The following is a 1,153,433-nucleotide window of genomic DNA, read 5'->3' on the forward strand; positions in this document are numbered from 1 at the left end:
CTGTTTCAGTTATCTGTGTCCATTTCCAGGTGGGGCTGTGGTACAAAGAGGACAGTAGGACTCCCCAGTTTTGCCACTTCTGAAACAGTGTTTCTATGGGACATCCATTCCAGGTGACACCTGGAGATGCCAAGGCCATAGGTCCACTGCCCGTCACCTACACACACAGCCCTCCCTGAAGTCCTGAAGGTGGGAACAGATTCATCCATGATTCTGCCAGAGGTAGTGGTTGGCCACGGGTTTATGGGATGAGGCTTAGACACTGGGTGCTGGGGGTAGGGGTGGGAGATACTGTCTAATGGGAATGGGGTTCATATGAGAGACCAAGACTTCTGCAGCTTCTGCTCCCATTTGCTCCTAAGTGGGCGGGCTGAAGGCCCACACCAGAGGGTGGGCAGAGAATGGAGGTGTGTTCTCCCTATGAAACAACACCTTCAAGGGGCAGAGGCTGAGCCTGGGGCCAGGGTAGGACAGGAGCAGACAAGCTCAGGATGAATGGGAGGATCACAATCCCAGCCTTTGGACCTCTGGAAGGCTAGTAGGGACACAGATATGCAGCTACTGGAGTGTGCAATGGTCACTTCTCACTCTGCTGTGCACCAAATGTCCACCCAAGGGGGCTTCTAGCTTGAAAGAACCACTGTCCTCAGCAATCATTTGCCTTCACTAGCCATGTTTTGGAGACCAGCTAAAGAAGAGCCCGGCAGATAAGATTCTCTGAGACACAAGTATGCCAGACCTGTCCTCAGAGGAGACCAGTGGGGGAAACTAAGTCGTAGTCAATCCCAGGCTCTGCCATCAATGACCCTATCAGCAGCCCTTGGGGTATATTCCAGGAGGCAGCTGGCCTAACGGTGGCATTTTTATTCACTCTGGTGTCTGCTGAGCTGTGCTCTTTTTCTCTGCTTTTCTTCATTGGTCCATGTAGGTCCCTGCGGCCAACTGGCAGGTGTGATAATTCCATGACTCTGTCTTAGGTCCACGTGCCTCTGTCTCCTCATAGATATTTCTTCTGCTTCCATATCATGTCGAATGAGGGAGGACCCTGGTGTCTTCCCACTTTGAAAGGAGATGCAGGGATCTATGTTTCCTCCTGATCACAACCAGGACTTACCAGGGAGCAGGGCATTTACACCTTTCCTCCACAAGGCTCACACTGACACGATGCCTGGTCAGAAGCATCCTGGGTTGATTTGTCATTCAGATAAGTAACATTATCTTCAGGTTCGGGGTGCATCTTATGTGCCAAGGACAAAATGCAGTAGAGTATAAGAATTATAAGATGTGTCCACTGACCAGCACCAGGTACATTCCACAAGTATTGGACACTTAGAGTTCATAGAGCAACTAAACAAACAAACAAAAGCAGAACCAGACCCATAAGTACAGAGAACAAACTGATGGTTAACAGAGTTGGGGGGGTGGGGATATGGGCAAAATGGGGGAAGGAGAGTGGGAGGTACAGGTTGCCAGTTATGGAATGTAGAAGTCACAGGGATGAAAGGCACAGCATAGGGGATGTAGTCAATGGTACTGGAATAGCGTTGCATGGTGACAGGCAGTGGCTACCCTTGTGGTGAGCACAGCACAACATATAGAATTGTCCGATCACTCTGTCGTACACCTGAAACTAATGTAACATTGTGCCAAGTGCACTTCAATTTTAAAAAGAGTTCATATAGTAAGCCACCTTATTATTTCCATCCTTCACTTGACACTCCGAATAAGCATGCATTAATGGAAACAATCCAGAAGATACTGGAATATTCCCAATCATTTCTCTTAACTAGAGAAGTGATGTCATAGCTTGCTTAAGAGCAGAACACATGGAAGACACCTCACGTCATTCTTCAGGCCACCAGTGACCCCTATGAGAGCCAGTTCCCCACAACGTAAGTTAAGGACCCCTAAGTTCCATCTTCTAGAGTCCCCCTTTCCTTTAATATCCAAAGAACATGTCTGAAACTAGAGTTCCACATGGCAGACTAATCATACACGTGTATGCCCCTCCCCTGCCCCCATCCCCCTAAAATGAAAGTAAAGAAGTGCAAACAGAATTCAATCCATGACAACAAAGATCTGTATGACCTTCGTCAGAAAATTTGAGCCAGTGATAAATTTAACGAAGACAAAAGCAGATGAGAGGATACTGGTGGAGGGGCACCTGGGTTGCTCAGTTGGTCAAGTGGCCGACTCTTGATTTTGGCTCAGGTCGTGATCTCAGGATTATTATCTCAGAGTCATGAGATCAAGCCCTGCAACAGGCTCCCACTTAGCAGGGAGTCTGCTTGAGATTCTCCCTCTCCCTCTGCCCTGCTCCTGTGCTCGCTCTCTCTCTCTCTCTCTCAAATAAATAAATAAATAAATAAATAAATCCTAAAAAAAAAAAAAGAGGATACTGGTAGATATAATAAATAAAATAAAATAAAATAAAGCAATGAATGAAAGATCCAGCCCCAGATATATTCCCATGAATTTTACAACTTGGAAGATAAAACTTTGCAGAGGAAAAGAAAATCAGATCAATTTTAAAGAGGAGATTCAGACTGACAGCGTCCATTAGTTAGATCTCTTTTCAACAACACCAGATGGTAAAGCACAATGAAGAAATGCCTTCAAGTGAGGAGGGAAAAGTATTTTGAGCCTAAAGTGTCACTGTTAATCAAAATATCAATTAAGCACCGGGGCAAAATAAATATGTCTTCAGATGTACACAGACTCTGAAAGTTAGCCTTCTGGAGCCCTTCCCAAGATAAAATGAGGGCAAAAAAAAAGGGGGGGGGGAAGAAGAACTGAGATCTAGAAAACAGTGGATCTACCCCAGAAGTACAGAGAAAGAGCTTTGGGACTATGGTTCTCAGCAGATAGAAGGGAACCAACTCAGATTGGAGCAGAAATACAGAATTCTCCCAAAGCATGTTTTCAGAGAGAAAATGGATTCCCTGCAGCAGTTAGTCTAATTGAAAGTCTGGATATTTCTGAAGATCTGTGATGGTAAATGCGCTCTGTTGACAACATAAACAATAAAAAATAAGGGAAGGACTGAAGAAAGGAAGGGAGGAAGGAAATGGGGAGGGAAGGGGAGAGGGAGGGAAAAGGGAAAGAGAGAGGAAAGGAAGAAGGGGAGATTAGAAACTTTGGGAGGGGGGCACCTGGGTGGCACAGCGGTTAAGCGCCTGCCTTCGGCTCAGGGCGTGATCCCGGCGTTATGGGATCGAGCCCCACATCAGGCTCCTCTGCCATGAGCCTGCTTCTTCCTCTCCCACTCCCCCTGCGTGTGTTCCCTCTCTTGCTGGCTGTCTCTATCTCTGTCAAAAAAATAAATAAATAATCTTTATAAAAAATTTAAAAAAAAAAGAAACTTCGGGAGGGAAAGAACCATTTAAGGAAATAAAGGTTCAAATATGAAGTCAACTGAAATATAACATGATCATATTTTGAGGAATTGAAGGAGGTCAAGAAGAAAATTCATTTGACTTTGATGATAGAAACATCTTGAATGGTGACGTTTGATTCATTAGAGAAGGAAAACAAATCTTAGCCTATTATAAGGCTGTAGAGCAAACCCAGGTTATAAGGATGTTAATGTGGTTTATTGTTGTTCAGTCTTTAGAATCAACCTGTAAACAAGGTCTAGAAAACTGAATTATGATTATAGAACAGAAGGCACAAGCAAAAGTAAAAATGTATCTGATAAAGATGATGGAGGGAGAAGTTCTATCCCAGAGGTAGTCAGAGAAGGTTTGTCCTCTCTGCAACCCCTCTGTCCCGTATCTACTGAGTTCTGTTTGTTATTCCACAGGCCAACACAGTTCCCCTGCTCCGCACCTTTGGCCTTGCGTCCCTCTCTCTGCTTCTAGCCTAGCTGAGTCTATGCTCAGGCTCCAGCTCACATTTCAATTTCCCTGGGCTGTCTCCTCTGGCAACCCCCGTCTACAGTGATCTCACTGTACATTTGGGAACTGCTTCACAGACTCAAACTGACTTACCAGACGGAGGATTTGAAGAATGGTCTCTTCATACTGCTTATAAAATCAAAACACATGCAAAATGTGGTAGCAAAGGGAAATTTCAACTGTTCATTTGGAAAACTTTCCTAAAAGCAAGGAACCTGATCTATCTTTGAATTCACATTCCTGATTATTTTCAACTTTTGGAGCAAAAGCAATACAGATCCTTGTCCTCTGGCCACCAGTTCTTATTAATTACATTGAAATGGGGCACCTGGCCCTTTCCTTACCGAGAAGAGAAGAGGACCAAGCCCCATTCTCTGCAAGCACCTTGCTATCTGGATGTAGAATCAGTGTCTGTCATCCTTGGCTGAGTGCTGGCATCACCTGGGGAGCTTCTAAAACTCCCAGTGTCTGGGCCACATGACACATTCATTACATCACAATCTCGGGGGCCGGGGGGGGGGGGGCATTGCTGGACATCAGTGTTTGTAAAAAAAGCTTCCCAGTGATTCCATGGGGCACCTGGGTGGCTCAGTCAGTTAAGCGTCTGACCCTTGAGTTTGGCTCAGGTCATGATCTCAGCGTCATGAGGTTGAGCCCAAAGTGGGGCTCTGTGCTCAGCGCCAAGTCTGCTTGAGATTCTCTTTCCTCCTTCTGCCCCTCCCCCCCACTCATGCACTTGCTTTCTCTCTTCCTCTCTCTCGCAAATAAATAAATAAAACCTTAAAAAAAAAAACAACTTCCCAGTGATTCCAGCATGCAGCAAGGCTAAGAACTGATTTAAAGGCTGCCGCTTTTAAGGCAGTGAGTCTTCTAGAGCCTTGGCGACATATTAGAATCACCTGGTAGCTGTAAAGCTGCTCATGCCTGGTCCCACTCTCGAGACCCTAATATAATAGGTAGGGGGTGAGACCTGGGCATCAGGAGTGTATGAAATCTCCAGTGATTGTAATATATAGCCGAGAAGGAGACCCACTGCCTGGCGTATCACACAACATTAACAGTGAGAGAGGATTCGGTGAGAGACCCCAGAGCAGGAGCCAGGAGCTGGAGGACACCGCCCAGAGAGAAAGCGTGGAAGCCCCTTACTCACAGAAATAAGCCACAAGAGCCTGGATGCAGGTGTCAGAGAGAAACAGGGCAGCACAGAAGCCTGCTAAGGTGGGGTGTCAGTGCAAAGAGGAATGCATGGACCAATGGCCCTAGGGCATTCCTTCCTCCAGACTCTAGGCCATGGAGCAGAGCAAAGGGGAAATGGCTTTCTCCCAGTGTTGCTCCTCCTACTGGATTAAAGTTGAAACCCGAGGGGGGATGTTATCTGGTGGAAGCCAGTAAATGGGAGTGACCAGCAATCGTTTTTCAGGGCCTGGGGAGCTGCTCGTGGGGCTCATCCTTTCCTACCGTGGTAGGAAGACTCCTACGTTGGTTGCAAAATCCGCCGTGATCTCCACCCCTGGAGTTGTGTCCTATAATCTTCTCGTCCATTTGGGCAGGACCTGTGATTTGCTTCTAGCCAACAGAATATGACAAGTTGTCATTCCTGTGATTACATAATGACACGTATATATAACTCCATCTTTCCGGAGTGCATTAGAGGGAGAGACACTGTCTGCTGACCCTGAAGACGAATGCCGCGTGAGCTGCCAGTGGAGAGGGCTGCGCGCCAGGGAGCTGCAGACGGTCTCCAGGAGCTGAAATACTGAATATACAAATGGACAATGGCCAGACTGAGTGTAGAAATAGAACTCTGACCCACAGCCTGCAACAACCAGCCCAGGAAACCAACCCCTCATCTACAGTAACCAGCCCAGCAAGCCAGCTGCTGTTTATAAAGCAGACTCCTAAGAAGCACACCGCAGCCTCTAGCAACTGGTTGGGGAAGCCGCACTATAGTCTCTGTAATGATTGGTCCCAAATAGCCAGCACTTGATTCATAACTGACAACTTCCTTATTTTGTTTCTGTTTCCAGCTTGGGACCAATGAGAGAAAGCCGCACATGTGCCCCAACCGGTCATGCAGGACGCTGGCTGCTAGTTAGCCTGCTCCGGCTTCCCCAGGCCAACAGCCTGCAATCAGGACACACCAGACCTGAAGCCTTCCCTTTTTCCCACTGCAAACCTTTCCAACTTTCTGCCTGCCTTTGACTCTCTGCCAAACACAAATAATGATGACCAACTCCCTTGCTCGAGCAATTCTGAGTAGATGGCCTTTGCCTAGTCTCACTTGGTTGGTCTTAATTTATTTCCACAGAATTGAGAGCCTCGGTCGCACAGCTGCGAGGAAGTGAATTCTGCCAACAACCGCAGGAGCTTAGAAATGAACCCAGATAAGAGTTCAGAGGTCTCAGCTGAAGCCACAGCCCTTCCAACGCCGGGATGGAAGCCTTGTGAGACCCCAGGGCAGAGAACCTATCCAAGCTGCACCCAGAGTCATGACCCACTGAAACTGTGAGATGATAAAGAAGTGCTGTTTTCAGCTACTGCATTTGTGGGCATTTGTTATGTGGTAAGAGAAAACCAGGACACATATCCTTAAACTCATGAGAAGCAATAAAGCCTGGAGCTAAGCTTTGGCTCTTCTCCAATACACAGACCAGTTAGAATAGTCGGTACCCTCAGAAGATCATGGACGCTCAGGCCAGAATATTGTATGCCTGAGGAGCACAACTGCTGCAAAAGGGGCAAAATGTTCCAACGTAGACCACGTGAAGCAGAATTACAGAAATGGTGATGCCAAAAAATGTAAATTAGCATGATATTAAGAACATAGGGGAAGAAATTAGCCATCTGAAACAAAAATCAAAGATCACATAAAAAGGCAACAAATGGGAATATTAGATATGAAAGACTATTTTAATATGGAAAATGATAAGGGCGCCTGGGTGGCTCAGTCCGTTAAGCATCTGCCTTCAGCTCAGGTCATGATCCCAGGATCCTGGGATCGATTCTTGCAAAAGGCTCCCTGCTCGGCGGGGATTCTACTTCTCCCTCTCCCTCTCCCTCTATCCCTCTCCCTGATTGTGCTCTCTCTCTCTTCAAATAAATAAATAAATAAATAAATAAATAAATAAATAAATAAAATCTTTTAAAAATATATGGAAAATGATAGTGGTGGAATATAGGAGTGGAATAAAGAACAGACAGATAGAGCCCAAGAACCAATGTATAGGAAGCTGTGATCCATGACCTCTCCAAAATGGCAGCTGAGAAAGATGGCAAAGTTAAAAGGAACAGAAGACAGAAATAAACATGCAGATCCAGGTTGCAGGAGATCCAGAAGGAGAGGAGGAAAGACTTGAAATAATGTCCTTAAATTCCCTAGAATTAAAAAAGATGATAGTCTGCAGATGTAAAGGATACCAAGGATACTCTAGAAAAGGAAAAACTCTTGGACCCCAATAGGGTGGAATTAGAAGCATTGAAGTCAAAACTATTATTTTTTTTAAAGATTTTTTTTATTTGTTTATGTGACAGAGAGACAGCCAGCGAGAGAGGGAACACAAGCAGGGGGAGTGGGAGAGGAAGAAGCAGGCTCCCAGCAGAGGAGCCCGATGTGGGGCTCGATCCCTTAATGCCGGTATCACGCCCTGAGCCGAAGGCAGACGCTTAACGACTGCGCTACCCAGACGCCCCCCAAAACTATTATTTTTAAGCTTCCAGATGACCAAAGCAGATCACCTTCGCTTCCTTGTTTCTTGCTTGCGGTGGAGCAAGAATTAAATTGACCTCAGACTCCTCAACAGCAGTCCTAAGCTCAAGAAGACAATGGAATTATATTTTTGAAGTGTTCATCAATGTAATTCTGAATCTAGAACTGTATAACTAGCCAGACTGCTGCTGAACTGCGAGGACATAATAAAAATATTTCCAGGCATATAAAGTCTCCAAAAGGGTGTTCCGTGCTAGAAGTGCAAATATGCAAAGGACCAGAGAGAAAACATGTCGGGCAGAGGCTCTGGGGCTGGATCAAGCTCAGTGTGTTGAAGGAACCAAAGGAAGGCCAGAAGTTGAGTGGCAGAAGACGGGGTTAAAGAGGACCCTGGGCCAGAGTGTGAGGACTCTGCGAACCATGAGCAAGAGTTTGGATTTCTTCTAAGAATAGTGCGGTAGCCAGTGGGGTGATCAGAAAAGGGTAGGATCCAATTTCCCTTCTAAATACGCTATTCTGCCTGCTATGTGTAGAATAACCAGTAGGGGGCAGGAGTGGATGCCAGATTCCAGGCAGAAAGCTTCCTGCGGTAGTGGAGTGATGGTGGCTTGGCCTAGGTTGGTGGCAGTGGAGGAACAACTGAAGGGTAACCTTATTGTATCCAAATGTAAAACAGGAGGAATATGTAAGGGAACATGCCCAGTAGGTCCTAGCTCAGAGTGTCGGGAGGCAAACTTTTCCTCTATCCTCTTAGAGTCTCTGGCTGGGCCCAAGAATTAAGTAGACATAAGGGAGCCCAGCAAGAACAAAGCATATACATTTCATTCTACGTTTGCATAGGAGCCTTCCCAGGAAAATAGAGACCCTCAAAGCGATTAGGTCTAGGTGCTTATATGGTAGGTTGAACAAAGCAGTGCTTGTGAAATAGGGGAGCGAAAGGAGGAGAAGTCTGTTTTCCCAAGGTGGGTCTGTGCAGACTCTTCTTGGCCTTGGCTCCGCATCTTTGCTGATGACAGTGTTCCTTTCCTCCTGGTACAGGGACAGCAGCTTTCACATGGAGTTCTGTGTCCTGTTTTCAGGGGGGAAAAAAGGGAGGTCAGAGTACCCTTCTTGCTCTTTTGTCTTTCAAGTGCTTTTAGCTCCAGTTTGTCAGTATGTCAAATGGACATATTTGGAGTGACATGTTCTGAGCCCCCTTTCAGTAGCTTACCAGGAATCCACCTGCTTACCTCTGTCTCAGCCCTTAGCTAGTCACCATCTCCCCATCTTCCACAACACCTTGCCCAGTGCCTGCCAAGCTACCTCGCTTGTCTCCTTCCATTCATTGCTGTGTCCTTCCTTCCATCCTTGCTCCCTACAGATGCCTTTGTGGTCATTTAAAAATGGAAAACAGCTCGAGCCATTCCCATTTGAAACCCTCCCCTACTGTCCCTAAACCCCTCACTCCAGCCCGGTGGCCTTCTCCCTGCTCCTGGAAGCTCACCTTAGGGCCTTGGTTCTGGCTATTCCTTCTGCTTAGACTGGAACATTCTTCCCCAGAAATTCACCTTACTGGGTCCATCTTTTGTCATTTGTCTCTGCTTAAATGTAGCCCCGGCAGGGATGTCTTCTCTGATCACCCAAACAATGTAAGTCCGTGAGCTACTCTCACATTACATGTTTTTGTGGCACATATGCCCTGTATATCTTCATTTCTATATGCTTGTGTGTTAATTGTTTGTCTCCCCTCCATTAGATGGCAAGCACCTTGAGAGAAAGATTTTGTCTGTCTTATCATACATTCACAGTGCCTAGAAGAGTACCTGCCACCCAGTAAATAATCAAAATTTATGTGTTGAATAAAGAGTGAATGAACCACTATGGTTAGAACAAGAAGTGTACTTTTCAAATGATGGAAGACTATATAAAGAGATAAAGTTCAGTTCCTTTAACCAAAAAGAATAGAACTTAAGAAATGGCAGGGTTTTACAAAATCCCAGAAACATAAAACAAGGTGACAGAAATTAAAGCAAATTTACCAGGTAGGTTTAAAAAATAAAATTCAATTATGGTATACATTGCTCCAAATGGACTCATCTACAGTGAAGTGATGCAGAAAGGTTTACAATACAGGATAGACAAAAATGCATTGGCTGAATGCAAACACAAAGCAGGGGTCATGATAGGAATTTCTGAACAAATCAAGGCAAACACATTGAATGGGGCAAAGGAGGTTTGTAATAAACTACACGATCCAGGGTGAAACTTAGTAACAGGAGTATTTAGGTACTGGGTAACACCATGAAAATGCTAGAATACAAATAATTGTAAATTGTAATAGATTGTACAGATTTTATTGTAAATGTAAATAGAATTGTAAATTCTAAGAAAAATATCAGAACTCCAATTGAAATGGAATATCTTTCTTTTTGGAAGATTGTATTTATTTATTTTAGGGGGGGAATCTAAACAGACTCCGCACTGAGCATGGAACCCAATGCAGGGCTTGATCTCATGACCCTAAGATCATGACCTAAGCTGAAATCAAGAGTCATATGCTTAACCGACTGAGCCACCCAGGTGCCCGAAATGGAAGATCTTAACACATCTGCCCTAAGTCCATTATATTTCAGAAGGGGAGGAGGGAAGAAAGCAGCATATAAATTAGGAGACTGACAAATAAAATAGTAAAAATAAATGACATCATGAATTAGAATAAATGTAAAATGTAAATGAATTAACATTTAATTAATTGGTGTTCAGATTCAAGATAAACAGTTTCTGAACACCCTCTATATACTAATTGTAGAACTGCGTTATGGGGGTGTTCAATATGCCTTCTTTTCTGATAAATACAGAAATATTTTTCAAAATAGATTGTATACTTGGTCACAAAGAATGTCTCTATTAATTTCAAAGAGCAGAAATTATATAAGCTACATTCTTTGTCCACAATGCAATAAATCTGGAAATTAACCACGAATATTTAAAGAATAAAAATAAACCTCAACACTAACACATTTTTAAATGGTCTAAATAATAAGGTCAAAGGAAAAATTAAAATATTAGGTAATTATACGTAAGTTCACCTTTACACTTGTACTTCTAATTTGCTATGTATCCAATATTATATATAAAATTAATGTTTTCTGATTAACAAAGTAATACACTATTTTAAATATTCAGACAGTTCATAAACATACAACTTAAAAAGTTAAAGTCTCAATAATCCCACACTCCAGAGGTAATCACTGACTTCTTTCTTTTAGATATATATTTTTAAAGATTTTATTTATTTGGGAGAAAGAGAGGGAGGGACAGAGAGAGAGGGAGAAGCAGACTCCCTGCTGAGTAGGGAGCCCTATGCAGGGCTTGATCCCAGGACCCTGGGATCATGACCTGAGCCAAAGGCAGACCCTGAACTGACTGGGCCACCCAGGCACCATTTCTTTTAGATTTAAATAAACAAAGATATAAATTAAAATATAAATAAAATATATATCCCTGCCAAATATCTCCTTCTGTGAAGAATCACCTCCCTCTACATCAACTGCATCTTTGGAAAGGGAATTTCTAACTACCATCTAACTACTAGATAATTCCTAACACTAGGAATTGGTTAAGTATCCACAGATACTCTTTTTTCTTTCTTTTTAAAGATTTTATTTTCAAGTCATCTCTACACCCAACATGGGGCTTGAACTTAAAATCCAAGATCAAGAGTTGAACCCTCTAGCTACCGAGCCAGCCAGGGGCCCCTCCAGGAATACTCTCTACTTGTCTCCCAGGGTGGCCTTGGGAAAGGACCAAGTTAAGGTCATCCCATACCAATGCAGACACATGAATAAAGAATTGCCATCATTATGATGATTATTCTACAGCTCAGACCCTGGGGTACAAAAGTACTCTTGTCAAGTCATTGTGCATAAGACACCTCTACTTCTACAACAGAGAAGAAAAATTGCTGAGTTGCCAGCCCTGGGCAATGCTTTCAGAACCAATGCTGCTGGGTTTACTTTAGAGGAGAAATAACTTCATTACAAGTGACATTTTCTTGGCTAGCTGGACCTCAGCTGACCAAAGTGCCCCCAGAGCACTTGTGATCTCTGCAGCTGACTGGAGTGGTCACTTTGGTCCCCAGGGACCCTGGTGTAGGAAGTCAAAACTGCCAAATGTGAGGCAAGTCCATGAGAGGGTCCAAAGTTTGTTATTTTTTTTAAAGAGTTTATTTATTTATCTGAGAGAGAGAGCGAACACGCTTGAGCACGAGTGGGGGTGAGGGGCAGAGGGAGAGGGAGAAGCAGGCTCCCCACTGAGCAGGAAGACCAACACAGGTCTTCGTCCCAGGACCCTGGGATCATGACCTGAGCTGAAGGCAGATGCTTAATGGACTGAGCCACCCAGGCGCCCCTAACATTTGTTATTTTAGTGTTGTTTTCTTGGAGTTTTCTCTACCTGTTTTAAATCGTAGCCTCCCCGCCACCTTCTTTCTCTTCTTGGGCTAATTTCTTTCTCCATGGCAGGTATCATCAACCTTGCTACATATTTTTCTTGTCTGGTTTATTCCATCTGTGGCATTAGAATGGGAGCTCCACAAGAGCACGGTGTTCTGTCTGTTCGGTTTAGGGCTCTAGCGCCACTGCCTACAACAGTGCTTGAAACATAGTACTACTCAATAGATAAGTTTTTGTTTTGTTTTATTTTGTTTTATTTTGTTTTGATTTAGAGAGAGAGAGAGAGAAAGTGCCCATGCCCACCTCTTAGGAATTCCTGACAGTTCTACCTTCAAAATAAATAAGGATCCAACTGTTTCTCTCTACAGGCACTGCCTTGACTCCACTCTGTACAACCTGCCTCTCCAGCCAGGATTATTTCAATGGCTCCTAACTTGTTTTAACTTGGGCCACACAGCCGGCTCTCCATATGGCATCAAACTCATCTTTCAGCAATAAACATCAGATTGGGCCACCCCCTGCTCAGACCCTCAAGAGCTTCCACCTACCACCTCAGAGTCTTTGACTTTAATGCTCATCCCAGATATGTACTCCTTCCTCACCTCGTCCAGGTCCCTGCTCAAGTCCCATCTTCTCTACCAGGCCTACTCCGACCACTCCATGCATTCAATTCTACGCTCTGCATCAGACTTCGGCACTCGTCAGCCTGCTTATTTTCCTTTTCCTTTTTTCCCTTATTGCTGACCTCTTCTAACACTCCAGGTTAACTGACTTCCCGATGTTCCGCAATTTACCCTGTCTCCAGCTCCTGCTTCCCAGAATGTCAGCTCCAACAGGGCAGGGAGATCTGTTTTGTTCCCCAGGGCATCCCAAACAGATCAGTGCTGGGCCCATTATCAGATGCTCAGTTAATTATTGAATGGGTGACTTGCAACATTAAGAGAAACGCAGTGGATTTTGATCTCCTGGGAGCTGAGCTGACTGTAAAAGAGAAATCTTAGGATTTTACAAGGCAGGAATCACAAGAACCAATGCCAATGCAATTCTCTTTGGCGACTGGTCTAAGGCAGAACAAGAATAAAAATAAGGACTTGTTTCCTTTTTCTTCTCTGTCCCAAACAGGTGTCTGATGCTCCTTCTGCGTCTCTGGCTACTTTGGTAACTCTAACACCCTTAGCAATTGTTCCCCAAAGGTTCTCTCCTTGGCAGGGGAGTGGAAAAATGCAGTAGTTCACCAGGGACCCGCGTAGGGAAGAAAAGATCACTGCTGGTTCCTGCCAGAGCACCAGCCTGCAGCTCCCAGCTCCCCGCCAGTCCGTGTGGCCGTCCCTCTGATGTAGTTTTGGAATGTTGGTGAGATCCAGGGCTGACGGCCAGGAAAGAATTCTTGAGACATCTTTGGTGCAAAAAGATGATTTTATTAAAGCACGGGGACGGGACTGCTGGTCAGAGAGAGCTGCTGCACCGGGGTTGTGAGGAATGGCTGATTACATACTTGGGAGTGGGGGAGGTAAGGACAAAGGAAGGTGTCCAAAAGGACTTTTATATACTAAAGAAGACTCGCTGGATGCTGGAGGCCTGGCCATTGTCAGGCTAAAGTTGTTTCTTCTGCTAGTAATGCACTAACATTAAGACAGTCGGGAGCTTCCTGGACGTGTGTTACACTCTGACTATCTCAGGTCCTTGACTGGGGCTGCTGGTCATTAAGGAATTTAATTTTACTCTCCCTTCTGCCATTGTTTTCCACATCACTATGGAGGGGAGGGTGATGTTAGGGCTCCAGGAAGTTGGGTTATGGGGTCTATGAAAATTAGGCTATGGATAAGAATGCTTTTTCCTTGTATATCACTAACACATGGGCAAACAGATGGAGACTCAAGTCCTGCTGGACTGTGATCTTTACCAGTTAACCATTTGTTTTTCCTTTCCTTAATTCGAGGGCAGCCAAGAGTGCTTGGGGACTGTCACAGGTATCCCACCTGAGGGGAGGGGGGTTGCAGGATGTCAGCTTGTGCTTTGTCCTCAGCTTGACTTCTGCTCCCTCATCACCTAGGCTTTGTAAGGGTGGCTCTGAACTGAGCAAAACCACATCCTGCCTCCCAGCTGCTCTGGCTCCCTGGGGTCCGGGCGGGGCTGGGCAGTTCAGCACAGGCAGAAATCAACCCCAGCAGCCCGCTTCCCAGCGGGGATGCAGCACAACATCCCCCAGCGAGAGCCCAGCAGCACCCCCCCACCCCCCCCCACCCCCGGCCCTGGAGCGCCTTGATCCCAAACAAAGGGCCGAAGCCCACCCGGGACCTCCCTGGCAGGGACTTCCCAGCCCCTGCGGCTGATCGCTGGGTGTGCAGCCAGGCGGCGGGGCTGGCCGGGAGGAGAGGTGTGCGCGCAATTTTCCCGTTCAGCAGTGAGTGCAAAGAAAGGAGACAGAGCAGAATCTCAGAGAACAAAACTCGGGTCCTCCCCGGGGAGCGAAGAAGAGTCGGGCGGCGGCGCCGAGTCGCGTCGCGAGCTGCTCCAGCCAAGTTTGCTCTGGGTTAGATCAACTCTCTCAGTCCGGGCTTCGCCTGGTTGCAGCCAGGGTTCCTGGTCACCCGCAGGCGCCTAGGCTGCACGTCCCGAGGGGCGGAGTGGGGACCGCACGTGGGGAGGGAGCGGCTGGACCCCGGGTCGCGCAGGCGCCTTTCTCGCCCCCTCGCTCACCCCCGCCCCGTCCCCTCCCCGGGCTCCGGAGGGTGTTTGGGGGAGGGGGATGGCCAGCGCCGGAGCCGAGGGAGGGCCGGAGGCAGACACAAAGCCCGTCCCTCCCCTCCCCCTTCCCTCCCCAGCTCCTCTTCCTCCTCCCGCTCCGCCCCTGCAGGGAAACCCAGCCCCGCGCTAGTTCGCGGGGCTACCGCTCGCCCCCGCCTCCGAGACCTGCGGGGAGGGCCTGCACGAGGTAAGGGGCGGCGGCCGCGGAGACCCCACCCCTGGTGTCTGCACCCAGCACCCGGGGAGGTTCTGGGGCGCGGGCGGGGGCTGTGTGGGGTTCGAGGCGCGGGGTGCTGCTGCTCGCACCGTCTTCTCCTTCGGAGGGGACCCGAAGGGAGAGAGCGAGAGAGTGTCTTCGGGGGGCTGTGGGGACGGGTGGGGGAGGGGGCGCCGGGGAGTGGGACTCCTGGACTGGGGCAGGGTGACCTTCCGGCGCCGCGGGACGACCGCTGGTCTCGGCAGGGTCAGGGAGTATCCTTATCCGACCTCTGAGGGGATGGGGTGAGGGGCAGCGAGAGGGTGCGGGCGCGGTGGCTCCAGGTGCCGGGTGTGTGAGTGCGCGCGGGAGGTGGGCGGAGGGACTTTTGTCGAGTTCTACCTGTGGGGGCCACCTATGGGGTGTCAAGTGCGCCTCGTGCCTGGGAGCGCGGGCCCGACCGGGGGTCGCACAGCCCGGGTGCCCAGCTCCGCCCCGGTCCGTGCGCCCTGTCCTTGCACCGGGCAGACGCCCAGGTCCGAGGCTTCCTCCTCCCCGGGCAGAAGACCCCGCAGGAGAGTACGTGAGTCCGACCTGGGGGCGCTGGGCTGTCGCGGGGATTGATGGCTGCACAGCAGGAGGAGGAGGAGCCCGGGGTTCCTGCCGGGAAGGGATGGGGCCACTTTCCCATACTCAGGCCTCCCCACCCCCTTCTGGGCTCGGCCTCCACCCTTGGCCTCGGCTTCGACCCGCGAGGCGTCCACCCACCCATCACTCGCCCCCCTCCACGGTCGGGGGACCTCAGGATTTGCAGAATTCTGATTTAAAGCCTGTGATTTGTTGCCAAGAAGTACAGGGCAAGACCCGGCCCCTTGGGCCCTAAGAGGCGCCTTTCTTTGCAGAGATCTCAAATCCTTTGGGTTTTCCTAATTCAGCAGAGGAGGCTGCATCCAACCCGGGCATACAGTGGAGCCGCACTTTCTTGCAGGCCTGATGGTTTCCCGAACACTGGGGTTTCTTAGGAACGTGCTGTCATCAATAAGGAAACCTCAGAGCACTCTTCCAGCAACAGGACTTTGTCAATGTTGAGCAAAAATAAACACTTGGCAGTACTCAGTAATTAACATGGTATTTTAAGGCAGTATTTAAAAAAATTAAAATTCAATGTAAAAAATCCACGATGAACAAAATATCAACATTCTAAATAAAGAAAGGTTTTGTTATGCCCCTGCATTATTGTGCAATAGGGACAGTGGTTTCCAATCACCCTCAGTTGGTCTGGTCTCCACCTGGGGGTTAATGAGGGTTGACAATGGCCTGCAGCTGATGAGGCAATGCTGGCTTTATATATAGTCTTTTTTTTTTGTTTTTTTTGACTGTACAACTTTTTATTAACTTTTTACCTAGTTCAAATATGGGCGAATATTTTGATAGGTGTGCAGACATGTATGCATTTTCCTTTTGGCCTCAGGTTCCAGTATGTTTCTAGAACACCCTTGAATTCCCTGTGCTAGGATACTGCAATAGCTCCCTAGAGGGCATCAGGGGGCCAGGGATTGGGTGGGGCCTGAACAGTAAGGGGCCCTTGCATTCCGGACTAGAGAAGAATGCTCCCTGGTGGTTGACAGGAATTGCAGGGTTTAGGGACTGCTCTCAGCAGTTGGAGGCTGAGGACCTGAGAGTAGGGCACCTACTACCAGGACCTCCTTTGTCTGGCAGCATTCTGCAGACAGGTTAGCTAAGCAGAGGAGACCTAAAATAATCCACACTTGACCCCCTGGAAGGGGCAGCTGGGAGGAGCTTGACTCCCTCCAGGGCTCTGGTATGTGCTTGTTTGCTAGAGAGAGCTTCCCATCAGCCCTTCTATCCCCACTTAAGGCTTCTCCTCCCCTTCTCCAAAGTCAAGGGCCACTACCCACCTCAAAGAGGAGTTCAGTTCTCCAGAATCAACCTCTTTACTGGGCTGAATCCTCATGCTCTGCGTGGAGGAGACAGATAGTTTATTTCTCTTCTGTGTGAGGCCATGCAGCACTGGGAGGCCAGCCTTAATGGGGCCCAGTCTTCACATGCTCCCTACGTTATGTCATCCGGTATTATGTCCCATATCCTGTGCACATCCAGCCAACGATCTTTCAAGATTCTAATGGTTTCAGCTGGGAAGGTTTCCTGACATCCCTCCTCCTTTCCCTGATAAGACACCCCCTCAGTGCCACAACAATTCCTTTTGTATCACTTATGAGCAGTATGCAGGGGACCCCACTTGCCCACTGTGAACAGGGTCAAAAGCCAGGTCCTAGCTCCTCCCTGCCTCCAACACTGAGGAGTGGGCATTGAAAAGAATGAACGAAAGTATCCCTTGGTAAATGCACAGGACAAAGTCCGTCCTTAGCAGATTGATCATACTTTTATAGCGCATTGTGAAATGCTTTTACAGATAACACCTCATTTGTTTTTCACCATAGTACTATTAATTCCATTTGTTAGGTGAGAAAACAGAGGCCTGGAGAGGTCAAAGCACCAAAGCTAGGACCAGGGCTCCAGGCCCAGAAGGCATCTCACTGAACCACAGCTGACTTGCTAGAGGTAGTTGCGCTCAGCGGTACACCCCAGACAGTGTCCGTCTAGAGAATTTAACCAAGTTGTGCTTTAGGGTACAACTTTACTAAAGAATTATGATTGATAGATAGATAGACAGACAGACAGACGCCTGTGTGGCTCAGTTGGTTAAGTGTATGACTCTTGATTTCAGCTCAGATTATGATCTCAGGTCATGAGCCCCAAGTGGGGCTCTGCACTGGGGGTGCTTAAGATTCTCTCTCCCTCTCCCGATGCCCATCCCTGGTTGTGTGCTTTCTCTCTTAAAAAAAAAAAAAAAAGAATTCCTAAAGAGTTACAGTGATAGAAAGCATTAGAAAAAGAAATGCTACTGTTAAGCAGGGTTTCCTCTGCAGGACTTTTTAGTGCCTTTATTATAGTGTGCTCTGGGACTTTTTAGGATGACGCCATAATATGGACCGTTTGCCAATTTCATTTGGCCACAGCACACTCTTTCGCATGAAGCATCTTTAGGATCCAGTGTTCCAAGGAGTCCACTTTGGAAAATGTTTAGTTCGCCGCAAATGCTTTTTTAGTTCACCGTCTGACATCCAGGCAGTTTCCAAGGAGCGTTGGTGCTTCCGATAGCAAGACATCTATATTCCGGAAATGAAAAGGCACAGAAATCCACCCCTCCCCCATCTTGTAAGGTGTTCCTTTGCAGCTGCTGTGTGCCTGATTAACAGAGTCAGTTCTCCAGGGTTTGGTCAGATCGGAGGGAACCGAAGGAGTCCAGTAGAAATGCAAACAGGCTCCGGGGAGCGTTGTCTTCACGCTGCTTAGAAGCCGACAGATGTCAACCAGCTTTCCTGGAGCGTGCCTCCAACACCACTTGTGTGTGGAATGGCAGCGTAGGGATCTGGAGCTGAGACACCTCTTGCTTGATCACCTCCACTGAGTGGGAAGGCGCACCCGGGGTTTTCAGTTGTCTCACTTCCTCTTTCCTTGGGAGCTGGCGGTGCGGATTCTGTAGGAAGTCTACATTTACTCAGGAAACGGTAGCTGCTGGATTGGGAACAGAGGACTGCCGATGGGAGCCCCGCTCACAAGCACCCACTGTTTGAAATCTGGAGTTGCTAAGAAAGAGTTCGCCAGTGGCCAACAATTCCGCACTTTCCACAGATGGGTAACCCTGGATGTTCAGCCTCGTTTGCACTGAAGGGAGAAGGTGAACGGGGAAGCCAGAGTTCCTATTTCAGGGTTTGGGGGGTGGGGGGAGTGGTGGGCTAGCAGCACCAGCAGAGAGCCTTGGGAAAGGTGACACCATCATCAGAGGGGGCACGGCCAAAAGCAGACGTTCAAGGATCTCCAGTGCTGAGTGAATTTATCTCAAGCTTTGTTTCACAGATGCTTCCAAAGCATGGAAAGGAAATAGTCTCTGGGACCTGTATAGATCTGTATTGATTAGAGTGGTATCACAGAAGTCAAGGAAAGGCGTGTTTTGAGAAAAATGGACCTATGGGGGGGTTGTTTGTGCGCACGCGCGTGCCCTCCTGCATTTGGGGTCAAGGAAAAAAGTGGGAGGGCAGTAGTGTGATTTTTTTTTTTTTTTTTTGAGTTTGAAAGTGTTGCAGAGAAAGAATTTCCCCTGCCCTTCCAAGTCCTTCTAGAAGAATCAAATAGACGGGGTTCTTGTGAGCCAGATTAACAGGAGAAAAATCAAATTTAATTACATATGTATGGGGAATCCACACAGACATGAAATTCCCAAGACAGGCAACAGGAGGCCAAGGCGAGGGATAGGAGTCTGAGGTTGCCCTATTATGCAGGTGAGTTTCTTAGGTACAGAGGCATCTCTGGTAATAGCTCTCCTCTTGGTACCTGCAGGCAGTTGAGGGGGAGGTAAAGAGCTTTTCCCAAATCGGCAGGGTTTTGATTGCTTTGAGTCAAAATAATCTTCATGCCTGGTGGCCCATCTTGGGGTGGCCTCCCTTGGCCCCTACAAAAGTCCTGGATGGTAGCCAGATAGAAATTTTCAATAAGCAACTGGAGACACAGAGTCCTTGGGGCAGGGTGGGGACTGGAACACAGGAGCTGATGAATTAACCCACGGAGGGACCACAGGCCCGGCAGAAAGGGGTCAAAGCTGAACTGGGAAGCCCACATCCAGGAGCAGGGATGGAGTTGGTGAAGTCAGTGGTGGGGACGAAGAGGAAGAACCTGCACCAGTGAGCCCGCCAATCTGGAGTTTTCAACCTGCGAGTTTGTGGCCGGCATCTGTTATGATTGATTAGGGCCCCGTCTATCCTGTGCCATTAAGTATTTTTATTTTTATTTTTATTATTTTTTATTTTTTTATTTTATTTTTTTATTATAATAATATTTTTTATTATGTTAGTCTCCGTACAGTAGGTCCCTGGTTTTTGATGTAAAGTTCAATGATTCATTAGTTGCGTATAACACCCAGTACCATGCAATAAGTGCCCTCCTTACGACCCATCACCAGTCTATCCCATTCCCCCACCCCCTCCCCTCTGAAGCCCTCAGTTTGTTTCCCAGAGTCCATAGTCTCTCATGCTTCATTCCCCCTTCTGATTACCCCCCCTTTCTTTATCCCTTTCTTCTCCTACCAATCTTCCTAGTTCTTATGTTCCATAGATGAGAGAAACCATATAATTGTCTTTCTCTGCTTGACTTATTTCACTTAGCATTATCTCCTCCAGTGCCGTCCATGTTGCAGCAAATGTTGAGAAATCGTTCTTTTTGATAGCTGAGTAATATTCTGTTGTAGATATGGACCACAACTTCTTAATCCAGTCATCTCTTGAAGGGCATCTTGGTTCCTTCCACGATTTAGCTATTGTGGACAATGCTGCTATGAACATTGGGGTGCATATGGCCCTTCTCTTCACTACGTCTGTATCTTTGGGGTAAATACCCAGTAGTGCAATGGCTGGGTCATAGGGTAGCTCAGTTTTTAACTTTTTAAGGGACCTCCACACTGTTTTCCAGAGTGGCTGTACCAACTGGCATTCCCACCAACAATGTAGGAGGGATCCCCTTTCTCCACATCCTCTCCAACAACTGTTTCTTGCCTTGTCAATTTTTGCCATTCTGACTGGGTTAAGGTGGTATCTCAGTGTGGTTTTGATTTGAATTTCCCTGATGGCTAATGATTTTGAACATTTTTTCATGTGTCTGTTAGCCATTTGTATGTCTCCATTGGAAAAGTGTCTATTCATCTCTTCTGCCCATTTTATGATTTGTTTATTTGTTTCTCGTGTATTGAGTTTGAGAAGTTCTTTGTAGATCTTGGATACCAGGCTTTTATCTGTAGTGTCATTTGCAAATATCTTCTCCCATTCCGTGGGCTGCCTCTTTAAGTATTTTTAATATCATCCCTGAGAAGTGTGGAGTGTCAGCTGAGAGTGTGACTAGAACCACACAAGTTGATGTAGTCACTAGCAAACCAACTCAAAGGCATTATTATATCGAATAAATGCATGATGCATTAACATTGCTTTTTTTGGTAGAAACAGGTTTTGAACTTGCTAATGGTTTGGCAAAAGCCTAAACAGTCATTTTGTAGAAGACTGTCAGAAAATAAAGTTGGATATGGCAAAGGGGTTGTGTGGGTGAGGCTATAGATAATCCGTCCTGTGGGACACGTCTCATTCTGATCAAGAATCTTTGGTGGCAAGGACCTCCCCCGCCCCTCCCCCCGAGTAACTTGAAATTCCTCCAAAAGTTGTAGGAAAGGTTATAAAGCTACTCCAATTTGTATTTTGAAATCATCTGTAAGAGTGATTCAGATGATGTTACGGACCTTCATTAGTGTCCAAATGAGAAATAAACTCAGGAGGTATTTTAATTACTGCTGTGAGCTTATTTCTCATTTTTATTTGATCATGACATGTGGTCAAATGATAGTAAATGGAGATATTAACCTATAATCCCTCACTCCCCTGAATTCTCAAAGGTGAGCATTCATAAATCAAACTTGGTGGAAACATTTGTATTTTACAATTTTTAATGAATTAACTCTTTTAATTGAGCACATTAACAGAATAAATGACATAAATGGACACTTTGATTTTCACATTTACGATATTGTGTTCTAGGTCAGAAACACAAAGTACCAAAATCCACTTAGCTAGTTTAAATAGGGGGTGAAATGAACTTTATTTGCTTTATAAGACATTTTTTAATTGATGAAATCACCAGAGGTGTCCCCCCCCCCAAATAGCGAACGTCCCCTTGCATTTAACTCTGGTTTGATTACAAGAATACTTAAAAATGAATGGAGGCAGGTATTTCTCTGTGTGGTAAGCAAAGGGCACCTTCATGGTGGGATTGCCCATGAACCTTTGAGTGTCTGGAAATGAGCCAAGATGTCGCACCTCTGAGAGGGATGAAACCAGCTGCTGTGTCTTGGAAGACCAGTCTAGGTTTTATCACTTCAACATGGTGTGTGGGGGTGCCGTGGCATCTAAACAACACCCCTCATCTCACTATCCAGACTTTTTTTGTCCAACTGCAGAGTGTTCATGCCTTTTTGTCCTACTAAAACCTTCAGTCTTTTGTAAAGTCAAGTGCTTGGACTTTTTCTTCGGATTCCTTTAATGGCTCTTGCACCCAGAAATCCTTTCTGCATTCTCAAACGACTAACCTTTTATATTTCTTTCTAACTTCTATGGTCTTCATTTTACAGATTTCTGTAATCATCTGGCATGCGGTTTATGAAGTAAGAATCAACTGAGCTCTTTTTTCCCCAGCAGTTTACCGAGCATCATTTGGGAAATAGGTCCACCTCTCCCTGTCTCTATAATCCGTGCTGTTTGGCAGCCAAGTCCTTCTCCACTTACCACACCTTTATCTGTCTTTCTATTTTTTCCAAATTCTCTTGGCATTGTTCACCATTAATTCTTCCAGTAAAATTTTGTTCTGTGGGGTTTGTCTGGAATTATACTAAGCCTGGACACTGATTTGGGAAGACTTGGATCGTTTTTGCTCCTCTTCTAGTAAATTGCAAACTGAATGCAACCTGTAGGCATTGGCTGTGCATATTCACGCCACACTGGCTTCCTGTTTCCGCCCTGCTGGCAGGTGCTGGGTCCTGGCTGACTTCTGGGACTCTGTGGTTCCTTTGGGATCTGAGATCTGACCAGTGCAGGTGTCCCTCTATAATTCCTGGCTCATGGGCCGGCCCTCCAGCCTATCAGGGGATGCTTAGAGATGCTAGTGAGGACAGGGCAGTGTCGTTAGTGCTTGACTCAGGAGACAGACTTGGGCCAAATTTGACCCCGAAAACTCCTAATTAAAACGCTTTGTTATTTTCCTTTGTGATTGTTTTCCCCTGGCAGTTTAGGGGTCTGAATGAGAACAAAGACAGATGCTCTGTCTTTTTAAATTTTTATCAGGTCTTTATTAAGCAAACACAGGGGTGGTGGGGGGTGTATTTCAGAGGCTCCTCTGGATCAGCGCCCTGAAGGAAGGAGACTCCACCCCCATTTTATGGCTTCTGAGCAAAGGAGCAGAGGTAGGGAGGGAGGGAGGAACCAATGAAATGAGCAGACAGGAAGGGCCCCACAAGGTTGATGAAGGGTGCTTTCCTCAAAGCTTCTCACCCCTCACCAGGATGAGGTCTGATGTATGAAGTTGCAGTCAGACCTGACAGCTCCTTGTCCCTCCCCCAGGGTGGGAGCCCTCCCTTGGCCATCTGTCCTTGGGGCCCCCTGCCCACTCTCTCTGTATTCTGTGATTCCTGTCCTGACACAGACTTAACACATACTTGGTATTACACACAGTCTTTCTCTGTAGGCATCTCTGTAGGCACATCTCATACCCCAGTTATGTCTAATATATTCAGCTAATGTCTTTCCCTAAATAGTGTACAGTGTGACCTTGGGCCATAAGGTATTGTAAACAATACAAGTAACCTATACTGTAATGTTGTCTTGGGCGATCCCTTTCTCTTAAACTGCATTTTCACTGAATTTCCTACCAGGGTTGGAGTCATATCACAGAGCGGGGCCCAGGACAGGGCACAGTGACCTCTTTCTATTCAAGCATGCTATTTTTGCTTATAGAAGGGGCACTTTTTCCTGTCCTGGGTGTCAGGAAAGGATTCACAGTGGAAGACATTAGCTCTGACAGGTGGGTTATTTGGTGATGGCTAGTAACCAGTGGGTTTTAGGTAGAGGAGTGTCACGTGCAAAGAATGAGAATCAAGAGGAGGGAGGTGCATTTGGAGAAAGAGCCCTCTTGATCGTTATGGCTCCTGCTTGGCTCTGGGGAGTGTGGAGAGAGGGAAGGTGTGACCTCAACCCTCTCATGGCTTCAGCCTAGGCAGGGAGGTTAGAGGGGGTGTGGACCTGTGGAGGACAGTTTAGGACAGTGTCATGTCCGAAAGAATCAGACTGGAGAGACGGGGGGAGTCTGAGAGGGAAGCCTATCATATACATAGTCTTTTCACAAAACCATGCTCAGGCTCTGCTGGGAATTGTGGCCTATTTTTGATTTAAAGAGAATCTCAGCTTCCTTTGTCTCACAGGAAATAAGGGGAGGTCTTCACGGGAAAGTTCTGGAGACTGGGCAGGGCCCACTAGAGTGGCTAGATTAGAGGCCAGCTGACTGGAGGAGTTCCACCCCTGTATCAGTCTTTGGCCAAGGGCTGCCCCTCACACTTCAGCTCTCTCTGCATGCAGGCAGAGCAGGTCCCATCAGCCTGAAGCCATCCTCCCACAGAAATGGGTGCTGGCCTACGGAGGGAAAATGGTAGAGGGATCTGAGGGGACATGGGCAGACCACTGGCAGCATCTGTCCCTACCTGGGATGCTTGTTCTCAACCTCACAGCCAGGGGAGGGCAGACGGTTGGGAAAAATTAGCCCCCTTCATTTCTTGTGATGGTATGAGGAGCAAGAGTTCTTTACTAACCCTCTGCCTTGAGGCTTATGCCTCCATGGCCCGTGAGTGGGTACAATGGCCACCCACCATCTTCAACGCTTCCTAGCTGTGTTTATTTTCCAGTTTTACTGCAGACATTTATGTCCTCAGATCATACTGGAAACATTCAGTGTAATCACAGGATGCCTGTAACTATGTAAATGTCCTTGTTGGACATAGTTAGTTCATTGTGTCTATGATCATTGGCTCCCGGTTCCTTGAAGACTGGTGAGGTGTAGGATGGAGGACATCGAGAGCCATGGGTCTAGGAAACCAGAGAACGTTTAGATCTGAAGGAGAATTTCTTAGTCATGTCAGGAAATGGCAACCTACACCCTCACTGTCCAAGCCAGTCATTTGTCAAATTCTTGCTCCATGAATACATGTAAGCATCTGAGAGCATATGCACCGACTGCCTCCATCCTTTCTGCCCCATGACCACTGTCATCCTTTTCTCCCATTTCTGGTGGGTGCAGGGCATAAGACAGGGGATATGTGATTTGTTTCAAACTAGCCAATCACAGGCAGTCTCAGAGAAGAAGCACACTGTTACCGGGGGTTGCAATCTAACATGCAGATCCTACCCATTGATGTCCCACCAGGAGGAACTCCATGCATCTGCTCTTCTGAGCATGTAGCACCTGCAATAATGGTTGAGACAGAGGAGTCAGAATAACGTGGCAGGACCCTGTGGAATCTGTTGAGATTTTAAGCATCGTGCTTCAGGATCTCAAGAGATATATCATGATAAGATGTGATTTGGACAATTGATATAAGGTAGAAATCAATCCCTAGTTTTTTTCTAAGACATTTTTCATTTAGTGTAAGAATCAAGAAACCAGGGTGCCTGGGTGGGCCAGTCAATTAAGTGTCTGCCTTTGGCTCAGGTCATGATCTCAGGGTCCTGGGATCAAGTGCTGCCAGCAAGCTCTCTGCTCAGCAGGGAGTCTGCTCCCCCTCCCTCTGCCCCTCCCCTCTGCTCATGATCTCTCTCTCACTCTCTTTCTCTCTCTCAAAATAAAATCTTAAAAAAAAAAAAGAATCAAGAAACCACTAAAATCGTAATTGCAAGAGGAAAAAATGATCAGCTCTAAGGATGAAAGGAAATGAATAGCACAAAAGTATAACATTTTAGTTACCATTTTACCATGAATCCATGTAAACTTGTGAGTCTTAGTTGGCCTTTAGTATGGAGGAATTCTTTATGCGTCCCATGAAAGACGATTCAAGGAAGTTGTGAAAGGCTTCAGGGAAAGCTGTACTCAATTGTTCCAGAGAGGAAAAGAGCCTGGTATAAGAACCAAGACATCATAGTTCTCAAGGATTATGATGGTATTATAAAATAAAAATCATTCTAGAAATAGTAATAAAAACCACTAGTGATAAAAATCACAGGCTGATTGAACCGAAGGTACCTTACAACAGTATGATTTAGTATTACTTAATGTAACAAAACTGCCTTTGAGGGAAATTTTCTTCTGCTGAATGCTGGGAAGACTGACCAAAATACATTACCATTTGACTTCAGACATTTTTGTACACCATACGAAAGGCCTGATAGAAGCAAGGAGAGCGCCTTCTGACTGGTAAAACATTTTCTGATAAACCATTCGACAGAAAATCTCTGCAAATGAACGTTGGTGAGGGAACACAGTTTGCCTTCCCCTCATTCTTTTTTTTTTTTAAGGTTTTATTTATTTATTTGACAGAGAGAGAGACAGCCAGCAAGAGAAGGAACACAAGCAGGGGGAGTGGGAGAGGAAGAAGCAGGCTCCCAGCGGAAGAGCCTGATGTGGGGCTCGATCCCAGGACCCTGGGATCATGCCCTGAGCTGAAAGTAGACGCTTAACGACTGAGCCACCCAGGCGCCCCGACCTTCCCCTCATTCTTGAGGAGAAATTAGGAAATCTTGCAGAGTTGCTTTGGTTCAAGCACAAACATCCTGGTCACTGTCCCTTATCTGCTCATGTCTGCATCTGCCTCCTTCCCAGCATGGATTCCATGGTCAGGGATTAGAACCCTTCCTTTGCATATACCTTTGTTTGCCCCCTCTCTCAGGAGACTCCCCTGCCTAAACCTTCCCTAGTCCGTGCCCACACCAGGCAGGGGGACATGGATGTGGATGCTCCGTTTTTCTCAACCCATCCACTCTCCTGCTCAGATCAGTCTTAGACAAACTTTTTTTTTTTTTAATCACATCCAAATATATAGGAGTGATACAAAGTTTGGGGAACTACCACTTACTATGATATTTCCCTTTCCCTCTGATCCTATCCTGTTTCATTTACTTAAAATGTTCCAATGGCAACCTTCTAAATCAATTTCACAACCACTAATAGGCTTTGAAAAAAAAGGTGACTTGGATTATTATTTCACTTGGATTCCTCCCTTCTCGGCCTCCCAAACCCTCCTTGTTCTCAGTTGATGACCTTGCTTCTTATTTCACCGAGAAACTAGAATGAGTCCGAAGAACTTCCATCACTCCCGACTTAAATCTACCACCAGGCCTGCACCTGTGTCCACATACACTGCCCCACCTCGGCCCCAAAGCACGAAACATTGGTGCTCTTCCTTGCCCTAGGATGTGCCCCTTCCTCATACCCACGTGACTGGCTCCTCACTTCCTTCTGGTCTCTCCCGAACGTCCTGAGAGAAGGTGGCCCTGAGCACCTCATTTAAAATAGCAAATCTCTGTTCCACCCTCCTGACCCACTCCATGCCCTGCCTAATTTTTCATCAAGCATTTATTTTCTCATGACATAGGTTAGGAAAGTCAAGGTTTTGTCTGTTTTGTCCCATGTTGCCTCCTCAGCACCTAGAATAGTGCTGGCATAGAAACTTGTTAATAAATATTTGTTGAATGCCACATTGAAGGCAGAAAGATGCCTGAAGCCTTGGGCAGCATGGCTAAAGAGGCTAAAATATCCCTCTGGGCTAAAAAGAAGAGTGTGCCTTGTGCTGAGTTCCAGCAGGACACATGTCATGCTCAGTTCCACAGCGCAAGGTCTCAGGGCTCCCATGGAAGAATCAGGAGGGAGATGGGCTACGAAAGTCCTTCCTCTTTATCCTTTTCCTCAAACCCCAAGAAAAAATTCTGCAAGGGAGATTTTTTTTTTTAAGTACATGGCGTATTCCAATTAAGTGTGAGATAAAAAATTTGGAAGTGTAAATGTAACCCACCTCTGAGGGATGGCACTAGGGGACAGTAATGCGCTGAAGCTAGCAAAGGGGCCGGACTCCCGAGAGTCCCTTCTGAGGAGACATTGCTCCTGCAAGTGCTGGTTTTCAATCCATGTGCCTGGCTGGTGGAGCTAGGCGCGACCAGCTACGTAACTTGTGGATTTAGTGCCAATGAAAATGGGAGCCCCTTGTTTAAAAATGATGAATAATTTTAAGGAGGTATCAGCAGAGCATTAAACTAAGAATGGAGCCCTTCTGAACATGGGTCATGCACCCCAAAGCCAGGCCTGGAGCCCTGCAGAGCTCACGTTGCACGAGATGTAAGCTTCCACTAACAGGAGCTCCAAGGTCCCATTAATAATTACATGAGCTGAGGGTATGGAGTGCCCAGCATGTGGCTGACCCTGTGCTCAGCTCACACATGCTGACCTCATTTCAGAATCTTAACTAGCCTGTGAGGTGATCACTTCATGTATCATTCCCTTGGTATCCATGAAATAGTTTTAATTTGTCTCTTTTTTTTCATATTGTAGAAACTTAGGTACAGAGAGGTTAAGTAACTTGTCTGTGGTCACAAAGCACACAATGGAAGAACTGCAATTCAAACCAGGTCTGTCGAACACCAGGAAACTACGCTCTTAGCCCCTACCCTGTAATATCTTTACAGATATGTCCACGCAGAACAATGAAGGTGTATTAGTTTGCTAGGGCTGCCCTAACCCAGTAGCACAGACCAAGTGGCTTAGAACAACAGAAGTGACTTGGCTCCTAGTTCTGGAGGCCAGAAGTCTGAAAGCCAGGTGTCAGCTGGCAGTAGCACGCTCCCTCTGAAGGAGGCAGGGAAGGAACTGTTCCCTCCTTGCCTCTCCCAGCTTCTGATAGCCTCAAGCGTTCCTTGGCCTGCAGACCTAGGGGCCTCTGGTCTCTGCCATCTCTGCCGGCATCCTCACAGGACCCTCTCCCCTGTGTCTTTAGGTCGCCTTCCCTTCCTGCAGAGTCGCCTGATCAGGTGTCCCTGTTTGTAGGCACACCTGTCACCCAACGAGAGACCCTCTCATAATTTCATCTTGACTGAATCTGCATAGACCCTATTTCCAGATATGGGCACATTCTGTGTACTGGGGATTAGGACTCTCATAGATCTTTTCAGTGAGGTGGAGGAGGGGACACAACCCATAAGAGGATATATCCAGGAATGGTGACCAATGCACCCAATCCGAAGAGGCATTATCAGTAGTAAATCATTAACTGCGCAAAGTGCCTGATTGGGATCGCCTTTCCCCTGCCCTGTTCCGCCAGGACAGGGAGCCCTCAGCACCCTCTCAGGAGTGGGTGAATGCCCAGCATGGTCGCTGATGGCTTAAAGAAGTGGGCGAGCAGACTGGTGGTTCTTGACCATTGATTTAGAGATGAGCTGTCCATTCCACGTCTGTGGCTGGTCTCAGTGATCTCCTGATGGTGCTGTTAGGTGCCAGGGCCTCCTGAGACGTGGGTGCTGGATGGGCCGCAGCTTCGCCTCCTGCTGGTGTAGGGTGTGCTAGAGGCCAGATAGACTGTGTTTGGGAGATGAGTAACAAGACCTCAGAATTCCTAATAATACAGTGACTGTCATCACAGTCACTTAAAAATGACGTCATTGAGTGTGTAAAAATAAAATATTAGAATGATTTTCTGTAGGCATTTTTGATTCCTTTGTGTGCTACAGAGGCAGAAGACGAGGGGAAATCACGGCTTTTCCCGAATAAATATTCCTCTTCCATCCTTTGCAGTGTCTGGCTCTTGATCTTTTCCCCACTTCTTCTCCAGTTACAAAAATATTGCTTTTATCACTTACTGCTCCAAGAAAAATACAATGTGCCCAGTCCACATTCCTATCTGACTTCCTTTGGAAACCTAAGTCAGGGCTGGTGGAGTGCCTTGTGCTGAGCTATGGCCCTATCTGCTCAAGCAATCTCCAGGCTCCCATTCCTGCTTCAGTGAACTATGCTTGGTGGCTGGGGTCAGGGAGGGAGATCTGACACCCGAGTCGGGTTAGATGCACTGTGTAAGCTGAGTTCAGGAACTGGAGCTTTGCCTTAACCAGTTCTCTGGGAGGAAAAAGAGGTGAACCTGCAGAGGCCTCCAAATCCTGCTGGTGTATGAGGATAGTTATTCTACAGAACCCCAGGGTTAGATTGAAAGAACCCCCCAAGATCATGGAGACTGGTGCTGGTCAGCGGAAAGCAAGGGCATGACTGTGAGTATTATGTAAAACTAAATTTATGCCTTTTTAAATTATATGTACATAATGTAGTATGAGTTATATATTATTTTGAATTTATTTTATTATTTTATTTTTACACACTGCATGATATTTTTCTTTATTTTATTTGAAATCAATTAGCCAACATATAGTACACCATTAATTTTTGATGTAATGTCCAGTGATTCATTAGTGGCATGTAACACCCAGTGCTTATCACATTATGTCCCCTCCTTAATGCCCATCACCCTGTTCCCCCATCCTCCCACCCACCTCCCTTCCACAACTCTGTTTGTCTCTAAGAGTCAAGAGTCTCCAGTGGTTTCTCTCCCTCTCTGATTTCTTCCCATTCAGTTTTCCCTCCCTTCCCCTGTGGTCCTCTGCACTATTCCTTATGTTCCACATATGAGTGAAACCATATGATAATTGTCTTTCTCTCTTGACTTCTTTCACTTAGCATAATCCCCTCCAGTTCCATCCATGTCGATGCAAATGGTGGGTATTCATCCTTGCTGATGGCTGAGTAATATTCCATTGTAGATATGGACCACATCTTTATCCATTCATCTGTTGAAGGACATCTCAGCTCCTTCCACAGTTTGGCGATTGTGGACATTGCTGCCATGAACATTGGGGTGCATGTGCCCTTCTTTTCGCTACATATGTATCTTTGGGGTAAATACCCGGTAGTGCAATTGCTGGGTTGTAGGGTAGCTCTATTTTTACCTTTTTGAGGAACCTCCACACTGTTTTCCAGAGTGGCTGTACCAGCTCTCGGTCCCACCAACGGTGTAAGAGGGTTCCCCTTTCTCTGCATCCTCACCAACATCTGTTGTTTCCTGAGTTGTTAATTTTAGTGATTCTGACTGGTGTGAGGTGGTATCTCATTGTGGTTTTGATTTGTATTTCTCTGATGCTGAGTGATATTGAGCATTTTTTCATGTGCCAGTTGGCCATTTGTATGTCTTCTTTGGAGATACATCTGTTCATGTCTTTTACCCATTTCTTGACTGGATTTTTTATTTTTGGGTGTTGAGTTTGATAAGTTTGTATAGATTTTGGATGCTAGCCCTTTATCTGATAAAGCATTTGCAAATATCTTCTCCCATTCCATAGGTTGCCTTTTAGTTTTGTTGATTATTTCCATTGCTGTGCAAAAGCTTTCATCTTGATGAAGTCCCAATAGTTCATTTTTGCTTTTGTTTCCCTTGCCTCTAGAGATGTGTCTAGCAAGAAGTTGCTACGGCCAAGGTCAAAGAAGTTGCTGCCTGTGTTCTCCTCTGGGATTTTGATGGATTCCTGTCTCACATTTAGGTCTTCCATCCACTTTGAGTTAATTTTTACGTATAGTGTAAGAAAGTGGTCCAGTTTCATTCTGCATGTGGCTTTCAGAGAGACTGTCTTTTTTCCATTGCGTATTCTTTCCCTGCTTTGTTGAAGATGAGCTGACCATAGAGTAGAGGGACCCTTTCTGGGTTCTCTATTCTGTTCCATTGAATTATGTGTCTGTTTTTGTGCCAGTACCATACTGTCTTGATGATTACAGCTTTGTAATAGAGCTTGAAGTCCAGAATTATAATGCCTCCAGCTTTGGTTTTCTTTTTCAACATTACTTTGGCTATTTGGGGTCTTTTGTGGTTCCATACAAATTTTAGGATTGTTTGTTTCAGCTCTGTGAAAAATGCTGATGGTATTTTGATAGGGATTGCATTGAATATGTAGATTGCTTTGGGTACCAAAGACATTTTAACAATATTTGTTCTTCTAGTCCACGAGCATGGGATGTTTTTTCATTCATTTTTTTAAAGATTCTATTTGTTTACTTGAGACAGAGAGAGAGAGGAAAGCACAAGTGGGGGGGAGGGGCAGCGGGAGAGGGAGAAGCAGACTCCCCACTGAGCAGGGAGCCTGATGCAGGGCTCAATCCCAGGACGCTGAGATCATGACCTGAGCCAAAGGCAGATACTTAATGGACTGAACCACCCAGGTGTCCAGGTGCCCTGTTTTTTCATATCTTTATGTCTTCCTCAATATTTTTCATACACTTCTGTAGTTTTCAGAGTATAGATCCTCTTTGGTTAGGCTTATTCCTAGGTATCCTATGGTTTTTGGTGCAGTTGTAAATGGGATCAATTCCTTCATTTCTCTTTATTCTGCCTCATTGTTTGTGTATAGAAATGCAACTGAATTCTGTGCATTGATTTTATGTCCTCCAACTTTGCTGAATTTCTTTATCAATTCTAGCAATTTTGGGGTTTTCTCCATAGAGTATCATGTCGTCTGTCAAGAGTGAAAGTTTGACTTCTTCTTTGCCGATTTGAATGCCTTTTATTTATTTTTTGTTGTTGTCTGATTGCTGAGACTAGGACTTCCAGTACTATGTTGAAGAGCAGTGGTGAGAGTGGACATACCTGTTGTATTCCTGACCTTAAGGGAAAAGCTGTCAGTTTTTCCCCATTGTGGGTCTTTCATATATGGCTTTTATGATGTTGAGGTATGTTCCCTCTATCCCTACATGGCTGAGGGTTGTTGTTGTTGTTTTTAATAAGAAAGTTGCTGTATTTTGTCAAATGCTTTTTCTGCATCTATTGAGAGGATCATATGGTTCTCATCCTTTCTTTTATTAATGTGGTGTGTCACATTGATTAATTTTTGAATGTTGAACCACCCCTGCAACCCAGGAATAAATTCCACTCAGTCATGGTGAATAATCCTTTTAATGTACTGTTGGATCCAATTAGCTAGTATCTTGGTGAGAATTTTTGCATCCATATTCATCAGGCATGTTGATCTGTAATTCTCCTTTTGGTGGGGTCTTTGTCTGGTTTTAGGATTAAGGTAATGTTGGCCTCATAGAATGCATTTGGAAGTTTTCCTTCCATTTCTATTTTTTGGAACAGTTTCAGAAGAATAGGTATTAATTCTTCTTTAAATGTTTGGTAGAATTCCCCTAGGAAGCCACCCAGCCCTGGATTCTTGTTTGTTGGGAGATTTTTGATTACTGATTCAATTTCTTTACTGGTTATGGGTCTGTTCAGGTTTTCCATTTCTTCCTGTTTCAGTTTTGGTAGTTTATTTGTTTCTAGGAATTTATCCATTTCTTCCAGATTGCCTAATTTGTTGGCATATAATTGCTCATAATATTCTCTTGTAATTGTTCATTTCTTCAGTGTTGGGTGTAATCTCTTTCATTCATGATTTTATTTATTTGGGTCCTTTTTCTTTTCCTTTTGGTAAGTCTGGCTAGGGGTTTATCAATCTTATTAATTCTTTCAAAGAACCAGCTCCTAGTTTCTTTTATCTGTTCTGTTGATTTTTTAAAAAATTTCTATGTTATTAATTTCTGCTCTAATCTTTATGATTTCCCTTCACTTGCTGGACTTAGGCTTTATTTGCTGCTCTTTTGCCAGCTCCTTTAGGTGTAAAGTTAGGTTGTGTATTTGAGACTTTTCTTGCTTCTTGAAGGCCTGTATTGCTATATACTTCTGTCTTAGCACCACCTTTGCTGCATCCCAAAAGTTTTGAACTGTCATATTTTCATTTTCACTTGCTTCCATGTATTTTTTAAATTCTTTTTTAATTTCCTGTTTGACCCATTCATTCTTTAGTAGGATGCTCTTTAACCTCCATGTATTTGTGGTCCTTCCAAATTTCTTTTTGTGGTTGACTTCAAGTTTCATAACACTGTGGTCTGAAAATATGCATAGTATGTTCTCAGTCTTTTGGTACTGGTTGAGAGCTGATTTGTGACCCAGTATATGATCTATTCTGGAGAATGTTCCATGTGCACTAGAAAAGAATGTGTATTCTGCCGCTTTAGGGTGAAATGCTCTGAATATATCTGTTAAGTCCATCTGATCCAGTGTGTCATTCAAAACCCTTGTTTCCTTGTTGATCGTCTGCTTAGATGATCTGTCCATTCCTGTGAGTGGGGTGTTAAAGTCCCCTAATGTATTATTATCGATGAGTTTCTTTAATTTTGTTATTAATTGGTTTATATATTTGGTTACTCCTACATTAGGGGAATAAATATTTATGATTGTTAGATATTCTTATTGGATAGACCCCTTTATTATGATATAGTATCCTTCTTCATCTCTTAGTAAAGTCTTTGGTTTAAACTCTAGTTTGTTTGATATAAGGATGGCTACTCCAGTTTTCTTCTGGTGTCCATTAGCATGAGAAGTGGTTCTCCGCCCCCTCACTTTCAATCTGGAGGTGTCTTTCAGTCTAAAATGACTCTCTTATAAGCAGCATATTGATGAGTCTTGGTTTTTTATCCCATCTGATACCTTGTGTCTTTTGATTGGAGTATTTAGTCCCCTTATATTCAGAATAATTATTGAAAGGTATGAATTTAGTTCCATGGTATTCCCTGTAAAGTCACTGTTCCTATCGATTGTCTCTGTTCATTTCTGGTGTTTTTTACTTTCAGGGTCCCTCTGTAAAGTATCCCCTTTAGTATTTCTTGCAGGGCTGGTTTGGTGTTCACAAATTCCTTTAGTTTTTGCTTGTCCTGGAATCTCTTGATCTCTCCTATTCTGAGTGACAGCCTTGCTGGATAAAGTATTCTTGGCTGCATATTTTCCCCATTTAGCTCATTGAATATACCATGCGTCCTTTCTGGCCTGCCAGGTCTCTGTGGACAGGTCTGCTGCCAGCCTTATGTGTCTACCTTGTATTTAAGGACCTCTTGTCCCAAGCTGCTTTCATTATATGCTATAACATGTTGAGGTGTTGCTATAATATGTTGAGGTGTTGATCTATTTCTGTTGATTTAGAGGTGGGCTCTCTGTGCCTCCTAGACTTGAATGCCTGTTTTCTTCCCCAGATTAGGGAAATCCTCAGCTATAATTTGTCCAAATAAACCCCTGCCACTCTCTCCCTTTCTCTTGCTCCTCATCATCTGGGACTCCTATAATATGGATATTATTTCGCTTTATGGAATCACTCGGTTCCCTAAGTCTACTTTTGTGATCTACTAGGTTTCTTTCCCTCTTCTTTTCAGCTTCCTTATTATCCATCATTTTATCTTCTGTATCACTGATTCACTCTTCTTATTTGTTCATTTTCATTTTTATGGCCTTCACTTGGGACTGCATCTCAGTAATAGCACTTTTAATTTTGGCCTGACTAGATTTTAGTTCTTTTATTTCTATAGTAAGGGATTCTCTAGTGTCTTCTATGCTTTTTTCTAGCCCAGCTAGAATCTTTATAATCATTGCTTTAAATTCTAGTTAAGACATCTTACTTATATCCATATTGATTAAATCCCTGGCAATGAGTACTACCTCCTGTTCTTTCTTTTTGGGTGAATTTCTCCATTTTGTTATTTTATTCAGAAAAGAAAAGAAGAAAAAAAAAGAAAACAACAACAAAAACAGAAAAAAACCCAACAACAACAAAGAAGCACTAGATCCTGGTGTGTTTTCATCTGCTTGTTAAAAGAAACTAGATCCCAAAGTAAGAAAGAAAGAAAAACGTGTGTGTGTGTGTGTGTGTGTGTGTGTGTGTATTTGAAAATAAAATACAATGAGAGGAAGCATATATATAAGGTATATATGTATATACATAAAGTATATATAAAATTATATATATATAATATATATGTTTATATAATATGTATGTATATACATAAACTATATATAAAAATCAAATAAGAATAAAAAAGAATTGAAAAAATAAAATAATTGAGAAAATAATACTAAAAGACTAAGGAATAAAAATACAAAGAAGGCTATATACTGTTTTCCCCAAGAGCTGAAGCTTTGCACCCCTCTATGACCAGTAAACTTGGTGTGAGCGAGTTGTTTGTGCTGGTCTTCTGGACAAGGGGCCTGTTGCACTGATTCTCAGGTGGACTTGCCCTAGTGGAAATGCACCTCCGGTGAGCAGAGGGTCAGGGCTCTGTGTAAGCAGCTCCAGATTGCACCAGGTGGTGCTGTTTTTCTCCCTGACTGCTTTCAGCACTGACAGGCAGGATGATTATGGCCTGGAGCTGAAAGTTCACATCCCCCATTCTTGAGTGCGCCCTTAACCACTCTTGTCTCCCCAGTTTCCATCAGAACTCTGTGTTCACCTGGCTTGTGACTGAATGTTTTCATCTCAAGCACACGACCAGTTTTGAGTCTCCAAACTTTACAGACTCCTGTGGCATGGACTGTGCTGCTCCACCCCGGGGAGGGAGGGGATCATACTGTGGTTCTGCCGCTTGTTGGGCCCCTGTCCAGAGAGTGGTCACCCAAACACGTATGGGCTCGCAGTTTATGGCAACACTGAGCAGAAAGCTGGCACCTAGACTGCTGTTCTCAGCCAGCTTCCCTACTCTTGTGCGTGGGAACTCTATTGCACTCGGTCCCCCCACCCCCGCCACATTCTTCTTGTGACCCCAGGGATCCTGAGACCATGCTGTCCCACCTGGGATTCCACCCCACTTCGCCACTTGAGTATGTTTAAGCCAGGGACATCCCCCACTATAGAGGACTTCTAAAAGTTCTGATTTTGTACCCCACTGCTTGTAATACTTTAAGTAGCCCCTGCCCCGGGCATATCCTCAGATATATAGCCCTGGATTCATGTCTCCACGCCTACCTTCCCAACGGTGGTCACTTTTCTGGTGCTAGACTTGCAGCGTTTGTTTTCTCAGATCTCTGATAGATTTCTCAGGCGTTCAGAATGATTTTATAACTATCTAGCTGTAATCCAGGGACCAGAGAAACAGGGTCCCCTACTCCTCCACCATCTTAACTCCTCACCCCCCAAATTCTCATCTTTTCTTAACAAATAATTTCAATTAAAATATGGGTTATAGTTTTTATTATTATCATTTTTTTTTAAAGTAGGCTCCACGCCCAGAATGGAGCCCAGTGTGTGGCTTGAATTCACAACTCTGAGGTCAAGGCCTGACTTGAGATCAAGAGTTGGATGCTTCACCAACAGAGCCACGCAGACACCCCTCTTTTTTATTATTTTTAATAGTGGTAAAATATAACATAATTTACCGTCTTTACCATTTCTAAGTGTGTGTTTCAGTGGCATTAAGAGCATTCATATTGCTTTACAACCATCATCACCACAGAACTCTCTTCACCTTCTGAAACTGAAACTGTACTCCTTAAACACTAGCTCCCCACCTCCTCTCCCCAGCTCCTGGCAAGCACCATCCTACTTTCTGTCTCTGTGTTTTAGACTACTCTATGTTCCTCACCGAAGTGGAATCATAGAGTATTTGTCTTGTGATTGTCTTATTTCACTTAGCATGTCCTCAAGATTCAACCATGTTGTAGTGTGTGTTAAAATGCCCTCCCTTGGGGCACCTGGGTGGCTTAGTCGTTAAGCGTCTGCCTTTGACTCAGGGCATGATCCCAGGGTCCTGGGATTGAGCCCCACATTGGGCTCTCTGCTCTGCTGGAAGCCTGCTTCTTCCTCTCCCACTCCCCCTGCTTCTGTTCCCTATCTCACTGGCTGTCCTGTCAAATAAATAAATAAAATCTTAAAAAAAAAAGCCCTCCCTTTTTAAGGCTGAATTATATTCCCTTGTGTATACATACTACATTTTATTGATCCATTCATCTGTCGATGGGCACTTGGATTCACCTGTTGGCAGCTGTATATAATGCTGCTGTGAACTGGAGTATTCAGATCTCTTTGTGTGTGTGTGTTTTTTTTTGTCTTTGCATTTACATTTTTTAAATTTTTTTAATGTGTTTTTATTATATTATGTTAGTCACCATACAGTACATCCCTGGTTTTTGGTGTAAAGTTCGATAATTCATTAGTTGCATTTAACACCCAGTGCACCATGCAATACGTGCCTTCCTTACTACCCATCACCGGTCTATCCCATTCCCCCACGCCCTCCCCTCTGAAGCCCTCAGTTTGTTTCTCAGAGTCCATAGTCTCTTATGCTTCATTGAGACCTTGTTTTCATTCTTTGGGAGTATACCCAGAATTGGAATTACTGGATCATATAGTGATTCTACTTTTAATCTTTTGGGGAATTGCTCTGCTGTTTTCCACAGCAGCTTGCATCACTTTACATTTCCACCAACAGTTCACAAGGGTTCCAGTTTCTACACATCCTGACTAACACTCGTTGTTTTGGTCTTTTGATAGGAGTCATCCTAATGTGTGTGACGTGGTATCCCATTGTCGTTTTGATTTGCATTTTGTTAAAGATAGTGAGGTTGAGTCTCTTTTCATCTGTGTGTTGGCTATTTGTATATCTTCTTTGGAGAAATATTTATTCAAGTTCTTTGTCCATTTTTAAATCCAGTTGTTTGTTTTTGTTACTGAGTTATAGGAGCTCTCTCTATATTTTGGATATTAATCCCTTATTCGCTATATGATTTGCAAATATTTTCTCCCATTCTCTGGGTTGCCTTTACACTCTATGGTTTGTGTCCTTTGAGGCACAGATGTTCTTAATTTTGATGTAGTCCCATTAATTTTTTTCTGTTGTTGCCGGTGCTTTTGGTGTTATATCCAAGAACTCACTACCAGATCTAATTTGTATTTTCTTCGAAGAGTTTTATGATTTTAGCTCTTATGCTTAGGTCTTTAATCCTTTCTGAGTTAATTTTTGTATGTGGCATAAGGTAAGCACCAACCCTTTCTTTTGCATGTGGCGATCCAATTTTCCTAACACCATTTGTTGAAAAGACTGTCCTTTGTTCATTGAATAGTCCTGGTACTCTTGTTGAAAATCAGTTTGCCATTTTTGCATGGGTTTATTTGTGGGCTTTTTATTCTATTTGTTGGTCTATATGTCTGTCCTTATGCCAGTACCACACTGTTTTGGTTGCTGTAGTTTTGGAGTAAGTTTTGAAATCAGGAAGTGCTAAGGGTTTTATAAATTGTTGATTGGATCTGACCCCACATAGCCTAGAGGTTCCAGGAAATGACTGTTTGAAAACAAACCCTCAAGTAAACTGGAGCAGTCTTCACTCACAGCAGAAACATTCCCCAGTATTTTTCTCTAACTTTATATTAGTTTCCAGTTGAGTACTGACCCTCCTTTCCATAAGGGGGATTTCCTGTTCATGTGAACGCTTTCCTTTCTTTGGCGCAGTTTTCATTCCACATGAATTTAGTCGGAGCAGAGCCTTACTTTGTGGTTTCCTTGGGCTTTTACTTTGCTTTTTTTTTTTAAAGTAAATTTTTACTCTTTTAGAAACAAATAAAAACATTATTGGATGCCGGGAGGCTTGAGACCTTTGATTACAATCAACACATGCTACAATCCAGTCCTACAAGGTGTGATTTTCCTCCAAATCTAATGAAATTCTTAGGCAAATAATGCTACAGAAGCTGCATTTACAATAGAAAAAAAAAATCATGTCTCTGTTTGGGATCTACCTGGATATATTTTCATTTATTGGGAAAGAAAAATAGTCTCCTGATACGGAAGCAATTAACTTTAGAAATGCAAAGGGTATTGCCCCCGGGCATTTAAAAATCTACAAATTGTCTGCAACAACGTGCTTCACTGCCAGATGTTATTAAAAAAGGGGCAGTGTTCAGTGACCAAACAAGATGGTGAATTAAAGTTGCATGAACATTTATATAGACGAAGAACGTTCGACAACAGAAATACCCTAAAACTCACTGAATCCTACCACCTACATTTACAGAAGGGGAAACTGAGTCCCAGAATAGTTTAATTATGGATCCAAGCTCTTGTAACTAGCACACTTAACATTTTGAGACTGCTAGCTATGTGCTGGCATTGTGCTGTGTGGGTCCTTTATTTAGCTGTTGCTGAGATGAGTAACAGTTATGTTTGATTTTAATCCAATCATTAGTTACCTTTTTGTTTTCTTTTTTTTTTTTTTAAAGATTTTATTTATTTATTTGACAGAGAGAGACAGCCAGCGCGAGAGGGAACACAAGCAGGGGGAGTGGGAGAGGAAGAAGCAGGCTCTTAGTGGAGGAGCCTGATGTGGGGCTCGAACCCAGAACTCCGGGATCACGCCCTGAGCCGAAGGCAGACGCCCAACCGCTGCGCCACCCAGGCGCCCCATCCTTTTTGTTTTCTTTCTGAGGAGAAAACTGTGATCTAGAAGGAAAGACATTTCATGTTTTTATTTATTTTTCTGAGATACGTGATGTTGTAAATTATACTTTTATAACCGAGTTATTGTTAGACATTTGGATTATTTTAGTTTGTTGCCCCCAGTGTATTAGCTGCTCTACTTTCAAACTGATGACTTTCTAATTTTTTCAAATTAAACAAGTTAAAAAAAAAAAAAAGACCTATCATCATTTATGCTCTTTTGCTCTTGATGTCACAGAGGATGATGTTAGGTGAATAAAACCTGGCCATAAACCACTCTGAGTAGAAGAATGACCCAGAAGAGTTGGACTCTGAATGTGAGGAAGTGTTAAAGACCTCAAGCAATTGATTTGGCTTATCCATTTCTTTTTATGTGTTTTTGTTCATGTATTTCTTTTTATGTCCAAGAGTGACATATGATTTTTTTAAAAATGTCTAATTAGGTTGACTACAGCTCTTCTTTTTTTTTATTTTAATGTTTTTTTTTATTATATTATGTTAGTCACCATACAGTACATCCCTGGTTTCTGATGTAAAGTTTGATGATTCATTAGTTGTGTATAACACCCAGTGCACCATGCAATATGTGCCCTCCTTACTACCCATCACCAGTATATCCCACTCCCCCACCCCCCTCCCCTCTGAAGCCCTCAGTTCATTTCTCAGAGTCCATAGTCTCTCATGCTTCATTCCCCCTTCTGATTACCCCCCCTTTCTTTATCCCTTTCTTCCCCTACCGATCTTCCTAGTTCTTATGTTCCATAGATGAGAGAAATCATATGATGATTGTCTTTCTCTGCTTGACTTATTTCACTTAGCATTATCTCCTCCAGTGCCGTCCATGTTGCAGCAAATGTTGAGAATTCGTTCTTTCTGATAGCTGAGTAATATTCCATTGTATATATGGACCACAACTTCTTAATCCAGTCATCTGTTGAAGGGCATCTCAGTTCCTTCCACGATTTAGCTATTGTGGACAATGCTGCTATGAACATTGGGGTGCATATGGCCCTTCTCTTCACTCCGTCTGTATCTTTGGGGTAAATACCCAGGAGTGCAATGGCTGAATCATAGGGTAGCTCAATTTTTAACTTTTTAAGGGACCTCCACACTGTTTTCCAGAGTGGATGAACCAACTTGCATTCCCACCAACAATGTAGGAGGGCTCCCCTTTCTCTCCAGCAATTGTTGTTTCTTGCCTTGTCAACTTTTGCCATTCTAACTGGTGTAAGGTGGTATCTTAGTGTGGTTTTGATTTGAATTTCCCTGATGGCTAATGATTTTGAACATTTTTTCATGTGTCTCTTAGCCACTTGTATGTCATCATTGGAAAAGTGTCTGTTCATATCTTCTGCCCATTTTATGATTTGTTTATTTCTTGTGTATCGAGTTTGAGAAGTTCTTTGTAGATCTTGGATACCAGGCTTTTATCTGTAGCATCATTTGCAAATATATTCTCCCATTCCGTGGGCTGCCTCTTGGTTTTTTTGACTGTTTCCTTGGCTGTGCAGAAGCTTTTTATCTTGACGAAGTCCCACGAGTTCATTTTTTCTTTTGTTTCTCTTGCCTTTGGAGATGTGTCATGAAAAAAGTTGCTGTGGCTGATATCAAAGAGGTTACAGCCTATGTTCTCCTCTAGGATTTTGATGGATTCCTGTCTCACATCGAGGTCTTTCATCCATTTGGAGTTTATTTTTGTTTATAGTGTGAGAGAGTGGTCAAGTTTCATTCTTTTGCATGTAGCTCTCCAATTTTCCCAGCACCATTTATTGAAGAGACTGTCTTTTTTCCACTGCATGTTTTTTCCTGCTTTATCAAAGATTAGTTGCCCAAAGAGCCGAGGGTCCATTTCTGGGTTCTCTGTTTTGTTCCATTGGTCTTTGTGTCTGTTTTTGTGCCAGTACCATGCTGTCTTTGTGATCACAGCTTTGTAGTACAGCTCAAAATCCGGCATTGTGATGCCCCCAGCTTTGCTTTTCCTTTTCAACAGTTCCTTGGTGGTTTGGGGCATTTTCTGTTTCCATACAAATTTAAGGACTATTTGTTCCAGTTCTTTGAAAAATGTCATCGGTATTTTGATCAGGATAGCGTTGAAAGTGTAGCTTGGTCTGGGTAACATGGACATTTTAACTATGTTAATTCTTCTGATCCATGAGCATGGAATATTTTTCCATCTTTTTGTGTCTTCCTCAATGTCTTTCAAGAGTGATTTATAGTTCCTAGAATATAGATCCTTTACGTCTCTGGTTAAGTTAATTCCAAGGTAACGTATGGTTTTTGGTGCTATTGTAAATGGGATGGATTCCCTAATTTCTCTTTCTTCCATCTCATTATTCGTGTATAGAAATGCAACTGATTTCTGAGCATTGATTTTGTATCCTGCCACATTACTGAATTGCTCTATAACTTCTAGAAGTTTGGGGGTGGATTCTTTTGGGTTTTCCATATAGAGTATCACGTCATCTGTGAAGAGAGACATTTTGACTTCTTCTTTGCCGATTTGGATACCTTTTATCCCTTTTTGTTGTCTGATTGCTGTTGCAAGGACTTCTAGTACTATGTTGAATAATAGTGGTGAGAGTGGGCATCCTTCACTTGTTGTGTTCCTGATCTTAAGGGAAAGGCTTCCAGCTTTTCCCCATTGAGGATGATATTTGCTGTAGGCTTTTCATAGATGGTTTTTATGAAATTGAGGAATGTACCCTCTATGTCTACACTCTGAAGGGTTTTAATCAGGAAAGGATGTTGTATTTTGTCAAATGCTTTCTCTGCATCTATTGAGAAAATCATATGATTTTTTAATTTTTCTTTCTGGATAAAATCTAAGACACTGATAGATTTGTGAATGTTGAACCACCCTTGCATCCCAGGGATGAATCGCACTTGGTCATGATGGATAATCCTTTTAATGTACTGTTGGATTCTATTAGCCAGGATCTTTTTGAGGATTTTGGTGTCCATATTCATTAGGGAAATCGGTCTGTAATTCTCCTTTTTGATGGGGTCTTTGCCTGGTTTGGGGATCAAGGTAATATTGGCCTCATAGAATGAGTTTGGTAGCTTTCCTTCTGTTTCTATTTTTTGAAACAGCTTCAGGAGAATAGGTATTATTTCTTCTTTGAATGTTTGGTAGAATTCCCCAGGAAAACCGTCGGGCCTGGAGTTTTGTTTTTTGGAAGGTTGTTTATCACTGACTCAATCTCTTCATAATTAATTGGCCTGTTTAAAAAATCAATTTCTTCCTGTGTCAGTCTTGGTAGTTTATAGGTTTCCAGGAAGGCATCCATCTCTTCCAAATTGCTTAATTTATTGGCATAAAGCTGTTGATAAAAGTTTCTAATAATCCTTCCAATTTCATCAGTGTTGGGCGTGACCTCTCCTTTTTCATTCATAATTTTATTAATTTGGGTCCTTTCTCTATTCTTTTGGATAAGTCTTGCCAGTGGTCTGTCAATTTTATTAATTCTCTCAAAGAACCAGCTTCTAGTTCTGTTGATCTGCTCTACTGTACTCCTGGTTTCTAATTCATTGATTTCTGCTCTAATCTTGGTCAACTGTTTCCTCGTGCGTGGATTAGGCCTGTCCCTCTGTTGCTGTTCCAGCTTCTTGAGGTGAGAATATAAAAACTGCATTTTAGATTTTTCTATTCTTTTGAGTGAGGCTTGGATGGCTATGTATTTCCCCCTTAGGACTGCCTTTGCAGTGTCCCATAGGTTTTGGACCGTTGTGTTTTCATTCTCGTTGGTCTCCATAAATTGTTTAAATTGATTTTTGATTTCCTGGTTTATTGAATCATTCCTGAGCAGGATGGTTCTTAGTCTCCAAGTATTTGAGTTTCTTCCAAATTTTTCCTTGTGGTTGAGTTCCAATTTCAGAGCGTTGTGGCCTGAGAGTATGCAGGGAATAATTTCAGTCTTTTGGTATCAGTTGAGACCTGTTTTGTGACCCAGAACATGGTCTATTCATGAGAATGTATCATGGGCATCAGAATAGAATGAGTATTCTTTGGTTCTGGGGTGTAGTGTTCTATATATATCTATGAGGTCCATCTTGTCGAGTATGACATTCAAAGCTCTTGTTTCTTTGCTGATTTCTTGCTTAGGTGATCTGCCTATTGCTGATAGTGTTGAGGTCCCCTACTATTAGTGTATTTTTATCTATATGTCTCTTTATTGTGGTTAAGAGTTGGCTTGTGTATCTTGCTGCTCCCCTGTTGGGGGCATATATATTTATAATTGTCATATCCACTTGTTAGATACATCCTTTAAGAATAATATAGTGTCTGTGTCTCTAACTGTCTTTAGTTTAAAATCCAATCTGTCTGATATGAGAATTGCTACCCCAGCTTTCTTTTGAGGTCCATTGTCGTGAAAGATGGTATTCCATCCCTTTACTTTCAGTCTGAATGTATCTTTAGGTTCAAATGAGTCTCTTGTAGACAGCAAATGGATGGGTCATGTCTTTTTATCCAATCTGCAACCCTGTGGAGTTTTATGGGAGCATTTAGGCCATTTACATTGAGACTGAGTACTGAGAGATACGATTTTAATGATGCCATGTTGCCAGTAAAGTCTTTGTTTCTATAGATTGTGACTTTCTGTTCTGTATCACTCTTGGGGCCTTTTTACTTTTATAGAACCCCCCCTTAATATCTCCTGTAGGGCTGGTTTCATGGTTATGAAATTGGTCAATGACTGACGATTCTGGAAGGTTTTATATCTCCATCAATTCTGAATGACAGCCTTGCGGGATAAAGGATCCTTGGCTGCATGTTTTTCTCTGAAAGAGCTTTAAAAATGTCCCCCCAACCCTTTCTCTCATTCCAGGTCTGTGTAGACAGGTCTGACATAATTCTGATACCTTTTCCTTGGTACGTGAGAAATTTCTTTGCCCTGGCCGCTTTCAATACTGTATTCTTGGATCTAATATTTGTGAAATGCACTATGACGTGACGTGGCGTAGGTTTGTCATGTTTGAGCTTGGGAGGGGTCCTCTCTGCCTCTTGGACACGAATGTTTGTTTCCCTCGCTAGATTAGGGAAGTTTTCAGCTATAATTTGTTCAAATATCTCTTCTAGACCTCTGTTTTTCTCCACCCCCTTGGGGATGCCAATAATTCTGACATTGGAACGTTTCATTGAGTCAGTAATCTCCCGTAACCTACATTCCTGAGCGTGGATTTTTTTGAGTCCAGATTCTATTTAGCTTTCTCTTCTACTAACCCATCCTCCATTTCACTGATACGTTTTTCTTCCTCATTCACCCTGGCCATCAGAGCCTCTAGTTTTGACTGCATTTGGCTAATAGAATTTTTAATTTCTGCCAGATTCGCTCTCATTTCCACCCTTAGAGATTCTGTATTCTCATTAACATTTTCATTAATACATTTTTCAAGTCTACACATCATCTTGACCATTGTTACTCTGAATTCCATTTCTGATAATTTGGTTATATCCATATCCATTAGTTCTGTGGCAGAGGCCACAGATTCATTGTCTTTTCTTTGCTGTGGGGGATTTCTCCTTCTCGTCATTCTGATGAGGAGAGGTTGCAGGGTTGCCCAGAGCCCAAATTATTGACCAGGACCCAGGCCGTGCGCCCTTGTTTTATAGGGATCTTAGGGATGTGGGATTCTTGATTTTTCAGCCTGCCTTCTGGGGGAGGGGCCTGCCACACCGATACTCAGGCAACCCTGTTTGGGTAGAGTCTCCGTGTCTCCTCAATACTCAGCGCTGGTGATGTTCATTTGTAGAGATCCAGATGTATCTTCCTGCATCTCAGGCTGATTCCATGGATGTTCAGGCTGGTCTCTACATATCTGTTTTGCTGTTCTTGCAGTCTGTCTTCTGGGAGAGGGGCCTGCTGCTTGTCTTCTCAGGCATCTTTGCCTGGGTAGAGTTGCTTCCCTCCTTCTCAGGGGGAACGTGAACTGGTCGGCTGCACAGCTTCTCTTCCCTGGTGTCTTTCCTCTTCTCTTTAGAGGGTCAGAGCAAACATGGCCATGCGGGAATCTCCGGCCCAGAGTCACAGTGTCGCAGTCCACCCTCCTCAATAGATCCTCCAGGTCAATCCGTCTCTACACCTGCACGTACCCAACTCCACAGCGACCAGAGCTCTTCTGATGAGAATAAAATAAAACTACTGTGATGAAAACAATAGTTCCCACTGTGTTGGGAACTTTATCTACTTTATTCCATCTGGGGCCCCTATACAGTTTGTGAATTAAGTGCCATAAACTCCATTTTATAGATAGGTAAACAAAGGCTCCGAGAAGGTAAGTGAACTTGTCCCAAGTCACAAAGTTAGTAAGTGGTGCCAGGCCAGGATTTGCAACCAGGAGAAGCAGATTGTAAAGCACAGCATGGACTTTCCATGACGTGTCCCCAACATGGCCCAAAAACACGTCCCTGATGATTAGCTCCCTGCAGACGCTGGGCAGGGAGAACCTGAGCCCCAGGAAATATGCAAGCCTGGCAGCCAGTGCTTGGGCCACACCAAGCAATGGAATATGTGTGCTGTAGACATTTGGAGGAAAGGCATCCATTCAGAGAGCTGGGACCTCAGAGGACCCCTGGGGGTGCAAGGGAAACTGAGGCCCAGAGAGGCCATAGGCATTGCCTACTAGCGTCTGGGATTATGTCCCAGGCCTCTCAACTTTTCTATGACTCCAAGCATTTTCCTTCTCCTCTTCATAGCCAACACCTGGCAATGGAGAATCCAGATCTCAGATTGAGGGAAAATTACAAAGTCAGAAGGTAGAAACAGCCAAAAGAAAATTGTAGGTAACTTAAAAGAGAAAATCAGGCCACACAGCTGATCCGGTGAGGGCTCTAATGGGAATATTTTGGAGGACCCATCCACTTGGATTACCACAAAGCGGTGAAAGGAGATCTGGTGGTATTGTTTGCAATTCTGAATTCAGAAAAAGCAGTGTCATGCCCAGGAGGGCCCTGCAGTGAGGATCGCAGAGGGTCTAATTTCTGGCTTAATTCTCCGTGAAATCCAGCCAGTCCTCCTTAGCAAATGCCAGCTCCTGAGTGTCAGACACCTGAAGCCCAGATAGAAGTGACAGCAACAATGACAATAATAATAATAGTAACAGTAGTTATCTTAGCTGAGTGTTACTACACACCAGAGTGTTAACTGGGCATGCGGCTACGGGCTCTTCTTATATTGTGAAGGATTGGGATAGATTTGAAGAAAGAAAACAGCAAGATCAGATGTTAATTAAGGAGCAGTGTTGAAGGAAGCTTCCAGGTTGTTTTTTCGGACTTGTTTCTAAGCACAGCCTGGCCCACAGTTCATGGGTCAGTAGAGCTGAACCTCACAGTGACGTAATTAACTTGCTCAGAATCCCAGGATTAAAAAACAGGGATGCTGGGATTTGCATAGGAAATGTCATTCCACATTCCAGGACCCATGTGGCCTCCTAGGATGAAAACCATTCATTGTGGCCACCCTCGTCCAACTGTAGCCCAATAGGGAGGCTCAGAGAAGGTCCTCAGACCCAAACATTAGAAATATGCGTATTTTTACAGACCCAAACACTTAGAAATTTTCTAAAATAAAATTTGTGGTAGTGAGACAACCCAGCTCTCAAAAGTATCACAGCTGGGGGTGCCTGGTGGCCCAATTGGTTCAGCATCCGACTTTTGGTTTCAGCTCAAGTCATGATCTCAGCATCCTAGATCGAGCCCTGCATCTGGTTCCATGCTCTTCATGGAGTCTGCTGGACCTTCTCTCCCTCACCGTCTCCCTCTGCCCCTCCCCCTGCTTGTGCTCTCCCTTTCTCTCAAATAGATAAATAAATCTAAGGCCAGGGGGAGAGGCAGGAGGGTGTGGTGGCTTAAGTCTATGTTCTAGAGCTGTGGCACCTCCACTTACTAGCTGTTGTAGTCTACGCAAATTAATGAACCTCTCTGAGCCTCAGTTTCTTCATCTGTGAAGTGGGGATAAGAACAGCCCCTGCCACGAAGGAGAGTATCCAAAGACAGATGCATGTGTAATACCTCACTCGGATTGACATGTTCTCAACATCTGCCCATGCAGTAAGGATGCTACTAGAGGTCCTGAATGGGGAAGCAGGGCCTTTGTTCAGCTGACTTCACATCTCCTCCTGCTAGAGAGGTGGAAGATGGCTGCAGCTTGGTCAGGTGGTTGCATTTGTTAGGAGAGACTAGCCAATAAACCTCCCACTTTCAGGAGCTTAACCCAAAAGCAAATGTCTAGCCAGTGTGTGGGAAGGTGGCTCTTCTCCAGGTGGTGACTCAGGGAACCAGCCTGTTTCCACCTTGTAGAATTCAGCTGGAAGTCACAGTTTCCAGGGTCATAACAGAAGGGGAGAGGGGGCTAGGGATGACATGCGATAGGTTTTAAATATCATAGTTAGCTGGACAGAACCCGGTCACATAGGCTCTCCCCCAACGCAAGAACCTCAGGAATAAAAGGCACACGGGGAGCCCCTCTACTCCGGGGGCTGCCCTGTTGTAAGCAGTGATCTGGAACTTGCTTATTGTATTATTGCCAAGAGAGACGACACTGATGATGATTTTGATTAGGTGACTTTCTGGAGGTTGGGGAAAAGGGTGTCTTGACTTTGGGGATCTGTTTAAAGAACAGCCATGCCGTAGCACTCTGGACATCTTATATCTGTCCGCATACCCTTCACCATGCTTTTAGGAGAGGCAGGGGACTACAGAGGAAGAGGATGTGCTATTTTCCTTTTTCCCCAGGAAAAGTGTTTCCAGGTACTCATCTACAGCCAATCTTCCTTAACCCTGTGCTTGTGCTTACGATGCTACATACGGCTAAAACACACTCACTGCAGGTTATTGACCCAGCTCACCAAAGGAAGGTCATATTTCTCCTGATAGGTTGGTTTCTAAGGTAGGGTGATAGAACACATTTTAAATGAAACCCTGTAAAAAATACCTGTTTAATTCTTTGAGGTGTTAATGCCTAAATGGTTAGCCATTCTTTATCTGGGCTCTGCATGTGACAGAACCCACAGGCCCATGTAAGACAAAGTAGATATCTACAGGAGAATTATTCATAAACTGTCCTATGGATTGATCACACTAGACTGGCTTGTCTTTCTCACTAAACATCTTGAGGGAAGGGTCCAGATGGCGCTTGCCTGTTCCTCACCGTGGGCCCGGCACCTAATCCAATGCCAGGCATGAAATGTATATTTTAAAATGGTGATTATTGTAAAATAACGGAGTTTAAAAATAGCTGTTGATTTGATTCACTGATCTCTCCAAGAACTCAAAATAGCAGTGATCCTGCTTATAAATGTTCATCTTTTTCTCCTGCATTCTAAATGCCTCCCTGGTTTGTATCAGGCATGAGCTTTGCATGGCTTCTTCTAAAACATGACCCGGGTTGGCTGTCCTTGTCTTAATCATTAAGGTAGGCCCCAGCTGGTGCACTGGTGTATTTATTTCATGGCCACTGAACGAGTATTTCATAAGCTGGGATGGCAGCTCCCAGCTATAACAGGACAGGAACCTGGAGCCAGCTAGATTTGTGATAAAGTGACGGAATGATAAGATAACCTTAAGTCATTTCCACTTCTCCACATAGGACTGCTCCTTCAGCGTGCGACTTCACCAAGAATTCACAGCAAAGAGGCTACCGGTGGTCAGTGTTCAGTTTTCTAGAAGCCCCATGGTGGCAGTGGAGGGGAATTCTATAGAATTCAGCTCATCCTGCCTTACTTCTCTATCACATCATAAAACAAGTATCTCTATTATGTTAGGAGTGGGAGTTAAATCTTCCGTGTTTCAGAGGGTTTACATTAATGTGGTTTTCTCAAACTGAATTCCTCCTTGTTCATTCATGCCACAAGTATTTAAAGAGAAGTTACTATGTACACAGGCCTTGGTCATGGAATGCAGCAGGGCCACCTCACCACTGTTCCTTTAAATCCTCGGCCATGGCCACATCAGTGACCCTGGGGACAGAGAGTACTCCAGGCTCTGCCCTGCACACTCCCATTAGGATCTTTTTATGTGCATCCCTGGACCCTTACATCCAAGACTCCTCTCCTTCTCACCCTGTTTGGATCAGTAACCCAGTCTAGGGCTGTCTTCCTGGCTATGAACTGTCTATGTGGAGGCTCTGAGAGGCTGGAGAAGAGGAGCCAAGTTAGGGAGCCCTCTCAGTCTGGGTTCCCCCAGAAGCAGGCCCTGAGCAGACACTTGAATGTAAGTAGTTTATTTGGTGGGTGGCCTTGGGAAGCATTGGTAGGGGAGTAAGGAGGTGCGTTGGGAGGGAAGCAGCCGATCCATGGTGCATTATCAAATCAGCCCTGTGGATAAAGCTTACCCTTGCCAAAGCATGAACTCTGACTCAGTTATCCTGCCCATTAGGTGGGGGCCAGGGGGATGGGTATTCCTAGCTCCCAGAAGTCATGGATGAGGGCTGTTGGGTGGTGGGGGCATTAATTCCCCGCACCTGAGGCTGCTGTGCTCCTGGCCCAGGCAGCATCTGGTGTTTGCCACGGGGGCCTGGAGTGAAAAGCCATATGTATCTGAGTAAAGCTGACTCCTGGAGCCAGGAGGGCTCTGCTAGAGCCCTGAATTACCTGCATTTCAAACTTGAAAATCTCAAGGCAACTTGAAACACAGGTGCGTCTTCTCTAATGACTTCTACCTACAGTTTCATTCTGGGTGGCAGAGGCTGTCAAGGGCTCAACCCTTTGCTGATACAGTTGGGGTAGGTTTGGCTGATGATATATAAGAATAAGAGTTAGCTTTGGGTGTGCATTAGGGTGTCAGAAAGTATTTTAAGCAATTGGTTTTGCATGTGTGAATGCTTATTAGTTATTACAGAGTTCCTTGTTTAAAAAGTTGTATATACTTGCGTGCTGAGACATTCCTGCACTGTGAAGAGTAAATAGGTCTGGGTAAAATGGATATATATTTAATGCAGTAAATGGCATTATTATTTAAACATACAGAACTCCAAGTTGTAGTAGAATAATGGTGATTGCCTAAATCCAAATTTTTGTATACCTTCTTCCCAAAATCCCTTAAATCAACAATCAGGGCAAATAAAAGCATCTTTCACACATGCCCTCGGTATAACTAGGAGACATCATTTTACAAACTTCAGGTTACCTGTACAGAGGGAGATAAACACCCAGGTCCAGCCAGGTGGCTCTGGAGCCCACCCCTGTAAGGAGCACCGGATAGATAGTGGAGAAAAGTGGAGAAAAGGACAGGAATTGAGGAGCCTGAGTGATGCAGCCCAGCCAAATCACCCCTAGAAAGTCAAGTCCCACCCGTAGTGGAAATACTTGAATGCTGATGGGACCCACAGTGATAGTCCTGGGAATGACAAGGCTTCAAGACAGAAGGGGGAACCTTGGAAGCGCACTTACCACTTACCGTTTGGAGACTGGACAATGTGGAGAGAGAAAAACGAAAGGGATAGAATGAAGAGGCCCCTAGAGATAAAAAGGAATCACAAAATCAGAAGAGACCCTCTCCCAAAAGCAGCGCTAGTCACTAAGTAAACTGCACTTCACCAAGTCAACAGCAGAGGGCGTGTTTGAATCAACAAATTTGGGTAGCCTCCCCAAGCCCAGTTTCCTGTCTGTGAGAACTTACTGCTGGTCCAGGAAGGAAAACATTGTCGGAGGAGCAGAAAACAGCGACAACATGCAAGCAAAACTGCAGTTAAAAGAAAGCAGTTTAAGAATCAAACCATTTCAGAGGATGAATATTCTCACCCCCTCTAAACACACATGTGCGTGCACACACATGCACCCCAAAGTAGAAGAAAACAGTAGAGTGTTCCAGCATTAATTATCCTGAGATAAGCATTTCCACATATATATTCATATATATGTGTGTGTGTATGTGTGTATATGAGTGTATACATATATGTGTATATATATACATACATATTTATATATATTTATACGTATATATATGTTTATATATATTTATGTGTGTGAGTGTGTGTATATATATATATACAGATATATACTCCTAATCAAAAATTTAAAAAATCAGAACTAGAGTGGACAAAACCCTGGAAGAGGTGAAATGAGAGTTGGCTAAACTTGAGAGAGAAGATGAAGAATTTCGGTTTGCAGATGCTAATTGGACAGCAGACTGACCAATAACCTGGCACCTTTCGCGAGTTGCGCTTGTCCATCCATGTTTTTTTCTTACCTGAGCTCCAGGCCAAAGCAAGTATTCCTTGCCTGTAACTGTGCTCTCTTCCAATGGGAAACATTTTGTCAGACCAATCTTGTTGATAGTTTCAACTTTCCAAGTTCTCCATTAAATACAACTCTAGGAAATACCCAAATACTTTCCAATGGCGATTCAAGTGGTGCTTGTTAAATAGATGAAACTTTTGAAGGACAGCATCATCTGTCATGATAAGATGTCAGATTTTCAGAGATAACAGACTTTTCACAGATATGTCCAAATTGCGATGAATGACCACAGTAAATTATGCCATATTTTACAGTTCACAAAGTAATTTCTATATGCTATGTTTATCTTTAAAGTTGCATGTTTAAACAGATGTGGTGGTTTCTTCCCCTCTTCTGTGTAACCAGAAACAGATTAGAAATGCTTTCTCTTGGTTTACACATCTGAAAAATGAGAATGGCATGGGTTCCCTCATACGTGACATTTGCAGTACATGGCTAACTTTAGACTGTGGGACAGATTGTATTTTTCCAAAGATGGCTACATCATTGCCCAACCCACATGTTCTCTTAGCCAGCTCTCCATCAAGAGGGAAGTCTAATCCCTTCCCCATGTATCTGGATATGTTTGTATCTCACTTGTGACAATAGAATGTGGTAGGAATAATATTGCATTACTTCTGAGGATAATTTGGAAGAGATAAAGCAGTTTCCACTTTGCTTTCTGGAACATTCTTGCTAGAGCCCCGAGCTGCCATGTAAGTAGTTATACCTGTCCAAGGCCACCATGCTGTGAGGAAGCCCAGACTAGCCCCTGGGAGGAGACCACATGGTCTGAAACTTTAGGAAGTTAGTTGACTGTAGGCAGGTCTCCAGCCATGCTAGCTGTGCCTCCCCCCACCCCCGCCTTTTGTTCCAGCTCCACCTAACATCTGGTTGCAACCACATTCAGAACTCTTGGCCACAACTGCCCCGCCAAGCCCTTCCTGAATTCCAGACCCTCAGAAACCATAAAGTTAATAAAATGATTGTTGTTTTAAGTCACCAAGTCTTGTGGTGATTTATTTTGATGTAAGAGATAACTGTTATGAATGAAGCCTCAAGGAATAAGGACTCTTTCTATGCCTAATACTCTTTGCAGTAGTTTTGTTTTGGATAATTTTTAAAGAGACAGTTGATAGAACAGAATATGTCTCTTTTGAGAAGAATTATGCACCTCTGTAAATTTTGCATATAAACTAGCCTTTCCACTGAGAAACAATTGAGTTATTTTCAGGTAATTATCTTTTGTAGTTACAGAGCTTTACCTATTGCTTTTGACAAAAGTAAGTTATAGGACAGAATGCTGGAGAGAACTGTTTGCTTTGTTCTCGAATGGGATAAAACTTTAAGAACGCAGAAATTAAGAACATGGCTGCCATTTTCAAGGCTTTCTGATGAAATGCAAGTTCAGTAGCTTTCCTGTTGGCTACATGGTGAGCAAACATGTCCAATGGTCTAGGCCGTAATAAAAAGACATGGCCTTGAACAGAGGGCTGGGGCAAGAAGATTTGATTCCTAATGGCATAGTGGCAGTGTTATGGAGTCAGAGTGCCTGGTTTGGATGCTGGCTCCCTTGCATAATGGTGGTGTGGCTGTGGGTAAGTAAGCCCATTTCACTGTGCCCCTGTTACCTCATCTGTTGTTACAAAGGTTGTCACAAGGATTGAGTGAAATACTACCTGGGAATGGCTTAATACAATGTCAAGCATATAGTGAGTATTCAGTGCTCTCAGGACTTTAAGCTCCAGATCCAGAGACCTAGATCTAGTGAAAGGGAGAATAAAACATAGGCACTAAGAACCATCCAGAGATTAAAGTTTGAGTCAGATATGTGGTTAGTGGTGATCACAGTACTGCCCCGTGAAGTATATAGGGCAGTTCTAGACCTGCTTGATCCGTCCAAGGTGGTGGTCTTTCCCAAATAGAAGGGTACAGTTTTTCAATCAATGAAGAACTACACTCCCTTCCTGAAGTGTCCAAATAAATTATCAAGGTTCCTTTGTAGAATTTAACATTTAAATTTAAAATACTGAAAGCAAACTAGGATTAAAAGGCAACTACCTTAGGGAGCCTGGGTAGCACAGTCAGTTGAGAACCTGAATCTTGGTTTCGGTGCAGGTGGTGATCTTGGGGTCATGGGATTGAGTCCTGTGTGGGGCTTCATGCTCAGCTCTGAGACTGCTATGGTTTCTTTCTCCTTTTCCCTCTGCCCCTCCCCCCATTCTCTCTCTCAAATAAATAAATAAATCTTAAAAAAAAATAAAAGTCAACCACCTTAACCGTCTATTTTACCAGAGCACTAAGGTAAGGAAAAAGAAATGAAAGTTATAAAATTAGAATAATTAAAAGTGTCTTTCAGAGATTAATATACTAGCAACAATTATAAAAGTTAAAAAAATATATGGTTTACCATATAAAAAGTACCATAAAAAATATCTAGGAAGAAATTTAACAGCAGGTATGCAAGAATGACACACCAGAAAGTACAAAATATTGGGAGAAATTAATTGAGATCTTAAAAAATAGAAGCATATACCATGTTCATGGATTGGAATACTCAATATTTTAAAGATGTCAGTTCTCCCTTAAATGATGTATAGATTCTTTGAAATTTTAATTAGTGTCCCAGTAGGGGTTTTTCCTGTATAAGCTGACAAGTTGATTACAAAATTTAAATGGAAGTGAAAAGTAATCATAATATACAAGGAAATATTTAAGAATAACAAATCTGGAGGTTTCATATTACCAGTTTTAAGACTTGCTCTAAAACTAGATAATTGAAATTGTGGCATTGAAACAAGGAAAAATAGATCAATGGAACAGAAATAAGAGTCCAGAGACAAACCTACAGATAAGCACTCACTTTACTTACAAGAAAGACTACCTTACAATTAAGTGAGCGAGAGGAGAGTCTTTTCCATAGTTGATGTGAGGTCACTTGTAGATTTGTAAGGAAGGAAATTAAACTTGATCCCTATGCCATACACAAAAATTATTTCAAGATGGATCATAGACTTAAAACTGAAACTATCGGGGCGCCTGGGTGGCACAGCGGTTAAGCGTCTGCCTTCGGCTCAGGGCGTGATCCCGGCGTTATGGGATCGAGCCCCACATCAGGCTCCTCCGCTATGAGCCTGCTTCTTCCTCTCCCACTCCCCCTGCTTGTGTTCCCTCTCTCGCTGGCTGTCTCTATCTCTGTCAAATAAATAAATAAATAAAAAATCTTAAAAAAAAAAAAAAACTGAAACTATCAACATTCTAGAAGAAAACATAAGAGACTATCTTTGTGACCTTTGAGAAGGCAAGGATTTTTAAAAACAGAACTGATAATAAAAGAAAAAGATGGATAAATTTGACTTCACTAAAATTAATTTCATTCATCCAAAATGCCCTTAAAAGAGTAAAAAAAGCAAGCCACAAACTTTGAAAAGATATTTGTAAAAAAAAAAATTTACAATACGTGCATCCAATCAAGGACTCAAATCTAGAAGTATGTGTATATATATCAGATGACACTCATTAAGAATGGACAAGAGACTTGAGCGGACACTTTATAAAGGAGGATATCAGAATGGCTACTAAATACATGAAAAAATAATGTTCAGCCAGAGATGGTCCCATCTCAACCAAATGCTGTTCTCACCAGAGAAATTAAAATAGCATAATAATATATCACGACACACCCAACAAGATGGCTAAAATTAAAATGACTGACAACATACAAAGTGTTAATGAAGTTGTAGAGAATTTTAACTCTCTTACATTGTGGGAGAGAATATATATTTGGACAAGATTTTTGAAACTATGTTTGGCTATAGTGACTAAAGCTGAATATATACCCTCTGACACAGAGATTATACTGTGAAGGTTACCCAACAGAAATGAGTACTTATGTCCACATGTATTTATTTATGATAGCCAAAACCTGGAAACTTCCATTATCTACATAATGACAGAAAGGAATGAACTACTGACACATAACATGGATGAATCTCGCAGACATAATATTGACTTAAAGAAATCACAAGAGTACATATTGCATGGTTCCATTTATATAAAGTTCAAAAATAGGCTAATCTAATCTATGCCACAAATCAGAAAAGTGATTATCCTTTGGAGGTACTGAATATGGAAGGCTTGAGAGAATCTTCTGGAATGGTGTGAAAAATCATCAAGCTCTACCCTTAACAATTGTGCACTTTACTATATGAAAGCTATATATACTCAATAATAAATTTCCCCTTCCTTGTCTTTTGTTATGTGACAGTCTTTGAATTTTCTTCCTATTCTTTTATGACATTTCTGTCTCCACTAACTTCTTTTCTCTCATTTTGTACAAAATTCTTTCCACAGTTCCATTATTTTCTTTTGCTACAATCTGTGTCTTGGGCATCTTAACTGTGGCCTCACCTGTCTGCTTTCTGTAGGGGACCCTTACCCATATATCTTTTGCTCCAGTCTGCCTCCTCCCATGGGGTCATAGAACTGACAGGGACATCAAACTATTATCCAGCTCACCACCATATGCTTCAGTCCCCTCAATGGCATCCCCTGGGGTTGTTATCCAGTCTATGCTTCAGTTTCCTTGATGATGAGGCAGTCACCCCTATGCCAAAGTGCTGTCCAGGGAGTCCTTACCTTGACTTGGAATGTGCCTTCCCCTAGTATCTGTCCTTTGGTTCCTAGGTCTACCTTTTACCTGTTACAGGTCAAGTCTGAATCCTCTTTGACAAGATGGAAGGCGTTTTCCCTGCTTTTCCTTTTCATCAAGTCAAGCATTCAAAGCTCCTTCAAGCTTTTTTCCCAAACCATGGTCACACATTTCATTTCTTTCCCCTTCTGGACAAACCCCAATTTTTTCATCAAAGTGTAGTACCCAGAATTAAATAGAAAGCTTCAGGGTGATCTGACTTCTATAGACCATCACCCCCTTCATTGTAGATGCTCTTTTCTGGATATATAGTTATGTCTCTGTCAGTGTTAGTGCTCCAACTGCCTATTGGATTTCTCAATCTGGATCTCCCTCAGAACTTCAGACTCACCTTATCCAAAAATGAAACAGTAGTACACCTACTTAGAGCAGTGATTCCTCTATCTTATTAAAGCTAGCAGGTCCAATTGCTTGCTTCCCACACAGGCAGTTTGACACTTAGCCTTACTAATCATGAGGACAGCTGTTTTACCACTTCCTTACATTCTCTATTTGCATATGTGGGTTGGGGGAGGGGACCATTTATCCCGATGCAGATTATGCATTCATTCCTCTTCATTTTTCAACTCGCACTGGACTTCTCTACTTAGACTCACCTTATCTAAAAATATCATCATCATCCACCTGCCCACACCAGCCCCTTCTCCTGACTTCCTTATACTCTGGGTGTTTGTAATGGATGCTTCCTCCTTGCATCTGGCATAAGAGCTCTTATTTCTGGCACTTTCTTTCCAAGTTCAAGTTTATAGTTCCCTAGCTCAGCTCTTCATTATCTGCCCTAAGTTGTCCTTCCACTTCCAGCATCCACCCCTAGATAGAGATTTCAGGGACTCCCGTAGGTTTACCTTGTACAGTGGAAGCCCTCCCCTGAGTCCAGGCCTTTGCCTGACCTGCCTTTCCCTCAGAACCCTCAGTTCCCTCACAGTCAGCCCGGATTCCCATGCCTTTGTCTTGGCACATCTACTTTTAGCCAGGCGTTCCTTGTGCTCGCATACTTGAACCTGCATCCATCTTCACCCCCCCCCCTTCAGATGCCTACATCTAAAAACAGAACCCTCTTTGTGCCCCTACAGGGTCCATCTTAGACCTGGAACAAAATCCAACAAATGTGTGTTACATTGAATAAATACATGAATTACTTGCCCCTTTCATTAATTGGCAGAATAGAAATAGAAGTAGTTGAAAATTACCACGGATATATGTGTGCATTCCTAGAAATACTAGTCATTTCTGAAGATAAGTAGAGGTTTCCAAAATAGTAAACATGGTTATGAGAATATTATTCAAAATAATCTTGTGGATCTTACTTAACATAATGAAATGTATTTAAATAAGAGTCAAAGAATCTAATTTGGAGGCCCAGTGCTAAGGTTTAGATTGTTGAAGGTCAAGAAAATTCTTAGACTGTTCTTTGAAAGAAGACATTCCAGAGAAGAAAAATGATTGACCTGGAGAGGAGGTATGCCTCACACTTGGATGTGAGTACACTGACGTGAGGAAAACTTCATATAGTCATGGCAACCTGGCTTCTGGGGGAAAAATCAAGATCATTGGTTAAGGAAAATTAGCCAGGATGTCCATTTTGAAGTGATCTGAAGTAATCCAAATTTTCTCCATTACATAAAAGTCTTTGAGAAGGGCATAAAAATATATCAAAGTGAATCCTGGTTTTTCATAGGTATTATAATTTCTATTACCAAAAAATATTTCTCCAAATGTTGATGTTCCTAGAACTGTCACCAGGAGGTGTTTTATTGGGAAATGTTACTATTCTCATGCAAACATCAGCATTTGAAGTGACTGATCAGTACAATTAGGGGTTTTTAGTCTGCTTTTACTGTGCCCTTTTCAGACAAATGGCTAAGGGAAGAAGTCTTCTATACTTACCGGAAATATGCTGTTTTGGAATTACCCATGATTACTATCTTAATTCCTTCCCTCTCCCCCCATCACTATGGTTGGAGTAGCTTGGGGGGCAGGATCCCCTTTAGGGACAAGGCCAGAGCAGAGGACAGGGTCGACTTGACAAGTATGCGCTGAAAGAGAGAGAAACTACTCTTTGTAAGTAGAGGAACTGCCCTGGGAAGGTCTTGAGAGGTTTCCTCCACCAGAGGGGAAACTGGACTTTCAGGTGCTCTCTTTTGATTTGCTTTTATTTTTTTTTTTTAAGATTTTATTTATTTATGTGACAGAGAGACAGCCAGCGAGAGAGGGAACACAACAGGGGAGAGGGAGAGGAAGAAGCAGGCTCCCAGCCGAGGAGCCCGATGTGGGACTCAATCCTGGAACGCCAGGATCACGCCCTGAGCCGAAGGCAGACGCTTAATGACTGCGCTACCCAGGCGCCCCTTGATTTGCTTTTAGATTCCACCTGTCAGTAATGGCCGTCTGCATCAATTTATCCAATTCTTATGTCAACAACAAGATTTACATTCGTAAAAGGCATGAGAGGAGTATATAATATGTTTAAATATATGATATGCTATACATTAATCAAATACTGACTGAGGTCTCAAAGTGTTATTTTCCATGAAGATTTAAATGAGTGGAATTCATCTTGGTTTTCAGAGAGAATCATGTGGATCGCACAGAATTATAATAGTGATAATACAATAATCCATGCAGTGAAAAAGGTATATAAATTAAGATTCATTAACTAAGTGCAGTGAGGATTTCAGGGAGTGAGGGACACACGTGTTCAGGAACTCAGAGCAGACTTGGGGCATGATGGCAAGGACGAGCAGATGGGGCAGTGGTGGTCAATAGCAAAGATGAATCTGGGCTTTACGACTGACCAGCTGCTGGTGCTGCCCATGAACACCTCTTCCAGATATTTATAAAATGAGAATTGAATGCTGCCTACTTCATAAAGCTGCTGTGATGGCGTAACGGAGTCACGTGAAATGTACTTAACACAATGCCTTGGCTGTAATCAGTTCTTAATAAATGCCAGCAGGTGTGTGTGTGTGTGTGAAGTGCACAAGACAAGGGATGGGGATATCCATGTGGTGTTAGTGGCCAGTAAGGCTTTGAAGGCTATTCCATAAAGAAATGCTGTCCAATAGAAATGTAATGTGATGGGGTGGCTCAGTCAGTTAAGCCATACACCTTCAGCTCAGGTCATGACCTTGGGATCCTGGGATAGAGCCCCGTGTAGGGCTCCCTGCTCAGTGGGGAGTCTGCTTCTCCCTCTCCCTCTGCCCCTTCGCCCCCTCCCCCACTCATGCTCTCTATCTCAAACAAATATATAAAATCTTTTTTTAAAAAAGAAATATAATGTGAACCACATATGTCATTTTTAATTTTCTAGTGGTTATATTTTTAAATGTTTTTTAAAATAGGTAAAATTAAATATTTATTTGTTTATTTATTTATTTATTTGACAGAGAGAGCACAAGCAGGGGGAGCAGGAGAGGGAGAAGCAGGCTCCCTGGTGAGCAGGAAGCCTGATGTGCGGCTGGATCCCAGGACTCTGGGATCATGACCTGAGCCAAAGGCAGACGCTTAACTGACTGAGCCACCCAGGCGCCCAAAATAAATTTTAATTTTAATTTAATATATTTTCTTTAATCCAGTATATCAGTTTCAACATGTGAGCAATGTAAAAATTTTTTGATGAAGCGGTTTACATTTTTTTACTAAGTCTTCAAAACCTAGTGTGTATTTTCTACTTAGAACACATCTGAATTCAGACTCTCCACATTACAGCTGATCAATAGCCATGCAGGGTTAATGGCTGCTGTGTTGGACGACCCAGCCATACGGAGTCTTACTCTAATAATAGTAGCACCTTTTTCTTTGCACTCTTTTTCTCTGTCCTCCTTCCTAAAGAGATAGATGGCAATGCCTTTCTCTGATACAGTTAATTTAAAGATATAGAAAAGAGGGAGAAAGCATGCTCCAGGTCACCATCTTTCACAACTGGCCGAATCCTGAGATAGTCAGTAATAAAAGCTCTTTGGTTAAAGAATGTTGGGAGATACTGGAACATAAATTAACCCTTCCAGATTATATTCACATAGAAGCTCTAGAAGTCTTGCAACAAAAAAACCTATTTTACTTTGTGTAACTCCACATTTCCCAGTTCGTTAGGATTATAGAACAGTGTTTTCTCTTAACACACACTAACTTTGGTAACACTGTTTGGCAACCTGTTTTCTTCAATCTGCTTTTACCTTGAGAGTTTCAGTTTTTAAACATTTCATAAGGGCTTTAGAGCTTCCAATGAGTATTAGGTGTGTGCAATCACACATAATAGATGCTAATCAATATTTGTTGATCAGTGAATAGTTGTGATCAAGACACTCCCCCATAAATTTAGCTTTTTTTCCATAGAGAAATGAAATTAAAACCTAAGATAATTTAAAGTTGTCAAGGTGAGAGACACTTTAGTATTCCCTAGAGAAAGTCTCATTTGCTAGGCAACCAATGTAAGTTTGAAATGAATTTGCATTTCTCTTAGGAACACGACCACGTTAAAGTTCAATGACCAAGTGAGAACAGACGCCCTTTGCTGAGGAAATGCCTCTGTGTGCACTCTGTGAGACCAACACAGCCAGGCTGGGACAGCTTCCCAGACCCTTCCAGCTGCTTCCCTCCGACCGATGGGAAGCCCCCATTAGTCAGCTGCTCTTTTTAACGATCAGTTATATTTTTCTTCTATAAAGATGATCTTTATGTTTGGTGTTTCACATTTCTGTGTGGAAGATTTTATAACATATGTCATATATATCCACCATTAGCTCAGTTTAATATCTATACTTAAGATTTGTTTGGGTTTGGTAAGTTCTTGTATTTTTCTAAGTCAAAACCTCTTTGGAAGTTGGCTAATAGCATTTTGCCTGGCAGGTTTTTTCCCTCAGGGACTCAGAACACTTTGCCTTAAGTACTTAGGGATGAAAATTGAATATTGGTGGCAACATTCAATTCTCTTTATTTTGCCCATGTAGTGAGAGCACCAGAAACATGAAACTATGGTCTGATGTTCGAAGCATGGTAACTAAGATACTGCAGTGACAGCAAATCCCCTTCTCCCAATGGCCAGGTGTGCTCTTTAGCCTCCCTTGTACATTATTTTGTTAAATCAAAATTGGAAATATATGCCAGGATGCTAGAACTCAGTCAATAGTATTAATGCAATTACGTACTTCAGGCTCCATATTATGTGATGCATGGATGGTGCACGAGCAAAGGAAAAATTGAGACCAGCGCCCCTGAGCTACACACATTGAAACAACATTGTTGAGTTTGAAAAGTGGTAAGTTTGGAGGTCCACGATGCAATTGTTTAGAGACTTTTCAAATAGATGAACACACAGGCGTAAGTGCAAATGAGAGGGAATGTACATATGAGTTTGACCTGTCCTGTTTCGTCAGATGAAAGATTTGGATTATAAAGATTTTCAGGGGCGCCTGGGTGGCATAGCGGTTAGGCATCTGCCTTCGGCTCAGGGCGTGATCCTGGCGTTGTGGGATCGAGCCCCATATCAGGCTCCTCCGCTATGAGCCTGCTTCTTCCTCTCCCACTCCCCCTGCTTGTGTTCCCTCTCTCGCTGGCTGTCTCTATCTCTGTCGAATAAATAAATAAAATCTTTAAAAAAAAATAAAGATTTTCATAATGGACATTTGTAAATATGGACTTATTCTCAGGGGTTCATACATCCTCTTTGGGAATTTTTGAAATATATGCTCATTCTGAGGATAGTGTTTACTAATTAATATAACTGTTCTGGGTCATCTAAGGCAGTGTTTTTCAGACTCTGAGTCATGACCCCCTAAGAGATTGTGAAATGGGAAGTTGGGCACATCCAGCCTTGTCTTATTTTTTTTAAGATTTATTTATTTACTTGAGAAAGAGTGCATGCACATGTAAGTAGGGGGAGGGGCAGCAGGAGAGAATCTCAAGCAGACTCCCCACTGAGCACAGAGCCCATTGTGGGGCTCAGATCCCACAACCCATGAGTTCATGACCTGGCTGAAACCAAGAGTCAGACACATAACTGATTGGGCCACCCAGGCGCCCCCAGCCTTGTTTTAAATAAAAGTGAATGGAATAGAAAACATCAGAAAGAAAGAGCTAAGTACTGTTGTATAAAATGTTTGTTTCTGGGGCACCTGGGTGACTCAGTCAGTTAGGCATTTGATTCTTATTTCAGCCCGGGTCATGATCTCAGGGTCCTGGGATCGAACCTGCTTCAGCAGAGATTCTCTTTCTCCCTCTCCCTCTGCCCCTCCCACTTGTGGTGTCTCTCTCTTTCTCAAAGAAACAACTAAAATCTTTTAAAAAATGTTTGTTTCTGTTTTGAATGTATATGTATGGTATGGGTCATGATGTGAAATATATTTATTACTGTGGACAGAAGTCAAAAGAGTTTGAAAGCCATTAATTGCTAGATCACTGGTTCTTCACCTTTGCTGCACACTGGAATCACCCAGTGGGCTTTGAAAAATAGGGCTGCATGGGTCCAACCCCCAGGGATTCTGCTGTCATTGATTGGGATGTGACCTAGGCATGAGGCATGCTTAAAACTTCTTAGATATGTAGGCAGGAAGAAGAGCCCTTGAAGAGCTGAGCCTTCTAGACAGGCTGTGCTAGGTAATTTCAATGCCTGCTTTTGGATTTGCATTTATTTAATTTGCCTTAGGACCAAATTGTCCTACAAATTGGAATTGTGGTAGGGTACAAGGAAGGAGCAAAGTGGGCTTAGGATATAGATAACGTCTGCCCCAAGTGAAGGACAAGTGCAGTCTAGTGGGGTAAAAAATGAGAGCTTTGCAGTAGTTCAAATATTGAAATGTGGAGGGAGAGTGTCGAGAGTGGAGAAGAGACTGGGGTAATAGGAATTGTGTGAGCATTACACCTGCCATTCCACTGTGGGAGTGAATGGCCTGGAGTCAGCATGATATGGGACCCTAGTGCCTGCTGTGGCCCCAGGTGGTCTGTTTATGGGTGCCTCTCACTACTGCAAGCCTCTCCACACACCAAACTGCATTGAAGGGTAATTCTTTTTCTTTTTTCTTTTATTTTCTTGTAATTTAATTTTTAAATTTTAATTTAATTTTAATTCCAGTATAGTTAACATACAGTGTTACATTAGTTTCAGGTGTACATTATAGTGATTCAACAGTTCTGTATATTACTAACCTACTTTGTTGAGGGTTTCTATCATGCATGGATGTTGTCCTTTGTCAAATGCTTTTTCTGCATCTTTTGAAATGATCACATGGCTTTTATCCTTTCTCTTATTGATGTAGTATATCACATTGATTGATTTCCAAGTATTGAACCATCTGTGCAACTGGGAATAAATCCCACTTGATTGCGACGAATGATTTCTTAATTTAGTGTTGGATCTGGTTTGCTAATATTTTATGAGAATTTTTGCATCCATGTTCATTAGGGATATTGGCCTGTAGTTCTCTTTTCTTAGCGGAGTCTTTATCTGGTTTTGGTTTCAGGGTAATGCTGGCCTCATAGAATGAATTTGGAAGTTTTCCTTCCTTTTCTATTTTTTGGAATAGTTTGAGAAGAATCACTATTAATTCTTCATTGTGTGTTTGGTAACATTCCCCTGTAAAGCCATCTGGACCTGGACTTTCATTTGTTGGGAGTTTCTTGATGACTGATTCAATATCATTGCTGGTAATCATTCTGTTAACATTTCTATTTTTCCTGATTCACTATTGGGAGGCTTTGTGTTTATAGGAATTTATCCATTTCTTCCAGGTTGTCCAATTTGTTGGCATATGATTTTTCATAAAATTCTCTTATAATCCTTTGCGTTTCTGTGGTGCTGATTGTTCTTTCTCCTTTTTCATTTCTAATTTTATTTATTTAAGTGCTTCCTCTCTCACTCTCTCTCCCTCCCTCCTCTCTCTCTTTTTTACTCACCCTCCTCCCCTCCCTTTTTATGAATGGAGCTAAAAGTTCATCAGTTTTATTGATCTTTTTAAAGAACCAGCTTCTGGTTTCATTGATCTGTTTTATTGTTTTTATAGTTTCTGTTTCATGTATCTCTCTCTAATCTTTATTATGTCCTTCCTTCTGATGGTTTTGGGTTTTGTTTGTTCTTCTTTTTCAGACTCTTTTAGGTGTAAGTTTCACTTGTTTATTTGAGATTTTTCTTGCTTCTTAAGGAACTTCCCACTTAGAACAGTTTTTGCTGCATCCCAAAGATTTTGGACTATTGGTTTTCATTTTCATTTGTCTCCATGTATTTTTTAATTTCTTCTTTGATTTTTTGGTTGCCCCATTCATTGTTTAGTAGCATATTATTTAACCTCCATGTATTTATGCTCTTTCCAGCTTTTTTCTTGTGGTTGATTTCTAGTTTCATATACTTGTGTTCAGAAAAGATGCATGGTATGACTGATCTTTTTGAATTTGCTGAGACACATTGTGGCCTAATATGTAATCTATTCTGGAGAACTTGAAAAGAATGTATATTCTGCTGTTTTAGGATTGAATGTTCTGAATGCATTTGTTAAATCTATCTGGTCCAATATGTGTTCAAAGCCATTGTTTCTTTGTTGATTTTTCTGTTTGGATGATCTATCCATTGACGTAAGTGGGGTATTAACATTCCCTACTACTATTGATTGCATTATTATTAGTTACTTCATTTATGTTTGTTATTAATGGTTTTATGTATTTGAGTGCACCCATGTTGGGTGCATAAATATTTACAATTGTTTTATCTTCTTGTTGAATTGTTCCTTTTATGATTATATGTTTTCCTTCTTTGTCTCTTATTACAGTCTTTGCTTTAAAATCGTAAGGGAAATTCTTGGTTTATTCTCTTATGGTAGTTCTTCCCTCACAGAAGATGGAACTCTGTTATAGTCACATTACAAGGAGGGACTGAGTTTTAGCATAACAACATGATCTAATATATTAAATTAATATTGTTTATTTTGGCAATGAGTATTTATTTATTAATTTTTATAATAATATTTTTTTAAAGATTTTTTTATTTTATTTATTTAACAGAGATAGAGACAGCCAGCGAGAGAGGGAACACAAGCAGGGGCAGTGGGAGAGGAAGAAGCAGGCTCCTAGCGGAGGAGCCTGATGTGGGGCTCGATCCCACAACGCCGGGAATCACGCCCTGAGCCGAAGGCAGATGCTTAACAACTGCGCCACCCAGGCGCCCCAATATAATAATATTTTTTTATTATATTATGTTAGTCCCCATACAGTACATCCCTATTTTTTGATGTAAAGTTCCACGATTCATTACTTGCATATAAAACCCAGTGCACCATGTGATACGTGCCCTCCTTAATACCCATCACCAGCCTATCCCATTCCTCCCCTCCCCCAAAGCCTTCAGATTGTTTCCCAGAGTCCATAGTCTCTCATGATTCATTCCCCCTTCTGTTTACCCCCCCTTTCATCTTCCCTTTCTTCTCCTACGAATCTTCCTACTTCTTATGTTCCATAAATGAGTGAAACTATATGATAATTGTCTTTCTCTGTTTGACTTATTTTGCTTAGCATTATCTCCTCCAGTCCCGTCCATGTTGCAGCAAATGTTGAGAAATCGTTCTTTTTGATGGCTGAGTAATATTCCATTGTATATATGGACCACATCTTCTTACTCCAGTCATCTGTTGAAGGGCATCTCAGCTCCTTCCACAATTTAGCTATTGTGGACAATGCTGCTATGAACATTGGGGTGCATATGGCCCTTCACTACGTCTGTATTTTTGGGGTAAATACCCAGTAGTTCAATGGCTGGATCATAGGGTAGCTCAGTTTTTAACTTTTTAAGGGACCTCCACACTGTTTTCCAGAGTGGCTGTGCCAACTTGCATTCCCACCAACAATGTAGGAGGGATCCCCTTTCTCCACATCCTCTCCAACAATTGTTGTTTCTTGCCTTGTCAATTTTTGCCATTCTAACTGGTGTAAGGTGGTATCTCAATGTGGTTTTGATTTTAATTTATCTGATGGCTAATGATTTTGAACATTTTTTCATGTGTCTCTTAGCCACTTGTATGTCAGCATTGGAAAAGTGTCTGTTCATATCTTCTGCCCATTTCATGATTTGTTTATTTGTTTCTTGTGTATTGAGTTTGAGAAGTTCTTTGTAGATCTTGGATACCAGGCTTTTATCTGTAGTGTCACTTGCAAATATCTTCTCCCATTCCGTGGGCTGCCTCTTGGTTTTTTTGACTGTTTCCTTGGCTGTGCAGAAGCTTTTTATCTTGACGAAGTCCCACGAGTTCATTTTTTCTTTTGTTTCTCTTGCCTTTGGAGATGTGTCATGAAAAAAGTTGCTGTGGCCAATATCAAAGAGGTTATAGCCTATGTTCTCCTCTAGGATTTTGATGGATTCCTGTCTCACATCGAGGTCTTTCATCCATTTGGAGTTTATCTTTGTGTATGGTGTGAGAGAGTGGTCAAGTTTCGTTCTTTTGCATATAGCTGTCCAATTTTCCCAGCACCATTTATTGAAGAGACTGTCTTTTTTCCACTGGATGTTTTTTCCTGCTTTGTCAAAGATTAGTTGCCCAAAGAACCGATGGTCCATTTCTGGATTCTCTATTTGTTCCATTGGTCTATGTGTCTGTTTTTGTGCCAGTACCATGCTGTCTTTGTGATCACAGCTTTGTAGTACAGCTCGAAATCCGGCATTGTGATGCCCCCAGCTTTGTTTTTCCTTTTCAACAACTCCTTGGTGATTTGGGGCCTTTTCTGGTTGCACACAGATTTAAGGGCTGTTTGTTCCAGTTCTTTGAAAAATGTCATTGGTATTTTGATCAGGATAGCACTGAAAGTGTAGATTGCTCTGGGTAGCATAGACATTTTAACTATGTTAATTCTTCTGATCCATGAGCATGGAATATTTTTCCATCTTTTCGTGTCTTCTTCAATGTCTTTCAAGAGTGATTTGTAGTTCCTAGAATATAGATCCTTTACGTCTCTGGTTAAGTTAATTCCAAGGTAACGTATGGTTTTTGGTGCTATTGTAAATGGAATGGATTCCCTAATTTCTCTTTCTTCAGTCTCATTGTTCATGTATAGAAATGCAACTGATTTCTGAGCATTGATTTTGTATCCCGCCACATTACTGAATTGCTCTATAACTTCTAGAAGTTTGGAGGTGGATTCTTTTGGGTTTTCCATATAGAGTATCATGTCAACTGCGAAGAGAGACATTTTGACTTCTTCTTTGCCGATTTGGATACCTTTTATCCCTTTTTGTTGTCTGATTGCTGTTGCAAGGACTTCTAGTACTATGTTGAATAATAATGGCGAGAGTGGGCATCCTTGTCGTGTTCCTGATCTTAAGGGAAAGGCTTCCAGCTTTTCCCCATTGTGAATGATATTTGCTGTAGGCTTTTCATAGATGGTTTTTATGAGATTGAGGAATATACCCTCTATGCCTACACTCTGAAGTGTTTAAATCAGGAAAGGATGCTGTATTTTGTCAAATGCTTTTTCTGCATCTATTGAGAGAATCATATGATTTTTTAATTTTTCTTTCTGGATAAAATCTAAGACACTGATAGATTCGTGAATGTTGAACCACCCTTGCATCCCAGGGATGAATCCCACTTGGTCACGATGGATAATCCTTTTAATGGACTGTTGGATCCTATTAGCTAGGATCTTGTTGAGAATTTTGGCGTCCATATTCATCAGGGATATTGGTCTGTAACTCTCCTTTTTGATGGGGTCTTTGCCTGGTTTGGGGATCAAGGAAATATTGGCCTCTTAGAATGAGTTTGGTAGTTTTCCTTCTGTTTCTATTTTTTGAAACAGCTTCAGGAGAATAGGTATTATTTCTTCTTTGAATGTTTGGTAGAATTCCCTGGGGAATCCATCAGGTCCTGGAGTCTTGTTTTTCGGGAGGTTTTTGATAATTGCTTCAATCTCTTCAGAATTAATCGGCCTATTTAAAAAATCAATTTCTTCCTGTTTCAGTCTTGGTAGTTTATAGGTTTCCAGGAAGGCATCCATTTCTTCCAGGTTGTTTAATTTATTAGCATAAAGCTGTTGATAAAAGTTTCTAATGATCCTTCCTATTTCATTGGTGTTGGTTGTGACCTCTCCCTTTTCATTCATAATTTTATTAAGTTGGGTCCTTTCTCTATTCTTTTGAATAAGTCTGGCCAGTGGCTTATCAATCTCATTTAGTCTTTCAAAGAACCAGCTTCTAGTTCTGTTGATCTGCTCTACTGTGCTTCTGGTTTCTAATTCATTGATCTCTGCTCTAATGTTGCTTAACTGCTTTCTCGTGTGTGGATTAGGCCTGTTCCTCTGTTCCTGTTCCAGCTTCTTGAGGTGAGAATATAAAAACTGCATTTTAGATTTTTCTATTCTTTTGAGTGAGGCTTGGATGGCTATGTATTTTCCCCTTAGGACTGCCTTTGCAGTGTCCCATAGGTTTTGGACCATTGTGTTTTCATTCTCATTGGTCTCCATAAATTGTTTAAATTGATTTTTGATTTCCTGGTTTATCGACTCATTCTTGAGCAGGATGGTTCTTAGTTTCCAAGTGTTTGAGTTTCTTCCAAATTTTTCCTTGTGATTGAGTTCCAATTTCAATGCATTGTGGTCTAAGAATATGCAGGGAATAATTTCAGTCTTTTGGTATCTGTTGAGACCTGTTTTGTGACCCAACATATGGTCTATTCTGGAGAACGTTCCATGTGCATTCGAAAAGAATGAGTATTCTTTTGTTCTGGGGTGTCGTGTTCTATATATATCTACGAGGTTCTTCTGGTCTAGTACGGCATTCAAAGCTCTTGTTTCTTTGTTGATTTTCTGCTTAGGTGATCTGTCTATTGCTGATAGTGGAGTGTTGAGGTCCCCTACTATTAATGTATTTTTATCTATATGTCTCTTTATTCTGGTTAAGAGTTGGCTTGTGTATCTTGCTGCTCCCCTGTTGAGGGCATAGATATTTATAATTGTCATATCCACTTGTTGGATACATCCTTTAAGTATAATATAGTGTCCTTTTGTATCTTTAACTACAGTCTTTAGTTTAAAATCCAGTCCGTCTGATATGAGAATTGCTACCCCAGCTTTCTTTTGAGGTCCAATGGCATGAAAAATGGTTTTCCATCCCTTCACTTTTAGTCTCCATGTATCTTTAGGTTCAGAATGAGTCTCTTGTAGGCAGCAAATGGATGGGTCATGTCTTTTTATCCAGTCAGCAACCCTGTGGCATTTATGGGAGCATTTAGGCCATTCACATTGAGAGTGATTATTGAGAGATATGATTTTAATGATGCCATGTTGCCTGTAAAGTCTTTGTTTCTGTAGATTGTGACTTTCTGTTCTGTATCCCTCTTGGGGCCTTTTTACTTTTATAGAACCCCCTTAATATCTCCTGTAGGGCTGGTTTCGTGGTTACAAAATCAGTCAGTGTCTGGCGATTCTGGAAGGTCCTTATCTCTCTGTCAATTCTGAATGACAGCCTTGCTGGATAAAGGATCCTTGGCTGCATGTTTTTCTCTGAAAGAGCTTTAAAAATGCCCCCCCAGCCCTTTCTCTCATTCCGGGTCTGTGTAGACAGGTCTGATGTAATCCTGATATTTTTGCCTTTGTACGTGAGAAATTTCTTTGTCCTGTCTGCTTTCAATACTGTATCCTTGGATCTAATATTTGCAAATTGCACTATGACGTGACATGGCATAGGTTTGTTGTGGTTGAATTTGGGAGGGGTCCTTTCTGCCTCTTGGACATGAATGCTTGTTTCCTTTGCTAGATTAGGGAACTTTTTAACTACAATTTTTTCAAGGGAACTTTTTAACTACAATTTTTTCAAATATCTCTTCTTGAACTCTCTCTTTCTCCACACCCTCGGGGATGCCGATGATTCTGACATTGGAACGTTTCATTGAGTCAGTAATCTCCATAAACTACGTTCTTGAGATTGGAATTTTTTGAGGCAAGTTTCTGTTTCAGCTTTCCCTTCTACCATCCCATCCTCCAGTTCACTAGTTCATTCTTCTGCCTCATTTACCCTGGTCATCAGAGCATCTAGTTTTGACTGCATTTGATTCATAGCATTTTTAATTTCTGCCAGATTCACTCTCATTTCCGCCCTTAGGGATTCTATATTTTCGTTAATATTTTTTTCAAGTCTACACATCATCTTGACCATTGTTACTCTGAACTCCACTTCTTATGGTTTGGTTATATCCATATCCATCAGTTCTATGGAAGAGGCCACAGACTCATTATCTTTTCTTTGCTGGGGGGGGATTTCTCCTTCTTGTCATTCTGATGAGGAGAGGTTGCAGGGTTGCCCAGAGCCCGAATTATTGACCAAGACCCAGGCAGCGTGCTCTTGTTTTATAGGGACCTTAGGGATGTGGGCTTCTTGATTTTTCAGCCTGCCTTCTGTGGGAGGGGCCTGCCATGCTGATATTCAGGCAACCCTGTTTGGGTAGAGTTGCCCCATCCCCTGCGAGGGGAGTGGTGGGGATGGGCACAAAGTGAACCGGTATTTCCGGGCTTTTGTTCTCTGGCAGCTTTCCCTGGCAGTTTTCTGTGGCTCTTCTGAGAGTCAGAGTAGCAGTGGCCGAATCTCAGCCTCTGTCTCAGAACAGAGAGATCGCAGTCCGCTCTGCACTGAGCTCTCTTGGTCTCTTTAACTCTGTTTCTGTTGGTGCTGCTAAAAACCCTGCAGTGTTCCGGGTTGTGTACCCTGCAGCCAGCGTCCCAGCCCTCACTTCCAGGGCCCGCACGTCTCTGTCCTTTGTGCTTCTAACACCGCCAGCCGCCAGCCACCCCCGCGCGTGCTCCCGAGCTCCCTGTTTCAGTATGGTTCGGGGGTGCTCCGGAACGCCTGTTTTCAGTCTGGTTGCACGTGTGTTCCCAGGCTCACGGTCTCAGTCTGCTCTCTTGCAGGTGCCGGTCCGTGAGTCCGCCCGCTCCCCAGTGCAGGTGGCTACTGCTTCCCGGCACCCGAGCATGGAGGCTCCCTCCCCCTTCCGTTTATCTTCCGATATCTGTGCTCAGATTAACAGGTCCCTGCTTCGTACCACAATACTCAGCGCTGGAGATCTTCATTTGTAGAGATCTGGATGTATCTTCCTACATCTCAGGCTGATTCCATGGGTATTCAGGATGGTCTGGTAGATATCCAGCCCAACTCAGGGGACCAGCTGAAAAAGGGGACGCCTGTTCCTCCGCCATCTTAACTCCTAAATTAATATTGTTGCTTCTAATTGTATTGGTTTACATTCTTTGCTGGGTGTGACTGTGTGGCTTACCCTGAATTTAGTGGGCCAGTAAATTAACTCCCAACTTCTTGTGTATCTGTTAGCAAAGATTTCTAGAAGACATTGTGAAGTGATGTGAATGGGCCTTAAAGCTTACTTCGACCCTTTATCAGTAATCTTATCTATGTGTGAAATAAGAGTCCGAGGAAAACCTGAATTAAAAAAGAGAGTTGGGGGGGGCACCTGGGTTGCTCAGTTGGTTGAGTGTCTAACTCTTGATTTCAGCTCAGGTCATGATCTCGGGATAATTCACAATTTCTTATTCAGTTGGTCCCATTTCGAAGTCCTAGACTGGAAGATTGCACAACTCTTTAAATTTGTAGAAGCTGACATGTTGCAAGGGGATAATGGAAAACAAATTGACACTTAATTGATAGAGAAGGGAGTTTGGTTCCTAATTAGCTTTTTTAAGTGAAAGAGTATTTCAGAGTTTTAGAAATCTGAGCATTGGCATAGGGATTTAGAGAACGTTCTGGTAAAGAAAGCCCGTCTTTAGTTACCTGGCCCAGAGGTGAGAATGAGGGCCAGACAAGGAAGGGAAGGCCACTGGCCGCACTCACAGCTATCACTGCATCCTTCCAGAGCCTGGTGAGGCAAGTCTGCTATGTGGTTGTTCACAGTATCTTTAAAATGCTTCCAAAACCCTAAATGGCTAATTCTGTGTGTTGTAGATGGAGACAAGAGATCCGGACTTCTGAACTTCCACTGGAAAAGATAAAATGTGCAAGCCCTTCAGGACACTGGGGAGGCTGCGGCTGAACTGAAGAGGGAGACGGGGACATGCCAGTGTGAAGGTATGTAACATTGAGATGATAAAACCCAGTGTGTGGCAATGATTTCCAGGTTCTACCGTGCCGTCAGAGAGATTGTGTGCTCTAGCTCGGTTATGTTGGTGCGGGTGTGACTTCTCTGATGGGCAGCTTCGTACCCATTTCCAGGTGTCTGAGCGAGTCAGTGTAAGATGCATTGGCTGCAGGGCCAAACCAACACCAAGGCGGTTGAGGAGAACGTAAACTAAAGCTCCCATTTATGGAGCATAGACTACGTGTCAGGTGAGGCTCTAAGCACTTTAATGGATTAATTCATTTAATGCCCACAACACCACCATGAAGCAGGCACTGCTGTTGTCCCCATCGTAGAAATGGGGCCACCAGGGAGCACAAAGAAGCTGGTTGTTCACCAAGAGGGCATTGCGATGGTGTGACCCCATCCCAACATAAAAACCTTACTCTGTCTGCCCTCTCTTGTACATTTCTTCCCAACCCCACTTTTCTCTTTCTCTCTCTCTCTCTCTTTTTTTTTTTTTCCTGTAGCATCATAGGTCTCCATATAACAGGGAATTAGCATCAAAGGAATGTCAGTAGACATCACTGGCAGATCTAATTTTCCAAAAATGGCCACAACACTATTGATTAGAACCTAGACATGCTCCCTCAGGCAGGGAAGTCTACTTTTCCTCTCCTGGAGTCTGGGTAGAACTCAGTGACAGAGAGAAGGTGGCAGAAGGGACACAGAGTGGCTTCAAATCCAGATCATCAAAGACAACATGGTTTGTACCTGCCTCTCTCATTCTTTAGGCACACTTGTCTTTGAGACCAGCCACCATTGGCCCAGAAAGGCCATGTGTAGGGGTTCCAGCCACCAGCCCCACATAAGGCCATACTGACATGTGATTGAGACTTTGGGTGGCTCCAGCTCCCCGCCTTGGAGCTGCCCCCAGATGTTGACCAGAGCAGAGACAAGCTGTCCCTGATGAACTATTCCTGTTCAGCCCTGCCCCCACAGCAGATTCATGAGCAGCACTAACATTGTCATTGTTTCGAGGTGTCTCATTTATACCCTCTGCAACACCATGTAAGGTAGAGGACAATACACTCATTTACAAGTAAGGAAATGGGGGCCCATTGAGATGATGTGACTCACTCAGGGCCACACCATGAGCTGGGATTTGAGTCCAGGTCTGGTCTACCAGAGCTTATGAGATCTACCACTGCCCAGCTGTCCGCTCCTTCTGGATCAAGAGCTGGGGCCATTGCTGCCACTTAGACACCACTGCTCTCAGAGAAAGCCAACCCATTTGGCATAAGAGGAGAAGATAGTAAAACAGGAGATTTAGCTTTACATAGTCTTTTGTGACTCTGTTTCCTGAATTCAAACCCCAGATAAACGCTGCCAGTCCTGGCTGAGACAGTTCTCTTAGGAAGCCAACTACCGTCCCCCCATGAGCTTAGATTCCATGGGATCTGCTCATGTCACGTGAGATACTTTTCCATATCATGTGAAGTAATAGTCATTTGTGTGACCAGATACTTCTATGTTATCAACATGGTTAATTTCTTGTTTGATTTCAGGCTCCCTGAGGCCAGGGATGAGACTGTCTCCTGTCTCCTCACCTCATGTCTTCTAGCACAGATTCTGACTCCCCGTAGACAATGCATAAAGGCAGGAGACATAAATACCAGAGGGCATCAACTGAGAATTTTCTCGACAATGATGACAGTAGGGTAAGGAAGTGCAAAATTCCAGATATAAATACCGATGTCTTATCTTGCTGCTAAAGATTTGTCTTTTGAGGTCAGGGGTTTCTTTTTCACTTCCTCTGTCTTTCCTGTTAGATAAAACATCTTCATGTTTGACTTCTATAAAAAAACAACTTCAATGAAATGCAACGGTCAATTAACAATAGCAGGAACTGGCAGGGCTCTGAGACACTCTATTTCACTGCGTCGTTATCCAAGTGAAATATATTTTCAGATGTGCGACATGGGAAATTTGATTTTGGTGCGAATGTTGAAATATGACATGTAGCTTCTGCATTCATTCTGGGCAGCCTTTACTCATAGGATGGTGGCACTTGTGTCTTTCATCTTGTATTTAGTTATGTGCATATCATTGCAGCTGCTCGAGAACTGTGAATAACTCCTATCTCTACCTTGTCCAGAATGTCCACTATTTTACCCTATGCTTAGCGGGTGTAGGGCTCCAATAATAATGGAGGCAGCAGCAGGACCAGAATATGAGGATTGTTTTTTTTTATTATTATTATGAAGGATAAATAAATGCATGCAAAATATGAGGCAAATTTAAGTCTTTAATCATGTTTTTTATGGCCCAATCCATCAGTTAGCTTTTGCTGCCTTAAAAAAAAAAAACCCAAAACGTAGTAGCTTAAAATAATGGTCATTTATTTAGTTCAGGATTCTACAGGTTGATGGTTTGGGCTGGACTCCGCTGGTCTGGCCTGCTCAGCTGGGCTGACACATGCATCTTCAATCAGCTGCCAGGTGATGGCGGCCACACCTGGGATGGCTCACCTCTTTTCTACATGTCTCTCCTCGCCCTGCAGGTTAGGGCTCCAAGAGAGTGAGCACACATGGCTTCTTGAGGATAGGGCTTGAAATGACACAGGGTCACATCTGCCAGATTCTATTGGCCAAAGCAGGTTACAGGCCAATCCAGATTCAAGAGAAGAAAAATCGTCTACAGCCTTTGATGGGAGGAACTGCAAAGCCGCCTTGCAAAGGGCAGGCATATAGGGAGGATACAGAACTGCGGTCGTCTTTGCAACCCACAACACCACGTGAAAGGCCATTATTGTACTCAGGGAATTAACAACATTACGACAGAGAATGAAAGGAAACCACGTGCATGGCCAATAATTTACGAGAAAAATGGCACTGGGCTGGAGAGTGGACAGCAAGAAGACGCTGAGATGGATACAGAATAGAAGAGACACCGGCCATTTTCTCCTTTCCCCACTCGCCTAACTCTAAAAAGGGGATTGAGAGGGAGGGGTGTGGCAGAGCGCAGGGGGCATAGTTGGTAGGAAGACTCTTTTCTTTTACTCTTCCCTTTCCTCCCATTGTCAATGGGGAGGAGCGGTGGCAGGTGATGAAAGTGTGGCTCTCTCATGTCTCACTCGGGGGAACCAGCAGAGAGGGAGGGGAAGGGTCAAATGGTCTGTCTCCCAAATCACTTTGTTCCCATGAGATTTCAGGAGGGCTTTACCTTATGAACACTTGGCCTTGTGAAACTACCACCATGTTCATAGTCACATTTCATCGTCACAACAGCCCTATAAGGGCAGGATCATTATTATCCTCACTTAGTATATGGGGAAACTGAGTGCTAAGAGGTCAAGTAACTTACCCTTGATTGCAGTTGGGCATTGGCAAAGATTGGGTTCAAGGCCCAGCTGTGTGATGGCTTCCGTGGTGCACTTGGCTGAACCCCACCATGCTGATGTGGCCTGCGGGTTCGACAGAAATGGCAGCCCTTGTGCAGGTGTGATCAAAGCACATGGGATTTACTCCCTCCCCTTCCTCTGGCCTCCGTTTGGATCCTGGACTGAGGAGCATGCTATGGAAGGGTAGGGCTGGTGGGATGACCTCACCAGCGGAGAATTTGGCAAGCGGCAAGTAAGCAGCTACCTTTGGGAAGACTCCCCAACTTCCCCTGGGTAAGCAGGGATGGGTCATTTTCAATCCCACTGGGTGATCCATTTCCTTCTCCTCCTGGCTGAGCCCTGAGGCCCCAGTGGCTGGGTTTGAGCACCCTATTTCACGGTACCCAGAGGGTGCTCTGGTAGGGTCTAGAGCAAGCGTAAGCCTCTGCTCACCAGACCAAAATCCTCAGGCCACTATATGGGGCCCATCTGAAACAGCTCTGCTGGAAATACCTCCCGTGCCTTAGCCTTGCACATGGAGAAGCACAGCCTGACTGGTGTCTTTCGCTGGACTCCTCTCTGATGTTCTCTGGTTCTCAGGCTTCTCTTCTTTCCATGCGACTAAATCTCACTTATTTTTTTTTTATTTTAATGTTTTTTTATTATATTATGTTAGTCACCATACAGTACATCCCCGGTTTCCGATGTAAAGTTCGATGATTCATTAGTTGCGTATAACACCCAGTGCACCATGCAATACGTGCCCTCCTTACTACCCATCACCAGTCTATTAAATGTAGTGGGAATGCTTGTTTTTCCTGTTGCGCTCCCTGCTTACTGTTTAATTAAAGGCTAGTGCTGCCATCCGCTGGCTGAGAATTTTAAAGTAATTTCCTGAAGAATTTCTCTCTTTACTCATTCTTCTTTTTCCCTCCGTATTTTCCTCAATTCTACTGGTTCTTTCCAACATGCAGATGCAGCTTAGAAGCCTGATAGTAATAAGAATAAGTGAGTCTTGTTGGAAATAGGAGCATTGCTTTAAGGCTTGCGATGAGTCAGGTCCTGTTCTAGGTACGTTACCCGTTCTTTCCTCACACAGCCCTAAGAGGTAGCGAGGCCCCGTCTTTGTCCCCATTTTACCGATGACAAAATGGAGAGTGGTGAAGTCATCTGCGTGTCGTGGTGTCTGGCACATTCGAGTGCTCCATGAATGTTAGTTTTTATTTGTAAAAATGAGCCATACCTTGGCTTGGGTCAAGAATTTGTGTGCAGTGACACTCGGACACACAGTGAAGGAGAGGGTGGGATTGGGAAAGCAGGAGGCCATCAGGATGTGACCATGAGCCGGTGACAGTGGGTAGCTGGGGCGCAACCCCATTGGGGATCTGTGACAGATGGTGTAGGATACATCTTGGAATTATCCCAACAAGGGACACGGAAGCTGGGGTATTCTTGGAGAAATCATGGGGATCTTTTTAAAGCACTTATGAACTTCATCATTGTAATCCTGTATGTTGCCACCCATTTGTCCAGGGAAGGAGGCAGGGAAAAGCTATTGTGCATTATTCCCCTTGGCTTCCTGTACTTCCCCTTTGTTCTCTGCCTAGGCTGTCACTGCACAGCATACCACCCCCAAACTCAGTGGAAAATTAACAATGAGCATTTATTTAGCTCATGCAACTAAAGGTTGGCTGGGGTTTGGTTGATCTGGGTTGAGCTCAGCTGGGTGGCTCTGCTTCCAGCATAGGTCCAGCTAGGCTTGGCTTCCCTTGGTTGAGGTATGGGCTCGGGCCAGCTCCACCTGAGTGCATTCTGAGTCAGGCCTGTGGGCAGCTGCTGCCCGAAGAAGGTTCCTCTCATGACTGTGACAGAGGCACAGGGGTGCAAGTGCAAACCCAAGAGGCCTTCTGTGTTATCTTATTGAGTAAAGGAAGTCACGTGGCCAAACCCAAGCTAAGAGGCAGAGAGGTATATTCTGCCTTCACTGGGGAAGTTTCTGCTACTGGCCTTGGCTTAGAATCAACAAGGCTCTCTACTGTGCCTCCTTTGCCTGCTGCTAAACTGTGCAAATACAACATGAAATGTAGAAGCTTTACCAATGCCAGTCTTCGTTATCACTTTGGGCAAAATCCCAAATCTTTAATGATATTCTAATTTGTTATAAATGGGAGATGAAATGGTCATTAAAAGCTGCACACCCTCAGGTTCCAGAAACCTCTTTGCTGTCTCAGACCTCAGCTGGGGATTGTTGCCTTATCTTGTACCATGACTTCTCATCATGGACTCACAAAGTGTCTAGAGTTGTTGAGCTCTTCCGTCCCAGTTACAACTGGTTACCACCTGGGAAGCTGCCTCAAGTGGTGAGACTTGGCATCTGCCCCTACCAGTTGCTCAAGCTCAGAGTGAAATAAGAGCAGCAAGTGGAATGAATAAATTGTCAGTTACACTGATGTGTGTATTTTCCTACATTTTAAGAGAAGGCTGGAATCCTGTAAAAATCTCGTTTCTCTGCTTTTCTCAGTACCTTGGCTCTCTCATCTGGCATGACTACAATTTGGCTGGAAGGAGAAGAGGCAGAGCTTTTATGTTGGTTGGAATTTGCAGCCATGAATTTACAGGACTTTTTCCAAGTTAGCATGGAAAAGACTTGCGTTTTATGCTTTTTGTGAGTTATAAGTCATAAAGCATATGTTCAGGGTGGCTTGACTGTAGTGTTCTTGGCCCTGTAAAGAAGGTCTGTGGAAAAAAACCTAAGCCTTGAACGATTAAACGTCTTTGCAAACACTCGTAAGTTATTTATATTGTGTCCACATATTGGCTGAGCAAGCAAGCAAGTGAACACAGACCTTGATGCTAATGTCTTAACCATGGCACCTTACTTTGTCCCGTTAGAGCATTCTAATAAACACATTAATGAAATCATATGCCCCATTAATACTAAATCAAAATGCCTGTGAGCTTAGTGGTTTGTGTCTGTCTTTATAAATGCGCAAGGGTGAAGCATAAAGTACCAGATGTGTGAGCCAATAACTAAGTGTCACTTCTTGGTGGGAAGGATGGTGGGGGGAGTGGATAAATGAGACAGGGAAGGGAAAGCAGTTGTGTTAATGGGCAGATTACCACTGTGGGCAAGGGGGGCTCTGGGAGATGATTCGACCTCAACTCAGAGTTGCTTCACCAAGGAGTGAGGTCGCTGGGGTATTTTATCCGCTGATTCCCATCTATCATTGGTGAGGGCCATTTCAAGGGGCAGTAATTCCCTGGTCTTCTAGTCCACCCATGGGTGAGTCAAGAATGGTGCTGTCAGAGTCTTCAGAAAGAGTGCTACTGGTACTTGCTGTGGAAACTCTAGACTTGTTAAGAGGATGGTAAGTGCTGAGGGGACGTGGATGAGGCACCATTAGCATCTGCTACAGGGCACTCCAGAGATTTTCGGGAATGGAAGGAGGGAATTTGTAGCTTTTGCAACGGAGCCCAGCAAAAGCTAAATACCTTGAAGACTTTTGGACTGAATGGGGAAAGGTGAGTGTTCTTTTGCATGGCTATTTAATTTATCTACATTTTGGCACAGCCATACAATGAAATCTTATACGACCACAAACAAAAGAGGGAGAGCTAATGAGCTGATATGAAACTCTATTCAAGTTATAGTTTTGAGTAGGAAAAAAGCACAGTGCAGAACAATATGTAGAATATGCTGGACTTTTTTTTTTAATGCAGACACTTTTATTAGTTTATAATTTACATGTCCTAAAATTCACCCATTTTAAGAATACAAGTATGAATGTTTGGGTAAATATATGGTTTTCTAGAAATTTCATGTAAATGGAATCATACAATATGTAGACTTTTGTGTCTAACTTTCACTCAGCATAATGTTATTAAAATTATTCACATCATAGTTATGTCAACAGTTTGTTCCCTTTTTGCTGTACAGTAGTATTTCATTGTACGGATATATCACTTTTTGTTTATCCATCCTACAGTTGATAGAAATTTGGTTTGTTTTTAGTTTCATTATTCTGAATCATGCTGCTTACGAACATCTCCACTTGCAGTCTTTATGTGGACATATATTTTAATTTCTCTTGGGTAGGTACTTAACCAGCAAAATTTCTGGGACATATGGTAAGTATATGTTTAGTTTTTTAAGGAACACCACACTATTTTCAAGAGACTGTACCATTTTTTCATTCCCACCAACACTGAATGAAGGGTCCAGTTTCTTCATATCCTCACCAACAATTGGTACCGTCAATCTTTCTGATGTTAATCATTCTCTTAGAAGCGTAGTGACATCTTATTTCCCATTTAGTATTTCCTAACGATTAATGGTGTCCAGCATCTTTTCATGTGCTTATTTGCCATTCACTAATTTTCTTTGGGGAAATGTCTGTTCAAATCTTTTCTCGTTTTTGTTTCTTTTCTTACTGATTAAAAAGGGTTTGGACTGTTGTAATTTTTCTGTAAGGTCAACATTATTTCCAAATAGGAAGTTAAAAAAGGAAAACCCTAGCCCCTATCAGTGTCCCCACACCCCATCAGAATGGTATGCTCAGGAATTGTTTCCTGGTGTTTCATCCTCAGTAAAAGAATTAAAGGGAAGGGAGAGATCAGATTTTCAGTCTTCTGCCAAAAAGAGTCATTGTCCGGTAAAGACACAATGGATCTTTATTAAATCAAGACATACTTCTTTGACAACCTTTTTTCTGTAAATGGGAAATTGGTGATTTAAAAATGTCCAGATGTTAGATAAAGGAAAAACATGAAAAGACTTATTCTTATCTTTCTTTCTTCAGTCCCTACAGAAGTTACCCAGCTTCCTCAGCCTACCCCCGCCCCCACCCCGTGTATGGGTAAGAGGCACTTGCTATGTGTCTGCCTGCCAGTGTAGAGCCAGACCCGGGGAGCGGAGGAGCGACCAGAGCTGGTCCGCGCATGGGCACGGGCGCTTGCGTGTTCCCCAGCAGTGCTCCCCTCACACCCTCTCCGCACTGACGGAGATTGCGCATAGCCGGTGCCACTATGGAGTTGCCTTTCTTTCACTTCCCACCAAACGCGCGACTTCTACAATTTCTCCTATAATGAACGTGAACCAAATATAGCCCGTACATTTATTGAGTTCAAGCAGAAATTAATGGGCCAGTTACCTAATAGCAGGTGGAGTAAAGAACAATGAGATGGAACAGAAAAATGTTCCAGTCCACCTGCCATCTCCTTGACTTTCAGCAGGTTAGCTTGTACTTACTGGCTTTTAATTTTTCAAATATTTAGTGAGTACCAACTATTCATTCTTTCATTCATTCATTGAAGCTTTAGGAAACCCTACTATGCATCAGACACTTTGTGAGGCCAGAACCAGCTGACAAAGGGCTTCCCCAGGAGATTCCCACCCTAGTGGGAGAATTAGACAATAGATAAGCAAGCAAGTAAATACACAACACATGTCAGGTTATAATAAACATTAAAAAATGAAATGCAATGCAATAAGGAGGTAGAGACAGATGGGTTCATAAAAATTCTGAAAGGATGTACTACAAGGGAATAATAGAGCTAATCGTTTAAATTTATTTATTGTTTTAGAATTTATTTTCAAATTTTCCTATAGCAAACTTGTATTGCTTTTGTAATAAAAAGGTTATTCTAAATTTACAGAAAAACATTAGATTTGAATGTCTACATGGTTAATCAGATCACTTGTTTCCTCGTTTTATGACCAAAAATATTGAAAAAAGACAACTGGAAAATAACACGTAGTCTTTATTATCTGGGGGTGTGATTTCTGCATGTTAGGAATTTTGATATTTGGAAATACAAGATAAATAAATTACAGAAAACCAGACATGTTTATAAAATGCCTTCCTGATGGGTAATTGGAAATGATGAACGATCCCTTCAAGTTTTGGTAAATTGTAAATTTTGCCAAGTCGGTCAAAATAGAAAATGGTAGCGTTAATGAAAGATGTGGGAACCAAAACATCTGAGCTCAAAATGCTGTTTCTGAGATTGTTTTTTGTTTTTAGTGGCAAGTGGGAGTGTCAAAGTGTGTCTAGGAGTTCAGACAATAAAACATAAAGTGGCGATTTCAGCCACTTAGTTAGCTTGGCCCAAGAAAACTCCCAACGTTGGAAAATTCAGACAATGATAAAGCATTCAAAGGCTTGACCCAGATTGTTTGCTGGAGGCCCAGCTCCCTGGAACAGATGCCTGTGGGTATGAGATGTGGGGGTGATCACACTGCTGGCTCCTCCTTCCTTCCCTTCCACCCTTCCCTCACCTCAGGGCTCCGTAGGCCTGACTCTACCTTTTCACTGATTGGTGCCACTTCCCAGAGGGGTGACATTTTGTTTCGTAACATACCACTTAGATCATAACAACCGCTAGTGATAATGAAGCAGGAGAGCGAGGTTCTTGTCTCACGCAGTCGAAGAATGAATCTCGCAAAGGAAGAGTGAGTAAAGCTATAGAGTTTTATTAAGCAAGGATACAGAAAAAGCTCTTAGGAGTGAGAAGGGTCCCAGTAGGGTTGCCACTGAGGGCTTTTAGCATTGGTCTTTTATAGAAAGCTAACCAGGGAACGTAAATCTTTTTGGCTTCTCTACTGGCACCATTGATTAAGGATGAGTGACAACATTTTTAATGGTTTACTTCTTTTTAGGGTCTGGTTATTTTTTGTTGGTCACAGGTGATTATCATAAAAAAAGACTCCTCCTCCCCCCCCCCCAGACACCTAGGGTAGGGTGGTTTGGTGTGTTCCCTTATCTCTGGTTCCCTTATACCTCCGCATTTTTTGGGATTTCTGTGAGCCTGATCACATAGCTTCCTCTCTCTCTCCCTACCTAGCCCCTCCTGTCCCTTACTCAATAACGGTGTGGTCACACAACCCCCTACCCAGACACCCACCCAAAACCTTCCTGCTCCACACTGTCAAGTCATTCAATTTCTGGTCCATGTCGATTTAAAAATCCATTTGGTTGGAATAAACCAAATCCTATCCAAATATGAACTTATGTTTTGTAAACGGGTCATGTTTTCTTGTAACTAACCAATTCACATTCATATTTATCTACTTAAGCAAAGAAACTCAAAATTTGTGCCCGCATGAATTATTCATTGGCTTGTACTTTAAGCTCTATGGCTCTACTCATTGTTGCCATTAATTTCCATTGTTTCAAAGTGATTGATCCCAATATCTTAGAGGCTTGGTTTTTTGTTTGTTTGTTTTTTACTTGCTTATTGATTTGATTCTTGGGGAGCACAACTTCCACACCCTTATTTGCATTCCTAGGGAACTCATTACTGAAAAGTTAAATGATGCTACTCCCGAGAATGCTTATCATAATGAGGCAGGAATTTTATCTACAAAGATAAAGTATACTTTAAGCAAAAGTTAACATCTTAAAGTTTGTTAGTATTCAACAAAAATTAAGGAAGGTGTCTAAACGACCATTTAAGATTGAATGAAAAACAATATATTGGCTCCTTTTTTCTTACAAATATCAAGTTCTCTAAGAATAATTCATTTCTTCAATAAAATACTTCAATAAAATGTAGATTTATTAGGCTTTGTTTTGAAAATCTGCCCATTTTTTCCTTCTTTGAACTTTGAAAAAGCAGAAGTTACACTGACATGCTCAGTGTGGTATTTGCTGATGTATGAGTGTGTGTGTGTGTGTGTGTGTGTGTGGTTTTAATTTTTAGTTGTTTTTTTCTCCCTCAACCTTTTCTTTTAATGTGAATCATATTATATTTTCCACTCCTGAGCACTGTGATTCATTGCCATCTATTTCCTCTGGAGCTCACTACCCCACAGAGTCCTCTGGGAAATTGATTAGTCACTCCTGAGCAAGGCACCTTGCATGCCCATGGTTAGCATCTGCTCCAACAACTGTGTCTTTTGGAGGAAGATGAAAGTTGCTGTAGCTCCTTCCTTTGGGGAAATAATAGGGCATCAATTTGGGGGTTTGTATGGCTTGTTGCACTCCTGGATTCATCTGTACAATTTAACATACAGACAAGTTGGATACCACAAAAGACAAATGTCTCATTTGGTTAAGAAGCTTTTCAGGCAATACTTTTGGCCTCAGGAAACAGATATAAGAGTTGGTCACGGCCCCTTGCCTATGGCATGTGCATATAGTGTTTGTGGATAGGTTGAGTCTTAATATATGAATGCAGTTTTGAAAAAGTTGGAATAGATTCATTTATCTCAAACATATTTTTATCTAACCCACTTGGGTCTAAACTTCAGAAAGTTTCAAGCCAAGGATTTTTCTTCATCGGCCAGACTTATGAAGACATTCCTAAAGTCATACCTTTAGGTATCATATCAATTATTTTTTTTAAGATTTTATTTATTTATTTGAGAGAGCAGAAGTGAGAGAGATCACAGGAGAGGAAGAAGCAGACTCACTGCCAAGCAGGGAGCCCAATGTGGGGCTCGATCCCAGGACCTTGAGATCATGACCCGAGCCAAAGGCAGATGCTCAACCGAATGAGCCACCCAGGCACCCCAATCCTATTAATTATTGTCTTGAGGTTTCAACTTGCATTTAGCATTGCCGGTTGACAGTTTGTGACTGCCTATGTGCAGGATAGAGTTGTGATCTTACCTCCATTTGATACTACCTGACCTAAGAGCACTAGGGCTGCTATCTCTGCAGTCAGAAGAACTCTTTAATTTTGTTAATCAGAGTAAAGCCTCTTCAAGTTTTCAGAACTAGAGCAAAGAGCAGGGATAAATGGTCAACCAGGTAGATAGGCTGAACAAGGTGTCAGAAAGTCCATTTCTGGGCTGAGCCCTGGCATTGGGAAACTACTTTTGCCTTGCTAGGCCTTAGGGTTCTTATGAGTCTGTTAGCATGGAGAATTAGAGATGGGAATGCAACAGAAAACAGGGCACCCACATAAGGGTCAGACACGGTGACCTGTAATCAGAACTGGGTCACACAAACAGAAGTCCTGACCAAATATTAGATGAACACAGAGAAATAGAACATTTCAAATTTGGCTGTAAAAAAGTATTGCCAATTCTAGCTCACTGAGACAACAGAGCTCTTGTCTGGATATTCCACTCTTGCCTGTCCTATTGATTGTCTGGAAGCCCTGGGGAAATACAGAACATAGTCACCTTCCAACTTGGAATTTGAGTGTAAGAGTTGGCCCATTGTCAAGACAGTCCAGAGAGCCACGTTTCACCCCAGCTCTGACACTGGCCAGCAGTGAGACCTTGGGGAGGTCATTTAGCCTTTGAGCCTCACTTTCTTTACTGACAGAATTCGTTTGGGGCCAACTCTACCTGAAGGCTTGGGGGTATGTGTGGAGAAGGGTCCTGAGGTACCCCACTGGGATGTATCACCACAACTGATTATCAGCGTCTGTGATGTCAGGGAGAGAGGAAGTCTGCTATCTGCCATCCACACACTCAGTGAGCCCTCAGCTTCCTCCTTGTGCTAACAGCACTCTGAGATGTTGCGACTTATGACAGTCCAGAAGGCCATATTTGTTGCTCACTAGCTAGCCTGAACATTGCCCAGAAACCTTTACAGGGACAGAAACTCAGGCAACCACAAGGGGAGACCTAGGCTCCCCTTCATAGCTTGGTTTCCTGCGTAAACCACAGTGCCAGGATGTTGCCCCACCCTGGGAGCTAGTGCCTGGTGGGAAACTGGAATATTCCCTGCTGTTTTGGAATTTGTAGGCCAAGGAAAATACACTTCTTTTTCCAAAGGTCACTTTGATGAGCTTAGAACTAGAAAGAAAGTGAATGGTCTCAAGTGGTGATTCCCATGGACGAAGGGTCTGTAGCTGGGGGTAATGGGTGCCTGACTGGTCCCCTCCACCCAAAACCAACCAATCCAGGGAAACTCCAAAAAAACAATTTTCATAAAGCCTTTTTGTTTCAGTTTCCATTCCTGTTGCAGTGTTCTGTTTTAATGATCTTGTCATTTCTGGCTCTTAGAATAAGGAAGAGTTTGTTTCCATGTGAGTCAAATAATGTTTGTTCTCTCCAGCCTTTTCTTTATGTCGTATTTTAGATGTTTCATAGAACTTAGGTTATGGGACAAATTGGACACAGTGCGAGCTGGTCCCAGAATGTTGCTGCAGGCAGAACTGACAGTGCTCATCTAGAAGAGCCCTCTGGTTTCTACCTCACATCTCGTCATGTTAATCATTAGCCATACTGCAGACCCCCTATAGCTCTGTGTCTCCACCGCCTGACTGTGTGTCTGAGCTCCAGACTCCCATCTCTAAATCCCTCTTAGTCATCTCTGCTTTGGGGACCCACTCTGCAAACTCTGATGGTCTGAAGTCAAGCTCTTTTGTTTCTCCCACTACACCTGCTAGTTTTCTAGAGGCCATATTTTGGTGAATTGTATCACCTCCACTCATTTCCATTGGCTGAAACCTGAATGTGATCTTAGACACTTTTTCCTCTTCCTACTGCCTACACGTATCAAATCCTATACCCCCTAAGTAGATTTCACATGTGTATGTACCCCACCCTTTATATTCATCTCACATATATACTACCCCCCCCCACCCTGCTGGCCCTCCGCATTGTCATTCTCCTATCCAGAAGTGTTCAGTGGTGCCTTGTCATGATCCATAAAGTCAAACCTAAATGTGTTTGCATGGCCTACAGGATGATTTGTTCTCTCCAACCTCAATTCCCCTTCCAATGAATACCTGGGACTCTTAGCAATAGTGAGCAACATTGGATTTGTGCTTTCTCCAAAGCACATCACGCCTTACTTTGTTTGGCGTTTCTGTGCTTTCCTCTGTGCCTGGAACCCCCTCCACTGCCTACTTATCCTTCCAGGCTCAACTCAGAGGTTGCTTTCCTTGTAAAGCTCTTCTGGTCTCCCTCAGAGGAACTTATACTTCTTGTCTTCTGTTCCTGTTGCTCGGGTCACGAATCTCAATTTTAACAATGGTCTTGTGAGTGTCTTGTTGCAGAGGGCAGCATTTTAGTACATATGTCTTCTCACATTGACTGTCTGCTATATTGTAGGTGCCCAGTCATGCTGCTTAAATAGAAGAATGCTTGAATGACTTGTGGGCCAGAATCACCCATCCTCAGGGCCTAGGTTGGGAAAGCAAGACCTGAAAACGTGAAAAGCAGCAGTAGAGCTGGCTCATTCCTCTCTTACGTTTTTGAAGGATGTTTTCACACTACACAGGAACATGGTCTCCAGGACCTTCAGGCCCACAAAGCCCATTCTGGTCTTTGTTTCATCCTTTAAGGGGGACCCCAGTGTATTTTATTTCTAGGTGTCCTGGAGGTCTGAGCTTCCTGGGAGCTTTGTAAATGAGAAATCCTTCAGGACAGGTATGGGACAGATTGACCAGTTCTCCAAGACTGATGAGGAGGCTGAGAACTGCCTGGATCTGATCAGTGGAGGTGGCAGTGCTCTTTTTTTCTTCCTGTGTTTGCTCAGAGCTTATAGATGAATGTCCTATAATGAATCCAAAGAATGGAAAGAATTTTCAGGGGCTGGATCGGTGGAATAAATGGAAGAGCCCATGTTTGTATGAAGTAAGGAACTCTAAAAGCCTGGAATAGATTCTAAACCGATATCCTGATTTTATCTTTAAAACTGTCTTGCTCAGGGCCTGTCCTTACTCTTTTTTTTTTTTAAAGATTTTATTTATTTATTTGACAGGGACAACGAGAGAGGGAACACAAGCAAGGGGAGTGTGAGAGGGAGAAGCAGGCTTCCCGCTGAGCAGGGAGCCCAATGCAGGGCTCCACCCGAGGACCCTGGGATCATGACCTGAGCCAAAGGCAGACGCTTAACGGCTGAGCCACCCAGGCGCTCCGCCTGTCCTTATTCCTATCCTGATCCTCGCTAAATATCTGTATTCTGTTAGGTGTTGGAATGATATTAACTTATTGTGATGAGCAGCAGGTGTTGTAGAGAAGTGCTGAATCACTATATTGTACACCTGAAACTAATATCACACTGTATGTTAAGTAATGGAATTTAAATAAAAACTTAAAAAAAGAGTTATGTTAACTTGGAGCACTAGTAAAAGGCTCAGCGAATGATCCTTATTCTCACAAGTACAATAGATGCTCACTGATTTACACTAATGGGAGACATACGCACACACAATTATCAGTCCCGAGCACTGAAACACTGGATACATCTATTTGGATGAGCATAATGAATTTTTAATCATGTATGGTTACTCTTTATTGCTTATGCTAATATATGCATTAATATGGTTATATAATTTTGACAATAATTTAATAATTTAATTCAATTTAATAATTGAAAAGTACTCTGCATGCATTTAATATATTATTTCTTCATATGTACTCTGTAAAAGGAGGTGGCTGTTTTCATAAATATTTATCTTGGCCTAGCAACTTAGTAAACCAAACTTTTGAAAAAATCTTTTAAATAATTTCTAGTGACACGTAAGAATCATTAGAAAAGCTAACACATATTAAGGACTTACTATATCCTAGGCATTATGCTAAGAAGTACTTTTCCATAGATTATTGCATTACATACCTATTTTACAGATGGAGAAACTAAGGCAGAGGGGGACCAACTGCTCAAAATCTCCCTCTTAGTGAATCTCTGAGATGGACCCCTCCCTGTTTTAGCAGTTACAGAGCCATAGCAAGGAGCTGGTGCCAGGGGATTTCTCTTTTCTTTTCTTTTCTTTTCTTTTCTTTTCTTTTCTTTTCTTTCCTTTCCTTTCCTTTCCTTTCCTTTCCTTTCCTTTCCTTTCCTTCTTTCCTTCTCTCTCTCCCTTTCTTTCCCTTTCTTTCTCTTTCTTTCTTTCTTTCTTTCTTTCTTTCTTTCTTTCTTTCTTTCTTTCTTTCTTTCTTTCTTTCTTTCTCTTTCTTAAGATTTTATTTATTTATCTGTCAGAGAGAGAGAGAGAACACAAGCAGGGGGAGTAGCAGGCAGAGGGAGAAACAGGCTCCAGCAAGGAGCCGGATGCAGGACTTGATCCCAGGACTCCAGGATCACGACCTGAGCCGAAGGCAGACGTTTAACCGACTGAGCCACCCAGGCATCCTGCCAGCGGTTTTCTTACCTTAAAATCAAAGCTAACTGATAGTGAATATGGTAAGGAAGCAGAAGGTAGTGAAACTATTTATACTTTAAAGTCTGAAGGCTGAGTTAAATTCTGTTTCACCCTTTAGTAGCTGTTTGGCCTTCTCTGAGCAAAAGTAAGTGAATGGTGATAACACCTGCTTTGTTCCTTCTGCAGCTACCCAAGGACTGGTGTAAGCATCAGGGGAACTACTAATTGTATAAAAGTGCTTTGAAAGCTGGACCTCAGTAAGGTCCTACTTTGGGGGCCTGAACTAGGCCTCCCTCCAGATGACACTTTCCTTCTTGGAAGAGTCCTGGGGCAGAGAAGGAAGCTTTCAGATCTGTTTTTTACCACCACTTATCAAAATGGTGGTGGTGGGGGGTGGTATGTCTACCCTTGGTTGAACATAAGATGATTTTAGACAGATCAAAAATAAATCTTTTTTGAGGTTAGGGATTCATTTTAAGATTATTTAAAATATATTACCCAGCACACCAAATTGTGATATCACCATGGTTATTGCTTAGGATGAGTTAAATTTATTTGTCTTTAAGTGAATTGATTTTTTAAAAGTAAATAAATAATAGAACAGTATTCAATGGATGTGGCAAAAATTAATGCAGGCAGACATAGAATTATGGTATATCTAATTACACTCACGTGTCCTTCAAGGCCCTTCTGGTGCCCAGAGACCTTCCAGGGGCCTGCAGGCATTTTGCATTAGTAATTTTGAATTCTTTCTTTAATTGGGGCTTCCAAAATAGAATAAACCTCAGGCCCCCAACACCTGGATCTACCCCTGTGAGTTGGACTTTATAACAGTTATAGGAGCTTCTTAGAATCTCAGGAAGAGAGTTTTTTGTTTTTGGGTTTGTTGTTGTTGTTGTTGCTGTTTTTGTTTTGTTTTGTTTTTTTGCAAGTTCTGGCTATCAGAGACACAATAGGAGCCAAGAAGAAAAATGGTCTTCAGCAGTTTTAAAAAATGAACTCAAGACATAAGGTACAAAAGCTCAGATCCATCAATCATTTCCTGATAGAAAGGAACCCTCAAAGGTCAGCCTCTTAAACACTGGTTGGAAGCTATACACAAAGGATCACCAGGCTGGTACACCCCTGTCCAGACTGCTATGGGTGTTGAAGTCCGATGGCATCTCAGCAGCCCCCTTCTCCAGAAACCTGCCTTTGGCAGAGGGGAACCTCCTTGCCCAGGAGAATATGCCCAACAGGGCAGCCCAAGTCATTTACTGGCCAATACAAGGATGTAAAAGGCAGGTCCCGTGCCTCAAGTGGGATAAGTGTGGTTCAATTCACGTTACACTGCTTTCCGTGGGATCGGGCTGGGGCTAGACTTTACCTGTGAGCACAGACTTGCTTGATCCTTTGTCTTTCCCAACTCTGTTTTCCTCATTCCCTGACAAGACACTGTCAATAAGCCACATGCATTTGAATCCCCACTTCAGGTGCTGCTTTTGGGGAATCTGATCTAGCACTAAGCCTTCCTCAGCAGCCCCTCCAAATACTTGAACAGCCTATACATGGCTCTCCCCAGCAAACAGGAGCTCTCTGCTTTCCAGGGCATCTATCCCATTTGTAGGCAAACTCTGATCCTAGGTCTTCCCTAAGACCCAGCAGGTTGAGCCTAGTTTTCAGAAGACGGCTCTCCTGCCCCACCCTACTCCCCTTCCCACTCTTCTGTTTATTCTGAACTTTCCCAGGCCATTCAGCTAATCCTATTGTGGCCAGGTTTTTGTTCTTTTCTTGCTTCCTGGCTTCTCTCCTCACCTCAGTCCTGAGTGGCAGAGTACCACTATTGGTGCCCACCCAAACTGAGCCCTATGAATTGAGCTGTCATATTTACACTGAGAGCTGAGGACTCAGAGCAGGACTTCCCTCAATGGAGAAACTGCTTTCAATGAGCCCACATAGAATCAGCATCAGAGATTCGGTCAATGCTGCCATCACATGGTGCTAGCATTCAGCTTTGATCCAGAGTCCCTTACTTCTACATGTATTCTTGGTAGACTATACCTTCCACCAGTATGTGCTGCAGCCATGTGTTTTGTACCCCTCTTCGTAGGTTTTCACATTTCTTTCTGCCAAATTTCATTTTGTGAGCCTATTATCTCAGCCACTTGAATTGTACTTCGTATCTCAATCATGTCGTCTGGTCCCATTTTTCCAAAGCATGCTACAAATGCCACTAGAGGTAGCCCAAATGTTTAGGTGGTACTCAGGTGAGCATTTTCTACGCTTTTTTCATTGTTCCTTTTAATTCCTATGAAGTTAATTTATGCTGTAAAATATAATTAGCACATCAAACACATAGCTTCTTTTTATATAACTTTAAGTTAAAAAAGAGTCCATTTAAAGAAGGTCCTTAAGCTCCTCTGGTACATGGTAATGGGAACTGTGAGGGCAGTACATGAATGACTGCTGTTCAGGAAACAGTGACTTAGAAAATCTGACATTTCTTTGTCCTGCACCCATTTGTAAGCTTAACCTTCACTCAACCCTTATCCTAGTTCAACTTCTTAATAAACATCCTGAACAGGACAGGCATGGAAAGAAACTGGAACCCGCTCCAGTGTGGTTGCAATCCATCAAGTAGGGCTCTCTATGTGTGGGCATTTAACTACTGTACTGTCATCCTCTTAGGCACAATTTTCCATCTTGCTCAAAATGTGTCATTATTTTTGGCTCCTTTCATGAAATTCAGCTCCATGGGTAACAGGTTCTTAGTAATTTCCTAGTCTAGTAGTCCTGCCAAAAACATAACAAGTATGGCTAAGCTGACACAGCTTGCCTTTGGACACCCAGGCTGACCCCTGAGGATGAACACTTTTTGCCAAACCATTTTGCCAATAATCCTAACCATAGTCATGAGTAAGATGGCCCTCCAGCCCACAGCTGCATAGCTCAAAGAGTCCACTGCCTTTTCTCTTTTTGAAACCGGAGGTCAACATTATCCACCAGTCTTGACCCATCACCTCTTCGATTTCCTGTGAATGCTTGGAGATGACCACAAATCATCTGCCGTGCATTTTATTTTTAACTGTAGCCTGGCATGTGATCCCACCAGATTGGGAAATGGAAATGCCTATGGAATAGCCAGATACTTGAGGATTCAGTCCTGCACATTAATGTTGGCTTCCTTTTCCCAGTCTTATAGTCTTTTTTTTTTTTTATCATGTAGGAAGGCCATTTATTTTATAATAGCTTTTTTCTACTATAAATTATTTATTTTAATTTTTTTTTATTATATTATGTTAGTCACCATACAGTACATCCCTGGCTTCTGATGTAAAGTTCGATGATTCATTAGTTGTGTACAACACCCAGTGCACCATGCAATACGTGCCCTCCTCACTACCCACCACCAGTCTATCCCACTCCCCCACCCCCCTCCCCTCTGAAGCCCTCAGTTTGTTTCTCATAGTCCATAGTCTCTCATGCTTCATTCCCCCTTCTGATTACCTCCCCCTTTATCCCTTTCTTCCCCAGTCTTACAGTCTTAGCTCTTTCTTTATTTGTTCCTATTATAGGCATTAAATACTCCAGTGGACAAGGAATTAAGTAGGTTTGCTTCTTTTATTTTTATTCTGTTTCCATTCAACCTTAGGGATTCATTTTAAGATTATTTAAAATATATTATCTTGTTCCTAAGTTCCTTTATGGTTCTATTTAGCTTTGTTTTATTTGCAAGACACTCCTTCCTGACATTCATATAGATCTGCCTCAGTGGGTGGGATTCAGCTATGCCTCTGGAACGCGTGCCTGTATTTTGTCCTTTCTGACTGTGAGTTCATTGGAGAGCTGTCTGTGCAAACACATCAGCTTGTTGTGATTCTTCTCCCTCTAGCTATGTACTTACTTGTGTTCATGGTGTCAGAACCCCATAGCCAAGAACTTCCCACCCTACTTGATGAGGACGAAGACATTTTTTTTAATAAACTCCAGTTCACCTTTAAACTTTTTGAAATCTCTGCTCATAACTACAAAATCCTCAGCCAGATTAGGTTTCTCATTCTGAGCTGAGTTGAATGTAAGGATGATGTAAGAATTCTCTCTCTTAGTGCCCATGACCACCACTTCTCGCATCAGTTCCTCCTTGTGATTGGAAGGAAGACAAGAATAGCACCCCTTCCCACCACTTGCTCAACTTTCTGAGGGTTGAGTCTGCCAGTGCGTTAGGTCAGGGGTGTGTCATCCGCAGTTATCACAACGATACTATGGGAATGTGGGTGCACAGTTGAATTTCCCATCAGGTCGGTCTTCAGTCTTTCTTCCTGATTTCTGTAGCAGGAACGAATCACTCATTTCCTGCGTTTGACAGGGGCTATGGTGTCCTGCCATTACAATAGCACTGTTTCTCATTTATGTCCATTATTTTCCAACATGAAAACTCATGCATGGATGCATAGATTCGATCTCAACTTACAGAGATACCTTACTGACTTTTCAAAACAAATGAACAAAATCCATTACTTATGAAGAAAACATGACAAAGTATGTCCTACCTTTGTCATATTCTGATTAGGAGTCCAATTCCTTGTGGTCTTACTGATTCCTGTGAGGTTCTGTTGAGCTGGTCATTTCCTCCTCTCCCCCTATATCCGGTTTTGCGTCTCCCAGACTCTGCCTTGTGTTGCACCTGGACTGGTCCAGCTATGTTTCCTCTGGCCCCGTTTCTTAATTGGCTTCCTGCTAGATTTGGCCAATGCAAAGCCCTGATGGATATTGTGGGTGGAAGGAAAGGAAAAGCCAGGGCAATTCACCAAACTTGGTGTATTAGTGACTCAGATTTGTGCCTCAGCAAAAGGACAGGTTACCTGGGGTCATCACTGGAGAATTAGGCCCATGAATGGTAAGGACTACTGAAATGACCAGTCATGGGATGAGAAGAAGCATTGGTGAGAGGTTCATGGAGGTTATAATTGATCTAGGTCTTAAGGAGTACATGGGTATTTTCCTGGCAGTCATGACCCACATGCTCAGAAGAGGAAGAGTAGATGAACGGTTATGGAGAAAACGGGGATTCATCAGGTAGGACCGTAGAATAGAAGGTGTCAGTCATGAGAGACGAAACAGAAGAAAATATGTTGGGTCCAATGTATGAGTGACCCTCAAGAATAACCTTGCTACGGAATTTTCACTTTCTCCTATAGGCGAGTTCACTATAACCCTAGAGTTCTAGAATGGGGAGGAGCAAGAAGACCAAGCTATATTAGAACAACTCCATTTATAATATACTTCATGTACCAGGCTTCTACAGAATATTATATTTGATGAAAGTGTGCTGTGGCTTAGAAAGTTCCAACTGCACTATTGTGGGTGAAAGGAATGTATTGGCCAGGGTATTCTGATGCATACAACTGAATCCCCTGTAGCTAGCTTGTGTAGGAGGGGGTATTGAGGAACAGAATTCTCAGCATCATAAAAGGGGGTCAAGAAGTGGGCTTTAGGCTGAGCTTCACAAATGACTCACAGAGTGACACAACAGAGTCAGCTGCCAAGTGTCAGTGAGCTGGTGAATCAGGAGATCCCTCCCCAGCTGCTCTCAGAGCCACACTAGCTCTGCCATAGCCACTGACGCTCTCTCTGTCCCTGCATCACTCAGTTCCCAGCAAAACTTTTCATGAGCCCTTCTGCTTGGCAGAACCTAAATCACATGGCTGCATCCCAGCAGCAAAGAGGCCAGGAAATGAGGGTTTTGCTTTATTTTCACATTCTATGTTAGAAAAAGACTTATCGTGGGGCAACTGGGTGGCTCAGTCGGTTAAGCATCTGCCTTCGGAGCCGAGATGCCCTGCAACAGATGACTGGATTAAGAAGTTGTGGTCCATATATACAATGGAATATTACTCAGCAATCAGAAAGAACGAGTTCTCAACATTTGCTACAACATGGACGGCACTGGAGGAGATAATGCTTAGTGAAATAAGTCAAGCAGAGAAAGACAACTATCATATGATTTCTCTCATCTATGGAACATAAGAACTAGAATGATCAGTAGGGGAAGAAAGGGATAAAGAAAGGGGGGGTAATCAGAAGGGGGAATGAAACATGAGAGACTATGGACTATGAGAAACAAACTGAGGGCTACAGAGGGGAGGGGGGTGGGGGAATGGGATAGACCGGTGATGGGTAGTAAGGAGGGCACATATTGCATGGTGCACTGGGTGTTATACACAACTAATGAATCATCGAGCCTTACATCGAAAACCGGGGATGTACTGTATGGTGACTAACATAATATAATAAAAAATCATTATTAAAAAATAAAATTAAAAAAAAGCATCTGCCTTCGGCTTGGGTCATGATCTCGGGTTCCTGGGACCAAGCCCCATGTCCTGCTCCCCGCTCAGCGGGGAGTCTGCTCCTCCTTCTGCCCCTCACCCTGCTCGTGCTCTCTCTCTCTCTCTCAAATAAATAAATAAATAAATAAATAAATAAAATCTTAAAAAAAATAAAAAGACGTCCTATAAGACATTATCAAAGTGTAGAGAGTATGGTCAAGAGATTTGGGGCATACGTAAATGACAGGTCTCCACTTTAGGAAGGCACTAATTTTTTTATTTTTAGAAATTTTTAAAGATTTCTTTGTTCGAGAGAGAGAACACAAGCAGGGGGAGGGGCAGAGGGAGAGAAACTCAAGCAGACTCCCCGCTGAGTGGGGAGCCCGATACACAGCTTGTTCCCACAACCCTGAGATCATGACCTGAGCCAAAACCAAGCTGGCGGCTGCTTAACTGATTTTTTTTTTAAAGGGAAGGCATATAAGATGATGTCTGTTCAGCCTGCTCTAATGAAATGCCACAGTTATTATAAAAAATAGAAATTCATATCTCACAGTTCTGGAGGCTGGAAGTCTGAGATCTGGTGCCAGCATGGTTGCGTAAGGCCCTCTTCTGGGTGGCAGACTTCTGTTGTATCCTCACATTGTGGGAAGCACGAGGGAGCTCTGTGAAGCCTCTTTTATAAGGATGCTAATCCCACTCATGAGGGCTCCACGCATGATCTAACTACGTTCCACCTAATATCATCACCTTGAGCATTAGGTTTTCAATATATGAATTTGGAGGGACACAACTATTCAGAACATAAGTGATGAAATTTTTGCTTAAAAATACCATTTTGATGAAATCACTCAGTTTTTCAGCCAAGGCCAATCCTGAAAACTATGTATAAGGTCTGAGACCACTGGTGTCTTTAGCTAACCTCACATTTTATTTTAACAGGTTCTCTGAACCCAAGTTAGCAGTTCATTAACTTTTATGCCAGGTCACAAATCATTTTTTCCTTATATGGCATATAATCCTGGAATCCTTTCTTGCTCCCTCTCTCCTATGTCATTCTTGCTCAGTTTGGTGAGGACCATCTGCTACCTGAGATATAGAGCCCTCTTGTGTTACTTGAGGAATGCCCTCAGAGTGTAATACTCAGCCATAAAAACCAGCCCTTTGCAATATTGTTTCCCACTGGATGTAACATACAAGCACATGTTTATCACAGCATCTACAGGACCCTACACATGGTTTGCATGGTATTTCCTGTTGCTGTGGAATAAAGCATGTGCAATTGCTATATGATGTGTCTCAGAAATGTCATCAGTGTTGTGGACACTGTGATGTGCCACCAGACCCCCTTTAAGGAAGGACTTGTTCTTCTGGGCATGCCGACCACAAGCAGCCTTAAGTGTCAGGGGTGCCTGACATTGAGGGGTGCTTCAGCTGCAGAGGGCTGCTTAGTCCAATATCACAGTCATTCCCAGAAGGACCCACATCCAATGACTGATGGCTGTAGAGGTACAAAAGCCCAGCCATCTCAGCCCAACTCAGGACAACTCTGACCAGTATTCTAGCTCCCTGTGGGGCTGGGTGAACCTGTCCCCAACCCACTTCTCCCTCTGCTTCCCCTTCTTCCTCCACCTAGATTCCACCTGCATTGGTCCCATGGGTGCTCCTTAATAATTCTGCACACTAAACTTCTGGCTCAGAGTCTGCTTCCTGGGGACCCTAACCTACAATAATTAGCATCTGCAAGAAGCACATAAACAGATGCCCCAGCGTGGCATGTGCCAATCAAATGCTCCATGCGCCAAGGGCAGTAAATTACCCTGAAATGTGCAGCTGCCAGCTACTCTCAATCAGATCAAATCCTGGTGCTCAGAAGTGGTTTCACTCATTTAAAAACTCAGTGTCAATTTTACATCAAAAGAAAAAAAACCCTCAAAAAATTTTTGAGCTTTAGTTAATGATCCACATGATGAAATATTGAGGAACAAGTACAGGTGTCTGTATTTTTCTCTGAAATGCACCAGAAATCAGATGGGTTGATAGAGAGATGGACGGATGGGTAAATATGTGACAGAACTTGCATTGTAGAATGTTAACAGTAGAATCTAGGTAGTGTGTGTATGTTAACTGAAAAAAACCTTTCTATTTTGCTCTGTTTGAAGTTTTTATTATAAAGTTTTGGAAAAACAACCAGGTATGGTGTTCCTAGGAAGGGCAGGCTGGGAACTTTTTATGAATTTATTTCCAAGATAAGGTTCAACCCATCTAGTACTAAAGATCCTGTCAGTGTAATTTCCCTGGTAACTGGATCCATCATTCATTCAGCAAACATTTACTGAGCAGGTATATGCAGATGTTCCAGGAAGGGTAAAGGAATATAAGAGCTTTATTCTGCAGTTTTGTTACAGTAGATAAAACAAATATGTATAAAATGTTAAGTAATAATAATTCATATCACATCACCCTTGACATAGACTTTTGAAATGTATTTACTGGTTCTACTATAAAGATAATGTTTCAGGCAATTAATAATAACAATAATAATAGTGGCCACTTACACTGTGCTCACCTTATACCTGGCCATGTTCCAAGAGCTTCACATGTTTTGATACATTTCATCCTGACACTTGTGGGGCCATGAGAATGTGCCTCCCAGACTTCCAACTAGAGGGGGTGTGATTGACCAAAGAGCCAACTGCTGCACTTGGTAATCCATCGCTGAATTTCCCAGCTAGGTACTGTGCCCTGCAGGAATATTAAGGCAGGTCCATTCCTAACAGACACAGAACTCCTCTGACTGCCATTGCTGCCTCCATGGCTCTGGCAGCCTTCTCAGACTGCATGGTGGTCAAGGATGCTCCTCCATCCTTTCCCATGGCTCTCCCAGCCTCCCCAGCTCCCTTCCCAACTCTTCCACAGGCATTTCCTCTAATAAAATCTTCACACAATTGATCCTGTCTTGGTGTCTACAAATCAGAGGACCCGGACTAACACAGTACTGTCCTATGAGCACTACTATTATCATTACCATTTTGCAGGTGCAGAAACTGAGACAGAGGGAAGTAACTTGCACAGAATCACACAGCTGAGCTGGAATTCTGAACTGTGTCTCTGATAACTTATTTCTAAGAAGATGATACTCTAGGGTAGATCTTGAATGTTCTGAGTTGGACAGGCAGCATCTAGGGTTTATAATTAATAATGATAAAAAAAAGTAATAATATTGACAAGTGCGGGCATGGTGCTTTGAATACCTCAACCAATTTAATCCACACACCTACCCACCTTGGTATTATCTCCCTCCCACATCACATACCTGCTAAAAGGCAGAGCTGGGTCCTCCCCACTGTGACTCTACTTCAGGGTCTTGCTCTCCACCTGAGGTGCAAGCAATAGATATTCAGTTTAGAGGAACTGGAAGATATTGGGCATTGTCATGGTCACCCTGCTTGTCATATGCAGATATTTCCCTTAAAGCTTTATTTGTCCCCATTTCACAGATATGGAAACTGAGCCTCAGAGAGGTTAAGTGATACTGAACATAAAGCCTATGTGCGTACTCAAGTGTGCACACACACAAGCACACACACAAACATATGTGCACAAGTGATGAATTACAGATCTGGGGTTTTAACTAGCTGGGGCTTCTGACTGAGTCCAAAGCCGTTACATGTAATAGCAGCAAAAAAGGAAATACCTGAGAATGAATTTAACTCAAAAACCATGAGAAACTGTTCAAAGAAAATTAAAATGCCTCAGGGGAAAATAAAAGCACTGAGAAATCAACACATTTTAGCATTATCTCTTTCCTAACCTTGGCTGATTTCATAAGTGAGAAACAGCTTTTCATTGTCAGTTCCGTTTGCATTTTATTACTGGGAAATTTCAACGGTTTCAAATTAACCACATGTCTTTTCTATCTTGTGGCTTTTTTTTTTCCTGTTCATAACTTGCGCAGATTTCATCATTGGGATGTTAGAATTTTTTATTGATTTATCTGAATTAATTATAAGTTAATTGTATTATCTTTTGTCAAATTCCTAGCAACTGTTGAGCCATCCTTTTACTTTGCCTTTTAATTGTGTTTATGATGTGTGTTGATGTGCATACTTTTTAAATGTAATTAGGTTTATCAATCTTTTCCTTTTTAATTCTTTTTTCCCCCCTGAAAGGGAGTGTATGCTGACAATGATCTTCCCTATTCAGAGATGAAAGAGATAAATGCCTGTATTTTCATCTGGTTTTATTATTTATATATTTAATTCTATAATATCTGGAATGTATGCCCAGGGGCGGGGGGAAGAAAAAGAAAGATGTTATTCAGCAAGCTGAAGCAGTAACTTTACAAAGAAATCAAGATCTTGTTTTGTTTTGCTTTGCCAAAAAAACTTCAGAGATGTTAGCTTGAAAATAAAATCATATCTTCTCTCATTGGGAGGCTATTTTGTTCTTTTAATATGAAGTGACTTTTGCTCGTTACCATTTATTTATTTATTTATTTATTTATTTATTTATTTATAATTCAATTAATTAACATATAATGTATTATTGGTTTCAGAGGTACAGGTCTGTGATTCATCAGTCTTATATACTACCCAGTGCTCATTACATCACATGCCCTCCTTAATGTCCATCAATTAAAATAATAATTCTGCATTGTCAGTCTAGCATTAGTTTTATTATGCTGCATTTGCTCTCTGTCTTGAAGAATAGGGGGATGCCCTGGTGGAGTAGATTCTATGGGTACTTAACTAATTTACTCAATCCAGGGTAAGTAATTTCCTTAATCAAATGACTTTAATAAGACCATTACTTTTTTTAACGTTCAAAAAATTGAGATATGACCCACATGGCATAAAATTCACGCTTTCAAAGCATACAATTTAGTGGTTTTCAGCATATACACAAAGTTTGGCAACCATGACCACTATCTAATTACAGAACATTTCCATCACCCCAGAAAAAAACCCTATAACCGTTAGCAGTCACTCCCCATTCCTCTTTTCCTCCCAGCCACTGGCAACCATTAATCTACTATCTTTCCCTGAGGATTTACCTGTTCTGGACATTTCATATAAATGGAATCACATAATATGTGGCTTTTTGTGTCTGTCTTCTTCTGCTTAGCATAATATTTTCTGAAGTTTCATCTATGTTGTAGCATATATGAGTACTTCATTCTTTTTTTTTTTTAAAGATTTTATTTATTTATTCGACAGAGATAGAGACAGCCAGCGAGAGAGGGAACACAAGCAGGGGGAGTGGGAGAGGAGGAAGCAGGCTCATAGCGGAGGAGCCTGACGTGGGGCTCGATCCCAGAACGCCGGGATCACACCCTGAGCCGAAGGCAGATGCTTAACTGCTGTGCCACCCAGGCGCCCCTACTTCATTCTTTTTGATAGCTAAATAATATTTCATTGTATGGTAATACAGTAGTCCTGCCTTATCTATGGTTGATATGTTCTAAGACCCCCAGTGGATTCCTGAAACTGTAGATCATACTGAATTCTATATACACTATGTTTTCTCTATACATACGTGATAAAGTTTAACTTATAAGTTAGACACAGTAAGAGATTAATGACAATAACCAATAATAAACTAGGACAATTATAGAAATATGCTGTAATAAAAGTTACGTGAATGTGATCTCTCTTAAAACATCTTATGGTACTATACTCACTCTTCTTCTTGTGATCATGTGAGATGATAAAATGCATATATGACCAGCTGGATGCGGTGATGATGTAGGCATTATGATGTAGTGTTAGGCTGCTATTGACCCAACAATAAAGCACAAGGAGGATCATCTGCTTCCAGACCATGGTAGACTTCAGGTAACTGAAACCATGGGAAGTTAACCGAGGGTAAGGGAGGGGGGGGTGGCTACTGTACCACATTTTGTTTATCCATTCCTCTACTGATGGACATTCAGATTATTTCCTCTTTTTGGCTATTATGAATTTTGTTGGCATCAACATTGTACAACCTTGTACAAGGTTCTGTATGGACATGTGTTTTCACTTCTCTTGGGTATAGACACAGGAGTGGAATTTATGGATCATAGGGGAACTTTATGTTTAATTTTTTGAGGAATTGCCAAAGTGTTTAGCATTTGTATCATTTTACAATCTCACCAGCAATGTGTGAGGGTTCTAATTTCTCCAGATCCTCAGCAACACTTAACATCCCTAATTTTGATCGTGGCCATCCTGGTGGGTGTGAAGTGGTATCTCATTGTGGTATTGATTTGCATTTCCCCAATGACTAATGATATTGAACATCTTTTCATGTGATTATTTGTATATCTTTGGAGAAATGTCTATTCAGATCCTTTCCCCATTTTTAAGTTGGGTTATTTGTCTTTTTATTGTTGATAGAGTTGTGTGAATTTTTAAATAAATTCTGGCTACAAGTCTGTTATTGGATATGTAATTTGTATCATAGCTTTGTAGTAATTTTTGAAATCAGTAAGTTTCAAATTCAACATCGAGTCCTCCAATTTTGTTCTTTTTCAAGATAGTTGTGGCTATTCTTCATTCCTTGCATTTTGGCAATTTCTACAAAAAGTGTTTTGAAAACGATTGTGTTGAATATGTAGATCAATTTAGAAAGTATGGGCCATCTTATCATCTTCCAACCCATGAACATGGACTGTCTTTCTTTTTATTTCCATCTTCCTTAATTTCCCTCAAGGATGTTTTGTTTTGTACTTTTTATTGTATAAGTCTTACACTTCTCTTGTGCAATTTATTTCTAAGTATTTTATTCTTTCTGATACTATTGTAAATGAATTCATTTTCTTCATTTCACTTTAATTGCTAATGCATAGAAATACAAATAATTTCTGTGTATTGATCCTCTGTTCTGCAACCTTGCCAAACTTCGTTTTGGTTCTGATTTGTTTTGTAGATTCCTTAGGATTTTTTGTATACAAGATGATGTTGTCTGTGAATAGAGGTAGTTTTACTTCTTCCTTTCCAGTCTACATGCCTTTTATTTCTTTTTATTGCCTAATTGTTCTGGCTAGAACCTCCACTACAATGTTAAGTAGAAGTTGCAAGAGCAGACATCCTTGTCTTGTTCTTGATCTTAAGGGGAAGACTTTTTTAGTCTTTGACTGTCAAGTATGATGTCATCTGTGGATTTTTCACGGATGTTCTTTATAAGGTTGAGAAAATCCCCTTCTATTCCCCTTTTGTTGAGTGTTTTTATCATGGATTGGATTTTGTCAGTTGCTTTTTCTGCATCCATGGAGATGATTATGTATTTTTGTCATTTATGTATATATTACATTGATTTTTTCAGCTTTGAGTGATAATTGACAAGTAAAACTGTAAGATGTTTAAAGCACACATCATGATAATTTGATACATGTATACATCCTGAAAGGATTCCTCCCATTTAGTTAATTAACACATCTATCACCTTACATATTTATCTTTCTTTCTTTTTGGGGGTGAGAACATTTAAGTTCTGTTCTCTTAGAAAATTTTAGTTATACAATACAGTGTTATAACTATAGTCATCATGTTATACATTAGATCCTCAGAACTTATTCATCCTATAGCTTCAAGTTTATACTCTCTTACCAACTTTTCCCTAATTTCCCAACCCCCAGCCCTTGGCAACCACTTTTGTACTCTCTGTTTCTATGAGTTTGACTTTTTTTTTAAAAAAAATATCACGTATAAGTGATATGTAGTATTTGTCTGTCCCATTCATTTCTCTTAGTGTAATGCCCTCAAGTTCCATCCCTGTTGCTGCAAACAGCAGGATTTCCTGTTTTCCATGACTGAGTAATATTCCATTGCATAAATATATCACATCTTCTTTATCCATTCATCCACTGGTGGAACTTAGGTTGTTTCCCTACCTTGGCTATTGTGAATAATTCTGCAATGGACATGGGAGTATAGATATGTCTTTAATATTCTGTTTTCATTTCCTTTGGATATATACCCAGAAGTCGGATTGCTGGATAATGTGGTAGTTTTATTTTTTATTTTTTTTGAAGAACATCCATAGTGTTTTCCATAATGACTGCACCAATTTACATTCCCATAAACAGTGCACAAGTGTTCCCTTTTCTCCACATCCTTGTCAACACTTATACATTGATTCATTTTTGTATGTTGAACTAACCTTGCATTCTGGAGATGAATCCCCCTTGGTCATGGTGTTTAAGCTTTTTTATATGTTGCTGGATTTGTTTTGCTATTATTTTGTTGAGCATTTGTGTAGCTATAATCATAAAGGATGTTGGTTTGTAGTTTTCTTGTGATAACTTTGTCTGGTATTGATATCACATAATGTGATTTCATAGAGCAAATGACAGTGTTTCTCCTCTTTTTTGGAAGAGTTTGTGAAAGATTGGTCTTAATTCTTCTTTAAGCATTTGGTAGGATTCATCAGTGAAGTCATCAAGTCCTAGGCTTTTCATTGTGGGAAGTTTTTTTTAAAAAATACTAATTCAATCTCTTTGTTTTTTTTTTAAGATTTTATTTATTTATTTATTTGACAGAGAGAGACATAGCAAGAGAGGGAACACAAGCAGGGGGAGTGGGAGAGGGAGAAGCAGGCTTTCTGCTGAGCAGGGAGCCTGATGAAGGGCTCGATCCCAGGACCCTGAGATCATGACCTGAGCTGAAGGCAGATGCTTAATGACTGAGCCACCCAGGTGCCCCTAATCTCTTTAGTTGTTATAGGTCTATTCAATTTTCTATTTCTTCTTGAGTCAGTTCAGTAGTTTGCATCTTCCTAGGAGTTTATCCTTCCATCTAGGTTATCTAATTTGTTGGTATACTGTTGTTCATAGTATTCTTTTGTAATTCTTTTTATTTCTGTAAAGTGAATGATGTTAATGATTTGACCCTTCTTTCTTTTTTCTAGTTCAGTCTAACTAGAGATTTGTCAATTTTATCTTCTTAAAGAAACAACTTTTATTTTTGTTGATTTTTCTCAATTTTTCTATTCTCTAATTCATTTATTTCTGTTCTAATCTTTATTCTTTCCTTCCACTTGTTTTGGGTTTAGTTTGCTATTTTAAAAAAATTCTTCAGGTGAAAGGTTAGGCTTTGGATTTGAAATCTTTTATCCTTTTTTAAAAGATTTTATTTATTTATTTGAGATAGAGAGAGAGAGAGAGCATGTACACAAGTGGGGGGAGGGGCAGCGGGAGAGGGAGAAGCAGGCTCCCCACTGAGAAGGGAACCCAGCATTGGGGATTACAATGACTATATTAACTTGTCATAATCTAGTTTGGATTACCAACTTAGTTTTCATAATATATAAAAACTTCCTCTCCTTTGTACTAATATTGTCATACATATTACATCTTTATGTGTTATAAGCCCATCGATACAGCTTTAAAATTACTGTTTTAAGCTATAGTCTTTTAAAAGAATACAAGAAAAAGCTATTAACAAAAAATATATTTGTACGGTCCTTTATATTTTTCTATGTAGTTATCTTTACTGGTGCTCTTTATTTCTTCATGTGGATTCAAATTACTGTCTACTGTCCTTTCATTTCAGCCTGAAAGACTCCCCTTAGTATTTTTTGTAGGGCCATTCTGGTAGCAATGAATTCTCTCAGTTTTTGCCTATCTGAAAGTATTTTAAATTCTCCTTAATTCTTGGAGGACAGTTTTACTGGTTATAGAATTCTTGCATGGCAGGGCTTTTCTTCTGGAACTTTGAATATGTTATCCCACTACCTTTTGACCTGCATGGCTCCTGATGAGATCATATGTTCAGGTCAACAGACAAGATGAAAGGTAGCAGAGCTGGCTACTTTCTCATTTCAGTTTCCATTTCTTCACCTTTCACAGAGAAGGGTCATATTCCCTAGTAGCTACAAGAGTCTGAGGCTACTCTCAAACTTTAGATGCCTGGAGGAGCCTTGAGTCCTGGAAGAGCTTGCAAGTCTACTGGGGGTGGGGGGATATAAGAAAGAGAGAGAGACGGAGAGGGAGAATTATACATTAAAGATCCTGCAAAGAGGAATAAATTAATAGAAAGGGCAATGTCTACTTCTTTAAGTATATTTAAGAAAGGAAAAAAAAGGGAGAGAAAGAAAGAAAGAGAGAAGGGAAGGAAAATAAAAGTTAGACCCCAAAGAATACATACCATATGGTTACATTTATATGAAGTTCAAATAGGCAAAACTAAAGTGAGGATAGAAGTCAAGATAGTCGTTCTCTTTGGTGGTTTATCTGGGATAGAGCAAGATAGAGGCTTCGGGGAAGCAGGTGGTTTTTTAATCTTGGTGTGCAGGTGTAGACTTGTATACAAATTTATAGAGCTGTCCACTTAAGACCTGTGCATATGTGTCACATCAACTCCCAAAATTAAGGGAAAGGTATATTCCAGACTATAAATAGTGAGGGGGTAGGAAAAGTAGAATTATGAATGGAAACAGGTTGGGTAATGTCACTATGTCTATCTGTTTGGGAAAAAAATTTTTTTTGCAATGATTGTGTATTAGATAAAAAAGATTTCTGTTATAGAAAAATATTAAGTGAATAAATAATTGCTGGGGGAGAGAATGCATCTAATGATCAATTTAGTGCTGGGAGAAGATGAAGATGGAGTAGGGACTCTGGGGCAGTGGATGTCATGAAGGGCAGGGGAATTTCACAGCACTTTGGGGAGGATTGTGGTTGTAGGCACTCCCTTCTCCACTGGGCATCATCCTGGGGCCTGGAGCTGGCTGTTTCCATTAAAGTCTCTTTCCCCTTATGGCTAGGGAAAATCACATTCCCATACGTGGAAAAATGTAAATTGATGGCCTGGATAAGTCCATTGCTGACAGGTTTGATGCTGTTTTCTGACCCAGCAGGTCTTGGCATACCCATATTCCAGCATTTGTGTTTCCAGTGTGGAATGTGGCTCTGGGTTCAGGGCTGATGCTGGGGGTGCCACCCCCACCCACCCCATAAACTGGATCCCTGGGGATCTCACACAAGCCTTCTCTAATCCCTGTAACTCCACCCAGTGACCTGATAACACAAGCTGGTCAGCTTGATGGGCCTATGAAGCCTCTGCGATCATTTTTGATCCAGATGTGAGGAGACCAACCTGTTCATTAAGAGCAGGATTCCAGCAGGAATTGTTGGATGAGATTGTTTTCCCAGTGGGATGGGCCCAATTCTGATGGTGTGCACGTGCCTATACTCATCACCTCATGGATGGACTTGACATTTGTTCTTTTATGAGCTTGCCTGCTTTAGCCTATGTCTCACCACCATGTGATTTTCATGAGAGGAACAAGATAACAGGTGAGCAAAGCTGCTGTGCACAGAGTCCCTCTGGTTTGTATATAACTGCCTACATACTTGTGAAGGAAACACAATAAAGGCAAAGATAGGGAAGGATAATCTTTCTTGTGACCGTGACAATAACTGGCCCTGTACCTGCTTTAAGGCTTGCTGACAGCTTTCATGAGCTAGATCCCTACTACTGTCCCAACCCCGCTTTGAAATAGGAGCTATGGTCTAGGTGTTAGAGGTGAGGAAATTGAAACTCAGGGAGGTTCAGTTACCTGCCCAAAGTCACAAAACCAGTTCAACGATGGAGCGGGACATGTCTCCTGGCTCCTGGCCTAATGCTCTTCCTCTGGTCAACCCGCTCCAGAGTCTGCTGTGCCATAAGGAACAGGAGGTCCTGTTCTGTCTTCTCCTTCCAGTTAGCTGCGGGAGGGTCTCATTCAACCCTCACCCCTGGCTTCTCTTCTAAGCCTTTCTTCCTCTGTGCCTCAGTACCGCCATCCCTCCCGCCCCTCCCACTTCTGCCAGTGTGAGGGGGTCAGCAGGGCCCTCCGCTTTGCCACTTATCCTCTGAATGAATCATGTATTGCTACAATGAACATGTATTATTTCTTAAGGGAGCAAAAACATGCCACAAGCTAATATTTCAAGACCTCCAATGTCATCCTCAACTTTCATAAACAAAGGCACTGAACCTCAGACAACATTCCTGGTCCAAGGTCACACGATATGTCACCAGTGGAACTGGCTGAGTCCAGATCTCATGGCTTTTGTCCCCATGGCTCTTCCTCTGGTGCCATGCCTAGGCAAGAGAGTAGTCAGGCTTATCAGTGCTTACCTGGGCAGCAGTTTGGAGTTGGCTGTTTCTCTGTTCCTCTTTAGGTGCCTGAGTTTCCCCTGTGTGACAGGGAGCTGGCAATGTCTGGGGGCAGGCAAATTGAAACCAAGAACTACTCCTGTTTTCTTATGTTTTTAAAATACAAACACACATTATCATTCCCTTTCCATAAAGAGCCCTTCCCCCACAGTTTCCAGGAATGTTTTTATTTTTATTTTTATTTAATTTTATTTTTTTTAAAGATTTTATTTATTTGACAGAGAGAGAGACAGGACAAACAGGGGTGCAGCAGGCAGAGGGAAGGGGAGAAGCAGGCTCCCTTGAAAAGCAGGGATTCTGAAGCAAGGCTTGATCTCAGGGCCCTGGGATCATGACCTGAGCTGAAGGCAGACACTTAACTGACTGAGCCACCCAGGCACCCCACCAGGAATGTTTTTATTTTATTTATTTCTTTTTAAAGATTTTATTTATTTGTTTGTCAGAGAGAGAGAGAGAGCACAGGCAGGGGGAGTGACAGGCAGAGGGAAAAGGAGGCTCCCTGCTGAGCAAGGAGCCCAATGCAGGACTCGATCCTAGGACCCTAGGATCATGACGTGAGCTGAAGGCACACTTAACTGACTGAGCCACCCAGGTGTCCCTCCAGGAATGTTTTTAAATTGTTGATGCAGCCCATTCATAGGTTCCTTTTGAGTTGCCATGCCCCTTAGGCCAATCCAAAAATACTTATGAAAATTAAGGAGATGTTTTTACATGTCCAGTCACATCCTGAATAGCTGAGAGAGCATCTCCATCCAGGATGGCCAGCTAGTTTTCAAGTCTCAGATCCATACAGTTGCATTCCCTGGGACCCAACAGAGCCTCTTCCCTGCAGGTTTCCCAAGGCCCCATCAGGGCCCCTCCCTGTGCTTGGGCTCATCCAGAGCCATCTATCAACACATGTCTTTTTTTTCTAGGAACTCACAGATTTAAAATCTTTAAATGTGATGAAGGTTATTTTTTTGTTGAGAATTGACACATAAGTCAGATTCGAGAAAGTTCCCGTCATCTCCAACATGGGACTTTTGTACCACTTCTTCTTCTCTGGCTCCTCCCATTCCCTCTGAGGTCTGTTCTTCATGGGCATTTGGTCATACGGGCCATATTCAAACTTTCATACCTACCAGGCAGGGACTTTTTCAAAAGGACTTCATTAGGGTTTTTGGCATTGCTGCCTTGAACACGAGTGGGGTTTTGTTCTTTCGGTTCTGTTGAAGTGAATTGACTCTGTACCTTCACCTGGAGTTGGAGTCACAGATGAAGCCCCATAGGCTTTGCTGACATATGGAATAAAAATGAAATGATGATTTGAACCATAAAGGTAGTTTCTTTTTCTGTACTAGGAAGTGTTCATATTTAATTTAGAAGATGATTAAGGTGTCCTCATTATGCAGGAGCTTATCATGTGAGGAAGGTGACCTTTCCAAAGATCAGAACATTTGGGATCCTCCTGCAGTGCAGAATCAGGGGGAGACTCTGCACCCCTTGGGGAAAGCAGGGGTCTTAGAATGATAGGAGCACATGGAGCTTAGCTGGTGTTTGTCAGGACCTCCTCTGTCCCTCCTCTGAGGCAGGGTCCTATCAAGGGTGTTCATCGATTCGGTAATAAGGTCCCCATGATGTAAGTGCTGGTGATGGAGAAGGGAACTGGGGAGAAGCAGGATCAGGTGGCACAGTGTTTCAGGAAGCTTTCTGAAGGGAGGCAGGGCTGGAGAAGACTCTTGACTGAGTGAGGTTCAGAAAAGCAGAAAGGCGTTCGGGGGGAGTGGAACACAGCATAGTCCCCAGCTATGGCGGTACCTGGAGAATTTCTGTGAGGAGAGGGATCCCAGTCTGTATAGTTCTGGAAGGTCTGCCAGGGTACTCTAGGCAATTTTAATGATTGCTTCAGAAACTCTGCAACCTGGAAACGGAATAAAAGTGTGTCACTCGGCCAGTTGTGCTCAGACCGGTCAGGGCTGCCTGTGAGTAGACTGAGGGAGTGTCCCAGACGAGCATCTCACACCCACCCCCTTCAGCCAAGGCACCTTTGCCTGTATCTGGTGAACTTCTAGAATTTCACTTGAAAAAAGAGATGTGTTGCAAATAAAAATGTTGGAATTCACCAAGCTGTCATCACACCTTAAATATAGGGAAGCTGAGGCTCAGAGGAGGAAGGCAACTCCTTTCTATTTTTTTAAAAAAAGATTTTATTTATTTATTAGAGAAAGAGAGAGAGAGAGATCATAAGCAGGAGGAAGGGATAGAGGGAGAAACAGACTTCCCGCTGAGCAGGGAGCCCAATGAGGGACTCGATCTCAGGACCCTGGGATCATGACCTGAGCAGACACTTAACCAACTGAGCTACCCAGGTGCCCCAACTCATTTCTAGGTTATACAACTAGTCAGACACAGCTTCTAGATCAACAGAGCTTCTACGTCGTACAGCTCCTATTAACATCTGATCCAGTAATCTCATACAGCCACACCCCACCAGCATGTTCAAAAATAAAATGGCAAGCAACATTAAAGAAGAGAATAACTTTGAGTTTCTTTTGAGAAGAATGAGTCTTGTCAGAAGTAGAAAATTATTCTGACAAAATCACTTTCAGTCTTCAAAATGTTTTCAAATAAAAGGTGTTGACTTTCTAAAAAATACATTTTTTAGTTCTGTATAACATGGCAATGGAATGTCATGGCTCGTTTGTAACTGTGCATACAACAGGGTTCAGGTAAATTAACAAGATTCAGGGTACAAATAGCTTAGATGGGGTTGCCGAAAGAATAAACTTGTCTTCCTAATTGTCAATCATATTTAAATCCTCAAGTATGTCAAACTCCAATGCCACAATAATTTGAGAGAGAATAACTCCAGAAATGATGTCGATGGAGTAGTTTTCCAGTTTGGCTGGTAAGACTGGAAACAGTTTGTAATTGCAATCCTGTGCTCTTGGGAGCTACCCATTAAACACTTCATTGTCTCAGATATTTAAAGGATAAAAAACATCTCTTGCTTCTGAATCCGTCAACAATTCTGCCAAGATATAAGCTAAAAGAACAAAGTCTTCCAAGGTTGAACTGAAACCACGAGAATATAACCTGAAATGTAATCGTTCTTACTTCTGCTAAGTTTTTTTCTATTACCAATAGCTTGCAACTGTTACTCTCAGTATTAGCCTGTCATATCTGAAGTTATCTTGGTGTTTCAAAGTTATGTCTACTGCAGGGGGCACAAGCTCAAAACCAGGTAGGCATGGAAAAGGATACACGATGGGTGTGTGATAACTAGGGACCCGCCTTCCTTCTGTGGGGGAGGGGACATCTGCTGTTCCTTCCAGCTGACTGTTTGTCACATGGGAATGTAGAACTGGTGTTGCCATCCCTTGTAATTCTTCAAAAGAGGCCAAAAATTTGTATTTGTTAAGTGTCATGTCTTCATTTTTCAACATTGGCAACAATTCAGTTTTTCTTTTGTTTCTTCATTTTTGTATCACTGGGCAGCCCAGAATTAGTATTCAGCCCTGTAGCCAACCTTCTTTTATTGCTAAATAGAATAATGACATGGCTGAATTGCTGAAGGATCTTCGTAAGGGATGCTCATCAAGTCCTCTTTTTTCCTTCCTCCTTCATCTAAAGCATTGTTTGCAGTTTGTTTGAGCTCATGTGTTAGCATCATTTCCCCCACAAACAAAAGTCCGAAGGGTCCTGAGTCTCCCCACCAACTTCTTCTGCTTTTTCTCATGAAGCTGTGAGTTTAGGCAGCTAGTTCTTTGTGCTCTTTATCCTAGAGATAAGTGACAAGCATGAATTGCATGATTTCTGAATGTGATTTTTCATTTCACATGTTAAGGAATCAGGGAAACTTATGCCGAAAAATGCCCATGTATTTGAGGGGCACGAGCCCAGGCTGGTTGTGGCATGAGCAAAGGGGTAGAGCTGCTGGAGCTCCAGCTTCGGAGAACCTGAAGGTGTTCTAGAACTGTGCTGTCCCACACAGTAGCCCCTGGCCACACACAGGACTGTTGGACATTGGAATGTGGCTTGCACGAATTGAGATGTGTTGTAAGTATAAAAGACTGGATTGGGAAACAGTATGGAAAAAAGAGAACATATCTCATTCTTTATATTGATCACATATTAAAATGATAATATTTTAGTTGTGTTAGGTAAGTAAAATATTAAAATTAATTTTACCTGTTTATTTTTATGTTTTAATCTGGCTACTAGAAAATGATCATCTTCTACTGGGTCCCAGTCATGCGCTAAAACAGGGGTCTGCAAACCTTTTCTGCAAAGGTCCAGGTAGTAAATATTTTCGGTTCCTCAGGCCATAAGGTCTTTGTTGTAACCATTCACTGCCATTCTAGTGCAGAAGTAGCCGTAGACAACAAAAACAGACACATAGAACAATGGAACAGAATAGAGACCCCAGAAATGGACCCTCAGCTCTACGGGCAACTAATCTTTGACAAAGCAGGAAAAAACATCCAGTGGAAAAAAGGCAGTCTCTTCAATAAATGGTGCTGGGAAAATTGGACAGCTACATGCAAAAGAATGAAACTTGACCACTCTCTCACACCATACACAAAGATAAACTCCAAATGGATGAAAGACCTCAATGTGAGACAGGAATCCATCAAAATCCTAGAGGAGAACATAGGCTGTAACCTCTTTGACATCAGCCACAGCAACTTTTTTCATGACACATCTCCAAAGGCAAGAGAAACAAAAGAAAAAATGAACTTGTGGGACTTCATCAAGATAAAAAGCTTCTGCACAGCCAAGAAACAGTCAAAAAACCAAGAGGCAGCCCATGGAATGGGAGAAGATATTTGCAAATGACACTACAGATAAAAGACTGGTATCCAAGATCTACAAAGAACTTCTCAAACTCAATATACAAAAAACAAATAATCAAATCAAAAAATGGGCAGAAGATATGAACAGACACTTTTCCAATGAAGACATACAAATGGCTAACAGACACATGAAAAAATGTTCAAAATCATTAGCCATCAGGGAAATTCAAATCAAAACCACATTGAGATACCACCTTACGCCAGTTAGAATGGCAAAAATTGACAAGGCAAGAAACAACAAGTGTTGGAGAAGATGTGGAGAAAGGGGAAACTCTTACACTGTTGGTGGGAATGCAAGTTGGTACAGCCACTTTGGAAAACAGTGTGGAGGGCCCTTAAAAAGTTAAGAATAGAGCTACCCTATGATCCAGCAATTGCACTACTGGGTATTTACCCCAAAGCTACAGACGGAGTGAAGAGAAGGGCCATATGCACCCCAATGTTCATAGCAGCATTGTCCACAGTAGCTAAATTGTGAAAGGAACCCAAGATGCCCTTCAACAGACGAATGAATTAAGAAGATGTGGTCCATATATACAATGAAATATTACTCAGCCATCAGAAAGAACGATTACCCAATATTTGCAACAACATGGAGGGTCTGGAGGAGATTATGCTAAGTGAAATACGTCAGGCAGAGAAAGACAATTATCATATGGTTTCACTCATTTATGGAACATAAGAAATAGCAGGAAGATCGGCAGGAGAAGGAAGGGGAGAATGAAGGGGGGGTGGTAAACAGGGGAATGAACCATGAGAGCCTATGGACTCTGGGAAATAAACTGAGGGCTTCAGAGGGGAAGGGGGGTGGGGGACTGGGATAGGCCTGTGACGGGTATTAAAGAGGGCATACATTGCATGGAGCACTGGGTGTTATACGCAAATAATGAATCATGGGACACTACATCAAAAACTAAGGATGTATGGTGACTAACATAACATAATAAAAATTATTCAAAAAAAAAGAACTAGCCATAGACAATATGTAAATGAATAGGTGTGGCTGTGTTGCAATAAATCTTATTTACAAAAACAGGTGGAGGCAGATTTGCTGACTGCCGCTTAATGAGAAGATAAAGACCAGTGAGAAAGAGGAGACGGGGTCGCTTCTGACGGTCTGGTGGCATGCTGTTTGTTGCTCTGGGTGCTGGTGAAGTGGGTCTGCTAGCTTTTTGAAAGTTCATCGGGCTGTTTATGTGTCATTTCTGTATTTTTCCATATATACATTATACTTCAAGAGAAAGCTGACTTACAAGCCAGGGATTTTATCTATCTATTCTTATCAATCAGTGACGAACCTCTTCCCACTTTAAGAGTGACATCACTTTTCCCATTCTGCACTGGTAGACAACCATTTAGTTGCCCCACATAATCTGCTTTCCCCCCAAGTATCTGTAATGCCCATCTTACCATACATTCATTCTGTATAACAGTCACTGCCTTTGGGAGAATTGTACAAGGACAAAAGTCCAACGCCTGGCCATTTGGGGAGGTGGAAGGGGACAGAATTCGCTGGATTGCAAAAGCTGAAGCTGTATTAGGGCTGCATATGCTTAAGCCACCAGATTTTGCCAATTAAAAAAAAAATTCTGGTTCCCTATGAGCTCATCCTGTCTGCAGAATGAATAAACGGATTTAATATTTTGTCATTTAAATATAGACAGTCAGCGAAGTATGACTTTTCCTTCTGGACCTCGATGCTGACCAATGATCAAGGCACTTGTGTGTGCATGCCTGCTCAGATGTAAGGAGAGAGCCAGGAAGACGGGGTCCAGGGTCTGGGCACGGGAACTCATCACACACCCGGGTTCAGTAGCTGAGAGAATGTCTTTATACCCCCAGCTCTTTGCTTCTCCACTGCCTCGAAGTTGCAGAGAGAGGGCTTCCAGAAGTGGAAACATTTTTAAATAAATCTTTTAACTTTTCGCCTGTGGATACAGCTGCGTTGACACAAAGCCACGTTTGAGGCATGATGTCTCGGAAGCCTGGCACCACGGAGTGTTTTTCTACTGGGACCCATAATGGCTGGCTTTTAAGAGTGGTCCTGTGTTCAGTTTTATCAATGTGGTGCTTGAACTGGGCCTTCAGCTGACCTCCAAAAGGAAATAGTTTTAAAAGGAAGAATTTTAAGTCTGCCAAGAGTCAGATAATGGCACAGCAGAGAAAAAAGCAAGGGTTTTGTGTGTTTTATATTAAAATACAAGTCCCTTAATGCCTCAAAACAGCAGCCTCTAGAAAATGTGCAGCTTAATATATCAGGCTAGAAATTACACTTTTAAAGACCAAAATTTTTCCTTTGTTCCTTGTGATTTATTGGAAAGAAACAAGTTCTTTCCTCCTGAACCTCCTTCTACCTTTATTTTTGGTTTTATACAAGTGACTGTTGTCCTCAAAGTAAATTTCAGAGCACTCTGAAAAAGTCCCTGCTGTGTTCATAGCCTCATGCCTGAGGAGCTTTTAGCCTGGACACCCTGCAAAAATGTGCCTTGACCACAAGGGCCATTAACGTTTGGCTAATTCTGTATGATCAACTTCTTTCCCACCTGCACATCCTTCTTTTTTCCCAAAGAATAATCTATTTTTTTAAAGATTTTATTTATTTGAGAGAGAGCACTAGAGAGAGAGAACAAGCACAAGTGGGGGGCAGAGGAGGGGGAGGAGCAGACTCCCCACTGAGCAGAGAGTCTGATGCAAGACTTGATCCCAGGATCCTGGGATCATGACCTGAGCCAAAGGCAGATGCTTAACTGACAGAGACACCCAGGCACCCCCCTCCAAAGCATAATCTAGTGAGGACCCTGGAAGACAAGGGGGTGAGTTTTTTCATTGTGTCAGCACATTGGGCGTGGCTCAGTGGAGGCTGTAATTTCTCCTCAGGGTGATCATTTGTAAGGAGAAATACTGTGTATCCCCTTCATCAGTGTGGACTCTGGCTGGATGCTAGACAGGGGTCAAAAGCCACCACTGCAAATCACTTCAGGGGAAATGTGATCTAGATTCTCACAAACCAGTCGTCCATGATGGTCACCTACTTTCTGTTTGTAGCAGCCACATGAACAGCTGGAGCTGCAAGGAACAGCTGAGGCAACTAGTAAAGGAGACCTGGGGACCCTGAGTTCAGTGGCATTGCCGTGTACATTTTATCACCCGACACATGTCTCTGGTGTGCTATGTCCTGTTCCAGGAAGTTCTCAGGGGGTGCACACTGGGGTTCGAAATGGCTGGCGGAAGGGAGTTTGCCTGCACTGCAGTCTGACTCTGCACTCCAGGCCTGCTGGCAACCAGGACAGTGAGAGAGGACAGTGAAGCAAGGAAGGCAAAGCCCAAGCCCGAGGCAGATGAGATAGATGGTGCAGGGCTGATACTGGGCCACACAGGGTCCAGCCTCCGAGGGAGGAAGGATCTGAGTTTCAGTAGTTCTAGACACAGGTAAAGTTGGGGCCAGGTATAGAGGGAGATGACTGGGGCAAGTTTCCAGCCACTAGGGGGGCCTTCTCAGGTGCCAGAGATCCAGAGGGACAAAGAACCCTGGGCTCCCAAGAGTGGTGACTCTCTCGGGTGACTGCAGGTAGTTGGTGGACACTGTGGCAGCTTCAAAGAGAATGGCTAGGATGGTGGGTTAGTGAGCTGTGGTCTCAATAATGCTGCCTAACAAAGCACCCCCGAACTCAGAGGCAAACAACTTCAAGGATTTCTTTCTTGCTGTCACATCTGCAGGTGGGCTAAAGCTCAGCTGATCTGGGCTGGGCTCAGTGGGGTTTGTCTTCAAGATATGCATTGGGTCAGGTCCTCTCCATTTGACTCTCATCTTCCTGGGCTTTCTGGAATGTGTTCTTCTTAGAGCCATGGCAGAGGCACTGGCCTGCAAACCCAACTGCAAATGCTCACATCACTTATTCTGTTAGCCAAGGCAGGTTGCACCACCAAGCCCAACATCAAGGGGGCAAGAGTATTCTATAGACTCTGCCTCTGCTGAAGGGAACTGCACAGTCATGTGACAAAGGGTGTGAGTAGAGAGAGGGGTAAAGAACTGCAGGTGAATTACATGATCAAATCAATTTTTTTCCAGCTCATGTACTTTTTTTTTTAAGACTTTATTTTTAAGTAATCTCTCCACCCAGCATGGGGTTTGAACTCATGACCCTGAGATCAAGAGTCACACACTCTGCCAACTGAGCCAACCAGGCACCATCACTGCTCAGGATGGATTCCGTGAACTAAACTCACACAGCTTGTGATTAAGTCAGAATGCCAATTTATTGATTTGTGATGAGAAACCTAAATATGCTGTGGACTAAGTAACTCCTGTCATCCACTCAGTGTACTCTTCTTGTAGGAAAGCTACTTAGAGCATTAAATCATACTCCAGTTTTGCTTATAAACATGGAAACAGAGCAAGGGGCATTGGTTGGGGAGCTTAATGGCTTGAGTTATCCAGGTCTGCTCTCCAGTGGAGACCTCCATCTCCACAACAGGAAGATTCCTGCCAAAGGGGTACTTGGGCAGGTCACCCCCCTTTAGATGGAGATGTGCCAACTTACTTTTTTGCACTACTTTTTCTAACCTCTTCTCTGATCATTAATAACCTACATTCTTTCTTAGGTACAACGTAACTGACTCAACCATAGCTTTAGAGATAATAATGAAATTATTCCTCAGTGACTATCAGCTGATACCACATTGAGAATTAGGGCATTCGTCAAGACTCCCCAGCCACCCAAGCACTGATTATTGCTTAGGACAAGGTGCTTTACATATTCATTAATAACTCTGAAATTGCAATGGGCATCTTAGCATCTTTGTTGGCCACATGGTCGTGAGAGAGTTCTCATTTCCTGTGTGTGTAACTTGCTTGTTATTCTCGGGGGCCTCACTGGATAGTGGTGGCCTCAACATTTCAGTCAACAAAGTATTTAAGGACCACTTGAGGAAAAAATAAGAGTCTAGGTTGTCATCTAAAAATCTTCCATTGACCCCTATGCAAGATCAAGGAAATACCAGTATTAGACTTGCACATTTGATGTGGGAGAAACTAGAGAGAAAATCCAAGATACAGTAACAGAGCACTCTTAAGAGATTGTGCACAAAAATGCTCTTGAGAGATTAGGCTCTGAATACGAAGTAGTTTTAGGATGATATTAATCAACCTATCTGCTTATTTTTTCTTTTTAATTTATGCAGAAAATGACATATGATAGCACTGTGTGCCTAAATAAGGTTTCTATCTTTTAAAGGCTCTTTCAATAAGATTAAAATAAATCCAAAAGAATTAGAAAGCATCATGTCATGGTTTAATTATCAATGTCTGTCCTATAGATGGTATGTAAAATAATCGTGGTCTTAACTCAATGGTGATTTAGATGCTGTCAAATTGGTATTTTTCCGCTGGAGTATTCTATTGACCAGCCATCAAAAATGGAACTAGAACCATGAATGGAGTAACTCCAGACCTGCAGGGTGGCTAATAATGAAGAAACAGGAAGAGAAACCACTCTTTGGCTTTTTATAGCCTTTATGTATACTGGGGTATTTTAGCACTATCCGCCCTCATTTTTTAAAATTATTTATTAGGATATAATTTTCACACAGTAAAAGTAAAATCTTAGATGTACAGCTCAGTAAACTTTTTGCAGACAGAGCTCTGTAGCATACCACCACTGTAGCTACCACTCAGATTAAGGTGTAGAGCAACTGTATCACTCTGGGTAGTTTGTCAATAACATTCCCAAATGAGAATGGCCATTTTTCAGATATTTGTCATCATAGATTCATTTTAGCTAATCTGTGACATAAAATACATACACTTTTGTGACTGGCCCCTCTTGCTCAACATGTTTTTGAGATTCACCCATCTTATGATATATATCAATATCAATAATTTGTTGCTTTTAAGTCCTACATTATATGAATGTACCACAGTTTATTTATCCATTTTCCTATTAATGGATATTTAAGTTGTTTCTAGTTTGAGCTACTATGGAATGAAGTTGCCATGAATATTCTTGTACATATGTCTTTTTGTAGACACATGCACTGACTTATGCTGAAGTAGCATTCCTGTGACAGATTGGGCATAGATATCAGTAGACATTCCAGTTTTCCAAAGTAGTTGGACCAAATTTTACTCCTACCAGCAGTGTGTGAGAGTTCCAGTTGCTCCACATCCTTGCCAACACTTGATGTAACAGTCTTTTATCTATTCAGCTGGTGACATGGGTGTATCTCATTATGGTTTTAGTTGAGATTTTCCTGATGAAAAACAATATTGAACACCTTTTTATATGCTTTAGACTTGTATTCTCTTTAGTGAAGGGCCCATTCATGTCTTTGCTCCTTTTAAAAATTTCTTTTCTTTTCCTAATTGGTTTTCAAGTTAAAAAAATATCTTTGTTAGATATATGTACTTAGAATATCTTTTTTTAAATTTTATTTATTTATTTGATATATAGAGAGAAACAGCCAGCGAGAGAGGGAACACAAGCAGGGGGAGTGGGAGAGGAAGAAGCAGGCTCCCAGCGGAGGAGCCTGATGTGGGGCTTGATCCCAGGACTCTGGGATCATGCCCTGAGCTGAAGGCAGACGCTTAATGACTGAGCCACCCAGGCGCCCCTGTACTTAGAATATCTTTTCCCATCCTATGAGTTGTCCATTCACTTTTTAATGATGTGTTTTGAGAACAGTGTTTCTAATTTTAATGAAATCTAATTTATCTTTTCTGCATTGTATATCCTTTTAAAATGTTGTTGTTATTGTTGTTGTTGAGATAGTTCTTGCTTTTTATGTCCTGGTTAAGAAATCTTTGCCTACCCCTTACTTCCCTGGTCTGATAACCTATTTCCCATGCCAGTTCAGTTGCATGCCAAAATCAATGTATTTTCTTGAGAATAGAAATCAAGTCAGGCTAAATCTGGGTGAAGCAGGAAATTCCAGAGTTCAAGTTAGGAAGGTGAAATCAGCAGATGTGCAGAATAGATTGAAGCAGAAAGAGGCCCAACACAGTTAGGTTTTTGGTCCAAGGAAAGATGAATTCTAGAGGCTTTGTGGTTGGGTGAGCAGATAATTAACTGCATTGCTGTCCAGCCCACATTGTATCTCTTTGAGTATTTTGAGTGTCTTGTCAGACTCCTTCGTAAAATTAAACTCTTCAATGTTCACAGCTTCTGATTTATTGCTTAGAAACATTAAAGGTTGACAAATTTTATGTTTTAGGGACATGATGTTAATGTCTAGTAGCCATCATTTTTCTTCTAAGTGCTCAAAACCCATTATCTTAATAATCCTTTCTTGACCATATTCAGGAAATAAAACCTCCACTTAGAATAACATTTATCCATCCCAAATCCTCTCACTCTTCCCCCATTTTTTATAAGTTTTCCTAAAAAAGATCCATGTCAATAATTCCATGATCTCATCTGTTTTCCTACAGTCCTGGGTAAATGTTTGGGTTTGCTTGTCATAATGAGACCCTGGCAGGTCCTGGACAGAACTGCCCAGGCAAAGGGGATGAGTGCCAAGTGGGAGTCAGTAGGAAGCACAGGACATGGTAGGAAGAAGGCAGGGCAGCTGTAAACTCTGTGTGGGACAGAAACTTATGTCCCAAAGCAGGGTTAAGATCAGGTAGCAGCAGCTGAGCTGAGACACCACCGCTCAGGAGATGATCTCTGGAGGCCATGGTTCTGTGAGACTTTCCTGGGAAGGGAGAGTAGCTGTGCAGTGAGAACATATCTCCCTGCCAGCCTATTCCAACAGTTTCAGCCTTAGAATGTTGGGACAACAGAAATGGAGCTGAGTTTCTTAAGTGGTAGTAATTGGCAGGAACAAGATGGGAGTGGCCACTTAACATCTAAGAAGGTGAACTGGATGAGGCTGCAGAGATGTCCTTGGCAGTCCACTCTCAAGATAGGGTAGATGAGCATGGTGTAGTAGAGAGGACTGTTGGGAGTTGAACATACCTGGTTCTAATACTGGCTCTACTACCTGTTAATTGTAGGACACTAGGCAGGATGATACTTCCATCCTAAGATTAACAAGAGGACCAAATAGGGTAGTATATATAAAATGGTAATTTTCCGGGGTGCCTGGGTGGCTCAGTTGTTAAGCATCTGCCTTTGCCTCGGGTCATGTTCCCAGCATTCTGGAATCGAGCCCTGCATCGGGCTCCCTTCTCTGCAGGAAGCCTGCTTCTCCCTCTCCCACTCCCCCTGCTTGTGTTCCCTCTCTAGCTGCCTCTCTCTCTCTGTCAAATAAATAAATAAATAAATAAATAAATAAATAAATAAATAATTAAATCTTTACCAAAAAAATGCTAACTTCCCCAGTTTCCTCCTACTTTTTCCCTATGCTCCACCCAATGGATAGCTGTCAGTCATTATCTTTCTTGCCCACTTTGCAGCACTGGCTCAATTGAACAGTCATAATATTTTGAAATAAAACCTTCCCTTGGCTCCCAAGTAGATCCTTCTGTTCCATGATGACAGCCACCATGTTGTATACATCTTCTAGGGCTGCCATAACAAGATACCACAGATTTAGGTGGTTTAAACAACATAATTCATCTTCTCACATTTCTGGAGGCTGGAAGTCCAAGTTCAAGGTGCTCGCAGGATAGGATTCTTCTGAAGCGTCTCTCCTGAGTTTGCAAATGGCTGTCTTCTTGCTGCCTCTTCATGGTGTTTCCTCTGTGTGAGTGCATCCCTGGTGTCTCTCTGTGTATGCCTTCTTTTCTTATAAGATCAGATGGATTAGGGCCCAGCTTAAGAACTTCATTTTAACTCATTTGCCTCTTTGAAGGCCCTATCTCCAAATATAGTTACCTTCTGAGGTATGGGCTTTAGAGCCTCAATATACAAATTTTGAAAGACAAAATTTAGTCCATAGCACATATGTGTGCTGACAAATCCCACACTTGTTTTTCCAGCATGTACCCCCCTCTCTTTAAAAGCTAGATCCATTGATGTACCTGCCTCCAGATCTTTCCTCCTAGATGTCCTTCTGTCAACTCAAACCCAACAATTCCAAAATCCAATGCATTATCTTTTCCCTAAGTCCTTCCCTTTCTTGCTAATTTATGGATTCATATAGGGAGCACTTCTTATATGAGTCTTATCAATTTGTTGGATCTATTTGAATAGGAAAAACCAAGAAGACCAACATGTATGTACAAGGAGAGGGGTAGTATAAAATGCAGCATGGTTTAAGCATGTAACCTCTGGGGTCCTCACTTATCTCTACCACTTACTCCCTATTGACTTGGAGAATGTTATTTCACATTTTTATGCCCCATTTCAGGCTGATTACTATGCCAACCTCTCTTGGATGTTGTGAGAATTATATGAGTCTGTGTACCCACTCTGGTACCTTAGGCCTTATCTGTTCCATTCATACCGGCCTGACTTCTGGCTCCCAGCATTTGTATCTCTCTGCCAAAAGAGAATAGGAGCAGCCCTCAACCAATGACTGATGAGTGTTGGTGTATAAATACCCCAGCTCCCTCACCCTTTCAGATGGGAATCACTCAAAGGCTTGTGTTTCATGCTGTTTGCTAGAGTTCTGTGAAATTAAACTCCAGTGAAATTGGCTTGAAAAGTATCCTCTCCTTCTGTGTCTCACTCTCCATTCACCTACAGGTATTTTCTGGGATTATCTGCTCTAGGAATTGCTTGCCCTTGAATCCCTGTCTCAGGATTTGCTTCTGAGAGATCCCAAACCATGACAGTATGCTATGGGCTGAATGTGTCCCCTCAAAAATTGTATATTTGAAATCCTGCTGCCCAGGTGGTGGTATTAGGAGTTGGGGCCTTTGGAAATTGCTGAGGTCATGGGAGTGGAGCCCTCATAAATGGGATTAGTGCTCTTATAAAAGAGACCTGGTAGAGCTCCCCAACCCCTTCTTCTATGTGAGGATACAACAAGAAATTTGCAACCAGGAGAGGGCCCTCACCCAAACCATGCTGGCAGCCTGATCTAGCACTTTCAGCCTCCAGAGCTGTGAGCGATAAATTTTTGTTGTTTGTAATAACTGTGATACAGTAAGTAAAAGCTTGGCTCAGTCCCTAGCATCTAGCAAGTGCTCAGAAATGTTGTTTCTGCCATTATCTAGTTGTTGTTCATCAGTAGAAAGCAAAGATGCCCCTGGGTGGGAAAGCAATCTTCTCCATGTTGCAGAAAGAAGTCCTGTGTGGCCATCATGAGGCTGTGAGAGCCCAGCTAATAATGGCCAGCTTATAACCTGTGTTCGTTCTCAGTGGGGGCTCTACTGGCCCCACTGAGTCAAATGTTGTTTGGGGGTGGGTGGGTAACAACAACGAATCTTAGTCTTTCTATGTATAAATCACAGATACCTATGACATATAAACAAATATACAGTATATTTGTAAAATTAAAATTGAATGAGAGGGTCATTAGGAGAAAAATGTCAAAAGAAGCCCTCGAGAGGGGAGCAAGGACAATAAGGACAAGAACCCCACTGGTTTATAACAGGCAAAAACGTTCCTACTGACGTTACCCTGGCTTTGGACCATCCTGGGTGGCACTGTTTAGTTTGCAGGGTTCATGTCCTCTTTTCTGGAGTGGGGAGTTAACAGTTGACTTGCATAAAGTTGTTTAGTTAGGTTTGCCTAGGGAGGCACCAGGCTCTTGGCAAAACGTCCATCTGTTTGTGGTTAAGATTGTCCTTGTTCTTATTACAACCAGACTTGGTTACATTTCGAGAACCATGAGGCTTGGCTCTGAGGAGCAAGACGACCGGTTCATCCAACATGGTGTGCTTTGAATCTTTCCTTCTGACTTCTCCAAAACTTCTCCTCTTGGCTGACAGCACTGAATTTGGCAAGAAGAAAAAAGGACTGAATTCCTTCGTTCCAACCCACATTACTTTTGCCAAAGTATGATTATTAAAAAGGTTTAAAAATATAGCTCTCCTACAGATGTATAATGAGCCTGGCTTAAAGATTTATTTCACTCATTAGGAAGGCATCAGCAGGATGGTCAGGCTAGTTCAAAGTAGGATATAGAAGATGGATATCTATATATGATTCAGTTCAAAGCAAGACAGCTGAAATATGCTCACCTAACTTAGGTACAAAACTAACTACTGTTGTACAGGGCAATCAGACCATAATCTCTGGGGTTGTTCTCTACTAGACAAATGTAATTTGTGAATTATGTTTCCATGATTTTATCTGGACGTTTGGGGCAGTTTTTCTTAAATTACCATCCAGATTCACCTTGACATTTTCTATACCAGTCTCTATGGCCTACAAAATCTTAACAAGCTTAAGTCTTCTATTTTCCTTTTGAGTATCTGAAAGGCCACCTGAAAATCTTGAATTAACTTGTCCCTTTTACATCAAAGGCACCTGGGAGCCAAGTGCATTCAGTGGTTTGCTGTGTTTACAACGCCTTTATATGCCTAGGCATCTGCCTATTTCCATGGTGTAAATACTCCAGCCATGGGGAATTTCCATCTACAAATGTGATGACATTGAAGGCAGAGTTGAGAAGAAATGTATACAATCACTTTTGTGAACCAGTATTTTCTAGTTCCAGCACGTCACTGAGTATGTGCTCTGACATACGTTTCATGGATTGTGGTCATGGTATTCAAATTACTTCCCAATGATGTAGCATTATGGTCACTCAGTAAGTATTTCTGAAGAGCCTGAAAGTTCATCTCATCTGATGGTCCTCAAACTATAATCTCTGGAACCCTAATGATATTCCTTGGGGATGTTTCACAGGTTACACAAACTTTAATTCGAATTTTCTTTTCAAAGTTATATTTTTAAAAATACAATAAAAGAACACACGCATAGACATGTAGCAAACATATAAAGAAGTATGTGGGACTGGTGAACACCAATTGTAGAATTTTTGTAATGTCCTGAAATAGAAAAGAGAGTATGATGGTAAGGAATTCATAGGGATTGTGAGTACAGAGGTGTTGATACTATCTTTAAACATTGTCATATATCTTTTTTTTAAAGATTTATTTATTTACTTGAGAGAGAGAGAGCACACACAGGAGCCTGCGGCGGTGGGGGCAGGGAGAGGGAGTCGAGGAGAGAAACTCTGCACTGAGTATGGAGCCTGATGTGGCGCTCGATCTCACGACCCTGAGATTACAACCTGAGCTGAAACCAAGAGTCGAATGCTTAACCAACTTCATCACCCAGGCACCCCAAACTTTGTTGTCTATCTTACATACCATGTAACAAATTCACAAGACATGTACCCACAAATATATTTTATATCAAATTTGAAACCTCTAAAAAACACTGTCAAATTTGCTACCAGACTAAACTTATTTTGTACAAGTGGTGGGATAAAGCTTTCTCTTGCCTTCGCTGTTTAATTACACATTTTCAAATGTTGCCTGGGGACAGGCATGAGACTTTAAATTAAGATCTATCTGTAGATAATTTTTTTTTTACTCTGACTCTTTTACTAGCTTTAATGGTCAAAACATTAAATTGTCACTGAGACTCTTGTTATATTTTATTTTGTATAAAGAGACAGTGGAATGTATTTTTAAATTTTGAAACAATTTCATACTTTTAAAAAAATATTTATTTATTTATTTATTTAAAGAGAGCGGGAGAGAGTACACATGTGCCAGGACACTGAGTCTGGGCTACTGGAGTGCCAGGAGCAGAGGGAGAGGGAGAGAATCTCAAGTAGACTCTGTGCTGAGCAGGGCGCCTGATGCAGGGCTCGATCCCATGACCCCAAGATCATGACCTGAGCCGAAATCAAGAGTGGGTTGCTTAACCAACTGAATAAATGTTGGAAATATTACAAAGAAACAAGTATGCCATTTATTTATCCAGCTTAGTAAATTGTTAACATTACCACATTTGCTTTATCATTCTCTGTCTCTCTCCCCTACACATACATACACACACACACACACACACACACACACACACACACACACACACACACACACCTTTTTCTGAATGACTTAAGAGGAAGTTGCCTCCATCATGTCTCAATACTACTTCATACTACAGTTTTTACTTCCCAAGAACAGGGACATATTTTTATGTCACCATAGTACAGTTGTCAAATTGAGGACATTTAACACTGATGTAATACTCTTATCTAATCTATGGTCCATATTCCAGTTTCCCCAGTTATCTCAATAATGCCATTTATAGCAATTTTATCTTTTACTTTTTAGACTCAGGATCCAATCCAGGATCATGCATTGCATTTAGTTGTCATTTCTTTTTAGAGCTTTTCAATCTGAAATGGATCCTTAGCCTTTCTTTGTCTTTTTTGTTTTTTAAAGATTTTATTTCTTTGAGAGAGAGAGAGAGAGTGAGCGAGAGAGCCCAAGCAGGGAGTGCTGCAGAGGGAGAGGGAGAAGCAGGCTCCCACTGAGCAAGGAGCCCAATGCAGGGCTCCATACCAGGACCTTGAGCTCATGACCTGAGCCGAAGGCAGACACTCAACCAACTGAGCCACCCAGACGCCCTAGCGTTTCTCTGTCTTTTGCGACCTTGACATTTTTTGAGTTCAGGACTGTTGTTTTTGTAGAGTGACCCTCAGTCTGGCATATCCGCTGTTCTTCACAGGTAGATTCAGGTCATGTACTTTTGGTGGGAATGTGACGAAAGTAATGCTGCATCCTCCCCAGTGCCCGATATCAGGAGGCACATGTGGCAGGAGGCTCTGCTGGCTGGGTAAGGTGGTGTCCTCCAGGTTTCTCTTCACTGGGAGATTTTTGAGAGCCATGATTTGAGTACAAATGAGGGATGAATCCAGGGGGCTTATTTAGACTTTCCTGGACCAGGCTCCACAGTTGCTCTGAAAATGTCAGCCATCTGGGTGAGCCAGCCTGCTTTCTAAGCTGTGCGGCATTTTTGTGGCCCCGGGAAAGGGCAGCATCAGCAGCCTGCTGTGGCTGGGGCTGCAAAAGCCGTCAGTGTCTGCATGTCTGGCTTGCGGCACCCTGGTGCTCAGAGAGCTGAACTAAGTTCCACGACAGGAGCCTACACCAAGCGGGGCCTCCAGGATGGTTGCTGAGTGTGGTTGTTCCCCTGTTTGGTGATGTCATATGTGTGCAGTGTGGCTTTTCTGAGGTTTCCCTACTTTCCCGTGCACAATAAAGACGGTCTTTTCTCTGAGCCAGGGCTACTGAAGTGCCAGGCCGCAAACTGTGCACGGCCTGACCCAGGCTGGGACAGTGGCCGCTCACAGAAAAACAGGAAATTAGAACTTAGGCACTTTCCACATATTGGCTAAATTATGAGTTTCTCAGTGGTTCCATGTGGCTTGAATAACAGGGTCATTTTTTTTCACAGAGGAAAATACTCTAACTAATTAAGATGTATTTTATTGAATAACATTTTATTTTAGTGAATTATTTCGTGTCCAGCACCGTTTTAAGTTCTAGCACAGATTCACTCAGGAATTCATTCCACAGATTTTCACTGGGCCAAGAGAGCATGGCGGTGTGGGCAGGGCAGACATGACGAGCTCATCCATGTTTTATAGGTATGCCCGGCACCCTCTAAATGTTAGGGAACACGCAGGGCGTGTGGGTGATAAGTAGAAACATGGAATTATAATGTCATGGGAGGCTGTTTGAGGGGCTGTGATTCCCAGAGAAGGGAAGGCATTGTGGTGGGGGCCCCAGGGAAGGTTTTCCAGAGGAGGCGATCCTTGGGCTGGGTCTTGAGAGGTAGAGAGCAGTTACCAGGTGGTGAAGGGGGCATTTTAAACAGAGAGATTTTCAGTGATTCGAAGGTGTGGCAGATGAGGGTGGCCTCATGGGAGGGGTCAGGAATGGGAATAAAGGTTTGAGTCAGGTTGGGCAAGACCCTGTGGTGTAGGCTACATCAAAGAGCTTGGACTTCGTGTCAGGGTTGGTGTCTCATCTGGATTATTAGATTTTGTGTTTCAGAGCGAGCAGGGTTTCTCAAACTTGAGGGAAGGGTTTCTGGGGAAGAAGACCCTCACTCACCCTTCTGAGGGACATGACCTGCCTCTGGATGTGTAGATGTGGGGCTGTGAAGATGGGAGCTGCTACTGTCTTGTCACCGTGGGCCACACTGAGCACTGCCAGCCCTGGCCCCAGGAAGGCAGACAGGGAGACAGAAGAAAGCCAGGGAAACAGGGCCTCGTGGAAATCGTGGAGCCACTGGACTGGCCCACACCTCAGGACATGTAGACTTCAGTACGTCCCTTAATCACTTGTACTGCTTAGTGAGTTTTAAGTTTTTATTTTGAAATAATGCCAAAGTTCCCAAAAAAGTTGTAAGAAAAGTTCAGAGAACTCCAGTTTACTATTTATGCAGATCCTCTGATCTGTACCTGTTCGCCACTTTGGCTGTACCAGTTGAGAGCAGGTTGTAGACTTCACATCCCATTACCACTTACTATGTTCCATATGCCGTTTTTAATAACAGGGGTGTTCTCTTCATCCTCCCAGTCCTATCGTCCAAGACTGAAGCTTAGTCATTGATTGGAACTACAGATACTAATTTTTAAATGTTGCCAATAACATCCTCTTTAGCATGTTTATTTCTCCAGTTAAGGATCACGTGTTTTTCAGAGGTTTGGGTCTTTTTAATCTGGAATGATTTTTCGGCCTTTCTTTGTCTTTCATGACATTGATCTTTGTGTAGAATGTGGGTTTTTAATCTAATGTCCCTCAGTCAGGGGTGTATATGCTGTTTCCTTAAGACTGGACTCAGGTTCCACACCTCCTGTTGGAATATAACTGAGGTTGTATTCTTGGGGTGTCATATCAGGAGGAATGTAGCATCTGTCCACCCTTACTGGGGATCTTAACTTTGGTCACCTGGTCGAGGTCTTATGTAGTTTCTCCGCTCTAGTTACTATCATTTCTTTTGCAATTAATGAGTAGTCTGTAAGGAGACATTACTGTTTATTTTTAAGCCAATTTGAATTGGATTTTCTGTTACTGACAACATAAAAGCTTCTCGCTGATTCAAGGGCCTATTTATGTCGTGGGATTAATTGCTGATGACCATGGGGAAACAAGCAAGGGATTATGATGAGAAGAATAGGAGTTTCTTAAAAGCTTTAATTGTGGGTCAGGTGGGAACAGAGCTGGACCAAAGTGCATGAGTATTTTGTGAGGATGAATGAAAGTCTTTGAAATTATTTGGGAAAAAAAAGATTTTGTATTGATAAAAATCACCATCCTCTGTAACAAATCTTTCAACTGTGGGAAACTGGCAACAATTTGAAAATAAGTCTTTCATTTCATTTTTTTCAATACTTTTAACTGGATGATGTTAGTAATACTCACAAAGGCTAGTGGTTATTTACAGGGACACACAAACTTTATTAAAAATGTGTGTACATATTTTTTTCTGGATTTCATATTGGCAAAAATGTTTCCATCAATTGTAAATTCAGTACCAATTGAGCAGGATTCCTGAGAGAAGAAGTGAACCGGACTCTGAAGTAAAAATTTCTGCGTAGGCCATTTCCTGGGAGGCAATCTCAGGGAATGCCAATAGAAAAGTAGGGACAGGAGTGGCAGGAAGGGAAGCAGTCATTTAATTGTGTTATTAAACAAGTGTGTGTTGTGTATATGTGCACGTGTGTGTGTGTGTTGTGTGCATGTGTGTTCAAATCCATTCATGATTGTCCGTGATTGTCTTGAAACAGACCCTGAGATAAGCTTAAATGTGTATTTTTTTGGGATTTGGAGGGGATGCTGTTGGCAAGTTTGGAAGTGAGAAGAAAAGGCAGCCACTAACTGGTTTGTTACCAAGCCAGCACCCACTGGGGCGCCTGAAGCCCAAGTTCACGAGATCCCCCTGGGAAAGAGTGTAGGGCATGCACGTTGCAGCACTCCCACCTGAGATGAGGAAGCTGGGTCAAGGTGAGCAGCAGTGCACCAGGCACGGTGTGGCTTCAGCATCTTACCCTCCCGGAATTGCCAACTTAGGCCACTTTCACCTCGCTGGTCTAGGTGGGACAGTGTGACCGGGAGTGACAGCATGCAAATGTCACCTGGAAAAATACTCAACCAGGATAGGCCGATGCTAGTCAGGAATGTTTCCTGTCTCCACGCATGTGGTATCTCAGAGATCTCTCTTATGGAGGGGACAGTGCCAATCCACACATACGTCACTGCCGAGATTAGAAAATTGGGCTGGACACAGATCAAAAAGGGACCCTGAATACCTAACCAGGGAATATGGATATTCAATTCTAAAGACTGGCTTGCGAGCAGGGAAGCAGGATGCTGGGAAAGGACGGTCCCTTTGGTGTGGAATGTTCCGGTGGCTCAGAGTGGAGCAGACGCAGACAGCGGGGGTGCACAGACATTAGGGAGCTGCTGAAACCATTAAGGTTGCTGCGGCCCAAAGTCTGAGTGGTTGTGGAGAAGGGGAAGGAAGATGGCAGCCGTTTCAAGAAGATTGCAGAACTGGGCCATGATTGATGTGCGGAGTCAAGCGAGGTTTCAAGCCTGGTGTCCTCGTTAGCAGAAGGGCGCGGGGACTTGAGAAGAACGGAATGTTAAGTGGAAAGTCAGCATTCAACATTCAGAGCTGCGTTTTGGAGAAAGAAACCAAAAATGAGTTCTTCTTTTTGTGCTTTTTTGTAGACAGGTATTTCTGAGTTCAGAAAAGCAGGTAGGAAAGCAGGAAGGGGACTCGGCCAAGACTGGGTTTTGTTTCGCTTTGCTTTCTTTCTAAATTGGAACCAGACAAAATACATAGTTGCAATATAGAAATTATGCACACGTCTGCCAACTGAATGATTTGACTTCTGTCTGCTCTCTTTGTACACCTCGATGAGCTAATACAGGCAATAGAAAATAATCGGAAACGGGGAGCAGGAAGGAGAAGGAAACACTCAAACTCTAACTGAGAAAAGAAAGCCTTTGGTTTGTGGAAAAAGCCTTGGTTAAAATAGAAGCTTCTGGTTGGGGGGGAGCCTCACGTTTGTACACAGAAGTGCCATGTAACGTGCGATGTCACAACAGGCAGGAAACGGAGATATATGGGTAAGAGCCCTTTGTAAATCAAAGTGCCATGTGCCGCTGGGTCACTGTTCCCACAGTCGTGGGCGTTAGCTCTGTTATATCCGGTCCCCACCATTTGGGTGAGGCCGGTGGAGACTGTGAGTGGGGATAGTTTGGCCAAGCATAGAAGCAGACATAAACTACCTTTCCTGGCTTTCACAAAAACACTTTCAGCCTTCTAGAGAAGAGCAAGAGGGTAAGGTCTTCAGGGAGATAAAAAGCATTAACCTCTAGTCTTCCTTTTGGCTGGAGACCTATTATAGCCACCCAAAGGGAGGGAGGTCTTGTTTTACAAAGATAATCAGCTTTGGGGTGATTCTCCGGCATGTTATTCAGTTTCCTATTATCTGCAGTAAGTCAAGGTCAGTAGAAGCTGATTGTCGAAGGTCGTAATATATCCCCAGGCCCAAACAAATGTGCCTTTGGGGGCTTGATCTCAGACACAGGGCTGAAGAATTTTTCAATGCTTACTGAGTGTGTTTTGACCGCCAAGGTGACGATGCTGGCAGGGTAGAGGCAGCTGGTTTAGGACTGAGACGGGATTGGAGGAGGACTCCATATGGTAGACCTATAGTGAGGGGCTGCAGTGTTCTAGAATAGCCAAAGGAGAGAGAGGGTGGACGAAGGAGTATCATAGCCAGGATGCTTTTAAGGAGAGAGCATGACCTCTTAAAGTGGAATTAGAGCTAGAGAGTAATTAGGAAGCCTTAGGGCCATTGAATGCAAGCCTGTCCCTCTTCCCCAAGTGCCACCAGGGTGTAACTAGGGCCATGTGGGACTTAAACTTACACTTCTGCAAACCAAGATCAGGTGAGCATGGGGGAAGATCAAACCAGTAATGGAACCTGTGTCTGTTGTGGGAATCTGTTGGGCCCTAACATGATCCAATGTGCCCTGAGACCTGAGCAAGAGAGGCCTCTGTCCTGAGCTATGCACTTTGTTTCACCAGCTTCATCACTCCCCGTGGGAGGAGAAGTCCACAGCATCAAGGCTTATGCCAGCCTGGAGCCTACATTTCCCTTCCCTTCTTGCTTCAGAGGTGCGGCACTCTGGGATCCCTGCTCACACGCTCCAAGCCTGGTGGCACAGCCTGCATGGGCTGGAAGTTTGGGGAAGCGAATTCAAGATGGACGGGAAGGCTGGGGTGTCCACAGAGCTGTCAGAAGAGAAGGATGACAAACCATAGGGTAGGTTCAGGATTGCACCTATGTTCCCACATTCAGCACAGAACCCTGAAGAGTCTGAAAATTTTAAATTGAAGCCCAACTTTCCAGGTCCTCATAAAGTTTCATTTGCCTTGGTCGGCATTTTAGTTAACAGTTTGTGATCTTGATTTATAATGTTAAAAAATTCAGACATAAAGTATGTGAGCCTCCATTTGTGTTCTTGCCCCAGGCCCTGCAAATATTCATGCCCACCTAGCATCCCCTTGGGAGGCATGAGAGCCCAGACAAGGCTAATGGCTCAGTGCCTCCACTATCCACAAAGGCCATCCATCCATGGGCTTGTTTGACCCTGTATCCTTTGCTCTTCTTTTTCCAGAAGTCTGACTCCAAGATCATCACGATGACCCAAAGCAGTCTCTCTCAGGTGTGAGTTTGTGCTCACCTTCAAATACTCCTGATGGGGCAATCCGGCTGCTCCCCCACCCCTTGGCCTCCGTCCTAACCATGCCCACTGTAATCATGGGTCAGACACCTGCACAAAAGGATAGGATTTAGGTAAACCATAGTGAGGAAAACCCTGTGCTTTAAAGAGAACATGTAGAGCCTAGCAGAAACTACTTGGTAGTTTGGTAGTAATATGAGATTGGATTTGTGAAATGCCTCAATCATATGGATTTGTCTCTCTCAGCAAAAGACATGAATGCCATTGGTCAGCCAAGAGAGACTAAAACAGGCCTGAACTGCCAAGGCACAATTTTAGACACAAAACCACCTCCTTGGTGATGGCAGAAAATCTCATCGAGAGCCTTACTATGAGAGCTTATGTGAGTTTTCATGACTCTTTTGTAGACACATTAAATATTATTTTGGAGAGCAGCTGTTTCTTTATGCCTTATCCCTGATAATTCCTGGATTCTGCCTGTGACGTGGTATTAATCGATGGCAGTAGGGCATTTACTATGGATAGAGTGTATCGTGGTATTTTGTTATTTTGATATTGGATGACCATCCCACATGGGATCTGCAGGCTCAGAAGGAGGGTAGTCTTCAGAGGAGACTCTTCTATTCTCCAGCCCACTTGAGAGCAAGGATGGGAATTTAAGGCTCTCATCCCTATAACACATGGGTGCAGGTACACGCACAAACACACAGAGAAGTCTATTTGCTCAGCCAGTTATATTTCATCGGGAGTTTTGCATCTGTTCTGGTGGATTTTTTATTTGTTTTGTGGTTTCCAATGAAGATGCAATGGTGTGGACACATACCTGGAGACTCCAGAATTCTGATTTGTGCACAAATGAAAGAGCCGAGAAACATGATTGGATAGGGAATTACAGAGGACAAATTGGGTCTGTATGTGATAGAAAGGAAAGGCCTCCAGATCACAGACTCTGTAGGAACAATCCAGCAACAGACAGAACACGTGGATTGCCTAAACCAAAATCCTGTGTTTCAAAGTAGTATAAAGAAGGACTTTTCCAGCATGGTATGTGGGTTGACAGCATGGTATTTGAGCTTATCTTGTAATTCTTGAAGTTATAGTTCTTCCTATCATCTTATGCTCTTCACAGAGCCATTCCTTAAAAACCCTTCCTTTCAGCCTCAATGACTTCTTCGTAAAATCTCATGCACTTTCTTATCCAAGAAACATTTATTGATCATATATATGCCAGCCACTGAGTCAAGTACTAAAGATACTACTGAATAAGGCAGATGGGATCCCCAATGTCTGCTTGGCTAAAGGAAGATCTTTTCTTCCCCTCTTGTTCAACTTATAAAGAAAGAGAACCCACTAAGTCTAAAATAAGAGACTAAACATATGGCTTCCTTCAGGTTTTGCTGATGTGATCACTCAACTTGGTTGAGATGATACGCAGACATAATTCACGTCTTGCTAGGAACAAATAATGTGGTTTCATTCCAGTCTAGAGATCTAGTTTCTTACTTTGCTCTCTTTTATTACCTCAGTGTACAAAGAATCAGATAAAAGCAACCTCTTCGGAGATCCTGGGGTTTAGAATGGGCGAGTCACTTCTCCCTGCTAGTTGTTAGATTCTCATGAATTTTGGAAGTTTGCTGATGTCCCATTGGTTGCTTGAAATTGGCCATGATGAGAGTATTTACCCCACAGAATTGGCGAATGCTAAAATTGGGGGCTTTTATTCCCCCAGAAAGCCCGTTTTTAAGCATTTTCCAGCACATCCCCTGATTAAAGGGGCAGGTAGGCATCCTAATGGTGAAGTGGAAAGTTTGGAAAGACATTCACATGTACAGGATCCAAATGAAGGAAAAAGAAGCAAATCAGTACATGAAATTCTAGGCAATATGTGCCCCAGGGGCTAGTTTAATCTATAGGGATGATGTCCTTCTTTTTGTCATTCAGAGGTGGTTGTCATGACATTTTAATGTAGGACTATTTTATTTTATGGTGGCAAGAACACTTAACATAAGACCTACTTTCTTAAAGAGAACATTTTGATGTAACCGTTTAGACTGTGTGTCTGTTCTTTACTCTTCGGTCCCCTAATGGCAGAGGCTGTTAATAAACAAAACAAATTAGAAGAATAAAGAACACTGAGTTTGGAATTACAATAGTCTATTGCTGAGCGACAGAGTATTCCACGAGTTCTTAGGAGAATTGCTTCTACTTTTCTCACTGATTATCTAAGAAATACAAAATATCTAATACTGTAGCCAATTCATAATGAAATAGGTGAAGCTGCACCTGACATCATTTGTGATAGATCCAAACCTGACTGATGAATGCATTTGTTTGGAATTTTTGAAAATGAAATAAACCTTGGTCTGAGAGATATTACATTGGTAGAAGAAAATCTTACAAGAGTTCAAACTATGCAATGCATATTTTTTATTTTCTAAAAATGTATAAATTCATTGAATAATATTGCAAAATATATATTCAAAATTTAACCCACGAAAATTGGAACTTGATAGAAAAAATGAAAACAATTACCACCACCTTACGGGGCAGGGATATTAAGTAGTAGAGTTTCATGAAGACAAAATTCTGTTTGCTCAATTGCATCTTTGATGTAAAGTTTACAAAGAAGAGAATTCAACCCTAAAAATCATTTTCCTTAAAATTAAAATTAAATGGGTATCTGTGTGGAAAAGTAAGGACTCCCACCCCCCTACCTCACACCATACACAAAAATTAGTTTGAGGTGGGTCATAGATCTATGCATAAAAACTAAGACTAGAATACTTAGTAGCTTTAAATTCTTATATTAGAAAAGAAGAAAGGTACAAAATTAAAAAGAACTGAAGAAAGCTTTAAACACTTTAACAGCACTGTGTAAGAAACTGACCAAGGCCTTAAATGCCTTAATGGAGTGTGCTCCAGAAAATATTTTCTCCGTGAAAATGATCAATATTGGTATAATTCCAATGGAAATATTTGTGCTTGTTAGCATTGAGTTAAAATTTCCTTGATGACACAAAACTGGATTAAAATAACAGGATAAAAACATCTTTACAACAATCCACAACTCAGTCTCATGATTAGAAAAGCTGAATCCATTCCATTTCCTTCAACTCAGGAACTTTAATTTTAAAAAAGAGAGAGGTAGGGGCACCTGGGTGGCTCAGTTGGTTAAGCGTCCAACTCTTGATTTCAACTCAGGTTATGATCTCAGGGTCTTGAGATCAAGCCCCACATTGGGCTCTGCTCTAGGCATGAAGCCTGCTTGAGATTCTCTCTCCCTCGGTCCCCACCCCTAAAAATAAAGAAATAGATAGGTAGGTAGGTAGGTCGGTAGGTAGGTAGATAGATAGATAAAAATAAAAATAAAAAGAGAGGCGAAGCCTCCATTCAACTTTGGGGTATTGATATAAGAAATAGAAATGTGCCTTCTGCTTGTTCTTTTCACCCCGAAATTGAAGCATCTTCCTTAGATAGCTCAAAGGCTTCCATGTCCTGTGTTCATCTAAAATATCCCCACCAGAGGTGACACCAACAAGTTCTGCTCTGGTTTGACAGGACTTTTTCTTTATCAGGGTGTGCTTTACTTTATTCCAAGATCTTTGAATTAAATATTTGATAAGATGATAAAAAACATTTTAAAGTTATACCTGCTTCTGAGAACTCATGGTTATCTTTCTGAAAGCTATTCTGGTCAAAGCATATTTGATGGAAAGGAATATAAATCCACCCAAACTACTCAAGAAAAGGGAACATTTATTGTCAAGATACAAGATGTGTTGAACCTTGGTACTGCCAGGCCTGGTGGGACCTATAAGGCCAATGGCCTGAGGTCAAGACTCAGTTGCACATGTGCATTCTCCCTTCCTGGCCCACGGGGACCAGTAGCCCTTGTATCTGCTCACTCAGGATATATGCTCACTATAAATTGAGCTGGCATATGGCTCCAAATCCAACTTTCAAGCATAAGCACCTACCCTGTGACTCTCGGCTCAAAATCTTGAACAGAAGATTCTACTTCATCTGAGAACAGCCAATGAAATACTAGCCTGGGTCAGCTGTAACATAGCTGGTCCGATCAGCTGAGGGAATGGAGTGAGCAGAATCACTCACATTGTTTATCAGGCAAACATGGGCAGGGCAGGTGCTCTATAAGGGGTGTGGTTGGGTCAGTCAGGGCATCTGAGTGAGGCAGGCAGAGGCACTGGTGAACCCAAAGAGCTTATATCCCATCTAAAGAGAACACTCAAGAGTCCACCAGTTGTGGCTGTGCTGGAATGACAATGTAGTGTGACCAGAGAAGCTACATATCTACATTTTATGCAAAATGTATGCAAATGTCCTGATTTTTAAAAAGTGGACAGTTGAGGCAGCCACTGCCAAGCCCTTCCCATATCCCTTGGGTACTTAACATTTCCATGCATGCTGGCCTGCTTTCCAACTGCCAACTTTGCCTAAGGGCTCTCTTTGGCCACTAGAGCCTATTCTGCCTACACTAGGGGCATGGTGGAAATGCTGGTGAATTAGAGCTTTCTGGGGGCAGCTTTCAACCAGCGACTGGGGGCAGTTGGACATTTCCTCATCTCCCTTGTCCCTCAGTTGACACTACTCTGAGGCATGGTCTATACTGGCTTGCAGAGTTCTCCAGAAGGGTTGAAGTCCAGTGGCCCAGTGGCTACGTGCTTGGTCATGCACTTTGTGTTGACCTCCCCTCCTCAATTACATGAATTGTTGATTCAGGGTCTCTGGAGTCCATTAATTCAAACTTTTTTTAAGGTGTATTACTTAGGGTGCCTGGGTGGCTCAGATGGTTAAGTGTCTGCCTTCAGTTCAGGTCATAATCTCTGGGTCTTGGGATCAAGCCCCATGCTGGGCTTGTATTATTAAAGTGTATCTGTTGTGGGGCGCCTGGGTGGCTCAGTTGTTAAGTGTCTGACTTCGGCTCAGGGCGTGATCCTGGAGTCCTGGGATCAAGCCCCACATCAGGCTCCTCTGCTGGGAACCTGTTTCTTCCTCTCCCACTCCCTCTGCTTGTGCTCCCTCTCTCACTGGATGTCTCTGTCTCTCTGTCAAATAAATAAAATCTTTTAAAAAAATTAAAAAATAAAGTGTATCTGTTGTATCTGCAGTGTAGACTCAGTTCAAGAGCTGCTAGGTTATAAACCTCCAATGAAGAGTAACCACCTACACAAAATTAACCACCATACAGTTCTTCCCATCATGGCCAGAGAGCCTTAGAAAAGAAAGTTCTAAAATCAGGTGCTCACAGGTTAACAGGTCAACCCTGAGGAAGACCTGGAGTGTGTGGCTCCCTGTCCATGGCCTCCTTCGGGTTAAGAGCCAATGTGGCTTAGGAGGCTTCCCCATTGTATACGCGAAGTCACTGCACATTTGTGGTTACCACTTACCACGTGGAGCTTTTCAAGTGAGGAGGTTGAAAAGTCACATACTTTTGAAATGCCAGAAGAAAATCACCTGGGGGTAGGCACCCCCTCTCCCTTCTCAGCCCTGTTCCCGGTGGGCAGAGTACAACAGTCTTGAGGACTGAGCTGTGCTCTAGAGAAGCACTCACTCCAGGGAGGAATAGGAATGTCTGCAGGGGTATGGAAGAGGGGGAAGCAGGAAGCTAATTCTTGAATGGTCCAAGAGATAAAAGGAGGGCATTGGGTGGGAGGTGAGAGAGGCAATTTCCCATCCAAGAGAAGCAGGAATTTCTTGCCAGTTGAGTTGCCTACCTGTTGCCCAAGGTGGCATGCATTGCCGTTGGTGGAAGTGTTCCACACCTTGGCCACGTGGACACCAGCAAAGCTAATGCAGCATGGATATGGCGAGAGTCTCTGTGAGGCACCAGTTTTTCAAGGATGGAAGGGATAGGCCTCTATCGGAATTAGCCCCATTGTCAGGCCAGTCTTACAAGTGGCAGAAATGCACCTTGCTAAAAAAAAGAAAAAATTATTTTATGATCCTTGGTTACTTTTGGGAAAAATGAAGTACTGAACAGTGTTCCCAATTCTATTTAAAAACACAGCTATTAGAGGCGCCTGGGTGGTTCAGTCAGTTAAGCATCCGACTCTTGATTTTGGCTCGGGTCATGATCTCAGGGTCGTGAGATTGAGCGCCGCATCAGCCTCCACACTCAGAGGGCAGTCTGAAATTCTCTCTGTCCTTCTCCCTGTGCCTCTCCCCACCCCCCCCACACTTGTGCTCTCTCTCTCAACTAAATAAATAAATCTTTTAAAAAAATGAAATCAAGAATAAAAACACAGTTATTAGTAAGAGGAATGGGAGTACAGTTTTTCGCTTCTGATTTCTTCCCACAAATTAGTTTCTCTTTTCAATGAAAAAAATTCATAATCTTAAACTGTTTTAAAAAAAAGTTTGACTATCAACTGAGGGAAAATCAGTGCTGGACAGTGATACAAAATGCTTAAAGAAAAACATTTTTTTAAAATTCACATAATTTGAAAAAAAATTCGCATAATTTGAATTTTCAACCCAGAGCCTGGAATAGAGTTTTTCTGTCCAGCTTGTTAAATCCCTGGTAATACAAAGATAATTATGGAAATATTCAGAAACCTTCCCTGGATCCAGACGCAGAGCCGCCCCACTGGCTTTTCCTCTTAGTAATGGGATGAAAAGCATTCAAAAGACAGACCTGCCGTCATCAGAGCCACTTAAGACTGGGCAAAAAGGTGATTGCATTTCTCGGGATTGGCCTTGACCTGACAGATGCCCAGGGGTGAGTCACTTTCTCCTTCTTCAGTCAGTTTGGCTGTAAAGTAATTATAATAACGAGATCTTGTTTACTAAGAGCTGAAGTCCACTTTGCCTCGTCTCATTCAGCTGCTAGGAAGGAGAAGAAGAAAGGTAGTGATTAGAAGGCTTTTGTGGCCAACTGTCAGAGCAGCTCGGCGTTGAGAACCCATGGCTTGAAGAGGTGAAGTCTCTTGCAAATTGGACTTGTGAGTAGCGGATGCCTGTGTAAGTGTCCCTCTGCTTCTCCTGTGGGTCTGCACTTGTGACCTGACGCAAATAAGTAGGAAGGGTAGGTTGACTAAATAAATGGAGGGGGGAGGGGAAACTAGAGGGGGGAAGGAGTCTACACCATGGACCCTCCTGTCTTGCCAAGATCTGGCCCATGACCAAGAACAGCAAAAGCTGCAAGAGTGCCAGTGGCTCAACCCAGCCTCGCTGATCAGTGAACTGGAAGCTAGGCACTCAGTGTCCCTCTCCCTGCACCTAGCCTGCAGCCAGGGTCTGGGCGGCGGTGCCTCCGTGCCTGTCCTCAGTGGTTCGCAGTAGAATGCACCGGATAGCCAGCCCAGAGCCCGCCAGACCACTCGGTGAGTCTATGCTGAAAAGTCAGGACAGACCTTCACCTCAGCAGTGGCTTTTGGGGCCACATGAAAAGCCACAGCTAGGTTTACTCTCCAGTGGCAGAGGCTGGGGTATCTGGGAGAGAAGAATATTCACTTCCTGCCTTTGTCCTTTAGCTGACTGGAGTAACCCGCTTCGTTTACATTCCTTCAGTGGTGTTATTGAAAAGGCTTGGCAGCTCCAGAATATTTGCAGTGTCCCATTAGGGCTTTTTTTCCTCCTGCTATTTTTTTTTTTTTTTTTGCTAGCTTTTAGCTAGCATCTGAAAAGATCCACTGGATGGAAGTGATGGGCTCATTTTTCAAGGATCCACTTTACCCTTCAGGGAATCCAGGAAAGGAGCAACCTCCCAACGTATAAATCTGGAGGGATTTTACAACCTCTCAAACTGTTGCACCTTTTTTTGTTTCTCTGTCTAGCCTGTTACTGGGGTGGTTTTCCGACCAAACTACTGGTGTAACCCCTCGGGGTAGGGAGGGGTGAGGAACCATGAATGGAAAGAAGTTATCCTTTTAAGTTAGATTAAATTTCTGTCCATATTGAGTTTAGGTGTTAGAGGTTATGGTTTGGGAAGGAAACTATTGCTACAACAGGAAGGGCCTTAAGCCAGAACTTCTTTTGGGCCCTTAAGAACTTTAATTTTTTAAAATGAGGATAATCAATGATGTGCTGTCCACTTGGATTTTATTCAATGGGAAGGACCGCTATTGCTCTTGGCCACCTGCTCTTATCACCCGCTGTCATCTTCCTCCTGGAATAGCCTTTAAAAGAAGGAGGAGGTGACCTGCATTTTCTTGGACAAATGTGATAAGTCTGTCCGTCCCACACGCACAGAATCAAGACTGGCTGTTTCACCGAGGACCACTGGAGTTTGAAGTGCATGCATGCAATTTTCAGGCAGCTAATTAAACTGGTAAACTTCTGGAATCCAAACTGCTCCCTTGCTATAGGCAAAATTCCCTGCCTGTCATGGCTCATCAGAAGGGGTTTGTCTGTGGAAATCTTCTGAACAGAACAAAGAGACTTAGGTCTGGATGAGGAATGAAGTCTTGGCTCTCTCCAGGCAGTTCCTTAACTGCTGTACGATGTCAAATCCCTCGCTGAGAAAACGTCTGAAAGGAAAATAATTTTAGGCTTGGTTTCAAGAAACTTTTTTTTTAAATGTGTGTGCTTCTGCATTGAAACAGTTAATCATTTGCTCCCCAAGGTGACGGTGTGGCTCCCATGCCCCTCTTGGTTCTGAACGCAGCACTGTGTTTTCATTCTGGAGTTGCTCCAATCTGTGGATTTTGCTAATAAGTGATGAACTTCAAAGGCCTTGGAGCTGGGGCTCCATTCAGCTGCTGAGTCCGAGAACCCTAAGCTCTGGAGTCAGCACAATTGCAAAGGAAAGCTCACCAGTCTTCTCAGGAGGTTTTGGAGCATTGGCCTTCGGCCCAGCGGGATTGCAAGTGGAAAGAAACACAGGGAAGGCATCTCCAAGCCTTTAAAGTGACCGAGCCGTGGAGAAAGGACTAAAATAGGTGAAGTTTCCGGAAAGAGGGGTGGGTGTGCACTGCATTACTATCTTCCTAGATGGGATTCCACAGATCAGTGGAGCCCACTATGAATGTGAACACTGAAGCTAATCTTGGGGCCAAAATGAGCCCCTTTCCAAAGAGCGTTACTCGCTAATGCACATGTAGTTCTCTGCTAAGTAATTACGCTTTTCCACTTGTTGAAAAGTCCCTTTGGAGCTGCTGGCTCTCTGTCCCCCAGCTAATAATGAAACAGCTTTAGCAAACTGGCAGCAGCTACTGTGGCTTTGGTGTCTCCTCCCCCTCCCCCGCAGTTGAACCCTTTTTAATATTCCTTAATGTGGTGTGACATGTTTTCACTTTATTGTCCTTATACCGACCGTGTTGGTCATGGTCAAGGACGAGCTTTATCTTGGGCAGGTTATGGTGAGTGGGAGAACAGTTTTATATTTGCTCCTGGTCCTACCTCCTTGGGTAAGGAAGGTTTGGGGATGCGCCCCCAAGTCTTCGATGCCTGCTCGCTGGGATGAGGCTGGCTGCTTGGGTGTGTATGTATTTTACTTAGAAGTGGCCACTGCAGGCTTTGTAGCTGAGAGGGAGGCTTATCGGGTTTTAATGCTCAAGTGAGGGAAATTCCAAGCTGAAATGGCCACAGTTATGATTCAGAATCATATCATGCCTTTAAATTTTTCTCTACATTCCAAAGTGCCCCGCCCCCCTCCCCTTGGGTTATCATGGAGCTGTTTCCGGGCTGTTTCTTATATAAACTAATCTCTGTAAACAGGGACACAGGATTTCATCCCTATCTTTGATTTCTAAGGAGAAAATGAAGGGATTTATTGCCAGTGCCCTTGTGTTGACCTTGCCTGGGGGAGAGGGCTAGCAGAGCTGATGATGACCTCATCCCATTCCAGCAGGATTTCCTGGGACATGCAGGGCCTCATTCTTCTGCTGTCGGTCTGTGTTCAGCCACATTAAGTCCATAAGCTTCAGAGCAGATTACGGTGACATCTAATATTGATCCCTTTAGGACTCGAGCGTGAGGTCAAGCAAACACACAAAGCAATCATTATACTTTCCGCAGTGCCAGAGTCCTTCTGCGTCAGCTGGAGGAGCCGGCGGTGGGGCAGTGAGGTGGGGCACAGACTAGGAACTGTGCTGTCTGGGGCAGGAAATCAGCCTGAAAGGGGATGGAAGGGCTTTGGTGGGAAATAAATGGCACTGTGTTGTTGACGGAAAAAGATCTTGGCAGGACCGTTGTTGTGAGTGTTCTGTGGCTTAGAAAGGAATTTCCTACAGGCTGGACTAACCATTAAAAATGTCTCTACCTTCAGGAGTCCCGGGCGTGCAGTAGAGTGTCGCCGGGGGAGATGTCAGCTTGGACCATGGGCGCCCGCGGTCTGGACAAGCGAGGAAGTTTCTTTAAGGTAAAAGGAAGCCTCGATTAGGATTGCTAATGGGCCGGCTCACTCACTTTGCCCGGCTGCGTGGGGAGCTGTGGAGGGAAGGCTGCTCTGAGCCAGCTCTGGGGGGGGGGGGGGGCAGCTCGCCTGAACCCAGCTGCGAACTGTTACCGGGTTTACAGTAGGTTGGAGTTTTGGTGACTTAGTGCTTCCAAGGCAGGCTCAGGATCCAGGAGCTGTGAGATGCCACCTTGTGTAAAACAGTGGAGGCAATCTTTGTCAACTGCTCAGCTGTTCCTTTTGCAGCTGGATGGTTTTATGATAGAAGCTGGAATTTGCATTCCAGTGAATCGATGCTGTAGGCAAGTGTGTTTCACACTTTGCTTGATTGTATGAGTTACTTAAGTCCTCATTAAAAAACAGCAACAAAGAACAGTTTCCTAGGTCTCACCCTAGACTGATTGAATGTTACTTGCTGGTGTATTTATCAAATACCTAGAGGCCTCTTGTGATCAGGCAAGAGAGAACCAAAGCAGCATGATTAAAACCATACCACTTTCCTATTTGGATATTGATGTTAATGGATGAAAGTTATCTTGCAAGCTTAATGAATGAGACAAGAGTCCAAATGGGTGTTTGATCTACTCCGTGTGTGTATGTTGTAAATTAAGACTCGGAGGTCATTTCAAGTTTGCACTTGGGAATTCATTTCCTCTTTATGGCTTTTACTTTGTATCCTTTCACTCACCCTCAAAATAATGCCTCCTCACTGTAGAAAATTTGGAAAACACAGAATCATGTAAGCCAGTAGAAAAACGGAGGTAAAATGTACATTTGAAATCTGTCCTAGGCAGGTGTTCAAACACCAGATCTTTTCCCCCAAAGGAAGAGTGATAATAGGGGCCTCTTAATTACCGAGGAAAACTGACAATGTTTACTAATTATCCCATCCTGATGGGCTATAAGTATGTATTAACTTACATTTATATGCTTCCCACTTGCAAAAGATAAAACCTGATTTATTGTATCAGTTTTGGATTCCAAAAAAATCCATCTGAAGAGCCTGGTGATACAGCAAAGCTAAATTCAATAAGCTGACCACGGTAAGGACAGACATCACCCTGACACAGTTCCACTGGTGTGCAGGTGGGAAGGCAGGAGTCATCTTTAATAGGTTTACAGGTCTGGGTGCTTGCCCTTTGAGCTGCATTTTTCAAGGCAGAGAATTGATCGGGTTTCAGCAGAGTATGTGACATCATAGTTCAGGGTTGCTGGATTCAGCAAGACAATGGTCTTGAATAGAATCTTGGCGAGTTAACTGTTGTTTGATAAGCAAGCTTTTCCCAGGTGAGCAAACTTTGCCAGGACAAATTGTTTTGTAGGAATTTCCTGCTGCAAACAGTAAAGTGATTTATTGGTTTAAAGCCTCAACATCCTGGGCAAGAATATCCTGGAAGAAATAGTTGTGTTGACACAGATGGTCTCCATTCTCCGTCCTCATAGTTCTGTGCTGTGGACTTAGTAGTCTCCGTTCTTTATCCGTTTACCCAAGTTTGATTCAAACCCGTACAGCATCCACCCACGAGAGCCAGACAAGGGGCTCTTCAAGTCCCCTGTAGGCCAGGCACTAAACCCGCCAGGCTCCTGACTCATCCAGTTCCTCCATCCTGTCTTAGGCAGAGATACTTATTTCATCCTGGTAGAAGGGACGAGCCCACCCCGCTCCTTAACCCAAGGCACTGCCTACATCATCCTAACTAGTGGCTAGTCCGTAACTACCACCTTACACTCAGGAAGCGTGGTGGGCTTGAATCTGACATGGTAGTTGGATTTTAAAGCCAAAACAAAAGGAGAAAATCAAGTATGGTCAAAATTGCCTTTGAAATTCCCGAAGAGGGTCCATATTGGACTCACTCAATACTACCTGTTAAGTCCATGGTAGTCAGTGTGTCCTGCAGTTCTGGGGAAAATCTTTTTTTTTTTTTTTTTTTACTGTTTTTTTCAGTTGGACGGCAGGTAAAGCAGTTAGTTTGTATTTCTGGTCTGTGTCCTATGGAAGAATCAGTCAGGCAAGAGGTGAGAGGCCTGCCTGACCCCGTTGAGGGCAAGTCCTCCTTCATCTTCCCTGAGTCAGATGCCCTTGAGGAAATTGTTGGCCAAGTAGTTTGTACTATTTAACTTGGTGTTCTTTCTTTCTTCCTTTTTTTTCCCCCAGAGCTTAAATAGTTTAAGTTACATACTTCAAGTAAATGATATAGTTACTTTATGCTTCTTTCTTTTCTCTTCTTTATAGACATTGTTATTCTTTACTATGGCTATTCCATAATTAATGATGGAATACTATTATTATTAGTTATTATAGTAAATCAATATTATTGATGATTTCAAAATTCAGGCATGTAGTTAGCTGTAAAGAAGAAGTCAGCTGCCCTTTGAACATTTAATGCTGACTCTTTGGGGGTTCATCTTAAAAATGCCAAGATAGAGTTTGGTTTGCTGGGATGTTTTGTCATTTAGCACCTTCTGGGACCCATTGGCTTCTTCATGCTTTATTGCAATTCACATTTATCAAGCATGTGTGATCATCCAGGCTCTGTACTAGTCACTAGGGAGAGAAAAACCAGAAGCTATCCCTGACTCGATGGATCTTTCAGTCTGGTGGCAAATAAATGTATTGATCAAATAATCACAATGCTAAACACATAATAATATCAAAAGAGAAAACAGTGCTTCATGTGAGAAGTAAAAGGGGCTCTGATAATGTATAACTCTGAGAATATTCCAGAGAAATCTTCCCTCAGGAAGTGTCCTTTGATTTGAGAGTTGAGGTTGACTCCATATTATCTAGGAAGGTGGGGTAAGGCACCCTTGTGTCTTGCAACTTATCTGAGTCATTTCCGTGAGCCAGGACAGATAGGAAACCACAAATCAAAGCTTGCCACCAGTGGTTAGTGATTCTGGTTTAAAAACACAAGTTGGATAGGGGAAGATAATGATGAAAAAGAGGTTTGGTGATTGTCTTTCAGTTGTCTACACTTCACACAAAATCACATGAGCCCTAATAACCAAGAAATGGACAATATGCATGTGGAATTCCACTGTGACCCCAGAATGTAACCAAGTATTCTCACGCTTCATGAAATTCTCCTGTCCGGTTATAGGGCATTACTAGTATATGTGAAGACCAGCATGGCAGGAAATAAGAGAGTCATTCCAAAATTTAGACCTACCCCACCTCTCTACGTAATATGGAATCAACCTCAGCTTGCAAATCAAAGGCCACTTTCTCAGGAAAGATTTCTCTGGAATGCCACATTGGGTTACATATTCTCAGAGTCCCGTTTACTTCTCACATGGAGCCTTGTTTTGCTTATGATTCATTATATGTTTAGTATTGGGATTGTTCGACTGGCCACCAAAGATGGTCTGAGCATTCTGGGATGGTTGACAATGCCCCGTGGTTATTGTTCATGTGGAATCACATCCCAGAAGTCTGGCCACAAAAGTCCTATGCTGGACAAATACATTTTCCACAGTCCTTCCTAGTGCCATTGTGAATTTTCCTTACTCACTGGTGAGAAATTCATCTTCCTGATCTATAAGGTGTCTGTGAAAATCTATAGGGGGAGATGGGTGATGCCCTGGACAAGGCAGCCAAAGGTATCTGCCCCTCACTATAGAAGTTGACGCCTGTTGCTATAGGAATCCCAGGGTGTGTTGCATGAACGAGGAAGTCATCATCTAGGCTGGCAAAGCTGTAGATGGTCCTGCGCTAGCAGAGACACTCATAATCAGATTTGATCTCTCCTTTTCCTGAATTCCACAGCTTCCCCTGAGCCACGCCCCCCCCCCCAGCCCATCCGGATGCCTAGTGCTGGCAGATTCCTCTCAAGTCACCCAAATCCTCACTCTCCTCCCTCTCCTACATCCACCTCCCCACTTCCCTTCTCATTCTTTCATTCCGGGGCACTATGGAGGATGCTCGTAACCTGTCTGCAGCCCCACCAAGCGTGTTTGGTTTTTTCGAAACCATTCCACTCATCCACATTGCCTGCTTAGAGACGCTGGCCCCCACTGGGCCGGACCGGGTCTGCACTCTTCACCTTGACATTCAAGATCTTCCGGTTATGCTTCCCCATTCTACCTCCACTGGTCCTGCCACGGTGCCATCCTGGGTCTGCTCCTGTTGTCCAAACCTGCCGAGGCCCAGACTCCAGGCTTTGTCCATCCCTCCTCATCCTCTCTCCTTCTACCCCTCCGCCACACTCCCAACTGCCCTTCCGGACTAATGTAGACGCCCTCTATCCACTGACGAAGGAACTCAGATGGTCTGAACTGGCATCTACCTTTATTTTTGTCTGAAGATAAAATTGTGGTAGAAGGCCTAGCGGTGGCCCCAGCATAGGACCAGGAAGTAAACTTCCATTCATAACTTGACCTCTGCCCTGAGCGATTTGTTCTGTCCATTTGTCACTGTGTCCCTGACCCCGATGGGGAGCCTCTACAGCAGAGACCAATTCCGGAAGAGGACCAGTGTGTATTGCCCACTCGACAGTCTGATTTCTTCCAGAAATGCCTGGGCGAGCCTGCCCTGCGTCAACTACAAGTTAGTAGAGTTCTCTGTTTCTCAGTGCCTGCTTCCCAGCCTCTCTTTGCCTCTGGGACAGGGGAACAGTTGGTCTTAATTGACCAGGAAGAAAATGTGTTTTGACAACAGGGATCCTACCGTCCTGTGCCTCCCCACTGCTCATTCTGTAGGGAGATTCCCTGAGCCTGGGCTTGCAAACCAGCTGCGGGGTGTGAGGGCCCACCTCAGCAGTGGGGGTGAAGTCTGAGAAATCCTCTTTTGGTCATTTGGAAGGGTTTGGATAACAGGTGCATCATGTGTGTCTTTCAGATGGTCCAGAGAAGCCATAGAACTGAGCTCTCTGGCACCATAAAGAATAGAGTGTGACTAGTTTTGAAGAGACCTAATTGCTAAAATCAGACTCTATGAAACAGATAAACCAGGGGTGATGATTCCCCTCACCCCAACTCCCTTCCCTTCACTATCAGTCCCTCCTCAGAATTGGAAAAGTTACTCTTTTTTCAAAAATTCTGGCTGCAGGAAGATTTTCAATCATCCAGAACTGGCACAGCCTCACACCTTGGGTGTCAGTGATTGCCAGCATTCAAGTCTCCAGACTGCTGTTGGTGTGAGAGTCATTTCTTTGCATGCGCAGCCCAGGACCGCAATTCACTGTTGTGTGACAGGGACAGAGAGAGCAAGGGCTTGCAGAAGAATGAATGGAACCCAAATCACATTTTAGTCAGTAATTTCACGGAATAAATCCTCACATGGATCTGTGGACACTCAAAAGCCAAAGGTATGAGTGCCATGCCCTTGATCTCTTGACTGCGCCCTGGGCAGTGAATAGACATCACCTCACATGCCAGGCATCCAGGGAGGTACCGTGCAACAGTCTGCAATCAGGAAAGGACTAAGTGCTGCAGTGAAAATGAAATAGAGATTAGAGATTTGGTCAGAGCAGATGACGTACTGATAATTATTCATAATAATATTGCAAAGCAGAGCTGACGTCGGTATTTGGTGTATCTTTTGTTTTCCACAAATAAATTCTTCCTGGACACTTACACTTGGAGAGGCAGCAGGGCTGTCCCATAGAAATACAAAGCCAGCTACAGGGGTTGTTCTAGTAGCCACATTAAAAAGAAAAAGAAAGTGAAATTGATTTTAATAATATATTTTATTTAAATTAGCATATCTAAAATATTATCATGTTCTAGTAGCCACATTAAAAAGAAAAAGAATGTTCTAGTAGCCACATTAAAAAGAAAAAGAAAGTGAAATTGATTTTAATAATATATTTTATTTAAATTAGCATATCTAAAATATTATCATGTAAGCTTGTAATCAATATAAAAGTATTAATCAGATATTTTACATTCTCTCTCTTTTTTTTTTTTTTTGGTACCATGCCTTTGAATGTTCTAGTAGCCACATTAAAAAGAAAATGTTCTAGTAGCCACATTAAAAAGAAAAAGAAAGTGAAATTGATTTTAATAATATATTTTATTTAAATTAGCATATCTAAAATATTATCATGTAAGCTTGTAATCAATATAAAAGTATTAATCAGATATTTTACATTCTCTCTCTTTTTTTTTTTGGTACCATGCCTTTGAATGTTCTAGTAGCCACATTAAAAAGAAAATGTTCTAGTAGCCACATTAAAAAGAAAAAGAAAGTGAAATTGATTTTAATAATATATTTTATTTAAATTAGCATATCTAAAATATTATCATGTAAGCTTGTAATCAATATAAAAGTATTAATCAGATATTTTACATTCTCTCTCTTTTTTTTTTTTTGGTACCATGCCTTTGAAACCCAGTATATATTTTACACTGAGCACATCTCGATTCAGACTAGCCACATTTCAAGTGCTCAGTCACCACATATGGCTGGTGGTTGCCATATTGGACAGTGGAGAGTTACATTTTATCTTGTCTAAAGTGCTTCCTGGTACAGATGGGTAAACTGAGGCCCACGGAGGTTGAAGTGTGGCGGGTTAGTCTATATGAGGGATGGGAATTGGACCTGGCCTGACTTTCTCCTGTGGCACTCCACCCTCTGGAGCCCCCCTGAGGGGTCCACTGTGATCCCTTTCCCCCTGTTCCAGTGAGATTTCCCAAGAAACTCCTTCTGGAGAGGTCATGGGGACAGTGACCTCTCTCTGGAAGAGCGGTTGGCTTTTTTTGGATTCACATGCATGTGTCACCCTCTGCTCCAGATTCCTCCAGGACACACATACGTCCCTTAGTGTGACTTTCCAGGAATGTCACGAACTAACAGTTCCCATTTGTGTTTTCAAAAAGCAATGGATTTCATGGTTTTATGGGGTAGTTTTTCCAGCACATTTTGGCATTCATTTCTGATATTACATATTGCCTTTGGGCTGCAATGCATTCTCACCTGCTTCAAGGAACTTTGTTTGTTTGTTTGTTTGTTTGTTTGTTTGTTTAAATCAGGAGTAAAATAGATTTCACTGGTTCTCCTCAACCATATATTTTTCTAGGCTTACTTGTAACTCTGAGTTTTCATTATTAGGAGGATACTGAAGAGGGAGATGTAGATTTGAAGGACTGTTATGTCTGTGTATAATTTTCAAAACGTTAAAACAGGACTCTCATACAATATAGGATAAACATCTGTCAACGCTTTACTCATCCCATGCATGAAACCAGGAAACCAGCACCAAGCTGGTTCAAAGAACACTTAGACACGTGATATATCTGTAGTTGACTTTAAAAGTCCTTCTGTAATAAGTTTACTTAGGTAAAATCAAAAGTGGTTAAAGTTCTACAAGCAATAAAACTCTAACCATTGGTATAATCTCTCTCTCTTTTTCCCCCTGAACAGAAATTCCCAGGCTGACACATAGCCACCCAGTGCCAGAGCCCCTCATTAGTTACACATAGCAAATTCAAACACAGGTACACCCCCCCCCCCCAGATAACTAAATAATCTTTAGGACACTTTGTCAAATAATACCCAAGCGTAATGCTCAAAAACAAAAGGGTTCTTCCACCTGGAAATTTTAAAACTCCCTAATAAAAAACTCTTGGGTGGAAGGGGAAATACAAAATGGAACTACAGAATTTCTAAAAAAATATCAGAACACTACCTGTCAGAATCAATGGCATACACTTAAAGCAGAGGACAGAGGAAAATTCATAGCATTAAACACTTGATCAAAAAAGATAGGTCTCACCCACTTTTTGGACTTATTTTCAAGTTTTAAATAGTGTTTCTTATTCAATGCTGAAAGGCTTATTCCCTACCTCTTCTACAACCCTCCCCTTTCCTTGTCCCCGGCTTTCTCCAACCAGGAATTGTGCCTTAAAGAGTGAATTTCTTCAGTGAGGTTGTAGAACTATGGGAAAGCTTGTTCTGAGTTGATTGACTTAAATACCTAGAGGAGAAACTTCCTGTTCCCTGTGGAATCATGGATATATTAATAGCATTAATTTCTAGGCTCTTTTTCATAATGTAAAAGCCTCGCAATGCTATTTTGGATATTGCTCTGACACCTAAAGTCAAATCCTAGAGACTGACAAAATCCTTGCACGTGGGCCTGTCACCAGTAAGTTCACCAGACAGGTGAAACGTATGGAGTCTAATTTCCCAGGATAATAGTCTTTCCAACATCTTTACATGGTAAGCAGAAAACCACTTTCACAACAACACTGGAAGCTGTATTATCTATCACTATGCAACTAATTGCCCCAAACCTTAGTGACTTAAAACAACAAATATCTATACCTCACTGTTTCTGCAGGTCAGAAATCTAGGTTTAACTGAGTGCCTCTGGTGGTAGGTCGCTAGGAGATTGCGGTCAAGTTGTTGGCTGGGCTGCATTCTCATCAGACTGTTTGAATGGTGGGGAGCCTACTTCAAACTCCCTTGGCAGGTCTCCATCCCTTTCCACAGGGCTGGCCTCAGGACGAGGCCACTAGCTTCTCCCAAGGCCAGCGATACGAGAAAATAAGAGAAATGAAAGCTAGAGTCTGTTTACCACCTAATCTTGAGAATGATACACCATCACTTCTGCCATGTTCTGTTCATTGGAAGCCAGTCAGGTAGTCCAGCCTTCCCTCAAGGAGATGTCACTCAAAGGTGTGAATACCAAAATGCAGGGTTCACTGGCCATCTTAGAGACAAAAACGCAGAAAAACTGTTAAGTCACAAAGTAAAAAACCTATAGGGCCAGAAAGAATGACAAGAATGGTGTGAATGGGTGGGTCTTTCTGGTGTTGGGCAGGTAGTTTTGGTGGGAACACAACCAGCTAAAAAGCACCAGACTGTGCCGGGAGGGGGATGCTGCTGACTCAGTTCCTACCAGATGTTGACACACAAGAGTGAATGTGGGTCCTCTGATATTTTTCAAGAGAGGCCAGAAATCGAGATTTTTACATAAGAGAACCTCAATTTAAGAAGTATAGTGAAGATGGAAGAGAATACCTTCCAGGGCAGGCTTTGGCCTGGGGGCTGTCAGTTTGAACTCCTACTTAGTTAGCTGGGAGAGGGATCAGCCAGGTGGAAAATTCAGTCTCCTAACACTGCTGACCCCCTGGGAGGCTCTGGGGGGTGTGCAAGGGAGACGGATGCCACAGCTGCTGTTTCTCTTGGGGGCCTCACATGCAGCAGTGACAGAGCCTATGAATTCTAGCTGAGCTCTGAGAGGCAGGATCATCCATAGATGGACTGAGGGATACGTAGGGAAAGGAGCAGCATGTTTCTCCAGGCCTTAAGACAGTGCCTTGGGTCAGCCCATGGTCACCAAGTATGTAGGGACCTTAAGTTGTCAGAGACTCCCCCTCCCACTTTTAGGAGTAGCTTCACAGGTTTAGCTGATGGGGTACTGAGAGCCCACTGTCCCAGATGTTATAGGTATCAAGAGAGGAACTAAACTGGGATACAGAGTCTTCTTTCTCCTTTGTCTTATCTTCTAAAAAGGAGAATGGCTTGCCAAAAATATCCCTCCCACCTTCTTGTAATTCCAACTGGAGACTCATTTTCAGTTAATAAGTAGCACTTAACTGGAAGAATGTCAGATGATTCATTAGTCATTCACAACCTAGTATAAACTAGGACTTTATACTAGATGCAGTCAGCCTAGAGAAGAAATTTGAGTTCATGTGTACTGAGGAGAAAGGGATAGAATAAGGCAAATTGGGATTTCTGGGGGGAAGGTGGAGCTCAGGGACCCACTGCAGGTGTGGGTCAGTCAGCATAGGTACCAGTCACCCAGAGTGGAGAGGGTGTCAGGATGTAGTAGGTGAAGATACAGATGATCATATCTTCTGGATAGTCTCCCAACACCATTGCCCTGAACCTGGAGGCTGAGTGGTACCACGTGGACCCTTTATTTAGGACGTATCTTTTACCACCAAAAGCAAACTCTTTCTGTATGCACAACACTCTGACACCAAATGTGTGGGCTTTTCCCACCCCAGCCCATTCTCCAATTCTCAGTGGACACCAGCTGGGTAGTCTGACACTAACTACCCCGGGTTAGCACAGAACTCATAGGTTAAAGGCTCATCCCCACAAGACTGCCTCCACTTCAGACACCAGTCACGAGCAGTGGATTTCCAGATTATCCAAACTTCTGTCCAACTTGGCCAGAAATCAGTGGTTCCCACAACCCCTCTTCAGGTTCAGAAATTCACTAGATTGGCTCACAGAACTCAGGGAAACACTTTATTTACTGTTATCTATGTATTATAAAGGATACAGCTGAACAACTAGATGAGATACATAGGGCAAGATCTGGAAGGGTCCTGAGCATGGGAGCTTATAACCCTGTGGAGTTTGGGATGCACCATTCTCAGCTTCACCAGTCAGAAGCTCTCCAAACCCCTGCATTTAGAGTTTTGATGGAGAGTCATTATGTAGGCATGGTTGATTAAATCATTGGCCATTAGTGATTAGCTCAATCCCCAGTCCCACTTTTTCTTCCCCAGGGATGGGATAAGGGGTGGGGCCAAAAATTCCAATACTCTAATCATAGGGTTGGGTCACCTGTCCCCCCACCCTGAAGCTATCCAGGGGGGCTACCTGCCACCAATCATCTCATTAACAAAAACTCAGGCAGGATTCAAAGGCCCTTGCAAGTGAATAATGAAAGACACTCCTAACACTTCTATCACTTAGGAAATTCCAAGCTTTTTCAGGTTCTGTGTCTGGAGGCCCAAGGGGAATGAAACCATCACAGACAAAGACAAACCCTATAGGCACAAATCATTCCCCTTAAGGTGGCCCTGTTAATGGACAGATAGGAGTGTTTGATGACAAATCCAGCAGTGTGAAAGGCAGAGTTGAACCCCCTTAACAATGTTAAGACTGGGAGATTCAGATGCTGACATCATCTTTTCAGGTCAGTGTCAGAGTAAAGGAAAGAAAGTGAAGAAGAAGGGGGTTTATGTTTAGTTAAAATATGAAGTCTTGATCTTGGGAGGACACAGTCTACCTCCATGTCAGCTGCTTCTCTTCCTTGCCAATTTGATTTGGAGGTTTGCATCATCTGTGCAGGACCAGATGCCAGGTGGAGCCTTCTTTAGCTGTGAGATGCCTATCCAAGTCCCTGAAATTTGGCTGCTGAGTTGTGAGGAGGACCTGGTTTAGTTCCTTGTAAGGAGATTCAAGGGCAGTCTGTTTTTACTGATTCTAAATCAGAAGGGTGGGAGAAAGTTGGAAACATTAGTTTGGAGAGTTGTAACCAGATTTTCAAGGAAACTAGAAGAATTCAGGGTAGGTCCACACCAGAACCTCCAAGAAAATTAACAAAATCTGAATCAAATGTAGACAATGATGTAAACATAATTTCTTTTCTCCCCAATTATCCTCATTTTTTGGTAGTAAAACTAACTTGTTGTATTCAGCTTTACCTGATTATTCCTTTAAGTGTAGCAAGATCAATGATTGAGAAAGTTTTTTTAAAGACTGCTTTGCTGGAATCTTGTAAACAAGTTAGCAGGTGGACTTTTACATCTGTCTCAAATGTGACAAGCCAGTCAAAGCCTTAGTAATATATATACAGCCAGTATTTCCAGCTGTGTCCTGTTCCAAGGAGAACATTCTTATTGAACTTATGTAAATAACTAATTATTTTGTCATGAAAAGAATACTCAAGAGTTTTTGAATTCTGGAGGCATCAGGTAGGAGAAAAAATAAATGTTTCATCTTTGGTCAAAAAGGTATATCTTAACAAATTGTTAATAGCTTCAGAGAAAAGAGGAAGGGATTTCCTAAAATCTGGAAAAGCAAAACAATAGAAAACCAACGATGTTTTAAAGAAGGAGTCATAAAATATTATAATCCTCTCCCTCAGTTTATTTCTTGTTCTGCTTGAATTCAATATTTCCACCAGGTCTGGAAATTCTTACCCAGTTTAATTGTATGATCTGAAAGTTATCAGAAACCTGTATTCTAGAGTACTTGTCAGATTCCTTTCCACAAATATCTCTGAAGATGAAACACAGTTGCAGGAAGTTTTGTAAAACCTCTGAGTACAGCAAGAATTGTAAATGACAATGGATTTCAATATGCCCATTTTTACAGATCTAATGAGAATTCATCATAATGGAATTGACAAGGAAATTTGATTATTTCTATGACATTCCACATCTTGAAATAATAACTAAAATAATGAGTGATAGCATACAAGGACTTATCAGATTTTTGGAACACTTATATTAATAACATTTACCCATGCAATGTGATCTAAGAAGGTTTATCATCACTTATTTGACATCCTTCCCATATAATTTAACACATCAAATAAACCTAATTTGTTTAACATCCCTTTCTGTAAGGAGAGAGAACAAATCCTTTGAAATATTCCAGTGACCCTCTGCAAAATTTCAAAGTTAGTTCAAGGTCAAAAAGACTTCACTTTGAATTTAATTTTTGGAGAAGTTTGTCTAAAATATTAAAAGGCTTGGACACTTGGCCAAATAAGATCATAGGTCACTGTGAAACAATACTTAGTTATCCATTTAACCTAAGTGAGAATTAAAAATTTCACAAGCAAATATAGAAAGTTAAATAGTCATAAAAAGCCTTAGCTTTTGTTGGCCCAAATTTGAGTGGAGGGCAAAGTGCTATGCTCGTCTCGTCCCGTGTGTGGATTGGCCCAGGACAAATGAAAAGAGCAGGTCTCCTTTCATAAACCCGGGAGACACAGGTTCTTCCTCCACCATCGCAGGGACCAACCAAGTTTGTCTGTCCCCCTCTAACTTTTCAGTGTCCCTCCACACTCAGGAAACTTCCATGGCTCACTATTGCCTATAAAAGAGCTTTGAGTGAAATGCAAGTCTCTACGTAATTTATCCATAGAGTGTCTTTCTAACTCTAACACGGATATTCCCCTTCATGACTTCAGATTTTTCCAGCACAATGCCGAATAGTAGGGGATGCCTGTGTGGCTCAGTCAGTTGAGCATCTATTGGTTTTGGCTCAGGTCATGATCTCAGGGTCATGGGATCCAGCTCCGTGCTAGGCTCTGCACTCAGCCTGGAGTCTGCTTGAGATTCTCTCCCTTCCCTTCTCCCTCCCCCGCTGCCCCTCTCCCTGCACATATGTGCACTCTCTCTCTCTCTAAAATAAATAAATAAAATCTTCTTTAAAAAATGAAAAAAAAAAAGCCTTAGCTTTTTTTAGGGGTGCTGGGGTGGCTCCGTTGGTTGAGGGACTGACTCTTGGTTTCAGCCTAGGTCATGATCTCAGGGTCTGGAAATTGAGCCCCAGTCAGGCTCCTGCTCAGCAGGGAGTCTGTTTTCCCTCTCCCTCCATCCTGTCTCACCCACCCCCAGTGCACGCTCTTTTTCTCTCTCTGAAATAAATAAATAAATCTTAGAAAAAAAAAGTTTACAAAAAAAGCCTTGGGCACTTGGGTGGCTGAGTTGGTTAAGTATCTGCCGTCCGCTTGGGTCACGATCTTGGGGTCCTGGGATTGAGTCCCTCAGCTGTTCCCTGCTCAACAGGGAGCCTGATTCTCCCTCTGCTCCTCTCCCTCTGATGCCCTCTCTGCTCATGCTCTCTCTGTCTCTCTAATAAATAAATACAATCTTCAAAAAAAAAAGCCTTAGCTTTTTTTTTATTATTGAAAAGACTCATTTTTTTCTAAGTAATCAAAGACCTGATAAAGACAAAACAGAATCTTTGTTTTTCTAACAGATTATTTTAAAGGTGAAGAAAACCTTTGTTTACAATTCCTTATTAAAAGCAGGACAGGGGCACTTGGGTTAAGCATCTGTCTTCAGCTCAGGTCATGATCTTAGGGTCCTGGAATTGAATCCTGCATTACATCAGGCTTCCTGCTTAGCAGGGAGTTTTCTTCTCCCTCTCCCTCTGTCCCCCTGCAACCCCCCCCACCATGCTCTCTGTCTCTGTCTCTCTCTCAAATAAATAAAATCTTTAAAAAAAAAAAAGCAGATCAACAATCTAAGAGAACAGCCCTTTTAACAGAGAGAAAAACCAAATTCTAATTTGTGTACTTTTGATATTAAAACTCATTCTTAGATATATTTTAATCTTAGCCAACTTGACCACACATTAAAATTCCTTTTCAAAGATTCCTTTACCACAAAACTTCTATGACTTTTTTTCTATATTCAGATGTTATCCTAAGTTTTCCCTCTGTAAATAACAAGCCTCACTTTAGGACAAAATTTCTTTTTTTTTTTTCTTCAACAAAAATGTATCTCCATTCCTCATACCTTCTTCTTCTTTTTTTAAAAGATAAATTTATTTATTTGAGAGAGAGTGTGTGTAAGTGCAGGGGGGAGGGAAGGGTGAGGGAAAGAATCTCAAGCAGACTCCCCAGTGAGCACAGAGCCTGTCCTGAGGCTCAGTCTCACCACCCTGAGATCATGATCTGAACTGAAATCAAGAGTCAGATGCTTAACTGACTGAGCCACCTAGTAACCCCTTATATTTTTTTACTTTAGCCCTGCTCCCTCTGGCAACCATCAGTTTGTCCTTTGTATTTATGGATCTGTTTCTGCTTTTTGTTTGTTTGTTTTGTTTTTTACATTCCACACATAAGTGAAATCAAACAGCATTTGTCTTTTCTGGCTGATTTATTTCACTTAGCATAATACCCTCTAGGTCCATCCAGGTTGCTGCAAATGGTGAGATCTCATTCTTTTTTATGACTAAATAATATTCCTGTGCATGTGTATACACCACATTTTCTTTATTCATCTATGGATGGACACTTGGGTTACTTCCATATCTTGGCTATTATAAATAATGCTGCAGTAAACATAGGGGTACATTTATATTTTTAAATTAGTATTTTGATTTTTGGGGGGTAAATACCCAGTAGTGGAATTACTGGATCCTATGGTATTTCTATTTTTCATATTTTGAAGAACCTCCATACTGTTTTCCACAGTGGTTGTACCAATTTGCATTCCCACCAGCAGTGCACAGGGGTTCTCTTTTTTTCCCACATCCTCACCAACCCTTGTTATTTCTAGTCTTTTTGATTCCAGCTATTCTAATGTGTGTGAGGTGGTATCTCACTGTAGTGCTGATTTGCATTTCCCTGCTGATGAATGATGCTGAGCATCTTTTCCTGTGTCCACTGGCCATCTGTAGGTCTTCTTTGGAGAACCGTCCTCTGCCCGTTTTCAATCAGATTGTCTATTTTTTCCTCATACTTTCTTTTACTGAAAGCACACATCCTACTTTTCTGCATATGGAGATGTTTCCCTTATTTTTAGTAGATTTAACCACATATATTAATTAGAATTCTAAACTATTAGCAGCCTTAACTAAAAAGTAAATGATTGTGAACTGTATTTTATGTTAGCATTCTATGAATTGGCAAACTAATCAATACTTCTTATGATTTTTAGAAATATGTGTTTTTTATAGTATAATTTTTTTTAAAAAGCATAAAACATGTTTACTAAAAGACCTAAATTTATCTTTAGTTTCTGTATATTAAGGAAGTCAAAAGTAAATAAATGTTTCATAATTTATTCATAAATTAATGTTTCAGTAAATAATGTTTCATAATTTTGTCTTATTGGAAATTATCTAAATATTCAGTGAATTTAACTTAACTCATCACAATGTAGCAAAACTAAGACTTCAGGTTTCCCCAGAATGATTTGGAGAAACCATTTTTTTTTAAAGATTTTATTTATTTATTTGCCAGGGAGAGAGAGAGAAAGCACAAATATTTATTTATTTGTGCCTGTCCCACAAGCAGGGGGAGGGCAGGCAAAGGGAGAAGTAGGCTCCCCACTGAGCAAGGAGCCCGATGCGGGATTTGATCCCAGGACCCCAAGATCATGACCTGAGCCGAAGGCAGACGCTTAACCAATTGAACCACCTAGGCGTCCCTTGGGCAAACTATTTTAAAAGTTTACCTCAAAACTTTATCTTATTTACATCTATTCAGTTTACTTGTTCTTAACAATTATGTTTAGATTACCCACAAGAACTTTTATAAAACATTAGACAAAGTCATTATTTCAAGTTATTGTCTACTGACAACTTTGATAACAGGGATAACAGGAACTTATTTGATTAGGAAACCTAGATAGGATAAAAGCTGTATGTCTAATTTACCGAAAACTATCCTAGATCACATGAACCTGAAAAACATTTGTATTAGTTTCTGTTCTATTGCTGAGATTTAGAAATGCTTTATTTATAAGTGTTTATTTTTAAGTCAATTAAATAGAGCTGTTTACAAAATAATTTTAACAATGCCATTCAGAGGTAGAAAATGTCACATATCTATAAAAGACACACATAAACATACAAACAGAGACCTTTTAGTGATTGTTTTAAAATTTTTAGATGGGAAACAGGTATGATAATAAAAGCTCACTACTTTATAAGAGAACAGTTGGATCCAAACTGTTTCCTGGTCAGTGGAATAAGCTAAGGTTACCTGATTGGAAGGCTAAATTTTTTTTTTGCTAATATTGTGGAGAAGACACAGGGTTTTTCATTCGTCTAAATTTTGAATGACCTTTTCCCCCTTTTGTTTCACTTCTGATAAGAATTACTTCACGGAGGTTTATGCTTTTAATATTTTTATCTCAAAGTCAGGGGGAAAATGCAGGTTCCTCCAAGAAGGAGCTTGGTTTCCTAAGGCTAATAATTTACAAGCCTTTTGAGTTTTGGAATTGGTAAAAGGAATAGGTGGACTTTTTTTTTTTTTTAAAGATTTTTTATTTATTTATTCGACAGAGATAGAGACAGCCAGTGAGAGAGGGAACACAAGCAGGGGGAGTGGGAGAGGAAGAAGCAGGCTCATAGTGGAGGAGCCTGATGTGGGGCTCGATCCCATAACGCCGGGATCACGCCCTGAGCCAAAGGCAGACGCTTAACCGCCGTGCCACCCAGGCGCCCCGGAATAGGTGGACTTTGAATGGCCTCCAAAGCTGCATTTCTGGTTTTGTAAAGATTTGTAAGAGAAAGACAGTTGCTTTAAATTCCTTAGAGGACTGGTTTGTAGCTTGGGTGCTAAGGTCAGTCATACCCATCCATCTTTGTTAGAATGCATTATTGTTTTGGTTTTGGTTTTGGTTTTCCCTTGATTATTATTTTTTTAATTTTTTTTATTATATTATGTTAGTCACTGATTATTAAGGGGAAAATGTAGCACTTTATCAGTAAATCTCTGAGTCTCATTGATGCTGGGAGGGGCTCACAAAGGGCCCTCCTTCAAAGGTAGATATGGAGGTGTCTATAACATCATTACCTTGGTGGACTTTTGTTTATGATCCTGTAAAGCAATTCAGACAGAGGATAACTAGAATGAGTAGTCAAATCAAGGAGGGTATAAGGAAGCAGTAAGAATTAGGTCAATCTTTTTCTTTCCCTCCTGTTTTTTTTTTTTATTATTATGATATATTAGTCACCATACAGTACATTATTAGCTTTTGATGTAGTGTTCCATGATTCATTGTTTGCGTATAACAGCCGGTGCTCCATGCAATACATGCCCTCCTTAATAACCATCACTGGGCTAAACCATCCCCCGACCCCCTTGCCTCTAAAACCCTCAGTTTGTTTCCTGGAGTCCATAGTCTTTCATGGTTCATCTCCCGCTCTGATTTCCCTCCCTTCATTTTCCCCTTCCTTCTCCTAATGTCCTCCATGCTATTCCTTATGTTCCACATATAAGTGAAACCATATGATAATTGTCTTTTTCTGCTTGACTTATTTCACTTAGCATAATCTCCTCCAGTTCCAACCATGTTGATGCAAATGTTGTGTAATCATCCTTTCTGATGGCTGAGTAATATTCCATTGTATATATGGACCACATCTTCTTAATCCAGTCATCTGTTGAGGGGCATCTCGGCTCCTTCCACAGTTTGGCTATTGTGGACATTGCTGCTATGAACATTGGAGTGCACATGGCCCTTCTTTTCACTACATCTGTATCTTTGGGGTAAGTACCCAGTAGTGTAATTGCTGGGTCACAGGGTAGCTCTATTTTTAACTTTTTGAGGAACCTCCACACTGTTTTCCAAAGTGGCTGTACCAACTTGCATTCCCACCAACAGTGTAAGAGTTTCCCCTTTCTCCACATCTTCTTCAACATTTGTTGTTTCTTGCCTTGTCAATTTTTGCCATTCTAATTGGTGTAAGGTGGTATCTCAAGGTGGTTTTGATTTGAATTTCCCTGATGGCCAATGATGTTGAATACTTTTTCATGTGTTTGTTAGCCATTTATATGTCTTCCTTGGAAAAGTGTCTGTTCATATCTTCTGCCCATTTTTTTTATTTGACAGAGAGATAGCCAGGGAGAGAGGGAATAAACAGGGGGAGTGGGAGAGGAAGAAGCAGGCTCATGGCAGAGGAGCCTGATGTGGGGCTCGATCCCAGAACACTGAGATCACGCCCTGAGCTGAAGGCAGACACTTAACGACTGAGCCACCCAGGCGCCCCTGCCCATTTTTTGATTTGATTATTTGTTTCTCGTGTATTGAGTTTGAGAAGTTCTTTATAGATCTTGGATACCAGCCTTTTATCTGTAGTGTCATTTGCAAATATCTTCTCCTATTCCGTGGGTTGCCTCTTTGTTTTGTTGACTGTTTCCTTTGCTGTGCAGAAGCTTTTTATCTTGATGAAGTCCCAAAAGTTCATTTTTGCTTTTGTTTCCCTTGCCTTTGGAGACGTGTCATGAAAGAGGTTGCTGTGGCCAATGTCGAAGAGGTTACTGCCTATGTTCTCCTCTATGATTTTGATGGATTCCTGACTCACATCAAGGTCTTTCATCCATTTAGAGTTATCTTTGTGTATGGTGTGAGAGAGTGGTCGAGTTTCATTCTTCTGTATATAGCTGTCCAATTTTCCCAGCACCATTTATTGAAGACACTCTTTTTTCCATAGGATGTTTTTTCCTGCTTTGTCAAAGATTAGTTGACCATAGAGTTGAGGGTCCATTTCTGGAGTCTCTGTTCTGTTCCATTGATCTATGTGTCTGTTTTTGTGCCTCTACCATGGTGTCTTGATCACAGCTTTGTAGTATAGCTTGAAAACATTCCATGCTCATGGATTGGAAGAATAAACATAGTTAAAATGTCTATGCTACCCAGAGCAATCTATACTCTCAACACCATCCCGATCAAAATACCAATGCCATTTTTCAAAGTGCTGGAACAAACAATCCTAAAATTCATGTGGAATCAGAAAAGACCCCAAATCGCCAAGGAAATGTTGAAAAAGAAAAACAAACCTGGGGGCATCACGTTGCCTGATTTCAAGAATTAGGTTGTCTTATAGTCCTTTGCGTTAGGTCCCTCTTGGGTCTTTTTAATTCTTTATCGGCTTTTTGCAATGAAGCTTTCGATGAAGCTAGTTTGGGAATTTTGAAGCTTTTGCTTTAAGTGCACTTCTTAAATGATCTTGTCTAACTGGAATGTTTCCCATTAAGGCCACTGTAATTCTAGGCTGTAATTCCCCTGAGGACTGGCAGCAGTTTGGTAGGACCCTAGCCACAAATGGAGTTTAATCCACATTTCTGTCCCATCAAATCTAGCCTCAAATGGGGTGCAACTCACATTTCTGTCCAGCTTATTTTGGGGTTCCCAACCCGATAGTTACCTAGCCAAGTTCATGAGGACACAAAACAAGCCTAGGAAGATTTTGCCATTTTTGTAGATATGTATAGCTTCCAGTGTTATAGTGCTTAGATATAAGATATAAGCAGGTGTGCTGGAAGGTGATACATTTCAGTCTTTGGATTTAAAGGATTTCACCTAAACAAATTTTATTCAACTGAGGCCTTCTACTGGACCCAGTCCAGCTCAATTTGGATCCAGTCCAAGTCCTGCTGGTAACCACCACCAGTTCTCAAAGTGTCAAGGGTTGGGGTTTTCCATTCAAAAACCTGGGGATGGTGGTCTGAAAAACTAAGGGCTTGGCTGGGCAGCACCTTCTGCCCACTCAAAGTGACCTACCCTGTATGGGAAAGCCAATCAGATCGAGAGGATCTCAGAACCCGGAGGAGCTTACCCAAGGTCTTTGGAAGCTATAAGAGAGAGAGTGGACTCAAAGGTCACAGGGTACCACACCTGTGTTTATCATTGTCCCTGAATGCCACAGGGAGTTCCCTTGAGATACCATTGCTGCCACCAAATCTGTTAAGCAACAGAATTCAGCTGAGTATCTAAAAGATCAAATTGGTGGTATTGAATGATTCATGAATCAGGTAGCATCCCATCTAGCAAATAGAAAGGAGCCCTGTAGAGCTGCAGCAAAGGAAATGTTTTTAAACATAGAAGGAGCAGAAAGGAAGTTATTAGCCAAGAAGCCATTGTTTTAGGCAAGGTTGCCCTCCTAAGGGGAACACAAGGGACCTCTCAGTAAATTTCTGAGTGCTGACCAGGAAAAATTCCCTGTTGTCTGGCTGAAGGTTACATTCCACCAGGGGCGGGGAGGAGGTGGGAGGGTGCTGAAACAAAGTTAGGTTAGGTATCAAGTCTTGGTTTGCTGATGCGGGGCCCTTAACATAAATGACTCCATTTTGGACCTGTGGTTTCCTTTTTAATAGCATGCGTATTAGGAAGCAGTTGATCCTTGAAATGTGGTCCCTGGATGGGCAGCACTGGCATGCCTAGAGTTTGTTAGCAAGGCAATCTCGACTGCTGGTTCTCAAGGTGTGGTGTCAGCTTCCAGCATCAGCTTTGGCTGGAAGCTTCAGAAATGCAGATTGTTGGATTCCACCCCAGACCTAGTGAATCAGACACTGGGGGTGGCGTCCAGCCGTCTGTGTTTTAACAAGCCCGCCAGGGGATTCAAGGTTGAGAACTGCTATACCCTATATTTGAATGAGTAGCCAGGACGATACAAAAAGCATGGAAATGTCTGCCTTCCAGAGCTGATTTCATGTTCCTGTCTGGAAAAATGGAGTTTATCATCTTCCCAGCTGGGCTGTGAGCATCAATCAGCTCAGACGTAGTGTTTTCATGATGTCAGTCATTCCCCCTTTGTAGGTGTTGGTGTGATTGCCACTGCCCGCTAGGGGTCCTGATGTGGGCTTTCTTTTCTGTCTGCTTCCCCATGATACGTCCACATTTTATTTGCTCTCTCAGAAGTGGCTGCACACAGACACACTAGAGAAGACCGTCAGAGGCAGGATGACGCAGCCGTTCAGAGCTCTGTAACAGACAGAAGCAAAATTGCCCCACCAGGCCCCCAACACCTGATGTTGCCGTTTACCCGCAGGTGCTCGAAATTTCTCTGGGCTCAGATTCACAGATGTGGACTCCTCCTCAGCGAAAGCTTGGGGAAATGAACTGAAACTCTTGTTGGTATATGCACTGCCATTTGCCAGAGGAACAGAAGGACATGCAGAAGCAACATGTCCTTTACTAAATGGCTGGCCTTTCAGGGAAAACAGCTTTGGGGCTACTCCATAGGCAGAGCCCAGCCTTCCTCTTTATTCAACGGCTTTTTAAAAGTTATGTTTAATTTCAGAAACAGTATTCCAGGCATTGTTCTGAGCACTTTAAACCCATGTACTTACTTAATCCTCACACTGTTGTTATGCCCATTTTACAGATAGGAGATTGAGACGTGGACAGGTTATGATACCTGTCCAGGGTCACATAATTTGTGTTTTTTATAGTGGTTCCATGGTGATGGTGCTTCAACCTGGAAGGAATTTCATAGAGATGAGACCCAGCACCCTTGGGGCTTTAAAATGCTGACTCTGTGCCTCAGCCAGCTCTGAAATGAGAAATGAGCCCCCCCCCTTTTCATGTCATGGTCCCTGTGTTGGACGCTTATTCATTGAGATGCGAGCCTGACTCTGCTTTCCCTACTGGGCACCCACAGCTGTCCCTTTCAGTTAGCCACCACTCAGAGTTTCCTGCCTCAGAAAATGGACATTGTTCTTCTCAAAGACCACCCCAAATACATCCTTCATCAGAATTGGGTTTACTAAGTTGCTACAGCAGGGAGAACACACCAGAAGAAGCGTGGGGTGGGTGATCTCAGTAAGAGGGACTTGGAAGGGGCTTGTTATAGGATTTGGGCTTGTGCTGGCTAATTCTTTTTTTTTTTTTAACTTTTTTTTATTTTGAGAGAGAGAGAGAGCATGAGCTGGGGGCAGAGGGAGAGGGAGAAGCAGACTCCCTGCAGAGCAGGGAGCCCAACATGGGACTCTATCCCAGGACCCCAATCTCATGACCTGAGCTGAAGACAGACGCTTAACTGACTGAGCCACCCGGGCACCCCATGTGCTGGCTAATTCTAAGGAAGGAAAGGTTACAGATTACAGGATGCCCAGATGAATTTGAATTTCAGATGTAGCATATATATAGACAATGCATTCTATGCTATATTGGGGACATACTAATATTAAAAAATTATTCATTGTTGATCTAAAATTGAAATTTAACTGGACACTCTGTATTTTATCTGGCAACCCAGAAGGAGGATTTGAGTGTTTTCTGGAAGCTAGGACAATTTGGGTCATGAGGTAGCTTAATCGTTTTTCTGTAGAAGGCAGGAGGAATAAAGGGAGCCCGAGGTAGCTACAGTAAAGCAGCCAACACTCAGTGTCAGAAGAGGGGGCCGTTTAGTCATTTTTGTGGTTTGGGCGTCCTGTTCTGTCTTATTTCAGACCTGGTGGCTAGTGGCCTTGTTGACTCCATGTGTTGACATTCTGTGTGCATTAGTAATGTTCACTTGGGAACAAGCCAGAAGCATTGCTTACTTTCGCATTTAACTTCCAGATTCTGGGCTTGTTTCAGAGTCTCCCCAGATGCTAATGTCTCAAAGACGCAGGTCACTTGAGGTTCTGGTCCAGGACAGCCAGTTCAGTCCAGGCCACTGGCTCTCCGGAAATATGTTTTGTTGTTACACCATGGGTGGAGGTGTGCCTGGCCGTCTCCCTACGATGCACAGGCTGCCCCCCACAACAAATTATCTGGCCCCAAGTTTCCATCATGCTGAGGCCGAGAAATCCTGGTCTGGATTAGGAAATTAGGATATTTGGAAATTAGGAAATACCTCATTTCTGAGGTCTCTCTCGCTATCTCTGGGGCATGCCTTCCAGAACTAAAGGAAATGAAAGCAAGAAAAGTGTGCACGCATGTTTAGGACCAACTGTCCTGAATTGGCAACATGTGGGACTAGCTCAGTGCCTTGCCTTTAACAGTAGGTGTTCAGTAAATATGCTGAACGCATGAAAAAATATATATGTGCATATTGTATATGCATCATTCATTTATTCAGCACCTAGAGAGGCAGGGCCAGTCCTGGGTACTGAGTGTGCAGTAATGGGGGAAATAGATAACAGAGAAACCTGTGTGGATGATTGGGGAGGGCTGGCATGCCGGCTGGGTGAGAAGTTGGCAGTTAGTGCAGTCAGAAGCCATGAAGGGTTTTGAGGAAGGGAGCACCGTGATCCAACATACGTGCAACCCTCAGAAAGCTCACTTGGCGTTAGTGCCCTGTCTACATTCCATGAACCAAGAAAGTGGAAGTGCAGCTCAGATCTTGCCTGGGGTCCCTCAAACAACCCAGAGCCTCCTCTCACCCAACCCACTTGCATCCGGCTTCCTAGACATTCCCTGCACCTTGTCCACATGCCCAGGAGCTCCCTCCCTTCTCACTCTTTCAAAACTCCTCCCTGAGTTTCCTGGTCCCCTCTAGTTTTCTTTGCCTCACCCCCACCTTCTCATCTTTATCATGCACAGGGTCTTGGCCTGTCTGGAGTCCTGAGCTTTACGTGTTCCTTCTCTGTCCCTTTGAAACCGCACAGCAAACACGGAGCCAGAGCTGACACCCCACTTAGAAGACAAGAGAGGGAGGAAGATCTCAAACTCTTACTCATCTGTTGTTAAGCCCGTCCCATACTTTTGGAAATCACCCCGTACCTGAAAGATGCGATGAGGGCTGGAGAGGAACAGCAGAGGGAAGACAACAATCAGGACAAAGTCAGCAAACTGTGACCCAGCAGACACCTGTTTTTGTAATTGCAACACAGTCACACCCGTCCATCTGTGTATTCTCTACTGCTGCTTCCGTCCATAACTGGGGAGCTGAGTTGCTATAGAGACTATTGCCTGCAAATCCTAAAATATTTACTTTCTGGTTCTTTATAGAAAAAGTTTGCTGACTGCTGACTTGGGAGATAATTGTATTTTTGTCACAGAATTCTCAAAGTCAATATCTTGCACATGGTTAGTCATGTCACCACCTTACAGATGAACAGATACATGCTGCTGCCAATGAGAGGTTGGTCTCTGAGGGCTGGGCCCCTTCTCTTCCCTGAACCACACTGCCTGCCTCATATGGGTCATCAGAAACAGCTAGAATGAATACATCAGAGGTCTCAACCTCAGATGCCTACAGGGGCCAGGTGGATCATGTAAATGAGTAAAGCCAAGCCAGGCGAAAGTTGATAAATAGCAACGACATTTGGCTGCATTACTGGGGACAATAGAGAATGGTGGGGACTGTAGCAAACTGAAGAGCACATGTCCCACATCAAGAGGGTGATATCACCAGGATAGCACCGTGTTTCTAATTTTCAAAAAGCTGAAAACCTTTGAACTTTTAAACTTGGGCTTTTGTGTAAATCTCCTGATTTTTGTATGAAATACGCTTCATGTTTCAATGTTGGAACTATTTTAACCATAAAAGATAGGACAGGCCCATGTGAGGCAAGCTGGACAAAACATAGCTGAGTGTGTCCAGAGGTCACCAGGGACATTGGAAAGACCATCAGAATTTCTCACTGCCCTAGATAAGACAGCAGGGAGTTTGCCTAGGCTCTCACCAGGAAAAGTTCCATATCAACCATTAGCCCTGGCTTCCGGTCAAGCCTTCAGCTGGACACTAAGAACAGGCTCAGACTCCACTTATCTGCAGAGGGAAGGAAGTGCCCAGGAGCCAAAGAGGATAGGGAAATGCAGAAAGGCTGAGCTCCCAGAGAGGAGGGTGGGTTCCAGGAGAGCCCCAGGGTCTGAGAGGAAGCTGCTAAATTCATCCTGGGCACGGCCAACAGGGGTGTCCCAGGGATGCACGTGTCACCCTTTTGAAATGTAATAAAGCCCAATTTTACCTTTAGTTCATCAAAGGTAGGTGTCGCTGAATGCAAGTCAGAATTGCAATGAAGGGGCGCCTGGGTGGCACAGCGGTTAAGCGTCTGCCTTTGGCTCAGGGCGTGATCCCGGCGTTACGGGATCGAGCCCCACATCAGGCTCCTCCGCTATGAGCCTGCTTCTTCCTCTCCCACTCCCCCTGCTTGTGTTCCCTCTCTCGCTGACTGTCTCTATCTCTGTCGAATAAATAAATAAAATCTTTAAAAAAAAAAAGAATTGCAATGAAATATCACGACACACCTGTCAGAAAGCTAAAATCAAACACACAGGAAACAGCAGGTGTTGGTGAGGATGTGGAGGAAAAAGAACCCTCTTACACTGTTGGTGGGAATGCAAACTGGTGCAACCACTGCAGAAAACAGTATGGAGGTTCCTTTAAAAGTTAAAAATAGAACTACCTTTTGATCCAGCAATCGCACTACTGAGTATTTACCCAAGGAATACAAGAACACTAAGTCAAAGGGATACATGCACCCCAATGTTTATAGCAACATTACTTACAATAGTCAAGATATGGCAGCGGCCCAAGTATCCATCGATTTATGAACAGATAAAGAAGATGTGGTGTAGGAGCGCCTGGGTGGCTCAGTCAGTTAAGCGTCTGCCTTTGGCTCAGGTCATGATCCCAGGATCCTGGGATCAAGCCCCACCTCGGGCTTCCTGCTCAGTGGGGAGTCTGCTTCTCCCTCTCCCTCTGCTGCTCCCCCTGCTTGTGCTCTCTCCCTCTCTCTATCAAATACATAAATGAAATCTTTTAAAAAAAGATGTGAGGGGCGCCTGGGTGGCTCAGTCATTGGGCGTCTTCCTTTGGCTCAGGGTGTGATCCCAGCATTCTGGGATCGAGCCCCACATCAGGCTCCTCTAATGGGAGCCTGCTTCTTCCACTCCCACTCCCCCTGCTTGTGTTCCCTCTCTTGCTGGCTGTCTCTGTCTGTCAAATAAATAAATAAAATCTTAAAAAAAAATAAAAATAAAAATAAAAAAAAGATGTGGTGTATATTAAAAAATGGAATATTACTCAGCTACAAAAAAAGAATAAGACAAATACTATATGATCTCATTCATATGTGGAATTTAAGAAACAAAACAAATGAACACGTGGGGAAAAAGAGAGAGAGAAAGAAAGAACGACAAACCAAGAAACAGACTCTTGGGGCACCTTGTGGCTCAGTCAGTAGAGCATGTCGCTCTTGATCTCGGGGTCTTCAGTTTGAGTCCCCTGTTGGGCGTACAGCTTACGTTTTAACTAAGGAAAGAAAGAAACAAAAAAACAGAGAAAACAGACTGATGGTTACCAGAGAGGAGGCAGGTGGGGGGATGAGTTAATAGGTGATGGGGGTTAAAGAGTGCTCTTGTTGAGATGAGCACTGTGCGATTGAAATAAGAACTTAAAAAAGAGTCGGGGAAATTCTGTGGAAAGGTCATGGGTTTGCAAGTTTGAGAATCCTGGCTACTAATCCCTCTTAAAACCATCACCAGCTGCTTGCCATAGGAAAAACTCTCAGAGCCTCAGTTTCCTCATCTGTGAAATGGGACCAAAAATCCCTGCCTGTTGCACCAGAACGATGTGAGGATTAAATGATATGATGCCTAGTATAGTACCTGCCGCAGCGAAGGCCACTTGTTAAGTGGTAGCTATCACTGACTAAAGCTAACAGAGTGATATCTTTACCTTTCCTGTGACATGTGATACGGACTTCCTGGGGCTTCCCCAAAGTTAGGACAGCCTCAGCTTCTCCGCCATCACATCCATAGTGTGATCTTTTCAAGACCTGACAAGGATCCTGTAAGAAGTGTTACATTAGGTTCTGTACGTAGGAAATTTAGAAAGACTTTGGACAGCAAAGTGGGGTGGGGACATAACCCACCGGAAACTAGAATAACGCTGTGGAATGAATCTCTCATTCCCAGCATGCAAGGGAATGAGGGCTGGGAACAATTGGAGTAACCCAAAGACATCATTTATGACTAAGTACAAAGCTTTCCAGAATCAAACTCAAGAGGCAGAAATTACTCCCAGGCAAAAGAGGTGAATACTCTGCCTCAGAAACTAACAATGCATTATATGTTAATTAATTGAATTATTAATTGAATTAATTGAATATTTTTTAAAATAAAAAAATTTTTTTTTGAAGAGCTGAACACTCCACCTTCCCTTCCGTTTGGAGAGATCGTAGTCATTGGTCGAGTACCTACTACAGTTGATGCTCGAACAACTCAGGTTTGAACTGCATGGGTCCACTTATGCGTGGAAATTTTTTGATAAATGTCGTACAGTGCTGTAAATGTATTTGCTTTTACTTATGATTTTCTTAATAACATTTTTTCCTCTAGCTTACTGTCTTGTAAGGATACAGTATATAATACAAAATGTGCTAATTGATGTTTATGTTAAGGCTTCTGGTCAACAGCAGGCTATTAATCAAGTTTTGGGGGAGTCCAAAGTTATACTTGGGTTTTCAACTGTGAGGGGGTCAGTCCATCAACCATGTTGTTCATGGGTCAGCTATATTTGAAGGAGCCGGACTTAGAGTGTGGGCAACAGAAAAAAATACAGGGAACACCATGCTTGCTGTCATGTTTTTGTTAGAATCTATCAAGGGACATAAAACAAATACACCTGTCACCAGAGCTGTCTGTTCTGTAATCTCTGGGCTCCCTTCACTGTCTCCTTCACCACTGCCACTCACCCACAGCCCTTCTTGCTCTACCCCTAAGACCATATTACATGCATTTAGAGTTTCCCAGACACTGGAAAAATTTTGATCCACCACCCTTTATATATGATTAAATACAAATTTTTATTTTTCCCAAGCGACACAAAAGTTAACTCTGATGAAATTTAAATTGTTTCCTTTCTGGAAATGTGACAGCCAAGTGCTGGGTGACTCCATCAAAGATGTACATTGTTTTGAAATTTATTTATTTATAATGTCTACACCAGTGTGGGGCTCAAATCCATGACCCTGAGATCAAGAGTCGCACGCTTGACCAACTGAGCTGGCCAGGCGCCCCAAAGATGAGCATTTTTGTGTATGTGTGTGCTGCCAGGTGTCCCATGCTGCTGGCATGGGCTGATTGTGGTTGGGGCTCTTAAGCCTACTGATGTGCTGGGGACCTTCCTTACACTATTTCCCTGCTATCCTCCCACCAAGTTTCCCCTGCCCCTTTCCCAGATGAGGATTTTCAGATGGCCCCATAGGTCGGTCCTACAGGTGGGAAGACCCCAGATGGCCCTCCCAACTGGCATGTGTGGTTGGAGGGCTCATCAGTAAGCAGCAGGCCTGCCTGGTGGCCACTGAGTGTTGACTCCACTGGGGGCTCTCCGCTGGGTGTGGCTGGCATGCTCAGGGGCCATGGCTCTGCCAGGTGTTGGGGTTCAGCAGCCTTGGGCAGGAAGAGGTGCAGTCTTCCTCGGCTAACACTTCCTCTGGCTTGGGTTCCGAGGGCACATTGACGCAAATTTTGAGGACAAGGAACATAGCTTACTGACCTTTCCAAAGGACAGATTTCCCAACAATAAGAATATGATAGTAAGCTTTGGAGTTGTGCTAGCAGAAATTAGGGAAGTGGTTTCTGGCAGCTGGGTTTTCATTCTTGTGTGGATCATTTTAATTCCCCCCCCCCGCCGGGGCTGGAGGCAGAGGAAGGAGGTTATTGGTATAATTTACAGAAAAATTGCAAGAATAGCATGAGGGGTTCCTTGTATTACATACTTTCATGTGTGTTTGTATGTATAATTTCATGTATATACGTACTATATAATTTCAAATTTCCATAGAAGTTGCAAGAATAATACCAGTGACTTCTCTATACCCATTACCCTAGTTCCAGATTCCCTAGTTGTGTACATTTTGCCCCATTTGCTTGATCACTCTCTTTCTCTCTTTCTCTCTCTCTCTCTCTTTTTTTTTTTTTTTTTGAGTAGACTTTTTGCCCAACGTGGGGCTTGAACTCACGAACCTGAGATCAAGAGTTGCATGCTTTACCGACTGGGCCAGCCAGGCACCCGCTCTTTCTCTCTTTCTACGTATACACATGCACAAGCAGTTGTATAACTATGTAACTATTCCATAAATATATAAATTTTGCCTCTATATGTAGTCATATATGTGATATATTTTCTGAGCCATTTGAGAATACAGTGGAGACATCACACCCATTTAAACCCTCCTGCGTGTATTTCCTGGGAGCGAGGACATTGTCTTACATATATACGCATAGTAAATGATCAAACCCAAGAAATTAAATGTGACTACACCACTGCTCTAGCCCACAGTTCATTTTCAGTTTGGTGACTGCCCCTGTTATGTCCTATGGAATTTCTTCTTCCCTCATTCTGGTTCCACCCCAGGCTCACTTATGCATTTAGGGGTCATGATTCTTGAATCTTCAAATGACACCATTGTATTCACTTTATTATTATACGTTGAACTTGTTAAAGTGTAACATACATACAGAAAGTGCTCACATCAGTATCCAGCTTGATGAATTCTCACAAAGTCAACCTACCTGGTACTGGTTCTAAGTGGTGTTTTATATATGATGTCAAAAACATCAGTCCCAGGGCACCTGGGCGGCTCAGTCGGTTAAGCATCTGCCTTCCGCTCAGATCATGATCCCGTGGTCCTGGAATTGAGCCCCGTGTCCAGCTCCCTGCTCATCAGGGAGCCTGCCAGTGCCCCCTTTTTCCCCCCACTTGTGCTCTGTCTCACACGTGCTCTCTCTCTCTCTCAAATAAATAAATGAAATCTTTAAAAACAACCAAAAAACCACATCAGTCCCTTGGTTATCAGAATAGACAATTCTCAGGACATGAGCCCAGCACATGGATGTGCAGCCATTGCTTATAGACACAAAAGAGAGACACATGGGGTTCCACCCAACTCTCCAGCTCTGGGACCAGTCTCGGGTCTCCTGCTCCAGGCTGATGCTTCTACTGGTAGGCCAGGTCTAACCCCTTGGATCATCTCAGCCCAGCCATCTGATTCCAGGAGGCTGGTCCAACATTAGAAAGATTCCCAGCATCCTTTGCTAGGATGATAATTCCTAATCTTTGTGTGTGAACAGCAGGCCTTTCTTCTCCATCCTGAGTGTCTGATGTCATCAGGAAACAGGAGACCCCAAGATGTGGAAGAGGCACGGCAGAGGGGGCTTCATTTTGTCCCTCCCCCCGCCCCATTGAGGCACCATCTGAGTGTGCCTGCCCAGGGTTGGCCCTCAATCCATACCTATATGGACTCCGTGAAAGCGCTGTCAAGAGGGTTACTCTTCTTTACATTTCACACTTATCTTGGGCATTGCTTTAGGTGATTGTTACCTTCTTAGGGGAACCCAGAGTTTAAAGGGTGCTGCTGGGTTATTAAGAGATCATTTCCTCCGAAGATGATCTCTACAACATACATTTGTAAAAACACAAAACAATAACTCTGACACACTGTTTTCTGACTTTTCTGGGTTCTGAGTTTTTAAAATATGGTAAAACATACACAACATAAAATATACTATTTTAACTATTTTTAATTTATTTTTATTTTTTTATTTTTATTTTTTAAGATTTTATTTATTTATTTGACAGAGAGAGAGGCAGCCGGCAAGAGAGGGAACACAAGCAGGGGGAGTGGGAGAGGAAGAAGCAGGCTCCCAGCAGAGCAGGGAGCCCTATGCGGGGCTCAATCCCAGAACCCTGGAATCATGCTCTGGGCTGAAGGAAGACGCTTAATGACTGAGCCACCCAGACGCCCCTAAATATTTTTTAAAGATTTTATTTATTTATTTATTTGTCGGGGGAGAGAGAGCACAAACAGGGGGAGTGGCAGCCAGAGGGAAAGGGAGAAGCAGGCTTCCCACTGAGCAGAGAGCCCAAGGCGGGGCTCGATTCCAGGACCCCAGATCATGACCTGAGCTGAACGTAGACGCTTAACCAACTGAGCCACCCAGGCGCCCCCAATTTTAACTATTTTTTAAACGAACAGTTTGTGACATGGAACGACTTACAGTGTTGCATTTACATTGTTGTGCAAAAATGACCACCATCGAGATCCAGAACTTTTTCATCTTTCTGAATTGAAACTGACCCCGTTAAACACCAATTCCACATTCCCTCCTCCTAGCGCCTGGTAACCACATTCTGCTTTCTGTCTCTGTGCATTTGACTACTCCGGATACCTCATATAAGTGGATTCATACACTATTTGTCTTTTTGTGACTGGGTCATTTCATTTATTGAAATTTTCATGCAGTTGTGGCAAGTGTCAGAGTTTCTTTCCTTTTTAAGGCACAAACATATTCCATTGTCTATATATACCACGTTTTGTTTATCCATTCATCTGGACATTCGGGTTGCTTCCCCCTTTTTAGCTCTTGTGAGTAATGCTGCTACGAACATGGGTCAGATTCTGTTTTTGAAGAACATGTTCTTAGTTCTCTTGCCCTGACTCAGAATATTAAAACTTCTCTGGGGCACACCACCCACAAGGGGTGTGTGTGTCCGTGTGTCTGTGTGTGTGTCTGTGTGTGTGTCTGTGTGTTGTGATGAGTACAGGCTAGGGATGAAGTGACACCCAAGTCTGTCTTGCACAGTGCAGCTCCCTGTGTTTGCCGGCTGGAAGGGGCCAAGGGCTTTAGTAACAGTGCACCCTATTTAGTGATCCGAAGGGCTATACTGGGAGTAAGGTGAGTTACGTCAAGTAAATGCAAGATGTCGGTATTACTAGCATCTATGACCACTCACCAGACGTGTTCCTGTTCCTTATTTCTGTCTTACCTTCCTGATCACACTGTAAGCCTTTTCCAGGACAGGGAAAATGTCTTACACCTCTTTTGGTGTCCAGTTAGCCCATTACCCTGAAAGCAGCAGGTTTCCAGTAAATTAGTTGATAGTGACACATTTTTTCAATTTTATTTAAATCCAAGTTAGTTAACATATAGTGTGCTATTAGTTTCAGGGGTAGAATTTAGTGGTTCATCAGTTGCATATGATACCCAGTGCTCATTACATCAAGTGCCCTCCTTAATGTCCATCACCCAGTTACCCCATCATCCCACCTCCTCTCCAGCAACCCTCAGTTTGTTTCCTAGAGTTAAGAATCTCTTATGGTTTGCCTCCCTCTCTGTTTTTATATTATTTTATTTTTCATTCCCTTCCCCTATGTTCATCTGTTTTGTTTCTTTTATTCCATATATGAGTTAGATCATAAGGTATTTGTCTTACTCTGACTTATTTCCCTTAGCATAATACCCTCTAGTTCCATCCACATCGTTGCTAATGGTAGGATTTCTTCTTTTCGTGGCTGAGTAATACTCCATTATATATATAACACATCTTCTTTATCCATTCATCCATCAATGGACATGTGCGCTTTTTCCATATTTTGGCTATTGTGGACATGGCTACTATAAACGTTGGGTTCATGTGCCCCTTCAGATCAGTATGTTTGTATCCTTTGGATAAATACCTAGTGGTGCAATTGCTGGGTCGTAGGGTAGCTCTATTTTTAACCTTTTGAGGAACATCCAGATTGTTTTCCAGAGTGGCTGCACCAGCTTGCATTCCCACCAACAGTGTAAGAGGGTTCCCCTTTCTCTGCATCCTCGCCAACATCTTTCATTTCCTGACTTGTTAATTTTAGCCATTCTGACCGGTGTGAGGTGGTATGTCATTGTGGTTTTGATCTGTATTTCCCCGATGCTGAGTGATGTTGAGCATTTTTTCATGTGTCTGTTAGCCATCTCTATCTCTTCTTTGGAGAAGTGTCTGTTCATGGACAGTGACTCTCATGTCAGATTTACCTATCTACCCATGCTGTGCGTTGACATCACCAGTGTCCCAGTAGGTACTTTCCCACCATCAGAAAGTTTTTTCTTTGCGAATTTGCATTAAACAGTTGCTGCTGTCTTGTCTGCAACTGGGCAGCTGACTTAAATTAGTGGACTAAATTATTAATAAAACAATTGCAAGAATTGATTTCACCAGTATATATTAGACATCCATTATGTGGCCAGTTGGACAAGATGCTGAATATACTGACATCAAAAGCCTTGGTCTTGTCCTCTGGGCTCCCATTAGAACCTTGTTCCACATGTGGGCTATCAATCAGCCAAGGATTTTGTTAGAAGAACAGAATCTTAGGCCCTACCCCAGACCCAGGAGTTGGAACCTACATTTTAATGAGACCCCAGGTGATGTATGTGTACATTCCAGTTTAAGAAACGCTAGTCTGGTGGATATTATTCTGTTAGTTTTATTCATAGTGATAATAAGAGAGTTACCAACCTCTTTATCACAGTTTATATGTGTATGTGTATGTGTGTATGTAGAAGAGATGAGACCAGGTTAGCACTGGAGCACTGTGCCCAATTCGAGTCACATAACTTAAATCAAAGCAGGATTGTAAGAATACTCCAAGGCATCCCCATATACTCATTACCTGGGAACACTGGGGAGGCGTAAAGGCCCCGAGGGCCAGTGAAGGCACCTGGATGTCCAAGATGGAGGAAATAGCCTGAGACATCTTCTCTGAATTTATAGCAAAAAGAAAAACATTGGTTGGGTTTTCCAGTAGCAGATTCAGAGACAGGTTGTGAATGCTAGTAGTCAGTCTGGGAGGAGATCACTGGGGGCTCAGGCAGGAGAGTAGGGGAATGGGACAAAGAAGAGCTTGGTCTTGGGAACCTGTGTAATGAGTATCAACACTGTCCCTCCAAGGGTGAGGAAGCTGGGGTATTTATGTACCAGGTGTCAGTCACCCTGCTCTGAGCTCTTCTGGCCAGAGCATCTGCAAGCCTTCAGGAGAGACTTCTAGGTGTTTGCACTAGAAAACCATCACAGCCTGCGGGAGCGGTAGCCTCCGAGGGGTATGGGCAAGGAACTAACCATACCTGTGAGCATACCCCATCTGAAATCATGAGGCCAGGGTGCCTCCGCAGACCTGTGCATCAAAGCTCCAGTTCCTGATGAGGAACAAACCAACCGTTTGTATTTTAACAAGTTTCAAAGCCTCAGTGATTCATCCCCTCAGAGTTACTAATCATCTTCACAAGACCGAAATGACCGGTCTTCACATTTTCTTAAAGTCCAAATTCCCTTTTCATAATCCCTCTGCCGTCTTCCTTCCCTAAACTGTATATATGTGCTCAGAGGGCATTATCATACTCAACTTACAGAAAATAGGTTTTTAATGGTCTATTTCAAAATTTTCACTTTAGTGTTGCAAGTTGTAGATTCATGCTTCCTCTTCAGTTCCTGTGCCTTTGAATCTTTACCCCATGCATTCCTGGTGGGGTTTTTTGTGGTTTTACTTTTGTTTCAGTTGAAACTGGAATTCTGCATACAGCACGTATTGCCCCCAGTGGCCATGTCAGCATCCCCATAAGTCAGCATTTCTTTAAGAGTTTCTGCAGAACACTGCTTTGCTGAAATAGACATCGGCAAACAGTCCTCGGGCAGCAGGTCTGTGGAATTCCGCACGCCGTTGCCTTCCTGGTGACCCACACTGCACACTAGCATCTTAAAGCTCCTGAGGAGCCCACCGCGACCTTGTCTGAGTGAATGCTTAGCCTGGCTTCATTGGATGCTGCCAGCGTTATCGTTACCGAGGCAGTCACCCTGTTTGGAAATCTCTCCTGCCCACATCTTACACTGCTGGTGTTGAGCAAAAAAGCATCCGGGGAATTGCTAATTAGAACAAATCCCCGGACTCTCTCGTGCATCTGAACTTGGTAGGTGCTTGTAATGGGTTGAGTCAGAAGCAGTGGGGCACAAGAACATTATAGCTCAGAGCTTACTCCCTTCTTTGTAACTAGAAAAAAAAAAAAGAGAGAGAGAGGGAGAGAGAATACTTCCCTGTATGTAAACTGATGTTTTGGTATGAGGAGGGCCTTCTATTCCATACTGAGGTCAACCCCTGGCAGGCAGCTGAGTAGATTTGTCAAAAAAGGTGCACTGCATGTGTGAGGCTCCACTCTGCTTGGCAAAGCCCTGGCCTCAGGGAGTGAGGAACATAATTCCACCCTTTGGCCATGGCAGGATGTCTTATTTGCTTTGTTTTATCAAGGCCTGCACCAACCAGCTGATGTATCGCTGGCACTAGGTTCGGCAAATAAGTCCCTATCGGCAGAGTAGTAGATCACAGGGCCCCTGTGCTCTCAAGAAAACTTGTCTAATTGCTGTGCTGTTAACTCCAGGCTCTATATATGAATCGCACCCATCGTACTGCTCTTTTATTTCTGTTTTCCCCAAAATGAAGATAGCTATTTTTCCTACGGGAAAAAATATGCTTATTGCAGAAAAACTGAAAAACATAAAGAGAGAGAAGATTACCTATATTTTACCACCATTAATTGCTCCATCCGGAAATGAGCCCTGTATCTACATGCTAAGGCATCCAGAATCGGGCTCTATCTGTTGTATTACATAAATCCATTGATAAAGATATCACATAAATGGGCTCAGAGAATACATGCTGTTTTGCATCTTTTCTTCCACTTAATAATTTATCACTATATTGATATATATTATATATAACAATAAATATATAACAGAATCACCATTTTAAAATGTATTTTTAAGATAGAGTTGGCATATAATGTTATGTTAGTTTCAGGTATACAACATACTGATTCGACAATTCTATACAAGACTCAGTGCTCACCACGATAACGGTACTTATCGTCTGTCCTTATACCACATTATCATAATATTATTGACTTTATTTCCTATGTCGTACTTTTATCTTCAGGACCTTTTTATTTTACAACTGGAAGTTTGTACCTCTTAACCCTCTTCACCTGTCCCACCCATCTGCCCACCCACCTCTCTGCTGACCACCATCAGTTTGTTTTCTGCATTCAAGAGCAGCGGAATCACTATTTCAATGACTGTGCAGTATTCTAGTATATTGCCGTACCATGATTTTAACCAGTCAACTGCTGGTAGCCATTTAGTCCTGGTTCACTATTATGAATGGTGCTGCCAAGAACATTCTTTGCTATATATCTGATTATTTCTTTGGGTCAATTCCTAGAACTAGAAATGCTGAATTCAACAGTTTTCATACATAAATTGATGATGTATACATTCAGATGGACTTCCAGAAAGGGTGAGTCATTATTTCTCCTCCAAGGCTGTAGAAAGCCCAGTGAAGCTCAGTAGGAAGCTGGAGGTGGTAAAAGGGAAGTGAATGTAACAATATTCATGCCACTGCACGCTGAGAGGCACAGGAGGACAGCTGGCGATCAACAAGAGTGAGCCAGAAGAGGCGTTAGAAATTCATCGATCTCTTTATTTTTTTTAAGTTTTTATTTAAATCCCAGTTAGTTAACATACAGTGTAATATTAGTTTCAGCTGTACAATTTAGCGATTCAGCACTTCCATACAACACACTGTGCTCATCACAGGGCACTCCTTAATCCCCATCACCCATCTAGCCCATCCTCCTGACCACCTCCCCTCTAGTAACCATCCATTTGTTCTCTGTATATAGTTAAGAGTCTGTTTCTTGGTCTGCCTCTCCTTCTCTCTTCCCCCCCCCAAGCTCATTTATCTTGTTTCTTAAGTTCCACATATGAGTGAAATCATATGGTGTTTTTCTTTCTCTGACTGACTTATTTCACCTAGCATTATACTGTCTAGCTCCATCCATGTTGTTGCAAATGGCAAGATACCATTCTTTTTGATGGTTGAGTAATATTCCTGTATGTGTGTGTGTGTGTGTGTGTGTGTGTGTGTGTGTGTGTGTCTATCTGCGTATACCTACATCTATTTAATGCTTGAGGAAACTGAAGTCCAGAGAGGTTAAGGAACACCCCTCCCCTCATGCACACACAAGGCCTATGACCCGTAGTTGGCAAGTGTCTTAGAATGGATGGCCCTCAAAGATAGAGATAATAAAAACTTCAGAGATAATTTTCAAAGGTGAAAACCATAATTCTCATACAAATACTTAGGGACTGTGTGTCAAAGATCAATTTAACTCATTAAAGAAAAAACCAACAGGATGTTAAAGCAGATTCCAGATGGCAGAGACTGGTCAATAGTCACGGGACAAGAGAATCCCATGTTGAACCAGCTCTAACATCTGCCACTAGCCAGCTTTGTGTGTCTAACTTTGCAAGGTTAGATGTAAGCTTGATATGGCTAATATTCAACAATATTTTGACTTTCAAACAATTGCAATTTCATATGGCTCAACCTGATACAAAAGCAGTTAAAGATGTCCAGGGCAATAAAATTAAAACCTTTTTTTATCTTTTCTGCCAAACAAATATCATTTGCAACTTACCAATATTCCACATGTTCTACATCTGACTGTACGGAGGCTGGGCTTTAATCAAAAGAAAAGAGTCAAACAAAATGACATTCCAGGTGACCATTACGTAAGTTTTTTTTATAAAGATTTTATTTATTTATTTGACAGAGAGAGACAGCAAGAGAGGGAACACATGCCAGGGGAGTGTGAGAGGGAGAAGCAGGCTTCCCGCCGAGAAGGGAGCCCGATGCGGGGCTCGATCCCAGGACCCTGGGATCATGACCCAAGCTGAAGGCAAACGCTTAATGGCTGAGCCACCTAGGCACCCCTAGGTAGGTTTATTATACAGTGTCCAAGTATGACTTTGAAAGGGAACCTTTTTTGCATCAAGTTTTGCACAGTTTTGTTAACTGTAGGAACAAACCCTTTGTGTCTGAACTGACTTATGAATGGACAAGGTTGATCTCAGTGGTAAATCCAGCCAAAGCTCCATTGGCCTTGTTCCTCTGAATTCTTGAAGGCCAAAGGGGCACCACACTTAGGTTTTAGTGCATGTTTCCCGTGGCAATGGGCTTCAAGCTTCACATTTCCCAGGGACCTGGGGTAGAAGTACCGGCTCAGGGTGAGGGAATCTGCTCTTGCCAGGGTTCCAGCCATGGTCAAGGTAGAATGCCTTCCATGAGAGCCCTGTCACACCTGGAGAGAATGCTAGGTGGAGCCCAGGAGGCCTGAATGCCTGCTGGTCATCTTGCCAGACCCCATTTTGTAAACTCCAAGATGCTAGTCCCCATGCACCAGGTTTGTCACTGACAGGACAGTAAAACAAACCACTTACAACCTCAGGCTTCTTGACCAACACAACCTCAGGCCTCTCCAACTTGAGCTCCACAAAAACGTAGATCAGCACATTTCAGTCAAGATTTACTGATTTCCAAAATGTAACCTCTCTGAAATCACTTGTATGCTACAGTCAATGGTGTGTCATAGTTATAATTGGCAGCTCTTTTTTTTTTCTTGATGGCATATAAAATAAGAGTGTGCCTTATAATTAGTAGTATCTTTAATTTGATTTGATGGAGCACACTATATTTTGTTTTTCTTCCCTATTTCAGACCCAGAGCCTGATGCTTAATACTTACTGTATAAACATTTCATAAAAACATAAAGAAACAAATGCAAAATCAGATTTAAAACACAAATGCTGAAACTAACCAGGGCTGCAGAAGACATCAGTGCCAACTCTTAGAAAGAACCCTGTCCTTTGTGGTCCTTCTACCATTTAGCTTGTTACTTAACCTTAAAATTCAAAGCCGCGAGTGGTGATATGGTGATAATCTGTGACTTCCAAGTCATTGCAGAATATAACACAATACCAGCCTCAGACAACTAACCAAGTAAATTAGGACCTCAGCAGAATGACTGCTCAAGATGCAGCCATATAAGTTGCTTCCATGTTTCATATATTGAACTACAGACACTGTGTGTCTCTTAAAACTTCCCCCTTCCAAGGATACACTAAATTTAAAGTTATATCAGTGTTTGAAGAATCATTTCAAATATGTTGAAAAACAAAACTCAAAAAACTCTGGGCTCAGCCTCTGGAAGTTGCACAGAATGAGTAGCATCTATGCCAACGCGGTCCTCCCGGGCCCTCACAGCCTGGGTGTAATTGGTGTTGATGGTCTGGTGAGTCAGAGCCAATTTGGCCCTCTCTTACAGGTCAGTGGAAGAGGTTTACACCTTAGTCATTAGAGGGACTGTGTTTTAAAGCAGAGGCTTTTGCTCTGTGAGAGCTTAACAGTGGATTGGAAGAGAGTGTACTCCAGTGTGCAGCCACATACATGGTTGTTGGTGGTAAATAGTTGAAAAATCTTGAGCACTGCCCTTCAGTGGCTACCACCATGTCAGTGACTTCCCCACCATGTCCAGATGAGCCTCTCATGGACTGGCTGGAGCTCCGCCCACTCTGCGTCCTGATTTAGCCCTGATCTAGGAGGAAAATGAACAGGGAAGTTACCAAGAGGAAGGCAGAGGAGGAAGAGCACTCATTCATTCAACAACTCGTGTGTGCCAGGGACTGGCCTGAGCTCCAAGCTTATAGCAGGGAGCAAAAAGACATGGTTCCTACTCTGGGAGTTACATCCAGGTAGGGGCATGTGAGTGAGCCTCTGGCTCTAGGAATAACCCACAGGCAGGACCATCCACCTCAAACAGTGAAAGAGGAGAGCCATGAGTGAAGGTTGGGGGCTGTCTTAAGTCAGGTTCCCCAGAAATAGGTGCAGAGCTAAAGATTTTTATGAAAGTGGCTTATCAGGAAGGGCTCCCAAGAGAAACCCATAGTGGAGTGGGGCAGGGAAGGAGGGCAGACAAGGGTCCAACTTCAAGCAAAGTCCCCTTGAAGATAACTTTGGCTCCATCTTAAAGGGATCTTGGGGACAGTATAGGTCTTCTCAGCTGTCTCCGCCAGAGGAGAGGGAACTGGGGCATTTATACCTCAGCACCCATCTGTTACTGGTCAAGGACTGACTTTGAGGGACTGACTGACTGGTCTCTGTACACCAGACAAAGCAGGTTCTGGCTACCTGAAAGCTGTGCTTTGACCAGGGCCTTGGGACTGGCTGTATAGGGCCAGGTTTTCTTCTCCTGACCACTCTTGGGAAGCATTAGGGGCCCTCTCTGGTGGAAACACTGGTCTTGGGAGAGGCCACTGTGCTGCCTGATGTTTGCAGGGGTTTTCAGATCTGAGGAAGCTCCAAGAGGCTAAAAGCTATGAAAACCTGGTCCATCAACATCTTGAGGTGTACCCAGAAGTTACCAATGCACACAAAGGACACCAGGTCCTGAATTTTCTGGAAATCTCCTAATTTCAAATGTTTCTATTGGCTTTAAGAATATTCATGCATATTGGGCCCCAAAAAGCCCTATCGAATTGATGTGCCTCTAGGGACATAGCATGTGGAGATCTTTCTCATGGGCATTGTACAAGGACCTATGTCCCCCAACAGATACAATCAGCCAACACATCCTGCTACCTTAATCCCACTCTGTATTTCTAGTACCCTCTGAACCAGACCTCTGATTTTTATGTTATGGGTGGGCAATGTAACTTGGTAAGCCCACTCCCCGCCAGCAAATATTAAAAATGCACATCTGCTGTGGACTTTGTCTGCATCATCTCAATGCACTCTTAAACAGGCCTGAGAAGCAGCCCTCAGTATGGTCTCAGTTCACAGATGAGGAAATTTAAGGAGTCAAATGATTTATTCCAGGACACACTGCTTGAAGCTACAGAGCCGAAGGAATTCCAAGCCAGTCATTTAGCCACATTCTGCTTTTAAATATTAGATTTGTTCACTTGTGTTTGTTTCCTCTAAATACTGATGTTTAGGAAACACAATTCACCTGAGTAAACTTGAAGGTCTAATTGGCCAGTAGTTTCTGAATGGGGCAGTGCCTTGTCCGACAAATAGAAAGGAGTTCTAGGGAGCAGTACAAAATGGAAGACGTGCATAGGCAGAAGGGAGTAGGGACAAGGAAGTCATAAATAAAAGAAAGGTTTGTTTCAGGCTGGTCACCTTCCTCTGGGGGAAGGACCAGGGTCTGTCCTTCCATTTACGTTACCTGTATTGATTAGGAAATTGCAGACTGGTTTAAAATACCACTCCTGGGAGAGGCTGGAACTGCAGATAGGTTAGGCATTAAGTCCTGGTTTGCAACATGGGGCTTTGCACAAGTGACTCCATTTGGGACCTAGTATTTCTATTTTTAACACTACTCTTTTCTGCTTTGAGCTAAAAACAGAAAGTTATTCACAACAAGCCATTTGTTTCACTTTACTCAGAGGAGGGTACAGGGTGGGTTGCGTATTAACTTTTTCTCTGTGTAAGTATGTGGAGGTACTTTTTTTTCTTAACTCCAAAGTAGAAAATGGAATAAAAAGATAGTGAATGTTGTTTTTAGTAAATAGGAAGGTTCTGACTGTGATTAGGGGATGCTTTGAATCAGCAGGGCTAAGATGGACTATTGCAAAAATGCTGTTGGGTTCACTTGCTCTCCATTTGGAAAAAAAAATCAAGGGCAGAGTTCAATCTCCTGCCTCACAGGCCATCCCCAGCCTTTGGGCATGTTTGAAAGTGGTGGCCCTCTGGCACATTCCTTGGCCTGCAGAAGACACCTTGAGACAGATTTGGCATCTCAGAGTGCAGGGTTTAGGGTTTTGGGGAACCTAGTGTGGGCATTATTAGAGTTATCCCTCCCCTCCTTGTCCTGACTTCATACCACACATAAAATTATATTCCAGATGAATGAAAGGCCTACTTATAAATAAATACGTTATATGTAAATAGGCAAAACTATATGTAAGTCTCAGCAGAAAAGGGAGGAAACTTTACAATTTCAAGATAAGAAATGTCTTCCTAGGGGCACCTGGGTGGCTTAGTCCGTTAAGCTTCCAACTCTTGATTTCAGCTCAGGTCATGATCTTGGGGTCCTGGGATTGAGCACCACATCGGGCTCCATACTCAGTGTGTAGTCTACATGGGATTCTCTCTCTCCCTCTCCCTCTCTTTACCCCTTCCCCTGCTCTCTCTCTCTCTCTCTCAAATAAATAAATAAATCTTAAAAAAAATAAAGGAAAGGTCTTCCTAGATAAGGCTCAATAAACAAGAGCCATAATGAAAAATTTTGATTCTATCAACATTAAAAGCTTAAGGAAATTAAAAAACAAACAAAAAACAGTATGAGAGAAAATCTTTTAAATATTTGAGACAAGAGATGCATATCCACAACTTGTGCAGTTTAATGAGAAAAACCAAGAAACCCCAAAATGGGCATCAGATAAATGAACAGGCAATTCCTCAAAGGAAGAAATACGAATGAACAACAAAAATATAATCTGAGCAAAGCACAGTAAAACAATAAGAAGCCACATATACTCATCAGATTGGCCAAAGCTTAAAAGTTTGATAAAATCAAACACTGACAAGTGAGAGGACACTTTAAAGATGGTGGAGGCAGTAGAGTTTGGCACAGCCACCTGGAGAGCCACGTAGCGCCACCTCATAACCTCTTAAGTAAATGGAGCTCAGCATTTTCTGCGAGGTTTCACACGGTACACAAGGGAGTTTAACACAGTACTGCTTGTGACAGCAAAACAATGAAAATGACCTAAGTGTCTGTCAAAATAGAATGGATACATGGTATATCCCTGTGTATATCCCCATGTGGTATATCCCTAGGGTGGAAAACCATTCCCACTTAAAATGAATGAACTAGGCAGAACGGCTAAAATGAACAAGTCAGGAAATGACAGATGTTGGCGAGGATGCAGAGAAAGGGGATCCCTCTTACACTGTTGGTGGGAATGCAAGTTGGTGCAGGCACTCTGGAAAACAGTATGGAGGTTCCTCAAAAAGTTGAAAATAGAGCTACCCTATGACCCAGCAATTGCACTATTAGGTATTTACCCCAAAGATACAGATGTAATGACCCGAAGGGGCACCTGCACCCTGATGATTATAGCAGCAATATCCACAATAGCCAAACTATGGAAAGAGCCCAGATAACCATTGACAGATGAATGGATAAAGATGTGGTGTATATATACATATATACACACACACACACACACACACACACACACACACACACACACACACAATGGAATACTACTCAGCCATCAAAAACATGAAGTCTTGTCATTTGCAATGACGTGAATGGAACTAGAGGGTATTATGCTAAGCGAAATAGGTCAATCAGAGAAAGACAAATACCATATGATTTCACTGATATGTGGAATTTAAGAAACAAAACAGAGGAGGATAGGGGAAGGGAGGGAAAAATAAAACAAGACAAAATCAGAGAGGGAGACAAATCATAAGAGACTCTTAATCATAGGAAACAAACTGAGGGTTGCTGGAGGGGAGGTGGGTAGGGGGATGGGGTAACTGGGTGATGGACATTAAGGAGGGCATGTGATGTAATGAGCACTGGATGTTACATGCAACTGATGAATCACCTAACTCTACATCTGAAACTAATATACTATATGTTAATTGAATTTAAATAAATTTTTTTAAATGTTAAAAAAATGAATGAGCTAGGGCTTCATGTATCAATGTGAACAAATCCCACATTTCATTGAGTAAAAGAAGGGAACCACAGGACAATACATCAGTACAATTACATTGGGTAGAAAAAGCACAGGACGATACCGTTCGAGAATGGTGTGCACAAAACTGTTAATAGTGGTTACCTCTGGGTAGGTGAAAAGGATTATGGGTGATGGCCAAGGGAGATTAGATTTAACGACAATTTATGTTTTTCAATGAGGATGTATTCATGTTTTTTGTTTGCAATTAAAATTTCAAAAATATAAATGCAAACACCCTCGGGGGATGTGGCACACAAAGTTTAGAAAGCCAAAAAATTACAGGGTTTTGGGATGCCCCACCATCATTTTCTAGACCCTCTTCTGCAAGTGGAAGGAAGAAGCCTTCATTATTTTGTTTGTTTCCATGCTGACAGTTCCTGGGGGCAAAGATCGTCTGAAGGTGGATGAGAAACCCCTTTTTTTCCAGACTACTTTAGAAGAGCCCCAAACATGGGATGTACCCACCAGATCATAAGGCTCCCCCAGCTCAACAGAAGCAGACAGAAGAGGGATTGTTTGGGTGATGTGGTTTTTCGTGACCTGGAGGTAGGTCTAATCCCACGGGGCTGATGGGGCTGTAAAGGCCCATCACACCCCAAGGCCAAGATGATGCACCAGGAGAATAGGAATTCCAGTGCTGAGAGCTAAACACTTGACTTTTCCCACACCCTAGGTTTCAAGGCTTCCCCATATCAGCAACACATCCCCTTTTCAAACCAAGATAACATTCCTGAGTTCGACTTGCCATTTGAAGAGTGCTGTATCAGAACTTGCTCTGTAAACACTTTCTCCTTTTAATTCCACTTGGCCTTCAAGAGATTTTTTTTCTCCTTTATCTAACCTTAAAAGAAAGAACACAAGATTTAGAGTCCCTCCCTTTTCCCTCCCTCCAGCCTCCCATGCGAGCAGGGATGGCATCAAGACCTCTGTCCCCGGTCAGGGAAAAGGGGCGTCTAGTGGGCAGATGTTGAGATTAGAGACTTCTAGGCAGCAAAGGAAGATTGGATGCCACAAACACTGGTCTGCCCAGGTAGACCAGGTTTGCCCCGAGTAATGAAATGGCCTCTTTCCAGGCTGGGAGGTGTCTGCGTCTATTTGAAGTGTTTTCTAGTATCATTCTTTTTCATGGCAAGGCTCACAATTAATAACAAGGTTCAGGACACAACCAACGGTGGGCGGGGATCAGGTGGGATTTGAAGGCAGGTCTTTCTGAGCCCAAAGCTGGTGCCCTCTCCACTGGTCCATGCTGCCAAACCACCAGGCAGTTGCTGCGACCAGACATTCTTGAAAGTGTACAAAGCTGCTGCTGGCTGTGTGGCCCCTCAAAGGAGGTTCCCGCCTATGGGGAGATTACCAGAATGATTGCAAAGTGGTACAAATTAGTGTAGACTCCGGCTCTAGCCTGGGACGCTGCAGGCCCAGCCTTGCCCAGGCCGTGCGCTGGGTGTGATCTCAGAGGGAAAGAACCTAGGCCTTCCTGAACGCTGCTCCTGCCCTTGGCCTGGATGCCAGCTGGCATGAAAATCACCCAGGTGAACAGTTCAGGCTCCCTGCGCTTTGTCATGCACAAATGCTCATAGATGAGGGAGGAGGGTGAACAGAGGTTTCTGAGTAGAATGAGGAAGGGGCCCAGAGACCCAACACAGGGCTTGCCTTCCTCTTTCCTGTTGCGCACAGCAGCCTGCTCTGTCCCTGCATGGGAAGGTCAGCACACCACCTCTGTTTGCCTGCAGGAGGTAGCAAACACAGACGATGCCCTGGCTTTATCAGAGCGGACTCTGTGATGCCCAGTGCTTGTCCGTGTCTGTTTCCTGGTTTGGGGCCTTCCTCATGACTTGTACTTTTCTGGAAATGATACAGACACTGTGTTTTTGGTAGAACCACTGTCTCACTAATTTGGTGCCCTGCACCCTGGTGTCCTGTCTTGCTCTGATTGCACTGAATAATTGCACTTGGCCCCGTGACCATCTTCCCAACTGTCCACACACATCCTGGGAAGACAAATAGGGAAGACAAAATAGGCAGATGCTTAAGCAGTCCCTTCCCTGTTTTGTAGGAATTCTGGACAGCTACAGGGATATGGTGGGGTCTTCAGCTGTGTAAGTGGATTTGGCGACATTTCGATTGCGACTTTGATAAAGCACTTAGTTGAAACTGCTATTGTCTTTAACATGAGAAAGCTTAGCTTAAAGCTACACCCCCCCCACCCCCCCCCACCCCCCCCCCACCCCCCCCGTGGATGGCAGATTATCTCTGTTTATCCTCAAAGATAAAGAGCATTAAGAGCATAAAAGTTCCATCAAACATCTACAGGTATCAAAAACACAAACAAACACGAGTGTATCTGGGAGAATTTGAGAAACATCTCAAATCCAATCATTGACACCAGGGCAGACCTCAGGGAGGAGCAGATGTTTGGGGATGACTTTTGCGGGTGGAGGGGCCTGGTGGGTGGAACAACCAATTATTCAGAGAGTCTGTGCCGTCAGGTGGGCAAGCAGGGGCAGAACGGAGGGGAGAGATGGGGAGAGGTGGAGGGGTGGCAAGACCCTCAGCCGGCTGGGAAGGGTCTCAGTCATGCAGCCAGGTGGGCCCTCTGTCCTCATCCACCTCTGTGTCTTAGGCGTCACTGCACTACCCTTCTGCATTACAGATAAATGGTGCTGTTCATGATTTGCCATCCGAGTGCTCCTGCGTAAGAACCACAACTTCTAGGTTCTTTGTGTTAGGTTAGGTACAGAAGGAAGCAGGTGTGGCATGTGGAGGTCTTGAGATACTACTGAAGGTGTCAGCAAGACCAGTGTGAGGAGAAACACTCTGGCCAGAGAAGATCAAAGGCATCTCCTGGGGAAGGCTATGTTTATGTTCACATTAATAATGGTGGCTGTCAAGGTGACTGAGGGTGTGGAGAGGCTGATTGTGCCTCATGACCTGTCTCCTTGCTGGGGATGGGAACTTTTTCTCCTAGGTTTGCCCGAGGCTGTGGGTGACGCTCCTGTGTGTGGCTCTCCTGCCCAGGACCATAGCTGTGGCCCAGAATGGGCGGGTGACCCAGCCCAGATTGGGAGGCCTTCAGCACAGACACTCAGACTGCCTTCCCTCACCCCACTTGCTCCCCCCTTCTCAGTCCTTCCACCTCCTTCCATTTTCAGACATAGCACCCCTTTTATTTTCCTAATAATCTTGATTAGGAATAAACATACAGAAAATCACACATACTACTAAACACATGTCATGGAACTCTGTCAAATCATCATTTTGCCATTTCATTTTAAGAAATAAAGTCTCATGGGTGGTTGAGCCCCTTGACCTGTGAACATCTTCATCCATTCTCCTCCAGGGGTAACCACTATCCTGGATTAAGATTATAACCCCCATAAAGATATACTGTATGGTGACTAACATAACATAATAAAAAATTATTAAAAAAAGAAAAAGATTATAACCCCCATATCACACATTGGAGTTGTCTACCTATGTGTATATTTGTAAACACTATAGTATTGTACAGATTTGAATGGTTTTAAACCTTATATACTGGATATAACCCTTTTCAAGCTTTTTTTTTTTTTTTTTTGCTTTCGTGAGAAGTTTTTGAGCATTTCTGTTTATATGTGTGTTGATACCGATAGCTCTGGTTCATTAATTTTAACTGCTACATACCTCAGTTTACCCATTCTATTATTGATGGACATTTAAGTGCTTATAATTTGGTTTTCTTACAAATAATGATGCAGCAAATATTCTTATAAAGGTCTCCTTGCACCCATGTGCCTGGATTTCTCTAGAGTGCATATCTAGGAGGTCTGTGTGTCTCTAACTCTATAAGACGTTACCAAATTGCTCTTCAAAGTGAGCTCTACAAATAATATTCCTCTAGCAGCATTTGGGGGTGTTTTCCCACATTTTCAAATATTGTCAGACTTGTACATTTTTGCCAGCGGGATATGTATAAAAGGGATCTCCTGGTCATTTTCTCTTCCAAGTCCCCAGTGCTTCTAGAATGTTTGCCTACAGCTTGCATCCCAGGCACACACAACAGAGATGGATCAAGCATGGAGGACTTGGCTGGCCTCCCTTCTTCTGACCTCCGAGCATTGGGAGCATGCAAAGCTATTTTCAGGGACCCCTTCTCCATCTCCACTTTCCCCTCAGTTAATCTCTCCCTTTCACAGGGCTTTGGAATGCCAGCACATATGCCAGTGACTTCCAAATGTATAAATATCTCCATACTAAATGTCAAAAACCACTTCCCAAATTTATTTGATGGCCAATAAGAAAATCAAGACATAACTGACCCAATATCCAACTTGATTTCTTCCTCAAACCTAACCCTTCCCCGTGTCAGTCAAGGACACAGCCATCTATCTATCTGATAATCAAGTCAAGAACTTAGGAGTTGTGCTTGATCCTTCTCTTCCTACCATTCCTACATCAAGTCCATCAACTTCTATCAATTTCTGTGTAAATTGTTCTTGTATTTCTCCCCTTCTTTCTAATTCCTCTGCTACCATCTTGGTCCAAGCCACCTGGACCACTCTTGCCTACATCCTTGCAGTTGCCTCCAGACTGGTCTTGCTGCTTCTCCTCTTGCCCTTACAAACCATCTCTAACCAGCAGCCAAAGTGATCTTTTTAGAACATAAAACAAAGAAAATGTCTTCCCCTCCTAAAGCCCTTTGATGGTTCTTAATGTAGAAAACTCAACTGTACGGGTACTGTGATCTAGAATGCCAATGAGCTCTGGTGTCTGCCTGCCTCTCCTGCCACGTGCCTCCCCAGCCTCTGGGACTTTCTCTGTATGGAGGGATCTTCCCTTGATCTTTTCATGGCCCCCCCTTGTCATTCAGAGCTCCATCACTTCCTCAAAGATCCACCCTCACCATCCCATCCTACCTAGAGTGGTGGCCGCTTAACTGCCCCCTACAGCATCACCCTGTTCTGTTCTCATCCTGGCTCTTCTCAGTGCTCAAGGCTGTGGTCTGTGCTCCATTGGAATATCATCTCCATGAGAACTGTCCACCTCACTCCATGCTTATAGCACCTGACATGAAGTGGGTGCCCGTAAAGGTTTGTTGAATTAATGAATGAATAGATGGGGTCAACAGTTTAGAACAGCCTGTAAGCTCAGATGAAGTTTCTGCCAGCGCTTGGGTGGGATAAATCTGCTTGAGACAAGACAACACTTATCTTTAGCTAGAATAGTGATTATCAAACTTTATAGCCCTAGGATCCCTTTATCCTATTAAAAATTATGGAGGACCCCAAAGAGCTTATGTTCATGTGGGTTATAGCTACAGATGCTTGCTGTATTAGGAAATAAAATGGAGAAATTTTTAAAAAATACTTATTTTGAAACAATAATAAATCTATTACACAATGACATAAGTAACACTTATGTAAAAAATAACTATATATTTTTTTTAGAATTAGTGAGCAATGACACACTTTGAGAACAAGGGCTCTACACATAGAGTGCCTAGTTAGCTCCAGGAAGGATTCTGTTGGCTGAATGATTAGGTGGGTTCAAGAGTTTAGACCAGCCTTCAGGGGCAGATGTAGCCTCTTCCCAGGTGTGTGGGTAGAGGATACAAGCACGCATGAGCCTTCTGCAAGATGAGGGTACATCTCCCTCTGCATTCCCCTCTGGTTCACCCACTCCCCACCCCATGTAGCCCTCTCTCTTCCCTTTCCCTAAGCAGTCTTCTTTATAAAAAAATAAATAAATAAAAAGCAAAGAATAGGATGAGTAAGCTTAATGTCTGGAAATTGATTGTAAGCTATGTGTGTCTTTTAAATATTCTTATTTCTGGAGCATCTGGGTGGCTCAGATGGCTAAGCATCTGCCTTCGGCTCAGGTCATGACCTCAGGGTCCTGGGATTGAGCCCTTATCAGGCTCCCTGCTCAGTGGGGAGTCTGCTTCTCTCTCTCCCTCTGTACCTCTCCACCCACCCCGCCCCCACTCGTGCTCTCCCTCTCTCTCAAATAAATAAAATCTTTAAAAAAACAAAAACAAGTATGCTTATTTCTGAGCCAGAACAATGATTGTATAAACTTTAATTCAGGGAATTCCTCTTGAGTTTTGACTTTGACAAAATGAATGTGGAGGCCTGGTTTTACCAGGATTTGTTTATTCCTCTTTGTATTCATGTTGAGAAACCAAACTGGGTGTCATATCCTTTTTCTTAGGGCAGTACCGAAACCTAAGTTCTTCCTCTTTTTTTTTTTTTAGAAAAAGCTGCTCCCACCCTCATTTTTTTCCTCTGGGTAGAGGAAATTCACACAGCCGGGATTAAAAAAAAAAAAAGGTGGTCTTCTCTGTGCTCCTATTGAAGCCGCTGAAGCTCCCTGGGCTCTGGGCACGCCTCTTCCACTGCCTGACGTCACACTATTTTTGTCTTTGAATAGCTCATTGACACAATCGTGTCGGAGATCGGAGAACTGAAACAGGAGATGGTGCAGACAGATGTCAGCCTGAAGAATGGATTGGAACCCAGCGAAGCCCACAGGTGACAGAGACAATCAGGTGCCGGGCGTCAGATGGGGGCTAAGTGGACCCTAGCAACTACGAGGACTGCCATCTCGGTGGCTTCTCAGAAGTTTGGGAACTGGGAGTGTGGTGGCCTCTCCCAATGAAGCTGTCTGTAGGAGGTGGGAGTGGCCTAGGAACCAGTTGCCTGTTTATTTTAATCACTTTGAAGGCACTTGAACTTTACACCCTCTCAATACCTCCTGGCACCAGAACCCGGAAACCTAAAGTTCTATCTGTCGTATCCACCTACTCACAGTGATGGAAACAATAACGCAGCAGGATCCTCCGCGTGCAAAATAGAATTCAGTGTAGCCCGTGTCAGTCTCCAGAAGGTTTAAAGGGGCGCCCTAAAGAGGATGGACTCATTTTGCGTTCTCAGGTCAGAAAAAAAAAACCCAGCGCTTACCATAGCCATTAGCCTAAAATGTGAGCCAGTGTGTTGGAGTTTGGATGTGGTTGTAAATAACTGAGAAAAGTGGGGGACAATATACAATAGACAATGCTTGTTAAGCATTGAAGTGTTGTGTTTGTATCGCACTAAGTCGTAAGGGACTGGTCTTTATTGGGAGAATGGGAGTGCGGAGGTCAGCGTGGGGGTGGTAGGCTGGGGGAGGTCACTCCAACCTCATCTTAGCTCTTGGAGGCTGCAATTGTTTACTAGCAAAGGCAATAGAATATAATCACTACAAAAATGACACTGATGCCTGGCACCTCGGAGGCCAGCCTCATTATTAGCTTTCCCCTCTTTCCCAGGAAATGGGTTGAGGCAGCCTGGTGCAGTGTGAGGGTGAGATTCACGGAGTGGGTTTTGCTTGCAAGTCATGAGACAGGCAGGAATCCTGCAAGGGCAGGCGAACCAGGTGGTGCTGGTTGCCCAGGCAAGTTTCAAACCAGCCCAACTTGTTTCCTGTCCTAGACTGCAAGGAGAGCAAGCAATAGCAAGGAGGCATTTTGCAGCTGGAAGGTGGTGCTTTAACTCTCCTGCGTCTCTGGAGAAACTGTATTCCCCCTTAGCTGTGGAAATGCCACATGCCCTCCACTTCTTTTCCTTCTCTACAAAAAAAAAAAAAAAAAAAAAAGCCAGGGGATAGACCAGATGGGCCCCAAGCTTCTTGCAGCAGCACCCTGGCATTCTCTCTGATTTCCCTGGACCTCAATGGCTAATTTTTTCTCCATACACTAAACAAATGCACAATGATTTTTGATTAAAGACTGTCCACCTCACATTCAGAATAGTGCCAAACTCCGTGGAAGTGGAACTTTAGCCAGGGGATTTCCCTTTCCCCTTTGCATTGTTGAACTAAAATTAAAGTGGGAATCGGGTTGGTGCCAAAGGGAAAAGAAGAGAGCTTTAGTGGCTGCTTTCTCCCACATCCAGGGAACATAACACAGCAAGGTAGTCCCCAAGCTCTGCAGAAGACAGACACCAGTGGCAGTACCCCCTCCACTTCCACCCCTGTGTGTAAGGCCCAGGGATGTTAGGTTCGCGGGAAGATGTGATGGTACATCAGGGGCCATCACATCACGATCTTGATGTCTGACTGCAGTAGATACTGGGCTGGGAGAGCTGGGCTGCCATCTTGTCGTTAACATCTCTTTTTCTTTTCAAGTTTAAGAATGACTGTAAGCATTCCATAATACTATGTTTTTCAGATTAATGTCACTTATTCTCGAATGCTATGTTGGTTAACAATGAATTTGTGAAATTTCAGACACATTTTACTTGGTGCTTTTTTTAGTGGGGAAGAAAGAGAAAGGGCAAGCGTGTCTTTATTGAACAATGCATACGGTGTTTACCATGTGCCCGCCGCTGTTCTCAGTGCGTCACAGCAGCCAGCTCGTTGACTCTCCTAACTACCCTATGAGCTAAAGCTCCAGGATGGTCTTCATTTTACTGATGCAGGAGCTGTCTGACTAATTTGGCTGTGGTTTCTGTGCTAGGGTCTCTCCCTGATTTTGCCGAAGCAGGGAGTCGTGACTTTGCTGTTAGTTCCTCTGTTTTGCCCGATAATGTCCGGGTGGCCAGATATTGGAAGGGTAGGGTAAAGAGGACCTTCTGTTGTTTCCAAAATGAAAGCAGAGCAGAGCTCTGGCCACAGGGAAACAGGTCAGCCTGGCGTAGAGCAGCCCAAAGGGCAGACGAAAGGAAAGGAAAGGGGGTGTGAGCAGTGGAGCCACCTCAAGTGAAACCACTATAGAGCGAAGAAGGATTGCTCCCCTCCCTCAGGACCTTGGCTGGGCACGCTCTGGTGGCCGCACAGATGCATGGACGTCGCCTTCCTTTGTGGCATCCTTGGCGAGTGTGAGCTGTGATAACAGCCTCACCTACCCCAGCCACAGTCACCACAAAGTGTCTGTGGTCCCTTCGTTTGTTGAACGCCGGGCTAAGTGCCTCACTGGTGCCCTAGGTTAGGAATGCTGTTCCTCCACCCGCTTTGGCTTTTGGTCACTCCTTTGTGGTTAATATTGAGATAATCTTTAACCTTTTCATGTTGCATGGCCCCCCTTCTCAGATTAATATTTTAAATGCTTAAAATAAAATATGTAGGAGGACAGAAGGAAAACAATTCTATTGCAGTAGAATGATCAGAATTATTAAAATGCATGATTTCATAGCATAGGTACTTCTTTATTAACACATTAAATAACAAGGTCTAGGAACTACTGTCATCTGGAAGCAAAGATGGCCAGAAACAGTACTTCCTCACCAACAATGAAAACGTTGGGGTTTCTGTTGGTGACAGTCTCAGCTACTGCGCAAACTACTGGGATTTGTTGCCTGCATTCAAAATGGGAGGAGGTTAATTTCAAAACCAGGTTAGTGAAAGTAAAGATGTCACTTTTCTATCCAATGATCAGTTCTCACCTCCTGACCTGTCAGCGTCTGATCTATCTTCTGTTCCAGGGACACTCAATTGGCTTGGCTTTGGGGACACCATACTTCCTGGTTTCCTCTCTCCTCGCCTGCTGCTGCTTGTAGTCTCCAGCTGGTTCCTCCTCATCTCCCTCACCTCCTAACCCGAGAGCACCCAGAGCTTAAGCCTATAACCTCTCTTCTCCCCAGCCCCGCTGCTGTCTCCCACTAACCTTGAGCAAGATACTTAAAAGTCTCTGTGCCTCTGTGTGCATATCAGTTAAATGAGGATAATAATAGAGCTTGACTTGAGGGCGGTGAGAAAGATTAAGTGAGTTAATAACTGTAAAGAACTTTGCACAATGCTGGCAGTGAGTAAATACAGTATGTTGTTTATTAAAAGAGACAGACCTCTAGAGTAATTTCATAGTTAATCCCATCCAGTCTTGTGGCTTTGATACCCTGTGTATATTGGTGATTCCCAACTTATATCCCTAGGTTGGTCCTCTTTTGAATCCAGATGCTTGCATCTAGCTGTCCATTCAGCCCGTCTGGCATCTCAAACTTACAAGGCCAAGACCGGGCCCTTGGCTTCCTTTCACAACCCTGCTTCCTCCCTGGTCTTCCCCATCCCAGTGACCATGGCTGCAGGTTCTTGGGCCTCACAGCCATCCCTCTTGCCTTTCTGTCTCTCATACCTGTGCTCCCATCTCCAGACCCTGGCAGCTCTACCTGTAAGGTTCCCCCATCAGCACCAGTGCCTCTGCTTTCACCCATCCTGCCTTCTCTGGGCTGTTATTTAAGCAGCATAGAGAAGGATCTGACTTTCATTAACCCAAATCCAAGTCATGTCACTTCTGTTCAAAGCCCTTCAGTATTTCTCACTCATTAAAACCAAAATCATCGCCATGGCTTTTGAGATGCTCCAGGCTCTAACTCCTCACATCCCCTCGCCCTCCTCTCTTACAGCCTCTCCCCTCTCTATCGGTCTGCTCCAGACCCACCAGCTCCTTGTCCAGAAGGCTCCTACCTCCTGAACTTTGTACTTACTGTTCCCTCTGCCTGGAATGCCCTTCCTCCAGGAAGTATTCACCTTAGGACCCTCATTTCTTCTGTCACCTTAGCTGACTTGATTTTTCTTCATAGAACTTGTACAGATCTGACATATATGGTCACTTGCTTAAATTGTGCATTTTCTGTCTCCCAGCACTAGGAGGGAAGCGAACTGAGAGCGTGGGTTTGGTCTTAGAATAGTGCCTGGTGTGTAGCATACATTCAGTATTTGAATGGACAAATGAAAGATGCCAGCCCTTTGGAGATTCTAAACGTATTAAAGCATCAGAAGCCTCTTGCAGAAACAAAACATTACCCTGTAAAGCAATTAGGGGACCCCAGCTGGTGCATAAAAAAATCAAAAGTTGAAAATGTGCGATGGGCCCTAAGGTGGCTCTCTAGCAAAGAAGAGGGACCAGGGCACCTTTCCGCTATGTGCCAGCCATGCTTCCTCCATCACTTCTGGGTTCTGGGCTGTTGTAAATGTCTGCCAGTAAAGGAGCATCTGATTTAAATCAACTCCATGCCCTCTGCTAGCGTTTTACCGAAAAGAAGCTAGGAAGCCAGGAGAGAGATCCAGGATTTCTTGTTCCTGCTCTAAATGCTATTTCTTATTTCCTCCTTCTCGCCATTCGTTGCCCCAAGACTAGAGTGTGGGGAAATAAAGGCTTTGTGCTTTCCTCTCCCTCCCCCATGATTTCACAGTCTGCTTTCTGTTGGGGCTGGTACAGTAGGCCAGACATAGGCAGTGCTCCACTGTCATTGACATCTGGACCCATCACCTCTAGGCTAAAAGAAGTCTCTGAAGTTCCCTTTGTCCTCAGGTGGAACAAAGGGATTGAACAAAGCAACTTCATGAGATGAGGCTCAGGCTGGCTTTGCAGGATGGGGGGGGAGGGTGCCTGGCTGGACTGGGTCATCAAATTGTTACCTTTGTTTGCCCTCTTCCTCACTTCCCTCACTCCTCTTGTCACCTTGCTAGTGCACTCCAGCCCGAGCAGACTGCTGGCGGGGATGCCCAGGGTCTTAAAACTCTACACCCAACCCCGGAATCAGATGCACAGAATTCAAAAATTCTTTGGCCAGCTCTGTCCCATACTGTAGTTGGTGTGTAGCAGTTGGTCACCACCACTGACTTCTTCTGGAAGGGACTGTGTGCCCCAGGAAGTTCTCAGCTTCCCAGCAGCTATGCAATGGCATTGATACCCAAACCACAAGAAGCTCAGATTGCTGGTCCCTGGTACAACCCTTCACTTTTTCCACTTGAACGATGTTAGAACACAAGGTCAGAAGAGAAGATCAGTGGCTTACAGTCTGGGGAAGAGATGCTCAGTGTTCTACTCCAGTAAGTCTCCTGAAGTACCACGGTGACCATAGTAATTGCTCTGTGACCTTCTGGAGAAACCCATCCTCACTTAGTGCTGCTTTATTAAAAAAAAAAAAAAAAACAAAAAACTTTCCACTGAAGTAAAACATGATTAAGAAAAAGCCATCAATAAGTATACAGCTAGATGAATCTTCAACGGTAAACATACCACATAGCAGCACCCAGATCAAGAGACAGATCATTCTCAGCAACCCGCCAACAACTCTCTGACTTCTATTGCCACAGATTCGTTTTGCCTGTTTTTGAACTTCATATCACTGGAATCATGCAGCATGTGCTCTTTTAACTCTGACTTCTTTCCATGTTTTGTGTAGTATTCCATTGTGTGAACCCAAAACAATTGGTTTATCCATTCTACTGTTAATGGGTATTTGAATTGTTTCCACTTTGGTGCTATTTTGAATAATGCTGCTATGTACATTCCTGTGCATGTTTTTTGGTGACACACCGCAGTAAGGAATATGGGAGTGGAACTGTTGGGTTGTAGGATGGTTAAATATTCAACAGTCAGTAAATGGTGCCCCAAAATTTTCCAATCATTATAGTCATTCACACTTCCACCAACAGCATATGGGAGTTCTGAATGCTGTGTTCTCCCGGTCTACACTTGGTATTGGCTGCTTTTTCATTTTGGCTATTTGGATGGATGTATGGATTTAGAGCTTCTAGAAGCATGATGGTTGAAGACAGGTAAGAGTACCTGTATGTACTCAGTATCTCAGTGCTGTGGGAGTCAGGAATGGGAGCTCTTTGGAGCATCATTTTATAATTCTTGCATGTTTAAGTTCAAGGCTAAAGTCATGAGTCATGTTCACAGCCGGTTCATTAGGTGATATTTATGGAAAGTGTGAAGTTATGGAAAGGATTATTTGGGGGGAGGAGATAAAAAGAGAAGGCAATACAGAAATTATGAGTGTAAATACCTGTGTACCTTTTATTGTTTATATTTCTGCTTATGAATCTTAGATCATAAACTTGTAACAGAAGAAAAAGCCAATGAAATTCTCCCCGTGTCTTGGATTCTTTTGCTTTATGCTTTACTTTGTTCAGTACTTACATGCAGAAATATTCAGCATCTCATGAATTAATTTGGCCAAGGCCATTAGCTGCATCATAACTAAGAAATGCATGTGCATAAATCCAGTAGAGCTATAGTGTGAGTTTTAATTCTTCTCTGAAACTCAATATATCTGCATCCAATGCAATTTCCTGTATTTAAAAAAAATATATGTTCTTTAAAATAGATATTCTCAACTGCAGTGACTTTAGACACAGAGTTTAATGTCACTCATCATTATTCCTTTCCAGCTTTTCCTCTTGAAAAGTCAGATACAAAGTGATCATTCTTCGTTAATCTATACCTGCTTTCTTTGGAAGATTTTGGAGAGTGTCTCCATGAGGTCATTGGGAAGCAAGGTTAAGTCATCAGATGCAGAAGTCAGTTTGCATTTTGTCTTCTCACAGTGTCTGTGTCATGGGTACTGTTAGCCAGCAAAACAAATATTTCCTCTTTTGCCTTTTAGCTGCATGTGCCACAGGCCATTGGTTCAGGGCTGGGAGCTCATCCTCAGGGCCTACAGCATCTGAGCGTGGGCCACTGCCCTAGAATCAGTCATATCTGTCACAAATCAGTCATATCTGTCATTGGTTTTCCTCCTTTCCTGGGAGCTCCTGTCTGGTTCAGCAGAACCTGGGAAGCTTACGATAATCACTGGCTACAGAGTATTGGGTATATCTTGCAGTATCTTAAGTCTCTTGAAAAGGGTGTTCGGTGTTATCAAAATGTATAGTTTCTTTGGGGCACCTGGCTGGCTCAGTCTTGATCTTGGGGTCGTGAATTCAAGCCCCATGTTGGCTGTAGAGATTATTTAAATTTTCCTGTCATGCCCATTGAGGATATTCTGCTATAACTAGCTTGATTCATCCCCAACCCCCCAAACCCTTAAACTGTTTCTTGATTTGAAGCCACTGGTGGGTGTTTGGGATATGGTTTCAAGGAATTCTATGAGGATTGAACCAACTCTTTGCTTATATTGTTACCAATGTAGCAACAATTAAGTTCAACTTCAAAAAAATATGTGTTAGGTAGGTGCTGTTTGTTAAAATACCTGGACAGTGGAGCTGGCAGGGAGACAGGATTATAAACAAGTATCATGTAATGGAATGAGGATATAATAGTGGAGTATACTAGATGTTCTGGGAACCTGACGGAGGAAGCTGGTAATTCCAAGTGAGAGGTGTTTTAGGAAAGATGAGCTCCCACATTAACCTTAAGTAAAGAATGAGGTAAGCCTCCAGATAAAATATGCCCAAACATCTATTTAGTCTGTTTTGATTGGTGGTATCTATGATATTGGGGAAGACTTTTATTTTATTTTAAAGATTTTATTTATTTATTTGACAGAGAGACAGCTAGCGAGAGAGGGAACACAAGCAGGGGGAGTGGGAGAGGAAGAAGCAGGCCCTCAGTGGAAGAGCCTGATGCGGGGCTCGATCCCATAACACCAGGATCACGCCCTGAGCCGAAGGCAGACGCTTAATGACTGAGCCACCCAGGCGCCCCATGGGGAAGACTTTTAAAAAGAACATTTAAGAGTCATCTTTTTGATGACCAAGTAGAACATGTGCACTGTAGAAAAAGCATCATATAAAAAATAAAAAGATTACCATGAATCCCTGAGACAAAACCACTCTTGATTGTTTTTTGACTATCGTATTTCTTTTCCTTTGTGTGTATCTGTCCAATATTTGTATGTGCATTTAGATGGCAGATCATGCATGATTTTCACAGATTTAACCAGGGTGTTTCTGATCATCCTGAAAATGCAGTGTGTCCTAGAAATTGATTGCATTTTTGTCGAGGGATAGCACCTCCCAGTTGAGTAGCTGGCTTCCCTGTCTGCAGTACCCTTGGGCACACAGTTTTAATGATGGCCTACTCTAGATTAGGTACGTTTTACCCTTTACAGATCTTGCCTTGCTATTATATTGGTAGTTGATTCTGCCACAAAATATTTGCTTGGTTAGAAGGCAGTGGTGATTTAGTCCAGCTGTGAAATAACACTAGTATAACCAAAAGCACGTAAACACTAAGAACTGCAAATCCATGAAATGCTTGCCTTACCATGAAGCCTCGTGCATGCCATTGCTCAGGGTCAAAGGTCAGCGGGCCAATACTTAAAGCCTGCCTGGCTCCTTCTCCTGTTTTCAGCTCCAAGGGTAGCCAGGACAACATGTTCTTTGTTTCTATTTCTTAGTTTTACAGGAACCAATGAAGGCCCCTGCCAGCATTGGCTCCATATCCGCCCTTTTCATCTCTAGCTGGAGACTCAATGACAGGAAGTTCATAAGCCATAAAAGTCCAGATCTTTCTCCTCTCTGAAAATGGCAGTGCCTCCTCCTGCCTGGAGGCGGGCATGTAATTTTTCTATTGACCAAGAAATTAGCCAGGGCCCCACATATGGCCAGAATGAATTTGAGTCTCCCTTCCTCTCCAGACTTAAATGTTTCAGAGTAGGGGTTGAATTCAGCTTCACAAATTCTAAAGAAGTGTTTTCATGATTAAAAGTAAGATGTCATTGGACAGTGACTAGTAGGTATTTTTTTTATTAAAGATTTTATTTATTTATTTGAGAGAGAGAGAGAAAACAAGCAGGGGGAGTGGCAGGCAGGGGCAGAGGGAGAAGCAGGCTTCCCACTGAGCAGGGAGCCCAATGCAGGACTCCATCCCAGGACCCTGGGATCATGACCTGAACCAAAGGCAGATGCTTAATGGACTGAGCCACCCAGGTGCCCACTAGTAGGTATTTTTGAAATGGCAGGTTTTCTGGGAATTTTTCATTGGCTCCATGTGCATATATATATATGTATGTAACAGAAATTGGAACTGGTCCTTGTACAAGCAACTTTTATCAGATGGATCTCTTCTGTGTGAGCTGTTGTTTTCTTGTCTTTCTGCATAAGGGGCCTCTTCAACTCCTATTTTTTTCAGAAACCATCAATGGCAGACCCCTCACTTCTCTCCCCCAAAAGATCAAGGAAGCCCTTGATTCATCTCCCACCAAGCCTGCCATGTTGGCCACTGCTTGATATTTGGAGTGTACTTGCTTTCGTATTGATACATAGACAAGGATCTACTGCTCCACGAGCAAGGCCATGGCAGACACAAGATGCCAACTTCTGTCTGGTGCTTAATTCTTAGGATGACTCCTGCATTGGTCTCTTGTAGCTGGAAGCCTGAGCCCTTGGGCAGTGCCATGCCCCAGGCTGTACCTTTCTTGCCTTTGAGGCCCGTTGAAGTAACATCTTCACATGGGCAGAATGAGGAAGGGAGGCCTCCATTACAGAAATATCAAGAGAGGAAGCTTTTCATCCTTTCTTTTTCCCACCTGTAAGTTGAGGATGGCAAGCACTAGAGTCTAGGTTGGGAATAGACCCTAATGGCAGACGGAGACCATTCCAGCTGCAAGGACCACCAGGGGCAATCCTCAGGAAGGTTCACATTAAATGCTGACCAAACAAGCTCCGGAACTGTGTTTATGGAATAGTCTTTGTGTATCCTAGAATGGAAACATGTTGCTTTGTGTTCTTTTTTGAGTTTCTGGAAATTAGGGGACAGTAAAAGAGACATCCTGGAAACTTTGCTGAACAGAGTCTTTTACTCATAGCTCCCAGGACAGTCCAGAATCTTAGAGTCCGTTCTTTTCAGGCTTTGTCTGTTTTAGTAACAGATTCCTTTTTCCAATAACACTCCATCTTTAGAGATGGGGAAACTGAGTCTGAGTGACCTGTAATAACAGGCCAAGGCCTCACAGTTATGAAGAGACAACTGAGGCTTTAATCCCAGCTGACTGCAACTGCTCTTTCTACCAAACCACTGGAGATTATGAAACTGAGGGGAGGCCAGGATCGGACTTGACCAGATTAAACCATGCATGCCTTACAAAACTTGGCATGTTGACGTTGATTCACACATGCAGGAAATTCTCATGTTGATGCATTCTGACTCCAGGTAAATGAGAACTTTGTTGAGATCCGAATGCTAAAGCCCCCGTAGGTGTGTGCATGGGGTTCCCGCTGTGGATTTTTCAACAGAAGGTAGCTTTCCTGCCAATACTCTTCTACTCCTATCTTCTCTGTGCTCAACCAGCTGGTACATGTCAACCTCCTTTGTTGGAATTAAATCTTATTCCCAGTGTTGGGATGAGGCGTTCTGTATTTGGGAACCTTGAATGGAGCATATATCACTAATGCCTGTGTTAGTGGGTGTCAGCTAAAACTCAGTGTTGACTTTTATATCCAAAGCGCACCCCCGGCCGGCTGGTGGGAGGTGGAGGGGCTGTCTACAAAGGAAATTCATGAAAAGTGAGGAAGAAGCTGCAAACACTTCGGATTTGTTGTTCTGGAAGGATTCGGACTGCTTCCTTTTCTTGACCCAGGTCTTCAGATGGCCAAAGGCCAGGGGGATCTTGGTAGTTGTGGTGATTTTTGCCAACCATTTCCTGATAAACACAGAGACAAGAACCTTTTGTCTTCTGAGACTGGAGCTGAGGAGTCGGATTCTATTGTTGGGCCTGGCTGAGGGAAGGCCTGAATCAGAGGTTATGCATGGGGGACCCAGGAAGAAGCTGATGGAGAGACCTAGTGCCCATGATGTTTCTCGTTGCCCACTGAGCTTCTCCCCTTCCTCACTCACAAGGAACAAACCTGTTGTTTGCAGATGACCTCCTACCTAGTTCCCCATCATGCATAGAGCAGGCATATGATCGATGCCTGCCTGGGGGTGAAGCTAGGCTAGTGAAAGAAATAAGTGGAATGCAGAGCAAAATGGGGTAAGTGCCCCAGAGGTGCATACACAGTGGGTGAAGGAAGTCAGTGTGCCCAAAGATTGGTTGCAGCTGCAGGAGATGGCGAGGGAACAGGATCAACCTTCGTTTTGACAAGGGGGCTAGAGCCAGTGTCCAGTGGGCACTCCAGAATAGCTTGACCCCAGTCAAGGATGGAGCTGAGCAATGGCAAATAGATGCTTTTTGGGGGATCCTTTCCCCCTTGAGTCCAAGAGCAAGGTTTATAAACATTAATATAGGGGAAATATTCTTGTGTTTTAATCCAGATTGTCTCAGCCCAAATTCCACCCACTGTGACACAATTTTTCTCTTATTCTTGCACCATCTTGCCTATTATTATGCACCTAACATTTGTCATTAAATTGACTCACCTTTGACATATATTTTAAAAAGTAAATTTGGTAAACCAGTCATAAAAAGACAGTGTATGATCCCACCTATATGAAGTACTTGGGTTAAAATCATAGAGACCTAAAATAGAGCAGTGGTTTCCCAAAGTAGGGGGAGTTACTTTTTAATTAGGCATAGATTTCAATTTCGCAAAAGGGAAAGAATTCTGGAGGTGGATGGTAGTGATGGTTGTACAGCAATATGGATATACATAACCCTCCTGAATTGTACATTTAAAAATGGTTAAGATGGTAAATTTTATGCTGTGTATATTTTACCACAATAAAAAAAATTAGGGAAAAAGAAGTAAATTTAATATCTCTGCCATAATTGGGAACTACACTAAATACAACAGCAATTTAAATAAGTACTAGACATTAAAATAAAAACTGTGCCTCCATGTGTGACCTTGGTGTAGCCAACGTTCTTTGGGAAATATTGTCAATTTTAATAAACCATAGAGAATTTATAGCATATCAAAATTTTTCCCACCAAATATGGTTTGGTTTTGTTTTTGAGCTCCTCACTTTGTCGCAGGACTGGGCCTCTTTGTTAGGGAGGCAGGCAGTGTGATGAATCTTAAGCCACGATGAAGTCCTGGACAAAAGCACCTTGGAAGCCAAGGCTCTGCTTTTGTTGTTGATTTTTGTTTTGTTGTGTTTTATTGATGGGCTCAGCATCCTATTGATTATAATTAACCCCATCAATTTGTCATGATACATTCTATGACTATTTATTAGACGCTTACTATGTAAACAAGGAAAAACTGTTAGTTTTCTTAAAAGTTGGGAGGGTCCATTGGAGTCCTTCAGGGACCTAGCACTCAGGCTGCAGGAAGAGCACCAAGTCTTCCTAAAGATTGAGCTACCAGGGAGCATTTTGCTGGAAATCCAGGTAAGACCAGGGTGGAGCCTGCTACTCACCACTTCAGATCCAAATCCGAGGTGGCCTTTTTGGGTTATTCAGTCCCAAGTGCATCGCCAGGATTGGTCTGGAAGGAGCCGGCAAAGCAAGCAGGGAGTCCCCTTCCAAGAGAGAATCACCTTCCACACCTTGCTAAAGCCTGATACGCCTTGCTAAAGCCTGATACGGGAGACCAGGGAAGGAGTGTGGGGCCAGGAATTGGATAGTAGAGAAGAAGACAAAAGTCAAAAGCCAAGCTATATTTTAGGAGGTCATGATAGTCCTTCCTTCAACCTATCCTGCTCACTTGGTCATCTAAATATCTCCAGATGTCCCAATTGACAAGGTCATTAGTTCTGTAAGTGGAAGCAAAACAGAATACCTAGATAAAACATAGCAGTGGCTTTTCCATGAAGGCACACCGCATTTAGTAGTACCAGATTCCAAGGCAGGCAGGAGGATGTTTGTGGGGAGACACACATACGCACATGTGCAGACATGCCTGTGCATGAGCCAGGGAACCGTAAGAAGTGGGTTAGGGAAGGATTACTTTGATTAGAGTCACCGCCGGCCTTATTTAATTCCAGAGGACTTGCCACTGATTCTATGAGAGGTTTTTAGAAGTTGTTAATTAACTAAATCCATCTCTTTTTTAGTTGAACTATGATCTAACAGTCTGCTTTAGAAAGACAAATTCATAGTACATTTTAAGTATTTAATTGAAACGGCTTTTGTCTTTAAAAAATAATCAAGGATATCCTATCATGGAGGTTGATGTAAATTGTCCATTTAAAAAATACAATTGTTCAGGGGCACCTGGGTGGCTCAGTCGGTTAAGTGGCTGCTTTCAGCTCAGGTCCTCAGGTCGTGATCCCGGGCTCCTGAGATGAGACCACAAGTGGGGCCTCCTGCTCAGCGGAGAGTCTGCTTCTCCCTCTCCCTCTGCCCCTCCCTCTGCTCATGTGCTCTCTCTCTCTCACACACACTCATAAACAAACAAAATCTTAAAAAAAATAAAAAGAAAAATATAATTGTTCAGCCTAATGAAGGTGTGCTTCTAATGTGCACAGGGAAGGTTTGGCTTTTTGTTTTTTGTGTATACTTGTTTGTCCCCTTGTCTGAGCATAGAACCATCCATAGTGCTGCACCTGTGCTGAGACCCATTAGTGAAATGGAAGGTGCCACCTTGTTGATGGTAAAAACTTGGCATTATGCCTTGTATCTAGTCCCCTAAAGCTTCATTTTTGCTATTCAATGGCTGAAGGAAGATTCTGATGTATAGAAGGTTGCTAGCTGTATTTACTACACCAGTGTTTTTTCCTACAGAGACAAACTACATCTAAGTTTTATGTACTTTATATATTTCTTGGTTCTTGGTGTCATTTGTTTGAAAAAAGACTGGATTGTAAAGTCAAAGTATAGTCCTCCTGTGTGATGTTTGGGACCCTGGTCATTTTTAGCTGCTTTGATAGGTCATGCCATCCTCTGGAGTTGTGGATTAGGGCAAGAAAGAGCATCATTTGAAAAGTCTGCTGCAAATTATTTTTCTCTGAGATGAATTTGATTCTGTAAAATTTAATAAAAATAGAACTCGTGCCTTTCTGCCCGTCCTGTATTAGAACACGCTTTCTGCAGTTTCTTGCTCCTGTCTAGGCTACTAACATGTGGCCCTGGGAATGAAGGGAATAAAGCCAAGTGGAAAGCCTGTTCTCCTCCCACACTCAAAAGATCCTTAAATTGGGTGTGACCAGAATGTAGGTGTTGCGGGAGAGCCTTGTCCCCCAGGCTAGGTGTAATATCCACGGGGCTGCTTCAGAGCCACGAGGCCTCGGTCTGTTGGCATGAGGGCAGATAACAGTATCTGAGTTGCCCAGAGAATGCTCTCTGCTCCTAGAGGCACATTGGTGGGGCATTCTGTGGTTTGCCCAGTATTTTCACATGTGGGTGTGGGTCTCACTGAATCCATACCTGAGCTTTATCTCCCCATAAAAGCAGGGCTAGATGCTTGGAAATAGTAATAACAGTTGAATAAATAAATGAATTTTATACTCGTAAACCCAGGGAGATGGTAGACATTTTCCCCAACCTATTATTTTGAGACATATCAAACATTATAGGATAGTTAAGAATAGTACTGTTCACCCAAATTTACCAGTTGTTGAATTTTGCCACGTTTCCTTTACCTCTGAGACTCCCCCCCACACACACTTTTTTGGAGGGGAATAGGAGGCTGACCATTTAATACTTACTTTCCAACATTTTCACACTTTGACCCTAAATTCTTCAGTTTGCATCTTTTAAGAACAAGAGCATTTTCCTGCATAAATAACAGTATCACACTGAGGAAATTAAACATTAATACAGTATATCTGTTATACACCCTTATTCAAATATCCCCAATTGTCCTTTATAGCTATTTTTTATTCTGATGCCATATGTTATCAATTCTGTGTACTCAATAGAGTTATCTCTCTTATGTCTCTTTGTTCTCCTTTTATCTATAATAATCCCACAGCCTTTTAAAAATTTTTCATGACATTGATAATTTGAAGAGTTCAGGCCAGTGGTTTTGCAGGAAGTCCCTGAATTTGGATTTATCTGGTTGTTTTTTCTTGTATAGATTCAGGTTAAACATGTTTTGGGTCAGGAAGATGACTTAGATGTTATTATAACCTTCTCTGAGCATATATTCGGGGGGGGGGGTGCATGATGTCAGGTGCCTGTTCATTGAAGGGTTAATGCTGATGGCTTGATTCAGATAGTGTCTCACAGGGGCGACTGGGTGGTTCAGTCTGTTACATGTCTGCCTTTAGCTCAGGTCATGATCCCAGGGTCCTGGGATTGAGTCCCATGGCAGGCTCCCCGCTCAGCGGGCATCTGCTTCTTCCTCTACCGTGTCTCTAGCTCACTCTCTCTCAAATAAATAAATAAAATCTTTTTTTTTTTTAAAGATGGTGTCTCATAGATTTCAGCATTGTCAGGGTACCTTTCCTCTTCATGATCAGTGATCTGTGGGCAGATATTTGAAGACTGTGAATGTTCTGTTCCCTAATAATCTTTCACCAACTGATGTTGCACCCATTCTTTCTTGTATCAGTTCTACACCACGTGGAGGCATTATTTACCACTTGCTGATTAGAAAGACGAAGTTCAGAAGGGGAGGTGGGTCTCACCAGCCGGCCAACCATGACCATGTCATCATTAGAATCTCCTGAATTATATCACAATGATTTTTAAACTGCTCATTCTTTGCACCCCCTTCATATGTGCAGGCAGGCATCTGTTTTCAGAATCACTGGTTTCTATGAATCTCATCAACTTCTGTTTTAGGTTGAATTCCCTAGAAGCAGAGCCCAAGGTGTAGCTTCTTGTGCCATGATTTACTGAGATAGGGTCTCTTCACACACAGCCCGTGAAGGAGTGAGCAGTGCAGTCTGGGATGAGTAGGAAACCAGGCGGAGATCTGAGGGCAGTTGGAGGGTAACTGCAGCCAGATCCCACAGGGAGCTCTGCCGCATAAACAGCACCCGGGGTTGCCTCACCTTCAGGCAGGAAGGCCGTTCCTCTAGGCCCTGTTTCAGTATGTTATTAGCAGTGCATCCGCTCCCAGGGGAGCATGGAACTTTCCAGGTATGACCAGGACGAGGGGGCAGCCAGCACCCACGGCAGCGGGGGCTTGGGTCCCCAGTCTGGTAAAGGGGAACTGGGCAGGGCATCAACAGCGTCCAATACAGATTTATTTCCCTTATTAGTTCTTTGCTGAAGGTTGCCTCTGAGAAATGCCAATCTGTCTTTTTTGTTCTTTCTTTCAATCTCTCTTATAATAATATACTATAAACCTCAAATGTCTGACTGGTAAAGAAAGGTGTTAGCTTAGTCATTTGCAAAGACAAGACCTAATTTATGGTTGCTCCTTGATGAAGCCTCATGAATCTTATTTACTGTCTTCCTGTCTGGGCCCGGGTTTTTTAGGCTGAGGTTTGTTGTTAGGACAAAGACTTTATCTCTTGAACAACTGAGGTGTCACGGGATGTGCCCTTCTAAGGAAGGAAGAAGTATCCACATACTTACTCACCGCACACAGGAGTGTTAGGATTGCCGCGTTAGAGATGGTAGAATTTGCTCTTGGTAAAATATCAACAGGCTGAGACGGCAGGGATGGAGGGTTTACTTAGGTTTGGAGAATTCTTTCAGGGGCATGTTACCACTGCACCCCTCCCCCTGCAAAAAACCACCCCACCTCATTGGTTCTGAGTTCAAGTGTGCATTTCGCTCTTAGACCTCAAGCAAATGTTTCTCGGACTGCAGCATCAGCATCTCTGGGGCTTGTTAGAAATGCAGAGCCTCCCCCACCCCCACCCAGGGCTGCGGAATCAGACCTTCTGGGGCTGAAACCAGGAATCTGTAGCTCAACAAGCCCCAGGAGATTTCTCTCTTAGGCTCAAGCACCAGTCCAATGCAGTGGTTGTAAACTTGCCTGCAAGCTGGAATTGCCTAGGGAAATTTTTAAAATTCTGATGCCTTTGTCCCACCCCAGATGTCTGATTTATTTGATCTGAGGTGCAGTCTGGCCATCAAAACATGTTTAAGCTCCAGGCGATTTTTATAGGCAGCCAGCGTTGAGAATCACTGCTCTACAGTTGCCTCGTTTACTTCATGTGAAAGGAATTTTAACACCAACTCATTTTGAAGAGTGTGCTCTTACAGCTGTAAAGATTCACTTCAAAATACCTGGAGGCCCTGGAATGGCATTTGCAGAATGAGAAACTGCTCTTTTTTGGCACAGATTCTCCCATCTGGAAAGTTGTAGCAAAGGTAAAGGGAAACTTTAAGGGGAAACCAAGTGTAAATCATGAGTGGAAGCATGAGATTCTTCAGATATGTAGAAAGTCAAGAACGTGCAGGGAAGACATTAGGATGGGGGTCTCTGGCTAGCCCGTGCACTGTCCTTGTGGGTATTGATCCTGAGCCTGCTTACCCAAAAATGATCGCCTTAGGTTGGCTTCTTCTATATTCAGTCCCTCCTCTTAGGGGTGGAGTGGTCCACATGGGAAGAGCACACTTTTTTTTTTTAACTTTTTCCCACTCTTGCCTACCATTTGGCTTTATCACCATCATTCTCAATGTTGACAACTTCATTCAGGCCACACATTTGCGTTTCTTTGGGTTTAGATGTTTGAAGACCATTTGAACCCTAACCTGAGCTTGCCCCTTCCAATGTGAATGATCAGGTCTGATCTTTTTCACTGGCCACTCCAGGGCCGGTGTTGATGTCCAGCTCATTGAGAGCCAGGGTGTGGTAGAGGGAAAGAGATGCCAGAGCCAAACGCTCTTAGATTGGAATTCGCACCTGCTCACTCTCACCAGAGGCGTATCCTTGCCTTGCGCAAGTGACTCAAGCAGTCTGGGCTTCCCTGACCCCCCTCTTCATTTTTTAACACTGGATTCCCGGTACCTGCCTTTGGGGGCTGTTTTAAAGGAAATGAGAGAATGTTTGCAAAGGGCCTGGCACACAATAGACACCACATAGATACAAGCTCTCCTGTGTTCATGATCTTACTTGTTACCTGCAAAGTTGGAAGAACACCAGACCTCTTGAATTTCTAGCTCTGCCATTTCATGGGTGTTTATAATTCTGGACAGCCCAATATCTTCTTGGGCTCCAGTTTTCTCATTCATAAAAGGGGGATTACATACTCAGTCACAGGGTTAGTGTTGGCACCAAAGGCAACTATGGAAATCAATATATTTTTTTTATTGAGATTTCATTCACGATTAGACCTTAAAGTGCATAATTCCCTGGTTTTTAGCACATTCACAGAGTTGTACAGCCATCAGCACATCCCAGTCCAGAACATTTTCTTTACCTCAAAAAGGAATTCCATACTGATTAGCAACCACTACCCATCCCACCCCCACCCCCAGTCCCAAGCCACAACTAAACTTGCTGTTTCTCTATTTGTGTCTAGTCTAGATATTTTGTGTAAGTGGAATCACAAGATATTGGTCTCTAGCTGCTTCCACTTAGCATGAAGTCCATGGTTCATCCCGTTTTGGAGCATGGCTCAGTACTCCATTCATAAAAAGAAAGAATGAATATTATGACTGAATAAAATTCCATTGTATGGATAGACCACATTTCATTTATCCATTCATTAGGTGATGGAAATTTGGGCTGTTTCCACTTTATGGCAATTATGAACTTATGTTAGCATAATTTTATAAATAGCACAGCATTACTCAACTGTGAGGTTTTATTACAAATAATATTAGTAATAAAAATGCCTAGATATGTGAAAAGAAACAAGATCCAGTTCATTTGGGTACGAAATGAGTGTGCATGAGTGAGTGTGAATGTTTTGTTTTTGCTTTAAGAGCATGCCATGGTTGTGCTTATGATATATGCTTTTGAGCCACAGGACCACGTGCTACCATATGGGACATAGCATTTAGGGTTCTGCGCTAAATGGTTTATGCCAGAGACAGACTCAACAGCATTCAGGATGTTTAGAACCTTTGGAAACTGGGTTAGAAATAGAAGGTCTGTCCGGTCTGTCCAGTATTCTGTTTAATAGTATAGATAGGGAGTGAGAGCTAATATGGCATCAGACCCCAGAAAGCTTTCAGGCTGGAGGGGAAGACAAGTGAGGTGGAGATGAAAGATGGCGTATGTGCGATGACAGGTCTAGCCTAAAGACTGGAGGATGGTCTTCTCCTCAGAGAAATGGGGCTGTGGCCATTTAACTCCTGCCAATTCTCTTTATCCTAGCATGGTAAGACACAAGGATGATGGCTATTCCGAAGAAAAGGATGTGAAGACCTGTCCACGGGACTCTGGCTATGACAGCCTCTCCAACAGGCTCAGCATTTTGGACCGGCTTCTCCACACCCACCCGATATGGCTCCAGCTGAGTCTGAGTGAGGAGGAGGCAGCGGAAGTCCTCCAGTCCCAGCCTCCAGGGGTAAGACTCAGAATCTCAGGGAAACATGTTGAGACAGGCAGGGGTGCTGCTTTGTTAAAGAGAAAGACTTGGAGTTCCAGAAAGTTCTTCCTAGGTTGTAGGGAGCATAGCTTCCAATGTGCACCTGGGTTGCAGTGCAGGGGGGTTGTGGGATGTATGGAGGCAGCTCCAAGGGAAAAAGCCCTTCACAGTTTGTCTTTCTGTCTTCATTGGCTAAGTTACCGAGGGAGGTCCAGGACTGGGCAGGGTGACTGGGCATCTGAGTAATGAGGAAGGCCCCTGGCTGAAGGGCCTGGGCTGACTTCTTGGGCCTCAACACTGAAGGTGAGCCTGGTTGTGGGGTCCTCAGTTGCCCCTGATATTTTTATTCTGAGCCTGGGAACCCTGCCAGGGCTCAGCCATGCAACTTGGGACTTCAAAAGTTCCAAAGTTCTGTGTCCATAGGCTTGTCTTCTCTCGCTGCTGATGTAAACCTGTTTCTCTTGGTCTTCCTCAGTGGCTTCCCACAGGGCTCAGTGCCCAATTATGTTTCTTCAGCTACTGTCTACCCAACACCAGTCAACACCAGTCTCCTAATCAAGACTACTCCACGACTCTAGAGGTTCCTCAAAAAATGTCACTCAGTGATTGGTGTATCCTGTGCTGTTCAGTATGGTAGGCACTTGCCCCATGTGGCTATTTAAATTTGCAGTAATTAAAGTAAATTAAAAATTCATTTCCTGAGTTGCACTATAGCCACATTTGAAGTGCTTACTAGCCACGGATGGCTGGAGGCTACCATATAGGATGGTGCCGAACATAGCATGTTTCCAGCACAGAAAGTTGTATTGGACAGCGCCTTTGTACCGTATCTGCTTCCCAAAAAAGGATGAATACAATAAGTCATAGATAAAGTAAGACTCGGAACAACTCATGACAAGAGATAGAAACTAAGAAATAGATGGTGAAGCAAGGGAAAAAAAGGGAAAAAAAAACAAACTCCATCGTAGCTTGCTGAGAATGTTGTTGCATTTGGGCACAAAAATAAACTTTTGAGTTTCCTATCAGCCAGAACCTCACTGTTATCACTTTTTGACTCATAACTGAGTCTTTGTTTCTCATCTGACAGAAACAGACAAGACTGAGACTTCTGTTGGAACAGGCTCAGGGTGACGAGTTGCAATATTTGATCATCTTTGTGGAATATTCCTTGGCCAGCATGCCAGGTCATTGCCTCTAGTCTGGGTCTGTACGATCAGGAGCCATGTCTGTGGGGCCCCTTCTTTTTGGAGGTTGAGTTGTCTGCTCCTGCATTTCTGCTTGAAAGTTCTGAAGGGGGAGGTTGCCCTGTTGCTAGGCAACAACTCCCTTCGCTGCATGGCTTCCCTCCCAGCACAGGGCACGTCCATTCCTGCTGAGACCACGGGGAACAAGTCAGGTGGAAAGTTCTGTCTGTCTACCTACTTGATCCCTGGACAGGACCTGCCTGACGAGATAGAGCAAGATGAGGGCAGGCTGAGGGCAGGTGGAGGACAGGAGCAGCATGGATCTAGAGAGGCCAGAGGGCACCACAAGCAAGAAGGCTGAAGAGAAGGAAAAGCAGGTGTGAGACGAAGGAAGATTTTTTTTTAATTTTGTACTATGTTATGTTATTCACCATACAGTACATCATTAGTTTTTGATGTAGTGTTCCATGATTCATTGTTTGCATATAACACCCAGTGCTCCATGCAATACGTGCCCTCCTTAATACCCATCACCGGCCTAGACCAATCCCCCACCCCTCTCCCCTCTGAAGCGCTCAGTTTGTTTCCCAGAGTCCATAGTCTCTCATGGTTCATTCCCCCTTCTGTTTATCCCCCCTTCATTCTTCCCTTCCTCCTCCTACCGATCTTCCTGCTATTCCTTATGTTCCACAAATGAGTGAAACCATACGATAATTGTCTTTCTCTGCTTGACTTATTTCACTTAGCATAATCTCCTCCACACCCATCCATGTTGTTGCAAATGTTGGGTAATCGTTCTTTCTGATGGCTGAGTAATATTCCATTGTATATATGAACCACATCTTCTTTGTCCTTGAGACAAAGGAAGATTTGAAAGTCCAGCCATGGTATCATGGGTCCTTGGGGTGCCACCATCCTTAATTCATCTACATCCTAGGACAGGAATCAGCAAACTTTCTGTAAAAGGCCAAAGTGTAAATATTTTTGGCTTTGTGGGCCATACAGTCTGTCAGAGCCTCTCAGCTCCACCTTAGACAGCATGTAAATGAATGGGTATGGCTTTGTTTCAATAAAGCTTTATTTATAAAAACAGGCAGCAGGATAGATTTGGTCTGCAGGCCCGACTTTACCAACCCCTGTTCTAAAGCTGCAGACATTCAGGAAATAAGGTTGTACTCTCTCTGATCCCCAAGGTTCAAGTAGATCCCCACCTGTGCAAGGGAATAATACTTCTACTCCGCCAACCAACAGCTGGTTCCCAGCAGTGCTTTGGGCTTTTGTACCCACTGGGATAGGGTTTAGGAAACATCTGCTTCAGTTTTCGGGTGTCCCAGAAACACTAACTCCCAGATGTATTCTATTCCATGGCTGCCTCCCTGTGGGTGCTGGGAGAGAATAGAGAACTCAGCGGTCTTCCTGATTTTCCCTCCAAGCAGACACCCAATCCCCATAACCACACTCCCACCCTCCACCCAGAAGTTTCTTAGAAGCTATTGACTGGACATATGGAGGAAAGTGAAGATTAGGTGAAATAATAAGAGTTAAGAGAGTGGAGAGCATGGTGTCTAAATGCAGAGGGAAGAGAAGTGGTTAGAGAAACAATACAGGATAGGATCCTTGGAGAAGGACCATGTACTCCATCCAGAAGGGAACCAGAACTCAGCCAGGCTGTCCCACTGCACACTGTAGGAGGCACCATTTGATTTGTAGCCTAGGTAATTGGTGCCCCCTGGAGTTGTGCAGTGCCTAGGGGTACAGGGCATACTTGGCTCTGCAGTGTTGGAGGCCAGAATGGTGGCCTGAAATGGACAGTGAGAATTGGGTTGGTTTAAAGCACATGTCTGAAAACAGTATCAGAACCTGGAGGGAGATTGTCACAAGTTGGGGCAAGTCAGGTGTAAATGGACCTGTAGTTCCAGTGTTGGCTGCGGTGAACCTCAGAGCATACCTCCCCACCTCCCTAAGAGGGCAGCCAGTTTTAGCTCCAGCAGTTGTCACCGTACCTGGTGTTGCCATATCATCCTGTTTTCCAAGAGAAGCTAGAAACTCAGATTTTTAAAACCTGCTTTTTCACTCTTGGAACAAACTTAATTCTCTTTTCTTTTCTTTTTTTTTTTTTTTTTTAAGATTTCTCTATTTATTTGAGAGAGAGAGATCATGTGCAGGGAGGGGCAGAAGGAGAGGGAGAGAAACTGCCTGAACCATCCAGGTGCCCCACAGATTTAATTTTCTCTCATAAATACACTCATCAGCCAAATTAGCCAGTGAACTCAACAACTCACCTCCTATGGTTTAACCATGTTACCCATGATTAGAATCGGGGTTTCATCAACCATGATGCCCATTTAGACACGGACTAGAGAGCACGTAACATGAGCTATAAAACAATCACCAAACTGAAAATGCTACTGCAGTCTAAGGAAGCATTAGTGTTATGGAGAAGATTCCATCAAAGGGAAAGTAGGATTCTGTGGAAGCCAGTTGTCAAAGGAAGGCAGCTGTGGCATGTTTGTTGAGAGTCCTTTTTGCTGGCAGGGGAGAGTCCCAGGTTGAGCCTTGTGGTTTAGTTATGAAGGGCATTCTAGTCATGGACATCAGGTGTGCAGGAAATCATATGCCCAGCTTCTCACCTTCTAGATATTTCCTAAGCTTGAATTTTTTTCCCTCTGCTAGATCTTCCTGGTTCGTAAATCCACCAAAATGCAGAAGAAAGTTCTCTCCCTTCGCCTGCCCTGTGAATTTGGAGTCCCACTCAAGGAATTTGCCATAAAGGAAAGCACGTACAGTAAGTGGTCACGGGATGGCGAAGTCCTAGTTGACGGGAGGGCCTCTGGTCATCTGAGCAAGTGGAAGTGGACAGAGCTTGTGCTCTGAGACAGACAGACATGAGTCTGAGTCCTGGCACTGTTACTTCTTCACTCAGTGACTGGGCAGGTAGCCTACCCTAGGAGCCTTGGTTTGCTTATCAGAACAATGGGGAGATCACAACACTAGGGAGCTGTTAACAGTTTAATTAAACAGCCTGCCTGCAAAGCGTGCAGCCCACTACTTGGCACATGGCAGGATGGCTTTCTTGCTACCTTCCCAGTTAAGAAGAGCATGGATTTGTTTCCTAGGTTTGCTGATGACTAACCCACAGAATAAGCCACAGCGATTGGGCCTTTTTATGGGATGTCATGCGAAAGCATGTGTCTGCCCGTCTTTGTGAATTACCCTTGAATGGACGTGTTCCCTCCAGACAATCACTGTTCAGTCATCTATGAAATGCAGCTAATCAAAGGCAGAATCCAGCCCTCTGAAAAAATCAACCAGCAGAGGTTTTGAAGGGATAGTGGTGGCTTTGGTTTTCTTCTGCTATTCCGCAATCACTGAAAATGTGAAGTCTCGGGAGGCCACGTTTTTGTTTTTTTTTTTTAAGATTTTATTTATTTATTCGACAGAGATAGATACAGCCAGCGAGAGAGGAAACACAAGCAGGGGGAGTGGGAGAGGAAGAAGCAGGCTCCTAGCGGAGGAGCCTGATGTGGGGCTCGATCCCATAACGCCGGGATCACGCCCTGAGCCGAAGGCAGATGCTTAACCGCTGTGCCACCCAGGCACCCCGGGAGGCCACGTTTTAAATATAAAAGGGAACACACAATGCTGGTGTATGCCAGCCTCCAGGAAAGGATCCATAGAGACTCTGTGCCCCAAAGGGGAAAGCTTCATTGAAAGCACAGGTTAGCAAGCTGAGGAGGGAAGGCCAGGAGAGGTGAGTTTGGAAGCCTGGCGACTCTCTCAGTAGCAAGACTGAGACCAGGACGTTCGCTTGCTTTCCGATTTCCACCTAAGCAAGACTCAGTCCCTGTGTTTGAAGAAACCGAAGGTACTGAGGTCAGTTTAAGGGTAGGCAAGGTATTGTATTCAGCCCAGAGTTCATAGTCTCACTGAACCAAATGGCCTTCATGGAGTCTAGAGGGGACATTTCCAGCAAAAGTGAAACCTGCGGCCTCTTTGTGGTCAGCCTCAGGTTCAGCTGTCAACCTGGGCCTTGTGATGTGTTTCCTCCAGGCTCTGCAGGTCACTGATGCCCAGGGAAACCTCCACGAGTGACCCTGGTGCAGGGCTTCTACCGGTTTACTTGCATGGGGTGATCACAAGACAGACTGCAAACCCTCCATTCTAAAGACAGTGGATCAAATTTTAAGTGAGGGAAGCAGTGCTGACGTGGCTCTTGGAAGTTGGCTAGCCAAGAAGTGATAGACTACCTGGGTTTTACATCCCTTCTAATATCTAAAGTGAAGCATGATAAGTTAGCCTGGAAGTCCCCTCTTTGCCCCCTATGGTAAATACAGTTAGTGTTTGAACTTTAAAGCTTTCTTGGCATTCATCTTGGATTCCTCCTGACTAAAGATTTTTCCTCCCTATTGTGTCAAGATTTGAATCAATTCCCTCTTCCTATCCGGGGACTTACAGTGGTTGAAAAAGTCTGAGGAAGCATTCCCTTGTAACTAGTTACCGCAGGTCCTGGTGCGGCCATGATGGCCCCTTCCTGGCCAGGGCCTGGCTTTTCTGTGAACGGAGGTGGATTGAGAAAGGAAGGAGTTGCTAGGAAAACAGATACTTTGTCATAACATCTGGACAATATGGTTTAATAGTAAAGACCAGCTCATATTTGTATAGACTGCCTTCACAGGAATTACTCCATTTTTAAATTTAATTGTATTGTATTTTATTTTATTTTTTAAGATAATAAACAGACTTTACTTGCATAAATGGTATTATGACAATCGAAAGTGCCCCCACAAGTCTGTAAGACTAAAGGCACGTGAGTACTATACTGTAGTTATAAAAGCTGCTTCCCACAGGGGGACAGGTAATAATTCTGAAGCCATTATACATGTATACTGGACCTTACAATGAAGTAAGTGACGGCAGGTGGTGGGAGCCATGATTCTCACTGCTGGAGAGGGAGGTGACAGATAAATAAGAGCAGGAGACTAGAATGATCCATGTGGTAAGGATCAGTGCTGGAGACATCAGTAAGAACCCATGTTTCTCTTGATATAGATACAGGTGGTTACATACAGGGAATATTTGTAATTATGATGTATTTACACAGGTTAGTATACACTCATATATTTCTTTGGTCTGTCAGCTGAGAGAATAACACCTAAAAGAAACAATACCCCAGTAGCAACCAGCACACCTAATGCCCAGATATTGGTGTGTGTTTGTTTACTTTTAACTTTTTTTTTTTTTTACTTAAATTTGACTTGGTTGACATACAGTGCAATATTGGTTTCTGGAGTAGAATCCGGTTGATTCATCACTTACATACAATTACTCCATTTTTTAAAAAATTTCAGTTTCCTCTCCTACCCTTCTGGGAGAGAGGGAAAATACTGTTCTTGTCCATTGTACAGATGAGAAAACCAAGGCTCAGAGAGGTTAACCTCCCCCACACCGGCTCCCTCCTACTTAACTCATTAAATTGTGGTGCACATGTAAGTTTCTGTTTCTGTCTGTCTGTCATGGTGTATGTGCAGAGGCATAGGTGTGTCTGGGGATGCTATCGAGATACTAAATAAGCCAACTAAGACAACATACGCAAATCACAAGCAACACAAATGAGGATATGAAGTGTAATAAGAGGGAGAAACACGCATCTGATTGAGGAATAGAGGAAATCTTCACAAAGCCGAGGCTATTTGGAATGTTTTTGGAAGAATGACTGCCTGAGTGGCATTTTGGCCGACACGGCATGAGGAGTGGTTGGCAAATACAGAAGTATTTGAAGTCAAATCACTCACTGTCCTGCCATTTGGAAGATGTGCAAGATGGCTCAACATCTTGCCAGAACATGGTCGCTGGAAAGCTTGTGCCCTTGGTGGTGGCAGTGGTGGCAGGTGGGGTGCTCGAGGTCAGTGGGTTTTAGAATCTTCCCTACTGAATTTATCCAAAAGCCAGTTTACTGGAACCTTGTGTTTTCCTCCAAGCTTTGTACTCCTTTCGCCGGGTGTCTTAACCAGAGGTGGTTTGTTTTGGAAAAGAGGAATGTGGTCCAGTAGATCCACCCAAGGAGGGTCAGTGGCAGTGGGGACTTTGGTGTTTCCCCAACACCGTTGTATGCTCATGGCCTCTCATGCTGACCTGAGTGGCCCCTTGTCCCCTGCTCAACTTTGTGTTTGAACTTTTTTTAAGATTTTATTTATTTATTTGACGGAGAAAGAGCGCATGCACAAGCAGGGGGAGGGGCAGAGGGAGATGCAGACTCCCCGCTGAATAGCCCCAAGGCAGGGGCTCCATCCCAGGACCCTGGGATCATGACCTGAGCCAAAGGCAGACACTTGACCAACTGAGCCACCCAGGCACCCCATGTGTTTGAATTTTTTAAAAAGATAGTTGTGCAATTTGAGCCTGTGCTGGTCTGTTTACCAAGCACTGGAGCATGTGCTCCGAATGAGTCAGGGCCTGAACTTCTAGGCCATGGACTCTTTAATGGCCTCATTCTGGGTGACACACATCCTCCCCACAGCTGGTTCTGATAAGCCACACAGTAGTAGTTGGTTCGAGAGCACAGAGATGGTCCTACACATGCAGCAGACAACACCAGAGGGCCTTTTCTTTCCCAGAACAATGCTCCAGGACACTCAGCTGGTTTCTGAAATCTCTCTTTTGCAGCTTTTTCCCTGGAAGGCTCAGGAATCAGTTTCGCGGATTTATTCCGGCTCATTGCTTTCTACTGCATCAGCAGGTAAGACCTCCTCACCTGTTATGATTTCAAGCACCTGATTAATGCGTGCAGGATAAATGGGCCTGGGGTTTCTTGATGAAAGCTGGGCAGAGGGGTCTGGGAGGCTTACTGCCTATGAGATTTCCCTGGAAGGATTGGCTACGAAATTAAAACAGTCACCAAGTCCCCTCTGCCAGGCTTAAGATCAATATACTACCCTGGCCCCTCCAAATTAATACGTCCGTGTCTTCAAGCTATTCCCAGGGCTCCTTTCACCTAGACCCATCAAGCAGGGGAAACACACACACATGTACACATACACAAACACACAGAAAGGGACTCATGATGCAGACCTGTAACATAAAGGTCCCTGATAATGTTTCTGAAAACTCTCCAAGGGATGCAGTTCATGCTAGAAATACAGGCTCCGTAAACCAGCCCATAAATCTTGCATCCCTGTCCTGCGGGCCCACTTGGTGCTCATGCCCTTTTTGTAACTAAAGCAACTGTGTTAGACTACAAGTAGGTCAGCCCCAAATCACCATGTTAGTGTGGGGAGGCTATGAATTGTTGAAGGCTCTCCTCTTTTCTTTCCTTGCTAGCCATCATAGTTTTTCAAATGGAATGTTCTTTTGGTGCTTCAGAATCCAACTTTGCAGAGACTGATGTTGCTTCCACATAGGGCTGCAGGGCTCAGTTGGCCCCCTTGGCTTCTCTGTGTGCCTGTTACAGACGATAGAGCGCAGACAGGCATGCATTCCTGGGTTGTTTCCAAAGATCATGTCTCACAGCCATCCCAGTGTGAAACAAAGAAGCTTGTTTGGGGTTCCTTTCCTTTATGTCAATTTAAGGATCAAGCCTGGCTCAAAGACGGAGTTAGACGTTTGTTGTACCTATTGGGTTAGACCCTCCCAGGGGCAGGCACTGAGCTGTTGATCCCTAGACATCCCCAGGCCGGCAAAGCCACACAGCCAATGCCCTGAGGGTGGGGAGGCACTTTCAGTGGGGGCATCCAGGGCTGATAACCCGGAGGAAGAAACCAAGGGGCTTCATCTAGAGTTGGATCCCGTGGGCAAGAGCCCTTGGCCTGTGTAAGGAAGAATATCTGCTGCCCAGATAGAAGAAGAAGCCAGTGCAGTGCAGAAGCCCTCACCAGCCCCAGGAATCCACACCTGGTCTGGTTTGAGGCCAACCAGTTCCCGAAAGTGAATTTCAACACTCACATGTTGATCGGAGGTGAAGTTGGCCAATGCTTACTCTTCAGAGTTGGCTTGTTGACTGTCCTGTTGTTGTGAATAATTGTTACACCTATAAAACAGTATTTGGCAGTAGCACACAAAAGATACCATCTCTCCCCTCAGTATTCATAATAGGCTGGTATACCTGCTGTCCAGGGCTGTTTGATAGTTGAGGGAGATAAAGCACATGAAAGCCTTCTCTACACTACAAAACAAGATACCAATATAAGGTGCTGATGGGAAAATCCCCACATTGACATTCTGTGATCAGAGACCCCTGAGACTCATTAGCCTGTTTTGTCCCTCAAAATGCAAAGGTTCTTCATGTTTTTGTTTCTCCTCTAATGCTTTATGCTACTCGTTTACCCAAATCGATGTTCTTAGTCATCAGTACTTGATTTGACCCAGTCTGACCACAATATTTTTGAAATGTTCTAGTTGGTTACTGGTATGTAAATGTATCCACATAGGGAAGTGGTTGGGTTGTCAGCCCCGGTGTTCCCCTGGAATGCGTATGCACAGGTGCACTAGGTTAGGGAATTCCTGAATCAGTCAGCATGTGGCTTGCTACATCAGGAACGTCCATGAAGAGTCAGGCTGAGAACACAAATAAGACACAAACCTTGGCCATGAAGGCCTGGTCGCTCCCTGTCAGTTCGGCATCCTCAGTGTCTTGGAGCATGCTAAAATCACCTGGAATATTGTTAGAACGCAGATTCCGATTCAGGTGGTCTGGGGCAGTGTCTGAGAGTTTGCGTTTCCAACAGCCTCCCTGGTCATGAGGCCAATGCTGCTGGTCCTACAGTTTACACTTTGAGTAGAAAAGGGCTAGACGAAATAATAATTCTTAATTATTATTGACTAAGTATAATTATAATTTCAGGGGCTTTCTATAAATGTGCTAGGTACCATACATACATAATTTCTCATCCTCATGGCAACTCTGAAATTAGGATCGTGAAGACACCATGGCTCAAAGAGTGAGACACTTGCCCACAATCATTCAATTAATATGTGGCAGATACTGGATTTAAATCCAGACCTGCCTCAGTGCCAGAGCCCATATCTTGCTACTGTACAGCACCCCTCCATGGACCTTGGGGTCCAAAGGACCTGGGTTCCCAGCCCCACTTAATTCCACATGAGCTCTGTGAGTGGGTGCCAGGACCTCCGCATCTATGCTATCCTGTGCTCCTGATCCACAGGATGGAGGACATCAGAGCCTCTTCCCAGCGGCCCGTGTGGGTCCCTTGTGAGTTACAGTGCTTGGTGCAATAGTAAGTGCTCACTAGTTAGTCTCTTTAGAAACGTGACATATAGAGCAAAGGTTAAAAAGTAGATTATGTGTGTCCTAAACCTCTTGAGTGAAACATTTATACCTAAGCTGGCTTTATTTTGTCTGTTATGTAGGTTTTAGAATCAGGGCTCCTTTCCTTAACAGGATAAAATGAGAGGGAAGCAACTGTGTGTGTGTGCTGTGTTATACCCTTAGCTGGTGCAGTGGAAAAGGACTCATGTGCAACATCTAATTTTCCAGTAGATCAAAGCCGAAAACCAGCCATTAGTGAGATACAGGTGTGCTTTCCTGCCATACGTGCCCTTTAGAAAAACCCAAACCAGCCATGTGATGTTTAGGCTCCAGGTACGGCATTAGGCAAGGTAAAAGCTTAAAATAAACAGGTTGGTTTTGTCATATGTGGCTTTCCCCCAAATCGTCTAAAGAAAGAAGATTTTAATTAAGTTTGTACAGCCGTAGAAACATATATTTATATGATGCTTTGGTGTTACAAAGTTCTGCTTCCCATTAATCTTCTTTAAGATTATAATCTGAGTCATTGCCTCTCCCGAGTTAGGCAGCAGCTATTACAAACGCTGCCGTCCCCTGAGGCTCCACCTGCTTCATCCAGAACAGAAGCAAGTGGACAAGAAGGGGGTGCTCACAACATTTGGAGGCAGACGAAAGGGTCCCTGGAAACAACTCGGAAAAGAGCCGCCTCCTGACCTCCCCACCCCTAGTATTTATGTGAGCAGTATATTCGAGGCCATGAGACAAATTACATTGTATTCATGTTTTGCTCTTTTCATTGACCTTACTAATTTGTTACTCATTGTCAACAGCTTCAGGGGTTCCAGAATTCTCCAGTCATCCAGATTTAATCTGATTCAATTTAGAATGTTGCCTAATCTTACTGTAAACAACGAGTTGTTTGGGATAGTCATTCTCTTCAATGGAAATTTTCACAGCATCTTGTGTAGACAAAATATAGGCAGAAGCTCTAGGTTTTGTCTCTCAGTTACTCCACCTCAGCCATGATGGCCTCCTTGCTGTTCTTCATATATGCCAGACCCTCTCGCACTGCAGGGCCTTTGCACCTGCTGCTCCCTCTGCCTAGAATGTTCTTTCTTTCATGATTTACGCCTTGGCCCCCTTTAGATCTTCAGTCAAATGCTACCTGCTCACGGGGCCTTCTCTGGCCAACTCTCACTCTTGAATACTCTTTGTTATTCCCCTTTTGCATGTTTTTTTAAATCTGTCGCACACATCCCCTTCTCATGTATTCTATAAGTAGCATATTTGTTCCTTGTCTTTCGGTGTCCACTGGAGTGAAACTCCATGCAGGCAGGCAGGGTCTTTTGTCTGTTTGTTCTCAGCACCTGGAACAGTGTCTGGCACATCATAGATGATCATAAACATTTGTCAAATGAATGAATGAATTCCTTTTTTTTAAAAAGATTTATTTATTTATTTGAGAGAGAGAGTATGAGCGGGGGAGGGGCAAAAAGAGGGGGAGAGGCAGAGAGAGCCTTCACATAGACTCCCTGCTGAGCTCTGCGCTCAGCCTGAAGCAGGGCTCAATCCCAGGATTCTGAGATCATGACCTGAGCCGAAACCAAGAGTCTGCCGCTTAACCGACTGAGCCACCCAGGTGCCCCCAAGTTCTTTTTTTGTAAGACCAGTACCACCACTGAAAAAAATAATTTCTTTTTGGATAAGTCACTATTGTTATTGTATATTCATTCATTCATTTACTCAAAACACGCTTTCTCACTGTCTGTATCAGGCAAGGCGTTGTGAGAGCCCTGGGGGGTGGGGAATCACCAATGCTTATCCCACATATATGAAAATGAACAGCTGTTTGCTAGGTCTGCTTTTGTTCTTTTGGAGAAAGCAGGAGGCCATGGTCCATGCATTTACTAGTGGTGACACTGTATATTGGCCATGGAAGGACCCTTGTGTCTTCCTGTTGGTCCTGTCGGTCTGTGATGTTGGGTGCATGTGTTTGCTGGTCCACCCATGGTGCCATGCTGCTTGGGGGCAGGCTGTTGCATGAAGTCCTTTCCATTTGCCCCCCTACTCAGCATGGTGCAGGGGTAGCAGCAGCAACATCGCCTGGGAGCATGGCAGAAATGCCAAATTTTCAGCCTCACCCAGACCTCCTGAATCAGAGTGTGCAGTAAAACAAGACTCCCAGGGATTTGTGTGCACATAACAGATAGAGAAGCCCTACCTTAATACCAGAGGGAGTTCTTGTCTCCAGCACACAAAGCACAATGCATGGGCTCTAGCTGGAAGATGTCAAAGTAAAACCAACAGATGGTGGAGAACCTGCCGTGTGTAAGGAAGTGAGATATAAATCTTGGTTTAGGATTATACATTCCTGCTCAGTGAGTTGGGGCCCAATGTACAGAACATGTAGCAAATTAGTACGTAATGTTTTATGTGTGTATATGTAAGATCCACCAACATAGGGATTCTGATACTAACACTAGGTACATGTCAGCTACCCCAGGAAGGAAATTTCATCCTTGTTACAGATAACCAAAACCAGTCAGCCTATATCTCAGGCTGTCCAAGTGTGTTACTAGAGGCAAAAATAGTAATCCTGCGGTCCTATCTCCAGTAAACACAAGGTCTGGTTAGGTATGATGTAGTGTCTCCTTAGGACATTTCAGTTGAAGCTAAAACATCTCTAGGGTGGAAATGCAAAGAAGAGATAGAAACAAGACACATAATTACAAATATTCTCTTTTTTGAAAAATCAGGGATGTTCTGCCGTTTACCTTGAAGTTGCCTTATGCCATTTCAACAGCCAAGACTGAGGCTCGGCTTGAAGAACTAGCCCAGCTGGGACTAAGTAAGTGGGTGCCCCTGCCCAGGTCTCTCCTGAAATGAATCTATGGAGCAGAGTCAGTGTTAGGCTGGCTGGTGATACACTGTCCCATCGAGAAACAATCCCCATCTCCATGGCAAAACTTGGCCTCTAGGTCCATGAGGCCCCTGAATCACACCTGCCAAGAGTCTTTTTTCTAAGTCGAACACTGAACTGACTCTCAGAGGCAAGTCCTCCGTTTGCCTGGGTAACCCCCACATCTCCCCAGCGTCTCCCATGAATGGGTTTAGCTACCTTAAATATCTGAGTCCTAATGGAATACAAACTTCTCTAGTGGGTCCTGTCTTTCCTTTCTGTGGCGTCTTACTGGAGAAAGACCTTCCATGGCCAGCAAATAGTACATCTCACGTGCACTACTTTTGTTCTGGAAGAACACACGGGCATTGACAGCACTTCTGTGCTTTGGGGAATTTGACCGTGCAGGCATCTCGAGTAACATCTGTCTCACTTCCTCTCTTGTTGTTCAGTTTCAGTGCTGGTGTCCTGGGCCATGTCCCCTATTCTGCCATGCATCCTCGCTCTGGCCAGCTGGGCACTGGGTTCCCCTCCCGCCCCTTTGCCACCACCCCTAAATGCAACATCATGCTTCTGGACCGTGGTTGACAATGGATCAGGACATACAGTTCACCCAATTTCACTTCCTTGTCCCATTGCCCTCAGGAATTATGTGGGTTTAACTTTTGGAGGCGGGGGGAGCTTTCCCCCTAGATTGAAAGGGGAGATTCTCTTAAGAATTTTAGGGCTTCAGTCTTAGAAAAGATTAATAACCAGGCCATTGTATTGGAATGGAAATTTGAGATGCTGAAATGCAAGTACCAGGGCTCCTAGGACCTCTGAGAAGCCTGGAGATAGATTCAGACTCCCTTCTCAAACTTAGATTGCTTCAAAAGAATTGCTACATATGTCTGAAGCCTGTCTGATGGGCAATTAGGTAGTGGGATTGGGAAACTAATTCCTGGTAAAAATACCAGGGTAGGATAAATGTCTCTGCTGAAAAGTTACGCCATCTCTTGCAGTGGAGTTTCAGACACCTTTGGAGAGAGTTTAAGACATTTCTTGAATTTAAGTGAATGTAACTAACTGGATCGCAGGCCTCCTGAAGACTTGCACCAGGTCTGTTTTCGCTGCTGACCTCCATCCGCAAAACTCCTGGTTCCGTGGTCAATGTGCAGTGCCTACTTCATGCTGGGGATGAAGGACTGAACTGTCATGGTCAGCATTTATGTCCTGCAAAGCTAAATGCAAAAATACCTTGTTCTAGTGGCCACTGACCGGAAGCAAATGAGGTCTAATTAATACATACTCAATTTATAATTGTCAGTGTACACACTGTTCATTTTGTGAAGACACAGCACTTTCTACAACTCTACTTCATTTATTTGTCCTTCCAACAAATGTTTCTGGAGGATCTGCTATGTGACAGGCTCCACACCAAGGGGTCAAAAGTTAATAGTGTCCGTCCCTCCCCTCCCCCACCACCCAGGTCTATAGTCCATATGGGAGAATACACATACGTGGGAGCTAAATGTACTAAACCTTATAAAGTCTGGGAGTGGTGGCAGTAGAAGCCTAAGATGGACCCAAACGTGGTGGGAGCCATTCCACCCAGACCTACACTTGGGCAAGAGAAATGCATATATGGCGAGCCAGTGTGTAATCTCAAATTTTCTGGTAGCCCCATTAAAGAAAATTAAAAAGACACAGGTGAAATTAATTTTCAGAATTTATTTTATTTAATGTAATAGATCTGAAATATTTTGACATAGAAGCAATATTTTTTAAAGTATTAATGCAATAAAAGCAATATTTTAAAGGCATTCATGAGATATTTTCCATTCTTTTTTTTTTTTTTAAGATTTTATTTATTTATTTAACAGAGATAGAGACAGCCAGCGAGAGAGGGAACACAAGCAGGGGGAGTGGGAGAGGAAGAAGCAGGCTCATAGCAGAGGAGCCTGATGTGGGGCTCGATCCCATAATGCCAGGATCACGCCCTGAGCCGAAGGCAGACGCTTAACCGCTGTGCCACCCAGGCGCCCCTCCATTCTTTTTATTTTTTATACCAAGTGTTTGAATCCAGTATGTATTTTATCCTTACAACACATCTCTCTACTGGCATTAAATTTTCATCAGAAACACGTGACCTGTATTTAGATTTCATTAAATTTACAGTTGAAAAACTACATTCACATAACATACCCTAGTTTCAAAACTACTTAAAAGTTTGCCAGTAATCGAATTGCCCATCTATTTTTAAATTTAATTGACATGAAACGAAATTTAAAATCAAATGCTTCTGTTGCAGTGCCTGGATTTTAAGCGCTCAATGGCTCTCGTCGATTTGGACAGCACAGAGCCAGAGAGAAGGAAAGGAAGGGCAAGAGGAAGCAGGTGACACTATCAGTAATGTTTAGGACACACAGAGGACGGGACAATGGCTCCCAATGCCAGCCTCCCCGTTGTCCCCCATGATCAACCATTCTGGGCCCATAGAAAAGAAACGCATTTTAGGCAAACGCAACAAGGCAAAGCTATAGAGAGAGAATAAACCTAATCCAAATGGAAATCACAACAGACATCACCATCACCATCTCCCACAATTTGCGTGGAAACCCAAGCCCTGTGTGTAGGTAACATAGGGCCTTTAGCTGCAGTAAGCAATGTGCACTGCTCCAAAGAGTATTGAGTGCATGTGGCCATAGTAAGGAGGGCTTGGATTTAGGGAGTATGGGCAGCTAACCACTAAGATAAATGGTTGAACTTGCACTTAGCATTTGCATAGGTCTGCTGTCCTTTTTTTCTGCTGATGGGTTCCATGAGTGTATTTTTCCTCCTTTGGGGTTTTAATGCTGAACGCGCGTAAAACCCCAAGTGAATTGTGTAACATCCCCCAAGCCCAGCTGCTGGTCCGGCCCATTAAAGGGGAACTGCCAGGTCCTCTGGAGGGCACCTCCAGGAGAAGTGGCTTAGAAAGGGTGGCTTGCTTTGCGAGTAAGCTCAGTTTTTGTAAAGCAAGTCTGGGAGCCCCATGGCCTTTTCCAGGCTTATCCTGTAACAATTCCAGTCCTTTCCTCACCTGCGCAAAGGCTGGGCTGGCTTTGTATGTTGGCCAAGCCACTTCTCAGAGGCTTTGAAGGTGAAAAGCCCCTGGAGCCTTCCTGTGAGCCCACAGTTGGGCCTGGCAGCACTTCTACCCTTTCCAGTAAGGGAATGCAGTTAAAGCAAAAAAGAAAAAGAAAAAAAAAAACACCCAAGTGTGGCGCCTCCCCCTTCAAAGACGTGTGTTGTCATGCAAGTGTGCTCTTTTTAATTTGTGAAGGAATGGCCCGAGAGTACTGTATTTACATTCTTGTGTTCACTGATAATGACTTTCAGATTTTTGGAGCTCTCCAGCTGACAACAAACCCCCAAACCCTCCACCTCCCCATAGGCCTCTCTCCTCAGACGGTGTTTGTCCTGCCTCTCGTCAGCTCTGCCTTATAAATGGAGTGCATTCTATAAAAACCAGGACGCCTTCGGAGCTGGAGTGCAGCCAGACCAACGGAGCCCTGTGTTTTATTAATCCTCTTTTCTTGAAAGTGCACAGCCAGGACCTCAGTGGAGGCCTGAAACGGCCCTGCACAAGGACTCCCAACGCGAATGGCACCGAGAGGCCTCGGTCCCCCCCACCCAGGCCCCCGCCACCCGCTATTAATAGTCTCCACACAAGCCCTCAGCTGTCCAGGACTGAAACCCGGGCGAGCATGCCAGAAACAGTCAACCATAACAAACATGGGAACGTAGCTCTGCTTGGAACGAAACCAACCCCCATCCCTCCACCCCGGCTGAAGAAGCAGGCTTCTTTTCTCGAGGCGGAAGGCAGCGCAAAGACCTTGACCGGCGGCCGGCCTCGTCCCGGCCAGGAGCCGGAGCCGGAGGAGCCGGAGCCGGGCACAGCTGGCAGGCCAGGTGGGGCCCCGCCTGCGGAGGCCCCGCGGGATTGCACAAAGAGCGCCGGCCCTGAATCACGGCCCCCGTGGCATGGAGGCAGACAGAGGCTGAGCGACATGAGCATTTCCACTTCCTCCTCCGACTCGCTGGAGTTCGACCGCAGCATGCCCCTGTTTGGCTACGAGGCGGACACCAACAGCAGCCTGGAGGACTGCGAAGAAGAGAGTGACCAGGAGACCATGGCCCCCCCCATCAAGTCCAAAAAGAAGAGGAACAGCTCCTTCGTGCTGCCCAAGCTCGTCAAGTCCCAGCTGCGCAAGATGAGTGGGGTGTTCAGCTCCTTCATGACCCCCGAGAAGCGCATGGTCAGGAGGATCGCGGAGCTATCCCGGGACAAGTGCACCTATTTCGGCTGCCTGGTGCAGGACTACGTGAGCTTTCTGCAGGAGAACAAGGAGTGCCACGTGTCCAGCACCGACATGCTGCAGACCATCCGGCAGTTCATGACCCAGGTGAAGAACTATTTGGCTCAGAGCTCAGAGCTGGACCCCCCCATCGAGTCACTGATCCCCGAAGACCAAATCGGTAAGTCCCCACTTGGCCTTTTTTTTCCTTTTAAACACAAAGAGTCCCATAACCTTGTAGAACAGTGCATCATCCCGTGGCAGTTCTCTTGGCTGAAGTTTTCTCTGGAGTTCAAAACAACAGCACACTCCATGCCCTCCACCCATTGGAATGGCACCGTAGCTTCTCAAAGCAGCCCTCACCTTAGACCTGACTCCCCTTGCAAGTGTTTTGGGGAGCCACGGATGGGAACCCCAGAGTGGTACTGTGAAGGGGTAAAGTTTGCCTTCTGAGGGTCCGGGGGCCCACCTGATTTTGGGCTGTGTGTGTGACATAGCTGTAGCCTGTTTCCCCGCAGTGCGTCTCTGCAGGCGGTGCATGAATAGAAAGGTATTTGTGCTGTCTTCTGGGAGGGTGTTTTCCTCTGCTTTGTTTGGGAAGGACACCTTTCACTGAGGGACGGTGTGCTTCGCAAGAGTGCAGCCATCACGGGTGTGCCGCTGGATTTCGTTTCCATAGTGACCACACCTGTGTGACAAGTGACAGCTCAGTAACCACAACAGACCCACATCCAGAAGCTCCCTGGGACCACCACCCTGTCCCCCTTCTACCAAAAGGGTAACCGCCCTGCTGGCTTCTGATGCCACAGAATTCCTTAAGCAACATGGTTTTGGAGTAAGCAAAAAGAAAAAAAAAAAGAAAAGCAAGTTTATTTTGTGTACCTTTCAAATAAGTAACATATTTGGAGGTCACATGAAAGGTGTTTTCTCCAAAGTCAGGGGAAATATTTTCTTTATAACCTCATTGAAGGGCTGAATTGTTAATAGTTTCTTTGGCCAAGGAAAATTTGAATTTGGCAGGGCATCTTTTTTTCCAGGGCAAGAGTGTTGCAAGGATTTTTTTTTTCTTTAAATTTCAGAAGGTTGACTCTAAAAGGCTAATTTCAGGGACCTCATTCACTGGGCAGCCACAGCTGAAAGAGCTACCAAATATTTCCAGGCAGTTCATAAAGCTAAACCCAGATTTCTTCTTTCTGATTGGGTCTGTTTGTTGAAAGTAGTAAACACTATGTGGTAGAGAGCTGTCTCTCTCTCTTCTTCTCTCCCACCCTCCCTCCCTTCCTCTCTCTCTCTCTCTCTGTCTCTTTCTCCTTTAAGTAAGTTTCAGCAGCTCTTTGATTTTCTCACAAAGGAATCAAAGCCTTGTTTGTTTTCTCGTGGTTTAAGCCTGGTTGACGGGGCGGGGTTAGAGCCGGGTGTTGCTGAGGAGAGAAACTGGAAGGAATGTGCCCTTGTGGTGTGCTTGGAACTGAAAAAGGTTTCTAGGGGAAGGTGGAATAGCCACCCAGGCTATCCTGTCCTCTGTCCCGCCACAGCCTGCCCCTCAGGGGAGACCAGCTCACTTGCCATATGCACAGGGGTGCTGAACGGTGGAAGAAGCTTCCTCTGGGGGAGCCCAATGCGGGGAGCCAGGCGCGCGCTGATGTCAGCACCAAGCTATGTGGCCACAGCGCCAACCAGCCCACAGAGACAAGGGTCCCGAGGGAACAAGAGCCTTCCCTGCCTTCCCTGCTGAGACCAGAGTGCTGTTCCCTGGGAGGCTCTTCTGCCAGCTACTTTTGAAGTGAAGTTCAGATATGCTATTCGTACTCAGCACAAGGGCTCATTTTCTCCAAAAACAAACATACACTTTGCTGCACTGGAGAGATGCGGCTTTTAATCTAAGGTCATGACAAGAAGGGACGTTGACATTTCTGGAGCCTCTCCTGTGAGCCAGGGTTCTGTCCAAGTGATGTCAGCGGGGCCTGGCCTCAACCCTGTGAAGCAGGCACAGCCATCCCCTGTGGGGTGCAGAACGCAGGGCTTGGCCAGGTGAAGCCCTCTGTCCCCAGGCCACACCAGCTAGGAACTAGCAGGTGCAGCATTTGGAAGAGTAGCTCACCCTTTGTTGAGGCTGCTCAGGCTATAATTCTGTATGGAGGTGTGGGTGTGGCCAACTAAGTGTTGCCCCACTTTTTTATTGGCTTGTTTGTTTTGGTTTTTTAAACTTTTGCATGAGAACAGGCACCTCATCACATGTTCCTTCCCGCATGAAAGCATCATTCTGTGTTGGAAGTACAATGAATGCGCTGGACTTTTGAAATTAAGAGGAAGGTGAACCAGAGCTGAGGTCACCTGAGAAACTCAACACTTGCCCAAATGGAAAGAAAGAGGTGACCCTAATGATCAGAAAACTGATCCCCTTCAATGTGTAAGTCACTCAGTAGGACTCTGACAAAAAATTGGACTTAGTCTAATTGTCTGTGTTTTCCATATTCATGAGTGAAGTGCTCACTAGTTTACTACAGACTGGTTAATACAGTCACTCCTTTGAGCCTCATAACCAACTGAAGGTTGGTACATTTATGTAGATATTGTTCATGTTTTGCAAATTCAAGAACAGAGGCCAAGACATAAAAAGTGACTTGCAGAGGGTTTCACTGCTGATAAGTAGGGGAGCTTGGATTCAACCCAGATCTTTTCTCAGTTGTTTGCATATTCCTACCATATCTCACTTCCTGGGAGGAAGTAATTCACTTTTAATGAGTTCACTTTGAATGCCATCTCTGGAATACCAAGCCTCAAGTTTGTTCTGAACAGGTGTCTGCTAATGCTCCTAAGGCTTTTCAAGAATGCCAGTCTAGTCCTGTCCTTTCCCACAACTTCTGAAGGTGATAGCTCTGAACCAGGAGGTGGGAATTTACATTTAAAGCCTGCATTTACAGATGTCCATCCTGAAATCCAGGAAGATGGAGGAGGCATTTCACTAGCTTAACCATGTAGAATTAGAGCTGTCATTCAAATGTGAAAAATGACCGTATGAACACATACATGTCTACATTTAGTATCTGGAGATGGTGCTGATCTGTCTTCTTCAGAGAGTGGTTCTTCAGGTGTCTAGAGAAAAGCCAATGAAAGCACCAAGCAGCTCTCACTCACTGCCACTTTATCTACATACTCTTGTCATAGCCCTTTCGGTCAGCACTTTCTAGGTGAGTGTAAAATGATAAATAGCCAATCTCAAAAATAAATTAAAAAATTAAAAAATATAAAATAAATATAAAAAATATTAAAAATAAAAAAATATATTAAAAAAAAAAAACTTCCACTCTAAATGGTTGTATCCTAGTATGGAGAATTTACATTCTGTTTAGACTACCCTTTAAAGCACTGTCACCCAAAAGCCCTGCCATTTCAAGGGTCTTGAATAAATAGTAGTTGACTGACATCAGCTTCACTCTCTGGTTGAAGAATGAAGCCAGTGGGGATAAGACATGGTGAGTTCCCAGGTGAGTCAAGCCCCCTATTCCTTCCAGGGCCACATATTGTTTCCCTTCTGGAGAGCTCTCCATGTACATGGACAAACAGATGCTTTAACAAAACCTGTACACACTTTCAGGTCCTAGGAGAAAGTCCTGGGATCAGTAGCTTTATCAGCAGTGAGGTATACCCATGACTGGTGTGTCCTACCCTGTAAAGTAGGGACAGGGTGTGACATTACTCATTATTCTATCATGTGTTCCTCTTTGGTGAGCTTGCCCAGCATACCAGTCTTTCTCCAGTCTTTTTCAACCAATGGGAGAGATTAGTTAGAAATTTCTGATGGTGAAATCTCCACTCTGCAGAACTCGTTGCTTTTTTGTGGTCGATGTTTTGATTTTATTCAAGCAAAAGAATTTTTATTTCTGATCTGACGTTAATCTTGGGAAATCCCTCTGTTTCCAAGGTTTGTTTCAAGAAAAACAAAATTTCTCCAACTCCAAAAATCTTAGTCATCCTAAATTTTCTATTTCGTTCAAACAGCCCACCAGACTGTCGGCAACAGTAGAAGAAAGCCAAGTGTTTGTATCCCTAAAAGTTGATAGTAAAAAAAGCAGGACAGTAGTGTTCTGCTTTATTTAATTGGTGTATGCTAAAATATGTATTTTCTCTGAAGAACATTTTAATTATGTAAAGAAAAGGTATCTTTAAACTCAATTCCTATTCATGTGATTTTTTTTTAATAGAGAAACAATACTGAAAAGTGGTTAGACACCAGAGAGCATACATAGCACGAATAAGAAAGGGGGTTTGAAGTGACTCCCTAGGAGTTAAACAATTACAACTACTTTACTTCCTTAAGCTTCAATATCTAGTGTGACTTGTGTTTTAATTTTTATTTCAAGTTTGGTTCAAGCCCTTGAGTAATTATCTGTTCTTTTTTAGATTAAGGGTCATTCTGAGAGATGTGACCAGAGCAGCATATTGGTGCCAAAATGAGGTTAGAACCTCAAATCTGACTTCTGATCTAGACCGTGTGATCATAACACCTGCAAGGAGGGAATGTTCTTGTACAGTTAGCAAAGGGTAGAGATAAAGAAGAAAGATTGACCTCTTGCAAGATATAAAGAGAATGCTTATATTAGTTTTGAAAATTAGTTTAAATAGAAGACCCCAGCAGGAAGCATCTCTTTTTTTTCCCATGGGACATCATTTGTTGTACAGTTTTGCCTTGGGACATCAAAAATTGGGTTAATTATATCAACTAAAAGAAGGGTCACAACCCTGGAGTTTAGGATCTCTGTTAAGAGTCCCCAACTCCATGATACTCTGTGCAAGGAAATGGGTAGCTCAGTAATTCAGAGAAAGAGAGCCCTTGCTAACAAGGTGGGAACTGGGATGGCATCACAAAATAAGGCTCATGGAGATGTCTGTGCTAGTGTTCTCTGACTATATCCTGAGAATCTTCTATCTCAAGAGAGAGATCAGCACCTGCTGGGCAGGAAACATCACCAGGCAAAAGAGGAATCTTAACAGCAATTGAGAGCATGAGCAGGGAGACATTTGAAAGTCAATGTTGATTGAAATGGAGGCATCAGAATCTTTTTAAGAGTTGGACACGTCTTCCTCTACTCTACTTCCGCCAGTAGAATGGCCCCGATTGGCTGTCTTACCTGTAGATGAAGCCCTCACCATCCAGAGACCCACCCCTAGGCTTGCCTTGCTCCCTCAGTCTGTCTACAGGCCAGGGCAGGAACACCCCCACCTTACCTCTCAAGGACAATGTCCACTTTGGAGACCCTCACTTACTGGCCAGAGTCGGGGGCTTCTTTTAGAAACCAGAAGTCTTAGCCCACCCATCTGTCAAATCCAAGAGTATGTGTTAAATGCATACTGTGTTTTTAATAGAAGCAAGTCAAAGTCCCCATAATCCCTTACTGGTGTGTGGTTCTTGATGGTTTACAGAGCAATTTTATGCATAGAAGCCCCTTAAATCCCCTTAATGCCTTGGGGGGGTCCCCTTATCCTTATTTTTAGAGATGAGGAAACAAAAGCTTAGTGAAGTCAAGCCCGGGTGCAAATGGGACTGAACCAAATCATGTAGTGGGCTTTTCACACTACCCAGAGCGGCTATACTGTCTTTCTGGGCCATTTTATGAGGAGGAAGACTGCAGTGGCGAAGTCATTGTACCAGAGGGGCCTGCTTCTCATTGATGTTGTTACCCTGACTCTCCAAGTTCTGCTCTGTAAAATGCTGGCTCTTCCCTCCACCCCCTCAGTACTCTGCAGAAGCAGGACTCTGAGCACTGCCCACAACCAGGAGATGAGGCTAGACTTCAGCTCCGCCTCCCCGAGGCCAGAGGAGCTGCAGAAATTAATTAGAATTTTTCTGTAAGGAAGATTGGGCTCTTTTCCACTGCATTGTTGTTGTTGTTGTTAATATTTATTTATTTATTTATTTATTTGAGAGAGAGAGAGAGCCGGGGTAGAGGGAGACAGAAAGGGAGAGAGAATCTCCAGCACACGCCCCACTGTGCACAGAGCCCAATGCGGGGCTGGATCCCAGGACCCTGACATCATGACCTGAGCCCAGACCAAGAGTTGGATGCTTAACCGACTGAGCCACCCAAGTGCCCCCTCCACTGCTTTGGTTTTTACCAGCCTTTACTAGAAGGTCCTGAAATCAGTCTGACAGATCCTATACATAAACTATGATGAGAATATAACCTATACTTTCCATAATGCCTTTCCTCGAAGCCCAGCAAAATGAACAAAAATACGCGTGAGTCATCCCCTAGTGCTTGCCATCTTTATTTTGGGATCTTCCTCTAAATGATGAAGTGCCCTGTGTTATTTATGGGCCAAAGCATGCATTGCTTACAAAACATAAAGCAAACCCGGTTACAGGACATCCCTGCGGTGACAGGAGACTTCAGGGATGGGGTGACTGCCCCACACCTGGGGGATGGCTTCATTGCCAGAGTCTCGCTTCCTGTATTCTGCAGGGGTAAGGAGAAGAAACATAATTTTCATGTAGCCACCCAAAGGAAGCGTTTTCAGTTCAATTCAGAAGTCACTTTTGGAGCCCATGCTACCTGTGGGCCTCTAGCTGGGGACTGCAGCTGGCTCAGGTGAGCACCCCCAGGTCTGGTGTTCTGAGGAGAGAGGTCTAGTTTGCTCTGTGCTACGGCAGAGGTCACAGAGAACACCAGGCACCCAGGGAGTGGGGAGGAGGCGGGCAGGTAAGGCTGCATGGGAATCCATGTTGGGAAAAGCAAGGAGCCCACCAGCCACAGGGAACAGCATGTGGAAAGGTGCAGAGGCACAGAGGGGCCACAGTACTGTTGCCTTCAGTGAGAACATGGGTTGCTTCTTCATGAGGATATGGAGCAAAGAAGGGAGGGCAAAGCAGGGGGGCACCCCCAGAAGCTGTCTTTAGGGTGCTGGGAAGCATTTTAGAAAAATCACTCCAGGCAGAGTAAGAGTCAAACTCTTTAACAATCTCTGTAGCCTAGGTGCCAACCAATCAAATCAGACACTGGCCATAAACACCTGCAGGCCAATGTGACAAGCCCAGAGGCCAGGGGCGTGGGGTAGAGAGACACAGAGCAGGGACAGCAGTGTGACCCCGGCCTTCCTAATCAGTAGACCAAAAATTGTCAGCGATGAACCGAATCCACCTTTCATCTCTCACACTTTCTCATCCCAAGTGGGGCTGGGGTCTCCACCTCTCAGATGGAGAGAAAGACACACCACTGCCCAAGTGCTCAGCTCATCTGGGCGTCTGAGCTGTTAGACGGGGACAGAATGGGTCTGTGACAAAACCGTGGCAAGTTCGGGGCAGGAAAACCAGAGGGCCAGACTGCAGATCTGCTGTCTTTGTACCTGTGGGTGGGAGGGGCTGAGGAGAGTAAGAGGGCGCAAGGGAGAAAGATGTACAGGAAGCCAGGCGGCTTTTCAACTAATTTATCAAAGCACTTTCAGTTCCCATTTCCAACCAAGTAAACCACAGTTAACACAGAAGAAAACAAAACCAAGCAGGTCTGAATCATTAAACCTGGAGTCCCTATCCCGAGGTATGCACCTGGCATTTGAAAGGAACAGGGGAGCCAGTGATTCTTGCCCGTTGACTAGGCGACAGGTGCATACAAAGTGCTCACCACGTGGGATCTCACCTGATGTTCCCAACAATCCCACTGGGAAGCTGTGAATGATCCCATTTTATAGATGAGGAAGCTGAAGCCTAGAAAGGTCATCTTCTTCCCTCAAGGTCGCAAAGTAGAAAATGGCTCATGTGGACTTCACATGTAACCTGAGACCTGCTTGAACACCAGGCGGTCCGCTTTTTAGGGGTAGTTGGTACAGAGGATTAGCAAAGTTCTGCTGTGGCTGCCTGGGTGTCCCATCCCAGCTCTGCTAAGATGGGATGGATAAATTTCTCAGCTGGAAGGCAGGAGCGTGTGGTGGTTCAGAGTACATGCTCAGGCGGGACCGTTGGGTTTGAAATCCCAGCTCTGCTACTGATGAGCTGTGTGTGCTCGGTCATGTGTCTTAACATCTCTGTGCCTCCATTTCTTCATATGTTACATGAACTAGACGCCATTGTGTCTGCCCCACTGATACTCACCTGTTTGATTCCCAACTGCTGGTGCCTAAGACATTTTGCCTGACGTTTTCACGTGCCACCAGAGGTCTTGTCCTGGGCAGATGGAATGGCTGGGAAACGAATGCCCTCTCTTCTCTCCTGGAACCTTAAGGGAGCAGGTGTATAAATACCCCTTGAGGCATGCTGTACACTGTGTGTTGGACTTCCCACAGGGTTGAGCTGGTTGAGCTCCAGCTGCCTCCAGTAATAACTGGCTTTATAGAGCACACAATGTTGCCTGCCTTCTCTCCCATCTCACTCCCTCGTCTGCTACCGGTGCTTCCCGGGCTCACCTTCCAAATGAACTACTCACACCTGAGTCCCCATCTCAAGGTTGGCTTCTGGAAGAACCCAGGCTAAAACAAATAGGGATTATGTACTCGTTTCGGTCAAGGGTGGTGTAAATTCTAAATCTGTGTGAAGTGCGTAGCAGTGCTTGGAACACACCGGCACCCAGTCAGTGTCAGTTCCATCCTTAATCCAATTAAGCAGTCAAAGGAAGAGAGGTTAGCGCATAAAGAAAACACCCAGCTCGTTTCGCTGTTCTCGTCCAGAGGGAGGCCCTTGTGCTGTCTGACTTGGCAGCAGCAGCGATAGGCTTGCAGCGCGTCTGCGCCACCTGGGAGAGTCATTGGACTTCTAAGCTGCGTGTGCCCCTGCACAACAAGGATGGCCCTAGTGCCCGCTTCCCACCGCTGAAATGAGGGTTAACATACAGGGGCGGGGGTCATTTGTAGAATCCCCTTGGGATAAGAACTGCTCAGAGGAAGCCCAACAGATTGTAGCGATTACCCAGGTGTAACTTCACCATTTGAAATTTCAAACATTAGCTTTGATTTCTGTCGCTTTCCTTTAAAAAAAAAAAAACAAAAAAAAAACAGAATGCCAGAACTCAAATAAACCGAGAGGCCATGCGACCTCATCTTTTATCTTTGTCAACTAACTTTAGGTTGCAGCCTGTACATTTTGGACATTATGTCGCTGAGATTCTGGGTACTGTTAGACTCTCCCGGAGAATGGCCATTATTATTCTGTTTTGTTTTGGCCATCACTCAGGGTGCTAGTTCCACCTTGCCTTCCTTGGGCAATGAGGCGGATGGCAGTTCAGAAGTTCGAGGCAATGACAGAGAGGTGAAGTGACTTGGCCAAAGCCACTTAGAAAGACAGAGCCGGGCTGGCTGCCAGGCTGCCTGTTCCTAATGTTCTTTCAAAGACACGCGCCTTCTCTGGACTTCACCTTAACCTTCCAGGCTCTCACTTCCCCCTAGGCAGCAGTGGATAAGCAGAAAATACTCCAGCTGATTGCATGAGCCAGTCTTGTGATGGTTCCCTGTCTGAACTCGGACTTTCTCTGGTATCTGTGCTGTCGGTCAGAGTGAAGCAACAGAGACGGGGCTTCTGTCTTCCATTCCTGATAAGGAGTGACTGCTTCACAGCACCAGAGGCCAACACATTGGACGTTTCTATACATCACTACATCAGGTCTCAGTAAGGCAAGGAGCACCTAAGCCTTTGCCATGCCCTTCACCATTTCCCCCTTGCACATGAGCCTTGGGAACAATGGGTAGGATCTATCTAAATATTTTCAGAAAATTTGCTTCCAGGTTTCGTCATTCAGCTAACATTTGGTTTCGAAAATTTAAAACATTGTAGTTTAAACAGTTCTCTAGTATTTTCATGTCCTTTGTATGTTTGTTTGTTTGTGGATAAGTGCAATTGACACGACCAGATTCCTTGGGTTGGGATCCTGGCTCGCCTTCTTGCTAGCTCTGTGGCATTGATCTCCTTGGGTTTGTTTCCTCATCTAGAAAATGAAAAACATAATAGTCCTCCCCCCATGGGGTTTGTTTGAGTATTTGAAGAGTCGGTGTATATAAGGTGTCTAGAATACTATCATTGTTCTTACAGTTTAGAAGATTTTGTTTTCTTGGACTTTGAGCAACCACAGATAGTAGAAAACAGCAGGTAGTAGTAATTTATAAGAAATGTGACCCATCTGTTGTTTCTTTTTTTTTTCTTTTCTGGGCTAGTCCACATTCTGAAAGATCTTCTGTTGCTTTTGTTTCCCCAAATCATTTTTCCCTCTTGCTTTGTGAGCAGAATCTGTTTTTCCTATTGGGAAGAACCAAATGGGTTCCAAATCCCTGTTATTTGAGCTTTATTTTTTTTTTCTATTCTTATGCTTATTAAGGATTTCAGGAGGGCAGAGTTTAGGAGCAAAGTTCTAGAAAATAATGCAAAGTGACCAGTCTTATTTCTAAATTATGACTTTTAAAAAGTATACTTAAAAAAAAAATCTAACACTGGTCTTTTGTTTTGTTTTGTTTTCATTTTGGATTTTAAGAGAATGGGCAGTTGGCAATGGATCTCAGGTTTTAACCATCCTAACAAAAGATTTCTGCAGCACCATTGCTGAGGGTGCGAATCTGTGGCACAAAGACCAGCGTCCCTTCCCTGGTGGCAAAGATGAGTTGCATGAGGGTCCCTGGCTCACTGGTAATGGGCTTTCTACCCTTGCGCCCCAGGAACAGCACAAAACCTTATGTTGATGGTTTGTGCTACGTTCTGGCTCAGAGATGACCGGGCTCACCTGAGGTTAAAAGTTGCTCTTGGGGTTCAAGGTGAAAATCTCAAACTGGTCTCGAGTTGTTTTCCATTGGTTTGATTTATGCAGAATTATTGTAACTTATATTCATAAAGTGTGCAAATCTTAACTGCTCAGCTTGACAGATGTTCACATATGAGCACACACAGGGAGCCCCCACTCAGATCCACATATAGAACATCTCCATCTCCCCAGAAGGGTCCTCCCACAGCCTCATTTATTCCTAGGGGTGACTGCTGTCCTGACTTCTGTCATCACAGATTCAATTGTGCCTGCTTTTGAACTTTATATAAATGAAGTGCTAAAGGAGATACTCTTCTATGTCTGGCTTTTTTCATGCAGCGTTGTATCTATGAGATTCATCCCATTGCGTCTGGAGCAGCAGGGTGCTCTTTTTCAGGGAATAAATCTTCCATCGTCTAATTCCATTTTCTAAATTCCATTCTACGAATATATTCTTGTCTCCATTCTATTGGGATGGGCCTTTGGATGGTTTCCAGTTTGGGGCAATTATGAATCACACCGCTATTCATGTTCATGTACAGTCCTAATTAATGATTCGCATGACTTCTGCCCCCCTTGGTGACCGCATTCTAACAGGGTAGTGGTCACTTATAACCATGAATGGGGCTTGTGTGACCTTTAGATAGAGAGGAATAAACCAGCGAATGTTTGTAAAGCGCCTTGAACTTGAGAATTAAGAGATCATTTATTTCGGAAAGCAGTGTGCTTGTGTAAAATAGTTGTGCAGCCTCAAGCAAGCCATTAGACATCTCCCAATCTCTGCCTCCTCTTTTGTAAAATGACATTAGTATTTTGCAAAAATAAGAGAGTTGTAAGAATTAGATGAGCTAATAAATAATAAAATAAAGCACTTGGAGCCTAGTCCAGCTGAAAGCTCAGTGTTAATCGCTATCATTGGTTTTTCAATGTAATGATCATTTAGGGTAAAGTCAAAGATGCTATAACATCACACAGGTTTATTAACACAACAGAACCAATATAGACCAAGTATTTTGTTTCAATGCCAGATGTCAAGTGAAAATGTTGTTCTGTTTTTCTTCTTACTTTATAACCTCTTTTGCTTAAACCTTGACTTCTATAGCTATATAAAGCTCTAAATTTAAGCAAAGATCTCCTGGATATAGAGGCAGAGGAAAAAAAACAAAACAAAACAAAACTTGGGCTGGAGAAGCAGATCATTGTGGGGTCAGCATTAACTTTGGCATGAGTTTTAATTCTCGGTTATGGGAAAACTGTTTTTGGTGTTTGTGCATCCAGCTTAGATTTCTCTTTGTTCCTGCCTTTTAATAATAGGTGGCAATTTGGATGCATTATGATATGATCCAATGTCAGGAATTCCCAAGGCCAGAGAGATAACTCAACTTTTTCCAGTTTTATAAGGAAGCAGATCCATGGGCTTCCAAAATGGAATCACATTAAAGTCTCATAGATGAGGTCTGGCTACCCGGGTAGCCTTGACTGAGAACAGGCAAACATTGGAAAGCTGATGTTGAAAAAGCAGAGAGATTATGATTATATAAGGCATCTTCAATCTGGATCTCCAGATTTATGGTCACTTTACTGTCAGCCAAGAAAGCTACTTCATTGGGCAACTATTCAAAGAAAGAGGGAAAAATAATGCCTTCCATACCTAAAGGTATTTCTAAACTCTGGCCAGAAACACATTTCAAATTTTAAAATTTTTATTTTGAAATCATTTCAGACATACAGAAAAGTTGCAATCATGTCTACCCGTTATCCTGATTACCTGAACATTAGCCCTTCGTCATGTTTCATTTTCCTCCTTTCTCTTTGCTTACATGCACACGCATGCACACGCACATGCACACACACATCACATGCACATGCACACACATGCACACTCACATGCACACACACACACACACCCCCTTCTTTTTTCTGAACATTTCAGAGTTAGTTGCAGACATTGTGTCCCTTTATCCCTAAATGCTCCGTGTGTATTTCCTAAAAACAGAGACATACCTAACCTGCAGACTATATTCACATTGCATCCAGTGTCCCACTAAAATGCTCTTTATAGCAAATGAAATAAAGAATTTGGGGTCCAGAATTCAATCTAAGATAACGTGTGTATTTAGGTGAGCTTATTTTCTCTGGAAATATTTGAAGGAATCTTGAATCTTCTCTTAGCCAGTCTTTCCTTTAAAAAAAAAACAAAAACATATTTACTTACCTGTCAACCAGATGGTCAGTGGAGGGACTGCGTCAAAAGAATGAATGTCTTCTAGAATAGTCACCTGTGCTCATGGGGGAGGGGTCATAAAAGTAGTTAAAACAAATCTATTTCATTGTATTGACTGTCTGCAAAAAGAACTGTAAGAATTTATTACGGAAGATTCACTTTCCCCGGCTTTCCAGAAAATGTGCTGGAGAGTGAGGAGCGATGGCGCTGCTGTGTTGTTGGTTGGGTGGATGTGAAGTGATAACCCGTCTGCCCTGTAGCCCATGCAGAGTTGCAGATGTCCATTCTGAGAAAGCAGACCTTGCATTTCTTCTTCCTTCAGAGAATGGTCACAGTAGCTGCACTTTCTTTGGCAGATGTGGTGCTGGAAAAAGCCATGCACAAGTGCATCTTAAAACCCCTCAAGGGACACGTGGAGGCCATGCTGAGGGACTTCCACATGGCCGATGGCTCGTGGAAACAACTCAAGGAGAACCTGCAGCTTGTGCGGCAGAGGAACCCCCAGGAGCTGGGGGTCTTCGCGCCAACCCCTGATATTGTGGATGTGGAGAAGATCAAAGTCAAATTCATGACCATGCAGAAGATGTATTCGCCGGAGAAGAAGGTCATGCTGCTGCTGAGGGTCTGCAAGCTTATTTACACTGTCATGGAGAACAACTCAGGTGAGTCGTCCAGGCTCCTTGCATTTCCCACCAGGGCCAGGGATGTGGCCGGCATGGCCGGGGACATGTCAGGCTCTCCAGTTCCCAGTTCTTCTTTGTTTCCATCTCTTGATTTTGCCAAGCAGCTCACAAAAAATTCAAGTGTCATGCTGGTGTCTGGCAGATGGGTTACTTGCAACAGATGGGTAACACCAAGAAAAGTAAGTAGTCGAAGCAACGAGATTCTTGTATGATACCAATTTTTTAAAGATTTAGTTCAGGAAAGTGGATGCAGCTTCAGTCTCTGGAGACTGAAGTCAAATCCTTGCTCTGTGAATGAGTTCATTAAGTATGGGGCTTTGGCTACCTTAATCTACTTCTAAACTGAAGTCTCTATACCTGACATTGAATCTGACCCTGTCCTCTGTAAGGCAGGGATTAGACGAGGCAATGCAGGCATAGCCCCAACCATGATGGGAATATTAGCAATTGTCATTACTACATTTTGGCAAATGAGTGTTTGTGTCCACGATCTACGTCCGGCATGGGTCAAACAAGGAGCATTCAATAATGATATGGCTTCAGTACAACCATTTCATTGGTTCTCCCTTATTTGCTGAAGCAGTGTAATTGAATTCACAAAAGAATTACGTGGTTTTGAAAGTAAGTCCTCGGATTACCTCAGTTCTGCTTCTTATAGACTCAGGAGTAACCATGATTCGTGGCTAGTGATTGGGCCCTGCGTAGTATCAGGGCTTCGGTGAGCCCGTGATCCACTTTTCCTCTAAGTAAAATTGCTTCATGGAGAAGCAACAGACAGCAAACACAGGCTGTATTAACCACCGCTTATGCAGATGGGAATGTGTGTGCACTTTGCACGTTGTTGGGCAAAGACATTAAAATGTAAGCTCTTGAGCCGGTCGTGATAGCATCACCTCTGAAATTTGCAAACATATTTCACGTACAGGAAGTATATTTTCTGTGGTTCAGACAAACATTTATGTAAGTTCTAAAATGGTGTCTGCACAGGATTATGTTCTTCCGATGCACAGTTTCTCGGCCTTAGAATTGATGACATTTCAAATGGACAATTCTTTATTGTGGGGGCTGCTTCCTGTTTGGAGTTTATTGGCATTCCGGATGTCATTTGCACCCCACCCTCTAATCATGACAAAGAAAAATGTCTCCAGACAATGCCAAATTCCCCTCGGAGGGGGGGGCACAGTCACCCCGAGTTGAGACTCACTTATGTAATGAAAAGTAGCTATAAAGACTAAAAAAATTGTTTTGCCATGTATTAATCGTATGTATCTATTTGACATAGAGTGAATTTGCACATTTAAATAAATTAACTGTGTGCTCACATTGAGCAGAGCAAAGTTTTTTTGCTGGTCAGAGTTTGGTTCTGTCATTATGTTGATGATTAATTTCTGCAGAAAGCACTAAGGAACACAGTAGAATTCACAGAGGATTAACCTAATAAGTGATACTTAGTAAATGTTTTATAATACTACTTGCTGAAAGGTAAACTATTTGCAAGTACTCTGTTCTGTTGCATAACTTGATGCATATCATGAAAGCATGGAGAAAATCTTTCATGTGTCCATTGACTCGCAGACATTTCATTCTGAAATTGTATGTTAGGGCTGGTGTCTGGCATGAGCAGCCAGGAGGGTCACAGGCTGCATAGGATTCCAGAAACACCCACCTCTGTTTATGAATAGCACATTTCCCCAGATGACTCCTAGCTACCTAATAAAAGCAGTATGCGTAGGATATGAAAGAAAGAAGTGTTGGTAAAAATATTCCCATCTTCCCCTTTCTTCCGATCCCAGGGAGGATGTATGGAGCTGACGATTTTTTACCAGTCCTGACCTACGTCATAGCTCAGTGTGACATGTTGGAACTGGACACTGAAATTGAGTACATGATGGAGCTCTTAGACCCCTCACTGTTACATGGAGAAGGTAACAATCGCTTGAAGATATGGGAAGAATGGGGGTGCCTTTTTTTGGTTTTGTTTCCTTTTTTTTTTCTTGAAATGAAATTCACATAGCATCAGATTAGCTATTTTAACATGAACTATTCAGTGACATTTGGTACCTTCAGAGTTTTGTGCAATCCACCATCTCTCTTTTGCCTCAAATAAATAATAGGTTTTCATCACGCCAAGGTAAAACCCCATGCCCATTCAGCAGTCATGTGGGTGCTTTTTTGACATTGTAAGGGTTAACTATGGTTTTAATTTCTTTTTTGACTTAAAAGAATGTGCTGACTTTTTTCTAATTATAAAAGTAATCCATATTCATTGTAGAAAATATAGAAAAGTCAGAAAACCACAAAAATAGAACCCAGCCATAAATATACTTCACTGAGATTGGTTAATTGTGATAAAAAAATTATTGAATGGAAAAAAAATGTCCTTTTTAAAAAGAAATGGTTTCCTTGAGGAATAAGAAGGGTATAAACTTTCATGAGAGAATATGTTCACTACCAGAAAAATATCCTGCTGTTCTATCAGTGAAACAGTGAAGGCTGGCCTTTTGTTTTCATCTGTTTAAAAAATTTGTTCTCAAGATGAAAACAGCATTGATTTTCTTTTCTATTTAAATAATTGTATCTGCTCACTGTTAAAATACAAATGCAGTGGAGTAAAATCTGGGCAGTTTGCTTTCAACTTACCTTGTCAGTTTAGTCTCCTTCTTGTGTCTGCCTGACCCCAACATGTCTTAGCAGAAATTCCTTCTCCTTACACATGGGTTAGGTATTTTATCCTGGAAATAATTGGGATGTTTGTCATTGTGGTGCACAGCCTTGAAAAGCAGAAATAACTGGGGCTCTTATGTGAGCTTGTCTTTTTAAAGAAGAACGAATCAGGGTCTTTGCATTGTGAATCCTGTTAATCCATTTTCATGAGCCCAGATGGCCCCTGAGTGGTGAATTGTTGCATAGAACTCTTTTTGTTTTTGTTTTTTCTTTTCTCCACTGAGTTTTAGTCTGGCTTTAAGTAAAAGAGGTCCATGTGCTGATTGGATTCTGCAGGGAATGTGTCATATCAGGATTTTCCCTGGAGAGAAACTGAAATGCATTGTCACCCCCAGAATGTGTCCCTTAATCCCCTAAGTCCTCAGTGCTTGGCCTTTTTATCAGAGGGTCTGTCCTCCCTGGAACCCTCGAGTTACAGGTATATGCTTCCCACCCCTTGAGGGACAGTGCTGACTCAGGATTAGGGATGAATATCTTTTCATCCTATTCCTCCCACCCCCAGAGAGTATGAATGAACCTCTTTGATCCTTTTAGCCTCCCCCTGTTTACCCCTCCCTTCACTAATATTCTTCACCCTGGAACCAGACATTCCATGATGATCCTTCAAGATCCTGCCTGGAGCTTTCCTGGCCCGCTGTGGGATTTAACAGGAGAGGGGAAAGCATGTGGTTTTGTCCAAGGACCAATAGAAGCATACCTTAGTCTCCATGCCCTGCTTTCCTTTCTTCTACTGCATTATTATTACAATTTCATATGTGTCTGGGCATTGTTTTCATTTCAGTTGTTTTCAGCTCTAATCATGCTTAATTCTGAGAATGAGTACATCAAACTCTTGGGACTTTGGGGAAAGGGCATGTCAGTTTCATTCAGAAAATTACCATTCTGTTGCTGGCAATGTATACTTAGGACAAACTTATGCTTACATCTTGTGGCCCGAGGACTGAGACAGCCACTTCCTGCCACCCTTCCCAGCATTTCCCCAGCATGAGGCACTGCCCTGGGCACCATGCTGGTGACAGTTGGGCAGGTGGCTGTCCTTACCTCCAGGAATCACATAGGAAAGAAAGACAAGGACCCGAAAGAGTGAAAGTATGGAGCAGCCAATGAGCTTGTACTTAAACTAGAGCCTGTCTCCACTTAACTGTCTCAGGCTTCCTGGCTTCTTTCCTTGGGAAAACAGGCTGGCCCAGCCGGGTTGGCTGTGGTTACAGACTAGGCCTGCACGTCAGGGACCTGAAGCTATGCAGACCAGGAGGAAGACACACATTACTAACCCAGCCCTCTGCGGCCTGCCTAAAGCCCTCTTTGGTTTTCGGGGCAGCAGCCCACATCTCTTTTCTGCTGTTTAAGCAGGTAGTTTCATTTACGGAAAAGGCGTCATAGAATTCCTCTTAAGTGCACAGCTCTTGTGGGAGGGTTACAGTTTTGCTGAAATGTAACCCTTCTTCTAATTGCATCCACATGTTTCGAAGTGTGGTCAACATTGGGCTTCCAGAATTTTGAGTTTTCTCCTTAGTGCCCTGGACGGATCAGAGCTATGGAGTCTAAAATTTGACATCCAAAGGGAACACCCTCCCTCCCAAACTTGATTGTAATGGTCCCTCCAAGCCCCAGCTCCAAAACTGGCACCTCCACACAGCCTTACTTGAATACTTAAGTCCCTGCTGATTGCTCTTGAAATCCTGTGTGTAGCATTTAAATTCTGTACCACAGGGGCGCCTGGGTGGCACAGCGGTTAAGCGTCTGCCTTCGGCTCAGGGCGTGATCCCGGTGTTATGGGATCGAGCCCCACATCAGGCTCCTCCGCTATGAGCCTGCTTCTCCTCTCCCACTCCCCCTGCCTGTGTTCCCTCTCTCGCTGGCTGTCTCTATCTCTGTTGAATAAATAAATAAAATCTTAAAAAAAAAAAAATTCTGTACCACCAAGTTTCACACTCAGCTGTGTGCTGATTTGTTCTCAGGGCAAATATTTAGTAAAAATCAGCTACTCAGAACTCTGTACTAACATGTGGGAAGTTCCATAGGGAACTTGCACCCAGTTGGGGGGGGGGGTGGGCATTGAGCTATTCAGGGAACTTGAAACAAGTATCCTGTTGTGTGCATGGGACCTGTATTGCCCAGAGTGGGCTAGGTGATGCTACACTGAAACAAAACCCCCCATATCTCTGTCAGTGACCCGAAAACCACAAAGGTGTGTTCCTTTCTAAGTTACATGTCCGGTACAGTTTGCTGGGGGCTGTGCTCATTTCTCGGATGGTAGACCAGTTGCCACTTCAAATGTTGTCACTTGTTGACAAGAGAGAGAGTTCTTGAGAGTCTTGCATTAGCAACTAAACACTTTGGCCATGAACAAAACAACTAACTTGGAATCCGCATGAATAAACCCGCTATACCTGTTTTCTTTAATAAATTCATAAATTCTGTAAAGCTGGGACTCAGATTCTGTTTCTTACAAACCTACCCCCTGCTCTATACCCGGTTTGGGCTCACAATAGAAATTCAATAGATACTTTGAGAAAAGTGTCTCTCAAGTTAAAATATGCGGAGCTCAAGTAGGGAATTTTTCATAAGCATTAGGGGCGCCCCCTAGTGGTCCACTAGCATGGAGCTTACAAGTTCACCAAAGGCATCTAAATATAGTTTAGGACCAAGGTATGAACCCACTTATATGCATCTCACGGTGTTGCGAGTCTTTTAACACTCACTAAACACAAGAAATCATTCGTAAGTGCACCTACTTGCCTTCACTTGTGAATTATTTTTTCCTAAATGTCACGTTACGTTAGCCCTCAAGTAAGGATAAGAAAGGGAATCAGGAAGGAAGTTTGGAGAATCCATGTTATGGCGAACACGCTTGTATACTGTGCAGTTCTCTCAAAGTGTATAGTTTACTTAAAATTTGGAAAATATTAATTCCTAAAAGAAAAGCCCCAAAGCAAGTATTGCCAAGAGATGCGTGGACTCCTGCTCAAGAAGTGAATGATTCTAAGCCCAGAGTGCTGGACCCCACTATCCTCATGTGTCTCCCCGCCTTCATCAGGCCCTGACCTTTCCCGACAAAGCACTTTCACAATTGCACTGAAATAATCTAGAGATTTTGTGTCTCACCCATCAGAATGGAAATTCCGGTAGTGAAAACAGGGCGCTGTCAGCCTGGCCCGACGGCGCCGCCTAGCGCTGGCCCATGCCGGGGTCCTCCAGTACTTCCATAGGATGAATGAATGAATGGAGGGAGGAAGGTGGGAAGTACTCGCGCTCTTGGACACCAGCTTCTGGTCCCACAAGGAATGCATATGGAGACAATAGGAAGCATGACCTCTGCTTCTGTTGTCCGCACCGGCTACCACCAGAGTATAAATCACTGGATAACTAACTCATTCTTTCTGCCCTTCCCAGGAGGTTACTACTTGACAAGCGCCTATGGGGCACTTTCTCTGATAAAGAATTTCCAAGAAGAACAAGCCGCGCGACTGCTCAGCTCAGAGACCAGGGACACCCTGAGGCAGTGGCACAAACGGAGAACCACCAACCGGACCATCCCCTCGGTGGACGACTTTCAGGTACGTGGCTGGCTGTGGCGACGACCGGGGCCGAGTGCCACCCTGCTCTCCGGGGAGGCAGTCCTGGCTCACACAGCACACACAGCCCGGGCGCCTGAGGTCCCCCGTTGTCAGATCATCCGGTGGAAAAGGGATATTTTAAAGCACCCTCTGACCTTGTTGTTTCACTTCTCTGTTTTCTTTGAATTAAAAAAAAAAAATACATGTGGGTTTGGCCCAAGTTTTGCTACCCTTAAGAAAACAAAGCCAGATTAAGTCACGATTTCTCCCAGAATGTCCCGCATGGATGCGGAGCACCTGAGCAGACAAGAAGTCAAAAAGAAGGAAGCCCTTGGCACAGGTGGTGGGTGTTTTATTTTATGAGATTGGCCAAGTGGAAGTAGCAGTGTTAGGCACTGCAGTTGACTTGGTCTCTCTGAGAAGAGGGAGAGGTGCGGTGATGTCTTCCCTGTTCTTTCTTTTTCTCTCCCCGCCCCCTCAAGACGGAAGACTCCAGAAGCTCATTGGCAGCCTCAGCTCTGGCAGCCAGTCGGGGCCAGAGTTTCAGAGTAAGCATCTGAGCCAAATCCTGCCTGGATCCCCATCCGGAGTTTTCATGGCCATGAGCTGGAAGTGTGGGATTCCCAAAGACCTGGTTTTTCAGGGAGGAAAGGCAGATTAAGGCTGTAGACTTCTTGTCCAACACAACTCTTGATTTGCTCGTAGTCAGTGACATTATGAATAAGTCCTCAAATGTCTTTGAATAGTATTTTCAAAGTTTCAAACTGAATTATAAAACCTGACGAGGTTTTGTTTCTGTGTGTCATGTGGTGAATTTCAAAGCAAGACAGATTAGTCTCTATGTTCAGAATCACCTTCCTTGCCTTTTTCTCTTCTTGATGCTCTGAAAATACTCGGAGGTTCAAAGTCAGCCCATTGTGGAAAGGCAAGATCAGCAAGTCTTTCTCCAAGAGAGCACCAGTCTCAGAAATACATTCCCAAGTGCATAAATCTAAAAAGAATGCCTACTGTACTCCCTTCCCCAACCCTCTTGAACGGATTGTTGAAGAACTGTCCATGTGTTAAATGATTTAGCATGTGCAGTCTCTTGGGATACTGTGATATTGGCTGGGTGTCAAGAGGATTCCTGAGGTCCTACAGCCTCTGAGGAGAAGCACAAAGGAAATGAGAAAAGCTCATGTTTCCATCTCCCTGCCTGCCACCAGCCCCTCACTCCATCTGTAGCTTCTAACCTGGAGCCCCCCAGATTCCGCAGAGCTCCTCCCCACTGGCCTCTCTCCCTTGGGATATACACACCTGCTTAGAATATAACCGAGACGGACGCCTGGGTGGCTCAGTCGGTTAAGCATCTGCTCAGAGGGGCGCCTGGGTGGCACAGCGGTTAAGCGCCTGCCTTCGGCTCAGGGCATGATCCTGGCGTTATGGGATCGAGCCCCACATCAGGCTCCTCCGCTATGAGCCTGCTTCTTCCTCTCCCACTCCCCCTGCTTGTGTTCCCTCTCTCGCTGGCTGTCTCTATCTCTGTCAAATAAATAAATAAAATATTAAAAAACAAAAAAAAAGCATCGCTCAGAGTCATGATCCCAGGATCCTGGGATCAAGTCCCGCGTCAGGCTCCTTGCTTGGCAGGGAGCCTGCTTCTCCCTCTGCCTGCCCCTCCTCCTGCTTGTGCTGTCTCTCTCGCTGTCTCTCTCTGACAAATAAATATTAAATAAAATCTTAAAAAAAAAAAAAAGAATATAACCCGAGAGAGGAATTGTCAGTGCTCAGCTTGGTTGTAAAAGTGGAAAGGCAGAGGCGAAGCTCCACTTGGAACTCCTAGATCAGGGTCATGGACATGCACAGTGGTCTCCTCACATTGGAGAGATGGCACACCACAGTGGTGAAGACTAGAACACTGGCTTTCCCGCTCACAAGCTGTGTGGCCTGAGGCAAGTTACTTAGTTCTTCTGTACTTCAGTTTCTTCTCTGGTCAAATGGGGATGGTGTAGACTTCCTTACAAAGTTCTCTTCAGGAGTCAGTGGGTTAATGCTACCCAGCGTGTGAGCTAAGTGTTGGGGGCAGTGGGATGGGAGAGGAGGGGGTTGGTAACATGGATCATGTGTGTTCTCTAGGGTGTTCACATTCAAGATCGTCAGAGCTCTCTTACACATGCAGAGTTCACTGTCTTTTCCCAACGCTTTTCCTCCCATCCACCCAGTAGTAAACCCTCAAGGTAACCACGTGGGAATCTGGGCCGAGAGCGCCATTTCCCTTCACTCCTGAGCTGGGGCACCAGATTTAGAAAAGGGAAACGTATTTGTTTTCTGTCTGGGCGTTTGCAGTTTTATCTGGTCACCTCATTCCTGACGAAGTGGAAAATGAGAACCGTCCCAGAGAGCCTGGTTTGAGCGTAGGGTTCTTTATAGCTCACCAGGGCTTTGCGCGTGCGAGGAGCAGGTTTACGGTATGTCTTGATAGCAGGTGCCTGGTGCTGTTTGCAGAGCCCAGCCCAAGAATTCCCAATCATTTCGCTTCAACAACACCCTGCCCTGAATCAGCGTCATCCCCCCGGAGCCTCGGATGAGGTTGAACCACATGAAATTGCCACTCGAGGAGGTAAAAAATGGTCAAACATCCGCAGTGTCTTGTGGTCCCGTGTAACATTCTTGCCTTTGTTTAGGCGTCATTAAAAGTGTCCAAAGTGAGCCCAGTACGTGCTCTTGTGTCCTCATGTTTTAAATGTGACTTCTGGTGTGGGCTCTTCTGCTGGTTGGTTTTCTTCTCAAGCTGGGGATAAATCCAGCATTGGAACCGGTTCCCACCCTTAGCCGGAGCTTTCTTAGTCAGGCTTTCTGAGGGACGCTAAGATCAGAGCAGGCCTGCTGGCCTTCCTGCTGCTTGTATTTATTTGCAGCACATCAGGATACAGCCACTCAGTCCGTATAGTTGTCCCCTCCATTGTCCAAATTCAGAGCAGCCACTTTCCTCTCACCCGAGGCCTCGCGTCCTGACAGGTCGGTCCTGCCAGGCCAGAGCCTGGCCTGGCTCATGAGTTAGACCTCGCCCTTGCATTATCGTGCTGGCTTATTGGTCTGTCTTGTTTTCTCTTCTGATTGGTCTCCCACATCTCTTTTTTTTTTTCCACCTGCAGAATTACCTCCGAGTTGCGTTCCAGGAGGTCAACAGTGGCTGCACGGGAAAGACCCTCCTCGTGAGACCTTACGTTACCACCGAGGACGTGTGCCAGCTCTGTGCTGAGAAGTTCAAGGTGGGGGACCCTGAGGAGTACAGCCTCTTTCTCTTTGTTGACGAAACGTGGCAGCAGCTGGCAGAGGACACTTACCCTCAGAAAATCAAGGCTGAGCTGCACAGCCGGCCACAACCCCACATCTTCCACTTTGTCTACAAGCGCATCAAGAACGATCCTTATGGTGTCATTTTCCAGAATGGGGAAGAAGATCTCACCACCTCATAGAAGAGACGAGACTCCCCCGTGGCACATCCAAAGGGGGGTTAGGAACCTTGCCTTCTGGCTTCCACGTGCTTGTGCTTGAAAAGCAGTCAGTCACCTCCTCGGGGACCCCTCGGTTCAGTGACTAAGCCGTCCATGGGCTGACTTGGCCAAGGGCATCCTTATCCATGTTGCCCATGCAAGGTAGCTGAGGTTCATGAAATGATAGGATGCTCCTTCAAAGATGGAAGAATTGCATTCGATAGTTTAGTTGTCCCGAGATTGTTTGCTACCAACGCCCCGGCCAGGTTCTAGGTCGGCTCACATGTACGTGTATGTCCTGAATAAACATTTAGGGTGCGAGCTCTTCTCTTCAGTTCAACAGCAGGTGTTTGCCAAGCCTGTCCGATGCAGTGCATCAGGTATGTCTCAGTTCTGTGGATGGCTCTATCCTTCTTTCCTTCCTTCTTCCTTCTTTTCTTTCTGTTCTCTCTCTCTTTTTTTTTTTTTTTACAAAGAGCCTTTGTGTTTTTATATATTTCATAGAAATTTTTATAGCAGTTGCAGGTAAACTGTCAGGATTGGTTTTTAAAATATTTTTGTAACTTTAAAATATTCTATAATTATGCATGTGATTTTAACATTTAATATTCAAAAAGAAATCTCTTGCTGGATTTGAGAGTATTGCATTTTTAAAATGTCTCTCTTCTGTAACTGGATGTTTTGTGGGGAAAGACTGCTGGATTTCTTAAAGCAATGTGTTACTGACACTGGCCACAGAATGCCTTTGGAAATCTGATGTACTGTTACCTTGTTCGCGCTCAGTGGTATTGTGCTCTTTCGTGTTTTAACCAAGTGATGCTGAGGATCAGGAGAGAAATGAATGTAGAGAGAGGCTGAGAGAGAAAAACAGACTCTAACAGGGGACTAAGGATGTAGTCTGCTGGTTCAGACTCCTTGAAGGAAGTGGTAAAAGGAAATGGAAGGATCCACTTACGCTGAAAATACTGTAAATATGCATTGAGATTTGGCAAAATCTATCCAACGTTATTTGCTTTTGGAAACAATTTTGAAAACCCCAGGAGGAGGGGGAGAAAAATAAGGATAACACTTGCCCCACCTTTTCCACATAAATCAAAACTAACAGCATCAGATTATTTGGGGGCAGAAACCACGTGTGTATAATGTGACTTCCATTGAGTGAAGTAAGATGCTGTTTGGAAAAGAGTTCGCGATGCCACCCAAAAGCCAATCTGTGTTATAAGAATGTATGATGAAGTTAACTTCATGTTTTATGAGACCTGTTTGGGGGTGCACAGAGTATGAGGGTCCTGTTTCAACGTGACACAGGGAGTCACAAGAACATGTTATTGTACTGTGTAAAGATGCATTGTCATCTAATTTGGTGGGCTTTGTACTTTGTACCTTTGTTTTAGCTTTTGCTGTACATCTAGAACCCTCAGCACATACTGTGTTGTACTTCCTTTTGTAAATGATTTTTTAAATGGAATTTTGCACATAATACATTGTAATACTGTATGATAAGCATGTGTGAAGATTTTTGAAATACTGAGTTGTCCTTTTTTCTCCTTCAAGAAGCAGAGGATAATTACGCACCACCCAGTGTTATGCAAATCTGAAATGCACACCAGGGTTTGTGGTTCGATAAGAGGAAGTGGAAAAGTTTGCATTTTTGCAGGAGCCCAAAAATCCAGGAGGATAAGGAAAAGAATAGTGTTCCAATCTGAAAGGATTTCCGGTGTTATCTATGACAGTTCGTGGCTTAGTTGGACCTAGAGAAAAATCGCTGTTAATCAGAAGGGCCCCACAGACCACCCCCCACCATTCTTATGTGATCTCTGAAGTGTCCTGTCCAAGAATTGAGTGCTCTTTCAAAGTTCAACAGGGCAGGCGCTCCTTTTTGCCGCCATTTTCCTATGCTTGGAACTATCCTGGCAGATAGCCAGTGCTTGATAAGTCCTTGTTGACTGAACGAACTTTTCTAACCCCTCAGTAGGATGGATACTTAAAGATCAGAGCAACAGCTGAATGAACTGCCTGCTTTTTATATTTACAATGAATTAAAAATGGGGACAGTTGAATCCACATTGCTGTCCTCCCCACCCTCCAAATTCAGGTCATTTTTGTCCTCGTCCTTAGAAATCAGTGCACAGCAATTTAAAGCAAACCCCAACGTCTGAATGGGAGGCAGCCTTCAGGGAGATGAGAGAGAGATCAAATTAGGACAGATTCGTGTGAGCAGAAGAAAACATCACAAGACAGCCCCTGGTTTTGTCATTGGGCAATGCTTCCCTGCTAAAATTACAACATAACATGTGTCTTGATTTTTTTCCCCCACACAGACATTTCTCACTTCTCAAATTGCCAGGAAACAGATTTTGGTGAAGTTTGGAAGAAATAAGAGGAGAGTAAAAATACACATGATGGGTGGAGGGAGAAGAGAATGTATTTCCAAATCTAAAATTATGTGATAAAAGTTGAACGCTAGCCAGAAGGAAAGATTTTTTTTTAATTTTTAAATTTTTTTATATTGTGGGCACTGTCAAAGATTCCCCCCTCAGGGACGCAGAATAGAAATAGAAACTTAATAAAGTAGTTCAGTATTATGTGGAAGTTACAACTTTAGGTCTATTGGAAAACAAAAGGCAGGAAACCCAACCATGAATGTGTTCATTCATAAATGTGACTTCGCTTCCATTGGGCAGCTCCTACCTTCATCTGGAAGAGACTAGAAATGAAAGCATGCTAGTTATTAACAGCACTGCCTGGTTACTCCCCAAAAGTCAGAGAGAAATGGCATAATACATGGGGCACACGTTTCTTAATCACCTGGCTGTATCTGATAGTAAAATCCTAAAAATCATCATTTTCCAGACCATGTTAATGATGGTGAATTTGAACCCAAACGTGTTGTTGGTTATTTAGTTCACCCAAACCAAATTGGAAATGTGAAAAATGTATATAACGTTGCAGATTAATGAGCAGACGGTAAGAACAAAAGGAGGAGGAGACTATCTGGTATTTGTGTCAGAGAACAGGTTTTTATTTGAGAAAGTTCTATTTTTCTCCAATATCAAAGGATGGGTGGCAGATGGCACCAGCTTTTCCCACGTGAACACCGACTTTGCCAGAAGAATAGTCACGGGAAGTTTTAAAAGTACTCAGAAAGATCTGGTGGAGGTTTAATAGAGTGGTACCCACAGTCTGCCCTCAAACCCCCAACCCAGCGGGAAAATCTCCATTTTTTATTGAACCCAGGCAGTTGGGGATTGGGGGCAGCTTCTCATCTCGATTGGAAGATACTCTCCCACCATGGAAGATGCCTGAATTCTGAGACACTCCACACAACAGACATTTATAATTGCATTACAGAAATTAATCGGTATTTTCCTTGACCAAATACGGCCCTCCTGTCTCTCACTGCCAGTCTGGAGGGGAAGGGGGCCCAGAGCCCACAAACCAGGGTGGTCCAGGCTGTGACTGACCTCTGCGCAGGGCTGCGGTTTTCCTCTGGAGTATGCGGTGGAGATGAGGAGCAGCTGCCCCTCTGTGAGCAGCCCTCGGTCTCCCGCAGGAAGTGTCACCTCCCAGGAGTGAAGACAATTGCCCCCATTTAGCTCTGTTCCTCCCCTTTCCTCCCATTTCTCCCCCATGGTTCCAGAGGGTGGGTTTCTCTCCTCCAGTAGACTACAGTGAGGGCCATCCCAAGACTCTTTGCCAACCAGGGGCTCTGGCTGGGCACGTCCTTTTCCCTCTTCTTGCCAGAGCCTCAGAGTGTGACCCAGGCCCCGCTGCAAATGTCATCCACCCACCCTGTCTGGCACCAGGACTTGGGGTCCACTGGTCCTATTGGAATCAGGTTCTCAGCTTCAGCTGCTTTTTTCAAAACACCTGAGGGCCTTTAAAACTCTTAATGCCTTGGCTACCCAGACCAGCAGAATCTCTGCAAGTGGGGCCCAGGCAGCCGTTCTTACTAGAACTTTCAAGGTGACTGTACCGTGAAGTCAGGCCTGAGAAACACCAGTTTAGATCAAGATGCAGGTCTGAAGATACACCTGGGAGAGGTAAGCCCTTGTCTATGGCCACGAACTCCTAATCGAGTGGAGGCTCTCGATCTTATTCGGTTGTCAGTAGACCATGAAATAGGTACTTCTAGTATGGTGTCATCTACAGAAATACGAAGCAAGCCACACAGGTAATTGTAAATTTTCTAGTAGCCACATTTAAAAAAAGGAAAAAGAGAGCACGGGGCTCAGTCGGTTAAGTATCTGCCTTCGGGTCAGGTCATGATCTCAGGGTCCTGGGATCGAGCCCTGCATTGGGCTCTCTGCTCAGGGGGGAGCCTGCTTCTCCCTCTCCCTCTGTCTGCCACTTTGCCTACTTGTGCTCTCTCTCTCTCTCTGTCAAATCAATAAAATCTTAAAAAAAAAAAAAAGGAAAAAGAAATAGGTAAAATTAATAGTAATATATTACCAGGCTCCTAATAATTTATTTTAATAAGAAGGTAGTAATATATTTTATTTAACTCATGATATCCCAAAGATCATACTTCGACAATTAATTTAAATATTAAAGATGCATTTTCTTTTTACACTGCCTTCAAAATCTTGCGTATGTTTGACAGTCATTCCACAGCTCGTTTCACACCAGCCAATTTCGAATGCTCAAAAGCCACACGTGGCTAGTGGCTACCATGTTGGATAGTGCAGTTCTAGCATATTAATGAGGAAGAGTTTGAAAAGCTAAAAAATATGAGTGTATGTGTATATAAAATTTAAAAAGCATCCACCGCTTACCTCCATTAGAAAACACACGTGCATGCTATCAAACACATACTTCTTACTGGCTGAGGTCATCACAGCATCTTGGCTCCTCCAAGTGCCACCTACCAGCAAGAATTCATCCGTGCCATGTCAGAACAGTGCCTGGCACCCTGCGTGCATATTAAATATTAGTTGCTATTATCATGATGTGATCGACATCTTCGAAATATTTCCACTACTGTTTTTTGTACTTACCCCCTTTGGTTATTACCTGCTGGTAAGTTTCTGGTGGAATAGAAGAAGGGCAGTAAGCAGGTCTCAAAAGCTTAAGCAAAATATATTGGGGTGAGATACCTAGCATTTAAGGGAAAAAAATAAAGCAAATGCCATCCTTTAACTCTGTTGGTGCTGATGAGAGTGGCGATGGTGATGGCGGCGTGTGTGTGTGCACGTGTGTGTGCGCGTGTGTGAGAATTGGGAATATTTTCTCAGTATTCCCTACTGACTGAGAGTATCAACAGGGCCCATAGCCAGTGGGGATTTTTGCCAAGAAGGGCGAAGGCGAGGAAGGGAGGTTGCAAAGACAAAGTCTGTCCACTTCCCAGTCTGAGTGAGATGCCGAGAGGAAAACATCTCTGCCCCCACGGAGTCCACAGCAGCCCTTCCCAGAAAGGAATTATTACCTCAGTAGAAGTGTAACTCTGGTCAGTGATTATTTTGACAGCTTTTCCACTCTTTGTTTTATTTATTATTTTCACTTGTTTATTTAGATATTTATATCTAAATTAGGATTACACCTAATAGCATATGCTTTAGCATGTGAAGCTCTTTATCTCTGATGACCATCATTCCCATCTCTTGCCCATTCTACAAATCATGAGAAAATGGACTCACTTTATCAGATTGTACTTCCAGTTCATTTTCTCTTCCTCACTTGCTTTCACCTTTGCAGTCAACAGACATGCATCTACTCTGAACAGAAAGGACGAAAACCTGCAAAGAACAATAAACTGACAAAGACGCTTTAGCCAATCAAAAGTGAATATATGTGGACTGGCTAGGACATTGGAAGGCTTGGGTTTTTACCAGCCCAATACTTGGCAAATTGCAAAATCTCATTACACAGATAGTTTAACATTTTGCTGCAAAATATAGTCCATGGGCCAGGCATCACATCTCCCGGGCGCTGGTGTGAATCTTGGGTCCCTCCCAGACCTGCTGAAGCAGAGCCTGCATGTTAGCAAAATCCACAGATGGTGTGTGTGCACACTGTACTTTGATTGGGAAGCATTAGTTCCAGGTGTGTCTGGGGCAATGGCATTTGTGCAGCTAATATATTTAAGCAAATGTAGGCATGCTGCGGTTACCACACCAGAGGAAAGAAGGTAATGGCTGTGAGGCTTACTTATTTCTTTTTAAAGATTTATTTATTTATTTCAGAGAAAGTGCACACAGAGGGGAAGAGAGAGAGAGAGACACTCTCAAGCAGACTTCCCGATGAGTGCAAAGCCCAACTCGAGGCTCCATCACACAACCTTGAGATCACGACCTGAGCCAAAACCAAGAGTCAGACACTCAACCGACCGAGCCACCCAGGTGCCCCTGTGAGGCTCACTTTATAAAAAGGCATAGCCTCACTAAAATCACCTGCATTATTACAAAAGGTTTAAAATACAGCTGTCAGGAAGTAAATATTAACCTTAAGATTACTCGTTGTGCTCTTGCTTTTGTAGGAAGAGAGCTTAAGGGTCTGGGGAAAAAACAAAAATGAGATGGGTTGATGAAGTCAGATTTACTAGTTTTGCTGTTTTTGCTGGGTATTGTCTTCTTTTACCTCTGACTGTGTGAGGGCAAACAGAAACTTGGCAAGTTCTCTCTGGGCCAGCTGCTGGCACATGCATGTGGGCATGTGTGTGGGCATGCACGTGTGTGTGCAGGGACATCATCATGTAGTCCAGAGAATTTGGTCACACTGTCTGCACGTGATGAGGAAGTTCACGAGTTTTTTAATTCTCCAAAAGGACGGCCATACTGCTTTTAAAGGCATTTCATCCCCTCAGGATGCATTCATTAAGAAGGACATTTTACACATCAATCTTGAAAAACATGGAAGATATATTTAGTTGAATGTATTTGGTGACCAAGGAGTGAATTGTTCAAAATGTCTTTGGAAGAGTGAGTTCCTTTGGCCTCACCAACCAACGATTGCAAAAGGAAAGGGTCAGAAGACTTGGAGGTGAAATGTTTGAGACCTTCCATATCCTTCGGATTCTTCTGATCTTCATTTCTCCAGGGCCATCATTCCCAACAATACTGAGCCCTCCTGCACTTTTCTCCATGAAGTTGGTTCACTCACATGATTTTGCCCTGGCTTTTCTGTGGGAAAGGGAGGGATTGTTTTTAAAAAATAAACACAGGGGTGCCTGGGTGGCGCAGTCATTAAAGCGTCTGCCTTCAGCTCAGGGCGTGATCCCGGCGATCCCGGGATTGAGTCCCACATCGGGCTCCTCTGCTGGGAGCCTGCTTCTTCCTCTCCCACTTCCCCTGCTTGTGTTCCCTCTCTCGCTGGCTGTCTCTGTCAAATAAATAAATAAAAACTTTAAAAAAAATGTTTAAAAATAAATAAATAAATAAATAAAAAATAAACACAACTCACAGTTTACAATGTCAAGTATTCACTGGTACATAACAAAGCAGCTCCCCACAACCCGTTTCTGATGCCTCCTCCCCTAAACAACTTCTCCAGCTGTGTCTTCCTTTCTTGGGCTCCATATTTCTAAAAGCACGGAGATGTGGATGTATATTGATTTATTTTCCAATATCAGACATTAATTACTCAGTCCCTATTATGGAAGGTGAGGATTTAATCTCCTTATACCATATTCTCTCCTTACCGCATATATATATACACGTGCACATTTTCTTCTCTATCTTCCCCAAATAATTACAAAACACTTTGGATATATTATTGTTTTTTATTATTATCACAATGTAAACATCGTTAAGAGCTAGCCTACAATGCATTTGTATTTCTTTTCTGTACAAGTTTTTGTTTTTCTTGGAGTTGTTTCCTTTTTCTCCCTCTGGCTTGCTTACTTTTCATGTACCTACCACTAACTCCTCCTTAAACTTCTACTCCAGAGCTTAGAAATTCCTTGCAATATGACCTAAGAATTTGGAACAATCCATTATTTGCTTGCTTATTTATTTATTTATTTATTTATTTATTTATTTATTTATTGCATGGAGCTATCTTCCTAGAGCTGAGCTCCTGTTCTAATATGGACCAGTCGGTCTCCAGGACTCAATAGAGCTGTCATCCTGGGAATTCTCCTTACCGTTCTATGGAGGAGTTAAACATCTTATTTTCTATATCTGGATCCCTTATTTTGTCTTTTCTCTTTCTTCCCTCACTTTTTTGTTTTTTGAAGCACACTATTCAGGAGAATTGGAGGTGAAATATTTGAGACCTTACATATTCTTCTGATTCTTCTGTCCTTACTAGTGCTTGATCATTTGGCCAGGTAGAGAATTCTACGGTAGAAATTGTCTCTCAGAGTTTTTAAGGTTGGAAATCATTTTCCTTCATTTGACTTCTGGTTTTCAGAAATGCTGTTGATAAGTCTGATACCATTTGATTTCTAATCCTTGCTTCTGTCAAGATATACCTTGTGTGTACCTTACACAGTTGTCATAATGACCTCCAAAGAATCGTATCTCACTTTATAACATTGGATAACCTCCTTCCACTTTGACTATGGGCCCAGGCATATGACCTACTTTAATCGAAAGCAGAATAGCAAATATGAAGCAAGTAAATGTTTGAAAAGTGCATTGGGCCCTCTCTTGCTCCTGAGAACCCTCTCATCACCCTTGTGAACAAATCCAGACTAGTTTCCTAGAAGACAAGAGATTGTGGGGAGAGCAGTCCCCCCATTCCAGGAAGTTCCAGACATGTGAGCAAGGCAGTCTTAAGCCATGCACCCAGTTCAGACCAGACGAATTACCCAACCAACCCACAAATTGTTTTAAGTCACAAGTTTGGGTGGTATGATAACTAGCAAAAGGGAACTAATACACCTCCCTTCCTTTTTTTAAATTTAAATTCAAGTTAGTTAACATATAGTGTAGTATTGGTTTCAGGAGTACAGTTTAGTGCTTCGTCACTTACATATAACACCCAGTGCTCATCTCAGCAAGTGCACTCCTGATGCTCATCACCCATTTAGCCCATCCCCCACCTAGCTCCCCTCAAGCAAGCCTTAGTCTGTCCTCTATATTTAAGAGTTTCTTATGGTTTGCCTCCCTCTCTATTTTTAACTTATTTTATTTTTCCTTCCCTTCCCCTATGTTCATCTGTTTTTTTCTTAAATTCCACATGTGAGTGAAATCATATTTGTTTTTCTCTGAATGACTTATTTTGCTCAGCATAATACCCTCTAGTTTCATCCACATTGTTGCAAATGGCAAAATTTCATTCTTTTTTATGGCTGGGTAATACTCCATTGTGTGTGTGTGTGTGTGTGTGTGTGTGTGTGTGTGTGTATACCATATATATACCACATCCTCTTTATCCATTCATCAGCTGATGGGCAGTTGGGCTCTTTCCATAATTTGGCTATTATTGTTGCTATAAACATTGGTGTGCATTTGCCCCTCTTATCTTATTTTTTTAAAGATTTTATTTATTTATTTGACAGAGAGAAAAAGAGGTAACAAGCACTGGGGAGTGGAAGAGGGAGAAGCAGGATCCCTGCTGAGCAGGCAGCCCAATGCAGGGCTCAATCCCAAGACCCTGGGATCATGACCTGAGCCAAAGGCATATGCTTAACTGACTGAGCACCCAGGCACCCCTCATTTTCCCCTTTTAATCAGCATTTTTGTATCCTTTGTATAAATACCTGTTAGTGCAATTGCTGGGTTGTAGGATAGTTCTATTTTTAACTTTTTGAGGAAACTCCATACTGTTTTCTAGAGTAGCTGCACCACTTTTCCTTCCCACCAACAGTGTGAGAGGGTTCTCTTTTCTCTGCATCCTCACCAACATCTGTTGTTTCCTGAATTGTTCATTTTAACCATTCTGACAGGTGTGATGTGGTATCTTGTTGTGGTTTTGATTTGTATTTCCCTGATGATGAGTGATGCTGAGCATCTTTTCATGTGTCTGTTGGCTATCTGGATGTCTTTGGAGAAATGTCTATTCATGTCTTTTGCCCATTTCTTAACTGAATTATTTGTTTTTTGAGTGTTGAGTTTGGTAAGTTTTTTATAGGCTTTGGATACTACCCTTTATCTGATATGTCATTTGCAAACATCTTCTCCCATTCTATTGGTTGCCTTTTAGTTTTGTTGATTGTTTCCTTCACTGTGCAAAAGCTTTTTATCTTGGGGTGCCTCAGTTGGTTGGGCATCCATCTCTTGATTTCAGCTCAGGTCATGATCTCGGGGTCATGGAATCCAGCCCCACATTGGGCTCCATGCTGGGCATGGAGCCTACTTGGGGTTCTCTCTCTCCCTCTCTCTCTGCTCCTCCCTCTCACCCCCCCCAATTTGCATGCATGCTTTCTCTTTCTCTTGAAAAAAAAAAAGAAGCTTTTTATCCTGATGAAGTACCAATAGTTCATTTTTGCTTTTGTTTCCCTTGCCCCTAGAGATGTGTCTAGCAAGAGGTTGCTGTGGCCACAAGGAGGTTGCTGCCTGCTTTCTCCTCTAGGATTTTGATGGTTTCCTGTCTTACATTTAGGTATCTCACCCATTTTGAACTTCGTTTTGTGTATGGTGTAAGAAAGTGATCCAGTTTCATTCTTCTGCATGTCGCTGTCCAGTTTTCAAACACCATTTGTTGAAGAAACTTTTTTCCATCAGGTATTCTTTCCTGCTTTGTGGAAGATTAGTTGACCATACAGTTGTGGGTCCATCTCTGGGTTCTCTATTCTGTTCCATTGGTCTATGTGTCTGTTTTTGTGCCAGTACCATACTGTCTTGATGATTATAGCTTTGTAATATAGCTCGAAGTCTGGGATTATGATGCCTCCTACTTTGCTTTTCTTTTTCAACATTACTTTGCCTATTCGTGGTCTTTTCTGGTTCCATAACAATTTTAGAATTGTTTGTTCCAGCTCTGTGAAAAATGCTGGTGTCATTTTGATAGGGATTGCATTGAATGTGTAGATTGCTTTGGGTAGTATAGAAATTTTAATAATATTTGTACTTCCAACCAAGAGTATGGAATGTTTTTCGATTTCTTTGTGTCATCAATTTCTTTCATAAGTGTTTTATAGTTTTCAGAGTACAGATCTTTTGGTTAGGTTTATTCCTCAGTACTTATGGTTTTTGGTGCAATTGTAAATGGGATTGATTCCTTGATCTCTCTTTCTTCTGCTTTGTTATCGGTAATACATCTTGCTTCCATTTTCTAGAATCTTTTTAGAAACTTTTAGAATCTTCTTCTTATCCCGACTATTTGGAAATGTCAGTGATGTGCTTTGATGTGGATTTTTTTTCATCAATTGTATTGGAGAATCCGTGGTCTCTTTCACTCTGGAGACTCATATTTCTAAATTTTGAGGACATTTCTTATATTGTTAGAATTATCGTTTCTTCTCTCCGTTTTCTTTTTCTTCTGGAATTCCTGTTATTTGAATATTGGACCTACTAGATTGAGGGGTTTTTTTTGTGGGGTTTTTTGGGGTTTTTGTTTTGTTTTGTTTTGTTTTGTTTTGTTTTTTAGCTTTAATCCCTGCTTTCTGTCTCTTTGTTTTTATTTCTTATACTCTTGGGGGCATTGCTTCGATTTCTAATCTTTTTAAATACAATAACATATTTGCAATTTCCAATTTTTTTTGTTTCTGAATGTAATTTTTATAACATTTTGTTCTTTCTTTCCATGGCTACAGTATCTTCTTACCTCTCTGTGGATATTACAGTAAGACCTCCTTTAGTGTTTGTTTTTCTGTTTATGACATTCTATTTTTGTTTGATTGTTTTGATCTCTGTCTTTTGGGTTAGAGTCTCTACTCAAATGCTCAATGACTTTTAACTATTCATAACTAAATGTAAAGCACCACAAAACTTGTTGGAAATCGTGTATATTGGGCAGAGTTTGTGAATTGGTGTCCCTTCTCTTAGAATGGCTACGTGGCACTCTGCTCATTTTGTCAGAGGGCTGAAAAAGTGTAAATATCTGTGGGGCTTTCCTCTTGGGTCAGGCAGTTTCCGTACAAAAAAATTCTCTGTCATCCTACTGGGGGTGGCAGGGTGGGGTTCAGTCTAGCTGCCAGCATTCTGGGAGCAAAGCAGGTAAAGGGTTTACAGGGGTTCATCATTCAGGATGCTAGCTTTTACTTAATCCCCATTGTTGGTAGTGTGTCTTAACCTCGCCCTTCATGCTTGTGCTTTGAACTCAAGGACATGGCTTATTGTGTCTCTCCAAGGAGTAAGGGTCTCATCTTCTCCCTTTCTGGTACTTGGCTTGTCTAATTCCCCGAGCCTCTTCCAGAATTAATTGCCTTGCCTCTTGGCTTTTCCTCCTGCAGTCACTGACCTTTTGGCTTTATTCTATCTGCTAAATGCGTTTATTAGCATCCATAATTTTGCTGCCACTTCTTGCTGTTATTGTTTCTTCCTTCATTCTTTATATTCTTATGGATTTATACATTGAAAACAATTTTTTTTAATTCTCATTTTAGTGAGGTATTGGTAGGGGGTGGATGTATGCAGTCTGTCTTGTTTCATGGAAACCTGTAGTCAGCTTTTAATATGAGTGGTGAGCACAGTTGAAAACCTGGTTAGCAGGACTGAACATAGATTATTACACTGATGGTCAGAGTCAATGTATCTATCCTGCTCAGTTATTATTTTATAAAAAAAATACATTCGTTATCTAAAGGCAGCCACCCACCCAAGCTGTTTCATTGTCAAGCACATTGCCTAGGATTTGTCAATATATATATATTTACTGTGCTCCTTGTCCTTTCCACATGATCTGAAGGGAAAGAAACGGAGCAACAACAGATGAGACACCAAGCTGTTTGCTTGTTTAAATGTGGAATTCTGCCATGGTGGATGCGAACCTGGGTCAGCACTATTTACAGAAGAGCACATGGTGTTTTGTCTCAATGAGCAGGAAAATGTTTTGTGATAAAATGTGGTAAAAGCTTGTAGTTTTTTCCAACTAAGCAGTAAAAGGAATTACACAATGTAAAATGATAAATAAAAAGTTCTATGAGTCATCTTTAATGTGGGGAAAACGTGCAGCCAGGACAGAAACAGTGTTTTTCCTGCATGTTAAAAATAAAATTGAATGCACTGAAACTGAAATCAATAATAGCATGTCCCAGGAGCTCAAAAGACCGTGAGACTTTATGGGTTCAATGTAGTTCATGCTTTTTACTGAAATGCTGGGGACAATAATGTAAAAACTGATGATTTTATTCTTTTAAAGTCATGTTTATTGAGGAATAACTTACAGTAAAAATCACTTTCTTTAGTGTATATTCTATGAATTTTGACAGAAACAGTAATGATCAGTCGCATAAAACTCTCCCATAATTCCCTTCTGCTCCCCTCACCCCAGTCCCTGGCAACCACCGATCTGTTTTCTGTTCTTATAATTCTGCCTTTTCCAGAATGTCACATAAATGGAATTATACCATACACAGAATTTTGACTCTGGCTTCAACATTTGTATACAGGTTTTTTATGTGAACATAAGTTTTCATTTCGCTGGGATAAACGCCTGGGAGTGCAATTGCTGGGTTAAATGGTAGTTGCATATTTAGGTTTTAAAGAAACCACCAAACTGTTTTCCAGAGAGGCTGCACTACTTCACATTCTCACTGGCTATATGGGAGCGATCCAGCTTTGATTTTTTTTTTTATTTCAGTGTTTAAACTGCTGAAATTCACGAGGAGATACACTCCAGAGATTCACTAGGTTTAAAATGTATGCACTGTTAAGAACGTTCTACTTCCGGAAGTGTTATGATGAATGACACTCCAACATAAACTAAGTCACCCACAAAAAGGAAAACAAAAATCATGCTGGCCTACTCTTTCTCCCCAGAAAACTTTAAACACCAGAAAACAATGGAGTAATGACGTTTACAAAGTCTTCAGCTTTAAAGGAAACCTTTAAGTACCCGTATTGCTATGGTGCTCAGCAATCTCTTTGGTTTTAATTCAGTGTTAAAGGACCAAAAAAGAAAAGAAAAAAAAAAGATGACTAAGTGTTCTGTCGGGGATACCCTTCCAGGTTAGCTCTATATGCTGCAGAACACTGATAGTAAAGAAATTGGTTTCTTGTCCACAGCAATAGAAATGCATCATACATGTCCAGATGATGCAATAGATTACTGCTCTGAGGAGAACAACCAGTTTCACATTTATTTGGTACATACATTTCAGCATTCCTGATTGCCTTGTGCACTTCAGTTTTTTAAAAAAATATTTATTAGAGAGAGCTCCAGTGCACGTGTGGGGGAGGGCAGAGAGAGACAGAGTCCAAGCAGACTCCCCACTGCACACGGAACCCAGTTCCAGGACGCTGAGATCATTACCTGAGCCAAAACCAAGAGTAAGTCCCTTAACCGACTGAGCCACCCAGGCGCCCTGGCTTGTGCACTTTAAGTTCTCCCTTGAAGTGGTCGTAACAACTTACTGGTTCTTTCATTAATTAATCAATTACAGTCTTGGTCATGTGCTCATTTTATATGAAAATCACAATTTTACCTTTTCTAAAAATTATCCTTTAACATTCATTCAAAGTGGCACCTTAGTTTTGCTGATAGGACAATGCCTCTAAATTGTCTCCCTGTTTAAACACCTGGCAGGCAGAAGCTGAGCTCATGAGGTCATATTCTGCCCTCCAGGTGCATTTCTAGGATGGGTTTGCATGCTCCAGGGACTTTATTACCTGTGTGTTTACACTCACCTATATTGTTGAGGGTGGTGTTTTTTTGTTTTTTTTTTAAGGTTTTGTTTATTTGACAGAGAGAGAGAGCGAGCAAGAGAGCGCAAGCATGACTGGGGGAGTAGCAGGCAGAGGGAGAAGCAGGGAGCCCAATGCAGGGCTCGATCTCAGGATCTTGGGATTGTGACCTGAGCTGAAGACAGAGCTTAACGACTGAGCCACCCAGGTGCCCCTATTGTTGAGGTTTTCGGAAACAATGCCAATTAACTTAGACCTTGGGAGATCCTTCTTATAGGCCTACCTATTTCTTCAGCCATCTGCTCTCTCCTTCCATGCCTGGCCTACATCTCTGGGCAGGGGGCTGCTGAAGATCCCTGTGGAGCAACTGGGGTTCCCCTGGCAGTTAGATGTGAGGGCCTTGGAATTTAGACATCTTCTTGAGCACTTATGTGGGCTGGTTTGACCTCTGCAATGTGTCCCTCAAGACCACTTCAGTAACTGCTTAGCAAAGGAGTGAGGGGAAAGCTGCAAAAGCAGGCAAGACATTTCTTAGCTTCTGGACCTATGCTGTCCAGAGCCACTACCTATGGGGCTATTGAGTGCTAGAAATGTGACTTATGCGACTGAAGAATGGAATTTTTAACTTCATTTAATTTTAACTAATTTAAGTTTAAATGTGAAAACCAACGTTCTGTTCAGTTATTTGAAAATTCAGTATGATTGGAACCATTTGAGTATGCAAATCTACCTTTTAACTATACATTTTATGTATGCATTTGATGAAATCTAAATACAGAACAGGTATTTCTTTTTTTTTTTTAAAGATTTTATTTATTTATTTGACAGAGATAGAGACAGCCAGCGAGAGAGTGAACACAAGTAGGGGGAGTGGGAGAGGAAGAAGCAGGCTCAGAGTGGAGGAGCCTGATGTGGGGCTCGATCCCATAACGCCGGGATCATGCCCTGAGCCGAAGGCAGACGCTTAACTGCTGTGCCACCCAGGCGCCCCAGAACAGGTATTTCTGATGACAAATCACCTCCTGGATTGAAATATGCTGCAAATGCAAAATACACACCAGATTTCAAAGACTTAGTCCAAAACAAAAAAAAGTAAAACATTCCGTTAGTATTTTTTTAAATTAATTACAAGTAAAATAAGAATATTTTTGATATATGGGGTAAAATGACATATACTGTTACAATTCATCTCACCTTTCTCTTTATGTTTATAAAAGTGATCGTAGATTTGAGATCACATACTGGGCTGGCATCACTGGGAAAGGCAGCTCTGGACCATGAATTCTCCCATTCTGGTCCACTGCCTTTCTCATTGATTACGGGCCACTCGAGTGTTCCTGAACCCCGCTTCTCTACTGTGATTTCCTAACCCCTGCAGCTTTCTGTCTCCTTACTAGGAGATCACACTACTTCCTTCCTTCAGTGACGGCCACGGAGGAGTTTTGAGGTTCTGAAATGGTAAGACCCCTATGACTTTACAAGAATGATCCTGCAATTCCAGACGCCGCCGCCAGAGAGAGCCGTGTCGCTGCCGTGGTTGCCGAGCAACTTGTGGCCCGGAAGTAGTTCTCCGCACCGCCCCCCGCGGCGACCGCGCGCAGGACAACTTCCGGCGAGGCGGGCGCGGGGTCCCCTGAGCCGGCTTCTGCGGCGGCGGCGCAATGACCACGCTCCGGGCCTTCACGTGCGATGACCTGTTCCGCTTCAACAACATGTGAGTGAAGCGCCCAGGGCCGGCGTTGGTGGCCGTGTCCCCTCTCTCGGGCCCGCGGACCTACCCCCGCCGGCCGCCACTGGCGCCTCCTGGGAGCCGCCAGGTCGGAGCCGTGGCCGGGGCCGGGGCGGACGTGCAGACCTCCTTGCTGACCTTGGCCGAGGCGCTGCAGCTTCATCCCTCATCCTTTCGTGCTCGTCGGAGCCGGGGGAGCGCGCGGGCGACCTGTCGCGGTGGCTGTCGCGATGCGCCGGGGCGGGTGGAAGGAGGTGGGAGAGAGCGGACTGAGTCCAGCAATGGCTCTGCCGCCTGCGGCCAGTGTCCGGGCGGGTGATTCGGTTTCGTCTTCTGTGCGGTGGTGGGCCCAGAAGCGCCGGCCGCGGAGGCCTTTGCGAGGTCGACAGCCAAGTGTTTGTTGAGAATACGAACGTGGGGCAGCCCACCTGCTGATGGTTCATTTGTATCCGAGTGAAATCTAGTGAGGGTGGCACCGACCACCGCCGTTTCTTTCTTGGCCCGGGTTTGTTTTTGTTCGTTTCGTTGCTGAAGCGGTGCATATAGCCTGGACAGCTTATTTCAGGTGCGAGGAGTCAGGGCCGGGGCGAGGGGGGCGGGTAGGGTGGAGACACATGCTGCTGGAGGCCCACCGTACGTACTTTCTTTAAGTCCGAGTTAAGGCAGGACTTGTGACTTGCAGGTAACTTTTTTTTTTTAAAAACAAAACATTTTATTACATAAGTTTCTGAACATTTAAAAAGTTGACAGAATTTTACCCTAAACACCTATAGACACATCGGCTGGATTCTGCAGTTAATATTTTGTTATGTTGACTTTCTCACATATCTGTCCATCCATCCATCCGCCCACCCACCAGTCCAAAATCCACTTTAAAGACAGTTGAGCAGTGTGTGAAAACTGAGGACCAAGTGGTTCGGATTCAAGTGTTAGGAGGATGGGAAGAACTTGAGGGGGTGGCTAGAAACCTTTCAAAGAGGGGATGAGCCTTGAAGGATGGATAAAATGTTAACAGTAATGGGGCTCCTGGGTGGCTCAGTCGTTAAGCGTCTGCCTTCGGCTCAGGGCGTGATCCTGGAGTTCTGGGATCGAGCCCCACATCAGGCTCTTCCACTGGGAGCCTGCTTCTTTCTCTCCCACTCCCCCTGCTTGTGTTCCCTCTCTCACTGGCTGTCTCTCTCTGTCCAATGAATAAATAAAATCTTTAAAAAAATTTACATTTCTAAAAAAAAATGTTAACAGTAATGAGGAAGTTCTGGAGAAGGAAGCAGGTGTGAAGGTGAGGAAAGCTTCCGGGCAGACAAGTAGGAGACAGGTGTGACTGGAGTAGTGGGTTTCTCTGCGCTGTCAGAGCAGCTGGTGAAACTGGACTTTTATTCTGCCGTTGGAGGTTTCAGGCTTGATGGGAAGAATTTTCTAATGGGCCTTTTTCAATCAGAGCAGTGTAACTCAGGTGACTTGTGTTGAGCTCTCCCTGTGCTTCCTGGGCGCTGGCACTGTAATCATTTAATCCTCACAGTTCTCTAAAGTAGGTACTCTGATTATCCTCATTTTTTGTATGAGTTAAAGTAAGGTACCGAGAGTGCAAGAGAATTGCCCCAGGTGATAGAGCCCTGTGGTGGGAGTGGGTGAAGCAAGGAGTCTAATCCAAGGCGATGCCTCTACAACAGTGGTTCTTTAAGAGTGGTCCCAGACCACCAAGAACACTTTGGGAATGCATAATCTCGGCTGTTTAAGGACTAGCGCTCTGGAGCCTGAGCTCTTCACCACAGAGTTATGTGGAATGTAAGTAAATTAGAGGAGGTATACCAGGCAGGTAAGCCATTTAGGACATCTTGGCAATAGCCCAGAGATGACGACTTGACAAAGGTTTGGGTTTGGGCTGTGCAGGCCTAGGAAGGCACAGTGTGCCACGAAGCTTTAAGAGTAGACAGGGAAAAACCGTGTGTGTGTGTGTGTGTGTGTGTGTATACACATTTTTTTTTTGAGAGAGAGAGCACGCATACATGTGTTCAGGGGGCTGGGGGATGGGTGGAGAGAGAGGGAGAGAGAGAATCCTAAGCAAGCTCCATGCTCAGCTCAGGGCCCGACTCGGGGCTCGATCTCACAACCCAGAGATCATGACCTGAGCCAAAATCAAGAGTCAGACACTTAACCAATTGAGCCATCCAGGCTTCCGCAAAACCTTGTTTTAACTGAAGGGGCGGTGAGGGGTTGAGTCCTGTGGATTTTGGGAGCAGGAGAACTTCCAGGCAGAGAGAGTAGTAAGGGCACAGGTACCTGTTTCTGACTGGGGGAGGCAGCCAGTGTGGATAGTGCAGAGTGAGAGGGTGGGAACAGAGCTAGATCTTGGAGAGGCCCTTCTAGGAGTTGGGCTTCTCCGCTAAGTGCATTGAGATGCCCAGGTGCAGAAATCAGGTAGGTGTCTGGGCTAAAGATAGCAATTTGGGGGGCTCATACTATGTAGATGATATTAAAACCAGGGTGCTAGGTGACATCAGTGATGGAGTGAGTGTGGATAGGAGAAAAGAGGCTCCAGGTGTTGAAGGAGACCTAGTGGCCCACTGAAGTGGGAGGAAGAGCTGATGGTGGGTCTTGGAACCTGAGTGAGGAGAACATTTCAGGTGGAGGGAGTGGGGAGCCATGTCAAGAGCTGCTGATGGCTGAGCGTGCAGCATGTCTGTACATTTATCCCAGGAGAGAAGAGAATTGCAGGAGTGGGGGTCTGGGCAGTGAGAGGGGACGGATCTGCCCACCAGCACTCCAGGCATGGTTACAGGAAAGCAAGTAGAGTGGGGTGCAGATGCTTGTCAGTGTGTGGGTTCCATGGTGGGACCCTTGATGAAGGTTTCCTTCCACTGTTGTGTATTTTCTATGTGAAATAGGAAGCAGCAAGATTGAGAAGGAGCGGCCTGTTGTGGAGAGTTGAGGCAAGATGAGAGGCTATAAAGTAGTCCTTGAGAAGTGTGGGAGACTGTATTCCCACACTGTGGAGCAGTGATTCTCCAGGTGTGGCCGAGGCTCTTCAAGCTGCTTTTTGCAAGGTCAGAGTGATTTTCAGGATATCACCAAGATGGGTTTTTTTGCCTTTTTCATTCTCTCACAAGTGCACAGTGGAGTTTTCAGTTGTGTGACTTGTAATACCAAGCGTAACAGACACAGGTGTGAGAATCCGGCTGTCTTTTCTTAAGCTAGACGTTACAAAGATCTGTATAATTGTTAAAACAGTACCTTTCCTGTTGCTAAATTGTGTTCTTGAAAGTAGAGTGACTTTTGGTTTAAAAAGTAAGTTACTCATATTAACATGTAATTTATTTTAAAATGAATGAATATTTTAGAAAATTTAAATATCAGTAGATATAACCCACATAAACAGAAGTTCTTTGGGGTCCTCAATAATTTTTTAGTGTAAATGGGTTCTGAAACCAAAAAGTTTGAGAACTACTGGCCTAGAGAAGGGCCTTGGTAAGGGTCCCAAAGAAGAATCTGACTGGGTATACAAGAGGAAGAGTTGTGGTTGGCTGGTTTTGAGTCTGGCAAAATAGTGGTTCCATTAATTGAATAGGAAAGTGAGGGGCAGAGCTCTTTGTAGCCAGCCACAGAGGTACATTTTATGAACTGCTGACTCAGGAGTGTTTTGATCAAATATGCTGGTGAGACAGGTGCTGGGCAGCACCAGAGCCAGATCTGGGAGTCTTCTTCCAAAAGTTAAGTGATGGGGTGGTGGGGAAGAGGAGGTGAGAATGTAGAAGAGTGGGGAGCAAACACCTAGTGGTGAGAATGCCCACACTGAGCAGGTAAAGGCCCAGAGACAGGCAGGAGGGACTGCTGTCAGATGCTGCAGGGAGCTAGTTTTACTTTCTGTCTGTGATTTACATGCCTGGTTGGGCCCCAGTTCCATTAGTGATGTATTGCCACTTAGAAAATGGAAGGTTTTGATGCAGACATATTAACTATAAAGTATCTTGTAAGGAAGAAAAGTTAAATAAAAATTTATAAGTATCTTTATAGTAGCTGTGATGGCTCAGTTTGGCCATTCGGTAGCTTACACTGTCTTCCTTAGCCCTAAAGTTGGTTTTAAAGTTGTGGATTTAGCATGTTTTGTTTTCCTGGGGTATGTTTGTAGTTTCAGTGGCTTATTTAAACTGGTTTTGTCAACACTGCTTACTACTGACATTTCTTTTCTTTCTTTTAGTAACTTGGATCCACTTACAGAAACTGTATCCTTTAAAAAAAAAAAAAGTTAAATGAAGGCTAAGAGTAAGGAACATGGAGAAACAAAAGAAAAAATAGACTCGAGTACCGAAAAACTTATTTAAAACTTGTAGGCCAGGAAACGTAAGCAACATTGAAAGTAATTTAAAAAACCAAACAAACTGGGAATAAGAGTTGTCTTAAATCTGCCTGACAAGCTGCTAACAGAATGACCTCATAAATTTACAGCAGTGCAGCTCCCCTGCCTACCTTGCCCCTTGGCAGTAAGTATGGCTCCATGCAACCGAAAGCAGTGATTTCAAGATGGGTTATTACTCTCTGTGAATGAAGCCTGGAGGTGACGAACAGTCTGTGGTGGTTTCATGAAGTCATCGGTGACCAGGCTGTGCACTTTAACCACTACATCACTCCCAGGGTGGCCTTGGCTTTCCTGTCCCAGGTAGCTGCCTGAGCAAACAGCATCATGTCTATGTTCCTGGCAGGAGGATCAACAGAGGGGGAGGTGAGAGTGACCTTCCCTTTCCAGGGTACCTTTAGGAAGTACCACACAGGCCTTCTGTATCCCATTGACCAGCAGCTGCCTCCAGCCACACTCACCCAGCTATAACAGTCTGGGAATGAGCCCACCTTTAAATTAGGGCTTGTTACTAAGAAAGGATTTGGGGTAGTAATTTGCCATATCTGTTATGTTCCCCAATGAAAAATGGGCAAAGATGTGTGAAGTTGGGGTACTCTGGGTTATGATGCACTAATAGACAATCCCACATTCTCAGTGTCTTTCTAGCTTGTATTCCATGTCCATTGCAGGGTAGGAGGGTAATATTAACTGATAATTTAACAAAAGAGGGCATATAAGAAGTTAATGATATTATTAAGCATTTAGTATCATCAGTCAAAAGATACGTGGATTAAAACCAAAATGAGATGCCATGCTTTACCTATCGGATTATCAAGGATTAAAACAAATGATAAAACTCAGGCTGATGAGGGTGTATGAGGAGCATTCTTATAAATTGCTAGTGACTGTATAAATTGCTACAGTCTTTCTAGAAGGCACTTTGGCAGTGTAATACATAGTAATTACATTTCCCAGAAGCTAAAAATAATAGTTAGGTGAGGAGTTTGGCAAACTAAGGTGCATGGGCCAAATTTGGTCCACTGCCTATTTTTATTTTTGTAAATACATTTTTATTGGACACAACCACACTGGATAATTTACATATTGTCTCTAGCTTTGTCCATGGCTTTCATAGTTAGAGTAGTTGCATCAGAAAGCATATGGTCCACCCAGCCTTGAATATTTACTGTCTGTCCCGTTATAGGAAATGTTTGTTAACCCCTGAGTTATGTCATTACAAAAATTTTTATTGCAGAATTATAATATTAACAATTTGGAATAGGATTCACACACAAGGAAATGGTTAAATAAAGTATACTGTATTCATGAGGAATTTAAAAAGATTTTCAAGAAACTGAAAATAGCCCACATGTCCCATGTCAGGAGATAGGAATTTTAAATTGTTCACCCAATGGAGTGTACTATACATTATTAAAAATTAACTACAAGGTATAGGTAACAACAGGGCTACATATCAGAAACAAAGCTGAGTGAAAAAGCAAAAAACCACCAAAGTTTTCATTTTATATTTCAGAAATCATGACTTTTTAAAGAGACCTCCATGTTTAAAAAAAAGATTTTTGAATGACACAAAAATTTTCATTGTATAAGGTGAAGTATTAGGATGCGAATCAACTTATATGGTGTGTGTCTAGTGACACTTCAGATTTACAGTAAAAGTCCCATAATCCAGGTGAGGCCAGGTTTGAAAGTAACCTGCCAGGTCTTGGTGGTTGCTGAGCCAATATCTGGGCTCCTCCCTGAGCTGGAAGAGAGGCGGTAATGGTGTGTGTTGGTGGCTGAATGGCAAGAAGACTGGCTGGCCTGCCGTGTTACAGGTTATGTTTGAAGAGTGCTCAAAATAGTGGCTGTCGTTCAGAGAAGAGTCTGAAGAATTTACAACTGAGCAGATTTTACAGAAACTTAAGAAAATTGTGCGTTCGGTGGTGACCCCTCATAGAATTGCATCAGCAAGTTTACACTAAGAATAGAATGAGCACATGTCAGTAAGGACGCCAAGGTTGAAGAGTTTCGTAATGAGCAAATTATTCAGGCTTTCACTCTTAAGTCAGCTTTTCTTTGTAGTACCAGAAAGAGAGAATTTGAATCAGTGCAGGGGAAACACTAGGTAATTGTTAAATTGACTTGGGCAGTACTTAACTTTTAAAGTTATTTTCACAGCCACACAGCTGGAGCTCAAGTAGGTACTAGTCATTAATTTTCTAGTGCAATTATGGAAAAACAAATGTATTAAACTTCTACTTTATGCCAAGCACCAGGGATAGACTGAACATGACATTCATATACAGAAGGGAGAGAGAGAGTAAACAATATCCAGTGATGATAAGTGCTGTGCAGAGATTTAGATACAGTGTGGTCAGTATGGATACAGATGATAGAACTTCAGGCTCCTGGTTCTCTGCTGTTAGCTGGGTTGTCTCCACTCAATTTTTGAAGTTATATATTCAGGCAATTTTGTTATAAATTATTAGTGCTAACCTAAATATTTAATGTACTGACATGAATATAGAAATCACACATAAACATAGAGCTGGGGATAAAGTAACAATATACTTTTCAAAGGAACCTTTCTTCACAATATTTCTCTTATGAAGAACTTTGTACTGTCCATTACTTTCCATACTCCTTAACAAGACTCTAGTATGGGATTCCTTTTTACTTACAGTACCTCGCCCACTGGCCAGAGTACTTCATTGTTGCGGAGGCACCTGGTGGAGAGTTAATGGGTTATAGTAAGTATAATACCACTGGAACTTTTTTTGGTAGGCAGTTGAGATTTTAATATGGGTTTCAATTGATTGTAAGAGTAGAAATATAATCATGATGCCTATAATTTTATTTCCTTTAACCACTGACAGCTCGCCAGTGCTTTCTACATTTTAGGCATTGTGCTCTAGGCCCCAGGGAATACAGATAGACATGGTCTCAGGCTTCATGGATCTTTCATTCTGTGCTTATTTTACATTTCTGCATGGTTTATTTGGTACATAATGCAGGAATTGTAGCATCTTCATTGAATTAGTTTAACAAAATTAACGAAAATTTGAGCTGTGGATTATCTCAGTTTTGTGTACACATACATACCTACATGTAGATATTTAAAAAATAGATAATCTGGTTCTGTGTTCAAAATTAGTTGTGTGTTTAGTGTATCATTCCTTTTTTTTTTTAAAGCTTTCTCTAAGTGAGATTCAAATAAGAGCACTAGTAACCATTAGTTAGATGACTGTATGTGTTACTTAAAAATTAAAACTTTGTCATTAGTTTCCTTTATAATAATGTACCAACAGTCATTCTATATTCATGTATAAATCCATGTGTTTAATTACTGAGTGCAATCTTTTGTTGGCAGTCATGGGTAAAGCAGAAGGCTCAGTAGCTAGGGAAGAATGGCATGGGCACGTCACAGCTCTCTCTGTTGCCCCAGAATTTCGACGCCTTGGTTTGGCCGCTAAACTTATGGAATTATTAGAGGAGATTTCAGAAAGGTGAGATCCTGCTTTTCAAGTAATAATTTATGAACCCTGTTTGATTTTTCTCATGGTGAAAATTTATAAGTTTTTTTTTCTCTGTTCAGGCTGAATATTGTGCTTCACAGTTTGCAGGATTTTCATTTTCTCCAGTAGTCGTGTATTCACATATTCAGAGTAGTAGTGTTGTCCCTATTTTGCCATTGAGGAAAATTCAGGCAAAGTGAATATATGCTGGGTTACAGGTATAATCACAAGACTAGACCTTAATGTTTTTTTTAGTGTTCTTGCCACTGTGGCAGATGTTTCCAGATTCTCTGTTAATATCGCCCTTGGCGTCTCAGTGATTTTTTTTTCATAGTGCCCCACGGCCAAAAAAAAAAAAAAAAAAAAAAAAACCCTCAGTTTAGACTGCTTAAGCAGTTATGTCCCAACTGCTTAGTAAGTATTTATGGCCTAACAAACTAGTAACTATTTGGAAAAATAAAAAATTGAAAGAAAAAAATATTTTTATTTCATTGTTAAATAACTGTGGTTACTTACTAATGAGATGTGTGTGCCTTTTGGGCATTGCATGACTTCTCAACCTTGGAAACAGATTCAACATAACCACCTGCATTCTTGTTTCATATTATTTTCTTGTGGTACTGGGTTGTTTTTTAGTCACAGGAACTGCCAAAACCTGGCTTCATAAAACCTTTGATGACCTATTCTATCATCAAAAGAAATGTAACACCGTGTAATGCTGCATTTGTGAATTAAATCAAACTAGTAGTTTGCCAGTGTCTGACGTGTAAGGTTTATCTGTGTTTTTCCCAAACATTTGAAATATCCTACAGCACCTCAAAGAGTTTGGGCCACCTTGGAGCACTCTGGAGCACAGTTTGGGAACTACCAGCATTAAGGCTTTAAAAAAAAAAAAAAAAAAAAAAAGACCTTTTGTGTATGTCAAACACCCTCATTATGTGAGATAAAATGAATATAATTAAGAGACTCCTGCCAGCTCCCATTCTAAAAGAGATAAGAGATGTGTGTATAAGTTTAATCAGTTGTCAAGCTGCCATTTATTTTTTTCTCTACTCTTAAATGCCTAGAAGTATATAGGAAAGGGAATATTTGCTGAGAAGAGCTCTTGAGGTTTTCCACTTAGTGGATTTAAAAAGGTAAGTTTTAAAGAAGTAACCATGGCCTGAAAATGCTCTGGGCCAAGCTGGGGGCAAGAGGAACTTGAGCTTATTCAGGGAAGAGAGAAAATAGTATGAGCTGAAAAAGAAATCAGTTCTAGTACTTGAAAATTTTTAGTTTACACATTTGTTAATGGCATTATCTTGATGAAAAAAAGTGTTTGGCATTACTATAGAATGGACAGGGAGTTAAGAAATGGGTTCAGATTAGCTATCATGCTACATATATGATTTAATGTACTTATTGAATAGATTCTCAGATTAGAAAACCACTAAGCTCCCTTCTTTTCTAGTTTCTAAATCTTCATTACTTGGGAATAGTTACTAAGGTTTTTATGTGTGTGTGTGTGTATATGCCTATATACATACATACATACATACATACACGTATTTTTAACTATACATTAAAAACAAGAGAGAAAAAGGAAATTAAAGTGGTAAAACAAATAAAAAGCCTGAAATGAGATGTTAGCTATGAATCCAAATATAATGAGTAAATACAACACTAAATGTTAATGGACTAATTACTCCAGTTAAAAGACAAAGACCTGGAGACATTATGCTAAGTGAAGCCAGCCACAGAAAGACAAATAATGTGTGATTCCACTTATAGGAGATACCTAAAACAGGTAAATTTGGAGAATCGAAGAGTGGAAAGGTGGTAGCCAGAGACTGGGAGAGAGGGGGGAATGGGAAGTTACTTATCAGCAGGCATAAAGTTTCAGTTAAACAATGAATAAGCTCTGTAGTCTGCTGTACACTTACCTGTAGTAAACAATAATATACATTTAAAATTTATTGAGGGAAAAACCTCATATTAAGGTGTTTTTACAACAGTAAAATAATGACAAAGACGGTCAGAACTGTGTTCTATTTAGGGGAAATATATGTAAAGATTAAAGACAAAGATTGAAAGAAATTTTTTAAATTATCATGCAAACTCTAACCAAAAGACACTTGGTGTACTTAACAAGAGTCACATAACAGTTCAGTAATTATCAGAGTAAAAAAGGGTCATTGCTTATAAGTAAAAAGCTTTAATGCATCAGGAAGATGTAATGATTACAAGTTTTATGTACACAGTGACATAAATTCAAAGTAAAAATACGAAAATTGATAAAAATACAAGGAAAAATAAACATTATCATAATGGGAAATTTGAACATGCTTCTTTCTAATTGATAGAACAATTAGACAAATGGATTAATAGGGGTGAGTATTCTTCCTGGGCCAGATAAATATTTAGGCTTAACAGGCCCCCTAATATCTCTAGTGTATGTGTGCCTGTGTGTTGTGTGTGTGTATGTATTAAATACCCCTTCAAAATTTTAAAAACTTTTCTTAGCTGGAGAGCAGTACAAAAATAGGTTGCAGGCAGAACCCCCCTTCCTCAACAGATTAAAATCAGTAGCAAAAATCTTTCCAGAAACCTATGTCTTCTCTGGCAAATTTTACTATTTTAAGAAGTAACAACTGTTAGTTCACTTTTACACAAATTAAAAAAAAAAAACAAAAAACACAACACTTTTCAACTTTTTTTTTTAAGGCTAGAATAACATTTAAGAAAACCAACAAGAAATACAAGGATTAAAAATTTGAAGAAAATAGATCAGTCTTTATAGATGCAATAGTCCCAGAAAAATCTTAGCATAATGGATTCAGCAATTCATAAAAAGGATGATATATCAGGGGAAGGAAGGTTGTTTTTACATGAGAAGACCTGTAAATGTATTCCACCATATTAATAGATTAAAGGAGAACATTTGTTAGTTAAGTGCAGAAAATGCTTTGATAAAATCCTATTGATTAAAAACTGTTAGCAATGTAAGGGGAGAACTTCCTTAACCTAAAAAAAAAAAAAAAAAATCTACCAAAAACCTGTAGTAAATATTAGCAGTGATGCTTTGAATGCTCTCCCTTTGAAGAAAAGGATGAGACAACGATGGATGCCTACAGTCAGCCCATCTTTAGTAGTTTACTGGAAATCCTAGACAGCACAGTACAGCAAGAAAAATAAAAAAAGATACAAGGATTGAGAAGAAATAAAACTCTTATTTTGTACACATAAGATTGTACAAACAGAAAACCACAAAGAAGCTTCAAATAAATGTTTAGAATAAAAGTTAAGCAGAGTTGTTGGACAGTCAGTATAAAATTCAATTTCATTTCTATACAAACAGTAAAATTTAGGAAAAGATGCCAATTACAATGGCATCAAAATACATTAAGCCCTTTGAGAAAATCTAACAAAAGCTGTGCAAGACTTCTCTGAAGTTTCTAACACTTTCCTGAGAGACAGAAAAGATGACCTATCTTAGTAAAGAGAGAACTATGTCAGTGGCGTAGAGGGCTAAACTGGTATTTGATCCATGGAGCCAGTGTAATTGAAATCAAAATCTCCAGTCTTTTTTTGTGAGGCTTGTTAAATATATTCTGAAGCTTACAGGGGAATGGAAGGAGGCAAGATCGTTTGAACAGCAACAAAATGGGCAGGTTTGCCCCTCCAGATTAAGCTCTAATGAGTGAGCTCTGTGTCAGTGCTGGAGTACTTGTCTAGACCAGTGGAACAGAACTGACGAACAGGTGCAGGGATACTTAGATTTTGACATACCTCAAGGGAAGCAACCGCAGAGCAGCAGTGAAAGGATACACTCTTCAGTAAGGATGGTGGCACAACTGGATATCCACATAGGAAAAAAGTTTCCCAGATTACTACCGTACCATACACAGATCAATTCCAGATTTATTAAAAACCTAGATGTGAAAAGCAAAACTAAAAAGCCCTTTTAAGTAATATAGGAGAGCGTATCCATGACCTCAGGGTAGAAAAGAACTTAAATAAGACATAAAACCTGACTGTAAAGGAGAGGCTCATATGCAGCTTCATTGAAGTGAAGTAACTTTGTTCACCAAAAGTTACAGGAGGATAATAACAAGTCAAGCCACAAATTGGGAAAAGATTTGCAACAATCCTTTACACAATGTCAACTATCCAGAATACATAGAGAACCACAGCTGGGTGGGAGAAAAAATAAAATGTGTGAAAGACCAATAAGGACTGAAAAAAATGAGAAATCTAAATGGCCTGCAAAAATATATTTAGCCTCATTAATAATGAGCAATGCCAATTAAAATTATCCTGAGATACTTACGAGATTTTCAAAAATAAAAATGGTGCACCAAGCCTTACCCTCTTCTGGGTGTGTAAGCAGACTGGGAAATGGGTACTACCTAAAAAGGTTGACGAGGCCCATGTGGGCCAGTGATCACACTCCTAGTTGTAGACCTTAGATACTGTACCATGAGACATAATAAAAATATTCGTAACAGCACAGTTCATAATAGTAGAAACCCAAAATGTTTATCTGTGGGATCATGGACAACTTGCAGTATATCCACCCATTAAATGGAATGCTAAACGGAAATTGAACAAGATCCAGCTACACCAGGCTGCCTTGCACATTACTGAAAGGGGCAAATCAAAGGATATACAAAGTATGATAATAAAGTCCATAAATAGGAAAAACTACTAGGTGGTGAATCTACAGCAAAAACCAAGGAGCTAATGAGAGTAAGAGTTGGGACTTGGAGACCTGTGGGTAAGGGAGGTGGATGTCACTGCCCAGAGAGACCGGAGGGCTTCAGGTCTGCCACTGTCAGGCAGCCCGTGTCCTGTTGTGACACGTAGGCCACGGCCACACAGGTGCTTATTATTGCTTGGAATCTTTAATTTGCGCATATGGGTGAAAATATGGTATCACTAGTTGATAAAATGAGCGTGTCATTTACTGTGATATAAAATACACAGTAATTTTTTAAAGACAGAATTATCGTTTTAAAAAATGTTTTAAAAATTTATCTTTTAAAGAAAATACAGGTTTTAAAATGTTAGTATGCTAACAAAATAATGTCTTTATACCTCAAAATAATTGTCATAAATCCTCAGTAATACAAATGGATATAAAGTAATCAGCTGCAAAGTCCTAGTATTACCATTCTTTGAATTATAGTCAAAGCCAACAAAAGACAAGTGTTGTTTTTAAAAATATGTATTTTCTAGAATTCCTCACATTCTAACATTTTCCCTTTTGTCTTAAAGAAAGGGTGGATTTTTTGTCGATCTCTTTGTAAGAGTATCTAACCAAGTTGCAGTCAATATGTACAAGCAGTTGGGCTACAGCGTGTACAGGACGGTCATAGAGTACTACTCGGCCAGCAATGGGGAGCCCGACGAGGATGCCTATGGTGAGCTCCCTTCTATGACAGCATCCCCAAAAGAAGCCAGAACACTTACATTCATTCTACACACTGTAGTCATTTTAATAAACTGAAAAGAATCATATTTGTTGGGCTTAATATTTTAAATCTGAGCTATAATATTTAAATCTCCTTTAACCTGCCTTTATGAACCTATCAACAGTTAACTTATATTAACCAATGGTTAATTACCATCAGTTGTTTTATTATGTTACAGGCATGTTAATTTTACTAAGATTTTGTCAAAAGAACATTGGCATGTAGAACTGAGTAGTTGTGACCAGGAGTCTCACTTAAAAACATTTGTCTCTGAGGACCTAGTAAATGTGGGGGTAGGGGATAAACCTCTTACGGGAACTTTACATATACACTTTGACATAAGATATTTTGGTATTTGAGTACTTACATTAAATTTTGCTTCCTAACAGATATGAGGAAAGCACTTTCCAGAGACACTGAGAAGAAATCCATCATACCATTACCTCATCCTGTGAGGCCTGAAGACATTGAATAACCATGGGCAGTGGTTCTTAGGCTGATGCTCCAGATATTTTATGGACAATATTATTTTCATTGGATGATCTTGGAGCTCTATTAGGAGAAAAGTAATCATTTAGGTCTTACAGACTTCAAGAAAATACAGGTTATAACTTGAGTCTGATTGTTTCCAGTTAGCAATATTATACCTACTAAAGCTGTTCACTGTAATAAAATTCAATCAAAAAGGCAGCTAGGTCAGATGGAAACATTCCACTATTTTGGGTCCTAATATTCACTATATGCTAGGGAAAAAACTTGCTCCAGTCTCCTCCTAAATTCTGTGCCTGAGAACCACTGCTGCATATATATTTTTTATTTTGTATTGAACTGTTAATTGAAGCTTTAAAAGCATATATGAAATGTATAAATCTAAGATGTATAATAAAATGCACGGTAGACTCTATGAGTGTCTTTTGGAATCTTGTTGGTCATTTATAAAATAAGATCGGGATTGAGAAGAGCCACCATTTAGGATATGATGTTTTTCTTTTTTGGCTTACATAGAAAGCATTTTCAAAATGCATACTTGAAACAGTCCCTGCCCAGCATATGTAGGCATCTTTATTGCATAGTAAATTTTTCCCAGATACTTGTTTTCATACTTTTAGTCCCAGATCTTTTGTCTAATCTCACACCACTTTGCTTAAATCCTGCCTTTGAAAATATAAAGACACTGAAGTTTCTTTAGAAGGGAAAAAGAACCTAATTCCAAAAGACAGGCCATAAAACTAGGTCATGGGCCACCCATGTAGTTTCATGTATAGTTTTACTTGTTATACCTGAAAATATACAGTGAGTAAAAGAAGTGGCTAAAGAAAAACCCACAGATATGATTACTAAAAAGCTTTTGCCTCTGAAAAACTCTGGTGGAGTTGAGGGTAAGCGACATCTTTCATGTTCTCCCATGAGAAGGTAAATTTTTTTTCCTTCATGCATTTCATGCTGGCACTAGCCAGAAAGTGGTGGTAGGAGTTTACATTGGGAAACTGACCATTAATTTTTGTTCTTATGCAGCATAAATAGGACAGAATTGTAGGAAGACTGATTAGTCACTTATATTAGCATTTTGGCCTTTCATCTCACCCCTTGACTCTGCACTTAGCCAAATGGTAATAAAATCAAATGTTTCTTCTGGCCAACCAGACAGACCTCAGTATTCCATAGTCAGGATGCATGTGACACCCAGCAGCTGGGGTAACACTGGTCCAGAGCCTGAAGCACTGAGGCTGAACACAGGTGTGCCTTTGATGCTGTCCGTCCTAGCTGCCTCTGCCCTCAAACATTTGCTTACTTTCAAGATACAGTTTAGTACCATACTGACTAGCTTTCTTAGATTCCTTTTATTATTTTACTGCTTTTTTTATTCTTTAACATTTTTGTAAATTTAGTAAGTTTTACCCAATTAAATCTGCAAATAATAAATTGCTAGCTGCCCTTCCAAGTAAAAAAATACTCTAGAAGATGACAGTTCAACTCAAATAGCTTGGGCAGTGAACAAAACAAGAAAAAATAGGCTTGATAAATCAGGCCAGATTAAAGAAAATAGACCAATTAAGGCAAATATTTTTTGCTTGAGGATATGAGCAATGTGTCAACAAATGTGTTAATCATCTCTGTGCCACTTTTTCTTTTTTGGCATTACCTTTGTTTTTCATGTGTTCTAAACCAAGTGTAAGTTAAATGTACCCTGTATTACAGTAGCTACTTTCTGCTGTAACACTAGAGGATGTTTATTGGTACTCCAGGTAGAAATGATTCCCTCGGGGCGCCTGGGTGGCACAGCGGTTAAGCGTCTGCCTTCGGCTCAGGGCGTGATCCCGGCATTATGGGATCGAGCCCCACATCAGGCTCCTCCGCTATAAGCCTGCTTCTTCCTCTCCCACTCCCCCTGCTTGTGTTCCCTCTCTCTCTCTGGCTGTCTCTATCTCTGTCGAGTAAATAAATAAAATCTTTAAAAAAAAAAAAAAAAAAAGATTCCCTTGTCCAGTAACACTGGGAAACACACCAGCATTGCTACTGGGGTTCATAATGTACATAATGTACAGTAACGTACCCAAGGCTCTGAAAAGCTGAACTGTAAAGAGAATTAACAAGGCTTAACCCTTAATCTGGGGTTTCCCAAATTTACTGGAGCAGGGGGCACTGTTTTTCACAGCACGTGTTTTACTATTCTTTAAGCCATTACAGAGCTCAACCAGTTGGGGAAACTGATTATAGCATAACTGAAATGTGACTAAAACATCTTGGTAACAAAAGGACCTTGTTTGGAAATACAGTAACTATAAATTATTTCCCAACTAGTGTTTTCAAAAGCATGTAGTACCAATGGCCACTGTTAAGAAGGCATGGATATTTAGAAGTTAAATTCATCCAAGCACATTCAATTCTACAAGGATGAACATGTTTAGGAAAGTGGCTGGGAATGAACATTTTACTGAACAGTCACGATGTGCCAGGTATATTCTGTTTCTAATATAATCTTCAAAGGAGTTGGCAGCCCATTTTATGAGAGAAGAAACTAAAAGATCAAGTGGCAGCTGGGAATGGAACTCAGTCTGTGACTGAAGATGTGAAGAAGTTAGAGGTTTCAGGTGAGTGCACGAAATATCTTTATGAAGAAGACAAGCATGAAAAAACCACTTTAAAAGTTACTGTAGAATGTAACTTGAACACTTCTAGAAAAACACTTTCAAAAGTGCAGGTCCATCTAAAATAGTTAAAAGCATTACCTCAATTAGATTTCCTAATGCGTGATGTGGACAAAAAAAAATTTTGGACTCAGATAAAGAAATCGGCAGTTAAAAAAATACTTGCAACCCCCACCCCTCACTAACCCAAGAGCATTTTAAAAATAATTCAAAAAATAGCTTCAAAGACTTCACTCAATTCGTTACTGGTGAAATATACAAAAACTTATGGAGTCACAAGAGTTCCGAGTGATTGATTTATAAAAATAATAAAACACTTATCAATATGAACAAGAACATCAGGATTCGCTCTCATCAATGTCCTTATCTGGGTCTTGCTCGGCAGCCTCCTTTTCCTGTTGCTGTTTCTTCCAAAGTTTGGCCATGGCCAGGAGCTTGAGGTTGGGTTGGTTGGCGGCATCTTCCGGAAAGATGTAATCATAGTACTCTTCCCAGCCTGCATCAGACTACAGAAAAAAAGTAAAACAATTAAGAGATAAGCCAACACGTGTCTGAAATACACTGTAATTACTTTACAGTGGAGACTTTTCACTGCAAAACCCTAGCGAGTTCAAATTCAACTTATGTTCATTTACAGAACAACATCAAAGCCCATCACAGAAAGAACAAGGGCTGGGCCTACAAGGTTGGGGTGAACAAGTACCTGTTGGGTAACCGCGTGATGGACATTAATAGGCATGGGATGTAATGAGCACTGGGTGTTATGTGAAACTGATGAATCACTGAACTCTACCTCTGAAACTAACAGTACAATATATGTTAATTAACTGAATTTAAAAAAAGTAGCTGTTGGGGTTGGTATTGCTGCAAGTGGGGCTCACGGAGAGCTAAAAACCAGTGGGAAAAGATCCTAAAAATTAAAGCACAACTCCTCTACAGTCAACCAAGAAGATATTCCGTGTCTCCACATCCATCTTGTAGTTTTCTAAGATTTTAAATTTTTAAAGACTTAATACTTAGTAGCGAAAGCCATTATCTTGCACTATTAATCTGAGTCTCTGCCCTTACAGCCCCACCTCAAATTGGTCACTGATTTGGCCTAAACATTGCTCTAGTTCCAGCTTCCACCATCACTTGCTCTGCTTATAAGAGCCTCCCAACAGGTCCTCCTCCAATCTAAGCCCCCTGAGTATGCCTGCAGGAGATGCCAACCACTGGGTCATGTCATTTTGTGCTTAAGAGCCTTTCTGTAGCTTACAAAGTCTCTGGCTTGGGTCCTACCTAAAAGCTGAATTTCATTTCCCTCCACTCTGACCTCCTGCTTAATGCTCCAGAAATATCATGCTTCATATAGCTCCTGAAATCAACCACCTCCCAGAAGCCTTTGCCAACCATCTCCCATCTCCACCCCTGGGTAGATGATACACCCTGCTCTGTGTTTCCATGGTAGCCAGGTTGCAACTGTCTCCTACTCCAGGCCGTTTGCTCCCATGCTCAGATTGTACATATGGCACTTAAAAGTACAAATTTCAAAGTTAGATGCATTTCTGCTCATCTAATAAGAACAGCTCTAGGGGCTCAGTTCTTACCCCATCATCAGCCTGGACTTTTCTTCTCTTCTTGACTTTCTCTGGCATGAGTTTGTCTACTCTCTCCTTATCTGATACTGTTCCGAATTCATCTTCAAAGCTTCTCCACGATTCCAGCAACATAAGTCTCTCTTCTTTTTCTTCACAGTTCCTCATGGTTTTGTTAGCCTCTTCATAAATTTGTCTGCACTTAGCCAAACTTCCTTCTTTCCCTGAAGACAGCTCAAACTGTGCAAAGCTGATCCATACCTTAAGAAAAATTATTATGGAAGCAAATTAACCATGTCACCCAAACACGATCATGTAATAATGCTAATTTCTAGTTAAAGACATCTGAACATACTAATGTGTTCATCTGTAGTATTCCCAAGAACATACTGATTACATGCTTCAATAATGTTGAAGCAGTCTGCTTCTATATCCAATTACGTGTTTGAAATAGTCTTAAAATCCTGAAAAGAGTTTAACTTTTTATTCAATCCTGTGATATTCAAGTTACTCCCATGCAATATAAATATTGACCTGATACAAACTTTATATCCCAAAGTCCTGTGACACTCATAGGCTCTTTCTAAAAGCAAGAAAATCATTAAAGGAAAAAAACCAACAAAAAACTGGAACAGTTAAAATACAGAAATATGGTATTTCCTTCAGGACTGCCGATTTAGACAAAATCAAAGATAATCTACAGAGTGCAAGGTACCTTGACATGTTGTGTCCGCTGAAGCAATCTTCGGTAAAGATTTCGTGTTCTTTCAGTTTCTTCCTGCTCAATTTCAAAATCAATATATGATTTCCAAAGCACCTAAGAAAGAGAACTTAGTAAGTCATCCTTGACATTTAAAGAGCAACGTGTCCCTATCCAAAGCTGAGCTTAACTACCATTCCAACCTAGGACATCCAGGAACCCAGGACTTATATGAACAATTAAAGAACGGGCAGCATCTGGACACAATAAGAACAGTGGCATTTATAAGCTGGCCAAAACTTGGCTACCATTCTACATTAGGAGATAAAAGGCTTTGGATTCATTTTTGGATTCTCTTTCAGAGTTTTTCAAATGCTGGACTTAAGAAAAGGTCAGAGACTTGCCAAGTCTCCCAGACACTGCCATGATCCTGTCACATACAACTGACACTACCATGAGGACATGCCTAGATTAGCCAGGATATACTCTTCTTACCTCCACTGTAAATTCCTTGATAGGACTGAGTTCACCTCAACAACTATTCAGTAAATAGCAGTGTACTTGCTAGGTACTGCCTGGTAGGAAACAAGGATGGAGTGACATGTGGCCTGGATGCCTGGGAGCTGAGGCCGACTGATGATAGAACCATTATACATAAAGACCTGCCCTAATGCAGCCAGTGGGACCCAAGCCATAAAATGCAGAGTCACATTAGGGCAAGACTAACAAAAAGGCTGGGTGAGTTCAGTGGCTCCCAAACAGGTCCTAGCTGTGGTTTGGCGCCACCTTGTGGCTTAAGTTTAAATAGGGAAGGGATGATTTCAGGTCCTAGGACAGGCCAGGATGGTGGCAGTAGTTTAATTTAAGGAATATTCTGGTTTAGATAGAGATTCTTTTGCTGACCCAATCTGGGAAGAACTGTGCCAGGAGAATCGGGATGTGCAGCCTCAACCTCCATCTGCCCTGTTCTCCAGAGCTGCCTGCTATTTCCCTGCCTGGCCGGCCCTGTCCCATCCCCTTTAGTTAGCCGTCTACTTGAAGAAGGGAGGAAGAGAGCAACTGGCCCCATTATATCCCAACTCATCCTGGTGTCAGCATGGGGCTTTTCTGGGCTCTGGTGTCTTACTAGGAGAGGGCTGCTTCTCGCACTCCCATCCTTCTTCTATCCCCCCAACAGTAAAGTACTAATCTGAGTAGACAAGACAGCAAGTGAGTTTATCTTTACACTCTAAAATGCACACACATGTAGATGGTCATCTAAAGCAATACTAGGGAAATATCTAAAACAAAATCATATTCATCTCGAGATTCTCACCTCTGGCATGTCTAAGCGTGGCTGACTGATGGCTAACTCGTAGATTGCCCGGGCTCTCTCAATATCACCAAGGATCGTTTCTAATTCTGCAAATTTAATCCAAGAGGTACAATTTTCAGGTCCAAATTCCAAGAACTTTTCATAAAGCTTCCGGCATCTGTCAAATTCTCGAAGCTGCAGCTCCAATTCTATGTAACCTTTAAATAACTTGTTCTTTGGACATTTGCCTATGGAAGTTCCCTGGAAAATAAAATGACCAAACCACTGTGATATGTGGTTTCAACCTGTGTACAGACATCACTGACCTATCCCATCAGCTGTTCTCTGCTGAGGAAGAACGTGACAAGCCATTCTTTGCCTCTGTGGTATCACTGTCCACACTGGGTCTTGACAGAAGGCCAATGGAAACCCTCTACTTCACCCAGCTGTCAAGAGGGCCTCTGCCCACTGGTTCCTATTCAGCAAGAGAGGGCTGCAGAACTGTCTGTACAAGTACTCTGGATTTTACTTAGTTTCTCAGAGCACTAGGGAATATGGATGTCAGATGGATGAAACCTCCTATAAGTAAAGTGGTGATCACAGAATGAAAGCTGCTTCACTGCCCACAGCCAGAGAGCCAAGAGTGGCTTACAGAAAGACACCTGCATTTAAACAGCATTTGATCTTATTAAGAGACTTTAGAACAGCTGTTAAGAGGAAGGTGCACGTAATACCCCCAGGTTTTTGCACAAGATGAATTTACTCAAGAGCTGACTTCAGATCTAATGTGATCTAACATCCAATCCTTCCGGTCTGAGAAAAGATCTGGTAACTGGCAGCTACAGATAAAGCTTCCAGTGTTAAAATAGAGCGATTTAAACATTATCACCCGATCTTTCTTCAAACGCCATGCATTTTCTGACACATCTCAGGTTATAAAGGCAGAATACTTCTGTTGCATTCTTAGTAGGAACTGTCCAACTTGTAAGCACTAAGATTTAATTTCCTTCTCAAAGAAGTCAGTGATGCATCTTGATCCTTCCTTTTTCTCCCCCAAGATTTTAGTTACTTATTTGAGAGAGAGAAAGAGAGCATGTGCACAAGCACAGGGAGAGGGGCAGAGGCAGAGAATTCCACCTAGGTGCCCCCTGATCCTTTCTTTACTTACCAAAGCTCTTCTGGCAAATGGTAAATTTTTCTGTCTTATTTCAAATTGTGCATATAGTAACCACATCTTGGCAAATGTGAACTAGAAAACAAAAGCACAAAAAACATTTAAAAGAGTTGTTTCAATTATGCTAAAGTTAAAAATTTAGTAAAAGGCCACATGCAATTAGATTTCCCTAAATATTACAGCTAGGACAGATGTATTTTCTTGTTTTTAAGCAAATGTGATTATTTTACAAAAGTTACAAACAGTAATCCAAATACTTTATTGTACTGTATGGCCCTGCGGCCCCCACTGAGAACCGGCTTTGTTTTGTGGGTATGCTCGTAAGCAGGCAGAACATGCCATCTCTATTCTAGAAGGTAATTCGGTCAATATCTCTACTTGTTTCTCATGCTGGGAAATAGGGTTGAGATAATGTCTCAGCCATTTCCAGACTCGCACACCAGTGTTAAGCCCCACGCACACCCATGTCCGCTCGGATGCCAACAAACATCTGCTCGTTGTTTCCTGCACGTGCCGAGTGCTTTCTGATGTGCAGCTTCCTCCTTCCACTCAGTCTATTCCAGTGACCCACCCTCTGAATTTCTACATCTTTTTTTAAAGATTTTATTTATTTGACAGAGAGAGAGAGACAGCCAGTAAGAGAGGGAACGCAAGCAGGGGGAGTGGGAGAGGAAGAAGCAGGCTCCCAGCAGAGCAGGGAGCCTGATGCGGGGCTCGATCCCAGGACCCTGGGATCACGCCCTGAGCGGAAGGCAGACGCTTAATGACTAAGCCACCCAGGCGCCCCTCTGAATTTCTACATTATTATCCATATTACTCATTTGTCAATGCAGACTGTCCTCTCAACCAGGCTGTAAGGTGTTTTCAGAGGCAAAGAGCATACTTTTGAGACCTAAGTTTTCCAGGGTGCCCTGCATAGCAAACTACTCAAACAGTAAGTATTATTTCACAAGTAACACAAGCAGGATTTTGACACTTTGGAACAGAACACTTACACCAAACATACCTTTTTATGAGGAATTAATTCCAAAGAAGCTTGATATACCTGTCTCGTCCTCTCGGGATCCTGTATTAGGAAAGAAATTTTCACTGAATATTGAAGTCTGTACTGATGCTAGTTTTGCTAGCACTAGTAAAAATATACACCCCCACCCTGAATGTCTTCACAGGGTGCTATTCTCAAACCCTGATTTCATTGTTTATGATCAAACGTGAACTACCTGTGGCCATCAAACTTTGGTTAAAGAATCAACAACGAGATAGCCATCAATTTCTGAGAGCTTGTCTGTAGAAAGGCTTTTCTCCTGAGAGCAGACAGAAACAAAGACATTTTATAGTCTCAGATCGACAGCAGAAAGCTAGTCTTTCCCAATTAATTTATCCACAACCAATTTCTGAAAATCCCACCTGATCTTTACTAGAAGCAAAGATGTGTAATCTAGCTGTGATCCCTATTTAGGATCAGCCCGGAAAATGATACAAAATAAGCTAACGACGGCTTCATTGTTCCCTTGGAAGTTCCAAGTGATAATCTGGTGCCTCAGGTTTGAAACACAAAATGAACAAAACAAAAAAACACCTCACCTGGGCCCATGACAGGTATACAGAGTTTAAAAGGGGGCAGAGAAATTATGTTACCTGTATGGCTGAAACTCTAGAACTAGATTCCTGTTTCAGGGATTGTACATGTCAGTACCCACTGCTACCCACCACAGCCAAGGTGCACGCACAGGGGTGAGCAGCCAGGGAGGGGGCAGCCATCAACAGCTGAGGCGTAATTCCATTTTTTACCTTGGCCTCCAATTCTTCATAGAGTGCGTAGTTAACCCACAGATAGATATAGCGCTTCCAGTGCCGCTTCTCTTGAATGGGTGGCACATTGGCAATGGCTCTTTCATAGACTTCTCGAACGGTTTCTGCTTCTGCATCACTTTCCACCAAGCGCAAGTAATCAAACCATGCATCGTAATTGTGTGGATTAGCCTAGAAAGACCACAAGTTTAATGAATAAAAACCAAACCAAGAGCTACACTTGCTGAACTCTGTGAGGTAAAAAAAAAAAAAAAAAAAAAAAAAAAAAAAAAGACGCTAGATTGCCTTCCTATATTTTAGCAACTGTTTGGCACCCATGTCATTTAAAAGTACCATTCCTGGGGCACCTGGGTGGCTCAGTTGGTTAAGTGTCTGCCTTTGGCTCAGGCTCCTGGGATCGAGTCCCACGTTGGGCTCTCTGCTCAGCAGGGAGTCTGCTTCTTGCTCTGCCCCCCCCACCCCCGCTCATGCTCGCACTCTCTCTCTCAAATAAATAAAATCTTAAAAAAAATACTATTCCTGAGATTCTATAAATAGAAAAGAAAAAGGAACATAGAGGGCAGATTATTTGCCAGGTGTCCCACAGCAAGGCTGCTTTAATATACAACCACCACTCTCCAGATAATCGCTCAATAATTAGACGCCTACTTTTATAAATATATTTGTTTGTACACTTGACTGCATATCATTATGTCTAGATTTAAAATTACAGTGGATGATGAGCATTAAGGAGGGCACGTGATGTGATGAGCGCTGGGTGTTGTATGTAACTAACGCCATCACTGAACATTACAACAAAAACTAATGATGTATTATTATATGTTGGCTAATTGAATTTAAATCGAAAAAAATTTTTTAAATAATAAAAATAAAAATAAACAGAAGGGGGAATGAACCATGAGAGACTGTGGACTCTGGGAAACAAACTGAGGGCTTCAGAGGGGTGGGGGTAGGGGGACTGGGATAGGCCAGTGATGGGTATTAAGGAGGGCACATATTGCATGGTGCACTGGGTGTTATAGGCAAATAATGAATCATGGAACATTACATCAAAAACTAAGGATATAATGTATGGTGACTAACATAATAAAAATTTATAAAAAAAAAATAATAAAAATAAAATAAAATTACAGTGGAATTAGAACCATGGTCACAAACATGAACCCTGCCTTCTCAATTAATAGTCATTTATCTTGAATGTATCTTGCTGACCTCATTTAACACCAGACTTGGTCCTTTGGCGATATCTTAATTCATTTGACTAAGCAAAAGTTTTTATATGCACAGCAGACCAATAAAGGAAAATGCTATTATCTCAAAACAATACATTACAAATAAAGAGATGAGAATAAAAACATATCTACAATGTATGTTTTGTTCAAGCAGTTAAGCTAAAAGGTAGTGTACAAAAACTGTCAGGCTCAATATCCGACTCTCCCATCTTCAGAAAGGACTTCACATGGATTCCCGGTTTTTGTTCAAGTTCTACAGCGCGCTACCAGCAACCCTCATAGTAACTTTCAACATGTGGCGGGCAGAGCAAGCGCTGCTTGCTGGCCTTTCCCAGGAGCCTGCTGACTGCTGTTGCAATGGCTGCCAATCACTGCAGACATGTCAGCAAGAGCGTGATCCCTGGGAGCCCTCTCCTGCTATTCTTCGCTGGTTGGCACATCTCTGTCACCTGCAAGGTTCGGCGTCCACACCAGCACTCACCTTCACCTCTTCCTCATACTGGAATCTTCGTTTGCTCACAATGATGTCTTCAATACCTCGTCGATCACCGAACTTCTTCTCAAAGATGGTATAGTTTTTAAAGAGTTCTTGGGCCTCCTGCTTTGAAATTCTATCCAGGGCATACTTGTAGATCACTCTTACCCTTTCAAACTAAAAGCAGACAGGAGAATTACTTCTACAACACAATACTCTCACTTGAGCCACAACTTGGAAGGTAATTAGGATATGATATATTACTTGTTAGAGTCTGTGGTCTCAGAGTGTCCAAAATAAGACTTTTCTTCTCCCTCTTGTTGAGGTATTTATTCATCAGGGCCCACTGACACGCTCCTCTGAGCTCCAAACTTAATACTGTCTACCTGACACTGCCCGTGGGGTGACACCTATGCATCTCAGACTAAACAGGTCCAAAACTGACCTCCTGTTCCTCACCATCAAACCTGGGACTGTCTTCCCAGTCTTGGTAAGCAACACTTACCGTCATGCCCTTGCTCCAGCCTCAAGCACCAGGAGTCCTCCTTGGGATTCCTCTCCTGTCCTCATCCCCTACCTTCACTACCTCAGAGAGCCCCGCCACCTCTACCTCTTCAACACAGCCCTTCCCTTCTCCCCATCCCCTGCTCCCCTCCCCCGACTGCCACACCATCTCCATTTCTTCCATGGCCACTTCAAAAGTCCCCTTGCTTCCTTCCACTTTTGCCACGTTCTTCCCAATACGGTCTCCACAGATTAGCTAGAGGTTTTCTTTAGAATATAAATCCCATCCTACCACTCTTCTGCTTAGAACCCTTCATACTTCCCACTGGCCTTGGAATAGTATCTGTAGTCCTTACTGTGGTAAGTCTAAGACCCTGTGTTTGGACCTCAGCCTACCTCTCTCAATTCTACGGTACCTGAATTACTTTAAGAGATTATTTCTATATGTATTATGGAAGACCAGAACTGACTTATTTGTGGGGGAATCTCTGTTTCCATTTCAAATTCTGCTCTGTTCTAAGGGCTCTGGACTTCTGTTTTCCAGGTTTGTTACCTATAAAACCCTTTAATGAGGAGACCAAATGATGAACTCTCAATTTATACACAGTATTCTCATCATATATATAAAGGTTTAATTTTCAAGCAAAGGACAACACACTTAGGACGCTTTAGTACAATCTATAATCACTCAGTTCCCAATCTGAAGCTAAGCCACAAATGTATGCTGTTTTCTTTGAGAGATTTTGGAAACATTTTTTCCAAGGATAAGTAAGAAAATGGAATGAACTCAATGCACACAACAAGTAATCGTTCCTAAGCTATTATGCAATATAAATGAGTTCTTCAAGTGTACTTACTTCTTTCTGATTTTCTTCAAATTTGGCAAAGGCAACATAAAGGTGTTCATCCATATGCTCATCTCCAAAGAACTCGACAGCTCTCTCATACACTTTCCGTGCATGGGCAAAATAACCATGTTTTTCTTCAAAGCGGGCATACTTGATCCAGTTCTTGACATCAGGGTGCACGAGGACAAGTTCAAGGGAATTAAGGAAATACCACGCAAGACAGCAAGGCTTTTCAAACGAAAACAACAACAACAACAACAACAACAACCTCCAAACCCAAACCCCCAACAATGCAAACTACGACTATAGGGTTGAAAAAACATGTGCAAAGGCAAAGAACAGCTAAACTGTGACCTCTGAAGGGGGCCGTGACTTGTTCATCTGTCTTCCTCCAGGACTTACTCAGTATTTCCGTAGTGGGTACAAACAGGACTCTGGAGAAATGAAAAAGCTGAAACCTGTTATTGACCATGCTATCCTGAACAAGTCATTTAACATGTCTAAGACTCAGTTCTATCATCTGTAAAAAGAGAAAAAAGAATACTAACCCAACCTCAGTGGCTTGAAAGGAGGAAATGTGTGTAAAGCTCTTAGCACTTTGGTGCCAAAAAAAGGTGCTCAATAAATGGCACCTACTGTATTATATGCTCAATAACATTAACATCTGAATTAATGATTAAGAAAAAAATGTTACAAAAACAATACTGCTAACTACAGGCAGAAGAAAAAGGGTTTTTTTAAGTTTTTCTCTTTTTTTATTGAAACATAGTTGACACAGAAAAGAAAGCTTTAAATTACCATTTTATTTCTTAATAGACTAAACCTATTTTTCATCTACCTTGCTACAGGAAATCACTAATTCAAAGTAGTAATATGTGGCAGTGAAATTAAGGGCATAGGCTCTGAAGCTGCAGCTGGGTTCAAGGCCCATCTCCATCACTACCAGAGAGACCCAGGCCACACTGCCTCTCACTCATGCCTGCGTCTCCCACCCCGCAGACTGGAGTAGTTCCCGAACTCAGAGCTGTCCTGAGGATTAAGTGTTGTTATTTGTAATGTGCTTACAACAATGCCTGACACATAACAAGCGCTATACAAGCTTCTGTTAAATTAATCATATTAAAATGGGCAGAGGTCATAGAGACCTTAAAATTGCATAATAAAGCTGATGCTTGTTTTTCTGGGTAATGTTCTATGAAGCTACTTAATTAGCAAACACCAAATCTGTTCCTAAGGGAGATATGTGTACACACACAGACACACACACACACACACACACCCCCAATATAGATTATCTTAAATCCTAAAAACAACTAATCTTGGTATATTCGCTTTTGTTTTATAAAGGAAAAAAGGTTCAGAAGTGTGAACTGACTTACCTGAGGCTGCCCCGCTAACAGGTGCCACGGAAGGGACTCACACCCATCCAGCTGGCCTGGAGCCAGAGCTTGTTGCGCTACACTATGCTGCCCTCCTGTCTCCATCCTTTGGATGGATTCCCAGTAGTGGTGCTAATGACCAACACCCTAGAAAAACCTAGAAAAAAAACCCAGGAGAAACAGGACTGGCTATAGCAGCCAAAGCCCTGGTATGTCACTTTCCACAAGGAACGCCAAAATACAAACAAATCCAAGGTTTCACTGGAAAAAGCTCAGTTACCCAGACGACAAACTTTTATTCTGACCATCCTATGTCTCTAGAAACAGTTATGTAGCTCATGAAGCAGATGAAACTTGTATCTTTGACTTCTGGGCCTACGTTAATGACAACCCATATGTCCAGACCATGACTATACCTCCCCGGCAGGAGTAGCAACCAGGACACAACAGCACCACTCAGACTCACTCAAAGGATATAGCGTTCATAAATGGTGCGGGCCCGGTCCACCTCTTTGTATCGCAGCTCAAAGTTGATGTAGGAGTGCCAGGCTTGCTCCTCAGGCTGCCATTCCATCCAGCGCTCAAACACTTGCCGGGCACCAGCAATGTTTCCCAACATCTCCTCCATGTACGTGTACTTGTACCTTTAACAAAATCATCCCAAAATATCTGTCATGGTCAAAATGACTTACGGGGGGAAAAATGATCTTTGGCACTTTTTGCAGTTCTAACTTGGTTAAATGTGAAGACTTAGGGCTTTATCTTCCCCAAAGGTTAAAGCAAACATGTTTTCTTATCAAATATAGATCTGGAAACGATGAAGATACATTTTAATTAAAGATTGCTTAGTTCAACAATAAGTTTCTTATGCATAAAAGATTGCAACCCAAATTTTAATTTTGATTACACAGCTATTACATGTAGTGATTATGACACTATACTATAGAACATTAAAAACTACTTACAGTACATTTAAAGAAAAAGTAGAATGTAAATTAAATATATATGATTGCAACTATGTAAATAAAGTAAAACACAAAAATGCAGAACCTCACTAGCCTACGAAAAGCTGCTTTGGTAGATCAGAAACTTACCAGAACTGGTTGACTCGAGGCAGAGTTGTTATGGCCCGGTCCCAGATATTTCGGGCATGGTTGACCTGGCGATTCTTCATTTCCATTTCTGCATATTTCAGCCAGAGTGTAATGTTTCGGTAGTCTACATCTAAAGCACGTTCGTATATGGATCGAGCCCTTAAGAAGCCAGATTTGGAGAATATCAAGAGTAGTACACATAACACATAGGGCCACTATCTCAAACCATCTGCAGTGGCCTGCTATTTTATCATGTGTTCACCATGAGCCAGGTTCTGGGCATAAAAAAGTGAAAAGACATGTTTTCAGGAAGCTTACAAACTCTTACAAAAAACTACATGCACATCATTACACCGCAATATGGTAAATGTTAGAGTCAAGGTTTACACAAGGAAGCAAAAGGGAAGAAATAATAATAATGTCTGGTGCAAATGGCTAAGCAGGAGGTAACTCCAGAGTTAAGTTGAGGAAAGCTCCAGAGGCCAAGGTGGGTAGGGAGGAGTGCTCACTGTAGGCAGAGAGAACAGCCTAACATAGAGTAAGGAGACACAAATGTGTTCATGGACTGGCTGGTACACGGGCACAGCTGGGGCAGTGGTATGCCAGGAAAATGCAGAAAGGCTGGGGAACAGGACTTTTATCTTGCTGGCCACTGGCTTCCAGTGAACAATTTTTTTATAAAAAAAATCCCAATACAGAGAAAGCAGGTGAAAGTGTGCTTCTCTGACTGTGGTGTGTGCTGGAGGTGAGACCCACCTGCAGCGTCTCCTCTGCTGCTTCCCCCAGGACTCCCTACCACAGTGCCCCTGAGGCTCCTCAAGGGAACCCTAAGGTTTCACTGAACAACTTGGATGACTACTAGAGGCACACTCTTTCACTTGTGCTTTAACTTTTTCTACTTCTTTTCTGTCTCTTAACTTATGATATCTTTACATATGAAGTTACACACTCAGCAATTTTACCTTTGAATCTCCTTTAGACTCTCTTCCCATTGTGCATATTTTATCCAGTTACTAATCACAGTCCTGTTTTTTCTTATGTTATCTTCAAAAGTCTGGAGGAAGGGAAAAAGGGTCAAATTGAAGGGAAAAGTAAGTAAAAATGACATCATCCTTTGTCTATTCATCCTGTTCTAAAAGGTTTATTCATTTTGTTCTTATTTAGGAGAAATTACACACTGGAATCCTGAGAAATAAGAAACTCACTAATGAAGGTTACAATCTCAGGTGTTTCTTTACAGTCTTACATGCAAACAAGGAAAAAACTTTAGATATAAGGAATTATTAGCAGATTTGTTGGTATTTTCTTTTATTGCTAATAACTAACTGATACTTTAATAATAGTCTTTACTTGTTCCTAGTATGAAAAAATGTTTTTAACCATTTCATTCCTCTTAGTAATGTCTCAGAATTTCACACATCACTCTTTGAACATCACTAATAAGGAGGTACAACAGGATTAGTGGTTTAAAATTACCCCAGGGACGCCTGGGTGGCTCAGTCAGTTATGTGTCTGATTCTTGATTTTGGCTCAGGTCATGATCTCAGGGTTGTGAGATCAAGCCCCGAATGGGGATCCATGCTGAGTGTGGAGGCTGCTTAAGATTCTCTCCCTCCGCCCCTCCCGCTGCTCGCACGTTCTCTGTCTCTTGAAATAAATAAACAAAATCTTAAAGGAAAAAAAAATTACCCTAGAGTGAGGATTCTACAGTGAGAATTCCCAAGTCCTCTCATGGCTCTTTTCCAGAAGGTGGTACAGAGAGAGTACATAACGTGGCCTTGGTAAGCCCTGCCCCTTCCAGCTGTCAGATGCTCCACTTGTTAAACTTCCACCCATCTTTGATTCAGCACCAAAAATTAGGTCTCTGGTGAATTTAGTTTCCTTATACTTTAAAAGACAACTCATGGCATATTTTCTGAAGTTCAGCAAAATGCAATTATCTGGTAACCAGAAGTTGCACTACTCATGTGGCTAGAAACACTAACCTATTCTTATCTTTGCAAACTCTGACCTATAAATTCATAACAGTGTTATTAATAGACTGGAAAATATCACCCTGACTGACCTTCCTTTTTCTTAGTTTGTAATCATTTAACTCTTCTTCATCTGTGATCTTCTGTTGAGGTGGAGGTGGAAGCAGCTCAAGTTCTCTTTCTTTAGCTTCTCTTAAGAGTTGCTCAGCAGTTATCTGCACCTCAGCTGGGGCTTTGTTTTTCACCTTTTAAGACAGAAGACATTTTCATTTTTAGTAGATGCTCATCACACAAGATTTAGGAAGCAAATACACATTTTTTAGGATGTGAACTTTCTAAGTATTATTACAAGATGCCCACTTTGGATGATAGGTTTTCATTTCTCTATGAAACTAAACAGAAAACAAGGTTTTCTTTGTTATGCATGGTATTTATTACAAAACCCTAGGTAAGTATTAAGAGAAAAGGCAGCAAAAATAGCAAGTGTTCCCTTTTAGATTAGCGTAATAATAAATTTTGAGGCGCTTAGGTAGAATTCTCACTAAAGGTTTTGTGTTATCAAGATGTGTGCTATATCTTTTTTACTGCTGCAACTTCTGCTTACAGAATTTTTCAATTATGTCCCAGGTGGACAATAATGTCTCAAACCGCGTTTGGCTTTTTCATGACATTTCAAATCAAAGACAACATTCAGTAAATTCCCATCATTAGACCGTAAGCTTCTTGAAGGCTTAGAGCTGTGCTGTCCAACATAGTGGCCGTGAGCTAATGTAGTGAGCCCAAATAGAGATGGGCTGTAAGGGTAAAATATACACTGGATTTTGAAGATTTTGTATGAAAAAAAAAAAACCAATAAACTACCTACTTAAATTTCCTATATTGATTACATGTTGGAATATCTTGGATCATGGATTAAAGAAAATATACAGTTAAAATTAATGATGCTTGTTTTGACTGCTTAATGTAGCTACAGGAAAACTTAAAATTACATACGTGGCTCACATTGTATTTCTGTTGGACCACTGGTGCCCAATAAAATTTTATGGAATTGAGGGGCGCCTGGATGGCTCAGTCAGTTAAGCGTCTGCCTTCAGCTCAGGTCAAGATCCCAAGGTCCTGGGATCGAGCCCAGCACTGTGCTCCCTGCTCAGTGGGGAGCCTACTTCTCCCTCTCCCTCTGCCGTTCCCCGTTTGTGCGAGCACTGCCTAGCTGCTGCCGAATGACCCCACCCCTCCCCCAGCAAAAACACATCCTAGAACGAAGGCCATGCCAAGGCGGGGGTTGCCCCGGGGTGACAAAAGCCTGCACCCCACCACCGTATAACCCTTCCCCTCCTCCTTCCCCTTTGCCCACATAGCGTAGAACTGCTCCCGGCACCACACCCTCTCTTGCCGCGAGCCCCAAGGAGGCTGGGGCAAGCCCCTCTCCCGGGCCTCCTCCCACGAAGCCGCTCGCGGTCTCCTACCTTGGCCACTTTGGGAATCCTCTGCTTCCCGGCCGCGGTGGAGGCCGCCATGGCTGCAGCAGCAGATCTCGGGCCAACCTGGACCCCAGAAATAGGCCCCGAGGGCTGGCCGGAACCCCAAAGCTTTCTGACAACAAACGGGGGTCCCGGAACAGGAAGCGGAACTAGCTGGTGTGACCTTTGACTTCCCGCACGCGCCGTGACGCAGGCAACTTCGTTTCTGTGGTAACCGGGCTGAGCGTCCTCCTCTGAGCGCCGGGTCTCGGAGTTGCCCGTGAGGTGGGTAGCCCTGGCCCGCCCGACAGGGACGCGGGGACGGAGTCCAGGGCGTCAGGGGCGCATCCCCAGGTCAGTCTCCAGAACTGGGAGGACCTGCGAGGCCAAGTGGGTCGGTCGAACCGTGGCGCGGGGGAAGGGGAGTAGGAACAAAGCTCTGATCCGGAGGCTTGGGGGCGGGGGAAGAGAGGCAGGGCCGAAAACTGCCTTTCCCAGCATGCTAAGGGGCGAGCTGCCGCGTCCCTAGGCGGCCCTTTGCAGCGTTGCATTCTAGGCTTTGTAGTCTGAGGTCTTCCTTTCTGGGCAGTTGTGCATAAATAAACTCTAAGGCTTGTAATTAAAAATAACTGGAGGTATTTTAAAGCCAGATAATAGGAAAAAAATGAAAATAAATCATCAGAGTACTAGCAAATAAGCCATACTTTTGGTCAGGTAAACAGGTGTTTAAATTTTCTGTGAATGTGCCTTAATTAGGTAAAGTCTCTTAGCTCCGATGTCCTTAGTTGTGAGATGAAAATAATAGTTATCTCTTTCATTAGCAGTAAAGAGAAAATCTATGCAAAGTGATTCGTAAATGTTAGCTGGTATAATTCTTGACCTGTCTTCAAAGCAAAAAATTAATTATATGCAAGCAAATGGTTAAGAGAATTTTTAAAGAAAGACTTTTTAAAAGTACTTTTAGGTTCACAAAAAAGTTGAAGGTACAGAGAATTCCTATTTCTCACACCTGTCATCCCCCTTTCCCCAGTATTTCTCACCAGCGTAGTACATTTGTTATAGTTGATGAACCTACACTGACACATCATTATAACCCAAAGTTCACAAATTAACACTAGGGTTCACTCTTGGTGTGAGACATTCTGTGAAACTTAATGACCTGTATCTACCATCAAAATATGGTAAAGAATAGTTTCACTATTCACTATTCTTTTCCAGAATGTCATATCATTGGCATCATATGGTATGTAGCTTTTTCAGGTTGGTTTCTTTCACTTGGTAATATGCATTTGATTCCTCCATGTCTTCATGGCCTGATAGCTCATTGATTAAGAAATGACAGTTGCAAGTCTCTTTTGGTGTTTAGAAAAAAAATTTATAAATATGCTTGTGTGTATTTTATGTATTTAGAAAAATCACATCTATGTGAATAGTGCTTTTGAGAAAACTTATTACTTATATGACAAATGACTAACTGAAGTCATTTGTAATAATATAAAAATATTTGCCATAGCTCTTTACTACCAATTTTATTATTTAAATGTTTGTAAGTTACTTCACTTTTCAAATTTTAAGTAACTTGAATGAGATTTTATATCACTGAAACAAAGTCACCTAACAAAATAAATACCCATTAAAATAAAAAGATGTTTCCCTTATGTGATGTCCCTTAAACTTGTAACTATGAATAACTAATTTAACAAAGTTTAATTTTAATAATCTCTGTCCTCCTTTCAGAGATGCAAACACTTTGAATGTTTTATTTCTGGTTGCCCTCCTTCCATCTTGCAAGTTTTTATTGCCTGGTAATTCGATGCTGTTTTTGTTTTTTAAGCAAAATTTATCATCATTATTACCTCTTTTTCTTTTTTTTGCCATCAGTGCTTCTTTAGATACACCTGCCTGTTTATTTCTGTCTCTCCAGCACTTTATCTTATATTACACTCCCTTCTGATTTTAATTTTATTCTTCCTGATACACATCTTTTAGTTCTTTTAACCAGATTCTTTGGTAATTTCTTTCCATCTTCGTAGTAAATTGTCTTTTCTTAACTTTCATCTTTTAGTGATTGTTTAGCTAGGCATAGAATTCTAGGTTAACGGCTGTTTTTACTTTTACTTTTTTAAAGATACTATTCTGGTGATTAGGAAACTATAGCGCATAGGTCAAATTCAGCCCATAGGCTATTTTTGCTAAGAATTTCTTTTAAAATATTTTTAAATAACTGAAAAAATCCAAAGAATATTTCAGGACACACTAAAGTTATATAAAAGTCAAATTTCAGTGTCCATGAGTAGAATTTTATTAAAGATTTTATTTTTTGAGAGAGAGAGAGCAAGAGCAGGTGCACAAGTGGGGGAGGGGTAGAGGGAGAAACAGACTCCCCATTGAGCCTGGAGGCGGAGGGGCTCAATCCCAGGACCCTGAGATCACGACCTGAGCTGAAGTCAGACACTTAACCGACTGAACCACCCAGGGGCCCCTAGAATTTTATCAGAATACAGTCATGCTTATTTGTGATCTTATTGTTTCCGGCTGTTATGCTATAATAGCAGAGTTGGGTAGTTGCACAAGGAACATGTGGCTCACGAAGCCTGAAATATTTATCATCTGACCTTTTACAGAGGGAGTTTGCCAACCCCTGAACCACTGGCTCATGTTGTTGCTGATGAGAAATATACTCTTAGTCTAATTCTTACTTTCTCATGGACAGTTTGTCTTTTATCTGGTTGCTTTCAGGTTTTCTGTTTTTAGCATTTTGTAATTTCACTACTATATATTTAGGATTTATTTTTATTTTTATTTATTCTTATTTTCCTGCTCCTGAGGATTCAGGTCTTTCATCATTACCAAAAAAATCATTAGCCATTATTTTCAAACAACATTTTATTTTCTTATTTTTGGAATTCCTATAAGAAGATATTCTTTTTATTCTGTCTTACATGTCTCTTAACTGCTTTCTATATTTTTTTTCTATTTCTCTGTGCTTCTTTCTAGAAAATTTCTTCATAGCTGTCTTCCAGTTCATTAATTCTTTTTAATCATGTCTAATATGTTTTTAACCCATCCAGTTAAAGTTCAATAATCATATTTTCCATTTTTAAGGTTTTTGTTCTTTTTCATAATTACGTGTTCTCATGACATTTCTCTTTTTATATTTCTAATAATTGTAAACATACTTATTTCATCATCTCTTTCACAGTCTATTATCTGAAGTTTTGGGGTACTTGCACACTACACAGGTAGCATGGGTTAGGATGCACATCTACTTTGGTCTAGGATTTGGACTCCTCACAAGTAGTTTTGTTTTCTACCCAGAGCTATCATTAGAGAAAGCTGCTTTGCCGCTTCCAGGGGATAGTAGTTTCAGTTTTTTTAGTCTCCTCATTTATCAAGAGGCCCACCCCTCCAAAGTCCAGGTTGGACGCATGGGTTTAGTTTCAGTTCTTGGTTCTGAATGAGGCCCCTGCTCTCCCCGCAGAGAGTGCAAACTCTTGCCCCGAGGGCCTGCATCACATTTGATTACTCCCTGAGCCACTGCACACAAAGTCATTGCCACCTGGGTGGGGGATTTCTCTCTGCTTGTTCCCTTCTTTCTTTCCTTGTTTCCTTTCCCCCCAAAGCTCAGCTCTCTAATTATGTTTTCTTATTTTATTCAAAATATATATATATATGTATTTGTAGCTTTTGCTTATGACATCATGTTTCACAAACAGGATGTCTCTTCAGTTTTGCTTTTAAGTTAAAACCAAAGCCAGGAATGACAACATTTATGGCTAGCTTTGACAAGAATGTAGACATTATTAATGTCCGTTTCTACCCAAAGTAGGTAAAAAAATATTTTATAAATATGAAAATTTACTGTCTCTACTAATGCCATGTCTTTGTAGGAGGCACGTAATTTCACGTTCACAGGCACTGTGGAAAATATTACTGAGTATTTAATTGCTCAGAGGTAGTCAGCCTGGTTCTGATTGCCTCCTTTGAAATAATACTGTCATTTTATTGCTTGGGAATGCTTCTCCCCGATTTGGAGGGAGAAGGCCTTCAGGTGAGACACCCTCCAGTAGATTATCTCCCTCCTGGGTCATCATCTCCATCCAGCATGTATCGTTTCTCCTAACATAGAAGATACTGTCTGAAATTATATACATGCCAAGCCCAAAAGAGAGGAAATTTCAGTTGGGACCAAAGGGTTTCACACCAGGATTTCAGATGAAAAAATTCTGAATATGGGTAGTGGTGACATGAATGTACTTAACACCATTGAACCATACACTTAAAATGGTAAAAATGGTAAATTTTATGCCACATTTTGCCACAATAAAAACCATCATGACTTCAGCCTTATATACAGTTTTATGTTTTTCACACTGAAAAGGTATTATGCATTGAGAAGGTACAATGAAGAATGCATCGCTGTATTTAAAAATGCTTTTAAAAATCAAATGTTAAGAAAGATTGACATTAGAGTTTGAACATGGAATTAGCTCATATTGCACCTGGGCTGTATCTTAGAAAGGGAATGTCATCAGGTCATCAGAACTTAATGGCCACCTTACTGAAGGTGTGTTCATTTATCCAAGAAGGGATGTGTTTATTGCAAAGGGAATTCATTGGTCTCGTGGTTGTCAACAATGTAGAGATGCCCAGGAAACTGTGAAGGTGCCACCTAAGCATTAGCCATATCTGGTTTCCTTGGCTTGGCGTCTCTGCAGTAGATGAAGTTCCCCCAGACCTCAGGAGCTTCGAGTGACTTCTTGATGTCCACTATTTTAAATCCTGAGAAACTTCCGTGCTCAATATTTACTGAACACACGTCAAACCCTGCTTTTAGTGTTTTACATGTAACAACTCATTTACAGAACCTTTTACAGTATGCATATTATCTCTAATTTACAGATGAGAAAACTGAGGCACCGAGAGTTTAAGTAACTAGCTCAAGGTTACACAGCTAACAGGGGCTAGAAACTGGGTTTCATCCCTGGTACTCTGATTCCATAGCCTGTGTTCCTGGCCATGGCCCCATGTAAACTGCCTTCTGATAGCCAGGCTTTCATAGCTATGTAGTTAGTTACTCTGTAAAGAGAGAGTGCCTGGATGGCTTTGCCATGGCATGTGTGGAGGTTGAATCAGCTTAAAGAAATGTTTGCTTATTTACATCTTCAGAGTGTGAAGAAAATTTTGAGCCACTATTTCTGATTTTGGAGATGCTATTATAAATATGAAGATTTTCTTCCTTTGCAGAATGTGAAGATCTGCCAGTCTGAGCTCACATTTTCACAAGACAGCACGAGGCTGGAGTTGAGAGTACATGTGCTCCCCAGTTCACCTCAGTTACCCTGACACCAAGGCTGTAAGGCAGTGGCCACATAGCACACCTTGTTCTATCAAAGGAGAGGAAGTCAGACTTGTATTTAGCCTACATGACTTGTTTGTTAACTGTCTGGGTTGCAGAAACATCTGGACTGTCTGGCTGTTGACTTTCCCATTGTAAATGAAAAATTGGCATTTTGGGCTCCTCCTTTCAGTTTCTGTGAGCTTGGACAATGTAGGGCATCCGCAAGAGCTGGGTCTGCTTGGCAAGTGCTAATGGAGGCCTGCAGAAGTAGAGGGTGGCTTCATCAAGGAGACCACCACAGGGTGATGATTCTTGACTGCCACCTGCCATCTTTCTAAGTCCCCCTGCATGACCCCACACCTTGCACCCTTAACATCCAAGTGTTGATGGATAAGAGCAGTTAAATTGCAGTTAATGTGAAACCAGTGGACTGGGAGAGCAGGGGACCCTTACTCACAGAGGCAGCCTGCAGGCTACTTCAACAAGGGGAGTGTCAGGGGGTTGGACTAGAAGGACATGCCCAAGGTTCAGTTTCTGATCAAATGTCGGTGTCCTGAGGCAAGTCACTTCACTTCATGGGCCTCAGTTTGCTCATCTGACAAAGGAGGAGCTTGGTCCAGTGCTGTCTCAGACCCCTGCCGTGCTCAAGTTCTTTGGTACACTGAAAATTATACAAGGATGTATCTAAACAACAATGATAACAACAAAAAGCCAAATGATATAATATTGTGTTTTGGAAGAAAACCATAAGCACTATGTAATTCCACTTATGTGATATTCCAAAATTTAGCTAAGATCGTCTATGTGATAGAAGTCAGAATCGTGGTTGCATTTGAAGAGGATAATGAACTGGGGGGTGCCATGAGACAGTGTTCCAGGGTGCTGGAAATGGCCCATATTGTTCCTAGGGTCAGTACGGTGGTGAAAATTAATGTGCCTGTTTTGAGTATACTGGCTAATACATAATAAAATGATTATCCCAAGGAAAAAGGAAAAGAAGAAACAGGAAGGAATGAAGGGACAGACAGGGAGGAGGGAAATAGAAAGACACACACATATATTAAGACATTAAGAGAGAGATTGAAATCAGTTTGTGGCCTGCTGTTCCTGTCAGCAGCATTCCCCAAAGTGTCTTTAGACTCTCCACTGTCGTTGTCATTAAAAATTCTCCTCAGAAAGGGTGTGGGAAAAGCTGGGTTATACAAAGAAAGGAGGTACTTTATTATGGAACTTCTCAAAGACTTTAATGGGCATGGTGGGCCCTCGGGAAGGCCATCATAAACAGCATTTCCTACACTTAATTGACCACAGAACTTTTTTTGTCTCAAAACATCTCTCAGTACTGTTGCTTTTCAGGGCTCTAGTTTGGTGAACTCTATTTGGAACATGGGTAGAAGCTGCCAGTATTTCCCCTATAACTCTTGACCACATGCCATGGTGGCCAATTAAATGAAAAGGATTCTGAATCAGTAAATAACTCCTTTCAGTGTTTTTCAATTCTATTGTTAGAATATTAAAGCAGCTTTGTTGGGAACAAAGAGTACAGTTTCAGAAATTTCTAGATGGGCCAATTCTCAGAAACATCATTCTTCTGGAGAGAAACATGTGGCTAGTTTGAGATGACAGTCATCACAGCCACCCCCCGCCCAGGGGAAAATGTGTCTCACCAGCACTCAAATACCATGTTCAATCTGACCATACGGAAATTGAATTAATGTCTGATTTTGTAAGTACTTTAACCAGACCGGCTTGTCATCTCAGATTAACGGTGGACTGTTTTCTCTCTTTTTGGGACAGGATAAAAAATGTCAGTGCTCACTTCTCCAAGAGGAAAGGTAGAAGTGGTTCATTGCCGAAGAACAGAATCACAGGATATTTATTGTATCAAAAACCTCATTAGAAAATTTACCCAGAAGCTGTTTGGGAGGCTTAATGTCATCTATCTTCTGTAAGTATGTAGCTAAGTAAGCCAAGAATGTTTATCAATTTTTTTAACTGGAAAAATTACTTTCTTCAGGGGTATGGGCAGATGTCTAGTCTCAGAACTTCTGGACTTGCTTCTTGGTGCCAGCGGCCTTCATGACTCTGAGCACATTGAAGCACACAGTCTTGCTCAAGGACTAGCACTTGCCCACTGTGACCAATCTGGACATTCTGTGTTCACCTGAAGCAGGGGTACAGGTGCGCAGATCTGTTTTTGGGGCGTTTCTCAAAGCAGTTGTACCTTTGGATGTCATGGAGGTAGTCTCCACAGGTGACAGTGGTTCCGTGCGTCTTCATCTTGGTCACCACCCCAGGCAGAATCCACCCTCAGATGGAGACATTACCAGTAAAGAGGCTGTCAGTGTAGGTGCCCTCTATGGAGCCCAGACCGATGTTCTTGTAGTATGGTGGGAGCTTCTTCTTGCCAGTTTCTCCAAGTAGGACGTTGTTCTTATTTTGGAAGATGGTTGGTTGCCTTTGACAGGAACGTTCAGTCTGAATGTCTGCCATCTTCCTGGCCACCTGAAAAAAGGCTGTTTATCAATTTTATTACACACAAGGAAGGGATCCCATTCCTTATCTTATAGGGCTTTATGGTGAGGAAAGGGACAGCAAGAAAATTTGTCCTGCTGAGCAGATTGATCTCCAGGAACAACCAATCTCTAAGTCTCATAACAACCTGCAAATTGAGAGGGTTTCTCATGGGTTTGGATTCAGGCAAACTTGAGTTCAAATCTCAACTGCCCACCCACTAGTAGAGTCACTCGGGGTAAATTAAAAATATCTGCTGCTAGTTTCCAGCATTTATTTTCTGTTGGGTGCTGTGCTTTACTAGTACTGTCTTATTTACAACTCTGAGGTAGCCACTATCTTGTCTATTTTACAGATAAGAAAATGCAGGCCTGCCCAAGGTCAAGCAGTTAGTAAGTGACAAAGCCCAGATTTGCTCTCTTAACCATTGCTGTTAAAATGATCTTCTAAACTTCAAAATATGCATAGATTTTTTCTCGGTTGTTTTTTTTTTTTGACGCTAGAATGTAAACATTCTATAATCTGTTCCTTATTATTTTTATTGAAAAGGATAAAAGATAGCTTAGTATTTTGGGTTTTATAAAGCTTCATATTAAATATAATTGAAATGTTTAAACTAAGTCCAGTCTAAGACATTAAAATTTGTATTTTCTGATTATCGCACTGATGAATGTAATGCAAATGTTCACAATTTTGTGGGAGACCAGCAGGGCAACATGTAAAAAATGCTTTAAAAATGTGTATATCAGTGAAACGATTCCATTTTTTGCCATTATGGTGAATTAAACACCGTAATGATGTCCTCTGGATGGAAACAACATGTCGACACACACACACGAACACAAAAGTTAAGTATTGTGTAGAGAACATTATCAAAATGAAATCAGAAACTTTAGGAAAACAGCAGGAACCAGTGTCACCTTCTCCTTGAGGATTTTTGCTACATTCTAGAAACCTCTTGCTTCTGTTTTGACAGCTTTGCAAAGAACAGAAGATAAATACTCCCTCCACCTAAGGAGGGAAGTATTAGATCCTTTTGTATAAAACTGGGTTGCTCATTGTAAGGATGAATGAGACATAAACCCACTGCTGAAGCCAGGACAGTAAGGAAAGTAGTCTTTTCAACCTCAGCATGGAATGAAGGGGGACAAAGCCTTTAAGAATTTGAAAGCATGTGTTGATTTAAGGTCCATGCTGATTATCTGTGTGGCCCCAAAAAGCTTCAAAACTTCCTAAATAATGAGTGCGTTTTCAGACAAAAGCTATGTTTGTTTACCAGTAGACTGAATAAAGCAAATAAAGTGGAGAATTTGATTAAAAGTGGTCGCAGATTAGTAGTGTGTCCAGGAAACTGGCTGAAATAACACAAATCAGGACTGAAGGATGGAGGTTCAACTCAGACTTCAAATAATGCACCCAGATAGAGTTCTAAGCTATATGCACTTACAGTCAAAAATCACAAATATATAAGGAAACATGCACCATTAGGGAGAACCAACAACCAAAAGTATAAAGCAGAATCAGACCCTCAAAGACTTCGGATGTCGTCAAAGAATAGAAAATAACTGCTTACTATATCTACAGTGAAAAGATACATTGAAATAGACCATAAAAATGAATAATGAGATTTGAAAAAAAGCCAAATAAACCATCAGAAATGAAAATATAGTTAAAAGCTCATTGAATGAATTAAACATCATAACAGACATAGTTGAAGACAGAAGTAGCAAGTAGCAAACTGGGGGACCGATACCAATGAATTATCCAGAATTCAGCACAAAGAGAGGCAAAAAGTAAGAATGGAACAGTTAACAGTTACAGTTAGGTCTAATCAGACTTTTGGAAGGAAACAACAGGAAGTAGAAGAGGCAATATTTGAAGAGATCATGGCTGACAATTCTCCAGGATTGTTGAAAATACCAATCTGGAAAACTCAGTGAAACCCAAACAGGATAAATGCACAGAGAAATCCACAGCTAAGCACATCATACTGAAACAGAAGAATACCAAAGCTGGAGAGAAGATCTGAAAAATTATCAGAGAAAAAAGACAAATTGCCTGCAAACTACTGAAGATTAGACTAATAATGATTTCTCACTAGCAACCATGATAGCCAGAGATAGTAGAATATCTTCAGTATTCGAGAGAAAACAGCACCAAACTAAAATTGTGTACCCAGGGAAATAGGTTTTCAATACCTAGAGGAAAATGAATGCATTTTCAGGCCAGCAAAAGCTGAGTTAGTTTATCAATGAACCCTGAATAAAGGGGTTTCCTCAGAATATCCTCTAGGCAGAAAGAAGAATATCTCAACTAGAAAGCCAAGATATAAGAAAGTAAACAAATATATGTGCAAATATGTTGGTAAGTCTAAGGAAAAAATCAAACTTGCATAAAGCAGTGATGATAGTGCCTAATCTAATGTAGATACTAAATATAAATAGTAAGTTATGAGATATAAATAATAACTTAGGTAAAATATAGAACAAAAATAGCAGATAAATTGTCAGGTGCACGATTAGAATGAAAGTACTTTTAAAGTATTCAAGGGGAGGGTAGGATTCAAAGGTACTCCCCTTCCTTCCCAGAAACTACACATCCAAGCCTATTATGGGGTAAATTATTAATTTTTATTGAAAGACATCAAGGAAGACCTAAATAAATGAAGAAGTATACCACACTCTTGAATAGGAATATTTAATAACACAAAGAAGTCAATTCTCTTCCAATCAAAACCCAAATAGATTATTTGTTGAAGTTGATAACATAGGTGTGAATTTATATGGGAGAGCAAAGGGCCAGAGCAATTTGAAAGAAGAGAAACAAGGTGGGGAGATTTGCCCAACTAAAAACTCATTATAAGTATGGTAATCAGGACAGTGTGGTAATGGCCAAGGAATTAGAGATCCCAGAAAGAGACCCACACTTATATGAAAACTTGATGACCAAGCCAGTGAGGAAAGGATGTACCATTCAATAAATGGTGCTGAGACAGTTTGTTACCCATATGGAAAAGAGAATAAATGTAAAGACCAACTTCCTGTCATACAAGAAAAAAAAAAGAAAAGGAAAAAAAACCAATTCTGGGTGAATTTATGATTTAAACGTGAAAAACAGGTAACATTGTTGACGGAATCTCTTAGATTCCAAATTCATTTATCCAGCTTTTTAAAATTTATTTTTTATAATGATATGTTAGTCACCATACAGTACATTATTAGCTTTTGATGTAGTGTTCCATTTATCCAGCTTCTTGTTGGATGTCACCCCTTGGATACCTGGTAGGTACTTCACAACCAGCACAATCATCACCTGCCTCCAAACTACTCTGTCCATACTTTCCCCATCTCGGTAACTCTAGCAACTCCAGCCTTTCGCTTGCTTGGACCAAAAACCTTGGTGTCACCTTCACTCTTGCTCTTACCTACCACACCAGCAAAGCTGTCACTTCTACCTTCAGAATACGTCCAGAACCTGGTCTCTTCTTTCCACCTCACTTCTCCTGCTGAGGTGAGGTACAAGGCACCAGCATTCTCACTTGAGTATTTCAACAGCCCCTTTGGTCTCTGCTTCCACCTTGGCATCAGTCCTCACCCAACACTCGCCCTCCCCCCCGCAGACCCAGCAAATTATTCTCAACATAATAGCCAGAGTGACACTGTTCACACCAACCAGATCCTGTGGTGCTCTGCTCAAAACCCTCCACTGGTCTGCCACATGCCTGCCGTGACCTGGTGTGGAGCCCACCCTTTTCCCTTCTGACCTCATCTCCCTTGAGCTCCACTGAGTTCCTTTATTTTTTCTGCAGCACCCTGGGCATACGTGTGCCTCATCCAACAGTTACAGAGGCGTTTCCATTGCACCTCAAACACTGCCTTTTCCTGGAAGCGCACCTGTGCGTGCCTGCGAGGTTCATCCTCTTCTCCCCTATTTTTCTTCATAGCACTTGAACCCAACTGACATTCTATGCATTTTAGAGTTTTTTGTTTTGTCTTTTGAAAATAGGCCTGTCTCCAGTCACTAGAATGTCAGCTCCATGAGGGGAGGGATTTTTGTCTGTTCCCCGCTGTGTCCCTGGAGTCTAGAAAAAAGCTTAGCACTTGGTATGTATTCGAGAAATGTTTGTTACATTAATGCATAAATCCACTACTAGCCATGTGATTTTGCATAATCTGCTTAAGCCTTAGCATCCTCATCTGTGAAACGGACAGTTACACCTAATTTACAGGATGAGTGGGACAGTGAGAATAGTTGTTAAATATAGGGCAGTGCCTAGCTCCTAGGAGTTGCTCATTACTACTTTTTCCTTCCCCCCGGTTTTGCCTATAAGGGAACAGGGATGAGAGTCAGATAGAGGCAGTCTTTTCTATTATTCTCCTTCCCTTCCTTTCTCAGCAACTAGGCAGCCATGGAACAGGATGAGGCACTGCTTTATGAGTATGATGGAATTTTCTTCCATATATATCATTAAAAGAAATCAACAAGCTGCAGAATATGGTACAAAGAGAGGCGTGATTGCCTGAGATGGAAAAGCAAGTGACAGAGGGCCACTGTACATGTTAATGGGTCTTGAATCTTTACCAGGCGAATAAATTTCTGCATGTGAACAAATTCCTGCATACAAATAAATTACAAACCCCCAGGTTGGTAGCAAATGTGCACTTGTGACTTGCCCTTCCTGGGGTGAAGTGTGTCACAGTTGGCCTGAGCAGGAGGGGACATGGTTGGGCTGTCCATGTGATCACCAGTGATCCATGTGATCAGTTGCCAAGGGCCCATCCTTTTAGGGGGTATTCAGAGCATGGCATGGGAGATGGGGGTGGGGTTACAACTAGGGCCTTCCTACAGATTTTTTTTGAAAACCTTCCACAAATCTGTTTTCTCAAATCCTGTACACAGACACATACTAATTACCTGAATGTTCTTGACAGCCAGTTGTTTCCGAAAGTGAGTTTCACACCGCCGCTGAGCCTTGGAGTGGCTGTCAGGGTACCTCGAATCCACACGTCTCATGTGTTTATGTATTTTCTGAATTGGCAGATATAGAAAGCATAATGTATGCCATGTGGGAGTGGAGTAATGAAAGGTTTTTTTTAATCTTGGGATCCTAATAACTATGGGATCCTAATAACTAAAAAGGTTGTGACCTACCTCAGAAGCCAGCATATCTTCAGAAGTAAAAGTAAATTTACATTTCCATAGTGTGTACCCAGCCCATGCAGCCTCTCATTTTTCCTATTAAGTAACTCCCATCCTCTTGGCAGGTCAACCTCAAGGCTCAGAGATCCATTTTACAAGCATTTCTAAAACTGGTGGTTTCTTCCTGGTTTTATTGCATTTCATTATATTACCTGCTGGCTCAGTCACAGATACAGGAATGAATACAACTGACCTCACCTAAAAACCCTGCTAAATGGTAGGGGAGAAAATGAGCAGATTGGGCATGGCAGATGAGCGGGGACAGGGCCAAAGGAATTGGCCACATCAAGTGCATGTGTCACAGTGCAGGGGGCTGGGAGGGGGGGAGGAAGGAAACTGTGACAGGCTCTGGGAACACCCAGATCTGTGCCATTTGTGCTGCCTAATAAAGCAGAAAATGGGGATACTGTTTCACCCAAGATTTCCATCAAGTATAGTTAAATAAAATGAGTTTTGGCTGAACTTGGAAAATTCGCTAAACCAAGTGAACAAATGAGACATTACTTTAATGAAAAGAACTCTGATTTCGCTTGCTGGATAATATCCTTGAGCTTTAATGTATTTTGTGTGAAATATACATGTGTGTGTGTGTGTGTATTTTTGATTTGGCTTATTCCAAAAAAGAATTCTAAATCAAACTTTTAAAAACAAGCCTCTCCCTCTACCTTTTTCCACCTCTCCCTTCTTTTCTCCTACAATGATTTTTTATCTGTCCCATAGAGGGCTAATGTTAAGAGGTAATAAGAAGTGGGAATTATACATACAAAAGTATGATGCTACGAAAGTTACTTTCTTGCACTCAGCCATTTGGAAATTGAAGTGCATTTTCCCATTGAAACGACGTTATTCATGGCTGGCTTCCCAGGCCAACCCATAAAAGCCTATTTAATCTATAATGTCTGTGTGGTATAGTACTGTGCTAATTGTACTATGGAACCCAACCACCATCCTAGGTTCCCATGGATAAATGTGTTTCAAGTTCAAATTGGGATTCCAGGAACACATTTCCCTTGTTTCCCTGAGGGGATGGCAGCTGCCTTGTCCTAGCTCTTGCCCACTTCCTCCTCCACCGCCACCACCATCATTGCCGGGTCCTGTGCCCTGGGCATTTTCTCATCTGAATTAGAGTGAGGACTATCACTGTGAAGCAGTAGGTCATGACTCTGGGAGCCTGGGACAGAGGAGCCCAGAGGATCAGGAGCTGGAGAGAACCACTACAGGAGTGGGAAGAGGGGCAGAGATTCAGTGAATCAGAATGGAGAGACTGGGGGACTGCATCCTTTTGCTAATGAGCCCTCTGTGTGGATGGTGTATTCTTGGGACCTGAGGGCAGTCTGCTGTCTTCTTTCCACGATAGCCCTGTGGCAGGTGCACCCAGAGGAAGTCCCCTATGGCTGAAGAGTGGACCTCCTTTGAAGAGGGCCAGTGGCTGTAGGTGCTGAGATCAACATGCCTAGCACAATGTTTCCCAAAGATGCCTGTACCTCTGCTGGTACCCACGGTGATTTGTCTTGATACACCCAAGAACAAGTTTTGTTCTAAATGTGTATCTTGATTTTTATGGTTATCTTCTGTTTATAGCAAGGGATACCAGTTTTCCATTTACAATGATGTTGTAAATTTTCTATTGAAATCATCTTATCTAAGCCAAAAGTGAACCATTTGAAGAAAAAAATGAAGTACAGGAAGTGCACGTATGTGAGAGACTGCTCTTTGGTGAACGACTCTAGAAAAATGGTATGTTGTCAAGTGGGAAAAAAGCAGGCTACAAACAGTATGGGTTATGTGATTCCATTTTTAAAAACACACGAAGTACATTTCATTATATAATTATTCTCAAAAAAAAGGTAAGTCTGGTGAGATAGACACCAAAATATTGGCACTGTTTGGTTACCTATGGGAAGTGGTACAAAGGATGACTTTTCCAATCATTTTTTCTCTTCTCATGAGTACTTTCTGTTTTTGACTGTAGTCACGATTTGTTACTTTTATGATGAAAATAAAACTGGAAAGCGTATAGAACTTTTTCTCTATGCTCTCCATTATCTTTTCTCCTCCTTCAGTTACATGCTATCTTCTTAGTCCCCTTACTAAGGAATATGGGTAACTTCTGCCTTTGTTTTTTGAAGGAACACTTAAATCTTTTTTCCTCCAACTTAAGATACCAGTAGATTTCACTCAGCTGAAAAAGTGAAAAGGGCATCTCAATTTCTATACAAATGGTTCTCCATGCAGTAAACCATATACAATCCCTAAGTCAGAGCTCTTGCTGGCATGCCAGGCCGCATGACAGCGGAGCAATTGGGAAGGAACATCAAGATGTCCCCTTGGGACAACCACCAGAACAAGAGTTGGAAGACCTGCTTCTCCACCCTTGTCTTTTTTAACTTGCTGGGTTGCCTTGGTTTAAGCCAGACCCTCAGGGTCCCCATTTCTGCAGCTGGATCAGGTGATAGATACTCACATGCTGTAAGAATCCATCAGCCCAGAGATAAGGGCTCAGGGTTTGAAAAAATTAGGTTAAGATAGCTGACAGAGATGGGGCTAAACTCTCAGCTTCACTACTTTGCATAGGTGACCAACTCATCCAGGTTTGCTCAGGACCTGTAGCCCTGATGGTCGCATATCCTGGGGACCTTCTCAGTCTCAGGTACACAGGGACAGTTGGCCACTCTAACTACACATGTTTAGGTCAACACGGTGGAATTGACAATGTTGGAAGTATAGGGAAAATGACAAACAATTTCCCCAGCCAATCTCCAAGTGAAGGGTATTGGACACTTCATGTAAATATAACACCTTTGTAATGAAATATAATTCTTAATAAAAACTTAGTTGGTAGCCCCAGATGTCCTGAAAGTTGTGTTCTCGAAGTTGCTGCCACATTGTTCCCACCTCTTCCGGAGGTTTCATACATTATGCGGTGGTTGCTAGGCTTCGGTAGCCAAAGGAGGGAGAAAAAATGACACCTCCTCATCTCCCTTTTGGTAATCTTAGTCATGTGTGCAGTTTTAATCATTTCTACAGGGAAAAGGCAAACCTTGCTGTTACTCTCTGCAATGACAAGGAGGAGATCATGGCCCAGGCTACCTTCGTGGACTATCCCAACTGGAATGTCTCCAATCAGGACAGCTGGGTATCCGTGTTCCGGGATCTTGACAGTGAAATCCCATGCACAGTAAGCAATTACACACAGTTCTTATTAGAACAGCCTTAATTTTGAAGGGAAGTCCTATGTTTGACATATGTCTTTCCAGTTTTGAGACTGAGTAGTTCAAAATTCACGATGGAAAGGACGTCATGACAGTGAGAAACAAAGTTAGCTAGTGGGGAGGAAAGGTGAGTTTAAGAGCAAGAGGCCAGAGAGGATGAAAAAGAGAAGGTAATAGGCAGATCAGTAAGCAAGGCGTCGGTCACCTCTGCTGGTGAAGGAGGGAGCAGGGAATCAGCGGGAGCGTCAGATGTGTGCTTCTCAGGTCTTCACACTGTGCCCCCAGCATCAGTGTCCAAAGTCTTTTTTTAATTGTTTTTTATTGAACTATAGTTAACACACAATGTTACATTAGTTTCAGGTGTACAACAGTGATTGGTCAGCTCTTTATGTTATGCTATGCTCGCCCCAAGTGTAGCTATCACCTGTCACTATACAATGCAGTACCATCGACTATATTCCCTATGCTGTACCTTTCATCCCCGTGACTTCTTCATTCCATATTTTTTAATTTTATTCCGCTCCCTTTTTACCCATTTTGCCCATCCCCCTCTCCCTCCCTTCTGAAAGCAACCACCAGTTCTCTGTATTTATGGGTCTGTTTCTGTTTTGTTTGTTTGTTCATTTGTGTTTTAGATTCTACATAAGTGTGAAATCATTTGGTATTTGTCTTTCTCTGACCGACTTATTTCACTTAGCATAATACCTTCTAGGTCCATCTATCTTGTCACAAATGGCAAGGTCTCATTTTTTTATGGCTGAGTAATATTCTATTGTATGTGTACATATGTGGGCGCAAGCCTGTGTGTGTGTATGTATGTATGTAATACCACATCTTCTTTATCCATCCATCAATGGACACTTAGGCTCAGCGTCTGAAGTCTTTGATATGTTGAGAGGGCACCTGCCTTTACATCTTTGCTCCTGTAACAGTAATAATAGAGCCTTAGGTTTCTGTTGCACTCTGTAATTTTCAAGGTGCCCTTGTGGACTCTGGCTCATTTGATGTCTTCTAGCTGTGGGCACATTACAACCTGTTGGCAACTTGACTTGGTAGCTGGTGCCAGGTCTGAGCCTTCTCTGCCCTCAGCCTGCCAGAGCCAGGCCTGCATATGGCCCCAGTTCAGTGGAGAGCTAGAGGCCATGACTGTGGGTAGCATGCTTGCCTGTCAGTGGAATTCAAGAGTGTGTCCCCAGAGCCCTAGGAAACACCGATTGAGTGAATGAGTGAGTTCACCTCCCCATATATACATGTATATGGACACACATACATGCCCACATGCACCCCAACACGCCATCCAGCATTTATTCAGCTAAATAATGTCTTCCCCTTGTCCTTTGCTTCTCCTCTTTCTCACCACTCTATACACCCAGTTACTGTTTTCAGAAAAATTATCTTAAACTTGGAAATAGGCCAAAAAGATGCTTTCAGTCCAATGCTTGTACCTTTGATTGATTTTCTATTGACCAGACTATTGTACAGTTCTACAGGAACAGTGATTATCTTTGTAGATTTTTGTCCATTCGATTTGTAAATAATTTCTGTCTGGTGGAAGAGATCACCTCAGAAGTTATGGTGTATGGCCTTGTAGGACATTAACAATTTTGTATCTAGCCTAGCCGTCTTATTCTAACATCCCCTCGTTAAAATGCCTAACGTAGCCAACTCCTCAAGTGCGACGAATTGTTTTTCTCATCCCACCGATCGACTCCTTCATTGATGGGTTGAATAAATCTCGGACATGTGCTTCTTTGATATTTGTATTAGGGTCATGATTTTACCTTTTCAAGCATCATAAATTAACACCCTTATTCGTAAATTCATTCCTCTTTTGTTCCTTTGCTTGTTCTCTTAAGATGGTTTCTCTTTGAACTACTTTTAAACTCCTTCAGCAGTGTAGAGCTCGGCTATCCTGTATGGTGGCCATCGGCCATATGTACTTTTGAGTACGTGACATGTGCTAGTCTGAATTTAGATGTGCTGTAAGTGTAAAATATACACTGAATTTCAAATATTTAGTAGGAAAAAAGTATAAAATATCTCACGATTTTTATATTACTTGGCAAAATGATAATTTAAGTGTATGTTAGGTTAAATAAAATATATTGAAAATTAATTTTATGTGTTTAGCTTAATTCTTTTTTTATATGTCTACTAGGAAATTACATATGCGGCTTGTATTTGTGGCTCAAGTTATTTTATTATTGGAAAGCATTGGTATAGAGCCTGACGGCTTCATGTATTACTTATCCCAGGGGTATTTGTAACTGAAGTAATGCTTTTTATCTTAAAGCTAAAGAATAAACCTTGAATTATAATATTTTTGATGGAAGAGAGAATTTGGAAGATACATCAGCCAAATAATAAGCTGTGTACTCCTAAGACTAGTCCTGTTCAGAATGTAAAGCAGATGTTAGGTAAGGCGGTTGTGGGATTAGCAGGTAACACACGGAATGTGCTCACAGTGGTGTTGTGGCTGTTGCTATATGGACTGTAGGGTTTGTATTGTTTCCCTTTTGGGAGTTTTCAGGCTCCTGAACCAAACTCATGGTTCTTCTCTTGCCATTTTATGTCTGATAAACACCGCTTCTGAGTATTTCTGAGGCATGCACTATTCAGCAGGAGGGGAGACCAAGACACACATATGTGCAGGTGGTAACACAAGGCTATCTATAAAATTGGTCAGCAGACAAGAAACACAGAAGCACTCCTGTTCTGATCTAGGTGCAAGCACCACCCCCACCAGTTAACCACCTCACATTCACATTATCTCTGGAATTTGAAGATTTGCCCATAAACACTGGGGTACTGAGTTGAGCAGATGTATGGAATAACTGCTCATTATTGAGGCCACTTAAAATGTCTTCAGAAGTTAGGGGACAAAGCTCTTTAAAAACTAGAGATTTAACCTAAAGTCCTGTTCGAATCTTGCTACTTTGAGTTTCCAGCTATCAGATTTTCTGGATCCCAAGAGTAATATTTGATTCTGACTCTGGGAATGTTGAACAAAACAAGCCATTGGATTCATAACGTGGCATCTGCCTTCCATCCTTCAAATTCATAAGAGAATCTTTCTCTTGTGTCACTTGAATAGAGCAGCAGCTGCTGACTCAAGAGCCCCAGGGAATGGGTGATTGTCTTTCACTTGGCATAGACACCCCCGAGGACAAGACTACTGAGTTAATAATCGATTTCACTCCCCTGCAGGCACTTCCCTGCCCCTAGCCCCCTTCGTGAGGGCAGGAAGAAGGGCTGGATGCACTGGACTCATTTGCAATCCCTGTTTCCTTGAATAATTCTAAGCTAGGAGGACAGAAGGCAGCAAATGGAATCAGTGAGATAGCTCGAATGCTGCCTGAGTGTCTCATCACTATAGACATAAAATATCACCCCCCAAACCGGGCAGCTCTGAGCCTGTGGCCACCCCAAATCCTCCCCGCACCTCCCACCCTGCTCTGACATGGCCCGAATGCTGACTCAGCCTTTAATCATGTTCTCCTTTCTTGTACAGCCTCTAAACACGTTGTTCCTGCACCTCTTTGTGGCTGTGGATGAGTATTCCGTTGGCTGCTGCAAAGAGATTATTCGGTGAGTGGCTGGGGTCTTGCAGACGATGACATCAGAGAGCTGGCCAGCAGCACCGTAGACAAGACAGGTTAATGCCAAAATGACAGAGAAGAGACTATGTGCCTAGTTTTAAAATATTTCAAAGGACATGAAATTCTTTGAGGTGTTTAATTTGCTTATAACTTAATGGCTGTATTAAAGCCTCTCTGTTGAACAGCAGTGATATTTCTGAAAGAAAACGATCTGTTTCTTTGAGTCAGCACTCCCTTTGACACACATCTTTCACTACCATCATTTGAAGCAAACAGGTAGTGCAGTCATTTAAAAAAAATGGTTTTGGGGAGGTAGAGTAAAGCATCATAGGTTTGGATGTTTCTAAAAATAGTTTTCCTCAATCTTCTCTTTAGAAATGTTTATTAATCTGACAGACTTCAGAATCATCCTGAATAATATGGCGTGTCGAAATATGATCAGTCAGGCTGCCAGGTGATGGTGCTGTGTCTCTGACAGCCTGTGCAGACATTTGGGGGTGGTGGCCTCAGCTTTCAAGTCACTTTGTAATGTCACACCAGACCATCCAGATGCCAGGTCAAAGGTTAATGTCAGCAGAAATCTGGTGTGCCACGTGAATATGACACACTCTCTTCTTTCTATCTCTATGGAACAGACAGAAAAGAGGCTGTTTGGAATTTAAAGAAACATAGAGAAGGAAAAGAAATTGCCTTGAGGATGTTCTTGCCTTTGCAGGCAAGGAGCAGAGGAGCCCAGATGGATTTATGAACATCTGATGTTTTTAGTGAAGGCATGTGTCTCACACAGTGCCAGCTAACAGGATTTCTCTGTTATTAACACCTGTCCTGCCTTCTCTTCCCCTCGCCAGGACCGTGTTTAAGGCAGTGCCAGAGCTGCACTTCATATTCCTCATAGTTCCATCCTACATGAGCCTAGGTAAGGTCTACGCAACCACCTCCTGTCCCCAGGTGCCAACATAGGAAACTTCATGCTTAATGTGGCGCTTTGGGGAATGGGAATAAGAAGGGTCTCTGAGTCCTTAATGTATCACATGCCTATTTGATCATAACAATTAAAATACAACTTAGAATGGAAGTTACATTTTGTTCTGAAGTCCGAAAATTATTCCTTGGTAAAATGAGGCCACGTTTCTTTGTCTCCGTGATTTAGGCTCGACTCTCATAACCGTGTTTGAGCAAGTGGGGAACATTCCGAGTCTGACGTATGATGAGGACTTTGCTGTGCATATATGTCACAGGCACAACCATTACCCTCAGCTGCATATCCGCAACGCCAGGTAAGGCTGGAGCAGTGCCTTTTCTGACCTCAGGTTTACCCCAACACTTAGCTTACAAAGAGTCACTAAATTGCCAGTTCTTACTGCGAGTGATTCTAGCTTGGATTAAATCATTTTATAATGCCCGTAAGTATTACTTCATTTGGAGATATTTACAGTTCCCCTTGCTGACATAATTTACAAGACTAAATATCTGATGAGACTCATTTGGTGCTATGTGCCCAGCACAGTTGTACATTTACTACTTAACCGGTTTCTGAAAACACAATCCTTGGCCCCACACTGGGTGAAATAACTTTCAAATGGCCTTAAAAATAAATCTGCCTGTTTAGTTTTCCCAATAAACCCCACCTATTTCCTGACATTGACCCCAAAGAGGAATTTTGGAACTTGAAAGTCTTTACCGTCAGTGGGCCCAATGACATGCCCCAAAGTTCAGCTGCCTTAAGGAGATGGCTCTGGCAGATTCTATTTTTCAAAAATGGCTGCAACACCATCTTACATCCTGCAAGCTGTCCCACAAGGTGATCTTGGGAGATCATTGTGCTGGAGAGGCCACATGTTGGCCCTGGGGTTGACAGCCCCAGCATGTCTCCCACTGACAGCATAGACTGCCAGCCATGTGAATGAGCCATTGTGGACGTCCAGCCAAGGACAGCCCCCCTGTATCTGGAGCCCAGCTGACATGTGACTGCAGCCACAGGAGAGACCCCAAGCAAGGACTGACCAACTGAGTCCTCCCAGATTTCTGACTCACAAAATTGTGAACAAAATAAAAGGGCTTTTTTGAAATAAAAGTGCATATGAAATCATTTTACAAGGGTGGTTGTTTGGTTTTATCAGTGAAGAATAAATTGTGTCTTCTTGGGTCAACTGTTGCCAAGAATACTGAATTTCTTTAGAAAGTATTAAATTTAAAATTTTAAAAAGTGAGAGCCTACTATTTACCAGGCATGTAGTATTATGGCATAATTGTTAAGAATTTGCAATGATGGCGTGAGATCTAGATTCTGATCTTCATTCGACTACTCACCAGATGGGTTAACTTAAGGAACTTGGCCTCTTCAGGCTTCAGTTTTCTCCTTGTCAGTGGGTATCAGACATTGTCTACTGCATGGAATCCTTGCAATGATTGGATGAGCTGATGGATGTACTAAGTAGTTCACACACTTCCAATCACATGTAAGCGCCCAAGGAAATGAAATATTATTAATATTAAGTTAAACAGGGGCGCCTGGGTGCCTCCGTTGGTTAAGTGTCTGCCTTCGGCTCAGGTCAGGATCCCAGAGTCCTGGGATTGAGCCCCGCATCAGCAGGGAGCCTGCATCTTCTCTCTGCCCCCCACCCCAGCTCATGCTTTCTTTCTTTTTTTTAAGTATGGTTTATTTATTGATTGATTGATAATAATTTTTTATTGTGTTACGTTAGTCACCATACAGTATATCCTTAGTTTTTGATGTAGTGTTCCATGATTCATTATTTGCATATAATACCCAATGCGCCATGCAATATATGCCCTCCTTAATACCCATCAGTGGCCTATCCCAGTCCCCCACCCCCCTTCCCCTCTGAAGCCCTCGGTTTGTTTCCCAGAGTCCATAGTCTCTCATGGTTCATTCCCCCTTCTGTTTACCCCCCCTTCATTCTTCCCTTCCTTCTCCTACCAATCTTCCTGCTATTTCTTATGTTCCATAAATGAGTGAAACCATATGATAATTGTCTTTCTCTGCTTGACTTATTTCACTTAGCATAATCTCCTCCAGTCCCGTCCATGTTGCTGCAAATGTTGGGTAATCGTTCTTTCTGATGGCTGAGTAATATTCCATTGTATATATGGACCACCTCTTCTTAATCCAGTCATCTGTTGAAGGGCATCTCGGCTCCTTCCACAATTTAGCTATCGTGGACAATGCTGCTATGAACATTTGGGTGCATATGGCCCTTCTCTTCACTCTGTCCGTATTTTTGGGGTAAATACCCAGTAGTGCAATTGCTGGATCATAGGGTAGCTCAATTTTTAACTTTTTAAGGGACCTCCACACTGTTTTCCAGAGTGGCTGTACCAACTTGCATTCCCACCAACAGTGTAAGAGGGATCCCCTTTCTCCACATCCTCTCCAGCATGCTTTCTCAGTACTCTCTCTTTCTCTAAAATAAATAAATAAAACCTTAAAAAAACTATTAAATGGGGAAGACAGACCCAGCTACAATAAACTATAATCCTGGGTGGCTTAGAAAAATAAAGAACAGAGAAGGATGAAGGCAGCTTCCTACAGAACCTCTGTGCCCACCCCCACCCCCAAATGTAAATATCCCATCAACGAGTAAGTGTTTACATTTACAAACTGTGTGATACTTCTCAGCAATGAAATGCAATGAACTTATAGACACAGTAGGGCTGATCAATCTCAGCTCATGCTGAGTGAAAGAAGGCAGACATAGAAACAAAGACCATATACTATTGACTCCTCTTGTGTGATGAGCAAACGGCTAATCTGTAGAGGTAGAGAACAGGTGAGTGGTTGTCTCTGGTGGTGGGAAGAGTGCAACTGGGAGGAACATGCTGGAATTCTGGGGCAGTGGCAGTGCTCTGTATATTGATTGGGGAGCATGCAGTTGCCAAAACTCACCCAACTTAATACCTGTGCATTTTACTATATGTTACTATGCCTCAATTTAAAAAATAATTTAAAATAAGGTTTTATAGAGAAGGTAGCCTCTGAATCCAGTCAGAAAGGATGAGCCAGAGTTTAGTCAGAGGGAGAGACTGGGCAAAGCTGTGGAGTAGGAAAGCACCTGGAATGTCTATTAGCAGGCAGTAGGCAAGTGTGGCTGCTGTTCAAGGTGTGGAGAGGAAGAGCAGGCCACTAGATGGCAAAGGAAGAATTATAATGAGAAGGCTTTATCCTGCAACCAGCAGGGAGCACTGATGAAAGGCATGTTATGGGCTGGGTGTGAAAGATAACTTTTCATGTGGTAAGTGGCTTATAAGGCAGGAGCACAGAACAGTTTGGCCAAGAAACGATGATCTTAGCTGGAATTCAGGCAGTGACAAGTCAAAGAGATCCAGTTGGGGGGTGGGGCGGGGAGCGGTGCATGGATGCAAGGAAATGTTTGAGGGGGAAAGTGCAGTTTGGTTGCCAACTGGATGGAGAAGTTGAAGGATGTGAACAAATTAATGGTGACTCGGGTTTTCAAGTATGGGGGTGTTGGTGGGTTCATTAGCTGAGAGTAAAAATAATAACATTAGATGGAGAGGTGGGAGGTGGAAATACAGGTTCTCTCATGAATGAGGAGGTCATGAAAATAAAGGAGATTGTCTAGTTGAGGAGGAGATTTTAAAGTGAAAAAGCAGAGGTCTAGGCAGAATTTTGAAAGGTAAAAATGAGCTGTTAATGATAATAAGGAGGAAAACTAGAAGAGAGGGAGAGGGGTCTTACAGAAGTCAGACTCTTAAGTCTGCCAAATAATGCAGGGAAATCAAATAATTTGAGTATAAAGAAGAGGCCTTTGGGTTTAGAAATTTAAAAAGATACAGATGAGTTGAATAAAACTGATGAACTTCTAGCCAAACTGACCAAGAAAAAAGAGAAGACAAATTACCAATATCAGAAATGAAAAAGGTGATGATATTACAGATCTTACAGACATAAAAGGATAAGGGCTCTGTAAATTCAACAATTTAGATGAAATGGGCCAATTCTTGAAAAAACACGATCTGCCAAAACTCATTTAAGGAAAAAAAATGATAATAACTTGGAGAATTCTGTTATCTTTTAAAGAAAAGTTGAATGAACTTTGGGTGAGAGGGAGGGTGGCTGCCTGCCCTGACACTGGCCTCTCCCCCAGTCTCCAGCCCCAACCCTGCCCCATCCTGATTTGCTTCTCTCCTTTTTCTCTTGTCCTCATGGCTCTGAACTCTGTCTTCCCAGGGTCCGGGCCTCAGGTTTCTGTGAAGCTCAGCCCTTTGGCTCCTCTCTATCAACCGTGGCCGCTTAGTCCCCAGTGCCCTACCTCCAGCCTGTTAGTTTGGGGTCTGGTCTTGTCCCTCCTTGAAGGGCAGAGTTGGGTGTTAGAAATCACATTGCAACAAGCTGAATAAATAAGAGGCAAGGAAGTGAAGGCAAGGGAATATCCACTGGTCTTTAGAGAAGTTTGGTGATGAAGGAAAGCAAAGAGAAGAAGGCAGGTGATGAACGCTACTCAAACAATGTAAAGTGGTTCCATATTTACTGTCCACATAGAGTATTGGCTTTGCATTCTGAGATCCAGCTGGCATGTGTCTAAAGAAAGATTACCAAGGAGTAAAAGAAATTGATACAAATTATCCAACTAATTTAGGAAAAGAGAGAAGAAAATTCCTTGTAGAAAACTATTTTTCTTTCCTTTTTTTAAAATTCATAGCTAAATACTCACATTATAATTGTCTTTATAAGACTCCTTTGGTCAGGATACAAATGCTAATACAAGCCAAATGCATTCTGAAGAAAAGGAATTCTGTGAGTGAAATATATTTTTTAAATAATATTTTTCATGGATTCTCTCACACCTTTCAAATCCTCCTTCCTGATTTATGACGATTCTTTTGTGAGTATCAGCACAGGAAAATAGGTCCTCCTGCCCTTCAGGAAATTACAGTCTTTAAAGAAGTTTTATTGTAGAAGTATTCACAAGTACGCAGTTTCTTTATTATGTTAGGAGAAATTTACATAAATTAATTGCTTAGGATCTTGTAAGTAGTCTAATAATTGCTGAACTTTTGTCTTCATTTCATTTAAAAATCTTTCATTTTATTCTGCCACTTGCTAATTAGCTTGAAGGATGGGTTCATTTAATAAAATGAATTATATTTTCAAATTGGAACAATTTTTAAAATAAAATTACTCATTGCAGTCTTCTGTGTATGTAACTACACGCACGTGCAAGTATATGTGTATTCTCTCTTTATCTTTTTGTCTGTATGTAGTAAAGATCATAGGTTCTGTTAATTGTATTTTTCATTTAATATAACAGTTCATCATCCTTCCAGGTCAGTTTTATTCTTTTTAATGGCTGCATGGTATTTCAACATATGGCACTAATAGTCATTTGATTATTCCTTATTTATGGAAATTTGTCCTCATTTTTTTTCCTATAACAAGTAGTACTATGGCCTTGTACATATATCTTCAGGTACTATTTTTTTTCTGTAGTATAGGTTCCAGAAGTGGAATTTCTGGGTAAGAGTACATTAAATACCAAGATTTAAAAATAGATGCTACCAAATTATTCAACCAAAATATTCATAGCAATGTATATTCTAACGAGTGGAGTCTAGTTTCCTTATACTTCACCAACGCTGGATGTTTTCAGTTATTAAAACTGTTTCCAATCTGCTAGGTCAAGCCAATATCTTGTTATTTTAAATTGTATGTATCTAAATATTTGTGGATTTGAGTGCTGTTTTACAGGATTCATCTGAAATAAAATAGTTGAATTTGAAATAAATTTCCAGTTTAGAAATTATCTGGATGGATGATTAAATGTATGTGTACAAAGTAGACAATTTTAGGGAGTAGGGTAGATAGGAACGGTAGGTGGGGGAGGCACATTTCCAAAAGTATTTTCTTGACCTTTTTTTTTTCATACTTACTAGGTCACCAGTCTATTTTAAGAGGATATAAGTCAGGAACAGTCAGATGGGAGAGATGCACAGGGCAAGTGTGGGGAAAGGGGCAGAGCTTCCGTGCCCTATCCAGGTGGGCCATTCTCCCCAAAGCTCCATGTGTTCACCAACCCAGAAGCTCCATATTTTCTTAAAGTATGTAGGCAGTGTACCAAATCTAGATCTTGGCGATTGTCATTTTCTTGAGGAATTTTAAAGCTTAAGTACTTTCAGCATAGATATTTGGCAAGACATTATTGTATTATTATCTATTATTGTAATAGATAATCCTGTAGAATTAGTTAGATAATTCTATATAATCTATTATTGTAATAGAAAGTGGTGTATAATTCTAATACTAAAACTGACATGTACAGAGTCAGCTTATCTAAAAATGACCTATTTCTTTCACTTTTAGTAAGGCGACATCTTTGCTAATCTACTCACTGATGCCCCACTTGGCATTCAGGTTGTAGGTTGCTCGAGAAAAGGTGTAGACTGTGCCCAGCCCAGCGTGGGCTCCTAGTAAGCATGTGGTAAACTGACAGTTTTGAATTAGTTTCTCTCCTTCCTACTTCCCATCTCAGCCCTTCCTTCCTTTCCTCCTTTGCCCTTGAAAACTTTAGAGTTACAGACTATAACCTTCAAGGAGACAAGGCTGTCCCAGCCTGAACTAAACCTTCCTGATTCCTGACCCTGAGGTCTTGCCTCTTCAGCCTCTGGTGGAGAAACGTCCTGCTTGCCCAGCCTACAGGAAATCTGCAGGTAGCAAGCCACAAGAAGAGTATAGTCCTGATGGCAAGGAGATGACAGTGGGTACTTTGTAAGGAGGTAGGGGCATTTATAAAAAGACAATTTAGCATACAGTAGTGAATTCATGAGGGAATGGTGACGTTATGACAATTGATGGTTTTGCTCTTGGAAGGTGAAGAGGTATGACACATTTTAAGAAGCCCTCTGTCCAAAATGTTCACATTCAAGTTTTGATACTAGCAGGTATAGAATTTCAGGTAGCCAGAAAGTCCGTTTGTGTAGATCATCTCCCTTCCTTAAGAATGCAGGAAAAAGAAGATTTTTCAGAAGCTCAGATGAGCATGGCCGTGCATCCTCTTAGGCTGCTGCTTTTCTCTTATTTCCCCCACATTGATTTTTTGACATCTGTCTCATCAATAGTTACTTGCACTGATAATTAACAGTGAAGACACAGTTCTTAAAACACTAGACCAGACAAGGGTTTGGAATGTAATTAGCCTTCCCCTGTTTACCTGGCAACATGTTCAGAACCAGGGAATTAACACTGTAACACCCAGTCCCAGTTCTTTGATTTACCCATGTGGAAAATTGTGCTGTAATCTGCCCCTCCACTTAGACACGAATATTAAAGTTACTGTTCTGTATTTTGCATAATATTTGAAATAAAGCATAGCTGCTTCTGGCTTGATTAATACTCGGTGGATTTGAGATGTTCTCAGACCGAGAAACCATAGGAATAGTCTTTCTGGGGGAAAATCTACCTTTTTCGAGTCTTTTGTGGGAGTGGGGGAGGACTCACCAGGAAAGGATTATGTGCTGTCAGTCAGTGTTGTAAAATAACTAAAATGGAGTGCTGCTTTTCTGCCGATAGTAAAGGTTAACCAGATTGCGTCAACATTATTGCTATGTAAAATAGATGAAAGACAGTTTAGGGCTTTAAAGCATAAGATTGGTGGTTTTTAAACATGAAAATTTCACCCTTTAAAGCAATTATTTTTATTAAGCATTTGACAGCCTCATGCTGTTTTGGAATTCACTTACGTTGTACTTCTGAGCAATTTCATATAAATGAATGTTCTGATGCTTAAGTTATGAGAATCCTAAAGCATTCAAAAAGAAGGGATAGTGCAATTAGGAGCTTCACCATTGCTCTTCTTGAGTCCTGGTAAGTGACCCAGCCAATAAAATCTGGTTAACAATCCAGCTGGAGTGTCGGCGTGCCAAGATGGACTTTTGGATCAGATCCTAGTGGTATAAATGTCAGAGCCCTCCTACTGGCCTTGCACGTGCTTTGAAGTCATTTAGGGTTTAAAATCCTCCATCATTTAAAAAATCATGACATTTTTCAAGGAGTAGAACCTAAATGGTTCTAAAATCCATCTTCAAGTTTTAAAGTGGAATATGTGGTTGAGAAATGATGGATTTGATTTTCTTAAAGAAGACCACTAGAGGTCACAAGAGATCTTGGAAAGAAAAAGGTGCTTTGTTTTATGCATCTGAAGAAAAAGACTGACTCTAGGTTCTCCTACCTCAAGTTGAAACAGTGTTCACGGTAAAAGCTTGTTTTAACCCAAAGACACTACTTTCTTTAGGACTACCACTAAATTAGATGCTCTGTGAGTTTTTTTTCCTTCATTCACTGATTTCTTACAGCACAGGCACACACTCTCAGAATTGAAGAAATACAATATTCATGGCATTTAAAGTAACATCAGAATCACTTTTTCAACAGTACATGTTTAAGTCTAGCTAATGAAATGCAAATCCTCTCTGGATGTGGAAAATACCGTCAGACAGGAGAGGAGAGGCCGAGCCAATATTCTGAATGCAAAGGTGGCTCGCCCCTGCTGCTGCTGTCGTTCCAGTCCTTAAGTGTGAACTTTCCATCTGTGAATTTGCAATGCTTTCTTTGCTGGCAAGGAAACAATGTGCATTTCCCACCCTGGAGGGAAGCTAGCCTGTGGATTTTCCTCTAGGATTGTAATTATACAGAGGAGTGGTCAGGATGCTGAAGCTTTGAAGCAATCTGAGGGTCTCCCTGTCACCAAGAGACCATGCCAGTCAGCTGGGAAAGTTCTGTGGGTTCCAGGCGTCATGATATTCTTTGAAAGCCCAGCTAACTGACATAGTGGAAATGATGAGACCGTGTCCCCCCAGGAAGCAAGGGAGAGCCATCCCGTTCCTGTCATCCTCCACCTTGCCTTCCCCTGGGGTTAGAGGACACCCACACCCCAAGTGATGTGTTGATTTCTTCATGCTTTGGATTCTACTCCCATTTTCATCTGGTACATTTGTCAGAGTCTGATAGACATTTAGGTACCTGAGCAATCAACCAGTCTTTACGGGATGGACCTCTTATTTCCTGCAAACAAGGTAAAAGAAAATATTCTGTAACTGAATTACATTAACAAGCACATTGTTGCCTCCTCCAAGCCCCTTCCCAAATGGAAGATATTTAAGATTGTTGCTTTTCACCCAGAAAAGTATCATTCCCATTCTACTTTACGTTGATGAACTATAACCTGACATAGCTGGACACATGGCTGCACTATGCCAAATGAATTCACATAGAGTCGCTGCTCTGCTGTCCCAGTGGCAGGCAGCGCTCATCACCTCCAAGTGCTCGAATTGGAACATTTTACTGGATGAATTGCTTTTCGTAGCTGGGGTGTTTTGTTTCTGTGGGGCCGGACTTTGTCATATGCCATTTGAGACTCTGCAAGGCTGATGTCATACTTTATCATTAGCACTGGGGCTGATGCAAGATCATAAATTATCAATTGCCCCAAGGAATGCATTTGGCAGAACAAGTTCCAGTCTACCCATTTTGGGGAAGAGCTGAACAGAGAGACTCTTTAGAACTCTGCAATTTGGAGATTTTCTTGTTATTTTTCCCAGCAGAAGTAGTAGTTAGGTGTGATTATGGATAACTTCGTTAGTAGGCTGCAGAGGGCTCATGATTAGGTGTACGGCCTTGGGTCTGTCTGAGCCTTTGTTTCGTTTTTTTATATCCATGGAGTATTATTTTTGTGTTCATCCTATGTAGATAAAAGCCCATAGTACACAGTTGATTTTGGAGTTTTCTATATGATAGGTGTCTCGATTCACTTAAAAGGACTAGGATATTGAATTATTTTCCCATTATTTACAACAGTAAGCTCTCTTAATATCAATGTGGAGTGTTGTTTTTGGCAAAGTGTTTGAAAATGGATTTCTTTTAGAATCTAAGCTCCCCTCTGTTAACAGCACCCTTTTGGCAGGTTAAGTGGGGAAGTGGTTTCTGGAATGTAGTGGATGCTCTAGGCTCTTTGAGAGAGGTCCTGAGTGCTGGGGGTTGGGGGGAGCCAGTCAGAGGGGGTTTCCAGGTGGTGTGGGATGTGTCAGGGGAATGTGAAATCTCCCCAGAGCAAGTGCTGCAGAGGGCTTACTGCCTGCAGAGTCCCTTGTATCACTACATTGTACCTTCCCTGCTGTCCTTGTCCCTGCCTGTTTAGTAGATGAGAAACCAAGGCTTAGCACTGAAGTGCCTGGGCAGGTTTCTCAGTCAGTACAGGGTCGTGGGCTCCCCTCAGGCCACACGTCCCTCACCTGGAAAACGGGCTTAGTAATGGCACCCCTCAGAGCTGTCAGTGCATGTGCGATACCCACATATCCTGGGGATGGGAAGGGCCCCACCCACGTTGGTGTCACTGTTGCTCCTGTGCTATGGCCTACAGGGTACGCAGGTGTCAAAGGTCAACAAATCCAGACTGGTTAAAGTGGTAAGGACAGATTTTAAACGGTAATAATTATTACAATAGGGAAAAGCGTGTAGTGTGAACTGAACTAAACTTTGGTTTATACGGAGGTGACTGGGCCTTTAAAAGAGAAAATGAGGGAATTGGGAAGGGGCGAGGAGAGTCTCAGTAGAGTCAGGGAAACGAAAAATTACAAGACGTGGGAAGTGGGGTTATTCCTTGTAAAACCCATCTGAGTTTGATAGCTGGAGCTTATCGGAGTTAGGCTCCTGCCCTCCCACAGAGACTGGGAGGCAGGGGCCCCACCCTCAGGTGTTGGCTGGAACAAATAGGAAATTCTTTTGGCAGCCTTGCTTTCTCAGGAAGGCACTTCAAGGGGGGCTGGGGTCATCCTCAGGTGTGGCCTTGAGCTCAAAGAAAGTATGTGGGTGTTTGTTCAAGTCTTTATAGGCCAAAGTTGAAGTCTAGTTGAGAAGAGGGTTCAGAGTGTCTTGGTTAACCTTTGTTACGGAGAAGCACAGGACTCTGTCTCTGTCCCCAAAGAGCATATTCCTTGGTTGGCAACATGCTGTGCTTTGACATTAATACAAAAGTGGTCAATAGATATCCAGTTTTGACTCTGTCATTAGGTTCCTGGGAAGAGAAACTGGGAAGATGAACCACTAGAGGGTATGGAGGGGAGGGGAAGTGAGCCTTTAAGGATGCCAGAATTTGGAATAAGTGAGGGAGTCACAGTGCTGGATTAGGGATGGAGACAGAAGGAGGGAAGATGGTGAGGTCCCTTTCTAGGGACAATGAGTAGATCAGCTGGTGTTATTGTTGGTCATAATGATGGAAAGAGGCTTTAAAAATGAGGCTAAGGGCTCTGGGTTCATCCCAGAAACAGTGGGAGCTAGCAAAAGTTTTTGAGTAAGGAAGTGAGATAAAGAAAGCAGAGTTTTAAACAGATTAGTGATAGTGGACAGAATGGGAAAGTTTATACCTAAAGTGGCCAGTGGGCAACCAGTACAATGATTCAAGCGTCTGTAGTGATAACCTCTTCCTTTCCATGCATTGATTATAAACGTTCTTCAGTTTTTATTGACCCTTGCTACCTAAGCAGTAGTAATATTAATAACAGTAGCATGTCACACATTATTATCTCACCATTTAATTTACTGTCTTTATGACAGAGAGAAAACTCTGGCACAGAGAGGTTAAGTGATTTGCCCAAGGTCACAGTTAGTAAATCCAGACTTAGGCATTCTGGCTTCCAGCCCAGGCTTTGACCACTACACTCTCTCATTTATTCTCCAATCTTTTCAAAAGAGCACTGCGAGCCTTCAGTGCATTTATTGTGGAGCTTTGGTATGCCCAACCAGAGGTGGCCACTGGTAGCTCTCACAGTGCTTGTGTATACACAGAAATAGATGGGCAGGTAGTCAAAGACTACTTTAAAAAATTAGTGTGGGGCTGAAATAGCTTGTGAAATGGCCATGGTGTCAGAGTACAGTCCCACCCATCCTGAAGACAGAGTTGGTGTTTGTTTCTGGCTCCATGTTTAAATGTTTTTATTTAGTTAGTCATTATTATTAAAATAATGTGTAATGTGTAACACACTGTAATGAACACACAGTGTTACATTAGTTTCAGGTGTACAATTAGTGATGCAGCAATTCTGTACATGACTCAGTTCTGGCTCCACGTTTTAGACTCATCACTAGAGAATCCCTCTGATGTTCTGGCATGTGGAACGAGACTGTTGGTTGGTGATGACATCATTGCCAGGTTGATAGTATAGTATAACAGGCAAATATCCTGGTTGCCAAATAAGGACCCTCTACTGTCTCTCCTTCCAGAGAGTGTTGACAAGAGGTTAAGAATAAGATTCAGGAAGAAAGAGATAAAGAAAGGGGGGGTAATCAGAAGGGGGAATGAAACATGAGAGACTATGGACTATGAGAAACAAACTGAGGGCTACAGAGGGGAGGGGGGTGGGGGAATGGGATAGGCCGGTGATGGGTAGTAAGGAGGGCACATATTGTATGGTGCACTGGGTGTTATACACAACTAATGAATCATCGAGCCTTACATCGGAAACCGGGGATGTACTGTATGGTGACTAACATAATATAATAAAAAATCATTATAAAAAAAAAAAAGAATAAGATTCAACCTGAGAATTTATGTTTAAGCCCCCTGGTTGTCATCTTCTCTTTGTTTTTTCCTTCTTGTACCATGCTCTGTTGGCTAGCTTTCTCCTACATCTGAGGTTTTATATACCAGAAATCTAGTTTTTCAAATAGGTACTTCTTCCATCAAGATGATGCTTCCATCAAGATGATTATTGCTGTTGAAAAACCAACATCATTCCAACAGATGAGGCTCTGTCACCAGAAGTAAAGGTTTCATCTTGGATACAGGGTAGAGATTTTCATCCAGAGTGCATGGAGTTGTCCACTTTAAAGCATTTAGATGTGGAGAGTAGAGCTGTGGCAGGAAGGGGGGAATCTGATCCAGGAATTGTGGCAGAGCTGGGTGGATGAGCCCATGGTGTTGACCTCTGGCCCTTGTGCCAAAGTCTCCTCTCAACTGTTTTGCTTGTGCTCATGCTTCCTGCTGCCCATTTTCAAAAGGAATGTCAAAGTAATTTTCTGAAGTAAAATTTTGAAGTGTGTTGTTGGCTTAGTGTAGTATGTGATGGCAGGGTCTAAGCTGACCTGGGTTCATAGCATGCTCTGCTGCCAGCTATTTCTGTCATCTCAGTTGGAGCATTTCATCAATCCTATGAGCCTTGCTCTCCTCCATCGACAGAGTGAAGATGGCAATGCCTACCTCCTGGGGTTGCTATGAGAAGTATAGCAACAGATAATCTGGGTAAGGTCCTGAGCTTTATATACACATGATTCACTCAGATGAACCTACTATTAATGTCAAAGAGAACATATTAGAAGATCAAATAGGTGGATGCCTGGGTGGCTCAGACGGTTAAGTGTCTGCCTTCAGCTCAGGTCATGATCTCCAGGTCCTGGGATCAAGCCCCACGTCGGGTTCCCTGCTCAGTGGAAGTCTGCTTCTCTCTCTCTCTCTGTCTCTCCCCCCTCTCCCTCTGCTTCTCCCCTGCTTGTACTCTCTCCCTCTCAAATGAATAAATAAAATCTTAAAGAAAAAAGATCATCAGATAGGATGATGAAGATGGTGTAGTAATGAAGTAAAGGGAAGAAGAGATAGAATTTAGTAGCCAAATCAGATATATTACAGGGAAACAAAAAGGTAGAATATTTTAATAAGAGAAGTATCAGGAATTGAGTATACGAACATCCTAGGCAGGTAAATAGATATAATATAACCAAGAGTATACTAAATATAAATATAACCAAGAGTATACTAAAAAGAAGAAAAGACTGTTAATGGAGTCCAAGGGTCAGCATCACTGTGCTACCCTAAACCTGGTTGTTGGTACTCCCTCTCCTCCCACACTGGTTGTCAAGGTCACTGTACAGAGTCCTGAGAATGGAAATTTGAGGTGAATGTCTCCAAGATGGTGAGCAGAGCTTCATTATTTTTAAACCAGCATTTCCCCCTTTATGGGAAATGTGGAGATGTCTCAAGGAGTAAAGGGTAGACTTCTGTCCAAGATGGCGATATGGGAAGACCCTGAACACACCCTGTCCATGGACACACCAAATCAGTGCTATTTCAGAACAATTCCTCCTGAAGAAGAACAGAGGCCTGACTGAACAGCTTCTGAACAGCGCAACAAATGGTAGAGGGATCACAGAGAGAATGACAAGAGAGACAGGAATGAAGGGAACCTCCACCCTGGATGCTGTGAACTTCAGTGAGCAGGGATAATACCTGGGACCATAAGCAGACTTGTCTGTCCTGGGCCACAGAAAAAAAGCCTTAGTTTAAAAGGGCAACTAGAATAAAAAGGAACCAGCCCTAGAACCCTGCCAAATGACAGGGGAGCTGCTGGAACTTTCTCTGAGTCAGAAGGGCTGGCGAGCACCATGGTTTCTGTTCTCCACCCACCTTGATAGGAATAAAGGGTACCACAGGCCAGTGTTGGATAAATGCATAAACAAGGTTAAATATCCCTTATGCTAGTACTTCTCAGTCTTTAATACATAACTGTGTCACTCCAGAAGGCACCTATACTAGGAAATTGTCTTTAGACAGTGGAATTCTTTTGGGGGGAGGAAGGGGATGCTGAGGGCAATGTCATAGAAGTAGTGTTCCTTGAAATGCTTGGGAAAAGTTGTCCCCAGCTTTTTGTCCTTTGTCTCATGACAAATGCTGCCCTACATTCCATATCCAAATATGCTGGGATTTTCTATCCCCAGGTCCCTTGACATAGCTCTCTGCCCTTCTCTTCATTCAGGTTCCACCTCAGATGTCCTTCCTCAGAGAGGTCTTCCCTGACCGCTTGACCCTGTCACTCTCCATCCCAGAGCACTTACCACTATTTGAAATGTATGAAGTAATATATTTGCTATATTGTCATTGTGTTTCTCCTATTTGAATGCAGCATCATGCCATCAACATGTTGCTGTGTCCCCAGCATTTAGAACAGGCTCTGGCACATAGTAGGTGCTCCACTGAAGGAAGGAACACTGAACTTAATTAAGCCTTTGCCTTAAACAGGGTAGAAGATCATGATGATCTCATGCCGATATTTATGCGCCATGACACACTTCTGAAGGAAACTTACGGCGAGTACTTCCTGGCTGAACTAGTAGAGGCCCAAGACGAAGAGAATCATGCTGTTGTGTGTGAGGTTGGTGATTAATCCACCTGGGGATGTGCTTAGTGAGAAAAATGAAAGAAATAAGCGACACTGCCCAGCTCCCCGGAGCTGCCATCGCTCCCTGCTTCCTCAGGCACTTCCAGGTGGCGTGCCAGGCCCGCTTCTGAGCAGCGACATCACCCTCCTTCCCTGTGTGACCTGGCTTTAGGTTTGTAGGTTTTTGTGAGGTGCTTCCAGATACCAGGCTGCTGTGGACTCTGTGCCCTGCCCCTGAAGGTAGGGATGGAATTTAGGGTGAGAGAGAGATTCTTGAGGGTGTCTGGGGGGATTTCTGAGACCCCAGGATCCCAGAGGGCAGAGATCACAGACTAGCGTCCTGCTGGCACGTGGAATTTGTTTGGCTTGGAAAATAATTCTTTTTAACTCTTTGTTTTAATGAAATTTCACACTTATAGAAAACTTCTAGGTACCAAAATTCCCTAAATGGTAACATTTTACCACATTTGCCTTATCATTCTCTTTGCTTGCTTTTTCTCTCTATATATTTATCTATTTTCATATATATAAACATATATATTCATATTACTTATCGCATAAATGTATTTATACCATAATATAGATATTATACATATATGTATTATTTTAGAACTATTTATATTTTTTTCTGAACCATTTAAGAGTAAGTTGTGGATGTTGCGCCTTTACCACTAAATACTTCAGTGTGTATTTCCTAAAGACAAGAATGTTCTCTGACTAACTGCAGTACAGTGATCAGGTGGAGCAGTTATGCTTCCTACTGTCCTATTGTCTCATCTACAGATCTTATTCCGGTTGTACTGACAGTCCTTTATAGCAGAAGTAAATCCACATCATCTGTTGCACTCAGGTGCCCTGTGTCTTCAGTCTCCTGTAATCAGAACACCTCCCCAGTGTGTCTTTGTTTTTCATGACAATGACCATTTTGAAGAGCACAGGTCAGTTATTTTGTGCCGCATCTCTCAATTTGGACTTGTCCATTGTTTTCTCATGATTTGATTTAGGTTATAGATGATTAAATTTTGTTGTATTAGCTAGCATTTCAAAATTAGGAAAGTATATATAACAATTGGAATTTCTAGCTTCTCTAGAAAAATCAGAAGGCCTGCTCTTGGGCCCCAGTGAGTTGGAGCTTTGGAGCAGCTGCTGCTGTAGACAGTGCAGGTGCCCTCAAGCCCATCACCATTCCCCCTGTGCCCTGGGGGTTCATGACCCTCCTCTGGCCATCTTCCCCACCTTATACCAGCCTGGCCTTCATGAGCATGTCTGTCGTGACCACTGATTGAGAACATGCTTCACGAGTGTCCTGATTCCATAACATGCATCCTGGAAGGCTATACTGAGATGGGAGGTAGGGATGGCAGCAAAGAAAGATGGAACTCACCCCCTGTGGTTTGACAGCTGTAGACCCTGGGGTCTACCTACACCCAAGGGAAGGGGGGGAGAAGAGACACAGACGAGAGCTGGCAAGCTAGCTAGCTTTAGTGTGTCCCAGCTCAAAGCAGCGAGCAGGCTGACCCAGCTCCTTGGGCAGCCACTGTGGGCAACTCTGCAACTCTTGAGACTGTCTCTCATCCTTGCCTTGCCCCCAGAAGCATTCACGGAGGGACACTCCTCCCTTACAGAGTTCTAGCTAGCTGTGGCTTCCTTCTCTGCATTTGTCCCCACAGGATTTGATAATGAGGATTCGATCCCAGTTCTGACAGCTAAATGTAAATGTGTTGAGGTATCTTTAGACCTTTGTGGTGGTTTGAATGTGCTGAAGTAGGCCTTCCTGAAAAATATGATGGCATTCTACCTCATGTCACTCCATCTGAAGCTTTGGGCATTCTTAAGGGTTGAAAATGATGAAGTGGCGATATTCACAGCGACTGCTCAGTGGTATGGAGAAATTGTCTGACTGAAAAAAAAATGAGACTTCTAGTGCCTTATGGTAATTAGGGAATGTGTGGAGACTGTTCAGCTTTAGGAAGGATAGGGCTGTGACCAATGGCATCTGCTTTATGTGTGTATGAGAAAGGTGAGGAAAATACTTTAAAGTAGTAAGTACCCAAACTTGAGCATGCGTTGAAATGACTTCTTGGGTGATTAGAACACAGATTCCTGGGACTCACCCTCAGTGTGATCTTTTAGGTCTGGGATGGGCCGGAGACTGTGCATTTTTCACTGGTTCCTGGGTGATATTGACGCTGCTGGTTCAGGGACCACATTTGTATACTCTGTTTTTAGGGATTGAAGCTCTCCTCCAAATGACTCATTGTTGACTTGCGTACAGGGATCTCACAAGGTCAGACTTTTGTTGATGGTTTTAGGAATTAAGAAAAGAAAGCAATTCAAATGTAAGCTAAGATGTTCCCTTTGCATCACATGAGAAATATAGAGGGCAATTTCTGTCAAGTCATTTAAAAAAGGTTTATATAAGCTTGGATCGAAGATTGTTTTTGACAAGATAATTTTATTTTGAATGAATTTTTGTGTTGCCTTTTGCATATCAGTAATAATCAACAAACATGGATAGAACCCTTGGATACCCAGCCCTACACCTGAATACTTCATTCATAAAATCCCAAGGTTTTATGGCAAAGATGACCACAAATTAGTTTTTTTTTTCAAGTGGATATTTGACCTTTGCTTTGTGCCAGTTTATTGAAACGCATTCAAAGGTGGGAATTCAGCAGTTTTACTTCTAGGGTGATCATTCCGGGATTCTTCATACACTGATTTCTCTATTTGACAAAACTGTAAGAACTATTTAAAGAATATTACTTTTCTTGGAAAACTTGGAATCAAAAGTTCTTTTATTCTGATAACATGATCTGTTTGAAACTTGGTTCTACTTTAGCAGTTCTCAAGCTTTGTTTGTATGAGAACCACCAGGGAGGCTTTTAGACTATCTCCATGCCAACGAACTTGTATCCAGAATATATAATGCACTCATATAGCAATAAAGAGACAAATCATCTAAATAAAATGTGGGCAAAGGATTTGAATAGACATTTCTCCAAAAAAGATATACAAATGGCCAATAAGTTCATGAAATGGTGCTCAACACCATTAGTCATCAGGGAAATACAAACCAACACCACAATGAGATACCACTTCACACTTGCTAGGGTGGTTATAATAAAAGAGAGGGACGATAACATGTGTTGGTGAGGATGTGGAGAAAGTGGAACCCTCATAGACTGCAGGTGGGATTATAATATGGCATAGCCACTTTAAAAAACAATCTGGCATTTTCTCAAAAAGTGAAACATAGAATTACCATTTAACCCAGCAGTTCCACTCCTAAATTGAAAATAGATGTCCACACAAAAACACGTACACAAACATTCATAGCAGCGTTATTCATAATAGCCAAAAAGTGGAAACAACCCAAATGTCCATCTGCTGATGAATGAATAAACAAAAGTTGGTATAGCCATACAATGGCATATTATTAGGAGATAAAAGGGAATGAAGGACTATGCATGCTATAACATGTTTGAACCTTGAAAACATTATGCCAGGTGAAAGCATCCAGACCTCAAAGCCCACGTATTGTATGATTCCATTTATATGACAGCCTAAAAAAACAAGTCCATAGAAACAGAACAATAGATCAGTGGCTAGAGAAAGAGGTGGATGGAGAATAACTAATAAAGGGTATGGGCTTTTTTTTATGGGGGAAGCAGGGGACGAAAACGTTTTGGAATTAGTGGTTGAAGGTATATACCTTTGTGAATATAAAAAAGCTACTGAATTGTATACTCTTTAAAGGTTTATTTTTATAGGTGAATTATATCTCAATTAAAAATCCTGATGCTAGGATGTACCAAGTAGATCAATCTATTGGGGTGAGACACAATCAGCATTTCTATAACACTACCCACACGGTTGCAGTGTGCAGTCCAGGTGGTAAAACATTTATCTACATGATGGAAAATGAAAACATATCTGGTTAAGGACAGGATGACCTTAGATAAAGGCATTAGTTTCTTAATGTGAGAACTGGCCCTAAAAATTAGATTCTGAAGTCCTAGTTCATAATATTTGTTTCCTTCTCCATTGAAAGGGTTTCTTTACTTTTATTTTTTCATATTCAGGTTTTTGCATTCTTCTTTAAGGACTTTCATATATTTTCATTTGACTTACAGCTTCAGCCTAATGAAAAAAGGAGGAGTCAGGGAATATTTGGGCCCAGCAGCAAAACTATAATTTTTAAAACATTTTGAAAACTGTGTCTTTACATGATGAAACAAAACTACTGAGAAGTAATGATTCATGCAGACCTAATGGACAAATCTAGTTTAGTCAGGCCTTTGTTTTTTACAGAAGGCTTTTATTTATTTGTTCCAGCTTTACTGAGATATAATTCACATATATGATTGTGTAAGTTTAAGGTGTACACTGTGTTGATTTGATACATTTATATATTGTAAAATGATTACACCATAGAGTTAACTAACACCTCCCTCATGTCACGTAATTACCAGTACCTTTTTGTGGTGAAAATGTTTAAGATCCATTCTTTTAGCAACTTTCAAATATATAATACCGTATTGTTAACTAAAATTACCATGCTGTACATTAGATCCCCAGAACTTATTCATCTTATAACTGGAAGTTTTGTGCCTTTTGACCAACATCCCCCCATTTCACTCACCTCCCAACCCCTGGTAACCACAATTTTACTGTTTCTGTGTTCTTTTTTTAGATTCCACATATAAGTGATATCATATAGTATTTGCCTTTCTGTGACTTATTGTGCTTAGCATAATGCCATCATGGACCATCCATGTTGTTGCAAATGGCAGGATTTCCTTCTTTTCTCATGGCCGAATAATATTCCATTGTATGCATATATATCACATTTTTTAATTCATTCATCTGTTGAAGGACACTTAGGTTGTTTCCATATGTTGGCTATTGTGAATAATGCTACAATGAACACAGAAGTGCAAGTATCTGTTTGAGATCCTGTTTTTGTTTCTTTTGGATATACAACCAAAAGTAGTATTACTAGGTCATATGGCAGTTCTATTTTTAATATTTTGAGAAACCTCTATAGTGTTTTCTGTACTGGCTGTAGTAAATTACATTCCTAGAAACAGTGTATGAGGGTTACATTTTTTTTTTTTAAGATCTTGTTTTTAAGTAATCTCTGCACCTGACATGGGGCTTGAACTCACAACTCCTGAGATTAAGAGTTACATGCTCTACCAACTGAGCCAGCCAGGGGCCCCATGAGGGTTACTTTTTCTCCACATTCTTGCCAATGCTTGTTATCGCTTGTCTTTGTTATGATAGCCATTCTAATAGATGTAAGGACATATCTCATTGGAGTTTTGATTTTCATCTCTTCATGATTAGTGAAGTTGAGCATCTTTTCATGTACTTGTTGATCCTTTGTATGTATTCTTTGGAAAAAATGTCTATTCAGGTTCTCTGTCCATTTTTAAATAGCATCTTTTTTTCCCTGTTGAATTGTATGAGTTCTTTATGCATTTTGGATATTAACCCCCATCTAATATTCCAGTATATGGTTTACAAATATTTTCTCCCATTCTGTAGATTACATTTTCATTGTATTGATTGTTCCTTTTGCTGTGCAGAAACTTTTTAGTTTGGTGTCATCTTTCTTATTAATTTTTGCTTTTTTGCTTCTGGTTTTGGTGTCATATTAAAAAAATTGTTGCCAAGAACAATGTCAAGGAGCTTCTTTCCTACATTTTCTTTAAGTAGTTATACAGTTTCAAGTCTTATGTTAAGTCTTTAGTCCATTTTGAGTTAATTTTTGTGACTGGTGCGAGATGGAGTCCAATTTCACTCTTCTGCATGTGTATAATCAGTTTTCCCAATACTGTTTATTGAAGAGACAGTCATTTCCCCATTGAGTATTCTTGGCTCCCTTGTTAAATATTAGTTGCTCATATATGCGGGTGTTTATTTCTGGGCTCTCGATTCTGTTCCGCTGGTTTCTGTGTCTGCTTTTGTCTTAGTACTGTACTGTTTGGATTGTTATAGCTTTGTAATATGATTTGAAATCAAATCACCTTTGTTCTTTTTTTGAAAGATTTATTTTTTTATTTTAATTTTTTAAAAAAATTTATTTATTTTAGAGAGAGAGAGCACAAGTGGGAGGGGCAGGGAGAAGGAGAGAGAATCTCAAGGAGACTCAGTGCTGCGTGGAGCCGACATGGGGCTCCTTCTCAGGATCCTGAGATCACGACCTGAGCTGAAACCAAGAGTCAGACACTTAACTGACTGCGCCACCCAGGCACCTCTATTTATTTGAGAGAGAGAGAAAGAGAGAGAGCACCAGCATGCAGGGGGAGGGGCATAGGAAGAGGGAAAGAAACTCAAGCCAGACTGCTTGCTGAGTGTGGAGCCTGACTTGGGACTGGATCTCATGACCTGGAGCTCAAGATCTGAGCTGACATCAAGAGTTGGTCACTTAAGTGACTGAGCCACCCAGGCATTCTTCCAGCTTTGTTCTTTTGGTATCTTTTGTGGTTCCATACAAATCTTAGGATAGTTTGTTCTATTTCTATTAAAAACACCACTGGAATTTTGATAGGGATTGCACTGAATCTAGAGATGACTTTGGGTAGTATGAACATTTTAACAATGTTAATTCTTCTAATTCAATTGTTTTTAGTACTATTGTGGATAGGATTGTTTTTTTCTTTTTCAGGGGTGTAACTTTACTGAATTCATTTATCAGTTCTAACAGCTTTTTGGTGGAGTCTTTAGGATTTTCTATATATAAGATCATATATCATTTTCAAACAAAGACACTTTTACTACTTCTACTTACTACTACTTTGCTACTTCCTTTTCTTGCCTGATTTCTCTGGATAGGACTTCCAGTCCTCTGTTGAGTAGGAGCGGTGAGAGTGGACACCATTGTCCTGCTGCTGATCTTAGAGGGAAAACTTTCAACCATTCACTGTTGAGTATGATGTGCTATGGGCTTGTCATAAATGGCCTTTATTTAATTAAAATATTTTTTCTACTATACCCTGTTTATTGAGCATTCTTCTCATGAAGGGATGTGATATTTTGTCAAATGCTTTATCTACATCTGTTGAGATGGTCATATGATTTTTATTTTTCTATTAGTGTAGTATATCACTTTTATTGATTTGTGTATATTGAACCATCCTTGCATCACAGGGATAAATCCTGTTGTGTATGATCCTTTTAATGTGTGTTGAATTCACCTTGCTAATATTTTGCTGAGAAATTTGCATCAGTATTCATCGGGGATATTGGTCTATAGTTTTCTTGTAATGTCCTTGTCTGACTTTGGTATCAGAGTAATGCTGGTCTCATAAAATATTCAATTTTTTGGAAGAGTTTGAGAAGGATCGGTATCAGTTCTTCTTTAAATATTTGGTAGAATTTACGAGTGAAACCATCGGGTCTGGGGCTTTTCTTTGGCAGGAGGTTTTTGATTGCTGATTCACTCTCTTTACTTGTTATTCATCTGTTCGTATTCTCTATTTCTTCATGTTTCAGTCTAGGTAGGTTGTATATTTCTAGGAATTTATCCATTTATTTTAGGTTGTTCAATTTGTTGCTATACAGTTGTTCATTGTAGTCTCTTATGATTGTATTTCTTTGTTACCAGTTGTAATGTCTCCTCTTTCTATTCTGATTTTGAGTTTTCTCTCTTTTTTCTTAGCCTAGCTAAAGGTTTGTCAATTTTGTTTGTATTTTCAAAAATCAACTCTTAGTTTCATTGAACTTTTGTACTGTTTTTCTATTTCATTTATTTCTGCTCTGTTCTTGTATTTCCTACCTTCTGCTAACTTTGGGCTTAATTTGATATCCTTTTCCAAGTTCCTGGAAGTGTAAATTTCATTGTTTATTTGAGATCTTTTTTTCTTAATAGTAAGCATTTTTTTTATGTTATAGATTAGTGTTTTTTTTAATGATTTTTTATTATATTATGTTAGTCACCATACAGTACATCCCCAGTTTCTGATGTAAGGCTCGATGATTCATTAGTTGTGTATAACACCCAGTGCACCATGCAATACGTGCCCTCCTTACTACCAATCACCAGCCTATCCCATTCCCCCACCCCCCTCCCCTCTGAGGCCCTCAGTTTGTTTCTCATAGTCCATAGTCTCTCATGTTTCATTCCCCCCTTCTGATTACCCCCCTTTCTTTATCCCTTTCTTCCCCTACCGATCATCCTAGTTCTTATGTTCCATAGATGAGAGAAATCATATGATAGTTGTCTTTCTCTGCTTGACTTATTTCACTTAGCATTATATCCTCCAGTGCCGTCCATGTTGCAGCAAATGTTGAGAACTCGTTCTTTCTGATAGCTGAGTAATATTCCATTGTATATATGGACCACAACTTCTTAATCCAGTCATCTGTTGAAGGGCATCTCGGTTCCTTCCACGATTTAGCTATTGTGGACAATGCTGCTATGAACATTGGGGTGCATATGGCCCTTCTCTTCACTCCGTCTGTATCTTTGGGGTAAACACCCAGTAGTGCAATGGCTGGATCATAGGGTAGCTCAATTTTTAACTTTTTAAGGGATCTCCACACTGTTTTCCAGAGTGGCTGTACCAACTTGCATTCCCACCAACAATGTAGGAGGGATCCCCTTTCTCCACATCCTCTCCAACAATTGTTGTCTCTTGCCTTGTCTGTTTTGGTGTCCATATTCAGTAAGGTGGTATCTAGTGTGGTTTTGATTTGAATTTCTTTGATGGCTAATGATTTTGAACATTTTTTCATGTGTCTGTTAGCCATTTGTATGTCTTCATTGGAAAAGTGTCTGTTCATATCTTCTGCCCATTTTTTGATTTGTTTATTTGTTTCTCGTGTATTGAGTTTGAGAAGTTCTTTGTAGATCTTGGATACCAGTCCTTTATCTGTAGTGTCATTTGCAAATATATTCTCCCATTCCGTGGGCTGCCTCTTAGTTTTTCTGACTGTTTCCTTGGCTGTGCAGAAACTTTTAATCTTGATGAAGTCCCATAAATTCATTTTATCTTTTGTTTCTCTTGCCTTTGGGGATGTGTCATGAAAAAGGTTGCTTTGGCCGATGTCATAGAGGTTGCTGCCTATGTTCTCCTCTAGAATTTTGATGGATTCCTGTCTCACATCGAGGTCTTTCATCCATTTGGAGTTTATCTTTGTGTATGGTGTGAGAGAGTGGTCAAGTTTCATTCTTTTGCATGTAGCTGCCCAATTTTCCCAGCACCATTTATTGAAGAGACTGTCTTTTTCCCACCAGATGTTTTTTCCTGCTTTATCAAATATTAGTTGCCCAAAGAGCCGAGGGTCCATTTCTGGGCTCTCTATTCTGTTTCATTGGTCTATGTGTCTGTTTTTGTGCCATTACCATGCTGTCTTTGTGATCACAGCTTTGTAGTACAGCTCGAAATCCGGCATTGTGATGCCCCCAGCTTTGTTTTTCCTTTTCAACAGTTCCTTGGAGATTCGGGGCCTTTTCTGTTTCCATATAAATTTAAGGACTATTTGTTCCAGTTCTTTGAAAAATGTCCTCGGTATTTTGATCGGGATAGCATTGAAAGTGTAGATTGCTCTGGGTAGCATGGACATTTTAACTATGTTAATTCTTTCAATCCATGAGAATGGAATATCTTTCCATCTTTTTATGTCTTCCTCAATGTCTTTCAAGAGTGATTTATAGTTTCTAGAATATAGGTCCTTTACGTCTCTGGTTAAGTTAATTCCAAGGTAACGTATGGTTTTCGGTGCTATTGTAAATGGGATGGATTCCCTAATTTCTCTTTCTTCGGTCTCGTTATTCGTGTATAGAAATGCAACTGATTTCTGAGCATTGATTTTGCATCCCGCCACGTTACTGAATTGCTCTATAACTTCTAATAGTTTGGGAGTGGCTTCTTTTGGGTTTTCCATATAGAGTATTATGTCATCTGCGAAGAGAGACATTTTGACTTCTTCTTTGCCGATTTGAATTACTTTGATCCCTTTTTGTCGTCTGATTGCTGTTGCAAGGACTTCTAGTACTATGTTGAATAATAGTGGCGAGAGTGGGCATCCTTGTCGAGTTCCTGATCTTAAGGGAAAGGCTTCCGGCTTTTCCCCATTGAGAATAATATTTGCAGTAGGCTTCTCATAGATGGCTTTTATGAGATTGAGAAATGTACCCTCTATTCCTACACTCTGAAGGGTTTTAATCAGGAAAGGATGCTGTATTTTGTCAAATGCTTTTTCGGCATCGATTGAGAGGATTATATGGTTCCTGAGTCTTTTCTTGTTGATATGATGTATCACGCTGATTGATTTGCAAATATTGAACCACGCTTGCATCCCAGCTATGAATTCCACTTGATCGTGATGGATAATCCTTTTAATGTACTGTTGGATTCTATTAGCAAGTATCTTGTTGAGGATTTTGGTGTCCATATTCATTAGGGAAATTGGTCTGTAATTCTCCTTTTTGAGGGGGTCTTTGCCTGGTTTGGGGATCAAGGTAATATTGGCCTCATAGAATGAGTTTGGTAGCTTTCCTTCTGTTTCTATTTTTTGAAATAGCTTTAGGAGAATAGGTATTATTTCTTCTTTGAATGGTTGGTAGAATTCCCCAGGAAAACCGTCCGGGCCTGGAGTTTTGTTATTTGGAAGGTTGTTTATCACTGACTCAATTTCTGCATAATTAATTGGCCTGTTTAAGAAATCAATTTCTTCCTGTTTCAATCTTGGTAGTTTATAGGTTTCCAGGAAGGATTCCATCTCTTCCAGATTGCTTAGTTTATTGGCATATAGCTGTTGATAAAAATTTCTAATAATCCTTCCAATTTCAATGGTGTTCGTTGTGACCTCTCCTTTTTCATTCATAATTTTAATAATCTGGGTCCTTTCTCTTTTCTTTTGGATAAGTCTTGCCAGTGGTCTGTCAATTTTATTGATTCTCTCAAAGAACAAGCTTCTAGTCCTGTTGATCTGCTCTACTGTACTTCTGGTTTCTGCTTGATTGATTTCAGCTCTAATTTTGGTCAACTGCTTCCTCGTGCGTGGATTAGGCCTGTCCCTCTGTTGCTGTTCCAGCTTCTTGAGGTGAGAATATAAAAACTGCATTTTAGATTTTTCTATTCTTTTGAGTGAGGCTTGGATGGCTATGTATTTCCCCCTTAGGACTGCCTTTGCAGTATCCCATAGGTTTTGGACCATTGTATTTTCATTCTCATTGGTCTCCATAAATTGTTTAATTTGATTTTTGATTTCCTGGTTTATCGAGTCATTCCTGAGCAGGATGGTTCTTAGTCTCCAAGTGTTTGAGTTTCTTCCAAATTTTTCCTTGTGGTTGAGTTCCAATTTCAGAGCGTTGTGGTCTGAGAATATGCAGGGGATAATTTCAATCTTTTGGTATTGGTTGAGACCTGTTTTGTGTCCCAGAACATGGTCTATTCTTGAGAATGTTCCATGGGCATTAGAATAGAATGAGTATTCTTTGGTTCTGGGTTGTAGTGTTCTGTATATATCTATGAGGTCCAACTCGTTGAGTATGGCATTCAAAGCCTTTGATTCTTTGCTTAGTTTTTGCCAGGGTGTTCTGTCTATTTCTGAGAGTGGAGTGTTGAGGTCCCCTACTATTAATGTATTTTTATTTATATGTCTCTTTATTGTGGTTAAGAGTTGACTTGTGTATCTTGCTGCTCCCCTGTTGGGGGCATATATATTTATAATTGTCATATCCACTTGTTGAATACTTCCTTTAAGAATAATGTAGTGCCCTTCTGCGTCTTTAACTATAGTCTGTAGTTTAAAATCCAATTTATCTGATATGAGAATTGCTACCCCAGCTCTCTTTTGAGGTCCATTTGCGTGAAAGATGGTACTCCATCCCCTTACTCTCAGTCTGAATGCATCTTTGGGTTCGAAATGAGTGTCTTGTAGACAGCAAATGGATGGGTCATTTCTTTGTATCTAGTCTGCAACCCTGTGGCGTTGTATGGGATGGTTCAAACCATTTACATTAAGACTGAGTACTGAGAGATATGATTTTAATGATGCCATGTTGTCAGTAAAGTCTTTGTTTGTATTGGCTGTGACTTTCTGTTCTGTATCACTCTTGGGGCCTTTTTACTTTTATAGAACCCCCTGTAATATCTCCTGTAGGGCTGGTTTCGTGGTTACGAAATTGGTTACTGACTGGCGATTCTGAAATGTCTTTATTTCTCCATCAATTCTGAATGACAGCCTTGCTGGATAAAGGATCCTTGGCTGCATGTTTTTCTCTGAAAGAGCTTTAAATATGCTCCCCCAACCCTTTCTCTCATTCCAGGTCTGTGTAGACAGGTCTGACGTAATTCTGATGCCTTTGCCTTGGTACGTGAGAAATTTCTTTGCCCTGGTCGCTTTTAATACTGTATCCTTGGATCTAATATTTGTGAAATGCACTATGACGTGACGTGGCGTAGGTTTGTCGTGGTTGAGGTTGGGTGGGGTCCTCTCTGCCTCTTGGACACGAATGTTTGTTTCCCTCGCTAGATTAAGGAAGTTTTCAGCTACAATTTGTTCAAACATCTCTTCTAGACCTCTGTTTTTCTCCACCCCCTCGGGGATGCGATGATTCTAACATTGGATCGTATCATTGAGTCAGTAATCTCCCGTAACCTACATTCGTGGGCTTGGATTTTTTTAAGAGCAGCTTCTATTTTGGTTTTTTCCTCTATTAACCCATCCTCCAATTCACTAACCCGTTCCTCTGCTTCGGTGACCCTGGCCGTCAGAGCCTCTAGTTTTGCCTGCATTTGGCTCATAGAATTTTTAATTTCTGTCAGATTCGCTCTCATTTCTGTCCTTAGGGATTCTATATTCTCAGTAACCTTTTCGTTAATAGTTTTTTCAATTCTACTCATCATTTTGACCATCGTTACTCTGAATTCCATTTCTGATACTTTGGTTACATCCATAGCCATTATTTCTGTGGCAGAGGCCACAGACTCACTGTCTTTTCTTTGCTTGGGGGGGCTTCTCCTTCTTGTCATTCTGATGAGGAGAGGCTGCGGGGTTGTCCAGAGCCCAAATTATTAACTGGGTCCCAGGCCGTGCCCCTTGTTTTATAGGGATCTTAGGGATGTGGGCTTCTTCTTTAAAGATTTTATTTATTTATTTATGTGGCAGCCAACCAGCAAGAGAGGGAACAGAAGCAGGGGAGTGGGAGAGGAAGAAGCAGGCTCCCAGCGGAGGAGCCCGATGAGGGACTCCTTTCCGGAACGCCGGGATCACGCCCTAATCTGAAGACAGCCGCTCAATGACTGCGCCACCCAGGTGCCAGGGTTGTGGGCTTCTTGATTTTTCAGCCTGCCTTCTGTGTTCTGGGGGAGGGGCTTGCCTCCCGATACTCAGGCCACCCTGTTTGGTTAGAGTCTCCATGTCCTCTGAGAGGGGGGATGGGGATGGGCACTCTCTGAGCCGGTATTTCCAGGCTTTTGTTCTCTGGCGGCTTTCCCTGGCGGTTTGCTGTGCCTCTTCTGAGAGTCAGAGCAGCAGCGGCCGAATTTCAGCCTCTGTCACAGAACAGAGGGATTGCGGCCCGTTCTCTACTAATGTTCTGGCCACTTTAACTCTGATACTGTTGGTGCTGCTCAACCCTGCAGCGTCCCGGGATGTGCGCCCCACACCCGGCGTCCAACCCTCACTTCCAGGGCCGACGCGTCTCTGTCCTTTGTGTTTCTAACGCTGCCAGCCGCCAGCTGCCCCGGGCGCACTCCGGAAGCTCCCGGTCTCAGTCTGGATCCAGTGAGCGCACCGGGATTCCGGTGTTCCGTGAGAAGCCTGGTGGCGCGCGCACCCGGCTCACGGTCTCAGTCTGCTGTTTTGCGGGTGCCGACCATGAGCCCGCCCGCTCTCCCGTGCAAGCTACCGCTTCCTGGCGCCCGAACGCGGCGGCTCCCTCCCCCTTCCGTTTATCTTCCTATATCTGTGCACGGTTTCATGGCTCCCCGCTTCGTACCTCAATACTCAGCGCTGGAGATGTTCATTTGTAGAGATCCAGATGCGTCTTCCTGCGTCTCAGGCTGGTTCCGTGGTTGTTTAGGCTGGTCTGGTACCTATCCAGCTCGACTCGGGGGACTGGCTGAAAAAGGTGTCTCCTACTCCTCCGCCATCTTAACTCCATCTTAATAGTAAGCATTTATTGCTATAAATTTACCTCCTAGAACTGCTTTTTTCTTTTTTAAATTTTTGTTTAAATTTTAGTTAACAAAAGTGCAATATTAGTTTCAGAAATAGAATTCAGTAATTCCTCACTTATATAGAACACCCATGGGGCGCCTGGGAGGCTCAGTCGTTAAGCCTCTGCCTTAGGCTCAGGGTGTGATCCCGGCGTTTTGGGATCGAGCCCCATATCAGGGTCCTATGCTGGGAGCCTGCTTCTTCCTCTCCCACTCCCCCTGCTTGTGTTCCCTCTCTCCCTGGCTGTCTCTCTCTCTCTGTCAAATAAATAAATAAAATCTTAAAAAAAAAAAAAAAAGAACAACCAGTGCTCATCACAACAAGTGCCCTTCTTAATACCCATCACCCATCTAGCCCATCCCTCACCCACCTCTCTCCATCAACCCTCAGTTTGTTCTCTATCATCAAGAGTCTCTTATGGTTTGTTTCCCTCTCTCCTTTTTTCCCCCTCCCATATGTTTCGGTGTATAACTGCTTTTTCAACATCCCATAGGTTTTGGTATTTTGTCTTTCCATTTCTGTTTGTTTGAAGATATTTTTTATTTCCTTTTTGATTTCTTCTCTGGAACAATTCCATGATTGTTCAGGAATGTTGGTTTTTGGTGTTTTCTTTTTTTGTTTTTTAATTTCCACATATTTGTAAATTGTCCAGGTTTCCTACTGTTACTGATTTTTAGTATTATAACATATGGTCGGAAAAGATACTTGGTATGATTTCAGTCTTCTTAAATTTGCTAAGACTTGTTTTGGCCTAATATATGATGTATCCTGGAGAATGTTCTGTGTATGCTGGAGAAGAATGTATAGTCTGCTGCTGTTGGATGGCATGTTCTGTGCATGCCTGTTAGGGCCATTGGTCTAAAGTACTGTTCAAGTCCAACGTTTCCTTGTAGATTTTCTGTCTTGGATGGTCTATCCATTGTTGAAAGTAGAGCTATTAAAGGCCCCTGCTATTATTGTATTGTCTATTTCTCCCTTCATATCTTTTAATATTTGCTTGGTATATTTAGATGGTCCAATATTGAGTTTATATATATTTATGATTGTTATATCTTTTTGATAAAATGACCCCTTAATCATTGATATAATGACCTTCTTTGTCTCTTGTTTCTGTATTTGGCTTAAAGTCTTTTTTGGTTTCCACTTGCATGGAATGTCTTTTTCCCTCTCTTCACTTTCAGTCTATGTGTTTCCTTAAAGCTGAAGTGAGTCTCTTTTAGGCAGCATATAGTTGGGTTTCTCTTTTCTTTTCTTTTCCTTCCTTCCTTTTTTTTTTTTTTTTTTTTGAGAGAGAGAGAACATGAGCGGTTGGGGGGGCGGGCAGAGAGAGAGGGAGAGATAAAATCCCAGGCAGGCCCCATGCCTAGAATGGAGCCCAACATGGGGCTTCATCCCACAACCCTGAGATTGTGAGCTGAGCCAAAGTCAAGAGTCAGATGCTTAACTGACTGAGCCACCCAGGCACCCCTGCTATCTTGAATTCTTTATCTGGCAAGTTAGAGATCTCCATGTCTTTGGGTTTGGTTACAGGAAAGATACGGTGATCTTTTGGTGATGTCATTTTCTTGATTTTCTCATGTTTCTTGGAGTTTTTCATTACTGTCTTCACATCTGAAGTAGCAGTTATCTCCTCCAGTCTTTACTTTCTTCAGAAGGGACGTACCTCTGTCAGCCCTGCTAGAGATCCTGAGGGGTTCTCAGACCTGCTATGGATAAATCTGCTCCACCTTTCTTGCTCCCTCTTGTGGAAGACTTCTTAAGCTTGTATGCATTCTCTGGATCTTTCAAAGCACCAGGTCGAGTGCTGATAACCTCTTTTATTTTCCCAGAGGTAGCTGCTCAAGTGTGTAGTCTCCCTCTGGCCACAGACTGATTTTCTGCAGTCTTCACTAACCATCTGCCAAAGCCTGCTCATGGTGCTATTGGGAGTGTGCACAGGAGCTGGCCACAGGGCGGGATGATGTGTGAGTAAGGCACACAGGTTGCTAGGATTGTTTGTGGGCCAGTTGAGGGGTTTCATGGGCAAGATATTCCCAGCAGTTTGTGGGCAGGCTTCTTGATGCAATCCACAATGCAGTTAGGAACCGGGTCCCTTTATTGCCCTCCAAGAGTGCTATTTGCTGATCTTCCTAGCCTCTTTCCACACCCCAAGTCATAGAGCTCCCAATTAAGTACTCTGGATGAGGTGAAAGAGAAGGGCCTCTTTGGAAGAATCCCACACAGCTGGGGAAGCTGGGTGCTCACTCACACACTCTCCCTTTTTCCCATTGGCTAAATCCATGGCCCATTGGACAAATCGAGGGCCGTTCTTGCCCTTAAACTGTGCCTCATTGGGGAATGGGTGAGATGGGTAAAGCCAGACTCTTCCTCTTATTCACTTCAGTGCATCCAAACTTGTACTTTTTTGATCCAGTGGAGTCCTGAAACTTCTCTGGAAACTACTTTTTACAAAGACTGTCTCCTCTATAAATGATTATCTAAGTCCATATTGTCCAAGGGCTTCTGGACCATGGCCAAGACAGGCTGGACCTAGTTCACAGTCCTCCTCAGGATTCATAGTCAAGTCCGAGGTGTGTCTGCCTATTTCCTCATGTGCAGTGGGCAAAACCTTGGTGTATGGTGCTGAATGCCACAGCTCCTCAGAGGCCCTTTTGTTCATGGCTGGATGCCGAATGTTTGCTGTTGAGCTTGGGGACAACAATGATGGACATCTTTATGCCACCGTGATGCTGATGTCACTCTGGAGAAGGCTTTTGATTCTTTGGTTTTAAGGTGCCAGTTTCAACCCAAATCACTTGTGTTAGTGCTTATGAAGAGCAGTTGCAGTGACTACCTCCATGTATTTTCCTCTCTAGTCACATGTTACACATTTTCAGTGCATGTAACATCAGAGGAAAATTGAAGGCTGAAAATTGTAGCCCCACCCTGCAAGGATCCTTTGGTGTCTCTAAAGAGGCAATTGGGGTCCAGCCCAGTTTCTGAGAGGCTGTGTTACCTCAGACATCAGATGCTTCACATTCTGTGGAGAAACAACCATGGGCCTTGATCTTTAAATAGGAGGGCAGAAGCAGGACCTCCTTAACAGGGAGGAAGCCAGTCCAGGACTTGGGAGCACATCTCCAGTTTCTACTGAGCTGTCTCTGGTGTCTTAAGCCTTTTTGAGTTCAAGATCAGTGCTGTCATTCCCCTCCCACCTGCCTCCTGGACCCTTCTCCCAACCACCTGGACTTTCTTCGGCTGGCCCTGTAGGCAGTGGTATGCGGGAACTAGTTCATTCTGCCTCACAAGAACCAAGTATTCAGTCCTTAGGAACTTTGCAAGCTGGTTGTTAAACACAGCCATTATTAAAAATTAAATTATATAAATTTGCTGTGCAGTCACACTAGAAAACAAATACTCAACACTCATCACCTCCTAATTATTTTATTATTATCTTTGCTCTTGAGATTATTTATGTCTTTGGTCTCTCTAGTGGAAATACTGTTTAATAGTGGCTACTGGGCATCCCTTCCCAACTCCCTGTTCAGTAACATCACATTGGTAGCTTAAAATTGGCCACAATGGGAATATTTACACCACAGAGACTGGCAAATTGCTGAATCAGGGCTTTCCCCTTCCCCATTGCTGATTAAGCATTTACGGGTAGCACACCATTCTTACAGGTGACTGTAGTGGACCAGAGATCACAACAGAGTGCATCAAATCTGTCTCTTCCCACATTGGCCCATGATAGTTACAGGCCATGCATGTAGAATGCCTGTGCCGTGTAGGAAACTCTTGACTAGTTAAAGGTTTTTAACTGTACAGACTTTCTTTGGCTTGGTAGCTACTTGGGAGGAGTTTTGAGTCACCACTTTGCTGCGCAAATTGCTTTTCATAACTTTATCCTGGCTTACCTTGACATCTGGTGTTTACTCCAAACTGAGATTTTGGGGAAGGGTGGTTGGAGGCCAGGGGCGGCTCCTAGAGACAGATGGGCAGAGCGTCTGCTTTGGCATCATCCACAGCATGGGCAGCAGTGGTCCGAGCAGGCACTACTGACCTGCGGGTGGGCAGAGCCTGCCAACTCAGCCCTGCCATTGGCATGAGGCAGAGGGGATCAAAGCTGGCAGTGGTCACAATAAAGGCACCCTCATTGTGGAATATTGTCACCCTAAAGGGATGAGTGACTGTAGGGCGTTTTTAGAAGGAAGCATGACTGATACTGTGCACACGTGTCTCTAAATGGACCTGTGTGTGAAGACAAGGCCACTGCATGTAGGGATTTCAAGGAACCGGAGCTTTATGTATATATATCCTCACAGGGAAAGCAAGAACAATAAGCAGAACTTCCAGTTTTGCTCTCTTAGTATAAGATAACTGAAGACACCTTTGTGGTGGGAAGTTATCACTGTCACCTAGAGGATAGATAGCAGTCAACAATCAATGTCGTTTCATTGTTCAAGTAAAAAAACTTCACTAATCTATTTTTCCAGAAAACATACACACAGACACACAAAGATGCACTTGAATACTCCCACAAATTCATATTTCAGAATGTTGTTTCTCAAATCAGAATAGTTATTTGAAAGAAACTCAAAGGAGAAAGCAGACATTTCCACAATATGTCCTTGCTCTGTTGCAGTTCATAATTGTGAACTTTTGTGGATTGTCACAACCCAGGATGAATGATGGGTATATAACAGGTTGTAGAATTGGAGACCATTACATCTTTGTTCCTAATGGCAAAACATGTTTTTTCTCATTTTCATCAGAATGTGTGATCCATGCCATTTGAAATCAAATTCCAAACACAATGAGCCATTAGTGTAATAGCTCATTACTAACAGCGGTCTTATAAATAATACATTCTTATCATGCACATGCAGCTCGCCGTGAAGCCAGCAAAAGGTATTTCAGGCCATCGAAGTTTCGTTGTGCCAGCGTGGCTGTAGATTAGAAGGACATCTCCATGTGAACCAAGATGGATGCCAATTTTCCCTGCCGAGAGTGAGGCTGGCCGTCTCTTTCTGCACATATGGTAGATGGATTGGTTAATCAGCGTCTGCTGAGTCTTGGGCCTGAAATTACAGAGAAGCCAGACAACTGTGGCTACGCAGCCTTTGTTCATGAGTGCAAACAAGACAAACAATCACTTGTTATTTGGGGAAAAAATTAAAATGTTTATTTTGGACTTTTATTAAAGTGTCGATGGCTTTATAAAACGGCTGTGTAAATCCAGCCTTGTACAGCTAGTATCATTGTGGGGTGGGGTTGGGGGATGTAAAGAAAAGAGTACGCGTGGAAAATTAATTTTTAAGAATTCCTCTTGTATTCCAGCATTAGGGAGAAAACAAAGGAGTCTCACATTTATTTTTCAAACACATGTTTGAAAACAAATGACTTTGAACTAGAAGACACATTTGAGAACAAATAGTTTAATGCCTAATTTTTCTATGTGTCATATAAAAGACTGAGTATTGTTGTAGCTTAATTTTGTGCTTCAGTAGGTTAAAATATTAACCATTTTCTCTGACTGACATTTATGGGATGATGCTGCATTCTTGGGACTAGGGAATGCCTATGATTATTTCTTTTGCTTCCTGTACAGAATGGTTGTCTCAAGAAATACCACCTGAATGCTTGAGGAGTAGAACCTAGTAATGCTGGGTTTCTAGCAGGAGCTGTCTGTCAAATCAGTCAACCAAAATTTGCTTAAAATCCATGTTATAATTAACAGGAGGAGTTATTTATGTACAATTTAGTTTTCTCTCTTTTCTAATTTTAGTGAAATATAATTATATAACATTGTATAAGCTTAAGGTTTACAATGTAGCAATTTGATACATATATGGTATGTATATAAATATATATGATATATAGATAAGTATATATATGTGTGTATATATATATATTGCACAATAATTAACACAGGAAGATTAGTTAACTAAAGTACTATGCATTCTTTCTTGCTCTCTTAAAATTTTAAATGCTTTCCTGCAAGGGAAGAATGACATACAGAATTCTTGAAGGGACATCATAAAGAATTTCAGTCACAGATTTAAAATTTTAAATGCTTTCCTTGCAGGGAAGAATGACATACAGAATTCTTGAAGGGACATCATAAAGAATTTAAGTCACAGATATCTATCAGTGTGGACTATGATAGAATTAAATTTCATTCCTTTGTATCACTACCAATAATAGGTGTAGATCAGCTAATTACTCATTAGAAGATAACTTGTTTTCTTGACTTCTGACACTTCTGACACGAAATGTGTTAGGTTTTGCTTACATCAACCAAATATTCAGCTCCCTAGATACCAACTGGGTGTCCTGCGATTCAGTGCTGACGCTACCTAGAGTTAGTGTGGACCTCGCAGGGTAAGGGCTCAGGCCCCCAAGACTGCCCCCACTTCAGGTGCCAGTCATCAGTCCCAGGTTGTCCCCTATACTTCTAACTGAGTGGCTATGAAGCCCTCCTTAGGGGTCGATAATTTGTTAGAATGGCTCACAGAACTCAGGGAAACACTTTCCTTACTATTGCTGGTTTATTATAAAGAATATAGCTCAGGAACAGCTACATGGAAGGGATGCATACAGCCAGGTGCAGGGGAAAGGGCCCTGAGCTTCTGTGTCCTCTCTGGGTGTGTCTCCTCCCAGCACTTCCATGTGTTCACCAACCCAGAAACCCCTGATTCCCCTCGTTGAGGGGTTTTTATGGTGGTTCCATTAATGATTCATTATATCATATTGGTGACTGAAGTCAATCTCAAGCCCCTCTCCCCTCTCTAGAGGTCATGGGGTGGGGCCAAAAGTTCCAACCCTCTAATCAGTCTCATGTTTGGTTTCCCTGACAATCAGCTCCCTTTCTCCAGAAGTCACCTCATTAGCATAAACATAGGTATTACCCAAAGGAGCTTATTAGGAAAAACAAAAGATGTTCCTCTCAAGAAATTACAAGTGTTTTAGGGGCTTTGTGCCAGGAACCAGGGATGAAGACCAAACATGTATTTCTTAGTCTATCGCACTGTCCCACTTACCTTCCCACCTGTGTATTCCTCATCAGAGGCCTAAAATCATGGGACCATTGTAGGAGGTTCAGAACCAGGTTATCTGTTCGGATGTTAGGAGGTGACATATTTGTAAATCAGACCCACATGGTGAACCAGTGTTGTGAGTTTACTTCACTCAAACATCCCCACCAAACCTCTTTGCTCACATCTCTTCCCCATAAGACCATCCAATCAAATAAATGAATGAATTCAAGAAAATCAAAGTTCCAATCTGAAAGAATAGGTGACCAAGAACATCTCTGAATCCAGGGTCAGTTGGATGGAACGACATGGTGGAGGGGAAGAAAGTGGACAGAAAGGCTGGGCTTGCCATGGGATAATCAATAGATATGGGGCAGGTCTGGGCAAAGAGGGCACATGTTCTTTCCCTCCAGAACTCTAGCAACTTCCCTAAGTTATGTAGCCACTTCTAGGTTTATTCACAGTGATCATTCATTGGACACTTTTGGAGCACATTTTGCTGTGGTTGGTGCTGGACACTAGAGCTTCTAAAGGAAGCTCCCTCCCTTAAATATCTCAAAGTGCCTGCCAGGCTACCAACCGCCCACATGCTGTGGGCTCCTGGAAGTTTCGTGATGAGAATTCATTTGGGGTTTGATAGAGTAACAAGAAGTTTTGGATGTTTCAGGTGGAAGGTGTAGCTGTCGGGTTCATGAGTGTGTGCTCAAGAGTGAACATGCAGCTCCTGCATGAGTGCTTTGACCTGGGGCCCTTCCACGGACTCTGCATCCCACACCCTGATGATGTTCTGCAGCCGCCTGAGGAGCTAAGCATTAAAGGAAGTCAAGGTACGGTGGCTATCACAGGAACACATCAGCAATTACATCCATGCCTTCTACACCTCTGTGCCTTTTGAGAGGGATGGAACTAGATGGCTTATTTTATGTCTCCTTCTCCAGTTCCCTTGAAGGTATAGTTTCCACAGCTAATCATATCTGGTGCACACATCTGTGAGCACAGATGGCCAAAAGTGCACAGATGTAGACAGAGATGGTGGCCCTGTAGCTTAAGGTTCCCTAAATTCAGAATGCCTGCCTTCAGAATGTTCATTGTGAAATAATTGATTGTATTTCAGCATTTTACATACACACAAACACATCAAAATATGTGTTTTTTTAAGTCAATAGCTTGAGAAGTTCTGTATGCTTTTAAGGTTTAATCCCTCTAATTGGTGCTTTTGTGTTTGTGTCTTTGACAAATTATTATATAGTATAGGTCTACTGCAAGTAGTCCTTTTTAACGTGCTTAAATTATTTCTAGCCATATTAAATAATAAAAATTGATTTTTAAATATTGTATCAGGTTCTTCATGAAATGAAATCAGGTAATCTCAGACTTTGGTATTTTGATGAGGTTTTGCTCCATCCATGGGTATCTTTGCAGGTAAAATGTTTCCATTCTTAAATCAGACAGATACAGGATAATGTTGATTCACTTCTCTAAACCTGGGTTTCTTCTTTTGTAAAATAGGAATAATATTAATACCTCCCACTTAAAGGGATTGTGAAGTTTCACTGAGATTACTCTTGTCAGGGGCTTTGTGCTGTGTCTTTTTTTTTTTTTTTTTAAGATTTTATTTATTTATTTTGAGAGAGAGAGAGCATAAGCAAGGGGAAGGGCAGAGAGAGAAGGAGAAACAGGCTCTCCACTGAGCCGGGAGTCCGATGGATGCAGGGCTGGATCCCAGGTTGCCCATGCTTCTCAGAAAAGAGAATTCTAAGTATTCTTAGAACTTTCCTAAGTTCTAAGTATTCTAAAGAATACTTAGGGACCATTGTAGGAGGTTCAGAACCAGGTTATCTGTTCGGATGTTAGGAGGTGACATATTTGTAAATCAGACCCCCATGGTGAACCAGTGTTGTGAGTTTACTTCACTCAAACATCTCCACCAAACCTCTTTGCTCACATCTCTTCCCCATAAGACCATCCAATCAAATAAATGAATGAATTCAAGAGTATTCTCTTGAGTGGAGTGGCTATTCTCTGAGTGGCTATGAAGCCCTCCTTAGGGGTCGATAATTTGTATCAAGTATTCTAAAGAACTTTTCAGCATGACACAATCCTGAACCATAAGTTATCTTTGTCACTTTCAAGAGCATAAATTCTTCTTGAAGGCAGCATTAAATAGGTTTTATGGCTCGATTTTTTTCATGCATAAAATGGAGATAAAAATAGTGTCTAACCCAAAAAGTTGTTGTGAAGACTAAATGTTAGAATCTACATGATGCGCTCATCTCAGTGCCAAGCACAGAGTAAATCATCAAAAACTTTGTTTTTATTTCAGCCTGTGACTATTGTTGTTATAAAAAACAAATTGAAAAGATAAAGTCATTTCCAGTGTGTTTCTGAGTAGCCCTGAGTCTACTATGATGTTCCATACATAGAATGAATGGAAAAATTCCTATCTTAGAAACTATATGGGGAAAACAAAATTCAAAATTTAGGCTGGACCTGGACTTTAAAATACACACTCTAAAGCCCAAGGAGATATGGGAGCTGAAGGAAGTCCTACTTCTCTCTACTACCTTTAGTGTTTTTACTTAAAATTACTTATCTAGGACAAAATGGGAAGTAAAGGAAATAGAAAAACTTCTCTTGTTATCTTCTGTGCCTTGTTTATTTTTGAAAATCCAGCTTTATGTTCACTGATACAAAGATGATTATGAAATTGTCATCAGGGAGCACTATTATAGGCTTCCAAATAACTCAGGGATGGGTTCACAAATCATCAACAGCTTATTATATCTAAGAAAAGAGTCATCAACACATTTTGCTGCTATCTTCCTTCAACAACAACAAAGAGTGAGACTCCAGAGAAAATTCTAAATGTGCTATGATCTACCGTTCATTGTTTTTCTGATGAAAGTCTCAAGTTAAAAGAAATATAATTTCTCTAAAATATGAACTAAGATTCTTGTTTCAAATGAACACACATCATTGTGCTTTATACCTTGTATTTTGCTTAGTACTTTTTACTTTTCAAAGGATTGTTGTATATATTATCTCATTTTATCCTCATAACTTGATATAGGAGACTAGGACAGGGGACATTGTTTCCTTTTTATACCTGTCCAAGCTCATGCAAGGTTTTCAAGCTCATCAGGGGTAAACGGTCCTGGAACCCAGCCCCAGCCCTCTCTGCTTGGCTTTGTCTTGTATGGCTTTGACTGTAAACTCCAATGATGTGTCTACTACCTTGGATACATGATCAGCTTTCTTCACTTCAACAAGTTATGTAATGAGTTACCACTTTAATGAGTTCTCAGTGGCCTACCCATTTCCCTCAGGGTTTTGGGTGCGTGAGTGTGTGTGTGTGTGTGTGTGTGTGTGCACACGCACATGTGCTCTGGACAAATTCCATGTACTGGAATCTTCACCTCTGTGTCTGTGGGATTTGCCAGAACTGTGGAAGGCCACTCTGCCCCATGCAAGAGGCAGGCTGGAAGTGTCAGGAAATTAGCACTCCAGGAGCAGCCTCCACTTCCCTGTCTCATGTCCCTGTCCCCCTATGCCTCTTTCTTGATCAACTCTCCAAATAAATGGTTTTACTGGAGTCCTTGATTCAAGGTCTGCTTCTGAGGGAACCCATACCAGGACATTGCCTATCCAGTCTTTTCCCACCAGCTGTGAAAACATTTATTTTTACACAACTGTCAGGAGTCCAGGTATAAATACCCTAACTCCCTCACTTCTCAGGTGGGATAACTCTGTGACATTAATATTGTACTGTTTCCCAGAGTTCCTCTATGGGATTGGGTTCCAGCTGTCCACAGTGGTAATCTGTGTCATGATACATTGCTTACTAGCTGCCTTTTCTTCCCTTTCTCCCTTCCTCACTACCCTACTGATGCTTCTTGGAATCACCTCCCAAATAAACCACTTGTTCTCAAATCCTTGGCTCAAGGTCTACGCTTTCCCTACCAGCTGTGGAACTTGCAATATCACACCAACCTCAACCCTTCTGAACAGACGAATGTCAAGGCTCAACATTCTTAAGCTAATATAGTGCCCACCCCCCCTTTAGCTACTTACCCACAGTATAATCAGCCTTGATATAATCAGTATAACTAGCTATTCGTTATTTCAGCCATATCACAAGTTTTCATTGGATCTAAAAAGTTTAACCATGTACATTCAGTTTGCATTTTACTTGAATAACTTGTATATGTTTCCGTTTTTCAGCCACTCATTTTGCATATATAACCTTTTGCACACACTTGTAAATTTTGGTTTTTATCTACTAAATCTTGGGACTAAACTGGGACCGATAGGAGCAAAGTCTAAGGATGCAGATTTTGTCCCATTATAAAGAAACTCTCTAGTAAATGTTTATTTATTTTTTGTGTGTGTAGTGAAAAGCCTAGTTTAGAAGTAACAGGTTCTCCCAATATTGGAAGAATTCATAAAGACACCATCTCTAAATATAGTCATAAAGACACCATCTCTAAATATAGTCATATGCTTCAAAAAAGGTTTTCTTGTTGTGTGGGAGATTGTACTAAATGAGATTTAAGATCCCCTAAGATGCTAAGTTTCTGTGAAAACTTAGTGAACATACATTAGGATATTGCATATGCCTGATAGTTTATGTGTATTTTCTTCCAGTAACAATAAAAGGGCTCAAAACAGTTATTTTTGTCCAGTCGGCCCCACCACTGGCCCTGCCCAGCGTTTGAAAATCATGCTGTGTCTTTTATTCACTGCATCATCACAGTAAAGACTTTGGAATCAGAACTGAGCTGGCGAATTTCTTGGTGATGCATAAGGCAAAATAGGGCACAGCCTGCATTTCCATAGCCGGATTGGCATTGCCACCGTTTACTGGTTAAAATTTAAAAAAAAGAAAAAAGAAAAAAAGCAACTTTTGTTTGTCATTAGGCTGGTGTGACCTGGGGAGCAGGGTCTCAGGCTCAGATCTGTGAATCTCATTATGCACCCTGGGCCCACTGTGCAGAATCTCTGTGGAACTGATACGCCCTTGGCAGGGAGAAACTTAGTTCTATATAACAGATTTGTGGACTTTCAAAAGAATAATTAGTGTAGCCCCTTGTAACCAAACCACTCAGGAAGAGTGTTGCTTACTAGATATTTAAAAGGCCTTTCAAAATACGATTTTCATAATGCATCCATATAAAACATAGCAATGTTGCCTTTTAAATTTTTTAAAAATTACTTTTTGTCAGGAAATGTTTCTTTATGTCTTATTTAAATTTCTTTTCTTTGGACTTACTTTTGCTTCTTACCTCAGATTCTCTCTGTAGGAGGAAGAAACATCTGAAACCAGTTTCCAGTGCCAGAGCTAAGACAATGGCTAAATCAAATCTTATTGTGTATCAAATAGCCCTTTAGCTTCTTTTCCTAAGGTTTCATTTTATATACTTGGGTGCCTTTATGTTTCCCTTTATTTTTCTTTTAACATGGGTTCCAAATATGGATGAAACACTTTTGTTTAGAGCATAGCAGTATTTCTGCCAAAATATTTGCATTATATATCTCAGAACACTATTTTAACACCCAGTACATTCTGCAGTTATTGAGTGACCCACTAGGACTCCGTATTAGTTTGCTGGGGCTGCCCTAACAAAGTACCACAGACTAGGGAGCTTAAACAAGAGAAATTAATTTTGTCACAGTTCTGGAGGCTAGAAGTCCAAGATCAAGGTGTAGGTAAGTTTGGTTTCTTCTGAGGCCTCTCTCTTTGGCTTGTAGATGCTTGGCTTGTCTTCTCCCTGTGTCTCTCACATGGTCTTCTTTTTCCTTGTTTGTGTCCTATCTTTTTATAAGGACTCCAGTAATATTAGATTAGGGCCCACCCATATGACCTCATTCTACTTGAATTATCTCTTTAAAGACACCATCTCTAAATATAGTCACATTCTGAGGGGCTGGGGGTGAAGACTTCAATATATGAATTTTGTGGGGAAACAATTCAGCCATAACACTTAGGGTCCTGTGTTAACAGTTCCCTGGAGCCTTGTGGGCAAGACTAAAGCAAAATAATTGCTAAAGCAATTATGCAGATAGTGTCAACAAAGGCCTCTCTACTTAATGCTCATACAAAGCCTGAGATGCAAACTCACATTTATCACAATCTGAGTATTGTCTTTTTGTAGCCACTCAATTTGTTTTTGGTATATGAAGGTAACAAAATTGCATTCTTTCAAAGCTTTAGCCACTCTTGCCAACTTTGCTTTTCTAGAATTAACCATGTGAGTTCTGATGCTTTGGTAGAGTTGTTGATGAAACAAGTATATAATACCAGACCTATGCCCAGCTCGTGTGACTATCCCCAAGGTTGACAGCATAAACTCTTACAGGGGTTCTCAAAGTGGAGCCTTTGGACTGGTAACATACCAGGAAGAAGATGATGCAGACTTGAAACCCAGTCTTGTTGTCAGGAACACTGCCTTAAAAGTCTTGGTGAGCCTTTTGATATCAATTGACCCCTGAACAACATGGTGGTTAGGGGCTTTGTGTGCCCCCCCCCCCTCAGGAAAACTTTTGACTCTCCAGAAACTTAGCTACTAATAGCCTACTGTTGACCAGAAGTCTACCAGATAACATAAACTGTCAATTAGCATGTATGTTGTAAGCTAGAGAAAGGAAAGTGTTATTAAAATTGTAAGGAAGAAAAAATACATTTACAGCACTGTACTGTGTGTGTGTCTGTGTGTGTGTGTGTGTCTGTCTGTGTGTGTATATAACCCATGTGTACCTGGACCCGCACAGTTCACACCCCTGTTCAAGGGTCAGTTGTATTTAACAAAATCTGTTGCTGATTTTTCCATCAAAATTCAAGTACAGGTTTCTGTGTCCTTGCGAATGCTTTTAAAAACATGGGGCGCCTGGGTGGCACAGCGGTTAAGCGTCTGCCTTTGGCTCAGGGTGTGATCCCGGCGTTATGGGATCGAGCCCCACATCAGGCTCTTCCGCTATGAGCCTGCTTCTTCCTCTCCCACTCCCCCTGCTTGTGTTCCCTCTCTCGCTGGCTGTCTCTATCTCTGTTGAATAGATAGATAAAATCTTTAAAAAAAAAAAAGAAAGGAAAAAAAAATAAAATAAAAACAGCAGCGACAAATGATGGCACCCAGTTAAGGACGTTATTTTGCAGAGAGTAAGATGACTGGGGAGCATACTAGTACTCACCTGTTCAGCATTAGGAAGGACTTGTGTTATGACTGGAGTGCTTTGCTACCAGCCATTTCATGATGGTAGAAGTACAAACACATTTTTATATAGGGCCTTGAGGTCTTTGAAAGAAAAGTGGCTTTATTTATGTTCGTTATGATCATTATGTGCTGGGATTATTTTCTCAGTAGGTGATGTCTGTTTTGCCCATATTTATGATGCAGGGGAGAAGGCATTTAATGAATTTCAAGAGTGTATTTGACTGTAAAACACATCTCTCTTAGTATATTCACATGTAAATAGCCCTTTTATTTGTTCTCTTTGGTGACCTTTCTTCTTTTGGGGGTAGATCACAGTTTGTTGTTGTTTGCCATTTCCAAATGGGAGGACGAAGATAATAATGAAAGATTATGCAAAAAATCCACGTTTAAAATAATGTTGATATGCCACTTGTGTTGCAGGATAATTATAGTAATTTGGCTATTACTCTATATGGAGTCAGGAGTTAGTTGCTAGAAAACACGGTGATAGGGGTGATTCAGGGGATTTTCATCCCAACAGGCTGTTTGATCCTGCTGACTTTTCTCTTGAAAATCAATTGCTTGCGGTGAATACTCTGAATTCCCCCTTGATTAAATTGGCTGCCGGTGGGCTGCACCCATTGCACTGGGGTCACTGTGAGTTCTGTGTCTGTTTACACAGGGTTTTTGACAACTCTTAAGGTATCATGGACCAAATTTAATCTAAGCAAAGCAACTAAGGAAGCAATTACTAGAAATCACAGTCTTTGCAAATGACAACAAACAAAGGAAAATGTACTAATTCTAAGCCCAACATGAAGCCAGTTATTTTGCTACTGGGTTGCAGGCCTTTTCTCCACTGCATATTGCTCTGGCTTTTGGTGTTTTCAGTCTTCAAGGAATACATAGCTATCTTAGAGGAAGACCTGGGACAGTCACAGTGGCAGCTGCCGCAGACTTCAGGTTTATCACTGACAACGTTCCATTTCTCCCTCAGAGTTATTAATATTTCAGATTTTCTATTTCTTTTGAATCAAATTTAGGAGATTAGATTTTTCTAGGAAAGCTTCATTTCATTTTTTTTTTTAAGATTTTATTTATTTGACAGAGAGAGACAGCCAGCAAGAGAGGGATCACAAGCAGGGGAAGTGGGAGAGGAAGAAGCAGGCTCCCAGCGGAGAAGGGATCACGCCAGGATCACGCCCTGAGCCGAAGGCAGATGCCCAACGACTGAGCCACCCAGACGCCCCAAGAAAGCTTCATTTCATATAAGAAGATTTAAAAATTATCAGAATACAGTTATGTATGTGTGTGTGTGTATATATCTCCAGTGTGTATGTACATACATATAGATACACAAGTATACACATATGTGTATATACATATATATATATATGCACACATGTATACAAACTATTAAAAATGATTAAAGAAAACAAAGTTTATTTAACACTTCATGAAGTGGATTGTCTCCTTTTGGAGAACTGTAAAATGGGGTAGTACCTTTTATAGAATAAAGAATAAAGAACAAGGAAAAGAAAAATAAAATATATCTGATGGGCTGGGGCCACACTGTTAGCCTTGTTTGGAGTGAGAAGACCCAGAGTTGGTTTGGCTTTTGGGGATTGACTGACTGCCTTTCTGGTCAAGTGGAACACTTGTAGGGACAAGAAGGTTGTGTAAGTTGTGTAAGTTTCAGTTTGCTGATGGGGCACCCCAGGCAGGGGCAACTCCATCTTGGGCCTACAAAATTTTATATGTATGTATGTATGTGTGTATATATATTTATACAATATTCTATATTATATATGATTATTATAATTACCAAGTTATAAATAACATATTTATATTTACTTGATTTTCTGTTTCTATTTATATAATATGTCTGACTCCATGTGGAAAAAGACTTCTTGTTTTTATTGAGTGCAGACTTCAATCTTGAAATAGTTTGGAGAAAAGAGAAACATAAACAATTCACAAAGCTAACCATGTGAAAAAATATTATTTATCATAGGTGTGAGAAAATATTCAGCTTCCCTGAAACTGAAATGCACATAAAAATCCAAGATCTTTTTCTCCCCCTTTTTGCATACTGAGTTATAAGTACGTATATATTTGAGATAATTCATCCTGAGCAAAGAGCTTGGTAACTAGCACTCCGAATTTCTGACAGATAGGAAGGTCGGCTGATAGAATACTCTGGAATACAATGTAGAAATGTTTTCTGCTCTTTGACTTCAACTGTAGTAAGTCTGAGGAAATAATCCTAAATCTGTAAAGAGATACACATTCAAGACTATTCACTAAGCTTAATCGTAATACTAAAAATGAACAAACAAATACCCAAATAAATAAACAAGTAAGTTTGTAAAAGCCCAAATCTCCCACAAGAGAGGGATGGCTAAACATGTGGGTAGCCACAGGACAGCGGTGCAGCAGCCTTTTAAAAGGTTACAAAGAGTGAAGGGAAATGGTTGTGATATAATCTCATGTGAAAAAATCAATGCAAAACGAATTGAAGTCTGAGTAAAACTGCCTAAGAAACACATGCTATGAAGAGCCCTGGGAGGGAATGAGTTAAAATGACAAAATTAACTGAGTCACAGAAGTAACTGGAGGGCAATGCTTTTATTTCCTCCCCCTATTTTTTAAAATGTGAAAACAATCTTACATTTACATGAAAGTTGTAGGTGCTTTTTTTCTTCCTGAACCATCTGACAATAAAATGCTGACGACCTCCTGAGTCCTTGTGAATACATTGTATTCCATTGTACTCTGAATACAATGTGTGATTCCTACAGAGGGACAGTCTCCTTTACAGCCGCAAACATCCAGCAAGATTGAAGAATTAACTTGAGGATGTTACTCCCAACTAATCCATAGTCCACAAACCTTATTCAAGTTCTCCCATTTGTCCTAACAATGTCATCCTTCATAGCAGAAAGATCCAGTCCAAAGTGACAATCTGCATTGAGTTGCTCTGTTATCTTTCATTTTGGAACAGTTCCTCTGAGTTGCTTGAATATGATGCCCTAAACAAGTTTGAAGATGGTAGACCCCTGCTTCTGTAGACTGTGCTTGAATCTGTGTTTGTCTGCTGTCTCCTCCCGACGAGATTCAAGTTGTGCACACCTGGGAGGACTAGCATAGAAGGGCCTGGGTTCTCATTGCGCCCTGTCGGTTATTACACACATTCAGTCTGTCCCATTACTGATGGTGGGTGGTCACTCTGATCACTTGATTGAAGTGACTCTTGTAGGTGAAAAATTAAAATTGTTTTAGCTCATTCCAGCCAGTGCAGAGAGCTATAATAATTTCTCCATTCCTGATCTCTATATTGATTCGGCCCTGATTCTCATTTGGAATCAGCAGCTTCGCTGATGCTATTTTAACCATCTCATGGAATTTCAGCTTCGCTCTGCCCAGCCTCCCAGCACAGGCACTTGCTGCTGCCGCAAATGTCTCCTTGGGTAGATAATGCTCTCGGTGTCCCAGTGAGTCAGTCCTTCTGTGCAGCATCTGCCCCTTGCCTCCAATACTGGCTGATGTGTGGTCCATTGCAGGGAAACGGTTCCTGACTCTGCTTGTAGCCAAAATAGACAGCGCCTGTCACCTCTAACTAGGGCTAGTGAGATCTCCATGTGCCCACTCTGGAGCTTGACCTACAATTTCTTCTCTACTGTAGCTGGTTATAGCTCCTCCTTCTCCTCTTTGCTTCTTTACCCTCTCTTAAAAATATATATATATTCTTTTGTTTGATCTTTTTAGAGAGCTAGCTCTTAGATTTATCTACCAAGTCTATGGCTTTCTTTCTGAATTTATTAATATTGGCTTTTATTCCTATGACCTCCCTTCTCTTAATTTCTTTGGATTTGCTTTGGTGTTCCTATTCTACTTGCTTGATTAATTTATTTTTGTTTTTTTTTCTTGTTTGATATAAAAAACGTTTGTTGAGAAGAAAAACTTCCTCTACCAACTCAAGTTTGAATGGTCAGGGACCTGCAAATTCACTGGCAATAGACAGGTTAACAGGAAAAAATTTATTATGCATGCAGAAATGCTCTATATTGGTGAGCAACTCACCGAATAGCCAGAGGTAAAGATGTGTATATCAATTTAACAATGGGAGGAGGGTTAGGGGTTCAATGGGAAGATATAGAAACTTCTATTGGGTTTTTAATGCTAGTGGGATTGTGCCATTGAACTTGCCATGGATAGAATCATACTGAAACATACAGACTGTGTAGTTGAGGTCAATGAAGGGGTCATCAATGGTAACAGTATCCACTTTGCCAGAGTTAAAAGGAGCTCTGGTGGGGTGCCTGGGTGGTGCAGTCAGTTAAGTGGCCAACTGTTGATTCCAACTCAGGTTGTGATCTCAGGGTCCTGAGGTTGAACCCTGTGTCGGGCTCCACACAGTGCAGAGTCTGCTTCAGATTCTCTCTCCCTCTCCCTTTGTCCCTCCTGCTCATGCTCTCTCTCTCTCTTTTTCTTTTAAATAAATAAATCTTAAAAAAAAAAAAAAAGGAACACTGATGACTAGGAACTCAGTATGGCTAAGAGCTCTATTTTCTCTGACTTTCACCATTGTGTCTTAGGAGTGCTGCTGGCATTGCAGAGGAAAACGTAGCTGTCTATTTACTTGGAAGGAGCAGAGAGCCTATTTTGCTGGAATTTTATAAGAAAGTTTAAATTAGACCTTTAAATGTTTCTTGAGGCTAGAATGCCAAGCCAAGAACTCACCACCAGACTTCACTTCCAGTAGTACCTATAGATTTGGGTGAGTTCCTTTCTTCTCAAAGTCCCCCAAATTATCCTTCCTTACTCACCTGTAATGCTGGGAAACTTGTAAGCCAGTGGCAGATACCCAAAAAGGCTTGATAAGCATTAAGTCCATAAAATCAACCTTATTTCCTTAAAATTATCTAGTTGTATTTGATTCTAAACATGTCATTCTTAAATATGGCATTCCAATCAAAGCCTTGGTCATATAACCAATGTTTCCAGTTACGTCCTGTTTACAGAGAGAACAGATTCTTTTTTTTTTTTTTTTAAGATTTTATTTACTTATTTGGCAGAGAGAGACAGCCAGTGAGAGAGGGAACACAAGCAGGGGGAGTGGGAGAGGAAGAAGCAGGCTCCCAGCAGAGCAGGGAGCCCAATGCGGGGCTCGATCCCAGGACCCTGGGATCATGCCCTGAGCCAAAGACAGATGCTTAACGACTGAGCCACCCAGGTGCCCCAAGAGAACAGATTCTTATTTAACCTGTGAAAATAACTATATTGCTATGAAAATTAGAATACTCAATAAGAGTTTCCAAATTCTGGAAGAATGAGGCAGGGAGAAAAATATAAGTGTTTTCAAAAGTATAATCTACTAAATTGTTGAAAGTTAAAAATACCTTAAGAGCAAAAAGGAAGGCTCCTTAAAGCCAGGAGAAATATTTTAAAGAAATGACATAATATCCTTAATCAGTTCATTTTGTTCTATGTAATTATTTTTTGTTCTCCTTGATTTGATCTCGGGTTAACAGTTTCATGAACCCATCAGCTTGCCTACAAGAGATTTGTAACTCCTTGCTCAGTCCAGTGATACGCTCTCAATGTTAGTCAGTGCTACCGGAAGCCTATATTCTAGAGTGCTTGGCTTAGTCCCTTTTCATGGGTCTTTGAGACAGTTCCTTTTGTTGAAGTTAAGCGCCCAGGCTTGTGGCTGATTGTAAGAGCTTCCAGGGAAGCATCAAGACAACCAGTAACTATCTGCAGGTGGTGGAAGACTTAACTGTCTGTGGGTAAAAATCTTATGAGAGTTCATTATGAAATTAGCATAATTGGCAAGGAAATTTTGTTGTTTCTGTGGCATCCTGCATTTGAAAATAATAACTGGAATGTTAATAGCATTATATTATTGTGTCTAATATAAGGCAAAGCAGTACCAGAACAGTGAGGATGTTGACAAATTTCTAGGAGCTTTGTATAATCCCAGAAATATTTATATTAATAACACTTACCCATACAAATGTAACTTAGGGAAAGTTAAACATCTCTTATTTGACAGTACTTTTTATGCTATTCAATGTATCTAATTAATTTTCGTTATCTCTCATTTTACAAGAAAAGAACAAATCCCTTGAGATTTTCCAGGGACCCTCTGGGAAGTCAGTTAAGGGTCAAGATTTTACTTCGGATTTGATTTTGGGAAGGCAAAATACCAAAAGTTGTCAAATATCTTAAAAGGTTTGAACACCTGATTTTATAGGATCATAGGTTGCTATGAAAAAATACTTACTTACTGGGATGACTTGGCTCAGCTGGTTAAGTGTTGGCCTTGGGCTCAGGTCATGACCCCATGGTCCTGGGATCTAGCCCTGAGTCGGGCTCCCTGCTTGGTGGGGAGCCTGTTTCTCCCTCTCCCTGCCCCCCATTTGTGCTTTCTCTCTTGCTCTCTCTCTCTCAAATAAATAAACAAAATCTTTAAAAAATACTTAATTACCTATTTAATCAAAACAACCATAAATAATTCAAAAGTAACTACAGGAGGTAACATAGTGGTAACAAACAAACAAACAAACTTACCTTAAGACATTTTAAAACCAGTTTATCTGTGGGGCACCTACCTGGCTCTGTCTGTGAAGTGTGTGTCTCTTGATCTTGGGGTTGAGTTTGAACCCCATGTTGGGTATAGGGATTATTAAAAAAAATAAAATCATTAAAAAAATTTAAAAACCCAGTTTATCTGATTTCCCACATAAACTTGCAAGTCAGCTCAAAAATAATTTTTAAGATTTTTAAAAAATTTATTTGACAGAGAGAGAGAGCACACAAGCAGGGGGAAGGGCAGGCAGAGGGAGAACCAGGCTCCCCACTGAGCAGGGAGCATGCTGCTGGATTGCGGGACTTGATCCCAGGACCCTGGGGTCATGACCTGAGCCAAAGGCAAATGCTTAACTGACTGAGCCACCCAGGCACCCCAAAAATAATAATTTGAGAACTTGAATGGTATTGCTTTGAACCTATTGATCAGTGTAAGGGGAACTGACATCTTTACAATATAGTAAGATATCTAATCTATGAACATGGTATATTCCTCAATTTATTTTTGTCCTCTTTAATTTCTTTTCACTATGTTTTATACTTTTTGCAATATATGCTTTTCACATCTGTTGTTAGATTCATTCCTAGGTATTTGATATATTCACACTTTTGGAAACTTTATCTTTAAAAATTTTTGTTTTCTAATTGTTTGTTGCTGTTATATAGAAATGCAATTTGTTTTGGATATTGATCTTGTATCTAACAACCTTTCTACACTGATTTATTAATTCTATGAATTTATCTGCAGATTCTTTTGGATTTTCTCTGTACAATGTAAGTTTTTCTTATTTTCTAATCCTTATTCTTTTTCTTTTTCATGCACTGATTAATACCTTGAATAGAAATGGTGTTAGCAGGTATACTTTTGTTGTTCTTAATATGAAATGGAAAGCTCTGAATATATTACCATTAAGGATGGCTTTGTGAATACCCATTATCAGATTAAGAAAGTTTCTGTATTTATGGTTTGCTAAGAAATTTATCAAGAATGGCTGTTGTTGTTTTCTTAATTGAATTGAATTCTATAAAATGCCTTTTTTCTGTATTTGCTGAGTTGATCATATGATTCTTCATTATTCTGTTAATGAGGTAAATTACATTGATTAATTTTTGTATGGTAACTATTTTGTTAATAATAGGCTTATTATTCTTTTTATGCAGTGCTGGATTCTTTGCTAATGTTTTGTTGAGGATTTTTGCAGCTATGTTCCATGAGTGAGAGGGGTCTGTAATTTTCAGTTCTTGAAATATCCTTGCCAGACTTTGGAAATGAGGTTCTGTTGGCCTCATAAAACAATTTAAGGAGTAGTCTTCCTTCTTTTATTTTTGGAAGGTTATGCAAGACTAGAGATATTTATTCTTTAAATGTTTTGTAGAATTTCCCAGGGAAACTATCTAAACCTGGTGGGCTTTTTGAGGGAAGGTTTTTGATTGCAGTTTTAGTTTTTTAAATTGTTGTAGAACTATTCTTCGTCTGTTTGGTAGTTTGTAATTTTTTATCAGAACTTGTACATTTCCTTTACATTTTCAAATGCATTAGGATAAAATTGAAGCCATTCATTTTTTCCTATTATACTTTTACTGTTCATAAGCTCTGTAGTGACACTGCCTTTTTCAAAATTCCTGACCTTGATTATGTGTATTCTCCTGTCTCAAACAGTCTTGCTAGTGGTTTGTCAATTTTATTAGTCTTTTCAAAGAACCAATTATTAGCTTGTTTGGTCCTCCCTATTCTGTGTTTGCTACTTATTTTATTTCTGCTCTTTTCTTTATTTCCTCCTTTTTATATTTGGGCTTATTTTGATGTTTGTTTTCCTATCTTAAGATGGATCCTTAACTCATTGATTTTCAGGGTTTTTTTCTTCTCTTTTATGAGTGTTTAAATTATAAACATTCTCCGCTTGGATTTAGCTGCTGCTCACAAGTTATGCAATGTATTCGTTATCAATATTTTTGAAATTTCACTTTATTTTACTCTCTGGCCCTAGGTTATTTAAAAGAATTATTTATTCTCAAACATATGGGGATATCTTTTATCTTTTTATTTAATTTTATTATGGTAAGAACACTTAACATGAGAATTACCTTCTTATGTTTTTTAACTATACAGTACAGTTTTGTTAACTCTTAAGTATACAATACAGTTTTGTTAACTCTAGGCACAGTATTGTTCAGCAGATGTCTAGCACATATTCATTTTACATAACTGAAACTTTATACCTATTGGATAGTAGCTCCTCATTACCCCCTCTTCCCAGCCCCTAGCTACAACCATTCTATTCTATGCTTCTATGAGTGACTATTGTAGATACCTCCTGTAAGTGCAGTCACACAGTATTTGTCCTTCTGTGATTGGCTTATTTCACTTAGGATAATGTGTTCAAGGTGTATCCACATTGTTACGTATTGCAGATTTCCTTCTTTTTCAAGGTTGAATAATATTCCTATATAAATGTGTGATATATATATCTATATATATCTATATAGATATATATATATATATCTCACATTATCTATTTGGGATGTTCTAGTTATCTTTTTATTACTGTGTATTAGCTTAATTGCTCTGAAGTTGGAAAACCTACCCTGTGTGATTTTAATCCTTTAAATCTTCATTGAACATATGGCTGAGTTTTGAAAACGTTCCTTGAGTCCATAAAAAGAGTGTATATCCTATAGTTGTTAGGTGCAGGGTTCTATATAAATCAGTCACATTTGATAATAATGTTCAATATTGTATCCTCATTGACTTCATCACTTATCTGATTAATTAATGAGAGATGTGTTAAAATCTTCTGCTTTGATTGTGAATGTATTCATAGCCTATCATTTTTCATTTTTTATTTTGAATCTGTGTTGTTAGGTATATAATTTTTAAATCATTATATCTTCTTTGAACTTTTTAAAAAAATCTGTTATGAAGTATCCTAGTCATCTTTAATGATTTTTTTTGCCTTAAAGTCTACTTTTTCTGATTTTAATATGGCCATATCTACTTTCTTTGATTCATATTTGCATACCATATCTTTTTCCATTCTTTTATTTTCATTCTTTCTATTTCCTTACATTTTAGATGTGTCTCTTATAAACAGCATAGAGTTTAATTATTTTTAATCTAGAGTGACAACCACTGTCTTTTAATTAGACTATTTAGTCCATTTATATTTAATGTTCTTATGGGTGTATATCTACCATCTAACTTTATAGATGTCTCCTATGTTTTTATCTGTCATTATTGGGATTATTTATTTGTGCCTTTTCCTTTATTAATCTCACCAGTGTCAATTTAATTAGTATTTTTAAGGAACCAGGCTTAGGAGTTGGTTGATTCTCTCTATTATCTTTTGTTATTGCATCAATACCATGATAGTGCTTCCAGCAAACAGCCACAAAACCACAATAAGCATGTTTTGCTGATACAGCTGAAGCCAGTTAGCTCTCCTGATCTTATCTGGGTCTTCTCATATGTCTTGGCATTGGTTGCCTGTTGGCTGATTTTGGCTGGCCTTGACTCTCCTCCATGTGCCTCTCATCCTTTTAGCAGGCTAGATTGGGCATGTTCTTATGGTGACCACAAAGGTGCAGGAGACCAAGTAGAAACATACATGGCCTCTTGAGGTCTAGGCTTTGCACTAACATATGTTACTTATCTAAAGCAGGCCACGTGGCTGAGCCCAGAATCAGAAAGATAGGATACTACATAGCAAAGGGCCTAAATCCAGGGAGAGTGAAAAATCAGCATCATCATTCCAACCCTTGCTCACACACAAAGAAGAATAATGCTGATGATTTTTGTCATGGACTTCTTTCTCCTGTCTTATTGGAGACACAAACTCCAGTTTAGCCTACAGGAGGCTAAAACCTATAGTCTCATCTCAAGACAGTGATATGGAAATTACCAGGGCATGAAGCTCAAGTTGATCATACTATATGGCCTGGAGCCTGCACTGCAGTCCAGTGGGGAGGAGTTTCCTTGAAAAATAAGAAAAAAGCCCTTTATCCTCCTTTCACACAGCCTCCCTAGTGTTTTCCTTTGTATCGTTGTGGACTTCATCATCAGCCTCTTGCTGTTCATTCATCCATTCAGTAAATACTGAGTACTTCCGGGGCGCCTGGGTGGCACAGCGGTTAAGCGTCTGCCTTCGGCTCAGGGCGTGATCCCGGCGTTATGGGATCGAGCCCCACATCAGGCTCTTCCGCTATGAGCCTCCTTCTTCCTCTCCCACTCCCCCTGCTTGTGTTCCCTCTCTCGCTGGCTGTCTCTATCTCTGTCGAATGAATAAATAAATAAAATCTTAAAAAAAAAAATACTGAGTACTTCCCATATACTAGATATTAAGAGCCTACTCTAGTACTGGGGAGTCTATTACTGTCTAATGGCAGGATAAATAAGCAGGACAAATTAATTTACAATAAGAGTTTTGAAGGCTAGAAAATTGTGGTGGGACCACAGCAGAATTATACTTAAGTCATCTTGAGAGCATCAGCTTAGCATTCACAGGAAAAAAAGCTTTTGAGTCAAAACTTCAAAAACTAATTGGGGCTTTCTAGGTGAATAAGCAGAAAGATTTTCCTAGCAGAGGGAACAAAATGTGCAAGATAAGGAGGTATTAGGAACCATTGCTTATTAAGGGAAAGTACAAGTTCAGGGTTGCTAGAGCATGAAGTGAGGGATTGACAGTAGATGAAGCAGAATAGGAGATTGAGGTGAGGTAATCAAGGCTTTCATGCCTTGCAAAAGAGTTTAGATTAATCTATTCACAACATGCTGGATGGTGTTCCATTGGGAATCTTTAATTAGAAAGGGAGCCATGGTCAACTTCTAGTTCACAGGAAGACTTTCCAGTGGCCACTAGAGTGTCCAGGAAAGAGATGAGGAGGGACTGAATCAAAACAGTGATTATGGATGAACCTCAGAGATATTTTGGAGAATTAATGGAATTTGATATTTTACTGCATATGGAGGAAAGGAAGGTTATGGAAAAGGGAAAAATCAAGGATGACTGCAGAAATTGGGTGGATGGTGGAACCATTTTGCAAAATGGGAATAATAAGAGTTAGTGAATTATATGATGGAGATGCTGTGATTTCTGATTTGGATGAGTTGAGTCTGATCTTCCGAGTAAGCATTTGGATGGATACACAGCATTCCTTCAGCGACAGGTGTTGTTTGAGGTAGACTGAAACATTACCTCCCAAAAGATATCCACATTCTAATCCCTGGAACCTGTAAATATTACCTTAGTTCTGGAAAAAGGATATTTGTAGGTATGATAAAAGATTTCTAGATGAGATTATCCTGGGTTATCTGAGGGGCCCTACATGCTATCACAAGTGTCCTTATGAGAGAGAGACAGAGGGAGATATCACAGACAGGAGGAGGCTGTGACCACAAAGACAGAGATTGGAGTGATGTGGCCACATGGCAAGGAATGCAGGCAGTCACTAGAAGCTGGAGGCAAAAACAGCCTCTCCCCTAGAGCCTCCGAGGGAATGTGTCCCTGCAGACACCTTGATTTCTGCTCAGGGATACTGATTTTTGGACTCTGGCCTCCAGAACCATGAGAAAATACATTTCTATCATTAAGCCACGAAATGACTGGTAATTTTTACAGCAGCCCTAGGAAAGTAACACAATTACAAAGAAGACCACAGGGTCAGGGGCAAACCAAGGAAGGAAAACATATCAAGAAATAAGGATGTCTTCACTCTTCAGCAAAACTCCGAGAAAGAGTTGTCTGCTCATTATTACCATTCTCTTTTATTGTCTCAAGACTAATTCTTAGCCTTCAGTTCTCAACTTAAATGTTTGGAAGGACTTCAACTGCTCAATCTAAAGCAGCTCCTGGGGGTATTTTCTATATGCCATCTATCATAACGGTGTTTTCTTGTTCATTTACTAACTTGCTTTGGTGGTGCAAGTTCGTTTTGTTCATTGCTGAAATCCCTGGAATGTTAATGTCTAACAGGTGGTAGGTGTGAAATATAAATTTTTAAATTAATGAATGAATAAATGAGCATTCAGTGTACTTTGTTCATATGTTTGCTTCAGCAACTTTCACACTGTGAGATAGGGGTGTGTGTGTGTGTGTGTGTGTGTGTGTGTGTGTGTGTGTACCCTCATCACTTGTGAGCCTTGTAGAATAAGAGGGGCTACATCTGATTCATTATTTACTTCTGAGTATCTCAGGGTGCTTACAACTCATTGTTCTCCATTGAAGTTTAGTTGAATGAATGATTTAACTTGAACCTCTAATCTTTCCCCTTCTTAAAATTGAGTGACTTAAATTCATTCAGCAGGCTTTTTTGAAATCATCCATAATATGATAATAATAAACAAGAATTGCTATTTTGTAGTATTTTGGAGATAAAAATTTACTTTTATAATTGGACATTTAAAAAATCTTGATTACATTATAACACATGAAACTGTCCTTTAAAAATTTAAGATAATGCAGTTAAAGTTGAGTTCCCATTGAACCACGTCTAAGCCTGATTCTTTCTCTCCTCCCCAGAAATAGCCATTGTAATAACTTTAGTATGCATCCACCCAGACCAGTTGTTTATACTTTTATATGACGTCCATGTATTCATAGAAAAAACACTACTATTTTGTGGTAGTGGCTTTTTTAAATATATAAATGGTGTCTTTGGGAATAGGTGGTGTTTTGAAATTTACTTCTTTTTTTTTTTTTAGATTTATTTATTTTAGAGACAGAGAGAGAGAGAGCAAGCAGGAAGGAGGGGCGGAGGGAGAGGGAGTCAGTCTTTTTTTTTTAATTTTTTTTTTATTATGTTAGTCACCATATAGTACATCCCTGGTTTTTTGATGTAAAGTTCGATGATTCATTAGTTGCGTATAACACCCAGTGCACCATGCAATACGTGCCCTCCTTACTACCCATCACCAGCCTATCCCATTCCCCCACCCCCTCCCCTCTGAAGCCCTCAGTTTCTCAGAGTCCATAGTCTCTCATGTTTCATTCCCCCTTCTGATCACCTCCCCTTTTTTTTATCCCTTTCTTCCCCTACCGATCTTCTTAGTTCTTACGTTCCATAGATGAGAGAAATCATATGATAATTGTCTTTCTCTGCTTGACTTATTTCACTTAGCATTATATCCTCCAGTGCCGTCCATGTTGTAGCAAATGTTGAGAACTCGTTCTTTTTGATAGCTGAGTAATATTCCATTGTATATATGGACCACAACTTCTTAATCCAGTCATCTGTTGAAGGGCATCTCGGTTCCTTCCACGATTTAGCTATTGTGGACAATGCTGCTACGAACATTGGGGTGCATATGGCCCTTCTCTTCACTCCGTCTGTATCTTTGGGGTAAATACCCAGTAGTGCAATGGCTGGGTCATAGGGTAGCTCAATTTTTAACTTCTTAAGGGACCTCCACACTGTTTCCCAGAGTGGCTGTACCAACTTGCATTCCCACCAACAATGTAGGAGGGATCCCCTTTCTCCACATCCTCTCCAGCAATTGTTGTTTCTTGTCAATTTTTGCCATTCTAAGTGGCATAAGGGGGTATCCTAGTGTGGTTTTGATTTGAATTTCCTGATGGCTAATGATTTTGAACATTTTTTCATGTGTCTGTTAGCCATTTGTATGTCATCATTGGAAAATGATATCTTTTGCCCATTTTTTGATTTGTTTATTTGTTTCTCGTGTATTGAGTTTGAGAAGTTCTTTGTAGATCTTGGATACCAGTCTTTTATCTGTAGTGTCATTTGCAAATATATTCTCCCATTCCGTGGGCTGCCTCTTAGTTTTTTTGACTGTTTCCTTGGCTGTGCAGAAGCTTTTTATCTTGATGAAGTTCCACAAGTTCATTTTATCTTTTGTTTCTCTTGCCTTTGGGGATGTGTCATGAAAAAGTTTGCTTTGGCCGATGTCGTAGAGTTTGCTGCCTATGTTCTCCTCTAGGATTTTGATGGATTCCTGTCTCACATCGAGGTCTTTCATCCATTTGGAGTTTATCTTCATGTATGGTGTGAGAGAGTGGTCAAGTTTCATTCTTTTGCATGTAGCTGTCCAATTTTCCCAACACCATTTATTGAAGAGACTGTCTCTTTCCCACCGGATGTTTTTTCCTGCTTTATCAAAGATTAGTTGCCCAAAGAGCCAAGGGTCTATTTCTGGGTTCTCTATCCTGTTCCATTGGTCTATGTGTCTGTTTTTGTGCCAGTACCATGCTGTCTTTGTGATCACAGCTTTGTAGTACAGCTCGAAATCCGACAACATGCTGCCCCCAGCTTTGTTTTTCCTTTTCAACAATTCCTTGGCGATTCGGGGCCGTTTCTGGTTCCATACAAATTTAAGGACTATTTGTTCCAGTTCTTTGAAAAATGTCATTGGTATTTTGATCGGGATAGCTTTGAAAGTGTAGATTGCTCTGGGTAGCATAGACATTTTAACTATGTTAATTCTTCCGGTCCATGAGCATGGAATATTTTTCCATCTTTTTGTGTCTTCTTCAAAGTTTTTCAAGAGTTATTTATAGTTTCTAGAATATAGGTCCTTTACGTCTCTGATTAAGTTAATTCCGAGGTAACGTATTGTTTTTGGTGCTATTGTAAATGGGATGGATTCCCTAATTTCTCTTTCTTCAGTCTCATTATTCGTGTATAGAAATGCAACTGATTTCTGAGCATTGATTTTGCATCCCGCCATGTTACTGAATTGCTCTATAACTTCTAATAGTTATATAGAATCTCTAAGGGCGGAAATGAGAGAGAATCTGGCAGAAATTAAAATTTCTTTGAGCTAAATGAAATTTACTTCTTTACAGGCATAGGTCTAGAACATTCCTTTTACCTTCTGGGCAGTATTCCACCACATGGAATGTGTCACATTTGTCCTTAGAAGGACATTAAAGTTGCTTCTGTTATTTTGTTATTGAGAAGAGTGCTGCAGTAAACATCCCAATGCATGTCTCCTTGGACCCCTTGCAGAGTTTCCTTAGGCTCTATTCCTGGAGTTATTCTTGCTGGGCTTGGAAATACTCACATGCCACCAAATGTGGCCAAACCAGTCATCTTCCTCCAGACTTTTTCACAGTTCTCTCATACTAAGTGTCAGCATTTTAACCTTTTGACAATATGGTAGGTATGAAAGGAGATATTATTTTAACTTTATTTCTCTCAATATTATTGAGGAGGAACACTTTTGTATGTTTATGGTTGTTTACATTTCCTGGATATTCATTGCCTTTGCCTAATGGGTTGCTTCTTCTTTCTGTAATTAGATCGTTAGGCTATTTTATGTGTTGCAAATACTTTCTCCATGTATCAAATTTTTAAAAAAATTATTTTTAGGGTACTTTTGACAGACCTTTTAGATTTTGATGTGGTTGAATAGGTATGTTAACTAACTGGAATTAAAATAAAAATGTAAAAAAATGCCTGGCACACACAACAATTAAATAAATAAAAAATATTTTTCTTTTCTGACCTTTACCCTTTTGCAGATGGATTTTTAAGGAAGAATTGCTCCACCCCCAAGATCATAAGATACTCTCCTATAATTTCAACATTAAAAATAAAAAACTTTAGGCTGTTAACATATTTGCAAGTGATTTTTGTCTATTATATAAAATAGGGGACCAGATTAATTTTTTCCCATATAGTGAGCCAACATTATTTATTTATTTGTATAGTTTTTTCTTTCTCCACCAATTTGAAATGCCACCTTTAACATATATTAATAATTTTAAAATTGTCTGGCTCTTTTCTGGATTCCATTCTGTTATATTACTTGAATAATCCATGGTCCCAGTAACTCTGGCTTTATAACATGTCTTAATATTCATTAGGAAATTTCGCCTGCTGTTTGTTCTTATTTCTTAAAATTCTGTCGACTATTTCTTAAAATGTCTTAAAAACTATTCCTCCATATTTATTCTTTTAGAATCAATTTATTCCATTTCACAAAAAACTCTTGTTGGGAGCTTTGATCTATATTTAAAATAAATGTTAAACTCCACCAGATTGTTTACTTTTATTTATTCCTAAAGCCATCAAAATATATTCATTAGCTTTCCCTGTGTATTATCACTATTAGATAGAGCAGGGCAGACCCAGGTCTTGTGGGACCTAGAGTCTATACAGTCTGAGAGCCCTCTCTAAGAAAACAAATGCAAAATTATGAATACAATAGTACGTGTTGTGTCTTGGGAGGAACCTGGGGGGGTGGTACCTGAACCCTTCGCATTATTAGCTTCATGGTAAACCCATCCCATAGAAGCAATCTCAAGAACAGGGAAAGTCCTAGCAAATGGTGCATCTACTCCCACTAGTTCATAACTTCTAAGCTACATAGGTGGTGTAAGTAATAAAATAACTTAAATTTGTAGCCTCAGTCATGTTTTTGGTTGTGTGTTATATAATACCAGTGCTTTGACTTTTCCCTGGGATAGCATCTCACATTTGAGGATCTCAGGACACATTATGAACATTAACTAATGAAACCTCCCAAAACCCCGGAGACACAAGAAAGAGAGATACAGCATCACCTCGCCCAGTTCTGAAATGCAGCCACCTCTGGGGACAAGCGTGGCAGCTGCTTACTAATAAACTGCAAGAACCCCACGACAGTTTAGCCAAGACAATTAGCTGTTGTAGTTGGTAATTGTCTCATGAACATTAGACTGTCAAACAGTGAAGTCACCAGGTTATCAGTTCATTGCAAATCAAATCCATTCTTTAAGGTCTCTAACTGTTTTAGTAAATTTGTCCTAATTATAAAAGAAATATATGTACAATGAAGGTCTAGTATTTTTCTTTTAGTTGCTTTTTGGGTTGTTCTTCAAATTTAAAACAAAATAGGAAAATCTATCTTTTAAAAAACAAAGAAGGACTTGAGAATAGGGAGTTATTGATATGTGTTTTTTTTTTAATTCAAAAAGTCTGCTGCTGAGCAAAACAGATCAATGATGGTAGAAGACCAAAGAGCAACTGCCTTTAAGTGGTACATTGGCTGGACAGGGAGATGAGGGAAACTTCCAGGTGCTGGGAATGCTTTAGGTATTTATTTGGGTGGTTTGTACATGGGAGTAAATATATGTAGAAGTTCATGCATTTTTACCGAATACACATTATATCAACAAAGTAAATTAACATAAAAAGCATGTGGCTCTTGTCATCATGAGAATGTCGGAAACCCCATGTAGACTTTCTGAAAAGTTTTGCAGGGAGCAGGACATATTCAGGTACTAAGACATGATACATCCCCCCAAGCATGTTTCTTCAGAAGAGGAATTCTAGGTCCTTTGCTGCTCTTGCCAGCCATTTTCTCCCCATGCCAAAAGAGCTACCCCTTACCCTGGGAAGTGATTCTCTCTCATCGTACCTTCAACATTATGTACTTCTTCATCTATGCCCTTTATACTTCCCTAGCCATCCAGTTTTTCTCTTAGAATTTCATTCTATTTCACTCAGCTCCATCTCTGCTAGAAGCAGGTATAGGGCATGCATAATCTGGGGATTTGTGGTTGAGAGGTATCTGCAGGAGCCATTGTCCTGGCTGGCACAGTGGGAGAGGAAGAAGCTGAGAGGATAGACTACCTCTGGCCTATCCACATCATCTGAAATGAATGTCAGAGACAAGAAGATGGAGAGGCAGGCCTGTGCTGGCAGTGAGGGGGGGGGGGCAGCCCCTGGGCAGAACATCCTAGGGTGACTGTGAACAGATGTCATTGCTGAGAATCCTCCAGCAGAGCAGACACAGGGAGAACCAGAGGAAGAGGTGGGAGAGAAGTGGGAGGGGGAGAGGGAAGCAAAGAGAGTCTGACAAGATAGGAGAGAGAGGGGGGCAGAAAGAGAGGAAGAGAAATAAGAAGGCCCAGAAGAAAGATGGGCTGGAAGAAAGACAGGAATGCAGAAGGAGGAAGGAGGAGAAGGAAGAGAGGGGAAAAGAGCTTTGTAGACAAAGAGGGAAAGTTTTTTTTTCTACTGTAATTTTTAGTAAAAGTTAAAGATGCAAACACTACCCTGATTATTGACTTTCCAGAACATATTAAAACAGTAATGCTCAGCTCCAGTTCTTCTTGCTTAGAAATTAGAGAAGTAAAAATAGTGGTCACTGTCAGATTGTGTGCTATAATATTTTCAAACAAAGGAAAAGCAGCTCTTGTGCAAATTAATCTTCGGCGTTCAGATAGCACTGACATAGCTAATTGTGGTCTTTCCCACATTCGGTCTTCAAATCATTTCAAAGCCTGCAGCCCAGAAAGTTGCTAATCAGTTGTTTGTAAACTTTAAAGGGGGGCTCCTATGAAAGGAGCACTGGCTCAGGAACCGCAGAGGGTTAGGGCCCCCTGTGGGCCAGAACTAGGCTCCAGCCCATCGCTGGCATCCTGTTTTCCCCATAACTCTATAGGGGCAGATATCATTTTATCTCCATCACATGCATGAGGGCACTGAGAGGTCAGAATTGGGGTGGACTCCCCACCTCGTGGTACTGCCCTCTGCTCTACAGTTCTTCAGATGTGCTGCAGGTGAGAAACATATCGGTTACCATGCTGTCTCCAGTGTCCCATAGCTCTGCAGATATATATCATCTATTTTCTGTCCTTATGCCACCTTCTCTTTCTCAAAGATGCTGAGCTTGGTACTTGCAACCACAGTTCCCCGAAAATAGTTGAGGAGCCACGGGAACCAGTCTCTCCAGAGGCCATGGAAGGCATTCAGGTAACAGAGGTCACTCACCCATGCGTGGGGCCCTGGGCTGGGCATGGGGGCTGCTTGTGTTGGGGGTGCTGGCTCACGACTGAGTTCTGATGCCTACTGTAGAAAAGGCCTCTCTAGCACTAAGACTGGGGAGACATCAGGCTGGGAGGAAACCTGAGTGCGTGTTTGTAATAGACAAATTAGAGAAGCTTCGCTAGCTTCAAGAATACAGGTCAGAATGGCGTTTCATTCCTTCTTTTCCTTCCTTCTCACCCGTTCCCTGATTTCAGGAGGCTAAGGCAGATAAAGCTGCTCATTTAAAGCTAGGTAGAAAATCCAGACATACTGGAGACACCTACACGCTGCCCACATACTCACATGAGGCTCTGTTTTCCTTCCTGCCTGATTGGGCTTTGGAAGCTATAGAGATGCCCTCCACAGCTTCCTGGAGAGCCGCTGGCTCCGCTTGTCTTTGCCTGGCCTCAGCAGGAGCCCCCCCCCCCCAGCACCCTCCTGCTGTCAGATCTCTGCATGTGCTGTTGCTGCCCTCACCTAAAGAAGGGGTAAATCCACAGCAAAGAAGGCCACAGTCAGCCATGTAATAGATTACGTAGGATTTGGCAGACAAGCCGACAGATCCAGCTATTTGTTCCAGCTCTGCCAACTTCTGACCACTGATGGGTTTTCAGTAATATAAATGCCCAAATTTACTGGGCTCTGGGTGCTCACATACTCCTGCAGGACCTTGGAACATGTCTCTTGTGTCCTCAGGAACAAGGCCTCACCTAGGGGGTGGTGAAGGAAAATGGGCTCACTTCTAGGCTAATGTTTTTGGCCTGGTCCTACATCAGCACTGCGTGTGGCCAGAATCCCAAGGTGTGATTCCCTACACACCTCCTTCAGCTTCTGCTCTGCCTGACTTCTCCATCCAGCTGGGCTCAGAACCCCTCCCTGAGCCCAGGATGGGGAGCAGGTGCTGAGTCATTGCTTCTAAGACTCTAGCCTCTAACTGTTTTTTTCCCCCTCCTTTTCAACCTTGGGCAAAACATTGTTCCTCCTTGCCCATCAACTCATGCGAAGAAAACCTTGGAAAAGGAGGATGGAGGGAGGACATTTATCTTAGCACTAGGCCACCTGGCTTGTCCTCCCATATTTCCATACTGTCTCTATGGAAAATGCATTCTTATGCCCCAAGCCACAAAAGGATCCAACCTGTAGCTGGTTGGCTATTATATTTCAAGTGCTGATTTAGTCTCTGCATGAGACTGGGCATACACAATGGCCAGGCACTCTGCTGTGTCTGAGGGTACTCATGAGACCAAAATACAGCCCCAGACTTCAAGAGGTAGTGACTTGGTATGGGAGAGGAGAACCCTAATTCAGTATGCAGAAAGGAGGATGGGAAGCATCCCGGAGGAGGGGACTTTTTAAAGAGTGTTGTATGACATGGATTAGGTTGTGGAAAAGGAAACTGATGAATGGAATTAATGAAAAAGGAAAACTTAGTGCTAAGGTCTTTTGCTTTTGGCAAAGGTAGAGTAAAAAGAGACTAGATTTATTCTCCTGCCTGAAAAACCAAACAGTGGCCAAAGTATATGAGATAACAGTTTTTAAGACACTACTTATCAGATAACCAAGGAGAGAGATGCCTGAGAGATGGGAAACAAGCTAGGCAAGTCTTCTGATTGCCCTGGCCTCCTATCTTGAGAGAATTTCAGGCCATGGCATGGGGCAAGAGACCCCAGTGGGAACCCAGTGGACTCCCAGAGTTGAGGAGGTAGATCTGTAAGTCCGTGGAGACTAAAGCTGCTAAGGTTTGCAGGAGAGAGTACCAGAGAGGAGAGAGCTGCTCAGAGAGAGATGTTAGACACCAGCAGAGGGCCGCTCCTGAATGTTCAGCTGAAGACTGATCAGCACAGGCACGTGAGAAAATAGTGAAGGTCAGGCTGAGGAAAGAACCTCCCAAAAGGAATCCAGTTCACAGTGCCCAGTGCTCATCCAAAGCTGGAACCAGTGCCTGTTCCCATCAGCCAGACTGGAGAACCTTATGACTCACAAGGCACTGGAAGAGTGCACGAAGAGTCTTGCATCAGTAGTGGGAATAATCAGCTCTAGAGAGAGCACTGCATCAGTCATGTCTAACATATTTGTAGAGCAGAACCAGAAGGATCAAACAGCTCCCAAGTGACTGAGTCCCAGAACAAAGTTCGAGAATGTGTTTAGGAGTGCAAAATTAACTAGCACCCAACTAGGTTAAATTACAATGTTTGGAATCAAAGAAGATATTACTGGCCCTCAAAAAACTGAGAATGAATGATTCATAAGGTGGAGATAACCAGTTGAAACCACCGTAGATCTGAGGCAGAAATTAGAATTAGTGAACAAGAACATTAAAACAGTTACTGTAACTATGTAAGTTCCAAAGTTCAAAGAGAGACATGGAAGATATAAAAACTAAAACCTCTAAACATAAAAACCACAATTCATGAGATGAAAAATACATGGAAGGATTAACCATAGATTAAACATCGCAGAAAGAAAAGTTAGTAAACTTGAAATACAAATGAGAATTAAAAAATAAAAAAGATCATTGTATCAGTGAGCTGTGGGATAATATCAAGTAGCTAATATGTGTGCAGGTGAAGTTCATAAAGAAGAGGAGGGAGAGGTTGAAATAGAAAAAATATTTGAAGAAATGATGACTAAACAAATTCTAGATTTTATGAAAACAGTAAACACAGAGACACAAGCTCAATAAAAAGCAAGCACAAGAAACACAAAGACAACTGTATCAAAGCCCATCATAATCAAATAGTGGAAAACCAGTGATAAAGAGAAACTTTTAAAAGCATCCAGAAGAGGGGGAAAGGCAAGCTGGGAAGAGAGGAACAAAGATAATGGTTGTAGCAGATTTCATGTTGGAAACAATGCAAGCAGCAAGACATTGCAGTCACAGCTTTAAAGACCTGGCAGAAAATAAACTGTCAACCTAGAATTTTATACCCACCAATTATCTTTCAAAAATGAAAGTAAAATTTTCATCTACACACAAAATGTGGACGAATTCATTACCAGCAGACACATACTACAAGAAATGTTGAAGTCCTTCAGACAGAAGAGAAATGATACCAGATGGAACTCTGTATCTACACAGAGGAATGAGGAGTGCTGGAAACAGTAACGGGATGGGTACACATGTAAGATTTTGTTCTTATTATTTATATCTCTTTAAAAGATAATTGATTGCTTAAGTAAAATAAAAAGAACATAATGCGGTGCTTGTAGCAGATGTTAAAATGAAATGTATGGCAAAAATAGTACAAAAACCAGGAGGGGAGAAATGTAAATATAGTACTTGAAGGCTCTTCTACCATACCTGACGTGGTATAATATCACCTGAAGATAGATGTGATAAGTTAAAGATGTATCTCAGAAACTCTAAAAAATATTGAAGTTACAAATCAAATTCGGAGAGTTATACTTAATAAACCTACAGAAGAAAGTGGAACCATAAAAATATATAACTGGGGCACCTGGCTGGCTCAGTTGGTAGAGCATGTGACTCTTGATCTTGGGGTTGTGAGTTCAAGCCCCATGTTGGGTATAGAGATTACTTAAAAATAAAATCTTTTAAAAAATATATACAACTAATCCAAAAGAAGGCAAAAAGATGGAAAGGGAGTATAAAGAACAGAGGGACAAATATAAAACAAATAGGATGGCAGACTTAAACCTATATCGATATATTGATAATCACATTATCAATTATGTATATCAATCATGTATAATTACACATATATTGATAATTACATTAAATGTAATATACATTGAATATCCCAGTCAAAGATCATATAAGGCCAAGATAGGTTGGATGAAAAAGCAAGACTCAATTATATGGAGACTACAAAAATGCACTTTTTAAAAAAGATTTTATTTTTTATTTGAGAGAAAGATAGCACAAGTGTGGGGAGGGGCAGAGGTAGAGGAAGAGGGTGAAGCTGACTACTCACTGAGTGTGTAGGCTGACTCAGGGCTCGATCCCAGGATGCTGAGATCATGACCTGAGTGGAAGTCAGACACTTAACCAACTGAGCCACCCAGGGACCCCAAAAATGCACTTTAAATACAAAGATACAATAGGTTCAAATTAAAAAGATACAAAAAGATACAGTGTGTTAACACTAATCAAAAGAAAGCTGGGGTAGCTTTGTTCATTTCAGACAAAGTGGACTTCAGAACAGAGAATATTACTAGAAGTAACATAGATCAAGAGAACATGACAATCCTAAATACTTACGCATCTAGAATTTCAAAACACATGAAGCAAAAACTGATAGAACTGCAAATACAAACAAATGACCATATTTAGAGATTTCAATATCCCTCTCTTAATAATTGATGGAAGTAGAAAATTGGTAAGAATATAGATTCTGAGAACACTACCAACAACTTTGAGCTGACACTTAATAACTCTACCCACAAAATGGCAGAATACACATTCTTCTCCTGTGCACATGGAACTTTTACCAAAGTATACCATATCCCAGGCCACAAAATAAATCTCAATAAATTTAAAAGGATTTAAGTCATCTAAAGTATGTCTTCTCACAACAAAAGAGATTATAAGAAGATAAAACTCCAGGTTAGTATCTCTCACGAACATCGATGGAAAAATCCTAATAAAAGTTTTAGCAATTTGAATCAATATTATAAAAAGGATAGTGCATCTTGACCAAGTAGGGTTTATTCTTGGAAATGCAAGGTTGGTTTAACATAAAAAATCAATCAAGGGCACCTGGGTGGCTCAGTCAGCTAAGCATGCTAACTCTTGATCTCAGCTCCTGTCTTGATCTCTGGGTTGTGAGTTTAAGCCACATGTTGGGTTTCACACTGGGCATGGAACCTACTTTTAAAAAATCAATGTAATTCACCATATTAACAAGCTAAAAAAGATTACCTAATGTTTCTTTTAAAAATGCAAGGAAGGCATCTGAAAATTCCATGTTCATCCCTCATTAAAACTCTCAGAAAATTAGGAATCAGAAAGAACTTCTTCAGTTTGATAGAGGCTATTTTTGTAACTAACATCATACTTAATGGTAGAAGACTGAATACTTTTCCACCATGGTCAGGAACAATGCAAGAATGTCTGCTCTCACCTCTTCTATTCAAAATTATACTGGAAGTTCAAGCCAGCAGAAAAAGATAACAGAAATAAAAGACATCCAGATGGGAAAGAAAGAATTAAAACTGTCCTTTATTTGTAGATAGAACATAATCATCTAGAATCTACAAAAGAGCTACTAGAACTAGTAAATAATTTAGCATGTTGCTAAATATATACAAAATTCATATGCAAAGTTCAATTTTATTTCTACGTAATAGCAATTAATAACCAGAAATTGAAATAAACTCCATTTACTCTAGTACAAATATACAAAATACTAAGAGATAAATCTGACAAAAGATGTTCAAGACTTGTACACTGAAAACCACAAAAAATTGCTGAGAGAAATGAAATAAGACCTAAATAAATGGAGAGCTATCCCATGTTCCTGGTTTCAAAGACTTGATATTGTCAAGGTGTCAATTCTTCCCCAATTGATCAATGCATTCCCAGTCAAAATTTCAGGAGGAATTTTTCTAGAAATTGAAAAATTAATTCCAAAATTCATATGGAAAATGGAAAGGACCTAGAATAGCCAAAACAACTTTGGAACAGAACAGTTGTTGGACTAATACTACTTATTTCAAGGTCTACTATATAGTTCTTGTCATTAAGCCCCTGTGATAACGATGCCAAGGGAACAGAAGATCCAGAAATAGACTCAGCCTATAACCTAGAGTGACAAAAGCAGATAATCGTTTGTCTGTGGTTGGCCGAGTGGCACAGGATGGGAGGGAAGAGCACCTAGAAACACAAAAGCTTTGGGGAGTGATGTATGTGCTCATTATTTTTATTATCGTGATATTTTTATGGGTGCATACATAGGTTAAAACTTTTCAAAAGGTATACTTCAAATATGTAAGTTTACTGTTAATTATACGTCAATAAAGCAGCTGGAAGAAACTTAGTGCAGCTTTCAAGTTGCACAGAAGAATAAGAATAACGAAGTAATAACTAACGTCTACGGAGAACAAGGAGGAGCCAGCACTGTGCTAGCATCTCTCCCTCTACCTGTCCTTATTTTATTCTCCTAACAACCTGGTCAGGCAGGTGCTGCTTTTAGCCCCTTTTAGAGATGAGGCCACGGAGACTCCATGACTTTCCCAAGCCAGTAAGCCATGGAGCCAGGATCTGAACCCAAGGCATTTGGTTCCAGAACTGGGGCTCTGAACCACTGTAGTAGGTGTTGCTTAAATGTCTTGCCTTTGTCATTTGCAGGCGAGAATCACAGAAGGAGCCACAGCTGAGGGACTTTTGTCAGCAGTCCATAGCGAAAACGCTAGTGAAATGGAGGTAGGGTCTTTGTGCTGGAGAGGTTCACTGCTCTCCACTGAGTGCTGGCGTGCTCGTTCCTCCTCCAGGCTTCCCCGCCTCTCTCTACCAGCTCAGAGCTGCCACCTTCTTTAGCACTCACTCCACAAAGCCTTCCTCGATGAGGTCTTCCTCCACTGAGAAATCCTTTATTTGTTATCCCTTGTACAGCTTGGTCCTAGAAGTTATACTGTTATGGATTCAGGCCAAGGGGTGGTAGCATCTTCCTCCAGCTGCCACCCCTGGGGCACTTCTTCTTCCTTTGTTGGTTTCCCTTCTCCCTGCCCACACTTTCACATGTGGTCCTTTGTTGAACCTCCTTGGTCTGCTGCACTGGAGTGTGCCCTCTGTTTCCTGCTAGAAACCCAAGGATTCAGGTCGTTTGGCAGGGTTCTGTGGACTCTGCTTGGGATTTTGAATTTTTCCTAAGGAGCAGAGGAAGGCTTTGAAAGTTTTAAGTGGGACATTCACATGATCAGACGGTCTCATGCCCCAGTGGTGAGCCCAGTTCTGAGCTTTCAGTGGATTCCCCATCACCTCTTCTAGACTCATGAGTCAAGCTGAGAAGTCTGGAGAGCCCTTGAAGGAACAGGAAGTCAGGTCATCTCCATGGAGGTCCTGGGAGGACCATGTTAATGCAACACTAATCCCAGACATCAGAATTCTGAGAGAGGGCCAAATTTTGGTACCCCTTTCTTCTCCAGATTCTGAACAATTAAGAAGCCTACACAGAAGTCAGCTAGAGATAAAGGTGCCACTTGATTTTGGCTAACACTGAACTGGAGAACAAAGCTTGGACCTGTAACAAGTGGATTTCCTAGTTCCGCCTGCTGAATTCAGTGTACACACCTGGCTGGAGGCAGACTTCACCGTTGGAGCAGGGTCTGCCCTCCTGGGCTAAGTGTGTGGAGGACAGGAGAATGCATGCAGTCAGGAGCAGGATGTGCTGCTAGGAAGAGAGTGCATCAGGCAGGCCAGGGTCCATTTTCTGAATCTTACTTTAGCACCTGCCGGGGGACCCTGCCTGTGTCCTTCTGGCACTGCTCATTCCTCAGCACCTGAGGACAAGGACTTCAGGTTCCTGGTCTTTCTCTGGCACTGTGCCTGCAGGCGGGTCAGAATCTTTGGGAAGCAGCCATCTGACAATTGCTGAAAGTAGTTGGAGAATCAGTACCCCAGTTTCTTTACCTCTTGGGTGGGACAGCTCTGAGATGTATTCTCTGGAGTCTCCTAAGGATCTCAGTGAGATTGAGTGGGACATTCTGCATTGGTGTCTTTCCCTTCCTTGCCTCTCTTCCCCACTCTCCTTGCAGAATTTCCTGGCATCACTCCCCAAATAAACTTAGCTCAGAGTTTGCTTCTGGGGACACCCATGCCAGGGCACTGACTCCTCAGGCTCCGGGGAGGAGAGAATGAGGCAGGGAGCAGAGGGTGAGGCATGCTCTATTTCTAAGAGGTAGCTATGCCTGTAGGGGCCCAAACCAGAATGTGGATGTGGAGGAGGGGACAGGATGTTCCCTGCTGCATTAGACATACTGGACCCCCAGAGGGCATCCGGGTCAACAAGGTGGATTGATGTCCTATGTTTATCTCCTTTCCCTTCTGGAAAAAACCACGGAAATGACAGTAAAGCAATAAGAAGGGCACAAATCCACAAAGACAACAAGACTAAGAGAGGAGATATTGGAAGGTGAGCCCTTTCAAAATGTTGAGAATGAAGAAAATCGATGGAGGAGTTTACACTGGCTTAACACGGCGGAGAAAGGAGAAGGTCCAGCACCACTGTGAGGGGAGGGACTAGCAGAAAGCAGGTGACTTCTCCTTCTGTGTCCACAAAAGGCCCAGGGCCTGGGCTTCTGGAAGGCAAGGCGAGGACCAGGCTGAAGTGAGGGGTCTGACAGTCTGCTATGCAGTGCTGGGGACACTAGAGTCCCTACAGACAGCACCTGGCTTGTCCGCCATACTCAAGCGTAACAACTAGATGACCGTTTTTTGGATGGATGGGATGGAAGCAGCTCCAAATTCAGGTTCAGCCCGCACTGTGTGAGGCTGTGTAATGGGGAAAGACAGAACAGACAAGTGGAACTCTCCATTTCAAATGGAGAAACCCCTGTCCTCTCCTCCCACCGTGTTCTCCAAATGCCAGAAGCCAGGTCTTTGTATTAGTTTTTTATCACTATGGTAACAAATTACCATGAACTTAGTGGCTTAAAACAACATAAATGTATTATTATACAGTTCTGGAAGTCAGAAACCCCAAACTAGGGGTGCCTGGGTGGCGCAGTCATTAAGCCTCTGCCTTCGGCTCAGGCCGTGATCCCAGTGTTCTGGGATCGAGCCCCACATCAGGCCCTTCCACTGGGAGCCTGCTTCTTCCTCTCCCACTCCCCCTGCTTGTGTTCCCTCTCTTGCTGGCTGTCTCTCTCTGTCAAATAAATAAATAAAATCTTAAAAAAAAAAAAAAAGAAACCCCAAACTAGTGCTAAGATCCAGGTGCCGGCAGGACTCTGTTCCTTTTGGAGGCTCTAGGGGAGAATCCCTCCCTTTGCCTTTGTCAGCTTCTTTTTTTTTTTTTTTTTTTTTTTAAGATTTTATTTATTTATTTGACAGAGATAGAGACAGCCAGCGAGAGAGGGAACACAAGCAGGGGGAGTGGGAGAGGAAGAAGCAGGCTCATAACGGAGGAGCCTGATGTGGGGCTCGATCCCATAACGCTGGAATCACGCCCTGAGCCGAAGGCAGACGCCCAACCGCTGTGCCACCCAGGCGCCCCTACCTTTGTCAGCTTCTGGAAGCCACTTGCATTCCTTGGCATGTGGTACCTTCTTCCATCTTCAGAGCTGGTAGCATAGTATCTTCCAGTCTCTTGACTCTGACCCTACTGCTTCTTTCTTTCTTTATTTATTTTTAAGATTTAATTTATTTATTTGACAGAGAGAGAGTACTAGAGATAGCAAGCACAAGTGGCGGGCAGAGGGAGAGGAAGAAGCAGGCTCCCCGCTGAGCCGGGAACCCAATTTGGGGCTCCATCCCAGGACCCTGGGATCATGACCTGAGTCGAAGGCAGCCACTTAACCGACCCCTGGGGTCACGACCTGAGTCGAAGGCAGCCACTTAACTGACTGAGCCACACAGGCACCCCTTGCCTCTTTTTTATAAGGATCCTTCTGATTATATTGGGCCTACCCTAGATAATCCAAGATAATGTCCTTGTCTTAAAATCTTCACTTAATGACCTCTGCAAAGCCCCTGTTGCTCTGTAAAATGCACAGGTCCTGGGGATTGGGCCATGTACAGTCTGCAGGGACCACTGTTCTGCCTATCACAGTCTCCAAGAGATTGAGCACATATTCAGAGACATGGAGGTAAATACCAAAGAAATGAGAAAGTTGAAAGGGCTAGCCAATGGGAAGAGGAATTGGAGGGACAGGGGACTCCTGATTTTCTTCATAAGGTTTTAGTGTTGATATTATTTTAATGTTTGCTGTATTACTTTGATTTAAAAGAACACTGGGAAGGATCTCAGAATGAATCATTTTCCTCTAACTGAGCTATAACATCTTCTTAGATGCCCCTGAAATGAAACGGGAAGGTCTAACAGTAGCTTTCTGGGTGGCTCCCGCCGGTTGGACCCCCTGAGCTCTACCTCATCACCAAACTGCCCAAACAGTCCCAAGATCCAAAAATTCTTGTAGCACAAAATCACAATGAAAACACTTTGGGAGACAGGTATTTTGCTTATGGAATTGATAGGTATATACTACTACCACACTCTAACTTCTACCAGTGTTGCAGTTGAAGTATGGATCCTATGTGAAAGACCAACGGAAACCATTCATTTTCTGAACTTCACGTGAGGACTTCTTTCAGTCCCTTTATAAATCTTGAATATCTCATTAAGAACATCTCATTAAGGGGCGCCTGGGTGGTTCAGTCGTTAAGCGCCTGCCTTCGGCTCAGGTCATGATCCCAGGGTCCTGGGATCGAGCCCTGCATCAGGCTCCCTGCTCGGTGGGAAGCCTGCTTCTCCCTCTCACACTCCCCCTGCTTGTGTTCCCTCTCTCTGTCAAATAAATAAATTAAATCTTAAAAAAAAAAAAAAAGAACATCTCATTAAAACTAGGCCTGGCTCAGGATAATTTGTTTCAGGTGAGACTGTCACATCTGTCCTAGGGAGACCGTATAATGTAGAGAGGATGCAACCAGTAGCCCATTAAATTGCAGAAAATGAATAGGATTCCCACTCAGTTCCTCCTGTCTCCTTGCTGTAGGACATAGAAAACCTCAGTCAGCAGTCCACTATGGGTGATACAAATGGCTCTGTCAGCTGTCTGAGCTTGGCATCCGTTTCACTGCCCGAGCAGACCAGTGACTTCCGCCCCATCTACAAGGGAGCCTCAGCTGCTTTTTGTATTCAGCTCTTTTGTATTGAGGAGAAATACGAAGCAAGGCAAGTACTGATCCCAGGTTGTCTATTATGGTAAGACTTTTCTTATGGCATTGGTGGCCTCACATTTTAATCTTATGGAGCTCATGGTATCTAAACCTGGCCTCACATCCTAATCCTGTTTTGTTTTTGTTTTTGTTTGTTTTGTTTTTTAAGCATGGAATTCTGGGGCCCAGTCCCAGAGGTTTCAGACCATAAAATTTGGGCAAGGGCCACAGAACCGGACTGCCCAGGTTTTGGCTCACCTCTGTAACAGTTGGGGATCTGGAAAATCATCACTTATGTAACTAGTGCTGCTCTCCATTCTCTAAAGTTTGCATTTGGGTAGGGGGAGGCTTCGGATTTAGGTGGTTGCTTGTCTGGAGTCTTTTGGTTGCAAGTATCAGAAAATCCAACCCAAACTGGTTTTTGAAAAGTGGAATAATTGCTTCATATCACAAAGGATAAGTCCACTGGTGGGACTGATTTTCAATGTGGCTTGATTCAAGATAACCCCATCAAATTCCAAGTTTCTCTCTCTGGGTCCTGCCTCTGGTTCCCTGCCACTGGCCCCATTCTCAGACAAATGACAGTCCCAAATGGACAGTGGGCTCAGGCTCTGTACCAGAAGCTAGTGAGAAGGACTTTGAGCCTGGCTTTCTAGCTCAAGCCCCATCGGACCTGATCAGACTGTGTGCTCATTCCTGAGCTGATGGATGGGGCCAGGCCAGCACATGATGACAGCTTAGTCCTTTGCCTCATTCTCTCCCCACATCCCAAATTTGGGCCTGAAGCCTCACCCAAATGTAATCTGAGAAGGGGGCCAGTAGAACACCAAACAACAATCCAGGGCAGCTGCTAGAAGGAGGAGGCAAGGTGCCAGACAAAGCCTGGGCACCCACCAGACCACTCAGTCACCCCACTTCCTATCCCCACGTGTTCAGTGCTTGCTGCCATCTATAGTCTGGAAGCGGACCTTTGACCTTGATGCCTAGATTCCACATCCCCTTTAGAACTCCCACTGACTCCACAATTTTATTCATAGAACAATCTGGAAGAGGAAAAGTTTTGCCCAAATTCATAGACTGGAAGGTTCAGAGTATCCTTTAGATGACCAAGAGTACTGCTGGATATTTCCTTCTTAGAGAATGTATTTTTTTTTAATTTTATTGTTATGTTAGTCACCATACAGTACATCATTAGTTTTTGATGTTTTGTTCTATGATTCATTGTTTGTGTATAGCACCCAGCTCACCATGCAATACGTGCCCTCCTTAATACCCAGCACCGGCCTAGCTGGATCCCCCACCTCCTCCCCTCTGAAACCCTCAGTTTGTTTCCCGGAGTCCATAGTCTCTCATGGTTCGTCTCCCCCTCTGAATTCCCCCCTTCATTTTTCCCTCCCTCTCCTAATATCCTCCATGCTATTCCTTATGTTCCACATATAAGTGAAACCATATGATAATTGTCTTTCTCTGCTTGACATATTTCACTTAGCATAATCTCCTCCAGTTCCATCCATGTCGATACAAATGGTGGATATTCATCCTTTCTGATGGCTGAGTAATATTCTATTGTATATATGGACCACATCTTCTTTATCCATTCGCCTTAGAGAATGTATTTAAACATACTCCCAGTCTCCCAACCTCACTTAGAATCATGTTTTACTTGTACTTTTTTCCTTTTATGTTTTCAATTTCTTTGGAAATCTTAGAAGTTGAAAAGGGAAATCTTTATTTTAGTTATATCGTAGACATCTAAAAAGCCTATAAACCCTTCTAGATTTGTTGTGTACATTTATTTTTCCCTGTGTGTTCAGATAGGATTGTGCTTTGAATGTGACTTTTGAATTTTTAGACAGAAATTCGATGATCCGTTATGGTTTGTCTGTGACTATACAACCACAGGTGGTCAGAAAATCTTTTGCATGTAAAAGAGAAAAAGATCAGGATTGCTTATAATATACCCACATCTCTCTGACAGCTCTAACAAAAAAGGGAGGGATTATGTCACAGAATGACTATTGAGCGTCTTTGAATGCACAGGTTATTAATTGCTATAATAATGTCTTTAGTTAATAAAAAAATACTTTATTACTGAAATATGAAGCTTATGACTTTCTGCAACTTGATTAATGTTCAGGTAGACACAAATTCTGACTAGTGGTTGGCTATCACTGCGTGGCAGGAAGAGAGCCATAAATCTCTCTAAATATATACTGATGCTGCATTTGCTTGCGGGTCAGTGACAATGCTCACTGTCTTGTTTACAGATCACTGGACTTTATGAATTTTGTCTTCAGTCTTTTTCCTGTAAGTACATGCTGAATTTTGAGTAATATAATTGATTTTGTAATCTAGAAAAGTTATAGAAAAGTAAAATGGCGTATTTGCTGTCCAAACATGTACATTGCCATGAATGTTGAGGTTTGAATTGCTTCTGTGTTCTGAAAATAAGGTTGAATGATATATCATGAACTCTTCAAAATATCGTCATGGCTGTTTTAATAGTTCCCTTTCAATGTCTAATTTCTTTTAAGGATAGCTTTAACAGTGTTTTATTAGAATCAAATAATTAATAGAATCCTGGTAGTACATGAAAATGTCAAAAACGACACAAAAGTGGATTAGACTGCCATATTACTTTAGAGCTTACATTGGCTCAAAGAATTCTGAAACCACTAGATTGCTTTTCTGAGAGTAGTAAAGTAGGAATTTGTGGCTGATTTTCTGGTGGTGTCACCTGACACAGTGCCTGACATGGAGGAGGCATTCAACCTACTATGACTGGTTTGGTGGATCGGCCTCAGACAAACAGACCAGAGCAAACAACATCCTCCATTCCTGTTCTCTGCCTCCATTTTTGGTTCACTGTTGTCAAGGGATGGAGAGTCTAATCAACTTCTCACTTGATTGGAGGGAAGAAAGTGGGAAAGAAAGGCAATTGAGGAAAAAATGGATTTTTATGAAGACTTTTTCCATGCCTCCCCTATCAGTTAAGTCAAGTCAATAACTAGACTTCTTCAGTTGGTTAATTACAAGCAAAATATCTATTGTCTTATTTTTCCTGATACTCTTTCTACTGAGGCAAAAAACAAGTATGGTTTAATTATGTTTCCTGAAGCCTATGTGAGCATAAGTTGTATTTCCTCATTTAGTTGATATAGTGAAGCCTTGCAGTAATGTTCTCCATTGTTTTTATAACTTTTGGGGATTAATGTTAAGGCATTTTGAAGCTCATAAAGCAATGTAGATTATCCTAAAGTAGGATTTACAAAGCTAGTTTCCCTCAGAGATGACCCAAAGTATTTTCCCTACATTTAAATTCACTCCCACTTTGAAGTCCCTGTAAAGGCAGATCTTCAGCATTGCAAAACCATGCTGGCTTTTACAAGGTAAAAGACACTTTTACGTTTTAATTCTATTTTATTTCAGGATATGAGGAGAGGGGAACAAACTACTTTTATTATTCATCCTTAAATCCTTCAAATCTGAGTCAAAGCAATTCATTATAGTCTCCTCCTCCCAGAGAAAGACCACTGAGACTTGGCACCCATTCCTTATTTTCAGCTTGAGTATTTCAACAACTTGACTTTCAAGTTCCCCAAAAGGAGCTGTGTTATTTTGCTAGAAAGAAGGAAGATAAGGTCAAACAATGATTCACTCCTTTGGTTTGCACAAACATCCCCAGGGTTTTGGATTAGCACAAGTAATGCCTTCACAGGGTTCAGGAGGAGGCGAGATCCCAAAGGGACAAATTAGCTCTGGGAAGAGCAGGCCACTCCTGCAGGCACCTGGCAGAGGGTCAAGTGGGATGTGTGGAACACAGATGGTCTAGGACAGCTCTGTCCGATAGACAACAAATTCGAGCCACATAAGTAATCTAAATATTCTGGCAGCCACATTAAAAAAAAAAAAAAGCAAAAAGACAGGTGAAATCAATTTTAATAATATATTTTGTTTAACTGAATATGCCCCAAATTTAACCATTTAACGTGTAATCAGTATGAAAAGTTATTAATGAGATATTTTACATTTTTCCCAGTGTTTGAAATCTAAAATGTATTATTACACCTGTAGCACATTTCAATACAAGCACTACATTTTCATCAGAAATACTTGATTTGTGTTTAGATTTCATAAAATTTACAGTTGAATAAGTAGATTCATATACCCAAATTGTTCCAACAAACATAAAACTTTTCTAATAACTGAATTGAGTATCAGTTTTTATATTTAAATTTTAAATTAATTAAAATGAAATAAAATTAAAAACTCAGTTCCCCAGTCACTCACATTCCCAAATGCCCAGTGTCCAGACATGGCTGCTGGTTCCCATATTGGGCAATGTAGATCTCAGGGGTAAGTGGAAGCTCTGAGGACATCTGGATCCTTATACCTGTTAACTAAACACACTTCCCAGGTTAAACACATTCTTAGATCTGTTCACCTAAATGGGATCATGTCATGATAAAATACAGACGTCCATTCATGTATAATACAGGATTTTAAAGAAGAAAAGGCCTGGAGCACCATTCTCTTATCTCAGAGTAAGGGGACCGGGGCTGGTGCTCTATCACTTAGCAAGCCTAGGGCCTTCCCTATGACACCACGCTGCCTCATGGCCTTCAGGGTGCAAGTGAATTTGCCAGCACAAAGGACCTTACTTTCAAAACTGACTTCCACAAAAGACCTATGCCAAATGGGTCCTATTGCTTACAATATTCATTTATTTAGGTTTCAGCCAGACTTGCAGAGATTTTCTCAGTATGCTTACAGTTCCTTATTGTCTTGAATTTCATATGATTACTTTCCAAATTATAGGAAAGTTGAACTTGAACACCCTGTCCTTTGCCCATTTTACTCCCTATTTTCTGTAGTGCTTTACAGCAGGAATTTGTTTAGTGATGAATGGTTTCTGATTCTCTTCCTGTGTGTCCTGGTTACTGAACATGTTAGGAGAAGAACTTCTGCATCATTTCTCTGCCGCACCTCACACCTGAGTTTGCCCTCATCCAGAACTTTGTGAAGATTGTCCCCTTCAACAACTGTACGCTGGAGCAGGATCTCTATGTCTTCCATCGGGCTGGATTGCTCAAGTAAGTGGACATACGTTTGGCTGAAAGGCAATCCATGAAATTAAACAAAGAGAATGGAACAAGGAGCTTGTTACCATTTTAACTTAATGATTTATTTTAAGAATTGTTTTATTGGTGGAGGGCTTGATCAAGTGATTTTAACCAATACACTTAGGGAAAAAGTCATATTGAGAAGTTACTTGTCCAGTCAGATATTTTATTGTCAATAAAAAAAATATGATACCAAAACAGAAAAACTGACACCGCCCCCCAAAATGGCCAGACTATTTACTTAGGAAGAAAAACAAACAGAAAACAATGGATATTTTAAAATCTTCAAACTTATCATTCATAGGGGAAAGGAAACCCAAACAAGAATGAGACATCATTTTTGATCAATTGGCAAGATCTGAAATAGGAAAGCATTCAGTTCTAATGAGACAATGTAGCAGTGGTCAGAATGTAATTGACATGAAATTTCCAAGGGCAGTTTGTCCAGAATGCTGTGGTGGCTCATATCCTTCAACCCTTAATGCCACTTCTAGAAATACATCCTAAAAACTGGTTGCAGAGATGCAAACAAGAAATTATATATAAGGATTAAAGATATTGGAAATACTCTAAATGTCCAATAGTAGGAGAATGTTTAAATATTTTATGGTAACTATATGAAGGAATTTTAACTCTGTTTGCAATTCATTTAAAGAATATTTAATGATTGGAAAATGCTCAGATCGTAACGCTAGGCTTATACTAGTATATAAAACAGCATTTCAATATGACCTAAATTTCTAGAGAAAGAAAAAACATGAATAAAATAGAGCAAAAGGAGACGTGCAGATGTGGTACTATGCTGTGCCACCCAGCCCCTCTTGTTGAGGACTAAAGAACTCACTTTCTGACTATGGGATGTGTGAGCACCAACAGCTTGAAGCTGGGGCCCCCTTGAAAGAGATTGCCCTGGACTGAAGAGAAGGGTTTTGCCCAAGTTTGCCCCTCCCAAGGGCGGCCTGCATCCAGTGACTAGTCTTGCATGTGGGGAGGGGGAGGAGACGCAGTATAAAAAGCCAGCAGCTCCCTGCCTCAAGGAGGGACAACTCTGAAGGGTCTTCCCAGGGCCAGAACTCCCAGTGGGATCAGCTGAGTGTTTGTTGTGACCCTATTGCTTGCAGTCTGACTTTTCCCTCTGCCCTGTCCTGCTTCTGTCCCTCCTTACAGGGGTGGAGAGTCCTAAGAGCGCACCCCAAAAAATCCCAGCCTATAGAGCTCTGTGTGAGGCTGCCTCCCAGGGAACCTGGCCTGCAACACTAGACGGAGTGAACAGTTGCCCCTGGGCGGTAGTAGGAGCATCTGGGATGATTTTTAATTCCCTTCTTTACATTGCCTAAAATTTGGAATTCTACACCCAACTTGCGTACTGCCTAGGATTCTTGTGCTGGCAAGTAGTAGAAACCCATCCGATTGGCTTAAGTAACTGGAGAATTTATTACCACACAGTCAAGTGACGAATCCAGTCAAGTGAAGAATCCATCCATCCAATCAATGGCGATGCTGGCTTCATAGAGGGTTTAGTTAGCCTTATTTGATCTGTCTCTTCCAGGTTGACCCTTCTCAGACCCATGCTTCCTCTGTGGTTGCGGGATGGGTGAGGTAGCTGTAGACCTTTTATCACTTCAAGTCCAATGGGAAAAGAGTGGTGGGTATCCTTTTCAGAAGCCCCAACACAAAAGTCTTTTGCCTCTCATTGGCTCAGATTGTGTCCTGTGTTGACCCATCACTGGACCAGAGGCTGCTGGTTGGCAACACTTAGGTGTGTTCCCAGAGCTCAAGAGTTGGAGGGGTGTATTGCCAGACAAAAATCTGGGGGCATCGCTGAAGAAATGGGCAGTTGAGCGGCTCCCCATAGCTCTGTTTCAGGATAGGACCATCTTGATCAATAGAAAATGAACAGTATATGTATGTGGTAGGAATACTATCAATACTTTGCATTTTCTGTAATTTACCCTTTTCAAGCTAAAGTCTTATGTGTGTAGTCTTATTCTTACAAGATATTATGGAGTTCACCAAACTGTGCATTTAAAATGGGTACATTTTACAGAATGTAAATGAGACCTCACTAAAATTGCTGCAAAATCTTACAAGAAAGTAGAGTAGTTTCAGAAAGCTTTCTCTATACTTAATATATTAGCCTTTTAAGTGAAGCTTAGAGAAACATCCTAAATGATCACTTTATATTTGGAGGCTGGCTAAATATTCCTTTGGCATTTTCATTTGGCACATTACTATGCAGTTTTGAAAAAAACAAACAGATCTATATATCCTATATGGATGGTGAGAAAAGCAAGGAGTCAAATAGTAATAGTAATTGTACTGATAGCTTACATGTATGAAAGGTTTATAGCATTTTAGTCACTTTTTTAATCACTTTCCATGTATCAATATGTACAGTGACTTTATTAGGTAGGTACCATTATTATTATCCCCGTTTTACAGGTAAGGAAACTAAGACTCAGAGAAGTTAAGTGATTAGTTCAAAGTGACTCAGCAGGATGTGGCAGAGCTCGTATTAGAACTAAGGCAGTTAGGAGCACCTGGGAGACTCAGTTGGTTAAGCGTCTGACTCTTGATTTCAGCTCAGGTCATGATCTCAGGGTCCTAGTATCAAGCCCTGCATGGGGCTCCCTGCTCAGTGCAGAGTCAGCTTGAAATTCTCTCTCTCCCTCTTCCTTTGCCCTTATCCACCCTGCTCTCATGGGCTCTGTCTCTCTCTCTCTAAGGAAAAAAAAAAAAAAAAGAACTAAGGCAGTTAGCTTCCAAAGTCAACTCATCACCACCTCACATATTGCTTCTCTTTACTGTGTTTTCAGGTAAAGCTACTGTAACAGAGAGACCCCAAAACACAGTGGCTTGAGCCAGATGGAAATTCCACCTCTATCACACAGTTGTGCAGACATAGCAGCCTTTTCCCCATGTAGTTGTGCAGGGACCCAGGTTCCTTCTCTTACTTCTTCCTCATCTGGTAGAGTGAGGGTGTCTACCTAACATCTGCATGATGAGTCAGGGGGTCTGTGAATTTGTATGGAAAGAAAAACTACATCTTTATTTTATAACCTCTAATTGAAATTTAGTGTGTGCTTCCATTGTGAGCAGAGACAAGCCTCGGAAGTGTTCCTGAAGCCACAACTTTGTAACAAGTAGAAATCATGGATATTTTCCTATCATGTTACAGTTGTTCCAGATATCTCAAAATATGTATGCTCATCCTACTTTGAAATTTCACTAAATTCATTCTAATCAGAACTTGTTACTTATTGCTTAGGAGACATTGATATTACTAAAACATACATTTTAAAAACATTTTGGTAACTCTATTTCAATATAACTCATTGTCTTTTATTTTACACATTTAAAAATATTATTCTGAGCAGGGGCCCTAGCATCAACAGACTGCCAGTGGGGTCGATGGCATTTAGGGGTCCTAAAATTTCTAGACCCCTGCCAGAGTGGGCTCTTTTCCTTCTCATGCTTCAAGCTGGCTCAAAGGATGGCCACCTTTCAGCCCATGGAGAAGGGTAGGAAGAGAAATGAAGAAGCACTTCCCTTTTATGGAGCTTACATCACTTCTGCTCATAGACTGTGGTCAGGAAGTTGGTTGCACGGCCCTCCCTAGCTGAAGGAGGCTGAGGGTATGTCACTGATAGGTTGGGTGTGTGCCCAGAGTTGGTTCTGTTATTAAAGAGGAGGAGGGGGAAAGGATACTGTGGACCCATCATGTCTAGTTTTTATCTTGCATATACATAGAAGCTCTAGCAAGGTACGCAGGACTTTATTAACGTTATTAACCTTGTGTACATAGGACTTCCTTAACCTGAGGAGCAGGACCAGGAAGTTGGGTTTGACTGCTGACTTATTTTTTACTTTACATTTATCAGTGCTGTTTGATTTTGTTTCATTAATAAACTTTTTTTGGAGGGAGCAGCTATAGATTTATAGCAACACTGAGCAGAAAGTAGAGGATTCCTACATACCTCTTCTCCACCCCCATCCCTGCACACAGACTGTCCCTCAGTTTACATCTCACACCAGACTTATGCCATTTGTTGCCATTGATGAACCTGTCTCAACTCATCATTACCACCCAAAGTCCGCAGTTTACATTGGGGTTTAGCCTTTCTGTTGTGCATTCTGTGGGTTTTGACAAATGCGTAAAGACATGGATCCACTGTCTTAGTATCCTACAGAGTAGTTTCCAAAAATCCTCTGTGCTCCACCTCTTTCGTCTCTCTCTCCTTCCCCACAACCTCTGGCAACCACCGATCTTTTTCCTGTTTCCAGTAAAAAGTTTTGTCTCCAGTTTTGCCTTTTCTAGAATGTCCTGTAATTGTAATCATACAGTATGTGGCCTTTACAGATTGGCCTTTTTCACTAAGTAATACACATTTTAAGGTTCCTCTATGGCTTGAAGTTCATTTCTTTTTAGCGCTGAATAATATTCCATTGTCTGGGAGTAGCATAGTTTATTTATCCATCAGCTCATTGAAAAACATCTTGGTTACTTTTAAGTTTGGGCAATTGTGAGTAAAGCTTCTATAAACATTTGTGTCCAGGTTTTTGTTTGGGTGTAAGTTTTCAGCTCATTTAAGTATATAACAAGGAACACAAGTTTGGATCATATGGTAGGAGTGTTTAGGTTTTTTTTTTGTTTGGTTTGGTTTTTGTTTTTTAAAGATTTTATTTATTTATTTGAGAGATAGAGAGAGCACACATAGGGGGAGAGGGAGAAGCAGGCTCCCAGCTCAGCAGGGAGCCTGATGTGGGGCTCGATCCCAGGACTCCAAGATCATGACTTGAGCCGAAGGCAGACGCTTAACTGACTGAGTCACCCAGGCACCCAAGAGTGTTTAGTTTTGTATAAACTAGCAAAACTGTCTTCCAAAGTGGCTCTACCATTCTGCAACCCCACCAGCAATGAATGAGAGTTCCTGTTGCTCCACATCCCCACCAGCATTGGTACTGCTGGTGTTTTGAATTTCTGCCATTCTAACAGGTGTGTAGTGGTATCTTCTTGATTTGATTTGTAATTCCATAATGATGTATGGTATTGAGCATCTTTTCATATGCTGTTTGCCATTTGTATGTCTACTTTGGTAACATATTTACATATTTGTTCAGATCTTTTATGTATTTTTAAATTGGGTTGTTCTTTTTTTTTTTTTAAGACGTTATTTACTTATTTGTCAGAGAGAGCACACAAGCAGAGGGAGTGACAGGCAGAGCAGGCAGAGGGAGAAGCAGACTCCCCACTGAGCAAAGAGCCCCATGTGGGACTTGATCCCGGGACTCCGAGATCATGACCAGAGCTGAAGGCAGATGCTTAACCAACTGAGCCACCCAGGCATCCTGGGTTGTTCATTTCTGTTTGATTTTTAAAAGATTATGGGCATGGATTACATCTATCATAGAAAATCTTAGTTATTTTGTATATACTGATATTTTTAAAATTTTTATTATGCCTCAAGTGGAACTTTTATTAAAATGTACTTTATACTGTCTGCATTGTTAAGTTGAGTGTGTTGGTGACACTTCCTTATGACTTCGGATTCTCTTTATGAATAAATACACACTGGAAATGGAGAGCAACCAGAGGACTCGGGATCAGGAATGGGTCAGGGTCTGGCTATAGTAGTGGCCTTGTTCTTAGTGGTTTCATTACTTAATTCATATTCTTTTCTCTCTCTCTCTCTTTTTACTTTGACTTATTTTGCTTTTATTAAAAATTAAATTTAAGTTTTTTAGGGGCGCCTGGGTGGCTCAGTCTGTTAAGCATCTGTCTTCGGCACAGGTCATGATCCCAGCATCCTGGGATGGAGCCCTGCTTTGGGCTCCCTGCTCAACAGGGGAGCCTGCTTCTCCCTCTTCCCCTGCCTGCTGCTCCCCCTGCTTGTGCTCTCTCTCTCTGTCAAATAAATAAAATCTTTAAAAAAATTAAATTTTTTAAAAAATAATGAGACTTTGAATACTCATCTGGAAATTAGTCCTGGTTGTAGCAAGGCCCTTGTTTCTCCTTTACTTTGTGCCCATTTGCAGTGTCAGCTACATTTTTTTTTTTTAATCACACACATATAAAGTTGGAGCTAATCATGTACACCTGGTTCCTTTCTGGAAAATTAAAGTCTTGCATGCCAAGGTAGTTCTTGCACCCTTAGAGAATCATGATCTTTTGCCACTGTTTCCATCTGAGGCCTCACCGCTTCTCAGCTTGTCCGTCTATGTAGCTCCTTTCTGCTCTTCCTCTGCTTCCCATGCCCCTTTCCATGTAAGAACCTGTTCCTGCTTGTGCGGGAGAGGTATCCCTCAAAACCCACATGCGTGTCACCACCACCATGTCCCTTTTGCAGACATGGCAGCAGGCCACTGTTTTCTAGAGAAAGCTTAGATCTTTTTATTTTTTTTAAAGATTTTATTTATTTATTCGACAGAGATAGAGACAGCCAGCAAGAGAGGGAACACAAGCAGGGGGAGTGGGAGAGGAAGAAGCAGGCTCATAGCAGAGGAGCCTGATGTGGGGCTCGATCCCATAACGCCGGGATCACACCCTGAGCCGAAGGCAGATGCTTAACCGCTGTGCCACCCAGGCGCCCCTATTTTTTAATTTTAACTGTAATTCCAAATAGTTAACATACAGCGTCATATTAGGTTCAGTTGTACAACACAAGTGATTCAACACTTCCATGCATCACCCAGTACTCATCAGAGAAGTGCCCTCCTTAATCCCCATCACCTATTTCTCCTCTCCCTAAGCCCCTTCCCTCTGGTAACCATCAGCTTGTTCTCTATAGTTAAGAGTCTATTTCTTGGTTTGTTTCTCTCTTTTTCCTTTGCTCATTTGTTTCTTAAATTTCACATGAGTGAAATCATATGGTATTTGTCTTTCTCTTACTGACTTGTTTTGCTTACAGTTATACTCTCTACTCCATCCATGTTGTTGCAAATGGCAAGATTTCATTCTTTTTTATGGCTGTATAATATTCTAATGTATACCATATCTTCTTCATCCATTCATCAATTGATGGGTACTTGGGTTTCTTCCATAGTTTGGCTATTATAAATAATACTGCTGTAAAAATTGGGGTGCGTGTATCCCTTTGAATTAGTGTTTTTGTATTCTTTGGGTAAATGCCCAGTAGTGCAATTACTAGATTGTAGGGTACTTTTATTTTTAATTTTCTGAGGAGACTTCGCACTGTTTTCCATAGTAGCTGTACCAGTTTGCATTCCCACCAACAGCATAAGACACTTCCCCTTTCTCCACATCCTTGCCAGCACCTGTTGTTTCTTGTGTTATTGATTTTAGCCATTTAGGTCTTTTCTTTAATTCTTTATTTTTACTAAATTGTAAGCACAAAGAGCTTTTTAGAGAAATCATACATTTAATGTTAGACATGGTAGTTTTGCCTGTTGGTATTGCTCAGCTCCTACAGGGAATATGATCTCGAGAACTGCCTTCCTCCCTCTGCTTTTTAAATTTTTTTAATTGTTATTATTTTTTTTTAGAGAGAGAGGGCATGTGCACACATGTGTAGGCACGTGCGGGCAGGCAAATGAGGGCAGGGAGGAGCAAAGGGAGAGAGAGGATCTTAAGCAGATTCCATGCTGAATGCAGAGCCTGATGTGGGGCTCCATCTCAGGACCCCGAGATCATGACCTGAGCTGAAATCAAGAGTCGGATGCTTAACCCACTGAGCCACCCAGGCATCCCCACCCCTCTGCTCTTTTTAAAAAGCCATGTTCTCGGGGCACCTGGCTGACTTAGTAGAGCATGCGACTCTTAATCTTAGGGTTGTGAGTTCAAGCTCTACGTTGGGCCTAGAGCTTACTTAAAAAAACACAAAACCTGAAAGCAACCAACTTGTCCTTGAGTAGGTGAATGTATAAAAAAAACCCTGTAGGGGCACCTGGGTGGCTCAGTTGGTTAAGCGTCTGCCTTTGGCTCAGGTCATGATCTCAGGGTCCTGGGATGGAGCCCTGCTTTGGGCTCCCTGCTTAACGGGGAGCCTGCTTCTCCCTCTCCCTCTGCCGCTCCCCCAGCTTGTACGCTCGCGCGCTCTCTCTCTCAAATCAATAAATTAAATCTTTAAAAAACAAAACAAAACAAAACCCTGTAGCCCCCTCGGGCAGCTAAGCTTGGCTGGCTGAGAAGGAGGCCAGCTGACCTGAAGGTGTTTCTACAAAACTGTGAAGGGGAAAGACAACCTCACACTCGTCCATCCCAGAGATATTTGTGTTTTTAAAACATGATTGGTGTTAAAGAATGAGTTCAGAGGGATTTCATATCTTCCAAAATGAAGTTCAGAAATGTGAGTGTGGGAGTGACCTCCCAGAAGTCCAGTGGTCACCTCTCATTGACCCCTAGCGTCAGTTTTCCTGAGGCGGCACTGCCTTGACAGGGCCTCCCTTTTCTGCCCCTGTGTCTCCAGAGTGTTCTCTCAAAGTTCCAGGATGTTTTCATAGTCGGTCCCGCATACTGACACCTGTATCTCAGCCAGGGAAGCAGAGGGGTCCAGGTGCAGCACTGGTGTCCCTCATAAGCCAGGGCCTGTGCCGTGAAGCTCTGTGATACGCGTCCCTCTTACCTGTGATAGGCACACTGGGCTTTTAATAAGTAAAGATGTACAAGGGTTTATTTGTCCCTGTTGTCAAGGAAGACCAGGGGTGGCTGACAGCTCCACAAGGCCAGCGAGGTCATGGCATCTAGCATCTTCCCCCAACCCCCTCCCCCACAGCAGGTGGCTTCCCCTCTCACATTTGCCTCGATTTACTCCAGGAGAACTCTGTATTTCATATGCTGTTCGGTTCCACTCCAAGCGTGGTCCAGAGATCCGCAACTGCAGCATCCTTGGAGAACTTGCTCCAAGGCAGAATCTCAGGCCCTGCCCCAGGCCTTCCGACTGTGTTTGCCTGGGGCTCTGTGTTGTTATCAAGTGCTCCACTTGATTTTTATGCACATTAAAGTTTGAGAAGTGCTGGAGGCGCCTCTGCTTTCTATGAATACAGCTTTCCCTCACTATCCAAAAGTAAGTCATTCCTATGAAACATCTCATACACCAAACCTGCATCTGGGAAATGAAGAGTATCCCCTGCTTTGGGAAAGTTCACGATATTGCCACTTCACTTTCCTGAAAGACCCAACATTAGTATGATGATGGCTTTCTTTGTAAAAAGTAAAGATCTTTAGATTTCTTTCTGGTAGCAAAAATGAAGTGGAGGACCCCGGCATATCATTTGGTAGGAAAGGATAGTGATTCTATCTCCTCTCCAAATACAGATTTTCTAGAACCATGTAAGCCACATCAACATTAAACCTTTCGTTATCTGGTAATTTCTGGTTCTGTTGAGGGGTGGAGCCCTTTTCCTATTGTGTAAATAGACCCTTGGGCTAGACCTTCTAAGAATAGGTGAACTATAACAGTCTTAGGGATTTTTTTCTACTTATTCCAAGTAATGTTCATTTTTCTTATCTCTTTCTAATTCCTGTCTTTTCATACACACCTCCCCTTAACCTGAGTTTTTGTAAAACCATCTTTTCAGATTTCAAGATGTAGATGATCAGTGGGAATGCTTCCAGCTAGAAATGAAGGAAAACCCAACTCAAAGTGGCTTCAGCCATAGGGCATCTGTTGGCTCAGATAACTGGGAGATCTGGAGACAGGCCCGGCTTTAGGGTTTGAATCTTTGGGGTTTTGGTTTCTTTCCCTTTTCCACCCTGCTTTTCCTGGTGGCAGCTCCAGCCCGAAGCTGGCTTCCATCCCGTTGGCAGAATGGCTGCTGCTGTTCTGGGCTGACATCCGTGCACCACTGCAGAGAGGGAGGGAGCTGGCTGCAGGCAAGTGCTTTCTTTCCCAGAGGCCCCAGCGCGTGCCTTCATTCAGCCAATACATCACGTTGACTGTGCAGTGTGTGCCAGCCCCCATTCCAGGTGCCGGGCAAGCAGAAGTGACTCAAACAGACAAAAATCCTTGCCCTCATGGGGCCTGCATTCTAGTTAGAGGAGAAAGACATAAAGGGAGGAGAGAAAATATATAGTGTCTAGCTGGTGAAGGTGAATGTACAGAATAAAGCAGATGAGGGAAAGAAGGCGCTCTGGGGTGTGGAGGTAAGGCCTCTGGGGAAAAGAGGTGAGGGGCAGCCACGTGGGCACAGGTCCTCAACACCTATTCTTTTTATACCATGGTTTTAGAATATGTTGTGTTCTTCCATTTTTTGCTTCACTTCTCTTGACATTTGGGATGGATTGTTCTTGCTCTTAAGTTTGGTTACTTTAAATTTCATGACCTCATGTTCTGGTCTCCCACCCAATCTTGTTCTTCTTCCCTTGGGAAATTATATTTGTGTCTGTCATCTGCCCTCTGGCCATGCTGGCGAACCCTGGAACAAATCATTCATTCAATTGTTAGCGATGCTTGCCTCTTCTGTCAACAAATTCCATGCCAAGGTTCCCTGTCATTTCACTTTTGACTTTGAAAAGAGAACATAATATTTATGTTAACTTTCCTTATAAATGTATATGCACTAAAGGCTTTTTAACACTTCTTACTTTATATAGTGATTTCTAGGATGTTTCCAAACTTAATATGAGGTTAGAATATGGTATAAATGATTCTTTTTCCTTTTGCTCATGCCTGCCCATTCTTAGCCTTCATATAGGCTTTTTCTTCCTCTTGTTTATGCATGAATGGAGGACACATTTGGATGAACTTGCCACTCATTCCATCTTCCTGCCCTTCCAAGCCATGTTTTTCTGAAATTTGCCATTTTTAATTTGAGGGAATATGTTTCAAACTTATTTATTGTATTAGAAATTATTTTCTGTGAATAAGTATTTACCACTAAATTAAATCATACCACTAATTGTCAACTTTGCTCATAAATGAAAATGCCTCTAGGTTTTTGGCTTTTAAAAGATTCATCCCCTCAGTGTTTTTCTTTTATTTGCTTCTCAGTGGGTGACTCTGTCATGCCTGGTTGTCATTTCTTCTAGCATGTCACTATTATACCTATTTCAGGCCCATGTATTATTGAGAGTGTTTTAGTGATATCAGTCCTGGTGCTTTTAATCAGCCTCCTTGAGTAGAACCTAACAGAAAACTTAATTTTGTCATTATTGTTTTGTTTTGCTGGTTAGCTGGCTTAAACTGAAATATTGAAATCAAGTTGTTTTATGTTTCTATTACATAGATTACTTCTTTGGATTTCAGAAGGACTCAACTTACTTTTTCTTCTTTCTATCATTTTGGTTTCATTTACTGGCATCGTAAAGTTGCCCTATATTCTGCAAGGCTCCATCCATGCACACATACTCCTGTAGGTGTCTAAAACCATTCATTCAATTTGGGATTGAAAAATTAACTGTTAAATCTTTTTCCTTCTATTTTTATATATGATTTTCTATTTTGTTATGTGTACAGTCTGATTAAGTACTATAAATTCTGATTTTTGAGGTCAGAGACTGCCTAAAATGGGACAAGAAGAAAAACTTATTGGGAAGCAGGTCCAGGGCTGCCAAACTTTCAGGACCCAAGAAGGAACAAGTGGGCAGGGGCTTCACCATTTCTTCATAGAGAGGTGACATTTCCTGGGGAATCATGGGTTTGAGCATTCAGGTATATCACAGAAAGTGTAAGAGAGAGGTGACTTGGGAGCTTGAAGGCCTATGGGGAAGGGTTAAGAAACAAGATGGCTCCATGCAGGACCCCCTCAGGAGACTGGATGGAGGAAGCCATGTGAACACATGAGGAGAACCCCAGCTGATCTGTCTCTCTGATTCAAGGTGGCTTTAGAACCAGGCCTGAACCTTGGCGAAAGAACACTTAAACTATCCTGGTTATTGAATATAAGTTCACTTCCAGGAAGGTTGGGCAAGATGACATGCAGAACAGGTAGAAGGAGGTAGGAGTTCTTCCTGGTTATACACCATGAGACAGAAGGAAGGGGCCTAGCATAAAGGTGATAACAAGAAAATGAAGATCAGAAACTCCTTGTCTGAGACTTGCGAAGAGGTGAAAGCAGGCCCACATTTAGATACCTCCAGTGGACCCACCATCTTTTGCAGTCCCACTGGGCCTAATTCTGACATGTAAACATCAACGTAGACTTTGTCTTTTTGAACATTTACTTAGCCCATTAAAAGTTCATTCCACAGAAGGTCTTGGTATCATTTTATAAACCCTCAATGAATTTTCTTAATCTTAAGATTTATATGAAAATATGGCAAGAAATAAAGATAGCTGCTTGCTAATTCAACAATAAATACAATCCCTCTTTGGTGTGTATGTGTGTGTGTGTATTACATCCATATATATGTTAAGATAATTTCATTTTAAATAAGGATCGTGCATGTTGAGAATAAAACACTAAGCATCCTTATAACTACGTTTTGAAGTTGTTTTATTTTTCAAAGGGCTTTCTGTAACTGAAACACAGGCTGAGTTCTCCATAACTCCTGGTCCATTTCTAACCTCATATACATCATTTAAAACTTAAAGGAATTTCGGAATTATTTCTCAGAAGATAGTTCTGGAACCAACAGGAGATCAGCTCCATAAAGGCAGGAATTGTGGCCTGTCCTGTTACCTGATGGATCCCCAATACCCAGAACACACTGGGCATTCAGCAGCCGTTTAATCAGTATTTTTGATGACTGAATGAACCATTCTCAATAAAGCCACTTTAATAATTGATTTTTAAGGAATACATTTTAATTGAGAAACTAGGCCTTATGTATATTCATTTTTTACTTTTTCTGGGTGCTCCTGCCAATTGCAGTATAAAAGCAATTAGGCCATGTAACTACTGCCACATTTGTATTTCCTGTCTGTTGGCCACAGGTCCCTGCCTCTCATTCCAGGTAAAGGCAAAACAAACAAGCTGCAGTCCCTAGCACCTGATGTGTAAGCAATCATATACACACAGGCCATTTGCCTTAAAGCTCCTGGTGAAAAGATCACCTGTGGAATAAACCTAAATTTGGCTTTTTAAGCTAAGCAAGAAACAATGGAAAAATTGCTCTCAGAGTCAAACACTAGGCAACAGAGAACAGCCTTGTCCAATAGAAATACAGGGTGAGCCACTATGTAATTTTAAATGTTCTGATAGCTCTATTAATTAAAAAATTAAAAAGTGGGTGCCATTAATTGTAATATTTATTGTTTAACCCCTTATATCCAAAATATTATTGTTTCAACATGTTATCGCTATAAAAAGTATCATTAAGATACTTTACATTCTTTGTTTGTACCAGGTTTTCAGAATTCAGTGGGCGTGTTACACATACAGCACATCTCAATTCAGAGATGCCACCTGTCAATTGCTCAGCAGCCACAGTAGGCTTGCAGCTCCCATATTGGACCGTGTAGCTTCAGAGTAGTGCAGAAACACATTGCCCGTTCCTCCCTGTGAACGTCTGGGAACACATGAAGACGGTGAGGTGTTCCTCTTTGGCAAACATAAATAACAGAGATGAGAGCCTCATAGTGCAACACACTGGTTGTGTCCTCTGATCAACAGTACATTTTCATGGACAAACTGGGGAAATTATGTCTGTGTTTTTGTGATCCTTGGCAGTAAACTAGCCTCATATTCCATCTAATGTTATTGAGAACTGCTGTGGGCTAGGACAAGCCCTGTTCTTTCAGAGTGGAACATGATGCGGTCCTAGCTTTGAGCCTTGCCAGAACGAAGATGCCATATCCCAGAAAGCAAAGGATAGCATGATAGAGACATGGAAAAAATGTCATGTCCTTGTTCACCCTCCTGGTTCCACAACACTCTTAGTAACTCTTTTGTAGCCCTGATCATATACAGAAGCATGGGGAAAACTCTCTGGCCATCTGCATGCAAGCAGCATAATTCATTCCTTTCACAGATATGTATTGAGCTCCTCTCTGGTTCCAAAACATTGTCATCACCCAAAAGGACACCCAGTACCCATTAGCAGTCATTTCCTATCCTTTCCTTCCCCCCAGACTCTGGTGGTAGCAATCTACATTCTATCTCTATAAATTTGCCTATTCTGGACATTTCATATAAATGGAATTATACAATATATGGCCTTTGAGATGTGGCTTCTTTCACTTAGCATAACATTCCTCCATGTTGTGGCCTATGTCAGTACTACGTTTCTTTCTGTGGCTGAATTATGCTTCCGCTGTAGATAGATCATATTTTGTTTGTCCATTCAGAAGTTGATAGACATGTGGGTTCTTTCGACCTTTGAAGCTATTGTGAATAATGCTGCTATGAACATTCAGGTACAAGGTTTTGTGTGGACATATGTTCTTTGTTTCCTTGGGTATTTTTCTAGTATTTTTGTGGTCTTGTTTTTACATTTAGATCTTTAATCCTTCTGAATTAGATCTTGGCATAAGGTGGCCATATCAGAACAGAGTTCTTACCCTTCACTTAAAAATTGCCCATAATATTTATCTTATTAAGGTGATATTAATCTTTATTAATCTTTATACCAGTTAATTATAGATGTAAATTGTTCTTTGCAAATATGCTGCTTTGTTCATAGTACGGAAGCATGCGTTAAAATGTAAGCACAAAATAGTCACTAAAGGCTAAGTAGGTTAGACTTTTTCACCCTGTTAATGCTAGGAGGAAGAACACTCTCCTATATAGTAATAACACCCTAATGACTGGAGAGTGTTCAGTGCAAGGCCAGCTACATAGTACGCAGAACTCATTACGAGATGACAACGTGGGACTCTGGCATAAGATGGAGAAGTCATCTTCCCATGGGCTTACCATTCCAACCCAAGGCAAATAGGCATTCTCCAATGGCTTGTAGCCTCTGCGCTGGGATGCACTAAATACTAGGGTTGGGAGTAGACAGGAGATCTGCACTGAGTTGCCAGCTGAACACCCCATGGCACCACCTGCCCTGGGCGGGGATGACCACTAGTTTGCTCTGACTAGAGACTTCATGGGGCATATACCTGGTCCTTGACCTTTCCCATGCCCGTGTCCAGGACCTCATGAGGGTAGAACATAATGGTGAACATGGGTCTCCCCCCACCAGTGCAACCCATTTGTCACCTCTGGTAGAGGGCCACAGCAGTCATGGGGAAGGGATGGGGAGGCCCCGTGGGGCCCAAGGTGCCAGGGGCAGGAAACAGGTGGGAGAGGACCCATGGAGATATGGTGGGAGGTGGGTACCATGCATGAGCTGCAGCTGCAAACCCCTGGACATGCTCTGTTGTCTTACTTGACTGCATGTAAAAACAAAATCAAATATTAAATCATTAAAAATTTTAAGACTCGTGAAGCCAGCCCAGGTTCAATGTAATTTCTCAACTTCCTAACATACTTTAAAGATTTGGGAAAAAATTTGGCTTTATGTATGAATTAAATATGAAAGCAAGCATGATGCTGAACTATTTACTTATAATTTTTATGTCTAGCATCTTTTTTATTGACACATGATTGATGTAACATTGTCTTAGTTTCAAGTGTACCACATAATGATTCGGTATTTGCATGCACCGTGAAATGATCACCACAGTAAGTCTAGTTACCATCCATCACCATACAGAAGTACATTTCTTTTCTTGTGATCAGAATGTTTCAGATTTACTCTCTCAGCTTTTAAATATGCACTACAATATTGTTGACTATAGTCACAATGCTGCACATTACATGCCCGTGACTTTGTTATTTTGTAACTGGAAGTTTGTACCTCTTGACACCCTTCACCCGTTTTACCAATTCCTAACCACCTCTCCTCTGGCAACCATTATTCAGTTCTCGTCTGTGAGGTTTTTTTTTTTTTTTTCCCCTTTGTTTTGGTTTTTAGATTCCACATATAAGTGAACTCATACACTATTTGTCTTTCTCTGACTTCTTTCACTTAGCATAATACCCTCAAGATCCATCTATGTTGTTGCAAGTGACAAGATTACATTCTTTTTTTATGGCTAAGTAGTATTCCATTGTATATATATACCACATCTTCTTTATTCATTCATCCATTGATGGATACTTGTTTCCATATCTTGACTATTGTAAATAATGCTGTAATGAACAGGGGGTGCATGTATCTTTTTGAGTTTAAGTTTTCATTTTCTTTGGATAAATACCTAGAAATGGAGTTGCTGGATTATATGTAGTTCTATTTTTAATTTTTTGAGGAACCTCCACACTCTTTTCCATAGCAACTGCATCAATTTACATTCCCACCAATAGTGCATGAGGGATCCCTTTTCTCTACAACTTTGCCAACACTTGTTATTTCTTTTTTTAAAAGGTTTTTAAAATTTATTTATTTGACAGAGAGAGAGAGCACAAGCAAGGGGAGCGGCAGGCAGAGAGAGAAGCAGACTCCATGCTGAGCAGGAAGCCCAAAGCAGGGCTCGATCCTAGGACCCTGAGATCATGACCTGAGCCAAAGGCAGCTGCTTAACTGACTGAGCCACCCAGGCACCCCTCTTTTTTTTTTTTAATAACAGCCCTTATAACAAGTGTGAGGTGACATCTCACTGTGATTTTGACTTGCTGTGTCTATTGGTCATCTGTCTATCTTCTTTGGGAAAATGTCTATTCAGATAATCTGCCCATTTTTCATTCAGATTTTTATTTGCTCTTGTGTTGCATGAGTTCTTTATACATTCTAAATATAAACCCCTTATCAGATACATGATTTGCAAATATTTTCTCCCTTCAGTAGGTTGCCTGTCCTTTTGTTGGTGATTTCCTTTGCTCTGCAGAAACTTTTTAATTTGATGTAGTCCCACTTGTTTATTTTTGCACTTGTTGCCTTTGCTTTTGTATTCAGTTCCAAAAAAATCCTTGCCAAGTCTTACATTAAAGTCTTTAATGCATTTTGTGTTAATTTTTGTGTGTGGTGTAAGATAGTGGTCTAATTTCATTCTTTTGCATGTGGCTGTCCAGTTTTCTCAATACTATTTATCAAAGAGACTATTCTTTACCCATTGTATGTTCTTGCCTCCTTTGTCATATAGTAATTGACCATGTAAGCATGGGTTTATTTCTGGGCTCACTGTTCTGTTCTATTGATCTGTCTGTTTGCTTTATGCCAATACTATACTTTTATGAGTACTGTAGCTTTGTAATATAGTTTGAAATCAGAGAGAATGATGCCTCTGGCTTTGTTCTTCCTCAAGATTGCTTTGGCTATTTAGGGTCTTTTGTAGTTCCATACAAATTTGAGGAATATTTGTTCTATTTCTAGGAAAATGTCATTGGAATATTGGTAGGGTTTGCATTGAATCTGTAGATTGCTTTGGATAATACGGACATTTGAACAATATTGAGTCTTCCACCATGAGCATGGAGTATCTTCTCATTTATTTGTGACTTCAGTTTCTTTCATAAATGTATTATAATTTTCAGTGTGCAAGTCTTTCACTTCCGTGGTTAAATTTATTTTCAGGTATTGTATTCTTTTGATGCAATTGTAAACGGGATGTTTTCTTAATTTTTCTTTTTGATAGTTCATTATTAGTGTATAGAAGTGCAATAGATTTTTGTGTATTGATTTTGTATCATGCAACTTCACGGAATTTGCTTATTAGTTCTAACAGTTTTTTTGGTGGAGTCTTTTGGGTTTTCCATATATAAAATCATGTCTTTAGCAAATAGTGACAGTTTCACTTCTTTCTTTCCAGTTTGGATGTCTTTTATTTCTTCTTCTTGCCTAATTGCTCTGGCTAGGACTTCCAGCACTATATTTAATAAAAATGGTGAGTATAGGCATTCTTGTCTTGTTCCTGATCTTAGAGGACAGTTTTTCACCATTGAGTATGATTGTAGTTGTGAATTTGTCATATCTAGCCTTTATTATGTTGAGATACATTCCCACTGCCCACTTTGTGGAGAGTTTTTATCATGAATGGATGTTGAATTTTGTCATATGCTTTTTCTGCATCTATTGAACTGATTGTATGATTTTTTTTTTTTAAAGATTTTATTTATTTATTTGACAGACATAGAGACAGCCAGCGAGAGAGGGAACACAAGCAGGGGGAGTGGGAGAGGAAGAAGCAGGCCCATAGCGGAGGAGCCTGATGTGGGGCTCGATCCCATAACACTAGGATCACGCTCTGAGCCGAAGGCAGACGCTTAACTGCTGTGCCACCCAGGCGCCCCCTGATTGTATGATTTTTATCCTTCATTTTCTTAATGTGGTATATCACATTGATTGATTTGTGCACATTGAACCATTCTTGCATCTCGGGAATAAATCCCCCTAGATAATGGTGTATGATCCTCTCTGTGTATTGTTAAATTCAGTTTGGTAATAGTTTGTTGAGGATTTTTGCATCTATGTTTATCAGCGATATTGGCCTTTAATTTTCTTTCTTTTTTTGTGTGTGGTGTCTTTGTCTAGTTTTGGCATCAGGGTAATGCTGGCCTCCTAAAATGAGTTTGTAAGTATACCGCCTTCTTCATCTTCAGTTTTTTGGAAGAGTTTGAGGATTGGTAATTTTTAAAATTTTTTTTTAATTTTATTTTTTTTTCTTCTTTCAAATTTTTATTTATATTCTAGTTAGTTAACATATATTGTAATATCAGTTTCAGGAATAGAATTTAGTAATTCATGACTTACATATAACATCCAGTGTGCAACACAAGGGTGCTCTGTAATACCCATCATCAATTTATCCCATACCCTCTCCACTTCCCTTCATCAATCCTCACTTTGTTCTCTATAGATAAGAATCTCATGGTTTGTTTCCCTCTCTTTTTTTCCTCTTCCCCTATGTTCATCTGTTTTGCTTCTTAAATTCCACATGAGTGAAATCATATGGTATTTGTCTTTCTCTGACTGACTTATTTCGCTTAGCGTAATATACTCTTGCTCCATCCATATCATTGCAAATGGCAAGGTTTCATTCTTTTTGATGGCTGAGTAACATTCCACTGTGTGTGTTTATGTATGTGTGTGTGTGTGTGTGTGTGTGTGTGTGTGTGTGTATCACATCTTTATCCATTCACCAGTTGATGGACATTTGGGCTCTTTCCATAATTGTGGTTGATAATGCTGCTATAAATATCTGGGTGCATGTGCCCCTTTGAATCAGTATTTTTGTATCCTTTGGATAAATACCTAGTAGTACAATTGCTGGATCATAGGGTAGCTCTATTTTTAACTTTTTGAGGAACCTCTAGACTGTTTTCCATTGTGGCTGCACCGCTTTGCATTCCCACCAAGGTTCCCCTTTCTCCACATCCTCGCCAGCATCTGTTGTTTCCTGTGTTAATTTTAGCCACTCTGACAGGTATGAGTTGGTATCTTATTGTGGTTTTGATTTTTATTTCCCTGATGATGAGTGATGTTGAGCGTCTTTTCATGTGTCTGTTGGCCATTTGGATATCTTCTTTGGAAAAATGTTTACTCATGTCTTCTGCCCATCTCTTAACTGAATTATTTGGTTTTTGTTGTTGAGTTTGATGAGTTCTTTATAGATTTTGGATACTAACCCTTTATCAGATAAGTCATTTGCAAATATCTTCTCCCATTCTGTAGGCTACCTTTTAGTTTTGTTGATTGTTTGCTTTGCAAGGATTGGTATTAAATCTTCTTTGAATGTTTGGTACAGTTCACCAGTGCAGCTCTCTGGTCCTTGGCTTTTGTTTGTTGGGAGGTTTTTTGTTTTTGTTTTTTTAAATTACTGATTCAGTTTCCTTACTAGTAATCAGTCTGTTCAGATTTTCTATTCCTTCATGATCCGGTCTTGGAAGAGTGTATGTTTCTAATAATTTATCCATTTCTTCTAGGTTGTCCAATTTGTTGGCATGTAATTATTCATAGTAATCCCTTGTGATTCTTTGTATCTCTGCAGTATCAGTTGTAACTTCTCTTTCGTTTCTGATTTTGTTTGTTTGAGCCCTCTCTTTTTTCCTGGGGAGTCCAGCTAAGGGTTTTTCAGTTTTGTTTATCTCTTCAAAGAACCAGTCTCTATTTCATTTATTTCTGTTCTGATCTTTGTTATTTCCTTTCTTCTATATACTTTGGGCTTCATTTGTTCTTCTGGTTCCTTTAGGTGTAAATGAGATTGTTTGTTTGGGATTTTTCTTGTTTCTTGAGTTAGGCCTTTATTACTATGAACTTCCTCTTGGAATGCTTTTGCTGCACTCCATAGATTTAGGTGTGGTGTATTTCAAAATTTTCATTTGTCTCGAGGTAGTTTTTGGCTTGTCCTTTGGTTTATTTGTTGATTGATTAGTTGTTCAGCAGCATGTTGTGTGATCTCCATGTATTAGTGATTTTTCCAGTTTTCTTCTTGTAATGACTTTCTTGTTTCATACCATTGTGGTTGGAAAGACGTTTGATATGATTTCAATCTTCTTAACTTTATTTAAATTTATTTTGTGGCCTAACGTACGATCTGTCCTGGAGAATGTTCCATGATATTAAGTCCATCTGGTCTAAGAAGTCATTTAATGCTGATGTTTCCTTTTTTATTTTCTGTCCAGATGATCTATCCACTAATGCAGTGAGATATTAAAGTCCCCTGCTATTAATGTATTGTTCTAAATTTCTCCCATTTAGGTCCGTCTATGTTAGGTGCATAAATATTTACAAATGTTATATCCTCTTGTTAGATTGACCCCTTTATGATTATTTAATGCACTTCTTTGTCTTTTATTACAGTCTTTGTTTTACAAGCCTGTTTTGTCTGATATAGCTATAGCTTTGCCTGATATAACCCCAGCTTCTTTTTGTTTATATTTTCATGGAACATCTTTTTCTACCTTTCACTTTCAGTTTGTTGTATGTCCTTCTGAAGTGAGTCTCTTATAGGCAAGATGTAAAGGGACTCCTTTAAGCTGAAAAGAAGGGGCACTAGTTATATATATATATGTGTGTGTGTGTGTGTGTGTGTGTGTATTGTAAAATAGTCTATTTTAAGTTCATAGAGACTTAGTTTAATGCATTCTAAAGGTCTACATTTTTATTCCCTCCACCCCCATGTTTTGTTTTTGATGTCACATTTTACATCTTCTTATTTTGTGTATCCCTTAACTAATCATTGAAGTTATCATTATTTTTACTACTTTCGTTTTTTAGCCTTCATACTAGCTTTATAAATGATTAATCCCCTACCTTTGCTATATATTTACCTTTACCAGTGGGATTTTTACTTCCACGTGTTTTCTTGTTGCTAATTAGTATGCTTTATTATATTTCTTGTAAGGCCAGTTTAGTGGTGATGAATTCCTTTAGCTTTTGCTTGTCTGGGAAATTCTTTGTCTCTCAATTCTGCCTTGGTGAGCAGAGGTTTCTTGGTTTCAGCATTTTGCATGTATCCTGTCACTCTCTTCTGGCCTGTAAAGATTCTGCTGAAAAATCTGCTAATTGTCTTAGGGTGGTTCCCTTGTACATAACAAGTTGTTTTTCTCTTGCTGCTTTTAAGATTCTCTCTGTATCTTTAAACTTTTGGCATTCTAATTATAATGTGTATTAGTGCAGATCTTTTTGAGTTCATCTGATTTGGAATATCCTGTGCTTCCTGGATTTGGATGTCTGTTTCCTTTAGGTTAGGAAAGTTCTCAGCCATTGTTTCTTCAAATAAGCTTTTTGCCCCGTTCTCTTTCTTGTTTCTTCTGGGACTCCTATAGTGCAAATGTTATTCTGTTTGATGTTGTCCCATGGGTCCCTTAAGCTGTCTTCACTTTTTACATTCTTTTTTCTCTTCACTGCTCTGTGTGGGTGAGTTCCACTGCCCTGTCTTCTACATTACTGATTCTTTCTTCTGCTTCATCTAGTCTGCTGGTGAGACCCTCTAGTGTATTTTTCAGTTCAGTTATTGTATACTTCAGCTCTGTGACTTCTGTTTGGTACTTTCTTATATTGCCTATCTCTGTTGAAGTTCTCACTGTGGTCATTCACACTTCTCCTAAGTTTGGTGAGCATCTTTATGACCATTACTTTGAACTCTTACTCAGGTAAGTTACATATCTTCATTTCATTAAGAGTTTTTCTGAGGTTTTGTCTTGTTCTTTCATTTGAAACATATTCCTGTTTACTCATTTTACTTGACTCTGTCTGTGTTTGTTTCTATAGTCTAGGCAAAACAGCTACCTTTCCCAGTCTTGAAGGAGTGCCTTTGTGTAGGGGAGGAACCTATTGTTTAACCTTACCCTAGCTCTTGGTTGTCTCTCGACCCTTTGTGATTGTCTAAGCAGCCTGATTTATTCTTGATATGTCCCAGTTGTTGAGAGTGTGCCAAAAGCCTGTCAGTGTTTTGAAGGGAGAATTCATTCATTGCCAAACTTCAGGCTGATTGGAAGCCAGACCCTCAAGGAGACCCTTAAGCAGCCCCTTTCAAAGTATGCAAATATATGCAATTCTGTGGGACTGCAATCATAAAACCTGCTGGCCTCCAGACCAGGTAATGTGGAGGTGTCTCTTGGGTGACATTTATAAAAATTGGGGCTTCAAATGAGTGTATAAGCTCTTTTCTGGGAGTTGCTGGCAAGCTATAGCAAGGCTGAGGGAGAGCACAAAGCTGGCATCCCCTGGCCTACTTTCTCTGAGAATACTCCATAGCTGCTAGATGTGAGGTGAATCTGAGGCCTGCCCTCAGGCTGGAGCTCCAGGACAAGTACATAGGTCTTTTTCACAGGAAGACTGGGGTGTGTTCCAGTCCACCATCTGTGCACTGCCTTGGGAGTGGTAGCCTGCCAAGAACCGTCTCTGTGATTGTTACAGTTCCATGGGACCCAAGAACACAACCCTTCCTGGCTACCAGAGCCAGGTGATCAAGGAGATACCCCTATGTGCACTGCGCATGCCTGAGAGTTTTAGCAAGGCAGCGGGAAAGTGCAGGGCTGGGGTATGCCTGCTGGCATTAGTGGGCACCAGGAAAGCACAAGGCCACAGGTGCCTGCTGGTTTTAGTGGGGCAGTGGAATAGTGCAGGGACTGTGTGTGCCTCTTAGCACTAGCAAAGTAAATGGGGAGCACAAAAATGACAACTTCCAGGGTCTCTGTCCCTGGAGAGAGTTCCAACAGGCTCCTTCCCGCTTCAGCAGATGCTTTAAGATTAGCAAATGAATCTCCTTTACATATAATGTAGGTAGTTTTCAAACTGCTGCTTTACACTGGGCCCCAGGGTGAGTGAGTCCGCATGTGACCCTTTCAAGAGCTATACATTTAGGTCCCTTCAGCCCTTCAGGTCTCTACAGGTATAAACCCCAATGTTTTTCAAAGACAGGTGTTTTGGGGGTTCATCTCTTTGGTGCAGGTCCCAAGGATTGGGGTAGCTGATGTGGGGCACTAACCCCTCACTCCTCAAGGAGAAGCTCTGTATTCATGAAATCTCTCCCAATCGTGGGTCACTGTGCCAAGGAGAGGTTTTCGGCAAGGCTGCGTTCCTGCCTCTCCTACCATTTTGATGTAACCCCTTTATTGGTTGTTGTCAAGGAACCATTCAGCTAGTTTTGAGGTCGTTTTCAGAGAGAATTATTCCATATGTAGCTGTAGATTTGGTGTGTCTGTGGGAGGAGATGAATCAGGATTTTCCTACATCTCCATCTTAGACCACCCCATCTTTCTGCACATTTGACATGAAATGCATTTAGAGTGTAACTTTGTATTCTCTGGTTAATGAAAATATCAGTGATTTTTACCTTATTCTGAATGTGTTGTATAGGTTTTCTAGAATGAATGAGTTACTTCTATAATTAATCAAACCCTAATGTTTTATATATATACTATATATATTACAGGATATTATTTTGTGTATATATGTATATGTGATATTTATAATTTTGTCTTCATTTGGGGGAAATACATATTTTAGTACTTTAACCTAAAAAAAGTATCTCTCCTCATCCAGGTCTATTAACATAAGATTAGCCACTTCATTGGATACTCCTGGTGTTGAAAATCTTGTTAGCACACTCATGCTGAATAAAAGTATATTGGAGGATTTAAAGCAATACAGTGAGGCCCGCAGAGACCATGTAAGTAACTGCTATGACCAGATTGGCTTCCTTTTCCTTGTGATATGGGCCATTATGGCCTATGCAGTTTCAACCTTGAACCTTGAATCCAAGTTTCCTGGGATCTCAGTTGGAGATAGTTGGAGAATTGTACAGTGGTGGGAAGTGGCAGAGGTTGGAACATGGCAGCAAGAAAAGAAAAACAAAGGAGACTGGGGTTTAAGGATATGAGGTTGTTCTCTTCACTGGTATCCCCAAGGTGGGGTGCTGATCAGATATTCTAAATCCTTATCACAGGCATGAAAAATCTGGACTTGATCCAGACAAGTATCCTGAAACAGGATAGATCTCAGGGCTTAGAATAGGTAGATCTGACTGAGGTTAGGGAATGGTAGCTTAGGAATCTGTGCATGCCTGGTGCTCACCTAGCAACACTGGATATCAGACTTAGGACAGTGGGACCCCATTTGACCCTACTGAGTAGTGATTCTGTCTAGATGTTTTTGTTGAGCTGCCTACATTCTCAGGTAATGGATATGCTGTCAAACACCTGTATGACAAGTGTTGGGTTCTCTTTCTAGGATAGTAACTATACTATACTTTTGCCCTGGCAAAGGACAAGCTAGCAGTGGTCCTAATGTTTATACTGCTTTCTTAAGGACCATGACAGTTAACTTAATCAGACATGGAACAGTGCATGTAGTTAGAGAAATGCTTAGTCACTTTTTTGATAAATTTTATTTTGAAAAAAAATTTTATTGAACTATAATCAATAAACAGCTTGATAGATTTCACAATTTGAATACGCCATGTAATTAATGAGCACCTGTTTCAGGAAACAGACTAACCCCAGCCTGCCTGAAGTCCCCCTCATGCTCCCATTCAGTTACTTTCTCCCCAGGTTAATACCACCTTGACTTCTAAGATCACAAATTGGTTATGCCTCTTTCTGAACTTTATTTAAAAGGGATCACATAGTATGTTTTCTGATATCAGGCTTTTATTGCTCAGCACTGTGTTTGTGAGATTCACCCATATTGTTCTGTAAAGTATTTCATTGCGTGAAGATATCACAATTTATTTCTTCTTTTTACTGTCATTTGACGGAGTTTCCGGTTATTGGCTCTTTTGAATAAGCACTTTGGTTAAATTTTAAAGTCATCAAGAGGGAGACACCAAACACCTAAACACAATGAAATATTTGATATTTATCAAGGCATCAAATTAAAATGAAACTTCTCTCCAGGCCATGTTTTTTGTTTCGGTTTGTCTTGATCTTTTTTTTTTCTTTCTTTTTTTTTGCTCCTTCCCTCCTGACCTGCCAGTGCAGTATGATGTATCATCCTGGTTCTCAAAGTGAGTTTTAAGGAGTTATAGAGGTCTCTAAGACATAATTTTCGGGGTGGAGGGGTCTGTGAAGTAAAAACTATTTTCGTAATAAGAATAAGAAACTATTTTCCTTTTCCAGTGTATTGATATTCACACCGATGGTGCAAATGTAATGGTGGGCAGAACCTTGGGAGCCTCAGTGTGGATCAAGGCAGTGGGCACCAGATTTCATCGCTATTCACTCATAGTAATAATAGGAAAAGAGAGTCTAGTGAAGATAGCATTGCCCATCAACAGACTGGCTAAAACACAAGGAGGAGCACCCCTAAATGCTGGGGAGGATGCAGGGAAATAGGATCATTTGTATGTTGCCAGTGGAAATGTAAGATAATACCATTGCTCTGGAAGACAATTTGGCTGTTTCTTCAAAAACCTCAGTGCAACAATCATACAACCTAGTAATTGCACTCCTGGGCATTTATCCCAGAGAAATGAAGACTTGTACATGAATGTTCATAAGCGGTCAGGATCGGCCCAGATGCCCTTCAGCAGGTGAATGGGTAAACTGTGGTACGTTCGTGCCATGGAGTAATACTTAACAATACAAAGGAATGAATTGTTGATGCATACATCAACTTGGATGAATCTGCAGAGAATTGTGCTGAGTTGGGGGGCAGCGGGGGAGGGAAGCCAAACCCTAAAGGTTACAGACTGTATAATTCCACTTATTTGACATTTTTGAAATAACACACTTTTAGAAATAAAAAAGAGATTATTGGTTGCCAGAGGTTGATGATGAGAGGAGAGCAGGGACTAGATGGGTATGGTTACTGTAGGACAACCCAAGGGATCTTTGTGTTGGAACCATTCAGTCTCTCGACTGTGGTGGTGGATACATGAACCTCTACAGGGGATAAAACTGTGTGGAACTTGACACACATATACACAATCACATCAATGTGCATTCTCTGCTTGTTATATTATACTTGAGTTTTGCGGAACATTACCATGACGGGATACTGGGCAGTGTGTACAAGGAATTTCTCTGTATTATTTCTTGCAATTGTTTGTGAGTCTACAGGTATCTCTATATAAATTTCAATTAAAAAAAAAGAAGGAAAAGCCAGTTTCACTTGAAGCAATGAAAATTATTAACTTTATTAAACTTCAATCCTTAGATACATGTATTTTCAGTATTCTGTTGTGGCAAAAAGAGAAGTGCACATAAAGCTCTTCTGCTGTAGATTGAAGTTACTGGTTGTTTCAAGAGAAAGCATTTCTGCAAATATTTGATCTTCATGTTGAACCAGCCACTGTGCTCATGGAACACATTTTTACTTGATAGAACAGCTGGCAGGCAAAATATGGTTATTTGGTCTTGGAGAGTTGGCAGACGTTTTCTTAAAAATGAATGAAGTGAGGCTGTCACTCTAAGAAAACAACTGACAGCATTTGTTCCCTCTGATAAAATCCACGTTTTCAGTAAAAAATTAGAATTTTGGAAAATCTGTACCTCTCCTCATGAGCTTGACAACTTCCAAAAACTTAGAATTTGTTCTGATGAGGCTGGTGGTGATATTACCAAATGTGATGCTTTGATATTTTGTCATAGGTCAACATTTGGAAAATCTGTGTAAGTTTAGGGAACCAGTATGTTCTAGATAAAACATGATCTTACAAAATCACGCGTAAGTGAAAGATTCACTCAAACAACAGAATAGACAGATGAGTTTTAATGTAACAACATGTACCAATTTATTGATATGGTTTCAGATTCCACACTGCAGCTCATCTTTAAAACAGTACCACTTGTTGAGTTTTGGTGGAACATCAGAAGAGAATATCCATAATTATCTGAAAAGATTACTTAAATACTTTGTTTTCCAACTCTGTATCTTTGTGAAGACAGATTTTTTTTCATATATTTCAACCAAAATAACATATTGCAACAGATTGAATGCAGAAGCAGATATGAGCATCCAGCTGTCTTCCATTAAGCCAGACATTAAAGAGATTTGCAAAAATATAAAACAATGCTACTTTCCTCTCTAAATATTTTTGTCAAATTTTAAATTTTGTTTTAATTAGTAAATTAAACACAAATGAATAAACAAATTAAAATTTTTCTCAGTTTTAATTTCTAATACAGAAACTACTGATAGGTATCTATTACACACATACCCCATGCTCTTTGGAGAGTCCTCAGGGAATAGGGGTCCTGAGATCACAATTTTTGAACCACTGATGTAGAGCTAAAGAAAATGGATTCAAAGTCAAAGGGACTGTGGTTCTGAATCACAGATTCATCCCTTACTAGCTGGAAATCTTGACATGTTCCTCAACCCCCCCCAAGCCTTATTTTCTTGTATGTGAAATAGAGGTAGTGATAATATTTACCTTGTAGGAGTGAGGATTCAGTGAACATAGGGAAGACATTTAACTTAGTACATGGTCCAAAGGTAAGTACTGATGGATGTTGGCTCTGACATTGTCATTATGTGACCGTGCTTAAGGTCCACTACTGACTGCTTACAGAAACCTTGATAGTTATATTTTTAAAGGCCTTAAAATACATGCTTATCTTTTCAGGATGGAACACCAATGAAGGCATTTGTAGCTGAAGTTGCAGAACAAATAGTTGGCATTGCAGTGATCAGAGATGAAATGGTAAATTGTGAAATAGACATTGATTTCCTCTTTGCGCCCTTTTATATCATGAATTAGCATACAATGCCTCTTTTTCATTTTTGTGTATTTAATATGAATGCCTTTTTTGAAGGCTACACATTTTTTTGGAAGGATATAAATCATCATCTACTTGCATCCCACTTGGTTGACTTTGATTTCCCTTTTTTTTTTCAGTTTAAAATATTACAGAGAATACATGAAAACATTCACATTTTTAAAAATTCAAATAACCTTCCATCAGGACCACCAAAAAAAAAAAAGGTCTTACTTCTCTCCCCCAAAGGATTACTACTATCAATAGTTAGGCATCAATCCCTTCCTACAGTCTTTCTTGCACTTAATTATATGCACTCTGTGTGTGTGTGTGGCCAATTGGACAAGTAATTTTATTTTTTTCCTAATATACAGCCAGTTCTTACTTAATATTTATGGCTGAATAGGTCATTCTTTTCCTGCTGATTCAAAATGCCACCTTTACATGATTAAATTTCCATGTGCCTGGGTTTATTTTTAAACCCTCTGTTCTGTTCCATTCCATGGATTTATTTGTTATCTGCTGTATTATCATACTTTGTTATCTGGTAGGGCAGTCTTTTCTCACTTGTCTTTTTTTTTTTTTTATAAATTCTCTTGTTTTTAATTAGATATTACTCCTCCAGATAAGCCTTATAATACTTACTATGAACTTATTTGCTTCTTCATGGTTTTTATAGAACAATTCAGACCAAATCAACAATTAAAATACTGAGACTTTCTAGGAACATGGCTTCCTGTATTGGTGGTGGTGGTGTTGAATTCTTTTGGGTTCTTCAATAAAGTTTTGTGGCTTTTAGCATACAGGTTTCTTGTGCCAGATATTTTGTTTGCCCATATAGGTTTACTCTCTGCCCTGTTCTGTCCCAGGGAGCCTGACCTGGTGGTCAGCATCATGGGTGCCTTCACCCCTCAGCCTCTAATTGGGTTTGGCCAATGGGGAACCCTAAGGAGAGGAAGGGAAGAGAATGAGGTTGGGATGCCTTGAGCTGGCTGGTATCTCCATTGAGTTTCCTGACCTTTTCAAGGTGGTCTCTTCTCCAGGACCCTCTCAATTTGGATTCTAGTAACTAGTACCTCCCATGCCACCCACCTAAGGTGGTGATAGCTTGCAGTTGCTGCTACACTATCCTTACTGGTTTCCCTATCCCCTGCCCCTCCTTGTAAATAGTCTCTTTGTTAAACCCACCTCCAGTTATCCTAATTTGAAGATACCATCAGTTTCCTCCTGAGACCCTGACTGATACAGTCCTGGACATTTATGATTTATTTTTACTTGTTTTATATTTTTCTGGGTATTGTGATTAGATACTTTTCTTTTTCACTGTACTTTCTAAATGTTTATTTTGGTATGTGAGAACAATACTCATTTTTGTATTGTGACCTTATATCCACCCACCTTTTGGAAGTCTCTTATTAGCTCTGAGAGCTTTCTATTCATTCTCTTTTCTGGTACAGCCTCATTTCTACCATATTCTGTTGGCCAAAGGCATTACAGAGCATGCTCAGATTCCAGGGTTGGAGAAATGGACTCCACTTCTTGATATGGGTGTGGCAAAGTCTGTCTACCAAAGAGCATGTGGGATGCAAATTACTCTTGTAGCCATCTTTGGAAAATAGAATCTGCCACACATCCTTTTAAAAATATTTATATTTTATTTCTTTTTCCAGTTTTATTGTATGTTTAGAATACCATTGAGTAGTAGTGTTTATAATGGGTACTATTGTGATGTTCTTGATTTTAATGAGAGTGAGTCTATATTTTCCTCCATTTAGTATGTAGTATTTGCTGCAGGTTTCTGGGATATATCCTTTATCAAGTTAAGGAAGTTCTCTTCTATTTCTAGTTTACTAAAAGTTTTTATTCTGAATGAGTGTTGAATTTTATCAGCTGGTCTTTTGGCATTTAGTCAGATGACCATATGGCTTTATTCCATTAATGTATCCTTCACCATTCTTGTTCTTGGGTTTATTTCTCTTTTTGACTCAGTACATCTTTGAGTAATTCTTTTAGAAACAGTGGTAGATGCATACATACATATACAAGAAGTTTTCATTTTGTCTATACATATACAAGAAGTTTTCATTTTGTCCTCACCCTGGAATACTCATTAGGCTATATATAGAATTCTTATTCCAACTACTTCTCAACAGATTGTTGATGTTTTTACTCTCATGGTCTTCCAGTGTCACTGATAAAATGTAATCCGATATAAATAAATTTTGTTTGCTTTCTGTCTTGAGAATTAGTTTGGTTCTTTTCTATCCCTGAAATTCTGAAATTTTACTAAGAAGTAACTTATGCCTCTACTGAGTCTTGGGAATATCTTTCTTCTATGATTTCAGTATTTTTTCCCTTTTAGTTTCTTCATTCTCTTCTTCTTAAATTCCTTTTAAGATGGATGTTGGACCTTTGGAATTGTTCCTTCATTGTCTCTTAACTTTCTTCTCAGTTCTTTATCTCTTGTATTTCTTATTCTTCATTTTAGGAGACTCCCTTGATTTTGTCTTCTGGATCCCTAATTCACTCTTCATCCATGTCCATTCTGTTATGCAGGCCTTCTCTTGGAATTTTCTTTTTAAAATATTTTATTTATTTATTTTAGAGAAAGAGAGAAGGCACAAGCAGTGGGGAGGAACAGAAGGGGAGGGTGAAGAAAAAGGAAAGAATCTCAAACAGACTCCATGCTGAGCGCAGAGCCCGACAGAGGGCTCGATCTCACAACCATGAGATCATGATCTGAGCCAAAACTGAGAGTTGGACTGAGCCATCCAGATGCCCTTCTATCTGAATTTTCATTTCAGGGTTCATATATTTAAATTACAAGTCTCTCCCTTGTTCTTTTCTTATTCCTTTTTGTAGCAGCTTGTTTTTTATGTTATATGCAGTATCCTTCTTGGTATCTCTGAGGACACTGAGTAGAATTTTTTTCTAAAAAACTCTCTTCTGTTCCCTGACTCACCTCTTTTCCCCTAGAGTAAATTGTAGTTTCTCTATCTGATCTTTTGCATTTGTCAGTTTTCCCCAAAAGTCATAAATGAAAGATTACAGTATCAGTATGGCTGGCTGGCATGGGTATCCTTGACAGATGTGCTTCCTCACTGCATCTCTCAGTCATTGGGAGGGCTGCCCATCCCAGTCTCTAATTGGGAAGGGACATCAGTTGTCTGGCTTCTTCTAATGGTCTTCAATGTAGGTGGTCCTGACAGGTGATGGGCAGGTTAAGAGGGTGTAAGCTAGTGTTAGAGAACTTTGATACATTTCCTTCCAAGGTAAGACTACTTTGCTTTTTTTTTTCTTTTAAAGATTTTTGTTTATTTATTTGAGAGAATGTGAGAGAGAGAGGGAGCGAGCGTAAGTCAGGGGAGAGGCATAGGAAGGAGAGGGAGAAGCAAGCTCCCCTCTGAGCAGGAAGACTGTCTTGGGGCTAGATCCCAGGACCCTGAGATCATGGCCTCAGCCAAAGACAGATGCCTAACTGACTGAGCCACCCAGGTGCCCTGTAGACTACTTTTGTGTCCCCTATCATGCCACCTCATTACTTTAAAAATATTTTTTTGTTGTTATTTTAAGGGATTTGGGATGGGAGGAAAATTAGGTGCACATAGCCCATATGCTGTTTTGAGCCAGTACCTCTGTAGGCTTTTTGTTTTTTGTTTTTCAGTAATTTCTCAGCCCTACATTTATTACTCATTTTATTTTATAATGAGGGATGCCTTCTTGGTAATTAAAGTCTTAGCATGTTAAGGCACTTATAGGGTCAGTGCAGATGGAAAGGTCAGACATTGTCAGAATTGCCCTCATGGACTACCACTGGCCTGGTTACCCTGAACTGCCTTTCCTCTGCGCTTTGTAGCAGAGGCTGTAAAGACAAAGGACCTTGATGGGCTTGGATACAGACTTCAGTTTCCTGAATTTTCCAGTGCCAGCTTTGCTGATTACAGAGCAAATCAGGTTTCTTGCATTCTGCAATTCCTCTTTTTGGAAGTGTGCTTTTAGGACAATTCTACTGTGGAAAATAAGAAGAAATATAAGTAGGTGCTTTCCAATGTGCACGTAGTTTGATTTTTCCTGCATATCAGGTGTGTTTATTGCTTTTGTAGTGAGAGAAAGTCACACTCACTCTGGATGGTGCCTCCACCCCACAGCGTGCACTATGGGGAAGAGAAGCAGTGCACAGTTAGCATGGATGAGTCTCTGCTTCCCTGCCTACAGTGTGGGGGACCAAGAGTGATGGTCAGAACTGGACCCACAGAAGCAGGAGCAGAATGCCTGATATTTTCTTGTATAAGTAAACATCAGTCCTTTAAATTACCTTCCACAGGCTAAAAATAGAATACTTGAGAGGCATAAAAAGTTTAAGGAATGATTATGGATGAGACCCAGCCTTGCGGTTTTATTGTAGGCCAACCCAGCCACACGTGCCAGTCAAAGTGTGTGACCTGTGGGATGGCATGTTTCCATATTAATGGGTGAAGAGAGAATAGTAGTGAGTCCAGGGAGCACCAGTGGCTGTGTTTGTCCTGCTGCTGAGTTTTGTACATGTTCAGTCAGTCACACTGACCAGCTGGTGCTCCCCTTGTCCAACAGTGGTGATGAGCAGCCATCCTGTCACCTGGCCACTAGCAGAGGCTTGAGGCTCTCTGGGTTTTTAGCAGTCACAGCTGTAAGGAACAAACTCCAAAGCTGTGCAGTCACCCTTCAGAGAACAAGCAATCAGAACTTTCAGGAAATGTAATTTTCCGTTTTCAAAAATTGAACAGTGAAAATGAGGTAGTAAATCACGGAAGAGAAAAGCATGTTTCTTACTATTGCACCTAAGGTAATTTTTAAAAGATTTTCATGACAAAATGCATGCCATTTGCTTAAAACATCCTTAGATGTCCTTTCCCCTCCTCTTTTTTAGGATGTAGAGTACATACGATCCCATTACAACATTGAAGATTTCATCTACTTCAGTCACCACCAGCGCGAAGAACACGGGCACCTGTATCATTTTGCCCTGAACCCTGTGTTTCGTCACTACACCAAGTTTTTTCTGAAGGAGATCCTCCGTTTAGGCTATAAATCCTGTCTCTACTACCCTGTTTACCCACAGATCAGGGAAGGCAAGGTAAAAGAATGTCATCATTCACTTTTCCAGCACATCAACCTTTGTGATGTCATTTGTGTCGTGTGCCATATTTTATTCCTTCCTCGTTAAATGGATTTGGATTATAACATGGCTCTGAATTTCAAATGGCCACATTGGCCCTTTTATTTAATACACTATGGCAAAAGCCCAGAAGACTGAACTTCTGAAGCATTTACAACCATTATAACTGGTAGAACAATTTGTTGGCTTTTCCCTATTGACAAAGCAAAGACTGAAAAGCCTGCAAAAATGCTCTAAGGGGCATGGAAGTCAAATAATTTCTTACGCAGCCTTAGTGAAATGCCAAAATGACCCTATCGTGTTCTTCAAGCAAAGAACATTTTCGTTTGAACTCATAGAACAAATCAGTTCAATCCTGTAAGATCGGTGTGCTCTCACAGCATTCCAAATAAGCCCTATAACTCCTGCCGTAAGAGTGATGGATAAAAAGTGGAGATGTGGGGCGCCTGGGTGGCTCAGTCATTAGGCGTCTGCCTTTGGCTCAGGTCATGATCCCAGGGTCCTGGGATTGTGGAATCGAGCCCTGCATCAGGCTTCCTGCTCAGCGGGAAGCCTGCTTCTCCCTCTCCCACTCCCCCTGCTTGTGTTCCCTCTCTCACTGTCTCTCTCTCTGTCAAATAAAGAAATAAAATCTTTAAAAAAAATGGAGATGTATGAAGGTGATATAGTAAATACCTTTATGTAGTAAATACTTTATGTAGTAAATACCCCTGTTACTCTACCTAACACTGTTATAGTTACGTAGACTAATCCTTTTGTAGTAAACACCATCTACTGTGTATCCATACATGCAGAGATAGCAAGCTCTTCATTTGCTTCCATCTTGCTTTCACTTATCCTGTTTAGTCTTCAGAGCACTTTTCACTAGCTAAATTATCTTTTATCATGAAAGCAGAGGTGTTTGTCTTTTTTTTAAAGGTTTTATTTATTTATTTGAGAGAGAGAGAACAGAAGCAGGGGGAGCAGCCGAGGGAGAGAGAGAAGCAGACTCACCGCTGATCTGGGAGCCCAACATGGGGCTTGATCCCAGGACCCTGGGATCATGACCTGAGCCAAAGGCAGAGGCTTAACCAACTGGGCCACCCAGGCATCCCTGTTTGTCTGTCTTGTTCAAAGCTACATCCCAGCCCGAGTGCCTAGAAGAGTCACACACATGTGTGCATGTGCACATCAGTGTGTATATACACCCACACACACATGCACACACACATGCACTCATAGCATCCTGGTTGTTCCACAGGCAAAGGTCTCTTCAAGCTGCTTCTCAAGGTATTGCTTCTGACAAGTCGATCCCTCTATCACTGACAGCTGGTCCTCAGCTCCATGTAGACTTGAGAGGTGATGAGATTCAATCACTAGGCCAGCTAGAAGTTGTCCCATCATATCCCATTCATGACCAAAATCTTTCTCATGCTCTGCCCAGAGTCCAGGATGTTGTCATGATTCTTCTTTGTTACCACAAATGAGCTAAGCAGATTTTTAAAAGAATCTGATTCATTAAACTTAAAAACAATCTAAAATCAATCGGTACATTGCCCAAACCGGTAATTTTGACAATGTATCTTATTGAACAAAAGTCTTTGGGGGAAGTACAGAGGGAATGGGGAAGAAGAAAAAACATGGAAAAGATTTTCAGCGAGAGGTAGAATATGCCCCAGTGATGATTTTTTTCCTATCAAAATGCAGTGTGATAGCCATGTGAAAGCCCTAAACTTGAACTTAAGGAGATGGAAGGTGACGGTTCTGCTGGAAAATTCTGGTCCCACACATTTTCTTTTAACTTTGCATTTGGCAAGTTGCCAATGCGGTGACCTTCAGAATGTGATATTACATTCTTACCTTTTATTCATGATGTTGCCTGCATGTGCCAAGGTTGGTCCAGAAAGTCCTTTTGCAACTATAATAAAAAATAGTATCTTTGACATTTCACTGAACATTTGCATATTTACCTCAATCATGTAGAATTTGGAACGTGTTATACACTATTTCACATAGGATATAGAAACATACTTGGAGACAGATTTTTCCTCTCTGCACTCCCAGGTCATTTACATATATACCTTTTAACAAGTGTAAGAAGCAATACCAGGTAATTTAGGTAAGAATTTCCAAGTTCTGCTATAAATCCCTTGACTATAGTAAAAGTGGACGTTGGGCTTGCATCATGAAGATGGTTTCCCCCACACCTTCCTGCTAGGACATGTATTGAGAGACCCTCCAGGCATAAAAGCAGAACTCTAGCTAGGAATTCCTGGGTTCTGTTTTTCAGTGTGTAAAGTCAGGGTGTGAAGTTGAATGGTGAAGGATTTTAGAAGTCCCTTTTAGAAACTCTTAGAAATGCCTGACAGTGGCGGGGGGGGGGGGGTCGTCTCGAATAGCAGCTAAGTCATACGTAAACTATCTTATTTATTAAGCTACACCTAGTTTTACTTGCTTTGTGTTCCAGTTTAAATTCCATAAATATATCATTAGAGATTCTGGTGTCATGGTTTAACTCTTAAGGTTTAAATGGTTGAAATACCCTGAGTTAGTGTCACCAGAACCCCCTCAGATTTCATAAATGTGAAAGGAATAAAAATCACCATGTTCAGTTTTCTCTGCCAAGTTTAAAAAATGGGGTAAAATGAATATTTAACACATTCTCCTAAAACATGATTTATCATAGTCTGTTACAGTAAGCATAAATCCGGCTCATAATTTAGCATTAATGTAAGTCAAAATAATATAATCCAATTTCCCTACCCCCTACCCCACTTTCCAGTTTCATCTTTTTGTTTTAAAACACTACTTTTATCAACAAAGGTCCAATTGAAGTAGTTGTGCCTTTCACAAACAGGAGGATTTCCACGTCCGTGCTCAGCCTCCCCTCAGATGACATTTTTATCTATGTGCCTTCTTAAAGCAGCTTGTGCCAAACACGCAAAGGTTAACAGGACGCAGATAACACAGCTTAATGGGGTCAAATCAAGCTGATTCATGATCACTATGGAGAAGAATATCCTCCTGGGGAAAATACTTGTACTGAAAAATCCCATAAACCAAACCACTTGTTTATCTGTCATTCCCACAGAGATAGTAATGTAATTACTCTCGTAATTATCTTCATTAGTGTCAGGCATTATCTACAATTCATTCCTCTGCTCGAAGAGTATGTTTGTTTATTTGCTGATTTTCCCCCCTCTCCGATTTGGCCGGGTGCAGACTTTTGTATTTGTAAAGCCGCACGCAGGCATCTGTGCTGCACGGCCCTGACATGCTGGCCCCTAAAACAGAGATTGCTGTCTTTCAGTTTCAGAGCTCCTATGCCCACTCCCTGACATCCGCCCTTCATTACTTGGTTCCCGTGCGGCCGCGACGACAGATTGTCTATCCTCTGGAAAAGCTTGGCATCAACGCTCCATCAAAGGCGGTCTCCAAGGATCCGGTGGGTAGCCGGGCGGCAGCAGGCAGGGAGGCGCCGTGCCAGCTCACGCGGGCGTGGCAGATGGGGTGGCAGCACTGTCTTCTCGGGAGCAGGCTGCTTCTTAATTACAGGGAGCCTGGAGCTCGTGCCCTTACAGGGGCGCCCTGCCGAGGCTCCCCTGAAGTCCTTCCCTCAGGTGGTTATTTCATAGAAACCTGAAACAGGGGTGGCCTGGAAAACAGACCCCATGGGACGCTTTGTGTGCAAGGCTGGGTCTCAGCACAAGTGGCCTGGAGTCAGACTCCCAGCATATTTCCGTTTTCTTTCTCCTTCCTCAAACGCAGATTCTGCCTTTCCATAGATGTTTTGTTTGCAAGGCAAAAGTGGTCATTCACAAGGCAGACAAAGCTGACAGAGACAGTAGAGCTGGCTGCGTTTGAGATGTGTGGGTCCTTAGCTGGGTTTGCTTTAACTCCTCTGTGGGGAGTCAGGACGATTCCCAGGACCACATTAACTGCCCTGGGGTGGCACAGGGCTTAACCTTAAAATGAACAACCCTGGATGTGTTTATTACCGGAACAGAAGAAACCAAAATAGAACCTAGATTGCACTTTCACTGAAAATGTACATATGTGTGTACACACGGCCATGCTCAATGAATTAGCTGGAAAAAACATGATCTTGTCAAGTTGACTTACATATGTAGGCTTGTAGTATTTGTACGCACTTCCATTTAAATAAGTCGAAAAAAAAATCCCCTCAGTGTGCTGACGTTTGTCCATTGTGAGAGGAGAGGAAAGAGGAATGTGGAAGGTTTAAACTCTCCAAAAGGTTAGCCAAGGAGTTGCTCAATTCTGTGCTCAAATAAAGAGCTTGGGCAACCCCAGCACTACAGGAAGTATGTTGATCTGCTGCTCGAAGCTCCCACTCTGCAAACGAGTGCCCTGGGTGGGGTGGGGGAGGGGCTCCATCAAGACCCGGCTTAGCAGCACCTGCTCACTGTAACCAAGGCTGCTTAAATTCTGCATTCATCTTTACATTTGTAAAACAGACAATAAATTTATATTTCTTTTTTTAAAAAACTGCATTCATATAGCGCTTTACAGTTTGCATTTTTTCAGCATACTCCTTTTTTTTTTTTTTAAGATTTTATTTATTTATTTGACAGAGAGAGACACAGCGAGAGAGGGAACACAAGCAGGGGGAGTGGGAGAGGAAGAAGCAGGCTCCCAGTGGAGCAGGGAGCCCAATGTGGGGCTCGATCCTAGGACCCTGGAATCACGCCCTGAGCCGAAGGCAGACGCTTACCGACTGAGCCACCCAGGCACCCCAATAAATTTATATTTCTTTTCTGATAAGTTCTAAATTTATATTTGAGGAGTGACTAAAAATCAATACCAGTTCTTTCCTCTCCTAACTCTTTATTATGGAAAATGTCAAGCATATACCAAAGTAGAGAGAACCAGATAAAGCAGGGCTTCTCATGCTGTCTGTGTTGAGGGACCTTATCTTCTTTTTTTTTAATGTACAATCCATCATAGACTGATAGTTTTATAAAAGGTGAATTCCTTAAAAATGAGTTTGAAAACAAAGGGAGACAAAACTCAAGTCCAGTTATTTATTATTAGATTTAATAGACACAGAATTAGTCTGTACAATTGTTATAAAAGCTGCTGAATGCTTCTCTCCATCTCTATGCTTGCATCTTCAAAGACCAATGACAGTTTGCAGATGGGCACCTGTCTCAGACCACATGTTGAGTAGCACTGAAACTCCCAGATACTTGGCACTGGGCTTCAAAAATCTCTAGTTCTGGCAACTGCTGGCCAGTCTTGGATCTTCTACACCCCCACCCACTTCTCATTCCTCCTTATCGTTTTGAAGCAATTCTCAGATGCATATATTTCATCCAGGATCATGGGTATGTTCTAGGTAGCAGGGCCCAGGGCATTGCAGCTTACACTCTGTCCATGCTAAAGTGTGCCTGAGCCCATCTGGAGGACCTTTGGGATGGCCACCAGATGGTCTGTTTTCATGTAGAGATCCTGGGATTGGACTCCTTTGGAATGAAAGCCAAGACCCACAGGTTTGGCCCAAAGAGAGCGCTTTGGGGTCAGAGAGGGTGGCTTCTTCTGTAGCACCCTGAAACACAGCTTCCATAGAGTCATGCTGATCCCAGGAGAAGGTGCCTCCCTGCCCAAGGATGCAGCTTCTGTGTCAAATCAGGGTAAGGAGGAGAGATGCTACCCTTTTGCAGTCACTGCTGAGACTCCTTCAAGGACGGACAGACCATATTACTGGGCCAGGAGAAGCCCTCACATGGCTCCAGCGCCTTAAGCCAGTCCAGGAAGGAAAGGAATACAGAGCTATCATCTGGTTATCAAGAGCAGTGTTTTTCTGAATACCAGGAGCTTCTCCCCACCCCGACCCTCAGGAATCTCTAGAGGCTGGAGCTCCAGGTGGGGAAAAAGCCAGAGAAAATATTTTGTTTCATGATTTACCAGGTTGGTATGAGTTGAAATCATTACTTAAACATTTAGTAACCTTTTCTGTGGTGATCTCAGTTGCCGTGTGTCCCCTGTAGAGTCCTGGCTCATTTCAAGGCACAGCAGAGGATGGATTGTTTAAATCACTGGTCCGGGAAGACAACCCCTTACCAGATGGGTGGGGCTGATGGTTGGTACCTGCTGTGTTGTGCTGTGTTGTCTATTGTATCAGTGAATTTTGACTTCTGAAGAAACACTTCTGCTGCTACTGATTGTACTCCTCCTCAAGAAGGTTTTAGTAAAGGTTTAGATTTAGCAAACAAGATTTAGTAAATATTTTAGAAATCTTTAAAGTTTGGTCAAAGGATTATCAAGACCATAATCCACATGGGACAGGACTGGATATTCAACTGTTAAAATGCTAAATTATATTAAATTATTTTTTTTCTTTTGAACATTTTAGTTGGATTTAAGGCTTCGGCCGATTATCTGAGACAAGGTGAGCCAAATAGAAATTTTTAGGAGGGATTTCTATAAAGTCCTAAGAACATTGTTTTCTTAGCAGAGCAATAGTGTTGCAGCCATTGAACCTAGTGAAATTGAGTGACTATCATTACTAAATGAACTCCTTTTCTTTTCCCCTTAAATTTGCTATCCACTCCCCTAGCACATGAAGGTTATATGGCTCCCTCACCATGTCCCCACATTTCTCTGTCTGGGCACTTGCCTTTCGTACCTTTTATCCTACTTAAACCATCTCAGAGTGACCGTCCATTTCCTTGCTTTCACCTAGGAAGCCAGTCTTCAAGGGAACAGATCACTCCAGGCATGAGTAATGGGATAGAGAGTGTTTCATCTCGGTGGGTTGCCAATTTGAATCTGGCACAAGCCAGCAGTGATTGAAATTCATCACTGCATGGCAGGGAAATATGCCTCCACCCCACCTCAAGGTGGTTTCTGCCTGGTTTGGATGATAGGTGTCCTTGCCATAATACCTTCCCTGTCGTCATTATTAATTGACAGCTTGCCCCATATCAGGTCAAAAGAAAGGACCTGGAAAACACGTAAATGATTTTCATCACATAGTACAGAGGTAGGTCCCAAAGATTCATCATAATATCTCCACAGTTAACTAGTGTAGATTCATGGATAAGAGAGAAGGCTTTTTTCTGACCAAGACCGTAACCACATGGGACAGGCTTGGAAGACTCATTTCTCAGCTTGAATTGGCCATCTTGGTCTCACATTGTGAGAATTATTGTGAGGGGAATTTTTTTTTTTTCGCCCTCCCCCCCATGAGGGGAATTTTTTTTAAATGAATCAGCGCATGGCCCACATGCGTGAAAACTACTATCAGGGAAATACTCAAAATTTGGCTGAATTAATTGAATGGCCGTATTAATTAAAGACTGTGGAGCAGTTTGAGCCACACTGACTTTGGAATGGTTCTATTTTCTTTCCTTTCCTGCTCCCACATAGGGATTCAGAGATGACTGTGACTCCTGCCCTCTGGGAGCTTACAGGCTAGTGTCGGTATTACTGTGGGACTGTTCTTGTTAGTTAAACCAGGGGTGGGAGAGGGCCACACTGACCCTGGTATTGAGAGCCGAACTCAGGAAGAGGAGCCGCGTTGGGGTCTGCACAATCATGCGGTAGGGAATGTATTTGTTCCGAGGACTGTTTCCTTTCTAAGACTAAGATTTTAAATGAGTCTTATTTGTGATATGAAACACCAGATAATCTGCTTTGAGCTGAAACAGCTCCTACCCTTGCTTCAGTCTCATAGATGCTTCCCATCATTCACTTCAGTGTCTTTAGTTCTTCATCTTGGTTTACGGGATTCATAGAATTATATGAACTCATCTCTCTTTCTTCTCTTTTCTTTTCTTTTCTTTTCTTTTTTCTTTTCTCTTCCCCTCCAAATTTTTGGGACCAAACCAAGCCATCATCTTTCAGATGACACAGGAATCTTACTTTCAAGGCAATTGATGCCTGTTATTATTTTTTGTGGTGGTTTATTAGTGAAGGTCTTTTAAAATCTTGACTAATAAATTCTTTGAGGCCTCCATTTTCCCTTTGTCCTTCTACAAAGGAAAATGACGGTTTATTTAACCCCCCCTTTCTCAGAGCTAAGTGCTGGCCCACTTTTTCCTGGTATGTGATCTCTCAGAAAGATGTCACTCACTGGCATTCAGTTACCCTTTGAATTGTCCCTTTTCATCTTGGCTGTTCTTCCCCAGTCTAGCTATAATTACCATCTGATGGACTGTTACTGGATACTGTTTCACTTGTGCATCTGCTGCCCTAGGAAATTGCATTATTCTCCCAGCACCTGCTAGATTTTCCCCAGTTTGATTGTTCCCCAACCCCTTCTTCAAACTTGGAAACTTTGGCTGCCCATGGTTAGACTTCCTTGATTGTACTTGTGGTCAGGGTGTGTGGATGTGTTTTAAAATCACCCCGCTGGCATCTCCTTGGTAGAGGTTGCTACAAATACGCGTATTTTTCAACATCCTATGTGCACTGACCATCTTAATGTGACCATGGTGATAGTATCTTGAAATGAAATTAACTCACTTTAAATCACTGCCCATGAGTCAAGTGTGCTTTTTCAAGCCATTTCTCAGCCTTTTGCACTACCTGTACGAAGTGTATTTGCTCCTATTTATGGTGAACCCTTTTCTCTGACATTCTTAGAATAATTTACATAAGTTCCTTCATGAGCTCTTTTCCCCCCCTTCAAACAGTACAAGTTCCATGATCATTTCATTCTAATTCTCTGAACACTCTCTAGTTTTGTATTTTATGCAGTATACACGTGTACATCAGCATGACTCATGTGACATCAGTGATTTATTCTCGTTATTCTCATAATTCCTTCCTCTTAGAAAGGTTACAAAATAATAACAGCAGCTACTTGTACCGACAGTATCGAGCTCTTATTGAAGGCTTCCCGCGAATCATCCCATTTAATGCTCACATCTGCAAGTGTAAACAGTCACTTCTACTACCCTACCTCGATGTACCTAAAGAAAACAGGCTTGCAGGGAAGGAGGGTAAATGACTTGTCCGAAGACTAACTCATTGGCAGAGCTTCAAATCCAGGCAGTTGGATGCCAGAACCCCTGCCTTCAACCATGATATATATATTCTTTTATCTAAAAAGTGAAAGCGTTGCTATCACAACTCATTGTAGGAGAACCAAACCACAGAAAAGGAAGATGGCTTGACAGAGACCTTTTGGAATCTCCCAGATCTTTGGCACCAGCTACTTAATCAAAAGGTGACCTACAGATAATTGGCTTTCCCCCAGAGGTGTTTGGATTTTCCTCTTGGGTGAGTCCTTCATTCTTGAGTCTGATTCCTGGCCAGCCTGACCCCGGCCGGGCTCGGCTGGGAAGGGGCAGACGCACAGGGTCGAGCTGGTGTGCCAGGGTCAGTCTTTAGACACCAGCTGATCAGGCTGTCGGCACTTCTGTCTCCAGGTTTTTGTTGCAGACCTTTTGAAATGATAGTGGCAGCTGCTGGGAAAGGAGGGAAAAAAAATTAAGATCCCGTATATAGATTATGTTATAAGTTTCTCCACATTCAGTTCCATGCTACATGGGGCTTCACAGTGTTCTTAGAAAGTACTCAAGTAAATGCCTGGATAAGTGTCTGAAGGTTTGCTTGGGAGGCCAGGAATGGAAACGATATGTACTAGTGGCATAATTGACAAGCCTGGACATTATTTAGAAATTGGGTTGTGATAGAATGCCAAAATGAGATCTTTGGGGTGTGATAACCTAAGAGACTGTGAAAAGTAAAGCTACTTCTTAACAATCTCAGCATCATCAAAAATCAATCCTACATCTTATCCTCATTTTCTGGAATACTGTAGGACAATCAATCTCTCTCTCCCTCTTTCCCTCCCTCCCTAACAGCTTTATTGAGACATAAGTCATATACCATACATTTTGCCCATTTAAATGATACAATTTATTAATTTTTAGTATATTACATGGTTGGGCAAACATCACCATCTAATTTTAGAACTTTTTTGTCACCCCAGAAAACAAAGCCATTAGTAGCTACTCCCTATCCTCCTCTTCCCCCAGCCCTAGGGAACTACTAATTTACTTTCTGTTTCCATGAATTTGCCTATTCTGGACATTTTGTAGAAGAAGAATTATACAACATGGCATTTTGGGACTGTCTGTTAGCATGTTTATAAGGTTCATCCATTTTATTGTGTATCAGTACTTGATTCCTTTTTTTTTTTAAGGTTTTATTTACTTGAGAGAGAGAGAGTGAGCAGAGGGAGAGGGAGAAGCAGACCCCTGCTGAGCAGGGAGCCCGATGTGGGGCTCGATCCCAGGACCCTGGGATCATGACCTGAGCCGAAGGCACACGCTTAACTGACTGAGCCACCCAGGCGTCCCTACTTGATTCCTTTTTATTGCTGAAGAATACTCTATTATGTGTACATGCTACATTTAATTTATCCATTCATCAGTCAATGGACGTTTGAGTTGTTTCCACCATGTTGCAGTGAACATTCCTGCACAGGTGGCTGTATGTTTTTATTCTTCTTGGGAGTATATACCTAAGAGTAGAATTGCTGGTTCATATGGTAACTCTATGCTAAACATTTTGAGGAACTTCCAAACTATTTACCCAAGTGACTGCACCATTTTGCGCTGCCTCATTCTTAGATGAGACCCAGCATTCCTGCTAATAAGTGGCGAAGTGCTGGTTAACTCAAGGCCATGGCCGGACAGCGTACCTAACTACCCATTCAGTTCAGAAGTGGGGCTTTCCCACCACTCCTAGAGAGTGTCATGCTTGGTTGACTGTACACCTATAATAATAGCTTCCGTTATTCGGAAAGCAGAATTTTTCTAAATTCTGATCTCTCCTGATCTTATCTTCCTTGCCTTACCCTCTCTGGCTCATCAGCCTCCTGTAGGCCTGCATGCACATTTAGAAAAGCTCCAGCAGCAGGAGGGGGGAAAAAAAGCCCATCCAAATCACAGGAGTGAAATAGAGAACTTCCTGGTTTTTAAGCCACCAGCCTGTCCTTTGTTTGAGTTCACCTTTCCTAGTGTTACTGCTTTTAAAACAGCTCCCAACAGGAAACAAACAAACAAACAAAAAAAGAATCCTGAGGCTTTCCTGGATGCTGATCGGGTTCTTGCCATAACCCAGTAGGAGGAAAAAAAAAAAAATGCATTCTGTTCCCTGCAGAGCCAGAGTAATGAATGCCAGGGAGGTCCAGAGGCGCCTCGGGATACATCAGCTGCTGCTGCTGCACTCTGGAGGACCACAGCCAAGCAGGGCTCCTGGGCCGACCTGAGCTCCCCGGGGCAGGAACTGGCCTTCACAGCTAAGTGGCTTCTTCACAATCCGCCTTCAGGGAGGAAAGGCATGGCAGCACCAACAGGAGGCTTTGCTTTGTGTATTTTAAAGTAGCTGGGGATAGAAAATGACAAAGGGGACAATTAGAGCTGCGGATGCTGACTCAAGAAGTTACATCTTTCCCTCTTGATTAAAAAGAAAAAATAGGTTGGTACAAAAGCAGTCCATATTCATGGTAGAAATTTTAGGAAAATCAATAGAAAGAAGATCCGTAAAAACTGCAATCCTCTCTCTCTAGGTTACCTTTGTTAATATTTTGGTGTTTTTACTTTTAGATTATTTTCTGTGAAAAAAAATACATGCGATCAAATATGGTGTTTTGAAACACACTTTTTCTCTGAATATGTTATGAATTACTAAGTATTCCCAAGTGTCCTTTTCATGGTTGCAGTTGCGCCGTGACGAGCAACCCCTAACTGTCCGTGAGTACTTTCTGTGCCAGGCTCTGTGTCACACACCTGCACGGATCGCCTCACCCCGTTCTCACAGAAGTCGGGGTGTCATTGTGCCTATTTTGCAATGGAGGAAACAGGTTAGGAGAGGTTATGTAACAGAGCATTAAGCCCAGCAGGACATGTGGGAATAATGATGACGCCACTTAATTTCTGCCTTCCGCTGTCTGTAAATATGCTCACTGTGGCCAGGTTTTCCCCTGTACCCAGGTAGAAAGTGGGCACGGCGTGTGACTTTTCTGGTCAATTTTAGGTAATGAAAGTTGTGTGCTCCCTACTCCAAATCACAAAACCTCATCTTCATTCCACAAAATGTCCAGTTTCATTTCCTGTTGTAATCAAAACTCAATTTTCACCTGAAGATTAGAGTTCCCCCTCCCCCTGCTGAAGCCCGTAGCTGGGGAAGGAGGGCGGAGAGGCCCTTTTCTCTCTAACTTTCCATGACCCTACTTATTGAGCATCTGTTTAGCTTACTATAGTTCAGTGTTGGTTTTTTTTTTTTAAGCATGTTAGCTTCTTATTCCTGGTCCTTGTGAAACTAGGGGGGCCGGGGCAGGGAGGAGCAGCTCGGGGGGCAGGACGTCCGCACTTGTCTGCTACAGTCACCGGAAGGCTCCTGCTCTGTGGGCCCGACTCCTCCTCTCATGGTGGATTTCTTCAGAGATTCCTGTCACTGGGGACCTCCCACTTGCATCCCCTCATGCAGGCAAAGCACTTCTAGCTCTGCAACCTGAGTCTTAATTTCCCCTTGAGGCGGCTCTATAGGAAGAACCTCCGATAAAAGTTCACACCTGTCAGGAGATGGCTGCTGCAGGCCACCTTCCCTTTATCACCCAGCAGCAGCCGGCCTGCCTGTCGTGTCTTTCAGATCTCTTGGGCAGAAGTCGCATAGCAGTCTGCTGTGCCCACTAACTGTGGGAACTCACGTGAGGATCTCTGAGGGCCCCCAAGTCCTTTTCTTGAGACTTAAAGTGAAAGACAAGGCCGCCTCATGTCTCCTCTTTGGGGTAGAGTGGCATCTGACCCAGAGCATATCAATGTTTCTCATTGAGGAAATCTCCAGAAGAATCTTCTATCTCTTCTTCCTATGCTTTTATATCCTCATTGTGAATGAGGGGTTTAAAAGTGGTTTAACCAGTACTTGCCCACCTGCTTTGACAGTTTTGACAAGAGGAGCTTCTTTGGAATGTGGCTTCCATTGTCTTCGTTCCTCTGATGTCCTGTGTGACATAACTTACCCAAGGCCAGACAGCTGCTAGGCTCAGGCTTTGGGCCTGCAGTGTCCTGGTGCCAGATCCCAAGATTCACCACAGTTGTTTGTAGCCAATTCCCTAATGTTGGCCATTTCAGTTTTCATCCAAATGTATCATTATGAACAATGCTATCATGTCCATCTTTATTATTTTTGAGCACATTCATCATTATTTCCTTTCAGTAAATTCCTGGAAACTGTTTGGCTAGGTCAAAGGTAAAGCTACCATTTCTTGAATCAAAAAACATGAAGTTTTGGAATTTGAAAATGAAATTTATGGTTCCCCATTTTTAAAAGGTGATTTCTCTTTGCAATGTGTTTGCTTTATCTAAGTCGATCATCAGGATGCAGGAAGCCTTCTTTTTATTGTCAGATATATATGTTTCAAGTCAGATAATGAGGTCTGCAAAATGGCGGTCTTCCATTTTCCCATTTTCCTCTGGCTCCACTGAATCTCTGCTTGGAGTCTCTACTCCGCCTGATGGGAGAAGTAATCTCCAGCAATTCCAAGTAAATTTTACCATTTAAAATTTAAATAGAGTCCACTCAGGAATTTTCTGTCTTTTTTCCCCCCCCAGTGGGGAAGACATCACAGTTCTTAGGAGCCCATGAAGCGTCATAGCATCACAAGGGCATGGAGGGTTCGGGGGAGCCATTGTCTGGTGCTTGGGTAGTGCCTGTCCTCACAGGCATCCACAGGGTTTGAGAACTTTAGCTTGTCCTTAGCCCATCCCTCGTTTTGGCATCCAGGTCCCCAGTTGGCACTTGACTACTTGCAGTGGGGACATTCCCTCTTCGCAGCCTTGAGAACTCTTTGAGTCAGGCATGGTATTGACTGGAGTGTGCTCCTTCGCTCTCTCTTTCTTAATATATACCCCTCTCCCCCACACCCCTCTCTGTCTTCTGTTCACCCCCTCTGCCTCCCTCTCTGCCTCCCTCCCTCTTGCCCCCTTCTGGGCTTTAAGAAGCTCATGACCTGCCTCATCTTCTTTCTTGCCCTGACACCACCCTCAACCATCTCCACTCTTCTCAGAACAGGTGGCAGGGGCATTCCTGTGAGGTACATGGTCTGCTTCCATAGTCTCCAGAGACTCTATGAGGATCCTGTTCCTTTCTTCCACTTTTATGGTTTTAACCAGAGGGAAGGAGAGGCCTGTACTATACTTGTCTCTCTTTTCCTCCTACTTTCCTCCCCCTTCCTCCTACTTTCCTCCCCCTTCCAGTTTTGGGACAACAGACTTTGCTGTCACCATGTGTTCTTTTAAAATCTGTCGTTTGAGGCATCAACTCTGACTTCTGATACTCAAAAGTCTGGCTTTTTTGTGACTCAAAACCCTTCTCGCAGTCTGCCATCAGTTTTGAAACAAAAAAGCAGAGAACTGACCCACTTACTCTCCTGCAGCATGCCTGCCCAGTGGCTGGTGTCCCCTGGCTGCTGCCTGAAGGGTTGGGAGAGGTCATGAGTCAACAGGGACAGGAATGAAATACATCTGTTAATATGAAATAGTACCCCCCCCCCGCATGATGATAACAGTAACATACACACAGACTGCAGACCGAGAAGGCTCCCCATGAGGCTGGCCTGCTCCCCCTGGCCCATGGCAGAATTATAAAAACATAGCTCCATTCATTATGAAGTGGTTTTGTGTCCATGGATGCACATATTATAAAGTATTATAAATGTCACTTTTAGGTCTTTTCATGAAAGCTTTTAGATGCTATATCTTGTTAATAAATTTTAGTTTAAAAAGGAAAAAAATAAAAGAGAGAGAGACAAACCAAGAACTATAGAGAACAAACTGATGGTTATCGGAGGAGAAGGGGATGGGGGAGGGGGGCATCGGGGATAGGAATTAAAGAGTATGCTTATCATGATGACAATAAATAAAATGATTTTAAAAATAAATAAATTCTAGTTTTAAAAAATAGGATACGCTTTCTAGGAAGATGCAAAAGACTAGGGAAACAGAGAAGCCAGCCAGGAACCTAGAGAGGTTATACATTCCCATGGAGCTCAGGCAGATTCAAAGTTTTCCACAATTTAGTAATTTTCATAAAGCCGTCTGAGTTTTGTTGTCCTCATCTACACACTCACCAACTCTGAAGGGAAAGTGACCTTTTCAGATATCAGAGGCAAAGGAGTAAGTGGGCCTTGGACACGGAAATTCCGGTTACCTTCCTGCCCACCCCTGGATGCCTTGGCCCAGGGAGCGCCCCCCCCCCATGCCTGCTCCCGGCACATTGCCCCCATTGCAGGAGCAGCTCAAAGCCCTCAGCCCTCTGTCCTCACACCGCTGCTGTACTCTGGGGTCGAAGCTTTTGAAGGAAAAATAAAAACCTTTATCTTGTCTGTTGCCTCCAGACCATTAAGCTGAGTCAAGATTACTGATGTCACAGTCTCCATGGTAACCAACTTAATAAGCAAGAAGAAAACAAAAAGGGTGGCTTAAAAACAGGGAAAAAAAAAGAGAGATAGAATAAATAGGTATGGAAGGAGCGTGGGAGCCATAAAGGTTTTTTATTGCTACTTGTTGGAGATCTCAAACATGAGTCAACGACAGCGCAGGTAGACCCGAGCTGTTCAGGTGGTTGAAAACCCTGGTAATAAACATAAATTACATACTATACCATTGCTCCTACTTCTCTCACTCTTCAGTCATGTCCTGGCTTTTGTTTGTTCTGTTTTTGTAATATAATCCAGTGCGTTGAAATGATCTCCATGGTAGTCGTTATAATCAAGGTTTTTATCGTAGTTTATGTGTTTAACTGGAAGGAGCCACGCTGCCAGGGAGCCAGTCTCGGGCAGCACTCTCCCATCACCTTGGTGATTCTCCACTGGCCCAAACCATCCCCATTGTTGCCACTATTCACTGACCTCAGTACAGCGCTCCAGTGAAACCAGAGATGCGTGTTGATTGTAAAAATTGAACCAGGTGCTTGCTTGCTTGCTTTCTTTCTCTCTCTCTTTCTTTCTTTCTCCCTTCCTCCATCCCTCCCTCCCTCCCTTTCTCCCTTTCTTTCTCCCTTCCTTTCTCTTTCTTTCTCTTTCTTTCTCTTTCTCTCTCTCTCTCCCTTCTTTTCTTTTCTTTCTTTTCTTTTCTTTTTTCCTTTCCTTTCCTTTCCTTTCCTTTCCTTTCCTTTCCTTTCCTTTCCTTTCCTTTCCTTTCCTTTCCTTTTCTTTCTTCTTCTCTTCCTGTAGGCTACATGCCCAGCATGGGGCCCAACACAGAACTTGAACTCACAACCCTGAGATTAAGACCTGAGCTGAGATCAAGAGTCAGACACTAAACCGACTGAACCACCCAGGCACCCCCAGGCATTTCCTATTAAAGGTTTTAATTTGTGAGCAGATCACAAATGACATCTGATAGTGTCCCATGGAATTATATATAATTGGCAACTATTTTAAATAGTTTACTAGACAGCCTCCCTCCCCACACACTGGGTCTGGGGTCACTCTGTGTTGGTAAGACCCCAGCCAGTGGCCCCCTGACTTCTAACAGCTCACCCCTCCCTTCATGTCACCTGGGTGATCCAATTCACCCCAAAGGCAGGAGCAAATGCCAGACTCTGAAGGTGTTTGGGTAGCTAGGTTCAACTCTATGCCCAGTGCCCTGCCTGTGACCTTGGTTCGTCATTCCTTTTATCTTGTCAGGTGTAGGCACCTGATTCTATTCTTCATGGGGATTTTCCTACCGTCTCCCCTCTCCCTATGTGTTTTGCTGGGCCGGAGCTGTTTGCGCTGGAGGCTGCTGCCTTGGGCCCAACGACCTTTGGCCCCTCTCTGGGCAGCCAGGCTGAAATCCAGGTTCCCTTGAGCATGAAGTGAGACAGGACATGAGCAGCTTGGCTTCTCTTTCCCAGCGTGCTTGCCTTCTGGTGACCCGGCCCACTGGAGAGCAGATGGGGGATACAGCCCACCAAGCCCAAAGTCCAAAAAAATCTCCAGGCCCTAAGTAATCAAATGCATCTTTTTAATTTTGTTTTTGTTATTTAATTAGGGATTTATTTCAACTATATAGAAATATGCATGCATATGACAAAAGCAGGAAGAAAATACAAACAAAAATAGTTGTGCTAGTGTTAGAGGAAATTAAAAAAAAAGTTTTGAATATCATCCTTTGCAAAATAAAACATAGCAAAACATTAAATAATTCAATGAAACTATTCAATTGGTCTCATTATATTTCTCTGCAAATAAAAAATATGCTAAAATTAAGAAAAACAAAGCAAAGTCAGGAGAAATGCTAATAAGAGTTAACATTTGTAAGTGTTATATGTGAAAGACACTATTCATATTCTTTATAAGGATGAGCTCATTTAATCCCCATAGGCACCTATGGTCAAGGAGGTCTTTTTTTTTTTTTTTTTTAAGATTTTATTTATTTATTTAACACAGATAGAGACAACCAGCGAGAGAGGGAACACAAGCAGGGGGAGTGGGAGAGGAAGAAGCAGGCTCACAGCGGAGGAGCCCGATGCGGGGCTCGATCCCACAACGCTGGGATCACGCCCTGAGCCGAAGGCAGACGCTCAACCTCTGTGCCACCCAGGCGCCCCCAAGGAGGTCTTTTTAATGATAGAGCACATAGTTGGGTTTCAAGTCCATCTTCTCAAGTGCTTCTTGTGAACCAATCTCTCTCTCTCTCTCCCCCCCCCTCTCTCTTTCTGTCTCTCTCTCTCACACACACACAGCACACAGAATCACCATCCAAATACTGTCCTAGAGGGTGCTGGAAGTCCAGCCACATCTATAGCTATACATTATCAACCCCTAGAGCACACATGATTCTGCAGTCCTGTTCCTTACCCCGCCTCCTCTATCCAGGTTATCCCCTGAGCAAAGTGGGCTTGTCCTTCCCTCAACCTTCTTCTCTACCCCAGCCCATCACTTGTCTAGACTCTGATACACACCGGGGTTTGAACCTACCATTCATGGAATCACCCCTGTCCTGCCTGGACAGACTCCTCTGCCTAAACATGGGCCCGGGACCTGTTCTCCATCTCTGGCTAGGAAGTTCCGAGGTGGAGACGTAATTTATGTCATTTGAACATCACATCAGTGTTTATTGTGTGCTGACCATGGGTTGGGCCCTGCTCTTGGCCCTGGGGCTGCAATACTAAAGTGGACACATTCCTGCCATCCTGGTGCCTGTGTTCCAATGAGAGAGGCACATAATGGACGGACACACAGGGGTGCTCCGTGCCAGGTGGTGGCAAGAAGAAAGCCTGGGAGGGGATGGAGGATGAGGGGTGGGCGAGTGGGGAAAGCCTCTCTGGTAAGGGTCATTCAAGCAAAGACCTGACCTGAGGGGGTGGGGGGGGGTGGCAGGAGGAAGGAGCTGATTTCCCTTCCTCATACCTGCCCGAAACCTAGGCTGTCCCTGGGCCTGCCCCTTGCCCCCATGTGAGAACTGCCTCCACCTGGGCACACTCCCATGGGGACACACCCAATGACACAGCACTGATGCTTTGCCTTTGATTTTTTTTTTTTTTAAGATTATATTTATTTGAGAGAGAGTACAAGCAAGAGGAGAAGCAGAGGGAAAGGGAGAAGCAGGCTCCGCACTGAGCAGAAAGCTCGATGTTGGGCTCAATCCCAGGACCCTGAGTTCATGACCTGAGCCAAAGGCAGAGGTTCAACCGACTGAGCCACCCAGGCGCCCCTTCACTGTTATTTTAAATGAATTTCATGCAAGAAGCCCAACAGATGCAGTTAAACATTTCAAATTTTGTATTTAAACCTTCCTTTTCTTGTTAACCTTCCATAGCTTGCTCAAAGCCAAACCAGAGCTATGTGGAGTTATAACGCCCCTTGAAACAGTGACTTCTAGTTTTTTAATAAAGAGGGGAAAAACCCCAACTCAAATAGGGTTTAGAATTTCAGGTACCCAAAAGTTTGGAAAAGGTTAAATATTTTACCTAGATGGAAGTTGGCTTCCTAGGAATTCCTGGGGAGGGCATTGTATCTGTTTAAGAAAAAATGACAAAGTAACTGCTATTTTGAAGGCTTTACTTAACAGATGTGTAGAGTATAGAAATCTATGTATTATTAAATAATTCTTTATAATATGCTCAAGAATAAGCAATTTGTAAGCCTGTTTACGTTCTTGCCATCTGGGTGCATTCTGTCACCCATCTGTTTCATGTAATTATGTAATTATCAATATAAGGAAAGAATAGGTGATATAATTAACAAGAAAAACCGATCCACACTGAAGAGTAAAAATGACATGCATCTGTTGAATTGCTTTTTGTTTCTCTTCCTTCATTGTTAACTGTTTTTTCATTTCACAATTGCATTCAGGCTGTCGGCTTGTATCACACCCTCAGGAGAGCTGTTTTTGCCATAGTGTGCTCTCGCATGTGCTCTCTCTCTCTCTCTTTCTCTGTCTCTCTCACACACACACACACACACACACACACACACACACACACACACAGAGGCAGAGTGATTAATAAAGTATATGGGAGCTGACATAACTTTGAAAGAAATGAGCAAGGTCTTCTTGGTGTTATTCATTGATTCTCTACCGCTGGGAGAGCCCTGATAGTCATTTCCAGAACACATAATATGACAACTAGAACTCTAGGAAATATTTAAATTAATTAGTGACAGATGGAAGGACCAGGCCGGTGTGTGCCCTCACACAGGATATTGGATAGAGAAACAGCTTTAGAAAAATTCCCCTACTTGGTACTTTTAATGTCAAGGCTCAAGCAATACTTGTTATTTCGTGAGAGTACAGCATCCCCAGTGGATTAACTTCCGCCCAATCCCACTATTTAGTCATGCAAGTTGTTCTTTTGTGTAATGGATGAAATGATGATGCGTCCCTGGCAGGGCAAGTGGCCACCCACTCCTCTGCTCGGGCAGGCACGTATGCTCTCCCCCTGACGTGGGACCAGCAGAGGGGTGCACATATGTGTATTCGTGGGGGGCATTGCAGGGATTTCTTCATTCCTGTTCTCCGGAGGAGGTACGCTCCCCACAGGAGTTCTCCCCAACATCCAAGGAAGCCCTCACCTTAACCAAACCTTGGATTTCAGCTCTAAGGCACACAAAGAGGGGCAATCCCCTGACCCACAGTCGTTCGTGGAAATGAAGGCATTGAAATCTCCACAATTCGTTCCATTGATTAAAGATCACGAGCAGGCCCCCTGACATGCTGTGCAGACCATCTTGCCCCTCCCGGGGCTCTCTCCCCACCTCCCTGATCTGGGTGTGTGCATGGGAAGGAAAGGGAAATCCCAGTCTGCGGGCCCATAAAAACTACAGAAGAGCTCTCACCAAGGAGCTAAGCCTCTCTCACAAGCTGAGCTAGATATTTCTAATTCAGTCATTTCTTGACTTCTGCCTAAAACTATGTTTTTAAAAATAGTGCCGCTCACCAAACATAGAGCTATCTCTGTTTCCTCTTGCTAGGTGATCATTTCACGTGTTGGGATATTGGTGTTTTAACAATCTGTCCTCCTTGTGGCATCCCTTGACAGAGCCTCTTGGGCACACTGTCTCAGGCCAGGCCTGGCTTGCTGGTTGACCTCCCACACCGGGAGGCTTGTGATGGGCAGTCACTGACTTCCCACCTCCGCTGTTCCATGATCAGGAAGAAAATAAATATCCAGTTCCTACCTAGGTTCCTCTTTGTTCCTTTGAACAGTTTTCTTTGATAAATTCTCCATAAAGCGAATAACCATCCCCCAGTCTATTTGTATTTTGAATTATTACTTCTGTGAATTTTTTTAAGCCATGGATTCCCAATGAACAAATATATAAAAGAAAATCATTAGGCCCCCCGTAGGGAGAGTATTTTAAAGGAGTAAGTAATAGGGACAAATGGGCTAGATTGCTCGAGGGATTTGGTGGGTTTTGACTTAATACTTACTTATTTCCTTAATTCAAAGTTAAAATGATTTAATTGCAACCATACTGACTAATCCATTAAGGATTTTAAAGGGAAGAATGCCATCTGATTCCTAAAGAACCTTTCTTGTGTCATTTCTAGTTTTGAAAAGGTTTTAACAATGATTTTTTTCAAGAAACATTTCAGCTTATATTTTTGAGTCTTTTTTTTTAACAAAAGAGCATGGGGTGGTGGTTCCTCATGAGAAAATCATCGTAAAAGAGGTATTTACATAAATATCATATTCAGCTAAAAAAGAAAAATGAAAAAATCCTTGTATTTTATACCAAACCGTATTAAAAATCATGAAAGCTTAGACTAAATGGTTTTCATTTAACCCTCCAAAGTGGCATTAATTTTTCAAGTGGTAACTGTTGCTGAAGATGCTATTGTGCCCGTGTGATAAATGTTTAATGATTTGGTAGTACATGCATGGCTTAAAATCCATTATTTATTGCACCTTCGCTTGCCTGGCAAAGGTGACGATTTTATAGCCCCAGCAGTCATGCAAACACATTTATACCAAACCGATGACTGATAATAAATTTCCTTACTGTAAATGTCAGTGGGTTTCATGTGTTGCTGCCATTACATCTTGTTTGGAAGCTGAATGCTACACAGTTATGGGAGGCGCCAGATGGTGTCATTAACACGAACGCTGGGACTGTTTACCGCTGACGTGCATGTGAGAAATTAAAAGTGCGGGCTTGTCTTTGCACTGAAGCATGATGTCAGTGGTGCACAGGTGTAAAGACAGGGCAATATGCTTGCTTATTCCCTTCCATCCCACCAAGGGGGATTTTAGGGGATTTCTTTTTGAAAATAGTTTTGTGTTTGAATATAGAACAGAGTAAAGCAAAGGGGAACATTCTCCCGAGGACTCCTGCTTGATTTTGTGTGTGTGGAGTCTCAAGCACCCTGAAAGTCACACCTACCATCCCATAGGTGGTTCCCACATAAGTGGCAAGCCGGCTCTCCTTCCAGGCATGACAAGGCCTTTTGTACTAATTAATTACAGCAGGATTGTTATTGCTGTGTGTGTGTGTGTTGTAATTTCAGATATTTAAATGCCTATTTGGGAAAAGTTTCTGTTGAGAGCATGGAATTAGTGTTTCTAAAAAGTATCAAAATCATTAGGAATTGATTCAAAGAATGAGGAGAAGAAGGAAAGTGGAAATTTTCTGTACTAATTTCTTCCATGCAATGGGCTCATCTTTTCACAAGAATTAGCAGTGGGACCAAGACCTTTTACTTTCTCTGAACCGATGTGAAACAACTGAATGACTGAAATTAACCTCCCGTGTTTTATTAAAATGTATCTCTACTTTAATTGGGCAGTGGCCACTCCCATTTATTGTTTGTCAGTTTCTTCCTGTGGAGGTTTCCGCTTAGCTCCCTTCTTTTCAATTTCAAAAGATGCTGGTTTGTTGTCTTCCTTCCTCTTGAACCAAGAGGCTATCCCATTGATTCTGACCAAATGCCTTTGAACTTTGGCTTTAGACTTAGCATTCTCCATAGGAATTTTCAGAAAGGCTTCTTCTTTCAAAACAATCATTGTGCCTTGCTCTCACAAAAAAGCCCAGAGAACCTTTTGGTGTGCAGAGTTTTCAAGTCATGTGAAAAAGAATATAAACCATTGTTTGCATTGAGATGAAAGAGATGGACTTAATTTCTTCAGACTAACTCAGAGGTACAATTGGAAGTCAACAGGAATAATGAGCCTAACTGAAAGACAGAGCGTGCTTGAAGGCACACCTTCCGAATGAAAAAGAGAGTCAGGCATTTTAGCTTGCTCCCAGGACATGCAAGCATGTTGAAAATCGCCAGGGGTGAAAATAAAGAAATGGTAGGGAGACAGCACAATTGAAAAGCTGCATCTGTGGGACAGCACTCATTTGGACAGAGGTGCTCAGGAAAATGACTTCTTTTCCTCCATGGGTATCATTTTCCTAACAAATGAACCAGAGGTCTGAACCAGCAGTGCAAATAGCCACGTATGCGACCCGAGCAAACAGCCTCTTCCCTAGGAGAATGGAAAGTTCTCTTCTTATTCTGTGCCCAGAGGTGGGAGATGGCAGCATGAACACAGTTGGTCATGGGCTTTCTCTCCCAGCCTTCTCTCTTGACCCCTGCTCCGCCCCTCCCTCCCCTTCTGTGTCTGCCTCTTGGATTGCCCGGGCAGGACCATTGTGCCTTCTCAGGACAGCCTCATTGAAAATGCATTTATAGATACTGATCTGTATTTCAATGGGAGGTGTCACCCTTCCAGACCCTTGTCCTGGCTTTTCCCTCTCATCCAGAAAGTTCTTTCCCTTGTCCATCTGGACATTTATTGATCCTTCTAAATCCAGCTCAGTTGGCGCTTTCCACAGAAAGACTTCCTTGCCATCCTAGACCACCCAAACATCAGCTGCGTCTAGAGTTGCCTAGCTCCGCACCGCCTATATTGCCAATCCACAGTATCATGAACAAAAGGAATGTGTGTTCTTTCGATCCACTGAATTTTGGATTGGTGTGTTACACAGCAATAGCTTCCTGACACACTACCCTTATCACTGCATTTTATTTGTTTACAGGTCTGTCACCTGACTTAATGAGAATTAATGTAGGAACCATGCCTCATTCTTACTTCAGCACATAGACCAGTGTTTGGCACGTGGTAGATGCTCAATATGTATTTGTTGCATTGACATTGTTGCATTAAGCTCTATGTTAAAGTTTTGATGTAAGAATTTCAGGCATCAGGATACTGAATGGGTTTATCCTGATGCTGTAGAATCGTTCCACATATCCAGCTGCCTTTTCCACCACGTTAGACTGGCTTTGTTGCTAGAATACTGATTTCATATAAGCTAATGGGAGTAAAGCACTTACTCACATGCCAAGTATCTAATAAATGTTAGCTAGTGTTGTATTATTTTTTATGTTACATTAACTATCTCTAACACTTTTTCCAGTTACTCCTCTGACTGGGGACATGACATTGTGACCTTGTAACTCTCTGCTATGTATTTGTAAGTTGCTTCTATGGGAATAAGGGCAGATTCCAGTCTGATTCCATGATATTAAATGCAAAATCTTGTAAGCATTTCAACTGTTTGGGCATCCCTGATAAGCCACCTCTCCCACCCTTTATGATGTGGGGCGGAAAGAGAAGAATGACCTGAAGACCTACTTCTTTAAGCAAATAGTATTCAGATAAATGATACCCCATATATTCTCCATAAACCTTACTCTTACTTTTTTAGAAAGGGAAAATAACCAACAATACAGCTTCTTTTTTTTTTTTTAATTAACAAAAATCTCAAGAAAGTAAATTTATCACAGATTATTTCATCTATTTTTCTTATTCCTTACATAATTATTAAGACACTCAGAGTCAAATTCTGTATTATAAACACGTACATACATGCATTTTTCATTTCATGCCTGGAGGACCGTTTTTATTTTCGGATACCTGTAGGAAAATGCCATCATTTCAGAAAGGCATAATTTAACAGGAAGAGTGCCTTCCATCACTTTTGAATATGAGTGTTTGCAAAACCTTTGAGACCATACCTTCATTTCATTTGACCACAAGCGGGTCTTTCATGGGGATATAGAAATTGAAAATGATTAAGCAGCAATGAAGTTTTTCAAGAGATATATATGTAAGGTATTAGTAATTTGTGCTTTGAGAACAACACAAAGTCAGGTCGTTGATCCCGCAAACCACTTCCCTTCCATGGATTTGCTTCATTCCTGCCTTTCCCTGTGTGTTCACACTGGAGAAGTCATTTCTTCTTCAGTTTGTGGGTGACACTGTGTTGAAGATGATACCTGGAGTGCCGGGTAGTGGAAACATGCCAGACAAAATTCAATTAGTGTGATGCAGAGGCTCCAAGGACGTTTCTAAACACTTGCCTTACGGTAGGAAGGGGGGACATGGAGCCATTTGAGGTTATCTTGGTACACATGCCAGCATGTCCGACGTTGGGGATCAGTGAATCTCTGTTTCTGAAAAGCCAACAGTGGATCTCCCTTGCCAATGCTCGTGTATGCATCAGAGCAATCATACTTTTAATGATTTTATGAGAGGCTTGTTCAGGGCAGTTACTTAATTAAAAACAAGTGAGTTAATCACTGCATCATATCTAAGGCACCATGATTTATAAGGTGTACCTTTATTTTATGTACCATGAAGAAAAAAAAAAGTAGCAAATTGAGGTGTGACACAATGTTTTAATGGGAGGCCTGAACAGAATATGAATCAGTCATATAAGTCTTATTGCTTTGAAATTTCTTTCAACTATTCAGAGAGGAGAGGCAATTTACATTCCCTTCAATTGCACTGTTTTCTATGTGATGGGAATAAAACTTTTGCATGTGTCTCAGTAACAAAATGTAACACGGGTATCTACTTGTGGGTATCTGTCATCCTTTATTTGCTCCTATAAAGCACTTGATTGTTGCATTGCAAGAAAATATGGAATTACAGCCATTCCTCCAATGACTAATATTTGCTTCACTAATATCAGATTTGCACCCTGCTGTTCAGTTTCTGGGCCTTTATGGGAACACAATAAGTGTTCATTTTAATGCCAAACCATGCTGTAATCTTTGTGAAAACATTGTCAGTAGCAGTTAAACTCAACACATGTTGTACACATAATGCAGAGGACTCTCCGGAAGTGATGCCAATGAATAGCCATGACCGAGCCACCCACGCTCAGGAAAGGAATTATGTCACTGCTGCTGCCTGGCTGACTGCGGTGGTTAAAATGACATCGACTGTGAGATTGATTCCAGGGATGCCAACATGTGAGAAAAAATGTACATCCTAGAATCGATGAAATCCAGTAAAGTCACTCAACTCAACTTCCCAAACACTTTTTATTCTAATATAAATGTATACGAATGGTCACAAGTGTCAGAGGGTGGCAATAATTTTAACTTTTTATAATATTTGCAAAATAGTGATAATATCCAGGTGAGGAATAAAAGTGTATGGAGGATTAGTACAGAGGGAGTTGATAAAAGAAATATAAGAAAAATGCAAGTTGAAGAAATGTACTCAATGAATTATAGTGGCTTCAGGAACTATGGCAAAGACCACTAGTTGCCCCTAAGAGCCATTCCTCCATTTAGCCTTACTAATGGAACCTCAATTTTATTCAAGGCAGCATTGCACCCAACTAAGATTATTTCCCAGCCTCCCTTGAATCTGGCATGACCATGTGACTCAGTGTTGGCCACTGAGGTAGAAATAGTCGGAATGAGAATTCTGGGAAGGCTGCTTAAAGGGAATGGCTCAGCAAGGAGGAAGCCTCCTTTTTTCTTCTTTTCTCCCTTCTTTCTGCTGCCTGGAGTGAGGATATGATGCCTGATCTCCAGCAGCCATCTTGGGCCATCTGTGAGGATGGAAGCCTTGCCCTAGGATGGAGAGTTAGTCAGGGAGAAGTCTGGGTCTTTAATAAATTTATGGCACCTGCCTCAATAACTCTGGACTATACACATTTCCAGATAGTCTTTGCATAAACGAGAAATTATCTTCCATCCTGTTTAAGCTACTGTTTTCTGTTTCGGCTGGGTCTTCTGTTGTATGCAGTCAAGCCCAACCCTAACTGACACAGGAATCCTCTTTTCTTCAGCTAGGATTCAATCTATGTGGGAGTATGCCACAAGAATCTATTCTACTCTACCTGTTTGCCCAGGATAATGGAAAAAATGTAAAGGCATTAAAGGCATATGGTTCTTTAACAATTCTTCCTGGGTAGTATATTACTAATAAATCTGTGGAGGCAAAAGTAGTGCTCCATTCACCTCCCAACTATTTCATGAGTACCTAGAGTGTACCTGGAGCAGATCCTGCACTAACCACAGCCCACTCTGCCCATGCAGCACGATTTGGGGTGTGCTCTTGCTCGTGTAAAGAATGCAAGCCAGAAAGTGTCCTTGGGTCATCATTGTTCTCAGCAGATACCATAGGCAGAACAGCTCGCATTTTTCTGGAGTGCTGGGGCTACGAAAAGTTTTGGGAAAGTTAAGAGAATCCTTCAAAAAGCAAGGCTCAATTGTCCAAAATAGCTAAATCGTGGAAGGAGCCGAGATGCCCTTCAACAGATGACTGGATTAAGAAGTTGTGGTCCATATATACAATGGAATATTACTCAGCTATCAGAAAGAACGAATTCTCAACATTTGCTGCAACATGGACGGCACTGGAGGAGATAATGCTAAGTGAAATAAGTCAAGCAGAGAAAGACAAATATCATATGATTTCTCTCATCTATGGAACATAGGAAATAGGATGATCGGTAGGGGAAGAGAGGGATAAGGGGGGGGTGATCAGAAGGGGGAATGAAACATGAGAGACTATGGACTATGAGAAACAAACTGAGGGCCTCAGAGGGGAGGGGGATGGGGGAATGGGATAGACCGGTGATGGGTAGTAAGGAGGGCACGTATTGCATGGTGCACTGGGTGTTATGCACAACTAATGAATCACCGAACTTTGCATTGGAAACCAGGGATGTACTGTATGGTGACTAACATAATATAATAAAAAATCATTTAAAAAAAAAAAGCAAGGCTCAAAATCATGGCATCTTCCTCACAGCCTCCTCTTGCTCTGCCAGGACAGCGGCCTTGGTGTTGGTATCATACTCTTGAACCCTTGTAATAATTTTAGATGAAAGGCTTTTCAAAATTGTATTTTGTATCTGTGGAAGTGATTTCTAACTTATTAGCTCTCTTTTACATGTCTGTACCTCTCTACCCCGTCTTTATTTGGTAAATATTGTAATACTTTGCCCCAAAGAGCTCAACTTATGAACTTGGGACTTTGAAACTGACACGGATATCAATCTGTCATTTGTTTTGATCCAATTGGGAAAAAGAGGGCCTCTCAAAAAGAAAAGAGAATGGAGAAGCATAAGGAAAAAATTACATTTATAAAGCAAAAGCAGGCTTATTAAGAATTTCAGAAATTCTATTCCTAATGGCTTTGTATCTCTCCATCTTCCATTTTCTTGCATGGACAGAGCTCCCTTTGAAGTCTTTGGAAGCTTTCTGTAAGAAAAAATATATATACATGGGTGTGGAGCTGAAAATTGAGCTCATTGTTTTGCCCTTTTAAAATGTGTTTTTCGAAGATTTGCCTTTCATATTGCAGATGGGAGAGAGGATGTGCAATTTTACCTTGTGTAACATCTTTGCCTGAAAAGCTCAAAGTATTTGTAGACGTTGTTTAATGAATAGCTCCCATGTTTGCCTGCTGAGGAAGGCAGAGGTTTGTGTAATTTACTTCCATTTTACACCTGAGGAAACTGATATTTAAGGAAAAGAGGCTCCGAATTTCAACCAGTAGCAGAATTAAGAAAACAAGCCCAAACCTTGTCACTGGGCTAATGGTGCCCAGTCTAATGATCCTGGAGGTTGAAGGTAACCTCCAAATGAAACGGTATCATTAGAAAAAATTCACCATAGATATTGTCATGTTCCATTTTAGTATGAACCTTGGATTTATTATGTAAGATCATTTATATTTATTTTGACTGCTTCCTAGTTTATTGGCTTATTTGTAATTTTAGTAACTTCTGATTTTGGATTTATTACTGAAATTGAGTTTCAATAATGCTTTTATTCTCATTCTAGCTCATTCTAAGTGCATAAGAGAAACCAAACCAGATGTGGAAACACAGAACTAAGGTCTGTGTGTATCAGAGAAAATTACATTTCGACCAATTTTTTTTGTACACACAAAACAGTTAGCAAACATGCATAAAACTCAAAACTATGTATTTAAGGTCTCATGGTAAATGCAAGTGAATCAGGGCATCAATTCAACTGACTATGTATATCAATATCCTTTTTACTAAAAAGATCAGATTTAATGACAAGTAGTTGTAATTATGTCTAAATCATTTGTTTGCTCATTTAAGCAACTGGCAAAGAATCACCTAAAAATTTGAAACAGTAGAAATTATGTCAACACTCTTTAATAAGAGCTCATGAAAAAGTTAATATATCCATTCTTTTGCCGTTTATTAAATCTCCAAAAAAATGTATGGCAGGAATAATTCAGATAAAATAAGCAAAACAAGACCCAAATGAAACAAACACCTCCAAAAACAAAGATGTGGTTCCTTACCTCAGGAAGCAAACAGTCTAAGTGGAGGGCAGTGAACAAACCAACTAAATTAACAAAAGTGGCCCAAACCTCCTCTAATGGCTCATTCACTTATATGTCTTCTGTTTCAGAAGCCCACAAGAAATTACAGATAAGTTACGACTTAATCTTGTGCTCATTTCTGTTCCCTGTTTTCTCACCTCAACTCCTGTCCCTCTCAACCTGACCTTTGTTGTCATTTCCCTCCCCCACCTCAAGCTCAGCTCTAGAATGTTCTAACAGGGATATCCCATAATCCTGTCTGGGATTGAACTGAAGTTCTGCATTTTAATGATTTTTTATTATATTATGTTAGTCACCATACAGTACATCCCCGGTTTCCGATGTAAGGCTCGATGATTCATTAGTTGTGTATAACACCCAGTGCACCATGCAATACGTGCCCTCCTTACTACCCATCACCGGTCTATCCCATTCCCCCACCCCCCTCCCCTCTGAAGTCCTCAGTTTGTTTCTCATAGTCCATAGTCTCTCATGTTTCATTCCCCCTTCTGATTACCCCCCCTTTCTTTATCCCTTTCTTCCCCTACTGATCATCCTAGTTCTTATGTTCCATAGATGAGAGAAATAATATGATAGTTGTCTTTCTCTGCTTGACTTATTTCACTTAGCATTATCTCCTCCAGTGCTGTCCATGTTGTAGCAAATGTTGAGAACTCGTTCTTTCTGATAGCTGAGTAATATTCCATTGTATATATGGACCACAACTTCTTAATCCAGTCATCTGTAGAAGGGCATCTCGGCTCCTTCCACGATTTAGCTATTGTGGACATTGCTGCTATGAACATTGGGGTGCATATGGCCCTTCTCTTCACTACGTCTGTATCTTTGGGGTAAATACCCAGTAGTGCAATGGCTGGATCATAGGGTAGCTCAATTTTTAACTTTTTAAGGGACCTCCACACTGTTTTCCAGAGTGGCTGTACCAACTTGCATTCCCACCAACAATGTAGGAGGGATCCCCTTTCTCCACATCCTCTCCAACAAATGTTGTTTCTTGCCTTGTCTATTTTTGCCATTCTAACTGGCGTAAGGTGGTATCTCAGTGTGGTTTTGATTTGAATTTCCTTGATGGCTAATGATTTTGAACATTTTTTCATGTGTCTGTTAGCCATTTGTATGTCTTCATTGGAAAAGCGTCTGTTCATATCTTCTGCCCATTTTTTGATTTGTTTATTTGTTTCTCGTGTATTGAGTTTGAGAAGTTCTTTGTAGATCTTGGATACCAGTCCTTTATCTGTAGTGTCATTTGCAAATATATTCTCCCATTCCGTGGGCTGCCTCTTAGTTTTTCTGACTGTTTCCTTGGCTGTGCAGAAACTTTTAATCTTGATGAAGTCCCATAAATTCATTTTATCTTTTGTTTCTCTTGCCTTTGGGGATGTGTCATGAAAAAGGTTGCTTTGGCCGATGTCGTAGAGGTTGTTGCCTATGTTCAGCGTGATACATCATATCAACAAGAAAAGACTCAGGAACCATATGATCCTCTCAATCGATTCTGAAGTTCTGCATTTTAAACTCATTATGAGATTCATCGTCAATTTCAAGGAACACTTCTTTTAGCCTTAGAAGGTCTGCTTACATACCATGTTATGTGTTTTATTCCTTCTCGCTGGGATGCATGTTGATCTCTACATTGAAAATTATCCCTTTGTCTGGAGCGCCTCGGCGGTTCAGTTAGTTAAGCATCCAACTCTTGATTTTGGCTCAGGTCATGGTCTCAGGGTCATAAGATCTAGACCTGTGTTAGGCTCCATGCTTAGGGAGGAGTCTGCTTGAGGATTCTCTCTCTCTCTCCTGCCCCTCCCCTTCTCTCTCTCGCTCTCTCGCTCTCAAATAAATAATCTGAAAAAAAATATTCCTTTGTCTAAAGATGCTAACTTAGTCATTAGAAAAATAAGAATTACAAGTGTCTTCCCAAGACATGGAGGTAAAAATCTATTTTCTCCCCCATATTGTCACTGATTTGGTATGTAGTTAAATGGCTTACAGAATTTTGTCTCCTTTACCTTTGAAATAACTTACTAACACAAGGCACATTTAATTTCTGTCTATAAAATATGAGTCAGTAGAGAAAGCTTTATTTTTACTTCACTATTAATGAAATAAAAAACAAAAATTAAAAAACTAGGTCTCCAATGTGTGGGATATTTTTGGTGGATATTCAGACCAAGAAAAGGAAGAGTTGGCTTGACTTAAAGGATCTTACATACTGCTGTGGTTTTTGGTTTGTTTTTATTTTCCCCTGATGAAAACCTGTAGTTTGAAAGAACAGAAAGGGAGGAAATATTCCACTTTCCTTAAAAAATGGCTTGTACTCCTGCTTATGAGCAAAATAAACCCTTTATAAAGCAGCTGAAGGAGTCTTCATTTGCAGTTGTCACTGAAAGATATTTCCAGGCTGGGAAGAATTTTTTTCAAGGTATTTAAAAACCATCTATCCTAACAAAAGAAAAATGTGGTTTTTTCAGGTCACTGCATCATACCTGATGATGAATATGTTTTTAATTAAAGCCTGGACACAACATTGGTTTACTGAAAACCATTGTGATGCCTGATCTCTCTCCTGAGACACCCACCATCATTGGTACTGATGGCTAACTCTTGACACCCCGAGGCCACTTTGTGTATTCAGCAGTTAGAAAGGTGATTTCTGAGGCCTGGCAGCTGTTGGTGTTAAAGCTATTGTGTGGGAAACAAAAGCCATTCTGTTCTGTTCCCCAGCCTTCTTTGTATCATTGATACAGGAGCTGTTTCATAAATGGGGTATAATTCTTTACCAGGGAATTTCATTACTGACTATGCTTCAGTGTTTGCATGCGCTTCCGGTTAGCAGAGGGGAATGTCTGAACATACCTCCTATGGAAGGAATCTTGGGAGTTCTGACCTCTGTTAAGATGCTGGCATTTTAAGTCTGTTAATTAGACCTGTGATCAGATGCCATCATACCAACATCTATGTTTCCAGTCTTCCTTGCTGTAAACCGCCAGACCCAAGGCTGGCTAGAGTGAATCGGCTGCCACCATGTTGGTCTTGGAAATTAATCAGAACACAGTACATCTGTGGCATCCACAGATACCAGAATTAACTGCTTTTCTCAAAAAATTCCTCCTTGACCTGTCTTAGGAAATTCTTATAGAACAGATTAGAGTGATATTTATTTGAAGAACAGACATTTTTTCACCCAAACGATACATTCATTATTGTCATTTAGAAAATGTGTCTGCTTAAGGAATTTTTAGTTGCATATAAAAGAAACAAACGGTCCTAAACAACCAAGAAAATGGGGTGGGCTGCATCATTCTCCCCAGCTATTCTTCCCTCCCTGGGCTGTGCCCTTGCTGGGTGCCTTTGAGGTTCCTCCCATGATAGGTGAGTCTCTTTCCTCATCTTGTAGGTGGTGGGCTCAGCCACATTACTTGCTTTGGCCAGGCTGAGGAAATATACCTTATCTCACTTTTTGCACTTCTACCATTGCCATAAGCACATTGGCCAGCTATCTCTCATCAAAATAAAGATAAGAGACGTGTGAGGCCAAGTTGGAGCCAAACCCAGCTGAAGCCAGCCTTCAAAAATGTACTTCCAGATGACCCAGAGATGCATCAGTGAGAACAAATGACAACTATCTTAAGCCAGTGCCTTTTGTAGTAGTTATGCAGCACTACTGTGGCAATAGCTGACTGATACTTTTTGCTCACATAACTGAAGACTTGAGAGGTAGCATGGGCTCCAGATAGAGTTTGAAAGGAATTCCTATTCCACTTCTCTGTGATTCTCTTGAGGCTTTAACCAGGATGGTTTCCTTCTTGGTGGCATGATGACTGTACCATTTCAGGCTTCCCATCTATATCCCAATACTATCTAGAAGGCAAGAGGTTTCTCTTTTTCAACCATCATATAAAAAAGTCCTGGGCTTACTCTCGAAAACAGTATGGAGGTCCCTCAAAAAGTTAAAAATAGAACTACCCTATCATCCAGCAATTACACTACTAGGTATTTGCCCAAAGGATACAAAAATACTGACTCAAAGGGGTACCTGCACCCCGATGTTTATAGCAGCATTATCAAAATAGCCAAACTCTGGAAAGGGTCCAAATGTCTATCGACTGATGAATGGATAAGGAAGATGTGATATATATCTATATATATCTATATATAGATATATAGATATAATGGAATATTACTCAGCCATCAAAAAGAATGAAATCTTGCATTCACCACGACATGGATGGAGCTAGATTGTATTATGCTAAGTGAAATAAGTCAATCAGAGAAAGATACCATATGATGTCACCCATATGTGGAATTTAAGAAACAAAACAGATGAACATATGGGAGGGGGAAAAAAAGAAAAAAGAGAGAGGGAAACAAACCATAAGAGACTCTTAAAGATAGAGAAAAAAACTGAGGGGTGATGGAGGGAAGTGGGTGGAGGATGGGCTAGATGGGTGATGGGTATTAAGGAGGGCACTTGATATAATGAGCACTGGTTGTTGTATGTAAGTGATGAATCACTGAATTCTCCGGAGACCAACAATGTACTGTATGTTAACTAACTAGAATTTAAATAAAAATTTGGGGAAAAGAAAGCCCTGGGCTTCACTGTGATTAGGCCAACACAGGTCATATGTCTATCCTGGGCCAATTTTTGAGCAAAGAGGGTGGGATTATGCGACTTGATTTATGTCAGTCAGGGTCCCCTCTGAAAGATGGAGGCAAGCTCAATCTCTTCCAAAATCCATGATGTGCCTCATTAAAGGTGGGAACATGCTGAGAGGCATCAGCAGCATTAATTATGGAGAACCTAAAATCTCTAAACATTACATTACATTATTTGGGTCAAGACTGTTTCTACCTCCATATTGCTAGCTTAGCTAGAGCTAGAGAGAAGGGATTTATCCTCTAAATGTCACGTGTTCCCTTGTAAATGGCAAAACATATGGCCATACCCATGCTACCTCAAGCACGGGAAGGTGCTTAACATAGGACTCTACCACTAGCCCACAGGACTCCCAAGCTCCTAGTAATTCAGGATTTTAAGAAAATGCAAAATAGATTTGGTCTATTGGAATTTGAAGATCTATGAGCTATAGGATGAATTAATGCTAATGTAATGAGAACTTAACTGACTGGGGTGCATTGGTGTGGATGTCATTCCACTGCCTTCTGGCCTCCATTGTTTCTGATAAGAAGTCAGCAGTAGTTCTTCCAGACCAGAGTAAGAATCAAATAAAAATGTGTGTTGAATTAATGAATTAAAAATAGAACCATGGTCTTGTGACACAATCTAACATTCTTTCAAGAATACCCCACCATCACTTTGTAAAACCTTCCTTTGTACATTTACTGCTTCCACTGAAGCCTCTGTAGGAAAGTGAATCAAACAAATCAACTCAGATAAGTTTTTCAAACGTGGGTATTAAAATGACCACCAGTTACTTTCTCTGCTTCTAAGAGTTCTCCCTGACCTCAGATCATCTACAATATTGAATAACCCTTATTAGCTAACATGTTTTTGCCATTCAACTGAGGTTTGTCATTTTATGAATATTACTAACCCCTGTGCACAAGGCACTGTGTTAAGTAGTGTGATGGATGCAGAATGGAAAGAGTTAATACTTGCCTTAAATTACCCAACAATTACAATCTAATTGTTGTTCAAGTTTTCAAGGTAATCTTGGACAGAAGGATCTTTCATGAAACTCCAGATTCTCAAGGAGCAACTTGTCTGTCTTCTTGTGGGCTTATTTTTACTTTATTGTTTCTAACCATAAGGGGCCTCAGTTCTATAGGAAACATCCATCAGCAATAAGGCAAAAATGTTGTAAACCAAGCATCTTGATGTGATCCAGACCAGGTCTTAGGTATATTCCCATATTCTTACATTACTGTCTTAAAAATACCTTTCCATAAAGGTCACTATGGCTGTGTATGGGCATTGTTCAGTCTGATTTGCGGATAATGTCCTGGTTAAATAACTCTACATAATTGCCAGTCCAGGAGCTCAGACTCAGCTGCATTTTCCTTAGGTCTCTCTTTCTCTTTGTATCTTTTATTACAGTTGAATTATGCCTTGAACCATACGAATAGAAAACTGACATTGGAACCTAAAATAACTGTCAATGCGAAGATTGTTGTGGTTGGTGCATCCAATGTTGGAATTTCCTTCCTAGAGACATTGGTATTTTGGTGAGTTGTTTTACTTTATTTATTTCTTTATTTTTAAAGGGGCTCTTCTCTTCTATACCTGAGATGGTTTTTTGAAAGAAAAGACCTGAGTTTTTTGTGTTACCCCACATACTGTGCCTAGGTGAATGAATCAGTGAAATATTCTAGACCAAGGGTTGGCAAACTATAGCCCCTGGGTCAAATGTGGCTTTCTTCCTGCATTTGTAAATAAAGCTTTATTGGAACACAGTCACAGTCAATTATATGTTGTCTCTGTTTTCTTGATACAGTGGCAGATTTGAGAGGCTGTAACAGAGGCTGTTTAACCTGCAGTGCCTAAAATATGTATACTCTGACCTTTTCCAGAAGTTTGCCGACCCCAGCCTATACTGTGTTTCCCTTATTGGCTGAATCATAAGAATCACCTAGAGCATTTGTTAAAGAGGTAGGTTCCCAGGCCCAGCACCTGACATACAGAATCAGAAACTTCCAGGGACAACTCTGGTACTCTGTATTTTAACAGGTGCTCCATATAATCAGGCAGGTTTGGGAACCAATTTTGACACTGCATAACACAGATAGGCTTTCAGAATTGTCAGATGGGCCTTTCTTCCAGCCCCTGCATTTTGGGTGCCAGGGAACAGAGGAAAGCTCCACAGGGAAGACTGAGGCCCATTCATCTCTTTAGCATTGTTCTGTTACTTTCACAGCACTAAACGGGTTTCCTTTCAGAGCCCATTTTCATCATAGGGAATTCCCAGGGGTCCTCAGATTCCCCTGAGTAGCTCTCCATCTGCTCACTGAATTTCAGCCCCTCCCTGACAGGAAGAGCCCTAGGTTATTGTCCCAGAACTTGGTTCATGGTCTGGCATCACCACCAACTGACATGGAACCCTAGATGCATTGCCTCGCTTCTCTTGGACTTGGTTTCCTTGTTTATTTTTTTTTTTTAAGTCTCATGGATGTCTTAAAAGACCCTGGCTTTGGAGAACCACAGACTTCTGAATCAAGAGTCCAGTTTTTTCTAAATCTTTTATTCAGGATCACATGAGAAATTTTAGCTCCTGTTCAAAACTATAGGTGCTAAGAGATAAGCAGAAGATGGGAGAAAGCAGTCCCCCCTCCCCCAACTCCTCCAGAAGCCAACCAACAAAGGTACCAGCCCAAGCATAAGGCCTTGTGAGGGGTTAGACAAGGAAAGGGAGGGAGGAAATGACCCCAACAGGTGTTTGTCCCTGGTTGATAAGGAGACGAGCTAACCCTGCAGGGTTACTTTGCTCATTTGACATCGCATTAACCAGATAAAGATTTTTTTTTTCACTTTACAGCCAGTTTGTTCAATTATCTGGAACATACCCCTAGTTAATCAGAAATAAGTCACATGTCATTATTGAAATCAGCAACAGAGCTCATATGCTTTAAATATCGTAGTCAGTTTATAGCAATCTTTCATTGCAAGAATGAAATAACGAGAAGCAGCCAGGAATATCCATTTTCGCATGTAAGTCATGCTACAGTTGACGGCTTTCCTCATTCTGAGGGGTCTCTTCTCTAAGACTCCGAACAGCAAGTCATGTGCGGCCATTTCTGAATGATGAATTATTGGTGTGGACTTGTGAAAATATAGTAGGTCAAGAAGTTAGCAAAAACAGGTCTGAAATCTTACTTCACCTACATACTTAGTCATTACATCTTATTTTAAATGATTACATTAAGATATATACATATAATTTTCCTTTTGTGGAATCAACTTAGATTTAATAAAGACAAGTAGAAATTTGGATATAAGTACTTGGTTGATTAAATTCCTCAATCAGACAGACCTTTTTAAAGCATTTTAAAGTACTCCTAGTTTTCTGTCATCATTACACAGATTACAGACCCTAAAAATAGACTGGTATCAGTTTACGGATCTTGAATCCTTCACAGAGGAAATAGTTTTCTCATTATTTTCCCTAATTATTTTAAATTAGCAATCACCATAGTAACCTACTGCATATTTGACTTTACCAGCTTAACTGCTATTTGAACTAGATGTTATAAATGATTTGACCTGAAACGAAATGGAAATGATCGCCAAACATTGACCCCCAGTGAGGATTAAACCCACATTTTGGAGGCAAGATTTAGAAATATTGTCCTCCTGATGTTTCCGCACTGCCGTATCAGACTCAGCTGGGGCTCTGTAGTTCCCGGAACGCCCACGTGAGGCCCAGTACAGCAACCTCTTTTTCCAGAAAATCTGGTAATCCTGTTATCTAGTGACAAAACAGTCAACTCTTTGTCCTCATATGATGTACATACCAAAAAATTACAAAGCATTTGTCCTCTTCAAAGGATACCAAAAGCAGTCCCTGCATAAATTCTCTTCCCTTGTGATGTCCTTTTTCCCTCAAGTGCTAAGGTGCTGCTGGGGTAGCTGAAAGGATTTGCCTTAAGTCATCAACTAATATAGCAGGATGTAGCTCCATGGGAGGGGGGAATAGTGAGGGTGATGTTTTTGAGTTTTTTGTTTTTTGTTTTGTTTTAGTGCAACATTCCATCTGGTCCTTAGCTGTTACCCATCCAGTTACATCTGCACAGACCCCTCTTCTTAAGAGTCTTTGGTTGTCAGGCCTGCGGGCACCCTGCATCTTCTTGTCCTTATGAGACAAGGCCTCCTGGGCCCCTCAGTTTCTGGTGACATGTGTGACAGGTGTTTTCCTAGGGACACATACGAGTATCCCTTGGGGTGCTCCCATCCTCCCAGTCCTATTCAGTCCACCAGTGCTGGGCTCAAGAGTGGCAGCCCTGCTCTCAGAGCTTCCTGAAATCTCCATCCGCCCTCCTACCTTTCCTGACTGGCTGGTGGAGGTGCAGGGTAATTAGGGGTCAGGGGGAGGCTCAGCTAATTTGTCCCCCACTTCCCGGGGCATGTCCATTCATCTGAGAGTATTGTGTCCAAGAAACCCCAAGAAGAGCCGTGGAGGGAGAGTGTTTGAGTCCCACACACCACGCTATGGCCAGCCACCCTCTAGCCACATGCATCTTCTGGCCTTTCCCCATCACCTTCTCTTTCCCAAGGGCTGCCATGGTGATCACGAGGAGCTGAGCAGGGGACCAAGAGCAGACATGGAGTCAGGGCCAGGGGAGCTTTCTTGCGGTAGGGGTTGAAGAGGAGGAAACCCCCGCCCATCCTGTGGTGTAGACAGCAGTGAACTGGAGGGGAAAGGCAGCTCTTCAGACATTTTATTGTGAATCATCTAGGTTCTTTAGCATTCCAAGACATTTACATCATGGACCTGAACTATTTTTAAATTATGGTTCTCATGATTGATAGGTTGTGTTCATTCGGCTGCCCCAGCTCTTTGGGACTGAAAGTTCTTGTCTTGGACAGTATAAGAATTTCATATACATTATCCTTCTTTGTACTTTTAGTAATAAGACTTGTCTAAAACTCCAGTCATGGGAAAGAGCAGAAAGAACTTGGTATCAGCTGTCAGCCCCCCTGTGCTGCCAACCAGTGCTATGGCCTGTCCTCCTCACTGTGCTGAGAGGGTCATGGCAGGGACCCCCACAGTCCTGCCAGCCTGAAGGTGCTGTCACCCTAGGAACTCCACCAATCACATCTGAGGCCTAAAGGGAACTTCCTCTTCTTGGATCAATAGTCAGGTCTGGAGGTGAGCGTCTATCATCTGTCCAGGAATCACTGTTTGCCAGAGAAGAGCTTTGTAATGAAGTCTGAAAGCTCTTTTCAGAAAGCAGGAGGCACTTTGCCGCAAAACTTTAGGAAGTCATATTTTCACCAATCACTTCACGGATCAAGTCCAGCTCTGCTGAACACCCCGAATGTCATGCTTTGAATACTAAAGGCTTTCCAATGAAGTACTCCAATTTCATTTTTTAAAGAGAAATATAGAAATGCTATGCCAAAAAAAAGGAGCAGATGGGGCACCTGGGGAGCTTTGTTGGGTAAGTGTCTGATTCTTGATTTCGGCTCAGGTCATGACCTTAGTGTCGTGAGATCGAGCCCCACATCGGGCTCCTCGCTGGGCGTGGAACCTGCTTGAGCTTGTCTCTCTCCTTTTTCTTCTGCCCCTCCCCTGTTCACACTCTCTCTCTCCCTAAACAAACAAAAAAAATAATTTAAAAAAAAGGCAGGAGCGTCCTTTTTACTCACAGTGTGGTCTGTGGAGCGGCAGCAGTATCACAGTCACCTGGGCGCTCACTAGCAATCCAGAGTCTCAGGCCCTGCCCCAGGCAGTGTCCCAAGTAGAGAGCGGTTCCCCCCCTCCAAGAATTACACAGAACAGCTTCTTTGCTGCTATCTCTTGGGCATGAACTCACTGAGCTGCAGCAGTTACGGGTTTATTCTGTTTCAGCTCGTGTGTTTCTATGCTTCTGTGCATTATATTATTTACTCCTAATTATGGAGCAGTTCCTTTTAATCCATTATTTTAAAATCCTTCCTAATTAAATTCTGAGGTAAAGAATCTCTCGAGGAGCCTACAGTGGCATCCTGGGATGACAGTGACTGAAAGCAGCCCTGGGTGGTGTCCCGATGACCCTTTGTGTGCCTAGAGAAACAGGCTTCAATTCACAGAAAGCGCTGGAGGCTGCGAAGGCTCCAGGCTCACCTTCCCTTCCACTTCCACCACAGGGAAGAGTTTTCTCAAAAAATCGACCAAATGATCTCACCAAGGGGGGGCATCTCTGATTTTCTACCTAAACATGAATCTCTCATCTGGTTGGGTGGGTTGCAGTGACTAAGAAGAGCTTGGACCAAGGAGGCCACATGTGTAAAGCCGCCACTGGGGCCAGACGACCGAACCCCTGCTAGTGGGCCACACATCCGGTGCAGCTGTGGGCTCTGGCAGCAGCCAGCCCAGCGCCTGCGGCTTAATTAGACTTTTTATCTCTACATTCGTCTGAGGACATCTGAAACCTTCAGTGTGGCCTGTCACTAATTAGGTGACTAATTAAATAGTTAGTGCTTACTTGCTGATCTCAGAGCTAAACCCTAGTGAACAGGTTGGTAGTTGTCGTTGTTCCATACCGTCGGTCTCAGCCCCATGAATGGATGGACATGTGCTCCCTTAGATTGTCCTTTTGATACCCAGGCAAGCACAGTGTGGTGGCCAGGCCTGCGGCACGTGCGCTGCTGTCCTCCGCTTTGCCTGGGGAGCAGGCAGAGATCAACGGGGCAGGTCGCGTCTTGCCTCTTGTTATGTTGGCATCACAATGGGACCTGTCAGGGGCCCACGCCAAGACACCAAGACACCGAGACACCGTCTGGTGACTGGGGCGGGGGTGGGGGAGGGGAGGGACAGCTCTGTGTGGAGCTCAGAGGTCCAGCCTTCCCAGGCAGAAAGACTTGCCGTTCTGCCACCAGAAAACAATGACCCAGACTCCCTGGTGTTGCTAATCACAATTGAGTTTCCTAATCTGATTCCAAGATTTAAATGTAATTAATGTTAAATGAGAAAAATTTTCATTTACTGAAATTGTCCATTCCAGCTCATTTCAGGATAACTTTTCTTATCTCCTACTGCCCACTTTAGATACTCCCAGAACAAAAGAAAAGCAAGACTCTTTGAGCAATATTAGGCCTTTTGGGGGATAAGCTTATTGTCATTTTTGTGTGTGCTTTTTTTTTTTTCGTGAATCTTTGGGGTTAATTGGGGAATGAGTTCTTCACGATCACACAAAATACAAACCACATGTGCAGATTGAGTAATAGACTCACCCACCCTCCACCCTCTACTATCAGATCATTTTCAAATGATGATGTTGACACATGTCTTGGATTGCATTCCTTCAAAAGCTGAAAACAAAGAATTTGGGTACAGTTTATTTGGGGGTGATCCCAGGAAATTACCTGAGACTGCAGGGTGGTGAGGTGGGAAAGGGAGGGAAGTCAACAAAACCCCCAAAAAGCATTGTTCAGCGGGTCGCTGTGGGCAGCTGAGACCTAATGCCACACTGGGGCCCTCAAAGGGACACAAGGAAAAGTGGTCCCTCTTCAGGTGAGGGAGGTATAGTATTTACCCACCAGTTAATGTCCTCCTGATCACATGGTCACCTTCGGCTGTTCTTCCAGCCTGTCCCTTCATCTCCCCTGGGCAGAAGATGCCCCCAGGCAGAAAGGGGCAGGAAGGCAGAGGGAAGGGAGAACCTTTTCCAGGTGTTGTGTGGGTAGGCTCCCTACCATCCCCATTTTTTTAGTTTGTTCTTTCCTTCTTAATATTCCATTGTCCTTTAGCAAAGCACGTGGGCAGAGATGAAGGAAGAGAAAAAGCGAGGCTAGATAAGAAGGCTGTGGCAAGAGGATTTCATGGCCACCTCTCTTCCCAGGCGTTCTTGCAGGTCTGAAGAGAACCCAGGTGTATCAGAAAGTTTTGCTGGAAAAAAAAGACAGCCTTGGGGGACCTGTCTTGGCAGATACTTTATTTCTACTTTGGGACAGAGAAAAGGTTAGATCGGTAGTTTTCAAATTGTGGTCTGTGGACTAGCACTTCCAAATATCACTTGGGGACCCGCTAGAGATGCGAATACTCAGGTGTCATCCTGTAAGGATCAAATCAGAAATGAGGGGGAGAAGGGGGCAGGGCTCTGTGTTCTCACACCCCTCTGAGGGGCAGAGTCCCAGAACCACCGAGTAAGGGTGTACTGGAGAGAGTCGGTGTTCTGCCATGACTGATGGGGCCCAGGAAAATCATCCAACATCTGTGAAGCTTACTGTCCTCACCTGTACAACTGGGAGAGAACCCAGAATCTCTCCTCCTCACTGGCATGAGGGTTAAATTAGGTGATACATGCAAAGCATCTGGAAAAGCCTAGCACTCAAAACTTATTAGACTGACACTGCCCCACTAATTAAATCTGCATATCTAGTTCCCTTGTGGCAGCCTTGCATTATCTCATATGAGAGAAGAGCCTGGGGAGGTAGAGCCTTTATATGGAAGATGCTTTCTTCCCTGAGGATTAGGGATGAATCACAGGTGTTTCCTGCCAGTGTATGTGTCTCCTCCTTGCAAGAGTTCCTGGTCTGGCAAAGACGTTCTCTTGCAGTTTGGCTAAAATGGCCACCATCTCTGGTTCAACATCAGGAGGACCAAGCACGCTGACCAGCGCTCTGTGGTGTTTCTATTTTGTAAAGTTGCTTGACTATGGAGAAAACTGGAGTTGTGCCCTGCCCTTTTAACTGTCTACCCAAACTCAAGGATGCAGCAAATCCCTTATGCACCAAAGACTCTCATGGTCGTAGGGGCCACATCTCTGGCTCCCACTGACCATCACTGCTTTATGGGTTGCCAATGGATATTTCTCAGGCCCTTTCGTGATACTTGGATGCTTTGCAAACCTTAATCTGGACTATTTTAGATCCTCTAGTCTGTCACTAACCTCAAGTTTATCATGTAAGTCTTAGGCGTCTCCAAGTGCACCACCATGCCAAATCTAGGAATTCCCTTACATTAAAAAAACAAGGCCAAGACAAAAATTTCAGCCTTTACTCATGTGTCTCAGATATTTAATGGGATCATATACTCCTTCAGTAAAACTTATATTAAACTCTACCCAATTTTATTAAGCACCCAAACCCCCTGGGAGCCTCTCATTTTTCTGTGCCTAGAATAGTGGTTCTCAAAATGGACCACCAGCATGGACATCATTTGGGAACTTGTTAGAAATACAAATTCTCAGGCCCCACCCCAGACCTACCGTATCAGAAACTTGGAGAATGGGGCCCAGAGATCTCTGTTTAAACAAGTCCTCGAGGGAATTACTTGGACCTCAGTGGCACTAGTCCATATTATCTATCTCCCTCCTACTGTTCCCACCTTTCTCGTATGCAGCCTAACTCCCCAAAAGACCAAGGACACCATTACTCCCAGTCACACCTCCTTGACCAGCCCGAGCTCTGAATCCACTAGTCACTTTCTTGCTTTCCCGTAGCACCCACCAATTGAATTCTGTTGACCTGGTACAAACAAATAGAAGTGGCTATAAGCACTTTTAGGGATAAGGAGGTGTCAAACTGACACTTCCCTTACACCATTTGATACTGGGTGGAAATTTGGAGGAGAGGCCTAGAGAAGTGCCAGGTAGCCACCCCCTCTGGAGAACTGGAGCACTTGGAGCCACTGTGTGAGATCCAGACCAGACAAGGCCATCTACTGGGCACATGGCCTCTGGAGACCATCTTGATCTCTAACTGGAGTTCTCAAAAGAGAATTTCTTTCAAAGGGATAACCAGAATCTTCCCAATATACCAACATAGTAAGGCACTTGGGCTTTAAAGAAAAAAAAAAAGCCTTGAATTTCCTTGTATTTTAAGAACTTGTGATGGACATAATGTTGTGATCAGCTTCCTGGACATGAGGTTAATGTTGAGTAACTTTTTTCTATAAGCAACGGATTGTGAAAATTCCAGACTCAACAACTCTGTACACCAGAGCTACTTGTGGGGGTGGGGTAGTTTTAAAAAGTTTCCTGGGCCCCTATTCCTGTCATTATAATTTCCGGGCTGGGGTGGGTCCCAGGAATATGTATCTTTAAGACTCCCCATGTAACTCTGACACGCATCCGGCTATTGTAACCATTTATGTAGACATTTCCTCAAAATTGGCAGTCTTATCTATAAGGAAACCTATTTCCCCCTATCATTGCTCATTGTAATTAACCTGTTTTTATGAGCTTGTTTTCCAAACCACATTTTCCAATTCTCAACAAATCATATAACTTCTAGGTTGACATATCATTACTTCAGGGCTTACCAGGCATAATTATTAACTTATCATTAAACATGACATAGCTGAAGTCATTACCCATGTCATTGTATTTACACGCTAAATTGGACCTCGTGAAAAGCATTTCATACACTTCATGCTTAAACTGTCACCATTAAGAATAAAGGTCCAAGATCTAACTACCAAGCATGAGGAAACCTGCCCGTATGGTGTTAATAAAGCCTTGTAACCACCAGCATTTGCCCCAAACATAAAACCTGTCCTCATCCCCATCCCCACACCTCCAGAAGTGATCTCACTCACTGTTGAATCCCCACAATGCTTTATTCCAGTCTTAGGGACCTGATTGATTGGTATCTTATATTTTACCATCTCTTGTGTGCAAAGGCTTTCCAGCTGGTCTTTTATAACTGCTGTCTTGGTATTACATCTTGTAAATGTTCCATATATATAAAACTATGTTCGAAGTATAAATGTATAACATTTTCACTTCATTTCCCATACATTATAAAGCAAAATTCAATTTCATCTTAGTTTGTTTTGCCACAACTTCCAAATTTTATTCTTCTTCATTCAGTGACCATTTCAAACATTACATTCATTTTCATTTTTTCGGTAAGGATTTATGTTTTACTTTTATGCAGAGATACACAACTACTCATCTGAGATCCTGAATCCCCAGACCTTCCTCCTAGTCCCTTATCCTGGGCACCACCCCTCTCCCCTGATGGGTCCCTGGAGAATTCACAGAGCACCTACGTTACTCCAGGCAGGCACCCAGACCTTATTGTTGGGTTCAGTGTTGATTCTAGATCTCTTGTCCCGACACAAGCCTGGACTCAGGCAGATTTAAGAGTCTTGCTCCTTGGTCCTTTTCTCCAGGCCCCGTGCTGGTTCCTACTGGAGCTTCCATGAATAGGAGAGCCACGCAAGATGGCGCCCGAGAGAAGAGAGAAAAAGGGTTAGGGAGAGAGCTTTGAACTTCTTCCTCACCCCATGAACACTCCACCCACCTTTAGAAGAGCTCAGAATCTTTAATGCCACCCTCTTTGGGTCGCTCTTTCTTTGGTCTCCCCCTGGAGGTCTGAGTACGCCATTACTGACAGCTGGGTGGCAATGGAAGCAGCTGCCATGCTGTTTTTACTAACACAACAGAAATGAAGTAGCCAAGGACATTGCCAAAAACAATCTCTTTTGTGATCTAAACAAAATGGTATTGCCGAAGAAAGTTAAAAATTTTTTTTCAGGGAAAAACAGGCAGATTCTCTTAATAAACGTATCATAAATATTTTGACCTGTTTTGCTTTATATTTTTCTTTTGGTATTGGAAATTCACATAACTCCCAACTTCTAAGTTCCATCTATAGCGTTTCATCATGAATTTTGTGACATTGCATGATATCATTAAGACTGAATTAGATCTGAGTTATCCTTTGACTACTTAAATAAGCAGTTAGGTTAAATACCTGTCTTGAGCTAGGATTTACTGTAATTTGGCAAACATTTTTGTCATCGTTGTGAACAATTCAGAAAGCAGGGATTTTTAGTAAATTAAATGGTAACATTTAGATTGATGTGGAAGAATTATTTTCTCTCTGCATTATCTGTTTATTCAAATAAAAGCATTAATGGAAGCAGTTAATTAAGTCACTGGCTTTGGTTGCTCTTGCTATACCAAAAAAAAAAAAAACCAAGAAAAAATTAAAAATAAAAATAATAAGCATTAACTTGGCAGGCTGACAGGTTTCTCTTGCCCAGAACGGTAAGCAACATGAAAAGTTTTATGTTTCTTTTATCGTGTTCACAATAAATTGGCAATGTGACCCTCTTTATTTGAAGGCTAAGGATGTTTAGACCTAATTTTGTAGCTGTCCTCCTGAAGCATGGAATGAAACGCAATACCTTTTACTTATTTCCCTGGATACTCTAATCCCTCCCTGCTTTACAAGTATCTTTGAGCTGTTCCTCCCCTTGTATCCACAGCAACATAAAATCCCCACTGGAATTATCTGCTGTGAAAATGCAGGTGCACTTGTTTAATGTTTCATTGGCTTGAGCACTTAACTTGAACTTTTTTTTTTTCCACGACACCGTGACCTTTGATTTTGGAGCAGAGGGCTCACAGTGATGTTAGATATTGTTTATGTGCATGAAGCCAACACCATTAGTTCTGAGAACTGTGTGTTTTTCTGTGGTCCTGCTATTCCTGCCATTTTGTCTACTGTGTGTCCAAATCCAAGATGTACCCTGTGACTCACTGTTCTGTTTGCAGGAACTTTTAAAATATTCATTGGTCATCAAATTAAAAGTCTTAAACATTTGATCTCCATATTTCATCCTCAGAAGAGCTAAAGACTACTAAAATTGTACATTAAAAACTTTATTATTTGGACCAATATTTTTTATTATTTTTTTTTAAAGATTTTATTTATGTATTTGACAGAGAGAGAGCACAGCAGGGGGAGCGGCAGGCAGAGGGAGAGGGAGAAGCAGGCTTTCTGCTGAGCAGGGAGCCCAATGTGGGGCTCGATCCCAGGATCCTGGGATCATGACCCAAGCTGAAGGCAGATGCTTAACTGAGCCACCCAGGCGCCCGAGACCAATATTTTTAGATAGTTATCAACTTAAAAAATTAAATACTTGGATGTTTCTGAATCAGATTAAAAATCAAATAAAAAAATACAAGGTTGGAGAAAAATGTAGACACATTCATATAAAGGTGTGAAAGAGTTGGGGAACCTTCACTGAGTAACAAGAAGGTTAACGAGGTTAATTTAGGCCCTGATATAAGGCCCTCATGAGGGCCTTACATACCATGCTCATGCATTTGAAATTAATGTTTTAAATTATTTTAATTAAAATCATTATTTATTGCAAATGTTCTATGCAGCAGGCAATATTCTAAACATTTTTACAGATACTATCACGTAATCCTCACAGCACCCCTGTAAGGCATTAGGTTCTATTATTCCCATTTTACAGACTAGGAAGCCGAGCCGCAGAGAGGTTAAATAAGTTGCCACTTTCCCAAGGTCAAAAAGCTAAAAAGTACTGGAGCCTGGGGTCCAACTGAGACAATCTGACCCTTGAGCCCATGGTCTTAGCTACTCTGCTCTGCTGCTATCATGGTGATGAGCTAACGTGGAAACTTAAAACCAGGAACAACTGAGATTTGATTTAATTTAAAAAGAGGTTTCCAGTGGCTGTGTGGAAGATGGGCAGGAGAAAGACTCGTGCCAGAGAAACTCACTGGAGACTATTTCTCTAGGCAAGAAGGTGAGCTAAGGCAATGGGTCTCAGGAATGTCGGTGGGGCGCATTCGAGACATGTGGATCAGATAAAAGTGACTGGACATGGTGACCACTTGTGGGAAGTGAGAAAGAGGGGAGGAGTCTGAAGTTGGCTCTCCAATCCCTAAATCGAGAGATGGTTGGTTGGTCATGCCTTTGGCGGAGATAAAGAAGCAAAGGAATGGGGCTCCAAAGACCTGTGTTTGAACACCTACTGAATTTGGGATGCCTGTGGAGCAGCCCCATTAGGACTGATAGACATTTGGAAATTGGGTTTCAGGCTCAGAAGGAAGCTATAGTGTAAATATGTAACAGGAAGTCATGGTAGTAGGTAGCCTGGGTTAGGAAGCAGGCATGAAGACTGGGAAGCTTGTGAGCAGGGATGGATGGGCAAAGGAGGAGGAGCTGGTACAAAAAGCAATCATAGAAGAGAATCTTAACATAATGTTGTCCCAGACAGCATGTTCTATGGCTGCAGCTTTTGGCCGGGGTCTCTGTCGTGGCTCTGGCTGACCCCATTTCCTCCATTCACATCAGTGATGATGTCCTACCCTTGCGAGTTCCTGGATGACTCCCCATCCCCTTTCGGTTCCCAGAACCCTGCACATACCTGTCTACCTCTGTTCATTTGAACTCCATGGAGTTAGCCATCTATCTGCCTGGACCCTGATTGATAGAAGGATCTTCCCCCATGCCCACCTACCCTTCCTTCATGAGTCAGCATGAGTAGAGATTTCTAGTTGCCTCCCAGTATTTATTCTGTACTTTGTTCTTGATAACAGAATCTTGGGCAATGTGGTTTTTGAAAAACACCATTTTCCAGGTTCTCTTTCTGCCACATGTGGCTGTATTACTGAGTTCCGGCAATGTAAGCAGAAATGTCACGTGAGACTTTTAATCTCTTCTTAATGGACAGACCTTTCCACCCATTCCTCCTTCCTTCTGACTATAATGTGGATACGGGATGTGATATCTGGAGCTCCAGGAACCACCTTGGGCCTAAGGGGACCTTGAGAGTGGAAGCCATCTTGGAGAAGCAGACAAGCAGGGCCATGGCCCCTGTTGACTGCATGTCTCCATCTTAGCACGAACTGGTTACTTCCAGGTTTATTAAATACAGCTGTAAGAGAAGTGTGCTGGTACAGAAATAGGGAGAAAGAAGGGAGGAACGTGAAGAGGAGACAGGGTTATTGGGGAAAACCTGTCTTCTGAATTAGGGGGAATGGAAGAATGGTCTTGTCGATGTTATTAGAGGTAACAAGGAGGGAAACAGGGTTGGGGGGTGGCTGGTGGCCGGTCTCTGTTTTCTTTATAATGTGGGAGATGTACTCACTTGAGAATGAGGAAAGGGGATCAGAGGGAGAACAATAAAGGTTAAAGTAGTGACCTTGAAGACTGGATAAAGGACCAGAGTAGCCACAGTGAAGAATGCAAAAGGAATTTGGCTAAGGAGTGGAAAGGTGGTGCCTTGTAGATAAAAATCCAGACAATGCCCCCCACTCAAAATCTTTTGGAGAAGTCTTTAATTGCACAATTACATAATTCAGGATATTGCAGTGTGGCAATTTGGCAATTTAGAAGTCATTTGATCCATGTTGTTAGATCGTTCAAATTATTCAGTGCCAAAGGGATTGTTTTTGTAGTAAAAGATATAGCTGGATAATTACTAAGCCGCCTGTTCACATAGAGCTGTAAAAACGGCATGTATATAACTGTCTTATTAGTACAACATAAACCACATTTCCATCACATAGGCACCAAAGCCAAAATAAATTTTAACTTCATGTGGGTATAAACACATATTATTATTTGCATTTTCTGTTAAATGGAACCAGATTAAAGACCTGTCATCAGTGTGCATTTGCAGACTGGCAGCCCTAAGTAGCTGGGTTAATTGTGACCTTTATGTTATTTGAACATATTCAAAAATTTTATTCTTATTATTAGAGGATAAGATGTGCTTGGTTTTCTTTGTATCAAATAAGAATATTCATTCTTAAATGACACGTATCCTTAGAGACTTTAGAGCACAACCTTTCATAATATTTAGCTATTTTTAAATGTCAGGTGCCGCTGAGTTCATTACACTGCTGGCCCATGCCGTTACCAAAAGTCTCCTGTTTTTAGTGGTACTTAACAGATTGTCAGTAAATTGATAGCATTTCCATGTTTGGAAAATTTCCAGTTTCCTCATGGGAAAGGAGGGCAGGTGTTCCCCTCAAACTTGGTGAAGGTTTCTTTTTTGGCATTTGGTTGGTTTAAGGGGAGGTGTGAACTAAGAAGAGATTTTAGAGAAATCTCTTTCTCACCATCCTATGAAAAGATCAACTCACTCATAAAATTTTGCTGACTTTAGCTGGAGGGCAAATTTGTGGCAGGAGTATTTTAATACGTAAGGGGAAACATGGAGTGAGTCTTGAGCACGTCAGTCCATAGCAGCCTCTGCTTACGCGCTTGCGTTGTGCTACCCAACGTCACTCACAGGACTGGTTAGAGGACAGCCAGGTAAGTGCAGAGGGCACTGCTCGGGTTGGAAGAGACATGGCTCTCTCCTCTGGTCCTGCTGCCCATGAGCTTCGTGACCGTGAACAAATTACCTGGTATTTCTAACCTTGATTTTCCTCTGTATGCAATGCAGATAATAACAACTTGCCCCCTGCCCCTGGCACAAACTGCCTTGAAGATTAATCTCTATGATAATGTCCATGAACGTGTCTCGGGCCCTGGAAAGTCTGATGCAAACATAAAGCAGTTTTGCTTCTAAAAGGAACTTTCTAGAATTTCTCCTAGGTGATACTTTGGTATCTGATCTGAGTAATTGAGATGAGATATATATATACACATACATGTGTATACATATATATACATATATATATACATATATATATATACACACACATAGAGAGATCTGAAAATAATATATATATATTCCTTTTGTAGTAAATGCAAGATGTGCCATATATATTTATATATATATATCTGAAAATAATAAAGTTAATGTTGACTGATAGGAATTAGATGATCTTTGGATCCTTGTCAACTGTTTGGTGTCTACAGGGCAATGGAGACAGAGGTTAGGTGAGAAGACGCTGGAGCCAGACAGCCTGGGTTCATGCCCTGCCTTCAGACTCCCCTGCTCTGTAGTCTTGAGCACATCACTTTGCCTCAGTTCCACATAATTAATAGGGATATTTTTACCGACCTCATGGTTTTGCTGCTTCGAGGATCAAATGAGGGACACACAAAGCACTTGATGGCAAGCACTCAGAAGATGTCAGCCATGGTGGTTATGATCCCAAGAAACTTCTTAGAAGTAGTCTGAAACTTCAACTCTGCATTAATTTACATTCAGTTTTCCTCCCTCCTCCCAATGTTGTGCTTTATTTTGCTTTACTCCGAGAAGCAAATTTTTTTAAAGATTTTATTTATTTATTTGACAGAGAGAGACAGCCAGCGAGAGAGGGAACACAAGCAGGGGGAGTGGGAGAGGAAGAAGCAGGCTCCCAGCGGAGGAGCCTGATGCGGGGATCGATCCCAGAACGCTGGGATCACGCTCTGAGCCAAAGGCAGACGCTTAATGACTGCGCCACCCAGGCACCCCGAGAAGTAAATTTTTAAAAAATGAAACGGTGCCTGGCATGACAGTATTTTAGCTTCTGGAAGTTTCTGCAGTTAGCTGCTCCAGGGCCTTCTTTCTTTCATTGAAATGGTCGGTTCTGTTGGAACGTTTGTGCAAAAAGAGTTGCTGAAAAGAAAAGTTCAACAATTGGATGACACATGAAATAAGGTTAAATGGAATTATAATAATTCACCAAGTCGAGCTTTACCTCCTTTTTTATGTGTTCTCTTCTCTCTCCTTAGCTCTCACCTGAAGTTTAGTAATCTCACCCTGATTTCAACCCATGGACTCCCTGGAAAAAAGCTTCTGGGCACTGAACAAAGGAAGTTTTTAGCAAGCGAGTAAGAATTCCATTTGCCTTTTCATTCTGAGGCCTAAATGTCCTAATTTCTGTGCATTTTATGCTAAATACAGTTGACCCTTTAACAACACGGGGCTTATAGGGGTGCTGACCCCCATGCAGTCCAAAATCTGTATGCAACTTTTGACTCCCCCCAGATCTTAACCAGTAATATCCTACCGTTGACCAGAAGCCTTACCCGTAACATAAGCAGTCGATTAACACATATTTTATATGTTACATGTAATATATACTGTATTCTTAAAGTAAGCTAGAGAAAAGAAAATGTTATTAAGAAAAACACAAGGAAGAGAAAACACATTTACAGTCCTGTACTGTATTTATGGAGGAAAAAAAGAAGTCCATGTGTAAGTGGACCCACACAGTTCAAACCTGTGTTGTTCAAGGGTCAGCTGTAGTAGATTTCAGACTGGAAAGGGAAGGGTGGGAGGTTTTTCTCCTGGAGTTCAAACTCACTTAGAACATACAGGGACAGACCTGTTAATGAGGGAATGGAGAGTTGGGCTGCCATTTTTTATTTGTGGGAAGATGTCTGGCCTCTTCCAAACCACTGGGTTGGAGCCTGCTGACACAGCTACCTCCTGCACTTGGCTTCTGAGTGACACTACAGCACAGGGAAGCTGGGTGACTGTATTTGCATCAGACCAGGTGACTCCCTCAAGGTTCGGAGTTGGAAGATAAAGATGGGGTACTTCACTGGGGTGTGGGTCTCACACACCAACCCCCTGGCCCTTTGTCATGAGTGGCTGATCATGCTACGACCTTCTTGCTGGTCTGGGCAAGCTTCATTGTTTGCATCCCAGTAGAATCACTATTTGTCAACATCTGTTCTAGAAAATGTCATTTCATTATCACACAGCTTGCATTAATTTTAATTTCCTGTAGCAAAGCATGGGTACAAGAATTACTAGGCTCCCCGCCTCTAGAAACAATGTCCCAATTTTTCAACGAGGAGGAAGGAAATTGTTCCCTCTCAGGGTGTTCATTTTAGAATCCATGATGAAGAGATCTTCAAACAGTGAGAAAAACGGCAGTTTCCTTGCCAGCAGAGCCAGGCTCACTTTGACCTAATACTTTTATCAGACTATGAACTTTCATTTTTTCTTGAAGGACATCATCAGGGCAGTAAAAAAGGCATGGGTTTTGAGCCAGATGGTTGTGGATTCAGGTGGATGCCCATATTACAAAGGGAATTTCATTTATCTGAGCTTCGGATTTTTTGACTGTGAGAAGTATATAAGACAACCTTGCTGGAGTTTTTTTTGTTAAAATTATTATAACAGTAAGTTCTGACAAAGCATAGAGGATCAACCCATGTGCATCTCCTTCCATCGTTGTCTGTCTTCCAAATGACACAATTCCCAGGGAATGTTGGTCCTGTTGATTAACATCTCATGAGGAACAGTCAGCTTGATATAGGTTTCTGTCAGTCCCCCTGTTAGGTATGCTACAGGAGAGAACAGCTAGCAAATGACTATCTGCTGGTATGATTCTCCATGCATGTGGCTAGGTGGAGAGTCACCTGGTGGCCCCGCTTCTGTCTGCACCTGTCCACATTCTCAACACAGTAGCCAGAGCAATGCCACACAAGTGTGAATTAGATCGTGTCAACCACGGAACGGCCTAGAATGGCACTGTCCAACATGGCGGCTACTAGCCACATGGGGCTATTTAAATTTAATTTCAGTAAAAGTTAAATGAGATTAAAAATTCGGCTCCTCAGTTACGTTAACCATATTTCAAGTGCTCAGACAACTCCACGTGGCTAGTAGCTGCCATATCAGACAGCACAGCTGCAGAACATTTCCATCCTCACAGGAACTTCTACAATGCTCCAACTTAAAATCCATCCGTGTCTGCTTGCTTCTTTGACTTTGTCTTTTACTATTGTTACCCTTGTTCTCTCCACTCTAGCCACCATAACCTCCTTGATGTTCCTAAAACACAGTGGGCAGGTCTCCACCTTGGAGTCTTTTAAATGTCAACTTTTCACCCTCCAACACACTCCAGTCCTCCTTCCTCTGCTCTGCTTTTTTTCTTGCTACAGAAATTCTTCTAAATATTTTTAAATTTGCCTTTTAAAAATTATGTTTATATTCTGAATCCTTAACCTCTAATGTAAACTTTATAAGGGCAGGGATTTTTTGTCTTGTTCACAGTATGTCCCCAGCATCTGGGACAGTGCTTGGCACACAGCAGGTGCTCAATAAATAATGTCAAACAGATGAAAGTTGCATCCAAAAGTACCTGCAAAATTTCTCTCGATCAGGCTATAGACAGGAACTAAATAACACAGCCAGATGCCTCGGTGGGAGACTCCATGTTATCATAATTCTTAGAAACCACAAATTGAAATGTAAACAGGATGTTGCCTTTCAAATGGTCCTCCTACCTCAATAAAGGAAATTATCTCTGGTCATGGAGTTTAAAAATAACAAATGCCTTGACATCCATAAATTTAATAATTTAAATTCCTCATTCTAAATACAAATTTTGAACTTTGCCCTAATCAGTGTTTTGATTATTATTGTTATTAATTTTGAACAGCCATTTTTTTAATCTCCCTCCGTCCCCCCTAGTCACCCCAGTCTAACTTCTTGTAGAGGTGCTAATGACATGCTGGGATACAGCAGAAAGAAAGGCAGTGGGAGGAGAGGAGAAATAGGAAGCAGGAGAAATCCACTAATTGGACAATCAACCCTGAATAACGAACATTAATTGTGATGCTCCTTCTTCAGAGCATCACAGTGAATCCTTTATGAAAACCTCTAAGGTTCTTTCCAGTTCTGAAGGGTTCTGATTTCATGAAGTGCATGTCTCCACCCTGCTTGTAATTGCTCCCCTGGAGTTTGCTTGTAATTTTTCACCTAGAGCTTTAGCCTAAGTCTTCTGACCACTGGTTGTGGGGACAAGCTGGCCACTCTGCACATATGTCCCCTTCCAGAAATTTCCCAGTCCTGCTATTCTGTTTTTTTTCTCCTCCTTATTGCCTGTTTCCAGAATGTTCTATGAAGACAGACTTTCACATTGTTGAGTCAGGGTCAAGCTCGCTTGAAAAACATAAGGTTGTATTGATGTTCCTTCTTTGGTCCTTTCTCTCTCTCCCAGACAACTCTAGTGGAGGTATGTCTCTTGTCACCAAGCCATGAGACATTCCCTGCTGTGTTAGAATCCTAATGCTCATTAACTCTGCTTAGGAAATAATTCTGGAAAACTATCACCAACAGTCTCCAATGTCTAATTTCACCTACCTGATGGGTAAAGAAGACCCAGAATGGACAGTAGTCACCTACACAGTGATACTTTAAACTGACAAATGTCATTCAATGTACTAACAGACTGTAAAAGCCAGCACCCCACATTTTTCAGAGCTTCTGAAGGTTCCGTAAAAAATCCAATGTTTCTAGTGCCAGTTCCCACTGGTCGGAGCTTCAGATTTTAACTCTGAAATATGCATACTGACATTATCAACATTACTGTCCTGCTGTCATTAAAAATAACACTGTCTTAACCTTCCCCAAATTTCCCCTGAGAACTTTTATCTTTGAACAAACCCTCATAAGACTAATCCCTGTGCACTAACTATATTTAATTTTTCCCCGTCTTGGACAACTGACAGTACCATTCCTATTATGAAGAGACGGTGTAGCAAATAAAGACAGTCCTTTGTGGGTCTCTCATGAATGTGTGAAACAGTGAAGTTTCCTGTTTTCCTTCTAGCTACCAAAATGGTTTTTTAAAAGAGAACTTCAGCCCACTATCTATTATATTCTGGTGACAGGCCAGTCCCTGATTTTCTTTTCTTATTAAAAAGAAATTTTCTTATTTTTAAGTGTTGTTTCATGGAGAGATACAAAGCCCAGAGCCCCCTTCTCTTTCACAGGCCCTTATAACGGGGTCTAATGTGCATCCATTACGAGAATTCTTTTTGTGTGGTGAGAACAGACTCATGTGTGGATCAAAAAGAAAAAATGTTCTCCCATTACCACTTCACAATCCTGTTTGCCTCCAAGGAGGATAAACAGGATTATGCATCATTAATATTATTTAGAATAATACCCTTCACATACGCATCCCACTTGACAAAGCAGCATCGTTTACATTCCCATGTTCATCCTGTACCATGGTCAAGGCATGTGAGGAGGGCAGTTACCTTACATCAAGAGGTCAAGAAACTGGAGTATTGAAAGGGCATGCAGAGTCCCGAGGTTCTGGTCTCATTGGTGACAAATCAGGGACACAGACCATGGCACAGCAAAGCCTAGATTTAAAAGAAACATGCTGGGGTGCCTGGGTGACTTGGTTGGTTAAGCATCCCACTCAGGTCACGCTCTCAGGGTTGTGAGATTGAGCCCCATATTGGGCTCCACACTCAGCGTGAAGACCACTTGAGATTCTCTCTCTCCTTCTGCCCCTTCCCCCCCACCCTCTCTCTAAATTAAATAAATGCATTAAAAAAGTAAATTAAACATGTACTGTTCTACCGCCCTATATTCTGGGTCTTCAGAACAAGATCAATAAAAGGTCGTGTTCATGAGGTCAGACCTTTCAGAAAATTCTGGTAACCACCCTCATAAAACTCTTTAAATAAACCCAAAGCCACCCAAACCCCACTTTTCTCACATTAGAGTAGAATGCTCAAGCTCAAATGGAACCCACAGAAGAAAACCTGTCCACCCTGGACCCACTGCTTCCAGTTCCCCATAAATCACCTTTGCCCTACAGAGTGAATCCCAAAAGTCTCCAGGGACTGTACTCGCTGCAAACGTAATTCCCTAATTGACATCTTCTCTACATAAAATGTGTAGTTGTTTTGGCATGAATCCATACACTAATTTTGAGAATGAGTCATTTATTGAAAAAAACAGAAGCAAATATGAAGGGTTCTCAATATTCAGGACCTTGACCCCTGCATTTGGGAATCCTCAGCAATGTCACTTTCTTCTTCCTCATTCCCTCTGAGTCCGTGGTCAACATAACGATTCAATAGCTAAAGTAAGTTTACACCCACCATGAAATAGAAGCAGAAGAAAGAGTATATATTAATGATTTCACAGAGACACAGATGCCTGTGTGTCGCACGCACACACCCGCCCTCCCTGTTGTAGACTGGCCTATGCCAGGTGGAACGGTTTAGCTTTAATGGGAAGATGTCAATCTGTGACTGCATGTCTCATAACAAAAAATCTTCCAGTATCAAGCCGGGGTCCTGGTAAACTCACGGCAAGAGCACAGACTTGGCCCACTAGGGGCCTTGAACCAGCTCACCAGATGTCTAATTAATGCCCACTGTCAGCTGCTCAAATGTCACTGATGGAGCTCTTCTCTCCGCAGCCACTGTTTCCATGATAAAGATTACGCGTTGATGTCACTGTGCTCCTGGGTCAATGTGGTGGTGGGTAGAATGACTGCCATAGACCGAGCAGCCAAGCACGTGGTGCTTTCCAAAGAGGAAATCGTGCTCTACGACCACCTCATCCTCTGCACCGGACAGCAGTACCAGGTGAGGCCGCACACAGAGGTCTTGGTGATTAATGGTCCATGTGTTTACTGGGGCACACATTCTAAGGGTTAGGAGCAAGCCTGCCCACCAGGACAGCTGCCACTCTCTTCATAAAAGTGCCCGCAAGGCCTGCACACACGACCAGAATTATGTCCGAAACCCCTCCCGGAAATCCATTCCAAGAAAAACATTCTGCTCAAGGGTAAAAATCACAGCAAGTTGGAGAAATGTCATTCTTTAAGCTGTTGTCCAAAAGTCTAACACTTCCTGCTTACCAGAGCAGAATCCAGACACAACCCGGCATGCGTTTGTGGTAAATTAATTTATGCCTCAAGAGGCTAACATTTGGCGGTGGTGACGGGCTCATGCGAAAGTATTTCAAACATGCGCACCTTCTGTCAACCCTTATTTTATTTTGTCTCTCAGTTATAAAACTAGGAAATGTGACTGATTGATTACCCAGTGACCATGCTTTCCATTTGGATTAAATTCTCAAACCACATTTGAGGAAAGCATTGCTGGATACCACGGAAGCTGTTCAATGTCTTAAGGAAGCGAATTTTAATATTCTCACTTTGCAACACACATTAGCATTTCATGCGGTTCACAAAAATAGGGCATTTCTTTAATGAAAGGAGATTGACTTTGTAATTCAAAGGGGTCTTTTCATTACATTTTCTCCCGGGAACTTGGACGGGCCTTCCCACGGTGGGTTTGTTTCTGACAAGTATGGAGCAATCCGCCCCCACCCCAGGCACTGCCATGCTTTGTCAGGTACTGGGTTAGGCCATTTTGTGAATGGCTCTGGATTTGACAAGGGGAAGAGTGTGCAGGTTTTCTTCACAGAGCCCAGCCAGGAGGAGGCAGCACGTGGTGGGGAACAGACAGCTGAGCAGCTCCCAGCATCACTTACTAAATGTTCTGAGCTGTGGTTACATGTTGACATCAGCTAGGACACTTGAAATATATCCATGCCTAGGTCCCACCCCCCAGAGGCTCTGTTTTAATTATTCTGGGGTGGAGCCCAGTGATCAGCATTAACACAAAACAAAACAAAACTCCCAGATGATTCTAAGCTAAGGCTAAGAACCAGGACTTGAATTTTCTTGACCTAGAATCTCTCATCCATACCTTAGAGCAGCACTTCTCAAACCGTAACGTGCACCCACAGCCCTTGTGCGTCTATCTCGTTAAAATGCAGATTCTGAGCAGGGGCTGGGAGGCGGCTGATACACTGCGGTTCTAACAAGCTTCCAGGTGAGGCCAGCCCTGCTTGTGAGCGGGCCACACAGAGTTCAGCTCAGCCTCTGAGGGATTGCTTTTCTTTCTTCTCCGCCTCCTGCTCATCCTCCTACCGCCACCACGACTGCTGCTACTAAAGAAATTCAGTTTTCACAGTGCAGAAAAGGATTTTTTTTTTCTGGTTAAAAGATAAACACAAACTAGAGGAATACTTTATTTTGATAGTTAAGTATTCCTCTTTTTAAACATTAAACCAGAAGAAAACACCGTATACCCCTTAAGCTTGTCCCCCCCACTGCTCCCCCCACCTGCCCCACGGAGTTCCAGCTGCTGCCTGGGACCATGGACTTTGGAAAATGTGAGTGGAAGACCCGGCCAGCTGTCCAGAGACTCGGGCATCTGCCCATGTGTGTCCAGCTGCCCCTGCAGCTTTAGTCTGTGGCACGTTAAGCTCTTGCCCTTTTTACAACGGGAAAAATGAAATGAAGAAGTGATAAAGGGAGTTCCAATTTAATTTTTCCAGAAGGACATAAAAATTAAAGGTACATAGAGTGATACAAAAAAGGCTGCTGAATTCACTGGGGAGTGCTTCCAGTTCTTATGTATTTTTCTATTTCCTTCTCTTCAACTCTCTCATGGTTTTGTCCCAATTGTGTGATTTGAAAAAAAAAATTTAGTGATAAAAATAAAGCTTAAATCCAAATCAAGAAGACAACCTATTATAAAATATCATTACGAACTTTAACCTCTAAATAGAACTTTAAATGGCATGAGTCATTCTAATATATTATGCAGTATTTTTGATATCTAAATACATGTCATTTAATTTTTTATCAGAAAATCCATGCACAAAGTAAAAGATTAAACTGGGCTGTGGGCCTGTGTGTGAGGCAGGCTGGTCTCTACCTTCCAAGCCCTCTCTCTAGGGGCAACCACTTGGAGGCATTTCTGTTGTTAGTTCCTCAGTGGTTACCCCCTCAGAATGCCAAATAATGTGTTTATAGAAGTTTTATCTTTGATCTATCAACTCCTGACAATATCTATGACCTTTCCATTTTGGAAGATGAAGCTTTATCTAGCTCATATTCAGTACCCTCTAACTCCCCTCCCCACCCTGCCTATTGATTGGGTTGTTTTTGTTGGTGGGCACATGCTGGTGCTCATGCACAAAGCCCTGGGGTAGCTTACAACTGAGGTCCTGGGCCACTTTCCATGGCACATGGAGAGCCATGGAGAGACAGACAGATGCCTCCCCAGATGCCTGATTTTGGATCTTCTCAACAAGAGGAAGAATAAAGATGTGTTAACTCACAACGACTCTTCAAGGGGTGATGCTCACTGGAAGCCAGCAGGTGGGGCAAGAACATCCCACCAGGGAAGAGAACGAGTTGGGATGTTAGTTATATTGAGCTTGGTGTGGGTCAGCAATATGATGTGGTCTCCACAAAGGCTAATTACGTCCTTGATGGGGTAAATAAGAGCAGGACATCCAGAATGGTGCAGCCCCAGGTGAGAGCCTGCTACAAACAACTAAAAAGAGAGGTGTGTACACCGCTTTGGCTCTTCCAATGGAAGACCTGAGAGGTACTCCCCAAGGTCCTAGAGCAACATTTACTGTGAAGAGACTTCATTGGATTTGGAATGATTAAAGGGGGAAAATAACATCCCAAGAAATGGGGGCTACATTTCCTCCCCTTGAATCTGGGTAGGCTTGTGACTGTTTTGACTGATAAAAGTACAAAGGAAGTGATGTGGTGTGACTTCTGAGGCTGGGTCAAGGGCAGGGTCTCCTTGTTTGTGGTGACAGTGGCTCCTGGAGCCCTGAGTGGCCACGGAAGAAGTCCAGGTGCCTACCCTGTGATGGCCATATTGGACATGCCATGCACGGGTTCTCCAGCTGACAGTTCCAGCTGAGCCCAGCCTTCCAACCATTGCTGACAAAGTACCAGACACATGAGTGAAGCCATCTTGGGCCCTCTACCAACTGAATCACCAAGTGACTTCTGTTGTTAACAGATGGAATAAAGGAATTGCCCAGCCAAACCGTACCCACATTCTGGCCCACAAAATCATGAAAAGTAATAAAATGGTAGTGGTTGTTCAAGCCACTGTTTTAGTGTGAGTTTGTTGCATAGCAAGAGACACCTGGAACAAAACGATAACATGGAATGAGGGAAAGGGAACCACATTTGGAAAAATCAGAGAACACACTCTTGACAATATTCCAAAATGCGTGATTCACACACATACATGCACATACATGCACACACACTGCAGGAACTGTTCATCCTCCTCAGTACGATTTGATCACCTAGCCTCTGAAATGGACGCTGAAGCCATCTGAAGAGCAGAAGCTGAGCTGAGAAGGCCACAGAATTATTAGGTGAAAAGGAAGATGGGTAAGAAAGGATTGAAATTAAGTCCCTATCAAGAGACAGGACTGCTGCTGTCCAGGGTTAGAGGCTGAAGACAAAGCACAAAGCTCCCTGGAGGGCAGAGGCAGAGGACAAGGGGAAAGGATACATTTGGCACAAGAGACGAGAAGATGTGATCAACATGGTGGCTACATATAGATCATTGGTTTTCCCAAAGAAGACACCCTGACAAATAGAATAGAGACAGTAAAGATATGCTAGAAGAAAATTTTCCTTACCTAAACACCATTTTGTCCAATTGGGCACATGTCAGGCAAAATCAAAGACAAATTTCTCAGCCAGTTATATTCTGATGAAATTTTGGTTCTGTGGGAATGGTAGGGAAAAAATGCACAAATTTCAAGAGAAAAATAATAGATTACCAACCGTTGAAAAATCAAGCCATCTATTACTATTTGAACAAAAAGAAGACAGGCACCCAAAAACTACCTTTTCAGAAGGAAATGGCATAAGAACATGAAATGAGCGACACAGAATTTTGAAGAAACCATAGTGATTCAATAATTATATGCCCACCTAAGTCTCTCCTATTTGAAGACAGTAAAAAGCTGTTGTTCTGTGTGTGAGGCCTCAGAAGAATGATCTTCCTCATTCTTTAATGTGTACTTCCAATAACTGAGGCAGAAAGGAAAATATAGGACTTCACAATAGTTTATTTATTTTTTTATTTTGAAATTTTATTTTTTAAATTTTTTTCCTTTTTACATATATTTTATTCTTTTTTATAATAATTTGTTTTATTATGTTATTCACCATACAGTACCTCTCTGGTTTTTGATGTAAAGTTCGATGATTCATTAGTTGCGTATAACACCCAGTCCACCATGCAATACGTGCCCTCCTTACTACCCATCACCAGCCTATCCCATTCCCCCACCCCCCTCTCCTCTGAAGCCGTCAGTTTGTTTCTCAGAGTCCACAGTCTCTCATGCTTCATTCCCCCTTCTGATTACCCCCCCTTTCTTTATCCCTTTCTTCTCCTACAGATCTTCCTAGTTCTTATGTTCCATAGATGAGAGAAACCATATGATAATTATGTTTCTCTGCTTGACTTATTTCACTTAGCATTATCTCCTCCAGTGCCGTCCATGTTGCAGCAAATGTTGAGAAATCGTTCTTTTTGATAGCTGAGTAATATTCCATTGTATATATGGACCACAACTTCTTAATCCAGTCATCTGTCGAAGGGCATCTCAGCGCCTTCCACGATTTAGCTATTGTGGACAATGCTGCTATGAACATTGGGGTACATATGGCCCTTCTCTTCACAGTTTAAAAAGATAAGTGACAAGCACCAAACAATTAAAAAGTTTGTAAGTCGTTGGTAAGTCTGAGAATAAATACAAAATGAGTAATAACAAACCTTAATCTAAATCTAATTAAGACCAAGTTGTTTGAAAATAGGGAGAGAGGTGGCCAGGGAGAAATAAGAATTGTCTTAAATGGGGAAACCCAAAGGTAATATTTTGGTCTTGACTCTCACATGTAGAAGGAATAAGATCAATGAATGCTTTTGAACAGCACGAGTAAATTCACCTTCCAAACCCGGAAGAAGATAAGACAGGAGAAAACATTGTTCGTGTAAGCAAAGGGAAGAAAACAAAGAAGCAGCCACAGTGTTTTCAACAAGTATAAACCAGAATGGCATTAGGAAAAACAACAGTTGCAATGGTGAATGCCATGGTTTTACACTGTGCTGTTATGACAGCACAGCTCTGTGTTTGTACCAAATTCAAAATACAAGAGAAATACCAAAACAAAATGACACCCAAAGTTTCCAAATGAAACAATAGTTAAAAGTGCACCAGCAAAAGGTGTTACACAAATTCAAAAGGCTATTGGAAGCAGCAGCAAGATTAGTATCCTATTATAAAGCAGAATTAATTGGTGAAAGAAAAACATTAATGTCGACAAAGGGTACAATTTGCAATAACAATACAGAGGTGACGAGCTCGTTACATGCTGAACATGTTCATGTCAAAGAATATATCACAGAACCAGAGGTGCCTGGAGTATTTGTTTCTTGGAGTCGCATTTAAGATGGGAAAAATCAAACCAAAGCACATCCAGAGACTCTAAGTTACTCCAAATATTTAGACACAAGGGTGAAGATTCAGGACGGCTGTCCTCAAATACTTGAAGGGTGTGGACATGCAGAAAACAGATCAGACTTTTATGTCATTGCCTGGGAAGCCAATGGAAGACAGACCACCAGAAGCGATGGGAATATAGTGCTTACTTATCCTATGAAACAACTTCCTAAGAGTCAGGGTCCTGGGGAGACTGGGTGGCTCAGTCGGTTAAGTGGCTGCCTTCAGCTCAGGTCATGATCTCGGGGTCCTGGGATCAAGCCCCATATCTGGCTTCCTGCTCAGCAGACAGCCGGCTTCTGCCTCTCCCTCTGCCGCTCGCCCCACTGTGCTCTCTCTCTCTCAAATAAATACATAAAATCTCAAGAACAAACAAACAAACAAACAAACAAACAAAAACAGAGTCAGGGTCTCCTCCAAGGGGGAATGTCCTGCCCAGGAGACAGTGACCCTGTCACAGCAGGACCCTCATAAGGCAATAGAAACACCTGATAGAGGTTGAGGGACTGCCATGTGTGTTAACTGATGCAGTTCTCGCAGTAAATCTCCAAAGGTAAGGTCCATGCCGCTTTTGTCCCCATTTTATGGATGAGGGAGCCAAGGTGCAGTGAAGCGGAGGTGATTTGTCTAAGGTCAGATGACGACAAAGTGACAGACTGGGATTTAAACACAGGCTCCAAACTGTGAGTTCTTCTCCATTGCCCTTATCTCTCTCCTGTCTCCCTTTTCTCTGTCTCTGTCCTTTCCTCTCCCCTCCCTGCCCTCCCTCTCTCACAGATGTGATCCAGGAATCACACTTGGTGGCTTTTAAAAGTCTTCACAACACAGAAATTCTAGAACTTCTTTCTCTTTCTCTCTCTTCCTTCCTTCCTTCCTTCCTTCCTTCCTTCCTTCCTTCCTTCCTTCCCTTCCCTTCCCTTCCCTTCCCTTCCCTTCCCTTCCCTTCCCTCCTTTCCCTTCCCTTCCCTTCCCCCCTCTCGCTCTCTCTCTCTCTTTTGTTCTTTCTTTCATTAAAAATATCTGGAGAAAAGCAGCCTAGGTCTGGTAAGGTGGCTCCCTGATGTTATCAGGAACTCAGACCCTTCTACCTTTTGTTCTTCCATCTTTACCAAGTGGCTTCTATTCTCAGCATCTTGAGGTGGCTGCTGTGGCTCCAGCCATTCCATTTGTAAGAAGCAGGAAGGAGGAAGGACTAGAGCAAAATGACTTTTCCCATTGTCCCACCCAGGGACTGCTGCTTATAAATCTTTTGACCACCTCTTAAGTCACTAGTTAGGAAATGTTTTTCAACTGGGTGTATTTACCAGGAATCTGTTACTAAGAAAGAAAGGGAGGGGTGCCTGGGTGTCTCAGTCGGTTAAGTGTCTGCCTATGGCTCAGGTCATGATCTTGTGGTCCTGGGATAAAGCCCCATGGGGTCTCCCTGATCAGCAGGGTCTGTTCCCCCCCTTGCCCCTCCCCCTTTCATGTTCTCTCTCTTGCTCACTCTCTCAAATAAATGAATAAATAAATAAAATCTTTAAAAAGAGAGAGAGAAACAGAATATTGAGGAGGCTACCAGCAGTCAGGGATAATAACAATAAGTTATTAACTTGCTAAGGGGAATGGGGTGGCCGAGGGGCTCCCATCAGTCAGGGATGCTGAGCTGTTCAATTCCGAATCATCTGATGGAATGGTCAAAAAGTCATCCACTACTCGCCAATCACTAGCAGCAGTTTAGTTAATGGCAGAACACTCTCTAATTTGGATAGTGAAATACACCCATGCTCTCCTATTAAACTTTATTCTCTCCCTTACTTTGATGACATAATATGATTTTTCTTCCATAAACCTTTTTTTCATCTTTTGAGTTCTGCTCAGTTCTGTGTGGACAAATTAATTTGCCTTGGGATTTAAAATCCTAGCTTCAGTTTTGCCTAGTGTGTGAAAATGCCATTGTGTGAATATGAAAAATACACGATCCCATTAATTTTCCTTTAATTTCTCCAATTCTTCAATTTAAAAGTCTGCAAAAACAATCCCACACATTAAAGTGCACACAAGAAATATATGGGTTATCAGAATGCAATTACATTTCAGGGTCACAATAGGTAAGCTGATTTTCATTTTGGACCTTATTCTTTGTCCCTCCCCCTTCCTTGTTTGTTTGTTTTTTAATCTAAACACTTACTATTTGGAATAATAACTCATTGAAAGTTTTATAAATTGAATAGCTCCCAATTTGTTCTTTGGCCCTGCCATTTTCTGCCAACGACTTTTCCTGATTCATTAGAGTATGGCCTACTAAGTGGGTGTACTGTTACCTAAATTTCATTTTCTTTTATACAACGATGCTCAGTGGAGTTCTGGTGAGGTTTTGAACCTCCAAAGCACAGCATTCAATATCATGCATTTAAAATCCTTTACCACCTGTGGGGGTGGTGGGAGCGATGAGGGGACTGAGACGGTGGTAGCCGTTGTGTGAAGATGGAGTTTCCTGGAGGAAATGACAATTACCTGACAATCACAGGGTCCTCGCACCCCTTCCTGTCAGGTGCCAAGACGTTCCATACACCAAGCTTGGGAGATGAGAAATTTGAAATCCCACCTATCTCCTTGAATTCTGATCCCTTACTGGCTGTCTCAGATGTGACTGGCCTCTTTGATGACCTGGCAGACCCCTCCTCCTCTCAGAATGACAGCTTTTCAGACTAATATGGGGTCCAGACATTGGACATGTCTGTGGGCATGACTCATGGCTTGATGGAGCAGGGTGGGGGGGCTCCTGAGTGGGGGCTTGACCATGGACTTGGACCATTCTATAGGAGCTCAGTATGGTGCCAGCCCACCTGTTACAATTGATGTACGAATGACAGATGACATCTCACTTGTTGGGGCATAGTCAGTTGACTACCACTGATGAGTCAGAACAAAGTTCTCGACTTGGTTTGAGCTTAGGGGGTGGCACCATACTGCCACCTGCCAGTCACCCAAGGATCGTCTTTCAACCACCCCTTCACCTATTAGTTCACTTCACAAGGATGGTGTTGAGGATTTCCGGAGGCAACTTCCCAGCCAGAAGACAGTTGTGTGGAAGCAGGAAAAAAGCAGAAGGCCCCAAAGAAGAGAAAAAAGAAAAATCCTAATGAAGCTCAGAAGCCAGTTTCATCATCTGCTTTATTCTTTCGTGATACACGGGCTGTCATCAAGGGGCAGAATCCCAATGCCTCTTTTGGGGGGCTTTCAAAAATTGGGGCCTCCATGTAGGATAGTCTTGGAGAGGAGCAAAAACAGGTGTATAAGAGGAAAACCGAAGCTGCCAAGAAAGCATCTGAAGGCTCTGGCAGCATATAAAGACACTCAAGATTGTCAGGCCACTGTGGAAACAGTAGAATTGGACCCAGTGCCACTGTCACAGACTCCTTCTCCACCTCCTATGGCTACTGTTGACCCAGCGTCTCCAGCGCCAGCCTCAGCAGAGCCCCCTGCCCTGCCCCCTTCCATTGTTGTTAACTCCACTCTTTCCTTCTTTGTGGCAAACCAGGCATCTTTTGGGGCTGGGGCTCAGCCCAGTGTCACCAAGTTGATTATTACCAGACAGATGTTGCCCTCTTCTATGACTATGTCTCGAGGGATGGTTACCATTATCCCAGCCACAGTGGTGAACTCCCAGGGGAATCCAACTAAGCCAAACCAGTACAGCCACTATCCAGCCCAGTCAACAAACCCAAACTGTCACTTGCTCAGTGTTGGAGAGGCAGCATCCTCCACCCCAATGACAACCCCACCATTGCAACAGCTGCCTCAGCCCCCCACTCAGCAGCAAGTGGCCATTCAGCAGCAGCCTCCCCTACTTCAGGTCATGCCACAGCCTCCACCTCAGAAAGTTTGAATCAATTTATGGCAACAGCCACCTGCTCTACAGATCAAGATTGTGCCTCCACCCACTCTGAAAATGCAGACCACCTTAGTCCCACCAGCTATGGAACGTAGTCCTGACTGGCCTGTGAACAACAGCCCCAAGGCCCATACAATGGAGGAAATCTGACCTGAGACAATCTGTGAGATGATCACAGATGTAGTTCCGACAATATCCATTCTCAAATGGATATTGAATTAGTGAGTGGGTCTCCTGTGATGCTCTCACCCCAGCCTCGATGTGTGAAGTCTGGTTGTGAGAGGACTCCCGTTGTGAGGAAGGACTGAGACAATGAATACTGCAGCAATGAATGTGGGGTGAAGCACTGCAAGGATGTCTTTGTGGCCTGGGTGGCTTCTAGAAATTCAAACACTGGTGTTTGTGAAGGCGTCCTTCCTGTTTTCCAAGCCAGGGAAGAACTTATCTGCTGGGAACATGTCTCAGAGCCTCTTTTTAAAATGCAAGCTGGGCTTCTAGTAGTGTCTGATCTCAACCCATAATGGTCCTTCGTGCTTCTCCCCTTTTCTGTCTCTTCAGCAGGGGCCATACTGTGGAGCAAGGCTGTTGAGTTTGTTCTAATCTGGAGTTGTTTTTTTACTTTCAAGGACAAGCAGAGATACCAGTGATAATAGCAGAGGAAAGGGCGAGGGAATATGAACAAGTCAAACATAGGGGTGGTGCTGGTGGGGGGTTGTTTGAGGAAATTCAGGATGATTGTCATAGGACATGCCTAAACAATTATTAAAATGATGGAGAATACTCAAAAAATAAATCATTTACCAGAGCCTTACATGGACTGCCTTGTAATACCTATGAATATAAAAATTCCAAAATTTAGTATGATTTTGCTAAACAAATAATATTGCTAATTAGAAAATTTTACCTCCACAATTGTAAGTTGCAGTAAATGACCACTAATTCCTGAGTTGTTTCTTTTTACTAAATATCATTTTACTGCAGGGTCTTTGTAGAGAAAGGACATCTAGGTTTTAAAATTGATTGTTTTTTTTAAGCTATTTAATCCAGTTTGAAAATGAATTAAATGCATCACAGTAATGTACAGGGCTTACCATTTATATTGAAGAAGGACATAACCAAAAAGTTTCCTAGATGTAATCTGAGACTTAGTGAAGCCCCATTTCTTCAAGCACCAGCCAGCATTCACATCTACCCCATATCAAAGGCATTTTCTGCACTTGTCAAGGGAGCAAGAACCTCCTCTGTACCCACAATAGTCTCTACTGCAGGTGAACTTTTGCCCATCATCACTGTAAACCGATCCCTGCCTCACAGCCCATGGGCCTCACACCACAAGTATGCAAAGAGCTGGTGCAGGTCTTCTAACAGAGACCTTGTTTTGCCTTTAAGTCTTGCTCCTGGCGCTGGCCTCATTATCTTCCACTTAATCTCTCCTGGTCACCAAATAAAAATCAGAGGGGTGAGGTGCTGACCCATGGGGCAAACTCATGTCACTGTGCTATTTTACTTGGCATTTGTTAGATTCTAATTTGAACCAAAATAATGAAAAAATTGAGGTGACATAAAAAAAATAGTATCTGGCATTTCCTGAGAAATCAGATCTGGCCACACTGAACCCATACTCTATCCTGGCATCTACTGTATAGAGTTGAGTTGTGGCCAAACTCTGGCCAGGGCTTGGGCCTTCGAGTTTGCCACAGTACCCTTGACACTGAAGACAAGTGTCAGCCTTTATTATGTTCTTCCTGTTGCTTTCCCTTACTAGAGGAAAGTGCTTCCATTCATGTCTGTGTCAAAAGGGGGAGAAGAGAAGTTATACTGGGAGGTTGAGACAGAGACAGAGAGGAGTGTATACTGTGTTGAGACAGAGACAGAGGGGAGAGGGAGGGAGGGCGGGAAGAGGGAGAGGGAGAATATTTCTCTGACAAAGTGCAGAATAGTTCTATAATTTTCATAAGTAGTAGTCCCCTTCCCTCATTTTCCTTTCTGCCTTGCCTCTCTATGCACTTGGATTTCAACCCCTGGTATAATTGCTTCTGTACAGTTTGTTTTTACCAAAAATGGCTATGTCAAATCCCATTCTGTGTGCTCTTCCATGGCCTTGCTGCTCCTGCATGAAGAGATGGATTCTAGGTTCCCTCCCCCTGATTCTGGCCAAGCTTTTATGACAACCTCCATGAATAGAACATGGTAGAAGAGACACTCCTCAACTTCCAAGACTAGGTTAGAAAAGAATATGGAGCTCTCTGTACTGGTTGGTTCTCTCAGGACGTTTGTCCTTGGAAGTTAGATGCCATGTTGTGAGGAAGCCCAAGACACATGGAGAGGCCACATGTGATGTTCTGGCCAACACCCCAGCCAGGATCCCAGTCCATGGCCAGCATCAATTGCTGGACATAAAATGACAACTTGCTGTCATTTTTTAATACCTGGCATGTTTTCTGGGGGTGGAGGGAGGAGTGAGATGGTTTATCTCCAGATGAATCCAGCCCCCAGCCCTCAGGTCACCTGCAGCTTTGGAGTCTTCCCAGCTGAGGCCTCCAACACATCCCACCTTGCCCTTGTCTGAATTACTGACCTGTAGAATGTGTGAGCCTAGTAAATGGTAGTTTTGCACCAGTGAATTTTGGAATAATTCGTTATGTGGCATTAGATAACCAGAGCAACTCCTGAGAATTGTCTCTCAGTGGTCATTCCACCTGGTTTTTGTTTTCTGTTTTTCAATTAAAACCTGATTGTATCTGAGGACAGAACAAGGCATACTTATACCGGACATTGCTATGTTTATTTAATTAAATTAATGTATGTATTTATTGCTGTGTTAGTGCTTCCCTTACTGCCACTGAAATAAGCATGTCTCTGTAACATACCTCAGGTCCCATGCCCTACAGGGGCTGATATTAGTCAACATGTGACAAACAGAGAGATTCCAAACAGCGGGAAGCAGCGATACACTGATAAAGTTCCTTGCAACCATTTCACTCTCAACGATGAAGAAGATTGCTGTAAGGCCCTGAGTTGGATAAGGAACAACTCCATCATCGCAGAAGGTAAGGATGTTGGTAACTGTGCATCTTTGCAGAATCGCTTTTTATTTTTATAATGAGTCTCATTCTTCATCTAGTTCCAGTATATAATTAGTGCCTAATTAATTCCAACCAAATCATTCATCTGTCATGCTTTGTTTTCCAGATTAATTTACAACTTGTTGTCATTTTTGGATACCCAGCATGTTTGCTGGGGGAAAGAAAAAGGCTTGAGATAGTTTAATTATCTATAATTATTTTATTACACAAAATGAATATCCGAAGAGCAAAGCATGGCTAAAATCATTAACTAATTAAAGAATAATTTAATAAGCAAACATGTTTAGCAATTATATGGAAAATATGTCTCCTTTTGTGAAGCCGAAAAGACCTCGGAAGAAAAAGAAAGGTCTGCATTGGAAGGGCTCTTTTCTTCCCTTCCCAATCCATTGTTCTCTTTCTTGACGGTGTATGCACAGTCCTTCCCACAAACACACATATTCGACTTGCATGTCACTTTTTGAATCGAAATGAGACAGTAAACCATTTGAACAAATGCCTCTGCCACTCAAAAGTGTTTTCTCAAGTATCTTCCTCTCTGTTGCTTGGATTAAACTGAAATTGTTTGACTGGCAAAATAACCAGAACAGGGCCCAGCTACATCTTTGTCCTTAATTGAAACCTGGGAGTGAGGTTTTGAAGATGACAAAGTGCAGTCCCTTTGTTTAGCCTACAGCTCGGGGAGGGTCAGTGACTCGTGACTTGCTTAGCTTATACAACTCCCCATGGCAGGCTGGGGTTCCGTGCAGTCTGGGGATGTGAAAAAACACTAAATGCCTATCATCTAGGGATCAATACGTAAAATTAAATCTATTAATCTATTTAGTGTACTTATTTAAATACAATTTAATGATGTTAATATAGTTGATATATTAAAATTAAACACGGTTTCTTCTAATTTTTGGTGGAAGTCTTAGGGATTAATTGACTTTTTGTTAAGTTGCTACATTTACTCCATTAAAAATGGGTAACAAGTGACACTCAATACATTGCTGGATTTAATTTGCTTGTATTTTATAGGCTATTTGATCTAAATTCATAAGTGAGATTGGCTTGTAATTTTCTCTTATAAGCTTTACATGTCTAGTTTGGGGAATTAAGGGTATGCTAGTCTCACCAAGGGTGTTTTGGAAGCTTTCTGTATTTTTTTAGGATCTGAAATACGTTGTGTAACCTAAAAGTTGGACAGAAATAACCAAGTGGGTCTGGAACCTTTGGGTAGAGGTGGGATATATAAATATGTACCAGACTCAGATTTAAAACTTGCCAGAGTGTTTTCATGTTTCCCTCAGAATTTGGTATTATTTTCAATTTTGCATCTGTGTAGTTTAAACCTGTTTCACCATTTTAGTCATTTTTTAAATCACTGCCCTACAACCTACATAGAATTAAGGAATTCTTAAATTGGGGATCAGCAAACTTTTACAGTGAAGGTTCAAATAGCAAATATATTGGACTTTGGAGGCCATATGGTCTGTGTCCCATCCACTCAGTTCTGCCTTTGCAGCAAAAAAGACAATACATAAATAAATGGGCAAGGCTGTGTTCCAATAAAACTTTATTTACAAAAATTGTTGATGAGCCATAGTTTGCAGAACCTCCCTGCTTTTATGCATAGGATTTGTCACAAATCATTACCATTTCATCAAGTCTAGGCCTCAAATTGTAACTTAAACTCCCTGAAAGCATGAAAGTCCATGGTTCAGTATAAAACACAGTGTGTTTTAGGACTATCCCCAATCCTGTCATAATGCAGTGTTATAACTTCGAACAGTTGCCTATTTTTGATGTGAGGAATAAGGAGTATTTTGGCCAAAAAAAAAAGGGCCTTTGAAAGTGACAGTGCAGGTTCTTGAGGTTGAATGTTTATGGCAGAGAAGTTAGAAATCCCAAAATAACAAGCACTATGCCCTCCTTCAGATGCCTTTTTTTTTTTTTTCATGCTCTTGGTTGTCAGATGGGGGAAAAGCGTCTGTGCTATTCTGATGACTAGTTGTCAGAGATGGTGTTACTCTGTTGCCCACTTAAAGGAAAATAAATGCTTTTGCAAGATTTGAGAATGTCTTCCATCAGCCACTGCATAAAACCCTCTGAGTACCTGCTTTTGTCCATTGAACAGGCAAGATAAGAAGTATGTAGAAATGAGTTTCTTGTTTAAATGTAGGCTATTTCCCCCAGCTCTAGTGCTAATGACATTCCCAGGGCATCTCTCAAGTAGGTGCTCCTAACCGTTCGATGCAGGGCCCAGGCTCTGGGAGACATCCGAGAAACTCAGCCCTGCCCGTTTAATTCAGCTCTGTGTGGTGCTCCTTTTCAAATGACTTTCCATGTAAGAAAAGTTAGAGAGAAAACTGTTAACCTCTAGCCTGAAGGAAGCTCTTTCTCTTTGTAGCTTTTCCACAATTAGAGTCCTATTCAGAATTGAATTTAATTAGTCCCATTCCAGATAATATCTTCCTCACGTGGGTTGCTGTGAGGGCTAAATGAAATAAATAAGATAGTTCATGCCCAACTCAAGACAGTGTGTCATACAGAGTATGAGTTCAGTGATACAGGCTGCTGTTGGCAGTACTGTTACTACTGCTACATGTGGTGGGGCTGTTGCTCTGCACTGAAGGTTCCCCAGGGCATAATCTCAGCCCCTGGTGATAGCATGGTCAAGGACACAGTCTACACAAAAAATGGGGATCCTTGTACACCAGGGGCCAGTCCATCTGTAGAGAGGCATGATGTCCTTCATGAAAGCCCTGGAAACTGAAATTTGGAGAAAGAGGATTGGCCTTAAAGAAGGGCAGGATAAGTAAACAGAGAGACAGGTCGGGGAAGTGTGAATAGTGTTGGTCACACCCTTGGATGGCAGCTGGTGAAGGAATTTAGGGCCCAGCCATGTCCAGTTTTAATTGGTTACTTTTTAATTTTTTAAAAAGATTTTATTTATTTATTTGTCAGAGAGAGGGAGAGAGAGCACAAGCAGGGGGAGCTGCAGGCAGACGGAGAAGCAGGATCCCTGTTGAGCAGGATCCCCATGCAGGACTCAATCCCAGGACCTTGGCATCATGACCTAAGCCGAAGTCAGACACTTAACCGACTGAGCCACCTAGGTGCCCCTTAACTGGTTACTTTTTAGGGGTTGGGGAACTAGTGAAGGAGGTAACCAGTGCACAAAACAGCACTTTAGGAAGGTGAACCTCCTGTCCGTGGCACCCATCTAGTAGCGAGTAAGCGATCCAGAAGGAACAGGTTGGAGAAGACCGTATGGCCCGTTGAAGGTGGGGCAGCTATGCACGCAGATGAGGGCTGCTGCAGCCACTTCTAGCTTCTACTCAAGTCAGTTATGGGATGATGGTATTTGAGGCTAGAAACTGGAAGGCTGGCACTTCATGAAAGGCGAGCAGGGCTGAGTTCCTGTACCCATTGCCATCGCTCCACCTGCCAACCCTGGCTTCCTCTTCATGGCACCGTAACAACACCAGGAAGAATGTGGACGTCTTGCATGATAGTTAGCTTTTGCTTCCTCAGTGCTGATTTCCCCTTTTCTGAATAGTTCAGGGTGGGACTGGCAGGAGGGAGCTGAGGACAGGGCCCTTCCTACAAAAGTCTGAGAAAAAAAATCTCCTGTGTCTCAGTGGCTGTGATTGGGTCACAGGTCCATCCAGGAGTCAAACGTTGAGTCCCAGGGACACACCAGACTTGACTTGGCTGAAGTACTGGGACGTGAGGGCAGGGGCTTGTTTGTTGCAGGTGGTAAAGGGATTGTTCTAGAAGGACAGGTGGATGCTGGGTAGCAGAAGCAATGGATGGTGAGTCGGAGGAGGTCAGATCTGGAATTTCTGCCCATTGAAACTACAGATATGGCCCCAAAGCATCACCATTGTCTACCTGCCCCCCTCCCCCCCACCCCCATTCACTATTTTATCCTGCCTCCCTCTGCTTCCAAAGGAGAAATGGTGGTTCTGTGATGGAATTAGCCCAGTCTGAAGGAAATTGTTTTCTGGGCTCTAGAGTTGGATGGGTTTATAGATGTAAATTATCCTAAACTATTAGAACTGCTCCAGTGTCATGGAGAATAGCCGACATCACCAGCTCAAATGCTGCTTTCAACTGCAAACAAAACCGGGAGGTTTCCGGGGGTTTCAGATGGAACCCAGCAACCTAATACATTACAACGGTTTATGGCATTAATTGAAACTAATTGAAATTCATCTGCTATTACCTCTGTACTTTCCATGAAAATGAAAAGTAAGATGAAAGTAAAGTAAAAAAAATAAATAAATAAGTAAAACGGCCTTAATGGCCCGAAATGGATCAATTATTTTCATCTTTAGCTAAATGCAGTTTACTGCCTTATTAAAAGCATGTTTGTTAGGAAAAGTATAACATTAAAATTCCAGTGCATGAATCACCGAGCAAAGCCTTTGTTATGTTATATCTAATATAGTCTTCCCTTCTTATTTGGCAGAACAATATAAGACAGGTTAGGCTTGGGTCATGGAAATCTTATGCTATGACCTATAAAAAATAAAAAGAACATTCTCTGGTCTATTCATGGACATGATATTTTTTTAAGTGGATGTTTATTTCATAATTTACTAATACTCTATGATATCTGTTTTAAATTCTTTCATTATCTAGTTATTTGCTAAAGTTAATTATACAGATTAAATGCCAATTAGAGGTATTTTTTTTAGGACTGTGTTACAAATAAAATGTAGTGGTATGAGCACTCTGAAACCAAACTCAGAAGGTCTGAGTTCTGGGGAACCATCTACTTGCTGTGTGACCTGCAGTTAGATCCTTAACCTCTATGTCCTCAGTTTTCTGAAGAACATAGTAAAACATATTGCTTGGCCTATTCTGAGGATGAATGAGGTCATACATAATCACTCTATGTCTCCTTTGAAGTGGAAAAAGGAAATATAGTTCTTCATTAAAATACAATGCAATATGTAAATACACAGACATAATTGTAAAATGTAGCATATAGTTTTTGTTTTCTCTGGCCTTAAACATATAGTAACTAGGAAAAAAATTCATATCAATATCTGTGTGCGTAACTCCTGAATGGATTTCTTCTACAGACTGTATGCATACATTGAGGTGTGATTTCAGGGCCAGTCTACTAAATCAGGAAATCTCTTCCTTTTCTTAATTTCATGAGATGGCTTTCTTCCTGGAGAATCCTTCATCTTTAGAGTATTGAGCATGATAAAGAAATACATACTTTCTAGGTGGTTAAAACTAAAGCACTTGGTTCAAAAGAATAAAATACTTTTTTTATAATAATATTTTTTTATTATATTATGTTAGTCACCATACAGTACATCCCTGGTTTTTGATGTAAAGTTCGATGATTCATTAGTTGCGTATAACACCCAATGCACCATGCAATATGTGCCCTCCTTACTACCCATCACCAGTATATCCCATTCCCCCACCCCCTCCCTCTGAAGCCCTCAGTTTGTTTCTCAGAGTCCATAGTCTCTCATGCTTCATTCCCCCTTCTGATTACCCCCCTTTCTTTACCCCTTTCTTCTCCTACCGATCTTCCTAGTTCTTATGTTCCATAGATGAGAGAAACCATATGATAATTGTCTTTCTCTGCTTGACTTATTTCACTTAGCATTATCTCCTCCAGTGCCGTCCATGTTGCAGCAAATGTTGAGAAGTCATTCTTTTTGATAGTTGAGTAATATTCCATTGTATATATGGACCACATCTTCTTAATCTAGTCATCTGTTGAAGGGCATCTTGGCTTCTTCCACGATTTAGCTATTGTGGACAATGCTGCTATGAACATTGGGGTGCATATGGCCCTTCTCTTCACTACGTCTGTACCTTTGGGGTAGATACCCAGTAGTGCAATGGCTGGATCATAGGGTAGCTCAATTTTTAACTTTTTAAGGGACCTCCACACTGTTTTCCAGAATGGCTGTACCAACTTGCATTCCCACCAACAATGTAGGAGCAATCCCCTTACTCCACATCCTCTCCAACAATTGTTGTTTCTTGCCTTGTCCATTTTTGCCATTCTAACTGGCGTAAGGTGGTATCCTAGTGTGGTTTTGATTTGAATTTCCCTGATGGCTAATGCTTTTGAACATATTTTCATGTGTCTGTTAGCCATTTGTATGTCGTCATTGGAAACGTGTCTGTTCATATCTTCTGCCCATTTTATGATTTATTTGTTTCTCGTGTATTGAGTTTGAGAAGTTCTTTGTAGATCTTGGATACCAGGCTTTTATCTGTAGTGTCATTTGCAAATATCTTCTCCCATCCCGTGGGCTGCCTCTTAGTTCTTTTGACTGTTTCCTTGGCTGTGCAGAAGCTTTTTATCTTGATGAAGTTCCACAAGTTCATTTTATCTTTTGTTTCTCTTGCCTTTGGAGATATGTCATGAAAAAGGTTGCTTTGGCCGATGTCGTAGAGGGTGCTGCCTATGCTCTCCTCTAGGATTTTGATGGATTCCTGTCTCACATCGAGGTCTTTCATCCATTTGGAGTTTATCTTTGTGTATGGTGTGAGAGAGTGGTCAAGTTTCATTCTTTTGCATGTAGCTGTCCAATTTTCCCAACACCATTTATTGAAGAGACTGTCTTTTTTCCACCGGATGTTTTTTCCTGCTTTATCAAAGATTAGTTGCCCAAAGAGCTGAGGGTCCATTTCTGGGTTCTCTATTCTGTTCCATTGGTCTATGTGTCTGTTTTTGTGCCAGTACCATGCTGTCTTTGTGATCATAGCTTTGTAGTATAGCTTGAAATCCGACAACGTGATGCCCCCAGCTTTGTTTTTCCTTTTCAACAATTCCTTGGCGATTCGGGGCCTTTTCTGGTTCCACACAAATTTAAGGACTATTTGTTCCAGTTCTTTGAAAAATGTCATTGGTATTTTGATCGGGATGGCATTGAAAGTATTGATTGCTTGTGGTAGCATAGACATTTTAACTATGTTAATTCTTCCGATCCATGAGCATGGAATATTTTTCCATCTTTTTGTGTCTTCTTCAATGCCTTTCAAGAGTGATTTGTAGTTTCTAGAATATAGATCCTTTACATCTCTGGTTAAGTTAATTCCAAGATAACGTATGATTTTTGGTGCTATTGTAAATGGAATGGATTCCCTAATTTCTCTTTCTTCAGTCTCATTGTTTGTGTATAGAAACGCAACTGATTTTTGAGCATTGATTTTGTATCCTGCCACATTACTGAATTGCTCTATAAGTTCTAGTAGTTTGGGGGTGGAGTCTTTTGGGTTTTCCATATAGAGTATCATGTCATCTGCGAAGAGAGAGAGTTTGACTTCTTCTTTGCCAATTTGAATACCTTTTATCCCAAAGAATAAAATACTTTCTTAGCATCTACTAAAAAATTGTTAAAAAGGTTGTTCTATTACTCTTAGGGCAAATTGTGCTTAAAAAATTTAAAACCACATTTTTTAAAAGATTTTATTTATTTGACAGAGAAAGACAGGCAACGAGAGGGAACACAAGCAGGGGGAGTGGGAGAGGAAGAAGCAGGCTCCCAGAGGAGGAGCCTGATGCGGGGCTCGATCCCAGAACGCCAGGATCACGCCCTCAGCCGAGGGCAGTCGCTTAACAACTGAACCACCCAGGCGCCCCCACATTTTATTTTTTGAACTTAACAGGGAGATCACCTTAAGGATTGCATTTCTATAAAGCCATGTTACTTTTAAATATTGGTAAATTTTGGGGGCACCTGGGTGGCTCAGTTGGTTAAGTGTCCAACTCTTGATTTTGGCTCAGGTCATGACCTCAGGGTTGTGAGTTTGAGCCCCACATTGAGCCCCACATTGGGCTTGGAGCTCAGCAGGGAGTCTGCTTGAGACTTTCTCTCTCCCTCTGACCCCCTACCCCTTGCTCTCTCTAGCTCTGTCTCAAATAAATAATAAAATCTTTTAAATATATAAATATTAGTAAATTTCCTAGCTTCTGAAACTATTATTTATCTAGTCCAGGAACAGGATGATGAAACTGTTCTCATTTCCCCTCTGATTAAGATAAATTGAAGAACCTCCAGAATATGGGTGCACTATGATAGTTGAAACGTTAAAAGGTCATTGCCTTACTTTGGTGATCACAATCAAAGTTGCTAGTGTATTCATTTATATCTTCAAAGAGCATGTATCAAAAAGCAAGGTCACCTTTCCATTTCTGCCAACATTTTAAATGACAATTCTTAGTGCTTTTTTGATCTAAGGTGGAGAATTGATGGCTTGCAGAGAGTGATTTGAGACCTCTCTTTCCCTCTTTCTCCCCAGCTGGGCTGTCAACACCAAAACCCCTCTCTCATCTTGGCAGTGCCCTTGTACATTTCACCAGGAAGGTGGCTGCAGGTTAGCCTCGAGGGAATGAGTGAGTGCTCCTCTTGCCAACCTTCATTTCTGGGGCTTTCACAGGGTCCTCTTTGTGATGGTGCCCTCCTTGTGCTCTTTCCTGTTCCAGATCTGTAATCTTAGTAATACATAATTTATTCCCTAAAAGGAGCAACAAAGATCGGCCTTCCATGAAAACTGCTATGGCTATATTCTATTACCCTTTATTGAAGATTCATCCATACTGTTCTAATCATCTGTTACCATTTGGCCATTTCAAAGCAGGGAAGCCTACCATGGTACCTCTGTCACCTATCAGATCAAAATGGGTTGTGTCTTATCCTTAGATTAACTGAGCTGCAGAGAAGACAGTGACCAGATTTTTTAGCATAAAACTGATATGCAGGGGAAATCCCCAGCTTTCCCATTCTATTTGCATCATATATGTGTCGAAAAGTCAGAAGAATGTATAGGATATCCCAATTATGTGAAGGAGGCCCCTGCAATGTGTTACTTCCTTATAACTATTTGCAAAGACTCCATGAGTTATAAAGTACCTAAGTGGTGGAAATGCCTCGATTAAAGTAAATCTCTGGCGAACTGAAGTTATCTGACTTTAAAAGCATGCCATACATGAATATATATCATGGATCCCACATAACCTGGGGCTGCCATACCTCCTCTTTTCAGTCATCAGGGTGTTTGGCACCAGTGGAACCCCATTCACCCCATCTCATATGTTCTGACTGGGAAAAAGCTGTCAGACCCAACGTCTCCTGTAGACAAAGCCCTTTTCTCTGCTACTAGTTCATCCATCCTCTCCCCTCACCAACAACCACTTTGTTTCACCTACTTTTAAACTCTTTCTTCTCACGTACCCAGTGATTGAAGGAAATCTGTATCTGCAAGGCTCTCTTTGTTCTTCTGTCTCTCTGCCCCCTCTTTTTTCTCTCTCCACTTCCTTTTTCTCCATTTTCACTCTTTGATTCAGCTAAAAATTGACCCAACTGTCACAACATGTTATACAAGGGTTAACTTTCTCATAAAACATTTTCATTTCCTTGGATTTAAGCACCTACCAATATGGCAGAAGTATTATTTTATACTGTTGTGTTGTAGACACACACAATTTTGGTTACATTTAGGATTATGTAGGATTTTGGGAGTCTTACTGGAAACCTAATAACCAGATCTAACATTGTAAAGAGGAACATGTTTCTGTCTTATACATCTCAGGTGTACAACTTATCTTGTGTCTGAATGAAGCAGTGCCAACTTTATAGTGAATACCAAGTAAAAATATGTAGTAGGAAAATCTGGCCATGGAGAGGTTGTTCTGCAAAAAATATTTTAGAGGGCACAGAGGTAAGTCCCAATTAACTTATGATCAACAGTATGATAAACCTCAGTCATCCATGTGTCTAGTCAGGAAAGGTTTTTTCACACCCCCAGTAAGTGACATACTGTTCAAGTCTCCAGGCATAACATGGCAGGCAGGGCAAACTTGAGGTCACCTCACAGATTATCTTAGGCATGTAGACCGAGGTGAGTGCAGGGAAGGAAAAGGAGAGACTCTCATGGGCCTCCTGAGGCTTCACCTGGCTGGAGGCTGGAATGTCTGCTTAGATCGAGGCACAGCCACAGGCTGTGGTCAGGTCTTGACCTTCAGAAGCACTAGTTCTATCCAGCCATGCTAGAAAATTACTTCAATAAATATAATTAATCATATTTTTACACCTAGGTTGATATTTGTCCTGAAATAAATTAATAATAAAAATCTTTGTCTACTAGGTGTATTCTGGGGGAGCCCCCAAAACATAAGACTTTGCTCACCCTATTAATTATTTCCGTGCTTCTATTTTTGCTGTTAGCTTATCAAAAATTATTTTCCGGGCATTTGAGTGAAGCCAATGTTATTGGTAGCAGCTCTAAATATTATTGTTTGGTTTTTCTGTTTGAGTACAGTCAACACACAATGTTACACTAGTTTCAGGTGTACAACATAGAGATTCACAACTCTATACCTTATGCTGTTGTTACTGATGATGGTGAAAGTAATAATGGATTGTGTAGCAAAGTGCCTGGCTTTATGCCTGGTATATGGGAGCCACAACATAAAGGTGAATGGACTCAAAATTCTTAAGCAAGTAAAAGTGAAAAATGATGTAGAAAGAACTCACAACTGCACAACTGTCATGGAGAGAATAATCCTCCTTGAGAGCGCAAACATTTAAAGATTTTATTGTTTTAAGTAATCTCTGTGCCCAATGTGGGGCTCAAACCCACAACCCTGAGAACAAGAGTCCATGCTCTACTGACTGAGCCAGCCAGGCACCCCCCGTGTGTACATTTAAAAGGCAAGAGATGGAAGTGGCAGAGCTGCCTTCATCACATCCGGTCTGGTTATATTTGTGGAGGGATGTGATTTGACCGGTGACATGTTCTTATTTATGTTGTGCAAGATTATATTAAAATGAGATTCTACTATATTCTGCGGGTAATGTGAGAAATATATGTAAACAATCTTATAAAAGATGTTTGGATGAAAACTTTTAGATGGCATCACATAAGCATCTATTTACCATGGCCAGTATGACATGATAGTTGGGACTACTCTTCAGCAAATAGCCACACCCTTCCCCCTTCTACTGTGGGCAGAGTGCGCTTCTCACTCTTTGACCATGTGCTTGGCCTTAACGACGTGCTTTGCTCAATGGAATGTTAGTGGACCTACTACTGCAAGGAGGGGCTTGAAAAGTGAGCAGTTACTCTTGCCCTCCTGCCGTCCTGCCTGTCTCCATAAATAGAACAGGCTTCAGGTATTTCTTGGTCCAAGAATAATGAAACATGGTGCTGGCTGATCCCAACCACAATGTGGAGCCGGATGGGCCACCATCAGCCAGCGCAGATGTGTGAGCCGACCTACAACAGTAGGTCTACACTGAGTCTTGCTCTACACTGAGTCTTGGTCTGGCTTGTTTTGCAGCATTATTGCAACTATTAGGATAACCAAAGTCTTAGAGAGGGGGGTGGATTTTGTTTCAAACTGAACTTAAAGATAGGCAAATCTATTCTGAAGTTAGAATATCTTTTTTTTTTAAGATTTTATTTATTCATTTGACAGAAACAGTGAGAGAGGGAACACAAGCAAGGGGAGTGGGAGAGGGAGAAGCAGGCTTCCTGCTGAGCAGGGAGCCCAATGCAGGGCACGATCCCAGGACCCTGGGATCATGATCTGAGCTGAAGGCAGACACTTAACGGCTGAGCCACCCAGGCACCCCTGAAGTTAGAATATCTATCAATAAATTTAAAATTTAAAATTATTTAAAATATTAAATATCTAATTTAAATAGGAGAGATTTTATAAAATAAGTTACCTTTTCAAGTGAAAGGCAGAGTCCGCTTCAGCTGTCTACAATCTGTGGGCAACCCTGCTGGACAGTCCCCAGCAACATCGCATTGCCCTGGCTTCCATGAGCCTCTCATGAAAAAACCCATCTCATATTATAGTTATTAGAAACTAACATGAAAAAGACTGGAAAAATATTCAACTCTGAATTGTGTGGGGGCCTAAACTCTTAAATTTGTTTCCCTGAAAATGAATGTTGTTTTGACATGCATATTTTAAAAGGGCAGAAGACCTCAAGCCTTTGACAGTTTCAGGTTCAAGTTTTGGCTTTCCTGGCAGGCTGATTCTTTGTTGTGCCAGACAGCTAGGATGCATGTTTCACAGCAGGTGGAAGCCTCAGTAATTTAAGCAAAGTGTTGGCTCTTTCAGCCAAGGAAAATGCAGCCCACTGAGGAATGTTGCATTAGAGCATCTGAATAGAGAGGGAATCATAGCCACAAAATTAGAGCCTCCTAGTGAAGGCAGGAAGAAAGGACCCCACCCCCTGCCTTCAGTGCCTTCTTGCCATTCCATATTTGAGGGACAGGAAGTATGGGAGAACTTTCTAGGTGCTGTTACCCTCAAAGAAGCAATCTGAAAGTTATTCTAGTTTCTTTTTTTCCCTAAGCAAATAAGACAAGCAGGCCATTACACCTTCTTTCAGTTTTAGATGGAAACAGATTTTTGCATCATTTATTCAACCAAATTGAATAAATACACTTACCGCTTATTTTGCCTTGTAAAATTTCTCTTACTACCATTTCATAAACAAAGGAAAAAGAAAGAGATTTTCAATGACTCTATCATTTTGTCGTAAAATTGTTACATGTTGCCTGACAAGTGAGTCTACAGCAGTTCTTTTGTAAAAAGGTAAAAATGCCAATTCAGTGTCAAAAATACCATATAAATAGTATGTAATATATTTCACTCCTTTGATAGTTTGATCTTAAAACTGATGAAATTAGTAGAATAACATGTAATTATTTCTGTAGTATTTTTAAGAATATAAATAAGTAGTTTAGACTATTACCATCTAAATGCTCTTACACAGGGGAAATCTTTCAAGATTATGTTGTGATTTCATTCTTACTGTCTGAAAGAACAACCTGCCATCCCTTTCGCCAATTCTTGACTGCTTAAATCTAAAAATCAGAATTTGAATCTTCATTAAATTATCCATTGAAAAGCAGAATGCTCTAGTCTTTAGTTCTCAAGAAAGGGAAAGATTTCCTTGAAATCAATCCAATTCAACACTTTAACATTAAAATATCTGTACCATCATGTCCATGACTATGTGTGTGTGTGTGTTTTTACCAGTGTCCTTTTCATCATTTACGCAGAACTTGCAAATATTGCAAACTTAAGTCATTTTTTTTCCCTTAATAAGTGTAGCGACTAGGGAACAAAGACAAGATAAAAGGCTTTATTCCAGATGGTTTCATTTAGCATAATTTCAACTTTCAAATTACAGGACCATAGATGAATGTCCTACTTCTGTGTTAAAAGTACTTGACTACTTTGTGGGATGTTTTGTGCCAATTCTTTACTAAATTATCTTGGTCACCGTTGCTAGGTAACACCGCTGGCTTCCCGCAGCTGAAAGGAGGAGAAGGTTATAGGGAACAATTCGGCATTATTAGCATTTGACTAAGAAGGTTGTTGGTTTTTTTGTTGGTTTTTTTTTTTTAAACCTTGTATCTTAGCATTTTCTGCCTTTTCTAGGGAATGTCATTGTCTATGGGAATACAATTGACACTTACACCACAGTGGAGACGCTCTTAAACATCGGTGTGAGGGGCTCCTATATCCACCTGGTGCAGCCCCCGCCCACTTCCACCATCACCTGCATCAACAACTACTCGGTGGAGAGCACGGTGGAGGACGCGCTCAGCGCCGCGGGGGTTACCATTTACCGCGACGCGCTCCTGGCTCAGTGGAACGACGGCCAGTACCCAGACCCCATTCACAGCGCCTGCTTCACCACGCCCACCAAGCCTTTCAGACTTACGTGCGCCGTAAGTAGGTCCCTGTGAGCTTCACTTGCCACCTGCGGAGAGCCCTCACCTGTCCGGGACGTGGGGTCTGAGAGATGGCCTGTGGGGGATTTATAGCCACAGGTTTTGGGTTTTCTTTTCTAACGGTTCAGATGATCCCTTGCTGAGGGAAAAGCCACCCCAAACTTAGTGGCGTAAAACACCAATCATTTATCATGGTTATCTCTTTGGTCCTGGGGCTTGAGGGGGCCCAGCTGGGTAGTTCTCAGGTGAGGTCTCTCATGTGGCAAAGTCAGACTGTGGGCAGAGCTTGAGTCATGTTCATCCCTATGTCTGGCTTTTGATGCTAGATCAGCTTCAGCTGAGATTTTGTCCAGAACACTTCATCTTGTCAGGGTGACTTGGTTCTAAGAGCAAGTGGGAAAGAGAGGGAGAGAGAGAGACTGTATCACCCACCCATATCCAAGGGGAAGAGAATTAGACCCTGCCTCTCCATGGAAAGAGTGTCAAAGGTTTGAAGAGTGCGGACATTGACCAAGAGCTCACAATGTCCCAGTCACCATGCTGCATGCTTGCAGTATCTGTCACCTGGTCACAACTGCTCTGTAAAGGAAAGCATCCCCATTTTACAGAAGAGAACACTCTGACCCCAAGTCAGTGGTATGCTGGGCTCCCAACCCAGTTCAGAAGCATCCCAAAGTCTGTTGCTGTTAACTTTCTAAGACTCTGAAAACAGCAATAGGGGTTTCTCCCCCATGGAATGGAGACTTAGAAGACCTCTCTCTCTCTCTTTCTCTCTTCTATCTATCATCTATCTATCTTTTTTTTTTTTTAAGATTTTATTTATTTATTTATGTGACAGAGAGACAGCCAGCGAGAGAGGGAACACAGCAGGGGGAGTGAGAGAGGAAGAAGCAGGCTCCCAGCGGAGGAGCCCGATGTGGGACTCGATCCCGGCACGCCGGGATCACGCCCTGAGCCAAAGGCAGACGCTTTAACGACTGCGCTACCCAGGCGCCCCCAATCTATCTATCTTTTGAGAGAAGAACTTTTCTCTTAGGTTGTGTAATAGCTTGACTTACAACCCGTGTCCTCAGATTGGCCAGTTCAGGAGATTAGCAGAAGACGGCAGTGGCGGAGAGAAGGACGGGGCCAATCTAACAGATAAGTAGGAGACCCCTTAGGGAGGCTGAGATCAGTGTTGAGTGTGGGGCTGGGTAGTCAAGGGTATATGTTATCGGTTGTGGTAAAGAATGCTAGCAACATTCAGTGGGCAAACTCGGGGGAAGTCAGTTGGGGCTTGTAGCAATCCCTTACCTAAGTCATGGCTTCTGACTCAAGTGCCTCCACAGGTAAATGACCCTTAATCCCCCACCTGCCCCATAGTCTATCTGGACAGAACTCAAAGCAGACCGTCAGCACACAAGAGATTTCTCTGGAATCCCTCATTTTATCCTGATAATCTATGGAAATTTCACATTCTGCTCCTTCATACATGTGTTCATTCATTCCACAAATATTCATTGAATACCTGCTAGGTCTTAGGCTCTGTCCTAAGTTCAAGAGTCATAGTGATGAAAAAGAAAAATTTCATTTTATTTTAATGTAAAAATGACATTGTATATACATGTATGTCACAATATCTATTTAAATTAAGAAGAATCCAAATGTTTTTACCCAAATTTTCTCCCCAAAATGGCGATCCTGGAAGATGTGCCAAGTTTATCCTGGAGAACCGCCAGAGCTAAACACGTACCCTGCTTAGGAAGTGGAGGTATAAGAAAACCTCCCCTAGTAACCAATTGAATACAGGTTCTCTAGCAGCCCCCTCTGGCCTTTATTTCCCTGTTTAGATCAAAATTGAAATCATGGCAAAGACATGTACAAATACTCTCAATTGCCTTGGATCTAACACACCTTCCTGCTGAAACTTCATCCTAAAGCAAACTGAGCCAGGTAAAGTCTCCTGCTTTCCCCACTGTGTCCTATACCACAAGGAATGGCCTCTGCAGGTGACATTTCCCAGCCCTGGTTGCTCACTGACCTTCATCTGTGTTTGGCCAACAGTAGGTACTAGCAGGAGATTTCTCCCCTCTACTGTCAGCTTTGAGTAGCATCTCTGTCAGGGCATTAGGAAACTTTTGGTGGGGAGGAATACATTCATTATCTTGACTGTGGACACAGTATTGTGGGTTGCATTATGTCCCCCCACCCCCAGAGAAAGATAAGGTCATAATCCCCAGTACCTGTGAATGTAACCTCATTGGAAATAGGATCTTTATAGATGTTATCAACTGAAGAGGTCATATGGGATTGGGGAGGGCCCTAAATGTAATGACTGGTGCCCATCGATGGAGAGAAAGGTTTGATTCAGCGGAGACACTTGGGGAAAGAGGCCATATAATGAAATGATGGCAGCTGTAAGTCATGGAACAGCAATAAGCTAGGAAGAGATAAGGAAGGAGTCTTCCCTAGAGCTTCAGGAGGGAGCATGGTGATGACAAGACCATGACTTCAGACATCTCATGTCCAGAACTGTGAGAGAGTAAATTTCCGTTGCTTTAAGCCACCCAGTGCACGGTACTTTGTTGCAGCAGGATTGGCAAACTAAAACAGATGATGTCACAAGCATATGCACCTGCTAAAGCTAATTTTTTATAACCAGAATCATACATTATGTACTAGTTTATATCTGGCTCCTGTCAGTTAGCATAATGGTATTGAGATTCAGCCATATTATTCCATGTATCAATAGTTCATTCCTTTTCATGGCTGAGTAGTATTCCATTGTATGGCTATATCACATTTGGTTTATTCATTCAATTGCTATGCACATTCTTGTACAGATATTTGTGTAGACATATTTTCACTCCCATTAGCTATATATCCAAAGAATGGCTAGGTCATATGGTCAGTGAATGTTTACCTTTTAAAGGAGCTGCTGTACTGTTTTCTAAATTTGCCATATCATTTCATATTTCTACCAGCAATGTATGAGAGTTTCACTTGCTCTATATACTTGCTAGCACTTGGTATTATCAGTCTTTCTAATTTTAGCCATTCTAGTGGGTATGACATGATGTATCATTGTGCTTTTAATTTGTGATTTCCTGATGATTAGTGATGTTGGGCATCTTCTCATGTGCTTATTGACCATTGGTATATCTCCCTTTGTGCAGTATCTGAGCTATTATAAATGGGTTTGTAAAATTTTGTTTTCCAACTGATTGCTGCTAGTATATGAAATGCAGTCGATTTTGTATATAAACATTGTATCCTGAGACATTGCTAAGTTCACTTATTAGTTCTAGTAATTTATTTCTAGATCCATAAATATACCATCTGCAAGTAGGAACTCTTTTACTTCTTTCTAATATTTAGGCCTTTTATTTAATTTACTTGCTTAATCTACTGGCTATAACCTCCAGTGAAATATTGACTGAAAGTGGGGAAAATGGACATTCTTGCCTTTTTCCATATCTCAAAAGATAGCTTTTAGGCATTCACCCCTTTATATGAGGTTAGCTGTATGCTTTTCTTTGGTGCCTTTTATCTGACTGAGGAAGTAACCTTTCATTCTTAGTTTGTTCAGAAGATTTATCATGAATAGCTATTGAATTTTGTCAGATATTTTTATGTCTATTAAAAAAGATCATATTCTTTTCTCCTTAGTGCTGTTGATAGGGTGAATTACATGGATTGATTTTCAAAATGTTCGGCTAACCTTACATTTCTGGAATAAACCCTAGTCATTCATGATGTATTATCCTTCAATATATTGAATTTGATTTGCTAATGTTTAAAGAACTTTTGAAACTATTTTACAACTATATTCATGAAGGTTCTTGATCTGGTTTTTTTTGTCTGGTTTTGTGTAATTTTCCTTGGTTAGTTTTCTGGTTTTGTGTAATGTCCTTATAAGTTTTCAGTATTTGGGCTATGCTGGCCTCATAAAATAATTTAGGCAATGTTTCCTCCTCCTCTGTTTCCTGGAAAATTTTGTGTAAGACTGGTATTATTTCTTCCTCAAATGTTTGATAGAATTAACCAGTGAAACCATCTGGGCCTGGAATTTATGTTGTGGGAAGGTTTTTGATGAATTCAATTTCTTCATTAGCTCTAAGGCTACTCAGATTTTCTGCTTCTTCATATGTCAATTTTGGTATGTTGTACTTTTTAAAAAAATTGTCCATTTCATTTAAATTGGTTAAATGTTGGCACTAAGTTGTTTGTATACTCTTTTATCATCTATTTAGTCTAAAATCTGTAGCATAGCTTGTATTTCATTTCTGGTATTAGATTTGTGTCCAATCTCTCTCTCCCTGTCCAGCTGATGAGAGAGAGAAAGAGAAGAGAGACACAGAACTGTCTCAAGTTTTCTGTCTAGCTAGATGTTTGCTGACTTTATTGACCTTTTTCAAAGAACCAGCTTTCGAGTCTATTAATTTTCTCTTGTCTGTCAGTTTTCTCTTTTCATTGATTTCTGCTCTTAACAATTATTTTTTTCTGCTTGCTTTGGATTTACTTTGCCCTTTTTCTAGTTCCTTAAGGTAGAACCTTAAGCCATTATTTATACACACACTTAAAGCTAACTTCTTCTGTGTTACCTATCTCCCACAAGTTTTAATATGTTGAGTATTCGTTATCATTTGGTTCAAAAAATATTTTCTAATCTCCCTTATGATTTCTTCTGTGACCCTTGTATTATCTAGAAGCGTGTTATTCTTAGATCTCATATTTTTATTGATTTCTACCTTAATATCATTGTGGTCAGAGACATATTCTGTATGATTTTAATCTTTTCTGATTTACTGAGACTTGTTTTATGTCCAGGCATATGGACTATCTTTGTGAACATATAAAGAATATATAGTTTGCTGTTGTCAGGTGTAGTGTAAATAACATTTTTTTAAATTGAAATACAGTTGACACATAATGATGCTGCATTAGTTTCAGGTGTACAACATAGTGATTCCACATATAAGTAACAGATCAGTGTGGTTGACGGTGATGTTTGGATCTTCTTTGTCTTTACTGATATTTTCTGGTCTAGTTCTATCGATTGCCAAGACAGATATTAAAAATCTCTTACTATTATTGTGGAATTTTCTATTTGTCTCTTCAATTCTGTTAATTTTTGCTTTCTCTCTTTTGAGTCTCTGTTATTAAGAACATGAACATTCATAATTGTCATATCTGTCTCATTAATTGTGCTTTTTATCATAAAATGTGCCCCTTTATCTCTGGTAATATCCCTTATTTTAAAGTTCACTTTACCTGCTATCCTTCTTATGTTTACTGTTTGCATGGTTTATTTTTTTCATCTATTTACTTTCTGTGTTCTTATATCTAAAGTGTCGCTCATGGGTATCATAAAGTACATTTTGTTAGTATTTTTATTGTTGCATAACAAGTTTGACAAATTTAGCAAACTAAAACAGCATCCATTTGTTAGCTCATAGCTCTGCAGGTTGGTAGCTATGGTGTGACTGGCTTCTCTGCTCAGGGACTCTCAAGGCTAAAATCAAGGTGTTGGCCAGGCTGTGGTCTCTCTGGAGCTTGGATCTGTGGTTGAATTTAATTTATTGCAGCTGAGACGGGAGGTCCCTGTTTCCTTGCTGCTCAGACAGGATCCCCTCTTCATTCCAAGAGGCCATCCACATTCCTTGCCACATGGCTTCTTCCATCTTCAAGCCAGCAACAGAGAGTCTTTCTCATGTCGAATCCCCTTCACACTTCAAATCTTTTTCAGGAAAAGCCTAGTGTCTTTTAAAGGGCTTACCTGATTAGGTCAGACCCACAGAGCATATCTTAGTCAGCCATGCCATAGAACACCCCCTAATCATTGGGGTGATCCTCTCATCACAGTCCCAGTTCATGCTCACACTCAAAAGGATGGGTGGGAATCTTGGGGACCAGCTTAGAAATCTACCTACCCCATGCTTTTCTATTCTTTCTGCATTTTAATTGAAGTGTTTAGACCACAAATATTTAATGCAATTATCTGTGTGGTTAGATTTAGGTCTACCATTTTGTTACTGGTTTACTGTTTGTCTCCTCTGCTCTTTGTTATTCTATTCCCCTCTGCCTGCTTTTTAAAAATTAGAGTATTTTTAGTATTCTATTTCAATTGGCTTCTGGTGTATATCTTATTTTATTTTTTAGTGGTCGCTCTATGGATTATAATATATACATCAGTAATCTTTTGCATTCTAGTTGGAGTTAATATTGTACCATTTCACATAAAATATAAAAACCTTGCAACCATACAGGTCTCTTCTCCCCACTTTCTGGGCACCCTTTTCTGTTACATTTGACATGTATCTACACACATTGAAAACCAACAAAAGTATAACTTTTGTTTTAAGTAGTCATACATATTTTAAAAAACTTAAGAAGAGAAATAAACTTAAATGCTTACCCAGCAATTTTCCAAATTTATTGTTCTGTCTTCATTTCTGAAGATCCAATATAATTTCTATCCAATATAATTTCCTTGCACCCTGAACAACTTCCTATAGCACATACAATTGCAGGTCTGTTGGCAATGGATTCTCTAGTTTTCCTCTTTCTGAAAATATCTTTATTTTGCCTTAGTTCTTGAAAGATATTTCCGCTGGATATAGAATCATGGCCTGAGAGGTTTCTGTTTTTGCTTTTGTTTTTGTTTTTGTTTTTCCTTTCAGCACTTCGAAGATGTTTTTTCCATCATCTTCTGACATGGAAAAGTTTTGATTTAAGAAATCTGTCATCATTCAAACCATTGTTTCCCTGTATTTAATGTGTCATTTTCTCCTGGATGCTTTCAGATTTTTCTCTTTATTGTCAGTTCCCAGCAGCTTGATGCTGTGGGGGTTCCATGTTTATTTTGTCTCACTGCATGGTTTTTCTCGAATTTCTCTTGTTTGGAGTTCATGCGCTGAGCTTCTTGAATCCTCCACTTATAACTTTTGATAAATTTTGGCAAGGTCTTGGCCATTATTTCTTGCTTCATTCTTCTCTCCTCTCTTCCTGGGACTCCCATTGCATATCTGTTAGATTTTTTCTTGTTGTTGCATAGGTCTTTAAGGCCCTATTCATTTGTTTCAATCTCTTTGTTTCTTCTCTCTTTATTCTTCACATTGAGTAATTTCTATTGATGTAACTTGAAGTTCACTGACTCTTTCCTCTACCATCTTTATTCTTCTACTAGTGTATAAAGTGACTGTAGTCCATTCTCTTTCCACCAAAATAAAGAAAATTACCCTCATGCTCATCATTGTTCCAAGTGTTCTACTGCCCTACACCATCTGTCTCCTTTTAAATGCTCATTGGAATCTTTGGGTAATAGTTTTTGTACTTTGACCAGAGTTTATAGTTGTATCAGTTAGAGGATTAGAAGGGATTACACCATTATAGCAGAAACAGAACTCTTGAGTTGGTATTTTGGACTCACATCAATACCTTGCTTCCTTCTGCCCAGTGGTGGTACCTCCTGGGTGCCCACCAAATGCTCCAGCCTCCAGCCGGCTGTCTCCCTTTTCTACACAACATTCATTACAGTCTGAAACCCTCTGCTTGTCAGGGTGATGACTTTGTTGGTGTCCATCTCTCCAATTAGATTATAAACTCTGTGTTTATCCTCTTCACCAAGATATTCTTGGGGTCTAACATGGGAAGTGTTTGTGGAAATGCATAATGAATGAGATTTATCAGATCACTGCTTCCTGATCTGTTAACCCGGGAGTTTTGCTCTCCCTAATCAGAATTATAAATATAAGTACTCTTAAATATTCATTCAGAACAACATCAGTGTGGCCAGATATTTCTACTTCATATTTTTATCCAGTATTGTAATGTTAAGTTGGCATTAAAGGAGTGCACGAATTGCACTTGAGAGGTTTGTAACTTAGAACACATGTTCCCTTGAACTGTGTTAGATTTGCTTATTCAGTTTTCAGTCTGGTTCACAAAGTCCTCTGAAATCCCCAGTGTAACAAAATTGTGAATGCCTACACCAAAACAATATAATATTTTTGCACTACCAATAATTTTAAAATCTGGGAAAAGAAGAAATAATATATTTAATATGCAACTTAATTAAAAGTAGGTTTAATTAGGAAAAAACTGGGTAGGTATAAGAACTTTTGTGGGGATGCTGAAGGGGACTCCTGAGTATTTTCAAGGGCTCAAGAGGTTGATGGTACTCTTTTTCATGTATAATTTCAATTCAAATCAAATGGCTTTCCACATTTTTGTATGAGTGGGAGATCCATTTTTATAATGATGGGAACAGAGTGGAGGAGAGAAAAAAGAGGAGCAAAGAGACAGAAAGATCCAGAGTCAGAGAGAGACTCAGAAAAATGTATTTTCCTGTGGTTACAGAGTAAGAGTTACAAAACAGAACAAATTCTAAACAGACTTGAAGAAGCTTCCTTGGATGGAGTAACTGGGATAGGGTTAGATAGCTGAAGGAATAGAGACAGGGAAAAGGGAAAAGGCCCTAGGAGCTCCTTGAGGGAGAAAAAGGACATCACAGAGATAATGGATCCGAGTCCAACGCCATCCAATAGATCTGATAGAAATGGTCTGTATCTGTGCTGTTCAGTATGGCAACCACTAGCCAGCTATAGGTTTTGGGCATTTGAAATAGGTACTACAATTGAGGCTCTGGATTTTTAATTTTGTTTGATTTTAATTAATTTAGATTTAAATGTATATAGTCACACATGACCAGTGGCTACTGCAGGATCATTCATAATTCATGCACCATTCATGGGCACAGGCAAAGGATATGGAAGAGAAGTATCTCTGGCCCAGGACAGCTAATGTCTGTACATGATAAGTAAGTGAGGTGCTTAAAGCAGCATGTGAAGGAAGCAGGGAGTATGATGTCTATCAGTAAGGATGAGGACCCATGTCATATGTTCATTTTTAGTAGGCTTTTAATAAGGTGGCAAACTATATTTAGGTAAAGATAAAAATGACTAAACTATTTCAATGACAACTGAAGACTTAAAAACAATTAACTTAGACTGACTTAATGACTTTCAACATCACTATGGAAGAAGATATCCAGATAAGCGCAAGATAGCATTGAAATTTGGGCAGAGAATGGAGGGGGCATACAGGTCACTTTTAAGGAGGGTGCAGAGGTGTTTTAGGCCCCTCTGTAGCACAGTGCCTCTCATAGGGTAGGCGCCTCATAAATATTTACTCAGTGACTATCTTCCATGCCAGGGCAGGAAGGAATAAGGCAGGAGCCCAGACATGGTAGATACTGAGGCTGATGGGGGCTTTCATCCTCTCTGGGGCATTCTTCAAGGATGGGTTTTCTTGGTTTAAAAGGGCAGGAATGAGGCAATCTGAAGACTCAAGACTGAATGAAGTGACCCCAAGAAGGAACCTGGAGAGACTTAAGTGTCAGACACAGGAAAAGGAAAATAGAAGAAGGCTGAGATGAGAGCTATTCAAAATGTAGGCAAATGAGGGAAAGTATTGTCTCTATAGATGTAAACCTCCTTACGAAATTACTTTTCTGAGAGCTACTCCATCACTTGGCATTCTTCTCTCCACTGGATGTCTAAATTGAGTGATTACAAAAGAGTGATATTAGGCATCTTAATTTGTTCTTCATACAAAAGGCAGACTCTCTCCCTCTGTCTGTGTCTGTCTATCTGTCTCTCTCCATATACACACATACCACATCATTATGACATTTTAGTAGATTAAGCGTTATTGTTGTTTTGGTTTGGTTTTTGTATGCCCCCAATAATAAGGTGCTTTGGAGACTATTCGTACTCTTGAGAATGTAAAATGAAGAGTGATAACTGAGTAATAACATGAGTGTTTGCTTTGTAGATGTTCTTCAGCTTCTGTGAGAAGAATGTGGATTATGAAACATTTAAAGCGCTCAATGATGCATGTCTCGTCTATGACGGCCGACTTGTGATTGATACCAACTTCCACACCAATGACGTAGCCATCAGAGCTGCTGGCTCCCTCACCAAATTCTCCAATAAATATTACTCAAATGAGTGGACTCATAGCAGCTTCAGTTCCAAAGAAATTGGCTTCCAGCTAGCAGCAGCTATGCTCAGTCTCTTTGACCCAACCCTTGAACCTGTGACTGAACCACCAGCTGATCTTGACCGACTCATCCCTATGTACAAGGGAGCCAAGATCCAAGGTGTGTAGTAGGCCACCTTCTTCTCTGTCATGAAGCCACCTTTTAGATCTGGATCACTGCTTGGGGCAGCCCTTCATGTTTCTCTTAGGCTTGGTGAGGAGGTTTCTCTGACTCTCAGTGGGTTTGCACAGAGACAAAGGAGGGCTCAGTCTCGTTTTTAAACATTTATTATGGACCTAGCATTTTATTGTGGTCCTTTGTATTTTGAGCATGTATTGCTTATGTATGGATCATATCATAACTGCCGTCCCTATTTTATAGGTACATAAAGAGAGCCTGGAAACAGTCAGTAACTTGCCCAAAGGTTACTCACAACTGGTTAGTGGGGCAATGTCCTGACATCTTGCTAAACTTTTGTTCTCACTATAAGCTCACAGCATCCCAGGCCTTGGCCTCTTATCTAGATGAATAAACTAAACCATTCACAACTGTAAAAGCAGTCTCCTAAGCCATATTGACCCCTAAGGAGATCATCATATGAGTAATACAGGAGTTCTTTGTGCTTGGCTGATGAGAAATATCTTTGAAAGTAGTGTCTTTGAATGTTGTGGACCTTTTACCACAAAATGCACATATTTACAAAATTGTAAGTTCATTTCCAGGAGATTGATGGACCAGCCTCTAAAGCCATCCATGGACCCTAGGGTATCCATGGACCCTAATCCAGTAAACAGAACATGAGATAAAGAGACCCAAGCCCTACATTCCAGTCCTTGTCATATTCTACCTAACTAAATGGACTCTGATAGATCCTGCTCTGTGTCTCACTTTGGATCAAGAACTTAGGAAAGGTGGTGGCCATAGGAAAAGAAGAGAAGGGATGGGTATCAAAGACCAGAGCTAGATCAAGCTTATACTATGGGACAAGCTAGAAATAGTAACAATTTCATAATGATAATTTTCCAAAGAACTTTGTTGATTTTCCTTAATAACATCCACTTGAATATTTTGGTTACATGATGAAAGAGGGACAGGGAATGGGAATATCAATGCACCATTTAAGTCCTCTGTAGGTCTTGGTTTGGCTTTGACAGGCATAGGTTAGAGTGCCAGGGGTTATGCAAAATCACAGGATACATAAAATTAGCTTGGCGTATTTTCCTGGGGGCATTGCTGACTATTTTATAGGGTATAATGGCACATTCACATTGATTTTGTTAAATAAAATCAATCTCAGGGAGTTTCTTGCTAATATTAGTACTTAAGGAGGATAGTTAGAGTAGCATACACCATGGTAGGCATCTCTGTTTATCTTGTGTCCTATGTGCTATGTACAAATATATAAACTCCGCTACCACTTCATTAACAACGAAATTAAAATGTGGAAAACTTGCCATTTCCTGTAGGAGGCATTCTTCCTGGGTCTTACCATTATCTGCATATTGCCAAACCTGCCATTCCAACTCCCTTAGAGGTACAAATGGCCCAGTCTAACTTTGTAAGTATTATTCCTGAATTTCATTTTACTTTCAAATATAACACTTTGTTTACAGGGGGATGAAACTCTCTATTCAGAGACTCTAGTATAATGTGCTGGTTCATCAGAAAAACCCTGTGATAACCAGCTCCCAAGATGGCTCCATGATTCTTGCCCCTTGGTATTCATGCCTTTGTGTGGTCTCCTCCCACACAAAATAGGGCTGATCTGTGTAGCCAACAGGATTGTGTAGAAATGACAGCATGTGACTTCCAAGGCTAAGTCATGAAAGATATTACAGCTCTAACTTGCACCCTCCCGGATCACTTAGTGCCATGTTGTGAGGTCACCCAGGCCTATGTGGTAAGGAATTGAGGATTCCTCTAGCAGCCATTAGCAATTTGTCAGTCTCGTGAGGGAGCTGCCTTGGACGTGGATCCTCCAGCCCTAGTCAAGGCTTCCGATGATGTGGCCCCAGGGGACATCTTGACTATAAATTTATGGGAGACCTTGAGCCAGAGTCCCCCAGCTAAGCTGCTCCTCATTTCTGACTCCCAAACATTGAGGTAATAGTTTATTGTTGTTTTAAGACATTAAGTGTTTTTTAATAGAATATTTTTTAGAGCAGGTTTAGGTTCACAGCAAAATTGAGAGGAAAGTACCGAGATTTCCCATCTCCATTTACACAGAACCTCTTCGGTGATCAACACCCCCACCAGACTGGTATATTTGTTACAATGGATGAACTTACATCGACACCTCATTGTTACCAAAGCCCACAGTTTACTTTAGAGTTTGCTTTTGGTGTTAAACATTCTATGGGTTTGGGCAAATGTATAATAACATGTGTCCACATTACAGTGTTATACAGAGTAGTTTCATGGCTCTAAAATTCTTATGTTGCCTGCCTATTCATCTATCCCTCCCCACAACCCCGGGCAACCACCAATCTTCTCACAGTTACCATTGTTTTACCTTTTCCAGAATGTCATGTAGTTGGACTCCCTACAGTATGAGTTCAGATTGCTGCTTTCACTTAGTAATGTGCATTGCTTTTCTCCATGTCTTTTTATGGCTTGATAGGGAATTTCTTTTTAGTGCTGAATAATATTCCATTATCTGGATGGAACACAAATTATTTATCCATTCACCTGCTGAAAGACAGTAAGTCGCTAAGTTTTGAGATAATCTGTGATGCGGCAATGTACAAATACATTGCTTAGGGTCCGGAATGTCCATACAGAACCCATTGTTCTCCCGCACTGCCTGAATTACCCTGGAAGGGCCATCCAGGAAAAGCAAAAGCTGTGGGGTGGAATACCCCCTGGTTCAAGGTAACTAGAAAGGACGCAGTGTGGTTGGTCAGTCAGCAACCTCCTCAGATTAGATCCTCTGTCAGACAGTCCCAAACTGGTGTTTGCTGTCATTTGGGGGTTGCCTTTCTGATGTGTCATGTTTGCTTTTTTGTCAGTGGGGCAGACACAACACTGTAAGTTGCCTATTTTCTTATCCTGAATATTTTTGAGGGTTAACAGGCTGACTAATGTAAAATAAACACATTTCCCAGATTTCCTTGAGAATAGGGTTAGCCTTGTGGCAGGTTTTGGCCCATGAGATGTAAGTAGAAGCTGTTGGAAAATTCCTTTAAGGGAGGCAAACTCAAAATGGCACAGGTCTCTCACCTTTCTCCTTCCTGGAAATCAGAATCCCCGCTCTTCTGTGTACTTCCCCCTGGACTTCTCTGTATTTCTGGTCCTATTAGGAATCACATATAAGGTAACAGTGCCTTTAAGGAACAAAACAGGTGACTAGTCAGTGGTGGATGTTGTTGTTAATTATAGTTCCAGATAAATAATGAAACCTGGTTCTTGCAGGGAAGAATAGATGCTATGTATTTAAAACTTATTTCCCTTGGGCTTCTCCCAGATTCTTTTAGGTATATCCTATATACATGGTCTGATTCCAGATTTTCTTACAAATAAAGAAAAGATCATAGAGAATAGTGTTATGGTGTCTATTGCTGTGCAACAAAACTTAGCAACATGAAACAGCCATTTGATTCTGCTCACATATTCTGTGGGTCAGGAATTTGGATAGGACACAGTGGGAATGGCTTGTCTGCACCCCTACTGTGTCTGGAGCCTCAGCTGGGAAGACTAGAAGATAAGTTGTGACTCAGTGGGTGGATCCTCCAAAGGCTTGTACTCACCTGGGCTGGGATGACTCCATCATGGGGAGTGCTGACCAGAGCATCACACCCACGCTATCCTGGTCGCCTGGCCTTCCTCACAGCATGGCAGCCTCAGAGTAGTCAGACTTCTCACGGGATGGCTCAGGGCTCTGCATGCAAGTGGAGCTGCTGTGCCTCTTATGACCTATCCTCCATAGTCTGCACAGTGTCACTTCCCCCCACCATCTGCTGGAACAGTCACAGCCTTCTGGGATTCACAGAGAGAGGACATAGAGGTCATCTCTCAGTGGGAAGAGTGTCAAGGTCATATTGCAGATGAGTATGTGGGATGGGGGACATTGTTGTGGCCATGTTTGGAAAATACAATCTGCTACTGATGATGTGGGGCATTAGATAGATAGGATGAAGCCCAGATGTTATGTTCAGAAGCCGAGCACTTTGGTCATCAGAGGTAAATAACTGGACCCAAATATTATGTTCAAGAGCTCGAAAATACTAGACTTGGTTTCAGACCGAACCAGATTCTTCAAGGACACTGTGTGATTTCCTGCATGCAGTGTCAGTTACGTATGAACCCCTGGCCCTCTCTCTGAATAAAGTTGGAGGAGGTTTTTAATAAAGACCCTCTTAAAAAGGGTTTTTTTTTTTTTTTTTAGATAATGAGTTTTAATAAGAATGCAACTTAAATAGATTCTTTGGCTGGTGCTATGACAGTATTTGAACAGGACCCCTGACTTTAATTAACCATTTTGCCAGGTGGGCCTCCTTTTTAATTAGTACAGAAGATCTAAACAGATTTTTATCCATTTTATTCTCCAAGAAAAAAAAATGTAGGATGGTTCCATGGCAATCTTTTGGGGTTGGAATTAATTTGATTAAGTGAAATTGTTGCCAAAATGGTCAGGCAGTCACCTAAATATAATCAATTGATTGAGAATGGAGCCCATTGAACAATATTTCACAAGAGAAACTGAACTGCTATTCTTACAATAAATGTAGTGCAGATGAATTTTACCAGACTTTTGTAGCACTCACTAATTGGAATATTTAAGTAAGAAGACACTTTAGTAATTCATGAGCTCTGAGAGGTAACCTGACAAAAAGAAGAAAGGAGACCCCTACATAATAAACTAATTTACAGATTCCAGTCCACATGCTTTGTTGGCTTATACACCATGGAATAGAGAAATTTGTCACAACAAATTCTGCCTTGGATACCATCAAATTTAAAATTGTGTGTTCATCATGAGAGAAGGGGACTTGATTTCTTGCACACCAAGTCTGATTACTCCTGTGTCTTCCATTTGGCATGAATTCCAGAGCCATTTTCCAACCTTTGTCAAAATCATAAAGGAACTCGAAAGGATAATTGTATTCAGGAAAAAAGGAAGGGGGAAACATACTACACCAGAACCAGTTACTCTGCCAAAATCTTAAATTCAAGATCCACATTTTAAAAAAAAGATCCACATTTCCTAACAATTTACTTATTACTTAAAATAAAGGAAGCAACTAGACACATCCCACAGAATTGGAAAGTGTATGAAATCATCATCATTACTTCAAAATCCCTTATGGGGTGCCAGGGCTGGAAGCTGCCTCAAGCCATCACTTCGTGGAGTGATTTTCTGTGACGATAGGCAGAAAGAGTTCTGGACTTCACTGGATGTTCCTAGTCTGTCAGTAACTGTGACTAGGAATGACCTAGAAAATTCATATAAGTCTGCCTGGCCCTATAAAGAGTAATTTGTGTCTGAGAAGCCCATCTGTAGATGGCTTGTCTTTAATGTCAATGCAAAATATTTCGATGTGTTCCACATTCCCAGAACGGCCCCCTGGTTATGCTAACACAGTGCCAGATCTCATTAAAATGGACAAAATTACTTCCATAGCTGAGATTAGCTCTCTTAACACAGCATGGTCATTTTTTTCCACTATAGTATGGTCTCTTTCTGTCCTCTGAAAGCCCTCATAGCTATAATGTGTGAAAACATACAGAGGCAATCCAAAGATTGTCATTCAATCTTTAAATTAAAAAATAAGACCAAACAACGCCCAACAGATACCATGACGACAAATCATTGAAAGTGATGCTGACCGTATCACCCTCCTGTGGAGCAACCTGGCCCAGCTCCGCAAAAACTTGTCAGGACACCACTAACTCAGTTACGGTGGAGCTCGTGTTGAGATACTCAGCCTTGGCCAAATCAGTCCCCCTAAATGCAGAGTCCTCGTGAGCAGAAATGAAACGCTTTGTAAAGTCAAAGGCCATCACATGGGTGGATCACAAGTTGTGCCCCTTTGATGCCTGGGTTACCTTCCTTAATCCCACAGCTTAAAGAAACTTTAAAAGAGAAGGTGGAAGGGCCAACACCTTGTGGGACTGTGGACTCTGCCTTCCAGTGAGCCCTGAGGAAACCTGGCACTAAATCTATGCTGGAGCTGTTGGCAGTGCCATCTCTCCTGGACCTGCCAGCTGCCCTACCACCGCCAAGGCCAGGGAGCGGCCCCTCCTCAGAGACTCACTCGATTTTCCACCATGGCACCCCTCCTGAGAAAGGTCACATGGAAGGGAGGCAACTAAGCCTCAAGTTGTTGGCCAAACTCAAATGGTCTTTAAAGTCTTGTATTAAATCTTAAGAACACATGTGGCAGGCACATTCTTCACTCTCATGGCACCTTGTGTATTTAATTCAGAAATAGTTTTTGTGCGATGGGCTGCTAGGTAAGGCTGACCCTACTATGTCACATGCCCCAATCTGGGAGGTGTTCATTGCACAGTCTGAGAAGTCAAGACTTGAGGAAACACACCTGATGGAAGAAAGTCTGTGGGGCTATCTAGGACTAGAGAAGTACTTGCGGCAGGAGTACAGGGTGAGGAGATGATCGGATAAGGAGAGCAGGTGGTCTGCAGCCAGTGGCTCAAGCCTGGCCTTTTCCAGACTCTTCTTGAGTCCAGACAAGCCCCACTCTTCTGCACCAGACTCCTCCCTCCCAGGGTCCCTCCTTCTTCCCTCCCTCCCTTCCTCCCTCCCTTCCTTCCTTCCTTCCTTCCTTCCTTCCTTCCTTCCTTCCTTCCTTCCTTCCTTCCTTCTCCCTTGCTTCTTCTACTTTGTTTCATTTCTCTTTCTCTCTCTCCCTGTCTGATTCCTTGCCACAACACAACCGCTGTATTTAAAAATAACTTTTTACCATGTTAGAAGTGATAGTCATTTTTAAAAAATAGAAACAACAGATAGTTAAATGAGCAGAAAGAGAAACACTAACAGTGACCCAGTCTGTCAACCAGAGAAATGGATGATTTGAATGGTTTGTTAAAGTGTGGTAGAAAAACAAATAGAATGATACTATGGATGTTTATAAAAATAGAACAATACTGTGTAAGTTATAAAATATAACTTTTTTTTTAAAGATTTTATTTATTTATTCGACAGAGATAGAGACAGCCAGCGAGAGAGGGAACACAAGCAGGTGAAGTGGGAGAGGAAGAAGCAGGCTCATAGCGGAGGAGCCTGATGTGGGGCTCGATCCCAGAACGCTAGGATCACGCCCTGAGCCGAAGGCAGACGCTTAACTGCTGTGCCACCCAGGCACCCCTAAAATATAACTTTTATACTATACTTCTGTAGTATCAAATGTACTGTAAACCTATTTTCCTGTTGAGGAATATAGTTTACCAAGGACTTTTGTTGGAGGTGTTGCATCCCATTGTGTGGATGTACCATTGTCCTGTTAGCTGATGCCTTCCATGTTGCTAAGGAGGTAGATTTCCTGTCTGTATCCATCCATCTCTGTGAGTGATGGATGACTTGCACCTCTCTCGAGGTGCCACCCCCCCAAACCTTTTCCTAAGCTATATCTGCTCTCTCCCTGACCCCCAGATACCCAGTTTTGCCCACATAGTTGGGGTTGGCCCAGGGTTTACCTGACATCCCTCCTGTATATCTCACTGTGTGCCCTTTCCATTGGCTGATTCCTCCCCAGGGCTTTGCCATGTGATGCCCAAACACCCACCAGTTGTTTCAATTTATTTAAAAATTCAGTTAAACCATGTGTCCTTACTTAGACAAAATCCCCAGGGGATGTCCAGGACTAAGTAAATGTTTGGGATCAGTGTAGTCCAACTTGCCTTGGATTTCTAAAATGCCACATTCAAGTGCAGAGCAAAAGCTTAAATCTATATGCTCTCAGGAAAGCTTTATTGAATGTAACTGTGTACTAAGTTCAGAGTCTAGAGGCAAAGTGCACATTCAGCTGCCACCAACAGAACCCTGTTTTTCCACTGAGGGTTCTCAGTTTGGGTGTCTGAGCTGGTGGGAAGCATGTCTCTGGTTGGTAGGTCGGTAGTCATTAGGGGCTGAAATAGAAAAAGTGATCGTAACATGGGATTTATCTTCCCTTTTCATGTGGGTTTATACTGCAATTTTAGCCAGCTTCTAGGGGACACAAAGCCATGCATCCGCACCTTTAACAACTTACAAACTAACAAGTAGCCTGCAGCACGTACATGTGTGCTTCCTGCCCATGAACTTGAACCTTCTTCCTGGGAACAGACCTGACCAAACAGCTGAACCTCCCCAAACCCAGCTGGCAAGGAGTCATCTTTTACTTGTTTCTTTTGCTTACATAAACTTTTTTTGAAAGTCTGAAATTCTTTCCGATCACTGTTGACTAGACGGTTTTCATCAAAACAGTGCTGTGAAAAAATTTTAAAAATTAACAGACTTAACACACCTCACAGAAGAGAATAAACCCAGTTCCTTGTACCAGCTGTGCGAGGTATTGAATAGCAGAGAATTGGTTGTAACCTAGCAACTGATTTAGAAACGTGGAACAATGCAATCACAGTTTAAAATATCCTGAGGAACATTTAATCATTAAGTCCAGTATGTGGTTTCTGACACAGGGTTAGCTTCTGTTGAGTTTAGTCAATATCAATTACTGTCATTCGTAATGTGTGATAAGATGTAACCTGTCTGTTATATATGAAAAATATATTGCTATGATAAAGTTCCCAAAGTCCAGAAATGTTTCTAACGTTGTTTTTTTTTTTTTTTTTGATACCCCCCACTCTTCACCCCCACCAGGGTTTAGAAATAGTAACAGGTAATGCAAAAAATGGGACTTACTTCCGAATACATATTAACAAGTATAAAATGGTGGAAACCATCACATGCCTTTCTAAAGAGCCTTTCCCTGCCTCCAACTACATCCGCCTATTTGGCCAGCACGAGCAACTTCTCAACAACCTATGTGCTCGGTACGAGGACAAGCTGATCCCAGATCTCTACAGGTAAGTTAAACATTACACTTTACTAATAGGAAATGCAAACATTTATAATGTCTTGTGAATGAGGGATGTGTTTTGCGATGCACCAGAGAGCCAAATGGGAACCCATGGGAGAGGCTAGAGTGGCAGAAATTTAATTCTAAGATAACAGAGAGTATCTGACTACTAGCATTGGCCTGAGAGTGGAGGGTCACATGGAGAAATGCATGGACTCTTGACATGTCCACATATGGTCCCCATGGCCACGCACAGGCCTGGATCCCAGATGCATCCAAGCACAGTCTTCACACCACAGACAGGCCTAGATGAGACGATACTCAAGTCCCTTTACATGGGGCTGCTAAGAGAAGTCAGAAGTTGAAGAGGGAGATTTGGGAGAAGGATATGGAAGCACTTGGGCCTGGTGGGAATTCTACAACCACAGACAGGCTATTTGTGACCCCAGACTTCCTCCCAGCATGTGCTCAAGCAAAGGAGGCGGCCATTTGTATAAGACATTAAGGGAATTCTGCACTGCAGGGTGGTTAGACTGGGTGATCTGTGACTCTGTCTTTTCAAATGCTAAGACAGTTTTTCATCCTATACTCTTGGGAGGGCTAGAATTTTAGAGTAGAAAGCTATTCCTGGACACAGTGTGTTGCTTAGAAAGGTGAGGAGAACTTCCTTCTCTGCACAAAACAAGATAATGACAGAGCCAGTATCAGATACAGATGTAAGACATAAGTCATAGAATTCCAGGGTCCTCAATACCCAAGGCAGCAACTGCTAGGATCAGGAACAATCTCTCTTTCCTTCTAAAAGTGTGTTTAAATTGGGACATCTAGGTCGCTCAGTCAGTTAAGCACCTGCCTTCAGCTCAGGTCATGATCCCAGGTCCTGGGATCAAGCCCCGCTTTGGGGTCCATGCTCAGCAGAGAGACTACTCCCCTTCTCTTTCCCCCCACCCCCTGCTCATGCTCGCTCTCTCTCTCTCTCTCAAATAAAATCTTTCAAAAATATGTTTAAATTGTAGAGTTCATCATACAAATGATAAAGTATATAAAACATGTATGTACACTTTCAGGGAAAAACAATACCAGAATTCTGTGTCCCTCCCACCTTTTTTTTTTTAATTATTTATGTATTTGAGAGAGAGAAAGAGAGCACAAGCAGAAAGAGTGGCAGAGGGAGAGGGAGAAGCAGGCTCCCTGCTGAGCAGGGATCCCAACTCGGGGCTCGATCCCAGGACCCTGAAATCATGACCTGAGCTGAAGGCAGATGCTTAACCAACTAAGTCACCCAGGTGCCCTGGCCCTCCCACCTCTCTAAGAAAGAATTCCTGGGGGTGTCTGGGTAGCACAGTCTGTTAAGCATCTGACTCTTGATTTCTGCTCAGGTTATCATCACAGGGTTGAGAGATCCAGCCCCTGTCTGGCTCTATGCTCAGCAGGGAGTCTACTTGAGATTCTCTCTCCCTCTTCCCCCCTCCCACTTATGCTCATGCTCACTCTCTCTCTCTAAAATTTAAAAAAAAAATTTTTAAAGAAAGAACTCCTTACTTCAAAATGTTAGAAGCCCTCTCTCTTCACACCTGCTTGGTGTCCTTGGAGGTAACAACTATCATGAGGATTATTTAATCACTCCCTTTCTTTCCTATAAAGCAGGGAATCAGCAAACTTTCTCTACAAAGGGCCAAATGGTAAATATTTTCAGCTCTGTGGGCTGTACAACCTCATCACAAGTATTCACTTCTACTGTTGTAGTGTGACTGTAGCCACAGACAATACATAAGCAATCAGACGTGGCTGTGTCCCAATAAAACTTTATACCAAAGCAAGCGCCAGGCCAACCCTTGTTTTAAAAGTGTACCACATAGATATGATTTCCTAAATAATAAATTAATTTGTTTTGCTTACTTTTGAATCAATTCCATGGCTGGGTAGAAAAAGTCAACACTCCCTCTCACACCGTTTGTTTACCCTGCTGTATAATATTCCCCTGCTCTACTGTCACAGCTCATTCGTCTGTTCGACTGATTGACGTTTAACTTGTTCCCAGCTCGGTGCCATCACAAACAATGCATGGACACTTTGGGCACACCTCATGTGTGAGGACTTCTCTTGGGTATATTAGGTGGTGCTGAATTTTTCCCCAAAGTAGTTGTATCTACATAAACTCCCTCCCTCAGTGCTGGAGAATGCCTCCAAGGCCCAGTCAGTCTGTGGCACAGTTGGATTTTAAAATGTGGTCATTCTGGTGGTGTGGAAAGGTATCCTCCTGTGGTTTTAATTTCCCTGCCCTGACTTGTAACACAACTCAGTGTCTTTTCCTTTGTTCATGGGCCATTCGTGATAGTTTCTGGGAAACGCCTGTTTGTGACATTTGTCCATTTTTCTTTTGGGTTGTCTTCGTACTCATTCACAGGAGTCATTTATACACTCTGGATGCACACTCATGTTAGTTACATATTTTTAACATTTTGAGCCTTGTCTTCTCACTTTATGGTATCAATTAACAGAATTAAAATGAAATTCTTAATTTTAGTGTAATCTGTTCATCTTCTTCAGGGTGTCTTGGATGTTTTTGTCCCTTTCCTCTTCTAATAGTTTTATAGTACACGCGTGAAGCTCTATGAAAAGCCCCACTGGATTTGATAAGAAATGCACTGAACCTTAGATCAATTCGGTGAGAATTGACATCTGTCATAATTTGACATCTTTGATATTAAGCCCATATGTTATGATATAACATAGTATAGGCCTTGGTTTATTTAGGTCTCTTTAGTATCCTTCAATAAAGATTTAAAATTTTCTCCATGATGTCTTGCAAAATTTTTGTTTGGTAAAATCCAAAGTGCTTTGTATTTTTATTGCTGTTGTAAATAATCATTTGCTTATTGACTGCTGCTATATAGTGCATAGAAATGCACTTTCATATGGTTTCACATTCTGCAAATTTGCTAAACTTTCTCATTTATTCAGATCATTTCCCTATAATATTGTTATAGATTTTCCACATAGAAAAATTATATCATCTGCAAATAATGACAATTTGTTTCCTCTTTTCCAATCTTTGTAGCTTTTATTTCTTTTTCTTACTTGCTACAGTGGCTAAGCTTTGCAGTAAAAGGTAGGACAGAAGTAGTGAGAGATGGCACCCTTGCCTCACTCTTAATTTTAAAGGGAATATATATGTTCAATATGAAGTGTATGACATTTGTCATATATTTTGTGGATGCCCTTTATCAAGATAAGAAAGTTTCTTTTTATTACTGGCTTGCTAAGCATTTTTATCACGCATGGATTTTTATTGTTTTACACAAAGAGTACTTAATTTCTGAAAGCTTTCATATATGAGGATATTTTCCTACATGCCTCCAATTATAAACTATATTTTGGTATAATATCAAATTAGGTAAAGTATCAAATTTCTTAATCATAGGCTTTCCCGCCTCAATCTTTATAGACTTGACTCCAATCTTTATTTAAAACGAAGAAAAATACAAGTATTTAGAAAACGAATGCATTTGTTCCATAGCATGTGCATAGGATTTTATTGTTGCTTTAACCTTACCCAAAATATTGAACTAGAGGGGAATCAGTTGATTGTTAAAGAAAATTTTTACTCGATGGGCAGCTGTATGCCTAGTCTTCTTTGAAAAGAAAATGTTTTCACATTTGACCAAATTCAAAAGCCCTAGCCGGTTTGTTTTTCCTGGAGAAGAAGGTGGTGCTGAAACAGACAGACGCTGCAAGCTTGGGACCACTGGTCGGGGCGCAGCTGTTAACTGATGATGGTAATAATTTTAAAAGTTAATTTGATTTGCTAAGAGTGAATATTTGGGATGGCAAAATGAGACAACACTAGGACGGGCCATATCCGGATGTGCCAACTGCCATCTGTAAGAAAGAAGCAAGGCGGGCAGGAAGATGGTGGCCGATCATCGGAGGTCACTGATCATGGTTAAGTGACGTTCGGAGGCCATTGTCATGCCTTGTCAGTCACTCCCACATGTGTGTTAGCGTGTACGTGCAGCTGTGGCCGCATTCTTTTCAAGTGCCACGAAATGCTGCCAGGCCCCAATGCTAATTCTTGGCCCACCACTGCCTGCCCTGTCTGTTGTGAGACAGACTGGCAAGGTTCTTTGCAAGCAGGAAGGGCAAATGGTTTCGCTTATTTTGGCCCTAGCGTGATTACCGATTATTGCCCTGACCTTGGCAACACCGGCAATATTCTTGTTCAAATCCCGGCCAGTTTCGGTCCACCACGTCTAGGGCCACCATCCTGCATGCCGGGAGGGCTAACCATCAACCAGCCGCTCCGTCTTCTGCAAGATGGACGAGATGTCAAGAGCAGGTTCCTCCTGGGGTTCAAAGAACCCCTCGGGAGACTTTTCCTCCATTTTCCCCAACCCGTTCCCACCTCATCGAGGGCCAAGACAGAGCAGACACTGGCAGCACCAGCGGGAACAGTGGCAGCCACGGGGGCAGATGCTCTAGCAGTCGAGGCCTCGTGAGCGCTGACTCTGGCTGCCTGCGGAGGGGCTCGCTTGGAGCCATTGGGAAACACGTGGTGGTGGCTGAGCCGTCCGCCACCGTGTACACGGTTGGACAGCTGCCACAGGACAGCAGTGCAGCTGAGGGTCCAGGGCCCAGGCTGGCTTGGATTTTATTCTTTGTTTTCACCTTGGAGTGCCAGTACAAATCCACCACTGGTGACTTTGTGTGTGTGCGTGAGTGTGTGTGTGTGCGTGAGTGTGTGTGTGTGTGTGTATGTATGTGTATGCATATAAGACGGAGAGAAATAAATCCATCGACTGATTGGCTTACCACTTTGGAAAAAGAATGGAGCCCATTCTTATCATTTATTCCTTTCTGAACCAGTCCACATTTAAAGTCATGGACTCTGCGAAACAAACTGAGGGCTTCAGAGGGGAGGGGGGTGGGGGAATGGGGATAGGCTGGTGATGGGTAGTAAGGAGGGCACGTATTGCATGGTGCACTGGGTGTTATACGCAACTAATGAGTCATGGAACTTTACATCAAAAACCAGGGATGTACTGTATGATGACTAATATAATATAATAAAAAATATTACTATTAAAAAAATTAAATAAAAATTTTTTAAAAATAATAAATAAAGTCACGCAACAAATGTGCGACTAGAATGTACTCTTCCCCTGAGGAGTACTGCGTCCCGCAGCGTCTCCTGTGTGAGCACACACGCGTCCCACAAAGCTTGCAAAGCCCAGCCTGCTGAGTCCCGTGACAGTGTTTAGATGAGAAGCCCCTCCCACCCTGCTGGTACTGTTCCTCCCTCGGGACATGGGGGCAGAAGGAGCTTCCAAGAGGCTGTCAGAAGTCACAAAATGGGAACTGGGATGGAGGGGGGAGAGGCGAGGTGAGGCTGAGGCTGTTTCCCGAGAAGTCTGCTGCAGGCTTTAACAAGGCATGTCCCGTGCCCACTCTTCTTTCTTAACTCTGCCTCATCCTCATTTCCCCCACTTATGGATGGCCCTGCAAAAACAAGGTCTTGCCTACTGAATCCCTCCCCCCCCCCCTATATTAATTAACAGTCTGTAGTATCCTTTTTCCTGGCGGCGTGAATACGTCTTGCCCCAGCTTCTTTGTGTGAGCCTATCAGATGCTCATAAACCTTGATTAAATCACCTCTTTTCACATCTTAACATGCTCCGCTCTCAAAGACTGCCCTCACATGGCCCTCTCCTCCTGCGAGCCCCGCCGCCCTCCACACTTCCCCAAACACTCGAATGGCCTATTTTTAGTGGGTAAGTGCTGCTGTGCACAATATTCTACATGGGATTTGAGCAAGCCCTTTAAAAGGCTGCCATTACCGTTTGAACTATGAATCTCCAGAAGTTACTCCCTTAGGAAAGCTGCCTTGTGCAGTCTCTGTCTCCAGAGCTGTTAAGGAGGACACTGCCAACGCACATTGTCACCTAATTCACTTATTAGACTCCAATTGGAGTCATTTAATCATGACTTAAATGTTTGTCTGTTCCTGTGCAGTCAGTGGCCTTGTGCTGTGTCCAGTAGAAAAATCACACACTAAATTCTAGGTGCGCATTTTTCCAGACTCCTCAAAATTCCTTGAAATACGACTGCCCACTCCAGCTTGTCAATTTTTTTTTTCTTACGTACCTAAAAATTGCTGGGTAATCGTTCTCCCAAAATGCAAACTTCCCTGTTGGCCATTTACTGAGTCACCCACCTGCCTTTCTGTAGAGTGTTTGAAGTGTTCCTGCTTCTCTGTTTCATTTCACATGCCACCAGGTTGCATTTGATAGCCTAATAAATAGGAATTCTTTTTCAGATGATTTGCTGAAATCAAAGTCCCCTCTCTTCATTTTGCTTCCCGGTCATTTAATTACAATCTTTTTCTCCACTCTGAAAGGTGATTTTGAATGGGTGTGCACACACGCTCCATCTGGGGCTCCTCACTGGTCATTCCCTGTCCCCCTTGCTCTAACAGGCAGCTTCCTGCCCAGTGCTGTTTCTCATACGATCACACAGCCTTGAAGCTGAACCTGTATACTTGAACATCCCTCTTTACTGAGATGGTGAATCTTAGATCTGGAAGTATAGACCAATGTGGGGACCGAATTCCATGTGACACAATATATGTTCATTTTCACTTGTAATATTGCTCTAATTAAAAGACTAGGTTTTTTTTTCCCTAGTATATGTCACTTCCCTCCTTCCCACTGTGACATTCATTTGTGTAGAATTAGCCCTTCCTAGGGATGAAAAGCAAGATTGGTTTGAACCATCCTAAAATTATAGCCAGTACAAGTCCCTTCAGATGTCCATGCCAAAAATCATAATGTGAAAGAAAAATAAACACACCCATTCACATAGTCAGGAATGAGCACCATAGGGCTTTGCATAAAGTATGGAGCTTTTTTTTTTTTATCAAAGTATAACTGACATACAATATCCTCTTAGTACATCATAGTGATTCAATATTTTTATACATTATTAAATCATCCCCATAATACATATAATTAGCATCTGTCACCATACAAAGTTATTATAATATTATTGACTATATTCTCTGTGCTGTTCATATATCCCCATGACTTCCATTATGTATATATACACCACATATTTATCCATTCATCTGTGAATGGACACTTGGGTTGCTTCTATATCTTGGCTATTGTAAATAATGCTTCAATAAAAGTAAGGGTGTGTATATCTTTTCAAATTAGTGTTTTCATTTTCTTTGGGTAAATACCCAATAGTGTAATTGGTGGATCACATGATAATTCTATTTTTAATTTCTTGAGGAACCTCCATACGGTTTTCTGCAGTGGCTGTACCAGTTTGCATTCCCACCAACAGTGCATGAGGGTTCCTTTATCTCCACACTCTTGCCAACACTTGTTATTTCTTGACTTTTTGATTGTAGCCATTTTGACTGGTGTGAGGTGATATCTCATTGTGGTTTTGATTTGCATTACCCTGATGATGAGTGATGTTAACCATCTTTTCATGTGTCTATTGGCCATCTGGATGTCTTTGTAAAAATGTCTGTTCGTGTCCTCTGCCCATTTTTAATTGGATTATTTTTGGTGTTAAGTTGTGTAAGTTCTTTAAATATATTTTGGATACAAATCCCTTACTAGATATATCATTTGCATATATCTCCCCCCATTCAGTAGGTTGCCTTTTTATTTTGTTGATGGTTTCATTCACTGTGCAAAAGCTTGTTATTTTGCTGTAGTCCCAGTGGTTTAATTTTGCTTTTGTTTCCGTTGGCAAAGGAGACATAGCTAGAAAAAATGTTTCTATGGCTGATGTCAAATAGATTTCTGCTTATGTTTTCTTCTAGGAAGTTTATGTTTTCAGGTCTCACATTTAGATCTTTAATCCACTCCGAGTTTATTTTTGTGTGTGGTGTAAGACAGTGGTCCAGTTTCATTCTTTTGCATGTAGCTGTCCAGTTTTACCAACACCATTTGTTGAAGAGACTGTCTTTTTCCCATTGGATATTTTTCCTGCTTTGTCATACGTTAATTGATCATAAAAGGATGGATTTATTTCTGGGCTGTTTGTTCTGTTCTATTGGTCTATATGTCTATTTCTGTGTCAGTACCATACTGTTTTTGATTACTACAGATTTGTATTATATCTTGAAATCTGTGATTGTGATACCTTCAGTTTTGTTCCTCTCTTTCAAGATTGCTTTGGCTGCTTGGGGTCTTTTGTGGCCCCATGCAAATTTTAGGATAATTCTAGTTCTGTGAAAAATGTTAGTGTTTTGATAGGGATTGCATTGAATCTGTAGATTGCTTTGGGTGATATGGGCATCTTAACAATATTGGTTGTCCCAATTCATATCTTTCCATTTGTTTTTTGTCTTCTTCAATTTCTTTCACCAATGTGTTATAGTTTTCAGAGCAGAAGTCTTTCACCTCCTGGTTAAGTTTATTCCTAGGTATTTTATTATTTTGGGTACAATTGTAAATGAGATTGTTTTCTTAATTTCTTTCTGCTACTTCATTATTGGTGTATAGAAATACAACAGATGTCTGTATATTAATTTTGTATCCTGTGAATTTACTAAATTCATTTATCAGTTTTAGTAGTTTTTTGGTGGGGTCTTCCAGGTTTAATTTATATAGTATCACGTCATCTATAAATAGTGCAAGTTTTACTTCTTCCTTATCAATTTGGATGCCTTTTATTCCTTTTTCTTGTCTGATTGCTGTGGCTAGGACTTCCAGTACTGTACTGAATAAAAGTGGTGGGAGTGTCTTGTTCCTGACCTTAGGGGGAAAGCTCTTGATTTTTTACGGAAAGGTATAAATTCTTATTTCAAGTGCCTCAGTCTTATTCATGCTAGTAAGAATCTCTGCCTTGAGGATAGTGCCTGTGAATGAATGCAAGAGAAAGGAGTATCCCATCCCATAGCCAAGATTTTTTTTTTAATATTAAGGGCTTTTATTAATGAGAATTTAAAGCCAGCAAACTCATTACCCACTAACATCAATCTAACATTTGAGATGAGGGGTGGGAACTCACATTTATTAATGGATCACTCTTCACCAGATCTCTCTACCCACCTTATCGAATATGAACTCCCATAGTCCTTGTATCATCCCTTCCAAGTGGGCATTATTACCTCATAAAATGGAGGAAACTGATAGTCTCCATACTACACAAGAAAACCAGTGTTTTCATTATCTGAAAGGAAATGTGTATGTTTAAATCACATATTAATACCCAGGGAGAAAATTTCAGTGCAGGGATGACCCTGCATTCCAAAATACTGTGCTGCATGTGAACTGTACATGAATAAATCACATAAAGTGTAAGGCATAACTCATATACGTGTCTATTGGACCAGATCTACAGTATTATTTAAAAATTCAGGCTTTCCACCAAGCTTTATAAAAACAAGGAAATATCTCATGGCAAGACTACTCCAGCAACCTCTAAGTTATCTGTAACCCCCATCTCCATAGCTGCTATGCTGGCCACCATCTTTGTCATGTTGTACCTGTGTACTCGTGGTATATATTCTAAGAGAATTTAGTTCAAAGTGTTTAAAAGTGGATTATTCTCTTTCCTTAGAGTGCAAAGAACACTGGGCTAAAACAGAGCGTTCAATTCTTGCACCGTTGCTTATTAGCTTTGTGAATTTGGGGCAAGCCATCTTACCTCACTGAGCACCAGTTTCCTAATCTATGAAGGGGAGATGTAATTTATGATAAACTTTCCTTCATCACAAGGTAAAAGCAGATGATGATGTAAAAGTATTTAAAGATGTGAAGTACTCTACAAGTGCAAAATGTTGTAATTACTTTAGCTCAAGTGTTCACGTGTGCTACAAGTCCATATTAGCCTTCTTGGAAAGGAAGACATTTTCAGGCTTTTATGCAATATTTCTTCTCCCTCCAAAATTAATGTAAATTTAGGAAAATTTAGTGTTTCTTTTAAAAATTCAAGCTAACAAATGTTTTCAAATTGCATTATTAAAGCACTTGCTGTATTTTATTTTTTTAATTATGTATCTGGAGGTACCTATGAGATTTCACATTCTCTCTTTTTTTTTTTTCCCAGAGTCATACTCTGAGGAAAAAAACTACTCAGGGTGAGGTCATTATCAAGAATTAAATAAGTGTGAAATCAGGTGCTTTCAATCAGTAATTCAATTAGTAATGTATGAAGACTAGACTCAACAGCATACCTCCCAGGGTACTTTATAGCAGAGGAATGGATCAAAGGTTTCTATATAAGAAATGCATAAAGACATTTCATTTCAAACCATGGGCACCAAAAGCAACCAAGTAGGTTTAGAATATCATTGAAAGTTGAAACTGAACTATCTGAGTTATAAAGGAGGTCTAGAATCTAATACATAGTTTTAAAAAAATGCTTTGGAAAATTGTTTCACACATTGTCAAGAGTTACAAACACCTTAGATGTGCACTGTCCCAAATGATAGCCAATTGCCAGATGTGACAATTTAGATTTTATAAATAGAAAGATTAAATAAAATTTAAAGTTCAGTATTGCAGTCACACTTGCCATGTTTCACAGGCTCAACAGCTACATGTAGCTAGTGGCTACCACAGCACACAGCAGATGATTTGCATCATTGTGAAAAGTTCTCTTGGACAGCGATGCTGTAGACCGGTCACATTCAAGGGATTTGTGATCAGCGGTGTTGGGCCTCTCTCTGAAAACGCTTTCCTAAAATGCTAATCACCAGCCCCATTTGGTTGTGAGCCCCTGCTGTGCAGATATGGTACTAATAGATGGGTGCTCAGTGAAGGCCCAGTGGGTAGAAGGAGGAAATGATTTCTGTCTCTACCTGCTTTGTGGGGTCCCCTGGGAAGAAAATCCCCCCCAGATCACGTGCCAAAGGTGAACAGATGGGGAGAGAGGGTAGCATGGGAGAAGGGGCGGAGCAGGCAAGCTCTCTGGCATATTTGGTCACAGTGTAGGCAAGCCAAGAGGCACCACATATGTCCTTCCTGCCCATTTATGCTTGTGTACAGCCCAACTTCCTCACCAGTTATGCATGGCAGCCTCAGTGACTAACATCCTATCCTGTTGTCAGATTGCAGGTCTTGGTTTGGGGTTCAGGAGATGTAACAGGTGTTTAAAACTGACTTTTGTCCCTTTGAGAATCTTTGCAATATCACTTTTCAAAATTTTGCTGCAGGAGTTAAAGTTCTTTATAGATTTTCTTCCTCCTTCTCATCTGGCAGCATGTAGGTTGAAGGTTATTATTTATGAGTCTAAAATAATAGCTAATGAGCCAATGGTTATCTACAAGGCTAGTAAATTGCTTTAGTATAAATACCTCTTTACCAAGCTCCAGGAAGCAACTGAGTTGTTCTATTGTTATTGGAATTGTTAAAATAAATACATTTCAGAAATCATGTTTTCACTCTACTGAACCATGAGAAGAAAATGGCCTGTCTGCCTGAATTTTCTGTGGCAAACTAACAATTGCAAAAAGATGCTTTGAAGCCAACTGGCCAGCATGGAGTTATCACGCATGAAACATTCTCATTCCTTCCCTCCTAAGCCTGGATCTTTTTATGTTTCTTTTTGAGGATTATTTTGTATATATTTGCTTATTTTTTAGTATTTTCCATTACAAAAACAATACAGGCTTATTATAGAAAATTTAGAAAAATATTTTAAAAGCTAAGTGGAATACAAAACCCAACCTAATCTCCCTACTTAGAGCATATTTAGGATGGTTAAGCTATTTGAGATGAGAAGAGTTGAATGATAACTGCTGATTGCTCCTAGAATGAAGACCTGCAATAAGTTCATGGACAGTATGACTTGTCTCTCTTGGAACCTAGGTGCTAGGAAAGATCTTAATTGCAGACCAGCACACTCATCTCATAAATGAGAAACCCAAAGTGGCAGGGCTCGCCACCAGTCACAACCAAGACACTGGCATCAGTAACACTGGAACTACAGTCCCTTGACTCTCAGTTGCATTCCCTTTACACAGGGACAAGAGTAATATGTTTTCCATTGTGCAGTGACATGCTTTAGAGAAAGCACCTGCTTGGAACATGAGAATAATTTTTCTCCTCTGACAAAATACTGCAGGAGATGCCCAGGATAATTCATGTGTGCAGGAAGAAAATATTAGAACCTCTATTTGTATTTGTATTTTTTTAAAAAATAGAGAGGAATCAAACATTATTAGTATTTGAAGTATAGTTACTGGCACCTTCTTGGGCCAGATGAAAGACAGATATGCGTTCTACAGGGACTCCACATATCCAGGGTTGCAGGGAGATGTCACAGCATAGAGGGATCAACCTTATTAGTGAACTTTGGAATGTACTGTAGCTTTTGTGTATCTGGTTCTGTGGATTTATAGATACTCTATGGTTTTAACTAAACTAACCTTCACAAAATGGACAAGATCATTTAAAGGACTCCTTCAAAGAAACCACAGGTTGAAAATCCTGATAAAGCATGCATGAGTGAGCCAGGAAATGACAGAATCAGTGTCTCATACTCCTCATTTAGGCTCTTTACTGGCTTCATTAGGAGTACATATAATTCAGTTGCAGACAAGAGAATCCTCTCTGACTAGTTCAAACAGGAGGTGAGGTACTGCTAGTTATGGGTAGTTTATAAAAATGCCTTGAATGGGCTGAAGGCTTTAATCTGACTTCCAGGAAAATTTTAGAAAATGGCTTTGCATACCTGGCCAATCTTTGCCACAGTGAGGACCAACTCTGCGACCACGCCTCTCTGCCACAGTCCACACCAGCAAAATGGGTACCCTAAGTCCTGCCTCTTGCTGCCTATTGCTACAGCCAGTGCCAGACAATACCATGACAAGGCTTACCAGAAAAGCAAGGAAAATAGTGGAAGCAGAGTCTCCACCTCAGTGATGTTCACATCCACCTTCCAAGTCTTGCATGAAGGTGTCTCTTTGGAGGAAGCTTGGTCCCATGTAGAACCCAGATTATAGACTCACTTCCATGTAGAACCCACATTTCCACTATCTGGGAAATGTAGTCTTTCATTTTTCTGCCTGTGATATTTTGGGTAAGTCATGCTACAAGAGGTCTGAGATGTGGCTGGCTGAGCTAGTCTGCATTATCTCCAATAACTGGCTAATCAAACTTACCAGAAGTCAGTCCCCCCAAATACAAAACTATCATTAAGAAGACTACTTAAAATTTAGGTTTACATCTATTATCAATGAATTTATTATCACTAAGGATGAACTTTGCCCTAATTATATACAGGTCAACAAACCCCTGTCCAAAATCCTGGGAGCAGATGTTATAGCATTCCATATATATATATATATACACACACACACACACACACACACATATATATATATATACACACACACACACACATATATATATATATACACACACACACACACACACATATATATACACACACACACACACATACACTCAAATAAAAAAGTAAAAAAAAAAATAAAAAAATTATTTGGGGAACAGATTTACCCTCTCACTTGAAACAACTAAAAACTGCACAAAATATTTTAAAGAAAAACATTGAATAAAGGATAGTGGATATAAGGCAATGAAGGACAGTGAATTCTGAGAGACTGGAAACAGATAAGATATACCCTCATTTGATCCAGCTTGTTGCCTTGAGAGAGTTTTGAGGCCAAGGCAAAGGGTGGAACCCAGCAGAAACCCTGCACTGAGGAATTAAGCTATGACCCTGGGGGGGGGGGGGCGGTGGGCAAGGTTGCTAGAGTTCTCAGAACAGGGTTCTGGGGAGGAGAGAGCTGCAGAGAGACAACCATGGAGATCTGCAGAAGGCCCCACTAGAGAACCCAGTTGAGTACTAATCAGTGTTTGCAGGTGAGGAAACTACCCAAGGTCAGGAAAGAATCACTCAAGAGGATTAAACGTCATGGTGCCCGATGCTCGCACAGAGCTGGGAACAATGCCTGTTCCAACCAGCCAGCTCGACGAAGCTCCAGATTCATGGGGCAGTGAATGGAGTACACACCATGGTCTCCTCAGTAATGAGAAAAACCAACAGGCATCCAAAGAAGCAAGAAAATACAACCCCTCATGAAGAGAAAAATGAATCAATTGAAACAAATCCAGAATTGACCCAGATGTCAGAATTATCAGACAAGCATATTAAAAGTTACTGTAGTTGTATTCCACATATTAAAAAGTTAAGTGATGTAGAAGGTATCTGTAAGACCCAAATCAAACTTCTAGAGATGAAAACTATAATGTCTAAGATGAAAAATTACCTTGGATCAGAGTAATGAAAATTAGACCTTGCTGAAGAAAAGATTAGTGAACTTGAATATATAACAGTTGAAACTACCCAAAATATTACTTATTTATGATCTCTCCAACCTAATGCATGGCATAACAACCCCCTCATATTACATAGACCGCCATATCATCCCCCAGCCACCATCTCTGAGTCATTCTCTATTCTCACTCTGTTTAACTTCTCTGTTAATTTACTCTCCCTATTGATAATCCCATTGTAACCCCAGTGTTATGGACTAAATTGTGTTCCCCAGAATCCATATGTTGAAGCCCTAATCCCCAATGTGACTATCTGGCAATAGGGTCTTTAGGAGTAATTAAGGTAAAAGGAGGGTCATAAGGGTGGTACCCTTATTTGGTAGGACTGTGGCCTTATAAGAAGAGGAAAAGAGAGATCTCTCTCTCTTTCTCCTTCATGTGAGGACACAGTGAGAAAACAGCCCTCTGCCAACCAGGCAGAGAATTCTTGCCAGAAACCATTGAAACCCAGAAACCATGGCACCCTGATCTTGACCTTCCAAGAAATACACTGCTGTTAAGTTCCCCAGTCTGTGGTATTTTGTTATGACAGCCTGAGCAAACTAAAACAGACTTACACCCCAAGTTTGGTGCTGCCATCCACTCAGGCAGAAGATTTTGCTGCTTCCAACAGCTGCTGGCCACGTTCTCCTCCAGCACTCCGGTTCAGCCACTGGGGAGTGACCTCCATGTCAGCTAGGCCTCGGTTCAGCCCCTGCTCCTGTCTTCACAGCAGCCTCAGGTTCCTTACTGGGGCATAAAGGGACTGTCCTGGTTCTCATTGGGTGGTCTTAATGTGCGAAAGGAGGGTGTACTCCTCAGCGGACACACCCAGGGGGGCCTCACCTACCAGGGCTGCCTTGCCTGCCAGGCCACTCCATTCCTCTAAGCTCCATTTCCCTTACCTGTGAAAGGGGCCTAGAACTGCTTCTTGGGGTGCTGCGAAGGCCACACGAGGTGAGGAGCAGAACTATGCGGCTCAGAGCCTGCCCTGGAGGAGCTGCCCCACCCTCGCTCACGGGGCTGCACTTCTACAGGAGCCCCCAGCCTGGGGGTGGTGCTGCCGCAGGTCCTGTGCACCCCCAGACCTGGTTCTGCGTGTGCTGCCCGGCGGTTTCCGGCACCCGCTCCGGACAACTCTGCAGAGCGACAGATGGCAGAGCCCCCGCATGGCCCCAGCCGCTTTTCCTTCCCTCCACAGACACTCTCCGTCCCCCACGCAGCAAACTCTGAGCTGTGTTTCATGACTTATTAGTCCCTCTATCTGGTAATTTGGGGAGAAGAGAGCACCAAATGCCACCAAGGCTGCCCCCGCCGTTGCTAATAGGAGCTGCGGTTTGGATCCCACGGCACCAGCTTGGCCCCAGCGGCTCCAGCAGCTGCCTGAGCGCTGTCTGCCAGGCCAGGCTACGTGCTGCAGGCTCCGAGGGCAGAATAGAGCCCAGCACAGTCACGCTGGGCTCCCGGAGGCTCGCAGCATTAATAATCTATAGTTCAATCATTAGGAGCAAATCCAAGTGAAATAGGAAAATATACACCACGCTGGAGGCCGCAAGGCTGCTGGGAGGTGGCTTCTCTGCTCTGTGGCAGGCTTAATGATTAGTTCCCAGCCACTAGCAGCCCCAGCTGACAAGCGGCGCCTGCAAGCTGTAGGCTTCTTGCACGTGATAATTGAACAAAGCGAGGATTCATTCAAGATATTAACACAGACTCTCTACCAGGGGTCTGCTGGGCTTGCCAGGCCCCTGAATTGAACCCTCTACAGTGCACCCTTGGAGGCTGTTCATTGGGTCAATTATTGCCCTCTGGACAGATCTGCAAGTGGGTCTTTCCAGATGCAGGGTCCAAGGCTGCTGAGGTCATGGCAAGGATTTAATAGATAAACTAATATAACCCCGCCCTGATTTCTCCAATTGTGAGCTGGGCCAAAGTGCTAACCTAGGCCTTTATGGCAACAGGTCCACCCGTAGCACTCTAAATAGGAAGATACTTGAAGTGGAAAAGCATTTCTAATTTCAGAGTTAAAAATATATATAATTTATTTCAAGCTATTATTGGATAAAAAGTTTTTTAAAAAGTCTTTGTTGATATTCTTCCTGGTCATAACCGTTAGTTGGGAACCTCTGTCTGCAGGTGACAGAAGCCCAGCTCAGACTAAGTGAAATCCCAGAAGAGACTAGAATGTCCTGCAGAACTATACCAAGCAAGGGGCTGGTAGCACCAGAGCCAGGATTTGAAACCCCACCAGAATTCGGCTTCTTGTCCCTATTTGTTGGCTTCCTTCTCTCAGACTGGCATCCCCTTAGGGTGAAAGTCCTGGGAAGCCCCAAGCTCATGCACCTCATAGCTTAGTCCTTAGAGAGTCGGGCCTCTCTTTCCCAGTGCCACTTTGAAACATTCCTGGAGAAGAACTCAAAAAGGTCTGGCCCCTACAATGAGCCCATCCATTCAGACCATCAGCCTGGCCATGTCCCAGCCCTCAGGCATACGACCTTAGCCTCTCCCAGCCTCACTAGTTCCCCTGACAGTTCCAGCTCCTCCTCCCACTTCTGGCCTTGGGTAAATACCTGTGCCACAGGCCATAGGATCTGGTTTCCCAAGCAACCATCAAAGAGGCTGCATGATGCAAGGCAGAAGTGCAGGGGCCTAATTTTCTGTGGATAGGAGGGAGCCAGAGAAGATAAATCCCCTCTCTCTGACCCCGATAGACTATCCCAGGATCCAGTGTCTCCATATATCCTGTCCAGAGACGTCCTGCAGGGCTGAGTACGTGCCCTTGCCTGAAACAGTGGCGGTAATCCTGCACTGTTCCCCATCTTTCACTACTTCAGTTGCCCTTCTTTTTACTCCGGCTGCTTTTGGATTGTACCGCCCAAATAAAACATTAACACTTAATCCTTGCCTGAGGCTCTGTTTCCCTGGGAGGACCGGGAACACACTAGAATAACAAAAATGATGAAAATCATGACAACAGCTTTTTTTTATTATGCCCAAAGCCCATGGGAACAAAGAACTCAGGCTGAGTTGGAGACAGTTTTCAATAAACTTGTCTCAGAATTAGGATTTCACTAGGTTAAATTTAGATTAAAGGTTGGGGAAAAGACTTCCTATTTAGGAATGTGTTGAAAAATAATTTAGGGGCTTTTGGTTAAATATGGCAGACTGCACATACAAGTTTACGTCCTCTCCCTCCTGAAATCTCCGAAAGATGAGAACAAAACTAGAAATGTATAAATCTACCCATAAGGAGAAATAAAACTGGAGAGGAGATGCTGGCCGATGAGAGATAACAGATTCTGCGAAGCTTGCTGAAGCAGAGCGGAGACCGCTGCAATCCAAGTGCCTGTAGAGGAAATCCTGGGAGATATGAACAACGACAGAGGCTGAGATGAGGCACGGGACTGAAAACGACAGATTTAAAGTAAATAAGATGCCCCCTCCCCCAGTCTTCTCCCCTTCCCGCAACTGTCAAGGCAACCAGTGCTCCCTCTCTCCTCCCCAGGTGTGGGGCTAAAAGGAGAAGAAACTGGGTGAGAGCCCCAGTACTGACTGGCAGAGTCCCTAGTCTGCTTCTCCTGACCTGTTTCCAGGGTGGTGGCAGCCAGGAGCAGAGGTATTGACAGATAGTCAAGGAAATGTCATAAAAAAGGAAACAAAGCCTTCTATCTGACTAGTGAGAACCCCAAAAAGAGAGAGCAGAGAAAACAGTGTAGGTGTCTTTTAAAGGCACAATAGAAGAAAGACGTCCCAGAACTGAAAGACATCAATCTCCAGGTCGAAAAATCCCCAATAAATTTTCAATAGCCCAAAGGTTTTCGAGCATGAAATTCAAGAACAGCATGGGTAATGAGAAGCACCTCAAATCCAGTGAAGAAAACATGGCACTAGACACATTAAAAAGGAACTAGGATCAAAATGGCATCAGGTTTTTCAATAGCAACCTCAGAACCTGAAAGCCAGTGGGGCAATGTCTTCAAACTTCTGCAAGGAAAAATTTTCAAACAATAATTCTATGGCCACCCATCAAGGAAGTGCCAAAGGGATAGAACTATTGCTGCTCATAAATGAAGGAGGGATGGGGTGATTAGAGCATCACTGTTTTGCAACTCCTAGTGGGTTAAAGGACAGAGGTGTTGACACAGAGAAAGAGACAGCCAGATACTATGCGCTTCGTGATAGGGAAGCACCACCTTGAAAAAAAAATTGAACCTGAATCTGCCCAGGACCTTAGACCCACCACCCAGCCTGCAGGAAATAGAGGAGCTAGAGGAATATGTTAAATAATACCACGGAGCTGCAGTCCACAAAATTCAGAGCGTGGGAAACAGCCTGAGCCCCTCCACAAACCAATTGCAAGAAATGAAACCAAGCTGGAGGGGGAGCCTATGGGTTAAAACAGATTTTTAAAAATATCAACTTTTTTTGATCCTGATTTAAATAAGCAATAAAAAGAAATTATGCCATTTCTTACTTTATTGAAAATCTGAACACTGGATATATGATGATAAGGAATTATTAATGTTTTACATGTGAAGACAGTACTGGAGTTATATGTATATTTTAAAAACAAGAATCCTTATCTTTTAGAGATACATAATAAATATCTGGGATATGCTTTAAAATAACCCAGAAAGAAGAAGAGTATTTGGAGCTAGAAGTGACACAAGATTGGCCATGTGTTGGAGGCTGTTGGAACTGGGTGATGGGTAATGGGCCTTCAGTATGCTATTCTTCTTTTTTAAATTTTTTTATTTCGTAGTATGCTATCCTTCTAATTTAAACATTTTTCTTTTTAAAAAACAATTATTTAAACCAAAATGAAAACAGTTCACTCATTTCTCCCACCCCTTGCCCCCCCCACCTCCGGCCACCATCAATATGTTCTCTGTGTCTATGAGCTTAATGTCTTGTCTCATTTTGTTTTGTTTTGAGATCCCACATATAAGAGAGACCATACAGTATTTGTCTTTCTCTCTCTGACTCATTTTGCTTAGCATAATGCCTTTGAGCATATTTTAAAATTATTTTTTAAATATTCTTTAAAAATGTTTTTAAAACATTTTAAAATTCTACATAGTGAAGCATTATTTTTTTTTAAAGCAACCAAAGTTGTAAACTAAAAAGGAGTAAACCAGGGTCTCAAACATTGGAGAAGAGTAGGGAAGTCCCAGTGGATCCGGGGGACAACCAGGCCACACCGGGCAGGAGCAATGAAAGAAGGATTCTGGAAGGGGAGTTAAGATGGTGGAGGAGTAGGGGACCCCCTTTTCAGCTGGTCCCCTGAGTCGAGTAGGTACCAGACCAGCCTGAACATCCACGGAATCAGCCTGAGATGCAGGAAGATACATCTGGATCTCTACAAATGAACATCTCCAGCACTGAGTATTGAGGTATGAAGCGGGGAGCCGTGAAACCGTCCACAGATATCGGAAGATAAACGGAAGGGGGAGGGAGCCGCCGCGTTCGGGCACCGGGAAGCGGTAGCCACCTGCACGGGGGAGCGGGCAGACTCGCGGACTGGCACCTGTGAGAGACCAGACTGAGACTGAGAGCCAGGGAATGCGCGTGACCAGAATGAAACGGAGCTCCGGTGTGCTAACTGGAACCAGACTGAGACCGGGAGCTCTGGGAGCATGCGGGGGTGGCTGGCGGCTGGCGGTGTTAGAAACACAAAGGACAGAGACACACCAGCCCTGGAAGTGAGGGCTGGGATGCTGGGTGTGGGGTGCACATCCCGGGATGCTGCAGGGTTGAGCAGCACCAACAGAAACAGAGTTAAAGTGGCCAGAACATCAGTGGAGAACAGTCCATGATCCCTCTGTTCTGAGACAGAGGCTGAGATTCGGCCACTGCTGCTCTGACTCTCAGAAGAGGCAGAGCGAACCGCCAGGGAAAGCCACCAGAGAACAAAAGCCTGGAAATACTGGCTCACAGTGTGCCCATCCCCATCCCCTCTTGCAGGGGACACAGAGACTCTACCCAAATAGGGTTGCCTGAGTATCGGCACGGCAGGCCCCTCCCCCAGAACACAGAAGGCAGGCTGAAAAATCAAGAAGCCCACATCCCTAAGGTCCCTATAAAACAAGTATGCACTGCCTGGGTCCTGGTCAATAATTTGGGCTCTGGACAACCCCACAACCTCTCCTCATCAGAATGACGAGAAGGAGAAATACCCCCCAGCAAAGAAAAGACAATAAGTCTGTGGCCTCTGCCACAGAACTAATGGCTATGGATATAACCAAATTATCAGAAATGGAATTCAGAGTAACAATGGTCAAGATGATGTGTAGACTTGAAAAAAAGTATTAACGAAAATGTTAATGAGAATATAGAACCTCTAAGGGTGGAAATGAGAGTGAATCTGGCAGAAATTAAAAATTCTATGAGCCAAATGCATCAAAACTAGAGGCTCTGATGGCCAGGGTGAATGAGGCAGAAGAACGTATCAGCGAATTGGAGGATGGGTTAGTAGAAGAGAAAGCTAGAATAGAATCGGGACTCAAAAAAATCCAATCTCAAGAATGTAAGTTATGGGAGATTACTGACTCAATGAAATGTTCCAATGTCAGAATCATCGGCATCCCCAAGGGGGTGGAGAAAAACAGAGGTCTAGAAGAGATGTTTGAACAAATTGTAGCTGAAAACTTCCCTAATCTAGCAAGGGAAACAAACATTTGTGTCCAAGAGGCAGAAAGGACCCCTCCCAAGCTCAACCACGACAAACCTACACCACGTCACGTCATAGTGCATTTCGCAAATATTAGATCCAAGGATACAGTATTGAAAGCGGCCAGGGCAAAGAAATTTCTCACGTACCAAGGCAAAGGTATCAGAATTATGCCAGACCTGTCTACACAGACCTCGAATGAGAGAAAGGGTTGGGGGGGCATTATTAGAGCTCTTTCAGAGAAAAACATGCAGCCAAGGATCCGTTACCCCGCAAGGCTGTCATTCAGGATTGATGAAGAAATAAAGACCTTCCAGAATCGCCAGTCATTGACCAATTTTGTAACCACGAAACCAGCCCTACACAAGATATTAAGGGGGGTTCTACAAAGGTAAAAAGGCCCCAAGAGTGATACAGAACAGAAAGTAACAATCGATAGAAACAAAGACTTTACTGGCAACATGGCATCATTAAAATCATATCTCTCAATAATCAGTCTCAATGTAAATGGCCTAAATGCTCCCATAAATGCCACAGGGTTGCAGGTTGGATAAAAAGACATGACCCATCCATTTGCTGTCTACAAGAGACTAATTTGAACCTAAAGATACATTCAGACTGAAAGTAAAGGGGTGGAATACCATCTTTCACGCCAATGGACCTCAAAAGAAAGCTGGGGTAGCAATTCTCATATCAGACAGATTGGATTTTAAACTAAAGAGTATAGTTAGAGACACAGAAGGGCACTATATTATTCTTAAAGGATGTATCCAACAAGTGGATATGACAATTATAAATATATATGCCCCCAACAGGGGAGCAGCAAGATACATAAGCCAACTCTTAACCAGAATAAAGAGACATATAGATAAAAATATGCTAATAGTAGGGGACCTCAACACTCCACTATCAGCAATAGATCACCTAAGCAAGAAATCAGCAAAGAAACAAGAGCTTTGAACGCCATACTGGACGAGTTGGACCTCATAGATATATATAGAACACTACACCACAGAACCAAAGAATACTCATTCTATTCTAATGCCAATGGAACATTCTCAAGAATAGACCATGTTCTGGGTCACAAAACGGGTCTCAACTGATACCAAAAGACTGAAATTATTCCCTGCATGTTCTCAGACCACAACGCTCTGAAATTGGAACTCAACCACAAGGAAAAATTTGGAAGTAACTCAAACACTTGGAGACTAAGAACCATCCTGCTCAGGAATGACTCGATAAACCAGGAAATCAAAAATCAATTTAAACAATTTATGGAGACCAATGAGAATGAAAACACAATGGTCCAAAACCTATGGGATACTGCAAAAGCAGTCCTAAGGGGGAAATACATAGCCATCCAAGCCTCACTCAAAAGAATAGAAAAATCTAAAATGCAGTTTTTATATTCTCACCTCAAGAAGCTGGAACAGCAACAGAGGGACAGACCTAATCCATGCACGAGGAAGCAGTTGACCAAGATTAGAGCAGAAATCAATGAATTAGAAACCAGGAGTACAGTAGAGCAGATCAACAGGACTAGAAGCTGGTTCTTTGAGAGAATCAATAAAATTGACAGACCACTGGCAACACTTATCCAAAAGAAAAGAGAAAGGACCCAGATTATTAAAATTATGAATAAAAAGGAGAGGTCACAACCAACACCAATGAAATTGGAAGGATTATTAGAAATTTTTATCAACAGCTATATGCCAATAAACTAGCAATCTGGAAGAGATGGAGGCCTTCCTGGAAACCTATAAACTACCAAGACTGAAACAGGAAGAAATTGATTTTTTAAACAGGCCAATTAATTATGAAGAAATTGAGTCAGTGATAAACAACCTTCCAAAAAACAAAACTCCAAGCCTGGATGGTTTTCCTGGGGAATTCTACCAAACATTCAAAGAAGAAATAATACCTATTCTCCTAAAGCTATTTCAAAAAATAGAAACAGAAGGAAAGCTACCAAACTCATTCTATGAGGCCAATATTACCTTGATCCCCAAACCAGGCAAAGACCCCATCAAAAAGGAGAATTACAGACCGACTTCCCTAATGAACATGGATGCCAAAATCCTCAACAAGATCCTGGCTAATAGAATCCAACAGTACATTTAAAGAATTATCCATCATGACCAAGTGGGATTCATCCCTGGGATGCAAGGGTGGTTCAACATTCGCAAATCAATCGGTGTCTTAGATTTTATCCAGAAAGAAAAATTCAAAAATCATATGATTCTCTCAATAGATGCAGAAAAAGCATTTGACAAAATACAGCATCCTTTCCTGATTAAAAGCCTTCAGAGTGTAGGGATAGAGGGCACATTCCTCAATCTCATAAAAAACCATCTGTGAAAAGCCTACAGCAAATATCATTCTCAATGGGGAAAAGCTGGAAGCCTTTCCCTTAAGATCAGGAACACGACAAGGATGCCCACTCTCGCCATTATTATTCAACATAGTACTAGAAGTCCTTGCAACAGCAATCAGACAACAAAAAGGGATAAAATGTATCCAAATCGGCAAAGAAGAAGTCAAAATGTCTCTCTTCGCAGATGACATGATACTCTATATGGAAAACCCAAAAGAAGCCACTCCCAAACTATTAGAAGTTATAGAGCAATTCAGTAATGTGGCGGGATACAAAATCAATGCTCAGAAATCAGTTGCATTTCTATACACGAATTATGAGACTGAAGAAAGAGAAATTAGGGAATCCATCCCATTTACAATAGCACCAAAAACCACACGTTACCTTGGAATTAACTTAACCAGACACATAAAGGATCTATATTCTAGAAACTATAAATCACTCTTGAAAGACATTGAAGAAGACACAAAAAGATGGGAAAATATTCCATGCTCATGGATCGGAAGAATTAACATAGTTAAAATGTCCATGCTACCCAGAGCAATCTACACGTTCAATGCTATCCCGATCAAAATACCAATGACATTTTTCAAAGAACTGGAACAAATAGTCCTTAAATTTGTATGGAAACAGAAAAGGCCCTGAATTGCCAAGGAACTGTTGAAAAGGAAAAACAAACCTGGGGGCATCACAATGGCGGATTTCAAGGTGTACTACAAAGCTGTGATCACAAAGACAGCATGGTACTGGCACAAAAACAGACACATAGGCCAATGGAACAGAATAGAGAACCCAGAAATGGACCCTCGGCTCTTTGGGCAACTAATCTTTGATAAAGCAGGAAAAAACATCCGGTGGAAAAAAGACAGTCTCTTCAATAAACGGTGTTGGGAAAATTGGACAGCTACATGCAAAAGAATGAAACTTCACCACTCTCTCACACCATACACAAAGATAAACTCCAAATGGATGAAAGACCTCGATGTGAGACAGGAATCCATCAAAATCCTAGAGGAGAGCATAGGCAGCCACCTCTACGACATCGGCCACAGCAACCTTTTTCATGACACATCTCCAAAGGCAAGAGAAACAAAAGATAAAATGAACTTGTGGGACTACATGAAGATAAAAAGCTTCTGCACAGCCAAGGAAACAGTCAAAAAAACTAAGAGGCAGCCCACGGAATGGGAGAAGATATTTGCAAATGACACTACAGAAAAAAGCCTGGTATCCAAGATCTACAAAGAACTTCTCAAACTCAATACACGAGAAACAAATAAACAAATCATAAAATGGGCAGAAGATATGAATAGACACTTTTCCAAGGATGACATACAAATGGCTAACAGACACATGAAAAAATGTTCAAAATCATTAGACATCAGGGAAATTCAAATCAAAACCACACTAAGATACCACCTAACGCCAGTTAGAATGGCAAAAATTGACAAGGCAAGAAACAACAATTGTTGGAGAAGATGTGGAGAAAGGGGATCCCTCCTACATTGTTGGTGGGAATGCAAGTTGGTACAGCCATTCTGGAAAACAGTGTGGAGGTCCCTTAAAAAGTTAAAAATTGAGCTACCCTATGACCCAGCCATTGCACTCCTGGGTACTTACCCCGAAGGACAAACGTAATGAAGAGAAGGGCCATATGCACCCCAATGTTCATAGCAGCATTGTCCACAATAGCTAAATCGTGGAAGGAACCGAGATGCCCTTCAACAGATGACTGGATTAAGAAGTTGTGGTCCATATATACAATGGAATATTACTCAGCTATCAGAAAGAACGAGTTCTCAACATTCGCTGCAACATGGACAGCACTGGAGGAGATAATGCTAAGTGAAATAAGTCAAGCAGAGAAAGACAATTATCATATGATTTCTCTCATCTATGGAACATAAGAAGTAGGAAGATCGGTAGGGGAAGAAAGGGATAAAGAAAGGGGGGGTAATCAGAAGGGGGAATGAAGCATGAGAGACTATGGACTCTGAGAAACAAACTGAGGGCTTCAAAGGAAGGGGGTTGGGGGAATGGTATAGACTGGTGATGGGTAGTAAGGAGGGCACGTATTGCATGGTGCACTGGATGTTATACGCAACTAATGAATCATAGAATTTAACATCAGAAACCAGGGATGTACTGTATGGTGACTAACATAATATAATAAAAAAACATTAAAATAAAAAAAAAAAAGAAAGAAGGATCCTAGGGGGAAAAACATCAATTATTTTGATTATTTGATATGTTAATGTGGAAGTTAATATTAGAGAACTGCCAGAACATCTTGGGGGGAAAATGTGCTAGATACATTGAAAGCTAAGAAAAAACAAAACAAAACATTATAGGGCACTCATTATTTCCAAGAAGAGCAAAAAGTTACCGATTTGCAAATAATATTTGCATTGTTAATATGATCACAGATATTATTTAACCAAAAGTTGCAATACAAACTATTTGAGAAGTTGAGGATGGAGAGGAGGAAGGGTCTGTGTTTAAAAAGATAAATCCTCATTTGTATAACAAGAAGTCAATAGGTGTGCTGGAATTAATAAATAAGAATTTATAACATGTATATATGAACAATCACATTTATATTAGTAATCACTTGAAGAGTCAGCTGGTAGTCTGTGTGACTTAGGATCTTCTGTTGCAAGCAGCAGAAAGCAAGCAAAACTAGATTTAAGCTAAAAAGAAGAATTCGTTTTAAGGATTCATGGTTGTCTCACAGGAACAAAGGGCAGAGATATGGCTAGGCCTTAAGAAGGAACCAGAGTCAGGAGGGCCAAGGTGGCTAGTAAGCAAGCAGTGGTGGCTTCTTCCTCTCTGCAGACTAGGCTTCTTGGCTTGCGCCTCACCTCCCATGTTACATGCTACAAATCCCAAACCCACAGAGACTAACCAGATGCATCTCTATCCCAACTCCAGATTTCTTAGACAGTGACTGGCCAGCATGGCTTGATAAGCCAGTTTCAAACTATGACTGCAGATTATTTGGCATGCCTCCCATAGAGAATGTCGGGTCTATGTCCCCTTGCCTTGAGTCTGGGCAAGCTTGTGATGGCTCTGACCAAGGGACTATGGCAGAGTGAGGCCATGTGACTTCTGAGGCTGAGGTAGAGAAGGCCACACAGTTTCTGGCTTGTTTGCTGGAACATCCTGACCTGTCCTATGAGAAGTCCAACCATCGTGAGGCTGCCATGCTGTGAGGAAGCCCAAGCTATGTGGAAAGACCATGCAGACACTCTAGCAAAAGTTTCAGTTGAGCCAAGCCTGCAAGTCATCCCAGCCCAGGTGCCAGACATGTGAGTGGAGAAGCCTTCAGATGATTCCAGCACCAGTCATCTGAATGGCTCCCAGGCTTTATTTCTTTATCTTCCCATCTGAAGCCCCTACAGTCACAGAGCAGAGACAAGCCGCTGTGGGCATAATAAAATGGCTTTTGCTCCATGCCACTAAATTTGGGAGTGATTGTTTGTTGCACATCAGTATCCAATGCTTGGATCGAATGACTGTCCCTGCTACATGGAATCATGAGCTCACAGCATGACGGCACCTACCAGCCAGGGAGGTAAGGACAGCAAAGAGTGGAGCAGATCACAACAAACTATGGCTTGACAAACAACCCTCAAGTTGTTCACTACATTTCTTGTCCTGGTATCACAGCAGCCTGTTGCCTTCCTAAGCAGAGGGAGGGCATATGGTTTGAGAACTCTTAACCTCTTGTATTTGAGCTGGGGTCTCCATACTTGCTCTCCCACACAGTAAGGCAATGAAAAGGAGGGAAGAGTGAAGAGGTGTATTTGCCATGGTAAATGGCGTCATGAATTCCCTTCCCTCCAGCCCCACAATGGTCTTCTAGCAGAAACAGTTGCCAAGAAATGGGAAATATCCTCGGAGCTCTGGCATCTTCCCTCTGTGGCCTCTCGAGTACAGAGGAGATCATTAGAGAGTCCTCGTGTTGCCTAGCAACCCGTGAATGCTGTTTGCTATCATGTCATTAATATGATATGAAAGTGTCTCATAGAAGACATTCATCTTGCATTAATGAAAATCAAATTTGCTAATATGACACAAAATCTGTTCTTCCTTGTGACTTTCTATACTTAAGTAGCTTATTTATTGAATTAGACTATGAGTGGTTTTCAAGCTTGAGACTGTTAAAGTATCATAATAATGACTTTGTTTTCAATAATATCGGATGGCTGTTAATGATGTGATTATGCAGCTATAACTCTGCAATCACCGTTGTAGACAAAGCCTCCTCCCTAGAAGCCCAACCCCAATGCCAGCTAACTATGTGCCACCCAACTTCTTACCGCCAAAACCTCAGCTGGGAGAGGACTCTGGTTTGAGCCACTATACTTTCTAGATTATCCACATTTTTCTTTGGAGCTTGAAGACAGAAGACCGAAGGAGTATCTGTAGCTTGAAGAAGTCTCCAGTGCATAAATGGATCTCATATAAGCATGAGAAGAACCACCAGAAGTTCTTCAGCCATCTGCTTCTCTCTGAATGAGGGTAACAAAGTATATCAGGCACTAAAAGAGGGTAAGAAATAGTCCCCTACTTTCAAATACAATTTATTCCTGAGAACATGTATGGAATTCAAATGTACAAAAGCCAGATAATAGACTAATATCTTACAGGAGTAATTCCCTTCCCAGAGAGTTAATCTGCTATTGCTCAAAATGTTCCTTAGTATTTAAAAATCTCAGTTCAGCACACAGAAAGGAGTTTTGGGGTATCAATGGCTAAGATATGAACAAACAAGTTGTATATTATAGTCATATACACAGAAGCAACATCTGTAAGTCAAGGGCTGCTTCTAGAGGCATTCAGAAAGAAACTTTTCAAAAATCTTAACAGCAAAGTTATATTTCTGGAAATTATTTTTTACAAAACTTTTTTTTCTGTTTACAAAAGTAATGTCTGATCATTGCATAACTCAAAGGGGGTGGGGATAAGAAGAAATGAAAATTATCCATAGACAATCACCCAGATACGACCACCATAAATTTTTTGGTGTATGTCCTTCCAATATTTTTTCTCTGAATATATAAATATTTATATATGCTAACAGTATTTTACATGCTGACTTATAGCTTGCTATTTTGTCTTGTTGAGATATTTGGAACACTTTTCCATTTCTTGAGATATTATTTTAATGGAATTATGTCTAGTGACTGAAGAGGGTACACCATACCACTGTGTCTTACTAGATCAGGTTGCTTCTGACTTTTTGTTTTGATAATTAATACTGCTGTAAACATCCTTAGTGGTACAGCTTTATCATATCCCTGATGGTTTCCATTACAGTTTTTAGGTGTCATTAACTCCTTTCTATTCACCATGTATTTACTGAACACCAGTGTGCTGTCTGGGTATAGCTACCAACAAGCAAGCCAGGCTTCCTTTTTTTTTAATAAAATTTTTTTATTATGTTATATTAGTCACCGTACAGTACATCCCAAGTTTTTGATGTAAAGTTCCATGATTCATTACTTGCAGGCTTCCTTCCTTCATGGAGCTTAAAATTAAGTAGTAAGAAATAGAACATTTTAAATGGCAGTTAAAAAAATTCTACCACCCCAGGGAGTGTTCCCCTTCTCCCAATCTCACTCTTGTCCCTGGCACTGACCACATTCCAGATGTGTGCATGTATGTTTCTTGTATAGACTGCACACAGTTTTCTTCTCTCACTTGATAATACACATTGAAGATCTTTCTGTGGCAGTACATGTCGATCCCATTCTTCTTCATGGCGTCTTTATATTTCATAGAATGGCTAAATCCTTGTTGACTTAACTATTTTCCTATTAGTGAACATTCAGTTTGTTTTCCATTCTTCCATGTTACTGTAAGTCACATGCTCATTACTTTGTGTGTATCATTAGTGGAATTTCCAGATCAATGTGTATGTGCATTTAAATTTGGATCAAGAAAAAATAAATACATAAATAAATTTTGATCAAGATATTAGCTTAAATTATCCTCAGAAAGGGTTACTTCAACTTATATTCCCATCAAGAGTTATGACCGGGCTTGTTTCTCCCCTTCCTCCTCAACACTGGATATATCCCACGTTTTAATTTTTGCCAACCCACAGGAAGAAGAAAGGGTAAAAACACAGCTTTCATTTCCTTGTTGTCAAATTTCTTGTTCCTATCCTTTACCCATTTTCCTATTGGTTGCCTTTTTTTTTAACTTACGGGTATTTATAATAACATAGGCTAATAATCCTTATTATATATATATATTGCAAATATTTCCCAGTATATCTTTTTTTTTTTTTTAAGAAAAGTTCTAAGTTCAGGGGTGCCTGGGTGGCTCAGTGGGTTCAGCGTCTGCCTTCGGCTCAGGTCATGATCCTAGGGTCGTGGGATTGAGCCCTGCGTCAGGCTCAGCAGGGAGTCTGCTTCTCCCTCTCCCTCTGCCCCTACCCCTACTTGTGCTCTATCTCTCTCTCTCTCAAATAAATAAAATCTTTTAAAAAAAAGTTCTAAGTTCACAGAAAAGTTGATCATGAAGTATAGAGAGTTTCCATATACCCTCCCCCCAACACACAGTTTTATCTCCTATTTACATCTTTAATTAGTGTGGTATATTTGCTACAGCTGATGAACCAATATTGATAGATTATTATTAACTAAAGCCCATAGTTTACATTACAGTTTACTCTTTGTGTTGTGTATTCTATGGGTCTTGACAAATGTGTAATGATACGTGTCCATCGTTACTGTATCACTGTCCTAATAGTCTTTCATGCTCTGCCTATTTATCCCTCCCTTCCTCCATACTCCCATACCCCTGGCAACCACTGATCCTTTTATTGCATCCATAGTTTTGCCTTTTCCAGATGTCATAGACTTGGATCTATATAGTATGTAGCCTTTCAGATTGGCCTCTTTAACTTAGCAGTATGCATTGAAGGATCCTCCATGTCTTTTGTGGCTTAATCTCTCATTTTTGTAACACAGAATAATATTCCACCATATGGATATACCACAGTTTGTTTATGCATTCATCTATCAAAGGACATTTTCATTGCTTCCAAGTTTTGGCAATTACAAATAAAGCTATAGACATTTGGGTGCAGGTTTTTGTGTGACTATAAAGTTTTCAAGTCATTTGGCTATAAACCAAGGGGTTCAATTTGGGATTGTATGGTAAGAATGTGTTTAGTTTTGTTAGAAACTGCCAAACTGTCTTCCAAAGTGCCTGTAACCATTTTGCATTCTCACCAGCAGTGAAAGAGAGTTCCTGTTGCTATACATCCTCACCAGCAGTGGGTGTTGGCAGTGTTTGGAATTTTATCCATTCTAATTGGTGTGTGGTGGTACCCATCCACAGGACTTCTTACAAATCTTTCTTCCTGGTAGATCAGATATATGTGCAATAGGAAGTGCTGGGCACTCAGTCATGGCAACATCAGGTCTTATCTGCCCTGGGTGAGTTCTCAGTCTTTGGCAGTCATCCCACCTTGTCCTCAAATACTGTCTGTCTCCACAGAGTCCATGCTGAAGCCATGTCTCTGGTCCTGTGAACACAGGTGGACCAGACTGGTTTCATTGCTTTTCCACTTTGTAAAGTAAGCAAGCAAGCTTGTTTTAAAACCTGGACTTTAAAGATTCACTTGATATTTTAAATTAACCCACTGGGTTAAATCTGCTAAACAGTCAAAGCCGGTTTGTGTATGTGGGTAGATCCCATGTAACAAAACCACTGACTGTGTGCCCCACAGCAGTGAGGAGACTGTGCCCTTGTGCCCACTGAGCTCACTGCATTTGCACTGGGGCATGCATCACTGTTTTCCTGGTCTCGGAGCACCTCAGGACAAGAACACATCTTCACCTGTGGATCCCTGGCACCTGGCATGGTGCTTGGCACATAGTGCCGGACGTCAGTGAATGTGTGATTGGCCCTGACCTATTGTGTCTGTCTGTCTCTGTCTTTGGCTGCATGAGTAGGCAATATTTATCTCATTTCCCTCATTTCAACTAAAGCGTCTCCCAGTTAAGATTCTAATGGTCTCCTAATGACCAGGTACAGTATAGTTTTTGGTCTCTGATTTTTATTTACTCATCCATTCATTTAGTAAATATTTATCAGCCACCTGCTGTGTACTATGTTCTGCAGGTACGGTTGTGAATAGGACTGAAAAATCTAGCCCTCCTGGATATTATATTCTAGAGGAGGACGGCTGACCACACTCAAGTACCTAAATGTGCAAACAAGACCATATCAAAGAGCAATAAGGGCAACAAAACAAATAAGAAAACGTGGCCAGGAGTTGAGGTGGGTGGGGCCCCTCTGAGGAGTGAATATCTGAGCCAGAGGCTCGTTGAGATACAGGCAGATGCAGAAGGTCCAGAGAGCAAGGAGGCAGCCAGGGGGACCAGCAGGTGCAAAGGCCTGGAAGTGGGAGAAGTCTTGGAGTATCTGAGGAACAGGAAGGAGCCAGTGTGGCTGCAGAAGAGTGAATGAACGTCGGAGGAGCTGCGTCTTGTAGGCTTTGTAGGCGGAGCTTGGGACCCGTGACATTTGTTTGCATGTGTGAAGAGCAGCAACATGCCAGTTTGTTTCAGAAGTTCACTGCAGCCGCCGTGGAGAATGGATGGTAGGAATTATGAGGAGGTTCCCGCCCTTATCCCAGGTGAGAAACTGTGCTTTGGACCAGATGGATACAGGGTGAAGTGGTCAGATTTGGGATGTATTTTAGCAGCAGAGTGTGCAAGACTTGCTCCAAGCAAATTACTCAATTGCTGACTCAAACTTCAAACTTAACATGGCCAAACAGAACTCATGATTCACCTCAGTAGTGGGCACTGGGGGTGTCCACCTCACTCTCTTCACTGGTCCATTGCCCTGTCCGCCAGGTGTGTGAATATTGGCCTATAACTCCCAGCTACCCCCGCGGTGTCACGAGCAAAGAGCCACCTTACCCGCAAAGTGACACTTTGACAATTCCCGAGAAGACCACAGCCAATGACAGACACAGGCTCTAAGAGATCCCCTGCCTCAAGGTTCAGCCCACTCTGTGATGTAGTTCACAGTCCAGAGCTCCCCCTGGGCCCAGGCTGAAGCCACACTCCTGTTGAGACCCATTCTCGCTCAGCTCCTTCCCTGCCCCTCCTGCTCCCTTGGCCTGCCTTCTGTCTTCCTTGTCCCTCTCATGATCACCTTGTCAGACTGTGACTTCAGAGTAGAGAAGAGAGACAAGAGGGTCCCAATATTTCAACGTCCAGCAGGAAATGTGGTTCAAAAAGTAGAATATGATGTGGGATTTCCCAGAAGCTTCCAGAGAGAAGTAGTGTTCGGCTGTGTCAGATTCCACTGCAGGGCTGAGTAAGTTGGGGACAGAGAATTGGTGACTGGATTTGGCTTTTGTAAGGCCTGCTTCTGAGGCGGTGGAGGCTGGAAATAGCTTGAGAGAGAGGATATAATCTGAGGAACTGGAAATGCAACAAATAGAACCAAATTTTAAAAGTTCTGCATGAATAGAGAACTGGGAGATAATTGGCAGAAGGTGAGGAGGAGAGATGACAAGTGTTTGTAAGCAAAGAAGTGATGCAGATGAGAGCGGGACAGCAGCAGAGCTGGGACAACATTCCTATCCTAACACCTGCAGAGGAGTGGGAGAGAATTGGGGGGTGTACTTCAGGGTGAGACGATGAGGCAGTGCCTGACTGCCTGTTTTCTCAATCAGCTGAGAGCAGACAAGCAGAAAGGGGACTTGGATGTTTGAGGAAAGAGAAAAAGTCACGTCAGAGGGCAAAGAAGTGAATTGACCAGGGCAGGGTTTGGGGTCACTGGGCAGTGTTGAGAGCACAGAAGAGATCTCAGGGTAAATGCGATGTGGGACCAGGCAGTGGCGTTCTGTGAGGTTTTTTCTCTCCCTCTTTGGCTTCTCAAGTGCAGAAGGGAAGTAGGCAGACAGCAGGTGACATGGAGGGAAAGGGATCGAGGGATGAGGGTGTTTGCAGGGGAGGGACCCTAGAGCCTAAGGACTCATCCCTTCTCACCTCAGCCTCCTGTCTCCACTCTGAGAAAGTGAAACATGGCTCCAGGAGCTGGCATCTACAGCTAGGCCGTGATCAACAAGGCTCACCCGAGACACCCAGTGCTTGGCCCAGGCCCGTTTGTCCCCCTTAGGAGAGAGGACAGAGAAAGGGATACTGCAGCCAAAACCACCACACACCCTCTCTTCTGAATCGCAAGAGTGGCTGCTGTTGACGGCTCTAGCCCAGCTTTTCAGCCTCTTGCCGCCTGCCTCCTGCGCAGAAATCAGCAAGAGAGCCAATCACCAGACGGCTGCCCTTCACCCTGACCCTCTTAGGGACCTCCCCGCTCAAGCCTACATCCTGTAGTATGCCCCTCCAGCTCCTCCTGACCCCAACACCCCTCAGTGCTTTGCTCCCCTCCTGCAGCAGGACAGAAACCTAACTTTGCTTTACAGTCACCGCGGGTTCCAGTGGGTATCAGCTGCTCAGAGCTCCTGGCTCCCTCCCTGTTTTCCTGGTGACTTCTTATAGCACTCGGTTCCAACCTCTCCCTCTGCTCCCGTCATCCCACCAGCCCCAGGGAATACTGGTGTCCCCTTGGTTTTGTCTTGTCATCTCCTTCTCAGGCCACCCCTTCTCTCCTGAGACCCCCATTCGCTCATTCTCCCCAACTGGACGTCAACACTTAAGTTGTCTGCAGGCACTTTGACCTCTGCCTCCTGTAAGAAACGGAAGGGGCTCATCCCCGTGGCCTCCACCCTGTCCTCCTCCCCTTCCTGGAGTCGGCTTCCCACCTGGCCTCCCAGAGCCAGGACCGGGGGCAGCAACATGCCCCCTTCCCTCCCATGCCTCCCCTCCTCCATCTCCCTCAACCCTTCTCTTTCACCATTACAGCTGCATTTGGCAAGCCCCTCGGCTTTGGGCTGTATCCCAGTCCAGTGTAGCAGATCGAAAACATAAATATGACGACTACACCCCTCCTTTGTTTGAAACATTTCCACGGCTCTGTATCATTTATGCAATAAAAGTCTAAGGCTCCTAGACAAGCGCTGGAATCTAGCCCCCAACTACAGCCTCCTGCATTGCATCTAAGTCAACGCAAACCATTGTCATGCCCTGACTCTCCTGCACCTGCACAGCTTCCTGCCTCTGCATTTCCCCGTGCTTTTCCTTCTGCCTGGAATACCCTAGGCAAACACCAGTCCCCTTCCGTGCTGCTGTAATCAGCTCCCTGCGGGTTATCACGGAGCTTTTCCATGCTCTCAGGCACTTGTCGCCCACTATTATCATTAAGTTTCGCACGTCCGTTGCCTCTTCTTGTCAGAGAGCCTCTGGCTATAAGGCTCATGGCATATTTGTCTTTACATTTGGAATATCTTCCATGGTAGGCATTCAGCAAATGCTTGTTTTTATTTTTTTTTCAACTCTAGGCCAGTGCTGTCCAGTAGAAATATAGTGTGAGGGGCACCTGGGTGGCTCAGTCCTTAAGCGTCTGCCTTCAGCTCAGGTCATGATCCCAGAGTACTGGAATTAAGCCCCACATTGGGCTCCCTGCTCAGTGGGAAGCCTGCTTCTCCGTCTCCCACTTCCCCTGCTTGTGTTCCCACTCTCTCTGTCAAATAAATAATTTAAAAATCTTTAAAAAAAAGAAAGAAAAAGAAATACAGTGTGAGCCATATATGTAATTTGAATTTTTTAGTAGTCACATGAAAATCATAAAGAGAAAAAGATGAAATTAATTTGATAATATATTTGTATTCAACTCAGTATATCCAAACTGTTGTCTTTTCAACATTTAAGCAATATAAACATATTGAGATATGGTATGTTCTCTCTTTATTTAATATTAAGTCTTAAAAACCCAGTGTCTCTTTTGCACTTATAGCACATCTCAGTTCAGACCAGCCACATTGCAAGTGCCCATAGCCACATGTGGCTGGTGGCTGGTGGCTCCTGGGCTGGGCAGCTTGGGTCTTGGCCATTGCTGCTCTGGACCTCTGCTTTCTTACCTACAAAACAGGAAGATCTCCAAGAACTGCAGTCTCATATCCCTTCCAGTTCTAAAAAGAGGGGGGGGGGGCGCTTCTGGTATTTCGTGATGAAGTGAAGACAATGTCTCCTCTCTGAGAGTGAAGAGTATCTTTCCACCAGCGACAAGATGGACCTGGCCATTTCCTTGTATTCCCCTGTCCCTTGTGCTCAGCGTGTGGTGTAAAAGCCCTCAGAAGTGTGGTCCAGCCATGGAATTCCTGTGGGCTCGGATCTGAAAACTTAACTCCTTCACCATTTCTTTACTAAGAGTAACACAATAAAGAGGCTGAACAATTAGCAATTTCTTTTGAATTTTTATTTCAAAATAATTTCAAACTTCCAAAAAGTTTACACAAATAGAGCAAAGTAAAAAGCTGCATAATCTTCACCTGGATTCCCTAATTGTTAACATTTTACTGTACTTGCTGTATCATTCTTTCTCTCCCTCTCTATCTTTACACACACACACACACACACACACACACACACACACAGACACACACACACTTTATGGATGGAAAGGCATATCTCTTTTCCTAATGTTTGAAAGTAGATTGCAGAGACACGATGCCCTCTAAATCCTTCAGTACGCACTTCCAAAGAATGTGACACCCTTCCATAACCATAGTACAATTGTCAGCATTTAAAAATGACATAAATACAGTATAAATGGACTTTTCGATCTTAGTCTTGCTAATTGTCCCACTGATACCTTCCCTCTGATCCAAGATCCCATAGGGTGTTAGTCGTTGTTTCTGCTGGACCGATTCCAATCCGGGACAGTTCCTGAGCCTTTTACCTTCACGAGCCTTCACCTGTGAAAAACACAGCCGGTCACTTTGTGTCTACCAGTTTGGGTCTGTCTGGTGTTCCCTTATGATTCCTGTCAGGTGATGCCTTCTTGGCAGAACCACAGGAGCGATGCTGTGTCCCTCTCCGGGCGTCCTCTCAAGAGGTACACGGTGTGGATCCTCCCTGTCACTGTACCGTTAACTGTGGCCCCGTGGTTGGGGTGGAGGCTGCAGGTTTCTCTGCTAGAAATGTAATATTTTTACTTTTGTAATCCATTAATGATATTTTGAGAGTACATAAAGATTCTATTGTTTTAATCTTCCTTTTTTCCACTAGTTTTTGCATCCATAAACAATTCTTGCTGGAAATAGCTGTTACTGTGTTGGTGCTATGGTGAGCTTTTGCAACTCCTTCATTCATTCTAGCCACTTAGCTCTTGACTGTCCCTTCTCCCCCATTTGTTTATTCACTTGTCCATAACAGTGTGGACTTATGGATTCTCATACTATCTCCCGGGTCATAATTCATTACCCTCATTATTGTGTGTGTGAGAAGTAAGAACTAGGAATAGGTGAGTTGTTTTTTTGTCTGTTGTTTAAGTAGGCTCTTTGCCCATTGTGGGGCTTGAACTCACAATCCTGAGATCAAGGGTCGCACATTCCACCAACTGAGCCAGCCAGGCACCCACTGTTTGCCAAATTTTAATACTTGATTCTTGGAAACTGCAAATCAGAAAACGTAAGAGTGACAAAGAAAGTGAAGGAACACTTTGTCGTTTGTCATTATATCTGGTAAAAGCCTCAGTTAAAAAAAAAACACATTAATTAGAAAAGCCTGTTACAAAAGGGAATTATTTTTTCAAAGACTTTTTATTTATTTATTAGAGAGAGCATGAGAGAGAGCACACAAGCAGGGCAGAGGGAGAAGCAGACTCCCCACTGAGGAGGGAGCCCAACACTGGGCTCGATCCCAGGACCCCGAGATCATGACCTGAGCTGAAGGCAGACGCTTAACCTACTGCGCCACCCAGGCACCCATGAAAGGGAATTATTTTAATCATGTATTAATTATTGAATGACTATAAACATGTATTAAACATGCTATATACTCTGTACCAATGAGTGATATTTCTACTAAGTGCTCTTTTAAAATTTAAAGGGCAATTAATTTAACCAAAGGAATAACGAGGCAGCAAAATGTCTTGCTTTTCTGGCGTTGGCTGGTTCTTGTGGCCTCGGTCTCACAAAAGGTAATTCCACCTGGTTCTTTGTTTCCCCCACCCTCGGACTTGTGGGGGCTTATATGTGCATATATACACTTTTTTTTTTCCTACAGAAAATAGATAGGAAATGGCCATGGTCATGAGCGTGGCTGAGTGGCTGAGTGGCCTAATGCTAGCCTGTGCTCTCTGCAGCCTAATTAAAGGAAAATGGTTGTGCTTTCTATGAAGAGAGACACAGAATAACAGGAGAGGGACACAGGAAGGGAAGCTGAGCACTAAGAGCTTTCCCTTTGCTGCAGAATTAAATGCTAACCTTGCCTCATACTCTTAGGCCTGAATTTATATAACAAATCAATGTAAATAGCTGGACAACTTCCAGGGCACTAGACTTATTGTGCAAATTCAATTAATGCAGCCCCTAATAAACCAGCGATGTGCAAGGAAATGCCACAGATGGAATAAAAGGCCAGAGACGTAGAGCTAGACAGCGTAGACTTGTCCCCATACTCTGACTCCGGGCACAGGCGTCGTCGTAAGGGACGACCAGACCCACTTGACCGCTGCGGCGAAAGGTCCGGGCAGACGCGTGGCCACTGTGCTTTCACTGGTAAACTTAAATAGAAGGACGATTCTCAAGTATATAAAAATTATATTCTTTCTACAAGAAGACAGGTTTGCTCTGGCAGGTCAGGCAAAAAGGCAGATAGGTCAGAAGAAAATCTGGCCCAGCTGGGCCTTTGATGCCTGTGCCTTAACCATGGCCCGTTCTCCCAGCCTCCATCCCGATATACACCCCCTGAGCCACTGGGTTAACCATTTTTGCCTTAATTGCATCACTTTTCAAAATAAACCAGCAAAAGCGAGGAACTCCATCTTTCCTCTTTTTATTTAATCTTCATCAGTTCAGACAAAAAACAATATATCGAGGCCTCAGTTTAACCATTTTTATGTTATTTTTATTGATTCCCACAGAGCTCGTTAGTGTGTGACAAAACATCCTGAAGGCTTGTTATGAAGTCTTACCTTCCGTGCAACCAAACTTAATTGCTGCCATAAAACTGCAGCTAAAATCCGTTTATGCAGACACCCTTGAAGGTAGGAAAAGACGTCCCTGAGGAGAAAAAAAACTGCAGAGTTACGCTAAAGAAAGACTCTCTTCCAAGTAAATAACAAACAGGAGTGCTTGTTTTAGTATTTCGTCTCTAATTCATACCAGAAAAGATCTGAGGTAGCCGACATACATATAAACAATAAGCTGTAAGTAAGAACAATCATCACAGCAGCACAATACATACGGAGCCCTTCCCCTGTGCCGGTCATAAAGCCAGCCTTGTTCCTGGATTGTCTTCTCGCGTTCTGATAGTAAGTCTCTGAAGTAAGGACCACCGTTATTCCCATTGTACAGCTATGAATACCGAGGCCGGGAGAGGTTAAAGCTAACTAGCTCCAGATTACATAAGCAAAAAGTGGCACAGCTGAGATGAAAAGAAAAAAGCATCAGGGCAATGGGGAACTAGGGGCAGGACAGCTGTGGGAGGCTGAGCTGCGGTACAAAAGCTGGGTATTCAAGCACAGGTCTTTATCTAGAAGATTCACATGCCTGGCTTTGAGCTCTGTCAAGGTCAAAATAAGGAGGGAAATCTCATCAGTGGTTGGATTTGTAAGGACCACAAGATAAATGCATTCCATTTTCTCAGGTGAAGCAGTTTCTCCTGGTGTAAGTATCCAGGATTCAGAAAAACAAATGGACAGCAGACAGATCTTTCAGATAACCCTCTATGAATAGTATTTCTGACAACCAGGACCCCAGTGGCAAGGGAGGCAGGGAATCTGTGCTCCGTCCCCCGCACCATCTGGGTGCTGACACTTTCTTACTCAGGACAAATGTGCTCTGGGAATCTGTGTTCTGTGAGACACAGTAAAGCCTAAGAAAAATTTGTGTTTGAGAGAGAGCATGGCCTCCCCACGTTGGTGTGGGGGTGCCAGGGCCCGTGGGCTGGTCAGGATCACCCTCCGGAGACAGTTCTGCATGTATCCGGCTCACAAATAAATCACGCTAGTTCCAATGGCCTGCAGCAGACAGCAGCCTCTGAGTGCTGAGCAGAGAAGCTGGGCAGGGCAGTGTTCTCCAGCACCTCTGCGGCCAGACGAGGGCTTCCAGAACACTGTAGGACACCAGGCTTGAAGCAGTGTTAGCTTCTGGTTCCTGGGTACATCAGGGTAGTTCGCACCACCTCTGTGCATCCCTGAGCTGACCAGCAGTAGGGGAGAGGTTGTTTACAAACCATTCAGGAGATGGCCGACTTCTGCCCAAGATTAGAATTCGGGTTTTAGTGCTAGTGCGTCGTAAACCATTTTTCCTTAGAGCAGTAAATACCCATAATAGGTTGAGGCCAGTTCCAGATTGTGACAACAAAACCATAGCCAATCTTTAGCAAGTGACAGTTATGACTGGTTATCAAATAACTAGTTGGTATTGCCTCCAAAATCATTAGTCTTACCTTTCCAGAAATGCCTCAAAGCAGGAAATTGACGAGATAGAGATTCTGGCAAACTCAAGTTAGACAGGAAATATTCATAATCAGACTTCCATTTTAGGCTTCAGGGCTTGTTTGATTGTTTTTGTCTTCTCCTGTGTAAACTCCACTGCCCCAGAAATGTGTAATTTAATTTCTGAGCAAAGCTAGGGTTAACTGGAAACACTTATTTGTTCCTATTATTATTTTTAAAAATTGTATTGAAATGCGCGAATCCACTTTCTTTCGTGGGCAGAATAAAATGACCGGAATACAATCTTGCAGTGTGAACACAAATTGTTCCCTGTTCTCTGCCTTGTAAACCAGCTTGGGCTAGATGGGGACGTGCAGGGGACCAGGGCTCTCCCATGGGCTTGGAGGTGGCAGTCACATATGGAAAACATTTTGTGTGGGATTTTTTCCGGATTGTTTAATTTCGGGACAGGCCTGAATGCAGAGTGATAAATATGTTCTAGTTCTGGGAACATCAACTAAACACATTCTCCTAATTTTCATGAACTTAACTGAAGAAAAGAATTTTGTTCAATGTAGATGCTATGGAGTCTTTGGCTATCTTAGAAGACAAAACATCCATTCTCTCACTCCTCTTCAGAGACAAGATCTTGATTTATAGGATGTTACATTGTACTTAAAAGAAATGACAGTGATTCCCAACCTCCCCTGAAGCCATGGAAGCCGTATGACCAAACTTTAGCCAGTAAGATATAAATAAAGGTGCTATGTGAGATTTCTAGGAATTGTCCCTAAAAGAGAGTGGAAGGGTCCTCTTTTTTTCTTTATCCATCTAAGAACATGTATATGATTACTGGAGCTCAGCAGCTATTTTGCGCCGTAAGGCCAAATGCCCTATGGATAGTACTGTGCTCTGATGTCTGTGGAACCAAAATGCCCATCCGGACACTCCACCTAGCCTTTCTTTGTGTGAAAAAAGTACTTATTTAAAAAATTACAACTGCAATCAAACCTAATCTTAGCTAATCTCAGGTTGGCAGGGGATACCAACGAAATGGGGGTGATTCAGAAAGTTGCTAGAAAGTCTCCAGAATGAGCATAAGGAAATGAGACTTGGTTGTGCAGTTATTCAGAGCATGAACTTTGAGGTCAAGCAAAACAGTTAGGACCCGGTCCATCCTCATTAGTTGTATGACCTTGGGCAAGGCATTTAACCTTTCCAAATCCATTTCTTCATCTATAAAATGGACTGGCAAGTCCCACTTTAGAGGATCGGAATTAGGATGAAGTGAGATCATGCACTTAAACTATTTAGCACAATGTCCGTGGGTTTATGTCCCCAGATGAATACAACAGCACCTTGTCATCAAGCTGTCATAAAAAATTACTTGTCTCAGAGCATAGTAAGCACCTGCCAGGTGGTATATAAGCTACCTTAGGCAGTAGACACACCTTATTAATTATGGAATAATTTTAATAAGAATTAGAAAAACTGTACAAGCATATCAAATCCATGATTTCGCAGATATCATGGCTTAGGACAAGGCAGAAGTAGTTATTTCTGTTTTTTTTTTTAAGGCTAATCAATCTAAAGAAAATTTTTGAAGTAATACATAATGTCCATGAAAAACTGATGGGTTTCCAAGTGACTGAAGGTTGGCAAACACCAGCCAAAGAGAGGTGAAATTAGAAATGCAGTGACAAAGACCTGAGGGCAAGCAGACAGCAGTTTCATCCTGCTGAGCCCCCCTCCAGGCTTTCCTTCCCATAATGTGCCCTTCCGTGGCCTGCACCCACCTCAGTTTCCCTGACACTACCCTCCCCGCCCCCATCCCTGCAGGGTGTGCTTCTGGGGCAGGGACCACATTTGCACGGTGGTTCTCTTGATGCCCGAAAAATGTCTGGCTGTGATTGATTAATGGCAAAGAATGACCCCTTCCTTGCCACTTTGTAGCCATAGAAGTCAGGAGCCCTAGAAGATACAGATGACAGAGAAAAGAGGGTAAAGTCCTCATGGGAGCACAGTGGGGAAGAAATGAGTAGTCAGTGAGGGGTGGTTGAGCCAGCAGAGAACAGAGAACCAGACGAAAACAGGTGCTAGAAATAAACGGTTTTGAAAAGCTTCATTGGACTTGTTGGATGGATGGATGGATGGATGGCTAGGTGGGTGGAGGGATGAATGGATGGGTGGGTGGGTGGCTAGGTAGGTGGATGGATGGATTAATGGATGGATGGTTGGATGGATGGATGGATGGATGGATGGAAGGAAGAAAAAAGGAAGCCAGGACATAACATGTTTTCTTAGCATCTATACCAGCAGGGAGAAGGAGACATGGGGCAGATGGCTTCCAAAAACATGTTTACAAACCTGCCTTCATCTCACCCAGACCCTTTCACCAGGCTTTGCACACCCACATGCCTTCTTTGGCCCACAGGTGTGCACTGATACCAGCCTGGCTGGTAATGACCGTGATGAGCCACAGGGCGCATCAATTGAGCTGATTGCTGCTGCATAATTATGAGGACCCAGCATTACCAAATATGATTTTTTAAGGAAACGCCCCAAGTCAAATTTCCAAATGTTGTTCAGTCCAAAGCAGCCCCGTCTGTAGGTCATGCCTAGCCCCTGGGTGTCTGGGTGCAGCCTCAATGATATACCCTGACATCTGTCACTTCATGCATTCTTGGACTGTAAATGGGAAAGACAAGCCCCACAAGCCAATGCTCCAGCCCACGCTACCACAAGGCTGAGATTCACTGTGGGCATGACCTACAACCAGGCATTGTGGCAAGTGTCTATCTTCCGCCTTGAATCTAAGATGCTGTCGGTATGAGAAAGGACTTGGACGGTAAGAACTTCATTCTCTCAGGAAAGCCTGCAGCACTCCCCCCCGCCCCCCCCCCCCCCGCCAGTGCTGTTTTCCACCGAGAGAAAAGGCAACTGTTAACTGTTAGGTGAGTTTCCGGCTTGAGCAAACCTCTGTGCAGGTGTGGATGGCAGCTGGAGATCCTCTTGAGGAGTCTAAAAGCGAAAACTATTATCACTCCAGGATAAAATTAGAACAATTTTCATTTAAAAAAAGAAAGAAAGAAAGAAAGAAAGAAAGTTATGTGTTTCTTTTCTGCCCACCTGCCTCCTTTTTTCTAACTATTGCTTAGTTGTGCCATTTCACCTTGCACCTCTGAGGGCAGGGAGTGCAGCCTAGCTCTTTGGCAACTCTACTTTCCTCCCCGCCTGCCAGCTAAGATCCAGGACTTGAAAGAAAACACCCTTTACCCACTGTATTCTTTTCCCTTAGACACATGGGCCTTTTTCCTAAGGTCAACGAATTCGGCTTCCTCCAGCCTGTCTTGTGGGGTCCTTTTCTCAGCATTTGGTGTGGCCAATGGCTCAGCTAGTTACCAGACCCCCACCAAGCTTGTATGATTTTGTCGATAAAATTGACTGATTGACCAGATGAGGATGAGCTCTGGAGAAGTCTGATCAATTGCTTAATGATTGGGCCATATTGACCAGGAATGGTTAATTGAGTTCCACAAGTCAACATTCCCCGGAAATTCTGAGAAAAGTGTATCATTTGCAAAAGTGATGGAGAATTTAAGTCCCCCCCCAAAGAACCCAGGCCAGCCATTGGCAGACTGAATAGAGACAGTGGTGTCTTCTGTTTGGGCCCTGGAGAGTTTGTGTAAACTATTTCTCACGGCTAGATCTGTGTGTGGAAATGATTTGTGTGATATTAACACCCAAAGCCACACAGCCACCAAGAGGTCACATTGCTGCCATGTTCTTACCCAACATTCTCTCCTGAAGATTTCTAGGCAGCCAGCTATGAAGGTTACCTAGTGGCTCTGGTTAGTCTTCCCTTTTTGAACATAAATTGGGGAAGAAGTTAATATTTTCTTGTTTTTAAAAATTCAGTATTGGGGGCGCCTGGGTGGCTCAGTCAGTTAAGCAGGTGACTCTTGATTTTGGCTTGGGTCATGATCTCAGCCTCGTGGGATCAAGCCCCACATCCAGCTCTGCGCTGAAGCATGGAGCCTGCTTGAGATTCTCTCTCTCCCTCTGCCCCTTCCCCCCACTCGCTCTTGCTCACTCTCTGTCAAAAACATTTAATATTCATGGAAATATAAGTTTCCCAAAAGCTTATCACTAATGCTGAGTATCCACAGCACTTGGGGCGGCCAGTGCCGACCTGACCACAGCCTTGGCAAGGACTCCAGATGTTCCTCTTCTTTCTGTGGAGAAGGAAAGAAACCAAACTGTAGAATTGCTTCAGTTTATGGGGAGAACATTAGACCTACATCTTTTCATAAAGCAAAACTTCTAACAACTTTCTATCAAAAGGAGATTGGGTTGGTTTGACTCAGAGTGTTCTTATCAGTTGCAAAATGAGTTTGGTTACATTCAGAGCTTTTCTAATTTTAATAATGAAGTCTGCCATGTATTTAGGATGGTTTAAAGGAAGCCCACAGGGATCTGTGCCACCCTAAACCTCCTCTTACCTAAACGGGGTCCTAGGAGCAGGTGCAGAGGCTCTCCAGGGAGAGGAGGGAGGGCAGCCTGAGTCGGACCCCTGCTCTCACCTGCAGGTGTCTTCAGGAGCTTGGGCCCCACCTCCTCCCTCCGTCTCCTAGGGACCAGTCTGTGCCAGATGCTGTGGGGACCCAGAGCCCACAGTGAGTAAGAGAAAGGGACGAGTGCCAGGTTAGCTTTCCTGTAAGGTCAGAACTACCCCAGGCAGCAAAAACGGCACAGAGAAAGTGAGTGGAAGCCCTTAGGCCAGGAATTAGTTTCCAGAAGGAGGCTTGTGTTGGGCTCAAGCGTTGGACAGTACTAGGGAAGATGCAGGCTTGGAAAAGGCTGCTCTGGGCTGCAGAAATGGCACAGAGCCCATCAGGCAGGAAGGCCAGAGTGGGAGGTATATGGAGGGGGCTGGAGGGAGTGAGAATCTTAGACCCTCCACAGAGAGGAGGCAACAAAGGAAGCATCGGGCAATTGAGGTGCAGTCTGGAGTGGGAAGAAGCCTGAGCTAGAAAGAGACTCTGAGAGTGTGCCCTCAAGCTGCCTGTCAGTTCCCCACCCCTACTCGCCTTGAGCTCCTCCTCCCCACCCCCAGCGTGCAGAGGAGGGATGCCCAGAAGTTCTGCAGCCCAAGGCCAGTGTGGAGAGGGAGTTGACCATGGCTTTCCAGCCCCCATGCAGCTGAAGGGGTCAGTGTAGGAAGTGCTCAGCTGGGTACCCCTGTCATTAGGGTTGGCGTTGTCCTTCCCACAGGAGATGGAAGAAGAAACATAATGCGCACCCATTTCATTCTTTTCCATAATGGGATTGAATTGGCCTTCTTTGAATAAAAACATTAGCACCTGCTGGAAGGAATCAGTAATCAGATTGCCGGCCATTGGGATGCTTTTGCCCACCTGGGACACTCTTCTCTGACTAGGGTGTGCAAATTAACATTCTCAGCATCCTTCAACCACGACAAATCAGGTTCGGAAATTCGCGGTGAACAAACCTCACTGCAGCTTTACACATGTGCTTGGTTTGGTCTGGTCACAGGGCACATGGATTTTTAGCAAGTAGATTATAATGCCTACATTTAAAAATTTCCCCTAAGAAGTATAGCCCCCTACACATTATAGAAAATAGATATCCAAATAGCTTTCCTCCGAGCTGATGCCCACATCCAGCACTTTAGAAAACTCAAGCCACATAGCTGTTGGTCTGAGGGGCGGCTGGCAAGTTTGAGGGCCTTGTGTTCTGTAGCAGGAGAATATGGCTCTATTTCAGATGGAAATACTGGAATATAGGGTTATTAAAAATTTTTGTAAAATTGTTACACAGCCCCATTTTCTCTACAAGTCAATTTCCTAAAATGTTACTTTGCCCGTGGTTCAGAGGGAGGGAGGGATGAGTAGACAGAGCACAGGGGCTTTTTAGGGCAGTGAAACTCTCCATACGACACCGCAGTGGCGGCTACATGACACGATGCATTTGTCAAACCCACAGAATGTGCAACACGATAGAAAAATGAACCTCAGTGTAACCTATCGACTTTAGTTAAGAACAATGTATCCATACTGGTTCATTGATTAGAACAAATTGGAACAAATGTGCAAGGGGTTAATAGGAGAAACTGAGGGTGGGAGCCAATGTATGGGAACTCTGTATTTCTGCTCCCATTTTTTCTGTACACCTAAATCTGCTCTAAAAAGAAAATGTATTAATTTTAAAAAGTTAATGTGCCAGAAGCAAACAAGGTCTGGGGACTGGGGAAGTAACTTACAGACAGGGACAGAGCTACTTGGGGCTTTGAATGGTAAATGACCAAGGACCACCACCCAGAGCATGAACAAAGGGATGGGTGTCCTCATCGTAGTGGCTGCTCTGAGGTCATCCCTACCAGAACAAGCAGTTTCTTTTTTTTTTTTTTTAAGATTTTATTTATTTATTCGACAGAGATAGAGACAGCCAGCGAGAGAGAGAACACAAGCAGGGGGAGTGGGAGAGGAAGAAGCAGGCTCGTAGTGGAGGAGCCTGATGTGGGGCTCGATCCCATAACGCCGGGATCACGCCCTGAGCCGAAGGCAGACGCTTAACCGCTGTGCCACCCAGGCGCCCCAGAACAAGCAGTTTCTGTAAGAACTGGGGAAGAACCCTGCAAATGAGATTCTTCTCTGGGTAGATTTTTGAGTACATTTTTTTTTTTCCTCTTCATCAAAGGGACCCCGTCCTTTTCCCCACTAAAACACCTTATTTCTAACGCCTGCCCTACAAAATAGCAGCTACTTCATCTGACAGTGGAGATGTTGCTAATTATCTGCCCACTCAAGAGCCTGACCTGAATCCTAATTTAAACAGAGCAGACGGAGGGCATCTTGGAAACTGTAGATTATTTGCTAGTCATTTTCTTCCTAAATTCCATTCTGTTCTACATGCCATTTGATCAGAGTTGCAATCAGAATAGATGACCTTTCATGATCTCAGCGTCCTGTGATCGAGTCCTGCGTCCAGCTCCCTGCTCAGCAGGAAATCTGCTTCTTCCTCTGCCTCTCTCTCCCCTGCTCGAGCGCATGCTCTCTCTCTCTCAAATAAATAAATAAAACCTTAAAAAAAAAAAAAAAAGAATGGATGACCTTCCAGTGGGACTTCTGTTCAGGGATTCACTGGAGTCTGAAATCATTTTACCCCGGCAAAGGGTGTCATTGTATGCGTTTTAGCTTGATCAGGCTGTGAGCAATCTGATGTTGCAGACAGGTGTGCAGAAGCTGGTTTCCAGGCAGGGCAGGTGCCCACACACTCCTCTTGCTGGTGCACCAGCTCTCCACCCCCCACCCCCCCGCTGTGGGAGCCTTAGCATTTCATGACCCTGGTTTCAGTCGCTCCTAGGGGCGGCCACTGAAGCTGCACTAAAACCGAGAAGGAGCCTTCGGAAGTCAGCCTGCCGGTTTGGCTTCTAGGGTGTCTCTTTTCATTACTACACTTTGCTTTAATGGAACCCAGGAGTTCTTTCTGAAGAGAGAAAGCAAAGGGGCGCCTGGGTGGCACAGCGGTTAAGCATCTGCCTTCGGCTCAGGGTGTGATCCCAGCGATCTGGGATCGAGCCCCGCATCAGGCTCTTCTGCTATGAACCTGCTTCTTCCTCTCCCACTCCCCCTGCTTGTGTTCCCTCTCTCGCTGGCTGTCTCTCTCTCTGTCAAATGGATAAATAAAATCTTAAGAAAAAAAAAAGAGAGAGAAAGCAAAGCCAAATAGAGTTCTAGAAACCTTTCTCTTTTGTAAGTAAAAATGGCTGCCACAGATGAATTCCGGGAATGTAGGCAACAAATAGTTTGCTCAGAGATTGTCACCTTCTGGACGAGAGTCCCAAAATGTTTTCCCACAGGAGACAATGGTAGGAAGTGTGAGAGAAATAAGATTTCAGGACTCCCAGATCACTGGTGTGCAAGCCGTTCAGGGTACTGTGATGAGAATACAGGTGATCAAATACTCAGGTGCCCTTTCGGCTGGGCACTGGTGGGAGAGGCGTGGAGAGTTTCAAAGGCAGCAAAAGAAAAAAATTACAAAAACATCCAACTCCCTCTTCATGCTCCCCCCCCCCATCCGCCCTCCACCCCTCCAGGCACTGTGCAGAGGGGTTTAGCAACTATATTTTCAGAAGATTAAGGGTCACTTGTTTCTCCAGCCATCAGCATTCGGCTTTGTGGACGGGGGCTAAGGGACAGTGGGCAGGCCGTGACCTTCGGGAAGTGGGGTTTCCCCAGAGATCCCTCTGTGAAGCAGACGACGGGGAGGGCAGGGAGTGAAGACTGCCTGAACCTGGAACCGTACCTGGGTTTTGGGAGCAGGGCCATGCTGGGGCGAGGAAGACAGACTGAGATTGTGGCACCTAGAAGGATATGGCTGAAACCAAGAGGGTGGGAACTTCCTCAGGCTTGTTTGTGGCGGGGCTTAGCGAGACCACCCTGAGACCCTGGTTTCACCTACGGCTTTCCCTCTCTTCCCATTGAGGCTCCCTTTTTCATAATACTGCCCGTCTTGGGGCACTTTGCAGAGTTTTGTCACCTGTTTATTTAGCAGAACTTGACTCTAACGACAGACCGATCAGGGCCAGGCAGTGTAGAATGTACACAGTGCCATGTGCATCCACTCATTTGTGAAGACCTATGAGATGCCTGTTGCTTGCAGAGGCTGCGTTAGATGGCCATGGAGTGATTCCAGTGGTCCCTCCTTACCTGAGGGAAGTATCTTCCAAGACCCCCAGTGGATGCCTAAAACCACGGGTAGAACTGAGCCGTGTATGTACGGGTTTTTTCTGCGCATACATACCTACAATGAAGTTTCACTTATAAACAAGGCACAGTAAGAGATTAACAACAATGACCAATGAGAATATAGAACAATTATAGCCATATACTTAATAAGAGGTATGTGCATGTGGTCTCTGTCAAAATACCTCATCGCACTCGTCCTTATGTACATTATCTTGTGAGGATGGGAGATGCCCACAGGACGAGGTGAAACAAGGTGAATGATGCAGGCATTGCGACATAGTGTGAGGCTACTACTGACCTTCTGCTGATACGTCAGGAGGGGTATCACCTGTTTCCTGACTGCGGTTGACCGCGGGGTAACTGAAACCACAGAAAGCGAAGTTGCGGATAAGGGAGGAGCTACTGTCCTCTACAGCCCTGCCTCTAAGAGCACCCTGCCCGCCCATCCCCTTGCTGAGCTCTCCCGCTTCCCCTCTTCTCTCCACTCCGCCTCCCTGAGTGCTCGGCGCACACACTCCTGCCTCCAGGCCTTTGCACCTGCTGTTCCCTCTCTCAGGAAGGCTCTTCCCCCAGATCTCTAGGTGGCTCCCTCTCTCCCTCCCCTCAGTTCTTTACTCCCTGAGCCTTCCTTTGGCCTCCCTCATCGTTGCCTGGCTTGTGTTTTTCTCCTAAGCAGTTCTCGTTATCCAATGCACTGTATATTTACTTATTTACCACTTGAATATCAGCTTCACCGGCAGGATGTGTGTCTGTTTTGGTTCCTACTGTTTCCCCTGCACCCAGAACAGTGCTGGGCACATAATGAATGTTCAGTAAGTATTAGTGGGATTAATAGTTGAACGGATCACAACAAAGGAATTAATTTAGCATGAAATTCGGTCATACTCTGGTGAAGCAAATAGGTGATAGGGAATAACTGATAAAGCTGAGTGCCATGCTGAGTGTAGCACAGACTCTTGTCATTATACTTGTCCTTTAAGGCTTCAGAGGTCGCTGGGACTCGTCACCTCCTTCTCTAAGAATTAACTTTAAGTCTGGGAAATCAGAAGGTGCTCGTCAGCACGTGGACAACAGTTTTTTCTTCCCCTGGGCACACACATGGCACGCATCAGCAGTAACGGGAGAAAACAGTGAAACCACATGATCCGCGTGTCCCCTGTGCCGAAGAATTGATGTTTCCGGTTTCTAGACACTTGGCATTAAAATAAAATAAGAGTTAAGATACCAATAAATGTTCTTGGTCCTCCAAGAATGCATCAGATTTTCAGCGAGATCACCTGGAAATAATGGAGGGCCTTATTGTTCTCCGTGTAAGAAAGCATTTATTCAAACAGTTTTCAGTGAAGAGTTAACCAATATAAACACCAAAAGAGCTGCTCTCCTAAAAAGAGATTCAATTAAGCATCAGTGCAATTGTACGGAGACCATGCTGAACACCGAGGTGGCCTGTTTTTCTGGTCATTATTAATCCAGAAACCTTAATGATGCACAACGTTTGTGTTATTGTCTACCCAAATGTAATTTGTTTATGTAGCAGTTCAGTTAATCCTGCAATCTGTTTTTCTCAAATGAGGGCAGATAATGGAGACACCGTTCTTTACAAGTCTTCAGGCTTTTAAATTCTGATAAAATCAGGATTCTTCACTGGGTCTTGCCCCAGCTCTGAATTAAACCACTTTAAATGTAATTATGGAACCTGGCCTTACATCAGGAACATCCATTTAAAAAATTGATTGGCCAGGCTGTTCCACGAGGCATTTTATGAGCAAACGATTGCAAAGGGGCCAGAACTGTAATTTATAAAGGCAAAAAAGCAGGTAAATACTTTATTAGTGGTAATGAGAGGGTTTCCAGCTAACTGAATCTTTTCTTTCCTCCCTAGCTACTTCATGGAGCCATGGTGCATGGCCCTCTTTCACGATCGTTTTATTGATCTAAGGAAAGAGTTACGCCAGATCTTGACCTCCAAGGAGGTAAGAGTGATTAATAGATATGTGAGTTATTCCTTGGAAATTACAAGCTGTTTATAGTCGTTGATCATTTAGACTTTTCTCTACATTCCCCCTTTTGGTTTTACTTTTAACCAACTAGACTTCCTATAAACAGGCTATGGAGTATCCGAACACAGTGATAATTTGAGAAAAGTGGATTATTTAAATCCTTTTGTGACAAGCAGATTTCTTTTTCCTTTTTACACATAACTGTATTTCCATTATCAGCTAACAGGCAGTGTCCACTGGAAACTGGCTAAAACTGAGTTTTAGCCACTTATTCTCAAGAATGAACACTGCATCCCTTTAGCGTCTGCTCATACTTGCCAGCCATTCCCTAAACATGTGTGTGCGCGCGTGTGTGTGTGTGTGTGTGTATGCACGCGTGTGTTGTTATAAAAATGTAAAGGGAAGACATAAGATGTCCAAACACACCCCTTTAAGAACCGAAACTTCTTTCTCAAAGTGATAGAGAATTAACTGGAAGTTAGGCTACATTTCCCAAAGTCTCCATGCTCCGCAAGAAATTTGACTCTGCAGTGTAAATCGGAAAATGTTTGTGAAACTTTAAATTAAATTCTTTCATTCAACACTAGAGTCCTTACCGGAGCTGTGGAACGTTAGCATCTATGCTCAAAAAGTGGTCAGATATCCATCCTAGTTTCTCCCTTGCTCTACTCGGACAAGGGCTGGGGCACAGCTTAGTTTCACTGTGTTTTACTGTCTAAGTGGTCAAGTCCTGCGACTCTGTTATCACTTCCACTTGAGAGTACCCATGCCCCTCGAAGGTTCCCGTGGTGTGGGCTGCCATGCTGGGCAGCACAGATACAGATCATGTGTGGAGTCCCTACAACATGCACCACCTCGCTTAACCATAACAAGAGCCATTCAGGACACACTACTGTCCTAGTTTTGACTTTACCAATGAGGAGAGACTAAAGCCGAAAGATTTTAAAGGACCTGCCATGGATTACACAGCTAGTCTGTGGCCAGCAAGCTTCAAATTCAAGGATCTCTCACTCTGAAGCCAGGAACATAGGCACTGAGCCATATGGACTAAACTGCATGGCTTGGTACCTTCTCTTCATTGCCTGCCCCCTTTCCAGTTTTATGCCTGGGGTCCAAGATTGGAAATTGAAATAATTTTACTAATCCAAAACAGATTCAGATTGGGAAAAATAGGCTTAAAATGTAAACCAAACTCATTTGTCTTTAGAATCCACACAGATAGGAACCAGGCAGGTAAAGGTACATGAGGGAGGCGGAGGGGACTGTGACCATGCAAAGGTCATCCACTGCTAATGCCACTCATACTTGAATTAAATGCTACAGTCAAACAGGGCCCTGCAGTTCATTCTAAAAGCGGGAGTGAGTCAGTTTAGGTTGAAACATGAGCTCGAGTTGTAAGCTTGGCGCTTACTGCATTTCACTCAACTCCTTAGGGCCCACTCTTCCTCTTAAAATGTATTCTGTAGCTCATTACTGCACCATAGTAAAGACTCATTCATTTTCTAGTTATCCCATCAAAACTCTGTGCCTAAATCCTTCTAAACCCCAGAATCAAGCTCCTCAGTTAATATTTTGTACAGAACCATGGGGTTTTAGGTGCCAAGCTTAAAAGGGAGGCTTTCCTCTTACCCTTCCAAGTAAACTACCAAACCCAACAATAATCGCTTTGCATGGCCCTCACCAAGACACTCTCAACCTTTTATCCATGAACAGACATTTGCTCTGGGTCAGTTCATTGTGTGTGAAGTCACCATGGAAAACAGGCCCTTTTAGTAGACCTGAAGGGACCACGAACATTTGTGGAAGACACACTAAGGGCTCCTTCACCATTCTTGTGGCTTTTCTAGATTTCCAGAAAGTGAAACCTCTGGAAGAAAAGCCTCCACTGGGGGCTTGCTCTGCTTTGTGCATTTAAATCTGTCAAGTAGGCAAGGCTGCAGGAAGAGGTGGAACACACAGTGGTGTCTGCCTCTAACTTAGATCCCTGCGGGGCAGGGACCACCTGTTCCCATCTCAGAGAGCTGTGGGAGGGGTGAAGAGGGAATGTGTGCAAGTAAATGGCACAGAAGAACAGCTCCCAGTAAGTGCCAGCCCCCACAAGTAACGGTGTTGGAGACCGGCTGGCAGTGGAAACAGTACTCGTATAAGCAGGTACTCAGGAGTTCATTTAAGAGTCTGGCAATAGGAAAATAAAGGGGATAGCCTTCACTAAAGAATAATGGTAGTTCTTTTTCTCAAATATTGAGATGATGTCACCCATTTCATTTCACTTTCCAGTTGTCTTTAGGAAAGTACAGCAGTCCAATCCCATTAACTATGATATCCCATAGCTCTCCCTCCACATGAAGAGAAAGAAATAAAAGACTATTATCTTTGACTGTTATTATAAGCCATCTCAAATTCATGTATCATTTATTTTTAAAACAAGCTCATTGTAAGACTTTACACATCCTTTCATGGAAGTAAAGAGGAACAGATTATAAATCCACTGGCACTGCATTTAGCTGGGATTTAAGCCAAAGCATCATTGACCAAAGTGAAATTATGTATAGTTAAGATTATTCTTCAAAAAGATAACAACTATAAACATATATGCACCTAAAACAAGACCCCACTACCTATAAAGCAAAAGTTGATAGAACTGAAAGAAGAAATGGTTCTAAAATAAGACCTGGGCTGTGATCACGAAGGCAGCATGGTACTGGCACAAAAACAGACACATAGACCAATGGAACAAAATAGAGACCCCAGAAATGGACCCTCGGCTCTATGGGCAACTAATCTTTGACAAAGCAGGGAAAAACATCCAGTGGAAAAAAGGCAGTCTCTTCAATAAATGGTGCTGGGAAAATTGGACAGCTACATGCAGAAGAATGAAACTTGACCACTCTCTCACACCATACACAAAGATAAACTCCAAATGGATGAAAGACTTCGATGTGAGACAGGAATCCATCAAAATCCTAGAGGAGAACACAGGCTGTAACCTCTTTGACATCGGCCATGGCAACTTTTTTCATGACACATCTCCAAAGGCAAGAGAAACAAAAGAAAAAAAGAACTTGTGGGACTTCATCAAGATAAAATCTTCTGTACAGCCAAGGAAAACAGTCAAAAAAAAACTAAGAGGCAGCCCACGGAATGGGAGAAGATATTTGCAAATGACACTACAGATAAAAGAGTGGTATCCAAGATCTACAAATAACTTCTCAAACTCAATACATGTGAAACAAATAATCAAATCAAAAATGGGCAGAAGATATGAACAGACACTTTTCCAATGAAGACATATAAATGGCTAACAGACACATGAAAAAATGTTCAAAATCATTAGCCATCAGGGAAATTAAAATCAAAACCACCTTGAGATACCAACTTACGCCAGTTAGAATGGTAAAAATTGACAAGGCAGGAAGCAACAAATGTTGGAGAGGATGTGGAGAAAGGGGATCCCTCTTACACTGTTGGTGGGAATGCAAGTTGGTACAGCCACTTTGGAAAACAGTGTGGAGGTCCTTTAAAAAGTTAAAAATGGAGCTACCCTATGATACAGACGTAGTGAAGAGAAGGGTCATATGCACGCCAATGTTCATAGCAGCTTTGTCCACAATAGCTAAATTGTGGAAGGAGCCCAGATGCCCTTCAACAGATGAATGGACTAAGAAGATGTGGTTCATATACACAATGGAATATTACTCAACCATCAAAAAGAACGATTACCCAACATTTGCAGCAACATGGACGGGACTGGAGGAGATTATGCTAAGTGAAATAAGTCAAGCAGAGAAAGCCAATTATCATATGGTTTCACTCATTTATGGAACATAACAAATAGCAGGGAGATCAGCAGGAGAAGGGAGGGAAGATTGAAGGGGGCGGTAAACAGAAGGGGGAATGAACCACGAGAGACTATGGACTCTGGGAAACAAACTGAGGGCTTCAGAGGGGAGGGGGATAGGCTGGTGATGGGTATTAAGAAGGGCACATATTGCATGGAGCACTGGGTGTTATATGCAAATAATGAATCATGGAACACTACCTCAAAAACTAAGGATGTACTGTATGGTGACTAACATAATATAATAAAAAATTATTATTAAAATAAGACCTGGGGAATTCAATATCACACTTTCAATAATGGATAGTACAACCAGATAGAAGATCAATAAGGAAATAGGGGACTTAACACTCTAAAAAACCAAATAGACCTAACAGATAAACACAAAACACTCTACTCAACAACAGCAGAATGAACATTGTTCTTAAGCATATACGGAACATTCTGCAAGAGAGGCCATATGTTGGGCCACAAAGCAAGTGTCAATAAATTTTAAAAGATTAAATCATACAAAGTATATTCTCCAACTGCAATGGAATAAAACTGGAAATCAAAAAAGAAGGAAAAAATTTCACAAAATTGTGGAAATTAAAAACAGACTCTTAAGCAACTTCTTTGATTTTAAAGAAGTCAATGAGATATTAGAAATGCTTAGAAACAAATGAAAACAAAACCACAACATACCGAAAGTAATGGGATACAGCTAAAGCAGTTTTCAGAGGGAAATTCGTAGCTGTGAATGCCCAGAGTTGTAAAAAGGAAATATCTCAAATCACTAACCTAATTTTATGCTTCAAGGAAACCTAACTAAACCCCATGCTAGCAGAAGGAAGGAAATTATAAAAATTAGAGTAGAGATTAATGAAAGAGGGAGTAGAAAACCAACAGAGAAAACTGGTGAAACCAAAAGATAGTTCTTTGAAAAAATCAACAAAATTAACAAGCCTTTAGCTAGACTAAGGATAAAGACTCTAATTACTAAAATCAGAAATGAAAGTGGGAGGGGTGCCTGGGTGACTCCAGTCAGTTGAGTGTCTGACTCTCGATTTCAGCTCAGGTCAAGATCTCAGGGTTATGAGATTGAGTCCCGAGTTGTGCTCCACTCTGGGCATGGGGCCTGCTTAAGATTGTCCCTTTCCCTCTTCCTCTCTTAAAGAAAAAAAAAAGTGAAAGTGGGAACATTTCCACTGATCTTACAGAAAAAACAAAGGATTATAAGAGAATATTGTGAACAACTGTATGCCAACCAACTAGATAGATAACCTGGATGAAATGGACTAACTTCTAGGAACATACAAACTAAAAAACTGATGCAAAAGAAATTTAAAAAAATCTCAACAGACCTATAATAAGTGAAGGTATCAACTCGGCAATCAAAAACTTCATGACAGAGAAAAGCTCAAGACCAGATGGCAAATTCTACCAAACATTTAAAGAAGAATTAACAGTAATCCTTCTCTAACTTCTCAAAAAAAAAATGAAGAGAAAGGAATACTTTCCAGCCCATTCTTTGAGGCCAGCATTACCCTGATACCAAAGCCAAATACATCAAAAGGGAAGAGAACTACAGACCAATAGCCCTTATGAATTTAGACCTAAAAATCTTCAACAGAATACTAGCCAACTAAATCCAACAGTATATCAAAAGGATTATACACCATGGCCAACTGAGATTTACTCCAGGAATGTAAGAGTGGTTCACCATATAAAAATCAATCAGTGTAATATACCACATTAACAGAATGAAGGGAGAAAAAATGCTGTCGTCTCCATTGATACAGAAAAAAACATTTGACTAAATCATACATTCTTTCATGGTAAAACACACACACTAAAAATCTTAGGAATAAAAGGGAACTGCCTCAACCTGATAAAGGGTATTTATGAAAAACCTCCAGCTAATATCACACTCAGTGAAAGACTGAAAGCTTTAGCTCTGGGATCTGGAACAAGACAAGGATGCCTGCTTTCACCATTTACATTCAACATTGTACTGGAAATTCTAGCCAGAGCAATTAGGCAGGAAAAAGAATCAAAAGGCATCCACATTGGAAAGGAAGAAGTAAAACCATTTTCTGAGATACTATGATCGTATATGTAGAAAATCGGAAAGAAGCTACAAAACACTAGAGCTAATAAATGAATTCAGCAAAGCTACAGGATACAACATCAACACACAATCGTCAGTTGTCTACATTAGCAATGAATAATCCAAAGGTAGAATTAAGAAAACAATTCTATGTACAATAGCATCAAAAAGAATAAAATACTTGGGAATAAATTTAAACAGGAGGTGTAAGATTTGTACACTGAAAACCTCAAAACATTTCTGAAAGAAATTAAAGCAGAACTAAATAAATGGAAAGACGTTTGTGTTCATGAATTGAAGACTTAATATAGTTAAAATGGCAGCATTCCGCAAAGCCATGTATACATTTAATGCAATCCTAGAAAAATCCCAATGGCATCTTTTGCAGAAATGGAAAAATTCATAGGAAATGCAAGAGACTCCAAATAGCCAAAACAAACTTGGAAATAAAAAAAGTTGAAGGACTTACACTTTGCAATTTGAAAACTTACTATAATTCAGCAGTAACCAGGACAGCATGGTACTTGCATAAGGACAGATATATAGGTCAATGGAATAAAATCGATAATCTAGAAGTGAAACAATTTCACATGGAAAGATTTATATCATTAATCATTAGGGAAATGCAAATCAGAACTACAATGAGATACCACTTCCCACCCACTAGAATGGTTATCGTAAAAAGAAAAAGGAAATAACAAGTGTTGGCACTAGACGATCTTACTGAAAAGGGGAGATGGTCACACTGAGGGGGGGAGATAGTCACACTGAGGGGACATGGTCACACTGAGGGGAGATGGTCACACTGAGGGGGAGATGGTTACACTGAGTGGAGATGGTCACACGGAGAAGACACACTATAAAAGACAAATCCACAAAAATCTGTTTACAATCTAGAGAGTATTTGTCTTAGATAAAAGCTCCATTTTGTGATTTTATAGTATTTACCCCATTGTCAGAACAGCACCACACATCATGAACCCCAAATCTTCTATAATTTTGGTAAAGTCATTTTTGCAAAGTCATTTTTGCTTGATACAGTTCTCTGAAAAACTAAGGAATCTTGTGGAATAAATGCTTGGGGACATTCTAGCAGGATGCAAATGTTTCAGCACCTCTAATATTAGGTCCTGAGCATCGGGTGCCTTTTTCTCTGTCACTGTTTTGTTGCACTGATATAAATCTGAAGTCCTCTGAGCCCCAGTGACAAGTGAAGTGTGTGTAATCTCCAACACCTGGTAGTGTCTCACTTAAATGATCAAATGATAATTCTGTTATGCTTCCATAACGTTTGAACCTATTTTCCTATCTATAAAATTCTTACTATTAATAAATTAATGATCCGTTAGAACTCTGCGAGTCATCTACTTTTTTCCTGTTCAAAATTAAAATTATTGGAAGTTTAAGTAAATATACCATCAAAGTCCCCGTGACTCTTCTGTTAGGGTAATTTGGAATTACTGTAGTGTTCAGAATGCAGACAGCTCAAACCTTGGAGACGTGAATTATATAACAACCTTCTATCAATGGGCAGGTGTATGATGAAGCAAATAGGGTAAAACATTAACCCTATGGAACCCAGTGGTGTGTGTGCCGGTGCTAAGTGTACAATTCAGTCAACTTGCCTCTGTTTGAATACTTCTATAATAAAACGTTGGGAAATCTCCTAATATATTACAGATATGCACAGCATATCTCAACTTTAAATAGCTATTCTCTCTAAGCTTTATCTTTTTTATAATAATATTTTTTATTATATTATTTTAGTCACCATACAGTACATCCCCGGTTTCCGATGTAAAGTTCGATGATTCATTAGTTGCGTATAACACCCAGTGCACCATGCAATACGTGCCCTCCTTACTACCCATCACCAGTCTATCCCATTCCCCCATCCCCCTCCCCTCTGAAGCCCTCAGTTTGTTTCTCATAGTCCATAGTCTCTCATGTTTCATTCCCCCTTCTGATTACCCCCCCTTTCTTTATCCCTTTCTTCCCCTACTGATCTTCCTAGTTCTTATGTTCCATAGATGAGAGAAGCCATATGATAATTGCCTTTCTCTTCTAAGCCTTATCTTTAAAGATGTCAATGAAATTTGACTTGACTAAGAATTTAAGAGCTTTTTAAATCCTATTTCTTGAGAAGACGGTAATCATGTGAAACATCTAGAAGTTTTCATGTAAAAATGTTTAATCACTTCCTTTCTTATTTTTAAAACAAGTGTGATCTACAGATAATTTTTATCTGAATATTAAGAACTCAAGGGGCGCCTGGGTAGCGCAGTCGTTAAGCGTCTGCCTTCGGCTCAGGGCGTGATCCTGGCGTTCCAGGATCGAGTCCCACATCGGGCTCCTCGGCTAGGAGCCTGCTTCTTCCTCTCCCACTCCCCCTGCTTGTGTTCCCTCTCTCGCTGGCTGTCTCTCTGTCACATAAATAAATAAAAAATCTTTAAAAAAAAAAAAAGAACTCAAAATTACTATTCTTGCTGAACACTGAGAACATTACGCCAGGTGCAGTAGGACAGTCACAAGAGGACTAATGCTGTTTGATAATACTTATATGAAGTACCCAGAGTAGTAGATTCACAGACAGAAAGTAGAGGTACATAGCACAATTCTGTTTTCTTCATAATTGGATGACTTTCTTATATATGTGTCCTTGGTTACCACTTAAATTATCCTTTATATTTTAAAAAAATGGTTAAAGCGGTAGATCTTATGTGTATTTTGCCACAATTAAAAATAAAAAATTTAAAAAGCTAGGGGGAAAAAAAGACCATCCTTAGGAAGATGAGCGCTCTTTTTCATTTTAGTGAAACTGCCCTCTTATTGTCCAAGTAATTTCTGTTATCTGGCCTCTTCCTGTGTTTTCCAGGAGGAAGACCTTCCTTCCATAGAACAGCTAGCCCGGCAGATAGAAGATGAGGAAATTAACCTGAATGAGAAGCCCAGGAAATATCTCAAAAGAGTCTTCCAGGAAACCATCTACAAGTCACTGGTGGAGAAGAGCATTCTTGACTACCTGCACTATAATCACTACCACCTGCCCATGTACGCATGGCCAGGCATCATTTAGTTGTGGCCACGGTCTCCACTTTATTGTGTTCACACGTGGAGTTCCTGGAAGTGCTCAGTATAAATAGGAAACCTCTCTGAAGCCTGGCTTGACTACCAAGCACCATTGTGGTTTAGTGACTTCTTTTCCGCCTCCACAAACGCCTGTAGTTTTCTATCGTCCCAGTAGGTGGCGCCCGGCCGTGGGTCTCTATTCTGGGGCAGGGAGCCGCTTTTGAACACCAGGCGTGTTCCAGTGCAGAATAATCCATTTCAGCAATAAAATGGGACGCACTGTGTAAGACTTGTTTTTACGTTGGGTCTGACAGATTTCCGGAAATGCCCTGCCACCAATTTTGTTAGTTCTTCCCGTTTACCCAGTAATACTCCTGGGTGATGAAAAAGAAAACCACGTGCCTAGTATGGAAAATCGGTGAAACAGATGATGAGATATTAGCCCTGTAATCCAACATCATATGTGAGCTTTGAAAATAAGGCAGCTCCTATCACAATTTCTGTATTTTAACGTTGTAGGTTATGAGAACAAAAACTCTAAGATCACACAGGCTCACACACAGGTTTTAGATGAGAAAATAGTAGTGGGAAATCAGTGTAGTTCATTTCCTTTGACCCTTCGCACTGTTGCTTTGCACCGGGGCCTCTGGTACGAGTCACTTGTAACGTGGCTCAGAAACCCTCTTTCTTATAAATAAAGCAAATTTTGTGCCCACTAGAAAACATAGGGGTGGAGGAACAACAATAGTTTTTATTTGGGTCTCTTTTAATAGATAGCCTGACACAATTCACGACTGAATTTTTGATCAACAGGGCTTAAAATTGTTTTTCATGGATGCAATTGCAGTTTTTCAAGTTTTATGTATTTATATTAACGTTTAGCCAAAGTTGGCACAATTACAAGGGTCACACAGCTATTAGGAGGGAAAATCAGGGACACCTGCATGGCTCAGTCGGTTGGGCGTTTGCCTTTGGCTCAGGTCATGATCCCGAGGTCCTGGGATCGAGTCCCGCATCGGGCTCCATGCTGGGTGAGGAGCCTGCTTCTCCCTCTGCTTGTGCTCTCTCTCTCAAATAAATAAAAAATCTTAAAAAAAAACTTTTAAAAAAAAGGAGGGAAAATCATAGTTGGTGATACAGAATTATACACCCACTATCAAACTGATACTTCTCAAAAGGGAAATTTAGATTCCAATTTTTCTGAGGCAAGCAAAAGCAAGAACTAAAGTCTGCTAATTCCTTCACACAGATGTTTCACACATGCATGGGTCGTTTAGAGGGAGGCCCAGCTTCGGCCACGTGCTACAAACAGTATAACTTGAATGGAGAAAAGTCCCTACCGGTTGGCTCTTCAAACTGCAAACCAACACACATGGAACCATATCTCAGGGGCTGGTGAATAAGGCAGCTTGAGGATCTATCCCCCCACCCTTAGCCCCCTTCCCCTGAGAGGTCCTGGGTCAAATTCATCAGTAAATGCAGCAAGTTTCTATGACAGGACCTGGGACCCTTGGGTGAGATTAACTGAACAACCTCAAAGGATCAACAGTTAGGATTTCTGCAACCAAGTATTACCATCAAAAGCCTTCTAGTTACATAAATGTGACCCCCCTTGACAATGCTGACCTTAAAATTGAATCATGCATTCATACGATAGCAAGTTTTTCTTTGCTGCTTTTTAAAAAGTAGGCTTGGATTTGAAAAATGTGCAGAATGGGTTTTAGTCTACAAAATGTCTGGCGAGGTCATTCTCACCATCGTCCCGTATTCACGAAGTGAGTCATTTCCCAAGTCTGGGCAGGAACTTTAGCATCTCTGTTGCACGTCAGCATTTTACCACCCAAGGACAACTTTTCTAAAAGTAAGAGAAGAACCCAAGGGTCATTGATTTGGCCTTGACATTGGCCGTGTTCAGGGCTTCGAGAGAATAAAGATATTTACTCCTCACTGATGATAAAGCCTGGCCAAAGAAAGGGCTTCAGAGAGAACAATATTTGGACTTCTCTGTGCGTGCACAGGCATCGATTCTGTAGAGACAGATGAATGCGCGAAGTCCCTGCATATTTCAGCACAGAGTTGGGGGCATCTCGGGCTCCAAGGCTGATCTTGGAATTCTATAGTTTTGAACAAAGCACAGTGACAAGAAAACACCAAAGTTAATTTCCCCCAAGTTTTATTCCCCCCAAATCACATGCACCTGCCATGCTTCACAGAGGCCTCTGATGCTGGTATGTGGGTTTGTGATAGAGTACACCCACCCCTTTCCAAAAATGGCTCCTTGTACCCAAATATCACAGGAAGGCCAAAGAAAAATAAAAGATGAGCTGACAGAGGAAAGGGAGCGCTGCATGGAGGAGAAAATGTAAAGCCAGCCAGTCAATATTTATCCTTAGAAGAAAAGTGTGTGTGTGTGTGTGTGTGTGTGAGAGAGAGAGAGAGAGAGAGAGAGAGAGAGGAAGGGAGGGAGAGAGCTCACCCCGCACCCGGTGAGGGAATGCTAGCCAAGAAGAAGGGAGAGGGTCTCGAAAGTGGCCGCTTGTGAGGAGCTGTTGATTGTTTTCTGGTTGAGAGAAGAGGTGATGATAAGGCTGGGATGCGGCGAGCCCGAGCGCCGGGACGGGCAGCGAGCCGGCAGCTGTATGCTAATGCTCACAGAAACCAAGCCTCCGCATTCCCCATTAAAGCCGGCGGCCAGGAGGCCACACATCACTGAACAAATAGGCTCTCTCTAGACAAATAAAATAACACACGTTGGCCTGCGGGGAGGGGGGAGAGCCAGAGGGGGAGAAGAGTGGGGGGAGAGGGAGGGAGGGGGGAAAGGGGAAGGGAAAAGAGATGGGGAGAGGAGAGCTGGGGAGGATAGGGACTGATGTGCGGCTGGGAGGGGAGAGGAGAGAGAGCAAGAGAGAAAGGGGTTGGGGGGGGGGGAGAGCCGCAGGGAGAGAACCGGAGAGAAAAAAAGGTGAGAGTCTAAGGGAGAGAGAGTTGAGGGTGCTGAGACAGAGAGTGGGAAGTGGGAAACCTGGGGTGGGGCAGCGAGTGTCACGAAGTGAGAGACAGGAGGGAGGGGTGGGGAAAGAGGCTAGGGGAGTAGGAGAAGGAGGAAAGGGGGACAGGAGGGATGGGAGTGGGACAGAAGAGGGAGGCAAGAGATAGGAGTCGCAGGGAGCTAAAGGGGGTAGGAGAGGAATACTGGACGCGGGGAAACAACACTTACACCCAAACCCCAAAGCAGCCACAAGAAAGGGGGCACTGAGGCCAAGGCGAAGTGTGCGCCCCTTCTGGCCCGAAGGGGACTGGCCACCTCTTGGTCCCCCCTGGGGCGGGCGACGAAGAGGAGGATCGGAGTCGTGGCCTTTCCGGTCAGTTTTTGCTGAGGGTGTTGTCGCTTCCTTTTCTGAGACGGCGGCGCGCGGGGAGTGGGGCCGCCGCTTCACAGGTGCAAGCAGTTCCCTCGTGCACCCCACGTTTAATGTCATCCTGGTCCGTTCAGTGCCATTCCAGCTCTAACTGTCATAATTCTCTGCTTTGGGCTTTTCCACATTTTCTGGCTTCGCCTTTGCCAGCCAAAGCCAACACCACCCTTCCCGTCCCGGGGCCCGGGAGCCTCTGGTCCCCCGCCCCTCCCAGGGTCCCACCCGAGGCAAAAACAAACAGCCCCGAGGGCACTTCACAGAGCGTGCAGTGGCCCCGACGGCACACTCGGGAGGATAAAAGAAGAGGCCAGCTACCCCGTCGGCCCCCGGCCGAATAATGGGTGCGCAGCAGATTGCCGGGGGCACTCGAAACTCGAGGGGAGGGAAATACTTGAGCGCGGTCCCTCCCCGCGCCCTGCGGAAGGCGCAGCCTCGCGGATTCTCCCTTGTTCGCTCTCTTTCAAGCACTCTCCTTTTGTGTGGAATTATTTAAACGAGAGATCCATGGCAGCTTTATGCTAATATGCCGAACAAAGGCAACGGCCCGCGGGCGGGGGCCCGGAAGGTTCCTGGAGGCCCGACCGGGCCGGGCGGGGTGGCGGGCGGGCGGGCTGCGCGTGTCTCTCGCGTGCCCCTGGGACTGACACAACAACCCCTCATTCCTGCAAACACAAAGCCTCTCCCGGGCTCGGGCCCCGCGCTCGCCCTGTTCACTGGGGCGCGGGCCCCTCCGGGACCTGACGGCTGGTTCGGCGGCGGTAACGAGCGGTTCAGGCCGGGTCGCGGCTGGTGGGCACGGAGGGCCTGGGGTGGGGCTTCTGTGAGTCCCGGAGAAGGGTCCACAGCAGAGTGGGGATAGGGATGTTGGCGGGGAGCGCTGTCAACCCCCTCTCGCCCCTCCGAGTGTCTCTAAACTCGCAGCGCGGTAGGATTGCGGACCCTCCCGTCTCCGCCTCTCAGGAGCTCAGTGGCCGCCTGGACAACTCGACACCCCACCGGACAATTCCTAGGCCGAAATCCCCCGCTTTGGCGCCTATTTCCAAGCTTCGCGCTTTCGAGAAGCTCCCCGGAGCTAGACTCTTGAGCTGGGGTTCACAGTGAACCCCCGCGCGCTCCCCGACGGCTACTTGGGAAACCAGTATCCCCCCCAAAAAAAAAAAAAATTAAAGAGCCTGGCCCTGCGGCCGTCAAAGGAAGAACCCGCAGCGGGGTCTGCAGGGACGAGAAGCAATGAGGCTGCCGAATGTTTCCAAAGCGCTGGCCCGGACCGACTCCACAGAAAGGGGAGGAGTCTCCTGAGGCCTGGGAAGGACACTTCGGGGACCTGCCTTGCATCCCTCTGTTCGCCGACTCCGGTGAACCTTCTCTGGAGGGAGGCAAAGCTGTGCTCAGTGTTTCCGCGACCCAACTCCACGCGGCGCCCACTCGGAATCGCAGTGCGTAAAGGCCGGCCGCCGAGGCGCAGCGTGGTGGCTCTTTGCCCTTCTCAGTAGAAGACAAATGTTTCGACCCGAAGCCCCCATAGGGACGGGGGACTGCAGGCGCGCAGATTCTGAGAAATGAGATCACTCAGAAGACAACGGAAACTTATAACCAGGTCCAAGGCTGTACATACTTGGAGGTTGCTGGTGTTTGCGTGCGCCCTCAGCCTAATTCTTCCCCAGTGCTGAGACATGAAATTAGTTTCAAATACTAGCATCTTTCAAGTTTCCGTTTATTTCGACCGTACTCGTCTGAAAGCAGATTTCACTTTCCCTGGCAAGACTAAAAACCACAAACTAAGCAAAAGATCCATTGAATCTCAGTATCTCAATAGTGTTCAATAGATTCTCTAGGCTTAATTCAGAACCCGTTTGAATTCGCTGCATTCAGGAAGGATTTCGCTTTGGTTTGGTTTTTTTGCCTCCACCCCCCGCCCTCTTTACAATTATGCGTGTTGTTATTTTTAAAGGATTCACAAGGTGACTAACTCGCTGTTATCTGTTGAATGAAAGCAGTGTTACACATGCAAGACCAAATACCCTGCAGTCAGTTGGGGACAGCGTGCGGAGCCCCCGCCCTATTATTCCACAATCCAGATGGGACTCGTGATTAGAAAATAAAATTGGCCAAAGCTGTCCCGGAATCCCTCTCCTACTTCTAATTTCATCAGCAGTATTAATCAGCGCTCAAAAGAGCAAGGAAGTAACATCAGTTACTTTTAGATTGAAACATATTTATAAATTTTAGATAAACTCATTTTAGAATTTCTAACTTTTCGAGGATTAGCATTCACCACAGTTAGCATTTTTAAAACGAGGGTGAGAGCTTTCAAAATATATTCCATTATATGTATTCTTCTCTTTTTAGTCTGAGTTTAAAAAAGATCACAAACATAAAATCATCAAATATCTTTCCTTTTGGTTAACCCTTTGAATACGCCTAACAATTGCCCCATTACAACTTATTGCTCACGTGGATTCTTAAAAAAAAAATTAAAAATCTGCTTAATTTCCCCGCCAGGGTATTTTCAGAGGGAAAATCCAAAAATAATTAAATACCTTCAGTGGCATTAAGCATAAGCAAAACTCAGCATAATCTATATAGGTGCACAGAGCTTTCCAGAAAAAAAATGTCCGTTTCCTTCTCTCTCAATAAAGTGGGTGACATTTTCCTCACAACATAATGACATTTTCTGCGGCTTTGCTATTTGTTCCCTAGTGGTGGGTGATCAGGCCCACTACGAACTCTTGGGGTTCTGCCCCGGTCCCCCAAAGATTCTGCCTTTTGTGTTTCCTTGGGGCTGGGTTGGAAAGAGGATGAAGGCAAAGGGCCCGATCTGGGTCCAAACGGGGCTGCCCGGGTGGTGGGTAGGGGGTTGTGAGTGTGCGGATCCTCGCTGTTGTCTTTTCCTGGTGGCAAGGGGGGAGGCAGCTTGTCCTCTCCGAGGCCGCAGCCTGCCTCTGAGGACAGATTGCCCCACCTCCCCCCGGCCGGCAGCACGCGTCTCTTTTGCGTCCAGATTGGCCGCGACCGGCGCTCAATAGCGGGAGGTTAATTTCCTTCACAAAGGTGAAGGGGGCACGGCTCCGGGGGGCCCCCCCCGCGCCCAGACAGGCGGCCCCTTTATTCCGCTGCGCCTTGATTGGAGCCCTTGATTTAGCATCTGATGTCAGCCGGCAGACAAAATGCCCGCTCCGAATGAAAATGCATGAAGCGGCGCAAGGAGAGCGGAAACCAACTTCAGTGGGGCGCACGCGGCCGACCGCGCGTTTCGGCCTTTGGCCAACTCCTTCCGAATCAACCCAGCCCCGCGCCTCGCGGAGGCTCAGAGTGGCCTGGGCTGGGCTCCTCTAAGGATGCCAATCCTTGAGCTTCGGAGAACTTAAAAAAAAAAAAAAAGTTCAGAAATTCAAGTTCCTTTTGGAACCCAGCCTAACTTGCCCCCCTCCCCCGCCGCGCCCCGCCCCAGGGCTGCGCCTGCTGGCGATTAAAGAAGTGCGGTGCCAACTGTTTCTAAAACTAGAGATAAAACCCAGACGCACGCGGGCGCACGAAGGCCGTGGACGCAAACATCGCCCCCGGCAGCAGCCAGAAGGCCAGATCCTCTACCCAAGTTTGGAACCCCAGGGTCCCATTTTCGCTTGAGTCCTGGGTCCCGTGGCCCACCAGGCCGACACTCTCGGTCGCCTGGGCTTTGCCGCTATTTTCGATTTTTGATAATTTCCCAAGCACCAGGCGGAGTCCCTGCGCCTCCCCGACCCCTCTCCCGCCCCAGCAGCCCCACTCAGATCTCCCCCGCGCCTGCTGCTGCCCACCGCCGCCCCTACCCAATCAGCGCACACAACTTCCCCCTCCGCTCCGGCTCGCGGATTGAACCCTCCTGACATATTTGGGGCCATTCTTCTCCTTTGTTGCTATTTTGCTCGCGACCCGCGGGTAATCCCCGCGCGGGAGGGGGGCGTGCATTGTCGTGCTGATGGACGGGCCCATTTGGCGGCTCCGCGCCCCCCGGAGGAGAGACACAAAGCCCAGGCACGTGCGCCTCCCCATAGAGGAGCAGCAGACCGTGAAGGGAGGCGGGGCCGGGCGTGTGCCTGGGCCGGGCGGGGCGGCGGCGCCGGGCGGGGCGGCAGCGGGGCGCGCGCGGGGGCCCGCGCCCTCAGGTACATCTGCCGCACCTACCGGGCGACCCCCGAGTCCCGGCCCCCTTTTTGCCGCCCCGTCGCCCTCCCACCCGACCAGGCGGAGGAGCTGCGGGCGCGCTGATTGGCTCCGGGGGAAGCGGGAGGCGAGAACAATGGCCCCCTCCCCCAGTTAAAAGGGAGCGGCTCCCGGGCCCGGGGACAGGGACGCGCGTGCAGGGCGCAGAGCCGGGCCGAGCCGCCGCCGGCGCCACGCGAGTCCCGCAGCCGCCGCGCCCGGGCCATGGGCCGGGGGCACTAAGGGCCGCCAGGGCCGAGCGCGGAGGTGGGACAGAGCCAGTGCCTTGCCCTCGCGCCGCGCCAACATGCCCCGCGGCTTCCTGGTGAAGCGCAGCAAGAAGTCCACGCCCGTGTCCTACCGGGTCCGCGGCGGCGAGGACGGCGACCGCGCGCTGCTGCTCTCGCCTGGCTGCGGGGGCGCCCGAGCCTCGCCCCCGGCGCAGAGCCCGGGGCCGGGACCGCTGCTGCCGCCCGCCGAGCGCGCCCATGCGGCGCTCGCTGCCGCGCTCGCCTGCGCGCCGGGCCCGCCGCCGCCCCCGCCGGGCCCGCGGGCCGCGCACTTCGGCAACCCTGAGGCCGCGCACCCGGCGCCGCTCTACAGCCCCACGCGGCCCGTGAGCCGCGAGCACGAGAAGCACAAGTACTTCGAGCGCAGCTTCAACCTCGGGTCGCCGGTCTCGGCCGAGTCCTTCCCCACGCCCGCCGCTCTGCTCGGAGGCGGTGGCGGCGGCGGCGGCGCGAACGGCACGGGCGGCGGCGGCACCTGCGGCGGCGACCCTCTGCTCTTCGCGCCCGCCGAGCTCAAGATGGGCACGGCGTTCTCCGCGGGCGCCGAGGCGGCCCGGGGCCCAGGGCCCGGGCCCCCGATGCCCCCCGCCGCCTCCCTGCGGCCCCCGGGCAAGCGGCCCGCGCCCCCCTCCGCCGCCGCCGCCGAGCCGCCAGCCAAGGTAGCCAAGGCCCCGGGCGCCAAGAAGCCCAAAGCCATCCGCAAGCTGCACTTCGAGGACGAGGTGACCACGTCGCCTGTGCTGGGGCTCAAGATCAAGGAGGGCCCGGTGGAAGCGCCGCGGGGCCGGGCGGGGGGCGCGGCGCGGCCGCTGGGCGAGTTCATCTGTCAGCTCTGCAAGGAGGAGTACGCCGACCCGTTCGCGCTGGCGCAGCACAAGTGCTCGCGCATTGTGCGCGTGGAGTACCGCTGCCCCGAGTGCGCCAAGGTCTTTAGCTGCCCAGCCAACCTGGCCTCGCACCGCCGCTGGCACAAACCGCGGCCTGCGCCCGCCGCCGCCCGCGTGTCGGAGCCTGACACCGCTGCCAGGGCTGAGGCGCGGGAGGCGACAGGCGGCGGCAGCGACCGCGACACCCCGAGCCCCGGCGGCGTGTCCGAGTCGGGCTCCGAGGACGGGCTCTACGAGTGCCACCACTGCGCCAAGAAGTTCCGCCGCCAGGCCTATCTGCGCAAGCACCTGCTGGCGCACCACCAGGCGCTGCAGGCCAAGGGCGGGCCGCCCGCACCTCCGGCTGAGGACCTACTGGCCTTGTACCCTGGGCCCGACGAGAAGGCGCCCCAGGAGGCGGCCGGCGACGGCGAGGCGGCCGGCGTGCTGGGCCTGAGCGCGTCCGCCGAGTGCCACCTGTGCCCGGTGTGCGGGGAGACATTCCCCAGCAAGGGCGCCCAGGAGCGCCACCTGCGCCTGCTGCACGCCGCCCAGGTGTTCCCCTGCAAGTACTGCCCGGCCACCTTCTACAGCTCGCCTGGTCTCACGCGGCACATCAACAAGTGCCACCCGTCAGAGAACAGACAGGTGATCCTCCTGCAGGTGCCCGTGCGTCCGGCCTGCTAGAGCGCGCCCTCCACCCCGCCCCCTCCCCCGAACTGTGCCTTCTCTTGGAGACCCACGAGGAGAGCGCGCCCTGCGCGCCCTGAACCCGCGTCCGCGCCCGGGGCGCCCACCCCCGGTGAAAGTGTTGTCTCCGCTTCTCTCGGTGTGGCGTGACGGTAACCCCGATCCTCTCGTTGTGACTCCTTTGCCCCCCCCCCTTTTGCGTTGTGTCCCCTTTCCCTCTTTGGCGCAACAGGAGCCAATCTCTTTCTGTACAAGAGAGAAAAGCTGTACGCGTTTGTCTCGTGGTTGGAAGCTTCCCCTTGGAGCGGAGAGCTGTTTTTCTTGCTAGTATTCGCTGTGTTCATGGTCTAGAAATGCGGTTTGCTCTCGCCTACCAATCTCTGCTCTCTATGTATGTAGCGTACGGGTTGTTTTGGGTGAATCTTGAGGAATAAATGCCTTTATATTTCACAGGCTGTAAATTGAACTTCCCACACGATTAGCTTTATTATGGCTTGTGAACTGCTGGAGTCTGGCTTTACCTTTTTGTATGTGAACAAATCAAATTGCTTAAAAAAGAGTTTTCTTTAGTATAGCCACAAATGCCTTGAACTGTTGTCTGTTTGGGATTGTTTTTGGGGGGAGGGAAGGGAATTTTCAGAAAATGCTGTAGAAACTGCCTCAATACTTCACGTAAGACTCTTTGGTTTGATCATCTTTGTTGAGGTAGGACTATATGAGTTCTCTCTAAATGTATATTTTGATTTATGAGTAATTGTTATTTATTCTTTATTTATTTATATTAATTATGAAGATTATGATATTATTTGATCGCAGATCTTTTTTTTTGTACGCTTCCCCCCCTTGCCACTCTTGACATTTCACTGTGCATTTTAGAAGAGAGCCTTTTTCTAAAGGGATCTGTTAAAAGTTTTAACTTTTATACCTATCTGAGCGAATTACAGACAACCTACCATTTTATTCTGCTTGGAGGGCCCCTGAAGCCCTCGTACAACTGACAGCTCTTACTTTTAAATGCAATCTCTTTTCTACATACATTATTTTCTTAATTGTTAGCTATTTATAGAAAGCTTCAATAGAACTGTTTCAACTGTATAACTATTTACTATTCAAATAAAAATATTTTCAAAGTCAAAGTAAGATGGATTTTTTTTTGCATCATGCGGCTTCCATAAGGATTTAAAATGATTTCTTAAATGTCTGGTTTTTATTAAAGAAAAAAAAAATCCCACCACCCTCACTAGGATCATGAATTTTAGAGCCAAGCCTGAACCTCTGGGGTCTGCTCTTCTGGCACTTCAAGGATGTCTCCTCAAAAACAGCCAGCTGGAGCTGAAGGCATGTCAGGGACCCTCAGACAGGCAGAAATGCACTGGAAGGTGGGGTTAGATGAAAGCCATGGAGATTTTTTCAGGGAAATCTACATAAATGCCCACAAGAATCCTTTTGAATAGGGGATGTAGAAACACTGCTTTAACTTAGCAGGTCCTTCATTTCCCGACAATTTGGGGCTCGGTATAACAGTAATTCCTCACATAAATAAGGTGGGAAGTTTGGGGTCCTTAAGTATCAATGAGAAAAAAGTAGAAATGATTTCATGGTCAGATTTCCAAAGTAAGGGAAACAAACCAGATCACACGTGGATACAACAGAAGTTAACTGGGTTTGGGGTAAGGGCTCAAAAACAATTTTTCAATCAGGTGAGCAATCTGCTTTTGGGGGGGGAAATGGAACACCATCTGTTTGGGGTATTAAATTTAATAACAGGTCATTACAGTGTTTTCCGTTATGTGTCACTCAGCTCTTTGAAGAACAATTCTGACACTCCCCAGTTAATATTTCAAGTTGTTTTCCTCTCTTTGAAACACTCCATTATGGAGCTAAGCTCAACATCGCAAGTGTGCATTTCCTTTTGTGGTGTGTTTTGCTACTTTTTTCCTGAGGCTACTTCCCCCCCACCCCGAAATCGAAGGTTTGTCCACCAAAGTGATTTCAGAAATCTGCCCAGGAAAGGGCTGCCTGTCTGAAGGGTGTAGACTGGCTGAGGGTGGGAAGGGCAGTCCGTGAGAAACTTGGAAGGAAGAATTGGGAGAGGTCATTTCCCAGACTCCGAGCCTGAAGTGTGGTGCAGGAGAGGGTTTAGTAAAAGACTCGGTTGTCAGGAACACTGGATATTCTTCCCCGAGAGGGCCTGGCCACAGACTCAGAATGACAATGCAGAAGCCACTACAGGTGAGTTGGTTCCGGTCAGAGTACATGGTGCCCTTGATTGCTGATGACTATGTGTATTAGCAGTTGGGAAAAATACTGGAGGATGAAATCTCAGTGCCTGCACAATATGAACTCACGGGGACGAAACAGAGTTGATAACATCCTGGAAACTTTGATTGAAACAAAATAAAACCCAAATTTGCAGGCTGTTGGCTGTCCTGTCTGAGCGACACTCACGTGAGAGTTTTTAAATGTCCTCTCTGAATCACACCGTACACGAAAATATTCCCCATACCAAGGGTCAGTGTATGTTCTATGCCAACAGAAAGTTTCCTGGAAGGCCCGATGGTTGGCCACACACGACAAGTGAGGCCTGTCTGCAGGAACGGCAGCTTGTCATCTGTGCTTGGCTCACTGGTTTTGTCCATAATCATAAAGCATAAATTCTAAGATCCACATTCATGAGGGTAGAGAAAATTTGGTTGTTTGCTTTCATCCCCCATGGGAATGTATTTCCATGGACCAAATATACCTTTTCTAAAATAGAAACTGGAATTTCATTTGTGTGAGATGTTTGGTGAAATTGTATAGAAAATTGAACCCATTAAAGTTGACTAAATGGTGTCCAAGAAATAGACAAGGTTTGTCTATTTCAAAGCTACGTAGTAGGGGTCAGCAGGATAGTCCACGGAAAGGGAATCAGGATTCTCTTTTTCATCCCTCCCTGGATAATAAGTTCATAAGGGTCCCTGATCTAGAATACCAAGTAGAAATGTGCTCCCCTTCTTTATAAATATGCAAAGGATGCCCAGGACATCCTGTGTGTCTGAGGTTGCTCCAGGCTTGGACAACATTCCCTGGAACCCACGGAAACAGCCACGCCCACCACAGTAAGGGATTGGTGCTGGGAGGGGGGATGTGGGGGGTTAGGAAAAAGGACAAGACCAAAGAGGGATGAGCTCAAAGAGGGGGCCAAATAAAGGAAAGGATTTTATTTTTGCCCATGGTCTCCACACATTTTCTTTCTTTTCTTTCCTTTTTATTTTTTATTATGTTACGTTAGTCACCAGACAGTACTTCATTAGTTTCTGATGTAGTGTTCCATGATTCATTGTTTGCATATAACACCCAGTGCTCCATGCAATACGTGCCCTCCTTAATACGTTTTCTATTTCTACACGAAGGTGGTGCGTTAAAGCAAAAGGCTGCTCCAGGCTCCCTGGTTCTGAAGTGAGCCTGCAGCTTTGCCCCTTTCTCCAGAGTTGACAACGTCCTCTTGATTCACGTTTCCCTGGGGGCCTGGAGAAGTCATGGCTCCTCCATCCGTCAGAGCAGAAACACTGGATCGAACTGGCCTGACTGGGGCCCCCTACTCGAAGGCCTCCACTGTGGAGACATTTGACCAGGTGCTCCCCCTGCCTTCAGGGGTCCCAGGGCCCATCCCTGGGTTCAGTCGGGGAGTCCCCAGGTTGCACGGGTGTTCCAGGGTGACTTGGGAACCCCAGTAGCCAGGACAGAGGCTCCCCAGCTGCCCACGATGGCCCACGGGAGAGCAGAGCCAAAGCCTGGAGCCTGCAGGACTGCAGCTGTGTGCTGGCACACGTGGGTATGTTGGGGTCCCTACAGGGACCAGGGCACACAAGCTTGGGTGGGGCAATGCCAGTCTGCAGGTGCTCGTTGCCCAGCGAGTCTGTGCCAGATGCTGCTGACCGCCAGGGCACACCATCTCCCCTTGGCCTCCATGGCTCCGCTGCAGGGTCCTGAGGGGAGCAGCCGCCTCCTCCCAGCATCTACCCCCTCCCCCCCCGGTCTCCATTCCCCTGGGCTTCATTCCACAGCCATCCACAAAGTCTTCGGACAAAATGAAGCAGAAGAGTCTCTCCACAGTCCGAGTGAACACATAACATCACAGCATTCTTCACCCACCAAACATCTTGCGGAAAGAGAAAGGATCTGGAATGTGGCTCAGGCCAGCTCCTTGGCTCTGCTAGTCCCTAGGCTTTCTGCCGGCCTCTGGCCCCTCATCTGCAAGCCAGAGAGAGTGGGGCTCTGCGAGGTCCAGTGAGACATTTGAGGAGGGTTCCCGAGGTTGTGAGATGAAAGACAGCAAAGACCCCAAAGGGAGCAGGCGTCCTCGGTACAGGCAGGAGAAAACCTTTCTCTGGAGCGTGTTCTCTGGTGTTTAGGATTAGTTATGAATCCTCTGGTCTGTGGCAGGCAGGCTTTGAGCAAGACTTGCTATCTTCTTGAGGAAGGGACATTTTGGTCTCATGGAGAAAGTTTCTAATCGACCCCTAGTGCGTGGGGTCAGTTAGAATGACATATATACACACAACGATGCATCACCCAGGTTCGGCTAGAGAGACCTGTGCAGTTTGGTGGCTGAAGGTACAAGCTGTGAGGTTTGGAGAAAGTCAAGGGGGAAACTGAGTGGTAGAGAGACCCCACACACAGTGGCAAAGCACACCATTGTGGGTGAGTGAACTGAACAGCATGCAAGGGCCTCCATCCCCTCTGATTGCCAAAGTGGTTCCAATGCTTGGAGCACAGTATGGCAGTCTAAAGACCCTTAGGATTCTAACCCTAAATTATGGAAACATTTGATTAATGTTTTGGAAATATAACTTGAAGGTAATAGCCTGAAAAATCCATTCTGCTAAGAAAACCTCCAAGTGCATCTTTGATTTCTATATATCTTGAATATCAAAAGAAACATACTGTTTTTGTATTACCAGTCTGCAGCATGAAGTGGCCGATAATCACAAGGAAAGCATGGTATACTCATGTCTCCTGGGCTGCCATACAGCGATCACCAGGCACATACATCAGCATCACAAGAAAAGTTCAGAAGCGGGATCTGGTCGTGGGGCCCACAGTTGTCCCCACCCGGGGGCCCTAGGCGAAAGAATGATTCCCCAACACCCAGAGTGAGAAGACCACCCTCTGAGGTCTTCTCACTTCTCAAGGTCCTGGGGCTTCTTCCTGCCCCCCTGGCACATTGGTCAGTCAAGTCAGGCCAGGTATGTTGAGTCCACAGGAAGAAAGGGTAAGAGAGGACAGCACCCACCCTCCCACTGATATCCATGAATAGGGGAATCTCTTTCTTCACCAGGAGAACTAGGGAACTCCTGCTTCCTTCTGAGGATGCTAAGGAAACATAAATAATTTTCAACCGATTCATCAACATCTTGTCTTGTGCAAACAACCAGCTATAGGTTTGGGTGTCACCAAGGCAATTTCCCCATCAAGAGGGTTTTCTGTAGACAAATGAATCCTGTGTCTTTGGACATTTCTTATGAGGAACTGCAGGGGAAAAGTACTACATGCCAGATTGGATCTGGAAAGTGACAGAGACCAATGAGAGGTGTCACCAGCAAGGCACCTCTGATGGACCTTCGTGGCGAAGAGAATCGATTTCTTACAGTCGGTGAGCGAAACAACTTGCTCACGAATTTACCATCCACAACCTTTTTTTTTTTTTTTTTCGGTTGTCCTTAAGGCCTGATACGCTTCTCAGAATCATAGAACATATTTGAGCATATGATTTGAAGTCGATTAACATATTTTCACTAACCCAAACACACACCCCTTCATCTTTTAAGCCCCAGCTGTCATCATTTGTGTCCCACATTACTTTTATTGTGGACTTGGGCTGTTGCATCTGGAAAGTGAAATGTTCAAGACACGATGATTCCTCTGGCAGGATGTATGGCGAGCAGATGGGCTGCGGGGTAAACGTGTTCGTGTTTGTCTTATTTGAAGACTTCTATACTGTGTGGATTTCTTGGTGGCATTTCCACACAAAGCGTCCATACTGATGTGTTTGCCTTAGCTCATGGCATGAGCCCACCACTACTGGCACGAACTGTTCTTAGGATGTTTACTGTATTGAAACGAAACCTATAGAATGTTTACCGCTGGTCAGAGCACATCCAAAGGTGTGAGTAGCGGGAGTTCGTGTTTTGAGCAGGTCAGATTCACGCCGTGCAGCGTCCCCACCGTCCACGGGAAGCTTGTCTACATGATCTGCGTTCCTAGTTTACCACGTTGCTTCCTTTCACCACAACCCAGGTGTTCACCATTCCTTCCACTTGGTTTGAGCCAGTAGACTAAGCATCACACAGCAGGAAACAATAATGGCAGAAACTTCAACCTGAGTCCATTATTCTCCTTTTTCACTCACCAAAAAAGGCCCTTTTATTCGAATGCAACATCTGCTTCATCTCTGTTATTCAGGACCTGGGCCCTGATGCAATGCCCCTTCTCACACGCCACAGCCAGGTGTCACACCTGACGGTGACAGGAGGGACAGACTGAGCCAAGAGGCTATTGTCTGCTAAATCTGATAGGAAGCAGAGGAGGTGCCAGTGCATGGAGGGGTTTCAGAGAAGGCTCTTTTTACGGGAGGGAAAAAAATTAGGTTACAATTTCCTGCAAGCACAAAGAACAGAAAAGGATGGGGAACTCGGGCTGAAACCCACGTGTCCAATATTGCTGTTTCAAAGCTTGTCTCACCAGTGGATTGCCGTTCTTTTCTACTGCTGTGGATTCTACTGTCTTATGTAAAATGAACCTTGATCATTCCAGGATGCAGCTACAACAAGGGCAGAAGATGGGCAGAAATGGACAGGAATCGTGTCCATAAAAATGAACTGTCAGGGACACAAGGTGACGAACCAAACTGCAGTCCCTGGGTGACTAGATCCAAACAGAATCATGTTAGATCTCATCAAATATATTACACCCCATAGGACCACACTCTTTCACTCATCTCTTTAATAAAAGACCTTTATTGCTTCTTTTGAGCCGTGTCATTATCCTTGATATCTTCTTGAGGGTTTTCACCTGAAAATCTTGATAATTCACCAAATACCAATTATAGTTTTAAATCATTTTTAGGGAAACATTTACCTACTAAAGATTTCAGATTCATATTAGAAAACCTTTTGCTTTATGAACCACAGAGAAAATCATGATGTCCCCCCTTTTATTTTCAAAATTGGTAATTCTGCTTAAAGAGAACACAAAAAAGTTAAACACACATTATATAGGTATCTTGACTTCTTTGTTGCAGCATCTGTGATCTTATACCTTCTAAGGTTGTACTGAGATCCCAGAATTATTGCTACTATTCTGGTACTTCCCCAGTTCTACCATTATAACAGTAGAGGTTAACCCAGGGGTCCACAAACCCAGGGGTCAACTGACCAAATCTGGCCATGAGCCTGTTTTTGTAAATAAAGTTTTATTGGAACATGGCTACACCCATTTGCTTACTATTGTCTATGGCTGTGTTCATACCTCAATGGCAGAGTTTCATCCTCTCGATAGAGACTCTATGGTACGCAAAACCTTAAATACTTACTATTCGGCCATTGATAGAAAAGATTTGCCCTCTCCTGGACTAGACAAAAGAATTGTGCAGTATTGTTTTATAGATCTCCGACATACCTGCCCTTGATTAGATGGAAACGTGGTCCTTGTGAGAACTGGGTTTGGCTCAGTTGTGTCCTGACCGCCACACACCAACCACTCAGCATACATAGTCTTAAAAATTGCAAAATTGAGGTGTCACTGCCTGTTTTTACAGGTATCACTGTCTCCGGCACCACTTTTTTTGTTTTGTTTTGATTTTTTCAAAGATTTTATTTTTTAGAGTTCTCTACACCCACTGTAGGGCGCGACGAACTCACAACCCTGAGATCAAGGGTCCCATGCTCCACCGAAAGCGCCAGCCAGATGCCACTAGGCACTTTCAAAACCCTGAATGTTTAAATGAGGAATTTAACTAAGTAGGAAGCTGCCTCCAAGACAGTTTTCTTAATACTGTTCATGTTTTTCACGTCAGCTGGAGTGGCTCTCGGGCAATACATACAACTTCTTCTCTGTTACGTCATCCACAAAAACCTACATGGAAGAGGAACAGTGTCTCCTGATTTGAAGGTTTTTTCCTCACTGCCGTAATGGCAGACTTTGTTGAGTGAGGTGGCAACTGTTAGATTGAGTTACAGTAAATTACAGTTTTTATTGGTAAAAATAAAAAGTTTAATATCCACAATTTTGTATGGTTCAACCTGACATTTCAAGGATTGGGGTCGTCGTCGGCTGAACAATTTGAGTTAAAGCCAGAAGATAACTTTAATTCAGCAGTGATCAGTTTTAAAATAATACTAATTGAAAATCAGCAAGCGCTATCATGACAATGGCTCACCTCACTTAATTTTGCAAGTATTTGAGCATTTGGGGCATTTAGATCAATGTCCAACAGCGGGAAGTCAGCTCTGATGAGCAGTTCCTAACTTCTACTTGAAACATTTTCTAAAGCACTTTTCTGGCCCAGCTTCATCAATGTATCAACTATGGCAGCAACCGTGGAGAATATTGTATTGTACCAGAGCCTGGTGCCTCAGAGTGCGGACCGTGAGCCTATAGCGTTGGTGTCACCTGAGAGTTGGTTAGAAATGCAGAATTGTGGCCCCACCCCAGACCTACCAAAGCAGAATCTGCATTTCCATAAGATCCCTAGTGGATCTGTGTGCACACTGGTGTTCAACGTGTGCAGCAGAGAGTGTGAGGTCTTGGTCATACATGGTGTGTTCCCAGTTGTTGGCCACTGGAAGTTTGGCCCGAGAAGAGTTGATGGCTTGAAGTCTTAACCAGAGACCACGAACCCCAAGTAATGGTGGCTGTGCAATAGTCATAACAGCTAAAATTCTTTGAGCTCTTCTTACTCACCTGCTCTAAAGCCTTTATATGAATTACTCATTGACTTCTCATAATTACTCTATGAGGTTGTGCGGATTACTCCCATGAAACAGGTGAGGAAATGGAAGGCCCTAGGAGGTAACATGGCCAGTAAGTGGGGACATTTAGTTGAAAGCCAGAAGGAAACTGGCTCACAGAGATAAACTTTGAAGAGGATGAGTGTGTCCATGTGGGAGAAATCAAATGGCGGGGAAATACAAAAGTCATGACTCCATCTTCTTATCAAGGGGCTACCACAGTACGGAGCGTGATCTGGTGGCATAAGAACACATACGGTTCTAATCCCTAAAGCATGGAAACACCGGAGCTGTGTTTTGGCAATGTGACTCCAAAGGAATAGCCTGGAATTTCCACCTCAGTGAGAGGAGGCCTGCAGGTCACCAATTCGTGTTATCTCTTTCTTGTATGTTGGAGAAACTTCTTTCTGAGTGACCCAACCTGCAGACACAACTAACCAGGACTCATGGGAAATGGAGTAATTCAGCACTCCGTGACTGTAACCAAGGCCCTCACACTGGTATGTCTGCAGTACCAAATTCGGAGATTTCGAGCCACTTTGGCTTTGCTTTCACAGGCTGAAGATACAAACCGCGAGAGGGAGAGACATTTGAATTCATTGCGAACAATGGAGTTTTAGGCAGCACCGCAGTGAAGACATCACTTGGGGCACGCCCATGTGCCTTCTGTCCCTTCTCTAACTTCCACTTTGGTTCTAAAAGCACTTGGTTGTGGAAATCACAGCTCTACACCTGCCAGCAAGTTAACAGGCCATCCCAGAACCATAGCAACCAGCAAGAGTGAGAGAAGGAAAAATCCCTGAGCACACATGTTGTTAAGCACTCCCTGCTCAGCCTCAACCAAGGGCAGCCAATGCTGAGGAGAAAAGAGGCCAGTCCCAAACCCCCAATCTGAGCCTCACAGTCGAGTCACTTTAAAGAAAAATTTCCAATAAAAAATTTAATTTTGTGCCTCAATAAAAAAATGTAGTTTCCAAGTAATGGATTCTGATAAGACTAGCAGGCACTCCTTTTATCCTTCCGCCAGGGTGGGATTTCACAAGCTCACGAGCAATGGGACCCTGTTTCTTCTCCAGCATGCCGTAGCTGTCAGGTGCTAGGGCTCAGAGCACAAATGCCTGCTTTCATCATCTTGTCTCCACCTTTTAAGAGCTACGCAGCCTTGGGCGAGTTAATTCTCTGCCTGTTTTCTCACTGATAAAACCAGGAAAGAGTAGTACCCACCTGTACTGGACATTGAATATGCTTTCTGCAAACCCTGCACCTTTTGAACACTCTTTCTATGTTCGGATAATTTCCCATCCCATGAGTCTTGCCTCCCCAAGGCAGGACCCAGAAATTACTGTCTCCAGCCTCCTTTGCAGCTAGGCTCTGCTGGAAGAAAATGGAAACGATCAGTGTCCTCCAGTAAGGCCTGCTTCACAGGGTGGGTTAGAGGTGCTCATCCACTAATGATATATTCCCGCGAGACGTGGATGCAGATGAGACACCAGAAGGAGGTGCACCAGGTGCACTGGCACAGGTAAGGGGCGTGGAGAACATCTGTCTCTCAGAGGTGGTGAAGGCCCGGTGCCATGGTGTGAGCTGTAGTTGGACTTGTCTGGCAAGGTGATTTGGGTGTTGCTCCTGGCTCTTTTTGTCCCAGAGCCTTTTATGTGGCCCTTCTGGACTGTCTGTGAGGTAGCCAAGAGCACTGAATAAATTATTTATCTGCTCCAGCTGGCTAAAGTGCGTTTAGCTGTCTGCAACAAAGTACCACCCAAGACTGTTGTTGAGACTGAGTTATTTAGGTCAAGTGCTCATGAGAACTCATTCTTATTATTTTGAGTTCTTTGAGGTCTATGTTAATGCCATGTGGTGCAGATTTTCAAACATTTCTGCAAACTCTTTGACGTGTCTTCCATTGAGCAGTGGCATCTGTGTCCCTCCCTTGAAACTGAAAGACCTTTGTGACTTCTCTTCAAATAGAATGCAGTGCAGGGGACACTGTGTGACTTCTGAGATCAGGTTAGCAAAGGCCATGAGGCTTCTGCCTGGGTGTTTCTTGGGGATCTTATCTCCATGCTGTGGGAAGCCCAAGCTGCACAAAGAGGCCACATGTAGGTGTTCTGCTGACGGCTCCAGGTGTGATCTCAGCTGACAGTCAGGACTGACGCCAGACACACGAGGAAGCAGGTGAGCCCCTGAGGTGATGCCTGCCCCCTCCACCACCTCAGATCATCTGTGTGTGAGCTCAGGGGAAAGTAGGGGAGAGTATGTAGTTAACAGAAGGTGTTACATTAGTGTCAGGTGTACAATATAGTGATGTAACGTGATATGGTGGGGTTCAGAAGAATAGAGTCTACACTCATCTTCGCCACTGCACCACTGAAAACACCATTAGAATGTGCCGTTCTGGGCGCATGCCTTCTGAGTGTTGTCCTCACCTCATCTTCAGACAGCCGTTACGTCAATTATCATGACTGTGTAGTGACAAAACACCCCCAAACTTGGTGGCTTAGAAGGACAGAAGTCATTTACTACATTGGGTTGTTTCTGTGGGTCAGGAATTCCAAAGCAGCCTGGCTGGGGGCTCTGGCTTGGGCTCCCTCGGGAAGGGATGGTGCCATGTCAGCTGGAGCTGCAGTCCCATGCAGGCTTGACCAGGGCTTGAGGACCCACTTCCCAAATGGCTCCCTCCCACTGTTGTCCATGTGCACAGCACTGCCTGAGTGTCCTCACTGCCTGGTGCCTGACTTTCCCCAGAGCAAGCGATCCTAGACGCATGGTGGGAGCTGCATTACCTTTATGACCTAATATCAGAAGACACACTCCATCACTTCTGCTGTATCCTCTATGGGGCCACATAGATTGTCTCTGAATCAGTGTGGCAGGCACCACACAATGGTGTGGATGCCAGGAGCTCGTGATCACCGGGGCCATCTTTCAGGCTGGCCACCATGATCAGTATTACACAGGTGGGGAAGCAAGAGTCAGAATGGTTAGCACTCAGGGGCTCCAGGCCACGTTGAGAGCGTGCAGCTGGAATTTGAAGCCACCACCCTCTGATTCCTGAGCCTATGCTCCTCTCCCTCGACAATGAAAGGTGAACTTACAGTGTATTTTGATGCATTTGTGTTAATTTTTTCAGAAATGTCTTCAAAATCAGGGAATTCTTCTGAATGCTATCATGGAAACATGTGGGACATGTGGGTTAGGCAAGCTGAACAGGAGGACTCACTGTCTCCCACTTAATGCCTCATTTTACTGTGGCTGAAATTCTACTTTTTCCCTGGGTGCCACCTTTTTAAAAATATTTTTTCTTTTCTTAAGCTGATGGGTAATTTAATGAGTTCCCAAACATGGGAAGACATAGATCCTAGCTTCATGGTATTTTTTTTTAAGATTTTATTTATTTATTTGAGAGAGAGAGAGACAGAGAGCACGAGCAGGGGCAAGGGTCAGAGGAAGAAGGAGAAGCAGGCTCCCTTATGAGCAAGGATCCCAACGTGGGGCTCGATCCAAGGACCCTGAGATCACGACCTGAGCCGAATGCAGATGCTTAACCAACTGAGCCACCCAGGCGCCCCCCTCCCTTTTTAAATGCAACTCCAAAACTGACTTTATAGAATTCTAGAATGATCAAATAGCCTATCAGGGCTAAAATTACATAAACTCTCTGAATCAGTAATTTCACTTTGGGGAATTTATGTTATAGAATTAAAAGCAGTGGTATGCCAGGCTATAGGTGTGATGGTGTTTGCTGCAGGCACATTTGTTATAACAAACATTGGAAACCACCTGAATGCCCACAGATGGGTTAAGAAAGGTACATCTATTCTAAGGAACAATATGCAACTACTAAAAAGAATAAATTAGGAGGACAGGTGCCCATGACATATTGCAAAGTTTAAAAAAGAAGTTATAATGATGTGTATTGTACGATGCTACTTCTGTAAATAAGAAAGCCCTGTATCTTCGTGTGTATCTGCATTAATCTGGAGAGAATCTGTTTATCGACTGGATGGGGTGCAGGGTTAGAATGAGGATAGATCCTTAGTTTGAGAAAGAAAAAAAATATAGACTATATGGTATAAAGTACAAAGCTATACTTTGGCTGTTTTATTAAAATCTCATAGGTGGTTAGTAAATACATCTTCCCCGATCTGAGTTTTCTTACTGGCATTCTGCCCTCTTCTTCAGGTTGAAACAGTTCCAAGGTGCCTTTTCCTGATGCCTTAAAATGAAGGTGCCAAGATTTCTCTGAAAGCAGCCATAGAAATAACTGTTTCTAGTGGACCCATAATCAGCCATCAACATGGAAGACAAAATGGGGTGACATTTTTTAAAAGGAGGAGAAGATGATGCCATTAATGTGCAGCCCTCGCTGGTTCAAACTGTTCACGGCAGATTTGCGGCAAATGCTCTGTAGGCTTGGCGGGAGGGAGATCTGTTATTGAGGGCCTCTGCCTGCACTTAGCCCAGCGGCCATTTCTCAGGGAATATTGATCAAAAGTACTCACCTCCACCATCTCAGGAGCATAATGCAGTCCCTGAGTATTCATGGGAAAAAAAGCTTTTCTTTGCCAGGCTATTTTCTGAAGTCAAAAAGATCCTTTCAGGAGCTATAATAGCAAGCCCCTTCCCACTTCACACCCTCGGTGAGAGGCACACTCCAATTTTCAGACCCCCAGGACCCCACGTCAAGGTGGAAGCTGACAAGTGTGACCTCTTCATGTAAAATATTCTCGGTCAAACTCAACAAGCATTTTGCTAGAGGGACAGGTGGTACATAGAAGTGGAAGATTAAAAATTACACCTGGACACACAGGGAAGGGAACTCTTGTCCCAGAGAGAATTTATGCATTTATTCTTTATTTCCCCAAATAATGTTTTAAATAGAATTTTTGATTACAGACACAATGTCCTCTGATATATGAGGCAGGAATATCTTGGTGTGAATGTAAAAAAAAAAAAAAATCTAGTCCGTGTTTTTCTTGCCAGACATGGTACAAAAGGGAGGATGTTAACTGGGACTCCCCGATGTCTCATTTGTTCTGTAAGAGGCAGAATCTTCCAGACAAATATTTCTTAACATGACAGCCTGTTATAAATTCTCACCCCCTTCATCTTATCTAATTTCATTTAGGATGCTAGAGACTTGGGTATTCAAAGTACTTTTAATTTAAAATGATAACGATAAAAAAGAAGCAAGCTCCAATTCTAGAAAATTCTTTTATATTACCCAGAAAGAGCATCATTTCGGAGTTCCTGCTGTTTTGGTTGCTGTTTTCTGGTGGTTTTGGAGGGCACATCTGAGAGCCTATTTGGGACAGAGAGGATGGTGCTCTTGTTTAAAATGCCCCTGATTCCTGGTGCTGTCTGCCGGGCTTGTTAGGTTGTCTGGGGCTGAAGCTGTGGGTTAAGCTGCAGGAGGCAGTGGGCAAAGAGACTGTGGTCTGTTTTAGGAGCCAGTCTCTTTTTGTTCCATTCAAGGGTGGTCTTTGGGGCACGTTAGGACACTGACGTGTCTTTACCTTCTTAACTCCTGAAACATAAACCTTTTCTCAGGAAACAACAGACAAAATATTGTGGCTGAACTGTGGCAAGAGCTCAATCATGCCATGGATCTGTGTATATAGAGTGTAGGGGGCCTCCTAGAGTGTGGCACACACCACTGTATATGACCTGTTCTTGCTTCTGGTTCTTTGCCGTAGTGTTTTTCAGATCTGAAGACACGAGCCATTTTTCTTTCCAGTGATGTATTATCCAAAGATTTCCAGAGTAATAGAGGAAGGTCAGTAATAGCATCATCATCTTTGCCCTTTGGGAGAATATCCCAGTAAAACAAGCTCCCCAATGCTGGAAAACACTGGCCCCTGTTGTGCCTAGTCCAAGTGAGAGAAAGGTCAGGGTGGCTTCTGACTTGGCCCCAGGGAAACCTTCACAGTGGCCAGAAGGAACATGGAAACTACTAACAGTCTGTGCACTGAAGAAGATCTGTGATTGTTGCCGTTGGAGGTGTGGTCAAAAAATGGGGCCCAGGAAACCTAGCTGCTTCTTGGAGCTCTGCTTTCTAGCTGTGTGAGCCCCAGGGAGCCATCTTTGGGCTTCGATTTCAGTAGCTGCAGAAGGAGGTGGTGGGAGCATGGAGACAATCTAGCTGATAGTCCTGGGTAGACCAGATACACGGGGATGACATTTGCAGTGTGTTCCATCTCCCTGACCTTAGCTTTTTGATTTGAAAAATGAAATGCAATTAAAACCATTTCCATTTACAGACGAGTAAATGATAATAGTTCCCCTTGACATAAACTGTTTAATAAATCAAAGGGGCCTCAATTTATTTTATACACATACACAGGACGATAACGCTAGCTCAAATGTGTACAGACGTGAACAAATATAAATGTCTGAGTCTTATTGCTGAGAGACACTCTGTCCTGCAGCAAATGTAAAAAACTCTGGCATTTTTCCAGTAGCAGAGTATTTTACTGTGGTTGGGGTGTACCTTAAAGGTATTCTTTCTTTAAAAGCTGGCACCTGGCAAAAGCCAAGAAAGGTCAAGAGAGCATTCCTTGTAGCAATGGTCCTTTTGGAACCAGTGGAAGTTGGATTCTTTTTGGAATTCTGTTGAAGGTCTTACATGATCTGGCCTAAGATTTGATGAGTATTCTTTGAGAATGACTGGAAGTGTGATGACTGGGATACCCTCCCCAACCCCTCTCCCTGTCTTTTTGTTATAAATAAAACAATAAACTGCTTTATGAGACTTTCATAACAATATCCTGTGAAATTCAAATGACTATTTCCAGATCTGGAAAGCATCCATAAACTATCCTGGAGGGAACTGGGGCCATCTACTAAGTGGGATCATCAGGAAGGGCAGGACACTACGCTGAGCAGTTAGTTCCCCGGGGAATCTTCGCTCTTGTTCCCTTCACTCCCACGTACCTACGTGGGACGGGGAGTGAGGGCTGCCCAAAGCATCACAATGGGGTTGGTTCAAGCATTTCAATCCAAATCTATCTGCAGGTTGGGATCCTCGACAAGGTGAGGGGAACTTTAAAAATTAGATCCTGAGGTTCTGTCCAAACATGGTAGATCAGAATGTAGGTGGGCATGGAAGCACCTACGAAGCTTCCGGAATGATTCTGATGCACGACAAGGCTGGGAACTGCATCAAGCTGTGTTCTATGAGGAACCAAGTGGTAAAAGCACTTGCTACCAGTCCAAAGCTTTAAGAAGCCCCATCAGTTCAGGCTCTTTCTGGCTCCCAGGAAGGCACCTGGACCCTTTCTGAGGTCACCTAAATGTCTTGAAAGTCACAGGGACTCAAGAACTATTTGCGAAATGGATGAATGGATGATTTTTAGACAGCCCAACTGTCCAATATGTTGAAAGTTCCCTGGCGCTCAGAGCACGGGACTAACCCAGGATGCTGGTGGAGACCACCTGGCCAGGCTGTCTGCAAGAATGTGATGGTTGGAGCCCTGAGGCAGGGCCATCAACACGGTCTCAACGACACCAGCCACCAGCGGGAGGCTGGTATTACATTTTATCTACCACTTACTCACAAAGACAAAGCAAGCCATCTTTTGTGAGATGCCAGGATAAACTTTATTTCCCTAGAAACTATAATGAAAACAAAAGAAACATATGGCACCTAAGTGTTGTGTTTCTACTTTATTAAATCATCACAGTAAATCAGAAAGAGAAAAAGAGGGTAAACTGGAGAGTCGAGCAGCGGTCATCAGCGGAGCTGTGTGCTTTCCTGGGTGCAGCACGCACGCGCCTGAAAAGGCGGATTGTATGGAGGGGCCTATCCCACCCAGGCATAAACCCAGACATGGGGCAGTAGGCAAATTAAATAAGAGAGAGCAAAATAAAAATCAAATGACATCCTATAACTTAATTTCCCATATTTATCCATTTCTTTTTCTTATTTACACGAACTAAATGTTGTCGACCTGAAACCATAAGAAAACATTGACTTAATGTGTATATCATACACGGGTACTGAGTACAGCTAAAACAGTGGGTGTTTCCTGTTGAACTTCCCTCCAGTGGCTACAGACATGACACGGTTACACGTGAGACGTCACGGTACATCGTAAAGGATCCCTCAAGCCTCTGGATGACACAGATGTTCCAGGAAGTGAAGCGTAGGCGGCCGCACCGGGAGGAAGGTCAGGAAGGCGTGATTTGCGTGGTGTACGGACCCGCATGATCTCCGTGTGTAAGGCTGAGGGTCCCGTCGGTCAGCCCCTCTTGTGAAGGCCAGGCTTGATTCCCCTTCCTCCCGCTGGCTCTTAGCAAACTGATCCTTCACTGCATGAAGACACGGCGACAGTCCCTTACCAGGCGAAATTTCCTCATTACTGTCTACTTCTGATTTTACTATTTTTAAGAAGTCATCATTTTGTTTTTTTTTAAGTACAAAAACCTTCTCAGTTAGACGATGGAACATCAGCTTTGCTTTGGACGGAAATCAGGGTGAGGAGATCAGTGAGCAGAGTAGGGGGACGGGCCTGGCCCTGTCTGGGAGCTGGCGAATCTTATCCATTTTGGGCCTATTAGGGCCACTTTCGAGTACAGATGGCTGACCTACTAATGCGACGAGTCAGCACTGTGACTCAGGTAGGTCCCCGCCGGATGAGTGACCCTTCATAATTTTGCTGGAAAGGCATTTATTGCAAAAAGCACAATATTTGCTTTTCTAAGTGAAAAAAAAAAAGAGCTTGATCATTTCAATTTTCCACCCCAAATAACAGAAATGATTCAGGTCCACGTGATCATAAGCAAACCTGGTTGCTAGATTCCCTGCTCCCCTATTCCACACCGATGCTACCGCTGACAACAGTGGGCTCAGAAGCAGCTCTAGCCCCCAAACCGCCGGCTGGAGTCTGGGGTCATAGGGATGTTGAAATCAGTAGGGATGACAGGAAAGGTCCAGGTATTTGCTGCCTACAACTGAGCTTCCCACTTGCGGATTAGGAGGACTGGTTCTGGAAGATAAAATGGAATCGTGGAGCACAAGTCCAGGGGAGTTCAATGCCACTTCCAAGTCCGGACACTTCAGCTAAATCCAAGAATTCTGCCACAGGGGATTTCTAAAGCCTGGAAATGAAATGTCCTCCCAGAAGCTACTGGCTGTCAGAGCCTGCCCAGGACTCTGGAGCCCAGGCATGGGGGCAATGCTCTCCCCTGCAGGAAAAAGGTCTGGGCACTCTGTAAATACCCAGTGGAGCAGCTCAACACGAGTCTGGAGTCTGAGTGATAGCAGACAAACTGTGCCGACCAGAAAGTCCAAATTATTAAAAAGGTTGGGGGGGGTGGCTGGGGCAGGGGTGGGGAAGATAAGAATCGTGGCATTTGCCGACACCACAGAAAATGCTGTGACTTCCAGTCACCCACTAATGCCATTAAGCCCCCACTGAGTGAAACAGTTGGGCCTGTTTACAGAACAGCCCGAAGTGACTAAGGCTTGCTTCTACTTCCCTCAGGCTCGAGTAACCCCCAAACTGCTCTGTCTGTGAGCTTGGGCTTCACGCCCTACCTGCAGTCCTCTCTAAAGCTGAAAAACTAATTCTCTCTAGACTTAGAAGGTCTATCCTTCCCATAGGAATCTCTCAATCCTTCCTCACTTGTCCCAGAGCAAGCCTGGCTCCTGGGTCTGCTTGTTTCTCCTGCAAGGGTCAGGTACCAGCCAAGCCAGCAGATGGAAAGAACTGACTGGTCAGTGGAAACGGCCACTCTGATGGACTGAGGGAGTTCGGGGGACTCAGCAGGAAGGGGACCCAAACTGCCAGGGGGTAACACACAAGTGGGCAGAGAGGCAGAGAGTCAAGGGAGGTGGGGAAGTACCCTTGCAGGGACATATCTTTCTCGGCTTCTTAGCAGCTGCACCCTCCCCCCCCACCAGCCTTGAGTCATGGGCTTACTCTGGAGACAGGCTGCAGGCCTAGGTGAGAGGCAGAGGGCCAAACAGGTCTTCCTGATTTTTCTGTCACTAACACCCTTGGACCCCCAGCAAGGATGCTGGCCAAGCACAGATAGAAGGTGGGCTTTTCATTTCTTCTTCTCCTTTTTTTTTTTTTTTTTTTTTAAACAGGCTCAACATGCCTTCCTTGGAGCCGAATGTGTAGAAAGCCCCCGTTTGCACTGTGGCTCTCTCCCCCAGCAGTGGGCAGGAGAGCACAACTGCAGGGCGAAGCTTCTGGAGGCAGATGGACATCATGGGGGGCCCTGTCTCAGTCTAGCGCCTGTGCTGGTGTGCACCTTGCGTGTTGACGTGGCGCTGTGCTGAGCTGGGCCCTGGAAGCTTCCTGACCTACAGGAGCTTTCACAGGGACAGGACCCTGTTTCTAGAGCCATCTGAGGGCCTCCAGGATGGTCGGGAAAACCTCTCCCGGTTAGTGGGCATCAGGCAGCAGGTGGAAAACACTCAGCAACTCAGATAAAACTTCTCCTGGGCAAAAGACCCTAGGGAAAGCCAATTTCCATGATGATGAAATTTTTGAGTAAACCATAAATCTTAACATAAGAACTAGTGAAATCAATGCAGAGAAAATTCTTCAGTTTAACAGCTGTTTTGCCAGCCCTTCTGTGAATCTTGCTTGGGTTTATAAACAACTTGGGGTACAGAAACCAGTTGCCCTCCAACCCTTCCCGAAAGCCCAGAATCTTCTGCCATCCCTGCCAGGAGCAGCTGCATCAACACCCATGAGGGCGGGTCTGTCTCTGGTTGTTGGTGACCTTCCCCTCTTCTTTGGAAGCTCAAGTTTCATGAGGCTCTAGGGCAAGACGACATGGCGCAGTGAGAAAGTCCAACCCGCGACATTTCGGTGGGATTCACCTTTAACTTCAGAAGTCTGTTAATGGGAAGATGTGTTGAGGGCACCCGCAGAGCAGTGATGTTTCCCACAGTCTCTGTGTTTGGGGGTTCAGGATGGGGGAAGGGGGAGTCTCATTCATCTCCTCCTTGCCAAGAGGTGCCGTGAGGTAGGCACTCAGGCTGGTGGCCAGGGCCCTGCAAAGGAAGCAGAGAAAGGCCGAGTCATGGCACGATGGCCCTCGTGGGCACAGATCCAAGAAGGACTTGTGGCCCTCCGGAGACCTGACACCACATGCCCAGAAAGGTTTTGATGACCTCCCTTTGTCACCGGGGCAGAGATGTTTGCTGAGTGAATCAACACGTGAATGTCTTTCCTCCAGGTCTTTGCTCTGGACTCTCCTGCAGCATAAAACAAGCTGTGAATCTTTTCAAAATTCACCTGGCCTCAGCGTCCAATCCACAAGCAAAGAATGAAGAGAAAAGGCATCTACCTGCAGTAAGGGAAGGGGAGCCAGTGAAGCAGCAGCATGGCCCAGAGTCAATGAAGAAGCCGGGAAAACTTGATGGACAGCTTTGGGGATCCCTGTCGATGTTATTATTTACACGTATTTACATATTGATATTTCACCTGATGAGATACAACTCGATTATCCCCCAAAGGGTCTGAGAGAGAGGTCAGGACTAAATTGCTTGCCTGAATGAGTCCAGATGGGCATAGCACCATTCAGCACTGGAGGGACAAGGAGTAAAATTGAAGTGTGCGTGTCTGCACCTCTCCCCTCCCCAGGGCCTGTGCGAGGGTGCTCAGAGGAATCCAGGACTGCCTGCTGCAATACCCAGCCCCTGTTGCTGCTGGAGTCTGGTCTCCCCCGGGGCCCTGCTGCGAGGGAGACGCTCATTTCATCACCCCTCTTCCCCCGTAAACTATAACACAGTGTTACACCCCAAGCTTCCGGGCTCCGAACAAAGCTCAGAAGCAGGCTTTCTATCCTCCTCCCAGCATGCTTCACTTCCAGAGGCTTGGTCTTTGAAATTTTTATTATTATTGGCATTTGAAATTAATTTATGTAAGTTGTCTTATTCACCAACAACATCTTTTCTCATCCTCTGACCTCTGAAATCAATACTCACTAAACATGCTTGGACCTGAGGAGACAGCCTTCCCCAGTGTGCTCCCAATTCCAGCACCTTAAGGCTCCCATCATGGGGGCGTCTGCTCCCTGCTGGTCCCCGTAAGGCCAGGCAGAGAGAGGAAATGCCCTGGGGCTCTCTCCTGCGGTTCTCATCTTTAAAACCAGGCTGCTCGTGACAAAGGCAGCACAGCTATACTGACCTCCATGACAGAGACGGCATTGGTAAAAGGTCTCTCTCTGTCCCCTCAGAGCTGGATATGGGGGTGAACAAACCTGATCCAATCCTAGATAATGTTCTGTTTTGAAATACCTTCACTTTGAACTGTGTAAGATTTCACATTCCTCGCTAGGAAGCACTCTACCCAGTATTGTAATCAGATCAATTGCGTGAGAAGAAAGGAAAAAAAAAATAAAAAGCAAGTGAATGAAAGAGATAAAAGGATGTTCAAAGATGTGATATTAAGTGAAAGAGTAATTCTGGATTAGAAGGAAATATTGAACACCCCCAGCCGGGGAGGACAAGGAGGGAGAGGAGGGGTGCACACCGCATTCCAGCAGCGGGGCAGGATGGCAGGCAGACAGAGGGAGGGCAGGTGAACAGAGGGAAGGCAGGAAGGACTTTGAGGAGCTGCAGGAAGCTCTGCAGCAAAGCGCCCCCCGCCCCCCCCCATCCAAAGCCAGGGCCCCAACCGCTGGGGGCAAAGGGAAGGCTTCCCCTCCCCAGCCGGAGCCTGCTCGGCAGTGCCCCCTGCATTCCTCCAGTCCCCCACTTCCCCGCTGGCACATCCCCAGCCTGTGATGGCTCCTGCCGTGCCCACTGCACCCCGTGATTGATAGGGAGGCGGCAGCTGGGGAATGAGCCGGCGGGCCACAAAGGAGATAATTCCACTCGCAAGCTGCCGGCAGCCGCTCCACTCGTTCGGCCTTTTCCTCCTGCTGGAAGCCAGGGGTCTGCTCAAATGGCACTCGAGCCCCACTTGGCCACTCTGTAGCAGGAGTGGGAGGGGACGCATGGATATGGGGTCCAGCCAATAAAGACTTCTGCAGGAGGCCCCCACTCTGGAGAGAACTGTACAGCCCCGCTCTACTTCACCCCACACAAGCACCCGGGCTGGTGGGCATGTTGCCTCGGGGTGCTCAAGCGAGCTGGCCTGGTTCGGAACAGTTCTGGGACTGGGCCAAAGCTGTGCCGAGGGGAGAAGAAAGGGCAGCTGGGCCACAGGGCCAGCTCGTTGTGACAGTGGCTGCTCCTCTGCCCTGCAGGTGGTGGAGGGTGACGTTGTGGATGAACCCAAAAGTCTAGATGCTAACATCCCACCCGCATAGTTCCTGAGACAGTGACAGGCATCTGTGCCACGCGTTCCTCTCTGGTGACACGGTTAATAAATGACAGCTCACTGGTGTCCTCCCGTATTATTATTGTGAACATCATCACCATCTGGTCTCCCTTCCACCTGGGAGCCCATGAGTCGGTGCAGCCTGGGCCACCCCCAGCCGGCACCACCATAAGACGGCATGGAGACGGGCCTGGACCCCGGAGCCAGGGCAGAAAGGAGAGGCCCACGGAGGTCACACCTGCTGCAGCCAGCCTGCCCTCTGGGTCCTAAACTGCAGCCCATCCCCGGGTTCTTCACCCTCCATGCTCCCCCAGCTTTTGTCTGCTCTTCCTCCCCCAGCTGTTCCATTCAGCAGCCCCCAGACAACCTGCCCTCCCTGCACGGAGGCCTTGGAGGCGCCTGTTAAGGCGAGCGGTCAAAGGCCGGCCCAGCACGTGCCACATCTTATCGGCCCATCTCAAGATCCTGCTCCTCCTGGCTTGGGCAACAAAAAAGGGGGCGGCCCCGGGTCCACTGGCTCCCCGTGGCCCTGCACACAAAAGGGCGGGCGACAAAGACATTTTCCGGGATGGCAGGTGTTGGTGTCGGATTCCGCCCAGAGTGCACGGGCAGAAGAAAGGCGAGGCTGGGTTTCCCCAGGCAGCACAGACATGCAGGGGCAGGAGTGTGGGCAGGGCCCCTGGGGAGGGAAGGTGGGAGGCAGCAGGCACTCGGGACATTTCAGCAAGGTGTTAGCCGTGGGTGGAGGCCAGTTAGTGAATTCACACACCCCTCCCCAAGAGCAGAGTGGCTGGGCAAACCCCAAGTATCAGTCTTACCTTGCTCAAACATCGCAATGAGACCTTTGCATATTTTAATCTGAAAGGAAAGAACGAGAAATCAAATGAGTACAAGCCCAGCACACCCACAGCCCAACCTGATAATGAACACAGTGCTAATAATACATTTATTCCTGTGCTGCCTGAGTGTTGTTACAGCTTTGGAGATCATTACGAACTGAAAATTCACTTAAAATTCTACTTGGCAGGACAGAATTCTAGCTGCCATCACATTTATAGACGTGAAATGAGAGAGACAATAGTGGTCCTAGGACATGTTGCGTAGACGCTGCTGGGAGCTCTCCAGGCACAGGGCGGAACCGACCACCATACCCTTTTCCTGTTGCCCCGTATTTACTGACTGATTTGGTCTAAAATCCATCAAAGATAAGAATGTTCAAGATGAGCACTTGGAACTCCATGGATGGGCTGAAAAACACTTGCCAGGCTCTAAGTGTGCAAGTTTGCACGCCTCTTCGTTTCATTTCACAGGTTTCGGAGGTGTACAGTGTGTTAATTCAGTACTAGTGTCACCTGTGATGTGACAGTCCCCAGGGAGGAGGCACGCAGCCTGCTGTGTAGAGGGAGGCCGGGAAGGGGACCCTGCCGTGGTCCGAAATCGGGCTGCAAGCTCACCCTCCCTCCCAGAGCAGGAGGGTCTCAGCAGTCACGCCGACCCCGAGAGAGGATCCGAGGTTTACGGACTTGGTGACAGGTTTTCTTGATCCTCCCCCACCCGTCCCACAGACAGTCTATTTCCTAGGAGGGTTTCCCTTAGGAAGTCCTCAGCCTCGTTCTGCGCCAGGCGTAGCCCCTCGCCCCAACCCCCACAGTGCTCCTGAATTCAGTGTCACTAGACCACCATCAACTCTGGACAAAGGACATTCATCAGTGACACGGACTGTTGTCTGCTCTGCCACAGTCATAAGCTAGGATTGTCTGCTGACCCTGCCTGCCAAGGTTGGCACAGTGAGCAGGGCAAGATTCTAAGACGGTGGTTCAGGAGGCTGTCAGAAGGACTACTGACATACTCTTAAGTGGGGTTCTCCAGAAGAAATGTGCACTTCTATGGTCTATTGAAAATTCATCCCCCTGCAGAATTACTTGGGGTTAGGAATTTCAGGATAAATAACTGATCGTGGATGATTTCCAACCACAGTTACCACTCCTTCTCTATACATTGATAGTGCTTCAGACCACAGGAAGTTCTTCCAACCGTGTTGACTGTTGGTAGCAGACTAGAATGTCTTCCAGGGATCCTGGAGAAAGCGGTGATCTAGATTTCCTGTTTTCTCCCGATGCACTGTGCTGTAGCTCCCCATTTCCTCTCATGGAAAATGGCGGACATACAGTATCTCTCCACGGGTCTGTCTTCCTTGAGTTGGGGAGGCACGGCTTTTCAGGGCACCATGCTACCTACCCTCTCCAGTGCGAGCAAAGTGTCTCTTCGTGAAGGGGCTCCTTGGCCTCCCTCCCCTGCAGCCCCTTCAGCCCTGGTTATGCTGGGCGTACCAAGAAAGCAGATGGCGCGGCTAACAATGGAGGACTTGTTTGTAATTGCTGATGAGGACTGGTTTGCTCCTCTCCCATGTGTGTCCCCAGATGCAGCCTGGTGTGGTGTGCTGGACCAAACAGAATGTCTCAGTAACTGCCAGTCCGTGGGTGAGTTAAGGAGATGCAAAGACAGAGACAGTTGGGGGCTGCCTTAATTATTCCGTGGGGCTCAAATGTCACTTGCCCTTGACACACAGGCAGTGCTACCAAAGGGTGGGCGCCCGCACTTGGAACAGAGGAGGAGGCTGTCAGCTTCCTGATACATCCCTGGGGGTGAGTGTGAGGTACCAACTAGCCTGGGCAGCGCTGGAAGGCACCAGGAGAGAGCACACGGTGCTTGGAGATGAGGGACGGGGAGAGAACAGGAGGCGTGTGACGCTTAGGGGGCGTTGGGGAGAGACACAGCATAATTATTTCATCTTTTCATCAACTGGGCACCTGAGATGTGCCAGGTTCTGTTCCAGGCTCCTGGTGACAGCCGTGAACAAAGCAGATGAAGCTCCTGCCTGTGGGGCCTTCGATGGAGGAGCTGCGGCTTGCATTCCAGCAAAGCGGTATCACCCCTTGGGGGGCAAAAATATCTTATTTTTCATACGTCGAAAGCCCAGATGTAGGTATGGTAAATAAACAGATACACAGGGTTTCTGGAGTGCTTCAGGGGGAGGAGACAAATGAGGAAATTGGCCGGAGGTCTTGGGTACCTCCATGGTGGGGTGATAGTGAAAAAGAGCTCGAGCCACATTGGGTGGGAGGGTTAATATGTGCATTACATTCAAAGTTTTTCCTTTTTTTCCATTAAATTCAAAGTTTTGCTTACATGTTAGTGGTGTTAGGACTCGGGAATAGGCCCCACTCGCGTCTAAGAGCAGCGGAGTGGGGCCCCTCCGGAGAGAACCCTTCCTGTGTCAGGCCGACACCAAGGGGCTAAACTGCAGCCACTCAGTGGCTCTGAGTGGAGAATCCAGAAGCCACTCTTAGAAAAGATGTCCTACTTCATGGGCCTCGTGCAGCTTCTTGGTTACTCCGGATATCAACAAGGATTTGCTAAAACACAGGAAACAATAGTCTTGATTGGAGATCTGCTGTGTTCCACACAGCTCTGCCTAGTGGAGGCTTTTCAAGAACCGGTCGGTCTTTCTGTGGCATGTGTTCTCTGGCAAGCCTCACTGGGAGAGCGGAAGAGCAAGGATTTGAACGGAGCTTCTTATCTCGGAGGGAAGGCTGCCATCCAGGACCGCCACCTGGGGTGACGCTGGGCAGGGTCAGACAGGAAAAGTGGCTGCTTCTCCCTGGGTCCTTGTTACTGAACAGTCAGTGTGGAAAATGATTAACTGGTTCAAGATAATTAGAGAAGGGAATGATTTTGAGAGCTGGCATGGCTGAGGGAGAGAAACAGTGGACCACGGTTCCAGCTTTAGGCTCTCGCTAAGTATCCTCCCAGCAGGAAGGCAGACAGAGCGGAAGATCAGAGAGCTGTTTGGGCTATTCAGACCCCTTGGAATGGCTCTGAGGAAGGGAACAGGTGCAGCCGTGGATGGGGTAAGCCTACACGCTCAACTCAACACTGGCAACTCAAGACCAGTGGGAATTAGCCAGCTTAATTAACATTTCCAAATGGCCCAAGGATGGCTTCCAGTATTTCTAACCCAGAAGCTATGGCTGTGTCCTGGCCCTGGCCCTGGCTCTGGGCTTCCTCTTTTTGGTTGTTGGTCTTGCCCATCAATTTTGGTTCTGAATCAGAAAGCTGGGACAGCTGGACCAACAGGCAGGCAGGCAGGCAGAGAGAGCACGGTTCTTGTGTGCCTGCCTGTGCATATGCACCTGTGTGAGGGCTCAGAAAGCAGGTGGAATGCTCGTGAAGTTCTCTGGCATTCTTCTCTTTCCTTTCCACAACCGTGGTGTACTTGGATGGCTCTATGGCTAAAGTGAACTAAATTATACATTGAAGATTAATATCTTGGTTTAGACTTTTCTTGTCAGGCCCTCACGGAGACAGAGGTTTCTAGACCATCTCGCTATCTCACAGAACATGAATACAAAGATCTCAGTTACATCTTCGCCGTGACAGGGCTGTTCACTGTACCAGACTGAATTCACATCTCAAAAAATGGTGAAACAGTGCAGACATGTTTATAGCAGGAATATTCCTAATAGCCAAAAAGTAGGAAGAGCCTAAATGTCCATCAGCTGATGAACGGACAACGCGAATGTGGCCTACCCTTACACTGGAATATTTATTTGGCAATATAAGGTACCACATGGAAGGACCCGAGGACATGCTGAATGAAAGAAGCCAGTCACCAAAGACCACATACTGTGTGATGCCATTTATACGAAAGGTCCAGAATAAGCAGATCCAGAGAGACAGAAAGTAGACTAGTGGTTGCCCAGGGGTGGGGCAGAGGGGGTGGTGTTTAGGGGAGGAGTGGGGATTGATTGCTAGAGGGTTTATGGGTTTTTTTAGTTAGTTTGTTTTAGGATGAATTAAAAAGTTCTAAAATTAGACTGCGATGATGGTTGCACAACCTTGTGACTATACTAAAAACATCAAATCATACACTTTAAACGGATGAACTATATGGTAGGTGAATTATATCTCAATAATGCAGTTTGGAAAAAATGGCAAAAAAGAACAGAAGGTGATCTGAGCAGCACCACTGTTACTTCGATTCCAAAAGTGACACAACAGAAGTGGCTACAGGGTTTGGAAAAATCAGATCCCCCGTGGGCACCCAGGGCAGGGGGACAGGGGCACCTAGCGATGCCAGCAGCAACTCTCCTCCTGTGTCACACCACAAACTCTCAGCCGTGCTCAGAGCAAAGAAAATGGGGCTGCCCCTCGGGCCACACGCTACTCTTCGCTTCGAGGTTCTCGAGGGTTCATCCTAACTTGAGTTCATTGGTCCTATAAACACCCAGGAGTGGCCTGGGGTGGTGAGGTGGGATTACAGTGTAATTCTCCACAGGACACACTAGGATTCTGTGTGCAACTCAGGGCGACTTTTTACGTTCTCTAATAGTCAACTGCTCAGGAAAACATAGCAGTGATGTCTGCGGTGACTTGAGGGAAGACAGCGAGTTCAGGTATCTGTCTGAGGTGTCTGAGGAAACATCAAAGCAGCAATGGGACCGTCTGGTTGTTTCCCTGACAAAAGCTGTCCTGTTGTCTTCAGACACGAAGGAAGCAGTTTTATTCCACAATTAAGATGTTTTCTTTATGTGGATTCTTTCTGCGGTGCTTCATTTGCCTTCTAAGGTAGGCTACACTTTGGTTAACTTTCGGTTACACTTCTCAGTTATCTGCGCCAAAGTGGGTGTGCATTTGCCACTGGACATGCTGTAGAGGTCAGAAGTCCTATAAAATACTCCTTTCTGCTTTTGGGGAGGAGCATTTTGCCTTTGCCACAAAAGAAGGGCTCCCCCGCCACAAGCAGGCACCAAGAAGTAGGGGGCCTCTCCGGGTGGGCAACGAGTCTCATCTGGCTCAGCACCCGAGCCCTGGTCTTGACATGACCAGCCGCCTGATAATGAAAAAACCAACCCTCCTCAGTTCCCAAACTGCCAAAGAGATGACTCTTGCTCTGTGGAGGGCAGACTGTGGGGAGAGTGTGCAGTAATGTGATTTCTACACATAGGTAAAGAGCTTTTACTACCTGTCGATTGTCCTAGAGACTATTTTCTCCAGAGCAAGACAATGCCTAGAAACCTTAACTCTCGTATCCTAGCTTTTGTGGGTCATCGAGAGTCCTTTGAAGTGTCTTCAATGTTCTGTGTACCGGGGATGGTTATCTACCATGATTCTCCCGTTAGCCCATGAGTTCCCGACCACTGGATTCTGGTGTGAGTCTGGGTGGGGGATCTTAAGTAGGTGGGGGTCGTGCGACTGCAGGTCAAAGTTCTGCCCCATCTCCTTTCCACCTTTTCCCTCCCACGCAAACCTTCCCCTACAAGAGGTGGGTGTCACCGTGCTCCCCTCATCTGTACAGTCCCAGTTAGGGGCTATATTCTGCGGCACTGGGGGTAGGGGTCGTCACTGAGAGCAGCTCTAGCAGCCAGTGGAGACCGTTCGGGGGGGACATCTCCTGGATCACAACATTCGTTCTTTAGTCAACATGTATTCTGTGCCTGCTGTGTAGCAGGGGATGGGAATACATGGGGAACAAAATATTACCTACCTGGTCTCCCTCCCACCCCTCCCCTAAAATATCCTCCCCATAGGAGTCAGAGTGATCTTTTTAATCAAAAATCATATCATGGGACCCACTGTTTAACACGCTCCAGGAGCTGCCCAGCTCACCAGAGTAAAAGCCAAGGTTTTTCCCTAGGCCTGTGAGGCTGTTTTGACCTTCCTCCTCCTCCTCACCCCCTTGCTTGCTCTACCCTGATCACGGTGGGCCCCTCACTGTTCCTCAAACGTGCCAGAAAAGCACCAGTCTCAGTGCCTTGGCATTTGCTGTTCCCTCTGCCTGGAGTGCTTTCCCCCAAGATTTAAGTGGCTCACTCCCCACTTTCTTCAAGCCTCTCCTCAAATGTCACCTTCTCAGTGAGGCCTTCCCCAACCCCATTTTATTTTTTCCAAAGATTTTATTTATTTGAGAGAGAGAGAGTGTGTGAGTGCGCGAGTGGGGGGAGGGGCAGAGGGAGAAGCAGGCTCCCCACTGAGCAGGGAGCCCTGGGCTCGATCCCAGGACCCCAAGATCATGACTTGAGCCGAAGGCAGACTCTTAACCCACTGAGCCACCCAGGTGCTCTCCCATCCCCCATTTTAAAGGGCACTTCACAGCTCCTGACAGGAGACCAGCATCTTTCTCGTCCGTCTAAAAGATAAGCCTCAGGGAGGGTGGGGCTGCTGTTTTGCCCATTTCTCTACCTTCCCTATTAGTGCACAGTAATATTTATGGAATGAGAGCCTGAAGGCCCTGGCCCCTGTGGGGCTTATGTGATGATGTTCCAAGGAGTGAAGCCACATTTCCCATCTACTTAGGCCGTACCAAAGGTGCGTGTGTGTCCCCAGGATTTGAGTTGGACTGAGTTTTAATATCTAAATATGGCCTCTGGCAAGTCACCAGCTTTGGGTAATTGGAATAAAGAGCAGAGTCAGCCTAAGGGCCTGAGGAGTCCCATTTCTGGCTTCTTCCTTTCTTCTCTGTGGTCATCCATCTCTCTGGGACTGTCACCCTGATGTTGTTGGGTGGGCCAACATCTCCTGGTCAGGAGAGTCTGGACTCAGAACGCTGCATGCCCAGATGTTATAGAGAGCTCTGCTGCTAACCAGAGTCAGGCTGTTTCTCTAGCTGCTTCTCCAAGCCCCGGGGACAGAGCTAGGGAGTAGAGTTTCCCTAACTACCACGCATGGGCTCTGAGACGCAAACAAGCCGCAGGGTCTGCCCGGACGTATCTCAGCAGCAATGGCAGGAGAACCTGTGCTCCGTGGTTTTGCCTGAGATCAGGGTGGGGGGAACAGGACCCTGCCACGTGGGTCCTGGAAGACCTGCAGCAGCTTTCCTCACCCTTAGACAAGCTCAAGGTCAGTCGACCTGCTGGAAAGAAGAGACAGGCTGGGTGACCGTGTAGGCCAAGGATGCTGCCACAGGTAACAGCTGAGCACGGGGGTGGGGGTGGAGTGGGGGGAAGCCGGAGGGGCCTGGTGTGGGGACACAGGCAGGGGGATATGTCCTCTATGCATCTGGAATTTTATTGTCTCGTATTCCTGAAGTGGTCGAAAAATAGCTTTTTGCCTTTTCTTTCTCTCTTTACAGTCTTTACAGAGATGCTGTGAGGTTTCTTCTGAGCTAAGAAATGAATTTTGGCCATGTCAGTGCTGTAAATATGTTATTTTATTTTTTAAACAAAGTTGACTGGCGTGTTTCCCATTTTTTAGGGATTCTTTTCCCCCTGGCCTTTCGAGGGCCTTTGAAGTTTAATCGGAGAAAAGCAACTAGCATTTCTCTTTATTATGCTATGTAGAGGTTTACTTCCTGGTCGTCATCATATATGGCCTTCTGGAAAAAGATAGTATAAAATATTCTTTCTTTTTTCCATCAGCAGACTTAAATCCTAATAAGAGAGCTTCCATTTGACCTCTGCTTTGGTTTAGTTGTTGCTAAATAGAAATTCAAGCAAAACCATGGAGTTTTCCAGGAACCCACCCTACCGGCTGGGACTTGCACCTGTTTTATCTACTAGAACCGGGAGAACACGACGGTCACAGCCATGGTTCACCAGGGATGTGAACATGGGTTGTCAGAAGCTCCAGGTTCTTCTGAAACAAATCCTCAAGGTTACTTGAAATAAGCTTTAATTAAGAGTCATTTCCAAAAACTGTCTCTGAGAAAAATTCTCAGTACCTGTCGGCCATCTCTTGGCAACTGCGAAAGTGTCACGGGAACTGTAATTAGCAGTTAGGCAGGGAGGAAGATGCCACTTGCATTTAAAACCCTGTAAGGACTGAGAAATCAGAACTAAACTGAAGACAGCATTTCACAGAAAAAGCAGCATCTTCAAGTTCTTCCAAAGGAACAATTTAAATGTTATGTCAATACTTTAGAATGAACAATCTTGGGTCCCTTCTTTTTCTGGGAATCTGTCAACACCCCCAACATCTGCACCAGCCCCAGGGGCAGAAGGGTCCTCACACAGGCTCTGAAAGGAGTCATTTTTTCCTCTGTGCTGTTCCCACATTGCCTGTCCCTCATTTTATTCTTCTTGTCCATGGCCTTCCAGTTCTCAGACATGTCAATTCTTAGCAAGTGCAGGAAAGTTGAAAATTGACTGGCGGGACACTTAGCAGTAGATCTAATACGTATTAGGTAAGTTTCCCTTCTCTTCTAGGCTCACAAGGCAAATGGCACAGCTCACCTCAGGGAACTCTCAACCCAACCAACCCAAACCATAGGCTCACTGTATCTTTCTTTCTTTTTAATATGTGGTGACGGTTTGGAGGTAACTCATCTGGGTTTACTCCTAAGTAGCCATGTTTTAATGGGTCATGAATACCTGCTCTTCTCTAACAAGACTGCAAGCTCCAGAAGGGTAGGGAAGACACTGAAAATGAAGTTCCCAGAGCCTTCGTGTTCCCTTCAGGTGCCCAGCACAGTCCCAAGGGCAGGGGAGGGGAGGGCCAATTCAGAGATGGCCACATGGGGCGGGGAGTACCATCGTTTCCTATTGGAACAAATGTCTGTCTCCTCTCTTTCTTCCCTCTCTCTGAGTGGACACTGAGGAGAATATTAGCATTTTAAGACGGAAAAGGGATGAATAAGCATGAAGCAAAATCTAGTGCTAAACAGGGCAATGAAGAATTCTCTTTAAAACCCACAATACCATTTATGGAAGTATCCCGCATCCCATGTCAGTTATTCAAACTGCATTATGCGGTTTGTGGAGTACCCAGGCCCTGGCTTCCCCTGCCTTTCTCACACGAGGCTTGGGCCATATTGCTTATCACTGGTCCACTTTCACTAGGAGCTTGGGAAGCGAGGGGACCGCTGAACACAATCAGAATTTGTGCTGCCGCGGCCTCAGGCCCAACACACACCTGTGGCCTGGAGACAAGCAACAGCCTGAATCTTTCTATCCAATTGCTACTGTATTCCTATTGCATACGTTTTAAGAAAGAAGTCATACACATGTCACTCTCTAAAGAATTTACTGCCCATTATAGACAGGACACATGCATGTGCACGAGAGCAGACATACACGCGATTTACATATGCTGAGAAAAACCAAGACAGAAGTAATGACAAGTTAAATGGCACTAAAATGAGGACCTAACAATTACAGAGATGCCTTGACAGTGGTTCTCAGTCCTGCCTGCATCGTAGAATGCCCTCAGGAGTTTTTAAAAGAAAGTTCTCATGCCCAGGCCATACCCCAGACCCATACATGAACCTCTCTGGTGGAGGGTCATGCAGGAATTTGCAGGTAGTCCAGTGTGCAGCTGGAGCCAGCACCACTGGGCTTGGGTGATGGGATTATGGGTGGCTTAAAGAAAGCTTATGGATGCTTTATCCCCTTTTCAAGAAGTACATTTTTAGTTTTAAAAAAATATGTCATGGGGCGCCTGGGTGGCTTAGTCAGATGATTGTCCGATTCCTGATTTTGGCTCAGGTCGTGATCTCAGGGTCATGAGATTGAGCCCAGGGCTGGGCTCCATGCTCAGTAGGGAGACTGCTTGAGATTCTCTCTTTCCCTCTCTCTCTGTCCCTTGCCCTTGCTCTCTCTGTCAAATAAATAGTTAAATCTTAAAAAAAAAAAAGTCATATGCAAAGGGGTCAGAATTGAGATGGACGTGGATAGGAAGATTTGGGCTGGCTTTGGGAAGGACAACAGGGGTGGAGGTGCTATCTGAGTGGGGCGGTTAGCTGTTTGCAGGCCACATGGCTACACTCATTTGACTACAGCCAAGTGTTCTGAGAGTGCCGAGTGGAGGTGGCCCTTAGCTCTTGAATAGACAGTGATGTAAGAGAACTTGTATTTAAGGGAAACTTCTGGATTATATAAATGGAGTTCTGAACTTTTATCCAGGTCTTTAACTAACATTAATAAAAAGTCAGCAGCCATGGCTCTGATGAGTGGGACTGTCCCCACAGGGTGGGCGCTGGAATGGCATTTCCAGTCGTGGTCCCTGGCCTGCACTCCCTTTCTAGGGGATAGGCCAATGGGCATGCAGCAGTGTATTCCAGGATGAGAAAGGAAGAATCGGGAGGCACATGTTCTAAGAGGAAGGCAGAAGGAAGATGGGCTGGAAGAGGTAGAGGGTTGCACAGGACGGAGTGAGGAAAAATGTGGGGCTGAGGGGGCCCTATGTGTCAGGCACTGTGCTCATCTCTTTACACATATTAACTTACTGAATCCTTACGAATACCCTTTAAGGCAGGTTCTTATTAGACCCATTTTACAGAATCAGACTGAGCCACAGAGTGACAGGTAACTTGGCTGAGGCCACACGCCTTTATTCCAGGGTTTGGCAGCAGTGTGTGGGTGCATGGTCTCTGGGCCCGGGTCCTAGTTGCGTTCCTAGCACCCCCAGAGTATCAGAAGGCCCCCTAGGTCTTGGGATGGCCTGCCTCAATGCTTAGGGCCTGACGTAGCCAGGGCATGGGGAAGCCTCTGATGCACATTTGTTCATGACATGAAGTCAGAGTATATTCTGGGCTTTAGTTCCCTCATCTGGTCCATGTGGTTGGTTAGAAGCTGGAATGAGAGGACTCCTGGAAGGATTTTTCAGCCACAGCTATGAGGCCACCGCGCAGACTGGCACAACTACATGGATGTGCTGGCCAGTGAAGTTATAAACGGTCACCCCAGTAACCAATAACCACAGCATCGTATGCGAACAGCTCTGGTAATCTGAGTTTCTGCTGTTTACGTTTCCAGCACTATCACTTTCCCAGACTTCATTCTTACCTTATGAAGACCTTTTGAAGAACAACAATGAGGAAGGTACAGCCTTCCTGAACAGACTCTGTTGGAAAAACACTGCTATAGTATTGCTTCTCTCCTCTCAGAGAGGCAACATGGGTTTTGTACACTGAAAAAACTCTTGAAGTAGCTGGTTGGGAACTCTGTGACCAATGTAACTGACAGCCAATGTTTGGTGACAGCTAACCAAGTAGGGGATGGTGGTAACCATCTGAGTCTTGGATGACGTCACTCATACCTGACTCCACTTTGGGAAGAAAAGAGAGTGTGGAACCAGGGGTGAGGGCCCCACTGCTAACTTGCCCATGGCCTTCAGTTGTCCCTTCTTGGCCTGGTCTTCACCTACTCAAAATCAATGTGAAGGGGTTAGGCTTGATATCTCCTGAAGCTTCCTCGAACATTCTGTGATGTTCTTTGCTGGCTTCAGAGAATTTATGAGGAGGGTGAATACATAAGAAATGCTATCAATCAAAACCTTATGAAGAACACTTTAACATGGAGGGAGGAATGGAGAAAGGAGGGCAGAGAGGGGAATGGGAGAGACAGAGAGAGACAGAATGAATCTGTAACCTGACCACCCTCAATGAATGGGGAAAATCTGTCATCTTTGGGGGGGTTATAGTTAGAGGCTGCCTTGTGCAGTTTCTGGGGATCAACCTGACTGCTAAGTGCCAGCAAACTGGCCATGTTGGATCTGCGTGCAGAGGGCAAGCCTACAACATCCTGACACACGTGAGCACTGTGCATGGTTCGGGGTTCCAGCAAGTGGAAGCAGGGTGTAGCTTTACTCCTCTCATCAAAGGCTGGTGGGTTATAAAAGGAGTTTGTGTAGTATCGACTTGCCAGGTTCACTTTGGGACCAGTACACCTGAAGTCTTAGGAGGGTCACCAGAATGACCCAGTGACACTAGGCAGAGTCTTCTGATAGTTTCTATGAACTTAATTTGAGAAAATTACTGGAGTCTTTTTTATCAGGTAGGTGAGCATAATAATCCTTTCCAAGAGGGCTCCCCTGCACATGGTGAGTGTGACCGATGAAAGCTTATAGTTTTGTGCAAGAGTCGTGGTGGCAGGAGCATCCTAAGACCGACTCAGACTAATCTGGGTTAAGCTCCAAATATGACCTACATTAAAAGTGGCAGAATCTGGTGGAGCCTAGCGAGGAATTTCCTCCCACTTGTTCTAAATCCTGGAACCCTTACAATCTAGCCTATCATGGAAGAGGAAGTATTTCTGACCATATCTTGGAGAAATCAAAGGTGTTTATGTAGGGCTCACAAATAAACAAAGATTTGTGCTCCCTCTGCTGGCTCCCCACAGCAATATTAAAGTAGAAAGGAACCAAAAACAGTGTTGGCATGTTCAGCAAACACTTGATTTGTGTATACTGAGAACAACTGGTTTAATTTGGTTTGGGACATCCTTTGAAAAAAAATCAATCTTTATGAGGGTCTGACCAAGGCACTTGGAAATTCTTAAAATTAGATATTAAAGTAGACATACCTGTAGTCCTCCACTACCAAATTGCTAGCTGTGACTGTAATAGTGATTTGGGGATTCATTTATCAACAGACACAAGTAGATTCCTCCAAGGTTTTAAGGTCCAGACACAACCCTTAAAGCAGTTCTGGGGAAAAAGAAAATCTCGGGTTCAAGCTAAAGTTTCTTTTTTTCTCCTCTTGTTTATAAGACCAGCTTCCAAAAAGTAAAGATTTATACTATTTATATCCTTTCTGATAATGTCAAACATTAGACTTGATTTTCCAAATCATTAGCATGCAGAAGAATGACCTCATGGTGAACAGATGCACTTGGCTGTGAGCTGCAGTGATTACATCAGTCCCGCCCAGCAGTCGAGGGCGCCCATTCCAGTTAACCCTTTAAGGTCTCTCTGCCGGCCCCCCTTCCCTGGAAACATGCATGAAAACATAAGCTGAGTCTCTCACCCCGACATGAGTGTGTGTGTGTGTGTGTGTGTGTGTGTGTGAAATGCATGTATATACATGCATAAACATATACACATATGTAAACACACACACATATGTGTTAATTGCAGCCAATAATTTCACACTGGCTACCTTTTAGAAATTGCTGGCCAAAAGGGAAGGAATCAAAAGGAACACAAACTATAGGGCTAGGAAAAAGGCAGCTCAAACACCTATTATACACTGTGTATTATTACCAGTACAGGTAGTGGATGGGATAGGTATGAGGTAGGTGGTGTTTTAAAATAACCTTTTCTGACTGGGAAAATTGTTTGTTTGTTTTTTTTATCTCCTTTTAAAAGGCTGAGTACCCACCTATGAGCCTAACGATCGAAGATGCTACATCCTCATCGGTGGCTGACAGTGAATCATGAAAAGAAGCCCGTGTACTTGGCCAGTGTGCCCCTCTATGGCTTCCTTGGGTGACAAGCAACAGCACTGGGGCAGGGGGAGTCTGAGAAGAAGGCATTTTCCAACAGCAGCATCTTTGGGCACAAGTCTCTCCCACTGAGCACGTTTCTTACTCATGCGTAGGACTCCAAGGTTGATATTATAGGCCTTCCCTCCAGAAACGGGGGCTGCTTGCTGCTACAAATACAGTGTGGAAGGAATACAGGGTTCAGGTTATTCTCCCTCTGCATTAACGACAAAGCCCCTTGCAGCGAGGATACAAAGAAAACCTGGGAGCCCCTAATTCCTCAGACTGTGCATATGCATGTGAGCAGGCGCCCAAGGCCTCGCTTTGATGGCGCTGCTGGTCGAGATGGTCTGATTGGGTCCTAAGTGCACTGTGGGGGCTTAAGCCGCTCAGGGTCAATTTTTCCAGTTGGCTTGCTGCTTGGAGGAGCAGAGTCCACCTCTGATTCTTAGTTTAAGCTAGCTGGCTCATCTGGGTTTGACTGTACTTGTCCCAAGAAAATAGGACTAACACTGAATAAATGAAAAATGTTTTCATCTGGAAAAATGGTCACAGGCCGGGACAGGGATTCCTCAAAAGCAAAACTGGCAGGGAAAGGAGGGGAGGATGTGCTTCTGAAAATGTGCCTATTTATGGTCTGGAAATGCTCCGCCCTCACCACATGGCCCCCCAATTTCGGTGCACATCAAATTCCTTTCGAGTTCCTTCCTAATCTTTGTTGTGGGCATATATGCAAAGTGGTAATAGAGAACACGATCCTCGGACTTAAAATCGCATTCATGGGTTGGCATGATATGTGCACCAAAAATTTGATCGCTCAACACTCACTGAATGCCTTAAATCCTGAACACTGTGAAACGTCATCCGGATGCTACTAATTTGGAAAGAGGAAGACCAACATTTGTCTTAATATCTCCCCTTTGGTGTCACGTTCCCTTTGTACCGGTTCCAGTGCCCACTCATGAGCTGTCAGAGCCTTATCTGCTAAGTGACTTTGGCAAATGTGATGCTCTTAAAGAATCCTGTTAGCCTCCAAAGAGCAGGTCTTGGAAAACCCAAATCACTCCTGGAGACTCACTGAAGATGTTACCTACACACTAGCTCATTTGAATTGATTAAAGTAATTGTGAACTTTTGGAAAAGATAAAATTAATTTATACAGATGCTGAAGTATGCACAGGAAACAAAGTTCACCAATATTTATTTCGGGAACATCTTAATCTGGAGCCTTAAGAATGTAACAGCTAAAGGATGTCAATATCTAGTTGTTATTTAATTTCTTCTCATTTTAAGAAACAAAAAGCTTTCTCAAGCGTTAAAAAAAAAAAAACCACCACCACAAAACCCCCGCACAGAAAAATTAAGCCCCAGTATCTCATGAGGATGAGAAAGAGCTGACTGCGGTCTTTAAAAAAAATTAACTTTGCTACAGATCCTTCGTGTTCTTTCACCTACACACTAGAAATGATTTTAAACCTCTAGCCAGAGTGGTGTGAAATCTTCATTTCCCTTGAAACTGATTTTTTTTTTTGGTTTTAGATAGAATGTTGGCAGAGTGTATAAAAGAATTCAATTCACAGCTGTTCTACTTTTTTTTTAATGTAAGAAACATTAATCAAAGCTTTAAGTTATAAGCTTTCTCATGTTGTTTAGTATTCCAGTTCAACAAAGATCAATAGAGGCCATCCCTGTGTTTCTTGACGCCTCACCAGGAAGCAGAGGCGTGATTATGTAAATCGCACGGCTCCAGCACCTCGGCCAGCTTGCTTATCTCTCAGGCCTTCTGCCTGCTGCTCCTGGCTCCCTGAGCAAGTGCAAGCCTCTCCCTCTTATCTCCCAACAAAGCTCGGAGAGGCAAGGATTGAAGCCAGCGATGTTAAACAATGATGCATGGCTGATTTTATTTGTAAGTGATTTATTTCACTGAATTTAATTTTTTCACTTTGTGTGTAAGATATTTGTTAACAAGTCAGAATCGGAGAAGTAAGGCGGTGTTCAGAGACAATTGACACAGGTTAGAAATCTATTAAGCATGCTAACAGTTGTGTCTACACCGGTGGAAGAAGAGGGAAGCCCCTCATTGAGAATTTCAACATGCATTGACTAAATATCCCATTTATTCTCTGAAAGGCAATTAATCTGTAATTACATGCAGAAATTCACAAGTAATTCTATTCTTTGGGAAAAAAAAAACACCCACAGTAATCATATAATCAGTTTAAGTGGTAGTACCCTTTTTTTCAAATTGGAAATATAAAAAGTAAAACCTAAAAACAAGGACATTCATGGAAATTTTTGAAATTTTCCATTGGCGTAATAAATGAAAATGATTGAAAGCCAGTTGCTAAACAGGTTCCACGCCAGGTGCTGCTCTGGTCGGCAGCTTGTCCATGTGACACAGACCACTCCAGAGAGAAAGCGTGCACGCCGCTCTGCTGTAATGACGAACCAGGGGACACTGTCCTTCCATTTCTCCTGCATTAATCCCTGACCCGAGTATCTCGGCAGCATAATCCCCATTTAGCATTAGTAGCAACGGCTTCGACTGTGAGGAACACTTTTTTGATAAGTAAGCACTGATTCGGGCATCGCTTTTAAACAACATATTCCCAGCTCAGCAAGAAACCCACACTCGTGAATGAACCGGAGCACATTACTGAGAAAAAGTTCATTAACCTTGCTAGATTCGGGGGTTAACAGGATAGCTGAAGAAAAGCACTGAGTGAACAGCTCGGATACAAAACAAATTAAAATGAATGTCATCATTCCTTTTGATATTCATTAGTTGATTCAGAGGGAGAATGCTCTTCTTAAATTTGCAAGCATTTATCTGTGAAAAACAGGTGTACATCTGCTGCTCGAGTGCGTCCTAAGCGCGGGAGGGCAGAATAATGCAGACACTCACCCGTTCCACCGAGGGAGGGGCTGGGCGAGGGAGAAAAGACTTGGGCGGCGAAATCCTCAAACGTCATGACTTCTCGGTGGTTCTGAATTATTGCTTCGAGGTACAGAGCTCGCTCTTCGTAGCTGTGGTCACCGGTCAAGGAAGCAAGTGCAAGTAGGGAATGACACACATAACAATGACACAGTTCACTTTGGTTTGATTACAGTTATGCAACTTTTACATGTGTTGGTTGGCGGGGGAGGAGGGGTGGGAAGAAAAGTACTTACAAGTCTGTTACTATCCTGCCAGGGAATTAAATATGAGTCATAATTAACAGTGAGATTCTGATATTGAGACCTAAGTTTCTCTTAGACTTTGGTTACATCCAACACCAGTATTCCTGAAAAATATGTACATCAATGGTTACAGAATCACAGCAAAAGATTGTTAAGCTTGATCCAAACAAACCAAAACAGAGGCCCTGGTTGAGGTGGCATCTCCTTCCACCGACGGCTGTGGGACAGTGTCGGACCTTCCCTTCCCGGGTCAGTGGATAGAACGTTCTGCTCAGTCTCCTATAGAATGAATTGATGCTTGAAGCAGGAATTGGTGGTACACTTTAAAAAAAAAAAAAAAAAAAGAGAGAGATGATGCGCGTCCCTGGGAAGAGGCAAGGCCAGGAAAGTATGCTCCGAAGGGGCGCCAGTGCTTCAAGCCAGGATAGGCTAGAGTATGAGAAAATAGGAGCTCATAAGTGAGAGGCTCTAGCAGAGAGTGCACAATGCAATTTAAAAAAGAAAAGACTATTGCCTTTTAATTAAAACTGCAGTCTGGAACACACGCATTCAAATGTGTAATCAAAAACCAGTCACCAATAAAACTTACAAGCGTAACACGCTGAAGCAACTTTCCAGCTGTCTTAATAGGACCCCTGCGTGTGGCAGCCTTTCACAGGGCAGAAAGCAAATCTTCCCCTTTTGTGTATGGCTTCTGTTTCCTCAGAAGGTGAATCATGCACTTCCAATAACAGGATAACGTCAGAACAATTTGACAGCGGATGGAGGCACCGCACGTATGACTTTATGAATTAACACTTGGGGAAGTCGGCATGACGTCTCATTTTCCCCTTCCTAGTTATCAATGCAAAAGTTAAAAGACGTGTTTTAGTCGTTTTGAAAATCATGCTAATTCTCCAGGAACACAGGGAACGTGGATCACCATCAATCAGTTCATTATTTGCTGCTCTGGAAGAGCAAAAGTAATTTCTAGCATTTCTCACTGGATTTTAAAACTATCTTTCCAAAATGGCCTCTTCACAAATGAAAGTTGGTGAAAATTATGCTTTTCCAATTAGCTTTTGGTAGTAAGCATGTGATTTAAGAGCGTAAAATATTTTTCTATTTTCTTTTGTCAAAGGATGCATACAGCTTTCCCAACACAGGCCCTTCCTCTTCCTCCTCCTTTAATTATATTCCGAAAAGAGTTTCTATGGCAAAAATAGACAAGGCAAGAAACAACACTTGTTGGAGAGGATGTGGAGAAAGGGGATCCCTCCCACATTGTTGGTGGGAATGCAAGTTGGTACAGCCACTCTGGAAAACAGTGTGGAGGTCCCTTAAAAAGTTAAAAATTGAGCTACCCTATGACCCAGCCATTGTACTACTGGGTATTTACCCCAAAGATACAGATGTAGTGAAGAGAAGGGCCATATGCACCCCAATGTTCATAGCAGCAATGTCCACAATAGCTAAATCGTGGAAGGAGCCAAGATACCCTTCAACAGATGACTGGATTAAGAAGTTGTGGTCCATATATACAATGGAATATTACTCAGCTATCAGAAAGAACGAGTTCTCAACATTTGCTGCAACATGGACGGCACTGGAGGAGATAATGCTAAGTGAAATAAGTCAAGCAGAGAAAGACAACTATCATATGATTTCTCTCATCTATGGAACATAAGAACTAGGATGATCAGTAGGGGAAGAAAGGGATAAAGAAAGGGGGGGTAATCAGAAGGGGGAATGAAACATGAGAGACTATGGACTATGAGAAACAAACTGAGGGCCTCAGAGGGGAGGGGGGTGGGGGAATGGGATAGACCGGTGATGGGTAGTAAGGAGGGCACGTATTGCATGGTGCACTGGGTGTTATACGCAACTAATGAATCATCAAGCCTTACATCGGAAACCGGGGATGTACTGTATGGTGACTAACATAATATAATAATAATAAAAAAAATAAAAAGAAAAGAAAAGAGTTTCTACACCATGAGACCAGAGGCATCCTGGGGCCGTGCTGGCCAACGCAGTAGCCGCAAGCCGCATGTGGCTACCTAAATTTAAATTTAAATTAATTAAAACGAAAAAAATAGCAATTCCGTTCCTGGGTCCCACTAGCTATATTTCAAGCACCCAGCGGCCACATGAGCTGGGGTTACTGTGCTGGATTGCACGGACAGAGAGCATGCCCTTTGTCATGGAAAGAGCTACTAGGCAGCCCTCTTCCAGAATTTCTCTTTAGGCTTATTCTAGGCAACTTTAAAAAAGCAAAATGTGTTTGAAGATTTCAAAAGCGGCCCCTCTAATGGAGTCACACTGCATTACGTAGATGGTCACCACAGCCGAAGGTCTGGGCGGTGAGGGCCTGCACTGGCTTCTTGAATGCAGGCTGAACTCCTGGTGACTCACCCTGACAAACGAACAGGCTGCCAAACTTCCACAGTGAGAGGCGTCCTCTCAGGCCCAATTCTAGAGGGACCCACTAATGCCATTCACGTCTCATTATGAACACGCTTATTCTGCACAGCACTTGGCTGTCGCGCGGCTCGGCCCTCCGTGCACGGCCCCAGCAAGCCGCTGGTCCAGGGAACAGCAGGACGTTAGGCCTGAGTGGCCGTCTGGCGAACAGGCACTCTGACACTAAGCTGGCACGTGCTGGCCCAGCAGGGGCCGAGCGAGGCGTGACAAATTACTCAAAGAGCTGAGCTAAACTTATGGCTGACAACCACCTGAGCCTTAGGACAGCCGTGGCCCGCTGTCAACGCGCAATTCATGGCTCCCCCTTTCAGACCGCAGTCTGCTTGAGGGCCTGGGTTAGAGCCGGCGCAGCCCTCTAAAGACCTGTCATGCTCTGCCTGGAATGGTCCTGCTGTTTCCTGAAAGGCCCCACTGCGTCCAACACATCCACATACAGTGCTTGGGACAATGGTGAACAAAACGGAAGTGCGGATGCGTTTTGCTAAATATGGTCTAGGAGCCATGTATCTGGAAGAGTGGCTGCTGTGTTAATCGAGCTCACAGGCAACCCCACAAAGAGATGCCACGTCGAATACCGTGTAAACTGACTTCAGACAGCAGCCCGTCATCCTCACCCGGGGATGACACTAGCCGACTCGTAAGCTCGTCCTTGTCAAGCCTGAGAAATTTGGGCGCCTAAGAGCAAGTCCAGCACTAGAGTTACAGGGGGGTGATAATCAAGTTTTGAGATTCTCTGGCTCAATGAATATTTATGGTCTGACTCCCAAAACAAGGCACTGTGGGAGACAGCACAAAAAGATGCTTCCCGAACCAGATTACTAGAGGAGGAAGTGGTTACCTCACAGAAGATTCCCAATCTTGCATTCACGCCCCCAACTGTCACACGTAACACACACTCCCCCACCCCCAGGCTGGTCCTGTGCTGTCACCGGAGCGTTAACAGCGCTAAACTGGGTGTTGTCATTTAGACAAACATCCATTAGGGACTGCAGGGAGACCAGGAGATCACCAAATGCATTTTCACTCACGGCCCACGCCAGGGCATGTAAACACCATGACAAAAAGAAAACAAACACCACCCCAATCCTGGCAGTGTTTAGAAACAGAGAAGGAGCTCTGGGTGCCAAAAATCATTTCTCTTAGTAGCTTTAAAAAACGTAGCTCTGGGATTTAACGGAATTTATTAGAACTACTAGCAAGGGCAATTAGGAGCAGTATCACCTGACATTAATAATCTTTAGGGCTTCTGGGCTGGTTGCTTTGTATAAAATTAAAAAAAAAAGCATTTATAACTTAGACATCAAAACGCTTCTAAGGTTCTTCTCATGCATAAGACATGTTAAGATATGACGAATGCTGTAACAATGCCAGGCAGTAGATGGTCAGTGCCTCTGGCTGAAGGCAGGTGGCTAAGGGGGCACCTGGTCACAAATTCAGTACCTGTTCTGATATGGGCCATTGCCCTGCTGTTCTATTAAAAAGTCCACTAATAAGTGTAAAACTTAAATTCTGTTCTGAATTACTATCTCCTTCAAAACCGCACACGGTAAAGTACTTTCTTAAAGAGAAAATTTTCCCTTTGATTACTCAATTCAGAGAGCATTCAAATTACTATCTAGGAACCCCTCTTGGTTTCTAGATATTTTGAGCTTCTTCAGTGTCTATGTTTTCACATAAGAATTTTATCATTTACCAATGTTTCTTTATTTAAATAAAGAGGCTATATATCCTTGGTGCTTACATTTTATCAAAAGCTTCCAAGAGAACTTTCTGAGACCCTCAAGACACATTCAGCTGGGTTGCAAAAGCCCAAGAATCCGAACCCAACTCCCCAGCTTTATTCTGATGATTATTTGTTTTTATTTTTCGAAATGGCAGCAGGAGCATGACAGGAAGAGGCTTGACTGTTGGAGGAAGACAGGCCTAGGTTTGAATTCCAGTCCTCTCTCCCACCCACTGGGGGACCCAGAGCAAGCTGCCTCCAGCCTCGGTAGCCTTAGGTGTAAAGCAGGGATGCTGATCAGAGGATCAGATGGAATCCTATAGTGAAGCCTTGACCCAGGTTCCAGCGCGCAAGAGAAGCACCATAGATGTGGACTGCCTGCTCCCCTTCCTCCCTTCATGTGGGCTTCTGGGTTCGTCTTCCAGAAAGTGGATCAAGTAGGGGGAACCTCTGTGTCAGGCTTTAGGACAAGCAAGGCTCCTTTCTGCTAGACCCCTGTGAGGTCCCCACAGTACGGATCAGGAAATGGAAGCACAAAGGGTTCAAGTGATTTTCCAGAGTCACAGTTACGTGGTGGTGCTATTGGGACCAGAACCCAGGTCTTCCAACCTTTACAGCTTTTGGCTAATATATCTTGATTTCTAGGGTACATGGGGTTAAGTTCAGGATTTCGTGCAAGGTTGGGAGCTAAACTAGTGGTGAGGATAAATCAACCGACTTAACTATACCAGGGTATGAAAATCAACCTGAGTCCATAGGTTTAAGCTGCATCGACACCCACAGACCATGCTGACTTTATAAATTCGGAAAAATAACAATTACTTAATTTTAATTTCTTTCTACTTATTCAGGCTATGTGTTTGTTGACTGCTGTTTAGGACTTTCAACTTCTTCTCTTAGAATAACTCCACCTGTTTTTTTTTTTTTTTTAAAGATTTTATTTATTTATTCGACAGAGAGAGAGAGACAGCCAGCGGGAGAGGGAACACAAGCAGGGGGAGTGGGAGAGGAAGAAGCAGGCTCATAAAGGAAGAGCCTGACGTGGGGCTCAATCCCAGAACTCCGGGATCACGCCCTGAGCCGAAGGCAGACGCTTAACCGCTGTGCCACCCAGGCGCCCCACCACCTGTTTTTTTGATTGTTTTTAAGGAAAGGGGAGAACTGTTTGCAAGAATCTCTATTGCAGGTTGTATCTTTTTTTCAACCCCTGAAACTCTTCTTGACGGGACCTTCTCTAAGTTTCCAAGGAGTGGACACCAGACCCAGCCCAACAAAGCAGCCTTGGAGGAGGCTGCCTACTGAGGTCAGTATGTGTGTGTTCTGCAGTGGTTTCCATACCTGTCCCTGGTTTTCTTTCTTAACTCATTGCAGCCCCTTATGGCTGACACAAGCCTGCGCAGAGCTGGCTGCTCCGATGACTCTGCAAACTCCTGCCCATGGCAGTGGTCTATAGAGGGAGGGAAGCCAAGTTTCGGCACCGCCTGGGAGGCTTTGGCCAACCCCGGGACCCTTGGATAAATTGTGGCACTTGCAAATTTTGCCACCATTGCTTGTTCCATCCCTTGAGGATAAGACAGGGGAGAAAAGAGAACCTCCTGCCATAGTTACTGTATAGGACCGTCTCCTCCTAAGCATCCTTGTATTAGCTTCCTGTGGCTGCCAAAAGTGACCACGAGCTGGGGGGCTTAAAACAACAGAAGTTTATTCCCTCACAGTTTTGGGAAGCCAGAAGTTCAAAATCAGGGCCTTACTCCCTGCAGAGGCTCTAGGTGACTGCATCACTCCTATCGCTGCCTCTTTGGCTATACTGCCTCCTCCTCTTCTCTCTGTGTCTCTTATCAGGACACTTGTCATTGGATTTAGGATAATAAACTTGGATAATCCGGAATGATCTTCTCATCTTAGGATCCTTAACTTACTTATAGTTGCAAAGACCCTTATTGAAATAAGTTAACATTCACAGGCTCTGGGATTAGACATACCTTTTTGGGGGGGCCACCACATAGGCCACAGTACTCCTTGAGTATGAGTCAGGTTTATCCTTACATTACTTGCTACCTAGCTTATATGTGCTTTACACAGTATTTATTGAATGGATAAATGATTGCCTAGGATCTGTGCCCACTGTTCTGGGATATGACATTCTTAGATATATTCCAAGCAAAGGCAGTTTATAAGGAGAAATTAGAGAATTTTCAATGTGAAGTAAAATTCCACATAGATTTTTAAAAAATAAGTGATACAGAAGAAAGTATGGGGCAAACTCTTTATGACCTTGGGATATGGAATAATTTATTAAACAAGAAACAAAAACCATGAACCATAATGGGGAACACTGATACATCTTAGGATATTCAAATTAAGAACTACTGTTTACCAGAATACCATAAAGAAGGTAAAGCTACAAGGCAAAAAGTGGGAGAAGTCATCTGCAACACCTGACAAAGGGTAAGTGTCCAGAATATATTAAGAACTCCTGCAAATTAATAAAAGAACCAAATAATCTATTAGAAAAATGGGCAAAAGACACAAACATTTCTGGAACATAAACTATGAATGGATGTTAAGGTGCTTAACATCACTAATAATCAGGGATTATTAGAGCCACAATGAGATACCATTTTATATATACCAGACTGGCAAAACAAAACAAAAAATCTAATAATGCCAATTATCAGAGAAGATGTGGGGCAGAGGAACTCTCAGAGCCTACTGGTAGGAGATAATTGGCCTAAATTCTCGAGAAGGCAATTTGACATTATCCAGGAAAGGGCAGCCATTCCACAGGTAAGAATGTTTATCGTATTCTATAGACAACAGCAAAGTCAAAATAGAGAGAGAAACCATTTTTAACTTTTACTGATAGATGTAGATTCATAGTAGAATAATATATAGCAGTGAAAATAAACTATAGGTCTGTGTATTAGAATGGATGAAACTTAAAGCAATGCTAAGGAAAAAAGTAATTCACTGAAGATCATGTATGGCATAATTCTAACTACATATATTTTTTTAAGAAGAGGCAAAGTGAAACATAGTGCTTTAGGAATACACACATATGCAGTGAAACTATAACCTGGATTATCTCTCTGGGGTGGAAGGGGAAGTAGCACACAGAAGGGCCACAAATACATTGGTCAGTACACATGGAGGGGCCAGGATGGGGGCATATTTTATTGTTCTTTAGGACTTCTGTAAATGCTTGTGGTTTTCTATTCTATATAAAATATTTCATAATGAAAATAAGCCATCTGGTGAGAATGGAATAGAGTACTAATCAAAGGGATCTTTTCTCACCTATTCAAAGGACAGGATGAGCTTCTTTAAGCCAAAGGCAGATACGAAAGGTTTAAGTTTGGTTGTTAGACATAACAATGATAGACAGGTTTGTCTGAGTCAGACACAGAAAAAGCAGAAAAGAGGCAATGCTATTTTTAAGGCCGTAGTTCCAGGAACAGACCAAAATATGAGAGCTCCACATTTTCAGAAGGTTGTGGAAAACTTTGGATACAAATGCCATTCATGGGGAGGAGGGTATTGCTCCAGAAAAAATGTCTCCCTACGAAGATACTTTTGCTAGAATGATCACACACTAAGAATGACAAAATGGACTGAACTAGAGAAACGTCAACATACTATCTGTACACATGGGCCTGTGTGCATGATTTCTACACAGCATTCTACTTGGCTTAGTACACTTGATCTCAAGTGAATCTGCCATTTTCAGAAAGCAAGTCCATTTCACTCAAGCACACATCCATTCAGATATATGTGCTGAGCACCCACCAGTGCTTGGGAATGGGCACACAACTGGGAAATGGGACAGAGTCTGTCCCTACCCCGGCCAGGCCCCCATTCTAGCAGGGACAAGCACACAGAATAAGGGGAACTGTTCTTTCATTAGTGCCAGGTAGGAGAGCAGGGACCAAAAGGACATGGAAGTCCCAGAAGGGGTGACCAGAAAGGGGTTGCCAAGAGGGAGCAGGAGAAGGCAGCGGTAGGAACATTTCAGGTGCAGAGAGGCATGAGCTGGAAGGAGCTCTGGGCAGGTTCAGAAAGTGAAAGGAGACTGGAACCCCAGCATAGCAAGAAGGGGCAAGGGGTACAGTTGAAAGACTGGAGGGGGCTGGGTCACAGGAGGCCTGAATGGTCTGAGGCAAGGGAGCAATACGACCTCACTTAGGTTTCCAGATCATCCTGAGAAGATCTACCACCACTAAGGAGAGTCTAGAGTGCCCTCAAGTTTGAAGAGGTCAATGCTGACTTGGTCTATATGATCAATCCATGGGCTTGTACAAATGTCTCAATATTTTATACTTGTTCTTTGCCTATTTCCAGGACATATATATTTTGAGCAAGTGGAAATGGTAAGAAGGCTACTTGCAGATTTGAAATGACCATAACCTCTGAGAATGGTCTTGACAGAGAAGGGGTCTGGCTGGGGGATGTGCCTGACTTGGAGGGAAGAGCAAATGGAGCACAGGCCGAGTTGGAAGCAGCCTTCCCAGGTGAAGCAGAGAACAAAGGGCTATAGACAAGACAGTGGGCACATTCTTCACACAAGGACAGATGCTGTGCTCACAGAAATCTGGTAAAAAGGAGATTATTTAAGATAGCCGTGGATTGAGGAATGCTACCCAGAATCAAATGCTTAAAATATATCTATAGATATACCTTAAACCTAGTAAAAACATGCATCAGCAGTTGCAGAGTGTCTGAGCTCAGAGAAGGGACAACTATGAATAACTTACAAAACAAGGAAATTAATGAGCCGATTTCCCCTGTTGGTCCCACCACCAGTAGTTTTTGGAAGAGAGGATGCAGAGGATGATGATAACACATTTTCATTTCTTGGGCAGTGTTCTGAACAGTGATCAAAGGAAAAAGCTTTAAAATGCCCACTGGTCTCAGATATGACACCAAAAGCACAAGCAACCAAAGAAAAAAATAGGAAAATTTATCAAGAAAGTGAAGGGACTAGAAAAAAAAAAAAAAGGTGAAGGGACAACCCACAAGTCATTCTGTGGGAAATATTTGCAAATCATTTATCTGATAAGGGTCTCATATCCAGATTATATAAAGAACTCTTATAATTCAATAATAAAATGACAACTCAAGTAAAAAATGGGCAAATGATTTGAATAGACATTTCTTCAAAGAAGATAGACACATGACCAATAAACATATAAAAATATGCTCAACATCATTAGCCATTAGGGAAATGGAAATTAAAACCACACTGAGATACTACTTTAAACCCACTAAAATGGTTATAATCACAAGGGCAAGAATGAACAACAGAAAGTGTTGGTGAGGATGTGGAGAAACTCTAATTCTCATACCTTGCTGATGGAAATGTAAAATGGTACAGTTGCTGAGGAAAAGCTTGGCAGTTCCTCAAGAGAACTGAAAGTGTATGTTCGCACAGAAACCTGTCCACAAATGTTCACAAATGGATGGATAACCAAAATGTGGTCTATCCACACAATGCAATATTATTCAGCCATAAAAAAGAATGAAATACCAAATGTGCTACATGATGGATGACCCTTGCAAACAATGCTGAGTGGGAGGCGGCAGATATGAAAGGCTACATATTGTGTAACTCCATTTACATATATGTCTAGAATAAGAAAATCCACAGAGTCAGAAAAGGAATTCGTGATTACCAGGGGTTGCAGGGAGCAGAGGAATGAGAAGTGACTACCAGTGGATAAAGGGTTTCTTTTGGGGGTGATGAAAACATTCTGGAATTGGGTGATGCTAATAGTTGCACTATCTGGTGAATATACTAAAAACCACTGTACTACACAATTTAAAAGGGTGAGTTTTATGGTATGTGAATTATATCTCAATGAAAAACTATCCCCCCAAATGCCTATGGTATGCAGTACACACTATATATTGTGGGGAGGGTCTTTGAATAAAAAGACCCTCCACCAACCACACTCTGGAACAGATGGACAATGACCTGGCAGAGAACAAAGCCGTCCAGGCACTGCTGCTGGATCATTTATTCATGGAAAATACATGAAGAGGAGCAGACCAGGTGGCAGGGACTGTTCTAGGAGCTGGAGGGAGCAAGATGAGAAAGATTACAGCATTCATGACCTATCTGGGAAGACAGACATCCATCACCTGTGAGGTGGTAAGCACCCCATGGATCGAATGGACCCAGAGGGTGTGTGAGTCCCTGTGGATGGAGAGTGGTCTAGGTCAGGCTGCAAAGGGCCTGTCATGTCAGGAGCAGTGACAGTCTCTAGCATTTGGGAATCACTGGAGTTTTTAAACAGATGAACAGCAAGATATGACTGATACTTGAGAGATAATGGCGGGGGAGGGCATGTATGGAAGGGCCTAGAAGGGAGAGAGATTGGAGGAAGGGAAACTAGTCAGGGAGAGAGACGTGGCATGGGCCTCAAGAAAGCAGGGGTGGAGGGAAGGGAGAGGAGGCATCAGACTTAGGGTTGCTCACGCTTGGTGACAGAGGGAGAAGGCAGGACAAAACTCCAGGGATCAGGGCTCAGGTGACGAGGGGAGTCTGAGGGGCCAGAAGGAATGTCAGGGGAGAAATACTGGACAGGTGATAACTGTGTCCCAGCAGAGAGGCCTGGGCTGGAGATAAGGAATGATGAGTCACAGGTTTGGAGATGGTCTTAAAGGAGAAAAGGGGACCATGCAATGCTGGGAACTCCTTCCTAGCCACTTCCATGGAAGGGGGCAGAAGTACATTGGTAGGAAAGGACGATGGAGGGACTGGGGAGGGAGCCATGTCACAGAACCCTGGGAAGGGCATTTCTGGAAGGAGGAGCCTCTGCTCCGATTCATTTCTGTATCCTTAACATCTTCCCGGTATCTGCCATCCAGGGGAATACTCCATAGGTGGGCTGGGCTGGCATTCAATAATCCTAAATAAATGGAGGAAATTCCATAATCATCAAGACAGGAACAGGTGCCAGTTACAGCCTAAAGCCATACATCATTTTTTATAGAGATTCTGTTTGTCTTTGAATATAATGCAAATTTAAATTCTAGGACTCTTTAAGATCCCAAATAAATGAATCATTCAAAGTAAATGTCACAGCCTGGTAACGGATGAAGAGGATAACTTTACTGAACAATGTAACCCGATAAAATGGATGTTCGGGGAAAGGAAATTAAACACATGGAGGTATAAGATATTAGATTAGGTTTCAAACACTAATGAGATACACTCCTAGAGAGGAAAGCAGTGCACTTCTGCTAAGAAAGAAGAAAATACCCATGTAACCAGGTTTAAGAATAATTCTGAGGAAATGACAAGAGTAAGTGGAAATGGGACAGAAATAGGTTTGCTTCAGGCTATTAGATTACGAACTTTTGGAGGCCTGCTCCCATACTCCCGTGTCCTTCCGGCACAGGGAATGGAAGCTCTCCCTCTCAGGATCTGAGATGCTCCAAGGGTGCAATGGATTGGATCTCTATTCACGTCAGCTCTGTTCAGGGGACTCATTTGTGAAGGACCACTCCCGTTTCCGTCTCCTCCGGTGCTGCGAGTACACCTCACCTTTGCTAAATCACCAAGACAGAAAGGACCCCACGACACTGCCACTCCAAGTCTCTGGTGGTAAAAACACGAGTGACAAGAAAATCAGTCCTTGGGCCTAGTTCATGTCTGGAGAACATGCTGTCAAGTGAGTGCGCAAGGATTCCACAGGCCGCCTGGCTGATGAAAATGACCCAAGAACTGACGCATCAATAGGAACAACAGAGAAGCCCAAGGGTGCTGCCACGCTTATGCCAATAGCGTGGTTTCTGGGAGGAAGGGAGTCCATGTCACTTGAACTGCTTCTCTTTCACAGATTTCCATTCACCCTAAAGATAGGGCATGCGAAGGGCTAGAAAATGTACTCTCAGGCTTAGCTGGAGAAATGGCTACCTCTGACACTCTGTTGGCATTCAACATCCATGTAAAAGTCACAGCTAAATGTAAAACAATGAGAAATGCGGAACCGGCTCTGAAAGTCTGGGATGTTCTTTGTTGCAAGCTATAGAAAGGGCAGACAATTGAAATACAGGTAAACATGGATTTTTCTGCTCCAACTTTATCGTCACTGACCGTAAGAAGAAAGTTATTATGAATACATTACAGGTATTATTTAGTGCAATGTAATTTGAACTGAATCATCCAATATTTATGCTTCTAGCACTCTCGCTTTGGAGGCGAAAGCGCATTCCCTGTGACCTAACAGATTAGTTTATATCTAGGTTGATTCTAAAAATAAAACAGATTCATGATGATATATGATAGATAATAAGAGAACAAAGTCAACAAGGATAAAAAAAAATCTTCTCTGGCAGATCTTCTGGTTATCCTTCTCTTGAAATATCCTGTATAGTTGCCTGTCAACAACCCACTGGGCCCAGATGAAGTAGGACAGGGCTCAGGCATGGCAGAATTAAATTTCCTGGCCCAAAGTATTTCCACCAAGCTCTATACAGACTTCCTTGATTTTTCATTTCTGCAAACACTTTGGGTGAAATACTCCTTTTTATGATGTTTATAAATTTGAGCTGTATTTGTTTTTTTCTTCTTTTGAACATTTAAAAACAGAAATACATCTGAAAACAAAAGAATATTTCTATAGTTCTATAAAAATGATTATAATGGTTTAATGGTATCTGAGTTTTCCAGGAAGATACTCATCTTAACACCAATTATCAGATGACAAGGAGAAACTTCAAGAAAAGTTAGGGGGTTACCAAATGCAAGCGACCTAGAAACTGAAAATCAGCTCATGTGAAGGGTGCCAAGTGGCCTCCTCTGGCCTACGCAGACGCTGCTTTACTTGGTAAAATAGGACATCACAGCACACCTGAGTGATAACTCTCACTGCTGACCCAGCACTTGAAACTCAATACACCCACAGACTTATAACTTAGAGCAAGAAAATTATCGAAACCTAACTGGAAATTTGGGGAAATTCTAATACAGCTCATCCATGATCAGAAGTAGCAACACTATGTTTGCCACTTAATATTAAAACAACTGATTTCTGGCAATTGAAGACAGAACGTGATGCAAATGGTTCATGTAGGCAGAAGCTACACCAAGGGGACACAGAGTCAAACTGTCAGTGGCACCAGGGGAAGACGTGCATGGATGCAGGGAACTGTAGAACGGCTCCAACCCTAGGCATGGCCATGCCTGCCAACAGACATGGGCCCCCATGCAAACCCCAGGTGGTCAGATGAGCACGGAGAATGCTAGTTTCATGAACACTGTGACTGGGGAAGGGGTTTTGAGTAGCTGGAAGGCCAAAAGCACCTTTTACTCCTCTTTACATCTGTTCCAGCAACTGGGTCAGTGTTAGGTTTAAAAAGCCATAAACATATATAAAAGTTAAATAACATAGTGGGAAATTTTTATGTTTTGCTTTCAAGGTTGGACACAGAAATTCCCAGGGGCTGATGGAATGACTCTGATTTCATTTCTGTTAAAAATTGTTTGTCTGGATGAAGTAGTCTAGCTGCTTTGCATGTCCTTGCATGGGTGTAGATGAAAGTAGTGTAGACAAACAACCTGTTTCCACTGGGCCCCAGAGCCTGCAAGGCGGTTGCGGTGCATTCCTGTGGCACTCCTCCTTCCTGGGGAGAAAGGGAAACCGCCCACAAAGACACTGGCAGAGGTCTCAGGGAAAAGGCCGACATGAGGTTCCGTCATGGTGGTTGCATGGTCTTGGAGACGGTCAGCAACACACGGTGTACAGGATGCCCTTTTACAAAAGCACTCCAAAGGGAACAGTCCTGGTCCTGACAGCCCTCCGGGAGGTGTCTGACAGATGCATCAAACTGTATCCTGAGTGTAAGTTAGCCCCAGGCCCAAGGCACCTCCACTGATGTGGCATCGAACACAAACTGATATTTAGAGACTGATGCCAACTAAAATGGTATCTGCTTTCCACAGGCCAAGACTGTGCTAGGTGTTTCACAGACTGAATCACATCTCATCCTTGCAACCACGTGTATGGTTTTTCTATTACTTTTTTCATTAGGGAAGGAAACCGAAGCACAGAGAGCAAAACAGGCTCCAGACCCCTCAGATGGTAAATGCCAGGGCCTGGACTCAAACCCCAGCAGCCGGACTTTGGAGCCCCCACTCTTAGCTATGGCCTTACTTCTTGAGGTCAGAATTCTCCCTCAAAGACAAAAGCCTGGTGTAGCCACAACTAACAGAAGGCCCAGCTCCATCCCCTTCCTGGTGCTTTTATGGAAACCTGAAGGAAGAAATGGAAGCTCTTTTCCCATCCCCTCCAATTCAGACACTATTCTCCAACTTCAGGAGAAAGAAAATTCGAAAGATTTTTCCTCCTGCCAATTAAATAAATCTCAATGCTTAGATCCCAAGTAAGTATTTCCAGCTATAACAGGAGAGAAATTCTTGTGGGTTAGGGCAGGGACAGGGTGACTTTTTCACTAAACCCCGCTGGTGTGCAATTCCTCTGTCTGCAGGGTGGGACTTCTATAGCATGGGAACCCCAGGTCAGGCCATCCTTGCACTTGGCAATGCAGACACCTCTTTCTGTCTGTCTCTCATTCCTTAATTAAAACTACCTCCCATCCCTGGCAGCCTTGCCCAGATGCTGGTGTCCTCATTCCCCCAGGGCCTGGCACCTTGTATCTGATGGTGGACAGTGCGGGGTGACCACTGCATTCTTCGTACTTCTGGTGATATTCCCATTCACCTGCTGTGGTATTTTCCATGGCTTTCACCTGACACTGCATAGTGTCATGCCAGTGACCCCACAGGTTGTCAGTTAGAGGAAAGCAATTTTCTTCATGAGCTATGGTTAAATCTGGCTTAGGGTAAACTGTGGGAGGGAAGAAGATTTTTATGTGTGTGGGTTTTCTTTTGTACTTGGGAGAATATATGTCATCAGGTGCAGAGTGGATATTCAATCCCATTTGAGTGTGACATTTGGATAACAGATTCAACATCTATGCTACATTTCGGGTAGGTATCTTTGAGTATCTAGAAATTTTCCATTTTCCAGAGTAATGCAGAAAGAAATAAAGAAACAAGGCTGACCCAGCAGGTACAAAGATCAGAATCAGAAGTTCTCTCATAACAACACATGCTTTAAAAAGAAAACATACAGATAAAAAATGATGGGTGTCTACATCTTGCTTTTAGATGTCATTATATTCCGCGATTATCCTACTTCACACTTCAAGTGAAAACCGCATGCTTTTATGTTTTATATGCAAAACTCCCTATCAGAAATCCTGTTCATTCTGACTAAAATATATTTGTCCATTACAAACAGAAAACAGCCCTGAATGCTGTTAAAGATCAAATTCCCAACACACAATTCTCCAGGATTTTCCACATTTGGGTCTCATAAAGTCACTCAATATCATCTTCATGACTAAAAATATAACTGCAGTATTACTTAAAATTATAATCAAATCTTTGTCCTGCAAATTAAGACACTTACTCTTGGAAAAAATAACTAAATTGAATTAGGTTTGTCTTTTCTTGATAGATCAAAAGCAGGTCCATTAAATCACCAGCTTTATATTATTAATGGCATAAGACATGGCCCAGATGAGGAAAATGTCCTTTGGAGCCACTTTGTATTTTATTTAAAGAGAGCTGGAGATGTTCTGCACAATTCAAATGTGAAGTAGAATTGTATCACATGTCCCCAGACCAGGAAGGCAGATACGATCCCCATGAAGCAGACTATCCATACCAGAAAGCCTAGGTTCCTCTTCCCTCAATTCCTTATTCCATCCAATTATTATGCCTGCTGCTCTCCCATCCATCCATCCATCCTTCCAGCCATCCATTCATCTATTTACCCACCCTTCTAACATTCCTTCCTTCCATCCACCCAATCTTCTTTTTTTTTTTTAAAGATTTTATTTATTTATTTGACAGAGATAGAGACAGCCAGCGAGAGGGGGAACACAAGCAGGGGGAGTGGGAGAGGAAGAAGCAGGCTCACAGCAGAGGAGCCTGATGTGGGGCTCGATCCCGTAACGCCGGGATCACGCCCTGAGCCGAAGGCAGACGCCTAACCGCTGTGCCACCCAGGCGCCCCCATCCACCCAATCTTCTAACCATCCACCTATCCATCGATCCATCCAGCCAGCCAGCCAGCCAGCTGATATTTACTTAATGCTTCCTATGATAAATCCATTATTCTTCCTTCAAACGTTAAAAAAAATACTTCCTTCCTTCTCAATTCTCTTCTAAGTCTTGGCTTCTATAATATTTAACACTCAACTGTCATAGTAAGTGTTATAGTATTTTGTGGGGGATTCTAAAACATATTATGGCTCTGAGTTTACATTTTAATTAGCCTGAGTTCTAGCGGGGCAAACCTCAGTTAGAATAAAAGACAATTCTTCTGAAATAAACAAGAACAGCCTGCCCAGTGTTGGCACACTGCTCTGCCCTTTTGTAGCCATAAACCCATGGGGTCCTCTTGGAAATCTCAAACCATAGATGCTGAAGCTGGGACATGGAGCAGAAATGATCCTTCTGAGACTAACCAGCTAGTACTGAGCAGGGCTTGAACTCAGGCCCAGGCTGATTTGTTTCAAATGCTAGCCCCTTCTACTCTCTTATGCTGTCTCAGTTTAATTTGAATATTATTTTAGTTAAGAATTTGTAATAGTCATGCTAAGTTAATTGACAGATACTGTTATTTGCTAACAGGGAAGGTGAAAATACAGAAATTAGATCCTTCTCTCTCCCTCCAGAACCAAGAATAGTACACAATAAATTGGCAAATTTTATAGCTAAACTGAAATAAATGGTGACTACCAAGCTTAATTATTATCTGTATTATTGATGTAAGATGCCAGAATTTAGAGTAATAAACTATATTAATTCAATTCTTTCATTTATTCATCAGGGAGGGCTTGGGAAATTTAAATGAGTCCATTTAAAGCAAAGTTGATCTTACTCTGCTTATATTTGGTCACATCTTTAAGACAATCAGTATATAATTCTAAAGTTTTGTTAATTATTTCAAATGGACATTTTCAATGAGAAAATAATTTAGCATTATCAGATATGTACTTTGAAGTTGCAACATGCTTCAACACCAGAGAACAATGCAGCTTTTCATTGCAAGATCCCTTTGGCTTTTGCTCCACAATCAAAACACTGAGAGGCAATAAGAAGGGATTGTTATTCTTCAATTGTTATCTTTCAAAAGTAATAAATCTCTGGCAAATCCTTATTTTTTAATTATGTGCTACTCAGTGTCATTAAAAATCACTGAAGAGGATACACTGGTCTTTGCAATGACTCTAAGCAAAAAGAGGGACTAGAGACACATGTGTTGTGGTAGATAGCATGGTCTAAGCCAACCGTGTGTTCAGGGCCACATGGCCCTAGGCAAGTAGCTTGCCTTGCAGAACCCCAGTTCCTCATCTGGGAAAGGGGGTTCAGGGCTTACCTGTAGGGCCATGTTGCAGTGAGGGGGTATGATGCCATACGGGTATGGAGCCCAGGGGCCAGGTGGAGTGCTGTTCATGACCACAGCAGTGGAACTGAAGAGCTGTTGGAAAGGAATAACTGTGGGGTGGGGAGCCCTGGCATCACAGAGCAGAGGATGGAAGGCAGACTGGCAGTGGGGCTGGTCAGTAGCCTGTGCAGTGGTCAGACATCCGGTCCCGAGTTGTGGGCCTCGATGACGGCTAAGGCATCTCCTTGTCCCATGGCCTGAAACTGCTTCCTCCAACAATGCAGAAACATTTCAGGGGAAATGTTCTTCTCAACTAAAAACTGAAACACGAGGACCAGGGACTAGGATAGTCATCACTTTAAATTATGGAAACTTGAGTGCTGCCTATAGTGGATTCTGAATCTCATCAAGTATACGGGTGATTCACTTGTGAACTGATGTTTCTGACTATTCTTGCCCCATGACTCCTTAGAAATGTCACTTTAGAAATTCCCTTGGTACTTCTCTACCACTCTTACCTTCTAGGCTTCCTCACAGCCACATGCTGATCGCAGAGATGGGGTCTCACTGCTTTCATGGGACATCATATAAGCATGCCCTGGGGATCTCCTGTCCCGGTATGTATTTGACTTGGTCCCTGATTGTCAAGGAGAGTGCATGAATGAGAGAGTATTAAAAAAAAAAAAAAAGCTTATACTTCCTCAATCAGGAGTAATTATTTTTTGAGTTCATGGAGACTATAAAAGACATTTACCCTATGGTCCCCGTCTTCTCCCCAGCTTACCTCTGGTGCAGCACGCCTGACCTGCAGGACCTGCTTCCCAGGGCTTCTAGGTAGTGCCTATAAATGCTCCAGGTATTGAGAGCAGGGACCCAGCTGGGCCCTTTGGGGTGGTTGGAATGCTTTGTGGGGTGGGTCCTCTGCACAGCATGGCTCTGAAACTTGGGTAGAGTCTGTATAGGCAGGGAAACAATGATGGAGGAGGAGGTGGTGGGGAGCAGCAGGGGCAGTTCCCAAGAAGACTGCCTATAGAAATATGGAAAACAGGGCTTCTTAGAAATAGAACTGAGAGAAGTCTAGATGTGACTGGTAGTAGGGGTGGTGGCCCCCAAAGAGGGAAGCTTGACTGATGATGTGGGGAGGTGGGTCTCACAGACAGGCACACAGGCTGAGGGGAAGGAGAGATGACACAGCACAGGCGTCTGGCACAGAAAGCCTCTGACACAGCCCTGGGGATGCCTCTGGGTGAGAAAAACAGCAGGGCATAGGTAGAGGACATTCAAAGAGCAGACAGGTCTTGAAGGATGCCTGGCTGGCTCAGTTGGTAGAGCATCTGACTCCTGATCTCAGGGTCATGAGTTCAAGCCCCACACTGGGCGTGGAACCTACTTAAATAAAATAAAATGTTTGGGGCACTGGGTGGCTTAGTCGGTTAAGCGTCTGACTCTTGATTTCGGTTCAGGTCATGATCTCAAAGTTGTGAGAGGCTCAGAGCTCAGTGGGTGGTTCTCTCTCTCTCCCTCTCTGCCCCTCCCTCTGCTTGAGCTCTCTCTCTCTTTCTAAAATAAATAAGTCTTAAAAAAAAACACAAAAACCAAAGAGCAGACAGGTCTAATGGATGATGCAGAGAAAACTTAATCATGCACCACATTTTATAATTTTTAAGTGTTTTACTGAATTCGCAAGAATTTTTGCAAACTGGCAATAGATTCCTCTAAAAATATTCTTGAGATGGGGGATGGAAACATACAAAACAATTTTAAGCATCTTCGTTTCTGCAATTCTCAAAGTGAATGTGTCTCCGGGTCATATGCCACATACAGAGCCCACGTGCCTCTCTGGGTGCAGCCGAAGTTCCTGAAGTGGGGCTCTGTCCTGGCTCTGCCGTCCATGTGCAGCCCCAGAGGAGGCTGTCTTTCATCTTGAGAATCTACTAACGTTGCTTGTATGGATTCAGTGAGAGAGATAAATGGGTCAACTTGTAACTAATAACAAATGATACGTATGTCACTGAAATCACATATCTTGGAAAAAGCACTTGCTGAGAGGAATTCTAAGGGCCGGGAGAAAGGAGCCATTGTGGCACAAGGGCCAGAATCACTGGTCACTGTCAGAAGCCACCAAGAGCAAGCCATTCTCCCCACTTGATGATCTGACCACTATAGAATAAGATGCTTGTGTCATTTTCTACAGGGACGGTCCATGAATGTGACTGTTTCATTGAATCTATCCATGAGTGAGTGCCAGGGCCCTCCATGGGTGATTATCATTAGCTGCCTGGTGTCACGAGCCAGGAGATACCATGGGACAAAAACTGGGGGAGGTCAAAAGTTACCGAGTGGTGGTTCCCCACGAGTTTTGTGACAATGCTCATCTTATTATTAAAGGTGAGCAATCAGCCACCTGAAGGGCTTTTACCTTTGAACTTTTTGAAGGACAAATTAAAGGCACTACTTGACCTTTTTATCAGTTAGCAATGCTATAAAATTCCCTTGGTTAGGAGAGAATTAAAAATTAAGGCCACTGCATTTCCTTAGAAAACAGTTCTGTAGAGTTAATGATTTAAAGGAGACAAAACAGCAGATTAATTCACCATGGTGAAAATCGACTCTGCCACGTTACATGTACATGGGAAACCAAAGAATTCTTTACTGAGAATGGTTTATTTTGAAAGAACAAACTCTGATCTCTCTCCAAATAGCCTTGTCCCTGGGTGTTTTGCTTTGTGTTTTTTGTTGTGGTTGTTAGCTGGCCTCCTGCTTCTGCCAGGGAGGACCATTATCATTGTTAAATGCACGAATTCCTCAAATTGCCCATCCTGGAGTTGCCGTATGCAAAGCAGCTGCTCTCTGCCAGGGTCTCTCCGGCAGGGCACGGCCAGGACCTCTGTTCCAGATGCCTGGTGACCCACATCTGGCTTGTTGCTGTGCCCCCAGCATCTGCTAAGTGAATTCTGCTAGTGCTAAAGAGCCGGTATTTTAAGAAAACATCACGCACATTTAGTGACAATCCATTTGGCCATTTTCACTTCATGACAAGAAGCAGACATTCCTATCCATCCATCCATCCGTCCGCCTGTCCGTCCGTCCATCCATCCGTCCATGCAACCCGTCCAACCACCTGTCCATTCACAAACATAATTCTGACTCCTATTCTGTGCCAATCATGTGCCAAGATTATTTGGAAAAATTCTCAGGAAATTCTATGAAGAAGGTATCGGCTATTTTCACTTTAAAGGTGAAGTAAGCAAGGCTCTAAGAAGCTAAGATTAGGCCAACATTGGCAACTTCAGGTTCAACCTAATAATGTCCTGAGCCAGAGGGAGGTGAGAGAGAGAGAGAGAGAGAACAAATGAGGGAGAGTGAGCCTGTATTCTTCCCACAGACTAATTTGAAAGAGGTGGAAGGAATGAGGAGAGACCCCTAAACCCAGCTGGGGGTGGAGGGGGTTGAGGGGCTGGGAGAAGCTGGGGCCAGGCATGGGAGACCACCTCCAGAGGCTGTTAGTCTGCGAAATCAGGAATAAGCCCTTTGATGTAAGCAATAAATACAAATTCAATTTTAACATTTCTGTACAAGTTGCACTACTTGCAGTTTGACTTGTCTTACAGGGCTCAACTATTTCTTAGATGAGATCTGGCGACTGTAAATATTCATGATAAAGACCCCCTCGGCCCATTTAAAGCAAGCTCTTACTAATTAATTTCATAATTAATGTGTTCTCGCGTAAATCTAGTTGGCATCATGCACCCAAAGGACTACAGAGACGAGGTCACCTGAGAAGTTACTGGGTCTGGATGTTTGCTTGAGAACAAAGACAATGGTCTTAAAGAAAGAGGACAGGGACCTCTGTGTCAAAGTGTAACAGGTAAGTGCAAAAATAACGACAAAAGTCACTCATATCCCTGCACACAGGCCTCTCATGAGGATTCACGAGAAGGGTTGGCAGCTCCTCTCATTGAGGGTTTGGACAGTCAGCAACAGGGCCTGGCTTTTAAATGAAAAAGTTCAAAGCCAGAGTAGATGGGCAAGAGTAAAAGCATGTACACACAAGTGGAGATGCTTTCAGCCCCTCTGAGCTCGGCGGGGCCGTTCAGCTGTACCGGAAGTCACGGAGAGTGAGTCGCAGGCATCCCCACACAAGACACAGAGATGTTTTAGGCTAAACACTCTGACGTGAAGACAAGGCAGGGGAAGGCCATCTCCTTGACGGGGTGTACTCGTTTTGAAGCAGTGTGTCATCTTTTATCTCATACCATCTTATGAGGCGAGAGTACTATATTTACATTCCTCCTGGGGAGAGCCATTCCAAGTGAACTCACAAGAAATAATTCCACAAGTTATTCTTCTGCTATTCTTACCCTGTGCCCAGAAATTAGATAAAACATCACAGAGAGATGGCTCTGAGGTGGCATCTGTTCTTTATCTACACTTCCAGAATTCCATTTGTCCCAACACTTGAGACACAAGGGGACCCACTTGATACCTGGGGGCAGTGGACATTGCAGCCCCATCTCTTTGCATGAGGCCCCCGCAAAGCAGCCTGAGTGCTGATGACAGATGCTCTTACTGCTGTTGGGGGCTGCATCCGGGGCACTCAACTCAGCCCTGGATGAAGGACATAGTCCTGGGAGGCGGTGGAGGGAGAGATGGAATGTGCAAAAATCTGAAACTGAGTTCCATGATGGAGAGGCAGAAGTGAGCCTGCAAGTGTCACGTGCTCAGCCACGCCTGAGCAGGCACCGCCGGGAGGGATGACAAAGGGGGTGGACAACAGCCCCCGCTTTCAACGGCTCCATCCTTAGGAAGGAAAATATACGCCAGTGCAGCTTATACAGAGCAAAAGGGAAGGCACGGTAAAGAATAAACTTTTTAATCAATGTAAGCTCACTAAATGATATTGAGGGAGAAGAGTAGGGAATCGGGGTCACCTGCTCTAGAGGCCGTTGAGGCCGAGGGCTGAGCATGCTGTCCTCTGCCAAGGCAGAGAGGAGGGGAGAACTCCGTGGGAGAAAAGACATGTCATGGCACCGTTTTTAGCACAGAAGGAAACCGGCTGACGGTGGAGCTGTTGAGGGGCTGCCAGAGTCCCAGTGCAGTGAAATTCAGGGGCTCTGTTTTCTTACTCAGGGGAACGAGGGACCCCGATGCTAGGACAGGTCTGCAGTCCTCTCTGTGCGCAGGGACTGCATGGCATTCTCCTTCCAGGGACCGCTCTGGATTGACCTCACATGGACAAGAATCAAGACGAAGTCTGTGGGCAAGATTAGTAAAAATTTTTGGAGATTTCTTGCTCCGAATTCTGTGTAAGTGAACAGCCCCAGAAATACTGTATTGTAGCTACAGAAGTCTGAAAATGGGGTGATTTATGTATTAGGCCGAATCATACAAAATGGCTAGTTCTTGACCTACAAAAGTGGAAATTTCATGTGGTCACTGATCACTCTGGAAGGCCCACAGGCCTTAAGTTCCCCGAGTTAGCCTGGGCCACGGCCCTGCTTGTGGGTATTTCTCCTTCCCTCTCAGGCCACAGGCCACAGGCTCACCAGGGAGCTGGATGGCCTCCAGCATGCAGGGCTTTCCCAACCCTTGAAACCACCCCGCAAAGTCACGTTAGGGCTACTAAAATCCCCAATGCCTCCATGTTCTACTGAACAAATTACAGACCTTCATGGGTGGGTTTGCATGAGTTTTCTGAAGAGATCTCAAGTCTGTTTGTAAATATCACCCCTATTATGCCAAACAACTTAATAAGATAGATCTTTCTTAGCTCCAAGATGGTATTTACCTATTCCCTCTTCCGACGCCATTCCTAACATGAACTGGTGGCAGAATGAACTGGTGGCTGATGGAGGTGTACTCAAGTGTTGCAACAATAAATGAGTAATGGGGCAAAGCATTCCTGCCCCAGGGCACAGAGGTACAGACACAGCAGCATGGCTGCCAAGGGCATGGCCTATCTCCGCCAAGGAGACAAACACCAGGACGGCTCGCAAAGACTACAACCCATTGATCTTGTTGACTCTGCTGCCATAAAACTGGAGGTGGGAGAGTCATCCAAGTAGAAGGAATAAAGCCTTGGCCTTGTTAAGAGTCAGGTCTAGGGAAGGAGGTGAGTCTGTGTCCCAGACCCCTGGAAGGGTGGGAGGAGTTACCCACTCATGTCTTGATAGCCATGCCAGACCCAGCCTGTGGTCTCTGAGTCTATGCATGAGTGAAGAGCCAGTCAGGGCCCTGCCACACGCCAGAGAGGTCCTCAGGGTTCTGAATGCTGCCTGCAGGACCTTGGCAAGGTCTCCACCTTCCCTGAAACCCTGGTTGCCTCTGTAAAGTGGGCATATTATAGAACCCAGTTGTTAATATATGTGTAATATATAACATGTGCAATGTAACATTAGCTAAATGCTGGTTATTGTTATTAACTAGATGCTCACCCTCTGCAAATGGGGAAATTAAGTTAGACTAGTGAGCACCAACTGCCCTGAATGTCCCAAAGACCTGGTGACTTAGGACACCCATGACTCCATGCCCTCTCACAAGCCACATCTCATGTGGTAGCAAATTCAAATCTGTCTAGAACCTGGTCGCTTGTCACCACGGCATGCCACCCTGGAGCCAAGCCATTGTCTCTTTGTCCCTGGATTATGGCTGCAGCCCCCTCTCTTCTCTGCCAGCCTCTCTGCATCCAGCAGCAGGGGTCATGAGGGATGGGGTCCCTCCAATGGCCACATTTTATAGAAAAAGCTAAGTTCTTATGGCAGTTGGTGAGGCCCTGCTCTACTGGGCCCTTGTCATCAATCACCTCTGACCTCTCTGTGTCTTCTGCCTGGAATGTTTTTCCCAGACCCCCCTCACTTTCTTGGGAGGCACCCTGATCCAGTCTCTTCTCTCTCCTCCACACACCTCACACTTTAATGTGCTCTGCATCTTCATGATTTGTCCTGCTTGCTGTGTGCCCCCCCCCATTAGAATGGAAGCTCCAGAAGGGCAGGCATGTGGTCTGTCTTGGTCAGGGTTTTGTTCTAGGCCTCCAACCTACGGCCACAGTACCTTACGTGGCTGGCTGGCTGAAGGAGCATGGCAGTGACTGACTCTGGCTTTTTGCCCCAGTTCAGAGAATCCAGATGAAGCCGGGATGAGGGGGAGTCTGCTTCCATGGTTTTTGTGAATCCTCAAAGGAAGGGGTTCTTAATCTAGGTCTATGGACAGACCCCAGGGGTCTCTTTCAGGTGATGATCAGAATTCAAGGAGACCTTGGACTTCTATGGTACAAACTACATCCTTATTTTCACTTTCCTCTAACTGAAATTAAGCAATTCTTTCCATTATGAATATGGACAATGAACCACAGTGGTACTACCTGTGACTTTGTCGCCAGCAGAAATTATAGATATTTTTGTATCACATCATGGTGCTGCCAATGTCTCAAAACATTGGTTTCACTCATCACTGCTTCAGAATTAGTTACAGTGCCCACTGCTAGAACGTTGTATTTAATGCATGCATAACAATGGCCATATAGTACTACATATGTGCTTGATTTGGAAAGTATTTCACTATACCTGACTTACTTTGTAATCCTATGTCTTTTATTTTCTGCATTTATAAACACTCTGAGAAGGGCAGGAGGTCCATGGCACAAAGGTGTTTGAGGGACCCCGCTGGTGGGAAAGCCTTTAGTTAAGTTCTAGGGTATATGCTCAAAGTTGAGTCCTCGGAGTGAGAAGGTGACAGCCCTTACCACTAACAGTATGGTTCAGTGCTGTCGCATCTGTCCAACCTCCCTATGACCGGCATCAGCTCATCTTACAGATGTGGAAACAGCCATGGAGAGGAGGTACTGCTGAGGTCCAACTGGGAGCAGGATTCAGATCTAGGTTTCTAGCTCTAGAATCCTGAGCCAGTGTCAAGAGGGGCTGCCAGTAAGATTCTGCAGTTTGAGCAAAACAAAATAGACTTCCAACCTAGAGTGGCATATATATATATATATATATATATATATACATATACACACACACACACACACACAAATATATATGCTTTTTGCCTAACAACTAAATTCAATATATTTACTTTGTCCTTGCAGAATACTTATGTAAAATGGAGCCTGAAAAATAAATCATATAGGAAAAAAGGGCATGACCTGGGTCATTTTCCATTGGAAAAGACCTGATGTGTGGGAAGGAGGAGGGGAGTACACTTATGAAACAGACCCTGCTGCACTAACAGCTTTTCACATACCATTGTATTTGGCATCCCTTTTCACAGACGTGGAAACTGAGGCTAGGAGTAACGACCTAACTTGGCTCAGGTTGCTCTCCCATTTTATAACTAAGTGGCTTGATTGACATTTGATAATAAATATACTGAGAAACACCTGAGACCTAACACGTGTCCTTTTTTTTTTTTTAAAGGTTTTATTTATTTTTTTTATTTGACAGAGAAAGCACAGGCAACAGGAGCAGCAGAGGGAGAGGGAGAGGGAAAAGCAGGGTCCCCACTGAGCAGGGAGCCTGACGACACGGGGTTCCATCCCAGACTCTGGGATCATGACCTGAGCCAAAGGCAGACGCTTAACCGACTGAGCCACCCAGGTGCCCCCTAACACTTGCCCTTCTAAGCAATCCTAGTAACTCTTCACAATTAGTTACCACCGGTCAGACCCAGTACCCGGCTGGAAACGTTTTTCTCCTGTCGGTTTTCTAAAGGTAGCTACTGCCCTGGGGGCAGGGGTGGGATTCGCCAATAGAAAAGCTCCAGGCAACAGTTACAGTCCCTCTGAATCAACAGCCCCATGCACAGCTTCAGAGCAATACAAAACAGGTAATTTAATTTCATAAAAGGATCTTTCTACAGTTTGTTTTTTTCCTCCCAGCCTATTGAAATGTACACACCACGAGGACAAAGTACAAGGTGCTGTTCGGCTGTAATTTTACTTCTGCACATATTTAATGTGCTGCTGGGGATGAAACACTTCATGGTTCCTGTGCTCAGTAAATGAAATAAATCAATGTGTTTAAGAGCGATTTTTTTTTTCCTTGCTGTTTGGGAGGAAGAGCTCTTTACTTTTCTATTAACATGAACTTAATGAACCATTTCACATTCAAAACCCCTTAGAAAGGTCGTAATGCCTATTTCCTAATTAAATTTTTTTAAAGTCAAATAATGCTAATTTTCTTTTATATCTCCACATGGGGAGCAGTGCTTTATAAAAAAAATTACTGAAACAAACAACAGCATTGAGTGAAGGACTATTTCAGTGAGTTAAAGATCGATGCTTGTAGGGCTTTATAAAGGAAGACAGAGCAAAGACCTGGCCCAGCATTTTATTAAATATAACCAAAGAACCACAGAATTTGGGTTGCCATGGAATTCAGGCCTCAGTAAAGTTTATCGTTTGGTGTCAAGTTGGTGTGATGCTTCCAAACGAGCAGCCATAAAGCCAACCTGCTTTAAGCAACAGTGGTCACCCACATTAGGTGCCTTTGCTCGGATTTCCTTTACACTGATGCCGAGACTTCACAGCCTGTGTTAGAAACGCCTAGGCTTCATGGGATGCAGAAACAGGTACTTGAGGCTCACTGCTGCTTCGTTCTCAGGCCAGTCTGATTTTTTTTCCCCTCCTAATTGCAGCAGACAGCATCAGAGCTTTGTCAGCATTACCTGTTCTGAATAGAAGCACTCTCGGGCAGCCTCGTCAAAGACCAGGGAAGAAAGCAGGCTCTCTGGCTGGCAGCGGTCTTGGATTCTCGCCCCCGGCCATACTGTGCAATCACGCTGTTTATTCCACTGTAACAATCAGACGGCGCGAGCGGAGCACCTGGTCCTCCCGGCCGGGCCTTCCTTGGCAGCTGACGGGCAACCTCGCTGCCAGGTGGTCATGCTTCAATTACATTAGCTAGCCATTCTAGGGTTAACGAGGACCCACTTTCTTCAGAATGCCCCGGGAAAATCAGTTCTTCATAAAGAACAGTATGCCTTTTGTTGATCACTGAACAATGTTGCTGAAAATCCATTAAATTAAATTCTCTTTATCGGGCTGCATAATGCAGTCACGATAGCCCCAGCGAGAAGTTTGCACGTTTATTTACCAAATTTCTGAATAATTTATACGCGGATCCTGGCTCTTCTTTCATTTAGTGGCCAAATGTTTCTTCGGAATGGAACAGTGTGGCTTTGCCTTCATTTTAATATGGGTTAATGCTCACTTGCAAATAAAAAAAACAAACAAAAGCAGAACTGAATTGAAAACTAGCCAGAAAAGTAAGTCTCATTTTAACTCAGATTTCATATTCCAATTTTCTTTTGCAGAAGGACTTTTAAATATATTGTCACGAATTTATGTAATTTTTTTTTCATATGATCACCATTTTTATAACTGAAAACGAGAGAGATTGAAACAAGAGTTCAGGGTGGGGGGGGAGAACGGACTCAGTTGGGGAACTGTGGCCAAGGCTCAGGTGGAGGTGAGTCTGGGTGGAACGGCACACACAGTGGCTGAGCTAGACGCGCGGCTGGCGTGCCCTCCCACCCACCAGAGCTGCTCCTAGCAGGCCTCACGCGCAGGCAGGCGGGCAGGACAGCGAGAGACGGGAACCCCCTGCCCTCTTCTTCCTTTGCTTTTCTCTCCCCAGTATTGACAGGCGGTCCCTGGAGGAGCCCTCCTTTCTTGTTCAGGCGGGTGCTTTAGGTTCCCTACGGTTAGATACCCCAGCCAGCAGCCTCAGACACAAGGCTGAACAGTCTGGATGTGTTGGAAAGCTTGAAGTGGAAGACATGTAAGGAAAACAAATGTATAGAGAGATCAAACAGTTGTTTAGATAATATTTTCCTAGGAATTTAGCCTTAGCTGTTTGGGAGATAATTTAAAATAGGATTTTTTTATTTTTTTAAATTCAGAGGAAGCATTAATAAAAACATCAACAAAAAAAAAAGTTAGATATTGGATACATATTAAGTACCAAAAGAACATAAGCCAAGCAAAGAAAAAATTTTTATTGAATTTCACTTTTATTTAAGGGCGGGGGGGGGACCCCTACCTTTTTTTCAAGGATGAGGAAGAGCATCCGAATAAATTTAGGGAGAAAGGTGTAAATTTTAGTTGATATGCAAATTACAAGTACTGTGTGAGAATATTTGTAGCAATTAGTGATGGCGCAGTCTGAGGTGGAAGGCATGAGAGAATACAGCGCTTAGGGGGAGAGCACTGGCCTGGGTGTGAATGCCTCTCCACTCACTGGCAGGGATGCTTGGGCAAGTCCCTGCATTTCTTTCTTTCTTTTTTTTTATTTAAGATTTTATTTGAGCGTGAGAGAGAGAGTGGGAGAGAGTGAGAGAGAGAGAGAGAGAGAATGAGTGGGGGAGGAGAAGAGGGAGAGGGAGAAGCAGACTCCCTGCTGAGCAGAGAGCCTGATGTGGGGCTCAGGACTCCGGGATCATGACCTAAGCTGAAGGCAGATGCTTAACTGACTGAGCCGCCCAGGCGCCCCACCTGCACTTCTTTCTGAGCCTCAGTTCCCTCTTATGTAGAACGGGGCAACAATCCCACTCCCAAGTTACGATTACAATAAAGCAGTGTTACTGTGTTACACAGACCCCCGGAGCTCACTAGCCGTCACTGGCTAGTGGACGTTGCACTAGAATGTCATCAACTTCCAGTTCGCTGAGGCACCTCCACTCGGCCCTCTGCCACCCTAGCCGGATTCAAGCTAGGAGCACGCACTCAGGCACTCTCGGCCCTGTAATGTAACCACTTTACTGATTTCCTTTGCAGTCAAGCCTCCAAAGCAAAAGCAAATTAGAACCCAGTGCCAGAACAAAGCAAGCACCAAAGAATAACCTTCTGTTCTATTGCTGATGGAATATCAAGAGCACAGATTACAATCGGACATTCAGAAATAAATGTTTTAGTTTTGCTTCCTGATCATTTTCGATAAACGCTTTGGCTTTGCCTTGGCATTTATCTTCCTGAGGCAGGCTGGTGTCTGGTCACAATGCACGGTGCTAGTAACATTATCTCTGAATTATAAGATCCACCTTGAACAAGGCTCCAGCACAAAGGTATTAGAATGTGCTGGTGACAAGCAGACGCTCTTTTGCAGCTCAAAAACAATGGCTGACGCTTCTGTATGAATAGACAGAAAGCACATCAAAGGCAGCCTTTTATGGAGAAAAATTGTGTGATGTCCACTTTAATCTCTCTCAAAATCTATGCACAAACTGAACCCAATTTCATTTTTCACATAAATGCTAAGGCTTGATAACAAGGACATCTTTTTCTTTACAGTTAAAAGACAAGGAGACAAAGATATGCTAGCATAGCCTTTGAACTTTTTAAAGCTGTATCAATGGGCCATGATACTTAACCACTGATACAAGGGCAGAGTTTTTTACAATAGCTGCATTTAAAGCATTCTGACTAAAACCATTCATTATTATAGATTAAAGAATAGCATTAATATCTACACTTTCTTTAAAGCTGCATAGTTTTTATACTTTTAACCCTTTGATCAATTTCACAAAGGTCTAAAAAGGTAAGATGGTAATATCACAAGGGTTTATAAAAATACAGTAGTATAGGGATGTAATTCGAAGGGGGTCACATTCATTTCTGGGATGAGGAAGGATGCAGAAGCAGCATGTTTTGGGGTAAAATGGGGGAGATGGTTCTCTGGTGAACAGATGCCTTGGAATGGAGATAATCCAGGCAGTGACTCTCTGACACTGAGTTGTTCGGCAGGTGTAGGGGCTATGAAATGGTGTCTTCAGATGCCTCCCAATCTCCACTTTCCTTTCCCTTACCTCTGGGTCCCTCTTGAGTCTTGGGTGTCCCAGAATAGGTGCCCTAATTGTGAAGTTGGTGCTGTTTGTCTTTCACAGTTTCCAGCCAGCATCCCAGAGTCCCCCACTTGCTCCTGACTGCCAGGCTGCTCCTCGTCTCACACGACATTCCTGTGGGTGGAGTCCAGGCTCTGCGGTCAGACTGTTGGTGCTCCGATCTCACCATTACCACTCATCCAGCTGTGTGCTTATGAGGAAGTCAGTCCACCTCTTTGAGCCTCAATCTCGTTGTGGGTTAAGGATGAAAAGAGTGATCCTACACAAATTGCTTATGGTGCCCAGCACAAGCTAAACGTTTACCTAGATAGATATTTGCCACTACCTGCCACTCCCTGCTTGGAAAGAAGCCATGGAGGTTCCTGACCCCGTCTCCCACAAAGCACCAGCAAGTCTTTCTTCCTATGCCTTGGGCATCCATGAATCCCTGCTAAGGGGGCTGCTAATGCCTCGCGGCAGCGGCGCTCATTCCTGGCCGCATGTGAGAATAATCCGGTGATTAATTCACATTGATGAAGCCCCTCTTCAAACCAAGTCACCAGAATCTGTGGAGCAGGTCCTGGGTATCAGTGTATCCTGCACTTCCTCATGGGATGCTAGGGTTGAGAACCAGGGCTGATGGCATTGTGACACAAACATTTCCCCCGGAGTCCTCCCCTTCTGCACATGGGCACAGAGTGGGAGGGGAGGACCTTCAGGGGTCCGGGAGCTGTGCTGGGGACCTGCAAGCAAGAAATGTGTTTGATTTCTTATCTTTAAAACAACGCAAATTTCTGGTGTGTGTTTACGTTAATAAAAAAATGTTGTAAATGATTAAACACCCAGTACTGCTGCTGACCTGCAAAGATGCATTTGGCTTCTCATGGGACCCAACTGGTTCATTGCTTGGTTTCCCAATGTGAGAAGCTCTAATGTAATGTCTGGCTATCCCATGAGCGTTTGAGTTTTGAGAGGAGGTTCATGAAGACAGAGAAGCCTGTTATATCCAAAGGGCTGAAGTCAGGATGGCGGAAGGGCAGATGACAGGACAAACACACTGGTCAGAGGCTGGCTCTGGGTAGGAGGGCCACTGTGTGACATTTGCTCTGCTGCGAGAATAGGAAGTTCAGGGGAGCTTTTAACCTAATCCTAGCTTTGGCTCGGCTTTTGGCCTTGACTAGTACACATCTCCTAGAAAGGGCTGCTCCTGAAAAAAGCTTGTTTTAAAAACCAAAAGCAAAAAAGACCAACCACCTCTTGCCCAGCAGGGCTACCTGCCCCTTGGCTATGTGGTGGGGATGCATTGAAGAACCTCTCAATGGAGCCTCCCTGGCACAGCACCGAAACACTTCCATCACCTTGAACTATCAAACAGGTGTTTAAGACTCATATTTCAGTGGGATTTTAATTATAAACAGATTTTATCAGTTTGTCCAATGCCTTTACCATTCTTAGAACCAGCCCGTAAGAAGTATACTCTTGGAGAAGAAAAACCAGCAAAATCCAGCAATGGCTTTGAAAGACGCTATAAGAAGGTCTAAATTTGTAGGCATTTTGTGAAAAGCTGAAATCATGACATAGCCAAAACTAATGGAGCCTACTAGTCCTGAACAATGTACATCTGTTTTGGAAAAAAAAATATTTTTAATGAGTGGATTTATGAGCGAAATCTATTTTCTTCCTAGAGCCAAAAGTATTTCTCCTGATGAAGGACGTTTCCCTCCCTTCAACAAGAGCTGTGGTCAGTAAAATTTTACATTCTTATTTAACTACATGTTCATAATAGAAATCAAACCCGTGAGATCCTCTGATTGTTGCATGGATGTGTAGGTCTCAGTTAGCAGGAGTACACAGGTAAAAATGGAGAGCTACAAAACAACAAAATTTGAGATTTTTGTTTCCTCACAATTTCTCCATTTTGAGGGTTTCACTTAAAAACATGTGAGAACCATTTAGAGAAATAAAAAATAATTCTAAACTAATTTTACATTAAACACATATGGTGGCAGGTTATAAACCTTTTTCTGGAATTGAGTTTTAAAGCCCTTATCACGAAACAGGGTTGGAGACACTGCATATAATAACAATAATAAAATAACACTCGGGCACAACGCCCAGAGAAACCAGCTACGCAAATACAAGGCTAAAGGAAAAGGATGGTCTCAGTGAGAGGCCAAAATGGTTCAAGATATGGCAACGTCAACACTCGGGGCTTCTGTGGAACAAGCAGCCTCCCAGACGCAGCCCTGGGCTCTGGCAGATGTCCTGTTTGGCAGTTAAACCCTCCTCACAGCCTGCCCCCATCTTTCCCCCCAAAACCGCCGTGCATGAAGATTTCACTGCACAGATAATGGAGTTCATGTTCATATATAATACACATTTTGAGAATCCAAAAAAATTAGGTTGAACTACATGAAAATGCTTTTTTGGCTAGGCCCCAAATAGTCAAATATCAGCAATTTCATTTACTTCAAGCCAATTTAAAGCAAGGAGTGGGGAGCCCATCCCACAATTGTCTCTCATTTTTCAACAACATAAAGCTGTTGTCAGGGGTGCCTGGATGGCTCAGTTGGTTAAGCATCTGCCTTTGGCTCAGGTCATGAACCCAGGGTTCTGGGATCGAGCCCCACATCAGGCTCCCTAATTAGTAGGGAGCCTGCTTCTCCCTCTCCCTCTCCCTGCTACTCACCCTGCTTGTACTCTCTCTCTGTCAAACAGATAAATACAATCTTAAAAAACAAAACAAAACACTGTTTTCAGAACACCTCTAGAGGGGATGGGGTGGGACAGTTCCTGAAGAGGCCATATCAACAGAGTCAGAGGATCCCTACCCCTTATCAACTGTGTCTCCAAGGAGGCTGCCCCGTCCCCGACTATAGACTACATTCTGCTCAACAAAGTTTCGGGGAGGGAGAGTAAAGGGTGGTGCTCTTCTAAAGGTCCCAATCCCATGCATCCACACATGAACACCCTGTGGCAGCATTCTAGCTGCCTTTTGCCACAATTATTCTTCTAACTCTTAATCCTTTTTGTTTTTATGCTTACTGTACATGGGGTCCTTGGAATAACTATAACACAGATTTTCAAATTTATTAACTTTATAATTGTTAAACAGGAACACAAATACAGTTTCTAATTCTGATGGGGTAAAAACAGTTTTTGAAAAAAATGAAAATTCAGACATATATATATGTTTTACCATTATAGGTAAATATATATATTTTATATTTATATATATTTATATTTTATATATATGTATATATATTATATATATGTGTGTGTGTGTGTATAACCATTATAGGAATGAGTTAATATTGTGATGAAGAAATACAAGCTGAATGTGGGACTCTACCCTGTTTTAGGGTAGAAAGAAATTCTATGACTTGGGAGCACCTGACAGGGTAGAGAGGAGTTTAACCTCCATATTAAATAGTCTTTGAGAAAAGGCATGAACCATAGGTATTAGTTTTTAAAATCAGGGTTAAACAGCCAATCTCAGTTTGTAATAGGTTTTCTGAATGAACATGGCTAGTTTTACACCATGTGTCATAAAATATCAAATTTATCAGGTCTTTGAACAGATAATAACAAATCACCTCTATGTCCAGACAGAATTTTACAACACACTAAAAATTAAACAGATAATAGAAGTTTTAAAAATATTTTTCTTGACTGTTACCATTTTCCCAGAAGAAACAAACTCAATTGTTATTCCCTTACTTTTAATAAAATCTATGCTATAAAATTTCTTGGGCAGTTCCATAAAGGAGATACTGGAAAACAGTAATGACATTTTATTTTTGACACTCAAGCATTTCTAGAACTTTAATTTCAGAAGGGAAAAGCTGAAACTAACAGGTATATTTTCACTGCATTGAAAGGAAATGTAGCTTTTTAAAAATTTGAATCTTTACTCTCACCTAAGAGAAAGAAATTATAAAAACTGATTAATAATTCACTTACTTAAGAAGTGATCTGACTTTGGGTTTATGAATATATAATGAAGGAAAAAGTAAATTTGCTTTCAAGTTAAGACTTAACAGAAGTTTGTTGAGCCCATAATTAGCACCTACCCGGGCGGGCTTTCTAGAATCTCAACAAGGAAAACCTGGAATGCAAGTCCCATTCAACAACCTGAGAAGATGGAGCGCTTTTCACAGGCACAGAACACATTACGAAGTTCATTAATTAAACAGTGCGGGTGGAGCAGATGGATGCTACCTACGCTCGAATGACGCTAAATTGGGACAGAGGTTTGCAGTCCTTAATGAGGCTCCATAAAATGAATGATTACATAGTGATCACAAGTAAACAAGCCTGCAAGGAGAGCTGGATTATCAGGGCAACAAGTCCTGCAACATGGTAACAAGAAGACCAACGTGAGTGGAAGTATCCAGTACACAAAAACGTCTCTGAGGTCATTCAATCCCAGCACCCTTCCAGAGGCGGAGGAAAGCGGTACAGGGATACAAAGGGTTAAGCATGAAATGACAGTGGGGCAATATGAAAATGCCTGGCCATGGAAATGAATGGGACAGAAACCTTTTTATCACATATTAAGTGCATTATTGAGAATGAGACTCTCAAGATTCCTTTTATCTTCACAGAAAAACAGATGCAAAATGTCAGGTACTTGGACTTTTTAAACCAAAAGGCTTAGCAGAAACAGCTATCCAGAAAACGTGGGCATTAAGATGATTTCTTTAATGATTTTTTTTCTCTTATCACTAATTAAATTTTTACTTTTTCAGCTATGTCAAACCCTTAACTTTTTGGGGGATGGGGGCTCCTAATTAGCCTTTGTGCACATGGACTTGTATACACACTCAAAAGAAATTTTTTAGACTCATAGGTAAAACAGAAACTTATTTTGATATTAAAAATTTGCTATAAATATTTGTTTTCTGGAACTCAAAATTTTGAAATGAAGACTATACTTCTTTAGAATGATCTTTTATATTTTCCAGTTTAGACACAATATAAGCTCACTAACAGTAATTGAGAACTTTGGAACAAGGGTATCCAGAGAACACAGGATAGTCTGGGTATTATAGTATAGCTCAGAGGTCAGTAGTAGTTAATGGGGACCCTCTGCTTCTGTCCTGTGGCCCCCACTGGGATGCCCCACGTCATTATGCCTGATCTGTATTTCCTTGGCTTTGATTTTCTCAGTACACATGTCCTTTACCGTAAATTTCTTCAAAACCATTTTTGAAAGATGTAGAATATAAATAGATTCAACATAAAAAAGTCAGTGTCTTGCTTGCAAGAGCAGAAACATCACCATGATGGAACTGTGCTCTCAAATATTCATCACGGCAAAAGCACAAGGAATCACATCCATCAGGTCCTTGTTTTGAGTTAGACTCTCTTGTGAGATATATTGAGAATATCTATACTGAATGTTTTCACACTGCTGTTTAATGTGGAAGCCACATGTACTTAGGTATAAGTGACGGACATATGGTATCAAAATGGAATCTTTTCCATTGCAATTTACAATAGTTTTCTTTCATTTTTATTTCATAAAATCGAAGTTTAAAGGGATAAGATCCTCTTGGTATGAATAATGATAGGATAGGCTAAAATGAAATGGAATAGCTTCACTTTCTCAAAGCTGTGTAATTTTGATAGCTTCCTGTTCTTAGGTCAAAAGTGTGGACCCATGAGAAACAGTGGGCGGGGGGTGCTCAGAGTCAGGGTTGGCCGGGGCTCCCATCCTGGCCCTGCCCTGGCTGTGGGGCTAGGCTAAGCCCCTGCTTCCTTGAGCTTCATTCTCTCCATCTGTGATATTCTGCAGAGCTGTCACCAAGAGCAGGAATAATCGATCAATGGCCCTCCTCTTCTGTGTGCCTTTGGCCAGCCTGTGCTTCTCTGCACGTTATCCACCGCAGTCCCAAACTGCCCTTTGGATGCCGACTGCAGCCTCCGGTCCATCAGCTAATGAGAGAGCATTTTATGGGTCACGTGCAGACACTAACTACTGACTGAGAGTTCAGTCTCAGTGGTGTCCCCACTTCTGTCTTTGTGCAATTATTCAGATATTCTGCACTTCACCCATGTTTCATAAAACTGAGTGGGAATAGGATAAAAGGAAAGTACTGACGCTAGTAACACACATAGCTCTCAAGCTCATGGCAGTGGCAGCAGAACTGGAAATCCTTTACTTGGTCAACTCAAGGAAAGTATTTTTAAAACTTCGGTATCTTTTTAACTTAATTTATTTAACTGTCATGGTGCATGTTAAAAGTGTCTAATGGATTTTTAGGCTCACTGAATATACACTAGCTGACTTCCGGTGGCAAAGGGCAAGAACATTTGAGAACATGCTGGAAAAACAGCATCAAACACGAGGATCTGCGAAGTGAGGCACATTTAGGAATTTTACATATTTTGTTTCATTATCTGAAAACAGAATGCCCTTTATAAGAGATTAGATGTACATTTGAATTCATATCTGTTGATAAGAAAGCAAAAATTCTGGATTTGAAAATGTAACCAAAATGAAATATCAATATTGAGAATATGAGTCTCCCGTCCCCTCCCTCAAAGAAATCTTTCGGGGGCACACAAAGTAATCTGTTAAAAAAAATCTGTATTATCTTCTTAGGTTGAAGTTCCTTTAAAAATTTACGTATTCGCCAAAATCTGATTGCAAAAGCTCTCATGTGCCAGACTGACTACAAAACAGTTAGTGATTAGGTCCGTAATTAGAAACTGTCTAATCATTTTCTGTTGGCAATTCTTGACTCTGAAATGCTTAAATAAAATGTTCAATGAAGGATTATTTATAAAAGAACCAATATTTTGATCATGAATTCAAAGGGAGGCCTGATTGTACAAATGCAGATAACTGCCTTATTTAGTACATAAAATCTCAGACTGAATTTAGACATCTATTAGCACAACTGATCCTAAATAATTTAGTAGGAACATTTTTTTAGAAGATCCCTCTGTATTTGTTTCACAGTTTGAAAAAAATGTTCATTTGAATGTAAATTTATAATCTAGATTTGTTTGGGTAGAATTTGATTATTTAAATGAGCCATGCATTTATTTACTAGGAGTGACTATGCAATATCATATTCCACAAAAGAATCCACATTCTTTTATAGCTTTAAAATATTCTAATGCGAAGAGCTTGAAATGCTCTGCAATTGAGTTGATACACTATCAGGCAGTAGTTTCTGTGGAACTTTTAAAAGAGAAAGCTAGTGTTAAACTCTCCCATTGTGAGAAAGGGACAAAGTATAAGCTTAAAAATTCCCCTTCTCTGAATGAAAAAAAAAGGTCCAGAAATTTAAAATACCTTCAACCCAAAGCAAAGCAAGACATTTCATATGCTTTCAGTAAGTGTAACACATTTTATATAACGATCCAGAAGCCACCTTTCTAGAGCCTTGCAACTAAAGACTTTTTAGCTGGAGGGGTTAAAAGTGTGGGTGTGGAAGTCAGCTTTTGTTTGAAAAATTAGCAATGCTATGAGTCATCATGCATTAGCAGCAGAAGAGTTTTGCATCTTGTACGAATCCAGACACCATATGCCATGCGAAGGCCTATTACTTTATTCGGTGCCACCGCTGACAGGCAGCCACGTGGGTATCCCCAGTGGAAGGGCTGTCTCCTCCCGGCGGCGAGGACAGGAACCCAGTGAGCTGAACACATCCGACATTGTACAGAGCAGCAGGAACAGCTGGTAAGCTAGCAAGCAGCAACGGCCGAGCGGAGCACGGATGCTAATGAGCCTGGCGACAATGCCGGCCTTCAGAGGGACGATGGCAACGTCCGCATGTCCCCACAACAGGCTCAAGAGTAGAATCTGCTCGTTCATGCCTTCAGTCTCATTAAAACACAATACTGGTATTTGTGGTTTATCAAAACCAGTTGTAAGTCACAACTTCTAAATCTACCCAAGAGATCTAACATGCTTTAAAAAGTTGCACTGAAATGTACGTACAATTTCCACAGGCATCTTTACGTTTTGCAGGGAGTTTGGGGCAGTGAGGTGACAGCGCAGCCGGAGCAGCTGCGACGGGGTCTGGGTCCTGGCTCACCCCTAATATGACTGTGTTGCCTCAGGTGGGTTATTTAACCTTTCTGGGGCTCTGTGCCCTCAACTGCATTTTTTAAATATAATAAAGTACATAATAGATTATATTATATAAGACACGGTACTGTGTTTGCCTAATATCCTGAAATAGGATAATCATTGTATCTTCTTCAGAGGATTGCGGCAAGGATCAGATGAGTGACTCTAGGTGGGAGTTTCATGGTGCCTGGGATGGAGCAAGCGCTGGTAAAGCTAAGCAAACCGCTGGCTCTCCAGGTGACCCGAGAGTTGAGCTCTCCTGGAACCAAGGCAGTGGGCAAGTTCCTTAACCTCCCAGCCTTGTTTCTCTCACTGCGTAAGATGCAGCACATTTCCTTAGGAGTGATGAGCCTGTTACATGGAGGTGGGGCAGACGACTGCCAGATAGAGTACAACCAGACGGTGGTGACAAGGGAAGCGGGGGTAGGGAGGCCTTTGGATGCCGGGTGTGATGCCCACCGTGGCATCTGCGGTCCCCAGACCAGAGATCCTTGAACGTTCCAGGTTTAGTGAGGGTTCTGTTTTGCTGAAAGGAGCTCACTTCTCTGAATGCTCCTTGCTTTGAGCAAGTCACTGTTACTCCTACTGACTTTCCAAATGCCAGGTGGAAGGTCCCTGCTCAGGATGCCTTCTTTTGGGCTCTGAGCCGAGCTCTCTATCATGGCCACTATGAAACTGCAATGGACTTCTCTTTTCCTTATGTGTTCCATGCTCAACAAAGGGTCCTCTGAGGATGGGGACTATGCCCTCCTTCCATTTGTGTACCCTCGAAAACAGCACAGTGCCTGGCGTACAGGAAATGGCCAATAGCTACTCGGTTGAATGAGTAAACTAATGGAAAAAATGGCTTTTAGATTTGTCATTTTCAAAACTGGTGTCTGGGAGTGTGAATGAGATGATCAGAAATCTGTTGATCACTTTTTTTTTTTTTTTTGCCAAGATTTTCTTAAAAGCTCCAAGAAAAGACACTTAATTAAAAGATCATCTCCAGCAGTGAATGCACTTTTCATCTCTACTCCTGGGGTTGGGTGTGTGTAAATACAGTGGGAGAATTGTCTCCTTGAAGTCTTCCTGCAAGCTAAGCTCAACTCAGGGGATGTCAACCTGAAGCTGACATCGGTACTTTCTGAAAAATACAAAGCGTACAGTTGCCTGCAGAGTGCAGAGCAGTGAGATCACCTGCCTCTGAGTTTAAAAGGCTATAAAGATTGACATAAAGACCACATACCAGGAGAGATAAACTTGAATTTAAAGAAGTACAGTGACAAACATCCTAAGGAACTTTGTGCAAAATACAGTGTGGAATTCATGACGAATTCAAGCATGTTTTAATGTGGAAAACTGCGTTCAAGGAGGAAATCTTAGTTCTCTGGCCTGCAGCTGCTGAGGCTCTCACATGTCACAGGCATTAGACCCTCGGCTCTGTTGCCACTGGCTGTCTGCTCCTGGCAGGGTGGCCTTGCACAGTGGTCAGTCCTGACCCTGATTTGAATTTGTTGCCTCTCGTATATTTGCTTTCTTTATAATCAGCTCTCAATTTTCTGTTGCATGCAAAATTCCACAGACAAAATCAGGATTACTCAACATGTTAAATGAGGATTGGAAAGCAAGGTGAAGAACTGGAAGGGGCCTTTTCTGACTCCCACCCTGCTTACAGATGATGCAGAGGAGCAGTCTGAGAGCAGACCCTTCAGCACAGGCTCCCCCAGTCCTCGGTGGTCCTGGAAGAGCCATGTGTTCAGCCCCGAGTTCTCTCAGAAGTCAAAGCCATCCAAAGAGGAGAGTGACACACTATGTTTAGTATCTTCTACTGATCTTTTGTGGAGAAGTAGTTGCTAGAATAAGAATGCTCTTTAATCACTGAGATTTCAAAGATTTTTTAAAAAAATGTTTAAAAAATGCCCAGAATAGTAATACTTGCAGCACAAGGCTCAAGAGTAGACGAAACAGCCCAGGATGCAGTTATGATCACGATCAGCACAGAATGGAGATGGTAGAGTTTGGGAAGGGAGCAAAATATGTGCCTGAAATTTACACACCTAACCCCCCCCTCCCCGAGACACGGTGTCCCAAGTAGTCCATTTCCCTGAAACAAGTTTCAGAGGAATGGTGATCCATGCAAGAGATAAGACGCACATATTACAAATGGAATGTGCCCCTAGCAAGGGTACTATGAATCTGAGCCATAAAGCTGCCGCCTCCACGTCCCGTGTAATGTCACCTAAGCGCTCTGCCTTGCATGACTTGCTGCAGGCTGCCGCAGATTAGAGCTATCGATCGCTCCCTGCAGAAGGGTCTCGCTGTGAGAAAGGAAGGTAAGCGGCAGAGACAGGCAGCTTCAGTATTGATTGGCTCCAGCGGGGGGCTGAGCCTCCAAATGAGGCTCAGCACTCCTTCACACCACCTAGGAGACTTACTATGATGTGTATCCAGGCACAGAGGGATAGGGGAACCGGGCCAAATGCCAGAGTCTCAAGGCCACCTCCTCTCATGTTAGCTAGTCACAATACCTTTCAGAGAAGCCAAAGGTGCCACATGAAATCTCAGGCTTAAAAAAAAAAAAATCATGGCAACAGAAGCCTGGGGTGGGCAATGGTGTACTCTTCCAAGGCAGACGGACGGACCACTGCCACAGAGAGCTGCCAGAGGCCACATCAAAAAACTGTCAAAGCAATGTGTATGCAGCTTCAATTGAGAATGTCCCTCTAATGTCTGAGAGGTTCACCAAAGCCAGAAGGACAGCTCTTGTAACGAAAGACAAAAACCTTTCCCTACTAAAAGTTGACTGCTTCCCCCACTTATGGCTGAATATTAAAAAAAAAAGGGAGGGGGGCCCAAGTGGACATTCTACTTGAAGAAATTTCAATGATGTAAGTGGTTCTCAAAAGATTTTCGTGGAGACAAACTTCCACTGGCACAAAACCATACACTCATCTCAAAAGTCAAGTAAAATTATGAGGTACATCACAGTTCATGATTCTCCAAGGCAATGTAAAATTAAATAAAGGATTAATGAGGGCAGATTAAAATGAAAATAAGGAACCCAAAGAAACAAGCTAAGAACAAAATGCACCCTTTAAATGTGTGTTTCTGTGGACATGAAAGCACAGTGATCTCAACATTACTGCCGTGATTAAATTCTTTGGCCTAAGAAGTCATTATTTAAATCATTTCTCTCTTTGCAGTATCCATTATAAGTCATTTCCTCTTATGCAGGCTTAAAGACATCTTATACTGTAATTAAATAAATGGCACTAGAGTCTATTTTCTCTTAGTTAGAAATTCCTTAAAATGTTTGCATTTCATACTTTAATTCAAGTAAACCCTACTGAGTTCTTATTATGTTGGATGCAGGAGACTGAAAGGCAAGTTAAGACTGTCTTTGCCTTCAAGGAACTCTCTCTCCAGCTGACAGGGCAGGTGCATCAGAAGAAGCCCTGCCCTGTGTGGTCAGCACCACACCAACTGTGGAAGACAGCAGAGAGGTCCACTGGCCTCCTCCCTTCCCTGAACAGACAGGTCGCTGCTCCCCTCAGCAGGTGGATTCTCCTCCCTTGAATCCAGGCTGGTCTTGGGACCTGCCTGGCCAACAGTTCTGGGACTTCTAAGGTTGAACTGTGAAACCTGGTGCATTCCACCTGGGTCTCCTGGAGCTCAGAGCAGCCATATATGAAGTACAATTGCTGTGGGATTACTTTGCCATGAAAAGATCCAAGCCAGCTAGGTGGGGAGGCTGCCAAAGAGTGAGAGATGCCTGGAAGCCTGCAGCTGCTCCAGCAATGCCAGTTGCACTGTGAGTGAGAATCACCCAGCTGAGCCCAGTCAACCCACAGCACAGTGGGAGGTCCTCTCTCTACCATCTCTCCTTTAAAAACCTCTGCACGTGGAGCGCCTGGGTGGCTCAGTTTGAGCATCTAACTCTTGGTTTTGACTTGGGTCATGATCTCCTGGGTCATGGGATGGAGCCCTGAGCGGGCTCCATGCTCAGTAGGGAGTCTGCTTGGGATTCTCTGTCTCTTCCCCTCCCCCCACTGTGCGTGCTTGCTTGTTCTGTCATAAACAAACAAACAAACAAATAAAAACTCTGCACAAGTCTTTAGACTTTATCCTGCAGGTTTCCAAAGTGAGAAGTGACAAGACAATGATTGGATATCTATTCATATGTATCTTTTTTATCTAAAATTTAGAAGAAAATTCAGGTTTACTGAGACTTAACACCTGGCACCCTTCTTGTTCTTGCTCGGTCATCTATCAGACTGTCCTGGGTCAGGATCAGTCCTGAGGGTGAGACAGGGGTTGGGGGGGAGGCTCCCTCATTCACTCTTACCACCCTGTGATGTATCATGGTGTACATGACCCCTCATACTGAAGTTCTGAATTTTATTATCTTATAAATGGGATAGTCTTTCAAACACATTGTACTGAAGCAGATCATGACCATGAAAATCTTCCATACCACACAAACATTTGTTCTTGATCTCACAGGAAAGTTCTTATTAAAGCTCTTCAACATAAAGATGAATTACTCATCTTTCTTTTCCACAGAAAGACAAATGTTCTAAATTTGGTGACTGCTTCTGTAATGACAAGGGGCTGAATTTATTCATTCATTTAACAAGCATCTATTGAACAAATGTTTACTCTGTGGCAGGTGCTGAGGCTGCATCAGGGTTGGTATTCACCTGGAAAACACCAGCATGGGCAGCATCCTGGCCAGTGTCTGCTGCTGCTGGTGCCCACAGTTAAATATTTCAACTATCACCCTTGAAGCCATCAGGGAACAAAACAGACAAAAAATCCCTGCCCTTATGCAGGGGGCACAACATGCGTAAAATGAGTAAGTGACTTATATAGCAATGTAGTGAATGATAAGGGCTGTGGAGAAAATAAAGGGTGCAGGTGTGCTGTGGGAGGCGGTGGGCAGGTGTGTGCAGGTGTGGGGCCGTTACGCCCCAGGGAGGCTGGAGGCACCGGGGAGGGGATAAAGGAACAAGCCCACTGGACATCTGGGCAACAGTGTTTTAGGCAGAAGGCATGGAGCATTTGGGCCTCCCCTGCAGGACTCTGGCCTTGACGCTGAGTGAGATGGGGGCCACTGGAGGCTGTGGACAGGGCAGCGATGTGGCCTGATCCATGTTTTACTAGGCTGGCTCTGGCTGCTGGGCCGACTGTCCTCCTGGGCAGAGGCAGGGTTGGAAGCAGAAGACAAAGCCAGGAGGCTATGGTTGGTCAACAGTACATCCTGAGCCATTATCCTAGGAAAAAATGACCCTGCTGGTTTCCTCAAAGTGACATTCTAACATTGAGAGAGTCACTGCTTATAAAGGAAACATGTCATGGAGAGAAGATCTTGAAAAGAAATGCTGGGAAATGCTCCCTTCAGCCTGGGAGTTTACTGTAGAAGATGGTCTATATTTCCAGAAAGCTCTCCGATCTGTATCACCAAAACCTCACAATTTTGTAAGCTGTTTCTAACTTTCCCAATGAAAACCTGACTACATTTTCAATCTCTTTGTCGAAAAATGTAATCAACAACTAATATGACCTCGGGGAGGATAAGATGGGAATCTCCTGTCAAATGCCAAAAAGAACCTTCACAGAATCTGTGGCTAGGAATGAACATAAGCGCCAGCAGGCCAAGACAATGATCCTTTGCTCTCCAAGGCCTAGGTATCTTTGCAAGGTTTTGTTTTCAGCTATAAAACCAAGTATTAAAATAAACTGAGTTTAGAGGGACTCCTTAGATCACTGAGTCACAGAACTATTATAAGATCAAGGTTCTAAAAATAACATTTAATCCCACTGCTCTCACTAAAATACTATTTATATCTTAAAAGCAAAACAATTTTACACTATTAAATATAAAATACTCCAAATTATTTTTCATTTCATCTTCAGCACATCCTTTCAAATTCTCATTGAGTACACATTTTATAATGTCAGAAAATATTAGGATAGTAGAACCTGTGTATACTTTAAAATAAATCAATATATGTATGTTTGAACGGCATGCTTAAAAGTTTTCCGTTTTTTTTTTTTTTTTTCCGTCCTTTGATGGGGTATGTAGTAAGAAAAAGACTGGAGATGACGGATGTAGGAAGTAGGTTACAGGCTGGTGTCCTCAGCCAGCGAAGGGAGGACTGGGTCCACCTCCACTCTTCCCTCCAGGATGGATGGAGTAGTAGCTGCATCTGCTGACAATGAAAGGCTGCTTGCCACGAGCCTCCCATACTGAAAAACTGCCTCAGCACCTTGAAATAGGCCACAGGCATTTATGTAATCAATTCTAATTAGCCTATAGCATTTTTCTGTGAAACAAGCAAAATGAACAGAATTATGCCATTTCCGGCCTCAAGTTGTAGACGGCACATGCAAAGAGATACACAAAAATATGTGAACAATTTGAAGACACAACCAGAAGTAAGCTTTTCCTTCAGAGCTCCCATGACCTTCCGATTTTCTCTTTTGTGTTTCAGTGACTCCACAAATGCCCACTGGGCACTAACTGCAGGTCTTTCCTAGAGAAAGGGTCACATCCCAGTCTCTGTCATAGTCACAATCGCCGTACTGGCTGGGAAGCCTCTTAAGGGCAAGGCCACTCATCTCTGCGTCCTACAGCACTTGCCACAGCCACACCACCGGTGTCGGAGGCGGGAGGAACACAGAGTGACCAGGTGTGTGTGGCAGTCTGGGACCTGACTTGCTCTCCTGTGCTGGGGCATGGCACGCTGCTTCTGGATATAAAGAATGTGCAGGGTGCTGCCCTCCTCTCCAAACTGACAGTGCATCTGTCAGCTTGCTCATGCAACATGGATGCATTTCTCCTGGCAGGTCTCATCCTGGGCTTTAGGTGTGCAGGAGATGGAAGAGAACTAAACAAAGTTCCTGCTCTCATGCCCTTTACATACTAGTGGCAGAAAGAGACATTAAGTAAATGGTAAGTGCTAAGGGGGACATGGGTGAGACTGCCCAGAGGGCTTGCTGACAGAAAACTTTCTAAAGAGTGATTGCTGAGCAGAGACCTAAGGAAAGGGAAGGGGTGAGCTGTGCAGATACTGGGAGGAGGGGTAATTCCTCACACAGTGTGCTGTTCCTGAGGCTGGAATATGTTTGTGGATCCTTGTAAGGATTCTGGATTTTTCTGTAGGTGAAGTAACTGGAAAGTTCTGAGCTCTGGCATGTTTTGATTTCTATTTCAGGAGGAAAACTCTGGCTGCTGGAGAGTATTCCAGGGAAAGCAGGGAGAAGTAGAGAGACTGGGAGGAGGCTGCCACACTGGCCCAGGAAGGGGATTCCTGGACCAGGGAGGGGTGATGGGGAGGTAAGAAGCAGCTGAGTTTCCATTATGTTGTGTGGATTAATTTATATATATATATATATATATATATGTATGTTCATTCCATAAATCCTAATAATAATCTGTCTGTGAGGGATTATGGTCCTCATTTTAGAGATAAGGAAACTGCCAGAGGTAAAGATACTTGTTCAAAGCCAGTTATTATTTAAAATAAAATTGAAACCACCCAAAGTCTGTCTGAGGCCAGCTACCGTGCATTACCTGCTAATCTGGGCACTACAACTGCAAGACACACCTTACAATTTATTGGGCACTTGTAGGAAAATTGCTACTGAGGATGGACGAGAATGTCCTCGGATGCTTCTCAATGAGAACGGAAGTCTGACCAGGAAGGTCTATTGCCACCATGTCACTGGTAACTACCTCACGGGAGATCTAGGAAAAGGGTCTGGGTGCTTTCATGTAGCTTCTCAAAAAAAAAAAAAAAAAAAAAAAAAAAGGAAGTTTGCTCTCCTTTATCATCAGTAGAAGTCTAGTTAAATGACTGGTCAATATGACAAACCACTGACTAAATCGGGGGCCCCCAGTGCATGTCACTCCAGCAGCTCTGGGACTCCAAAAGCACAGCTGATCTGTTTCCTTATCTAATCTTTATGGCCCAACATGTGATAACTGGGGCTAATGAATCCAGAGAAAGGAGAAAAGGAGCAATGAAAAGATTAAGAAAATTTATCTCAGGAAGCCAATATATTAAAAGGTAAGAATGTCTCATCCTGATCTGATGTGAGCTAAAACCAACACTTAAGAGAAGCCTGAAATTCTACAGAAAGTGGAGTTTATGTGAAGTGTTTCTGCACAACTATACATTTCCTGTCAAAATTATAGTGCATAAATACAGAAATAATCTTCATGCAGATAATTTAAATGCTGGTTTCTGATACAAACCTCTGACGTGCTATATGTTGTTATGTTCAGTGAATGTTTATCCTGTTAGGCCTAAATTCTATTTTCCCAAATTAATGAGAAGACAGTATTTCTAAGACATTCTAAAGAAGCGCTCCTTTATTTAAAGGAGTCAAAAATCCTATGACAGTACCCCTTAATGTTAAAACTAATTTATATTTCTTCTCATATTCATATTAAAATTGTTTTCTTGGTAGTATAAATTTAATTTCAATTCATTTAATTTTAATTCATTTAATTCTGAATATATGAAGAAAACACACATCCTATTTGTTTATCACAGTGAAACTGAACTCTCACCAGGAAAATATAATGTGAGGATAATTTTCATCTTCTTCTGGGAGAACGTTATGGTTCTGGGATGTTAAAGGCAGAACATAATGATAAGTAGCAGCAGCTCCCCCATCAATTCCATGCCTTCTTTAAATTCCACTGAGGATGGCAGTTTGGATGGAGACCCCAAAATCTATTCTGTCCATCTGTTTTATTATTCTTAGAACAACTGTCAAAAGTTGCCCAGGGATCAAGTTGCAAACATACTAATTTGCCTTTGAAAAGTAGGCCCTGGGGGAATTCTGGAACTCTGCTTATAAATTCAGAATCCCATCAACTAGCGAGCCTGCCTACCCTTTGTGGAGGTATGAGACTTTGCACTTCCAGGCACACATCTGCCTCAAAGCCAGGATGCACTGATATACTTACATCCCACTTCATAGGCAAATGAAGGGAAAACCAAAGGGGCTTGGCATCTTAAGGGCTGGCTTGTCCCATGACAAGCAGACCCTGAGTTTTTAGAAGGCAGCCCCTTCATTGATCACTCATGGATTAAGACCAAAGCTTTGTACTGGACAGTTGAATGAGTGGGCACGGCAGAGGGACACAAATTCTGTACTCTTGTGTGTCCTAGGACCAAATTAGCAAGACTGAAGACTGAAGTGTTAGAAGAAATCAGCTGAAGATAAACATCATAAGCCTTTAAGTATTGTATTGTTTCATTTTTGTGATTCTGATGAAAGTGACAAGATCATCTGGACATACATAATATCAGATGTGGGTTTGTAAGTAATAACGAGCAGTGTCCAAGGAGGTGTCTGTTTAAAATATCGTGGCATTTTGGAAAAATGACACTCTGTTGGAAACTAAAGCAGCTGTGTACTTCTCAAGTTGGTTATGTTAAAGGCATGTGCAAAATACAAGGTAAACATCAAAATGAATCTTCACTCCCTAGTGGCTTGCATACTGGACACCTGATCACAGGGGTGGGAGGGGAAAAGGAAGAGAAAAGAGGAGGGCATTAACACAGATCCTCGGAGCTCCCACCCTTCCCCTACCCGGGCCCCAGTGGTCTCTATCAAGTCTTAGAGAATAAAGTCAAACGCTTTCAAAGCACAGGACCCCAGGAACATATTTAAAGCACAACAAAGTACCAATTTTAGAGTTTGGTAAAATTCCGTAACAGTAAACGAGAAAAAACACCCTTTCAAGGCTAACAATGATGGAATTTGGCTTGTACTCACCCACAGGTTACCAAAAAAGTATTCTGCTTTGATTAAAAAATTTACTTGAGTGTGTTGCAAATTACTCTAGCTCGGAAACCTGCGGGGAGCTCCGCTGCATACACTAAGGCAGACGGGCACAGAAGGGATCACCATTTGGACTTGCCTGCTTTGTCCTTCTTTGGCTTTGCACAATCTCTTATTATAATAAGGCATGTATTATCCTTTTTGGAGATTTGAATAACAGAAAGTCTCACTTTCAAATATATTGCTTATAATCCCAGAGTCTACTAAATGTTCTGCGGATGCTGTTTATGGCATTATGCTCCTTTCAAAATGGGACTGATAATTAGTAAACTGAAATTTGATTAATGTTGGATTAAGAGGTTCTGATGTCTCGCTGCAATGTGTTATTTCAGTCTGTGGGCACTGGAAGACTGTCCTTAGGAAACTTCTTTCTTTCCCCTTTCCAGAATGGGAAGATTAATTTAAAATCCTGACTTTTTTTTTTTTTTAAAGAATTCAGTTTCATTCAACAGTTTGTAATGTAGGATTCAGTTTTTTCTCTCTTTTTTGTTTTTCCACTTTGAAGCTAGAGCCAGTGAATTAACTATTTGAGAAAGAACAAAATAAACTAGAAATAAACGTCTTCCTCCAAAAATGCCAACGGGGAGCCCTTCTTGGTTATGGCAGAGTAACCTAGCATGGATAAATGTTTCAGACAGTCTTAGTTCTCACTAGATTCAAGTACAGAATTTTGAAAATATGATGAACTTCTCTGAAAACAAATGACCTGTTTGGTCTAAATACTGAAGCCTGTGAAAATGACTACTAGATAATATTTGAAGGAAAAATTTTAAATTAATACTGCGATGTGCTCTTTAAAGTTCAGGTTAGGGATACCTCTTTCAGTTTTGTCAGAATTATAAAAAGCGCTGTTAATTTTAAGAAGTTTTTCTGTGCCCCATGGCCAAAAGACTCCATGTTTCTTCCTTGCCTGTGGTTTTAAATTCATAATCTTGTTTGCCTACTACTGAAGAGTGTGGGAGAATCAGGAATAATGGGCTCCCTTTGAAGCTGTGCCATTCCCAAAGTAACCATCTGAATGCTAAAGAAATATTGTCATTTATGGAGTGACCTTTTGCTCTTTGAATATTCAGACATGAACAAATGTTAAATGCCTAGAAATCGTAGCAGCACTATGCAAAAATGTACGCAGGGTCAGCAAATACCCTCTCGCATGCTTTTGACATGATGACCATTTCCACTTTTCTAACAGCTTTCTAATAGCAAAATGTATTTGGGAACAACAGTGGAATTTGTGTCATCATGACCAAATGATTACGGTGCAAACCCGAGATTCTTCTGGGGCCCAGCAGGCTTCTGGTCCCTATGGAAACGAAACCTCAGATATTGTCCTCCACTCAGCTGGAGGACAGAGCAAGGGAGGCTTTTGTGCTTGGTGAGATTTCTTCCACAACCTTCCAGCACCAGACCTTAGTGCTTCCTCCCGACTCTTTTCTAATTGAGATGCAAATTAATCTCTCTGGCTGATTACACTTCCCTTAAAGCTACTGACAAATGCAGCTGTAACCAGAGTTTGCGGACTTTCCAACAAGTGACTTCAGCTGTCAGTATTTGCATGTGCAGCCAGGGCCCAGCCTGCTCCAGGTCTCAGACATGCGGAGAGCTTCCCTTAGGCATTGCAGGCGTTTTATTTACGTGTATAAAATTTACATACAATTAAGAATGTAAAAAAAATAAATAACCCTACAACTACGTCCCCAGGATTTGGAAATCAACTCTGACACCAACATTATCTAAGGCCTTTCCAGACGCTTCTTTCTTCCTGGGACTGGAGCGGCATGCCTCTCCTGGGAGCCCATGGCTTTCCTGGCAACATTATGATTTCTTCTCACTTCCTTCTTGTAAGTTTTCTGACTTGGACACTCCTTGAATTCAATCTGTCTCTCAAAAACTAACTAAATAAATTTATCACTCCAGGAAAACGGGATAACTGAATAACCTTTACGTTTCATGGCTCTCAGTAAGATTCCATTAATTTCAAGACCAACTATAAAGTCACCATTCTAATTGTCAGGATTTCCACACGAATGTCCTTCAATATCTTTTTGGTGTGGTGATGAGTGGATTATTATTTTGAATGCAATGGAATATAAAAGTAATACGCACACTGTATCACGGAATCCAATTTTTCAGTAAAAATTCTAACACTTCTTTTTTCTTGAACACTATCATGTACGTATTTTTGTCAATACAGTTTGGTCAAAAAACTAGTTATTGAGTACCGGCTATGTGCCAGGAGCTCTTTTGAGTGTTGGCGATCTGGGTATAAACTTACACATGCAGAAGTGGAATAAAAGGAATTTTGAGAATATATCTATATAGACCTACAAAGATACATACTCTATTTGTAGAGCCATATGAAGTTTTTAAGTTTGAAAAAATTTAGTTTTATAAAATAATGATTTGCTTTTGTCTCTAAGTCTGTTTACTAGTTGTTTTTTTTTAACCAAATCAATCTAGCTCCCTCCCTCTCTCTTCACACACACTCATATTCATAATGTACTAGGAGGTATATGAGACAGGGATATCAACTGAATGGAGACAAGGCCCCTGTTGGGCAGCTCGTAATATAATCAGGAGACAGAAGAGGATAGAAGGAGGCCCTGTCTGGCAAAGAGAGTGTCAGAGGGCTAGATGGCTATGCGGAGGCGGGGGGTTGGGGGTGAGCGATCTGTCACAGGAGAGACACAACAGGAGTGTCCGGGGTTAGCAGAGCTCACCGTACCCAAAGGTCCCATCATGGAAGGAACACAGGCCTGTGAAGAACTAGCTCTGAGACACCGTGACCCCATAGCCATGGACCCAAGAGGGGCAGAGCAGAAAGCTGCATTGCTGCTATTTTCCTAAGCATGCTGCCCCCAACCTGGTTTCCACACAGATTGTGAGATTTACACCAACTTTTCTGGAAGGGATGGTCTTTTGTCTCATAGTGATAAGTCACTTTACAGCAAAAAGGTGCAAAATGGCTTCTTGGTCCCACGCCTTGAAGACTTTCCCCACACCATGTGCTTCTCGCAGGCCCCATCAGGCACCAAAGGTGGAGGGCAACCCAACCCCAGGAAACCACATCTTCACACCGAAGAGGGCCTGCCACATGTCACTGAGGGAAGACAGTCTCCAGCCTTTAACACCTGTGATGGGAAAAAGGGAGTACTTCCCGAGACCTAAGTCCACAGTTGGGTGGTTACAGTTCTGACAACAGAGGTTTAAAACTCCAAGCTGGTGATGTGTTAAAATAACCAGAGTGACATTTACGGATTACTCACCAAAGACTAGGTACTGTGTTACCTACTTGGCCCACTGACCCTCTCACCATCCCTCAGACAGAGGCCAGCTGGGATCTGGGGGTGATGTGACAGTGCTGCGTGGCACCAGGCCTCAGTGCTGGGTGGCACGTGGACCGGGCGAGCTGTGGTGACAGGGGAGCACACAGCCTGTAAGGATTGCTGCCAGCAAGAAAGGGGGCCCAGTGGGGTCAGAAGCTATGATTCTTGACGAGAAGTCAGAAACCTAGATTTCTGAAAATGCAAAATCTCCTGATTTTTCAATGAGGCTGACAAACTCGATCTTTATGAGTAACACTGGAGGCCAACTGCAGTTCAAACAAAACCCATCTGGGGGCTGGATTCAGCCTGCAGGCAGCTGGTTTGTCCGCTCTGATTTTTGAATATTGGCTTTGACTTTAAGCTAAAAGCTGCTTCCTGGTTGCCTCTGTTTATTGGTCCCAGTTCTGTAGACTTGTCTCCTTTTAAAAAAACTCCCAGGCTCCTGAAACAACTCCTTCTTGGTTTTAATGGCTCCCTGAGACCTCTAGGTGAGGTGGCCACTCTCTTTGTGGACATGCTCCAAGTTGGTCAAAGTCTCTCCTCACTGTGTGGGCACCGGAGCAGCACCACATTCACAGTGCAATCTGAGGCTGCAGGAGCAGAGGGGCCGTGCCTTTGTTTCTGTGAGCCGGACCTCAGGTGTCTCAGGCTGTGGTTTGAGAGAACACTGGTAAGCCACTGCATCACCTCTGGTCTCTCACCTCAAGTCTGTGCTTAACCAAAATCCTCAGACATTTCCCAGGGATTGCTGTCATGCCCCATCATCCCCATCCTGTACACACACAACTGATCATCTACACCCAGGCGCATGGCATTAGTCTACCCTGCTAAATCTCACCTTGCTGGTTTGGGGCTAAAAGTCTCATCTGTTTACGAAATCCTAGTTTCTGATTTTGCCTTGTGTCAATTGAGTTAACCCTCTTAGCTTCCTGACAAATGGTATTTTGATAAACATGTGTTCTAGACCTTTGTGAGAGTTGCTGATAAAAAAGGCGGAGGGTTGGGCAAAGCCGTGGTGCACACGCAGTACCAGAGACACAAAGGCCCCAGTCAACTGGAGGTCCATGAATTGTATGTTTAGCCAGAGTAAAGTCACCCAAATCCCCTGGACCCATATTTCTCTCTCCTACTTGCCAGATGACTGTGATACTTTATCTTGTGTTTTACCAAAATTAATATTTTATATTTAAAAGCTTTCTCTAGGGGCACCTGGGTGGCTCAGTTGGTTAAGTGTCTGCCTTTGGCTCAGGTCATGATCTCAGGGTCCTGGAATCAAGCCCCATGTCAGGCTCCCTGCTCAGTGGGGAGTCTGCATATTCCTCTCCTCCTGGCTTGTGCTCTCTCTCACTATCTCTGTCTCTCTCTCTCTCTCAAATAAATAAAATCTTAAAAAAAAAAAGCTTTCTCTAATCTCTGAAAATAGTAATTTTATCAAACACAATGAGTATGTTTGGGATATTTTGTTCTCTGTACACTCATTTTTTTCTTTTTTTAAAGATTTATTTATTTATTTGACAGAGAGAGAGAGAGGCAGCGAGAGAGGGAACACAAGCAGGGGTTGTGGGAGAGGGAGAAGCAGGCTTCTCGCTGAGCAGGGAGCCCGATGCAGGGCTTGATCCCAGAACGCTGGGATCATGACCTGAGCCAAAGGCAGACGCTTAACAACTGAGCCACCCAGGTGCCCCCACTCATTCTTTTCTGAAGGCTCACAAGCTATTTAATAATTTGGCCTAACAATTCTACAAGGGGTCCATGTGACATTCCAAAATCCATCCTTATAATCCTATTTGAAAATAATGAAACTATTTTCCTGTTTTCAGTTCTGGGTGCATCCTTTATTTTACTTGATTTCTAAAAAAAACCCAAAAATCAAAAAACAAAACTTCTTATGGATCTGAGATCACTGTTGGAAATTTGTTCTACAACTAGACACTGGCGTTGAAGGCTGGACCTTACTTCCAGGGGCCAGTTCTTTTTTCCCCTTCTTACTGTGTTCTCAGTGATCTGAGTTTTCACTAATACACTTTTCAGACACTTTTCTGTCCCTTCTCATATGAAGAAGATGGAGGACAAGTGGGGTAAAGGTTAATGTGGCAGCCTTCTGTCAGGACAGCATGGAGCTCCTCTTTCAGTCTTGATGCACCCGTGTTAAATACGCACTCACTAGAACCCACTGGCTGCTCTTCCATGCCTCCCCTTCTCACTCAGAGACAGTTTTAATTCTATCATAAAAAAATCTCTCATTTCTTATTCCCCATTATAGTCTCGACCCACCCATGGGAATGTGCCATTCCTTGATCTGAACTCTACTTTTTGAAACGTGCTTCCTAAGTGTCAAGGTTCAGGTCTACTTGCTCTCCTCCTTTTCTTACATGAGCTCTAGTACAAAGTCGAGTACAAAGTACCTTCTGCAACTTTCAAAGTCACAAATCCAGTCTTTCAAATTGCTAAAGAACAGATCCAAAACAATAGTTGCCCTCATTTGCTTCCTCTGTCTTCTGAGAAGAGGATATTGTTTGCCTGCCCAAAATTTATCGAACTCTTGTTGCCTTTAGTAGAATGTACAGTGTAACTGGTATCAGGTAGTGCAAATTCCTGTCACAATGACATTTTGCCTTTGGGCCTGTTTAGAATTGTGGATCGGGAAAGCACTGTCCATGCCTTCCCATCTGGAGCGTGACTCCATTCTGGTGGCCCCTCTTAAATCTGGCCCCCTCCCATGCATTTCCCATTCTCAAGCACTTCCCTCTCACCCAAGAGTGCCTTCTTTCTTTTCGGTGATGTTATTATCTAATATGTTTGCTTCTTTCTTTGAAGTAATTCAGTTCTAGGTTCTATCACACCCAATGCTCGCGGTGATGAGACTGCTAAAATCAGCTACGGATAAGACCCCTCAGGAGGGTGTGTCCTGCTTGACAGGTCTGCTGAAGGTAACCCTTCATTTCTCTGTTCTTCGCTTTTCTGTGTCACTATTCTCTCCTTTTCCTCTGCCTCCCTCTCTACCTCCACCTCCTCCTCCCAAGCCTACTCCTTAAATGTTATCCTCCAGAAAGATCTGTCCCTGACTGAATTCTTCTTATCCTCCACACCCCAGCAAATCTAGCAAGCCCCATGCTGAATTAGTCTACCTGTTTTATGTGGGGATCCAATCCATCCCCCTGCCACTGCCTTATATTAGGCTCTCACCCTCTCTCAGAACTCCTCCCACTGCCCCTGAAATGCCTCCATCAGCTCCATCCTTGCCGTGTATGCTTCCACTTTACCATGTGGGAGCTTCTGTGGTGCTCAAATGTGATGTGCATTTTTAGAGCTTGGTCCATGAGCACACACTGTCCCATCACTTGGAATCTCTTATTCATATTTCTATGCCCAGGGGCTTGGACAGTGCCTAGCACAAGGCAGGGACACGGTAAATGTGGACAAATGCATACTGGTTCCGCATGTCAAAATATACCACATGGTACTGACTCCTTCTCATATACTTTTCTTAAGTGTATAGGAAAAAATAGAGAAAATTAAAGATCTTCCCAGGAAAAAAAACCCCAGAGATCCTACCAGAAAAGTGAGAGACAGAATTGTTACAGTTTCAGGGAGAGAGGCCACTTTTGAAGGTGTATAAATTGAGACTAAAGCTTAGCAATCCTATTAGGAAGTCATGAGTCTAAAAGAGAAGCTAGAGTATTATTAACTATTTCCATTAATTGAAAATGAAACTAAATTTCACTTAAGAAAGAGGTACAAAATTACTTTTCCTTAGGCAGCCCAGTTCTCTCCATCAAATGCTGATAGTTCCAGAGAGGAGAAATAGCAAATGCCACTGTGGCTATTGTTCTATTGAAGTAGACGTTGATTTTAAAAAGCCACCATCTGTTTGATTTAGGGTGAGCTCCTCCTAACGGGCGCACTGCACATTGTGTGGCAAGCTTTTCCCTGAAACAAGTTAGCTGAGGAGGAGAATGAGAGAGCCCTGGCTCTGACAATCTGAGGAACTTCCACCATGGTTTGATTTTGGAATCTTTAGTTGGTTTGGGAACTGTAAACATAACATGTGGCAAGCTTCCCATTTACAACACTCTAGGCATGGGAATAGACCCCCTGATTGCCCACCAGGGATAGAAAAAGCAGATGGCAGGTGAGTTGGCCCTCGTCACTCAGAAGAGCAGCGGCCACGGGACAAGGGCTCCACTTGACAGATTTGATTTAGCCTGCTGAGGAAGTTACCAGAAAACCCAGGAAGGACAAAGGGGCTGGTCTGAACTGTTACTGAGGGTGTTTTCCAAACACATCCCTACTGTGTTCACTTTTTTTTGATCATGTATGACAATGGTATATTCTTCAGTCTTCTGTGAGCCTTCACCACACAGTTCCAACTGATTGATCATTTAGCCAAGGGTACCCCAAACAAGAACTCCTTTGATAGATTCTAAGCTGGATTTACTGCTCAAAAATATCCCAGAGAGGCAAATCCATTCTAACAATGTGCCCACTCCTCTATTTCATAAGAAATGTTGTATTTTCTTGAACATTACCGAACAAACTTGATACCTTTACTGCTCACATTTCTACTCCTAGCTAAATACTGAATTGCAACTGACAACTCTTTTAGGGCACTGAAGTGTCAGTCATTAGGTGGGGAGGGCACAAGAGATGCAAATTAGTTAACTCCATCGGCTCTTTTCTTCATTTGTCATCAGGCTCAATGCTTGTCTACCTATGGTCAATACAAAAAAACAAGTACTTTCTCTCTAAAGGATTGAAAGAAGTTCTGAACTAAACAACGTGTCCTTTGTTCATATAATAGTCATTCTGATACCTGAATGACATTTGGATGCCATAAACAGTTTGGCAATGTTTTACTTAACAACTGTAACCTTAATATTAGAAACAAAATGGGGACACAGAATTGCCCATATGAAATAGCTGGTGTTGATAAGGAAATTTCCCATTCTTTGTCAGCACTCATTACTATACCTAATGAAGTAATGCAACAGGTAATAGCAATGCTTTCTCAGAAACGTGGTCTCTTCTGTGAATTGTGTCTTCTAGGGCCATGTATGCAAGCTGCTTCATTCCTTATTGGGTCTTGGTTCATATGCCAATAAAATGTTGCCAAGGGATATATTGTCAGGATTTAGGAAGGGAATGAAATCTAATAAATACCCAGGAAGAGAATTCCCCAGCTCATACTGGGGGGAGCAGGGTTTGTAGGGTTTGGAATGGGTTCCAGGGAGGGCTTCATGGGCATGTGACCTAAGCAGCTGCACAGTGCTTTCAACAGGCCCTGCTTGGTTTAATACTGTGCTGTTGCTCTCTTAAAGTTCTTAATAATTTTATCTTTGATCTTGTGTTTTGCACTTGAAGTCTGATGAGACAATGGAGCATGCACGTGGGCAGAGGAAATGCATATAACATGTGCTCTGCTTGTTCCTTGCACATAAGCCTTAGCAGCACCCCAGAAGCAGGACTATGGTGGAGCCACAACACCTGGAAGGTCAGAGAGACTCCGAGAGAGCACACGGGAAGTGTGTTACCACAAGACTGAGTAGGTGGGGAAGCGGACTATCCTGAGAGGCCATACTCTCCACCTGAACCAGAACTTGCTTTGAGCACAGAAAGAAAGCAGTATCATCCTAAGAAACAAGAATAACCAAGAAATCCTATATATCCTTAGTTGTGTTACTTCTCTGTGTTATCCACAATCTACTCTGAAAATGATGACAGAGAAGGAGAGGGAAAAACAGGGGGACTCACAATTCCTTTTCCTGTCAGTCCTTCCTTACTCATCAGTGGACTGAAGAAAGAGTGATGGTACAATATGTGCGTATGAAGAATGAGATAAAAATCTGTAAGTTAGTTTTGTATGGTGTTTTCACTGTTAAGAACAGAATATATCCCTGTACCAGTTATAAAATATGAGCTGTGTCATTGTGGTGACTCCATATGTGAGTTAAATGCTTTTATATCTGCATATTAAACAATATAAAGACTGATAAAACTAATGCTAATAATCTAAATTTTTAATATTTTTTGACTTAAAATGACATTAAATAGCCAATAAAAAACACCATGACAAGTAGAGAGAAAAAGCACAAAAGAATGGAAAAAGCTTTATATTATAGCATGTTTTAAGGCACTTTTCTTGCTTTTTGAACGAGGGGCCCACATTTTCATTCTCTTCTGGGACCCCTTGGTCTCAGCCCTGGTTTTAGATGTGGCCCAAGTATTAGTGATCTTCTCAGCCCCTGGGGGACCTACAGGGACTTCAGGTTGTTGCCCCTGGCATCAGGCAGCCTTGTGCTAATTTTAGAACTTTCAAGGTGAGCCATGAGATGACAGGGTTAGGGAAGCTTGGCTTCCTCAGGCATCACCCAGAAAACCACCTCTGCTTGAAGCTTGGTCTTGTGTCTGTCTGTACTCTGATGGGCCTGACCATGCATTAAATACTAAAAATCCCAACTTTACCACTTGAGAACACTCAGACTCCTGTGCTTGCTATGGTGCCCTCTGCCTGGAATGCCGTCCCTCTTCCCTGGGGACAGCTTCCTTGTCATCCCTTCAACCTCAGCTTACATGCTTTCTCTGCAGAAAGCCTTTTCCCTGGCCCTGTTTTACCCGCACCCTCTATTTAGTTGCTTTGTACAACATTATTAGTTTGTATGTCTTCTCTGTGAAGTGTGGGGCAAGAACCCCATTTGCCTTGCTCCCTGTATATCCCAAGCTCCTGGTGCTGGGCTCGGCAGGTCGAGAGTCCACACTGTTTGTTTGCTAAATGAGAATGCAAGGAGACAGCTGTGATTAGGATGTGTTAGGATTTTCAGTGTTTTTCAAAATTCAGATCAAAGACTTATCTCAAAAAGCAGCAAATTCCAGACATCAGCTGCTACACAATTATTTAAAAAGTGTAAAAATTAGTAATTAGTAATGTTTTAAAGAAAAAAGTACAGGGGCACCTGGGTGGCTCAGCTGTTAAGCGTCTGCCTTCGGCTTAGGTCATGATCCCAAGGTCCTGGGATCGAGACCTGCATTGGGCTCCCTGCTCCACGGGAAGCCTGCTTCTCCCTCTCACACTCCCCTTGCTTGTGTTCCCTCTCTTGTTGTCTCTCTCTGTCAAATAACTAAATAAAATCTTAAAAAAAAAAAAAAAAAAAACCCTTCTTTTTTCTTTTTTTTCTACTTTTCTCCTTATTATACTTTTGGTTTCTGGCTTATATTAGCACTTTTGCAGGACGAAATTAAATTAACAGAGTAGTTAAGTGATTGCAAAGTTTTCCCTATTGATTACATATTTATAAAAATTATAGATAGTATTTTATTTCTTGTTTTAAGTAATTTATTTGAACAGCATGAATTGAATCTTCTCAAGGTATAAGATAAAAGAAAAATGCTTAAATTTTTATAATATTGACATGATAGGTTTTGTTACTTTCCCTTTCTTAATTTCTATACCAAGTTGTCCTCTGAGATGTCAACCTGGCTATTTTATGAGTCACTGGAGAATACAGCATTTACTCACCCATATTAGCATCAGCAGCCCTGGCTGGCAACCACAGTAGTCTAATGTGGTTCATCGAAAAGTTTTCAAGTGACGCTGAATCTTATCCTTTGAACTTGTAACAATATTGTTTTCCCTAAACCTGATTATTCTGATGCTATATTCATTCTTATTTGAGAAAGCAGTGTTGAACAAAATAACAAAGCATGTACTCTGTAATGAGAAGTCTGATAAGTGGGGAAGGTGACGTGACAAAAATCACAATGGACTTATAGAAAGCAGAATTTTCTTGTTTGCAAATGATTTTTCCTTGCCTTGGTCCAACATACTTGACTGATGAGCATCCAGCTCATCCTAGTTGACATGCAAACTGACAAGCCAATTGCTGAATAGGTCTTTCTCATTTCTGCCAAGAACCTCTTTCAAGCATTTGTGAAATAAAAACCCCCATGCTGAAGGCTGAATTGACACCAGCTCTAAGAGTAAGTCTAGAGTGCTGTGGATATCACTTCGAAGAATGCCATCTCCGAAACATGCACCACCGGCCTGGACAAAGCGCGAGGGAGCACGCAGAAGGGAATAATGCTGCCCTGGCCCCCAGGGAGGGACCAGATGGGACCTAATAGCTCTTTTCTACTACTAATTTCTATGATAATTCCAAGTTGCCACATGGCATATGTATTTTTTTTAAATCTAAAGACAGAATATCAGTCAATGCAGTGACCAGTATTTTAATGAAAGGTATTTTTCATGAACTGTATCTACACACACATCCTGTTTCTTACCCACCCTCACCCCCACCCTTCGGAAACACACCACTTACAGTTGGAGTGGGAGAAGTATAGAGAGAGGTCAAACACAACATGTTTATACTCATCATCAATACCAATTAGAAACAAAGAGACTCTAAGTTTTACTAGGAGGTCAGAAGCCTTTTGCAGCAATTCTGTGAAGTCACCCTAAATTCTTTTTCTTATAATCAGACATTATGCCTGGGCTTAAAGATTTAAGCATGCCAACTGATGTCTGAGAAAAAAATTACAAAAGTGAAATTTCTTCTGGTTTTAGAGAGAAGATCAGGGGTTGGTGAAGATCTGGGAAAAGTTACAAAAGGACTTTTAGCATTCTCACCGGCGAGTTCCAGTGCAACTTCACTGAGGGTGCCTTTCCCTGTCCCCCCAGCCAGATGCAATTGCCCCCTCCTCCGACCTCCTAGGGGGCCATTTGAACTTCCAGTGGCACCTGCCACATTCTCTGATTGATTACAGTCATTTCATTTGCTGTTGGTTTTGGGTAGGTTTCAGGTGACCCCATTACAGTTTCCTCAGCATCCCACCTTCTACACACAGGGGACTGCAACCCACAGGGATGCGCGGAGGGGAACCAGACCTCAGGCAAAACATTGAGAAAGGATGAGCCGCTCTTGACAGTCACAGCTTTTTGGCACAGACTTATGTGACTACATTATGAAAATAAACTCTTCTGGAGCTTGGTGAAACACAATATTATTATAGTTAATATAAATTAACTGATAGTATGAAGATTTCATGATATTATTTCAACACGCACTGAAAAACTTTCTCTCTTCCCTCTTCAACCCAGTGAATACTCACCTCTCGTGACAAACTGCCAGGAATCAGGATTCCAGGACGGTTAATGGGTTACATACTCAAAGCAAAAAGATACAAGCTCTGGTAGAGTGGGATGAGGCACTTCACGGCCCTGCTGGCATTGATGCACGTGGCACATATAAGGCTTGGCAGTAGCTTTCCACTCACTATGGCTCCATCAAACAGAGGCCCAAAAAACGGAACCTGTTGATTCAAAACAGAAAAACACTTACTTTTCCAAAACCAGTAAAAGTCAAACCAAAGACATGAGAACAGCTGGTTCTGAGACCTGTCATGACCATGCAGAAATGACGCTCATGTTAGCAGGATACAGGTCGAGGGCTTTCAAATCAAGCAACACAGTTCTCCTCCACAATACTCCCTTATTGTGAGCTCTTCAGCAAAACTTCTCATGACAAATTATCACCAGGTTATTCGTTTTTTCCCTTGTGTTGCCATTTACAGAAATAGCTTTATTCTTTCTAGGTGCCTACATCACGTGGATTATGTACAATACACAGCCGTGTCTCACTGCACACCTCCTAGCCTTGCATCCTTCTGAAACCTGTTTGGAATTGGCAATGTTTCTGCATGGATCCTGATGTGTACTGACTCTTAAAGGAGAGGATGACTATCACTGTTAACAGCTACAAGGTCCCATTTATAATGCTCATTCTTGAATCTTCTTTCCTCTGTTTCTAAGATGATTGCGTTATCCTCATTTTTTCCTACTTCTTTATTAGAGGCTTGGCATTCCTTCACTGGACCCAATTTTACTACTGGGGCAACCCACAAAGTTCTGGTGCCTGTCTTTTCGTGCTCTCACTTTTTTTTCTCCATTAGAAATTCATCGACTCCACTTATTAATATGGAGATTGTCAGCTCCATAAGGTCAAGGACTTGGTCTGCCTTGTAACTCTTGTATTTATTCACTCTCTCACTTGTTTATTCATTTATTCAAAAATATTTATTATGTGACAGACACTGTTCTATTCACTGGGGACACAGCAGTGAATAATGAAATTCCTTGAGCTTATAATTTATTGGAGGTTTGAGAGAATAAATAGTATAAATACATAAAATATATATTAGGTAGTTAAAGTGCTAAGGTGAAAAATAGAGTAAAGAAAAGCAATAGGACTCCTTCTGAGGGGAAGAAGTCCTCCAATTTTAGATCACATGACCAGGGAGGGCTTCAAGGAGAAGATGACACTTCAGTAAAAGCTTGACAGGAGTGAGGGAATGAACCTCATGTTATAAGGCCATCTGATGGAAGAGCATTCCAGGCCAAGGAACAGCAAACACCCAGCCCACCCAGCCCTGTGGTGGGAGTGGAACTGCTATGGTTAAGAGATAGTAAGCAAGCCACAGAGGCTGGAGCTGAGTGAGCAAGAAAAAGACCAGAAGGCAATAATGTTGGGCAGGTAATAAGAAGGGCCTTAAAGGATTCTGATTTCTGCTCTGAGCAAGATAAAAGCCTTCTGGGGGGTTTAGGGAAGTGGGAGATCTGATCTCACCTTACATTTTAAAGGTATGTTCTGGTGGTTGTGTTGGGAAAATTGCAAAAAGTAAGCATTATGGAAAACAGTTAGGGAATTGGTGAATGATCCAGGCAAGAGATGATGATAGCTTGGATCAGAATGGTGGCAGAAGTGGTGAGAAGTGGTAGGTTTTTGGATATAGTTTGAAGGTAGACAGGATTTGTTGGGGATTACTAATGAAGTGAGAGAGAAAAAGAGGCATCAAGGTTGATGCCATGGTTTATGCCTGGCAATTGGAAGGTTGGGGCCACCTTTCCCTGAAGTGGAGAAGACCAAAAGGGAGGGTCACTAGTTCAATTTTAAACATGCTAAGTTTGAGATGCCTGTTAGATATTGGTGTTGATGTATGGGGGTGGCAGCAGATAGATCAGGCTGGAAGTCAAGGGAGATGCTCCGGCTGGAGATTCATAACAGTTATTTATGGATGGTGTCAACAGCCATGAGACTGGATGATCAGATGAGCAAGAAAAGAGGTTCAAGGACTAATCCTGCGGCCCTCCAATATTTAGAGGCTGGAGACATGAGGAAGAATTAGCAAAGACTGAGGAGGAGCTGCCGGAGATGGTGGAGAGAAACTTCCAGTGAGATGGTGGAGAGAAACCTCCACTGTACCTGGCACATGGTTGCAATGTAAATACTGGCTGAATGGGTGAAATTAATTGTTATTTTAAAAGTTTTAAATTATTTAATAAATGCAGATCTGCAGCATAGGTCTTTTAACTTGTATCAAAGACTATTTGTTTGTGGAATACCTTTTCTGTGGTTGGCACTGGGAGAGGAGCTGGGTATACAATGGTATATGGAAGACTAGCTCTGCCCAAAGGAGTGGACGCAAGGTGCTGATGTAAGAAATCTATGAACTAACATCCCTCAACAAAGACATAAAAATCCCTTACAAATTTCTGGCAAATTAAATACAGCACTATATACAAAAGACAATGTATCTTGATCAAGTGGTATTTTGCATAAAAACCAAGGCTGGTTTAACAATCATAGATCCATTAATGCGATTTACTACTTTCATAAAATAAAGAAGAAAAAAATCTATGACCTTCTAGATAGATACAGAAAAAGCATAAAATTACACTCTCATTCATGATTTAAAAAAATTCCCAGCAAACTGGGAATAGAAGAGAACTTCCTCAATTTGATAAACTCTTAAAGAAAAAAAAATTGTAACATAATTAATGGTGAAGTATTAAGTGTTTTCCACCTAAGATCTGAAAAGGCAAGGATGTCTATGTCACCTTTTCTATTCAACATTTTTGAAGATCTTAGTCATTACAACAAAGAAAATAAGAGAAAGAAAAGAACAAAGAAAGGAACATAAAGATTAGAAACAAGTAAAGTCATTTTTATTTACAGATAACATCATTATATACATGAGAAATCCAAAGGAATTTAACTAGAACTAACTGGATTTTGAAGGGTCACAGGATACAACATACCCTCCAAATCAATTATACTTCTGAATGTTAGCCTCCAAAAATTGGAAAATGACATTTACAAATACTGTTCATAGTAGCATCAAAAACATCAAATACCTAGGAATAAATCTGACAAAAGGTACACACACACACACACACACACACACACACACACACACACACATACCCAAACATTGCTGAGGTAAATTAGAGACAACCTAAAAAATGGAAAGATGTACAATGTTCATGGATTGAAGTTTCCATGTGTCAAGGTATCAAGTCTGCTGAAATGGAGCAATAGATTCAGCACAACCAAATCAAAATTCTACCAAGCTGTTTTTATAGATATAAATAAATTCATTCTAAATTTATATTAAAATGAAAAAACTTAAGTTAGCCAAGACAGTAAGATTTATATTACCTAATTTTGAGGCATACTATAAAACTTTAATATTTAATATATCATAATGTTGGTACCAGATAGACAAATATATCTATTTGATATAGCTATTTGATATATATAGCAGAACAGAATACAGGGCCCAAGAATAGATCCAAGTGATTTGTAATAAAGCAGCACATCAGTTTTATAGGAAAAGGAAAGTCTGTTTCAAAAAAGGTACTGAAACAAACAGGTGGCCATTTTTAAAAGTGAACCTTGGCTTCTACCTCATATTACACATGAAAATTTAGATGGATTATAGATCAAAATAGTAAAGCTAGAACCACAAGGTTTCCAGAAGAAAACATGAGAAAATCTTCACAATTTGGGATTAGGCAAGGGTTTCTTAGGGTATAAAAGGCACCAATCATAAAAGAAAAAAAATTAGTGGGACTTAATAAAAATGTAAAACATTCTGTTCATAATGAAAGTGAAAAGTCAAGTCACATATATTCACCAAACTGGACATATCCTCAATGTCCATCAATAGGAGAATGAATGAAAAGATTGTGGTACATTCAACCAACAGAAAATTCCACAGTTAATGAGATGAACAAACCACAACTACATGTAACATCATGGGAATGACCCAAATATTATGCTGAGTGAAAGAAACAAACACAAAGAAGTTCACACTATGTAGTTCCATTCACAGATAGTTCAAAAGCAGGTAAAACTAATCAATAGTGAAAAACATCAGAACAGTGGCCAACTTTTCAGGGGATTAGTGAATGTGAGGGAGTGTAGGGAGATTTCTGGCAGCTGGCAATATCCTATGTTTACATCTGGGAAGCATTAAATCATTTGCTTTGAAAACATCGTCAAGCTGTACACTTAAATTTATGCCCTTTTCTTGATTAATGTTATGTTAAAAATATTTAAAAAAATAAGACTACAGAAGATTTGAACAACGCAACAAACTCATCCTGATGGATACATACAAAATATTTCACCCAACGATTGTAGAACACATTCTTTTCAAGCATGCATAGAATATTTTAAAAAAATAGACCATATTCTAGGCCAAGGATCTACAAATAGAGCCTATGGGGTCTGATTCCAAGCCTGGTGCCTTTTGTGTACGGCTTGTAAGCTGAGAATGTTTTTCACTTTTTTAAATGGTTGAAAAAAATATTTTGTGACATGTAATAATGATATAAAATTCAAAATTAGTCAAAAAATAAAGTATTACTGGAACAGAGCCACAATCCTTCACTTACATATTGCTTCTACCTGTTTTCACACAGAAAAGAGCTGAGTAGCTGTGACAGACACTGTGTGGGCCACAAAGCCTAAGATTCACTACCTGGTCCTTTACAGAAAAAGTTTGCTAAGCCCTAGTCTAGGTCATAAAGCAAGTCTCTGAAAATTTCAAGGAGTTGAAATTATACAATTCTTATTCTGTGCCCAAAGAGCTATTAAGTTAAAAATCTACAACAAGAGGATAACTAGCACAGATCTCTATGTTTAGAAATTAAGAAACATACTTCTAAATAACTTCTAAATAACAAAAATACTTACCAAAAAATATGTTAAGCTAAATAGTCATGAAAAGAGTAGATATTAGATGTTGAAGTGGTACTGAGAGGGAATATGTGGGATTAAATGCTCTTATTAGCAAGGAATAAAAGCCACAACTTAATGAGACAGACATCAACCTTGAGAAATATTTAAAATCCAAAAGAATAAAATAAACTCAGAAGAAACCAGAAGGGAAGAAATAGTGAAAACAAAAGTAGGCTTTAATGAAATAGAAACAACCACACAATAGAGACAATAACAAAGATCAAAAGTTGGTTCTTTAGAGAAAGGCTAATACAATTAATAATCAGAACCTTAACTCAGCATTTCATCCCTGCTGAGCACATGTGTTCACAAAAAACTAAAGACCCTGGACGACTCATAGCTGCCCTCCCCTAGCATGATGACCAGAGCCTAAGATTTCCTCACCAGTTGCAAGTTAGGAGGTGCATGTGGATCCCCTATCACTAAAGGAAACACATCTGAGAGAGGAAGCACAAACCTAGAAAGTGGAGCCCAGATGGTTTTCTCCTTATCAGGCCTGGGTCCAGGCCAGGACACTGTCACACCCAGGTTCTCTCGGCCAGATAGTATGAAAGCAGAGAAAGTTCTTTGCAGAGGAGGGACGGCACTGAAGTTCATGCTGCAACACTGCTTAGTGTGCCAGCACGAGGAGGTGTCCAGCTGCGGGAGCCAGGACAGAGGAGAGTCCTTGGGACACAGAAAGTGAGATGAGTCCACAGTCTTTCATGGTTCATTCCCCCTTCTGTGGACTCTGGGAAACAAACTGAGGGCTTCAGAGGGGAGGGGGGTGGGGGATTGGGACAGGCCGGTGATGGGTATTAAGGAGGGCACGTATTGCATGGAGCACTGGGTGTTATACACAAACAATGAATCATGGAACACTACATCAGAAACTAAGGATATACTGTATGGTGACTAACATAACATAATAAAAAATTATTATTAAAAAAAAGAAGTGAGATGAAATCTCCACTTGATTTGTGGGGATTAATCTTTCACAGATTCAGTCAAGACACCTTGATGTTCCAAAGCAAGGTAACAAACAACTGAGCTCTGTTCACCTTCCTCATGGATAACAACCTCCAGCTTCCAGAACCGGAACACTGCCATGTACAGGTCTACTGAGAACCAGGCCACACTGAAAGCAATAAATGCAGAGTACGGGTGGCTTGAGTTACACAGTTTGGTCAGTTATGCATCCCATTTGAAAAACCGGGGGCATGTGTTCATAACAAAGATATGGCTAGGATTTCTGCACCCAGCTTATTGGCACTACCTTTATAATGCAAGAGGTGGGTGACAGCACAGAGACCCAGCATTCAAGTTTCTGCTGGACTCCACATGTATGCCTATAAAGTGTACACAGGATAGGTACATACAGAGCCACACGAATGTAATCAGCCTTCGTTTATAAGCATCCACATACTTAGGTGAAGGTGAAAATGAACTCCTTTCTACTCTTACAGAGGTTGAGACTCCTGGGATTCAAATTCTGCACTTGGTTTGGCTGCCAAGAAACCAAGTTTCCTTGGTAACTTACTACACTTACATATGTGGATGTATCTGGAGCCCAGGAGAGGTGTGGTATGCCCTACTCCCCTTACAGAGTGGCTGGAAACATTCAAATGCTTTATTAATCTCTAAAGTGGGTTGCAAATAGTACTGTCTAAATGACAGCAGGTAGAAAAACCATACAATATTTAGATAAGGGTAAAAACTTTAAGAGAAATATAAGGTACGCTTCTTCTGAGAAAGAGAATGTTTATTTCCATCAGTTTCAATCTTTATATTGTCTAGATATATTCTCTAAGTAACAGAAGATCATTTTGGGGAAAAACAGATAATTAAAGGACTCTAAAGTTTTGCCTGAAAATTTTGAAGATTACATAGAATCTTTCTAGGTCAAAAGGGAAGAGATTTCAGATTTTATCAGTTTAATAGTTATGTATTTGCCCACTTTCATCAAAGCCCCAATAAGGGCTGCAGAGGAAAACAGAGGTAAATATGTCACACCGCTTACGCATAAGCAGTTTGCAGGGGAGATAAAAATATGTATTCAAGAAGGCAAAAAAAAAAAAAAAAAAAAAGGAAAAGAAAGAGGGAAAGGAAAAGGAAAAAAAGCCTGAACCTTTAGTTCAGGTACAGATATAAGAGGAGAATCCTTATATTACTCCAGAGAGGCTTGACTCTAGTTACTCTAGAGCCAGAACTGCTTTCAGTATGGGATTCTCCATCAAGAAATGATCTGTACAAGACCTATGGAAACACAGAGCACGTGAGAGTGCTTAGAATTTAACACATTTTATTTTTACAAAATTTTAATAAAGTTTTCAGTCTAGGGACTCCTCAGCCTCTCTGGCAAATAACATAACTGCTATTGTTTGTTTGTTTTTTTTCCAGTGGGAAATTTATTGTACTTCAATGCAAGTTTTTAATTTTTAATTTATCTGGCACTCATTTTGACATCTCAAGCATAACTTTATGGGTGCAAATATACTCTTTCAGTTCTTAAGTTCACACTATGGGATTGTGAACTTCCCAGAGGGGGAAACTATAGCAGGTCCTGGAATCCTAGATGGCAGAGGCAGAAGAGCCCTTAAAGATCACCTGTTCTGACCTTCTTATGCACAGACGTGGAAAGGGGATGGCATGGCAGTGTCCTCTGGGAATGCACAACTCCACAAGGTCACCAGTGAGGTGATGCTTGCTGAGGAGGGGCCAGCTGGAAAACAGCTCATTGGACTTGGGCTAGTTTCTTGAAAGATAAGTGAAAACACACTTAAACCCTATTTTGCAGAGCCTGGGGTAGACACAGAAAAAGAATTTCCAAATAGGGAGAAAGTTCCCTTAGGGAACAACCATAGCATCTCCATGAATGTCTTTTAAAGTAGGCTGATGGATTAACTGGGTCTATAAGGGATTCTCCTTTGACGCCTTTGGACTAGAATTCTTAGTAACTGAGATGAAAGTAATATACATAATTGAACTATTTTGGAATTAATCAAGAGGTTATATTAAAACAGAATAACAAATGAATCATAGAACAAGGGGTTAAAGAACCCAGGAATATTTGATTTTTGATGATGAGCACAATGGTTGTGGCTCCTTTTACTAAGCTCCCTCTGCTGGGCCAGGTTCGGAGCTCAGAGATCACAGGCAAATAAGTAATGCCCACAATTCCTTGAGGCTGACACTTAATCTATTTTACAGAGAAGAATGTGGTTAGACTGCCTGCCTTTCTAAGCTTATCAAGGTCAGAGTCTTCACTTGGAGCCATGGAAGCTCTCAGCTTCCCCAGCCTTCCTCTTTGCACCCCCTCCCCCTACTCTGGCCACAGCAGACATCTTTCCTCATTCTTATGAAGCTCATGCCTCTGTAAGGACTTTGCTCTTGCTGTCCTCTTTGCTTGATGCTCCTTGAGGGGTGCCTCTCCTGCTCCATTTGGGGGTCACCTCCTGGGGAGCTAAAGCATCACCCCTGGGGGAGCTTTCTCTGCCCACCTATAGTGTCCCTCTTCATCCCTGATCATTTTCCTTTCTCTGAAGTCAGCTTTGTCTGGTATTGATATAGCCAGTCCAGCTTTCTACTAATTCGTGTTAGTGTGGGATATCTTTCTCCATCCCTTTACTTTTAATCTGTGCCTTTATAATTTAAAGTAGGTTTCTTGTAGACAACATACAGTTGGGTTTGCTTTCTTTTTTAATCCACTGACAGTCTTTTTTCTTTTAATTGGTGTATTTGGACTGTTGACATGTAAAGTGAGGATTGATATAGTTAGATTACTATCCACCAGGTCTGTTAGTGTATTTCACTTGTTCCTCTTGTCATTTCCTATCCTTTTTCTGTCTTCTCTGATTTTTTTTTTTTTTTTTGAGAGAGAGAGTGTGTATGCCAGCAGGAGAGGCGGGGGGCGGGGGGAGAGGATGAGAGGGGAGAGAGAATCTTAAGTAGGCTCTGAACCCAGCAAACAGCCTGACGTGGGGATCGATCTCACAACCCTGAGATCATGACTTGAGCTGAAACCAAAAGTCGGACACTTAACAGACCAGGCCACCCAGGCTCCCCATGCCTTCTCTGATTTTAATTGAACATTTTATATAATTCCAATTTTTCTCTTTTCTTAGCATATCCATGATAGCTTTTTATTTTTTTTTCACTTTTTTTGCTGATTGTTCTTGAGTTTGACATAGACATTTGTAACTAATTCAAGTCCTCTTTCAAATAGCACTATTCTGCTCCACAGGTAGTACAAATACCTTATAACAGAGTATTGCCAATTCTTTCCTTCCATCCTCGTAACATTGCTGTCATTCATTACTTATCCAATCACTGAATACATGGTTGCTATTATTATTTAGAACAAACTATTATCTGCTAGATCAATTAGGAATTAGAAAAACAAAAGATTTCATTTCCCTACATTTATTTCTTCTCTAAAGCTCTTCCTTTTAAAAGTAGATCTGTATTTCTGATCTATATCATTTTCCTTCTCTTTGATGAATTTATTTTAACATTTCTTGCAAGGCAGGTCGACTGCCCACAGATTTCCTAAGCTTTGTTTGTCTGTAAAATCCTTTTTTTTTTTTTTAAGATTTTATTTATTTATTTGACAGAGAGAGAGACAGCCAGCGAGAGAGGGAACACAAGCAGGGGGAGTGGGAGAGGAAGAAGCAGGCTCATAGCGGAGGAGCCTGATGTGGGGCTCGGTCCCATAACGCCGGGATCACGCCCTGAGCCGAAGGCAGACGCTTAACCGCTGTGCCACCCAGGCGCCCCGTGTCTGTAAAATCCTTATTTTTTCTTTCCCTTTTGAAGGATACAGAATACTATGTTGGTGGGTTTCTTTCAACACTTCATTTTCATCCACTTGCTTCTCGCTTTTATGATTTCTGAAGAGGAGTCTACTGTATTACTTACCCATGCTCCTCTATAGTTATTTTTAAACTCTGGTTTCTTTCAAGATTTTCCCTTTATTTTTGATTTTTGGTATGTCTTAGTCTGTTTGGGCCGCTATAACAACATGTCATACACTGGGTAGCTTGTAACAACAGAAATTTATTTCTCACAGTTCTGGAGGCTGGAAAGTCCAAGACTAAGATGTCAGGAGACCTGGTGTCTGGTGAGGGCCTGCTTCCTGGTTCATAGATGGCTGTCTCTATGTCCTCACATGGAGGAAGTGGTAAGGGAGTGCTCTGGGGTCTCTTTTGTAACTAATTCCATTCCTAAGGGCTTTACCCTGACGACCTAATCACCTCCCAAAGGCCCTATCTCCAAATACCATCACCTTGGAGGTTAGGTTTCAAACAATGAATTCCGGGGGCAGGGGCACAAACATTCAGTTTCTAAAACATAGTTTGAATATGATATATCTAGCTATAGATATCTTAGTATTTATCCTACTTGGTATTTTCTATGCTTCCTGGAGTTGTGGTTTAGTATCTGTCATTAATTTGAAAAATTCTCATGTATATTAAAAATATATTATATATTTAATTATAATTTCAAATAGTTCTTCTGTTCCTTTCTTTTCCTCTTGGTAGTCCCATGAGGTGTATATTAGATCTTTTACCTTTGTCCCACAGGTCTTAAATGTTTTATTCAGGCCTTTTTTTTTTTTTAAGATTTTATTTATTTGAGAGAGAGAAAGAGAGAGAAAGAGAGAGAGAGAAAGAGAGAGAGAGAGAGAGAGAGAGACAGCGAGAGAAAGCATGAGCAGGGTGGGGGTGATAGTGGGGAGAGGGAGAAGCAGGTTCCCCGCTGACCAGGGATCCCTACGTGGGGCTTGATCCCAGGACCTTGGGATCATGACCTGAGCCTAAGGCAGACACTAACCAACTGAGCCACTCAGGTGTCCCTGTTCAGGTTTTTTCATCATTTTTTCCTTTTGCATTTCAGTTCCAAGGTTTCTACTGACTTATCTTCAAGCTCACAACTCCTTTCCTCAGTTGTCCAGTTGATTAATGAGCCCATCACAGGCATTTTCATTTCTGTTACAGTGTTTTTTATTTCTAGCATTTCCTTTTAATTCTTTCTTGGAGTCTGCATCTCTCTGCTACATTAAGTTATCTCTTCTTGCATGCTGTCCACCTTTTCTATTATAACTCTGAACATATTAATCATAATTATTTTAAACTCCTGCTCTGATAATTTCAAAATCTCTGCCAAATCTGAGTCTGATTCTGATGCTTGTTTTGTCTCTTCAAACTGGCTTTTTTTTTTTTTTGACTTTTAGTATGCCTTGTAGTTTTTTGTTAAAAGCTGAACATAATATACCATGTAAAAGGAACTGAAATAAATAGGTCTTTAGTGTGAGGCTTTATGTGTGTCTCTCTTGGAGTCAGGTTCTGCCTATTGTCTGCTGAAGCTGTCGAAGATCATGACAAAGGCTAAAATCTCCTTGGATGCCTGTGTTTTTGTCTCCCCTATTGTCTCTCCTAAATAAGGTCTTAGATGTGAGGTTCTTTCAGTTGTTACTATACAAAAGTCCTTTTGATGTTGTGATAAGGTGTGGGGGAGAAGTGTTCCACAGACTTATAATCAGGTCTCAGTCTTTCAATGAGCCTGGGTCTCTGGGCTATGACCTTCACAAGTGCTTCTCAGATTTGTTTTGTTTTTCTGTTCCCCACTTCCTCCTTAGGTGAGATAGCAAAGCTAGAGGGAACTTGAGTTTGGTGCTTCCTTTCCCCCAGGTTGGCTAGGTTCTGGTAAAACCCCAGTAGGTAAGGGCTCTGGTAAAACACTCCTCTTCAGGACAGGCTTGGTTAAGAAGAACAGAACGCTCCAGGTGTATTTCAAAATGGCTTCCTTCCCCTCCCTCTGCTGAAGTACGAGGGTTTTTCCCCCCTCCAATCCTCACTGTGAGAAAGTGGTAGGGCTCCTAGAGTGAAAACACACAGAAGTGTGGGGGTCTCCCAAAGACCAGGCCCCTCTTGACTCTAACTTGCAAATTTGTGTACAGGTAGCCTCCAGCAATTGGTCAACTACAGTTGACATTTTCCTACCCTGTTATTGGTTCCCCAGGGATTTCTGTTCCCGGGTTTCTGCTATGGCAAGTTATGATTCTGTGTATCTGCCTGTCTCTCCAACTTGGGGGCAATGATTTTCCTTGTGACTTTAATTCTCTGATGGGTCAAAGAAGAGCTGCTGATTTTCAGTTTGTTGAGCTTTCTTCATGTTGTTACGATGGGGGTGATGACTTCCAAGCTCCCTAGATGCTGGACTGGAAACTAGAATCCCCCCTACCTGAACTAAAGCTGCTTCCTTCTTGCCCATCCTGTCACTCTGTTTAATTTTCTTTATAACACCAAAGCTCCTATCTGAAAGTCTCTAGTTGAACCATTTACTTACTTATTTATTGGCTCTCTCCCTTACTAAAACTGGGATTCCAGGAGCATGAGACCACCAGCCCTTGACACTGTGTCTGGCATGAAGCAGCCTCAACAGATACATTGCCTGAATGAGTGAGAAGAAGCCTCCAGCTCCTGAGGCTCTGACCACTGGACATTAACCAAATCGGCTGACCCCCTGCACATTTCTAGAACACGATCTGTTGTGACTGTCTTTTTGCTTCATGGAGGTGCCCAAAAGGCCAGGATGAAAGGGTGACAGTGTGGTCCTAGGGTCCTGAGCAGGCTTCTGGTGCTATCCCTCTTCTTCCATTTGGTGGGTTTGAGAACAAGCTTCACAGTCAAAACACAGAGATGTAAAAACTGCAAAGATTGACTAAACCTATCTTGAGATCAGCACCTAGAGCACAGAGGAATAGTCACACTTGAGGAGACTCAGACAAGAGCAAATAAGGATGAAACTGTTAGTTTTACTAATTATGAAAAATAATGAGTGTCTTCCCCCTTATGACAGTACTCTTGGGGTGGGGGGAGAGTGGGCATCTTAATTCCAAAGAGGAAAATCAAGGAGATATTCAGTCTAAAACTATTCAGAGTTGCCTACTCCAGGCAACAATGACAACCAACAAAAAGAAAATAAGAAAGAATAGCCCCTTCCTCCTATTTTTGGCAACACCACACTTAAGACAATCAAAAACCCATTCCTTAAAACAATAAGTACACTTCTTCCTATGACTAACGCTAGAAGCAGCCCATAATCAGTGAGATGCAGCTGTGATGGAAGTATGCACGAAGAAACCTTACAACAAAACCCCCAAACAACAAACAACAAACTAATAGATTTCAAGGAGTGTACAGAAAATACACCTTCAGGAGAAATTCTTGAATTCTGGGGGCACTGGGCGTTGTTTCTTCTCACAGAGGAGTTCTGTGTACTTCTGACACCCTGACAGAACAATCAGGAGAACACACCCGGTCTCTTGGCCAGGAGGCCCTTCCTACTGAGGCAGCTCAGAGGTAGAGGATGAGAACAGTCTTGGTTTCTGACACAAAGCGGGCTCTACCGTTTGCCACACAGCGTACATTTACACAGGCTGGGTCTGGCTGCCGAGGGAGGAAGGATAAGGCAAAGGATAGAAAGATGTATATATCAAAGGAAAACTGAAAAAAAGGAAAAACAATGTCAACTTTTGAGGTAAATCAATGGAGAAAGAATTCTCAATAGCCAAATTGTTGTAAAGGATAAAACAGGAGCTAGGAGTTAATAATAGGCTATAGATTTTTTCCATCTGTATTGGGGCTTATCTTATAAATAAATGTTCTTTATTATTTTTTGTCAACTGCTTGTGGGTGACTCAGAGAGTCTTTCAAAAACTGGACAAAAGAAATAATATAAATCCCTTGTATCCAGGGAATTCCTCTAATTAGGAGTGGCAATGAATTAGAAATTTGTTTTTGATATAACATCTGCAAATGACAGCTGCCTTTCACAAAGTTCTCAATGTCATTCCTTTACTAAAAAAACTCCAGTAACAATAATAATAAATTCCTAAAACAATATATCATGATAATAGATTTAATAACATATTTCTGGGATGCCTGGCTGGCTTAGTCAGCAGAGCATGCGATGTTTGATCTTGGGGCTGTAAGTTCAAGCCCCATGTAGGATGTAGAGATTACTTAAAAAAATAAAATCTTAAAAAAAAAGTCTTTTAGTAAATTCTGGTTATTCAGCATTCTCAATTACCTTTTAGAATAAACGATTCTTCACATATTCAGAAGTTTATAACTTACTTTCCCTGAGAACTTCCCAGAATATTTTAAAGGATATGCCTTAATCTCAAAAAGGTTATTTGGTTGAGGTTGAGATAAATATTTAAGAAAATTGCATAGATGAAATAAAAAGAAATTTCCATAACCATGTTGCAGTCAAACATACTCCATATATAATGAAGCCACATTAGTAAAAGATTTCCTTTCAAACAGAGATGCCAATACTGGTTACCCTTCACCTTACATGTGCAAATGCTTTTGTGATTTCTGGTGCATCAACCTTAACCAGCATTTCTGGGCACTGGCTCCAGGTGAAGGTCCTGGGCTAGCTGTCTTCCTGAAGAGCAATGTGAGCATGTGAGCATACAGCGCACACACACACACGCATACGCTCTGAGTATGTAGCTGCTGAGCCTACAAGGGAGACAAATACCACCTTGACAGCAACCTGGTAAGTTGGGGCAGCTTAGGGAAAGGATGGGTGTATAGGAAGGGAAGGATCAAACAGGGCCCATTGTCTTAAAGGGGCACTTAGAATCCCTGCAAAGGACTGCAGAGAATACTTGGTCCCCAAACGGAATGCTACACCTGAGGAAATAAAAGTCCAAAGAAATTAAGAGACCTTCCCAAGACCCGCACCCACTTGTGGCAGCACAGAAACTGGAACTCTGGGGTCTCGTCCTCTATCCTGGCATTCTTTCCTGCCTGTACTTCTCAGAAATGGCTGAATCATCCATTTTTCTCCCCTGCCCATATCCACCAGGTCCAAGTAAGGAGAGTCTGCAGGACATTAACATGTCTTTCACTTATAAAACTGACATTCTGGTTGAGGTGATAAGGAGAACTCTTAGCTTCCCCAAAGGTTTCTCTTGTCCTAACTGCACCCGGTCAAGGCTGCTCCAGCACGACTGCCCTCTGGCCAGACAGTCACTAGCCAGGTGCTAATGTGCCTAGAGATAAACATGACAGAACATTAAACCTACCTTCACAAATTCATAAAAGCAAATGTTTTGAACACCAAAATTGTTTTTAGTTGCTGAAAAAAGAAAAGCAACACGGGTTCTTACTGCAATATGGAAGCTTTATGAACCCCTTTTCTGCAGAACAAATTAGGCATTTAAATAAACTCTTTCAAGCACTCATGTTTGGCTCTATATGCAAGTCTTCCTCGACTACTGACTTAGTAATGAAAATAGAAATAAACCCCCCCCAGCAATCTGACAACAGCACATTTCTTTTCCATGACCAAAAACTACCATGTCAACATTTACAGAGATGAACTTACTTTGAAAGTGATTTCACAATGAAATCGTGTTGCTGAACACACTGATATTTATTTATTTATTTATTAAAAGTTCAATAAAAAGCTCAAGAAGTGAGCAGACCCTCTCAGACGCGAGGGTTTTCTGTGCTCATACAGCACACCCACACTTCTTCAACATACCATTTCGCAAATGCTGTGTATTATTAAAAGGAGGCAGATTCTGCCAGGCACATAATTTGTATATTTAAGGGAGGTGTATGGAATGAAAAAGCAAAATATGTTAAATTTCAAAGGACTTGGAAGCAATGCTGCCTGTGAGCTTGTATTACAAATAGCCCTACATTATTACATACGCTATTAATGAGGCTGAGTGAATGAAAGTACAATTTGAATATGCATGACTCTATCCAATGAGCAGGACTTTTGTGTACTGATGAGGTTTTTTTTTCCCCTCCTAAAAAAGGATTAAAATTATCCTTAGAGAAGTATGACTGCCCAGAGACCAGTAAAATAAATGTACTTAGACCAGAGTCATACTATATTCCAATGAAATATATAGGTGCTAAAAGAATGCCTTTGACTCTACCTACAATTTGTGAAACTTGTGCATAATCCTGTCCTCCTCCAAAGGAATATTCCTCAACTTCAAGCAGCTGCGTCAATACAATTTCTAAGCAAAAATAATCATTTTGGTGGAGATCCCTAAAAGTAGGCAAGGTTAAATAAATCTTTTGAGTACAAAGCCTTTACTTCCACACTGAGGAGCACTAGTTAAAAGACTGGGGAATGGGTAAATTATTGCACCAAATGGCTGAGAATTAATCTCTGCTGACTAGCTGTAATCTAACGAGGCGTCTGTGTCCCAGGGAGCCCGCAGCATGTCCCTGGCGGTATGTGCAGTGTGTCGAGTCTGCGTGGCACCCTTTGTCCTCGCTCACAGGCGGCCTTTCCCCTCATTGTCCATAATATCCTCATGCATCTGGGACGCGTGGAATGCATTCATACTAACAGACTTACCATTGTTTTCTCTCAGAAGCTTTGTTGAGCAAAGACTGCATCACGGTTACTGATAATTATATTGCTTAATTAATCAAGACAAAAAAAATTTGCAAATCATTGCCTGGTTGCCAAGCAGGGAGATAAAAAATGACAACAATACAAGCTGAAGCAATATAACAAAAGTAACAGCTATCTGATCAGAAATTCTTATATAATGAAGCTATTAATGCTAAATCGGTTAATGTTAACATTGCTCCAGGTGTCTCTACTTAGATGCAAACAAAAAGGCTAACATTATGGATATAAAAGGCCAAATGTTGCCATGGATTCTGTAACCTGATAGAGAGGACAGCCTTTTCATTTGATTAGGGAATGCAATTTAAATACCAGGGACTGAAGCCAAACAAACAGACTTTCCCTCCACAAGCCTCTTGCATTCACCCTGGGGTCAGTGGTTGGTGAACAAAAGGTCAGCCACACTTGCCCTGGAAATGTCTGGATTAATTTTATTACATTGTAATGGTTTGTACTTTAAATGTGGGGATAACACTAAATTTCCAGTTGGCCATTATTCTCTTCTTCCCTTTAGGCTTTTTGAATTGAAATATTAAGACAGCGATTTGCTCAATTCATCTTGTCAAAATTTATGACCAAATTTATAAAACTTACATATATTTTCTAAAGAAATTTTGAAAAGATATGTTAATACTTGTTTTCATGCGTTAAAACTGTAATGCCTTTTAAAAAATCATTTTTTAAGAAAGTTAAAAGTTTCACTTTTGACACTGTGAAGTGAATTGGAACACCTTTCATGTTCTTTATTTACTACAAAAAACAAAGGTGACATTTTTAGGATGGTAAGTGACATTTCGAGGGCCATGTTTTAAATGAACTAATAAAGCCAGTTATTCCATACTAAATAATAAAGAACCACATTTTGCAGATTGGGAAGCTACAGGACACTAAATCCGTTGGTTGTCTAACATCAACATTTTCAATTTAATTCTTAAACTAGTGTTCTTCCTGGACAAACACAAATGTTATTAGCACTCAGAGCCACTTTCTTATACAAGAGTGAAAACTTTTTACACACACAAAGACATGAATCAAAGATAACACAAATATTTAGTATGAACAACTTGTGGCATCTTTTTACTCCCTGAATAGAAAAGAGGGTTCCCTTTATGTCAGGGTTCTCACCAGCCAGAGCGGGGCTATTCTGAATTCAGGAGGTGACCCACACTGTGTCTAGTCTGAGAAATGATTCATTATTTATTCTATTTTCATGGTGGCGACTGTAACTGAAAAATTACTAGCAATGGTAATAACAACAGCAACTAACACTCAGATGGCTTTTATTCTGAGCCAGCCACCGTTTGAAGCACCTTTCACTTCTTAGCTCATTTAATCTACATGACTTTAACACTTTCGATTATGCTATAAATCCCAGGAAGTCTCACTTATTATTTTAAAGCTCAAAAATAGTATTTAGAATGGTAACTTTTAGCTCCTTCAAGAGAACAATTTGGAATGAAAATGAAGATTACACTTAATACCAACCTAGAGCACAAAGTCATTTTCTTGAGGAGTGACTTAACTATGCTAAACGTTTAATTAAAAACTTAAAAGCAAACCCTGCTATTAATAATTCCAACACAAAAACAAGTCACTATATAAAGCACCGCTAAAATACCACTAAAGGCATGGCAAGGATCGAAACCGCAGCCAATTTAGTACACGGCACACAACCATTGGATTGTTCCAGCCGTTTCCATGATCAATACCAATTGACGTGGCTGCATTGATTCTGTGGCAAGGTGCTTCAATTGTTAAAAATCATCGCGTGGGCGGGCTGTGCTGCAGAGGCCTGGCCTGCTTCACGGCCATGCTCGCAATCCTTCAGGATTGACCCCCATTAGCAGCAGTCAGAGGCTCCGTGAGCAGCGCCTGTTTGTCACACAAGGTCGAATTCTATACCCACAGCCATCCACAAAATACTAGATGTGACATGGGGTTCGTTCAACTCTTATTATTATTAATCAATGTGTCCCAAATTTAAAATTACCATTTTTTTTAATTAAAAACATTTTAAATTAAAAACACTTAAAATACCATTAATGTCTTCACACTATAATTTACAAAGAGTCTAGTCATAACAATACAGAATTCTGTGCTCCTGAGGAAAGGTACTCTGAAAATCCCAATTCATACTGAATTCCCATATAGCATGTGGAATTCAGATATATGTGAGACAACCACCAGTTGGAAAAAAGTCCCCTTTAACATATTTACCTCATTGTTTTTCAAAAACAATGAATCATATGGCAAATGCTATATGAGTCAGAGTGGTAATGCGGTGAAAACGTACCTCGGGTTTCTTTGTGATCGCGATAAAGAACATGTGATTCTTCACTGGGTAAATAATGATTGAAACGTCTCCGAAGGCAGTCGGGATAATGCCCCTGCGGTAGTCCCTGGAGTGTTCAGACCAGACGATGTGGACCTCGTCATTCCCCAAGTGACGGAGCTGCAATGGCCAATTGGTTCTTTATTAATCAGAGTGATAACAGCAGTTTATGAGGGGTCGTGGCTTACAAATTGAATTATAATACTCAGAGGCAAAAATATTTCACTATCAAAAAAGGTACGACACCACTGCCTTCTAAGAGGATTTAAAAAACACAAACACATGGAAACACTGCTTACCTTCTAAGAAATACACTAGCACTGAGATGATGCATATAAGCATGGCAGGTACATTACTGCTAGAAGGGGACGAGACCTTTTCAAGGATTGTTTTTAAATTGAATCTTACTCCTGTATTAAAGCCTTATGCTTTATATTGCTGAGCATGTCTCCAATTAACGACATGAGCCTTTTATTCCATATTACAATAGAGCTTCATAAGACTCTTAATTCAATGGTTATTAAGAAAAAATATGCGTATAAGAGACCAAAAGCTACTATAACACAATTTTTACCAAATGTATAAAAACTAGATTTGTGACAAAGCTTTAAGAAAAAGTACGTATAAAGTTACCTTTGTTTAAGAAACTAATAAGTATTACTTAAATTTAATAAGAACACTAGTAACTAGCATTCAGAGATTGCCTTACTATCCAGAAAGTATGTCCACACGTACTGTTTTGTTTAATCTTTCCACTAACTCTCTGAGGCAGATGACATCATCTTTGTGCTATCTGACAGGGAGGAGACGGGGCTCAGGAAAACAAAGGCACCACCTGACCAAGGTGTGCAAACAGCGAGGAGCAGAGAGGGCCTAGAAACCTGGGCTGGGTCCTCTAACTCAGTGCCATTTCTACTGCTCACGACTGTTGAAGTTGACACCAAAAGCCAGTTGTACTATCACAGCTCAAATAGTGTAACCCACTGTTTTTGCCATTTTATAGACAAAGATGCCATAAAGTCCAAAAACAAGTCAGAGACCCCCAGTGTCTCTGAGGAGGGCTTAGCATGTCTCCAAGGAAGGGACTCTTTGAGACTTCTTCCTAGGCCGAGCTCTTCAGCTGCAAGAACATCCTTGATGAAGGTCCTGTGTACCAACTGTATATCCTGGGCTGGAGAAAGCCCCACATGAAATCGTCTGATAAGCCTGAGAGTGTGACTAAAAGAAACTAGATTTTTAAAGATTAAAATGTTGGCCAAAATTGAAGTCCTACAACCATAAAGGCTGACTGGTGAAGGCCCTTTGAAACCTACTGAAAGTCTGAGGTCTGGTTCTCTCACGTGCTGCAGAAGAAGAATGCTATCTACCACCATGAAAAAGTATTTCTTGCTTCCTACTTATTAAATAGATGAACCCTAAAAATGACTAAATTCAGAGGCACTGTTAATAAAATAGTGATGCCGTGCCAAAGGTAATGTTGTAGTTCTGTATTAAAATACAAAAAAAAAAAAAAAAAAGGATGCTCTGGCATACCACATATTTAAAACATGTTAGCATAAATAAAATTTTCTTTACAGACTATTTGACCACAAAAGAAAACTCTGAGGTGACCCCACCATGGCCTCCTTTCCATTTACAAGGTTACAAAGGAAGCTGGTTTGCTGCAATGCTTTCCTATTCTTCACTCTTCCATGCTTCTGGGAATGACTGTGTAAGTCAATTTTTTAAAAAGACTTACACCAGTACCATTGTACTACAGTGATACAGGTGCGATTGCAGGTAACCCCTATGGTGAAGGGCGCACGATTCAACAGTGTCTGAGCTTGGGCGCTGGGATAAATGCAACTGTAGGTGTTGAGCAAAAGTCACGATAATCCAGAACAATTTAACAGCATCTACAACTTTCTAAATGTAAAATTACCCAGTACGTCTTTCTTCTTCTTCTTCTCCTCTCACATAGAAAGGCTAAAAGGGTAGCAGGCAAAAGGTGTAGCCAAGCCATTACCACTCATAAATAGTTAAAAGAAAAAGAAAGACACCAAGTTCTCACATCAACACTGAACGTCTCTCTATATTCTTCTATTTCCACCTCTCTTTCTTTTCTCTTTCCTTTTTAATAAAACATGCCAGGCTCTCACAACACACTCCTGAAATTCAATCGTTTTGCAGTGAAAACATGGTAGTCGGCATTACCAGCAACACAATAAAGGCAGGTTTTCAAGGGAAATAGGAACTGTATCAAATTGAAACTTTGGTGGGGGGGACTTTAGCCCAGCAGAAGATTAACTGTGACAGTGGGGCTGCCCTCACCCTGTCAAGAGAGGCAAACTGCCAGGTAGTTTTGTTGTGCCCCTTGACATAATGCCAGCACAAAAGTCGCAATGGGAAGAGCACACCTACCAAGCACCCTTCAAATGTGGGTGTTTACCTAATGTCAGCACCCTAAAACCTGTGATGGCTCCTTTCAATCCAGAAGAAAAGTTGCTCAAGGCATTGGCTCCAAGGTAATACAGTGATTACTGAAATTTTGCAGTTACTCTCTCTTTTCTCAATTAGGTTCCTCAATTATATAATCCACGTAAGTCTCTTCTAATTCTGTTTGGACTGTGTTCTCAGAACCATAGCAAGGGAGAATAGTATCACACTGACAGACCCATCCTCCCAGTGTGGCATTTCTGTAATTAAGGAAAAGCTATTTCTGTGTGGTAATGATACAGTATTCATCATCTCAAAGCTGCTTTCAACGTCATGTGCTCCAGATCTCTGGACAAGTCACAGTTTAAATGGCTAACTCACAAAACTAAGAGCTAAAGCCACAGGACCCACTGACTGGTAGATCTGGAGCAAAGAGCAAAAACGTGCCCTCTTCCGCCTCAGACAAGAACACAAGCCAGTGAAACAAGTAAAACTCACCTGGCCAAAATGTCCACTGTGTCAGAATAGGAAGGAATACTCTGGAAGATTCAAAATGTTGCTCAATTTAGAGGGGATTTTATTACAGAGATGTCATTTTGGGAGTTCTAGAGAATTCTGAATAGAAGCCCCCCATCTGAAATCTACCGGTGAGTTTGTTGCATGCACACAAGTCAAGCCAGTATGACTCATGTATAATCTGGGAGAGACCGATGAATCTCGTTCTGGGATGGAGCTGTCATTCATGCCAGCTACTGCTTCAATTGCACAACAGGCCCCAGAATGTGCGGATGCTTAACAGGCTTGGAACAAATGCTCGCTTCTTCAGTCTTAAGAAATCAACCCCATGTCCTGCCACTTCTCGTCCTGACAGAGTTTCAAAGTCCCTCTGCCTGGGCCATTCTGCCTGCTGCTGCCAGGCGGCACGCACTGGTGACACTGGTCATGGTACACACCTAATAGGCTGACCTCCTTTCCCGACTAATTGCATTACATCGCCAGCTGGCTCCAGAAGGAGTCGTCTGTTTGATTGAAGAATTCCTGCTCCTCAGTAGGCCCGGCTGCTACTTTTACTAAGTAACAGTCAGGCCTGACATCCCCATTGTTCAGCTGACAGTGTGCCCATCCTAAAATCTAAGTTTTATTTGTAAATTAACCAAGAAACTTCCTGCCAGAACAGTGCTGCCTGGAGACTGATAATGTGGGCCTTTCATCCCTTTTCACTCGTACTGTATCACTGCCAATTTGTTTTTTATGCGGCTGGCCAGCCTGAGGCTATAAAAGCCTTGTAAGACATAAGTGCAATTATAGTCCTGGAGTCAAATGAATTGGACAAATCCAATAGCACAGCTCTGTCCCCACTCTGCAAACCCCTACAGCAGTTAGATTAGCTGTGAAAAATCTAATCTAGCTAGAGCTAACAAATTTCTGCAGTGAAGGATCAAGAGTTCAGTATGGGGTTGCAACCGGATTGTGGAATTGAAAAAGTGCCCCCATGACAGGGGCAGAAGAGAGCATGAATCACTTTAGAATTCTGCAGCTCATTTTTAAGCTGTTAGGGACAATTTAGTTAGAATAAGACAAGGAACTGTGGGCTGCTGTTACTGTGACTGATTTTTAGTCTGGCTGTGAGACATCCTGATAAAGAGAGTTTGTCACTAATGATGCTAAATCTCAGAGCTGCAAAAGGTATCAGCTGAATTTTGATTATTACAGTAGGGAATCTTTCAACCAGGCCAAGCCTTGCAACATTATTTATAGCAAGGCGTTTTATCAAGAAAACATGATGCCTTTTCGCAAAAGAAAAGAAAAAAAGAAGAGAAAAAGAAAGAGAGAAAAAAAATAAAAGAATCCTACCTAGGAAATAATTTTTTAAAATATTTTAAATAAACCTATTAACAAAATAGTTCTTAGTCATAAAAAAAGTCATAGAATATGGCAACACATTTGCAGATTAGCAGCAATTTACAAGGCACTGCAAATAAAAAGGATGTGGAAGCCTTGCCTAAGGTCTTGGTAATCTGAAACAGGGCAGAGTACCCCCTTCAATAAGAATGTTGCCACCAGGGTGGCCGTCAAAACTAAGACGTGGAGGCAGCTCCTCCATGGGCGAAGGAGGCAGCACATGGCCATCATGCTCTGCACATCGCAGACACTTAGTCACTGTGAAAGTTGTCTGTGATTGTGCTGCGACCCAAGTTCTAAGGTCTTATGCCATGAACACCATTGCCATGATATAGGTGATCTAGACATCTGGGGCTGCAGTGATGATAAAGCAAAACTGCAGAGAAAAGAGATGAGGTGGTAACAGTGGGGCCCACTGACCAATATCAGTCACCTTCTAAAGGGTTAGGAGAAAAAAAGATTCAATTAGACCAGTGGGCAATGACGAGGGCTGACGTTAGAGATCTTACACCAGGCACCATGCTAAGCAGGTTCATGGGCATTATCCATTTACTTCACAACAACCCTGGGACATAGGCTGTTTTCAATCTTGTTTAGTAGATGGGGAAGTCTGCCTGTCTCCAGACCCTGGCTATAACCACCACACTAGATCCTCCAATGGCAACCTTAGCTCCTGAATGAACTATTTGCCCACCCACTCAGGAGCTGTCTGCAGTTTTCTTGCATTCTTGTAGGAAGACAGTGGGTGTGAGGTAGGGATTCCAGACTCACTCTGCCACCCACGAGCAGGCTGGCTGCAGTTGTTCCTTTCTTCTGGAAACTCAAGGAAGTGGGTCAGAGTTCTAGGCTTCCTTCCCAGACTAAGATTCCTCTAAGCACTAAGGTATTCCTCACCTCTAACAGAGGGTCGCCTAAGGTGAACATCTTGCAGGTTAGAAAGTTCAGGGCCATGTTCCTCTGGCGAGTTCCTCAGAAGTGGAGGAAGTTTCCTCTGAATTCTAGAGAAAACTGCTTCCATGGCCCAAGTTGGAAGAGAAACAAGGTCAGTGCCAAAGGTGGGACCCTTAGGCAGGAGCACACCTGCACTTGTCTTTTTCACAGATACTACCCAATCACCCCCAGCAAGCCCGGGAGATGCCTGCTTTCTCAGCAATCTGTCACTACAGGGTCTTTGCATCTTATGACCTTTGCCAACCTGAGAGGTCAACAATGTTATTTTCTGTCAGTTAACAGTCAGATGAGGGACAATCCAAAATTAACATTTAAGACCCTTCCTTTTCCTAAATCTTAATCTTAGAATTTAAGACTCAAATGATTGATTGCTTTTCATTTATTTCTTTGTCTAGTTTGTGCCAAGCTAGATATTTCAGATTAACTACAACTGTAGCTTGAGAAGAAATACAATGAAATTGCATCCAGAGGAAATCAGTCTTGGTGCATGTTATGCCAAGGCCTTTGATTTGGACTACAAGACCTACAAACCTACAAACCATGGTGACTAAGAATGGTCCTCAAAGAGGCTTCTTACCTTTTTGGTGAGTGAATCATCTGAGTCTGATGGCATCCGAGTCGAAACGTGGAAAATCACTTCCACAGTCGAGGTAGCATAGTAAGGGGCGGTCTGCCCCGTGCTGCCGTTGCGCTGAAGTCCGCCCATGAACCCACAGTGGGTTGACAGATCCACCTGATGCAGGTAACAAAAAGGAAAGAGTAACGGTCAAGCTTAAACTGTCCTCATTCACCAAGCAGGAACGTCCTTTTTTTTTTTTTTTTTTAAGAAATCTAATTATTTTCATTTTTATAGCTTTCTGATAACAAACAAATATAATATTAAATTAGACAAAATTAAAACATTAAAGAAACATTCACAATGAAAGTGCTCCAAAATCCTCTCAGCCTAAGAAAGGCACCATCACAAATTTGGTGCATATTCCTCTAGCTTTTTTCCATCCTATACATATGAACATACGTATTCATGTGTGTATGAGTGTGTATTTATATGTATTTATGTACACACACACACACACACACAAACACACACACACAGAGATTTTCCCTGTTGATGGATTTATGGGATTTTCTGCTTTCTCAAATAGTGTTGGTGTGATCAAACCACAAGGAGCATTCAAAGGAATGTTTTGGTAGGATGTTGTATCAAAGGGTACAGATGTTTTAAAATTTAACAGCCACTGCTAAACAATCTTTCAAAGGGGTTGTTCTGATTTACACCACTACTACAGGTCTGGGAGCTATCATTCTTTTTCAAGTTATGGTGTGAATGCTCACTTCTTAGTCAATGCCCAAGACCTCCCCCCTCTTTTTTTAAATTTAACTTTTCATGAACCAGTATTCTTTCAGTAAAGCACCTGTTGTAACACAATTGGGAAAAAAAAAAAAAGCAATAGAAGAATCTCTTCTGTGCCAAATACAATCAATATATACACTAATGTTCTTAGTTTTCTTAAAATTCCAGTTAAGAATGTGTGGTTTAAAAAGTATATTAGTCTCTCATCTATGGAACATAAGAACTAGGAAGATCGGTAGGAGAAGAAAGGGATAAAGAAAGGGGGGGTAATCAGAAGGGGTAATGAAGCATGAGAGACTACGGACTCTGAGAAACAAACTGGGGGCCTCAGAGGGGAGGTGGGTGGGGGAATGGGATAGGCTGGTGATGGGTAGTAAGGAGGGCACGTATTACATGGTGCACTGGGTGTTATACGCAACTAATGAATCATCGAACTTTACATCAAAAACCAGGGATGTGCTGTATGGTGACTAACATAATAAAAAGATATTATTATTTAAAAAAAGTATATTAGTTAAAATGATTAAGTATATTCTACAGTAAATAAGAAGTCACTTTATTAGTAAGGAGGACAATTTATTAGAGTACAGTAACTCTTTTAGACTAAAATCTACTTGACATTTTATAAAGTACATGGTCTTGACCTTGATGTAGGCTTCTCCTATTCCCATCTCCGTATTAGTTTTCTTGCTAACATTTAACTCTGAGTCAAGTCTTATTTATGCACCCGGAGAGTTTCCTACAGCACAGATAACCAAGAAACCAAAACAAAAGTAAGTAAAAGTAAAAAAACTATTTCAGATATACTGATTTCCATTATAACTACTCTGAGTTCTTTTAGATTCCGGAAATACATTTTCCTTTAGATTTATGTTCCTAGACACAGACGGGTGTGTGTGCAGGCATGTGTGTGTATAAATGCATATGTCAGTCAGAGTATCATTTAGCAGAGAAAAAGCAAATTCTTTCACTATCAGTCATCCTGGGATCTCCCTTAGGGAAATAGGTTGGCTGCCAAACCATTATGGCTACTCTATTCTATTTTCATGCCAATTTTTGACTTCATTCAGCTCTTTCTTCATATTTTTCACCCACCAAGTCACTGATTTCTTCTCCAATCTCCATACCGTAGTGGAAGCCAATGCTTCTCTAACCATGTTTATCTTCTCTTCCCACAAACTATCTATGGGTGGGTGAGCCAATCTGACTACTCAGTTTGGATAAAAAGCAGATGAAATAACATTAAAGGAAAAGTTAAGGGAAACAAAAGTTCATGTATGAAGTACTGAAAAGCAACTAACAGAAGATGTCAAATTCAATACATTCATCAACTCCCAGAATGCTAACCCGTACTAGATTTGAATGTAAAATCTTTATAATTGATCTCCAGTTTATATACATCCTTAAACAGTGCTGGTCAATAAACAGCTCCTAAATGAAATGAATTACCTCCCATCCAAGTCCGGCAACAAAGTCTTCATATGCTTGGCTTCCTCTTTCATTGGAGAGGATTGAACACTTGTCTTCTTGACCTTCAGCAATGTAAAACACTGCAATTTTGTGTGTTTCACGGCTATAAATTTTTAAATTTAAAGTAGTTAGAATTCTCATATATAAAATTTTATTTCACTACAGTCACCAGCATGACTCCTAATACAGAGCTCACATTTCTGGAGAATTTACTAGAGGTCAGTTGTTCTGAGGAGGTTCGACACACGGTCTCATTCATTCTTCGCAAATGCTCTTAAGAGACAAGTGATTATCATTACTTCCCTTGAGAGGTGGTTGAAAGGAGGCACAGAAAATTAAACAAAAAGCACACACAGCAAGCGGGGAGACCAGGAATTGAAGCAGGGCAGTATGGTTCTTGAGATCACGCTCACAACATGTGATATATTTAACAGCATGTTAGAACACACTGTGTGACAAACTCTCTCCGTTTTTTTGGTGCAAAAAAGTATATATATGAGAGCATTTCACATAGATATCAGTTGAGACTAGGTCTATGTGACTGCCTATATTTTACTTAACACACTTTGAGAGAAGGATATTGGGTAGCTCCCTGACTAGAACTGTAAAATGTGCTAACACCTTCTGAGAAACAGAAGCTTCTTCCAAGCAGAACACACTTAGGTACTTTCCCTGTGAGGGGATGTACACACCCTGTGCTCCGACTAATCTGAGGGAACCAGGCAGGGTGAACTGATGTCCAGAGGAACCTCTTAGGCCATATAAGCCCTTCACCCACTTCCTCCAACTACGGATTTTGGGTGCTTTGCTGTTAAAACAAGTAAACATGATCTGTACTTTGAGGACAGGAGTCCTCCCTTTTTGCCTTTTGTACATCTACCCTGGTCCCTGGCATATAGTAGCTGCTCAGTTAAATCTCTGTTGACCAGAGACCCAATGCTATATATAAATATATTAATAACCAATTTCTACAAATTATACTCTAAAGTGTCGAAATAACTAGACTTTTACCTGGCAATTTGGTGATAGTTAAGAGATGAAGACACTGTGCTAATTCAGAGCGTTCATTAAGAACCCCTCATTCCGTGGCCCCATCATCTAAGAGTTTTATTCTGGTCTCTATTTTCTAAAGTTTTGGATTATTGCCTGCCGAGCAGTTCCACCTTCCTTATTATTTTTGCATTGTATTCTGAAAAATCTCATAGGAAAAATTGTCAAGTGCTCAAACAACACAGAAATGTTTCTGTTATCTTAATCGTTCAACATTTTAGCAATATAATCTGATTAGACATCTATACTGGTGGAATTTGGGCTCCATATTTTAACATATTCGCAAGAATTTCCTTCTCCAGGACTTAGTTTCTACTTAATAAGCAGAATGAAATGAAACTCAACTAAAAAGTCACAAAAAATGAATCAAGGAGGAGAGTACTCTCCTTCTATTTATCTAGGTAGCTTATTCATTCCACCCATAGTTTATGTAAAAGAAATGTACTTAAGAGATAAATTAGAAAATATAGAAAGGAAAGAGAAGAATACAAAATTCACTTATGTTCTTTGCTTCTATGTTGAAATCACAACTGCTACTTTCACATACAAAAGTGAGAAGCTACTATACCCTGTTTTGCAACTGATAATTTTCACTTAAATTATTTGTGAACACTTTTTTATTGTGTAAAATCTGTGTAACATAAAAAGTCACCATATAAACCATTTTTGGGTGGGAACACTTTTATACCATGTAATTCTATGACAAAGTTATTAATGGTTTTGTAATATTCCAGTATACGAATACACCTTATCCCAAATCCTTGTCATTGGACCTTTAAGTTGCTTCCAGTTTTAAAGACCCTGTAACATTATCTTCGATACATCCTTCAAATACATTCATAGAAAAAGAATCTCAGTCACTGCCCACTTTTAAGGCTTTTGAGAGTGCTGTCCTGCTGCCCCTGGAGAAGATGGACATCCTGAATGCCCTGCCTGGCGTGGTATAAGCACACAGTTGGGGGCACCTCTCTTGATGGAAACCATTCCTGTGAGAGGAGGGAAGTTTTGTGGTGATGGGTCCCAGGGGACTGGTGCTCTAGAGCAGAGACCTTGTGCTCTCAGACTGTCAGAAAGCTTGTCCTCATGTAGTATGGGGATCCAAAACTGCCACACCATTTATTCCCTGAGTGACAGGCAGGACAAACCCGTATTCTAGAATCTGACTAGCTTATTCTCAGAGCTATAATAATTTGGGGGCTCAGATGATGACAGAGATCATGAACTCTGGCCTGAAACACTGTCTCTTTCAACAAGGAGAAAAAGTATAGTCACTCAATTCCTTTCTGCAGCTCTCTGTATATTCAAGAGTCCTCAGCATGTGATTGTTCTCTGTTCTATTCACTTTCATACATATGTCAAGACCATCTCAGGTTTATCTGAAACATTTTTGTTGACTCTCCTCAAAGTCCAAGCTTTTTATCTTGTAGCTGCTCGCAGGTCCTTGAGTCCTCATTAGCTCAACATGGGAACACAAGAGCTAAGCCCCAGTGACTGCCTGACTGATGTAGGTGTGAGGAAAGGTGACCTTTAGCTGTAAACATTCATCAAATTTCACATCCTCCAAAATGTTAGCACCACAGAGAGCCTGCTAGGATCAGACGCTGTGTCTGGTCTTATTAGAGCCAGGCTTTTGAAATGATAATTAGCAACAGCACTTCATATCCATAAGCTGCACCACCAATGCATGAAGGAGCAGGTAATTCAGGAACGCACGCACATAAAATCAACAATTTCCTCTTCCTCATTAGAATGCATTTTCCTTTCTTATTAGGAATAGACTAGAATAGCTCAGTTTCCTTGTGCTGTCACATTAAAAAGCCAAACAAAGAAAAAAACATGATTTTAACTTTCACCTTACCATGTAGTGACAAGAGGTATTAATATTTAAAAGAGGAACCCACTGTAATTTGCATGTCCGTTCATCATACTTTTTACATCTTTGCTTTCTTCATAGTATATGGATGATAGCTGCAAGACAGTCTCTACTTTTCCTAAGAACATGCTAAGCAGGAACTATGAATTGACAGCAGGGAGATAAATTGGTTTCAGAAATAAATAGAGCCACCCTAACTAAAAGTTGAGGGACAGGTATGCTCTTACCTGCTAACTGACCAATACATGGGACTGTCTAGATATCCCACACCTAGAGCCTTCAATGTTTCCTTTTTTTTTTTTTTCAAAAAGAACCTCAGAAACACCCTGTACAATAAAGTAAGTTGATACCTTTTTTAGATATTAAGAAGATACTAAATCCAGGAGTTGGGGTTTTAAGTGAAGGTTAATCAAGGGACAGAGGATTTGCTGATCAGCTCTCAAAAGCCGTATTTTACTGCAACAGCACCCCAGGGAGCTCATTCAATTGTACCTCATGCAACTAAAGTGCATTAACACTCAACAAATTGGCCACAATTACAAGATACCAATGTATTCTCTTAATACTAGGAAGCATGGAATGATTCAGCATATGCTTGAAAAGCTGAGTTTGGAGCCTAAGCGACTGCTTGTTAAATACTGGAGGACAAGAGGGAAAGAGAAGTGAACCCCCGAGTCCTTCACAAGAAACCCCTCACAGAGTTTCCACAGAGAATTAGGTCTCTATTCCTCTAGAGAAAAAGGAGCATAACAACAATTGGGAAACTGAATATGATGAAGGACAATGTGAGGAATAATGGCTTCAGGTTTTTCATCTGTAATGAGATACCTAATGATATTCCTATGGGGAATAAAAGAGGAACAAAAAGCTATTTTTTAGAAAATGAGTTTTTTAAAAACTAAGACTAAACAAGCAGTTTACTCAAGACTTTTAAGCACCTGTTCTGCACCAAGCACTACACTCACTGTTGCCTGAGATGTTTTTGGAAGCATACATTTCCCCGAATAAAAAACTGGTCTTGAGTTCATCTGTAGAATCGTTTCTAAGATTGTACAAAAAAGGGGTGGATCTGAGATCTGACCAGCTTTGAGAAGAAGGCTCACTACTAGGGAGTTACTAATTGAAACACACTCGTTTTAAGCTCGCCCACATTAAAGAGACTACAGCCAGTGCATTGGCAGACAGCATGGGTTATGAAGTCAGACTCACTTGGTCCGAACAACATGGTTACGTGTGAGCTCAGGTGGGCTGTTTGAGCTAGGTAAGCCTCTGTCCTCATTGGAGAACGAGGTGACTACAGAGATTAAATGAGAATGAATGTCCACTGGCTGCCACATGAAAAGGTCCTCAACCAAAGACACAGATTAGATGGGAGCAATGACCTCTTCTTAGCGTAGCAAACATGTAAGCTTATTCCTCAAGTGGAAAAACACCAAAGGCATGGCATGTGCAGATGTCACCAGATTCTAGTTACAGAGTGGCCTTTGGGTGTCTTTGTAGGTGTATTCTCCTGCAGCTCTGTCACCCAAGCACACACAATGATAGATAGGAAGGAAGTGGTCTGATATACTTTCACATACCACTGACGGGAGTCCAGATTTTTTAGCTCTCTCAATAGTTTCGAATTTTTCTTCAACAGATGGAAATTCTTTCTATAAAAAAAAGAGATGGAGGAAAAGCTGTATAATCCCAGACCAATTCTGCCTTTTCCAAGCAGTCAATTAACATTCATCCTATTCATCCATCCACAAAACCATCCATAACCCTCCTCACTCATGAAAGATTTGTGGTCTGAGCCCACAGAATGAACTCCATTCTCAAGACGTTTGAAGGCATCAAAATTCCACAACATCCCATCACTATCCATGGACACTGGATGGCTCTGAGATGAATGAGTGTGTCACTGATGTGTGTGCACCTGTGGCTCTTTTCACTATCAGGTCTGCTGTGAATCCCTTTTCCTTACCTCTGTCCTTAGAAACTCCACTCCACTGTTAGGGTCCAGCTCAAACCCACCCCTTCCACAGAGTCTTCCTCACTGTCCCACACTTTGTATTGGATTAACTGTTCCTCTTGGACTCTTGTGTCATGCTATCTTTCATCAGAGTTGTGCCAAGTCTACCTCCTTCACCAGACCTAAGGTGAGATGGTGGCTTATTCATCTCTGTAGTCCATCTGCATCTTTTGTGACAACAGAAGCAATAATGGACAGTAATTAAAGTAATTAAAACACAGATACACATGCACAAAGAAAATGTCTGATACCCTTTAAAATATACAAGATGTCTGAAATTCAATCTGTGCATCAGTACAGCATAATTAGTTCCACCTGTAGCTTTAATTTAGCAGCAGAAAATAAGCTGTAAATGCAGAAAGAAAAATCTCCATTTCTATTCTCTGCTTCCCAAACACCAAATTGAGAACAAGAACAAGCACACAAAAATAATGATAAAATAGGGGAAGGTATAGAGAGGATTGTTACCTTCTGTCCCAAGAATTCATCCCCAAGTCATCTAGCAACAACCTGCAGAAATAAAAGGGTCCTCGTGGCTCTACTGGTGAGGGCTGCTCCTGGCTGGCGACTTTCATGGCCGAGTCAGAGTTACACCTCTGGATGTAGTCGTCTTCTTGGGCATTCTGGCGCAAAATGACCTCGATGATTTCCTTCTCCTGGTCACGGTTCATTCCCCGTGGGGGTGGGGAGGGCTCATTTAGATTTAGCTGTGATGGTAAAAGGCATTCAGGACTTGTGTGGCCAATGTTTTCAAGTAATTTGTCAAGGACATCATCTCCCTCCTCAGTCTGAGAAAAATCTTTCTGAGCTCCCAAACCTTGAGGTTGCCAGCCCGAAATCAGAAATGCAGGATTTCTGCCACTGGGTGCTAAGCAGCCTTCCAAAGGTCCATACAAAACCTTCCCATCCCAAGAATACTTCCCTGAGATATCCCTCACAATTACTCTGACGTCTGACAGGGTGCTCCCCTGAGAGCTGCCTGCTGGCCCTTCCGAGGGTGTCTGAAGGTAGGAGATGAGGGTGCTGTCATTCAGCACAAAGAGCTGCAGGTTTGGGCTCCGGAACACCTCAGAGGAAAGCTCGGGGGCCTCGGCGTGTGCGTTGTCATGATTCTCGCTGACCAGGCTGTGCAGCACGGCAGGGCCCCCACGCAGCGGGAAGTGTCCCAGGTGGTTCACCAGGTGGGCCATCACCATGCGGGCTGTCAGAGGGATCAGCTCCAAACTCCTCCTCTTCCGCTCTGTGAGCCAGGGTAAGGCAACATGGCAGACAGTGGGGAAGGAAGGTTAAAATCTGTACTCGGAATGCTGGATTTGTTTTAGTCTGGGCATTTTTTTCATCTATTTTCTTTTTTGACACTAACTCTATTTGAATTAAAAGTACAATTTAAATAGATTGCTAGAAATAAGTCAATCACAGAAAGACAATTATCATATGATCTTATATGCGTAATTTAAGAAACAAGGCTGAGGATCATAAGGGAAGAGAGGAAAAAATGAAACAAGATGAAACCAGACAGGGAGACAAACCACAAGAGACTCTTAATCTTAGGAAACAAACTGAGGGTTGCTGGAGGGGAGGGGGATAGGGGGATGGGATGTCTGGGTGATGGACATTGGGGAGGGTATGTGTTGTGGTGAGTGCTGGCTTTAAGACTGATGAATCACAGACCTGTACCCCTGAAGCAAATAATACATTATATGGTAATTAAAAAAAATAAAATATAAAAATAAATAAATAGATTGCTAAAAGAACCAACTTCCATGAAGATCTCATTCTGAAAGGGACACTTAAAAATCTGTACATACAGCAGTAAATGAGAGAAGTTTCCTGTCCTGAAAAAGCTGATGGTTCGGGAGTTCTGGGATGTGGAACCTGCAGCTGGAGAGGATCCAGTGGGAAAGGTGGTGGGCTGGGGGTCCAGGCCACAGAGGCTACCTCACCCCCCTCACCGGGGTAAAGGCAGACGCTGATGAAGAAATGAATCAAGCCTGTGATGTCGCAGATGGATTCGAAGAAATCTGCTTTAAGATCTTTGCAACAATTTATATTTTGTTGTTTGGGCACTTTAAATATTTAACAGAATCTGATATATTAATTAACTCATGGAAATAGAAGGTTTTAATTGAATTTGTAGTTGATGATGAAATGCCTAAGAGCAAAGGACTTACAAAATTTTTAAGGCTTCAAATGTGTAGAAAGACTGACACTAGCATGTGAAGGTGGGCTCTGTGAAATGCTGGAGGGGTAAGGGAGAAGCAGAGAAACAATCTGTAAGCATGGAGGGAGACAAACACTTAAGCTTCAGAGTGGTCACGGAAATTGTAATCTGCCAAATTTAGAAAAGAACTGTGTTAATCCAAGAACAAGTGAAAATGAACTCTTTTAATTTCAATAAAAAATATCACTAGATATTTAAGTAAGGTAAGACTTATACTTTGGGCTTAAAGGTTTAGGAAATACTTGGTTTCTAAATTCACAACAGAAAACTCAAATATTAATTAAACACAAATAACTCTAAATTATGCTTTCCAATGCTAAACACCTTCCCCCTCAGACATTAAAAATTCAATGAACTTCTCTGTGAAACATCAATTGTATGATGTATAAATCCTAGCAAGAAACAATAAAATCCTAGAGTGTAGGAAACTCGGTGTGGTGACTGATGAATAGTCTGTCCTGAATTTTCTTGAATTTCTTAATTTTTGCTATTCAGTGAATAAGAAATCACTGTATTCAATAAAGCAAAATAAAATTTCACATGAAAACTTCAGTTTTCATAAGCAAAGGTCAGCTACATCCATCTCTGACATTCAACTGTCCTTCCTGACCCTTGTAGAAGAGAGTATGATTTCCATACAGCTGAGAAATTTAAACACCTCAACTAATTCCCCTGAAATCACAGTTATGAATGCCTTTGCTTTTGTGTCCATATTAACTTTTTCAAAAGTTACAGATGCTTTTTATTCATGCTTATCATTCCATATGAATATGCGCTCTGTCAGAAATGTTAATGCCCCCAACAACAAAGGCACTGCCAGCTGGGGGTTCAGGAATCTATGGTGTAAGACAGCACATGGTGATGACTTGATGGAGCAGGCTATGGAACTAACGACAAAGGTCCAATTTGGTAAAGCCCAAAGCACACAATTACAACTGGAAAAGCAACTTTCCTCTGCTTTTACTTACAGAGGTTGTGCTTTCAATTTGAGATACATACAAATTTGTATTTTAAGGAACGTGTCTCAAATTCTACAATGGGAAATTAACTGGAGTCACACTAATCAAGTCATAAACCGTGACACACCCAATAAAAACTTCAAATATCTTTGGTATTGAAAAGTAAGGAAAGGGAATACTTGTGAAGTAAAAATTGTTTTCTCCTGGCAGACTTTAGCTGCATCAACTGCCTGTGGTTCCCTGAAAAATAAAGAGAAAATCTAGACTCCATTCATGAGAAAACAATCTCGTAACTTCCACAAACTATGAAAAAATATAATCCAAATATTTATTTTTTAGAGACGGAAGAGAAAAGCAGTGATTTTAGTTTGTCTTTTAACTTTCAGTTTTTAAAACTCCCGTTTCTTTCTTTTTAAAGCAGCTAGGTATTAATGACGAGAAATCTGAGCACCTGTGTGTACCACCAGTGGCTTTTCCTTGAGCTGGGCCAGCAGCCACCTCAGCGGTAGGTAACTGAGTGTGTCTCTTGCTTGTGACTATTCGAAAGTAGTATTTACATCAGATAGTAGGTAATAGTGAATGAGAGAGTCACTTCAAAATAATAGATAAAAATACAATATTGCTTCCCAGAAACGTGAGAAAAAATAGTTTGGTTATCAATGATGAATTTGACACTGCATGATAAAAAAACTCTCAAATACGAGCACATTTTTGTTTAACCTGAAATACTTTAGCTATCATCTTTAATTTTCCTCTCATTCTTAAGAGGGTATACCCACTCAGCAAGAGTGTCTGTGCATGCCAATACGTTTTTAAGCTGCTTTGCTTTTTTATTTAGTTAAAGTGTTAGTGAATTTTAAAACTCCTTTGCCACTGAAGTTCAAATAGTTATTTTCAGTACCACAGAACTATGTTAGGACAAGCTTGCATAAGGTCTGGGGTTTTCTGGAAAATAAAGTTGAAGAGTATTGTACATGGAAAGCAAGCTGGTCCCAAAATTTAAATATGCATTTTTAGGTTTTTCATTTTTCACTAACCTACCAAGCTCCTACTATTTTCAAGTGACAGGTCATAATACGTGGTGAACTTATTTTAGGGATAGCCATGTGGGATGAGTCCAAATTAATGTCTTTCAGAAAAAGTAAGTTTCTTTCCTTCAAGGACACAAACTGCATGGTAGGAACCAACAAAAGAAATGGATCAAGGGTCATTTTGATTATTTTTTAAAGATATGGTTTGAATTTATAACCATGGGTGGGGGGGGGGAATCAAGAAAATAGTCCAGTCTAAAAGAAGAGTGGAAGTCCAGAAAAAGACAACTAAACGATTAAGCAAATTGAGGTCAACTGAGAGGACAGTGTGAAGATGTGCCATGTACCGTCCACCAGCACAACTAAAAGTTAAGTCTTTAGACTACTCTGTGGAAAAATCTCAGAGTAAATACTGTGATATTTCAGAAACTTGGTCATTATACCTTCAGTTCAAATTTCATCTCCATTACTTCTGACTTATGTACCCTTGGGAAAATCCCTTCACCTCAGTCGCTCATCTATAAAATCAGGACCGGCCAATTCCAGAGCCTTTGCCCCTGACTGGTGCCCCCACTCCAGTCCTCTTCATCATCACCTCACCTGTCCCCTTCCTCTGGGCCTAAACCATACTCCAGACTCTGCAGTCTTGCAAGCATAGCCCTGGACTCCATGCCCTCACCTGGCTACTGTCCTTCTTTTGTCCACCGAAGGCCCTACAAAGAAGAATGTCTTGGGGGTCCGAACCAGTCATCCCCAAATCACTTGCTCAGGCTATCTGGCTACAGACTAACCTCCATGCCTGAAGGACTCAGCAAAACTCACCATTGAACGCTTAGCTGGGCAATAAAACAGCTCCTGTTTCGGACTCACCCTCCCTGATGTTTTTGAAGCACCTAGCACTGTTGACTTTTCTTGGTTCCTCATCCCCTTTCTTCCCTTGACTTCTCAGAACTGACTCTGGGTTCTTCTTCCATTTCCCTGACTTTGCTTTCCTGGTGACATTCCCTCATTCTTTTTTCTTTTACGTGTTTTTACCCTCAAGGTGTCATCCTTGGGCCTAGGTTTTAACTTGCAAAGTCCGTAACATTTTCATGGGTGATCTAACACTCCACACCCACATTTTTTTTTCTTAATTTTTAACTTTGAGATAATTGAAGATTCACATGCATTTGTAAGAAGTAATACAGAGAGATCCCAAATATCCCTCACTCCCTGGTAATATCTTACATAGCACAGCTATAGTACAGTATCACCATCAGGAAGTTTTGACATTGATATGATTCATCAACATTCAGAGTTTACTCGTTTCACATGTACTGTGTGTGTGTTTGGTTCTATGCAATTATTTCACATGTTCAGGTGATATACCTACCTTTTGGACTCACATTTCAAGGCCCAGAGATAGGCTTGTCATTTCAGGAAGAAGGATGGTTGAGGACAGCAGTCCCCAATCCTGACAACTCCCACATATTCTAAAACGAACCCTCTGCCATCAGCAGAGTGATCCTCAAACTGTGGCATGTAAATCTCCACCTCTCTACAATGCTCTCCTAGTCTGCAACCCTCCACTAGAGCCTTTCAAAGTCTGCCCATTCTTCTAAGTCTGGCTTAGGTCCTTCCCCATGGGAAGCCCCTATGGTGCTACTGGTCCACAAATGAGTCCTCCTGCATTAATCCTTTCTCTCCAGTTACATGTAAAGTTCTTCTGGGATAGAAAATGAGCCTTTTTCTGTGGGTCTCATAGGTCTGAAACAGATAGATCCTCAATACAAAATTCAACTAAGATAGGAAAAGCGAGAGGAGGCAAAGAACAGAAAAAAAGAAGCAAGGAAGGCAGAATTTGCTACCACAGAGGAGTCTAGAAACCAGAAACAACTAGATTTTTAAAAATAATGTTAGCAAGCATGGGCAAAAGGCTACAATCTTTCCTTTTCCTGCCCATGAGAATTAATATTCTGAAGAATCTCACCCTCTTCAACTGTGAGCAGGTTACCCAAATCTGCTGACGAATGATATTGCACTGGCTCCGAATTCTTCACATTTGCCAGTGGCAGGAAAGGATCGTAATCTGGGGATGACAGGTCAGCCAGGGTCAGTGTGTAGTGACTCTGTTGGGTGTATGTGTTTGAGCCACAAACACAGCAGTGCAGAACCTGTGAAAAACAGAAGGGAATGTATGCCATGGATGCGACTAACCTCCTGTCCCCTGACATTCTGCCAAACTACAACAGCACTTAGGAGGTAGGTAATACTTGATAGGCTTGGTAATACTTGAAGACATAGAATCCCTTCCATTCTAAAACATCTTCTTGCTATTTGCAAGTTTATTTTGCTCCTTTTACATCAATGCCAATACATATAGTCTCAAGACAAAAGGAAAGTGAAAGTGAAAAAGTGCTTATTTTGCGCCATTTTGGGCAGTTGCACACACCTAAGTCCTGCTGTGGTCCACCAGAATGTTCATAGAACTTCTTTTTATGGTCCCAAATTCTACTACCCAAATGTCCATCAACAGCAGAACAGATACATAAAACATGGTGTACTCTCATTGTGTACTACCAAATAGCAATGAGTGAAAAATCTACAACTATTCACAACAGTATAAATGAATCCTTCAGAAATAATGCTGAGTGAAGGACACCAGACACAGAAGCACATACTGCATAATTCCAGCTATACAAAGTACAAAAAAAACAAAAAAAACAAAAAAAAAACACTGTTACACAGGCTGGCGGTTACCCCAGGTGTTTGTATGGAGATAGTGACTAGTAGGGAGGCATGATGGGGGCTTTTGGGATACCAAGACTATTCAGTTTCTGCAGCTGGGATCTGGTTTCACAGGTGTGATCACGTTGTGAAAAGTCATCAAGCTCTCACTTATGATTGATGCAGTTTTCTGGATGCATATTATACTTCAATAAAAAGTTTCCTTTAAAAATGCAATAATGGTATTCAATAAATTTGTGAATTGTGTTAACTAGAAGGTGACTTTTTTATTGGTAAAACAATTTTAAGAGAAATCTTTTAAGAAAAGAAATATTAGAAAAGGGATAAATTTAAATGACTGTGGCTACTTTACTTGGTCGAGCCAGGCCTCACATAGGTTTAAAAGCCACAAAGATGACAGAAGTATCTAATGAAACCTAACAGAGTTATTAAAATTTTTGAGCACTAAAGAAACATGTAAAAATACACAATACTTTTTAGTAGAATTTCAACCATGTGTCTTTTTCCCTTGTATTTAATACATTTTAAAATAAGGCAACACGGTAATAAGTTCATGACTTGGAATATTTTTTTAAAAGGTTATTAGCAGGGGCCCCTGGGTGGTACAGTCGGTTGAGTGTCTGCCTTTGGCTCAGGTCATGATCTCAGGGTCCTGGGATTGAGCCCTGCGTCGGGCTCCCTACTCAGTGGGGAGCCTGCATCTCCCTCTGCCTCTGCTGTTCCCCCTGCTTGTGTTCTCTTGCTCACTCTCTCTCTCAAATAAATAAAATATTTTTAAAAAAATAAAGGTTATTAGTAAAGGTTTGTTAACTAAAAAAATAAACAGATTGTCTCTACTTAGCAGTAATTATTCAATGGATACACAAGCACTAAGTTCATAAATAAGGTTACCACAGGAGGTCCTGTAAAGCCAATATAGAAGGATAATACAAAGCGTACAGAGCAAACACCATACCTAAGCATCAGTAGGGGGAGAAATTCAAATATTTTAAGTACTATTAAAATGATGAGGCTAAATATTTTGATGTGATATATTTCCTTAATTTATTTCTTAAGATCTTGGGGCACCTAGGTGGCTCAGTTGGTTAAGCGTTGGCTCAGGTCATGATTCAGGGTCCTGGGATGGAGCCCCGAGACGGGCTCCCTGCTCAGTGGGCAATCTGCTTCTCCCTCTTCTTCCTGCTTGTGCCCTCTCTAGATATCTCTGTCTCTTTCTCTCAAATAAATAAATAAAATCTTTAAAAATTTTATTTCTTAAGATCTTTTAAAGTAAAGAGATTACTGAGAGACCTTTATGCTTTTTCTTCCTTTGATAAGCAGATTTTGTCAAACTGCAGCTATAAACATTCCTACAATTTAAACGGTTCTTTTAAAAATTGAGTACAGATAGACCATGTTACATGAAAACTGGGGGGCAAGGGGTTTGGTCAAACCACAGTTGTTTAAAGACGCTGGTCATGTGAAAATGAAGACTTCTTCCACTTGGTAACCATTGCTTCTCTACAATAATATCTGCTCCGTTTTCTCTCCTTAAATTATTCGTTTCTTTTAAAATGTTTCAGCCCCAATATATGCTTTTCAAAAGGGCACAAATAAATAAGTAAATGTATAGAACATATTTTGGTAATTCTCTGATGCTTCAGTCTATACTCTATGACCCTGAGGCCCAAATGGAGACTCACCCTATAGATATAATCCAGCAAAGGGGCTCTGGACGAGTGCTGCTCCTCCAGGGCCGCCGTGGACACTGGGTGGAGGAGGGTGCTCACCGGCAATGCCATGCACCAGTCCAAGAGGCAGAGCAGCAAGGACACAATAAACTGGAAGAAGAAACAGGCTCAGTAACATACACTGCAATCTTTCAAACTTCACTACATGTAATAGCAAACAACAGAACTGTCCTTGCACACTAATAATTATTTAGTGGACACACAAATGCAAAAGAAATGAATTAATAAATAAAGTTTTCACAGGGGAGACCACTAGGACCAATACAGAATACTATAAAGGATATCCCTACATAGAACATTATTTATTATTTTATCTTAACATTAAAAAAAACCCCACCAAACTCTGGACAAAACTTAGCTGATGTGCCACCTACCTTTTTATCTGCTTCCACTGAGGAGTACTCTGCACTTGGTAAAAGAAAAGCAATTGTGGCCACAAGGATCTGCATAAAAGACAAATCCCCAGTGAAACAGACCATAGCAATAGTTTGGGAAACCATATGATAAGAGTCCCAAGATGGCCTTGCACTAAACCCAGCTTGGTGCCAACTCACTAGAGGAAAGTGATAAAAAGCAGAGAGCCAGTTTAGAGCTCCCTGAAAATCAGGAGAAAGTGATAGAGCCATGCCTAGTATCTACTCCACTCTACTGGATCTGAAACTAGGGGCCTCAGAGGAAGGAACATTTCTCTCTGTGGTCACACAATTCCCATCATCAGACCACACTTTACACAATGAAAGTGAAAAATATTTTCAAAAATAACTATGAAAATGCTCCCATTTTGATTTTCTAATAAACCATTCAGGTCTCCATCTGTCATCCTGGTGTAAAAGCATTCTCAAAGGTACTCCTCTTTCGATGATAACCTATAACTGATCTTTGAACAATTCGGGGACTAGGGGCGCTGACCCCCCTGACCGTGCACAGTAAAAATCCATGTATAACTTTTGACTTCCCCCAAATTTAACTACTAATAGCCGACTACTGGCCGGAAGCCTCATCAATAACATAAACGGCTGATCAACACATATTTTGCATGTTATATGTACTCTGTGCTGTATTCTTACAATAAAGTAAGCTAGAGAAAAAAATGTTAAGAAAATCATAAGAGAAAATACATTTACAGTCTTCTATTGTACTTATCCAAAAAATCCACGCACAAATGGACTTATGCAGTTCAAACCCATACTGTTCAAGGGTCAACTGTACACAGTTGCCCTAAAACACAACTTTACAGCTTGCAGCATCTGATATTCCTGCTCTGTTCCTCTCTAGGTCACCTAAGGTCTCTCTGAGAGAACAAAGTGATCTCACTGGTGAAATCTGTCTAGGGATGAGAGAAAATAAATCAATATCACTTCTTCTCTCCCTGTAATACCACGCAGAGATAAATCAAATCTCCTTGAAGAGCTACAAAAAGTGTAGCTTTCAAAACTGGCAGGAATGGACGTGCCTTATATGTAGGCACCTACAGAGGTGAGGGTACCTGTTTCTGTACATACAAGCACCCTCAGATGTAAGCCACCTCCAGGATATTATCACTGAGATGATTCTTCCTGTTCCTTCTTTTTTTTTTTTTTTAAGATTTTATTTATTTATTTGAGAGAGAGAGACAGCCAGCGAGAGAGGGAACACAAGCAGGGGGAGTGGGAGAGGAAGAAGCAGGCTCCCAGCGGAAGAGCCTGACGTGGGGCTCGATCCCAGCACTCCGGGATCACGCCCTGAGCTGAAGGCAGACACTGAACGACTGAGCCACCCAGGCGCCCCCTTCCTGTTCCTTCTGTCCTTCTCTCCCACCAGCTACCCCCCAGCCCCCACCATCCAGAGGGTATTACAGTAGTAATCTAATTACAGCTGGGTAATCATGCTATGACAGAAAGCGTGGTCCGGGGCTTCAGTCTGGGAGAGACTCCTGTTTCACACAACAGTTCCCCCCCGTCCCCCGCCCCTGCATGGAGGGCATCATAACCAGCTGCCTACTGCTTGTTGGCACCATCCAAATTACTCTCGATGAATGAAGCCCAATCTACAAAAGGTCTCTTTGTTGTGGTCGTGTCTGCCTTTCAAACTCCCCAAGTGTGAGACTCTGTCCTGGAACACTGGTGGCTTCTTTACGTAGTGCCTGAAATCACAGCTGAGAAGGCCAGTGCGATTTAATCTTAAAACGAATGACACGTATAGCAATGCAATAGACAGTTCTCTAACAATTGTTTGAGTATCTGTAATTCATTAAATACCGAATAGAGTAAGAGGAAAATGCTTATGTTTTAGCATTCCAGGAAAAGACTTACTTCTGCAATTTTCCGAGGCAGAGAGGTTTCAAACATCTGAAGCTTTTCCCAGTAGGAAACCAGCAACTGAAGAACATCACAGGCCACCTGAGCCACGATTTTGTTAGAAAACTATAAAAGGAAACAAAACCCCAAACGGAAGAACTGAACTTAACGAGTACATTTGTCCTAAGGAAGAAAAGAACAGGTATTTCTTTCCAGCGATGTTTAGGGATATATTTTCTTGTTTGGCATTCAATTTTTGAAAAATGTGTCCTGGTACCAGATAGTTTATATATGATCGCCATAACTGCCTCTTGCCAGACTAGCAGTATGAATTTACGTGTTCTAAGGAAACAAGTAGCTGTCATTCAGTCATAGGAAAATTAAAACCATAATTTCAGATGCCTCATGCAGATCGCATAAATCATAACTTTGACAATTAGAGGAAATTAAAATGTAGCCCATTACTGAGTATTCCCTATGTGCTGAACCTTTCACAAGAATTTTCCTCATTTTCGCATTGATAAATCTTCATTAGCAGCTCTGCAAGGTAGATGCAATCTTTATTTTACACCTGGAGAAACAGGGACTAAGCAAGTGACTTTCTACCTTCCAAAATTAAACTGAACCCGCATGTGTAATGTACTAAGAAATGTGAAACTGGCGACTGTGAGAACAAAATTTATATCTTCTGGTGTATTCAATTACTTTGAGTGTGTTTTTGGAGTCTGGTGCGTGTCCAAGGTCCTCTAGATGCTCCCATTTCTTGTGAGATGGCGTGTCAACAGGGAGGGGTGGTGCCTACAAGGTCCGCTGGCTGGGGTGGATGAAACAGATGAAGGCACCCTGTGCCTCTCTCCCTGGCCAGAACCTGGGACTACTCTGCTATCCATACCTCCTTATCTACAGAAGAAAGGTTTGTCACTGATTTTGGGTCTCTGTCTAGGGAAACCTCTGGATATGTAGCTTAGTTATTTCCACACCAGGAGCTCCAAGTCACATGAAGCAGATCACAACTGACCTCAGCACCACATAGACACAGAAAAGTCAACATTTAGCATCTCAGTATAAATGCACAGGGGAAGGAAGAAGTTAAGGCAAAGGGGATTCATTTGGATTCTACAGGATAAACACTTCCTGGCTACCCCTTCCTGATAGGCACAGAGTATACCCAGGGCAAGAGCATCTGTGCTCACGGGGCTCTTCAGAGCCTGGCCTCCAGGCCTCAGGTGATTTGATGCTCATAGGCTTCTTTCAGTCCCTCAAATACTCTGGCTTGCTTCTGCCCAGGGCCTTTGCACTTGCTCCTTGCTTTGCCTGGACACTCCTTCCCCAGGTCTGCATGTTGCTGGCACTTTCAGATCATGGCACTAAATGTCTCCTCCATGAGGCCACCATGCCCATCCAGAGGAGTGGCAGCCCACCTGCTCCAGCTCTTCAGCTTCATCCTGTTCCCCTTACAGTTCCCTATGGCATGAAGGGCTATCAAGCTGATCTTTGATATTTGTCTGCCTATTCTTTCGTGTGTTTAATTTTTCCACATCTTGTTCACCATTATATTCCCAATGCCTCACACAGCCCCTTGAGGAGTAACACATGGTAGTCTGAGGTGAAGGTAGAACTGAGGGAGTGAAGAACATGAATAGGCACTGGGTGTGTTTCTGCTGCATCACAGTAGTCAAGTCATGGGGTGGAAACAGAAGGCTGGCATGGCTCTTACATCTAGAAGCTGAAAGCACACAAGAGGATGACGAGGAAATGAGAGCTATGGTACCCAGACAACAAGCCTCTGGGCAGAGGGGTAAGGTGTGAGAGAGGAGGCAGACAGCAGAGAGGACGAGTTGTGGGGGGAGGCAGAGCTGTGCTTAGCTTGGAAGAAGGCAGAGGGAGACTGTCTCTGTCCGGGCAGTGGGCAGCAGGGCCCTGTGGCAGGCAAGGCTGGGCTGGAGCGCTACAAATGGGGGTGGTATTAGTCACACGTGAATGCTGTGGAGGATGGTGTGTGTGGGGGAAATAGCTCACTCACTCACTCAGCACATACTCATGGAGTAAGGACAATGTACCAGCACTGATGGTGACGCAGGGCAGCGACACCTGTGGTGGGGATGGCAGAAGGTATAGGTTGCTGAATCACTGTATTGTACACCTGAAACTAACATCACATTGTGTCAGCTATACTCAAATTAAAAAAAAGGAAAAGAAAAGTAATCAACCCCACTCCCCCAAAAACCCATATGGGGAAAAGAATTCTGGGAAATGCTATCTGGGCTCAGCTAAACTGACAAGTAATAAGGCCCCAGCTCCCCTACTGGCCTGACACCACACTCCACTCCATATATTAACATCTTGCTCTTCGAATATATACCAATTCATTTTTACCTCAGGGCTTTGTACTTGGTGCTCCTTCTGCCTGGAGTGCCCCTTCCCCAGACACTGCTTAGCTCCCTCTCACTACTCATTTCTGCACTCACATACCACCTCTTCCCACTACAGAGGATCTCTTGCTCCCAGATGCTCTCTAAAGTGTACATGTGTAGTAGCTTGGCCAGTGTCAATTCCCTCCTCTCTCCTTAACTAACAGTAGATCTTTTTCCAGGTGCAAGTCCTCTCTCCCAGCTGCAGAAATGTGTCCTAACTAGCTGAAATTAATCAGAAGATTTTATTCCCAGCCTCAGTCACTGGCACTGAGTGAGAAACCTCCGCTAACACGTCTCAGTACCCCTTACTAGAATGCTGTGAGGGAAGTCTTGCTAAGCATGAACAAGGACACACAGGACCCTGACTCCTACTGGGAGACATCCTCCACCCTGCGGGCAGCCCACCCTAAGATGAAGCCACCTCTGTGGACTACAGAGCAGAAGAGTCAGATGATTAGGTCAGTGTTGATGCTGTTCCTCAACCTCAAACTCTTCCATACCCATGTATTTTCCAGTTATATGAACCAATACATTCCCATGTTGTTTAAACCAAAAAAGAAAAGCAAAGCATAGGGCCCAAGATGAACAGGATAGATACAGTCCCTATTCTGAAAGACTGACAATCTTGGGAACAGGCAGGGACCCACTCGTGTATGTACCTGAATGCCATGCTTAGTACTCCAGTCTGTGGGTGACTTGGTCAGGCCTTGTGCAGACAGAGTCCTGTGGTGGCAGTATGGAAGACAGATCTGTGGGGGCCAGACTAGGGCCATGGGGTTGGAGGGCATCTGGAGGCTCAGTTATTGGCAGAGGGAGCCAGCCTGGGTGAGGAATGGCCCTAGGGCAGCAGGACTCTATGACTGAAGACAGTGGTGGGGTAAGGAGGGGGAGACAGTTAATGATGTCTCCTAAGATGGGGTAAGAGAAGGAGCAACAGGTGAGGCTGAGGGTAGGGGCTCAGGCTGGGCTGCCTGGGAGGCAACGCTGGAAGCTCACCTGAGCCAGAGCCAAAGGTGTCACTCTAGTGCACTTGGCCCACATCCTGGATGGGACACCTAAGTAACTACAGCTCAGGCTTAGAACACTCCCCTGCCACCCCTGCTGCCCACAACACTACCCCACCAGACACAACTAGCTGGGTGGTAATCTCCAGGTGCCTATGCAGTGCACTGCTCTCATTTACTGCTGAGGCTCCAGGCTGGTTTTCATTGATACCCCCCGGGAAGCATTTCCCAGACTTCACTGACCATGCCCTTCCCACATCAGAGGGAACACCAGGTCAACCTTGTCAAGTGTTCCTGAAGGGCAGAGTCACAGCAGAGTGATGCCCAGAGTCATGCGGAATCCATAAGGCAGGAAGCCCTTCCAGGACTCATGTCCCTTTGCTGCTGGGGCTGAGCCTCCTCCTAGCAGAGCCCCAAGCCTCCCTGAGGGCCCACTTCTCGGAATTGTTCCTTGTGGCAACACTCTCCCTGCTAGGCCCTCGGTTCTCTGAGATTTACGTACTACCTCCTTCAGTAAAAGTACCAACTGTAATAGGAATACAGACATCAGCGGGAGGCAGGCAGGGAGCTGTCCCAGGGTCCTGGAATTACATCCATGGGTTTCCCTCTACTGTTTCTAACAGTTAAAGGGAGGCTGATTTGGCTGATCTTGGCCCTCAGATTTCTTTGCAGTTCAAGCTGGAGTGAGTTCCTTGGCCTTCTTTAGTTGTCTTCTCTCTTATTTCTAAAATGGGGAGAGCCAGAGCATCTACAGCAGTGGGGGCTTCCACGGGACAGTCCCTGCACTGTGCTGGGATGCCCCTGACAGAGTCTGGGCTCCATGCTTTCTTTTTCTGGTGCCTTATGTTTTTCCTCATAATTATAGAAAAAGTAAAAAAATTAGAGTAGAAAAAGTAAAAGAAATTTTTGAAAATGTGGAGAACTACAATGAGAAAATGTAAACCCTCATATCCTCCTACTTTTGTTATCAATTTCCATCTCTCTTCTGTACTACATAGAACAGGACAGAAGGGTAAAAGGATAGCTATACAGATATATCTATGTATCTCCTTCATTCTCAGACACCATTGACTTATTAACAGCTTTTCCAGGAAAGGGGTAGAGGTGGGGAAGCCACACTACATTCAACATATTAGATTTAAGAAAACACTAAGATTTGAAAAATAGATCTTAGAATTGAGAAAACAGGATATTAAAAAAATCAGACTCTGCACAGATATACAATTGCTATCTGACGTCTTTCCACTTTAATAGTTACATGTGAATATTTCACCGTGGTTTTTGCAACTGTGCAAAAGCCCAGACAAGGGGCCAGGGTGTCCTGGGTTTGACCCTGGCCAACTCATTACTTCCCAATCAGCTCATTTTCCACATCTGTGACGAGGAGGTGGCAGTAACCCTTCACCTCATAGGGTGTTCTAAGGATTAAAAGCAACAACAAAGGTCAGCGCCCTGCTCAGGCCAGAGGCAGCACTCCTAATTGATCCTCGTTCGATCAATTTTCTGTTCCTCTCCACAGGGATCAGCAGCAAGTGTTTCTCCAGCTCGCATGACACAACCGGCATGCCCAGGTGTGGAGGAAGAGAGGATAGCAGAATGGGGTGACAGAGACGGGAGGTCAGAAGGCATCACGCTTGGACAGGAAGGGGAGTGGGTGAGGAGGGCTGCAATGAAGCCAGGCTGCAAAAGCAGGCAGGGCTAGACCAGAGGGCTGAATGCCAAGCCATGGGCAGGGGATGCCCCCAGCTGGTTATCCTGTGGGCTGCCTGGTGATGACTGTCTCAGTGTCAGCTACAATGGCGGTTCTGTTACTAGTACAGCAGCACATGACAGGCAGTAAAGAAGGGCAGGCCTGAGCCTGGACGCTGGTATCAGATGAACAGTTCAGGGTTTGAATTTTGGCTCGGCCAGGCTCTATCTAGAGCCTGGAACGAGCTCCTTTGTTCTCCCACACCTCAGTTCCTCCACTGTAAAATGGGACAACTGTCTCACAGCTGAGAACTTCCACAAACTCCCAGCACGGTGCCTGGCAGGGACTGGGCATTCACTGGTTCTGGGGGTATAATAACAGCAATGCCAATTATTACCACCATTTCTAAGCAGGAGCCAGAAAAGGACCTGGCAAGATTTGAGCGCAAGATTTGAGCTCCGGTTTAGGAAGTGGCCTAATAGTATGTATAAAGGTTTTGTTTTTCGTGTTACACAGATATGCTCTTGGTGACATCACTTATACCTGCATAGCTGTGGGCTCATGACCTGATTTCTCTGGGCCTTACTTTCCTCTGGTGTGACATAGGGATTGTACTATCTACCTTGCTGAGCTGCTATTGTGAAGGTTATAGACTTATAGAGACTCTACCATGAATCCAGCCCAGCGTGACTGCCCAGTGAATGGCAGGTCTTCTTTTCATTAACAAAGCAAAGGAAGAAAGCCATCCTAAAAGTGCCAAGAACCAGTCAGACAGTGAGCACTCAGGACTGTTCATCTGGTCTCTCCCAGTCCTACTGAAGAGGCCAGGGCATGAAATCCCACTTTCTTGTCACTATTACCAGCAGACGACAGTCGTGTTTCTTGCCACAGGAAGTGCCCAGCTACCAGAGGAACCCTGTTCAGCTGCAGGGCTTGGCTCAGGAACGCTCAGGCTATGGATGGCCAGGTTGCAGCCACCAGTGGGGAAGCAGTTGTTGGTGGCCTCTCTTGGGAGCCTCACAGAACGTTCAACATGGCTCTCAGAAAAACAATTTTTGATTCAAAATCTCTCATGTACAGGAAAATAATGATGGGGCTAATTCAAACTAGAACTGGTTGACTATCTGGGATACAACTCACTGTCAAACACATATCTCGAATTGGTAATACCTTTAAAGTGACACCTATCACATTGATGGCCTCTTTCAGCTGAGGATGGCTTGTACACTGTGCCAGTTCTTCGCAGATCCAGACCCCGAGGGAGCAAATGGCAATGCATCTTTTGAAAAAGAAGGAAAAGGAGGGAAACTCTTAAAAAATTTAATATATTTTCTTGGTACTTTCAAGCGACAAAGTATTTTAAATCTTTTTTACAAAGTGGCCAAAATTATAGATATGTTAACACAGTGTCTTCCTGAGGAAAAAGATAAGGTACCCTCAATAGTTCAGTTTTCAGGACAAATAGAAAAATTGGTATTGGTTAGTAATTAAATATTTAATGAAATAAATGATCTATTTCCCATTAGTAGTCACAGAGCACTTATCAGTTATTTTTGCTGACACTTTAAATTACGTTGTATTGCTTCACGATAGTTTTGAGGAAGACTCAAAAACATGAATCTTAGAAAATGGCTGGAAATTGAGTTTATAATTGTTTTTCTTACAATAAAATATACAACACCTACTACAAACAAAAGACAACCCCCACATTTCATTGTAAAGAATATCAGAATACAACTTTCAGAATCAGCTGCACTGTTATTGCTTTTAAGCAATGTGCTAGACAAAGCCTTCAAGTTACACAGTCCTTTAAAAATTACCTTTTTCAATTATAAATCAATTTTAAGTGGTAATTCTCTTTGAAATTGATATAGTCTACTATCTTTTGCAATGATCAAAAAGTCATATTCCAGTTTTTTTCTGAATGCCCACATATAAGATTAAAATACTTCTCCCAGACCTGCTCACTTTCAGAACAAAAGAGGGTTTCAAGCCACTACTCAGAACCAGACGTTAGCTGTGGTATGTATATGTTCTTCTTAGTAAGAAGAGGTTACATCCAGTGCCAATTAAACTGAACGTACAGCTCAGCTCTCCACAGTGCAAGTTCTTTGTATTCAGTATAATTCAGCAATTAAAATAAATATATTTTGCGGTTTTAAAATCACCATGTTTCACTGGATTCTCACCTCTTTAAATTAGGATAGATGAAATTCTTCAGAATACGTTTATTAAAAGCTCTTTGGAGACTATGTCACCTTCTACCAAAATGCACTCAGGATACGCATGTAGCCCAGTTTACAAGGCGAGCCTGGTCTTCCTCAGTTCTCCAACACCAGCATTATACAGGAGTTCCACACAGTTCAAACCCTCAGCTTTCCTTACTGTGTAGAACTGTCTTCTCTTGCCTGATTCTCAGTCCAGAAACTGCATTTGTATTCTTCGCTTGCACTCTCTGTCATGTATTCTATATGCTTTCCAATAGCCTCTTTATCTTCCCCCAGCTTAACTCAGACTCTGACTGTTCAACCTACTAAAATCTATCAAACTTGGAATTATATCCCAAATCATATTTTTACCACTTTAAGAGCCTCTCTTCTTTGCAGGCTTGTGTGTGTGTGTGTGTGTGTGTGTGTGTATCAATACACACGTTTTACAACCCATTAACCTATCTGTTAAATGTAATTCATTAGCAAAGATCTCTCATTTCTTAGGAACACCTGCATTACTCTGTAACTATTAGCCTTGTACAACAGAGAACATTTGTGACCCATAAAACGGTTTCATAATGTGAACTACTCTCACCTGCCTTGAGTTTTAAAGTCACACTAGCTTATAGCAGCTCTTCAATGCTATTTTTCTCTCTTTGAAATTTATCATTTAGCATTCCCATTTAGCATCTTCCTATTCTAGTACTCTTAGGTATTCCTTTTGGCTTTGAGTTTCTGTCAGTTAAGCTCTCTGTATCCCAAATATGTCCTTTGTGATCCCAAATGAGTTCTATCTCTCAAGACTTTATTTTAGCTAATGGCAGTACCACCTTCACTCTCCTTTGTATGCCAACACACTCTCTGGAGACTGTTTGCTACTCTGCCATCTTACACCACTCCAGTTTATGTAACAGAAAACTTACTATTTTTCCTTAGCTTTTCTACATTATTATCACTCGTAATTATAACTATCTTCTCTTGTAATTATCCTCCATTTGTTTAAAATCTTGGTCATATTTCTGCTGATCTGCACTTGTATGACCTCAATCTCATTGTCTAACTCCATGTTTCATACACAGCTATAAAGACTGAGCATATCATACACATTTCTATTCCATTTTTCACTCCACAGAAATTTGGGTTTCTATAGTAAAGAAAAAGTGGGGGAGGAGGGGAAGGTATAGCCAAGACATGTTAAAGGTTTGAATGTGGTAGGTAAGTGAAAAGGAGAAATCAAGGATTTTCCCCAAGTTTCTGGATTGAAAATCTGGGTAGATGATAGTGCCCTTTACTAAGATGGAGTCTGAGGGATGGTCAGGAGACTCGAGGGTTCAGCTGTGATTGTGTTAACTTTGCATGTGTTAAGACATCCAAGCTGAGGATGTAGGCATCAAGTAGGCAGCTTAACACATAAGCCTGAATATACAAGGGGTTCACAGAAGAGGCCAGGCAAATAAATTCGGTATCATCAGTGGTATTTAAAGTCTGGTTAGAATGGATAAGTGCACCTAGGAGAGTCAGAGGGAGAAGAGGACCAGCCCTAAACCTCTAACACTCAGAGGTTAGGTGGAGAAGGGAGACAGAACAGGAGCAGCTGCAGGGACATAAGAATAAAATCAGAAGATTATATTCTAAGGAACTAGCATTGTTTAGGAAAAGGGTAAAGACAGACTAATTTCAGAATTAGTAAGACAAGTATGCACATTAAAATTTCTAAGGCAACTTCTTTTTTTTTTTTAAAGATTTTATTTATTTATTTGATGGAGAGAGAGACAGCCAGCGAGAGAAGGAACACAGGCAAGGGGAGTGGGAGAGGAAGAAGCAGGCTCCCAGAAGAAGAGCCTGATGTGGGGCTTGATCCCAGGACCTTGGGATCACGCCCTAGACCGAAGGCAGACGCTTAACAACTGAGCCACCCAGGCTCCCCTCTAAGGCAACTTCTAAGAAAACTGAAAGAGTCTATGACTTCTACAAAAATAGAAGTAATAAATGGAATGTGGAAAAAATCATCTGAAAGAAAGAAAGGAAGGAAGGAAAAAAAGAAGAGGGGAAAAATGAAGGCAAGAATAGGGACAAAATGAGAGAATATTGATAAGGACCAATAACAAAATATAAAGGCAGATGAAAGAAATGTATCCAAACATGCCAGTAACTGCAGTAAATGTAAATGAATTAAAGATTCAGTTAAAAGATCAAGAGCAAACAAGATAAATGCATAAAATAAAGAATGTACAATTTTTGCAAGGACATTTAAAGAGAAGAATACAGAAAGGTTAAATGGAAAAGGATGGAAAATATTATTTAAAAATACCTGAATCAGTATGAGACAACTGGTTTTTAAGAGAAAAAAAAAATCATCCTTAGAGGTAAATAGGGTCACTAAATAAATTAAAAGAGATATGATTCTCTATAGGGATTTGATAATTCTTTAGTTCTATACAGCTAATAATATAGCTTCAAAATATATAAACAAAGACTGACAGATATACAAAGAAAAATAGATAAATGCACCATAATAGTGGGAGATTTTAACCTATCTTTCTCAGTAAATTATTAAGATGGTGAAAAAATTTAGAAAGGATATAAAATATCTGAAACACATGATTAAAAAAATTAATCAAATGGACACATCTAGAGTGGTACACCCAACTACTGAAGAAATGGTATATACATGCCTTTCAAGCCTACACAGGACATTTGCAAAAACTGCCTTTCTACTGGGTCATAGAGCAAATTTCAACAGTTTCAAAGACTGTCACTTGGCAGACAACATATTGGATCTGTGATGCCTTTAAGACATCAGTAGCAAAAAGATAAATAAAAATAACCATATGTTTAGAAATTAAATACATTTCTAAATAAGTCATGACTCAATGAAGGAATCATAACGAAATGGGAAAAATCTATTAATAGAAAAATACTGCATATCAAAATGTACAGAACTCACATAATGTAGCACCTAGAAATTAACATACAAACTTAAATGTGGACATTTGTAAAGGAGAATGGCTGAACTAGTATGTTGAGTTAGTATACTGTTATATTAACATATCAGAATTAATATGCTGATAAAAAGAAAGGAATGACAGAATATGAAGAAAGAAAAAAGGGCAGAAAATAGAAAATAAAAACAAATTAGAATGAAGAGGCTGAAGACAAAAGTATGTTCTTTGAAAAGACTAACAAACTTGACAAATCTTTGGCAACACTAGTGACAAAAATCAGAGAATACATAATAGGATCAGGGATTAAGAAATGCATATAGCTCCAGGAGTGAAAGAGACACAAGATAGCAAAAGGATAATGGAGCCATCATGTATGCCAGCATATTTCAAAACTTAGATGGAATGGACAAATTTCTACACAAGTTTAGTTTATATAAGCTGTTGAAAGAAAGAAAGAAAGAAAGAAAGAAAGAAAGAAAGAAAGAAAGAAAGAAAGAAAGAAAGAAGGAAGGAAGGAAGGAAGGAAGGAAGGAAGGAAGGAAGGAAGGAAGGAAGGAAGGAAGGAAGGAAGGAAGGAAGGAAGGAAGGAAAGAAAGAAAGAAAGAAAGAAAGAAAGAAAGAAAGAAAGAGAAAGAAAGAAAAGAAAGAAAAGAAAAGGGAAAGAAAGAAAGAAAAGAAAGAAAAGAAAACCTTAATATTCTTAAAATCATGGAAGAAAATAAGTCAATGGTTAACCTTCTCATAAATAAATGACCAGACCTAGATAGTTTTACCATCGAGATCTAAATACACAGGAGCATGAACTCTAATTTTATAAAAATTCTTCCTGACTATAGAGAATGAAACAATACTTCAATCATTCTGTGAGAGTATCTAACCCTGGAATCAAACCTGATAAAGGACAGGGTGGGGAAAGAAAATTACAGGCCATGAATATAAAGGCAACTTTCCTGAACAAAATGTTAGTCAAATCAGATCTGGTACTGTATAAATCAAGTTGAGTTTATCCCCAAATTCGAGGTTACTCTAATATGAACAAACTGATAATGAATTTATAACTTCTGGTAATGGAAACTAGAAAAGGTAGACTAAGCCTTCCACTGAAGACCACTGAAGAAGCTAGTCAAAATACAGCACCCCCCAAAACAAACAAACAAACAAAGAACCCACAACCCAGAAACCCTTAAAGACCATCAAAGAGCTAAAAAGGCAGTGATGGTTGGTAGGCTGCTAGAGAGAGAGCAGGGCAGGAGCTGATTCCTTGGAGGCAGCAGGAGGTTGAGCTGGGCTTCTGGTGACCTTATGAGGTTGGAGGCAGAGGATGAGGAACTGGTATTCCCCTCCACCACTGCTCCCAGCTTTGGGCTTCAGGTTGGAAGGACAGGTTGCAAATTTCATTATGCAGGTGGTCCAGAAAACCTCTATATTGCTAAAAGACTGCTAGCAACCTCAGATGCCTGGCAGAAGCAAACAAAATTTTTCCAGACATTGCTAAATGTCTCCTGGGATACAAAATCACCTCTGGTTGAGAATTACTAGCCTATACATACACCATTTTTATAAGTTTTTGGTTTATCCTTCCATTTTCTTCTCCATTAAAAAATAACGGGGAACACAGGAATATATTTGTAATCTTGTTTTTTCTTCTACAAAATGCAGAACGCTATAATCTTGGGTACCTTAGGGTTTTCACTTAATAGTGGTACACTTTAAAAAAATTAAGTAAAGCATTTCCTCAACGTAATTCTTACTATACTTTTTAGTGTATGTACGAGTAATGTGGAAGAGTGTTGTGTTTTTTTTTTTAACATTAACTGCTTACACATAAATTTGTATCTTAAAATCCTAAAATAGTTTACCTTTTAGTCAACATTTACCTTGCACATTCATTTGGTTCCTCTGTGGCATTCTTCAGTAAAATATTTATGAGGTAATGCTAAAAACACAAAATTAAGTAAAATAAAAACTTTGTTTAGTAGTTGGTTTCCCACATGTTCTGACTGTGTTCCAGGCAGTCAGGAGCTACTGAAGGACCAGGGAGCTCTGGAGAGGCTCCCAACAGGGAGAACCTGGGGGGAAGGAAACACAGGGCTTGGGGGAGCAGCCTGGTGGTGGTCTCAGCCAGGGCCTCTCTGGGCAAGTAGGCCAGCCTAGAGAAGAGGGTTTCTGGGTATGCAATAAAAAACTAGCAAAGCCACTGAGACTTCAGATAGGAAAAGCTCGGTTTTCTTTTACTTCAAATTAGATTATATATTGTACACTAAATTATATATTATAATTATGTACCATAATTAGACAGATAGATTGATTCTGAGATTTGAAAAGCATTTTTGTTTGCCCCAAAGTCAGTTAAGGGAAGAACAAATGCTTACTTTTATTCTCTAAGGAATTAATAACTTGACATTTCAAATTATTAGTAGTATTTAATCAGGCTAACAATGGGACTGAATATTTGGCTAACTTCAATTATTTCTTATAAACTCATTTGATGCACTAATGCGGCACAATTAAACCTAAAATTATTACAAAGGATGATTCATTACATAATTACAATCCATAGGCATGATAAACAGATCTAATAAAAAACACCCAAGGAACCTATCAGTTATAACTGCCATATGCTCTGAATCTAATACATTTAATCCCCCTAAAACAGTCATCTGGAAACAACAACAACTACTGAAAGATTTAAACAATAGAGCAGAACTTTCAGGGGTAAGTAGATTAATGTATGATAATGGAAGAGATAACCACAAAGCTAGAATTATAAAATGCTAAACTTGAGATTCATTCAAATGCATGAGGTACCTTGACATCTTCAGAACCTGTGATGACTTCCTTGACTTCCGGCACAGACTGCAGTAAAGGGATCTCCCGGTAGGTATTTGGAAAGCAGACAAGAGAACCGAGAATGGTGAGAGCTTCTGAATGAGGTGTCTGCACATAAAAAAGTGAAAACACCCATTTTTCTTTTTCTAAGCCAGAAACTTTACATAAGCAACATACTTCACTTTTTTATGATTTTGAGAGGGAATCTTTACAATTATTTTATCCTAGATAAGAAGTACCAAACTATGCCAGGTTATTTTCCTGCAAGTGAATATTTAAGCAGGAGAGGTTTGCCTAAATGAAAAAGCAAATTTCCAAGGAATGGAAATTATCTCTATACTTGTATAAAAAGCATTGTGAAAACTGGTCTGCAGATACATTCAGAGTCAGAAGAGCAAATGACTCAATCATGACTTTTTCCTTTTATTTTTATTTTTTTAGTCTTAATGTTCTTGACAAAGCAGGGTAAAGGAAGTGATATCAACTTAATATTATTTTTGCTGTGAAGACAGTTAAAAATTCATAAGGAAGAGGGGTTGAGGCTGAATTTCAGAAGGTAGAGAAAGAAAGCGGACACCATCTACCAAATTTCCTGTCTCATCAAGAATACTTTGCAAAATAACATATAGTGTCTGATATCTAGTGAGATACAAAATCACTTATTTGTCCATTATTGGAATTAGGTATATATTAAAGGAGACACTTCACTAGATTTCAATCTAGCCAACACTTACTAGCAGCTATGATTAGCCAAGAATGGGGCAGGCACCAGGATTACAAAGGTCTGCCATTTGCCCACCTACCCACCTGTCCATCTACCCTTCTGTCTCTCTACTATTATCTAATAATTATAACAATAGCAGCTAACACTTATGGTGCTAGACTGTTCTAAATGCTGTACAAGCATTTCTCATGGAATACCCTCAACAATCCAATGAAGTAGATACTATTATCATTTCCACACTACAAGTGAGAAAACTGAGGCTCAGAGAAATTAAGTGGCATCAAGTGACAGACCCTGATTTACACTGAGGCCATCTAACTCCAGGGCCTATTTTGTTAAGCACTTGGGGGTATGAAATGAAAGCGAATCTCCCTCCCCTATACAGATGGCAGTGTGGTGTGCGGGGTGCGGGAGAAGAGGCAAATAGCTGTGATATACAATTCAGTGATATGGCTATGAGAACCAGATAGCTGGGATATCATGGGAGCCCAGAACATTCATGTTTTACCTCACTTGGTTCCCATCAGCACACAGGTCCAAAAGACAACATAAAACACACAGATACTCTCTGGGGCCCAAAATGTGGCAATGATTTATTCTGCTCAGGATGGTTAGGGACACTAAAACAAACTGCTGTTAGAAGTCACATAGTGCTGGAGGAGCCAGCCAGGCCTGCAGAGTGGGGGAGCGAGGTGAGAAGCGAGAGGCCAGTGCAGGCAGTGGGAATGGAAGAGGCAGAAGACCTGGGGCACCCATGAACCTGTAAAAGGCCCAGGTGCACGGAGCCCAGAAGCCATGTGGGTGTGCTGCAGGGACAGGGGGAGCTCCAGGGGGCAGAGTCTGAGAAAAGCACTCGGGCTCCCAAGTAGCGACCCCCAAGCCACGTGGCACAGTGCCCGTCTCATTCCACCCGAGGAATGGTGCCATCAGAACAGAGCAGGAGTGTGGGATGATGGATGTTCTCAGGGAGAGCAGAGAGTCGGGTGCTCACTGAAGCATACTGCAGGTGAGAGTGACGGCAGCTCTGAGTGTAGCCATGGCATCAGGCATGAAGTCGCTATTATCTTTAATGGTTTATTTCATTTTTTTAAATACAAAGATTTGAAACCACTGGGGCAAAATGAAAATGTTAAGACTTTCCAAAATTGGTCAGTGAGTACAGTTTCTTGTTATGTGAGCTCTACCACACAAAGCCCTTGGTCACCACCCAGGCCTTTCCTCACCTGACCCCTGACCAGTGTTGGATGCAGGGGCTAGCTCCCCTGGGCCTGGGAACACTTGCACCATTTGGCCCTGGGACATCTTCTTGGCTCCTACCTAAGGTGATCTGACAGTCTCTGTGCTGTAATGCCTCATTTCCTCAGGATCCAAACTCTGTGATGCTGAGTGTGGTCCTGTGCCTCTTCTCTCTCAGATCTATACTCACTCCCAAAGGATATCCAACCCATGATTTCAAGGCCTCCTACATGTTGGACTCCCCAACATTTCTCTCTAGACCAGACTTCCCTCCTGAAGTCCAGGTTTGTATGTCATGCCCCCTCAGGGGTCGAGAGGCATCTCACACTGACAAGCTCCACCTGACCAGAGTCTAGTCCTTCTGTGTAACACTACCCCACCTCCATCAGTCTGTCCCCTCATCTGCTGCCTTTCTTTTCCTTTATTTTTATTTTAAGATCTTTAAAAAAAAAGGGAGAGTGTTACATCTAACTATCCAACACCTAGATTCAAGATTTTACCACTCTTACCTCATCTTTACGTTTCATTTTTTTCATTTCAATTTAAAAATTTACTAAGAAGTTTCCACTTTCAATATCTTAAAGCGAATTTAAGACATTATGTCATTCTACCTTTGTGGTCCCCAGCATCCCTGCTTTGGGTTTTTTCTTTGTATACATCACTTTCCGACGTGTTATATAGTCATTTTGTGTTTGTAATGCCAACGAAGATGGGGGTTAGATGGTTTTCACCACTTTTCTACCCCAGTGGGTGCTCAATTAGTATCTCAAGATAACGGGTGGCTGCTGCTGTGCCCATTTATCCTATGACCACTGAGGGCCTTTCAGGTCTCTGCTTCAGCATCACTTCTCCCATGAAGACCTTTCTAACGTATGTCCTCCCCTTCCCCTCTCACCAAGCAGAATGAACTACTCCTCTGTTGCTGTCCCTCTGGGGTCTGGATATGATTCTACTGTGGATGCTAGAAACTTATACATAGATATTAACACCTAGTTTACCCAGGTGATTCCCTGAGGGTAGGGGCCCTCTCATATTCATCCAGGCCAGGTCCCAGCACGTAGTGGATCCACAGTAAATGTTTCTCAAACAGCCCTGCTTCGTCAGTCCTCTCTAATCACTGCCCTTTATCCACCAGACAATCTTGGTTTAGACTTCGCTGACATTGATTCCTTTCCCTGAGTGGCCTTAACTATTTTGTCATGTGTGAGCCTGGCTTGAACTGTGGACTTTAATTTTTTAAATTATCTTAAGATTTTATTTATTTATGAGAGAGAGTGAGAGTGCAGGAGGAAGAGCAGAGGAACAAGCGGACTCCAGGCTGAGTGCAGAACCCGATGCAGGGCTTGATCCCACGACCCTGAGATCATGACCTGAGCCAAAACCAAGAGTCGGACACTTAACCAACAGAGCTACCCAGGCGCCCCTGAACTGTGGACTTTTAGATTGTATGCTAGACTATGTAACAATGAGATATAAAACATGAGCTCTTAAATAGAGTAAGGAGTTGTTACACAGCTTTATTCAATGAATGTGGTAAATCTAAATAATTTTTTGGCCTAAGCACCGAGACTAAGGTGAGACCCAATGTCCACACAGGAGAATGAGGCCTGTGTGTCTAAGCATATTGTCTAGGGTAGAGAACCAGTACAGTACAAGGCAACACTGGGATGGAACCCAAGTCTGACCCTACAGAGCTCCAGGGTCTAGCATGAGAAGGGGATTCTATGTACCACAGTAACTTATGTGCTCACTACACTTTATCTGTTCCACTGGTGATGGACATTTAGACTAGTTCTCGTTTTCGGCTACTACAAAGGACGTTTACTGAGCACAAGCTCCTGCCTATCTCTTGATGACCTATGCATGTGCATGTCTTTCCCCTGTTGCCTCAGTGGGGCAGATCTGCATAACAGGGGTACTTCGAACTTGTAACTGACTTGTGTTAACCAAAAATTTTGACTGAGTAGGTGTGCCCCATCCAAACACCTCTCACCGTTCCCCTACAACTGTAAATCTCAAGTTTAAACTAAGAGAGAAATTAAAAGTAATTCAGAGTTACTGCTCCTTCATAAAACTCTTCCACATGACCATATTTTCTTTCTTTTTAAGAAAGAAAAATTTTGGGAAGCTACTTTAACAGCTTATCTAGCCAAGAGATAAATTTTCACAGAGAATGACTGCCATGCATGATATTATCTCTAGAAAGGGTGCCGGCCTTTATACAGTAAACTCTAATAGCAAGTAAGGAAATTGTCAATAAAGAAGTATGATTTTCCTTCCTGTACCCTGTGAGTTTCTTCAATGTTGATCTAAATGCTTACAAATAAATTTGAAGGTTCTTTGAGAATGATTATCCTAAAATATTTTTCAGAAACAAAGAAACATAAAAATTTGTCATATTGCTTACAAAAAAGTTGAACTCAACATTTTTCTTCTTCCTTTTTTTTCTTCTACCTTTCTTTTCTTCTTTCATCCTTCCCTTTTCCTCCTGTATCTTTTCCCTTCCCTTCTTTACTTTATCCTTACAAGAAGAAGTTAGCACATGAAAATACCAGTGTGAAATACCAGCTATACAAAGTATTAAAAAAACAACTTAATTTAAAATCCAGGGATGGAGTTTGAATTTACCCTGCACAGGAGAAATAAGTAGAGTGAAAAAGTAACAATATGCCAAATAAAATTTACATAGCTAGATACTCATATTGATTTCAATATAAGTCCCTGGCAAACAATAAAACTAATTTCATTCATACCATGTGCAGAGGAAAACAATGAGTCTGAACAGGTAACAGCTGTATAGAGCACAAAAGTGAGAGGCCCTTTAAATTTAAATGTAGAAGAGTGTTCTCTCAAAAGGCATTAACACATTGCCCTAATAGTGGAGGTAAATGTGGCAATTGCAAATAATTTCTTTTTGCAGCCCTGAATGTTCACTTAGTCTACCTGATTCTGATTTTTTAGTACAAGAATTTTGTCAGAGTTTTACTGCACATTAATAATATATATTCATTACCTGCTTAAAATTTAAGTGTTCTAACATTTCTTTTTTTTTTTTTTCTTTTTACGATTTTATTTATTTATTTGACCGAGAGAGAGAGACAGCCAGAAAGAGAGGGAACACAAGCAGGGGGAGTGGGAGAGGAAGAAGCAGGCTCCCAGTGGAGGAGCCCGATGTGGGGCTCGATCCCATAACGCCAGGATCACGCCCTGAGCCGAAGGCAGACGCTTAACAACTGAGCCACCCCGGCGCCCTGTGTTCTAACATTTCTAACAATAAAAAATATTTCCTATTAGACTGATAATAAGCAAGATAAGCATTTAAAAAATTATTAATAATGTACACTTAAAATTCTCTCTTTACTACAGACATCTCCTCTTGTGCCACCATTTACTGGAAAATGCTAATAGACTCTGAGAGACAAGTCCTGCTTCTGACTGTGTAAATGTGCTGAAATATTAGTGAGGATATGATTTTTCACACTCTGGCCTTTTGATGAAACGCCTTCCCAATACCAGTGTGTCATCTTATCCTACAATTTCACACATCAGCTGCCAGGGCATCTACCCGAGAGCCCAGTTTCACATTGCACTAATGAGTCAACACCTGTTAAGAGTGGAGAAATCTGAACCTTGTTAGCGATTGTGAAGCCTCCTGGGAGTTTGGATGCTGAGCATTGTCATACTCACCGCCGGCGTGTCTGTACTGAGGACCCTGGCAGCAGCTGTGATGAAGTCCCCCACCAGCATTGAGAAGCCAGGCAAACCCAGAGAGAAGAAGCGGGGTGGACAGTGCCTTATAATAGTGTTTAAGATATCCTAAAAGGAAAGATAAGAAAACGCAACTGTAATTTTCAACAACGAAATTCCAAAGTAGTCAGCTCATTTGTCCATACGGCCACTGTCTGGTAATCTGAGAGAACACAGGTTACAGAAATTTTTCAGTAAAAGGGATACTGGGAGATGAACTGGTCCAGGGCCTATTGTACCCGTTTTACAGGTAAGACAATGAACACTAAGTTGTAAAATGACATGCCCAAAATCTAAGTCATGGCACTGGGACTAGACACTCCTTCTGCCTTCCACCTAAAGGTGACCTCTTTGGATAAGCTATAGTAGTGTCAAGGTAGATATACAAATAAAACCTGCAAACATCTATCACTTCCAGTATTCTTCATTTTTCAAAAGTTAAAGCACACTATTACATTAAAAAGTCTTCAAGTAGGCAAAGGAAATTTTCACTCTTTGGATAACTCTCTGTGTTGAACAATGGGAATGAATGGAGTGCAGTCAGAGTCTGAGCTCAGGGAGTTGGTGTGCTCTGGGTACAAGTGTGATTGTGAGGTCAAAGTGCAAATACAGCAGTTGCCTTTTACACGGTGTGCAGCACAAAGAGCACCGACTGCCCAGACACCTGGTGTTGCTCTGTCTGGAATGGCCCATCCTTGATGGGTGGCAGGCCGGCCCCTGGCCGCCAGCTCGGCTGTGAGGCAGCCACCCCGTTCCAGCCTGCGGCAAAGCAGGGCTCCACTTCTAGACAGCGTTCGTGCCACCCACGGCCAGGACACATCTCTGTAGCCATCTGTGCGTGTGTATGTGTGCATGGGGGATTAGTCAGAACACCACAAACTTCTTTTATGCAGTTCCAGGCCATGCGCACTAATCAAACATACTAAAGTACTAGATTTAAGTGTCTTATAGTTATTCAATGTATGGTTAGTCTCAAAATACAAGCAAGAAGCAAAATACAAAATAAAAAAAAAAATCTGGTTTCTTTTCTCAGATTTCAGTGTGCCTATTTAAGAAACCTTTTAAAATAATCCTGATTTAATTTGATCAAGTTAGAGCAAAGTAGTAGCAACATGCTAAATTCTAACATAAGTCCTTCATGACAAAAATAACCTCATTTCACAACTTGTAATCTTGAAAGAGAATTTTTCTGTGTTTACAATACATTTTTCCCCAAGTAAAGACTTATTTTTTCCCTTACATAGTAGATTCATTTAGTTTCTACAAATTGGCTGTTTATATCCTTAAAATGACTGTACAATGCTTACTCTTTTGGAGCTCAGATATGGTCAATAGTTTAGCATGGACTAATTTAAAGTTTTAGCATTTCAGCAGAATTTGTCCTATACCAAAAATAAAGAGATAGATAATAGACAGAAAAAGGAAGGAAGGAAAGAAGGTAGGAAATAAGGAAAGAAAAACCTGAACCACACTTCTCCCAAGTTAATGTTTAACTCTGCTTTAATCACGTCCTTTGATACACTTTAGGGTCCATATCAGCCAAGGTAAACATTCTAAGGGGCTCAGCAGATGGATGCTGCAGTTTAGAAAGTGTGTAGTAAACTCATGCTCCAAGAGTGGAACAAAAGATCCACCTTTTTCATAATTAAGCCTCTGATTAATGCCCTGGGCTCCTCACCACACACCTGTAATTACTCACAGAGGTACGCATTGTGCTGGGCCTTGTCTCGGAGTATCAGGCATCAAGCTACCCAGCAGCAGATGGGAGCACATTTCTGTTGACATATGCTGCAGTGAAAGGATTCGTGCAAACCTGGCCAGCAAGGTAGCAGAATGCCATGCATCTGAAGATTAATAATGCAAACAACCATGATGTTAACTTTGTTATGTGTGTGCTAATTCCATCTGTTGAGATGAGGAACTAAGCTCTGAACCCTGTCGACTTTTAAAAATCTTTGGCATATTACTTAAATAAGCCATTTTCACCACTGGAATTTAGTTTTAACTTTTAAAAAATGCTTTTCTGGGACAAGTTTGTGGGAATTATGAACTGAATCCTTTAACAAGCTAGGGCCAGAATCTGTACATGAAGTCCATTTTGCTTCATAAGATTTATATGTGTAAAGGTAATGCCCTGTAAAGGGGGCATTCACAAAAAATTACTAAGTTGCCATTGACGCTAAAGACAGCAGAAATGCATGGAGCCGAGATAAAGTCACACTGCTCCCCACGCTCTGGATCCGGGCCAGTCACTTCAACGGAACCTGTTTCTACGGGCAAGAAGATTGGAAAGAGAGGGCAAAATAACAGATGGCTAGCCTACCCTACCCTGCCACCCACGTAACACAGAGCCCCGAGGAGAAGCGGGGCCTGGGTAGCTGTCGCCAGTTAAAGGCAGCACTGCGGTAGGGGTACTGTAGGAGTCAAGGAGAGAACTATATGGCCAGTCAGCCAAATTATGGCCATATGCCTGCTTATTTTGCTTATCCATGCTGAAATGGAACAACCCAAAGATTCTATCTTTGTGGTAACATATTAAAATTAGGAATAACTGTGTGGTGCTCAAAAGAGAGCCACTGCATATTTCCAACAGAGGTACATCCACCAAGGGTTCCACTCATTTCTAGTAGAATCTTTCTTTCACCTTCTCCTCCGTACAGTAAGATCTCAGTTACCGCTGGAATCTCTGGAAAATAAAACTCTGGAGACTCTGAAACTTTCCACACAGTCTCCAAGGCTTCATATATAGATAGGACAGGAGAGTGCTTCCCAAATGTTATTATTCATGTACATCCTCATGCCTTTTGCCATATCCAAGTCCAAAGTGAGCATTATTTGTCTGTTTTTGAAAGGAAATCACTTTTTTTAAACTTAAATAAGATTATTCTGGAAAACTAGTATCCTATGTCACAAATAGAAAATAACCCTTATGTCAATACAGTAATGGTAAACCAAGGCTACTGAATTTTTGTTAAATAGCACTGTCTGACAGAGGCTCCCCTTATTATGAAGGGCGGCTTGATCCTCGGGGTGTTGTGAGAGTTCTGTACCCACTCCAGCTGGCCTACCTGAGAGAGTCTCAGGGACTGGGGGAGGTGAGGAAAGGGGCCACTGTTCTTACGGGGTGACTAGATGCTGTTTAGTGAAACCTCCAGTGTGACCCCTGGCTGGAAATGCCCCTGAACCCTGGCATGATGAAAAGAGCTCTGGGCCTGGGGCCTTGAGGCTTACTTTCCACGCCTTGTGTATGTGACTGTGGGCAGATCTTGTCATGCCTAGGGCTTCATGTTTCTCTTCCATTAAAGATGGATACAGACCTGTATCTAATGGTATAGATGTGAACACATGCCTTTCTAAACTGAAAAAGGGCCATACAAAAATAGAGTAACAAATTTTTTTTTCCCAAAAAGGGAAGGACTCTGAAGGAGTTTACTTTCTAGAACTTACTTCGTAGGTTTACTTTGTAGAATTCAGTGGACTATTTTTTGCTGATACTCAGAAAGAGCAAAAGATTTCAAAGGTGGCACAAATAAGCCTCTCAGATTACATTATCCTAGATATTAAAAAAACTCTAGAAATTAATGGTCTCAAATAACAATCTTAGCAAAGCATTCCAGCAATTAGCTATCATGTATATAATTTCTAAGGCAAATACTAAAAACAGGAAAATGATATGTTTCGATTTTCTAGCTTTCATTCTTCTAAGGAGTTCTAGAGTTTACCTGAAACAAGTGAATCTGGTAGCAAAAATTAGTTTCTTTTTCCGTACTCTAAACAGACTAAAAACATTAAGCTAAATAATAAGCCCAATGAAAAATGGACTCTAAAACAAGAATCCAGTTTATTCTTGAAAACTGACCAGTATGAGGCACAGACCAAACTCTTTCACACGTTTTTGTTCAAAGGACATAAAATTCATTCTGCAAAACGCTGCCATACAGCAAACAGACCACAAAAGTAGTATTTTTCTCCCGTTTTTGGTTAAAAGTCCACATTCATGCTACACATTGAGTGTGAAAGTGGACTGCATGATGAAAATTGTGAATTTGCAGCTTATCAAAAGATTCCGGCTTACGAGAAAGTAACTGGTGAGAACATCTGTCTCTTATCATTGATCTTACAAAAAATCAGGTAATTCAAATAGAGGCGTGTTGTTTCCTCTCCTCCAAAGCACCGTTCTATAAACACAAACCGCATTCAGCCTGGTAAATGAATCGCTTTAATTGAATGCTATGTACACAGTAACTGGAAAAACCATAAGTGATAAGAAAAACATATGGTGATGGCAACAGAAATTGGTTTATTCATTTTGCATAGTGTTGTTTCTTTAGTTCTCTTATAATTGACCTTTAGAACGATAAATGTGTAAAATAATTTTGTTTATTATGGCTCCAAACCTTCCAACAATTACACAAAATGAAAATTTAAAAGGAAGGTTTCATTCTGGAAGCATTTCCATTGTTTACATAATTGCACAGCTATAATTTAGTGCTCATGTTGTTATGGAAAATAAAAAAAAGGGCCATTACAGGCCATTTCAATTCAAAATATTGCACAGTGGTGTCAAAAATGGGGGAAAATGTTCACTTTAAAGCAGTTTAAAATGGATTAACCCTGTAAACAAAAACATTTCAATATAGTATTCTATGAAACACAAATGTTCAAGAAGTAGCCATCGTTCAAACGGAATTAGAAATGTTGCAACTGTACTTTCACACCAATTACATATATATTATTCACTTAATATTTGCTCACGGCCCAGCAGATGATGGTTGTAACACAATAGCCGACCATCTGTCTCCCTGCCTTTCCTTAGCGGACTCGCGCCTGCTCCTCAGGAGCAAACAGATCCGGTTATTCCACCTAAAGTCACTCAGACCTTCCAGGAGGCCAAACAGAATTGTTAAGAAATAAAATTTATGTATACAAAATCATTGAACTCCTTCTTTAATTTTTTAATTTAAGAAAAATAAAATGCTACATAATGAATAACTTCACTATTTTTCAGAGAAGATACCTGCCTTTTATCTAGAAAATTCTAGAGGGAGCTCTTTTGTTTGGTAAAAGGGAGAATGTTCAGATCTGGTTATCTCATTAATCTGGTTAATGAAAAATTTCAACTCACTCCACGCCCAAGTAGAATTACTAATTATCAAAATATTTGAATGCAAAAGGATACTTTTAACACTAATCCTGGATATAATTTAAACTTTCTTTAACAATTAAAAAGGCAGCTACAGTCCTGCAGTACTTTGAAGACATATTTGTAAGTATCAATTATCTCTTTCTTAGTGAAGCTCAGAAATGTTGAGTGACCAAAAAAAAAAAAAAAAAAAAAAATTTAGTTACCAGAAGAACAGATCCCCCAAAGTCCCAAAGCCTTAGCCTCTTGCTTCTGCTAGGAGGTCTTTGCTTTTCCAGGTCTGTGCAAAAGACACACTTCACACACCACAACCTGATACCTGGCACCTTCATACTCTACATTGGTTTAGACAGGAATTTTTGTTGATTAAAAAAAAAAGCCTTTATGATTACAACCTTTAAAAAAAGCACAGCAGATCATGTCATGGGCACTGTGCTTCTGGAGGAGTCACTGAAAAAAACCCAGCAGAAGAAAGCTAAAAATTCCTTTCAAGAATATGTGGTATGTGCTACACGTTATCTGTTAAAAGGGCAAAGTGTGGTATGATCCTTTGGAGAAAAAGCAGAGATTTTTGTAAATGCTGGACAAATGTGACCTCTCCTGGTGTAACTACGTTACCAAGGCAAGAAGAAATATGACAGGACAGAGTAACTGCGTTCTGTAGCTGGAGAAACAAAGTCACCTAGTACTTCTCACCATGAAATATGCTATGGAGAAGACACCCAGTTTCCCTGACATCAGCGTGCAAAGGAAAAAGGGAGTGAGAAACTTGAAATGAACTTCTGATGGCCACGGGAGCTGCTTTGACCATTTGCATGAAATCAGGATTTCAGGAGTGACAGAACATCAGGCAAATGGAAGAGAAAGTCACTGCAACCCTCAGCTCTAAGGAGAGCCTTGAATATTTTTTATGACTGCCTGCATCTCTGAGAACTCTGCTAGCCTTCAAACTGATGAAGGCTATCTGACTGCTTCAGGAAAAATGGGGGATTGATTGGTTGACTGATTTTAAGAAACACTGTATGAATTTTATTTTATACTGAAGTTGATATGTCACCAGATTGTCTTAATTGCTTTTTCTTTCTGATATCTGTAAGAGCATTATTGAGAGTGCTGAATACTAAACACCTGACCCCAGGGAGAGCTTTATTGAGATATAATTTACATGTAATAAAATATATCCTTTAAAGTGTACAACTCAGGAACACCTGGGTGGCTCAGTTGGTTAAGCATATGACTTTGGCTCAGGTCATGATCCCAGAGTCCTGGGATCGAGCACTGGTCAGGCTTCCTGCTCAGTGGGGAGTCTGCTTCTCCCCCTGCTCATGCCCACCCCTCAAATAAATAAATAAAATTTTAAGGTGTACAACTCAGTCATTCTCGGTATATTCATAAAATTGTGCACTATCACCACTATCTAATTTGAGAACATCTTCCTCACTCCAAAATAAAAACCCTCTACCCGTGAGCATTCATTCTCCATTCCTGCCCACCAGGCAACCACTCATCTACTTTTCTGTCTCTATGAATATGCCTGCCCTGCGCATTTCAGAATATGGACTCATACACTAGGTGGTAGTTTTTTGACCTGGCTTCTCTCACATGGCAGGTTTTCAAGGTTCACCCATGTCACAGCATGTAGCAATACTTTATTCCTTTTCATGGCCCAATGATATTCCACTGTGTTGATACTCCACCTTTTATCCTTTCATCAGCTGATGGACATTTGGGTTGTTTCTACCTTTTGGTGATTGTGAATAATGCTACTATGCAAATCTGTGTACCAGTTTTCGTTTGAATACCTATCGTCAATACTTTTGGCTATATACCTAGGAATGGAATTCCTGGTTCATATGGTAATTCTATGTTTTAACTTTTTGGGGAAGTGACAAACTCTTTTCTACAGCAGCTTCACCATTTCAACATTCTTACCAATAACATATGAGTGTTCCAGTTTCTTCACTTCTCATCAACATTTTTTTTTCGTGTTTTTTAAAATTATAGCCATTCTAGCGAGTGTGAAGTGATATCTCACCGTAGCTTCGATTTTTATTTTCCTGGTGACTAATGGTGTTTAACACCTTTCCACATGCTTGTTGGCCATTATGATATCTTCTTTGGAGAAATGTCTTTCATTCATTTTCAAATCAAGCTGTTTGTCTTTTGGCTACTGAGTTATAAAACTTCTTTATATATTCTGGGCACTAGACCCTTACCAGATACATGATTTGCAAATATATTCTACCATTTTGTGGGTTGTCTTTCACTTGTTTGATAGTATCCTCCGGTGTACAAAAATTTTTAATTTTGATGAAGTATAATTTTTGCATTTTTTTGTTGTTGTTGCTTTTGCTTCTGATGGCATATTTAATCATTTCTTCTAAGAGTTTTATAGTTTTAGCTCTTACATTTAGGTCTTTGATCCATTTTGAATTAATGTGTGTATATGGTGTGAGGTAGGAATCCAACCGCATCTTTTTGCACACAGATATTCAGCTGTCCCAGTACTGCTTATTGAAGAGACATTCTTCTCCCACTTAACTGTCTTGGCCCCCTTGTCGGAAATCAGAGATATATGGGTTGATTTCTGGACTCTTAATTCTACTCCATTGATCTATATACTAACCTTTTACCAGCACCAATACCATTTTGATTCCTATAGCTTTGTAGTGAGTTTTAAATAGGGACCTGTGAGTCCCCTAGCTTTGCTCTTTTTCTAGACCATCTTAGCTATTTGAGGTTTCTTGCAATTGCCTACAAATTTTAGGATCAGCTTTTCAATTTCTGCAAAAAAGGCCACTGGAATTTTGATAAGGATCCTACTGAATTTGCAGATCAACTTGGGGAATATGGTCATCTTAACAATATTAAGTATTCCAATACAGGGATATGGGACATCTTCCCACTTATTTTGGTCTTCTTTAATTTCTTGTAGCAACATTTTATAGTTTTTAGTGTCTCTCTCATTTCCTAGGTTATATTTGTTACTAAATATTCTGTTCATTTTGATAAATGAAACTGTCTTCTTAATTTCATTTTCATATTGTCCATTGTGGTGTACAGAAACACAGTTAATTTTGTATTATAGATCCTATATCCTATAACCTTGCTGAATTAATGTTTTCATTCTAATAGGAGTTTTTTGTGAGTGTGGGGATTCCTTAGGGTTTTTATATACAAGATCATGCTGTCTGTGATTATAGATAGCTTTCCTTCTTGCTTTCCAGTCTGGATGCCTTTTACCTCATTTTCTTACCTAACTGCCCTGGCTGTAATTTCCAGTACGCCACTGAATAAAAGCTGTGAGAATGAACATTCTTCCTCATCTTAGGGAGAATGTGGAAGTTTAAAATGGAAAGGCCTGTTGTTTCTGGGGTGGGAAGAAAGCCAGTGCCTATAACGTGGCATTCAAACTTTTCTCAAAATATTTTTGGAGATTAGCAAATTAATGTAAGGATGCTCAGGGTTATCTCGGAGATCAGACGCACTGAGCAAGAACTTACCCTCCACCATGTGAACTGAGTCATTCTCTCAGCCCTAAGTCCTTAGCAACATGAACGAAATATACAGCCGCCTTTACTCTCACCAACAACACCCTGTTTGCAGCCCACGGATCAGGAAGATCTGCTTTCACATGGGCTTCCTATAAAGGGTATTTAACAGCTCACTAGGGAGACTAACAGAAAGATGGCAAACCCATCGGGAAATTCCGGCACATTTATGATTTCAAAAGATGAAAAAAAAAAAAAACTGTTGGAGGGTTGTAGAGAGATGCGACTTACCAGCTGCACAATCATGCCTTGAAGACACCACGGCCTGACTATGTAATGACTGTCCTAGTCGTGACCCTGATGAGCCTCCAATCTACAACATTACGGTTTGTACAACAGGCTGGTTTAATGAGGTTGATGCAGATGCTCAGAGCAGTTATTAACTCCTGACAATGGGACTTCAGCAAATGAGGGTTTCAATGAGTAGCTGCTGGCGAGTAATGACAGGGAAAGCGTCAAGGCTGCAGCAGACTCCAGTGAGCAGAAAGTACGCTCAGAGTGCTGGACATGGATGCAGCATTCTGAAATGGGACCAAACCTGGTGGCCAAAGCTGAGCAATAAGTAGACGCAGAAAGGCATTTGTAATATGGGCCAGAAAGGCATTTGTAATATGGGTGGATGAGATGGGAAAGGAGGATATTCAAATCTGCTTTTTCTGAGACAGTCAGCTCAAGTCTCTCTACTGGGTCTTCCACCCCACTCCTCCACAGCCTTTACAATGTTGTGGAGCAGAAGCAAAGGCAAATAGTCACTGCTGTCACAGATTACAGGAGAGTTAGAAATGTACGTATGGAGCATAATCGCGCAAGTAATATCATTAAGGCAGGAATTACAACAATGAGAGAAACATGCACTCAAATAATTAATATAGGTACTACGGCAACAGGCAGCCATACTGTTCCCAGGTATATTGTTCATCCTGTTTCAGGAATGAATCAGCTAGAAACATATTCTTCGTAGAATATTAAAAAGAAATTCTTGGACGAAACCATAGGCTTAATACACTCAGGTGCTGCCTAACGCCATGGCTGCAAGGTGCAGTGAGGTTCAGTCAACATTGCTATGACGCCAAGCAGAATACTCATGTCACTCTCCTGCTGGAATCCAGGTTAGGATCTGACTGCACACTTGTACCACCTTAGAATTTAGTAGGGGAAACAACCCTCTACTGAATTTGGGTAACAAGGATATTTAATGTGTTCCTTTGGAACCCTGAAAACCTAAAGAAGAAAGATTAAGAGATCGTTTTTCAATTTTTTCATTTACACATATGGAGTAGGAGATCAATGAAGGCCAGAAATCGTCTTAAGGTCTGGACACAAAACCAAGCACGCTCCTCTTCCTTTGGAAGATAAAGTGTTAACGCAGAGTCAGTGAAGCACCATTTGACAATCGTGAATAACGGGCCTCATATGTAGAGCCAGAGCACCATTCTGAGGACAATCTTTAGCTCTGAAACACAAATTATTCTTTCATCCCATTCACTCTGCCTAATAATCATTTATAAATACAAATAATACTTTTTAGAGCAATACTTTAAAGAGAAGTCAATAAATGCTCTGGCTTAAAAATGTGCTTCCAAAATATACACATATCACTCTCATAGAAATATTATCAAATGAGGGAACTGGGTCATAAAATGCTATCTTCAAAATAGAAATGAGCCTCCCACCAAAATATTCTTAGGAAACTACTGGACAGAAGTTGCGTCCGTGCGTGCGCGTGTGTGCGCCCATGCGCACACTTGCACGTGCAGAAGACATAGTGTGTATGTAGGGGTGGTAGTTAGAAGGATTCTATGGAAAAACACCAAGAAAACCCCCAGGATTCCAACAAGAAAGGAGGATTCCTATTTTTCCCCCAAATGAATACTAGAAAACCCACATCATTTGTGGCTTCTGTGTTCATTTAATACTTATAACAGACTTAATGCTTCTGATGTTGTTAAAGACGAATGTCCAGTACCTTTAAAAGTATTTCCTTCTCCCTTGCTGAAATCGGGAAGCCTAGTTCTCAGGTGTGCATGAAGGTGAGGTTTCTTGGTGGCGTGGGGGTCTCCGGGCTCTTTGCTAGCCCATGACCAAGAACAGGTTAAAGAGGAAAGACTCTTCCTATTGGAGCCTCCCATGTCCTCTGGTGTGTTGTCACACAGGAAAAGAAACACACTTTGGAATATGATTATTGTACATTCTTTTCATTCTAGGATAACATAAGATGCATGCTCTCTAGTTTGTTTCCTTGTATGTAAAATTACCTGAGCGTGGGAGCAAAATCAAAGCTTTCCATTTTTTGTGTTCTGTTAAAGGAAAAAAAAGGAAGGGAAAGAGGGGCAATGTGCTAGTCATTCGATTCTGGGACTCTACAAACCCATCACACCAACATGAAGTGGAGGTCCGGATGCGATATGTAGAGCAGTCCCAACAGGGAACATTTTTAGTTTCATCTTGGGCAACAGACTTACAACATCGTCTTCTTTTTTGTAATGTAATATGTGTTTGGACAATGAGCTCTCAAGAAGAGCTTAAATCTGAGAGAAAATTCCCAAAGGGAGCTAGATCTGTCAACCCAGTTCTCAGGCTAGAACCACTAAGAAAGCAGCAGTTTTGGCAAACCTGAGACATCCCCTAGTCTGGCTGTTCCAATGACGGGGAGCCCAGTGGATGCGAATCCCACCACAGGAGGAAGGAAAGAGGTAAAGGTGGAATTAGACCATCTAGAATAATTAAACAACCTTTAACAGGTCGACAAATGGCTTGCTCCTTCAAATTCTAGGAAAATAACTGTTTAACATTTTGGTTTCCAATTTATATATAATAAAATTCATTTGGGGGGCCTAAAAAGTACTTTCTTTAAATAAAATTGCTTTCACGCAGTTGTTGGAGAGGAGGAAGAAGGAAGAGGAGGGATTTGGATATAAGACTCCTAAAAGATATCACTACTTTGGTCTCTGATCTTGGGCAGGTACTCTGTCTCCTGAGCATCAATTTCATCATCTGTAAAATCGGAGTGAGAACGCAACCTACCCCACAGCGCTCTTACAAAGGGCAACAGAGACTGATTAGAAAGCATTTTGTAAATTCTAAAGCCTCAAACATCATTGTTTGTAAATCATAGCAGCATTTTAAATTATGATCTTATTAAAATATTAATTTTTCTAGGGCCAACTGAGAAAGAAGACTTGAAACAGATTTGATTTCAAATCCACTCACTAGGGAGACTGGGTGGCTCAATCAGTTAAGCATCCAACTCTTCATTTCAGCTCAGGTCATGATCTCAAGGTTGTGAGATCGAGCTCCATGTCAGGCTCCATGCTGGATATAGAGCCTGCTTATGATTCTCTTTCTCCCTCTCCCTCTGCCCTCTCTCTCTCATAAATTAAATAAATAAATAAATAAATAAATAAATAAATAAATAAATAAATAAAGTGCTTTTGTTTTAAAAAAAATCCACTCATGAAAGAGGAGTCCAAAATGAAAGCCATGTCATTCTTCTAGTCTCCTACAAAAACATGTCACAATAAATTGACAAAGTTCTTGAGTGCTAACTCGGTTGCAGGTACTATGTCTGTCGCTGTGAGGGGAATGAGGCAGAATAAAGCTTGGCCCCTGCCTTCCAGCAATGACCCCTTAGGGGTAGGGGAGAGCTCCACATGGCTGAGAATGAGGGCAGGCCAAGGGCGTAGGGCTCCTGGAGGGGCACAGCCCAGCACTCCATGAGGACCCAGCGGAAGGAAGCAGATAGATGACACAAAGGCCCTGAGTCTTCACAAAAGGACCATGCTGCGCACATTCAATGCAAGACTCCAGTACAGGGTTTAAAAAAGAAAAAAAAAAAAGGTAGGTATTTTATTTTGTCTTACTACTAAAAGGTTCTCTTCTTCTAAAATTTCTCTAGCCCACAAATACCTACCAAAGAATATTTTTCCATGGAAGAATAAAAGAAAAACCGTTGTTTATTGTTTTTTCAGAAAACAATGTTCTTGCTAAAATGTGTTCCAGTAAATAGCATTAATAGCTGAACAGTCTGCAATTACCACACTCCCACTTATTGTTATATATTAAAAAGGAATCAACAGACAAAAAGAGATTATTCCCCACAAGGAGAGCACTTTCTCACAGAAACAAAACTTGCAATTTCGAATGCTTTTCTTGATGTTATTTCCTTGTATCCAAACCTATCCTTTATGGATTATAAACCACAGTCATGATTTAAAATCTCTTATATTCAAAACTCAATCCTTTCCACACAGGAGTTAAGGCATCCCCCTCCCCAAGTACAACTCAGTATTTGCAATGATTCTAGAAGCCACCTCTAGGTCTCTCAGTTCTTCTCTGCCTGAAGAAAAATGTAAATTTTCTTAAAACCTTCATAGAATTCTAAATGGGAAAGAAGCTCTTGCAGGTCAATGAGTGATTTTCCAAATAACAGGGGAATCCCTTCTGCAGTGACCCTACTAGCCTAACTGTAGAGGCCTAACTGTCCTCATTTTCCCAGGGCCCAAAAGAGAGCCATTATATCCCATTTCACAGAACAAGCAGCTCAGGCCAGCGGAGGCTACGTGGTCACTGACTCAAGCATACAGCGACTTCAGTGCAAGGCCAGGGCTCAAGCTCCAGAGTGGATGGCCCTTTTGCCCAGGCCGCCAGGGGGTGGCCAGACCAGCCAGCTGTAGACAGACACGACAGAGCTTGAGAGGCTTACAAACCCTGATCAATCACTGGCCTCTACTGAACAGGACACCTGGCTAGGAATTGCCTCTGGTGGTAAGCTGGAGTCTATCTACATCAGTCCTCACTCAGGAGGTACAACAGTCTGATCTCTCTCTCCTCACAGGCAGGGCTCCAGACATTTGAAGGAAGCAATGATCTGTGCCCATGTGCCAACTCCTCACCAGGCAAGCTGTTCTCTCCCCATCCTTCCCCATCTCAGCCGCTCGGCAGTGGGCACTCAGCGTGCGGGGGGGTGGGGGGGTGGAGCACAGCCCCCCTGAGCCTCTCTCCACCTCCATTCACACTTGCAATGCCTCAGGCTCTGGGGCTTCAGGCCATGCCATTCATTCAGATTCTGCTTCTGGACAAAATGCACCTCAGGTATTTGTCATGTTAACTCTGAATTAGTTTATCACTCCATGCTTGAGTTCTTAAATTTTTTTTTTTTAAATAAATTGGACCACATGAAATTGAATCCACCCTTTTTGAAGAAGAGTCCACTACTGGTGATTTTCATAATGTTCATCCTAAAACATTTGCCTCTCTTTAATCTCCCTGGTTAAATTTTTGGATTTAATTTCCTTGGTTAAGTTGAGAGAGCTAGTCTTTCATACTTGTTTGATGGCTGGGTTCTGTCATTTAATTGCATCGGCTGGCTCTTCTCCAAGTCTGGTGTCATCTGCACAGGTACCACTATTCAAGGGCAGGGTCCCTCAACCACAGCACTATTGACACTGGACTGTAAATTCTTTGTTGTGGTCCTGCAGGTTGTAGGATGTGTTACGACATCCCTGGCCTCTACCCACTACACCCCCTTCCCTCCTGTGACGACCAAGTATCTCCAGACATTGCCCAGTGTCCCTAGAATGGAGGGGGTGGCAACCCCCCGCCATCCCAGGAATCACTATTCTAGGGTAATGAATGATGGCGAGATCACAACTATAGAAAGCAAAAAGTTCATGTCTGCTCTGAAATTTATCACTGGAGCCAAAATCTCAACCAGAATGGTTTGGCTCAGCTACTTTGGTCATCTGTTCTTCCCCATGATGCCACATGGATTTGAGGAGGCCTTCCTCTTTTTTCCCTATTTTTGATCAATCAACATACTTACTGAATGCGTATTCTGCCTGGGAAAAGACAAGATGCACTCCAGTGAGTCTACTAAGGAAGATTCTGGTGATGTGGGCCTTGTTAGAGGGCCCATAGGGTTTTCTTCCAGAGACCTCAGAGCACAAAAGAACATATTTTCTACTGAAAGATGTAGGTCAGTTTATACACTTTACCATATGGTAACAGTTTAGTAAGGACAAAATCTTTCAATTTTCCACATATATTGAGTGGCTATTATATTGCATTTTTATGCTTTATTTCATATAGCATATGGTTATTAAACACATATGGCTAAATTTGTATTTAAATTCATAATTCATATTCTTCACTGATAGCTTTTATTTGAAAGAAAGTCTTCATACCTTTAACTCCAAAAAGGGAAATCAAACAAAACTCAAGTTTCTGGCCTCAGGTAAACCTCCAGGTCAGCTTCCCCTGCTATCATCTTACACTTTCTAAAGCTGTGAAACAAGTTCACTGCACACGTGTTAAGCCTCCTAACTGAAGCCTCTACCATCTGTTACCTTCTACATATTTCTACTTTCCTTATTTAGGTGTACGAGGGGTAAGTGGGCTCGGTCTATAGCTTAATGAAAATAATTATTGGTTTCACAGCTGTAAAAGAAAAGAAAAAAAGACCCTCCAGGTTATGATTTTGGTGTAGTCATCTGTCTCAAGTCTCTATTGTCGCTGATAGCAAACAATCGCTGTACAGAATAAGCACTTTAGAGATATATTAGAATTACTTCCTTGTAGAAGGAAGGAGAAAGGGGATCCCTCCTACATTGTTGGTGGGAATGCAAGTTGGTACAGCCACTCTGGAAAACAGTGTGGAGGTCCCTTAAAAAGTTAAAAATTGAGGGGCGCCTGGGTGGCACAGCGGTTAAGCGTCTGCCTTCTGCTCAGGGCGTGATCCCGGCGTTATGGGATCGAGCCCCACATCAGGCTCCTCCGCTACGAGCCTGCTTCTTCCTCTCCCACTCCCCCTGCTTGTGTTCCCTCTCTCGCTGGCTGTCTCTATCTCTGTCAAATAAATAAATAAAATCTTTAAAAAAAAAAAAGTTAAAAATTGAGCTACCCTATGACCCAGCCATTGCACTACTGGGTGTTTACCCCAAAGATACAGACGTAGTGAAGAGAAGGGCCATATGCACCCCAATGTTCATAGCAGCATTGTCCACAATAGCTAAATCGTGGAAGGAGCCGAGATGCCCTTCAACAGATGACTGGATTAAGAAGTTGTGGTCCATATATACAATGGAATATTACTCAGCTATCAGAAAGAATGAATTCTCAACATTTGCTGCAACATGGATGGCACTGGAGGAGATAATGCTAAGTGAAATAAGTCAAGCAGAGAAAGACAATTATCATATGATTTCTCTCATTTATGGAACATAAGAACTAGGGAGATCGGTAGGAGAAGAAAGGGATAAAGAAAGGGGGGGGTAATCAGAAGGGGGAATGAAACATGAGAGACAATGGACTATGAGAAACAAACTGAGGGCCTCAGAGGGGAGGGGGTGGGGGAATGGTATAGACTGGTGATGGGTAGTAAGGAGGGCACGCATTGCATGGTGCACTGGGTGTTATACGCAATTAATGAATCATCGAACTTTACATCGGAAACCGGGGATGTACTGTATGGTGACTAACATAATATAATAAAAAATCATTAAAAAAAAAAAGAATTACTTCCTTGGATATGAGATAAAACAAGGTCCCTAATTTGCCATCTTAATTCTGCACTTTTCCTAAGACTGAATACTCATTTATGTTTAGTCTTAAATATATTTATAAATTTATGTACCTAACATAGAGTTCTAGTTATAAGTCTAAATTTTCAGCAAAGAACAATTCTTTGTCTGAGAAAAGGTGATGCAATTATTACATATCACTGCATGATACAGGCTGTCTGGGGTTATTAAAAGAGTCAGGTATGGCCAATTTACAAGTATCACCCCTGCACCTTGCTTTCATAGCTCACTGCTGAGTCTTAATGCTCACTGAGGGGCCCCTTGGGATCTTTTTACAAACGACTGTTTATTATTATATTATTCCATCATATACCTCATGAGAGGAGATTGTAACATCCGTTAAGAAAATCATGAGCTATTTTGACTTCTAAGAACATTATTCTATATATGATGTTTAAAATTATGTTTTCTTTAACGTTGGTGTGGCAAAAAGTTCACTAAAATATGAAGTTAAATGAAAGCAAAAGGTTCCTAAAACAAGTTAAATATTCTTGGCTACAAAACAAATGGCTAAAATTAAGGGGGGGGGAGAAATGCTACAAGTGCATTTAGTGACTGAAATATGAACCATGCTGATCGTCTATCACCAGTGCCCAGAGTGGAACCTCGCAGAGTAGCCACTGTCTGAGCCAGGTTCTTACTTGCAGGCAACAGAATCCACCCTGCTGGGATGAAGATGAAAGGGATTTATATCTATATATTAGATGGCTTACAGAGTTTCCAGAAGTGTCGGGGAGCCATGCATGAACCCTCCACAACCAGGAACAAGGTGGCAAGCAGAAATGTCCAGCTATATACCATCGTGATTCCAGCAGAGATGCCGCTGCCCGCCCTGTCACCACGATGCAGGTTCCAGAGCAGAACCTCCCCATGACAGCTGCCGCCCACCACTCCCTATGCGTACTCTCCAGCACTGCCACCTAGGTGCCTCTGCTGGATGGGACCTGGGTGGATGTCGACCCAGCTGCAAGGAGCTGGGACACATACAGTTCAGCTTTTTAGCTTCCATCATAGAGAAGGCACAGTGCGCAGGGTAAGGAATGGGTAGAAAGTTAGCCAGTGGCAGGGAACATACAAAAAATGTTTCTGAATCACAAGAGGGTTAAATAAACATTTTAGTCAAGTCTGACCCACAGCATGGGGAGTGAGTATTTCTCCACACGTTCTGAAATTCCACAATGCCTAATTCTACCTTTTAGTCAAACCATTACATTCAAAAGTAAGAAAATATATGGGGAAATAAAAACATTAACATCCTAACATATCAGAAAATAAAATACACTCGTTACTACAGCTGCTGTCTTTTCCTCATCCTCTTCAGTATCATTACGAGGGCTCACCTTACTGAGGGCTGTTGTGTCCAGACTCTGAGTTGAGCGCATTACATATTTTACCTCCTCAAAGTTTTCAAACAACTCTTGGAGGTAAGCACCATAATTTCCTGCATTTTACATATAAGGGGACCAAGGCATAATGAGGTCAAATGACTTGGCTAATAAGAGGAACAGCCAAGACTGGAGCCCAGACAGGGCTTGAAGCCCATGCTCTTAATTATTACACTATATCACACCATATTACACTCAGTCATGACTTTACACTGTTATGATTCAAATTTGTCACTTGACAGTTACTTCCAGGCTGAGCAATACATATTTCTCCACCTGAGAGAGGCTTCATGCTTTTTTGGAGTGCTACAAAATTAGATGAAAATGACAAAGACCCACATTTTCCAAAGTTTCTAGATACAAATTTGCAACAATTTTACATTAATGTAAGCTTTTCCCTTAAAAGAAACTTTAACTTTGATGCGTAACAAACTGCATTAAGACATTAAATCTGTAAGTCATTGTTAAAAAATAGTTTACTTATTTTAAGCAAAGAAACGTTCCAGTCTTTGATATATGTTCTTAGAAACATGAAAATAAAATTCCTTTCCTCAACTGTCCTTTTCCATTTCACACATAGTGATCTTTCCATATGTTTTAAATAACGATGAAATTAATAGGAACTGTTCTTAATAATCCCAAATCATGGTGCTTTTCAAGTCCAAATATTTTGGGAAAGACTGAGGTGAAAAAGCTGCTTAAGCATTAGGAAAAACTAACAACAACCAGGAACAGCTTTAGAAGGGCAGTTGAAAAATCGTGAGGAGCTGGGAAGGCAGCTATGGAAAGCTATCTGGGCCTGGAGGTGGGAGGGCCCTCCAATCAGGAGGGGTCTGAGGAGTGAGGCCAAGGCCAGAGCCCAGGTCAAACAAGACGGAAGAAGAAACAGAACCAAGGACTGACTGACTGCTTGACCAGCCTGTGAGCTGTGGATCAAGGGGGAAGACATACCCTGTTAGAATAAGCCAAGCCTTGCCTCTGAATTCCAACAGCCTTTTTAATGTGTGGCACTGGGCAAAAGTTCTTGATATTTTTTGAACCTCTGTTATTTAAACAATGGGTCATGATATTAATCTAACCAAATTGCAGAGAAGAATCGGGTGGGACAATGTCATGCAGGTGCCAGCAGGAAATCTGGCACTGTGGGTGCTGGGGAACTGAAGACCCTCTGCCCTGCCCCCACCAGCCCACCAGACACAAAGCAGCTGGGCAGAGGGAAGCCAACTGAAAGACCCTTCATAGGCAGGCTGGGCAGTCAGTCCCACAAGTCACCCCAGGATTTTATTCATAATGTAGAGTTATTTTGAAAGTTCTTACAATCATACATATTTTCTAAACCAGTAACAGGACCAATTTTTTTGAAAAAATTCAGAGTATAGGAAAAGTTTATAGCTACTCTGAAGCATTTTCTCAATCATACTAATAAACCATAAACTCAAATTGCACAGGTACTTGGTAAAATACTAGTTGATAAGGTCATTGTTTTAGTTATTAAATTATTAAGTTACTAGAATAGCTAAACCTGGTCCAAACAAAAACAGTTGGCTTGGAATGTGCTATATTTTGGCTGTTCAGTCTATGTATCATTATTACTTTTTTAAATACAGAAAGGACTATATTTGTTTACATAATGAATTAGCTACCTTATTAAATGAAACCATGGTTTTATCTGATTGTATCACAGAACACAGTCTGTGAGACATTTTACAAACAGGTTTTTTTAAAAAAATGTCTTCAATTATTATAAGCACCCTTATGCCTTGAAAAAGGATTTTTAACATCTTAGAGCTTATTTCCAATTCAACACTTTATTAGTCACTGCTGACATAATTTTGATACTGTCATATTGAGGAAAGCATTTGTAAAAGGACTATGCCACACCATCACACTCACAGGGCCCTGGGCCTTGTGGCAGTTTTAAAGGCCGGCAATGGCCGGTGAGCCGCGCAGTGAGAGTGTGCAGGCACGTGTGCCACCTAGAGGTGAAAGGAGGAAATTCACCTTGGATTTTATTTGTAAGACAAAACTAATAAATGTTAGACCATTTTAAATTATTTGCTATTACTTATCTTACTAAGAAATAAGGAAAATTTTTATAAGGTTCTCTCTACAGGAACAAAGGCTTTTAGTGGCAGTCTAGTGACTCTTTGAGAGCTTTCACAAGAAGGAAACAAGACGGTACCTAAGATGGTACCAGTCACAGGTGCACAGTTCACCAATTAAAAAAATTGAATTTAACTGTATTTTCTACAGTAAGTGCTTTCTTGTCTTCTTATAATTAACATAATATCTGTTTCCAGAAGAACATATAGGTTCTGTAACAACCACCATGATCCATCTAGGCATGTGGACCAAAAGTTAAACTAATTATCAGAGATATTTCTTACTTAAATAAGAAAAGTTTCTTTCATTAGAAGGTTTTCTGGTAATTTTCTTCTGGAAAATAAATAAGGTTTATTTAGAGTAATTCTGTTTGGCAGACAGGGCTTCTAAAACATATACCAATAATTGTTAAGATTACAGCAAAACAGCCAATTCTATTAAGCACACATAAAAATTCAAGTGTCTAATGGCTAGACAATAGGCTGATCATAAAACAGAGACTTAGGATATCCCTGTTTTGTCTTAGGATTCTGGATATTGGGATCACTGCTAGCAATGGGCCAACACTTAAACATATTTTACAATGAACTACAAAAGTTAAAGCTTAACCAAAAACATGGCACATATTAAAATTATTTTAAAATGAAAATGATTTTAAGTATAAAATCTGAAAACTCCCTTTTTCTACACTGTAAAATTGTATTTTTTGAAATTATGTTTTGGGTTCTCAAACTCTTATTTCACCTCATATTATTGCTTCATTTCACAGCCTTTAAAATAGATGATCCCAAATTCACATGTATTTATGTGACTTTCTAGAAAACTCATTCTAGAATACTAAGTATTTGCTGCTGACTTCTAACTTGTTTTCATTAAATGAGAAAATTCTACAGCTGATTATTATTTCCAAGTAATTTTTTTTCTACAAAATTTTAGTAAACTACATCTCTAAAGTACTGTGTTGTTAACTAAACCTTTGTCTCTTCTGTCACTGAGGGATTTCATTATGATCTGTGAGAGTTCGTTCTCTTCCCTATTTATATCCCTCAATCTTCCACACACCCTAAGTTGCATCATTCTGTGAAAGATGCTTCCACCTGCAATAATGGCTACAAATATCTGAGCACAGAGTACAAACATTTCTACTTTCACATCTCTATTTCTGTGTTTATTTAGGAAATAAATGAGACTGTGGGTCCAAGTCCAACCTATTATATAGGGATGTCCTCTATGCACTGCTGGAACTGGAGCAAGTATGACAAAGACAACTCAGTAGGACAGTATGGTTATTACTTCAGATAAAAGCTCAATGATGAAAGCTCATCATTGTGTATCAGGGGATGTATTTCAAGAGTTTTAAATAGGGCTGAAGGGTCAAGAAGCTTCAAGAAGCACATTCGGAAGCAACAGAGAAAAACTGGCTAATCTGGAGAATGACCTCTTACATGTTTCCTAAGGGTATCAAAAGGTCTGTGTGTCTGTATTATACATTCAAAGAGTAAAACAAATACAGAAAGGATGACTACTGGGGCACCTGGGTGGCTCAGTCCTTAAGTGTCTGCCTTCGGCTCAAGACATGATCCCAGGGTCCTGGGATCGAGCCCTGCATCGGGCTCCCTGCTCTGCTGGGAGCCTGCTTCTTCCTCTCCCACTCCCCCTGCTTGTTGTGTTCCCTCTCTTGCTGGCTCTCACTCTCTGTCAAATAAATACATAAAATCTGAAAGAAAGAAAGAAAGAAAGAAAGAAAGAAAGAAAGAAAGAAAGAAAGAAAGAAAGAAAGAAAGAAAGAAAAGAAAGAAAGAAAGAAAGAAAGAAAGAAAGAAAGAAAGAAAGAAAGAAGAAAGAAAGGGAAAGAGAGAGAAAGAAAGAAAGAAAGAAAAGAAGAAAAGAAAAGAAAAGAAAAAAGAAAAGAAAAAAGAAAAGAAAAAAGAAAAGAAAAGAAAAGAAAAGAAAAGAAAAGAAAAGAAAAGAAAAGAAAAAAGAAAAGAAAGACTACTTGGTAGTTCATAAACGATTCAAGGTCACTGATAAGTAGCTACAATTTCAAGGGTAAATTCTGAAACATTCTTTATACCTCTAATTGGTCAAGAAGACCTAGTAATAACATAAAATGCTCTGAAACTTCTTGAATCTTTCCTATTCCTTCTTCCCATTCCCAGTGCTACCATCTTAATTCTCATCATTTTTAAGTTCTATATTTGTTTAACCGCTTCCTAATTAATCTGTTTCCAGGCCCAACCTCCCACTCTATCCTACCACTGTCACATTTTCAAATCCATCTTCCAAACTGAGTCCAGAATAATCTCTGTGAAGTACAAACCAATCCTATCACTTGCCTGCTTGACATTCATATGGCGAATCAGGAGTCAGAGTTCCTGTTCCCCTCTCTGCCCTCTGCCCACTGGCAGGGCTCTTCCCAGGAGAGGAAGGCCAGGGACTGGCCACATCCTACCCTGCACACCCAGGATCCACAAGGATGGGCTATCACTAGCGGCTCCTTTGACCTTTCTGTTTCCTTTTAAACCACCAATCATATTCCTTTGCAAGAAATTAAGATAACTCCCCATCTAGAAATGTCAGGACCCCACATTTATGAGTGAGGTCTTGTACAAAAACATCCTAAGTACTAAAACAATAGTTTTTAAATATTTTTAAATGACCAGAATAATTTTCTTCAAATAATATCTACTGCAGAAACCCACCAATAGCACTTTTGAATTTGACAACATAGGCTGAGGCTAGCTCATCTAGTACTACGTAAGTCACAGAACAAAGTTGAAATTAGGTTGGTGCAATGCAAGTTCAGTGGAGAGAAGAAGTAGGAATGTGACGAAATCTGATTTACATTTTTGAAAGATCAATGTAGTTGCTGTGTGTAGAAGAGCTGAAACTACTGAGAATTTTAATGTGTTCGATGTATTTTCACAAACCCTAATTTAACCTGCAAAAAGTCCTATGCACTTTTCACCTTGTGGGCTACCATGATAAGAGAGTCACAGAATACCTGATCCTCGCTGGTTAATCCCAGGTGCATCACAAGGTAAAAATGCACCAGGAAGTCCGAGTTTGGCAGAACGTCCTGGCGTCTGGTCATCATGGCACAGATCAGTCTGTACGCTTGTAGTTTGCCTTCCTTATACTCATTTGGCAATGTTGTCGCCTGCCAAGGAGATGAGGTTTAAAGATTTAATCAACTCCAGCTGCAGAGCATTTCGACATTTCATTTACTTCTCAGTATTCCATAAGAGTTGTTTATGGAGATGAGGGATGCAGTGGCTTCAGTAAGATTCAGCTTGTCTTCAAAACGTGCAGTCTTGGGCAATTACATTTTTTAAACTCAATTTCAGAAAGGAAGAGGAAATTGCAATAAAGGAATAAACATATCCACTTGCCTTAAATAGCCATGATGCAAACATTCTGAGTGGTGGGATCAGGACTGGTGGAGACGGAGAAGACTGGTTATCCAGGCTTATTGCCAGATTGTCCCGTATCTAAGTCACAGAGAGGAGAATTTTAGGAAAGGCCATGCTTAGTTTATCCCAACAATATTTCAATATTGTGTTCCATGGCCAAATAGTTGCTTCTCATTAAATTTCTGTACATTGAATGAAAACCTACAACATTTACAATTTTTTCTTTTACTGTGAGATCGACTGTCATTTTGAATTGTGTTCCACTTACTGGACATAGTGTTAGATTTAATACAAAACTGGGGCATTGTTTTCCCTTGAGTGTTAATACCTGCAGAAGCCCTGAACTCTACATGGTAAGGAATGGGTTAACAAGTTATACCGTATAAAATATAAATCATTTTTGAAAAAAAAAACAACAACAACTTAATAACCTAGGGAAATCGTACATTATAAACAAAAACCAGAATGAAAACTGTATGTATTCTAAGAGTCTACCTTTGTAAAAATGTATTTACCTACAGAAATAAAACAATATATTTATACTGGTTATTTCTGTGGGATGATGATGTTAATTTTCTTCATATATTTTTCAAATTTTGTACAATAAAACCAGTGTCACTTTTATAAAGAAAACAAAACTACTCAGTACCCTATCCTTTAATGTCCTATAGTAATATTCTACATATGCATAACTTCTGCATTTATAAAATGACCAAACTATAAGTTATTTATTATTTATTCTTTGACAACCAAACATACTTTGTCTACACACCTAATCTGTGTTCCAGAATATGTTCCAGAATACATTAATTGCAACAAAGTTTTTATGTTAAATGATAAATCAATTTCCCCCTCTTAGAATAAAAGGTAATGTAGCAGGACATACCTTTGCTAGTTTGTACCAGAGTTCATAGAGATAGCCAAACACTTTGGCATGAATCTTGGGTGACTGGATATTATTCACATCCCCAAGGATTCCCAAGATTCTTCGCCATAACACAGCGGCAGAGTCTGGGTGCCAACCAGTGAGGTTCCCTCCAGCAATTATACTACAGTCATCTGCAAGGCACTCACTGCTATCTATGGAGAAAAACATGTCTGTAAACACAATCTTGATTTCATCATTACAGCCTTTTCTCTTTAATGCAAATTACTGATGCTTGACAATTTATGTATTCAGAGTAAAATAATTAAGATGAAAAGTGTGTAATGGCTGACGATTTGAAAGGATAGAAAAGCTGAATCAGTGAAGAAAGGTCAAATGCCTGGTTCTTTGAACTAAAAGGACAACAACCTAGAGATGATAAAACAGTTTCTGGAGATCCTGGGAAGGGTTTCATAAAGCAGGGGAAGGAGGAGAACCTTGAGCCGGACGGGTAGGGAACAGGGCCATGAAAAATAGGTGGCCAGGGAAGGCCTCATTGCTGGGGTGACATTTATGGTGGCTGTTATTAACTCAGGTTTATTGGGGTATAATTTGCTTACAATAAATTTTATCCTTCTTACACTCAAGGAGTTTTCAGAAGTGTATATAATCATGTAACTGTTACCACAAACTGCCATGAAAATTGATATAAGGAATAACCTCCTCACTCCAAAAGGGCCCCTTTATATTGAGTCCCCTCCCCCCTCTTCTTTGCCCCTTGCAACCACTGTTTTCTTTCCCTATAGTTTTGCCTTTTCCAGAATGTCATATAAATGGAATCCTACAGTATACTTTAAGTCTGGGTGCTGTCACATAGCTTAACGCATCTTAAGATCCATCCATGTGGTTGTTTCTTCTTCAGATGAATATTCCATTTTATGGATGTATCCTACTTTATCCATTCACCTGTTGAAGGACATTTGGATAGTTTACTGTTTTTAATGATTATAAATAAGGTTACCATAAACATTTGTTTATAGGTTTTTATGTGAATGTATGTTTATAGTTCTCTTTTAAAGACCAGAATCACAAAATGACAGATGGTATTTCTTTGATATTTCTTCCTTTTAGTGGGCCATATCTTCCAGGGATGCCTGAGAAAGGGGCATGTCTCTACATATCTTGAAGTGTTTGTTCCCTGATTTGTAGTCCACAGTTTGGTTGGGTATAGAATTCTGTGATGGAAACGCTTTGCTCCAATTTTTTATAGTTTCCTTTGTGATTTCAAAGTCAGCAGCATTCTGATGCTTGAAATTATTTCATGAAAAGTTATTAACTCTGCAAAATTTTAGTATCCTCTTTTTATACCTCGTGTTCAGAAGCCTCATGAAGTGCCCTGGTATCTATTTCCAGCCACTGTATTTGCCAGTTCATTGGTGCTTTCAACTACAATACCCGTGTTGTACTGACTTCCGTTGACTTGATTTTATTTCTTTTGTATTTTTAATATCCAAAAGCTCTTTCTTGTTTTCTATTCATTTTAATACTCTTGATCCTTGTTTCATGGATGCAATGTATTCTTATTTCTCTAAAGATATTAATAGATTTTTAAAATTTTATTTCTTCCCAGACTATTCTTTTTGTTTTTTTATTCTAAATTTTAAATAATGTGTTATATTAGCTTCAGTTGTACAATATAACAATTCAACAATTCTATACGTTACTCAGTGCTCATCAAGATTAAGTGCACTCTTAATGCCTTTGGTGTGGGGATGGGTGAAACAGACTCCCTTTTTTCCCCCAGACTCCTTTTAAAGATCTGTTCCACCCTACTTCATCCCATATTCTTATATTTGTCTCATATTTTTCATATTAGAGATCCTCTTCAAATAGCTGGGGGTTCTTGGCTATCTGTTCATACTTAAGAATAGTCCACAAAGAGCTGAAAGAAGTATAGTGCACAGGTATGATCTTCGTTGAGTTTTACCACGTTCTCAGAGAACCTCAGTCATATGTATCTTTAGGGTTTTGGGGTTTTTTTCTGAACTCAAATTCTAGGAAAAAGACTCTCTACTGCTCAGAGTATGCAAACTATTTAGTTCTTTTGTTTTCAAGATAGCACCTCTACACTCAGCTCTGTATTGATGACTCCAGGCCAGAAACCTCCCAATTTATTTGCTTTTCCTTCTGGGATTAAATTCTGTCTCTTAAACAGACTTACAGTCTTCCTGGTTTTAACCCCACCATTACCTCCTACTTCTATAGCTACCTCTTATGGGCAATTTTCTAACCCTTTTAGGGAACCCGCAATAACTGTGGTCAGATTGCTTCTTGGCTTTCCCTAGTACTGACACAGGATTTGGTGTTCTCAGGTCTGCTGATGCCTTGGTCATGTTGGTCACTTCTGTCTTTTTCCTGCCATCCCTGTCCTTGTGGATTTATGTCTAACTTCAGACAAATGTCTAATTTAACATTCCCTATTGCTAACACCTTATGTAAGTATGGTACACCTGCTATAACTAATGAACCAATGTTGAAACATTGTTATGTAAAGTCCATACTTTATTTAGATCTCTTTAGTTTTTAACCTAATATCTTTTTTTTTCTGTTCCAAAATTCCATTCAGGATACCACATTACATTCAATTGCCATTTCCTTCACCTCCTTTTGGCTGTGTCCTTGTTTCTGATGACCTTAATTGTTTTGAGGAGAACTGATCAGGTATTATACAGAATGTTCTTCAGTTGGGATTTGTCTGCTTTTTCATGATGGGCTTTTTTTTTTTTTTTGTATCTTCATTTGCTTTTGCATTTCTGAAGTGAACTTCTCTTAGTTCTGATGTCTGTTATGATGTTTCCCCAATATTCTTGGACTTCATTTGCTAACACTTTATTTAGGACTTTTGTTGATATGCTTTTAAGTGAGATGGACTCTTTTTCCTTTTTTAGTACTGACCTTGTCTGGTTTTATTGTCAAGGTATCACAAGGTAAATAACAGAATTTAGGGAGCTTTCTTTCTAATCTCTGGAACAGGAAAAGATAGTTTCTCTTTTATTTGCAGTTTCAGTAAAACAGGGAATTGTCCTTTATTTTTATAAATCTGTTCAAATTAACTTACTGTATTATTTTTTAAGACTTATATTGTTTATAGTTCTGATCCCTTTTCACCCTCATTATTTTTTCCTTCACTAATCTTGCCTACTTGTCTATTTTATTAATGCTTTTAAAGACTGGTTTTTGATTGTCTTTGCTTTCTAGTGTGTATGTGCATGCTCTTAGCTTTATTAGTTCCTTTTCAATTAACTTCTATATGTTATTATTCTGCCATTCTTTCCCTAAGTTTTTTAAATAGGACACACAGATCAATAATTTTCTCTTCGCATATACACACCTAAGGGCATATGTTTTCCTCCATATAAGTCTACAAAATCTAGAGATTTTGGAATTTCCTCCATTGTAGTTCAGTTTGAAATATTTTCTAATTGACAATTTCATTTCTTTTTGGACTGAATTTATTTGAAGTGCAGTTTTTAGTTTCTTAATGTATTTTTCTTTTATCTTTTTGTTCTTAATTTATTTCATCATATTCACAGGATGTGGTATAGTTTCAAAGCATGGACATGTGTTGAGACTTAATGATCTAATTGGTCAATTTCTATAAATGTTCCACATGCTTTCAAAAATCTCACATATTTTTTTAAAAAAGATTTTATTTATTTATTTGACAGAGAGAGAGACAGCCAGCAAGAGAGGGAACACAAGCAGGGGGAGTGGGAGAGGAAGAAGCAGGCTCCCAGCGGAGGAGGGAGCCGGATGCGGGGCTGGATCTCAGGACAATGGGATCAGGCCCTGAGCCCAAGGCAGATGCTTAATGACTGAGTCACCCAGGAGCCCCTAAAAATCTCACATATTTTTCATTTAATTTCAAAGGTTTTTATATATATCCATTCAATCAGGATTAATTGTATCATGTATTTCTTCTGTATTCCAATGTTTTTTTTTGCTAAACTCATCAATTAATGAGAACTCGTTGAAATTTCCTACTATGATTATGGTTTTATCAGTCAGTAGTTCCTTGTAATTCTGTCAAATTTTGCTTCATGTATCTGGAGGCTATGAAGTTCATATAAATTCAGAATTACTGCTCTCACTAATAAGTCATTTCTGCTTTAAAGTTTATGTGACTGACATACATACAGTTAGTACAGCAGTCTGTCTTTTTCCCTAGCTACTCATGTATTTATTTACTTACTTAGGATCTTCCTGTACATCATGTCTTAGGGTTACCTCTTGTAAACATTATATGGCTAGGTTTTATTTCTTCAATCTAACCCAAGAACTTCCGATTTGAACTGCAAGTTTACATGGTTTGCATTTATTGTAGTTGCTGACTACTTTGATTTCATTTCTGACATCTTATTTTCAGCTTCCTGTTCAAGCCACCTTTGCTTTGCTTCTCTCTTTTTTTATTTATTTGTTTATTTAAGCAATCGCCACACACACTATGGGGCTCGAACTCATAACCCCAAGACCAAGAGGCAGCATGCTCTTCCAACTAAGCCAGCTAGGCACCTGGCTTTGCTTCCCTTTTGAACCTTTGGAGGGAGTTTAAAGAGTTGTCTCTCACCTCCACCACTAATCCCCTTTCTCTATTGTCTTACAACATACATTGTTAACATAATCATTCCCAAAATTCTATTCCTCATCCCACACAAGTGGAGACAGACTGATTTCCAGGCAATTATCAACTCCCACTGAGTGTCATTTTGAGTATATAAGTTGTGGATGTTTTAAAGGCCTAATCAAAGAAGTTGAAGCACAATCTATGGATGTGAGGAACTCAAGTAGCCAACAAGGAGCAAGGAGTGAACCTGACAAGGAGCCAGGGCAGATCCAAGAACAGTTCTATATCCTTCCAAACTGCACCCACAACAGCTGCTGATAGCTTATTATATTAGTTATGGAAAGATCCCAAGACACTGAACAAAGGATTTAATAAGGATTGCACATAGTGTCATGGAAAGGCCTTCCAGAACACAGAAGCACTGTTCCTTCTTAGAGGAAAACACATCGGTATTTTCCACAGTGGTGTCATATAACCAGTTGAGGAGACACATTACAATGTGCAGATATAATCCAAGCTGGAATTCCTACATACCGTTCCTGAAAGATAGAAGGTAGAGAAGCAAAAACCTTATTATGGGCCTTCTAGGTTCGACTTCCATAAAGCCTCAGAAGAGAGACACCTTCCTAATGTTTAATCAGTAAAATAAGTGCATCTGTCAGTCCGAAAAGTTATGCTGAAGCCTTAGTGAATGCCTGCAATCAATATAAGCCCCTAAGTGAACAAATAGCATAAATGGCATTTATTTTTCTGATTAAGAATGTCATGATGTCTTTAATCCCTTGAGGGGTTAAAAAAAAAAAAAAAGGAAGTGGATTAGATGATTTACAGCTTTGTTTCATCCTCTACTACCACCCAAAATGCAGCCATCCAAAGACAGATCAGCTCCCAGCATTCCAATCACACTGGAACTCTGGCTGAGCAACAACTCCAAGTAAATGTAGGCCAGGTACCTCATCACCTGTACGTCCCTGCTACCTGCCAACTAACACAGTCTCCGTAATGGAAGAATTCCACGTAGAAAGTCTGTTTTAATACTGCTTTGCTCTCAGAAAAATTTATACTTCAATGATAAAATCCTAGGAAACATCCTTCACATTATCAAAATATGCTGAGTCCCCTAGAAGTATTGAAGTGATTGCATGCTCAATATTACTGTGAATTTTTTTTTAATGAATTGAAATGTTTTTGCCCCAAATTATTCCACTCATGGCATAAGTAACAGAACAGATGCTGACATTTTACATGTAGATGGTTCCTCAGTGAAGCAGCATTTAATTAAAAATGGGGATTTGAGAGATTTCAGAAAATTTCATGTGCACCCTAAAAATACCAAGTATTTAGTTTATTTTCTTTTTTATGAGCAAGCTAGCATGCTAGTCTAGTACTGTTTTGCTTCATTATTACTAAATGCTACAGAGTCATTTAAGAAATTTTATTGAAGTGGAAATTCTCACAAACAAAATCATGTCATCTTTCTCCAAACACACATGATTTTAGTAGAGAAATCTGAAGTATAGAACTTTGCAAACATGCAAAGGATTTGAGCCATGAAATATCCTTGTAATTGGTAAAACACGCCCTTAGAGACCACATGGAGATTTCACATGGCTGCAATTTTATATAGATTTGGTAGAATGTTGAAGAAACATAGCTAGCACTTTGCGGATGAATTTTCCCTTTCAATTTGAAAACTAAACAAAAGGCACAAACCCAAAGGTTCGACTGAAACACCTTCATTCTGGGACCAGAAAAATCAGGCCTGGATTTTGATGATCAAAAGTGGAGAAGTAGGGGCGCCTGGGTGGCTCAGTCTTTTAGCGTCTGCCTTCGGCTCAGGGTCTGATCCCGGTGTTCTGGGATGGAGTCCCACATCAGGCTCCTCTGCTGGGAGCCTGCTTCTTCCTCTCCCACTCCCCCTGCTTGTGTTCCCTCTCTCGCTGGCTTGTCTCTCTCTGTCAAATAAATAAATAAAATCTTTAAAAAAAAAAAAATTGGAGAAGTAGCTGGTTGGCATTCTGTTGACCACCATTACAGCCTAACGCTCCTCTTCTTTCTCATCTGCTTTCCAGACATACATTATTCATTTTAAAGATTTTAGAAGGTGAGCAACCAATCCCATGGTAGTCTATCACTGTTATTTTTCTTTATAATATTTCACGTCTTCAAAGTTGATCAAAGCCTAGTGAAAATGCTGAAGTGTGCACAGTGGCAGAGAAGGCTCACAAACCTTGTTCCTTCAAGAACAGTTTTGGTGGCAGGTAACAGTGAATGTAATTCACATGCACAGCTATAATTAAAAGCATAATTGGTAAAAAGATTTCTGTAACATTTGGAGGCAGGACTGTGATAAATACACCAAATGAAAGAGATTTTGAAACTGAATCTTACATACTTTCTATTCTTAAAAAAGGTTAAAATTTAATTGTTGTTTTTAACTGAATAAAACAGTAGCCTGCAACTTAAAGTTTATTCAATTATTGATTCAAGTATTTATTGAATGTTCTCTCCTGATATGTACCATTCTAGGAGCCAAGAAGCTGCTGTGACCACAACCAACAACCCCCCACTCCTAAAGCTTATATTCCAGTGGGGGAATACCAAAGAGCCTCCTCCAAATAAACTAAAATGTTTGATACAACATCTTACTGAACCTTGTCTTAAAATGTATCACTGACCTGACAGGAACCTGGAAAGGAAAGAGCACCAAAGCCGGCTTGTACCCTTTGGAGTTCTGCAAACCCTTGGAATTCTTCAAGTTTTTCTGATAATGAAAAATTTTTCAGTATGCTAAAACTGAATTAATGACTGATATTCTTCTTATTGATATTGACTGATAATGATTTATAGCTTTTTTTTTCCTTTTCCTTTTTTCCATTTTGTTTAAGAAAATCTTCCCTAACTCAAGGTCTTAGACATGTTTTTAGAAAATGTTTTCTTCTAAAAGTTTTAAAATCTTTTCACATTTCAGCATTTTATCCATCTGTGACCATGGTGTGAGGTAGGGATTCTATTTCATTTTTCTCCGTATAGCTAAATACTTGCCCACAGGCATTTGTTGAATAATATGTTCTTTCCTTGCCAGATCTGGAATGCCAATCTTTCATATATCACAATTCCATGCCTGTGTGGATTCAATACATATTTTATATTCCATTCCTTTAGTCTCAGTTGTCTATCCCTTGATTAAAACTTTCTTTAAAAAAACTTAAAACACTTATCACACTGCTTGTGGCTATTAGGATAAATGTTCTCTGTCTTCTTGGTAAGTTCTTAAGTCAGACATAGCTATGACTTATTCATCTTTTTATTTCTTATAGCATAAATATCAGTATTTCTAGATTGTAAATTGATTCGCTAAATAAGAGATGAGGTCAATAGCAATACTGTTTCCTAGCTATAAAGTCATAAATATTCCTCCCCTCCAAGATAATGCTAAGTGAAATAAGTCAAGCAGAGAAAGACAACTATCATATGATTTCTCTCATCTATGGAACATAAGAACTAGGATGATCGGTAGGGGAAGAAAGGGATAAAGAAAGGGGGGGTAATCAGAAGGGGGAATGAAACATGAAAGACTATGGACTATGAGAAACAAACTGAGGGCCTCGGGGGGGGGGGGAATGGGAGAGACCAGTGATGGGTAGTAAGGAGGGCACGTATTGCATGGTGCACTGGGTGTTATACACAACTAATGAATCATCGAGCCTTACATCGGAAACCGGGGATGTACTGTATGGTGACTAACATAATATAATAAAAAATCATTATAAAAAATAAATAAATAAATATTCCTCCCCTCCAAAATCATTACCTCAACAGAACAAAATTAATGTATGTATAAGGCATATTTTATTACTTTCTATATTCTTTTTTTAATAATAATAATTTTTTATTATGTTAGTCACCATACAGTACATCCCTAGTTTTTGATGTAAAGTTCCATGATTCACTATTTCATATTTTTGAGTAACACCCAGTGTTATTTTCTGTATTCTTGATGCTCTGCCACCTAGGGTTTTCCTGACCAGGAAGACACTGCCACTCCACAGGTTAGCTAACTCCTAGAGATAGCAAACAGTTCATGTGTCTTTCATATGTAAACCCACCAACCCAATACTCATCCTTTCCAACTACCTCCTTTCTCTAGCTGCTACATATCAAAGCCTAAGCACCACAGAATCAGGAACCAGGCAGCTAGTCAATGCTCCAAAATCAGCTGAATTTACTCAAACTAGGCAATCCTAAATGTGCTTTGCCAGCCTTGCCTTGAAAGGACAATAAAAGCTGTTGCCTATGTTTCCTTTTCTCTCTGTCTCTCTCTTCCCCTCTCCTGACCAACCCTGATGCTTCCCCTTGTGTCTCCACTTACCCCAGCATGGCATACCCATGGCCCTGTTTCTACAGATCTATGAGTATAAACTTCTTCCTTCACAACAATCATTTCCATGTCTTCCTGTCTTGCCATACTTGATTAAAACAAATCCCCATTTTGAAACGAAGAAAAATAAATTTAGCTGTTATTTTCAGCAAACATGTAATAATGTAAATGAGAAAACAAATATAAAACTGTTAGCTTGTCAGTGATGAAGGAATTCAAGATTTTAGAAGCAGTTTATTATCCTAAACATTTCATAATTGGTAGGATTATTCAATGAGAAAGAAGGATACACTCAAATTGTTTGATTATTCTCCTTGCATGTCCTAAAGATCAGGCTAACATGAGTTTTATTTTGCATGTTTATGAAGAAATTGTTCTCTTAAGAACAGAAAGTTAAATTCAGAACTGTGATAATCCTTAAACCTTATCATATTACAGTTTGTCCTTTTCACAGATGACAAGATGAACTATTGAACTGAGTGTACTGATTCTCTATATTAGTATTTCAAAGAAGAACAAAGTATTTGGAGGAGTTAATCACAACATAGAGTGCATCATATAAAATTACCTCACACAAGTTTATTAAATTGACCTGTCCCATGCATACTCTGAAATGGGATCAAAACTAATCTTCCCAAAGGACGGACAAAAGAAGTAGGCACCCAATTCTCTTTCTTTTCAATAAAAATAATTAAAGCTAGTTCTTGATTAAGTACATTCAACTTACTGAAAATTCACTATTGCCTTTGACAGTGATATGATGATGATTTCCTTTGGATATCTGTATATTGGACCCAAAGAAGCCATTTATTCCATAAAAGTATAGATAATTCTCAAATAGTTTAAAGGGGTTTGCAGTTGTAATTTGAACAGCAACGCAGTAGAAAGGAGCAGACATAGTGCTGCACTGGAGTCAAAGTACTTTGGAAGCCAGTTCCCACTCTGGTAAATTACTCTCTAGCCAGACAGTATGATTTTTCTGTGTCTCAGTTTCTCCATTTCTGAAACAGTATTTATAAGACTTGGCCTGTTTACCATACAGAATCAGAGAAGATGTCTCAAAATTCTTTGTAAACTGTTAAATCCCTTTTAAATTTACAGTATTATTATTTAAAATTATTACATATCTTTATATATCATTATATATATCAGGAATTTTAATCATTTTTAAAAGAATCAAAAATTTGAGAAGCATAAATTGCTACCCAATAATTTATAAAACTAAGCAGAGAATTTTGCCAATCATTTTCTCACTGACTCTGCAAAGCTTCTACCATTGGCAGCTTTGAATACATAAACCAAAGATGTCCACTGTCTTTTAAGGACAGCACTGCAGTATTATAAGGCAATGCATCATTCACTTATGGTTAAATGGTTTGTTTTTCTTCGTTCATGAATCTATTCTAAATTAAAATACACACATTTAATACACATTAAGATCATACTTCTTGGTCTTATCTAGCTCATAGATAAACGATTTTTTTGACACCATTTTTCTATATAAATTTTATGAAGTTTTGATATTACTACATCAGCAATTTCCAAGAACACTAGAGATTGGTTAAATTTTATAAAATAATTAATGAAAACCAAAGTTTGCTTGGTTAAAAAAAAAAACTAAGGCAAAATTTTAGCCTTTATTTATAATTTTAAAATCATTTTTAGCATTTTAATGACACTTTTTACTCAACTTGTGCTTTCTAGTTTGTTGTTGTTCTCCTAAAATATATCTGCACATAAGCATGAATATGCTGGGCCAGGAAGGACTTGTGTGTGTGTGTGTGTGTGTGTGTGTGCGCGCGCGCGCCTGTGTGCATGTGTATAGCTAAAACTGCAGAGTGCTTCCACATGCACGGTTCTGTGCACCTGGCTTATGTGTTTATATATTTATTACTCCAATGACTCTATAGTAGGGACTATTACTATCTACATTTTACAAAAAAGAAATTGACAGAGAGATTAACTTGCTCAAGGCCACCCAACAATTCGTTGGCAAAGCCCAGACGCAGGTCCAGGAAGTTTGCCCTTGTAGTCCATTCATGAATCTTAAAAATATAACACTCGGGGGAGAAAAGTAGCAAAAAACACAGAATATGATACCATTTTTTAGAAGTCTAAAATCTAAATTACATGATACATGGTTTGAAGATGCAGATATATGTGGTTAAACTATAAAGAAATCAAGGGAATTATTATTGAATAAATTGGGACACCTAGGGTGACCGGATGACCAAAGAAGGGAAGGGACTTGAGAAGGGTCTAGAGAGAACTTCACTGGTGTGGGACCCATTCTATTTCTTAAGTTGGGTAGTAGGCTCAATGCTGATCATTTTATTACTATGGCCCATAACTTACATATAGGTGACAACTTACCTTGTATGTGTCAAACATTTTATTGTAAAAATTAAAGAAAATATTAATCAATAAGCTATTCAGACTCTTTGACTTATTCTGGATTTGTGATACACATGAGTTGGATAAGTCACACTTCTCTGTTTTCAGAGTCAAGCAAATCTGGGTGGGGAGAGCAAAGGCTTGGCATGAGTATCACCACTCCCTCCCATGGTGGACAGTGGTTGTCAGCATGGCTTGCTTCCTCCCATGTCTGACCACTGTTTCAGGATCATCTCCACACAGGACTCTGAGAATTCAGGACTGATTATGAACAGGTGTTTGGGGCTGCCACACCAATTTGGCTGGAGGTAGCACCCCATCATCATTGTGCTAAAGGATTCCTAGAATTCTTGCAACTGGGAAACTCTGGGATTCCCAAGTGGTAACACGGGTGCCTCTTTTTCAAAGATGCAGTTACCTGTTAAGTTTGAAGCATCGGTGGGACTCAGTTGTAACCAATGGCGGGCATCAGAGTCGGTCACAACATCTGTGGGAGTGTTCAGTTCTGGATCTTCCTCACAGGCTGGCCATGGGTTCATGGACAGCTCTGCCTCATTGTTATAGCCCAGAGCTGTGTCACTGCTGATACTTTCACCTGGCACAACGGAAGAACCAGTCTGAGATAACAAATAGCTGAAAATCAGGATGTTCCCAATTACCAATATGAAAGTAACTAAATAGCTGACACAGCAGGAATCATTCGCGGGATAGGGGCTCAAAAGCTGACATTGTGGAGGACAACAGAACAAAGCGCCCAGGTGCAGGGCATTAATGGTCATTATGAGTTCCCCTACATATCACCAAGTGACAATCTTTTCAAGAGAGTTTTCAATTCAGTTATCCCATATCCCCAAAAGATTACATCAAGTCCTTCAGCTTTCTACTGCAACCTACTCAACTACGAAATAGGCACAGATGGAAGAAGAAGATGGGAATTCCTTTCACCACAAATGCAAGTTCATTCTACCTGCTACAAGAGCCTAAGGATGCTTTTTACCTTGAGCTCAATGTTTAGACCTAAACCCAGAGTGAATAACCCAGAGTGAATCATCCAGGCTCACTGGGGGATGAGGTGTCCAACTGCAAAAGATTTTCTCCAAAAAAATTCTCCCCTTTAAACACTAAAAAGTTCTAATTTGTCATAATACAATGATGATTTCAAAGGCTATTAAGTCTTATAGAGTTATTTAGTCTGACACAAAACAGACCTAGACAGTCTGCTCCTCCAAGTCTTCTGTCTACTTCCTAACAGTTTTATGTGTCTACCCTTCCTGTCTGCTCACTCTTCTGTCTGCTCTTTGCATTTGCTGCTGACAGTCCCTCAGCCTTGCTGCTTCTAATCTGCTGTCCTCTCTTCACGTGCCAAGAGCTGCAAGTTGTCCTAGCCACTAGATAAACTGAAAGTTGCCCCAGTAACCAACCTGTCAGGTCCGTAACTTCATCTGCCACAGAACTCCAAGCCAACAGGGTCTGAAAGTGGAGCCTGAGAGGAGCTCCCCTGCCTCCACCCAAACCACCCTAGATCTGCAGCAGTTGTTTACTATGCTTCTGAGAAGGGGGCAGCCAGGCAGCTGACTTCAGGGAAGCAGATTATTAGGGCCATAGTTTACATACAGTACATAATATGTCTACAGCTTTGAATCAAATTTCATTTTTTAAATACTTATACCATTGACTTCAATGTACTCCTGAAGCATTTTGCTCCCAGACTGTGGGAACTTTCTGGGGAAGATCATTTTTCCTTCTGGGTCTGTTTGCTCACCCAGCCATTGGCCTTGCTTGTGCCCCTCACCTGGAGAAAGGGCCAAGGTGGAAGGACAGGCCTCTATGGCACACATAATGGACTAGATCTCTTTTACTGTACATTGGACTAACCATCCATCAATTCTGGAATTCCAGGAATAAAAATGTCCCACTTCACAACCATGTCTCTTCAAAGGATAAGATACCATACAAGTCAGAGAGTAGAAGAAAACAAAATAGATCGACTCTGAAGTTGGACGAACACAGACTGCATTTCCTGGAACTTACTCTTCTGTCTTTCCTTACATTTTCCTTGTGTCTGCTGCAAATCATCTTTTAAATCCAATTCAGCAGGGCTGCTGCTTCTTCGAACTAAGATCTTCAGACAAAAAGAAACAATGCATTTGTTACAGGAAAGTTCTAATTTTTATGAGACTGTTAAGTTTCTAGTCCACATTTCTAAAGAAAAAGAAACAAACAATAATAATAGCAACAAAAATTGAATGATGTTTTCCATTTGAAGGATATGTGTTCACAAATTACTATAATTGAATTACAAATTACTCAAGATCTGAAATTTTTGGCTTCTTCTTTGTCAAGTGACATCCAATTAAATTGATCTACTGAGAAGGGATGCCAGTTTCTATGGAAATAATTTAAAGTTTTATTTGTACCTCTGCTTGAGCACACATACATAGTGAAACCAATTCTGCAGAAGGTCTGAGTTCCCCAGGAATGGTGAAGGTGCTGGTAGGGAAGGTGTAAACTCCACCCAGACATCTAAAGGTCACTTAGTGCCTCCTTGTTAAATGTGCAACAGACTCTCCTGAGCACCACTCCACACTAAACCCTGTGTTAAATAGAGAGGACTAAAACATTTGGAGGCAATCCGTATCCTCTAAAATTTATAACTTGCTTGGAGAGACAAAACATACACATTACACAAAATGATTACAGTGTACATAAGCAAAATATGCAACTAAACTCTCTCTAAAAGGTATGCAGAATAAAGTGTTACCTTAATTGGCTCACAGTTACAGGAGAGCTGTTCAAGAAGGCAACAGACATGAAGTGGTAGAGAGAAGGCAGGAGGGGATTCAAGGCAGGAAGCACTGAGTGGTAATCAGCAAGTTCTATGTGCAGGAAAAGAAGCTGATTATATAGCAGGCCATGCAAGGCAGTCAGGTGAAGAAGGAAAATGTTAAGAAGAAAATGCAGACCACCTTCTAAAAGAGGTAGCTGCCAACTGGCCTTCAACATCAGGCTTACAAATTTCAACCCAATACTGACAAAATGAGCAACTGTATGTTCCAGACAATGGTTTACTGTGATTAAAAATACAACCAGAAAGATGAGTCTAGTAGTTATCTGTGGGATAGATTAAAATTAAGAAGAAAATTGCTATGGAACTGTTACAGTGATTAAGGAATGAGAGGATAAGGCTTTTGACGGTGGAAAAGGAGAAGAAAAGACAAATAAAATGCTGTAGAATGACAGACAAGAGCCTATATGAGAGCTGTATATGGGAGTGGAGGAAAATTAAATCACAAAAGGATATGAATCTAGGGGACCATGAGAACGATGGTGACGAAGGAAGGAAGGAAGGAAGGAAGGAAGGAAGGAAGGAAGGAAGGAAGGAAGGAAGGAGAAAAGAAGGTAGGAAGGATGGGAGGAAGGAAAGAAGGAAGGGAGGAAGCATAAGAACAAAGGAACTTAAGAAGACTTCTGATGTTTTAATTTTCATCTTTGTGCTAAATATCCAAAGCAAATGTATTTTAAGTGGGCAACAAAACTCCAGGACTAGTGAGATAGAGGAGAAAGTCAGGAATGAAGAAGTAACATTTAAGGTCTTCCAGGGCAAAGTGTATAAAAAACCTGGGGTTCAATGAGCCAACTAAAGGGAAGACTACTAAACAAGCAAACAAATGAAAAGGAGGGGCTGAGATGTATAATTAAAAGACAGAATAATTATGAAGCTAAAACACAGAAGTCGGTCATGGATGAAATATTCAGAAGACTAACACCACATGAAAAAATATTACCCAGCCTTAAAGAAGGATGATATATGCCTAATGTGATAATAGAGATATATCCAGAATCTTTTCTTAACTAAAAAGCAGAATGTGAGCACTTCTCACATGGAATTTCCTCCAGCTATAGAACTAAATTTTACATCAAAATCTCAGGCTCACAGAAAGCAGAACAGACCTCCTAGTGATCCATACTCCCTCCCAACAAAGTGAGCAGAAACCACAGTAGTGAAACAGGGCTGCCATAAGGGTAAATCTAGTATTACCACTGCTAGTGGCAAAAAGACTGAGAGTCCAGGATTAAAGTAGCACTCCTTGGTTCCTGGAAGAAACAAATGCACGTGTTGTCCTGGTGAACCTCCATCACTTCAGACATCCAGGTTTTCTGTAGATTAAGACCCATCAGCTAGGACACTCACAATCAATGATCACCAAACACCCAAAGAAATAAATCATCATGTACAAGAGTCTCAGAAAAAAACAAATATCAGACTTAGACCCTACCCCAAACCCTAAGGATTTCAGGTAATCAGAAAGAGAATTTAGAATTGTAATTTGTGACTATTTTAAAGGAATAAAAGATGGGAATCACAAAAGTGAGCAAGCAACAAGAGATTATTAGAAATTACAAGAAATGCTTGAAAAGAATTAACCTGAACTTTCAGAAGCAATAGCTATAATTGTTGAACTAAAATACTCAGTGGAAGTATTAAACAGCCAACTCCATATGAGTAGAGAGAACTATCGAACTGAATGAAAGACAGATCTGATGAATTACCCAGAATGTAGAAGAGGGCCAAGAAGAGTAGAAAATATGAAAGGAGACAAGAACATGGAAGGTAAAGTAAGAAGGCCTAAATGTATTTCTACTCAAAATTCCAGAAAAAAAGAGCTGAAAGAACAAAAAAGAGGCAATATTTGAAGAAATGATTATCAGGAATTTTCCAAAAACAATGGAAGAACAAGCATTCACAGATGCATGGCATATAGCATATACAAAAAGAACAAATATATAAACTAAAAGAAAATGCCCATATAATATAATGCAGGAAGACTGAAGGACAAGGACAAAGAACAGCAAAGAACAACAACTAGACAGACTGGTCAGAAGAACTTTCAATAGCAACAATGAAAGACAAAAGATAGTAGAAAAATAGCCTTCAATAGAAGGTGGGACGAAGGGAGAAAGAAATAGGGGAACAACAGTAATTAAGATGTTATACTACTGTGTAGAGAGACAAAGTAACCAATGAGTCAAGATAAGTATATATGAGAGAAAGGTGTCATTTCAGATCAATGAAGGAAAAATGAATTCAATAAATGGGACCTAGGACAAGTGGTTATCCATGTGAAAAAAAATAAAATAAAATTAGATCCTACCTCACTCCATAAACAAGAATCAATTCCAGATGGATGAAAGACCTAAATGTGTAGAGCAAAACTGAAACACTTATATTCTTATGCTTGTAGAGTTGACATTTTAAGATTTTCATAAAACCTAACCATAAAAATGGTTAACAAAAGTACCAAAATTAAGAACTTCTGTTCATCAACAGACCTTGAGAGAGTGAAAAGTTAAGCCACACACTGGAAAAAGGTTATTTGTCAGAAATATAACCAAAATAGGATCAGTCTTAGACTGTATAAAGAATTAGTAAAAATAAAAGAGAAAAAGACAAAAAAAAATCAATAGGAAAATGGCAAAGACATCACATGAAACACACATGGTCAATCGACATGTGGAAAGATTTTAAAGATTATTGGTAATCTGAGAAATGCAAAATAAAATGAGATCCCTTACTTTCACCCATCTGACTCATAAAAATTTTTAAATCTGACAATAGCAAGTGTTGATGTGGATGAATGGGAACTCTTAACACATTGCTGACAGAAATATAAGTGGTGTAATCACTTCGGAAAACATGCATTCTCTTGTAAAGAACATTCTTATACTTTATGTCTCATTAATTCCATTCCTAGTCACTATAAAGAAAATCTTAAACATGTAGATCTTGAAACAAATACAATAGTATATATAGCTGCATCTGTCATTAAAAACAAGTTGAAACAGCCTAAACGTCCATCAACAAGAGTATGGAAAAATAAATTGTGGCGTATTCACAGTGGATTGTCATACAGCAGAGAAAACAGGCTACATGCCACAGTGTTGATAAATCTTAAAAATACATAACTGAGTAAACAAAGCAATAATATCACTTTAATAAAATTTAAAAATAAGGAAAACTAGAAAATATATTGTTTGGAAATACATACACATAGAGCAAAACTACAGAGCAAAGAAAGGACAATATAAACACAAAGCCAACATAATGCTGCTCTCTGAGGGGACAAGGGAGGTACCTACAGGCCAAAGCTACAGCACTGGAAAAATTCTAGTTCTTAAACTGGGTGGTGGGTATGTAGGGATTTATCTGATTGTTGAAATATATGTATGAAATATACATATATCGTTGAAATATACATACACATATATACAAAATATACATACATACATAAACTGGTATATGCCATTTTAAAAAATAAAGACAGAAAAACTTAACACTGGTTATCTTCTAGGCAGGGAGGACTAGTGAGAGGCTTTCTCTGTTTATTTTGCACCTTCCTGTGATGTTTGAGTTTTCCATTAATAGATACTAAATATTTTCTTTTAAATGACTAAGCAGGAATTACCTGCATGCATGAGATATGGGCTACTTTTTAATTTTCTTCTTTATACTTTATATTTGGTCTAAAAAAAACCAATAAATGCTATTTTACATTTTTCTAAAAAAGAAATCATAACTGATCTTTGTAAAAACTCACTTATGTAGCAACTCATGTCAGGTGGAGCATACTACCTAAAGCAGTTATCAGGAATAGGGAATCTGAATATGTTTGACAGGCAAGGATACCTGCTTAAAAATATAGAGTGCTATGTACAGGCCAGAAGGTAAATTCCATTTTCATGTTAATCTTTTTCTATTTTTGTAATTTTATACAAAAAGCAAGCAAGCCTTTAAGAGATCTCAATAATCAATCACCAATCGCCAATAACCAACAGCCAATAACCCATCTAAAGGGAGAAATGTTTTAAAAGAAGGTATTGCTGCCACTAATAAATTTATTTATTTTGCTAATAATTTATATGCTTGTTTTTAATAACAAACTGATACAGTCTGAAAATATCTTACTGTTATTCCTTCATGTTCTTTCTTCACGTGTCCTTTATTTTCTTGAATAGGCCTGGGCTCTGAAGAACTCCAAGTCTGTACACTTTCTACCTTTTGACCTAGGGATTTTGGGGAAAAATTTACAAAATAAAATTTCAGATGATAAAATTAGAAAAAGATCTTCATATACAAGTAATTAATCAAATTTAGATATCCTAAGATATGTATAAAACAGGAGTTACAGATCTGGCAAACTGGTAGCCTATGGGTCAAGTCTACTTTATAGAATCTTTGATCCACAGAGCACTTTTAAGAGAGTGGACTGAATGCTATTCACTGTAGCCAACAAGTCCGCTTAGCACATTATGTTAGCACAAGGGAGGGCAACAAGACCTCTCCTGGGGGCCTTCAGAAAGTGATCTCAGAGGAAAGCTACCTGAGTTGGCCAGGTAAGCTGAGAGGAAAATAGAGTAGTATGGTGGCTCAGTATTACTCAAGAATAAAGACCGGGGAGAGAAAGCAAAAATAACCAGTATCAGTAATAAAAAAGGGAATATCGCTACAAAGTCTATAAACATTCAGATGGGCTCATAAGAGGCCAATAAATTTGAAAAAAAAATACATCAATGGAACAAACTCCTAGAAAAACACATCTTAATCTGAATCAAAATAGGAAAAGGAAAATCTTAATAGTCTTAAGATGACTTATAAATTTGAATGGTATTTTAAAATCTTCCTAGAAGAAAACTTTAGGCAACTGGTGGATTCTACCAAATATTTCAGAGGGGAAAAAAAATCACAACAGTCTTACACAAAACCTTTTGGAGAACAGAAAATCTTTCAGATAATACATCTCTCAAGTTACTTCTTAATTGTATTTTCTTATTTCAAGATTTCTAAGAGGGAACACTTGCCTACTCTTTTGATGAGACTATGCGATATCTTGTTGATAAAGAAGCTGGTTTATTTCTTACTTAACCAATGAAACCAGAACTAAATGATAAGCACCCTCACTGGCACCAGCCACCACTGAAACATGCGCTTTCCCTGACAAACATGGTGTCCGCTGTTTACAAGTCTAGCCATCTGACTCTGCTTTCCACGCCCTGCTGTTGCTGAAAGGTGTCGCAGACACCGTGTAGATGCATGTTATCACAGGTTATTGTTTTCAACCTCAGCAGAGTCCCCAAGCTGCTAATAAACTTTCTCACAAGTCTGGCCAGCCCTCCATGCTCATGGTCAACTCTTACGGCTCCCCCCAACAGCCCTTTCCCACATGCCCCTGCCATGCCTCCCCCTAACTTTGCTGCTCTCCCTGAGCCTGTGGTGCAGCATTCTCTGCTTCCCACCTACTGCAGCCCCTCTGGACTTCTCTCCAGTCCTCAAACAGGCTACTCTTAAAAGACGTACACCTAACTATATATAATTTAGATAAATATATTAAACAGTAAAAATATTGCATTGCCAGAAGTGACATCCTTGCAATCAACCTAAAAAGGATACAATCAACTTAAAATAAATGAAGTAGGGTTAGAATAAATGTAGAATGCAATCCGGCGTTCTACATATAGAGCTCCTTCCCAGCCAGGATCTGCAGTCCTGTGTTAGGAACTACAGCTACTCCGTACCCTGAGGAGAATCTGAGCACAGTGGCTCAGTGACGTCCGGCGTGCTGCTGCTCCGCGAGATGTGCTGCTGCTCCGCCACCAGGCAGCCAGATTCGGCTGCAGGTGCATTTTCTGACTGCTGACATTCTTCCACTTCTGTGGGCATGAACACAAAAACATACGGAGATGTGTTTCAAGTTAAAAATAATTTCACCACTTGAACCAAATGATTTTAAAAATGTAGTTTTAGATACTTCCTCCCCCCAAAATTATACAGTAAGATAATGTGAATATACATTGTAAAGTTTTCTATACTTGTTAACAGTAATACTCCACTGCAAGAATACATTTTAAGTAGGGCAAAGCATTTTGTTTTTCAAAGTGAAGGGAAAAAAAAGAGAAAAAGCTGCAGAAATGGTTGAGAACTGTAAAAGTCACTTGGAATTTCAGGCATGCCAAGGAATGAGAGAACAAGGAGATACACGGAATAGGTAATTTACATTTGAGGAGAGTAGAAAGTCACACACACATACCCCTCTCTAGGAAATGGGAATTTCAACTCTATTATTCCTTTTAACAGATAAATCCACAACTGTCCAAAATAAAATACTATAATTACTTAATAGCTTATGCCACCAAATGTGATGTTGAATTAATTACTAAAGTACAAAAATGATCCACTGGTATTTTTAGAGAATCAATACATAAGTGCCATAAAATTTTAGAAAACTACAGATGAGTACTGACCACTGGATAATATCAGCTAGCATTATTACAAACTCTATTCTCCTAGAGAATGAGTTCTCTATTCTCTATGTGGCTCCAGAGAGATCCCTCTAAAATAAAGAGCTGCCTGCACCATCACTGTACAGTCAAGCCCGTGCTCTTCACAGTGAATACAGGGATCCCCCTGGCCTTACCCCACAGATGTGACCCCCCACTGGATCTCTCAGTCACTTCAGTCTCAAGCAATCGTAGCCCACCTGCACCTGCTGCTCTCTCCCTTCGGCTGTTCACTCCTCCATGCCAACCTCAGACCTGTTCCTGCCTGCCTTCCTGCCTCCCGTGCTGCCTGGACACCCCTCCTACAGGACTTGCCATGTGCTCCTGCATATGAACCCCACCAACGCAGCCCTCAGAAGACTCCACACTCACTCACAGAGCCATGAAACTTTGTCTATAGAGGTAGAACATATTTCCCAAAAATTTTAATTAGCTGAAGTTTCACTCCTTCTAAAAAGAGACAGATCAAATTCAGCCCGTATAATCTTACCTGGCAGTGTTACCCACTTCCTCCCCTGAAATGAGGTTGGGTGCTCATGTGCCACCCTCAGTCTAATCCTTTACTCTGAAGACAAGCCAAAGCGTTGGCTCTCCCTAATCAAGAAGCTGTATATGGGAAGATTCTAAATATAAGACACCGGACTTGAACAAAGGGTTGCTGCTTTATTTTTACTATTCAAATAAAAATTACATTTTAAAGTACACTTATACAAGTTATGAGACTTCAAAACGATGAAATTTGTGTGATGCTTCACTTATAATTCAGAGTACCAGGCCACAGTCTAAATTTAGACACTCACAGGAAGCTGAACTTAGGGCACAAGCAAACAAAGGCCAAGGTAGCAAGAACACACAGGCCGTCTTTTCCAGGTTGTCTTTGCCCTTCTCTTCTCTTGAATAGCCAAGAACTGTTTGTTTTCCCGCAGAGAGACACAAGACATGTGTACATATCTGTGATCTCCCCACACGTCCCCACAGACTAGGCCCTTTTCACAGGTCTGCAGCTAGGCTCTTTGGTATTAGGCAACAGAAGCCAGATGATACCATGGGACCAGCCCCTTCTGGTTGTCTTCATTCATCGTTTATTCTAATTATGCAAGACACCGAAACCTTCTGGGTAGTGTTTATACTTGTTAATGAACCTACTTGTTAATCTAATATCAGTAGAGGGAGCCCAAGAGCTTCCTAATTCTCTAAAAAATAATTGGCAAGTGCCAGTTTTTACAGACCGTGGGAAGAGCGGGTTTTATTCACTTAAACTTGATGCCAAAAACTGGTAGATGTTGATTTCTGGGCTAGGAGCAGAAAAACAAATAAGAGCAAGGCCAACACTAGCAGCATCTTTTTAAAGATAAAGAACATCGCCATCTGGTGGGATACAGGATGGCCACAACACCACGGCTTCCAAATTTGAGTGTCCCCCCTGGTCCTTAACACAACAGACGGGCGAAGAGCCTACTATCACCAGCTGGTGTGCCTTCCCAACAGACTGGCCTAATGCAGCTTTACAGTTTTGTTTTTGTAAAACTGTTGGTAGGGACTTCTCAGATGGAGCAAGTCCAAGCCCGCAGAAATCGCCGGAAGTGGTAAGGATGGGGGCATCCATGATGAGGGTGGGAAGGAAGAGGAGAATCACAATGTCAAATGTGCATTAGGGCTGCTGTGCTACTGGTGCGCTGAGCTACTCCTACAGTTGACTATTAAGTGATAGAGTGCAGAAAAATAAATTCTTATCTCACAATTAAAACCCAATTTCCTGATTTGCAAATGTATATTTCTTGGCTTTTTCTCACACTTTATGCTAAGTATATATTCAATATATGTCTTGCATAATGAACGAATGAATACCAAAAAATTTTCTTGATACTTTTTTTCTTTAAACAGTTCTTGAGCTCCCTCTGCTGGCTTTTTATATGTGTTAAAGAAAGCTGCTTGTTAAAGCTGCACCCATTTCACAGTGTTAGCTGGCGCAGTTGCTTTTCCATAACAAATTAAAACCATTTTAACCCTGCTATACAAACATCAAGATGCAGGATTACCTGATAATCAAAACAGAAATGAACAATCTAAGTTATATAAAAATTACATTACACGTTCTTGTAGATCTAATGGATTCTGTTTTGAGCATCACATAATTTGTTTGAATCACTTCAAAGAGCTAACTTCTATCTCAGGCTCACCAAATCATTCACTTTCTCTCAAGCGTTGCTAACCCAATAACCTGAATTTTAAAAGTACTAACCTTCTAGCTTCTTGATAGTGTAAGTTACACAACACTACTACTAAATCATTGCTTTCTAAAGCTCCATTCAAAACACCAGGAAAATGACCAAATTAGAATTACTTCATTTTTTTTCCCACTGAGAGAAAAATCCACATGATTAAATTAAGTGTGTCTTTAGAAACTTCTATTTATTCCAGACGTCTGACTACTTTTCAAAGCAATTTCACTCATTCTTTAATTTAAGGCTTCCTTAATCAATCTTATTAAACAAAGTGAGACTTATTCTTCAATTACCAAAATTCTGGATTCCATTTACCCCTCATACAGGATTGCAAAGGCAAAATTAATAGTGTAATTTCCTTTTAAAGCATGGTACACGATACCGACTTGACCCTATAAAAAGCAGAGGAGATGTAAGTCAACTCAACACTTGAGGTTTCTTATGAGGTCCAACTGTGAGCCAGCCCAAACCCTGACAAGCACTTCCTGATACTCAGGTACTACCTGAAAGCCTGAGAACCAAAGGCAGAAGCAGCTGAACGAGGCTTTCACTTAGGTACCACTGAGTCTCTTTTAGAATGAGGGAAGATCATTGATCCTCTAATTACTACTATTACAATGGTCCTAAAACAAAAATAAAATCTATCGTCTGCATGGCCTATAAGCAGTACAGATTGATAAATGTCCCAACATAAAAGCAGTTAAAATTGCAAAACAGCTGGAAAGAATTGTTCCCACAAAGGAGAAGGAGGAAAATCACCAAAACTGCAGTTCTACCTCCCAAAAGTTTATGTAGCTATTCATATAAATGGAATACAGGTGGTTATTACTTTCCCAAAAGTCTGATGCCAAAAAAAAGAGTCATAAAGGGACTAGAATAAATATAATAGTGGCTGAAAGTAAGTAATTCTCCATTGTTTATATTATTTAAAGCAATTTCGGCATGTTGTATAGTCATATAGACTAGAAACAAAACAAGAAATGTTAACAAATGAAAACAAAATTAGCAATCATTTTTATAGTGAAAAACTTGTGGCCAGAAAGTCAGGGTTAATGTATCTGCATACTATGGATAAGTGGATATATATCTACCTATATCTATACTTAGCAACAGGTGATCAAGATATGCCAACAAACAAGGATTTAAATTGGAACACAAATTTAATACTCTAGTGTGCCAACCAGTGAGAATGTACAACCTAAGACAGGATTGATGTGCACTGCTCTTGGCCTAGTCTCTTGACAGGACAATCCCAAAGGAAAATGGCATCACCTTAATAGTAAAGAAAAAACTGCAACAGACTAAGGAGGAGCTCACTATCACAGCTGTCAGATGAAACACAGGGAATAGCAGATTGTTCTCAATACCACTATACTGCTAAGTCCCTTTACCCTTTGCGCTATAAAACCAGAAATAAGGACGGCAAAGGCAGGAAAATACTGATTCAGCACGTCCTGCTTCATTTCACTCCAAATCAGGGTCTCCCAACATCAGCACTATTGATATTTGGGGTCAGATAATTCTTCACAAGGGGGCTGTCTGCACAGCCACTGAGGCCGTTCTGCAGCATCCCACTAGATGCCAGGAGCGCTGCCCCAGCTGTGACTACATGTCTCTAGACACTGCCAAATGTTCCCTGGGGGGCAAAATCATCCCCAGTTGAGAACAACTGTTTTATTTATTTTTTATTTTTTTTTTAAAGATTTTATTTATTTATTCGACAGAGATAGAGACAGCCAGCGAGAGAGGGAACACAAGCAGGGGGAGTGGGAGAGGAAGAAGCAGGCTCCTAGCGGAGGAGCCTGATGTGGGGCTCAATCCCATAACGCCGGGATCACGCCCTGAGCCGAAGGCAGACGCTTAACCGCTGTGCCACCCAGGCACCCCAAGAACGACTGTTTTAAACCATATTTAACTACTGTTGGAACTATGTACCTACTTATGGGAATCAAGAAACTGAGTAAACTAAAATATAACAGTGAATGAGAAAAAAGTTTCCAAAATGAGATTACGAACAGAAATAGGTTTCTTGTGAGAAAATATTCTGGACAAACTAGTAGAAAACTTTATGAAAGGGAACAATAAGGGGAAAAAATGGACTGTAAAAAAAAAAAAAAAAACAACTTTCCACCATGAAAGAACTCCTTTTGGGGCATAGCAGCTGTATATCACCCAAATAGAAAGCAAACTACTTTAAACGCTTTATTACTCATCTTTAGGCAGTAGAACTTTTTTGAAAACCAAATTATCAAGTAGTTAATGCTCATGAGTAATTTAACTGACCGATGACCTTTAACCATTCCTACTGTGTTTCACCTTTGGTATTTGCTAGAGAAAAGTATTTTCTAAGAAATGTACTCCTTAGTCTCAATAAAATGAACTTCTTCCCTCATATTCTGCTAATTAAATAATATGATATCTTACATACTCATCAGGGAAATTAAGATTTGATTCTGCTTTGCTATACCACAGTATGGCATGATTTAGTGCCACAGAAAGCCACAGGGAGGCTATCTCTGATACTAAATAAATACTCATCTATAATACCATCTTTCTGAAAATAAAAAGAACATGAAAACATGTCCCTCTTTAGCATGAAGATTCAGTTCATTATAGAATCATTGAAAAGTAACTGGACATGGGCTTAATTATTCACTGTAGAGAAAGTAGATCCATTGTTGAGGGGTCTGTACCAAAAATCACCACTTTTGGTCCCTGTCTTAACAATCAAGAAAATACACTGTGTGCAAACCACATGTGGCTAAACTCAATTTTAATTGGCTTGAGCACAAGAACAATGTTTCCTTGTTTTGAAAATTAGCACTTTTTAGCATCTTTTTTTACTCGAATCTTAATAATCAGTGCGACTCTCCATAAACATTATTACTTTGTAGATGATTATGATTTATTAATTCCAAGGAGCTCTTGCCTACATGAATGTTCCTGTTTCTTCACTTTAGGGAGGCATAGCAAGCATTCGGACACCAACATGCTCAAAACTTCTGTTCTGCTGACATTATACAGAAGGCACGCTGAGGCAGTCATCTCTGTTAAAAACTATGGGCCACAAAATCCTGTATTATTCTTCACTGGGAAAGCAAAGGCCAGTGGTGTTAAAGAAATTCTTCTTGACTGATTGTTACTAAACATCTAACTACATAAAAACAATGATTAATATTCATTGAAAATAAATGCAAAGTGCAACGGCCAGGCATGCATGCATGGTGGGGGGTTAGGGGGGGTGCTTAACAAAGGAAGCAAGGCCCAGCGGCAAGCAGGAGAAGCCCGGGGACATTGACGGACACAAGAGACAGCATTACAGTACCTGACAGCCTGTGAGAGCAAGAGGAGTAAGAGAGACCAGGTAAGAGAGCGCTCACGGTGTGAAGGAGGAGCGGGACGCTTTTAGTGGCAGGCAAAGCCTCAGAAAGGTGGACACAGTTGCTGATAGACTGGCTTCGCTTAGCTTCCAGGAGAGATAAAGTAACAAATATGTCAGAAGCACATCAGGATCTTTCACTTTTTTTTTTTTTTTACTGCTATTTTTCTGGTCTTCCTTTCAATATTTAAAGGAGGTCATTTTATACTTTATAGAAAGTCACTACAAGGCACAGTATTTAACCGCAGTCTCTAAATACAGCCAACCTTCAGCCATTCTCATGACGTGGGAGAATGCACGATTCACAAATAATCTCGTTTTAGAATGCTTTACACGTTTAGGCTTCCTTTTTTCCTCCTGTGTATCAGACTCACATTTGGATTGTTTATTTGGGTAGACATTATAATCCGTTTTCCCTTCCTAAAGGACACACATATGAAAAGACCATGGGGAGGGAGGGAAAAATCTAGCCTAAAATTAAAATTGCTCTATAAATAATAAATAATTCAAAAATTGGTTTACTGAGAGCTGACCGTATTCAAAAGCAAACCATGTAGTAAATTAAATGTCCTAAAACCTCAAAAACACATAAAAGTCAAGTTGAACATTAAAAGACTTGGTATTTAGAAAAAAAGGCAAAAATCTCCATAAAACCCGTCCTTTCATAACACATTTCATGCTGATTAAATCCATAATTTATTAGTATGAACTTTATGATGCTCTTAAGTTTTCAAAAGACTGCTAGTGAAATGACCATTTGAGAAAACCTATAAACACAAGAGAATACACCTCACATATATGAAACTACCATCGGTAAGATCACTTTCATCCTTAAAACTAAATATAAAGGTTTACTTGCTATTCTATTATTTTTTAGGTGATTTTATTTCACATTATTGAAACAGAAATACAAATGAGAATGATATATTTGCAAAGAGTGAAACAAACTTTTTACTTCCTTGTGTCTCCCCAGGCCCCATCCTCTAGCTGTCAAATTCCCACTTCTAACTTCCACATCTAAAGGACTGTCTGCAATGTGATTACAGTACACTTCACAAATGGGTGAGATAATATTTAAGGGAAAATGACTTCCATGCGAATGTCAAACTGACTTACTTCAAATTTCCTAAAAGATGTGTTCATCTCTCAATGTCAGAGGTGTTTAAAAGAGCCTTCCCTTTATAAATGAAATGATTGTACATTTTTCCAAAACTGATTACTAGATATTTTAGAAATAATAAAACTTAGAATAATTTTTTGCGTGGAAATTGACTTGCTTTAATCACTCATTTTAGACACCTAAAATTTTAGCATCATTCACACTCAGGAACAAAGTTTTCCTTTATAATTCTTTAAGACTCTCCTTGTCGGTTCCTTTTAAGTTGCAAAGTAGTTGATTCTCTGTTAAATTAATCGTCATTTCCCTACTCTGCAATTGATTATTTTATTATTTTCGTCTTACCACCATCACTGACATTTTCTCAATCTAAGTGTAGTCTGTGAGGCAAATTATAATATAATAATCTTAAATTATTGTTGTATTGGGATCAGGAAAAAAAAGTCACTTTCAAATGGGTCTTCCATAAAAAGCACTTTAATGTTAAATAAAAGTGGCAAAAACTAACTTCGTGAGCTGCTGTTCTGTCATTAAAAGGTGGTCTCCACACAAATAAAAATCTACCATGAAAGTACTCTGGGCCTTTTTTAAAAGATGGAAAGGCAAATTTATTACACAATGTAAAAATAACAGAACTGAGTAAAACCAGTTTATTTATATAGTGACTATTAGTCTATATAAATTAATTTTATAAAACATCATGATATAATAAAATCTTCAGAGACTGTTGTTTTCACAGGCAACTAAAAAGATAAATGTATAAAGTAAAATAGGAAATACATGGGGCACCAGAGAAGCATGTGACTCTTGATCTCAGGGCTGTGTGGGTTTGAGCCCCACCTTGGGTATAGAGATTACTAAGAAATAAAATCTTGTAAAAAAAAAAATAAAAAAAGGAAATACATATGTGTGTACAAAATACATAAAGGAATAGATCCATCCAATGCAATAGCTCTTATCCCATTATCTTTTAAAGGTTATGTCTCCAAGTGTTTTTAATTTAATTAAGCCTCGAAAGGCCAGGTTTATGACTTTAAAGTGACATAGTCTAAAATAACTTTAATGTGATTTTGTAAAAGTTCTTATTGCTGCAATACCATGGCTTTTCAGACACCTGAGAACACTGATGAACAGAAGCTCAATGGCATAAATACACCGAGGATTATCAAGAACAATACTGGTGCCACTATCGTATTGTTGGTCTGAAACACCTGTTGAAAAACTAAAATACGATCTCTTCTATGGCTGTGTTTTGGCCAAGCAGGGGAAAAAGGAGCATGCAATATACCATGGTTTGCTGCTCATTAAAATGTGAAAGTAGAGTTTTATAAAGTGTTTTGAATGATCACTTTTATTATCATTACAATTCTAGGGCACTGAGGGGTATCAGGGAGTCAGGGCAGCTGAGGCATGATGATGCCACTTTGTCACAAACTTCTGCTCTGATCCAAAGATGGAAGAAAGGAGTTTTTAGGAGTTGGGACAAGAATGGAAATCTTTGAGTAGGCCTTCCCCAAAGTTGCCTGTTAACAGGAACTGAGTCTCTCCTCAGGGGAGAGGATGAAGGAACGCAGGAGAAGTAGAACAGGAGGTGAATATAAATAAGGTAGTAATTACCAACAAATGTTATGGCAAAGAGCATTAGACAGTTAGGGCTAAGGTACAATATATTTTCATAAAGACTCCAAAAGGATTCTAAGCCATCTGTATGAAGCCTTTACTATGCACTATAAAATACGCTGAGTGTAAATGACTCTGGTTTATGACCAGAGGATCTTGTGACTTTCTGCAGTCAATATGCTGAATATTGATTATAACAGCATGGAATTACTGATGTGAAAAACCACAGGAAACTCAGATAAATTTGTTTTAAATGTAGTTACAGCGTCAAAGTCACTGGGGGGAAGGGTCTTTATTTGTTCTTATTTAATACTGGATATAAGCTTACTTTTTAAAGATTTCTCTTTTGGGTTTAAAAGTAGAGTGTAGCAAAAAAGTCCAAAAAACTGGGGGTTCTTGGTCAAGTTCTTATTAGTTCTAACAGGCTAGAAGGACAACAGCTCCAGGCATGTAAAGCTCCATTCCCCAAAAGAAGCAAGGCACTTCAATATCCCCCTCCAGTCCTGCAAACTACGTGCATTATTCTCTTTTTCTGTGTTGGAACAGCACCACACTAAGATTAACGCTGCTCAACAACAGTAATGCAGCTGTGCGATTACTGAGAATCTATTTGCTTCAGGCTTTAAACAAAATATCTATTTTCTCTCTTTTGCACATATATCTCACTCAGTAGTGACAGCTCAAGTTCTTTTTCACAATGAACGATTCAGAAATAAGTATCAAAAACAGATTTGAAGAGAACAGAAGAGACAATTAAAAGATACGGAAACATCCCACTTAATAAAAGGCCATGTATTTATGTTCTGAGTCTAATTTTAAAGCTTTTAAAACATTTTATTCCTACAAATCCATCTTAGATAGCAACAGACCTTAGAGAAACACTTAAATAAACGTTTACCAGTTGCTTTCTGGCGAACAATATTTCTTGCTTTCTCAGCTCCCGGTGCCCCAGATGTGGTGGCGCTCCTCGATCGCATTGGCTCGGCCACATCCGGGTGGCTCCGCCAGCTGAGAGAAAAGGACCTCCCCACAGTGGCTCCTTTCGGAGAATCTAGAACACAGCCTGATAAAGGATAAGACAAGAAAAATAATCTAAAGGCTGACTTCATTATCATTCATTGCACAGCCTGTGTTACTCAGCAAATTTCATAAATCCAACTGTGTATAATCGGCAGCTTCTCTTGTTGCAAAATTAGGTACCACTTCTCTGCTTTCCTCTCATAGAGCTCTGGTCAAGTATTTCAAACGAGTGGTCAAGGATCCAAGAGATATACAGGAGAAAAGAGAATGAGACAGAGATTTCTGCACAAGTAATGTGCTGGCGGCTGCCACCTATGGGTCGTTTTCACACCCAGGTTCCTGAGAGTATATTTTGTTTCCACAAATCCAGTGCTTAGAAGGCAAGTATTTCTATAATGAACATTTAAATACATTTTTAGAATAAAGCAATATAATAGATAAATCGGAAATATTTGCCATACTCATTAATTACATAATTGAATTCATTCTGTATCATTCCATAAACAGTGTTTTTCAGATTGTTTACCTTCCTATAAATAAATACAGCCACTCACAGACTGCAGCGAAGCTATTATAAGAATCAGTCCCATTAATGACATGTTTATATGGTTAAGTAATCACCATAATTGGTTCACACCTCCCCACATCCACATCCTCTGTGGGCCTCTCCCACAATGACCCTGGGCTTCATCACATGACTTACTTTGGTACCAAAATGAGCAAGCAGAGATTTGAAATGCATTTGAAAATCTGGGCTTGCCCTGTTGCTGCTCCTGGAAACCTAAAACCTCACCAAAAAAGCCTGAGCTGGCCTGCTGGGCAATAAAAGGTATATGGCCACGTCCCCCCATCACTGCCCCAGCTGACAGCTGGCCAACCCTAGAGCTGCCTGGCTGATTATCTGATAGCCTAGCTGACTGCAAACACAGGAGTGAATCCAGCAGAACTGCCCAACTGTGTCCAACCCAAACTGTCACTCATAAAAACATGATTTAAACAACTGGCTGTTCCTTTAAGTCACTATGTTTTGGGGTGATCTGTCACACAGGAAAAGCTGATACAGTCTATAATAAGGCTATTGTTGAGGCTATAGTCTACCCAAAGCAAGCAATGTATACTTCATGCATCTTTGGAGAGGAAACTCCTCCCAAGTTTTAGGACCAGGAAAAGCTACGTATCACCTAAGCTGTCGATTTTCCCCTTTTGTAATCTGTGATCCTCTGCTGTAACCCTGTGAAGATCAGAGTCAAATCTAAGCTTGCTCCCCTTCTCCCTCCCTAGCAAGCATAGGGGGCTCTCTGGCATGCATTCTGGCATCTTAACCACTCCGGCAACTCCACTCCCTTTAAATTTGCCCCAGTGTCCTTACCCATTTTATCTATTGTATTATAGGTACTTCTATGAACTGCCTCAAAATCTTTACACAATAAATTGAAGTACAAGTGAATTAATCCCAAGACTGTGTCACAGCATTAAAACAGTAATGAAGACAAATTGTTGTCCCCAGTAGAAACCACCACTGATGTTTTCCACCTTGATCTGACTCGAGGTCTCAAAACAACTTTTACCCAGAAACACAACACAAGCCAAAATGACACCCATCTGAAACACTCAGAATTTTTCCACCTTTCCTAAGCAGGCACTAGAATATGACTTTCTAGTGTGGTGCCTGGAACTGGACTTGCCCAGCTTTGATTTCTGGCTTTCCCACTTCTCAGCTAGGTACCTTGAGTGAGTCCATCACCATGGACTCTCTGTACTTCACTTTCTGTCTGTGATACCTGGATAGTAACTCAGAAGTTACCAAGAGGGTGAAGAGAGAGAATACATACAAGCACGAGCCATTATTATTATTGCTACTACTGCTACTCCCCTTCATCTTCTTTCTTCCTCCACAGCCCCTTCATAAATTCATCATCCTTACTATGAGGACAGAGTGCTATGAAACACCATCCGATACACCATTAAAAAGACACGGCCTGTATGGTTTATTCCAAAATTCCGTGCATAAATTGCCTATATGTATAGACACACTCCGCCTCCATCTCAGACATCTGGTATTACTCTGTAAGAGTAGAAGTACCTTTGCCTCGCTGCTTCTTTTCCTTTTGTTCACTTAATTTGTCCAGAGGTAGGTTTGTCATCTCAACTCCATAAACAGTTCTCGCCAGCACTGCTGTCAAGGAGTCCATGATGTTGGCCCACTCGTTTATGAGTTCTTCCCATTCCGTGAGGGAGGACAGCACACCAAGGAAGTCATCCCAGAGCTCTCGAGAAATGTACACACACAGGTTTGCTCGGATCCACGCCACCATGAGCGTCTAAAACCAACGAGCCAACAAGAGAACTGAATCACCCTCATTTGGAAGAAGAATGATTTTTAACAAAACATTTTAAATTACTAGGAATAAAATGAACTTTAAAATAAAAAGCACTTGATCTTGTTTTTCTTTTAGTGTCTTAAAATTTATTTGATCAACTGTAACCAGGATCTGAGCTATGGAGAAATCAGCTATTATCATGAACAAAGTTACTGATTCAAAATCCTCTGGTGTCTGCGGCTAGTCCTGGCTGTAATTGGGGAGAAGACAAAACTCTCAGTACAACAACTATTCTACTTCTTGAGACAGCTCTCTCTCTCACTCTACAGTGGCTGCTTCTAGCCTCCTCTTCAATCTGTAAATCTCCAGCCCCATTGATTCCTCCCTGCTTTTTAACAGATAAACCCACTGCAGACCTCACAGAAAACAGAACCCATTAAACAAGAATGCCCTCAAACTTTACCCACAAGTCACAGTGTTTGTCCAGCTTCTCCTCTATCTGCAGGCTGTAAGTGAAGAGGGGCTCCCGCTCTTCTAGGCTTGTTCCCATCTATGCTCTGAACCTCCTCCTCAGTCTTTGTGTTTCCATTACCCTGCCTCTCCTTTTTCTCCAGTCTCTCCTACTTTGCCAGCTCCTCCCCATCAGTATTTAAACATGCTCCAAGTCTACCTCATCTTAAAAACAAAAAACAAACAAAAAAGTTCCCTTGAGCCCAGAGTCCCCCCTATAGCTAGAACTGCTAAAGCCAAATTTCTTGAATGTTCCACACTCACTGCATGTGCACCTCCTCATTTCCTAGTCTATCTGCGTACTAGAGAGCTCTACTTGCATGTTCTGCAGGCACCTGTTAATACAGCAGAAGAGTAAAAAGAATTCAAAGCTTCCACTGAGATTCTTCCAGTTTCTCGACCTGGTCTCTCCTGCTCCTGGCCTTTGCATGTAGTCTTCCTTCCTCTCTTCCCTTCTTTTTTGCCTCTTTAAATCCACTCTTCGGGTCACAATGTGGACATTACTTCCTCCAAGGTGTCTCTGACTGCAACCCCATCAAGCCTCCGGTAAGTAGCCACCATTCCCACAGTTGTCTTCATTTCCCTATCAGAGCACTTTCCTTAAGAGTCTATTCACTTCTCTGTGTCCCTCCTCTAGCCTTATGGTCCCTGGCACTATAAGTGGTCACATGGGCAACCCTACCAGACAATTATGCATATACTCGGGATATTTCCTTACCTTGAAATGGCCTAGTTCCTTACCTTCGCCAAAATGTTCCACATCCTTTAAAATTCAAATCAAATATACCTGCCTTGAAAGAAGTGCCAAGTCTATCTCAGGTGTACCCCAAAGGCTTTCCTAATCTTACTAGAATAAGTTATATATAACTAGAATAGTTACAGCCAAAGTCTGTTTAACTTCCCTGATCTAAGTTGTTAGAGCTAAATGTGCTCCGTAAGGTGTCAACCTGCAAATATTTCTGCCCACCCCAGATGCAAACAGACTCCCACAGTCGATGGAAGTTGTCCTATGCATGGGATAGGGGCGAATTGGCTTTTTAATTACAAGAGAAATTTTTCTTTAACATACACATAGGAAAACTTGGAGAAATAGGAAACAGCTTGTTATTAGGCAGGTCTGTTCTGACCACTTGAAAAATCATATTTAAAGTGACCCTTACACAATGTACCTGTTCTCTATGTTCAATTCAAATTTACCACACTTTTCAAAAGGGTAAAAATGTGAAAGTTGAGCTAAAATCATTAAATATATTGAAAAGAAGGTTTTAAATATTCATACTAAGATGGAAGAATGCCAAAGAACAATGCAAAAGGAAAAGCTAAAATAATTTTGTCATTTATTATTACTAAGACCTTATTACATATATTTATTATGACTAAAAGGCCATCTTCTGTTTATTCCATTTTACACTCCTGTTTTCAAAATGAGTTTGAGGGCATGACCATAAAGTGCATATACACAATAAAATTTAATATTAAAGAGTAGGTCAAAGAGAATCTCGGCAGAGTAAAAGAAGAAAGGAGAGACTGGCAATGCTACCAGCGCTCAGCCTCAGGTCTGGTTACAGCACGTGCTTCAGGTTAAAAGCAGAGTTTTCATGTGGTAGAAGATGCCCTGTGCTGGGAATCTTGCACTGGCTTCACTTTATTGACTAATTATAAAACAAGGACTGAACACAGTCTTCTTGCAGGTTATTAAATTCATCTTAGCAAATCTCACAAATATGTGCACAGACCTGGCGAATCATCGTCATCATCAATCACAGCTAACAAGACCTGAACCCAGAGCAAAACTGTGCCTCCTCCTGAGCGGGGGAGGGGTGGCACATCTGTGCACAAAGGCAGGCTGCTCTCTCAGCAGGTTACCCTTGTCTAGGAGGAGGGAAACAGACAGCCCCAGACTCGGGGGTTCTGTCACTAACTTGATTTGTGAGCTGGGCTAGTTACTTGGCTTTTCTGGAGTCATTCCTGGTCAAAAGTAAAAAGCTGAATAAGAACACCTCCAACGTTCCTCCGGCACTGAAATTCATGTTTTATCAAATACATCTTGGCAAACAAGCTGTATAAAAAAAAATCTGTTAGTAAACCACTCCTTTTCTTACATCCCTTTCCTAACCAACCACTTGCTGCATTCCTCTACTCTCCACACTTAGGGGACTATATAATTGTAAGTACTGTTACTAGAAGGACCATAGTCCAGGTTTCCTGATATACTTTCAGAGCTTCAAGCATAAGGTCCTATTTAGCACTGATAACAGATTAAAACATCACTTATGGGAAACGTTATTAACTGGTACATATCTAAATAAAACCCAACTATCATTTAAAGAAAATTTGGTAACCCAAGTTATCTTATCTACTGAAAGAAACTAAACACTAGAGGAAACATTCAAAAAAGATAAAAGGACAATGGCAACACAAAATTCCCTTTAATAGTTTCCTTTTTGTTTTTATAATTTTTATTTTGTTATATTAGTCACCATACAGTACATCCCCAGTTTTTGATGCCATGTTTAATAGTTGCCTTATTCAAATTTTTAAAAATCAAGCATCTGGCAATTGTAGACAGTCTACATGAACAAACAAACAATAATTTGATTGCATGTTTAATTTTAGTATGGAATTAAGATGACGCCCACTTGATTGCCTGGCAGAGCTGTCCAGACCTTTCACATTTTTCTCCCTGCCTTGGATCCCACAAAAGGGCTTGATAGGTCAACGGATGATCATAAAACCCAGATGAACCCACTCTGTTTCTTATGACAAGCCTGCAAAGTCAGAAGGAATTTTTTCCTGATTGTGACAGATTAGGGAAGAGACTCAGGAAGGTGAACTGATTTGCTCAAAGCCACACAGCCAGGAAGTACCAGAGCTGAGATCAGAACTCAGAATTTGTCTACCTCCAAAAAACTCATCCGCTCTCCACTATTTTATGTTGCTTCTTAATTTAAGCAGTCTTTTTGATCCATCTAACCACTGCCAAAATAATGATGATATCAAAATCATTAATAATCCTGGACTTAAAACTAATTTTCAAGATCTGATAAGATTCTCCAAGAACAAGGGGGACTTTTCTCCCAAACCAAAACTAATCAAACACATCAAAAAATACAACTTCACAATAGATTCTTGCTTAATTCAGTGACAAGTTCTTGCTCCAATTCCAATACATCTCATAGATGCAGGGCCAGACAACTGGTGAGGAATGAGACCCATGCACCCACTAGCCGACGCCTGGCTTCAGCCCACTTCACTTGGCAGCCCCAGTCCCATCAGGGCTGGGAGACTGAGAAGGTGCCGACAGTGAAACTCTCCAGGAGAGTCAGAGCCAAGTGAGCAGAGTGTCTGTACTCCTCCGGGGGGGAAGCAAAGCAAGTGGTCAGTATCACCCTTGAGGACAGGGTGGACGAACACAAACAAAATGATGTGTAGACCACTTCGTGTATCTAATAACCAGGCAAGGCAATCAGAGTTAAGAGTGATTATACTATTCAGGAGGCAAGTGAGTACATGCCAATTATTTCTGTAGCCTCTCATATATTTTTCATCAAGCCAAGATCATTCGATCATATTAAATTATTAAAATTAATATGAACAGCTGGGTTCTCTTGTGTTACAATGGGAATATACAACCTTATTTAAAGAATTAGTTTTTCTTTGTGTCACCTGTTTCCTACCTGTATTCTAGATATGCTCTTAGTATATATCCTCCAAAATCACCTTCAAGTCAACAGAGGGGGAAGTTGACCTCTCTTCCCTACAACCATTATTTCCAGCTCATCATCCACCATACTATCTTCCACCAAATTACTCAAAGCAGGCCCATCTATATTGTACTCATGTCTCTATTTCTATGGAATGTCAAACTTTTCCAGAGTACTTTCACACTGTTCTCTTTCAGAAATGCTTCATAAATTCTGTGCATCCCATAAATACTAGTGCTTTCTAGAGCAATGCTACAATAGGCTACCATGCTCAGGACCCTTTAAAACTCCTACTTCCTATTCAGTCAGTTCATCATCTGCTTCCTCTTCTCTTCCCCTCAGGGTGATGTCAGACTACTCGGGTTCTTGACCCTTCCCACCATGTGAGATGTAAGAGACACGACCATCTCCTTGACTCTCTGCTCCCACCTAAGGCCAGTCCAGTCCCGCTCACCTTATCCAGGACTTCACTTCTTTAGTTCTCCTCTCTCTCCCCCAGGCTGTCTTCATTGGACCCTACTCACTGCAAGCAAACAGACTTCAAAACCACCCACCTTAAACTCTAGCTTCCATGCATGTTGCCCAATCAGCTAGCTCCTACTTTTGTCCTCCCTTCAACCTCTGAAAAGCCTTAACTATACTTGCTACCTCTATTGCCCAGCTCTCATTTTCTCCTCCATCCACTCCAAGTGGTCCTCATTCCCCTAGAATACTCTCAACCAATGACATCTTGTCAAAGCCAATGTCAACTGGACGTTTTCCTCTTCCCCAATCCTTGTCTCCAGGTGTCTAGACACATGGTCCTCTAATTTCCCTCACAGCTTCCTGGTCACCCTTTCTCAGCATCTCTGGATGGTTCCTCTCCTCCAATAACCATGGAGATGGCCCTCTCCTCTTTAGGACACAAAACCGCTCCATGGTGATCCCATCCAGTCCTGTGGCTTCAAACACATAGCCCAACATACTAATGACTCTTACAGTTTTATTTCTAGCCTAAACCGCTCCCTAACCTTAAACCCCATTCCCATGCTTCCATTTACCTTTTACTTCCTCAAATCTACCTGGCCCTCCACCAAGGACATCAGCTCTTGTTTTCTTCCTAATTTCTACCAACCTGAAGCAAATCAAAAGAGGAAGTAAATGGCAGACAGGTGGGAAGGCCTAAAAGAAGCCAAGCACTACCTGTAAAGAACAGATTACAACCTTTAAGAGCTAAAAAAGAAAATTTACAATGAAATTTCTAGAAATTTAGAGTTCAATTTTACTCTTAAAATTCTCAATGATTAAAACTATTTTGCTGTAAAATCTGATTCATTTCTTGCATTTGCAGTGTTTTAATAAAAGAGACTTACCCTAAACAGTAACCCTGCCAAGCTCTGGGCAAACAAGTCCTTTATTTGTTTATCCTTTGGCTTCTGCATGACAGCTTCTGTTATCCTGAGTAGTATTTGCAACATCTGTTCCCTGAGCCACCCAAAATAGAAACTCACATTATTAATCACATTTCCAAAGCACTTTAATTTATAGGTACAAGAAATTCTAAGAATTCTGCAACAATGATAATCATGTATTACTCAAAAATATTAATAATCTGAATGCCAATTACATAATGAATACCATATTTTATCAAAATAAACCACCTAATGCTACAAAAGTTCTAAAAATATGTGACTTACACCCACATCAATAGGCAGGATAAAACAAGTATCATCCTAGTCTAATTTTATCCCCCTCCAATAGGGAGGAAAGACTGTATCTCCAATTATACCAGTCCCTTCAAGGTGCTCAGTGAATAGTTGTGCCCATTTGAACTTTTGCAGCATCCTTTAACTTTCCCATCCATTATTTTACTTAACCTGTGAGGTCTCCCCATCTACCTTTACGGTAGGAAATAAAACGGACATTCTGGTTCTAATTCTGGGGAGATACACAGTCAGTATCATACTATGACTGAACTCCAGAGGAACTCAGGTAGAGGGGTGTGGAAAGGTCATTTTTGGTCACTCTGAGGCACGGAGTTTTATGCCTGGAAGGTGCTAGGTCTGCAAGAGGGCACTGAAGACACAAAATAACACTGCTAATTATGTTAATAGTAATAAGTTCTTCAGAACAGCCAAAGGGCATTTTTCTTTTTCACAGCTAAGTTACATTCTTCATACCAGAGTGTTTGCTTACTTTTCCTTTTCTTGAATTCCATGCAAACAAAGAACACATATCTTTTGTATATAAGGGAGGTCTGTTTGTTTTGAGGGGAATCACACCTTTTAACTTCTCCTTCAAGGCCATATCCACTAACAATTCATTCATCTTTACAACTTTCTTCTTGGCCTACATGCTCGTTAATGATACGATCGGGAACTGGACAAAGTCATCCAGTCCGGGTCAGATGATGAGATCTCCAAGTCACAGTTCCTTTATACTTCTCTCCTACTTCCACATATTGAGAGAGTATTTTCTCATTAACATAATGTGGAATCTCATTAAACTCATGGTACAATGACCTCTACAAATAGGGTTTCCTGCCTTATTTGTAGCTGACCCCATTTGATTTTCATCCCAGGGTTATCTGTTGGCAACATTTGGAACTTTGTTCTAGTTGTTTGCTTATGCTGTACACTGTCTGTGGATTCTGGAAGCATGGAATAAGAAGAGCTCTCAAGTCATAGGAGATGTGGGTGCATGTGTCTGGAGCGGATGGCTTAGAGGAGGACGAGGGAAGAAATGGCACAGAGCTGGGGAGAGCATGTCCCTCACCATTTTCAGGATACCCAGGCCCCTGTCACAGGCCTCAGCATCACTACTGCCTGCTCACATTTATGTGATGCTTAAGACAACAAAAAACAATCCTTTCCACAAGAATGGTTAATACTCATTTTATGAACATGATGAGAAAAAAAACATAATAAATTTCACATAAAACCTCAGTTTTGGGAACTGCTATCAAAAAATGCAAACTTGGGGGCACCTGGGTGACTCAGTCGGTTGAGCATCTGACTCTTGGTTTCAGCTCCAGTCATGATGTCAGGGTCGTGGGGTCGAGTCCTGCATTGGGCTCTACACTCAGGAGGGAGTCTACTTGAGATTCTCTCTCTCTCCCACTCTGCCCATCCCCCTGCTCATATATTCTCTCTCTCTCTCGCTCTCTGAAGTAAATAAATCTTTTTAAAAAACGTAAACCTGACCAAAGCAATGATTGACAAAGACACAGGGTTAATTTAATTTCTGAACCTATGAAAGTTTACCAAGCCATGAAACTCCCACACAGAGTCTTCTGGAAGAAAATGAGGGTAAAAAAATCATCTCCAGTGTGGAAAAGTCTTTCCTAACAGTGTTGACTCCAACTTGTTTCTTTGTATTTTGTGAAACACTGACTTTGGTCCCTACTCCTCCTCCTCAAAAAAAACCCAAAAAAACAAAAAAAAAAACTGCTCCAAGAGTGTACAACTTCCATGGGAACATGGGAAATTATGCATGTGTGCTGTCCCTGCACTGAGGTTTCCTGCTTTACTACTGACCTTGTCCCCAACTCCTCACAGAGGCAGTACTGTTAACCATTCACACAACAGGGCTGCTCACTATTTCAGGGCTGCTTCTTACACTTCCTTGGGTACAGCCCTAGTCTAAACTGCCATCAGCTATGGCCCCGGACTTTGTATACTGCCCCCTCTCCCCCACACTCTCTCTCCTCCAGAGGAAGGCAGAGAAATCTTCTGGAAACATAAACTGGATTGTGCTATACTCTTGCGCACACACAAAGGAGTAGCCAGTGTCTCTCCCATGGTCTGCAAGGCCCCACTCAACCTGGCTCTGGTTGGCCCCTGCCGCATCCCCTCCCACCCTCCCTCTCCTTCTGTCTGCTCCACTGCACTGGCCTGGAACATACCACACTTGCTACTTGCTGTTCCTTCTATGGGAGGCTCTATGCTCAGACCTCTCCCTGGCCTCTCCCTCCTTGTCCTCACGGTGCTGCTCACAAAGGTCTTCCTGAACACCTGTAGAAAAACACTCCTTCACTCTCCACTCTGTCCCCTTCCCCAGCTTCACTGTGCTTACACCACTGAAACTGTTGTGTTCATTCTGTCTCTCAGTCTATGAGGACGGAAACCTCATGAGGGCAGGAACTGTGTCTAGTTCACCTTCTATTCTCACAGCAGAAGCTTAGTTATGTACTGAAGAAGAGAGAAAGGGAATTCAGGGACTGTCCAACACTAAAATGCATGGGAAATTCTGCTGGGAAACAGCCCGCACCCTTTTCTATGTGTTACTGTTTTTTGGTATTTTCAGCTATTTCTATATGTTGCTTTTTTTATACTTTAACCTGGAAATGTCAGAATTATTAAAGAACAAGAAGAATTGCTTAATTCTTTTTTTTTAAAGACTTTATTTATTCAACAGAGATAGAGACAGCCAGCGAGAGGGGGAACACAAGCAGGGGGAGTGGGAGAGGAAGAAGCAGGCTCCCTGCGGAGGAGCCTGATGTGGGGCTCGATCCCATGACGCCGGGATCACGCCCTGAGCCGAAGGCAGACGCTTAACCGCTGTGCCACCCAGGCGTCCCAGAATTGCTTAATTCCATCTTAGAATTTTCACCAAAAAAGATTATCAAAATGATCAAAATACTACTAATACAAAAGTAAACTGAATTCAGTTTTCAAAGAAAAAAGCCATCAAAAATACTATTGCTATACTATCGAGGAGCAGATGCTTCTGTTGCGGGCATACCAGCATTTCTCATCACTTTCAATGTTACCGACATAGCATTTAAGTTTGTTTAAATCATATTGTTCATCACAGTAACATTTCCAGTCTGAGAAAGATGACCCTGGAATTTACAACCTTTTTTTTTTTAAAGACTTTTTAAAATTTATTTGACAGAGAGAGAGAGACAGCCAGCGAGAGAGGGAACACAAGCAGGGGGAGTGAAAGAGGAAGAAGCAGGCTCCCAGCAGAGGAGCCTGATGCAGGGCTTGATCCCTGAACACCACGATCACGCCCTGAGCCGAAGGCAGATGTCCAAGGACTGATCCACCCAGGCGCCGCTGGAATTTACATCCTAAAATAATCATTTTGATTCCTGTGGTTTCTGTACCAGTGAACTTGCTACCTGACGGGATTCCTTTGGACCCACCCTCCCTTCGTGGGAGAAAAAAAAAGGCTGGACTCCACAGCCCCAAGGGCCCCTGCCAGGTCAGTCCTGATTCATTTCTATGCTTTCCACCAGGTACACACAGAGCTTTCCCTTTAGTGCTGACTCAAGGACATCCAGAAAAAGCATCCAGAACACAGGCTTGGTAACGGGGCCCCACTGAGGACTTCCATGAGGGAAGTGGCCACCAGAGCTGGTCTGCAGTGGCCCTGAGCACTGAGCGCACAGGCCAAAGCCCACTGACAGCAGGGCTGACCCAGCCAGGCTGCCCCAGGGCAGTGATGGGTGGGAGGAACATGTAAAGGACAGGCTGGAGAGGCATTTTACAACCAGAACTGAGGGGCATGAAGAAAGAGGATTACAGAGTGGCTCTGAGGTCTCTGTTGCTGAGAACGTCTGAAAGCACCTCCTAAGCTGGAGTGATGTGCTCATCATGGGACGAGGGCATGGGAAAACCAACAGCACTGTGTACTTTCAGGGGTATTATAAACACAGAGACACCAAACAAAAACAAAGGACAAAAACGAAAACATTTCGCATAAGCACATTTTCACGACGCCACTATATGTTTGACGGTACTATTACTCAGTCATTCTGACAGTCTGTCATTTAAGATAATTGGTTTTCCAAAGTGAATTTAAAGCTTCAAATTTGAAGCAATAAAAATCAGTTAACAGCATTTCAGAGCAATTAACAACCTCTCCTGGGCTTATGAGAAATGATATAAAACACCAGTTACAGTGCTTTTCCACAAAGCAGTCTGATGACAATTTAAAATGGAAAAATCTACTATTAAGTAATATGACTACTTTTCATTCAGTAACATTTTTAAAGCCAATAATAAAAATAAACTATCAAAGTGCTGGATACTTCATAATTCACAGACACTGTTACAAAAGATTATCATCTTATTGTTAACTTTGTAAAGCCATTAGTAAGTGGAGGCATTAACCTTTTAATTATTATGTTGAAAAACAGAAACATGTGTTTTACAGTATTAATTAATTTGAAATAAACTTACCATGTCTTTTTATTCATTGTAAGCTCCATTATCATGCGCCTAAAAATAATCAAAACAGCTTTACAGGCATCAACTTGTTCTTTTAAGAGCATGGGAACTTCAGGACATGGTTCCAACAAAAAGACGTTTGCTGCATTTGTCAAAAATACCTTGAAATCAACAAATTTTACATTAAACATATAAATGTAACTAAATACTTAAATCTGAACAAATTTTTCTTAAAGATAATGATATTAATTTCCCTCTACTAAACAATCACCTTTGAGTTATTTCAACTAAGGCAAGTGGTACCAACACACACTCAAGATTTTTTAAAATGCTTCTCTTAGAATCACCTGACACACTTGAAAGACCTTTCCTAGAAAAAAATTATTAATACATATTAATAGTGCAACTGTAGAAAATTTATGAATCAGAAAGTTTCTGAAGACTTCTTTTCACATTACCTCAAAAGAAAAGGGGAAAACAGTAAGATAGGATCACTGCTTCTGGGTGAGAAATTTTGGGGTCGAGGACGGGGAGAGGAAGAGGAGCAGTGGTCAGACAGTGGCTGGGAAAAACTATCTGATTGTTGTGGAATCTCCCAGCACATGAACTTTGCAGGTAGGAAGCATGGCCAGCACCACCCAACACGACCGCAGATCTCTAGTAGCTGTAGGGAGCCAGGAAATGGGCAAGGCCACATGGTCAACAGTACATAGCTTCCAGGTGCATACACTTTTAATAGGAGAACTATATTAGGCAGTAGGATATAAAACCTAAATGAGTTCTTGAGATAAAAACAGATTTAAAAAAACTTAGATGATCAGCCAACAGCTCTACAGTCTACCTCAGACCTTTAGGGTATAAGTTCACTGTCCCTTACTGTCAGGGGTGTTTCAGTAGAAAATTGTGAGACGCACAGATGTGGCCTGTTATGTAGTCGTAAGTGACTGCTTAGGGGCACTACAGTAAAGTTAACACTGTGTTACTACTGACACAGATGACACCAGTGACCCTTCAGTTTAGGAGACTGAGTTGTCAGTCTGGTGATGAAGATGGATGGGTACCATCTACCTAGATCCTATGCCTTCTTAACTCTCCCTTGTGTTCAGCAGTACAAATTCAAAGGATCTGGGAACAAACAGAGCTTCTCTGGCTCACCTGTGAATGAAATCTATCAACACAACATCTTAAAATAGATGCACGAACGGACTGAAGAAATTAAAATAAACATGCTCAAAAGTCAAGTGGGTGAACTTAAATATTGACAGCCTCTAAGATTATCTTGTTCAAGATTAAAAAGGTGTCAGGGCCTAATTTTCTAGAAAGCATTACCAAATAAGCACTGTAATAATTGGTAACAGATGATAACAGCAATTGTGAAGAATTTACTAGCTTTCAAGTGGGAAAAAGGAAAACAAAGAATTTTTGACTAACCAACTAGAGCAGTTTTAGTATAATTTTAGTGGCCATTTTATTTTTTTACTACCCTAACTGAGATCAAGACCTGAGCTGAGAGATCAAGAGTCAGAGGCTTCTTATGTTCCATAAATGAGTGAAACCATATGATAATTGTCTTTCTCTGCTTGACTTATTTCACTTAGCATTATCTCCTCCAGTGCCATCCATGTTGCAGCAAATGTTGAGAAATCGTTCTTTTTGATAGCTGAGTAATATTCCATTGTATATATGGACCACATCTTCTTAATCCAGTCATCTGTTGAAGGGCATCTCGGCTCCTTCCACAATTTAGCTATTATGGACAATGCTGCTATGAACATTGGGGTGCATATGGCCCTTCTCTTCACAACGTCTGTTATCTTTGGGGTAAATACTCAGTACTGCAATTGCTGGATCATAGGGTAGCTCAATTTTTAACTTTTTAAGGGACTTCCACACTGTTTTCCAAAGTGGCTATACCAACTTGCATTCCCACCAACAATGTAAGAGGGAACATAAGAAGTAGGAAGATCGGTAGGAGAAGAAAGGGAAAAAGGAAGGGGTGGTAAACAGAAGGGGGAATGAACCATGAGAGACTATGGACTCCGGGAAACAAACTGAGGGCTTTAGAGGGGAGTGGGGTGGGGGATGGGGATAGGCCAGTGATGGGTATTAAGGAGGGCACATATTGCATGGTGCACTGGGTGTTATACACAAATAATGAATTATGGAACTTTACATCAAAAACTTGGGATGTACTGTATGGTGACTAACATAACATAATAAAAAGTTATTAAAAAAAAAAGTCAGAGGCTTAACCCACTGAGTCACCCAGGTGCCCCTAGTGGCCATGTTTTTGGAAGATGTACCACATAGACGATCTCCTGCAAGACAGCTCTTTCACTCAAGGTATTTGGTTTCTTGATGTGAATTTGAAACTTTGCATAGTCCCAAGTAAAAGTGAGGAGTCTTCATATATTATATACTCCTTTCATTTTCATTTTTAAAAAAGATCAAAATACCAACTCCATGAATATTTCTTACTACCATGTCAGTACTGGTTAAGGTAAAAATAAAAAAAAATTAATATGTCCAAATTGTACCTGTCAACAGCAACTGGAGAAGAGTACTAGCTTATTCAACCTGTCCTTGGCCACTTTTTCCTAATGAACCAAGGAAAGGACCAAAGATACTGGATACAAAGAGAACAAAAACAGCTATTATAATCCAAACTAAACATTTTTGAACACTGTTGTGCTACAATCAAGTGGAAAGTATTTTTTCTTGGTTTGGCCAAGCCGATGTAACTCATCCTTTCAGAAAACAAATTAACACTCTCCTGAACCTAGGGAGATACTGGCAGTGGGATGGCTGAGGACGGCATATGGCAATCCACTTGGAGGACAAGGAATACCAAGGCACAAAGGCTAGGGACTCCGGCATGCACTTCTCTGGTGAGGGCACAGATTTTCCTAACAACTGGCACCGGAGTTCTTTGAAGCTACTCACGTAAAATCATCTTCATTTTGTTTAAAGTTAATTTCAAGTTATTTGCTGATTTTCACTGAAAAATGAGAAAATTCAATAGTTACAGAGTATTAAACTGCTAATGAACCTGAAAGCAAAAAGGATACCATGACAAGGAATCGTACTGAGAGACAGATGACAAAAGCAGTGTCACTGAAAACTGGACACCAGGCAAGCTATGCCTATGCTAGCTCAGGTGGATATGGGGTAGAGAGTGGGCGCCAGGGAGCAGGGGAAAAAGAGGCATTCTGTGTTTTCACTTAGAGTCCTAACAACCTTCCACCTAGATGGGAGCCAAGAGGTAATCAATCTCCCAATCCCCATTTTTTTTTTTAAAGATTTTTTATTTATTTATTCGACAGAGATAGAGACAGCCAGCGAGAGAGGGAACACAAGCAGGGGGAGTGGGAGAGGAGGAAGCAGGCTCATAGCAGAGGAGCCTGATGTGGGGCTCGATCCCATAATGCCGGGATCACACCCTGAGCCGAAGGCAGACGCTTAACCGCTGTGCCACCCAGGCGCCCCTCCCAATCCCCATTTTTGAGGTAAAATCCTGAGGTCTGGGAAGATTAAGTGATCAGCCAAAGTTGTTCTTTCCAATGTTCCCAAATGTCATTGGTTCTATTTTATATATTCATACAGATAAAGATTTAAAAATTAGAGCATTTATCATCATTCTTTATAAACAGGCAATTTTTAAGAAGAATATTCTTTATGGGATTATATAATCACCACGCTTGTCTTGCAAATTAGAGTCCAGGTGACTGACTAACTCCCCATATGTGTTCAGGAGATACTTTTTAAGATTTGGATCTTGGTCATTTTACATTCACTGCATAATAATCCCTCTCAAAAACCTGCAACCAGCTCATAGGTCTCCTTCGACTAGAAAAGAATCTTTACAAACTGAAGATGAGCGGTTAGGAAGAAAACTCAGAATGAGAACTTAAGAGCTGTTTACTGACAGGTAGATAAAAATATCTCTGTACTTTAACAATGCTATCACAATAAACAAAATGTTCAAATTGACTCCAACCGGAGGTCTTTACGTTACCTGCAGCATAGCCTGGGCCCCGGCTTTCACATTCTTATTTTCTTCTTCCGTCACACATCCTCTGCTCACTGCACTCGTGAAGGAGTATGTTCGTCCCCAACTGGAAGATCGCTTATGACGAGAACCGTCAGTTGAGGTCTTTAGAAGATAAAAACCAGTTAATGGAGGGGGAAGAAGTACATGTTCACATATTTAATTCCTTACACTCACCAAAATTCATGAGAACATAGGTTTTAGAAGGGCGAGTCTTTTTTCCATTTTGTTCACCACCTCCAGCACCTCAAACAGTGCCCAGTGTTTAGTATGTGCTGAAGAAATAAACACAGGTCCAGTGACTGAATGAGTCTCTAAAACAGACCTTTAAAATGTGTGATAAATTCCATTTGCTTATCTATTCATTTTGACCTCATGACCAGTTATTAAAATGATTTCACCAATATTAAAAAATCAAAAATTATGGAATTAATACAGATATTTAAAAGTGATATGCCTTTGATTACAAATAGTTTTAAATGTTTGTTGTTAATTGCTGCAACACCCACTTTTAGAAATAATTTCTCAGACTAGATTTCAAAACAGCAAGACAGAAATCTAAATATGACAGGTATTTGTTTCAGGAAGAGATCCCACTGTGTCATTTTAGATTTATCCAGCCTCTAGCTTTACCTAACCAGGACGAAAAGTTCCATTCCAACAGCACTCACTCTGAGGACAGCACCCAGCCCTGAATGTAGGCTTCTTAAGAGAGGAGATAGCACTCATTATTGGGTTAGTCCTTTCAGCTGCGCTGCACAGGCCACTGCATAAGACAAGACTGCCAAAACATTCGAAATGTAGTTTCTCAAATGCTATTTGTTTAAACATGTCAGTACCAATACGGCAGTGACATTTTTTTTTTAAGATTATTTATTTATTTATTTGACAGAGATAGCCAGCGAGAGAGGGAACACAAGCAGGGTGAGTGGGAGAGGAAGAAGCAGGCTCCCAGCTGAGGAGCCCGATGTGGGACTCCATCCCAGAACGCCAGGATCATGCCCTGAGCCGAAGGCAGACGCCTAACGACTGCGCTACCCAGGCGCCCCGGCAGTGACATTTTTAGTCTCATACACAGACGTGTGAACATACGATGGTTCATAAAACAACTCTGCCACCACAGTGAATGACGAAGCTGCCATGCACAGCCGGACCTAGCCTGAGGGTACGGAGGTGACCAATGATCCTGAAGACAGCCCAGAGCAGCCTCACTAAGGAGGTCCTCACGGAACTCAGCAACTGGAGAGCAGCAACTATGATAAAAGAGCCCCACCGGCCTGTGCCCCACTGACTGGCACCCTCACCCGATCGGGTAGACTTTGCTAAAATACGTGTACTCCCAGCTGAAACAAGCGACAACGTATTACCTCTTTGCTGTCAGTCTCTGAAAATCCTAACTTTTCAGCATCTTCTAGGGAAGCTTCTTTTTTATCTGGTTCTTCCATGAACACAGGTTTGTCCTGGAGGATCCACTTTCTGTACACTTGAACTACCTTCCTTGTTACAGCGATGTCACAGGAAGGCAACAAAAACGCCTAAAATAAAAAGAGAAGACTCCCTTTAACTCCACACCTGCTCAGATCACTGTAACAGACGCATAACAGACATTTCTAATCACCACCACCAAGTTCAGACTTTCCTCTGAAACATACAAAGCCTGATATTTTTGTGCACACCAAACTGCTGAAGAAAAAAGGCATTTTCAATTGGGCCAGAAAATGTCATGCAATTTAAAAATAACTTCTGTATTCTGAATAATTTTTTCACAAAAATAGCCAACATGCACACCTACACAGATACTTTAATTGCCTATATAAACTATAATAGTTACACAACTGGGAACCTGTCCAAATGAATTAGAAATTGATTATAAGAGAACAGACATACTACTGCAGCCAGTTGCAGCCAACTGTCACACCTCCGCATAACTTCATGTGCAGGGATGTCGTGCTGGTGACGGAGGAATTATTTACACCACAGAAGTTGGCAAATGCTATTAATTGGAGCCTTTCTTTTTTCTTCCCCTCTTTCTCTTCCTTCCTTCTTTTTTCCCCCTCCCTTCCACCTTACCATCTCTTTCTGGGAGCCAACATTCACCAGCATACCAATGAGTAAAGACTGTACTCAGGTATTCTTTTTTTTTTTCCATAATTTTTTAAATTATATTATGTTAGTCACCATACAGTACATACCTGGTTTTTGATGTAAAGAGCGATGATTCATTAGGTGTGTATAACACCCAGTGCACCATGCAATACGTGCCCTCCTTACTACCTATCACCAGCCTATTCCATTCCCCCATGCCCCTCCCCTCTGAAGCCCGCAGTTTGTTTCTCAGAGTCCATGTACTCAGGTATTCTGTACTCACTGGTATGCTGGTGAATGTGGCTCTCAGAAAACACATTAGAGAGAGCCTCTGGCCAGTTGTAGCATTGTGTACATTTATGTGAACTTTTTAATTTTTTTCTGATTTTTCACATTTATTTTAGAGAGACAGAGAGAGAGAGAATGTGCCCAGCAGGGGAAGGGGCAGAGGATAAGGGAGAGAGCAAGCCGACTCCAGCACTGAGCACAGAGCCTGACATGGGGCTCAATACCATGATGCTGAGATCACTGCCTGAGCCAAAACCAAGAGTCAGACTTTAGCCGACTGAGCCACACAGCACCCCATGAACTTTTTAACATTAAAGACTCTCTTTACACATATGCATGTAAGACTTCTGATTTAATGTAAGATTCCAAACATATAAACAAAAAGGTAAAGGAAAAATGTATTTGCTTTTTGAGTATTAGCTCTAAGGAATATTTCTGTCTGAGGGGTAAACACAAAGGAGAGGAACTCAATACTACAGGAAGTGTTTTCATTCCACAGATGAAAAATTAAGCTGAGGCTCAGAACACAAGAGATATTTTCCCAAGGTTACAAAGTAAGTTAGCGATGATTCTAGGTCTTGAAATCTCAAGATTCAGAGATTTAATACTCTCTTAATGTTCACGCTACAGGATCTAATTACAGGCAGATTTCAGTGTAACAAGGATTCATGCAATATATTTCCATCAATGTCACATCAAATTCCAGAATAGAGGAGTCTGTGTTGTAACAAGACTGTAACATATTAATGTAACAAATATTCTGACTCGTATCTCAAGAAAGATCAACAAAGACAAAGAAGATTGTGACTAAGTACAATGGTGTCCCACTCTAATTTTGTTTAAAATTTTATTACAAATATTTTCACACATACAAAAAAAAGTAGAAATACTTTAAAGTGAATACCATGTACTGCCACCTAGATTCTACCATTAGCATTTGCTAGATTTGCTTACCACATACCTATCAATCCACCCCTATTTATCCTTCTTTCAATCCATTCTATTTTTGATGCATTTCAAAGAAATCTGCAAACATCAGTACATTTCACCCCTAAACATTTCAACATACATATCACTTCCTTAGAGTTCAAAATTTCTTTATGGTACTTTACAGAAAATTTATACATCATGAAATGCACAAATGTTTAGTGGACCGTGTGATGAGTTTGGACAAATGTAGACAATGAGGTAATCCAAATCCAAAATCAAAGGTATATCATGTATCCTCCTTCTAAGAAGCAAATAGAAATTTTCTCTGTAGGAAAATAAGGTCACAGTAAAACCCAAATGATTTGTACAAACTCTCTGGTTAATATGATATGTAGCAATATTAATTAAAAATTAGAAATATGAGAAAAGAAGTCAACATTAACAAAACCACAATAAAAACCAGAGAATATTTTAAACACATAGGAGATCCGGATAAAGAAAGTTTCGAAAAGAAATGTAAATGGAATTGAAAAATAAAATAACTAAAATTAAAAACTCAGTGGGTACGGATTGACAACAGAATGGACATGGCTGAAAACAGGATGAAAAAAACCAAAGGAAACACCCAGAGTGAAGCACGGTGAGATGAAAGGACGGCTAACTCAGAAAGGAAGGCAAGAGAAAGAACACAATGACAAGCTGCTCCTATACATGGCTGAAGAGGCACAAGGAAAGAAGATTAGCAAAAGAGGGCAGAAATGATATTTGAGGAGAGAATGCCTGAGAATTTTGCCAAAATTGGTAAAAGATGTCAATCCATAGACTCAAAAATCACAAACACAAGCAGGGTAAATAGAGAGTACCTTACAGTAAAACTGCTGAAAACCAAGAACAATCAGAAAATCTTACAAGCTTCTAGAGGAAAAAAGAGACATTTCCCCCAAAGGAGCAACCACATGACCTCACATGACTTCTCAAAGACAATGCAACAAATATTCAATGCGCAAAGAGAGAACGGCTGCCCACATAGAATTCAATATCCAGAAAAATTGCACTTCAAAACCAAAAGCAAAATAGAGAAATTTTCAGATGCAGAAATGAGGAAAACTTTTACCAGGAGATCTGACCTAAGGGAAATACTAAAAGTTATTCTTTAGGCAGAAGGAAAATAATCCTGGATCAGAGATTTAGGAAGAGATAAAAATGCAATAAACGGGTGATTATCTGGATAACTCTAAATGGAAAAAATATATACATGAATATATATATATAAAAAAGAATAAAACTGGGTAAAATAATAGTTATGAAAGAGATAACATATGTGTATACATATATTCAAATGCAGATGGTCCTCAACTTACGACAGTTCAACTCAGAAGTTTTCAACATTATGACAGTGCGAAAGTCATGCATATTCAGTAGAAACTGTACTTTGAATTTTGATCTTTTCCTGGGCTAGGGATATGTAGTATGACACTCTCTTGTGGCGCTGGGCGGTGGCAGTGGCTACAGCTCTCAGTCAGCCCTGGGATCACAAGGATAAACAACTGATACACTTACTACCATTTCGTACCCATATAACCATTCTCTTTTTCACTTCCAGTATGGTATCCAATAAATTACATGTAATACTTAACAATTTATTATAAGCTAGGCTTTGGGTTAGATGAGATTGCCCAACTTGTAGGCTAAAGTAAATGTTCTGAGCATGTTCAGGGTAGGTGAGGCTTAGCTATGATGTTCGGTAGGGTAAGTGTATTAAATGCATTTCTGACTTACTATATTTTCAACTTCTGATGGGTTTATCAGGACAGAACTGCATGGTGAGTTGAGGCAAATCTGTACATAGCAGGGGCATATGAACTGAGAAGGAATAAATGGAACTGGAGTGCATACTTACAGGGTAAAAGTTGAAATTAATGCTAGATTTTAAGTTAGGGATGCTAACAATTAAAATATTACAAATGAGTGTAAAAATAATAAGCTAGAAGAGAAAAATGGGATGCTAAAAAACAACCAGACTGAGAGAATTCAATACAATTAGCAATACAATTAGAAAGCAGAAAGTTAGATAGTGAACTTATACACCATTACAGTAGTTGTTATGTCAACTGTAAAGGGAATAAGGCTCCAATCAAAAGATAGAAATTATAAGGTTCGATTTTAATAACTATTAAAAGACTATATGCCATTTATAAGAGGACACCAAAAACATACGGATATGGAGAGGTTGAAAGTAAAAAGAGAGAGATACACAATGCAAACACTAACCAAAAGAAAACTGGTAGAGCTATATTAAGAATAGGCAAGACTGACTTCGAGGCCAAAAAAAAAAAAAAAAAAAGCATTACTTAAGAGAAAAAATTCTTCCTGATGAAAGAATCAGTTCAAAGGAACATATGACATTTGTGAATTCATACTGAATCTAATAATTTTGCCTCAAATATATATATGTGTGTGTGTGTGTATAGCAAATACCGATAGACTTTGAAAAAAAAATAGACCAATCCACAGTTATAGTAGGATGTTCTCAGTAACTTGCAGAACAGCAGATCAAAAAAATAAGGCTAGAGAAGAATGGAACACATGCTTCTTACCTTCTCACCGTATTCTCCATCTCTCAACCTCTCATATTTTTCATCTTTGTCTCTCTGGGGGACACTTGGGATAATTTCTTCAGGTCTGTCATTCTGATTATTCAGTCCTCAGCTGTACCTGACCTGCTATTAAACTCACCCACTAAGGTTTTCCTTTACTATTTCAATTATTACTTTTTTTTTTCATTTCTAGGAGTTCTATTTCCTTATTACTCAAATCTGCTTAGACATTTGTTATAATTTCTTGTTTCCTGGAAACATTTCCAAGTTATCTTTTATTATGTTAAACATGTTGAAGGTACTTATACTGAAAATTCTAGAAAAGTTTTGACTTGAAAATTCCTAATTGGAAGAAAGGGTGATCTGAAATTATTATACCCAGTTAAACTGTTTTTCATGTGGAAAAGCAAAAGGGAAACATTCCTCATCACAAAAGAACTCAGGGACTAGAGCCTCAAGACACCTTCTTGAAAACACCCACTCAATGACAAAACAAGGCCATCCAAGAAGTGCATCAAAGCAAGCATGTTAGGACTCAGGACACCAGGAGGAGAGTGTAGCTAAATTCAGAACCAAGACTGAACAACTCTGCACATCAGGATTCCAAAACTGACTGCAAATAATGGTAAATTTAGGCTAACAATTTATAATATAATGAAATAAGTGGATGGGGACAGGAGGCTGAAGAAAATACCAGGCTGATAATTTCTTCAGATTTCTTAAGAAATCAATAAGTGCTATCTAAAATTACACCATGGGGATAAAAACTGATGCCACCACCTCAATATGATTTTAATCTTCTCATTATAGATAAATATTTTGGTAATTAATATTTCTTGTGTTAAAGGAAATGTTTATTTGAATTTCTACAATTCTGTTTCTCTTTTTTCTTCTGTCAAATTCAAATAAAATAAAATTCAGAGCTCTTCATTAAAAACGCACGAAAGCATCATTAAGAATTAAAGATTCCATTGTCATAAAGTTACCTGTCAATCCCTCACCCCCACCCCGGTGCCTCCACATACCCTCCCATTGTCTCTGCCTTTACCTCAGTCAACCTCTGTCTGGTTTTACCTTCACCCATCCATGGCTGGCTGCCTGCCTGTCCATCTTTAACTGCCTGCCAAATTCTCCGACTGTCTGCCTGTCTGTCTGCACCTACGCACCTGTCCATCTATACCTCCCTGCTCACTTCCACCTCTGCCAGCTGGCCTGTCTACACCTACCTGTTTAATCTTCTATGCCTGCCTGCCAGTTTGTTTACGTCTATCAGCTCATCTGTAAGTCTTCCTGTCTGTCTGCCAGGCTGCTCTCTGTCATTTTATGTCCTGCCTTACCCATCTCCTCTCTGCCATGCTCTTATTTGCTTATCTAGCTAGCCAGGCAGAAGTCAAATATACACCTATAGGAATACCCGGAATGATACTCTACTAACATCAACAGTGGTTGCTTAATGGCAGTATCTTGAGTGATTGGCTTAAGACACTATTTGTCTAATGAACATTAACTTTTTTAAAAATAAAGTTATTTTTTAAAACAAACCAACACCAACAAAACAACATAATCGACAAATAACCTTTAGAGCAGCGCTTTGAACTTTTCAGACCCATAATCTAAGTAAGACATTTTACAGAAACATATATGCATTTGTATAATAAATGTTGTTTTAGAAGCTTTACAAAGAAATACTAATCCTTAGAATATGCAGTGTACTCTGAAATGTTTCGGTCCATCCTATTTTATTCTATTCCATTATTTTAAAAAAATACTGGCCTTTTTTTTAAAGATTGTATTTATTCATCTGGGAGAGAGACAGAGCACAAGCAGGGGGAGAGAGAGAGGGAGAAGCAGACTCCTCGCCGAGCCGGGAGCCCGGTGTGGGGCTTGATCCCAGGACCTGGAGATCATGACCTGAGTCGAAGGCAAATGCTTAACCATCTGAGCCACCCAAGTGCCCCAAATACTGGCTTTTGATAAGTTGATTTCATGACCTACAAATGGTCACAATGGGTAGTCCGGAAAAACACTGGTAAGAAGACAAGTTTCCAGCGGAGTGACCCCGAGACCAGAACTGCCCCACCTGAAGCTTCTACCACTCACTGCTAGCCTGCCTGCTGGGGGCAGCAGTAAACTGAGGCTGCCTTGAGCACCACTGAACCTCGTCTCCCCTCACTTACCATCTATTTCCACTGCCTGCAACCTACCGAACCACCCAGGCCAAGGAGACTTGCACAGTTAGCCCCTGCCACGAGCCTTTCTGCGCTTGGGGCCCCTTGTCAGCATTTATTTCGACACCACACCCATGGACATCTGAACTTCTTCCATCATGCACTGTTCTCTGGTGCATACACACACATCTTACCTCCCCCACTGAGAGCACGCACTTCCTGAATGTACATTTTAAACTTTAATGGCCTTTAGGCCTAAATATTAAATAGTCTCTGAATACCTTAAAATTGAAAACGAAATCACTAGGAAACAAGTCACATTTTGCCATCCTGAAAAGAATAATACATCATTGACCACAAGAGGGCAATAGAATGCAATGTTAAAACCCATGCCCCTTCAAGAATCTCTACTTAGTATTTTAAACATGCACAACACTCATAGTTTAAATTTCACATATATGCTTTCAAATTAGATTTGATGAAGAATAATGAGAAGGTGTAAATAAAATGTTTTTTGGCTTCACGGCACACAGATGTCTCAGAAGTTCGGTCATAAGTAGTCTGCAGTTACCTACTTGGCCCAAGCTACTTCTGAACTGAATTTAGATTGGAGTGAGGACTAAAGGGAATGCAGAATTTACAGCACCCTCTTGCCAGCGGTGCAATGTCAATAATGGATGCAAACAAAACTTTCCATATAATAAATTAACAATTTACACAATAAAGGCAAAACCATATCAGTTTAGCATTATCTTGTGTGCAAAATTTATAAGCTTTGTCAATCATATCCAGTCTTATAGTAAGCACTAGCATCCAAGAGCTTAAAACATTGCTACAGATCAGGGCCTGCAAAGTATGGCCTGTCATCCAAATCCAGCCTGCGAAGTGAGTTTCATAAATAAAGTTCCCCGGGAACGCAGCCATGCTTCTTCGTTATGTGCTGTCCATGTCTCCTTTCTCACTACAAAGACAGAGCTAAATAGCTGTAACAGAGTCCGTGTGATCAACAAAGCCTGAAATACTATTATCTAGTCCTTTACTCTATAAAGAATATGACCTCTATCCTCAATTATATGACCTTGATGATTCCAACTCAAATTAAATGGTTACCAAGTATCTTCCGTGGGTACAACAGGAATGCAACAGGGCAACGTTAACGGACAGACTAGGGTAGATTTTTAAGTCATGGACTATTATGATAAAAGAATGTTTTGGCAGCATGACATATACAGTATAGGCTAGAAAGGGATGACACGGCAGGTGTGGGGCTCCAGGGAGCATGCTGTTAACCACGGTCAAAGGAAAAGGAGGGAGCAGGAGTGAGAAAGCCCCCTGCATGGCTTGTCCAGTGATGGCTCACTGGAGGAGCTGGAGATGAGAAGCACGGGAGGGCTGAAATTAATACGCACACAAGAACACGAGCCCCGTTAAAGAAGTGGTCAAGTCATGAGGAGAAGCTGATGTTAGGGAAGAAAATAAGCTAAGCTCTGGCCTCATCATCATTAAGACACCACTAGAATGTCAGACAAGATCACCAGGGGGCATTTTAAAAGGCAAGTGTGCAAACAAGAAGCAAGGTCCAGACAAAAAGCTTGAGTGAGAGTCTCACACCACATGGCTGCTGGCTCCGAGCCCGAAGGAGGCAAGTGTGGAGTTACAGAAGAAGAGGCTCAAGCCCAGAACTTGGTCAATTCTTGGAATCTGGGGTCAAAGAAAACAGGGGCCAAGAAATGAGACAGAGAAGACACAGTCAGGGAGTGAGAATATTACACTAATATTTTCTTAAGTCCAACCTTTTTATTCACTAAAATACAAAATACATGAAAACCTCCAGATTGCTGTGGATTACACTGGAACTTTCATTCTTGGTTGATTTTTCCTTAATGACAGTCTCAGAAGTGAAAGGGTTCATCGCTATCTAGAAGTCTTGCCCCTTCTCGAAAAGCTCTTCATGCTGCACATGCACCGGTCACGTGTGTGCACAGGGCTCCTCTCCTTCTCCCCACGGATCACAGGTCTCTGCCATTCAGGGGCCTCACCTTCTGTGCGTGTGCCCAGACTCAACAGCTAGTCCCCATCACATGTACACACCCACAAAAGAGCCAGGCTCTGTCTCCCAGGGCACCGGTACCAAGATGCAGGTGGCCAGTGGCTCCAGCCCACACCACAGGTCTGCTGTCTTCTCCACTGCACCACGGGTTCTGTTTCCTCTGTCAGAGTTTCTCCACAGCAGCACGACTAACATTTGAGGCCTGATGTTCCCTGTCGTGGGCTAGTGCAGGCCCTGTCCTATGCCTGTAGGATAATCACTGCCTACTACCCACTACATGCCAGTAGCATTGCCCTCTCTCCAGTTGTGATGACCAAAAATGTCTCTGGACAATGGCCCTGGGGGGGGCAGAACCAGCCCCGGTTGTAGCTCAGGGCTGCTAATCGTTGCCCCGCCTCAGATCTATCTCTGCCGTCTTCTTCCTCACTTGCACCTGCTTTCTTGTTTGTACTTCCCCTCCCTTTTCACTCACCACAGTGTCCACCACCAGGGTGCTGTATCAGCGTCATCCCTTGCTTTCCCCTTATTCCCCTCCCCACCCAACTTTTTCCTCTTACGTCATAAATACTTCAATCACACGTTCATGCCATGCGTGTTTGCAGGGAAAGTACAACCACCTGCAGAGCCTCCACCGAGCTCCCTCTGGCCCTTGGGACAACACCAGCCTGGGGCTCCTCTTTGCCATGTTCATTGGTTCATGAGTATTCAGCAAGAGCTTTCTTCCCACCTACCTCTGGGTTTCAAGTTTCTTACCGACACGTGAGGGTATTTTTGGAATGATTTGCTCAGATATAGAATTTCCCCTCCACATGTAGGAATTTTACAAAAACAAAATCTTAAAGAATCATACACAAAATCACAACACTCCACATGACAAATTAAAAGCAGGATTAGAGGGATCATTATTCAGTCCTGTAATGTAGCCCAACTCATCAATAGTATTTCTTGCAGTACTATGAGCAAAAGAACAAGAACAAAAGTCTCTTCAATTTCATGAACTTAACACACATACACACACACACACATACACACACACTAACCTGACGAAAGACTTCGTTCACAAAGTTGACATAACCTCGTGTTGACAAGAGAATCCGCTGCACCATTTCATACACGGTGCGGTGCTCTTCTTCAATGCTACAGAGGCTGGAGTTGCTGAGTCTTCGGTCAGACAAGGTGCTGCTGTTGGAATGGTTTTTGTCCTGCTCTGCAGGCCCGCCGCCATCCAGCTCTGGCACCCTCTCTTGCCCCACACCACCACCAACAGTCTGGAAGAAAGTCATTACCACTTCTGAGTGAGCCTCTCTGACACTCAAGAGCACCCAGTGAAACCAAACACTTGCTTTATTTTAAAGAACTCTGGTTACCATCAACTTGAAGGCAAGCTAGATACCAGCACTGCTCAAAGCACAAGGGGCTCCAGGACCTGTACTCACCAATTTTCCAACTCACCAGCTAATCCCTCTCCAACTCAGTTATTTTAAGAGGAAAACACTAAATTATTGCAGGGAGGGAGGCTATGAAATTTTATCAACCTAAAAACTTTAACTTATATTTGCAATATCATAGAACAAATTATGTCAATGAATTTATACTATGATCACCTTTGGTTTCTAAATTCAGCACTTACTCTATGGTCATAGAGATTTGAAAGATCAGTGGATTTTTTGCAGCCACAATGTTGGAAAGCATCATTTGATTCATGAGAGTAAGTGACACCTGCTGGAGGATATCAAGATCTTTAGAGGGTATTTTATGAGAAGAATCTTGATCTGAGTTTTATATTCAGAATCTCAGACTGACCTTAACTGAAATATTTACAAAACTTTAAATATTTAGAAGGCTTTAAGAGCACAAAGAAAATAATTCATGCTCACATGTTTATTGTGGATTTCTGCTCTCATCTCCCCATAGAATTAAAGGTTTCCTAGAAATATAATACTTGTATAATTTTGCTTCATTTTTATAAATTCCACTATTATTTTTTAAGTATCAAAAATGTATAACCCAAATACCACTAAAATTCTACCTACTGTGAATATTTTTTTTACAACAAATGGTAAGATAGGAGTAGTACAAAATAGTAATTTCAGTAATTACCAAGACAGTTTGAAAGCAGATATCCAAATAGCAATCTCTAGGGAAAATTAATGGAAGATTACATATTTATAATAATTTTTCTCTTCATGCCTTATCTATTAAGTCTGTGTAGCTTATCAAAGGTACTGTCATACTGTGAGATGAGCTGTCCTATGGAAAGTATTTTATCCTTTTGCTGCATCAACTATCTTCCATAGAAAAATAAAATTTTACTCATTTTTAGTGATTTGGAAGTTGGATTAAGTATGGAGGTTGGATTAAGTCTAATGCCTCTCTTGTGGCTCAATAACTTGTGACTCTTTGATCAATAACTCCCATTTTCCCCACAGGTCAAAGAAAGAGGGGAAAAAACATGTATATATGTACATATGTAGCAAATTAAAAATTATCACAAATTCTATGACTCCCCCTTCCCTTTGATCCAAATGGGCTCTGTGACTGTATTAACCAGTAGAAGAGAGTGGAAGAGACCTGTGCCAGTTTCAGGCCCAGGTCCAAGATGCTAACAGTTACCACTTCCCATCTCTTGGAACATTTGCTACTAGAGCTCTGAGCAGCCACAGAAGTCCAATGACCCTGTTAGAGAGACTGCGTGGAAGAGGAGGCCCAGCTGAGCCCCACCTTCCAACTACACCCATCAAAGTAACAGGCATGTGAATAAAGTCATCTTGAATCCTCTAGACCAACCAGCCACCAGCTGAAGACCACCACCCGCTGACCTCAGTTAATGCCATATGAAGCCCAAGAATTGCCCAACCAGATCCTGCCCAAATTTCTGACCCAAAAAGTATATGTAATATGACAAAAGGGTTGTTGTTTTGAGCCACCATGCTTTGAAGTCATTAAATAACTAATTGGGTAACACAGCAATTAGGTAGCTAAAATAATGTAAATAAAGACATATGTTTAAAGGCACCAAGTCATTTTAAAAAGTGCTCTGAACATACAGAAAGACAGAAACAGACCCATAAATACAGAGAACAAACTAGTGGTTGCCAAAGAGGAGGCAGTGCATGGACAGGAAAAATGGGTGAAGGGCAGTGGGAGATACAGGATTCCAGTAATGAAATTAGTGAGTTGCGGGATGAAAGGCACAGCATAGGTGATATGGTTGATGGTACTGAATGGTGAGCATAGCATAACATACAGACTTGTCAAATCCTATGTTGTACATCTGAAACTAATGCCACACTGTGGGTCAACTACATTTCAATTAAAAAAAACAAAATAAGTTTAAAAAATTTAAAAGTGAGCTCCGTTATCCAAATAGAACATAAGAGATGGATTTCTCATCATGCCATAAATTGAAAACGACTTCTCTTAATAGAACAGTGCTTTCCTTAGCCTTAGTCCCTACTCCTCCACAAAAGGCTACTTTCCAAAAACATTTATATGTTTTGACAGATGTTTATAACTGTAGTGAGTGATGAGAGTGAAAACAAACTGATAATCCAAGTCTCCTCATTTCTTGTCTCTTTTATGAAGATTAACAGTAAAAAAGCATATATAAGAATTAACCACAAAGAAAGGTCCATTTTCCACCCACCACAATCAACCAAGAATTCTCAACTACTGGGACGCCCGGGTGGCTCAGTCGTTAAGCATCTACCTTCAGCTCAGGGCGTGATCCCAGGGTCCTGGGACCGAGCCCTGCATCGGGCTCCCTGCTCTGCTAGGAGCCTGCTTCTTCCTCTCCCACTCCCCCTGCTTGTGTTCCCTCTCTCGCTGGCTCTCTCTCTCTAATAAATAAATAAAATCATTAAAAAAAAAAAGAATTCTCCACTATTATTTAGTACTAGTTGATTCTGGTGGCAAATGCAAAAATGGTTTTCACTTCTTCGGCACAGGATGAAGTCTGAGTCGGTAAAACCGACATACAGGCTTGGTCCAGGCCTGCACCGCCAGGATTCAGGAATTGCATGATACAAGCTACCACTTAACACTTCCCATCAACCCTCCCCAACATCTGGTTTCTTCTCACCCGACAGCTCATACTGAGACCTGTTCACTGCTGGGGTCAAGCTAAAGGGGGACACCCACAAAGCAGGTGTGAAACAAGAGGATGCAACACACCATTCTGATGTGATGCCTAAAGCCACTGAATTCCCCTGTCATGATTCTCCTACACAGCTGTGGGCAGACTGCACCGCCTTGGTAGAGCTCTAGGAACAGAAATACTAGAGTGGTAGTCAACAAACAAATGTGTTTGTATAATATACAAACTCCTACAGGGTTGTCAAGTTTGGGAGATTCACTTTTTCTAACTGCTCATCCCATGAAATACAATTTCAGGAAACCCACAGCCCACGAATCATTATTGAATGGTGCACTGAGACTTAATAAAAGTATAACTAAGGGTTATCAGACAAATAAATACAAATATCATACAAAAAACTGATACCATCCCAAACTTTCTTTTTCATTCCCAAATGGGCTTTTATGGGTTTTAATGTCAATTAATATGCTGATAGAACTGCTAAAAAATGGTCACTGCTGAAATTTTAAAATCACCACTCTGCTTTCTCTAATGTATGTTGAAGTACTTTTATCTCATACAAAAATGAATTACTAAGGACTAAATAATACTTCACCGAACACATTTTCAGCTGAAGTGATGCACCAAGAATGTACAGTTTGTTCAGGTTTATGCTGTTGTTGTCAACATAGTATACGGGATGTAAGAGCAACTGTCCTTCCGTTCTCCCATGAATATTTGTTATACCAGATTCTCCAAGTGGTAAGAAAATTTAGTCTAGAAGATGCACTAATTCATCTCCTCCCTGGTGAAAAATACTGTTAAAGGTAGTAGGTTTAGATCCTGAAGCAAATTCACTTTGGAAAAAACACACACACACACAAAAACCCCTCAAACAGACCCTTAATACAATAATAAGGGCAAAAGTATAAACTCCATTTGGAAACAGCACTTAAAATATTGTTTTGAAGGGCTTTTACAAGAGCAGTATATTCTTTGAAAAGAGATTTCGGATCAACTTATTCAGTAATATTCACTTTACATAGGCAAAATTATATTAAATTTCAAATTCCAAACAAAAACTTTCAGGAGACAAACGAAACTATATGTGCTTTTATTCCTGCAACTCTGTCTCCAGAATCTAATATTCAATTGTTTAAATTGCTGCTTTTTCTCATGTACAATGCAAATGAGGAGAAACACAGTAGACACATGTGAGATGAGGCGGAAAACACAGCTGCGAGGCACAAACAGGAGTACAGGAGGCAGCTGATTAGCTGAACAATGACCCCCCCCCCAAAAGATGTCCATGCCCTAATCCCCAGAACCTTTGAGTATCTTACCTTACCTGGAAAATGGGATTTAGAAGGTGTGATTAAATTCAGGTGTGAGAGGGAGCGATTATCCTGGATTATCTGGGTGGTCCCCATGTAATCATGAGTATCCATAAGGAGACAGGAGGATCAGACACAGAAGGCCATGGGAAGATGGAAACAGAGGGAGAAAAGGTGATATGATGAAGGGCCACAAGCCAGGGAATGCAGGAAGCCTCTAGAAGCTGGACAAGGCAATAAAATGGATTCTCCTCTAGAGCCTCCAGAAGGCAGAGCCGCACACCTGCCAAAACCTTGATTTTACCACATTGAGACTGATTTTGAACTTCTGACTTCCAGCTGCAAGGTAATAAAATGTATTGTTTCAAGCCAATGGACATTTGTAATTTGCTGCAATGGCACTAGAAGACTACTATAACAACTCACTGTGAGGCCTACTGAGAGTCTATACGATGGCGGTGACCATTTCTAGGTACGGCCATCTGCAGGGTGTGGCAGCGCTGGGCTGGATACTTTTCTGCCAGAATCCATTCCCCCTCCCTAATGGAACTCCAGGGCTCTGTGTGCTTCCTCCCCTGCGGCCCAGGTGACTCACAGGAAGCTGGCCCCATCCACAGGACCAGGGAACGGTTCTGTTTCATGGGCCATTCACATAGCCAGCTTCAAATCAGTCAGCGCCTTGTTACTGTTCCAGGAGAGACAAGTAAACTAGGTTGTCCCACTCAGACAAAAGATAAGGGCTTTACAGAAATATCTAGGTTGTCTCTGAACACGAACAAGGAAGGCAGTGCCCCTGCTGCTGGCAGCCGTCTTACAATCAGCAGGAAGTGGAAGACAAACCTGCCAGAGGGAAAGGGCAGAGTAGGGAAAACTGTACAGAATCATGGTGAGAGTGTGAATAAACCACATTCTCTGTCAGCCCTGCCATGAGCTGCTTCTTTATGAGATTAAAATATTTCTTTTTAATCTTTAAGACACTTCGAGTTATGGAGTGTTCTTCTGTTAGGATGATACAACCATCCAAACTCATTCGGGGGTCAGACCTTTATGACACTAAGAAAGCCAGATAATAAAAGTAGATGACTCACAAGTGTGAATGACCAACGAAGGAAAAAACTGGAACCTTGAATCAGTGGTTAATCTGCTATTCTTGCTACTTATCATCACCCAAATGTATTTTTCAAGAATAAGAAACTTATTTTCAGTGATGGTTTTCTGAAATTTTGAAACCAGGTAGGAAAAAGTCACAGCCTTTAAATAGACTATTTTGAATTGACCTAACAATCACACAAGATATAATGTAAAATTTATCAAAGACTGTGACTGCATTTCTTATATATGATTTCATACAAATTTTTGTCTACCTGATCATTTTTAGTTTTTGTCTACCTGATGGGTGAATAAAGGTCTCTCAGCATGGTCCAGAACTAATGGTGTTCCCTGGCTCAGTGAAATCCAGGGTCATTTTTATTTTCTCTTCCGTGAACTTCTCTTTCATCTCCTTTTGTCTGTTTTTCAATTGGATGTGTGTCTTCTCATCAGCTTGTAGGTACTCTCTATATATCAGAGGTATGAACTCTCTTAACAGCTCTGATGTTATAGATGCTTTTCACAGTCTGTTGACCGAGTGTGGCTTTACTGTACCTTTTGACATACAAACTTTTTCAAATTTGTAAAGTAAAGTGGGACCTCATTTTTTCTGTGGCTTGTGGGTCTTATCTCTACCTAAGGTGGTCTACCACTTCCCAAATGTATATATTGCCCAAGACTGTCTCCTAAATTCTTTATCATTTTGTTTAATACTTAGACCTTAAATCAATCTAGAACTTACATCAATCTGACATCTGCTTACGTATGTGATATGAAGCAAGGTTCTGAGAAAGAGAGAGAAAGACAGACAGACTGACAGTTCTTTCAGCTCTGAGGGTTATAGATTGGATTCAAAATTCAATGCTACTCTGTCTCATTTTCTAGAAGGAACTTGTGGTTTCTGTCTGGAACTCTGATAATTTTTTCTTAATTCCTAAAAGTCAAATATGTTTATGTCTCTTACCTTTGTGTCTGTTTAGCTAATTCTCCCTGGGACTCAAAGGCCTTGTTAGTCTAAGGCATGACTTTTTTTCAGCTCAAGTAAATTTTGCATTAGTTCAATTATCACTTCTGAATTTTTCTCCTTTTGTCCTCATGATACTTGCAAGGTAGGTCTGGACCTATCCTCAGATCTTATTTATTCATTTCTGATTTCCATTTCTTTGAATTTTTCCTCAGTGTTGTCAGATATTCCTTTGGAAAATCAATTTTGTTCTCAGCAATGATCATTACTGTTTACAGTTTACCTATTAAATTTTTAAACTAATGAATTTAAAGTTTTTAATTTTATTTTAAAGATTTTATTGATTTGAGAGAAAGAGAGAGAGAAAGCACGAGCAGGGGGAGAGGCAGAGGGAGAAACAGACTCCCTGCTGAGCAGAGTGCCCGATGCTGGGCTTGACTCCAGGACCCTGGGATCATGACCTGAGCTGAAGGCAGATGCTTAACCGACTGAGGCACCCTGGCGCCCCAAATTTAAGGTATTTTTTTATTTTTTAAAGGACTTTTAAAAATTATTTGACAGGGAGAGAGAGCAAGAGAGCAAGCACAAGCAAGGGGAGTGGCAGAGGGAGAGGAAGTGGGAGATACAGATCCCCCGCTAAGCAGGGAGCCCAATGCGGGTCTCGATCTCAGGACCACGGGATCATGACCTGAGCTAAAGGCAGACGCTTAACCTGATTGAGCCACCCAGGCACCCCAAAGCTTTCTTTTAAAATCTTCAGTAAGTCTTTTGTTGCTCTTACTTCAATTATATTCCCCTCAGACTTCTTTGAAACTAAGTTTCTCCAGTTCTTCAGTCAGTTCTTATCAAAGCGGTGCTTCTCCATCGAGATGCTGTCACTCGCCTGTGTGCCCTCTTCCAGCTCAGGCCTAGTCACGCTTCTGGGAACTCCAGGGCATCAGCAAACTTGCTCTAAGTGGACCACACTTTGTGCATAAAACCGTATACCTGCCATGAAGCAGCTTCTCTCGAACCTCCTCAAGTGGTTCTGCTCTACCCAGTGCAAAGTCCCTAAGCAACTCAGTCTGCTGGGAAAGCCCCATTTGTCTGTGACTGAGGACTGCAAGAGAGGGAAGATACACCACGGGCCCCACACAGAAAGAGGTCTTCACTGAAGGCCTTGGAGAGAGACAGCCTTTTCTTGCAGGGATTCCATCACGGCATCCTGAAATCCTGAGATGCTCTTCCACTCCTTCCCCTGAGATCCCAAGAGGGCACTTGGCAGTCTCACGGGTCCTTTCCATGGCCCACCTCCATGATTCCTGAGGGCCCTCCTGGTGCTGGGGATTGGTGAAGGCTACCTGATCTTATGCTCTGAGGTCACTGGTACTTGAGCAAAGGAGGGAAAATAAGAGGGGGCCAGGAGTCTGCACAAAACAGCCATCTTCTCAAAATGTCTCCCTGGCCCCCAAGATCGCCTTGTCATGGCAATGTCAACAGAGCACTGCAAGTGCTACCTCAGAGCTCCCTCTGACACCTCAGCAATACAGAGAGAGCCCACCAATAAAGCCAATCCCCATAACCAACATTCTTTAAGAACCAAAAACCCTAATAATCAATTACTTTGGTATGTGTTAGCATATTTTTACCTACGTAAAAGATAAGATGAATGACATACCTGTATGATTTTGGGCAGTACATCAACTCCATTTTTAGTGTTTTGTGTTGTAGTTAGATACTTTTTTTCCAAAAAGAAAGTTACAATCCATTTAATAAAAACAACACGAGCTGCCATGTATGGAATTTTTGTACTGTAAATGTTTTCATTGTCTCGAGTTGTAGTAATGTACAGTGGCTTTGGTCTCAAATGGGGGATGTCTGGAAGAAAATAGAACACATGATTAGGTTCGTGAGTGTAACCCCCACAAATGGTTCAGTTTTTTACTAAGCACATATGTATTTGGTTGTATAGAATAGCAACTAAAATTAAAGAACCAGAAATTATAAAAGATGACATTTTTTGGTAGACTTGTTTTTGACTCTGCCTTGCAATCTGACCAAGATGGGACAGTGGTTACTGTTACGGTTTGCTTGTTACAGCAATGGCATAGAGCTATGGAAGTACCAAGCTAATAACTCTTTTAAATAAATATGAGAAATGACATGAGATTATAATAGCAGAAATATTTTCACATACATTATAACTAATTTAATCTTATTTTATGACTGAAATAAATCTAAAAGCATGTATAGACATTTTTCATCATTTTAGGTATTTTATTATTTTTTAAATCATTTTAGGTATTTTAACATCCAATATTACACTAATCAAATCCACGGGACTTTAGTTTTATATCCTTTTCCCCTTAGATGAATCCAAAGAATATTATCAGTATAAACTACTTTATGTCTGAAAGAATTTATCTTTGAGACATCGAACACCACCGTTTTCAAAGAATTAATAAGAAGTCCCTTTATCATTCTTTATATTTCATAATCCATACAAAAAAATTACACGGTATTGGATTTGTCCAACTCTCTTACTAACTTTTATACAACTGGAGGTACCTGCATGAGGAAGACAAGTTCTCAACCAATCACTTTTAATTTCAGCATATTAAAGTATGCTCTATGTTCCACAGTGAATACAGACTATTTTACAAAATCAGAAACAAGTTCTGAAAAAAATACCCACATATATACAGCTAACAAATACATATCTCAGTACCTCGAAAGGTTAGTACTTCTACATCTTTCAAAATGCATCAAGCTTCTGCTGTTTTCCCCTGATCCAAGCATGCACATGTGTGTGTATGTATATAAACACCCAAGACAACTGAATTAGTAGTCCACATTCCCCAGATGGATTAATGTCTTTTGTGACCTTCTCCCCTCCAAAATTGTTCCTGATTATTCATTTTAACTAATTTTTGCCTGCTTTAAAATAATTGGGAGAGGAAAATTTGCCTCCCCACCCCGGAATCAATCTAAGGGATACTTGTGTCCTGTGAGCCTTCATTTCTCATAGAAGAAAAACTTTAGCAGTGAAATCAGAAATTCCCTTATGTTTCCTTCCTTTCTGGGGCTTACTCTCCCTAGGTTGCCCAGATGCCCAAACATTGGCCCCTCCATAAGAAGCTGTAAGTAGCACCTGCTGGATGAAAGATCCAAGATAAAAGAAAGGCCTACTATGGGCAGCTGCGTGGCCCAGGCTGGCCTGCCTCGCCACTGAGCAAGGTCTGGGGTCACCATACCCCACCACCTGGAAGAGAAGACTTAAAGAAACTTTATTTTAACATTAAAAGATTTTAAATATAATTACACCAAAAAAAAATCATGACACGTGTTTAACTATTTCTGAGTACAGGAGCCACAGCTCCCCTTTACTGCTATGAGCTCAGGTACAAATAGGTAGCTTGTACAAACAGGTAAAATCATTTTTTAGGAAACTTTAAACCTCTTATAATAAAGTTACCATTAAATATAAGAATAAAATGACTATTTTACTTAAAAATAAACAAAAGTCACTTTGAAAGACACTGAACAGCTTCCCTGTGGACATCCTCTAGACATGGCCCAATCAGTACTTACCAAGTACAGGTTTGTAGATGTTTGTTAACTTAGTAAATGATGGAAATAAATGAGGAAGATAATACTTTCGAAACAATGTAAAAAGAAATTTAAAACCAGTATCTTGATTCTCTTTATTCTTCCACTCCAAGCTTGCAGCCTTTGGATAATATGTGGGAAAGAACATATGTACATTTACATTTCAACTTAATGTCTACTAAACTGGAATGCTGTTATCTTATTAAAATTCCTAACCTAAATTAAAAAAACTTGCCAAATTATGATGAAAAATAATGTTGACAATCATGTAATGAGATATCTTAAAACTCAAACGATGACAAGAATGAATACCTTAAAGTGGTTAACTATGTTAAAGACATTTTTACTGAGTATTAAAAAAAAAAAAACCCCAAAGATACCATATTTTTAAAATCGCTCTACTCATCAAGCCTGTATTTTTTTCCAACTTTTCTATAATGATTTAACATTCTTTCTGCCCTTAAAATATTTAGTCAGATATAATCTGGTATTTTTTTTTAAACTCAAAAAGGGCCATTTATAATAAACAGGAATTAAGGAAATAATCCCTCAGAAGAATTTCACGCAATGTTACATGGATACATGAAATATCATTATCATCAGAAGGCCAAGTTACAGAAACTTGAAAAGTGCATTGTCCTTATTAAAAGCAATCCACAGGCTAAGATAAGCCAGACCTGCCAGTCCGGCTACACCTGTCACAGGTTCCTAATACTGGTTGGAACACAGAGTACTCTAAAGCAGAGCTTCCCGACCTCCTTCATGCCGTAGCCCACTTAGAAAGTGGAAACATCTGTGCAGCATCTAAGGTCAAAGGATGAGGGGCTTTGGCTGCCCCTGGGGCAGAGGGGCTCCATGTCAGCAACCTGGCAGCAGTTCTCCGGGGTGAGCCAAGAGAGAAACTCTGCTCTGAGGACTCAGTAGAGAGAAGGGAGGGAAGAAGTGTGGGATGGACATGCACATACAAGTCTGCACACTATTCAGGGGGTTCACAGTCTACATAAAAATCCTCACCCTCTATCACCGGCATCCTTCCTCCAGTGGGATTCTGGGGATTATGTCATATCTGAGATTGAACAGTTCATCAGTGACACATCTAGAATGAGACCCAAGTGCCCCAACACATTCAACTTCTCAATACTCCCCACCAATCTCCGGGGACAGATGGAATACTCTACCACTTCTGAACAGGTGGAGTCTGAAATGCAGGTGCAATGGGCCAGTAGGGCCAAAATACACAGCTTCTAGAGGACAAGAGAATACTCCAGTCTGCTCTCGGGATTTTGGAGTTTTTGTGTTTCTGGTGCTGGATAAAGGAAATGGGAGAGGAGAGCAGACAAGATTACCCAATAGGACAGAGTAGTCAGAAAGGGAGGCAAGGACTGAACCTTGAGGGACAGCGGAGAGAAAACAGACCCCTAAAGAAAACTGGCAAGAAGAAAGGGAGGAGGAAAGAAGGAAGAAAACATTAAGGGAAGAGGGCAGTCATTGTCAGATCACCTGAAACACTAAAGTGTTCTTTCTCTGGACTTGACCACTAGACCTCCTTCATGGTCTTGGGCCTCCTTCTTAGCAGTGACAGGGAAGGGGCAGGTAGAAGTGAGTCTCAAGAGAGGAAGTGGACTGAGCAAAGATTATAACATCAACAAACTTGGTTGTGGAGGACACAGAGACTGGACAGAGTTCCCAGGAAGAACTTAGGGACAGGAGAAGTGTTGGCTGAGAGAAAAGAATTCAGTAGTTTGTTTTTGAACCATATCAGAAATGTAGACTAGGGAAAAGGGATCACCTACTGAAATCATGAACTAATGATCGTAACTCCACATTCAGTTGGTAAACATCACAGAAAGGAACATGTGACATCAAGTTGGTCTGTGCTGGTGGCACAAAGAGACACCTCCATATGCTTTCGCCCCATCTTCCGGCCTGCCCTGCCTATTCCCGATCTGCCCATTCAGCCTCTAGGCCTGCCTCCTCCCCGATCCTGCCTTGCTAGCATAGGATTAGGGGTCAGGAAGAAGAAAAGAGTCAAGAACAGATTAATATACTATGAGGGAATACAAAATATATATGGGTCTCTGCCCCACTTCCTGGCATAGGGCCCCTAAAACCCTTGTAATTTCCTAACTGATAAGAGCACGAGGAGCATCTTTTCTTTTAATAACACAACTCATAGAGGTCTCGTAGGCTCCCAGATGGCTCCTGAGTGAGAGGGCTGGTCACCAGAAACACCACACCATGATTAGAACTTAGAATTTTCAGCACGCCCATCCCGACCCCTCCATTCCTCCAGAGAGGGAAGAGGGGCTGGAAGTGGACCATGCCTATGTGAGGAAGCCTCCATAAAAATCCCAGTAGCAGGGGTTTCAGGGAGCTTCCAGGTAAGTGAACATATCCACGTACCGGGAGGGTGACAGCTCCACAGAGACAGACATTCCTGTGCTTGGGACCCTCCCAGACTGTACCCCTTGTGTCTCTGCATCTGGCTATTCATCTGTATCCTTTATCATCTCCTTTAATAAGCTGGTCAATGAAAACAAATGTTTCCCAGAGTTCCCTGAGCCACTCTAGCAAATCAGTCAAAGCTGAGGAGGAGTTTGGGAACCTCTGATTTGTAGTCAAGTTGTTCAGAAGCTGTGGGTAACCTGGGGCCCTCCTACTTGTGACTCGCACCTCAATGTGATGGAACAGTCTCATGGGACTGAGCCCTTAACCTGTGGGATCTGACGCCATCTCAAGACAGACAGCGTCAAAGCTGAGTTAAACCACAGGACATTCAGCTGGTGTTGCAGAGTTGTCTGGTGAGGGGAAAACCCAAACATTTGCTCACCATAAGTGCTAGAAGCAAAGTGCTCTCTCTGAATGTGGTAATACTACGAAAGTGATGGAGAACTGAACTTTTTTCCTTTACATACACACTCACACAAAATAGTATGCATGCCAGGTCTTTGCTGATTTGAACTGACACATATTCTATTTCTAGCAAAGTATCACAAAGAATCACCTCAAGGAAAAAGCAAAGATACAAAATATGGATAAGCAGGAAGAAAAGAAGCAATGTCTTCTCTTTCCGATCAAGAGTAAGACCATTACTGAATTATCCATGATTCTGCTCTTACCTGAATAACTATATATTTCAACAGTATCTGAAGAAAAAAGCATGTTTGGTCCTCAGCAATCTTTTCCCCTGATATGGCTGGCAGGAGAGGAGTGATTTCTTCTGGATATATCTTTGCTGCAGAGTGGGGAAAAAAGGAGAGCTCTTTCACCAAAGTTAAAATGATTTTTTTAAAATGGCCGCTATTAAAATACATCTGCTGCTCTGTTGGAACCTGCTCACACTGTACTCCAGGCCACTGTGCATGAAGGGCTTCGAAATATGGTACCAATGTCCATGACGCCCCCTCTCCCTCTCTTTCAAATTCTGCTTTGGTCAGTCTAAGATCAAGTACCTGTCAATGGGCAATCAAGTGTTATGCACTAATAAATCAGTGGCCCTAACTGCCAAGTTTCTTGAAAACTCACAGGACTCAAATGGCTGCCATTAATACTCCCAGGAGGCCACTACTGTCCTTCCATGAATGCTGCATGAAAATACAGAGCTGGCCAGAAAGAGCCTGGGTGAGCAGATGAATGTCCACTCATGAAACAATCATCATGAGGACAATAAACAGTAGTTCAGGATGGTGGATTTAAATCTCATTAACAGCCACGAAAACACTCCAGACACACCATGTGTCTCTACTTCTTGCTATTGCCAACATCTGTCCCCTCCCTTCCACTCCTGTGTCCACCACTTCAGTAAATTTCTCCTGTCATCATTTCATATAAAATAGGCTCTGGTTCTTCCAATTCTAATGTCCGTAAGACTTTAATGTGAATATGAGCAGGGAGTAATTCCTCCTTTGAACCCATCTATGAAATAAAGATTTCTATTCAGGAAAATGGCAAACCGAGGAATTCCTCAATGTAACTTCAAGAGTCATTTCAACCTGTGAGGTCTGCTAATGCTCCTCACCATCAGCCACACTAGGGTTAGGATTGATGAGTGTCTCCAGCGTACAGGGCCCTCTGGATGACATGATCGCTGGGAAACCAGGCACGAGGCAAGCAAAAATCAGCACCTGCTCTTCTGCACAGTGTGTCTGAAGTGCTTGAAGCCACAGAAGAAACAGCCTGATTCCTTCACATCTTATCTAAAAACAAAATTAAAGGTGACAAAATTAAACACTTACATGTTTATGCAGAGATACCCTGCAATGCAGAATCAGTTCTGAGAAAGAAAAACTAGAAGTTAAAGGTACTGTTAAATTCCTGCACCAAGTTCTTAGTGACAAAGAAGCAGGCATGCTGCAAGAAGTACAAGGATTAAGAGCTTGGGGTCTGGACCCACAGTGCCTGGGCTTGAATTCAGGCTCTGCTGCTTGCTGGCTTAGCTGTGGCCAGTGGAGAACCACTGAACAACTTCCCTGTGCATTAGTCTCCCCCTCTGTAAAATAGGGATGATAACGGAATTTACAACAAAGCACTCGTATAGGGTTAAGTGAGTTACAACAGTGCCCCTATCCACAACAGCTGGTTATCCTCAAAAACAATGCAAAGATAATTTTCCTCCAAATTTACGCTGTGCTTTGAATAGGGTTTATGTCATATCACTACAATATTCACATGTATAATGCAATGTTCTTGAAAAATCTTAGAGCTAAATAAAACCTTGAAGACCTGGTTCAATGGGACAGGGCAGCTCTCCATTTCCCTGCCTCATGTCCCTACTCTGCTCTCTCCAACAGCTTCCCTGGGCTCTGAACGACCAGTATGACTTGGTGGCATACATCAATACAGGCACATGTGCCCTTTGTCCTCCTCTACACTTACTTTCAGCTCCATCCCATTCTTAGAATTTATAAACACAGGTAAGAACTTCCGTTTCTGGATTTCTAAATGGCTGAAAGGATAACACCAATAAAAGAAATTAAATAAGGAGAAAAGATGAAAAACATGTCAGATGAAGCTGAAAGATGCAGTGAGCTCCAAATGTAGGCAGGTGAGGGACTGGCTGATCTCTCAACTACACCAGGGTGGTGCAGATTCCTCAAGAGGAAGTGTTTAAGCCAAACATGAGGCTCTGCAGGAAAGCCAAAAGAAAAGGGGGAGGAAAGGGGAGGGGAGGGGAGGGAAGGAAAAAGAAAAGGAAAAGGAAAAGGAAAAAAGCAAGCTTGGCTGACTCCCCATAGAAGTCAAATATACTGAGACAGACACCCTGTCTGGAGACAGTTCTACCCCATCAACAGTGGATTCCAGGACACACTCTCAGACATGCCCATGGACACACCACTGCTGTGTACAAAACTTTAGGACCAATCACACCCATCCCCCTTCCCCAAGCAGGCAAAATAAGTTGCTGAATACAAGAGACATTGCTGAATACAAGAGACCAAAAAATGACAGGGCTCTATGTATATCTAACCACATCATATTAAATTTAACAGAAGGAAAGTTTCTACAAAATACTATTACATCACCAACTTTTTATGTTAACTGTATTTAACAAAATGTAAATAAGGCCAATAATAAACATGAGGTCACAACCTGATAAGTTTTTTTAATTTATTTATTCGACAGAGATAGAGACAGCCAGTGAGAGAGGGAACACAAGCAGGGGGAGTGGAAGAGGAAGAAGCAGGCTCACAGCAGAGGAGCCTGATGTGGGGCTCTATCCCATAATGCCAGGATCACGCCCTGAGCCGAAGGCAGACGCTTAACCGCTGTGCCACCCAGGCGCCCCACAACTTGGTAAGTTTTAACTATAAGACTAAATTGAAATAGGAGGGATAAAATATGGAATCTATTGTGAAGCTAAGAATAGTTCACCTCCCTTTTTCAACATGTAAGAAATAGTTAACATCAAATTTAAGTGACTATGAGTGTTTAAATAAGTATAAAACAAAAAATATTTGAACTTATCAAAGGTACACACAGAACTACAAGGGAATAACTTCCCATAAAATATGTATTTCTGGCTGGCTTCTTTTGCCATTTATGTTTTAGGGTCATCTTATCCAGCATCGAATAGTATATATCATTATAAAAGGTATGTTCGTTTTAAAATGAGCCAATGTTAACCTAAAGTACAAGATCGATGTGCTGCAAAGAGGTAAACATTCAACAGGAAGGCTCTGCTGCTCTTTTCCCCAACAAGGGTTCTCAAAACCAGCAAAAATCATTCAGAGACAACTATAATTTTAACAAGATTACTGGGGTGAACAGAATCCAGCACAGGAACGCTGAAGCTCGGAGAGGAACTCCAACCCCTTCCCTTTCCTGATGATAAAAGTGGAGCAGTTAGCGTCTTGAAAATGGTTCCCTGACTATACACAGCAAAATAAAAATTAGAACTCCGAATTCCAAACCCTGAATCCCAAGCCCTGTTCTCTGAATAATATTTAAAATGTCTATCACAGTAAGGTATGATATAAGAACAAAAACTCTAACAATATTTGCCATATAATTTTCAATTTAAAATAAAAAGTAAGTTTAGTGGTTTTTAAAGATCTTTTTTCCCCCCAAAATGGCCTAGTTTTGTCACTTTGTGGCACTGATAAATTTAAGAGTGATGCAAAATGCCATTGCACATTCACCTAAAATAAATACCTTAATAGAATTTCCAGTGTGTAGAAGCTTCTTTAAAGTTGAGCCTGAAAGTTCAAAACAGAGTTAGAAACAGAGTACATAAATTTATACCATACACAAAAAAAAACTCAAAATGGATTAAGATATATTTTAAAAGATCAGTTTTAGGAAGAAAATATGTACTTGTGACAAAAGATACAATTTTTAAAAAATAAAAGAAAGATGACCTTCAGAAAAAAAAGAAATGTCATAGGAGAGAGAGATATCTTTAAGATGAAAGTACTTTAAGTATGAACGTCTTCAAAACTCTTAAGAATCAAAATGATTCATATTCAAGTAACATATATGCCCACCATGGATTATGTATAAATATCTCATCATGCATAAAATAAATGATTTTTTTAACCTCTAAAGTTGAAAGTAAAACTAGCTATTCACAGAACATTTACGAGAACATTTTGTAAATATTCAAAACAGCAAGTTTCTTTCCTTGTGGTGACAATCACATTTATGGGTTCAGTTCTCTAATGGAACTCTGGTCACTGTCAAGGAGAAGGAATCAAAGTTTACTCAGAACTACACCAGTCAACTGCAAAAACTTTGGTGCTGCATCCCACTTCAACTACAAAAGTCTCTCTTACGAGGACGGAAACATATTACCTATCATCCTATAAATGTGTTCACGTCTTAGTATGGAGATGGCTTGGCAACCCAACTAAATATTAGATGTAGGCTCTAAACGGGATCTTAACCTTAAAGAAGGAAGTAATTTTTAAAAATGAAAATATATTGGAAGTTAGGCAAGAGAACATGTCCTCCCAAATTTTTCTGGGAAAAAAGAACTATTTAGATCTGCTGATGAGAAGTTTTATGCAATAATTAAAACTTGGACATGAAACCATATTTTCCCCACCACTGTATTTTAAAGAGATGTTCCACCAAAAAACAGAGCCAGTCTCAACAAATTTCTACAGATCATCTTTATGTGGATAGATACATGCATGTTAGTTAAATGCATACGATTTTCTAACTGTTGTGCCATTTATAATACTGAGGCTTAGTGGAAACTCACCATTGTTATGACCATAGTACAGCACTAAATTACCAATGGTTTGTGAGTGAGTAAGGGAAGTTAAAATCCTCCCTCTACTTCTCCGGTCACCAAACCACCTCCAGTAATTTTCGGTCTAGAGCCAGCACTTACTGGGCTAAGCTCTCTCACAGCTACCGTTCAAGTGCCTGTGCTCATGGGACTTTTACCCCATACCTCTCCTTAACCTGGGGCCATGTTCATCCATTCTTCGACAAAGTCTGGTGTGCCATAGTTTAATACTGGCTCCAGTATGCCCATGAGGACCTCCTGTGGTTGGCACTGTCAAGAGACACTCCACTCCTCAAGAGATTTGAGATAAATTCTGCACACACAGCTCTCTTTCCGGACATCTAGCAAATCCATCATCTTGCAACACATTCTTGGAAACACTTTCTCCTGGTCATTGTGCATGAGCACCGGGGCTTCTCAGTCCTTTCTCTTCTTAGACTAGGTCCACAGTTTTAACTTGTACGTTTGGCCTACCCACAGCTGTCTATATCCACCCATTTCTACATGGAGAGAAGAAAAAATCTTATAGAAATGACAGCCTTTACAAAGAGACATACAGACTGTCTGATCCATATGTGCCAATAGTCCCTGACTTTTTTTTTTTTTTTAAGATTTTATTTATTTATTTGACAGAGATAGAGACAGCCAGCGAGAGAGGGAACATAAGCAGGGGGAGTGGGAGAGGAAGAAGCAGGCTCATAGCGGAGGAGCCTGATGTGGGGCTCGATCCCAGAACGCCGGGATCACGCCCTGAGCCGAAGGCAGACGCTTAACCGTTGTGCCACCCAGGCGCCCCTGACTTTTTTTTTTTAATTAACCTGATAATTTGTTAGAGCAGCGATAGAAAATGAATACATACGTATTTGATCTAGCCCATCTTGTTGTATTCAGAAACTCCTGAATGTGTGAAACAGTACAGGTTGGCAGTTACAAGCCAGAGTCAGAAGTCAGACTGCTAGGGTTGAACTGATTCTATGAACTTCTAACTTCTATTGGCTAACTTTGATTGTATTTTGTAAATATTCTTTGAATGTGAGTCTTGCTGCTTTTCAGGAGGGCTGGGTCTAGGACAAGAAGAGTGAGGGGTCTGCACAAGATTTAAGGGGACACCAAAATTCAGTAATCAAAGTAAGTAATATTTTAATATGATACTTTCTAAAAATCAAAATTAATGCAAAAAAATCCATGATGAACATTATTAAAGTTTAAATAAGTATCAGTGTTCAGCTAAGCCATACTGGAGCTTAAGGTACAAGGGAAAGTGTGTACCACTATAGATATGTTTTTATGTATTTTTAATGGTTAATTTCTTCCAGAACATTTAAGCATTGAAAAAAAAATCTCAATATTGAACAATCAAAAAAGATTAAAACTCACCCTTAAATATTTTGTTTATAACAGAGAATGCATTATAATTTTATTTTCCTGGCTTTAATGGAAAAAATTCAACAACATTCTCAAAATCTTCACTTAGCTTACTTTTAGTTCTGAGAACTGCAATGCTTGACAATTTCTCTTGACAAAGTAACAATCTTTTACATATCTTTTGAAGGCCACTGGTTCACAAAGAAAGTTCTAATCCAATTTTAGCATTATAAAATGGATTCTTATTTCATTTTAATTCTTTTTCTATTTTTATTTTTTTTAATTTATTATTTTTTAAATTTTTTTATTATATTATGTTAGTCACCATACAGTACATCCTGGTTTCTGATGTAAAGTTCGATGATTCATTAGTTGTGTATAACACCCAGTGCACCATGCAATACATGCCCTCCTTACTACCCATCACTAGCCCATCCCATTCCCCCGCCCCCCTCCCCTCTGTTTTTGTGCCAATACCATGCTGTCTTTGTGATCACAGCTTTTGTAGTACAGCTCGAAATCAGGCATTGTGATGCTCCCAGCTTTGTTTTTCCTTTTCAACAGTTCCTTGGCGATTCGGGGCCTTTTCTGGTTCCATACAAATTTAAGGACTATTTGTTCCAGTTCCTTGAAAAATGTCATCGGTATTTTGATCGGGATAGCATTGAAAGTGTAGATTGCTCTGGGTAGCATGGACATTTTAACTATGTTAATTCTTCCGATCCATGAGCATGGAATATTTTTCCATCTTTTCGTGTCTTCCTCAATGTCTTTCAAGAGTGAGTTATAGTTTCTAGAATATAGATACTGTGTGTCTCGGTTAAGTTAATTCCAAGGTAACGTATGGTTTTTGGTGCTATTGTAAATGGGATGGATTCCCTAATTTCTCTTTCTTCAGTCTCATTATTTGTGTACAGAAATGCAACTGATTTCTGAGCATTGATTTTGTATCCCACCACATTACTGAATTGCTCTATAACTTCTAATAGTTTGGGAGTAGATTCTTTTGGGTTTTCCATATACAGTATCATGTCATCTGTGAAGAGAGACATTTTGACTTCTTTGCTGATTTGGATACCTTTTATCCCTTTTTGTTGTCTGACTGCTGTTGCAAGGACTTCTAGTACTATGTTGAATAATAGTGGCGAGAGTGGGCATCCTTGTCGAGTTCCTGATCTTAAGGGAAAGGCTTCCAGCTTTTCCCCATTGAGAATGATATTTGCTGTAGGCTTCTCATAGATGGTTTTTATGAGATTGAGGAATGTACCCTCTATCCCTACACTCTGAAGGGTTTTAATCAGGAAAGGATGCTGTATTTTGTCAAATGCTTTTTCTTTTTTTTTTTAAAAGATTTTATTTATTTATGTGACAGAGAGACAGCCAGTGAGAGAGGGAACACAGCAGGCGAGTGAGAGAGGAAGAAGCAGGCTCCCAGCAGAGGAGCCGGATGTGGGACTCGATCCCGGAACGCCGGGATCACGCCCTGAGCCGAAGGCAGACGCTTTAACGACTGCGCTACCCAGGCGCCCCTGTCAAATGCTTTTTCTGCATCTATTGAGAGAATCATATGATTTTTGAATTTTTCTTTCTGGATAAAATCTAAGACACCAATCGATTTGCGAATGTTGAACCACCCTTGCATCCCAGGGATGAATCCCTCTTGGTCATGATGGATAATTCTTTTAATGTACTGTTGGATTCTATTAGCCAGGATCTTGGTGAGGATTTTGGCATCCATATTCACTAGGGAAATCGGTCTGTAATTCTCCTTTTTGACGGGGTCTTTGCCTGGTTTGGGGATCAAGGTAATATTGGCCTCATAGAATGAGTTTGGTAGCTTTCCTTCTGTTTCTATTTTTTGAAATAGCTTTAGGAGAATAGGTATTAATTCTTCTTTGAATGTTTGGTAGAATTCCCCAGGGAAACCATCCAGGCCTGGAGTTTTGTTTTTTGGAAGGTTGTTTATCACTGACTCAATCTCTTCATAATTAATTGGCCTGTTTAAAAAATTGGTTTCTTCCTGTTTCAGTCTTGGTAGTTTATAGGTTTCCAGGAAGGCCTCCATCTCTTCCAGATTGCTTCATTTATTGGCATAAAGCTGTTGATAAAAGTTTCTAATAATCCTTCCAATTTCATTGGTGTTGGTTGTGACCTCTCCTTTTTCATTCATAATTTTATTAATTTGGGTCCTTTCTCTATTCTTTTGGATAAGTCTTGCCAGTGGTCTGTCAATTTTATTGATTCTCTCAAAGAACCAGCTTCTAGTTCTGTTGATCTGCTCTACTATACTCCTGGTTTCTCATTCATTGATTTCTGCTCTAATCTTGGTCAACTGCTTCCTCGTGCGTGGATTAGGTCTGTCCCTCTGTTGCTGTTCCAGCTTCTTGAGGTGAGAATATAAAAACTGCATTTTCGATTTTTTCTATTCTTTTGAGTGAGGCTTGGATGGCTATGTATTTCCCCCTTAGGACTGCCTTTCCAGTATCCCATAGGTTTTGGACCATTGTGTTTCATTCTCGTTGGTCTCCATAAATTGTTTAAATTGATTTCTGATTTCCTGGTTTATCGAATCATTCCTGAGCAGGATGGTTCTTAGTCTCCAAGTGTTTGAGTTTCTTCCAAATTTTTCCTTGTGGTTGAGTTCCAATTTCAGATTGTTATGGTCTGAGAATACGCAGGGAATAATTTCAGTTTTTTGGTATCGGTTGAGAGCTGTTTTGTGACCCAGAACATGGTCTATTCTTGAGAATGTTCCATAGGCATTAGAATAGAATATTTTTTGGTTCTGGGGTGTAGTGTTCTATGTATATCTATGAGGTCCAACTCGTCGAGTATGGCATTCAAAGCTCTTGTTTCTTTGCTGATTTCTTGCTTAGGTGATCTGTCTATTGCTGATAGTGGAGTGTTGAGGTCCCCTACTATTAGCATATTTTTATCTATATGTCTCTTTATTGTGGTTAAGAGTTGGCTTGTGTATCTTGCTGCTCCCCTGTTGGGGCATATATATTTATAATTGTCATGTCCACTTGTTGGATACATCCTTTAAGAATAATATAGTGCCCTTCTGTGTCTCTAACTATAGTCTTTAGTTTAAAATCCTATCTGTCTGATATGATAATTGCTACCCCAGCTTTCTTCTGAGGTCCATTGGCATGAAAGATGGTATTCCATCCCTTTACTTTCAGTCTGAATGTATCTTTAGGTTCAAAATGAGTCTCTTCTAGACAAGAAATGGATGGGTCATGTCTTTTTATCCAATCTGCAACCCTGTGGCACTTATGGGAGCATTTAGGCCATTTACATCGAGACTGATTATTGAGAGATATGATTTTAATGATGCCATGCTGCCAGTAAAGTCTTTGTTTCTATCGACTGTGACTTTCTGTTCTGTATCACTCTTGGGGCCTTTTTACCTTTATAGAACCCCCCTTAATATCTCCTGTAGGGCTGGTTTCGTGGTTACGAAATTGGTCAATGACTGGCGATTCTGGAAGGTCTTTATTTCTCCATCAATTCTGAATGACAGCCTTGCTGGATAAAGGATCCTTGGCTGCATGTTTTTCTCTGAAAGAGCTTTAAAAATGCCCCCCCAACCCTTTCTCTCATTCGAGGTCTGTGTAGACAGGTCTGACGTAATTCTGATACCTTTGCCTTGGTACGTGAGAAATTTCTTTGCCCTGGCCACTTTCAATACTGTATCCTTGGATCTAATATTTGTGAAATGCACTATGACGTGACGTGGCATAGGTTTGTCGTGGTTTAGCTTGGGAGGGGTCCTCTCTGCCTCTTGGACGCGGATATTTGTTTTCCTTGCTAGATTAGGGAAGTTTTCAGCTAAAATTTGTTCAAATGTCTCTTCTAGACCTCTTTTTCTCCACCCCCTCAGGGATGCCAATGATTCTGACATTGGAACGTTTTACTGAGTCAGTAATCTCCCATAACCTACATTCATGAGCATGTATATTTTTAAGTCCAGATTCTATTTTAGTTTTCTCTTCTACTAACCCATCCTCCAATTCGCTGATACGTTCTTCTGCCTCATCCACCCTGGCCGTCAGAGCCTCTAGTTTTGACTGCATTTGGCTCATAGAATTTTTAATTTCTGGGATTCCCTCTCGTTTCTGCCCTTAGAGATTCTATATTCTCATTAACATTTTCGTTAATACTTTTTTCAAGTCTACACATCATCTTGACCATTGTTACTCTGAATTCCATTTCTGATAATTTGGTTATATCCATACCCATTAGTTCTGTGGCAGAGGCCACAGGCTCCTTGTCTTTTCTTTGCTGGGGGGGATTTCTCCTTCTTGTCATTCTGATGCGGAGAGGTTGCGGGGTAGTCCAGAACCCAAATTATTGACTGGGACCCAGGCCGTGCAGCCTTATTTTATAGGGATCATAGGGATGTGGGCTTCTTGATTTTTCAGCCTGGCTTCTGAGGGAGGGACCTGCCATACCGATACTCAGGCAACCCTGTTTGGGTAGAGTCTCCGTGTCCCCTGCGAGAGGGGATGGGGGTGGGCACACTGTGAGCCGGTCTTTCTAGGCTTTTGTTCTCTGGCGGCTTTCCCTGGCAGTTTGCTGTGCCTCTTCTGAGAGTCAGAGCAGCAGAGGCCGAATCTCAGCCTCTGTCTCAGAACAGAGGGATTGCGGCCCGTTCTCCACTGATGTTCTGGCCACTGTAACTCTGTTTCTGTTGGTGCTGCTCAACCCTGCAGCGTCCCGGGATGTGCGCCCCATACCCAGCGTCCCAGCCCTCACTTTCAGGACAGGCGCGTCTCTGTCCTTTGTGTTTCTAACACCACCAGCCGCTAGCCGCCAGCCGCCCCCGCATGCTCCCGGAGCTCCCGGTCTCAGTCTGGTTCCAGTGAGCACACCGGAGCTCCGTTACAGTCTGGTGGCACGCGTTCCCCGGCTCACAGTCTCAGTCTGCTCTCTCGTGGGTGCCGGTCCGCGAGTCCGCCCGCTCCGCCATGCAGGGGGCTACCGCTTCCCGGTGCCCGAACGCGGCGGCTCCCTCCCCCTTCCCTTTATCTTCCGATATCTGTGCGCGGTTTCACGGCTCCCCGCTTCGTACCTCAATACTCAGTGCTGGAGATGTTCATTTGTAGAGATCCAGCTGTATCTTCCTTCATCTCATGCTGATTCCGTGGATGTTCAGGCTGGTCTGGTACCTATTCAACTCGATTCAGGGGACCAACTGAAAAAGGGGTCCCCTACTCCTCCGCCATCTTAAATCCGACCTGGTTTTAATTTTCAAAAACTCTCTCTGTATCATGCCTCAAGCCAATTAATAAGCAAAGGCAGTATACCACACCAGGAATGGTACAAGAACACGGAGAAACCCGCTTTGGGGTGCTGGCGTGCAAGGTGTGCTGAAAGTTGCCAGTGGAGCAGGAACACAGAACTTTCTGGCACTATAGTATCTACAATAAGCACTCAGGAGCAGCAGTCCACTGGAGGAATCTGAAATTAATCTCAAAAGGAATCAAGGACCTAAATGTGAATCATACTAACTATAGCATTTCTACAAGAAAACATAGAAGATCTTTGTGATCTCGGCTTAGGCAAAGATTCCTTAGACGGGACACCAAAGGCATGATCCATAATAGAAAAACTGATAAACTGGACTTTATAAAAATTTTTAAAGTTTACTCTTTGAAGGACACAACTAAGGAAATGAAAAGACAGGTCAGAGATGGGGAGAAAAGATTTCCAAGTCACATATTTGACAAAGTACTTAAATCTAGAATATATAAAGAACTATCAAAATTCAATATTAAGAACACAAACAACTCGATTAAAAAAATGTTCAACTGATGAGTGGATAAAGAAGATGTGGTTCATATCTACGATGGAATATTACTCAGCCATCAGAAAGGATGAATACCCACCATTTGCATCGACATGGATGGAACTGGAGAAGATCATGCAAAGTGAAATAAGTCAAGGAGAGAAAAACAATTATCATATGGTTTCACTCCTATGTGGGACATAAGGAATAGCTCAGAGGACCACAGGGGAAGGGAGGGAAAACTGAATGGGAAGAAATTAGAGAGAGAGACAAACCACGAGAGATCAGAAGGACAGAGGTTGTGCTCAGATACAGGTCTGCATGATGACAAGGGTGCAGAAGATAAAGTCGAAACCATGGAGGGTGAGGGGTTGAGGAGCTGATGGGTAACTTGGCATGAAGGCAAAGGACTCGGAGACAGTAAAGCCATTAAAAAAAAAAAAAAAGGCAAGTAAGCAGAACATCAGAAGACCTGGCGGCAACAAGGAAGGACAAGTTCTAGTCAAGGGAGATGTTTCTACAGAGGGGGTTGTGGATTAGGTCTGGAATGGGCCTTGGAGAAAAGAAAGACCATGATCTCACCCCACAGGCCTGAAGGAGACAAAGAACCTGAGAGAAAAGCCAGGTTTCAAAGAGCCGGGGAGGTGAAACCAAGAGGCTGGGGCTCTAGGGGTGTGGCTTAACCCAGTAAGAGGATTTCCAGAGGACTGAGTACAAAGTGAGAAGGAGGGCAAGAAATGAAGGGTAATATGTACCCCAGAAAGCACCCCAGAGAGGACCCTGGGAAGACACCAAGTGGGTCAAAGGGGAACTAGGCTCAGCCATCACCTGGTAGACACAAAGGCATGCAGGGTCCCCGTAGTTCAGCCTGGCTGAGATGCATCTCTGGGGAATTCCTAGTGTAAAGTGCACAGAAGACCCTGTTCCCTCAGGAAGAGGGGGTTGTGGTGTGCCCTGACTATGAGGGACCCAGGGAGGGCTGTCGGGATCAGACTCCCCAGCAGTAGTTAGAGCTCAGTGTGCTGTAGAAACTTTGAGAAAGAAGGCTGCTCAGAGGTTGTGTTCACATCCCAAGCACTGTCAGGCCACTGGGTAGCCCCAGACATAACGCGAGGGATACTCTTACAAAGTCATCAACAAATCTGCAGTGTATTACGCATTGGTTTTTATATTATGTATCAGAAGAACCTGGCTGAGCAAACTAGATGAATAACGATTCCTATAAAAAACACATATGAGGTACTCTGTGAACCTTCCATTTGAGCCCACTCCTTTAAACTCAAGGGCTATTTATTTTGAAGATTTTTGATATAAAACATCTCTAGTACAAAACAAATCCTTCCACCCACAGCAAACATTTACCACATACAGGCATAGCACTGTACGCTGAACGGGACGGGAAATGTGCTTCCTAGAGACTCATGAGCAGTAAACCCTCATAAAGCAAACCCATATAACTTGAATCCTGTACTGATGATGCATGGGCACATGAAAGGGGGCCACAGCCTGTCCCTGCACCAAATATTCTTGGTTTACTGATGTGCCATTCTTTATCATCTCCTCACATCCTATCAGCTCTCATTATTACAGAGATAAGCCTTCAAGTGCCACCCTTGTCCACCATGATGTATTGGCCTAAAACTGACTTTAGGAAAATCTTCCCATTCATAATGAGTCATGGGAACTTACAAACAGTTGAGTAGCAGGTTGGCAGACATCACGGTTGGTGAGTGTTCTGTCAGTCACCTCCCTGATCTTCCTACCCTCTAAACCTCACTTGAAGCAGTATCTCTAGATACCTGGAATAATGAACAGTGTTCATTTCACATGACAACACTAAGAGTCCAAACAGGCTTCCTCATTCAATGGCTTATATATAGCAAGGAGCCAGCCTTTACATCCTTACGCATAGAGAAATTTATAGACTACTTTCTCCCTCTAAAAACAGTTTAGAGAGAAACAGAACCTCTCTCTTTGCTACTGACAAAACAAGATCACAGGATAAGAAACTGACTTCAAATGGACTTCACACTGTGGCAGTTGATGCTTCAAATTAACTTCTTCTTTCTCTGTATAAGCCTGGCTATCTGATAGGTCTGAGAACTTTTAAGACTTGCAGAATATAGGACTTGCTCTTATTTTAGGTTTCTATACTTAGGGACATTATTTGTAGTGTGTGGCAGGAAGCATACCAAAGCAGTGGAGTGTGAACCCAGCTTCAAGGTTCTAACTCAGTATTCCAGAGTACCTTGGCTACTACCAGCCATGGTAACATAAGTAGTTTATACAGTAGTGGTCTTCATATTAGGTAAGAAATATTAGATATCTAGAATATAAAAGATCTAAAATAAGGGATACTAGGTATGTAGAATGCCTGGAATTGACTAGTGAAAAGCTTCTTGTCCTACCCTCAAGAGGTTTCGAGGAAGTCAAGAAGATACCGATGCTATGGAAATATTTAATGCACATTCCTTCCTTTTGAAATCTGGTGTTTCCTTATACTCTCAGTTTTTATAACTAACTTGGTCAAGACCTTGAGTGACAAAATGGTAGCCATTTTAACAAATCCAAATAAACTGAGAAGAATGCAAGAGAACGAGGTCAAGAAAATGTGTAGAACTGCTCATCCACAATCCCTTATCAGCAATTTCAAAATCTAAGAAATTATGAAAACAAAAGCTTTGTGTGTGTAATTCACTAGTGGACAGGACCTGATCTGCATCTGAACTCATGTGGTGGCAACACCCGACTAACCTGAGGTTATTTTGGATGTAGTTAATCCACTGATGCTGAATATTCATATCTTAGGCTACAGAAATAAGAATTCTCTTGGTTACAGGAGAACGTCCAGTCCCCTGGGCTGTTATATATAGACACCAACATTGTGTTAATGTTTATTAAACATCAATACACCACACTGCTATTCTAAAATCTGAAAAATTCTGATTCCAAAGTACATTCAGCCTTAAGATTATAATAAAAGGTATGGTGACCTAATCATCAACTTCTACCCAGTTTGATAAATCATGCAAAAATACATTTATCTGAAAAGAGCCTGTTTGATTCAAGTATTAGGCATATAAGCATCAAAATAAGGATGATTTTATATGCAAATGCTCATACTTCAACATTCTAAAACATGACTTATTCTGACCTTGTTACACAGACAGCTTATTCTATACACTAGATAAACTAGCTTATTCTACAAAAAAAACTAGATAAACAGCACCTGTTCCCATGCTAGCTCAGGAGACTAGTACTCTGCAATCCCAATCCAAGAGTCACTGTTCGCAGTCAGACACTATTAAACTGTGTAAAAGCTAACTGTACCTGCAATTGTAACCAGTCCATGTGGTAATTGTAGCCAGAATTAAGGTGATACCATAGACCGCCTACTAGATGCATAAAGTTTCACAACACAAAGAGCAAATGAGTTTCTACACCCATTCCTAGTAAGTTTATTCAGGCTGAGGGGGGCTATTAAGCTTCAGACATTTTAAAGTACTCTCTGTAGAAAATGAGTAGGGTTTTCATACATACGATATAAACAGAATGAACGGATTATATCTAGCACAAATAAAAAGGTCTGCATGCAGTTATTTCTCATTTTCATCTATTTCTCCTACACCACGGAGTGTTACAAATACCTACAATTCCCCTTCAGATTATACTTACCATTTCATTTTTAAATTTTTACTTTAAATACACAATGTCAAAGTAGCAATTAACAGAAATGCTACTGATAATGCTAAAATTTAAAGAGAAACCTTCTTTGTGTATTTGAAAGATTTAAAGACCAAGGCATCTACCTTCAAGTAATGATATCATCATTCAGTTAAGTAGATGTATTTATTATATATATTTCACTAAACAGTTCAGTTTCTATAAGGGTCAGTTGTATTTCTCATATAAATAGTACTAAATTAAATTTGGGGTTCTGAATTTTGAAATATCCACTGCATGTGCCATGTTCTTTTAGGTCCCATGTCTTTCACAGATCGATCTCCCATCTAGGAAACCCTTTCCACACTCTTATTTCAAGGCTCAGGTAGAGATTACCTCTCTTGAAGCCTTCCTCAAGTCCTCTGAATAGAACTGCTCGACTTTCTTCGTTGCTACCATTACAACTTTTCATGTGACAATTATACTGCAATTATTTTCTTTCTCACCTATCCCCCACCCCAGCAATCAGCTTATACAAGCATGATGAGATATTATTTTTTTAATAATAATTTTTTATTATATTATGTTAGTCACTATACAGTACATCCTTAGTTTTTGATGTAAAGTTCCAAAATTCATTACTTGTATATAACACCCAGTGCACCATGCGATACATGCCCTCCTCAATACCTATCACCAGCCTACCCCATTCTTCCACCCCCCTCCCCTCTGAAGCCCTCAGTTTGTTTCCCAGAGTCCATAGTCTCTCATGGTTCATTCCCCCTTCCATTTACCCCCTCTTTCTTCTTCCCTTTCTTCTTCTACCGATCTTCCTACTTCTTATGTTCCATAAATGAGTGAAACATGGTGAGATATTCTTTGTTTCTGCCCCAGAACTTTGTTTCTCCCTCAAGAGGTATATGAATGAATGAATGATCAGAGAGTTAAGATCCCATTATAAGGTTATGTTCTGCCAAATATGATCATCTGGCAAGAAGGAAAAAAGGGAGGAACTGTCAGTCTTCAAAGGCAGAAAGACCAACCAGACACTCTTTAAACAAAAAGTAGGAGTCACAGTCAGTAGCAGAAATTACACCAGTTGTGCCATGTATATTAAATTGAGAGGAAACACTGTTCGATGTTAAGAGCTGCACAGAAAGGGCAGCCGTGGTAACTTGGTTATATTTCAAGTTCCCTCCTGCTGCCACACCCTAAAGCATTCAAACAGAGTAACTATGCATCAATGATAAAATCTTGAAGAACAAGATATTTTTGTAAGGAAAAAATGAAAAATTACTTAAAAATACTCTGGATCTAATGCTTCTCAAACAATTTTGTGCATAGGAATCCCCTGGAGCTCCTGTTAAAAATGCTGCCTATGATTTGTTGGTGCGGCATGGGCCTGACATGCTGCATTTTCTAGCTCTCAGGTGAGGCTGATGCTGCTGGTCTATGAAGCATCCTTTTTAAGGAGCACCTGTGGCAAGATAGATATTCTGTTTTCCTCCAACGTCCAGGTTGGACTTGTCTTACTTTTAACCAGCATACCCTTCTTACCATCCCTTGTTATAACCTAATCTTGATGGTGCTAATTATAGAAAACATTTTGAAAATTCAATTGGAAGAAATCTATATCACTTTAAAAATCTTTAAATTGTTCTTACCTATACTCTGGTAATGCCATCGAAAGAAAATTCGTTCAGGTAGAAATTGCAGTATTTTCTACAAAACAAATTTAAAAATTATTAAGATATAAAGAGAAAATAAACTACACATTTCATGACAGTGCTGTGTGTGTGTGTGTGTATTTCAGAAAAGAAAAAAAAAACTATTTCTAATAACATAAATAGTGCACTTGACCCTGTAGCCCATGGGAGAGTGTCTTTTACTTGTCCCAAGCAACCTTCCTTCCCTGAGTGCCTTAACGGCATCAATGTCCCAAGTTTAATTCCTCCTAAAAGAAAACAAGAAAAAGAAGGAAAAAAAAAAAACCTGAAAAGTATCATTTCATCTTAATTAAATCATAGCCATTGCTTAATTTCATATTAAAATAATTATTTCTCAAATGCCAGATTCCCAGGTTTCTGCTTTTTCACCTTCCACTTCCCCATTCCATTATCATCATTATTAGTTTCTGGACAAGGACCAGAGTCGGAAGAAAGATGAACAACAAGGAGTATAAGACCATGAGCACACGGTGGAATAACAAAATGAAACTGCTGCCAAGAATTTTTTGAAAATAATAGCTAAAAATAAGGTTAAGATTGCAGTTAGGAATTCTACCCCCATCACCACACACATTGGAAGATACAATAAAGAATGAACGTATGATGTACAAGAGTATTTGGCTAATAAAAGCAGCTTTTCCCAAAAGCAAAAACCCAAATACGTTTTTTTCTTTTTTTCCCCACTCTAAAATTATTTTTAGTCCAGTTACTCTTGGGTCATAAGATTCTTTGTACTTTATCTGCAACTACCTTTTTAAGAAGTGTAGAAATCCAAAAACTGATCAAAATATATTTCTTGGTATTGATAACACATGACTATTTTACCATGAAAAACCCTCATTCTAGGTTTATCTAGGCTAATACTCTACCATTTTGAAAGATGAAGGTAAAAAATGTATATCCAGCTCTCCTGAATAAGTACATTTCCAGGCAGCTAATAACCTGCCTCCTCCATTTGAGCCAGCCCGAGGTTTTGCTTTGTTTTCATTTTCTTATCTTAACGTTCCCCTGGGTCAGTGACATATACCTGTATTACTTCATTTGTTCTCATTTGACAACAATGAACAGGTAGGAACATCCACTGAGAAAAGGCATGATAGGTAAACTTCCATCAGAAGTGAGTGACTTTAAAAGACAGACTCCTTGCTCAGCCTGGATGTTTCTCCACCCACAGCCTTGTGCTGATGGCCTCGCCTCACCATCCCTCTCACTGCAAGCACCACCTCCCCACAGAGGCCTCTCTGGGCCTTCTTTCTGGGCACCACCTCACCACTGCTCTGATGCTTTCTCTACCACCTGTTCTGTCATCTTCCTAGCCCTAACCCCTAGCTGAAGTGATCTTCACGTTCACTCATTTGAAGGCGGTATTCCCTCCCCCAGAGTAGAAGACCCACAAGAACAAGAACACCTCTGTCTTTTCTCGGAAGTGTCCCCAGCACCAAGAGCATGGCTGGCACATAGCATGTGCTCAAATAAATACTCAGCAGAAGAATTATGTATGCTTTTTACTTGCAGAACTGGTTTGAGATTTACAAGTACCCTAATCTTTGCTTTGGTCGTCTGTTCACGTTAACATAAAATGTACCTGGGTCTTTCCTTACAACATGTCATTGACTTAACAGTATTTACATTAAAATACATTAAAATGGGTGGGCATTTTTTAAACCCTAAACTTAGTAAGGAAAACCCAAACAAAAAAAATAAAAGCTGTATAATTTAAAAGAACTGATTTTTCAAGATTTGACAAACATAATAAAATACAAATATATTTAGTTATGGCTTTTCTTATAAATTCTTCACACCACGCATCTACACAGATGAAAATGCTATATTAATTACATTGAAGACTATTTGATTATATATATTAAAAGCAGTATGTGGCTGATCACGTGCTGACAATCACTAACAGGAGTTCTCTCCTACATTTCCACTTCAGACTTCCTCTAGAACATGTGGGCTCGGCATCTCATAAGCCGATAACTCTAAAGGGTATCTTATATCTTGTTTTATTACGTGTTAATGCTGACATACACTCAAACACACTTATATACACACAATGGGTACATGTATATCATACCCCATTTAGTGAAAAATATCTATACACTTGATACCAAGCTTGGCATTTGAAATGCAGAAATAAAATAAATATAAATAAACTATTTAGTTCTTCCTTTTAAGGGTTTCATGATTAATGGGCAAGAGAGATGATAAAGAAAATATCATTCAGGAAAAAAAAAGGCTGACAAATTTCTCTGACTTGCTGCAGAGGTGAGGGGGAGAGCACCACATCTCAATAGAAGCTTCACGGAATGGTACCAGGAAAAAAGGAGACTTGAGCTGAGACTTACAGAATTAATTAAATTAGCCTCGTGGAGAACAGGAACAAAAGGAAGAGCATGTGTGAAGGCCAAGAGGCAAAGACAGCCTGGGACCTGAAAGGAACAGCAGCAGCAAGAGAGCCCACTTGGCTGGCAGGTAGGTGAGGAGGGGAGAAGGGCCTGGAGAGGCAGGTGACGCTATGATCTCATGGAGCACTGTGCAATCACTGAACAAGTTCCAGGTGGACGGGAATTGAAGATGGCTGAGACAAAAGGCAGAGATATCAATGAAGAGGCAACGGCAGCATTTCAGAGGAGGAATGAAGTGGCCTGGACAGAGGTCAGCAAGATAAAGAGGAGAAGCATATAATAGTGATATGTAGTAGGTAAAACTGTCAAGACGGTACTCAGAGTACTTGTGGTGAATGGAGGACTCAAGAATAACTCCCCAGCAGCTCAGCAAATGGCAATACTTCTATCTAAGATATCAAATCTAGAAGGAATCCCAGAACTGAAGCATGTCAAGTTTGGTTCTGGACATCCTAGAATTGGAGGTGTCAATGGACTTCTTCAAGGAGATGTTCTAGACAATTAGATATATGGGCCTGGAGGGCAGAAGCAGGATGGTAACAGGATATAGGTAGCAGCTGAACATGTGTGTGTATAAGATCCCTCTGAGAGAGCTTAAAAGGAGATGAAAGGAAACCCTAGAGATATCAGTGCACTGAAGTTCTCCAAAGACAATAAGGATGAAGAAGGAAGGGGCGCCTGGGTGGCTCAGTCGGTTAAGAATCTGCCTTCGGCTCAGCTCATGATCATAGGGTCATGGGATCCAGCCCAGCATCGGGCTCCCTGCTCAGTGGGGAGTCTCCTTCTGCCTCTCCCTCTGCAGCTCCCCCTGCTTGTGCTCGCTCTCTCTCTCAATTTTTTTTTTTTTTAAAGGATGAAGAAGGAAGAGCAGAAGCTAGAGACAAGTATGCAGGGGTCAAAGAAGAAATTTTGAATTTCCCAGGTGTTTGCACATTTATTTGTCTCAGAGATTAAAAATACTCATTACTATTTACATATATACCTATAGAAAAAGTTAAAAGATGCTGGAAAATATAAGAAAACTGATGTAAATGAAAATATAAGAAAATTGACTTTAGTATTAACTCAAGTGAACTCAGCATTATCTGCTGCCTGAAGAACCCATAACCTTTGTCACCCAGACATCAATCTATAAATTGTGCAGAGACAAATAAATGGCTTTTTGGGGGGAAAAAATCAAGTAGGTCTTCACCTTGCAATATACACCAACATGTGTATTAGATGAGTAATACACAAAAGGAAGTAAGGGTAAAAACCAGGTTATGTTGTAAGTACCATTATGGTAAAAGGGAATCAGAAGAAGTAAAAATAAGTACGTTCTCTATGGAATATTTTAACAAGAACCCATGCAAGCACTGTTCTACCAACAGAATGTATACCTCAATATGCCCATGAGCTGCAGACAAGGACACAGACAGGAGTACAGGACCCAGAGAGCTGTCTACAGAATGTGGGAAATCATCACAAGCAAAGAGAAAATCAATAATGACTCTGGACCTGAGAATAAGGACCAGAGTCTCAGCAGTCAGGCTGCTGCTGACCACATGAGCAACTCTAGCACCCAGAAAAAGCACGGCCTGGAGATGGCCTAGGAGGTTTCCAGACTGAAGAGAGGCCTCCATTCACATCTAAGTTTTATGGTTCTAACTCATACTTCCCTTCACTGAAAAATTTATTACAGAGGCTAGTTCAGTATGTTTGATAACAGATGAATAATGATCATTGCAGGCTGAGTTCTCTGAGGATAGACACTGTGGTGGAGTTAGGAGTGCCCTGGTTTACTGTAAAGGAACATCTGTGGAAGGGAAATGAGGAAGTAGGAGTGGCCAGGGAGCCTCAGACCACCATACAGAGCTAAAAGTCTCTGCCAGCTTAGCAGAAGTGCCACAGCAAAGATGATGCATTAGAGGGGTCTGGTGTGCCTGAAAATGGCTAGGTCCTTGTACCACCACCTTGCTCAGTCAATGGCTGGGGATGAGAAGAGGTGATTGTGGCTGGAGAGCTGAAGGCACTGACAGCCTCGGGCTGCCAGCTAACCCTGCTCCTTGCAGCTCCGTAGCAAATTCTTTCTTGAAGGGTGATGTGAGCAGCACATCTCTCTGCCACAATAATCTTCCAATGATTAATTAGAATATTTCCATCATATTAAGAGGCTGAAGTACTAAGAGCAGTGCACCCTACTCCAAGGATACCATCTCTGCTGACATTGTTTCTTGTCAATGGGCTGCTGCCTCATGTTGACTGAAGCCTAAGCCTGTTGAGTCCTTCCAGGCCTTCTTCTGCTTCCTACCTTGTAGTTCACTCTTCCTGAGTGAATGGCACGGCAGTGACTCAGTATCCTACTTTCTCATGCATTCTCCACCAAGGGCACTGGGCACCCCAGCTGCATTCCAGGATCATCTTTTGATCCCATCCAGCCATTTGATTTTAAAACAGCATATAGAAGATGCTGAGAGAATTACTCTACAGATTCGGATAGATTTTATTTATTTATTTTTTATTTTTTGGGGGGGGTAAAACATTTATTTCAATAATATAATAATATATTTTACTATTATTATGTAACATATATTAATAATGTATTATTTCAATAACAATACATACATGTGTACTAGTCATTATGTAAAAAACATTTCTTTTTTTAAGATGTATTTATTTATTTTGAGAGAGAGAGAAAGTGCATGGTGGTGGAGGGCAGAGAGAGAGAATCTCAAACAGACCCCCCACTGAGCATGAAGCCTGATAACAGGGCTCAATCTCATGACCCTGAGATCATGACCTGAGCTGAAACCAAGTGTTGGACACTCGACTGACTGAGCCACCCAGGTGCCCCTAAAATACATTACTTACTGTGGGCCATAAGCCAAAGCTTAAAATGGATAGGAGTACATACAATAAAATATTATTTAGCCTTAAAAGGGAGGAAATCCTGACACATGCTACAAGAGAGATGAACTTTGAGGAAATTATACTAAATGAAATAAGCCAGTCACAAGAGGACAAATACTGTAATGATTGTATTTCTATGGAGGCACCTTAAATAGTCACATTCAGGATAGATTTTATATTGGACTAGATGAATGCTTGGCATGCCCACTGTTATTCAGACCTTTACTTCAGTCAGGAAACCAATTCGGCACTGAATTATGCTTCTCAGCTTTCCAAAATACTTCTCCGTCTCCTTGATTTGGGTTTATTTTCTTAATGTGCAATAGAGAAAAATGTATTTTCAATATAAAGAAAACTAAAGAACATAGCAAGATGACGTGTATCTACACACCTGCACACTGTCAGTTGCCACTAGTAGTCTGCAACTTGTCCTGAGGTCAGGCCTATCATCATCACCACTTCAAGATAAAAGTTTTCTTATTTATAAAATGGATGGACTTTAAAGACACTCAAAAATAAGCTCAATAAGGTCTGAACATGAAACACCACGTCCAAGCTACTAAAAACATTCCCAAATGGACAGAATCTTATACAACAACTCAAAGGTTGAAACGTCACCCACGCTCATGCTTCTTTGTGTACCCAAATATTGCAAGGACCATTTTTATGCGTTAAAGTCTCTGAAGGCAATAAAAATAAAGCCCCATATGGCCATCTGTGTCTAACTGCTAAGCCTGTCCCTCAGAAAGTCCCAGAGGAAGCCTACCTTTGCTGAGGCAAATACATCGTGCCATTTCTACTGCAGCCGATATTCTAAGCTACACTACTGGGAATGCCACATAAAGCTACTGACATCTTGTTTGTAGTTTCACTGGAGAGTAAAATAAAAAAAATTTTTCAAGAAAGCCACACATTGTGAATAAATATTACTTTTCCGAAAAACACATGGCTCTGTTGAATGCTCAGTGCTCAGCTGCATCTATATGGTAATCCATTATAGCTAACACTTGAAATCAAAATTAGGTATTACTACTGATCAGCACATCAGGGAATCTGTCATTCTTTTAACTGATTATCCATAGTTCTTTTTTCTTCAGAACCTACTGCATGACCAGAAATAATGTGAAATGTAAGCTGGAGTTTATACAAGATGCTATAGTGTACTTTAAAACTGCTGATCTTCATTTAATTTGTATGGGAAACATTTTTTTCCCAAATTATTACCAGATGATTGCAACATATCGCAGTCGATTCATACTTGATTTCAATTCTGCTTAGAAAGGTAGGATGATGGAGAATGAGGACAAGATTACATCCTAACTCATGTGAGGTAATCTACCAAAACAATGGCCAACTAAACTTGTTATGTCCAGAAGCAGGGAGCATGGGGTGCAACTCTCCCTGAAACTAGCCAAATGACATAGGGTGCAAGGTAAAGGAAGTGCTGACAAGGGAAAAAATAGGGAGTTTAGCTTAAAAGAACATTATCATATGATTTCTCTCATCTATGCAACATAAGAACTAGGAAGATCAGTAGGGGAAGAAAGGGATAAAGAAAGGGGGGTAATCAGAAGGGGGAATGAAGCATGAGAGACTATGGACTATGAGAAACAAACTGAGGGCTTCAGAGGGGAGGGGGGAAAGACTGGTGATGGGTAGTAAGGAGGGCATGTATTGCATGGTGCAGTGGGTGTTATAGGCAACTAATGAATCATCGAACTTTACATCAGAAACCAGGGATGTACTGTATGGTGACTAACATAATATAACAAAAAAAACATTAAAAAAAAAGAAAAAAAAATGTAGAGCATGTTTGTACAACTCTCTCCTGAATTTATAAAAAAGAAACCAACGCATCCAAATAGTGTTAACGCACTAATCCAAATCAACTTAAAGGGAGAGAAAAAGCTCTTTACCTATCTTCTGCTCTTCTAACAATAAATACAACATGCTATTGTGAATTTTCCATATATTTAGCGCTGATGTCGTTTCTACCATCTGCCCTGAAAGGGTCTTTGGAAACATTTGCTAGTGCTGCCTTCCAGGGGACCTGTTCTGAGGGTGTCAGTTACCAATGAGTCAAGCAGCACACTACATGAGAGGGGCCACATGCCAGGAAGCTCAGGGCATCTGGGTGCAACAGATAATCACCAGAATGTAATTTCAGACTTCCCCAAACATGTCTCCAGTTTCCCTCCCTGCAAAGTGAATTGAGTAATTCACTATATCCTGTTGGATCAATCCCAAGTTTCTCACCTATAAGTTTCAAGGCATAAAGAAAACTGTAGTCTTAAATATTAAATTTAGAAGTTAAAAATTACCATTGAAAATGGTTCCTTTCAACTTAGACACTTGTAGTTTAAGTCAAATTATTAACATCCTGTAATAAGATAATCAAATTTTAACCACAAGCAATGCATTCAAAGAATCCCCAGAAAGGATTGGATGTTCTTATTTTGTTTCCATCTTCCCAGTTGCAGAAATCATAAACATTTCATGATTCAAAGCAGACACCAGTATAACCACAGGCTATAGAAATGAAAGGCAAGGGCCTATTTTTTATTATTCCCCCAGTATCTGTTACTGAGCACAGAATGGAGACATGATTTCTGAGCTAACTCACCACCACTGGGAATATATGAGACAAATGAGAAAGGGCACGACTGGCCGTCCGGGCCTCTACTGTGATCCCTGCACAGGGGCCTCAAGGAATATCATGCAGCAGGTCACACTATATCATAACAATACTGCTATCATCTGGAGTTGCTCCCATCCAAGCCTCAACATTAATAAAAACAAGTATGACTAATGCTATGAAGCCAAAACAATTACATACATACTTCTATTATCATTTAAAATACATATAACATATTAAAATATACCCCTGATGTCACGAAAAAGTGACCGAACATTTTGCTCAGGACAACCAGTGGCAATGATTTTGCTCACCAACTGGAATTCAGGATAGCTTTGGAGATTGGAGATGGGTGTCTCTACTGGCTCAGTTATTTTTAAAATTTTCTCCAGGGAACGAGAACTAACACTAGGTTTGTTTTATTGTTTGTTGGATTTTTTCCAATTGCAATCAGCCATTTAGAATTATTGCAATGACCCAGGAGCTGCATTCAAAGTTGGCATCATTCTTTTAAGGGAAAAACAAAATCCATGGAAGCATCCAAATATTTGAAATCCTCAATAAGAACTTAAATTTCAAGGATTTAAAAAGAATCTGTTTTTCTTGTTCATTTTATTTGTTCTTGTCCCTCCTCCACTCAATAAGAGTAAAGTGGTCCTTGTGGAAAAAAGAATAAAAAGCAACAACAACATGAGAGGTTTGTGGAAGGAAGTCCTTCACTCAGCATGAGAAGGAGGGAGTAGTGTGCAAGTATGTTTGCACACTGGACTGTCTGAAATAAGTCATGACAAATAAAGCAAAAGAAAGCAGGGGCTGTGGAAGCCAGTTAATTGCAAAACTACAATTCTGCTGTCTTGCTATGTGGTATTTGCTCATAAGAAAAGGCCTTAGCTGTTATATAAAGAAAGCAGAAGGACTGTGACTTAATCCTGCTGGATACCCGCCCTGAATGTGCTGGTCTGTCTATGATTCAGCCCAAGCTTTTCCACTGAACCTGTGCAGGAGTTTCGGATTCGTGTTCATCTGCAAAGAGTTATCAAAGATGTGCAGTTCCACCAAAGGAAGAAGAAAGAAGGTGGGGGAAGAAAAAGGAGGTGGGGGGAGAATGGGGCGGAGAAATGGAAACAAACATCTCAGAATTATTTGTAATCCTAGTATATTCATAATTCTAGTTTTTCTTCAGGAAATTCTTCTCTGTTATTAATACCTGAGGTAGGATAATGCTATTAAGTGTGAAAAGTTAGAAATAATTTCCATCTATATTGGCAAAAATATCAAAACTCAAATTACTGATTGCAAATACAAAGCAACTGTACAGAGAGTGAAAACCAGCCATTCATTTCACCTTCTTGTGCACAACTCTGGGCACTGCACTGGGTCCACTTGTGTTATTATCAGAAAAGCTAGTAAAAATCCTTTTCCCCCTATTTTGAGGAAAAGAATCAGAGGCTAAACCCACTATCTTTATAAACTCACTTGGAGCAATAAAGAACAAGAGAACCAGTGTTGAATTCCATTAAAGTAAGACAGCTTCCACCACAGTCCCGGATTCACGGCTGGTCATCTCTGACTCCCAAACTAACTAGACACACCAAGACTCCATATGCATGAGTCCTGCCTCCAATCCAGCATCACCTCCACACCACGGAGAAGGAAGGGAGATGGTAGGTAGGCCTAGAGTAAATTTCAAACAACCAAACTTCACCTTCAATAGTAAAGGAAAAACAAACACTAGTGACCAAAGTCTACTCCCCATCCTCCCTGTGCCCCTGAAGCTCCCCACAGATCATTGGCACTCTCTGGGTAGCTCACCTACTGCAGTTTGCTCCTAGTACCCACACCTCTCCAAACTCTATCTCCCCCACCGAAGCAAGGGAGAAGAAGAAACAGCATACATCTTCCTGAAATGACATGTAAGAATTTTCTTTATCTTGGGGTGAGGGGAGCGAGTGCAGGGAAGATGGGAGCTGTGATGGGGAGATGAAGTACTCCTTAATTTGGCCATTATTTAAAGTATCATTTTCATCCTAAAACAAGCATGAGAAAAGTAGAATGAATTTGTGTGTGGCTTTTCAATTTCATGTTTGCATAAGGCCACTTTGGAACCATGCTTCCCCCCAGCCAATGGCACTTTGGTAACAAAGCCTGAGAAGCCAAGGGAAACCATTTCAGTAAAACCCTAAACCTTAAGTCCCCTGCTCTACGAGGACACAAATGTGCTAAGGATTTAACCAAGTGTTTAACAAAGAGAAATAAAGTAACAAGGCTCTGTTGATAGACTATTGAGCTTCTCTGTCCAATCAGTAGCCACTAGGCACATGAAGCTATTTAATTTTAAAATTTAAATCAAATGAGATTACTTAAAATTAAAACTTCAGTCAGTCACAATAGCCACATTTCAAACACTGAGCAGCCCACATAGCTAGTGGTTACCGAACTGGATACCACTAGGACAGAACATTCCCATCATTGCAGAGAGTTCTACTGAACAGAGCTGCCCTACAGAAAAAGCAACTGCCATGTTTAGATCTGCAAAGGCTACTCAGAGTCAAGTTGATTTAATATTCAAAACTAAATGGAAGCATGCAATTAAATTTCATGCTAAAAGACTTGCCTGTGAACTTCCTGATTTGTAGTGTCCTAGGTTGGGAGCGCTGTAAGAGACCTCAGGGCTATCCAGGCCCAGTCCTTCCCGTTATACACATGGAAGCCAATGTAAAGAAAGGGCCAGGACCCACCTCAAGGCCACACAGCTCAGCAGCATCAATGCCTGATCTAAAGCTACCTTCTTCCTATTTCTTTTGTCCAGAGAGTTTTAGGTGAGGAAGGAAAATGTTTTTAACATAAAAATAACAAATAACCCCAGGGGAGATAAGATGAGAATTTAAGAGGCTTTAATCCAACAATAAACATAAACAGGTGCAAGTCACTGTGGGAGCAGGAGCCGGGGTGGGGGCTACAATGGATTACACTTAATGGTTGCTGCCTGAGACTCTTTACAGTCTCATCAGGAAGCTAAGGCAAAGCCACCTTCAGGGGAAACTAAGAACATCCAGCTAGAATGAAATGGTAACACAGGAGTTTATTATAAAAGTTCACAGAAAAAAAATGGGCACCTCTAGCTGGAGTTGCCATAAGAAATCAGTGGGTCTGAACAGAGCCAGAAAGTAGGAGCCAGAGGACAAGGAGAGCAAAGGGCAGTCCCCAAAAAGAGAATTGCATAAGCCAGGAGGCAGAAGTAAAACTATGCAAAAAGAGGTAAAGGGGCAGTAAGCAAAGCAGAATGTGTGTGAGAGAGCACTTCCACAGAACAACACCCCCAACAACATGTACAAGAAAAACAGGCGGGGACCCTGCAGGGGTTCAGTGTTAGCCCGGTTCAGGTCACACTATAGCAAGTTATAAAGAACCTGTGCAGGTCTCTAGGAAGGAAAAAATGGCTTCTTGAATCTGGTGGGGTAATTTGGATATATCTAAAACTAAGCAGTCTAGAAGTCAAATGTCCTGTATATCTGTGATGCCTAACTCCGTGATCTTTGAAAACAGATAAATGAGTAGCATTCAGAGGTCAGAACACGTGTAAGCCTTGAAATTAAACCTCTCCTGTCAATGTATATTTTAAATGGGTGAGGGGGTGGAGGAAAGGAAATGCCTTGCTATCAAATTCTAGAATTTTCTTAACCTTGAACGGAAAACTCCAAACGAATGCATTTCTGTACCAAAGGCATATGACATGGCAGACATCTTGAAACAATATCTCCGAATGAACTATATGCTCTCATTTTCTGTATTCTTGATGCTCTGACATCTGGGACCTTGCTGACCTCACAGGGACCGCCCCTCCCAGGGTTAGCCAAGTTGTACACACATGCTTTTGATAGGCAAACCAACCAATCCAAAATCCATTCCCACAACCACCTCCTTTTATGGGCTCTCAAACTTGGGACACTCTCCTCCTGCTCAAATCACCTGAGGACTGGGAACTAGACCACTAGGGACCCCTCTACAGCCCAGAGCCTGCTAAAATTATTCCAACTATCCAATCCTAAACCTGCTTTAGCTTGCTTACCTTGCCTTGCCCATTCCTTCCCTCAAAAACCACAATGAAGACTCCCACCCTCAGCTCCCCCCTCTTTGCCTACTCTCTGTGTGCTCTCTGGTTCCCTCTTCATAGCCCTGCTGGCAGGCCATGCCTCCTGTTTCTATTGTACTCCTGTGCAGTACAGTAAACATTGCTTCCTTCATGGCAATCATTTTCATGTCTGTGTGCCTATCTTACCACACCTGATTAAAACAAATCCCATGTGCCATTAAAACCACCTCTCAACTACCAAATATAGAAAGTTCTCAGTCATTTGACCTTGAAGCCCATTCACCAGGTGCCTTACGTGTCTACACCAGCCCTCCTTTTTCTGCGCAGGTACCGACCTCAAGGGCTGCCACCAAAAGTATCACTTCTACAAAGGGCCATTCAGAATTTTCTGTGACTCAGAAGGTCATTACTGGAGCTCTGGCATAAGTTCATTGTTACCAGTGGACACTTCCGCTAGTATGAACTGTAATGTATGCTCAATGAGGGCAGGGGCTTCTGTCTGACTTGCCCACCGCCATATCTCCAGCACCTAGAAATGTGCCTGAAACACGCACCTGGCATCCAATAAATGTGTGTAATAAATTAATGAACTATACAAAAATAGATACATATTGGTAGATGTGGCCTATGCAATACAGCTTCAAAAGCAGGAGAGTACTGAGACTCCTACATGGTAGGCGGTATGGCACTGAGTTAAGAAAATGGGATCTACAATCAGACCAGAGGTTAAATCTCTACCATTTGATAGCTGTGCAATCTTGGACATGTCACCTATAAAACAAAGACCCCAGTCTTCCATTGATGAAAATTGGGAAGACAGAATCCACTTCAGAAGGAAAGGATGACACAGGATGGCCATGTACAACACTTATATTGTGGTAAGATGGCAATGTAAATTCATTTTATGGGGTCCCGTCATCCCCCACTGCCATTTGAAACACATGGCAATGATAGATGAAATATATTTTTAAAAGAAGTGTAAAATTAACAAGTGAACCTCCGTAAAAAAAAAAAAAAAAAGAAGAAGAAGAAAGAAAAGAAAAGTGACAAACATCCCCATGAAGCAGCAACCACAGAAACTCCAAGTGATGCACAGATTTGAAGCTGCAGGCAAAGGTGTCTGGAGCTCAACTGCAAGGAGTACAAGTGCTTGGCTGGCTACAGAGACCGACAGAAAGGCCTGCTCGCTGCCTGAAACCGCAACTTCAGCTGAGCTGGCAGCCTTAATTGCACACCACGTGCTTCATCAGAGCACTGTAAGGTCTCTGGTAGCTCACGACATCTAAACACTACTGCCTCCCTTTGCAAAGGTTCCCTTCCAGATCATCCCTGACTTACAGAGACAGGCAGCAGGTCTCCCTACACACTTTCCTTCCGAGCCTTCCAAACTCTCTCATCTCTCTGCTTTCTTCCAATCCATGTTTTATTTATAAGCTACCTTCACATGAGATCCCTTCTGTTATTCAACATGTCTTAATAATTCTACCTCTTGTAAAGAAAGCCTTCCCCAATTATTTACACCTTGATAAGTATTTACCTCTGAATCCTCATAAACCATCTCTTTATATGGCACTAACTTGTAGAAAGTAGCAACGAAGTTACTTAATTTTCAGAATGAACCATACAAATTACAACCTACCTTCTAAAGCCAGACACAGAAAGAGAACATAAGCGTAAACAAAAGTAATGCTGGTTCATTATTCATTCATATTTACTAGGCAAAATGAAAGTTTTATGAAGCTTTGAATAATATATATTTGTTCTATTATAAAGGCAACTAATCCTCTGTACATGGTAATGTATCTGTAATAACACCCTCCCTAATCTAGAATTTCTGGATGCGAGGAGGGGGTATTAAAACCTCCTCTGTGGGAAGTATACAGGACTACAGTCCCTAACGGGCTTTCCTGCTGCAGGACGACACTTGCAATTAGTGACAGCAAATGTCATTCTCCCAAAACATTTCTGGGCTTTAGAGGACATTGGGAAACTAACAAAGGGCTTAAAAAATGGCAGGAAAGGAAGGAAGAAGAAGGAAGGTGGCAGAAACAAAGTAAGCCAAAACCTGATCTACTATAAGCAACAAGCTCAAGAGAAACAATTCAGGATGCCAGAGAACTAATGTCAATTTCACTGCCGGATCTGTAGATGTCTGTGCCCTTCAGACCCCAGTTCCCACCACATGGTAAATTTGATGAACTACACCTGAGAGTCCCTCAATAAACCAGGACCCTCAAATGGAGCCAAAGTGGTCCCAACCAACAACACTCCCAGCCCCCTGGCAAAAGAAACACAAGCCCTCCAGAAAAACACAGGACTGAAACAGATTAAATCTAGGTTCAACTAAATCTGATCTCAAAATCCCATCACAAAGCATGCAAGAAAAGAAGCCATTGTGAGAGAGAACAGATTTAGGCAAACCAAAGACTTTAGATACTGGAATAATCAGATACAGAATATGAACTATTACATTTTAAATGTTTAAGAACACAAAAGACGTCTAAAAATGAAGGACCAAGGGTCTAGCAAAAGCAACAGAACAAATATGAACACTGAACTTAAGGAAGTTAAAACACGAAACAAAAATCACTGAGATGTAAAACCCAACAGAATGGTTGAGCAGCAGATGAGCTCCAAATGAAGGAGTCCATGCACTGCATGGAAGAACCGAAGACATCCCCAGAATGCAACACAAGAAGGCAGGGAAACAGCACGAAAGCCAGCTTGAGAGACATGGAGAACAGATCGAGGTTTCAATAAGAATCCTGGGAAGGACACCAGAAGGACAGAAAAGAGTCGACATTTGAGAAGACAGCAGCTGAGCATTATACAGAATTGATAAATGTTCTGAACCCAGAAATACAGGAAACGCATAGATACCAAGAAAGACAAGAAACCTTCAACTAGACATTTTGTGGTGAAACTACAGATCACCAAAGACTAAGAAAAAGATTTTAAGAGAAGCCAGAGAGAAAAGGCACTGAAAGGAACAATGAGATGGGGAACAGAGTTTAAAAGCTGCTGCAGTGATATGAGAAGCTAGTAAAACCCTATCTGTAAAGGGGGACACAGTAACTTTTATGGCCACTACTGCGAATATGGTGCCTAACATACATCACAACGGAAGACAATGAAATTAAACCAGAGCAGAAAAAACTGAAAGAATTATGACCGTCAAAAGAAGGGTCATGCCAAAAAATTTTAAAACACTGGGGATCAAAAATTCTTAGAATTCCTCAAATTCTTAGAAAAATACATAATTTACCAAACCTGAAACAAGAAAAAAGAAAACCTGAATAATCCTGAAATAATCCTAAAATGATTAAAGAAATTGAACAAGTGGTTTAAATCTTCCAATTAAAAACAAAACAAAAAAGCACCAGTTTCAGAAGGTTTTTACAGGAAATACTAAAAAACATTCTAGGAACAGATCATTCCAATCTTATCCAAACTATTTTATAAAATAGAAAAAGAAATGCTTGACACCAGGTTCTACAAACTTTATATAACAAGATCATTCAGAAACAATGTGAGGAAGGGAAATTTAGGCCAATCTCAATTGTGAACATAGGTCCGAAAATGCAATATATATTAGCCTCTAAAATTCAGAACTACAACTCACCATTTTATATTGAGGAAGAATCATCACATGGTTATCTCAGTTGACGCAGAAAAAAGTATACATTTGGAAACTTCAAAACCTATCTAGGACTTTTTATAAATCTTACCAAACTAGAAATAGAAGCAAACTTACTCTGATAAAGTGTATCTACTGAAAATTTACAGAAAACTTCATAAACAAAACATCAGGAGGCAGGGGAAGCCCTGAATGATAAAACATTAACAGAACTCTTTAAATCAGAAGCAGGATGACCGTCCTTGTTGTGTCTATTTACCCATGTACTGGAGGGCCGGGCCAGCAGTGTAAGACAAGAAAACAAACTAACTGGCAAGCTTGTCATTATTCACAGACAATCTGACTGTCCACCAAGAAAACACACAAACAAAAAATCTGCAGACAATATGTTGGAATTAAATAAATCATACATACTCACTTAATCCAGCAGTGGGAATGGAATGAATGAACTTGAGCTAAATTCACAAACAGGGATAAATCTCAGAAATACCGTTGAATGTAAACAGCAAGCCACAGATGATTATGCACCACGTGAGACCATTTTTATTATACTCAAAACCAAACAAAACTGCACAATGCATTGTTTAGTGATACGAATACTTGTGGTAAAAACCATTTTTAAAAAAGAAGGGTAACGGCATAATGCAGAGGAGTGGCTGCCTTCAGAGGAGAAAAAGAACAGGATCAAGGAGAAGCACCCAAATAGCTTCTGGTTCTTAAAATGAGGGAGGGGGGACGGTGTCAAGAGAAGGGGCTTTAGAACTATGCCTCAAAACTTACATATATGTTATAGATTCTTTAGTAAATGGATCAACTGCTACATAAACCAGACAATTTAAATTAATGGGACAGTTCAAACAAATGATGGATACATATTTAAGTGACAGGCTTAATTAAAGCTCCTGTTAAAGACAGCTCCTCTGTACAAACTTCATTCACAGGAGGGTTACCACAGGAAAAACAATAACCACCAGAACATAAACAGTGAATCAATGTCTCTTACTCTGGGGAAGGAGTACAGCCCTTTAAGGACAGAAAGGGGAACCACAGTCACTGAGTGCCAGCCGGGAGCCAAGTACTGGGCAGGAGGTCTTCAGATCTGTTTTATTCCACAAACCCAAAAAGCCCCTGGAGAGCTTTCTCCCCTGGCCTCTCCCTCCAGCCAGCTCTGCAACAAATATACATTAGGCCTTCCTTTTATCATCATAAAGTTGATCGCACACCAGCCTAAGCACATGTCTCTTCAAACCATGAATAATTTCTAGATAACCAACAATTAACTTTCAGAACCTACAATTTAGTTCTAGTGTAGCTCTCAAGGTATCAGTAATCTGGCCGCTTGTCTAATACATGTGGACAAGAGAGACTGTAAGCTTAATAGACCAAGAACCACACCCAAACGTACTGTTCCAACTTGGAAAAGAATATGTGATCACACATGGACACACAGACACATACGAAGATTGCAATCTCACTAGTAGTCAGGAACAACATATTAAAAACAGTGGGTTTTCAACATGTCAGTTTGCATATATACACACACACAAAAATCATCGCCAGTGTTGCTTAGGGAAATTTACACGCAACTTCCATAAAAGTTTCCGTAGAAATTTATACGACCTTTTCAAAAAAAATTCGGCAATATCAGTATTTTAAATGTGGATACATTTGCATCTAATAACTTCACATGAGGTAACCCTACGGGAAAAATTCTCCCATGTTTGCAAAAAAATTAAAAATCACAAGAATATTCTTTGCAGCATTGTTTGTAAAAGTGGAAGGAAGGAAAATACATGTCCATCATTTTTTATGTCTAAAAGTAAAACTAAAGAGCTAAAGTACCACATTTTCAACAAGAATCTTAAAAGCTAAATGAATTTAACAAAAACTTACTTCAAAAAGAAAGAGGATGGAGTCCAGCTCCTCCCTTTGTGACTTATTATTCCCTAGAATGTACAAAAAAAAATTAGTTATCATGACAATGTGTACATTTTAAGATATTAAAAATTATGTTATCTTGAAAACATTAAAGCTTGAACACACACTCATTTATTCAAAAACTACCAGGAGGTTGCGTGGAACCCCTGTCAGGAATGTAGATAAACACCCAAGCCACAGCACCTGAGTCCACACCTAGCAGAGCCACTCTCCGCTAGCTGTTTAACCACAGCTCCACGTTTTCCAAGTCACTGTCAAACCATGGAAGGCAATTTATTTGTTTCTCAATTACTTATGAGTTCAAATTATGAAGGAATGCACAGCAGATGCAAAGAAAGAGTTCTAGCTTTTTTGATGTGAAGAGGCACAGAGCAGTCATAACTATGAAAAGCCACGCATGTCTTCAGGTCACGTGCACTGTCCTTTTGATAGTGACAATAAGAGAAAATACAAAACCTACAGCATCCAGTTACATTTACTGTCCAGTCTCTCTGCCGGGGGCCCTGCGCTAAGAGCTTGCCATTAAGCATTTAACTTGGGAAGTGATAACCTTTTCTGCAAAGGGCCAGGGAGTGTATGTTTTAGGCCCCTCTTGTAATCATTGAACGCTGCCATGATGGTGCAAAAGCAGCCATGGGTAACACATAAATGCACTGGTATGGCTGTGTCCAACAACTTCTTTGTCAAAACAAGCAGCCAGCTCTAAGTTGTGGACCCCTGATCTAACGGAATCCCCACAGCTCTAGGAAGTAAGGTAAGATGGCATTCGTTCATTAAACAAATACTAAAGAGTGTCTCTGTGTCAGAGATTCTTCCAGGCCCTGAGGATACAGGCGTGATACAAAACACAAAAAACCATGCCCTGAGGAAGCTTATATTCTGGCAGTAGGAGGCTTCAGTAAATGAGAAAACCAAGAGGAAAGGCTAATGGAGAATGCCCAAGCAGGCAGTATTCAATTCTGACCGGGGAAGTACACCTTGCTGATAAGATGACATCTGAGCAAAGATCTGAAAGAGGTAAGGAAGAAAAACACATGGACAATTGGGGGTAAAGAAATAAGCCATATGGACATTTGGGAGAAATTTGTTCTGGGCAGAGGGATTGGACAGTGCAAAGTCCTTATGGTTGAGCAAGGTCAGGAAATAGCGAGAAGGCCCTTGAGTCTACAGCGAAGGGGGAGAATTGCTGCAGGTGAGGTTAGAAAGCGGGTAGGGTAAAGGCTGGCAGGTAGGTGGGGCCTGAGGCCATTGTAATGACTTCCACAACCGGGAGGCTATTTGAGGGTGCAGAGTCATATTTTTAAAGCATCACTCCAGCTGCTCTTCTGAAGAGACTCTGGCAGGGATTGGGGGGGGGGGGAGTAGGTCACAAGTGTGGAAAGGGGAAGACCATTTCTGAGGCTAACTGCACTAATCTGCGTGAGGATAATGGGAGCACCAGCAATACCAGCACAGGCAGTGAGAAGAGGCCAATGACTCTGGATGTATTTTGAAGGTAGAGCCAATAAACTCGGGTTTTGGCCTAAATAACGGAAGGCTGACATTATCACAAGATGATTTCATGATTCACAGAAAACATTTTCCTTCTTTCTGTTGTTTTGGTATATTTTCTTCCTGGTACTCCAATCAAAACACACATTGTATTAAAAGCAAGAAACTTTAAAATCTCAATCCTATTTGTATTAGTTCTTCATTATGATTCTTTGTAGTAGACTGCAAGAATGCGGAGTTTTTCCTCTCCTAGCAAGAGATGTCTATTTCTCTATTTGCATCAGAGAGGCACGTAACTTGTTCTGGTCAATGTGACATTAATAAATGTGAAGCAAGCACAAGTTTGAAAAATCTTATGCACCAGCTAAGCTTGGAACCCTATAGCCAACATGGAAAGGAGCTCGAGATAGCCTGCAAGCATGGAGTGCCCTGGTCAACAGCGTGCCAACCACAAGACACATAAACGAGGCCATCTACCACCAGCTGATGTGAGAGGCATGTGCAAGCCTAAACCAGAATAACTGCCCAATAAACCCAGAAAATTGTAAGCAAAATGACTGGTTGTTTTATTAAGGCACTTAGTTTGGGGATGGTTTGTAATGCAATTTGTTATGCAGCACAAACTAACTGATACACTCTGAACAACTACATTTTTTCTAAAAGGACAAAGGGAGCAAAAGGGGAAAGAAGGAGGGACGGAGGAGACTTTAAAATGGGTTTTTTGGTTTAAGGCTTTTTTTTAAACAAGGGATTCTAATATCTTTCTTTGCTATTTTGATTACCCATAATATCACACTTTTTTCCTCCACACACCTGTGAAAAAAAGTTAAAGGGAGCAAAACTAGGAAACAGGATAAAAGTCAGATTGTTTCATATTTGAATTTTCTACCAATTTGGAAAAAAATTAAGCTCAAGATTTACATCAATTTATAACTCACAGGGGAAAAAACTGAGCAATTCATTGAAAAACAAAAAACAAAACCCCTTGTTGGCATCCTTGGGCACGTGCCCGTATTTGACTTGATGACCGTCTAGAAGCTGGAACATTCTGTAAGACTCTGAGCCACCTGGTCTGTGTCCGAGACCACCATAGCGCCTTGCACCACGTTCTTTCCCCTCCATGCCTGACGTCTGCCTTAGGTTCTGCAGAAGCAGTCAGGACACCCATACATTCCTCTCTGCATCCTCTTCTGTATACCTGACCCTACATCAGCCCACATCCCCCACCATCTTGCACCATCAGTTATCTCCCTTTAGTCAGCCTGCAAACAGGTAAATGCAGCCTGTAAAACCCTCCCCTGACCACGCTACGCCTTGAGTTACACTCCCCTGTCTTCACCATCAAACTTTCTAAAAGGGTATTCTTGTGTGTAGCCTCCAGTCTCACCCCCACTCACTCCATCTCTCTGTCTGGCTTAGGATCCCACTACTCACCTAGATTTTTCTTTCAGTGCTCAGTGACAACCTCCTTGATGCACTACCACTTCCTGATCCAGCTGCTCCACAACTTTTGCATTCTTAAACGTTGCCGACATTTCATTCCTTGAAATTCTCTCTTCTCTGGGTTTCTGTGACAAAATGCTTTCCTGGCATCGAAGCCCCTCCCCAGCTCCATACACTACTTCTTTATTTTTCCTCTTTATCTGCCCAATAAAAGAATGTCTTACCCCAAATCCTTAACTGTCACTCTCTCTATGAAGAACACATCTCTTGGCAAGAGCATGATTGCACCTCTCTTCTCCCATGCTCCCATTCCTACATTTTTACTGCCCAGTCAGAACCCACATCTGGGTGTCCCATGGGCACCACAACTCAGACTGCCCAAAGCTGCACTCATCCTCCTACCTCCTGAACCTGGCTCCCCTCCAGAGTTCCCACTACTGTTGTGGCAGTTTATGAACCAGACTCAACATTCTGAAAGCATATACGCATCCCTATGCCCATGGCAGCATTACTAAAATAGCTGAGATATGGAAGCAGCCCAAGTGTCCATCAATAGAAGAAGAAGTGGTACATACATACAAGGGTATATTACTCCATACCATAAAAAAGTACGAGATCTTGATATTTATAACAGCATGAAATACCTAGAGGGTATTATGCTAAGCTAAATAAGGCAGAGAAAGACAAGTGCCATATGATTTCACTCACATGTGTAATCTAAAAAAAACAAAACAAGTGAATAAGCAAGCAAACAAAAAGCAGAATCAAACCTATAAAAACAGAGAACGAACTGATGGTTATAAGAAGGAAGGGGGTAGAGGGATGGGTGAAATGGGTGATGGGGAGTGGGAGGTACAGGCTTCCAGTTACGGAATGAACACGTCACAGGGATGAAAGGCACAGCATATTGAATACAGTCAGTGCTACTGTAATAGTGCTGTACGGTGACAGATGGCAGCTACGCTTGTGATGAGCAAATCACTACGTTGTACATTGGAAACTAACGTGATACTGTGTGTCAACTATACTCAAGTAAAAGAATTTTTTTTTAATAAATAAAACTGAGGTAGAAATAAGTGTGCTAACATGTAAGGATTTCCAAAATAGACTACATAAAACAAATAAGAAGGTGATGATGGCAGCTAATATTTACTGAGCACATATTATGTGCCATACTCTGTCCTGAAATCCCAGGATACATGTTAACCTATTTGAGGCTGACAGAAGAAAGCTGAGTCAGAGAGAGGTGAAGTCACTTGACCAAGGAGCAACAGCTGGAAGAATAGCGCCAGGATCCAAACCCAGTCTAGTTCCCCAGGCTACACTATCCTGTCACCTAAATACAGAGCAGATTGTGCAGTGTGACATTATTGGCTTGATTTTTCAAAGAATATTTTATACAGGTATATAAGGGTATAACTATAAGCAAATATAAACATAATACATGAATAACACATATAGAAAGAAATGCAATGAACTTTTAATGGTGGTTGCAGGCAGAGCAGGACTGAGGGTCTGGGCAAAAACATACGGTTCAATTTTCATTTCCAACCCTTTACATTTTTTAAAGATTTTATTTATGTATTTGACAGAGAGAGAGAGTGCACAAGCAGGTGGAGCAGCAGGCAAGGGAGAGGGAGAAGCAGGCTCCCTGCTGAGCAGAGAACCCAACATGGAGCTCAATCCCAGGACCCCGGGATCATGACCTGAGCTGAAGGCAGACGCTTAACTGACTGGGCCACCCAGGCACCCCATTACAAACCCTTTAGTGGAGTCTGATTTTTTTCATAGTACGCACATATTACTTTTTCTTTTTAAGTAAATTATTCCTGTGGAACTCACGCCTTCTGTGGGTTTCTCCTTCCATTTTCCCTGTAGCCATCGGTTATTCAAATAACAGCTGTATAAGAGAATGTTCCAGGGAAACAAAGATGCTAACCATCGCGATCTCCCAGCTTTGCTAAGAGTCTGGCAAGAAAGGAAGCTTAAAAGCATATAACTTGTGGCCCATGACACATACAACCTTTAAAACTTTCTGAAAGTTAAACAAACTTTGTATATAAAAAAATTTTGTAGAAATGCTTACCTTTTAATTTCAAACTATTTTCCAGTGTTATAAAATTTTCATAGAAGATGAAATATATCTGAGAATAGTTGGTCTCAAAAAATTGCTTAAGATCACTTGCATCCACATTATCTGAAAAGAAAAAAATTATCATTATGACAATAATCTTATACAACTATCAGAATTCACAAACAAATGAAGGAAGTAAAAACTTTTTCAGAAATGAAGGAAGTAAAAACTAGATTTATCCCCCTATGAGACAAAACAGAACTATGAAAACAGTATCCCCATCCAATTGTTCTCCATGAAGAGATCTTAGTTGGCATAAGGCCCCTCCCCCACAGGCAGACCCCTGCAGGAGACTGATTCAAGGGCATCAGAGCTATGGGGGCACAGCACTCAAAGACCAGAGAGAAGGCCAGTGGTTAGTACAGGACTGGGGAGAAACAAGATGCCTTCCTGTTGGGGATGGGGAATAGAAGTTCACAGAGGAGGTGGCTTTGACATAGGCCATAAAGAGGGATGGGTTTATACATCTGAAAAACAATGTTGCTACTGGAGTCCTATATAGGTGCGGTCTTCTCCTCCCTCCCAGCTGACCTGAGACCAGTTCAAGAGAATTAGCAAGGACTCCCCAGCACACCCACCCACTCCCACCCAGGCCACTGGTCAAAGCCTTCCCTCCAGCTTCCAGTGAGCTGTTCGACTCCTGTTTGGACACAGGGAGGCCCGCCATGTGTTCTAGAGTTGCCCTGAGCAGTGTTTCTTCCTGTTGCACCAGGCGTGCTCAACCAGGGACTGCGGCTAGAAAGGCAAGTTGTGCAGGGAGCTTAGCCCAGCCATAACTGCTGGGGCCCAGCAGCAAGAGAGCCACAATTAGGGGCCCAATTACCCCTCACAACTCTGGTCAGAGTACTTATCCACTGTCAACACACCTTTGTACATTTTCCTTAGCAAACAGGTTGTTTGTGCCATTTACAACAGGGTCCTGACCAAGGTGTTAGCTCTTGGGAACAACACACAAATCATCTTGGGAAAATTAAGTACAGCTTCTTTAAATTCTGCAAGGATTACTCAAGAAACAAATGTGCTGCTATTTAATTTATGATAAAGTGGATTCAATTGAATTTTGGGGTCCTAATACTGTGACTATATGTAAACACATCCATTACTATATTTAAGTTCTATAAACTGATGTTGGTGAATATAAGAAGTTGTTTTCCTCTGAGAACCCTATGGGGCATTTCATTCAGGAAAAAAACAAAAACAGAAAACAAAAATCAAAAACAAAACAAAACAAACAAAAAAAAAAAAACACCTGACCTGGGTCTTTGAAATAATGTACATAAGGTGTTTATAAAGTCGTACCAGCTGCCAGTTTCACATTGTATTTTCTGCCCCAAAATAAAAGCACAGAGCAGTGGAAGTTCTTAGTAACTAACAAATTTACCTGCATGAAGGCAGGTAGCAAAGAAACTAGTATTATCATTCTTATGAGCTACATAAGCTTACCGAGGAATCCTTGAGTGCCTTCCACAGAATGTGCGCTTCCAAGAAAGGATTCTGTTCCCTTTCACTCCAGTACAAACTGCTGGCCCACCCACCACTCACTCCTTCCCCTGACGCATACTTCACCGGCCAGCTCCTATTGACATTCACTGGTAGCTGAAACATCCCCAGCCTGCCCAGAGACCAAGTCAGTGCCTCTGCCATTGCCCCACCAGCTGGTTCTCCCTAGGTCAAAAACATATCTCACTTTACTTAATTCCTGATGGAATCCCTCCAGATGGAATTGACTTAATTCTGAACGAATGATCTGTCTTCTATGGTAGAGATGCTAGCAACCCTACAAAAACCCCGGTCCATCCCATGTGTCATTATGTCCCCTACATTTAGCACAGCATTTATCTAGTTCAGTATTTTCTAGAATGAGTTGAAAAAGAGAAACAGCCTGTAACATATATGTATGTTAATAACAATGATAGGATAATGGCCACAACGTGTAAACCATTAATTAGATCATATGCCTATAGGAAAGAAATGGCCTAACTCACTTTCAAATCCTGGATATGATCAAGAAAGAGATTTCACCGCTCTGCTGAGGACTCTAGATTTCACCCTGCAAGCTTTACTCTCAAAGCCTGCTGCCAGCTGCATTTCTCTACGTGAGGGTCTACAAGGCTCCTCAAATCAAATGTGTCCAAAGTAAAGTATTGTTCTCCCTTCAAATTTTGTTCTTCCCTCAGGCCCCGCCACCCACCCAGCTGCTCGTCATCCCAGGTTCTTCTCACTCCTTCACAGCCCATCTCCAGGGTGTCAGTTCCACCTCCAACATGCTCCAGCCCTGGGTACTTCATGCCCTCCACAGCTCTGCCCGGCATACGTCACCATGAATCCTCACCCAGGCTACAACATGTCCTCTGCCTGGGCTCCTGCTTCCACTCCTCCCTTCCACAGGCCATCCTCCACCATGCAGTCAGCAGAAAGACTGAACACTATAAATCAAACCAGGGCATTCGTTCATTCAAAACCTCCCAGTGGCCTCCAGTAGTACTTAAAATCCAAACTCCTGACCACAGCCTACAAGGCTGTGCGTAGTTTCCACCATTCAATGCCAACTTCATTTCACAGCACTCTGTCCTTCACACCCTACCCTCCGGCCACTGCGGCTTCTTTCTATTCCCCAAACTTCTCAAATGCATTCTCCATCTGGGGCACCTCTTGTATGCCGTCCCCAGGCCCAGATCCCCACATGGCTCATTCCCTCTCATCCTTCAGAACTGCGATCACACATTAACCTCTTCAAAGAAATCCAAAAGTGCTCCTGTTTGTTACTTTTCACATGCTTTCCAATTGCCCTGGCTTCTTCCTTCACAGGCTCTGCAACGGCTGGATGCCTGACTGCTCACCATACAATGGACACACAATGCCATAAGCAAGCAGTTTCCCTGGCACTGAGGATGTGGGTGCACTGACACAGCAAGATGGCACAGCGAAGTTACTGGGTGATCGATGCCTCCCTTATCTTTCCTGGGTCCCCCTTGGTCCATCAGAGATACTCAAAAAGAGCTACCTGAACAAAGAGGGTTCTAGTCAAGGTTGAGGAGCACTCATACAGACTGAGGTGCTCTCATGAAACCAAAGGCCAGGTAACAGCCACCTTCCTCCTCAGCCATTCTGTATCTTTCTTGTGGATGAGGCATGGATAGGACAGAGTTTCAAGTACTCACCATCAAGACCATTAGATACCTTTCAGGTAACCTGATACAAAGGGAAACTAAGAGCATGACATCTGTAGCATATTCAGTTTTATTTATAAATATGACGACTGCTCACTGGTCTAGAAGCCCTCTTCACATGATTCCCTCCTACAGCTCTTAAGATTCGTTGAAATTCTCTTATGTATTCATTTCCTTCTTCACTGACTGACACGCCACTAGACCGGAAGCTGCATAAGGCCAGTAATCTCATCCAATTTGTTCACTGCTCTATTTCTAGCCCCAGGAACAGAGCTTGGTACCCAAAAGGTACTCGAGGCGTATTTGTTAAATGAATACACAAACAATAAATATTAAATATTTTCTATCTCTAAGTCAATAGCTGGAAGAACTGATTTATCTGATTGTTTAAAATCAAAAGCCATCAGATGAATATTTAAAAGTAAGCCTAGCTCTTGAAGAAGGAGGCCACAGACACTGGAATTTAACATCCTGCAAAAGGGAACACAAGAAAGTAAGAAAGGGCTGATTTTTAACAAGGCTAACTTCAGGAAGCATAGAGACAAGGAGGAAGCCTTCGTTCAGAAAAAACGATGAACAATGACAAAAACAACTATGACCAGAAACATCCCTTAGACAGACATTCTTTACTCATTCATTTGAACATTACTGAGCCAGTACCCATTCCAACGTGCCTTGAGCCAAGTGCTAGGAAATTCAAAGACAGTAAGACACAGGGCCTTTGAGGGTACAGAGGTAAACAAGTAATGCAAAAGGTACCATGACCAAAGCTTATGCAGGGCATCAAAGTGGGGAGGAGACAAAGCCACTTGGGGAGGCTGGGAATATTAATAATGCTATACATTTATACTTTAAAAAGCACATTCAGGAATTTCTTTTTTTTGACCCTCACCCATAACCCTGTGAGGTAGATGGGGGGGGGGGGGTGTGCGATCAAGATAAAGAAACCACAGGTTCTAGATCTCCCATGTCCTGCCCAAGGTAACACAATCAGTCAGAGATGTGGGCAGAACTCCTACCTGGCCTCCCAACTCAAATCTGAACCACACAAAGGCCTCAGAGACAAGGGCGAATAAATCAAAACCAGAAATCAGGTCAGGAATATATAAAAATAATCATCACCCTGGGAATGCAAAAGAGCAGGAAGATAAGTAGACAGGTGAGAAATGATGGGAGTGAGCGGCACTGAAAGTCAAACTGCCAATTTCCCCATGAAGAAGCTCATTGCAGTCCCCTCCCATAGCAGTCCTGGTGAGTAGTAAGGAAGAGAGAGGGGGGACAAGTGCTGAACAAAAGAGCTCAGGCCTCAAACTGCCTCTGGGGTGGTGACTTTCAGCATTGGGCACAGACACACCAGCACACTGCCTTACTATCATCACAAAGCCCAGAGAAGTACATTCAAACTAACCACAGAGAAACAAACAGCAGATACCTTTACAGAGCTAGGGGTCATTCCTGACTTTTTTTTTTCTTTTCTTTTCTTTTTTTTTGTTGTTTTATATTTAATTTATTTATTTGAGAGAGAGAAAAAACACAAGCCAGGGGAGAGGCAGAGGGAGAGAAAGAAGCAGGCTCCCCGCTGAGCAGGGAGCCTGATGCAGGGCTGGATCCCAGGACCCTGAGATCATGACCTGAATCCAAGGCAGATGCTTAGTAGAGTTAGTCACCCAGGCTCCCCCATTCCTGAATTTTTAAAGAAATCTTTAATTTCTCATTCTCCTTTACCACCAACCAAGAGCCAATAAACCGTTCCTATTATTTTTGCATTTTATCTAGAAAATAATCTATAAACCACACCAAAAGCTACCCTCTCCCACTCCTTTGTCCAGCTAAAACCTCTTGTTGACAGTTATTTCTCCCTATTTAGCTGAAAGGCAATAGCAAAGGTTGAGGGCAAAAACCTCCAGAGCAGACTGCCTGGGTAAAGTCTAGAAGCTACAGGGCCTTGGACAAGTTTTTTTTTAAGCACTCTCTGCCTCAATTTCAATCTCAGAAATGGGGCCACCAATGGTTCCTACAGCATAGGACTCCCGTGGGGATAAAATCAGCTTGTCAGAGTGCTTTCGGCATTATATACATGTTAGTTGTTCTGTAATTACCTAGCCCTGACAAAGGCTGTCTCACTAGGTGGGAGTAACCAGCTTCACCTACCTGTGAAGCCATAAAACTCAATGACTCATGAAACTCATACACTTAATGAGACTGGACTTATTAAATGGCACTTGAACACAACACAGCAATAAGCACTACCAACAAACAAACCTATGAAAGCAATGGGATTATCCCTCCATTTCCTTCCACATATAATCCTTTTCAAAACCATTTCTACTCCTTTTTAATTGAGAGAATCATAATAGAGCCTCATGAAAACCTGCTTCAGCAGAACCCAGGAAGCACCAAAGGAGGGGGAAAGATCCTTATCCCACTCAGGAGCCCCAGTGGAAACCCTCAAAAGGAATAAGAAGCTCAGTTCAGTTCTTCCCCAGTAGGGAATTGCCCCCCCCCGCCATCCTTCCTACTGCTCCATCCCTCCAGATGCCCCCTCCACCAGAGAACTAAGAACCTTCCCAGCCCTGCCTACACATCCACATGTAGATGAAGACAGTATAATTTACTATTTTACTCAAATTCCCCAGACAATGGCACTGAAAGTATGATGCTCCAAATTACAGAATTATATACAGAAAAAGGGGAAATAAACATTCAAGGTGAACTTGACAACTTAAATAAAACATAATTTAGAAATAGTGAGAACAAGGCTATGGACTCTGGGAAACAAACTGAGGGCTTCAGAGGGGAGGGGGATGGGGGAATGGAATAGGCTGGTGATGGGTAGTAAGGAGGGCACGTATTGCATGGTGCACTGGGTGTAATACGCAACTAATAAATCATCGAACTTTACATCAAAAAAATAAAATTAAATTAAAATTAAAACTTAAAGTAGAAACAGTGAGAACAAGGAAAATAAACTAGTCAGACATAAGACAAAAAACACTGACAACGGAAATGTCATTAGCAATGCACTGTTACTTAAAAGCTAATATGACTGGTGATCTCACCTTTTAACAACTGCCTTGGTCCTTGTCCGCTTTCCCTCTTGTGGTAGTTTGTAAAAATGCCACAAATTATTCTTTACCTGAAGCCACACCTTTGGGTGATGCACACTCGCAAATGATTTGGGGCAATCAGTCATGAGAAATATGACCCAGTGGTGGCTGGAGAACCTCACGTAGTGTCTGGTCTAAGGGATAGGAGGAAACTCATGGAGCACAGCTGGACCCAACCCATAGTGGAGCCAACCCCAAGCAACCAGCAGCCAGAGGCAGAACCACCCCAGCCAACACAGTCTGGTGAGGAAGAAAAATAGACACTTGTTGCCATAAGGCCTATGGGGAAGGGCTGTTATTCAACGCTACTGTGGAAGAAACTCATCACCAAGCAGCTTCGCTGGCCAGCAAGCCCATGAAGAGATGCCCCCCAAGTATAACATTATAAGGAAAAGCAGAAAAAATGTTTCTGAATAACAGAGGCTGCCCATCGATACAAACTTTCTGTCAACAGTAATCCATGCCAACCAGGGTGCAGGCAAGACTCCTTTTCCTGACACTGGCCAGTAGATTTTAGAACTTCTGTGTGTGCAGTACAACTGTGCCAAGCACAGATGAATGACCTGGAGCTTCATACCTGGTAAGGAGTAAAATCCACACAATGAAGCCCTTTCGAGACTTAGCAAGTAATCAGGTCAGAAGACAGCAGGTATGCTGATTGTGCTTCAGTGGTAAATCAACACTTTTATCATCATCATTATTATTAAAGAGAAATACACATCTGAAAAATGCATCTATTTACAGACCTGAAAGCGGCCCTTGTACTGATGATACGCAATTGCAAAATCCCGGTGTGGATGAAATACTAACTTACCTAGTAGATGAAACGCTAGGTAAGCCCAGTACATCAGGGCTCTGAAAGGAGATGTGGTCAAGGACGTGGTGTGAGAAGTCTGGTGGAAAAAGGTGAATCAGGAGTTGGGCCTAGTCATCCCCCAAAGTCAGCTTGCAGGTAAGGACACCTGGCATGACACCACACCCCCCCCCCAACACTCCATCATACAAAGTTATTTCGGGAAGTTCTGCAAAACCTTAAAACTAAGAGTGCAAAGTCCATTCTGCAAACACACTTTTTCTGATGCCATGAAGACTTCAAATTTCAGAAAAATTCTCTCAAGTGCCATGTCTTCAATCCACACCCACTTTTAGGTATAAACATCATTGGACATATTGGACAGGGAATTACTCCTGGAGACATCCAGAAGTTAAGCAATAATCTACTGAAGATAACCATGACTCCACCCCACCCCAAAATAAAGGGAGGCCCTTGCTCCTGCACAACACCCAGCCCCTATTCCTCACCTCCCCACCACAAGATGCCTGACACCAGACTCAATCAATAGACAACTGTTAGACCAGGCACACACCAGGGATGTCCCCTCTGGCCTTCCTCCCTGGTTTCCATCCATGTCCCCAGAAATCTAAGTTTCCCACATGACCCACATCTCTAACTGTCCCCTCCATACAGCGCTGGGCATCACCTAATTTCACCCCAGCTTCCTAACCACAACTCTTCCACCCCCTATATCCAATAAAGCTTACCAAATCCCCTCTCCTGCACCACATCCCTTCTGGCTCCACCTAAAACCTAGAGTCCCCTGAGGGGACTGCTTCACTATAGACTGTCAGGTAAGCCCTTCATTATCCTACACCCCATACCACCTGGCCCAAGATGAGGTCGGCATCCTCCCTGCTCACCACTGCAACATCCAGACCATGGCAGTGCTTCCCCTCACACACACCAATACTTCCTTGCTACTCATACAACCAGTCTGCATGCTAACGAGCTCACCCACCCGAGCTGCACACAGTCTTTCACTCACCCCAGCATGCTCTCTGAAGATTTCAGGGCCTGGCTCACTCTTTCTCTTGTAACTAGCACTGATTTCAGCATTTACAAAGGTTATGCCTGACTTACCCCAAAGAGGCTGTCTTCCACGCCCTCTCCCACCAGGCATGTCCGCAGCACAGCCTAGACCCAGCCACTGCTTGTTACCACCCCACATTTGGGGTCCCAATTTCATTCCTCTCTCCTGTCACCTGCCATTTCTCCTTGTCCCTGCTCACCCCTCTAGAAAGATAATTCTAACAACTCTTCAACCCTATCAGGTCCTTGAACCCAAAGACCCCACCATCTGATCACTATCTATGCTCCTTAAGTCTTCACATTCGTTTTCCCCAATTTGGTTTCCGCAGCCCATCTTTTTAATCAGCCCTTGCACATTGACCTCCAATGCCCTCCCTTTCCCCTTTCCATATTCACTCAAGAGAACCCCAGTCTCAGTTTCGACCCTGAATCAATTGAACGGATTTATGTGCTCACAGGCCATGTGCTACACATAAAAAAGGATTTTTTAAATTGTTTTAAAAATTGAATACATAAGTGAAAGAATAGGTTTCATAAATATGTAACTTGTGATATATAATAAAAAATAAACCCTTTAAACACACCCACCCAACCAAGCATCCAAGCCAATCAGGCTTTTGCCCCACCATTCAAGTGAGCCCTATCCACACTGTTAATCCAATTTTCATTCCTCTCAGGGGCAACAGCACATACACAGGTGCCTCTATGCCCAAACACCATCAGCCTGGCCCAAGAGAAGGAAAAGGCCCCTAGAACCCTGGCATAATGATTCTGGAAGCATACCGGGGCCTAAACTATATATTCCTATTTGCAAAAAGTGAACTAAACTCATCTTTTAGCTTGGCTGATACTTTTCTTTCTTGCATACATTATAGCCATGTTGTATATACCAGATACAGTGCAAAATTTTAAATTCTTCCCTAAAAATATACATGTATCCAAAATTTCACCATGATTGATGATTCACTTCCATAGATATTCTCCATAGCATTTAAACTAATAAGTAAGAGCGGCCTGGAGAGACACTGTTGGTTTCCCTCCAGCCCCCTACTTCACCCACTCCCACAGACAGACATTTCCTCTTCCTAACAGAGGCCCTATCTGTTCAGGGCTCATCCTCCCCCACAAAGTCATGTCCTTCGGGGAGGCTGGCCTACCCCTGGCCCTAGGAGGTAGGACCTGATGCTGCTGAGCCAATTACAGTGCCATCACGCCCCTTGCCAGTGATATGTTTAGGCCCAAGCCTGTGACCCAACACTGTTCAATAAGAAATGGGAAGAATTCTGATGACCATGTCTGGAAAAGATCCATTGCTTTTAAAGAGACACAAAGAAGAAGCATTTCCTCTTTTCCTGCCTCTGGATGTTGTTCTACCTGGGTGCAATGCTTGTAAGGGCTGCAGGCATTTTGCTACCTTGAGGACAAGCCTGCCACACTGAGGACACTAAGGATGGCAAGGCAGGGTGGCAGAGAGAGTCTGGACCCTCAACATCACAGAACTGTTGAGTGAATTAGCTGGCTCTGGGCCCACCCTGACCTGCCTTGGGGCTGCTGTTATAAGAGAAAAAAAAAAATTCCTTATCATTTGCATTCCGGTTTTCTGTTACCTGCATCCAAAAACATTCTTGGAAATACCAAAATAAAACCTGACAGTCAAACAGGAAACAATTATCAGTATGAGTGAAGAGGTTGTAAAAAATATCCATCCTACTAAGATGGATTCTTTTCATTTCTTTATACCTATAAGGTAAACTAGATCTAGAAAGCAAAATTCTTACAAGTCAGATATTAACACTTCTTATCCAGGACTGACAGTCCACACCTAAAAGTAATTCTATATGAAGATGTATCCCAATTACCCAGCGCTAAAGTTTCAAAAGTAGAGCTATTTTATTTAAACATTTTGACTTACATTTCTCAAATACAGGATCCTAAGACTTTCTTTTTAACCAATATGAAGTTCCAATATAACAAAACATAAATATATACCAATGAAATACAATGCTTAACAAATGTGCTTCATATACATTTTAATATATCTATTCCTTCCGTAGAATCAAGTTGCATCACACTTTTTAAGTCAATGCAAAATTGCTTCTACTTTTCTTGATCTCAATTGGGGCCAGCCTATATTACAGTCAAAACCACTCACCAGGGAGGGAGTCATTGGTAGAAATAAGACAGATAAAGCGGGAGCTAGCTGGTAACCTCTACCTGCACCCATCTCCAACAACTAAGGAAGCAGAAAAGTGGTGATGACGGCAGAGAGAGCCATCTGACTTGTGTCAAATAATTATTAATAATTATAGTAATGGCTTACAAAAAGAGCTTTGAATATATTAACTTAATTAAACCCCTAGTAGCCCTAGGAAGCAGGTACTGTCCTTATGGCCAGTGGTTGGTCAGGGAGGTTAGGTCACTGCCAGACTCGAACCCAGGCAGTCAGGCTCCCACACTGCTCCTCTAAATCCAACGTTAACAGGAAGTGACAGAGGAAGCACAGGGAAGCATAACTGGAAACATGATTTTATTTTTTAAAGATATTACTGATTCATTTGAGATACAGAAAAAGAGAGAGAGAGAGAGAGAGAGAGACAGAACGAGTGGGGGAGGGACAGAAAGAGAGAGAGAGGGGAAGCAGATTCCCTGCTGAGTGGGTAGCATGACACAGGGCTGGATCCCAGGACCCCGAGATCATGACCTGCACTGGTCAGATGCTTAGCCAACTGAGCCACCTCGGGGCCCCAGAAACATGACCTTTTTTTTAAGCACATAGATCTGGTTGAAGTCACAGAACTAAAGAGTTACTAAATCTAAAAGTGGACCCAGAAGTTGGTTCACTGAGGACACCAAAGTCAGCTTGCAAGTGGAATGACCTTCCTCCTGGACTGATTAAAAAGGAGGTCTTTCTATGAAGTTACCTCAGCAAAAGCTGAAATACCCTTCCCCAAGGGCCTCTCTTTACCTCCAGAAATCCATCACAATGTCCCCCAACCTGTCAGCAGCTACAAACATGGTCCCCTGCATACCTTACACAAGAAACTAAAGGCCTCTGGTCACCAAGCTGCCACTTTTCTCACTCCTGGGCCTCAATCTGCTAGCAGCATGGGAAGGCCAGAAACGCACAACCTGAGGATGGGCAGCAGGTAATTTGTTATACAAGTCCAGTGGAACATAAGACGGCCATTTAAGTATTATGTAAGTCTTCACTTAGGGATGTGGAAAAATATTCAAGGAGTGTTAAGTCAAAAATCTAGGGCTAGACCATGCATAATGACTATTCATGTAAAACTGTGTTTATGTGTGTTGCACACCCAAGACAGACACAGAGAGACACAGAGAAGAGGATGCACGTAAGCAAGAGCAGGCACAGAAAACAAGCATAGAAAACAATGGTCATTAGAGGATTGCAGAATTTGAAGAGCTTTCTCATGCAAAATTATTTTTTGTATCATTCAAATATTTATAATGACTACATTAAATTTCATAACCAAAACAACTATGTGCAACAACATGGATGGACCTTGCAGGCTTTATGTTAAAGGAAATAAGTCAGACAAAGAAAAATATGTACTCAATGATCTCACCCGTACATGGAATGAATGAATGAATGAACAAACGAACGAACGAAAGAAAGCCAGCCAGCCAAACTCATTGAAAAAGAAATCAGACTTGCTGCTACCAGAGGAGAAGTAGGATGGGAGGGAGAACTAAAGAAAGGGGGAAAAAATACACACACACACACACACACACACACACACACACCTATTTTTCATTTTTTGGGGGGAAAAAAAGCTGCCAGAGTGTTTTGGAAAGAGATCTTTTTCAGATATTTTTCAAAGCCTATTTACCATAAAAAAGAAAAGAACAACTCAGCAAACATGACACCACACTATAATGTTCGCCAAACTTGTCTTACTCTCCAATTTTGAAGTACACTCAAGACCCACACAATATATTAAATAGTATCATCAACAAGAAAAATGCCCCCAAAACAGCAAATAACTTAAATTTCTTCTGTCCAACACTGTAATTAAACTTATTCTATAACACATATGTTGTAGATAATGCCCTGAAATGACCTATTTATAGAGAACTTTTGCTGTTATTAGGGAAAGCTATGTTTCTCTAATTGTCATTTACCAAAAAGTGTAGAAAAATAATAGAGCCAGGCAGAAAGAAATTACCTCTGCCCAGCCACTCAATAACTTGCACTGAGTTAGGGACAACCACATGCGTGACACCCCGAATGGAAAAGGTGATGACATTTCCAATCATGATAAGGTTCATTTACAAGACACGGCGGCCTTAGCACATATTCAGTCACGTTTCTTCGTTCTGTGTAAACCTGGCACCAACAAGCAACTGCCAGAAGAGAATCTCCATCGGTGCACGCTCAGCTAGCAACATCAGTTCATAAAAATCACATCTTTTCAAGTTACACTGAGCCAGAGATCAAGACTCCCTCAGGTCTTTCCATTAAGAAACACAATATAAAGTACAAATGGGGCCCTAATTTAGTCGGTTCCTGAAATGGAGCCAACCATTGGCTTCTCTTCGCACACATGATATAGATAAATCAATATTACCCTGACCGATCAACATTTTCCGGTGTTCATTCTTTTCTGGCAACTGGCAGATCTATCTCCATTTTTTGTCAAAATCAGGGGTACTCTTTTTTTGTTTTTAGAGGAAGAGAGTGTGCATGCCAGGGGGAGGTGGGGAGCAGGAGCAGAGGGAGACTGAGAGAGAGAATCTTATGCAGGAGCCCAGCACAGAGTCGATGCGGGGCTCAATCTCACAATCCTGAGATCATGACCTGAGTCGAAATCAAGAGTCAGACGCTTAACCGACTGAGCCACCCAGCCATCCCAGGGGTACTCTCTAATATATCGGCTTCTTGCCTCTTACTGAAATTTGGAGTAACATAGCAAGTCCAACTCCATACTGTTACAAGCTTGGACTGCTGTGTGGGCCCCACTACATGGCCTCACAGCAGTCTAGCTTTCCTGTCCCATGGGCTGAGGTGTTCCCAGCCTGTCTTCTCATCACTGCTTGCTGCCACAATAAGGACAGACATGGGCCACATGTGCCCACCTTCTGCAAAACCTGCTTCTGCCACGGCTTCACCAGCACCATTTCTTTCTCTTACCTCTTCCCTTTTCTGTCTTCAGTCACTACTCAGTATTGGGGTGAAGGATCACACTTTTTATAAAGTAAGTCAAAAGAAAAGAAAGGCTTTACAAAGAAAGGTCCTGAAGTTCAACTCAGGTCACTCCCTTGCTCGTCCTCCCCCTGGGGCTCCCCATCTCACCTTAGTTAGAGGAAAGTCCCAAATCCTCAATGAGACCTACAAGCCCCACCTGGTCCTACCCTTTCCTCCCCCACCCACAACTCCTCCAACTCTACTGACTTCCATTAGATTCTCAAGGCTATTTATGACTCAGAGCCTTTGCACTTACTGTTCCCTCTGTTTGGAACATTACCCCATAAATAATCACCAAGCTATTCCCTGCTTAACCCGATCTTGACTCTAAACCCCTCTTCAGAGAGGCCTTCCCTGACCCTGCAGTCAAGACCAGCATACACACACCCCTATCAAGCTTCATTTTTCTATAATCATTACCTGAAATTATACATTTACTTGTTATTTATTGTCCATCTGCCCGAATGAATGAAAATCTCATTAAACTGGAGCTTCATTTGGCACACAGCAAACCCTCAGTATCTACCTGTGGAATGACTTAAAAAAAATGTATACTAACACAGATAGAATTCAAAGAGTGGCAAATCCATTTATTAAAAGGAAAACCCTTACTTCCCTCAAATTAGATAAATCCTCAAATATAACTCCCACAGTCTTAAGTAGAACTTACAAAATGTCATGTAAAGTTTTCTCAATGCCCCAGGATTATCAACACAAAAGTCAATGCCCTTGTGATATATACATGGGCATAAGCAGAGATATGAGCAGTACTATTTTGTGTGGGAATGTATCAGAATGCCTTTCCAGAATTACTTTCTCAGGAATATATGAGCCAGAATGAGATTCAGTTTCTAGGAACAGGGCAAATGATATCCAGGCCGGCCAATTAGAGTACCCCATCTCCCACGGGAATGGGCCCATGACCCAAGTAAAGCCAATCGGCATGGTCTCAGGACCTGGGGCCCTAGAGGAGCTACACTCTTCTCAAGAGTCACTAGCTTTCAGGGACCATCTCTCCTGCACCGGGAAGAGTCAGCCTGAGAACGAAGGAAAACCACAGAAAGGAAAGAAAGTGAACACAGAACCAAGAGTGGAAGGAGTATTTTTCACCAAGAGGGAGATCAAAAAAGAGAGTTGAGGTGAGAATGGGTGTGTGTCCTGGACTCCACTTACATCCCTGTCAACAGTCATACGTACTTAAGCCAAACGTTAGCCTACAGTAGTTGTGTGTATCATTAAATCTCCCCCTTTTAAGTTAGTTTGAGTTTCTGCCACTTGCAACCAAGAGTCCTCACTCATACAAATATGCTCAACATATACAGCTGACCCTTGAACAATGCAAGGATGGGGCTGTCTACTCCCTGCATGTAACTTTTAACTCCCCCAAAACTTAATTCATAACAGACCAGAAGCCTCACCAATAACATAAACAATTAACACATATTTTGTATATATGTAATATGCACAAGATATGCTATATTCTTACAATAAATTAAGCTACAGAAAAGAAAATGTTATTAAGAAAATCATAAGGAAGATAAAATACATTTACAGTCCTGTACTATTAGTATCAAAAAAAAAAAAATCCACATAGAAGTAGACCCATGCAGTTCAAATCTGTTGTTCAAGGGTCTATTGTACTATCACTCTGGTGGAGCAGAATGATTTTTAGGGGGAAAAAAAACTCAGCTGGTTAAACACACACACACAGGTGGTTGCCAGGGGCTGGAGGGAGGAGGGAATAAGAGACTGCTTAATGGGTACAGGGTTTTCTGTTGGAGTGATAAAACTGTTCTGGAACTAGACAGAGGTGTGGTGATTACACAGCACTGTAAATGTTCTAAATGCCACTGAATTGTTCACTTGAAAATGATTAATTTTACAGTATGTGAAATTTACCTCAATAAACAAAATTTTAAATGTGAAAACAATGCTGCAATGCATTTCTTAATCACCTTTAAGTAAACCTATCATCATTTTCTACAAAAGGAAATTAGGTCAAATGATATGTACATATTTTAAGACCATTGGCACATACCAATAAATTACTTTCCAGAGAGATCATACCAAATAAGAATCCTATCAAAGGTGTATTGGAAAGCAAATACGGATAACCGGGAGGAATCATTAAGGGAAGAAACATACACAACAGCAACTTTGCTAAAATCATAGGTAAATACTTTTTTATTTGTAAGTTTATATATCCTAGATAACTGAAATGACATTAAAACATTGGTTCTTGTCATTTCTTCATTTGTGACACATATATGTATATTTTAAACATCTGTTCTAATTTCTATTAATATATAGGAGCTCTATATGTACTGAGGTTATAACTACATCCACTCCTATAAATTTCAAATATTTTTCCAGTTCGTTATTTACTTACTTCAGTTAAAATGTGTCTGTTTGGGTACATATTTATTTAAGGAGCAGGAAGAGAGGAATGGAACCATTCTTTCCAAAATAAATAGCTGCAACCTCACACACACACACACACACACACACACACACACACACGAGGTGATATTTTACTTCTACCCCGAAGTTCAGCATAAGTTCTACTACATCAAGCCTAAGTAACCCAAACACATCCTTATCTTATCAGATATAAAGTCCATGGAAAATAGAGGTCTACACTGTTTGTTCCAGAAATATGACCAGACATAAATAAAACACGTTAATCCCTTTAAACAGTTGTAACGAAGCAACATAGGTCATCTGTTCCCCTCTCTTCCATGCTGTCTTAAAAATACTATCAAAGATCTCATTGAAAGAATTTTTACTACTTATAACCAGTCCTTTTGGGGGGATAGTGACTCAGTTTTGGTTTCTGTGTATTTAAAATTTTACAATAGTGTCTCTGCAATTTTGTTTCCATGAAAGCCTCATCCAAGCCTATCCCTACCGACAGCCCTCTGGTCCGGCTGCCCCTCTCCCTGGACCTCTTTTCCCAACCTCTTCTCCCTTTTGTCCACTCAAATAGTCCTTTCTTACAGCTGTTCCCCTTGGGATCAGAGGGTGGGTCTGATAATGAGTGTGCGTACACAAGGGAGAAGGTTAGGGGGCTCCTTCAAGAGGCCTTAATTCTTGGTCTCAAATCATTACTTTAATGATGGGAACATCTGGCTTGTGAAAACAATCTTTGGGGCAGGAAGGCTTTTAGAAATTTTTCAAAACATCAGATGGCTGCTACTCCCCCACAGACTTACATCCGTCTATTTGGAAATCACATTTTGGGTTTGTTTGCTTTTTTAATAGTTATTTATTCTAGACTTGGATTGCAAGTTCTGGCATCCCCAACACTGTGTATAGCCCTGGCACCTATTCTGTCTGGATAAAAAGTAACTGCTAAATGAACAAGGAGTCTGAAGCCAGCTGCCTGGGTTCAATTCCTGACTCTGTCACTTACCAGCTGCATAACCTTGAACAAGATCCTTATCCTCTCTGTGTCTCATCTGTAAAATGAGGATAATAATATTACTGATCCCATTTGGGAGGATTACATGAGTTAATTCATGTAAAAGTATTTCTGGCAGTGTTTGGCACATGGAGAGTGCTGATTAAATGCTAATAACTACGATTACAAATAAGGAAGTATGTTACCAAAAGGAATCAAGATGAACAAGAAGCTATTCATGTTCTCAGTGTATTTATCAACTAGTAGGTGATATCCCGCAGATACAAAGCCAAAGGCCATAAATGCCAAATGCAAAGTTCAAAATGCTATGAGAATTCTGAGGAAAAATCATTTTAGGGTGGAGGGATAAATTGAGTTTATGTGGAAGGTGGAGTGTGCTCGTGCAGTCTCCTGGAAGGGTTTTAGATGGTAGGATGGGCAACACCTTCTGGGAAAGGGATGGGCTCCCTGAGAAAGTAGACACCAAGACAGGATTACACATGTAGGAGATTGATTGGGGGAACTCTCTGTGAAGGGAAAGGGGAGAGACCTGAGAAGGCAGGGAGAGAATTCAACCACAGTGCTGGTCTGACCCCCTGCGAAGGAGAGGGGGATGGAAGGACAGTTGGGCAGGAAGAGTCTCAGACTCCAACGCAGTCCTGAGAAGGTCTTGACCACACCCATGGGGAGTCCTCAAGCCAAAGTCACCCTTCAGAGGCATGTGGATGTTGCATGAGTGGACCACATTAGTACTCCTGCTTGCTCAGTAACTGCAAGTAACCCAAGAGAAGCTTAGCTTTGGCTAAGCTTTGGTGGTGAATCCAGAGAGCAGCAGCCGGAGCTAATTATCAGTCATGATCCCCACAGCAGAGAACTGAGCGGCACATTCTCATGGCTCCCACGGTTGGGCACAGGCAATGTCACTAGTACCTATGTGTCCTTCAAACCATGGTTGAAGTTCAGTGAATATGTGCCATCACTTAAAATCAAACACAAGACAACATCAAAGGGCTCCTTATCGTTTAAGCTAAACCATGGTTGCAATAGCGAAATTACGTATTTACTGTTAAAAATTACAACTACTTTTAAAATATCTCAGATGTGGTTTCAATTTCTAAAAAAATATAAAAGACATAAAAATGGTTATGAAATATCTCTTTTGTAAAAATCACAGTTAAAAACTTGAAATGGGCATTCAGAACTAAGTCAGAAACAAAGCCTGACTGAGAATCTAAAAGGTAAGTCCTTTCTGAACTGGTAGCTTAAGGCAGCATATTGATCCAATGAGAATATTAGAAAACATTTTGCAAAAGCACATCTTATGTGACGTTAAATCGCATTCAAGGCAAAAATGGAGATCAAAATTACCCCAACCATGACAGCCACACTCAGTAGGACAGATGGTCCCACAGTTGAGAGACACGAAAGAAGACCACTGAGAACACAGCACTTCCCTGGGCCCACCTGCTGCACTCTGGGATACATGGTCACTGAGTGGAAGACCAGACAATATGTGCACTACCTGAACTTTCCTCGTTTTATATATATACATTCCCCGGCTTCTGGCCCAGTACTGAATGCATAAGTTAAAAGCATTTATGAGATTGCTCCCCAAAAGAACAATAATAAGTCTTACAGATTACAGTATTTCCTTTATTTTTAAGGGGATGCATGGCACAGGAGAGGGAACAAGACATCCTCAGTTCCTATCACCTCACCAGCAAGAAAACTGACTCAGCAGTTGGTTGACTCTACCTCTTACCTTCGCAGAGAAAACACAAGCCATGCTGTGAGAGCTCCCTCCACATTAGGACCCCATTCTTAATTCCTCCAAGTGGCCTTAGAGGAAGCAGTGTCCCTCTTGTCAAGCCTGATCTCCTGTCCCACACTCTTGATCCTACTGAAGACCCCTCCTTTCTCCATTTGTATTCCCTTTCTCTGCACTGTTTCTTCAATTTTGCTCTTTTATTACTTCGTTCTTCTACGTATATATACACTGAAATTTGCTCTGCTCTTAAAAAATATGAAAAGCATATCCACACATATGCACCCACCCACCCATCCTTGATCTGGGATTTCCCCCCTCTCTTTCAGGCATATTAACCTGTATTCTTTCCAGTCCATGACCCAGAAATAGGACTCAAGCTAACTAAAGAAAAACGGTGTTATTGGCACCTGCGACCGAGAAGCTCAGGGGTAGAGATGGCACAGACATGGTGAACCTCTCAGCTCACACAGCTCCAGTGCGCTCGTCTCACCCTCCATTTCTCTGCCCCACTTCCCCCTGATTATGAATTCGATTTGAGGTAGGTTCCCTCTACTCTGGGGAAAGATGAACGGTGGCAGCCCATGCTATACCCTCAGGGTTTGCAATCCAAAAGGAAGGAAGTTCTCACGTTCCCGGGACCCATGTTTCAAAATCAGGGAGTCTGACACTCTCGGGCCACTCACCAAGGGGACTCGTCAGATTTGGCTCCTATTCTCCACCTACGTCTTCCTGGTTCCCAACATCTACACACACCACAGGATAAAAGCCATTGTACACGTAACTCCATGGTGGCCACACCATTACCTTCACACGAGTTCCTCTCTCTGCAGTCCCTTCATCCCCAACTTGTCCACTGGGAAAACCCCGTATTCGTCATTCCAAACCCACCTCGGACCTCATCTCCCTCAGGAAGCACTGGCGACTCTCCAAGAGGCCTCTCTGCTGTGCCTCCTCTGCACTGCGTGTGTGGCCACCTCTACGGTTTCACCCGCTCCACCGAGGCACTAACACCTTCATGGGAAATGTAGCTGCTTCTGTGTCTACCTCTCCTATTAAACCAGAGGTCCTGGGCTTCTGCCTTATTCATCTCTGAACACACAGCCCTCCTGAGCAAACAGACAGACAGACACACACACGCACTCACTCATACACTCCTAAAAAATGTCTGTGGAACTGAAATTTTTTTAAAATCCAAAGACAGCATAGTTGTCTACCACATTTATAGATTATTAATTTTACAGTACAATAACATATTCCTCCTTTAAAGCATAATTTAAAAATTTAAATTGAATCAATTTGTTATTTTGATAGTCAATTTTTTAAATAAACAATTCTCTATAGTTTTATCTATGGAAAGATCAGTACTCTAAACAGCCAGTAAAAGTATTTACGCCCAACTGCAAGTAAAGCACTTACAAACAAAATAAAAATACAAATTATAAAAGTTTACGTCAGAATATTCTGGGCCGATCAATTAGCTCTTTTCCCAGAATAAAAGAAGGAAGTCAACCATTTTCAGTTGTCCCAAACAAAACATCTGAGCTCGATTGGACTTTTATCCTAGGTTCACCCTTCTCTCTTCAGAACTCCAGACATCCCCGAGCCCTCGAGGCAGGGATTGGTGTATGTGTGATACACATATCTGTGTCCAAAGTCCATCTTACATCTTAGAAGCTACAGATATAAAACGTCAGTAATTGATGAAAAATTAGCAAAGGGAGCCTTATGGCAAAATGACTTTGCTTCAAACAAGGCTGAATGAGAGAGACAAAATAAGACTGCCCGAGGAGACTGAAATGACACCTCAGGCTCTGCTCTGGTTGCAGAAGGTCCTTTGGCACTAACGTCCATGCAAATATTTTACCACCTGCTAGGCCCGCCAAGGGCACAGAGAGGCCAATGAACAGCAAAACACAAAAGGAGTCTTTTTATCTTCTGCCATGATGAAATCAAATATAGCCTCAAGTCTCCCTAGAAAAATCTAGTAAAACAGACCAGGAAGAGAGCAGCACAAGTCAAAGCAACATTTTTGGGAGACACGCAAAAACTCTAGGGCTTTTGTTTACATATTAACATTCACTGTGGTGGGTAAATATATTTTCTGATATATAAATATACTTTTGAGTCAGATAACTAGCAGAGGCATAACATGCGCTTTATAATCAGGAATCCCAGCTCTGCCACTTCCCGACTGGGTGCTCACAGACAAGTAGTTACGCTCACTGGGCCTCAGTTTCTTGATCTACAGGTTGAGGGTAGGAACACGACCTGCATCAGAGGTTGTGGGAAGATTTGATGGAACCATGATGACAATAAACAACCATACCACAGCTTTCTATCCTTCTATTAAGTTCCAGACCCCATGTCCAACAACCTCCTAGACATGTCCACTTGGATCTTGCCCTTTTCTCAAACTCAACACCCCTAACATCAAATTCACCTTCCCCTATCATTAGCCAGGATCTCCTCCTAACTCCTCTGGCCCTCTCCCTGACACTCCCGTTCTCCAAAATGCCTACTGCCAATTATCAAATTACACGAATCTGTTTATTGCTAGTCGGACTACAGTGGAAATGGTCGTCTCAATCCTTGCTGCTAGCAGGCTCATTGGGAGCAACACTTAGGAAAGAGCACAGTGAATCAACCCAGAAACACGTTCAAACCCAGCAATTTGACTTCAATGGAATCTGTCCTAAAGAAATAACACAAAATATAGAAAAAGCTGCTTCCCAAGATGTTTTGAGCAGTATTATTCATGTCAGAGAAAAAAGAACGAAAGAAAGAGAGAAAGGAAGGAAACAATTTAACAATCCAGGAAAGGGTAAGCTAACTTACGGTACAGTTTCAACAAATGTTTGTAGTTAATAAAAATGAGGGGGAAAAAATGAGAGGAAAATGCTAATAATAAAATAAGTTTAAATGGCAACATTTAAAATTGTAAGTGAACTTGTCCCTACCTAATGCAACAGATGCTTTAAAGGAAATATACCAAAATGTTCCATTTTACTCTGTCAATATATAGAGAGTATTTGTGAAAAACTGTTCTCTCTTCTGTGGTTCCAAATATTTGGCCCAAGCCCGACGTCACTTGATTTGCCTGAACTATGGCCTCTTACCCCAGATCTCTTCTCCTTCAGACTGATCACTCCTCGCCTGGCTTCTACAAACCTGTTTCATTATTTTACTTAGGCTATCACTAGTTCCTGCTGCATTGGTCCTTTGAAATCGCACCGCCCCCCTCCATTCATGGAGCATCTTAGTTCAGACCTTTATCATTTGTCTCTTCCCTTGCTGCCAGCAGTGTCACCTGTCCCATCACCCCCCAATCCATTTTCCTGGCCTTGCTAACAGGCAGGCAGCTCTCAAATCTTATCATTTGACCTACGAAGAGTTCTTCAAGCGGGCCCTCTCACCTGCAAGGTAAGATACAAGCTTCCAACTCAGACAAACAAGACCTTTTCTGATCTGGCCCCCAAACTGCCTCAGCTTCTGCCTGTCAGGCCACCACTCCTCTCCTCCCACCAAGATCCCCCAGTCCAACTCATTCTCCTGCCCCTACCCCTGGCCTACATAGCACTCTAGTCACGCATCTGACACTGTGAACACCCTCGGGGCAAGAATTCTAGCACTCCATCTCATGACCAACATCACCTTGTGACTCCCTCACTGGACTGGAGGAGGAGCAGCCTGGTGTTCCTCACCTGTCTACATCATTGCCACGTGTATTTCACTATCAGCTCCCATCTCTCCTTTCCTGAACTGTCTTCCTGCTGCCCCTCCCAAATTCTAACTTTGCTCTGTCCAGTGTGCAGCCACTAGCCACATATAGATACTGAGCTCTTAAAAAGCAGCTAGTTTGAAACGAGACGTGCTATAAGTGTACAATACACACTGGATTTCAAAGACTTGGTATGAAAAACAGAACATAAATTATATTAATATCCTATATTGATTACCTGTTGATACGATACAGATTAGATCTGCAGAATTAAATAAAATGTATTATTAAAATTAATTTCACCTGTTTCTTTTTACTTTTTTAAATGTCGCTACTAAAAAATTTTAAGTTACACATGTGGCTCAGTAGTCTAGCCATCCTTCTGGGACCAGCATGAGTAAAACTCCTTCAAGACGCCCTTCTGTTTGTGCCATTCTTAATGATTTTTTTTGACCCCTTGAAATCCTATAATGGAGTCCAACATATAAGCCGCTATCTAACTACATACCATACTATATGCTTACTATTACATCAATTCTTCTTGCTACATCAATACCATTTCTATATGGGGATTTGTAGTGGGTACACAACTTTTAATTAAACATGTAATCTTTGCTGGAGCAAGATAGCAATGCACAGAATTTTTTTTGATTTCTGGTTGGTTTTATTTACTCATTTACTCTCTCCTTGATGATTTCAACCATGCAGGGAGAAATGCAAGTCTGGGGACCTAATAGCTCTTTGTTCTACCTGTAATCAACACAATACATATAGGCCATTTAGTCCGTAGCTTGGCCCCCTGTAAGGTCTGTCTGCGCCTCAGTCTCCCTCCTTGTCAAATAAAGTTAATAATATCAAGCCAATCTACAATACGTAGCCAGATTAAAGTAGCTAAGCAAGTTCTAACTGGAGCCATTACCATGAATGTGTGTCTCTCAGCCAACTGTCTTAAACACAGACTAATTTCTATAAAGAGAGAACAAATTCATAGCAATTATCAAAATATAAAGGGTGGTGTGGGAAAGTACCTATCAAAATACCTGTCCTATCCTATTAATGATGGGATGCAAGTAATGGCAGAGGAAACTTTACATGCCTGCTGAAAGCTGAAGTAGTTTATCCATTATACTTGGAATAACCTTTATAAGGTAGACATTACCATACCCATTTGACAGAGTAAAGAAACTGAGGTTCAAAGACAGGCTAAGTAACCAGCCAAAGTGATGCTGCCACAGGCTGCAAATCCAGATCAATTATATCATCTTTGTATGTAAAAAAGAACATCTGTATTATCACTTGAAGACAAAACAGGTGAAAAGCAAGAGTATTACATAAATATGCAAATAAAAATACAACAATAATGTCCATTCATTTCCTTCAAATAGTTTTCTTGATCTTGGCTAATTCCTGTCTTTCAGATCAGGAGGCCATTTTTTTCTAAATAGAGTTTTAAACAGCAAATAAATAGAGTATATTACGTGTCAGGAACTAGTACCTTAATGAACTGTTTTTCTTCAAAGTCTTTACACCACAGTTGTTAGCGTAAGTTTACATTAGACACGACTAGAATTCTTCAGACACATTTACAAAAACGTAGTCCCTACAGATAAAGATTGCAAAAATAAAGTACACTGGGTCATTCCACAAACAAATGCATCCACAAAAAACAACCTAATATCAAAGAACCTCTCTATGGTACAAAACTGAAGTCCTAATGAGCTCAATGAAATGAAAAAAGAAAGTTCCTCAAAATAAGATACTGCACCTTAAAGTGAAACGACAATTACAGAGCCTTGAAAACGAACTACTTTCTCAGAATGGTAACAATGTACTGTGCATCTCTAAGAAGCCAAACTGATCTAGGTTTAATTGATTCTGCCTTTACAAAATGGAGCGAACTTAATCCTGCAGACCGAGAACAAAAGTTCGAATTCTCTACCACAGAAAAAGTCCCAGAGTATCAAATGCTTTAAAATACTGTACAGCGGAGGGAGTTAAGATGGCGGAGGAATAGGGGACCCCTTTTTCAGCCGGTCCCCTGAGTCGAGCTGGATAGGTACCAGACCAGCCTATATAACCACGGAATCAGCCTGAGACGCAGGATGATGCATCTGGATCTCTACAAATGAACATCTCCAGCGCTGAGTATTGAGGTACGAAGAGGGGAGCTGTAAACCGTGCACGGATATCGGAAGATAAACGGAAGGGGGAGGGAGCCGCCGCGTTTGGGCGCCAGGAAGCGGCAGCCACCTGCACGGGGGAGCGGGCGGACACACAGAGGGCACCCGCGAGAGAGCGGACTGAGACCGGTGAGCCGTGAACGCACGCGCCACCAGGCATCTCCCGGAACACCGGAATCCCGGTGTGCTCACGGGATCCAGACTGAGACCGGGAACTCCCGGAGCGCGCGCGGGGCGGCTGGCGGCTGGCGGGCCAACTGCACGGGGGAGCGGGCGGACTCGCGGTCGGCACCCGCGAAACAGCAGACTGAGACCCTGAACCGGGTGCGCGCGCCACCAGGCTTCTCACGAAACTCCGGAATCGAGGTGTGCTCACCGGGCATAGACTGAGACCGGGAGACCCGGGAGCCTGCGGGGCGGCCGGTGGCTGGCGGCATTAGAAACACAAAGGACAGAGACGCAGCCGGTGGCTGGCGGCATTAGAAACACAAAGGACAGAGACGCGCCGGCCCTGGAAGTGAGGGCAGGGTCGCTGAGTTGGTGCGCACATCCCGGGACGGCCGCAGGGTTGAGCAGCACCAACAGTAACAGAGTTAAAGTGGCCAGAACATCAGTGGAGAACGGGCCGCAATCCCTCTGTTCTGTGACAATGCAGCCTCTGCTGCTCTGACCCTCAGAAGAGGCATAGCCGGCCGCCAGGGAAAGCCGCCAGAGAACAAAAGCCTGGAAATACCGGCTCAGAGAGTGCCCATCCCCATCCTCCCTCGCAGGGGACACGGAGACTCTAACCAAACAGGGTTGCCTGAGTATCGGCGCGGCAGGCCCCTCCCCCAGAACACAGAAGGCAGGCTGAAAAATCAAGAAGCCCACAACCCGAGGCGCCTGGGTGGCGCAGTCATTGAGCTCCTGTCTCCGGCTTAGGGCGTGATCCCGGCGTTCCGGAAAGGAGTCCCTCATCGGGCTCCTCCGCTGGGAGCCTGCTTCTTCCTCTCTCACTCCCCTGCTTCTGTTTCGTTCTTGCTGACTGTCTGTTTCCCTCTCTCAGATAAGTAAATAAATAAAATCTTTAAAGAAGAAGCCCACATCTCTAAGATCCCTATAAAACAAGGGGCACGGCCTGGGACCCAGTCAATAATTTTGGGCTCTGGAAAGCCCGCAACCTCTCTTCATCAGAATGACAAGAAGGAGAAGCCCCCCCCAGCAAAGAAAAGACAGTGAATCAGTGGCCTCTGCCACAGAAGTAACCGATATGGATGTAACCAAATTATCAGAAATGGAATTCAGAGTAACAATGGTCAAGATAATGAGTAGACTTGAAAAAAGTATTCAGGAAAATATTACTGAGAATATACAATCCCTAAGGGCGGAAATGAGAGCGAATTTGACAGAAATTAAAAATTCTATGAGCCAAATGCAGGCAAAACTAGAGGCTCTGACGGCCAGGGTCACGGAAGCGGAGGAAAGGGTTAGTGAATTGGAGGATGGGTTAATAGAGGAAAAAATAAAAATAGAAGATGGTCTTAAAAAAATCCACGCCCACGAATGTTGGCTACGGGAGATTACTGACTCAACGAAACGATCCAATGTTAGAATCATCGGCATCCCCGAGGGGGTGGAGAAAAACAGAGGTCTAGAAGAGATATTTGAACAAATTGTAGCTGAAAACTTCCCTAATCTAGCAAGGGAAACAAACATTCGTGTCCAAGAGGCAGAGAGGACCCCTCCCAAGCTCAACCATGACAGACCTACACCACGTCACGTCATAGTGCAATTCGCAAATATGAGATCCAAGGAAACAGTATTGAAAGCGGCCAGGGCAAAGAAATTTCTCACGTACCAAGGCAAAGGCATCAGAATTACATCAGACCTGTCTACACAGACCTGGAATGAGAGAAAGGGTTGGGGGAGCATTTTTAAAGCTCTTTCAGAGAAAAACATGCAGCCAAGGATCCTTTATCCAGCAAGGCTGTCATTCAGAATTGATGGAGAAATAAAGACATTTCAGAATCGACAGTCACTAGCCAATTTCGTAACCACGAAACCAGCCCTACAGGAGGTATTACGGGGGGTTCTATAAAAGTAAAAAGGCCCCAAGAGTGATACAAAACAGAAAGTCACAGCCAATACAAACAAAGACTTTACTGACAACATGGCAGAATTAAAAGCATATCTCTCAGTACTCAGCCTGAACATTAATGGTTTAAATTCTGGTTTCAAACGCCACAGGGTTGCAGATTGGATAAAAAGAAATGACCCATCCATTTGCTGTCTACAAGAGACTCATTTTGAACCCAAAGATGCATTCAGACTGAGAGTAAGGGGATGGAGTACCATCTTTCACGCAAATGGACCTCAAAAGAAAGCTGGGGTAGCAATTCTCATATCAGATAAATTGGATTTTAAACTACAGACTATAGTTAGAGATGCAGAAGGGCACTATATTATTCTTAAAGGAAGTATTCAACAAGTGGATATGACAATTATAAATATATATGCCCCCAACAGGGGAGCAGCAAGATACACAAGCCAACTCTTAACCAGAATAAAGAGACATATAGATAAAAATACATTAATAGTAGGGGACCTCAACACTCCACTCTCAGAAATAGACAGAACACCCTGGCAAAAACTAAGCAAAGAATCAAAGGCTTTGAATGCCATACTCGACGAGTTGGACCTCTTAGATATATATAGAACACTGCACCCCAGAACCAAAGAATACTCATTCTATTCTAATGCCCATGGAACATTTTCAAGAATAGACCATGTTCTGGGACACAAAACAGGTCTCAGCCGATACCAAAAGATTGAAATTATCCCCTGCATATTCTCAGACCACAACGCTCTGAAATTGGAACTCAACCACAAGGAAAAATTTGGAAGAAACTCAAACACTTGGAGACTAAGAACCATCCTGCTCAGGAATGACTCGATAAACCAGGAAATCAAAAATCAAATTAAACAATTTATGGAGACCAATGAGAATGAAAATACAACAGTCCAAAACCTATGGGATACTGCAAAGGCAGTCCTAAGGGGGAAATACATAGCCATCCAAGCCTCACTCAAAAGAATAGAAAAATCTAAAATGCAGTTTTTATATTCTCACCTCAAGAAGCTGGAACAGCAACAGAGGGACAGGCCTAATCCACGCACAAGGAAGCAGTTGACCAAAATTAAAGCTGAAATCAATCAAGCAGAAACCAGAAGTACAGTAGAGCAGATCAACAGGACTAGAAGCTGGTTCTTGGAGAGAATCAATAAAATTGACAGACCACTGGCAAGACTTATCCAAAAGAAAAAAGAAAGGACCCAGATTATTAAAATTATGAATGAAAAAGGAGAGGTCACGACGAACACCATTGAAATTGGAAGGATTATTAGAAATTTTTATCAACAGCTATATGCCAATAAACTAAGCAATCTGGAAGAGATGGAATCCTTCCTCGAAACCTATAAACTACCAAGATTGAAAAAGGAAGAAATTGATTTCTTAAATAGGCCAATTAATTATGAAGAAATTGAGTCAGTGATAAACAACCTTCCAAATAACAAAACTCCAGGCCCGGACGGTTTTCCTGGGGAATTCTACCAAACATTCAAAGAAGAAATAATACCTATTCTCCTAAAGCTATTTCAAAAAATAGAAACAGAAGGAAAGCTACCAAACTCATTCTATGAGGCCAATATTACCTTGATCCCCAAACCAGGCAAAGACCCCCTCAAAAAGGAGAATTACAGACCGATTTCCCTAATGAATATGGACGCCAAAATCCTCAACAAGATACTTGCTAATAGAATCCAACAGTTCATTAAAAGGATTATCCACCACGATCAAGTGGGATTCATACCTGGGATGCAAGCGTGGTTCAATATTCGCAAATCAATCAGCGTGATACATCATATCAACAAGAAAAGACTCAAGAACCATATGATCCTCTCAATCGATGCCGAAAAAGCATTTGACAAAATACAGCATCCTTTCCTGATTAAAACCCTTCAGAGTGTAGGAATAGAAGGTACATTTCTCAATCTCATAAAAGCCATCTATGAAAAGCCTACTGCAAATATTATTCTCAATGGGGAAAAGCTGGAAGCCTTTCCCTTAAGATCAGGAACACGACAAGGATGCCCACTCTCGCCACTATTATTCAACATAGTACTAGAAGTCCTTGCAACAGCAATCAGACAACAAAAAGGGATCAAAGGTATTCAAATCGGCAAAGAAGAAGTCAAAATGTCTCTCTTCGCAGACGACATGATACTCTATATGGAAAACCCAAAAGAAGCCACTCCCAAACTATTAGAAGTTATAGAGCAATTCAGTAACGTGGCGGGATACAAAATCAATGCTCAGAAATCAGTCGCATTTCTGTACACGAATAACGAGAACGAAGAAAGAGAAATCAGGGAATCCATCCCATTTACAATAGCACCAAAAACCATACGTTACCTTGGAATTAACCTAACCAGAGACGTAAAGGACCTTTATTCTAGAAACTATAAATCACTCTTGAAAGACATTGAGGAAGACATAAAAAGATGGAAAGATATTCCATGCTCATGGATCGGAAGAATTAACATAGTTAAAATGTCCATGCTACCCAGAGCAATCTACACTTTCAATGCTATCCCGATCAAAATACCGAGAACGTTTTTCAAAGAACTGGAACAAATAGTCCTTAAATTTGTATGGAACCAGAAAAGACCCCGAATCTCCAAGGAACTGTTGAAAAGGAAAAACAAAGCTGGGGGCATCACAATGCCGGATTTCGAGCTGTACTACAAAGCTGTGATCACAAAGACAGCATGGTACTGGCACAAAAACAGACACATAGACCAATGGAACAGAATAGAGAGCCCAGAAATGGACCCTCAGCTCTTTGGGCAACTAATATTTGATAAAGCAGGAAAAAACATCCGGTGGGAAAAAGACAGTCTCTTCAATAAATGGTGCTGGGAAAATTGGACAGCTACATGCAAAAGAATGAAACTTGATCACTATCTCACACCATACACAAAAATAAACTCCAAATGGATGAAAGACCTCGATGTGAGACAGGAATCCATCAAAATTCTAGAGGAGAACATAGGCAGCAACCTCTACGACATCGGCCAAAGCAACCTTTTTCATGACACATCCCCAAAGGCAAGAGAAACAAAAGATAAAATGAATTTATGGGACTTCATCAAGATTAAAAGTTTCTGCACATCCAAGGAAACAGTCAGAAAAACTAAGAGGCAGCCCACGGAATGGGAGAATATATTTGCAAATGACACTACAGATAAAGGACTGGTATCCAAGATCTACAAAGAACTTCTCAAACTCAATACACGAGAAACAAATAAACAAATCAAAAAATGGGCAGAAGATATGAACAGACACTTTTCCAATGAAGACATACAAATGGCTAACAGACACATGAAAAAATGTTCAAAATCATTAGCCATCAAGGAAATTCAAATCAAAACCACACTGAGATACCACCTTACGCCAGTTAGAATGGCAAAAATAGACAAGGCAAGAAACAACAATTGTTGGAGAGGATGTGGAGAAAGGGGATCCCTCCTACATTGTTGGTGGGAATGCAAGTTGGTACAGCCACTCTGGAAGACCGTGTGGAGGTCCCTTAAAAAGTTAAAAATTGAGCTACCCTATGATCCAGCCATTGCACTACTGGGTGTTTACCCCAAAGATACAGACGTAGTGAAGAGAAGGGCCATATGCACCCCAATGTTCATAGCAGCAATGTCCACAATAGCTAAATCGTGGAAGGAGCCGAGATGCCCTGCAACAGATGACTGGATTAAGAAGTTGTGGTCCATATATACAATGGAATATTACTCAGCAATCAGAAAGAATGAGTTCTCAACATTTGCTACAACATGGACAGCACTGGAGGAGATAATGCTTAGTGAAATAAGTCAAGCAGAGAAAGACAACTATCATATGATTTCTCTCATCTATGGAACATAAGAACTAGAATGATCAGTAGGGGAAGAAAGGGATAAAGAAAGGGGGGGTAATCAGAAGGGGGAATGAAACATGAGAGACTATGGACTATGAGAAACAAACTGAGGGCTACAGAGGGGAGGGGGGTGGGGGAATGGGATAGACCGGTGATGGGTAGTAAGGAGGGCACATATTGCATGGTGCACTGGGTGTTATACACAACTAATGAATCATCGAGCCTTACATCGAAAACCGGGGATGTACTGTATGGTGACTAACATAATATAATAAAAAATCGTTATTAATAAAAAAAAATAAATAAATAAAATAAAAGTATACTCTCAACGTAAAAAAAAAAAAAAAAAAAATAAATAAAATACTGTACAACTTTCCTTTATCAAAAATGTCCCTGCAGTAGGTGTTAATCAGTCACTACTAAGAACTCTGCAAAACGCAACCTGTGTATGCATGAGATTTTACTACAGGGAGGAGACACTTCAGTTTACCAAGGACACCACACTTCACTTTCAAAAGTCTTGAAAACTAAAACTAATCCCTCTTAACAGTAAGTAATTAATTTACATTTCATTCCAAACTGAACAAGATAGTACAGATCTCAAGGAATCCGAGAATGTGAATAACTTGGCAAAACCAGGCGTGTGTGTGTGTGTGTGTGTGTGTGTGTGTGTGTGTGTGTGTTTCCTCAGAGGTACTTCGCAGGGTATAAATAGAAATAATTAGCAACTTTTAATCTCATGAACAAGATCTTTATTTAAAATTCTCACATATAAAATGAATTCTTTTATGTCATATTTCTCCAAGTGACAGACACATTAAAACTATGTGTCCTAAATCAGGTGCTTTTTCCTCATTTTAAGAATAAAAAAAGACATCTAGAAGAAACAAGGTGTCCTTTTCTCAGCCCCCAAAACACTACAGCCAGCACAGGTGTTTGGTCCCTCACAAAAGTTAAGACTAAGTAGGTAAGAAAATAGAAAACAAAACACAGCCCAGCAAAGCAGCTAGAGATCACATGCAGCAGGTGACAGGAAGCCTTGTGGACACTTCACAGCCACAAGGATGAGCTTCATCTCAGGTCAACCGCCAGCCCGCTGGGCTCCACGGAACCTCCACCCAGCAGTCCATGAAAACGAAGGAAGGCAAATAACTATCACTGTCATCCTGGCAATAAAGAAGCAGCAGCCTCCTTGAACCCAGGAAAACCACCCCTCCCTCCAACAGACAGGAGGAGCCCACTTCACACCAAGGACACAAAGAAACCCAAGTAGCCAGACCCATAATAAAAATAAAAATAAAAAGAGGAGCACAGGAAGAGAGATGACAGCTAAATTAAATTTATCCTGGGAGCGCTCCGAGGTTCAGTCTATTTGAAGACTCCGACTAAAAGTAAAAATAAAATTTAAGGGGAGGGGGCCCACAAAAGAGATGACAGTTCAATTAAGTCTGTGCTGGGAACACTTGCAGACTCAGTCTACTTAGGGCCTCACAGTCAAAAATTAAAGTTAAAAAAGGAGAGGGGAGGTGACAGTTCAGTGTGTGTGTGTGTGTGTCTGTGTGTCTGTGTGCGCGCGCGCGGAGCACCTGGAGTGCAGGATTTGGTGGGGAGGAGAGTCAAGGCTCAGCCGGCCTCGAGGTGACCCGGCGCGAATCCGGGGTAAGTTTACACTCTGGGCGACAGAGCAGAACCCCAAGGCCAGAGTGCCCGCTGTCAGAGAACAATGCTGGGCCAGGGAAAGGAGGGTCACAAGCCACCCCCACCGCACCCCTCCCCCAAGCCGTCGGCATCCCAGGTCCGACCCTCGTCAGGCCCACGTCCGGGCAGGTGCCCCCGAGCCGGCGCCCCAGAGCGCTCCTCACCCAGCAGCGCCCGCAGGTGCTTCAAGCGCGTCAGCACGTCCTTCTTGGGGTCCAGCACCTTCTGGGTGGACTTCTTCACATCTCCGTGGCTCCTTCGGGAGAACATCCCGCTGCGGGGAACCCGGGCCCCGCCGGCGGGGCAGGAGGCTCCTGCGCCGCGCTAATCACTACATACGGTCTGGGTCGGCGCGTGTCCCGCTGGCCACTCGCCGCCCCCCGCCGGGCCGCCACCGCCGCCGCTTCAGCTGTGGCTTCAGGAAGGAGGGGCGGCCCGGGTACGGCGAAGGGCGGGGCAGGAAGGCGGTGTCGGCGCGGAATCGACGGCCCCGCCCCGCGGGGGGCGCCGGTCGGCCCTAAGAGCACGGCGCACGCGCACGCGATTTGGATCCGCCTCGCGAGGGCGCGCCTGGAGCGCAGAGTCGGCACCGCGAATCACAAAGGAGCTTGGAGCACGAACATGCTGTACTACAAGTCCCAGGATGCACAGCGACAGAGCCCTCCAATCACGTTGGCGTGTCTTAGGCACGATGGAGGTAAATGGGCTGGGTCTGAGCACGTCCTTCCTCCTCACCCCGCTGTGAGCCGCAAGGCCTTTAGGGAAATGTAGTTCTCCAGGGAGCGAGGCGTGGTGACTTACCTATCCAGTGTCCCCCAAGCCCTGGAGTCTGACCACTCCCCCACCCCCCACCCCCCATCCCCACCCCCACCCCACCCCCACCCTCACTGAGAGGCCCAGTGCTCCCAAAGCTTCACCCCTTGGTCCATTTTACCAACCGAGTTTCCTCTAGTATCACGTGAACAAGAAGACCATCTCTGTAAGAAAATTTCAAGGATTTTAAAATGCAAACTATTTTGCCTTTTGACTTCTAGATTCACACCAAGGAGGGAAGTCCCTTTGACCACACTAAAATCAGAGGTCCAATTTCACCCTAAAATAAATGCGTTTGGCGTCAGGAAGGGCATCCCTAGACGCTGGGTGAGGAGTCCAGCCAGTCTCCTTGGTTTGTGGGGTCCAACTTCACTTGGGGTATTAGGTTCCCTTGCTCAGAGGGCTCTTCAGGATCTTGTGTCTTGCTCTGCAGGAAGTGCATGTTCTCTGTGTTGTGCAAGGCTGCATAGCAATCCAGTAGCAGAACCAGAACCTGAGGGACCTGACTCTCAGACTGGTATGTTTTGTAAGGCTAGGTGCCTGTAACCTGGAGCAAAGCTTTGAGATGGAAAATGGCCTGGAGATTCCTTACAAGAGATCTGTAGGATTATTTACTGGCATCTGGATCCTTGGTGCTCCAAATTTTGACAGCACTGGAGCAAGTACTTAAGCTGGCTGTTTAAAATCATATGCTTTCCATCCAACTGGGACAACACAACTTTTTCTCATTCAGGGGAATCTGTAACTTGGGGGAGAAGCCAGAGATTTACATAGTTTTTTATTCTCATAACTAGCATAATATATGGCCTCTAGAAGCACTCACTTAAAGTTTGTTAAATAAAATGGAATGAAAGCTAAAATAGTCCTGTTTATCTCATCCAGGCAAGCAAAAACATATCTTCTAGTTGTTAGAGCCTCTCCGTTTTTCGAGTTGTCAAATAGCATCGATAGAACCAGGATGTATTCATACAAAGGAATATTATTCAGCTATAAAAAGGAATGGACTACTAATAAACCCAATAACATGGATGAATCTCAGATCCAGATATGGAAGCCCCACACTCAAGATGATGCCAGCCTGGGTCCCCAGATGACATCTCAAAAAGAGCCACAAACCCTCCAAGACTGTTGCAAGAGAGAACTAGCCTTTTCTTTGAAGGCATTTTGAGTGCCTTTGTCACAGTACGTAGCCTGTGCCTGGTTGCACATAGTATGTCATAGTATTCACTGCCCCATCCCCTTAAAAGATACCTTTGATTGAAAAAAATAGGATGCACTTGTCTTAGGGAATTCAAATTGTCTATCATACAGCAACCTGTCACTGTCATCGAACATTTATTGAAGACCTGCTATGTGCAAGGCATGAATCTAAAATTTGGAGATAAAAAGATGTATAAGATGCAGTCTCCTGGGGCGCCTGGGTGGCACAGCGGTTAAGCGTCTGCCTTCGGCTCAGGGCGTGATCCTGGCATTATGGGATCGAGCCCCACATCAGGCTCCTCCGCTATGAGCCTGCTTCTTCCTCTCCCACTCCCCCTGCTTGTGTTCCCTCTCTCGCTAGCTGTCTCTAACGCTGTCAAATAAATATATAAAATCTTAAAAAAAAAAAAAAAAAAGATGCAGTCTCCTGTCCCCCAAGGCTTTCAATCTAGTTGAGGGGCAGAACAACTAAATAAATGAAGAGATAAAGGACAACATACAGTAAATATGTGACACTGTCAAAACTTGGTAGTATTAGAAACAGGTATCCGTGCATTAAATTATTCTCATCCACTATACCTACCTTTTATTTACAGATGAAAATGTAGAACTCCGGGGTGCCTGGGTGGCTCAGTCAGTTAAGTGTCTGACTTTGGTTCAGGTCATGGTCCCGGGGTCCTTGCTCAGCAGAGAGCCTGCTTCTCCCCCTGCCTCTGCCTTCCCCCCGCTTGTGCTCTCTCTCTCTCTCTCTCTCTCTGTGTGTCTCTGTGTGTGTGTCTCTCTCTTCAGTTTGGAAGGATTTGGGGTTTTTTCAGATTGACTAAAATATCTGTGCCTGCACATTAATCCCAGTTGTGATAAATATCATGTTAATTCTAGCATATGGAAAAATTCGACGTTCAGCTGCAGATTTTCCTATCAGATAAGCCCACGGTGCCTGTGCTCAAGAGTCAGATCTCTTCGTGCGTCAGACATACTGCGGATCATCATTTGGATGCTATTGCCCCCGAGAGCCAGCCCCTGGGAACCCCAGTGACACAGACTATTTTTATTGATCATTCGACTTTTGCATTCTTAGTTTCTTTAAAAAAACAAAAAGCTATGACCTAATAAATTCAATTTTTCTCTAATATCGGCTTTTACCCTGAAATGTTGAATTCATTCGATGTGTATGTCGTGCCCCTGAGAATCTGCACCTATCTAAAATCCCTAAGGAAGAAGGGACGCCCCTCTGTGAGAATGAAATGCCAAACTCAACACTTACGAAACAAGAAACCCAATGTCCTCGTTTTCCAGAAGATATGTTACTGTAGACACTGGAAATATATTTTCTTCTCCTCCAAAAATATTTCCTAATAGTTTCTTTTCTTTCCAAATATCTCTCAAAGGAAGAGATTTAATACTTAACTTTGAACTTGACTATAAATCATTTTATATGAGAATTTCACTTCAGGACAGACTTGAAAAAGTTTTTGAAAATGTACTAGCCATTTTGATATGTCTCATGGATGCTTGATAACAAACCAATGCCTTAAGGGAAAAGAATCTAATCGTTTCTCTAAATTTAGTCAAGCAGATGTTTTCACAGCTGTGCATTTCAACCACAATGTCATTTGCTTTGGATATATTTTTCATGTTTTTAATCATCAGAATAGTATTAATATTTCCATGGTGAATCGTGGAAACACGTCAACATTAGAAAAATATAAGCCCATAAGTAAGTATCAGAAGAACTTTTATAAATTAAAAAAAAACCCATATCTTTGAATGATAATGTTGGAAAAATCAGGAATCATGGAAACTATGTAAACAGTAAATACAACTTGAATAGACGGATGATGTACAAAGGCTAGAGAGAGATGAAGTTTCATAGGTGAGAAACCTGTGAAAATGTGCTCATTACCTCACCTCTTCCCCCAATACACAAAAGGCCACCATTAGGTTTAATATTAGATAAGATTTACTCCCTAACTTAGAACCAGGTGCTAGATTTTCTAAAAATGAATGTAGATTATAGAATGTCAACAAAAACTATTCATTCAAAATGGAGAAACCCATCACACAGTTTTACTTATACATTCCTATAATTTTCAGAAAAATGAATCTCAAAATAATTCTTAGAGAACAATAATGCTTATTAACCACGAAACAAGAATACAATTTTTTTTTTGCTAATCTACATGTAAACGTATGTCCTAAATGGAAAATGCTTTTACCTGATGTCTCAGACAGCATTTTCAGTTTTAAGCAACAAAAATTGACTGGCTATTTAGGTAAAGATGATTCATCCAAAGAAAACCAGGCTCCCAAAATCAATGGGAGATTGGAGATCCAGGCTTGGAAAATAACTAGAAAATTGGATACGAAGGCAGCTCTGGGAGGCCTGGACAAGTCGTAGAGCAGAGCACATGGGTCAGCATACCAAGGCTTCCGTGACAAGGAAGGACCTCCCACCATCCTGCACATCTTCAAACTCAAAGTCTCAAGAACATCCGGTTGGCTAAGCCTTAGCTGGGTGCCTAGCTCATTTGTCCACCCACCTGGCTGCCCTGGGTCAGAAAATCTGAGGTGCTATTTCTCTTTGCTAATCCTCTTGTATACCAAGACTATAAAGATAGGACATACCCCCAAAGCACAATGGAGCGTATTATTGGAGGAAGGGATTTTGGATGCTGAGTAGCTAAAATAACAACAACAGTAAAGAGTGAACCATAACAAAAACAAGAACAAAGTGAATCATAAGCGATGATTTGCTTGACATAAATTAACATATGCCCTGGAATATGAAAATGATTTATAATTAAGATCTGTACTTTAGTACAAGATGGAAGACATAGTTTACTGCTTTCGGTAAATCTTTAAGGAAGGATTACATTTGATAGTTTTTTTTCCCAAATTTTAACTGGGGAACCACTGATGTCACTTAGATATAGGATATGTGGGAATTATGCAATTACTAAAATCATCATAGTGAATAATTGCAAAGAATTGACTCATATTGTTGTTTCTGTGTAGCCAAAACATTTGAAGAATTCAAATGCCACAGGGAACATTACTAAGTACCTCCCTTTATATTATCCTTTTTACTATGTTTTTTTTTATCCTTTTCTCTGAATTGAAGAACCCCTCCATGAGCCACACTTTTATCATGTTTTAAAGTCCTTTTTGGTAATCTTTTTGATCCAATCAATAGACTTAACTGAGTCCCTACTCTGTGCTAGTTTATACACAGCAATGAAGTTATAAATAGAATGAGGATACAGTCTCAATCCCCAGAGTAGTCATAGTCTAGCTGAGAAGTCAGATATAGCCCTGACCTCAGAGAGCTCACAGTCTAATGCGGGAGATGGACACCTAACTAGATAATAATAATTAATAAGAGCAATGCATTCAGGACATTATGGGAGATACCAGGAGGACTGGGCAGTAGAGATGAGGGGAGTATCAGAGAAGGCTTCCTGGAGAAGGTGACACCTGAACTGGAGAAAGGAGATGAGCACACCACAGGCGGGGCAAGGGGGAAAATGCAATGGGCTGTGTGAAGATCACCAGAAGCATTCTGGTGTGGTTTTGTGTGATTGCCACCCAAGTTTGTGCTTGTGGTTGTACTCAGCATAATGTAGGGGTTGCAATAATGGGTGTATGTTCCTGTAGCCTTATAAAACAGAGGGCCAAATGAAAGTAAAAGGTGATGATGCCAAAGCTGGAAGAGACAAGTGAATTTCTTTTGACTCTGTAGAAGCAGGATGGGAAGCCAGCAAAAGCAAAGGCTCTGAATCTCCGTCCTTCCCCCTTACTAGCTGTGTAATCTTAAATGGGTTGACTCAATTCTCCAAACCTCAGTTTTCTTCATCTATAAAATGCAGAGAAACTCGCGTTGGGCTATTTATTCTAAGGAGTAAATGAGTATAAAAAGAATTGAACACAATGCTTGGTACAAAAATGTTGTTCAATGATTATTATTACGTTTTTCTTTTCTCCTCTACTCCGAGAAAATACAAACAAGGCAATTCGGCTTGCTAAGATTGTGCACACTTGATTTCTAAATGTGTTGAATAGGAGGGGTTTACTCAGCTGTGGTTTCTCATGGTTTTACATAATCGAATCTGAACACCATCCAAACAGGTCGAAGTAATATCCCAGAACCCTTTATTTCACACATTTGTTACAAGTACTCCTCAGGAAGGAGGGGCATATTCACTGATGCCGCCATCATACCAGGTGAAATATTGCTCTTTTCCCAGTGGTCAATGATACCGAATTAGGAATGCGGGCTAAGGGAAAGGACATAACGTGTGACTCAGCAGTTTGTTTCGGGGCATATTTTACTTCCTCTGCTTCCTATAAGACCAAAGCCATGAATACTTTATGGGTCTTCTCAAAAGTTACATCATAATTCAGATGATTATAAATAAGATTATAATAAATCAAATTAATAATTTCGCTATAACAGTCACAAAACAACAAAGTAACGCCCCTCAGTGTGAAAGGTTTGGTTTAAATAATCTATCCAAAAGATTCCAATTGACATTTTTCTCCGTCACTTAAATATTCATTTTAATGATCAAAATAATAAGCCCCCCCCTTTTTTTTTTAGCTTTTTCACAATCTGAGGCTTTTCTCATTCATTCGTTTATTTACAAAGCATTTGCTGAGTTTCTTTCTGCTGGGCATTTATTCACTGAATAGATAGAGATTAAAAAAAAAAACAAAAAAACAAGATCCCTGTTCCTGAGGTGCTCACTATCTGGTTGGGTAAACTCTCCAAAGATGACAGCTTACAAAATAAATATGAAGCTGTTTTTATTTTTAACTTTCAGAAAGTATTAAGAGAAGCCCCTCGTTTACTTTACCTTTGTATAATTCTGCCCTGCTCCACCTCAGCCCTGGTCGTGATATTGCCTACTATAGCTGTAGGCTAAATAATTTCACCTAATTGTCAAGTGTTATCAGCAAGGAAATCCTGGAGTCATAGAACGTGTTGAGAGTAAAATATGACTGACAGGTGTATTCCCTTATTATAAAAAGGAAAAATAAGAACCAAAGTTGGTTAGTGGTTGGTTGTCCCCAGACCTGGGGATGGAAACATTTACCTGAATCCAACATGTGCTGGTGGCATTAGGGTGGCTGGACAATGCTATCTCCTCCCAGTACCATATCACAAAGCAATTTTGTGTACCTTCTCCCATTCAATCCTCACCACAGCCCGCGAAGCTGGGGTTCTCATCCCCATTTCATCTAGACTAAGAGAAGTTGTGTGGCTGGCCCAAGGTCATCCAGCTCACAAGAAGCAGGTCAAAAGGACAAATCAGAAGGACTTAGATCAGCAGAGCATAAGAAGTAAATAAATGACTTGGTTGGTCTCCTGGCAGCTGGAGATCAAGATAGACCAGTTCAAAAAGACTGGGAAAGACTCATGAAGGAGAATGCAAAGGCTTGCCCGGGAACTAAAACTTACCAAGACTTTAGACTCTGCCTTTAGAACCAGAGGCTACTTTAAAGTTTATCCAGACAAACTTCAGAGTCAGGTCACTTTTCCAAATCTCTAAAGTTAATTAATAGTCAAGCTAGGTAAGAAGTTCAGGTGTCTTGACTCCTGGGCCAATGTTCACCTTAACCACATTATTTGCTGGCTAGAAAGGTCAGTGGAAGCTCAATTTTTAGTAAAAGCTGGAAGGAGAGTGGGCTAATCTTTCACAATGGTTGTTCTCAACGAACCACAGTCCCAGTGTTTATACCCCTGTATTTTTCTTTTCCCCTTGAATCTGAGCTGATTCTGGAATCTTCTTTAACCAATCGAACATAGAGGAAGTGACAGGGTACCAGTTTCCATTCTAAGCCTTCAAAACGCCTGCTGGCTTTCATTTTTGCACACTGGAAGAAGCCAGTCACCATGTAAGAAGTTTGACTATTTGGAAATTGCCACCCTGTGAGATGTTTAATCTAGCCACGTGGGGCAACCAAATAGAAAGGAACTGAAGTTCCTGGCTAACAGCCTCAGCTGAGCTTTGAGCCAATAGTTAACACCAACTTCCCAGCCCTGAGAGCGGGGCCATCTTGCAAGGACACCCTTGAGCCCTAGTCAAACCTATCAGCCATGTAGAGCAGAGAGGAACTGTCTTAGCCAAGCCTTACCCAAATTACAGGATTGTGAACGGTTAAACAGAAAGTTGTTGGGGTGTACCACTAAGTTTGGAGATGATTTGTCACATACCAATAAGTAGCTGAAACAGAGAAGGTGTGTGCTGGTGGCCCCAAGGATCTGGAACTAACAAATCCTGAAGACTTATCTCCTCAGCTGGACAAAGCCACACACTGCATCCACTGGCTTATCTCTAACATCCTTCGGTTCTAAAATTCTTCGAGCTTGTGACTCTCTGTGGCTCATCCCTGTGACTCTAAACAAGCCTTGTGTCTACATGATAAAGAGATTTTTGCCCCCGCAGAAGATGACTGGCCTGACAGGGATTGTTTTTCTCACGAAGAATTAGAAATGTAGGTGACAAGAAGGGGGGAGAATGGTCTTCCATAGGTCGAGGCAGACAGAAGAAGCTCCAAGGGTTTGGGTGCTGGCAACAAGGAAAGAAAATTCTGAGTTTGTCTCCACAAAGGACATTGGGAGGTATTTACAGATTAATTAAGCGAATATCCATAGGAAAAGCACCAAGGAAGCCTGAGATACGCAAGTCAACAGAAATTGACTTGAGACATTAACTTTTGATTCATTCCGTATTACAGGAAGCACTGTAAAATGTACTGGACTTGTAACTAGTTCCTTGCAGCTGGTGAGCAGGCAGGAGCATAGATGGAGCTCCAGAAGAGTCAGGAAGAGGGCATATCATTTATCTATATCACCACAGTGTTGCGTGGCAACCTACCACAGAACTTCAGTGGCCTACGACAATAAACATTTATTCAGCTCACAGGCCTATGGGGTTCATCCAATCTGGGTCAGGCTTGGCTGCTCTTGGCTGAGATCCCTTATCTTGGCTGATCTAGCGTGGCTGATCTAGCGTGGCCTTTCCTGGGACAACTGAGGTAACTCTGCTCTGGTCCATATTTTCCTCATCCTTCTCCTGGGACCAGGGGACTAGCCTGGACATGTCCTTCTACTGGTGATGACACAGGGCAGAAGTGAGCAAAATCAATCGCACTAGCAGTTTTAAGCAGTTTTAAGCCTGACTGGCATGCTTGCCATTATCCTATTGGCCAAAGCAGCTCACAAGGCTAAGCCAAGAGTGAGAGGAGGAGAGCAAAAGGAATAGATACAGGGAAGGGTTAAGAATCATGACCATTAATCAATCTACCATGGAAGTTATTTAGTAAATATCAACCTTCACAATGGAAAAGGGAGCCTTTTGAAGAAGCTCTCAGGTCTGATGAGGCAGCATTATTAACCCCTGGGTCACTGAAGCAGAGGAAACCTGCCTCTTCAACAAGGAGTGACTGCTGCTAGGCATGATCCTCAGTCCTTTTGCAACGTGGTTGTGAGCACGCTATGACGGCGCACACGCAAGTTCTGTCTCTCCCCAATGCCCGCTTTATTCCGTCATAAAGCAAGGTGACTATAATGATAAAGCAGGCTCAAGATTCCAAACTAATGACATTTCATTACATGCTAACTTGGCGTCTTACACGTCACACAAAGCAAAGCATAAGACAAGTTGCACAACAAACAAGACAGAACAGGGGAATTGGAAGTTAACGAACCAAACACGAAGTCAGTTCTGTGAGATAAGGCCTCGGACTGGCGTGGGTCAGCTCTTGGCACGTGCTGCTTATTATGTTCAGGTAGTGGAAGATCTGTGATGTTCGGAGATCCATCGGGCGGAGCATTTGGGCGCAGCTGCCTTTGTGATGTGGTCAGATATGAAAGGGTCAGCATCTAGATAGTCAGTTTGCTGCAAAAATCCTCCATTTTTAAAGGGATTTAATAAGTCTTGGGCCTTTGCAGATGTCCTCTGGTTCTGCTGGGTATCAGTTCTAGGTGTCACCAGCCGTTGCCGGTTTTGGCAATATCTTGGCAATATCTGGTCTTAGCTGCAATGCCCTTGGTTGCTGGCATCACTGCCTGACATAAGTTATTGCTCAACATGAGTGACTCCATCTTGCTCTCCACAAACTTTAAAGGAATTCATATTTCCACCTGGTTATTCTCATGACTACCCTTTGGTGACCACCCTTCAATGTCCCCTGCCTTTTTGAAAGCACATAGAGACTACTGGACTTTGGAGTCTGGGGAAGGAGGCTGTCCTGAGGGGTAGGGAATAAAAGTGCTGATGGTGATACTAGTGGGTTTTCCAAGTCTCTGTTACAAGACCCAGGTGTATTTTTAGGAAGGAATTGCTGGGATGAGAACAGTACAAGAGACTTAGTTATAGTACACTTTCCCTCATACAAAGTAAGAGGGACTTGGATGATTGATTAAAAGGCAAATAAGATAGTAGGATATGGCCAGTGTTTATCTAGGACTTCCAAGGTGGAGGTGGGGAGACAGTGCACCTGTCATAAGTCTAATGGTGACCAAGGGGAAAACTGTTGGAAGGTGCAACATATCATTTAAGAACTACCAATTCTCAATGCTCTGATTGTGTCTGACTTTTTATAAAGTCTTTTATGAATTGGGTTGTTTGGTATGGGCTAGCTACTCAGAGCCTGAAAACCACAAGCAGACATGATAACACTGAGTTTCTGGACCTGAATAGCCAAACTCCAGAGACCAAACTCGTGGTGATCCCACTGATAAACTCAGATTTTAGCAGTCTTCCCCCATGAACATTTCTTTAGCTATAAGAGCTACATTAGATGAGTTCCTGATGAGAGAGTCCCCACCTTCTAGAAACCTTGACCCCTGGAAATGTGTTCAATATCCCCATGCAAAGGAATTTTTCCAACAAAAGTGTGGCATTCAATGCAATATTTGTAGGGTGTGTATGATTCTTGCTTTGGAAAGTGAAAGCTTAGGAAACTAGCTTGTATTTAACTGGCTCTGGGAGACGAGAGGAGAAGTTGGAACTTGGTTGGAAAATACTGGCAAATATAAAACTTCCCCTGGTAATCTTCACTCAAGAGCGGAGCAGATGTTCTAGGTGTTCTACCCAACTGCTCCTGCACTCACCTCTACACCCGAAGGCCACTTCCTGTGAAACACTGTGACTCTCTGTCTGAAAGCCTTTTTTTCATCATGGGAGCATATTTCATCCATGCCATGGACATGCCAGAGAGCTGTTGCTTTCAGAAGCACCCGTGACAGACCGATAGTTGATGGATAAAGATCCCAGTTTCCTCACCTTTGGAGTAGAATAACTCTGAAGAATGTACTGGTTCCCTGCTTGATAATGAACCCTATTGGGTTACCTAACCCGCCCCGTCTCACTTCCCCCCTCCCCTGCCTATGTTTCCTGGGATATTCCCCCAACCCCGCCACCAAATCAACTACTTGCTCTCAGATCTGTGTTTCATCCCAAGCTAGCACACAGCCTCATAAGAGAACACAGTCAAAATAATGAGCTAAAGTTTTAGCAGAATAATACCTAGGGTTTGCACAGTTGATCTTTGCCAATGTTGAATTCAGCAAACTAGGAACTGATATGAAAAGCTAAATGGAAGTGAATTAAGTTTATGAGATTCAAGCAAGACAAACCCTCGGGCTCCTAAGTAGGCGACAGGTAGACAGACAGGCAGTTGGAGAGAAGGATGGCTCCAGCCATCTATGGGACCTATAAGTTGAGACCTTAGCCTGGGGGCCAGAGGCAGGCAAACTGTGAACCTGAGGAAAGACAGTCCCTACTCTTTACCATGTAACGTGCCTGTCTGTGCCTCGCCCAATGTACGTGCGTGTATATGTATGCACACAGAGGAACTCTATGACATGTATATGTGAGTGGGCTTGTTGGGTGGAAGACACCAAATCCACAATGGTGGTCCCCTCTGGTGGTGGGCATAGTGACAGCAAGTTCCTTGGAAGGAACGCAATTGTTCAATGGGCATTTGTCTCATCATTGCTGTCTATGCCTTTGTGCGTCCAAAATACATTGTTCATAATTTTAAAATATATGAATCTACTCTGGCTTTGAATCAGCCAAGAAACAACCATTTTCTGTCTTCACTTTGTTGTCATGATGTGTTAAAATGTTCTCTCAAACACACTATCATTACTCTTGGATCCAAGAAACCTGCACTAAAGAATCAGTCCCGTGCAAAGTCTGCAAAACAAAATTATTTCATCTGTGGCTGAAAAAAGTTTTCTCTAAGTTTTTTCTTTGTCTCCCAACTTTTTAAAAGGTCCATTTCCAGAATATCAACTTAAGTAAACAGTCCTCACTTGTTGGGGAATTCCAGGATATGCTTCATGCACTGGGCACTGAAACCGAGCAGCTTTGTGAGAAAAGTGATCTAGGTCATTTCAGGCTTTCATCCTTTGTGATTTCAAGTCAATAAAAATAGTTGGCCAGGAAGGTGACTCAGGATTTGGCTTGCTCTGTCTTACTTGATTAGAATAATAGCAGGTTGATTTGGCTTATTTCATTCCTTTTCATTTCTTTATTCTTGCTCAGAATTAGATAAAGTGGCTATTATTCCTCTCCCACCTCTAATCAGTTAACTCTGAGCAAAAAAAATTATTTTTGCCAAATTGATGTGATCACACACAAGGTTTCCAAATTAAATAACCCTGGCTTTTCCTCACTTCCTCACCAAAAATTCCATCCATGAAGGTATATTTCAAAAATAGAAAGTGAGCACAATGACCATGTGAGTTTCCACTAGGAGGAATCGGGGCTATGATTCAGCTGTTCGGTGGACACTGATTACCTAATCAAGGCAACGCCTGCTGCTGTTTAGAGGTGATACCCTGAACAATGAAATCTTTCCATTTCTGAGTGTCCCCTTAGTTCAGAGATTTCAAAGTATTTAAAAATATTAATGAGGGGCGCCTGGGTGGCACAGCCGTTAAGTGTCTGCTTTCGGCTCAGGGCGTGATCCCTGCGTTCTGGGATCGAGCCCCACATCAGGCTCTTCTGCTATGAGCCTGCTTATTCCTCTCCCACTCCCCCTGCTTGTGTTCCCTCTCTCGCTGGCTGTCTCTATCTCTGTCGAATAAATGAATAAAATCTTTAAAAAAAATAAAAATAAAAATAAAATAAAATAAAATATTAATGAGATCTGAAGGCATGTCTATACTAGCAGATATCAGGCCATCAATAGTTTACCTTACTCACCCAAAAGAAATAATACTTTAAAAATACAAATAGCTCAAATTCATTAAGCACATAATATGTATGAAGCACTAAGTGTGTGTGTGTGCGTGTGTGTGTGTGTGTGTGTGTGTGTGTGTGTGTGTGTTTCATTATCTCATTTAATCCACACAGTATTGTTAGGAGGTAGAGATTACTAGTATCCCTATTGTACAGATGAGGGGGTTGAGGTAAGTAACTTGCCTAAAGTTGCACAGCTACTAAGTATTAGACTGGTATTTGACTGCAAGCGGTCTGGTTCTTCACTTTACCTTTTTGATTCCTTTGCCATTCTGAGGCTCAAAGTGGGCAGGTAACTTGCAAATGGTCACACAGCTATGGAATGGTAGAGCCAAGGTTTTTAACTCAGATCATCTTGTGAAGCCAGAGACGTTAATGATTGCTTTTCTCGGGGGAAATAAAAGTCCTTAATCAAGGTCCTTCTGTAGATTATGGGTGGTGCATACAAGAATCCCATTTCTCCTAGTTACCAAGCTTCTTCTGAAGTGTTAGCCAACAGTTGCAAATGACTTATGGGGCATGGATTTTATATATTTAAAGGCTCTGCTCTGACGCAGACGCAGGGACCATCTAAAGATCAAGTAAGTTAGAAAAAGGAGGTAAAATATGTCCTTTCACTCCCCAAAAAAGAAAAAAGACAAAATTATCAGTTGTCCTTGTGTGGCTTGGAATTAGAAATGATCCAGACTTTTCTACTTTAGAGCAAAGAGACAAGAAAAGCTAAGTGAGAAGCCACTGGAACAGACGCTGTAAATAAGATGCTTTAAGAACCTAGGTTCCAATGGTACTTTTTCTCTAGCAAAATCACCAGTCTCTTAACATGACCAAGTGTGATTCATAGCAGTGAAGGCATCCTGGGTGAAATCCCAGCATGGGGCAACAGATAGGAGATGGGCCAGTGGGGAGGTGTCAAGGCCACATGGTTTAGGGCGGACTCACCCTCTTTCGGGGCCTTGCAAGTGCCAACCTGCACAGGAACGAAATTGCATCATTTTTCCAAGTCAGACTCTTGAGTGCAGGTAAAGGGCAGTTTCCCTGAAGCACTCAGCCTGAGGTCACCAGGAGTAGACAGAATAGAGGTGGAGAGAGAGCCGAGCCAGGTCTGGAGAGTGCTCTGTGGGGGTGTTAACCCAAAGGCACTGCCAGCATCTTGGGTTCATCCCAATGGGCCTGTGAAGAAGAGGCCAGGGGAGCGGGGGAGAGGGGGGCTGGAGAAAGGGAGGGGGCCACGGCCCACCAGGTAGGCTGCATCTCCGGGGATGCTTCCTTCTGCTCATAAGGAGCTTCTGGGCAGTAAAGCCATATATGCCTGTAGAGTCCTGCATGTTTGTCATACCCTAACCCCTCAGAGGCTTTTCGCTGCGCTCTCTCCCTCATCTGCCCCACTTAGTCCATACTGGTTTTCTTTCCCTAGAATGTTCCCACCTCATGGTTTTACCCTTGCTGTCATCTTGGGAGAAAGGCAGTCCTTGCTCTGCACACAGCTGCCTTCTGCTGTCCCACCTCCTCTTTAGCATCACCACCTTGGGGGGCCTTCCCAGGTCCCCCAGACTAAAGGAGTGCCTGGCGCTCCTGCACACCAGAATGGTCTTGTTCAAGTGCAAGTATGTGCAGACAGCTCTCCATAACAAAAGCACCTCTGGTAGCGTGAGTTCCGCGGTGGCCAGGGTGTCGTTTTATTTACTGCTGTCAAGAGTGGCTGGAGTATAACGGACACTAGCAGATGTGTGTTGGACGAACTCCATCTGCCTGTTTCAGGCAGACAAGACTGTCCTCTTTATGGTCTGTCGTGCTCCTCTGTGGTATATTTATCGTGTCCACCCTCTCTGATGAGCATCTATTTGAGAAACCAGATCTTGACATGTGGGTCTTCCTGTCTGTGATATTATGGGAGTCACGCTGGGCCCCCGAGTTTTGTGTGCCGTGAATATGAAAAAAACTTCTGATCTCTGAAAGAACGCAAATTGCAACAGTAAAAAGGATGGATAAATTGCCCATTGATACCACGGAGCACTACTCAGCAATAAAGAGGAAAGAACTTCTGGTTCATGCAAGGACATGGGTGAACCTCAGAAACCTTCTGTTGAGTGAAAGCAGCCAGACACAAAAGAATACATATTCTATGATTCCATTTATATAAAGTTCTAGAACAGGGAAAACTGATTTCTAGTTACAGAAATCACAACTTTGTTCTGCATGCAGGGCGTGAAGATTGTCTCGAAAGGTGTGAGACCTCTCCCAGGTGAAATGGAAAGATTCTGCATTGTTCTGAGCAGTTGTTGCACAGGTGCACACATGTGTCACAGATCCTTGACCTGGATATAAGAATCGTGCATTTTGTTGTATGGAAAACAAAAAGTTATTTTATCTTTTTTTTTAAACAATTAACCAACTTAGAGTACATCATTAGTTTCAGATGTATTGTTAAATAAGTTATTTTTAAAAATCCCACTTTCAACAATCCCAAGGTAAAACAATGAGATAAAACTGTTATTGAATTGTAAGGAAGATTGAAACTCGCCAGAAGTATATTTGGAGTACAACAGCAGAACAGCATCAGAGAAGACTTTTTCCAATGTAACTCTGAAGAAGCCAAATCAAGCTAGTGGAAGAAAGAAAAGGGAATTTTTTATGTCATGCAACCAAGACGTCCAGGCGTGGAGTTGGCTTCAGGGATCAAGGCTGACATGCATCCAGGCCTCCCTGGCACTCAGTTGCATTCTGCTTTCTCTCTCCGCTGTTTTTGTTTTTTGGGTTTTTTTTTTTTTTGTTTTGCTTTGTTTTGCAGGCTGAGCCATCATGACAACTACAGGGAATGTCCACAGAGGAAACAAAAACATCCCACAAAAGCCACTACAGTATTAGAACAAAATGATGGAGGAAGGCCCAGCTCCTCATGAACTACTTAAATGCCACCATTCCATTCTACTATATACCACAAAAATTAATTTACTGATATCAATGAACTACTTTCAATTTGGTGAGCTGGGGAATCTTTTTGTGTGAGGAATATTTTAAATTTTACGTTCATGCTGAACACCTAAAACCCACCACAGCTGAGTAGCAACCATGAGACCACCGTGCCTGATGCTTCCTCTTCTGCACAAATAGATCATCGCTTCATTCAAGAGGGCAAACATTCTTGTATTAGACAATCGCCTGATAAATAGGGGCTTCCTCTAGTCCCCAACCTTCCAGAATTATCACTAAGCCAGGACCCGTGGAAAGCTTCCGTGCTTGAGTTTTCCCACACCCACAGAAAACTCCCAGACTAGAGCATTAGGTGGTCTCTACTTACCCCAAGGGACAAACAAGCCTTTCCACGATCCCACGATAGTTTTTAAGGAACACTTAAGCATTCTGAAGGCTTTTTGGTCAGTCGTTTTCCAAAAGATGAATCTACAGTTCTGAGGAAACAAAGAGCATGTGTGGGTCCTTCTGTTTCCAGGTTTGGACAAAGTACAACATTAGTTATCAGTTTAAAAAAGAAAAATTCTAGTGTTCTTTACCTAATGTACTTAGTGAAATAGTTGTTAACGTAATTTACTTGTAAAAGTAGGCCATTTCTATCAGAATAAGTTCTGGAGCTGGTAAGGAATCAAATGCAAACATTGGAGTCATTTTTACAAACCAGAAATACAAGTGGGCAAGTTTCATAAAAGCCCAGGAAATAAGTTTAAAGTCTAATGACAGGCAAGAGAAATATCTGTGATTAATCCAATAGACCAAATGTTTCTATTTCTAGTGTCTATGGATCTCATACTATTGATTAGAAAATCACCCAAATTCCAATATAAATGCGGACTAAAGATATAAATAAAATAATTCACAGAAGAAATACAAAAGGAACTATCAATCTCACTACCAAGCAAAGAACTACAAATTGAGCAAAATTGGGATGCCGTTTTTCTCCTCGTAAGTCAGCAAAGTGGTTTTTAAATGAACAGTTTAAAGAGCACATTGAAACATCACTGGTCAGAGCATAAACTCAGACAGCCTTCAATAAGCAACTTGGACTTAAATAAGTCTATATTCTTTAGCCTTATAATTTCCCATATAGGAATCAACCTAGAGAAATAGGAGGAAAATTTAAATATTCACATAGGTACCCATCACAGCACCTTTTATGTACAGATATCACAGCACTGTTTAATAATATTAAAAACTGTAATTAGCTTAAGTGTTCACTGGGAAAAATAAAGACATTATAGTATATTCATTCAATCCCAATTTCAAGGGGATATCATGTATGTAGCCATTAAAATTATTTTATGAATATCACATGACAAGGGAAAAATGTTAATATTTGAGGGGGAATGTTAATATTATAATGCTAGATAAAAAAGGTTAGAAGACTGTATATATACAATATAATGCAGATATAAATAATAATAATAATAATATAAATATAAATAATAATATAATGCTATATAAATACATGCATGCATCTGCTATTCTATATAATGCAAGAAAAAAAATCAAACACAAGACCCCAAAACGTTAACCTGGATTTTATGCAATGATTTCTCTTTTTAGGGCGGTGCCTTTCCAGATTATTACAGGAGCATGCGCTATTTTTGACAACCAGAAAAAAGTCACTTAAAAACAAAACCGATGAGATCTTGAATGGCATCCTCTTAAAGAAACAAAAGAATTGTAAGAGTAAAGCTTAGCAACTTTCTACCTGGATTATTCAGGCTCTTTGTTAAAATATTTTCATTTTCAAGGCCATACAGGCCCATAAAGCAAACTAACACTTCCAGCCAACTTAATAGAGAAATTAAGTGGACACTAAAAGATTTATATTAATGGCTGCTGACAGGAGGTGTCATGACTAACTGCCAAAAGGATAATTAGAGTCCTTTCCTCCGTGGCAATTGCTTCTGTCGCTTAGCTGGGCTGGCGATGCTTGGCTTCTTGGGTTCTCTCTAGGGGAATTAGAGGAGTTCACCAGCATGAGGGCTGTCCAGGGTGGCTCTTTAGGTCTCCCCCAAGTTGGTCTGGTGACATGAGCCTCTGTGTAGCATTTGAGCTGTACGTACCTGTGACAGCTTAGCTAGGCTGGACCAGAATCACAGGGAGCATCTCATCTCCGGTTTCTCAAATGTACGGTGTAGTGGAGGTTAAGCAAAACCAGGTGGCATCTCCAAAGGGCTATGAAGCATAAACCTGACAGAACATGGAAAATCAGAAGTGGCCCATTCCATCATAGACAGAGAAAAAAACCTAAGGCGTGTGTTATGTACAATTGGCAGGAGATCCATTTTTCCCATTGTCATAGTTAGGCAGACTCTGAGACTAGGATTTAGATGCAAGAGGTTGATTTAGAAGGTCATTCCAGAAATCCCAGTGAAGGAATGTGGCCATGATTAGGGAAGGGAGGACACCTGGGATAAGATGTGTCAGTGAGCAGGTTATCACTGTGGGCAACAGGAGGAGCTCAATCCTACTGGAGACCCTCTGAGGAAAAGTGTGGAGAACAAGTCAGTGTTGTCCTATTGAGGGGCAAGGAAGCTGGGTATTTATCTACCAGTTCCCATCCCTCAACGGGTGAAGTATGTGCTTTGGGCATTAATTCCAAATCTCTGGCAGCAAACTGCCCTGTGCGAGTTAGTCACCCTCCTGGCCAGAAAAGGCTGTTGGGCAGGAAGATGCAGAAAGCTATAGAAGGAACTGTCTGCAGGTAACTCGGAGGAGATAGGTAGCATCTGCTACAACAGGCCATACCTCAGCCACCTCACAGTACTTCCACTGGAACTTGTCCCCCTAGTTTTTTCCCTCAAGTGCTACACCATTTTTTCTAAACTCCTTGAGATGGGCCTGCTTTGCTTCTAAATGGTGATGGATTCTTATTAGACTCTTTCTTTGGCTTCTGGAGTCTTCTCAACAGCCTCTTTTCCCTGGTCTGGTTTCCCTGGTCTAGGCCTTAGGTCTGCTGCAAACACCAGCTAAGCATGATTCCTTGGCTTTATCCATATATCCGTCTACCCACCCATGCATCTATTTTGATTGGAAAAAGAGGGGAGGGGTATGGGAAAGAAAGCGATAAAGAAGCAGAGAGGGAGAGTCTTTAAGATATTATCACGTAAATAGTCGTGAAATCGGCTTCCATACAGCAAATTGGAATGAAGAGTCGGATCATATAAAGAAGGGACAAAAACAGTGTTTAGTTACCACCTTTACCCTTTTTGAACGGATCTTCCCTTGTAGGAAGATACTTTGAGGTTATGCAAGGAATTTGTTGTTATACTTTTGTCACCGGTTATTTTTCTGTTGATGTTTCTTATCTGGAACAATTATTACTGTGGTGTTTGCCAAATGGTGATTTTCTAATTCCATCCTGCCTTCTACACTTATGAACTGGATTTCCGCTGTAATGAAAGGCCTTCCCTTCTCCCTTATTTATTTATTTATTCAATTGTTTTTATTTATATTAGTATGGACGCCTGGTTATTTATTGTAGTCTATGATTACACATAGAATAATCTATTATTATCATTATTTGGTCATTCAAAATATCCCAGACCTGAGAACCAGGGTTTTCATGTCTATTTGCCACAAAACACTATGTGACGTCTTTCCTGGTTTCCTGTGGTTTCTGGAGAGACACAAGTCCCCCACAAGGTTGAAGTAAAAAGGCACTAGGATTGTTGAGACAGTGTGAGCTGTACAGCCATATCCTTTCAAACTCAAAAGCAAGATTTGGCAGGAGTAAGTCCCAAGTTATAGGACAGGAACTCTTCTTTATTTGCATATTTATCTTTGTGCTTTTTTTTTGCCTTTGACAGCAGAGCTCTGACCCAATGAGGATATTGGTTTAGCAGAAATAATAAACAGCTGTTGAGTCCAACTCTATGCCCGAGGCTCGGGGGTCTTCAAAGATGACTGTGGCATGGGACCAGGGGCCAGGCTCACTCACTGAGGTCAGCTCTCCAGCCGTGCGACATGGACGGCGAGGGGGATTTTCATGTGTGGTATCCTCTCAGGAAGAAACAAATGAAACTCAACTCAAGTCTGTGGTTTGACATTTTCAGAGTAATCTACAGTGAGTGGCAACATGTCGAAATTACTTTCTTGAACAGAAAGTTGGCCTGACAAAGAAACTGAGGGCTCCAAACTGCTTGTCACAGAGAAAAGAATAGATTTGGGCAATATCCAGAGATCAGATCACCGGGGTCTGAGGAGGGAAGGTGCAAAGTCATGGACAAGGCAGGGCAGGGTGCCTTAGGCCAAGGGCTCCTGAGACAGCCTGGTTCTGAATCTTCAACTTTGCCACTTACTAGCCCCGGCCCATTACTGAGACCCCCTAAGCCTCAGTTGCCCTATTTTTTCCATGGGCATTTGACATAGGGATGAAAACAAGAATAAGTATGCTGTGTGAGTTTTTCTTCATTTGCTTCCCCAGATCCACTCTCCACTCCTCTCTGCCCTGCTCTGTGCCCAGGAGACCAGTCTTTCCAGGCAGCATCACCTCAGCAGCCAGGCCTGCTAGCTGGGTGCGGCAAATGGGAGCCATTTGTAGGAGATTGGAAGGTGGTAGGAGAGAGGGGTCAGGGATACTTATGCCTTTCCCCCTTCTCCCACTCTTCCACCCGTGCTCCCTGCAGGCTCCTCATAAAACCTTCCCACTACTGCTATTCCCCCAGTGTTTCCCATCCCATGTTGGTTCCCTAGACCTGCCCTCACCCCTGTATGTATCCCTTCACTAAACTCCCTTTGTTTGAGCTATTTAAGTGCTAGATTCAGATGGATAAATGCAGCACAGGGCTGCTGGCAAGAGTCAATGAATGTCCCTCCAAAGCATGGGGCATGCTACGCTGGATGTCGTTAGAGGTGTGCCTCAAAAATGTTGTGGTACTATATCACAGCCTCTCCCATCACTCTTGGAAGCCATTTTGGCTGGTGACAAATGCATAGTTGCTTTAGAAGGGAGCAAAGGGGGGTGACATTCTGGAGCATCCTGGTATAAATGGGGCCAAAACGGGATCAGAGTCAACAATGGAAGAAGTTCTATCCTGGCACTCTGGGCACTATGTCAAAAGCAATGAGTGCAAATACAGTTGCCATGGACCCAAGAGCCTTAATGGTGATATTACATAACCTGATTTACAAAGAAAAGCTCAACTGAGTGATTAAAAAAACCCCACATTTTAACAAATATCCTAGAGTAATTTTGTCTGTATCCTTACCCAGAAGCAATGAAAAAAAAAAATCTAGCAGACACCCAAGTAGTGGCTTCTGTTCCCTAAAATAACAAACACTTTGGTAATACCTTGCTGGATCAATTTGTTTTCCAGAACCAGTTTTGGGAGGTGGTCCTGTAGCTGTGGATGCACAGAAATAAGGGGTATAACACAATTACCCACTGGGACAGCTCAGTAAGTGATGGAGTGCAGAAACAAATTCTCATTCAGTAACCTTGCTGCCATGTTTTGTCAAGACTTGGTATGCAATGTGCATACATTTGCAGTATGATTGCCATGTAAGATAAAATTGGTATGATTGGAACCAAACCACAGGTACAACCTGTAGGGTCTGAAGGATAATTTGAATTCACGAACTTAAAAATGTCATATGGAAACAGACAATCCAGCATTCATTAACCTTGTCTGGGATGTCAAGGGGGGAAAAGGCAATCAATGGAATGCTTCTAAAGACCTCCTTGTTTGTCAGTGTATTTCTGGAACTGAAACAAGAGTCCATGCTGAGAGGTAAGACGAGAGTTCTGTAAAGGAAGATTCAGCATCTCAGAGGCTTCAAAGAAAGGTCACCTTGCTTGTTTGCCAATGAAAGGGAAAAGTGGATCTGGGCACAAAGCTTCTAATGAAATAAATCATTTAAATAAAGGTGAAAAATTTCAACACACCCACCTTGCTTACCTTGTCTCAAAAGGAAACCAAACCCATGGCAGATGACAAACACCTAGTTTTCTAAGCCAGTTCAAAATTTTGGGAACTCATTTTATTTTTAATAGTATTTTATTTTTAATCAACATCATGGATAAGTGACTTGATTTTAGAATTTCAAGGGAAAATTTGTCAAAGATGTGTCTGAGTTTTTGATTTGTAAAGCCAAAGGCTTTAGAGATAGCTCCATAGGAGAAAAAGATGCGAAAGAGAGACAGAGAGACAGAGAGATGGAGAGACAGACAGAGACAGAGACAGAGAGACAGAATGACAGAGAAATACAGATAGAAAGCAGTTTAGCGAGTAGACCCGGATAGTAATTGGGGCTTCCTGGCTCAGTCATTTTGCAGTAGGTTTAAAATTTGAGGCAAATTACTTCTCTTAGCCCAAGTGTCCTGAACTGTCACACAGGACAGTGATGCTAAAGGACCGCCCTGTGCAGGGATGGCCTGGCACCTAGAGGGGGCCCAGCGCACAATGTCTTCTGTTAGTGTTCTCGTGGCAGCCATGATTTTGCCCCACAATCCCTCTCCCCTGGAGCATTAGCTCCAGACAGGCCTCTGGCCCTTGCATGTCGAGCTTATCCTTATGAAAAGTGACTATTCTGCCAGTAAAGGAAATAGCCTGGAGCCCTCTTCTCAGACATTGTTCGGGACAGAGGAACCAGTACTCACTGCCTGTTTACTCAAGTGAGAGGGTTCAAACTACTTCCTCTAATGGTCTCAGAGAAGGCTAAAGCTTTGTCAGCTGAGCATTTGTGATCTGGCTGGCTGGGAGTGAATAATTAAACTCCTGCCAACACAAAGTGCCCTGTAAATTCCTTAGAGCAGCTTCCTGTTTCCTCCATAATGCATGTCTCCCCACCCCCCACCCACATAATTGTATCTGTGTTGTTATTTAGCCAGAAGCTGACCTCGTAAGGCTTAAATGCTGTCCTTTCCCTCATGGGCAGTTTCTCAATAGCAGTTGTGTGTCAGCTTGCAGGGAAGCCTATGCCTACCCCACCCCACCCCCGGATCTGGCTGAGAGGGGCTGGAGCGGGTCCATCGAGCAAAGTGAGGCCAGCTCCCATCCTAACAGATTCAGAAAGAGCCACTCCAGCAGAATACAAAACAGAGGGGGCAACCAGTGCCTTTTTGCATGTCGATATCCTTGTGGAAGGAAAAGTTGGCCTAATTGTATAACATCCTGTTCCTGGAGGGCCAGTATTCAAGGGTGGAGAGGTACTTTAAAACAAACAAAGAGCACTCTTGAAAGGATTGAAATGAGACCGATTCACATCCAAGCCTGTTCAGAAGATACTGTGAACTGTGTTTCCTGTTTCTACCCATCAATGGTGGCCTAAGATATTTCTCCAAGATCCTTGCATCTTAAGGGAGCTGGCTCCCAATGTGGACACCTGCGGCTCAGTCCCACAGGCCACACCAGTGGAATCACATGTTTTCATGCACAACGTTAAAGGAAGCCTCCTCCCACCATGAGCGAGAGGAAGCAATTAACTTTTAATTCTGTCAATCTGATCATTTCATTGTCTTATGAGGTAATGCTCAGTCTTTCAGATTTCTCCCTCTTCTGCTTCTTTCCCAGAATGCTTTGCAAGATGGCTATTTTTGGATGTTTGGGGAAAAGATTTAAGGTCCTTGGAGATGGTATACTCTTGCTCCTTCCTGGGCCAAAAGCCCTTTGAGTCCCTGGTTCTTACCTTGCTGGCCTTTGGGGCTCCCGTCTGTGGCCAGAGACCTCTGGGTCAGCCTCCTGCCCACAGGGAATGTCAGTCAACTTCCTCTGGCTGGTCGGCATCACCCCAGCTCTGCTCAACGGCAGACCATGAAACCTTGCCAGCTATGCCAAATCCTCCAGCAGCCTGGTGCCTGAGCACCCACCCTGATCTCCACGGAGGCATCACTTCTTCCCACTTAGCAGACCCCCAGGTAGTTCTTCATTCAGAGCTCTCAATGCATGGGGCCCATGAGGAACCTGGGAGAACTGCCTCTCAGGGTCCCACTAACCACAGTGACTCAGCTGAGCCCCTGACACAAGTATGTGAGTGCAAATAGTTTATTTGGGAGGTGACAGTTGGAAACACTGGCAGGGAGTGAGGAAGGAAACAGGGAAAGCAGAAGCCATTAAAGCTTGCATTATCACGCAAATTGCCACTGTGGGCAACTGGAGCTTAATCCCCCAGGGGAGCACTGAGCAACAGTGTAGAACATGCCTCACAGTTATGGCCATGTTAATAATTCATAAAGGTAATTGTGAAGATGATATGGAATGTGCGTGCAAAGCAATTAGCACAGGACCCAGCACATAATAAGGGCTCAGTAGATGAGAGCACATCCTGCTTCCTCCCTACACATTCTCCTGTTTGCCAGTTCTTTGCATGGTGTCTTGGGCTCTTACGTTTTTTTCCTGATGTCTTTGATCATTTCTTCTGTTTTTCACACATTTTTATTTCTACTCTCTGGACCCGGGGCAGATATTTCCCAAGGTCCAACTTGAGCTTTCCACTCTTTTCCTGTTCAGTGAATCCATCCATATGCAAAGTTAATGGGAAAAAACACTCAAGTCCCTTCAGTGCTAAAACCTAGATGCCTCTGGAGTACATATGCCATCCTACCCCCAGCGTGAAGCAGTCTGTGTTAAAACTTTGTCATTTCAAACCTTTTAGAAAGTGTAGTAGAAGCAAGTGCATGGATACTGATAAGTTTGATAATATGAAGTGCTGTAAGGTACTGTGGGGAAGTGAATATTCTCATACCATTTTGGTGGAAGTCCCAATGTATATGGCCACTTTAGAGGACATCTTGACAGATATTATTAAAACTGAAAATGCACAGACTTTTTACCACCAAGCAATTCAATGTTTGCATATCCATCATAGAGAAACTCATTCAAAAGCACACAACGATATTCATTGCTTTTTGCTATATTAGCAAAAAATTGGAAATAACCTACATGTCCATCAGTAGGGGACTAGATTAATGAAAAAATCATATATTTATATGTTAGAATAACTATTATAGCAGTTAAAAAGGAATAAACTAGAACTCTGCATATCAACCTGGAAAGGTCTATAATAAATTGAAAGAAAAAGCAACTAGCAACCACCGATATGTTTTCTGTCCTTATAATTTTGCCTTTTCCAAAAGGTTGTATGGATAAAGTTATACAGTATGTAGTCTTTTGAGTCTGGCTTTTTTCATTTAGCTTAATGCATTTAAGAGTCATCCATATTATTACAGATATCAGTAGTTCCTTTTTTACTGTTAAAATATTTTGCCTGGTTTTTTATCGGGCTGTTATGTATGTAACACAGTTTGAAGAAATAAGACAAAATTTGGAAAGGTAGAAACCAAACTCCCAATTATAAGCTCTAGGAGAATGGAGGGAGCCAGGATTGGAGAAGGGAATGGTTAAAGATTAAGCTTTATCTGTAATGCTATCATTAAAAAAAAATAGTGGATTTCTATCTTAACTTGCATAATTGAACATTTAACTTACAAAGGCAGTAGATGAAGTTGATAATTGCACTGGTTATTAAGGGATCTCTATTCTTAGATAATAGACACTGGAGTCTTTAGGAGTAAAAAGCTATGATGTATACAACTTACCCTCAGAAGGTTTAGGAGAGGGAGAGAAAGAAAGAGAGAGAGAGAAAGACAGATTAATTGAGAGAGAGCACTTGAAGAGGAAAGGGAAGAGCTTTCTAATGATCAAAAGCTTGAAGTTCATGGAACTTCCTTAGAGGCAGGCTGTTAATTGAAAGAACAAGACTGAGGAGGGCAGATACCCAAATTCCATGAAGCAGGAAAAGAGAACAACTGTGAGCAGCATCTACGTTCCAAATCAAAAGGAGAAGAGAGAGGAAGACAGGAAGGTGTCACTCCTCCTGAGACATCGTGTGGATGCAGTGGACTCCATGTGAAGAAGGAAGGGAGCAGGAAGATGAATTATTCTGAACTAGCATCTCAGGGCTCAGGTTTAAGCTTATGAAAGAGTGTATGCATAAGGGGTTGTGAGGCTTTCAGCATGTCCTTCCACCTGTGACAGTTGGCTGGGTCCATGGCTTCAAACTCATTTGAACCTGAGTGATATGAATCGTACTTGGAAGATACCTTAGTGATGTGACCGTATTCCCTCAGACCTTGTGACCAAAACAGTTCATGCTGGATGATGGAAGTCAGGTGTGCAATAAGGGAGTCCACTGAAGAACTAAGAGGAATAAGGGCAAGAACTAGAATTTCATGGCTCCCCATACCATCCCTGTACCATTGGCCTTCCTACCCTGCCATTTTACCCTTGACTCATGATGGTGAAGAGCAAACCCAAGGTGGTCCGGGAACGTAGGTGGGTACCACGTCTGCATCGGTATAGGACATCAACACTAAACAAGGGACTTACTCTTCGGTGTTGTTTTACCTAACTTCTCACCCCATCTCTTGGCCCTTCTAGATATTCCTACCAGAGTGCCAAGTGTTAACTTAGACTCAGTCTTTGTGATGTTCAGCTTCCCTCCCAAGCTAACCGTTCTTCACCATGTCCCGGTTTCTGTCAGTGGCTCCAAAGATTTCAAAACCCACTTCTACTCTACAATTTCTCCTTTTCTTCTCAGTTGAAACTTTCATTAAATACCACTTCTCTGCCTTTGAAATTTCCTCTGAGACATCTCTTCTTTGTGTCAGCATCCACCAGCCCGGATGAGAAAGTGACTGCTGTTTAATTGACCTTGTCTTCACTCTGAGCTCTCCCTGTGCGTTGCTTCTGCCGACTGCTATCAATCATCCCAGCTCCGCGCCTTCCCTCCCCAGAGCCCTCAGCAGCCTCCTACTGTCTGTCTCATTAGTCCACTTATTAGTCATTTTTAGCATAACTTCCAAGAAGTCACTGCCCTTTAGATGTTTTCCTTCAAATTGTCTCATATCCGTCCTTTTCCCAACATTTCCATTGCTGCCCCCTTAACCCTAACACTCATCATCCATGAACCCAGTAATCACTGGCCTCCTTGATTTTAGTTCCTCTACTTTATCCTACATTCTACTTTTGCATTTATCTTGTTTAAACATTTCACACCTCTGCTCAAGAATGCACAGTGGCTTACCACTTTTTATCACAACAAATCTCAATTTCTTTATCTGGCTGTCATCATCAGGCCCTACACCCAATTTTCCTATCCACCCCCATCCTTTTTCCTCTTCTAAGCCAAGATCCCTCTACCCTCTCTTTTCTGTAAGCATCCCATACCTTGTTCTAATTGTACAGCCTTGCTCAGACTCTTCATTCTCTGTTCAATCAGAACCTGTTTAACTTATTAAGATCTACAGATTCTTTCATGGCTATCCATCTACTCCCATCCCATTCTCTATCAGTGTTAGAACCAGAGTGTTGGGAGCAATAGATCAGATTCTATATGGTCAGGGTGGGACTGAGAGTCCATGAAACCCCACAGAGGCAATTGGGCTTCAGGGCCCTAAATATAGGCCTGAGAGAGAACCCATTACACTAAAGATAATTCTGTAGGACTTGGATGCAGGAGATAGTCAAGCCTGGGAAGGAAGTCTATGCCAGAAGACTTTCAGTCCCTGGAAAAATTGTAGGCATGGTAAGTTTAGAATGCCTTCAGGAGTCAGTGTCAGTTCACACAAGGGAAGAACGGGTGGGGAAAAAATAAAGAAAGGAGACTGGTAGTAGAACTGGCAGCAATGGTTCTGACAGGCTGACATAAAGATGTGGCATTCCCCACACATCTTGTGCATTTGCTTGAGTTCTGTGGCAGATCGTGTCCAACAGTGGCCACCGTAAATTCCTTCCCTCACCTTTATGCACATGTCACTCTGCCATTGAAAGGTGGCATTTATTTCTCCTCTTCATGCATCTGGGCTCTCCTTGCAACTGCTCTGGCCAATCCACTGTGAAGGACAGTGATATTCTGGGACTTTTGAGCCTGAGCCTTAAGAACCCTGGAAAATAAAACAAAACTTGAAATACATACTTAAAATATTAAAAATTTGCTAAGATAAATTTGGAAGAAAATCAGATAATTTTTATTCAGAAGTTTATAAGAGTGAAAATGGATAATGACAAGAGACATATGAGTCAAACCTGGTCCAGAAAGGAATCCTGGCCTATTTATAATGCCAGCATACTTATTAATAAAAGCTTAAAACATTGTATCTTTAGCACTGTATTTGTTTCCTTTGCTCATGTCCCTAATGGTGTAGGGGGATCAAGTTTGAAAAGGGGCCCTATGTAACACAAATGAGGTCATCAAGATTCCATAGCTTTGTCTGAGGCCATTTAAATCCCCTGAAGCACAGCCTTTTCTGGAATCAAAATATAATTAGAAGTTTATTATGCTGCCAATATAGGACTATTAGAATTTTTGGTTCGTGGGACCATCAAACGGTGACTGGGCAGGATAAGGATTGAGACACAAAGACCAATGCTCAACTTAATCTAAAAATATTCAATTGTTCATGGGATAAGGGATAAGTAGGTTCTGCTACAATAAAAATCAGAATACTTTTTTTAAATTTAAATTAGAGAGAGAGAGAGTGCAGGTGGGGGCACAGGCAGAGAGATAGAGAGAAATCTCCAGCCGACTCCCTGCTGAGTGTGGAGCCTAACACAGAGCTCCATCCCAGGACCCTGAGATCATGACCTGAGCCAAAATCAAGAGTCGGCCACTTAACTGATTAAGCCACCCAGGTGCCCCCAGATCAGCATACTTTTGAACTTACGAAGGATTATTAAGGGTAGCTGAACCTGTTTGGTCAAAGAACTAGCCCAAATATTTGTCAATTCTTTGAGCCAAAACCTAATGCTTTACTGGGGATCTCCTCTTCTCACCGTAAGGATTAAGGTATTGCTCCTGATGTCCCTAAACGGTTGGAAAATTAAACCCAGTATCTGTGGTTTTTCAGCAATTAAAGATGTCTCGGATCAAAGGAAAATGGAGATTTATGTGATATTAAGGCCCTCGTGTAACCTGGAAAAATCAACTACAGTACACAGAGACCCACATTCCTGGGTTTCTGCCGCAGGAGAATTCCATTGATGGAATTAGGGTCCCGTACAGCATAGGAGAGATTGGACAAAGTAGGAGGTTGTTTGTGAAAGTTATGAGTTTGCTCTCGGTCAGGATGGCTTACGACAGGCTTCTGGAAACCAGTGTTGCGGCCTTGGGAAGGTAGACAAGCCACCTATTCCACTGAGTCTGCTTTCACATTTATACAAGTAGAAAATGGTGGTGTTCATCCTGCTTACCTCAGCGGGTATTATAAAGCTCAACTGGGATAGTGTATGGTAAACCAAGTTGGAAACAAAGTGTGAAGAAGTATAAAATACAATATTTCAGGTAGGATTCCAACATGGGGAGGCATAAACAAGAAGAGAAACATTGAGCCAGCATGCAAATCAAATGCTTGGATGAATAAATAAATGTGTGGTTGATATGATAAGCATATAGTAATGTGAGTCATTAAAATTTACGGATGATTTCAGAGGAAACTCGATATGTGAACGATGTCTTCTGAAAAACTGTAAAGGCTTCATTGACGAACTGGAATTTGGAGACCTACGAGAAGCAAAGAAGGCAGGATGAATGGATGAAAGGAATCAAATTAGCTGCAATGGGGAAGACATTCCAAGGACTGTGTACAAAGCTAAGGATGATACGGTGGGAAGAATGAAAGGACAGGCTGAGGAAGAAAAGGCAACAAGATGTGCCAACTGTGAGGGACCAGATGCTTTTTATACTTTGTCTCATTTAAGCCTCACAAACCACGGTGTGATGTAAGCATTAGCTTCTCCAGTTGGTGGAGGACAAAGCTGAGGCTCAGAGAGCTTCTTTATTTGGCTCAAGGCTACTCAATAGTATATGGAACTGAGATAAAAACTCAGGTCTTTCTGAGGCTAAAACTTAATATTCTGTCTCCTATGCCTTGGGTCCATATTTATAAAGTACGGGGAGGCCCCAAAGTCCCAGTGGAGGTGGGGGAGGAGTCGTGGGATGAAATGGAATTAATACAGTCCAAGCAATAGATAGACAAAATTCTTCTTTCTCTACAACCTTATTTTGGCTTTGAACGACCTAATTTTCTTCAGATTACTTTAATATGCTCATGTCCTAAATCATAGAATTTATCTCTTTCCCTCTCTCTCTCTCTCTCTCCTTCTCCCTCCCTCTCCCAAAGAGAAGATAATTACCTTCAGGCTAAGCTGCCCTTTTTAAACGCATCCGAAATAACCTCTCAGCTATCCTCTTCTCCCCACCCAAACCACCTCCTCTGGAGATAAACACATTGCCAGTGCCAGAACTGTCGCTCAACCGGAATTACAGGACAATCAACAATAGGAAATGATATTGCAAATACAATTGAGCCCATAATACCCATGAGAGTCTTGTCAAACTCATCTTACAAAAGTTCCTCTTACAAACATCCTCTCATAACTGGTGTGATGCCATCGGCCAACGTGTCTCATCAGGGCTGGAAATAGAGAACCCCCTGGTTCTCATTATAATTAATTGGCTGTGATAGAAACTTGAAACAATTGGGCTCATGATGTAATTCCAACACAGGCTTCCTTTGATGAAATCTTCCATGGGCTGCAGGAAATACCTCCGTGGGGAAGGATACACATACCAGTCACACAAGGTAGACTGAAACTACCAGTGTTAGTTTCTACACCCATGTGTCAACTCTGTTTGCTGCACCCCTGTTCTAAAAAGAACTCAGTTAAGAACTCACTTAGCACTTAAAACCAAGGTTTCAGGACACGATGGATCTCTCCGTGAGGTTTCTCCAGATCTGGTGTTTGGAACTCTTGGTGAATATCATCGCTGACTGTTTCCATAGACCCTCAACTCCCTTGCCCTCTCCCTTACTGGGTTTCTCTTGGCAACACCATAACTCCAGTTAGGTCCAATGTTCCATCTGCTTTGTGCTTGCACCCAGGTCACTGGTTGTGGCTGGACACTGGCATAACTACACTAATTGGTCTACCTTTGAAGTCACAATTATGAACCTCCAGGGAGCTGCTCATGCTGCTCAGAAGGCCAGCCTCTTGCCTCAGGCCGCTTACTCTCCCACTAAGAAAATGGAAGCAAGCAAGCAAACAAGAAGTACGCGTCTTCCCACCACTGTGTCTACCTGCTTACCTGCATCTGTGCCCGTAGACTCTGCCTTCCCTTCCATTACTATGAGTAAACCGTCCATGCCCCAGCTAAAGCCATTTCTTCCACCTATGTCACAGAGTCACAGACCCCAGGCCCTCTCATCTCTCGGGGAAGTGGCTCCAGCAATTTTCTCTTTTCTCTTCTATGTCATCCATTTCCCCCTCTTTACTGGATCATTCCCATCAACACACATACTGTTGCATCTCCCAGAGCCTATCTCCTGACACTGCTTTCCTCTCCAGCTAGAGCCTCATGACTGAAACACACTTTTTTCCAGAACTCCTTGAAAGAGTTATTGTGACTGGCTCACGTTACAATTCGATTCCCGTTCTTTCTTTAACCCCCTTCATTTCAGCTCTGCCCTTGCCCCTTTTCAGTGTTTCCAGTGCCTTTTACATTATTTTCCAGTGGTCAGTTCCGGACCATCATCTTATTTTACCTACAGCAGCTTTTGACCCAAGTAGGAACTCGCTTCTCTTTGAAACTCTGCCCTCCCTCCGCGTTCCCATTACTAGGACAGAGTAACAAATTATCTCAAACTTTAATCACTTACAACAATGAACACATTATTTTGCTCATAAATCTGCAAACTGGACAGGGCTTGGAGGGGACAGTTCATTTCTATCTCGCTCCATGTCGGCTGGGGAGACTCAAGGGCCAGGGGCTGGAAGCCTCTGAGGTTCATTTACTCACAGGCCTGATACCTGGGCTAAGAAGACCACACACCTAGATGCTGGAAAACTTGGACTCCTCTGGCACCGGTCTCTGTCTCTGTCTCTGTCTGTGGTCTCCCTAGCATGGCAGCATTCGCATCAGAGTAGCCATGTGTCTTAAATCCTCAGGTCTCACAAGGTACGCATTGCCAAAGAGCGAGAAGGCCAGGCAAAAGCTGTACTGCCTTTCCTTTCACCATCTAACCTTGGAAATTCTACAGCTTCACTTTGGCCATAGTCACAGACCCCACCTGTTGTGGTGCCGTGTTAAGATCACATTGTAAAGGAAATAGTGCTGGGGCCATCTTGGCCAGACTTGGCTTCCAGGTACTACATCCTTCTGGGCTTTTCTCCTGTCTCAGTAGTAGCTGCCTCTTACTCTGCTTTACTGATTTCTCTTCACCTTCTCCGCTCCTTAAATCTGGAGTCCCCAGAGCTTTGTCCTTGGACTTTTCTTTTATTTACTTCTCTTTTTTCGTGGTATCAGAGAGTCTCGTGGATGTACTTGTCACCTATATTTAATGACTCAAATGTATATGTCTAGACTGGACCTCTTCCATGAACTGCCTACCCTATTTCTCTGCTCGGATGCCTAATAGGCATCTCAAAGTTAACACATCAAACCCGTGCTCCACTCATACATTTCCCCATGGAGTTGATGGCAACTCCATCCTGTTGGTTGATCATGTTCAAACCTGATCTGTCACACCCTTCACCAATTCATGAGCAAACTTTGGCTTTGCCTTCCAAAACACATCCAGGATCTGGCCACTTTTCTCATCTTACTTCTGTTGGCCTGGTCCAAGCCACCTATGCTACTTCTTATAATCACTAACATTCTTTGACTTGATGCTAAAACTCTCTGTTTGTTGCTACCGTGCATTCTGCCGCAATTTCAACAGTCAAGTTGAGAACAGCTTGGAAAACATGACTGCGTGGGATATACATTGCAGAACTGTTCCAGTTGCCTTGAATTCCTTCTCCCATCCAGTCCCTAAGCCACCTCTGATGGCTTGTAGTGGGTGAACAACTGCATCTCTTATCTCATGTCTTGAGGTTGGCATGGCAAGAGGCTAGACCAGGGTGCCCCAACCTTAGTCAAACGCTGTATACCATGTGAGCAAAACTGGGACATTCCATTGCAGGTATTTTTAACCCAATTCTGAGCATGAATCCATTTGAGAATCTGGTAGAAGCCACAGACATCCTTCCCCAAAAAGGTATGCATGACATAGGAAAAGAACCTGAGGAGATCCATGGTGGAATTCTGCCATCCATTCCTGAACTGTTATGTCCAAAGCCCTTGGCTATGTTTCCATAAAGACCATAAAGCAGGGGCCACTTATTGGGTCAATCATTTTCATTCTCTGACATCACTGTTACCCTATCTTCATGGCTAGGGTTGGGGATCAGGGGATAAGAACTACCCCTAAATTAGCAAGATCTCACTCTTCAGAAAAATAGTTTGTAACAGTGATTAGTAAGCTAGCTTACTAGCTCTGTTTTAAGTTTTGAGTTGCGAGGGAAAAAGCATCATGCTATGGAGAATGGCCCTGTTTTTGTGTCCTATTTTTAGGTATGCTACATCTGTTGTAATCTCAGGGACTGAGCAATTACTCGAATTGTCGATTATTTTTAAATATATGACAAAAGTAGAAGTTGAATTGTTTACACTAACACTTATCCGATCATTTCTCTCTATTATTCCAGGAAGATTCAAAAAGTGACTGTGAAAGAATTCTCTTTGATGTTAAAAATTACAAACAAGATTGTTGAATAAGGTCTCCTGGGCTCAATAAAACTGAAAGAGGTAGCCAATCATCTATGTTACGGGATATTGTGAATTCAAGATCACTCCTTATGGGTGAATGTTTGACTGTGGATCTCCAAAAGGGTTGAAGTATTTTTCACTTCACATTTGCAGTTATGCACATGGAGTGAAAAATGGACAAAGGATCTAGCTTATTTCTTTATTATATATATTTTCAATGCAAGAGTAGTGAGGATTCACCTGATATTTTAACTAGCTATGCTACTTTGTAATAATAATGCTTTATAATAGCCCCAGACTTGCAAGACCTTGATTGGAAGGATTTATATTTATGCCTCCAACCCGCCAGAGGTAAATTAGGTAAGTAGCTTACGGTTACAACAGTTTTGCACTGAAAGCCGTTTTGAAGTTTTATATAGTCTAGCATGCTATGGTATACATTTGGTGCTAACACTAAGTTGACAGCCCAAAGGTGCTGAGCATATAAAAGGGAGTGTGGGGGAGTTAGAACTGAATTCTTGCAAGAGTAAAAAGAGACTGGGGGGAAAAATAGTGATGGTGAGCGGACTTCAGCTGCTGAGCACCTTCAAGTCTCGATACTGAAACAACATTTATAAAACCCAAGTTGTGGGTGACAGGTTAGGATTTGGGGTCATGTCTTCGTTCAGATTCCCCAGAAGCAAACCCTAAGATGATGATTTATGCAAAAGCAATCGATTAAGGAAGTACCTCCAGGGGAGACTAAGGAAGTGGAGAAAGTAGTGGGGGGAGCAGAAAGAGAGGACACAGGGTCTGGGAAGGTCCTGCAGAAGTGGCTTCAGCCTGATCCTGCAGGAACCCAGAAGGGTAAGTTACACCTCAGAATTTGTTCCAACCCGAGACAGTCTGAGAGCTGGGCTTTCAGAATCCTGCACCTGCTGGAGGGGAGTAAATTCCCAGCTCTCCAGGCTGTCCGCATATTTCGGCAAAGTGGTTGCCCAGTAGCTAGAGAACATGCCCCAAATGAGAACTACAGGTCAGGATGTTGGAAAGAAAAGAACTCCAAAGTTTGAGGAGGAGGTTGGGGTGGGGGGCACATAAACGCAATGAGAAGCATACAAAGAAAGCTGGGCAGGATGCCAGCAGTGTCTGCTCTAGGTTGCTTCAGCCTCTTAACTTTGTGGCTTAGGAAGAAGGGGACAATCTGTGTGGTGGAATTCATCCAAAAACAACCACGAGCAAGAATTTTTATGATCTCTATTGAAAAAATAAGACTCTTGGCTCTAGACTCTATGATATGATTTTTATCAGTTTCTCTCTTGTTTTCTAGTATGTCTGAGCTTTATCTAGTGCCAGCTCTCTAGGGTAGAAGTTAAAAAAATAAACTGGAAATAGTAATCGTGTATGCAGTTGATAATAAACATGAAACAGTGTAGCATTTTCTGTACACAGGATTTATTAACAAGTGTTCTTAGTTCACTGGTAATTCAGGGGCTGGGTATTTCTTTTCTTCAAATGGGTTGCTGCAAAGGAAATTGCAATAATTATAGCTTCAAGATTAATTTCATAATTTGTCAACATTTTTTTCTAACAACCAGCAGAACACAACAAATAGATTCATTTTTAGCAACTCAGCTGGTGTTTTGCAGAAAACCATGTAAAAATCATTGAAAATGTATTAAAAGAAAAATGTTAATCAACCTGTTCCTCACCAGATAGTATCTGAGCAAATATACACAAGCAAGTATTACAGATATTTGTAATTAGAGAAGGACATTTTGGACGATAAGGTAATTAAAATATATGACATCATAGAACAACCTATATGACCCAAATCATCAAGATCAAATAACTTTGGTAGTGAGATTGCTATCCATATGGCTGAGAAATAAATCATGTTTGCTAAAGACTATCCTTCTTCGATATTGTTCATCTTGAGAGATTCATATAAAACAAATTGATTTATTAATGATCTAAATCAATTGTTCTCTAAATACAGCTCAAATTATTGGTGATTCTCTTTGTTTTCATAATCCATTAAAATAGTCAAGAATAATTCTAACTTATAGATAGATTATTTGCAAAATAGTAGTCATAAGCTACCACTGTGTGCCATGTGGTTTTTACTCAATTTAATTTTTTTTTACTTTATTTATTTACTTTTTAGTTATATACAGCAAAGGATAAAAATAGCAAGTAGCTACTGATAAATTTTACATATGTTTATACCCTCAAAAGCACCAGTACATAGACTATTTCAAGCACCCAGAGGACTGTCTGATGCCCTCCTCTATAACCCCCTGAAGCAGCCACGATTCTGACTTCTATCAGCATAGATCAGCTTTGTCTGTTTTTGAACTTCATACATGTGGAATCCTACCCTATACAGCCTTTTGTATTAGATTTCTTTTGCTCAACATTATGTCTGTGAGATCTGTCCATGTTGTCGTATTTCTCATTTCTTTAACTATGGAATTTCCTCTTAAAGAACAAAGAACCTTAATAATCAAGGCCTAATCTGTTGTGTTAGACAAAACGGGAGAGCTGATACTGGGCTAAAAATTCCATGCCCTGATTGACTTGCTCTGAAAATCCCGCCATCTCAAGTTGTTGGAGGAAATCTAATGTTTTGCAATACCATAAAAATTTTGAATAATTCTACTCGCAATTTCAATAGCATTTCTATTTATGGATTATTAAATCAGATTGCATTTCTACTTCTAGACTAGGAGACAGATGAGAAGCTACACGGCTAAATAAAAATTTCACTGCATAAATTCACTGACTTGCCTGAGGCCGTAAATGCCAATTTAACATCAGCCTCATTTAGCAAAAACTTCCATGAGTTGATATACAAACATCTCTTTTTCATACACCAATAACTCAAGTGCGGTTGATAAAAGGATAAGACATCCACCTTAGATGGTCCCAAAGGTATTTGTCTGTGGTGAAGCAGAGAAAGACTTAACCATAGTCTTCCTGTGGCTCTTCGTAAATGAAAGTGACCTCGGGAACTACAGTGAGGAGCTGCATGCCCAGGTAGGAGAAACCAGAGCAGTGAGCAAGGTCACCCAAAGTTGGCCATCCTTTTGTAAAGGAGTTGGCTGGTGCAGTTCGCCCTCCGGGTTTCCCTTTGGCCCTCTATCTATTAGGCAACACTTCCTGGCATTGAATTTCTCTAGATGGCATGACTTTTAATGAAAACACTCAAATAGGTGCAGAAATCAAACCTATCACTGAAGCTCAAAGAACAATCTCCACAAACACAGTGTCAAAATAAGTCATTAATCAACGAATACTCTCTGATCACACAGAATAAGTAATGAGGAGGGAAGTAACAAGTAGGTAGTAAGGGGTAGAACCTACTTAATTCAAATTAGCTTAAATAAAACATACATATATATGTGTATATACACACACACACACACACACACACACACACACACACGAAGGGTTCTTTAGGGGAGATATCTCGAAGCAAAATCGCTGGATCGTAGGGTGTGCGTGTTTTAGGTTTTAATAGTTCTGTTACATTTTGCAGTGATGTTTTTGACACTTCTGTTCCACCTTCCTTCATATTTGGTTAGTATATAAGGCTGGACCTCTGCCTTACCTTATTTTCGGTATCTTCAGTACCACCCTATGCTTTACACCACATCAATCTTCCCCTGATGGGCCTGCCTTGCATCTAGACAGCTATCTGCTGGAAAAGGATGGAATTTCTGAAAGCCAGAGTAGCTTTGTCATTTATTTCTCACTCGGGAACTTGTGAAGGAAGCAGAAAAACATTTATAGGTGGCAATACAAGATTTATGTAGGGGAGGTTTTTAATTGCCATCTTATTCTACCTAGAAATCTTAAGCCACGGTTTGCAAACCCAAATGCCTTAGGGGGGCCTCAGAGCACAATAGGACATGGTGAGAACCTGTGAGGACCTATGAGGACCGGGCTAGCCGGTTCTGATGAAGATGGCAGGAGTTGGAAAAGCACAATCTTGAACCTGAAAGGAAACTTATTGACAGCTTAAGCAGAGCTCTTCTTTACAAATGAGGATAATGAGGCTCAGAAAGTTTATTTCTCTTCTCAAAGACATAGAACTAGTGAGTGCCAGAGTCCAGCACTGCCTGCCATACCTGCATGCGCTGCTTAATCTGTTTCCCCACCTCCATCCCCCACGGGTCCACTTCACTGTCCTTACTTTCCTTCACTGGGCCCTGAGTTGCCTCATCAGTGCTCCCTTGTTCCCTAGACTCTGGTTGAATTTGGCCAATGGCAATCACCGGCAGGGGAGTGAAGGGCAGGGGAAGAGCAAGGTTAAGGTATCTCTTCCCCATTTCCTCTCCTTCTGGCTAGTGTTTTATGGCAGTGGCTATATCCTTCCACAACTACAGCTTCTGCCAGAAGGCCCCCTCCCTGGAACCATTCTTACTGGGCTCTTGGGACAGTGCTCCATCCCTTTGCCTCTTTAGGTCTGGGGTGATAATGGCTCCTCACTCCTGTGGATCGCTGGGTGCTTCTTGGTCCCCTGTTAATCCTGGCTGCACCACTGTAGCAGTCCCTTCATTAATCGATCTAAGTTAGATTGTTTCCCATCAGCCAACGGATATATACCTGTGTGTGTACACCTGGATAAAAAATTAAGTGAAGGCAAAAGCTTAGTTTTGCATTTTTATTTTTAAATGGAAAATGCTTCTTCTACTTTATTTTATATTGCATAAGCAAACACTCCTTGGGAATATTAAAAATCTGACCCCCACTGTATATCCAAGTGGTCAATGAACATATATGACATGCTTAATTTAATTAAGTCATTAGGGAAATACAAATTATAGCCACATAGCATGTTCATTAGTTGCAGAACTATACGGAACTGCCAAACACAACCACCAAATTGCCAGTACTAGTAGAATGAATTGCAGTCTATTCACATCATGGAAATGCAGGGCTCTACAGCAATAAAAATGAATGATTTGTACAAGCAACCAAGTAGTTATCACAAATATGATGTTGAGTGAAGGAAGCCATACTCAAAAAGTGTAGAAATAGAAAAATGAATCTTAGCTGTGAGAAGTCAGGATATGGTACCATTGCTGGACGGTAGTGTCTGGGAGGAAGGTTGAGGAGAACTTGGGGGGCTGGAAAGTTTCTGAGTCTTGATCCGGGTGTTGGTTGTAAGGATGTGCTCAGTTTGAGAAGTTCAGCAAACTATTTACTCGTGACTTTCCCTTTTCTTTTTGAACACTTCAATAAACATTTCTGTCCTTCAACAAAACTTTCTTTTCCCCTTCACATCTATACTCCAGCAACTTCCCGAATTGATATGACATGTGTTCTAACTGGTGATGCTGTTTAGATCCTGTAGAAATGTCACCGTAAGTGGTTTTGAGCAAAATGCAGTGTCAGTAGCTGATAGCTTAAACATAACTGTGCTGTTTTGATGGGGTTCAGGATACAGTACCCCAAATACAGCTCCTCAGCATATGGGATATTTTGAGAAAATGACAGAAGCAGGAAGGTCTTTCTGGCTTCCTTCTCCAGCCCTTCTTCCCAGAAACAGGCCATAAAATCCTTGTGTGAGAGGTGCCCTCCCTATGCCTGAAGGAAAGGAACCTCCTTATCTCTGAAGATAAAGGGACACTGAAAAAATCCTAATAAGCAGGGCTTGCTAAGTTTCCCACAGTTTGCAACAATTTTCTCACACTCCTTAACCTCTCATATTTCTCCACGACCATCTATCTACTCTCCATCAAACCTAGAGTGAAGGTACATAGATCTTGCTGTTTCTTTGGGTCTTCACATCCTTATAAAGCCTCCTATGTCACATAAAACTTATATTAAATAAATATGTGTTCTTTTCTCCTGTTAATCTCCATCAATTTATTTTTTTAAGTTTGTTTATTTATTTATTTTTAGTCATCTCTACATTCATCATGGGGCTTAAACTCACGACCCTGAGATCAAGAGTCGCATGTTAATCTGACTGAGCCAGCCCGGCGCCCCCCGTCTTCATCAGTTTAATTTCTGGACGCAGCGAGGAAGCTGAAAAGGGTTGGTATATACATACTCTATGACCCAGCAAATTCCTTACACTGGTAAATCACTCAAAAATAGAGACACTAAATTGTTTTTCTCACAAATATCTAGCTGTTTCAAATGTAGTAAGTGTCATTGCAAGTAAGTGGTTATACTGGAACCAGCACGCTGTTGGGAACGAATCCAGTTGCAACGTTTGCACTATTTATAAATTCTGGGTTTTACGGCCAGAATAAATGGACTTTATTGGATCCATTTGCTCACTGGTTGTGCCTATATAACCCCTGCTGTGTTCATTGTGTGCAAAATGGTCAATATGTGGGTTCAGATAACTTCCATTAGAAGAAGTGTTAAGAGTTTGGTCTAAATATCCAGAATATTCTTGCCACAAACTGGGTCACCGCTTGGACAGGAGGAAGTTTGTGAGAAGTTGTGACGGAGCTCAGAACGAGGGGCGGACAGGCTGTCAGGTTGCAGCAGTGCGATGGCTATGTTCCCAACAGCAGGGATGCCAGGGTACAGGGTTTCCCCTGAGACACGTAATTTTGTCAAAGACAACTCTTAGAAATGTTTAATCCGAATCACAGTCATCTACATGCCTGCCATGTCCAACCTCAGAACCAGGGAGGGAAGAAAGGAAGGACAAGCCAACTTGGCTCAAAAGACAGCAGGCACTATGTAGCTTCTGTAGGAAGGCCAAAAAAATGACTGCAACCACATGAGTATGCCAGCTTATGCTGGGATCTATTTTTTACAAGTAAGGATGGAAGCAGAGCCACAAAACAGCTACATCAAAGGGTGAGGTCACGGCTGTGGTTCTGGGATACAACGGTTCATTAGGAGAACACTTCCAATGACCACTTTAATTAAAGCATTAATTAGTGATGGAGCCTCATTATATTTCCCCAAAAGTCTTGGTGTAGCTTTCCCACATTCCTATTTGCAAGAGGACAAAGGCTAAGTGAGAAAAGCAAGGCAGGAGAAGAAGGACAAGAGAAAATAAATTGGAGAGTGTAAATAATTGAGTTTTTACCTACAAAAAATTAACAAAAAAATTGCCTGTTAAATACTCTGAATAATTTAAGTGTTTGGAGAAATACAGTAGCATGAGCACAAGTGACTAATGATTCTTATAATTTTTAGTCAGGAATCGAGGGAAGGATGGAGGGAAACAGGGAGGGAGGAAAGAGAAATAGCCATACATGTTATATGGGAGCATCTTACTAGATATTTATCTGGAAAATAAAGATTTCATAAATCCAATTCTTTACATGCGTTCGGGTCACCATGGCAACTTGGTTAGTAGATAAAAAATCTTTTGGTAGTGTGACTTCAACAACTATCATTGTAGTACCCCTACATAGTCTTTTTGGACAGCAAGTTTTACAAAATTCTTATCAGAGGAAATATTGAGATCCTGAGTGACAGTATAAATTACTTCACCAAAATATATGCATTGAATTATTTGGAAGTAAATGGCAGCCTCTGCATAGGCATAAACATGTGGACTTGAGTAACTTAACTTTTGATTTTGCATGTTTTATAAATCATATATTTTTACTCACCTTTCTTTATAAATCATATATTTTTATATGATTGTTTTATAAATCGTATATTTTTACTCCCCTTTCTAGTTAAAAAAACTTTAATTCCGTGTGAAGAGGGATTGTTCATTCATTACATTTGCAGAGAAGCCTCTGAGGTTGTTAAAAGGGTATTAGAATCACATGGTAAGAAAAGGTGACCTTTGAAATTCCTGTTTGACTAAATTTCTGAAGACAAGGAAGGAGGAAAGACCATATCATGTATCTTCGTCAGTTTAATTTGCTGACAGCTAGTGATTACTGCCAGGAAATTGTTATATTGTTCTCTGGAACCTTGAAAGGGATAGTGTGACTCAAAGTTTGGCCTCCCACGTGGGGCAAGGGAGCCTTTGCAAATAAGACCTGAGTCTCAGCTTCCAGACACAGAAGAAGAGAGAGCAGACCCATGGGGCTGTCCATGGTCTGACATTCAAACTCCCTAAAACTGTCAGTTCTTGGAAACTAGACTTTCTTTGGTAGCAAAGAAGAAATCAGAAAGCGAGGCGTTCAAAGCAGTTCTGCAAAAAAAAAAAAAAAAAAAAAAAAAAAGTACACTCATAGTGACCACAGCCCTATGATACTTTTGTAATCTGATTCCTGTCACATTTTTATCATTCTTATGTTCTTCCTGTCTTTTTTTTTTTCTTTTCCTGGTCTATTTTCTTAAAATGTATCTTGGTGAAACAACAGATACTGGCAAGGATGCAGAGCAAGGGGAACCCTCTTGCACTGTTGGTGGGAAGGCAAACTGCTATAGCCACTCTGGAAAACAGTATGAGTTTCCTCAAAAAGTTAAAAATAGAGCTACCCTACGACCCAGCAATTATACTACTAGGTATTTATCCAAAGGATACAAACATAGTGATTCAAAGGGCCACACGCGTTCCAATGTTTATAGCAGCCATGTCCACAATAGTCAAAATGTGAAAAGAGCCCAGATGTTCATCCACAGATGAATGGATAAAGAAGAGGTGGTATATACATACAATGGAATACTACTCAGCCATAAAAAAGAATGAAATCTTACCATTTGCAACAATGTAGATGGAACTGGAGGGTATTATGCTAAGTGAAAAGTTAGAGAAAGAAAAATACAATATGATTTTACTCATATGTGGAATTTAAGAAACAAAATAGATGAACATGGGGAAAGAAAGGAAAGACAAAATAAGATGAAAACAAAGAGGGAGAGACACTATAAGAGACTCTCACCTATAGAAAACAAACTGAGGATTGCTGGAGGGGAGGCGGGTAGCAGGATGGGGTAACTGGGTCATGGGCATTAAGGAGGGCACTTGATGGAATGGGCACTGGGTGTTATATGCAACTGATGAATCACTAAATTGTACCTCTGAAATTAATAATACACTATATGTTAATTAAATTGAATTTAAATGAAAAATTTTAAAAAATGCATCTTGGTAATTGCGGTGTGCATTCAAGTTTGTATTTTGTTTTCTTTTTCCCCCACAGCATTTCTTACATTGCTACAAAGTCACCATAGCCATTATTTTAAGTAGCTGTGTAAAATTCCATTGAGTGGATTACCAAAATTTAGTGCACAGGTGCTTCTTCAAGGAATATTTTTTCTGTCTGCCCCTGTCTGCACCAGACAACTTCACTGCAGTTGGGCACAGGGAGCCACGCTCATGGAAATGAAGTCCAAAGAAATGTTCCCATTGGAACCAGCTGGATCTATGCCTCCTGCCCAAGGACTGGTGAGCGCTGGATGAGGGTGGGGATAATGAGTGTCCATAGCTTTATATCCCACTCCCGAAGAGCTTTGGTGGCAAGGAAAAAGCCCGGTGAATGTCCAGCCCAGAGCAACTCATCAGAAGCCAATGTCCCTTTCATGCAAATTAAAGAGAAGATTTTATACATATTGACCTTAAAACACAAGAGTCAGCTCTTTTACAGAAAAATGAATTTATTCTTGAATAGCAGAGAATTGCAATTTGGGAGAAGAAAACTACAGTGAACCAGAGGCAAGTCTGGAGTAGAGAAAAGAGGGTTTGTTTTTGTAGGGGTAGAGAGGAAGCTGGCAGGGGCTGTTACAGATTCTCCTTGGCTGAGTGTGGCAGTCTGGGCTCTTGCTGGGCAGGGAGAAAATCTTCCTTCCTGCTCTTGGGGTATATAAAGTTAGCTTCTTCCAGTTGGGTAATGCAAGCTGCGTTTTTAAGGTGAGGGGTGGTATTAGAGCTCCCCCTTCAGGGATTCCAGACTCCATTTTTATTGCGGTTTCCTTTCCTTTCATATGTGCAAGCCAGACTGTAATTAATTTGTTTTATAGACTTTATTGCTTAGAGCAGCTATAAGTTCACAGCAAAATTGAGCAAAAGCTACAGAGATTTCCCATTTATGCTCACACATGTGTAACCTCCCTTGTTATCAACATCTCCCACGAAGTGGTACATTTGTGAAAATTGATGAATCTACATTGACACATCATTACTACCCAGAGTCCATACTTTACATTAGGTTTCATTCTTGGTGTTGTGTATTCTATGGCTTTGGACAAATGTGCAATGGCTTATACCTGTCATTTATAGTGTCACGTAGAATCCTCTGTACTTCACCTATTCATTTCTTCCTTCTCCTTAACCCCCGGCAGCCAGGGATCTTTTTACTGTCTCCATAGTTTTGCCTTTTCCAGAATATCATATAGTTCCAATCATACAGTATGTAAAACTTTTCAGTCACTAATATGCATTTAAGTTTCCTCCATGTCTTTTCATGACTTGATAACTCATTTTTTTCAGGGCCGAATAATATTCCATTGTCTGGATCTGCCACCATTTATCTACTCAGCTACTGAAGGACATCTTGGTTGCTTCCAAGTTTTAACAATTGTAAACAAAGTTTCTAAACATTCATGTGCAAGTTTTTGTGTGGGCATAAGTATTCATCTCCTTTGGATAAATACCAAAGGGTGTGATTACTGGATCATATGTTAAGAGTATGTTTGGTTTTGTGAGAAAACACCAAACTGTCTTCCAGAGTGGCTGTACCATTTTGCATTTCCACCAACTATGAATTAGAGTTCCCACTTCTCCACATCCTCATCGGCACTTGGTGGTGTCAGTGTCCTGAATTTTGGCCATCCCGACAGGTGTATAGTGGTCTCTCATTGTTTCAATTTGCGTTCCCTGACAACATATGTTGTGGAGCCTCTTTTTACATCTTAGTTGCCACTTGTATATCCTCTTCGGTGAAGTGTCTGTTTAGGTCTTTGGCTCGTTATAAATCAGGTTCAGGCTTTCTGTTCGAGTTAGTGTCTCACTGTCTGGGACCACGTATGTGGACTAGAACCAGCAAATGCAAAGAAGCATTTGTGGGATATGTTCCCGGTGTAAAGAAACCCTCAACTCTGCATTGTACCTCTGGCCAGCTGTCAGAAGTTCCTTCCATTATTACTCCCCCTAAAAGGAGCACACTCAGAATGGCCATTAAATTACTCCTGTCTCTGCCCCACTGCCCCAGCTCCCCTCCGCAGCCCAGCCTCTTCTCACCTCAGCTGCCCGTGTGTACCTGTTGAAAAGGAATTCATATCACACCACTCCTCTGTCAAAACCCTGCAGCGGCTCATCCCTGGCCATCCCACCCTCTAGCTGCAGCTCTAACCACACTCCCAACTCAGGGCTTTCACGCATGCTTTCTCTCTGCCTGGACCCAGCTCAGGTGTGACCGGCTTCATCCACACTATTTAAAATTGCAACTCCCAACCTGACCGCATCTCCCCCTTTGCCCGGCTTTGTCCTTTTCCATTGAGCTTACCATCATCTGACACCCTGTGTATCTTGCTTATTTATTCATTGTCCGTTTTGCACAAGTACGTGACACTGTCACGGAGGCAGGAGTATGTGTGGGTGTGGCTCACTGCTATATCCCTAGCATAGAGAATAGAACTCAGCTATTATAAGATTCTCAACAAATGCATATTAAATGAATGAGCATTTGAGGGGCGCCTGGCTGGCTCAGTGGGTAGAACATGCGACTTTTTTTTTTTTTTAAGATTTTATTTATTTATTCGACAGAGATAGAGACAGCCAGCGAGAGAGGGAACACAAGCAGGGGGAGTGGGAGAGGAAGAAGCAGGCTCCTAGCGGAGGAGCCTGATGTGGGGCTCGATCCCATAACGCTGGGATCACGCCCTGAGCCGAAGGCAGATGCTTAACCGCTGTGCCACCCAGGCGCCCCAGAACATGCGACTCTTGATCTCAGGGGCATTAGTTCAAGCCCCGCACTGGGTGAGGAGCATACTTTAGGAAAAAAAGGAATGAGTATTTGAAACAAGTGATTTAGTCATCATTTTGATACTGCCATTGGGTCATATCATGCTTAGAAATACATTGAACTTGCCTTTGAAATCCACACCGTCCATCTTTTAAGTGAGACCATACAGGATGCTCTGATTATTTCAGTGACAGAACTTCCTTGGCTATGACCCAAAATACAACCACAGTAAGCCACAGCCTATTCTATAGGAAATATAATTTTTAAAGCTCCCATTTTTTGGTTCTTATTTGCTTAGGACAGCTGTGTCTGCCTGCAATGAGTCATTTCAAGCAGTGAGGAAAGGCATTCATATGAAATACATGTAGCTACTCTTTCTTTTGTCTAGGGTAGTTGAAGCTGAGGCCAATTTACCAGAAGTTAGGAGGTAGCTTCGTGGCTGTGTCCTAGAAGTGTCCACCCCCAGCTCTGCTTTCCTAATGGGAGGGTAGTTTCACATCAGAGGATTCAGGTCACCTGGGTCTGGGACATTACAGCAAAGTGTTGGAATCAATACAAGTCAAGCAAAAACAGTATCATTGCCTTCCTTTGAAATGTCAATAATAGAGGTTTATAAGAGGAGGAGGTTAAAAAGAAAACTGAGCAGACAGCTGTCATCTACACTGGGGCCCCTACCCGCCATCCTCTCAGCCTCCCGACTTCATGGCCATTGGCCTCCTTTCCAAGTGGCACTCACTGCATTTCCACTGAGCATTTCTTTGTCGCAACCGGAAGTACCAGAGGAATGAAGACCACGCGGGACCAGCTGTCAAACAATGGCTACCATAAGTACGTATATAAATAGGCTACCTCCTTTGCCTTCAGGTGGGATAACTCTGATGTGAGTCTTCCACACAGGCCTAAGCTCCAGATGCCCACCGTGGAAGCTGGCTTGGTAACACCTTTGATCAACACCCCTCCCATCCTCAATCACTTCCCTGCTCCCTCGTCTTCATTCTCACACCAATTCTTTGCACTCTGATGCTTATCCTGGGATCAGCTTTTGATGGAATCCATATGAGACAATGTCCATTTCAAAAGAGCATCAACCTGGGCCAAGGTACACTTTCATGTAAAACCTTTTTTCTTATTGCTTTCAATCCCCTTCTTTCCTTCTCTCTCTCCTTTTCCTTCTTTTCTCTGGATTTCTAAGCCTCACATTCTTCTCTTCTCCTCTCTCTCTCTCCCTCTTTTTTCATGCTCTCAAGTGACAGCTCACCTACTTGATTGCAAACCCTGTACTGCTGCTAAAACCAAATGGTTATTATTACAGAACTGGATCTTAGGCCACTGAGAGGTCTTAGAGGGATTGGGACATTATTAACATATTCAGACAAGGCAAAAAAGAGCTCCTTGCCTGCGGGAGCCTCAGCTTACTGACAGCATGCCAGGGCAGCCTCTGGAAACTTGGCACAGCTGCCTTTCAGACTAACGGACCATCTTGGAAAGGCAGAGCATATGACAGCTCACTAAGAAAGTTGATAAACCAAGGGCAAGACTGCTCCCACGTAGCACATTACTCTCCAATGAATGCTGCTAATGAGCTCCAGCAATTCTTACCCTGGGGGCTCCCATTTGCATTGTCTTGTGGTGTCCAAGAAGCTCGGGGTGCCAACCCAGAAAGTTTTGTGGAAGTTACAACACAAAGGGAGGTTATGAGCCAACTACTACTTGATCTCTGTATAATGGAACAGGAACCAAGTAATTTCAGCCTAGAGCAAACTATTACTCATCCCCAGTATATGTTGCTTGGGTTCACTGCACTGCAGTAGCTATGCTTTTAAAGCCACTCTTTGGTAATTCATGTTTTCAGAAACTCAGATTTGGGAAGGGTGGGAATATATGGAAAGGAATTTTTGGGGTGATAGCACTTGTCAGAAGTGCAGATTCGATCTTCTCGATGTTGATTTCATACACTGGATTTTTCTAAAGACATGGATGGTCACCAGAGCCCACACTGCTGGTGCCTCCCTCCACACACCCCATATCTCCTTAACACCCCCATCTCTGAGCATGCCAACCAAAATCTTCTGGCTAGAAGCTGCCGAGGACCTACTGGGGTCTCTGGAGCCCCTGAGTCCTTGGAAGTAGCCCTCCACCCATGGCTGGTGGGAACTGATAAATAAGTACTCCAGCAACCTTGCCCACTGGCTAAGGTGACCTGAGGTGTGCCCCACGAGGCTCCCGAAGTCCCCAGCAGGACTGTGCATGCCCTTCACTAACCTGCTGGATAACAAGGCCTTCACTGCACTGTGATTGTACCTCCCAATAAAACCTGGGCACACAAGCACTGTCTCAGATCTGCTTTCCAGAGAGCCCAAGCGTGGCCTTCCTGCAGTCTTTTCCACTTAGGATGCAAGTGACTATGGCACACACTCCAGGGCCCCTATGCCTTCTACAGAGACAATTTCAGAGACATGACCCCCAAGGAGTAATTGTAACTTCAGTGCAAAACTCTAGAGACTGCCGGACAGATGCAGTCTTTCATCGTTTATATCGCCGGAGGAAGCTGTTGACTCTGCTCCTGGGGCTAGCTCAGCTATGGCGTTTGTATGTGCAATTGAGCTGAAAACAGCAGAAGAAGATTTGGATGTGAAATAACAAAATAGTCCAGATTTGTTTAGAGCCTACTCCTGCACGCGTGTGCATGCGCACACACACACACACACACACACACACACACACACATTTACTACCCCCCCTTTTTATAAAGATTTTATTTACTTATTTGACAGAGAGGGAGACAGCCAGTGAGAGAGCAAACGCAAGCAGGGAGAGTGGGAGAGGAAGAAGCAGGCTCCCAGCGGGGCAGGGAGCCTGATATGGGGCTCAATCCCAGGACTCCAGGATCACGCCCTGAGCCCAAGGCAGATGCTTAACGACTGAGCCACCCAGGCGCCCCCACATTTACTACCCTTAACAAAGAAACTAGGTTGTATTGGTTTCCAGGGCTGCCCTAACAAAATACTGCAAACTAAGGGGCTTAGAACAACAGAAATATATTCTCCCACAGTTTTGGAGGCTAGAAGTCCAAATCAAGGTGTTCCCAGGACCATGCTGCTTCTGAAATCTGTAAGGAAGAATCCTTTCTTGTCTCTTCCTAGTATCTGGTGGTTTGCTGGCAATCTTTGGTGCTCCTTGGCTTATAGAAAGCATCACTCCATTCCTCTGTCTTCACGTGGCATTCTCACTGTGCCTCTTCACACCGTCTACCCTCTGGAATGTCTGTCCATGTATCTAACTTTCTCTTTTTTATGAGAATGTTGGTCAGATTGGATCAGGGTCCACCTTAATGACCTCATCTTAACTTTTTCATTGGAAGTTTAGGATCCACTTGTCCATTTCAGCAAAACAAAAACAAAAACAAAAAAACTAGGATTTTTATAGGGACAGCAGTAAATTTGTAGATCAATTTTGAAGAGTATTGCCATCTTAACAATATTTAGACTTCGAATTCACACGCATGGGATGCCTTTCCATTTACTTATATCATCTTTAATTTCTTTCAAGTATGTTTTATGGTTTTCAGTGTACAATGAGGTTGTTTATTAGCTCTAGAGGGTGTGTGTGTGTGTGTGTGTGTGTGTGTGTGTGTGTGTTGTGTGTTCCTTAGGATTTTCCATAGTGAAGATCATGTCACCTACACATAGAAATAGCCTTACTTTTTTTCCTTTCTGATATGAAATACCATTTATTCCCTTTTTCTTGTGTAATCGAGCTGGCTAGAATCTCTAGTACAATGTTGAGTAGAAGTGGCAAGAGAAAATATCTTTGTCTTTTTTCTGACCTTAGGGGGAAAGATTTCAACCTTTCATCAGTAAATATGAGGCTAAATGCTGTTTTTTTATTAAATTGAGGAAGTTCCCAGAGTGGATTTTTAATTTGTTTACAAAATATATAAAATTCACATATCATTTTGTGTCTGGAAACTTTCTACATATGGGAAATCAAACATTTGCTGAAGATCCCATGTACTCTATTCTTCTATCATTGAATTCTTTGGGAAATCCCAGGATTATAATGAGCCTATGGCCAAACAGCTCCCATTTCAAGGAAAGGAAATGTTCTCCAAGGTTGCCTGGCAGATTTGAAGGAAAAGGGCCTGGAGACTCTGACTCCCTGAGGAATTCTTCCCCAGCTTCAGAATTCAATAGGCAAGTCCATGTTCCAGTGGCAAGTTCTGAAAAGACTGTCTTTTTTCCCCAGAGGAACCCACAGTTGTAAAAGGGCTTCATTTATGAGTTTATCATGTAAGCATTTTGTGCTAAGTATGGAATTATGTTTCTTTAGGAGCCACAAGGAATAGGAATTTTGCCTAACATTGAGATAGATTTACATAAGACTGGAATTAAATGAGAAGTATAGTACCCATATCTTAGACCTCAGGAAATCCCAGCCAAGAGGAAGCATGTGCTGAGTTTGGGTTCACTCATTTTGCCATCACATAGAATGCCAGTTGCAACAAGCCATCCTTGAATAGCCATATAAAAGAATTCAAGATGTCAGGAAGATATTACTTATGGACAACATAGGTGAAAGTGTGGTGTTCATTCTACTGGTGGTAGGCAAAATAATTCTAGATGTCACAGTACAAGAGTAAAACTGACCAAGAACAGCTGTTCAATGCTGGCTTGATCAGCTGAGCAATTAGTCAGAAACTTCTTTGAGATGGCAGGCTGCTTCTCAGTCATCACTTACCCCATATTGACATTTGGCCATTGGTCAATCTCAAATACTCCTGCTTTTGAATTGGCTGAATATTTGTTACTATTTCAATTCTTTTCAGGGTGTCTTCATACTGCACCCAGGAGTAGGAGAAAACCTTAAGTTTAGTCACAGTAGATGTGACTAACTTATTTATTTAAGGAAACATGAAGCAAATACTGCATATTGATAAGTAACTAATGGTTCCCGTTACAACATACTGTCCCGCCCATAGCTTGAGCTGGTAAACCCAGTAATTTACTGCGCAGTGACAAAACCACCAAAAACATTGGTTTATCTCCACTTCTGACAGTCAGAAATATGCTTAGTTCCAGGACTGCAGACTCTACCTGTCATCCTGCAAAAGTCTACAACTACTAAATAAGAGAAGAAAGGGAATATATCTGTGGATTGTGTCAGTATTTCTGAAAATGTGGTACTAATACTACTGATGGTGGGCCAGATAATTCTAGGGAGTCAGAAAGATCAACTTAAAACATTTTAATAGTTATATATTTATGCTAATGTGTATTTAATACATAAGTAGCACATAGAGTCTATGTTTCATGATTATTATAGCTTATGATAGAGCTAAAATAGAAAATTAGGTTTTTAAAGTAAGCCCATTAAAAAAAGTGTCAATGGGGCAAAAAAATCAAGAAAATTGTTAGTGAATGTCTCTGTCAGATGTCAACACAGTAGTAACTACAAAACAAAACAAATTCACTGGCATACAACAATAAATAAGTACTCTCATGCTCTAGTGTGGTCAGATGGGGCAGTCCTCTACTATGTTTCTCACTGTGTGGCAGGTCTACCTGGGGCACATTTTTCTCATTGCAAATATTAGAAGGTCCCAGAGGGATGAAAATACATATATGTGAAAACATATGATGCCTTTTAAGGCCTAGCCCTGGAACTGGTACACTATTACTTCTGCCCAGTTTCCATTGACCCAAGCAAGTCATGTGGCCATGACCAACATCAGTGGGATGGGGAAGAATGCTATTCTCATGGAGGGTGGAGATGGAGGAGTGAACATTTGCTAAGCAATAATCTAACCTAACTTGACCATTAGAGTCAATGATTGAGGTGTTAGGGTATCTGAGTTAGTGAATTCATCACCCTAATGAAGAAGGCATATATCAAAGTCATACCCTCATTAGTGTTGTTTTATAGTAGAAAGGTTACATGTTTTAAAAATTGTAAAATAATATTTTATCATAGAAAAAATTCAAAAAGAACAAAAATAGAAACAAGTAAATTGTACATCTCTCTTGATTCCAATTTTCTAATCCTATACCCAGGAGGTAAATCCCTGTTAGTTCTTAGTGCTTTCTTCCAGACTATTTTTAATGCTTATTGGTTTGTTGTTTTTCCAACAGATGTGAAGTCACACCATACATATCATTTCTAAATTTTCTTTTTTTTTCCTTAACAATACATCATGGATATTTTCCCATGGAAGTACACAATATCAACGTCATTATTATTATTTTTTAAAAATTTTATTTATTTATTTGACAGAGAGAGAGACAGCCAGAGAGAGAGGGAACACAGGCAGGGGGAATGGAAGAGGAAGAAGCAGGGTCCCAGCGGAGGACCCTGATGTGGGGCTCGATCCCAGGATCCTGGGATCACGCCCTGAGCCGAAGGCAGACGCCCAACGACTGAGCCACCCAGGCGCCCCTCAACATCATTATTTTTAATGGCTGCACAGTACGCCATAGTATGAACATAGTATGATATATTAAACCACTTCTATGCTGACAAACATTTAGGTTGTGTCCAATTTTTTGCTATCACAAACAATAGCAAAGGAATGTATCTGTATGAAAATCTTTGTGTGCTTAGGAATTTCTGTATTACTATTCCCAAGAAAGAGTTGCCATGTCAATGGACATTTAAAACTTTGGTGGATACCTTTGAGTTACACTTCCAAGTGGCTGTACCAATTACCATTCCTTCCACCACATTATGATTATTCATAAAACATACTTGAGCTTTAACTGTAATTACATTTGGGAGTCTTCCAATATTAAGTATATAATTGATTGTATGAAACCAGAAAACTTTTCTACATACTTAATTCTGCAAGAAACAAAATTTGCCTAATGTTGAGAACATCTTTACAGTGATGATGCCTTCCCAGCTTATAACTGTTGTTTTTCTCAAAAGAATTTCTGACCCACTGGAATGTCAAGAATGAAAAAGATGTGGAAAACCAATGTTGGCAAGGAGGAGGACCAAGGGGAACTCTTGCAGACAAATGGTGGAAGCGAACATTGCTACAGCCATTTTAGAAAATTATTGGGTAGAATCTACTAAAACTGAACATCTGAGCCAACGATTCAGCTTCTAGGTATATACTCAGCAGAATTTGGAACATATAGTCATGTAAAGACAACTACTAAAATGCTCACAGCAGCACTATTCGTATTAACCCTGAACTTGGAACAGTACAAATGACAAGCACAAGTACAGGAATAAATAATTTGTGGTACAGTCATAGAATGGAGCATTATACAATAATGGGAGTAAACATTTATAAGTAAAAATACAGATAAATCTTGCAAACAGAATTTTGAATGACATAAGCCAGATGCAAAGGAATCTGTCTTGTATGATTCCATTTATATGAGTGTCAAGGAGAAGTAAAACTATTATTATTTTTAAAGATTCAAAAAAAAGATTTTATTTATTCATTTGAGAGAGAGAGAGAGAGTGGGCACAAGCAGTGGGGGAGAGGCAGAGAGAGAGAGAAGCAGGCTCCCTACTAAGCAGGATCCGATTGTGGTGCTCAGTCTCAGGACCCTGAGATCATGACCTGAGCTGAAGGCAGACACTTCACCTACCGATCCACCCAGGTGCTCCAGAAGTAAAGTCATTTATTGCTGTTACAAGTCTGGATAGTGGTTATCTTGGGTGTGGTGTGTGGCTGCAGTGACTGCAAGTCCCATGAGGAGGCTTCTAACTGTTCTGTTTCTTGACCTGGATGCTCACCTAGCGGTATGCCATTTGGGACATTTCACTGAGCTGTCCCAGGATAACTGACGCACTTTTCCCTGTATATGCTGTATCTCAATACAAAGTTTATTAAAAAGGAGTATTTGGTGAGAAATCCCTGTCTCTGTTTTAAATATTTTTCTTAAAACTTCGATTGTATCTTTGGGCTCTACTATTGTTGAATTAGTGGTGATGTAATGGCTCCGTCTACTCCTGCCCACCTGGCACACAATGGAACCAGCAAGAGTGAAGCAAGGCGCTAGGTGTGTGCTGGGCATGCCCCTTCTTGGTGCTGCAAGATTCCTTCAGGTTTGCCACAATCAGCACTGCCTGGTTGAATCCTTGCACTGACAGGGGGCTATCAGAGCCTGCACACCGAAGTGTGACCCGAGCTGCGGTTGTATCAGAAGGTTGAGAAAACTTGGTTCCTGAGTGATGAACAAAAGTAGGGCTCAGACCAGAGGGTGTTTTCTTATGCACCCTGAATCGGGGGTTTGCAGACACTATGAAAACAGTAATCATAGTAATCAGTCTAGACTTCCTCATTCATGATTACTCAACACCTCTATCTGACCCTGCTTGCTCACTCATTTCCCCGTGCTCCTTGTCCTTGATTATTGACTTCATTGTTCGCCAAGCAGAGTCGAGCAATCACTTTCACGTCCTAAAGGGGAGTTTCTGCAGAGCTATCTCTAAAGCTTGGCCAAAGCCTTCAGGCTTCTTTGTCATCCTCCAAGGTGACAAAGATCTGGAAACTCACCTCTTAAAATGGTTTTAAAAAAAAACCATTTTGCTTGGAATTTGGCAGGGGGGGCTTTAATTTAATGCAATAATAGCATCCATGTCATAAGGGTTGGGATTTCATGAGTTTTGGGAAGATAATTATGTTCATGAAATCATGGCAACAATCAAAACATTTTCTTTATCCACGAGGTGTCCTCAAACCACATTGCAGTTCACCCCTCCCTCCCCCCACCTCCACCTCATTGTCACTATAGACTCATCTGCATTTTCTAGAATAAAGTTGCTTTTGAAGAAGTGGCTGTGGCAATGGGCCAAATCTAAAAATCTTTCACACATGTTTGTGTACATACATACACACATGCATACACCAACACATGACAAGCATACATGTGTGCACACGCACACACACACACACACACACACACACACATGCACACATACACCCCTTTCTAAGGAGAGTCTTTCTATAGGCTCACAGCAAGGTAAACAGCCTTATGTAGCTTGGGAGCATATCCTGTGACTTCTTGGCCACAGAATTGGAAGAAGGCAGGAAACCTGACCTCGCAGCCTGAAAGGAGGGTTGTTGGAGGGTTCTGCCCAACAGGAAGGGCCAGCAGCTACAGATAGGCAGAGGCTTTGGGTCAGCACAAGCCATGGTCTGCAGGTAGCGGGTAGGATGGTGGGTAGTGCAGCAGCTTCTAGCAAGCACCTAGTTCTGGAGGCTGGAAGTCCAAGACCAAGGTGTCCTCGGGGTTATCTCTTCTGAGGCCTCTCTCCTTGGCTTACGTGTAGATGTTCTCTCTCTGTCTTTGCATGATCTTCCCTTTAGATGGGTCTACTTCCTAATCTCCTCTACTAACAAGGACACCAGTCATATTGGATTAGGGCCAACCTTAATGACCTCCTTTTAACTTAATTACCTTTTTAAAAGCCCTATCTCCAAATTAGGTCACATTCTGAGGTACTAAGACTTCAACATATGAATTTGGAGGTAGGGGAAACAATTGAGTCCATAACAGGCCATAAAGGCCAGGGATGGGCCAACCCATCCTGTGGGCTGGGGCGGGGGTGGGGGAGGGGGTCAAGGGCCTTGTCGATGGAACTGAATCCTGGGATCAGGAACCCCTTTTGGTTCCAAACACAAACCTTGAATTTCAGTGAGTTCTTCACTCTGCACGACAGTCTGTGAGTCCCCAAAAGATTCCTCTTACCCTTGCTCTTCATCTTTCCTTGGAGTAAACTGTCACTACTTGAGGCTAGCCCAACTAAGTAGCTTTTCCTGAAGCTAAAAGCACAGAGCACTGTGAGTGATCACAAGTGTTGTCTGCTTCCAAATAGGTAGATCCAAGGAGAAGGGGTTAAGAAATGAACTCTCGGCTTAGCTGGGAGGGGAGAGAAGGAGCTAAACTCTCCCTTTTACTTCTCATAATGGCCTTTCTTTCTTTTTAATGTTCTGGCATCTAAGGTAACAATAAAATCAGGCAATTCCAGTTGTTATTACAAAGAGGGATTTATTATGCTCTTTTAAATCTGTGCTTATAAACTTCTCTTGGGCATACAAGCCAGAAGCACCCAATTATGTGTTTAATAAAAAGTCCTCCGGAGGGCAAGCAGAAATAGCAGGATGCAGGCTCTGGCTCCTGTGGGGTCACGGGTTGCAGTGCAGCTGATAGGGGAATTTGCCTGGCTCTACACTTTTCTAAATATAATCTTCTGCCAAGTTTTCTCAGCAGCGTAGACTTGTTGCCCAAAGCTATGAGATAAAGGCAAGTTCTTAAAGGAAAAGGATTCATAAGCCATAGAATTTAGCAGTGAACTGGGGAAGTGTTCCTACCTACTTTGTCTGGGAGGGAAAAGTTCACTTGTCAGAGAGCATTTGGGGGCACCTGGCTGACTCAGTCAGGAGAGCAGGTGACTCTTGATCTTGGGGTTGTGAGCTCAAGCCCCATGTTGGGTGTAGAGCTTATAAAAAAAATAAAAAGCATTTTTATTTATACTTCATAAGTCAAACTGAACACACGCAATGATTTGGGGAAGTGGTATTGCCAAATGGTGACATTTTTGTGAGGAAAGAATGAAGGTCAAGGGTTAATTTTTCCCCCAATTTGTTTATGCAGAGGCTGTAAACTTGTGGTCCCAGGGCCATGGCTCACCCACAGACAGGTTTTGTTTGCCTGTCCTGCTAAAATTAAAATTATGTGTATTGGAATAAGCTACCAAAATTTTTAAATTGAGAGATTTTATGCCAATATCTGCATTTCTAGCTTTCCTTCAGCAATTAGAAGACTTGGCAATGTGAGGTCCTAAGTGGTAATAACCATTTGAGCCAAGCGGTGGCCATAACCTGGAGACTGACCAAGATCCAGTCCTTGACCAAGTCCTAACCAGGCTCCTCTGAGCCTTCCTCTCTACTGGGCCTCAACCTTGGCCTATAAAGATTTAAAAAAACACGAATAGTTTCTAAAAGCTCAAGGCCACATCCCTAGGATGACCCAGCCCCCCTTAAAGTGCTTGCCTGAGAAGGCTCAAGGCTGCCAAAATAATTTCTTATTTGTTTCAACCAATACCTGAAGGGAGGGTCCCTGGATCCCAATCTCTGTGGGAGGGCAGGAGACTAACTTCCCTGTGTCCCTAACTTCCCTAAGTTTGCTAACTGAGCTGTATTTCTCATGGAACACCTTCCCTTGCCACTTTTTGTAATTTTTCACTTCCCTGACTCTACTGAGACCCCACTCACTGCCCCCCATTCCTTCATTCTCCCTTTAAAAGGCCCAGTCACCTCTGTACAAACCAAAGTTGTGTTCAGTTGACACTGCACGCTTTTCCCTACTGTCATAGTTAATACTGATTCAAATCCGCCCTTACCACTTTGACAGGTGTCTGGCTTTGTTTGTCTTTGACAAGATGTAATGCACCGTCCCCAGTTTATCCTGGTCCCCACCCTCCTCACTCCCTTCCTTGTGTAGAGGCTGAGTATAAGTTGGCAATTATCAACTCGCATGCTCTGCTATTTCATACAAGGAAGTGGAAAGGAAAATAATTTTTATGCCCACACGTCTCTTCCAAAGAGGGAAAATGAGAGATACAGAAAGCCATGTGTCTCAAGAAAAATGGGAGAATGCACGATTCTTTTAGAAACAAAGGCCACGTCTACTTAATATTGAATACGTTGCTCTGGCTACTTTACTCCTAGACATTACCTGTCTGCTTCCTGAAGTCACCTGCCTTTGTATCCCAGAATCTAAAGTACCCACATCAAGCCATTGTTGAAGGCCTAAGTGGCTAGGCTGTCTGGACACAGTAATGAAATTATAGGCTTAAAAGCTACCTGAGGTACCTCCCCATAGCCTTCAGCTTCCACCTTAGATGATCCTCAGCTCTTGGGTTTCCATGTGAGACCAACCATCCTCAGCGTTCATAGCCTTATTTCTTATCCCCTCAAAGCTGAACCGCCAAGTGTGTTAAGAAGAAGCATTTTAGAGAACCTTGGTGTTGGGCAAGTGGGTGGTCCTGCAGAAAGGATTGGTTCATTTTCTCCCATATGGCTGTATCCATGGGGTCGGCAGGTAGTGGAGGATTGATATTCTGGGACATAATGTCAAAGGTACTGAAGAGAACAAAGCATTAAGACTGTCAACATTAGTTACAAGGCAGCGTCAGCTTCTGGCTTCATGCATCATGAGCTGTGCTGTACTTGCCTGCTTATTCTTATTAAAACTTCAATTCCAAGTAATATTTATTGTCTTGGGCTAAGGACCCGATGACTGCCTGAGCAGCTAAAAGGAGTTGGTTGTATTGGTGTCCAAGACTTTCTTGACAAAGGATACAAAACTATTAACATTTTTCAAACATGAAGTGGTCCAGGCATTTAAGCATAAGATAATAATTTACAAAGGAATGCTTTTATCCCTGGAGAGCAGTGTGCTGAGTTATGGGTGGGCTAATTTCCCCCCCCCCTTTTTTTCCTGTTTGGAAGAATGTGTCTAAGAGTCTGTTGCCCTCCATCATTAAAAGAGACTGCTGTACAGTCATAAGAACTCTTGACAGGACCTTGACTGGCAGGAGTTGGTGAGTAAGGCCAGGGACCACCTGAAGCGACACCAGAGAGGAGGGAGATGAACCAGGTTTATAATTCCCTTAGGGCCCAGACTCTGTTTCCACATACTTCTGGACTCCTTGGGTACCAGACCAATGAAAGAGAGATATATAAATGACGAACACCAAGCCCCTCCTCAGTCGTGATTAGGTGTGGACTGGACCATGAATGTGGGGTGTTCTGGAAATAGTCAGAATCAAGTAGGTTCATTCCATCCATCTTTCCAGGGAAGATGGGCTTATTTATTTAACTTTCTATTGTGAAGAATTTGAAACACACACACAAGTCAATAGAACTATATAGAAGCCCATGTGCTGACCACCAGCCCTAACTTCCATGAACCCAAGGCTGCTTCTGTCTATCCACGCCCCATCCTATATTATTTTTTGGTGCAAAATTTAAACATTACGTGACTTCATTCACAAATATTTAAGTATATAGCTCTAAGAATAAGCACTATTTTGAACATAACCACAATAATACCATTTTCAGATAAAAAAATTGACAGTAATTTCTTAATGTTACTATTTAAATTTCTGATTATCTCAAAAATGACATAATTGTTTTCAGTTTGTTTGAATCACAATTCAAATAAGATTCAGACTATGGTTAGGTTGCAATTCTGTGTCTCTTAAATCTCTTCTGATCTGTAAGATTCCCCTCCATCTCTTTTTTAATTTATTTAATTTGTTGTATTGTGTCATATTGTATTGTATTTTAATTCCAGTATAGTTAATGTATGGGGTTACATTAGTTTCAGGTGTACAATACAGTGATTCAACAATCCCATATGTTCCTCGGTGCTCATCAAGATAAGTGTACTCTTAATCCCCTTCATCTGTTTCCCGCATCCCCACTTCCACCTCCCCTCTGGTAACCAGTTTGTTCTCTACAGTTAAGAGTCTATTTTTTGTTTGTCTCTCTCTTTTTTCCCCTTCGTTCATTTGTTTTGTTTCTTAAATTCCACATATGAGTAAAATCATATGGTATTTGTCCTTCTCTGACTGCCTTATTTCTGTAAGGATTATACACTCTAGATCTATCTATGTTATTGCAAATGGCAAGATTTCATTCTTTTAATGGCTAAATAGTATTCCATATATATATATATCGAAAAAATATATCTATACTACATCTTCTCTATCCATTCATCTATTGACATTTGGGCTGCTTCCATAATTTGGCTATTGTAAATAATGCTGCAATAAACATAGGAGTGCATATCCCTTCAAATTAGTTTATTTGTATTCTTTCTTGTATTTGTATTCGTGTATTTGTATTCTTGTAGTGCGATTAATGGATCATATGGTGGTTCTATTTTTAATTTTTTAAGGAATCTCCATACTGCCTTCAACACTGCTGCACCAGTTTGCATTCCCACCAACATCATCTCCTTTGTTCTTGTTCCATATCTGTTGGAGAAACTGGAATTTATTTTTTAAGTTGCATTTTGAAGTAAAAGCAGAACACATAGATGAATAAGTCTTACCCCAGATCTCCCAGCCACTATAGCACTTTGCCTTGTCCTCTATTGTGTCCCCTACTGGGTCACATTAGAATAGTTTGTCATGCTATTTTTTCCACCACTCAGGTGCCCTGGGGCCAGCAACAGTCTCTTACCCATTTCTGGATCCCCAGAACTAGCACGTTGTCCAATAAGTGTTTTATTAAATACAGTTGAAATACATTAAATACAGCTGAAATACATTAATTCCCATATGAATGGAAAGCCATGAGCCACATGGAATCGGAATGGGTCTGGGAGGAAGATTTGTTTGTGTAGAGCCTGTGAGGAAGCGGTTCCCACCCAGCAAAGTGGGGTGACCAGAGTGTGTCAGGGTCCCTGTGGCAGGGGGAGGACATGTGTGGGGAATTAGAAAACATTTCCACAGTGGCTCTGATACCTACCCCATGACAGATTGTGAGAATGGCCTCAATTCTTCACTCCTCCCTGTATTCAGGCCCTCTACCATGTGCCTTTTCAGTTGTCTCACTTCTTAGAGGTGAGCCTCTGTTCTCATCCTTTGATTTGGCTTTGGCCAAAGAATGTCAGCAGATATGATGCGTGTAGGGGTGTGAGATAACACTTTTCCATTTGCTCTTCCTGTCCTGCTCTTCTGCCTTCACCAATGAAAACACGCTGGAACTAGCCTGCTGGAGGTTAAGGAGGGTGAAGCGAGTCCAAATGCCCTAGTCACTCCAGCCAAATCCATGTCCATTCTGATCAGCCAACACCAGCTGCCTCCCAGACTTAGGAGTGGGTCTCACTAAGTCAGAATTGTCCAGCCTAGTCAAGTCTAAATCATTAAATGCTTCTTGTTGAAGGCGCTAATTTTGTGATCATTTGTTATGCAGCATTATCGTGGTGACAGGAAACTGATACAGCTCCTCTCTCTCTCTTTCTGTCTCTCTCACACACACTTAAACATACATACAAACATATGCATGCATACATCCTCCAAGTTGAGATCCCTGATTTCAATCTACAGAGAAAAGACTAAAAATGTTAAAGATAAGCTATAAGGACATCAGGGTGATTAAATGGTGGTAGCATGGGTTATAATTCTTGTGAAAAAATTGTTCTGTAGTCCACTTCTTGATACGAATGGGGGATTCTAAGGTTATAATGAATAAATTCTGAGGTTGGAGAGGGATAAGATTGAATGTATGTGAAATATTGTTAAATTATTCCTCTTGGGTGACTCTTCACTTTGTAGCCATAAATAATGTATCACATAATCAGGTATCAGGCCTATTGTTTGTCTTCCTCAAAATTCTAGAAGTAACTAGGGGTGCCTGGGTGGCTCAGTTGGTTGGTTGTCTGACTCTTGATTTCAGTTCAGGTTATGATCTCAAGGTCATGAGATCGAGCCCCCATCAGGCTCTGATTTCAGCAGGGAGTGTGCTTCTCTCTCCCCCTCTTCCTTTGCCCCTCCCCCTGCTCTCTCTCTCTCAAATAAATCAAAAAATAAATATTTTAAAAATTCTAGAAGTAACTAGAATTAACTCGGAGAAGGTTGAGAGATAAGATTTTGCCTTCTTATGAAAATCATTTTGCCTTATAATGATTGCAACAAATATCTTACCTCTCTTCTTAATCAGCAGCAGCAAGAGCAGCTAATGGATACAGAGTGCTTTCCTTGTGCCAGGCCCTGTGCTTGGCACGTCATGTGCGTCATTTCATGTAATACTCAACACAAACTTCTCAGGGAGGAACTGATGTTATCCCATTTTACAAATGAGGAAACAATCTCAGAAAGGTCAAGCAACATGTCCTAAGTTCATGTAGGTGGAAATGGCATACCTAAACTTGACATGTGTGACTCCATAGCCAGTGCTCTATATTATGTCATGTCCTGTCACATCATGTCATAAAACACTCCATTCCAATATATTACTACATGTAATTCCCTGAGAGAAGGGACCATGTCTCTACTCTCTGTGGTATGTATTTCATGTCTATCTCCCATGCACTATGTATTCTCCATGCTTGGTAAATAATTGAATAAATAATTGAACTGAAAATGAAAATACATTAATTTGTGCTCCGCCCCACCCTTGGCACCCTGTTCTTTCTCGGTCTAGCCAACTTTTTGGGTGCCTCTGACTACCTCTGATGTTCTTGTAGCTGCAGCGCATACCAAGAACTTCCTGCCTCTGCCACCACAGCACCTTTTCCTTTTCTGCCCCAAGGCTTTCTCTAATGCTAATGGAAGCCCATATAATCTATAGCAAGTGCTGGAAGGGCAGGGAATATGGGGAAGTTCATTCTTCTAAGGGCACCCCTCCACCAAAGGGAGTAGGGGCTGGTAGGTAAACATCCCAACCCCTTATCCTTTGGTGGAACAATTCTGAAGTGTGTCCTCAGGGGGACTGAGTCCAGTGGCCCAAAGTAATGACTCATCCTAATGGGTCATCCCAATAACGGCCCAATGACATATCCTTTGTCACTATCCCTCGCTCCAGTTTTCTGGGACCACCTTCCAAATAGACTTTGGGAAGGCTCTGGTTTCAGGATTATCCAAACCAAGGCCCCCAGTCTTCTCCCCACGGTAAATGACACCACTCTTCTGGCACCTGGTTGTTCAAGACAAATACTACGTATAATCCTTGACTTTTTTCTTTCCACCTCATATCCAATCATACCCATTGGCAACTAAACTTCTCCCTCTCTCCATGCTTGACCTCAATGTGCCCCCACTCCTTGCTTGGATTTCCTAACAATAGCCTCTTCACTTCCTGACTTCAGTTTCCAGAATGATCTTTTAAGATGTTATTCATGCCACAGTGCTCTCCCACTGAAAGCTTGTTGGTGGTAATTATAATCAGGGCGTTTGTGAAGCATTTTCTAGGTGCTAGAATCTGTTCTGAGGCTGTCAAGTGTATTAAACTCATTTATGTTACTAACATAATATAATAAAAAATATTATTATTAAAAAAATAAACTCATTTAAACCTTACAAAAACCCTGAGAGGTAGATACCACTTTTATTATTTCGTGATTTAGAGGAAAATTGAATATATAGTTACATAGGAGTTAAACAATTTGTCACTCTCCTTAACACATGGCCTGCTTTACACCTTCTAAGTATTCAGATAGTTGATGGCAACTTTTTTATGTCGCTGGATTACCAGTGAAAATGATTTTGCTATTTATGGTTTCTGTTTGATGCACTCTGAAGGGGAGAGAAAAACTACTTCAAATTTACCAATCTGAAGCAAATTAAGCAGAATCCCAGGAGGAAAATGCAAACTATGATAAGAGAATCTAACTGTATTGCAAATGTGAAATAACTTCACTGAAGAGAGTCAGAGAGGGGGATCGAGGGGAAGGTGTTGACCCAAGTAACTTTGGAAATGCATGGAGTCTATACTCCTAAAGGCAAAAGGAACTGCACAAAACCTTGTGCTCTATTTGATCAACTTATTTCTCATAGGGGAAGAGTTAACGAGTTTGATACTGTTATACCTGTATATGGAACAGAACAATTAAGCTAATGGATGATGATGATGGGAGCCAGTTTCTCATTGTTGGAGTGGGAATTTGCATGTGAGCAAGGGAAGGAAGCTGGAATGAGCCATGTGGTAATGGGTTGGAGTTAGAGATATCAGTAAGAACTCATGTTTAACTCAATGTAAGTACACATGGTAACAGATAGATATGTGTGTTTATACATGTATTTCTTTGCTCTGTCAGCTTGAGACAGCCTAGAAGCAATGACACCCTCATGGCAATGAACACGCCTAGTGCCCAGATCTTGGTTTCTAATACCACCGTCCAATAAAAGGAATCAGGGCTCCTTGGAGAAATCGCTTATTTTACAACTGGGGTGGGAAATATACCAGATGAGCCTGGAGACTTATAGTGCTATAAAATAAAAAAAGCACTAAAAAGTATAACACACACACTGATGGGGGTATGTCAAAAGACCACAGTAGCCAGCTGAAACAGCTCCCAATGGCCAAAACTAGAACAATGTGAGCAAAAAAATAAATAAAATTATATTAAATAAAGCAGGAGTAAAATTAAAAACAAATATCTATGAGCCCATACTGATATAAGTAAATGATGAATAATTAATGGGGGAGAAGAGACAAAAGTCCCAGGCAGAATTTCAAGTAGGTTATGCGGATATTCCAGGCTCAACATGGTGGAGCACAACTCCCTACTCCTTAAGGATGGGCTGCAAACAGTGACCTCCTTCCAAAGAGCACTGTGTGGAAAGGGGAAATAAAAGAGGAGCTTTACAGTGGAGAAACCTGACAAACACTACCTTAGCCGGGTGCCCAAAGGCAAAAGCAGCAGTCATATTCATGTCGATAGTGTGTGCCCTTGCTATGAAGTGAAGAAGATGGCTCCGTGATCTTCCTCCTGAAAACCCATCATCCCATTTTAATGGTGAGAAAAACACCAGACAAATCTTCATAGAGGGACATCCTGCAATATACCTGGCCAGTAACTTCTCAAAACAGAAGACACGAATAGACACTTTTCCAAAGAAGACATCCAGATGGCTAAGAGACACATGAAAAGATGCTCAACATCACTCAGCATCAGGGAAACACAAATCAAAACCATGACGAGATACCACCTCCCACTGTCAGAATGGCTAAAATTAACAACACAGGAGACAACAGGTGTTGGCAAAGATGCAAAGAAAGGGGAACACTCTTGCCCTGTTAGTGGGAATGCAAACTGGTGCAGCAACTCTGGAGAACAGTTTGGATGTTCCTCAAAAAGTTAAATATAGAACTACCCTATGATCCAGCAATTGCACTCCAAGGTATTCACACAAAGGATACAAAAATACAGATTCAAAGGGGTACCTGCTCCCCGATGTTTATAGCTGCGTTATTAACAATAGCCAAACTATGGAGAGAGCCCAAATGTCCATCAACTGATGAACAGATAAAGAAGAGGTGGTGTATATATACACAATGGAATACTACTCAGCCATCAGAAAAATGAAATCTTGCCATTCACAATGGCATGGATAGAGCTAGAGTATATTACGCTAAGTGAAATAAGTCAGTCAGAGAAAAACAAATACCGTATGATCTCCGTGGAATTTAAGAAAGAAAACAGATGAACATATGGGAAGGGGCTAAAGGAAAAAAGGAGAGAGGGAAACAAGCCATAAGTGACTCTTCATGATGAGATCAAACTGACAGTTGATGGAGGGGGGTGGGTGGGGGATGGGCTAGATGGGTGATGGGTATTAAAGAGGACATTTGTCGTGATAAGCACTGGGTGTTGTATGTAAGTGAAAAATCACTGAAATCTACTCCAGAAACCAATATTGCACTGTAGGGTAACTAACAACATTAAATTAAAAAATAACTACCAAAGTCACCAAAAAAAAGGAAGTCTGAAAAACTGTCACGGTCAAGAGGAGCCCAAGAAGACATAATGATCAAGTGTAATGTGGTCTCCTGGATGGGATCTTGGGACAGAAAAGGGATATTAGGTTAAAAATCTTAAAGTTCTTAAAAAGTTCTTTAAAAAAATCTTAAATTTCTTAAAAAAGGAAATCCAAATAAACTATAAACTGTTTAATAAGAATGTCAACATTAGTTCATTAATTGTAGCAAATGTTCAATTCTAGTGGAAGACGTTGATAATAGGGGAATCTGTGGGCAGGGGGCTATATTTTTACTACCTTTGCAATTTTTCTGTATATCTAAAACTGTTCTAAAAAAAACAAAAACCAAATAAACAAATACAAAAACAAGCAAAATAAAAGAGAAAGTAAATCGAGTTATACCACATGTGCTTACTTAGTACTTTGTGGAGATTTGACAATTTCTGGCTAAGCTCACATAAACCACCCGGACAGATAACTTGGATTTCAAGGGGGACAGTATTTGGATCAGAGTTATCTGGTCCCACTATCAGCAATGATCAAATTCATCGTGGAAAATCCCAATCTGAGCCGCGATTTGCGATGGGGAGACATCTTTGATCCATTTCCCACCCCTACAAGAAGCAAAGAAACAAGAGTTCTAAAATTTCTTTCTGAAAGCTTCTCTCTAGCGATGCAAGGAAAAAAATATTGAGAGGAATAAAAATAAGTCTGTAAGCAAGCTTCTGCAGTATGACTTAGGCGAAAAGCATTTTGAGGATAACTTCTGATTCACCTTAACTAAACCCTTCAGTGCTTGAGGAAGTCACTGATGGACTTTCTTTTTCACAACCCGAAGGCCTTATTGAGGCAAAGTTCATTACTGTAGATCTGGGAAATACATTGAATTTGCCTGCTGAAGCAAGTGGCTTCCCACCCCTTTGGCTTATTTGCTCTCTATAGATATGACGCTGCTGGGAAGACTCTGATCCTTCTTTGTGTCTGCAAGACCCCTCTACTATCCCAGGCAGGGTTGCTGAAGCCTAATTGTGGCAGACAGGGGAGCTCGGGAGAAGCTGAAGCATTAATACTACCCTGATTGTTTTCACTTTTACTTAAGTATAATTAACAAAGAAATTTCTAAGATACTTAAAATGTGCCTTGTGGTGATTTGATAGATGTATACATCCTACAAGGGTTGCCACCATCTAATTAACACATCCATCAATTCCCATATTTATCTTTTGGGGGGGGAGTTTAGAACATTTATGTTCTGCTCCCTTAGCAATTTTCAATTAAATAATACAACGTGATCCACTGTAGTCACCATATGTTACATTGGCTCCTCAGACCTTGTTTATCTTATAGCTGAAAGTTCGTACCCTTTTACCAACCTTTCCCTACCTGCCCCACCCCCCACGCCTGGATGTTTTTAAGAAAAAAATGTCACAGCTACTTTTAAATAAACAGTTATACAAACTTGAAAGATGATTGGTTCTACTTTCGATTTTCCTTCTCCGCCTCAATCATTGTCGATCTGGGTTTCAGTCTGGATCGGATGTTGTCAGAGCTCCACTCACGCGTCCTCTGGCCCTTTGCATTTTCAGGCGCACCTGCTCTTGGGCTGGCTTCACCTTCCACAGCCGGCTCCTGAGCCTCTGCAAGGCTGTTCCCAAACTGTGGGAACTCACTTTGCCTGCAGACAGAAAACACAAACGCCTGGGAATTTACTGCCCCTGGGGGCAGCCCTGACCTGTGACTCACTGGGGTTGGGGTGGGGTGGTCCAGGGGTGGAGACTGGGGCTGGCCACCCTGATTGGTCAACTCCAAGTGTGCCCTTCACCAGGGCTGAGCCAAAGTGGCCCTCAGTGGGATTTTCTTGACATTTTACTGGTTTAGCCTTGCTCCCTTCTCTGGTCTACTACCCCACTTCAGGTTTTTCCCGGGAATACTTCATCATAAATCCTTTTTGTACTAATGCCTGTCTCAGGGTCTGCTTCTGGGGATCCAGACTGAGACACAACTCAGTTCCCCATTTAGGAAAGGAGGTGCTGCCCAGGAATGTGGTTGGCTGACAATATGCTGCTTTGGGGGTGGCCCCTGGCCAAAGCCTGAGCAAGACACAGGTGCAGGTCCTGGCCTTTCTTTGCAGGGTAGGGCTCCTCCAGCAGGCAGTCCCTCCCTCTGGAGCTCCCAGCCCTGCTGCCTCTTCCTCAGCTTGCAAAGACAGGTTGCAAAAGTGCCAGGTTGCAAAGGCAGCACCTATGATTTTTGTTATTTGTTGGGTGCTTGCTTCTGTTACATTTCTTTTTTATTTTATTTTTTAATGTTTTTTTATTATATTATGTTGGTCACCATACAGTACATCCCTGGTTTTTGATGTAAAGTTCGATGATTCATTAGTTGCGTATAACACCCAGTGCACCAAATTGTGCATTTTACTTTAGCTATCTCAGAGTGAGGTCGCCCCTGAAAAATCTTTGTGGAATGTTTCTGTTTCCTTTCCCTCCACAGTTTGCCAAATGAACTTTTGTCTCAGAATCCTCATTTCCATAAAGAGAAGTAAACAAGTCACCGCCTCACTGGTAACTGTCCAGGTGCAGCAGGCCCGTGATCACGTGAGCATTGGGAATCAATTTCTTTTAAGTCAGATTCAGGGATGGGCAACAAAGAGGATCTGTAAATTTCTGAATCCACAGTCATTTGTGGACAGAGTAAGAAATGGAATCAGGTGGGGGGCCTGGGTGGCTCCGATGGTTCAGCATCTGCCTTCAGCTCAGGTCACGATCTCCAGGTCCTGAGACCAAGCCCCATGTCAGGCTCCCAGCTCAGCAGGGAGTCTACTTCTCCCTCTCCCTCCCCCTCTCCCCTTGCTTGCGCTCTCTCCGTCTCGCTCCGTCTTTTTCAAATGAATGAATAAAATCTTTTAAAAAAATGGGGCCGCGTGAAAGTGAGGGATGTTCGATCACAGTTCATGGTAAGTTGCAGTTTTGGCCCAAATATCCTGTGCTAACGAAAGCCCTGTGTTCTATCACATAGAGCAGAGCTGCTCAGCTTTGGCACTGCCGACATGCTCATGGAGCATGCTCATTCGAGCCAGGTCTTTCTTTGTTGTGTGGGGCCGTCCTGTGCATTGTGGGATGTTCAGCAGTATCCCTTGCCTCCACCTGCCAGATGCCCTAGTATCGCCCCTCCCCCTCTCGCTGTGATCCAAATGTTTCCAGACATCCACAAATATCCCCTGCTGGCAAAATCATCCCCCTGTTGAGAGCCACTGGCATAGAGGTTGCTTTAGCCTGAATGTGTCATCCCCCCCTCCACACCCATATGTTGAAACATAACCCTCAGTTAGGAGGTGGTGCCTTTGGGAGGTGCTTGGGGAGAGTCCTCATGAATGGGATTAGAGTTCTTAAAAAAGAGACCTGAGTGAGTTCCCTTGCCTTTTCCACCACCTGAGGGTACAACAGAAGTCAGAGACCCTGAAGATGCCCCCCCCCCAACCATGCCAGCCTCCTGATCTCAGACTCCCAGCCCCCAGAGCTGTATGCAGTATATACCAGAGAAACAATCTCAGTCCAGCAGAGGTGCCAGAGGTGACGAGAGGTGAGGGTATAAAATAGAGGAGGGAGAATCAGCTCCAGCCTCCAGACCAGCAGCAGTTATGGGGATTATAGCTGATCTCACTGCCCTTCCCCTTCTGTTTTCCCAGGGGATGCCCAAAGCAGAATCCTGGACAAGCTTGTTCCCAGATGGGATGAATGTCTATTTCAGCAACTGGACTTGAGTCTCTTTCCCTGCTGCCAGAGGTCTTGATTGCTGATTGATGGCTAATGGCTAAATCCCTTTCCAGGCGTTGCCTCGGCTGAAGGGAGCCACTTTACTCAAGGTTACACCCACCCCCTCCCTGAAGGCAGCCCATGTCCAGTGACTGGTCAATAAAGGGGTACAAAGGTCTAGTCCTTTTGAAGATTTGGATCTTTAACCCTGGAACATTTTCATATTTTATCTCTCTATCTATGTATCTATCTATTTGTTTTCAGTATGTCCTTTTTATTTAAAAAATTGAGTATAAAACCATAAGAGACTAGGGAGTCTGGGAAACAAACTATGGGTTACAGAAGGGAGGGGGTGGGGGGATGGGGCAACCGGGTGATGGGTATTAAGCAGGGTATGTGTTGTGATGAGCACCGGGTGTTATACATAACTAATGAATCATTGAACACTACATCAAAAACTAATGATGTCACATGTGGTGGCTAACTGAACATATTTTTAAAAATTGAGTATAGTTGACACACAATGTTACATTAGTTTCAGGTGTACAATGTAGTGATTCAACAAGTTTATACATGGTGCTAAGTTCACCACAGTGTGGCTGCCATCTGTCACCATACATCACTATGACAGTATCATTGATGATATCTGTATGCTGTGTCTTTTATTCCTGTGACTTGTTCATGCCATCACTGTAGACTCTATGTCCTACTTCCCTTCACCCATTTTGCCCAACCTCCCAAACCCTTCTCCTCTGGCAATTATCAGTTTGTTCTCTGTGTTTGTAGGTCTGATTTTGTTTTTTGTTTGTTTATTCATTTGTTGTTTTAGAGTCCCCATATGAGTGAAATCGTATGGTATTTGTCATACTCAGTTTGACTTACTCACTTAGCGTAATACCCTCTAGGTCCAGCCATGTTGTCTCAAATTGTACAACCTCATCCTTTTTATGGTAGTGTAATATTTGTGTGTGTGTGTGTGTGTGTGTGTGTGTGTGTGTGACATCTTCCTTATCCATTCATCTATTGACGGACACAGGCTGCTTCCATATCTTGGCTATTATAAATAATGTTGCAATAAACATAGGGTGTATATGTCTTTTCAAGTTAGTATTTTTGTGTTCTCTGGGTAAGTACCTACTAGTGGAATTACTGGATCCTTTGGTAATTCTATTTTTAATTTTTTGAGGAAACTCCATACTGTTTTCCACAGTGGCTGCACCAATTTACATTCCCACCAATGGTGCACGAGGATTCGATTTTCTCCATATCTTTACCAGCACTTTTTATTTCTTGTCTTTTTTATTTCAGACATTCTGACGGGTGTAACATGATGTCTCACTGTGATTTTCATTTGCATTTCTCTGATGATTAGTGATGTTGAGCATCTTCTCATATGTCTGTTGGGCATCTGGGTGTATGTCTTCTTTGGAAAAACATCGATTCAGGGCATCTGCCTGTTTTTTTCCATTGGATTAGTTGTTTGTTTGTTTGTTTGGTGTTGAGTTGTAGAAGTTCTTTATATATTTTGGCCAGATTAGCCTATTATCAGATATATCACTTGAAAATATCTTCTCTCATTTAGTAGGTTCTTTGTTTTGTTGGTGGTTCTCACACTGTGCAAAAGCTTTTTATTTTGCTGTAGTCCCAACAGTTTATTTATTTTTTATTTTTTTAATAATATTTTTATTATGTTAGTCACCATATAGTACATCCCTAGTTTTTGATGTAAAGTTCCATGATTCATTACTTGCGTATAACACCGAGTGCACCATGCAATATGTGCCCTCCTTAAAACCCATCAACAGCCTAGCCCATCCTCCCCGCCCCCCAAGCCCTCAGTTAATTTCCCAGAGTCCATAGACTGTCATGGTTCATTCCCCCTTCTGTTTATCCCCCCCTTTTTGCTTTTGTTTCTATTGCCATAGGAGATGTATCTAGAAAAAGTGTTGCTATGGCTGATATGTTCTTCAATTTTTTTTTTCTCTCTTCCTGGGTTACTATTTTGGATTAAACTTCTGTGACTCTTATCTATGGACTCATATTTTCTAAGGCTTTGCCCTAGGATCTGGAAAACTTTTTTCCATTTATCTTCTACTTCATCTATTGAAATTTTTACTTCCATAATCATTTTTTAATTTCTAAAAACTCTTTCTTATTTATCTGATTGATCCTTTTACTCATAACACCCTGTTCCTATTATATAGATATATAATAAGTTTGTTTTCAAGTTCCTGTCTATGCTTCTTTCAGAATCAGTTTTTTCTTTGTTTCGGTTTCTCTTTCTCTCTCTCTCTCTCACTCTCTCTCTCACTCACTCACACACACACACACACACACACACACACACGCACACACACACACACACAGCTGATTTGCTGTCTGTTTGCTGTCGAGACAGCTGGTCAATATTACGTCCAGACGCTTTCCTGGGTGGAAAGTGCACCTGAGTGCTGTGACTGCTAATAGACAGATGTTGCTCCAGGATATTGTGAGGAACACTTTCCATTTGCCCTTCCTTCCACCCTGTCCCGATCCCTCCTGATCTCTGCCCTCCCAGTTGTGTTTGGTCAACGAGGCACGCTGGTAAGAGACGAGACAGAGAGAACAGAGTGTGGTCTGTGTGTTTACTTTCCTGTCTTCCTCCCCGCATGTTGTTTCGGGTTGTCTGTGCTCATCAGCAGAAGGTCTCAGATCTTTTCAAAATGACTCACCCTCCAGCTTTTGCTGACTGCTCCCTGCCCTTGTCTCTTCAAACTGGGGGTTACGACAGCCCTGCTGCTTCTGGCCTTGGATCTAGCACCATCCCTTGTCTTCCCAGTACCCCCCCACCACTGACTTTCCTTATTAGAACTCATCTTATCTTGACCTCCCTAGAAGGCAGAGCCAGAGGCAACATGCTATTTTTATCAGAGAGTTCAATCCCAGAGCAGAGGAATAAGGAAATGGGGTTAAGGAGGGGGAGCTGATACCAGGAGACAGGATGATGCCGGCTGCCACTGAGTACACTGGTTGCTCAGTCTCCTAAGAACAGGACTATGTTCTCAGATGGGGTGGAAGTAAGACAGGCTGTCCGGGGGAAGACGGGGGCAAAGGTTTGTCCACCAGCTCCCATCTCCCGTTTGCCAAAGAGTAGTAACTCCACAAGGTGTTCATGTCCCAGCACTTTCAGGTGGCACGTGGCAGGCTCCAAGCATGGTCTCCTAGTGTCCCAACTCAGTCTGCTCATTAAGCCCCAGGGTGAGAAGTAAAAGGTGTGCTGGGCAGGTATGAGGGCATGTGCTGGCTGATGGCACCAGTGTGGTGGTACTAAAAGTTTGACGACTGGCTCTCCATTTCCATGGTGTGAATTCTCACCACGGCTGATTTCAATATAGATGCGGAAAAACGGTGTCTTGTATGGTATGTTCACCATAATGGGTACAATAGGCATCATACAGATACAATAGAATATACTCCAGAGTATATATAATAGTAAAATGTAGTGAAATAGGTAAAAAGTAATGAGTTTTGAATATTCATTGCCTTTGTTTCTTATAGAATTTATTTCGTTGTAAGTTTATATAACTTAATTTTTAAATAACGGCTATTTTAATCCTCCCAAGCCAGTAAGGACTGGCACCACAGACATTACTGAATTGCATCTGCAAAAAGGAAGTTGGAGCCTGTCAAGTGGCCACTGAAGCAGTGGCTGGACCAAGAAACAGTTGAGGCCCAGAGGACCTGAAGCAGTGTTAGAGGAGTCTGGTGCAGTCCCTTACAGAGAAGCCCACTGTGCATTATTCTAATTGGGGTGTTAGGACCTAATGACACAACTGAGTAGGTTTAGGCCAACTGGCAAGTTGCACACTCTGCAGAGGCCAGAATCAGGGGGCTTTATTTGAAAAGCACCAACATCCACTCATGAGAACACACCCCTCCCAGTACCTGCAGATTTTTCAGAGAAGGTTCCCCAGATTTGGATGGGGATTCTGCACATGGGAGATAGGGACTCTCAGGAGCGGTTGTGTAAACATTCCTCACTTCCACTGTGTCTGACTCCATTCCTTACTCCCCACCTCCACCAGACCTGCCGGTTCACAGACCAAAGCCTCTGGAATCCCGACAACCAGTCCAGCCCCCATGTCCCAGCCGCAATCTCTTAGGGTAAAGTGGGCAGCGGCTTCTTTTTCTCTGTGGGTCCACACATTTCCTGTGTTTGCCATTTCCAAGAAATGTGTTGAAATCTCTCAACTACCCATCGGTAACTTTCTAGGTCTCTTTGATTTTATGGGTAAATTTATTTAATTTTTTTGCGCTATGAACCTGTTACCTCATTTGGGTGTTAGGAAGCAGACGAGACAAACATAGACGGTAGATCGTTTGCTTTTAATGGAGAAAGGGCTTCCATGTGATTAAGTAAAGCACGTGAGTGCTTGATTTTCACGAGTGTGACTACTTATTTATATCATTACTTATAAGGGAGAGAAAAGCAAGCAGACAAATTAGTAAACACCTTTGAATTCACAAATGGCCACCTGTTTCTCAGAGGATAGCACGATAAAAAACTCGGCTCAATGAAAACAGTCAGTGCACTTGAAATCTCCAACACGGACTTGATTTCTGACCTACGGCGGCTCAGTAAACCTGACGTTCATGCTTCCCGCCTGTTAAATAGGCTAATGGTGCTTCTGAACATGGCACGAACTTCAATGACCGAGATTGTCCCCAAAGATTTATAAACTTACAACTAAAGCCCTAAATTAGGACCTAACAAATTTAAAAAAAGGGATAAAAACAAAGAGAAAGAGAGGTAGAGAGAGACTGAATCCTGTTTTGAATAAAGAGAGGTTTTGTCAATCGGCTGGTAGAGATTATGAAGAATAAGAGCAAAATGACAAATCGGCCACAACTTCAAGCGACATCACTAAAAGTTTGCCTCATGTTTTCATCCGATTTAAAAATCTAACCTCATCATTGTGTTAGTGAGGCACTTTAAGAAAAAAAAAATTGGGGATGCTTGGGTGGCTCAGTTGGTTAAGCGTCTGCCTTTGGCTCAGGGCATGATCCCAGAGTCCTGGGATTGAGTCTCACATCGGGCTCCTTGCTCAGAGGGGAGCCTGCTTCTCCCTCTGCATGCCACTCCCCCTGCTTGGGCTCGCGCTCTCTCTCTCTGACAAATAATAAAATCTTAAAAAATAATTCTTATTCAAGTGTAGTTACCATGTAGTGTTATATTCGTTTCAGGTGTACAATATCAACAGTTCTCTACATTATTCAGTGCTCATCACAAGTGTACTCTTAATCTCCTTCACCTATTAATTATCCAACTGAATTCCTGTTTTTCCTTCATTTTTCTTAAGAAATAGGGGGCTGTAGCCATTCACCTAGCGTGCTGATTCACCCATAGACTCATTTTTCTTTAAAGCAGCTTTTGTCTCTTTGATAAGGAGTTTTCTTAGCAGGTGGGAGCTCAGACAGACTAAGATTAGCAGGTACAGCCTGACTTCTTGACCAGGGGCTCTGGGAGGAGTCACTCCAATCATTACATTGTTTGTGAAAGATCTTTCTCTTCCTGGTGACTCAGATAATATCTTCAAAGTATCAGATGTTTAAAATAAAGGTCCATGTGCCCGGAAGGAAGCTGACAAGTCCACCACAGCTAAGGGCTCCATCACCGTGTCCAGGAATGGAGCAAGGGCGTGACCCGCCAGGTGCCCAGAGGCAGCTGAGGCCAGACCCCACCTCCCACCCCTGAACAGGGCCTGTCCACCTGTCCTGATTCCTGGTGCATATACTCTGAAGATCATTAGAAAGCTTTTTAAAATCCACCAAATGAAAAATGTATCACTGCCCCCTTGTTTATCTGTTCTTGTATTAGAGCAAATTGAGAAAACAAGCCTGGGTATTTAAAAGTGCAATAAGCTGGATCCTGGCAACGTACACAAAGGTGGGAGTGACTATTTCAGCACAGGCCAAAGTGAATAAACTATTCATGTTAACAGGAAAATTATAGGCTAACTTCTATGAAAGCATTCGAGTTTAGGTTCTCTTACCAGTTCCTGGATGGTTTTTAAGGCATTCATAACCACGTATGCTGTTGGGCTGAAACAAACATTTTTGAACCTTAAAAAGTTCCCTTTGTTTCTCCTATCATTTCCAAATCTTAATAAACCATCAGTCTCCACTTTGTGGAAAGGGAACTCAAGCAGAGAAATGGAGTATGTCTCCCAAAATTTTTTTCAAGCATAGTTCCAGGGTCTCATGGAAATGGGTTTATCAACCCTTATCTGGGTTTCTGAGTTCAGACCACTGTCTACTCTCCTAATTAGTATGATTTCTTTCCTTGTAATGAGTTTGACACTTCCACTGCCCCATAAGTTGCTCAAGAAGACCTCAAGGATAATAGTAAGAGGTAGAACCAGAGAGTCTGCTGTCAGAAATCCTGCCCTAAATCGTGTTAAAAGGCTGGGTGGAAGGAGCAACCAGGCTTGATCGTAGACTATCTGGGAGGAAGTAGAAGGTCACCGGAATTGGCATGCTGGCAAACCTGGACAGGAATCCAAGATAATTGTCTGTTTGGTATTATCTTGAGGCAGGACTGAGAAATAAGTGACACAAAAGCTGGAAGGGAAGATTGGAGCCAATTATGGAGACCCTTCAATGCCAACCATATCCATTAGCAATTGGGTCAGCCACTATAACAGAGATCCAAATTCTGTAGCTTCAGTATATTAGGTGGTAACTCTCTCATGGATAAGAAGTCAGGAGGTTGTCTCTCTACAACTGGTATGACAGCTTCAGGGACCCAGGCTCCATCTACCTTTCTGATTCTCCACCCTTGAGGCTATCTGTTGGCAGTAGGAGCCCCCACCATCTTGTCCATGTTGTAGGTCTGATCCTGAGAAGGAGAAGAAAAAGGATGATAGCCCATGCCTCTTCAGGTGAGTTAGCTCCCCTACAAGAGTTTTCTTAAGGAAGTCCCAGGGATTCCACATATAGCTCTTAGACCACCCCTGGCTGCAAAGGAGGCTGGTAAGTGCCATTTTCTAACAGGGCATTTCTTCCTGGAACAAAATCAGTGTCATAAGATATGAATGAAGAATGGATGTTGGGTAGCAGTTTCAAGCTCACCAGCCTAAGGAGCACAGACCATTTTCTTTGGCAATGGGAAGTTGTTGGAGGATTCTGAGGAGAGAGTAGAGGGGATTGGGTCAAGGAGTTGAAATAGCAGGGGGTATGGGGAGCAAGCGGAGAGGGGAGAGCAGAGGCGATGCTGTGTGGATGTGCACAGAACGGAACGTGGACAAATACACTCCAACCACTCATTGTCACCTGGGAAACTGAGGCAGCTGGATGGCACTGCTTTAAGAAATGCCATCCCTGCAGCTCTTGAGGTAACAGGGCTGACTGTTAACTGAATGTCTTCAGATAGAATATGAAGAGCCAAGTCAGCTGTCATGTGATTAGTAATTTTATCTATCAAGTTCGGTGTCATTTCTTCTTTAACACAAATGTATTCCTTCCATACAGCTACCCTAAAACACTTTCTCTTCTGTCCTTTGCACTCATTTTGACACTAATATAATGCCTTATAATTAAATCATATTGAAACCTTCTTCAATTTAAACTATGTACAAACAGACTTGGAAATTTTGTCATGCTTAGCACATCAGCACCAACTCATATACAATTCGTAGTCACAATTGAATAGGTATTTAGATCAGTGAGATGTTTATGAGCTTTATGACTCAAAAAACAAAGCCCAAATACATGAAGTAAACACAGCAGTAATAAATAAAGAGGATGGGCTAACGCACACATGATTTACAATAAATCATAGAATCCATTGTTGGTCTGATGTGATATTTGAATACAGTTATTCTAATGTTTACAGACTTATTTTAAGGTTTACTATCTGGATTTGGAATATTGGGATTTCTGAGATGTTTCAGTGATTTATGGAGACAAAGGGATGGAGTATTTGAAGTTGGAATTGTTCTATACATGGCATGGTTTCCTGCCTTGGCTGTCCACTCTGTGGATATTTGAAATTGTAAGGTTTATGTTTGAACTACAATAATTTTCTTTCAAAAAGGGACACGTAAGTGGTATGATGTAGTTCATAGTCATCAACACTGAAATTCAAAGACGGGCACTATTGCAAGGAATAGTTAGAAATGGCCAGTTTTCAGGTCACAAAACACTCTTGAGGACTTTCGGGGACTGAGCTATGTGAAAAAAGGCGTCTCCGTGTTGGCTGTTTAGAGGTTAGCAAAAAATAAATCAACCCACAGGACATCTCATATCTGCCACTGACTCAGCCTCTCACCATAAGAAGACTTACATGTTTCCAATCCCATAAAGACATAACATCTTTTGTGTTTTAAAACCTAGGTCTCTTGTGAAAGGACATGATTCCACTTCCAAATGCACATATAGAAGTAGAAAAGAATTCTTTTTTTTTTTGGTAATATAAAACACAGATTAAATATTTATTTAATAATAACTTCTCAGCAAAAAGTTTTCATTTTCAGTAAACAACAAAATCCTATGTTAATCCATACTTTTCCATACCATATTCTTTTTTCAGAATCACAAGTAACATTTAAATATAAACCTTCACATCTAAATTAAAGGCTCTTCTGAATCACTTTTGGCCATAATAGCTCTGTACAGATTACATACTGCTCTCCTTAGAACCTATGTTCTTTATCTTTACTTTTCTTTTCTTTTTTTTATTAATAATATTTTATTCAAGATAAAAACTTCTGCACAGCCAAGGAAACAGTCAAAAAAAAAACCTAAGAGGCAGCCCACGGAATGGGAGAAGATATTTGCAAATGACACTACAGATCAAAGACTAGTATCCAAGATCTACAAAGAACTTCTCAAACTCAATACACAGGAAACAAATAATCAAATCAAAAAATGGGCAGAAGATATGAACAGACACTTTTCCAATGAGGACATACAAATGGCTAACAGACACATGAAAAAATGTTCAACATCATTAACCATCGGGGAATTCAAATCAAAACCACATTGAGATATCACCTTACGCCAGTTAGAATGGCAAAAATTGACAAGGCAGGAAACAACAAATGTTGGAGAGGATGTGGAGAAAGAGAATCCCTCCTACACTGTTGGTGGGAATGTAAGTTGGTACAGGAACTTTGGAAAACAGTGTGGAGGTCCTTTAAAAATCGAGCTACCCTATAATCCAGCCATTGCACTACTGGGTATCTACCCCCAAAGATACAGACGTAGTGAAGAGAAGGGCCATATGCACCCCAATGTTCTTAGCAGCATTGTCCACAATAGCTAAATTGTGGAAGGAGCCGAGATGCCCTTCAACAGATGACTGGATTAAGAAGAGGTGGTCCATATATACAATGGAATATTACTCAGCCATCAGAAAGAACGATTTCCTAATATTTGCTGCAACATGGAAGGGACTGGAGGAGACAATGCTAAGTGAAATAAGTCAAGCAGAGAAAGACAATTATCATATGGTTTCACTCATTTATGGAACATAGGAAGTAGGAAGATCAGTAGGAGAAGAAGGGAAGAAGAAAGGGGGGGGTAAACAGAAGGGGAAATGAACCATGAGAGACTATGGACTCTGGGAAACAAACTGAGGGCTTCAGAGGGGAAGGGGGTGGGGGAATGGGATAGGCTGGTGATGGGTATTAAGGAGGGCACATATTGCATGCTGCACTGGGTGTTATACACAAGTGATGAATCGTGGAACTTTACATCAAAAACTAGGGATGTACTGTATGGTGACTAACATAATAAAAAAATATTAATAGAAAAGAATTCTGTTCACTACTTCACCCAGTTGCATCCATCCTGTGAGGAAGAGTCTTGGTTTAAGATGGGCACTCTGGCCTCTTTTTTAGTTGCTAATTACCAATTTTAGATGTTTCTCTTTGACAATGAATTTCTGGCATAATGTCTGTTTTCATTCAGAGAAACACTGAGATTTACAAATTCCGTAATCTCTGCTGATCAGTTAATGATGTGGTAAACAGGGTTTCACAGCTAGACAGATGGAGGCAGCTCTCCAGTGCCAAAAGCTGAGGAGGTCAGGATCTGGATGGCAGGGACTTCTCCAGGGAATTTATCAAAAATTGTAAGACTCAAAACAGAAGATACTCATCCAAGCTCAAGAGTGATGGTTATTCTTTCTGACAGAGATATAACCCAATTTGCCTACAAAAACACTCACATTATTAAAAACAAAACTAGCAGAGGTTAGATGAATTTTTGGTGGCTAAATATCCAGGTGTCCTTCTCTGGCTTTGCTCTGCCCCTCACCCATCACATTCACCCAATTCAATCATAGCATATCTTGTTCATAAGGAAAAGGGGGCCAAGTGATGGCATCCTTTAGCTTCCTGTAATCTACCGACCCCTCCATTAAGCCACCCCAAATTAACAAACCACCCAAATGATATTGAGGTTCTTGCCATATTAAGGTAGTTCTATATAAGTTCCCTGATCTCCCTTTGAACCAGATGGCTGCCCCTAAACCCTGCCTGTACGGAAATTTTTGCTCAATTGCTGCTTAGAGGATTAAGTTTATCCTAAGCTGACAGAAGAGCCTTCTTTCTACATCACTACAAAGCTGGTGAATGAACCTACCTGAGGACCAGGCACCAGCCAGACATCTGGGCAGCAGTGAGTCTGCTCATCTTTGGAAACCCAAAGAGAGCCAACCAGCTCTAAGACTTGTATGATGGCAAGCATGAGAGCTGTTGTGTGGTGTATAAGTGAGGATCCCTCCTTACCCTACCAAGGCACAAAAAGTAGAGTTTTGCTTCCTGCCAGGAGTTTTCAGGAAGCAGAGCAATGACTCGGTTCAGCCACAGAGGCCTCCTGCCTCAGCATCCAGAGGGAGGGCCAAAAGTGGTTAATGTGGGGACATGGAATGGATTCCTTGCCAACCCTGCCCTCAGTCAGTGGCAGCAGGGAAACTGCCATCTTACGGGCAGGGCACTCTTTGGAGAACAGTTGGAGTAAAGAATCCATGGAGAAGCTGAAACAAATATGGTGGTATCTGTTCATTTGGTAAATCCTAACTGGACACTGATTTGATGCACACATCACGCTAGGTATGGAGGATACAGCTATGAGTGGAAACAGTTCCTGACTCTAGGGGACTTCTAGGTGGCAAGAGAAGAGAGGAAGCTGAACACTGTGGCCAACCAAGAACAGCAAATGTTGGGTGGGAACTCTTAGTGGGATCCCTGAAGAAGATATCATGTGCCACATCCTCTCAGACCACCTTGTGCTCACTCGCAGCTGGCGGGCAGTGTCTATGTACCCTGACAGTTTCCTACCTCCAGTACCTGCTTGCCTCTCCTTCCTTCTCCACCTGAGGGCTGGAAGACACTTACTGCCCCTAGTACAACATTCAACCAGCTGGTGGATAGATTCCCTGGCTTCCTCCCTGCTCAATAGGCAATTCTGAGGTGTGTCCCATACAGTCTTCGAGAGGCCACCAAGAGGAGTGAGCCCCAGTTGCCCTCAGCAGTAACTCACTCCTTGACAAGTCCCATATTGATTTCCCTGCCTTACTTCCCCACTTCCTCCAGCTCGTCCTGGGCCACCTCCCAGTTAGCCACCTGGCTCAAATCCTTTCCTCAGGCTCTGCCTTTAGGGGTTAACCTGCCTCAGGCTAAGGATCTGAAATAGCACGTGGTACATGGCACTTTTGAGTAAGTTGGAAGATGGGCACCCATACGCTGAATGGGCAGCCAGTACCAGGGTGCCCACGTGGCCAGTGAAGGGTGGTCCAGCTTGGATGTTATTCCACCTCCTCCGTTGATAAAGCAACTTTGTGTAGGTCACAGTCTGACTAGTTTTACACAGCAGTCCCACTGGGATGATAGTAGAGACTTATAAACTGGAGAGTTTATATATCTAAATTACTTAAGGCATCCTATCTTTTTCCTGCTGCCCATGGGATGGGTGCCTTTCAATTCATGCCTCTGGGGTTCCCTTGGGGTCACCCACCCCAACATCGAGGCCTCAGAAAACACATCCCCTCACTTCCCTGAGACATGAAGCACAGAAGCAGTTGTTTAGGCACTCTGTAGGGCCAAAAGTGTTTCAGAATTTAAATAGCTCAGACGTTGGAAGTGTAAAACTGTACATCTACCAAAAGTGACATATCTATCACCCCTGGCAGGGTCTGAGGCCATAGCCCCTAAGCTGACAGTTTAAAATTTCTTCACCTTCACCTTGAACACGAGTTTGCCCCAACACTACAAAAACTTTGGTTCTCAGACCATATCAGATTTCAAATTGCAGGCACAGGATTATGGAGCTCTTCAAAGTCCCACCCACCCAAATCCTATCACCTCAAGGCCCACTGCCTGCCCTTCCTCTTACTTCTGAAGGACTCATGGCACTCAGTCTATAACAGGAAGTACAGCACCTGCTACTACTCTGTGTTACGTTGTTCTCATTGTTTTTCATGCCTTCATTTCAATTGTAAACACCCGTGAAAGCAGAAATCCTGTTTTGTGCAGCATGCTGCATTTGTTAGGACTCTCTTGGTTGTAGGAAAATGGATTCATTTCAACTTTTTGAAAATGGAAGTAGAGTTGATACACACTTTACATTAGTTTCAGGTGTATAACATAGTGATTGGACAAGTCTATACATTATGCTATGCTCACAAGTGTAGCTACCATCTGTCACCATACAATGCTATCACAATACCATTGACTTTATTCCCCATGCTGTACTTTTAATCCCTGTGACTTGTTCATCCCATAACTGGAAGCCTATACCTCCCACTCTCCTTCACTCATTTTTCCCATCTTGCAAACCCCCTCCCCTCTGGCAGCCACCGGTTTCTATTTATGGTTCTGTTTCTGCACTTTTTGCTTGTTTGTTTTACTTTTTAGATTCCACATATAAGTGAAATTGTATTTGACTTTTAAAAACTGAAGTTTTGGTCTCATAACTGAATAAGTGTAGGAATAGCCTCTGATTCAGATCCAGCTGGATCCAGGGGCTCTATTATTCCATCAGGATTCTATCTTACTGTCCTTTCTGTGTCTCTAGGCACTACTTCTTTGTTTGTATCATTCTTGACCAGGCTTTCTCTATGTGGTTTCCCCTAGACACTGGAGGTTTACAACACCTAGCTGAGCCATCCCCAGGGAGAGACAGCTTCTGTGATCTGATGCTTTCACAAAAAACTCCCATTGATCACTCCCATTGGCCAGCTTGGTCCTAAACCAATCTCCATAGCCCAGAGTGACGATGTTCTCCTTGACCAAACATGGATCCCTGTTTCCCCATGGAACAAGGGCTTTCAGGCATTGTTGGTAGAATGCAAAGTGGCACAGTCTCCAGGAAGGGGCAATTACATATGCTTTTATCCTTTTACCCAGAAATCCCACCTCTGGGAAGCTGAACCACTGATGCAGTGGCAAACAAATGAATATGCGTGCCCAAGGCTAATTCATTGCAGAGCTACTCACAATAACAAAAGATTAAAAATAATCAACTGTCCATGAACAGAGACTGATTTAATAAAGTAAGGCACATCCATAATTGGAGCTGCTGAAAGAAAGGAAGAATAATATGATGGTTAATTTTATGTGTCAACTAGATTAGGTTATGGGGTGCCCTGGTATTTTGGTCAAACATTGCTCTGGCTCTGTCTGTGGAGGGTGTCTCTGAATGAGATTAACATTTAAATTGGTAGACAGTGAAGCAGATTGCCCTCTTCTGTGTGGGTGGGCCACATCCAATCAACTGAAGGCCAGAATAGAACAAAGAGGCCTTCCCTTTCCTGACTTAGAGAGAATCCTTCCTGCCTCATGGCCTTTAAACAGGAACATTGTTCCCCCCCCCCCCTTCAAACTGGAATGTTTGACATCAAGAGAGTATAAGTAAATATTGGGGCTTTGTGTTTGCTGAGCCCCCTAATATTGGTCACACAGATACTTTCAACACTACTTCCTGAAACAAATGATTGCGGTAATCAATTAACCTGTGTGTGGACATTGATACTGGTGGGGCGAATTCACCCTGGAAAGTAAGAAGTTACTCATATTGGTATCAATCTCTACAATAGATTGAAAGTGTGGCTGGTGATAGGCAGGGGAGGGGACAAGAGCCAAAATGATGGTCCAACACAATCTTGTGAGAGGGTGAAAATCTGAAAGGCAGAAAAATATGCAGGTCCAGAAACATTTAGTCTGAGCCCGGGAGAGAATCAGTTGGATCTGAAGCAGGGACTTGTCACAACCCTTGTTCATTTTTTGAGCACAGCAAGCTCAGAAGCCACATTGTGCAAGTTTTAACACAATATCTTCTGATAAATTAGGCCATTTTATGCTCTTCCTACTGTTAAGCTTGCTTATATCCAACTGCTTAAATTCCTTCATAGACTTTCAAATCATGAGGCCGCAGTGATTACATGAATGTTCTGCAGTATTCCATCATCCCATGTAACAAAACGTTTCCTGATAGATCACTAAAAATATCTGCTGCTTCATTAAAAGCAGATTTCTATTTGGTGATGCATGCACAAGATGAAGGAATGGTGGCTTCTGATGGGCATTCCATCCTGCTGATCCACAGGAAAGCTCTAACAGGTGCAGCCAATGCACTACTGGCACACCAGAACCCTTAAATGCAGAAATCCAGCCCCCTTGGTCCCTGAAGGGGGTGGGAGGGGCTTTAGTTGATTATGCCGTGAAGGAAAACAGGTCAGACTTATTTCTGGTATTGTTTGAGTCCATTTGCATTTTGTGATTACCCACCAAGTAAATATCACCTACTTATAGTGGACTTAAAATAGTTAAATGGGAACCTAGCTGACAAGACTAGACCCAGCCTCTACGGCCAGCAACTCCTTTGCAGTAAAGCCTTGAGGGAGAAACCTCGGAGTCAAAACCCTGATTAAGGAGGAAAGAGGCTCACATTAACTCTCACCAGATGATTCTCAACCTCAGTGAAGGTTCCATTCTTTGTCCCTTAGATGGGACAATCCGGAAGCACATCCCCAGTGGGACTGTGCCCCAGTTTCTCAGTGGTAGCCTCTTCATTAACACAGACACTGTATTGGCTGCCCCTCTACCTTCCTTTCCTTCTCCACTTCTCAACTTCCTGAAATGAGCTACTTATACTTAAATGTTTTTCTCAGGGTCTGCTTCTCAGAGAACCAAATCAAGACAATCCTAGAGGTCTACAAACCGTCTCTGAGCCCAGCAGCACATGAGAGGGATTCCAGAGGCTGCTGGAAGCCGTGTTAGTACAGCAATGCAGTTAGATGAACTGGAACCATAGAGACAGAAACAGCAGGCTAATGGTAATATGGGTGCTGAATTCTGTTGAACCACTTACAGACAGAGAGACTGAGATTCCATATGACTGCAGGTGTGCAAGCGAGCCCACCTGAGATCAGCTGAGCTTGCCTTCTATCAGCAGAACTGTAGACTTCTGAGCAATAACAAAGGGTGGTTATTTGGACTATAAGATTTGGGGTCATTTGTTATACAGCAATAGTAACACTACATGATGCTCGATTTTTTAAATTGAGCTATAACTGACAAAATTGCATGTATTTAAAGCATATAATGTGATAATCTGATATATAAGGAAAAAATTGCTCCTATGTTTTACCAAACAAGGAAGAAAATTATGGAAGGAGAGCACCATTGCTTCCAATGAGGTGGAGGGTGGGCAGTGGAGGCCAGAGCTGACCTGCAGTTTTTAGGTGGAGGTGACATGATGTTTCCATGTCACTGTGGTGAGAGAGAATTGGAGGAAGGTCTGGCAGCAGAAGCAGCTACTAAAGTATCAGAGACTCTAGAATGAAACACACCAGCCTGGGAGTACTATCTGCCCCCCAGGCTGTAACTTCTTGATTCTCAAAAATCCTCCATGAGGCATAAAATGGGAGAAGATATTTGTAAAACATTTATCTGAAGAAGGCTTGTATCTAGAATATATAAACAATTCTTGCAACTCAATATTAAGAAAATCCAAGTTGTTGTTTTTTTTTTTTTTTAAGGGCAAAAGATCTGAACAGCCACTTTCCCAAATAAGGTTTTAAAATGGCAACTATATGCATGAAAAGATGTGTAACATCATTAGTCATTAAGAAAATGAAAATGAGGGGCGCCTGGGTGGCTCAGTCGTTAAGCATCTGCCTTCGGCTCAGGGCGTGATCCTGGAGTTCTGGGATCGAGTCCCACATCAGGCTCCTCTGCTGCAGGCCCGCTTCTTCCTCTCCCACTCCCCCTGCTTGTGTTCCCTCTCTCACTGGCCATCTCTCTTTGTCAAATAAGTAATAAATAAAATCTTTAAAAAAAAAGGAAAATGAAAATCATATTGAGACACCACTACAAAATCTACAAGTACAATTAACATTAAAAAGACTGACCACACCAAGTGTTGGTAAGGATGTGAAGCAACTGGAACTGTCCCAGTCTGCTGATAGAAGTGTAAAACCACTTGGGAAAATAATTTGGCAGTTTTTTAAAAAGTTATGTGTTTCCCATTCCATCTAGGTATTCCATTCCCAGAGAAATGAAAGCGTATGTCCATACAAAGATGTGAACATGAATGTACATAGCAGCTTAATCTAGAAAAACAAACTGGACAAAACTGAAATTTTCATCAACAGGTGAATGGATAAACAAATTTTAGTATAGCCATATAATAGAATATTCCTCAACAATGAAAAGTAACAAACTATTGATGCACACAACAAAGTTAAATCTGAAAATTATTAAGGTGAGTAAAACAAACAATACTGTACATACTCTACATCCTGTTTCCATGTATATAAAATTCTAGGGGATGCAAAATTATTCTAAAGTGACAGAAAGCAAGGGAAACAAAGGCAAAAATGAACTATTGGGACTTCATCAAGATGAAAAGCTTTTGCACAGCAAAGGAAACAGTCGACAAAACCAAAAGACAACCGATGGAGTGGGAGAAGATATTTACAAATGTCTTAATCAGATAAAGGGCTAATATCCAAAATCTATAAAGAACTTATCAAATTCAACACCCAAAGAATAAAAAATCCAAGCAAGAAATGGGCAGAAGACACGAATAGACATTTCTCCAAAGAAAACATACAAATGGACAACAGACACATGAAAAAATGTTCGATATCACTTGGCATCAGTGAAATACAAATCAAAATCATAATGAGATACCACCTCATTAACAAGTCAGGAAATGACAGACGTTGGCAAGGATGAGGAGAAAGGGGAACCCTCTTGCCCTGTTGGCGGGAATGGAAACTGGTAGATAATTCTGGAGAAGAATTTGGAGGTTCCTCAAAAAGTTAAAAACAGAACTTCCCTATGACCCAGCAATTGCACTACTAGGTATTTATCCCAAAGATACAAATATAGTGATCCAAAGGGGCACCTGCATCCCAATGTTTATAGCAGCAATGTCCACACTAGCCAAACTATGGAAAGAGCCCAGATGTCCATTGACAGGTGAATGGATAAAGAAGATGTGTATATACGGAATGGAATATATATACGTGGTATGTATAATGCAATACTACTCAGCCATCAAAAAAATGAAATCTTGCCATTTGCAATGATGTAGATGGAACTGGAGGGATTACGCTAAGCAAAATAAATTAATCAGAGAAAGACAATTATCATATGATCTCATGCATATGTGGAATTAAAGAAACAAAACAGAGGATCATAGGGGAAGAGAGGAAAAATAAAACAAGATGAGAGAGAGGGAGGCAGGCCATAAGAGGTTCTTAATCATAGGAAACAAACTGAGGGTTGCTGGAGGGGAGGTGGTGGGGGATGGGGTAACCGGGTGATGGGCATTAAGAAGGGCACATGATGAAATGAGCACTGTGTATTATATGAGACTGATGAATCACTGGCCTCTACCTCTGAAACAAATAATACATTATATGTTAATTAATTGGATTTAAATAAAAAAAATAAAGAGCACCCTTGCATAAAAATAAACAAACAAACAGACAGACAGACAGAAAGTAGACCAGGGATTACCTGTTGACGGGACGGTTGGGGGAGGGAAGGATTATAAGGGCATCAGGGAATTTTTTGAGAATGATGTCTATGTTCATTATAATGGGTATATACATGTGTCAAAACTCATCAAATTGTGTTTGTTTAAAAAAATCTTCCCCTATGGACTCTGGGAAACAAACTGAGGGTTTCAGAGAGAAGGGGGGTGGGGGATTGGGCTAGGCTGGTGCTGGGTATTAAGGAGGGCACGTATTGCATGGAGCACTGGGTGTTATATGTAAACAATGAATCATGGAACACTACATCAAAAACTAATGTACTGTATGGGGAATAACATAACATAATAAAAAAATTTTTAAAAAATTTCCCCTAGAGCTGATAAGGGGGTGTGGTACCTGGCACATTTGGTACTCCTATTCTGGAAAATTTTACTCCTTACCTGGCATTCTTAGAGAGTTATTCCACTAAGTCTTCCAAATTGTCTTTCTATAAAAATATTTTTTCTTTCTTTCTTTCTTTCTTTCTTTCTTTCTTTCTTTCTTTCTTTCTTTCTTTCTTTCTTTCTTTCTTTCTTTCTTCTTTCTTTCAGAGAGCGCAAGCACAAGCAGGGCCAGAGGGAGAGGGAAAAGCAGACTCTGCTGAGCAGGGAGCCTGACATGGGACTTGATCCCAGGAACTTGGGATCATGATCTGAGCTAAAGGCAGACGCTTAACTGACTGAGCCACCCGGGTGCCCCCAAATTATCTTTTGTAAATAGAATGGAATGGAGTAAGTATGTATTTTGATCTGCATTCTGCTGTAGGCCTGCCAACTCTGGAACCTAGAGTCAACCTCTGTCCCCAGCAGATGAGGAAAATGAAAGGCAATGGGCTGTTCCAAGGTCACTTATCAGGTCATGGCCAACCCAGTGGTTTGTCCTCCCAGATTCTGACTGTGGGCCTGTACTCAGGTCACTGGGACACCTGGCTTCCTAAACCCTTCATAGATGTCCATTGTTTTATTGGTGTGTGTTTTCCCTCTGAGGCTGGACTGAGACCATTTTCTCTGTTGTTCAGAGTTTTTAAGGACGCTCTTGGAAACCAGTCTCAGTTTTCAGTGCAATGGTATTCCTCCTTCCATTGTATCCCCAGGTCACAGCTCTTTCGTCCTCCTGAGCTGCTTTGATCATTGGTGCCTTTATCCCAAATCTATACACGGCCAGCCTCACCCCTTTGGAGACCTCATGAACCCAGACTCTGCACAGGCAGCCTGAGGATCAGGCTGACATACATATGCTTGGCCGGGATAATAAATGCCTTCATTATCCCGGACCACCCAGCTAATATTTTATCTTCAATATGAATGCCTCACTCCACAAAGGCCCTGTTGTTCTCACCCTTAGGCTGTGGCAAAGCCTGACCATAATCTCCCTGTTCATAAAGGACTCACAGGGCTCAGGTTAAAACTTTTGTGAGCACTTGCAAAATCCTTTGGGAAATCAGTGTAGTTTATAGCAGTGTCTTATGCCACACCTCTCAGGCTCATCTGACCCATTTAGGGGATTTCCAAGTGAGCCCGTGCACCACACACAGAGTGGCCCCTAGCGCCTGCCTCTGCCCATGTGCCAGGGCTGACTCAGGAGCTCAGGCTCCCACCTTACCCCCTTTCAGCCTCAGCCACCCCTCTTCAAAGGACTATGTGCTCTGCATACATTGCAGAGATATGGGAGGGCACAGGAAGGAAACCCACTGACCTAAAGAAGCTCATAAACTATTGACCTCCTTCTGTCCTGCCTCCATATACCCTGGAAGAGAAGAGGAGGAGAGGCCTGCTGATGTGGACAAAGACCTGCCCTGGCTGTTTATCTTCCTGACAATAAAAAGGCCTCCTCATTGTAGCCAAACTGTTGCTAAAAATTCTGTTTTCAGTGGTGAAACAGATAACTTTTGTCGAATGGCCCGCTGGCTCCTTGTTTCTCAGTGTGGTCCGTGGACAAGTGGCCTCGGCATCCGCTGGGAGCATGTTGGAAATGCAGAGTCTCAGGTCCCTCCCAGTGTTACTGAATCAGAATCTGTATTTTCACGAGATCCTCAGGGGATCCAGGCCTGAGAGGATGTCTCAAAAAACCACTGTTGAATGTTCCCCAAAGAGAAAGCTAATCGGCACCTTGATATACCAAATGGGGAAGGCATGGTTGTTTCCTGGGCCTTTTTGGCAGTTTCTAGCATTCTAGAATTCCCTAAAGGGTTGATTCTCCAGTGGCCCTGGTGGGAATTTTTCTGGAAGAAGGGAAAGAACACCATCCTTGCTGGGAAATTGAGCAAGGAAGCTATGCATGGGCCCAATAGCAAGAGTTCCAACTCGCGGAAAGGATTGAAGATGGTGGAGGAGTAGGGGACCCCTTTTTCAGCTGGTCCCCTGAGTTGAGCTGGATAGGTACCAGACCAGCCTAAACACCCACAGAATCAGCCTGAGACGCAGGAAGATACATCTGGATCTCTACAAATGAACATCTCCAGCGCTGAGTATTGAGGTACGAAGCGGGGAGCCGTGAAACCACACACAGATATCGGAAGATAAACGGAAGGGGGAGGGAGCCGCCGTGTTCGGGCGCCGGGAAGCGGCAGCCACCTGCACGGGGGAGCGGACAGACTCATGGACAGCACCGGCGAGAGAGCGGACTGAGACCGGTGAGCCGGGAGCGCGCATCACCAGGCATCTCGCAGAACACCGGAATCCCGGTGTGCTCACAGGATCCAGACTGAGACCGGGAGCTCCTGGAGCGCGTGCGGGGCGGCTGGCGGCTGGCGGGCCATGTGCACGGGGGGGAGCGGGCGGACTCGAGGTCGGCACCCGCGAAACAACAGACTGATACCCTACACCGGGTGCGCGCACCACCAGGCTTCTCAAGGAACTCCGGAATCCTGGTGTGCTCACTGGGCAAAGACTGAGACCCAGAGATCCGGGAGCACGGGGCGGGGGGGGGGGGGGGAGGGGGAGGGGGGTGGGGGCTGCGGCTGGCAGCTGGCGGCGTTAGAAACACAAAGGACAGAGACGCACGGGCCCTGGAAGTGAGGGCAGGGACACCGGGTGTGGGGCGCACATCCCGGGACGCTGCAGGGTTGAGCAGCACCAACAGTAACGGAGTTAAAGTGGCCAGAACATCAGTGGAGAACAGGCCGCAATCCCTCTGTTCTGTGACAATTCAGCCTCTGCTGCTCTGACTCTCAGAAGAAGCATAACAGACCGCCAGGGAAAGCCGCCAGAGAACAAAAGCCTGGAAATACCAGCTCACAGCGTGCCCATCCCCATCCCTCCTCGCAGGGGACATGGAGACTTTACCCAAACAGGGTTGCCTGAGTATCGGCGCAGCAGGCCCCTCCCCCAGAACACAGAAGGCAGGCTGAAAAATCAAGAAGCCCACAACCCGGGGCGCCTGGGTGGCGCAGTCATTGAGCGCCTGTCTCCGGCTTAGGGCGTGATCCCGGCGTTCTGGAAAGGAGTCCCTCATCGGGCTCCTCCGCTGGGAGCTGCTTCTTCCTATCCCACTCCCCTGCTTCTGTTCCCGTTCTTGCTGACTGTCTCTCTCTCTCAGATAAATAAATAAATAAATAAAATCTTTAAAGAAGAAGCCCACATCCCTAAGATCCCTATAAAACAAGGGGCACGGCCTGGGACCCAGTCAATAATTTTGGGCTCTGGACAACCCCGCAACCTCTCCTCATCAGAATGACAAGAAGGAGAAGCCCCCCCGCCCCCCAGCAAAGAAAAGACAGTGAGTCTGGGGCCTCTGCCACAGAAATAATGGATATGGATGTAACCAAATTATCAGAAATGGAATTCAGAGTAACGATGGTCAAAATGATGAGTAGAATTGAAAAAACTATTAACGAAAAGGTTACTGAGATTATAGAATCCCTAAGGACAGAAATGAGAGTGAATCTGACAGAAATTAAAAATTCTATGAGCCAAATGCAGGCAAAACTAGAGGCTCTGACGGCCAGGGTCACGGAAGCAGAGGAAAGGGTTAGTGAATTGGAGGATGGGTTAATAGAGGAAAAAACGAAAATAGAAGATGGTCTTAAAAAAATCCACGCCCACGAATGTAGGTTACGGGAGATTACTGACTCAATGAAACGATCCAATGTTAGAATCATCGGCATCCCCGAGGGGGTGGAGAAAAACAGAGGTCTAGAAGAGATATTTGAAGAAATTGTAGCTGAAAACTTCCCTAATCTAGCGAGGGAAATAAACATTCGTGTCCAAGAGGCAGAGAGGACCCCTCCCGAGCTCAACCATGACAAACCTACGCCACGTCACGTCATAGTGCATTTCGCAAATATTAGATCCAAGGATACAGTATTGAAAGTGGCCAGGGCAAAGAAATTTCTCACGTACCAAGGCATAGGCATCAGAATTACGTCAGACCTGTCTACACAGACCTGGAATGAGAGAAAGGGTTGAGGGAGCATATTTAAAGCTCTTTCAGAGAAAAACATGCAGCCAAGGATCCTTTATCCAGCAAGGCTGTCATTCAGAATTGATGGAGAAATAAAGACATTTCAGAATCGTCAGTCACTAACCAATCTCGTAACCACGAAACCAGCCCTACAAGAGATATTACGGGGGGTTCTATAAAAGTAAAAAGGCCCCAAGAGTGATACAGAACAGAAAGTCACAGCCAATACAAACAAAGACTTTACTGGCAACATGGCATCATTAAAACCATATCTCTCAGTTCTTAGTGCTAATGTGAATGGTTTGAACGCTCCCATAAAACACCACAGGGTTGCAGATTGGACAAAAAGACATGACCCATCCATTTGCTGTCTACAAGAGACTCATTTCGAACCCAAAGATGCATTCAGACTGAGAGTAAGGGGATGGAGTACCATCTTTCATACAAATGGACCTCAAAAGAAAGCTGGGGTAGCAATTCTCATATCAGAAAAATTGGATTTTAAACTAGAGACTATAGTTAGAGACGCAGAAGAGCACTATATTATTCTTATATTCTTATATTATATCAACAAGTGGATATGACAATTATAAATATATATGCCCCCAACAGGGGAGCAGCAAGATACACAAGCCAACTCTTAACCAGAATAAAGAGACATATAGATAAAAATACATTAATAGTAGGGGACCTCAACACTCCACCATCAGAAATAGACAGAACACCCTGGCAAAAACTAAGCAAAGAATCAAAGGCTTTGAATGTCATACTTGACGAGTTGGACTTCATAGATATATACAGAACACTACACCCCAGAACCAAAGAATACTCATTCTATTCTAATGCCCATTGAACATTCTCAAGAATAGACCATGTTCTGGGACACAAAACAGGTCTCAACCAATACCAAAAGATTGAAATTATCCCCTGCATATTCTCAGACCACAACACTCTGAAATTGGAACTCAACCACAAGGAAAAATTTGGAAGAAACTCAAACACTTGGAGACTAAGAACCATCCTGCTCAGGAATGACTCCATAAACCAGGAAATTAAAAATCAAATTAAACAATTTATGGAGACCAATGAGAATGAAAATACAACAGTCCAAAACCTATGGGACACTGCAAACGCAGCCCTAAGGGGGAAATACATAGCCATTCAAGCCTCACTCAAAAGAATAGAAAAATCTAAAATGCAGTTTTTATATTCTCACCTCAAGAAGCTGGAACAGCAACAGAGGGACAGGCCTAATCCACGCACGAGGAAGCAGTTGACCAAAATTAGAGCAGAAATCAATCAAGCAGAAACCAGAAGTACAGTAGAGCAGATCAACAGGACTAGAAGCTGGTTCTTTGAGAGAATCAATAAAATTGACAGACCACTGGCAAGACTTATCCAAAAGAATAGAGAAAGGACCCAGATTATTAAAATTATGAATGAAAAAGGAGAGGTCATGACGAACACCATTGAAATTGGAAGGTTTATTAGAAATTTTTATCAACAGCTATATGCCAATAAACTAAGCAATCTGGAAGAGATGGAATCCTTCCTGGAAACCTATAAACTACCAAGATTGAAAAAGGAAGAAATTGATTTCTTAAACAGGCCAATTAATTATGAAGAAATTGAGTCAGTGATAAACAACCTTCCAAATAACAAAACTCCAGGCCTGGACGGTTTTCCTGGGGAATTCTACCAAACATTCAAAGAAGAAATAATACCTATTCTCCTAAAGCTATTTCAAAAAATAGAAACAGAAGGAAAGCTACCAAACTCATTCTATGAGGCCAATATTACCTTGATCCCCAAACCAGGCAAAGACCCCCTCAAAAAGGAGAATTACAGACCAATTTCCCTAATGAATATGGACGCTAAAATCCTGAACAAGATCCTGGCTAATAGAATCCAACAGTACATTAAAAGGATTATCCATCATGATCAAGTGGGATTCATACCTGGGATGCAAGCGTGGTTCAATATTCGCAAATCAATCAGTGTGATATATCATATCAACAAGAAAAGACTCAGGAACCATATGATGCTCTCAATTGATGCCGAAAAAGCATTTGACAAAATACAGCATCCTTTCCTGATTAAAACCCTTCACAGTGTAGGAATAGAGGGTACATTTCTCAATCTCATAAAAGCCATCTATGAAAAGCCTACTGCAAATATTATTCTCAATGGGGAAAAGCTGGAAGCCTTTCCCTTAAGATCAGGAACTCGACAAGGATGCCCACTCTCACCACTATTATTCAACATAGTACTAGAAGTCCTTGCAACAGCAATCAGAGGACAAAAAGGGATCAAAGGTATTCAAATCAGCAAAGAAGAAGTCAAACTGTCTCTCTTCACAGATGACATGATACTCTATATGGAAAACCCAGAAGAAGCCACTCCCAAACTATTAGAAGTTATAGAGCAATTCAGTAACGTGGCGGGATACAAAATCAATGCTCAGAAATCAGTTGCATTTCTGTACACAAATAACGAGACCGAAGAAAGAGAAATTAGGGAATCCATCCCATTTACAATAGCACCAAAAACCATACGTTACCTTGGAATTAACTTAACCAGAGACGTAAAGGACCTTTATTCTAGAAACTATAAATCACTCTTGAAAGACATTGAGGAAGACATAAAAAGATGGAAAGATATTCCTTGCTCATGGATCGGAAGAATTAACATAGTTAAAATGTCCATGCTACCCAGAGCAATCTACACTTTCAATGCTATCCCGATCAAAATACCGAGGACAGTTTTCAAAGAACTGGAACAAATAGTCCTTAAATTTGTATGGAAACAGAAAAGGCCCCGAATCTCCAAGGAAGTGTTGAAAAGGAAAAACAAAGCTGGGGGCATCACAATGGCGGATTTCAAGGTGTACTACAAAGCTGTGATCACAAAGACAGCATGGTACTGGCACAAAAACAGACACATAGACCAATGGAACAGAATAGAGAACCCAAAAATGGACCCTCGGCTCTATGGGCAACTAATATTTGATAAAGCAGGAAAAAACATCCGGTGGGAAAAAGACAGTCTCTTCAATAAATGGTGCTGGGAAAATTGGACAGCTACATGCAAAAGAATGAAACTTGACCACTCTCTCACACCATACACAAAGATAAACTCCAAATGGATGAAAGACCTTGATGTGAGACAGGAATCCATCAAAGTTCTAGAGGAGAACATAGGCAGCAATCTCTACGACATTGGCCAAAGCAAACTTTTTCATGATACATCCCCAAAGGCAAGAGAAACAAAAGATAAAATGAATTTATGGGACTTCATCAAGATTAAAAGTTTCTGCACAGCCAAGGAAACAGTCAGAAAAACTAAGAGGCAGCCCATGGAATGGGAGAAGATATTTGCAAATGACACTACAGATAAAGGACTGGTATCCAAGATCTACAAAGAACTTCTCAAACTCAATACACGAGAAACAAATAAACAAATCATAAAATGGGCAGAAGAGATGAACAGACACTTTTCCAATGAAGACATACAAATGGCTAACAGACACATGAAAAAATGTTCAAAATCATTAGCCATCAAGGAAATTCAAATCAAAACCACACTGAGATACCACCTTACGCCAGTTAGAATGGCAAAAATAGACAAGGCAAGAAACAACAATTGTTGGAGAGGATGTGGAGAAGGGGGATCCCTCCTACATTGTTGGTGGGAATGCAAGTTGGTACATCCACTCTGGAAAACAGTGTGGAGGTCCCTTAAAAAGTTAAAAAATGAGCTACTCTATGATCCAGCCATTGCACTACTGGGTGTTTACCCCAAAGATACAGGCGTAGTAAAGAGAAGGGCCATATGCACCCCAATGTTCATAGCAGCAATGTCCACAATAGCTAAATCATGGAAGGAGCTGAGATGCCCTTCAACAGATGACTGGATTAAGAAGTTGTGGTCCATATATACAATGGAATATTACTCAGCTGTCAGAAAGAATGAGTTCTCAACATTTGCTGCAACATGGACAGCACTGGAGGAGATAATGCTAAGTGAAATAAGTCAAGCAGAGAAAGACAACTATCATATGATTTCTCTCATCTATGGAACATAAGAACTAGGATGATCAGTAGGGGAAGAAAGGGATAAAGAAAGGGGGGGTAATCAGAAGGGGGAATGAAACATGAGAGACTATGGACTATGAGAAACAAACTGAGGGCCTCAGAGGGGAGGGGGGTGGGGGAATGGGATAGACCGGTGATGGGTAGTAAGGAGGGCACGTATTGCATGGTGCACTGGGTGTTATACGCAACTAATGAATCATCGAGCCTTACATCGGAAACCGGGGATGTACTGTATGGTGACTAACATAATATAATAAAAAATCATTAAAAAAAAAAAAGAGTTCCAACTCGCCAAGGCTGATCCCCTGCTCTAGAGCTCTCTGTTGTTCTTGTGCTAGATCCCTTTTTGTCAGGTTACGGGATGGGAGATTTTTCTTGCTTTTGGAGCTTGGGCCTATATTGCTGTAACCGGTCCTCTAAGATTCACTTTTGTTGTATCCCAAAGTTTTGGGACCCGTGTCTTATCATTGTTCTTTATTTCCATGTAATTTTTACTTCTTCTTAGAATTCCTGGTTGACCCACTTATTGTTTGGGAGAATGTTCTTTGACCTCCATGTATTCATGGTCTTCCCTGGTGTTTTCTTGTGGTTGATTTCTAGTCCATAGTAATGTGGTCAGAAAAGATGCATGCTATGATTTCCATCTTTTTGAATTAGTGGAGACTTGTTCTGTGGCCTAATAGTGATCTGTTCTGGATGATGTTCCATGTGCTCGCAAACGGAATGAGTATTCTGCTGTTTTAGGATGGGATGTTCTACATGCATCCGTTAAAACCAGTGCATCACCCAAAGCCACTGTTTCCTTGTTGATTTTCATTTTGGATCACGTCTCCATTAATAGAAGTGGGGTGTTAGAACCCCTACTGTATTGTATTATAGTCAATTAGTTGCCTGCTGTTTGTTATTACCTGTTTTATGTATTTGGGTCCTCCTATGATGGGTGTCTAAATATTTAAAATTGTTCTATCTTCTTGTTGCATTGTCTCCATGATTATGACACAGTGTCCTTCTTTCTGCCTTACTACACTCTTTTTTTTACATTCTGTTTTGTCTGATAGAAGTATCCCTAACCCTGCTTTGTTTTGGCAACCACTTGCATGCTAGATGCTTCTCATCTGCTCTCTTTCAATGTGCAGGGGACCCAGTAGGTCTGCAGGCTCGAGCTGAGTACCTAGTTTCAGAGAAGTTGGTCTAAGTGTGCAAACTGAGACTGAGTATGTAAACTAGAGAATGTTTGAGAACATGGACTTCAGAACAACATGGACCTAAAATCCCCTTGGCCAGCAAGGAGAGTGTGGGGTTTCTCTGGTCAAGGATATGGCCCATGGGGCACCATGGTGGCTCTGCCTTTAAGTTTCTGCCTTCAGCTCAGGTCATGATCACAGGGTCCTGGAATGCAGCACTGCATGAGACTCACTGCTCAAATGGAAGCCTGCTTCTCCCTCTCACACTCCCCTTGCTTGTGTTCAATCTCTTACTATCTCTCTCTGTCAAATAAATAAATAAAATCTTAAAAAAAATGGATATGGCCCATTATCCTGGCAACAGAAAGCCCATCTCTGATCCATCAGATGCCAGCCAGGGAATAGTGGCTACCATGGATCTGACCCAGAGCCTGGGGCCTGGAGGGAACTGCTGCTTCAGAAGAACTGCATAAGGAGATGCACGAAGGCTGGAAATCCTGGCTCCTAGGTCAGCATAGATGTTCATGGAACCAGGCTCAGGTGTGTCCTTTAAGGTACCCCTCCCATCTTCTCCCAACACACAAAGCAAGCAGGGAAAGGAATCCAGAGATCATTGACAAGGATCCCAGAAAGATTCCAAACTTGGTAAATGGCCAACAGGGAGACTGAGGCTGGAAAGTCCTGCCTGCCCTGAGTCCATCTGCAAATTATCTTCCTCTGGCTTTGTCCCCTTCACATGCAGGATTTGATCTCCTTACATGTTTTTCCCCACTACGAGCTGACACAGTTCCAGAGATTGAACTAGAATACTACAAGTTCCAAATAATGGGGCAAAACAAAACCAAACAAAAAAACTAAAAAGCACCTCAATAGAAGAAGCAGGACACAGTCTTCCAGGCCTTAGAGCGGAGAAAGGCAACCCCTGTCCTGGGGCAGGAAGGAGTTCTGGGGAGTGGAAGTCTTAAAGACTCCCATTTCAGTAGTTGTTGCTATTCTTAGGAAAGTCCCTACAACCTCTAAATCTCAGGAGTTCTGAGGGGCTATCTCTGCTGCTTGCCTAAATTCACTGTACTGAAATGGACCTGTGCTCTGAGTAAGGGAGATTTGGGGTGCTCTCCAGTGGCTAGGGAGAAGGGCTGGCTCTTCTCCTTCCTCCCACATACAGTAGCTGATGACTCTGGAAGATTTCCTAGGTCAGGAACGAATATGAGAGTCTGTGCTAGTTTTCCATTACTGTAGGAAGTAAAAGACCCAAACCACACACCTGGGCTCTAAAACAAAACAAGGGCTTTAATCTCCTAATATGCAAATCTATCACAAAACTATTTAAAACAACTAAATGGCACCCCCTACATAAGGAAATAGATAGGGGGAAGGAGTGTGGAGCACATGGGGTGCACGGACCACCAGTACGCAGCTGCTGAGGAATCCCTGCAGGGCCACCGGACACTTGCTCAGCCCTGAAGTTGACTGCAGCCAGTTCTCCTTCTTGAGTGCTGCTGACCAGCTAGGACCGGGGCTCCAGCTGGCAGGACAGGGTGTAGCTAAGGACAGAGGGACACCTGTGAGTTGCCCAGGAGCTTCCATTCAAGAGTCCCTGCCAGTGTTTGTCCACAGCTGGAGTCTGGCGCCCTGGCAACAAGGCTTGAGGCTGCCCAGGGAAGAAGGATCCCAGGAGTGGCCAGCAGAAAGAGTCCACCCCGAACCTCACTGACCCAGCTCCTGATGGGCCTCACCTCTCAGCTTCGCTGAGCGGCTCCATAGCCTGGAACCAGGCCCGAAAAGGATCCTCGGGCTCTAGGGTGTAATTCTCGGAAGCCACCTGGAGCAACATGATCTTGGCCATGACTTGGCATTCCTGAGCAGAGAGAGAAGCACAGGATGCATAGGGAGACGGGGGGGGGGGGGCTGCAGGGCCTGGTGAGGGTTGAGCAGTGGGACCAGGGACCTGTCCCGGGTCCTGGCACTCATCACCACCCTCCTGCCTGCAGATTCATCCGGTCTCCACCTGTTCTCAGAGTTGAGTATCAGTAGCCCCTCCTCCGGGAAGTTCTCCTGGATGCCATGCATCTGTTCCCACTTCCTAAGGGGATGGGTCTTGCACTGCTTTATTCTCAAGGGATCCCAGGAAATGTGATGTGGAGGGGATGGAGCCAAGGAATGTTCTTCCCAGGGACATCTCTGAGGCCCACTCCCTACCCTTCCCTCCGGGAAGCGCCACATATGCTCACCTTATTTCTTTTCTGGTGGTTGATCTCATTCCCCTGGAAAGCAGACAAACAAAGTCCATCAGAATGAGCTCCCTGGTTCTTAGGAGCACTTGATTCCCATCCCTTCTCATGCTGCACCACGGCCAGGACCCGTAAGGGGGCGGTGCATACACAAATAGCGGGCCTGGGATCTAGGCCAGGCTCTGGAGTCCAGAGAAAGGAGGACATGGGGCAGATGGACTGGCTACAGGTCGGGACCCTGCAGCACCACCCTCTCGGAAGACAGTAGGGGAGGCCGAAGCCTCAGGCAGGAAGGGGCTGCTGAGGTGACTGAGGTGCTTGCTGATGTGGAGGGTCCTGACTTCATTCTCCCCCCACGGGCAACCTCACTGGGGGAGGCTGAGGTCCACTCAGACAGACCTCATGCAGCTTTGCCTTAAGGAACCTCTGCTGCTTTACCAGTCTTGAGCACCAGGAGCAGTGTCCTAACTGCAGCCTCCCCTCACTCATCCCTGAAATAGGCAACAGCCCCCAGGCTCACAGGGGCAGCTGTGAGGCTGTCATGAGGGGAGGTTTGCTGAGTCCTGAGAGCTCAGGGCTCAGTACTGGGGCGCTCTGCTCCCAAACCTCCGGATTCTGGTCCCTCCCCCACAATCCTCAGGCTCACCCACCTCCAGATAGTCCTCCATGGCGGTATCCAACATCACCAGCTCAGTGAGGAAAGTGCCAAGGAAGGGCACGACACCCTGTGTCATGAGGGGGAGGGTTGGGATGAGTCCCTGCTCTCTGGTGCCCACAGGGACCCTCCCCTGAAAACGCTCCAGCCTCCTGGCCCACCGCAGGGGCTCACATGGAGCAGCCTAGGACCCTTGGCAGCCTCCCCCCAGTTCCCTTCCCCTCCCCCTCCCAGAACATCAGACTCCTCCTCATCACCTCCAGGGCCTGCTTTTCAAAAATCCCAGGGAATGTAGCAGTAGGTCGGTCCCTCCCCACCCGCAAAACCCATTCTCTATGGACCTTTCTAGACCCTCCTCCTGATCCCTTTGAAATAAGAATTGTAGTGCTGTGGCCACAAGAGCCGCAGCTGGAGTTGGAAGGCCCCCCCTTCCTGATCTTTCCTTTTTGGGAGGCTTCCAGCCCTCAGGGAGTAGCCCTCCTCCTCTGACGTTGGAGGCCCTGGGCCTCAGGCACACTCACCTTCTTCTGCATCCTCTTCCAGTCTCCCCGGAGGGCTATCACCAGGGTGGCAAATCTATTGGATGGCCACTCCTGAAGGGCCAAGGACAAGTTCCTTGAGACCATGATACCCTCAGGCCACTTGCCCCCACCATCTTGGACTTCAGACCCTAGACATCTGACCTAACTCATACTGATACTGAGGCCCCATTATCCAGAAGCAGGCCATGAGTGATTCCAGAACAATCTCACTCCAACATTCACTCCATGTGTGACCTTGAGCTTGCAGCCTGGCCTCCCCGAGCCTGTTTTCTCATCAGGAAATGTGACAACTCCACCTGTCTCCCATGGTCTCCTGAGGACTCAGGGTCCTATTACTCTCATCATTGTTGTGGCCCTCAACCCAGCCCAACCCCATCACTGAGCACAGGTCTGTCCTCTGGGCTCTCCAGGTTTGTACAGGCCCCCACCTGGAACAGCTGTCGACACAGAGGGAGAGGGTGTCTAGGCTAGGGAGTCTGCTTGGACACCACCTGCTTGCCCCCTCGCCACCAATGGCATCATCACCTAGGCTGTTGCCACATTCATGCCAAAGGCTTCCCCTCCCCAAGGAATGCTTCAGCCCATCCCGACTTCATCCACTCAGGACCCTGTTCCCTCCCACCCCTCCTCTCTTTCCAGACCTGCACCTTCCAGGCTACCTTGATGAGCAGGTTCCTGCCCTGTGTGGTGTCCTTGCTGCACAGCTTTTGAAAGATCTTCAATGGCTTCCTGAACAGAGGCAAGGGAGGCAGGATCAATGGACGAATAACGTGGCAGGGTTGAGTGTGATTGCCTTTTCTTTGAGAACGCCAAAGTGTCAACCTGCCTGGTTGAGGGTTTCTTCTGGGTTCCTCTGAGCACTAAGGTCTTTGTAGGACATGGGAGGGAGCTCTCATGTGGCTCATCCTGGGCCTCGCTTCCCATATTCATTGAGAAACGCTGTTTGGGTCAATTTTGGGTTCAAATGGGCAGAGAGCTTAGTGGCTGTCAAGGAAACACGTGAAAAGATTTAAAGCAGCTCAGCCCCGTGTGGGACATTTGGCAAAACTGATTCTAAAGTGGGAGGCATGGTGGCCTCTTCACCAGGGAGGCTGAGAGACCCACCCACCAGCCCAGGTCCTGTGCTCGGGGTTTGCTGCCTCCCAGAAGGTCCAAGCTGCCTGAGGGGGAAGAGGACAGGCCTCTGGGACCTTCCTCATCCATCCTGGTCCCTCCATGGAGTGAGACCCACTCACCTGGAAACTTTCTCCCATGTCTTCTCAAGGCAGTGAATTGAGACACTCTGCAGAGCCGAGAGGATGGCATGCAGGGAGGAGTAGTTCCTCAGGGTTTGACAGGCCTGGCGAGGGAAGAGAATGGGCTATCACGTGGGGAGCTGGCGCCCAATTGGCTCTCAAGCTTCAGTCCCCCTTGGGGAAAGCACTCCTGCTGGAGGAAGCCTCTGTCCAGGGACCTGCCGAAGGGCACACGTGAGGCCCAGAGAGTCCCACTGCTGCAGAGGAGAAGGATTTTACCTCACTCCAAGGAAGGAAACCAAGCATCCCAGCATGGGGCCATGCAAGTCGAGGTCAGCATGCCCCTGGATGGAAGAGCCTAGGGACTGCACAGTCCCTAGGGCAAAGACCAGGGCCTTCAACCCTGAGACCTGATAAAGGGAAGAACAGTGCCCGAGGCTCAGGAGAGCACCTCAGCTGGGCTTCCCATTGCATACCTTGGCCACCTTGATCCAGTGCTTCACCACCATGGCCCTGTCCCGGGCTGTCATGCTTGGGTTGCCAAGGCAGGTGGTGATGACACACTTGGCCACACCGTTGAACTGGGCGACAGTGGCCCGGACTGTGGGCGCCAGGTGCTCACTGCCAGGCTTATTGCACTTGGACCAGATGGAGCCCAGGCACTGATGGGGCAGCAGCTTCTTGAACAGCTCCTAGAGAACAGGGGGACCTTTGCTCACCTAGCCATTTCCCATGCAAGACTCATGTCCTACGTAGGGGTTACAGGTCAGAGCTGGACCCCGGGGAGCTGAGAATCTGGACTGAGCCTGCTTGGAGACCGTGGATTTCATTCCATTGTTTTTCACTGAGGGAACAGGCTAGAAGGACAACAGCTCCAGGCATGTAAAGCTCCATTTCCCAAAAGAAGCAAGGCACTTCGATATCCCCCTCCAGTCCTGCAAACTACGTGCATTATTCTCTTTTTCTGTGTTGGAACAGCGCCACACTAAGATTAACGCTGCTCAACAACAGTAATGCAGCTGTGCGATTACTGAGAATCTATTTGTTTCAGGCTTCTAACAAAATATCTATTTTCTCTCTTTTGCACATATATCTCACTCAGTAGTGACACCTCAAGTTCTTTTTCACAATGAACGATTCAGAAATAAGTATCAAAAACAGATTTGAAGAGAACAGAAGAGACAATTAAAAGATACGGAAACATCCCACTTAATAAAAGGCCATGTATTTATGTTCTGAGTCGAATTTTAAAGCTTTTAAAACATTTTATGCCTATAAATCCATCTTAGATAGCAACTAGACCTCAGAGAAACACTTAAATAAACGTTTACCAGTTGCTTCCTGGCGAACAATATTTCTTGCTTTCTCAGCTCCCAGTGCCCCAGATGCGGTGGCGCTCCTCGATCGCATTGGCTCGGCCACATCCGGGTGGCTCCGCCAGCTGAGAGAAAATGATCTCTCCACAGTGGCTCCTTTCGGAGAATCTAGAACACAGCCTGATAAAGGATAAGACAAGAAAAATAATCTAAAGGCTGACTTCATTATCATTCATTGCACAGCCTGTTTTACTCAGCAAATTTCATAAATCCAACTGTATATAATCGGCAGCTTCTCTTGTTGCAAAATTAGGTACCACTACTCTGCTTTCCTCTCATAGAGCTCTGGTCAAGTATTTCAAACGAGTGGTCAAGGATCCAAGAGAAATACAGGAGAAAAGAGAATGAGACAGAGCTTTCTGCACAGGTAATGTGCTGGCGGCTGCCGCCTATGGGTCGTTTTCACACCCAGGTTCTTGAGAGTATATTTTCTTTCCACAAATCCAGTGCTTAGAAGGCAAGTATTTCTATAATGAACACTTAAATTCATTTTTATTTTTATTTATTTAAAAAATTTTTTTATTATGTTAGTCACCATATAGTACATTCCTGGTTTTTGATGCAAAGTTCGATGATTAATTAGTTGCGCATAACACCCAGTGCACCATGCAATATGTGCCCTCCTCACTACCCATCACCAGCCCATCCCATTCCCCCACCCCCATCCCCTCTGTAGCCCACAGTTTGTTTCTCAGAGTCCATAGTCTCTCATGCTTCATTCCCTCTTCTGATTACCCTCCTTTTCTTTATCCCTTTCTTCTCCTACCGATCTTCCTAGTTCTTAAGTTCCATAGATGAGAGAAACCATATGATAATGGTCTTTCTCTGCTTGACTTATTTCACTTAGCATTATCTCCTCATAAGCAATATGATAGATAAATTGGAAATATTTGCCATAGGCATTAATTACATAATTGAATTCATTCTGTATCATTCCATAAACAGTGTTTTTCAGATTGTTTACCTTCCTATAAATAAATACAGCCACTCACAGACTGCAGCGAAGCTATTATAAGAATCAGTCCCATTAATGACATGTTTATAAGGTTAAGTAATCACCATAATTGGTTCACACCTCCCCACATCCACATCCTCTGTGGTCCTCTCCCACAATGACCCTGGGCTTCATCACATGACTTACTTTGGTACCAAAATGAGCAAACAGAGATTTGAAATGCATTTGAAAATCTGGGCTTGCCCTGTTGCTGCTCCTGGAAACCTAAAACCTCACCAAAAAAGCCTGAGCTGGCCTGCTGGGCAATAAAAGGTATATGGCCACGTCCCCCCATCACTGCCCCAGCTGACAGCTGGCCAACCCTAGAGCTGCCTGGCTGATTATTTGACAGCCTAGCTGACTGCAAACACAGGAGTGAATCCAGCAGAACTGCCCAACTGTGTCCAACACAAACTGTCAACTCATAAAAATATGATTTAAACAACTGGCTGTTCCTTTAAGTCACTATGTTTTGGGGTGATCTGTCACACAGGAAAAGCTGATACAGTCTATAATAAGGCTATTGTTGAGGCTATAGTCTACCCAAAGCAAGCAATGTATACTTTACGCATCTTTGGAGAGGAAACTCCTCCCAAGTTTTAGGACCAGGAAAAGCTACGTATCACATAAGCTGTCAATTTTCCCCTTTTGTAATCTGTGATCCTCTGCTGTAACCCTGTGAAGATCAGAGTCAAATCTAAGCTTGCTCCCCTTCTCCCTCCCTAGCAAGCATAGGGGGCTCTCTGGCATGCATTCTGGCATCTTTTTTTTTTTTTAATAATGATTTTTTATTATATTATGTTAGTCACCATACAGTACATCCCCGGTTTTCGATGTAAGGCTCGATGATTCATTAGTTGTGTATAACACCCAGTGCACCATGCAATATGTGCCCTCCTTACTACCCATCACTGGTCTATCCCATTCCCCCACCCCCTCCCCTATGTAGACCTCAGTTTGTTTCTCATAGTCCATAGTCTCTCATGTTTCATTCCCCCTTCTGATTACCCCCCCTTTCTTTATCCCTTTCTTCCCCTACTGATCATTCTAGTTCTTATGTTCCATAGATGAGAGAAATCATATGATAGTTGTCTTTCTCTGCTTGACTTATTTCACTAAGCATTATCTCCTCCAGTGCCGTCCATGTTGTAGCAAATGTTGAGAACTCATTCTTTCTGATTGCTGAGTAATATTCCATTGTATATATGGACCACAACTTCTTAATCCAGTCATCTGTTGAAGGGCATCTCGGCTCCTTCCACGATTTAGCTATTGTGGACATTGCTGCTATGAACATTGGGGTGCATATGGCCCTTCTCTTCACTACGTCTGTATCTTTGGGGTAAACACCCAGTAGTGCAATGGCTGGATCATAGGGTAGCTCAATTTTTAACTTTTTAAGGGACCTCCACACGGTTTTCCAGAGTGGCTGTACCAACTTGCATTCCCACCAACAATGTAGGAGGGATCCCCTTTCTCCACATCCTCTCCAACAAGTGTTGTTTCTTGCCTTGTCTATTTTTGCCATTCTAACTGGCGTAAGGTGGTATCTCAGTGTGGTTTTGATTTGAATTTCCTTGATGGCTAATGATTTTGAACATTTTTTCATGTGTCTGTTAGCCATTTGTATGTCTTCATTGGAAAAGTGTCTTTTCATATCTTCTGCCCATTTTTTGATTTGTTTATTTGTTTCTCGTGTATTGAGTTTGAGAAGTTCTTTGTAGATCTTGGATACCAGTCCTTTATCTGTAGTGTCATTTGCAAATATATTCTCCCATTCCGTGGGCTGCCTCTTAGTTTTTCTGACTGTTTCCTTGGATGTGCAGAAACTTTTAATCTTGATGAAGTCCCATAAATTCATTTTATCTTTTGTTTCTCTTGCCTTTGGGGATGTGTCATGAAAAAGGTTGCTTTGGCCGATGTCGTAGAGGTTGTTGCCTATGTTCTCCTCTAGAATTTTGATGGATTCCTGTCTCACATTGAGGTCTTTCATCCATTTGGAGTTTATTTTTGTGTATGGTGTGAGATAGTGGTCAAGTTTCATTCTTTTGCATGTCGCTGTCCAATTTTCCCAGCACCATTTATTGAAGAGACTGTCTTTTTCCCACCGGATGTTTTTTCCTGCTTTATCAAATATTAGTTGCCCAAAGAGCTGAGGGTCCATTTCTGGGCTCTCTATTCTGTTCCATTGGTCTATGTGTCTGTTTTTGTGCCAGTACCATGCTGTCTTTGTGATCACAGCTTTGTAGTACAGCTCGAAATCCGGCATTGTGATGCCCCCAGCTTTGTTTTTCCTTTTCAACAGTTCCTTGGCAATTCGGGGTCTTTTCTGGTTCCATACAAATTTAAGGACTATTTGTTCCAGTTCTTTGAAAAACGTTCTCGGTATTTTGATCGGGATAGCATTGAAAGTGTAGATTGCTCTGGGTAGCATGGACATTTTAACTATGTTAATTCTTCCAATCCATGAGCATGGAATATCTTTCCATCTTTTTATATCTTCCTCAATGTCTTTTAAGAGTGATTTATAGTTTCTAGAATAAAGGTCCTTTACGTCTCTGGTTAAGTTAATTCCAAGGTAACGTATGGTTTTTGGTGCTATTGTAAATGGGATGGATTCCCTGATTTCTCTTTCTTCGTTCTCGTTATTCGTGTACAGAAATGCAACTGATTTCTGAGCATTGATTTTGTATCCCGCCACGTTACTGAATTGCTCTATAACTTCTAATAGTTTGGGAGTGGCTTCTTCTGGGTTTTCCATATAGAGTATCATGTCGTCTGCGAAGAGAGACATTTTGACTTCTTCTTTGCCGATTTGAATACCTTTGATCCCTTTTTGTTGTCTGATTGCTGTTGCAAGGACTTCTAGTACTATGTTGAATAATAGTGGCGAGAGTGGGCATCCTTATCGTGTTCCTGATCTTAAGGGAAAGGCTTCCAGCTTTTCCCCATTGAGAATAATATTTGCAGTAGGCTTTTCATAGATGGCTTTTATGAGATTGAGAAATGTACCTTCTATTCCTACACTCTGAAGGGTTTTAATCAGGAAAGGATGCTGTATTTTGTCAAATGCTTTTTCGGCATCGATTGAGAGGATCATATGGTTCTTGAGTCTTTTCTTGTTGATATGATGTATCACGCTGATTGATTTGCGAATATTGAACCATGCTTGCATCCCAGGTATGAATCCCACTTGATCGTGGTGGATAATCCTTTTAATGAACTGTTGGATTCTATTAGCAAGATTCTTGTTGAGGATTTTGGCGTCCATATTCATTAGGGAAATCGGTCTGTAATTCTCCTTTTTGAGGGGGTCTTTGCCTGGTTTGGGGATCAAGGTAATATTGGCCTCATAGAATGAGTTTGGTAGCTTTCCTTCTGTTTCTATTTTTTGAAATAGCTTTAGGAGAATAGGTATTATTTCTTCTTTGAATGTTTGGTAGAATTCCCCAGGAAAACCGTCCGGGCCTGGAGTTTTGTTATTTGGAAGGTTGTTTATCACTGACTCAATTTCTTCATAATTAATTGGCCTGTTTAAGAAATCAATTTCTTCCTTTTTCAATCTTGGTAGTTTATAGGTTTCCAGGAAGGATTCCATCTCTTCCAGATTGCTTAGTTTATTGGCATATAGCTGTTGATAAAAATTTCTAATAATCCTTCCAATTTCAATGGTGTTCGTCGTGACCTCTCCTTTTTCATTCATAATTTTAATAATCTGGGTCCTTTCTCTTTTCTTTTGGATAAGTCTTGCCAGTGGTCTGTCAATTTTATTGATTCTCTCCAAGAACCAGCTTCTAGTCCTGTTGATCTGCTCTACTGTACTTCTGGTTTCTGCTTGATTGATTTCTGCTCTAATTTTGGTCAACTGCTTCCTCGTGCGTGGATTAGGCCTGTCCCTCTGTTGCTGTTCCAGCTTCTTGAGGTGAGAATATAAAAACTGCATTTTAGATTTTTCTATTCTTTTGAGTGAGGCTTGGATGGCTATGTATTTCCCCCTTAGGACTGCCTTTGCAGTACCCCATAGGTTTTGAACTGTTGTATTTTCATTCTCATTGGTCTCCATAAATTGTTTAATTTGATTTTTGATTTCCTGGTTTATCGAGTCATTCCTGAGCAGGATGGTTCTTAGTCTCCAAGTGTTTGAGTTTCTTCCAAATTTTTCCTTGTGGTTGAGTTCCAATTTCAGAGCATTGTGGTCTGAGAATATGCAGGGGATAATTTCAATCTTTTGGTATCGGCTGAGACCTGTTTTGTGTCCCAGAACATGGTCTATTCTTGAAAATGTTCCATGGGCATTAGAATAGAATGAGTATTCTTTGGTTCTGGGGTGTAGTGTTCTATATATATCTAAGAGGTCCAACTCGTCGAGTATGGCATTCAAAGCCTTTGATTCTTTGCTTAGTTTTTGCCAGGGTGTTCTGTCTATTTCTGAGAGTGGAGTGTTGAGGTCCCCTACTATTAATGTATTTTTATCTATATGTCTCTTTATTCTGGTTAAGAGTTGGCTTGTGTATCTTGCTGCTCCCCTGTTGGGGGCATATATATTTATAATTGTCATATCCACTTGTTGAATACTTCCTTTAAGAATAATATAGTGCCCTTCTGCATCTCTAACTATAGTCTGTAGTTTAAAATCCAATTTATCTGATATGAGAATTGCTACCCCAGCTTTCTTTTGAGGTCCATTTGCGTGAAAGATGGTACTCCATCCCCTTACTCTCAGTCTGAATGCATCTTTCGAATCGAAATGAGTCTCTTGTAGACAGCAAATGGATGGGTCATTTCTTTTTATCCAATCTGCAACCCTGTGGCGTTTGAAGCCAGAATTTAAACCATTAATGTTCAGGCTGAGTACTGAGAGATATGCTTTTAATTCTGCCATGTTGTCAGTAAAGTCTTTGTTTGTATTGGCTGTGACTTTCTGTTTTGTATCACTCTTGGGGCCTTTTTACTTTTATAGAACCCCCCGTAATACCTCCTGTAGGGCTGGTTTTGTGGTTACGAAATTGGCTAGTGACTGTCGATTCTGAAATGTCTGTATTTCTCCATCAATTCTGAATGACAGCCTTGCTGGATAAAGGATCCTTGGCTGCATGTTTTTCTCTGAAAGAGCTTTAAAAATGCTCCCCCAACCCTTTCTCTCATTCCAGGTCTGTGTAGACAGGTCTGATGTAATTCTGATGCCTTTGCCTTGGTACGTGAGAAATTTCTTTGCCCTGGCCGCTTTCAATACTGTATCTTTGGATCTCATATTTGCGAAATGCACTATGACGTGACGTGGTGTAGGTCTGTCCTGGTTGAGCTTGGGAGGGGTCCTCTCTGCCTCTTGGACACGAATGTTTGTTTCCCTTGCTAGATTAGGGAAGTTTTCAGCTACAATTTGTTCAAATATCTCTTCTAGACCTCTGTTTTTCTCCACCCCCTCGGGGATGCCGATGATTCTAACATTGGATCGTTTCGTTGAGTCAGTAATCTCCCGTAGCCAACATTCGTGGGCGTGGATTTTTTTAAGACCATCTTCTATTTTTATTTTTTCCTCTGTTAACCCATCCTCCAATTCACTAACCCTTTCCTCCACTTCCGTGACCCTCGCCGTCAGAGCCTCTAGTTTTGCCTGCATTTGGCTCATAGAATTTTTAATTTCTGTCAAATTCGCTCTCATTTCCGCCCTTAGGGATTCTATATTCTCAGTAATATTTTCCTGAATACTTTTTTCAAGTCTACTCATTATCTTGACCATTGTTACTCTGAATTCCATTTCTGATAATTTGGTTACATCCATATCCGTTACTTCTGTGGCAGAGGCCACTGACTCACTGTCTTTTCTTTGCTGGGGGGGGCTTCTCCTTCTTGTCATTCTGATGAAGAGAGGTTGCGGGGTTTCCAGAGCCCAAAATTATTGACTGGGTCCCAGGCCGTGCCCCTTGTTTTATAGGGATCTTAGGGATGTGGGCTTCTTCTTTAAAGATTTTATTTATTTACTTATCTGAGAGAGGGAGACAGACAGTCAGCAAGAACGAAACAGAAGCAGGGGAGTGAGAGAGGAAGAAGCAGGCTCCCAGCGGAGGAGCCCGATGAGGGACTCCTTTCCAGAATGCTGGGATCACGCCCTAAGCCGAAGACAGGCACTCAATGACGGCGCCACCCAGGCGCCTCGGGTTGTGGGCTTCTTGATTTTTCAGCCTGCCTTCTGTGTTCTGGGGGAGGGGCCTGCTGCGCCGATACTCAGGCAACCCTGTTTGGTTAGAGTCTCCGTGTCCCCTGCAAGGGAGGATGGGGATGGGCACTCTCTGAGCCGGTATTTCCAGGCTTTTGTTCTCTGGCGGCTTTCCCTGGCGGCCGGCTATGCCTCTTCTGAGGGTCAGAGCAGCAGAGGCTGCATTGTCGCAGAACAGAGGGATTGCGGCCCGTTCTCCACTGATGTTCTGGCCACTTTAACTCTATTACTGTTGGTGCTGCTCAACCCTGCAGCGTCCCGGGATGTGCGCCCCACACCCGGCGTCCCTGCCCTCACTTCCAGGGCCGGCGCGTCTCTGTCCTTTGTGTTTCTAATGCCGCCAGCCACCGGCCGCCCCGCACGGTCCCGGGTCTCCCGGTCTCAGTCTATGCTCCATGAGCACACCTCGATTCCGGAGTTTCGTGAGAAGCCTGGTGGCGCGCGCACCCGGTTCAGGGTCTCAGTCTGCTGTTTCGCGGGTGCCGACCGCGAGTCCGCCCGCTCCCCCGTGCAGGTGGCCCGCCAGCCGCCAGCCGCCCCGTGCGCGCTCTGGGAGTTCCCGGTCTCAGTCTGGATCCCGTGAGCACACCGGGATTCCGGTGTTCCGGGAGATGCCTGGTGGCGCGCGCGTTCACGGCTCACCGGTCTCAGTCCGCTCTCTCGCGGGTGCCCTCTGTGAGTCCGCCCGCTCCCCCGTGCAGGTGGCTGCCGCTTCCCGGCGCCCGAACGCGGCGGCTCCCTCCCCCTTCCGTTTATCTTCCGATATCCGTGCACGGTTTACAGCTCCCCTCTTCGTACCTCAATACTCAGCGCTGGAGATGTTCATTTGTAGAGATCCAGATGCATCATCCTGCGTCTCAGGCTGATTCCGTGGTTATTTAGGCTGGTCTGGTACCTATCCAGCTCGACTCAGGGGACCGGCTGAAAAATGGGTCCCCTACTCCTCCGCCATCTTAACTCCTCCCTAAAAAAATCGCATTCTGGCATCTTAACCACTCCAGCAACTCCACTCCCTTTAAATTTGCCCCAGTGTCCTTACGCATTTTATTTATTGTATTATAGGTACTTCTATGAACTGCCTCAAAATCTTTACACAATAAATTGGAGTACAAGTGAATTAATCCCAAGACTGTGTCACAGCCTTTAAACAGTAATGAAAACAAATTGTTGTCCCCAGTAGAAACCACCACTGATGTTTTCCACCTTGATCTGACTCGAGGTCTCAAAACAACTTTTACCCAGAAACACAACAAAAGCCAAAATGACTCCCATCTGAAACACTCAGATTTTTCTACCTTGCCTAAGCAGGCACTGGAATATGACTTTCTAGTGTGGTGCCTGGAGCTGGACTTGCCCAGCTATGATTTCTGGCTTTCCCACTTCTCAGCTAGGTACCTTGAGTGAGTCCATCACCATGGACTCTCTGTACTTCACTTTCTGTCTGTGATACCTGGATAGTAACTCAGAAGTTACCAAGAGGGTGAAGAGAGAGAATACATAAAAGCACGAGCCATTATTATTATTATTATTATTATTATTATTATTATTATTATTCTTGCTACTACTGCTACTCCCCTTCATCTTCTTTCTTCCTCCACAGCCCCTTCATAAATTCATCATCCTTACTATGAGGACAGAGTGCTATGAAACACCATCCGACACCACCATTAAAAAGACATGGCCTGTATGGTTTATTCCAAAATTCCGTGCATTAATTGCCTATATGTATAGACACACTCTGCCTCCATCTCAGACATCTGGTATTACTCTGTAAGAGTAGAAGTACCTTTGCCTCGCTGCTTCTTTTCCTTTTGTTCACTTAATTTGTCCAGAGGTAGGTTTGTCATCTCAACTCCATAAACAGTTCTCGCCAGCACTGCTGTCAAGGAGTCCATGATGTTGGCCCACTCGTTTATGAGTTCTTCCCATTCTGTGAGGGAGGACAGCACACCAAGGAAGTCATCCCAGAGCTCTCGAGAAATGTACACACACAGGTTTGCTCGGATCCACGCCACCATGAGCGTCTAAAACCAACGAGCCAACAAGAGAACTGAATCACCCTCATTTGGAAGAAGAATGATTTTTAACAAAACATTTTAAATTACTAGGAATAAAATGAACTTTAAAATAAAAAGCACTTGATCTTGATTTTCTTTTAGTGTCTCAAAATTTATTTGATCAACTGTAACCAGGATCTGAGCTATGGAGAAATCAGCTATTATCATGAGCAAAGCTACTGATTCAAAATCCTCTGGTGTCTGCAGCTAGTCCTGGCTGTAACTGGGGAGAAGACAAAACTCTCTGTACAACAACTATTCTACTTCTTTTTTTTAATAAAGATTTTATTTATTTATTTGACAGAGAGAGAGAGAGAGAGAGAGAGAGAGAGAGAGACAGCCAGCGAGAGAGGAACACAAGCAGGGGGAGTGGGAGAGGAAGAAGCAGGCTCCCATCAGAGGAGCCTGATGAGGGGGTTGATCCCTGAACACCGGGATCATGCCCTGAGCCGAAGGCAGATGCCCAAGGACTGATCCACCCAGGCGCCCCTGGAATTTATATCCTAAAATAATCATTTTGATTCCTGTGGTTTCTGTACCAGTGAACTTGCTACCTGATGGGATTCCTTTGGACCCACCCTCCCTTCATGGGAGAAAGGAAAAGGCTGGACTCCACAGCCCCAGGGGCCCCTGCCAGGTCAGTCCCACCTCATTTCTATGCTTTCCACCAGGTGCACACAGAGCTTTCCCTTTAGTGCTGACTCAAGGACATCCAGAAAAAGCATCCAGAACACAGGCGTGGTAACGGGGCCCCACTGAGGACTTCCATGAGGGAAGTGGCCACCAGAGCTGGTCTGCAGTGGCCCCAAGCCAAAGCCCACTGACAGCAGGGCTGACCCAGCCAGGCCGCCCCAGGGCAGCGATGGGTGGGAGGAACACGTAAAGGACAGGCTGGAGAGGAATTTTACACCCAGAACTGAGGGGCATGAAGAAAGAGGGTTACAGAGTGGCTCTGAGGTCTCTGTTGCTGAGAACGTCTGAAAGCACCTCCTAAGCTGGAGTGATGTGCTCATCATGGGACGAGGGCATGGGAAAAACCCACAGCACTGTGTACTTTCAGGGGTATTATAACACAGAGACACCAAACAAAAACAAAGGACAAAATGAAAACATTTTGCATAAGCACATTTTCATGACGCCACTATATGTTTGACGGTACTATTATTCAGTCATTCTGACAGTCTGTCATTTAAGATAATTGGTTTTCCAAAGTGAATTTAAAGCTTCAAATTTGAAGCATAAAAATCAGTTAACAGCATTTCAGAGCAATTAACAACCTCTCCTGGGCTTATGAGAAATGATATAAAACACCAGTTACGTTGCTTTTCCACAAAGCAGTCTGATGACAATTTAAAATGGAAAAATCTACTATTAAGTAATATGACTACTTTTCATTCAGTAACATTTTTAAAGCCAATAATAAAAATAAACTATCAAAGTACTGGATACTTACCTTCTTCATAATTCACAGAAACTGTTACAGAAGATTGATTATCATCTTACTGTTCACTTTGTAAAGCCATTAGTAAGTGGAGGCTTTGACATTTTAATTATTATGTTGAAAAACAGAAACATCTGTTTTACAGTATTAATTAATTTGAAATAAACTTACCATGTCTTTTTATTCATTGTAAGCTCTATTATCATGGACCTAAAAATAATCAAAACAGCTTTACAGGCATCAATTTGTTCTTTTAAGAGCATGGGAACTTCAGGACATGGTTCCAACAAAAAGACGTTTACTGCATTTGTCAAAAATACCTTGAAATCAACAAATTTTACATTAAACATGTAAATGGAATGAAACACATAAATCTGAACAAGTTTTTCTTAAAGATAATGATATTAATTTCCCTCTACTAAACAATCACCTTTGAGTTATTTCAACTAAGGCAAGTGGTACCAACACACACTCAAGATTTTTTAAAATGCTTCTCTTAGAATCACCTGACACACTTGAAAGACCTTTCCTAGAAAAAAATTATTAATACATATTAATAGTGCAACTGTAGAAAATTTATGAATCAGAAAAGGTTCTGAAGACTTCTTTTTACATTACCTCAGAAGAAAAGGGGAAAACAGTAAGATACGATCACTGCTTCTGGGTGAGAAATTTTGGGGTTGGGGACGGGGAGAGGAAGAGGAGCAGTGGTCAGATAGTGGCTGGGAAAAACCATCTGATTGTTGTGGAATCTCCCAGCACATGAACTTTGCAGGTAGAAAGCACGGCCAGCACCACCCAAGACAGGCGCAGATCTCTAGTAGATGTAGGGAGGCAGGAAACCGGCAAGGCCACATGGTCAACAGTACATAGCTTCCAGGTGCATATTCTTTTAATAGGAGAACTATATTAGGCAGTAGGATATAAAACCTAAGTGAATTCTTGAGATAAAAACAGATTTAAAAAAATTTAGATGATCAGCCAACAGCTCTACAGTCTACCTCAGACCTTTAGGGTACAAGTTCACTGTCCTTTCCTTTCAGGGGTGTTTCAGTAGAAAATTGTGAGACGCACAGATGTGGCCTGTTATGTAGTCGTAAGTGACTGCTTAGGGGCACTACAGTAAAGTTAACACTGTGTTACTACTGACACAGATGACACCAGTGACCCTTCAGTTTAGGAGACTGAGTTGTCAGTCTGGTGATGAAGGTGGATGGGTACCATCTACCTAGATCCTATGCCTTCTTAAGTCTCCCTTGAGTTCAGCAGTACAAATTCAAAGGATCTGGGAACAAACAGAATTCTCTGGCTCACCTGTGAATGAAATCTATGAACACAACATCTTAAAATAGATGCACAAACTGACTGAAGAAATTAAAATAAACATGCTCAAAAGTCAAGTGGGTGATTTAAATATTGACAGCCTCTAAGATTATCTTGTGCAAGATTAAAAAGGTTTCAGGGTCTACTTTTCTAGAAAGAATTACTAAATAAGCACTGTAATAATTGGTAACAGATGATAACAGCAATTGTGAAGACTTTACTAGCTTTCAAGTGGGAAAAAGGAAAACAAAGAACTTTTTGACTAAACAACTATAGCAGTTTTAGTATAATTTTAGTGGCCATTTTATTTTTTTACTACCCTGACTGAGATCAAGACCTGAGCTGAGAGATCAAGAGTCAGAGGCTTAACCGACTGAGCCACCCAGGTGCCCCTCACGGCCATGTTTTTGGAAGATGTATGGCATAGAAGATCTGCTGCAAGACAGATCTTTCACTCAAGGTATTTGGTTTCTTGATGTGAATTTGAAACTTTGCATAGTCCCAAGTAAAAGTGAGGAGTCTTCATATATTATATACTCCTTTCATTTTCTTTTTTAAAAAAGATCAAAATGCCAACTCCATGAATTGTGAATTTGAAACTTTGCATATTCCCAAGTAAAAGTGAGGAGTCTTCATATATTATATACTCTGTTCATTTTCTTTTTAAAAAAAGATCAAAATGCCAACTCCATGAATATTACTTACTACCATGTCAGTACTGGTTAAGGTAAAAATAAGAAAGAAATTAATACGTCCAAATTGTACCTCTCAACAGCAACTGGAGAAGAGTACTAGCTTATTCAACCTGTCCTTGGCCACTTTTTCCTAATGAACCAAGGAAAGGACCAAAGATACTGGATACAAAGAGAACAAAAACAGCTATTATAATCCAAACTAAACATTTTTGAACACTGTTGTGCTACAATCAAGTGGAAAATATTTTCTCTTGGTTTGGCCAAGTCGATGTAACTTATCCTTTCAGAAAACAAATTAACACTCTCCTGAACCTAGGGAGATACGGGCAGTGGGATGGCTGAGGATGGCATATGGCAATCCACTTGGAGGACAAGGAATACCAAGGGACATAGGCTAGGGACTCCGGCATGCACTTCTCTGGTGAGGGCACAGATTTTCCTAACAACTGGCACCGGAATTCTTTGAAGCTACTCAAGTAAAATCATCTTCATTTTGTTTAAAGTTGATTTCAAATTATTTGCTGATTTTCACTGAAAAATGAGAAAATTCAATAGTTACAGAGTATTAAACTTCTAATGAACCTGAAAGCAAAAAGGATACCATGACGAGAAATCCTACTGAGAGACGGATGACAAAAGCATGTCATTGAAAACTGGGCAACAGGCAAGCTATGCCTATGCTACCTCAGGTGGATATGGGGTAGAGGGTGGGCACCAGGGAGCAGGGGAAAAAGAGGCATTCTGTGTTTTCGCTTAGAGTCCTAACAACCTTCCACCTAGATGGGAGCCAAGAGGTAATCAATCTCCCAATCTCCATTTTTGAGGTAAAATCCTGAGGTCTGGGAAGATTAAGTGATCAGCCAAAGTTGTTCTTTCCAATGTTCCCAAATGGCACTGGTTCTATTTTATATATTCATACAGATAAAGATTTAAAAAGTAGAGCATTTATCATCAAACAGGCAATTTTTAAGAAGAATATTCTTTATGGGATTATATAATCACCATGCTTGTCTTGCAAATCAGAGTCCAGATGACGGACTAACTCCCCATAGGTGTTCAGGAGATACTTTTTAAGATTTGGATCTCGGTCATTTCATGTTCACTGCATAATAATCCCTCTCAAAAACCTGCAACCAGCTCATAGGTCTCCTTCGACTAGAAAAGAATCTTTACAAACTGAAGATGAGCAGTCAGGAAGAAAACTCAGAATGAGAACTTAAGAGCTGTTTACTGACAGGTAGATACAAATATCACCATACTTTAATGATGCTATCACAATAAACAAAATGTTCAAATGGACTCCAACTGGAGGTCTTTATGTTTCCAGCCAGCCACGTACCTGCAGCATAGCCTGAGCCCCGGCTTTCACGTTCTTATTTTCTTCTTCCGTCACACATCCTCTGCTCACTGCACTCGTGAAGGAGTATGTTCGTCCCCAACTGGAAGATCGCTTATGACGAGAACCGTCAGTTGAGGTCTTTGGAAGATAAAAACCAGTTAACGGAGGGGGAAGAAGTACATGTTCACATATTTAATTCCTTACACTCACCAAAATTCATGAGAACATAGGTTTTAGAAGGGCGAGTCTTTTTTCCATTTTGTTCACCACCTCCAGCACCTCAAACAGTGCCCAGTGTTTAGTATGTGCTGAAGAAATAAACACAGGTCCAGTGACTGAATGAGTCTCTAAATCAGACCTTTAAAATGTGTGATAAATTCCATTTTCTTATCTATTCATTTTGACCTCATGACCAGTTATTAAAATGATGTCACCAATATTAAAAAATCAAAAATTATGGAATTAATACAGATATTTAAAAGTGATATGCCTTTGATTACAAATAGTTTTAAATGTTTGTTGTTAATTGCTGCAACACCCACTTTTAGAAATAATTTCTCAGGGGCGCCTGGGTAGCGCAGTCCTTAAGCGTCTGCCTTCGGCTCAGGGAATGATCCCGGTGTTCCGGGATCGAGTCCCACATCAGGCTCCTCCGCTGGGAGCCTGCTTCTTCCTCTCCCACTCCCCTGCTATGTTCCCTCTCTCGCTGGCTGTCTCTCTGTCACATAAATAAATAAAAATCTTAAAAAAAAATAATTTCTCAGACTAGATTTCAAAACAGCATGCCAGAAATATAAATATAACAGATATTTTGTTTCAGGAAGAGATCCCACTGTGTCATTTTAGATTTATCCAGCCTCTAGCTTTACCTAACCAGGACGAAAAGTTCCATTCCAACAGCACTCACTCTGAGGACAGCACCCAGCCCTGAAGTGAGGCTTCTTAAGAGAGGAGATAGTACTCATTATTGGGTTAGTCCTTTCAACTGCTCTGGACAGGCCACTGCACAAGACAAGACTGCCAAAACATTCTAAATTTAGTTTCTCAAATGCTATTAGTTTAAACATGTCAATACCAACACGGCAGTGACATTTTTAGTCTCATATGCAGACGTGTGAACATACGATGGCTCATAAAAAAACTCTGCCGCCACAGTGAATGACGAAGCTGCCATGCACAGCCGGACCTAGCCTGAGGGTAAGGAGGTGACCAATGATCCTGAAGACAGCCCAGAAGCAGCCTCACTGAAACAGGTCCTCACGGAACTCAGCAACTGGAGAGCAGCAGCTATGATAAAAGAGCCCCGCCGGCCTCTGCCCCACTGACTGGCACCCTCGCCCGATCGGGTAGACTTTGCTAAAATATGTGTACTCCCAACTGAAACAAGCGACAACGTATTACCTCTTTGCTGTCAGTCTCTGAAAATCCTAACTTTTCAGCATCTTCTAGGGCAGCTTCTTTTTTATCTGGCTCTTCCATGAACACAGGTTTGTCCTGGAGGATCCACTTTCTGTACATTTGAACTACCTTCCTTGTTACAGCTATGTCACAGGAAGGCAACAAAAACGCCTAAAATAAAAAGAGAAGACTCCCTTTAACTCCACACCTGTCAGATCACTGTAACAGACACATAACAGACATTTCTAATCACCACCACCAAGTTTAGACTTTCCTCTGAAACATACGGAGCCAGATATTTTTGTGCACACCAAACTTGCTGAAGAAAAAAGGCATTTTCAGTTAGGCCAGAAAATGTCACACAATTTAAAAATAACTTCTGTATTCTGAATATTTTTTTCACAAAAATAGCCAACATGCACACCTACACAGATACTTTAATTGACTATATAAACAATAACAGTTATACAACCCAATGAATTAGAAATTGAGTATAAGACAACAGACATACTACTGCAGCCAGCTGCAGCCAACTGTCACACCTCCGCCTAACTCCATGTGCAGGGATGTCGTGCTGGTGACGGAAGGATTATTTACACCACAGAAGTTGGCAAATGCTAATAATTGGAGCCTTTCTTTTTTCTTCCCCTTCGTCTTTCTCTTCCTTCCTTCTTTTTTCGCCCCTCCCTTCCACCTTACCATCCCTTTCTGGGAGCCAACATTCACCAGCATACCAATGAGTAAAGACTGTACCCAGGTGTTCTGTACTCACTGGTATGCTGGTGAATGTGGCTCTCAGAAAACACATTAGAGAGAGCCTCTGGCCAGCTGTAGCATTGTGCACATTTATGTGGACTTTCTTTTTTCTGATTTTTCACATTTATTTGAGAGAGAGAGAGAGAGAGAGAGAGAGCATGTGCCCAGCAGGGGAAGGGCAGAGGATGCGGGAGAGAGCAAGCAGACTCCAGCACTGAGCACAGAGCCTGACATGGGGCTCAATACCATGATGCTGAGATCACTGCCTGAGCCAAAACCAAGAGTCAGACTTTAGCCGACTGAGCCACACAGCACCCCATGAACTTTTGAACATTACAGACTCTCTTTACACATATGCATGTAAGACTTCTGATTTAATGTAAGATTCCAAACATATAAACAAAAAGGTGAAGGAGAAATGTATTTGCCTTTTGAGTATTAGCTCTAAGGAATATTTCTGAGGGGTAAACACAAAGGAGAGGAACTCAATACTACAGAAGTGTTTTCATTCCATAGATGAAAAATTAAGCTGAGGCTCAGAACACAAGAGATATTTTCCCAAGGTTACAAAGTAAGTTAGTGATGATTCTAGGTCTTGAAATCTCAAGATTCAGAGATTTAATACTGTCCTTAATGTTCACACTACAGGATCCAATTACAGGCAGACTTCAGTGTAACACGGATTCATGCAATATATATATTTCCATCGATGTCACATCAAATTCCAGAATAGAGGAGTCTGTGTTATAACAAGAAGGTAACATATCAATGTAACAAATATTGTGACTTGTATCTCAAGAAAGATCAACAAGGACAAAGCAGAGTATGACAAAGTACAATGCTGTTCCACTCTAATGTTGTTCCAAATTGTATTACAAATATTTTCACATATACAATAAAGTAGAAATACTTTAAAGTGAATACCCATATACTGCCACCTAGATTCTACCATTAGCATTTGCTAGATTTGCTTACCACATACCTATCAATCCACCCCATTTACCCTTCTTTCAACCCATTTTATTTTTGATGCATTTCAAAGAAATCTGCAAACATCAGTACATTTCATCCCTAAACATTTTAACATGCATATCACTTCCTTAGAGTTCAAAATTTCTTTATGGTACTTTACATAAAATTTATAAATCATGAAATGCACAAATGTTAAGTGGACCATGTGATGAGTTTGGACAAATGTAGACAATGAGGTAATCCTAATCCAAAATCAAAGGTATATCATGTTATCCTCCTCCTAAGAAGCAAATAGAAATTTTCTCTGTAGGAAAATAAGGTCACAGTAAATCCCAAATGATTTGTACAAAATGTCTGGTTAATATGATATGTAGCATATTCATTAAAAATCAGAAATATGAGAAGTCAACATTAACAACACCACAATAAAAACCAGACAATAATTTAAACACATAGGAGATCCAGATAAAGAAAGTTTCAAAAAGAAATGTAAATGGAAGTGAAAAATAAAATAACCAAAATTAAAAACTCAGTGGGTATGGATTGACAACAGAATGGACATGGCTAAAAACAGGATCAAAAATCCAAAGGAAACACTCAGAGTGAAGCACGGTGAGATGAAAGGACGGCTAACTCAGAAAGGAAGGCAAGAGAAAGAACACAGTGACAAGCTGCTCCTATACATGGCTGCAGAGGCACAAGGAAAGAAGATTAGCAAAAAGGGCAGAAATGATATTTGAGGAGAGAATGCCTGAGAATTTTGCCAAAATTGGTAAAAGATGTCAATCCACAGACTCAAGAATCACAAACACAAGCAGGGAAATACAGAGTACCTTACAGTAAAACTGCTGAAAACCAAGAACAATCAGAAAATCTTACAAGCTTCCAGAGGAAAAAAAAAGACATTTCCTCCAAAGGAGCAACCACATGACCTCACATGACTTCTCAAAGACAATGTGACAAATATTCAATGTGCAAAGAGAGAACAGCTGCCCATGTAGAATTCAATATCCAGAAAAACTGCACTTCAAAAACAAAAGCAAAATACAGAAATTTTCAGATACAGAAATGAGAAAAACTTTTACCAGGAGATCTGACCTAAGGGAAATACTGAAAGTTATTCTTTAGGCAGAAGGAAAATAATTCTGGATCAGAGATTTAGGAAGAGATAAAAATGCAATAAACAGGTAATTATTTGGATAACTCTAATTGGATAATATATATATGAATATATATAAAGGAATAAAACTGGGTAAAATAATAGATATGAAAGAGATAATATATGTGTACACATATAAATAATATATTCATAATATGGAATTCAAATACACATGGTCCTCTACTTAGGACAGTTCAACTCAGAAGTTTTCAACGTTATGACAATGCGAAAGTCATGCATATTCAGTAGAAACTGTACTTTGAATTTTGATCTTTTCCTGGGCTAGGGATATGTAGTATGACACTCTCTTGTGGCACTGGGCGGTGGCAGTGGCTACAGCTCTCAGTCAGCCCTGGGATCACAAGGATAAACAACTGATACACTTACTACCATTTTGTACCCATATAACCATTCTCTTTTTCTCTTCCATTATGGTATCCAATAAATTACATGAGATATTTAACACTTTATTATAAGCTAGGCTTTGTGTTAGATGAGATCGCCCAACTTGTAGGCTAAAGTAAATGTTCTGAGCATGATCAGGGTAGGTGAGGCTTAGCTATGATGTTTGGTAGGGTAGGTGTATTAAATGCATTTCTGACTTGCTATATTTTCAACTTCTGATGGGTTTATCAGGACAAAACTGCATTGTGAGTTGAGGCAAATCTGTACATAGCAGGGGCATATGAACTGAGAAGGAATAAATGGAACTGGAGTGCATACTTACAGGGTAAAAGTTGAAATTAATGCTAGATTTTAAGTTAGGGATGCTAACAATTAAAATATTACAAATGAGTGTAAAAATACTAAGCTAGAGGAGAAAAACGGGATGCTAAAAACAACCAGCCTAAGAGAATTCAATACAATTAGCAAAACAATTAGAAAGCAGAAAGTTAGATAGTGAACTTATACACCATTACAGTAGTTGTTATGTCAACTGTAAAGGGAATAAGGCTCCAATCAAAAGAGAAATTATAAGGTTCGATTTTAATAACTATTAAAAGACTATATGCCATTTGTAAGAGGACACCAAAATCATACGGATATGGAGAGGTTGAAAGTAAAAAGAGAGATACACCATGCAAACACTAACCAAAAGAAAACTGGTAGAGCTATATTAAGAATAGGCAAGACTGACATTGAGACCAAAAAAAAAAATAAGTAAATAAAAACATTATTAAAGAGAAAAAATTCTTCCTGATGAAAGAATCAGTTCAAAGGAACATATGACATTTGTGAATCCATACTGAAACTAATAATTTTGCCTCAAATATATATATATATATATATATATGTGTGTGTGTGTGTGTGTGTATAGCAAATACTGATAGACTTTGAAAAAAAATAGACCAATCCACTGCTATAGTAGGATATTCTCAGTAACTTGCAGAACAGCAGATCAAAAAAATAAGGCTAGAAAAGAATGGAATATGTGTTTCCTACCTTCTCACCGTATTCTCCATGTCTCAACCTCTCATATTTTTCATCTTTGTCTCTCTGGGGGACACTTGGGATAATTTCTTCAGGTCTGTCATTCTGTTTATTCAGTCCTCAGCTGTACCTAACCTGCTATTAAACTCACCCACTAAGGTTTTCCTTTACTATTTCAATTATTACTTTTTTTTTCATTTCTAGGAGTTCTGTTTCCTTATTATTCAAATCTGCTTAGTCATTTGTTATAATTTCTTGTTTCCTGGAAACATTTCCAAGTTGTCTTTTATTACTTTAAACATGTTGAAGGTATTCATACTGAAAATTCTAGAAAAGTTTTGACTTGAAAATTCCTAATTGGAAGAAAGGTTGATCTGAAATTATTATACCCAGTTAAACTGTTTTTCATGTGGAAAAGCAAAAGGGAAACATTCCTCATCACAAAAGAACTCAGGGACTAGAGCCTCAAGACACCTTCTTGAAAACACCCACTCAATGACAAAACAAGGCCATCCAAGAAGTGCATCAAAGCAAGCATGTTAGGACTCAGGACACCAGGAGGAGAGTGTAGCTAAATTCAGAACCAAGACTGAACAACTCTGCACATCAGAATTCCAAAACTGACTGCAAATAAGGGTAAATTTAGCCTAACAATTTATAATATAATGAAATAAGTGGATGGGGAGAGGAGGCTGAAGAAAATACCAGGCTAATAATTTCTTCAGATTTCTTAAGAAATCAATAAGTGCTATCTAAAATTACACCATGGGGATAAAAACTGATGCCACCACCTTAATGTGATTTTAATCTTCTCATTATAGATAAATATTTTGGTAATTAATATTTCTTGTGTTAAAGGAAATGTTTACTTGAATTTCTACAATTCTGTGTCTCTTTATTTTTTCTTCTGTCAAATTCAAATAAAACAAAATTCAGAGCTCTTCGTTAAAAATGCACAAAAGCATCATTAGAATTAAAGATTCCATTGTCATAAAGTTACCTGTCAATCCCTCACCACCACCCCGGTTCCTCCACATACCCTCCCATTGTCTCTGCCTTTACCTCAGTCAACCTCTGTCTGGTTTTACCTTCACCCATCCATGGCTAGCTGGCTGCCTGTCCATCTTTAACTGCCTGCCAAATTCTCTGTCTGTCTGCCTGTTTGTCTGCACCTACGCACCTGTCCATCTACACCTCCCTGCTCACTTCCACCTCTGCCAGCTGGCCTGTCTACACCCACCTGTCTAATCTTCTATGCCTGCCTGCCAGTTTGTTTACGTCTATCAGCTCATCTGTAAGCCTTCCTGTCTGTCTGCCAGGCTGCTCTCTGTCTGTTTATATCCTGCCTTACCCATCTCCTCTCTGCCAGGCTCTTATTTGCTTATCTAGCTAGCCAGGCCAGCAGTCAAATAGACACACATAGGAATACCCGGAATGATACTCTACAAACATCAACAGTGGTTGCTTAATGGCAGTATTTTGAGTGATTGGCTTGAGATTCTATTTGTCTAATGAACATTCACTTTTTTAAAAATAAAGTTATTTTTTAAAACAAAACCAACACCAACAAAACAACATAATCGACAAATAACCTTTAGAGCAGTGCTTTGAACTTTTCAGACCCATAACCTAAGTAAGACATTTTACGGAAGCATATATGCATTTGTATAATAAATGTTCTTTTAGAATGTTTACAAAGAAATACTAATCCTTAGAATATGCAGTGTACTCTGAAATGTTTCGGTCCATCCTATTTTATTCTATTCCATTATTTTAAAACAATACTGGCCTTTTTTTTAAAGATTGTATTTATTCATCTGGGAGAGAGAGACAGAGCACAAGCAGGGGGAGAGAGAGAGGGAGAAGCAGACTCCTCACTGAGCTGGGAGGCCAGTGTGGGGCTTGATCCCAGAACCTGGAGATCATGACCTGAGCCAAATGCAGATGCTTAACCATCTGAGCCACCCAAGCGCCCCAAAATACTGGCTTTTGATAAGTTGATTTCATGACCTACAAATGGTCACAACGGGTAGTCCGGAAAAACACTGGTAAGAAGACAAGTTTCCAGCGGAGTGACCCCGAGACCAGAACTGCCCCACCTGAAGCTTCTACCACTCACTGCTAGCCTGCCTGCTGGGGGCAGCAGTAAACTGAGGCTGCCCTGAGCACCACTGAACCTCGTCTCCCCTCACTTACCATCTATTTCCACTGCCTGCAACCTACCAAACCACCCAGGCCAAGGAGACTTGCACAGTTAGCCCCTGCCACGAGACTTTCTGCACTCGGGGCCCCTTGTCAGCATTTATTTCGACACCACACCCATGGACGTCTGACCTTCTTCCATCATGCACTGTTCTCTGGTGCATACACACACATCTTACCTCCCTCACTGAGAACATGCGCTTCCTGAATGTACATTTTAAACTTTAATGGCCTTTAGGCCTAAATATTAAATAGTCTCTGAACACTTTAAAGTTAAAAACTAAATCACTAGGAAACAAGTCACATTTTGCCATCCTGAAAAGAACAATACAGAGAAAGACAATTATCATATGGTTTCACTCATTTATGGAACATAAGAAGCAGGAAGATCGGTAGGAGAAGAAAGGGAAGAAAGGGGGGGTAAAAAGAAGGGGGAATGAATCATGAGAGACTATGGACTCTGGGAAACAAACTGAGGGCTTCAGAGGGGAGGGGGGTGGGGGAATGGGATAGGTTGGTAATGGGTATTAAGGAGGGCACATATTGCATGGTGCACTGGGTGTTATATGCAACTAATGAGTCATGGAACTTTACATCAAAAACTAGGGATATACTAATGGTGACTAACATAATAGAATAAAAAATATATTATTAATTTAAAAAAAAAAGAACAGACAAAAAAAAATCCCGCCCCCCCAAAAAGAACAATACATCATTGACCACAAGAGGGCAATAGAATGCAATGTTAAAACCCATGCCCCTTCAAGAATCTCTACTTAGTATTTTAATATGCACAACATTTACGGTTTAAATTTCACATACGTGCTTTCAAATTAGATTTGATAAAGAATAATGAGAAGGTGTAAATAAAATGTTTTTTGGCTTCACGGCACACAGATGTCTCAGAAGTTCGGTCATAAGTAGTCTGCAGTTACCTCCTTGGCCCAAGCTACTTCTGAACTGAATGTAGATTGGAGTGAGGACTAAAATTGAATGCAGAATTTAGAGCACCCTCTTGCCAGCGGTGCAATGTCAATAATGGATGCAAACAAAACTTTCCATATAATAAATTAACAATTTACACAATAAAGGCAAAACCATATCAGTTTAGCATTATCTTGTGTGCAAAATTTATAAGCTTTGTGAATCATATCCAGTCTTATACTAAGCACTGGCATCCAAGAGCTTAAAACATTGCTACAGATCAGAGCCTGCAAAGTATGGCCTGTCATCCAAATCCAGCCTGCGAAGTGAGTTTCATAAATAAAGTTCCCCAGGAACACAGCCATGCTTCTTCGTTATGTGCTGTCCATGTCTCCTTTCTCACTACAAAGACAGAGCTAAATAGCTGTAACAGAGTCCCTGTGATCAACAAAGCCTGAAATACTATTACCTAGTCCTTTACTCTATAAAGAATATGACCTCTATCCTCAATTATATGACCTTGATGATTTCAACTCAAATTACATGGTTATCAAGTACCTTCCGTGGGTACAACAGGAACACAACAGGGCAACGTTAATGGACAGACTAGGGTAGATTTTTAAGTCATGGACTATTATGATAAAAGAATGTTTTGGCAGCATGACATATACAGTATAGGCTAGAAAGGGATGACACAGCAGGTGCGGGGCTCCAGGGAGCATGCTGCTAACCACGGCCAAAGGAAAAGGAGGGAGCAGGAGTGAGAAAGCCCCCTGCATGGCTTGTCCAGTGATGGCTCACTGGAGGAGCTGGAGACGAGAAGCACAGGAGGGCTGAAATTAATATGCACACAAGAACACGAGTTCCGTTAAAGAAGTGGTCAAGTCATGAGGAGAAGCTGATGTTAGGGAAGAAAATAAGCTAAGCTCTGGCCTCATCATCATTAAGACACCACTAGAATGTCAGACAAGATCACCAGTGGGCATTTTAAAAGGCAAGTGTGCAAACAAGAAGCAAGGTCCAGACAAAAAGCTTGAGTGAGAGTCTCACGCCACATGGCTGCTGGCTCTGAGCCCGAAGGAGGCAAGTGTGGAGTTACAGCAGAAAAGGCTCAAGCCCAGACTTGGTCAATTCTTGGAATCTGGGGTCAAATAAAAAAGGGGCCAAGAAATGAGACAGAGAAGACACAGTCAGGGAGTGAGAATATTACACTAATATTTTCTTAAGTCCAACCTTTTTATTCACTAAAATACAAAATACGTGAAAACCTCCAGATTGCTGTGGATTACACTGGAACTTTCATTCTTGGTTGATTTTTCCTTAATGACAGTCTCAGAAGTGAAAGGGTTAATTGCTATCTAGAAGTCTTGCCCCTCCTCAAAAAGCTCTTCATGCTGCACATGCACCGGTCACGTGTGTGCACAGGGCTCCTCCCCTTCTCCCCACGGATCACAGGTCTCTGCCATTCAGGGGCCTCACCTTCTGTGCGTGTGCCCAGACTCAACAGCTAGTCCCCATCACATGCACATACCCACAAAAGAGCCAGGCTCTGTCTCCCAGGGCACTGGTACCAAGATGCAGGTGGCCAGTGGCTCCAGCCCACACCACAGGTCTGCTGTCTTCTCCGCTGCACCACAGGTTCTGCTTCCTCCATCAGAGTTTCTCCACAGCAGCACTACTAATATTTGGGGCCTGATGTTCCCTGTCGTGGGCTAGCGCAGGCCCTGTCCTATGCCTGTAGCATAATCACTGGCTACTACCCACTAGATGCCAGTAGCATTGCCCTCTTTCCAGTTGTGATGACCAAAAATGTCTCCGGACAATGCCCCTGGGGGGCAGAACCAGCCCCGGTTGTAGCTCAGGGCTGCTAATAGTTGCCCGGCCTCTGATCTATCTCTGCCGTCTTCTTCCTCACTTGCACCTGCTTTCTTGTTTGTACTTCCCCTCCCTTTTCACTCACCACAGTGTCCACCACCAGGGTGCTGTATCAGCGTCATCCCTTGCTTTCCCCTTATTCCCCTCCCCACCCAACTATTTCCTCTTACGTCATAAATACTTCAATCACACGTTCATGCCATGTGTGTTTGCAGGGAAAGTACAACCATCTGCAGAGCCTCCACAGAGCTCCCTCTGGCCCTTGGGACAACACCAGCCTGGGGCTCCTCTTTGCCATGTTCATTGGTTCATGAGTATTCAGCAAGAGTTTTCTTCCCACCTACCTCTGGGTTTCAAGTTTCTTACTGACACGTGAGGGTATTTTTGGAATGATTTGCTCATATACAGAATTTCCCCTCCACATGTAGGAATTTTACAAAAACAAAATCTTAAAGAATCATACACAAAATCACAACACTCCACATGACAAATTAAAAGCAGGATTAGAGGAATCATTATTCAGTCCAGGAATGTAGCCCAACTCATCAATAGTATTTCTTGCAGTACTATGAGCAAAAGAACAAGAACAAAAGTCTCTTCAATTTCATGAACTTATAACACACACACACACTAACCTGACGAAAGACTTCGTTCACAAAGTTGACATAACCTCGCGTTGACAAGAGAATCCGCTGCACCATTTCATACACGGTGCAGTGCTCTTCTTCAATCCTACAAAGGCTGGAGTTGCTGAGTCTTCGGTCAGACAAGGTGCTGCTGTTGGAATGGTTTTTGTCCTGCTCTGCAGGCCCACCGCCATCCAGCTCCACCACACTCTCTTGCCCCACGCCACCACCAACAGTCTGGAAGAAAGTCATTACAACTTCTTTTTCTTTTTTTTAATAATAATATTTTTATTATGTTAATCACCATACAGTACATCCCTAGTTTTTGATGTAAAGTTCCATGACTCATTCCTTGCGAATAACACCCAGTGTACCATGCAATACGAGCCCTCCTTAATACCCATCACCAGCTTATCCCATTCCCCCACCCCCCTCCCCTCTGAAGACCTCAGGTTGTTTCCCAGAGTCCATAGTCTCTCATGGTTCATTCCTTTTGTTTCCCCCCACCCTTTCTTTTCCCCTTTCTTCTCCTACCGATCTTCCTACTTCTTATGTTCCATGAATGAGTGAAACCATATGAGAATTATCTTTCTCTGCTTGACTTATTTCACTTAGCATTATCTCCTTCAGTCCCGTCCATGTTGCTGCAAAAATTTGTGTAATCATTCTTTTTGATGGCTGAGTAATATTCCATTGTATATATGGAGCACATCTTCTTAATCTGTTGAAGGGCATCTCGGCTCCTTCCATGATTTAGCTATTGTGGACAATGCTGCTATGAACATTGGGGTGCATATGGCCCTTCTCTTCACTATGTCTGTATCTTTGGGGTAAATACCCTCTGGGGCAATGGCTGGGTCATAGGGTAGCTCATTTTTTAACTTTTTAAGGGACCTCCACACTGTTTTCCAAAGTGCCTGTACCAACTTGCATTCCCAAAAACAATGTAGGAGGGATCCCCTTTCTCCACATCCTCTCCAACAATTGTTTATTGCCTTGTCAATTTTTGCCATTCTAACTGGTGTAAGGTGGTATCTCAGTGTGGTTTTGATTTGAATTTCCCTGATGGCTAATGATGTTGAACATTTTTTCATGTGTCTGTTAGCCATTTGTATGTCTTCATTGGAAAAGTGTCTGTTCATATCTTCTGCCCATTTTTTGATTTGTTTATTTGTTTCTTGTGTATTGAGTTTGAGAAGTTCTTTGTAGATCTTGGTTACCAGTCTTTGATCTGTAGTGTCATTTGCAAATATCGTCTCCCATTCCGTGGGCTGCCTCTTAGTTTTTTTGACGGTTTCCTTGGCTGTGCAGATTCACTTTTTCTAACTGCTCATTCCATGAAATACAATTTCAGGAAACCCACAGCCCACAAATCACTATTGAATGGTGCACTGAGACTTAATAAAAGTATAACTAAGGGTTATCAGACAAATAAATACAAATGTCATACACAAAACTGAACCATCTCAAGCTTTCTTTTTCATTCCCAAATGGGCTTTTATGGGTTTTAATGTCAATTAATATGCTGATAGAACTGCTAAAAAATGGTCACTGCTGAAATTTTAAAATCACCACTCTACTTTCTCTAATGTATGCTGAAGTACTTCTATCTCATACAAAAATGAATTACTAAGGACTAAATAATACTTCACCGAACACATTTTCAGCTGAAGTGATGCACCAAGAATGTACAGTTTGTTCAGGTTTATGCTGTTGCTGTCAACATAGTATAGGGGATGTAAGAGCAACTGTCCTTCCGTTCTCCCATGAATATTTGTTATACCAGATTCTCCAAGTGGTAAGAAAACTTAGTCTAGAAGATGCACTAATTCATCTCCTCCCTGGTGAAAAATACTGTTAAAGGTATTAGTAGATCCCAAAGCAAATTCACTTTGGGAAAAAACACACACACACAAAAACCCTCAAACAGACCTTTAATACAATAATAAGGGCAAAAGTATAAACTCCATTTGGAAACAGCACTTAAAATATTGTTTTGAAGGGCTTTTACAAGAGCAGTATATTCTTTGAAAACAGATTTCAGATCAACTGAGGCAGTAATATTCACTTTACATAGGCAAAATTATATTAAATTTCAAATTCCAAACAAAAACTTTCAGGAGACAAATGAAATTATATGTGCTTTTATTCCTGCAACTCTGTCTCCAGAATCTAATATTCAGTTGTTTAAATTGCTGCTTTTTCTCATGTACAATGCAAATGAAGAGAGAAACACAGTAGACACATGTGAGATGAGGCGGGAAACACAGCTGCGAGGCACAAACAGGAGTACAGGAGGCAGCTGATTAGCTGAACAATGACCCCCCCCAAAGATGTCCATGCCCTAATCCCCAGAACCTTTGAGTATCTCACCTTACCCGGCAAATGGGATTTAGAAGGTGTGATTAAATTCAGGTGTGAGAGGGAGCGATTATCCTGGATTATCTGGGTGGTCCCCATGTAATCATGAGTATCCATAAGGAGACAGGAGGATCAGACACAGAAGGCCATGGGAAGATGGAAACAGAGGGAGAAAAGGTGATATGATGAAGGGCCACAAGCCAGGGAATGCAGGAAGCCTCTAGAAGCTGGACAAGGCAAGAAAATGGATTCTCCTCTAGAGCCTCCAGAAGGCAGAGCTGCACACCTGCCAACACCTTGATTTTACTACACTGAGACTGATTTTGAACTTCTGACTTCCAGAGTAATTTAATTTAAGTAATTTATTACTTCCAGGTAATAAAATGTATTGTTTCAAGCCACTGAAAGTTTGTAATTTGCTGCAGTGGCACTAGAAGACTACCATAACAACTCACTGTGAGGCCCACTGAGAGTCTATACAATGGCAGTGACCATTTCTAGGTATGGCCATCTGCAGGGTGTGGCAGCGCTGGGCTGGACAGGTGTCTGCCAGAATCCATTCCCCCTCCCTAATGGAACTCCAGGGCTCTGTGTGCTTCCTCCCCTGCGGCCCAGGTGACTCACAGGAAGCTGGCCCCATCCACAGGACCAGGGAACGGTTCTGTTAATGGGCCATTCACATAGCCAGCTTCAAATCAGTCAGCGCCTTGTTACTATTCCCGGAGAGACAAGTAAACTAGGTTGTCCCACTCAGACAAAAGGTAAGGGCTTTACAGAAATATCTGGGTTGTCTCTGAACATGAACAAGGAAGGCAGTGCCCCTGCTGCTGGCAGCCGTCTTATAATCAGTGGGAAGTGGAAGACAAACCTGCCAGAGGGAAAGGGCAGAGTAGGGAAAACTGTACAGAATCATGGAGAGAGTGTGAATAAACCACATTCTCTGCCAGCCCTGCCATGAGCTGCTTCTTTATGAGATTAAAATATTTCTTTTTTACCTTTAAGACACTTTGAGTTATGGAGTCTTCTTCTGTTAGGATGATACAACCATCCAAACTCATTTGGAAGGTCAGACCTTTATGACACTAAGAAAGCCAGATAATAAAAGTAGATGACTCACAAGCATGAATGACCAACTAAGGAAAAGAACTGGAACCTTGAATCAGTGGTTAATCTGCTATTCTTGCTACTTATCATTACCCAAATGTATTTTTCAAGAATAAGAAACTTATTTTCAGTGACGGTTTTCTGAAATTTTGAAACCAGGTAGGAAAAAGTCACAGCCTTTAAATAGACTATTTTGAATTGACTTAATAATCACACAAGATACAATGTAAAATTTATCAAAGAATGTGACTGCGTTTCTTATATATGGTTTCATACAAATTTTTGTCTACCTGATGGGTGAATAAAGGTCTCTCAGCATGGTCCAGAACTAATGGTGTTCCCTGGCTCCGTGAAATTCAGGGTCATTTTTATTTTCTCTTCCGTGAACTTCTCTTTCATCTCCTTTTGTCTGTTTTTCAATTGGATGTTTGTCTTCTCATCAGTTTGTAAGCACTCTCTATGTATCAGAGGCATGAACTCTTTTAACAGCTCTGATGTTACAGATGCTTTCCACAGTCTGTTGACCGAGTGTGGCTTTACTGTACCTTTTGACATACAAACTTTTTCAAATTTGTAAAGTAAAGTGGGACCTCATTTTTTCTGTGGCTTGTGGGTCTTATCTCTACCTAAGGTGGTCTACCACTTCCCAAATGTATATATTCCCCTAGATTGTCTCCTAAATTCTTTATCATTTTGTTTAATACTTAAACCTTAAATCAATTTAGGACTTAAATCAACCCGACATCTGCTTACATATGTGATATGAAGCAAGGTTCTGAGAAAGAGAAAGACAGACCAACTGACAGTTCTTTCAGCTCTGAGGATTATAGATTAGATTCAAAATTCAATGCTACTCTGTCTCATTTTCTAGAAGGAACTTGTGGTTTCTCTCTGGAACTCTGGTAATTTTTCTCTTAATTCCTTAAAGTCCAATAGGTTTATGTATGTTTAGGTTTGTGTCTGTTTAGCTAACTCTCCCTGGGACTCGAAGGCCTTGTTAGTCTAAGGCATGACTTTTTTTCAGCTCAAGTAAATTCTGCATTAGTTCAATTATCACTTCTGATTTTTTCTCCTTTTGTCCTCATGATACTTGCAAGGTAGGTCTAGACCTCTCCTCAGATATTATTTATTCATTTCTGATTTCCATTTCTTTGAATTTTTCCTCAGTGTTGTCAGATATTACTTTGGAAAATCAATTTTGTTCTCAGCAGTGATCATTACTGTTTACAGTTTACCTATTAAATTTTTAAACTAATGAATTTAAAGTTTTTAATTTTATTTTAAAGATTTTATTGATTTGAGAGAGAGAGAGAAGGCACGAGCAGGGTGAGAGGCAGAGGGAGAAACAGACTCCCTGCTGAGCAGAGTGCCTGATGCCGGGCTTGACTCCAGGACCCTGGGATCATGACCTGAGCTTAAGGCAGACGCTTAACCGATTGAGCCACCCCGACACCCCAAATTTAAGGTATTTTAAAGCTTTATTTTTATTTTTTAAGGACTTTTAAAAAGTATTTGACAGGATGAGAGAGCAAGAGAGCAAGCACAAGCAAGGGGAGTGGCAGAGGGAGAGGAAGTGGGAGATACAGATCCACCGCTAAGCAGGAAGCCCAATGCGGGTCTTGATCTCAGGACCCCGGGATCATGACCTGAGCCAAAGGCAGATGCTTAACCTGACTGAGCCAACCAGGCACCCCAAAGCTTTCTCTTAAAATCTTCAGTAACTCTTTTGTTGCTCTTACTGCAATTATATTCCCCTCAGACTTTTTTGAAACTAAGTTTCTCCAGTTCTTCAGTCAGTTCTTATCAAAGCGGTGCTTCTCTGTGAAGATGCTCATTGTCACTCGGGTGTGTGTCACTCCTCCGGCCTAGGCCTAGTCACGCTTCTGGGAACTCCAGGGCATCAGCAAACTTGCTCTAAGTGGACCACACTTTGTGCATAAAACCGTGTCCCTGCCATGAAGCAGCTGCTCTCCAATCTCCTCAAGTGGTTCTGTTCCACCCAGTGCAAAGTCCCTAAGCAACTCAGTCTGCTGGGAAAGCCCCATTTGCCTGTGACCGAGGATCGCAAGAGAGGGAAGATACACCACCGGCCCCACACAGAAAGAGGTCTTCACTGAAGGCCTTCGAGAGAGACAGCCTTTTCTTGCAGGGATTCCATCACGGCATCCTGAAATCCTGAGATGCTCTTCCACTCCTTCCCTGAGATCCCAAGAGGGCACTTGGCAGTCTCACGGGTCCTTCCCATGGCCCACCTCCATGATTCCTGAGGGCCTTCTTGGTGCTGGGGATTGGTGAAGGCAACCAGATCTTATGCTCTGAGGTCACTGGTACTTGAGCAAAGGAGGGAAAATAAGAGGGGGCCAGGAGTCTGCACAAAACAGCCACCTTCTCAAAATGTCTCCCTGGCTCCCAAGATCGCCTTGTCATGGCAATTTCAATGGAGCACTGCAAGTGCTACCTCAGAGCTCCCTCTGACACCTCAGCAATACAGAGAGAGCCCACCAATAAAGCCAATCCCCATAACCAACATTCTTTAAGAACCAAAAACCCTAATAATCAATTACTTTGGTATGTGTTAGCATATTTTTACCTACATAAAAGATAAGATGAATGACATACCTGCATGATTTTGGGCAGTACATCAACTCCATTTTTAGTGTTTTGTGTTGTAGTTAGATACTTTTTTTGAAAAAGAAAGTTACAATCTATTTAATAAAAACAACACGAGCTGCCATGTATGGAATTTTTGTACTGTAAATGTTTTCATCATCTCGCGTTGTAGTAAGGTACACTGGCTTTGGTCTCAAATGGGGGATGTCTGGAAGAAAAAAGAACACATGACTGTATGGTGACTAACGTAATATAATAAAAAATCATTAAAAAAAAAAAAAAGAAAAAAGAACACATGACTAGGTTCGTGAGTGTAACCCCCACGAATGGTTCAGTTTCTTACTGAGCACATATGTATTTGGTTGTACGAATAGCAACTAAAATTAAAGAACCAGAAATTATAAAAGATGACATCTTTTGGTAGATTTGTTTCTGATTGTGCCTTGCACCTGACCAAGATGGGACGGTGGTTACTGTTACTGTTTGCTTGTTACAGCAATGGCATATAGCTATGGAAGTACCAAGCTAATAACTCTTTTTAACAAATTTGAGACATGACATGAGATTATAATAGTAAAAATATTTTCACATACATTATAACTAATTTAACCTCATTTTATGACTGAAATAAATCTAAAAGCATGTATAGACATTTTTCATCATTTTAGGTATTTTATTATTTTTTAAATCATTTTAGGTATTTTAACATCCAATATTACACTAATCAAATCCACGGGACTTTAGTTTTATATCCTTTTCCCTTTAGATGAATCCAAAGAATAGAATCAGTATAAACTACTTTATGTCTGAAAGAATTCATCTTTGAGATATCGAACACCACCATTTCCAAAAAAATTAATAAGAAGTCCCTTTATCATTCTTTATATTTCATAATCCATACAAAAAAATTACACGGTATTGGATTTGTCCAACTCTCTTACTAACTTTTATACAACTGGAGGTACCTGCATTAAGAAGACAAGTTCTCAACGAATCACTTTTAATTTCAGCATATTAAAGTATACTATATATTGCACAGTGAATACAGACTATTTTATAAAATCAGAAACAAGTTCTGAAAAAAATACCCACTTATATACAGCTAACAAATACATATCTCAGTACCTCTAAAGGTTAGTATTTCTACATCTTTCAAAATGCATCAAGCTTCTGCTGTTTTCCCCTGATCCAAGCATGCACATGTGTGTGTATGTATATAAACACCCAAAGACAACTGAATTAGTAGTCCACATTCCCCAGATGGATTAATGTCTTTTGTGACCTTCTCCCCTCCAAAATTGTTCCTGATTATTCATTTTAACTAATTTTTGCCTGCTTTAAAATAATTGGGAGAGGAAAATTTGCCTCCCCACCCCGGAATCAATCTAAGGGATACTTGTGTCCTGTGAGCCTTCATTTCTCATAGAAGAAAAACTTTAGCAGTGAAATCAGAAATTCCCTTATGTTTCCTTCCTTTCCGGGGCTTACTCTCCCTAGGTTGCCCAGCTGCCCAAACATCAGCCCCTCCATAAGAAGCTGTAAGTAGCACCTGCTGGATGAAAGATCCAAGATAAAAGAAAGGCCTACTATGGGCAGCCGCGTGGCCCAGGCTGGCCTGCCTCGCCACTGAGCAAGGTCTGGGGTCACATTACCCCACCACCTGGAAGAGAAGACTTAAAGAAACTTTATTTTAACATTAAAAGATTTGGAAATATAATTACGCCAAAAAAAATCATGACACGTGTTGAACTCTTTCTGAGTACAGGAGCCACAGTTCCCCTTTCCTACTATGAGCTCAGCTACAAATAGGTAGTTTGTACAAACAGGTAAAATCATTTATTAGGAAACTTTAAACCTCTTATAATAAAGTTACCATTAAATATAAGAATAAAATGACTATTAAAAATAAACAAAGGTCACTTTGTTTTGTCCCTGTGGACATCCTCTAGACATGGCCCAATCAGTACTTACCAAGTACACGTTTGTAGATGTTTGTTAACTTAGTAAATGATGGAAATAAATGAGGAAGATAATACTTTCAAAACAATGTAAAAAGAAATTTAAAACCAGTATCTTGGTTCTCCTTATTCTTCTACTCCAAGCTTGCAGCCTTTGGATAATATGTGGGAAAGAACATACGTACATTTACATTTCAACTTAATGTCTACTAAACTGAAATGCTGTTATCTTATTAAAATTCCTATCCTAAATAAAAAAAACAAACGTGACAAATTATGGTGACAAATAATCTTGACAATCATGTAATGAAATCATATCTTAAAACTCAAACAATGAAAGAATGACTACCTTAAAACAAAGTGGTTAACTATGTTAAAGACATTTTTACTGAGAATTAAAAAAAAAATCACCCAAAGATATCATGTTTTTAAACTCGCTCTACTCATCACGCCTGTATTTTTTTCCACCTTCTCTATAATGATTTAACATTCTTTCTGCCCTTAAAATATTTAGTCAGATGTAATCTGTATTTTTCTTAAACTCAAAAAGGGCCATTTATAATAAACAGGAATTAAGGAAATAATCCCTCACAAGAATTTCACACAATGTTACATGGGTACATGAAAAATCATTATCATCAGAAGGCAAAGCTACAGAAACTTGAAAAGTGCATTGTCTTTATTAAAAGGAATCCACAGGCTAAGATAAGCCAGGCCTGCCAGTGCAGCTACCCCTGTCACAGGTTCTTTTTTTTTTTTTTTTTTAGATTATTTATTTATTTACTTGACAGATAGACAGCCAGTGAGAGAGGAAACACAAGCAGGGCAGTGGGAGAGGAAGAGGTAGGCTCCCAGTGGAGGAGGCTGATATGGGAACTGATCCCAGGACTCTGGGATCACGCCCTGAGCTGAAGACAGATGCTTAACGACTGAGCAACCCAGGTGCCCCTGTCACAGGTTCTTAATACTGGTTAGAACACAGAGGACTCTAAAGCAGAGCTTCCCAACCTCCTTCATGCTGTAGCCCACTTAGAAAGTGGAAACAACTGTGCAACATCTAAAGTCAAAGGATGAGGGGCTTTGGCTGCCCCTGGGGCAGAGGGGCTCCCTGTCAGCAACCTGTCAGCAGTTTCCCGGGGTGAGCCAAGAGAGAAACTCTGCTCTGAGGACTCAGTAGAGAGAAGGGAGGGAAGAAGTGTGGGATGGACATGCACAGACAAGTCTGCACACTATTCAGGAGGTTCACAGTCTACATAAAAATCCTCACCCTCTATCACCGGCATCCTTCCTCCAGTGGGATTCTGGGGATTATGTCATATCTGAGGTTGCACAGTTTATCAGTGACACATCTAGAATGAGACCCAAGTGTCCCAACACATTCAACTTCTCGATACTCTCCGCCAGTCTCCGGGGACAGATGGAATACTCTACCACTTCTGAACAGGTGGAGTCTGAAATGCAGGTGCAATGGACCAGTAGGGCCAAAATACGCAGCTTCTAGAGGACAAGAGAATACTCCAGTCTGCTCTCGGGATTTTGGAGTCCGTGTGTTTCTGGTGCTGGATAAAGGAAATGGGAGAGGAGAGCAGACAAGATTACCCAATAGGACAGAGTAGTCAGGAAGGGAGGCAAGGACTGTATCTTGAGGGACAGCAGAGAGAAACAGACCCCTAAAGAAAACTGGCAAGAAGAAAGGGAGGAGGAAAGAAGGAAGAAAACATTAGGGGAAGAGAGATATCATGAAGAAGGGGCAGTCATTGTCAGATCACCTGAAACACTAAAGTGTCCTTCCTCTGGACTTGACCACTAGACCTCCTTCATGGTCTTGGGCCTCCTTCTTAGCAGTGACAGGGAAGGGGCAGGTAGAAGTGAGTCCCAAGAGAGGAAGTGGACTGAGCAAAGATTATAACATCAACAAACTTGGTTGTGGAGGACACAGAGACTGGACAGAGTTCCTAGGAAGAACTCAGAGACAGGAGAAGTGTTGGCTGAGAGAAAAGAATTCAGTAGTTTGTTTTTGAACCATAACAGAAATGTAGACGAGGGGAAAGGGATCACCTACTGAAATCATGAACTAATGATCGTAACTCCACATTCAGTTGGTAAACATCACAGAAAGGAACATGTGACATCAAGTTGGTCTGTGCTGGTGGCACAAAGAGACACCTCCATATGCTTTCGCCCCATCTTCCGGCCTGCCCTGCCTATTCCCGATCTGCCCATTCAGCCTCTAGGCCTGCCTCCTCCCCGATCCTGCCTTGCTAGCATAGGATTAGGGGTCAGGAAGAAGAAAAGAGGCAAGAATAGATTAATATACTATGAGGGAATACAAATTATATATGGGTCTCTGCCCCACTTCCTGGCATAGGGCCCCTAAAACTCTTGTAATTTCCTAAGTGATAAGAGCACGGGGAGCATCTTTTGTTTTAATAACACAACTCTTAGAGGTTTTGTGGGATCCCAGATGGCTCCTGAGTGAGAGGGCTGGTCACCAGAAACACCACGCCGTGATTAGAACTTAGAATTTTCAGCACCCCCATCCCGACCCCTCCATTCCTCCAGAGAGGGGAAAGGGGCTGGAAGTGGACCATGTCTATGTGAGGAAGCCTCCATAAAAATCCCAGTAGCAGGGGTTTCAGGGAGCTTCCAGGTGAGTGAACATATCCACGTACTGGAAGGGTGACAGCTCCACAGGAACAGACATTCCTGTGCTTAGGACCCTCCCAGACTGTACCCCTTGTGTCTCTGCATCTGGCTATTCATCTGTATCCTTTATCATCTCCTTTAATAAGCTGGTCAATGAAAACAAATGTTTCCCAGAGTTCCCTGAGCCACTCTAGCAAATCAGTCAAAGCTGAGGAGGAGTTGTGGGAACCTCTGATTTATAGTCAAGTTGTTCAGAAGCTGTGGGTAACCTGGGGCCCTCCTACTTGTGACTCGCACCTCAATGTGATGGAACAGTCTCATGGGACTGAGCCCTTCACCTGTGGGATCTGATGCCATCTCAAGGCAGACAGCGTCAAAGCTGAGTTAAACCACAGGACATCCAGCTGGTGTTGCAGAGTTGTCTGGTGAGGGGAAAACCCAAACATTTACTCACCGTAAGTGCTAGAAGCAAAGTGCTCTCTGTGAATGTGGTAATACTACAAAAGTGATGGAGAACTGAATTTTTTTCCTTTACATACACACTCACACAAAATAGTATGTACGCCAGGTCTTTGCTGATGTGAACTGACACATATTCTATTTCTAGCAAAGTATCACAAAGAATCACCTCAAGGAAAAAAGCAAAGATACAAAATATGGATAAGCAGGAAGAAAAGAAGCAATGTCTTCTCTTTCCCATCAAGAGTAAAACCATTACTGAATTATCCATGATTCTGCTCTTACCTGAATAACCATATATTTCAACAGTATCTGAAGAAAAAAGCATGTTTGGTCCTCAGTGATCTTTTCCCCTCATATGGCTGGCAGGAGAGGAGTGATTTCTTCTGGATATATCTTTGCTGCAGAGTGGGGAAAAAAGGAGAGCTCTTTCACCAAAGTCCTTTTAGGACTTTTTTAAAATGGCCGCTATTAAAATACATCTGCTGCTCCACTGGAACCTGCTCACACTGTACTCCAGGCCACTGTGCATGAAGGGCTTCGAAATATGGTACAAATGTCCATGACGCCCCCTCTCCCTCTCTTTCAAATTCTGCTTTGGTCAGCCTAAGATCAAGTACCTGTCATTGGGCAATAAAGTGGTATGCATTAATAAATCAGTGGCCCTAACTGCCAAGTTTCTTGAAAACTCACAGGACTCAAATGGCTGCCATTAATACTCCCAGGAGGCCACTATTGTCCTTCCATGAATGCTGCATGAAAATACAGAGCTGGCCAAAAAGAGCCTGGATGAGCAGATGAATGTCCACTCATGAAACAATCATCATGAGGACAATAAACAGTAGTTCAGGATGGTGGATTTAAATCTCATTAACAGCCACGAAAACACTCCAGATGCACCATGTGTCTCTACTTCTTGGTATTGCCAACATCTGTCCCCTCCCTTCCATTCCTGTTTCCACCACTTCAGTAAATTTCTCCTGTCATCATTTCATATAAAATAGGCTCTGGTTCTTCCAATTCTAATGTCTGTAAGACTTTACTGTGAATATGAGCAGGGAGTAATTCCTCCTTTGAACCCATCTATGAAATAAAGATTTCTATTGAGGATAATGGCAAACCGAGGAATTCCTCAATATAACTTCAAGAGTCATTTCAACCTGTGAGGTCTGCTAATGCTCCTCACCATCAGCCACACTAGGGTTAGGATTGATGAGTGTCTCCAGTGTACAGGGCCCTCTGGATGACATGATCGCTGGGAAACCAGGCACGAGGCAAGCAAAAATCAGCACCTGCTCTCCTGCACAGTGTGTCTGAAGTGCTTGAAGCCACAGAAGAAACAGCCTGATTCCTTCACATCTTATCTAAAAACAAAATTAAAGGTGACAAAATTAAACACTTACATGTTTATGCAGAGATGCATTGCAATGCAGAATCAGTTCTGAGAAAGAAAAACTAGAAGTTAAAAGTACTGTTAAATGCCTGCACCAAGTTCTTAGTGACAAGGAAGCAGGCGTGCTGCAAGAAGCACAAGGATTAAGAGCTTGGGGTCTGGACCCACAGTGCCTGGGCTTGAATTCAGGCTCTGCTGCTTGCTGGCTTAGCTGTGGCCAGTGGAGAACCACTGAACTTCTCTATGCATTAGTCTCCCCCTCTGTAAAATAGGGATGATAACCGAATTTACCACAAAGCACTCATACAGGGTTAAGTGAGTTACAACAGTGCCTGTATCATCAACAGTCGGTTATCCTCAAAAACAATGCAAAGATAATTTTCCTCCAAATTTACACTGTGCTTTGAATAGGGTTTATGTCATATCACTACAACATTGACATGAATAATGCAATGTTCTTGACAAATCTTAGAGCTAAATAAAGACCTGGTTCAATGGGACCTGGTTCAATGGGACAGGGCAGCTCTCCATTTCCCTGCCTCATGTCCCTACTCTGCTCTCTCCAACAGCTTCCCTGGGCTCTGAACGACCAGTATGACCTGGTGGAATGCATCAGTACAGGCACATGTGCCCTTTGTCCTCCTCTACACTTACTTTCAGCTCCATCCCATTCTTAGAATTTATAAACACAAGTAAAAACTTCCGTTTCTGGATTTCTAAATGGCTGAAAGGATAACACCAATAAAAGAAATTAAATAAGGAGAAAAGATGAAAAACATGTCAGATGAAGCTGAAAGATGCAGTGAGCTCCAAATGTAGGCAGGTGAGGGACTGGCTGATCTCTCAACTACACCAGCGTGGTGCAGATTCCTCAAAAGGAAGTGTTTAAGCCAAACATGAGGCTCCACAGGAAAGCCAGAGAAGAAAGGGAGGGAGGGGAGGGGAGGGAGGAGAGGAAAGGAAAGAAAAAAGAAAAGGAAAAGGAAATGGAAAAAAGCAAGCATGGCTGGCTCCCCATAGAAGTCAAATACACTGAGACAGACACCCTGTCTGGAGACAGTTCTACCCCATCAACAGTGGATTCCAAGACACACTCAGACATGCCCATGGACACACCACTGCTGTGCACAAAACTTTAGGACCACTCACACCCATCCCCCTTCTCCAAGCAGGCAAAATAAGGGGTGGCATTGCTGAATACAAGAGACAAACAAATGACACAGCTCTATGTATATCTAACAAAATCATGTTAAATTTAACACGAGGAAAGTTTCTACAAAATTCTATTACGATGCCAACTTTTTATGTTACCTGTATTTGAGTTAACAAAATGTAAATAAGGCCAATAATAAACATGAGGTCACAACCTGATAAGTTTTAACTATAAGACTATTAATTGAAATAGAAGTGATAAAATATGGAATCTATTGTGAAGCTAAGAATAGTTCACCTCCCTTTTTCAACATGTAAAAAATAGTTAACATCAAATTTAAGTGGCTATGAGTGTTTAAATAAGTATAAAACAAAAGGTATTTGAACTTATCAAAGGTACACACAGAACTACAAGGGAATAACCTCCCATAAAATACGTATTTCTGGCTCGCTTCTTTTGCCATTTATGTTTTAGGGTCATCTTATCCAGCATTGACTAGTATACATCATTATAAAAGGTATGTTCGTTTTAAAATGAGCCAATGTTAACCTAAAGTACAAGATCGATGTGCTGCAAAGAGGTAAACATTCAACAGGAAGGCTCTGCTGCTCTTTTCCCCAACAAGGGTTCTCAAAACCAGCAAAAATTATTCAGAGACAACTATAGTTTTAAAAAGATTACTGGGGTGAACAGAATCCAGCACAGGAACGCTGAAGCTCGGAGAGGAACTCCAACCCCTTCCCTTCCTGATGATAAAAGTGGAGCAGTTAGCGCCTTGCCAATGGTTCCCTGACTATACACAGCAAAATAAAAATGAGAACTCCGAATTTCAAACCCTGAATCCCAAGCCCTGTTCTCTGAATAATATTTAAAATGTCTATCACAGTAAGTTATGAGATAAGAACAAAAACTCTAACAATATTTGCCATATAATTTTCAATTTAAAATAAAAAGTAAGTTGAGTGGTTTTTAAAGATCTTTTTTTTCCCTCAAAATGGCCTACTTTTGTCACTTTGTGGCACTATAAATTTAAGAGTGATGCAAAATGCCATTGCACATTCACCTAAAATAAATACTTTAATAGAATTTCCAGTGCGTAGAAGCTTCTTTAAAGTTGAGCCTGAAAGTTCAAAACCAAGTTAGAAATAAAGTACATAAACATACCATACACACAAAAAAACTCAAAATGGATTAAGATATATTTTAAAAGATCGGTTTTAGAAAGAAAATATGTACTTGTGACAAAAGATACAATTTTTAAAAAATAAAAGAAAGATGACCTTCAGAAAAAAAGCAATGTCATAGGAGAGAGATATCTTTAAGATCAAAGTACTTTAAGTATGAACCTCTTCAAAACTCTTAAAAGAGTCAAAATGATTCATATTAAAGTAACATACATGCCCGCCATGGATTATGTGTAAATATCTCATCATGCATAAAATAGATTTTTTTAAATCTCTAAAGTTAAAAATAAAACTACTGCTCACAGAACATTTTTACGAGAACATTTTGTAAATATTCAAAACAGCAAGTTTCTTTCCTTGTGGTGACAATCACATTTATGGGTTCAGTCCTCTAACGGAACTCTGGTCACTGTCAAGGAGAAGGAATCAAAGTTTACTCAGAACTACACCAGTCAACTGCAAAAACTTTGGTGCTGCATCCCACTTCAACTACAAGAGTCTCTCTTACGAGGACGGAAACATATTACCTATCATCCTATAAATGTGTTCACATCTTAGCATGGAGATGGCTTGGCAACCCAACTAAATATCAGATGTAGGCTCTAAATGAGATCTTAACCTTAAAGAAGGAAGTAATTTTTTTTAAATGAAAATATATTGGAAGTTAGGCAAGAGAACATGTCCTCCCAAATTTTTCTGGGAAAAAAGAACTATTTAGATCTGCTGATGAGAAGTTTTATGGAATAATTAAAACTTGGACATCAAACCATATTTTCCCCACCACTGTATTTTAAAGAGATTTTCCAACAAGAAACAGAACCAGTCTTGACAAATATCTACAGATCATCTTTATGTGGATAGATACATGCATGTTAGTTAAATGCATACAATTTTCTAACTGTTGTGCCACTTAGAATACTGAGGCTTAGTGGAAACTCACCATTGTTATGACCATAGTACAGCACTAAATTACCAATGGTTTGTAAATGAGTAAGGGAAGTTAAAGTGCCCTCCTCCCTCTACTTCTCTGGTCACCAAACCACCTCCAGTAATTTTCGGTCTAGAGCCAGCACTTACTGGGCTAAGCTCTCTCACAGCTACAGTTCAAGTCCCTGTGCTCATGGGACTGTTTTACCCAACACCTCTCCTTAACCTGGGGCCATGTTCATCCATTCTTCGGCAAAGTCCGGTGTGCCTTAGTTTAATACTGGCTCCAGTATGTCCATGAGGACCTCATGTGGTTGGCACTGTCAACAGACACTCCACTCCTCAAGAGATTTGAGATAAATTCTGCACACACACATCTAGCAAATCCATCATCTTGCAACACATTCTTGGAAACACTTTCTCCTGGTCATTGTGCATGAGCACTGGGGCTTGTCAGCCCTTTCTCTTCTTTGACTAGGTCCACAGTTTCAACTTTTATGTTTGGCCTACACACAGCTGCCTATATCCACTCATTTCTACATGGAGAGAAAAAAAAACTTATAGAAATGACAGCCTTTACAAAGAGACATACAGACTGTCTGACCCATATCTGCCATAGTCCCTGACTTTTTTTGAAATTTGCCTAATTTGTTAGAGCAGCAATAGAAAATGAATACATACATATTTGACCTATCCCATCTTGTTGTATTCAGAAACTCCTGAATGTGTGAAACAGTACAGGTTGGCAGTTACAAGCCGGAGTCAGAAGTCAGACTGCTAGGGTTGAACTGATTCTATGAACTTCAAACTTCTATTGGCTAACTTTGATTGTATTTTATAAATATTCTTTGAATATTTATATTCAAATAAATATTTGAGTCTTATTGCTTTTCAGGAGGGCTGGGTCTAGGACAAGAAGAGTGAGGGGTCTGCACAAGATTTAAGGGGACACCAAAACTCAGTAATCAAAGTAAGTAATATTTTAATACAATACTTTCTAAAAATCAAAATTAATGCAAAAAAATCCATGATGAACATTATTAAAGTTTAAATAAGTACCAGTGTTCAGCTAAGCCATACTGAAGCTTAAGGTAAAAGGAAAAATGTGTACCACTATAGATATGTTTTTATGTATTTTTAATGTTTTTTTCCAGAACATTTAAACATTGAAAAAACAAAATCTCAATATTGAACAATCAAAAAAGATTAAAACTCATCATTAGCTTAAATATTTTGTTTATAACACAGAATGCATTATAATTTTACTTTCCTGGCTTTAATGGACAAATTCAGCAACATTTTCAAAATCTTCGCTTAGCTTACTTTTAGTTCTTAGAACTGCAATGCTTGACAATTTCTCTTGGCAAAGTAACAATCTTTTAGATATCTTTTTAAGGACACTATTTCACAAAGATAGTTCTAATCTAATTTTAGCATTATAAAATGGATTCTTATTCGATTTTAATTTTTAAAAAACTCTCTCTGTATCATGCCTCAAGCCAAGTAATAAGCACAGGCAGTATATCACACCAGGAAAGGTACAAGAACACGGAGAAACCCACTTTGTGGTGCTGGCGTGCAAGGTGTGCTGAAAGTTGCCAGTTGAGCAGGAACACAGAACTTTCTGGCACTACAGTATCTACAATAAGCACTCAGGAGCAGCAGTCCACTGGAGGAATCTGAAATTAATCTCAAAAGGAATCAAGGACCTAAATGTGACTCATACTAACTATAGAATTTCTACAAGAAAACATAGAAGATCTTTGTGATCTCGGCTTAGGCAAAGATTCCTTAGACGGGATACCAAAGGCATGATCCATAATAGAAAAACTGATAAACTGAACTTTATAAAAATTTTTAAAAGTTTACTCTTTGAAGGACACAACTAAGGGAATGAAAAGACAGGTCAGAGATGGGGAGAAAAGATTTCCAAGTCACATATTTGACAAAGTACTTAAATCTGGAATATATAAAGAACTATCAAAATTCAATATTAAGAACACAAACAACTCGATTAAAAAAACGTTCAACTGATGAATGGATAAAGAAGATGTGGTTCATATCTACGATGGAATATTACTCAGCTATCAGAAAGGATGAATACCCACCATTTGCATCGACATGGATGGAACTGGAGAGGATTATGCAAAGTGAAATAAGTCAAGCAGAGAAAGACAATTATCATATGGTTTTACTCCTATGTGGGACATAAGGAATAGCTCAGAGGACCACAGGCGAAGGGAGGGAAAACTGAATGGGAAGAAATTAGAGAGGGAAGAAATTAGAGAGTCCATGAGAGACTCTGGACTCCGGGAACCAAACTGAGGGTTACAGAAGGGAGGGGGTGGAGGATGGGGTAACTGGGTGAAGGGTATTAAGGAGGGCGCCTGTGGTGATGAGCACTGGGTGGTATACGCAACTAATGAATCGCCAAGCACTACATCTAAAACGAATGATGGCTAATTGAGCCTAATAAAAATTAATAAATAAAAGTTTTCATAAAAAAAAGTCCCATCAATTCAAACATACACACTGCCAAAGACATACAGTTGGCAAATAGCACATGAAAGATGCTCAAGACCATTAGTCATTAGAGAAATGCAAATTAAAACCACAATAACATACCACTACCACTAAAATAAAAAGACTGATCACACTAAGTGTCAATGAGAGTGTAAAGTAACTACAATAACTACAATAACTCTCATACTGCTGGTGAGAATATCAGCCACTATGGGAAGAGTCTGGCAGTTAAACATATGACTCGATATGATTCAGCCATTCCATTCGCAAGAGTCAGGAAAGCACATGTATACATAAAGACTTGTACACAAATGTTACAGTGGCTTTGTTTATATTCAAATACTAGAAGCAGCCCAAATGCCTATCAACAAGTGACTGGATACACAAACTATGGTGTATCTATACAACGGAACACTATACTACTCAGAAATGAACTATTAATATATGCACCAACACAGAAGAATCTCAAAATAATTATATTGAGTAAAAGAAGCCAAACAAAGAAAAGTACACACTGCACGATTCTATTTCTGTAAGATTCTGGAATATCGAATTAATCTATAATGACAAAAAGTAGATCAGTGGTGACCTGGAGACTGGGCAGGGAGGTGGGAAAAGGGCATGAGAAAATCATTGAAAATGATGGCTATGTTCAGTATCTTGATTGTCATAATGATTTCACATTCTCTTGATTGTCATAATGTTAGGTAAAAACCTATGTCAAAACTTCTCAAAATTAACATTATCTACACATAATAGTTTATTGTATGTCAATTATACTCCCCCAAAAGAACTGCTTTTTTAAAAAGGAAAACACAGAGGAGGTGGCCGGCAAGTAACTAAATGAAACATCAGAAGGACAGAGGTTGTGCTCAGATACAGGTCTGCATGATGACAAAGGGGCAGAAGATAAAGTCAGGAAACCATGGAGGGTGAGCAGTCGAGGAGCTGATGGGTAACTTGGCATGAAGGCAAAGGACTTGGAGACAGCAAAGCCATTAAAAAAAAAAAAAGGCAACTAAGCAGAAGATCAGAAGACATGGTGGCAACGAGGAAGGACAAGTTCTATCAAGGGAGATGTTTCTACAGAGGGGGTGGTGAATGAGGTCTGGAATGGGCCTTGGAGAAAAGAAAGACCATGGTCTCACCCCCACAGGCCTGAAGGAGACAAAGAAGCCTGAGAGAAAAGCCAGGGTTCAAAGAGCCGAGGAGGTGAAACCAAGAGGCTGAGGCTCTAGGGCTGTGGCTTAACCCAGTAAGAGGATTTCCAGAGGACTGAGTACAAAGTGGGAAGGAGGGCAAGAAATGCAGGGTAATGACGAAAGCACCCCAGAGAGGACCCTGGGAAGACACCAAGTGGGTCAAAGGGGCACTAGGCTCAGCCATCACCTGGTAGACACAAAGGCATGCAGGATCCCCGTGGTTCAGCCAGGCTGAGATGCATCTCTGGGGGAGTCCTAGTGCAAAGTGAACAGAAGACCCTGTTCCCTCAGGAAGAGGGGGCTGTGGTGTGTCCTGACTATGAGGGACCCAGGGAGGGCTGTCGGGCTCAGGCTCCCCAGCAGTAGTTAGAGCTCAGTGAGCTGTAGAAACTTTGACAAAGAAGGCTGCTCAGAGGTTGTGTTCACATCCCAAGCACTGTCAGGCCACTGGGTAGCCCCAGACATAACACGAGGGATACTCTTACAAAGTCATCAACAAATCTGCAGTTTATTATACATTGGATTTTATATTATGTATCAGAAGAACCTGGCTGAGCAAACTAGATGAATAACGACTCCTATAAAAAGCACATATGAGGTACTCTGTGAACCTTCCATTTGAGCCCACTCCTTTAAACTCAAGGGCTATTTATTTTGAAGATTTTTGATAGAAAACATCTCTAGTACAAAACAAATCCTTCCACCCACAGCAAACATTTACCGCATACAGGCATAGCACTGTACGCTGAACGGGACAGGAAATGTGCTTCCTAGAGACTCATGAGCAGTAAACCCTCTTAAAGCAAACCCATATAACTTGAATCCTGTACTGATGATGCATGGGCACATGAAAGGGGGCCACAGCCTGTCCCTGCACCAAATATTCTTGGTTTACTGATGTGCCATTCTTTATCATCTCCTCACATCCTATCAGCTCTCATTATTACAGAGATAAGGCTTCAAGTGCCCACCCTTGTCCACCATGATGTATTGGACTAAAATTGACTTTAGGAAGATCTTCCCATTCATAATGAGTCATGGGAACTTACAAACAGTTGAGTAGCAGGTTGGCAGACATCATGGTTGGTGAGTGTTCTGTCAGTCACTTCCCTGATCTTCCTACCCTCTAAACCTCACTTGAAGCAGTATCTCTAGATACCTGGAATAATGAACAGTTGTTCATTTCACATGACAACACTGAGAGTCCAAACAGGCTTCCTCATTCAATGGCTTATATATAGCAAGGAGCCAGCCTTTACATCCTTACGCATAGAGAAATTTATAGACTACTTTCTCCCTCTAAAAACAGTTTAGAGAGAAACAAAACCTCTCTCTTTGCTACTGACAAAACAAGATCGCAGGATAAGAAACTGACTTCAAATGGACTTCACACTGTGGCAGTTGATGCTTCAAATTCACTTCTTCTTTCTCTGTATAAGCCTGGCTATCTGATAGGTCTGAGAACTTTTAAGACTTGCAGAATATAGGACTTGCTCTTATTTTAGGTTTCTATACTTAGGGACATTATTTGTAGTGTGTGGCAGGAAGCATACCAAAGCAGTGGAGTGTGAACCCAGCTTCAAGGTTCTAACTCAGTATTCCAGAGTACCTTGGCTACTACCAGCCATGGTAACATAAGTAGTTTATACAGTAGTGGTCTTCATATTAGGTAAGAAATATTAGATATCTAGAATATAAAAGATCTAAAATAAGGGATACTAGGTATGTAGAATGCCTGGAATTGACTAGTGAAAAGCTTCCTGTCCTACCCTCAAGAGGTTTCGAGGAAGTCAAGAAGATACCGATGCTATGGAAATATTTAATGCACATTCCTTCCTTTTGAAATCTGGTGTTTCCTTATAGTCTCAGTTTTTATAACTAACTTGATCAAGACCTTGAGTAACAAAACGGTAGCCATTTTAACAAATCCAAATAAACTGAGAAGAATGCAAGAGAATGAGGTCAAGAAAATGTGTAGAACTGCTCATTCACAATCCCTTATCAGCAATTTCAAAATCCAAGAAGTTATGAAAACAAAAGCTTTGTGTGTGTAATTCACTAGTGGACAGGATCTGATCTGCATCTGAACTCATGTGGTGGCAACACCCGACTAACCTGAGGTTATTTTGGATTTAGTTATCCCACTGATATCAAACATTCATATCTTAGGCTACAGAAATAAGAATTCTCTTGGTTACAGGGTGCTGTCCAATCCCCTGGGCTGTTACATATAGACACCAACATTGTGTTAATGTTTCTTGAACATCAATACACCACACTGCTATTCTAAAATCTGAAAAATTCTGATTCCAAAGTACATTCAGCCTGAAGATCATCATAAAAGGTCTGGAGACCTAACCACCAACTTCTACCCAGTTTGATAAATCATGCAAAAATACATTTATCTGAAAAGAGCCTGTTAGATTCAAGTTTTAAGCATATAAGCATCAAAATAAGGATGATTTTATATACAAATGCTCATACTTTAACATTCTTTTTTTTTTTAAGATTTTATTTATTTATTTGATAGAGCGATAGCCAGTGAGAGAGGGAACACAAGCAGGGGGAGTGGGAGAGGAAGAAGGAGGCCCTCAGCAGGGAGCCTGATGTGGGGCTGGATCCCAGGACCCTGGGATCACGCCCTGAGCCGAAGGCAGACATTTCACGACTGAGCCATCCAGGCGCCCCTTATACGTCAACATTTTAAAACATGACTCATTCTGACCGAGTCACACAGACAGCTTATTCTACACACTAGATAAACTCGCTTATTCTACACACTAAACTAGATAAACAGCACCTGTTCCCATGCTGGCTCAGGAGACTAGTACTCTGCAATCCCAATCCAAGAGTCACTGTTCTCAGTCAGACACTATTAAACTGGGTAAAAAGCTAACTGTACCTGCAATCGTAACCAGTCCATATGGTAATAGTAGCCAGAATTAAGGTGATACCATAGACCACCTACTAGATGCATAAAGTTTCACAACACAAAGAGCAAATGAGTTTCTACACCCATTCCTAGTAAGTTTATTCAGGCTGGGGGGGCTATTAAGCTTCAGACATTTTAAAATACTCTCTGTAGAAAATGAGTAGGGTTTTCATACATACGATATAAACAGAATGAACGGATTATATCTAGCACAAATAAAAAGGTCTGCATGCAGTTATTTCTCATTTTCATCTATTTCTCCTACACCACGGAGTGTTACAAATACCTACAATTCCCCTTCAGATTATACTTACCATTTCATTTTTTTTAAAGATTTTATTTATTTATGTGACAGAGAGACAGCCAGCGAGAGAGGGAACACAGCAGGGGAGTGGGAGAGGAAGAAGCAGGCTCCCAGCGGAGGAGCCTGATGTGGGACTCAATTCCGGAACTCCAGGATCACGCCCTGAGCTGAAGGCAGACGCTTAACCACTGTGCTACCCAGGCGCCCCTACCATTTCATTTTTAAATTTTTACTTTAAATACACAATGTCGAAGTAGCAATTAACAGAAATGCTACTGATAATGCTAAAATTTAAAGGGAAACCTTCTTTGTGTATTTGAAAGATTTAAAGACCAAGGCATCTACCTTCACATAATGATATCATCATTCAGTTAAGTAGATGTATTTATTATATATATTTCACTAAACAGTTCAGTTTCTATCAGGGTCAGTTATATTTTTCATATAAATAGTACTAAATTAAATTTGGGGTTCTGAATTTTGAAATACCCACTGAATGTGCCATGTTCTTTCAGGTCCCATGTCTTTCACAGATCGATCTCCCATCTAGGAAACCCTTTCCACACTCATATTTCAAGGCTCAGGTAGAGATTACCTCTCTTGAAGCCTTCCTCAAGTCCTCTGAATAGAACTGCTCGACTTTCTTCGTTGCTACCATTACAACTTTTCATAGTGACAATTATACTGTAATTATTTTTTTTTCTCACCTATCCCCCACCCTGGCAATCAGCTTATACAATACAAGCGTGGTGAGATATTCTTTGTTTCTGCCCCAGGACTTTGTTTCTCTCTCAAGAGGTATTTGAATGAATGAATGAATGAATGAATGAATGATCAGAGAGTTAAGATCCCATTATAAGGTTATGTTCTCCCAAATATGATCATCTGGCAAGGAGGAAAAAGGGAGGAACTGTCAGTCTTCAAAGGCAGAAAGACCAAACCAGACACTCTCTAAACAAAAAGTTGGAGTCACAGTCAGTAGCACAAATTACACCAGTTGTGCCATGAATATTAAATTGAGAGGCAACATTGTTCGATGTCAAGAGCTGCACAGAAAGGGCAGCCATGGTAAGTTGGCTATATTTCAAGTTCCCTCCTGCTGCCACACCCTAAAGCATCCAAACAGAGTAACTCTGCATCAATGATAAAATCTTGAGGAACAAGATATTTTTGTAAGGAAAAAATGAAAAATTACTTAAAAATACTCTGGATCAAATGTTGCTCAAACAATTTTGTGCACAAGAGTCCCCTGGAGCTCTTGTTAAAAACGCAGCCTATGATTTGGTAGGTCTGGCATGGGCCTGACATTCTGCATTTTCTAGCTCTCAGGTGAGGCTGATGCTGCTGGTCTATGAAGCGTCCTTTTTAAGGAGCACCTGTGGCAAGATAGATATTCTGTTTTCCTCCAACGTTCAGGTTGGACTTGTCTTACTTTTAACCAGCATACCCTTCTTACCATCCCTTGTTATAACCTAATCTTGATGGTGCTAATTATAGAAAACATTTTGAAAATTCGACTGGAAGAAATCTATATCACTTTAAAAATCTTTAAATTGTTCTTACCTATACTCTGGTAATGCCATCGAAAGAAAATTCGTTCAGGTAGAAATTGCAGTATTTTCTATAAAACAAATTTAAAAATTGTTAAGATATAAAGAGAAAATAAACTACACATTTCATGACAGTGCTGTGTGTGTGTGTGTGTATTTCAGAAAAGAAAAAAAAACTATTTCTAATAACATAAATAGTGCACTTGACCCTGTAGCCCATGGGACAGTGTCTTTTATTTGTCCCAAGCAACCTTCCTTCCCTGAGTGCCTTAAAGGCATCACTGTCCCATGTTTAATTCCTCCTAAAAGAAAACAAGAAAAAGAAGGAAAAAAAAAACCCTAAAAGGATCATTTTATCTTAATTGAATCATAGCCATTGCTTAAGTTCATATTAAAGTAATAATTTCTCAAATGCCAGATTCCCCAAGTTTCTGCTTTTTCACCTTCCACTTCCCCATTCCATTATCATCATTATTAGTCTCTGGACAAGGACCAGAGTCGGAAGAAAGATGAACAAGGAGTATAAGACCATGAGCACACGGTGGAATAACAAAATGAAATTGCTGCCAAGAATTTCTTGAAATTAATAGCTAAAATTAAGGTTAGGATTGCAGTTAGGAATTCTACCCCCTTCACCCCACACATTGGAAGATACAATAAAGAATGAATGTACGATGCACAAGAGTATTTGGCTAATAAAAGCAGCTTTTCCAAAAAAAACAAACAAACAAACAAACCCAAATACGTTTTTTTTTCTTTTTTTCCTCACTCTAAAATTACTTTTGATCAAGTCACTCTTAGGTCATAAGATTCTTTGTATTTTATCTGCACCTACCTTTTTAAGAAGTGTAGAAATCCAAAAACTGATCAAAATACATTTCTTGGTATTGATAACGCATCACTATTTTTCCATGAAAAATCCTCATTCTAGGTTTATCTAGGCTAATACTCTACCATTTTGAAAGATGAAGGTAAAATATTTATATCCAGCTCTCCTGAATAAGTATATTTCCAGGCAGCTAATAAACTGCCTCCTCCATTTGACCAGCCTGAGGTTTTGCTTTGTTTTCATTTTCTTGTCTTAACGTTCCCCTGGGTCAGTGACATATACCTGTATTACTTCATTTGTTCTCATTTGACAACAATGAACAGGTAGGAACATCCACTGAGAAAAGGCATTATAGGTACACTTCCATCAGAAGTGAGGGACTTTAAAAGACAGACTCCTTGCTCAGCCTGGATGTTTCTCCACCCACAGCCTTGTGCTGATGGCCTCGCCTCACCATCCCTCTCACTGCAAGCACCACCTCCCACAGAGGCCTCTCTGGGCCTTCTTTCTGGGCACCACCTCACCACTGCTCTGATGCTTTCTCTACCACCTGTTCTGCCATCTTCCTAGCCCTAACCCGTAGCTGAAGTGATCTTCACGTTCACTCATTTGAAGGCGGTATTCCCTCCCCCAGAGTAGAAGACCCACAAGAACAAGAACACCTCTGTCTTTTCTCGGAAGTGTCCCCAGCACCAAGAGCATGGTTGGCACATAGCATGTGCTCAAATAAATACTCAGCAGAAGAATTACGCATGCTTTTTACTTGCAGAACTGTTTTGAGATTTACAAGTATCCTAATATTTGCCTTGGTCCTCTGTTCACGTTAACTTAAAATGTACCTGGGTCTTTCCTTAGGACATGTCATGACTTAACAGTATTTACATTAAAATACATTAAAATGCGTGGGCATTTTTTAAACCCTAAACTTAGTAAGGAAAACCCAAACAAAAAAAAAATAAAAGCTGTATAATTTAAAAGAACTAATTTTTCAATATTTTACAAACATAATAATATATAAATGTATTTAGTTATGGCCTTTCTTGTAAATTCTTCATAGCACGCATCTACACAGATGAAAATGCTATATAAACTACATTTAAGACTATTTCTGATTATATATATTAAAAGCAGTATGTGGCTGATCACGTGCTGACAATCACTCACAGGAGTTCTCGCCTACATTTCCACTTCAGACTTCCTCTAGAACATGTGGGCTCGGCATCTCATAAGCCCATAACTCTAAAGGGTATCTTATATCTTCTTTTACTACGTGTTAACGCTGACATACACTCAAACACACTTATATACACACAATGGGCACATGTATATCATACCCCATTTAGTGAAAAATACCTACACACTTGATACCAAGCTTGGTATTTGAAATGTAGAAATAAAATAAATATAAATAAACTATTTAGTTCTTCCTTTTAAGGGTTTCGTGATTAATGGGCAAGAGAGATGATAAAGAAAATATCATTAAGGAAAAAAAAAAGGCTGACAGAAATTTCTCTGAGCGGCTGCAGAGGTGAGAGGGAGAGCACCTCATCTCAGTAGAAGCTTCACGGAATGGTTCCAGGAAAAAAGGACACTTGAGCTGAGACTTACAGAATTAATTAAATTAGCCTTGTGAAGAACAGGAACAAAAGGAAAAGCATGTGTGGAGGCCAAGAGGCAAAGACAGCCTGGGACCTGAAAGGAACAGCAGCAGCAAGAGAGCCCACTTGGCTGGCAGGTAGGTGAGGAGGGGAGAAGGGCCTGGAGAGGCAGGTGACGCTATGATCTCATGGAGCACTGTGCAATCACTGAACGGGTTCCAGCTGGACGGGAATTGAAGACGGCTGAGAAGAAAGGCAGAGATATCAATGACGAGGCAACGGCAGCATTTCAGAGGAGGAATGAAGTGGCCTGGACAGAGGTCAGCAAGATAAAGAGGAGAAGCATATAATAGTGATATGTAGTAGGCAAAACTGTCAAGACAGTGGTCAGAGTACTTGTGGTGAATGGAGGACTCAAGAATAACTCCCCAGCAGCTCAGCAAATGGCAATACTTCTATCTAAGATATCAAATCTAGAAGGAATCCCAGAACTGAAGCATGTCAAGTTTGGTTCTGGACATCCTGGAAATGGAGGTGTCAATGGACTTCATCAAGGAAATGTTCTAGACAATTAGATATATGGGCCTGGAGGGCAGAAGCAGGATTTGGATGGTAACAGGATATAGGTAGCAGCTGAACATGTGTGTGTATAAGATCCCTCTGAGAGAGCTTAAAAGGAGATGAAAGGAAACCCTAGAGATATCAGTGCACTGAAGTTCTCCAAAGACAATAAGGATGAAGAAGGAAGGGGCGCCTGGGTGGCTCAGTCGGTTAAGCATCTGCCTTCGGCTCAGCTCATAATCACAGGGTCCTGGGATCGAGCGCACCATCGGGCTCCCTGCTGAGTGGGGAGTCTGCTTCTCCCTCTCCCCCTGCTGCTATCCCTGCTTGTGCTCGCTCTCTCTCTCAAATAAATAAATAAAATCTTTTTTTTTTTAAAGAAGGAAGAAGGAAGAGCAGAAGCTGGAGACAAATATGCACAGGTCAAAGAAGAAAATTTGAATAATCCAGGTGTTTGCACGTTTATTTGTCTCAGAGATTAAAAATACTCTTTACTATTTATATATATATACTTAGAAAAAGTTAAAAGATGCTGGAAAATATAAGAAAACTGATGTAAATGAAAAATATAAGAAAAGTGACTTCAGTATTAAATCAAGAGAACTCAGCATTATCTGCTGCCTGAAGAACCCATAACCTTTGTCAGTCAGACATCAACCACCAGGCAGGATCGGTCAATCTATAAATTGTGCAGAGACAAATAAATGGCTTTTTTGGGGGAAAAATCAAGTGGTCTTCACCTTGCAATATACACCAACATGTGTATTAGATGAGTAATACACAAAAGGAAGTAAGGGTAAAAACCAGGTTATGTTGTAAGTGCCATTATGGTAAAAGGGAATCAGAAGAAGTAAAAATAAGTACATTCTCTATGGAATATTTTAACAAGAACCCATGCAAGCACTGTCCTAGCAACAGAATGTACAGCTCAACATGCCCATGAGCTGCAGACAAGGACACAGACAGGACTATAGGACCGAGAGAGCTGTCTACAGGTTGTGGGAAAACATCACAAGCAAAGAGAAAATCAATGACTCTGGACCTGAGAATAAGGACCAGAGTCTCAGCAGTCAGGCTGCTGCTGCCCACATGAGCAACTCTAGCACCCAGAAAAAGCACGGCCTGGAGATGGCCTAGGAGGTTTCCAGACTGAAGAGAGGCCTCCATTCACATCTAAGTTTTATGGTTCTAACTCATACTTCCCTTCACTGAAAAATTTATTACACAGGCTAGTTCGGTATGTTTGATAACAGATGAATAATGATCATTGCAGGCTGAGTTCTCTGAGGATAGACACTGCGGTGGAGTTAGGAGTGCCCTGGTTTACTGTAAAGGAACATCTGTGGAAGGGAAATGAGGAAGTAGGAGTGGGCAGGGAGCCTCAGACCACCATACAGAGCTAAAAGTCTCTGCCAGCTTAGCAGAAGCGCCACAGCAAAGATGATGCATTAGAGGGGTCTGGTGTGCCTGAAAACGGCTTCCTTGTACCACCATCTTGCTCAGTCAATGGGTGGGGATGAGAAGAGGTGATTGTGGCTGGAGAGCTGAAGGCACTGACAGCCTCGGGCTGCCAGCTAACCCTGCTCCTTGCAGTTCCATAGCAAATTCTTTCTTGAAGGGTGATGTGAGCAGCACATCTCTCTGCCACAATAATCTTCCAATGATTAATTAGAATATTTCCATCATATTAAGAGGCTGAAGTACTAAGAGCAGTGCACCCTACTCCAGGGACACTGTCTCTGCTGACATTGTTTCTTGTCAATGGGCTGCTGCCTCATGTTGACTGAAGCCTAAGCCCATTGAGTCCTTCCAGGCCTTCTTCTGCTTCCTACCTTGTAGTTCACTCTTCCTGAGTGAATGGCACGGCAGTGACTCAGTATCCTACTTTCTCATGCATTCTCCACCAAGGGCACTGGGCACCCCAGCTGCATTCCGGGATCTTCTTTTGATCTCACCCAGCCATTTGATTTTAAAACAGCGTATAGAAGATGCTGAGAGAATTACTCTACGGATTCAGGATAGATTTGATATTGGACTAGATGAATGCTTGGCATGCCCACTGTTCTTCAGACCTTTACTTTAGTCAGGAAACCAATTTGGCACTGAATCATGCTTTTCAGCTTTCCAAAATACTTATCTGTCTCCTTGATTTGGGTTTATTTTCTTAATGTGCAATAGAGAAAAATACCTTTTTAATATAAAGAAAACTAGAGAACATAGCAAGATGACGTGTATCTACACACCTGCATACTGTCAGTCGCCACTAGTTCTGCAACTTGTTCTGAGGTCAGGCCATCATCACCACTTCTAGATAAAAGTTTTCTTATTTATAAAGTGGATGGACTTTAAAGACACTCAAAAATAAACTCAATAAGGTTTGAATATGAATCACCACGTTCGTAGTCTGAGCTACTAAGAACATTCCCAAATGGACAGAACAAATGGATACAACAACTCAAAGGTTGAAATGTCACCCATGCTCATGCTTCTTTGTGTACCCAAATATTGCAAGGACCATTTTTTATGCGTTAAACTCTCTGAAGGCTATAAAAATAAAGCCCCACACGACCATCTGTGTCTAACTGCTAAGCCTGTCCCTCAGAAAGTCCCGGATAAAGCCTACCTTTGCTGAAGCAAATACATCGTGCCATTTCTACTGCAGTCGATATTCTAAGCTACACTACTGGGAATGCCACATAAAGCTATTGACATCTTGTTTGTAGTTTCTCTGGAGAGTAAAATTTAAAAAATTTTCAAGAAAGCCACCCAGTGTGAACAAATATTACTTTTCTGAAAAACACATGGCTCTGTTGAATGCTCAGTGCTCAGCTGCATCTATATGGTAATCCATTATAGCTAACACTTGAAATCAAAATTAGGTATTACTACTGATCAGCACATCAGGGAATCTGTCATTCTTTTAACTGATTATCCATAGTTCTTTTTTCTTCAGAACCTACTGCATGACCACAAATAATGTGAAATGTAAGCTGGAGTTTATACAAGATGCTATAGTGTACTTTAAAACTGCTGATCTTTGTTGAATTTGTGTGGGAAACATTTTTTTCCCAAATTATTACCAGATGATTGCAACATATCGCAGTCGATTCACACTTGATTTCAATTCCACTTAGAAAGGTAGGATGATGAAGAATGAGGACAAGATTACATCCTAACTCATGTGAGGCCATCTACCAAAACAATGGCAAGCTAAACTTGTTATGTCCAGAAGTAGGGAGCATGGGGTACAACTCTCCCTGAAACTAGCCAAATGACATAGGGTGCAAGGTAAAGGAAGTGCTGACAAGGGAAAAAATAGGGAGTTTGGTTTAAAAGAACATTAAGTCTTAGTTACTTGACCTTTGGAGTAATAAAAGGTCAGAAAACTTCTGGCAACTGGGCAGTTGGGTTTAAAGGAAACACGATGAGTACCTGAGCCACAAGGACAGTGTGGTTTCAGACAGACTCACAGCAGAAGGAGGCTGGAAGCACGGATGCTTCCAGGTAGACCTACAGAGAGGGCAACTTGTTCTTCAGCTCTCATGGGCCTAGCCACACATCTCCTACCAATGACTCAACCCTCCGGTGTGGACAAAATATCTGCATTGAACTCTGGGTGTCAACACTTGTTTGAGGACCTAAAATTTAAGAGAAAGGGACTAAAATAAGGAACTACATAATGTGAAATATAAGATGACTATGTTTTTAGCAAAAAAGGTAGTGCTTTTCTTCATATATGGCAATCCATTCCAGAACAGTACAGTACCTATCTCATGACTAGCCATGCTGTTACTGAGCAAGGAAAGCACAGCTCCACCTTGTTACATCCTCTTCAGTCTTTAAGACCAAACTGAACCATTAGCTCTTCAGAAGGGTCCACTTCAACCAAACCTCTCACCACACCCCTCACCAGCATGCTTGCTAGCTAGATGGACACAGGGCCCACCCCACTGCTAGGTGCTACATTTCTTGAGAGAAGGGACCCTCTATTAGCCATCTTGTATCCCCAACTCCAAGGAGAGTGCCTGGCACCTCATGTTTCCTAATAAGAACTTCATGCACAAAGAGAGGAATGAGTGGGAAATGAAAAAGAGGAAGACAACAGGAATTCTAATTTTAGTTCACGTGTATAGGCAGACATAAGGAAATGTCCCAGTTTAGGGAAGGTGCTCACACTCTAACATGGTGGAAACACAGAACCTGACAAGTAGGTACTTGATAAAGAACTGAGCGTGGAATTGTGCTTCCAAACATTACAGTAAACCGTAATGCTTGATTTAGATCATCACTTAAGAGGCAATACTTTCCTCGTTTAAGGTAAAAATGAATGAATGAAAACACTTCAAAAGAGAGACTAAAATACAGGACAAAGACACCTAAACGAAATATGGAATATAATAAAAATGGAGGGACCTCTAATTTCTCCCTCCTATATTTTAGAAACCGACCAATATTAAAATGTTGAAAACCACATTAAGCAATTAAAACCCAGAAAGGGTAAAGGATCCCATCTACAACCAAAACACTTTGAGAAATCACTGCTTAAAGCACAGATGAAATTGCAAGGAGTCAGGAGGGGGAGGGGTGGTTCCCCTCCCATGAAAGCAGAACATATCCAGAATATGTAGCAAAGGAGGAGACCGTCCTAGAGAGAAATGGAGATTCCTCCTTCTGAAATAGATTTGCTGAAATAGGGTCATTTTTTTTTTTTTTTTAGAATTTCTGAGTCATGTTCTTAAAAGAGCCAAGAGGACACTGAATCTTTTTTAAGATCTGGAAAAATAAAGAAAATTGTGATGCACAAATAAGTTATATGCTGAAATATGAAAATATTACATGGAGATAAAAACAGAGAAGGGGGAATAAACCATGAGAGACTATGGACTCTGGGAAACAAACTGAGGGCTTCAGAGGGTAGGGCGGTGGGGGAATGGGATAGGCTGGTGGTGGGTATTAAGAAGGGCATGTATTGCATGGTGCACTGGGTGTTATACACAAGTAATGAATCATGGAACTTTACATCAAAAACTAGGGATGTACTGCATGGTGACTAATATAATACAATTTTAAAAATTATTAAAAAAAAAACACAGAAAGCATGAATCTCTAGTCTGCCACAAAGTCCCCCACTGTAACCCTGTGGATCACAAGGCCTCCCTGGAACTAAAGAGGTTGAACAGAGATAAATACCTAGATATAGCATGTTTAAAGTTGTAAATTCTGTATATAACTAAAAATCCTACACAAATCTACAAAAGCAGAATATCTATGAAGGAACAAAAATCAGGTTAATAGTCCTTTTCTCTGCAACATTAAGCTCCAGAAGACAGTGTGGTCAATGGCTCACTGTAGGCTAAGCCAAGTAGAATGGGCACCAGAATACCACCCATATGGAGAACTGAAGTCCCAAAGTAAACCAGGTCCTTAGATAACAATCAGTACATGATAAAGAGAGCTAGACTAAACTATAGTTATTTTAAAAAGCAAACAAAATTCAAAATTTTGAGGAAAAAAAAAGATTATGATTCAGAAAGTAGATAGCCAGATTTATATGTTTGAATCTAAAAGAAAGCTATTCTAGAGCTGAAAGTATAGCAGCCACATATCTTCCTTCCTTGACATATGAAGCAAATTCATATTCCAGCAAATACAGAGATTAATTAAACAATCCAAAAACAAAGGTGTGAGGGTCTAAACCCTGTGACAGGAAGCTATATTTATATAATAAGAGTTAAGATGGTTATGAAAACTAGAGTAAATCCCCAAAATGATTAACCTAAGAGAAATAACATTCTAAAAATATTATAGGAAAACAATCCGGATACAAAATACTTAAAATAGCTGAGAAGTGAGAAATACAAAAAATATATGGGATTAAAGTAAAAGCATGGGACTAGCATCAAGTACTGCTTTACTCTTGATATGAATAATTGGAAGAAAAAAGTTCCAAATGGTACTTTGCTAATTTAAAGATAATTATTAATAGCACAGAGGATCATGGGGAAGGAAGAGAAAGCTGAATGGGAAGAAATCAGAGACAAAGACAAACCATGAGAGACTCTTGACTCTGGGAAACAAACTGAGGGTTGTGGAAAGGGACTGGGGCGAGGGCATGGGGTAACTGGGTGATGGGCATTAAGGAGGGCACGTAATGTGATGAACACTGGGTGTTATACACAACTAATGAATCACTGAACACTACATCAAAAACTAGTGATGTGCTGTATATTGGCTAACTGAATTTAAATTATAAATAAATAAATAAATTGGCATTCTAAAAAATATTACTAAAGATAATTATTGGAATGATAGAAAATAGAAAGTATATTTTCCAAATCACAAAGTACATTCCATAAAGTGAAAGTGACCTCTCCCCCAACAGACAAAAGTAGAAAAAACCCCCAAAATGTTGATTATCACACATAAAAAATCATAAATACAAATAGGTTAAATTCCTCTACCAAAGACCAAGTCATTCAGAAGTGGCTTTCAAACACAGAAAGATTAACAATAAAGCACAGAAAATGATCTATCAGGTGTGCATGGGCACAAACACACAGCAAAGTAGTATCAATAGCAAGTGAAAAGGCTTTAAGGGGAACAAAGGGAATCATTTCAAATAGATTAAAAATGTGGGGAAAAAGACAGTCTCTTCAATAAATGGTGCTGGGAAAATTGGACAGCTACATGCAAAGAAATGAAACTTGACCACTCTCTCACACCATACACAAAGATAAACTCCAAATGGATGAAAGACCTTGATGTGAGACAGGAACCCATCAAAATCCTAGAGGAGAACATAGGCAGCAACCTCTTTAACAACGGCCACAGCAACTTTTTCATGACACATCTCCAAAGGCAAGAGAAACAACAGAAAAAAATGAACTTGTGGGACTTCATCAAGATAAAAACTTCTGCACAGCCAAGGAAACAGTCAAAAAAACTAAGAGGAAGCCCACGGAATGGCAGAAGGTTTTTGTAAATGATACTACAGATAAAAGACTAGTATCCAAGATCTACAAAGAACTTCTCAAACTCAATACACATGAAACAAATAATCAAATCAAAAAATGGGCAGAAGAGATGAACAGACACTTTTCCAATGAAGACATACAAATGGCTAACAGACACATGAAAAATGCTCAAAATCATTAGCCATCAGAGAAACTCAAATCAAAACCACATTGAGATACCACCTTACGCCAGTTAAAATTGGAAAAAACTGACAAGGCAGGAAGGAACAAACATTGGAGAGGATGTGGAGAAAGGGGATCCCTCTTACACTGTTGGTGGCAATGCAAGCTGGTACAGCCACTCTGGAAAACAGTGTGGAGGTCCCTTAAAAAGTTAAAAATTGAGCTACCCTATGATCCAGCAATTGCAGTACTGGGTATTTACCCCAAAGACACAGACGGAGTGAAGAGAAGGGCCATATGCACCCCAATGTTCATGGCAACATTGTCAACAATAGACAAATTGTGGAAGGAGCCAAGATGTCCTTCAACAGATGCCTGGATGAAGAAGATGTGCTCCATATATACAATGGAATATTACTCAGCCATCAAAAAGAATGATTTCACAACATTTGCAGCAACATGGACAGGACTGGAGGAGATAATGCTAAGTGAAATAAATCAAGCAGAGAAAGACAATTATCATATGGTTTCACTCATTTATGGAACATAAGAAGTAGGAAGATCAGCAGGAGAAGAAAGGGAAGAAGGAAGGGGTGGGTAAAAAGAAGGGAGAATGAACCATGACAGACTATGGACTCTGGGAAACAAACTGAGGGCTTCAGAGGGGAGGGGGGTGGGGAATGGGATAGGCTGGGGATGGGTATTAAGGAGGGCACGTATTCCATAGTGCACTGGGTGTTATACACAACTAATGAATCATGGAACTTTACATCAAAAACCTGGGATGTACTGTATGGTGACTAACATAACATAATAAAAAAATTTTCTAAAAATTAGATTAAAAATGTAATTCACAAGTTAGTGATAATACAAACCTTTAGGCAACCAATAATACAGCATGAAAGTAAAATTAAAAAGTACATGAAAATAAATGAAATGCAGTACCTTAGGGGAAATATATTTATCACAGGAGATTTTCATGCTCTCTATCTTTGACAGATAAAAGAGGCCGTACACTGAAATACAGCATCTCTGAATACAGTTGAGTGGTTTAATATACATATAGAGAGACAAAATTTCACATCACAGATTCTAACATTTATGAAAATTTACCAAGTTATTTTTCTAAGCCATGTGAATAAACCCTCAAAGTAGGAGTTGTACAAGTCACAAGTAAACTCAATGCACTGCATGTCCACCTTGGAGAGTTTAAACTAAAAAAATGTGCAAGTACTTGAGGGATTTTAAAACATTCTTGTGAGCACCAATCAAGTTTAAAAAAAATTATAATTACAGACTAAAGATTATCAACAATGTGAATGCTGTAGAACAAAAACTGGTAAAAGCTGAAAAAGAGGCAAATCTGTCGAGTTTAATTATAATATCAGAATGAAATAAAAATAAGTTTAGAAATAAGCTTAGAAAAGGTGATTTTAAGGAAAAGAAAAGAAAAGCAAATTCCATAACAACAAAAGCATCTCCAAGTACTGCAAATCACTAAGCCAATGATGAGGATTTGAATTGGTAGTAGTGTAGGTAATTAAAACAAGTTTCCTCTAAATCTACCATTTATTTGACTCATTAATAAGTATTCTTAAGTGCCCTTTTTGTGCCGGGTACCGTGTGAGGGATCAGAGATAAAGCAACACAGGACACTCCTCCTGCTCTAAAAATGATAGCTCTAAGGGGAAAAGGCAAGAGCATCAGGGATGTCAGTACATGCACAAGGAAGTGAGTACCACAAGGCACACTTCCAGAGGGAGATCACCTTTGAACTGAATCCTGACGAATACATAGCAGTAAGCTAGGCAGCGGAGGACATTTTAGGCAGACTAAGCAGTAGCAGGAGAAAAACAAAAACAACCTTGCTGCTTTTTTGCCAGTAGAAGCAAAAGTAAGGTGGGTGACAATGGATGGAGAGGCAGGCAGAGGCCAGATCAGGAAGGGCCTTGAACATTTTGGCAGGGAGTTCAGTCTTCATCTGAAAGGCCAAAGGAATCAGAATGACATTATACAAAGAGCCTTCCAGGTGGGTGAGGGAGACAGAAGGGGCAGAAGATCACAGACCAAAGGACTAGTTAGTTATCAGGATACTCCAGTAGGAGGGAAGACTGAAGCTCTAAACAAAGGATGGGGTAGTGGGGAAAAGAGCGTATTCAAGAGCACCAGCATGAGATGTACAGAACCATGGATTGGAGAAAAGTACCATCAAGACTGATCAAAATAGACAGATACAGATAGGAAATCATTTTCATCATACTAAAAATGCAATATTCAAAAACATGGGAAGTGTAGGCACTTGATAAACTGTAAGAGGTTAGTTTTTCACTTTGCCAGAGATCATGCAAAGGTCTAATATCTTTTTAACAAAAATCAAACTGCACTAGACTCTTTATTTCTAATCAGTGACTATCCAGAGGCCTTCACAAATCCCCAAATTAGTAGCATAGAATTCTACCCACATTATATGGTTTTGCTCTGAATAAAGCACTTGCTAAAACAAATTCAAGAGGAGCATTCTTTTCACAAGGATCTTATATGGGAAATCTCAGTCATAAGCAAACATGCCATACTTTTCTGCATTTCACACAAGCTCCTATTTTCTGGCTAAAAACCGTATTTTTCAGGTCTCTTCAATTTTGGTACCAGCACAACTGGTTAAGAGTTTTTGCTGTGCTTTTTTTGTTGTTGTTGTTACAAAACAAAACAAAAAAATCACTTCCAGAGAGTTTCCAAGTAAGTAATGAGTAGTGAATTAACAAAGCCTGAGTGAGATGCCACTTTGTTGTTCTTGCCATCCTAGAAACTTACAGGATTTAAATGGTTGCCTCAACATAATTAGAAAGTGTCGCAGAAGTCCCATAAATTCATTTTATCTTTTGTTTCTCTTGCCTTTGGGGATGTGTCATGAAAAAGGTTGCTTTGGCCGATGTCGTAGAGGTTGCTGCCTATGTTCTCCTCTAGAATTTTGATGGATTCCTGTCTCACATCGAGGTCTTTCATCCATTTGGAGTTTATCTTTGTGTATGGTGTGAGATAGTGGTCAAGTTTCATTCTTTTGCATGTCGCTGTCCAATTTTCCCAGCACCATTTATTGAAGAGACTGTCTTTTTCCCACCGGATGTTTTTTCCTGCTTTATCAAATATTAGTTGCCCAAAGAGCTGAGGGTCCATTTCTGGGCTCTCTATTCTGTTCCATTGGTCTATGTGTCTGTTTTTGTGCCAGTACCATGCTGTCTTTGTGATCACAGCTTTGTAGTACAGCTCGAAATCCGGCATTGTGATGCCCCCAGCTTTGTTTTTCCTTTTCAACAGTTCCTTGGAGATTCGGGGTCTTTTCTGGTTCCATACAAATTTAAGGACTATTTGTTCCAGTTCTTTGAAAAACGTTCTCGGTATTTTGATTGGGATAGCATTGAAAGTGTAGATTGCTCTGGGTAGCATGGACATTTTAACTATGTTAATTCTTCCGATCCATGAGCATGGAATATCTTTCCATCTTTTTATGTCTTCCTCAATGTCTTTTAAGAGTGATTTATAGTTTCTAGAATAAAGGTCCTTTACGTCTCTGGTTAAGTTAATTCCAAGGTAACGTATGGTTTTTGGTGCTATTGTAAATGGGATGGATTCCCTGATTTCTCTTTCTTCATTCTCGTTATTCGTGTACAGAAATGCAACTGATTTCTGAGCATTGATTTTGTATCCCGCCATGTTACTGAATTGCTCTATAACTTCTAATAGTTTGGGAGTGGCTTCTTTTGGGTTTTCCATATAGAGTATCATGTCAAGATTAAAAGTTTCTGCACATCCAAGGAAACAGTCAGAAAAACTAAGAGGCAGCCCACGGAATGGGAGAATATATTTGCAAATGACACTACAGATAAAGGACTGGTATCCAAGATCTACAAAGAACTTCTAAAACTCAATACACGAGAAACAAATAAACAAATCAAAAAATGGGCAGAAGATATGAACAGACACTTTTCCAATGAAGACATACAAATGGCTAACAGACACATGAAAAAATGTTCAAAATCATTAGCCATCAAGGAAATTCAAATCAAAACCACACTGAGATACCACCTTACGCCAGTTAGAATGGCAAAAATAGACAAGGCAAGAAACAACAATTGTTGGAGAGGATGTGGAGAAAGGGGATCCCTCCTACATTGTTGGTGGGAATGCAAGTTGGTACAGCCACTCTGGAAAACCGTGTGGAGGTCCCTTAAAAAGTTAAAAATTGAGCTACCCTATGATCCAGCCATGGCACTACTGGGTGTTTACCCCAAAGATACAGACGTAGTGAAGAGAAGGGCCATATGCACCCCAATGTTCATAGCAGCAATGTCCACAATAGCTAAATCGTGGAAGGAGCCAAGATGCCCTGCAACAGATGACTGGATTAAGAAGTTGTGGTCCATATGAGAAACAAACTGAGGGCTACAGAGGGGAGGGGGGTGGGGGAATGGGATAGACCGGCGATGGGTAGTAAGGAGGGCACATATTGCATGGTGCACTGGGTGTTATACACAACTAATGAATCATCGAGCCTTACATCGAAAACCGGGGATGTACTGTATGGTGACTAACATAATATAATAAAAAATCATTATTAATAAAAAAAAATAATAATAAAAAAAAGAAGTTGTGGTCCATATATACAATGGAATATTACTCAGCAATCAGAAAGAATGAGTTCTCAACATTTGCTACAACATGGACGGCACTGGAGGAGATAATGCTTAGTGAAATAAGTCAAGCAGAGAAAGACAACTATCATATGATTTCTCTCATCTATGGAACATAAGAACTAGAATGATCAGTAGGGGAAGAAAGGGATAAAGAAAGGGGGGGTAATCAGAAGGGGGAATGAAACATGAGAGACTATGGACTATGAGAAACAAACTGAGGGCTACAGAGGGGAGGGGGGTGGGGGAATGGGATAGACCGGTGATGGGTAGTAAGGAGGGCACATATTGCATGGTGCACTGGGTGTTATACACAACTAATGAATCATCGAGCCTTACATCGAAAACCGGGGATGTACTGTATGGTGACTAACATAATATAATAAAAAATCATTATTAATAAAAAAAAAAACAAAAAAAAACAAAAATGCAATATATTAGCCTCTAAAATTCAGAACTACAACTCACCACATTTATATTGAGGAAGAATCATCACATGGTTATCTCAGTTGACGCAGAAAAATATATATGTATTTGGAAACTTCAAAGCCTATCTAGGACTTTTTATAAATCTTACCAAACTAGAAAAAGAAGCAAACTTAATCTGATAAAGTGTATCTACTGAAAATTTACAGAAAACTTCATTAACAAAACATCAGAAGGCAGGGGAAGCCCTGAATGATGAAACATTAACAGAACTCTTTATGTATGGTGTGAGAGAGTGGTCAAGTTTCATTCTTTTGCATGGAGCTGTCCAATTTTCACAGCACCATTTATTGAAGAGACTGTCTTTTTTCCACTGGATGTTTTTTCCTGCTTTATCAAAGATTAGATGCCCAAAGAGCCGAGGGTCCATTTCTGGGTTCTCTCTTCTGTTCCATTGGTCTATGTGTCTGTTTTTGTGCCAGTACCATGCTGTCTTTGTGATCACAGCTTTGTAGTACAGCTCGAAATCTGGCATTGTGATGCCCCAGTTTTGTTTTTCCTTTTCAACACTTCCTTGGCGATTTGGGGCCTTTTCTGTTTGCACACAAATTTAAGGGCTGTTTGTTCCAGTTCTTTGAAAAATGTCATTGGTATTTTGATCGGGATAGCATTGAAAGCGTAGATTGCTCTGGGTAGCATGGACATGTTAACTGTGTTAATTCTTCCGATCCATGAGCATAGAATATTTTTCCATCTTTTTGTGTCTTCTTCAATGTCTTTCAAGAGTGATTTGTAGTTTCTAGAATATAGATCCCTTACGTCTCTGGTTAAGTTAATTCCGAGATAACGTATGATTTTTGCTGCTATTATAAATGGAATGGATTCCCTAATTTCTTTTTCTTCAGTCTCATTGTTCGTGTATAGAAATGCAACTGATTTCTGAGCATTGATTTTGTATCCCAACACATTACTGAATTGCTCTATAACTTCTAGAAGTTTGGGGGTGGATTCTTATGGGTTTTCCATATAGAGTATCACGTCATCTGCGAAGAGAGACATTTTGACTTCTTCTTTGCTGATTTGGATACCTTTTATCCCTTTTTGTTGTCTGATTGCTGTTGCAAGGACTTCTAGTACTATGTTGAATTATTGTGGCAAGAGTGGGCATCCTTGTTGTGTTCCTGATCTTAAGGGAAAGGCTTCCAGCTTTTCCCCATCGAGAATGATATTTGCTGTAGGCTTTTCATAGATGGTTTTTATGAGATTGGGGAATGTACCCTCTATCCCTACACTCTGAAGGGTTTTAACCAGGAAAGGATGCTGTATTTTGTCAAATGCTTTTTCTACATCTATTGAGAGGATCATATGATTTTTGGCTTTTTTCTTGTTGATATAATCTATCACACTGATGGATTTGCGAATGTTGAACCACCAGGTTTCAAGTTGTACTACAAAGCTATGATCACAAAGACAGCATGGTACTGGCACAAAAACAGACACATAGACCAATGGAACAGAATAGAGAGCCCAGAAATGGACCCTCGGCTCTTTGGGCAACTAATATTTGATAAAGCAGGAAAAAACATCCAGTGGGAAAAAGACAGTCTCTTCAATAAATGGTGCTGGGAAAATTGGACAGCTACATGCAAGAGAATGAAACTTGACCACTATCTCACACCATACACAAAAATAAACTCCAAATGGATGAAAGACCTCGATGTGAGACAGGAATCCATCAAAATTCTAGAGGAGAACATAGGCAACAACCTCTACGACATCGGCCAAAGCAACCTTTTTCATGACACATCCCCAAAGGCAAGAGAAACAAAAGATAAAATGAATTTATGGGACTTCATCAAGATTAAAAGTTTCTGCACATCCAAGGAAACAGTCAGAAAAACTAAGAGGCAGCCCATGGAATGGGAGAATATATTTGCAAATGACACTACAGATAAAGGACTGGTATCCAAGGTCTACAAAGAACTTCTAAAACTCAATACACGAGAAACAAATAAACAAATCAAAAAATGGGCAGAAGATATGAATAGACACTTTTCCAATGAAGACATACAAATGGCTAACAGACACATGAAAAAATGTTCAAAATCATTAGCCATCAAGGAAATTCAAATCAAAACCACACTGAGATACCACCTTACGCCAGTTAGAATGGCAAAAATAGACAAGGCAAGAAACAACAATTGTTGGAGAGGATGTGGAGAAAGGGGATCCCTCCTACATTGTTGGTGGGAATGCAAGTTGGTACAGCCACTCTGGAAAACAGTGTGGAGGTCCCTTAAAAAGTTAAAAATTGAGCTACCCTATGATCCAGCCATTGCACTACTGGGTATTTACCCCAAAGATACAGACGTAGTGAAGAGAAGTGCCATATGCACCCCAATGTTCATAGCAGCAATGTCCACAATAGCTAAATTGTGGAAGGAGCCGAGATGCCCTTCAACAGATGACTGGATTAAGAAGTTGTGGTCCATATATACAATGGAATATTACTCAGCTATCAGAAAGAACGAGTTCTCAACATTTGCTACAACATGGACAGCACTGGAGGAGATAATGCTTAGTGAAATAAGTCAAGCAGAGAAAGACAACTATCATATGATTTCTCTCATCTATGGAACATAAGAACTAGGATGATCGGTAGGGGAAGAAAGGGATAAAGAAAGGGGGGGTAATCAGAAGGGGGAATGAAACATGAGAGACTATGGACTATGAGAAACAAACTGAGGACTTCAGAGGGGAGGGGGGTGGGGGAATGGGATAGACCGGTGATGGGTAGTAAGGAGGGCACGTATTGCATGGTGCACTGGGTGTTATACACAACTAATGAATCATCGAGCCTTACATCGGAAACCGGGGATGTACTGTATGGTGACTAACATAATATAATAAAAAATCATTAAAAAAAAATAAATAAATTAATTAATGGGACAGTTCAAGCAAATGATGGATACATATTTAAGTGACAGGCTTAATTAAAGCTCCTGGTAAAGACAGCTCCTCTGTACAAATTTCATTCACAGCAGGGTTACCACAGGAAACACAATAACCACCAGAACATAAACAGTGAATCAATGTCTCTTACTCTGGGGAAGGAGTACAGCCCTTTAAGGAGAGAAAGGGGAACCACAGTCACTGAGGGCCAGCCAGGAGACAAGTACTGGGCAGGAGGTCTTCAGATCTGTTTTATTCCACAAACCCAAAAAGCCCCTGGAGAGCTTTCTCCCCTGGCCTCTCCCTCCAGCCAGCTCTGCAACAAATATACATTAGGCCTTTCTTTTATCGTCATAAAGTTGATCGCACACCAGCCTAAGCACATGTCTCTTCAAACCATGAATAATTTCTAGATAACCAACAATTAACTTGCAGAACCTACAATTTAGTTCTAGTGTAGCTCTCAAGGTATCAGTAATCTGGCCACTTGTCTAATACATGTGGACAAGAGAGACTGTAAGCTTAATAGACCAAGAACCACACCCAAACGTACTGTTCCAACTTGGAAAAGAATATGTGATCACACATGGACACACAGACACGTACGAAGATTGCAATCTCACTAGTAGTCAGGAACAACATATTAAAAACAGTGGGTTTTCAACATGTCAGTTTGCATATATACACACACACAAAAATCATCGCCAGTGTTGCTTAGGGAATTTACACACAACTTCCATAAAAGTTTCCATATAAATTTATATGACCTTTTCAAAAACAATTTGGTCATATCAGTATTTTAATGTGGATACATTTCCATCTAATAACTTCACATCTAGGTAACCATACAGGAAAAAGTCTCCCACATGTTTGCAAAAAAATTAAAAATCATAAGAATATTATTTGCAGCATTGTTTTTAAAAGTGGAAGGAAGGAAATACATGTCCATCATTTTTTATGTCTAAAAGTAAAATTAAAGAGCTAAAGTACCACATTTTCAACAAGAATCTTAAAAGCTAAATGAATTTAACAAAAACTTACTTCAAAAAGAAAGAGGATGGAGTCCAGCTCCTCCCTTTGTGACTTCTTATTCCCTAGAATGTATAAAAAAAAATTAGTTATCATGACAATGTGTACATTTTAAGATATTAAAAATTATGTTATCTTGAAAACACTGAAGCTTGAACACACACTCATTTATTCAAAAACTACCAGGAGGTAGCGTGGAACCCCTGTCAGGAATGTAGATAAACACCCAAGCCACAGCACCTGAGTCCACACCTAGCGGAGCCACTCTCCGCTAGCTGTTTAACCACAGCCTCCACGTTTGCCAAATCACTGTCAACCCGTGGAATGCAATTTATTTGTTTCTCAATTACTTACGAGCTCAAATTATGAAGGAACGCACAGCAGATGCAAAGAAAGAGTTCTAGCTTTTTTGATGTGAAGAGGCACAGAGCAGTCATAACCATGAAAAGCCACGCATGTCTTCAGGTCACGTGCACTGTCCTTTTGATAGGGACAATAAGAGAAAATACAAAACCTACAGCAGTCAGTTACATTTATTGTCGTCTCTCTGCCGGGGGCCCTGCGCTAAGAGCTTGCCATTCACCATCTAACTTGGGAAGTGGTAGCCTTTTCTGCAAAGGGCCAGGGAGTGTATGCTTTAGGCCCCTCTTGTAATCATTTAATGCTGCCATGATGGTGCAAAAGCAGCCATGGGTAACACATAAATGCACTGGTATGGCTGTGTCCAACAACTTCTTTGTCAAAACAAGCAGCCAGCTCTAAGTTGTGGACCCCTGATCTAACGGAATCCCCACAGCTCTAGGAAGTAAGGTAAGATGGCATTCGTTCATTGAACAAATACTAAAGAGTGTCTCTGTGTCAGACATTCTTCCAGGCCCTGAGGATACAGGCGTGATACAAAACACAAAAAACCATGCCCTGAGGAAGCTTATATTCTGGCAGTAGGAGGCATGCAGTAAATGAGAAAACCAAGAGGAAAGGCTAATGGGGAGTGCCCAAACAGGCAGTATTCAATTCTGACCAGGGAAGTACACCTTGCTGATAAGATGACATCCGAGCAAAGATCTGAAACAGGTAAGGAAGAGAAACACATGGACATTTGGGGGTAAAGAAATAAGCCATATGGACATTTGGGAGAAATTTGTTCCGGGCAGAGGGATTGGACAGTGCAAAGTGCTTACAGCTGCGCAAGTCTGGCATGCTCAGGAAACAGCAAGAAGGCCCTTGAGTCTACAGCGAAGGGGGAGAATTGCTGCAGGTGAGGTTAGAAAGCGGGTAGGGTAAAGGCTGGCAGGGAGGTGGGGCTTGAGGCTATCGTAATGAGTTCCACAACTGGGAAGCTATTTGAGGGTGCAGAGTCATATTTTTAAAGCATCACTCCAGCTGCTCTTCTGAAGAGACTCTGGCAGGGATTGGGGGGGGGGGGGGAGTAGGTCACAAGTGTGGAAAGGGGAAGACCATTTCTGAGGCTAACTGCACTAATCTGCATGAGGATAATGGGAGCACCAGCAATACCAGCACAGGCAGTGAGAAGAGGCCAATGACTCTGGATATATTTTGAAGGTAGAGCCAATAAACTCGGGTTTTGGCCTAAATAACGGAAGGCTGACGTTATCATAAGATGATTTCATGATTCACAGCAAACATTTTCCTTCTTTCTGTTGTTTTGGTATATTTTCTCCTGGTATTCCAATCGAAACACAAATTGTATTAAAAGCAAGAAACTTTAAAATCTCAATCCTAGTTTTATTGGTTCTTCATGATGATTGTTCGTAGTAGACTGCAAGAATGCAGAGTTTTTCCTCTCCTAGCAAGAGATGTCTATTTCTCTATTTGCATCAGAGAGGCATGTAACTTGTTCTGGTCAATGTGACATTAACAAATGTGAAGCAAGCATGAGTTTGAAAAACCTTATGCACCAGCTAAGTTTGGAACCCTATAGCCAACATGGAAAGGAGCTCAAGATAGCCTGCAAGCATGGAGTGCCCTGGTCAACAGCGTGCCAACCACAAGACACGTAAACGAGGCCATCTACCACCAGCTGATGTGAGAGGCATGTGCAAGCCTAAACCAGAATAACTGCCCAATAAACCCAGAAAATTGTAAGCAAAATGACTGGTTTTTTTATTATGGCACTTAGCTTTGGGATGGTTTGTAATGCAATTTGTTATGCAGCACAAACTAACTGATACACTCTTGAACAACTACATTTTTTTCTAAAAGGACAGGAAGAGCAAAAGGGGAAAGAAGGAGGGCCAGAGGAGCTTTCAAATGGGGTATTTGGTTTAAGGCTTTTTTTAAAAACCAGAGATTCTAATATCTTTCTTTGCTATTTTGATTACCCATAATATCACACTTTTTTCCTCCACACACCTGTGAAAAACAGTTAAGTGGAGAAAAACTAGGAAACAGGATAGAAGTCAGATTGTTTCATATTTGAATTTTCTACCAATTTGGAAAAAAATTAAGCTCAAGATTTACATCAATTTATAACTCACAGGGGAAAAAACTGAGCAATTCATTGAAAAAAAAAAAACAATCCCCTAGTTGGCATCCTTGGGCACGTGCCCGTATTTGACTTGATGACCGTCTAGAACCTGGAGCATTCTGTAAGACTCTGAGCCACCTGGTCTGTGTCCGAGACCACCACAGTGCCTCACACCACGTTCTTTCCCCTCCATGCCTGACGTCTGCCTTAGGTTCTGCAGAAGTGGTCAGGACATCCATACATTCCTCTCTGCATCCTCTACTGTATACCTGACCCTACATCAGGCCACATCCCCCACCATCGTGCACCATCAGTTATCTCCCTTTAGTCAGCCTGCAAACAGGTAAATGCAGCCTGTAAAACCCTCCCCTGACCACGCTACGCCTTGAGTTACAGTCCCCTGTCTTCGCCATCAAACATTCTAAAAGGGTATTCTTGGGTGTAGCCTCTAGTCTCACCCACCTCCCCCACCCACCGCACTCACTCCATCTCTCTGTCTGGCTTAGGATCCCACTACTCACCTAGATTTTTCTTTCAGTGCTCAGTGACAACCTCCTTGATGCACTACCACTTCTTAATCCAGCTGCTCCACAACTTTTGCATTCTTAAATGTTGCCGACATTTCATTCCTTGAAATTCAATCTTCTCTGGGTTTCCGTGAAAAACTGCTTTCCTGGTATCGAAGTCCCTTCCCAGCTCCACACACTACTCCTTTATCTTTCCTCTTTATCTGCCCAATGAAAGAAGCAGTTACCCCAAATCCTTAACTCTCACTCTCTCTATGAAGAACACATCTCTTGGCAACAGCATGATTGCACCTCTCTTCTCCCACGCTCCCATCCCTACATTTTTACTGTCCAGCCAGAACCCACATCTGGGTGTCCCACGGGCACCACAACTCAGACTGCCCAAAGCTGCACTCATCCTACCTCCTGAAACTGGCTCCCCTTCCAGAGTTCCCACTACTGTTGTGGCAGTTTATGAACCAGACTCAACATTCTGAAAGCATATACGCATCCCTATGCTCATGGCAGCATTACTTAAAATAGCTGAGATATGGAAGCAGCCCAAGTGTCCATCAATAGAAGAAGAAGTGGTACATACATACGAGGGTATATTACTCCATACCATAAAAAAGTACGAGATCTTGATATTTATAACAGCATGGAACTACCTAGAGGGTATTATGCTAAGCGAAATAAGTCAAAGAAAGACAAATGCCGCATGATTTCACTCACATGTGTAATCTAAAAAAAACAAAACAAGTGAATAAGCAAGCAAACAAGCAGAATCAAACCTATAAATACAGAGAACAAACTGATGGTTGTAAGAAGGAAGGGGGTAGAGGGATGGGTGAAATGGGTGACGGGGAGTGGGAGGTACAGGCTTCCAGTTATGGACTGAACGAGCCACGGGGATGAAAGGCACAGCATATTGAATACACTCAGTGCTACTATAATAGTGCTGTACGGGGACAGATGGCAGCTACGCTTGTGATGAGCCAATCACTACGTTGTACATTGGAAACTTACGTGGTACTGTGTGTCAACTCTACTCAAGTAAAAGAAAGATTTTTTTATAAATAAAACTGAGTTAGAAATAAGTGTGCTAACATGTAAGGATTTCCAAAATAGACTACATAAAACAAATAAAAGGTGATGATGGCAGCTAATATTTACTGAGCACATATTATGTGCCATACTCTGTCCTGAAATCCCAGGATACGTGTTAACCTGTTTGAGGCTGACAGGAGAAAGGTGAGTCAGAGAGAGGTGAAGTCACTTGACCAAGGAGCAACAGCTGGGAGAACAGCGCCAGGAGCCAAACCCAGTCTAGCTCCCCAGGCTACACTATCCTGTCACATAAATACAGAGCAGATTGTGCAGTGTGACATTATTGGCTTGATTTTGCAAAGAATATTTTATACAGGTATATAATGGTATAACCATAAGCAAATATAAACATAATACATTAATAACACATATAGAAAGAAATGCAATGAACTTTTAATGGTGGTTGCAGGCAGAGCAGGACTGAGGGTCTGGGCAAAAATATACGGTTCAATTTTCATTTCCAACCCTTTACTTTTTTTTAAAGACTTTATTTATGTATTTGACAGAGAGAGAGAGTGCACAAGCAGGTGGAGCGGCAGGCAGAGGGAGAGGGAGAAGCAGACTCCCCGCTGAGCAGAGAACCCAACATAGGGCTCAATCCCAGGACACCGGGATCGTGACCTGAGCCAAAGGCAGACGCTTAACTGACTGGGCCACCCAGGCGCCCCATTTCAAACCCTTTAGTGGAGTCTGATTTTTTTCATAGTACGCACATATTACTTTTATGTTTTTCTTTTTAAGTAAATTATTCCCCTGGAACTCACGCCTTCTGTGGGTTTCTCCTTCCATTTTCCCTGCAGCCATTGGTGGTTCAAATAAGAGCTGTATAAGAGAATGTTCCAGGGAGACAAAGATGCTAACCATTGCGATCTCCTAGCTTTGCTAAGCGTCTGGCAAGAAAGGAAGCTTAAAAGCATATAACTTGTGGCGCATGAAACATACAACCTCTAAAATTTTCTGAACGTTAAACAAACTCTGCCTATAAAAATTTTTTTTGTAGAAATGCATACCTTTTAATTTCAAACTGTTTTCCAGTGTTATAAAATTTTCATAGAAGATGAAATATATCTGAGAATACATGGTCTCAAAACACTGCTTAAGATCACTTGCATCCACATTATCTGAAAAGAAAAAGTTACCAGAATGACAATAATCTTATACAACTATCAGAATTCACAAACAACCTTTTCAGAAATGAAGGAAAGTAAAAACTAGATTTATCGCCCTATGAGACAAAACACAACTAGGAAAATAATATCCCCAACCATTTGTTCTCCATGAAGAGATCTTAGTTGGCATAGGGCCCCTCCCCCACAGGCAGACCCCTGCAGGAGGCTGATTCAAGGGCATGAGAGTGATGGGGGCACAGCACTCAAAGACCAGAGAGAAGGCCAGAGGTTAGTACAGGACTGGGGAGAAACAAGATGCCTTCCTGTTGGGGATGGGGAATAGAAGTTCACAGAGGAGGTGGCTTTGACATAGGCCATAAAGAGGGATGGGTTTATACATCTGAAAAACAATGTTGCTACTGGAGTCCTATATAGGTGCGGTCTATCCTCCCTCCCAGCTGACCTGAAAGCAGTTCAAGAGAATTAGCACGGACTCCCCAGCACACCCACCCACTCCCACCCGGGCCACTGGTCAAGCCTTCCCTCCAGCTTCCAGGTGAGCTGTTCCACTCTTGTGTGGACACAGGGAGGCCCACCATGTGTTCGTAGAGTTGCCCTGAGCAGTGTTTCTTCCTGTTGCACCAGGCGTGCTCAGCCAGGGACTGCGGCTAGAAAGGCAAGTTGTGCAGGGAGCTTAGCCCAGCCATAACTGCTGGGGCCCAGCAGCAACAGAGCCACTTCATCCAGGGGCCCGATTACCCCTCACAACTCTGGTCAGAGTACTTAGCCACTGTCAACACACCTCTATACATTTTCCTTAGCAAATAGGTTGTTTGTGCCATTTACAACAGGGTCCTGACCAAGGTGTTAGCTCTTGGGAACAACACACTAATCATCTTGGGAAAATTAAGTACAGCTTCTTTAAATTCTGCAAGGATTACTCAAGAAACAAATGTGCTGCTATTTAATCTATGATAAAGTGGATTCAGTTGAATTTTGGGGTCCTAATACTGTGAGTATATGTGAACACATCCATTACTATATTTAACTTCTATAAACTAATGCTGGTGAAGATAAGAAGTTGTTTTCCTCTGAGAACCATATGGGGCGTTTCATTCAAAAAACAAAACAAAACAAAAATAAAACCCAAAAAACAAAAAAACAAACAAAAAACCTGACCTGGATCTTTGAAATAATGTACATAAGGTATTTATAATGTCGTACCGGCTGCCAATTTCACATTCTAGTTTCTGCCCCAAAATAAAAGCACAGAGCAGCAGAAGTTCTTTGTAACTAACAAATTTACCTGCATGAAGGCAGGTAGCAAAGAAACTGGTATTATCATTCTTATGAGCTACATAAGCTTACCGAGGAATCCTTGAGTGCCTTCCACAGAATATGCACTTCCAAGAAAGGATTCTGTTCGCTTTCACTCCAGTATGAACTGCTGGCCCACCCACCACTCACTCCTTCCCTGATGCATACTTCACCTGCCAGCTCCTATTGACATTCACTGGTAGCTGAAACATCTCCAGCCTGCCCAGAGACCAAGTCAGTGCCTCTGCCATTGCCCCACCAGCTGGTTCTCCCTGGGTCATAAAACATATCTCACTTTACTTAATTCCTGATGGAATCCCTCCAGATGGAATTGACTTAATTCTGAATGAATGATCTGTCTTCTATGGTAGAGATCCTAGCAAACCTACAGAACCCCCGGTCCATCCGATGTGTCATTATGGCCCCCACATCTAGCACAGTATTTATCTAGTTCAGTATTTTCTAGAATGAGTTGAAAAAGAGAAACAGCCTGTAACATATATGTATGTTAATAACAATGATAGGATAATGGCCACAACGAGTAAACATTAATAGATCATATGCCTATAGGAAAGAAATGGCCTAACCCACTTTCAAATCCTGGATATGATCAAGAAAGAGATTTCACCGCTCTGCTGGGGACTCTAGATTTCACCCTGCAAGCTTTACTCTCAAAGCCTGCTGCCAGCTGCATTTCTCTACGTGAGGGTCTACAAGGCTCCTCAAATCAAATGTGTCCAAAGTAAAGTATTGTTCTCCCTTCAAATTCTGTTCTTCCCTCAGGCCCCGCCACCCACCCAGCTGCTCATCATCCCAGGTTCTTCTCACTCCTTCACAGCCCATCTCCAGGGTGTCAGTTCCACCTCCAACATGCTCCAGCGCTGGGTACTTCATGCCCTCCACAGCTCTGCCCGGCATATGTCACCATGAATCCTCACCCAGGCTACAACATGTCCTCTGTCTGGGCTCCTGCTTCCACTCCTCCCCTCCACAGGCCATCCTCCACCATGCAGTCAGCAGAGAGACTGAACACTATAAATCAAACCAGGGCATTCGTTCATTCAAAACCTCCCAGTGGCCTCCAGTAGTACTTAAAATCCAAACTCCTGACCACAGCCTACAAGGCTGTCCGTAGTTTCCACCATTCAATGCCAACTTCATTTCACAGCACTCTGTCCTTCACACCCTACCCTCCGGCCACTGCGGCTTCTTTCTATTCCCCAAACTTCTCAAATGCATTCTCCATCTGGGGCACCTCTTGTATGCCGTCCCCAGGCCCAGATCCCCACATGGCTCATTCCCTCTCATCCTTCAGAACTGTGATCACACATTAACCTCTTCAAAGAAATCCAAAAGTGCTCCTGTTTGTTACTTTTCACATGCTTTCCAATCGCCCTGCCTTCTTCCTTCACAGGCTCTGCAACGGCTGGATGCCTGACTGCTCACCATACAATGGACACACAATGCCATAAGCAAGCAGTTTCCCTGGCACTGAGGATGTGGGTGCACTGACACAGCAAGATGGCACAGTGAAGTTACTGGGTGATCGATGACTCCCTTATCTTTCCTGGGTCCCCCTTGGTCCATCAGAGATACTCAAAAAGAGCTACCTGAACAAAGAGGGTTCTAGTCAAGGTTGAGGAGCACTCATACAGACTGAGGTGCTCTCATGAAACCAAAGGCCAGGTAACAGCCACCTTCCTCCTCAGCCATTCTGTATCTTTCTTGTGGATGAGGCATGGATAGGACAGAGCTTCAAGTACTCACCATCAAGACCATTAGATACCTTTCAGGTAACCTGATACAAAGGGAAATTAAGAGCATGACATCTGTAACATATTCAGTTTTATTTATAAATATGACGACTGCTCACTGGTCTAGAAGCCCTCTTCACATGATTCCCTCCTACAGCTCTTAAGATTCGTTGAAATTCTCTTATGTGTTCATTTCCTTCTTCACTGACTGACACGCCACTAGACCGGAAGCTGCATAAGGCCAGGAATCTCATCCAATTTGTTCACTGCTCTATTCCTAGCCCCAGGAACAGAGCTTGGTACCCAAAAGGTACTCGAGGCGTATTTGTTAAATGAATACACAAACAATGAATATTAAATATTTTCTATCTCTAAGTCAATAGCTGGAAGAACTGATTTATCTGATTGTTTAAAATCAAGACTCATCAGATGAATATTTAAAAGTAAGCCTAGCCCTTGAAGAAGGAGGCCACAGACACTGGAATTTAACATCCTGCAAAAGGGAACACAAGAAAGTAAGAAAGGGCTGATTTTTAACAAGGCTAACTTCAAGAAACATAGAGACAAGGAGTAAGTCTTCATTCAGAAAAAAACAATGAACAACGACAAAAACAACTATGACCAGAAACATCCCTTAGACAGACATTCTTTACTCATTGATTTGAACATTACTGAGCCAGTACCCATTCCAACTTGCCTTGAGCCAAGTGCTAGGAAATTCAAAGACAGTAAGACACAGGGCCTTTGAGGGTACAGAGGTAAACAACTAATGCAAAAGGTACCATGACCAAAGCTTACGCAGGGCATCAAAGCAGGGAGGAGACAAAGCCACTTGGGGAGGCTGGGAATATTAATAATGCTATACATTTATACTTCAAAAGACACTTTCAGGAATTTCTTTTTTTTGACCCTCACCTATAACCCTGTGAGGTAGATGGGGGGGGGGCGGTGTGCGATCAAGATAAAGAAACCACAGGTTCTAGATCTCCCATGTCCTGCCCAAGGTAACACAGTCAGTCAGAGATGTGGGCAGAACTCCTATCTGGCCTCCCAACTCAAATCTGAACCACACAAAGGCCTCAGAGACAAGGGCGAATAAATCAAAACCAGAAATCAGGTCAGGAATATATAAAAATAATCATCACCCTGGGAATGCAAAAGAGTGGGAAGATAAGTAGACAGGTGAGAAATGATGGGAGTGAGTGGCACTGAAAGTCAAACGGCCAATTTCCCCATGAAGAAGCTCATTGCAGTCCCCTCCCATAGCAGTCCTGGTGAGTAGTAAGGAAGAGAGAGGGGGGACAAGTGCTGAACAAAAGAGCTGAGGCCTCAAACTGCCTCTGGGGTGGTGACTTTCAGCATTGGGCACAGACACACCAGCACACTGCCTTACTATCATCACAAAGCCCAGAGAAGTACATTCAAACTAACCACAGAGAAACAACCAGCAGATACCGTTAGAGAGCTAGGGGTCATTCCTGACTCTTTTTTTTTCTTTTCTTTTCTTTTTTTTTTTGTTTTTTTTTATATTTAATTTATTTATTTGAGAGAGAGAAAAAACACAAGCCAGGGGAGAGGCAGAGGGAGAGAGAGAAGCAGGCTTCCCGCTGAGCAGGGAGCCTGATGCAGGGCTGGATCCCAGGACCCTGAGATCATGACCTGAATCCAAGGCAGACGCTTAGTAGAGTTAGTCACCCAGGCTCCCCCATTCCTGAATTTTTAAAGAAATCTTTAATTTCTCACTCTCCTTTACCACCAACCAAGAGCCAATAAACCGTTCCTGTTATTTTTGCATTTTATCTAGAAAATAATCTATAAACCACACCAAAAGCTACCCTCTCCCACTCCTTTGTCCAGCTAAAACCTCTTGTTGACAGTTATTTCTCCCTATTTAGCTGAAAGGCAATAGCAAAGGTTGAGGGCAAAAACCTCCGGAGCAGACTGCCTGGGTAAAGTCTAGAAGCTACAGGGCCTTGGACAAGTTTTTTTTTAAGCACTCTCTGCCTCAATTTCAATCTCAGAAATGGGGCCACCAATGGTTCCTACAGCGTAGGACTCCCGTGGGGATAAAATCAGCTTGTCAGAGTGCTTTCGGCATTATATACATGTTAGTTGTTTTGTAATTACCTAGCTCCTGACAAAGGCTGTCTCACTAGGTGGGAGTAACCAGCTTCACCTACCTGTGAAGCCATAAACTCAATGACTCATGAAACTCATACAATTAATGAGACTGGACTTATTAAATGGCACTTGATCCCAACACAGCAATAAGCACTACCAACAAACAAACCTATGAAAGCAATGGGATTATCCCTCCATTTCCTTCCACATATAATCCTTTTCAAAACCATTTCTACTCCTTTTTAATTGAGAGGATCATAATAGAGCCTCATGAAAACCTGCTTCAGCAGACCCCAGGAAGCACCAAAGGAGGGGGAAAGATCCTTATCCCACTCGGGAGCCCCAGTGGAAACCCTCAAAAGGAATAAGAAGCTCAGTTCAGTTCTTCCCCAGTAGGGAATTACACCCCCCCCCCGTCCTTCCTACTGCTCCGTCCCTCCAGCTGCCCCCCCATCACAGAACTAAGAACCTTCCCAGCCCTGCCTACACATCCACATGTAGATGAAGATGGTATCATTTACTATTTTACTCAAATTCCCCAGACAATGGCACTGAAAGTATGATGCTCCAAATTACAGACTTTTATACAGAAAAAGGGGAAATAAACACTCAAGGTGAACTTGACAACTTAAATAAAACATAATTTAGAAACAGTGAGAAACAAACTGAGGGCTTCAGAGGGGAGGGGGTTGGGGGAATGGGATAGACTTGTGATGGGTAGTAAGGAGGGCACGTATTGCATGGTGCACTGGGTGTTATATGCAACTAATGAATCATCGAACTTTACATCAAAAAAAAATTAAAAATTAAAAAAAATAGAAACAGTGAGAACAAAGAAAATAAACTAGTCAGACATAAGACAAAAATCACTGACAACGGAAATGTCATTAGTAATGCACTGTTACTTAAAAGCTAATATGACTGGTGATTTCACCTTTTAACAACTGCCTTGGTCCTTATCCTCTTTCCCTCTTTTGGTAGTTTGTAAAAATGCCACAAATTATTCTTTACCTGAAGCCACACCTTTGGATGATGCACACCCGCAAATGATTTGGGGCAATCAGTCATGAGAAATATGACCCAGTGGTGGCTGGAGAACCTCACGTAGTGTCTGGTCTAAGGGATAGGAGGAAACTCATGGAGCACAGCTGGACCCAACCCATAGTGGAGCCAACCCCAAGCAACCAGCAGCCAGAGGCAGAACCACCCCAGCCAACGCAGGCTGCTGAGGAAGAAAAATAGACCCTTGTTGCCATAAGGCCTATGTAAGCCATGAGGTTTGGGAGGGGCTGTTATTCAACACTATTGTGGAAATGTTGATGGGGAAGAAGAAACCCATCACCAAGCAGCTTCACTGGCATGAAAGCCAGCAAGCCCATGAAGAGATGCCCCCCAAGTATAACATTATAAGGAAAAGCAGAAAAAATGGATCTGAATAACAGAGGCTCCCCATCGATACAAACTTTCTGTCAACAGTAATCCATGCCAACCAGGGTGCAGGCAAGACTCCTTTTCCTGACACTGGCCAGTAGATTTTAGAACTTCCGTGTGTGCAGTACAACTGTGCCAAGCACAGATGAATGACCTGGAGCTTCTTACCTGGTAAGGAGTAAAATCCACACAATGAAGCCCTTTCGAGACTTAGCAAGTAATCAGGTCAGAAGACAGCAGGTATGCTGATTGTGCTTCAGTGGTAAATCAACACTTTTATCATCATCATTATTATTAAAGAGAAATACACATCTGAAAAATGCATCTATTTACAGACCTGAAAGCGGCCCTTGTACTGATGATACGCAACTGCAAAATCCCGGTGTGGATGAAATACTAACTTACCTAGTAGATGAAACGCTAGGTAAGCCCAGTACATCAGGGCTCTGAAAGGAGACGTGGTCAAGGACGTGGTGGAGAAGTCTGGTGGAAAAAGGTGAATCAGGAGTTGGGCCTAGTCATCCCCCAAAGTCAGCTTGCAGGTAAGGACACCTGGCGTGACACCACACCCAAGTTATTTCGGGAAGTTCTCAAAGCCTTAAGAACTCAGAGTGCAAAGTCCATTCTGCAAACACACTTTGTCTGATGCCATGAAGACTTCAAATTTCAGAAAAATTCTCTCAAGTGCCATGTCTTCAATCCACATCCACTTTTAGGTATAAACATCATTGGACATATTGGACAGGGAATTACTCCTGGAGACATCCAGAAGTTAAGCAATAATGTACTGAAGATAACCATGACTCCACCCCACCCCAAAATAAAGGGAGGCCCTTGCTCCTGCACAATACCCAGCCCCTATTCCTCACCTCCCCACCACAAGATGCCTGACACCAGACTCAATCAATAGACAACCGTTAGACCAGGCACACACCAGGGATGTCCCCTCTCGCCTTCCCCCCTGGTTTCCATCCATGTCCCCAGATATCCAAATTTCCCACATGACCCACATCTCTAACTGTCCCCTCCATACAGCGCTGGGCATCACCTAATGTCACCCCAGCTTCCTAACCACAACTCTTCCACCCCCTATATCCAATAAAGCTTACCAAATCCCCTCTCCTGCACCACCTCCCTTCTGGCTCCACCTAAAACCTAGAGTCCCCTGAGGGGACTGCGTCCCTATAGGCTGTCAGGTAAGCCCTTCATTATCCTACACCCCATACCCCCTGGCCCAAGATGAGGTCGGCATCCTCCCTGCTCACCACTGCAACATCCAGACCATGGCAGTGCTTCCCCTCATGCACACCAATACTTCCTTGCTACTCATACAACCAGTCTGCATGCTAACGAGCCCACCCACCCGAGCTGCACACAGTCTTTCACTCACCCCAGCATGCTCTCTGAAGATTTCAGGGCCTGGATCATTCTTTCTCTTGTAACTAGCACTGATTTCAGCATTTACAAAGGTCATGCCTGACTTACCCCAAAGAGGCTGTCTTCCACCCCCTCTCCCACCATGCATGTCCGCAGCACAGCCTAGACGCAGCCACTGCTTGTTACCACCCCACTTTGGGGTCCCAATTTCGTTCCTCTCTCCTGTCACCTGCCATTTCTCCTTGTCCCTGCTCACCCCTTCTAGAAAGATAATTCTAACAACTCTTCAACCCTATCAGGTCCTTGAACCCAAAGACCCCACCATCTGATCACTATCTATGCTCCTTAAGTCTTCACCATCGTTTTCCCCAATTTGGTTTCTGCAGCCCATCTTTTTAATCAGCCCTTGCACATTGACCTCCAATGCCCTCCCTTTCCCCTTTCCATATTCACTCAAGAGAACCCCAGTCTCAGTTTCAACCCTGAATCAATTGAACGGATTTATGTGCTCACAGGCCATGTGCTAGACATAAAAAAGGATTTTTTAAATTGTTTTAAATATTGAATACATAAGTGAAAGAATAGGTTTCATAAAATGTAACTTGTGATATATAATAAAAAATAAACAAACACTTTAAACCCACCCACCCAACCAAGCATCCAAGCCAATCAGGCTTTTGCCCCACCATTCAAGTGAGCCCTATCCATACCGTTAACCCAATTTTCAGTCCTCTCCAGGGCCAACAGCATATACACACGTGCCTCTATGCCCAAACACCATCAGCCTGGCCCAAGAGAAGGAAAAAGCCCCTAGAACCCTGGCATAATGATTCTGGAAGCATACCGGGGCCTAAACTATATATTCCTATTTGCAAAAAGTGAACCAAACTCATCTTTTAGCTTGGCTGATACTTTTCTTTCTTGCATACATTATAGCCATGTTGTATATACCAGATACAGTGCAAAATTTTAAATTCTTCCCGAAAAATATACATGTATCCAAAATTTTACTATGATTGATGATTCACTTCCATAGATATTCTCCATAGCATTTAAACTAAAAAGTAAGAGTGGCCTGGAGAGACACTGTTGGTTTCCCTCCAGCCCCCCACTTCACCCACTCCCACAGACAGACATTTCCTCTTCCTAACAGAGGCCCTATCTGTTCTGGGCTCATCCTCCCCCACAAAGTCATGTCCTTCGGGGAGTCTGGCCTATCCCTGGCCCTAGGAGGAAGGACCTGATGCTGCTGAGCCAATTACAGTGCCAACAACGCCCCTTGCCAGTGATATGTTTAGGCCCAAGCCTGTGACCCAGCACTGTTCAGTAAGAAATGGGAAGAATTCTGATGGCCATGTCTGGAAAAGATCCATTATTTTTAAAGAGACACAAAGAAGAAGCATTTCCTCTTTTCCTGTTTCTGGATGTTGTTCTACCTGGGTGCAATGCTTGTAAGGGCTGCAGGCATTCTGCTACCTTGAGGACAAGCCTGCCACACTGAGGACACTAAGGATGGCAAGGCAGGGTGGCAGAGAGAGTCTGGACCCTCAACATCACAGAACTGCTGAGTGAATTAGCTGGCTCTACGCCCACCCTGACCTGCCTTGGGGCTGCTTTTATAAGACAAAAAATTCCTTATCATTTGCATTCCGGTTTTCTGTTACCTGCATCCAAAAACATTCTTGGAAATACCAAAATAAAACCTGACAGTTGAACAGGAAACAATTATCAGTATGAGTGAAGAGGTTGTAAAAAATATCCATCCTAGTAAGATGGATTCTTTTCATTTCTTTATACCTATAAGGTAAACTAGATCTAGAAAGCAAAATTCTTACAAGTCAGATATTAACACTTCTTATCCAGGACTGACAGTCCACACCTAAAAGTAATTCTATATGAAGATGTATCCCAATTACCCAGCGCTAAAGTTTCAAAAAGTAGAGCTATTTTATTTAAACATTTTGACTTACATTTCTCAAATACAGGATCCTAAGACTTTCTTTTTAACCAATATGAAGTTCCAATATAACAAAACATAAATATATACCAATGAAATACAATGCTTAACAAATGTGCTTCATATACATTTTAATATATCTATTCCTTCCGTAGAATCAAGTTGCATCACACTTTTTTTTTAAAGATTTTATTTATTTATGTGACTGAGAGACAGCCAGCGAGAGAGGGAACACAGCAAGGGAGTGAGAGAGGAAGAAGCAGGCTCCCAGTGGAGGAGCCCGATGTGGGACTCAATCCCGGAACACCAGGATCACGCCCTGAGCTGAAGGCAGACGCTTTAACGACTGCGCTACCCAGGCGCCCCTGCATCACACTTTTTAAGTCAATGCAAAATTGCTTCTACTTTTCTTGATCTGAATTGGGGCTAGCTTATTTTACAGTCAAAACCACTCACCAGGGAGTCACGGATAGAAGTAAGATAGATAAAGCAGGAGCTAGCAGGTAACCTCTACCTGCACCCATCTCCAACAACTAAGGAAGCAGAAAAATGGTGATGACGGCAGAGAGAGCCATCTTACTTATGTCAAATAATTAATAATTATAATAATGGCTTACAAAAAGAGCTTTGAATATATTAACTTAATTAAACCTCTAGTAGCCCTAGGAAGCAGGTACTGTCCTTATGGCCAGTGGAAGGTCAGAGAGGTTAGGTCACTGCCAGATTCGAACCCAGGCAGTCAGGCTCCCACACTGCTCCTCTAAATCCAATGTTAACAGGAAGTGACAGAGGAAGCACAGGGAAGCATAACTGGAAACATGATTTTTTAAAAAAGATATTACTGATTCATTTGAGATACAGAAAAAGAGAGAGAGAGTGGGGGAGGGACAGAAAGAGAGAGAGAGGGGAAGCAGATTCCCTGCTGAGTGGGTAGCATGACACAGGGCTGGATCCCAGGACCCCGAGATCATGACCTGCGCTGGTCAGATGCTTAGCCAACTGAGCCACCTCGGCGCCCCAGAAACATGACTTTTTTTTTAAGCACATAGATCTGGTTGAAGTCACAGAACTAAAGAGTTACTAAATCTAAAAGTGGACCCAGAAGTTGGTTCACTGAGGACACCAAAGTCAGCTTGCAAGTGGAATGACCTTCCTCCTGGACAGGTTAAAAAGGTGGTCTTTCTATGAAGTTACCTCAGCAAAAGCTGAAATACCCTTCCCCACGGGCCTCTCTTTACCTCCAGAAATCCATCACAATGTCCCCCAACCTGTCAGCAGCTACAAACATGGTCCCCTGCATACCTTACACAAGAAACTAAAGGCCTCTGGTCACCAAGCTGCCACTTTTCTCACTCCTGGGCCTCAATCTGCTAGCAGTATGGGAAGACCAGAAACGCACAACCTGAGGATGGGCGGCACGTAACTTGTTATACAAGTCCAGTGGAACATAAGACGGCCATTTAAGTATTATGTAAGTCTTCACTTACGGATGTGGAAAAATATCCAAGGAGTGTTAAGTCAAAAATCTAGGGCTAGACCATGCATGATGACTATTCATGTAAACTGTGTTTATGTGTGTTGCACACCCAAGACAGACACAGAGAGAGACAGAGAAGAGGATGCACGTAAGCAAGAGCAGGCACAGAAAACAAGCATAGAAAACAATGGGCATTAGAGGATTGCAGAATTTGAAGAGGTTTCTCATACTTAAATTATTTTTTGTATCATTCAAATGTTTATAATGACTACATTAAATTTCATAACCAAAACAACTATGTGCAACAACATGGATGGACCGTGAAGGCTTTATGCTAAGAGAAATAAGTCAGACAAAGACAAATATGTACTCAATGAATTCACCCATACATGGAATGAATGAATGAATGAATGAATGAACAAAAGCAAGCAAGTACGCAAGCAAGCAAGCCAGCCAAACTCATTGAAAAAGAAATCAGACTCCCTGCTACCAGAGGGGAAGTAGGATGGGAGGGAGAACTAAAGAAAGGGGGGAAAAATACACACACACACATACCCCTAGTTTTCATTTTGGAAAAAAAAAAAAAAGCTGCCAGAGTGTTTTGGAAGAGATCTTTTTCAGATATTTTTCAAAGCCTATTTACCATAAAAAAGAAAAGAACAACTCAGCAAACACGACACCACACTATAATGTTCGCCAAACTTGTCTTACTCTCCAATTTTGAAGTACACTCAAGACCCACACAATATATTAAATAGTATCATCAACAAGAAAAATGCCCCCAAAACAGCAAATAACTTAAATTTCTTCTGTCCAACACTGTAATTAAACTTACTCTATAACACATATGTTGTAGATAATGCCCTGAAATGACCTATTTATAGAGAACTTTTGCTGTCATTAGGGAAAGCTATGTTTCTCTAATTGTCATTTACCAAAAAGTGTAGAAAAATAATAAAGCCAGGCAAAAGAAATTATCTCTGCCCAACCGCTCAATAACTTGCACTGAGTTAGGGACAACCACATGCGTGACACCCCTGAATGGAAAAGGTGATGACATTTCCAATCGTGATAAGGTTCATTTACAAGACCTGGTGGCCTCAGCACACATTCAGTCACGTTTCTTCGTTCTGTGTAAACCTGGCACCAACAAGCAACTGCCAGAAGAGAATCTCCATCGGTGCACGCTCAGCTACCAACATCAGTTCATAAAAATCACATCTTCTCAAGTTACACTGAGCCAGAGATCAAGACTCCCTCAGGTCTTTCCATTAAGAAACACAATATAAAGTACAAATGGGGCCCTAATTAGGTCGGTTCCTGAAACTGAGCCAACCACTGGCTTCTCTTGGCACACATGATATAGATAAATCAATATTACCCTGACCGATCAACATTTTCCTGTGCTCATTCTTTTCTGGCACCTGGCAGATCTATCTCCACATTTTGTCAAAATCAGGGGTACTTTTTTTTTTTTTAAGACAAAGAGAAACTGTGTGCACACCAGGGGGGGTGGAGAGCAGGAGCAGAGGGAGACTGAGAGAGAGAATCTTATGAAGAAACCCAGCACAGAGCCAATGTGGGGCTCAATCTCACAATCCTGAGATCATGACCTGAGTCGAAATCAAGAGTCAGACGCTTAACCGACTGAGCCACCCAGCCATCCCAGGGGTACTCTCTAATATATCTGCTTCTTGCTCTTATTGAAATTTGGGGTAACACGGCAAGTCCACTTCGAATCTGTTACAAGCTTGGGCTGCTGTGTGGGCCCCGCTACATGTCCCCACAGCAATCTAGCTTTCCTGCCCCACAGGCTGAGGTGTTCCCAGCCTGTCTTCTCATCACTGCTTGCTGCCACAATAAGGACAGACACGGGCCACATGTGCCCACCTTCTGCAAAACCTGCTTCTGCCACGGCTTCTACAGCTACGCATTTCTCTTCTCCAGCACCATTTTTTTCCTCTTACCTCTTCCCTTTTCTGTCTCCAGTCACTGCTCAGTATTGGGGCAAAGGATGACACATTTTATAAAGTAAGCCAAAAGAAAAGAAAGGCTTTACAAAGAAAGGTCCTGAAGCTCAACTCAGGTCACTCCCTTGCTTGTCCTCCCCTTGGGGCTCCCCATCTCACCTTAGTTAGAGAACAGTCCCAAATCCTCAATGAGGCCTACAAGCCCCACCTGGTCCTACCCTTTCCTCCCCCACCCACAACTCCTCCAACTCTACTAACTTCCATTAGATTCTCAAGCCTATTTATGACTCAGAGCCTTTGCACTTACTGTTTGCAACACTACTCCCATAAATAATCACCAAGCTATTCCCTGCTTAACCCAATCTTGACTCTAAACCCCTCTTCAGAGAGGCCTTCCCTGACCCTGCTATCTAGACCAGCATACACACACCCCTATCAAGCTTCATTTTTCTATAATCATTACCTGAAATAATACATTTACTTGTTATTTATTGTCCATCTGCCCGAATAGAATGAAAAGGTCATTAAACTGGAGATTTATTTGGCACACAGCAAACCGTCAGTATCTCCCTGTGGAATGACTTAAAAAAACATGTATACTAACAGAACTCAAAGAGTGGCAAATCCATTTATTAAAAGGAAAACCCTTACTTCCCTCAAATTAGATAAATCCTCAAATATAACTCCCACGGTCTTAAGTAGAACTTATAAAATGTCATGTAAAGTTTTCTCAATGCCCCAGGATTATCAACACAAAAGTCAATGCCCTTGTGATATATACATGGGCATGAGCAGAGATACGAGCAGTACTATTTTGTGTGGGAATGTATCAGAATGCCTTTCCAGAACTACTTTCTCAGGAATATATGAGCCAGAATGAGATTCAGTTTCTAGGAACAGGGCAAATGATATCCAGGCCAACCAAGCAGAGTACCCCATCTCCCACGGGAATGGGCCCATGACCCAAGTAAAGCCAATCAGCATGGTCTCAGGACCTGGGGCCCTAGAGGAGCCACACTCTTCTCAAGGGTCACTAGCTTTCAGGGACCATCTCTCCTGCACCTGGAAGAGTCAACCTGAGAACGAAGGAAAACCACATAAAGGAAACAAACGGACATAGAACCAAGAGTGGAAGGAGTATTTTTCACCAAGAGGGAGGTCAAAAAAGAGAGTGGAGGTGAGAATGGGTGAGTGTCCTGGACTCCACTTATATCCCTATCAACAGTCATATGTACTTAAAGCCAAATGTTCCCCTACAGTAGTTGTGTGTATCATTAAATCTCCCCCTTTTAAGTTAGTTTGAGTTTCTGCCACCTGCAACCAAGAGTCCTCACTCATACAAATATGCTCAACATATACCGCTGGCCCTTGAACAATGCAAGGATTGGGGCTGTCTACTCCCTGCATGCTACTTTTGACTCCCCCAAAACTTAACTCATAACAGCCTACTGTTGACCAGAAGCCTCACCAATAACATAAACAATTAACACATATTTTGTATATATGTAATATGCACATGATATGCTGTATTCTTACAATAAAGTAAGCTAGAGAAAAGAACAGGTTATTAAGAAAATCATAAGGAAGATAAAATACATTTACAGTCCTGTACTGTTATTATCAAAAAAAAAAATCCACATAGAAGTAGACCCATGCAGTTCAAACCCGTTGTTCAAGGGTCTATTGTACTATCACTCTGGTGGAGCAGAATGATTTTTAGGAGGAAAAAAAAAAACCCTCAGCTGGTTAAACACACACACAGCTGCTTGCCAGGGGCTGGAGGGAGGAGGGAATGAGAGACTGCTTAATGGGTACAGGGTTTTCTGTTGGAGTGATAAACTGTTCTGGAACTAGACAGAGGTGGGGTGATTACACAGCACTGCAAATGTTCTAAATGCCACTGAATTGTTCACTTGAAAATGATTAATTTTATAGGATGTGAAATTTACCTCAATAAACAAAATTTTAAACGTGAAAACAATGCTGCAATGCATTTCTTAATCACCTTTAAGTAAACCTATCATCATTTTCTACAAAAGGAAATTAGGTCAAATGATATGTACATATTTTAAGACCATTGGCACATACCAATAAATTACTTTCCAGAGAGATCATACCAAATAAGAATCCTATCAAAGGTGTATTGGAAAGCAAATACGGATAACCGGGAGGAATCATTAAGGGAAGAAACATACACAACAGCAACTTTGCTAAAATCATCGGTAGATACTTTTTTATTTGTAAGTTTATATATCCTAGATAACTGAAGTGACATTTAAAACATTGGTTCTTGTCATTTCTTCATTTGTGACATATATATGTATACTTTAAACATCTGTTCTAATTTCTCCTATTAATATGTAGGAGCTCTCTATGTACTGAGGTTATAACTACATCCTCTCCTATAAATTTCAAATATTTTTCCAGTTCGTTATTTACTTACTTCGGTTAAAATGATGTGTCTGTTTGGGTACATATTTAAGGAGCAGGAACAGAGGAATGGAACCATTCTTTCCAAAATAAATAGCTGCAATCTGACACACACACACACACACACACACACACACACACACACACACGAGGTGATATTTTACTTCTACCCCAAAGTTCAGCATAAGTTCTACTACATCAGCCTAACTAACCCAAACACATCCTTATCTTATCAGATATAAAATCCATGGAAAATAGAGGTCTACACTGTTTGCACCAGAAATATGACCAGACATAAATAAAACACGTTAATCCCTTTAGAGAGTTGTAACGAGACAACATATGTCATCTGTTCCCCTCTTTTCCATGCTGTCTTAAAAATACTAACAAAGATCTCATTGAAAGAATTTTTACTACTTATAACCTGTCCTTTTGGGGGGATACTGACTCAGTTTTGGTTTCTGTATATTTGAAATTTTATAATAGTGTCTCTGCAATTTTGTTTCCATGAAAGAAGCCTCACCCAAGGCTATCCTTACCCACAGCCCTCTGGTCTGGCTGCCCCTCTCCCCAGACCTCTTTTCCCAACCTCTTCTCCCTTTTGTCCACTCAAATAGTCCTTTCTTACAGCTGTTCCCCTTGGGATCAGAGGGTGGGTCTGATAATGAGTACACGTACACAAGGGAGGAGGTTAGGGGGCTCCTTCAAGAGGCCTTAATTCTCGGTCTCAAATCATTACTTTAATGATGGGAACATCTGGCTTGTGAAAACAATCTTTGGGGCAGGAAAGCTTTTAGAAAATTTTTCAAAACATCAGGTAGCTGCTACTCCCCCACAGACTTACATCCATCTATTTGGAAATCACATTTTGGGTTTGTTTGCTTTTTTAATAGTTATTTACTCTAGACTTGGATTGCAAGTTCTGGCATCCCCAACACTGTGTATAGCCCCTGGCACCTATTCTGTCTGGATAAAAAATAACTGCTAAATGAACAAGGGAACTCTGGAGCCAGCTCCCTGGGTTCAAGTCCTGACTCTGTCACTTACCAGCTGCATAACCTTGAACAAGATTCTTAACCTCTCTGAGTCTCATCTGTAAAATGAGGAAAATAATATTACCGATCCCATTTGGGAGGATTACATGAGTTAATTCATGTAAAAGTATTTCTGGCAGTGTTTGGCACATGGAGAGTGCTGATTAAATGCTAATTACTACAATTACAAATAAGGAAGTATGTTACCAAAAGCAATCAAGATGAACAAGAAGCCCTTCATGTTCTCAGTGTATTTATCAACCTGTAGGTGATATCCTGCAGACACAAAGCCAAAGGCCATAAATGCCAAATGCAAAGTTCCAAATGCTATGGGAATTCTGAGGAAATAGCTATGGGAATTCTGAGGAAATAGCTATGGGAATTCTGAGGAAATAGGTGGAGGGATAAATCGAGTTTATGTGGAAGATGGAGTGTGCTCGTGCTGTCTCCTGGAAGGGTTTTAGATGGTAGGATGAGCAACACCTTCTGGGAAAGGGACCGTGTGTCACTTTGGGCTCTCTGAGAAGTAGACACCAAGACAGGATTACACATGTAGGAGACTGATTGGGGGAACTGTCTGTGAAGGGAAAGGGGAGAGACCTGAGAAGGCAGGGAGAGGATTCAACCACAGTGCAGGTCTGACCCCCTGTGAAGGAGAGGGGGATGGAAGTAGGGTTGGGAAGGAAGAGTCTCAGACTCCAACTCAGTCCTGAGAAGGTCTTGACCACACCCATGCAGAGTCCTCAAGCCAAAGTCACCCTTCAGAGGCATGTGGCTCTTGCATGAGTGGACCACATTAGTACTCCTGCTTGCTCAGTAACTGCAAGTAACCCAAGAGAAGCTTAGCTTTGGCTAAGCTTTGCTGGTGAATCAGAGAGCAGCAGCCGGAGCTATTAGTCAGTCATGATCCCTATAGCGGAGACCTGAGTGGCACATTCTCATGGCTCCCACGGTTGGGCACAGGCAATGTCACTAGTACCTATGTGTCCTTCAAACCATGGTTGAAGTTCAGTGAATATGTGCCATCACATAAAATCAAACAAAGGACAACATCAAAGGGCTCCTTATCGTTTAAGCTAAACCATGGTTGCAATAGCGAAATTACGTATTTACTGTTAAAAATTACAACTACTTTTAAAATATCTCTCAGATGTGGTTTCAGCTTCTTAAAAAATATATAAGACATAAAAATGGATATGAAATATCTCTTTTGTAAAAATCACAGTTAAAAACTTGAAATGGGCATTCAGAACTAAGTCAGAAACAAAGCCTGACTAAGAATCTAAAAGGTTAGTCCTTTCTGAACTGGTAGCTTAAGGCCACATATTGATCCAATGAGAATATTAGAAAACATTTTGCAAAAGCACATCTTATGTGAGGTTAAATCGCATTCAAGGCAAGAATGGAGAAGATCAAAATTACCCCTAACCACTAGAGCCACACCCAGTAGGACAGATGGTCCCACAGTTGAGAGACACGAAAGAAAGAAGACCACTGAGAACACAGCACTTCCCTGGGCCCACCTGCTGCACTCTGCGATACATGGTCACTGTGCGGAAGGCCAGACAATATGTGCACTACCTGAACTGTCCTCGTTTTATATATATACATTCCCCGGCTTCTGGCCCAGACTGAATGCATAAGTTAAATGCATTTATGAGATTGCTCCCCAAAAGAACAACAATAAAAAGTCTTACAGATTACAGTATTTCCTTTATTTAAGGGGGTGCATGGTACAGGAGAGGGAACAAGACATCCTCAGTTCCTATCACCTCACCAGCAAGAAAACTGGCTCAGCAGTTGGTTGACTCTGCCTCTTACCTTCGCAGAGAAAACACAAGCCATGCTGTGAGAACTCCCTCCACATCTAGGACCCCATTCTTACTTCCTCCCAGTGGTCTTAGAGGAAGCAGTGTCCTCTTGTCAAGCCTGATCTCCTGTTCCACACTCTTGATCCCACTGAACACCCCACCTTTCTCCATTTGTATTCCCTTTCTCTGCACTGTTTCTTCAATTTTGTTCTTTTTTTTTAAAATGTTTTTTTATTATATTCTGTTAGTCACCATACAGTACATCCCTGGTTTCTGATGTAAAGTTCGATGATTCATTAGTTGCGTATAACACCCAGTGCACCATGCAATACGTGCCCTCCTTACTACCCATCACCAGGGAAGTGCTGTGTTCTCAGCAGTCTTCTTTCTTTCGTGTCTCTCAACTGTGGGACCATCTGTCCTACTGAGTGTGGCTCTCATGGTTGGGGTAATTTTGATCTCCATTTTTGCCTTGAATGCGATTTAACGTCACATAAGATGTGCTTTTGCAAAATGTTTTCTAATATTCTCATTGGATCAATATGTGGCCTTAAGCTACCAGTTCAGAAAGGACTAACCTTTTAGATTCTTAGTCAGGCTTTGTTTCTGACTTAGTTCTGAATGCCCATTTCAAGTTTTTAACTGTGATTTTTACAAAAGAGATATTTCATATCCATTTTTATGTCTTATATATTTTTTAAGAAGCTGAAACCACATCTGAGAGATATTTTAAAAGTAGTTGTAATTTTTAACAGTAAATACGTAATTTCGCTATTGCAACCATGGTTTAGCTTAAACGATAAGGAGCCCTTTGATGTTGTCCTTTGTTTGATTTTATGTGATGGCACATATTCACTGAACTTCAACCATGGTTTGAAGGACACATAGGTACTAGTGACATTGCCTGTGCCCAACCGTGGGAGCCATGAGAATGTGCCACTCAGGTCTCCGCTATAGGGATCATGACTGACTAATAGCTCCGGCTGCTGCTCTCTGATTCACCAGCAAAGCTTAGCCAAAGCTAAGCTTCTCTTGGGTTACTTGCAGTTACTGAGCAAGCAGGAGTACTAATGTGGTCCACTCATGCAAGAGCCACATGCCTCTGAAGGGTGACTTTGGCTTGAGGACTCTGCATGGGTGTGGTCAAGACCTTCTCAGGACTGAGTTGGAGTCTGAGACTCTTCCTTCCCAACCCTACTTCCATCCCCCTCTCCTTCACAGGGGGTCAGACCTGCACTGTGGTTGAATCCTCTCCCTGCCTTCTCAGGTCTCTCCCCTTTCCCTTCACAGACAGTTCCCCCAATCAGTCTCCTACATGTGTAATCCTGTCTTGGTGTCTACTTCTCAGAGAGCCCAAAGTGACACACGGTCCCTTTCCCAGAAGGTGTTGCTCATCCTACCATCTAAAACCCTTCCAGGAGACAGCACGAGCACACTCCATCTTCCACATAAACTCGATTTATCCCTCCACCTATTTCCTCAGAATTCCCATAGCTATTTCCTCAGAATTCCCATAGCTATTTCCTCAGAATTCCCATAGCATTTGGAACTTTGCCCTATTGTGGACAATGCTGCTATGAAGTATTTAGAATGCTTATACAGGAAAAACAAATCTAAGAATTTCTGTTATCCATTTGAAATGGTAATTAGGAAACCACATGGAAAGCCCTCCATTGTTCCCTGCCACCTCAAGCAAAAACTGAGAAGCTTACAGGTATGCTACAGCACAGCGTTGATTTCATAACAAAGAACAGTGTTGAAACTTGATGGTTGGTATCAAGTCACTTCGTCCACCTGACTTCACTTCATTCCTGGTAAGAACATTTAAAGAAGAAAAGAACAAATATACATATTTCAGCATAAGGAAAATTTTCAAAGCCAACTAACAACTGACTTCATGTTTGTTTTTATCTATTTATAAGTAGCAGTTAATCTAACCAAATAGTACCTGCCTCCACATCAGAGCTTTTACTGGTATGTTAAAAGATAAAAAAGCCAAAAGCCAAAAGTAAACTAATCTACCTAAGAGCATGCTATCAGCATTTCATTTAACCACGTGGTATTTTGCATTTTTGCACACTGATTAATCTCCATTATTTTCAAAAGACACACAATGTGTTTACTCACTTTTTTGAATTCTTTTATCGTAAGAGATAAACCTAACATCATGGCTCACAAGATTATGGTCTTATGTCATGTTTTTATTTAAAATGGTACTACTCTCTTGATGGTTTTTCCAAATTCTTGCAATAAAGTGAGTTAAAATGGAGTCAAAATGGTGCTTCACTTATCCCACAAATACTTATTGATTTTCAACTATGTACGTATCCTATGTGTTCACACAGAGAGGGAAAAATTTTGGTTTTACCCTACAAAATGTACATCTCCTTAGATATTAGACAAGTATCACATTTAAAAACCAGATGTGAAGATGGCGGAGGAATAGGGGACCCCTTTTTCAGCCGGTCCCCTGAGTCGAGCTGGATAGGTACCAGACCAGCCTATATAACCACGGAATCAGCCTGAGACGCAGGATGATGCATCTGGATCTCTACAAATGAACATCTCCAGCGCTGAGTATTGAGGTACCAAGAGGGGAGCTGTAAACCGTGCACGGATATCGGAAGATAAACGGAAGGGGGAGGGAGCCGCCGCGTTTGGGCGCCGGGAAGCGGCAGCCACCTGCACGGGGGAGCGGGCGGACTCACAGAGGGCACCCGCGAGAGAGCGGACTGAGACCGGTGAGCCGTGAACGCGCGCGCCACCAGGCATCTCCCAGAACACCGGAATCCCGGTGTGCTCACGGGATCCAGACTGAGACCGGGAACTCCCGGAGCGCGCGCGGGGCGGCTGGGAGCTGGCGGGCCACCTGCACGGGGGAGCGGGCGGACTCGCGGTCGGCACCCGCGAAACAGCAGACTGAGACCCTGAACCGGGTGCGCGCGCCACCAGGCTTCTCACGAAACTCCGGAATCGAGGTGTGCTCACCGGGCATAGACTGAGACCGGGAGACCCGGGAGCCTGCGGGGCGGCCGGTGGCTGGCGGCATTAGAAACACAAAGGACAGAGACGCAGCCGGTGGCTGGCGGCATTAGAAACACAAAGGACAGAGACGCGCCGGCCCTGGAAGTGAGGGCAGGGACGCTGGGTTGGTGCGCACATCCCGGGACGCTGCAGGGTTGAGCAGCACCAACAGTAACAGAGTTAAAGTAGCCAGAACATCAGTGGAGAACGGGCCGCAATCCCTCTGTTCTGTGACAATGCAGCCTCTGCTGCTCTGACTCTCAGAAGAGGCATAGCCGGCCGCCAGGGAAAGCCGCCAGAGAACAAAAGCCTGGAAATACCGGCTCAGAGAGTGCCCATCCCCATCCTCCCTCGCAGGGGACACGGAGACTCTAACCAAACAGGGCTGCCTGAGTATCGGCGCGGCAGGCCCCTCCCCCAGAACACAGAAGGCAGACTGAGAAATCAAGAAGCCCACAACCGGAGGCACCTGGGTGGCTCAGTCATTGAGCGCCTGTCTCCGGCTTAGGGCGTGATCCCGGCGTTCCGGAAAGGAGTCCCTCATCGGGCTCCTCCACTGGGAGCCTGCTTCTTCCTCTCTCACTCCCCTGCTTCTGTTTCGTTCTTGCTGACTGTCTGTTTCCCTCTCTCAGATAAGTAAATAAATAAAATCTTTAAAGAAGAAGCCCACATCTCTAAGATCCCTATAAAACAAGGGGCACGGCCTGGGACCCAGTCAATAATTTTGGGCTCTGGAAAGCCCGCAACCTCTCTTCATCAGAATGACAAGAAGGAGAAGCCCCCCCCAGCAAAGAAAAGACGGTGAATCAGTGGCCTCTGCCACAGAAGTAACGGATATGGATGTAACCAAATTATCAGAAATGGAATTCAGAGTAACAATGGTCAAGATAATGAGTAGACTTGAAAAAAGTATTCAGGAAAATATTACTGAGAATATACAATCCCTAAGGGCGGAAATGAGAGCGAATTTGACAGAAATTAAAAATTCTATGAGCCAAATGCAGGCAAAACTAGAGGCTCTGACGGCCAGGGTCACGGAAGCGGAGGAAAGGGTTAGTGAATTGGAGGATGGGTTAATAGAGGAAAAAATAAAAATAGAAGATGGTCTTAAAAAAATCCACGCCCACGAATGTTGGCTACGGGAGATTACTGACTCAACGAAACGATCCAATGTTAGAATCATCGGCATCCCCGAGGGGGTGGAGAAAAACAGAGGTCTAGAAGAGATATTTGAACAAATTGTAGCTGAAAACTTCCCTAATCTAGCAAGGGAAACAAAAATTCGTGTCCAAGAGGCAGAGAGGACCCCTCCCAAGCTCAACCATGACAGACCTACACCACGTCACGTCATAGTGCAATTCGCAAATATGAGATCCAAGGAAACAGTATTGAAAGCGGCCAGGGCAAAGAAATTTCTCACGTACCAAGGCAAAGGCATCAGAATTACATCAGACCTGTCTACACAGACCTGGAATGAGAGAAAGGGTTGGGGGAGCATTTTTAAAGCTCTTTCAGAGAAAAACATGCAGCCAAGGATCCTTTATCCAGCAAGGCTGTCATTCAGAATTGATGGAGAAATAAAGACATTTCAGAATCGACAGTCACTAGCTAATTTCGTAACCACGAAACCAGCCCTACAGGAGGTATTACGGGGGGTTCTATAAAAGTAAAAAGGCCCCAAGAGTGATACAAAACAGAAAGTCACAGCCAATACAAACAAAGACTTTACTGACAACATGGCAGAATTAAAAGCATATCTCTCAGTACTCAGCCTGAACATTAATGGTTTAAATTCTGGTTTCAAACGCCACAGGGTTGCAGATTGGATAAAAAGAAATGACCCATCCATTTGCTGTCTACAAGAGACTCATTTCGAACCCAAAGATGCATTCAGACTGAGAGTAAGGGGATGGAGTACCATCTTTCACGCAAATGGACCTCAAAAGAAAGCTGGGGTAGCAATTCTCATATCAGATAAATTGGATTTTAAACTACAGACTATAGTTAGAGATGCAGAAGGGCACTATATTATTCTTAAAGGAAGTATTCAACAAGTGGATATGACAATTATAAATATATATGCCCCCAACAGGGGAGCAGCAAGATACACAAGCCAACTCTTAACCAGAATAAAGAGACATATAGATAAAAATACATTAATAGTAGGGGACCTCAACACTCCACTCTCAGAAATAGACAGAACACCCTGGCAAAAACTAAGCAAAGAATCAAAGGCTTTGAATGCCATACTCGACGAGTTGGACCTCTTAGATATATATAGAACACTGCACCCCAGAACCAAAGAATACTCATTCTATTCTAATGCCCATGGAACATTTTCAAGAATAGACCATGTTCTGGGACACAAAACAGGTCTCAGCCGATACCAAAAGATTGAAATTATCCCCTGCATATTCTCAGACCACAACGCTCTGAAATTGGAACTCAACCACAAGGAAAAATTTGGAAGAAACTCAAACACTTGGAGACTAAGAACCATCCTGCTCAGGAATGACTCGATAAACCAGGAAATCAAAAATCAAATTAAACAATTTATGGAGACCAATGAGAATGAAAATACAACAGTCCAAAACCTATGGGATACTGCAAAGGCAGTCCTAAGGGGGAAATACATAGCCATCCAAGCCTCACTCAAAAGAATAGAAAAATCTAAAATGCAGTTTTTATATTCTCACCTCAAGAAGCTGGAACAGCAACAGAGGGACAGGCCTAATCCACGCACAAGGAAGCAGTTGACCAAAATTAAAGCTGAAATCAATCAAGCAGAAACCAGAAGTACAGTAGAGCAGATCAACAGGACTAGAAGCTGGTTCTTGGAGAGAATCAATAAAATTGACAGACCACTGGCAAGACTTATCCAAAAGAAAAAAGAAAGGACCCAGATTATTAAAATTATGAATGAAAAAGGAGAGGTCACGACGAACACCATTGAAATTGGAAGGATTATTAGAAATTTTTATCAACAGCTATATGCCAATAAACTAAGCAATCTGGAAGAGATGGAATCCTTCCTCGAAACCTATAAACTACCAAGATTGAAAAAGGAAGAAATTGATTTCTTAAACAGGCCAATTAATTATGAAGAAATTGAGTCAGTGATAAACAACCTTCCAAATAACAAAACTCCAGGCCCGGACGGTTTTCCTGGGGAATTCTACCAAACATTCAAAGAAGAAATAATACCTATTCTCCTAAAGCTATTTCAAAAAATAGAAACAGAAGGAAAGCTACCAAACTCATTCTATGAGGCCAATATTACCTTGATCCCCAAACCAGGCAAAGACCCCCTCAAAAAGGAGAATTACAGACCGATTTCCCTAATGAATATGGACGCCAAAATCCTCAACAAGATACTTGCTAATAGAATCCAACAGTTCATTAAAAGGATTATCCACCACGATCAAGTGGGATTCATACCTGGGATGCAAGCGTGGTTCAATATTCGCAAATCAATCAGCGTGATACATCATATCAACAAGAAAAGACTCAAGAACCATATGATCCTCTCAATCGATGCCGAAAAAGCATTTGACAAAATACAGCATCCTTTCCTGATTAAAACCCTTCAGAGTGTAGGAATAGAAGGTACATTTCTCAATCTCATAAAAGCCATCTATGAAAAGCCTACTGCAAATATTATTCTCAATGGGGAAAAGCTGGAAGCCTTTCCCTTAAGATCAGGAACACGACAAGGATGCCCACTCTCGCCACTATTATTCAACATAGTACTAGAAGTCCTTGCAACAGCAATCAGACAACAAAAAGGGATCAAAGGTATTCAAATCGGCAAAGAAGAAGTCAAAATGTCTCTCTTCGCAGACGACATGATACTCTATATGGAAAACCCAAAAGAAGCCACTCCCAAACTATTAGAAGTTATAGAGCAATTCAGTAACGTGGCGGGATACAAAATCAATGCTCAGAAATCAGTCGCATTTCTGTACACGAATAACGAGAACGAAGAAAGAGAAATCAGGGAATCCATCCCATTTACAATAGCACCAAAAACCATACGTTACCTTGGAATTAACTTAACCAGAGACGTAAAGGACCTTTATTCTAGAAACTATAAATCAGTCTTAAAAGACATTGAGGAAGACATAAAAAGATGGAAAGATATTCCATGCTCATGGATCGGAAGAATTAACATAGTTAAAATGTCCATGCTACCCAGAGCAATCTACACTTTCAATGCTATCCCGATCAAAATACCGAGAACGTTTTTCAAAGAACTGGAACAAATAGTCCTTAAATTTGTATGGAACCAGAAAAGACCCCGAATCTCCAAGGAACTGTTGAAAAGGAAAAACAAAGCTGGGGGCATCACAATGCCGGATTTCGAGCTGTACTACAAAGCTGTGATCACAAAGACAGCATGGTACTGGCACAAAAACAGACACATAGACCAATGGAACAGAATAGAGAGCCCAGAAATGGACCCTCAGCTCTTTGGGCAACTAATATTTGATAAAGCAGGAAAAAACATCCGGTGGGAAAAAGACAGTCTCTTCAATAAATGGTGCTGGGAAAATTGGACAGCTACATGCAAAAGAATGAAACTTGACCACTATCTCACACCATACACAAAAATAAACTCCAAATGGATGAAAGACCTCGATGTGAGACAGGAATCCATCAAAATTCTAGAGGAGAACATAGGCAGCAACCTCTACGACATCGGCCAAAGCAACCTTTTTCATGACACATCCCCAAAGGCAAGAGAAACAAAAGATAAAATGAATTTATGGGACTTCATCAAGATTAAAAGTTTCTGCACATCCAAGGAAACAGTCAGAAAAACTAAGAGGCAGCCCACGGAATGGGAGAATATATTTGCAAATGACACTACAGATAAAGGACTGGTATCCAAGATCTACAAAGAACTTCTCAAACTCAATACACGAGAAACAAATAAACAAATCAAAAAATGGGCAGAAGATATGAACAGACACTTTTCCAATGAAGACATACAAATGGCTAACAGACACATGAAAAAATGTTCAAAATCATTAGCCATCAAGGAAATTCAAATCAAAACCACACTGAGATACCACCTTACGCCAGTTAGAATGGCAAAAATAGACAAGGCAAGAAACAACAATTGTTGGAGAGGATGTGGAGAAAGGGGATCCCTCCTACATTGTTGGTGGGAATGCAAGTTGGTACAGCCACTCTGGAAAACCGTGTGGAGGTCCCTTAAAAAGTTAAAAATTGAGCTACCCTATGATCCAGCCATTGCACTACTGGGTGTTTACCCCAAAGATACAGACGTAGTGAAGAGAAGGGCCATATGCACCCCAATGTTCATAGCAGCAATGTCCACAATAGCTAAATCGTGGAAGGAGCCGAGATGCCCTGCAACAGATGACTGGATTAAGAAGTTGTGGTCCATATATACAATGGAATATTACTCAGCAATCAGAAAGAATGAGTTCTCAACATTTGCTACAACATGGACGGCACTGGAGGAGATAATGCTTAGTGAAATAAGTCAAGCAGAGAAAGACAACTATCATATGATTTCTCTCATCTATGGAACATAAGAACTAGAATGATCAGTAGGGGAAGAAAGGGATAAAGAAAGGGGGGGTAATCAGAAGGGGGAATGAAACATGAGAGACTATGGACTATGAGAAACAAACTGAGGGCTACAGAGGGGAGGGGGGTGGGGGAATGGGATAGACCGGTGATGGGTAGTAAGGAGGGCACATATTGCATGGTGCACTGGGTGTTATACACAACTAATGAATCATCGAGCCTTACATCGAAAACCGGGGATGTACTGTATGGTGACTAACATAATATAATAAAAAATCATTATTAATAAAAAATAAACAGAAAAAAAAAAAGAAAAAAAAAAAAAAAAAAAAAATAAAAACCAGATGTATAATTAATTAATTGGCACAGAGGTTCAGTATTACACAATAAAGGATTATGAAGATGGATGGTGGTGATAGCTGTGTAACATTATGTGCATATTTAATACTACTGAACTGTATACTTAAAATGGTTGAGATGGCAAATTTTATGTTATTTGTATTTTACCATAATAAAAATGGTGGAAAAATACAAATCAAAGACAGATGTACAGAATGAGTGAGAATCTACTTTGGAGTTTTAAAAGGAACTGGATGGATGTGAAAAGGATTCCTTCCTGCAGTGCCTGCTCCAAGCCCTGAAAACAGAGGCAAAAATCTATGTCCCCATCCTATCTTGTCTTCTGGATCTGCTCTGTTCACATCTGTTATTCTATGAAAGCCAGATTCGTTCTCCACATTGTTTAAAATGTGCTCTGGATTATAAAGAAACAGTACAAATAAAATATGCCCAAGCTAACACCAGAGTATTTCATTAAGTACATAAGGACTTCCCAAAAAAATTTACTTTTACATGAGTAATTAAAGAGGAATAGACTTTTTCTGACAAAAAATTTTAACAGAAACTGGTAAGAGTGACTTCCCCCCACCAAGAAAGAAACTAGGAGGGTAGGGCACAGAATTTTGGATCACAAATTAGCAAATGGTTCAAATATAGCAAATAACAGGAAAATCATTCTCTTCCTGGACTAAGGCCTGTTAGGCCACCTCCTAAATAAATATGTCTTTAACCTGTTCACTTTCTACTTAGTCCAGGTCACCTCTGCTGTCACCTGCATGGCCAGCATGCCTCCCTCTCCTCTTGATCCCCTTGTCTACTGTCCACGCAGCAACTAGGGTGATCTTTTAAAACACAACCATGCCACCAGCAGCCTCACATGCTTGAAATTCTCACCTGGTGTCACCCTTTGCCTGTTTGCTAAGCTTCGGCCATACTGCCCTTCTTTAACTATCACTGTCCTGAGCACCCCACCCTCCTTCAAAGCTCAGGGCCTTTGCATATGCTGCCCCCTCCACCTAGGACGCTCTCTGCCTCACTGAAGCAGGCTTCTCCTTTAGATCTCAGCTGAAATGTTTCTTCCTTGGAGAGAACTTCCCTGATTCCTCAATCCAAGTCTATCTTTAATTAATTATTCTCTCTCGCAGAACTCTGTTGTTTTCCTTCATGGCATGTATTCCAATTTGGTGTGTCTGTATTTATTATCTGTCTTCTGCATTAGATTGTGAGGGCTATGGGGGCAGACGTCTTTACTGTGTTGTTTACAGCTGAAATACCAGAGCCACTTATTAGCACATAATCATTTAGTACATATTTGTTACATGAATTAATGAATGAACAAACTGCTTGGGAACTTGAGTTCAGGACTTTATATCTGCCTTACGCATACTGTAAACCTGCTATGGTTCCGTTCCTCACTCCATTGGTGAAGATTTTGCTGTATCTCTCCTTAAACATCGCAGTTGGAAAAATGCTCCCATTATTCATGTGCTCCACAGATCTTACCAGCATGTTACTGATTTCTATGCCCAAGTAACTGATAAAAACACTGTACCTAACAAAGCCAAAAATGAAACATCAGGTCACAGACGGATGTCTCTCTAGGTTGAGAGCTGAATATCTCACTTCTGATCCCGGAGTTGATACTCCTTTGTGTCTTACTCTTCGCCAAATCAAGAGAACCTATGAAGTTTGTCACACAGCCAAATTGTCCACTGTGCCACCACCACGCTCAGCTCTCGATGTTCTCTAAACCTAGAGCCCTCTCACACACCGCACTGTGGCCTTCTGTAGCATGGATTCTCGGGGAGCTCCACTCAAGCTGCTGGAAATCACTGCTGCTCCTGTTAAGTGTACACATCTCCTGTTATCCCTTTACTGCACTAAGGTAGCTAGTAGTGAAAATGAGCAGGGGAAACTATAGGTTTCACTTTGTTAGGATTTTTATTTGCTCCTGTCTCATCTCTTTTAGATTCACTCTAATGTCTTCCAAGTCTTATCATTCAAATAAATATTTACTGAGCATCTGCTATGGACCATGCACTATTTGAATCCCCATAGATTTAGGGCGATCAACACAAACCCCCTCAGTCCTGTATAGCTACAGTATGATCAGGCTCACAGAGAATTAGAAAAAAATCATATCTAAAAACTGATGGAACATTATCTGATTTCAGTATATTTCTTAAGTTGCTTTAAAATATCAATCTCATTAGGGGTGCCTGGGTGGCTCAGTTGGCTGGGTGTCTGCCTTTGGTTCAGGTCATGATCTTGAGGTCCTGGGATTGAGCCCCATGTCAGATTCCCTGCTCAGCGGGGAGCCTACTTCTCCCTCTCCCTTTGCTCTTTCCCTGTGCTCGTGCTCTCTCTCTCTCAAATAAATAAAAAATCTTTAAAAAAATCAATTTCATCAAAACTTACACATCAGATTGGTTTTGTTCATATAAAGCTTCCATCTCCTCCAACTTGCCTGAGTCCATCCTCCTAGAACATACAAAATGATATTGATACACGTCCATTAATTCCACCAAGTCTGTAGCAATGTCTGATCTACTCTATGTTTATCTTTGATTCATATATCTTATCAAAAAGCAGTACCTGTGGGAATGCCTAGAACAAGTGTTGGTGAGGATGAGGAGAAAGTGGAACCCTCATACACTGTAGGGAGGAATATGAAATGGTGCAGCCCTATGAGAAACAGTCTCATGGTTCCTCAAAACCTTTAACATAGAATTACCATATTATCCAGCAATCCCACTTGTAGGTATATACTCAAAAGACTTGAAAACATATGTTCATTCAAAAACTGTGTATAAATGTTCAGAGCAGCATTCTTTATGGCAACCCCAAAGTAAAAACACCCAAACATCCATCAACTGATGAACTAATAAACCAAATATGGCATATCCGTTCAATGGAATATTATTGGGGCATAAAAAGGAATGTAGTCCTGCATGCGTCAACATGGATGACCTTTGGAAACATTATTCTAAGTGAAATAAGCCAGACACAAAAGGATAACTATTGTGTGATTCCACTTACCCGAAATATCTAAAATAGGCAAATTCATGAAGACAGAAAGTAGATTAGATGTTACCAGGGGCGGGGGGAAGAGGGAAATGGGGAGCTATTGCTTAATGGTTACAGAGTTTCTGTTTCAGTTGATGAAAAATTTTGGACAGAGGAGTGATGGCCGCACAATGATGTGAATGTAATTGAGGGCACTGAAGTGCACACTTAAAATTGGCTAGAATGGCAGCTTTTATGTTATATTTTACCACAATAAAAAATAGAGGAAACAAGCAATAAAAGGAATGAATTACTGACAACGTAAGCAATCAACATACTGATGAAGGGTATTCTCAAATACACTGTACTCAGCAAAAGAAGTCCGATACAAAGGAGTACATACTGTACGATCCCTACTGGCCCTTCCCAGAAAAAGTATGCAACTCCTGGCACCCTGAATCCAGACACCTCCCCGCAAAAAAAGACAACTATAATCTGTAGTCACGGAGAGTACATCAGGGCTTGCCTACGGCTACAGAGAGTAGGTAGCTACAAAAGGGGAAAAGGGAACCCTTGGGGTGACAGAATCCTTGACTGCGGCGCTAGTTATAAGGATGTATAAATTCGTAAAAAACTAAAAAAATCTGCTAAATTTGTATTTTGTTGTATATAAATTATATCTCAATAAAATTAACCAAAAAAAAAAAAAACAACACCACTCCTTTAGAAGCAATAAGGCATGACAAAAGTATGTAAATAACTTTAACGAAAACAGATCTTAAAAATTACTACAAGGGTAGTAGTACTGCCTTCTGCTCAGGTCATGATCCCAGGGTCCTGGGATCAAGTCCCCCATCGGGCTTCTTGCTCAGCGGGGTGTCTGTTTCTCCCTCTCCCTCTGCCCCTCCCCCTGCTTGTGTGTATGCTCTCTCTCTCCCAAATAAATATAAAATCTTAAAAAAAAAAATCACTACAAAAAATGAACACTTTTGGTTTGCAACAACAGGACCAAAGGTGTTTCTCTACTATCCACCTTGGGGCAAATTTTTAAGAAATTTTCCTTTCGAAGGATAAAAATATTAAAATTCTGAAATTCATAAATATTACACAGTAGGTCTGTCAGCAATCCAAAGATAAGTGACCCAACTACTTTTAGGGCCAAAATACATGTAGCAAAAACATTTTGGCACTATTGGTATAACTACAAAATCAAGAACTTAACCCTCTTCAAACATAAGAAAATATATAATTCCCAATGAAAAACGTAAGCATGACTTCTATCTTCCCTTTCATCAAGTAGTTAAACAGAGATCATGGAAAAGTCTGATTTATTAGAATTCAGTTAAATATTCCTTTTATCAGTAAATACTATTTTAAGGAATAGCTGAAACTCCTGTATGTTTAATAGATCTGCAGGTATACAAAAGACATGTGTGAAATAATTCTATAAAAATACACACATGGGGGACGCCTGGGTGGCTCAGTCGGTGAAGCATCTGTCTTCAGCTCAGGTCAATCCCGGAGTCCCAGGATTGAGTCCCACACTGGGCTCCCTGCTCAGTGGGGAGTCTGCTTCTCCCTCACCCTCTGCCCCTCCTCCCTACTTGTGTTTTCTTTCTCAAATGAATAAAATCCTAAAAATAAAAAAACCACACACACATATGCTGGGGCCCCTGGGTGGCTCAGTTGGTTAAGTGTCTGCCTTTGGCTCAGGTCATGATATTAGGGTCCTGGGATCAAGCCCCATGTTGGGCTCCCAATTCAGTGGGAGTCTGCTTCTCTCTCTCCCTCTCCCTTTGCCCCTACCCTCTGCTCGTGTTCTCTATCAAATGAATAAAATCTTTTAAAAAATAAAAAAATGAAAATACGCACATGCTTTCAGATTTAGATTTATCTATAGTAAAAATTGTACTGTTTTGTGTTCCCACCTCAGGCTGGGAGCCCAAGATAATTTTTCTAAAACCTCACTTAAACTATTAGCAGTTCTGCATATAGAAAGTGGACAATTATTCCAATTTGCTGAATACAGCACCTAATCTTGAGATCGTGGAATGAACAAGGCAGAGTCCCTGCTCTAGACCCAGCGACTATCATCTTCCTGGGAACAATGATTCTTGAAAGGTCCTGTGGGTCATGGGCCTATCAGCTCTCACATCAATCAGATAGATTGGCCTGTCCCTGCTTGGCTGTGTCAGAGACTGGCCAACCTCCTCAGGCCGAGTCTTCCAGGCCGCTGAGTCACCTGAGCAGATGGGTTTGCTAGTGGAAGGTGCATGTGCAGCAAAAAGCTGCAAAAGGTGCTCTGCCAAACTAAAACCTAGAAAAAGGAGTGATTTTATAACTTTTAAGTTTGCCTCTGAACCCCCCAAAAGTGGTAACTTACAATTTGAGTGAAACAGAGAGCTGCATGGACTGAAGGTCTGAAGAGCCAGTCGTAAGGCCAGGGCGGCCAGCTCCTGCTGGACGAGTCTGTGTCTCTTTGGGCTTGTCTCCTCATGTGTTACATAACCTCCAAAGTGCCTGGTCGTCTGAGTGCAGCGTGGGGTCATATTTTAGAGCCTGCGTGCCTTGGCATTCCAGCATCTCTGCTGCACGTCCCACCACTGTCTCCTCACTTTTTAAATGAAGTAGCTGTCCTGAAAGAACAACAGACAGGAAATCTAGGAAATCTGTGTTCAAGGTGAGGCTTTGCTCCAATATGCTGTAAGTTCAGACAAGTCCCTGAACTTGATCTATAATTTCTTTTGGCTCAGTCTCATTTGCAAAATGACCTAACTGTTCGACCAGGCACTCTCTGATGTTCCAAACAAAACTCACCTTTCCCCAAACACTCTTCCTCCTGATCTCTGATGCTGTATCTGAGAGAGAATCCCCTCAAGATCCTCTGATTCCTCCTTCATTCATTACCCATCCCACCTCCACCCCTGTTCTAACAGTTACAAGTCCCGTTTGCCTCATCTCTGAAACCCAGACACTGATTTCTGGGCCCAGCGACCAGACAGTTTGGACCATACGCAGCTCTCACAGTAGGTCTGTCAAAGAGCGATCATAAGCACCCCTGCCACTGTTCTTTCTTATCTCCAATCTATTCCATGTAGTGCTGCCATCACCACCCTCAAGACATAAAAAACTGCCCTGTCACTTCCCAGTTTAAAATCCTTTACCAGCTTCCAAATGCCTTATACATGAACACACAACTCTCCTAGGCCTAGAACCCACCTTTGTAGCCTCTGCACACACATCAGTCCCCCCTTCCTATGTGACCATGAGTCTCTGCATGGCTGTATCCTTCAGCTGCATTGCCTATCTTCCTTCTCAGAGTGGGGACCTCATCCTTCCAGGTGTGGCCCCAATGCCCCCTCCTCTACCCCAGCTCCTACCAGCATTTCTCCTTATGCTCCTGTGTACACCTCTCTGGTGTCCTCACACTGCATTCTAATACTCACTTTTTGTGCCCCTCTACCAGCAGAACATGCCCTGGTATCCACGCAATGGCTGCCCTATGTTAGGGAAAGTAGTCAAGGATGGAATTTAAAGTGCAAGTTTGAAACCAGACTGCCATGGTTTAAATCCTAGTTTCACTTCCCACTGGCTATGGCCAAGATACTTAATCTCCCCAAGCCTCTGTATACATGGATGGAAGAAATGGTTTAAATCTCAAAGTGTTTTTATAAGAACAACGGATAACACAGGCCATGTGCTTAGCACCCTTTTGAGGTAGTAAGAGAAAAATTAGAATAATGGTAATAAGTAGTAGTGAGTAAGGGACAGGCAGGGCTAGGTAGGGAGAGAGAGGTAGGGGGCTACAGGATCAAGCTCATACAAATCTCAAAAATTCAGGGATATAAGGAAACCAGAGCTAAGGGAACAAACCAGACATCCTGTCCCAGGTGTCAGAGCTGGGGTCTTATTATGACAGCTACGTGTGACCAACAAAGAATTACAGGACGCTAAAAAGGAAGCAAGCCACTGACGATGTTATCACTAGTCCTTACTCAAGGGTGCTATCAACAGAGAAGTAAAAAAGATTTAAGTTCCCTGGTTAGCTTTCTATAAAAGACCAACCCTAAAAGCCCACAAGGGTAAACCTGTCAGGACCCCTCCCCCTCCTGAGAGCTTCTTCTGTTTCATCACTTACTAAACCTCTATCGGTTTACTCTCTTTTGTCTGAGAGATTCAGTCTTCGACTAGGTGAGACAAGAACCTCGCTGGTCTCCCACTTCAATAGCAGCGGCAGTGGCAGACAGAAAATTAATAGCGAAGACTGACGTCGCTGCTACTTGTATGTCAGGCATTGTCCAGAGAAGCTGACATATACATATACCACTCCTAGGGCCCTCGCGACAGGAAGAGTTGAGTACTATTATTATACTCTTTCTCATTTTTGCAGAAGAAATGGACAGCACAGAATGTCTGAGTAACTGCCCCGAGGTCACAAGTAGGCTCCATGCCCAAAATGGGGCTTGAACTCAGGACCCTAAGATCAAGAGTTGCAGGTTCTGACCACTAAGCCAGTCAGGCACCCCAACCACTGAACAGATAACTTATCCAAGGTTACTCAGCTTCTAAAGTGGCAGACTTTGTATGTAAGCTTTCAACCCCACAGAATCACCTTTGATTTTAGAAGAGTCATTTTAAAACATTTGGAAAATAGCTCTAATGGTGAAGTCTACAAAGGGGGGAAAATACCCAGATTCACACGAATTCACACAGCCATAATATACCTATATGATTATGGAAATTTTCATAACCATATAGAATCAAAGGTGGAAATTACTGCTATAGAAACAATTTGTTTTACTTGGTTACCTTTTAAAAAGCAACATTTCTAAAAAGAAAATATTACTGGATTCATTCTAGCTAACCCCAGAAACTATGTTCCTCTTTTGCAAATAAAGATACAATAGATGTGTAATCTGAATTGAGTGACATTTCCTTTTCAGCTCTACAGTCAGGGATAATTTAGCTAAGTTTTATTAAACACACAGATCTATAGTGGACTGTGCTACAGAATTGTATTCCAAAAATCACCAGTATCCACAGCCTTCGTCATACACCTTTTTAATTTCAGAATCTCGGCCTGAGCTTCATTTCCTTACCTGTACAATGGGGCCAACAGTACACACTTCTAAGGGGTTGTGGTGATTCATTACTCTTTAAGCGAATATTTATGAAGTGCTTACTCTATACTGCACATTGTTCTAGACACTGAATATAAAGTAGTGAACAAAGTACTTGTTCTCAAGTCTATGTTCCAGCGTGGGATACAGATATACTGATGATAAATATATTAGTGAAAAGTGCTAAGGAGAATAAGCCAAGGCAGGTAAATAGAGTGATGATGAGAGGACCTGAGGGTTTTGTTAGTGTTCAGAGAAGGCACAGACCTGCAGTGTGGAGCGAGTAAGGCATGTGGAAATGGGGCCATAGGTTGGGTAGAGAATTACAGGCAGCAGGAATGTAAGTACAAAGGCCCCAAGGAGGGGAATGGGTGGCTCACACACATGCCACCCACACCTCTCCTTGGGGTCCCCGCATCAGCAAGGAGGCAGTGACACTGGAGCAGAGTAAGGGAGGGAGACCCTGGTGGCTGAGATCAGAGTGAGGGCTGGAGGCCATGTCAGGTAGGACCCTTGTAGGCCCTCTCACAAGTTTTCTGTTTTATTTTCAGTGAGATGGGAAACCATACAGGTATTTTGAGCAAACAAGTGACAGGATTGGAGCTACGTCTTGAAAAAGAACTTTCTGACGGCTGAGTTAAGTAGACAAAAGTTGGCAAAGGTGGAGGCAGGAGACCACTTATGCTATTAAAATAATCCAGGTGAGAGAAGATGGCAGCTTGGGCCAGGTTGTGGATGGAGGCGGTGGTGAGAAGTGGTTGTGTCCTGGATAGATTTTGAAAGGAGTGCTAATACAGACATAAGAAGAGAGGATTCAAGGATGATCCCAGGGTTTTGACCTAAGGAAATGTAAATATAAGGTTGCCGTTCCTGAGGTGAGGAAGGTTACACATGGAGTTGGGGGAGGGAAAAGAGTTGGGAGCTCAGTTTTGAACATAGGAACCTTAGGTGCCTATAGGATATCAGAGTGGATGAGTAGACCATTAGATAGAGGAGCCTGGAGTTCAAGGAAAGGAGTTCAAGACCATTAGATAGAGGAGCCTGGAGATACAAATGTGGGTGTCACCAGTGTAGCATAGTATTTAAGGACCATACAGAAAGTCAATGTGGAATATCAAGGAGTAAGAATTTCCTGTCCCCTTCTAGGTCCGTCAAGCTGTACTAAGAATCAAATTGATATGAGACAGATTAACAGGAGAAAATCAAATTTAGTTTCCTACATACAGGGAATCCACACTGACATGGAAATTCCAAAGATAGGCAAAAAAAGGTGTGTGTGTGTGTGTGCGTGTGTGTGTGTGTGTGTGTGTGTGTATCCATCCTGAACTAAGGAGAATCAGGTGGGGGTCTGGGACTTTGAACGGAAAGAATGCAAGTCACAGGGCAAGAAGAGCAAATGTTTGGTAATTAGATGCTTCCCTTGCCATATAGATGGGTCACTTGGATAAAATTTATTTCTGGTAATAACCATTATTAAATTGGGGAAAGACCACAATTTAGATTCTTCTATTAGTCAAGGAAGGGGCAAAAAGTTTCTTTCATAGGGAGGAAGTCCATAGGGTCTTGATTGCCTTTAGGTCAAAATAATCTTCAAGCCAAAGTGGCCCACCTTGGAGCAGCCTGGCCCTTGGCCCCTACAGGACCAAGAGTTGAGGACATTACGGGCAAGGCTGAATGCCAGCCAGACTCAATAACCCTCACATTTCTCTCTTCTCAACAGCCCTCCCTTCCTTGCTTTTTTTTTTTTTTTTCTATTAAAGAGGATTTTGTGAGTGATAGGGTCAATTTTTCTTTTTTAACTTCGGTTTCTGGATTCCGAATCTCCAGTATGTGTATGTGTATAACAGTTTAAAAAATTCACCATTTAAATTCTAAAATTGTATTTGAAGCTATCCACACAAATATGAATGCCAGTTGTGATATTTTTTGTAACACTGTCAATGAAATTCTTTTGCAATTTAGAACTATCATTACAAAGCTAATAGAAGGAGCTATGAAATTTCTAAAGGCATTTCTAATTGATCTTAAATTTATCAATTGCCAGTAGTTTTCAACTTACAGAAATGCTGAAATTTTGAATGTTGAAAGTTCACTTTGTGATAAGTAAGCCAATCTCTTGGTTGTAGATCCTTTCCAAGAAATATTAAAGAATGCCAAAGCTGTAACACTAAATTTGTGAAACAACTCTTTTCTTTGTAAGATGAGTTGAATTAGTTCTTAACTTGGGTTTCACAAGTGTAAATTTATCTTTGAAACAGATTTTTTTCCATTTTCTTTTTTTAAAGATTCTTAAGTAATCTCCACACCCGACCTAGGACTGGCACCTACAAACCCAGATCAAGAGTCCTGTGCTCCACCAGCCAGGCGCACCTCCACCAGCTACTACTAACTGCTTTACACAAATCTAAGATCATATACAGATTTTAAGAAGTAAATTGTTTAATGAGTTCAGTTTTCATATGTTCAGCCCAAAATTTTAAAATTAAATTATCTATATGCTTGTGTTAAAAAAAAAAAAGTACCTGAGAGCGTATTTTTTAAATTAAAATCTTGTGGAAAATAGTTATGAACCATGAAAATGGTGATTTGTTACCTTTTGCTCTTTGTTTTCATAAGCCATCATAGAAACCTTTCCGAGGGGTTCATTCATACTGGCTTCCCAGCATTAGGGAAAAATCACAGTCTGGGGCAGCAGAGGTGGGAGCCAGCTTTCCTCTGCGGCTCTGGCTCGTTGGGTGCTTTCTGGCCGGCGTCCTCCCACGTTCGGGCCACTGATTTGGGGCAGGACCGGCTGCGTTGGCTCCTGGCGCTGAGCACCCAGGCAAAGGCGGCCCTCTCACCCGCGGCGACCGAGCCCAGACCCCTCAACAGCACCACCGGTCGCTCGGCCCGAAAGCGACTGCGACACCCCGCAAAGCTTTGCCCGCCCTTCTCCAAAACTGCTGCAAGTCTGCGCCGGGGACGCTGGGCGCGCTCCCGGAGGAACCATGGAAGGGGCGGGGCCGGTGGGAGCCCGGCGCTGATTGGGCGGTGCGGCCGACCTGGTCCAGGGCGCCGGTCGGTAAAGCCGGGCGCCCGGGCCTGGGATTGGGATGTCAGGGGCTGCGGGCTCCTGGCGGCAGCTGCTCCTGCAAGTCGCGGGGACTGCAGCGCGGGCGGGCGGGCGAGGTCAGCGGACGCCGTCGGCGGCTGGCCGTGTCGCCGCGGGATGAGGAAGCAGACGGAACCCGTCGCCTTGAAGCATGAGCGCTGCGCCGCCTCGGGCTCGTCCTCCTCCGGCTCGGCAGCCGCGACGCTGGACGCCGACTGCCGCCTGAAACAGAACCTGCGGTGGCGGGCAAGGGGCCGGCAGAGCCGCGCTGCGCCGCCGACGCCGGCATGAAACGGGCGCTGGGCAGGGGAGGCACGGCGCAGGGGCGGGGGCGGGGGGCGGGGCCCCCTACCTGGCCCGCACGCAGCTCTTAAGTCCCCCGCCCCTCCATAAGTTTCTTGCCTGCAGGAGCGCCCCACGTCTACCCTGCATTCTCACGTGTCCTCTTTCCCTCGCCTGGCCCGCCAGTGCGGCCCGCGGGCATCCTTTCCCCAGATAGCTGCCTGCCGGAGGGCCCCCGACTGTCCCCTTCCCTCCCCTGGTGTCCTTTTCTGGCCCTCAGCGGAGCCCAGCCCCGTGCCCTTACCCTTCCCAGGTGAGCCAGTGGTACCCCGTCCTCGACCGGCTGGACCAGCGTCTTTCCCAGGGGCTGGGAGCAGGGGGCAATCACGACCCCACATTGGAGAGTAGAGGAGGGCGTGGGGGGCGTCCCTTGTGAAGCTCCTGGACGCCTCTCACGTAAGAGGTAGGACGTGGAAGGGCAGGCTCCAGAGCCAGAGAGCGTTGGGATTCTTGGCCTCAGATCTGCATAGAACTCAAAACTGAGCGCCCCTCTTGCTGGGCTGGCGTGTGCGGAAGCTTACCTTTTCCCAGTTTCTCACTTTGGTAATTTTTTCTTGGGTAACTACTTGTCAGAAGTGGCATTCTCTGCTGGACCTTTGGGGGAAGGTTCAGTGGTGTGATGTGGCCAGGGGTACACCGCATCGTCAGCTGTTGGAGGGAAACCTGTCGTTGCTTGTGCAGATGGCTAATGGTGCTTGAAATTGGATTACACTGAGTTGTCTCCTTAGGAATCTCTGTAGAATCTGGAAGTCTTAGTTTTTTTGCGTTCTCTGAATAGGAGATGAATGCATCCAGGTAAAGCTGATTTCAGAATTAAGATAGTGTATTTCACAGGGACAGATCTCTCCGTATGCTAGCTTCGTAATTAATCTGGCTGTTCACAGAATGTATCATTCATGGCAAGTTTGAAGTCTGGGTGTTTCACGGTTTTGAACAGGTTAGTATGTAATGTTCTCAGGTGTTGCAGAGTCGTTTCTTTTGGGGTCAACTGGAATGCCCTTAATTGACACTGGCCACTTCAGTGTCAAATATTTATTAAAATAGTCTCTAAAAATATCAATATCATTGCCTAAAATATCATGAAATTGAAAATGAATATTTGGATAAATAGAAATATTTATCCAAATAAATAGAAATATTTATCCAAATAGACACTTTAATATTTCAACCTCATTGCTTAAAAGGTTATGAAATTAAACTATAGTCTTCTCTAAGTCAGTGGTTCACATTCTTGCCAGAAGGGCAGGGACTGACAGTATTTTTTTTTCTATAAAATTATCTAGTAACTGGTCAATATCTTTTGTGAAACTAATTCTAGCTTGAATGTACTTTTGTAAACAGGTTTGGCATTACACCTAGATAAGTTTGGGAATTCTTCCTTTGAAGAAATGAAATTATTAGGCACAATAGTGTTTGGGGAAACAGTGCTGGCCTGGCACCTTCCTCAAAAGATGTACTGTATTTAAAAGATACGCTTATTTTCATTTTTGTATCAGGACAAAGAAAGACATTCAAGAGGTGCTCATATCCTTTGGAGGAACGAAAGGCTGTTAGGGAATAAAAAGAGAAGCAGAGGGCAGGAAAGCCAAATTTATGTGTTACTCCGTGGTTTCCTTCCCTATTTCTTGGAATGTTCTCCTGGTCATTCTTCTCCTTTGTTTTCTTCTTCACCCAGGTCTCTGCCCAACTGTCACGTCCTCAGAGAGGCCCTCCCAGACCAGCCCATCCAAAATAGACTTCTTGCCACTCCCAACACCCTTATTCGGTTTGCTTTTTTCATCACACTTATCTCTCTTGACCTTGCAATTATCCGTGTACTTAATTGGCTTTATTGGTTCTCTCCTCCCCTACAATAATGGAACCCCATGAGAGCAGGGGCCTTGTTTCCTTCACTTTTCTGTCTCTAGTGTATGGCCATAGTAAGTGGCGGAAAATACTTATTGAATTAGTATCTCTAGAATAAATTCCTAAGAAGTGAAATTGCTGGGCCACGGAGTGTGTGTTTATAATTTTGAAAAGTGAGGCCAAAGTGTCCTCCAAAGTACTGATGGATACTTTTTCCCCAGCAGGTCAGTTGCTTCCCTTCCCCCCAATACTGAATATCACCAAATATTTTGATCTTTTTTCTATTTGATTGATGAAAATGACATCTGATTTGTAGCTATAATTTGCATTTCTAATTGTTAGGTGGCAATTTTTGTGTGTTTTTATAAGCCTGTTGAGTACCTTTGAGTCTCATTACCTGCCTTTGGGTCCTATTGTGCACATTTTCAAATACACAAAAGTAGGGAAGAGAATATAATGAACCTGGATGTATCCATCACGTCTTTTTAAACAGTTTGCCATGTGTTTCCAGTCTTGAATCATTTGTCCCTCTTCCCTCCATTTCTTTGTAGGGTGGGGGACTAGAATATTTTAAAACAAATGATTTTATTCATAACTACTTCAGAGTATAACTTGGGAACTGGAACAAATAGAGACTTTTGAAATATATATAACCTCATTGCTATATTTATCAAAACTTTTTTATATTTATCAAAATTAACAATTTATTTAATTTAATTTTATTAATTTAATTAATGAATTAAATAAATTAGATTAACTAATTTAATCTAATATCCAATCTACATACACATTACTCCAGTTGTCTCAGAAATGTCTTTAAAAGGTTTGTGTAAAAATCCTGTACATTTCTTAAAGTTATTCCTAGTTGATCTTTTTTGTTGTTGAAAATAGGACCCTTTCTTATATTACATATTTTTATTATTGTACTTGACTAATTTTTATTTTATTTTATTTTATTTATTAGAGAGAGAGGAGCAC

The 1,153,433-nt window shown here is 42.2% G+C and overlaps 8 protein-coding genes, 4 long non-coding RNA genes and 2 pseudogenes across 24 annotated transcripts; 7 read left to right on the plus strand and 7 right to left on the minus strand.

Annotated features, from left to right (window-relative positions):
* Positions 1-14,803: 14,803 nt before the first annotated feature.
* Positions 14,804-254,558, plus strand: RIN2 (Ras and Rab interactor 2). 10 transcript variants are annotated; one of them, XM_045809820.2, is made up of 14 exons: positions 14,804-14,970; positions 72,777-72,899; positions 74,457-74,609; positions 142,459-142,551; positions 192,500-192,600; positions 211,826-212,018; positions 215,897-216,008; positions 219,887-219,959; positions 225,221-225,312; positions 228,724-229,863; positions 242,975-243,280; positions 245,095-245,226; positions 249,422-249,585; positions 252,720-254,558. In XM_045809820.2, the coding sequence occupies exons 3-14, from the start codon at positions 74,538-74,540 to the stop codon at positions 253,041-253,043; spliced, it is 2,802 nt and encodes a 933-aa protein (XP_045665776.2). In that variant the 5' UTR covers positions 14,804-14,970; positions 72,777-72,899; positions 74,457-74,537; the 3' UTR covers positions 253,044-254,558. The 10 variants fall into 10 exon arrangements, with proteins under 10 accessions (XP_045665776.2, XP_045665767.2, XP_045665783.2 ...); XM_045809811.2 differs by lacking the exon at positions 74,457-74,609 and adding an exon at positions 131,572-131,809; XM_045809827.2 differs by lacking the exon at positions 74,457-74,609.
* LOC148108074 (uncharacterized) lies at positions 142,658-156,780 on the plus strand. The gene is made up of 2 exons (XR_015720969.1): positions 142,658-148,223; positions 148,337-156,780. It is a non-coding gene; the product is annotated as an uncharacterized LOC148108074 (long non-coding RNA).
* A 14,738-nt stretch (positions 254,559-269,296) lies between the features above and the next one.
* On the plus strand, positions 269,297-283,667 carry NAA20 (N-alpha-acetyltransferase 20, NatB catalytic subunit). 2 transcript variants are annotated; one of them, XM_045809878.2, is made up of 6 exons: positions 269,297-269,444; positions 273,655-273,679; positions 276,455-276,545; positions 277,166-277,301; positions 282,567-282,712; positions 283,153-283,667. In XM_045809878.2, the coding sequence occupies exons 1-6, from the start codon at positions 269,392-269,394 to the stop codon at positions 283,236-283,238; spliced, it is 537 nt and encodes a 178-aa protein (XP_045665834.1). In that variant the 5' UTR covers positions 269,297-269,391; the 3' UTR covers positions 283,239-283,667. The 2 variants fall into 2 exon arrangements, with proteins under 2 accessions (XP_045665834.1, XP_087709899.1); XM_087853773.1 differs by lacking the exons at positions 269,297-269,444; positions 273,655-273,679 and adding an exon at positions 269,675-269,713 and having other exon boundaries at positions 276,479-276,545.
* A 346-nt stretch (positions 283,668-284,013) lies between these two features.
* CRNKL1 (crooked neck pre-mRNA splicing factor 1) lies at positions 284,014-301,615 on the minus strand. The gene is made up of 14 exons (XM_045809891.2): positions 301,441-301,615; positions 300,067-300,219; positions 298,964-299,055; positions 298,002-298,160; positions 297,385-297,551; positions 295,538-295,716; positions 294,183-294,353; positions 292,449-292,640; positions 291,664-291,723; positions 290,652-290,732; positions 289,505-289,744; positions 288,205-288,306; positions 287,502-287,750; positions 284,014-286,418 (listed from the first exon to the last, which is right to left on the minus strand). The coding sequence occupies exons 1-14, from the start codon at positions 301,489-301,491 to the stop codon at positions 286,251-286,253; spliced, it is 2,064 nt and encodes a 687-aa protein (XP_045665847.1). The 5' UTR covers positions 301,492-301,615; the 3' UTR covers positions 284,014-286,250.
* A 4-nt stretch (positions 301,616-301,619) lies between these two features.
* On the plus strand, positions 301,620-596,968 carry CFAP61 (cilia and flagella associated protein 61). Its single transcript, XM_045805725.2, has 27 exons — positions 301,620-301,788; positions 308,573-308,723; positions 317,516-317,666; positions 321,212-321,288; positions 322,148-322,215; positions 322,450-322,576; positions 337,337-337,469; positions 359,340-359,499; positions 385,058-385,149; positions 391,514-391,588; positions 395,878-396,056; positions 398,308-398,347; positions 400,994-401,133; positions 424,976-425,102; positions 429,000-429,077; positions 434,039-434,245; positions 437,577-437,711; positions 469,413-469,540; positions 485,400-485,498; positions 490,853-491,021; positions 503,541-503,715; positions 517,190-517,482; positions 527,302-527,629; positions 528,976-529,067; positions 536,325-536,530; positions 587,066-587,156; positions 595,986-596,968. Exons 2-27 carry the CDS (start codon positions 308,581-308,583, stop codon positions 596,184-596,186), a joined length of 3,714 nt encoding a protein of 1,237 aa, XP_045661681.1. The 5' UTR covers positions 301,620-301,788; positions 308,573-308,580; the 3' UTR covers positions 596,187-596,968.
* Positions 308,815-309,268, minus strand: LOC123800286 (small ribosomal subunit protein uS17 pseudogene; annotated as a pseudogene).
* On the plus strand, positions 499,218-501,186 carry LOC123800687 (TOX high mobility group box family member 4 pseudogene; annotated as a pseudogene).
* Positions 596,969-604,084: 7,116 nt separating the features above from the next.
* INSM1 (INSM transcriptional repressor 1) lies at positions 604,085-606,707 on the plus strand. Its single transcript, XM_045810490.2, has one exon. The coding sequence runs from the start codon at positions 604,085-604,087 to the stop codon at positions 605,618-605,620; it is 1,536 nt and encodes a 511-aa protein (XP_045666446.2). The 3' UTR covers positions 605,621-606,707.
* A 15,559-nt stretch (positions 606,708-622,266) lies between these two features.
* RALGAPA2 (Ral GTPase activating protein catalytic subunit alpha 2) lies at positions 622,267-935,146 on the minus strand. 3 transcript variants are annotated; one of them, XM_087853775.1, is made up of 41 exons: positions 934,854-935,146; positions 902,559-902,669; positions 897,494-897,546; positions 879,876-879,933; positions 866,309-866,352; positions 863,676-863,853; positions 862,777-862,892; positions 859,640-859,778; positions 857,727-857,926; positions 849,648-849,875; positions 839,857-840,024; positions 838,457-838,594; positions 834,454-834,602; positions 829,639-829,750; positions 823,835-824,072; positions 821,630-821,794; positions 817,941-818,081; positions 811,629-811,763; positions 810,022-810,119; positions 805,107-805,179; positions 803,476-803,652; positions 791,680-791,873; positions 790,773-790,871; positions 790,385-790,540; positions 767,562-767,690; positions 761,894-762,022; positions 760,963-761,021; positions 755,101-755,209; positions 748,838-748,948; positions 746,921-746,989; positions 746,499-746,636; positions 744,059-744,242; positions 738,347-739,118; positions 737,445-737,516; positions 732,921-733,044; positions 730,695-730,850; positions 724,811-724,969; positions 706,182-706,309; positions 645,006-645,127; positions 628,721-628,760; positions 622,267-625,627 (listed from the first exon to the last, which is right to left on the minus strand). In XM_087853775.1, the coding sequence occupies exons 1-40, from the start codon at positions 934,957-934,959 to the stop codon at positions 628,756-628,758; spliced, it is 5,742 nt and encodes a 1,913-aa protein (XP_087709901.1). In that variant the 5' UTR covers positions 934,960-935,146; the 3' UTR covers positions 622,267-625,627; positions 628,721-628,755. The 3 variants fall into 3 exon arrangements, with proteins under 3 accessions (XP_087709901.1, XP_087709900.1, XP_045665870.1); XM_087853774.1 differs by having other exon boundaries at positions 805,089-805,179; XM_045809914.2 differs by lacking the exon at positions 817,941-818,081 and having other exon boundaries at positions 805,089-805,179; positions 934,854-935,145.
* Positions 935,147-950,296: 15,150 nt separating this feature from the next.
* Positions 950,297-953,130, minus strand: LOC123800306 (uncharacterized). Its single transcript, XR_006781880.2, has 3 exons — positions 953,000-953,130; positions 951,256-951,364; positions 950,297-950,559 (listed from the first exon to the last, which is right to left on the minus strand). It is a non-coding gene; the product is annotated as an uncharacterized LOC123800306 (long non-coding RNA).
* Positions 953,131-969,296: 16,166 nt separating this feature from the next.
* On the plus strand, positions 969,297-979,157 carry LOC123800313 (uncharacterized). The gene is made up of 4 exons (XR_006781881.2): positions 969,297-969,368; positions 974,415-974,549; positions 977,591-977,835; positions 978,877-979,157. It is a non-coding gene; the product is annotated as an uncharacterized LOC123800313 (long non-coding RNA).
* A 53,387-nt stretch (positions 979,158-1,032,544) lies between these two features.
* LOC123800315 (ral guanine nucleotide dissociation stimulator-like) lies at positions 1,032,545-1,036,760 on the minus strand. The gene is made up of 6 exons (XM_087853878.1): positions 1,036,683-1,036,760; positions 1,036,407-1,036,622; positions 1,035,931-1,036,034; positions 1,035,355-1,035,424; positions 1,033,499-1,033,531; positions 1,032,545-1,033,125 (listed from the first exon to the last, which is right to left on the minus strand). Exons 1-6 carry the CDS (start codon positions 1,036,758-1,036,760, stop codon positions 1,033,000-1,033,002), a joined length of 627 nt encoding a protein of 208 aa, XP_087710004.1. The 3' UTR covers positions 1,032,545-1,032,999.
* Positions 1,036,761-1,047,212: 10,452 nt separating this feature from the next.
* Positions 1,047,213-1,111,657, minus strand: LOC123800328 (ral GTPase-activating protein subunit alpha-2-like). The gene is made up of 13 exons (XM_087853879.1): positions 1,111,352-1,111,657; positions 1,109,250-1,109,458; positions 1,106,253-1,106,305; positions 1,087,035-1,087,092; positions 1,075,040-1,075,217; positions 1,074,139-1,074,254; positions 1,070,762-1,070,900; positions 1,068,800-1,068,998; positions 1,062,725-1,062,952; positions 1,052,774-1,052,941; positions 1,051,373-1,051,510; positions 1,048,187-1,048,335; positions 1,047,213-1,047,465 (listed from the first exon to the last, which is right to left on the minus strand). The coding sequence occupies exons 8-13, from the start codon at positions 1,068,803-1,068,805 to the stop codon at positions 1,047,213-1,047,215; spliced, it is 942 nt and encodes a 313-aa protein (XP_087710005.1). The 5' UTR covers positions 1,068,806-1,068,998; positions 1,070,762-1,070,900; positions 1,074,139-1,074,254; positions 1,075,040-1,075,217; positions 1,087,035-1,087,092; positions 1,106,253-1,106,305; positions 1,109,250-1,109,458; positions 1,111,352-1,111,657.
* A 20,039-nt stretch (positions 1,111,658-1,131,696) lies between these two features.
* LOC123778723 (uncharacterized) lies at positions 1,131,697-1,150,114 on the minus strand. Its single transcript, XR_006776001.2, has 4 exons — positions 1,149,771-1,150,114; positions 1,144,441-1,144,693; positions 1,141,470-1,141,532; positions 1,131,697-1,131,940 (listed from the first exon to the last, which is right to left on the minus strand). It is a non-coding gene; the product is annotated as an uncharacterized LOC123778723 (long non-coding RNA).
* Positions 1,150,115-1,153,433: the final 3,319 nt, after the last annotated feature.

The sequence above is a fragment of the Ursus americanus genome, chromosome 22 (assembly GCF_024610735.1).
Source record: "Ursus americanus isolate L20-20 chromosome 22, mUrsAme1.1.p, whole genome shotgun sequence".
In the NCBI taxonomy this organism is placed as follows: domain Eukaryota; kingdom Metazoa; phylum Chordata; class Mammalia; order Carnivora; family Ursidae; genus Ursus; species Ursus americanus.

Excerpts from the sequence above, each read along its gene's own strand:
- RIN2 (XM_045809802.2), top strand. Across the intron at positions 131,810-142,458 it reads GAAGGATGACAAACCATAGG|GAGTCCCGGGCGTGCAGTAG; the intron begins GTAGGTTCAGGA and ends CTCTACCTTCAG. Across the intron at positions 219,960-225,220 it reads GCTTTCTACTGCATCAGCAG|GGATGTTCTGCCGTTTACCT; the intron begins GTAAGACCTCCT and ends TTGAAAAATCAG.
- NAA20 (XM_045809878.2), top strand. The coding sequence starts at position 269,392 with ATGACCACGCTCCGGGCCTTCACGTGCGATGACCTGTTCCGCTTCAAC. Across the intron at positions 276,546-277,165 it reads TGGAGAGTTAATGGGTTATA|TCATGGGTAAAGCAGAAGGC; the intron begins GTAAGTATAATA and ends TTTTGTTGGCAG. Across the intron at positions 282,713-283,152 it reads GCCCGACGAGGATGCCTATG|ATATGAGGAAAGCACTTTCC; the intron begins GTGAGCTCCCTT and ends GCTTCCTAACAG.
- CRNKL1 (XM_045809891.2), bottom strand. The coding sequence starts at position 301,491 with ATGGCGGCCTCCACCGCGGCCGGGAAGCAGAGGATTCCCAAAGTGGCC. Across the intron at positions 300,220-301,440 it reads GGATTCCCAAAGTGGCCAAG|GTGAAAAACAAAGCCCCAGC; the intron begins GTAGGAGACCGC and ends CTGTCTTAAAAG. Across the intron at positions 298,161-298,963 it reads AGTCTAAAGGAGATTCAAAG|GGCTCGATCCATATACGAAC; the intron begins GTAAAATTGCTG and ends TGGCTTCTTAAG.
- CFAP61 (XM_045805725.2), top strand. The coding sequence starts at position 308,581 with ATGTCAGTGCTCACTTCTCCAAGAGGAAAGGTAGAAGTGGTTCATTGC. Across the intron at positions 391,589-395,877 it reads AAAACGCTAGTGAAATGGAG|GACATAGAAAACCTCAGTCA; the intron begins GTAGGGTCTTTG and ends TCCTTGCTGTAG. Across the intron at positions 434,246-437,576 it reads CACAGATCAGGGAAGGCAAG|TTTCAGAGCTCCTATGCCCA; the intron begins GTAAAAGAATGT and ends GCTGTCTTTCAG.
- INSM1 (XM_045810490.2), top strand. The coding sequence starts at position 604,085 with ATGCCCCGCGGCTTCCTGGTGAAGCGCAGCAAGAAGTCCACGCCCGTG.
- RALGAPA2 (XM_087853774.1), bottom strand. The coding sequence starts at position 934,959 with ATGTTCTCCCGAAGGAGCCACGGAGATGTGAAGAAGTCCACCCAGAAG. Across the intron at positions 879,934-897,493 it reads CCATCCTCTTTCTTTTTGAA|AAAATACTGCAATTTCTACC; the intron begins GTAAGTTTTTGT and ends TTTGTTTTGTAG. Across the intron at positions 866,353-879,875 it reads ATGGCATTACCAGAGTATAG|GCTCAACTTTAAAGAAGCTT; the intron begins GTAAGAACAATT and ends TTGAACTTTCAG.
- LOC123800315 (XM_087853878.1), bottom strand. The coding sequence starts at position 1,036,760 with ATGAAATCCACGGTCTCCAAGCAGGCTCAGTCCAGATTCTCAGCTCCC. Across the intron at positions 1,035,425-1,035,930 it reads ACATGGGAGAAAGTTTCCAG|GAAGCCATTGAAGATCTTTC; the intron begins GTGAGTGGGTCT and ends GCCTCTGTTCAG. Across the intron at positions 1,033,126-1,033,498 it reads ACCACCAGAAAAGAAATAAG|GAATGCCAAGTCATGGCCAA; the intron begins GTGAGCATATGT and ends CTCTCTGCTCAG.
- LOC123800328 (XM_087853879.1), bottom strand. Across the intron at positions 1,052,942-1,062,724 it reads TGAACGAAGTCTTTCGTCAG|GCGTTTTTGTTGCCTTCCTG; the intron begins GTTAGTGTGTGT and ends TTTTTATTTTAG. Across the intron at positions 1,047,466-1,048,186 it reads ACAATGAATAAAAAGACATG|CCTGTCCTTTACGTGTTCCT; the intron begins GTAAGTTTATTT and ends ATTCCTCTCCAG.